The sequence below is a fragment of the Thermobia domestica genome, chromosome 4, assembly GCF_964235325.1.
Source record: "Thermobia domestica chromosome 4, izTheDome1.hap1.1, whole genome shotgun sequence".
Classification (NCBI taxonomy): Eukaryota; Metazoa; Arthropoda; class Insecta; order Zygentoma; family Lepismatidae; genus Thermobia; species Thermobia domestica.
This window is the reverse complement of record NC_137457.1, coordinates 201,443,125-202,596,557: the sequence shown is the minus strand read 5'-3', so window position 1 is coordinate 202,596,557 and position 1,153,433 is coordinate 201,443,125. Positions and strand designations below refer to the sequence as shown.

Sequence of the window (1,153,433 nt, the reverse complement as noted above, 5' to 3'; positions counted from 1 at the left end):
AACTCGGAAGTGAAACAAATATACTAAAACTCAGGGGTGTCATTTAGGGAAAAGGGAGGCGCAATTACCCCTCCCCCGCGAGTTTGAGATTTTATCAATAAAATAGTAGTAAATCAATGAAAAATGCGAAATTTTACTTATATCAAGGAGTCTTGTACCCCCCCCCCCCCCGCGGACATGACGCTCAAGCTAAAACTTCTGATTTCCAAATCAATTGAGAAAATATTACGTGACCCCCTTTACGGGTTTTACTATTAGAATCACGTAGTGGAACTTGTAACATCGTAATGTTAGTACGTACGTACGTTACTCCGTACGATAACATTTGAATGGATACAAAATTTTAAATTGCTTTTTGTAATAGATAGATAGAGTGATTATCTCGAGGGAGTTCGTTAATAGATATGATTCGCCAACCGAAAGTGGTAAAAATGAATCATTTCAGGTTTTAATGTTGATCATTATAGAACAGAAACGCTAATAAATAGGGAAAAGCGGTTCTCGGCAATCGATTATACGTTTCAAAGGCAACTCTTATCTTCATTCTTAACAGTCTAGTGAAACCGGAAGAAGTAGAATTGAACCATTTCCGGTTTCAATGTTGACCACTATATAGAAAGAACGGCAATAGAGAGAAAATCGGTTTTTGACAATTGATAATACGTTTGAAGGGAACTTGCAAGTTCATTCTTAACACTCTAATAAAACTGGAGAAGGTAGAATGCACCATCTGCGGTTTCAACGTTTGTTACTATAGAGCGAAAACGAAAACAGATATGGAAAAGATGTGTTAGGCAATCGAATAAACTTTTCAAGAACAACCTTCATCTTCAGCTTTAACGCGCTATTAAAACCAGAAGTAATAGAATTGAGCCATTTTCGGTTACAACGTTGATCACTCTAGAGCAAAAACAGTAATAAATAAAAACAGGTATTATCTATTTTAAACTCCTAATCAAATCTGACGTACCAAAACCCAAGTACTTCTGGTTTTAGTGTATCGCAATAGCTTAGAATCCGTAATAAATGGCGAGAAGCAGTTTTTTATAATCACTTAAATGTTCCAAGAATATGTTCTATCTCGACTCTAATCTTTCTACTAAAACCAGAAGTGGCAGAAATCAAACACTTCCGGTTTTAACGTTGAGTGTTATAGAATGGATAGTGAGGAGTTTTATGTAATTTAATATGTTCCCCAAGAGTATATTCCATCTCGACAGTAATACCTCTATTCAAACCAGAAGTGAAAGAAATATACTACATCTTCTGGTTTCCGTATTTATTGAGAACATATTATGTGATCCTTACTGTTTTTACTAGAGTTTATTTTTGAATAAATACTGGCCGGATCAATATCAAGTACCAGATTGCCGAAGGAATGAAGGCTGATATATTCTGTGTCAAGCTCGGCCAAGAACAGGCTCGACTCGGGTTGCCTTTGATACTTTATTTCTTGACAACTACTTAATTAGTCCGTAGCATAACGAAAAAGACCTCTGTACTTAGTGGGCGAACATAGAAAATTACGGGCTCAGCTAGGCTTCGCTCGGTTTGTATGGTGCTTTATTTGGAGGTAACCACCCTCCTTATATCAACTTTTTCTTAATCGAGTAGCACATCATTTAAGGAATAACGATCGTTATCAATGGGGCCGAGCTCGACTTACATTTGTTTTTTTTTTTTATAACTACTGGCCGCATAGGGACTAAATTTGGTGGTCGGCAGCCCTCAACCTAACTAATTATGATCACTATATTTGCTGGGCGAGCTTGGCCAAGTTCTGCGCTCGATTTGTGTGGTACTCTAAAGGAATAATCAATTACAGAAAACCACCCGTCGTTATTATCGATTTTGCTCTATAGTGATCAATGTAAAATCGGAAATGGTTTATATCTATCACTTTCGGTTTCAACATAGTATTAAGAATAGCATCATCATCATAGATATTCTGCCTTTATTGGCAGGTCAATTGCCGCAGCTAAGAAGCTTCCATGCTCCACGGTCCTCCGCTAACTTCTTCGTCTTCGCGTATGATCTTTCTGTTTTTATATCGTCCATTATTTTGTAGTCTCCTTTGCCCCCTCCCTCTCTTTCCCACCACCATACCCTCTAGGACGTTCCTCATGATACAATTTCTTCTTAGGCAATGTCCCAACCAGTTTCTCTTCCTCTTCCTAATAATATCTAAAAGTGTTCTTTTCTCACCCACCATTTCTAACACTTTCTCACTCGTTTTCCGCTCGACCCAACTAATTCTTTCCATTCTTCTCCACAGCCACATTTCGAAGGCTTCAGTCGATTTTCGTCACCTTTACGTAATGTCCACGTTTCCGCCCCATACAGCACAACACTCCACACGAAGTATTTTATGAGTCTTTTTCTCAACTCTTTATTCAAGGTCCTACAAAATAGACTTTTCTTCCTCTTAAAGGCTTCTTTCGCCATTCCTATCCTTGCTTTTATTTCACGTTCGCACTTCATGTTATTACTAAGAATACTACCCAGATATCGAAAACTATTCACTTGTTCTATTTTCTCCCCTCCTACTTTTATATTTGACACAGACCCCTTCGTTCCAATCACCATGGCTTTTGTCTTTCTAACATTTATTTTCATCCCATATTCTTCAAAGCCCTTTCTCATTTCTTCTAAGATTTTATTGATTTTCTTTTCAGATTCTGCAACAAGCGCCATATCGTCTGGAAATCTTATGCATCTAATCATTCTACCTCTTACCAAAGTGCCATCATCATCATGTAAACTCTTTTTCACTATCTCTTCTAGACAGACATTAAATAGTGTTGTTGGCATCATCATGTAAACTCTTCCGTCAGTTCTTCCCCTATCCTAACACTCACTTGTTGCTTCATGTATAAGTTTCTTAAGAGTCTTCTATCTTTCCATTCCAACCCTATCTTCGTTAGAACTCCCTACAACAATTCCCAATTCACGCGGTCAAAAGCCTTTTCTAGATCAGTAAATATAACATACACCTCTTTCCCTTTTTCTATAAATCTTTCACCGATCGCCCTTAATAATCCAATTGCATCTTTTGTGCCCTTGCCTCTTCTGAACCCGAACTGCTCCTCCTCAACTTCTTTATTTGTTCTTTCATATAACCTTCTGTTCAGTATTCGGAGCAGAATTTTAGCTGCATGAGATAAGAGATTAGTAGTTCTATAATCCTCACATCTCTTTGGGTTCGATTTCTTAGCCATGTGTATCATGATCGTTTTCAGAAAGTCTTTTGTCCATTCTCCTGTTTCACATATTTCATTGCATAGTCGGAACAATTCTTTCTTTCCCTTGTCTCCTACATTTTTAATGAATTCGATTGGTATGTTATCTATTCCGGTTGCCTTTCCATTCCTAATCTCGGATATAGCCTTTTCAAACTCATCCCTAAGAATACTAAATCCTTTATCATCCTCGCCTACTTCAGTTTCTACTTCAACATTTAGGCTACACGGTATATCCCTACTCTCATATAAGTCTTCAACGTATTCTTTCCACCTTCCTATGACCACATTTCTCTCGCTGACTACGTTCCCATTCTTATTTTCTACTGCCATCATAATACCCCCTTGTTTCCTCCGAAATTTCATAGATTTCACCTCCTTGTACATTTCCTAATATTTCCGAACTCTTTCTAAGTCTTCTATGTCCTCGCATTTTCTTTTGTAAAACTCTTCCCTCGCTCTGTCTGTTTCTCTTCGTAATTCATTATTTAACTTTCTGTACATCTTTCTACCCTCTTCTGTATAAACCTGTTTCCACATCTTCCTCTCCCTCATTTTCTGCAACATCTGCTCTGTAACCCATGGTTTCTTAGCAGTTTTGTATTCGCGGTAACCTACTGCTTCTTCTGCAGCCTGCTGTAAGCAACGTTTAATATGTTCCCACCGTGCGTTACTACCTGCACCTGTTCTTTCCTTGTTTGAACATTTTTCTTCGAATTTTTTAACGAAAAGATTTCTTATTTCCTCGTTTTTCAACTTTTCAGTATTCAACACTTTGTTACCTACTTTTCTTCTGTCTACATTTTTCAGTTGAATATCTACTTCGGCAAGCACAAGATTATGATCAGAAAAAATATCAGCCCCGGGCAGGGTCTTTGCGTTCTTAAAGCTATTCCGATACCTGTCCTGAATCATAACATAGTCTATCTGATATCTTCCGCCGTCTATTGGTGGTTTGCATGTATATCTTCTTCTCTTGTGCTGATTGAACCAAGTGTTCCCAATTACTAGTGAATTCTGTCTACAGAAATTCACCAGGCCCTCTCCCCTTTCATTTCTTTCGCCTAAACCATATTTGCCTTCCTGTTTTTCTCCCACAACTGCATTGAATTCTCCCATTAGAATTATGCATGCACCCTTCTTCTCCCTATCTATAATTTCTTCTATTTTCTCATCATTTTCCTCTACTTCTTCAGTTGCATGCGAAGTCGTCGGTGCATGTCTGTATCGCCACTAGATCCTTCGTTTTTCCTTTAAGTCTTAACATCATAACTCTATCATCAATAAATTCTACTTTCACTACCTTCTCCTTTAAGCGCTTTCCAAGAATTATTCCTACGCCATTATGACCGCCCTTTTCATTACCTGAGTAAAACATTCTATATCCTTCGCTGTTAAATGCCCCATTACCTTCCCATCTAACTTCACAAACGCCTACCAAATCTAAATTATTTTGTTTCATTTCTTCTTTAAGATTTTCTAATTTTCCTCCCTGTAACATAGTACGTACGTTTCATGTCTCTATCCTAAACCTTTTGCTCTTCCTTGTCTTTCTTTCTCTGTCTGTCTTCCCCCCATTATTATTTTCTCGTCCAATAGTCCCTCCCAAGCCATCCCTCTCCCGGAGATCCGAATGGGGGGATATTTTACCTCCGGAACTACATTTTGACCTGCGAAGGACCATTGTTCATATGTTCTCTTTTTGCTGCCAGCAAACTAGGGAAAATAGAGTGGTGGTTTCCCATTGCCTTCCACCCCGCAGTATCCCAGCCGTTAAAGTCACTCTGACCACGCCTGGGAATAATGTCCAAGTTGCCGTACCAATCACTATGATTTCCGCCAACTTGGTTCTGGAGAACTGCTGCCTTCTCCCTGAACACTCTTCGTCTGTCTACTCCATTTAGACCAATTCGGTAGGGGTGGCCCTTCTGGTAGTGAACTACCACCGACACAGCTCTAAATTTCACTGTAGCACGCAATCCTCCCCACCCGACACCCGACACACGACATGTCGGAAATGCCAATAAAATGTATAAATAAATAAATATCATATTAGTATGAATGTGATTTTGAATAATGATAAAAAGGCGACAAAGAATAATAAAAAATGCATACAATAAAAATGAATATGTGTGTGTATGTGTTTCATGGTCTCATATCAGTACCGCGCCCTCCTGAGTTCATGTTTCAAAACTTTCTTTGTCGTTATTCTAGTACATGACGACACAAAACACGATCAATCAAAACATTGCGGGCCTAGTATGAATCCTCCCTCCTTTCAAGTTCAACACGGATTTTTCCTATTTTCCGGAGCTTATATTTAAAGAAAATGGTGTCGTTTTGTTTGTCTCGTTGAGTACTACAAGAATCAATCAAAACATCATGAACTTCCGTATGGATTACCTTCCCCCTCCCCCTCACCACATTCAACATCAATTTTTCCTATATTCCCGAATTTGGGCTCCAAAAAAATGTATCATATTTGTCGCGTCGAGTATTAGGGGAAGCAATCAACACATCGCCGGTTCCATCGATGCCCTTTATCAAGACTTTTATACTTCCTTGACTGAGTATTCCCAACGGGAATCACCCCTATGGTGGCTCACACTAAAGGCCAACGTTAATCATTATTCAACAGTTAGAATCCCTTTGCTAACAAATTCGTTGCATGAAATTTGGATAGATTTGGTTGTGTTCTGTAACACAAATATAACAACTAAAGGCTTTTTTTTTAACTTACCGCAGTTAGAAGTTTTGGAATGATTCTTTGTCATTATTTTCACTGCTGCTGTTAAAATCGGAGACGCTAGCCTAACATTTAAAACGACCATCAAATAAATAAATAAATAAATAAGAAACATTAAAGATGCCGAACTGATTGATTTGGACGAATATCTCTGCCGAAGTTATTAACACTCTCAGTACAATTACATGTTCATTTAAATACGTGATATCACCGACAATAAAGCAAACAGAATTGCCTGACTGAATTCTTGCTGTATTATAACATTTTGTTTGATTTTCCCTTTCATCTTACGTTCTGAAATTCGGATTACAAAAGTTGACATTGTCCTCTCTCGTCGTGCTCTGTAGAATAAACGAAAACATATTTAGCCTGCTCCGCTTTGCTTTACTGGAATAGTTTGTAGCCTAAATTCAGAACACTGTATTATGACTTAATTGAAAACTATTGACAATTAATTACAAGCACTAATGGTCGGACATTGAGACAGAGATAAAACATCATACCATGATTGGGAAAAATTTGAGGAAGTTCATATGAACATAACATTACATAAATCAAAAAGAGAAACTAAATGATGAAATTGTAATGCGCCGCTAATCTATACCTACACCTCAGCGCATTACTTAGTATTTGGACAAGGGGCAATTTGACACTGGTCTGTACCCTCAGATACTAAAATTAAAATATACATAAAATTAATATTTTTTTCGAATCGATAATAAACAATTATTAAAAATAGTTGATGAATTTAATAAGATTGAAGATTAATTAAAATATCTCCTTTAAGAATTGCTGTCCAGAGTTAAATATATCTGTTGAAGGTAAAAATATGTTTAATGTTAATTATTTATTTGTGGCAGGAGATATGAAAGAAATGAAAATGTATTAATTTTAAAGTGTAGGTCGGAGATAATTTTCTCTCCCTGAACCGTTTCTTCCACCGATCAATAACAATGATAATCTAAATTTTAGAATATAAAGTAAATTTTATATCTTACAAAATCTTTATGTCTGCGAATATATCTATGAAATCCAATACTACAGAAATCTAATATATGTAATAACGAAGTGAAATGGATCTGATTTTATAGAATGTACATCGTGGTGAGAAATCTTGTTTGGATATTATTTCTGGAACAAGTTTATTTTAATTGTTCCAAACTACATACATTTGTATGATCCTGAATATGACAGATGAAGACTCGCGTCTCCGTATAAGTTATTTTCTTATAATTAATTATAGTAATATCGTGGTTGGAATCAACGAACCTGCAGATAAAGAAAAGAATTTTAATAGTATAAAAAAACAAAAAAGGAAGGAAGAACAATAGAATGAAGAAATAATAATGATAATATATATATTGAATGGATAATGTATTAATTAATATGAAGAAAAAATAATATACAAATGATGAATAAAATAATGTATTAATTAATTGATGCAGGGAAGGTTGAATCATAATAATTACTTTATTAAGGATATGACTCTAGAAAAGGGCGCGATGTGCAGAATCCTGTAAAAATCAGAAGACGTAAGGATCATTAAAATATATGTATATATTTATGAAGTATTTATAAATCAAAGGTTACAATAATCATAGTGCAAGTTTTATTTCAAATATTAAGAAAATTTAGTGTAACATATCCATTTTCTCAGTTTCGCCAAGCTACGCTGTGTTTTCATTCCCAGATGTTATTTCACATGTTATCCATGAACTTGTTTAATCTTTGTATCCTTCAGGTATTTTCCCGTAACACAAGCTAAATGGGATGGCGACCGCTGCGTGATGGGCCAACGCTTCAGACGTTTTCCAACGTTTGTCAACATTTAAATATTTTTCAACACAAGCTATTGTTGTAGTATAATAATAATAAATGAATTCCGCATAACAACAAATCACATCGATGTAAATATAATACATATACCACAACAAGTGGCGAAACAACAACAAAGTATAGGAAAGAGCTAACTCAAGAGAGGGTTGATATTCTTTTGTCCTGTACAAAATGGCGAACCCAGTCCTCAGGATTTGAATGTGAAAGAAAATGTGTTGCTTGGAAGAAATATGTGGGAAGAACATATGGAAACTTTCATATTTTTTTTGTGTATTTTTACGTTTGAAAATTCTAGAAGTGTTTGGAAAATTGTACATTATCATCAAGCTTTAATATATATGTAATGTGAAGATATAAATGGTGGTAGACGGAACAGGGAAGAGCATAAGGATCTTCCGAACTGTAATTAAAGAAGGAAAGATAAATATGGAAGAAGAAAGAAAAATAATAAAACATGTTAAAGATGAAAAGAAGAAAAAGAATAAGATAATACTAGAAGATAAACTAGAATATGTAAATGATAAAGAAAACAGAAAATATAGGCACATAGGAGGAAAAATGAAGAAGAAGAGAAGAAATTAGTAAAATATAAAATAGAAAATGTAAAAGATAAAGAAAGCAGAAAATATAGGCACGTAGAAGAAAAGAACGAAGGAAGAGAAAAGAAAATAGTGAAAGATGTAACAAAACATGTAACGGAAAAGAACAAATTAAAGAAAAGTAAAAGTGATACAGATGATACGAAAAAGAAGAGAAAATTTAAAAGTGAAAATAAGGAAGATACAACAGAAATGAAGAAAAGAAGACACGAAGACCATAGTAGAAGTGAACCAAAGGAGAAAGTCAATGGGAAACACAGACACAGACAGAAAGAAGAAAAGAAAAGTATAGAAGAGAAATACCATAAGATTAACTAGGAAAAGAATAGAAATGGTAGAGGTAATGCACAAAGAAAAGAAGCTGGTCTTAGTACCGTGAAGATGATGTGCTGTCTTGCTGAACAACACACGCAAGTTCATACAGAAATAAAAATGTATATGGACCAAGCGTTTTCACAACTTGCGTCTCGATTACAAACGAAATTGGATAATATCATACATGATGTTAGAAACCATTTAAGGAATGAGATTGCAGAGTTGGATCATACTGAAGTACAAACACAAGTGGTAGATAAAGTGGAACAACAAAGTAAAAATCAAATGGAAGCGCTTGAGTATCAGGAGGAATATATTGAAGATAGAAAAACTAGGAAGGATACCGAACTAGTAAATGATTTGTTAGGACATAATTCGGAGACTCCAGTAGTAAACCAATATGTTGGAAAGGAAGAAAGGGAAAGTGGAGAAAATATATGTGGCATGGCATTAGAAGAAGAACAAGTTTGCAGTGTGAGCATTCAAAATAGTTTAAAAGAAGAGAAAAGCAAAAGTACTGGAAAACATAAAATAGAATATTATCATCAGAACTCCGGAAAATCCCTAAAGCTAAGTAATTATATAAAAAAATTTTATTGTTCGGTATGTCATCGAAAGAGAAATGGTAGACATCAATGTATGAGGAGAAGAAATGAGAAGAAAACCAAGAAGAAACGGAAAAGGTTAACATATGATAAGCGAATAGAAGAATACCGAGTCCGAGAACAAGAAGAACGTGGAAGGAAACTAGTCAGTCAGTGTAAAGATGACATAAGTCAGAGTAAGAAGTGTCTTTTAGAAGAAATGGAAGGTATGAGAAACCCATCTGTGACAATGTGCAATCCGTGTGGTCGAAAGAAAAATGAAGTGGAAAAAAAACAGAAATGGAGCGATTCGAAATAGAAAGAAGGAAATAAAGAAATGAGGAATCGGAATTCAGGATAGAGAAACAAGAGGAAACAAAAATAAAGAAATTCAAAGTTGGAAATGGAGGAAGAAACATATGAAGTTAAGGAATAAAAGACAAAGTAAAGTTAAAAAGAGAAGGATTCACTTGCAAAGAAAGGAAATGAGAAGAAAGAAGTTGAGAATAGACTGGAAACGGGATAGAAATAAAAGGAAGAGGAAGAAACTTAACCTGAACGAAAGATGGAAATATCGAAGGAAGAAGAACCAGAAAATGGGAAAAGAAAGAAGTGGAAAAACTCGGAATAGAAAGAAAGAAACAGAAGAATAATGAAAGAAGAAGTGACAGAAGATGGTTAAGAAGGAAAAAGATAAGAAATGAAAGACGCAACGAAGCAAAAGTCTGGACCTATTGGATACAAAAGGCGCGGAAAACAAGATTCCTAACAAGAAGAAGAAGAAGACGGAAAACGAAACAAGTGACACGATGTGAACGGAAAATTTATAAAGCAAGTTTTATGCCTCATAAGAAGAAGAAAAGGAAGAAAGTTCACATTAAAAGATACAACGATGGTTGTGAAAGGATGAAGAGAGAAGTAACCATCAATGTAAAAAATATTATGTTATAGTGGATAGTTTTTGTTTATGTTATCTAATGAGGAGTTTAATTTGAGAAAATCATTAATGATTTCCTTAATGTTTCGTTTCGAGTTAATTCGTTGTTTTTTATTTTAATTATTTTATGTTGCAAGCAAGTTGGATTACTGTTGGGAAACAACGAAATTTTTCACAATGATTTGTTCCCTATGTAGTGATAGGAATTTTGAGAAAGGATGACAAGCCAATTTCGTGGACATTGAATCTTCAAAAATTTTATGCGGATGAAGAATATATATATATATATATATATATATATATATATATATATATATATATATATATATATATATATATATATATACTTTGGAAAAATTTTATTTAATGACAAAATTTTTCTTTTAGACAAGAGGGAGTCTGTAATGCGCCGCTAATCTATACCTACACCTCAGCGCATTACTTAGTATGTGGACAAGAGGCAATTTGACACTGGTCTGTACCCTCAGATACTAAAATTAAAATATACATAAAATTAATATTTTTTTCGAATCGATAATAAACAATTATTAAAAATAGTTGATGAATTTAATAAGATTGAAGATTAATTAAAATATCTCCTTTAAGAATTGCTGTCCAGAGTTAAATATATCTGTTGAAGGTAAAAATATGTTTAATGTTAATTATTTGTGGCAGGAGATATGAAAGAAATGAAAATGTATTAATTTTAAAGTGTAGGTCGGAGATAATTTTCTCTCCCTGAACCGTTTCTTCCACCGATCAATAACAATGATAATCTAAATTTTAGAATATAAAGTAAATTTTATATCTTACAAAATCTTTATGTCTGCGAATATATCTATGAAATCCAATACTACAGAAATCTAATATATGTAATAACGAAGTGAAATGGATCTGATTTTATAGAATGTACATCGTGGTGAGAAATCTTGTTTGGATATTATTTCTGGAACAAGTTTATTTTAATTGTTCCAAACTACATACATTTGTATGATCCTGAATATGACAGATGAAGACTCGCGTCTCCGTATAAGTTATTTTCTTATAATTAATTATAGTAATATCGTGGTTGGAATCAACGAACCTGCAGATAAAGAAAAGAATTTTAATAGTATAAAAAAACAAAAAAGGAAGGAAGAACAATAGAATGAAGAAATAATAATGATAATATATATATTGAATGGATAATGTATTAATTAATATGAAGAAAAAATAATATACAAATGATGAATAAAATAATGTATTAATTAATTGATGCAGGGAAGGTTGAATCATAATAATTACTTTATTAAGGATATGACTCTAGAAAAGGGCGCGATGTGCAGAATCCTGTAAAAATCAGAAGACGTAAGGATCATTAAAATATATGTATATATTTATGAAGTATTTATAAATCAAAGGTTACAATAATCATAGTGCAAGTTTTATTTCAAATATTAAGAAAATTTAGTGTAACATATCCATTTTCTCAGTTTCGCCAAGCTACGCTGTGTTTTCATTCCCAGATGTTATTTCACATGTTATCCATGAACTTGTTTAATCTTTGTATCCTTCAGGTATTTTCCCGTAACACAAGCTAAATGGGATGGCGACCGCTGCGTGATGGGCCAACGCTTCAGACGTTTTCCAACGTTTGTCAACATTTAAATATTTTTCAACACAAGCTATTGTTGTAGTATAATAATAATAATACTTAATACTTAATAGTATAATACTTTTATAACATTGTTCGTGGAACTATTCACAGCTTGCCACTAATTAAATGACTTGTAAAGATTTTATATATATATATTTAAACTGCGTGCTACGAAATTTTAATTCACTTGTCACTATACTCGGATGATATTGGAAGTTCAGTAATATCCCGGTTATGTCTTTTCAGTTTACGATATAATACTAAAAAGTTTTATTCTGAACGCCATCAGCTAATTAAACCTTCCACATATTCTATTATCTGTTAACATTTTTAACTGCTCGAATTCTTTTTAAAAAATCTCTACGGAGTTTTTCTCCAGTATTAGTATAAATCACATAATGATAATCGTTGAGGTATTTCTTCGTGGAACTATTCACAGCTTGAAATTAGACGAACACTTCCTTGCTCAGCAGAATATATATTGTTTCTTTCAAACTGACAGTATACTACACATGGAAGCGATGTTGTATATCCGCGAACTGGCAGTCAACTAACTCTTCCTTGTCCTCTGCAGTATATGTACAAACACCCAAAACTAAGAAAAGGATAGGGTCGCATCGAGCTACCTGTCATTTTTATGACGAGGAGAAGAGATGAAAGGGGTTGTTGTCTCTGGCGACAGAATGTCTGAAAACACGACTATACACCTATTTTCATTTATGCTGACTAATTTACATGGTCATGTTAATCAAGATTGGCAACACTATAGAGCAAACTTCACGCTTTTAGCTGATATCTCATACATTGTATTTACAATTTGTTAAGATTATTAATTTTTCTATTAATTATGTTTGTAACTGAAAACAACTGTTAGCAGACCGACTGCTGTTACCACATGTCCCTGTCAGTCATTGACCTCTGACGGCTAAATTCAAAACTAAGCTACCCCATACCTTCTCCATGGTGGAAAGAGTACAAGGTGGATGCAATGCAGTGCTACATTCTTGTCGCTCTGGCGCATGACGACATTTTGGTCGCAGACGTGGCCAGCGAGAGTCAGATGAACTTTTAACAAGCGCTTGCTCTCTGGTATCTTAACACGCAAACTTCTCTTGTATTTATAGTGATCTTCAACGAAGTAAAAATTTTAGTACAAACAATAATTATATAAACGTAATGTAATCAATGCTTAAGCTAAGTGAATTCAAAGGAAGATATTTACAATGACAAAAGAAACAGCAATATCAGTTCATAAATTTATTAAACAACTTTGAAGCTTGAACAAGCCAATATTACTCACTACATTTTCTGTTTTTCTTTCTTTTCGTTTCTTTCTTTCTTTCTTTTCTTTTTTAAACATCTGAAGTAATATACTCGAGTATGTATAGGCATGAATAATCTATAACACAGTGTGTCGTTAATGCATTTCATTATTATATATTTATGTATGCTCAAGTATATTTTCGTAACACATTGATCGGTTTCAATTTACTATTATTATCATTTTGTTTGAAAGGGAAAAAGATTTTTACTGATGACCCCATATAAATTTTGAGAATATCTCAAGGGAGAATTCATGGTTTTCGTAAACAGAAATGCACGTACGTATATCGGTTTTATTTTTGATTTATAAAAAAAATCATCTTATTTGAAGTCGCTGATCGCTTATTGATAGAATTTGTATTCAAACAAAAGGTTTGGTGAAACTGACAGTTCACTGAATATTAGTGTCAAAATTTACGCCATAACAAACTGTATTATTAAACATTTGTACGAAATAAAACGTTACATATACTATTGTGTTCTAAAAATATATAGAAATAAATACGTATATACAAAGCACCTCAAACAAAGAAATTGCAGCTTGATTATTTCAAGCAATAAACAAAGTACTAGGCATAGGTGAAGACGATGTAGGGTGTTACAGCTAGACTAGAAAACATATAAACCATAAAATTACATAATTTTCTTAATTTTCTTGATAAGTTTTCTCTTTTCTGTCCCTCTGCCACTGAGCCACCGTGCTTCCTTGATTGGTTGAGAATCTACCATATTTTTAAATTTACTGCAGTCATTCATATTTTTTTAATTCTCGGGGGAGCTAAATATGTATATGTAATTATCCAAAGTTATGATTCAAATGAAGAAAAATTTCAAGATCTGAGTGTAAAAATGTCCCGACAATGTCGCCCTGACATGGTAGGTGGGTACTTTATTCTCTTGATCTAATACATTGTCATATAACTTTGTAACCGTTAATCGTTATTACGAACCTTCCATTCGTTAGTTAATTTGAAGTGCAACGTCCCGTTTAAGCACCGAGACTACAGGGAATGCAGACCTCCAGAATGAAATGGGACCTGAACTACTTTAACGCGTTCAATGCTCTCCATTTGCGTAACTCGAGGGAGGTAAGCCTCCTAGATCATCGTGCCTCCCTTCTCGAGTTACATGCCTGCCTCTGTGGGGAAAATTTTGTTTCGATATCTTATGTAGAAGGAAATGAAGATAGAAATGATAACCTCTGTCGGTTCTCCTCCCTCATGATTTTGAATCCGGGTCTTGCCTCAAAGTTCGTCTTTTTAAATCGTACTATTGGATTTTTGTATGCAGAATCAACACAAGCTACTGTAGCCCTATATACTATTATTACATACCATTAATACTAAAAAGAAACTACATAATGTAATCGCTTTTTTATAATTTCATTTAACATTGCATTTATTTATTACTTTTATGTAAAACTTACCATATTTTAGGTTTATTTTGTCCTGTCGCCTGCAAGCTAAAATCCATTTCTGGTGACATTCCCCCTCTTTTTGAGGAAATCCCCATATTTTATATTAGTTCACTTAGTTTTTCTGTAATAATTACTACAGCCGTACACTGCACAGCTAGGCATTCTCGATATCATTCAAAAGAACAAAGAATTTCCACTTGTCACTTAAAGCCGCACCTTTTCCCGTTGTCTCTTGCAAACCAGATGACGTCACAGCCACGACAGCGCTCCAGGCGACATGCGCATGCAACCACCTTGTAGTCTTTCCACCATGACCTTCTCTTGCACAGAGTCTGTAAATGAATGTTTACATGTATAATACTTTAATTTATAGAAATATCATTGATTAGTATATGAATGCATATGATATATTATATAAACATCATGTAAAAATAGTAATTACAAACTGACATACACATTACGTAATAACTTAAACAATATTTTGGAAATAACTGTCTACTACGAGAGAGAGAGAACACACATGATGATGTTTACTTCAGTTACAACTAACAGGTTCCATCCCTATTCAGTGCAACAAGAAATAAAAAGATATTGATTGAAACAAGCTTTGCTGTTTTGTAATAAAATGAAACATAACTCGCATAGGTGAGACTCAACATTACTACAATTTTAATATATTTTCAAGTAAACGTAATAATGATAGGAGATGACTAAAAGCTTTCACTCGCTACGGGGGTGAAGGACACTCGATGGAATAGTTCCTTTTGAATCTTTCTAACCAAACAAGAAAAAAAAACTAAAATTATAGGTCGGACCCCGGCTGTCGGGGACTTGGACGCGTAGCTCCTCCATAGTGCGAGAAACAGTAAAGTATATTTTATTTCACACCTTTTGTTTCCTGTGTTTTCACAGCAAGCTACGAAAATTTCGACAGCTTGGAATACAAAGATCTTGCAGTCTGGATGTCGCCGAGTACGACATGTAAACCATCGTTTCAAACCATTGCTGGATTTTGGTCTTTTTTATATCCCTTTCTATATAGAAAAAGTAAACTGAAATTTCCTCTAGTCATATATATTCTTTCTATTTGTGGATAGATACGCTGCTATCCACAACTTAGGTGGCTCTCCTTGGCGTGTTCAGATTTCTTTTTCTTTTTTGTTCTTAATAATGCATCTTCTGTGTATAGGAAAATTTCGCTCTATACAAAGTCGACGAAAGAAAAACATAAGACTATGAATAGCTATTCACGATATTTGAAATTAATTCACAAAGATAATTTTCAAATTTTTTTCATAATTTTTAATGCACCCGGGCCTAAGATCAAACATACTCCTATGCTTATTAAGGATAGTAAACAACTTATGTTGCTCATCCTTACTTAAACCTGTATACCTTCCGACATGATTCTTTATTTATTTTGATGTAGCCTTTGTTCGAACCTTTCTCCAATCATCAGGAGAATAAACTACATTTGAAAGTTCAGTTAAGTTTGGATAAACGCCGTCATCCAAATGCAAATTTGGTGGGAGGGTAATCTCCTTATTATTACACTCTCTCCCAACAAAAGAATATAACTGAACTGAAGTAGTGGGTCCAATACTGGAAACGCTCATACTACTTGTATTAAAAAACTATTTTCACTGCTATAAATAGCATCATTTTCGATTTCACACGTTAATTTTCTTACAACCAATTCATTCACATCTAATTCCACGTCGCGGAAGAAAACTTCAATTTCGTAGGGAGAATTAAGCTGTAACACGCCCTTACTATAATTCAAAACTGCCTTACTCTCGCTGAAAAATTGTGACCCAATTATGAGTGGTCTATTAAGCCCTTGTACAATTATACCCACAGTACAGAAAGTTTTTCCCTTAAAAATCAGTTTAAGCTTGACTTGACCAAAAATTTTAGCAACTGATCTACCAAACGCCGAAGTTACTCACATATTGTTCGCCTTGAGAAATGCAGGACTTGGCTTACAGTCCTTTATTCCATTCCAAAACTCAGCGCTCAAAGCTGAAATGGAGGCGCCACTATCAAGTAGAGCACATACTGGTCTTGCAAACAATATAACCTCCTATTCAGGTAATACAATTAAATTATTTGTTGGAGTTTCATCTGGACTCGTATCTAATAAATTTTTGAATATCGCGTTCGTTTCATCATATAATTCTCTGTTTAACTTTACTTCTCTACCATTTCTTAATAATAAACTAATCTCATCGTTTTTGTTATCTAAAGAAAAATACTGCTTGTCCACAATGGCTTTACATTTTCCACAGTCCAGTGAAACTTTATTATTCTCTAAAATTTCAATTTCTTTTACTACAGTATTATAAGAGCTATCGTGATCAGAGCAAGAACTAACATTGTTACTAATTTCCACACGTTCAGAAGTTATTTCCGTAGACTCAGACGGAATATTCAAAAGAAATTCCTTCCTACAGTCTTTCTGTCCGTGCGCTGATATTTCTCAGTCACGTGTCCCGTTACTTGAGTTTTCGAGTCTCGAAAACAGATGACGTTCTCGCTTGTTGGTTTTGGTCTCGTGTCGAGAGGGCGGTACTACGGTCATATGATTCAAGAACATTGACCTGCTCGCTTTGGTTGTAGTTTTCCCGCGGGCTATTTCTATGATTCGTGCCACGTCGGGACACCCTTTGTCCTGATTGCACACGAGATGTTTCATTCCCTCTCTCTGTCTTTGGTCACCAGGTCGCTGTTACCAACTACTATTGTTGTCAGATCTACCCCTATTACTATTATTAGTCCTTTGCTGGTAGGGACCGCGATCCTGTTGTCTTCTTCGCCTATATTTCCGTGGACTGTAAGGTTTATCTCTCTGATATGATGTAGATGAAGAACTATTTTCTTCACTATCATCTAATGACACCATATTGATCCCCCTTCTGACATTATTGCTACTATTCCCACTATTGGCAGAATTTTGATATGTAAGCTGCAGTTCATTAACGAGTGGTCTCGCACTAATTACTGATCTATAAATCCATGCCGGTAATTGTCTCAGGTGTATAAGGAGCAGTACCTGATGTTCTAACGGTGGTGTTAAGATACTATTCTTAAGTAAGAGATTTAGAAGATACTCCATGGGCTGTTTGTTGGAACGTGATTCGAATCTTGCTGTTAAGATACTTGCGCGCAGATTTGCAAGTTTCTCCTCGCTTTAATACGTGGCTCTAAAATGCGACACAAACTCTGAGTACCTTCTACATTTCCTAGCCGTAACTTGATACTAAATTAGTGATGCATTTCTAAAGCACTTTCCTACAAATGCTAACATCCTTTCCATTGGCACACCTGTCAGTTCAAAGAAATTTTCAAGCTCAACAAGAAAATTGTGCGTCTCGACTTCATTCTCAAGCCCAGTAAAGGTCGGCAATGTGAGATCGCGCGGTATGAAACCAAATGGTACGGTGGCATGGTTTAATGGCACTCTGAGATTGAGAACGAGAATGAAGATCATTGTCGTCTCGTGGTGGGGAATCCGAGACTTGACGGGTATTATCGGGATGGACATCCGGAGAACACATATTGCGTTCAGAGACCTGTGCTGGTATGCTCACCTCAGCCAATCGGTCTCTTATTGTGTCTCGCAATGTTGCAAATCCCTTTTCTAGCTTGGAGCATACAGTATTTACGTTGTCTTGCATCTCCAAGATACTATCCCTACATTCGCTTCTAACTTCTTCACTTTGAGTCTCTTGTCATATCTCCCATCGAACTAATTAACTGTTCTTTCCATACTACTTCTGCCTGTCTCAAGTTTTGCTCCAGATTAACCATACCGGTTTCTACATGATCGAGACGAGATGCGACCTCGGTAACGCTACCTTTCACATTCCCAACGTGCTCGCTTACATCGGTTAGGTTATTGCTTTCTTCTGCCACACACGATCTTAAATTTGTAACATCCTGATCCACTTTTTGAATTTCAGCACCCAGACTATCTGTGTTTACATCCAGCTTATGTTTAGTACTATTCTATAATTGCTGCACTCTCTCGTCCGCTCCTCTAAAAGATGCCTGTAATTCCTGACACGCGATATTGATTCTTTCCTTTAAGATTTCAGAAGTTGAATCCAGCCTATTGCCTAATTCTATAATGCTGGCATTCAGCTCTTGTCGTACACTATTTGCTATCTCTCGCTCTGCTACTGCTAGCCTATTAACTAATTCTCTATGAACTTTCTCTTGACTATCTGCAATCTCTTTCTGAACACTATTCTGCTTTTCTAATAGTTCCCTCTTAAAATCACCCTGTTTCCTGTCCTGTTCCTGCTGCTTCTCTAATAATTCTCGCATCATCGCTAATAATGGATTCATACTCGCATCAATTACGGTTAGTGATACCCGAAGAAGTACTGGGAGTTATTACCAAACTATTATCTATCTTGTTTTGTTCATTACTATTTCTTGAAGTTCCTACACTTTCTACATCATCCCTAACTATTTCTTCTTTATAATTAGCGTTATCTGAAATAGCTCCGACCTGATTTTCAAAATCTTCTTCAATATCTTCTAACTGATTCATTTTGATATGTAAAAACTCTTTCTCCATTTTCTTCCTACTTCGACTTCTCGTTAACACCGTTAATAAGCTATGAATTCTAACTATATGTCTCTCAATACAATAGGCAAATTTAATTCTCCCCCTTGAACTCTTAATATCTTAATATATATATCAAACACTGATAACACACAGAAACATATTACCATCGAAACACTCAAATGAAATAATTTATGTTTACTTGAAAACGAAGCGGGAAAAAATTCACATATATATGATTCGACACAAAGCTTATTTCATTTAGCAGTCATTGCAGTCAAAATTTTATAGATTCACAAGCACTAATTCTTTTTTTTTTTTAGAACAGGCTCACTGAATATACACTCTCAAATTTTTAATAAAAAAATAAATTTTGATTTACGTTTACGGAAACTTTAATAAATAATTAGTTTGTGCACTAAATTATAATCCTGAATTTCTTCTTACTCCCTTGAAGGCCTTGGTCTTCCAAAACAAGGCTACCACGATCCTGTACAATGCAGAACTTGCCTCTTCCAATTGGCAAGCCAACTCATTGTCTTGATTTAAGAACATAATTTAATCTCCCTTTTGTTGGATTCAAACGCTAGCTAACAAATAAAATGCTGGTAACGGTTCTGTTAAGTACAGTTAATGGAACAGCTACGATAACCTTTAGTAATTGTCTTTGTGAATAAAACATCACATCCTCTATCTCCACTTAACTAAATATAAAGTAAACTAATATTCTGTCGAATCACAAAGTTTATTTTATATGTGTCAAACTTAATATTAACTATATTCCGAAGGCATAGTTTTGGAATTATTTCTAAAGTTTCAACTTACACAGCAGGTAAAATACTTTAATAAAATTGTTCGTAGTACTATTCACAGCTTGCCACTAATTAAACGACTTGTAAAGATTTTATATATATATATATTTAAACTGCGTGCTACGAAATTTTAATTCACTTGTCACTATACTCGGATAATATTGGAAGTTCAGTAATATCCCGGTTATGTCTTTTCAGTTTACGATATAATACTAAAAAGTTTTATTCTGAACGCCATCAGCTAATTAAACTGTCCACATATTCTATTATCTGTTAACATTTTTAACTGCTCGAATTCTTTTTAAAAAATCTCTACGGAGTTTTTCTCCAGTATTAGTATAAATCACATAATGATAATCGTTGAGGTATTTCTTCGTGGAACTATTCACAGCTTGAAATTAGACGAACACTTCCTTGCTCAGCAGAATATATATTGTCTCTTTCAAACTGACAGTATACTACACATGGAAGCGATGTTGTATATCCGCGAACTTGCAATCAACTAAATCTTCCTTGTCCTTTGCAGTATATTTACAAACACCCAAAACTAAGAAAAGGATAGGCTCGCATCGAGCTACCTGTCATTTTTATGACGGGGAGAAGAGACGAAAGGGGTTGTCGTCTCTGGCGACAGAATGTCTGAAAACACAACTATACATCTATTTTCATTTATACTGACTCTAATTTACATTGTCATGTTAATCAAGATTGACAACACTACAGAGCAAACTTCACGCTTTTAGCTGATATCTCATACATTGTATTTACAATTTGTTAAGATTATTAATTTTTCTATTAATTCTGTTTGTAACAAAACAACTGTTAGTAGACCGACTGCTCTTTCCACATATCCCTGTCAGTCATTGACCTCTGACGGCTAAATTCAAAACTAAGCTACCCCATATCTTCTCTTGCACAGAGTCTGTAAATGAACGTTTACATGTATAATACTTCAAATTTATAGAAATATCATTGATTAGTATATGAATGCATATGATATATTATATAAACATCATGTAAAAATAGTAATTACAAACTGACATACACATTACGTAATAACTTACACAATCTTTTGGAAATAATTGTCTACTACGAGAGAGAGAACACACGTGATGATGTTTACTTCAGTTACCACTAACAGGTTCCATCCCTATTCAGTGCAACAAGAAATAAACAGATATTGATTGAAACAAGCTTTGCTGTTTTGTAATAAAATGAAACATAACTCGCATAGGTGAGACTCAACATTACTACAATTTTAATATATTTTCAAGTAAACGTAATAATGATAGGAGATGACTAAAAGCTTTCACTCGCTACGGGGGTGAAGGACACTCGATGGAATAGTTCCTTTTGAATCTTTCTAACCAAACAAGAAAAAAAAACTAAAATTATAGGTCGGACCCCGGCTGTAGGAGACTTGAACGCGTAGCTCCTCCATAGTGCGAGAAACAGTAAAGTATATTTTATTTCACACCTTTTGTTTCCTGTGTTTTCACAGCAAGCTACGAAAATTTCGACAGCTTGGAATACAAAGATCTTGCAGTCTGGATGTCGCCGAGTACGACACGTAAACCATCGTGTCAAACCATTGCTGGATTTTGATTTTCTTTATATCCCTTTCTATATAGAAAAAGTAAACTGAAATTTCCTCTAGTCATATATATTCTTTCTATTTGTGGATAGATACGCTGCTATCCACAACTTGGGTGGCTCTCCTTGGCGTGTTCAGATTTCTTTTTCTTTTTTGTTTTTAATAATGCATCTTCTGTGTATAGGAAAATTTCGCTCTATACAAAGGCGACGAAAGAAAAACATAAGACTATGTATAGCTATTCACGATATTTGAAATTAATTCACAAAGATAATAATTAATTAATAATTAAGATAATAAGATAAAATATAACATATATATATATATATATATATATATATATATATTTACTACCAAATTTAGTCATGTCCTTTTCATTATGCAAACAAATATACAACTACATTTAAAGAAATTCATATGTAAAATAAATATGTAAATCTTAATTTATTGAAGAAAAATTTTAAATATTGGTATGCAAATCTAAAAAACATCCTATAATAAATATTGACAGAGGTGCCTGATACACCACCTATTACCGTTTTTACCTTATAGTGATCAGCGTTTAAACCGGAAGTAGTTGTTTTATGAAATTTCTATTTTGAATAGAAGGTTAAGACAGGAGATAGTACAAATTTTTGAAGTGCCAAATCGATTACAAAAACACTCTTCGCTATCTATTACCATTTTTATTCTATGGCGATCAACACTGAAACCGGAAACGGTTGATTTCTTCCACTACCGATTTGAATAAAGTGCGAATTATTTTCAGAAGATGCGAATTATTTTCAGAACGCTAAGTCGATTCCAAGGAAATCGAAGTCGCTCTCTTATCGAGTTTTCTCTATATAGATTAATATTGAAACTGGAAGTCGTACTAGATTTCTACCATTTCTGGTTTTAATACAGTATTAAGGATGGACATGGAAGTTATTCTTGGAACTCTTAACCGACTTCAGGAAACCCCTTCTCGCTATCTATTACGGGTTTTGCTCTATAATGACAACATTAAAACCGGAAATGCACAAAGAAAAATCCGTTCTGCGAACAGCGGTATATTGTACAAATATACGGTATCCTCTTGCTTACTATAAAAATCAGTACATATCATACGTTATCCGTATGCTTCATAGGCATTGCCCTTAGATGCTACATCATGCTGTTGCAGGATGTCCGACATCTAACAGTTTTCCGTATATCGCATGCATATACTTACGTTACCTTCGTTAGCTATATGTTATATATATATATATATGTCCATTTGTATGTGAGATCCTGACCGCCTACAATGTTTCATAAGGGAAGTACGAATAGATGGAACACTTATACAGAAAGTATTATAAAACATGCGTTTTCAGTTATACGTCTGCTGTACGTTAAGTCCAAAAACTACAGGAATTACGCATGTAACCTATCTTTTTAAGTACGCCACCGACAATTTTTTTATTTTGATTTTTATCACGTCCGGTTGATCAATCGTCTCCATTAACAAATTATGACGAGATACCATAATCGCTCCACATATCTATTGGAAAAACAGAATATAAAAATTTGGCATTTGTCCAAGAGCTATCGTGGGAGTACAGACGGACGTACTAAGAGTACAATAAATTCCGTTACGTAATAATAATAATAATAATAATAATAATAATAATAATAATAATAATAATAATAATAATAGAAGTCAAATTAAACAGTCTCCAAATAATAATTGATTTAGCAAGTCTATTGGCTTCAATCATTGGTCGTCGAAGCAAAATAGAATTTTAACGTTGTACTTGCAGTAGACACTAGCGAAGAGGCGGGTAATTATGGTGTACTGCACTTCCCTCGCAACCCTCATGTGCATGTTCTCCTCAACACCTTGTCACAATATCAATCTAGATAAATTTCAACAATCCGATTATTTTATTCCTTTTAATGAAATTCTTAGTGTTGGAATATTTAAACTATTACGGACGAAAACTCAAAACGAATTTAAACTATTACGGACGAAAACCCCGAGAAAACAAACGAGCACGGTGTTTGTCCACCACAAAGTTCACACGGCGCGAGCTGGGATCGAACCAGGGACCCCAAGCCCCGGAAGTGAACGCTCTACCACTGAGCCACCGGGCCCCCCATTTCTCTCATTATTGCACCAACACATATTGTAAAACTCAAACTCATCATTCTCTGTATCTTTATTTCAAACAACAAGAAAAGATCGTGAATCTGTAGTAATTCACGTCTTTCTTCACACCATATGTAAAATAAAAATTCATTAAAATTTATACCATAACGAAGTAAAGGTATACATAAAATAAGTTTTTCGTTATTATTTTCTATTGTGTTAAGAATTTGCCCCATCCGGGAGTGGTAGAAAACAAGCGACTAGGGCAGGTTACGGAAAGATCAAATGTGCATGTTTCGTCTGATCAGCACTTAAAAAAAAAACATATATAGATTGGCATAAAGACACACTGGCAACCTTGTGCGGTGACGGTCACTGCAGTGTCCTCGTACGAAGGCTACAATTTAATACAATGCTTTTCCTCGAGTGACGGACACAGAGTTGCTCGAGACAGTTGCGAGAGAGCGGTCGGTGACAGCAACCGTTTTAGTGACGGCAACTGGAGTTGACTCCTACGAACGCAACAATTTAAAGCAATGCTTCACAAGCAGTTGCTTCACCGAGTCGCGTCATTCAGTGACTGCATATGAATAAGCAGTTAAACTGCAAGTCATTGATTTCTGCCACTTCCGGTTCAAGAGTCACCTCCATTAATTTTAAAATATTTTTCGTACATAATTATGTAACACTTGGTTTAATTCCAACTAAACTTGGTACATATATGTCGTACAATCTGGAAAGAAATACTCGGAAATGTAAGGAATCCCTAACATCCCAAGGATTGGGAATGAGAGAAATGACATTTTAAAAATAATTGGAAAGATCGATATTCGTTTTGAATCCATAGTTTTCGGGTCAGTCGTTGAGATAGATAATGACAGTTTCCATGCCTTTCAAGTTCATCTCTGAGGAATCGCGAATGGTGACATTTTAAAAGTAATAGAAAATGACGGATGTTAAAGTCGAATGAATAGTTTCCAGGAGTGCTAAGATTAATAGTGGCACTTTTTATACCGTTTAAAAAGAAGAGCGAATGCAACTTTTGAGTTTAATTAATGTAAACTTATGCATTAAGAAAAAATAGGCTATTTGCCATCCAAAGTTGTAGGTGTGAGTATAGTTTTTTTCAGTGTTTTTAAAATATACTTTTTAAATAGCACCATGACATAGGAGGGAGAGAGAGAGTGAAAGATTTCTGGCCTGTTTCCAACATGTTCTTAAACTTTTATAATTATTTAAGACTTGTTAAGATTTTCTTATAATTTTAATTTATGTTTATTTCTTATATTGCAAGTACACACAGCTTGTAAGATGTAAATACAATTTAATTATGAAGCGACTCGAATATGGTGACGCCTTTTCCGTTGGTCTAGTAAATAGCACGCGAGTCTTTCGTGCACGGGGTCCCAAGTTTGATTCCCGGTGGGAGTCTCTTACAAAATTTGAACGATTATTGTGTTCGGATTCCATCTTAAACTTTGCGTCCACGTCACATGTAACCTCGCTGCCGAAAGGGGATCCTAAATTTAAATAATTAACTAATTCGAAAACGACGAGAGCACAAAACACAGGGTTTAGGCAGAAAACTAGCACAAAACTTTAGCATAGAAGAAGTATCAAGTGTCCAGTTCGAGGGGGAGGGAAAGGATGAGAATATGGACGGAAGACCATAAACACACTATTGAAATGGCATTCAGTGATGATTATTGAGGTGGCTGGAGGTCCAGACCCTTCGAAATTCCCTCCAGGGCGTTTCTCCGAGCGTACTCAATCTGAGTTACCAGAATTTTTGCAGTTCCATGTTCACCCATCGTTTATTCAATCCCCCCGCCCTGGAAAAATGTGAAATGAGAATTGCCTTCTATCGTGCTCAATGTGAATTACAAGTATTTTCGCAGTACTACTTTTCACCTGTAGTGTAATGAAATTCCTCCACGAGGAAATATGTAATAACACGGTCAGTGGTTACGTCCTCGACTAATATACATTTACAAGTACAGCTTTATTTTCCTACTTTTTCACCTGTTAACCAATTTAATGCTGTATTATAATTGAAACTACTTATCATATTTCTATCGTAAATAAGAATATATAGTTAACTTCTTAAACAATTCGCTCCGCAGGAACCATTTCAGCGCGTGTAACAAGCAAAAACAACAGGTTTGGCAAAGGTATCAGAAATGACAAAGGAGAAAAAAGAAACGCGAAAGCAGCCAGTATTGTTTTATCGCAATCAGTACTGACAAAATAGTTTCGGTCCTCACACCGCTAGATCTACAAGCGGTGTACAAGAGTTATACAGTTACAATATACGTTGTGCCACAGCAGCGTTACAGGCGGAATGTGCACGAACTACAAATGAGTATGTTCCTAAGCAGTATCAATCATTGTTGCACCCTCTTTGAATAATACAAATACCTTTTCTCCCACTTTCTGACCTTGGCAAGCAGAAGTGCCAGGCTTTCCGATATCGCAACCATAAACTGTTTGTGTACACAGCACGCGTTTAGGTCATCGAATGACTGTGAGCGCGAAAAAGAAGGGTGATGATCGGACGACCGCATACAGCAGCCAGAAGCACCCGGTTGCAACAATAAATGTGAAATACAAATATAGAGCCTTGACAATGCCGTGAGGATATATATATATATATATATATATATATATATATATATATATATATATATATATATAAAAATTTAATCCACAAGATATGAAGATTTTTCTTTGTTCGTAACGATTCATGTTAAGTAAGTACCTTTCAAATATAATATATGTAATATAATATTTATCTCAGAAATACTTTTTGTTAGTAATGTTTGCCTTTTGTTTTTCACTCTTTTTATCTTATTGTAAGGCTCTATGCAACACTGGTACTTCTAAAATATAATGATCCTAATGTAATGTTAATCAAAGTCAAGTTGTTCAAAAAATATATTCTAATGTAATGTAAAAATATAATGTTTATCTCAGAAATACTTTTTGTTATTAATGTTTGCCTTTTGTTTTTCACTCTTTTTATCTTATTGTAAGGCTTTATGCAACATTGGTACTTCCAAAATATAATGATCATAATGTAATGTTAATCAAAGTCAAGTAGTTCAAAAAATATACTCTAATGAAAAATAATTATATATGTATAAAATCTGATCAGATGTAACAGAAAATATCAACAAATGCTATTTGTTTGTTTTTGCAATTTCTTTTTAAGCCGTTTTTAAGGCTTTGTGTTAGATTAGCAACGTTAACATGTAATAAGAATAATGTAATGTTCACCGAAGTCAAGTTGTTAACATTATATATATAATTTGATTATATAACATTATATATATATATATATATATATATATATATATATATATATATATATATATATATATATATATATATATATAATTTGATGAGATTTAATGGAAAAATATATTTAATAGCTTTTAGTAAGGATTTTTTGTTTATAACATAATTCTTGTTTCATTATTTTTTATTTGATTCCATGTCAGAAAGGCCCAGACAAAGGACAACGTGTACAGAAGGGGTCGTCCTCAATGCAATATCGTATATCAGTGACTCCCAATCATGTTTACCTGGCACCCTCTTCGCAGGCCCTTAATACTTCAAACATTTCTTACCGCTTGTTGGCTATACGTACTTTTTTCTGATCTTTTACGTGATTTCAGATGCACTATTGAATTTTCAATTCGATAATAATAATAATAATAATAATAATAATAATAATAATAATAATCTCAATATATTTATATTTTCTCCAGCAAGACTGAATACCTTTGTCGTCCAATATTATTATTTACCAGCTGTATTCCTAATTAAACCACAGTTCATATTGAAAAAATATTTTGTATTTGTACTTTTAATTTAACATCTCTTTGTTATATCATTCGTAATATTTCTAATTAAGAATGTAGATTATTTCTGTCAGTAGCTTCTGCACTTCTGTTCTTGGAAATAACATCCCATCAATGTGGGTTTTCATCGCTCCAATAGTGATAATTTTTTGCGTCATACTAAAGATTTGACTACTGCAGGAAACATGTTAGTCGAAATCTTTAGTATGGTACTAATCATACTTCAGAATTACTTTACATAGCGTACAAAAATTCGTTGCACTGAACTCTGGGAAACATCTAGCTTGTTAGCAATTCTGGTTGCCAATGAATGCACAATTTCCAGAAAAGATTGTAAATTCAAAGAAACTGCCAAATTGCTACATTATTTCGGACTTCCTGATCGCATACGGTACCTTTCTGCAAAACACTGAATGGTCTTTTAGGCAGTTGACTTCGAAATCGGGTTACGTTCGGAAATTGTAGCATTAAATAACTGTTGTACCTCTGTATATGATCTCTTTTTATCCTATAACCGGTGTCACGTCAGACGGGCCCGGACAAAAGGGCGAGGACAGAAAGGCCTTAGTCAAAAGGGCCGCAGTCAAAAGGGCCTGAGTCAAAAGAGCCTGAGTCAAAAGAGCCTGAGTCAAAAGGACACTCGTCAGAAGAGCCCCGGTCAAAAAGGGCCCCGTGACAAAAAGGTCCCACGTCAAGAATCTGAGATATAGCCTGCAAAACTTCAGAAGTATAAAAATTCTTATTAGATGAAAAATATTACGTGGACATACCTGATTTATTTGTGTTGAAAGAACATGCATGGGAAAAAATATAAGGTTAGCAAAAATATTACGACAGAGCAGCAATAACGATACGCGTGGACGGAGGAAAAGTAAATATTGCAGATGGGTATTGATGCGAAAACTACATTGAACGGGGTATGGACTATACGGCAAATAGTTTGGATTCTGCGATATATGATATCACACAATTTCTTTTAAATGGAAAGAGGTGTGCTTGACACATCAATTTAGGCTAGAATGTTCCCACAGATGAAAGAAAGAACTCATTTTTAAAAAAAATCTATCTTTATTCGTTTACGAGATAGGATACTACGTTTGACATTTGTATCTAGTAGACCAAAGTATCTGGACATGCAAAGAGACACGTAGACGTAGAAAAGTAAAAGGTTTCAAATGTGTTAATGCGAAAACTACAAAGTAAGGGCGTGGACATAATAGCAGCCATCTTGGATTCCGCCATATTGGATATCACATAATATTTTTAAATGGAAAAGAGTATGTTTCGCACGTCAATTTAGGATTGAATTTTCCCACAAACGAGAATATGATTCATTCTTTACCAATCCTCATTCTTTTACGAGGAAAGTGTGCTATGTTTGACATTAGTGTATAGCAGTAGCGTAGCGTGGTATTTAGAAATGGGGATGCCAAAGGTAGTCACTTGTGCCATACAATACTACTAAAATTAACAATACATAGCTACACCGATGGGAAACAGGGTTATAAAAAATTTAGAAGGGAGGCCCCCTAATTTGTGGCCCAGTGGGGCATACAGAAGCAAGTGCGTGGATTACGTTAGAAGCCAATAAGCAATTGTCTCAGCTTCTTCTTGCCACTACCGTTGTGACGAGAAATCTCGGCCCCACTGTTGTATAAACATTGTTTCCAGCATAGTTCCAGCATAGTAGCAGCTTCTTTCTCCCCATAATATACTTCAATCTCGTTCTTGGAATAATCGCCCCTACAAGATTTGTCATCTTGGGTCCGGAACTCAGTCCCCCATTCGTGAATATGGTCCTGAGTGTATACGTATATCATTTGAAGATGCAAATAGAAAGCACTTAAACCAACTATGGGGGTCTGTTTCTGTGTATGTATTTCGTTGTCAGATGTCCAGATACTGAAGGCAGAGGCGCAAATCTGTTTTCAACATTCGGGGAACGGGTAAGAGCGTTTCCATTTTTTTAAAGCGATGTTCAAAATATTCATGAAATTGAAAAACAATGCTGTGGAGGATCAGAAGAGCAGAGTTATCTTCAACATTGGGAGGAGGTCAGATTTGAGGGAGGAGAGCATATTTGAGACTTATTCTGGGGGAGGGGAGATGAGACTCATATTACGGTAGATGAATCCGATTTCTGAGATGAACCTGCTGTATACTATATACCAGGCGATGTAGATGAAATTGTGATACGTATCAGTATTAAAATCAGTACCGTGAACACATTCTGAAATCTGAATACATGCATATTTATAATTGATATGTTTCTATTTACGCATCCACAATGATATACATTAAAATTTTAGGACACTTGTTTTGTAATAATATAAATAATGACTTCGCAAAACTATAAACAAAATCAACTATGTATGATGCAACAATACTCTTATTTGAGCAAAGTGATGATGATCTCAGTAGCATTGTAGGAATCGTTACTGAAATTAAATAGTTGAAAATAGACTAACAATAATTAATGACAATGAAATATTAAAGAATACGATTCTTTTTTTAAAAATGAAACAAGTCAAGAGACCTCAATTTCATCTCACCTTCCTTTGTGGCATTCGGATACAAATCATCACAATTTCAAATCGGATGGAGAGGACATGTCTCTTTCATCTCCTCGGGATATGTGCCAATGACTGAAGGGCCCAAGCAATCTTTGCGAGGGGCGGGGAATGCTGGCTCTCTTGGTCTACCAGATCGGTGACCGTGATGCTTGTGTGTGTGCGCTCCCTCAAAGAGTTCCTGGCCACGCCACTGGACATACTATGTATTTAATAGTTTGCCTTTAATTACGATTAAATTACGATGTATTTAACTACAATAAGGCATAACTATTTTTATACTATTATTTACATAACCGGCATGCTTCAATAATGCATTGAAGTAACCATTTCTAGTTTGTTCTATCTCCTTGATGTTAGCGCTCGTACGTTCTGCACAGAAACTATAACTTAGTTCAAGATATATATATATATAGAGTTGGAAATACTTGAATACGCCAGCGTATATCTAAAGCAAAATGTTGAGTTGCAAGGGGTGTAGAGGAGTGGAAAGCAAGTAGTTGCGCATGCGCATTCGACAGAAAGCAGACGAAAACCCCGTTGCTTGCAGTAGGCCTGGATGCCCGCGGAACATAGCATACGACAAGAGGAAAGACAGAAAATGTGTATCCAGTTTCTACTTTGTATTCCAACCTCTATGATATCCATCTTAATATTGTCCTCCCATCTACGCCTAGGTCTTCCTAATGGTCGTTTTCCGATTGGTCTTCCAGTCAAGACTTTGAAAGCGTTTCTACTTTCCTCCGTTCTAGCTACATGACCTGCCCATCTAAGCCTCCTAGACTTGACGACCCTAACGATATTGGGTAAACCGTATAAATTATGTAGTTCCTCGTTATGAAGTTTCCGCCATTCCCCATTCCCGTTCTTCTTGGGTCCGAATATTCGTCTCTGGATCTTGTTCTCAAATACTTTCAGTCTATGTTCTTCCCTCAGAGTAAGCGACCATATTTCGCAACCATACAGAACAACAGGCATGATTATCGTTTTGTATATTTTAAGCTTCAAATTCCTCCACAGAATTCGCGACAAGAGATTTTGAACCGAATAGTAACACGAGTCCATGTAACGTGGGTTCCTGTCACCACCGCATGGCGCGTCCTCAGGTTGCGGGTCGAGGAAAAGGCCTCTAGATATAGAGGTTAACTGCAAATATACTGAATAAGCAGTCGCGGACAACCGACTAGGAGTGGTCCTCCAGCTTGGGGGTTTGGTTGGAGCTAACAACCTCATCCTGTAAAAAGAAAAAAGCACTTGTTCAGAAATATTCACAAAAGCCTCAGACACGGACTGATAACTTGGCACGACATCAGCAATAGAAAATGGACATGAGATTTGGAACATGAAATATTAGAAGTCTTTACAGGGCAGGCGCGTTAAAATCCGTAACGAGTGAGTTAAAGAAATACAGGATGGGCGTAGTAGGAGTTCAGGATGTTAGGTGGGAACGAAATGGATCTGTGAATTCCGGAAATTTTACGTTCTTTTACGGGGATGGAAATAAATATCACCAGTTAGGAACAGGGTTTTTCTTTCATAAACGTATATTACCAGCAATTAAACGGGTTGAATATGTTAATGACAGACTTTCTTTTATTACTCTTAAGGGACGGTGGTGTGATATTATTGTTTTAAATGTACATGCCCCAACTGAAGATAAAGATGACGATATAAAAGACAGTTTTTACGAAGAAGTGGAACGGATATTTGACCAACTCCTGCGATACCATATGAAAATTCTATTAGGGATTTCAATGCGAAGGTAGGACGACAGGATATTTTCAAACCGATTATAGGGAACGAAAGTCTGCGTAAGGAAAGTAATGACAACGGTGTTAGACTCGTGAACTTTGCAACATCCAAAAACCTAGTCGTGGAGACTACAAAATTTCCACATTGCGACGTTCATAAATACACTTGGACATCACCAGACGGGAAAACACATAATCAAATTGATCACATTTTAGTAGATAGAAGAAGGCAATCTAGCATAATTGATGTCCGGTCGTTTACAGGGGCTGATTGTGACACTGACCACTACCTGGTAGCAGCAATAATACGAGAGAGATTATCGTTGAATAAAGGTGATATTCAATGTCCGAAAACGGAGAGATTCAATTTAAAGAAATTAGAAGAGAGGCAGGTAAGAGAGGAATACCAGATTGAAGTTTCGAATAGATTCTCGGTTTTAGAAGATTCGGAGTGCACTAGTGTTGAGTATACCTGGATTGAAATTAGAGATAACATTAAAATTTCAGCAAAAGAAAAATTGTGACACGCGGAAATACGTAGGAACAAACCATGGTTCCACCAGGAATGCATAAAACAGGCAAAATTACACTGGCTACAAAATTCGAATGAAATAACTACACAAAATTTCCAGATATCAGGCGGGAAACTTCCAAAACTTTTAGAACAAAGAAACGCGATTTTCTGAAAGCTAAAATTAAGGAACTTGAAGATAATAGTAAAAATAAAAACATCCGGGACATGTATAAGGGAATCAACGAATTTAAGAAAGGCTATCAACCTCGTGCTTATATATTAACGAAATCTGACGGTACAATTCTCACTGACACGGATAGCATCTTAAAGAGATGGAAAGATTTTTTGACGATTTGCATAACATGCAACCAAAAACTAGTGTGCGTGGAGAAAAGAAGGTACACACCGCAGAACCGTATATTCCAGAACCCAACCGAATAGAAGTAGAAACCGCTATAAAGAAATTAAAGAAACACAAATCTCCGGGTGTAGATAAAATTCTGGCAGAGTTAATTTTAGCTGGAGGCGAAAAATTGTGGAACAAGAACAAAAACTCATTCTCCTTATCTGGAACAAGGAAGAGTTGCCACAAGAATGGAAAAATCAATCATTGTTACAATTCACAAGAAAGGTGACAAAACTGACTGTAATGATTATCGAGGCATTTGTCTTCTGTCAACATCCTATAAAATCCTTTCAAATATTCTATTAGTAAGACTGACCCCATACGCAGATGAAATTATTGGAGGTTATCAGTGCGGATTTAGACGAAATCGATCAACTATCGACCAAATTTTTACCATTCGCCAAATACTCGAAAAAAGTGGGAATACAATACCCCGGTACATCAACTATTTATTGATCTTAGAAAAGCGTACGACTCGGTTAGGAGAGAAACATTATACAACGTTCTTAGAGAACTTGGAATACCGAGAAAGCCAATTAGATTAATTAAGATATGTTTAAATGAATCCCAAAGTAAAGTCCGGGTAGGAAAATTTTTGTCCACGAGCTTTCAGGTCGAAATTGGCCTGAAACAAGAAGATGCGTTGTCGCCATTATTATTAACTTCGTTCTGGAATACGCTATAAGGAAAATCAAAGATAGCAACCAGGGTCTACAGTTGAACGGTATTCACCAGGTTATGGCATATGATGATGATGTAAATTTAATAGGTGATGATAGGAGAACAATAGAAAGAAATGCGGAGATCTTATTAAACACTTGCAGGGACATGAGGTTAGAAGTAAATGCAGAGAAAACTAAATACATGGAGGTGCGTCGGAACCGTAATATGGAAAGTTATGAATGCGTTAAAATATTAAATAATACTTTAAATAATAATAATGGCGACAACGCATCTCCTTGTTTCAGGCCATTTTCGAAGCTCGTGGACAAAAATAGCGGTTTGTACTTCTATTCGGTTGGGTTCTGAATATACGGTTCTGCGGTGTGTACCTCCTTTTCTCCACGCACATTAGTTTTTGGTTACGTGTTAAGCAAATCGTCAAAGAAATCTTTCCATCTATTTAAGATGCTTATCCGTATCAGTGAGAACTGTACCGTCAGATTTCTTTAATATAAAAGCACGAGGTTGATAGGCTTTCTTAAATTCACTGATCCCCTTATACTGTCCCGGATGTTTTTATTTTCACTACAAAAGTATCAGGATAATAAAAGTATCAGGAGAATAAAATAGTAATGTGGCGGAGGAAAAGCAAATGTTGCAAGTGTGTGTTGTTCCAAAAACTACATTGAATGGGTATGTGAACATTGTTGATCACATAAATATTCAGATATTATTAAACAAACTACTATAGAATGTCCTCTAAAATTATTTTATCCTTCCAAGTTAATACAGTTAGTATTTAATACCAAACACACAACGATTTATAACTTTCTTTAAATATTTCGGCATCGATGTTACAATTTTCCTGGTATAGTGTGGGGAAATATTGTTCCACGCTGTACGTAATGCTTTTCTCAAACCTTCTTTCACCGCAACTCGTATATATTGCCCTTACGTTGCAATTCGTTACAAAGATTCTCAATGGTATTAAAGCCAGTACTGTGGGATGGGGTTTCGCGCACTTTTGGGCAGTTTTAAAGCAGTCATTTCTTTATAACATTTACTTTGTTTGGGATCAATATCTTGATAAAATTAGAAGTCCTTCTAAGAACGTTAAAATATATTTTTTTTTATCAGAACCCCATCAATACTAACTCACCAACGTCTGGTGAACATACATAACCCAAACCATTACACTTCCTCCTCTGTATTTTACAGTAGGCTGAAAGTTCTTGACATTTATTTCTGTATTTACTTGTCGAAGAACTATTATACTACCATCATAATCATGCAGTTTAACTTAAATTCGTCGATAAAAAACACATTCCCACCAGTTTTTTGGTTTATTTTCCAAAGCTCTAGAAAATTTAAGTATCTTATATTTCTTAATTTGGGTAATACATGGTTTCTTTCAAGCAAATCTACCATTGTATCCTTCCCTATTAACTCTACATGGTACAATACACTGACCAGAAGAAACATCGTTATCACCCACTACTATTTGAACGAAGTTGTTGAGCTCTACCAAATATTCGAAACTACACATTAAAAGCATTCTATTGCTTTATAGTCGTAAAGTAGCAAGCAAACGAACAGAAACGTTAAGAACACAATGATTGCCTGTCTAAATACTTTCTTCTATAAGAAACAAATGTCAAACATAGCACACACGATCGCGTGAATGAAAGAGGTCGGTCAAAAGTCGATTCAGTTAGGGATGCGCACGAGACGAGTCGAGACAGAATTTTCCTGAGAAAATTTGAGTCGAGACACAGCTCTTCCAATAGAAAAATATACATTTTTCGAGTCGAGACATCACTTTTACAGTACATTTTCGAAACGAGACAGCCTCAAATCTTGTCTCGTGCGCATCCCTAATTCAGATTATCGTTTGTAGCATGATTCTAGCCTAAATTTATGTGACACAATAACCCCTCTCTATTTGAAAATATTTTATGGTATATAATATGCGGAATTCAAGCTGGGTGCCATGATCATATAACGCAGTTTTAACACCAATACCAACCTGTAACATTTACTTTCCCTTTGTCCATTTGTCTCTTTATTACCGCCCTGTCATGATACTTTTTTCTATTAGACACATAGGTCAAACACCCTGTCTCATAATCAAATAGTAATGTGTCAAAAATGAGTTCACATTCTCATTTGAGGGAATATAAAGCCTAAATTGAAGTGTAAAACATACCCTTTTCCATTAAAAAATGTGCGATCCGCAATATACTGTAATTCAAAATGGTTTCCACGGTGACCACACTCCAAACCAATGCAGATTTTGCAATAATACCAATTGCAACATTTAATTTTCCTCCGTCCACGCGTGTCGTTATTATTGTTCTGTCCCAATACTTTTGACTAACCCTGTATGGAAATCCACATGTATGTTCTTAGACCAAAATTAAAGAAACGTTTTCAAGATAATATTATTCATATAATACGTGTTTTTGTACTTTGATTCAGGGGCGGAAATGGAATTTTAGAACTAAGGGAACAGTCATTAATAGAAAGTCTGATTAGGCTATGTCTCGAGAATACAAACTCAGAGATATGATGTGATATGATTTTCACTTTAGCGTCCCTTTCAGCAGCGAGGCTATATGAGATGTCGACCTACTGATTAAGGTGGAATCCGAACCACATGACATCCCATTGGGAATCGAATCCGGGTCTCCGACGTCTACAAACTCAGAGAGACGCGGTTCAAAGCAAACTTTCATCGAGAACCGACTTACGCGATAGGGATTGTTGCAGAACAAACAATAACAAAACAAAATTAAGATCGCCATTCAAGTTTCCTTTTCGTCTCCAATAACCACTGATATTCTTCCTTCTGTTGGACAATCACTTCTACTTACTAAAGTGGCACTATCCCCTCGTGCATCTTTGATTTGTACTCCTATTTTGATTTCAGGACTATGGAAGAAATTTGATCTCTCCGCGTTTCAGCCCTATGGGAAAATTTTGGTTGTGGAAACCCGCTGTTGCTATGCTCATAGTCTTGGACGCCTAGCAGATATAGAAACAAGATGAAACATGCCTTTTTCGTGTTCTTGTCGTGTATTGACTAGTTATTTGAATCCCCAAACCCCACCCCTCCTGCGAAGAGCATAAGCGGAACGTATGTGTTTGTTTAGATCATTCCGTTAGCAGTTGCTACAAAGGAAGAAACGTCAAATTAAAGATGGCATCGTCAATGAATTTATAGATAAGCTTAATATGCCATCAATGGTACCCTTTACAAAAATGCGAGATTTGGAGATTGGCGTACCATTCCGCATTGTAAACTGTGAGATAATTGCAACGATATATGGTAGGAAGGCATGTGTAACATTTGAAGGAGGTGAAAAAGTGATTTTACCAGGACGCTGTACTGAAAAATTGGAAGCAGATAATGGTGCATTATTAACGTATTTACAAAGTGGAAATGTATGTTTAACATATAAAGGAATGAAGATTAATGTATCTAGACGTAACATGCACGATCTTGAATTTACTGAGTTGGTATATTCATCGCAAGTGTATGGTGACATGTAAAATCAAGATGAAACATGAATTTTCTTCTTCGTCCCCTCCTCTTCATGCATGCACAGTCATCTGTATTCATAGTGTCGTTATTCTGTGTTGATCAGCTACTGGAGTATCATGTCTTTGAGTGCTTGTGCATCAACTATGGATACCAAGAAATACTAATTGTTAAATGTAGAGTACTTGTTAAATGTAGAGTATGGACTTAATTCAATGAAGACCAAATTAATTTGTATTGGACTGGATAGTGATACGTTTGAGCCAGTGATTCGTGTTGGTAAATGACTTGTGTTTGGAGTTGAGTTAAATTTGGCAGAGTGGGAGAAACTGGTACATTTGACCCCGTTTATTACGGACTATTTAAATTCTCAAGTGGAAATTACATTTATAAAATCTCTTGGCCGAAAAAACGAACTGGTGGTGCGAAAACAAATGGGTGAAAAATTAGTGATGTTAGAGAAGAATGGAACATTTCATGCTTCTCGAAACACTGTGTACTTAACTTCAAGTGATTGGCTTTATTTCCTGGAAATATTGCCGTGTTTTGAACATGCTGTGAAAAACAGTAAACTTTGCAGTGTTGTGCTACGTGAATATTTTGACATGTGTACAGGTACTGTTCGCAATCATGTACAATCGCAATGTCTTACATGCAGAGGACTTGACGGAATCCATACATGTGTAGATCAACAGAGTATTATTAACGGTATGAACATCAGTTTTCAAAGTGTATCTCTTAATAAGAACAGTGATGTGAACATTGACGGTGAAAGATTAAAATTGGAAATTAAAGTATTTTGCAAACAAAAACTCATATATTCAATTATGGTTGATTTATTTGATAGTGTACAGACACAACCATGGTGGGGGAAACCGATACTCAACCTTCGGAGGGTATCAACAAAGTGGAGGTCTGATCAAACAAGAAGAAGAAAATTGATTTATACTGAACAGTGTAGTTTTAAATTCAAAAATAAAAAATATAGTGAAAGTGAAATGTTTTGTTTGTGTTTTGTGCTCGTTTCATACACTTCAATATGATAGGATTTTTATTGGTGTACTAATTTTTTTATAATAAGAAAATCCTAACATATTTTCCCTGTATACTATAAGTGTTACGTATAACAATAATAATAATGAATTCACATACTTATTTTAATTTACTAAAGAATAACTATTAAAGAATTTACTAAAGAATGATTAAGTATTTGAATTCATTATTATTATTATTATTATTATTATTATTATTATTATTATTATTATTATTTAGTTATATTATTACATCATTGAATTAAAAAATCAGTGCTAGATTCTGTTTAGAACAGTATGAAATTCTTTAATTCAATGAGTTTAAAATATGTTTTACGATATATATTTAATTGATTACATAATTGATCATAAAACATTTATTTATTAGGAAATGGAAGAAAATAAGAAATAAAATATTAGAGAAAAAAGAATAATACAAAGTATTTATTAATGATACTATTTACACAAGAAAACCGAAGGTAAGTATAGTACGTCTTCTTTTTTTTAAAAAAAAGGATTTCATCAGTTCTTTCTTCTTCGTATTCACTGTACAAATGATTTTAAAGTCACTTTTTACACAATACACACACTTCTTGAATAGTCTTTTTGGCCACTTGCTGATGACTCCACAGATGACATATATGACGATTCTGCTGCTGCTGCTGGTCGTGATGATGTTGGAACGTAGAAAAAAGTCATACTGTACAATGATGCTGCCCAAACACCCGCTGACGATCTTTTACTCTCTGAAATGAAAAAAAATGAAAAACATAATTTAAAATGTATTTTATCTATAATCATGAACAAATAAAACAACAAATGATAATATGTATACAAAACTAAAGATGTATACAAATAAGAAATAAAACATTTTTTCAAAGAGAAAAAAGATTAATACAAAGTATTTTTTGATGATACTATTTACACAAGAAAAACAAAGGTAAATATAGTACATCTTTTTTTTAAAAAAAAGGATTTCATCAGTTCTTTCTTCTTCGAATTCACTGTACAAATGATTTTTAAAATCATTTTTTACACAATACACAAACTTTTTAAATAGTCATTTTTGGCCACTTGCTGATGGCTCCACAGATGACATATATGACGATTCTGCTGCTGCTGCTGGTCGTGATGATGTTGGAACGTAGAAAAAAGTCATACTGTACAATGATATTGCCCAAACATCCGCTGACGATCTTTTACTCTCTGAAATGAAAAAAATTGAAAAAACGTAACTTAAAAGTTATTTTATCTATAATCATGAACAAATAAAACATCAAATGATAATATGTATACAAAACTAAAGATGTATACAAATAAGAAATAAAACATTTTTTCAAAGAGAAAAAAGATTAATACAAAGTATTTTTTGATGATGATACTATTTACACAAGAAAAACAAAGGTAAGTATAATACATCTTTTTTTAAAAAAGGGATTTCATCAGTTCTTTCTTCTTCGAATTCACTGTACAAATGATTTTTAAAATCATTTTTTACACAATACACAAACTTTTTAAATAGTCTTTTTTTGGCCACTTGCTGAAGACTCCACAGATGACATATATGACGATTCTGCTGCTGGTGGTGATGATGTTGGAACGTAGATAGAAGTCATACTGTACAATGATGCTGCCCATACACCCGCTGACGATCTTTCACTCTGAAATGAAAAAAAAATGAAAAACAACTTAAAATTTATTTTATCTATAATCATGAACAAATAAAACAAAAAATGATAATATGTATACAAAACACGTTATAATAATAATAAAGAAGAAATGACTACCTGCAGTAATACAAAGAATTTGAAGTTTATTTTATCTATAATAAAAAGTATCCAAAACAAACGATGAAGAAGAAGAAATAACAGCCATAATAATAATAATAATAATAATAATAATAATAATAATAATAAGGAAGACATGAGAATATGTATACAGCAGAAATGATTACCTGTAGTAGTAAATACAACAATCGGTGGCCATTTTTCTCTGGAGTTGATGAGAAGATAATGAAATTGATTTAAGGACTTTCCCTTAGCTTTAAAGCAAAGGAATAGATATGAATAATGTCCACATAGGGACGATTTCATACTTTGAATTTGTTTATTATAAAATGTATAAGAAGGTCAATTTCTACGTAGAAATTGAATATGTTGCATTATATATGGAGGAAATCCAAGCGTATCGAAGTAGCAGGCACGTCCATCAGTATTAATATATACGGAAATCCAATGGGTACCGATGTTATTAACGGGATCTGTATTTATGATGATAGCTGCAGGTAGTGGAACATATATTGGTAACTCATTCGTCGCATATACACCTATGAAATGATTATGAAATAAAGAATGTGTTTGAAGTGCATGCAATAAATCTAGTGTAGAGGACATCATGTATAAAAATGTAGACTTGTACATATATGTAACGGTATATAAGTAACGTACCATTAAAAATCCATGATGATGTTCCTCTGATGATCCAATTGTAAGAGAGATTGGAACTCACCGTATGTGATGCATGAGACAGGTGTTGGTAGAGGTTTCTAAAAATGAATTTCCAGACGAACACAACCATGTTTGATGAGATTCCAACGCTGCACAGCGCTGGCTTCTCCATCTTGCGTAATGTCGAAAACAAAGATAGTGTATCCTTGAGGAAAGGCAAGGCGAGGAATATTGTTGCCATGATTGGAAAACTGAATACCTGATCCACAGAATAAGGTATGATATGAAGAATCATGGAGGTTATTTTCGAAATTTGGTTGTAAAGGTTTTGAAGGTACATGCTTTCCATCAATTTATAATGAGAAGAAATTGATGTCAAAATTTTTGAAATGAAATGCATTTGAAGTTATCCTTCCTGTATAGGCATTTTTTTGGGTAAACGCCACAATAACTCGAGTTGGTAATCCTCCCATAAATAAATTACCAATTGTTTTTGATTGAAGATCCTTTGCAATGACGAATGACTTTATTTACACTCTTGTGAAAGGATATTTAGCTGTTGTTGATTGTAGAAGCTTGTTATGTGGTAGTTTTATTATAGGACTAACATTAACCCTTTTGATATGTAAAGCAGCGTCTAAAATATTCACTTTAGCCACAACAGACGAATCACTAGCGATGAGACAAAAGTTTGGCTTTACAGGAACTAACTTGATGCGTAATTCTACTCCTTGGATTAAAAATTTATCCTGATTAAAATATCACAATGAAGATATCCAAGCATGTCGAATTTTGCACTGTTTTTGTTAATTCCTAACGTTGTTGAAATTCTCTATTACCACTAGATGTTGCATTCATATGCCCAGCAATATCTTGAAACCAGAATGCAGATTGAAGATTAGTATTTTTAGCAGAATCATAATAATTTAACAGGTTTTCGATGTATGATCGATATGGATGATTATGAGATGGAAATGAAATCAGTTTGTGTTTTAAATACACTTCCACTTCACTGAACATAGAATTGAAAAGTCATTAATAGGAGCCAGAGCATTATCACCTTCACCGAATGCTGATCCATCAGGCTTAACGATTTGAACTTCAATGTAGAGAAGAGTATGTGGTAGATATATGTATTCATCACTTGTTCCTGGGATGACAAATTTTGTAGGAGCATTATCAGCTAGTGAACTGATTGGTTTGTAAGTAACAACATGATTATCCAATATACTGGTTTGCGTTGGTTTTGTAGAAAAATATCTAGTTCACTTTTTACACACTCGCAGGATTGATGATGTAAGAAAGCCATGATGGTGATGATTTAAACAAAGATATTGTGTGATACTTTCCTCTTCATATACGACTGATATTTCTTTGTTTTCTACGTACGTTTCCTCTTGCCTTTCTTCTTCATGATGTGTAATGAAGAAGGGTTAAAGATGGAATGACGTGTAATTCTTCTTTTCCTTCCTTGATATCCTGATCCTAGCATAGATTTCAGTTTACTTTTAGCTTTTTCTTGTAAGACGGACTTCGCCTCTACCATTCGTTGATGAAAGGAATCGTTAATATGTTGTTTATCAATGATAACATCATTAATAACGTTTGCTCCAGATTTTAATAATTCCTTTCCTATTGTTTTAGCTAATGGCATCACAGAACGAAATAATCCTTCAAGGAAATTTCCAATACCATGTCCAACTTGATAAGGTGATCCTACATAAACTTCCTGTTCCAGAAAGAGTTTGTTTTTGATAATATTGTAAATATGGATTATTCATATTTGTTGATGTCGCACTGGTCGAAAATGTAGTTTAACGCATACAGTTCAGAAAATGAATGCCAGTGGAGTGCCTCTACTATCTCTTATATCTATTTCAATATGTTCAAAATGCATTTTCTCTATAGGCACATAATGTGGAGGATTAAACATTTCTATAACACTACCTCTAGATGCATGATTCACAGGATTCATATTTATGATACGTAAAATGGTGCTATTGTATCTCCAACAAATACGGTTTGAATTATATCACAATATACATACATTGTAGATGGAAGTCCTAAACGTAAATTTGCAATGTTTTGACTTTGTTGCATATCCTTTAAATCAATGTTTGGATCATCCCAACATCGCACTAACACTTGGTGATAATGCAACGTCTATATCTATGTCTTTATGAAGACGTCGTATAAAACACGAATTACTCTCACGAGTGTAGGAAATATGTAAATTTGTGAATCTGTTTTACGTATTAATTAACTTTCTTAATTCCGAAATGTCAGTGTAATAACGTACAGAAATAGTTACAAATTTCCATTCATCACCTTTTGCAGGTTTGTAAAAAAGTTTATTTTTTCATTAATATTTAATATTGAATGAGGATAATGAATCTCAACAATAGCCACTTCCCACTTTTCACGAAATTCCATTCTTTGATGAAGTTTCGTACTGTATGATTTTAAGTTGTTGTCAGGAAAATATTCCATATCACTATTACTGGGAAGCGTAACGTAAAAATCTTCGTCAGGCTCCATTGTACTTCTCAATCTTCTTTACGGATGATGCAGGTATCCAGGAATCGAAAGAAAAAGGATATCCTTTCCAATGAACAAGATATTTTTTCTGCTACCTTTTCTTCTTGTACGTGTGATTTTATCTATGTAAAACGTCTTTGCTAACGTCACAGGTTGTAATTCCTCTTTATAAAATAATCCATCTAGTGTTTCCTTGTTTAAATCTTAAATTTCATAAACAGGTGGATCTCTTGGTATTATCTTTTTCACTTTAAATATTTCCCAAGTCCAGTTTTGCATGTATCCTTTATCAAATGTGCGTTTAGTTTTACTAATTCGTACTGTATCACCAATCCTAAGATGTTTTGAGAAATCTGGATTCTTCTTCCTTATTTTATCACACTGATTATGCCATACTTCTAATAGGTTATTTTGAGAAACATTTGCAGGTGATATCTTAATGCTTGAATGATAACCTTCATTGTATGATTTCACAAGAAGAGTTAATACATTTAAATAATTATACGTTTAATAATTTGTGAAATATTTCCACATATTTTCTTTTAGAGTTCTGTTAAAACACTCTACAATACTGGCCTTAATATCAGGGTCTTTAGTTGTAATATGTTTTATTTGGTTTTCCTCTAAATACTTCTGTATTGTTTTATTATTAAACTCACTTTCTTTATCTGTTCGTAGTGTAATTGGTTTTCTGTCTGAAAACAGTTTTTAATGCTTTTAGGACGTCATTTGTACTTTCAGATTTTAATGGTACAGCCTAGGCATATCGAATGAACACATCTATCACTGTAAGAATATAACGATATCCATCATTAAATTTATAAAGAGATTGAAGATCATTAATATCACTTTCCCACTGACTATCAATATTATTCACTACATAGAAAACTCTTTTAAAACGACGACGTACTGGTTTGTGTAATGTATATGTTATTTGCTTCAGTAACTACTTTCTTATAGTGTATACGAATTTTCTTCTTTGTAGCAAACCACAGTTTTTTAGCACTTGAAAACGAAGCAGGATGTGAAGGGTTGTAGTAAATCTTGCTTAATTGTTTGTTTATGGTTTCCATCTTGACCATACTGGACGTTTACATGTACGTTTCCTTTTCCTTATAGGAGATACTAATTTTTCCTTTTCTTCTTCTTCTTCTGCTTCATCGTCGTCTTCTGCATACGATTTCAGAGGTATTTTTCCCTTGACGATGATGCTACTGGTGATGCTTTAGTTTGTCGTAAAATATATGACAAACGTTTTGGATTTCCAATAAGTTCTTGAGGTGTGTTATTAGAAGATAAATAATTACAAAATTGTTCCCATCCAGATGGATTAGTGAGTTTCCGTGGTCGTGACACATCACAATTTAAATCTGCAATATGATATCCTACTACTTTATCGCCTTTGATGTAAACAGTTTCTTTATCATCCCACGTGATATTATCATTATGTTTCATTCTATGTAGTAGTAATTCAGCTCTTTTACGAAACATTTTGAGTATAGATAACAATATTCCTTCTACTTCAGGCTTCTCTGGTTTAGTTGAAATAATGGAAAGTGTCATAGGTTCTTCTTGTTTTCGTATTAAATGTAAATATTTTTGAAGAATATTATTATATTGATTCCACATTTCTTCATCACTAAGCGATGATAAATGTAAAATCTGTTGCATTTCTTCATCCAAACTAGATTCGTTTCTCCAGGGCTGCTGCTGCTGATGACGATGCTGGTATTTGTATACGATTAAGAACTTCAGGTGCAACTAAAATAATTTTCTTTGCATGTTCCATTGCACTTGCGGAATAGTAAACTTGATAATGCACCACTTAAAATAGGAGCTAATAATGCCAGTAGGAATCCACCTTGCTGCACTAATAAATGTTTTTTCATCTTTTGGATGGAGTTTCCTTTCTTCACAAGATATCGAAGCGTCCTCTTGTATCGCTTTATTCTTGCTTTCTGTGTCTTTGGAAGAGGTACATTCCCTTTTAATACATTATAACAACATTCGCAAATACTACGAATCACTGAAGAGTCAGCATTGGCCACTATAGCTTTACGTAATTTAGGATTTGCTTTGCTCAGAGTACGAAGATCTCCGTGTTTTACTCTTGGAGGTATATTGCTAGAATGAACAAACACAGTTTAAAACTAACATTATAAACACATATTCTTCTTCTTCTATTTCATTGGAACATAAACGTGATGATAAATATCATAAGGAAAGATATTTGTTTGAAAACGAAGTTCATCTGGTGTATCCTGTTTTAAATCAATAAATAAATATCTATATGCTAACTTTGTTGCGTCGTTGAAACTTTCTTGAAGAAATTTTGGATTCTCAGTACTTAGCTGATAACTCATAAGTTTAATTTGTGATTTATCTCTAGGATTTTTAAACAATACGACATAACAACAATTCAAGCTCATATCTCTGCTTCCTTTTCCCTAATGAAATATGTTTTGTGTAATAAATAGTACACTAAGATTTCTATGATGAGAAGCCTTTGTAAAGAAATCAACTATATTGCGGTTCACTTCACACATATGATCATCAATAATAATAAGATGAGGTCCAGTTTCAGGTAAAAAGTCTTTTGTTTGAGGCAATCCTTCAATAAAATGTACTTTTGTCGAAATTTCTCTGTATGCATTTTGCTATTCTGCATAGTACCAATAAACATGACGAAACGATGTATTAACCATACGTGATAAATTAGACAGGAATCGTATTACAAAGGAAATTTTTTTCACATCCACTTGGTCCTGCAACAATACATGAAAAGGGATGTTTCCACGTCGTATCCATGTTAACAAATATGATAATTCTCTCTTCATGCGTATATTTATAAAGGGTCGTATTACATTTGTCTTCTTTTGTCGGAAGGAGAGTAGCCATATGGAAGAGTTTCATATGAATTTGGAATCTTAGTAGTTTTATACAATTTATCTTATAAACTTTTGTTTTGGGCTTGCTGACAATAGTATGATCTTTCCTGCGGCAATTTTTTTCTCGTTGGTAATTTTGACTTCAGTGGGACGAGATTCTTCTTCTTCTGCCTCCTCTTCATTATTTACTTTCATTTTCTTCATTACATCAAAATTTAGGTGTTTAGATGATTCATAGTTCAATGAAAAACCCAGTATCTTGTACACTTGAAACTCCTTCTTCGTACTGGGATCAAAAATACGTAACGCATATTTCTTGGGTCCATCCGAGAAGTGTTCTGAAATATAGGCCTTTTTACCATATTCGAGAAACTCATTTGTTAAATCACCTAAAAAGTCACCAGTTGGAATTGTATTTTCACCAGGTTTTTGAGTATAAATTACTGAATCAATATCAAAATACAATACTGTTTCTTGTAGTTGATCTAAATACGTATACAATTCTAATCTTGCTTGTGCTGTGGTGTATGCGGCTATGACGACATTTACTGTTTGTAGTGAAACAGGAACTTCATCTGTGTATTGCCAATATACATGTATCATGTCTTCATTTACTGGAAATATTTGATGTACGTCTATATCATGAGATGTTAATTTCTCACATAATTCCTTGGGGTCATTAATAATGCTAACATGGCCCATGTTTTCACGTTGACCAAATTTTCCCCAAAATTAATTTAGCATTAATTTAGCTAAACTCCTAAGTTCTGGATTATGTTTAATTTTCTTTTAATCTAGACGTATTCCTTCCTTTTCATAAAATTGGTGAATGTACTTCTGCTTTAGCTCATCTGTTTCATATCATGATGGGCAACCACTAGCTTCCGTTTTTGTTTTCAGGAAGGTGTTTATGTACTCTGCAAATAATCCGCCACGTTTTGTTTCTTCATCATATTGAACATCATATGCCCAAATTTCATGAATATCTATTACTTTGTATCCTTTTTCTATTGCTTTTCTTACTTCATCTGCTACCCATGTACCATGAACTCGCTCTTCATCGCTGTGATTACAAGGTGCTGGTTTAACCCTCTGGGGATCCTATGGTACATTTTGTACCATACGGGTGTTTCATGGTACATTGTGTTATTTCTCTTCTATTTGAGCTTTTTCGTCCGTTTTTTTTGTTTTTCAAGTCCAGAGGCATTGTGGAAGACATTACGTATGGTTTCAAACCGTCCTGCGTCCAGACATAGGAGGTGATGACATCAAAATTCTAAAATATATATTTTCCCTTATGAAGCCTATGTTCAATATTTTTTGGTGCGCTTATTTTTACACGTAGAAGATTGAAATTTTGCACAAACATTCAGTCCACCGAGTAGTATTTATCAGATCTTTTTCAGATGTGTGAGTTAAAACAGGGGGGAACCAGTGGAGCAAAGGGTTGAAAAAGGAATATTTTTACCCCCAAAATAACTTTTCTCGTGATTTTCCCGCCTTATATACACGATGGAGACACGTGAGTCATACCGTCTGAAAGGCAATTTTATTCTGAAGAGAATGATGTGCGAAACATGACCCTAGGGTAATTAAGGATGTCTCAGAAAATTTTTTAAAAATATCCCTCTGTATAGGGTAATATGGTACATTTTCGGTATATATATATTTTTTGGCGGGTTTACTTTTGTACCTAGAAGATTGAAATTGTGCATTAGCATTCAGCCTACCTGGTAGTGTATATCACATTTTTTTCAGATCTCTGCGTTAAAACAGGGGGGTCCAGAGGAGCTAAAAGTTGAAAAAAGGGATATTTTACCCAAAAAATCCCGTTTTTTCGTCATTTTTCCGCCTTAGATACATGATGAAGACACGTGAGTCATACCGTCAGAAAAGCAGTTCTATTCTGAAGAGAATGAGGTATGAACCATGATCCTAGGTTAATTAGGGATGTCTCAGGATTTTTTCCCTGAGATCATAGTGTATTGTGGTAATTTGGGGCATTGTGGGAATTCATGATAAAATTTCTCCCGCCCTTAGTATTCAAGATAGAAACTTGAAATTTATTACACACATTTAGTTTACCAAGTACTATTTATCAGATTTTTGGAGGTCTCTACGTTCACACAGGTAGGGGACAGGGGGGACAAAATTTTTTCCCTCAAAATTTTCCCTTTGACATCAATTTTCCCTCTCCTGATATATGGTATGAACATGAAAGTGGTACCATTTGAAAGCCAGCTCTGTTCTGAAGAGAATGAGGTATGAACCAAGATCCTAGGATAAATAGTGACTGCTTGACTGAAAGTCTAAAAAATGCCGGGATTCGGAAAGGGTTAATTCATCACAACATGTACGACAAAGTAGAAACATCAATCTATCATTTCATTTGTAAGGTAAAGCCGCATGAAAGAGTTTTTGGAGGAAGAATACTTAGTTTAACTAATTCTTTTACTTCATCAATGCTTGGAATATTTGAATCTCAAGGCAGATACATAGTGGGATGACGAATAGGGAATTTCTTAGTCTTAGAGATATACGGATAAAGTGAAATAACATCTTTGGAAGAAACAGTTTATCCTTCAAACTCTTTGCTTTATGATACAAACGTATGGCATTCACATGTCCTCCATAAAAAGCGTCATTAGCGTCAACGGTGTTTTGTTTGTGTGTGGATGATTACTAACATACTTCTTCATCTCTTAATTTCCTGCCAATTGTTTTTTTAATTCACAGCTCCATATTTCGTGCACTTCACAGCCAAAATGTTTTAATTTTTGAATCTTCTTCTTTGTTGCTTCATATCGAAATTCCATGGTGTCTGTAACATAGTTACATATGGGTTTATCTCTGTCGTTAGGGTAACAGAAAATACAGCCACGGGTCTAATCCCCTTCATACTCCCACACGTGTATTCTTCCTGTATCGGGATCTGTCCATTCACCATCTACTTTCATTAATGTAATTCGTTTTTCCTTACTACATGCAGCATTGGTAATTTGGATGTTTCTTGCTTTTCTTCCCAAGCTATCCATTGTACTGCTTCAATTGATTGTACATCTCTCCACCGATACCCGTTATTTGGTATGATACCAGTCGTGTTTTCCTTTAAGAAATTTCTTCGATACACCACGTTACATGCACTGGCGATTGCAATGCATTCAAGTAAGAGATTTATATTTGTTTCAGATTCAAATGTATTCATAAAGGAAATACATGCTTGGCGTAAAACTTCAACATCCTGTACACAATACTTGATGAGTTCTTTCATTTTAAAGGTGTCGTTTCGATGATCAGTATACCATTGCAGAAACTTGCGTCTCTCGTCTACTTTCATGGTATATGCTCTTTAATACCTAATGTCTGGAAATATACCTTCGTATGTTTGATTCTCACGTCGATTGAAAAAGTGTGGGAAATATCCTTTGCAGGATTGAAGACCAAACGCACCACTTAATTTACTTAAGGGTATAGGAAGAAAACTTAGTGAGTCAATGAAGGTTATGTTCCCTACTTTAAGAGATAGAATTTTCGCCCAATTCATGATCACACCTGGAGTCCAATTCATCTTCTCAACCATGGCCTTAATGATCAAATGTGCATCATAGCCCTTAGAGTTGTGTGAAATTCATGTTACTGATTTAATATTTGGACGTCGTTTTCGTAAATGTTTTAGAAAGTCTTCTGGGTTTGGTTCACCTGAATGGGGTACATTTTATCATACATTTCAATCTTCAATAAGAGAGCAAAAAGTCTTCCCTGTGCTTATCCAACCGAGAATTGTCTTTGGAAGAAATCAGATAAGGAATTTTGCAGGTGTCCACTCAGCCGTAGACCCAACACCTCTCGTTATCTTTCGATCAGAGTTTTCCTAAGTGATTCCTTGTCACGCATCAAAAATAACAGGAAATCACTAACTAGTTCGGTTTCAAAATACTGGTTCCATCTCGCAGGTAATGAGGTATATAAAAGCACAATTATACGTGTTATATTCCTTCTTTAATTTTTCTTAATACTGACCATTGGGAATAGTTTATACAAGTATACAAATGTATTACCGTTCAAGTTAGACTTTTATGTTCTGTTTCTTAGTCCGATTGAAAGTTTAACTTCTCTTTTCAGCACTGACGATATATGTGAGACGGGACCTTAGTGGGATCCGAACCACTACTCAGGTTTGCATTTTCCTGGTTAACTATTTTAGACATCCAAACTATAATATGCATAAATATCGGAAGTCGTATAGAAAGGTTATGTCCGTCCGTCTGTCCTTTCAACGTTGATCGGCATTGGAACAAAAACGATAATATATATCAGTGATCGAAACGATAATGCGTACATACTAGTATCTCCCGGGGACATTTTCAGTAGATCGCATTAACGCATGGGTTGGTAAACTCACACAAAAAAGAAATATCAGATTTGTATACTTATTATAGCCAGTATTGTTCTGTTCTGATAGTGACAAATCTGTTAAGTCATTCCAAATGATTTATTTTTCTATCATCCAAACTAGCAACACTATGAAACAACCGACAAGACTAAATCTAACATTTCCGTAATTAAAATGAATTAATAAATTATAATTGGCTTTTCATAGGATTTCCTCTCAATGCCTACACAATTTAATATAAAACATAGAAAAAATCCTACTTTAGGGAGTGAGTGCTCAGAAAGAATAGAGGAAAGGTACGGAAACTGTGAGCCTAGGTTCCAACTCCTGTGCCCTTCCTAAATACCTTCAATAAATCACTGAATATATTTGCGATTACTGTCGATCTCGAGTGTACAACTACATCGTTTTTTTATAAAAAGCAAAGCTTTTAACATATAATTTACTGATTCATTTGTAAGATGATGGTTGGATATATCCGTTTGTATCTTTTTAGTCTACTTCTGATACCTGATCCACATCGAAACCTTGGGATAATAATCTAGCACCTATTCTATAAATCGTGAAATATTTTATTGAAACTCTTCTATTTCCATATGATAATGCAGTTATTTCCTTATCCTTGGAGTCTATACTTTTATAGATATCGTATTTCAATCTGTTCTAAGTAGAGTTCCATTTGAATAACAAAAATTTTAATTATATAATCCAAACGAAAACTGCATAACCGCTCACCTAAATAACTTCCAAAAGACGAGGTGCCGTGACACAGAGACAAAATGCAAATATCAGAATCTAAGCAGATAAAAACCTAGCAAAATTCTTGGGAGATAGAAGAAATTGAAGAGGATAAAATGTATTTCATCATATGATATTATATAATTTTTGGATGATATATCATTCAAAATGAATGTAGAATCAAAATTAAAGCAATTTCGTAGAGCATGATCATTCCAGTAACAAGAAACAGTTACAGCCTTTAAGTTACAACTGAAAATGAAAATGAACGCTACGAACGGACAGGGTCTAGACATAGCAAGAAGTTATTACATATAATTTATAGTGTGTTTCAAAGAAATCAATTCCTGATATCAATGAAGTTCCTACTATTAAGAGAGGTAAGTGATACACAGTATCAAAAGTATGCTTTTATAAATATAATATTTGGTCCTTTGACTATTGTAATGGACTTCGAAATGGCGATGATGAACACTGTCAAAAAATATTTTCAGACTGAGTGCAAATGTGAAGGTACGTTTCTACAATTTGTCGCAGTCAGTGTAGAGAAAATTTCAAGCATTATGTTTTGAAACTTTATACAGGGAAGTTGAACCAATAGGTACACGTAGTGGAGCAATTTGTGTTTAGCATTTCTAGCAATGCACAAAGTTTAAAATCGCCTGAGATATATGCAATGGAGAATAGGAAACTGCAGATTTGCTAGATTATTTTGGCTTATTTGAGAGGGTCTTTCGTCGAACTCAGCAACTAATTGAGGAATCGAAGGATACCGACGAATAAGAATAAATTATGTGAAGTGCAAAACAGAGACTTTCAGCAATTGTTGGACATAAGCATATTGAATTGCAATCCAAGGTATCAAGAAGGACCAAGGTTTCGTAGCTACAGAGCAGACAAAAGTTTAAAAAAAGATAATTCCTCGATTTGAAAGAAGAACTCAGACGTTATGCACTAGTCTAATTGACAATAAACCAAGGGTAAAAATGCACCTGAGATGCAATTGATGTTGATTAATTTTTGACGTGAAGTACTTTTGGCTTATTATAGGATCTATACCAGCTTGCCTTATTGACAAATATAACTAACATAAAAGTTTTGAGAAGAGAGAAATAAATACATTCCTTTCTAAAGTCTCTGTTTTATTTCTACTTTAATTCTCCATCAATAGAACCCACTTGGATTCTGTCTCTTCGATTTTGTCCATTTCATAAGCATATTGCTTGGATTTTGTCCTGCACGCAGATACAGTATTGAGTAAAGGTCTGCTACTTATAATATGATTCTTGATTTATTCTTTAATTTAGTGATGGGGTTAATGGGCACATCATAATTGAAGCATTTGTTCCCCGTCACGAGAAATTTCCCATTGTATGATGAACTATGTACACTCATGTCCAAAATGATGTCGCATGTCTATAGATATGTTGTTGTAGGAATATAATTTGATAACGAATTCACCCGGTATTTCTTAAAATGTTAGTATGTGTATAATTGGCAAAGACATGTATGTGGCAAATTTCATGTCAAACAAGCAATAAATAGGAACAATAATATGAAAATAAAACTTTCTTCTCCATTTAGCAATATTTTGTTTTACTCATATTGCTTAGCAATATTTTCATATTTATAATTCTTTTCCTATGAAACTTACCACAAATATACATTTCCCGATTATACACATAATGTCAGTATTAAAAGTACCCTGCAAAATCATTATCAAAATATATTCTTACAAGAAGACAGTTATACATTTGCGACAATCATTTTGGACATGAGTGTACCTACCAATTCAACCGGATACAGTTCTGAACAAAGGAGTTTCATTTCATAGTTGTGAAGCTGTACTAAACCTCCAAACTATAAGAATGCAATATTGAAACAGATGTGCAAATTCCGGCCGCAATTTATTCATAGTGAGGAATGAAACTTGTTAATGTGACGCTCAATATAAGTATAAAACAGTTTCTTGCTATGTCTTACAATTATTACCGTATACAAATCAATATTGAAAGACGAAAGTTCTACTACTTTTTACTAATTCGGGTTTAAGTAGAATAATAAATCTGACATAAAATCAATTCTTAGGATACTGAATCCAGATAAAAATACTAAGTCACCTTCTATTAACGTTTTCGCTCTATCGTAATCAATATTACAACAGGAAGCAATAGTATATTTCTAACATTTCAGATCGCAATATACGAAAAAGAAAAATGAAATGAAATCTTTAAGTTTTACGACCCACGAATATGCCGGTTAGGCTAAAGGAGACGGTGATGATGAGAGATGAGTGAAATAAAGAAAGTGGGAGGAAACAGGAGAACCCCGAAAAAACCACGAGTACGGTGTTTGTCCACCACAAAGTGAAAAGAGAAGTGAAACTTTCAATTGGACTAAGAAACAGAACATAAAAGTCTAACTTGAACGGTAATACATTTGTATACTTGTATAAACTATTCCCAATGGATGGAACCAGTATTTTAAAAACGAACTAGTTAGTGATTTCCTGTTATTTTTAATGCGTGACAAGGAATCACTTAGGAAACTCTGATCGAAAGATAACGAGAGGTGTTGGGTCCACGGCTGAGTGGACACCTGCAAAATTATTTATCTGATTTCTTCCAAAGACATTTCTCGGTTAGATGAGCACAGGGAAGACTTTTTGCTCTCTTATTGAAGATTGAAATGTATGATAAAATGTACCCCATTCAGGTGAACCAAACCCAGTCTTCTATTACATTTTCTCCATCAAACATATTTTCTGGTTTTCCACAAACAAAACAATCATTTTATATGTTGTTGTCTTCATAACAACGGTAACATGCATGCTGACTAACCAAGACATTAGGTATATGCTCATATGCGTCCTCATCTTCTTTTTTCGTATCTTTTGTACATTCAATATCATACAATAAAATCATAGCTTTCTTCTCCACGATAATTTTTTCGTTCGCTTTTTTGGATTTTCTTCTTTCATTCACTTTCATGTAACATTTATGATTAGGTGGTACTGTAGTATAGCAAATATTGCAACACGTTTCTCCACATACGTGAGATCTTTTTTCTTTCACCAAATAAATTTTCAAACACTGGACACATTTCACAATGGAACATAAAGGCTTTCCATTTTGATAAGAAGCTGACTTGTGATAATCATAACATTACTGGCCATAAATTTCTCGATTACAATCATTGCATGTAATACGAGCTTCTTTAAAATCACATAGCGGTTTTTGATGACAACGATAACATACAGCTGTACAATGTTTCAATGTGCATGCTTGTTTTCATATTTCTTATGACAACTTTCGCAATAATAACTACAGCTAAAACATGTTGTCAAGCTTTCAATGACGTTGTAATGGTTACCTATGAAGAGTAAGTTTAAAGGTGTTCTCTCATTATCACTTGGTTGTGCTTCAAACATAACATCACTTCCTGAAAATCCCTTATACACTGTAATTTTATAATCCTTTAAATATTCTTGAAATTCACGAATTTCAGGAATTCCACCACCACGACTGAGATGAACACCGGCAGCTTCACACAGTTCTTCTGCTTCTTTTTCTATTTTATAATTACTTTGAGTTTTTACATATCTATTATATTCAGTTTGATTTCTTCCCTTGTATTTTTTCAGTCCTATGGAAACGACGATTGCATGCGCAAAACATCTTGTACCTGTGTTCTTAATTGTGATAATACCACGTTTTGCCTTTACATATTCCTCGGTATTCATAATATGTTGTTTCAAACGACCTTGTCCTCTTGGCATACGTACACGATGAAAATTCACAATGCAATCTTCATTTATAAGAAAAGCCGCATTACTTTGTAGTACTTTCTCATAACTTGTCAATAGAACTTCTGCTGAAAGATTTCTTGCTTCTCTGAACGATAACCAAAAAAGGCGATGACATTCTCTCTCATTTGTGTTGTTATTCCTACTTAATCATGTTGGTCCACATTACGCAGTAAATAATCTATTAGAGCCCTTAGACTTCTTTCAATTGCAGTAAAATAATTTTCATCTGTACGCACGGGGACTAATCGAATTCTTAGCATTGTACCTTCCATATTGTATCTTCTGTATTGTCTTCTACGTTCTTCTATTATATGAAATCTATTGTTTCCATGGTTACGCCTGATATTTCCAAATCCCACTTGTACATTTGTGTTTCGTTCTGCTTGAAAATCAGATAGCAATTCATCCATTCTTTTTTCTATTTCGTCTAAATCAACTTCTATTTCTCCATGTTCTGTATTAGCTTCTGCTAATATTTCCATACATGATGGATATATTTCTTCTTCCTCCTGTTTTTCATGATTGGGATACAAATTGTTGGGCCAGTTTTGTAGTTCATGTTCGTAAAACTCTTCTTCTGTATTCTTCTCTTCTTCATTGTACGCCTCTTCTATTACATGCGAAAACGTGAGATTAAGTAAATCTTCATCTTTTGTCCTTTTTTGACGTCTTCTTCTTCTTCCTCTTCTTTTCCAGGATTGGGAAATAAATTGTTAATCCAATTTTGTAGCTCATTTTCGTAAAACTCTTCTTCTTCTGTCTTCTTCTCTTCCTCATTGTAAGCATCTCCCATTATCTGCGAAAACGTAAGATTTAGCAACTCTTCTTCATTTGTCCTTTCTTTGACGTCTTCTTCTGCTTCTTCTTGTAACCATTTTTTTTATTTTTTCAATACAGACGGATGCTTCCTTTTCCTCTTCCTGTGTTATCATTCTATCACAGATACTTTCTAATATGTCTAATAGTTCTTTATACTTCTCTTCTTCATCATCTTCTCTTTGTTCTTCTTGAATTTCTGGCACTGGTGATCATCTCTTCTTCTTCTGCTCTTTCAATTTCATTAACTACATCTCTTTCTTCTTGTTCTTCTTTTTCTTGAGCAAATGCATTTGTTGGTAATCCTACCTCTTCCTTGTATGTTCCTTTCTTCTTTTTCCTTCCTCTCACGATCATCATCTTCTTCTATCTTTTAAGTAGTTAAAATGAGTTAAACAAATGTATGTTCACAGTTTGCTTCAAGTGTGTTGTCTAATGTATAAACGTTCTGTACGTGAATTTTATACTTATTCTTTCAGAGTTTCAGCGACCACGAAAAATATGTATTTGACACTAATATCGTCCGTGTTACAGCGTAAGGAGCATATTTGTGGGACGCTAAACTGAAAGATTTCATCTCTCTCTCTCTCTCTCTTTCTCTTACAAGGATATGATGTCTCAATGATTCCGAAAACTATCACTTATCTTACTATGATGTTCTCATTCCCTAAAAAATACGAAAAGTCGATTTAGGGGACCGTTCAAAATTTTTGTGACCCCCTGATCCAAGATCCAATATATTTCAATCAAGAATTATCTTATACACCTTATATCTGGAGAACTACATATAGTGTAAACAAATCCACGATATCACCCCTGGGACCTCCACTTCATCCCCCTCAGATGATGTATTACTGAGTTCGCAGTTTCATTACTGAACATAGCGACCCCGAAAATTATGGATTTGACAGTAAGATCGAACATTTTGAATTATTTTTACACACCTCGTTATCACCCCCTAGGCCCCCACTCCAACCCCTTCTTAGATGGTGTACTAATGAAGGAAGCAAGATTTTCCCGTTACTCGTTCAAAACGGGATTTTCCCGAATCATCGTCTGAATGACACTCGTTTTCATACTTTCCTGTACATACATTTGAGTCTCACTGTATTATGATTATCTTTTCATAATCGAAATAACAGAACAGAAGCGGGATTTTACTTACTTTCACTTTAAATTAATTTATTTCGGAATTTGATTTAAATCAACGATTTTTATTTTAAAAAATCAAGTAATTTCAATCGTGATTTAAATCAGACTGATTTAAATCAATCCACCCTGGTACCTTATATCACCACATCTCTTTTTCCCTCTTATCATACCCTCTAGCACGTCTCTCATGATACAACCCCTTTTCAGCCAACGTTCCAAGCAGTTCTCTCCCTCTTTACAATCACATATAAAATTATTCTTTCCTCCGCAACTATTTCTAACCTTCCTCATTTGTTTTCCACTCGACCCAGCTAATTCTCTTTATTTCTCTTCTCCACACTCACATGTAGAAAATTTCCAGTCATTTTGCATCGCTTTTGCGTAATGTCCATGTTTCTGCTCCATAATGTGCAATACTCCACACGGAACATTTTATGAATCTTCTTCTTAACTCTTTATTCAATGATCCATAAAATACTTTTCTCCCTCCTAAGGTTTCTTTCACCAATCCTTATACCATTAAAGGATAAGTCATTTACTATTAGTTAAAAAAATTTAACTTTCTGAGTAAACTCATACAAAGGCAGCTCTGAGAAATTTCTCTTCGCAAACAGACAAAAGTGTATATGTATGTGTGCGTCTTTACGACGCAGAAAATCCTTTCGCTTCTACAAATATGGTTATAAAATTTGCTCCCTCTATATTCTTAACCACAGTGCTTCATGGCTATTTTCAACTATTACATTATCCATTGCGTTGTGTTGGTGGCTGGAAGCACCTTTGTGAGAATATTCATTCTACATGAAGACACAAAACATATAAGTTCAAGAATGACATAGTGCTTCGATTTATTTAATTTGTGAGCAAGAAAGTTATTGATAACTTTAAACAAGTAAATTATAACGAAAAGAAATGTCTTAAATAAAAGCAAAACATTGAAACAGTGCAACTTCACGAGAAGAGAATGGACAAAAACCTTTCCAATAGATCAGCAAGTATTCCAGTTCCTCTTCTGACCTAATTTGAAAAGAGATAGGACATCAAATGTAAAATTGTAAATTAGCGAACCACTTCCTTCCACTAGTAGAAACCACACTCTCAACAAGTTAGCAATCTATGTGGATCGGTGGATGCTTATTTTCTGCGGCGCCACCAACGTTAAGGTAAAACAGCGTTGCCAAAATAATCACTAGAATTTCTTCAGTTTCGCGTCAGAAATCTGCAACAAATATGTAAAAAGAAAAAAAAAAGGAGTCAGTATCCCGCTACTATTAAGAATGATGCACGATATCTATAGGTATAATCTCTAAACCTTGACATACATTTCGTGGACATAGGGGAGTCCCGTTTAGCTATGAAAAATTCAGTTGAACTCGATATCAATATAGATGATAACGTATTGTGCAATATTTCCACAATGAATTTCCATCTACAAATGAAATTTCAATCTACATAAGCGTACATAAAACACGTAACACTTATTTAATTTTCTCTAAGAAAGTTACAATATTCTTTGTTGATTTCGAGCTGACTAGAAAGTTTGTAAATATCAACACATGTGCGCCAATAGCACAAAACTGTTGAGTGATTTGGCAGTGTGGTAAGATACATATTTATTTAATTCGGGGACATGAGAGATAAAATTACTTTAAATATCCTGGCCAGATAATAGTCTGGTATTTAAATTAAATTTATGATCTTTAAATTGAATGGTTCAGGGCAATCACAAGGAGACGGGCTCTTGGGCCTACTACCTTATATACTAGGCTACTTGTGCACTAATTTTTTGTGTCACTATGGAAAGCTTTCTAAGTAACTGTAAGTAACAAATAACTTAAAAACTGGCTAATAACATTTTGATATATGTCTTTTTAACAAAAATTACCTTGTGAGTTACAAGGGATCCTTCCCCCAGGGATTGCTACGGTCAACAGTTGTGCTGTACTGATACTACCCATAATATTATTTGAATATTCTGATATTCATCTGCGAATCTTTAAGCAGACCTCTGCTGGGAATATTCTATGTTCAATTTGTTGAATTTGCAATCGGATTAACCCTATGTGACCTCTTTTAATCCTGATATTGGAACCAGTTTTAAAATAAGTACAATGTAAAATTAAGGTGTCCTTCTAGCTCACTGGAGACTAAACACGACTCGTATGCCGTATTTACTCAAATATATGCATCCGCTTTTTAAAAAATGTTTCACATAATATTGTTAGCTGTGCTTATAATCACGTAGTTGCTGTTTAGTTTTTATTTTTTCTTTCTTTCTTAAAGTGCTTTATTGTTGCTCTTTTCAGTTTAATTATACGATAAATATACATCGCTTATAATAACAATACAATATCAGAACCAATATACAAAAATTATAGTTAAGCAAGAATCACTCTTATATTGACATTTTTCATAGGCATGCGATGAGCTGTTTGCTGCACTATTATAAAAAATAACAAATGTATGTACCCACCAATTACCGGTAATGTTTCTGTTTATGATGATAGAGGTACTGCCCAACTCTCTCTGGGATCATGCAGGGGTGTTTATATCCGCATATTAATAAGACTTTCAAAATATACATTAAATTTTTAGGGACGAGCGCTAATATTTGAGTAAATAGGTACTTATTATTATAATTATATTGTTACTGGCTGCACTCCGTAAAACAGCTGGAACTATTGTAATGGTTTATAGAACGTAAGGAATACATTATAACATATAATGAATTTAACCAACCTGCATGGATTTCTATGGAGACCAATATTCTGATGGTCAATGTTTCGGATACATTTATCTAGTACCCAACGCCAAATATGAACAGGCTTAAATCATACTTTGCCGTAAGTTCGTCATATGCTCTGTAGCAGTAACATCAATTGGAAAACGAAACTATTTTGAACTACTACACGTAGTAGCAATTATAATAAGGGCATCAACACTCTTATTCACTACCAGTAAATTACATCTCTTTCTATGAAAGTTGAAGTTCAAACAATTAATAACAAATATCCTGTTTTAATTTCTTAATATTGCAGGTAATCTAAAATAACAGTATCTTCTCATGAGGTTTTTATAAAATTGTCGAATTCACTACACAAAACTCATTTGATAAACCAGTTTAGTGTGGCATATTTAGTGATTTTCTGTATATACACAAAATTCATGCTGTATGTAATAATGTAGATTTGGAAAAATAAATTTCTGAGCTTACAACGGAATTTTTATATTTTGTTGATGGAATTTGTACTCTCAATCTCTTTCTAAACTTTCTTTTTCAATGTTGAGTTTTGGATTTTTTGATTTAATATAATTGGCCTCAAAAAATTTCTTTCGGCTACAGACGTAGTACGATGGAAAGCAGTAATGTCCTCTGATATACGTCTAGTTTTTCATGGGTGCTTAAGTAAGCCAAAAGCTTCCTTGTCTTCTATTTTCAATGATCCTTCAATCCAGTTATTATATTCCTTTTCGTCATACCCATGTGCGAATCATTACATATTCAAAATATTTGATAAATGCCGCCTAAGACCTTGAAATATTAGAGCTAGATTTTGGATGAGGATTTCCCGCTTTGCTACCAAGTACCATAAAAGATCATTTTACACACGAACTATAGTTCTAAGTTATGCTGAAAGAAAACAAAATCTGTGAAGCTTAACTTTTAATGAAAAACACAGTATTTTTACACCTTTTTCAGATTATTTTTAAAAGAAAAATGCTTCTTTTCAAGTAACACTCAGCTAAACACTGCTTAAAAGGTGTTTACTCAAGAAAAAGGTACTATGTCCTAAATACGGCATTCACGATACAGTGAAACCTGTCTATGTTCGTCACCATTGGCTCCATTGAAAGGGGCCGCGGTGGCTCAGTGGTAGAGCGTTCACCTCTGGTGCTTGGGGTCCTGGGTTCGATCCCAGCCCCCGCCAAGTGAACTTTGTGGTGGTCAAACACCGTGTGCGTGGGGTTTCTCGGGGTTCTCCCGTTTCCTCCCACTTTATTCATTCCACCATTTTTCATTCATTACACATCATCACCGTCTCCTTTAGCCTAACCGGCATAACCGTGGGACGTAAAACTCACAGATTTCATTTCATTTTTGGCTCCATTGAAAAGTCGCCAACTTCCAGAAAGTAAATGTACTTTAGTAAAATTTATTATAGACTGTTATTTAACAGCTTCTTGCGAGATAATTAATTATTATGTACTCATTAGTTATTATTCATTATTAGTTATTATTTACACACACACACACACACCCATACTCATAGATATTATAATTAATTATCTCGGATATCGGACTAATTAATTCCGATTCTTTCTTTCTTCTAGAATTCAGTTTTCACTGTAGACCTTTCATATTGTCTCCTGCCACTTGTCTCCTTTCTGCATAGCATTAAACATGAAATGGATAGTCAGGATATACAGGGTGAGTCATAAGTCTCCATACAAGATGACTAATGTTTATTTTTTTTATTTTCCAGGTAGTAAGTCTCCATACAAGATGACTAATGTTTATTTTTCTTATTCCAGATAGTAAATTTCCATACAAGATGACTAATGTTTATTTTTTACGTATTTTCCAGGTAGTAAGTCTCCATAAAAGATGACTAATGTTTATTTTTTATTTTCCAGGTAGTTGAACGAAAGGGAAAGAAGCGAAAGAATGCCACGTACGAAGGAAGAACGTATTGACATCATTCTGTTGGCTGTAGTTGTACCACGAGTCATGTAGCACGTGCGTTCAATGAAACACACAGAACGCAGATAACCCATGACACAGTGGCCAAACTCATTCAGAAATTCAAGAGGACAGGTTCTGTGGCCAACGAACCTCAATGTGGAAGACCGAAGACAGCAACAAATGAAGTTACGTCAACGATGGTGCTGGAAGCGATGGTCAAGAGTCCGAACCAAAGAACCCGACGCCTCTCTGCAGAAATTGGTATCAGCCAAAGCAGTGTCATGCGTATCTTGCATACTAACAAGTGGCACCCATTCAAGCTACAACATTGCGGAAGCTGTCAGAAGACGATCCTGATCGCAGGGCAAAGCTTTGTGAATGGGCACTAAACATGTACACCTTGTCTCAAAAAGGTTGAGCGCATTCTTTATTGCTGTTTCGAGGCAAAAATTTTCTAAGTCCAACTTCAGGTATCTTCGGAAAAAAGTAAATCAGGTTCGAACCTCGAAGGCAACCTTTGCAATCGGAAAAAAGTTTGCAGATGTGTTTTTCTTCTTTTAAATATAATAAGACTTGTTACCAATTATATATAAAAACCAACATTGATTGAAATACTTAATGATACAATATTTCGAAATTTTGTATTAATGTCAGCACATGCTTGTTTGTCATTTTGCTCTCCATACTTAATGGAACATTTAGATACGTAAACGAATCTTTCCATATGTAAAAGAATACTGAAAGTTAAGACATAGAACACAATTCTCGCCTGAGTACTAAAATAAAAGTCAAAGTAGAACAAAAACAGCGTTTTACAGTGGATATGAATGTCATTATTATCTTAAATGCTCTATACGTCGCTAGAAGTATCTTCCAAACAGCGCTTATGTTAGCTCATTGGTTATCCGTTTGATTTCAAATCGTAAGGTTGAGAGTTCGATTCCCATTTGAGTAAAAGATTTTTATTAAGTTCTATTTTCCACAATGCATGAAAAATTATATAAAATAATTACATTAAAATACGTCAGTTGTATATATATATATATATATATATATATATATATATAAATATATATATATATATAACATATAATCATTGCAGAACATAGTGATTTTTATGTTTAAAATATAACAGGTGTTCACAGTACGTTGGTGTGAATGTTAAATACAAATTAAGAAAATCATCGCAATAAATACATTATGTAGTGTATTTATATGCAGCTATTTGTCATATAGAGGTTACTTCTCAACATTCGTATTACAGCATGCCATTGATGTTCCTGAAAAATTATCCGAGGCATAAAAAGACGGTATAAACAGAGAATCCAAAGTCGAAACGCTCGCAAGAAATTCATGAACCCCAAAGGTCGTGTGAGCAGGCTGGAATTGTCCTTATGAAGCATGCCACAGCAGAAGGTCTTTACATAGATTTTCAATTCAATACCTGATAGGTTCTTTTGCTATGTGGAAGTGGTGATGCCTTAGTCGCTCTCTCTCACTTTTTCGCTCGCTCACTCTGTATTTATATATATGAAGGTGTATGTATATGTGTGTTTCAACATAATTCTGATATGGCTAGAGCAATTTTAACCATATTTCTTACAATCTGGAAAAGAGTACTGCCGGGATACATATCAAAAATGCTAGAATGGGATCGATATTAGTATCGAATCCATAGTTTCGTGGTCGCTTAGGTAAACAGTTCTATTTGCAATTCAAGTCCAATTAAGCTACCATTAGCACCCAGTGTGGTTACGTAGCGACATAAAAATATCGAAATCAACCGATATTAGAGTCGAAACGTAAGTTTTTAGTGCCACATTTCCCATTAGTCCAACTAGGTCCGTGCCTGGAGGGCAACATATTTGAAGAGCGCAAAGTTTAAAATTTTAATTATTTTTCGTATGAAAAGGTTTAAAAAAATCGAGAGCAAATATAGTATTTCATGAGCAATCCTCTTTTACTATTCTAATATATTTAATGATAGCGCAAGAAATCTAAAAATAATTCAGAACATGTTTCCCATTTATTTTTTGTTACGTAGTTGTAGCTGTAGCATCTAGTGAGTGGTATTTAACTGCAATAATTTCACTAATTAAGCATATTTGATTTAAGTTTTATTTGTAAGTTAGGGATCAAGGGGGCGGAGAAATATGTAGTTATTGGGGGCGCCGAGAGCAAAAGTGCGTAGGGACGCCGAGCTTCTAAATGCAGCATTGTTCGCTAAATTAATTGGTAGAAATTTTAATGCCATTTAAGACCAAATTTAGTCCTAGCGGTAGCAGTATCCGTTTGCTGTCCTAGGAGGAATGAAAGGGGCTGACAACAAAATTATAAAAAAAAGACCGACATTAGTGTCGAATCTATAATTTGGGGGTCTCTTAGACAAAGAGTGGCACTCCAGATGCCATGTAAGTTAAGCCCCCATTAACACCCTGAAGGAGTGTGTGAAATTTGTGATACGTAGAAATAATTGAAAATGACCAATGTTAGTATACAATCCATATCTTTCGTGGTCCCCAAGTTCATTGGGAGCAATTCTGATGACCTTTAAGTTTAAGAGCCTGTCTTACTAAAAATAATAATAGAAAGTTTACCATTTTTCTTTTGCTTATTTATTCATCAGTGAAAGGAAATAATGAAATGCAAGTCACCACAATCATAGATAATGCTATCCTACAACAGAAAATATGAACCTAAAGAATGTTCAGTGTTGTCATCTATAGAAATTACAGTGTTGCCAGAAAAAGATTTTCCCTAAAGTCTAAATTAAGACAGCGAGCAGAGGATTGAACTCAACTGCATTTGATTACATATCATGTTTTGGTTTCTTGTGAACTACTTTTTGATTAACATCATTATTTAATTTTAATAACTGTATGTTAAAACTATTTTGTTTATTACAGACTAAATACAACTATTATTTAGAAAGTAGTTCACAGGAAACCAAAACATTATTATACGTAATCAAATGCAGTTGAGTTTTTTGCTCAACTCTCTGCCTTAACTTAGATTTTAGGGAAATTGTTTTTCTGGCAACACTGTAATTTCTATAGATGGCAACACTGAACATTCTTCAGGTTCATATTTTCTGTTGTAGAATAGCATTATCTATGATTGTGGTAACTTGCATTTCATTATCTCCTTTCACTGATGAATAAACAAGCAAAAGAAAAATGGTACATTCTGTACTATTTTTAGTACGGCAGGGTCTTAAGTTCAACTTCCAGTAGGAGTAAGATCCCTCAGAACATCTAATAAGGAGAGTCGAAGGGAGTAACATATACAATGATTCAAAACGACCGATATTAGTGTAGAGTCCATGGTTTCGTTATCACCGAGATAAATAGCAACACTTCTGAACGAACATGTCAGGTGGATTTTGAATTTACAAGGCCAGCATCGAAGGCATCGCTTGCACAGCTCTATGTATTTTAATGTTTCTGTATAAATGAATATTCCAGCGTATTTCTGGAATGTCTGGGACAACCTTTACCAAACTTAGGGGACATATAACTTTCAATCTAAGAAGAAAATATTGTAGTAGTATGATGTTCTGCATGTTGGGAGATGTGACATGTAAAAATAATGTAAAACGACTGATCTTAGTGTTTTATCCATAATTTTCTCGTCGTTGAGATGGATAGTGATGGCCCCAATGGAGGTTACATCCAAATTCATCCCCATCTTCACAGGATGATGGCCTGGGAGAGCTAAAAATAAAATCTCAAAAATTACTTAAATATTTGTCGAATTCATAGTTTTCGGGGCGAAAAAGCGTTTCTAATAACTTTGGAAGGTAATTTGTACCAACTTCAAGATGGGCTTTTTAATCATATCAATTTCTCACCTTAAGAAGAAATTACCATTTCAACTATGATATTAAGCCAATCTTCGCAATCGATGAAAAAATTATGTGGATGTATGTTTCGTCTTTTAAATGAAACAAAACATGTTAAAATCAAAGATGGAGTGGGTCAATGGGTCGGTTGGTAAGTGGGTGAAATGGATCAAGATTTGTGAGTGGGTCAGTGGATCGTGGGTCAAAAGGACGTGACCTACTGCGAAATACCAGTCACCGTGACTCACACTGACCCACCGGGTGGCCACCCTTTTAGTCCAAAGATATTTCGTCCAGAGACATTTAATCCAAAGACATTTGGTCCAAAGGATAATTCGTCCAAATGACATTTCGTCCAAAAGACAATTGGTCCAAAGGACATTTCGTCCAAAGGAGAATTGGTCCAAAGGACATTTTGTCCAAAATACAATTGGTCCAAAGGACATTTCGTCGAAAAGACAATTGGTCCAAAGGACATTTCGTCCAAAAGACAATTGGTCCAAAGGACATTTCGTCCAAAAGACAATTGGTCCAAAGGACATTTCGTCCAAAACACAATTGGTCCGAACGACATTTCGTCCAGGGATGTTTAGTTCAAAGCACATTTCGTCCAAAGAACATTTGGTCCGGTAACGCTTCGGGGTCAAGGGTTTGTTTCTATTAGTAGAGTAAAAGTGATTCATATAACATTATGACTCAGTAGCTTCTTATTTCTAAAGGAAATTTGAAATAGAGATTTATCCCGCAATTTTCATTTCGATAGAACAAATAATGTTAGATATTCAGAAAAACGTAAACGCCTGAAAACAAAATGGCCAAACAACAGGAGTGAAGGAAAGGTTTCAGTGAAGTATGTTGCTGTAATAACTGCTAACATGACATCTAAAATTTTCATGTTGTGAATGAAATAGTTCTAAAATAAGTACCGGTAACTAAAATTAATGGAGTTTAAATTTGAGTAAGTTAAATATTAGGTATTCAAACCCTTGTGTTAGAAAAGTGAATAATTATGTGTCAAGTATCTTTGAAGAAATACTGAGAATAGAAAAATACATATGTGTGAAATATATTCTTAGTGTCCAAAGATAATGCTCTTAAACAGTCACATTCTTGGCTGCAACATTGTGAAAAGTGATTGACAAATATAAGATGAAAGTTGGAACATTTCGTTTAGAATATACGTATCTTTTCAGGTTAACCACAAGTCTGGTTTCTATTCGTAGACTATTGATTGTGTGTAACTTCGGCAGACGTTTCTATATAATTAGTGAGTTGTATGACAAACCAGAATTGTTAACTTTTCTTGTATTTTTATTTCAGTGTTACTCCTTATGCAAATACAGTGTTACTCTTTTGCTTTCATATTAATTTTCTCGGTACAGCACAGTACATTTAAGATATCCATTGCAAAGTCTCAAACCAAATACACGATTCACATGACCATGCGGAGGCAATGTAGTCCGCAAATGAAGAGAGAGTTTGCTCTTCAAAGGGTTGTTTATCACTTTGGGAAGTGAATTCCTTAACCAACGAAGCTACAACTGTATTTCTGCGAAGCTGAAACTGTATTTTTGTAAAATTATTAATGAAAGCAAAGAAAGATGACATTTAGTTTTCAGGCGTTTACGTTTTTCTGAATATCTCAGCATATATATTTTTTTTATCGAAAAGAAAATTGCGGAATAAATATCTATTTCAAAATTTCCTTTAGAAATAAGAAGCTAGTGACAAGTAACACTTCCCAAGTGTAACACTCCAATTTCGATAAAAAATTGGCAGGCATATACTACACATAAAATAAATACGTGCTTTTTCATTTTCTGCGGAACAACGGTTTTAAGGGGCAAAAGCCCCCATCCAAAATTTTGAAAGTTGTCGACCGAAAGGCAAGAAGAAGTTAATGAAATTGTGCACAAATATTGTAGACGAAAAATGAGGGAATACGGGTTTCCTGTTTTCCTGGAAAGAATGGTTGGGTGGGGCGCGGACCCCTCCAAACCTTTGCTCATGAAATATCAAAAGTGGTAGTAGCAGTATGTCAGATGTGTGTAAAGGACATGAAGAATTGCAACGAAACTTTGTGTATGGACAATACGCAAAAAATAAATGAACACGTTTTTTTTTATTTTCTGCGATAAAAGGTTTATAGGGTGCAAAAACTCCCACCCAAAATTTTGAAAGTTGACGCCCGAAAGCCAAGAAGAAGTGGACCGAAGTGAATTACATTGTGCACAGATATTGTAGACGAAAAATGAAGGAATACGGGTTTCGTATTTTCATGAAAAGAAAAAAAACTGTTGAGCGGACCGAGGCGTTGAGTGGCGGAAGGTGTGGACCGAAGCGAATGAAATTGTATGTAGATAAATACGTACGTAAAATAAGGTCTTTTGTGTTTCACAAGTGTCTCCATCTGATTTCTTCAAATGTGGCAGATCAAGAGCAAGCACCAACAGTATAGAGTATTTTATAGCATTTCAGGAGGCACCTTTAACCCTTACAATGTTTTCCCGCACAAACAAAAACACTTGTCGATTAATTTTCTGTTTGCTGTTGATGTGCCAAATTTGAAGCAAAACGGATAGGGACACTTCAAAAATACGAAAGACCTTATTTTACATAGAGTCTCTAAAATATCTACCCACAATTTTATTTCCTTTGGTCCACTTCTTCCTGCGCTATTACGGTAATATTAGCTTTTTTTCGGAAGAGGTCTAGGCCCCAACATTGTTTTTCCGCACAAATTAAAACACGTTTCGTTTATTGTTTTGCGAATTGTCCCTATACGAGATTTCGTTGCAATTCTTCCTACTCTTTAAGAACTTCTGACGTATAATTATTTGTGCTTTTGACATTTCGTAATCAACGGTTTAAAAGGTCCGTGATATACGCAACCGCTTTTTTTTTTTTCAGGAAAATACGAAACCCAATTACCTCAATTTACGTCTACAATATCTGTGCAGAGTTTCATTTTCAATTCTGTGCACTTCTTCTTGCCTTTTAGGCCTCAAGTTTCAAAATTTTGGGTAGGGAATTTTGTCCCTTAAAATCGTTTTTTCCGCAGAAAATAAACTCGCATTCGTTTATTTTTTTGCGTATTGTCCCTACACAGTGTGTCGTTCCAATTCTTCATGTCCTTTAAGCACTTCTGACATACTGTTATTAGCCCTTTTGATATTTCACGATCATAGTTTTGTACGGGTCTGTGTCCCACCCAAACCTTCTTTTTTAGGAAAATATGAAACCCGCATTCCCTCATTTTATGTCTACAATATTTCTGCACAATTTCATTCACTTTTGTTCATTTCTTCTGACCTTTCGGGCCTCAAGTTTCAAACTTTTGGATAGGGGCTTTTGCCCCCTAAAACCATTCTTCCGCAGAAAATAAAAAAACGTATTTATTTCTTTTTGCGTATTGTCCCTACTCAAAGTTTAGTTACAATTCTTCATGTCCTTTACACACATCTGACATACTCTTATTAGTACTTTTGACATTTCGTGATCAAAGGTTTGGAGGGGTCTGTGCCCCACGTAACCATTTTTTCCAGGAAAATACGAAACACGTATTCCCTCATTTTACGTCTGCAATATCTGTGCACAATTTCGTTCACTTCCGTCCACTTCTTCTTGCCTTTCGGGCGTCAACTTTCAAAATTTTGAGTAGGGGATTTTGCCCCCCTAAAACTAGTTTTCCGCAGAAAAACACGTATTCGTTTATTTTATGTGTAGTATCTACCTGCCAATTTTTTTTCAAAATTGGAGTGTTACACTTGAGAAGTATCACTTGTGAGTCATAATGTTATATGCATCACGTTTACTCTTTTAATAGAAAGAAACCCTTGACCCCCAAGCGTTCCCACACAAAATATTCTTTGGACTAAATGTGCTTTTAACTCAACATCCCTGGACGAAATGTCCTTTGGACCAATTGTCTTTTGGACGAAATGTTCTTTGGACCAAATGTCTTCTGGACGAAATGTCCTTTGGACTAATTGTCTTTTGGACGAAATATCCTTTGGACCAAATGTCTTTTGGATGAAATGTCCTTTGGATCAATTGTGTTTTGGACGAAATGTCCTTTGGACCAAATATCTTTGGACGAAATGTATTTTGGGCGAAATGTCCTTTGGACTAATTGTCTTTTGGACCAATTGTGTTTGGACGAAATGTCCTTTGGACCAAATGTCTTTTGGACGAAATGTCCTTTGGACCAATTGTCTTTTGGACAAAATGTTCTTTGGACATATTGCCCTTTGGACCAAATGTCCCTGGACCAAATGCGTCTGGACTAAATGTCTCTGGACAAAATGTCCTTTGGACGAAACGACTCCCAACCATCCACCGACCCATTCTGTTCAGTGCATTGTAGACAGCATCTTCTGAACACAGGTGAGCTTGCCTACGTTTTACTTTCAAGATCTCCATTTTTCTTCTTTTTTCATTTGTTTCTAATGAAAAAAGTTCAATCACTTTTGGATTTTGATATTTGCAATTGTAAGAGTGGCAATTGCAGTACGAGTTCAATTTTGAGATACAGCTTGTGAGATTTTAGAGGAGCTAACTGCTGGAAAAAATTTTGAATCACCTGTAATATATGAATTATCACACCTAGTATAAAAAACTGAAAGTAACTATGTCTGCGTGATCATCACGGTCAAATTGCAGTCAAATGAAATGACATTTGGCATATAATCATGCCCCAATCCCAACTCGGAAGTTATCATACGCGTATCACTTGCATTATAACACATCCTTTGTGGGGAGTAGGGGTTCGAATTTTTGCGAAAAATTGAGTATCTTACAAGCCTTTCAACGTAGAGAGCTGAAATTCAGTACATAGGCCTAACCCTTTATTGAAAATAAACAGAACGTGTTCTGACATTTTTAAAAATGTCTTTAATGGCGGGGGTGAGGGCGATTTTCTATATATTGTAAATTGGTAGAGGGTTGATTTGTAAAAATTATCGAAAACGATTGATATTAGTTGAGAAACAAATTGAGGAATGAAAACTACAGTACTTCGCATTTTATACCCACTGCTTTCTATTATAATAATTGCCGAAGCTGGTGTTTATTATATGGATCGTTCAGAGCATAATGCAATCAAGCCATAAAGTTCTGAGAAAAATGGACATAAAATTTGTATTCCAAGCTTAATTTCATGGGCAATTTAAATTAGTACGGCATGCTTAATTATATGGAAAACTAGTTTTTCTTTTCTTTACGTTGGTCTACTTTATCTTGATTTGATATTTTCAAATTTCATCCTGTTTTCTACTGAAATGTATATGTAGCCAAGAAATAAATAATTGTATATGATAAATTTAAATTCATCTTAATTTGGAAGATGAGAGACACTTTATCATTGTGTATCGTAAAGGTCAAATCCACTGGTATTGTAACAGAGCGGTGCTTGAGCGATTGACGGTAGGAATTCAAACTCCGATAAGTCATAATTTCACAGTCTTGTTTTTTTTCAAGTGTAACCTCTTTAGTCAATGGAGAGAAGGACGTGGATCATGGGTAACAGTTGATGACGTTGGTGGGTCGGAGTTGGTCACAATGGTTGAGAGTGGTTCATAGTTGGTGGTGGGTCCATTTTGTATTCTACCATTAATTTCATAATTCACAATCACCCTGTCCTTTAGCTTAAAGACACAATCGTGGAACGTAGAATTTAATATTAGTGATGTAATAAACCTATAATGGGGCGCTTCTTGTTTTACCTTAGTGCATTATACTTTTGCAATGGTAAGACAAGTGTTTACCTCTTCTGGGTAGTTTCACAGTTTCACATTTCTAGAGGTGGTCACGGAGTTTCAATGAAGGATTTATTATCATCTTGAACGCTCGCTATTTGCACAAGTAAGCATAAAGACTCGAGACTCTTACCATTTTTTTAATTTTAGCAATACTTTTAAATGACATACTACTTGATTCCCCTTGCCATTTTCAAATTTTGAGTTGCACCCCTCCTGGGACCCTCCGGTGAACCTTTGGGCAAATCTTCCTCGACATGGAGTACCTTTGAAATTATAAAATACATGTTTTCCGGTTTTGACATCTGTTTCATCGTTTCAGACTTTTATTAGTGCCAACGGGCTTCATGGATACCATACTTCTTTATTCTCTTAGTTTTCAGATACAAGCCCCCATGCCGTAAGCGTCAGTGGACCACCGATGCGCAACTGGCGACCTTTCGCCAAAAGTTAATGATCCCGCAGCTATGATCCTTGGTGGCCCCACTTCCGTTTTGAAAATTATACCACCAGCAGCAGAGACTCGATGAAACGCCAACGAACCACAAAATTCCTCCCCGAAAATATGTTAAATCGCCCATATGCCTGATTTGTTTATATTTAGGTGTGTAGAAAACACTAGGGAAAAAAGTGTCCCGAGGTGGGCGCGAACCTTCAACCTTAAGTTTACTTGCCGCATATTCTTCTGACTTCGCCACGGAAACGATGAAGAAGATCTCACTTGGAGAAGGATAAATTATTGAGGTCTTAATTTAGTCAATCAAACAAATCCTTCTATCTCGAGCTCTGTGAGATGGTACTGTGAACCGTTTCGAGATTTATCGCTTTCTGGTGGGGTACTATCTATGTGCAAAATTTGAGAAAATTGCCGACGCGCACCTTTAGAGCCTCTCCTCTTTAGTGCAATGTTGACCAGAGATGGTGTGGGTCAATGAAACCTTGATCCACAACATACTGACCCACCACACATCCTGACCCACGACCCAACGTGACCCACTCTAACCCACCACCAACTATAAACAACTCTGAACCATTATGACCAACTCCGACCCACTAAAATACACCGTCATTAAGTTTGATCCATGATCCACGCCATCCTTTCTACTGACTAAAGAGGTTATATTTTTTATAAACCAATTTTTTCCAGTAGTTAGCTTCTTCAAAAACTCACAGCCTGCATCTCAAAAGCCAAGTAGTAAGTCCTATTGCCATTGTTACAACTGGAAATATCAAAATCCAAAAGAGCCTGAACTTCTTTCTTCATTACAACCAAATGAAAAAAAGAAGAAAAATTGAGGTCTTAAAAGTAAAATGTAGACAAACTTGCCAGTGTTCAGAAAATGCTATCTAGAAGGCACTGAGCAGAATGGGTTGGTGGGTCAATGAGTCAGTGTGAGTCACGGTGATGGTGTTTCGCAGTGGGTCACGCCTTGTTGACCTACGATCCACTGAACCACTCACAAATCTTGACCCATTTGACCCACCGACCCACTCAATCTCTGATTTTACATTTAGTATATCATTAAAAAGACGAAACATACATCTACTCATTTTTTTTCGATTGCGAAGGCTAGCTTGATACATATACTAGTTGAGATGGTAATTTCTTCTTAAGGTAAGAAATTGATAAGATTAAAAAGCCCATCTTGAAGTGGGTACAAACTACATTCCAAACGCCAAAGGTTATCTTGACATGTTGAAAAATGACATCTACATGTCAATCTTGGATGAGAGTGGGGACTTCCCTGCATTTTTTCAGCAAGATGGAGCACCACCCCACTACGGCATTGAAGTGCGCCGATGGCTGGAGCAGCAGTTCCCTGGGCATTGGATCGGTCGACGTGGTCCAGTGGAGTCACCACCAAGGTCATCAGACCTCACTCCCATGGATTTTTATTTGAGGGGTCACCTGAAATCGATTGTGTACCAGGAGAAAATTCGGGATTTGGATCATCTTAAACAAAGAATCAGTGCAGCTTGCAAACAAGTGACAAGTGCAACATTGACAAATGTTGGTCGAAATTAGTTGGAGCGTCTGTCATTTTGTCTCGACATGCAAGGGAAACATGTGGTACATATTTTATAACTGTAGTGTAGTATTATCATCATTTGTATGGAGACTTATGACTCATCCTGTACACTTTCGTTAGTAGGAAATCAAGGAAAATGGCGCTTAGCACCTTTCTGCTTTCTGTGGACGTATATATATATATATATCCGCCACAAAAACTCTTCGGACCTCATAGCAAAAGCACATTAAATACATAAAATTATTGAAAAGCTATTGTTAATGTATAACATACAAGAGAAAATGCATACGTTAGTACGGAGTGATGTTGCCTTTACTCTTTGAGAATCATTTGAATGCGCTTGGACATGGAATCACTAAGACTTCGAAAATAATTTAAGTCCATGTCAATACACCACATTTTCTCCAATTCTGTTGGGAGTGTGTGTAGGTTTTGAAGCTTTTTCTGTCCCCAGAATATCTTCATACGATGCAACAGTTTTCGATTGGAATTAGATCGGGGCTATTCCCAGGCTATTCTAACATCTTGATAATTTATTCCTCAAGAAAATTTGCTACCTTTTTAGCCTTGTGAGAAGAAGCGTTATCATGTATGAAAGAAATCACGGTCGTGCATATGAAGCATATCCACTAATGGTCCTGAAGAACGTTGATATACCTATCTGCGTTCATCGTCACCTTTTGTGGTAAGAAATATAAATATCATCTGCCCTTTTCACCTGTAAAACAACCCAAACCATTACAGGTGTGGAGTGCCTAACGGTCGGAACCGTATACTTTGGGTCGTATAGACCTGAAGATGATGGACGTCGAACCTTAACAGCTCCCATTCGAAACAGTTGGAATACGCTTTCGTCGGAAATCATGGATGTCCTCCACTGTGATGGTGTCCAGTGTGCATATTTCTTTGCGAAAACAAGACGTTGTTTCTTCATGCGCTCCTCGAATAGAGGCTTCTTAGCAGCAGTACGACACGGCAAATCAACGTGGTTTTGCACACGATGCTGAATTATATGCACACTAACGTTTTCCAACACTTTTGGGTTCATTTCTTTAAGTTCGGACTCTGTTAGTCGAGGGTTCTTCTTTATTTCTGTCATTAAGAGAGTATCTGTAGATTTCGGTGGTTTTCTTGGCCTCCCTCTACGGAATTTGGTCTTTGAAACCACAGTCGGACGCAGTCCTTTGGCGGCTGCCAGAACCTTCGTTGAGGTTAATTTTGCACGATCTATGCGTTCACATGTCGTCTTTATGGGGACTTTTTTTTTTACTTCGCCCTGCAATGATGCTGGCTTTTGCTGCACTGCTACAGTACTTTCCTGGCACATCACAATGCTCAATACAAATAAAATACAATATTAAGTACACCATAAAAAATAAATCTATTTATAACACACACTATAGTAGAAAGTCACCCTTCATGTGTTAACCAACAATAAAAATTGAAATGAACTCACTTATCAGCACTAATACACAGTTGCCAAATACATTCATGCAGATACAATATGTGTTCGAAATAAAACAACACTAGATAGAAGAATACAAAGTGATAGATCTCCAGATCTCCTACTGTGACAGCTTTCATATAAGGTCCGAAGAGTTTTTGCGGCGGGTATATATTTAAATTTGTTTCCCACATTGTTACACACACACACACACACACACACACATATATATATATATATATATATATATATATATATATATATATATATATATATATATATATATATATATATATATATATATATATGTGTGTGTGTGTGTGTGATGTGTGTGTGTGTGTGTGTGTGTGTGTAACAATGTGGGAAACAAATTTAAATCTGTATTGCGATTTATAAATTTTGTATAGCAGTTTCAACTGCCATGGAAATGGAAATTATTTATTTACTTTATTCTTTTACGTAGACATGAAGTAAAAAATATATATAATACGGTATAAATAAAAATATATAGTGATATATAAAAATATAAAAAAATGTAATAAGAAACATGTATGATAATGAAAACGAAAACAGAAGAAAAGTAATATATTAAGTAATAACTTCGTTATTGAATACATTTTCTAACGTAAGATATATCTGGTGGTAAGGAATGTGTCCACATGAAACTTTTTATTAAGTATTGAATTCGAAATTCCATCAAGAAATAGGAAGCCCATTTAATGAACCTGTATTTTTTGTGACAATAATGCAATCACTTGATTTCACACAAATGCTAATTTTCTAACTCAGGCTATAGTCAAATGATGCCCAGATCAAGTTTTTCTTTGACATGTTTTAAAAAATTCTCTAGTCATTTCAGTGAAAAACAAGAAATGAAGCAAGAGAACATTTTTAGGTCAATGCTATGAAATAACTAACAGATGTGTCATTTATGAACTCCTTACCCAAGAGCCTGAAACACCAGGAAGAAATGAGAGCACTACTACTAAAGTCCCATATTTTCGCAAATTATCTGATTTCCGTAAACTTAAGTGAAATATTGCATTTCGAAAGCCCATTTAGGCTCTAATTCCACATGCTATAAAATGTTGAAGTCCACATGGTCTCTCTGTCATCAAATCTACGGCTAGCTCACCCGTATTACCCACTCGCTCATATGTTTTTCTGAATTCTGGAATTTTGCCAATCCCTAATAAACTAGCAGAATAGCCGTTCTTCGTAAGGGGAGAAAACGTTTAATTTTGGACATAAAGCGGATGAATTTGGATTTAAACTGCATCGGAAGTGTCACTGTCTCAACGATCCAGAAAACTATGGATCCGACACTAGTAACGGTCATATTTACTTATCGCCCCTTCTCCCTCCTCTAACTTGCACCGTCAAAGTGAAATGATAAAAGCCATTCCAAACCCGAACTTCGTCTATGTTGAAAGTTTGATCGAGATTGGTCGGATGATTCAAGAGTTCTCCCTTCCCCCTGTAACCAGTGTCCGAAGTGGAAAAAAAAAGCAGAGGCGGTATGTTTTATTAGAATTTTGACTCGACATACCGGCTATCTAAATATTGAAATACACTGAGGGTATGCTGCCTAAAATATTGCATTTCAATTTACATAATCACTGATAATCATAAGGAGCTTCTCTGTGGTTACAGGGGCGGACATGAAGAGACTTTGATGCCCCGCCAACAACTTTCTTAAAAATATATATAAAAAATCCCCTTATTTTGTATTATAGAGAATTATACACGAAAACCTTCAAAAACCAGATTTTATATTAACATTTTCCTGCGGGAAAACTCCCGGATCTCCACTCGACTCAGAAGTATTCCAAACCCCCGGAAGATCTACCACCACAACAGCAATCCCTAAACCTGCCCATGCTCAAAACACGACACTTGTATGCATTTAGGCAAGAAGACACACACATACTATAACACTAAAGGATAATTCATTTATTATTAGTTAAGAAAATTTTAACTTTCTAAGTAAACCTCGTACAAAGGCAGCTTTAAGAAATTTCTCTTCGCAAACAGACAAAATGTATATGGATATGTGCGTCTTTGCGAAGCAGAAAATTTTTTCGCTTTTACAAATATGGTTATAAAATGTGACCCAAAGAGAAAATCTACTGCCTCTGCATTCTTAACCACAGTGCTTCATGGCTATTTTAACTACTACGTTATCCATTGCGTTGTGTTGGTGGTTGCGAGCAGCTTTGTGAGAAGGCACTGGCACAGTGCATTCATTCGGCGTGAAAACACGAAACATATAAGTTCAACAGTGGCTTAGTGTTTCGATCTATTTAATTTGTCAGTGAGAATATTATTGATTACTTTGAACTAGTGAATTCTAACGAAAAAGAAATAACAATGTCATAAATGGAAGCAAAACTACTGCAAAAGTGCGGCTTCATGAGAAGAGAATGGACAAAAACTTATTAATTCAGATAAGTTACTGTTGAAAGGGTTTCTCCAGGTAAAAATAGTTTGCGACGCGCTCGTGCAAAAGGGCCTGTTAAAAAACTTGAAATAATGTGATTAATATAAAACATAATTGTGTAAAACATGTGAAACATTTTGATTGATATTCATATATAAACGTAACTATGCATGATATCATTGTTTTTTTGTGCATGAAACTAAAAGGATAGGGTAAAAGTTATGTTAATATATCATCATCATCATAGGTATTCTGCTTCCATGCTCCACGATCCTCCGCTAACCTTTTCGTCTTCGCGTATGATCTTTCTGTTTTAATATCATCCATTAATTGTAGTCTCTTTCGCCCCCTCCCTCTCTTTCCCGCCACCATACCATCTAGGACGTCCCTCATGATACAATCTCTTCTTAGGCAATGTCCCAACCAGTTTCTCTTCCTCTTTCTAATAATATCTAAAAGTGTTCTTTTCTCACCCACCATTTCTAACACTCTCTCATTCGTTTTCCGCTCTACCCAACCAACTCTTTCCATTCTTCTCCACACCCACATTTCGAAGGCTTCCAGTCGATTTTCGTCACCCTTACGCAATGTCCACGTTTCCGCCCCATACAGCACAACACTCCACACGAAGTATTTTATGAGTGTTTTTCTCAACTCTTTGTTCAAGGTCCCACAAAACAGACTTTTCTTTCTTTTAAAGGCTTCTTTCGCCATTCCTATCCTTGCTTTTATTTCACGTTCACATTTCATGTCATTACTAAGAACACTACCCAGGTATCGGAAACTATTCACTTGTTCTATTTTCTCCCCTCCTACTTTTATATTTGACACAGACCCCTTCGTTCCAATCACCATGGCTTTTGTCTTTCTAACATTTATTTTCATCCCATATTCTTCAAAGCCCTTTCTCATTTTTTCTAACATTTTATTGATTTTCTTTTCAGATTCTGCAACAAGGGCCATATCGTCTGCAAATCTTATGCATCTAATCATTCTACCTCCTACCGAAATGCCATCATCATCATGTAGGCTCTTTTTCACTATCTCTTCTAGATAGACATTAAATAGTGTTGGCGAGAGGCAGCATCCTTGTCGAACTCCCTTCCAATTGCACTCTCTTCCGTCAGTTCTTCCCCTATCCTAACACTTACTTGTTGGTTCATGTATAAGTTTCTTATGAGTCTTCTATCTTTCCATTCCAACCCTATCTTTGTTAGAACTCCCAACAACAATTCCCAATTCACGCGGTCAAAAGCCTTTTCTAGATCAATAAATACAACATACACCTCTTTCCCTTTTTCTATAAATATTTCACCGATCACCCTTATATTTATATATTTATATATTTATAATACCGTTTAACACCAGTACACTCTGTTCCCCGGTCTCTGGGTTACATAGGTCAAGAGATGGTTGTAACAGGTAAACTTTGTGGGTGCCTCTAGGTGGATCTGTGTGCGGGTCCAATATGCAATAATTTACGGTACTATTGCATGGTGGACTCGGGCGGGGTGTAGCTGGGGGGCCTCGCAAGGTAAACCCAGATGCAAGGCGTATTAGTGTCCTTGTGTTGGCTAACGGAGCAATACTCTTACTAACCACTAATGCCATACAACCATTCACTGTCAGCCTATATTTTGATATTGAAAGTAGGGGAATGCATCCAGTGAGGAATAACCAAAATACCGCCACAAAATGAGGCACGTTAACGGGACCGATGTAACCTTTAGTTACATATATGATTGTGTTTACGTGTAGCTTTGTGTGGGGTAAATATTGAGTTGGTTTAGTATTCATTAACGGTATTTTAATTATTAGTATTATTTTTTCATAATTGTGTGAATTTAAATTGTCAACATGTCTGAGAGTGAAAATCTAGATTTACAAACGTTGCTTCAGGCAATTAAAAATTTGTCAGTGAATGTATATCCAAAGTTTGAAAAATCAAACGCAGATTTGACAGAAAAATTTCAAAAATCAAACGCGGAATTGAAAGAAAATTTTGAAAGATCTAACATGAAATTACACGACAGGCAAGATAGAATTACAAAAAAAAATAATGTCGGTTTCATTTCTGTTAATATGAAAGTCACGGAAGAGATAGAGAATTTACGTTCTGACTTTGAGGAAAAGTTGCAAATTGAGGTAGATAAGCTGAAACGTTCTTGCGAAGAAAATTTTGCGAAATACACAGAACAAATACAATCCGAAATTAATAAATGTAACGTAGAATTAGAGTCTGTTGTCGAAAAGTTAAATGTTAGGGAAAAACAAAACGAAGAGTTTTCAAAATATATGAACGCTTTTGATGACTCTTCAATTGCATTTAATCAAAGACAAAATAAGTGTGAGATCAGAATAGGTACGTTAAATGGTCAAGTAGAATCTTTAGAAAGTCACGTAGATTGTGTGCATGGTGAACTAGTAGAAAAGACGGATAAATGTGAAAATTGGATGTCATAACTTCAGGAGGTAGTTGAATCTAGTATTACTGCATGCGAAACTACGGTAATATCGCAAAACTCAGTGGAAAAAACACAGGCAGTGTTGAGGCTATTGTTAACGATGTAGAACAAATAAAACAGTCTCTTGTAGACAGCCAGGTAAAAACAATTCCCACATTCTAATTACGTTTTTTCGAATGTTCGGGTCAAAAAAAGAAAGAATAGACTATCACGCTGACCAAGATACCGATAGTATTTTAGTGTATTCTGATTCTGGTAGTAGTACTCTTGAATCTAGTAGTTCCAAAGAGGAAGGTAAATCACGTTCTTTCCAAAACCGTCGTAAAAGAAAAAATAGAATCAGATAGGAAAGTTTCTGTGAATCTTAGAAATTTAGAAGGATTTGAAAAGCTTTCAGGTCATGAGAACGAACTTACCGCGACTGCATTTTTGAAAAAGTTCAAAGATCAGGCTTCAATTATGAATATTCCAAGTAGCCAATACTTAGATATTATAAAGTTTTTACTTACGGGATCCGCGTACATTTGGTATATTAACAATTGTTCCTCTTTCGATACGTTCAAAAAGTTCAAGAAGAAATTTAAGGCTGAATTTGAAAATGGACAAGTGCAAACAACTAAATTAATGGTGCTTCAAAATAAAGCGTATGACCCGAAAACAGATGGAAGTGTGTACAATTTTGTCTGCTTTAGATGCAATAAAATACAGGAAATCAATCCTGATATTAGAGAACCACTGCTATCAGTATGGTGCTGAATTTAATTCCACCTTATTTCAGACGTCAACTCACTACTCTTACCACTTTGACTTTGTCGACCGTGTTACAAGTTATTCAGAAATTGGAAGCCATTCCTAGATCTGATACTAGAGGGGAATCTAACCATAAGTTCGTTAAAATTAACCATGTGACATCCACTAATATTAATTCCAATTAGAATCAAAAGAAACGTAAGAATAATGGAACCGGTAATAAGTCTTCAGACGGAAATACTCAGCAAAATGAAAATAACAAGCGTGGATAGTGGATTTAAGAAAAGCAAACGCAATAACTATAATAATAATAGTGATGAAGTGCATTCTGATGCGCATTCTTGCAATTGCAGTCAGGAAATCCCGCCTAGAGTGAATTCCCCAGTGGGTAATGAGTTTTATTACTCCTCAAATGGAAATAGTCAACCTGTAAATACGAATGGTACTGTTGAAATGTATTCTCCTAATGGTCAAATGCCTGGAAATTCACCTGGTTTTCCAAATTTTGTAAATCAAGGAAATGTTTGGTCTCCAAGACCTCCAATTGTAAATTCTACTCCTTTTAATTCAAACGGACAAGTTCCTTTTCCGCACCCAAACTAAGGTCTTCCTGTGTGGAGGGTACTCATCACAGGGAAGTCAGTAAAAGTTCTGGTAATAACGTAAATGCACTCACTAATGGTTGTCATACTGTGTATGTTACTATTGAAAGGAAACTTTTAAGTGTTGTACAATGACAGTGATGAAAGTACATCCGAGGATGAAGGGGAAAGTAATAGAAATTGTAAACCAATTGTTTCATCACAGGCTACTGCAGAAATAAGGGTAAAAATATTCAATGAAGAATTTTACGCTTTGTGCGACTCTGGAGCGTGTGCTAGCCTGCTAACTTTAAATTGTGGAAAACTATTCTGCCATTGTTTCTAATGCTCTATTAAAAACCTCTTCCCGTATTGTACCTGTTGATTATTCTGGTAAAAGAATGAAATCAGTAAAAGGTGAAGTTGTTCTCTGTTTAGAAATAGGACCTTTGATGTATGACGTAAGGTTTCTGGTTGTAAATGATTTAAATTGTTCTTCTTTGTTAGGCCGAGATTTTCTTACCTTAGCAAATGCAAAGATAGATTTTGCTGAGAAAATCGTTTCGTTGGGCCACGGCCAGAATGTTGTTAGGGTACCTATGAAAAAGGAAATTGACAGAGTCGATTGTAATTCGCCTTCTTCTGGGAATAATAACCAGATTAAAATTTTGACAAGGCAAAAGGGAGAAAGTCAGGAGTTTGAGTTAGTAAACAAAATAAAAGTCACTAACTTTGATGATTCAGAAATTTCTTGTGAAAGTGAGCCTGAAGACATTAGCCACCCTTTAGAAGGTAAATGTTCCGTGGTAAAGAATTTGCTTAAGCAAAAAGAACAATGTATGACTGAATGGTTAAACGAAAATAATGAAAGAGATAAAATATGTGAGCATTTACGTGAAAGATAGCAAAATCCAGTTGTAAATAATGAATCTTTGAAAGAGTTAAATTTTGATTTAGTACAGAAATCAAAATTTTTGTATGAGTTGCATGGAAAACAGATTAGCGATATTGAAAATGAAATAAAAGAATCTCATGGTGTGTACAAAATCAATTTTCTAAATGAAACCAGTCCAGGAATGATAGTAGAAAACAATAGTCCAGAAACTGAACATTTTCTTTCTGTATGTGACATTAGAAAATGTAAATGAAATTGTTGATCTCCATGACCAACAAAAACAAACAACTTTATAATTTGTTAATTAAACATAGATCTGTGTTCAGTGATGTGCAGGGGAAATGTAGTTGTTTTGAATATATTATTGAAGTTGACACTGACAAACCTATTGTTAAGAGAAAATATCCTTTACCATTTAAATTTAAAGATAATATAGAGAAACAAATAAAAGAATGGCTTGAAAACGGAGTTGTAGAAGAGTGTGTGTCTATTCACGCTCATCCGTTGTTATGTATAGCAAAAAAGAATACATCAAAACTACGTACCGTTGTCGATTTGGCCTCTCTCAATAAGCATGAACAGTTAAAAGTAAACAAAATTGATGACCTATTGTTAAAATTTCAAGATGTTCAATTCGTTAGTTGTCTTGATTTTGTTGGGTCTTACTTGAAAGTCAGTCTTTCTGATAAATAAAAACCTTACACAGCCTTTTACTGAAACGGCAAAATGTATCAATTTACACGTGTTCCTTTTGGATACTTAAATGGGTCTGCAGCTTTTATGACTTGTTTATAAACAGTGTTAGGTTCCGGATTGTATGATCAACTGGTCTGTTATGTCAATGACGTCTCAGTAGCAATAATTTATTTCGAAGAACAAATTTATTTGTTAGATGAAATATTTACAAAAGTACATGAAGCAGGAATGACGTTGAATCTTAAAAATGATCATTTTGTAACACAAAATTTAATTTTTTAGGTTTTAATATAAATTCTCAAGGCATAACAAAAGATTCATCAAAACTACGTACCGTTGTCGATTTGACCTCTTTCAATAAGCATGAATAGTTAAAATAAACAAAGTTGATGACCTATTGTTAAAATTTCAAGATGTTCAATTCGTTAGTTGTCATGATTTTGTTGGGTCTTACTTGAAAGTCAGTCTTTCTGATAAATGAAGACCTTACACAGCCTTTTACTGAAACGGCAAAATGTATCAATTTACACGTGTTCCTTTTGAATACTCAAATGGGTCTGCAGCTTTTATGACTTGTTTACAAACAGTGTTAGGTTCCGGATTGTATGATCAACTGATCTGTTATGTCGATGACGTCTCAGTACCAACAATTTCTTTCGAAGAGCAAATTTATTTGTTAGATGAAATATATACTAAAGTACATGAAGCAGGAATGATGTTGAATCTTAAAAAATGATCATTTTGTAACACAAAATTTAATTTTTGGGGTTTTAATATAAATTCTCAAGACATTACAAAAGATTCATCGTACGTACAATGTATAAAGGATCTTCCACGACCTAGAAATCTGAAAGAGTTACGAGTACTTGGTTTATTTCAATGGTGTTCAAAAGTTATTAGTAACTTTGCACATAAAGCTGAACCTTTGTTTGCTCTTTTGAGAAAGAAAAAACTGGATATGGGATGATGAGTGTCAAATTAATTTTCAACAATTGAAGCATAATTTAGCTCAAGAAGTATTGTTAGCTACGTTTTAATTTTTGTATCATAGATCGTAGTTCAGTGGCTTTAGGGAATATTTTTTCAGGAAAATAATGGCGAACGCCATATTCTTGGGTTTCATAGTAGAACTTTAAGACAAGCTGAAAAGAATTACACAACGACCGAAAAAGAGGTTTTATCAATTGTAGTCGCTTTAAGAAAATGCGGTCAATTGTTGTATGGTAGACATAAAAATTTACACGGATCACCATTCTTTAGTATACCTCTATAACATAAGAAATTGGAATTCACGTTTAGCGAGGTGGAGCATTGAAATTCAGGGATTCGAGATAGAAATAATTTATATTGAGGCTAAAGATAATCAGCCGAGTGGTGCTCTCTCACGGGTAATATTAGAAACAAAAGTTGAACGGCATGAAATTAATAAATTTGAGGTTTTGCTATCATGTTTCGGAAATCTTACTGTCGAAGAACTGAGAATCAAACAACAAGAATGTTCAGAGTATAAACAAATAATTCAGTTTTTGCGTAATTCCAATGACACGTACGTAAAAGTGAAAAAAAGAAACATTCAAATTTTTACAAGTTAAATAATGATGTTTTGTTAAGTAGAAATTATCATTTTCCAGACTTGGAAAATTTGTACTTCCTTCCATGGTTCCCGAAATTGTTAAGTATTTTCATGAACAAGGTCATTTTGGTGCTGAAAAAACAATTGCATCTATTAAAGAAGTTTGTTATTGGAAGTCATAAAGAAGAGATGTTATTGATTTCGTAAGCGACTATATGGATTGTAAGTTAACAAAAGCTCAAACATCACCTCCTTCTAAACCTTTGCAGACTAGCAGTAAAGAACATACGAGATATGGATTCTATTGATATTTGAGGCCCTATCCAGCTTCTCAGAATGGAAGTAAGTTTGCTCTGTCAGTGTTAGGTGTTTTTAGTAGATATTGTGTAATGTTTCCTGTGAGAAATGCTATCGCGAAATATGTTTTAAAATGTTTAGAACAATGTTATTTTCCACTTTTGGGTGTTCCGTTGTCTGTCTCAGTGGATAATGGTAGTTGTTCTGTAAATTCAAGGAAAAATTAAAAAATATGGGATTAAAATCAATTATGTTAGTCCGTATCATCCAAAGAGTTCTATAGTGGAGAGAATCCATAGAGTAACTAGTCGTTTGTTTAAATTGTTGTGCAATGATAACCATGTAACGTGGGAGAAGTACATTGTTATTTTACTAAACTATTCCGTGTGTAGCAGTTTAGGAGTAAGCCCGGCATGTCTTCATCTCAATGTAAAACTGCAATATTCTGTATTTCAGCATTTCGGAATAGTCATAAATGATAAATTTGATGAAAATGAACCTCTAAATAGGGAAAATAGACTTATAATGGCTGATTTTCATAGAAAAGAAAAAAATAGAAAAAGAAATGAAAAATATGATAAAACACAAGAAGGTAAATATGTTATAAAAGAAAATGATTTGGTATTTTTGCTTCAAAGTCATCTGAGTATGATGCACAGAACCTACATACTGCCCTTTCTTAATTCGTTTCTACCATTTTCCTTAACATAAATGGCGAAATCGTAGGACATAAATTAATTAATAAAATAATACATTATATTCATGTGCTACTTTACAGAACAAGGAAAAACATTAAAGATACTGTAACCTGAGCGAATTAAACCACAAATCGCCAGAATGCTACACCACATTACGGAGTAATATGAAGTTTTTCGAACTAAATAAATAAATAAATAAATAAATAATAATAAAGAAAGCATGGTATGAGTGTAGTGTAAAAAGAGTTCAGCATGTCTGTTCTGTTAGAATGTCATAATTATACGACACAGAAATACTAAGTCGAGCCAAAATAATTTGGAGGTATAGATATTGACAAAAAAAACTTAAATCGAGAACATTTTATTTCGAATCAGTCTTCATTTCTGTTAAGTTTAAACAATGATATACATTTTAGAGTGCAAAGTAGTTTACTGAAATTGCGAGAGAACATTAAATTAAGGAGTATGAGGATAAAATCGCACGGAATGTCCTACACCTACCTGTTTGTATTTTTGTAAGCCCGAACCTGTTGTAACCATCTTCCCACTAGTCTGATGAACGCCGTCCTGGCTATATGGTTGGCATTCCCGCCTTTGCCACGGGAGCCCAAGATTCGATTCCCGGAAGGGAACTGGATTGCAACTTATGTGAACTGGATTCCAAGTTAAGCTGTAGATGGACATCTTATCTCAGCAACCATTCCATCTTGCTGATATTAATAATAATAATAATAATAATAACTGCGCAACTTGTCACTACACCGAGCTCGGTAAATTTAAACTGTTGAGCAACTGCACGACAAATACGTTAAAAATGTCTCGCAATATTATAACGACAAATACGGTCAAACACCAATTAAAAACAATATGGTAACCGTATCCCGTTACCTAGTTGCTCTCACAACCACCATACAGGCAACATGCCATATACAACGTACACCGTTAGAACACCAACCCATCACAACGCTTAAAGCCATGAATCATCACATATGTGTGCTAAGAACTCAATCTCAACCAAGACAAAATGCACTATCTCGATGTACATAGGCCTATTAACTTAGGTTCAGCGCATTCTCTATAGAGTAACGGAAATAATGAAAGTCAATAAATAAACACAAAAGTAACCTTTATATTGAATTTCTTTTGAGATGAATAAATTGACAAAGTCAAACCGGTAAAAACCTTCTCTCGTAAAGTGTAACAAAACATTCGCCCCAAAATAGAGGGATCAAGTGAGACAATAGACATTCATGACAAAATAAGACAACAACCCGTATAAAGTAAATAGTTTAGATACTGAGGGGGAACAACTGCCCCTAAGCCCCTTCATAGACTAAATAACAATAGCATTATTCTTACGTCACCGAATTACTTTAATAACAATCCAGCTCAGAATACCAACTAATGAACAGGGGTGGATAACTTAACGTAACTCTAACGTAACGAAAATAGCTCTTTGTAACAAAATTATTGGTTATTTAATGTAGGTAGGTACAAGATACATATAACACCAATTTTCGTTACGACGCCGTAACGTTATTCGAGCATGTAACTTTATTGTACCTTAACTAATTGATGGAACAAATCTGTTTCGGATATTCCTTGACAAGCTTGGTGGGAGAAAATCGACAACTGGTACCAGCAGTATGAGATTTCCTTCCTCTGCGGGTATCTAATAGAGCGAATATGAGCAAAGCAGAAGCTATTTTGTTACAAATACCATTTGCCACACGAATAACACAGATAAACAGACAGGTTTGGTAAGGGTATTGTGTTCATCAGTTACAGATCTTATCAGATCTTTGGAGAGCTCCTCGGACATGGTATCAATTGTATTGTTCATCAGAGGGTGACACTGCATTTCGTTCTTCAGGTGGTGAAGCAGAACGAAATTTCACTTTCATATGTTGTTATTGCAAATCTAAAGTAGAGACAAGGAGAAAAAAAACTTGATCGATTTCTGTGAATATCATAGGAGAAAATCAGTCACATACAAGGAAAAAGGCAGGCGGAAGGGTTAGCAGGGTCAGGGGGAAGCACAGAGTGAGACAAAAGTAGTAAAGGGGAGGGAAAATAGACAATGTCTTTCATTCTTCATCTTGCTTTGTTTTCATAGCGCTCTTTGCTGTCCACAACAAGAGTAGGATTATTTGATGTAAGAACTGTTCCATGATTGGTGGGCGCAAGCCTGTGAAAATCATATTATTATTATTATTATTATTATTATTATTATTATTATTATTATTATTATTATTAAAACAAAGCCCACAAAATAGCTAGGAAATTGCGAGATGCATAGCCACGTCATTGGCTATTAGTCTGCATTCTTTTTGGGATATTTCACCGTTATTTGCTGATTCTTAAACCAGGCACATCCCCAATTTGTTCACTATATTAAGTCAAACTATATTATTATTATTATTATTATTTCTAGTGAGCGTAGCCTAGTGGTTAGCGTTCTTTCTTCGCAAAAGGGAGATCCTGGGTGCAAAGCTTGTGGCCTGCTACCCTGACCAGTTTCACCAGTTTTTTCGCAGTTCCACAAGGTGAATGTAGAGATGTTATCTTTAAGCATAAATCCTGCCTTATTTTCTTCTTTCCTTTTTCCATTATTGATGTTAAAATATTCTGTTGTAAATTGGGCTTAGAGGCTGCATTTGAAATATTATCACACAAATAAATGAATGTTTAGAGCACGCCAGGAACGCACCCAGAATTGTTTTGTTTGGAGGGATCCGAAGATTTTTGCAGGTCTAATACGTATATGTAGTATTGAACCTATGTTATTCAACACCCAAAAAGACCATAAGTAATTGTTAAATAGTGCCTCCTATTAAAAATGATAAAGCTAGAAATATTAAATAAAACTTTTAGGCTATATCAATCATTTCGATGTTAAACAAGTACACTTATGTTAAACAAGTTCACAAATGTTCGTCGAGTTACGAAGTTTTGTGGAGAGGAATCTGAATCCGGCGGATCCCCACGTAGGTCCTGGTTTCAATTCCCAGTAAGATCGAAAGTATTTTTCGGTGTTGACTCAGCATCCGGAGACAATGGAAAAGCTTACGGTAAACTAGCGGAGTCCGGTTACGTACTATGCGCCTTCCTTTTACTTGCAGGAATAATGCTGTTTGGGATTGCGATTCATCAAGTATAAAAGGGGAAGGGGAGTTGGTGAAATCAATTTCATACTGAAAATTTACACATGTACATGGAAAACAATATTTCAATATAATTTTATTATGACAAAACTTGGTGTATATTTTCTTTATGACATCGTGAATATCCCTCAAATTGAGGTTAAAATCTGCCAAGAATAAAACTGTAAGTTCACCTCCTCCTAAATTATATATATATGAATTGCTATTTTATATATATATATATATATATATATATATATATATATATATATATATATGAATTGCTTTTTTTTGGAAGGGCAACGAATATAAAATTTAAGAAAACAGCAAAAAATTGTCCAATTGAAAGTAGAGATTTCGTAGCCTCCAACGGTTTGGGCTGGTGATTTGTCATCTTTTAGTATGCATTTTAACATGATTATTATTTTTGCGTGCATGATGTGTGTTATGCTGTGATTATGTAAAATTTGCAAAATGATGCCCTTTTAACACAAAAGACGCAAATTATGTTAAAGCTTGACAAAATTGTTTTATTACTAGACTACACATATTACTTGTTACAAAATAGGCATACTATTTAGTAAAGAAAAGTTAGATTAAGCCATGGGCAAAACAAGTTTTGTATATACAGGGTGTTTCAAAACAACACCGACGTTTGGGGGTTGATTCCTGACACCAAGATAAGACGAAAAGTATAGACCAATCTGCGAGCAGAAATTCTCACTTTCGGAGTTATAGGTTGCCGAAAACATGAAGAATGAAATTTGAAGGTCCATAACTCCAATACTATGGGACCTACCGTAGTCGAGTCAAGACTTCGTTTAGGAACTAATATGTGCTCTATCCAAATATCCATGTTTCAGAATCTTGCGGTACTTCCACAACGACTTTTATAGAGGTAGTTGGTGAGTACTTCATGTTATATGCCCGTAGCCAAACAGCCTCTATAAAAACTGTTGCTTGAATACCTTAGGATTCAGAAACATAGACTTTTGGTAGGGCACATATTCCTAATTGTAGTCTTGGCCCGACTACGATAGGTCCCATAGTTTTGGAGCTATGGACCTTTAAACTTCATTTTTTCATGTTTTCGGCAGCCTATAACTCCGAGACGAGGCATTTGTGCACCAATGTTGGTCTATACTTTTCGTCTTGTCTTGCTGTCAGGAATCACCTCCGAAACGTTATCGGTGTTATTTGGAAAACCCTGTATATAGAAAAAGTGGAAATCTGGTTTTGTGCCCATCACTAATAAAACAGAGTTCAGAAGTCACATAAAGTGATTTGTTGAACAAAATGTATTAGCTAAATTCAGCATATCTAGTTATCATCTTTGTCAGTTTCTGATGTCAGTGACTAGCGCAGAAGTTCACAATAAAGCTACGTCTTCTTCGCAGGAACATGTCTTTCATTTTACATTATTCAATGGGAACTTTGGAAGTGTCGTTTGAAATATAGATATGACGAATGAGAACATTGATTGTTGTGTAGCCTGTGACAACCTTTCCTTTACTTCTCTAAAACGAAGTGAAACAGAGTTAATATGGAAAATCACACTCGTTCAGTCCGTGGATTTGTTCACTTTCAATGGAAATAGGTATCTTCTTGTAGTAATCCATCCACCACTGCTTGTAGTTGTAGATGTCGCAAGCTTTCTTAACTGCAATTTTGCCAGGTCTATTTGTATTTAAGTAATATATTTTTTTCCTGAATAGTGCGACTCCTTCACCGGAAATGATTCAATATGGTTGCGAATCATGAGCTCGATGTCACGTGGAATGGAATTAAACGCACTGTTCCCTCTTCGGTCTTCTAGCTATTTTTTCACTAATTTTTAGCCACGAATTTCTTTTACGTTTATATACATTTTTTACTCTCCTCATAGTCTCTTCGAGATTACCTTCCGTTGCTAGACACATGAAAAGAACAAACTTTTCATCAGATATACTTCAGTGAATGTAATGTGAATCACAATTGCCAGCTATTAACAACTTCGAGTTTGCATCAGTTTCCAAATTTTGTGTCTTCATCTTTCCGTATTACGAACTGGAAATGGCCTTTTTTCAGGCCACAATCTCTCGTTCGATTGAAGTTCCATCAGCACCACTGACGTCTCCGGCATGTAAAATTTCGAGGAGGACATTAAAGAAAGTGATGTAAATGATAGTATCTAGCTCAATCTGTTTATTATGTGCGATTCCATTTTTTTAACTTTCTGCTTATCTTCACGGACCTCCTAAGACATATCAAGAACTCTGTTATAATCATTTCACTGCTCTGTTATAATCGTTTCACAGCCTAAACATTATATTCCAAATAAATATAATTATTATTATTTGTATGTTATTCTGTCGTTAGTAAATAAATTAAATTAGAATAGAATATTGAATATTTGTACTTCAAAATATTAGGGGGAAGTCTCTCCCATGCCACCCCCCCCCCCGCCAGAGACGCCCGTGATCAACACAGTATCACTTATGGTAATAATACATGATACTGGCAAAGAAAGCAATGAAAATGTATTCACCAATTAATTTACGCTTCTGAAGGCGTTATCAGCTTTTGTGCTAAAGCGGACATAACAAAGCGCTTCATCTATATATATATATATATATATATATATTAGGGATGGCCAATTACGGAATTTTTACTTTCCGGAATCCGGAAAGTAAAATCGGAAAATTCCGGATTTCGGAAAAATTCCGGAATTCAGAGAAATCCGGAATTCCGAAAAATTATTTTTTCTTTTTGTAATCCTAAGAATTTTGTTCAAATGCAAACGAACAAATTTCCTTTTTGTAATCCTAAGAATGTATGATGCAAGTTAAGCTGAAACTTACATCCTAAAGTATACACTACTCAATCTTTCCATGGTTAATCAGATGTAGTCCAAAAGTACGATGTACTCCTAATATTTAATTTTTGTTTTACTGTGATATTGTCCAGAGGTCAGACATATATCACACTGAGATAAACAACTTGACATAATGAAGATGTTATCATAGGTAGTTTTCCAGAATATCGTGAAAAACGAATTTTTATGAAGTTAAAATATGCGTCGCTTGTTGCCAGTGTGATGCAATTGATAACTTTTATGCTGGAATAGCCTTATTATTATTATTATTATTATTATTATTATTATTATTATTATTATTATTATTATTATTATTATTATTATTATTATTATTATTATTAATCGTTTATGTACTGTAAAAGAAAAATATAAACCGTTAAGTAGTAGATTTTATGTGTTGTTTTTTATATCTTCTAACAGAAATAACAAACTGCTTGTAAATACGCAATGATTATCAAGGACTTTGGCATATTAATGTAAGGACTACTCTGCTGAGTACCAATAAATAACAGATAAACAATAGTTGCAAAAAAGTAAATAACTTGGGCACGTCAGGGGACATCCACATTGCGCATTATGTTCGCGAGAATATAGGGACGCATTGAAACTCTAGCAAAGAGCGTGGTGTTATCATGTTCGTTTGGCTAATTTTAATAAGGTGAGCCTGATGTATAAAGTTGTTAAAGTCATATTATTACTCCAAAGGCCGTACGATGGAGGCATTACCGTTAATATTAATGGCACTAATGAGCACTTATTTCCTCTAACGATTAACCTCATTTTTGAGATGATTCTTAGAAGTGGGCGTGTTGGCATGCAGTTAGAAGACCTATATCCATTATTTAAAAAGCACACGTTATCTGTGGAGTACTAACGATTTGCGTCACTATCGAACACTAACGTAGCACTAGCGACGTTTAAAGTCTAAATTGGGGTCTGACATAAGTGGCTTGTCAACTTCACGGACATTATATTTTCCTTGAATGCGAGAATTTTGCGCCCGGGAAATTTGCGCCCTACCACAAAAATAGGGAAAAATGCGCCCGCAATATATTTTTACTGGGATGTTTGCGCCCTACCCCAAAAAGAGGGAAAAATGCGCCCGCAATATATTTTTACTGGGATGTTTGCGCCCTACCCCAAAAAGAGGGAAAAATGCGCCGGCTATATATTTGCACTGGGATGTTTGTGCCCTACAATTCAACTTATTTTTATATTGTGCAAAGTAAATTCCACACTTCAACTAGGCTTGCCTCTCATCGTCCCAGTGAGTTACTCCATCCGTTATAATATTACGAATAAATGAAAAAATACAATTTTAGTTCACTAAAGGGCAATCCATACAAATACAATTTTTCATTACACTACAAAATGTACAATAAAAGTATAAATGACTGATATATAATTATTTATTAATATAATCATAGAGTATAATTTAATCTACAAAAGGCTGTTTGGCTCTACCCAGATATCTCTGTTCACAGTCCTTGCGAGTTGTTTTGGTTTTCAGGACACAAAATATAGAAAAGAAAATGTAAAGTGATTGTAAAATCAGTTCAGTAATATTATCAAGAAAATTATGTACAATGTGTTTACTTGCTGGAATTAGACTTCAAACACACAATTGCGTTCAGTCGTTCTTTCAGAAAAAATGTTCCGAGGGGCACACTTAGTGTTCCGGAGGGGGGTCACTGCTGGTACTATTCTATTTATTATTATATTATAGACGTATTATTTTGGTCTCCTCCGAGGGGGCACTCTGAGAGCTCTGGGGAGGCCAGTGTTCCCCCAAATTCATCTCTGGAAGAAGCAGTGATTGCGTTGATCCGTTATGTTCTTTTGGCTTATGTTGAAGTTTATTCTCCCCTTATAGCCACAATGAAAATTAATCACAAATGGCATAGCTGTGGGGGGAGGATTGTTTATGTTGTAATGCCAGCCCCTCCGAGCAAATGCATAAGCTCTTTTATTTCGCAGGGCTCAAACTTCCCAGTGGAGGTACATCGCAGGCGCAATTTTCCCTGTTCTTGAGGTAGGGCGCAAATTTCCAAGGCGCAAAATTCTCGACACTGTTCGAACGACCTCGGAAGACTATATCTTTTTCAATACTTTTTTATATTCTTTTACTCGAGATTTCTTCACAGCTTCTTATTAACATACTAACATATCCTCATTTTACTGTCCTAACCAATCAACATGGGTATGTTGTCAGTAAAATATTTAGATTGATCGAGCCTCTTGTGTGTAACCACAGTATTTCATATCATCCCCCCATTAGAAATCTTGGCTAAACCAACCAATATATGATGCCAATAAAGTAGTTTAGAATGATTGAGCCCCTGGTAAATAACCACAGTATTTCGTGACAGACCCCCCTTCCTATTACCATATTCCAGCTACGTGCCTGACTCAGCTAATTCTCTATATTCTTTACCAAAAACACATTTTCTAAAGCGGAATATGCTCTCTAAATACCTAAGCTCATTTTCAGCAGATTCACAAATTGGGTAACATTCTATCTACATGAATGTTATATATGTCGATTACTGGAAACCGCTTCTCGCTATCTATGACCATATTTACTATATAATGATTAACGTTAAAACCGGAAATAGTTGGTTTGTACCGCTTCCGGTTTGAATATTACATTCATCAGGGAACTCGATTCTTAACTATTGACTCTGTACATCGTGGCCAAAATTGATGGTAATCCATCAGATAGTTCTTGAGACTGTTTGTTTCACTGACGGACAGAATGAATATATGGCTATAGAGTTTTGATTAGGGATGCACGCGAGACGAGACGAGACGAGAAATGAAAAAGTCTCGTCTCGTCTCGTAGCCTCAAATGTTGGTCTCGTCTCGCGTCTCGTCTCCTCTCGCAAATGTAAAGTCTCGTCCTGCGTCTCGCATAAAATTTTGAGTCTCATCTCGCGTCTCGCGCGAGACTTTCTCGCATGGTCTCTCAGTCTCGCATATATTCTGGGTCAAAATTTTGCAATGTGTTATTCTATGGCAGTTAATGAATGATGATGTGATATTCTGTAGGAAGGCAGGTATTTGACCTAAACGTCCATTGGCAAGGTGAATCCATGGTGGTTTGCCATTGCTTTCCATGGAATGAATGTTCATAACATCCTAACGAGACGAAACCTAGAGTTCAACATGGTATCCGAACTTGTGTCCCCTCCGCTCCAAATTAAAAGAAAAGTTGTGCTGGAATTTGATTGCTGGACCATTAATTTTCGCCAAATTAATAGCATAATTTACAGCAAAAATAGCATAAATTGTTGCTGGATCCAACATAGTTTTCCAGCTTAGAGATCTCCAGCAATATTTGGCTCTTCTAAAATATCGTCGCCACTATCAACATTTACACGTTTTGGTCGTTTCCTTGAAGGGTGATTTTCCATTATAAAGATGTTTTTATACCTTCAAAAGCGCTTGTAGACAACAAAAGAACTCCTCACAACACGATACGCCCAAATTCTTTCGGTTCGTTCGCGCTTGTAGCAATGTTGCATTATCGCATTTTATCAACTTTCGCTTTCAACTTATATAGTGTTGCCAGATCTAGAAAACAAAATTACTGACAGATATAGGGCCATTCCTACAATGTCGCACCAAACCTATAGGGCCATCTTACCAAACCAGTCTTTGAACTAAACTTCCGAACTAGAGGGGGATGTTTATGATAAATATATAGAAAGAAAATACTTATTCCATGTATATAATATCATGTTATTTCCGCGAGCCGGGCCGGGGATAAACTTTGACGAGGGGGGATTTCCCCGCCAACCCCAAACATTAATCGCTAGTAGTAATGTAAAAAAGACGGAAACATCAGAAATATCACATTTTGCAGCAATAGAGAGTCTTATTCGCTTTTTAGACCAAAAACAGAAGTTCATGTATTCGTGCGCGCCCGCATGTATGTGTTTGTGTCGCAAAATAAAGTCCTAAATCGATGCTGTAATAAATTTCCAATTTACAAAACTTTTCTTTTTTAATGGTGTTTAGAAACTAAAGAAGGCTTTAATTCTGAAAATCAACCTTGAATAATAATAAATCTCATAAAATGTATATTGCCCCAATCACTTTTTTGTTCCTGGAGGCATTAACGCTCAACTTAGAAAACTCAATCCGCCTTATGCAGAGTCGTTTTGATGAATGATTAGTGTCATGCTAAAGGCCTGACTACTGCATGAAACATATGTTAGTCGTACTCTTTAGTATGATACTAATCACGCGTCAGAATGATTCTGCATAAGGCCCAATAAATGTAAAATCACTAAATATACAATTACATGTAATTCATAAATGTTGCGAGACTGCGAGAAATCTCGCGAGACTTCTCGTGCGAGACTTAACCGAGTCTCGTCTAGCGTCTCGTCTCGCATGGTTTAGTCTCGTCTCGCGTCTCGCATAAAATGTTCACTCTCGTTTCGTGTCTCGTCTCGAATTTTTCTGATTTCCGGAATTTTTCCGAATTACGGAAAGTAAATTTTCCGATTCCGGAAAACAACATTTCCGGAATCCGGATTCCGGAAAATTTTGGCCATCCCTAATATATATATATTCAACGATAATTTTCGTTAGAAAGTATTCGATTTTGGCGTAGTATGTCGTACTTTTCTTTGAGGCTTCCCGATTATTTCCTATGCAGTGAGTTAACATCAGTAAGAAATAAGTTAATGGGTTTACCCTCTTAGCCCTCCCCCTGCATTTCTTTTAGAGGTTAACGATAAATTTTCTCCAATTCATTCGGTTTCGATACAATATGATGTACATTTTCTTTAATTCTTTTCCGCAATCCCCATGGCTTGGGATTAAAATCACTCAAGAACGAGCGGTGAATTTAACCCTTTCATGTAGTATGGATTACCCTCTTCTCCTCGATTTACAAAATATTTTTCTCGGTAATTTCCGTTACAACAGTTCGATTTTAGTGTAATATATCATATTTTCCTTAAGGCTTCACAATCATTTCCACTACTTCGATTTAAACTGATTGAACTTATCTCCCTCTCACCAGGTTAATACATAAATTACTAGCGGAAATATCCATACTTCGCATGGATCAGATAAAATATCTATGTAAACAAACTGAACAACGAAAGAAAAATTATCAATCATTTTTTACTACTTTTACATACCCCGGTAAACTTCTCCTGAGGCACCTTGGTTCGAAATTTAAAAAACCGCCTCTGGCCTCCAGCCGGTGGGGGCTGTATTTGGAAGCAAATGCCTGTGCGAGTATCACCATTCATCTCAACGACCGCGAAAAGTATGGATTTGACACTAATATCGGTCATTTTGGATTATTTTTACAAGTCTCGGTAAATCTCCCTCCGCAGGCGACTCCCGACCCGGCCCGTAGCTGAATTTGAAAGTCATCGCTAATGGAGGTATCATCATTAAACTCAGCAACCGCGAAAACTATGTATTTGATATGAATATCGGTCATTTCGGATTATATTTACGTGTCTCGGTATCCCCCAGTGATCCCCGGCCCGCAGTCGAATGGGGTGAATTTGGAAGTTAACGATCGGTGCTTCACCATAGATCTCAGCGGCCGCGAAAACTATGAATACGACACTTTGTTATTTTCTACTATTTTTTACATGTCTCGGTAAACGCCTTCCCCCTTGAGACCCAAGGCGGCACACAGACAAACACAAAAACAAACTCTTTACATATATATATATATATATATATATATATATATATATATATATATATATTCTGTGGTAACTCTCATCTGATAGGAGAAAAGTCACTCCAATCATTTTGTTATCGGGCAAAAGAAAATGTTCATTAATGCAAAGCATAAGCACCAGAAAAGATTAGAAATATACACATACGTGCATGATCTCAGCAAAAATTTGTATCATGCAAGCAATATACACAAAATAAGGGAATGCGCATTTCTCCTTACTCTCAAAAATCAGATTAAGGGGGCAAAAGCCCTTCCGGAAGTTTTTGGAGCTAGTTTTAAATAATATAGAAAACCACATCCAATTTACTTGAAACTGAGTGCAAACATCGCAACAATAAATAAGGAACGTTCATTTTCCTTTTCTGTGAAAACTGGTATAAAGTTTTCAGCTAAATATTTTGCAGCTAAATCCGAAAATAGACCAATATGACTAACTCAGTTGTAGCTTCTTTTATATGTATACACGACTCCAAAAGTGCATTACCACCTGCAATTCTCCTTTTCCTGCAATAGCAGGCAACCCCAAAAGCTCAGCGGTTGGGTTGGTTGCAAATTCGAAAGGCGTTGGACTAAACCTCGATTTTGTCACAAATATATCAGTGTGCCAAACTGCAAATAAGAGAATAAAACAAATTATTAAGAATGACAATTTTATTATTGTGACGGAGTTGGATTACATCAAAAGTTACAAAATGACTTACTTAAGCAGTTCAGACAGGATGAATGGTAAGAAACAGATATAAGAAGAAATCATTTTTCTCTTTCCCCCACCCCACCCAAAAAAAGAAACTCATAAAAAGAAAAGTTATATAATATAAAGGTTTCATATAAAAGCCTCACAGCACAAAAACAAATAGCTAAACGAAACGAAAAAGAGACAGACAGAGAATAGAGGACACCAGGGGCGTAGCAGACTTGCGGCTCTCCCATGCAAGATAAAGAGATGGGACCCTAGTTGTAAACCCCATTGTTATAATAATAATAATAATAATAATAATTATTATTATTATTATTATTATTATTATTATTATTATTATTATTATTATTATTATTATTATTATTAAAAAGTCGATTCCTTTACAAAATCTCTGACTCTGCCTAAGAGCATGAATGCATATAGCGATCATGTGTGCACGTTTTGTCAATGAGCGGTCCCAAAGCCCAAAAGGGGTAGAAATCTCCAAGAGAGAGAAATAAAAAACTTTCTTATGGTAAGTGCTTTTGCACGTGATTTTTTGTTTCTTTTTTCAGGGAACAGAAAAGTTCTGGCGCCTAAGAAATTATACCATATATTATTGGAAATTCGCAAGTGGACGTATATACATTGCAATTTGTGGTAATAAAGATATTATGATTAGAAAACGATATTGTAAAAAGTAAGTTTAATTTCTTCATCCATCGCAAGTCTTAGGGGCCCCTTATACCTCGCCGCACCCTCCCCCGAATATCGATTTCGAAAATTTAGAATGATATATTCATGTCCATATATTTGCGATATCGAATGTTGATATATGATAATATAGATATGGACGATAGCGTTATATCTACAAATCACAGGCCCAGGTCCGAGATGTGATGCTTAAAATACACTGGAATCAACAATCAAATTCTAAATAAGTTCTCCATTTCCGTATTCAATGTAGAGAGGGAAGGTTGTGAACCCGAAGAGAAATTTTAAGAAAAAAATGTTAAGATAAAAGTAGGTTTTCCGTTTCCCCTTGAATACAAAACTATTAACAGAAAATTATTACTGTAATTTACCTTTTACTTCTGTTTCTGATTGTTATCACAAATCAGCACACATACTTTACATAGTATACCAATACACTCTATAACTTTTCACAACCAAGTAAGCCGGAAGATGAATTCCTGTGATATTAAAGTGGAATGATCTACAAAATAGTCATAATTGATTGTCCACATTTCTATCAGTACATTGGTACTGACTAAGAGCTACAAGACTAACAGAACTAGAAATTAGAGATTTTATTCTTTTTTTCTCTCAGACTAAAAGACTTCTGCATTTTCCTGAGACTTTCATTGTCTTCATATAAGTCCCGTATCATGGGCTAATTCTGGCTACCGCGGTTTTGAGGTAATCGGTAAAGGAAAGAGTAAAGTTTGTCGACTCTAAATCCTCGACAGTTTGTGAAAAGATATTTCACCGCTATTAAAAGATGATCGTTGGGCAGTATCATTTACCTTTGAAAGATATTGCTTCTCAAAATGTTTCCTAGTAACTTCCAATTTTCTTGTTTTTGTTGTGGGGCGCGGTCGCTCAATGCTAGAGCGCTTCCTCTGGTGCGTGGAATCCTTATTGTTTCGACTCACGGCCAAGTAAGTTTCTGGCGGACAAGATCGTATCCGTGGGTTTTCTCAGGTTACTTCCACTTCTTAATACTTTTCATTCCACCAATTCTTCTATTATCATTGACTTGCTTTAACCATTGAGAGCGCTCGCTCAGTGGTAGAGCGCTTCTTCTGGTGCATGGGGTCCTTATTGTTTCGATCCCCGGCCACGTAAGTTGTTTTGTGGACAAGATCGCATCCTTGAGTTTTCTCATTGTACTCCCGCTTCTTCCCACTTTTCATTTCATCATTTCTTTTATTATCATTGAATTGCTTTAATCATTGGGACCGCTGGCTCAGTGGTAGAGCGCTTCCTCTGGTGCGTGGGGCTCTTATTGTTTCGATCCCCGGCCAAGTAAGTTGTGTGGTGTACAAGATCGTATCCGTGGGTTTTTCCAGAGAACCCCCGCTTCTTCCCACTTTTGATTCCACCAATTCCTTTATTATCATTGACTTGCTTTAATCATTCGGAGCGCTGGCTCAGTGGTAGAACGCTTCTTCTGGTGCATAGGGTCCTTATTGTTTCGATCCGCGGCAAAGTGAGTTGGGTGGTGGACACGATCGTATCCGTGGGTTTTCTCAGGGTACTCCCGTTTCTTCCCAAGATTTCATTCCACTAATTCCTCTATTATCATTGACTTGCTCTAATCATTGGACGCGGTAGCTCAGTGGTAGAGCGCTTCCTCTGGTGCGTTGGGTCCTTATGGTTTCGATCCCTAGCCAAGTAAGTTTGTGGTGGACATCATCGTATCCGTGGGCTTTCCCGGAGTACTCCCGCCTCTTCCCACTTTTCATTCCACCAATTCCTCTATTATCATTGACTTGCTTTAATCATTGGGATCGCTGCTTCAGTGGTAGAGCGCCTCCTCTGGTGGGTGGGTCCCTTATTGTTTCGATCCCCAGAAAAGTAACATTGTGGTGTACAAGATCGTATCCGTGGGTTTTCCCAGAGTACCCCGCTTCTTCCCACTTTTGATTCCACCAATTCCTCTATTATCATTGACTTGCTTTAATCATTCGGAGCGCTGGCTCAGTGGTAGAGCGCTTCTTCTGGTGCATGGGGTCCTTATTGTTTCGATCTCCGACAAAGTGAGTTGTGTGGTGGACAATATCGTATCCGTGGGTTTTCTCAGGGTACTCCCGCTTCTTCCCAAGTTTTCATTCCACCAATTCCTCTATTATCACTGAGTTTCTTTAATTATTGGGCGCGGTGGCTCAGTGGTAGAGCGCTTCCTCTGGTACGTGGTGCCCTTATTGTTTCGATCGACAGCCAAGTAAGTTTATGGTGGACAAGATCGTATCCGTGGGTTTTCCCAGAGTACTCCCGCCTCTTCCCACTTTTCATTCCACCAATTCTTCTATTATCATTGACTTGCTTTAATCATTGGGCACGGTGGTAGAGCACTTCCTCTGGTGCGTACGGTCCTTATTGTTTCGATCTCCGCCCAAGTAAGTTTGTGGTGGACATCATCGTATCCGTGGGTTTACTCTAGGTACTACGACCTCTTCCCACTTTTCATTCCACCAATTTTTCTATTATCATTGACTTGCTTTAATCATTGGGCACGGTGACTCAGTAGTAAAGCGCTTCCTCTGGTGCGTGTGGTCCTTATTGTTTCGATCCCCGGCCAAGTAAGTTGTATTGTGGACAAGATCGCATCCGTAGGTTTTCTCATTGTACTCCCGCTTCTTCCCACTTTTCATTCCACCAATTCCTCTATTATCACTGACTTGCTTTTATCATTGGGCGCGGTGGCTCAGTGGTAGAGCGCTTCCTCTGGTGCATAGGGTCCTTGTTGTTTCGATCGACAGCCAAGTGATTTTGTAGTGGACAAGATCGTATCCATGGGTTTTCTCAGGGTACTCCCGCTTCCTCCTACATTTTTCCCACCAATTCTTCTATTATCATTGACTTGCTTTAATCATTGGAGAGGTCTTGGTTCCTTAAGCATTGCAGTGGTGTCAAAAATCAGATCCGGGTCCCAAAAATTTGGGTTGTGATGTAAGCTGATGTAAACCTCAGTATTTGATTACGCGAGATAAAACCATTAATACAGCTATAAATATTGTTCTATCTTGCACAACCAGGTATTGAGATTGAGCCAATTAGGGACCTCATTTCTGGAGCTTTGATTCCAGGAACCGATTTCGGACATTACCCTGTGCTGAAACGACTAGGGTCTTTCTAATGTTACCATCTGCGTCAAACAACCCCATGTTTAAAAGGGGAATAGGAAGGACTCGCGTCTAAAACTTCGGGACCCCGTTTCTTGGGGTTCAAGGCTAGGGATCAACTTCTGACATCACAATTGTGCTCAATGGGTCAAAGCCTTTCAAATGCCACCAACTCAGTCCAACAACTTCATGTTTAATAGGTGAATAGAAGGGACCCTAGCCCATAACGTCAGGACCGCATTTCTTGAGCTTCGTGGCCTGGGCCTGATTACTGACGTTACTACTGCACTCAGGGGACGCGGACCTTTCCAACGCTACCATTCGCGTCCACCAACTCCATGTGTAACATGGTCCCTCTGACGTAGGAAAATCGACTCCATGCTTTTTTCATAATTATTCTCCAAATGGATTTGTATACAAGGTAGTTTTGTCAATTTTAACAGCATGTCAAAAATAAGCCTCCTGAGAGCGGCTCTTATTTATTAAAGAAAACATAACAATCGCTTTTGGTTGTTGCAATGGTCTGTCCAAGCAGCTTGGTAGAAAAGAATCAGCGTAGCATAACACCAAGATATGTTTCTCTTATATGTTAAAAATAAAAGCACAGAAAGGAAAACTCAAAGCTTCGTAAGGCGAGTGTCGGGGGAGGCCGAATTCTACTTCACCCCGGGCAATGAAATTTCTAGCTACGGCTCTGAGCTCCAACACTTATCGGTCTTTCAGAGTCTTATCCCTTACCTACAACAACGTAGTTTGATTAACCTGTTATACCAAAACGTTTGGAAAGAACCTGTGAATGTGACTTATTGATAGCTATGCAATATATTGACAGAATGCCAGTCTTCAGTTTAGCAACGAAGCTCCCTTAGGTGAAATATCACGTGGCTCTCTACTTTTGTCTGTGCCTTGTAAATCGTAACATTGTGTTTAAAGGCAAACAGAAACAAGGTCAGTTGTTTAGTAGAACAACTGATAAGACGTTTGTGTCTTTTACACAAATAATTTTTGCAATTGCTGTTTGAAACCTTTTTGATTATACAGTAGAAAACAACATATCCAGATTCAGCGAAGCGCACAGAAATTTTAAAGGGTGAAAAATATCTTTATTATTCAGATGCTTTTATTATTATTATTATTTACCAGAGTTAGTAGAACAGCTTCTCTTTGTTGATAAAAATCGTAATTTGGCATTTATTAAAAGTAATATGACTGGGTCTAGAGACAGAAGAGATGGGATCTTATTGCCAGATATAAAAATGTGAACTTTGTTCAACAATGACTACGCATTAAATAAACAAATGTGTTGATTGCACCTTTTTAAAAGAAAACTTAGTATAATTACAAAAAAAATGCATTCACTGAAAAACTCTGGGGTAGTAAGTGCACCCTCTTAAACCCGTTTGGGTCCAAATTCAAGTAAAGCTAAGGTGTGGGAGAGCCGAGTTCGATTCCCAGTGGGACCTCATGCGATTCGGATCCCACGTGAATCTGTAAATCCACGTCTCATATAGCCTCGCTGCTAAAAGGGACGTTAAACTCAAAATCAACTCAAGTAAAGTTAAAAGAATGATAAAGTTTTCAACTGTTTGGCGTATGAAATTCTACGTTAAATGAAACTACATATCTGATAATGAAAGCATTGTCAGAAATACAGTATCCAATAGAGCAAACATTTCGTGGAGGATTTCTTTCATGATAAATAAACCTATTGCAAGTTGTTGAAAAAGTTGCGTAATGCAGAAATGCTATTTTATCGCGTGTGAACTTGAGTCTTCTGGAAGCGCAAGTTGTGAGCACACATATTCGCATCCTTGATCATCATAAAATAAAATACCAATTCATATTTCATAACATTCACAGACGGCACGATCAAGCACTGCATATATTGAAAACTTACTACGTAATAATTAATGAGTGATTACACTTTTTCTTTTAAAGCTCATGGTATAGGGTATCATAATATAAATTGTTACCCATGCAGTGTGTACTAATGTTTAGAAAGATGGATTTCTTTAAAAAGAAAATGATTGAAAGGATTACGGTGGTCTCGAACTGCCGCGTAGAAGACATGTAATTTATTAACCCGTCTCGCAATCCACTTTTTTTCTAAAGTTAACTGTTGCACCGAACGAGCATCATTAACTTGCTTATCTACTTATTAGTATGTTTCTACTTACTTTTATTCGCTTTTTACTTGTTTAACTTGATTTTCCAGTAACCTTGAACGACTGGGACACGTACACAAAACATCAAGGACAGTTAAATTTCGAAAGCTCTTCCACACGGAATCAAACCCGGGACCCCGTTTACCAAAGGCTCACGTGCTAACCACTAGACCAGCGGGGAGGACACCCACTCGGCCACATAGTTAGGTTATGCTCTTTACACTTTTTCATCCTATCTAAAGTATACGCTAACCTTCAATTCACATTGCCGATTTGGGTTTTTAACGGGAATTGTTATATTGCAACTTAATTTGCATGTAGAGGGCCGCGGTGGCTCAGAGGTAGAGCGTTCACCTCTGGTGCATGGGGTCCTTGGTTTGATCCCAACTCGCGCCAAGTAAACTTTGTGGTGGATAAACACCGTGTGCGTGGGTTTTCTCGGGGATACTCCCGTTTCCTCCACATTCATCATTCCACCATTTTCTTCATTTCTCATCATCACTGTCTCCTTTAGCCTAGCCGGCATAAACGTGGGACGTAAAACTTAAAGACTTCATTTCATTTAATTTGGATGTAAAATCCTGAGTTAATTAGCATATAAGGACTTTGCAGTACTATATTGGTAGGAGATGAAAGTTGTTATTGATTTCTATTTTTCGCTTATTTAATCTTCATTTCCCATTACTTTTGCATAAAATTTTAAAGAAATATTAGATACTAACTTCTTTCTCCCAAGAACACTCAAAGAAAAAATTATACGTAACGAAACAAAGTTATTGGGGAAAAATATGTTACAGTATAAGAGCAATTTTTCTTTTTAACGCAGTTGTACCTGGAAGATCTAAAATAGTCCCCATCAGCATCGACGAAATTCTGCCAACGTTCTGGAGGGCCATGGATTCCTTCGCGGTAGAACTTGTTGGGCCGTGAAGCGAAGAAGGTATCAAGTGCATTTTTCACCTCTATTAAAGATTTGAACTGGCTTCCTCTAGGGTGATTGTCCAATGGACAGTCCTACTAGGTTAATTATAATGTATTTCGGATGAGTACGTTTAATGAGCAGTACCGAATTTGCAACCGAACCACGGGGAAAGAAAGGGTGTGTATTAAACTTTTGGCATGATCCTAGATGTGTCTCGGAACTCTACAGTGTCACTGGAAATTATTTAATTTGACCACCAAGTTTACTATTCATTTTCAAAGTGACTTAATGAATCTTTCAAGCATTTTCTATATATTCCAATAGTTCTGAAAAAATATTTAAAAAAAGAAACGCTATTTTCATATTACTGATGGACTTCTGGAAACGGAACTTTATAATATTAAGTTCTTTTACTACGTCGAATATTTTTATCTCTGGTCCTTTTTCTTTCTCTTCTTCTGTCTCCTTTTATCTCTCTGTCTCACTTCTGTACTTCTAGCAGATATCTATTCGTTTTAATTTTTTATTGAGAAGTTTCTCCCTACATTAATTATGAATCTCGATTCGTCTCATTTTTATTCTTTCACGTTATTGATACTAATACATGTATATTTTGAAATGAGCATTGTGCTCATATTGTTGTTGATTTTAATACGGGAGAAAGGAAACGAGAAGAGAGAGGGGTGGTCTTTTTTACCAGATACGATTATGGGATAAAAAGGGGTATATTGGATGATCTAGCTGCACGGTGTTAATTGTCACACTATTATTTTTCGTGTGTATAAGTTCAATAATTCACCATGAATAGATTCAATAAAAAGTGTTTTTGTAATGAAGAAATAACAACATGAAATGTGAAATCTCTCGGCCTGTATGATATGTCGATATAATCGATATCGTCGATATCGATATTAACACATCAACGTTCGATATTGTAAATATATCGACATCAGTATATCATCATCCTAAATTCTCGATATCGTTCTTCGGAGAGGCGAGGTACAGGGAGCCCATAAGACTTGCGATGGATGATGATATACTGATTTCATTTTTACGACATGACAATTGAAGACTTTGGTGCAAAAAACCGACAAGTCTACAAATTGAAAGTGTAAAGAAAATATCTTCACAAAGGGTTCTCTTCTCTTTTATTTCTTTCAAATTTGGCACACATATACTAGACCGAAAATAAATCGACAGATATTTTTTGTTTCTTTCCGAAAATAGGTTAAGGGGGCAAAGGGTCCCTTTTCAAAACGGGATCCCCTTGATTAAAAGGATCACATTAAAGAAACGAAACTCTGCTGATGCACAGATGACTTCAAAGTAGAAAATATGGGTTTTGTCGTTTGCGAGAAAAGGGTTGCAGAGCCAATGCCCCTTCGAAATGCGAAAGACCCCGCACAATCCAGACGAAAATTGGATTTCGGTGGAACTCCTTGAAACCGTGGTATGTTGTAGATATGGTGTTCCTGAGAAGAAGTCTCAATGGGCACAACCACAAATCACTGACCGTTTGGCAACTACAGGGCCACATTTTCGCAAACAGCAGAAGGTAATGTTATTTTGGATTTCGATGGAATTCCTTGAAACTTGATATGTTGTAGATATTGTGATCGTGAGAGAGAGACTCAATTTGCACAACATTTAATCACCGACCGTTTTGCCACTACAGGATCACTTTTTAAAAAGAGCTGAAGGTAAAGGTATTCTGGATTTCAGTGCAATTGCTTGAAACTGCTATGTTGTAGATATTGTGATCCTGAGAAAAACTCTCAATGGATACAATCACCAATCATTCGGTACCTACGGGCCCACATTTTTTAAAACAGCAGAAGGTAAGGATTCTCTTTAATTTTGGTAGAATTGTATGAAACCCTGAAAAGTAGTATCCCACAACCCGGAAAAGAGATTTGGAGAGTAGCGACCAACATCATTTAAGAATAGACAATATTCAGATATTTATCCTGCGGGACAAAGGAAAACCCTGGAAATCCCTAGACAATTTTTCTCAGGATAACATCTACAACATATCACAGTTTCATTCATTTATACCGAAATCAAAATATCGTTATGCCAAGATGTTTTTTTTTTTTAAAAAAAACTGTATCTGTAGTGACCAAACGCTCATAATTCGATGATTGTGTCTATTAAGATTTTCCTCATAATGAAATCATCAACACATCTTACTTTTACTCAACCTTACCGAAATTCAGAAATCGTTATACTCGGCTGTTTTCAGGAAAGTAGCCCTGTAGTGACCAAACGATTAATGATTTGTGAATGTGTCCATTGATGCTTATTCTCAGGATGACAATATCTACAACACATCACGGTTTTTCATTTTGACCGAAACTAGAATATCGCTATCTTCGACTCGGCTGCTTTCAAAAAAGATGTTTCGTACTGACCAAACGGTCAGTGAGTAGTGGATGTGCCCATTAAGAGTTTTTCTCAGAATCACCATATCGACAACATATCACAGTTTCAGTCATTTTTACCGAAATCCAGAACATCACCTATTTTGGGTTACATTCAAAAAAGTGGCCTCGTAGTGGCCAAACGGTCAGTGATTAGTGGTTATGCCCATTAAGACCTTTTCTCAGAATCACAATATCTACAACATGTCACAGTTTCAGTCATTTTTACCGAAATCCAGGCCATCACAATTTTTGGTTACTTTCAAAAACTGGCCGCGTAGTGGACAAACGGTCAGTGATAATTGGTTGTATCCATTAAGACCTTTTCTCAGAATCACAATATCAACAACATATCACAGTTTCATTAATTTTTACCGAAATCCAAAACACCAACATTTTCGATTACTTTCCAAAAAGTAGCCTCGTAGTGGCCAAACGGTCAGTGATTATTGGCTGTGCCCATTAAGACATTTTTTCAGAACCACAATGTCTACAACATATCATATTTACAGTCATTTTTACCGAAATACAGAGCATCACCATCCTCGGTTACTTTCACAAAAGTGGCCTTGTAGTGGCCAAACGGTCAGTGATTAGTGGCTGTGCCGATCAAGACCTTTTCTCGGAATCACAATATATTACAACATATCACAGTTTCAGTCATTTTTACCGAAATCCAGAGCATCACCCACCATCTCCGGTTACTTTTTTAAAAAGCGGCCTCGTTGTGGCCAAACTGTTAGTGATTAGTGATTGTGCCTTTTAAGACCTTTTCTCAGAATCAGAATATCTACAACATATCACAGTTTGTCATTTCTACCGAAATCCAGAACATCATTACTTTCGCTTACTTTCAAAAAAGTGGTCTCATAGTGTCCAAACGGCCAGTGATTATTGACTGTGCCCATTAAGACATTTTCTCAGAATCACAATGTCTACAACATATCACATTTCAGTCATTTTTATCGAAATCCAGGCCATCAACCTTTTCGGTTACTTTCAAGCAAGTGGCCTGGTAGTGGCCAAATGGTCAGTGATTAGTGGCTGTGCCCCTAAAGACCTTTTCTCAGAATCACAAGATCTACAACATATCACAGTTTCAGTCATTTTTACCGAAATCCAGAACATCACTATCTTCAGTTACTTTCAAGAAAGTGGCCTCGTTGTGGCAAAACTTTCAGTGATTACTGGTTGGGCCTATTAAGACTTTTTCTCAGAATCACAATATCTACAACATATCACAGTCATTTTTTTTACCGAAATCCAGAATATCACCATCCTCGGTTAATTTCAAAACAGTGGCCTCGTAGTGTGCAAACGGTCAGTGATTAGTGGTTGTGCCCATTAAGACCTTTTCTCAGAATCATTATAGCTACAACACATCACGGTTTCAAGCAATTCCAATGAAATCCAAAATAACGTTAAGTTCTGTTGTTTGCAAAAATGTGGCTCTGTAGTTACCAAAAGGCCAGTGGTTGGTGGTTGTGCTTATTCAGACTTTCTCAGGATCACTACATCTACAACATATCACAGTTTCAGTCATTTTCATTGGAATTCAGGATATCACTATATTTGGCTGTTTTCAAAAAAGTGGCCCTGTAGTGGCCAAAAAATCAGTGGTTGGCGGTTATGCCCATTAAGACTTTTTCTCGGAATCACAATATCTACAACATCACGATTTTTGTCATTTTGTCCAAAATCTCGAATGTAGTTTTCTTCGGCTTTTTTTTTAAAGTGGCCTTTTGGTGGCCAAACGGTTAATGATTTGTAGTTGTGCCCATTGAGACTTTTTCTCAGGAACATCATATCTACAACATAACACGATTGCAAGCAATTGCACCGAAATCCAATTTTCGTAAAGATTGTGTGGGGTTCTTTGTCTTTTCGAAGGAGCATTGCCTCTGCAAAACTTTTCTCTCAAAAACGACAAAACTCGTATTTTATACTTTGAAGTCATCTTTGCATCGGCAGAATTTCGTTTCTTTAATGTGGTCCTTTTAAATCAAGTGGACCTTTTTTTTTGAAAAGGGACCCCTTGTCCCCTCAACCTGTGCTCTGAAAGAAACAAAAAAAAACACGTGTTCATTTGTTTTTGGTCTAGTATATGTGTGCCAAGTTTGAAGAAAATCGGATGAAGAAAAACCCTTGTGAAGCTATCTCCTTTATAGTTTTACTTTTTGGACTTGACAGGTTGTTTGCCCCAAAGCCTTCAGTTTCTTTATGACCTCATGTTGTATTGTAAATAAATGCACTTGCAAATTTGCAATATTATATACTGTAATTTCTTAGCCGATAAAATTTTCTGTCCCCGAAAAACAAGAAAGCACCTGTCAAAAGGAATTCTTCGTACTTTCTCCTAGAATTTATCATATAGTAAGTTTTTTTTATTCCTCTCTCTCAGAGATTTGCATCCCTTTTGGCCTTCAGGGCCACTCATTGACAAAAGGTGCACACATTACCGCTATATGCAGACATGCTCCTAGGTAGGATCAGAGATTTGGAAAGTAAACGATGTTATAATAATATTAATAATAATATTAATAATAATAATAATTGTTATTATTATAACAATTAGGTTTACAACTAGAGTCCCATCTCTTTATCTTGCATGAGAGGCCCGCTAGTCAGCTAAGCCACTGGTGTTCCTTATTCTGTGTTTGTCTCTCTTTCCGTGTCGTGTGGATGTTTGTTTTTGGGCTGTTAGGCTTGTTGGCTGTTAGGCTGAGATGATACGAGTTGGTCGCGGCAGTAATGTTATTCTGTATAAAAGTAATAGTTACTCCCGTGACCAGGTTGTGTCACCCCGTTATCTTATCTGATATTTAGTAATCAGAGAGATATCAGGAGTTTATGGAACTGGTCTATAAAGGCTCCATTCAGTGAGTTCAGTCACTGAATACCAAATTTTATCGCAGATTTATATTTGTTCTTTGTCAAAATATGCTTAACCATTTCCGAGAAAATTACATTGTAGGAATTATGAAGAACAGTAAATCAGTGGTGACGTGAATTTTGAACAGGATATAAGCCTACTAGTTAATGTTGTACATTCATATCCAAGCAAAACTGACAATATTAATTTAGCATCGACTACAGGATAGTAGCGTTAAGTTACTTCAACTACATTTGAATTTATTTTAAGGCTTTGAAACATCCGACGCTCAGAGAATATAAATGAGGGAAATGAGTCAATTGGGCCATAAACATTTCGCTAATGAACTAAGGAAGAGTCTTGGTAAACTCCTAAGTCGAAATATTTGCCCACGAGGGATCGATCACATCATCTTCCGAATCTGAAGTCATTGTAATACCGCTAAGCTCAAATGCACATCGTTGATCATACTTCTGTTTTTGTATTCATAAGCAGTTTTATTAACTACCTAAGTAAACTACATACTTTTTTGTAATGTAAACTGTTACAAACTGGTATTGAACAATGCTTGTGTGTTACAGCTGCCAAGCACACAAGTGAAATTAGCTATTTTAACAAGACAATATAGACGAAGCGCTGTTTTTGAAATTTATAATATTCCGCCTTTTCTGAAATAATACTGTCCGTTCTACCGTTTAACACAACATAAAATAATTTGCCTTGTCACGTAATAATACTTGTTTATTAAAAGATTTAGAAAGGTAACGAAAGTGTATAGTTTATACAAGTGTTTGAAGAGTTATATTTAATGTATTTCTTTGTTGTGAGAGTGAGGAAAATCATTACAATAAATAGAATAAGTTGAGTTTACTTTTGATGGAGTTACCACTAGTCTGTTTGTGAAAACCTAACATAGCAGTATGCATACCAGCTTGATTCGAAAGTAGAGCTAAAGTTCTGGTAGCTCTGGCTTCGTATATAATAAGTAAATTACTAAAATAACTAGCACCATGATATAAGTGCAAATTTCAACGAGGCACTTTGTCCCTTTTTGATTTTCAGTATATATGTGTGTATATATTTATCTGCTTCTACGTTCCACCTAAATCAATCAGCAACACATATTTTAAACGCCGAGATTAAGTAACTACTTATATTAGAATGAAAATCAATTCTATAAATGTGCCCTAGTTGTTTGAGGTAGTAAATTCTTATATTTTCGCTGTTTTGAAAACAGTAAAATCATGAACAACAAAGACGGAAATATTCATCTTGAACAAACACACACATACACACACACACACACACATATATATATATATATATATATATATATATATATATATATATATATATATATATATATATATATATATATAATTTATGTGAATCAAGTTTTACATTCATTGGAGATGGCCCCCTCAAAAGTTTATTTGGCCCTTCGTTGGCGCCCCCTGAAAAATATTCTAGATACGCTACTGATCCCCGGTGGGGATACTTCAGTTGATATCTTTGGGGGGGAACAAAATGTGTCTGAACAGGAAAATCCCCCTCATCCCCCCCGGTAATTCGCACCCTGAAAACTAGGGTACCATAATTAACGATATACAGTAAGGGGTTAATATGAATAAACTGTGTTCTGATGAGCAGGCCTACTGTACTACTAGAAAATAGTTTGTTGATGGTATGTAATATTGGAGTTCTTTCAGATCAGTTTGCGTATTCTACGCTTCTCTATATTCTGTATTTTTAATTTTAGATAACAACATTGTTATTATTATATAATTAGTTTAGGAGAATAATCATAAGCAGCCTTTTTTTCTAATGCCTTGGGATGGGCACGAGTCGAGCTAAAACTCGACTCGAATTCAAGTCGTGTTTTGAGTCGAATCAAAGGTAATTTTCTCGAATCGAGTTCCGAGCCGAGTCACTGTTTCTGACGTTGAGTTTTGAGTCGAGCCGTTTGATAAATGGCTCGCTCGTTCCGCTCGTTTTAGAAAAACTTCCAGCATTTATGCACAGCATAGGTTGGAAGGTCATTTCTATATCAACTTCATGAATTAAAGGGAACTTGTATGCCTCGAAAGGCATTTGTTTGTCCTTCAAGGTCAATAAAAGAATGAAAAAGCTGATACTAGGAGTATTTTAACACGCGACTCACTACAACGATATAACAGAATGTTGTCTCCGGCTGTTAATAAAATGCTTAACTAGCTGGAACTCGCTAGTATAGTAGCAACGTTCTATGCTAAACAACCATGTGCTGTGTAAGAAATGCTAGGGGTTGTTCTGTCCATGCGCGCCGACTACGTGGGTGCTCCCTGGCTTCAACACTCACACAAATAATCTTGTCAGGGCGCTGCGGGCAAGATTTTTAGGTTCATAGAAACATAATAAAATAAATATTTCTCACTTGCCACTATCAAAAAATAAACAATTAAAACATCGAGATGGAAGTTAAAATTTCTAATCTCGAAAGAATAATTATTTATTTCAAGTTTGTTTGTGCAAAGGCAACCAAGTGTGTGCGGCACATCATATTGTGGAGATCGTTCTAAGCGAGAACATCCACTGACGAAAGGTGGTGGTGTGACGAGGGAATGATTTAGTAATTAAAATATTATCAGGAGATAATTAATTAATACACTTTTCAGTATGCAAATTCCCTACTGGAGTCAAAAGGTGACTTCATTCTGGAGCCGCCACTATCACACTTAATTCCTTCATTGAGCATGAGAAAACAAAATACTATAAAAAAACATATCTCAGGGATTTAAAAATATCTCAGGGTTTTATAATGTTACCTTCAGTTATGGTCACTGATGCTACTTGTAAAGGAGTGTAATTAAATTCAACAATTTTCAAGAGAAAAAACTTAAATTTAGATGAACAGGTAGCAGCCTGTTAGTTTCTCCTTTACACTCATAACAGAGGTATTTTGGTTCTATGGGGCGATGCCTTCCTGAGCCCCAACCGAGAAGGTTGTCAGAATACTTGAGTTAAGTGATGGAATCTTTCCTTAACTCTCCATCCTGTAAGAAAACACATCTGAAATTAGCACTTTGGGTACTTACCAAACAGGAAAAAGTAGGTGGTACGATTTATTTTCTGAATGATGCTGGTTATCTATATATATAAAAGAGAACGTACAAAATCCTTTGTCCGCTCATCACGCTAATACGGCTGAACCAATTTCTTTCATTTTTGGGGGGTTATTAGGATTTGGACCCTAGATGGTTTTTATCATATCACTTTAATTTTTAATTACCAGTGTCTTGAGATAATTGACCATTCAAGTGTCCATACGTAGAAATCCTTTGTTATTAGTTGATCATAGGTAAAAATAAACGTATTTATATGCAACCCGCATGACCGTGTGACTCGGCGGGTTAACATAAATGACAGGCGCTATAATGTTAACATCTACTGCAATTTGAAAGGGAAAAAGTAAAAATTATCTAAGTAACAAAGTTTATTGCGTTCCGGGGTGACCGCAGCGAAGCGGGGTGAACGCTGCTAGTCGCACATAAACACTTGATAAACTAATTATCACAAAACACTGGATTTCCAAATATTGAAATGGTGCACCACTGAACACACAATTGAAATATATACTTTCACACTTTGTAATAACGATATTTATAACTTGGTGATCTGACAAAACAAGATATACGTTATATATATATATATATATATATATATATATGATTAAAAGAAAAGCTTCACTGATTACAACCTTTAGAAAATTAATTCGATTTCCTCATTCGCTGATAGTTTATATTTATTTATTTATTTATTGAACAAATTCCCAGATACAGCATAACTTTGCCATTTTACACAGGGACATGCTAACAAAAGAAAGAAAAAAACAAGACAACAATAACAACAACATAGAAAAAAGAGTGTAAAAGTAAAACTATTCCGTCAAAGCTCGTTTAATTGCTCTTTCAAACACTGGGTAGCTCGAAAAAATGTCCACATCAGTTGTTACTTGGTTATAACAGTTTGGTATTCTATAAAAAAGAGACCTCTGTATAACAGCCAACCTAGGACGGGCAAGATGGAATAGGTGGGTATTCCGGGTGATGCGGGAAGGGACACGAAAGGATAGTTCCTGAAGTAATATTTCCGATCTTAAGCTTCCATTAACTATTTTATGTAGATATTTCAGGTCAGAGATAATTCTGCGTACTTCAGGAGTCTGAATATTAAGATGTCGCAAGAGCTCCTTCTTAGATAATATTCGAAGTGCAGGAACACGAAAACGTACTATAGCGATGAAGAAATTGAGAACAGAATCAAGTCTGGAGAGATGTGTAGGTGCTGCCATGGCCCATATGGGAGAGCAGTATTCGATCTTGGGCGCTATTAAAGTCTTATAAAAAATTGCTAATGAAGAAACAGTGCGTAGTTCGGTGAATCGATAAAGAAGTCCCAACACGCGCATTGAATTCTTTAGTATTGAGGAGATGTGGTCAGAGAATGTGAGTTTTGAATCAAAGATGACACCAAGATTATTGTGACTAGCAGAATGTGTGATAGGGGAATTGTTGATATGGTATGTGGAGGGGACAGGAGACTTTTTCAAAGTAATAGTAATACTGTCACATTTCTTACTGTTGAGTTTCAATTGCCACATTTCACACCAGCCTGTAAGGTAATTTATGTCTTCCTGTAGAGCAATTGTGTCATGGAGACACGATATTTCTCTGAATAATTTACAATCGTCAGCAAAAAGCAGAAGGCCACTAGGTTGAGCTGATAAGTGCGTGTAGAGATCATCCATATACAGGACAAACAGCAGAGGCCCAAGTACACTCCCCTGAGGCACCCCTGAGATCACGGGTTGGGGGTTAGAAGTCGCCCCTGAAAGAACAACTCTCTGTTTACGGTCCTTCAAGTAACTTGTGATTAGAGAGAGAAATTTGCCATGTAAATTAAATCTATTGGAGAGTTTATGAAGAAGATGAATGTGACTCACAGAATCAAAGGCCTTCGAGAGATCAAAGTAGATAACATCTAATTGAGTATTGTTATTTATACATTTGACTGCACAGGAAAGAAGAGTACTTAAGTTTGAGAGACTTGAGCTTTTCGGTAGAAAGCCGTGCTGAGAACTATGGATGTAAGGTGAGGTGAATTTAAGTAGCCTGTCTTTGATTATTTTTTCGCAGATAATTGATATTACAGAAAGAAGAGATATTGGCCTATAGGAGGATACATGACCTTTAAGTCCTGATTTGTATATTGGGGTCACGTGAGCTAGTTTCCAACTGTTGGGATAATACTCTTCCTTGAAGCATCTATTGAATAAGATAGATAGAGGAACCGCAATAACTGAAGCAGTTTTGTTGAGAAAGAGAGGACTAATTTTATCGGGTCCAAGTGATCTATGTGGAGATAACGATAGCAAGAGAGCCAGAACTTCGCCTGGGGTGGTAGAGAGAATGGATAAGTTGTTAGAACAGATGGGGTGGAGAGGGGGGAGATGGGTTGTAGAGGGAAGGGAAGTAAATGTTTTGCAGAAGTAGTTATTGAAGAGGTCTGGTCTTTGATCATCACTCGCTACAGTATTTTCATCTTGAACTGTTGCCGGTATGCCCGGAGATTTTGTTCTAGATTTAATTACAGACCAAAAGACTTTAGGGTTACTAACAGTAAAATCACCAATTGAGTCCATGTATTCAAAATATTTACGCCGCTGTACCTTCTTGGCAAGACTTCTAATTCTAGCAAAGTTTTTGTATGTGTAGTCACTCGGATGTGATTTCCATAGAGTCCAGGCAAGCTTTTTGTTTTTAAGAAGTTCACGAAGTTCATTGTCGTACCAGACCGGAAACCTGTTCGATTTTGATGCTTTCACCGGCACAAAGTCCTTTATGGCTGAGTGGACAACAGAGTGTTTTAGTATATAAATCCACTGCGTCGTCAACAGTTCATACCTCTAACAAACACCAAGGAAACAGTTCAATAGCCCGGCAGATGTCACCCCAGGGGGCTTTATTCCAAAGAAGTTGTGACCTACTTTTGAGGGGCTGGTTTGTAGTAGTGGAGGGGAGGAAATCGAAAGAAACATCCAAGGAATCGTGATCCGAGGGGAAAAGATTTCTGCATGGGGCAACACAACGAGGTTCTAAGTTAGAGAGAATATAGTCAAGATTGCTATTATTGCGGGTATTATGCATATTATGTTGACCTAGACCAAGTCCATGAATAAAATTGTCCATGAAATAACTGTCGTTTCCATCTTTAGCGACGCCATGCTTGCTGACCTGCCACGTGATGGAAAGGTTGAAATCACCCAATATTATGACGTCACCGTGTGACAACGCATGTAACAGTGAGTCATGGCAAGCTTCTAAGATGTGCTGGGGGGTGTTCTTGTGCGGCCTATAGAAGCACCCAATAAACACAGAACGACGCTTTGGAATAAATACTTCCACCCAAATAAGTTCACAATCCCGTTCGAGATCCAGTCTTCTCTTGCTCTTCCACTTATTATTTACACAAATCATCACTCCACCTCCACGAGTTATGCGGTCTTTACGATAAATGGTGAAATTATTAGAAAAGCTAATTTCATTGTCGTTCACTGATTCATTCAGCCACGATTCGGTCACTGCGAAACAATCCAGTTCCCTTATCTCACCTAGGTTCAATGAGCACTCAAGTAATTTGTTTTTAATGCTACGAACATTTTGATAATATATATTGAAAGCACTGGTGTAATATGGACAGGGTGGGCCAGGGTTTACGTGAATATCACCACAAAGGAGGAGAAAACAAACGAGAATGAGGCACTGTTTTTTTGCTTTTGACTCATACCTTGGCACAAAATCACTGGTGGTTCCTCCGTCACTGTTAGCAGTACCAGAGAGAGCACATGGCGGTGCTCTTGGTATGAAGGCAGCAGCAATAAAATGAAATGATCTTCCACTACACTTCAGTCTATGTTTCATTGGCAATGCTTCACTTGGGAAAGTCACAGCACCGATACTACATGAAGACAGTAGAGCACGCACATAAACACTACACACAACCACCAAAAAAAGGTAAACAATAAGAGCACCACTTTGCATCGACTTCGAGCTTGACGCCATCTTCTTTTGATATATGTCTCTTTCAGTCTTTCGATATGAGGACAAGCAAAATACACAACATACACGAAATTAAATTGCGATGCACAGTTTCATTTTTATAAGATGAATAGGTTCCACTTCCGCTGAGAGTCTCTGCACTCGTTTACCGTTTACCTGTGAGATGTTGATCCGTTTATGTGATGATTAAACACACTGGATTCTCACAAATAATGCTGAGGTTTTGTCCATAGAAATCTGAACAGATCCTGGTGATACTCAACATATCGACAACAATAGTGCTACAAATAGGCACTGGAATGCTAGACAGCACAAATAAAATATTATCTTATTCTGTCTCCTTAAGAAAGTTCAGGAGAACCCTGTCCATAAGCGCGGACAGGAAACTAGCTCTTTAGAGACTTATTTGTGAAAATTACAGATCTTCACTAATAAAGATCAGAATGTAAGAGCGATGCACTGTGTAAATGTCAACTTAAATACGTGGCACTGTAATTTCTACGTTATAAGTGGCCATTATAGCCTACAGTTTCTGAAGAAAGCCAACGATGAAACTTTCACTTCGAGATATGGCGTGTGTGAACACGGAGAACTTTGTATCACAGTTTTAAAATTTTATATAAGACACTCATGATGATAATAGTTGAGAATAAAAAATACTTGAGTAATATAAATGAACACACACACGAATCACGGTATAGAACTTCTGTTCCATACAAGTCAACGGAAGTCCCCGCAGCTCGGCGTGCTGACGCTTCCGGGTTTTAATCACAACTAACTTTCTGTTTGTCTCTTCTTCCCAGCATAGTTCTGTTTCTTGTCGAAAAGAAAGAGACTCGCTCTTCTCGGAATTGTTGTTGGAATTTTTAGTAGCCGGAGGGTAAATCCTGGGTGGTCTGTGCAGACACAAGGGCCAGGATCGGCAAAACTGCACAGATATTCACAACACACACTTGATAGGTGCTGCCCTCACTGCAACTAGCGGCAGTTATGAAAGTTTCTGGACAAACAGGTGTCCATTGCAGCAACACAAGTAAACAAATACATATTTTGTTAGTACTCACTATTTACAACATAGAAAACCATGATCAAACATACATAAAGATATGAAAGGTAAAACAGAATATAATTACACAGATTTTTACAGATTACACTCAATAATTATAGTATAGGGATTCATTTTTCCATGGCATTCCCATTCTCTTCTGCTATTTTCGTCTGCCATTTCCCCAAGAAAGAGAGAGAAGGAAAATTTGTTGATGCTAACCAATTTTTGAAACAAACCAAAGATCTAAATGTCTTTGACGAAAGGAATCACGTTTAAAAATTAAGATATGAATTATAACGTACTTTCCAAGAACTTGTGAGCGTAATACTATAGTATTAGTAAAATATATATTAAAATAGTCAAAATAAAATACACGATTTCAAACCAGCAATGCATCTCGGGAAAAGTAGAAAAAGGTCCGCTCGCTGACGACCAACCGACGCTTGCTACTGACGCTCAACGCCAGAGAGGTGAGACATTCTTTTGAAAGGTGTGAAAAGCACACGTATAGAAATTCAAAATCCAGCATATCGATGCTAAAATTTTTATGATTTTTGAAACAAAGAGTACAGTGCGTTGTGCGCTCAATGTTTCCAGCTAGGGTTGCTTTACAGAGGAAGTTTCCTGCATGCTTCCTATACCATATTCTTTTCCTATTCATGGTTACCCTAGACATTTGTTCTTACACATAGTAGCAAACATTTTTCAACAGACTTTCAGGACAGAACGCTGTCGCCAGGATAAAAAATCGCTGTACTTGCTCTCTCTGTATCAAGAAATCCAAGTCTGCGTTATACGAAGTAACTGATATTATATATTTTCTTCCTATACCTTGTATGCAGAATATTCAAATACGATCATACATATAGCTATTTACATACTACTTCCCGTTAATGAAATGCATGTGATATACATACTCACATTAATAAACCTACGATAAATGCACATATAAAAGTACAAAATAAATATACAAAAGAGTATTAATACCACCTTATTTCGCTCTGTGGTGTTTACCCAACGTTATATGTTAAATATTAAACAATATGTAAATTAAAGCTAATTATGAAGCAATCAATTTATTCACAAAATTACCATATTGATATGCAAAATGTGCACTCATCTGCATTTTGATATGCAGATGAAGCAGAGGGCACTCGGCTTCACACACAAGGAACACACTAAGTTAGTCACTTTATATTTTATGTCCACAACAAAATCCTTGTAAGTTCTTTCTGCTTTGAAATAATTTTCTTTTATAATGATTTTTTCATTTTAATTTGTATGAATGTAGTATTGTCTTTTACTAACGTGTTGATAATATCACTGTCTCTTGCACTCATTGTGCATCATGTAAGTTGTTGAAAATATACACTAAATATCACGATTATATATGTTGGGAATATGCATTACAGTAATTAAACTTGAACCCGGGATTAAACCTGTTTTTTTACGTTTAAGTCAGCCGTGTTACCGACTGAGCTAGGACAGCTCAAACTTATCCTTATATTACCGGTATATTTTACTTTATCACAGCACAGCCCTTTATGACAGTGTTCATAAAAGATTTTAACTGAAAAGAAATCAACCAAAAAAATCGACACTCCCCTGGAAACATAATACGCCCCGCCATTGATATGCACCCACATACATTTTGGAAAGTTGGCGCCGTTGGTTCTATCTGTTGTGTTTGAAATCAGTGTTTCTTTCAGAAACTATGTTCCGGGGGGGCACATTTCGTATTCCGGGGGGCATTGTTGATATTATTCTGTTTATTATTATATTATAGACGTATTATTTTCGTCTCTTCCGGGGGACACTCTCAGAGCTCCGGGCGGGCAGTGCCTCCTGAAAACACTTCTGGAAGAAAAACTGTTTGAAATACACCTAATCTAATATAAAAAAAATAAAAAGTTTGTTTCTGTTTGTCTGTCTGTATGTATGTCTGTATGTCTGTTTGTTTCTGTGTCTGTCTGTATGTATGTCTGTCTGTAAGTATCTGTGTGCTGCCTGGAGATCAGACGAAAGGACCGAGAGTTACCAAATTTTGATCTCGGGTCCTTGGTCCAGGTCCCAGATCAAGATGAAGCGTTTTTTTTAAATCGAACCAGGGGGTCTCAGGAGATGTTTACAGGGACATGTAAAAGTAGTAGAAAATGACCGATATTAGTGTCGAATTCATAGCTTTTGCGGCTCAGACATCAATGGTGAAACTCCGACTGCGTTAACTTCCAAATTCACCCCATTTGGTTGCGGGTCGGGGTATCGGAGAGGATATCCTGACATGTAAAAATAATCCAAAATGACCGATATTAATGTCAAATCCATAGTTTTCGCACTCGCTGAAATCAACGGTGATACTACTACAGGCGTTGACTTCCAAATACAGCCACCATGCGAATAATGGGTTTTTCAGATATTTATTAATAAATGCAAGAAATAAATTATTAATAATAAATGGGAATAGATAGGAATACATTTTGAAAGAAAGAAACGAAATTGTAAACATACATAACCATATCTGACTTTGCATAATCTATCCTAAACAACAATCACTAATCTAACAAGAAGAAAGTAGACTTTGGTAAATTAACTTCGGTGTCATTTTTCGCGAGGTAGTATTGCACATTTAAAATACGAATATTTAGGGATGCTCACGAGTCGACATGTCTCGAATCTCGACTGGAATTCGAGTCGAGACACACTTTGTAAAATTCGAGACGTGTCGAGACAAACGTATTTCTCGACTCTTATTTTCGAGTCGAGACTGTTCGTAAAAATGTCGACTCGACTCGAATGTCTCGAAAATCTTTCTATAGTTTTTAATATTGTTTTGAAGAAAGTATTTACTCAGAAACAGCCTTGAAACCAATTCCAGCATTAATTACTTTAGAAAGGTACAGAACGGATAAACTTAATAGTTAATCTTTCGAAATCAAGATTTAATTTTCAGCTCAATTCAGTTATTTAAAACTAACAATTAATGTCGTGATATTTGATTTTACTTCAAATATAATAATAATAATAATAATAATAATAATAATAATAATAATAATAATAATAATAATAATAATAATAATAATACTCTGGGGAACATTCACGTGACCATCCATGTGTCTGGTGGAGCTCGAGCAAGGCACAATGACGGCCGAGGCGTATCACACACTGCTTGCAGACTACGTATACCCCTTCATGACAACCATATTTCCTAACGGTAGCGGTATTTTTCGACACTAAAATGCACCATTGTTGTGCTCTGCACCGCTCCATATTTTGGCATATCTGACTTTTTATTTGTATTACTACACAGTTGCCTTCATTGTCAACCGATAAATAACCTCAGACCACTGAATTATGTTTAGCCCTAAAATTACTGAGTCACCACCACGTTTATGCAAAACGTGGAAAATCCGATTTTGATCCAGATTCTTGAATTTGGAAGTAAGTGAAACCATGAAGATTTATTTGCTCACATTGCACGGTACGAGATGAAAAAGAAACCGTGACTCACTGAGTGAATGTATGAAATCTCTTCAAGTAAATTTCTAATTTTCAATAACATAATTTAAATAGATACCAACTAATTTGAAGACAAACAAATAATAATACTGTTCTAAAGTAGCTTGTTTATAGAATATCTGCAAGTTAGCCAGTACACATAATAATGCAGAGGTTGACTCCACATTGATATAATTGTATACACGACTCCAAAAGTGCATTACCAATTGCTATTCCCCTTTTCCTGCAATAGCAGGCAACCCAGAAAACTCAGCGGTCAGGTTGGTTGCGAATTCGAAAGGCGTTGGACCAAACCTGAATTTTGTAACAAATATATCAGTGTGACAAACTGAAAATAAGAGAATAAAACAAATTGTTAAGAATGACAATTTTATTATCGTGACGGAGTTGGATGACATCAAAAGTTACAAAATGATCTTACTTAAGTAGTTCAAGCAAAATGAATGGCAACAAACAGATACCAGAGGAAAGCATTTCTCTTTCCCCCCCAAAAAAATAATCTCATAAAAAAGAAAAAAGTTACATAATGTAAAGTTTTAGTATAAAACCAACAAAAAAAATTAAAAAGTTGACACCCGAAAGGCAAGACCAACTGAACCAGAGTGAATGAAATTGTACACAGATGTTTAAAACATAAAATGAGGGAATACGTGTTTCGTATTTTCTTGAAAAAAAAAAACGGTTGGGTTGGGCACGGAACTCTCCAAACATTTGATCACGAAATATCAAAAGTGCTAGTAACAGTATGTCAGATGTGTGTAAAGGACATGACGAATTGCAAGGAAACTATGCGCATGGACCATATGCAAAAAAATGAAAGTATACTTTTTATTTATTTTGGCGGAAAACGGTTAAAGGGGGCAAAAGCCCCCACCTAAAGGTTTGAAAGTTGACGCCCAAAAGGCAAAAAAAGTGAGCCGAAGTGAATGAAATTGCACACAGATATTGTAGACATAAAATGAGGGATTCTGGTTTCGTATTTTCCTTGAAAAAAGGGTTGGGTTGGGCAGGGTACCCTCCAGACATTTGATCACGAACTATTTAAAGTGCTAGCAACAGTATGTCAGATGTGTGTAAATGACATAAGGAATTGCAACGAAACTATGCGCATGGACGATCTGCAAAATATGAAGGTATCCGTTTTATTTATTTTCTGCGGAAAAGCAGTTTAAGGGGGCATAAGAACCCAGCCGAAAATTTTGAAGTTAGACGCCCGGAAGGTAAGAAGAAGTGAACCGAAATGAATAAAATTTGGCATAGATATTGTAAACATAATATGAGGGTATACGGGTTTTGTATTGTCTGAAAAAAACGGTTAGGTGGAGCACGGACCCCTCCAAACCTTTGATCACGGAATATCAAAAGTGCCAGTAACAGTATGTCATGTGTTTAAAGGACAGGAAAAATTCCCATGAAACTTTGTGTATGGACAATACGCAAAAAATTAACGAATAAGTTTTTTAATTTTCTGCGGAAAAACGGTTCTAGGGGCTAAAAGCCCCTATCCAAAATTTCGGAAATTGACGCCCGAATAGCAAATAGGAGTGTACGGAAGTGAATGAAATTCTGCACGGATTTTGTAGACATGAAATGAGAGAATACAGGTTTCATACTTTCCGGGAAAAAAATGGTTGAATGGGGCACGGACACCTATAAACCTTTGATCAGGGAATATCAAAAGTGCCAGTAGCAGTATGTCAGTCGTGTTTAAAGGACAGGAAGAATTGGAACGAAACTTTGTATATGGACAATACGCAAAAAATAAACAAATATGGTATTTTTTATTTTCTGCGGGAAAACAGTTTTAGGGGGCAAAAAACTCCATCCAAAATTTTGGATATTGACGCCCGAAAAGCAAAAAGGAGAGTACCGAAGTGAATGAAATTGTGCACAGATATTGTAGACATGAAACGAGGGAATACGAGTATCATATTTTCATGGAAAAAATGGTTGAATGGGGCACGGACACCTACAAACCTATGATCACGGAATATCAAAAGAGCTAGCAACAGTATGTCAGGTGTGTGTAAATGACATGACTAATTGCAACGAAACTATGCGCATGAAGAATGTGCAAAAAATGAAGGTATACGTTTTTTTATTTTCTGCGGAAAATGGTTTTAGAGGCTAAGAGCCCCCACCTAAAATTTCGAAAGTTGACGCCCGAAAGATAAAGTGAAGTGAACCGAAATGAATGAAATTGTACACAGATATTGTAGACATAAAATGAGTGAATACGGGTTTCATTTTGCTGGAAAACACGGTTAGGTGAGGCAGGGTACCCACCAACATTTGATCACGAAATATCAAAATTGCTAGTAACAGTATGTCAGATGTGTGCAAATGACATGACGAATTGCAACGAAACTATGCGCATGGACGATGTTTAAAAAATGAAGGTATACTTTTTTTATTTTCTGCGGAAAACGGTTTTAGAGGCCAAAAGCCCCCACCTAAAATTTCGAAAGTTGACGCCCGAAAGATAAAGTGAAGTGAACCGAAATGAATGAAATTGTACACAGATATTGTAGACATGAAATGAGGGAATACGGGTTTCATATTTTCCGGGGAAAAATGGTTGAATAGTACGCACGTCTACAAACCTTTGATCACGGAATATCAAAAGTGGTAGTAACAGTATTTCAGTTGTGTGTAAAAGAGATGAAGAATTGCAACGCAACTTTGTGTACGAACAATACACAAAAAATAAACGAATACGTTTTTTATTTTCGAAGGAAAAACGGGTTTTGGGGGGCAAGAGCCTCCGTCAAACGTTTTGGAACTTGACCCAAAAAGGCAAGAAAAAGTGGACCGAAGTGAATGAAATGTACACAAACATTGTAGAGGTAAGATGAGGGAATACGTGTTTCGTATTTTCCTGAAAGAAAAAATGTTGAGTGGAACGATTCGAAAAATAAGGCCTTTCGTGTTTTATAATTGTCGTGTCTTCATCCGATTTTTTCAAATTTGGTATATCAACTACAAGCACAAACAATATAGCGTATTTTATAGTATTTCAGGAGGAACGTTTAACTCTTACAATGTGTTTGCACATAAAAAAACGTGTCAATTTATTTCCAGTTTGCTGTTGATGTGCCAAATTGAAGCAAAACGGATAGGGACACTTGAGAAAGACGAAAGGCCCTATTTTACATTGGGTCTATATAATATCTACATACACTTTCATTTGCTTCAGTCCACTGCTTCCTGAGCTATTACGGTAATATTTACTTTTTTCGGATGGGCCTAGGCCCCAGCACTGTTTTCCAGGAAATATTAAAACACGTTTCAATTATTGTTTTGCAAATTTTCCCTATACGAAGTTTCGTTGCAATTTTCCAGTCTTTATGAGGTTCTGACGTATGCTTATTTGCACTTTCGATATGGCGTAATCAACGGTTTACAAGGTCCGCACCTCACTCAACCGTTTTTTTTTTTAAGGAAAATACGAAACCCAATTATCTCATTTTACGTCTACAATATCTTTGCACAATGTCATTCAATTCGGTGCACTTTTTCTTGCCTTTTGGGCCTCAAATTTCAAAATTTTGGGTGGGTATTTTGCCCCCCTAAAACCGTTTCTCCGCAGAAAATAAAAAACCGTATTCGTTTATTTTTTGCGCATTGTCCCTACACAATGTGTCGTTTCAATTCTTCATGTCCTTCAGGCACTTCTGACATACTATTATTAGCACTTTTGATATTTCACGATCAACGTTTTGGAGGGGTCTGGGTCCCACCTAAACGGTATTCTTTTTCTCAGGAAAAAAGGAATTTCCCTCATTTTATGTCAACGATATCTGTGCACAATTTCATTCACTTTGGTTCACTTAGTCTGGCCTTTACGGCCTCAACTTTTAAAATTTTGGGTGGGGCTTTTGCCCCCTAACAAAGTTTCTCCGCAGAAAAGAAAGAAAACGTATTCGTTTATTTTAGCGTATTGTCCCTACACAATGTGTCGTTTCAGTTTTTCATGTCCTTCAAGCACTTTTGACGTACTGTTATTAGTACTTTATCTTATTAAATGCTTGCAGGGACATGGGTTTAGAAGTAAATGCAGAGAAAACTAAATACATGGAAGTGCGTCGGGACCGTAATACGGCAAATTGTGGAGGCGTTAAAATATTAAATAATACTTTTGATAAAGTGGATATTTTCAAATATTTAGGATCAATATTAACAGACGAAAATCATATTCACAAAGAAATTAAATGTCGACTAAAAGCAGGGAATTCGTGTTACTATTCGGTTCAAAATCTCTTGTCGTCGCGAATTATGTCGAAGAATTTGAAGCTTAAAATATATAAAACGATAATCATGCCTGTTGTTCTGTATGGTTGCGAAACATGGTCACTTACTCTGAGGGAAGAACATAGACTGAAAGTATTTGAGAACAGGATCCTGAGAAGAATATTCGGACCCAAGAGGAACGAGAATGGGGAATGGTGGAAACTTCATAACGAGGAACTACATAGTTTATACGGTTTACCCAACATTGTTAGGGTCGTCAAGTCTAGGAGGCTTAGGTGGGCAGGTCATGTAGCTAGAATGGAAGAAAGTAGAAACGCTTTCAAAGTCTTGACTGGAAGACCCATAGGAAAACGACCATTAGGAAGACCTAGGCGCAGATGGGAGGATAATATTAAGATGGATCTCGCAGAAATAGGAATACAAAGTAGAAACTGGATGCAATTAGCTAAGGATAGAAGTCAGTGGAGAGCTTTTGTGGACGCGGCACTGAACCTGCGGGTTCCATAGGCCATAGAGTTAGTTAGTTAGTTAGTTATTAGTATTTTTGATATTTCACCATCAGTTTTTAAGGGGTCTGTGTCCCACCTAATAAGTTTTCTTTTTTCAGGATAATAAGAAACTCGTATTCCCACCGGTGGCGACGAAGAAAAAATCGCCTGTAGAGGGATAAATGGCTGAGATCTTTTTAATTTGGCCGAACAGAGCTCCTTTAATTGTGTATATTCGACGATAACAGCTTTCGATCAGATAAAATGCCCTCGACATGTAATTTTATTACAAAATGACGCGTGTCTGTTTGTTTTATTTTATAGTTCTCCCATATTAACTTTCTATTGATTGGCGACAGTTTCCACTTAAGAGGACTGAATACCGCCGGAATTTTAAAAATGATCCCCATTCATTCATACGGAAAACTATTCCACTTTTTGAGCCGAAACGAGACGGAATTTCAAGGTTATGATTGTACTGATTTCTTCTGTGTAATTATTAGGTTGTCTGTATCTTAGTGAAAATTAATTTATTTGGTATGCAAGTTTAATATTATTTAAAATAAAAAGTAAAATGTGCTAGTGAAGATCAAAAGCATCTGGTGTATTTCTGCTTGGAAATTGAGAGAAACCAAAGAGCTAAGGACAGATTACATTATCTTAGGAAAACGTATGATGCAGTACTAACTCAAGAGGTTAACATTTGTTAGTGAAATTAGTGGAATTCAAATCGTTAATTGCTCGCTTTTTGTAACAGCATCTTATATTGCCATCTAGTGACAAGCAACAGAACTCAGTGATGAGTGGATGAGGAATATCAAACTCGTATGTTTCTGCTACTCTCAACCGCTAAATTAAAAGTTCAGTACCTGTGTGGGGAAAAAATCATGCCACGAATAAGTAAAAAATGTCGTTAGTTTTTATCAACGAAGAGAAAGAAGGGGATTGAACTGAAAATCTTGGAGAGAAGAACAAAATATTGTAAGCGAAGTTCAACGGAAAATATACAATATAATTTTTGTCATTATAAAGAAACCTTGAATGTAGGTTGAAAGAATCACTCAGAAGTTTCAGCTCGTATTTGTTTCACACGAGCTCGCGTGTGGCGTTGTCAATTCTCCTTTTTGTGTTCTGGGTGCGGCACAGTCACTATTAGATCAGCTGAGAGGAAAAAAAAGAATAACAGGTCGAACAATCAGCGAGTTGTTATTATTCTCACTATATTTACGTTTTATTTTCTTACTATATTATTGTTTATAACTAAGCCATGACCTTCTGTGCAGATCACAGTCATCTCCAATAATCAGTGCCAGATCTAGGGGAAAGGAGCGAACGCTCCGAGCAGCAGTTTAGGGGACGACAAGCTGCAAAAGTAAAAAGCAAAAGCTCGTAAAAAGGAAATACAGTCACCTATTGAATTCAATTTGGCCTAAACGTCTTTCAAATTTCAATACCAGTATGCTCGTACATTTGTATTGTTAAAGCATACAACCTATCTTCCTCTGCAATTTAAAATACGTAGGCAGGTCTCCATTGAAAATTTAAAAAAAATGAACTACATGATGCGAGACCATGGTGGCCGTCACGTCGGCTAGTCGTGTTGTGTAGCTAAAAAAGAGATGACTCTTCTTTTCACTGCCCTGATCCGGCCCTTCAAACTTTTTTCCTTCTATCGAAGCCAGGAATGCGTATTTGGGAAAGTCTCAATGTTGACGATTGCTAGTGGTAAAAGTGATGCATCCGCCGTTATATTGGAAAGGGTGGCGGGGGTGGTGGAAAGTGCCGCAAAATTTTACGTTGCCCCAATGGGAAAATATCTAGATTCGACACTACCAATCTATATATATAAAATTGAAAATAACTATGTTTGTGAGTAAATCTCCTGAACCGTCCAACCGATCTCGATCAAATTCTTAACATGGATGAGTTTCAAGGCTGGGCTGGTTTTAGGCTATTCACTTTGATGGTAGAACTGAAAGGAGGAGAAGGGGGTGTAAAAATAAATAAAACTTAATAACTCCTGAACCACCCGACCAATCTTGATCAAATTTTCCATATAGATGAGGTTCAAGCCTGGGATCGTTTTTATGATTTAAATTTGACGGAGTACCGTGAGGGAGGAAGAGTGGGAGACATATAAAAATCAATTTATATAAGACTGAAAGTTACTATTTTGTAATTTAATAACTCTTGAACAATCTTACCGATCTCAATCAAATTTCCAAGATATATGAGGTTTGGATCTGGAAACATTTTTCTAATTTCACTTTAACGGTAGATCCTAGGGGAGGGGGAAGATGGAGGGACGTATAAATAAAAACTAATAAAACCTAATAACTTTTGAACCACCCAACCAATCTCGATCAAATTTTGAACATATATGAGGGTCGGGCCTTGGGTGTTTTATCGTTTCGCTTTGACGAGCCAGCGTAGGAGAGGTGGAGGGGGAAATATACGTAAAAATAAAAATAAAAATGACTACCTTTGTGACTTCATCACTCTTGAACCACCTGACCGATCTCAATCAAATTTCCAACATACATGAGTTTAGAGACAGGGATTGCTTTAGGCTATTCACTTTGACGATGCAAAGTAGGGGAAGGGGAGAGGGAGAAACATTTTAAAATGATCAAAAATGACCGATATTAGTGTTGAATCCATAGTTTTCGGGGTCGATGAGAGAAACAGTGACACCTCTGATGTTGTCTCAATCCAAGTTCAGCCCTGATGGTTGACGAGCGGGAGGGTACAACGTAGGGGAGGGGGATAAACATTTAAAAATGATCGAAAATGAGTAATATTAGTGTCGAATCCATAGTGTTAGGAGCAGCTAAGATTAACAGTGACAGTTCTGATGCCGTGTGCCGCAGCACGGATGAGGGGTAGGGGAGCTATATATAATAATAATAATAATCGAAAATGACCAATATTAGTATCTAATCCATAATTTTCGGGATCATTCTGATGAACTGTGACATTTTCGATCCGGTTTAAATGCAAAACCAGTTCCGCCACTTGCAGGAAGGGGAGAAAGAGATATATAAAAATGGTCGATAATGGCCACTATCAGTGTCGAATTTATAGTTTTCTGGGTCGCTTAGATCAACAGTGGTACTTTCGATCCCATTTAAATTCAAATTCAATCACACAACTTGAGGGAGGTGGAGAAAGAGATATTGAAAAATGATCGAAAATGACTGATATTAGTGCTGAATCCACATTTTTGGGGGGTCGCTGAGATGAACAGTGACACTTTCGATACCATGGCCCGAAACATGGGGGAGGAGGAAATATACATATAAATGACCGAAAATGACTAATATTAATGTTGAATCCATGATTTTTGGGATCGCCGAAATAATCAATGATCTTTCCGATGCTGTTTAAATCAATGCCATTGAAAACGAAAACAGCGTATTTCACGGGTACTAAACACATGAAATACGGAGTTGTGCATTTTATTTTTAACTTCAACCCAGCGAAGCGGGTAATATATGCTAGTAATACTAATAAAGCTCAGGTACTGTCCTTTCTCTATTTCAAAACCAGCTACAAATCTCTTTCCTATATCTGTTACTGCAGCTATCAGTATATTTTTTTCGTTTTTATACAACACCAAGGTTATAAAGGATGGTCTATTTAATGTGGGTTCGGAGCTTGAATCTGTTAGGCCGTTTCCAACCATACTATCACGCCTCCAGGAAAACTGGATTACAGGGAAGAGTCTAAAGCAAGATATTTAGTATATTTCTTTTGCTAAACAAATCTTTAGTTTGGATACTAGTCATAGCACATGTTTAGAGTTTTTTTTTTCAACGAATCTGTATGAAACGAGACCTGCAAATGACACAGGACTGAAAGTTGAACTTATACCAGGAGTCGAATCTGGTATCATTCTAACAAAAAAATCCTAATGGCCGACTACTTTAATGCTCAAATTTCATTCTCGTGTAAAAATTTAGGGTGAGCCCGGCCCCTAGATTTCCCGTGGATACTGGCTTGTGTGATTCCCCACCCTGGAACACAATTTTCTGGGAGAAATCCTCTATTCTTCATTTTGTCTGTCTAGGTGAGTTTTGTCTGTGTAGGTGGGTACCGTTGATGAATTTGCGAGATTTTCCAGGGACAAATTCCCTTCGGAGTTATATCTCCTATGGTGCTCAATATGAGTTGAGTTGATTTTATCGTCCCTTTCAGCAGCGAGGCTATATGAGACGGGACCTACTGATTAATCGTGAAATCCGAACCACATGAGCTCTCGCCGGGAATCGAACCCGGGTCTCTCACGTCAAAGGCGCGTACACTAACCACTTAGACACGAAGAAGCAGGGCTTGCTAACTTAACATAACTATAACATAACGAAATAGACGGAAGTAACGTAATATATTTGTTAACACAATGCGTTATGTACCAATTGTAACTTCATATATTTGTTACGAAACAATTATGTTACTATACTTATCAGATAACTATAATGGTAACGTCTTAAAGGAGCAAACTACTTTCTGTTTATCACTAAATAATCTTATGAAGAGATTGATAGGTATATAGTATATTGTAATAACGTTATTACTTTATACATTATTCCCAAGGCTTAGTAATTTAACTTAACGCTAAAATAACGAAAAAGATGGAAGTACAACCAAGTATCGCAATATATTTGTTAATTTTTTTTGTTATGTACCGATTGTAACTTTATATATTTGCTACGAATCAATTATGTTACTATACTTATCAGATAACTATAGAGTAACGAATGCAGGATCAATATACTTTCTGTTATCAATAAATAACCTGATGAAAAGATTGATAGGTATATAGTATATTGTAATAACGTTATTATTTTATAGATTATTCCCAAAGCTTACTAATTTAACTTAACGCTAAAATAACGAAAAAGATGGAAATTCAGCCAAGTATAGCAAAATATTTGTTATTTTTTTCGTTATGTACCATTCATAACTTTTACATTTGTTATGAAATAATAATGTTACTATACTTTTCAGATAGCTATACAGTGACGAATTAGAAGAACGAAATACTTTCTGTTACCACTAAATAACGTTAAGAAAAGATTGACTGAAATATAGTATGTATCAATAACGTTAATGTATTAATTAATTACCGGAACAAAATGGTTTCTGTTACTACTGAAAGCAGAAATATTTCACGTTCGCATGAAATTTGGAGTAAAAACACTTAAAAGTCCCTTCATTAAGCAGAAACTATGTTATGCGGACAACGGAAAGCAAAACAAACGTTTAACGGAAAATTCTGACTTCCGGACTACAGCGTTTAAAAACTTTTTAGGCATCCTGTGAGAGGGCAAAAAACTGACGAAACAAGGTTCTGGCGGAAAGGAATTGAAGCAACAAAGTAAGACTCATAATCTCTATCACGTGTCGTGAAGATAAGCAATGAAGGATTCAAAGGACTTTCGGAATTTCAAAGAAAATTCTTCTGTCTTAAGGCCAATCTACACCATAAAAGATCTTGTACAAGATCTTGAAGCTGTCATAAAAAAATCTTGAAACCCAGTCTTTCTATTTACTGTCTACACATATCAACTTCTTGAAAGCAAGAAAGACATTTCCACCCATGCAGCACTGCGCTCTAGTGGACAAATAGTGAACCTTCTCATTACAGGGTTCTGCCTGGATGACAAATGAGAAAAATGAAATCTTTGAGTTTTACGTCCCACGGTTATGCCGGTTAGGCTAAAGGAGACGGTGATGATGAGTAATGAATGAAATGGTGGAATGAAGAAAGTGGGAGGAAACGGGAGAACCCCGAGAAAACCCATGCACACGGTGTTTGTCCACCACAAAGTTCACTTGGCGGGGGCTGGGATCGAACCCGAGACCCCAAGCACCAGAGGTGCACGCTCTACCACTGAGCCACCGCGGCCCCCAGATGACAAATGGGTTTACCTGAATCACCTGAATGAAGTCTATCTATATATTGTATTTTTCTTCACATTTATGTGGCTTTCAGATATTCACTATTTTTAATTAAGAGTTCAAATACAGAATTACACACCTCCAATTTAAAAAAATCCTTACATTTGACCTTTTTCTAAACAAAGAATCGCAAAATTTGAAATATTAAATAAATTGGCCTTCATTCCCTCTTCAACGTCGAAATTTTTGACAACGCTGCAGCATGTTTTCAGTTATTTATAACAAGGAGTTGATATGCCGAGTTTCACGTCCCTTACTTAAGGGGTTTCTAAAATACTTTCGGTAAAACCTTTGAACACCCATTACCGCTTCCCCATTTGAATTCGTATTTTAATTTAAAATCCTTTCTGATTCCTTGCTATCATATTAAAATGATTTTTCTTCCAAATATCACATTTTTTAGTATATTAGGATGACCTGGGCCAGTGGTGTAACTACAATGGAGCGAGTAGAACAGTTGCTCCAGGGCGCACAGTAAAAGGGTGCATGTGCGAACGGACTTTATGCAAAGAACGTTTGAAATCATTTCAAAAGGTACGCTATGACTATTAGCAATTAATTGGCAACAGCCGATACCGGAGGCGGATCCAAGAATTGTTGAGGGGGTGGGCAGGTTTGAAAAATAAACTTGAAACATTTTTCAATATTTGGTTCGCTAACTAAAAGTGTGGACTGCAGTGCTTCATAATTCGTATTTATCTCCACCCTTCTAGAGGCGGCACTGAGGAGTGGCGAACGCACCCAGAATCTTCCTTTTGAAAGAAGTTTTATGTATATTTTTTTCCTACAGCCAGGGGCGGACTGGCAACCATAGGGCCCACCCTGCTAAACTGAAATGAGGGCCCACTGTATAAAAATGTAAAAAATGTACTTGGCATTCTTCATATGTATTACATATAAAAGTCCATCTTCGAACCCATAAATAGTATCCCATATATTCATACAAAAGCAAAACATTGATTACAAAAAATCTGAAGTAGGATCATTTTAATAGTAACTCATACAGTGTGTAATTGGCATTATCATTTTTTATTGTAAACACACACAATACCGGAATTGGTGCTTTCAGTTATTTATATAGTGCTATTGTTTTATGTAATGAATTTAAACCATTTACTTAAACAAATGAATGTCATGTTTTAGAAAACCCAAAATATATACATGTGCAATAATTAAAAACTAATCTCAAGTCAATTTTGAAACACTAAATAATTAAAGCACTGACTCTTTGTCGTCATCAATCACTTTGTCGTAATCGAACGTATATGATCTTTCTATGTATAAAAGAATAAAATCTTCCAACAAATCTTGTCCAAGCGATGAACGCAACCGATTTTTGATCACTCTCATAATCGAGAAAATTCCTTCACATGATACTTGGGTACACGATAGAGTTAGAACATACTCATACGCTTTATGACCATAACGATGGATATAATGAACCATAAAGATTTAATTCGTGAAGCAGGTGCAGTGCACAAACTAGACACACTTTACACTGTCTTTCAGGTTTGCATTTCCATTCAACTTCCTTCTCACTCTCAGTTTTTTTATCTTCCTCTTCTTCATTTTCCTCTTTTTCACTACTATGAGCACATTGCTCGCTGCCATGCTCATTTCTTAAAATATCCTGCTTTTTACATATTGGTGGATTTTAGTCCCTATAATGACGAGCAAATTGGAGCAGTTCCTCTTAAATTTGTTCTCTTTCCACTTTGCAATAATGTGGTAGAGTATTGAGAGCTGAATCTGGTTGTTCCTCTAAAGTACTTATCTCATGGAAACGGGTAGGATCCAGCCATGCAATGTCCTTCATGAGACTGTCATTGCAGATAAACCGAGAATGTAACTGCTCAATTGCAGTATCGAAAATAACATTGAAAACGTTTATCTGAAACACTTTTGATGGAGAATCTAAAATTCTTGCCTCATCATGGGAAAGCTCGTCTGCTTGAAGAGTTGCTACTGGTATTCTCTTTGCAAGGAGAGAAGTTTCAACTGCAACATCGTGTCCTGCATCCTTCGATTGTCTTTTCAAGTCCTTTGAAAACTCCATAGCTTTAGTTTCAATAGAACAAAACACGTTCCGTTTTTGCTTTGTCTGATTTTTATTTTTATTGTGTTTTCATGCAAAATAACATATCAGAAACTTTTTTAAGTAACCAAACCTGCAACCACCCTACTTAACGAAGATCCGTATTTTGTCATAGCTGATATGGGGCTCCCCTCCCCCTTGATAGGTAAAAAATGCCACTTACTCAGGGGTGTAGCCAAGGGAGGGTCCATCGGGGCCGGGCCCCCCCAAATGACCAGCTTTTAAAACATCATAGTAAAAGTGTCTCGCTTCATTCATTTAAAAGTAACAAATTTTATTGACAATTAATAATTTATGGTAAAATAGTATGGAGAAATATTGTTTTTTGCATACCGATCGAAAAATAGTATAGTATCTCTTCCTTATACCGACCGAAAAATAGGATACTTTTTTTTTGTGACAGCAGATTACACAATTTACTGCGATTTATATGCTTTAACAAATATATTTTTATATGCTTTAACAAGTGTTTTAAAAGACAGAGGATGGAAAATTTGGTGAGAAACAATGCTTTTATTCAATTTGGATTTCATTCGCTCTCTTTTATTTCTACTCTTTTATTTCTCTCTTTCTTTTATTACTACGAATAATAAATATTGTCAGGAAACCGTAAAGAAATTAAGTGAAATTTCAAAGAAAATCAATCTTGTGTAGATAGGTTCTGTATACAAGGTCTTAAATTTAAAGGTAACCAAGAAAAGTTTTGTTGCTTTTTCACCCACTACCTTCGAACATTGATATGTCACCTAACCTGAAAGATCAAAAATAGTCCCCATCAGCATCGACGACCTTCTGAAAACGTTCTGGAAGGCCATGGAATCCATCGCGGTAGAACTTGGTGGGCCGTGAAACGAAGAAAGTATCAGGTGCATTTTGGACTTTTACTAGGGATTTGAACTGGCGATTGAACCCTAAGGTGATTGTTCAAAGAATGGAACAGGTGATAATCGGACGGTGCAATGCCCGGGGAATATAGTGGTTGCAATATTGTTTCCCATCCAAGGCGGAAAATGGTGTCCTGAGTCATCTTAACCACGTGGGACTTAGCGTTGTCCCGTAAACGAGGACCCATTTGTAATTCACAAGCGATGGCTCCAGAGTTGAGTTTGTTGAGCACAGCTCAACTGCTGACACTACACAGTTGCATTGATACTCTGACCAGCTGGTAGCAGTTCCCGATGCACGATGCACCAAACACACAGAAGGACCTTATTCTGGTACAGTGCTGGTTTCGGCTGTTTTGAAATCGGTTCATGGGATGCTAACCAATGATGACGGCGTCGTGGAGCTTCGTATAGGACCCACTTTTTATCACATGTCAACGCCCTGTCCAGAAATGGCTCCGAAACAGTAAATAAACACAGGCGACTGCCGCGTTTCCTTCTGGCCCGGAGTCAAAATATGTGAGACCAATTGACCCAACTTGTAGTGCTTCACAAGTTGATGGATGTGCTGCCGAATGGTTTCTCCACACACTGAATTGTAGTCCCAGTTCCTCTTTGTACATGTGTTGGTCTTCCAGCACGTGATGTTTTCGGGTGTTTCGTCATCGTCCTTAAACTTGTTAAACCATCGCTGCAATGTCCGCGTCGTCACGACACCCTCACCAAAGGCCTGGCATATCTTCTGTCCCGCAACAGCGGCGTTTGACCTCCATTTGAACTCGTTCAGCATACATGCTCTTATGACGCTCTGTGGATGCCCCATGTTCCCTCTGTCTTTACGCAATTTCACGGTGTGTTTGAATTCCCACAACTAGGTAGTATGTTGGATATACCCACACCAACAACTGACGTTCGCTTTATCTCCACTCGCATTCAACTCACGATGTGAAGTCCAATTGAATACAGACTTCCACGAAAAGGGTCAGAACTTTCTTGGTTACCTTTATAGTTATGCACAAAAGTATATAGAGTTTGGTCCCGGGCAGTAGTTCTTGATTAAGCATAATAGAAACCATCTTGAATATAATTTATGGATAATAATAATAATAATAATAATAATAATAATAATAATAATAATAATAATAATAATAATAATAATAATAATAATAATAATAATAATAATAATATTAAGCTAAAATAGTGTCTAGTTTTCCAGAAGAAAACCAAAATGTTCCTTTCTTTCAGGCCTCAAAAACACTAGCAGCAATACTTTTTTTTGGCTTTGTACATTGTAGCTGCCCCCCCTCAAAAACGGCGGGCCCCCCCTACACAAACCTGCTGGCTACACCCCTGCACTTACTTCAGTCGGGAATCTGCTCGCGAATGTGCCGCAATCTCTCTCTGTATCTGTCTTTTTGGCGAGAAGAAAATGTTGTAACCCACATACACAAACTCGTCTAAATATTGCTGTATAATCTCGAGGAAGTACGCCTCGCTCTTAGCAGACAACTCCTTCCCCCTCCAAGCGTGTCAGGTGAGACAACAGACATGGCGTCAGTGTTGGAAACTTGAAAAAGCTGTAACTTTGTGGCCTCAATGCAACACAAAGAATGCAATTGGAGGTAAATTTGCGATAGATTTCGAAACGCAAGATTTTCCTTGACATAAGTAAGTCATAATATCATATCTTCATGTCGCAGAAAGATTAGATATCGTCTATCGTCTAGTGTAGTCCGCCCATTCCTCGCTGGCCCCAACTTCTCTTTTCATATGAATACCTGCTTTGCACATCACAAATAATTTTTACATTTTACTACACTTTTATTTTAAATTAACTTTAAATAACTAAAGGGAAGTTAACATTTACACGATGTACACACTGATTTGACTGACAGCATAAGTGTTCAGCACTTTTAGAAGTTACACCAACGCTTACTGAGCCCAGTGCCGGCAGCTAGTGCTCTCAAACGGGTCAGGTCAGGCTTCATCGGGTCAGGGCTCGAGTCGAACCTCCTTGGGTCACAGGTCGGGTCAGGGCTGCTCTAGCAACGGGTCGGCTCGGGTCAACTTTCTTATGCGTCGTTTCGGCTAAAACCTATTCAAGTCATGAGTCGGGTCGGGTCGACGTTCAACTGTGTAGGTGTTAGTGTAGGTGACCTGACCCGACCCGTGTCTCAAGCAGGCTTGACTCGACCCCTAACCCATGAAACCCTGATCTGACCCGTTTGGAAGCACTACGCGGCAGCAAACAGTTCAGTTAATTTCGTGTTCGCCTGTTAAAGTTGTGTAATGCAGCTTTTTGTAAATCACATCTTCGTTTGTGTTCTCGCTTTTAGCACCACTTTTATATTTTTTCTTTACAGTAATCTTACAATCACTCCTACTATCCATACTGACACAACCACATCTGTCTCCCACGACAAACGACACGTAACTGGGATTCCAATAATTGAATTACTGCTATCGGATTTGCTCTTCGATGTAATATACAAATAAAACACGAGTCAAGGGCAGCAACTTCATAGTAATTGTTTGAGGTTTGTATAAAACAATCGTTGATAGTGGCGACTAATTTCTTTTCGCTTTACCGTACTGAAAAAAAAAGAAGAAGAAGAAGAAGAAAGAAAACAACGAAGCCTGATTCGATTTCTTTCTTCGAAGCTTGGACTGAGGACAATGCAGTTCAAAAGCGTTCCGGCTCTACCTCCACTTTCCACAATAACAATATCTACGAAACTATTGTTCCTTTAAAACATCGCCGCTCGCCGGCTTGTAAAAGGACCGGAGTAGGCAATGGTATCCAAATCCAATAACAGACTGAAATCTACTGTGTTTCTTATATTTAAAAAGGTAGTAGTTAACGTGCTGGTTTTTAACAGCTGCTGTATCACAAACCCCGCAATGTTTTAGGGCCTGATTGCCTCATAGACGGAACCTTTTCAAGTCGATAAACGTGAAGAAGAATAAGGTCTGTTCATGAAAGTTTAACTTTACGTCTTTTTTATGCAAAACCCAAGTTTGCGGGAGTTACCCTGCCATATTTTTGATGCTGGTAGGTTTAATTGAGCACATCTTTTTAAAATTGGTGGAGGGGGCCCACCTGTTTGGGGGCCCACCCTGCATTTGCAGGGTAGCAGGGTGGGCCGGTCCGCCCCTGCCTACAGCCTTTAAACAAGCGCTCCGTTAGGGACTAATTTATATATTTTACTCCTCATGGAATATGGATTTCTCTCAGGATTAGAAACCTGCTTGTGTTTGATTATTTTTGAAAGTATATTTTAACATCAAAAGATGATATTATATTACGAACGTTTCTATTCTATCCATTAATTAAATCACATCGAAAAGTGAGACAAGTGTAATATCAGAGAAGGGGATGGGATAACGAGTCAGTTGTTACGCCATGCCAGCTCTGTTGGCCCGTGTTTCACGATGCGAGCAGGTGTTTTCACGATTCATCTTACAAATATCTCCCAAACCGTTACTCCCTGTTAAAAATCTTAGTGAACCTTCTTTGTAGAAGTAGTCTTAGAAATAAAATGAAAAACGAACAAACAAGCCAGACTGTACGATAACGAAGATATGAGTGATACCGTAAACGCTTCCAGAGGGAGGGGGTCTCGATTTTTACAAATATCCCCTAACAAGTTACTTCCAGCTATAAATTGTACTGAATCGTATTTGTACTACGTAATCTTAGGGGGAAAAAAAGAGTGAACGCGCTAGGGTATATAGTAACGAAGATATGAGTGATGCCATAAACGCTTCACAGGGGGGTTTAGGGGAATAGCGGGATAAGCATCGGGGAGAATTTAGGAGAATTTTGAGAAATTATACCTTTACATGTGTGCTAACGATTGGTAGATAATTCATCTTGCTACAAATTTGTTCTGACATTTTCCCTTCATTGACCGGGCTAGTGGGCAATATATATACAGTATATATAACCGGGTCACGGATAATTCGCAACAGAAAATGAAAAGGGGTCAATTCCCACCAGGAAAGCAAAAGGAGATAGGTTATTCGTTATACGTACAATATACCTAATAAGAAAAACACTTGTAGATGAAATATAAGCTTTAGAAATATTAACTACTACTACTACAACTATTATATTATTACTATTATTATTGACCACATAGGTTCGGAGGCCAATTCACCAAAATCTGTTGACTCCATTCTTAGAAGCCCATTATTATTATTATTATTGTTATTATTATTATTATTATTATTATTATTATTATTATTATTATTATTATTATTATTATTATTATTATTATTATTATTATTATTATTAGTTTTGAAATACTAACAGCTGAACTTCCTATTTGCTACTTATTTCCTATTTTGATGAATGTTGAACAATGACTTATGAGAAATGATAACTTCGATTAAAATTTATTGTGATTACAGAATTTAGCTTGAAGTACCGTGATGAATTCAATATGCTATTTCGATGACAGCAGAAATTATATTCTTTTGACACACATATTGCTGTTCAGGGTGGCTTGGTGAACATTCCAAGTGTCTGGGGAATATAGAAGTTGCACATTACGTAAGCGAATATTCCCAGACCAAGCTTTAACACGGCAATACGTGCCGGACACGTAGTACTATCAAAATAGTCCAGCTCTTCCTCTGAATTCTCTTGTATTAATTGATGCACATCTGCTATGAAAAGAAATGCCAATCCATTCGTTTTCTCGCAAAATAGACGAATATTTTCATTGCTCTTGTGCCGTTCTGTGAGTCCAAGCTCTTGGACCTTCCTTCATGTTGACTGAGTCAGATGAAAAACCCAACGGTGTATACGACTTGAATTTCCAAAAGTTGCTTTTACAGCCGCATTTCCTCTATCTTGAAATCCATAACCACAGTTACAGGTCTGGATATTTACTAAATTCATTGCACTGATGCACCACCACACGAAACAGTTCTTCATATGAATTTTGTGTGTTGCAGTGCATTAAGGCGTAGGCCTACACCTAGTAAAGGAAGTCTTACCTCAAATAACATATACGTGATTTTTTTTTTTTAAGGAACCATTGAAAATATGCCGTCCACCATCCATGTTTCACTTCTCAATAGCTCCATAAGGCTATATTTAAAGACGCTTATGCTTTGCCTCTATTTAGTTCAACAAAGGTGAAAAATAACCGTGACAAAATTTCCTATATGATAATATTTCTGTGAAAGAATTACTGGAAATTTAATCTCTTGTCTCAAATACGATATCTAAAATAGGGCTATGTAACTCATTATTTAATAATAGAGGAAGCAACTACAGTTTTAGAGGAAGCAACTACAGTTGCCCTGTACAAAAGCTCCAATTTAAGCAATACTTTACATGCAGTAACATAACTAGGTGGTTGCGTGTTAAAAGGACATTAGAAGAACTTAAAACACTAAAACGGCGTAATCGAGTTTTCCGAAGAAATAAAATTAATTTCGATGATTTTTTCCAAACCAAACTTTGACTTTCCGCTGAATAAAGTCGAAGTCACTACTCCAAAAATGAAATGAAATGAAATCTCTAAGTTATACATCCCACGGTTATGCTGGCTAGGCTAAAAGAGGCAGTGATGAAGAGAAATGAATGAAATGGTGAAATGAAGAAAGTGTGAGGAAACTAGAGAATCCAGAGAAAAAACATGCACACGATATTTGTCCTCCAGAAAGCTCACGTGGCGCGAGTTGGGATCGAACCAAGAACCCCATGCACCAGAGGTAAATGTTCTACCACTGAGCCATCGCGGCCTCTATTAATAAAATTGCAAACCTTTATTCATGTTATAAGTCTACAGCATACAGTACATATATACATTGTATTATTTATACCTTTTATAAACTATGAGATGTAAATAATGCCACGGACCTTCTAACGTCGTAAATATATTTCACGTGAATTACTTTTCTATATTGAAAGTATTTATAGCGAAAACCTATCAACACGATATTTTCAGATTTCGAACATCCAAAACTGGAACGTTACGCGCTTAAAAGTAGGTCAGATAAGCTAGTGAATCTGCATGCATAGTAAAACTAAGTGAAGTTGACTGATAGTAACTCCCCCTCCATCACATTTGGTGCCTCAACTCTCTGTGCTATTCGCCTATCTTCACAAAATTGATTCCCTCCCTTCACAGTGTTTCACGAAAAGCACTTGGACCCAATAGAGCGCTCAACTCTTACGCGTTTGGTCCATAGGTCAATTTCAGCCACTGTCAAGTGAGCTTTTGGTGGACAAACACTGTGTGCTTGGGATTCTCCTGTTGCATCCAACTTTATTCAACCATTATCACCTATCTCATCATCAACCATAAGTCACGTTAACATGTTACTAATATATTAAACTTAAAGCGAGTTATACTAAAGTAATCGGTAATTAAAGGAATATTTAATTGACGTTATAATAACTGTTGTACTTACTCAGGCTTTTGTTTCCTTCCTTTGTTCTTTTTAGTTGTAAACAAACCTCGTTCAGTAAATGACTCATCATCATCATCATCATCATATTATTATTATTATTATTATTATTATTATTATTATTATTATTATTATTATTATTATTATTATTATTATTCACCAATTTAATGCCCGAGGCTACAAATATCGTTCGGTAGTTAGTAAATATATGAAGCTTATAATAAACTAATAAGAGCGTGTTGTTTAGTAAAGTATTAACAGCACGAAGTAGAAGATATAGAATGAGGGGTGTTACGACCTCCCATGCCATGATACGATATGCATAAACCGACTCGCAAGAAAACGACAGTTGTTCTTTGTTCAATGACGTCACTCATGATGAAAGAAACAACTGTCCATAGGCGGTCAGAATCTCACATACAGATGGATGTATGAAATATATAGCTGACGTATATAATATACGTATACATGTGTAGTATACGGAAGTTTGTTAGATGTCAGACACCCTGCAGCGACATGATATAATGTCTAAATGAGAAAAAGGCAGTAACTGTGTAGTATATGGATAACGTATGCTCCGTACAGATTTCCGTACTAATCGTAAGGATTCCATATATTTGTACAACATACCGCTGTCCGAATAACGGATTTTTCTCAGTGTACACATAATTCTATACTATATGCAATAGTATCATATATACTTTGATTTTCATATTTATATTGTCAATGTAAATAGCAGCAATACAAAATATCAATATCAATATCAAAATACTTGTATTTTTTTTGTACTTTCAATCAAATCATAGGGTCAGATAATGGGGGATCAGGGCCGTCTTACGCATCCTTTTACATTGTTTGCTTAATATATGGCGAAACATGTCTTGAGTCTGTGAACTGTGGAACGTTTTACGTACTGCGAGCAGTGGCGGTTTTAGCGGGTAGACACGGGGCTACCAAAAATATATATAAAACTGAAAATATATAAACACTAAAAGATATAATAAAAAGTAAATATATTTTCACTTTTTCTATTAATGGTAAATAATTATTTAATAAACAACATCAACAACTACTGTAAAAGTAATTTCTTATTGTCATTAATCAATCGAATGTGCATATGTATCCATACGCGAGGAGCGGACCTACCCAAAATTCAAATCCTAAAGCCGCCCCTGACTGCGAGCTTTAGCATGTTGGAGGTGAACTACTGGAAAACAATACAATTGAAATGACTTGATAGTAGACCGAAGTAAGTTTGTTTTATCTTTGTTTCAGTTATAATGTCAAACGGTTTACTTGCAACTGAGTCAGTCAATTTTCAATTTCTATGCAGTTAGCTTTCTTTCTTTTTTTTCTTTTTCTTTAATCACATTCATTTTTACTGATATAGATGTGAATAACGCTGCTAATAAGAGAATAGTATCTAGTTATTTTTCCAAGAAGAACAAGTAGAATAACATCTAAAATTTATGATAAAACTAAAAGAAAGAGTTATTCTTCTTACAGAATTATTGCGAAAAAATGAAATGAAATCTTTAAGTTTTACGTCCCACGGTTATGACGGTTAGGTTAAAGGAGACGGTGATGAGATATGAATGAAATGGTGGAATGAAAAAAGTGGGAGGAAACGGGAGACCCCCGAGAAAACCCAGGAGCATGGTGTTTGTCCACCACAAAGTCCACACGGCGCGAGCTGGGATCGAACCAGATACCCCAAGCAACGCAGGTGAACGCTCTACCACTGAGCCACCGCAGCTTCTATCTACAATCAAAATATAGGCATAATTAGAATAATTGCAAAACCTAAGGATTTCTGCTCAAGTACAACCCTGAAAACTATGTACATCGGTTCAAATTTCCATTTAATCCATCATATATATATATATATATATATATATATAAAATATTATTTGGTGACAATCAGTTTATCGGAAAAACATTATTATTATTATTATTATTATTATTATTATTATTATTATTATTATGAAAATTAGTAATTGTGAAAGATAATAACTTCGATTAAAGCTGCTATGATTACAGAATTTAGCTTGCAGTACCATCCTGAATTCAGTATGCTATTTTCATATCTGTGAGGAAGCTAAATTATTTCGATGCCTACATTCATGGAACCGAGCTGTTAACAAAAGAAGAGACACTTGTTTTCCCTGGCAGTCGTAAAAATGTGTATTTTGGCTCTTCCCCCTCCAGCCCAAAAGAAACCGTTGTTTCGGAAGCGGCGCAACTGGATTTTCTTTTATGTCAGTGGGAGGGCGATAGCAGGTAGCAAGCAAGACGGCCCAAAAAGTTGGACACTGTTGAACTTCTTGCAAGATGAAAAAAATGTTTTATGACACTATCAAGACTAAGGCCAATCTACACCATAAAAGATCTTGTACAAGATCTTGTAGCTGTCATAAAAAAAATCTTGAAACCCTACCATATTTCCCCGTGTACACATAGTCTTGATAGGAAGTTAGGCAAAATGCCTATTCTTTAATATTAAAGATATGGTCAAAAATAACGTTTTAAAGTTTTTATAGGTTGTTATAGTTTCAATTTAAGACAATTTTATTTTGCCTATTTTGCCTATTTGGCCCCTTCCTGCCTAAATAATTGCTTTAGTGCCTAATATTGCCTATTCTATGCATTTTCTTCGAAATAATGCTTTATTGGTAAAAATATATAATTTAGTATCTCAAGAAAGGATTCTGCCTCTTCAAGAAATAAGTGCTGTCTGTAGTAATAAGATGCAATAAAACTTTGGACTGCTATGTGTACTAATAAAGTGCTGTAAAACTTTCGACTGCTATGTGTATTGATTAAAATGTATAGAATTTGGACTGTTATATGTAGTGATAAAGCGCTGTATAGAATGTATTTACAAAATATACATGGAATACATGTCAACCTTCGTTTTTATATATACATTAAAAATATTAACAAACAGGTATGTTTCTATATTCTTTGAACAATATCTATGACTTGAATTTATTTTTTTAATTGTATTGAGTATTTATCTTTGTTATTTCGAGTTACACTTTGGTGCCTATTTTACTGCCTATTTTTTAAATTTTACGTGCCTATTTGCGTGCCTATTTTCTAGGTTTTTAATGCCTAAACATCCGGTCTCTACTCATAAGTCATTGTTCAACATTCATCAAAATAGGAAATAAGTAGCAAATAGGAAGTTCAGCTGTTAGTATTTCAAAACTAATAATAATAATAATAATAATAATAATAATAATAATAATAATAATAATAATGGGCTTCTAAGAATGGAGTCAACAGATTTTGGTGAATTGGCCTCCGAACCTATGTGGTCAATAATAATAGTAATAATATAATAGTTGTAGTAGTAGTAGTTAATATTTCTAAAGCTTATATTTCATCTACAAGTGTTTTTCTTATTAGGTATATTGTACGTATAACGAATAACCTATCTCCTTTTGCTTTCCTGGTGGGAATTGACCCCTTTTCATTTTCTGTTGCGAATTATCCGTGACCCGGTTATATATACTGTATATATATTGCCCACTAGCCCGGTCAATGAAGGGAAAATGTCAGAACAAATTTGTAGCAAGATGAATTATCTACCAATCGTTAGCACACATGTAAAGGTATAATTTCTCAAAATTCTCCTAAATTCTCCCCGATGCTTATCCCGCTATTCCCCTAAACCCCCCTGTGAAGCGTTTATGGCATCACTCATATCTTCGTTACTATATACCCTAGCGCGTTCACTCTTTTTTTCCCCCTAAGATTACGTAGTACAAATACGATTCAGTACAATTTATAGCTGGAAGTAACTGGTTAGGGGATATTTGTAAAAATCGAGACCCCCTCCCTCTGGAAGCGTTTACGGTATCACTCATATCTTCGTTATCGTACAGTCTGGCTTGTTTGTTCGTTTTTCATTTTATTTCTAAGACTACTTCTACAAAGAAGGTTCACTAAGATTTTTAACAGGGAGTAACGGTTTGGGAGATATTTGTAAGATGAATCGTGAAAACACCTGCTCGCATCGTGAAACACGGGCCAACAGAGCTGGCATGGCGTAACAACTGACTCGTTATCCCATCCCCCTTCTCTGATATTACACTTGTCTCACTTTTAGATGTGATTTAATTAATGGATAGAATAGAAACGTTCGTAATATAATATCATCTTTTGATGTTAAAATATACTTTCAAAAATAATCAAACACAAGCAGGTTTCTAATCCTGAGAGAAATCCATATTCCATGAGGAGTAAAATATATAAATTAGTCCCTAACGGAGCGCTTGTTTAAAGGCTGTAGGAAAAAAATATATATAAAACTTCTTTCAAAAGGAAGATTCTGGGTGCGTTCGCCAATCCTCAGTGCCGCCTCTAGAAGGGTGGAGGTAAATACGAATTATGAAGCACTGCAGTCCACACTTTTAGTTAGCGAACCAAATATCGAAAAATGTTTCAAGTTTATTTTTCAAACCTGCCCGCCCCCTCAAAAATTCCTGGATCCGCCTCCGGTATCGGCTGTTGCCAATTAATTGCTAATAGTCATAGCGTACCTTTTGAAATGATTTCAAAAGTTCTTTGCATAAAGTCCGTTCGCACATGCACCCTTTTACTGTGCGCCCTGGAGCAACTGTTCCACTCGCTCCATTGTAGTTACACCACTGGCCCAGGTCATACTAATATACTAAAAAATGTGATATTTGGAAGAAAACTCATTTTAATATGATAGCAAGGAATCAGAAAGGATTTTAAATTAAAATACGAACTCAAATGGGGAAGCGGTAATGGGTGTTCAAATGTTTTACCGAGAGTATTTTAGAAATTCCTTAAGTAAGGGACGTGAAACTCGGCATATCAACTCCTTGTTATAAATAACTGAACACATGCTGCAGCGTTGTCAAAAATTTCGATGTTGAAGAGGGAATGAAGGCCAATTTCTTTAATATTTCAAATTTTGCGATTCTTTGTTTAGAAAAAGGTCAAATGTAAGGATTTTTTTTTAAATTGGAGGTGTGTAATTCTGTATTTGAACTCTTAATTAAAAATAGTGAATATCTGAAAACCACATAAATGTGAAGAAAAATACAATATATAGATATACTTCATTCAGGTGATTCAGGTAAACCCATTTGTCATCCAGGCAGAACCCTGTAATGAGAAGGTTCACTATTTGTCCACTAGAGCGCAGTGCTGCATGGGTGGAAATGTCTTTCTTGCTTTCAAGAAGTTGATATGTGTAGACAGTAAATAGAAAGATTGGGTTTCAAGATTTTTTTATGACAGCTACAAGATCTTTTATGGTGTAGATTGGCCTTATGTGTACACGGGGAAATATAGGCCAATCTACACCATAAAAGATCTTGTACAAGATCTTGTAGCTGTCATAAAAAAAATCTTGAAACCCTACCATATTTCCCTGTGTACACATAGTCTTGATAGGGTCATAAAACATTTTTTCCATCTTGCAAGAAGTTCAACAGTGTCCAACTTTTTGGGCCGTCTTGCTTGCTACCTGCTATCGCCCTCCCGCTGACATAAAAGAAAATCCAGTTGCGCCGCTTCCGAAACAACGGTTTCTTTTGGGCTGGAGGGGGAAGAGCCAAAATACACATGTTTACGACTACCAGGGAAAACAAGTGTCTCTTCTTTTGTTAACAGCTCGGTTCCATGAATGTAGGCATCGAAATAATTTAGCTTCCTCACAGATATGAAAATAGCATACTGAATTCAGGATGGTACTGCAAGCTAAATTCTGTAATCATAGCAGCTTTAATCGAAGTTATTATCTTTCACAATTACTAATTTTCATAATAATAATAATAATAATAATAATAATAATAATAATAATAATAATAATAATAATAATGATAATGTTTTTTCCGATAAACTGATTGTCACCAAATAATATTATATATATATATATATATATATATATATATATATATGATGGATTAAATGGAAATATGAACCGATGTACATAGTTTTCAGGGTTGTACTTGAGCAGAAATCCTTAAGTTTTGCAATTATTCTAATTATGCCTATATTTTGATTCTAGATAGAAGCTGCGGTGGCTCAGTGGTAGAGCGTTCACCTCCGTTGCTTGGGGTATCTGGTTCGATCCCAGCTCGCGCCGTGTGGACTTTGTGGTGGACAAACACCATGCTCCTGGGTTTTCTCGGGGTTCTCCCGTTTCCTCCCACTTTTTCATTCCACCATTTCATTCATATCTCATCACCGTCTCCTTTAGCCTAACCGGCATAACCGTGGGACGTAAAACTTAAAGATTTCATTTCATTTTTTCGCAATAATTCTGTAAGAAGAATAACTCTTTCTTTTAGTTTTATCATAAATTTGAGATGTTATTCTACTTGTTCTTCTTGGAAAAATAACTAGATACTATTCTCTTATTAGCAGCGTTATTCACATCTATATCAGTAAAAATGAATGTGATTAAAGAAAAAGAAAAAAAGAAAGAAAGCTAACTGCATAGAAATTGAAAATTGACTGACTAGGTTGCAAGTAAACCGTTTTACATTATAGCTGAAACAAAGATAAAACAAACTTACTTCGGTCTAGTATCAAGTAATTTCAATTGTATTGTTTTCCAGTAGTTCACCTCCAACATGCTAAAGCTCGCAGTCAGGGGCGGCTTTAGGATTTTAATTTTGGGTAGGTCCGCTCCTCGCGTATGGATACATATGCACATTCGATTGATTAATGACAATAGGAAATTACTTTTACAGTAGTTGTTGATGCTGTTTATTAAATAATTATTTACATCCGTGGCATTATTTAGATCTCATAGTTTATAAAAGGTATAAATAATACAATGTATATATATATATACTGTATGCTGTAGACTTTTAACATGAATAAAGGTTTGCAATTTTATTAATAGAGGCCGCGATGGCTCAGTGGTAGAACATTTACCTCTGGTGCATGGGGTTCTTGGTTCGATCCCAACTCGCGCCACGTGAGCTTTCTGGGGGACAAATATCGTGTGCATGTTTTTTCTCGGGATTCTCTCGTTTCCTCACACTTTCTTCATTTCACTATTTCATTCATTTCTCTTCATCACTGCCTCTTTTAGCCTAGCCAGCATAACCGTGGGATGTAAAACTTAGAGATTTCATTTCATTTCATTTTTGGAGTAGTGACTTCGACTTTATTCAGCGGAAAGTCAAAGTTTGGTTTGGAAAAAATCATCGAAATTAATTTTATTTCTTCGGAAAATTCGATTACGCCGTTTTAGTGTTTTAAGTTCTTCTAATGTCCTTTTAACACGCAATCACCTAGTTATGTTACTGCATGTAAAGTATTGCTTAAATTGGAGCTTTTGTACAGGGCAACTGTAGTTGCTTCCTCTAAAACTGTAGTTGCCTCCTCTATTATTAAATAATGAGTTACATAGCCCTATTTTAGATATCGTATTTGAGACAAGAGATTAAATTTCCAGTAATTCTTTCACAGAAATATTATCATTTTTAATATTATCATATCACAGAAATTTTGTCACGGTTATTTTTCACCTTTGTTGAACTAAATAGAGGCAAAGCATAAGCGTCTTTAAATATAGCCTTATGGAGCTATTGAGAAGTGAAACATGGATGGTGGACGGCATTTTTTCAATGGTTCCTTAAAAAAAATCACGTATATGTTATTTGAGGTAAGACTTCCTTTACTAGGTGTAGGCCTACGCCTTAATGCACTGCAACACACAAAATTCATATGAAGAACTGTTTCGTGTGGTGGTGCATCAGTGCAATGAATTTAGTGAATATCCAGACCCTGTAACTGTGGTTATGGATTTCAAGATAGAGGAAATGCGGCTGTAAAAGCAACTTTTGGAAATTCAAGTCGTATACACCGTTGGGTTTTTCATCTGACTCAGTCAACATGAAGGAAGGTCCAAGAGCTTGGACTCACAGAACGGTACAAGAGCAATGAAAATATTCGTCTATTTTGCGAGAAAACGAATGGATTGGCATTTCTTCTCATAGCAGATGTGCATCAATTAATACAAGAGAATTCAGAGGAAGAGCTGGAACTTCTGGACTATTTTGATAGTACTACGTGTCCGGCGCGTATTGCCGTGTTAAAGCTTGGTCTGGGAATATTCGCTTACGTAATGTGCCCCTTCTATATTCCCCAGACACTTGGAATGTTCACCAAGCCACCCTGAACAGCAACTAGGATAAATAATATTTGTGAATCGTGGAACTAGAAGTTTCATCATTTGGTAGGAATGTCCCACCCAACTATTTGGAAGTTTATTCATGGAATTCAACAAGTTGAAGAAACGGTTTCAACTGCGCTTCATCAAGATGCTGTGGGTCAATCACCAAAAGAGAAAATTGGAAGAGTGTTTCAGATTTTGCAGAAACGACTCCAGTCTTTGTGCATAACGTATAACACTGGAACTAAATGTTTGAAAATTTTTTGCTTGTTGTTTCTTATAATGATATGAATAATAGAAAGGGGACATGTAAAACACTTATTGCATTATAAATAGTTATATTTTGTTTGCTATTTTCTGTTCTGAACTTTTGATATTGGCAAAACCTACTATTTGTAAATAGTGATATGTAAATCCATTAGCGGCCCCTTTTTACTGTGCTTTTAACATTTGCTGAACCTGACATTATGGTTTTCATTGCTGTTTGTTCTTGCGTCGAGTATCCGGGACTTCGATTTTCCAGAGTCGAATACCAACTGAATTGTTTTCCAAGTTTGATTAACCCTGGAAGTCCAAGATTTTTTTTTTTTTTTTTTGGTCTCAAGTAGATCCAACAAGGGAGGCTCCTCGAACCCACAGAATAAAAGTGAGATTTTTTATAGTTTGGTTGAAAAAGAAAAAAAAAAACTTTGTATGGTACTGGTACTGCATAGTGTATTTGGAAATAGAGTGTAAACCCAAGTCAAGTCAAGTCGTGAGTGGGAACCTTTCATCCTTCGTGGGGATGATATATCATTATCTTATTAACTTAGAGTATTCTAGATTTCATCAAAATAAAAGAATTCTTATTATCGGACTTCCGAAGAGAAAATAAAAATGTAATAAATGTATGACCGTGTTTATTTCAACTTGAGTTCCCGGTCACAACCCCCTTTTTCAGTTTTTATTTTTAAAAGGAGAAAGAAGGAGAGAAAGGAAAAGAAGAAGAAGAAGAAAAGAAAAATGGAAGAAGGTAAAAGAGGGAGAGTAAGAAGATGGAGGAAAGAGAAAATCTGTTATTGGTTAATTTAGGGGATATGGTAAAAGGAGTTGAAAAGTTGTCGAATTGAAATTGATTTCAATGATTATTCGGTAATGATTTGGTATTCGATGGTCGAGATAGCCACATGTCGACTCACACACACCGGACCTAGCATCAGGATGGCCACATTTTTCGGGGATCACCCCAGGCTAGCGCCGAAAATAAATGAGAAAGTTTATATTATCATTTCAAAACTGTTTGATGTTAATTCAACACTTGAGGTTTAAATTCTGAGATCGATTGTACTGTTAAACTGGTCGCAGGAAAAAAAAATATTTAATTGGTCTCTGGAGATTCAATATTCCAAAATATGCACACAAACATCATTTTGATCACTCGTGAAGTTAATGATGTGATAAATTAACAACTTACGTCAGGAATTTTATGACACTTTTGGTTTCCTCTTGCGAGAGACGTGGCAATATGAATATGTGTGTCAAAAGAATATAATTTCTGCTGTCATCGAAATAGCATATTGAATTCATCACGGTACTTCAAGCTAAATTCTGTAATCACAATAAATTTTAATCGAAGTTATCATTTCTCATAAGTCATTGTTCAACATTCATCAAAATAGGAAATAAGTAGCAAATAGGAAGTTCAGCTGTTAGTATTTCAAAACAACTACTACTACTACTACTACTACTACTACTACTACTACTACTACTACTACTACTACTACTACTACTACTACTACTAATACTACTACTACTACTACTACTACTACTACTAATAATAATAATAATAATAATAATAATAATAATAATAATAATAGGCTTCTAAAAATGGAGTCAACAGATTTTGGTGAATTGGCCTCCGAACCTATGTGGTCAATAATAATAGTAATAATATAATAGTTGTAGTAGTAGTAGTTCATATTTCTAAAGCTTATATTTCATCTACAAGTGTTTTTCTTATTAGGTATATTGTACATATAACGAATAACCTATCTCCTTTTGCTTTCCTGGTGGGAATTGACCCCTTTTCATTTTCTGTTGCGAATTATCCGTGACCCGGTTATATATATATATTGCCCACTAGCCCGGTCAATGAAGGGAAAATGTCAGAACAAATTTGTAGCAAGATGAATTATCTACCAATCGTTAGCACACATGTAAAGGTATAATTTCTCAAAATTCTCCTAAATTCTCCCCGATGCTTATCCCGCTATTCCCCTAAACCCCCCTGTGAAGCGTTTATGGCATCACTCATATCTTCGTTACTATATATCCTAGCGCGTTCACTCTTTTTTTTTTCCCTACGATTACGTAGTACAAATACGATTCAGTACAATTTATAGCTGGAAGTAACTGGTTAGGGGATATTTGTAAAAATCGAGACCCCCTCCCTCTGGAAGCGTTTACGGTATCACTCATATCTTCGTTATCGTACAGTCTGGCTTGTTTGTTCGTTTTTCATTTTATTTCTAAGACTACTTCTACAAAGAAGGTTCACTAAGATTTTTAACAGGGAGTTACGGTTTGGGAGATATTTGTAAGATGAATCGTGAAAACACCTGCTCGCATCGTGAAACACGGGCCAACAGAGCTGGCATGGTGTAACAACTGACTCGTTATCCCATCCCCCTTCTCTGATATTACACTTGTCTCACTTTTCGATGTGATTTAATTAATGGATAGAATAGAAACGTTCGTAATATAATATCATCTTTTGATGTTAAAATATACTTTCAAAAATAATCAAACACAAGCAGGTTTCTAATCCTGACAAGTAAACCTTACGTTTGGGTGAATCGAGTTGCTGACTGAGACACATATGAGAAAGTAGTACTAAATGTGGTCAGTATTTCAATGAAGTTGTAGGTGCGAAGCTCCAGGGGTTTAGGAGATACAGCTACCAGAACATCACATGGAAGTACAGAATAGTCTTCATACAGTTGGAGGTAAAAGCTCTGTAAGACTTCTTGTAACGACCTCTTGGAGGTAAAGCTCTGTAACGACAAAAGGTGAATAACAAATATATGGGCACATATTAGGACTAGGGGGAAGTCATATAGTAAGGGTATACCTGACGGCAGCCATCTTGAAATCCGCCATTTTGAATCAAGGTTAAGTTTTTAAAATAGGAATAGGATCATGTGATACATGATTTAAGGCGCAAATTTAATCAGAAGAACAATGGTGACGTTAATTTTGATTTACGCGCAATTGGTAAAAAGTTACAGGGAAACTAAATATTGTTGCAGCATATGTATTAGTCCTTTACCCCACCTTGTAAATTTTGTGTTAATGATAATAATTAAATAAAAAGCAAGTGAATAAATATTAGGTCTATGGTAAGAGTTGCCTTGATGGCGGGCATGTTCAAATCCGCCATTTTGAATCAGACAAAAGTTTTAAACAAAACGCATAACATCGACACCTTATTAATAGCAAATTTTACCATAAATCCAACGGTATAACCATTTTTGCTTTATCATTAACCAGCATTTGTTATCCCATACACAAGTTGTTAATTTAAGGAAAAATGAACAAAGTGGAATTGAGTCATAATTGAACTAGGGTCTTTAATCCAGAAAAGTCCTCAATTAGTACAATCAATATGTAGTTCAGAAAAAAAGTGCATGACTTGCACAAATGCTCTGCTCACAGTGAGCACACCTGACAAAGGCAATCGATTTACACTTAACACATTTGTCGTTAATAATTCCGTCAAAGCAGTAGTCGTAAAGAGCGATCCAACGTCCAGGTCCACCTGCTTTTTATTTAATTATTATCATTAACACAAAATTTACAAGGTGGGGTAAAGGACTAATACATATGCTGCAACAATATTTAGTTTCCCTGTAACTTTTTACCAATTGCGCGTAAATCAAAATTAACGTCACCATTGTTCTTCTGATTAAATTTGCGCCTTAAATCATGTATCACGTGATCCTATTCCTATTTTAAAAACTTAACCTTGATTCAAAATGGCGGATTTCAAGATGGCTGCCGTCAGGTATACCCTTACTATATGACTTCCCCCTAGTCCTAATATGTGCCCATATATTTGTTATTCACCTTTTGTCGTTACAAGAGGTCTTACAGAGCTTTTACCTCCAACTGTATGAAGACTATTCTGTGCTTCCATGTGATGTTCTGGTAGCTGTATCTCCTAAACCCCTGGAGCTTCGCACCTACAACTTCACTGAAATACTGACCACATTTAGTACTACTTTCTCATATGTGTCTCAGTCAGCAACTCGATTCACCCAAACGTAAGGTTTACTTGTGAGAGAAATCCATATTCCATGAGGAATAAAATATATAAATTAGTCCCTAACGGAGCGCTTGTTTAAAGGTTGTAGGAAAAAAATATATATAAAACTTCTTTCAAAAGGAAGATTCTGGGTGCGTTCGCCACTCCTCAGTGCCGCCTCTAGAAGGGTGGAGATAAATACGAATTATGAAGCACTGCAGTCCACACTTTTAGTTAGCGAACCAAATATCGAAAAATGTTTCAAGTTTATTTTTCAAACCTGCCCGCCCCCTCAAAAATTCCTGGATCCGCCTCCGGTATTGGCTGTTGCCAATTAATTGCTAATAGTCATAGCGTACCTTTTGAAATGATTTCAAACGTTCTTTGCATAAAGTCCGTTCGCACATGCACCCTTTTACTGTGCGCCCTGGAGCAACTGTTCCACTCGCTCCATTGTAGTTACACCACTGGCCCAGGTCATACTAATATACTAAAAAATGTGATATTTGGAAGAAAAATCGTTTTAATATGATAGCAAGGAATCAGAAAGGATTTTAAATTAAAATACGAACTCAAATGGGAAAGCGGTAATGGGTGTTCAAATGTTTTACCGAGAGTATTTTAGAAATCCCTTAAGTAAGGGACGTGAAACTCGGCATATCAACTCCTTGTTATAAATAACTGAACACATGCTGCAGCGTTGTCAAAAATTTCGATGTTGAAGAGAGAATGAAGGCCAATTTCTTTAATATTTCAATTTTTGCGATTCTTTGTTTAGAAAAAGGTCAAATGTAAGGATTTTTTTTAAATTGGAGGTGTGTAATTCTGTATTTGAACTCTTAATTAAAAATAGTGAATATCTGAAAGCCACATAAATGTGAAGAAAAATACAATATATAGATAGACTTCATTCAGGTGATTCAGGTAAACCCATTTGTCATCCAGGCAGAACCCTGTAATGAGAAGGTTCACTATTTGTCCATTAGAGCGCAGTGCTGCATGGGTGGAAATGTCTTTCTTGCTTTCAAGAAGTTGATATGTGTAGACAGTAAATAGAAAGATTGGGTTTCAAGATTTTTTTATGACAGCTACAAGATCTTGTACAAGATCTTTTATGGTGTAGATTGGCCTTATGGTAGGGTTTCAAGATTTTTTTATGACAGCTACAGGATCTTGTACAAGATCTTTTATGGTGTAGATTGGCCTTTAAAGTATACCGTGCAAGGTTTAGACGAAATGCATCACGGTCTGAAGCAAAAATTCATGTGCAGAACATTTGAGAGAATTATGTCATTGTTTCTCATTTGCGCTTTCTGATACCCTCTCTCCCTTGCTCTCAGCAGGTATGGTTTTGGAATCTCATAAACATGGACATACCAGATTTAAGGAAACAAAATGTTCCTTCACCCATCAATACTCAGAAATATACATTAATTTCCTGTTTGTTGTTGTCCTTGACCTTCTCAGCTCTCAACGCCTGATCAATCACCTTGCAAGAAAACTTTTACCAATGCAGCTCTAAACTTACATTTTAACATTGGTTCGGCAGCAGTCATTATAGCCTGTAAAAGAAGGGGTGTGTTTCATCTTAATACCAAGATAAAAGTATTCATGCTAGAGAATGAGATAATTGAATGTAAAACAAATCATGAAGTTGTTCGACATCGGTAAAACTGTGGTGTACGAGATTCTAAAGAAAAAAAATGGAAATTTTGAAGGGGTGAGAAAACTGCAGTAATGGGAAAATAAAAATAGAAGTTAACGAAACTGAAAAATAAGACATTAATGGAGTAGTATGGGAGTGGTTTGTTAGTGCCAAACCGTAAAATCACCACATATCGGGCCTTATATTACAGGAATACGCTAAAACGGGAGCTGAAAACCTGGGTAAAACTGAATTCAAAGCACACAATGTATAGTTAGAAAGTTTATGCAAAAGATATGAGGTAGCGTTTCTTACGAATTTTGTGGTGATCATATGATGTAAATGGTGAAATATTTAATGAATGGGTTGCTAAACTATATTCCATAATCGAAGGACATGAAATTGAATTTTTGCGAATCCCGCTCGATTCTGCTGAAGACAGGTTTCACTGTACTTTGTAATATCGTTATTATTGCACATGGTAAAATATAGTGAAAAGTAGCTTTTCATGTATATACAACGGCATAAAAATGAATACAATAATGATTGCATTTATGTGTATTATTAGATGCCGGTATACGTATACGGGGGCTTATAGGTTCCTACCACGTGTATGTGTGTCTGTATGTGATGTTTTATTTCTTGGTAACTACTGGTCGGATCTCAACTAAATTTGGTGAGAAAGTAGCTCATCGTCCATGAAATAAAAAAATGTATACAATAGGTCGTTTACTTATATCCGATCATATTCTATTCGGTGCTGCACTATCGTATCATACTGGAACTATGGGTCTGCTGGCGGGAGTGGTGTTGTGTGTGACCTTGTAGGTGCGTGAGTGTTATCAAATGGCGCCGAAAATAAACGAGTATGGGGAGGTTACATAATGGCCTTTTTCCATGCTAGGTTTTCGTACGTATTCAAGTTTCTGGCGGATTCCTAATGGAAGAAAGTTGTCACTATAACCATAAGTCTATCTCACTGCTGATGCTCACATTCCGGCGATCACATACCGTGATATTGACGGTAAGAGGCACAGCAACTTTATTCGTCAGCGCAGGTAAAGTTTTGCTCTTGACATTATGGTTGTTACGGAATTCAGATATGAGGGTAAGTTGATGATACGCAAGGTGAACAAAGACATGAAGGTGAATGCTAGACACCTATCTATCTGCGATAGCCTACATTCCACAATTGAATGGAATGGACGCGAACGAGATGATGATCCATTTGGACAAGACTTCGAGTAATATCGCCAGAACATCACTCCAGTTTTATTAGGACGTGGCAGAGGAACTAAGAATTCATGCTATTCTTTTCTAAGGCATTCCTGTGAAAAGCCCAGATGCCAGTCCAATAGATTTTTGCGTATTTCGACTGTTGAAACATTTTCAGCGTCGCTGGCCACACACCCTGCAAGAGGGCCATTTCAGCTTGACTTTTTGGAAGCTGAGAAGGAAAAGATGTAGCTGTATATATTAAATTCTCCAAAGTAATACTACAGAATTATTATTATTATTATTATTATTATTATTATTATTATTATTATTATTATTATTATTATTATTATTATTATTAGGATCGCGAAGTGGACTTCTAATCGAGCAAGTTCGGGATATTATGGAATACCATTTTTGTTTAACGTATAACTCAGTTAAGAATTGCATATTGAAACAAAAAGGAAAACAAATATACGCCTTACATATTTGCCTTTATTTATGCGTATCTTGATAAAAATAGTTTCAGTACAGGGTGGACAAAACTTATAATTTGTAAAGAAACCACTAACTAACTAACTAACTCTATGGTATATGGACCCGGAGGTTCAATGCCGCGTTCACAAAAGCTCTCCACTGACTTCTATCCTTAGCCAACTGGATCCAATTTTTAATTTGTATTCCTATCTCTGCGAGATCCATCCTAACATTGTCCTCCCATCTGCGCCTAGGTCTTCCTAATGGTCGTTTACCGATTGGTCTTTCAGTCAAGACTTTGAAAGCGTTTCTATTTTCTTCCATCATAGCTACATCACTTGCCCACCTAAGCCTCCTAGACTTGATGACCCTAACAATGTTTTGTAAACCGTATATAGTTCCTCGTTATGAAGTTTCCCCCTTTCCCCATTTCCGTTCCCCTTGGGTCCGAATATTCGTCTTAGGATCTTGTTCTCAAATACTTTCAGTCTATGTTCTTCTTTCAGAGTAAGCGACCATGTTTCGCAACCATATATAACAACAGGCATGATTATCGTTTTATATATTTTAAGCTTCAAATTCGTCGACAGAATTCGCGACGACAAGAGATTTTGAACTGAATAATAACATGAATTCCTTGCTTTTTGTCGACATTTAATTTCTTCGTGAATATGATTTTCGCCTGTTAATATTGATCCTAGATATTTGAAAATATCCACTTTATCAAAAGAATTATTTAATATTTTAACGCATCTATAATTTGCTGTATTACGGTCGCGACACATTTCAATATATTTAGTTTCCTGTGCATTCACTTCCAAACCCATGTCCCTGCAAGCGTTTAATAAGATCTCTGCATAAGATCTATTGTTCTCCTATCATCCCCCTATTAAATTTACATCATCAGCATATGCCATAACCTGGTGAATACCGTTTAACTCTAGGCCCTAGTTGCTATCTTTGATTTTCCTTATAGCGTATTCCAGGACAAAGTTGAATAATAATGATGACAACGCATCTCCTTGTTTCAGGCCATTTTCGACGTGAAAGCTCGTGGACAAAAATTTTCCTACTCGGACTTTACTTTGGGATTCATTTAAGCATATCTTAATTAATCTAATTAGCTTTCTCGGTATTCCAAGTTCTCTAAGAACGTTGTATGTTTCTCTCTTAACCGAGTCGTACGCCTTTCTAAAATCAATAAATAGTTGATGTACCGGGGTATTGTATTCCCACTTCTTTTCGAGTATTTGGCAAATGGTAAATATTAGGTCGATAGTTGATCGATTTCGTCTAAATCCCCACTGATAATCTCCAATGATTTCATCTGCGTATGGGGTCAATCTTGCTAATATAATATTTGAAAGGATTTTATAGGATGTTGACAGAAGAGAAATGCCTCGATAATTATTAGTCATTTTTGTCACCTTTCTTGTGAATTGAAACAATGTTTGATTCTTTCCACTCTTGTGGTAATTCTTCCTTGTTCCAGATAAGGAGAATGAGTTTCTGTTTCTATTTCGGTTTCTAGCTGTTTCTAGCGGTTTCTATTTCTATTCGATTAGGTACTGGAATATCGGATTCTGCGGTGTGTATTTCCTTTTCTCCACACACATTAGTTTTTGACTGCGTGTTCAGCAAATCGTCAAAGAAATCTTTCCATCTATTTAAGATGCTATCCGCATCAGTGAGAACTGTACCGTCAGCTTTCTTTAATATATAAGCACGAGGTTGATAGCTTCTTAAATTCGTTGATCCCTTACACATGTCCCGAATGTTTTTATTTTTACTATTATCTTCAAGTTCCTTAATTTTAGCTTTCAAAAAAACACGTTTCTTAGTTCTAAAAGTTTTTGAAGTTTCCCGCCTGATGTCTACGAAATTTTCTGTAGTTATTTCATTCGGATTTTGTAGCCAACGTAATTTTGCCTGTTTTCTCTTCTCTGCTAGTTTAATGCATGGTTGAACCATGGTTTGTTCCTATGTATTTCCGCGTGTCCCAGTTTTTCTTTTGCTGAAATTTTAATACTATATCTAATTTCAATCCAAGTGTCCTCAACACTAGTGCACTCCGAATCTCCTAAAGCCGAGAATCTATTCGAAACTTCGTTCTTGCATTCGTCTCTTACCTGGCTCTTATCTAATTTATTTAAATCAAATCTTTCCGTTTTTGGACATTGAATATTTTTTTATTCAACGATAATCTCTCTCTTATTATCGCTGCTACCAGGTAGTGATCAGTCTCACAATCAGCCCCTCTAAACGACCGGACATCAATTATACTAGATTGCCTTCTTCTATCTACTAAAACGTGATCAATTTGATTATGTGTTTTCCCGTCTGGTGAGGTCCATTTATGAAAGTTGCGATGTGGGAATTTTGTACTCTTCACGATTAGGTTTTTGGATGTTGCAAAGTTCACGAGTCTAACACCGTTGTCATTACTTTCCTTATGCAGACTTTCGTTCCCTATAATCGATTTGAAAATATCATCTTGTCCTACCTTCGCTTTGAAATCCCCTAATAGAATTTTCGTATGGTATCGCGGGAGTTGGTCAAATATCCTTTCCACTTCTTCCTAAAAACTGTCTTTTATATCGTCATCCTTATCTTCTATTTAGCCATGTACATTTAAAACAATAACATCAAACAAACGAAGCTTAAGAGTAATAAAAGAAAGTCTGTCAGTAACAAATTCAACCCGCTTAATTGTTGGTAATATTAGTTTGTGAACGAAAAACCCTGTTCGTAATTGGTGGTTTTTATTTCCTTCCCTGTAAAAGAACGTAAAATTTCCGGAATTAACAGATCCATTTCTTTCCCATCTAACTTCCTGAACTACAAGGTCCATCCTGTATTTCTCCAACTCACTCGTTACGGATTTTAACGCGCCTGTCCTATAAAGACTTCTAATATTCCATGTTCCAAATCTCATGTCCATTTTCTTTTGCTGAGGTCGTGCCAAGTTAAAGAAACCACTGTGGAGGATAATTTGAAATAGTCGGGTAATATGGAATACAAATGCTATATAGAAAAGAAATGAGTTTTCTGTTGAACATACAATGAATACAGTGACATATGAAAATTCTTAATACCAAGCCATAACTGAATGTGATTACTTGCAAAAGTCACAAATATAATACTCTGCTTCCGGATCGGCACAGTCATTGTGTGCTCACATTAAACATGATGAACAATGGACCCAAGCTCACCCCTTGTATCATCAGAAAATTTGCTGTCCCTCATGAAAATTTTTGAGAAAACAGGCAATGTACAGTGCCTGTTTTTGCATGTTTTGCTCATGTGCTACAGGTGTCACGTGTAAAGTAAATGGTTTGGAACAGAAACAGGCACTTATCCGGGAAATAATACCTGTTTTTGAATGTAATAATTCTTGTCCTAACACGAAATCACATGTGTGCACTGTACATTGACTGATCAGTACCTTTGCGACGCGCATGTACATGCAATGTTCAGAAGAAAATGTTGTGGGCTGCAGACATGTGCAGATCAGCAAATGTAAGTTCATGTGTAGCACGTGGTATTTAGTGGAAACGTGTCTGCGTATGTAACGGTACCAACACATACACTGTGCTCCACCGACATTGTAAACATGTACATTTGCGTTCCAGGCCAGCCGGTATTTTAAATGTTGAACGAAAATTTTCTGCACATTACATATAATGTGTTCCATTTTTTAACGTGATTTTCAGCTATGCTGAATTTCAAAAGAAATCTGCTGTGAACATGAGCTGTTTTTTCCCTGTATTGCCGAATGTTCATGCAGGTTCCAGAAAATTGTTCATCTAGCAGGAGTTTGTCGATTACATGTCTGGTACATGGTACGTTTTTAATACGGAAAATAGGATTTCCAGGTGGTTTGTTTTAGCAGAAAAGGGTTGTATAAACATGAACTGTACATGGTATGTAGTGACAGCATGTATTTGCAGGTTACAGAGAAACAGTACACTGTCTGAAATATAAAAGAAACATGCCCGGTAGACAGAATGTTTTAAATCCGAGAAAAGGCCATTTTCAGATGGGTTTCTCATAAAAAAAAGGCCATTTTCAGATGGGTTTCTCATTTTAAAAAAAAAGAAAAAAGAAAAAGAAAGCTGTTTTATTAGGTGTATGTTGCTTGTATCAACATGTACATGCAGTGACCAGCTACATGTTGCTTTCGAATGAATTCTTGAATTTCCAACAAAAAAGACTAATCTCGACAATATTGGAAGGCTCACTGTGTGGGTAGAAATTTGCAGGTGTGAATTTATATTTTCCTGGACCAGCAGCAGATACTGGTATGCTTAGAAACACTGTGTTGCTGGAAATTCAGTCTTGATTCTTATTCCTTCAGCAAAATTTCGAACTCAAGTTTCATTCAACAGTGTACACATTTTATAATTACCACAAAATGGAAAATAGCTAGTAGGTCTAAAAACCAGGGACAGGTTAAAAAAGCGAAAATTGTGCCCTATAGTGTAGATGCCCGCTAATTTGAAATAATGGTTGCAATCTTGAAATTGGGACCTGTGCACTCAGTGTTAACTAATCGAAAATAGAGTGTGTTCGTATCGTCTGAACCGCCTATTTCCAGTTCCCCTTTCACTGCATGTTTGCGATCCCTGTATATTGCATGTTCAGGGCTCTCGAACAATACTAGAAAAGCACTGGTCTTCTTCTTTTTACATGCAATGTTCAGCGGATGATCAGCTGCTGTTGAAGAGAAAACACCTTAAGATCAGTTGCAAAATATGCAGTCCACAGATGTTCCGTTCGGTTATAGGTACAAAACATGTGTTTTCCAGGTACAAACCAGGTGTTCACTTCTTCCTTGTTTACCTGTGTTTTTCCGTTTCCAGGGACTGAACACGCAATGTTTTTTAAAAACATGAGCACATGATCAGGCGTAAAACAGTGTTCCAATTTCAAGGGTTTTCCAGGCGCATGTTGTACATGCGCATGTACGGTACGTGTTTTTTTCTGCTGGGGTAATATAAAATACGCTTAGCATTGTTGTCATCATAAATGTATGTTTAATTGCCCAATACCGATAGATATTTTTGTAATCAGAATACCATACGGAATATGGAATACCATGCTTTTCTTGTAGGTATTCCATATTGCCCTCCACGCCAACTTGGAAACGAAAGAGCTGTTAAACGCATTCAAAGGCGTATAGGATAATGACGCTTATAAAACTACCACTCTGTATATCCAACGTTTTAGTAAACAAAGAATTGTTCTATTACCTTTCAATAGGAAAATACATGTTGTATAAAACTTACCTGTAAAAGTTTTCAGGAATAAGAAATCAGATTTTCACGTCTACCAATACAACGACCCTAACAGCACAGGATGTGCTAGGCGTGTGCCATTTAGGTGTCCCAGCTACTTTTTCGGTACCCGACACTTGGTACATATGATATTCAGGTGCTAAGTATGTATAGTTTTAGGTACTTGTTACATCTAATTGATATTTGCAACTATGTACAGTCGGCAGCAAAAAACTACAACATGAGCATGTAAGTTTATTGTGAAACGACGAAGTCTTTTGTTCCAAAATAAATGTGCAGGGGAGGACACCTAAGATTCTCCTGGCGTGATTCGTGCCACTTAGACGTTATGTTGATTCCCTGCGCTGTTAGGCGTAGTTTCACTATAAACTTACATGCTCATGTTGCACTTTTTTGCTGCGGACTGTACCACAAATATAGCATTTATATACCTGGCTCAGTTTCGCACTTTTAACAGTCATTTGTTTTTATGTCGTCACTTGGGACATATATCTATTATGTTCTAGGTGCGTTCTTTAGGTACATACTGTTTCAGATACTCTAACAGCATTTGTTGCTTCTTTTCCTAAGCGATTGTGTACTAGAAGCAAACAAACGCATCAACTTTATTAGATGGCAACTGTTGCCGATCATTTGAAAGTGAATATGGAAGAACCATGAAATAAAGTAAATATGCACCCGTCATTTTGTTATAAAATTACATGGCGAGTAGATTTTATCTGATCCCAAACGGTTATCGTCGAATATACACGGTTAAAGTACTCTGATTAGCAAAATTCAAAAGACCTCAACAATTTATCCCTCTACAAGCGACATTGTCTCCATTGCCTCCGTGGCCAAGTCGGTAGAGCACGCGGCTAGAAATTCAAAGGTTGGCGATTTGCGCCCACCCTGGAGTACATTTCTTTTACTTGTTTAAAATGTTTTTTAGACTCACCTTAATGTAAACGCATTACGCATATAGGCGATTTAACATATTTTGTGGGAGTAATTTTGTGGTTCATTGACGCTTACGGCATGAGGAACATAACTAGAACATACTAGGCACGTTCCCCAGGTACATGTCAGACATGTGCCTAGGGACGGCATAGACTGTGACTATCACTTGCCATCCATGTGATTTCTCTCTCAAAGGTACATAAGGCACATACTGGATACATTCCTATGAACCTGAGGGAACATGATAGGCATATGCCTGCTATGTGATTATACTGTTAGGAGAATATCACAATCACAAGGAGACTGACTGTAGAGTATCATGGGAACTGTTAACAATACGTATACACGAAACATGCAATGTATCGAATTATTATGATAGTTGCAGAGGCAACTTAAATTACTAACGTTTTGTCCAAGCACCTTTGCATTGTTGTCTCCAGACACTTCATGACTGTTTATTTTGTATTTACGTTCTCTGTTCGAGGGGTTAGGCTACATAGACGAGATGTACAGTTTAAAAAGATTACTGTAATGTATCTGATGCTCTCTCACCTGGAACTGACCCTGGGGCCTGTCCACCAAAGATACACTGCTCCACAAACTTAAGCAGCCAGAGTGAACTTGGGATAAGGATAAGCAACGAGTGGAGCCCATTGAAAACTGGTAGAGGGTATGCACCTACAAAGAGACGCACAGGTAATGCGAGAGCTCAGTATAGCGCGTGCGTAACACCTTCGTAACCGCGATGAACAGATTTCTGCCACGATGCGTACACAACAGCCTAGATGTGTGCCCGGGGCTGCAAGCAATGAGTTACAGCATTTGAGTGACGTTGACTGCGGCCGAATAATTGAGCGTTTGATACTAGGTTGATCCCAAGTTGAAGGGTGCAGGAATTCAATCTGAAGGAAGGTGTTGTGTCAAAGTTGTGATGTCGCTTCCAAAATGGACATACATTTAGAAGATGTCATGGAGGAGGTCGTCCGAGAAGGTCGTCGGAAGCCGATAACCAAATTCTCACAATTGCTGCTAGACGTGACCGTAAAGCGTCATGCTCTCGACTGGCAAATGATTTGTACCAGACGCGGGGTCAACGTGTTAGTCTTGAAACTGTAAGTCGTCGGCTCAATACAGCAGGACTGTATGCCAGGAGGCCTGTGCTATGTGTACCATTGAAACGGGAGCACATAGTATCAGGAACATGTAGCCAAAATGGGAACACCAGTGGGCGCGCATTATGTTCTCCGATGCGTCTCGATACAGTTCGTCGTCTGATTCTGGTCGGACATTAGTGTTGAGAGAGACAGAAACACCCTATCGCCCAAACTTCATTGCTGAAAGGCCGTAATTGGACGGTGGTTTCATCATGGTATGGGGTGACATCATGCTGAATGGGAAATCGGACCTCCATATTGTGGAACATGGCATTTTGACGGCGCAACGTTATCGGGATGAAATTCTCCATACGCATGTACGCAATTTCCGTTGAGCATTTGGTCCGGATTCCCTGTTTAGGGATGACAATGCCCACCCACACCATGCACATCTGGTGTCCGAGTATCTGAAGAGCAAAGCCATTACTCTCATTGCATGGTTTGCAGAGATGCTCTTTGGCGACGAATAGCGCAGCGCAATCCATCACCATGAATTCTTCTAGAACTGCAAACAGCTCTCCTCGAGGAGTAGCACCACCTGCCGCAATACTTGATAAATATTCTGATTTGCAGCATGGAGGCCAGGTGTCGTGTCTGTGTATCAGTTCGTGTAGTTACACGCCATATTGATTGCCTATGCTCTCGCAGTCCAGTTTTACATTTTGAGGTATCGTGATTCTGAACTTTCTGGGAACCTTGTACATCCTAAATATATTGTCCTTCATTTGTGTTGTATTGTGAAGACTGTACCGTCTTTCTGTTGATCATAGTTGGTGCCAGATCGCTGATCTTGTCGTTTTATTTTCTGCTACTTTCTTTGAGTTGATTAAATTTTGTGGAGCAGTATATATACTAATCAGTATAGAATTAAGGAGAATAGGACACTTCATGAAATCAACCCAACCACGGAAAACACCAGAGCTTAGAATGGAGACATACAGTATATTCAAACATCCCAATATTTGATGCAATCAATCAAAAGTGAGCAAATGTGACTTCTTTTTCTACAAGATTATTGTGAATCTTAATAAAAATGACCATGCGAACGAATCTTGATAGAATATTTGACGTATTCACCAGGGGCACACTCAAAAAACTTTGTTGGATGAATCCAAAGTTTGGGAGGAGGGTCCAATACTATAAGACTTACATCTATGTACGATTGATCCGATGTAATTATACAGCCGAGAAACGATATCTAATTGTTAATTTCTGTCATCTATATTCTAAAAAAATATAGGATTAGATTTTTTAAAGAAAAGAAACAGTACAGATGAGGTGTAACATCAGATCTTTAGGCTACATCAGTCATTTCTCTGCTAATCAATTACGAAAGTGTACAAACGTATGTCGAGTTAAGAAGTATTGGCGGGGGATCCGAATCCTGTAGATTCTCGGTGTGGGTGCGCCCCTGGTGCTCACACTAGTTAAATTCAGAATAATTATAATGTTTTTATTAGTTCTCATACTTCTTCACTTTTTGAATTGAGTTGAGTTGATTTTGAATTTCAGCAGATAGGCTAAAAAAGACGGGTATCTACTGATTAACGTGGAATCTGAATCACCTAAGCTCCCGCCGGGAATCGAACCCGGGTCTCCCAGGGCAAAGGCACTTACGTTAATCGCTTAGCCACGAAGGAGCTCTCTTCACTTTTTCAATGAGATGTCGCCAATATATTATATAATTCAGGTCCTGCTAATTCCTTTCATATAAGACGCGAGAAGAGCAGAACAATCATATTTTCATTCCATAATCTATCAGCCATTTATTAATTTAAATTAACTTTGAAATTTCGACACAGTATAGTTTAAACATCTAGATGATAGTTAACTTTGTTCGATTCTGTTCTAACTTCTTTCTAAACTTTCACAATTCGTCAGTACACTAAAAGATATACAGTAGTTTGCAATCACTCAACAGAATCCTCTACAAAATAGGGTAATGATCAGATTTTTCTTACAAGAAATCTTCCGAAAAATGCTGCCGTATCTAACAGGCCTTAGATTAACTAGTATTGGGAAAGTATTTTAGGAAAACCTAACACTACAAACCTATCGAGAAGGCTATACGAGAGTATATATATATATAGTTCAGCATATATTTATTTTAATTGAGAGATGTAATCGAGATATAAAAATAGCTATAAGCTATAGTTTTGAAAACAGTCGAGTGTATACCTACCAAAAATTCTAGCAGAACATAACTGATGAAAACTGGGGTAAAGAAATAATAAATGCTAGCAAATATACATAAATCAATCAGTATATCACCACACAACATGCTTCCACTTTTGCTACTTTGAAAGACACTGAGAGAATAATGTTTTTGCGCATAAAGTACAATCTCCGAAGTCCCGCCCCTCCCCGAAAGAAAAACTTTCCGCGTTTTTACAGCGTAGTGTTACAGCTGAACGTACACTCATGTCCAAAATTATTGTCCCATGTGTATAAATATGTTGTTGTAGGAATATAATTTGATAACGAGTTTTCCCAGTATTTCTTACAATGTTAGTATGTGTATAATCGGCAAAGACATGTATGTGGCAAATTTCATGTCAAAACAGCAATAAATAAGAACAATAAAACGAAAATAAAATTTTCTTGTCCATTTAGCTACATTTTGTTTTACTCATTCTAATTTTCGTATTTATAATTCTTTTCGTATAAATTTACCACAAATATGCATTTCCCGATTATACACATAGTATCAGTATTAAGAGTACCCTGCAAAATCATTATCAAATTATATTCTTACAAAAAGACAGTTATAGGTATGCGACAATCATTTTGGACATGAGTGTACATTACTGCAAATAACAGTACTCGTCTTTTTCTATTTTACATGTATTTAAGATGGAAATTAAAATAGAAAAATCAGTTCAAAATTTCCTTCGAATTCTTACAATACAGAAGGTAGGATTGGTCCATTGTAACAATGTTACTAAGTATTTACTTAGTTTAAGTAGTTACTTACTAAGTATTTACTTTTCTTACAAACATTTAGTTTATGTAGGTAGGAAAACCGTAGCCTAAAAAATCAGATTATACGTATTTAAAAAATAAGTCTTGAAAATAAATTAAAATTTTATTTTGTTCTGCGTTAACTTAAGAATCTCTGGGGAGGATTCTAAACCTCCCATTTCCCTCGGTACGACCCCGGGAAGATGTGATTTTGTTTGTTCTATTAGTTTATTTTCATTGCAAGTAATTGAAATAAAGAAATGTAGATAACTGATTGAAAGAATGAGCTATTACTATATTCTTCTATTTTAAATAGCAGTTTATTCTTTGATTCTGTTTACAGTGCCACATTACTGGAAATTAGTCAACAACAGCTGTCAACCCTGCTCATTCAAATCTTGATTTGAACGTCCGGAGACCGCAGTTCCTCCCCCAGCTGCCCGCGCTTCCCTTCTGTACTACACACAGAGCAGTGTATTATGCTGGCTGCTGCTGCGAACATGGTGTAATGATGGAATGCATATACGCAAGGAGTAAATCAAGCTGAGAGTTGAAACGAAATGACAATATAATAAGATTCTAAATATTATTAAATATCTTAATGAGCAACAACGTATACGATATTTGGTGGTTCATGTGTTCTTGCGAACTGCATAAGGCGACGCCACCGCTTCTCACCCAACTTCCTGAACCCCTACTAGATTCATGCTGTATTTATCGAGTTCACTCGTTACAGATTTTAACGCGCCTGCCTTGTAAAGACTTCTAATAATACACGATGTTCCAAATCGAATGTCTTTTTTTTTTCTGCGGTTGTGCCAAGTTATCAGTCCTGGTCCGAGGCTTCTGTGAGTGTTTCTGAAGAAGTATCGCTTTTACATGTAATATTTTTAAGTAGTCATATCATTTTTAAGTACAATATGTTTTGTGCTTCCAACCATACTGTACAGTAAATACAGTCAAATCATCGCAAACTTCTCTCTACACACTCTCTTTATAAGATAACAAGGGAGACTTACTAATAAGGTGGCATATTATTATTGAGAGCAACAGTAAACTGAAATTTTAAACATAGGGCCAAAGTATACGTGCCCATGAGATCATGCGAAATATGGAAGACACGATTAGAAATGATAAATATGACTTCGCAACTTTTCATCGGTTTTTATTTAAATTACGATATCCTTCCACACTAAATCCTTAAGTTTTTTCTTGTACCTTATGACGTAATTTTTATCCATTTTTTCAAACAATCTTGTCTTAAGGAGAATTGGCCCATAATTTTTTCGTCTTAACGAAGTTTTTTGTTGATTGGCACATGGAAAGGAACAAGACGGCGAAATAAATTTTCTTGGAACTTTTGACATAAATTTTGGTCCTTTCTCGAATGTTGAATCTTGTCTTATGGGACTAAAGCGCCCGGAAATCTTGTCTTATGGATCGGTTTTTAGTTTTGTGCATCCTTCCACACCAAAACCCGTTAGTTTTTTCTTGTACCTTATGATGTAAATTTTCGTAATTTTTCAAAAATTCAAGAATTCACTGTAGGCAAAAGCCCCGGTTTGACGCGGAAAACTTAAGTTTTTCTTACATTCCCGGCCGACCCGCACCAGATATAGGGGTGAAACAATTTGTGCCTCCTGGCGTGATTTAGCTCTCTGTCCAATACTAACTCTAAAGGATATATATTATTTTTTATTTTGTTCCCTTCGTGTAACTGATATCTATTTCTTTTTTCTCGGTAGTGGTAAACACAACATTCGAAACATCCTGCTCAATCGCCTGAGGGCAAGACAACACACAGCAGCAAGCAAGGCAAAATACCACGAGACAGGGCCGGCTAACTACAGAACGATTCGATTGAGCGCTCCCAACTTCCTAGCTACGTCTTATCAACAACAGGCAAAGTTGAGTAACAGTAGCGAGACAGGTGCAATTACTTCCGTATAACATCATATGATAGCACAATAACATTTTACATTTCAGTTCTAGATATTACTTTCTGTGAATCGAAGCAAAAGTTGAAAAATCGATATTAACAATAATGAAAGAATGGCGTAATAAAAGTACTCGTGCCCAATGGAAGGCATAACTCAAATCTTTGGGCAACAGCTTAACTAACGTGAAACCTAACGCATAAATTGTCATTGAACCCAGCGGTGTAGCCAGGTTTCCGAGGGGTGCGGGAGTTCTCCATGAAAATTTTCTGACAATGTGAAAATTAGAAACGCAATTTTAGGCTTTATTGTAATGACTCTTAAAAGTTTCGAGGGTACGGGTGTTCTCCCCTAGAAACTTTTTAGCCATATTTAAACTTGAAACGCAATTTAAGGCTTTATTTTATATATATAACGCAGCAGCTGAAATGCGTGGGGCAGGGGCGGACATGAGTAAATCAATGATCGATGGATCCAGGGCGCAGTAAAGCTGGTTAAGCCACTGATAAGGAGCACGTATGTAGCATGGAGTTGGCGATCCCCCTTGAGCCGCGGACTAAATCTGGGGCTTAGTCAGTATATTGCTAAATCCGGCACTGATTACATGAGGTATTAACTTCATGCCTCGCGGCCTCTCCTTATAAATTTTATTATGGAGTGCCGCGAGGCATGCCTAAGTGCTTATAAAACATTATTTTTCATATTTTCGTACAGTATACATATTAAATACACAGAACGTATAAAAAATAACGAAATGTTATAAAATAATATATTGATCTGGGCAGGGTTTCTCAACCTGGGGGTCGCGAAGATAAGCGGAAGAGAGAAATATAATTAGAATCTAGTACCAGAAATTATTTTTTTTTTTCTGATAGGTATCTTTTTAGTTTTACACATACTGTTAAGAACAACAAAAACAGGTCTATTAAACATTTTCAACAGATGCAGAGCTATTTAAAAATCAATTTAAATGAAAGAGGTAAGGTATGAAACTAATAAAAACTGCATATTGAAATACCAGAAGAATACAAATGCATCAAAACTTGCATATTGATATACAATTAAAATTGAAAGCTAATGAGATAACTGAGCATGGTGTGATTTGACTAGTGCTGCAATATCTAGTTCAGTCTTCGTGACGCACATTAAGTCATCAACTGATAAGCGATTTCGTATCTTTGTTTTAATGCTTACCATGGAAGGAAAAAAACACTTTCGCACAGGTACTGTGTACGGAATTATTACATTTAAAGCAGCAGATACCAGACCAGGATATTCTTCTCTCCTCTTTAGACAGAACTTGTCCAAGTCTTCGTACAGAAACCCAGTTGCAAGGACTTGTCGCACGATAATTCTATTAGTTGGTCAAGAAGTTGTGGCTTAGATCAGCTACTTTCCTGACCTCTGCAATGAAGAGGTTTAACCCTTTTAAATTATGATGGCACAACACCTGTGCCATGGCGTCGACCTTCGGAATTTGCTTTATAAGTTTCTAGTAAAGCTTTTCAGATCGGGATTTTTGCATTCATTCAAATATGGAAGCATCATAGAACATATTTTATGGGCATTTTGCAGCCTCGCGTACTCTGTCTGGGGCCTGTGACGTCACAAACATGAACGATGGGTTTTAAAAAAGGGTATATTTGAGAAGTTCTTCAAAAAATCCCTGACACATTACTATTTACCCCAGAATCATGGTTTGTACCTCGTTGGTTTCGTCATGAGACAGGCTCCATTTAAATTTCCCTATAGTGTATCAGAAGCGGGAAAATCTCGTCCAAAATGGAAAAAGGTGGATTTTTTAAAGAAAAAATCTCCTTTTCCCCATTTTTATCTTCACAGGTACACGATAGCGAACTTTGAGTGGTACCATTTGAAAGGCTGCCTTCACTGAAGAGAATGAGGTATGACTCATGTTGCTAGAGTCAACAGACGTGTGTCAAAAAAAATCTCGATTTCTTTATTTTTTCATTTTTTACACATTTTTAGTCAATTACTTTAGTAAAGTATCTATAGTATTATCACTATTTATTCTAAAGTCATGATACGTACCTCGTTTTCTTTGCCATGAACCAGTCTTTCAAACGGAACCACTTATATGTCTGTAGCATGTACCATAGTGGAGAAAATTCGCAATGTTTGTCAAATGTCAGGGAGGAAAAAATATTGCCCCATCTGCAAACAGTACCAGCTTTCCCTTATGTGAGCAATGGATAACCCATTTTGCACAAGAAGCAATATTTTTTCTTCTCTTATTTTTCAAGATATAACATTGAAACTTCGTACAGTTATTACACATAGTATGTAGTATGTTTGAGACTTTTTGGGGGGGGGGATGACACAGGGGCCGGTCAGAGGGGCCCAAAATCAGGAAAAAAGGGATTTTTGACAAAAATTTCTCTTTTTCGCGGATTTTCTCCACTATGGTACATGCTAGAGACATGCGAGTGGTACCGCTTGAAAGATTGGTTTTGGCCAAACAAAACGGTGTATCAACCATGTCTCTACGATAATTAGGGATGAGTCAAAAAAAATATATATATATAAATGGGTTATCCATTGCTCACATAGGGTGCCAAATTTGTTTTATTTGGGGGCGAGGGGGCGAGCTTCTAAATGCAGCACTGATCATATACCTGCAGCTCCGATGCACACAGGCAATATGTGTCGCGTGGTCAATCCACGACTATTTCCCTCGTTGTTGATGCGAGGTCGTACGTAGTGTTGTGAAGGCCTGGAAATTTTGGGTTAAAAAACAGTTTTTTACTGTTTTTTCCCGAGCCTGGAAAAAACGGAAAATTTGGGAAAAATTGAAATTTTCGAACATTTTACTACATTATGCTTTTAAAATGGAAACTATTCTATATTTACTAGTTTAGATTTAAGATAATTGAATAGTTATGTTTCTTGTATTCGAATAGGGAAAATTTGTGGCAACAAATATATGTGAAGCACTCCTTTAAAGTTAGCACCGTGATAGAATGGAATTATGGCCAAAAGAAACTAAAATATAATCCTAGTTGGATTAATTAACATAAACGTATTTAAATTATCTTAAGCAATCTTATGAAGTTCCCGCTTTATGGCAGGAATGCTTTAAAATAACGGGGCCAGAATCATTTTAGATAATATGTTAAAATCAAATATATATTTTGTGGAGATATATATCTTCCTTGTGCTGTGTAAAATTTCCGGAAATTTTGAACCCTATAGAAGAAAATCTTTTGTTCAGAAATATTGGCAAAAGCTGAAAAATATAATTTAAAAGCTATTTCCTGATGGTAAACATATTGGCTGTATCGTGTCTGCAGCATATATACAATGTATTTTGCTAGCAGAAAAAATACTTAAAACAGGTTTTAATTATATATTTTAATTTTCTGATATCTGGTAAAAAAAAATCCATGTTCATTATTTGCAAATTTTTCTAACAACTCAAGAAGAGAGATGATCTAATTTACAGATACACACATACTCTGCACAAGTGTGTACCAATACCCGTTCTTGGCACTGGGAGAATACGTTTCATTTTGGACATGAAGGCTACCAAAACTGTCACCAGTGAATTAGGGACCCCCAAAACTATGCATTCGACACTAATATTGGCCATTTTCCATAATTATATATATATATATATATATATACCCCTTCCCCCAAGTTGGAGTGCTGAATTTGGATTTAAGCAGGATCAGAAGTGTCACTATTCATCTCAGCAACCCTGAAAACTATGCATTCGACACTAACATCGGTCATTTTCAAAATATATCCCACTTTCTTCCTTCAAGTACACCTACAAAGTGAAATGATACGAACCATCCCAGGTCCGAACGTCATCTATGTTGAAAATTTTATCGAGATTGGTCTGATGGTTCAAGAGTTGTTAAGTTGCGAAAATATTCACTTTCATTTTATACATATATATATATATATATATATATATATATATATATATATATATATATATACTTTATCGCAATAGAAAAGAAGTATTTGTTTACATACAAAATTTTGCACATAAAGTTTATACAAAAGTCAATATCAAAATATTACTAGTACATTGTGGAAAGTTTTATGTGAATGCAAGAGGATTAGCCATTCATATAGGTAAAAAGCATCTGATCATAAACGCAGAAGAGGTCTGTCTTCATATCAATAATAATAGCCTTCCTGACTGTAGAGCCACAAATGTAAGCATCACTAACTGCAATGGTAGCACAAAGGATTTAACGTTACCTAACTTGGGTAAACTGTTGACGTCATTAAGATCCTCTACACACATCCTAAGACGTGTCCCTCGTGGTGCTCGAACTGAGGTTGCCGATGCACTTTCCAAGTTATTACAACAAGTAGCTATTTCAAATGGAGAAAGAGAATGGATCAACCTGTTTATATTTCCATTTGTAGCACTAACTGCTCCCAAACAATCCGAGAATGTAAAGAAGTCCTTATGGGTAAAACAAAGAGTTCGTGTTTGGGATAATACAGGTATTGACGCCTTAACCTTGCAATCGCCTAAGATCAAGAAATCTATGCCTAAACAGAATGTGTCAAATCTGAAAATTATAGAAAACAAACTAGCCGATGGTGATATCCGAGGAGCAGCTCGTTTACTAATGTCAGATGATACAATAGCAGCCCCTGACACTTCAGTGTTTGAGACGTTGTTGGAAAAACATCCAGCCCACCCTGGAACATTTACTTCACCGAATCTTCCAGAAGATCAAAACAGGGTTCAAGGAGTTTCAATAAACGAAGTTAAAAATGCTATAAATTCTTTTCCATCGGGCAGCTCGGGAGGTCTAGATGGTCTTCGCCCTTCGATTCTCAAAGATCTTTTATCTTGCCAAATACTCGAATCGAAGGAAAAGCTATTAAAATCACTTTGTGATCTGTTCAATCTCATTATTTCGGGAAAAATACCCTTAGAAGTTCGACCTTTGTTTTTCGGAGCCAGACTTATCGCTCTTAAAAATAAGTGTGGTGGAATCAGACCTATCGCCATAGGGAATATTTGGCGCAGAATATCAGCCAAAATTATATGCTTCAGAATACGAGAGCCTGTTAAGAACTTTTTGTCTCCTCATCAACTTGGAGTTTGTATTCCCAACGGAGTCGAAGCAGCCGTTCATGCAACCAGGATATATTTCTCCTCTACATACAGAGCTCCAAAGGCTATCGTAAAGCTGGATTTTCGCAACGCTTTTAATGAACTTCGCCGGGACTCCATGCTTACTGAGGTATTGAAATATTTTCCCGCAATATACCCATATGTTCACCAGTGTTACTCTCAACCCAGTAACCTATTCTTAGGCCAAGACACTATTTCTTCCCAGAGAGGAGTACAACAAGGTGATCCCTTGGGCCCAGCACTTTTTGCCATAACAATACATTCTTTAGTAAATTCGATTAATACTGAACTAAACATCTGGTATTTGGATGATGGGACTATTGCTGACACACCTGAGGCAGTCCTTTCAACGTTAACACATATAAATGAGAAAGCGTCAGATCTGGGCTTACATTTGAATTTCTCAAAATGCGAAGTTGGTTTTCTTGGATCAGATGAAGTCACATCCGAACAATTATTCAGAAGATTTGGAGAAGTTGCACCAGGAATACGTCTCCTAAGCAAACAGGATGCTTGTCTTCTGGGTTCTGCTCTCACAAAGGAAGCATTTACAACTATGCTATCAACCAAAATATCCAAATTAGAATATTTTCTATCTCGTCTTGACTCGATTTCAGCACACGGAGCTTTTTTCCTTCTACGTGCTTCATTGTCAATCCCTCGTCTAAATTACTTTCTACGGCGCTTTCCATCTTGGAATGAGACTCCACTGCTGAAGAAATATGATCATATCCTCAAAATGGGTCTGGAGTCAATTTTGAACTGCTCCTTGAGTGACGAATCTTGGATGCAGTCATCCTTACCTGTTGGATTAGGAGGCCTTGGTATTCGACGAACCGTTGATATGGCGATTCCTACCTTTTTAGCGTCCTACCACGGATCCCTTCGTTTAATCGAGGCTCTCCTTCCTCAAGGCTACCACCTGGATCCAGATGGGATAGTTGAAGAAGGCTCTACCAAATGGATAAATATAACAGATACGGACCTTCCAGAAATCAGCAAAAGAGGTTCTCAGGCATCTTGGTACACACCAATAGCAGTACATTTCCATAAACTTCTTTTACAATCCGTTGCTGCTCCAGAGGATAAAGCTAGACTTCTTGCTGCGTCATCTCCCCATGCTGGTGCATGGTTAAATGCGTTACCTTCTCCCCAATTAGGTCTTCACATGTCTAATGAAACCTTTCGAATCGCAGTAGCCCTAAGACTAGGTTCAGCTGTTTGTGAGCCACATCGCTGTCCAGCTTGCGGGGATCAAGTTACCCAACGCGGCCTGCATGGCCTCTCATGCATGAAGAGCATAGGCAGAAACACCAGACATTCATCTGTTAATGACATCATTTTGCGAGCCCTCACGACGGCAGGAATTCCTTCGATTCGTGAACCGTCAGGCTGTTGTCGTTCCGATGGTAAACGACCTGATGGCATGACATTAATACCTTGGATGAGAGGCAAATCTCTAGTATGGGATTTTACATGTTCGGACACATTCGCCCATTCAAGCCTGCCGTTGACCGTTGTGAATGCTGGAGAAGTTGCTAGACGTAGAGAGGCAGAAAAGGAAAGGAAATACAATAATCTCCTTGATAAATTTATATTTGCTCCAATAGCTATCGAGACCAGTGGAGCATGGGGTTCTAGAAGCCTTGATTTTATCAGAGAGGTAGGCAGACGCATATCTATCGTTTCTGGAGATGTTCGTTCAGCATCCTTCTTATTCCAACGTATATCCATTGCGGTCCAACGTGGCAACGTTTCGTCAGTTCTTGGTACGTTGCCACCTGGAAAGGAACTGGAGGAGGTGTTTCTTCTCTAGTGCAACAGAAACAAGCGAACAATAGAATAATAAAAATAATATATCAACTGTTCAGAAAAATTTTACATATGTATTATATTGTTATCCATTGTTTCTAAATACTACATACTATACGCTATATCTCCGAAACTTATTTACATATTTTTACAACCATATATTGCTGTAAATTACTGTTTGATGCAAATGTATAAACAAACTAATTAATATTGCTAAAAAAAAATTAATAGCAATTAAATGTTTTAGTGCATGAGTATTTGTGAAATTTGCCTACTGCTCTCTTTTTAAAGAAGTAATTTGGTTAAAATTAACAAGATTCCACGAGATGAAGGAGCACATTAAAAACTCACCTTCATTCAAGAGCCCTATTTGTTGCGACAGAAACGCTTCATGATGGTAGATGTGTATGCAATTGTAAAAGTTCTGTAATTAATGCACAACCAGGAGGAAACGAATAAAAGGCACATAAAGAAAATGAGTGCAGACTATTAATTTTCAAGAATAATTACAACAGTTTTATTTTGTAATGCTTCTTATTTAAATATTCGCAATATTGAAACTTCTCAACTTAAATTTTTCAAGCGTTCAAAAAAAAAAAGTTTCATTGTTATTTTCCCAATTTTTCCAATTTTAAGGAAAAAAACGGCTTTTTGCCAACAGGTTCAAAATTTCCCTAAATTTTACAACAATAGTCGTGCGCAGCACTGTTGACATGATTGACAGCAGAAACAAATCTATGAATATGCATTCAAAATGAAATTTGACAAGAAACGAGTTGCTTTCGTACAGTTAATTTATAACATTATAAAGAAGAAAAGGAATGAATTCCCATTTCATTATGCTCGAAAAGCTTTGTTTCTTGATTTCAGAAAAGCCTACGACTCGGTCAGGAGGGAAATATTGTACAATATTCTTACCAACTCGGCATACCAAAATACTGTAGCTAATTAGATTAGTAAAGATGTGTTTAAAAAAAACTCAAATGTGATTAAATGTGACAAGAATGTAATAAAATTATATCATGAAATTGCTGAGATTCTGAGCTAATTTTAAGGTTAAACCATTTTCTAAATCATGTACAATAGTTTTTCTTTTCTTGTCACATTGATGGAAGACCTGATTCGATTCCCAGTCGAAGCTCAAGTGGTTCGGGTCCAACGTTAAGCTATAGGTCAGGAGCGGATCCAGGACGGACTTCTGAGGGGGCGGGGGCAGCGGGTTGTAATACTGCTACTTAGAGCTAGTTTTAAGAGCTCCAAACTCTGAGATGTGTTTTATTTAGCTATATGTAAAATAAGAAAGGAAGGGGGGCGATAGCTAGATCCACCCCTGCTATAAGTCTACGTCTGATATAGCTTCTGTTATGAAAGGAACACAAGACTCAAATCCAACCAACCAATCTCAACGTAAAATCTGGGTAGCAAAATACTTGTCCACGAGCTTTCACATACATAATGGACTAAAACTAGGAGATGCGCTGTCGCCATTACTACATATTAAATTTTGTTCTGGAATATGCTATAAGGAAAATTAAAGATAGCAACCAAGTAGTGTTGCCATGAGACGAGACAGAATCCTTTGGAATGAGACAGTTTATTTGTCCCGTCTCGTGTCTCAAAAATACAAACACAGTTTTTGAATTTAGAAAACACACACACAGCAAACGTAACCGTTTCGATGTTCTAAGATTATCTTTCTCGGACGACGCGTTAAAATGTTAGAACATTGAAACCGTTATGGTTGCTGTGTGTGTTTTTTAAAAATAAAGTTAAGTTTGATAGCTTTGTCAGCTTGTTTTTATTAAATTATTTCCTTATGTTTAATTTTTCAGTTGTTTCTAGTACACACTACATGATTTTCTACGATAAATTAAATGGAATATTTATATAACTTTGGTTGAAATATATCTTTTGGTTCCATTGCATTTTATTGTCAATAGTCCAGATGTCTTAAACCTCATTTAATTGGGAGTGATGAAATAACATTTCTTCACATATTTGTTAACTCGAACCTCTGCCCTGGATGGCTTTTATATGTGTCCCTAATCTTAATTTTTAAAAACGCATGTCCTGAAAAATAGTATTAGAAATAAATAAAAGAACAGTAAAAGAAATAGTGATCCAACACAATGCGGTGACCCAACGTGATACCATCTTTTCAGTTAAATCAACAGAACGGATGGTAGTGATTTCGGTAATGGGAGAAAAACAGCTGCAGTGAGATTTGAACATGGATTACTCAGTTAGAAGTCGAGCGTTTTACCTACTTGGTTAATTCGTCAGACGGAAAGAACACTTGATTCAAACAATATAGAGATAAAAGAAAAAGAAAAAAATGTTGCTGAACACTAAACACAATGTTACTCTCACGACTTATACCATGATTTAATGACTTTTTCATTGATCAACTAAGAAGCACAATTTCCCCTACCTTTTATCACACTTTTCATCATTTTTTTAAAGTCAAACTACATGACCCACCGACGTGACTGCCTAAACATTGTCTTCCATCACGCTTTTGTTATTGTCTCTGGAGCTTGTTAAGGCATCGCTCTAGCGTCGAATCATAACAGTAATTACAGTCGTAATTGTAATAAGCCAAGTTCTATTTTCTTACTTCCTCTGTCAAAAACATTTTTATATTATCATATCTAATATAATAAGTGTGTTAGGAGTTAGGAACGATTAGTGAAGATTAGGAAGGTCATGTCGCCTTTTAAACTTGTCTTACGACCGTCTTTACTATTATAATTGGCGTGTGCTATTACTAACTCCAGTACCGTAGTAGACCTGCCTATTTGATTTGACTCGCGGTTTTGGACAGTAAGGTAGGTTGTACGGAATAACATTTAGAAAAATGTCTCAGTGAGTCGAGATTGAAATCTTGAACACGTTTAGGCAAGGCCTGGCCTATTTCAATTCAATTTGCTATTTAAGGGGGTGCGGTGGCTCAGTGGTAGAGCGTTCACCTCTGGTGCTTGGGGTCCCTGGTTCCATCTCAGCTCGCGGCGCGTGGACTTTGTGGTGGACAAATATCGTGCTCGTGGGTTTTCTCAGGGTTCTCCCACTTTCTTCATTCCACCATTTTCATTCATTTCAAATCTTCAGCGTCTCCTTTAGCCTAACCGGCAGAATCGTGGGACGTAAAACTTTCATTTCATTTTCATTTCATTTTCAATTTGCGATTTTACTTCGTGTTACCTTTTATTTTTTAGTTTTCTTGGCAACCTAAACCTGCCATCTGAAGCGCTTAACCTCCCCCTCCCCCTACATTCTACTGCATGCAAAAATAATCATATAAAAAATTATTTGCGTAATCACATGGTAATGCTTTTGCATCCCGGGAATACCTCTACAGGAGGCCAAGTCCGAAGTTTTAAATGGCAACAGGGGTTGATTTTGTTCCCATTAAAGCAAGTTCTAAATTTTGAACAACTTTAAGAGGAAGTACTTTTTGATAGCTTATACCGTTTGGCACTTCCAAGATCTACTTGGAAGTCGAAATTATCGTGGTTTTGAGGGTTTTCGGGACTTTTCGTGTGTTGTAACTCAAAGGGAACGATAACTAAAGGTTCGAAACTAAAGTGAATTATTAAATGAGATATGCGGAATGAAGCTGTAAAATTTTTGAAAATGGGCATCCTGAAACTCCGCTACAGGGGATAGCAAAATTTAAAGTAGAAAAGGTTTGATTTCGCTTTCTTTGAAACAAGCACGAAATTTTGAACAACTTTCAGACAAAACATCGTTTCAAGAAAGTGGTAGGATACGAGTCAACTCCGAGAAATCACACACACTTGATTAGGGATAGCCAACTCCGGAACTTTTACTTTCCGGAATCCAGAAAGTAAAATCAATAAAAATCCATATTTCGGAAAAATCAGGATTTTTTCGAATTCCAGAATTTTCTAAATTTCGGATTTTTCTGAATTTCGGAACTTTCCCAACATCGGATATTTTCCGAAATCCGGAAAGTGAAATTTCCGATTCCGCAAACAAATTTTCTGGAATACGGATTCCGAAAAATTTTGGCCATCCCTACACATACGATATTTGTCCACCACTTATGGCACTAACCAAAAACGAACCGACTACCGCACGCACCGAGAGGAGATACGCTTTGTACGAGACAGCCTGAAGTTTCGTCTCGTGGCAACACTACAACCAGGCCTTAGAACTAAATGGCACTCACCAGTTATGGCTTATGCTGATAATGTAAATTTGATACGAGATATTGTGAGGACAAGTGAAAGAAATGCAGAAGTTTTATTAAACTCCTGCAGAGACATGGACTTAGTAATAAATACAGAAAAAAAACTGAATACATGAAAATGCACCGTGATCGCAAAACTCCAAGTAATGGATACGTTAAAATATCAAACAATACTTTCGACATAGTGGACACTCAAATATCTAGGATCCACATTAACAGACCATAATCATATCCGCGAAGGAATTAAATGTCTATTGAAAGCAGGGAATACATGTTATTATACATTCCAAACTCTTCGCGAATTCTGTCAAAAAGTTTAAGCTGGAAATTTATAAAACGGCTGTATGGCTGCGAAACTTGGTCACTTACTTTAAGGAAAGAACGCAGACTCAAAGTATTCGAGAACAAAATCCTGTGGCGAATATTCGGACACAAGAGGGATGACAACGGTGAATGGCGGAAACTTCATAACGATTAACATAATTTATACCATTTACCTAATATTGTTAGAGTCATTAAGGTTAGGAAGTTCAGGTGGGCAGGTCATGTAGCGAGAATGGAATAAAGTAGAACTGCTGTCAAGATATTAACATTTTCGATCCTAAGCCCGAGTCAGACTCGGGTTGTATGTTTATTCCAAAACACCGGAGCCCGAGCCTAACTCGTTTTTTACGTAACAGTCTCTATGCACCTTATTATGGGTTGCAGTCGGTTGTTGACCGTATTAAATACTTACTGAGACTTATGGCCGTGGGCAGCAACGAAATTCAACTGTTGAACGAGTGTCATAACCAAGTTCGGTGAAAATGTCTGTTTCACCAAAAGCGTTCAAGGTTAAGTCACGGTTAAATGGTGGATAAACTTGGTTTGAGTTTGAATGGCCGAATTTGGGAGTTTAAATTTCGTTAATCCAAGTCAGTCTATTTACACTCAATAATGTCTGTATTTTTCACTCGTATTCGAAAAAAAAAATTGCTCGTGGTTTCATTATTTTTTCCATCACAATTACGAACACTAAAATTAGACTACTTACAACTCTATGCACACGATCTCGGAAGTCGAAAAGACAGGCACGCGATATGCTTCCTTCATTTGTTACTTTGTTAAACGAAGATAGAAATACTATTCACGTGACATCCATCGAAGTATAAACGAACTTTCACAGGTTGATTGTTGTGATCAACTTTCTGGATGTGATTGCAGAACGTTCGATAAAATAGTGGAATATTTTGTACCGAAAACTATTTCATTTTGACAAAAGTTCCTTGTTTGAAGCAAGTGAAATAAATGTAGAAGAAATATCAAAGATTTTACAAGAGTACAGTTTAGATTCCGGCTCGTAAGGTGAAATTGATGATTTAGATTTGGATCCTGATTTCGAAATTTAGAAAGTAGGTAAGCACATGTTAACACCCTTATAAAAATATTTTCCCGGAGGGAGCTGATGTGGTTCGGATTCCACGTTAACCAGTAGGCCCCGTTTCATATAGCCTCGCTGCTGAAAGGGACGTTAAACTCAAAATCAATCAACTCAAAATATTTGTACGAGGCGCATTCAGAAAGTAACATTTTCACGCGTCCCATATAGTCCAGGCAATTTACAGTTGGACCTGGGCAAAATTGCAATAGAAGCTTTTTAAACAGTTTTTGATTCAGGAATCATTACTGAATAACATATTCAAAATCCGACAAAATCGGACCACGGGAACACCCCCAAAAACGTTTTTCAAAATGGCGGACCATGGTTAAAGAATCTTGCGTCTATCTTGCAATTTTCTTCTGTATCTCGGGTTCATCTTATCCGATTTTTACGGTTTTGTTTATCATGACGTCGGAAGATGGTTCCTACAGTTTAATGTGGGATCGGAACCTCATGACCCCACCGGGAATCGAACCCGGGACCTCCTCACCACAAGGCGACGAGCGTAACCACTCATCCATCGGGGACATTATATAACTACATAAGGTTTCCTAAATCATAAGGGGAAAAATATAACCCTCCCAAAAATAGTATAAATTTATTCCAAATGTTCTAATATACAGGGTGACCCAAAAGTAGGCATACAGTTCCGTACTGATCTCCTCTATTTCATATCATTTCTTATTGTTATCACCTAGCTTCTTTATTATTTGTTCTTAATGTATTTGTACTTATACCTTAAGCCCGGAACAGCCGCAGCAAATAAACCCATAAGCTAGAATGTTATACTTGATCAATGCAGGGGTGTATACCTACGTTTGGGCCACCCTGTATTTCTAAATAATGTTTAATTTGTGTATGTTAGTTACCTGTTTTCTTAATTTGTTTTCATTATTATTTTTTTACGGTTTTAATATTTTAAAAAGTAACTATTTATAATTTGCTTTTTTTCTGTTTTGTTTTCAAATTAAATTACACATTTGAAAATGGAGATGTCTGAATATTGTGTGATATGTAAGGAAAAATTGGATAGTAGGCAAGAGGTAGTTAAAATTAAACAGAAAGGAGCAGAAGGCATAAATGAAGCAAGCCACAGGCGTGGAAGTGATGTTGTTGCTTTTCCTGGTATTACTGTCCATGTTTCATGTCGGAAGCCATTTACAGATTCAAAGGATATTGGTGTCAATAAACGGCATACTAGTGATGAACAAAACCAAGAAAAAGTGCACGTTTAAATGAAGACCCAATTCGTAGTGCCACTCATTGCTTGTTTTGCGATACATTTGTGGAATTTTCTTCGAAGCATAAACCGTCATCGGAGCATGTAAAAGTACGTATGTCAGAATTTGTTGAAAGTATTTAAAAAAAATGTTGTGAAAATCGTTGTGATGAATGGTCTCTTAAGGTACGAGGACGTTTAGAAAACTATCCTGGTGACCTTCATGCAGCGGACTGCGTCTACCATAACACTTGTAGTGTCAATTTTCGAACTGGTAAGAACATTCCCGTGAATTCTCTTCCTCCAATAAAGTACATAAAGAGAGGTCGGCTAAGTAATGAAAAATAGTACCTTGCATTCCTTCAGATATGTTCGTACTTGGAAAATAATGATGAAGAACAGCTGCTGATGGGAGACCTGATTTCAGAAATGGAAGAATATCTTGAAGGGAGTCGAAGTTGTGCCTATGATCGCAGATATATGAAGAGGAAACTTTTGAAGTATTATGGGGAGAAAATTATTATTTCTGGTGGAAGTGGAAAGGCAGATGTAGTCACTTTACTTGATACAGCCACTGAAATTCTTCAAAGTTATCACCAAAAGTCAAAAGAAGTGATATTGAATTACAGAAGATATACTTAATAGAAGCAGCAGCCAAAATAACCAGAACTGAGGTGAAATCCCTCAACGTTTCTAATCTGGATGTGTACCCATCTCCAAGTGACCTTACTGAAGAAAGTACTTTGCAATACGTACCTAAGAGTTCGAAATTACTGTTGTCAAATCTATTTGTGGGAAAGGATCCATCTATAAAAATTGGTTCAGTTGGTCAGAGCATTATGCAAGGTATACGTCCTGGAGTATTACTATATCCATTGCAGATTGGTTTAGCTATCCAGCTGCACCACAACTTTAGATCAAGGTACCTTGTTGATTTGCTTCACAGTCTTGGTTATTGTTCATCATATTCCGAAGTAATTAGATTTGAAAGAAATGCTGCAGTATCAGGTAGCCATATCTCGTTAAATACTGCCAACAACACTGCAATTCTTCTAGCAGCTGATAATGTACTTTGGATGGAAAGAACACCTTTCATGGGATGGGTATGATTGCAGCTACAATCCCAAAGAACAGGATCCATCCAATTATTCAATGCTGTAAGATTGCTGAAAATAACATTAAAAATGTTGCAACAGTTGATATTGTGGAATACAGACATTCAAGAATCATGCTCAGGGAGATTTCATTCAGCAAACTTCCAATATTGCCCATTTCCTCTATAAGTAGGTTAAATCTTCTATGGCAAATATGTGCAGCCGAAAGATCAGGTCCAAGTTGGTCAGGAGTTATGTAAACAATTCATTCTGGAACAAATGTTTCACATCCTGGTGTGGCATCAATCACATTTCTTCCTATCATTGATATGGCAGCTAGTGACATGACGTGTATACTCTCAACATTGCAATACCTGAACAAGTTAGCACACGATCAAGTATCCCTTGTATCATTACTTTTGATCAACCTTTATTTTGGAAAGCTTCCCAAATTATCCATGAGCAACAAGATCTCAAAGATATTGTTTTAATGATGGGAACATTTCATACTCTGATCAACTTTTTGGGTTCAATTGACACTTTGATGAATGGTTCAGGATTATCCGAAGTACTTCAAGAAATCTATGGACCAAATGCTGTGCTGCATATGATGTCTGGAAAAGCTGTTTCTCGAGCAATGCGAAGGCATATGATAGTAGATGTAGCTCTTAGTACCTTATTGCTTTCAGATGTTTTCCCTCGCAATGAAGATGGATCCCCTCATCATCTAGTTAAATAAGCTTGTAACTTACTTGATAACGTCATAAATGGCAAACAACATGTTGAGGACATGGAGCTGTCTGGAGCATTATCTCAAATCAGTACCTCAAATCATTATTGGGTTATGATATATGCGAGTTCTTGGTATTTGTGCATGCTTTCACAGGCTGTGACAACGTCCCGAATTTTTTCAATTGGAAAGTCCTCAGCATTTAACAAGCTGCTCAAGAATAGTGACCTTAGTTCAGTTGCAAATCTATTTTGTTCTGACTCCTGTCAACAGTCTGAAATCGAGGCTGCTGGAAGAAAAGCAATACTTCTGTTATATGACTTCAGGTCATTGGAATACACAAATGTACTACGCCATCGAATGTTACTTGAGAAGGTAGTTGCAGCTACATCATTTGTTACACCTGAACGTTTACCACCTACTGATTCGTCTACAAAGTACCATAGCTTTCGTACATACTTTCAAATAAGAATCTGGAAATCTACAGAAGTGGCAATTACGGCTGAAGAGTGGGGTTGGTATATAAAGGATAATTTCTAGTATCCCATACTTTGTGATATGCCACCAGCTCCAGAGCATATACTTAACATGATACGGTGTTCTTGTACAAGTAGATGCGCAAATTTTCGATGTGGATGCAGGCGTAAAGGATTGCCATGTTCAGCTGCTTGTGGAGACTGCCAAGTCACTGGTTGTGATAATATTGAAACTCGTGCTGATAATGAATATTACAATGAAGAGGATGATTCACATGAAAGTGTTTGTATTTTACGAACTTCAATTTTTTAACGCAAACATACATAATTTGAAGTAAATTTATTTAATTTTAAAGTTGATATGTGAACTCTGTTAATCATTGTTACCTGAAACGCAGTTGCTGTAGAATAGTGTTGATATATGTAGTTTTATTTAAAATACTATTGGGTATAAACGAAACCTGGATTAAGTTTAAAAGTTTTACTTTATGCATACAAAAGGATAAGCACAAACGAGTTACACGATTTTTTAAATTAATTACAATGTTAGCATTCTCACATATAAAACACAGTGAAGTGGCAATAATGTTTTAATTTATTGAGCTTTATCAAATGATTAAATAAATAAATAAAAAATACGTTGATTGTAAATTAATAGTTTTTTTTTACACGAAACGGTGTAAGATAAGAGAAAAGTGTTGTTATTAAAAACTTTAGCATTTATATGTAGCTTTTATTTAAAAAATGTTTCATGTAAATCCAATTGCAGATTCCCGAGATATAGACAATTATTTAAGGTGTATATGTAAGAAATTATGATTTTTGAAATTAAATGTTGTTTTTCACAAGAAACTGTACGAGATAGGATATCAATGCTCCTAATAAAAAATATAGTACTTAAAACGACCTTTGATTTAAAAAAATAATCGTCAAAATCGGATTACAGGAAACTGAGATACAGAAAAAAATTGCAAGATAGACGCAAGGTTTTTGAATCATGGTCCGCCATTTTGAAAACCGTTTTTGGGAGTGTTCCCGTGGTCCGATTTTGTCAGATTTTGAATATGTTATTCAGTAATGATTCCTGAATCAAAAACTGTTTTAAAAGCTTCTATTGCAATTTTGCCCAGGTTAAGGGTATAATTGCTCTAGATTTCCTGGACTAATAGCTAGGAAGCCGAGAGCGACCGCGTGTATGTGAGGCAGTAATGTCCTAGCATGGCTAATGCTCCAGCGGAACTTCCCTAGTGCTCTCAGTAGCGCCGTGGTAGTGGTTAAAGATGGACGTTCCTATTCCATCTCCCGCTGCGTGTGGAGTGCGAGCAGTGATAAAGTTTATAAATGCACAGAGTATAGAACCGATTGAAATCTATCGTCAGTTGTGCCAGGTCTATGGACCTAACGCCATGAGCAAGCATGTGGTGCGTTGCTGGTATAGACAATTTGCAGCAGGACGTCAAAATGTGCATGATGAAGAGGGCAGCGGGAGGCCAACCGTCATCACAGACGATCTTGTGCACTTTGTTCGGCAAAGCATCATGCAGAATCGTCGCTTCACAATAACGGAACTCAGGGGTTAGTTCCCGCATATTTTCCGCTCCTTATTGTACACTATTGTCACTACTTACACTTCACACGCAGCGGGAGCATTAGTTTTCTCTTGTATTTCTTTTCGATTGATCAGAAAGCACATATTTCAAATAGCAGTGTATCAAACTACCCCTTCTTACATCACCAAATTATATACACGTAATAAAACCTAAAATAAAAAAAAATGTTTGCTATGGTTTTAGTGCATCTATCATTATTTAGCAATGTGCTATAATTTTTAAAAAAGGCCCAAATGCCCCAGGATACTGGAATAAACCAGGTTAGATTAGGCCAGGATCGAAAGTGTTATCTTTAAAGCCAATCGGGAAGAGACCATTAGGAAGATCTAAGTACATGTGGAAGTACAATATTAAGACGAATCTCACAGAGATAGGAGTACAAAGTAGAAACTGGATGCAATTAGCTAAGGACAGAACTCAATGGAGAGCTTTTGTAAATGTGACTTTGAATCTCCGCGTTCCATAGGCCACAGAATTCATTAGTTAGTTAGTTAGTTATAAAGAAAAAAAAAGAGGCTTTACTCGACTCATCCTTACGGAAACTGTTACCTTCTTAAAGAACTTCACATCTATGTTTATAGAATTGAGAAACCAAAGAAGCAAAATGTTTCATTTTTTTTTCGCATGAGCGTAAATTCATTTGATGATTTGTTGTTGGTAAACTACACTGAAAGATAACTTTGCTTGAATGATTCACAGTACTGTTGCAATTGATGAATCTGAAGTCAGAGTGCTTTATTATTATTATTATTATTATTATTATTATTATTATTATTATTATTATTAGGTTAGTATTTAAAAATAAACGCTCTCCATCGTAGGTAGGCACCAATCCAAAAGTACTTATTTTAATAACTCATAGAACTCTTGCAGTTTTTGCAAAAGTCTTGCACGCAAGACCAAGACCAGGAATTCCGATGCAAGACCAAGACCAAGGGGTGCAAGACCAAAACCAAAACGAAGACTCTTGCGCAAGAGTCTTGCACAAGTACCGGTACTACTTGATACTTTTATAGAGTGTAAAAGGAAAGGGAGGAAATAATTACGTCTTTTACTTGAATTTCGTAGCTTCAGTAAAAATGCCGCTGGAGGGAATTTGTTCCCAGTACTTTATGCAATCTGTGTGGGTTGATCTGCCTCTAGCATATAGCTACAGTAGGCCTATGTCGTTTTCTGAATCGGTTGTTCGCGTTTTCTGTATTTATTACTCGTTTTCAAGCCACACAGGTGTCATCTTGCGCCATGTGAGCTTTTTAGTGGACAAAGACCATGTGCGTTGGTTTTCTGGGGTTTTCCGTTTCCTCCTGCTTTCTTCATTCCACCATTTCAGTCATTTTTGATCATCACCTTAGCCTCGGTGCATAATGATGGGACGTTAAAATAGATATTTCATTCATTTCAAAGGATATTAATGGTGTTCTTCTTCCAAAACTAAAGAGAAATGTAGTATTGAATATCAGTAATGGGAGGGGGATGGGATTTAGATATCTGGGGTTTTCGGCATCTAAGGCCATTTAGCCCTTCACGTTTTGAGGGATGACGTCCCTCGGCGAGCACACAATCCGGGGAAAGGGAAGGAAGGAAGCGGCCTGGGACCTATAAGTTAGGTACCACCCCGGCATTTGGCTGGTGGGAATGAGAAAAAACCAGGAAAACCTCATTCAAGAAGGCTGGCCTGAAAAAGTGTTTTACACTTCTTCGACTGAGCGCCCCCACCGGGAATCGAACCCGGGACCGCTCACACCGGAGGCAAGATCAGTAATTCCGTACTCCATAGGTGCCAACTACATGGGTATGGCATTGGCTCCGAGGCTCAAGCATCCATTGGAAATTTTTAATGTGTGCTCATAAAATTAATATCGAAATAACGTTTTCACGACGTTGACAAAAACTTAGTGCATGTGACCGCAAGCTTGATTTCATGGGGGATGCTTATATATATACATTGAATAATTGTTTATCAATATAACTTTTAGCCTCCTTAGGTATACGGCTCAACGAGGATTGAGCGATATAAAATTATGCCTATACAACAATAAATGATCCATGTACACAAGTGAGATTGATTTTGTACAGTTATTTCAAATAACTTCGAGTTTGATACTGTTAGTTTGTATTTCTAATATAGGTCAAAAGCAGAGGCGGACTGTCACAAGGAGCCCGATGGGCCCGTCCCTCAAATCGTTTTTGTATTATCATAGAAAAATGTGTGTATCTTAAGTTATTCTACTAGTATTGTTGCTATAATTTCCCTGTGAACCCAAAACAGTAGTTCTGACTCCTTCAAATCATTTTTTTTCATGTACTACTTATGCTTGTGGGCACACTATTCACGCGGTCAGCACAAAATAAAGGCAGAAAAGGCCTGACCTGTTTCAGTGTGGACTTAGTATAATCTCGCATTGACTCATGTGGCTGGCAAATAACGTGAAAACGCAGCTTGAACGTAGGTGCCATGGGCCAAGAATTGTAGGCTCCATCACACAATTGCACCCGACAATTTCCGAACGAAAAGCTTTGAAGCTTGCTTGTTGCCAAAATTCGTTTTGTCTGTAGAGGTTGTTGATGTTGATTCCGCACTTTCAGTTGTTTTGTCCTTTGACCTTGCTCTATACTTCTGCTGAAGGGATCCAAAATCAACACTTGTCCACCCTTCAGTTTAGGCGTGCATCTTCTTAGTGTCTTTTGTGCTATATTTCCCCTTGCGTTCTCATGTGGTTGTGCAAAAATAAATGAAGTACGCGTGTTGGAAAGTATTACGAACGTTTCCAATAGGTGAACCCTCAGAACATTTTCACAGTTGTATCCTGTTCCTATTCGATGCTGAAAAAAGAAAAGCTCAAATTCGAACTACCGGCCACATAGAGTAATGGTATTCTTTGCGCAATAGTCGTATTCGGTTTTCACTCAAATTATTCTAAAATATAAAGATGTTTTATTATAATAATTATTATTTTAATTTTTCCTCTTTCTTTTTTGGCCAATATTAACCTTTAGGACACGAAGTAACTATATTTAGTTACCTAAGAATAAGGCTTGGGATACGAAGTAACTATATTTAGTTACCTAAAAATAAGGCTTGGGATACGAAATAACTATTTATAGATACCTTGCAGTTTGCCCTTTAAACCTAATTGTTTTTTTAACTTTCTGGGTATCAAATATATGCACTTGCATGTGTTTTATTCAGGAGACATACTAGGCAACTGCTGAATACAGAAATTATGTTGTTATTGTTTTTTTAAAGTGAACGAACGTGACTGTTTGTATTTGTCATACAAACTCTTTAAAACGCATTTAAATTTTTAAAGTGCGCAGTTTAGTTCTCAGAGGTTTAACACAACAATAAGTTAATTATTGTGAAAGAAAATATAAATAATCAGTCAGGAGACGTTTCCCTTCCAATCTTGGTGCCAGGGACGTAATTGGGAATAGAGGGTGTGGGGGGAGAGGTCTTGACATGGCTGAGAAAGAAAGATTTATTTCTGCACGTGGTAACAACATAGAGTGATAAGAGAGTTTGTTTGGGTTTCTGAGCTCCTACAGCCTTTGTAAGACGTAGAGATAGTTGTTCCTCTTTTCATATGTGTGTTGTTAGTCTGAACTGAGTGTTGTGAGCGCGTTCTTTCCTGCATACGAATTTTAATTTAACATATAGTAGAATCTACCTTTACGGACCCTAAAATTTTAAAATTTGTTACCGTTGGTTTTACTTGTGAGACTTTGGTGTTGCATGTATTAGTAGAAATGGCATCGAGAGATGTTCTCGGTTCAGAAGACATTCGAGACGAGTTGCAAGCAATGGACACAGATTCGGAGTGGGATGAAGAACAAATTGAATTTCCTTCCTCAGACACAGACGAATTTAATTTTGATGACTTTGATGACCTAATCCTTGATTACAGTGATCGGGCCCAAACCATACTAATTATGAAACTTCCATGTATTCTCCGTAAAATGCTTCAACTTTCGTGAGTCTACTGCTATTAGAGCCTGAGCTATGATCATTTGAAAATAACCCTGCATTTTGTCATTTCTGTTCTAATCAGTGGCGTAGTTACATTATAATTTTGAGGAATTTCCTAATTATGCTGCATGTACCTTATGTTAACACTGCTGTTATATGTTATTGAGAATATATCAAAGAACATTTTGATGTAAATTTTATGCTCATTATCAACTTCAAGGGCGGCGGAGGGGGGCGGAATCCAAAAATTTTTATAAGAAAAATTGTAAAAAATTTGTTTTCCCCCCACCCCCTAATCCTTGGTTACAGTGGTTGGGCGAAAACTATATTAATTGTAAAACATTTATGTATTCTCCGTAAAATGCTTCAACTTTTGTGAGTCTACTTCTATTAGAGCCTGAGCTACGATCATTTGAAAATAACCCTCATTTTTGTCCTAATCAGTGGCGTAGTTACATTATAATTTTGAGGAATTTCCTAATTATGCTGTATGTATCTTATGTTAACACTGCTGTTATATGTTATTGAGAATATATCAAAGAATTGAGAGAATTTTGATGTGCATTTTATACGCATCGTCAATTTCTACAGCGGCAGAGAGGGGACGGAACTCAAAATTTTTGTTAGAAAAGTTGTAAAAATGATGTTTTTCCCCACCCCGTAATCCTAGATTAGAGTGGTCGGGGGGTAAACCATACTAATTATGAAACTTTCACGTATTTTCTGTAAAATGCTTCAACTTTCGTGAGGTTACGACTATTAGGGCCTCATCCACAGCCATTTGAAAATAACCCTACATTTTGTTCAAAATTGGCGCCGTATCCCAGGCTTTATTTTTTTAAAACGCTCCGTAATTAAAAGGTTAATAAACATATCACCATAATTATCATCATCATAGCTATTCTACCATTATTGGTAGGTCACTTGCTGGAACTAAGAAGCTTCGATGTACGGTGATCCTCAGCTGGTCTCTTCGTCTTGACGCATCAATTTTCTGTTTTAATACTTCCCTTCAACTACACTCTCCTTCGTCCCCTCACTCTCTTTCCTTCCACCATACTCTCTAGCACGTCCCTCATAATACATTTCCTCCTCAGCCAATATCCCACCCAGTTCTTCATCCCCCTCTTAACAATATCTAATTTTTTCTTCCCCTATTGCTACTATTTCTAACATCTCTCATTCGTTTTCCGTTCAACTCACTTAATTTTCTCCTTTCTCTCCATGCCCATGTTTCTGCCCCATACAGAACATATTGGAATCAATAAAACAAAATTTTAATATTTAACTGGAAGTTTAATACAAAGGTTAGCTATTCGTAGTTGAAAAGACAAAAATCTGACGCCTTTATAGTGAAAAATAATTTTGCAATTCATGGTATTTCAATAAGCTGTGCTGTCTTGATTTTCTTTCATGTGTCTCAGGGGTAACCTGCCTAGTTTGAGAACCAGTGGAGTGTTGGATCTGTTAAAAAAACAAAAAGATTATGAAACGTTGTGATTTATCTTGTAAGTAGTGATGCGTGGTTCAAGACTACTACTCTATAGAGCAGTCTTGAGCGTGGATACCCATTGAAAAAGAAAGTAAAGGTCATCGCCTACGTTGTTCACTATTGTCATATTACACGAAGGTAAACTATATTACATTTAGGAACATCCATTGTATATATTTCCGTTACTATTGGCTCATTGTAGACTTTATTATAACTTATATCCAGAGTAAAATTTACCTATCAAAAGCATAAGATTTCTACAAAGCTAGACTTACAAGACTCTTGCAAGCAAGACTAAGACCACCCGGGTCTTGGTCTTGGTCTTGCATTTGCTCATCACTACACAGAACAATGATACTCCCTCCTGGCTATATGATTACTGTACGAACCTTTGGCGCGGGAGAGCAGGATTTGATTCCTGGTAGAAAATCAAGTCCTTAGGACCCTACGTTAGCTATAGATCCATATCTCACATAGCCTCAGTGATGGATAAGGGTAAACTCCAGACCAATCAATTAACCGATCATACACAATGAAAAATATGACACTGAAGGGTGATTAAAACAAGCTTATTTGTCTGGAGTTTAACATAATGTTTACTGTCAAGACTTTCTGTGATGTGGTTCTACGTAGGATCCAAATCACATGAGCTCACGGCGAAAATCAACCCCGAGCGTCCCGCAGAAAAGACAAGTGCTCAGAAGAAATGAAATGCTGTTTATAATTTAATAGTTTGGATTCAAAATTGAAATAGTACACTTTCCTGTAACATTTACGAGTTACTATAGTAATTCATCAGTACTTCTTCAATTTCCATGCTTAACATTTTCTGAAGCGTCAATGGTTGGAATTCCAAAACTGCCCCTTTGGGAGAGTGTACTCATATGTTTAACAAATATTGGATATTGGCTAAGTTTTGATATAATTTTCTTTAACTACAAAAAAAAAAAGATATTAGTCATGCATGAAAAAAGGGGCCGTGATGGTTCAGTGGTAGAGCGTTCACTCTGCTGCGTGGGGTTCCTGATTCGATGCCAGTTTGAGCCAAGTGGGTTTTATGGAGGACAAACACAATGTGTGTGGGTTTTTTTGGGGGGCTTGTCCCGTCTGTCCCCACTTTTTTAATTCTCTCACATTTATTCTTTCCATCGACATGCATTTTAGCCTATCCGGCATAAGCATGGGACGTAAAACCAAATACTTCATTTTATTTTTTATTTTTTTTAGCAAATCTTCTCCTTTACGATTTACCGCACTACCGTTCAATAACATTTAATGCAACTGTACAGAACTGATTCTTAATCTTACAATTAGTAACGAAATGCTGCTTTTTCTGTCAATAACGTTACTTTTTATACCCTAATTGTTGAGTTGATTTTGAGTTTAACATCCTTTTCAGCAGCGAGGTTATATAAGACAGAACCTACTGATTAACGTGGAATCCGAACCACATAAGCTCCCGCCGGGAATCGAACCCGGATCTCCCACGGCAAAGGTTGCGTACGCTAACCGCTTAGCCACGGAGGAGCTCTATACCCTAATTATAAGAATAAGAGTTGATATAATACCTAAAATAATAATGTTATTCAGTTAGTTTTCCTTCTCGTTACGGTATGGGAACGGTTACAAATAACGAATATTTTAATGCAATTATATTACGTTAAAAGGTTGTGTCTTTAACATAATCATTGACATACAACCTATTAAGTTAGCATTCAATAAGTTATTGCAACTGTACGATAATCTCAATAACGAAATGCTCTTTTCACCTGCCAATAACGTTATTTTTAATAAGTACCGTAATTGTGAGAATAACATTTCAAATGATATCTATGACAATAACATTACTAAATTGGTTTCGTTTTTCGTTACGATATTGGAACCGTAACAAATAACGATTATAGTTGATGCAATTAAATGCAATTTATATTGAGTTAAACAGTGATGTCTTTAACGTTATCATTTTAATGAAACCTATTACGTTATTATGCATTAACTTCGTTGCAGTAGTAACTCTACCTTAATAACGAAATGCTCTCTTCACCTGCCAATAACGGTATTTTTAATAAGTACCGTAATTGTGAGAGTAACATTTCAAATGATACCTATGACAACAACGTTACTAAAATAGTTTCGTTTTTCGTTACGATATTGGAACCGTAACAAATAACGAATATAGTTGAAGCAATTAAATGCAATTTATATTGAGTTCAACAGTCATGTCTTTAACGTTATCATTTTAATGAAATCTATTACGTTATCATGCATTAACTTTGTTGCAGTAGTAACCCTACCTTAATAACGAAATGCTCTCTTCGCCTGACAATAACGTTATTTTTAATAAGTACCGTAATACTATCAGTAACAACTAAAACGGTATTTAACGCAGTAGCGTTATTCATTTAGTCTCAGTTTTCGTTATCATATAGGTATGGTAACAAATAACGAATTAATAATAACGCACATTATGTTAAGTTAGCAAGCCCTGCGAAGAAGCTCGGTGCTCATATTAGTAAAGAAAAAAGCACATTGTGGGAATTTCAGTGCAGACAACTAAGTACGACGACTGTTAAATGAATATTTTTCATCTTGAATATATTGTGATAATTTTCAATCTTATTTCATAATGTAATTTTTTAAAAAATAGCATTCCCTTTTCTGTAACTAACTACAGTATACAAGTTAAATTTCAGATAGTGTGCAAAAGAGGGGAAGTGACTACAACGTACTTTCTTGTAAACCGATGAACAAAACCTTTCTTGTAAAATTCAGCGTTGCAAAGAACCTTTGTGATTGACTGCTAGCTACACATAAATTGACAGAATGAAAGTCTTAATTTTAGTACTGATGATGCCTCAGGCTAAAAGCAAGCTGCCCCCAGGCGTTGTTTTGGGCCTTGTAACATTCTGTTTAAAAAAAACAGACACAAGGTCAGTTGTCAGAGTTGCTTAGTTCTTGGTGAAACAGCTGATAAGGCTAGTTTTCTGTTATACAAAATTATATTTCTCAATTTGTTGTTTGAAGCCTCTTTATTCCTTATTTAAAAAAAAACAATATATCCAGGTTTATATTTATCATGAAAATATATTTATCATTCAGATCCTTTATTATTATTATTATTATTATTATTATTATTATTATTATTATTATTATTATTACCGCATAATATTTTTCGTTAGTCCTCACAGCAATTAATACTTAGGAGCAGGGAGGCGGCCCCCCACCTCCAAAAAATGTGTACGGCGTCCCCCCAGTTTCTAAGAATTACCATGGGCAAAGATAGGCATTGGGGACGGCGTGACGTCATGCCACTACCTACCGTCCTCCTACCTTTTCAGATGATTAAATCCCATCTCGCCCAATCCTACCTCGCCTAACGATTTATCAGCCACATATATCTCTAAGATAAAAATGTCCGCCATTTTAGGCGAGATGGGAATTCGCATCTTGCCTAACCCCATCTCGCCTAATATGGCGGTTGAATCCAAGGAGGGAATTTCTGTACTAAAGAGGGAATTCCTCTACTAGCATTTTAACCAGATATTTCAATCAATATTGGCAATTTTTGTCAACTACAATATAAATATATAATAATTACTATACAAGAAGAAAGCATAGGGGAAGGTGATTTAGTTAATTTAGTTACTTTTGGTTTGTTTTGAGAATACTGTAAATTGATTGGCAAATCAGAAACTAATCAGGAGCTAATCAGAAACAGGATATGTGACGATGTGCAGACTCTTTTTAATTATTTAGCTCGTTTTATTCCACCATAATGTAGAGATCTGCTCACGCTAATTCTGTAGCGGATGTCACAAAGAAATATACTTAAATTACACCATTATTTTCATGGGAAAAGGTGGTTTTAATCTAGGGGAATGACAACATTATTTATAAAAAGTAAGTTTATTAAGTAACTAAAATGGTAATATATAACAACATTTGATTTAGTGATTCAACAAAAGTAATGGAATATCTGATAGTTCATTTGATAGATTGATACCTTAACTTATATATATATATATATATATATATATATATATATATATATATATATATATATATATATATATATATGTAGTATTCCTGTAACTCTTAGAAACTTTGACGATGATTCTGTCTGGTCACAATCGACGTCTCGAACCTCTGCACCTTTGCACCGGAACAAGTGATCAACCGTTCGAGACCTTGAGGTTCTTTTATATTATTCTCGAGGGTCACACCCAAGCCTCACATCCGTCAGTACATCCGTTTTATCATCTCCACAAATATGGAAACTTATTGCTCATTTGCGTTTTGATTGGCTCTTAGAGACTGCCGCACCCAAAATACGTGGCGTGACACACATGTATATACGTGTACTGTCACAGACGGAAGAATTCAATAGCGTGATCTCTAGACTTATCTATAGATTCATATCTATATAACCAATTTCAACATATTAATGAGGTGTCACGTTGCCAAAATCATGATTATGTATCCTGTAGGATGACTATGAGTAACCTTCGACATGTAAACTTCCTACAAAATTGCGCAGCAAAAGCAACATTAGTCACCTTCAGAAGGGTTTACGTATTTCCTTTTTCTGTTGCTAGCCTGTAGCAAGTCAAGAGAGAAAAATGTCTTTTAAAGTGCATATGAATCAAAATTATCTTTTTCAATTCCTTCAATAAAGAGCAATGTAACCATATTTTGAACTCAGCGTCACATTCCCACTGCTTCATAATTTTCGACCTCGAAAATCATCAAGAAGCGAGCGGTGAAGCTGGAATACAGATATCCTTACTTTTCGAGTGACCCTCGTAAAAAAATTATATTGAAAGAAAAAAAAAGTTTTCGCAAAGTGAAGAAAGCATAGGTTATGTATACTTATGAGTCTGTTGTCAGCATAGTCGCATTTCATCTTTTCTTAACAATAATACAGAGAACGTTTATAACAAAATGGTGTCTCCGTTCCTTCACATAACTCAGCTAAATGGAGATACAGGTGATTATGAATGAGTAACTTCTACTAACAAGAATATTTTAGTTTGACACATCATATAACTAATGTACTATAACAAAGTAAAGATGAACAACATTTCAATGTGCTAAAATTTGCAAGAAGTCACTTGAATGAAATATTGCACTAAAGTTGAAAAGTCAATGACATATTGAACATGCTACATTAAGAGAAAAAGTCAATTTTCTCAATTATCATAAATGCTACGATTGCAAGAATGCAACAGGAGAACAACCTACATAATGTTCATTAACAACTAACAGTCCTCAGTTCTAAAGATTCATTATTTTAAAAAAATCTTGCATAAAAACCTTAATGACAAATATCCACATTTTATTGGAATTGTAATATATGCAAAAAGGACAGAGAATAAAGTAATGACAGAGAGTGAATTAGACTACTGGACAATAACAGAGAACCGTTCGGTTTATCATTCTAACGGTGATTTTGTAATGTTCAGCACACTATCTTAGGTTCAATTCAGTTTCTTTAGTACAGTAGATTCACTAATGGCAAATTCTGAACTTTAATAAAAGTAAGTATTAATATACGGTTACGCACGTTAAATACTACAATCTAGTGAGATGTGTACTATCTCATATTCAACGAAATAGGGTCCCATTAGAAATTTAACACTACACAAGTAAGTAAGAAATAGTATTGTTATAATTAGTAACAATGTAATATACTCAGGAGCACAATAGTTTGCATTATTTCATTACATTACACACATATTTTAATTTCAATATTGTGCTTATGAAGTGATTGAATGAAATAATAGAACATAAACCATTGATTAAGAGATTGGCACCTAAGCTGAATGGAAAAGAAGATATGCCAAGACATAATTTGTGGTAATTACATAGCAAGACAGCCGTGTTTCGTTGTTTACAAAGATAAATGAATGATTACAATTTAGTCACCTCAAATAATTGGTAATGAGTAATTAGTAACGTAAACTATTAATGGGGTTTAAATAGAGATCTCTACAGTTACATAGCTCGTAGAGATTTGGTTACATAAGGATTCGAGATACCAACAAGGGTTGAAGTACTATTATTGACTACCATTGATTTGTTAAGTTATTATAATGAATTTCCAATATTTAAGTTCATGTAGATTCAAGGGGGGACTACCGTCAAACTGTTGATATTATGATCGTGAATTTTAATTTATCTCTTTACTATAGGTTATATTATTTTAAGTGTGACAAACAACGAATAATAGTTCAATATTGAGTTTACTCGTAGCCGTTGCCTTGAGTCTACATGTCATGAATTGTAAAATTTATTGGAACCCTGTTTCGTCTTAGTAATCCTCCAAAATAATGAATAATCCTCTCTTTCCTTTCTCCTTGTTTTGTGCGTTTTAAAAGTTTACAGGTGTATTCAAAGGAGCGAGGAAGGAAAAGGATCCTTTGTTGTTTTTCGGGAACTTCGGAGAATCGAACCAATACTTAGATTTGGGACCTTCACACTTAGTGGTTTTTACTTCCGCCTGGTCATGGGCGAGTTTTTAGATATACCGAATTGAGCCAATTAAAGAAGTTTAATCATTCACATATTATTAATTTCTTGCCGGCATTAAGGTTTATGGCCATAGGCGGTTATTTGCAACCTTAGATTTAGGAGGAGCAGGGGCAATAGTCGTTTTTGTAACTATTCGATTAAGGAACAATCGTCTCCCCTTTCTCCTATTATTTACTTTAAGTAGCCAATGGAGCGAGGAGAGAGGATTTTAGTTTGTCGATCTGTGACGAGGGGGAATTGAACTTCAGAGTACTTGTATTCAGGAACTAAATCGTATCCCTAATATAATTTGGAATCAACATGGAATCAATCTGGAATCAACGTTTCTAGGGGGCTATTTCACTAACATCACGACAATTGAACAGATACATAGAATAAAAAAATATAATTGCATGCATAGACGAGTTACATCAAAGGAAATATTAGATAACAAGTATTATGAGCTACGCCGTGGACAACCACAATACTTGATAGGGGTTTCCTGTTACGCATTAAAATGCTATTACAGGAACTTGTGTGAATGCAACGAAGAAAGTTGCAGCAATATTTCCATCTGTAAGTATGAGTTTTAAACCAAGATAGGGTATTACATAATTCTACAATTATATTCTTCAAGCTGTTTATGTGCGATATCGATATACTAGTAAAAAAAATGTGGGGATGGAACGTTTTAATTCTTACTAATGTTAGCAAGCGAACCCATAACGCCTAATATGGGTTGAAAATATGTTTTCTGTTATTCGATTGGTGGCTGAAATTTATTAGTGGAAATCCGTTCGGGCGTTGTCCGGAAACGATTCGTATCGAAGTATACTATTGTTCTTCAATATTCAGTCCTAGGAATTCATCTGGTGAACAGTGTACAGTGCATTTAGTGCAATTTAGTGCAGTTATTTAGTGAACTGAACAATTAAGTGTAAAAAAATTGCTGTAGAATTAGTATAAAAACGAAAGTATTAAAGTGAGAACAAGAAAAGGAAAGTTTCGTTAACCAGGTAAGTAAATAGGCATTTTCGAATGTCTTTTCCTTAGTCCTACCAAACATCATATAGACTACCACTAATAATACATTAGTGATACTGTAGGTGCTCCAGGAATACTATTTTCGAAGGGTGAACTATCCTTGTAAAGATCACAGTCATTCACTTGTTCGTCCAATAGCTGTTCCAAATACCTGAAGAATTAATCAATTTTAGAAGTATCCCCTTCCAGTGCTGGCCGTTAATTTTGAACGAGGTGCCTCTCTAGCCGTTGTCAAGAGTTACTCATGAAAAGACAATTTAATGTATGTTAATTCATAATCTTATTAGCTCTAAATAATAACTAAATAAACTCTAATTAACAAATCCAAATCATTAATACATAACAATAAATATTAATCACCATTAACGATTTTTAATACATTAATACTTAATGATAACTTCTGTAACAGCACAACACAATTAATAGAATGGATATATAGTATAGGTGTTATTTTATATTCTTATTCATCCCTTGTTTTTTTTTTTTTATATGAGTATGAAAACGTTGGTAGTATAATCTAAAGTGCATGCGTAACCGCATAATAATGCATTTGTCTGTTCATTCATATGTGTGTCCTTGTTCTGCTGATAGCGAGTCGTTGGAATTTTGTGATGATAAAGTCTTCCGGGCTTCCAATTTTACGTAATGATAGGATTAAGTAATAGTGAAGTTGAAGAGTATAAAATGTTTGCATGCAAATGTTTGCATAGACTTTCTCTCTTTTTTATATATATATATATATATATATATATATATATATATATATATATATATATATATATATATATATATATATATTTCTCTTAAAATAGTAAATAGATAAAAGGAATCCACATAATTGATATTAGGCAAACCCCTGTTCATATGATTAATTATTTATGGTGTTATTTGGCTATTTTACCTAATCAAGAGTCTACCTGTGTCTTTTTAATAATAGAATTTGTATTAAGAGATAATAGGGGTCTGTCGTCGGCTAGAAATGAGAATACATTTTAAATAACTTGATTGTACTTACAACTTGTGGCAAAACAAGCTTTTATCTGTATAGAAAGGAACTAGATTATTACAAAATTACTTTATTTTCCTATGTTAAATACCATGTTGTACCATATAAAATAGTGCGATAAAATTTATTAGATAATGAAAATTTATTAGATAGTGAATTTCTTGAATTACGTCCCATGATTATGCCTGTTAGGCTAATGGAGACGGTGGCGATGAGTAATGAATGAAAATGATGAAATGAAGGACGTGGGAAGAAACGGGAAAATCTCGAGAAAACACACGGTGTTTTCCACCATAATTATTAAGATAAGAACACTAATGAGTAAGAACTTAGAATATAAGGTTAGAATGCACGTTGAAGAGGAAAGAGGCACTCATCAACATTCAATGACATTTAAGAGGACATACTCACTGGCCGCTCAAAATACTTCTGGTACAATTTAGGAAAAGTTACGCCAATTATTCGGGGACGCCGGTAGCAGAAAGTAAAACTATACGATAGATGTTTGCATGATGTAAAGCCCTGCCTGGTGTGTGGATGGACCCTGACAGTCTGCAATGGGGTTGATGGCACTATGTTGATTACTAATAACTTCCGTTAGGGGCAACCCTGACTCTAGCGTGATTTTTAATTAAACTCCGTTAGGCAGGGGTGTCCCTGGGGGAATGTTGTTAATTCACCTCGCATGCTCTTAGGAAGTGGATGTAGAGAAGACTGAAGAATTTCACCAATTAACACCTACACATTGGAACAAGACTTGAATGCATGGAGTCTGGAGTATATGTAGAATTAGTAATTAGAGGGAATGTAGCATGAGTAATGACATGTAATGCATGTAGTAGTGTAATATGTAGTACTGACATAACTTGCTTGATTTCCTTTTCACTTTTCTTATTATCACAATATAGTTTATCAGTTATATAACAGATGCAACGCAAAAGTTTTATGCATGTTTTATGTGCAAGGTTTTGTTGAGTGTGTGTTTTTTTTTATTTTAGTTTCTTTTTTTTTAATAATTAGTAGTGCACTCAAGGGAGTTATATCTATGTGTGTGCTAACTGTATCCATATGTAATATACTATTGGGATATATAAGTAATATACTAATTAATAAGTTAGCCTATAAGTTACTGAACATAGTGTTCTTATATAAAATATGTGAACGAAGTCAACACTCTGTATATATTACACATAAGGAATGATAATGACTCGATCTTTGCTTAAAATCGTCATAATCTAATAGTATCTTGTGCAAAAAAATATATATATATATCGACAATGTGCAAAATATATATAATAATCTAACAATTTAACTAAATAACTATTATATATACATATTCAATTAAATCTAGCAATTATATAACGTTACTTCTACACTTCAAAGGATAAAACAACAGTAAATCAATATTAATCAATAATACAAAGATAATCAACATTAGCCTGAAACATAACTTGCGCAACACATATAATTATGTACTAATAATATCACCATAACTACATTATCATCTGTAATCAAAGCTCATCTGTAATCAAAGCAATATAACGTTCATAATAGTACATTAATAAGGATAGTAAGGCGCATAACTCAATAACGCATATTCAGATAGTCAACACAGGTAAGAGACAAGCTGTCTAGGAAATGGAAATCACTCTTAGGACTGACGCTTCATCCAACCTAAAGCGGTGAGAGTAAGAGCACTCGTACACAGAAAGCCTTCTTGGGAGAGGTTACTGTGGAGCACATATTCCTTATTAGCCGGTGGAACAATAATATTTTTTTGGCTAATTAAATGGTGACAATTAGATAACAATTTAAAGGTCATGATTAAAGACAAACGTCTAAACAGAGTTCGAAATGAAGCAGTGGGCGAACAAGGATCAGCCTCCATTTTGTAACACAATATCAAAGGCAATTCCGTGCTCACTCGAGAACGGAAGGCTTCCTATCCGAGAGCATCCTAAATTCTTTAAATTTTCAGCTTTGATTAAATAACTTTAGAATTTATTTAATATTATAATTTTTCTTGTAGTATAATTTGCTATTTGGTGTAAGTAAGGTGGAAAGCAGTTCCTTTACTGCTGAAATAGAGATCCCATCAGAATAGGATCAATCCAAACCATGAGTATAAATAGTCTGAAAGTGAATACGTTTTCATAATATGCATCCTTGAGAAAATAAAAGGTATTTATAGTGACTACTGCCTTGTAATAAGCAATGATGAATGAACTATGCCTATTAATGGGTGTTAATTAATTTTTTAATCTTATTATTGTTTCCAGATTATAGAATGCTCATGACTATTCATTTGTTTTAATGTACGGTACAATTTAGTTACCATTTATTATTATTATTATTATTATTATTATTATTATTATTATTATTATTATTGCATGAAAACTTTCTGAGTAAGGCTGTTACCATTCAACTTGACCTAATTCCGATAATATAGCATTAATCTCATTTAGTAATAATGGTGATTTTATAATTTAGAACCTTCTTCTTTTTAAAGTTTTGCGCTTTATTGCATGCAATTTGTAGATAACGATTGTGCTGAGAGTGTGTGCTGATAACAGTTGAGTAAGGAAGTAGATAACTTACTTCCGGAAGACAGAAACTACTCAAGAAAACACTATTAAATAATAGCAGATAATACTGTTATGAAGTAAGATCTTTGAAAAAAAAAAGAACAATGTTTGATTTAACAATTATGAAGTATATCACAATATTTTTTTTTGTTTTTTGTTTTTAACAAGTATGAAATATATTACAAAACATATACTTGCTTAGAGAGAGAGACCTTTAAAAAAAAAGTACAGAACGTTGCTGGATCAGGCCGGAAATAAACCGGAAATAAAAAGAAGTAAAGGGGAAGAAGGCGTCCTTGCTTCGTAACAGAGTACTATACCTACATTCATGCCAATCCAAAAAAATAAAGAGGGAGGGGTACACAGGTATTTCGGGGTTACCTATAGTGCTCAAACAAACGGTGAATTGTGAATTGTCATCCATCTGCAGTATCTGTAATACAATGATGTATGTAACTATAATACCTTTTTATAGAATATACTATAGTGTTGCATTACATTAATACAAACAAAGCAAGACGTAATTACTTACGACCGATGACAATTTATAGAGACATTATCTGTAAAAGGAAGCAAAACATGATTATACAAAATTAAAATTATTGTTGCTCGTGTTCTTTTCTTGTCTGTTTCTGTTTTCAAATGACAATTTCATCGTTCTCACTGCTTTATTATCTAATGCTTTAGAGTAAAATATTACTAATAGAAATATGGAAACGTACACCTTTCTGCTATACGAGGACGAAGCATACAGTGATTCATGATTGGTTATCTTATGATATAAGGGAATATAAATTATTATATCAGTCCCTTTTATATATTTTTATTTCCTTAGCTATCTCTTCTAACTACTTATTACCTGCGCAGGAATTTAGACAGTAAAAGGAAAGAAAATAAAATTAAAAGAACTACAATGAATGAGATAGAAGAAAAAAATACTAATGCTCCCTTATTTTGAGTTTTATCTATAGGTCTTACATCTTGAGAGTTCTATCCTTATTGTTAATCTGTCTATCACGGCTGGCTTTTATTATTATAATGACCTCCTATACCACGGCCTCTATTATTATAAATCATTGTCTTCCATCATTTATCAGTACACTCTATCGATTGATTTTAATTTGGGTTGACTGTATTTCACATTATTGAGTTCCAAGGGAACACACCAGAAAGAACACGTAAACCTGCTTGAACCTTAGCAATTCATACAATTAAGTAGTTTCTCAACTTCATTTACACACGACCTGGCTCACGAGTAAAATATTTTCCAATACACGGGGCTCAAACCATTTGTAATATGTACTCATAATTAACTCTAGTTTGTTACATGCTCTTAGAACTGCATACCTAATTCGAAAGCGTTCATGAAGTGTTTTAATCCGTCTTGCCAATAAGGCAATGGTTCACCAAGCTTAGCGGAGGCTGCGAAGGCAAAAGCCTATCTGGACCTATAAAATACGAAGGCGTATTCTATTTTTAATTCTTATTCTCTCTCATTAATGCGATTTTCAATCCTTCTAACGGAAGTATTACTTTTAACAAATAAATATTTTTTTTTATTTTCCATTTCTATATTTCTCTTTCTTTTCACTTGGTGTTTTTTTTGTTTTGTCTGTCTGTCTGTCTGTCTTTGGTCTGCTGTCAACACCAGGAATATAATACCTACGCAAAGAATCAAACTGTTTCCTTAGTTGTATATATTTATATATTTTCTTCTTATTCTCTTTTCTCTCTCTCTCTCTCTCTTTTTTTTTTGTAGCAGGGTTTCCGACCATATATGGATTTAAAACCGTTTTGTACTTCTCTAAACTATTCTTTTCTCTATCTATTCCTTCTATACATATAATTATATTTACTTAATTGATTGGGTACCCATTTACTTATTTATTTATTTATGTATTAACATAACATTTCTTTCAGAAAGCCTGCATCAATATTGAATTTCACGTTAGAAGTTCATACGCCTATCGCGATAACTTATTTTTTTTTAACTATGAAATGATCGAACAATTCGATCAGGTTGAAACTAGAGAACTTGGACAACATAACTTCGTTCGTTCAACATTAACTTTCTTAATGATGCACGTTGCATACATTTAGGAAATAACCCCGGCTTAGTTACCAAATTTGTAATCAGGTCTAATCATTTTCTTTTTACGTATGGGCTTTCCTACGCTTATCAATTTCGGCTTTTTGTTTTTACTGCTGACTAGTTAAAGCCTTTGTGCTAATTTTCTTTATACGATCAAGATTCTTTTTCACGAGTTTTCCATACGGGGTTCGGCATGGAGTCTCGAGTTCGAGTCCTAATTCAGCCTTTCTACCAAACACCAATTCAAAAGGAGAACAAGGATGGTGTTTGTGTTTTATAGTATTATAAGAATAACAAGCAGATCTAACAAATAGAGACCAATCTTTCTGAGAAGTAGATACATATTTCTTCAAATAGTTTACCAAAGCTTGATCATATTTCTCCATTCGTGAATTTATTTTATGATGGTAATTAATACTAAACTTTTGATGTATACCGAGTACAGTCATAATTTCGCTAGTTACTTGTGTGTGAAATTTAGAACCAAGGTCTGACAATATATGGCGGGGTGGACCAAAATAACAAATAATATCCTCCAATAAAAACTTTGCAACATTCTTGGCTGTTATTGTTCTTAATGGTCGTGCCACTACATAATTTGAAAACATATCGACAGCTGTGATGACATATTTATAACCATTAGAAGGGGGCAGTGGGCCAAATACTTCCAAAGTTAAGGTATGGAAAGGAGCTAGTGGTTTAATTGGTTCATGCAACCCTAATGGTGTAGTGATTGAGTCTTTACGTTCTTGACATTCGCGACATGTCTTAATATACTGTTTGATATCGAATCCCATTCGAGGCCAATAAAATCGCTCATTGACACGAGAAAACACTTTGCTCTCTCCAAGATGTCCGCCTTCTAGACATGATGTATGGATAGCATATAAAACCTCAGGAACCAGACTTCGAGGAACACATTGCTTTAAATCATTATTAGACTTACGATATAACACCTCATCTACTAATACATACGGACGAGCCTCATTATTAGTAGGATCAGACTTTACTAATTCACGAATTCTACCAAAATATTCGTCCTCTTTCTGTGCCTTGATTACATCAGTCGCGTCAATTTTCATCATGTTTATACACAGCCCTTGGTCGCGATTGGTGTTTTCTTCCACACTTAGGGTGTGCGTCGGATATCTGGACATGCAGTCCGAATGTCGATTAGAGGGGTTACCTCTTATCGCTTTAATCGAGAAGTTATAAGATTGCAACCTGATTAACCAAAGAAGATATTTGCCTTTTAGATTTTTCATGTTCCTTAAATAGCAAACACAATAACTATCAGTAAATGCAGTGAAGTGAGGCACTCTTATTAGATATTCATGGAAGTTTAATACGGCTTGTACCAAAGCTATGGTCTCTTTTTCTGGGATCGTTAAGGACTTAGCTTCATGGTCTGAGATTTTTCTGCTATAATAAGCAATCGGTTTCTTCTCTCCATTCTTGATTTGCATTAATACGGCGCCAATTCCGTATTCACAAGCATCTACATACAATTCGGTAGCATCTGCTTCAGGATCAAAGATGGCTAATACTGGGGCAGTAACGAGCTTCTCCTTTAAGATATTAAAGGCTTGACGTTCTTTATCTCCAAATTGAAAGATTACATCAGGCTTAGTCAAATCTATTAAGGGCTTCGCGATAACTGAAAAGTTTTTAATAAATCTTCGATTATAACTGGCCAATCCAACGAAACTGCGTACATCACGAACTGTTTTTGGTTCGGGAAAGTTAGTGATAGCCTCGACTCGTTTAGGATCTATCTTAACCCCTTCGCGTCCTACGACGAATCCTAAGATTGGTAGTTCAGCATACATTAAGTGAGATTTTGAGGGATTTAATTTTAGATTGGCTTCTCGCAAACGAGTGAATACTTTCCGAAGTCTATCTAACTTTTCGTCTATAGATTTTTCCAAAGACAATCAAGTCATCCACGAAGCATGCCATAATATTAAATTTTAACCCTGCAAACACTTTGTCAATCATTCTTTGAAATGCCACGGAGGAAGTGGAGAGACCTTTTGGGACCACATTAAAATTAAACAAACCGGCACTACAAATGAATGCAGTTTTCAATTTATCCTCTTCCTTTAAGGGAATTTGTAGAAAACCAGTTCTGAGGTCTATTGAACTTATGAATTGAATATTTGTGAATAAATCTATTAGGTCGTTGAGTGATGGAAGAGCGTAACTGTCAGGAGATATGACGGAGTTCAATTTTCTATAGTCCACTATGAGTTTCTTAGAATTATCTCTCTTAACTAAAATAACTGGTGATGCGTATGAAGACCGACAACTAGAGATGATGTTTTGTTTAAGCAAATTGTCAATCTCTTCTTTCATGGCTCTTTTTGTCTCTAATGTCTCTCTGTAGGGTGGTGAAGATACAGGAATGTTTGAAATTAATTCTATGCTATGCTCATATTCGTGTGTTACAGTTATATCATTTATTGTCCACGCAATAATATCTTGAAATTCATTCAATAGATCTACTACCCTTTTTCGATCTTCAGACGAAAGGTCAGGGAAAATGTCAATTTCTTTACCGACATCGTGTTGTAATTTAGATTTCGAATTTTCGACTTTCTCAGCGGAGAGTGGGCTGGCTTTAACCGTGTTCACTCTTATCTCTGGTGTAGGAATACATTTCTCCAAATGTCCTATGATTTGAGCATCTGGAATAGTCACGTCCCGCTTACTCAAATTAAACACAGGCAGTTTAGCATACCCATTTTCTTCTACATACATTGTAGGTGGTATTAAACATGAGTAAGTTCGATGCAAAACATCATTCGGTTCAACATAATGATCTCCAGTTATAGGATAACATGGCTTAACTTGCACTAAACCAACTTCCCAGCAGGTATTTGCATGCGCTCGGCAGTTGTGATCAAGTTACGAGATGTTTGCTGCTCAATACAGTTGATTTTCAATATAGGACATTCGTTCTCAGGTTGGGAATCACAATGTGCGTCTTCAGAAAGGGAGATTGAATCATGAAGTTCTAAACTACTTTGAGGCACGTCAATGTTCGTAGGTGATACTGATGTTGAGCTAACGTTTCTATTCGTCCTAGAGTTACCATTTTTGTTGTAAAACTGAACATGTGACAGATTTAATACTGTTTGTTCCTTACGACTTGGCAAATACTGAACATAAAACTTCATGTTAGGATGTCTTTGATTGCCATTAATAGTTATAAACTGTAACCCTATACCGTACGTGTAACGCTGAATGAAATCTATTCCTAGAACCATTTTCTCGTCTAATTGAGACTGTTTAACTAAAGCTACATTTAACCATAATCGACGCGATCTTCGACCATAAGTTCCAACTTGGAAACTTAACCTAACCACTGGGAGTGGTTCAGTTAACTTATCCCCTAATGTGCGCAAACGAATAGTGGCGCGCATTCGCTTAGCAATTGGAAAATTTTGAGGGATCATTTCTTCAGCCAAAACAGAGACCTGCGAACCACTGTCTAATAATGCGTCTACTTTTCTATTAAAAATTCGAATCGGAATCGTGGGCAATCTGTGATCACACAATTTCGTTCGAGCTCTTTTCACTTCAATTGGTCTACCATCTCTCCCGATTTCATGCTTATACGTCCACATTCTTTTGACAAACGAATTGTTTCTAACACCCCTATAAGGTTTTACATGATGTGGTCTTTTAAATTCTCTACCTTTTCTATTCATTTCCTGATGAGATTCAGTATAAATGTCAGCTAAGTACAATAAACGCAACACATGAATAGCTTGATCTATTGTCGATACTTCCTTTAATACTAAGGCCTGGACATAATTTGAAGGCAACGCTTTATACAATAGGCGTAACAATTCTCTCTCTCCCATTTCAGGTCTTACGAACTTCCAGTCTCGTATTAAAGTATACGCGAAGTTATCAGGAGGGAAACGAGGAGGGAGTCGTTTTCTCTTTAACATTTGTTCAAGCTGACCTTTATATAAATCGTCAGGAAATGCTCGAGAGATCATTTGCTTTAATTCTCGAAACTGCAACTGTTGGATGACATCCTTATGACATAGGAACCAATCAAGGGCCGAATTTTCGAGACAGGCCGCTAGATATATACATTGCTCCTGGTCGAGCCAATCGAGGGCACGAGATATGGTCTGATATTCATCAAGGAATCTTGTAACAGATTCTTTAGGGCTTCCTTTAAATTTCGGCAATTTCAATACCGGGACACTGGCTACTCGATCTTCTGTTTCTTCCCGTGCACTTGATTCATCAGGATCTTGTCTATTTTCTATTTGGGGTCCTTTCGGAGGGAGTAAATTAACATTTATTGCCTTATTCTCGTCCAAGGGTAATGAATCCTCTGAGGGAGTCTTCACTTCGTGATTATCTAAAATTTCTTGCCTAATATTATTATATAACAAAAGTGCAAGTGCGTTATCGGCAGTGGGGGAATATGTCACTTGAGGAGGGTGAGAAGCAATTTGCGGATATTTAAGAAAACTTAGATTTTCAATACAAGGTTCTTCATTTATAAACTCTTTAAATTCTTCGACTGAGTCATATGAGAAAGGACTCGGTGTTAGTACGTCACGTGCAGTTTTTCCTGGTAGAGCTCCTTCTTTGCCAATTGTTTAATTTCGTCTTCTGAATCATATTTACTTGATTCAGGTGGTGAACTTTCTGGGAGTTTACTTTTCAAGGGTTCGCCCACATGAGGTGGTATGTCAAATGGAAAATAATCCCTGACCGCTTTCGGAGCAATTATATGCTGCTGTTCTTCTTTCTTAAAAGGTGCTGACGCCAACTTGGGATTGAACTCAAAATCACTCGTCATATTGCCAGGAGATTCTTCAGAGGAACTAACTGCACCTTCATTAGAAGGGTTAGTCAGTTGTTCTGGCTTAAGGAAAATCGTTCGTTTCGCGACCACTGGTTTATATTGTGTACTGTCCAAAGGAGTCAAGGATGACATTTTATTACAAGTTTCTTCAAACTTAGCTAAATTTTCCTTATAACGCTGCGTTTTCGTTATCGGTTGCCTATCCACAGGATCTGGTAAACTATACTGCTATGCATGATTTATCCGCGGTTCAAGAGAAGTAGGCGAACTAGCTACTGGCAAACTAGCCTGCTGCACTGGCAAATTGGTTGCTTCTTTTGCCATGGGACATAACTCGGAACGCAAAGTCTTCGTGAGCGCAGTTTTCTGAGCAAGAGATTTCCTACAATATTTGCAATTTGCCTCACCCGATTTTGTAATATACCAAGCATGAAACTTCGGCGGAGATTTCTTAGGTTTGAAAAAGGGGAACCAATGGGAAGACATTTCGAATTACTGTTTTCACTATTTTTTTGTTTCAAATCAAAAAAAAATTAATGGGGGGTATTTCACTATGAGCAATATAATCAGATCATTAATTTCCATTAGAATCCAAAATAACACAATTGCAGTAATGCGACAATTTACATAATTCACTTAAATTATCATGCACTATGAACAAAATACCAAAACATAAACATAAGACACAGAATAGAAAAGGAAAGATGTCATAGCAGCACCACAAAATTTTTCGTCCCGAAAAATGAAAAAAAAGAAAAAGAAGAAAAGCTTTGGACGAGCCCCCATTTGTGACGATGTGCAGACTCTTTTTAATTATTTAGCTCGTTTTATTCCACCATAATGTAGAGATCTGCTCACGCTAATTCTGTAGCGGATGTCACAAAGAAATATACTTAAATTACACCATTATTTTCATGGGAAAAGGTGGTTTTAATCTAGGGGAATGACAACATTATTTATAAAAAGTAAGTTTATTAAATAACTAAAATGGTAATATATAACAACATTTGATTTAGTGATTCAACAAAAGTAATGGAATATCTGATAGTTCATTTGATAGATTGATACCTTAACTTATATATATATATATATATATATATATATATATATATATATATATATATATATATTGATTGACAGGCTAGAGATTGAAATGTTTAAGTTAGAAGAAACGGAGGATGAAATACAAGTATGTGACAACAGTTCGTAATCTTGAAAGTTTTATGGTAGGTACACAATTCATTTGAAGTACCGCATGACATCTCTAAACTTGAATTTTATGATGCAACAAGAGATTATACATACCTTATGGTAGTATTCCTGTAACTCTTAGAAACTTTGACGATGATTCTGTCTGGTCACAATCGACGTCTCGAACCTCTGCACCTTTGCACCGGAACAAGTGATCAACCGTTCGAGACCTTGAGGTTCTTTTATATTATTCTCGAGGGTCACACCCAAGCCTCACATCCGTCAGTACATCCGTTTTATCATCTCCACAAATATGGAAACTTATTGCTCATTTGCGTTTTGATTGGCTCTTAGAGACTGCCGCACCCAAAATACGTGGCGTGACACACATGTATATACGTGTACTGTCACAGACGGAAGAATTCAATAGCGTGATCTCTAGACTTATCTATAGATTCATATCTATATAACCAATTTCAACATATTAATGAGGTGTCACGTTGCCAAAATCATGATTATGTATCCTGTAGGATGACTATGAGTAACCTTCGACATGTAAACTTCCTACAAAATTGCGCAGCAAAAGCAACATTAGTCACCTTCAGAAGGGTTTACGTATTTCCTTTTTCTGTTGCTAGCCTGTAGCAAGTCAAGAGAGAAAAATGTCTTTTAAAGTGCATATGAATCAAAATTATCTTTTTCAATTCCTTCAATAAAGAGCAATGTAACCATATTTTGAACTCAGCGTCACAGATAGAAATATACAGGATAGAAATACCCAAAATGAACTCGAGAACAAAACGTCGGATCGAAGTCGGGGGAAAAGAAATGTATATTATTTTTAGCCATAACTTCCATTAATGCACAACTCGATATGGTACAGGGGCAGCACAAAGATCACCCCAAAGAAATTGAAAAATTATTGGGATATTTTATGAAATGTTGACTGAGGCAAGTTAACTACAATTAAATACGATATTTCAACTAACAGGAATCTTAGAACACGGTCGAAGTTACAAGAACATCGTTAAAATTATAAAAAGGGAAGATGCACATAATTGATTGATCTACTTTGTCTCAGTATAGAACTGATTATCGAGAAAGAACTGAAATTATTTTAAGTCTATAAAATTTAAATGTTATGCCTTCTAGGCTAATGAAGACAGAGAGATCACGCATGGCTATGGGGTAGCGTGTGCGACTTTCGCATACGAGACCCGGCTTCGATTAGTGGCGGGAGCACAAGCAGTTCGGATCTCACGTTAATCCGTAGCTCCATGTCTCATGTAATTTTGCAACCGAAGGGATGCTAAACTGAAATCCGATCCAATAATAGAGAGAGATAATAGATGGAAGCTATTTTTTGGGAAATAACTCGTGAAAGGAGAATGTAGGAGAAAACAGGATAATCCCGAGAAATCGCACGGGTACCACTACACCACCAGGGGATGGTATCGAACGAGGTCCATCCCGCACCAGAAGTAAGCGCTCTATAACTAAGTCACCCTGCCCCTACTTTGGAGGAATCACTATGATTCTGACAGATGTATCGATATACTAAATATTGTGTGTGATAAACCAACATACAAGAAGTAAAAACGGTGAGAATGTGGGATTCGCGGAGTTTCCTTCGTGCGAAAATGGTAAGTACGTTTTTCTATGTCAGTTATTGTTAACTGGATGCCCGCGTCTCTTAGGGATTGGGGAGGACACGGTGTCTCAGTGGTAAACACTTACCTCTGGTACGTGGGACCTCTGGTTCGATCCACAGCCAAGAAACTTTGTGGTGGACACCATCGTATCGTGTGTGGGTTTTCTCGGGATACTCCAATTTCCCTCCACATTCTCATTCCATCATATCTTCCATCAACATTCACTTGCCTTAATCATTGTCTCCCTTAGCCTAAAGAGCATAATCGTGGTTCGTTAAAATGAAATACTTCATTTCATTTCACAGGGGTTGCTTACAGTTTATCGGTGGGTTACCGTTAATATGTATTATTGATAGGTTGTATTATTGATACTGTTATTTGTATGGTAGAAGGAGTCTTTGGGGCTCATAATTTTCGAAAGGCTGAGAACTACAGTTGTACGTTGATTGTAAGAAATACTAAAGGTACGAACTAAATTCGATCTTTGAGTCTTTTAGCATTACACTGGTCGGCATGAAAATCCTCCCACGAGGATGAAAGGGTGTACGGGATAGATTTCGAGACGCTGATTACGAATATCTCATCGAGAAAGTTCCAGCACGTAAGGTTTTTTTTGGCGGGGTGCTGTTTCCATAATTGACAGAAAAATCGTATTTTTCGTATTTAATATATTTTTTCCGTGTTTGGAGTGCATAATTCTGAATTTTTACGAGGGTGAAAGGGTGTACCGGATAGATTTCGAGAAGCTGATTACGAATATCTTATCGAGAAAGTTCCAGCACGTAAGGTTCTTTCGGGGGGCGGGTTGCTGTTTCCATAATTGACAGAAAAATCTATTTTTCGTATTTAATATGTGTTTTCCATGTTTGTAGTGCATAATTCTGAATTTTTACCTTAAGCCAAGAACTGTTACTAGGCTATATCCCAGGAAAATTCTTTTCTCTAGCTCGCAAACCCCCGGAAACGTACCCCCTCCCCTTGGGTTGCAAAGATTTATTGTCGTTCTACACTGCATACACTAAAACCTAGGCGTTATTGACGGAGAAAGATTTAGTAATCAACTTGCGATCATTTGTCGGCTCCCTTTTGTCTAGACGACAGACAGATTGTTGAAAAAGGCGCCAAGACATACACTACGTTGTCGTGAGAAACAAAAATTTCAATTTCGAGTTGATCTTCGTGTTAGAAGGAGGTGTTACGCTGTGTCTGTGTATTCCGTAGATGAAAAATATTTCTGCGTGAAATATTGACGTTTGTGTTAAACGAATATGCCGAGAACTTGCAACAATTCGACAGATCCATTCTGCTACGTAAGTGGGAAAGTGATTATCAAGGGACAAAATAGGCCATTGTCACCGTTCCTGAAGACAGCCTAAAATCTGTACTTCGGGTGTAAAATCGGCGACCAGGATCGCGTTCGGGCTCCGAAACAAAGTTGTAATTCGTGTGCGCGTACTCTCACAGAATAGTTCAAAGGTACACATAAATCGATGCCGTTTGCCGTACCTATCGTTTGGCGCGAGCCCTGTGATCATGTTTCAGACTGTTACTTCTGCCTGACTGATATAGAAGGTTTCTAAAAAAACATGAAGCATAAAATACAGTACCCTAACTTGGATTCCGCGAGGAGACCTGTGAAACATGATGTTTGTCTACCTGTACCCGTACCACCAGACTCATACACCCTGTGCAGTGTTTCATCCGATGAAGAACCTGCTGCTTGTGAGGATGTTGCACAATCTTCGAGTACACAGTCAGATCCAAATTACGCTCCAGTGCCTGACACTAATGAACCACATGTGATAAGTCAGGAAGAGCTGAATGATCTGATCAGAGACGTAAACATTCCCAAGTCTAAGGCCCTGTTGCTTGCATCACGACTTCAACAATGGAATCTACTAAACCAAGATATGAATATATCGATGTATAGGAAAAGAGAGGTGAGCCTAGTTCCTAATTTCACAAAGGATGGTGATTTGGTGTATTGCAGTGACATTCCATCGAATATTTGACAACTGAAGTTGAACTACAACACTGAAGATTGGAGGCTATTCGTAGGATTCGTCTACGATAAGTCTCAAGGCAGTGTTACTACACAATGGCAATGAAAAGCCAGCCATCCGTATTGCTCATGCTGTACATATGAAAGACACATACGAGAACATACGAAACCTATCGCAGAAAATAAAGTGCGAACAGTCCCAGTGGTCTATATGCGCTGACCTTAAGGTTATTGCCATCCTCACCGATTTACAAGGACGTTACACAAAGCACTGCTGCTTCTTGTGTTATTGGGATAGTCGAGCCAAAGACCAGTACACCATCACAAAATGGATGCCAAGGAAGCAACTGGTCCCAGGGGAGATGAACGTGGCTAATGAACGTCTTGTGGATCCGGAGAAAATATTCTTACCACCCCTTCATATCAAATTAGGGCTCATGAAGATCTTCGTCAAGGCCCTGAACCGGGATGGTGAAGCAATTAATCATCTCAGAAAACTATTCCCAAGAGTCAGCGAGGCCAAGGTGAAAGAAGGTGTTTCTACGGGACCTCAAATCAGAGACGTTTCTAAGGATACTACATTTTCTTCTAAGGTTAATGAAGTGGAAAGTGAGGCTTCGAGAAGTGTGCAGTTACTTTCTAGGGAATCATAAGTCACCTGATTACGAAGACATTGTGGGCAGATTAATTACTTCATTTCGTAACATGGGATGTAATATGTCCCTAACGTTACACTTCCTACATTGCCACCCGGACTTCTTCCCTGAAATGTACAGCTTGGGGGAGGTCTCTGACGATCACGGGGAAAGGTTTCACCAGCAAATAGCTACCATGGAGAGGCGCTATATGTTGAAGTGTGAATATGTTGGCAGACTTGTGTTGGAGTGTGACACGCGAGACACCCTGTAGTAATTACAAGAGGAGTACGAAAACCAAGTGACACGTAAGTGTTAAACTTTAACTTTTTATTCAATTTTATCTGCATAATTTATATTGATATTTAAATTATAACGTGCAAATTATTATGGGTGGAGAATAGCATCTTTGGGCGAATATTAAAACACCCCCTCCTTTCTGAAAACTGGTACGTCCTTGAGAAAAACGGGTTACGGACTCGAACTCAGGAGCCCGAAACCTATAGGAATCACCTATTTTCGTTCGTGGGAGCGAAAAAAAGTTTCTTTTGCCGACCAGTGTTATTAGTCGTATTATGGACAAGAAATGGCTCATATATCTACAACAAAGAAAACTACAAAGGGTGTTCAAAAAAAGTTTTGTACAGTGGTCTCTATTTCTTTTATTTGTTGCAGAAGTTGAACGAAATTTTTTGTGATCATACTTGGAACATTTAGCTATACACTGAGCCTACTCAAGGTAGCCTCCATCAACTGTGACGCATCTGGTCCAAGGTTCTTTCCATGATGTAAATGCACTTTGGTAAAATTCTGGGGATTGACTTTTACACCATCGCTTTACACAAGATATAAGGTCTTTCTCACTATCAAATGTTTTACCGCGGAGGTGGGCCTTCAGACATGTTTTGCCTTCAGATTCGGACGAAAACAACCATGTTTCATCCTGAGTAATGACGCCGTCGAAACACTGTTTCCAGTCTTCAGTAAAGGTCGTCATGAAACCCTCGCACACATCCTTCCTCATCTTTTTCACTTCTCTTGTCAATAATCTAGGAACCCAATGTGCACAGATTTTTCTGTACCCTAGTGACTGTACACTGATACCACACTACCCATTGACAAACCAGTCATTTCAGCAAGCTGTCGTGTAGTCACACGTCTGTCATTTTGGATGATTTGATTAATGGTCTCCTTATTCACATCACTCACTACCGTCGATAGTCTACCGCATCGTGGATTTTGCAGAAGAGAAATCACCTTCTTTGAACCTCTGCAACCACCGCTGGATACTGCTGCGATACAATGTGTCCTCCCCATAAACAGAGAGCAACCTCCTGTGAATCCATGTGGCAGAGTCATCGCCAGTCTTGAAGAGAAACTAGATCACCGACCGTTGTCGCAATCTGACATTTACTTCACGGTCCGTTATGGCTAATCTGTAAATAAAAAAAATACTTTAATATACCAACTTATAGCTAAATGTTTCAAGTATGTTCAAAAAATAAATCATTCCCCTCCTGCAACAAATAAAAAAATTATAGACCACTGTGCTAAACTTTTTGAACACTTTTTGTAACAGTGAAATTTGATATTCGACAGTGAAATGTAATAATATACAACTTGGATATCAAATTTCGCGGTTAGTTTTCTTGGCTTTGGATATGTTCAACTTACATGTGTTTTCGTGATAGTCCAAACTTTCAACATACGAATATCAGTCTCCTAGCTTTTCGTAAATAACTATAAAGATTATCCTAAATCTTCCAAATAAGTACAGATAAGGACCACTAAAGTTCATAATTGAATTTTGAGAACCTGCTGGCTCTAACTGATTTATCAAATCACTACTTTTCCATTTCAAAAATTATCACAGATTTCAAAATGGCGGATATCAAGATGGCGCCGGAGGTTCGTGATCTACTCTGTCCAGTCTTCAATTGTCAATATGTGAAACTACCACCGTTTGCATTGTCTATCTTTCACTATTTTCACGATTCAATAGTTTATTTGATGTATTTCAATAACATAGCATCAGGGTTGATATGTTTAAAACAAAATGATTAAAACAAATGTTTAAAACATGTTTAAAACGAGGGCCTTTGCTTTATTCAGTTTGTTTTAAACGTTTTAAACAAATTGTTTTAAACGTGTTTTTTTTTATGCTGGTTCGACATGTTTAAAACAACTAAAATATCACATTGAAGAAGCTAATTTAATTTTCTGACAAACAACCAATCCTCCGCAGGATTTGTGCATGAAGTAAATTACAAGCAGAGTTATATTCTTATTATAACAGCAATTACTGAACGAAATTCTCCACATCAGTGTGCGTATAACTAAACTATCAGAAATTTAACTGAAGTATTTGAACATTTCTTAATTTCCAAGAATAACGGAGGTTAAACACACTATACACTATTCTAAGATCTAAATTCACAAATTCAAAACTTGGGTACTTTTTGATCACTATCATTTCCATAATAATGAACAGTTCTCACATCATAAGCTAGAAGAAATGCTCTGACAAATACAATATAACTCATAGAAAAGAGCAGTGACTAGCCTACAAGGAGGAAATGACATATTTTAACTAAACAGTTTTCAAGATACATCTCTATCTGCAAGACGGGTAGTTAATAGTGATTAGTGTCTACGGCATAACAACACAATTAACTCTAGACACCCGCCAGGGATTTTAACGAAATGGTAGACTCTCACATTCGGGGCTCTGGTGACCCCCCCTAACTATCACAGTCATGAGTTTACACCATTGGAAAGCTTATAGACAACACATTTCAACAAGGTAACATTCGTGAAATTCCCGCCGTATTCATAGAAAAAGAACAGACATAAAAAAGCATTAAAGTATGAAAATCTTGACTTTGCGGGGCCCTGGGCAACCCTTGCAGTCACCCTACGCTGACAAAATGGTGCTAATGTGTAGGCCACAAACTTGTGACAATAATATAAGAAATGTTAGCCATTGCTACCATTGAATAATGAATTCGTTTTATGCAGGAGTAGGAAATAATAAAAAAATGCGCAGAAAAACATTCATTGAATTAACATTCTCTCTCCTCCCCCACTATAGTACCACGTCCATATGCAAATCGTTTTTTCTGCATACATCATGTATACGAACAAGAATTATGCTTCTAGACCACTTCAGTGAAATATATCTTGTGTTACATGCGACCGTCCCGAAAATAAATGTAAATTAACCAAATTTGACCCCCTCTTCCTCTATAAATAAGTACACATACAGGTTACTATCATGTAGGGGACTACTTCATTGCTTCACATACCAATTTTTATGGATGTACTACAAAGGGGGAGGAATATCCGTCAAAACCTGATAAAAAAAATGATGAAAAATTAAAAAAAAAACTTCATCCTTCCTCTCTCGGCCGTACATACGTACCACCTATATACATAAAATGCAACTGACGGAAAGCTTCATCCCTCAAAAATACTTTAGGGGGCGCGGTGGCTCAGTGGTAGAGCGTTCACTTCCGGTGCTTGGGGTACCTGGTTCGATCCCAGCTCGCGCCGTGTGGACTTTGTGGTGGACCAACATCGTGCTCGTGGGTTTTCCCGGGTTCTCCCGTTTCCTCCCACTTTCTTCATTTCACTCATCTCTCGTCAACACTGTCTCCTTTAGCCTAACCGGATGGGGGCGCGGTGGCTCAGTAGTAGAGTGTTCACCTCCGGTGCTTGGGGTCCCTGGTTTGATCCCAGCTCGCGCCGTGTGGACTTTGTGGTGGACAAACACCGTGCTCGTGAGTGTTCTCGGGGTTCTTCCGTTTCCTCTCACTTTCTTCATTCCACCATTTCATTCATTTCTAATAATCACCGTCTCCTTTAGCCTAACCGGCATATACGTGGGACGTAAAACTCAAAGATTTCATTTAATTTTTTAGCCTAACCGGCATAAACCTGGGACGTAAAAAAATTTCATTTCATTTTTTTCAAATACTTTGGTACCAAATCATCTTTCTAGCTAATTAAGGACTGAACTATTGATGTTTGTTGTAAAAATAAGTGTAGTTTACGTCAAAAAACAAACTCTAAAATTGGCAAGCTTTGCTCCCTCCTTGCTACCCCATATAAGCAAGAAGTACAAATACACGATATTACCATGTAGTGGCCTACTTCATTGCTTCACGTAACAATTTTTATGAATCTATCCCCCAAGAGGGGGATTGGCCCTCAAAAAAACTGTTGAAAAAACACGATATTTACAACCCTGCCACATACATAAAATGCACACCAGCAAAGCTGCATCTTTCAGGAATAAATTGGTACCAAAACCATCTTCCAATCTTAATTTGAGGTTTAAGACTGAGCCATTGAAGTTTAAAGCCCTGACACAGCAGTTGCGTCAGTGGGCGTTTAAAGATTAAGAATGCAGACGACCGGTATAACGTAACACAAAGAAACGAAACTACATATTCTGTGAACGGAGATCGGGAAAATACCCGATTTCTTTCTCCGGAATTGAACATTTGGGCAGATCGAGATTAGGGAAGTTCCCGAAATTTAATCTAGAAGTTGAATATAGATGGCAAGCAATACCTAAGAGCAGCGTTTCCCAACCGGTGTGCCGCGGCACACTGGTGTGCCGCGAATGGGCCGCTGGTGTGCCGCGAGGAAATCGAAACAAATTATTAATTCGATAGGAACCAAATTGCAAGACATGGGGGAAAATGTATATTTGTATTTCACATTACTATGAACCTCTACTATAAATCTACAATTATAAGTTTCATACTGAGTTACTTTTCTGTACATTTTTAATGTTGAAAAACGTATTTATCATTGTCATGACCATTGTTGCTTCTTTATTGTTGCAGACTATTTCGTAACTTGGAATTTTAGCATATCATTCAATAAATTCAACAAAGCAAACATGCATACAAATTACCTACATTTGTGTTTTAAAACTATAGGAGATTTGTTTGTTTATTCGTTATTTAGTGATCTTCCCTTTTAGTTAAAGGTTAGATACAGTTTTCGAAAGAGAAAAGAGATTTTTAAAAACCCGAGTCCTATATTTCATTACAATTGTTTTTTTATTATTATTATTTTAAAATTAGAATGAAAAATAAGCATAATGATTTACCACGGGGGAAAATCAGTGATCGAGCTTTCTTCTCTGTAAGAAGGAGATCAGTAATCACATAAAAATACCACGGTATTTTATATTTACAAATAATAATACTAATAATAGCAATTATATATATATATATATATATATATATATATATATATATATATATATATATATATATATATATATATATAATATGGGTGTGCCGCGAGAATTCAAGTTACACCTGTAGTGTGCCGCAAGTTGAAAAAGGTTGGGAAACGCTGCCTAAGAGTGTAAAAATGTAATATATATATATGCCTATTTAAATTATTGTTTTAAACAAAATAAACATATTAAACATGTTTCTTTGTTTAAAACAAAGTACTTTGTTTTAAACGTTTAAAACGTTTTAAACAAAAACATGTTTTAAACAAAAAACGTTCTTTTTTTTAAACGTTTTTTTCAACCCTGCATAGCATAGCCCTTCTCCCATCAGTTTTGACCCCCTCCGTTTCTTATGGCGTTCAGCACTTATAACTTTGCACATATACATATTTCCACACCTCTATCAGTAGCTCTACGTCTCATTCCGCAACTCGATTAATCCATTTGGACCCCTTACTTGTCAGACAATTTCTTATTGATGGAGGAACAGGGAAAATAATTCTACAATGACTGACAACACTTCCAAGTGTAACACTCCAATTTTGATAAAATTTGCCACATTGATACTACACATAAAATAAACGAATATGTGTTTTTTTTATTTTCTGCGGAAAAACTGTCTTAGGAGGCAAAAGCTCCCACCCCAAATTTCGAAAGTTGACGCCCGAAAGGCAAAAACAGGTGGACCGAAGTGAACGAAATTGTGCACAGATATTGTAGACATAAAATGAGGGAATACGGGTTCCTTATTTTCCTGAAGAAAAAAAAGAAAACCGTTTAGGTAGGACACAGACCCCTCCAAGACTTTGATCGTGAAATATCAAAAGTGTTAGTAACAGTAGGTCAGAAGTGCTTGAAGGACACGAAGAGTTATAACGACACATTGTGTAGGGACAATATGCAAAAAATAAAGGAATATATTTTTTACTTTCTGCGGAGAAACAATTTTAAAGGGAAAAAGCCCCCATCCAAAATTTTGAATTTGAGGCCAAAAGGCAAGAAGAAGGGCATCGAATAGAATGACATTCTGCAAAGATATTGTAGACGTAAAATGAGGTAATTTGGGTTTCGTATTTTTCTGAAAAAATCGGTTGAGTGAGGCACGGACCTTCTAAACCGTTGATTACAAAATATAAAAAGTGCAATTAAGCATACGTCAGAAGTTCGTAAAGAATATGGATAATTGCTTCGTATAGGGACAATTTGCAAAGCAATAAATGAAATGTATTTTAATATTTGCGGAAAAAACAGTGCTGGAGCCTAGACCACATCCGAAAAAAAGTAAATAATACCGTAAAAGCGCAGGAAGGAATGGACCGAAGCAAATCAAATTGTGTGTAGATATTATATAGACTCTATTTAAAATAAGATATCAAGTATCACAGATCAACAGCAAACTGGAAACAAATCGACACATGTTTTTGTTTATGCGCAAAAACATTGTACGGGTTAAATATGCCTCCTGAAATACTATAAAATACGCTATACTCTTTGTGCTTGTAGTTGATATTCCAAATTTGAAGAAATCGGATGAAGACACGACACTTCTGAAACACGAAAGAGCTTATTTCACATATCCAATATCTACATACAATTTCACTCGCTTCGGTCCACTCCTAGCACCACTCAAAGCCTCGGTCCATTAAACAGTTTTTTTTCCCTTCAGGAAAACAAGAAACACGTATTCCCTAATCTTACCTCTACAATATTTGTGCACATTTAATTCACTTCGGTCCACTTCGTTTTGCCTCTCGGGCTTCAACTTTCAAAATTTTGGATGGGAGCTTTTGCCCCATAAAAACGTTTTTCCGCAGAAAATAAAAACCCTTATTCATTTAGTTTTTGCGGTTTGTCCATGCGCAAAGTTTCGTTGCAATTCAACATTTCCTTTACACACATCTGACATGCTGTTACTAGCGCCTTTGATATTTCGTGATCAAAGGTCTGGAAGGGTCCGTGCCCCACCCAACCGTTTTTTTTTCAGACAATACGAAACCCGTATTCCCTCATTTTACGTGTACAATATCTGTGCCAAATTTCATTCATTTCGGTTCATTCTTCTTACCTTTCGGGCGTAAAATTTCAAAATTTTGGAGGGGGTTCTTTTGCCCCTTAAACCGTTTCTCCACAGAAAATAAAAAACGCATTCCTTCATTTTTTGCGTATTGTCCATACACAAAGTTCCGTTGCAATTCTTCATGTCCTGTACACACATCTGACAGTGTTACTAGCTCTTTTGGTATTTCGTGATCAAATGTTTGGAGGGGTCCGTACCCCACGCAACCGCTTTTTCCAGGAAAATTCGAACACCGTATTCCCTCATTTTATGTGTACAACTTCGTTTACTTCGGTTCATTTCTTCTTGCGCTTTCTGGCGCCAACTTTACAAAATTTTGGGTGGGATCTTTTGCCCGCTAAAACCGTTTCTCCGCAGAAAATACCCTTATTCATTTAGCTTTTGCGGTTTGTCCATGCGCAAAGTTCGTTGCAATTCATCATTTCCTTTGCACACATCTGACATACTGTTACTAACGCCTTTGATATTTCGTGATCAAAGGTCTGGAAGGTTCCGTGCCACACCTGATCGTCTTTTCCACGAAAATACGAAACCCGTGTTCCCTCATTTTGTGTCTACAATATCCGTACAAAATTCCATTCAGTTCGGTTCACTTCTTACCTTTCGGGCGTGAAATTTTGAAAATTTCGGGGTGCGTTCTTTTGACCCTGAAACCGTTTTCGAAAGGAAATTTAAAAAAACCGTATTCCTTTATTTTTTGTGTATTGTTCATACACAAAATTATGTTGCAATTCTTCATGTCCTTTACACACATCTGACATACTGTTACTAGTACTTTTGATATTTTGCGAACAAAGGTTTGGAGGGGTCGGTGCCCCACCCAACCTTTTTTCCAGGAAAATACAAAACCCATATACCCTCACTTTATGTCTACAAAATCTGTGCACAATTTCATTCACTTTGGTTCACTTTTTCTAGCCTTTCGGGCTTTAACTTTCAAAACTTTAGGTGGGGGCTTTTGCCTCCTAAAACCGTTTCTTCGCAGGAAATAAAAAAAACAATATTCGTTTATTTTTGCGTATTGTCCATACGCAAAGCTTAATTGCAATTCTTCATATCCTTTACACACATCTGACGTACTGTTACTAGCTCTTTTGATATTCCCTGATCAAAGGTTTGTAGGTGTCCGTGCTCTATTCAACCATATTTTCCTGGAAAATGTGAAACCCATATTCCCTCATATCATGTGTACTATATCTGTGCACAATTTCACTCACTTCGGTACACTCCTATTTGCTTTTCAAGCGTCAATTTCCGAAATTTTGGATGGGGGCTTTTGCTCCCTAAAACCGTTTTTCCGCGAAAAATAAAAACAACCGTATTCGTTTATCTTTTGCGTATTGTCTATACACAAAGATTCGTGTCAATTCTTCCTCTCCTTTAAACCCATCTGACATACTATTACTGGCACTTTTGATATTCCATGATCAAAGGTTTGGAGGGGTTTGTGCTCCACCTAAACGTTTTTTTTTCAGACAATACAAAACCCTCATACCCTCATATTATGTTTACAATATATGTGCTGAATTTCATTCATTTCGGTTCACTTCTTCTTACCTTTCGAGCGTGAACTTTCAAAATTTTGGGCTGGGTTCTTTTGCCCCCTTAAACCGTTTTACCACAGAAAATATATGAAATGTATGCCTTCATTTTTTGCACATTGTCCATGCGCATAGTTTCGTTGCAATTCGCCATGTCCTTTACACACATCTGACATACAGTAACTAGCATTTTTGATATTCGTAATCAAAGGTTTGGAGGAGTCCGTGCCCCACCTAACCGTCTTTTCCAGGAAAATACGAAACCCGTATTCGCTCACTTTGTAGCTACAATATCTGTACAAAATTTCATTCATTTTGGTTCATTTCTTCTTACTTTTCGTGCGTCAAATTTCAAAAATTTGGAGTGGGTTCTTTTGACCCTGAAACCCATTTTCCGTAGAATACAAAACAAACCGTATTCATTTTTTGCGTATTATCCATACACAAAGTTTCCTGGCAATTCTCCATGTCCTTTACACACATCTGACATACTGTTACTAGCACTTTTGGTATTTTGTGATCAAATGTTTGGAGAGATCCGTGCCCCACTGAACCGTTTTTTTTTTTCAAGAAAATACGAAACCCGTATTCCCTAATTTTATGTTTCCAATATCTCTGCACAATTTCATTTACTTCGGCTGAGTTGTTCTTGCCTTTCGGGTGTCAAATTTCTAAATTTTTGTGTGGATTTTATATTAAAACTTTACATTATGTAACTTTTTTCTTTTTTATGAGATAATTTTTGTGTGGGGGAAATGCTTTCCTCTGCTATCTGTTTGTTGCCATTCATTTTGTTTGAACTGCTTAAGTAAGATTATTTTGTAACTTTTGATGTCATCCAACTCCGTCACGATAATAAAATTGTCATTCTTAACAATTTGTATTATTCTCTTATTTGCAGTTTGCCACACTGATATATTTGTTACAAGATTGAAGTTTGTTCCAACGCCTTTCGAATTCGCAACCAACCGAAGCGCCGAGCTTTTGGGGTTGCCTGCTATTGCAGGAAAAGGAGAATAGCAAGTGGTAATGCACTTTTTGAGTCGTGTATACATAAATTAAGGAATTTACATGTGTATATAAGTGTTTCTATCTTCTGATTCCATTGTATTGAATAAAATTGATATGTCACTGAAATTAATTAGCTACAGAATCTTCGCGTAAGTATTACCCATGGTCAGAATTTATTACAACATTGAAGTTATTCTTTATACAGTCAGCATTATCCAGAACTCATAAATTCAACAAAGGCAAACATACATTAAATATAAATTCTACCCTATATTAAACACATTATTTAGAACTTCCGTAAATACATTTATCTTCTTTAATATTCCTTTATAATTATATCTCTTATCTCTTTAAATATAGCCTTTGTATATACCATAATCGTTTTGGCATTGCTGTAACTATACGATGTCTAAATTCATGTTTCAATATGCAAACTTTATTGACTAACTGGTTTTATCCAATGGCATAGACTACGTTTAATGCTACGATTCATATTACAGGTATCAGTTATATAATTACAGTAGAGCGACGATTATCCGAAGTAATTGGGGGACATGGGTGTTCGGAAAACTGGTTTGTTCGGATAATCGAACTGTACATGTTTATTTGCCAAAAAGAAGTACTGTACAGTAAATTTATTCATAAAAACAGACATCTCTTTAAGTATTACAAAGTAACGTACAAAGGCAACTTTAGTAGGCTGATTGTTGACAGACCGACAGAAGTGTGCTGATTGTTGAAACACAGCGACTGGCGGATTGATCGGTCGGCAGCGCCTTATGAAGGCCCATTAGAAGCAATGTTCCGCCAGCGGTGGCTCAGTGCGGCGACAACTGTGGGAAACTTGGTTTGGGAGTGAGGGGAATGATGGACGGTAGGGTGGGAGAGTAACAGGTGCGAGCGAGTACACAGTTCGGTTAAGCGGTCGTTCGGTTGACCGACGTTCGGATAATCGACGCTCTACTGTATCTGGTCAGTAACATAGTGGACGTTATGATTACTATAAAATCATGCCAATACAATAACTCATTTCAAATGCTATTTGTTCCCGAAGATATTCCATTTGGTCTTAAGCCAAATTACTAGAATTTTGATTATATGCTTACTGATTACACAGTAATTTTCATCAGAATATGTTTTAAGGTGAAGTGGCGGTATGGAAGAATAAGGGCCTAAGCCCCAGAAGAAAGTATTTAATTATTCATGTTTATTAATTTACTGCCACCGTTAGAAATATCCTCAGTTCGTTCAAAACTTATATAATTACGGATTAATATATAACTTTTACCAGATAACGATTCACACACATTAATAAGTTCTAAAATTATTATTTTCGTTAAATTCGCAGTTAAAAGAATTAACTGATTCACAATTACAATTCTTCTTCTTTAAAAAATATTTCTTCTTCCTCTGATATTTAATAAATTAAATTCAGTTTTCAAAGATTAATTTCGGATACCGACCAAGAAGTAGGTTGACATATAACAAGACATATAACTAATAAAATCTACATAATAGACAAACACGAATAGAAACAAAAAAAGCAAAAGATACAAACAAGAATAATTGTGGGGCATAACCCCATGTCACAGGGCCAGGAGTGTGAAGTGGTTCAGGATATGTTCAACAATGTTCTATATCTGTTGACGGTATGCGAATTACAAGGGCTTTGAGGGAAATCCCCATTGGTAATACTGGATGTTGCTATAACCAAAGGAGATTTCCCTCTATGTCAAAGAACTATGTGCTGTGTAATTAAAATGCTATGAGTAGTTCTGTCTGTAGTGTGTATAAAACAAAATTATTAAGAAATGCAACCTATGTGACTTTATGATTCCAAAAATGGCTTTGGTTCGAATAACATCATAAAACAATAAAAAGAAACTAAATTTCATTGTCAAACCAGCATCCTTTCAAACTCAGACAGAAAAAGGCTGACATGTTTGTGTCTTTGTTCGGAACGAGAAAGCTCATGGAACAATGGTTAGTCACTGATGAAACTGGCATTAAGAGAACTTGTATTTCTATAAAGGATTTTTATACATACATATAACCACCAGCCCTCGGAATGAAATCTTCTGAAACACTGATCTCGATGAACGGTTTAACATTTTACTTGAATCTGGAACACTATCACAAAATATTTAAACTTGAATCGATTGGAAAATGGAAATAAAAGCTGTTTGTAAGAATCATTTAAAAAAATAACTTTAGGTATTCCTTGTTCTTTAAGGATAGTCCTCATTTGAAATAATAAACACTGGTATACTTTCGAAGGCAATCATTTATTCCGAGTTAATACATTTTTAAATAATTTCAAAAAATGTTTGCATTTTTGAGACATTAGAAGAGACGAGGCATTTCAAGAGACGTCTCGTCTCGTCTAAACGAGACGAGACAAGTAGTCTGTCTCGTCTCGTGTCTCGTATTAAAGGGTTCTGTCTAGTCTCGTGGCAACACTAGTTGAAAGAAAGAAACAAATATGTAAAGATACATATATGACTACTCACACGGACAAAGTAGTCATACATGTATTTTAACCTTCTGACTACTTAACCCCCACTAATTTAAGATAATCTACAAAAAATGCAAGAAAGTAATTATTAAGAAAAAATATAAACATATAGAAATGTATTTTGAAAGGGGAAAAAAGCAAACCGTACGAGCCGTAATATGAATCTGGGTTGCTCAGTCAACAAGCAGACACCTTACCGAATTATCTGCGGGAGAACTTGCAATTTGTGGTTTCGAAGCTTTATTTATACTGTGTGTGTTACGTAACGACGCTAAGGGATGTCATTACTAGTGCGACCACCGCATTCAAAACCCGTTTTGTAGATTGATTGAGAAAAAAGAGTGATTTCGTAAATCTACAAAACGGATCTTGTATATACAGAGTGTAACAAAAAGGTACGGCAAAACTTCATGGGTGGATTCCTTATGGGTAGGCAAGCAAAAAAGTTCAGATGACCATATGTCGGGAAATGCATCGTTCCAGAGTTATGACCCTTGAGCCGCCTAATGGTGTGAAATAGTCACATTCTGGTCACTCCTTAATGTGTCTCAATTTAAACCTCAATATCTCAAACTCTAAATAAGATAGTACGCGCAAAAACATAACCAATTTCTCCGTCGAAGGTCAAGATCTAAGGGTTTACTTGTCCCTACCATAAATCCTTCATTGTAACTAGATTTCGGCGTTGCCGCTCCAACTCAGGAAGAACTGTATAAAGCTCTCAGTATGGCTAACCCCATTACGGTTATCATAGTAGCATCGTACAGCGTTTGTTCCGTTTGGCATCTAGCTTTTAAAGCGTGATTGAACAACGTATATTTCGGTAGCTAGGCTTTGCAATCAGCCCACGTCATGTAACAATATATTATCTCAATGGAATGACAATATATTATGCCTTTTGCGCATCAAATTTCAAAATTTTGGGTGTGGTCTTTTGCCTCCTAAAGCCGCTTTTCCGCAGAATAAAAAAACGTATTCTTTTATTTTTTGCGTATTGTCCGTACACAATGTGTCGTTTCAATTCTTCATGTCCTTCAAGCACTTTTGACATACTGTTATAAGCACTTTTGATGTTTCACGATCAAAGTTTTGGAGGGGTCTATGTCCCACCTAAACTTTTTTTTTTTTTTTTTTTTTAGGAAAATACTTTGAAGCCTAAGACTTGGTCTTAAACACCATGATCAGAAGATTTGAGGACTATATTTTCTTTTTGCTGTAGGATATTTAACAGTTGCTGATTAATAATACTAATGTAAAATCTGTTCACATATCTCCAATTTAATCTAAACGTATTCAAAGGACATACATTTTGATATTTTAAAAGCACAGTTAAAAATACTTTCCTCGCTTCACCGAAGCAAAAATGATTCTTTAAACGTATGTTCTTTCTAGAACAGCTTCTCTTTATTGATAAAAATCGTAATTTGGCAGTTATTAAAAGCAATATTTCTGAGTCTAGACGTAGAAGAGAGGGGACCATGTGCATTAAAATGATGACAGAAATATAGTGAAATCTCAGTTTCAAATTTCACGTCTATCTTGAATCCAAATACCTGTGCCGTCATTTCCTTCAATGTTGAAAGCGGCCGAAATTTGCAACTGATCTCAATTTTTCGCTGATATAATCGTTAATTCCCACTATTTGCTCATAAAATTTTAAAGAAAAAATGAAATGAAATCTTTAAGTGTTACGTCCCACGTTTATGCCGGTTAGGCTAAAGGAGACGGTGATGATGAGGAATGAGTGAAATGGTGGAATGAAGAATGTGGGAGGAAACGGGAGAACCCCGAGAAAACACGAGCACGGTGTTTCTCTATCACAAAGTCCACACGGCGCTAGCTGGCATCAAACATGGGACCCCAAGAACCGGAGATGAACGCACTACCACTGAGCCACCGCGCCCCCAAAATTTTAAAGAAATATTAGTTACTAACAAGTAACACTTCCGATGTGTAACACTTCGATTTTGATAAAATTTGACAGGGAGATATTACACATGAAATAAACGAATACGTGTTTCCTATTTTCTGCGGAAAATCAGTTTTAGGGGGTAAAGCCTTACGCAAAATTTTGAAAGTTGACGCCCGAAAGGCAAAGAAAGTGAACAGAAGTAAACGAAATTTTACACATATATTGAGGACAAAATTAGGGAATACGTGCTTCGTATTTTCCTTAAAAATAATAAAAAAAAGAGGATAGGTGGGGCATGGACCCCTTCAAAACTTTCATCATGAAATATTGAAAGTGTTAGTAACAGTGTCAGATGTGTGTAAAGGACATGAAAAATTGCAACGAAACTTCGTGTAAGAACAATATGCAAAAAAATAAAGGAATACGGTTTTTTTATATTCTGCGGAAAACCGGTATTAGCGGGCAAAAGCCCCCACCCACATTTTTTTAATTGAGGCCCGAAAGGCCAGAGGAAGTCAACCGGAGTCAATGAAATTGTGCACAGATATTGTAGACGTAAAATGAGAGAATACGGGTTTCTTATTTTCTTGAAAAAATAAAAAACCGTTTAGGTGGGACACAGAACCCTTTAAACTTTGATCGTGAAATATCAAAAGTGTCAGAAGTGCTTGAAGAACATGAAAAATCGGAACGACACATTGTGTAGGGACAGTATGGAAAAAAATAAACGAATACGGGTTTTCTATTTTCTGCGGAGAAAAGGTTTTAGGAGCAAAAGCCACCATCCAAAATTTTGAAAATTGAGGCCGAAAGGCCAGAGAAAGTGAACTGAAGTGAATAAAATTGTGCATAGATACTCTAGACATAAAATGAGGGAATACAGGTTTCTTATTGTCCTGAAAAAAAAAAAGACACCAGTTTAAGTGATACACAGACCCCTCGAAAACTTTGATCGTAAAAGTCAAAAGTGCTAATAACAGTATGTAACAAGTGCTTGAAGGACATGACGAATTGGAACTATCCATTGTGTAGGGACAATACGCAAAAAAATAAACGAATACGGTTTCTTATTCTGCGGAAAAGCGGTTTTAGAGGGACAAAAACCCCACCGAAAATTTTGAAATTTGAGGCCCAAAAGGCAAGAAGAACTGCACCAAATTGAATTACATTGTGCACAGATATTGTAGACGTAAAATGAGATAATTGGGTTTCGTATTATCCTGGAAAAAGCGGTTGAGTAAGATACGGACATTCTAAACCATTGATTACTAAACATCAAAATTGCAAACAAGCATACGTCAGACGTTCCTAAAGAATATTTAGAATTGCAACGAAACTTCATAAAGGGACAATTTCCAAAACAATAAATGAAACGCGTTTCACCTTTTGTGGAAAAACACTGTTGGGGCCTAGGCCACATCCGAAAAAAATATAAATATTTTCGTAATAGGAGTGGACCGAAGCAAATTAAATTGTGTGTAGATAGTATATACACCCTATGTAAAATAAACCCTTTGGTATTTCTCAAGTGTCCCTATCCGTTTTGCTTCAAATTTGGGAGATCAAGAGCAAACTGGAAATACATCGACACGTGTTTTTGTTTATGCTCAGAAACATTGTAAGGGTTAAAAGTGCCTCCTGAAATACTATAAAAAACACTATACTGTTTGTGCTTGTAATTGATTTGAAAAATTTAAAGAAATCGGATGAAGAAACGACACATGTGAAACACGAAAGGCCATAGTTTATACACCCAATATCTACATACAATTTCATTCGCTTTCGTCCACCCCTCTCGCCACTCAAAGCCTCAAAGCCATCTTACCTCTACAATACTTGTGCACATTTCATTCATTTCGGTCCATTTCTTCTTGTCTTTCTTGCGTCAAGTTTCAAATTTTTGAGTGGGAGCTTTTGCCCTCTAAAACCATTTATCCACAGAAAATAAAAAAAACGCGTATTCATTTATTTTTTGCGTATTGTTCATACAAAAAGTTACGTTCAAATTCTTCATGTCCTTCACACACAACTGATATACTGTTACTAGCACTTTTGATATTTCTTGATCAAAGGTTTGAAGGGGCCCGTGCCCCACCTAACCGTTTCTTACAGGAGGATACGAAACTCGTATTCCCTCAGTTTATATATGCAATATCTGTGCAAAATTTCATTCACTTTGGTTCAGTTCTTACCTTTCGGGAGTCATCTTTCAAAATTTTGGGTAGGGATTTTGCCCCCTAAGACCTTTTTTTTCAGACAATAAAAATCCAACATTTATTTACTTTCTTGCGTATTGTCCATACACAAAGTTATGTTGCAATTCTTCATGTCCTTACACACATCGGACATACTGTTAGTAGCACTTTCGATATTTCGTGATCAAATGTTTGGAGGAGTCGGTGCCCCAAACAACCCTTTTTTCGGGAATATACTAAACCCGTATTCCCTCTTTTTATGTCTACAATATCTGTGCACAACTTCATTCACTTTGGTTCAGTTTTTCTTACCTTTTGGGAGTCATCTTTCAAAATTTTGGGTAGGGATTTTGCCCCCTAAGACCGTTTTTTTTAAGAAAATAAAAACCAGTATATTTTTATTTTTTGACATGCACAAAAATTCGTTGCAATTCTTCATGTCCTTTACAGACATCTGACATACTGTTAGTAGCAGTTTTTATGTTTCGTAATCAAGGGTTTGCAGTGGTCGGTGCCCCACCCAACCGTTTTCTCCCGAAAAATTCGAAAAACCGTATCCTCATTTTACGTCTGTTATATCTCTTCAAAATTTCATTCACTTCTGTTCACTTCTTCTTGCCTTTGGGGCCTCAATTTTCAAAATTTTTGGTGGAGGATTCAGACCCTAAAAATATTTTACCTCAAAACATAAAAAACCCGTATTCGTTTATTTTTCCGTATTGTCTATATACAAAGTTATGTTTCAATTACTCATATCTTTTACACACATCTGTCATACTGCTTTTAGCACTTTTGATATTTCGTCATCAAATGTTTGGAGGGACCGTGCCCGACCTAACCATTTTTTTTTAGGAAAATACGAGACAGTATTCCTTCATTCTATGTCTACAAAATCTGTGCAAAACTTCATTCACTGCGGTTCACTTTTTCTTGCCCTTCGGGCGTCAACTACCAAAATTTTGGGCTGGGTTCTTTTGAACCTAAAACCATTTTTCCGCAGAAAATAAAAACCAGTATTCCTTTATTGTTTGCGTATTGTAAATACAAAAAGCTTTGTTGCAATTCTTCATGTCCTTTACACACATCTGACATACTGATACGAGCACTTTTGATATTTCGTGATCAAATTTTTGGAGGGGTTCGTGGCCCACCCAACCGTTTCTTCCTGGAAAATACGAAACCCGTATCTTCATTTACGTATGAAACATCTGTGCACAATTTTATTTACTTCGGTTCACCTCTTCTTGCCTTCCGGGCGTCAACTCTCAAATTTTTGTATGGGGGCTTTTTAACCCTAAAACCTTTTCTCCGGAGAACATAAAAACCCATATTCATTTTTGTTTTTGTGTATTGTCTAAACACGAAGTTATGTTGCAATTTTTCATGTCCTTTACACACATCTGACATACTGTTACTAGCACTTTTGATTATTCGTGATCAAATGTTTGGAGGGATCTGTGCCCCACCCAAACCTTTTCTCCAGGAAAATTCGAAACCCGTGTAATCATTACACGAGTTCAATATCTGTGCATAATTTCATTCACTTCGGTTCACTTCTTCTTGCCTTTCGAGAGTCAACTTTCAAAATTTTGGGTTTGGACTCTTTCCTCCAAAAACCATTTTTCCGCAGAACATAAAAAACCCGTATTCGTTTATTTTTGGCGTATTGTTCATACACAAAGTTTCGTTGCAATTCTTCATGTCCTTTACACACATCTGACATACTGTTACTAGCACTTTCGATATTTCGTGATCAAAGGTTTGGAGGGGTCGGTGCCCCAAACAACCCTTTTTTCCAGGATATACTTAACCCGTATTCCCTCATTTTATATCTACAATATCTGCACAACTTCATTCACTTTGGTTCACATCTTTTTGCCTTTCGGGTGTCAACTTTCAAAATTTTTGGTGGGGGTTTTGCCCCCTAAAACCGATTTTGCTCAGAAAATATAAAACAGTATATGTTTATTTCTTGCGTATTGTTCATACACAAAGTTATGTTGCAATTCTTCATGTCCTTAACACACATCTGACATACTGTTACTAGCACTTTTGATTTTACGTGATCAAAGGTTTGGTTGGTTCTTTGCCCCACCCAACCCTATTTTGCAGGAGTATACGAAACCCGTTTTTTTGGTCATTTTACGTCTACAATATCTGTGCACAATTTCATTCAATTTGGTTCACTTTCTTTTGCCTTTCGGGGGTCAACTTTCAAAATTTTGGGTGGGGGATTTTGCCCCTAAAATTTTTTTCCTCAGAACATAAAAAACCCGTATTCGTTTATTTTTGCGTATTTTTTTTACATAAAATTATGTTGCAATTCTCCATGTCCTTTACAAACATCTGACATACTGTTACTAGCACTTTTGATATTTTGTAATCGAAGTTTGGGGGGTTCGTGTCTCACCCAACCGTTTTTTCTAGGAAAATACGAAACCCATTTTTTGTCATTTTACGTCTACAATATCTGTGCACAATATCGTTTACTTCGGTTCACTTCTTTTTGCCATTCGAGTGTCAACTTTTAAAATTTTGATCGGGGCTTTTATATTAAAACTTTGCATTATATAACTCTTTTTCTTTTTTATGAGATTCTTTTTTGGGGGTGAAGGAGAGAAATGGTTTCCTCTGATATCTGTTTCTTGCCATTCATCTTGTTTGAACTGCTTAAGTAAGATCATTTTGTAACTTTTGATGTGATCCAAATCTGTTACGATAATAAAATTGTAATTCTTAACAATTTGTTTTATTCTCTTATTTGCAGTTTGCTACACTGATATATTTGTAACAAAATTGAGGTTTGGTCCAACGCCTTTTGAATTCGCAACCAACCGAACCGCCGAGATTTTTGGGTTACCTGCTATTGCAGGAAAAAGAGAATTGCATGTGGTAATGCAGTTTTGGAGTAGTGTATACATTACAACGATAAAATAAGATAATATGAAGTTTGTCTTTCAATGCCATTGCGAGAAAAGGTAGAACACGTCCAACTCATTTGAACTTGTATATATGTACACTCATGTCCAAAATGATTGTCGCATATCTATAACTGTTTTCTTGTAAGAATATAATTTGATAAAGATTATTAAGGGTACTTTTAATACTGATACTATGTGTATAATCGGGAAATGTATATTTGTGGTAAATTTCATAGGGTAAGAATTATAAATACGAAAATTAGAATGAATAACCAAAATCTTGCTAGATGGAGAAGAAAGTGTTATTTTCGTCCTATTGTTATTATTTACTGCTCTTTTGACATGAAATTTGGCACATACATGTCTTTGCCGATTATACACATACAAACATTATAAGAAATGCCGGGCGATTTCGTTATCAAATTATATTCCTAAAACAACATATTTATAGACATGCGACAATAATTTTGGACATGAGTGTACATACTAACGATAAAATATGAACGCTTTTTCCTTTCCTGCGAAAACCCGCGAAAGGAACAACACATCTAAACATTTTGTAGCTAACTGCGTAAGTGTCAATATCCCCTTCGAATTATTAAGCATAGATTGTCGAATACGTCATATCAATATGTACCATTAACTTGCAACTTCGTACAACAGCTGAACAGGAATGAATGCAGAGGTTAGCCTGATGGAAAATACCCCAGAAGTTCAGAATTCTCCCGGGGAAATCATGTAACAATTTTATATTATCTAGGTTTCAGTTTTATGTATTTTACACCGAATGAAGCAAAAATGTAAAAAGTAAAATTTCTGTGTTACTCTATTTACAGTATAGTAGAATCTTAACAGATACGGAGCCAATTTATAGCCACTATTATTATACTAAGGTATCTCCGAGATTTTACTTTATGCCCGAAGTTTCTAGAAAAATGAAATTCTATATTATTTTCTAAGGTGGCTAAACACATCGATTTATACAGAACACTCGCTCCTTGCAATAGTATTCTTGGCCAGGACTGGGTTGGTATCGTCTCGAATTATAAATTTATCTCTGTCTCGTCTCGACACATCGAGTCTCAGTCGCATCTCCATACAGTATTGTTCGTCTCAGTATAGGTGCCATCTTTGCTTTGAAGAAAGGTGTTTTACGACTTGTGTTTATTAGAAAGTTTGTTTCCTTTGCTATAATGAAGTACAATGCATACTTGTGTATTTTTCTTCCGCAGGCTGTATATAATCGCTGAGTGTATGGCTACCAACAGTATATAGCTATGAAGATGACAGCGCCGTAACTGGGAAGTTTTCCTGGAAGGGCAAGAACTAATATTTGGGTCCGCAGAATTTAAAATCTCAATAAAGATTTGTATTACTTCTAGAAGCACCAGTTGGTGTTTAGTGGAAGCAGAGCACGGATTACATTTATTTTATACTTCATTTTAATTTTTTTTAAAGATAATGATGGGCTAGGAGCAGTATTTTAAATTATTTTCAATTCTTTTAGAAATGGCATAGTGGTTCCAGATAAGATCATTGAAAATATTATCTAGAAAGTGCTTGGAAAAGGTCTTGAGAGGGGGGAGGGAAATCCCTGGCGAGCAGCACATCTGTTCGCAAAGATCAAATTGGAGCCAACAACCTTCAATGTTACCAAAAAATGTTTGTTACTCTTGATCTAAACTTAAGCGTAAAATTGAAACAATCATCCAACTTCTATTGCTTTTCTGGGTACATTTGGAGCATTTTCAGTTGTTGAGTACCATACTTCTTTAGATATTCATGAAGTAAAATTTACGTTATCTTATGAGGACTGAGAAACCAGTGGTAAAAGGTATAAGATCCTCGATATTTATTAGCCGCTGCGCCTTCCGTGATGCACCTTCACGATTCTCTTCAGTGACAGGGCTGCGGTGGCTCAGTGATGGAGCATTCGCCCCTGGTTCGTGTGATCTTCAGTTCAATCCAAGCTCGCGCCAAGTGGGCTTTCGTGGTGAACAAGCCTCGCACGCGTGAATTCTCCCGTTTCTTTATACGGCATTGTTATATATTAGTTTCCCTAATTCATAATCCTTTGTTCAGACGCTACTCCGTTTGACTTAGTCAAGCTTAAACAGTACTGAATGGGCAGAGTGGTAAAAAAAAATCTGTGCTCTACAGGTAAATCATTTGTAAAACTAGTTTAAGTATGACCTCGAGTTTGACTTATTTAATTTTTTAAAAAGAAAATACAGGCTAGGGCTACTCAACAAAGTAAAAAAAAGTTAATAAAACAAGTAGGTTTCTGTAGAGCAATCTTTTCACAATTAATATTGAGACCGCAAAAGGTAGTAGATTTCTACGACTTCCGATTTTAGTAGAGAGATTAGAATATAGACGAAATGTAGGTTGGGACGCTTAACTGATCGCAGAAAACAGCTTCTTGTTATCTATTACAGGTTTATTCTATAACTCTCAACGTTAAAACAGGAAGTTTATGATTTTCGACCACTTCCGGTTTGAATAGAATGATGGGCTAGGAGCAGCTAGGATGGGCTAGGAGCGGTTAAGACAGAAGATGGCAGCTATTTTTAGAATGCTTAATAGAATACAGAAAACCGCTTCTTACTGTTACAATTCCTGTTCTATGGATATGGCTATTGAAACCGGAAGTGGTTCATTCCTACGACTTCCGGTTTCAGTTGAAGATCAATAGAGGACATGAAAGGTATTCTTGCAGTTGCGTAGCGAGAAACTCATCAAGGGGGCATTCACACACAAACACTTCATATATACGAGGGTCATTCGGAAAGTAAAGAACGTTTTTGTATAAACACTTTAATAACTGATATACAAAGGCGAAATTTTTGTTACATACTATGTGATACTTAAGTTACTTTTCGACATAGTCGCCGTGTAAATTTAAACACTTGTCATACCGTGGTACAAGTTTTTCTATGCCTTCGGCATACACAGTTGCCACCAAACTGTTGAACCAATCACTAACAGCTTCCGTAAGTTCATCATCACTGCCGTAGTGGCATCCACCCAAAAAGTCTTTCAAGTTTGGGAATAGGTGGAAGTCACTGGGGGCTAAGTCTGGACTATAGGGTGGATGCTCCCAAACTTCCCACTTAAACTGCTGAAGCAAGTCCCTCGTCAATGCCGCGGAGTGAGGACGGTCATTGTCGTGGAGAAGGATAACGCCGCTGGCCAGCAATCCGCGCCTTTTGTTTTGAATCGCGCGGCGAAGTCGACGTAACGTCTGACAGTAGGCAGCTGCATTTATGGTCTCACCTCTCTGCATGTAGTCAACGAGCAAAACACCCTTACGATCCCAAAAGACCGTAGCCATAACCTTTCTGGTGCTCAAAATTTGTTTGGCTTTTTTCGGCTTTTTCGGAGAATTTGAATGGTGCCATTCCATGGATTGGCGCTTCGTTTCTGGAATGATGTGCGAAATCCACGTCTCATCTCCACTAACAATACGATTTAAAAGTTCATCGCCATCCTTATGGTAACGGCTGAGAAAAGTCAATGCAGCTCCCATTCGCTTGGTTTTGTGTTCCTCCGATAACAGTCGAGGCACCCACCTTGCACTAATTCTTTTGTAACCAAGTTCACCACTGACAATTTCGTACAACACAGTTCTTGAAATTTCAGGAAATAATTCGTGCAGCCCATCAATAGTGAATCGCTTATCCTCTTGAATTTTCCGCTCAATTCTTCCTTTGAGTTCGTCAGTCACAACAGAAGGCCGGCCCGAGCGTTCCTCATCGTGCACATTCGTCCGTCCGTCATTAAACATAATGCACCACTTACGAACTGATGCTTCATTCATTACATTTCCATACACCTCAGTGATTTGTCTATAAATTTCTATCGGACGCACTTTTCTTGCATTCAAAAATCTTATCACACCACGAAGCTCACACTTGGCGGGATCAGTAATTGTATCGCACATTTTACAGTCGCACAGCGAAGCAATAACGGACCGTACCGAATCGCAGCTGGTGCCAGACTGAGGCTAAAGCATGCCCAGGTCAATAACCCAGGGGCAGCGGGGGTGGGGGAACACGCGCACGCGCTAGCGCAAAACGTTCTTTACTTTCCGAATGACCCTCGTATATATACAGGCATGGGCGCCGATCCTGGGGTGACCAAGGTGACCCGGGCCCCCCCCAAAGCTCGTGTGGTCCCCCTTATTGTATTTAAGAATATATAATATTTGGAATAATTTGAATGCAATTTGTTTTAAAATCCTCATGTATGCCTTCTCCATCTAAATGGGCCCCCCATTTTACAGAGAAATCAGCGCCCTTGTATACAGGTGCAGATCCGAGGGAAGGCTATAGGAGCTATAGTCCCCCCTTGACGCTCAGGTATACACTGGTTAAAATGGGATTCAATTCTGCTTTACACTGGATAAAGCTGCAAGCTATGGTTTAGCCCCTCCCTTGTTCATATCCTGGATCCGCCACTATATCTATCTATATCTATCTATCTATATATATATATATATATATATATATATATATATATATATATATATATTTATATCTATATCTATATCTATCTATCTATCTATCTATCTATATATATATATATATATATATATATATATATATATATATATATATATATATATATATATATATATTCAGGGCCGGATTTAGGGGTGCAAAAGTGCACTTCCCTCTTTCGTTGTAAATATACACTATCTAAAATGAGAAGCGAGCAGTGCAAATAGCAGCACATACCGAAACCTTTTGCTATCATGTTTCCGCTTGGGGCTTAAAAGAAAGCAGAGCTTTGCAAAAGCAATAGTTTGAGTTGATTTTCTGAAGGCTGAAGGAAAAGAATTCACCAAGCAAAATAATATAACTTTTGTCAAGTAAGTAAGAAAACATAAGGCAAGAGGAGAGAAGGACATTTTTGTCCTGCATTCCACCTGTGTCCCTGTTTAAAATATTTTCCTTCGTTCTATGCATCAGTGTTGTCAGGGGCAAAGAATATTGTCACATGTCACTTTGAAGAGTTTCAGTATGATTGGTTCTTTTGGTAGTTATAGGGGCACCTCCCTCAGACAATTCTGGATCCGGTCCTGTATATATATATATATATATATATATATATATATATATATATATATATATATATATATATATATATGTATGTAAAAAAAAGTTCTATGATGTTGCTGGATTCAGACGTCAGGTTTCGTCGCTAGAAATCATTACATATACCGGCGTGAAAAGGTCAGAAATATAGCATTCGAAGCGAATAACTGACCATGTAGAGGGCCAAATGAACACATTCTCATACCCAAGACTATAATTCAGCTCCTTCCCCTTCCGTCAAACAAAATATATTCGTAGTTCTTGTGTTGTAAATTGCAATGATCACATTGTTGTCACAATGAATTCTGCATTTAGTGGCAACTACAGAAAATTTCACTTTGAATGCTCCTTTAGGCGAGATCACGAAAATACAATAGTGTATTATAATATGTAATATAGAAACGCCCACGCAGGAAATTTTTAGTACAATGAATCTATTTATTTTATAATATACAAGGCGGGGGAGAGGGAGCTAAATATGTGGACCTAGGTTGGAGCCTAGGCCCTAAATTAAGCCAGACCACTATCATCGGTACTTATGTGCTCCATGTGGCTGGTTAGAGTAATATTATTTTCAGTTTTCTTTAGTTGCACCGTATAGAGAAAATGATTAAATTTGCTTAGAAGTAAAGGGAAGTTCTATTAAATTTCCTTTCGCCACAGCCCATAAAGATCTCTGGCCAGCCAGATGGTGCTCTATCTACTCGGTGATGCGTGGCTAGCCAATCACAGCCCAAACGCCATTATTTTTGGCTTCCCGGACTGGAGTTTGATAGCTCTGGATTTAGATAGAATCCCAATTGCCTCATGATACTAAATTAACACTGAATAATTTTAGTGCTACCACAGGCAGTAATGAACCCCTCACATCAAAGTAGCGCACACAAACAGGTCTTCTAAGCTGGAGCTCAGTAATGTAAAAGCACTACCGGTATATATTTAATTTTAACAAACATTTTTTGTTTAATGCGCTCCATTTGCTATCGAAGTTAGTAAATTAATAATGCCACAGAAAAAGAGATTGAAAAAACGAAGGATACTGTATATAATAATTTGTTGAAATCTTATGTAGGGTAAAATCCAGAGCTTCCAGGATTCTTTTAAGACATGACTAATCGTTGTTTTACTTTGTGATAAATTATGACTAGGAGAATACAGACAGTGGTCGGAAGCTCGAACTCGGAAGCTCCTAGTGTGCGTAGCTGTGGAACACAGTCTCTGTTGCCGATCCCAGCCGAGCCGAGTCCGTATATGGCCAGCGTTGGCCACCAAATAAAGTGATATTTATTCTTAGATGATGAGCTACTTGTCTAGCAAATTTCCTTCAGATCCGGCCAGTATTTACTTAGGAACAAAGTACCATATACAAGCAAAGCCGAGCGAAGCCGAGCCTGTCCTTGGCCGAGTCTGTCACTAAGTGTACCAGTCCTTATTCTTTGGCTGATGGACTACCTGTCGACCAAATTTCGATGATATTCGGCCAGTAGTTACCGAGAAACACGATACAACGTACAAGGGAAGTCGAGCCGAGACTGTCGGCGACCGAACCCAGACATAATATACAATGATCTTTATTCCTTAAGCGATACTTGGCCTCCAAATTTGATTTAAATCTGACCAATAGTTACCGAAAAATAAAGTGCCACATACAAACAGAGCCGAACCGAGCCTGTCCTTTGCCGAGTCGGCCACCAGTATAGAGATGTTTATTCTTTGGACAGTGGGCTATCTGCGCACCAAATTATGATGATATTCGGCCAGTAGTTACGGAGAAATAAAATAGAACATACAAGGCAAGCCGAGCCGAGCCTGTCGCTGACCAAGCTCAGCCATCACATGTAGTGATCTTTATTCCTTAGATGATTGGGTACTTGTGCATCAAATTTGGTTTAAATTTAGCTGGTAGTTACCGAGGAATAAAGTACTACTTACACACATACATAATTACATCTGGAGTAAAACTACAAGCTCCCTTATGCTTATTGAGGAAACTAAAAAGAAAAGCTACTAATGGGTGGAGATTGAGCCGGGTGAGCCCCCTGACTATGCCACTGTACTTTTGAGACACTTGAGAGCTATTCGAATGGAGAAAACTGCTTTTATCCATCTTTTACCACTCTTGCTCTATGTAGACCAATATTTATTGAAACGAGAAATTATAGTTGAATGAACCACTTTCGGTTTTAGTAGAGAGTTAATAATAGAGATTAAATATGTTCTTAGGAAACAGAAACCCAGATCTTAATACGTATTACGTTTTTCGATCTATGATCAATGATCAAACTGGAAATGGTTTATTTAAACCACCTTCGGTTTGAGAAGACTATTTTAATAACAAACTCAATTCCTAATTCTTGACTCTTTGTATTTTTACCAAATTTGCTAATGATCCATTAAATACTTTATTTATTTATTTATTTATTGTCACACACGGACACACACGAATATGGTAAATATATAATGGAGTTTTGGTAAACCAAACTCTAGTTATTCAAAAACCTTACAACGAAAACTTGATTTTGGCCATCCCTGCACACAATTAATCCGTTCTAACCTCAGAAACATCGTACTATGTGCTTTTGTGATAAATATTATAAAATGAAAAGAAATCTATCCTTCCAGAAAACAAAAGAAATAGGCAAATATATAACAAACATTTAGACTTTCTTTGGTTGTACATTTGTGAGTGGAAGAGATTAAAGCTACTGCTTCGAAGGAGAATCCATCCGTTTCAAGCAACAAAAGATTTAGAAAAGCAATTGGAAAGACATTCCATACTGAGGTTTCAAAGATTATTATCTTTGTTCTACGAAGTATTTTGTTGACACGTAAATGACATAAATTTCCGCCGAAAAAGCAAATTCAGATAGTTGCCGTCGTAAAGTTCTGGGAACTCAGTAGGGAAGTGGGGGTGGGACTGGGAAGCGGCGTAATTTTTTTTTTTTTTTTTTTACGTAGTATCTAGTAGAGCTAAGAGTTTTAGGTGTAAAATTTTGGTAAAAGGAGATGCCAATTTGAAATATGAATATGCATACAAATATGTCAAAACTAGTTACTTCATATATAAAGACTCAGAATTTACTGATACATTGAAACATGTGCCTAAACCAAGTCCCAGGAGGCAGGGTTATTGAAGTCAAAGTTCAGATCACATTACAATATTTCTTTCCGTAAGGCTGCATCTTCCGTCACCAAGTAAAGCTCCTAGCTATATGGTTAGCGTACATACCTTCTGCGCGGGAGCCACGAATTCGATTCCCGTTAAGCCCTACATCCACGTCTTATACAGCCGGTGCTAAACGGGACGCTGAAGTCCAAATCTACTAATTAATCAACCCATCTAGTCACTAAGTAAATATTTGTACGTACGTAAGCACTTAACAATAATAATGATTGGTGATAGCTGTGATTAATAATTTTAATGTTACAATTTCCCTTTACTTTCTGCTCAATTTTCGTCTAACGAACTGCACTGAAGCAAATTAATAGAATGCTGCACATACTTGGCTGTTTAGGAATAAAATGCGAAAAAGGAGCCAAAGTAGTTTATTTTTTATTATTATTTTTTTTTATATAAAAGTTCAGAAGGATGACATAGAGAAAAGGTGCTTGCGTTGAAAACAAGTATAAAAATGAGCAGCCAAAAGACAGTTTGAAATACTTGTTTAATTGTTTTCTTTGTAAGACAAGCCAATTTGGGCATTTTAATAATAAAAAAGTAAATAAATAGAAGAAAAATTATGGTACAGCGTTTAAAATTCCGAGCTCTAATAATTAGTTTCTACTGCGGTTTAAAATGTTGTGTTTGGTGTTTCTGAGGAAATGAAAAAAGCAGGAAGAGGTCAGTGTGTTCCACCACATTCGTTTTATATGGTGGATAAGTATTAAATGCACCAAGTCATTTATGTAGCAGCATGTCTTCTAGTCCGCTGACGACGGAGTGGGAAGAGCTTCGTGTATGTATGCAAACGTGCAACACAGGATGGTAGAGTTTTACTCCTCCCTTATTCTTTATGGATTGAAACTTTAAACAATAGCCATTTCGGAAGGTTGAAGGGAGGCACATACCGAGCTTATCGGATAAATTTTATGAAAATTATCGTGGAAGAGACAAATATACAGCTACACAAATGCCGGTTAGGTCGAATGGTAGGTGCTTGCTATGCGCGCCTCAGTTAACCAAACGTTCTACTTTTGTTTGTCTGTTTGTTTACCCTGAGTTATTTTCTGGGTACCCTGAGTTATCCCCTTTCGGCTAAAGGAGGCACAAAATCAATGAAAATATATGATTGTGAAATGATTGGTGGAGTATAGGGTGACCATAATTTTAATAGCTAAAACCGGGACAACTTCAAAAAAAAGTAGTAGACCACTGTGTATGAACATTCTGGAAACAGTCACATTTATATATATGCAAACATATTTAGTGGAAATGAAATTTTTCACTAAATTCAAAATGTAAACGAACACAACAGTAAAACCATAAAACAATCCTATGCAAGATTTCCAGCTAACAAAAACTCAGAACTCGTTACACCACATAGGAATAAAACTATGTAATAAACTACTGAAATCTGTGAAACAAATACCAAATTTGCAGTTTCAAATTCATTTTAAATTATAGAAACATACTCACCTATTTTTGTAGCCCATAGAGGAGTAGTTTAATCACTTTCTTTATAAGACAAAAATTAAAATTGACTTTTTGTTTCGAGCAAATATATATTACGTACAACCGGCAGTGCAGTTATTGAAACGTTTTGTATTGCGTGACGAAGATACGATCTCAAGAGTTCCTAAGATGGATAATTAATTGAATACATAAATTACTTGCTTGAAGTTCCTGCTGTATTCAGTAAGTCAGGTTTACTAACTTGGGGGTCCAATGTTGCCATCTCATCTTGGTGATTTTCAATCATTTCAATATTGTTTCAAGCGTTTATTTGAAATATATCAATATTGTTTCAAGCGTTTAAGTCAACAGGTTTCATTATTTCTCTTTGTTAAGGAAGAAGTTTGGATTACCAATTCTTTTTAAGTGAGATTAGGAGGTTAATGAAAAATTATGCTTAGTCTTGAAGGAAGTAGTTTAAAAAAAAAACTTAGGTAACAGGAAGAAGGCTTAGCTAACAGGAATAAGAAAGACTTTGTAGTTGAATATTGTGCTGCCCACACCAAACGAAAAATTTTATTTTCAAATGGACAATGAGCCAGAATTAATCTTCATCTTCCATTAAATATCCAAGGATCAGATCTCATATAGAACGCTCCAACAAAACTGTTGATTAAAAATGTTGAGAAATAAGATGTTTCATTCACTATGTGTACGGGGACACTTGGTCGAAAAGGTGTAACAGCTTTTCCAGTCCTGCCATTCTGAGTGAGGCTGTTTTCCTCGGTTTTCCTCATTCATACAAAGCAAATGCCGGAATGGCCCCTGATATACAGGTCCCAGTCCACTTCCTTCTTTTTTCAGTTCTTTCTTCCTTTCTCACTAATTGATTCCATGCCTCGTCGAATAAATGCAGTGATAGATAATCATGGTTCGTGGACACGCTTTTAGGTTTAAAATTACAAGAATTTTATGTTTATTGAAGTGTTTTGTTCAAGACTAATATTAGTTTGAAGATATGAAGTGTTCACGAGGAGAAGGAAAGAAAATAGTTCTAAGCATTTGGAATTGCCAAAACAGACTGAAATATTTTATCTTGTTCTTTTTGTTTAATAAGTGTAATTATATTTTTTTTTCTTTTTCTATGGGAATTACCAATTCAATTTATTCCTTCATTTTTCTATTGGAATTAGGGAAAACATTCTGAACAATTTTGAAACACACAAGGCCAAGGCATAGTTAAGTAGAATATTTTATTTTGTTATCTGTGAGTAATATATTTTTTTCTTTCTTTCTTCCTCTATATGAGAATTAACATTTCCCATTATTCTTATTATGGAAATTGGAAAATGGATATTCAGAACCATTTTGGTTTTCACACACTTAATGCCAAGTGGTAAGCATATCTCCATGAAATAAGCATATATTTCTTTTTCTTTCTTTCTCTGAAGGCAAAACATCGCACAGCAAACAAGCTGATTCGACACGTGCGAGTGTACAGTCCGCGGCATAAAATTTGTTACAAAAATTCTAAGTCCAAATGAATAACAAACTCTTGCCCAGTTTTCTTATGCATTCCCGCAATACATGTATCAATCGATTAGTTGCTTCTAGTATTTATTCCAACTCCTCCCCGTCCTCCACCTCTCCTTGTCTAAAGCAGTGTGTGTGACGTAGTACACTCCTTCCATTCAGCTGAAAAAGAAACACGAATCAAGTTTACAACGTTATAGCTTTAAAACAGTCTTTTCCATTCGTTTGTTCTGAAATATTTTTAAGAGCCTAAATTAAAGGAAAGTCACACAATCTTCCCAGAGCTTCATAAATATCTTTAGTTTCATTCTTTTCTTTCTTTAAAGAGTGCAAGCTAGTAATATGCTCCATAGAAATCTATGGAAATTGCCAAGAGCTCTAAAATATCTACGGACAGAAACGAGTTTTATTCAATGATTCATTGAATTTCTTTTCAGTAAGTGCAAGCAAATGTTTCAGGGGCGTCATTTGGGCAGGACAGGAGGGTGTAATTCCCCCTCTCTTGAGCTTCATAAATACGTATTTTTTGATCAAATGTATAGTAATACACTAAAAAAAGGTGAAAATCTTATGTCGCCGGAGAATCTCTTCTTCCCCCACCTCCCCCCCCGAATAAAGTCTAAAAGACACTGGTTTTAACAACAAACCTATAGAGCTACGATAGCACATTGCTAAAGAGCTTACATTTGGTTTCAAGAGTCGAAGGTTTGATCTCAAGCCAGATGATTTCCTGGGTGACATTGAGAGAGAGAGAGAGAGAGAGAGAGAGAGAGAGAGGGATTCAAGTATGGAGACAGAGAGGGATGATTTGTATACACAGATTTAGAATTGGAGAAAAAACGATCGGACAGCATTCGTATTATGACGAAAATTCTGATTTTGTGAAAGATAAGAAGGGAAGTTTTCGAACTGCGAGGATCACATTAGGCAGTTGTCGAATTAATGTGGAGAACTCTTTTTAGAGCATCAGATGATTACGAAAGGAGAGAAAGATCTTCAGAACTGAGGAATTAAGATTTTTAAAAATCTGGTTTCGGCGACGGGTTTCGAACCATGACTTTATCCATTCTGCTACGGAGGATTCTATTACTCGTTCACATACGTTTCCCTTAGCTGCGTTGAAAGCTACCTTAAGGGGATATTCCAAAAGTTGACTCGGTAGATGCGCCGTTCAGTTAGGACGTAAACCTCTTGTAACTTAGTTACAATGTGCAAAATGAACTTCCTCTTCTTCAGGACACTCTTTAAAGCTTTAAAATTTTTACTATTGTTTTAATTAAGTTACATTTGATAGAACCATCTGATAAAGTAGTGCCAAGCCCTGTGCGTCATTGTCTGTTAGGTGAATGGTTAATGTAAATTACTTTTACGTGGATGGTCCGAGCTTCCAATCAAGACCATTCTTATTGATTATTTTATTTGAGCTACGCTCATACTGTATATTCCACAAGTTCAAGTTTGAAGTAATGTAGTCACAGCTAGTTTTCCAATATTATATTTGTATACTAGTAGAACACTGTGTATGAACATTCTGGAAACAGTCACATTTATATATATGCAAACATATTTAGTGGAAATGAAATTTTTCACTAAATTCAAAATGTAAACGAACACAACAGTAAAACCATAAAACAATCCTATGCAAGATTTCCAGCTAACAAAAACTCAGAACTCGTTACACCACATAGGAATAAAACTATGTAATAAACTACTGAAATCTGTGAAACAAATACCAAATTTGCAGTTTCAAATTCATTTTAAATTATAGAAACATACTCACCTATTTTTGTAGCCCATAGAGGAGTAGTTTAATCACTTTCTTTATAAGACAAAAATTAAAATTGACTTTTTGTTTCGAGCAAATATATATTACGTACAACCGGCAGTGCAGTTATTGAAACGTTTTGTATTGCGTGACGAAGATACGATCTCAAGAGTTCCTAAGATGGATAATTAATTGAATACATAAATTACTTGCTTGAAGTTCCTGCTGTATTCAGTAAGTCAGGTTTACTAACTTGGGGGTCCAATGTTGCCATCTCATCTTGGTGATTTTCAATCATTTCAATATTGTTTCAAGCGTTTGTTTGAAATATATCAATATTGTTTCAAGCGTTTAAGTCAACAGGTTTCATTATTTCTCTTTGTTAAGGAAGAAGTTTGGATTACCAATTCTTTTTAAGTGAGATTAGGAGGTTAATGAAAAATTATGCTTAGTCTTGAAGGAAGTAGTTTAAAAAAAAACTTAGGTAACAGGAAGAAGGCTTAGCTAACAGGAATAAGAAAGACTTTGTAGTTGAATATTGTGCTGCCCACACCAAACGAAAAATTTTATTTTCAAATGGACAATGAGCCAGAATTAATCTTCATCTTCCATTAAATATCCAAGGATCAGATCTCATATAGAACGCTCCAACAAAACTGTTGATTAAAAATGTTGAGAAATAAGATGTTTCATTCACTATGTGTACGGGGACACTTGGTCGAAAAGGTGTAACAGCTTTTCCAGTCCTGCCATTCTGAGTGAGGCTGTTTTCCTCGGTTTTCCTCATTCATACAAAGCAAATGCCGGAATGGCCCCTGATATACAGGTCCCAGTCCACTTCCTTCTTTTTTCAGTTCTTTCTTCCTTTCTCACTAATTGATTCCATGCCTCGTCGAATAAATGCAGTGATAGATAATCATGGTTCGTGGACACGCTTTTAGGTTTAAAATTACAAGAATTTTATGTTTATTGAAGTGTTTTGTTCAAGACTAATATTAGTTTGAAGATATGAAGTGTTCACGAGGAGAAGGAAAGAAAATAGTTCTAAGCATTTGGAATTGCCAAAACAGACTGAAATATTTTATCTTGTTCTTTTTGTTTAATAAGTGTAATTATATTTTTTTTCTTTTTCTATGGGAATTACCAATTCAATTTATTCCTTCATTTTTCTATTGGAATTAGGGAAAACATTCTGAACAATTTTGAAACACACAAGGCCAAGGCATAGTTAAGTAGAATATTTTATTTTGTTATCTGTGAGTAATATATTTTTTTCTTTCTTTCTTCCTCTATATGAGAATTAACATTTCCCATTATTCTTATTATGGAAATTAGAAAATGGATATTCAGAACCATTTTGGTTTTCACACACTTAATGCCAAGTGGTAAGCATATCTCCATGAAATAAGCATATATTTCTTTTTCTTTCTTTCTCTGAAGGCAAAACATCGCACAGCAAACAAGCTGATTCGACACGTGCGAGTGTACAGTCCGCGGCATAAAATTTGTTACAAAAATTCTAAGTCCAAATGAATAACAAACTCTTGCCCAGTTTTCTTATGCATTCCCGCAATACATGTATCAATCGATTAGTTGCTTCTAGTATTTATTCCAACTCCTCCCCGTCCTCCACCTCTCCTTGTCTAAAGCAGTGTGTGTGACGTAGTACACTCCTTCCATTCAGCTGAAAAAGAAACACGAATCAAGTTTACAACGTTATAGCTTTAAAACAGTCTTTTCCATTCGTTTGTTCTGAAATATTTTTAAGAGCCTAAATTAAAGGAAAGTCACACAATCTTCCCAGAGCTTCATAAATATCTTTAGTTTCATTCTTTTCTTTCTTTAAAGAGTGCAAGCTAGTAATATGCTCCATAGAAATCTATGGAAATTGCCAAGAGCTCTAAAATATCTACGGACAGAAACGAGTTTTATTCAATGATTCATTGAATTTCTTTTCAGTAAGTGCAAGCAAATGTTTCAGGGGCGTCATTTGGGCAGGACAGGAGGGTGTAATTCCCCCTCTCTTGAGCTTCATAAATACGTATTTTTTGATCAAATGTATAGTAATACACTAAAAAAAGGTGAAAATCTTATGTCGCCGGAGAATCTCTTCTTCCCCCCCTCCCCCCCCGAATAAAGTCTAAAAGACACTGGTTTTAACAACAAACCTATAGAGCTACGATAGCACATTGCTAAAGAGCTTACATTTGGTTTCAAGAGTCGAAGGTTTGATCTCAAGCCAGATGATTTCCTGGGTGACATTGAGAGAGAGAGAGAGAGAGAGAGAGAGAGAGCGAGAGAGAGAGAGAGAGGGATTCAAGTATGGAGACAGAGAGGGATGATTTGTATACACAGATTTAGAATTGGAGAAAAAACGATCGGACAGCATTCGTATTATGATGAAAATTCTGATTTTGTGAAAGATAAGAAGGGAAGTTTTTGAACTGCGAGGATCACATTAGGCAGTTGTCGAATTAATGTGGAGAACTCTTTTTAGAGCATCAGATGATTACGAAAGGAGAGAAAGATCTTCAGAACTGAGGAATTAAGATTTTTAAAAATCTGGTTTCGGCGACGGGTTTCGAACCATGACTTTATCCATTCTGCTACGGAGGATTCTATTACTCGTTCACATACGTTTCCCTTAGCTGCGTTGAAAGCTACCTTAAGGGGATATTCCAAAAGTTGACTCGGTAGATGCGCCGTTCAGTTAGGACGTAAACCTCTTGTAACTTAGTTACAATGTGCAAAATGAACTTCCTCTTCTTCAGGACACTCTTTAAAGCTTTAAAATTTTTACTATTGTTTTAATTAAGTTACATTTGATAGAACCATCTGATAAAGTAGTGCCAAGCCCTGTGCGTCATTGTCTGTTAGGTGAATGGTTAATGTAAATTACTTTTACGTGGATGGTCCGAGCTTCCAATCAAGACCATTCTTATTGATTATTTTATTTGAGCTACGCTCATGCTGTATATTCCACAAGTTCAAGTTTGAAGTAATGTAGTCACAGCTAGTTTTCCAATATTATATTTGTTACTAAATTTACATGGCACTCCTCACTTGTTTGTAGCCCTGCATAAATGCAAAATTGTTTTAAAAGTATATTTTACTTTCAAGTATTATTGATTTTTTTAAAATTGTCCTTCAAATTTATTTTATAATTATTTTCTATTTCTTAATTATAACATATTTTCTATATATATTGTATTCTATGTTACACGTTTATTATTTACATTTTATGTCTTACCTTTGAAGAGGAGCTTTTGACAATTTAGAGCAGCAGGGATATACACAGGATGCAGGCCTTGGCAATCCAGAGCTTTTGCCCCCACGAAATCACTACTTTTTTGTTTGTATATATATATCTAATTTTATAGATGGTGATAGCAGGGGCGGATCCAGAGGAGTGTGTTTGGGGTGATCGCATCCCCCAGAATAGGGAACTTTTTATACTTTTTGTTTTAAAAATAAAACATATCCTAAGTATTTTTGATCTTTGTATTATAAACGTAAATTAAAACCTTAAGTAGATAGGCCTTACTTTCTTAAGAAAGTTAATTCTACAGAAGATCTCTTTCTCATGTTCTATTTTTTCTTTTCTTTCTTTCTTCCTTTTCTTTTTTTCAACCCGCTCTTACCTTGATTTGACTTCGCACGACCGCCCCTTCCAAACAATCATCCTGGATCCGCCCTTAGATGATAGACATTTTAGTAAAATATACCCTCAATCGCTGAAATAAATTCCTGTCAAGCTTTCGATCGCTGAAATAAATTTCTGTCTACGGCCCTGCAAAACAGTGACGATTTTAGGGAGTGATCAGTTAGTAATGCCTCCCTGGAGCAACGACACTTCCCCAGAAGTCATATCTCCGATAATTCAGAATGTGATTTGTGCATTATCACTTTTCACTCTCAGTATCTTGAAACGCACCAAAAAGGAACTGTTCTGAAGTATTTACTGGTTCTCCCTATGACCCCATTTCAATATGGCCAACCTTGGACATATACACATCTGAAATATCACTATCCATTCGACACAAATATAGGATATTTTCGATTCTTTATTTCTGTCACCCTCCCATTGTCAACTCGAAGCCAACCAAGGCTTATTTTGGACTTACGCAGCATCCACAGTGTCACTTTTCATCTTTGCACATGAATTCGACACTAATTTCGTTCGTATTTGACTACTTTTACATGTCACCTTCACCTCTTGGTAGGGATTTTTTCAGTATCTCGCCCCCACAACTATGGAGAAATTTCAACCAACTAAGTATAATTATAAATTATCATCTGAAACACAACAGTACGGGTGATCTTTTTCGCAGAGGAATTCGTTAACTACTGTTTCAATATCAATGTATTGGCTTTTTTTTTGCTGTCCATGCTGGAGATTGCCAAAGAGCTAAACTTCATTCTGTACTATTGTGCTATGAATATAGTGGTTTAATTCACTGAATACTCGCTTAGATGATGCTCTCGTCACAGGAAAAGTGAGATACAGTTATAAAAGAAAAACGAAACGAAATATTTAAGTTTTACGTCCCACGTTATGCCGACTACGCTAATGGAGACAGTGATGGTGAGAAATAAATGAAATTGTTTAATGAAAAAAATGGGAGGAAACTGGAGAAACCCGAGAAAACTCATGCACACGGTGTTTGTCCATAACAAAGTTCATTCGGCGTGAGCTGGAATCAAACCAAGGACCCCATGCATCATAGGTAATATTATAAAAGAATAGGCGTCTAAAAAACTACATAACACTACTATCAATGAGAGTTATTTAAGATTAGATTTTTAGTTATTTCATTCCAAGTTAAAATTTCAATCAATCTTGTTCTTCATTACTGTTCGAAAACTTAAAGTTGCTGCTGCAAGGACGTGATAAATCTTTTCAGTAGACTTCGCAGTCCCCTCCACAGCTTCTTTTTCAAGTAAGGCTAAAGTAGTCTCATTTCACACGTCGAGGAAAAATAGTGGAATTACGAATTTTCAATGGGCCCCGTTTTACTCTGGGCTCCCTCAACGCACTGACATTAGTTACGTCACTGTTCAGGATGCATGATGCAGCTTCTGCTTTTAGGAATACTTTCTAAGGCAGTACGAGTTTTTTTAACTACTGTGTGAATTAAGTTGTATTTGCTAGAAGTGTCGGTTAAAGGAAACTAAAGATCCTACACTCAAACACAAAAAAATCTCTATCGAAACTCTAATGGAACACGAAACGAATCGTCCTAAACATGTTACGCTTTTGAAGAGAAAAAGAGCAAAGCAGTAGTTGCACATACGCTTAATGGTGTTTCTTGGATACAAATTTATAACTTACAAAAGTCATGTTCACGTCATGGTTTGATAGATGAAGGGTTAGTAAAAGGAATTCTTACGCTGGTGGTCGTGGGTTCAAATCTCTGCTCTTCTTGTTACTTTTTCTCTTAGCTACACTTAGTTTGTGCATTCCAAACCTCGAAGTTTGGTTTGGATTATTTATGAAAGCAGGTAGAGAATTAATTGTAGTCGAAATTAGTTTCAAATATGAGATTATAATTACATATTTTGTCTTTAACTTATTACGTATCAATTTTTATATCAAATTTTCCAGTCTTTATTTAATTCATCTTCCGGTGTAATACAATGAACTTTTGCAGAGCGACGTCAGTCGGATGAAAGTACTATATTCCATTGTTACTCTAATATACCTATTATTTGTTCATATATTTATAAATTGTTTACTAAGTAAAAACTTATGGCGGTCCACATTATGTGTCATATAATAGACCGTACGAAGGCGGACATAACAGAAGGCGTATTGCAAATATCCCTGGTGATAAAAAGTGGGGGTCTTCTTCACTAGATTCGAACCACTGCTACAGGCGGTTTTGGTTTACATAGCAAGCATAATACCACTCGGCCACCAAGTCTAGCACGTTAGCCTCTTTATTAATGCAGAACATACTGAGACACTTACATTCACTGGTGTCGCGTAATGTATTTCATAAAATTTTGTTAATAAGTGGGTCGAATTAGGTAGCCCTCGAGAGGGCTGATGGTGTTGTGGGCGAGCATTTATTAATAGTGTGTATAGTCCCCTTGGGACTCGATTACAGCTGCCATACGCCGTGGCATTGAATCCACCAGGCGAGAGATATAGCGTTGGGTGCAACAGATCGACCACGCATCTTCAACACGCTCCCAAAGATCATTAGATGTTCGTGGAGGATTGTTCGACCAGGTTTCCCGCAATGTTGTTGCAACAGAGACCACATATTTTCAATAGGGTTCAGATCTGCTCCATGAGGAACCCAGTCAACTATTTCGACATCAGGTTGCCTCTGCAACCATGTCTGAACCACATTTGAATTATGTATCGAGCTATTGTCTTGTTGCAAATATAATATGCCGTCACCTATATGAGCTTTTATTTCCGGAAGCGTTTCATCCAGATGTTCCACATACTTGTGGACGTTTAGGCGACCAGGAATCCTGTAGATTCCTCCGAAATTTGCAGCCTTGCATATCCATGCCCAACAGTGGACAGTTACATGTCCCATTCGACCAGAACGGGAAACGTATTCAGAGGCATACCTTTTTCCAGGGGGGCGGTAAACACGCTTCGGCCCGAAGTTTGCACTGGAAAACATTTTTTCGTCTGTGAAAACGACCTCGTCCCACACACGTGCAATATTTAACTGTGCAAACGCCAGACGGTCAACCATGTGGTCTTCTGTTAGTCGCTCCTTAACAGCTGCCCTGTATGATCTCAAACCAAAGGATTTGAGTCTACGACGGACAGTCGTAACATCGCCTGGGAAATTGGTTTCCTCTCGTAACTGTCGGGCAGACATGAAAGGGTGCTCACGGCATTGGGCAATTACACTCTGGTCTTCTTCGGCAGAGAAAACTCTTTGTCGCCCACTTCCTCTTTTACGTCTTACATCTCCTGTTTCCTCATATCTCCTCCACCACCTCCGTGCTGTAGCACGGTTAACGCTATATCTCGCGCCTGCCTCGCTATAGTTCATGCCCGCATGCTCAATTAAAGCAATCACGCTGCTTTTAACAGAAGCTTCGTAGTGAGCCATTTTCACACCAGAAGCAAAATGATAGCTTTGCTTAGGTGTTTGAACGGAACGTGCTTCATGTGACGTCACGTAACAAGGCGGAGATTCCTCCCATTGCTGTAGACGATATCGTACGCCCTCTGCTGGGTGTTTCGTGACGGAAAAAGTGCTTTTAAGCAGTTCATGGCGACCGCTTTGAAAGCAAATGTAAAGTATGAGAATTAAATTTGTTATATCTGTAGTTTGGTGTAGAGACAAAACAAAATTGGAAACCAAAGGTTTAAGATTATTACCAAACTCAGATTATTAATATAAAACAAGTCAAAGATTATTAACTTGTATTATCATACAAGAAATGCGAGAATTTTGAAACAAAGAAAAATAACTTAGAAATTTGCAACTGAAGACAAAAAAAAACTAACTTAAACACACTAAAGAATATGAGTAGGGGATTAATGGGGACGTCAACAATGAGGCTATATGTCCCCGTCTCGATTAACGCGAGGGATGGATTTTACCATTACACTTTGACGTAATAACGTAGAGGATGGAGAGGAGGGGGAAGATACATAACAGCTATAAATATAAAAATAAAAGTGACAATGTTCGGTGGTGAATAACTCTTGAACTACCCGATCGTTCTCAATCACATTTTGAACATAGATGAAATTCGAACCTGGGAAGCTTTTTGTTATTTCATTTTGATATTAGAACTTGCGGAAGAGGAGGGGAGGGTAAATATATGAAAATGAATAAAAATTAATAACTCTTGAACAATCCGACTGATCCCAATCAATCAAACATTCAATATAGATAAGGTTCGGACCTGGAATGTTTTCATTTTTTGCCTTGACAGCACAATGTAGGGGAGGGGAAGGGGGACTATGTAAAAAAAATAAAAATAAAAATGCTGTCTTGGTGACTTCACCACGCTTAAACCACCGAACTGATCTTAATCAAATTATCAACATAGATAAGGTTCGGACCTGGGGTGGTTTTTATCATATCCCTTTGATGGTAGAACGTAGGGTAGGAGGAGGGGAGGGGAGATATCTATAAAAATGAATAAAACTTAACAACTCTTGAACCACCTGATCGATCTCGATCTAATTTTCAACATAGACGACGTTCGGGCCTAGAAACTTTTGTTTTAATATTTTCACTTTGACGGTAGAACATAGGAGAGGATAAGAGAAGGGGAGATTAATATATAAAAATAAATAGAACAACTCTTGAACCAACCAACCGATTTCGATCAAATTTTCAGCGTACATGACATTCGGGCCTGGGATAATTTTTGTCATACCGTGCCCCAAACATGGAGAGGGGAGAGGGATACATAAAATCATCGAAAATGACCAATATCAAAGAGTGCTTTAGTAATAGTAAAACCATAATATATTACTATTTTTCTTTAATTTAGCCCAGCGAAATCAGGGTGCGACTTAGATTCGAGGACATCTTAAGTTCGAGTAGTTATCGAGAAATAATTAAAGATATTAACGTGTTATTGAATTACTTTGCTAATAATAATAATAATAATAATAATAATAATAATAATAATAATAATAATAATAATAATAATAATATAACTATTATTATTATTTTATTATTATTAGTATTATTATTATTATTGAAGATTTAATCATACAAATATTGAAAGATCAAAATATTCAAATACCTTAAGACAATTAAACGTGTGTCATCGCCGACTAATGATCACCAAAAATTCTAAATTTAAACAAAATATTCGCACATGGTTCCGACTTGAGAACCTCCAGATTATTAGCTAGCGCCTTGAGCACAAATCCACGCTCTATATGCGCTAAATGGTATGTTTTAGGATGTTTAAATTAGATTTACTTGCCTCCAGTTACAAAATTCTAAGTTAGTATTTTTCGTTCTTTCAAAGTTTCTTTCGATTTTTTTTAATCATATAAGTCAATAATCTTTGGCATAGTTTATATTAATAACGTGGTTGTTCTTAAATCTTTCGTTCGCTATTTGGTTTCTTCTCCACACCAAACTACAGATATGATACGTTTAATTCTCATACTTGTCATTTGATTTCAAAGCAGTCACCATTATCTGGTAAAGCAATTTTGTTCGCCACGATTCATGAGTTTTGTAACAAAACACGTCAAGAAATTAGTTAAATGAAGGCTGCAAGAGTTTATATCAAAGTTGAGTATTGTGAGCTAGTGACAAGCATGTAATAACGTCTCGCATTTGAAAATAATGTTAGCTACTTTTAATTCACTAACTGGTATTAGATTTAATTCAAGCTTAAAGAATTGGAATGAACAAACTCAGTGTAGCTTAAAGAAACACAACGTAAGAAGAACGGACGAGATTCGAACCCTGGACCACCAGTACAAAAATCCTGTTCACTAACCCCTCACCTAACAAGCCATCAACTTCTATAAGTTTTAAATTTGCAAGCAAATGATACCATTATACGTTTGTGCAATCAATGTTTTGCTGTTTTCCTCTTCAAGAACGTAACATGTTTACGACGATTCGTTTCGTTTTCCATTAGAGCTTCTAGAGAGATGATTTGTGTTTGAGTATAGGATCTTTTGTTTCCTTTAACCGACAGTTCTAGCAAATACAACTCAATTGAAACACCTGTAAAAAAAACTAGTACTGTCTTAGAAAGTATTCCTAAAAGGGAGAAACTCCGTCGTGCACCATGAACAGTGACGGGAGTGCGTTGAGCAAGGCCAACAGCAAAATGGGGTCCATTGAAGATTCGTAACTCCACTTTGAAGGGTTTTAATTAATTTCACACTTTTTCCTCAATGTCTAAAATGTAACTACTTAGCCTTAGATGAAAAGGAAGTTGTGAAGGAGCTATAGACTGTGAAGTCTACCGAAGAGATTTATCACGTCCTTGCAGCAACTATTTCCAGCAAAAGGGAATAAGTACATCAGACCTAAGTTTTCAGAAACGCTAAAAAACCTTCCCGAGGCGTATTTGTATTTGTTTCAATACATGTATAACTGATTAATTGTAGCAAAAGAACTGACAAACTCTAAGACAAGAAGAAGAATCTTGTATTGTAGCACTGCAATTGGTGAGAAAAGCTTAAAAGTGGAAAACATATTTTTATGTACTTATTCCCTTTTTCCAATCAGTGGTTCAATTATGAGCCTATATTTTTGAGGTGTTAAAAATAATAATAATAAGAAGAAAACTTATTAACTGGTAGGTTACGCTGGACTCTTAATTGTGTATATGGAATAATGGAACGTGGGGTTATACAGAGGATTTTGGATTTCTGTTGGCGATCAATTAATCTTTACCCTAGTAGAGAATACTGGTTGGTCCGGATTTCGAACAGTAATGAAGATCAAGATTGATTGAAATTTCAGCTTAGAATGAAATAAATAAAACTCTAATCTTATACAACTCTCATTGATGGTAGTGTTATGTATTTTTTTAGACGCCTATTCTTTTATAACTTTATCTATGGTGCATGAAGTTATTGGTTAGATCCCAGCTCGCGCTGAATGAACTTTATTATGGACAAACACCGTGTGCATGAGTTTTCTCGGGTTTCTCCAGTTAACTCCCACTTTCTTCATTAAACGATTTCATTCGTTTCTCACCATCACTGTCTCCATTAGCGTAGTCGGCATAACGTGGGACGTGAAACTTAAATATTTCGTTTCGTTTTTCTTTTATAACTGTATCTCACTTTTCCAATGACGAGAGCATCATCTAAGCGAGTATTCAGTGAATTAAACCACTATATTCATAGCACAATAGTACAGAATAAAGTTAATCTCTTTGGCAATCTCCAGCATGGACAGCAAAAAAAAAGCCAATACATTGATATTGAAACAGTAGTTAACGAATTCCTCTGCGAAAAAGATCACCCGTACTGTTGTGTTTCAGATGATAATTTATAATTATACTTAGTTGGTTGAAATTTCCCCATAGTTGTGGGGGCGAGATACTGAAAAAATCCCTACCAAGAGGTGAAGGTGACATGTAAAAGTAGTCAAATACGAACGAAATTAGTGTCGAATTCATGTGCAAAGATGAAAAGTGACACTGTGGATGCTGCGTAAGTCCAAAATAAGCCTTGGTTGGCTTCGAGTTGACAATGGGAGGGTGACAGGAATAAAGAATCGAAAATATCCTATATTTGTGTCGAATGGATAGTTTTCGGGATCACTGACATAAAAGGTGATATTTCAGATGTGTATATGTCCAAAGTTGGCCATATTGAAATGGGGTCATAGGGAGAACCAGTAAATACTTCAGAACAGTTCCTTTTTGGTGCGTTTCAAGACACTGAGAGTGAAAAGTGATAATGCACAAATCACATTCTGAATTATCGGAGATATGACTTCTGGGGAAGTGTCATTGCTCCAGGGAGGCATTACTAACTGATCACTCCCTAAAATCGTCACTGTTTTGCAGGGCCGTAGACAGAAATTTATTTCAGCGATCGAAAGCTTGACAGGAATTTATTTCAGCGATTGAGGGTATATTTTACTAAAATATCTATCATCCAGGGGCGGATCCAGGATGATTGTTTGGGAGGGGTGGTCGTTCGAAGTCAAATCGAGGTAAGAGCGGATTGCAAAAAAAAAGAAAGAAAAAGAAAAGAAAAGAAAGAAAAGAAAAGAAAAAAACAAATTTAGAAAAGGAGAAGTAGCTCTTCTGTAGAATTAACTTTCTTAAGAAAGTAAGGCCTATCTACTTTAAGTTTTAATTTAGGTTTATAATACAAAGATGAAAAATACTTAGGATATGTTTTATTTTTAAAATAAAAAGTATAAAAAGTTCCCTATTCAGGGGATGTGATCGTCCGAACGCACTCCCCTGAATCCGCCCCTGCTATCATCATCTATAAAATTAGATATAATTTACAAAAAAAATAGTGATTTCATGGGGGCAAAAGCTCTGGATTGCCAAGGCCTGCATCCTGTGTATGTCCCTGCTGCTCTGAATTGTCAAAAGCTCCTCTTTAAAGGTAAGACATAAAATATAAATAATAAACGTGTAACATAGAATACAATATAAATAGAAAATATGTTATAATTAAGAAATAGAAAATAATTATAAAATAAAGTTGAAGGACAATTAAAAAAAACAATAAAACTTGAAAGTAAAATATACTTTTAAACCAATTTTGCATTATGCAGGGCTACAAACAGTGAAGAGTGCCATGTAAATTTAGTAACAAATATAATATTGGAAAATTATTTCGAATTAAACTAGCTGTGACTACATTACTTCAAAATTGAACTTGTGGAATATACAGTATGAGCGAAGCTCAAATTAAATAATCAATAAGAATGGTCTTGATTGGAAGCTCGGACCATCCACGTAAAAGTAATTTACATTAACCATTCACCTAACAGACAATGACGCACAGGGCTTGGCACTACTTTATCAGATGGTTCTATCAAATGTAACTTAATTAAAACAATAGTAAAAATTTTAAAGCTTTAAAGAGTGTCCTGAAGAAGAGGAAGTTCATTTTGCACATTGTAACTAAGTTACAAGAGGTTAACTTCCTATCTGAACGGCGCATCCACCGAGTCAACTTTTGGAATATCCCCTTAAGGTAGCTTTCAACGCAGCTAAGGGAAACGTATGTGAACGAGTAATAGAATCCTCCGTAGCAGAATGGATAAAGTCATGGTTCGATAACCACAAGGTTCGCAGTTCGAAACCCGTCGCCGAAATCAGATTTTTAAAAATCTTAATTCCTCAGTTCTGAAGATCTTTCTCTGCTTTCGTAATCATCTGATGCTCTAAAAACAGTTCTCCACATTAATTCGACAACTGCCTAATGTGATCCTCGCAGTTCGAAAACTTCTCTTCTTATCTTTCATAAAATCAGAATTTTCGTCATAATACGAATGCTGTCCGATCGTTTTTTCCCCAATTCTAAATCTGTGTATACAAATCATCCCTCTCTGTCTCCATACTTGAATCCCTCTCTCTCTTTGTCTCTCTCTCTCTCTCTCTCTCTCTCTCTCTCTCTCTCTCTCTTTCTCTCTCTCTCAATGTCACCAGGAAGTCATCTGGCTTGAGATCAAACTTTCGACTCTTGAAACCAAATGTAAGCTCTTTAGCAATGTGCTATCGTAGCTCTATAGGTTTCTTGTTAAAACCAGTGTCTTTTAGACTTTATTCGGGGGGAGGGGGGGAAGAAGAGATTGTCCGGCGACATAAGATTTTCACCTTTTTTTAGTGTATTACTATACATTTGATCAAAAAATACGTATTTATGAAGCTCAAGAGAGGGGAGAATTACACCCTCCTGTCCTGCCCAAATGACGCCCCTGAAACATTTGCTTGCACTTGCTGAAAAGAAATTCAATGAATCATTGAATATATAAGGGGAATGGGGTTCGATACCTGCTTGTTCCAGTTCGAGAAGACCAACTAATAATAATATTGGGATCCGAACCTTGGATCTCTCTAAAAATCTCCTTTACAGCATCATTCAAATGCACAAATTAGTAAAATGAAGTAAGAAACTTGCAACAAAACAAGTTTCTTCACTCCTCCACGGTCCTCGAATTCGGGTGTTATACAATCTAAAGATGTTAGTCATATACCCACCGTCGCTGGTACATCAGCTCACGATATACTGGTCAATACTTGTTAAAGAGTGCAAGGTGGGACAGCCATGCGTGATTAACACCAGACGAGTAGTGGGAGACGAAAGTAATGTTTGCCCTCCACTGCTTAGAAGTACCTTACCTGTTTACTTTTACTCTAGGTCATGTACATTTTTAGAAGATAATATCCTCCATTCGCTAAGAAAGACAATATAGATCGCACACTTTGAGGTTGTGAAATATTACTTTTCATTGCATATTAAAAAAAAGATATTTTGCCAAAACACTTATATTTAACTTTTAACTTCAATGAAAATAAAACATTTACAAACGTGTGAGAACACAAAATTTCACTTATATAAAAAGGATGGCCCAATCACTGTGGTATACGAACCGATACGATACCGAAATAATACGCGAAGTTTACGACCGAACGAATATGATAAATCGGTTAGCGACTATGCTATTCACTACAGATACTTCACTTCCATTAAGCTCCAAGGGGTTGCAACTGATTATTTTCCATTGTTCCATCTTGTGGTTTTCATGGTCTGTCCGGCTAAGTTTTAGTATTACGTTGCTAAAATCATCTTATGATGATTTGATCATTTAAACACTATAATTTTGAGGACTCTTCTAATCTTGGTGGAAACAGATACTTAATACACTCAACTTATGCGGCGATATTCTGGACTCTCTCTTTTGAGAGTTCTTAGAACATTTTGTTCGTGTGAAAAATACTAACACACTCACACGTTGACTCCTACATAACGAGTAAGTGCTACTCTTCTGCGCTTCACATCGTTGCCAGTTAGCAACGCAAGAATACACTAACAAATTAAAATATAGTTCGTAAAAAACATTAAGTTTATTGCCTTATTATATTGTTAATGATATATAATGAATGGTTCATAGGATAATAGAAATCACATTAAAACACTGATTGTTCCAATAAGTCGTAGGATTGGCGATTATTGATAGTTTTCACATTGTCACGTAAAAAACTGTCATCGTCATGAGGGCTTGGTGTGTAGGCGTTGATTTCGAGAGTAGCTAAATTCCTCCTCCAAATATGGGCTGACGGGAGGAAGCGAGACTGTCTAGAAAAGTGAGGCATCTTTTGGGTGGCAAATTCTTAAGCATTGTTCTCCTCCAACTGTTAGCTGATTGCGTTATATTTCTAAGAATTGACGCTGGGGAAATACGAGGGTTGATTTAAAAATTCATGCCAGTCCATACCGTTATAGATGGCGGCCAACGGACTGTCCACTGAAGGTATCACAGAAGTGGGCAAGAACCCTGGAATCCAAGTCTTCCTAATCACACTGCAACACAACAGCAATCACAGCACTCCATTAGTCCATAAAGGGTTAATGTCATTTTAAGTTCGTTCACACTGGTGAATAGCAGTTTGTAGCTTCACTCGGACGCACATGATCACGAAATTCGAAGAATAACGAACGCGAGGGCCATTTACGATAACGCGAGAGCCATTTCGTAAATGTCTTATAAGTCCTTTTATTTTTATTATTGGTTCATATTTTCCATTTATTTTAATCATTCCTTGAAATGTAAACACAAATATAATTTCAATGTTTGAATATAAATCAATAGTTATTTATAATTCAAAATACTATTCAGCATTGTACTTCATAATGTTTTTCAAAATTTAAACCAAATTACACAAACATATTAATATATTCAATGCAATACTATATTCAATAAAACATACATTTGGTAAGGTATCGTATTCAATGCCATACTTAACAATGCACAGTAAAATATAGGTAACACAAACTAACAGTATACCAATAAATTTAAAATGATAAAATTGCTTTAATATTCTGCAATAATGCTTCTTAATTTCTAAAATAAACACGCAATATCATTCAAGAATAGCATATATCACTAAGTAATTCAGCTAATCATGATTCTATTTTTCATGAAAATAAAAATATTCCTTACTGCTAAATGCATAAAAATTTATTATATTTGAAACATCAATATTACTCATAAAATTCAAAAGTATATGTTCCTTGACATATCAACACCAAATATTTATCAAGAATATTCAAAATAATTCAACACAACTAGAACATATGATATAGTGCACACTATTGATTCATTTTTATCAAAATGACATATTAAAAAATACATATGTAAGTATAACACTAAAAATATTTCATTTACTATGAAATGAAATAAACTGGGCTTATGCGAGTTCGTCACGCTCGAAGTATATAAAAATATACTGCCTGCATTAAGTTAGCAAGACCCTACCCCATTTATTTATTAATATCTTTCCATCCCCGAAGCAAAGTGAAAAGATAGGATGTTTGGTTAAAATTCAAAAATAATATAGAGGGGACTAGTAAGAAAATTGCCTACTCCGGGCGTTACATAATATGAATAAACCATAATATTGGAGGGACCTTTGCTTCAATGTCTTCAAGTAATACTTGAAATGTTTTCGTATTCAACGAAAAGATTAATACAAAGTGAATGCAACAATAGTTGCTAACAATTAGTATGTAAGTATTATTTTACTAATCTCACATTTACATTTGAATATTGATTCCGTGATTTTTTTTTAAATTCTCCCGTTTGTGACTCAGTGGTTCACCACGTAGACGTGTTCAGTTGGAAAGCAAGGCTGCGGTAGCCCACCACATCAGTAAGAGTCAGTCATTCTAAGTTGATCACTGTGATCTTACCAGAATGCTAATTAAACAAAACGAGAGGATTAATAAAATTTATCAATGCAAACTCTAAATTATGTACGTTACACCATGATGATTTAGTTAGGTATTTTAAATATGAATCTAATTCTAAAATTTCATCAAGGATTTTGCCAATTCTATTCAAGTTAATTTTGGAATCACATTGGTTTGAAAGATTTACCCTTACAGCATTGATAGAATCATAGGTTACTTCTTCAATACAACTATTCAACTCTGAGCTTTTACTCTGTTCTTTTAGGATTTCATCACTTTTGGTTCCACAGTGTTTAGTAGCTAAATTAAGCCAAATGCTCTTTGTTTCTTTAGTAGGTTTCCTAACTTTTAATCTGTCAACTGAATGTAATCCTAAACATTTACCAGTGAGTGGATCCGTTAACTCAAAAACCTTTTCTGAGACCTTTTTAAAACACAACAGGGGACCTTTGTACAGATAAAGAAATTTTGAGATTCTTTTGTCTATGGGTGAACTCAAATTTGTTTGCTTCAAGAAAACTAAATCATTTTCCTTTACCTTATATTTACTTTCTTGTTTCAGGTTATGCTTAACATTTCTTTTACAAATTGTTTCAGTTCTTTTCAGATCTGCCATAACTAATTTGTTATCCCACAAAACATATTCATCTGTATCCTTTTCAGTAACCACAATACCGAAATGTTTAAATACTGATTCAGAAGGTTTTACATTCAAATGCAAGCTAGCAGGGCTTACACCTAAGCTACTTGAAATTGAATAATTTAACAAAATTACAATTTGAGGAATGAATTTTTCCCAAGCAGTGTGATCCTCACTACAGAATAATTTAAACAGACGATTAGTCTCACGATGGATTCGTTCAACTGGGTTAGAAGAAGCGTGATATGGTGTTACGTAATGTATTTTAATTCCATATTCTGACATTTTTTCTTTGAATTTTCGAGAAATGAAACAGCTACCATTATCAACCAGAATAGCATTAGGAATGCCTAAATGCAAGAAATACAATGATTCTAAACAACGTAAAACACATTTGGTGGTAGCATTTCGCATAGGATACAAAGTGTAATATGTAGTGAAAACATCTAAAATTGACAATGCATATTTATAACCTGAGGAAGAAGAAACGTATGGTCCTAAAATATCAATTGAAATGAGTACACGAGGACCATTAACAGTAATACTTTCCATTGGTCTAGCCGGAGGTGATGTTTCTACTTTCGTTTCTTTACACACAATACAGTCATTAATAAAATTACTGATTGATATCTTTTCTCATGGATTTCCAATAACAAATTTCATTTACAAAACCAAAGGTTTTCTCAATTCCAAAGTGACCTCGTTGACAATGCATATGTTCTACGACAGTACGAACTAATGAAGGTGGAATACAAATTCTCCAAGAATTTGGGAAATGGAAATTTCTGTTCAAAAGTACACCATTTTCAAGTTTATAAAATTATTCAAGATTTCGGTTTTTCACCTTAGAGTATGGGTCGTTAGGATTTTGAAGAAATTTCATGATTGAATCATATTCTGTATGTTCACGTTGTTTTTCGACTAGTTCCTGTATGGTCATGTTTCCGAAAAATGACGGAAGCACTTCTAGGTTATTCACCGTATGAGTTTCAGTTTTAGGAGCTAAAACTATACGTGACAAGGCGTCACTGGCTTTATTGTCAATTCCACGAATGTGAATAATTTCCAAATCAAAACTTTGTAATTCGAGACTCCAACGAGCTAAACGAGAATTCCAATTTTTGATCTTATGTAAGTATACTAAAGAGTTATGGTCAGTATACACTTTAACATGTTTACCATACAGTAAATGTCCCCATTTACAAATAGAAATCACTATTGCTAACGCCTCTTGTTCAGTTGTAGTATACGCACGCTGCGCTTTGTTTAAAGTTTTACTACAGAATCCAATAATGTTACGTTTACCATCAATTCCTTGAAAAGGTATGCCAGCCACTGCCACCTGTGAACTGTCGGTGATCAATGAAAAATCGGAATCAAGTTTTGGGTGAGTGAGTAGTACATCTTGAACCAAACTGTCTTTAAGGGACTGAAAACTATGTTCACATTCTGGAGTCCAAATCCATTTTTTCCCTTTCTGGATAAGTTCAAATAAAGGAACAGCTAATTCAGCAAACTTGTGTACAAATTTAGAACACCATTCAAAAAGGCCTAAAACTCGTTGCAATTGTTTTATATTGGTTGGACGAGGTAGTTGGCGTATAACTTCTACGTAAGAAGGATCTTTACAAATACCTTCAGGTGTTACGACAAAACCCAAAAAATTAAAACTGGTTTTACAAAATGAAGATTTTGAAAGGTTAACAGTCATGTTAGCTTCACTCAAATTAGTAAATAACTGATCTAATAAATGTAATTCTTCTTCAGAAGAAAAAGTTGGAATACTTAAATGGTCAATGTACGAAACAAGTTTATTATACAATGCATAACCTAGCACCTTCTGTAATGCATCTATGAGAGCAACAGAACCATTTATGTATCCAAATGGGATAACAGTAAATCTATACATATGACCGTTCCAAGAGAAGGCAATGAAATCACGAGATTCCTCAGACACAGGAATTTGTGAATACGATGACACAAGGTCAATTGAACTTACAAACTTAGCACCCTGAAATTTCAACAATAAATCATCAATTCGGTTTACATTCAATTGTTTTAATTTAACATGCTTATTCAGCTCAGTCAGATCAACTACGACTCTAGGTTTAGTTGTGTTTTTCTTAGGTACACAGAAAATTGGGTGGCTATGTATCGACACTGCTGGTTCAATGACACCTACTTTTAACCATTCATTAATTTGCTTGTCAATGCTTTCTATGAAATGGTAGGGTAAAGAATATTGTCTTTTTACTATAGGGTCAGTAGTGTCAACATCTATGGAATATTCATATTCATTACATCTACCTGGATAATCTGTGAATATATCACGATGTTTTACCAACAAATCGAATAATTGCTGTTTTTCTTCATTACTTAAATGATTACATTCATGTACCTTTTCCCTAATTTCGTTTATTGTTGCTACAGCATACACATTTTCAAAAATAGCATTATCATTTGATACCTTATCCCCACAACTTTCCTGTTTACTTTGAATATTACCATGAGCATTTTGAATCTCATTATCAATTTCCGATATTTGTAAACCATAATACTCAAGTAAAAAATTCTCTTCTACTGCTTGATTTATATTAAGATCTTTTATTCGAAAATCTTTCGACTCTTTTCTCAACTGTGAATACGCCTAATCTCGTTCATGTAAAACACGGATCCACTCTTGTTCTAATTTATCTTTTTGTGAAACCAAACTATTAATTACAGGACATGCTGAAGATGTATAATCATAATTGGGTTCGAACTCTGAACTTTCATCTGACAAGTTATTATTTTCTACAGAAATACCAAACTCAGTATCAACAGGTTTATTTATTCGATCAGCATAAGTCAAAATCTTCTTAGGTTGACAACAACTATTTTCTTTATTATGCGTTTTTTCAATGAGCATAGGAACAACAACAATTTCTTTTCCGTTAGAAAAACTAATTACGTTTTTCGAAAAATCTATCATCGCATGGGCGATTGTGAGGAAATTACGACCTAACAAGCATTCTGTGTTTAATTCATCTACTACCAGAACTCTTATGTCGAACATCAAGTGTTCTATTTCCACACAAATATTTACTTCACCCTTAACCTGCTTTTTTCTTTTACCAGAATAATCTACCAAGAAAATATGTAGTGCAGGTTTTAATTGCGGATGTGAAATTACGGAAGAAATACGTTTCCATGCCTCAAAACTGATAAGAGATGCTGAAGCGCCCGTATCGCACAATGCTTTCAACTGAGTATCTAATACTTTACAATAAATTTCTGCAGTGCGAGTGTTATTACCCTTACATACATTTTCATCAATTTCTATTTCATCTTCAGAAATATCTAAGTCCCAATTAACAACATTATTGATATTTTTACTCAACGTTACGTATTCCACAGGAAAAGTTGGGGTGAGTGCATCTTCATTACTAAAATCATGACTATTACTAAAGTTTTCTTAAACTCTACCAGAAGCACTCTCTCGGCAGAGCGTTTCGAGTTTAACGGTGTTTGTCTACTCTGATTACCTGAGTGAGTAGGAGGAGGGAAGGTACGAGGTTGATTAAAATTTGAAATAAAAGGTGGTTGGTTACCAGGATGAAAAGTTGGAAATGGTTGAGGCGTGTGCCCACCATTATCAGCGCGCCTAGTATCAGTGTAATGCATAGCTTCTTGGCTATCGTACTGATTATCGTTTTCAGGGTTACACTGGGGATGGACGTTTCTTGGTTTATTCTTATTCTTAAAATGTTGATTTTTACCTTTGCTGTGGGGTTGCTTTTTACCTTTGTTTTTGCTTTGATGTTGTGATTCTCTAAGGTTATGTTCATTACTTTCATTTTCCTGGACATTAACCTGATTTACACGAATCTGTTTCTTAAGAAATCCACTATTTGTTCTAAAGTTGTCATTGTTTTTTGACAATGTTTCAAGATTTTGAACAACATTTAACATAGTTTGCAAATCCAAGGATGGTAACAAAACCAATTGTTTCTGAAAGTAATTAGGCAATAACAATTTAATTGTATTCAAAATAAAAGCTTCACTAACGTTTTCATTCAATTCTCGAATTTTATGGTAGAGATCTGCTACGAATTGGTAAACTGTACCGTCGACTTTAGGATCGTACCTTTTCGATTGCAAGATTGACATTTTACCAGCTACAACTTGCGGAGATTCGAACTGTTGCTTGAAAGCAAAAACAAAATCACTATATGATTTAAAGTCAGGTTTACGAGTAAGGAACCAAGATTTGGAAGATCCTTGCATCAAAAAATCTAAAATATCTAAATACTGCTCTTCAGGAATTTGCATTAATTTAACATTTTTCTCAAACAATTCCAAAAAGTTTGAAGCTGTGATTTCGCTTTCGTGTCCTAAGAACTTTTCAAACGATTCAATATCACTACGCTTAATGGGCCTAGCATTCGTAATCTGAACTGGTTTTCTGTGATGAATACGACTACGATTTTTACTTTTAGATTTTGGTTTGCTATTAGATTCATAACTTGTGTTAGTGCTGCTACTGCTACTACGGCTAGTAGAACTTCGAGTTGATGAAGTGTTAGCTACACTACTGTATAGTGAATTAGTTACACTACGAGTATTAGCAATGCTACTGGGTCTAGATTCCACATGCAAGTTCAAAATTTGTTTTTGGGTCAAAGTTAATTGAGCTTGTAACATTTGCAGTTCTTGTTTGAGGTTACCAATTTCATTTTTAACCTCCAAAACAGTACTCTGGATCTGCACATACTGTTTTGATTCTTTTCCCTATCATTTGTTAATTCTACTACAATGTTGTTACAACAATCTACTGTATTTTTGAGAAAAAGTAACGATTGATTTATCCGATCAACTTCCGTGCCGCAATCATTTACACTACTTTCATTTAGAGTTACCTTTTGCATGCACTGGACTACCTGTGCTTGGTGGGCTTGAATTTTACTTTCGATGTCTACCAACGAATTTCGATTGCTACGTATTTTCTCCTCAAGATCTACGATTTTACACTCATACGTGTTAGAAATTTGTTGAAAATCATGCTTCATTTGAATTAGTGAATTACAGCTTTGGGCTTCAACCTGCTGAATAGCTAATGACAACTCGCTACGTGTTTCGCTCAGCTGATTGTTCATTTGAATTTTCATTTCATTAAAACGATCATTTACTTCTACCTTAAAATCCCTGACTTCACGTTTCAAATTTTCAATTTCAACTTTAATTTCTACTTTAAAGGCATGGCACTCAGCTTCTACTCTTTGTATACCATTCGTAAGTTCCTGAGTTGAAAATTCATACTTTTCACGTAACTCTGTGATTTCTGCTTTTAAACTATTACCTTGTTTGACTAACTCATTATGATTATCTTTTATCACTTGGTTAGTATTAGCTAAATCTGCGGACAATTTTTTCACCGCTTCAAGCAGTGTTTCCATTTCGCTAGAAGTTGACATTGTAAAATATTATACTACAAGACACAACACACAAATCATTACACTGGCATTGAATACGAAACAGTGGAGTTCAAAAATTCGCTTTCTCCCCACTAAAACATCTGTCCCTGTTCAGGATCCAGATATAAGGGGAATGGGGTTCGATACTTGCTTGTTCCAGTTCGAGAAGACTAACTAATAATAATATTGGGATCCGAACCTTGGATCTCTCTAAAAATCTCCTTTACAGCATCATTCAAATGCACAAATTAGTAAAATGAAGTAAGAAACTTGCAACAAAACAAGTTTCTTCACTCCTCCACGGTCCTCGAATTCGGGTGTTATACAATCTAAAGATGTTAGTCATATACCCACCGTCGCTGGTACGTCAGCTCACGATATACTGGTCAATACCTGTAAAAGAGTGCAAGGTGGGACAGCCATGCGTGATTAACACCAGACGAGTAGTGGGAGACGAAAGTAACGTTTGCCCTCCACTGCTTAGAAGTACCTTACCTGTTTACTTTTACTCTAGGTCATGTACATTTTTAGAAGATACTATCCTCCATTCGCTAAGAAAGACAATATAGATCGCACACTTTGAGGTTGTGAAATATTACTTTTCATTGCATATTAGAAAAAAGATATTTTGCCAAAACACTTATATTTAACTTTTAACTTCAATGAAAATAAAACATTTACAAACGTGTGAGAACACAAAATTTCACTTATATAAAAAGGATGGCCCAATCACTGTGGTATACGAACCGATACGATACCGAAATAATACGCGAAGTTTACGACCGAACGAATATGATAAATCGGTTAGCGACTATGCTATTCGCTACAGATACTTCACTTCCATTAAGCTGCAAGGGGTTGCAAATGATTATTTTCCATTGTTCCATCTTGTGGTTTTCATGGTCTGTCCGGCTAAGTTTTAGTATTACGTTGCTAAAATCATCTTATGATGATTTGATCATTTAAACACTATAATTTTGAGGACTCTTCTAATCTTGGTGGAAACAGATACTTAATACACTCAACTCATGCGGCGATTTTCTGGACTCTCTCTTTTGAGAGTTCTTAGAACATTTTGTTCGTGTGAAAAATACTAACACACTCACACGTTGACTCCTATATAACGAGTAAGTGCTACTCTTCTGCGCTTCACATCGTTGCCAGTTAGCAACGCAAGAATACACTAACAAATTAAAATATAGTTCGTAAAAAACATTAAGTTTTTTGCCTTATTATATTGTTAATGATATATAATGAATGGTTCATAGGATAATAGAAATCACATTAAAACACTGATTGTTCCAATAAGTCGTAGGATTGGCGATTATTGATAGTTTTCACATTGTCACGTAAAAAACTGTCATCGTCATGAGGGCTTGGTGCGTAGGCGTTGATTTCGAGAGTAGCTAAATTCCTCCTCCAAATATGGGCTGACGGGAGGAAGCGAGACTGTCTAGAAAAGTGAGGCATCTTTTGGGTGGCAAATTCTTAAGCATTGTTCTCCTCCAACTGTTAGCTGATTGCGTTATATTTCTAAGAATTGACGCTGGGGAAATACGAGGGTTGATTTAAAAATTCATGCCAGTCCATACCGTTATAAATAAAACTCGTTTCTGTCCGTAGATATTTTAGAGCTCTTGGCAATTTCCATAGATTTCTTATGGAGCATATTACTAGCTTGCACTCTTTAAAGAAAGAAAAGAATGAAACTAAAGATATTTATGAAGCTCTGGGAAGATTGTGTGACTTTCCTTTAATTTAGGCTCTTAAAAATATTTCAGGACAAACGAATGGAAACGACTGTTTTAAAGCTATAACGTTGTAAACTTGATTCCTGTTTCTTTTTCAGCTGAATGGAAAGAGTGTACTACGTCACACACACTGCTTTAGACAAGGAGAGGTGGAGGACGGGGAGGAGTTGGAATAAATACTAGAAGCAACTAATCGATTGATACATGTAGTGCGGGAATGCATAAGAAAACTGGGCAAGAGTTTGTTGTTCATTTGGACTTAGAATTTTTGTAACAAATTTTATGCCGCGGACTGTACCTTCTGAAGAGGGTTCGATGTTCATTTTTTTCTCTTTCGTGCTTTCCTTCGCTTCTGTACCTATTTTTCCTTTGTCCTATTTTTCTCCTTGGGATTAATTTTAAATTCTGTTGGACTTGAAATGTTTGTATGAAATGAATTTTTTGCTGTATGATGAAGTGCTAACTTCTTGTAAGAACGCTCTACTGTGCGTATGTATATATTCGTATATTGCTCTCATGAAACAACTTTCGCCTAATTTTATTGACATGGTTTGAAGTTTTATGGAAGAAGAGAAGTCTGAGCGATACGCTTCTTTTTTCTATTCTTTCTCCAATTTTTATTTCATCACATTAATACGTGTAAGTTTAATGAGCACAATTCTACAACCATACAAGAAAGTAGCGTTCTATAGAAATATTAGCGATGGTGTTAGTTATTGTGTGTCGCATTTCAGTGCTTAGTACCTGCTATATAGAGAGCAAGGTTTGATGATGCTATTTATGTGAGACACTGGATACTTCAACGTTATAATATTTAAAGTTATCTAACGTCATTCTCTGTATACTTATAAGGATTATTATGTTTTAAATATCGTGTACAGTAATTCTATACGAATCGTCTTGTTTTTAATTTTTTTCTGGAAACTAATGCGTACTGTCAAATTATTGCACATGTGATGTAGCTCAAAATTAATAATAAGTAAAAGTTCAGTATGCTTAAATATCAGATGAGAGTTAATTTGATTACATTATAAATCCAAAGGCCATGAGTTTGTCGAATGACTCAATATTATGAATGTAAATTCGAGTATTTAATATAATCTATTTTATAATCTATTTTAAGGTATTCTTTGATTAGTATATCAAATTGTTTTGTTTTATGTATCAAATACAATTCAATTTTTGTAAATGACCTAGTTTGCTGTGAAAGGTGATACTTGGTGTTTTAAGAATGCCTTCTTCATTCTGTAGAAAATCCACAATTTCGCATTTTCTGGAACATTTACTGCACTAATTAATATTTCATAATAAGTAGTCATTTAAACTCAAATTTTCTCTAAAATAGTTAAAAAATCTATTTTCCAAAGAGTAATCATCTTTAATAAATGGTGAGATTTTTTTCTCTCATGGTACTGTATTTTACAATACTATTTACTACTATTTACGACTGTATAGGATGTTTGAAAACAACACACAAAAATAAATAAATAAATGAAAACTTGAGAAATGAAGCCGTACATGAAAACATGGGGGGAAAAGATATGTGTTGCTTCATGCTTTCACAGCGAGAATTTAACTTTTCTCTCTAAGGTTTTCAGGTAATATGTCATGTGCTGTAATTCTAAATCAAGATTTTTCAGCTGATTTTAATACCAGCCTCCTTTGGGTCAGTATGAAGAGGCTGTCAATAAGATGAGCGAAACAATCTCCAATTTAGAATTAAAACACATGTTATATTACCTGAAAACCTTGGAGAGTTTATATCTATCTATCTATCTTTACTCGACACAGAAAGTAAATTTTAATTTTTGTCTTTTAAGAAAGTGATTAAACTACTCCTCTATGGGCTACAAAAATAGGTGAGTATGTTTCTATAATTTAAAATGAATTTGAAACTGCAAATTTGATATTTTTTTCACAGATTTCAGTAGTTTATTACATAGTTTTATTCCTATGTGGTGCACCAAGTTCTGAGTTTTTGTCAGCTGGAAATCTTGCATATGATTGTTTTATGGTTTTACTGTTGTGTTCGTTTACATTTTGAATTTAGTGAAAAATTTCATTTCCACTAAATATGTTTGCATATCTATCTATCTATCTATCTATCTATATCTATATATATATCTATATATCTATATATCTATCTATCTATCTATCTATATATATATATATATATATATATATATATATATATATATATAAATGTGACTGTTTCCAGAATGTTCATACACAGTGGTCTACTACTTGTTTTTGAAGTTGTCCCGGTTTTAGCTGTTAAAATTATGGTCACCCAATATTCCACCTAATCATTTCAAACCACATATTTTCATTGATCTTGTGCCTCCTTTAGCCGAAAGGGGATAACTCAGGGTACCCAGAAAATAACTCAGGGTAAACAAACAGACAAACAAAAGTAGAACGTTTGGTTAACTGAGGCCCGCATAGCAAGCACCTACCATTCGACCTAACCGGAATTTGTGTAGCTGTATATTTGTCTCTTCCACGATAATTCTAATAAACTTTATCCGACTAGCTCGGTATGTGCCTCCCTTCAACCTTCCGAAATGACTATTGTTTAAAGTTTCAATCCATAAAGAATAAGGCAGAAGGAGTAAAACTCTACCATCCTGTGTTGCACGTTTGCATACATACACGAAGCTCTTCCCACTCCTTCGTCAGCGCACTAGAAGACATGCTGCTACATAAATGACTTGGTGCATTTAATACTTATCCACCATATAAACCGAATGTGGTGGAACACACTGACCTCTTCCTACTTTTTTCATTTCCTCAGAAACACCAAACACTAACTTTTTAAACCGCAGTAGAAACTAATTATTAGAGCTCGGAATTTTAAACGCTGTACCATAATTTGTCTTCTATTTATTTACTTTTTTATTATTAAAATGCCCAAATTGGCTTGTCTTACAAAGAAAATAATTAAGCAAGTATTTCAAACTGTCTTTTGGCTGCTCATTTTTATACTTGTTTTCAACGCAGCATCTTTTCTCTGTCATCCTTCTGAACTTTCATAAAAAAAAACTATTTTGGCTCCTTTTTTGCATTTTATTTCTTAACAGAAAACGCCAAGAATGTGGAGCATCCTATTAATTTGCTTCAGTGCAGTTCATTAGGCGAAAATTGAGCAGAAAGTAAAGGGAAATGGTAACATTGAAATGATTAATCACAGCTATCACCAATCGTTATTATTGTTAAGTGCTTTCGTACGTACAAATATTTACTTAGTGACTAGATGGGTTGATTAATTAGTTGATTTGGACTTCAGCGTCCCGTTTAGCGCCGGCTGTATAAGACGTGGATGTAGGGCTTAACGGGAATCGAATTCGTGGCTCCCGCGCAGAAGGTGTGTACGCTAACCATATAGCCAGGAGCTTTACTTGGTGACGGAAGATGCAGCCTTACGGAAAGAAATATTGTAATGTGATCTGAACTTTGACTTCAATAACCCTGCCTCCTGGGATTTGTTTTAGGCACATGTTTCAATGTAACAGTAAATTCTGAGTCTTTATATATGAAGTAACTAGTTTTGACATGTTTGTATGCATATTTATATTTAAAAATTGCATCTCTTTTTACCAAAATTTTACACCTAAAACTCTTAGCTCTACTAGATACTACGTGAAAAAAAATGACATTGGAGTGAATTTTTGCCCCTAAATAATGTACTGCTGTGTGATAAGGATTTTCAGACAAAACTAATAAACAATCTTACAATCTACTATAGCAAGTAAAATAAAAAAAGCTTCATACTCAACGCAGAAATCCGAAGAACCATATTCACTGCAACAATCGCAAGAACTATGTAGTACTTTCGAGGAACGAGCACAAGAAAATCGTGTACGTCCTTAAGAAATGTTTTTATATTACAAACACACTGACTTTCGTTAAAAATAAATGTGACGATTGTCTATTGACAAAATAATCGCAAGCATTATATTTATGAACACTGACGTCCACAAATAAGGTTCAGGATATAAGAAGGTCGAAAAAATTAATGCTATTACTCACTTCTTTTTCAAAAGTAAATTGTACAATTTGGTTTATGCCATTGAATTCAGATGTTAGTTGCATCAAATTCTTATTATTTTGATATACATCATTAAGCAATCATCAACAAATTTATAGAATGTACATAATGTACTTAAATTTGTCCGGTTGAAGAATTCTTCATTCAAAGTGATTCATAGCGAAGTTTACTAATTGTAGGGACTACACACTCTCCATCGCCGAGCCGACGATTTGTTATATCGTGTTTTCAAATACTAAATAGTTATAATTAATTATTCCCCAACCGTTTGATGAGTTCGCAAATTATTAAATCAGACAGTTGTTATCCCTCAACCAATGCTAAAACATTAAATATTGAACAGCAAGGTTAGTAGGGAAAAAGCTGAGCATATCTATTACCTCGATAGATGCTAATTTCAGATTACGTGCGTTGACCACAGTAACTAAGTTCAACAATACGAATACAGGTCTTAATTTCATATCTAAACCTTCCTGTATTCTTTGAAATGAAATTTGATAAACATTTTGCGATTTTATACATGGCGAAACTTCTACCCGAAATTATACTTTTTAATGATATTCTTATGGATTTTAGGTAGAAATACAGGAAAAAATAGCGGGATATATTCATTTCAATGTTTCGATACATTGGAAAGCTCTTCTAGTCTTTATTAATTTCCTTGAGTGGTATAGTAAAGATAATGCTACGATGTTTGTTTAATTAGAAACGTTTATCTCCGCAATTATCCTTGTAGATGACAGTCAGGGTGTCTACTATTTCAGACAAATAAAATTCCCTGACTTTTCCAAGTTTTCCAGACCAAAACAAAACATTTTTCAGACGGTATTTTAGTGAAGTTAAGTAACTGCTATTCTCTAAACACTTGTAGTTTTATAATATCTGTTCTCTGAGTTGCGACAGCTCTTATAAAAATGTAAACAACGTTTAAATAGGTACCTATTTATTACTGGCAAAAATATATTGGTAAACACAATGTATTTTTTGATGATGTCCCATCTCTCTCTGCTACTTGTTTCAACACAACTATTATATATATATAGATATATATATATATATATAGATATATATATATTTAAAAAAGTGTGAATGACAAAACATACACATTAATACACAAAAATGCGTATAAAGATTTTACATTTCATATCACGTACATGTGAAGTACACTCAGTTACATAAACTTGAGTATTCAAGTGATTTACTTCTATTAGATTTTTTATTTCCAAGAGATGAAGTAGGGCTAATACATACACGACAATACACACAGGTATACGGATACTAACAAGAATATTTTGCGAGAAACAAATACTGACAAACATTGTGGATTTTAGTATTCTAGATTATAAAAGTATTCTGTATTTAGTATTTCTATGTAGAATACTAAATACAGAATATTTTTATAATCCAGAACACTAAAATCTACATGAAATTTCCAATTACGATCACGTTACTCTTAAGACTTTTCCTGTGTTTATTAACTTCGTTGATTTCTTTTGCTGCCTTCTCAAGGACTTTTTCCTTCTTTCTCTTCAGTTTTTCCAACTCTGTAGCTGTTCTCTTCTTTCTTTCTTTCTTTCGTTCGAATGATATTTCTCTGCCTCAGTTGTCTGGTTCCCATTTGGCATGTGCATTTCTTGCTGCATGAAATAATTATTTTGAAATTGATATTGCCTGAACACCTCCGCTGAGCGTGACAGCGTCGTGTACTATTCTCTGCGAAACTAAAGACTCTTAGTGTAAATTATCCACAAGAAACTCCTTATTCACTGAGAAACTATGTTCAACGGAAGCATTTCCGTGTGATAACACTATAATTTTCTTAACAAACACTAAAAGGTCATTGCTGGTGTTAGTGTTGTCAAGGAAGAACAAGTGATCTAAACAATCCTTAGTCACGTCAAAATTCTTAATTCTCGTGATAACTAAATCTTTAGTACAAATTTCACTGTAAAGTTGTTTTACTTCATCAGCGACAGGACCGGACAAATGATGATTCTCTACAAGTACATCCAATATTACGGTTATTTGTTCCTCCCAAGTTTCTTGTTTAAAACTGAATCGGGAAAAAGGCATGCAGCATCATAAGTAAGTCTGTATTTCAATGGCAATTTATACAGAATCTTCTTACAAAAAACTGTTAAAATATGCAAACGATCCCTCCCAAAACGAAGGATATCCAGTTCAGATAACTTCTCTGATTTTATGTTGTACGTGTTGCAAATCCGAAATTAACCTGCTTAGCCGAACACAGATCCTTATACCATCTTCTAGGCAAATTTTAATCAGGTCTTCACAACTTGCTGCTTCAATCACAATGGATTTTTTAATAAATCTAATCATAATGGACTTCAGAAGTTTATGTATCTTACCATAAAGTATTGGTGAGTCTGACTGAAATTTCGTAAGAAAAGGTTAAATGTCTGCAGCAACGGTTTGGAAGAGAGCTAATTTAGCTTTAAGCAAAGAATCTTTCAGATATGATTTAACAATTTTAAAGCGGTCACAAGATGGTTCTCGATTACTACGTGAAACTGAATCGACATACTTCTTCAAAGTGTGGTAATAATCGCTGAGCTCTGTCTACTACATTCACGCTGAGCTCGGTCTCTAAACATCACAAAAGACACGCGGAACGACAAACTGCGCTGAAATGGAATATCGAGGAAGTGGAATAGGAGTTTTGAATCTAATGTGAGTATGCATTATATTATAAATTAGAGTTACGTACATAGTTAGACTCTAATTTTTCGCTACATTAAAATAAAAAAAATCAGAACAAGTGTTATTTAGTACTTTATTGGGGGTCACCGGTTGCAATAGCCTAGCTACACATCTGGACATGAGGATCATTTTTTAACGCAGAGATCAGAAACCACGGCTCCAGACGCAAGAGTTGCCAACTCCTTTCAGAAGTCCTTCGTTGTATGATGAATTCTGCTACAGCGAAAACTTGTTTTCCAAACATCGTACAGACAAAAGCAATGAAAGCAATGAAATAAACCTAACTTTACCCAAAAATATTCTGCTACCCTAACTTTAACCAAAAAAAGCCTGTCTTTTCCATAAATTATAAAATTCCCTGACTTTTCCAGGTTTTTCATGTTTTCCAGACTAGTAGACACTCTGACAGTAAACGCGTTCTCCAAAATACAACAATAATTATTCTTGAAAAACAATTTAAAACATTCCGTTAATAATATGTCAACTTTGGTTCGTGTTGATTTGGTTTCTTTCGTATTAGATACTAACCTAGAGCATGACGACCATCACTCACCGAAATTTCTTTTGATTGTGTAAGTCACCTTCTCAACGGAGCAGATAAATTCAGGTATATTTAATTATTTGTTAGCCATGTTACATTAGAAACCTTTGTTACATATTTGATTGGATTCCGAAGATACCGAAATCTTACTTAAATTCTGGAATGACCTTATGTTGGCAGAAGAGGATGTTGAATCATTTGAAGCATTTTTGGAGGTATTTTACGTTATTCCTACGAACTATTAGTCAAATGTACGAATGTTTGCTTAGAATTAGCTGAAGCACAATAAACAAACCTAGGAGACTCAGGGGTTCAACCCTATTAACAAATGCTGACTACGTACTATTCTTATTTTTCTCAATTTTGGGTAAATTTATTAGAGTTTAGAATTTCTAAATAATAGCTTAAGTCGTCTTGTACATAAGTGTTTCGTTTAATTTAAGAATGGAAATTTTGTAGTGAGGAGACCAGTCGCATTATGCTCTTCATTTGAAAAATTTCTGTATTGGAAAGGGAAAACGGAAGTGTTGAAGTTTATAGAACAAAAAATGAAATGAAATCTTTAAGTTTTATGTTCCAGGGTTATGCCGGCTAGGCTAAAGGAGAAGGTGATGATGAGAAATGAACGAAACTGTGGAATGCAGAAAGTGGGAGGAAACGGGAGAGTCCCGAAAAAACACGCACACGGTGTTTGTCCACCAGAAAATGTCTATAGAACAATTGAAGATTTCGGGCGAAAATGATGATAACCCTCAAAATTGTGAAAAATGAGTTAATCGGCCTATGCTGCTTGATGCTGGTGGATGTGTTATCCCTCGAGAATTACTGAGTTTGTTCAACAGATGACAGAGATATGGCCAATTCCTTACAAGTTTTCAATAGTGTCACTATACGTACCCAAAAATTCAAAGCCTTGTATCTCAAAATTATGTCAGTGTGGGATATCATTATTTCCCCCCCGAGGTCTTCAATTAATAATGTTGTTTGTTTGTTCAATCTAGAAATCCTTATCACACTGCAAAGCACTACTTAAATGTGAAAAATCACTTCCACACGAGTTGTTCTTTTTCCACGTATAAGTTAGTGTTATTAATTTAGAGTGCATCACTATTGTAAACGTTGTGTGTTTGGTGTTTGAGTGAATAGGGATGAAAAATCAGGGAGAAAATAATTTACTAACAATTTTTTAAGGGTATTCCACCATATTTGGTTTAAGGGGAATAGAGCGAGAATTCCAAACACCATTTATATAGTAGTTCTTCTTCTTCAGGTGCTCTGTTGAAGGAGTGAGAAGTGCTCCGAAACAGTTTGCAGGAATATATTTTGCCGGATACTTGAGATAAGAGTAGAGATGCAAGGGCTCGGAAAAAAACCGGCTTTTTTGAAAAAAAAAACTCGGTTTTTTCTGCTTCGCTTTTTTGCTTGGGAAATTTTGGGCTTTTTTGAAAATTCTGCTTTAAATTGATAAACCAGATTTTGTTTCGCTTCTCTACAACACAAAAAGTCGTTTAATTAGTGGTTGATGCCGATAATAATATAAAACCTCGAAAATAAACCATGAATTTCGAAAAGATATTTCAAACAGTTTTATTTCTCAACATATTTACATTATGAATTCCAAAGGATTAACCAATGTATATAATAAGATTTTTTTAACCTCCTACATACAAAAGTAAGCAGGGTTGGCAAGAGCCATGGTTGTTTTTGAAAATGCCAAAAACCCGTTTTTTGGGGGGAGTTTAAACTAGGCTTTTTTGGTTTAAACCAGGTTTTTTTGAGTTTAGATATTTTGCTTTATGTATTTATATTACATATTGACAGAAATAAGTTTGTTTCGCCTTGGTGTTATTATGCAACAACGGGGTTATGCTGGAAGAGGTCACATAAGCTTAAACAAGTCCGGTCAGCAAATTTCTTAAATTGAGAAACTCCCGCCCTGGCCATCGGGAAAATCCCGTCATTACTCTAAATGTAAAACAATAACGGAAAAAATCCTGTTATTGCTTTGCATGTAAAATTTAAAGGTCAACGTATCATAATCAGTACGCTAAAACTGAGGTATTAAATTACAAATTTAGTGCGTACATATCATTGAAAGTACAATCCAAGCTAATTTTGGAAGCTACGTAAGCAATCGATAAATTTTGTCAATTTATATCAGTATATTTAAGCAACCTTGGCTTCTTTATAAAACAACAGGCATTCAGGCGTGCAGAAATATACAATTTAGTTTCGTTTCGTATGTTCAGGCTTAACATCCTTACGTAATACCGAGGTTATCAAGGAGAAGACTTTCGCTTAAAGTGACATCCGAACCGCTACTTTGTTTACGCATGAAAGAAGGGTTGTGGTTCGACCGAGAATTGAACATGGGACACCTTGATTAAAAGGTGAAAAGGAAATAAAACTAATGCAAATGGTTTGATGTATGGAAACGTCAGCATGAAGTTCACACGATTCGCATTTTTCGCACCTTTTATTTTTTTCGGTTTAAACCAGTTGCTTATTAAAAAAAAAAAAGAAGAAGAAGAAGAAGAAGAAAAACAGCTGGTATAAACCAGCCAACCCTAAAAGTAAATACTTCTTTTAAAAAAATACTCAAATAAGTAGCAAAATTCTATGTAGTATTTTTACTTCAAAATATTCCATACCCTCTTTTTGGAGCAAAATAAAATTAAAATAAAACATAAGAAAAATACTTTGATTTATATGATACACTTAAAGGCTGCACACCTAGAGCTTTTGGTTTTGTATATTCTTGAAATTCTACAGTTTTATATAAGCACCATCACGGTTTATTCAGTCCTCAAGTTTTCTGTATTTTTAACAAGAGGGATTGAACATGAAGGGTGTGAGATAAGAACATGGTAACCCATAATTTTACTATTTTAAGAAATTAGAAATTTTCTGCTGCACAATCCATTTTGAAAGTCGGAAAGCTGATTTTTCACATAAGTCTATACATGAGGGATTAAACGAAGCGGTATGCGTTGCTGCCTATCTGATGCTGCGTAACTCAGCAATTGAAAATTTGTTAGTTACCATGTTCTTGGCTCACACCCTTCATATCATTATGGAACACTCCCCACCCCACCAACACACACACAAAAAAAAAAAGGACTACGGAATATATTTAAGTTAAGATAAATACAACTGCACAGCAAACATGATTGACTGGAGCTTTTGCGCTTCTATCGAGAAGTCCGGAATTCAACTCAGCATTCGACCATTCTGACAAAACTTTTCTTCACTCCATCTATGAAGTAGAAATAGTGCGTGTACTGTAAGTTGGCTGACTTCATTTCTTATTGTTTTTAAATCGATATTATTACTAATTACCAGCAGTGACGTTTTTGTGAGGGTTAGGGGGGGGGGAAGCGGTCTTTCGGACTGAAGCCTGTTCCCCAAAATTACGGAATGTCTAAAACAAACGAAATATCTATTAGTTATGCCTTTACTCATAAACTTTAAGCTGCCGTCAAATAAAAATTACGAATGTTTAGAAAAACTATAGAACATTAGTAAGAAAAAAACCCTCCCAAAATACTTTTCTAAATCCGCCACTGATTCTCAGTATAAAATGATCTTCAAGGTTGTATCCGGAAGATTATCGCTAAATATATAAACGAAACGAAATACAGCATTAGTTATGCCTGTACTCATAAACTTCAAGCTCCTCCCAAATAAAATTAGGAGATTTTAGAAAATGAAACAGAGAAACCCGTCCCAAAGTACGTTTCTAAATCCGCTACTGATTATTTGTATAAATTAGTATTCAAGGTTGTATCCGGAAAATTATTGCTAAATCGTTGCACAGCTACAGTAGAACAGAAATGTGGAAGTACGGTTAGACGGATATATTGAAAAACGTACGCTTTGACGGATATATAGAAAAACGTAAGTTTAACTTCTGCGTTAGAAGCTAGAGTACTAAGCTCTTAGAAGTGAAACAGACAACAAACTGAAATGATATCGAGAAGAAAAAATATCGATAACTCAAAAGTTAAAATAAAGTTAAAATCCCCCTCATCCCCCCGGTAATTCGCACTCTGTGTGGGAACCTAGCAGGACTCGTGGAATGATTGTGTCATAATCTCCAATGAATAGTCTGATTACTAAGATGATGTTGCCAACTAAAAGCACAAATTACTATATCCAATACGGGGGAAGGGAGGTGACAATTCCATTTTCAATATAACCGCCAATCAAGTTTAATTTAAAGCTTAGATTTTTTTTAAATAGAAAAGACAAGTTATTTAAATATAAGAGAGAAAGAAATCAGGGAATATTTATAATCCACGAAACCAAAAAATATAAACATTTTGAATGCCAGAAACTGCAAAACAAAAGCAGCTTTCAGTTTTGCCCTTCTGTGTTCACTGAAGCAGACAGCTGTGCCTGACCTTTCAGCACTAACGTGATAATTCTTGCTGGAACCTAAACAAAGACCCCTATTGTGAAGCTGACAACTTTTTCTGTTGCTTCACATAAGAGCTGCGAATAAGCTTCAAAAGTGAACGAGCTGTCTTCGGGATACATTACATTTTTTTAGGATATCTATACTTGTGTTAACTGCGTAGTCTGTTTTATATTGTGTAAGTGTGTGTTTGTGAGTGCTCTACATGAAAACCAAGTGCCTACACTAAAGAAATTGCATGCAAAAATTGCAGGAAGAGATACATTTTGCGGGGAGTAAAGAGATTCTATGACGCTTACTACGAAACATAGGATTTGAATGGAGGGAAACTGACCCTCTAGTTAGAACAATAGAACACTAACAGGGAGGTAAGATATCCGTCTTCAAAGAACCAGATTTTTAAGACAAATATTTCAATATAGGAAACAAAATTGACCAATAATATATATTGACGAAACTTATTTGCTTAGTAGCCACACCATGTCGTATTCTTTGTCGGACGATTCCGAAAAAGATCTTCGATACCTTTGTCTAAAGGTCGGAGTGTTATAATAGTGCCTGCAGGAAGCAAGGGTGACTTCGTTCTAAATATTTTGCTCATGTTCAAATCCAGCACTAAATCGGGAGACTATCATGATGAAATGAACACAAATAATTTTATGAAATGGCTTCTCGAAAAAATAATTCCAAATCTCCCCCCTCCCTTCCACCAGTTCTTTCAGCGTTCTTGACAATGCATAGTATCATAACGCTCAAATAAACCCTGTCCCTACTCAAGACTCGTTGAGAAAGGATATCAGCGTTGCTTACAGGAAAGAGGCATCAATTTCCATGCAGCATTGGTTACAGAAAAGAGGCATCAATTTCTCCCCTGATATGAGAAAACCAGAATTGTATGATATTATAAAATTCCATAAACCAAAACATGTAACATACAAAGTGGACTCATTAATGAATGAACATGGGCATTGCGTTTTGAGGCTTCCCCCTTGCCATCCAGAGTTAAATCCCATAGAGAAAATTGGGCACTTGTAAAGAACTGGGTGGTATCACATAATTTGAGTTTCAAATTGGACGATGTTATGAAAATTGCAGAACAAAAATTTCACAATGTTACGTCCGAAGCATGGTCTTCAGTATGCCATCATGTGGAAGAGGTAGAACGTCAGTATATGGAAAACGAGGGACTGATAGACAACTATGAGGACGTTACTGCAACGGCACCTTTCGTCATCAATCTGGGGTCTGAATCTTCTGACATATCTGAGAGGATTTGTCTATGTGTTGTTCTGTAGATGATCACTCATTAATTCTGTAGACCGGATTCTCATTAATGGGAAATATACTGGACCTACACTCAAGAGCACAGTTTAAAGGTATGTCACGTCTTTCCTTGCTATTATAATTTAATTTTTTCCTGTGAATATTTTGACACGAAATAGTGATACCTTTACCTACTTAGGTGGTAACGCTTTCTTACGAAGAGAGTCCCACCTCTTTGCGTAACCCGCGGTAGAGATTTGTGACACGGCCTCTAAGGACTCTAGCACACCTAGAAGGAAAGTGGGAGAGGAAAACTTACAGAAATGATCGAAAAGATCAATGTTAGTGTCGAAACCATAGTTATCGGGGTTGCTGAGATGAACAGTGAGACTTCCCATGCCGTTATCTACATTTTTTACGCTAATAAGATTTTATTTTTATCCATGTTATTCTCTGAACTTTGGACGGACCAAAATTGTGTTAAATTTCTATAATAACCAACTTTCGATCATCTAGATTAACAAAATACGGAAAGGACAACCTTCTAATTTTATAGGCCTCGAGGAAAAAATGGAATGAAATTAAATCTTTAAGTTTTACGTCCCACGATTATGCCAGTTAGGCTAAAGGAGACGGTGATGATGAGAAATGAATAAAATTGTAGAATGATGACAGTGGGAGGAAACGGGAGAACCCCGAGAAAACCCACGAGCACGGTGTTTGTCCACCACAAAGTCCACACGCGCGAGCTGGGATGGAACCAGGGACCCCAAGCACCGGAAGTGAACGCTCTAGCACTGAGCCACCGCGCCCCCTAGGTCTCGGGGAGAATAGTTTCAGGCCCTGAGACAATTTTTTCGACAGGACTCTGAAATTGGGTTATCTACTCCTTTTCAATAATAAATCCCATTCTTTCTTAAAAACTTTATTAATAAAACCGGGTACATAAAAATCATCACATGACAAAACAATTTTCGCACACACTCTTACTACGTAAAACTGTAGGATGAGGCATGAACACTTTTTTAGTTTATTTGTGTACATTTTATACTTTCTTCTCGATCTTTTCCTTTTCAAGTATTGAGGAGACCAAGTGACAGTTAATAATAATCTTTCAACACACTCATTAAGTTCTAGAGATATTCTTTCCCTATTGAGCAACTGGAAAAGTGTATGTGCAATCTCTTTTGCAATACATACATGATCAAAAACAAGAGAGTAACTAGGAACGAGTAGGAAATATTATAGAGCAATTATTGCCACATTTTGTTGCGTTTTGAAGTTTTATGATAAGGTTAAATCAGAATTTTATAGCGCAAATAGTCCAATAACGTATTTATATTGCTGCAAAAATTAGTGAATTTAAATTTATAGTTGTCAGTTGTTCGATTGTAGCGATATTTATATAAAAATGTACTTCTTCATTATTTTTACAACACATGCGAAATAAAATCCATGATACATGTGTGATTTAAGACAATAGTCCGAATCTACAGAAAAATACTCAAGGTTTCATTATCTAAATCGTTAACGCAATATACATTGCAAAGCTTTCACAGAAAGAAATAATCATAATTGAGATTTTTTTTTCGTGTTTCATTCGTGCTTGATTTCAAATCCATTCTGTTCTAGAGATTAATCACACGTGTTTAATGAAAAAGTCAGCAAACGAAATTATTTGCCGCCATCATGAATACCGAAGTTTTGTATAACTATAATTATTTGAACACTTCCAATGATAAATACGGTAGTTGTTCATGATAAAATGGATTTAAAATTAAATTAAACACAGATGAAACTTAAGCCGCCCAATTTTACACGTGTCATAGTGTTAAACGAAAGTACTCGCTTCCATTTATAATAATTATTCTTATGTATCGCATTCAGTCTTTTGGATGATTATCGAGAATATTAAAGTAGTAAGTAATTTATAAAGAAATAAATGTTTATATTCTAGCTGTGACTCCTACACATTCAAAAACAAATATGTAGAGTCAAGACAATAGTTACACATATTTCAAATTAGAACGTAATTTGATTAAGAAAAATATGTCCCCAATAAGAAAGAAGATTATGTTTCTTTATTGTTAACATTTTAGAAGTCTACTAAAAATATTATTTCATCTTTTTGTAGTTGATTGTCCATTATGCTTCTTACTACTTAATCTGCTTTAAATTACTTCATTGATTTTAGAAACTTATGCTCTCACAAAGAATAAATGCTTCATCCTGGAAGAAATGTTTTTTTCATAATATAAAAATGTATCAGAAGTATGAAAAAATATCTTGATTTAGTTTCACGCAAGCCAAGTAGCGTTCTATTAAACTAATTTTCTGCCTTTTTGCAGATTAAAGTTACGCTTTTACTGGTACAAGAATTACATCGCATTCACATTGGGATTTAAAATGAGAAATTTCGACACTAAAGCTCTTTTGCTTTAATGATCTAGCAATATATAAAAGCTTCAAGAATATTGAACTAGAACCTTATATGAGTAAATTATATTTTAATTTCTTTCTATATAATGAACTTTACGAAATATTTTGTTAAGTCTCTTAATGCTCCAGTCTTCATATTATTTACTAATGGAGAGTATAACTATTTTGGTAATCAATATTTAAACATCTAAGACGAACTGGTCAGTCAAACTTTATATGTATCTTAAGAAAAAAAATTCACTTACGTCATAATGAGTTCGCAAGTATAAGTAAGGCATTAGCAAATACTACAAAAAGATTCATAAATCCGTAAATACAACAGAATAAAAGTTTCTTTTCTTTAGAAGTTCATTCAAAGTTTTCAATTGAATTCTGATGTGGTCTTTTGTGGTATGTGTACACAACTGTTAATTTTCTTGTTTATACAAATTATATAGAATTCCTGGAAATTTAAGTAATATCATTATGAATAATATCATTATGAATGAAAGAGTTTATTTTTAACTTTAGATAATAAATATGTGCCTACTCATACAGCATGCTAAGAGTAAATTATTTAAGTAGCACTTGCAGTTATTTATATTGGGTATTCCCTCGGAGAATATAAATTTTTAGCCAAGAAACAGAATCTTTATATCTTAGAATGATGACGATATAGTAACAGATAAGATGTTTGAATATTAAAAAATAAATAAACGAACAAAAAAAATCATTGTCGACATTGTCGAATTAAAATTATTAATCACTTACGTGAATAAATACAATTTTGCTACGAAATAAGATCGAATATAAAGAGAGTTTGGCGAACTAATTGCTTTAAATAAATGAGAGTATGGGAACATAAACTTTGTTTTCTTAGACAAAATATAGTACTTGCAGTTCTGTTGAATGAAGGAAAATATTTCTCCGTATTGTTTGAACAGCTTTACGCGGCCATGATTGTCAAGGAGGTTAAAAGACAAAAATTGAAATTCTATGTAGGATATAAAGGAGTAATTATTTTCAGGAAAACGAATTCAACATGTGCTAAGAAAAAAATTACAATATGTCCTGTATTATGACAGAACAAAGGAATATTGCTAGCTTTGTTATTATATTTGTGCACAAAGGTTACTGCTTTTTTCTTTCTTTACTTTAAAACAAGATCAGAGTCTCAGTTTTCGAGCATCTTTGTACACAGAGATCATTATATTGCCAATATTTTCTTTCTTCTGTTGTTTTATATATATATATACATTAACGTTATGTTCAATTACTATCTTCTTATTGGTTCCATAGAATGTTAATTTACTTTCTTTAATCTTAATATGTTGCTATGTCTCACACTTGATATTGAACTTGTAGTACCGTTGAAGTGATTGGAAAAGTATTTTCCTTCATTCATCTGAGCTCCAAATCCTACAAGGCGTACCTGTAAAGAAACCGAACTTTTACAAAAACAGCCAACTCCTTTAAAAATGTTACCATAGTGTGACAAGACTCGAAAGATCCTTTTCTTAACCTTCTTATTAGTGTCTATTTAAATTATGCAATATGTATCTGGGTGAGCCTGCAACAAATGCTTGTAGTGTCGCACGAAACACATGCATTGAAATAGAATAACATTCTAGCAAAGTTCTGTCACAAATTGAACAACACTTTTATCGAAACGTAACAGATCGTGAGAACACTGTATAGTGATGCAGCACTATCAAGAACCAAGATGTATCAGTGGTGCAACCGTTTCAAATATGAAGGCGAAAATATTGAGGATGATCTAAGGCCAGAACTTCCTTGAACATCAAGGAATGAGGAAAATGTGAAAAAATTCCATGCACTGGTGAGAGCTAATAAACTTATAATTAAGCAGCAATTGCCAACCGTGCTTCAGATAAACGAAGAAAGGTTTAAGTTAATTTTAGCCAAGGATCGGAAAATGAAAAAAGTGTGTGCTTGTTTTGCAAATTGTCTCACATTTTAGGCAGAAAGCAAAAAGCCAATAGGAAAGAGGATTTGGTACCTACTGCAGTACGGGACAACAACTTCCTAAAATGCATCATGGCGGACGATGAAACCTGGCGTTCAACAGGTTTATACCACCGTTTCACACTAAATGTATTTGTCGCATACTTACACAGATACAAATTGCATGAAATCGGTTTGAAAGTACTAATTGAAAGCTTAGACAAAGATCTTTGTAGGTTGACGTACTACGGTAACATGGTTACGGAAGTTGGCTGTTTTTGTAAAATTTCGGTTACGTTATGAGGGCATATTGTATATTTTGTCTTCTACGTTTAAAGATCATGAAATTAAATATACAGTACATCAGTACACATTACGACTTCTCGAACAATTTTCAGAAAAGCAACCCCAATGTATTAGTTCACAAGCACAATAGTTAATAATATTTGCAGCAAATTTAAAAATTTTTGATAGCAATGGGGTTACGATAAATGAGATCCACTTGTAGCATAAAAAAAGATTGAAAAGTACCATTGTATTATACTTCCCGAATAGTAATGCTATCAAATATAGAATTGCCCACTTATTTCATAAATCTAGGATTTTCACACTCAAGTTACTCTCTTGTATTTGTACTTCCTCCACAAATTAACCATTACAATTAACGATCTTATTCGGTCATTTCCGTTTATCATTTGTATAATGCTAGTTAATATTATTTTATTTAGAAAGGCGATAGTTTCTTTCCAAACAGCTCAAACTTTTCCACACAATTAGTCATATATATGTCATTATTAGTCATAATATATATATATATATATTACTTTTAAATATATATGTATGAGTATATACATTTATATTTACATATGTATTTCCATAAAATTCCGATTTTCCACTCTTGAATGATAGGATACAATATTTACATAATTGCTCACATGCACACACTTCGTAATAACCCGTATAAGTTTGACTAAGACAACATTTGTGCTTAGGAAAAAATCTGAAAAAATACTTTGTGATTCTTTAAACTCTTCATAGGAATCCTTAATGTTAAATCTTAGTAAAAAGAAAAGTAAATCACAATATTATTCTCAAAAGTGTTCTTATAATAGTTCTTGTTTTGTGAGGAATCAATCGTGTGAGGGCATGTCACACACCTTTTTTATATATACATGTATATATATATATATATAATACATGCTTGGTTCAAATTTAATTTTAAATTAAATGTAATTCTGAAAAGCTCTTTCATTCGGTTAAATTTCGGTTAAATTTGATTATAAGGGTTTCATTTTGTTATTCAATATTAGCAAATAGTGTGGTATTGACTTAGAATGGTTTAAAAACTAAGGTATTCCGAAATAATTGAATTATCTTTATATATATATATATGTAGGGTGCGGAAAAAGTCCCGGAACGGTCCAATATCTCGCGAAGTATAAAGATCAGCAAAACGAAAATAACACGTGTTAAATTGGTTTTAAAAATCTATCCAACGACACCAAGCAACCCCCTATCCCCACCCCCTTCGGGGTAACTTTAAAATGTTAAAAGGGAACCCCTATTTCTTATTGCATATTTGGATTCTCCAGAAAAAGTGACAGTAATTTGACCCAAAACTGAAAGCAGTGTCTTCGCAGATGGCGCTTGAATCGACACACAATTAAAGGTGGTGCAGCAAAACGTTATGAAAATGCGCACTGTCAGTCCCGTTCTCTGTGGCCGTACGGTTAGCGTACTGGCTTACGGAGTCAGAGGTTGTGAGTTCGATCCGCGTTCAAGGCAATCTTCTTTCTTTTATTTCCCCAAATAAATTTCATATGTTTTAACTTCAATTAATACTTTTTTGAAGTTAGATAGAATACAAATTTTGATTTTTTTTTTTTTTTTTTTTTTTTTTTGCAAACTAGCTTTATGAAGTAGTTCTTAGTAATAGGGTTACTTACAACCAAAATAAATCTTTTTTTTATCCATTTGTATTTCTTGCAAATATGGACAAATACATTATTGTTTTATCGAAGTTAAAATGTATGAATTCATTATTTGGGTGTAAAAAATAACATAAAAATCTGCGCCGGAATCGAACTCAGGACCTCTGGTTCCACAGTCCAGTACGCTAACCGCATGGCCACAGAGTACGATGCCGAGATACTACATTTTCATAACGTTTTGCGTTCCTTTTTTGTGTGTGTGTCGACTCAAGTGCAATCCGTGAATGCACTGTTTTCAATTTTGGGTCAAATCACTGTCACTTTTTTCTGGAGAATCGAAATGTGCAATAAAAAAATGGGGTTTCCATTTAAAATTTTAAAGTTACCCCCCGTACCCCCAAAGGGAATAGGGATAGGGTGTTGTGTTTAGTATCATTGGATAGCTTTTTCAAAACTATTTAACACGTGTTATTTTTGTTTTGCTGATCTTCACACTTTGCGAGATATTGTTCCGGTACTTTTTCCGCACCCTGTATATATATATATATAAAGAATTCTTGTGAATTGTCAACATTGTAGAGGCCAAAACAATTTTCTGCTTTTCATATTTCTAGCCTGTAAGATTATAAAATATTTTACCAATTTTTAAAATAAATATATAGCAATTTCTCGTCAAAGGTTTTTTTTCTGCTTGCAGAGTTCGTCCTCGTGATTACATTAAATTTATATTTATGACACCTAAGACAGTTATTCCCAATCCGATCCAATGGTTGTCGCAGCCGAAATAGTAGCAGTTTTGGAGATAGCACACAAAAACTTAACATACTACATACAGATTTGCACTGTGGTTGAATTTCTTAACACTTAACAAATGCCTAGCCCTCTTCGAATCTTCAAGTGCTTGGTTCTAGTGTAAATATATATCCTAGTGTAAATATATACATCATACATCGCCAAATCGGAAGGTTATGGACACCCTCGAAAGATTTCTAGAGTTCAGAAATTTTAAAAAGGATTGATGGGGCAGAAAGAATGTATTTTTTCCACTTTACATTTTTCCGCTAAAAGTATGACAAAGGTTTCTGCAGATGAACCAAACGCAGTTTTGTTAAGATTTTTTTTTAAAGTAGCTATTCCATTCGTCTACCAAGTTAGTATTTAGCTTCGTGCAAATTGCAGTTATGTACTTGCAATTGATACATCGTATTACATTGGACTTGTGGATTGTTTTTGTTTTATCAATACTTAAGATTTAGATTTATAATTTACGAAAGTGAAAATATTGATATACGATTGTAAGAAATATTTTTTTAGAAAGCAATTTCACCATGTGGATTACGAATTATATAATTTAACATACATATGATAGTTTTAAGATTTTCAAACCAGCAAAATTTCATTATATCACTTAAACCACGAATAATTTAACAATTGTATGTTGAATGTTACTCAGGGATATGGATGAAAATGCAATACGATTATTTTCCCAAATATAAAAACGTTTTGACAGATATAAAAATGTCCAGTGACAATTTAGTTTCCCATTCCGTAAACGTTATAACACTTTTAATAATACCAGAAAACTAAAACAGTATGTTTACCGATAGAGAAAAATAAGTCTTATCATACTTTTAATAATGCCAAAAAACTAAACAGTATGTTTACCGATAGAGAAAAATAAGTCGCACTTGTTGCTGTCCAAATTGTCAATCTTGATTTTTTTGATGAAATAAGATGATCATACTATACCATTACATTTGAATCCAATGAACGTTTGAAGTCATTCTTATGAATAAATAGCAAGAGACATATCCCACATTATTTTCACAGAGATATATGTAATTAAATAAATTCATTTTTTTGTTATTCTATCTGTGTTTTATTTTAACTTACATTTTAAACGTACTGATTGTGTTCACCACTAGAATTTTACTGATTTGGAGAATTATTGTACAATTATTGTAGTATAATCTTAATTTTCACGTTTTTGTAATTTTAAATTTAAAAATTAAACAATTAGATATTGTTACAATATGAAAATTTAAACGATTTTACATTATACCAGTCAGCTGAGTTTAATAGCTGCGACTATAAAAGCAAACCGATAAGGATTAATGAAGATGATGAACGCAGTTAGTGCGTTTGAAACGTACGTTAAAACAAATGAAACACAAATAGTATACCAAAACAATGAATTTATTTAATTTAAGATAGGCTTATTTAATATATCCATAGATTTTACTTGCTTTCAATGAGTTTTGAAGCCAAAATCTGTATAGCATCCGCATTGGTATTACTTCCTTTTCTTATATATATATATATTCTCTCTCTATATATATAAAATATATATATATATAGAGAGAGAATATATATATATTCTTTTTCGGAAATAATTTTATTCACTGAAGTGGAAAAAAACTGTAACAACAGTTTATCTATATCTAACGTTCCTTCTCTGTATTTATTTGGAAGAGTTTTCTCGTTAACGCGTTACCGAATTCTCAAATCGATTTCTCGCATAGCAACTTTCCAATCTTCTTGTCAATACAATTATGAAAATATTATTTCAGCTCCTTTAACCTTTGAATACAATTTATTTATTAAGAAACAACTAAACCTAAAGCTAGTTTTACTACATTACAATTTTAATGATGCTGTAGATGAACAAAATAATGTTATACTGTTCATTACGGTATCTTACCTTGTGACCTCATTCACAGGTTTGACATAAGCCGGAATCTCTTTATGATTACATTAGATATATAATTTCATAAACTGCAAAAGAAAAAAATTATTCCAAGTATTTCGTATGCACTCTTGTCAATTCTACTCAACACTTGAAGTTTTGTGTTCAAACACTCCGAATCACTTGAACCTCCTTTAAGAAAAAACTTTGTGTTATGACTTCCTATTATTTGAAATTTCCTTTAAAGTTTCGTGAAAAATTGTGGATTAAATATCACTTACCCTATTGAGTACTCAGTACGCTAAAATTTTATATATAGGTACACAACAGCACATTTTTTTCTTTCTGAATTTACTAATATTGCTACAGTTTATGGAATTATTATATCTAATATAATCACTAAAAGGTTCCGGCTTATGTCAAACCTGTATGAACACGGTCCCAACGTGGACAGAAATATCGCGAAGAGGATAATGTGCCAAAGTGTATCATCAGTGAGGGTATAAGGTGAGATTTTTTGTTAGAACTATGTGCATAAGAGCACAGTACAATAAATAAACTGTCAAATATCTTTCTAACTTGACGCCTGTTGCACATTCTATGATTCTAGTAACAACGGAAACATTAAAAAAAAAAAAATAATAAATCCAGAGTTATTTTATTAGAACAATTTTTGAACAATATAAATAAGATTGTTGACTAATTTTAGGAACATTAATTATTGATTTCATTTTTCCATTTCTTGGCCATAACCGAAACAGTTGTCTACATTATTTTATATTAAATAATACACAAGTTACTCTAGTAAGAAAGGTTATAAATTAGCATGTGATATAATCAAATTTGAAATTAGAATTATTATAATCATCACCGATAAAACACACTACCAACATTTCTTCAACTATTACCTTAGTTTATTTAATAATTATATTATTTATTGAATATAACACCATAATATGCATCTTTGATTTGAGAGTGTGTGTGTATGCTGTTATCCATAACATCAACGTTATAATTTAGTGCAAGAAAAATAGAACTTCCATTATTAACTCCTCACAATGTGTGCTTTAGAAGTGCTTACTGGTTTGTAGATGCCTCAGCGCAATAATCACTCAAGATTTGGTTTTAATTCGATAAGCAATTAAATATGCTTTTATTTTATAAACTTTCACCAATAAATAGCTCTTCGTATTAACTTTGTTAGCAATTTCAAGTTACTTATTAGCATTTTGTGGAAGTTTATTTCTGAATCGTTTCATTAGACATAAATTCTATCAAATTTGAGAAAATAAAAAAGGTTATAAAAACAAATTTACGTTTGATTTTTAAGAAATGGCTTTTCCCATTGTCGGTATACATTTATAAGCACAATTTCGATCAAAGCCTTTGTTCTTACTTAGAGCTAGGTAATTAACTTCATATTCAAGAGTTTAAATTTTTTATTCACGAATCCAAGCTCATCTTTGTTGATTACTTCTGAATTGAATACCTTGTAAATCATGAGTGATTTCTTGATATGAACCACCTATTATTTATAACACGAATTTATAAAATTCATCTAAATTTACACTATATATTTTATTTATATTGCGTCACAATTAAAAATACACCAATTTTCACTTTGCAGGGGATCAATCAATTAAAAAAATATGCAATTAAAAAGAATTCGTAAGAGAGTCATTATATAAAAGTAGAAAGACCTGAAAATATGTATATAAACCCAAAGGATTACTATTTGGAGATTTTTGAAATTTCTTTCCTACATTGAAACAGTCGTTAAATTCTGTTAGTCTTGGTGTTTTCTACAGTTTTTACTCTACAGTAGTACACTAATGAAGCGCTGCTTACTTATTTGAAGCAACGTATTCTTGATAAATTATTTAGAATATGCGCTATTTGTGGAGGATACTTTCATAAATCGCTGCACGGCTAGAAAGCAGTGACTACCTTCTGACAATACATTACATTACATTAATATTTAGCAGTCACTATGTTGATTTAGTAATAAAATGAGTAGTACTTGTTCCTACTTTAAAAAAATAAACTTCTAGTAAGTAATTTGGCTTGATATTGTAATTTACATTCTTGATTATATTCACGGTTTTTCTTGAGTTTGGCAGATATTATTAGTAAATAATCGTGCGAAAAGATCTAATAATCAATTAAGCAATTAGTCTGTACAACAATCTACATTCTCCAATTTTGCACCCCAAGCAATGTTTTTAGAAATCTCCCAATGCTTTATGAATGAATGCCTACACCTTATGATGATACTAGTCAAATACGGGATTCGTGTATTTTTGTGGTATCATATTTCCTTGTTTACCCAACAGTAGACCGTTTACTAAAGAATTGCCATTGACTAATTGTGGATTCTTACAGAGTTATATATCCAGGAGCCAAAATACAGAAAGAAGAGATAAAAGAGATAACCTTAAATTTCAATAACTTTTAGCATTGAAATGGATTAAATTCCATCTGATAGCCTTATTTCTTCGCCTGGAAATTCCTTTTGGAAAATACGCTTATCTTATAAAGATATCCAGATAAAGCACGCTTTCCTGAAGAAGCTGAAAGAAATCATAACATGATCAGATCAATGCGTGTTCTCTGCAAAGTTTAGTGAACTTTGAATCAACTGACAACTACATTTATTTTCTTTCTTACTCTCAGCCGAAAAATACTACTCACTTATAACTCTGAAATCAGATGAACTGAAAATCCGGTAAGATCAATTATAGAATTAAAGAATTAAATTTTAATATTAAATATATATATTTCATACAGACAACTTGAAACCTTGTAAAATCTTGAAAATTATCTAAAGAAAAAATAACTTGTTCAGTAAATATGTGGAGAAAGTTTTGCTATAACACGACGGCCAAACAATTAGACAATATTCTGTAACTAGAAATTTCTAGTCGCCTGAATATTTACATGAGTTCCAGATCTGTCCACAGCGCTTAAAACCTGGTTCAACTGTACAATCTTTTGCTTCAGCGAGGCCGCGGTGGCTCAATGAGAGAACGCTTACCACTCGATGATTAGTGAAAGATTGTGAAAGAAGTGGTGGTATGAAAATACGAAATTTCTGCTGTCAAAGATGAAACAATTTAGGACCAGACATATTCCTAGTACTTCTGGATTTTATATATTTTTAATTTGAAAAAAATATATCTCAACCATATTTCTTAACAAAGAAATTAGCGTTATTGGATTATAATTACAATATCAATTTTATTTATAGAAATTAATTGTAGGATACTGGCGTGCACTAAAGAAAAAATCCCATTTTGACTTCTCGATCGTTATTGATTGTGTACTTTATTATTTTAAAAGTACTTGATGTGATACATTGTTTGTATTTTTTTTTAGTCTATATGATGGCTCAGCATGTGAACAGACTGTTTTATGAGTACGTAGGAACAAGTATACAATAAGGATTTATATAATACAATAGCATTCTCTTAGTAATAATTGTGATTAATACTAGTTTTTACAAAGAGTAGTTTTAAGAAGTTCTTGGAAACATTTATTGTACCAACACTGATGAACAACTACTTTCCCTCCCTATCGGGTCAAGCCCTAATAGTGTACTTATTTGATGTGTGAAATTTTGTTTTCACTACTTTCTTGTAACTAGTACAACAAATATTTATTGTTAGTTACATTGAAATTAAACTAAAATAGTCCCATATATTTATAAGTAAAATTTTCAAGAAAAGTCATCGTTTTTTCTAAAATATATTTATTTTGTTTTCCTTTTTGTGTTATAATTCTCAGCAACTACTGTTTTGTAATTCTCAAAAAAAAAGACGTGTAAATGAAACTTTCAGAAAGTTATCTTTAAAATGGTTTTCTTTTTTCTCTGTCTTTATTCTTTCTGTTTATCAACCAAGTATTAGCAAGAGTGATACATATTTTTTTTTCCTTCATCTTGTGAAATAAAATGGTCTTTATTTTCTTTTTTAAAAATCTAGTTCAGTTTCTGGTTTTTCTTCTCTTTGTTTTACTACAAAAACAAACTATTAGATCCAAAAAAGAAAAAGAAATCTTTAAGTTTTACGTCCCACGATTATGCTGGCTAGGCTAAAAGAGACGGTAATGATGAGAAATGAAGAAAATGGTGGAATGAAGAAAGTGGGAGGAAACGGGAGAACCCCGAGAAAATCCATACACACGGTGTTTGCCCAACCAAAGTTCACTTGGCGCGAGCTGGGATTGAACCAAGGACCCCATGAACCAGAGGTGAACGCTCTACCACTGAGGCACCGAGGCCCTCATTAGATCTAAACGTTAACAAACCCCAATATATATATATATATATATATATATATAATTTTCCCACTATGTATACTATGTAAAATAAAATTACCCTGAATATTGCTAAAATATAATTAATTTTATAAGAAGTATATCAAATCATTTTACGTGTATTATTCTGAATGTCTGTGTAATTATAAAGCAGAAATTAACTTATGTAATTACAAATTATGTTTATTTGTTTGTTTGTTTTCTTTTTCTTCAAAAAAGTTAAGTATTAGAATAACACATTTAAGTTAAGAAAATACGGAAGGTTAGGTAGAAATAAATTAATTTGTCATAGGATAATGGTACTGCGTGAATCGTAGCCTTAACTAACAGCCAAATGTGCAGCATTTATGTTGTATCAACTTCCTTAAAATTTGGAAGCACATAATAATACCATTCTATCAACGAGCTAAAATTGGTGTATTGATAGAAAAAAATGTTATTTAATAGTCCATTAGAAGGCAGCTTTGTACATAGCACCTCAATCAATTATTCCACAGATTATATTCATCCATGAGCGTAAGCATACAATTTGTCAAACTTGATCTCCTCAAAATTTCTGAATTTTAAAATATCTGCTTGTTTTCTTGTAGATTTATCCATTTTTCTTTCCTTATTAATCTTCTTTTAGTAACTTTATTTATTTAAAGAAAGAACTGACACTTTTTTATTTTCTGAATAAACATCGAAATCTTTCTTTACTCAATCTGTATACTAGACAAATAAGAAACTACAAAGTACATTTGCGCATTTTTTAAAGTAATTACAAAGCCTAATTTTAGGCTACACTTCCTATACATCACATCGGGGGAAACACATTTACTATTTGAAAGGAAAGGTTTGTTGAAGATGTAAAAAATAAGGGAACACAGTTTTTTCCTTTTTTTAAAATTATTATTATGAAAATTTCTAACAATATAATCTTTTTGTTTTACTGGTGACGTTTCTTTCAGTTGTTTTCTTTAGAAATGTTTGCTTGAGGGTCGTTTGAGAAACAGTCATTCACATATTCTAATGCTCCTCTGAAACAACAAATAATTTGAGGACGCACTCATACAACAACAATGAGAACACCTTGTTTCTTTTTTATTATTATTTGTTTCACTCCCTCTTTCTCTCTATTTACGAAACAAGTATTGGCAAGAGTGATACATATTTTATTTTGTGAAATAAAATGGTGTCATTATTTTTCTGTTTTTAAAACTAATTTTGTTTCAAGTTTTCTTCCCCTTATTTTACTACAAAAACAAACCGCTGATTCTAAACATTAACAAATACCAATATTGATTTCTTTCTTTGTGAAAGAATATTCTTTATCTTTTCCTACCATGCATACAATTTAACATAATATAACTACCCCTGAATTATAGTCATTAAATGTTCTTTGGTTTGAATCTTTATTTATGATTATTTTTTGTTTTTCGTCACCAACAAAACCCCGAAGCGAGTACTGTTTACATTTCTGTAAGTTCGACTGTTACTTTGTTTCTTGGCACTTATAAATTGTATTTTGTTGATCAATATACCAATATTTATTTACTAAAGAATTTAAACTGAAATACTTTCTTTGGTATCGATATATTTTAATAAGACACTCAGGTTATCTTGTTATATTTGTTTTGTTTACTTGTTTTCATTTATTAGTATATATGTATATATATATACGTATATATATTAAACATTTTGATTCTCCACTATGCTAGTGTTTCTCCACTCGAGATTTATGGTCACATATGGTTTTCGTTCAGGCAAATTTCTTCATAAGAACGCTGAAGCATTTCTGCTGCAGTTTTATATACGACATACTTTTTATCTGAACTACACACTATGTGATCACAGATCTGAAGGTCAGCCAACTTTGATCCATCGATCAATAGAATATTCGAGGGCAGCTAGCCACCTGAAAGAAAAAGAAGTGAAATGTTATACGTCTGAACAAATGGAAAATAATCTAACGTTAGGAAAAGTTTATCATGTGCTTACAATAAAACTGTAAGACTTATAGCGAGGAAGAACATGCATGTTCAATTATGGTATGCGTTTCTGCTTAACACACACGCAGCTTTTTAATATGCGCAGAATAACTGAAATGTATTAATATGCGCAAATGTATATTAAATGTATAAGACTGCAGTAAACGTTTTATTGTTAACTAAGAATATATCATTTCAGGTGGCTATACTAATGTCCTATACTAAAATGTGTAACATATAGTATATTTAATAAAGGTATAGTTACATTTGCTTTTTGTGCATAATATATGTACTTGGAACAAAAAATTTCGAAGTTTGGACATCACCACACCGTCTTATATTGTCTTGCACACACTGAATTTGTGTATGTGTGTGTTTGGATTGTTCACATCCTGCCACAATTCATTCTAGCAGAACACACAATTTATTATTGGTCTGACACATGCTGTAATTTTCAGCTTCTCCATACATAAACTTTAATTATATAAGTTTGGACATAGTACTGACCAGGTAACTGATGTTTTGCGTCCTATCTTTTTGTCACGAAAGTTTCTATGTGCAAACAGTCTGTCAGAAACTGATTACCAAGAAGTATCAAGTTGGGCACTGTATCGTGGTCAACACTATAACACGACTCTGAATCCAAATATGATGCCCAACTGCAACCCTCTTACCTCTGCTCTTTAATTATCCTTTTCGTTTTTTATTACGCCTTTTGTCCCACTTGAAGAGATAGAAAGTGCTTACCGTCTATTTTCTCTCACTTGTCTATCTGATGTTTCGTTTTCCTTGGTATAGCTGCCACAAATCTAGTGGAATGTAATGTGGTGCTTTGTCATGTGTATAGCACAGGGCGCAAAATTTCCGGTCGTCAGGTCGCCATTGGCGACTGAAAATTTAGAGCTGGCGACCAGTGTTCAGTAGAAATAGTTTCTGCCTAAACTCTCAGGGTTGCGCAGTTTCTGTTTCGCATGAAAATAATTGTCACTGAGGAAAAGTCTTGAATTTGGTGTAGAGAAAATAAAAGTATTTTTTAAATACCTGCAACCAGATCTATACAGTGAAAAAATTAACCTTGTCTTAGCAGAATATAAACTTTTGTTTTCTTCATTGACATTGAATTAGACACTGAAAAAGATTTACAGTTAAAACTTCATTACGGGATTCCCAAATTTGTTTCCAATTGTCATATTTTGTGCAGGTTTACCTGCGAGAGTACTGTTTTATGTGAGAGAGGCTTCAGCACTCTAAACAGAATTAAGACTGCCTACAGGAATTTACTGAAGACTGACACACTGGGTGATTTGCTGACAATTTTCATCAATGGCCCTTCACTTAAAGACTTTGATCCGAAAACTGCAATCGACAAGCTGGCACTTCAGTGCAGACAAAGAGCGTTACACAAACGTGAAGTTTTAAGATATTTTTTTAACATGTATATCAACTGTCCAATTCAAAATTGATTATCCTGAATCTATTGATTGTCTGTTTTTGAAATTGTATGCCCTGATGTAATCTCTTTCTTTGTCAAACCAAAGGCTTGTGTGTGGGAGGAGGAACTCACAATTTGTATGTGAGAAATACCTGGCGACCATTATTTTTGGATTGGCGAGTGCGTCTGACTTTGAAATTTTGCGCCCTGGTATAGCACATATTAGTATGGTCAATTATAGGATGCCCGGAATTATATAACTTCCTGTGTGGGATAATAGTGTGTGTGTCATACCGATAATATAATGCGTGCTCTATAAGATGCAGCATAAAGCGTGCTTGTAAGTTAATAAGAGCCTTTTTTCGAACAATTCCTGTTATTATTGATGTTACATTGATAGTATATTCCCCGTAAATAATATACAGACTGCTTTCCTTTCCCTCTTGTCTTTTACTTGATATCCATCTAAAGACCAAATTTGTGGCATTCGGACAAGCATTCACACAAAATTTCATTCTACTTAATGCTAAAGGTTCTACAACAATATTGCCTAACATCTTAGAAATATATTGAACTGAATTAAAAGAATCCCAAAGAACAGCAGAAAACTAATTTGTTAAGAGAAACCAAATCATAACACAATTGAAACGAGGTAGACTGCAAGTACTTTCGCTAATGCTTCATCAGATAGGAGGGAAGATATAAGAAGAAAAGTGAAAACAAAGCGAATGCAATGAGAAACTGAACTCAGAAGCTCTCGGCATGCAAGGCTATGGAACAGCCTCTGTTATAGAGCCGAGCCGAGCTTACCCCTGGCCGAAATCGGCCAGCAAATATAGCGATATTTATTCCTTAGATGAAAATTTGGGAATGTGGAAATACATAGGAACAAACCATGGTTCAGCTAGGAATGCACTAAACTATCAGAGAAGAGAAAACATGCAAAACTACGTTGACTTCAAAATCCGAACAATAACCTACACAAAATTTCGTTGACATCAGGCGGGAAACTTCCAAATTTTCAGAAAAAGAAACGCGATTTTTTGAAAACTAAAATTAATAGACTTGTAGATAATAGTAAAAACAAAAACATCCGCGACATGTATTAATTAGGGTATCAACGAATTTAAGAAAGGCTATCAGTCTCACGTTCATATATTAAAGAAAGCCGATGGAACAATTCTCACTGATACAAATAACAAATTGAATAGATGCAAAGATTTCTTTGGCGATTTGCTTAACGCGCAACCAAAAAACTAATGTCGTGGAGAAAGGGAAATGCACACAGCAGGACCATATATCCCAGTGCCTAACCGAACAGAAATAGAAATCACTTAAAAAAATAAATAAATAAAAATAAAAACCTAAAGAGAAACAAATCTCCGGGTCTAGACGAAATTCCTACTGAGTTAATTTACCTGGAAGGAAAAAATTGTGGAACAAAATACGCAAAGGATATCTGGAAAAAGGAGAAGCTGCCACGGGAGTGAAAGGAATCAATCATTGTTCCAATTCACAAGAAAGGTGACAAAACGGATTGTAATAATTATCGAGACATCTTTCCTAAATAATTATCGCGGCCTATAAAATTCTCTCTAATTTCTGTTAGCAAAATTGACCCCATACACAGATAAAATTATTGAAGATTACCACATATATATTTACCATTCAAAAACTAGTCGACAAGGAATGAAAATACAGAACCCCGGTATATCAATTATTTATTGATCTTAAAAAGACCTGCGACTCGGATAGGAGGGAAACATTGTACGATATTCTTATAGAATTTGAAATGTCGAAAAAGTTAGTTAGACTAATTAAGATGTGTTTAAATGAGCCTCAAAGTAAAGCTCGAACAGGAAAAGTCTTGTCCATGAGCTTTCATATCGAGAATGGCCTCAAACAAGCAGATGCGTTGTCGCCGTTATTATTCAACTTCGTTCTCGAGTACGCTGTAAGGAAAATCAGAAGCTGAGTGGTATTCACACGTTATGGCTTATGCTGATTATATAAATTTGATAGGGAATGATAGAACAAAAATAAAAAGAAATGCAGAAGCCTTAATAAATGATTGCAGGGACATGGGTTTAGAAGTAAACATAGAAAAAACTAAATACATGGAAGTTCTCCGGAATCGTAATACTGCAAAGTATGGACACGTCAAAATGTCAAATAACACCTCCGACAAAGTACATACTTTCAAGTATCTAGGATCAATATTAACAGACTAACCATATCCACGAAGAAACTAAATGTTGACTGAAAGCAGGGAATTCGTGTTATTATTCGGTTCATAATCTATTGAACTCACAAACTCTGTCGAGGAATGTGAAGCTTAAAATACATAAAACGATAATCATGCCTGTTGGCCTGTATGGTTGCGAAACCTGGTTGCTTACTCGGAGGGAGAATACAGACTAAAAGTATTTGAGAATAAAATTCTGAGACGATTATTTGGACCCAAGAGGAACGGGAATGGGGAATGATGGAAACTTCGTAACAAGGAACTGCATAACTTATATCGTTTACCAAATATTATTAGGGTCATCAAGTCAAGAAGTCTCAAGTGAGCAGGTCATGTAACCAGAATGGAAGAAATTAGGAATGCTTTCAAAGTTTCAACTGGAAATCCAATCGGAAAACAATCATTAGGCGCAGACAGGAGAACAATATTCAGATAGATCTCTCAGAAATAGAAATACGAAATAGAAATTAGATCCAGTTGCTAAGGACAGAAGTCAATGGAAAGCTTTTCTGAACGCGGCATTGAACCTCCAGGTCATAGAGTGAGTGAGTGAGTTAGTTCTTTAAATGATGAGCTACTTTGCCCACCAAATTTGATTTAGATCCGGCCAATAGTTATTGAGATTTAAAATACCACATACATACACACATACACCTTGAGTATAATTATATAAGCGCCCGTATGCTTACATCGACAGCTAATAAATAATAGTAGCTAAGAGGTTTCCTGGATTCAGGATCATGCTACAGTGTTGACTTCAATATAACGTTCAACTGGACACTTCTCAGTTACTGTTTTCCCGTAATTTTTGTTTTCTGTTTATCTGGTGACATTACTACCGAAAATTCTTGTACAGACCCTCGTTTAATTGTATCGTATTATAATGTCTATGCCATTTCCTTGTAAGTGATATATCCATCGTTAACCCATTAATTTATGGCCACCACTATCCAAGGGGAATGAAATCGCCTGCCAAATGAGCATACAAATGTTAAGATCAAAGAGATGTGTATATACAATCCAACCATGGACTTTCCATTACAGTAAGTTCTGTATCAAAATGGAAAGAACTTAATAAGGCCCACTTTATGGGTTGCTCCATTGGCTCTATGTGATTTAGTATCAAAATGGTGCAGTGAGAGACAAACAATGAACCGAGGCTGATCAGTGCGTCAACTGTGACTCATCGATGCTCGAGACCAGCGAAGCTTCACAGATTCTCGTATAGGTCAACGGAAGGGTTATAATCACAGTTTAAGTGTTTCCCAGCGTTTACAGACGACACTGAATGAAATGTTAACAATCTTAGCATTGAGCTGTAGGTAATTGAAAACACGAGGACACATCGCTTGATCCAACGAATTCAAATTTATTGGCGAGCTACAACTCGGCAATTACGATCGACCAGCGAATTTGTGTAATGCTGTGAGTCATATTATTATGGACAAAAATTATATTCAATTAAAACAACAGCACATTGCCTTAATCCAAACTATGGGATGAGAGACTTTGTCTCACCTTCCAAATGGGCGACTAAGATGTGCTATTTGTTCCGGGAGTCAACACGGTACACAGCAGGTAAAATTGAGGTAGACAAGCTGAAACACTTGGTTTCCAGCGAGCTTCCAGTAATTGGTTGGACTCTATTGGGTTCTGGTGAAGCCGTGGAGTTCGATACCTTGTAAAAGGAGATGTGAGCTTGCCTTAACGCTCCGGCGACAGGCTCCTACACGCTAGAGCAGTCCCTCTAACAATAGCTAAAACTGGAGTATGGGCTCCTGTCCATTCCCTTCTTCAGAAAAATTTTCTGCGTTTAGCAAAGCACTTCCGAGCGAACAATCATGCAAGTTCGTGAAAACAACTCGGTTTTAAATCTTGAGGTACCAACCTTTGTGAAGGATGCTTATCCATCCTGACAAGGGAAAAAGTGGTGTAGTAGATACTTTCTCAAGAACTTCCAATCACCTTTTTTTTTTTTAAATGGTCCTTTCATATTTTGCACTCCATAAAATTACTTAGTGCACCATACATTTTTCTTCAAATTGGTGGTATAGAATTATGAAATACGTAATTGTGAAACATGAACAATACCGTTACAGCCGAATTTCAGAAAGTTTCCAAAACATGGAACTAAACCCCAATAATAACTTTAGAAGATTTTCCTCAGAGAAACTTTAAATATGAAAATACTGGTAATCCACTTTGAGCACAATCCCTGGCTGTAAGGAAAAGTCATCCCCTGAAATGATCGCTGCTAATCCTTGTGATTATAATACTATTCCTGTGTAATTTCAAGAAAATTTAGTTATGTCAATATGTAGGGCCATTAATGGAATTTGTTCATGTAATATCAATAAAATTGTTAGAATTGTTTTCTAGAATTTTGTTAGAAAAATTAACTATGATATACTGCTAATGAAATATTTATTTCCGGATTATGAACGAAGTCGTTTACAAAGGAAATAATTTGAAAAAACTCCGTTACCCTCGAGGATTTTTCCAAGTAACATATACTGTACTATATTGTTATTAAGAGACTTATTTATGAAAAATAAGCAAAATTATTTTGTAAACTTTTTTGAGAAAATAATCCGATCCAAACTTATCTACATTCGCAGTCTTTCTGAATTTTTCTAAGGTAAATGTCTTCTGTTATATTGTAGAGTTATTAATGATGTGAGTAAAATCAGTTGAGCCATGTTTGAGAAAATCGTGTTAACACCCAAACAGCAAACTACAATTTTTGCAATGTTCTGAAATAAGCGAATTATGCCATATTGTAAGCTTGAAATACAGTATTTAAATGAATAAACTCACTATACCTGTTTTCTAGGATATACGAATCGAACTTACTTCAGCCACTAAATAAACTGTTCTGGGCTTTGTGAAGAGGGGTGATTTATGTGATACTGTAGGGTTGTTAATGAAATATTTATGAAATATGAACAAAATTGCCTGAGCTGTTTTCGGGAAGATCGTCCGAAAATAATTCATTCCCACGAGTAGATTACTCTTTCACGATTTCCCCAGAGAAATCTACAGTGCCATACTATAGGATTATTAGTGAATGCTTATTTATAAAATGTAAGGAAAATGAAGTGAAATTAAATTTCTAGTTTCACGTTTCAAAATCATGCCTTGCAGGCTATAGGAGAAGGATGATTAATGACACTGAACGAATATGAAATAATTGAAGTCAGGGCGTGAGAAGAAACTGGAAAATTTCGAGAAAATCTACGGACATAGTGTTGTCTACAAAAGGAGAGAGGTTTGCCACTTAGTCACCGTATAAAACGTAAAGATAATTGTTACAGTTGTTTTAAGGAAAATCACAGTTCCAATTTTCACATTCCTGTAAACTATCCTTACTCTTGAGTGAAAGGAAAATTCGAACCCTCTCTATGAGGAAACTCATAGAATCTTTAAGTTGAAAATTTGACAACGGTACTTAAACAATGTGAGTTTAAGTCTTTTACGAATGTGGATTGTTGAAATATATTCTTTTTGTAGTGTATGTAGGTGTGTGCGCAACATATGAGGAGCACGAATGTGTAAATCTCGAATCCGATATCTTTTCACAATCTCAATATTTGCTTCACTCTTATTGTCCTTCGGAAGTAAATCAAAGGTAAGGAACTTCACTAAGCTTAATCGATTTCTAAGGTCAAATCATATCATGTTGCAGTTGTTACTGATATATTTACTTGTGAAATATGAACAAACTTATAATAGACGTTTCTGCAAAACTGCTTCCAAACAGAACTCGCCATATCGGCAGTTTCTGGATTCTTTAGAAATAAGTGAATTATGTAATATACTAAGGTTAATAATGAAGGCCATATTCTACAAAATATCAAGATCTTCATTATAGCTATCTTCATGAAAATCATCAGAACAAAATACACCCATATAAGTTAATATCACTATCTAAAATTTTTTAGAAAAATTAGCTATGTTTTAGGATTTTACTGAAACTTTTAATTAAAAAATATAGCATGATACTCAGAGTCGATGCAGATTCCGCGTTGTGAATACAGATCCCGCGATAAATAAAAGAAATGTAATTCATTCAAGGGAAAAGACGAAATTTGAATAAAATAACTAAAGACTAAAGCAGTTTGAACAAAAGAATATAATTAATTTAATATTATATTTATATTAATATTATTACACTGTATTTTATTAAACAACATACAACATTTTGTTCTTACATAATTTTTCACAAGTAATTTAATAACTTTACATTTTTTGAAACAGTTCCTTGTGAGCAGTATGGTAGTTAGGGCCTATATTAAGATCCATACTTCCTTACTTTTGGTGTTACTGACGACAGCCGCCTTGAATCAGAACTAACAACGGTCGAAAGTATTACAGGAAAAACGAAAGAAAGTAATAATTACGAAAACGAAACAGAAAAGTAGAATGGACGAAAGAAAGAAAAAAATAACATAGTTCTTACATGGAATGAAATTTGACAAATACACTATTATTTCTGAACAAAGAGCATAAGAAAATAGAAAGTCAATGAAATTCTCAGAAATGGTAAGAAAGTTTATTGTTGTACGTGGAATGCGAAAAACTAACAAATTAATTTCGGAAAGGGGGAGGGTATTGAGCCCAATAGCCCCTTAATATGCCACTATATATATATATATATATATATATATATATATATAGAGAGAGAGAGAAATTGTTCATATTATGCAGGCGACTTCACGCGTTTGTTTAGATATAGCAGCGCTAATACTGTTTCTATATTAATAGCTTCAATAAGAAATTAGAAAGTAAGTACAGAACTATGTTTTTTGGCTTGTACAAATCCAAAAATTATGTTAAAAATAATAACAGGAATGTTGTTATCAAAAAACTCTGAAAAATACACAATAGTTTTGCTTCTAGAGCTAACTTGGAAGAAGATTCCATATTCATTACTATTCAATGTTTGAAGATAATAATAATAATAATAATAATAATAATATAATAATAATAATAATAATAATAATAATAATAACAATAATAATAATAATAATAATAATAATAATAATAATAATAATAATAATAATAATAATAATAATAATAATAAATTAAAATAAACCTATATAAACACCCGAAATACAAACAGAATAATATTTCCTAACTCGATAAGTATGGCTTTTGAAATTCCATCCGTGTTTTATCTTATTAGAACTAGTGTTTGTGCAATAGTTTCCTCTTATAATTTTGTTACTTAGTTATAATTTTATTCTTCAATGTGTAACAATTAAATATTGTTAACAATTAATTTCTGCTATTAAATATAAATAAATATCATGTAAGAACAATTCACATGCCAGCTTTAAAGAACAGACAAATACTACGCTCCATGAAAGACCAAGAATTCAATCCCATGTGAATGTAGCGCAAGAATGTACAATTAATGCTTGATGTGAAGAACACCAAATATATGTATATACTGTGTATATTGTGTCAGAATTTGCAACACATGCACTGGAAGAAAAATCATAAAATTTTGATTGAAAACACGTCAATTTTTGGCACCTATGAATGGATATAAAAGATTGTTAAGGGAAGCTATGGAAATAAAATTAGGGGATAGCACCATGAATGCAGAAAATGGTTTGAAAATAAGTGAATTTTGTTAACATATTATTACAGTAGTAACAACAAAAGAGCCATAAAAGAAACGATAACGATATTATAAAATTAATTTAAAAATGTCAAAATTATAAATTTAAAATTAAACAAAGTCTTTATATCATTTGATTATTACACATTACAAAATAAAATGATACTACTTTAAGAAAACTATAACAGAAAACTACTACATCAATTTCCCTAAGTTAGTACGACACGGATGATAAAGGCAGTCAACAAGAATAGAATACCGAAAGTCTTACTTATTGGGGTATAAAATATTCCTGAAAATTATGTTGAACACATAGAATGATCCTTCCTTTATCAGTGAAAAATGCATTGACTTCTATTCCCAAAAGTTGAGTATGCATTGAGTTCTAATATCGTATGTTTGTTCACTGAATTAATGTTGCGTTCTGTCTGTGTAGGTATGTTGCATTGTATTTGTATGCATTAGCATATACTACTTGTGTATGTGCAGCTCTATATTTTTACCAATACTATATTTTTGTTTTCATTTTTTTTAAATATTTTAATAATTTTTTTCGTTTGTGATCTTTTTATACTTTCTACAGTTTTGTGCCGTTTTGAATTCTACTTCTTTATATTTTAAAAACATTTCGCACTAATATTATATTCTATTATTTTTAACTTTGTAGCTGATTTATTATTATTTCCCTTGGACTAGAGTAAGAGGGTGGGACAATACGGCTGAATATCACCTGCTTTAGAAAAAAAAAAAAACATTGTTGATGTTGATTTTGAGTTAAGTGTCCCTTTCAACAGCGAGCTTATATGAGACGTAGACCTACATCTTAGCGTAGGATCCGAATGACATCAACTCCCGCCGGGAATCGAAACCGGGTTCTGTACGCCAAAGGCGCGTATGCTACCTGTAGCTTAGTCAAGAGGGAGCCCAGTAAATACCATTTATATTTCAATGTCAAATTATCATTCTTACAACACTACTGTGAAAAGGTAGAGACTACTGTGAAAACTAAACCGACTATTTGCTGCATAGTGGAGGTGCCGTTCTTATTGAATCATAGACTTCCGTACTGTTTTATTTAGCGTTCATCATACCAAAATATTACAGTGTAATATAAAAGAGAGTAAGTATATATATATATTACCTTTTCTTATCCATTTCACTGTCTGTGTGGAAGTAGAAATGTCGTTGGCGTGGTTCAGGAGGAAGAATTTCAAAAGCAAACCTCTTCCCCCCAGCAGTCGAACTTTGAACTCGGTACCCGTGGAGGCAAGCCACACCTAGTGTGTAAAAGTTACTCTTTATTAATTCTTGCTGAATACACATAATAGTACAGTTAACAGAGATAATTTTAAGACCATTATACTACTTTTTAAATTTGCGTCCTCTATGCTTCTATTTCTCCATCTTTTAATTCAAATGACTCGTTTAATTTAAATCAAACGGAGTTGTAATCCGAATCAAGACGAGAGTTGTGTGCCTCTACCACAAATCGAAATAGACTACCCACTACCAGTTCGGTACACAGAACACAAAAAGATACCAGATTGATCTCATTGTGACAATAAAGCTCCTGGTATATTACAGGATTCTTACAAATCTGGAAATTAAGGAAAAATGGGAAAAGCTGATACTTCAAATATGGATCTCAATTAAGCAAATGAAATAAGTCTGAACCAGTCTACGTAATTGTGTTACTTAGTAATATCATTGATCATTTCTTTTACATTTTAATGTTTTCTACGGTATACTTCTTTTTTAAATTTATTAAATTTTTAAAAAAATAGTATTGTAATAATTTTAAAACAACTATTAGTAACTATCATGTAGTACTACTTAGACGTTACAGGTATTTATTGCCATTTATCCTTGTTCTTTTGCATTTTAAGGATTTGTACAATATAATTCACTTAAGATAAATAGTAACATTTAACAAATTAAACAACAACAAAAAAGAAGATATAAGTTAGAAAATTGGCATGGATAGCTGTAATATCCCCTTCCCCTGTTTTCATTATGTTATACCTTTAACTACTTGCATACACTCTTCCAATAACCTATTTTTGTGGAATTTAGGATGAAAATGAAATATTTTATTAAAGTAATTAATTGTGTTTTTCCTTATTTACTAAATGTTTCAAGGAACCTGTCTCATTTTCTTTGAAATTGACTGAAGCAATATCTTGAAAGTTTTCTCAAGTCTGAATGCTACACCTGCTCTCGTGGAAAAGAAGGGTAGCTGCTTTCTTTCAATAAATAAATAAGTAAAATCCATTTGTGTGTATTAATTTAAACACCTCTTATAAGATTTATTCAGTAGTTCAAATATCACTTCTTTGGTTAGTTTATGTGTTTGCTTATCCACTGTTATTAACCAAGACTGTTTAGTTTTTACAGACGTGCTTCATTACTTTGCCTTTGTCTTATTAAATGCCAAAATTCCGCTAAAATGCCTGGTCTGGAAAAAGACAGGATAAAAGACATATTTTTATACGAACCCTAGCATTAATTCTTTAATTTTTACATTTTCACAAACTTTACATAAAAATTTCTATTTTGATAAAGATATTCACTGAAATTAAGAAGAAAAAGTTTGAAGATGCGTAATCAGTTTACAAAATAAATACAGTGTAAGTGGTCTGGGTTCGATTTCCGGTCGAAAACGTGTAACAGCTTTTGCAGGCCAGCTATCCTAAGTGAGATTTTCCCTGCCTTTTCCTCATTCACCCAAGGCAAATGGTGGGATGGTCTCAGACCGCTTTCTTCCTTCTTCATTCCTCTCTTCCTTCTTTCTTTCTTTAAACAGCTGCCTACATCATACCTCATACGTGACGGGCTTAAGGCCACAGATCGGTAATGCCCAGAATATATATATATATATATATATATATATATATATATATATATATATATATATATATATATTAGGGTGTATCGAAAAAAAACTTTTTTTCGAAATCCGGTTACGGCTAGTGCGGATTTTTGGCCAAATGGTATTAATAAAACGTATAAAAAATCTCAACTCGATCAGACAACTCCTTCTGCTGCCGAGTAGAGCCCAAATATTAGAAAAATCAACAAAAGATTCACTTTTCAACGGATTTTCCAAAAAATATTTTTTAAATATTTCCTATATTTTTCGGTCTTTTAAATTATTGAAATAGCATTGGAAAGGAGAAATAAATACATAAAACAAATTTATTACGGTTATTTCTGTACACCATAAGCATAAAAACCTAGTTAATTATTTGTAAAAATGCACTGATTTTCTGGCGTATCGTACAATTAAATTTTAATATAAAATTATTGAAGTCCCTTGAATAACGAAGAAAACACTTTAGTGCTAAATTCTAAGAGCAGTAATAGTATAAATAATTTGCTTCCAATGCCGTACGCATCTGCTTATCACACTAGATCACCTGCCTCCCACCTCTCCCCAAACGCCTCTTCTCTTGTACTTGCCCAGCTGAAAGGATCTGTCTTATCAGTCGCCAGTAGTCAACCAGCTGTGTCGAACGTGATTGTCGCTGCTTGAGTTATTTATTAGTGCTGTAGGAAATTTTAAGTAAATAATTTGTTTTCGTGTGAAGTGCAGTATGTAGAAGTGATAACAGTGTTTCAGTTGTGTTAAGTACTTTTTATTAGGAAGAGAGTGACAGATACGCTGACGTTATGGCATCGACAAGTTTGTTACGGTCTGACGTTAGGAATAGCATTATTGGGACACCCAAGGAATTGGGTAGAACACAGCTACCAACCGTTGAAATGTATTGAGACAATACCTATGGGAGCGAGAAGAAAAAAATGAGAATTTCGGGATCTCGGAAAGAGCCTTCAACAAAGGATTTATCTTCTATCGTCGCCAGGAAGATTGTAGAAAATTGAGATTACGCCTCAATCAGCGGCGAAGCAATTTTCAGTGTCAGAAATGATATTGAAGTACCATAATATTGTCCGTGACTTGCAAAACTCAGCAAAGTCCGGTTTCCAAACTTCTGCGAAACGAATTGCTGATTTTCAACAGTCTGCCAAAAATATTTCATTTGATATAGCCTTTTGTAAGTGTTCCGATCCTCTTGCCTGTAACTGCGAAAAAGGAAGAAAAGTGCCAGTGCTAGATGCGTCTTTTCTTCTAGATCAAAGAACCACAAGATTGAGGCGTAATCCCAATTTTCTACAATCTTCCTGGCGACGATAGAAGATAAATCCTTTGTTGAAGGCTCTTTCCGAGATCCCGAAATTCTCATTTTTTTCTTCTCGCTCCCATAGGTATTGTCTCAATACATTTCAACGGTTGGTAGCTGTGTTCTACCCAATTCCTTGGGTGTCCCAATAATGCTATTCCTAACGTCAGACCGTAACAAACTTGTCGATGCCATAACGTCAGCGTATCTGTCACTCTCTTCCTAATAAAAAGTACTTAACACAACAGAAACACTGTTATCACTTCTACATACTGCACTTCACACGAAAACAAATTATTTACTTAAAATTTCCTACAGCACTAATAAATAACTCAAGCAGCGACAATCACGTTCGACACAGCTGGTTGACTACTGGCGACTGATAAGACAGATCCTTTCAGCTGGGCAAGTACAAGAGAAGAGGCGTTTGGGGAGAGGTGGGAGACAGGTGATCTAGTGTGATAAACAGATGCGTACGGCATTGGAAGCAAATTATTTATACTATTACTGCTCTTAGAATTTAGCACTAAAGTGTTTTCTTCGTTATTCAAGAGACTTCAATAATTTTATATTAAAATTTAATTGTACGATACGCCAGAAAATCAGTGCATTTTTACAAATAATTAACTAGGTTTTTATGCTTATGGTGTACAGAAATAACCGTAATAAATTTGTTTTATATATTTATTTCTCCTTTCCAATGCTATTTCAATAATATAAAAGACCGAAAAATATAGGAAATATTTAAAAAATATTTTTTGGAAAATCCGTTGAAAAGTGAATCTTTTGTTGATTTTTCTAATATTTGGGCTCTACTCGGCAGCAGAAGGAGTTGTCTGATCGAGTTGAGATTTTTTATACGTTTTATTAATACCATTTGGCCAAAAATCCGCACTAGCCGTAACCGGATTTCGAAAAAAAGTTTTTTTCGATACACCCTAATATATATATATATATATATATATATATATTAACCCTGCAACAGGCGCGCAGATTTTTGTGACATGGATAGTCGCGCGGGCTACCACCGTAGCCCATTTGTTTTTATTTTATTGTATTGGCTAGTTTGTTAATATTTTTATCTTTCTTGTAGAAAAACGTATTTATAAACTGTTTTAAGGGTCTTATACCCAATTTGAGAAATATATTTATTTTGAAAGCTATGTATATACAAAGAAGATTAACGCCATTCATTTTTCAAAAGTAATACACGAATAGGACTGTAAAAGTTATTTGTATTAAACAATAAATGCACCAATGTGGTGCATTTCGAACTTTTCTTCATCGTAAATATATATGTCGGAATTCTTTTTAAAATATGCATTATTTTATAAAAATTTTACAAACAAAGCTTACAGATAAACGTATTATCGACAAAAAAATATACCTTTTCAGCGACTTTTTTTATGATTTCTTGCTATCAAAAGTTTGATCAAGATTTTGCATAATGATACATATGCTATTTACTCTCATATATTTTTCTTTTTCTGTTTTCCTATTCAAGATCCTCGAAGCATGTTCTGCACACAAGTGATTGAGTGGTCAATACACACTTTCCTTCAAGCATTGACCACTCATCAAAAGCATCAAAATGCCAAGAAGGGCACGTATTTCAGTCTCGTCTGTAAGTTTTGCATCACGGTCACGTACAAATCTCTTTCTAACACTGTCAATGTAAATATTGCTACAATCAACTAAAAGTCTGAAAAATTTTGCATCTAAAACCAATTCTAGACATTCAAGTTACGACAACGCAGACCTGGCTTGACCTTTAGGTCCAGGAAAACGAAGCAAAATATCATGAGCACAAGTGCAAATATTACGAGTAGGAGTTTTTTTTTCATCTGAAATTGTCTTTTGCTACATAATAATTTATTCAGATCAGAACTGTATTTATTATCCCAATCATCTACAGGTATCAGTGATTCCGGCCACCCGGAATTCTCAGTAACATCTTCTGAATTTTTACTATTTCTGTGTCCGAAAAATGCAGCTCTTCCGTCTCAAAATTTTATTCACCATCACTATCGCAATCTAGAAAACATTCCTCATCAGAACTGGCATTTTGCAAACTCATTGACCATATGATCAACACTCAAGCTATGATGAAAAACTTTCGACGTTTTGGAACACTTATTACAGCAATAGTCGCACGGGCTACACCTAAGTGTAGCAGGTGTAGCCCATGAAACTTTCAAGCAGAATAACAATGAGCTCTTTTCGATTTTATGTTCGACCACACACTAAACACGCAGAATGATAGTTGATAGAAAGGTACACAGACACCCTTTGTGTTAGTATCTCAAACTACTTTGCTGCAAGGAAAACAGAAACGCTGGGCTACAATAGTAGCCCGCGCGCGTATTGCAGGGTTAATAAAGAAATAAATTAACACAATAAACAAAACTTCACTGTCACCAGTAAATATGTTCTTGATTGTTATTATTTTACGTCTTTATGCAGTACAATGAAGTAACTGGAGAGCTGCCTGAAGTGAGATATAGCAAATCCTGGGCTAAAAGCCAGAAGTATTGTCATTATAATGGAGGCTCGTGAGAAAAGTCACAGTTTTTTTTTTAACTCGAAACTGAAAGAATACAACTTTTCTTTACATAGTACACACACACAATACACAGTATATACTTGGACATGCCTCATTTAGGTTGCCAGGAACTTAATGAAAGACATATTTTCATCATTTTTAATAGCAATTTAACTTCACCATGCATATATATGCCAATTAAGCGCTTACAGTAAAAATGGAAGGAGCTTCACGTTTGGTATTATTCAAAGAAATGTGTTTTTATTTCGGAAATAGATGGTAACTTCTTGCATTCGTAATAGATTCAACTACTTCGTCTTGTCCCAAACGAAGGACGGGAATACTCTTCGGCATATATATATATATATATATATATATATATATATATATATATATATATATATATATATATATATATATATATATATAAAAGGATTAAAGTCTTTTTTGCCATTTTTATATACGTAATTTTAAAGATGTATTTTCTCTCAAGATGAAAATTGCTAAAGGAGTGAGATCCGAACTTTTAAACTTTGTTTAGGTCTAAATTTAAAATATATTTTTGTTTTTAAATAACACATAATGTGTTATTATTAATGCGAGAACAAAAATGTTGAATTCAGAGTGAAAACGTATTTATCAATTTATCTACTTCTTTTTCTTTCATTTTGTCAATATATATTATCATTTTGTAAAACTGAAGCTCCTTTTTTCAGCTACAAGGGCTTCAAATACAAAAAGAGAGTATTAATTGTATAGAGAATATGAAGAAGATTAAAGATGTAAGTAATTATTAGGATTCAAAATATTTTAGAAATAGTATTAATTGTACGTATATAGCAACCATAGTTTGATATTTGCTGCAATTTAGTTATAAACATTTAAACACATTGTTGACACATTAAAACTCACTTTTTCAATCACCGGGTAACTCAAAATACATTTAATTTTAATTGACAAAATAAATTTAAATGTAATCAGCGATTCGTTTAATAGTTGGTATATAATAGAACCTCATTAACCCAGACTGATTCGGGGGATAAGTTAAGCAGATTAATGAAAGTCCGGATAACTTAAATAACCCAAAAGAACAGCTGAAAGTGCATTAAATCTATTTATAGTAACAAAACACCTTTATTATGGTAATGGTGTTCTGGTAATTTTCCACAATGATGCAGTAAAAGCGTGTCGAATTTTGTGATGTTACTGCCGCAGTGTAACCCAAGAAATTCCGCTTGAGTTGGACGATATTTATTCATGTTAGTCTGTTGAGCGTTTCAATAATACCCACAACAATGGGCAAATACAGTACGGTATTCGTAACCATGGAGATATGTGACGAATGCAATTGTTGATTTCTAGCTACATTTAAAATATTGGATCCTGCTGCCATTTTTGTCTGTCCGGATTAAAGGAAGTTTGGTTTCACGACGTCTGGATTAACGAGGTTTTACTGTAATTACAAGCTCATTATCTGATAAACAAATTACGAACTTACCGACGGCTGATTCGGCGTTTGCGTCTTCGTAAAAATAGACACATGCATCTTTGAGCACACAGTACCGCCTTTTCCAGGTTTTCCATCGCTGACCAAGAATCATGAGGTAGCCAAAACAATCCGGTTGATGCATTGCATTTGCTGGTAGTTTCATATTACGACTGCTAATTTCTAACCACTGATCCACCTATTGAATTATGAAAATATATTTATTTTAAACTTTTAAAAGACTGAGAATACAATCAGCTACAGCTTTCTAGTCACTCATAATATTGCTCTCTAATTGTGTAAAAATATTTCTAACTTAATACATCACACTTAGATCAAAGACTCATGAGAAACTAGAAAATAAAATAAAATAGAGTCTGAATAGGGAAAAGAAAAGAAAGAAAAGTGTAATTGAGAAAGGTGTTCAACAGAAACGTTCATTCTCATCAATTTTATTCAATAAATGTTTAGAAAAAAAATAGAAGGTTTGACTACGGAAGTGGTTAGTAAAAGTAAAAGAGTTAAGGTATTTGGTTCACAGATCATGTTGTTCTTATTTGTCAAATGACAGGAAAAATTTAACATGTTAGAAAATGACAGGAGAAGCTGTGAACAATAGAGAGTCAAACTAAATGGTAAGAGAGAAGAACAAGAAAGAAATGAAAGCAATGATAGTTGAAATACAGGAGATTATTGCGACTATAGAAGTAAAACATGTGAGTTTCCGGCGTCCGGGTAGTGGTAGAAAAGTTTTTTAGGCAAGAAGAGAGCGTATTTCTCGACTTGCTTAATAAGAGTTTTAAAAATCTTGAAAGTTGACTGATGCATATGTTTGTAAGTTTGCTATACAACCACTGGAAATGATTTTTTTTATTTTCTCTTCAAATTAAAATAAGTAAAAATAAATAACCAATAAACAAAAGTAAAATTTGATTTGGTCACATATCATCTATAGTTCTTTCGCGCCATTCACATTTACTTGTATATATATGCTGTTTCATTCATTTCCAGAGAAAGTAGAGTGAAAATACAGTATGTTTGATCATGTGACATACAGTAAACCAACGTAGAGGTATGCAACGGGAAGATTAATTAACAGTAAAGCTTGGAATCTAATCTTTATACCCTGCTCTAATATGTTAACTAGCTACATCCAAACACAAATGCTCAGATATTGTTCTCCATCAGTTGCAACACAGCTCAGCAGATGGTTGCAGGTCTGTAAACGTAAACGTATTCTCCTAAGATCAACGTGTTTTGTGCTGACACCCGTAAAATGTGTATGACTTTATGTTTTTCAAGGAGAACACTGTAAATAAACATTCCTACCTTCACATTTTAGAGATATGGCTTTTCCCGTAGCTGAGAGGGGACATGAAAATGTTATTTTCCAGCAGGATGGGTATCCCCACATTGACATTGGGATGTCAGGTGGGAACTCAAAAGGTTCTGATATCAATGAATAAGGTGTGATAGTGGAGATCAAGTTGTGCTTCCTTAGCCACCCTGGTTGCCCGTGCTTTTTTTTTTGTGTGTGTGTGGGGGGGATTATATTATAAAACAAATGTATCGGCCACTTCTGCTTAACAATTTACCTGAACTTCGAGTACGCATTCAAGAAACTGTTGTATCTGTTGACTCTGAGATGTTGGAAAAAAATATGGCAAGAATTAAACTATCGGATTGATATACGAAAAATTACAAAAAGCACTCATAGTGAGTATCTTTAAAACAAAAAAACTGAGTTTTTTCTTTCATTTTAACATAAGATGTATGTAGCTGCGAATAAACAAACTTGAGTTATTAAAAATTGAAATCAGGAAGATCATTTACAATAACCATGTATTTTCATGAAACTTTACTGTCTTCATTAGTTTCATTAATTGATATGGTATTGCATGGGATGACAAGAATCGTACTTTGCAGATATCTGTTTGTTGTAAATATTTATGTATACTGTACTATCACGTGTATAAGCCTACTCTTTTATTTCTTTTAAAAAAGAAATATATTTTTAAAATCACTCAATCAAAGAAAATAACTATGTCTGTCAGAAAATTTAATGTTTGTATTGTTTACTCTTTGAGTAGATCGCGATTCATAATGTAATTACACTATTTTCACTCATTAGTTTCACATACACTAAGAACCTCTGCGCATACGGATGTCCGTGTTGGTTTTGATCTAAGAATTATCTCCCAGAGTTTGTCCTACTTTCTTTACTACTACCTCCATATGAGTGGTATGCAACCACGCACATCAGATATTACGTTATTCACCCGATATATCGACATCTCGCAAACGATATACACAAGGTGATCAGAAACAATACCAAAAAACTTAAGGAAGTGAATGCTTATATGAAAATAAATAAATAAAAATTAGAACATCATTAATGCACACGTCTTAATTCCCAACTATAGCCAGCTGAAAATTGGTTAAGACGATAAAATGAAGGATGATAACTTGAGAAGGAAGTGTTGGATGAAGATCAGATGAAAGAACATACTGCTTATTTCAAGTCTAGATTCCATTAATATGCGAGTGGATATAGGCCAAGAGCGGTGACAAGGTTAACCTCGAAATATAGAAAAGATTCATGAGATCTGCTAGAAACGAAAAATGATAGATCAGAAATTGAACATTGGCACACATTCCATATTGACTGACACTAATTAATCTAGGCACAAAATAACTGCTATGTTCTTTTTGTTTGATCTTCATCCGATATTTCTTTGTTTAGTTATGAGTATTTTTATATAATTCTAACCAATTTTAGGTAGGTTGTAACTTCGAAATGATGTCTTTGTGCACCAATGTTGGTCTATAATATTATTTAATGTTTTCGTATGAGGATTCATTGCCTAAAGTTTTTTTTTTTTTTTGTTTGCTTATTTTTTCCGAACTACCTGTAGCTTGTTCTGGAAATGAGTTGTCCAATACATTTTTTTACTCATACGTTTACTTCACAGAATTACACGGCCTTATGAGGACGTCTAAAGAAGCGTATATTCCTGTGTACCTACTCACTAACGCTAAACATGGCTGCGGCTCAGTGCTGATTTGGGCCGCAATTTCGTGACGTTCCGTTAGTCTTATTATTACTCGGAAAGGACGAATTACTATTGGTGGTTATGTAGACATATTAGGTGACTAAGTGCATCCTGTGGTATAAATCAGTGTGAGCAAACTTATCTAGGAGAAGGCCGAGGAATAGAAAACAGCTTAAGCAAGTCAATGTAATCCAAAACAACAACAGTAAATTTTATACAATTCTTGCAATAGTAGGCCCTACTAATGATTGAAGTTTCCTGTAATTTGATTAGAACTGGGATACATTAATTCTCAAAAGTGAAGTTAAATGCTCAGCTGTCAGTATGTTTCTAGTACAACTCTTTCGAAGTAGCCCTAATATACTTTTCATTCGTTAGATTAGATGTCATGTTGCGGACCGAATAGAATCTTTTAGTGGGACGCGGGCCGTAGTTTGCCGTTATTGGAATGATTGGTGTTCTCTAACAAGAATGTAATCTTCCAAGGTGACAATGCGCCAATACACTCAGCCACACTTCTTTAGGTATGGTTTTAGATAGATCAGCAACCCCTCTCTTAATCCCCTGAATACTAAAACTTGAGCATCCAAGTCTTAGAGCAGCGCTTCCGATGCAGATTTACTCCGCTACCATCGCTGATGCAACCGGATGCTACACTACGTGAAGAATGGTCCACTAAGAACGATTCACAAGTAATGTCTCAATTACATGATGAATACAAGTTATGCTATAGAGTAAAGTTGGCCTAAACTCCTATTAATATGGTAAGCTAGATTTGTTAAAGATTTTTCCGACATTTTAGTAACCTATTAAAATAACAGAAAGGAATATTGGAACTTCCAGAATATGTTAATTTACTTGTTTTTATAGGTCATTGAGTCCATAGAGGTTAAAGGATTGTTAATAGACACTCAAACAAATACTACTTAGAAATACTTATTCATGCTTTAATTTTACCTGTGCACTTCTATCAATCGCATGGCTGATGACGGCAATCCACCTCGTGAGAGATTCTTCGTTCTCAGCTGCCAACTGAAGTGCAGCTGCACCACTCTTGCTAACAGTAAACGCAAATGCACGAGAAGATTCTGGTGCCTTTGCTACCGAATAGTTGAGCAACATAATGGCTCCCAGAGGTTGTGACTCCTTTAAAAGAAAAAGAAGTTTTCGCATAAATTATTATCAAAGCACGACATCCAATTATCCCGACATATATGTCAGCGTAAGTTACACAAGTAAGAAAATAAGCGACGTTTGAAGAAGTTTAAGTCACTCTGACTTTAGCGAGATTGGGAACGCATTTATCTGGGAAGTGAGAACCTTGATTGTTGATTGGTTGGGAATTTAACTCACTTTTCTTCATTTAGGCTACAGAAAAACTATAGCTGAATGTAGGATCCGAACCACATGAGTACTCACCGGGAACTGAGTTCGGATTTTCCGCGTGGAAAGCACATACGCTAACTATATAGTCATGAGGGAGGTATTGGAGTTGGACCTAAGATCAAACAAGTACACCTTTCATTCATAGGCGGAGCTAGGAATTGTCTGCTGGGGGAAGGGGGGGCGAAGTGGGGGCAGACTTCTTGATTGGTCTCGGAGGTCTTGGTAGGTGGCCATCTTATAGGCGGCATTTTTATCTTTTGTCAAAAACTTGGGGGGCAATGCCCCCCATAACTCCGCCAATGCTTTCATTTCATCTTCCTAGATCCCGTTTATTTCTATAATATAAAGTATGCTTAAAATAGGAAAATAGTTCTACATAAAATAATATACTAATCGTAATGATTCTTCTTAATAACGGTATATGGAAAAATATGTTTTAGAAAGTCAGTAAATCATAAATCATAATCCAATGTATTCACATACTCTATTTTCAAATATAGAATGAATAAACAGAAAAAAAGCGTTCTTCAAAGAATTCTTTTGTGGAAAAAGCAATAACTGAATATTAATAATTACATTTAATATATTTCTAAAACATAGTGTCAAGTTACTTTATTAGAATTATAAGTAGGACCTTTCCTATTTCTAATCAAAGTTGTTCCTTTAAATTTTCTCAATTATAAAACCTATACATCCGACGCAATTATTCGTCACTGATAAGGACTGTACACCCTCTTGAAATACATATCGTAATATAAATAGTTTAGGATATTAAATACAGAAAATTAAATTCAACTTCCATTTTTTCCCAGAGGATATTTCTTCATTTACTCACACACAAAAAGTACTTTCAATGAATAGTATACCATGAGGAGAAAAAAAAAAAACATATTTACATTTGATTTATTAAAATGTTATCTGAATCAATGATTATATATAAAAACCACTGTACCTATTTACCAAATCAGATGTTACCTATACAAATAAAACGACATCTAGTAATTTCTTTGAAGCGAGAGCTAAAACAAACAGGAAAAAAGTGGACGTATGAACATTAAACGAAATTAAAACAAACATTCCCATTTTGAGTAATGTCAGTAATAGCAAATTCAATAAATACAAAGAAAAGAAAGATATGCTTGCTCAAGAGAAGTGGTGTACATATACTTTTTCAACTTGTCAGTAATAATAACAATTAAACCAAAAGTTTCTCTGAAAAGTATACACAAGTATACAGTATATGACAAGCTGTAAAAGAAAGAGGGAAAAATAACCTGCATTATTATTGTTTAAATACAGTGCATATCAGCAATAACATGCTTGAAACATCTGTAATAAAAGAGGAATTAAACAAGAAAGGTATAAACTTCGCATGTATAGTGAAGGGAAAAAGAAAGTAGCATAAGTCTAGATCTGATGCATGTCTCCAGTTGTATTCAAGTGTCTAAAGGATAAGCTAAGACACAGAGGACGAGAAAGATAAGACTATAGAAGAATTTCAAAAGTAAACATGAGGTATATTCACAGGATATATGTAAATATATAACAAATGTGACTAGTGATTTGCTTATCCCATACATCATTAATACATTAGTTATACATATAGTCAGCAACTTCTTACTTAACTCCATATTACGTAATTAAACAACAATTAATAAATTATTCTCGACAATTAAAGATATAACTATAAACATATAATTTATTAGTACAGAAATCAGCTGTAAAATCTGAAAGTGTTAATAGTCAAATTAGTTTATCTATAATACAAACACCAAATTATTATCAACACTATTGACCAATGTACGGGATATTACTTTATATTAAGTTATTATCTTTTCATACACTAAAACTTTTGCCGCTACTAGATACGATGTCCATTCAGTATGTCTAAAATATGCAATACACGTTATTTGGAATTTCGCAAATAAATACTGAATGAACACATGTTAGTATAAGCATATTATAATGTATGGTAGTATTTAGAACAAATAATAAATTATGATACGGTAAAATATAGTCACAAGTTTTATTTAGAAAAATAAAGTAAACTTAGAAAAGAATCTCCTTTAAATAGCACCTGTAGACGAGGTAAAAGTTGCAGATACTAGAGATTATTGGATTATACTTATTGGATAACTGTAAATCTAGCGACAATCTAATTTTACAATTTATGAGATAAAAAAAACTTGAATAAGATAATGCTTTTATATTTAAAACAGCGTATGGTTGAAATAGTGAATTAGGGGTAATCTTAGGTTCCTGTAAAATATTAACCTTCGAACTTAAATATTTTGAGCACACAAGACAGGTTTGGTTATGATTTAAATACAAGAGTATTTATGGTACTGTTATCTATATCTATTGCACTATATATATCAGAAAACTGTAAATAGTAAAATTACAGAAATGTGCTCTTGAGTTCATTGTGTGCCTACTCACCCCTTCAGACTTGTAATAGTACAGGCAATTATCTCTCTTAAGGCAAAACCAGCGTCGAAACCACTTCTTTCCTCCTTGACCACTACTGCTGCTGGCGCCCATGCCTCCTCCTCCTCCTCCCAGCTTCCAAAGGAATCCCGAATACAGCGGCGAACCAGCTCCTGGTTCTCTAACCACAGGAGTTAACACATTGCATGTGCGAGCAACCTCCAGTTCTAATGTGTCTGAACCTTTGGAAGGAAAGCGTAGTTAATATCGTAATGGCAGTATTACTTAAATTAATCATTTGAAATGTCATTCCATGTAAAAGGAGGCCAACAAAAAGGATTACAATGTATCTGATTCTTTTCACATAAAAAAGACATTTTAAATTTAATTATAAAAATAATATTCAAATAGGAAGAACACAAATATTTCATAATAAAAATTCATTCCTAACCTTTGCATTATGTTCGTGAAAACATAATGTATTGTATTCATTGTAGTATGCATTGTTTACTTAACAACAGCCAACAGTATATGTTAGTTTATTAGACTGTTCAAATTTAGCGTCCCTTTTCAACATCAAGACAATATGGGGCGTGGATCTATAGTTTAGAAAAGAATCTAAACCCTGTAATACGTTTAAATTTTAATGCTCTCCCACCACGATTCGAACCGAGGGTCACGAGCACCAAAGGGGTACGCACTAGTCACTAAACCAGTAGAAAGTGCTCCAACAGTACCTAAACCAAGTTGATATACAAGGTGAAGGTGCTGGTAGTATGTGGTATTGATCCTGATCCTATCATACTGTCCGTCAAGTTCCATCCGAGTATGTTCTACACGTGTTTTGTAGGGCTTACGTTCGGGTCCTAGTAAGCCAGGATAGAAGGTATGTACCGAATACAGCGCGCTGGATTGCCTTGGAAGTATGGAGACTGTTTTGGTGGAAGATAAGGTTGGAGGACAGGATGAAGAACGACACGAATGCACTAGCTATATTTTGCTGATGTAGATCTCTAAAGGGAAATGTGAAAACATGTTCTGTTGTGCTGATTAGGTTTAAAGTTGAACAATGTGTTGATTTTTTTTTTATTTTTTTTTTATTTTTTTTTTTTTTTAGAATCAGACAATATACTCGGGGTGTATAGTGCATTAATGCGCTTCCACCAGTGTGTATTCAAGTATTTTGTCTTATTATACCAATATATTACGCATCTCATCATTGTATTGTAGTCTTTATTCAAAATCTATTTCACATACAGGGTGATGCAAAAGTGAGGTTGTATGGTTCTCTTTCTTTTATTTTCTTTTTCTTTCTTTCTTTTCTTTTTTTTTTAATTTTAAAGATTCTTGTCTTATGAAGCAGACGAGAAGACGGGAATGTTTTTCCTAGTGGCCTGCCTAGTTAAAAATTCAGTCAGCGACCGTCCATTGTTAGTGCGATTCAGATCAGCTCTGTGATGTGCAAACACAATATGAGGCATCTGTGAACGTATATAATGAGGCGGTGCTAGCCATATGGAGTAAGGTTCCTTAAAATTAAAAAAAAAAACTTGTGTTATTTTTTAATGGAGAACGTCAACAAAGAATTGTGTTTGGCATTTACACGCATAGCGCCAACGTCAATACGTTGCTGCACCACTTTAGTGAGGATAACCTGGACTAGAGTCTGGAATTTAGTCAATGGGCATATTTTTGCATCAGGAAGAGACAATGTGTTGCTTTCGTCTTTCATTCTATTAATCGATTAAGATTATATTTGCATGTAAATGAATTTATAAACAGTGGTGCTATTCAGCTGGTTCGCACCGGTTTGCTAGAACCGGTTGTTAAAATAGGTCGAATTCGGTTGTTAAAATAGGAGAACCCAAACATAACAGTAAATTTTATCCATTTATACTCAGGAACAGTAAATTTTAGTTTAACTATCTTTGTTTTCAGACATTCTTACAGCTACAGAGTTAAACGTATGATTTCTCAGAACAAGGTATTAGCGTTTATTTCTTTATCTCAAATGCTCAGAAATCAAGAAAGAGAACTGAGATCACATGAATGTAGTGGTGAGGGTTATTTATATTTGAAACACATACATACCATTATAAATAATTGTCGATCCATTACTGGATTAAAGTCTTTCCAATACTTTTTGATAACCATCCATATCGAATAATTCGTTTCCAACATTTTCGAAGTGTTACCTTATTTCGTCATACTACCTTGTATTAGGATGCTGTGTAGGTTCCTACTTGTCACTTGTAGTGTTCAGTAAAAAAATAAAACTGCTTTTTATCAAAAAAACAAGGGTATGGTTCGTTTCTTTGTTTTCTAAGAGATTTGTCTCCCTCCTTCTTCCTCTCTCTTTCTATCTCTCTGTTATATACAGGGGAAACCGGGGCATTCGCGAACACTGGTGTAGTGCCGAACACCCAACTTTACGCCCAAGGAAGTTTGTTGGAAAACAGACGATTTTGCTGCACGCTAGCAGAGAAACCTGGAAAAGTGTAGCATAAATTTGGTAACAGACAGCTGAGCGGATTGCTAAGAAGACGTTTTGTTGTTTTTGTCGATTCACTTATAACATTGATTCAACAATCTGGGCAAGGTAAGTTGGCTCTTGGGATTTAGGATTTAGATTTCTGGGCTCGGCATTTTATGGCCATTTAGCTCGTTTGAGGGATGACGTCCCTCAGCGAGCACACTATCAGGGGGAAGGGAAGGAAGAAAGAATTGGGGAAGGAAGGAAGCGGCCTGGGACCTATAAGTTAGGTACCACCCTGATGTGAATGAGAAAAACCCAGGAAAACCTGTGACTGGCCTGAAAAAGCGTTTTTACACTTTTTCAACCGAGTGCCTCCACCAGGAATCGAACCCGGGACCCCTCGCACCGAAGGCGAGAGCGTTAGCGACTACGCTACGCGAGGCCACAAAGTTGGCTCTTATATATATTGTTACGGATAAGGCAATATATTCCCCTATATTTGAGCATTAGTTCTTTGTAATCTAAATAGCCTCAATGCGGTCAACAATTAGTTTCAACTTTAATAATAAAATGGCGTCTCATGGGAAAATGCCAGACATAATGCCCCGGATCCAGGGCCGGCCTTAAGCCGATTGGACCGATTGCACACAATCGGGCCCCGCGCCTATGGGGGCCCCGCGCTAGTGCCGTCTACTCTACTGACCAGTCTAATAAACTCTCCAGTGCCGTTTTAATAGCATATAAGGCACCAGACCAAACAAGTGTGTTTTGGTCCCTATGACTAAATTTTGCTCCTAATACATATAATTAATACATGCCGTTCTGCTCGTGGGGCCCCCGGCCAAGTGGCTACGTTACCGTTAAGATGGCTCTGCTACTTTTGGTTGTCGAGTACATACAACAACGTATTGCAGCAGATACATTCATGAACTCCACAAGGGCCTCTCCCTAACAAGTAAATGAATAGTTTGTATTAAGTTTCCGGGCATAAGTAAATATTTTCTTAATTTAATGCTGCAGTAGTTTCTATATTTTTATACGTTTACAACTTCTGTTGTAAAAATAGATATTATGTCCATGGAGTATTCTGCATACCTCCAACACCCCTAATACTCCCCCAAATTTCCTTACACACACTCCTGGGAATAAAAATATTGTTTTCTTTGAGTTTGTGTAAAAATGTATATAATTATTCTGGGTGCGCTCCCTCTTTCGTTTTGAACACCCCACTAAGTTAAAGTTCCTGGTGTTCTTACTGATTATGTGATACTTCCGTGAATACCGAGATGGTATCAAATAAATCAGCCTCAGTGCGACTTCTTTGCATATCATTTCTCTTTTTATATCTATATTAAAAATACAAAACCTGAGAACGAACTTTGCCCTCTCCTGCGAAAAATCCCGTGGATGTATTGCTTTTAATTTTTATTTTTGTTTATTTATTTAAAAAATCAAGTCAGGAAAACGGAATGTATACTAGTGCATACTGAATAGGTGGCTGCTTATGAAGGTTTGTCTTCTAACTCAAATAATCCAGTGGAAAATATGTCATCCATTTTCCATCAGTTCCTTAAGGTTTGTGATCGCCTCATAACCATCAGAGCCATAGCCTAGGGGGTGGGTGGGGCTGTTTCCCCGGGCGCTGATAGCAAGCGAGCGCCGAACGAGTATGAAGAAAGGAAAAGTGTGGGAAATGAGTAAACGATGCGTCACCCCGAAAAAGTATTGGCACCCTCTTTCGGTTTGCAAAGAAATAGATTTAGTAAAAATTTTCTTGCTCGCTTCGTTCGCAACCCAAACATTTCAATGATTCACAACAAGTTTTTACTTATTATGATTTATGATATATGATATACCTAGGTAAAGTTATATATAATATATAATATATATATATATATATATAATATGTAGCTAATATTATATATAATAAAAGTTATTATATATGATTTCTTAATGACAATGTGATATACAAGGTGTCGAGTAGTGACTTAGCCTACGCAGGAGTGTTTTGAAAATAAGAAACGGTCAAAGTCTGAAATACGCATTCGGCTTTTTGATGGTGATGAGTTCGTCACGCTTTTCTACTCAATCGGATTAATTACAACGCGACGATGAGAATGAAGGTATGGAAATGAGAGGCGTAAAGAGGTACACACATGCTGCTGTTTGTGCGGGAATATTAAAAATTAAATTAAAGAAGGGGAATAATAACATTAACGAACTTGAAGCAGTTGTAGAATAGGGGCTTAAGGGTTGGAACTTAATCAAACGAATTTCGTTTTTTCGAAGACTGATCAGTACCAGATTTCTTTTTGTGCATACGTATCGACGACTTTTATATATCTACATATATACAAAACATACACACACACACACATATATATATATATATATATATATATATATATATATATATTCAGTTCCTTAAGTTTAGTGATCGTCTCATGGGTCTCATGTATGGGAGTGTAGATGTTAGTGTATTTTTAATATGTTAATTAAGAATAAGTAAAGTTAAATTCAGAACTTTCATTCGTTAAGAAATTAAGTAATTACTATATTTCAAACATATGTAGCAGCCAAACTGTACACTGAATTTTAAATACAAACATTAAACATATTTTCACCTCCATCGATCAATATTGAGAAATTCACAAATAAGGCTCCTTCTGAATTTCCGTTACATTTCACAAAATATTCTTTGCCGTAAAAGAATCAAAATTAAAATGTTACTTGTGTGGTCACATACAGAATAAAATTACGAAAGTTTACAATTATTACTGGAAATTAAATCAGTCATTCATTTCGAAACGTTGCAAATAGTTGTAAATTTCTATAACTGTTCTTCAAATGGATTTGTATATAATCAAAGATAGTTTAGTCAAGTTTAACAAACAAAAAAAGTAAAAAAATAAACTTCTTGAAAACAGTTCTTATTTGTAAAAGAATACGCAATAATCGCATTTGGTCGTTGCAATGATCTGTCCAAGCAGCTATTCAGTGTAGTACCTAGGTATAACAACGGAAGATGCTTCCCTTGTATGTAAAATAAAATAAAATAAAAAATAAAAATAAAAATAAAAGAAACTTGGTAAGGTGAGCGTAGGGGCGCCGAACTCTCTAGTTACGGCTCTGATCACCATTTCATTTTGTCTGCAGTCGAGAACGACTTCAAGCTGATTATATCTTTCATAAGTAGCTACTTGCGATGTTCTTACTAGAGTACATTAGGTTTTCCTGACTTGAATTATTTTTAAAAAGATACAGCTGTTAAGAAATCTTTGAGTTAACGAATTTATCTCAATGTGCATTTCATTATGTCTTACAAATATAAACTTATGGAAACTTAGACTTCACCATTGTATTTCTCGTAAAATTCCAGCTCAATTTGGTATATTACATGACCCCCTTCCTATTTAAAAAAGTCGAGCGAGATACAAGATGGCGGTTATAATAAGCATACCCTCAAATAGATGTCTACTTCCTCCCGGTGTCGGTTAATGTGTTTTTTGTTTTTCATCCCTTTACCCGTTTTGCAAATAAAATGAAATTTTCAAATTTGAAACACACTGTTATGGCTTATTCTGATCGATCAGGATTTTGGCCACTACGGCCGTCTTTGTGGATGGAAGCACTTTAAATTTGGCTTACGCTTCTTTCTTGCTATTGCACATTTCTCTGAGATTTCGACATCGATAAGTTTACTTGTAACAGAAGAAAACTGAAATACTGGTACACAACCTTCTTGAAAAATTGGTAGGCAAAAGGAGGAAAAATGTATTTTAAAATTTATTCACTCACTATTTGCATTCCCATTTTTGTTATTTCTCTCAAAAACTAGCTGCTATAAGCAATGAGGAGGGTGAATGTTTTCACCAGAATATATATTGGTTTTACAGACCTTGGTACAGAAGTTAGTTGTAAACCTGGGGCCCCGCAAAATGTTTCCAATTGGGCCCCGCACCACCTAAGGCCGTCCCTGCCCGGACCATTACCCCGGAATATTCGGGCGGGATTGCCTCATGGTGTGAAATAAATTATCAAAATTTTTAAAATTGTTTTCTTTATTGAGAAGTAAGTAATAAGTTAATGAAATTGGTTTGGGAAATAGATCATGTCTTGGTAATAAGCTTTATTAATTAGAAAAGTTTGCTATATTTATTATTTGCTCTATTTATTAGTTATGTTTGTAATTATAGTTCTTATTAAAGATTTAAATATTAAATTACGGTATTTTTTTAATGTATTTTAATGCATTCTGTTTCTTTCATAAAGGGAAGTTTAAAGGAATCATAGGTACATTTTTAAAACATCTCACTGATTTGTTGAAGAATGTTACTTTTAACTTTTCTCTGCACTTTAGTAAAGAGGAAAGACTCCAAGCTTTCTATACACAAGAAATCTTAATTGTAGGGTCATTGCCCCTATGATGGCCACAATCGCGTAATTTCAGCAGTAATAACAGAACGTCGCTAATTGTGAGTTTTGTAAATGAAGAGAGCCACGCTGATTTCGAGATGAAATTGTCATCGTTGAAATGTAAGTATTAACTCTCGTACACACAACGTTTTGAGAAATATGCATGTTTTAATACTTTCTTATAACATTTGAGTAGGTTCAACAGGGATGCATGTCTAGTTAAGTGTGTTTTTTGTAAACAATATTGTTGGTGTCGCTTTAACCTTTCTTCTAGTTGGTAAAACACGAAAGCCTAGCTGTAGATTTAGAGTGATCTGCCCTCTCGTCGATGGTGAATTAAACAAGTGTGTTTGCCAATGACGGCCACAAAGTTTAGTTCCTATGATGGCCAGAGAAGTTAGGCGTGGCCATCATTGGCACAGAGCCATCGCCCCGTCTACTGACACTGGAAAGTACAAAATCATTCATTTAATGACTTACGCAACCTGGAGATTCACCAGCGCAGAAGCAAACGCTGGCGTCAGACTTTCCAGAAGTGAAAAGTATAGTGAGCATTTTTTTTTTTCCTGTTACTAAATTATTGCAATACTCAGATAATAGGGTCAACAGTTATATATGAAGGCCATTCTATGCTGATCCACGGCAAATCTCTTGACGTTTGGCGATTGCCATTTGCGACGTTGTCAGATTTTTTTGTATGTTAGTATGTGACTGAAACATCTTTTTCGAAGTGCCGTTTCAAGTTTATGCGTGAAGTGAGTCAATGCTACTATCTCTGTAATTGGCTAGCCTTATGAAGGAGACCACGCCCTAAAAGTCAAGAGATTTGGCGTTTCCTTTAAGTAGAGATGCATATAGAATAAGAATTTGTATGTAAATTAGCAAAATCAGATTTAAAACAAAATTCCACTTGGAACGTCAGCATTTAGAGAAATAGTTTTAATCTACATCGTTATTAACCATACAAGTAAGAAACGTTTTGACTGGGTTGTGGAATCAGACCTGCTTGTATTATCGATAGCATTAATCTCTAAGCGAGGGCGGATCCAGAGAAAGGATGCAGAGATCCCTCCACAAAACAGAATGCAAAAATGAAATGAAATCTTTAAGTTTTACGTCCCACGGTCATGTCGGTTAGGCTAAATGAGACGGTGATGATGAGAAATAAATGAAACCTTTAAAACACTATTATAACCAGGCAACTAACATTCGGAAAAGACGCCATCCTTCAGAAGCTTTCACTAAGAGAGCTTTCCCAGCTGTGTTCTTCGAAGCCTGGTCGCAAGCAGCGACTGTATCTAACGGTGTCAGAGACTTCGAAGCATGTGGGATTTTTCCAATCAATCCTGATAAGATTCCTCCAGAAGGATATGCTTTCAGTGACGATTCTTGTTCTGTGGACACAGAGACTCACATGGAACCATTCGGAAACCAACAACAAGAGGAATGTAGTAAAGATAGTCAACGATGCAATTAAACCAGCTCTCCTCAACCCAGCACATCCACTGTATCTGACTCACCACCGGCACCCAGATCTGTGAATTTGCCTAATGATATTAATTGTACGACTATTCATACACAACCTGATGAACAACGACAAGTGACATTTGAAGATATTTTGCCAATCTCTCAAGTGTAGCCTACCAACCGAAAGAGGCCACATGGTAATGCTATTTACAATCCATTATCTCCGTCCAAAATCCAACACCTAAAAGAAAGAAAATCACGTGGTGTGGCTACAAAACCTAAGTTTTCTAGATCTCTTCATCGTCAGGAATATAGACCCACCAATACTAAGACTTCCAACGATACATCGGACATGTTTAAGGTTAGGCCTTCTACTCGCGTGTTGACTAGGGAATCATCTAAGGCAAGGAAAGAAGATTTTTGTGGACAGTGTAACGGTTATTATTATGATGACTCTGGAGATGCTAAAATCTGGATTCAATATAAATTTTGTAGTGCTTGGGTACATGAAATCTGTACTCAATCATACGGTCGAATGACAAAAACTAAATATTTTTGTGGTGACTGCTTTGATGAGTAGGTAACCTATATAAATGATGTAATTATAAATGATGAGTAGGTAACCTATATAAGTGATGTATTACTTCTGTAGTTAGCCCATGTCCAATATCTTAGTTAATTAGTAGTTTGTGTTAGACCCTATTTAGTAGTTAGCCCTTACATATAATACTTGTAGCCTAGCTTGTCTATCATTTACCCAACTATATACGCCAGGATGTCCAATTGTTGTGTATGTCCATGTGTATGTTGTGAATAATATAACGTCATAACAATAATATACGATGGAAATAACATTCTTCTTATTTGTTCACACAATTTATTCGTTCTTTCGATCTTAGTAGAAGGGAAAATAGGCAGATCTTAATGTGGCCATATTAGGAGCATACATGTGGCCATCAATGGAGCGTGTGTTTCAATGATGGACACTTTGCATCCTTTCAGTTTTTTTGTAATAACTTAGGATATACTGAGTGTGTTTTTTGTTTCCTGTGGCTGTGTATGGTTGAAGTGTGTCACTTCGCGTACACAACTTTTCGTGAGTATCGTTGCAATATCCTGCATGTTATCGAGCAAACAACGTTACAGTGGCCATCATAGGGGCAATGACTCTATCTGTAAAAACAAAAGAGTTATTTATAATCAAAGCTTAAGTGTTCGTGAATAACCCGATCTACCCTATTATATATAAAAAACCATAATAATAAAGAATCATAGATTAGATTTACAAATATATCAAATAGTTATATCGACTTTAGATGGCAGCTAAAGTCAATATTGATTGACACTAGCATTACTTATTAGTGTAGCAATCAATTCAACTGTTTGTTGTATTCGTATAGTAATGTTAAAGGCTCCAAGTTAATCGGCGACGTTATCACATTGTGAAATCTTGATTCCGCATTGCGGCTGAAGGAGACACCGGAGATCATACCATCATATAGCATTTTCGCTTTATTTTGGCATGTAGGCTAGTGCTCTGTGGTCCGTGGGTACTATTTTAGAACATCCGATATCTCTCTCTCTCTCTCTCTCTCTCTCTCTCTCTCTCTCTCTATATATATATATATATATATATATATATATATATAAAGAATCGGTTAAAAATTAGAATAACACCACTGGTTCTAAGGGTAGTATAACTGGCAGTATTTGAGTGACACTGACTACTGACTCTACTGTTACAATGCTCGACTGTTGTCCGACCAGCAGCTTTCATAAAGATGATTGGCCACTATGATCTTGGGTCTTTCTTCTATGCAGCTGGAAGTACATACTTGCACAAGTATAAGATCAGCCAGAACACGAGTATTCTTCTGAGAACATGTAAATGTTGTAGTGGGCTTATGGACGATTGGCCATATTGAACTTATCATTTAAATATCATTCATAAGCTGTCATGATTGACTTCAGTCTCATCATAAATAAATAAATAAATATATATATATATATATATATATATATATATATATATATATATATATATATATATATATATATATATATATATATATATATATTACAAATTTGTTCATTTATTTAGTTTCCAGAGAGATTGAATATATCTTTATCTGGGAATATATATTTGATTATGTCTTCGAAATGAACAGATCAATCTTGAGAAACAGCAAAACACATTCCCTTTACATTCAGCGTGTGTAAGTACTTTTGTTGATTCCTGTACTAAACTTAGGGCAAGTTTTCTTTCTAGACCTTACTACAAGACTAAATGAGTTTGAACACACAGACGGGATATGAGTCCATACTTTATCACTTCTTTAAGCCACATATACAGAGTATTTACAAAAGATTGGCGCAGTTCCATTGAATGAAAGCTCTTTACCACCTTACACGAATGTGTTCTAAATAATTAGAGAACATTTGTTAAGTTTAAAATGCATAACCCAGTTCTTTAACCCTTTTATATTCACGGTTTTTAAGATGAAATTTTAGACTTTTACTTAGGAAGCTACTGTTTCTACCCTAATTACGTTTTGTCTATCATTATATTTGGAATGAGTCAACCTTTCGAATTATAGGCCTACTACACACATCCCTTCCGGACGCAAAATTTTGAAATTATGAAAATGAAATTCCGATAACCGATTTACGTGCCTTTAGCAGTACCCACGGCATAGATACAAAGGTTAGTTCATTTATATTGAGCCAAATTTGAATGTGGCACGTATCTAGGAAACGCCGTGTTTCCACCACTGGTTGTGTTCGATTTCAAACCACCTCTACTGACTATTGACCGGCATCGGAGTTTCTATTACAGAAGGTTGCGTTGTAGCTGGACCACGAGTATTGCATCCTACTTCTCTTTACAGGCTTTCCAGTGACGGTGCGGTCTCAACAATGGGACAGAAGCCGCTGTACATTGACATGTACATACACAAAAACAATAGCTACATACTTTCTTAACGGTTCTGATTGCCAATAACTTTCTGCACTCGTGTTAATACAAAGCTAAGTCGTAAGTCTTGCAATGTTTCTACCATCTAAACAGCAGGTGCGTGCATACGCAGTGATCGACTGTAAGTATAAGGTCAAACTGGCCCTAAAGGTAGTGTGGCAAGCTGACTGTTTAACAAGAGGCCGACCTCCGCCAGCATCTGCAGTCAGTTTTTAGTGGCAGTGATGATGAATGCTCAACAATGTCTGATACGTAAGATTACCAGAATTTTAACTTACAAAAATGGGACGCATACGAGTCACGCGGGGTATGTAAAATTCTCATATTACATTTTGGGCGCCAGCAATTTTTCAAGTTACAGAACACACAAGTAAAGATGCTGCTGCAGCGTTTCTTATGTAATATGCAACAATTGCTAGTCCCAGGCATGGCCTAGATATTCACAATATGAGTTGATATCAAAATAGCTCTTCACACTGTCATTTTAACGAAAAGTGCAGAACCTGCTCTGGTTATTTACGTTTTGAATAACATTACGGGACATTTTGTTTATTTTTACTCAAAAACAAATAATTAGGCGTCCCGTTTGAGAATCAGAAAAAACGGGGCAAAGGTTAAAAAACGGACTGTCCCGGCTAAAACGGGACATCTGGTCATATTACTGACACATGAACTGCTACTGTATGAGTTCGAACTCGGGCATAACGCTGCGGGAGCAACTGAAAACATTTGTCCCGTGAAAGGGAAAGGAGCAGTGAATCAGAGCACAACAACCTGTTAGATCCAGAAATTTCGTGCAGGTTCTAAAAATGTTAAAGATCAGCTAAGGTCCAGGCGTCTCAGGGTAACAGATTCTGAGACCATACGACGTGCCACTGAGGAAAATCCATCTACCAGGACATGACAATTGTCAAACCAACTCGGCATATACTAGTCCACTATAATGCGTCATCTTCATGAAATCATTAGGAGCTGTCGCATTGTACCACATATGTTGACCCCAGCTCAGGCCCCAAGGAAAGTGGGTATGAGCTGACAATTGCCGCAAAACCTACAAGATATGCATTTCCTGAAACGGGTTGTCACATTACAACGAAAAATGAGTATTTTTTCGCAATCTAAATGCCCAAAAACAGTGGTTGAGCAACAGCTAACTTCTAGAACCGGTTCTGTGTGTTCTTCGACTATAAAGTCATGTTCTCTGTGTGGTAGAACTACGAGAGAATGATTTACTTTGAGACCACTCTTAATGGTCATGTAACCAATGGCGAACAGATGTGTGCTGCATTATGCCAACATGTCCTGCATTAGTGATCCGAAAGTGAGACCTGCTGCAACAGGATAATGCAAAACCATATTCAGTTGAAAAAATACGACAAAAAAATTCAGAAATTTGATGGCGTGAAACTGACGCCACACCTAGCATATAGTCCTTGCCTTGCTCCTTCCAATTACTACATGTTTCGGGTTCACGGCACACTTCCTGAAATCAAGATGTTTTACTAGCCAGCAGGAGGTGAAAGTAGTAGTGACTGATTTCTTTGCTTCTAAGGACAAGACGTGGTATCGGTATGGAATCGAGGAACTGACAGGAAGATTTTTGAAGACAGTCCAACACGAGCAGCTTATTTTGAACCTGCTTTCGTTGTGTTGTAATAAATACAGAAATATCATGTACCAGAATATTGCAAGAGTTATGTCTCAATCTTCTAAAAATCATGTTCTTTCACGGATTATAGGTTTCACACAAATTTGTAGTTGTAATTTGTGTCAAATGTTTCATTTCTCGTTAAAATTTCAACGACATACTTTGCGTCATAACCTACGGATGCCCCTGTTCTAGTTAGTCCATCTGATAGGGCCTATCTAAGGCTAACGACTGGGAATTAGGGATTACAATAAGCAGCGCCGGCTGGTGTATAACTATGGGAGTGTCCTTTCAGGTGTGTGTTTTGTTGTTAGATATCCAAGGAAACATAATCCAGATCTTGGGATCCCTAAGGAAACATTTGAGGATGAGGCAGGTTTCTCCTCCGTTCGAAATCGGCGTCCATGATTGCAAAAGAAAAAAGTTGAAAAATACATTGGCCCTACTTAGTTCAATGTATATGTTTGCCATTCAACGATTTGCTGCCAGTTATCCAACAGTTTCGACTTGGCACTCTTATAATCTTAATTTCAGTTCATTCGTAGAAGTTGGCAGTTGAGTTAGTTCGCATTAAAAAGGCTAATGCAACATAGGCGCTACAATTCAATTAGTTAGCATATAAACTCGATGAAAAGGCAAATGCAACGTAGGGGCAGTGTTGACGGTGGCTAGTTTTTCTTTTCCCACTGTTGGGCCAATTGTTTGTGCTGCTAAAGTGAATAATGTACAGTAAAACCTGTTAACTTGACCACTTTTCTAAGTTGGTCACATACATATGTTGGCCTCTTTTCTACGGAACCTGCATTTCCCCATAAAATATGCGTTACTTATTACTCTGTAAGTTGGCTACCTGTCTATCTTGTAATTTGGCCATGTTGAAGCAACAGTGTTCCAATGTTGTAGAAGTTAAATTCAACTTAGCATCTTGGACACGTACATGATCTTTATTTCTAACCCTTTCAGAACATATTTTATTGTTGTTTCACGAGATCAGTAAATTTAAGGAAGGAAGGATAAAAGCATGTCAATTAAAAGTAACTTCCAAAAATACAGCAAGCAATGGTATATTTATTGCCTTTAAGGCTATTATCGGAGAGTATATCAATAGATTAGTGCCGTTAAGGCTTCCCATTCATGTCCTGTATTGTAAAACCGTGGTTCAGTCTAGATAGATTTCGATGTTTTTTGTTTTCGTCATGACTTCTAATCATCTTCTTCCTGGGAAGTTCGCGCGAGATGTAGAATAAATTGTAGTCAGATTCACATTGCAAAGTAAAAAAAAAGAAAGATAATTACAATAGTAGATAAACAAATTCGTTATTTGCTGGTTAAGAATTATTTTCCAGATGCACAATACACTAGTTCTGGTGTTTCACGGCTAAGAGGGGCGGGTGGGATGGTATATTACATTGGGCATTTTCGAGAATTTCCTGGCACTGGCATTTTATCTATCTTCCTCTGTCTTTAGAAGTGGACAATAACGTAGCGTGATGTTTCGAAATGGGTAGGCTGAAATAGTTTTCGAAAAGTGGAGACTCATGCAACATATTCTTTTGCAGTTGACTGTACAATGCAAGAAAAAAAATATGCTTCTATTTCATATAGGGTATTACTGCTTCAAATAAACAAGTAAAAACTGATTTGTATTAACTGTTCTAAGCACAAACTCAAGTTATCCACTACACTCGTAACAACAAATATCGCAGATTAGGGCACAATACATTTTACTATTGCGAGCAGGAGAGCTCATTCTTTGTACGGGAAGAATAAAATTCAATGAATACAAAACCAGAATTTTCAACATGGCAGCAATTTTCCTTTGGAAGCGGAATTGTTGAAAAATGAAAAACTTGTTCCCTTATTTTTAATGAAAACTTTAAGTAGTAAATTCAAAGAAATGCAAATTCTCTCTCTCTCTCTCTCTTTTCCCTCTTTAGACAATTAAACCACGTATTGCTTCATTTTAAATTAAGAGTTAATATACCGAATTTCACTCTTCCAACTTAAGCAAATCCTTACATTTGGCATTTTCTTAATAAAGAAACATAAAATTGAATATTATAGAAATTGTTTCCATTTATCCCCTTAGGAGCGGAATTTTCGACAAGATGAAACATACACTCTTTTCTTTTGTTCACTGCAAACGCACGTGGCCTGGGATGAAACCAGAGATCCCTCGCATCAGAGGTGAGCGTTGTACCACTGAACTACCATAGCCCCCAAGATATCTAAAATTAGCCCGACATACGCATTAGAGTTTCTTAAATTTTTGTCTTTCATTTGTTTATTTAATATTCGATTCATAGGGTTAGTGATTAGAGTATGTGTTAATAGATTTAAATACTCAATATGCTGTACATGGTACGAGACGTGATCAAAAATACGGTGAATAATTTTATTAGAAACAAAGTAATAATCTTACATAGAACTTGATTTAATCTCCTTCAAAGTATTGTTCTTGACTATCAATGCACTTATCCCAACGTTGAACCCATGACTGGAAGCAATTCTGGAAGGCTTCTTTTGGAAGCGCGTTCAGCTGCTCTGTTGTGGCAATCTCAATGTCTAAAATGGTGTAAAGTGTTTTCCTTTAAGCACGGTTTTAACTTTTGAGAAGAACCAGAAGTCGCATGGTGCTAAATCTGGTGAGTAAGGCGGATGTGAACAGACAAATATTTTTTCGACCACAATATTGCCACAATAACTTGCGGATCAAAAGCAATATGTCGCACGGTGCGTTCTCGTGATGAAGGAGGAAGGCATCTACCCATTTAATCGGAAGTTAAAATGCCTTCGGAACGCTCTCGTATAGTCATTCGCCAGTCTGAACGAATCATTTGTGCCAATTTTTGCACGTTTTCATCTGTTTTTTACGTCGGGCGTTCCAATCGTTGCTCGTTTCCAACCGACTCCTTCTCACTTTTGAATCGCTCATTCATTGTAAACAGTCTTCAATGCCACTGCTTTATCCCTATATACTGATTTTGACATTTCTTGTGCTTCTTTGGCACTTTTTTGCAACTTAGAACAACATTGACGCGCGACAGACACTCTTAACACGTCCTAACTGTTCTGCCTCTAGAAGCCAATTGACACGTCTCAATTCGTTCGAACTCAAAACTAACTATCCCAAAGGTTCAGGTTATCGGATTTGCTTGTTGAAATGGTTAAACGTTCTTAAGTAGTAGCACAGTGCAACTACATTCACAGTACTTTTTGATCATACCTTGTATTTAAAGGTAAATGACATTGCTAATAATGAGTAGGGTTGAAAACTACGTACCTGCGTGTGCTATTTTGACCACCTCCGAGTGTGATGCGTCCAATACATTGACACCATTGATACTGATAATGATGTCTCCCACTTCCAAACCCGATGTTTCTGCTGGTGTTCCAGGTTCTATCGCCGATACTACCACAGGTCTCGAACCGTGGATTCGAAATCCAAACTCACCACTTTCTCTCGTTACAACTACTGTCTTATCACATTCTGGAAAAATAAAAAGTAATAATTTGCATAAAAATGTGTTAATTACTGTAATATTAAATCGCCGGATTTTTATAATACTCATTAACCTATTAGGAACTTTTGCTTGTATTTCAAGGTTAAATATCCTGTAATGCCTATTTCAATGCTTTCCGCACTTCTCGGTTTACGGTGCCCTTAGCGTTCCACGATTTTTCGACGGCCTCGCAAATAATGTATACAAATAATAGTAATAATAATAATAATAATAATAATAATAATAATAATAATAATAATAATAATAATAATAATAATAATAATAAAAATTGTGAAGTACGTGTTCTGAGAAGACAAACATAAGGTCATTGTTTATTTTTGCAATTAATGGAGCAGAAAATGGGTTCTCGCTGAAAATTTTTCTTAAATCATGGAATCAAATCTGATACAAGTATATCGATTCTGTTCCTGTTCCACATCGATCATTCATTGATATTTGTTTCCCATCAGTAAAAATATGGTAGAAAACAACGGGGTCTAAGTATCATTTCAATGAAATTTTCCAAAAATTTGATCATCCAGTCAAGCCTATATTACACATAGAATCCTTTATCTGTAATATAGGCCTTTATTAATATCTTCTTTCCTTTACTATGTATAAACGAGTTTGATGTGTTTGTGCCTATCATACTAAATGTATGATATAAAATCACTTGCATTTTGAAGTGTTAGTTGGACTCACTGAATATTGTGTACAACAAAGACAAGTTGTTGCATAAACAGATGTTGCTATAACCCAGTTCAACTGTACTGTATATTGGACTATACTTAAATGATCACATTACTGAAAAATATTTCAATTTAACGTCCCATGGATTGAATTTAACGTCCCACGTCCTCCTTTAGACTAAGTGAGACGGATGAATATAGCAAGTAAATGAAAATGACGATGGAAGAATTAGTAGGACGAGAATGGAATATGGGAGGAAACGGGAGTACCCCGAGAAAAACCTCAGACACGATGTTGTCCACCGCAAACTTACTTGGCTGTGGATCGAACCAGGGGGCCCACGCACAAGTGGTAAGCGCTCTATTACTGAGCAACCTTGCCCTCTAATCACGTTAATGAGAATAAGTTGGTTGTTTGATTTCCTTTCAGGAGAAGATTAGATGAGAAGTGAGGTCTAAATCACATGAAATCTCAGCAGGAAAAGAAAGACGAAACATTGATTAATTGATTTTGAGTTTTACGTCCCGTTCAGCAGCGAGGCTATATGAGACGTGGAATCCGAACGAGGCTATATGAGACGTGGAACTGATTAACGTGGAATCCGAACCACATGAGCTCCCGCTGGGAATCGAACCCGGGTCTCCCGTGCCAAAGGCGCGTAAAAGACGAAACATATTTAACCCCAATATACCTAAACAGGCCTACATTGGTGTGGGCAGCAAGTTTTTCTAGGAAGCATTACTTTTTGAGAGGGACAGTGCTTTTATACCCCCCCCCCAAAAAAAAACAGTCTTCTTTCAAAAAATGAAAGCATTAATAGCTCATGATACATCATACGCAATACATATATACGTATTATTATTATTATTATTATTATTATTATTATTATTATTATTATTATTATTATTATTATTATTATTATCAGGGTTAGGATTTTTAGGTGCAATTTTCATGGCAAAAAGGCAGGGAAAAGGTGCTAAAAATAAGCCAAAAAGGGGACAAAAAGGTGCTCTTTCTCTTTATAGCCCATAACTCATTATTTATTAAGAAATTGAAAGTTTTAAAAAGTAAAAACATGTTCGTATTTGTAAAGCAATAGTGTAAATTAAAAACCTGTTTACATTCTAACTCTATCCAAAATATCGGTATTGCTTTATCACAACTAATAAACGTAAGATAGGCCTAAAAAATGAACGACAAAAAGTTCTCTTTCTCCTACTTAAGACAATTGAAATAAATTCACATGTTTTTCCACACCATTGTTAATTATTGATCAGAGGAAGAAAAGAACATGACGCTGTTGTACCTCAATACATTAAGCATCTCTATGTTCTTATGGGTAAGTTTGTTCCTATCGGGAGATAAGACGTCATTATAGATGCTAAAACTTCTTTCCACATCCACAGACACAAGGGAGGCAAACTTCGTGTTCACGCGGAATGGTAACTCTGTAGATGTAGAAAACTCCACAACATCCGGATTCTTGTGAAGACTAGCCTCAAGCTTGTCTCTGGCAAAACCATCTAACTGTTTCCTCACCGATGTAAATATTTTCCACTGTTTTTCCTTCTCGAGGCCTTCTTCTTCCAAACTTTTAATGGCTACTGGAATATACTCGTAAGCATGGACACAAAATAATTCTGTCTGTAAATCCTGTATCTTCTTCGGTAGCAGAAGTTGTTGTGTCTTGGAGATAGCATCTGCGTCTGTTGGATCCAAAGAAAGCACAAACTCCTTGATCTTGTCAAAATTCTCACATACGAAAACACCACACTCAATCCATGTTCCCCAGCGAGTAATGACCGGGAATTTTGGGAGGGGTAGGGCTGTGATTTTTCTGTAGACAACGGTGCGACTCGGGATTTTCAGGAGAATTTTCTTCAGGCCAGCGATGAACTGATTCACTATGTCGTATTCATTCCTAATAGATTCACAAACCCTAATAGAAGGGCATGGACTTAACAGGTTACATGCTTTAACTTGGGAAACAATGTCTTCAACTGGTTAACTGCTGAAAGCATGTATGGAACCTGGTCCGTAATGACCAGGACAACTTTCTCGAACTGTGTACCATTGGGCCAGAGTTTTTGAAAAAAGACCATGAATGACTGCATGACTGTACTGGCATTGGCTTTCTGCAACTCATACATCTTGAACAACATGGGCTTAACTTTTTCACCTGCGAGGGAAAAGACCAGAATACTCAAAATATATCGATCCATTGAATCTGAGCTTCACCCCGCATGTTTCCCACATCGAAATCCGACACTTTCTCCTTGATTCTTCGTATGGTTTCTTGATAAAGAAGTTCTAGATAGTTTTTTCTCAAAGTACTCTCATCGGGACTGACCTTCGTGTATACTTTTTAAGAAATCCTTTCAAGGCCGGACGGTTCACCTTATTAAGTGGAATTCCTGCTTGAGTTAAAGCTGCACACAAATCTATGTTAAATTCCTTTAGATTTTGGACCTTTAAAGAAGACTGCTCAAAGGCGTTTCTTAATAGCGGCTGTCGGAATTTGCTAGTTGAAGAGATTTATTCTTTTGATGCTTTGAACTAGAAATGTGTTGCAGGATACGGTCTCGTTGATGTTTTTCATCCAATGTGATTCCTGAATCACAAACAGTGCATCGAATAATGCTCCCATCAGTCTCGATGAAATCCTGCTTGAACTTCTGAGATAGGGCCAAATATCTGAATTTGGACACCTTCGGCATGGGGAATTCTTATACTTAAGTTGTTAAGCAACAAACAACTTCGATCCAACAACAGAAACGTACTGGGAAAAGGTTTAAGTTAATTTTTATTCCCTATTACTAGATTTAAATTTCAAGCTAGCTAAAACTCAACTCTGACTGTTGTCAACAATTAGAATGTATAAATACACTGCTACTGATTCAATATAAATTAAAAGAACCCAATGAACTAATGTTTTCCATTGTTGCAGGTGTGCTGGATTTGTATTTCTTACAGTCCGGCGTTCACTGAAAGGAAACAGGCGTAATAATTCCACGTTCATGGCAAGGTGACGAGAATTTAATTTTTATATATATTTCTTATGGATTGGAAAGTAAATAAAATGGTAAAATGTGCTGTAGAAAAATGAAGAAGTAGAAGAGAAAGACCAGAAAAGGGGAGGAAACGGGATTTGAACAGTGGAGAAAAAAAGGGATAAAGACTACAAAAAGGGGAAAAAAGGAGCTGGAAAATGACCCCCATTCTCAATTTCAGGCAACATCTCACACATTGGTTTCTTTCAGAGAGCTCTAATTTGCCCTACAAAGAAAAAGGGCGCACCTAAAAATCCTAACCCTGATTATTATTATTATTATTATTATTATTATTATTATTATTATTATTATTATTATTATTATTATTATTATTATTATTATTATTACTGTATCTGCAGTGTGGAAAGTTATGTTCATTGGTTGAAGAAAATGTACCAATAATTATACCATTCATAAGAATGCAAAATTGTATATGGAAGTCCACTTGTTTGACCTTGGGTTTATATGTTATGCAAATGATATTAAAAAAAATCTTCAACGACTGAAATTGTATTACTGATTGAGAACGAACTATGTTCGTTTCCTCTCAAAAGTTTCTTCCTAGCTCCGGTCTTACCCACGGTGATTGTGTCTAGTTCGGAACGGGATGGAAGAGAAAATATTTATTAATAACTTTCAAACATTATCTGGTATCACTGGCTATAATTCGAACCGTCATTCTAACATTCTATGTATCACTGATAATTGAATAATAAACTTCGCCACTTAAATCAAGTAACACTTTTAGCCCTACTTTAAAGCACTAGTAGAAGTGGGTAAACAATACGGTTGGATGAAAATGTGCCATCAATTATGAAAACGCAAAGACAGAGTCTTGTGTTTACATTTAAAAGCGATTATAATGACAACTATTAATGGCACTTCTTTTCTAGAGTGACAGAAACTGTCAAAGCTACGGTAGGCAGCTATTTTCCTCTTTTTGCAGAAAATCATTCAACATTTCGTAAACAACGGAGTCAAGGAACTCAAAGCATACACTACTTAAGAAGCTTTCATGGAGTAGTTAACAGATGCTGTCGTTTACCTAGTAAAAGAGTTAGTAAACTGTTAACAGGTCTCTTTGTTTTGTCTTGTCAATTTTAGTTTCATTATCTCTATACACTGAACCATTTGTTTCTCAGTTTTCAATAAGGTTCATCTATTTAAGGATAAAATCAAACACCACGAGCATCTACACTTTCCAAACAATAGCAAAACGACATTTAATTAAGCACATAAAATGAAAGTGACATTTTCAATTTTTGTTAAAAAAAAAAATGTTTAAGTACTTTTTCCGAGTGTCAAAAATTGAAGTTAATATTGTGCACCTCACGAGCTAAAAGTGTATGGAATAGAAGAACAAGTAGCAATGTTGCAGTGTATACCACTTGAAGCAGTTTGATTCGTCACACTGTACACAATATGAAAAGTTTAAAATTTTGCATTTCCCACTCCCCTTCCATTCTCCACTCAAAAACTTTGGAAAGATGATTGAAAATATAAAATATTTAAGTCTAGTTTTGCTGATAATGAGTACAAAGTCAGAAGTTCGGCTTTAACCTCCTGACGTTTAACGCGTGTCCTCCTTTTCACAATGTCCAATGCAAGTCAGGGGACGTTGTTTAATAGCTTTATTCCTGGATTAAGAGAAAACAAGTTCAAAGGTACGTTTTTTATGATATACAGTGAGCAAACAAAGTATTCGTCTCAAAGCGCACACAATATAAATCGTCTCATACATTAAAGGAAAGAAGACTCTATCGCACAATAATATGCTCATAGGTTTGTCCACTGGCGCAAATCCCAGGGGGGACGAGGGGGACTTGTCCCCCCAATCTTGGACCTGGGGGGGACTGTCCCCCCCAATAATCTGACTTAAAAAGTGCTTTTTGGGATAAGTGTGATGATGCCACAAAGGAATGTGAGATGAAATTGATTTCTCTTGGCTTTTCCATTTCTTTTAAAAAGAATCGTATTCTGTAGTATTTCAAACTGAACTTCGCGCTGTAGTGCGTTTAGTAGTCTCATCAATATGTATTAATTACACTTCTGCTACTTGAGCACAAATTGCAATAAATGCCAGAGAAGGATATGTTCCTCTCCTCATGCTGAAAAGTTGTCTCAGCTGTAGGCACGGGCCCAAATTCCGGGGAAATGGGGAGACATATCCCCCCCAACATTGGAACTGGAGGCTCTCCCAATAATCCGATTTGAAAAATGCTTTTTGCAGATAAGTGTGATGATTTGGGTCCGACTGCCACAAAGGAAAGTGAGATGAAATTTGTTTCTCTTGGTTTTTCCATTTTTAATGAAAATGAATGTGTGCGACTATGTGTGACGTAACCTGATGTGAAATCTTATCTCCTCCTCTCCCCTGGGCCCTAGAACACGAAGAGTATATAGACTACCAAATGTCACTAGAACCCATCTTTTCAATAAATGCACATTTCATCTATTTGTAGTATCAGCTTATGCATCTACTCATGCTTCGTAAGCCAACTCTATGGCCTATGAAACCCGGAGGTTCAATGCCGCGTTCACAAAAGCTCTACATTGACTTCTATCCTTAGCCAACTGGATCCAGTTTCTACTTTGCATTCCTATTTTTGCGAGATCCATCTTAATGTTGTTTTCCCATCTGCGCCTACGTCTTCCTAATAGTCATTTTCTGATTGGACTTACCGCTAACACTTTGAAAGCGTTCATGCTTTCTTCCATCCTGGCTATATCTCCTGTCCACTTAAGCCTCCTAGACCTGATGACCCTAACAATGTTTGGTAAGCCGTATAATTTATGTAGTTCCTCTTTATGAAGTTTTCGCCATTCGCCATTCTTGTTCCTCTTGGATCCGAATATTCGTCTCAGAATCTTGTTCTCAAATACTTTCAGTCTATGTCCTTCCCTAAGAGTAAGCAACCATGTTTCGAAACCATACAGAACAACATGCATGATTATCGTTTTATATATTTTAAGCTTCAAATTCCTCGACAGAATTCGCGACAAGAGATTTTGAACTGAATAACAACACGAATTCCCTCTGTTTAGTCGATATTTAATTTCTTCGTGAATATGATTTTCGTCTGTTAATATTGATCCTAAATTTTTGAAAGTATACACTTTATCAAAAGTATTATTTAATATTTTAACGCATTCATAATTTGCCGTGTTACGGTCCCGACGCACTTCCATGTATTTAATTTTCTCTGCATTTACTTCTAAACCCATATCCCTGCAAGCGTTTAATAAGACCTCTGCATTCTTTCTATTGTTCTCATATCATCCCCTATTAAATTTACATCATCAGCGTACGCATAACCTGGCCCTGGTTGTTATCTTTGATTTTCTTTATAGCGTATTCCAGGACAAAGTTGAATAATAATGGCGACAACACATCTCCTTGTTTCAGGTCATTCTCGAAGTGAAAGCTCGTAGACAAAAATTTTCCTACCCGCACTTTACTTCGAGATTCATTTAAACATGCCTTAATTAATCTAATTAGCTTTTTCGGTATTCCAAATTCTGTAGGAACGTTATACAATATTTATCTCCTAACCGAGTCGTAAGCCTTTCTAAAATCAATAAATAGTTGATGTACCAGGCTACTGTATTCCCACTTCTTTTCGAGTATTTGCCGGATGGTAAATATTTGGTCGATAGTTGATCGATTTAGTCTAGTTGAACGATTTAGTCCGCACTGATAATCTCCAATAATTTCATCTGCGTATGGGGTCAATCTTGCTAATAGAATATTTGAAAGGATTTTATAGGATGTTGACAGAAGAGAGATGCCTCGATAATTATTAGTCAGTTTTGTCGCCTTTCTTGTGGATTGGAACAATGATTGATTCTTTCCGGTTCCACTCTTGTGGCAATTCGTCCTTGTAGATAAGGAGGATGAGTTTGTGTATCTTGTTCCACAATTTTTCGCCTCAGTCGGTGTTTCTTTAATTTATTTAAAGCGATTTCTACTTCTATTCGGTTGGGTTCTGGAATATAGGGGAAAGTTGTACAAAATGGGGACCCTTATATATTTTAGTACATAAAACCAAAACTATCAATGATAAAATTGCTAGATGTAAATCAAAACATTCAGTGGAATGTTGATTACCATGAAACAGGCCTTTTTGTATCATAAGAACGTTTATTTTAACAAAAAATAAGGGAAACTGAAAAAGGGTAAAAGTCCCCGTTTTATACTACTAGTCGGGTAAAATGGGGTTGCCTTTAAAAACTTACCGAATACTTTCAAAACTTACAAATATCTTGCTTAAAACTTTTTACATCTTGTTTACAACTTGTTTATATCTTATACACATATCTAGTTTACAAATGTCCTGTTTATAATTAATCAAAAAAGAAACAAATATGAGATTTTTGTACTAAATAAAACTAATTAGAAGTAAAATACTTTTGTCTAGTAAGTAACAATTTAAACTTTACGTGCTGCAAAAGTCACAAACAGATATATCATCCTTTTCGTGCACGTTACAACAGGCATCATGTGCCCACCCATTGCGGCCAGTACACCTAATCCATCCTTCTTCTGCTTTTGAATGACTATAGAGTCCGTTGCAAAAAAAAAAAAAAAAGCGACATCAAAATTTTCTTCGTCTTCGGACGATGAAGATAGTATTGTTTCCGTCTTGAGTTTAATTTTCTTTGATTTCAGATCTCTTAGAGTATAACCCTTATCAGACAAGATCTCACTTTTCATTCCAATACGCTTGCTCACTTTTCGTTCTTTACTAGTAGATCCTAGGATTAGCCTTATTTAGGAAACTTTCTGTAGATTTTTCTTATTTTCTTCCTTTCGTTTTTCTTTTGCTTCTAATTCAACTTTGTATGGTGAGGAAGTGAGAACTACCGTCTTACCCCTTCTTTTATTATTTTTGTGTTTCTTAACTATGTTCAGCTCTTTAGGTGAAGGTATGAGCAATTTTGATGAAATGCGAAAACTTTCCACCGGATCCCAATTAATCCCAGATATTGAAGGTTGAGAAGGTTTAACATTTTTATGTCGGAGAAGTGGTAGCCGCATACATGGAGTGTTGAAATAGTTCTGCAGCTGGTGGCAGGACACAAATGGGCACAGAGGTAGAAAGTTGAGAAAGCTCAGCAGTTGTTGTCGATCCTCATGGTCTTTCGGTCTTCTCAGATAGAGTGAGTAAGTGATCAGTAAATGCATCTCTGTTTAAGGGGTATATTCCAGTTTTCTTAAAAGCAATTTACTGCCGTTTGCACTGAAGCTGCTTTACAAAAGCTACATTGAAGAGTTTTCCCGACTTGATAAATGGTTACTTTTCGGCCAAGATGATTTATCAACCATTTCCTTACTTCTCTAGAATAATAGTTACTTCGAGGTGCCATGAAACAAACATCCAGAGGTTGTAATCTGTGGGATGTGTAGTGGAAAGTAGAACAAAATTACATTCATTTTCTTTGCTAGATTTGATCAGTTATAAGTTCTTGACATGTTAATTGTGACCGTCTAATAGAAGTAGCACAGGTGTCTCAAAAGCAGGATTTGCGAACTCTAAATAAATATTATAAATCGTCTCATACATTAAAGGAAAGAAGACTCTATCGCACAATAATATGCTCATAGGTTTGTCCACTGGCGCAAATCCCAGGGGGGACGAGGGGGACTTGTCCCCCCAATCTTGGACCTGGGGGGGACTGTCCCCCCCAATAATCTGACTTAAAAAGTGCTTTTTGGGATAAGTGTGATGATGCCACAAAGGAATGTGAGATGAAATTGATTTCTCTTGGCATTTCCATTTCTTTTAAAAAGAATCGTATTCTGTAGTATTTCAAACTGAACTTCGCGCTGTAGTGCGTTTAGTAGTCTCATCAATATGTATTAATTACACTTCTGCTACTTGAGCACAAATTGCAATAAATGCCAGAGATGGATATGTTCCTCTCCTCATGCTGAAAAGTTGTCTCAGCTGTAGGCACGGGCCCAAATTCCGGGGAAATGGGGAGACATATCCCCCCCAACATTGGAACTGGAGGCTCTCCCAATAATCCGATTTGAAAAATGCTTTTTGCAGATAAGTGTGATGATTTGGGTCCGACTGCCACAAAGGAAAGTGAGATGAAATTTGTTTCTCTTGGTTTTTCCATTTTTAATGAAAATGAATGTGTGCGACTATGTGTGACGTAACCTGATGTGAAATCTTATCTCCTCCTCTCCCCTGGGCCCTAGAACACGAAGAGTATATAGACTACCAAATGTCACTAGAACCCATCTTTTCAATAAATGCACATTTCATCTATTTGTAGTATCAGCTTATGCATCTACTCATGCTTCGTAAGCCAACTCTATGGCCTATGAAACCCGGAGGTTCAATGCCGCGTTCACAAAAGCTCTACATTGACTTCTATCCTTAGCCAACTGGATCCAGTTTCTACTTTGCATTCCTATTTTTGCGAGATCCATCTTAATGTTGTTTTCCCATCTGCGCCTACGTCTTCCTAATAGTCATTTTCTGATTGGACTTACCGCTAACACTTTGAAAGCGTTCATGCTTTCTTCCATCCTGGCTATATCTCCTGTCCACTTAAGCCTCCTAGACCTGATGACCCTAACAATGTTTGGTAAGCCGTATAATTTATGTAGTTCCTCTTTATGAAGTTTTCGCCATTCGCCATTCTTGTTCCTCTTGGATCCGAATATTCGTCTCAGAATCTTGTTCTCAAATACTTTCAGTCTATGTCCTTCCCTAAGAGTAAGCAACCATGTTTCGAAACCATACAGAACAACATGCATGATTATCGTTTTATATATTTTAAGCTTCAAATTCCTCGACAGAATTCGCGACAAGAGATTTTGAACTGAATAACAACACGAATTCCCTCTGTTTAGTCGATATTTAATTTCTTCGTGAATATGATTTTCGTCTGTTAATATTGATCCTAAATTTTTGAAAGTATACACTTTATCAAAAGTATTATTTAATATTTTAACGCATTCATAATTTGCCGTGTTACGGTCCCGACGCACTTCCATGTATTTAATTTTCTCTGCATTTACTTCTAAACCCATATCCCTGCAAGCGTTTAATAAGACCTCTGCATTCTTTCTATTGTTCTCATATCATCCCCTATTAAATTTACATCATCAGCGTACGCATAACCTGGCCCTGGTTGTTATCTTTGATTTTCTTTATAGCGTATTCCAGGACAAAGTTGAATAATAATGGCGACAACACATCTCCTTGTTTCAGGTCATTCTCGAAGTGAAAGCTCGTAGACAAAAATTTTCCTACCCGCACTTTACTTCGAGATTCATTTAAACATGCCTTAATTAATCTAATTAGCTTTTTCGGTATTCCAAATTCTGTAGGAACGTTATACAATATTTATCTCCTAACCGAGTCGTAAGCCTTTCTAAAATCAATAAATAGTTGATGTACCAGGCTACTGTATTCCCACTTCTTTTCGAGTATTTGCCGGATGGTAAATATTTGGTCGATAGTTGATCGATTTAGTCTAGTTGAACGATTTAGTCCGCACTGATAATCTCCAATAATTTCATCTGCGTATGGGGTCAATCTTGCTAATAGAATATTTGAAAGGATTTTATAGGATGTTGACAGAAGAGAGATGCCTCGATAATTATTAGTCAGTTTTGTCGCCTTTCTTGTGGATTGGAACAATGATTGATTCTTTCCGGTTCCACTCTTGTGGCAATTCGTCCTTGTAGATAAGGAGGATGAGTTTGTGTATCTTGTTCCACAATTTTTCGCCTCAGTCGGTGTTTCTTTAATTTATTTAAAGCGATTTCTACTTCTATTCGGTTGGGTTCTGGAATATAGGGGAAAGTTGTACAAAATGGGGACCCTTATATATTTTAGTACCTAAAACCAAAACTATCAATGATAAAATTGCTAGATGTAAATCAAAACATTCAGTGGAATGTTGATTACCATGAAACAGGCCTTTTTGTATCATAAGAACGTTTATTTTAACAAAAAATAAGGGAAACTGAAAAAGGGTAAAAGTCCCCGTTTTATACTACTAGTCGGGTAAAATGGGGTTGCCTTTAAAAACTTACCGAATACTTTCAAAACTTACAAATATCTTGCTTAAAACTTTTTACATCTTGTTTACAACTTGTTTATATCTTATACACATATCTAGTTTACAAATGTCCTGTTTATAATTAATCAAAAAAGAAACAAATATGAGATTTTTGTACTAAATAAAACTAATTAGAAGTAAAATACTTTTGTCTAGTAAGTAACAATTTAAACTTTACGTGCTGCAAAAGTCACAAACAGATATATCATCCTTTTCGTGCACGTTACAACAGGCATCATGTGCCCACCCATTGCGGCCAGTACACCTAATCCATCCTTCTTCTGCTTTTGAATGACTATAGAGTCCGTTGCAAAAAAAAAAAAAAAAAAAAAAAAGCGACATCAAAATTTTCTTCGTCTTCGGACGATGAAGATAGTATTGTTTCCGTCTTGAGTTTAATTTTCTTTGATTTCAGATCTCTTAGAGTATAACCCTTATCAGACAAGATCTCACTTTTCATTCCAATACGCTTGCTCACTTTTCGTTCTTTACTAGTAGATCCTAGGATTAGCCTTATTTAGGAAACTTTCTGTAGATTTTTCTTATTTTCTTCCTTTCGTTTTTCTTTTGCTTCTAATTCAACTTTGTATGGTGAGGAAGTGAGAACTACCGTCTTACCCCTTCTTTTATTATTTTTGTGTTTCTTAACTATGTTCAGCTCTTTAGGTGAAGGTATGAGCAATTTTGATGAAATGCGAAAACTTTCCACCGGATCCTTAATTAATCCCAGATATTGAAGGTTGAGAAGGTTTAACATTTTTATGTCGGAGAAGTGGTAGCCGCATACATGGAGTGTTGAAATAGTTCTGCAGCTGGTGGCAGGACACAAATGGGCACAGAGGTAGAAAGTTGAGAAAGCTCAGCAGTTGTTGTCGATCCTCATGGTCTTTCGGTCTTCTCAGATAGAGTGAGTAAGTGATCAGTAAATGCATCTCTGTTTAAGGGGTATATTCCAGTTTTCTTAAAAGCAATTTACTGCCGTTTGCACTGAAGCTGCTTTACAAAAGCTACATTGAAGAGTTTTCCCGACTTGATAAATGGTTACTTTTCGGCCAAGATGATTTATCAACCATTTCCTTACTTCTCTAGAATAATAGTTACTTCGAGGTGCCATGAAACAAACATCCAGAGGTTGTAATCTGTGGGATGTGTAGTGGAAAGTAGAACAAAATTACATTCATTTTCTTTGCTAGATTTGATCAGTTATAAGTTCTTGACATGTTAATTGTGACCGTCTAATAGAAGTAGCACAGGTGTCTCAAAAGCAGGATTTGCGAACTCTAAATATTTATTAAACCAAACCAAAAATTTTCCTTATTTATCCAGCCACTCTCGTGATACACAACAAATAAACCAAGAGGTGCATCATCCATCAACATATGATTTTCTCTTTTCCTGGGGAAAACAAACATGGCAGGCACAAAATTACCAGTCGAGTTTATACATATTTTTGTAGTCACTAAAACCCCTTTTTGAGATGATGTCAAAACACCTACTTGTTTTTTCTTTTTTTTTTCACAAAGAGCGCAAGCACTTTAGACGGCTTATTGGGTACCATCATGATGCCTGTCTCGTTAACATTATAAATATCAATCGGAGAGAAATATTAATAGATCAAAAACATTTTGACAGTCTCGCGATTAAATCCCTTAGCCCTAACCATAGATGTCTTCTCAGGATCACGCGAAGAAAGGTTAGGCTGCCTCAGAGAAAACCGTAAGCCAGAGTTTTCCAGCAATCTTCTTGTCCCTGTTAAACGAGTGGGAAATACGATTCGCTTCAGTTAACTCGAATGCAAGACAACGTAAATCGGTTAGTGTCAGGCTAAAAAGACTTGCTTCTAGTGTTAGTATGTGCTGGACTGTAATACGCAGCCTCAAGCGCACTGTAATACGCGAACTACAAGTAAATTGTAACGATGTTACATGTCGTCTAAAATGGTAACGTCCCCAATTTGTACTACCTTCTATGTCCCCGTTTTGGCAAAATGTGACATACATGAAAAAACATGGCTTCCCTATGCTCATAGGTTATATAACCCAATAGGTGAAACGTGTAAACAATAGCTTAAATCTAATGAATACATTAGTGTATTTACCAAATTTATTTCTACATGTAATCAGGGCGTAAGTCAAATAGTAGAAAGGCGACACATCGAAAGATATTTCGCCAAAAACTTCAAAGCAATACCCTTTCTCCACGCATATTAGTTTTTGGCTGTGTGTTAAGCAAATCGTCAAAGAAATCTTTCCATCTATTTAAAATGCTATCTGCATCAGTGAGAACTGTTCCATCAGCTTTCTTTAATATAAGCATGTGGTCGATAGCCTTTCTTAAATTCGTTGAGCCCTTTATACATTCCCGAATGTTTTTAGTTTTACTACTATCTTCAAGTTCCTTAATTTTAGCTTTCAAAAAATCGTGTTTCTTTGTTCTTAAAAATTTTGGAAGTTTCCCGCCTGATGTCTATGAAATTTTGTGTAGTTATTTCATTCGAGTTTTGTATTTATAGCAAACGCAATTTTGCCTGTTTTCTCTTCTCTGCTACTTCGAACCATGGTTTGTTCCTACGTATTTCCGCGTGTTCCAATTTTTCTTTTGAGAGAGGATGCTTCGTAAGCGAAGAAAAGAATTCTATTGCTGGAATATTTTTCTGGATAATCTTAAGGTTACATCTCTTAACTAAAGAGTATATGACATGCGTCAGTTTTCTGTAACGATTCCTGTAATGTTATTGAGATTATCATCATTTTGCTCAAATACGAGTACTGTTGCGTCATACATAATTGATATTCTTTCTTCATAGTTTTGGGGAAGTCATTATTTATATTATTATAAAACAATTTTATCATTGATCTTTGTGGATGCCTAATTACAAACATACCAATTATAAATATGCATGTATTCAGATTTCAGAATGTGTTCGTGGCAGTGATTTGTAATACTGATATGTACTACTACTTCATCAACATCGCCTAATATATAATATACTCTACAACAGGTTCACCTCAGAAATCAGATTCATCTACTGTAATATGAGTTTCATCTCCCTTCTCTAGAATAAGCCTCAAATCTGCCCACCTCTGAATGTTGAAGACAACCAATGGCGTATTTAGGGTTTTGTTTCGAGGGGCTATGTTCAACACAGGGAAAGAAGTGGGCAATTGCCCATCTGAGTTTGAGAATTAAATATATTTTAATTTATGCATAAATTGAAGTTATAATGGCAAGAATTGTAGACCGATAAATCCTATATGATATGATACAAAAATTTAGGAGTGAATCTACCTTTTATTCTATTCATACAAGAAAAAGGAAGCATCCTCTTGGCCTTCCTAATTTCCCGGGCTAATTATTCCCCCGTTTTGATTTTCTTTAATTCAAACATTTCCTTCTTTTAAAAATAACTAAACGATATAATTTTTCCTTTGTTATAATAACCAAAGTGCTGTCATGTTGATATCCGCGCAAGTTGGTGTGGAACACCAGTTTCGCTTATCAACTCTTCTTAGTTTTCGTGTTACTGATGACGGCCGACTTGAATCAAACTGACAACGGTCGATAAAGTATGATAAGCGAAATGAAAGAAAGTAACATCAAGAAAAAGAAACAGAAAAGTAGAAAGGACGAAAGAAAGAGCAAAAGGACGCAGTTCTTATATGGAATGAAATTTGAGAAACACAGTATTATTTCTGATTAAAGAGCATAAGAAAATGGAAAGTCAATGACATTCTTAGAAATGGTAAGAAGGATTATTGTTGTGCGTGCAATGCGAAAAACTTACAAATTTATTTCGGGGCGAGCTTGAGCCCAGCCGGATAGCCCCCTAAATACGCCACTGGAGACAATTCTGCTCCCCTGATCTTTCACCACAGCATTGCTTTTCAATTTCATAAAATATGGGAACGGTCTTACCAGTCCCCCCCAATGTTAAAGACAGATTTGCGCCGATGGGTTTGTCTATACTTCCCAGCATAAAATAAAGAGAAAAACTTTGTCTTTCGTTTTCTATAGGTTACAATTAAGCAGAGAGACATCACATTTAGTGCCAAAAAGGTATTCGTCTTGTATCTATACCTGAAGTAACACAGTCTTCGTAACGCTTGTCTTTGGGTACCATAGCGGCAGACGCTTGTTTCAATTGGTGAACTGTAGTCGAATTGTGTGTGTGTGTGCTGCTACTGGAGTCAACAACGAACAAAAGCAACCGGGGGAAGACAAAATGGGACGGAAATCAAAAGAAACAAGAAAAGAGGAAAGACGAATAATGATACGATTGTTTGATAAGGGCAAATCCTTTAGTGAGATCAGTGATATGATTGGTCGCGCTATTGCCACCATTAAAAGCTTCATATATAAGTTTAAAAAGACAAAAACATGCAAGAATCTATCGAAATCTGGATGTCCATCACAACTAACGCAGTAAGATAGGTGTCTCATCGTACGTAAAGTTAAGAAGAATCCGAAAGTGCGTGCCTCGCTCATAGCTGCGGAGCTCGAACAAGAGTCTGCAAAGAAAGTGTCAGCCCAAACCGTGAGAAACGTCCTCAATGAAGCTGGATATGAAACCCGAACAGTCCACAGAAAACCATATATCAGCACAATCGACAGAAAGAAGAGCCAGGAGCAGGGGTGGACTGGCCATAATCAAGTACCGGCCCGATGGCCGCTGCGCCCTCCTCACATCAGTGCCTTTGCGCGTTCCTCGGGAGGGACTAAGACCTGTTTTAGCCTCGGGAAGGCGCACAGTTTTCTCTCTGAACACATTAAAAAAAGAAAAAACAAAGCTACATAATTATTTTATAAATTTGCTAGCCTTTGGCCAGCTAGGGCCCTATCCCAGACCCTGGTATTTGCTCGGCCTGCGGCCTCGCTCTTTCTGTCTGGCTTTGGGAATGTCATTATAATGATCTTAAAGACCCTAAAAATTTATAGATTTGACTCTAATGTCGGTCATTTTGGATGATTTTTATATATCAACCCTCCCACCCCCACTGCTTCGCCTCCAGATCCCGTCTTTACTCGGCCTACGGCCATGCCCTTTCTGTTTTAGGCTTTGGTGGTACTATTAATGATCTCCGCGACTTTGAAATGTATTGATTTGACTCTAATCTCGGTCATTTTGGATCATTTTTACATGTCTCTTCCTCCCACTCGCGCCGTTAGGTGCGCTAGTGGCGTTATATACCAAGGGTGTTTTATGTCACACTATAACCTATATGTTTCCAAAATTTCGTTAAAATTATTTTTCCCCCATCTTACGTTATACCATTGAAACCATTCCTACTGTTATAACCCCCATTTAAATTGCATTGGGTTCAAGTTTCCACTCCCTCCCCCTCTGCAAAGGAAAGAGTTGGGGGTTGCTAACCTAGACAGTGTTGATTACCTGGTAACAAAGAATATTTATGCCAAGTTTGCTCAAAATCGGTTGAACCGTCTAGGAGGAGATGTGGAACATACTCATACATACATACAAACATACAATGGCATTTATAATATAGTAAATATACAGTATTATTTTACGTATATATGCACATTGAAAAAGTATACATATACAAAATTATATGATGCCCAAATACATAATGTATATAGAATATACACTTGAAATCAAAACAGTAATTGCCAAAGAAGTTAACCAAGCTGAAGTTTTTTTCTGTCATGATGGACACGACCCTAGATGTCTCCTCATATGACCAGTGCTTCATAGTGCTTCGGTATGTGTACAATGGATTTGTTCAGAAAACAGTTATTGCCCTCAAACATGTGATTTCAACAACAGAAGAGAACCTCTTTCAAACCCTCGAACTGTCTTTGGCTGAAGTAAAAATACTTATCGAAAAATGTGTGGCAGATGCTTTTGATGGAGCGTCAAATATTAGCGGACTATATAAAGGTGTGACAGCAAAGCTGAAAGAGATCAATCCGAAACTCATTCACATATGGTGCCATTCACATGTGTTGAACTTGGTGATAACTGACATCGTCCAGAGTTTGTGTGTTTGTATCTCTTTCTTTGGGCTTCTCCAGGAAATTCAGATATTTTTGAAAGAATCACAGAAACGACTTGAGGTGTACTTGGAACAAAACCCAAGCGTCCGTCTTGAGGCCATTGGGATAACTCGATGGAGAAGTAAAAGCAACGCTGCTGTAAAAATATTTGGACACTTAAATTACTGGGCACCCGACTCAAAGGATGTCAGACCAAGAAAATGAAACCAGTATATGTGGAACTCGTAGCAGCTTTAAGTGTGATTGGCAACTCGCAAGAATTCAATTCCAAAGTCAGACATGATGCAATGTCTCTCATTCAAAAGTTGTGCTCCTTTGAGACTATCATTGTGGCTATGATGTTTTTATTGATTTTTCAGCATACCACACCTTATCAGACTACTTGCAAACAAAAAACAGACTATGTCCAAGCATGATATCCTCAACTCAAAATAAGTTATAAGAAGCTAGGGACCAGTTTGACAAAGTCTACAAAGCAGCAGAACACTTTGCAACAGAAATGTCAAATAGTATTGAAGGACTCATTACATATGTTCCTAGTCTAGAACAAGTTACTATAGAAACAGAATTGCCTGAAGTAAGATGTAGAAAAAGAAAGAAAATGGCAGGGGAATCAGCTTCTGTGAAGTAATTGAAGACAGTAAATACAGATTTGAAATAACCGTTTTCAACTGTGTTCTAGAACAAATTTCTAACAGCATGCAGGAACGATTTGCTGAAAATCAAAGCTTATACTTAGATTTAGAGTGTTTTGATCCTAAGAAGTTCAAGAGTAAGTCTGGATTCGTTGTCACTGGAAAGAATCACTGAATTAATTCCTGATTGTGAAGAGGGAAAACTCAAAGATGAGCTTCTTTCGTTTTCATCAATGTGGGAAGAGTTTTCAAAATCCCCTTATGAGAACCAAGAAAAGAGTCAAGAAGCTGTTGAGGTTCGTACGATTGAAGATTTGATTGAAGAGGACAAGTTTTCTTAAAATTTCATGGAGGATGAGGAGGAATATTTGGAGCCGACTGACGATATTGTGGATTTAAGGTCTGTAAAATGTGATGGAGTGAAGTTCAATTCTTGCTTTAAGTGCGCCTTCGATGTGATTCTGCAGTACAATATGTATTCAAGCTTCTACACAGAATTATTCAAAGTTTATAAATATCTCCTTACATTACCGGCAACACAAGTGCCCTGTGAGCGAGCATTTTCAAAGCTCAGATACATAAAAACAAGACTCCGTTCAAGACTTTAAAGATGAACATCTGGAATCATTGTTCTCAGTGTGCGAATTGGATAAAGCTCCTTCAAGCATAAAGCAGTGACTTTACTTTCATTTTCCAGTTTTGTTTTTGAATTTCTTTCTTTGCTAGGTGGGTATATAATTCTAAATTTACTTTTGTTAATTTGTAGTAAATGTTTCATGTATACTTTTTTATCAACGGTTTTAAAAATAGATGAAAAGTAAGTTAATGTTATGGTGAACATAGCTTTAAAAGGACAAAAGTATGAAAAATAGCATAAGCCCCAAACTTAACTCAAATCTTCAGTTATAATTAGGCTGTTAACAAATGTAGCCGAAGAATGTAAATAACTGGTGTGATTTTTGCAGTCTCAGTTAAAGTGTGCAGATTTATATAGGCCTAATATATTTATGAAAATATTGAATTTGTATAATTCTATCGTGATTAACTGCAATAGCTACTTAATCTTTTGTTGTTTTTTGTGTACTACGAGAAGAAGCCCCCGGCTCTTCCTTTTATTAGGAGGGGGTATTCCACACAAGCGAAAGCCTCGGATGGACGGCGCCCTCCCAGAGTATGTGACCGCGCCCTTTTTACATAGCCAGTCCACCCCTGGCCAGGAGTATGAAACATCACACATAAACGAGACATTCGACTTCTGGAAAAGAGTGGTTTTCACTGATGAAAGCAAATTAATGTTTCAGTCAGATATACGAGTTCTGGCATGGAGAAAGAAGAATTGTAAGCTGGAGGAAAAGAATCTTTCAGTTACAGTGAAGCATGGGGGCGACTGAGTACTTGTATGAGAGTGCATGAGTGCGTGTGGAGTTTGGGAATTCTGTTTCTTTGTGGGAATAATGGATCACACACAGGGGCGTCATTTCAGACTTCGGTTGAGGGGAACAAGAACATCACCGACATAAGATTTTCACGTTTTGTACTAGTATATTAGTAGACATCTATTAAAGTATATGTATTCCTCAAACTCTTGGGGGGGGGGGGCAATTGCCACTCTTGCCCCCCCTAAATTACGCCCCTGATCACACAGCATATATCAACATTCTGAAGACACATCTTCTCATGAGTGTTGAGCAAATGGGCCTAGCAGGGGATTACATATTTACTGAAGATAACGACCCGAAACACACTGACCTGAATACAAAGCTGTGGCTCTTATACCTAGGTGCAATACTTCAAAATGGATGGAAACCTTCTATAGTCACCGGACATAAATCCAATTGGCACATTCTGGAATCCAATTGGCATCTATGGCACAGTCTGGAAACAAATAGTGTTGCCACGAGACGAGACATTTCTCGTGTCTCGTCTCGTCTCGTCTCGTAAACGAGACGAGACACGAGACGGGACAGAACCCTTTTAGACGAGACACGAAACGAGACAGGCTACTTGTCCCGTCTCGAAAACGAGACGAGACACGAGACAAGACGGGACGACTCGTGAAATGTCTCGTCTCGTCTCGTGTCTCGAAAATGAAAACGCTGGCGGGAATGGCCAAGATTGAAATTGCCAGTGGTCATATAGATTGCAAAAGGAAAATTCCCTTTGTGAGAAAACATGTTGAAAAGCCTTCATAGAAAAGTGTCCTCTGTCTATTGAATGAAACAATCGTGATACATGAGCTTCCAGGAATATCATCCTTAATGTCTTGTCCCCAATTTTCCTTGCTGTAAACTGAGGAATTCTCATTTTTTTAATTTCTGGCTGGAATGATGACAAACAAAATCAAAGACAAGGAAGATTTTTACAAGGTCAAGAAACCGAACTACCACCACCATCTATTCAATTTGAAAACTGGGTAAGGTCTACACTCATTACAGGCTGTAGTTGAAAGTTCTGGCTGAGATGCCGGAAGAGAACAGAACAGACTACACTTGTCTTTATTCTCTGGTGGCGGTATTCTTTTTGCTATATGAACCGAAAACGGCAATTGAAATATATCATCTTGCAACTAAAATTACGTCTTCTCTCTCTCTCCCCCCCTCTCTCTCTCTGAACACACACACACACATATATACACATAAAAACATATATTTACCATTTTACCAATCGCTCGCTTATTATACAGCAGTCATGTTGTAAAATTCACCTCTTCGTTTGGAAGGCAGGCGAAGGACAAAGAAAGCAAATATTTTATCGACAAACCCTTCAAATTGTTTGCTTTCAGCAAATTTATGATACTAACAATAACACTTTAGGTGAAGAGGTTTTACAGGGGGACCTTCGTTTTGTTACGCGGAAATGTTTGATCTGACCAGAGTGCGAAATTGCCCTCTGCTTCCATGTTGAGAGGAGGGGAATACTTCCCTTTCCTAGTGAATAATATTCATTAGGACCTGAATTATCTTCAGAAATTGTTTCTTACAGGCATATAAAACCTCTCGAACTTGATAAGTTTAAAGAACATTTGGTATAATATTCATGGAACTCCGTTGAAAGCAGAAAATATCATGAGAATGATCAACATTCGAACATTGGAAAACATAATTAACAGAAAAGAAATAGGATACCCAAACCATATTTTTAAACCTGCTATAAAATGTATATCCTATATTTTTACTAATTCCTTACTCCCATGAAAGTATCCTGGGGAGGATATTCTCTCCAATTTTTTCAGACTGAAATCCTTTTATCCCGTACGATTCCCCCCCTGACACAATACGAAAAAACAAATGTTAAAATCCACATGACCCTTCCAGGACTCAACCCGGGGCCTTCAAACCATGTTCTATCGCCGCAGACCGCTCGGCTTGGTATGAAGATGTACGTTGTATGATTGCGAATAGATCACGACAATATAAGAAACTTTAATCCAAAATGGCCACCCAAAAATCAACTTTTTTTTAGACCACTAGCTAATCTGGGTGTACTGTCATGAGTTTGTTACACAAACGGGGCAACCACCACATAGTATCACACACCCCGCGGTTATGGGAACAGATTTGAACCATGGAGGTGAAGACTGGCCCCAAGCATTCTTTCGTCCGATGTGTCGTTCAGCTCCCATTACTATGGCACTTTAAGTAGAGCTTGCTGTGCAGTAACATATAAAATTCCAATCAAATACTTTCCATTACTCAATAAAATTATTTGGTTCTAAGCTTTTTTTAAAAAAAAATAATTGCAGCAAATCTAAACATGCTAAAATGGAAAGTAGTTTTTGGATTGTTATGGGTTAACACTGTGAAACCTAAAGGCTGGAATATATGAAATCAAAATGTACACACATATCTATCTCTCTATTTATCTATATATCTTTCCATCTCTCTCTCTCTCTCTCTCTCTCTCTCTCTCTCTCTCTCTCTATATATATATATATATATATATATATATATATATATATATATATACAGATGTGATCAGAAAAATGGAAACACCTGAACGAAATTGCAACTTACCAGATTAATATGGTGTCGGGCCACCTTTCGTCTTCAGAACAGCCTTGATGCGACGTGGGATGGAGGAATAGAGGTCGTGAATGGTAGCAAGTGGAATTTTACACCATTCCTCGTGCAGGGCATCGGCCAGTTCTGTGAGAGAGGATGGAGGTGGAAATCGTCGCCGAAGTCGTGTTTCCAAGACGGACCACAGATGTTCAATTATGTTGAGATCTGGGGATTGGGCGGGCCAGGGGAGGTGTTGAACTTCATCCCGATGTTCCTCAAACCACGCTGCAACAACGCCAGCTGTGTGAATGGATGCATTATCATCCTGGAAGATGGCGTCATTGTCCGGGAACAACATCCGGATCATAGGATGCAAGTGGTCTCTTAAAATTGCGACATAATCGTTGGCAGTGATTTGTCCGCTAAGTGTAACCACAGGACCCAATGAAAACCATGATATGGCGGCCCACAGCATCACCGAGCCGCCGCTATGTTTCACAGTTGGGCGGAAACACTGCAGATCATAAGCTTCTTTGGGCGTTCTCCACACATAAACACGGCCCGTGGTTGGGAATAGGGTGAAAGATGACTCATCCGACCATATCACACGTTTCCAGTCCTCAACGGTCCAAGTTGCATGGTCGCGGCACCATTTGCGGCGTGCGAAAGCGTTATGGTCGCTGAAGAGCGGTTTGGCCCGTGCAACACGACCCCGTAAGTTCATGTCAGGTAATTCGCGGCGGACTGTGATTGTCGAAACAGGGTGGGGGATGTGCTGATTGCCTTCCTCCGTCACTTGCTCCGCAGTGGCACGGCGGTTCTGTGTGACAATGAGCTTTAATACCCGGCGTGACCTGTCACTCATGATTTTCTTCCGCCCACTCTTCCGCTTCCCCGATGTGGTTTTCCCGTGTGTTGTGTAAGCCGTCATCACCTTCGACACTATCCCACGCGACACACCTAAGACAGTAGCCTCTGCCGTCACACTCACTCCACATAACCGCGCACCAACAATTTGCCCTCTTTGAAAATCTGAGATGTCTCCCATTTTACACTACCTCCGTCTGCTGCAGCCACTCGACACTGCTGTCCCATTGCGCCTGACGTAGTATGGAGACCGACCTAACACACCACCCCCAGCGCGCTGGCGGGCGCCACGATACCACTGCCAACCCATACATCTGACGTGTTGCCAACTACAGATGTTTCCATTTTTCTGATCACATCTGTATATATATATATATATATATATATATATATATATATATATATATATATATATATATATATAAATATATATATTGTATAGTTAAACCTAGGCTGCTTACAGCCATCTTACTACCATATGTTATATCGTTGCTATCGTTACAGAATCAACATTCTAAGATACAAAACATTTTTATAATTATAACTTCTTAAAATATATATAACTTCTTCTTCTAACCTATATAAAATAATTAAATAGTTGGCTAGTTTTTTTAATTGTTTCGTAAATTTATTTAGCAATTGTTACAATTTTATTCAAATTATTATTTTTTCACTATCAAATTATATATATGTATTGTAACAACAAAGCAATTTTTGCCTAATTATTTACATTAAAATTTAACAATGAAATATTGTTAAAACCGACGGCCTCATTCAAATTTGTAACATTCAAAGTTAATTAAAATTAGAAATTAGACAACAATAAGATCCCACTTTGCATTAAGTCCGCTGGCAAAACTACAAAATATTACATTCCTTGAACAGTGCATAATTTACATTTTACAGATTATTAAAATATAATTATTCACTAATACACGTTATTGTGATAAGCCTCACAACAGCATCCTCAAACCTTCGCCGAGATTACAAACAAAAGATCTCCTCCAGTCCCTTACCAGAGGGTAGCGTTCCCAAAACTGATGCAACGTTCCCTCTTTGTACTGCCATGCTGATGCGTTGCAGTAGAAACGAGGTTGCTCTAGCATCTCCTGACGATAAACGAATGCGATGACCAACTTCTTTTATAAAGTTAAGGCCTTCGGGACCCCATGAACCACCCGATTCGACAGCTATAGCGACAAAATGATATTTGTCGAGTAAATTGCTATATTTCCTGCGCTTTTCTGTTTCCCGGCGAGCAGCCACGTTGCCAGCTTGTACTGAGGAAGAATGTATATTTGAAGGGGCGAAGGTGTCGGAACAAGTAAAATTCCATAGAAGTGCTTTTCCTTTCTTCCACGGTATTAGAGTCATACCATCTGGCCTCTTGCCGTCTGCACGACTGCATCCCAACGGTTCACATATAGAAGGAACTCCTGCTGAAATTAGTGCCCTCATGATAATGTCGTTGACGCTGGAGTGGCGTGAATGTCTGCCCGCACTATTGGCACAGGAGAGTCCATGAAGGCCCTTCTTGTCTACGACACTTCTACAGGCAGGACATCTGTGTTGCTCGCAAACATCTGCTCCCAAACGCAGTGCACTGGCAATTCGAAAACTGTCATTGGGAAGATGTAATCCTAAAGAAGGTGACGGGATAGCATGGAGCCAAGCGCCTGCTTCTGGAGATGATGTAGCTAGAAGTCTGGCCTTATCTTCTGGGTTATCGGATGACTGAAGCAGAGTTGAAAAGTGATGATTTATAAGAGGATCGTCCCAAGAGGATTGTAGTCCTCTCTTATCAAGGTCAGGGGGATCTGATCCCACTATAGATGACCACTTAGCAATGCTATCGTTGACATCCGAATCCGATACTAGGCTAAGATCTTGTTGGAGAATGGTCTCGATCAATGGCTTAGCGCCATAGAATGAAGACAGAAAGGATGAAATAGCCAGATCCATGGCGCGATGAATGCCGAGACCTCCGTGGTTAACAGGAAGGGACGCCTGCAGCCAAGAGTTATTGTTGAGTGAACAATTCAGGATAGATTCTAGACCCGTTTTCAAGGTGTTGTCATAGCATTCCAGTAGATCAGCATCCCGCCAAGAAGGAGCACAGCGAAGAAAGTATAGCAGCCTTGGCATGGACAATGAGGCACGTAGTAGGTAAAAGGCAGAGTGAGCTGAAATCAAGGAAAGACGTGTAAAGAAGAATTCTAATTTAGAAATTTTGTCTTTTAATATTGTTCGTCTTGCCTCATTAGATAATGCTGCTCCTAATAAGCTGGCGTCATCTGTCGAAATTCTTTGAATCCCAGGCGCGGCTTCGTCAAACAGCTTGAAGAGATTATTAGACTGCTCATTGGAAACTCCGAGAAAGCTGACCTCACATTTGGAGAAATTCATTTGCAATCCGATCTCCTTAGCCCGTCTACGGATCATTTCTAATGTCTCTAGTACTGTATCCTTGTCTCCAGCTATAGTCCCGTCATCCAAATACCATATGTTCAGTTCTGTATTGATACTATTAACGATGGATTGTAAAGTTAGTGCGAACAAACCAGGGCCAAGAGGGTCGCCTTGTTGTACGCCACGCTGAGAGATGATTATTTCATCTCCTAAGTATAAGTTGCTCGGTTGCGAGTAGCACTGATGTACGTATCGATAAATTGATGGAAAATTGTTTTTTACCTATATGAGCATAGAATCACGATTCAGCTCGTTGAATGCGTTTCTAAAGTCTATCTTCAGAAACACTTTCTCCTGACGGTGTGGAAAAGAGTAGTACATACGAGCAGCGTGGACTGCTGCTTCTGCTCCATGTGAGACGCAAACTCCCAGTTGGTGTGGGGATAGAAAAAGTGTTAGAGGTTCTCTAATTCTATGGCAAATTATTTTGGCTGACAATCTCCTCCACACATTGCCTACTGCGATGGGACGAATGCCGCCACTTTTCTTCCTCAAAGCTATTAGTGATGCTCCAAAGAAAATAGGTCTAATTTCCATGGGCACATCACCCGAAATAATCAAGTGGAGAAAATCACAGATGGCGTTAGTCAGGTGTTCTTTAGCTTTGCAGTCTTGGGAGAGTAGGAGGTCCTTTAATATTGAAGGACGGAGACTGTCCATACCTCCTGATGACCCGGAAGGAAATGATTTAAGTGCCTTCGTAAACTCGTCAGCTGATACTCTAGGCACTGGGCTCATACTGGGCTCAATGAGATCGGGAGGTTCAAAAGGGTGGCTGTGAGCCGGGTGTTTCTCTTTTAATGCTTCTAATACAGATCCATTCGGAGAAGCTATAGTATCTTCTGAGATGAGAAGCCGTACTGCGTTGCGGACATCACCATCTACTAATTTGTTCTCGACATTCTTAATGTTAAAAGTGGAATTTACTGGTCGTCGAGCTTTGAAGGATTTTTTACTGTGGTTAGGAAGGGCTTCGCAACGAGAATCAGACCAACATCGCACTCTTTGTTTAACCCATGATGTTAAATTATTCACTTTGTCAGCTTTTGATGGCACGCACAGTGTAACGTAAGGAAAAAAGAAGAGATCCATCCAAGCTTCTGAGTCATTTGTACGTACAATCTGTTGCAATACCTCACACAGAGAGTCTGCCATTGTAGCTCTAGCCCCTCGAGGTACCCTGCGCAACATTGGAATAGAAGACTTTAATCTTGCTAGAAGCTTATTGCATTTGGAGATCAAAATTTTTCTTGGGTGATCGACATTGTCAGTGGATGGTTGCGACTTCCGTGCAAGCGAGCATGATTTGGTTTTATTGATATCATAATGGCACCTGCTATTATGAATTGCTAGGCCTTTTAAACTAACACATAATTTGTTGCAAAGCTTACAGGTAGTCTCGTTAGGCTTGTTTGAAAAATCAATGCTCATGTTTAATGTGGTATCATTTTGGGTTTGATTTCTTTGGTTGAATTTTGATCCTGATGCGTTGCTTACATGCGAGAAACCTGCATTAATGGCCCTGCAGTCTTTATTGATATCATCACTAATACCAGTGAAAGGATTACTGGTATCATTAGAAGAGTCACGATCATCCTCCATAGTTATTATAAAATTTTAAATTTGTATTTTAAATTTAAATTACACCCAACTACATTGTTGGAAATGTAACAATGTTTGAAAAATAACGACCATTAATTGAAATCCATTAACGACCATTAAATAGCAATTTGAAAATAGCAAATTTTCAGTCAATCATCTGAACCACTGAAGCGATTCGAAAACTTATTTCACCAAAAGTCCCATCAGAACTTCAACCACACTTTACTTCATAACAAAGAGCACAAAACCTCACTTCACCTGCACTAAACGAAGAGAATTGCGCAGAACGCGAAAGACATGTCTGCTTCCAATCACAACAATCACAACAATTAAAGCAAGTGGGCTGATAGTATACGATAGTGTCGGGGATGGTGACACCTTTACATCGAACTTTGCTTGTCGTGTAAACATTATTTGACATTAGTGCCTTCATCTTCGACGTACCTATGAGCAATTTGCTGTATATTCGTGTATTGAAACTGGCGAAACAAATTTCAATGTTTCAAAATGTGTAAAAAAAAAAAAAAAACTATTTGTCCTTGCCTTGTGAGCTTATTTGAATTTATTTTTAAGACCTTTAGGCAACTTTGGCCGAATGGATGATGATGGGAAAATTAGTGGAATGAAGAAAGTGGTAGAATACTAGACAACTTCGAGAAAACACACACATTCGAAAAATGAAATGAAATCTTTGAGTTTTACGTCCCACGATTATGCCGGTTAGGCTAAACGAGACAGTGATGATGAGTAATGAATGAAATGTTGGAATGAAGAAAGTGGGAGGAAACGGGAGAACCCTGAGAAAACCCACGCACAGGGTGTTTGTCCACCACAAAGTTCACTTGGCGGGGCTGGGATCAAACCCGAGACCCCAAGCACCAGAGGTGAACGCTCTACCACTGAGCCACCGCGGTCCCTATACACATTTAATGTTTGTCCATCATAAAGCTCACATGGCACTAACAGAGATCGAACCGACTACCACATACACTAGAGCTGAAGGCTTCACGGTGTAGCTACCGTGATATTTCTTGTCTTGTGTGTTCTGGGTAATACTTGTAACTTAGTTGTATCTTGATTAGCATGGTGCAGCCTGCTACATTTTACTTTCGTTCCCATGGTATGCTGCTATATTTTTTACGAGACAAGACGAGACAAAACGAGACAAACGAGACGAGACGAGACGGGGCAGCAGCTCTCGAGACGAGACACGAGACGGGACGAGCACATTTTTTCGAGACGAGACACGAGACGAGACATGCTTTGCACGAGACGAGACGAGACAGGCTGAAATCTCGTCTCGTCTCGTCTCGTGGCAACACTAGAAACAAACATACGAAAACGCCATATTTCAAATAAGACTGATCTTAAAAACGAATTGTTGAGTGTTGACGGAAAGGAAGAAAATTACTAGGGCAAGAACAAAAAATTTAGTTAGACCAATGCCAAGGAGGTTGCAGGAGGTCATACGGTGAAAAGGTGGACCTACAAAGTATTAAAAGTTGGGGGAAAACAACCTAAGCTATTGCAGATAAACACTGTTTCTTTGTAAACAAATACTTTTTTTCTTTTTTGCGTGAAATTTTTTTCGTTGGTTTTATTTGTACATTTTCGTATGCTTGGAACGTGAAATAACTTCACTTCTATGTTATATATATGTCATGTAATGAAGTATTTTTGTTTTATTCCTGCTTTTATTATTGAGTTGAATGCAAATTATACGCGTACAATTCATAAATTTGTAAGAACGACTTTGCTTTTCAATATCTTAATTTCTCGCGGTTATGTTGCAAGCTATGGCTGTATACGAAAGGAAGCGAAATCCAACAACGTCGCACCTGCATAACATTTGGCTTTCGACAGACGTCAAGAGATTTGAGCCGGACTTCAGTTTTAGCGTTGTATGCCACAGGTTCAGGAGCTGAAATTCACCGTTGAAATGATAAAATCTATTGGTGAACAGAACATTAGTGCCTCAGTTGTACGGACATTTTTTCGACGGTTTAACGAAGCAAGCAACAATGAGCGTGATGACGCATATTTATAGAGTTTCTCTGAGAAACATTTTCTCATTACCCGGATAGCCCGGACGACCAGACCTCATCCCATCTAATTTTCATCTCTTCTTGCACCTGAAATAGGGTTGCCTACTGTCCGGTTTTTCACCGGCCTGGCCGGAAATATTGCTGTTATTTTGATTAAAGCCGGTGACCGGTGCAAACTTCTTACCAGCCCATTTATGACTGTTTTTTTTCAAACTGATATCTAGTTTGAAGTATCTGTAAATCCAAAGCTGTCACCTTTCACCATCTATCAACGATTAATATATTTTGTTCATCTGTTTACATAATTTTAAAGAGATGACAGGGACTGTATCACGGCAAATTTGAAATTTACTTGTAAGGAATTTTACACATTTATTAAGAGTTAAAAAGGACTTCTTAAGCAATTTCCTGTAGTTGAAGTATAAGTTTAAAGAATAAATTTCATTTTCCAAATTCAAAATTGTCACTTAAAGATTAATTTGTTCTTTTTTTTTTCGATAATTTTAGAGGTAGTGACAAATACAATAAAAGGATCAATGCAGATTTCAGTTCCTTATTTATAGTAGGGATGGCCAATTCCGGAAAGTGAAATTTCCGGAAAATATTGGCCATCCCTAATTTATAGCACATTGTATCTATTAAGCTTACTAGTGAATGTACTAAGGTTATGCAGAATACAGGTGCTAATGCACTTTTGTTCACGATAGTATTTTCCTTCCCATGGGGGGGGGGTCCAATCAGAGATACTTCACACTTAGACCTATATCTTAGGGAATATTGAGGGGGAACCGGTTTTTATATTTTCCATAGTTGGCAAGCCTAACCTGAAACCTTTCTTTCCTGGCCAGAGCCTCGTGAATGGCGAAGCGGTTAACTCCTCGAATCCCAGCGCTGTAGATAGAGTGCAGAAACTCACGACCATGCTAAGCGGAGGGTGTTAAGCAACAAATAGTGCAAACAGATCATCAACCACATTGGTTGATAACACCATGATTGTTTTAATTGCAATTAACATTTGGGTCTCCTATAGTCTGGTGGTTAAAGCTTTGGACTCAAATTTATAACACGAATCCTCATGTGCATCACTGAATAGATCGTTCACATAATCCAATCTCCGACAGTCTTAGCTTCCCTTATTAAGGGTGGCATTAATCCTGGAGATGCTGAAATTTGTTAGTGCTTGCAACGCAAGTCTTAGATGACAGTACCTTACTGACAGAAAAGACAAAGAAAAATAGTGTTGTCTCAGTAAATAGCAATCCTAAGGGAGCATTCAATTACAACACACATGTTTGTTTTGACGAGAAACAATTAGCAACTTCGAGATCGGAAAAGGAAAACCCTTGTCTTTGATCTCCGGTCGGTGTTGCCAACCTGAAGCAGCAAAAATCCCTTCAGAATAGAATTTCCCTTTTTCATTCCAAATGTTCCACAATGCAAATAGCCTAATTGTTTTTAACAGTAATGTGAATGTTCTCCTCACACGCACACAATAACTAGTCCTATAGAACGGTCTAGACAGTCTTCTAACAGTAAATGAAACCGGTATTACAGCACGCGCATAGAAAAATGACACCTGGAACAGAAGGGATTAAGAGCTACTTCATTCACTCTTCTTTTCCTCCGGAACATAACTGGCGAACTATAACCCTAATCTTCCTTCATATTCTACTGCTTTTATGACACAAAGTATCCAAGAACAAAAATACATTATCATAAATAACAGGGTTCGTACTCTCAGCAACAGGTTGCATAACGATCGTGCTTTGCTCATTGTTTGCACATGCTATAATGATGTCACAGCAACATGTAGACTTCGGTTCTCTCCAACCAGAATCACTCATACGTTTTCATGGCCATTCCTCTTCAGCCGTGGAACCAGCTACGTACGCGCTGTAGGGAGGATGCAGGCTCGACTACGTACAGGCTGTACGCAATGGTAGTCAAACGGTTAAAGCATTAGGTTATCATCACAGACGCACCGTTCTGGTGATACAAAGTATGGTGTTTTATTATGGTAGAGTCTTAACAAGAATGGCAAATTTGTTTAAACATAACTCACAGCCTGTGCTTTAGTGCACTTGTGTGTGTTTCGTTCCATTGTATTTTTGTGTCTTTTTAGTTGACCAACGTAACTTACTTTCTGAACGGCCTCGATAATTGTTTAAGTTACATTTTCAATCTATCTGAAATATACGTTACCAGTATTTTGATTTGTACACACTGGCAACCTTGTTCTGTGGTAGACATATTGTTCAAATGAAGATACAGCACTTGATAATAGTAATGAAAACGACAAGCCATATTAATGGATTTACTACAACAAAGAATTTGAGGAGGCAAACATACACAAAAATCAATACAACCGCCATCATATGGGAAGAATTTTCATTTAATATAATATCTTATATTATTCTTTCTTCTTTTATCCCTTCTGAATAGGTATCCGTCTCTCTCCTTTATCATGTTTGAAAATACACAAGAAAATTCAATTTTCGTAGAGAATTCTCATAAAGTAAGGAATATTAAGAATAAAGACGGGATTGCATTACAGTCGCTCTGAGAAGGAAGAATGGAAAAAGTTTTGACTTTTGCTGCGAAATGTTCGAGCAAGTGCACCATGGGTGGTATTTGTAAACAAAAAAGGAGCTACTTTTTTTTTTTTTTTTTTTTTTGTAGGAAAGCATATGAGAAAACATGCTATCGCTTCGTTTTCTTTTTATTTTCTTATTCTCTTTTTATTATGTCTAGTCTTAAAAGGAAAAGAAAGGAAGGAACAAGGAAAACATTACATTTTCTTCGTAACACAGGCAAAAGAAACCACAAAATTTGAAAAATAAAGGAAAACCTTTTAGCGTGGACTCCTTACTTACGTTCTGATGTGAATTTTTGGTACTCGTACTACCAGGGTTACAGTCGCAATATTTTCTCTACGTTTGTTTGTTTGTTTATTTATTCAAGTTCAGCGTCTCTTTGCAGCATCAAGGCCATATGAAACGTGCTCTAAGGCGGAATTCAAATCATCGTAATCAGTGTTGCCAGACTGGGCTACAAGTAGCGGATTGGGTGATTATTTTTAGTGTCCTCGCTACCAAAATTTTGAATTGGACGACACGCTACTTTTTGGGCGACTTTTTATTTAAATGTAGATTATAACTCTTAAGAATGCGCTACTTTCATATTTTCATATATGAAATTACAAATTATGAGTTTTATTTTATACAATAAACGTTATATTATCTATTCACAATGAACAATAGTTTTACTAAAACTATTATATTCGATATTAGTTCAATTCTTGTTTTAGTACTGAAAACACTAGACTTCTGTTTTGCAGTATCACAGATCGTATCTCAGTTAATGCCTAGATCTAAAATAATTGTACGGAGCTGTGTAAACGTCAATATCGCTAATTAGTTGTGTTATTTTATTATCCATATTAATATAATGAATAAAGTGAAGTTACAACTAAAACCTCCATAATCCATAGCTCCGAGATAAAGAGTTTAGCAAATGAATTAAAGAAATGAGGACTAAGATGAAAAAGCATACTATTTCAGAGCCCACGAAACTGACTTAAGCAAATATGTCTCCTTGGAAATCAGAAAGGTCGCCCATTCTATACTATCATCGTCAGCCCAGTTCATTGCATACTGCACTTCTAGTGCTCCTAATATAGAATGGTATTTGCCCTAACACACCACCGCCAAGAGTCCGAACCTGCGGTCACCGCCTGACCGATGCCAACCCACACATCCAACTCAGGTATTAACAATAAATCGATAAGGATTTATATACAGTGCATTTCAAAACAACACCGACAACGTTTGGGAGGTGATTCCTGACACCAAGATAAGACAAAAAGTATAGATCAACCTGGGTGCACAAATGCTTCCTTTCGGAGTTATAGGCTGCCAAAAACATGAACTTTAAATGCCCATACCTCCAAAACTATAGGACCTACCGTAGTCGGGTAAAGACTTACTAAGGAACTGATATGTGCCCTATCCAAAAATCCATGTTTCAAAATCCTAAGGTACTCACGCATCAATTTTTATAGAGGGAGTTTGGTTACGGGCATTATAAATTGAAGCGCTCACAGAGTACCTCTATAAAAATTGTTGCGAAAGTACTGCGGGATTCCGAAACATGGATATTTGGATAGGGCATATATTAGTTCCTAAGTGAAGTCTTGACCCGACTATGGTAGATTCTATAGTCTTGGAGCAATGAATCTTTAAATTTCAATTTTTCATGTTTTCGGCAACCTATAACTCCGAAAGGAAGCGTTTGTGCACACAGGTTGATCTATACTTTTTGTCTTATTTTGGTGTCAGGAATCACCTCCCGAACGTTGTTGGTGTTGTTTTGAAACACCCTGTATATACAGTGGCGGATCTAAGATATGATCTAGGGAGGGGATAAACCATAGTTTGCTGCTTTATCCAGTGTAAAGCAGGATTGAAATCAATTTTATCCAGTATATATATATATACGGATGAATCCATTTTAAATTACCCAATTTTAAACAAAATCGTTGCTTAACATTTTTTATTTTCCTGATTTTTTTATCATGAGTTCAGTGTGGTAATTGAAAGGGGGGAAATTCCCAGGCACCTCTGAACATTTCCCCGGAACCTCGTTCCCTTTGTGCTTTCTAAGGGGAGAACTTGGTAATGATCTTAACCTTCATGTATAATTACAAAAATTAAATTTAATTACAAATAAAAATCATCAGTTTTTCAAATTACTAATTAGGAATCTGTGTCGAAATAGAATCTACTCCGAGAAATTTTAGTAGAGTGTAGTGGCGTATTTAGGGGGAGGGTTATCGGGCTCAAGCTCGTTTGGAAATAAATTTGATGGTTTTTCGCATTCCACGTAGGTCTACAACATTAATCCTTCTCACCATTTCTAAGAATTTCATTGACTTTCCATTTTCTTACGCTCTTTGTTCACAAATAATACTGCATTTTTCCAATTTCATTCCATGTAAGAACTGTGTTGTTGTTGTTTTTTTTTTTTTTATCTTTCGTCCATTCTACTCTTTTGTTTGTTTGTCTTGGTTGTTACTTTATTTCGTTTCTCCTATCATAGTTTCGACCGTAGTTGGTTGTGATTTGAGTCGGCCGTCGTCAGTAACATCAAAACTATGAGAAGCTGATAAGCCAAACTGATGTTCCACACCAACTTGCACGGATATCAGCAAAACGAGACTTTAGTTATTACAGCAAAGGAATATTTACATCGTTTAGTTATAAAGAAAAGTAAATGTTTGAACTAAAGGAAATCAAGAGAGAGGAAATACGTAGCCCGGAAAATTATGTACGTCAAGTTCGGCAAAGAAACGTGGTTTCCGGAAAGTTTAATTGTCAAGCTATTTTTAAAGATATCAGAACAAGTCAATACCCAGTGTGTTCAGCATGAAATGAACTTCAGGTATACATTATTTTAATTTTTCTACTATGCAAGAAAGTCAGTCAAATTCTTTACTATAAAAACTCGGAAAAAGTGTATTAATCGTTAATTTTGAGGACCATTATTTTTGTGATGGAAACTCACTAATGATATGCTGTTTCTGTGTTAAATACTCATATAATTACCTGTAGTATAAGTATTAGTCCTGAGAATACACTTTTTGTTTTTCTAGAGCTTTCCCAAAATGGCCGAAAGCCTTTTAACGTCAATTTTCTCAGGTCAATATCTAAAAAGAGACTGAATGAAAACAACTGGAAATTTTACAGAATGTTCTTTATACAAATAGGAGTATCTCACAAAAAAAAATTATGATTGAGACTCAACTACGTTTAGCGTAATAGAGCAGTGAATTTCAGTTAAAACGCTACCCTTCCACACGCTCGTACAGTGCTAAGATAGTGCAGTAGAGATTGATATTATTATAATTGACATCTTTACGTCTATGGTTTTTCTTATGCTATTATTTATCATTCTGTGTACAGTAAACTTCCCATTATCTGTGGAACTGGGTAAGAAGGCAATGGCAAAGTAAGTGAATCCCACGGATAATCTGCAAAGTTGGAAATCAACACGAAAATGCTTTTGAACAATTTCTACATACCTAATTATGTTGAACAAATATACTGAATCTATATGTTTACTATGGAAATCTGTATGGAGCATATATTATCCTCCTGCCTTTTTCTCGCATAGATGTTACATCATGTAGCTGAAGGATGTCTTGACATTTAAATTCTTCCGCATATTGCATACGTATACGTATTTACATACGTCAACTTAATGTTCTCTACGTCCATGTGTATATGAGATCCTTACCGGCTATATACAGCCATAATGAAAGTGTGTATAGAAGGTGCGTATAGCGGACTTATACGACAGTATTATAAGACATACGTTTTCAGTTATAGACCCTACATTTGCTGCAGGATGTTATATATAGTCGAACTTTAAATTTTAAAAAAGTACAGGATTTACACTTTTCTCTGTGTACTTAATAAGCAGCAGTTCTTTTTCTTGGTTCACTTTTCCACATACACACACAAAAATCGATCAACTCTTTTTGTTTTTTTTATTAAAACACCCCTTTTTTGTGTCTGAAGTTTTTAAACGACATTTTGCAACAAAGTGATGCATCGTCTTGTTCCTCCAAATATTGACTAATTTTCTTTTAATAACGTACTTTATTCTCGCAAAAAAAAAAAAAAAAAAAAAAAAAAAATAGAAGGGAAGAAAGACGGACACGGATAGGGTCTAATCAAGAATTTACTGTTTTTTCTTCAGCTTTCCTTTACATATATTGTTGTTCTGTATGTTGTTTTAAAAGCAAATATCCACATAAAGTTCACATTTACGTCAACATGTTTCACAATAATAGTCTCTTTCCTGCTCACTTCTCTTTCTCACTATGTTTGCCTATGAAGGCTAATGTCAGTATTTCAATGACTTTCTGAAATGTAACTGCAGGAGACAATGTTAGAAAAAAAAAGCGAAACTAATGGTTTAACGATTCCCCTGCATGTAATAACAAAGAAATCAAACAATTAGCACTCGACATTGGACAAAAATCCATGTCGAACACGACTCGATATCCGACTGAAATGGACAATATTAAATGTTGAATCCAACTCGGCAAAGGACCCCGATGATTTAATGGCACTTGCTCATGACTGAGGTCACTAATAATATTGAGCTCGAGCTCACTCGGCCTTTTAGTGATAATTTGAGGGGATGAGCCGAGGATGGCGAAAGCTTGACAGGCATACGAAGGATCCTGAATAGAGTCACATCCAATCTAAGCAATAAGACACCTACAACGAAAGAAGAAACAAGAGAAATCGCCTGCCTTCCGTATTCCGGTAAATTGTCAGGGTAACTGAGCAGGAGCCTATCCGAACACGGAATAAAGACAATTTACAAATCTCCAGCAAAACTCTCTTTTACGTCGAGTGAAAGATAACTTAGGGCTCTGAACGCCAAGTTGCGCATTCCGCACTCTACGTAACTGTGGAAAAGGTTACACTGAACAAACTGGACGCACTACTAAAATTCGCTACAAAGAACATATAAAATATAAAATGCCTCCAAGCAGACAAATCGGGGCTGGCAAAATACAATATAAAGGAAGGGCATGAGATCGCATTCTCCGAAACCACTATATTTTTTTGAAACTCGGGATATTGGGATAGGAAAATAAAAGAAGCCATAGGAAGTTTGAAAGAAGGCACAAATCTCAACAGAGATGTCGGCTATCAACTCACAATCAGTAATACATCTTCTTGTTCACCTCAACCATAGGTTGATGGGCAACAAGGAAATTTTAGAACTTTTATCTCCCTTGGGAGAACTGTTTTATACCAGAAAGCATTGACCAGCAACTTGTCACAACCAGTCATCAGCCCAATAACTGATTGGACAACTCATTAACCAATCAGAGCCCACCTTGTCCACTCTAATTAGTATATATTATAAATTACTCTGCCCAGTCTCTTCAAACTGAGCCTGGAGATGAGAACAATGTCTGTTCTCGAAGCGTTGGACAACGAACATTTCACCTGGTTGATATCCGGAGAACATACATTCATACGGAATAAAATCCTTTTGATTAACATCTTACGTTATGCGTATTACTTTTTGCTTCGCTCTTGGAAACAAATCCATGTCAAATAGCGACAAACTAATGAGGATAGGAATGACATTAGCTTTGCAACTCAGTTTCATGAGAAACTTCCCAAATAAGTGTTACCAAACCTTCAGAAATATTGATCGTTAAATAAAAAAATTTATTATCGCGATGCTTGATCAGAACTCTGTTTTCCGTACCAGAGGATATATTGACGAAGATCACTCCGGTGATTTACGTAATCAAGTGATTTTACACCTATTTTAATTAATGCGTTTTCTCCTGGAAACAAAGTGTCTTCCGTGATATGTCGTATGTAAATTTCTTGGATATTTAACTTACTATTGTTTATGCAAAAAGCACCTAGTTTTGGTATAAAAAGATGTATTGCCTACGCCGGAGATAGGGATAACTACGGTTATGCATCCGTCTCATTTGAACCATCTTTTCTCCACATGAGTACTTAGAATAAAATTCTGGAAGGACTATCTTCACCTAGTTATGGGTTAGTGGAATAACATCAAGGCTCTTTTTGCACACCAAATCATTGGAGATCGAGTTCGACCAGGGAGAATAGGACAGGAAATTCTCCCCTCATATTTACCGATAGACGTTTATTATACTCAGAATGAAAAAAAATCGGCCAATATTGAAGTGTTTCTTAGCAGTCAGTGTTTTATCTTGGAACACATCTATAAACTTCACCTCATGAAGCTTATATTAATGCTGGCCTGTGCCTATTCCTATTGCCTTGGACAAGTTTGACATCTTGAGTCTTAACATAAGCATGGATTTGATTTTCCTAAGGGGGAAATAATTTTCGTTTAAGATTTGGTTCCGTTTTACTTAAAGTAAACTTTACAACCTGTCACCGTTGTTTCATAACGGTAGTTTTCTTATTTTCTTTCAAAATTGCGTGTTTAAATTTAATTTCAATTTTTGTATCAAACTTGAAAGATAGCCAAAAAACTTACAGCTCCTTCCTTCACATTGGTCCTGACACCACAGAAGAGAAAATAATTCTTCGATAAGCCCTCACCGGAAGCTAGTAGTAGCGAAGCTGCCCGAGTTTACAAAGCGATTGTATCATGAAATTATTTGACGTGAAACTTATTTATTAGTAGCTAGTTTCATTGTTATTCTTAAGATCCCTTTTATTATGCTAATTGGTTAATAACGTTGCTCTAGTATATTTCCCCTTGCTAGGTATTCTTACGAGTCGATATTAAACCACTTGTGGTTACTCATGTGAATTCCTGGAGTCAGTTCATCCATTTACTGCTACCAAGAAAAGTAAGTTGTAACTTGGCAGAGGCGATCCCGATAATCGATTAGGGAAGTCATATTGATGATTATAATAGTGAGTAAGTGATTCATTCAATTGTGCAATATGAATTTTCTAAGCTGAATCTGTACCATTTTGGGAGATTATAAGCGATAATGTAGGTAACTGGTGAAACAATTGATACTAACAAGGTATGTATGTGACTTCGAACACTCAGAAGCGCACGAAAATGTGTTTAGAGCATAAATCGCTCATTCCCAAAACAGTGGTATGAGTCATTTTCGTGCAAAACTGCACATCTTACCACGAGAGACATTGAAATGATCATCTATGCAAGGTCTAAGATAGGAACTTCGGATACGTGAAGAAACAAAATATTGATATAATAGAACCAAAAATACACATATTTCAATGTCCGGACCGATTGCTACATTTCCCTCTCCTTAAAGTAATTACGCTATTTGAACAACAAACCTTTTCCACTGACCTGATAGTGTTGCCCCACTTTTCAATCCTCAAAGTGCGACTGTGGGATTTCAATGAAGTGGTTAAAGCAAAGCGGAACAGAACAAAATGCACATCTGACTAAAGCCACTTTTCACATTTACCAACATTTCTGCATTCAAGTAGTCCAATATCAAACGCCACACTAATTAAGTTTTTAAACGACGATATTGGCATGTCAAGATCATAATCTGCATTTTGCTAAGCATATTTTAGCAGACATATACACTGATCGCCAGTTGAATTAGACAGCTACCCAGTACCGTGTAGCACCACCTTTCGCTCTAATAACGGCGGCTACCCGCCATGGCATGGGCTCCACGATGCGCCTGAAGTGTTGTTGTGGCATCTCAATCCATATCTGCTGCAAAGTCTCCCAGAGAGCCCGCAGGTAGGTCGGAAGAGGGTCCACAGCCCGAAGGCGTCGTTCCATGGCGTTCCATATGTGTTCGATGGGATTGAGATTCGGTGACAGTGATGGCGAGGGAAGTGTTGCCAGATCAGAGGAGTGCTCATCAAACCAGTCTGCTTTCATCCTAGAGTGGTGGGCCGGCGCAATGTTCTGCTGAGAGATGAGGTCACCATCCAAATGTTGCAGCCGAGCAAATGATAGGATATGATCATCCAGAAGATCACGGTAGCGTCCACCTGTGAGGGACCGTGTCACACGTGTTAGGGGACCCATTTCAGTCGACACAAACATGCTCCATATAAGAATACTGCACAGTTCCCTGCTGGCACGATTGATCCGTTGCCTCGTGCGGTTGGCGACACACCAGTACCCCTCCATCGACATGTACCAATGTGAAACGTGACTAATCTGACCAGGCAATCTTTTTCTACGTTTGCAAGGCCCAGTGGTGGTGTTCCTCTGTCCGCGCACCCCATGGCGAATAAATGGTTGTGGATTGTGTGGCTGCTAACACGGCGCTGTTATCCTGCATTGAACCTCTCCGCGATTTGACGCACTGTGGTCTGTCTATCGGTTGCTACAATGTGGGTCAGTCTGCACCTACCCCTGTTGCCGACGCGCCCCTGACCGTGGCAGTTTGCCCGTGAGGGTACGGTTTTACTGGAAGCCAAGCACCCACGATATACCCTTGGCACAGTTGCTTTTGAAAATCTGAGTGCCGCAGCCAGTTCCGAAATCGAGCTATCCAATCGCCTGGTCCCTACGATTTGACTTCAGTCAAATGCATTCAGGTCCTTTGTCTTTCCCATCACAAAATGCACTGACACGGATACCGAAAGAAGAAGCACGCGGCAGTAGTACACGCGCGATGAGTTTCATTCACATGCACGGATGAGCTACTGTAGGGTGGTTTCTGCAACTCTCCTGCTGTTTCTAATTCAACTGGTGATCAGTGAGTGTTCTTCAGTGTAGAAAGTTAATTGTATAGCACAGAGTGAAGTCTGATTATGAAATGATGATCGCGTAACTTTACATATGGTTTTATCGCATCAAATTTTTTCACATCACACAGCAATACGCTCTTCACATAGTCATGTACATGTTCACCAAAGACGGTAGTAAGAAAACTTTCCATGTGCTCTTTCGTCATTTTCCTACTTCTGCTTGTCTCTATATGAATGTTTCGTGGACATGTTGCTTCAAATTTCTTTGAAACATTGGGCCAAAAGTGCCTTGCGAGTCTTGAAAACAGATATAGAGCTTGCTAGCTAATTTACCACTCATAGATAAAGTCACATCAATTGTTAACTGTGTACTATGCACATACTGCAACATACCAGATATAATTTTCTCGTCTCTATGAAATAGTGTTTACAACGAATATATATTCGTAATTAAATTGACTTCTATCACTGTTCCAAACATTTTTTTTGTTCACACTCCGTTTGTTACTTATTTGTTTACTTTCTCCGTAAACTCTTGTGGTTTTTGACAAATGCTATGATCATCTTGTGCGACTTTATGTGTGACAAATGTAATAATATGCTTGAATGAAATGCAATATTTCACCTTAAGTTTGTTCATAAATGTAATCGAAGTTGTCCTAGGCCAACCTCTTTAGATGCTTCTAGTTCCCAAATTTTCAGATGCAAATAATGAACAGCAGATCCATACGCTTTTGCCCTATCAAATTGTGACATTACATACTCTTTTATCGTTTTTAATTGTGACTGCTTGTTTCCCTTGAAGTGAGTTTACCTTATGTTAGTCATATAGTCTAATATTACCTTGCAATTTGATTTCTTTCGAATGCACTTACAGCGCCTCATAAGTTTGCTATACGAGTTGAAGACACGATTATAATAGTCTTCATAAATGTTCTTTAGTATATTTAATCAATATCTAGTAATATACTGGCCCTCGACATTTTGGGTGGAGCTGGTTCGTGCTCATTTTCACTTGAAGGTTCCTGTTGCTCTGGAATTGAAAGTCTTGTATTGCTGGATGGAACAACTTTAGCTTTATACTCTGCCTGTAATTGAAAATCACTATAACTATCCAGCGTATCTTGATGCATTTCTGCGTGATCCTCATTGTATTTGTGAATTATTAGACTCCGATTACGTTTCAATATTCGCAACTTTGCCTCTAACAGCTTGACAGCATTTATGGGATTAATTCGCCTCATGATACCAATGTACACTTTACACTCTAACCCACAACCGAAGACTCCAAAAGAAGGCCTCCTACTGTAACTATACTCTTCACACAACTAGAGTAAGTGTTTATTCGTGCATTTACAATATGGCACCGTAGAATGGCGCTAGTGGACAACAGCCGTATTTTGCATGGCAATGACTCATACTACTATTTTTGGAATAAGCGATTTATAATCTAAGCACAGTTTCGTGCGGTTCTGAGTGTTCGAGATCACACACATCCCTTGTGAGATGGAAATGTAGATCTATTCTACTGTTGCAAAGAAATCTAGTAACACTATGCACATAACAGATCTATCCCACTGTTGTTGCATATATTACTAAACAAAGGTATGGGATGCATGATTATAATCTATTAATATATATATTCCTCTAGTACTCTTTGCTTCCCCATTCACTCACTATTTTCGTTTAGGTTAACATACAAATATCACTGTTCGACTTTTGTCGAAAGATTTCATTGTTCCAAAGTATCTTCAAAAATAAGACACTTTTCAAATATACAATTCCAACTCATATATTTAACTCATAATTCTAAAACTGCTGTGCTTCTACCTCTAATATGCAGTAAGGCATAAAAATATATAATTTGCAAGAGCATTAATTCAACGTGATTAATGAAAGCAAAGGTGCTGTCGTGGCTAAAATTTCGACCAAACTTTTTGCGGTGTTTTTGCAAACACCCTGTACGTCCACGACAAGTTCTCCCTTGCATAACTTACGAGAATGTGTTTAAATCAATTGTTATGTGAGTATCGCCCAGGCTTATTCTCAAACTTCTTCATTTACGAATCCAGTGGAACAACTTTATTTCTTAAAAACCTCTTGTAAGGACGATAGGTATTCAGAGATGTCTGTCGCATTTCCGTTTCAGACACCCTACCCAATTCTAGCGACCAACTACGAGACGATAAGATTATTTTTTCTCTCTCTCTCTCTTTTCCCCTTTTGAAATAACTTCTCTGTTTTACGGTGAATCATCAGTCTGATATTAATGTTACCAAATCTTCTTAGAATCTTACTTCTGATATTACTCCAGATTCTATATTTAGCGCTGCCTTCATACTTTCGCAGCTGCTAGACTGACCTTTGAACCGATCACTTGTATAGACTTATGTCACCCTTTTTCTTGTATAATGTTATGTAATCTTAACTGGTTTTAGTTGGACCCATGTCTGTATTTATTTTCTTTTGTGAAGGTGTGTGCATTTTGGAAACTCTATAGATATCAGAATCGTCGCGCGCCTATCATAAGTAGCATGAGATCACCTTTAGCCAATCAGAATTCACCAAGTGTTCCAAACCATTACATCATTTACATCCAATCAGCTTCTAAAGAAATTTTTCTAATTATTGCACAATCTGGTGTAAGATTGACACACCCAAGCTCGAAACATAAAACCTCGGGAATGATCTCTCTAGAGGTTCATTACCTCCGAACGACGCGGTGAGCACGTAATCCGTGCTCTCTCTTCCCTCGTAGGGAGACAGTCCCCTGCACTTCCTGCAGAGTGACCTCTCCTGGTCCTAGTGTAGTGAATAGTGAAGAACTAACGACTCGAAAGTGCTGCGTCAATAAGGCGGATGACCGTTATCACGCCCCCGTCATACATCCAACTCTAATTATGGTTGGACTTAAGTAAGTACTTTTAACAGCTCGCTACGCTTATTTACTATCGTCCTAGTTATTCTGTATTTACTTCGCCCTACTTTCATGGAAATGTTTCCTGATGTCTCCCCTTCTAAGATGCCACACCGAGAACTGAAAATCATGTATTTGTAAAAACCTGTGATCTTTAACTTCAATCTTAATTAGTGATTTAATAATGATCCTTTTTAATGTTTCATATTATGGTCTGTAGAGAAACTGAACTCTGATAATAAATCAACCGTAACACAATCGTAGTATTTTCATATTATTATTACTACAACAGACCAATAGAAAAAAAACTCTCTTTAGATATAGAGAGACGCCTCCACTCGGACCACACACTGCGATTAAGTGGTAAGTCACCTTACGGTGGATCATCGTGAGAGTGAATCTACAAGTAGTCTAGATCGTAGTCCTGTTAGCTCCTGGGGACTCCCGTCCCCTTCGAGGGACTGCCATTGAGCCAGGTACGTCATGATCCTGTCTCGACTGAGACGCTTGTTGCTGACCTCTTCTCTACATCCACCTACAGGTAAGAACTAACATCTTTCAGCCAATCCGCTCGGGCTATCAACTATCGCTCCTAGTTTTCCAACTTCAAGAGATTACTGTAGTGAGTGAGTTAATTACGTCACCTGTGACTAATTCGTATAATTTGATTTGTAGTAGTGTTGTGTGTCGCCAGTGAATAGTGTAAGAGAGCTTTGGTAGGAAAGTGCCTCTTAGTGTAAATCATGTGTTCCTTATTCTTTTGTTCATCTCGACGAACCGTCTTTCTACCCTTGCGGCTTTTCAATATGGTATTTGTAATGTAGTAATTCATCTAACCAAGGTGAGTCGCTTCCTCAATTGGCTTAATACTTAATACGTAAATGAATACTCTTTAAGCCCTAGTAAATTAATTAATTGAGTTAAACTGATCATTGGTTCTAATCGTTTGGTCGTTCAACTATTCTCCAGCTGTAATTGCCCATTTGTTTGAACCCTCTCAATGCTAACGAGCTTATTGTTTAGTCCGCCCCTCGTGATGTAATCATTAATATCGGGATGTGTTTGAACTCCCTACTTTTGATGTACAAAACCTGGAAGTGTTTCTTATCGCCACTAGTGTGGCCCCACCTTAATTATAGATATTATTAGGTATTTAATTAGCTACACCGTATTCATGTGTATAAGTTGACATCACGGCGGACAGTTAAATGCTAAGTATCTTTCTGTAATATTGTAACATAACCTCTGTCGGGATAATGATTCATTGCGCCACTCTTAGATTGAACGACCCCTTCTCTTGCTGAGGCCGTAGCCTCAGGCTTAGTATCATAAGTCACACCGCTCCGTGTTCAGACCACTGCTATCGGTGTGATCCAGAGAACTATTTATTTATTCGTATTGATTGTGTTTATTGCTTTGGCACTGTCCCAGGAACCTCGTAATATTTTGTGAGATTGAGGAAGCGACTTTTGCCTTTTACGCAAGGATAGGAGTAGCCTTATTAAGATCAGAATGTTATCCGAAAAGTCCTACCGGTGGTTTCGCTTGAACTCGCCCCCTTACGGGTTCTCGACGCCACAGTGCGGTCAGAAGGCAACATGTTTAACGACAACTAAACGCGGGTGCTACTTGTGCAGACACATAAATATATCAAATGCATGGGTTATATTGGTTATTTCCCAACATGTGACTTACGTGAGTTTACAAAATAACTGTGTGTAGCCACATTGGTCAAACATTAATACAAAATGAAATATAGGCTAAAAATACACTGTTCTTTGTTCATAATTATGGACACGTGCATCGAAATGACATAACTTTTTGATTTGATTGAACAAAAATCGTAGTTTAAAAAGCAAAGTCCCAATATACTGAAGAAAAATTAATAAAGTTTTATGTGAGAATAAAGTTCAAAAATTATGGTAATTAATCAACAAAAAATTAGGTTTCAAAAAGGCAATATCATAATAGAATTGGTCATGACAATGAAATCACTTCAGCTTTCTGCTTCTCACTAAAGTGATACACAGAGACACTCGTGCTCTGTACGCTATCTATCTATCTAGACCGGCCGAGGTACAGCATTGTAAGTAACGCAACAAAGCTTCATATCACATATTCACTCGTGGACATGCTACACAAAGGCCTCTCCAACGTTATGATTGAATCAGATGGAAAATGCGTTTAGGGCTCTCACAGAAACATTTCTTCTCTCCCTGTGTCTCGACTTGGCCGTCCCGCCTCTGGTCAATATGCAGTCGGCTTTAACGAGAAATTTGATCACTTTACAGTTCCGCTGTTCTATGCAGGCCTACCCTATGGTCAGTGGCTAAATACGTTTAGAAATGAAGCCATGAAACTGTCAACCGTTAGTGCTGAACTACTGTATAAAGAAGAAGAGATAAGTTGATAACAGTGCAACACTTTGATTACATTATGCGTATTTACCGAATATTCTGTATTGCGTTATTCAACATGTTTGCTTTCAGATGTTATGAAACATATGTATGATATAAAGATATATTTGAGCCTCTTCTCCTTTTTCGAAATTTACACTTTCCCCTAACACGCAAAACCCACATTTTTTATTAATGTTACAGTGTTCCGAAACTTTGCAATACAATTGTTGTGATATTATGCAACCATATTTACACTAGAGAATGTATGGTTCCCTATAAATATGGGCATTTCATAGTCTAGCTCCAAAGATTATCATCAGATCCTAAACTAAAGAATATGGGACCACTGGAAAGCTATATTCCTTAAAACTCGCCTATGTTGAAGTTATGCCAGAACATACATATAAACGTTTTGAAAATCTCCTTTTTTGTTTGAACTCGATTGAAAAGAACTATTTAATATTTTAGTACAGACTTTATTAAATGTCTGTACTGCTTCCAAATAAAAATGCGTTCACTACAAATTAATTATTAACTTCTTATTGCTCTAAAGTTAAACTTGACCAACATTTTTGTTTCATAATTTATCATTCGAAAGTGATGATGTCAAGTTAAATAATGAGGTTCGTTCCTCATTGCAAAACAACTAAGTTACAATCTTCCAAACGATGGGTGTAAAATATTGAAACCAGAAGTTGAAGGTTAAGGGCAGAAATAAAATAGGTTCTTATGATGCTAAATGCAAGAGAGAGAACGGCAAATTGAGTTTAAATTCCCGGAGAGTTAAGGTGATTTCGAGAGATTTGGAAAGTCTAACGTGCCCAAATGAAGACGGATGATATTTTCCTCAACGTTAGCTCTTTATTTAATGATATTTTCGTTTTTGTTTTGTTTATTTATTTTTTTGAGTTTAATGTCCCATGAATATGCATCGAAGCTAAAAGAGGTGGTGATGATTAATCGGGAGAACTCCTAGGAAAACTCACGAGCACGGTGTTTGTCCAACACAAAATCTATTTGGTGCAAGCCGGGGTCAATCCAGGGACTTCACATACAAGAAGTGAAGCTCTATAACAGCCCCCGCGTCCTGCTTAGCGACCTATTATATCCAAATACTAGAATTTCATTTACTTTTCATTATACTAGACTGTCGCTAATCTGGCCATTCCTTGCACATATGGGTGCCGGATTCGCGGAAGTGCCGGATTATTGAGAGGGTTGGTAGTTTAAACACATAGGGACTATACAGGCTGTACTTTATTTATACAAAGACGCTGTATATTCATTTACATAGAAAATTTAGTCGTTTAGTGTGTACATATACAGTAGTATCAGTCACTATGAAACGACACGAATTTTTAGTTCTAGCAATGTTGATACGCGAGGTCAAGCGTAACGTGTTTCCTTTTAGAAGCCACAGTATGTAACTTAACTGTAAGAATGTCACAATTTCTAATACGTATGTATAGCATTGTTTAACATTTTTTTACTAACAACATTGTTGCACACAATAATTTATTGTCATGCGCGTGATTTCTGATTGAGCGGCTAGAGGTAGGATGTGGGCTGAACTACTGAGAGGTCGGACTATCGAGGCCGGATTAGCGAGAGTCTAGTGTAGTTCACTGTGAAACAATCTTTGCGCTCTTCTGAATCTTAATAAATGAGTGCCTCTCTTCTCTATTTCGAAATTAGAGCAATGATTCGTTGTGGATCTACACTGTCTTTGTCCTTCAACGTACTGATTTATACACGAAATTATTTTTCTGGTTTCTTTAAAATGAATGAAAATTTTAATAAGGTGATTTTATGCATTTTTCCTTCGATTTCAGTTAAATATATCTTATTTTTCAAAAATGAATTTTATTATGCATGGTGTTAACGAACTATAATGATAAACTCTAACAGCTGATTTAACACGTCAAAATAAAAGAAATAGATTTTATGGACTTCTGGGGAAAAGCGCATAGTTTCAGAGTTATGGCTGTCCAAAATTGTGCAAAAGTTAACTTACAACATACGCTGTTTCAAATTCGGGAAACCGTGGAGTGCCGGCCCATATCAGCGTAAAGGAAGTCATACATACCCAATCCAAAATGCATATTTCATCAATGTGCAAAGGATTCCTTGCAGGGTATAATACCCAGACATGCTATCAGCAGAATCCTTATAAATGTTCTGTTTTGAAGTTTGGTCCAAAGTAGGCAAAAGATAAGCCTTCACAACAATGGATAGGGAATATTTTGGCAGGAAATTGTAAGTGTTAGAGACCGGTCCCTTGGGTTCGGAATAACACGTGCTTTCTTTGACGCTTATGCGTGAAAAAAAGCATATACCGTGACAAACCACCTCACAGCACGCGTTATTCCGAATACGAGGGACTATGGAAAAGTGATAGTAGGTAGTATTTTTTTTTACGAATATATAAACACAAATTACTAGCATTAACTATACGTGTTTTTGCACTAACATGTAAACGATTAATTACTAGCACTAACTAGACTATATAACAAACTCACCCACATCCATGCCCTTTAAGATTAGTTGCTACAGTGTGGCGCCTACGATTTGTCCAGAAGCATGCTTACTCCATATTGAAATTACAACGAAATACTTTTAGAGATCTAACTTTACCTAAGATAAGAAAAAAGTGTTACAGTAAAGAATATGAACCCGAAATTGCTTCGATTCAGAATAATTGTGTTTGAAATCAAGGAGCAACGGACGATAAGTAATTTGAATATTGCTCTTCTGGAAAAAATCCTGTAGGCTTCTCTAGCGACGTTATACAACAGATTAAGTCTGAAAAGGTAATTCGCGAAGTGTCCCCTCGGGATTCGTGTAAAACTGATTTAAATACAAAGTTCTCCATAGCTCAATGTATATTGTACTAATTTTAGCCATTTAAGGGTTATTTGCATATTTATGGACCTTCATATATCCGGAATTCAATCATACACTACTATAACGCTCGGACACAAATTGTTTTTAGTTTCTTTAGATGCAAATGGGCATGAATGTGAGCATATGCAAAACAAATTGGTTCAAGTACTGCTTCTCTGACACATGTTACCCACATCGGCCGCCATCTTGAATCCACCATATTGGATTCAACTTTCGATTTTTCAAATGGGAATAAGTTCAAGTGATACATTAAATTCATGTACAATTTTCTCGGAAATTCACTGGTGTAGTTAATTTTAGTGTAGCTTCTACCGTTTGGAAGGCATTGCATGTTAAATCTTTCCAAGCACTTCGCGAATAGACATTGCAGAGTAATATCAATTACGCTTACGTTTTTGATGTTGACAATTCAAAAGAATTTCTAACTGGAAAAGTACTGTAGTTATAAACAGATTCCATACAACATTGATGTCATAATCTTATTATATTTCTGTGAATGATTGTTACTACTTCCATGTTATACTATAACAAGGAAGTATTGTATTACGGTCAAAATGTCTAATGTAATTCTAGATACGACCAGATTTGGGTGAAGACCTACCATTTCCGTATTTACGTCTGTGTATCTGCATATAAGTATGTTTAGAGAATATTTCGTCAATGATAAATCACGCAAAAGATTACACATACACACGGGGTCGTGCACAACTTTCTATTTGGTTGAATATTCTTGAAGTGCTGACATTTAACATGCAATACTTTGCAAATGGTACAAGTTACCATAAAACTCACTACATCAATGAATTTCCGAGAAAATTTTATATGAATTTGATGTACCACACGTACCTATTCCCATTTGAAAAACCGAAAGTTGAATTCAATATGGCGGATCCAAGATGGCGGCCGATGTGGATAACACGTTTCAGAGAAGCAGTACTTAATCCAATTTGTTTTTCATATACCCACATTCATGTTCAGTTGCATCTAAAGAAACTAAAAGCAATTTTGTGACCGAGCGTTATAGTAGTGTATCATTGAATTCCAGATATATGAAAGCCCATGAATATGCAAATTACCCGTATGGGCCACTAAAATTAGTACAATACGCATTGGGCCGCGGAGAACTTTGCATTTAAATCAATTTTACATGAATCCCGAGGGGACACTTCGCGAATGTACCTACCTTCTAAGAGAAAGGCATATAGTCCGATTTATGTTTAATAGACTACATTTCTACTAGTATAATCTACCGGAACGTAGCAAAATTACGTAGTGGATGCTCGTTAAATAACAAAAACAGGAGTCTATTATGCAATTTTGATCATGTATTTTATAAAACATTTTTTCTTATCTTAGGAAGTGCTTTCAGGTCTGAAAATTGCAGCCATTCAATAACACACTTTATATTAAAAAAAAAAAAATGCGATCACTAAACTTACCACTTGGTAGAGTGGAAATCATTTTGGCGGCGACTATCTCCTTACACCACACCATAAGCATCAGCTTAAACAGTTCCTCAAGACTATCCTTCAGAGAAGTTTCCTGGGAACTTACATCTGCAGAGACCAATAACGCAAACATAAACATCACATTTCGGAGAATGGTGAGAGGGTGAGATAAGAAAGTATGTGGTTCACATATATATTTAGATTTTGGAGGAGGAAGAAAATACATATTTTTCTGCAATACTCACTTGACACGGTTCGCAGGATATTTTGTTTCGTTTCACGACCAAGCTGTTATAAAATATTGAATATATTTTATATGTGTTCATAATTTATTTGAGTTAAAAAAAGATATTAAAATGTTGTAATTTAAAAGAATACGTGGAAAATGATTATTGCTTTTGCGGAAAGAGCTAGTTGCGATCATGAAGTCAAAATTGACTGTCACTTGTAATGCATAAGCGAAACAACCTACTTGTTGTACAGGAATTAGGCCTAAAATGGCATACCTCTTTTTATTATTGATTTTCCTTAAAAGCTGTAACGCAAATTACCGAATCAAAGGTAAATTAATTGTTGCCCGTATATATATCGGCAATGTCTCGACGCTTCAGAAGAAATAATAAAAATTATTTGCGTAAGAAAACAAATTTGAATTCAGTATGCCATTTTAGGCCTCCACGTGGGTAAAATGGCATACTAATAATTGTTACAGCCAAAGATGTGAAATATACAATTGAAAACATTTGTATTTGATTTCTAAACTTCCCAGAACAATATTAGCTTTTCTAAATAATGTACTACAACTCAATAAATAATATGAGCTGAGAAGTTTCATATTAAGATATAATGAAAATCATTTTAGGATAGATATGAGAATAGACAAAAGTATTTAAAAGAATGGTTAATTGAATACAATATTTTAAACGAGTTATATCAGCTTTACCCAACCTTTTTTCACAGTCCAGCGTAGTCTTTGTGAGCCCACTCCCAACAGGTCATGCACTGAAGCCAGTCTTCTTCTGGACGAAACAATGAATACATTTCATTACAATATAGACAAGGGGATAATCATCATTATCATCGCTTAACACCAGTCCTTCATATTCATCTTCCACATCAAAAGTTTTCTTAACTTTCTTTACACAGATGTTTTCCGGAGATTCAATTTCTTTTCTTCGGCTTCTTCTTTCTATCATTTAAATTGGGGCTTTCGGTAAGAAGAGTGAATTGTTCTGTTCCTTTTCTTCTCTGTTTCGTTTTCTGGTGAGAAACACTTAGAATTGGAGAGATCTGATCATACTAGCTATTTTGCCCGGAGGGAAGGTATGCCATTTTACCCTTGGTACCATATTTACATTTTATTGATTTTCACTTCTTACTCAAGGCGTATTTGCCGGTTTCTGCTCTAACACGTTTCTCTGTAAATATGTCGTTATGTGTAACAGTAGTTTACATATTGCTACAACACGATTTCTTAAAGAAATAAACAGGTTTATCAACAATCAAAAAACAATTTAACCACTTACTTTTCAAAATTATTTTCCCTTTATGCAGTGGATAGCTCATTCGTGTCCGCATTTACACAAATTCAGTGCTGCCACAGTAGCTTTCAGCACACGTGTTCTCAGCGTTGCCAAATGTACAATTCCACTAGAATCCACGCTATGCCATTTTATCCTGGCATGTCATTTTAGACGCAATTACTCTACTAGACTGTATCCCGCATATTTTTTCTGTTTTTTAAAAGAAAACTTTCTGATAAGTTTCAAGCAAATTAACGACTCATGATCATCTCCGTAACCACCGCAGCTTCGGAGAGAGGAACACAATATACACGACGTTTTCGAAGCATGCACCATTATATGTGTCTAAAGAACTGATCGTTGTATTACCGGCATAAGATGAATTGTTTGTATATTTAATATTAGAAACTTACCACAACCATATTTTAAACTTATACTGTGAATGTTGCAGATAAGACTTAATGTAAAGTCAATTTCCAGACTCAGCTCTCGAAGATATTACTGTAAATTTCTGTATTGGTTCAATCTTTAAAAAAATATGCTATACGTATATCTTCTGCAGTACATTTGGGTTTCTTTGGAATCGAATACCAATGATAGGCCTACTTTGCGATCCTCTACACTAGAAACTTACATGACTGTTTTAGATTAAAATGACCACCTACTAGCTTCCTACATTAAGACACATTCCTGTCACACATTTTTATTAATTACTTTCAAAATCTCAGGTAAAATCGTCTAAATAATATGGTGTCTGCTAGATATCAGTGTATTTTACGTACCAAAAATAAACGTGTATTTGCAGCATGGGTGCCCAGAATGTACACTGAGAAAAAAAGGACTAGGATTTCCGTGTGGATACATCGTATTTACGCGGGAAGGCTAAGTCATACAAGGGAGAAAACTTAAAACTGACGAACAGGGATAAAAGGGGCGTGACTTTTTAGATGGTTTTTGCGTGGCTTTCATCACTGACGTAGCACAATACGTCACGAGATTGACAGAGATCCTCTCAGTCGAAGTCCCTTGCACTTCCACAATGGTCAGAATCCGACTCAGGAAATATTCCCTACATTCTACACGTTGGAGCCAACTGCTCAGCTGACGAGGGAAGGAAGTCTTGGGAGAAAGAATCCTGCGGAAATTGTGGACAGGAGGCCGTGAAAACTCGGCGAAGACCTCTTTTGTCCCATGTGCTCGCAAATTTCGGCTTCTAAAGACAACAGGCAGGGGGAGGGAGAAGTTGGCACTTGCTTGCAGGGGGTAATGCTCAAAACCGGTTTTAGACTTCCAGCATCAAGTGCCCATCAGCCTACGATACGATTTCCGCTACACATAGATGAGTCAGTTCGAGCTGTTCAAACTATGCGAAGCAACGTTGCCAGACTGTACAATAATTATCAAAACATACGATAATTTTGAGCTTCGGTTGATAGAAAATAATAATTATAGAACGTACGATAATTTTAGAGTTGAATAGAATAAACATTTTCCAATTGTATTTTCTTTGTGCTTAAGGAAGAACAGCTTTTTGCGGAGATGGACAGGAACAAAAATATCGACTGTAAAACGAAAGAGCAAACAAAATGATATTTTCCTTTTTGAATCCCCAACTGCTTCAGCGGACAAATCTCAGGTCAGCAAGATGAGCATAAAATCACAGTGAAACTCGGTTTTCTTTTTGGTGGGCGAGGAGAACAAGGGAATTGATGATCCTAACTGCTTTTTCACTTTTTCCTACCATTATACAGCTTTATAAGTCATGTGTGAAACATATATACATACATACAGTGGTGTATTTAGGGGGGGCTTCCAGGCTTAAGACACCCGAAATCTTACTTACTATAGTAAAGCATATGAAATATCTTGCAGAATTTTCACATTTTCAGGCAAAGCCCCCCCGAAACAAAATCATAAATACGCCACTTCATACATACATACATACATACATACATACATACATACATATATATACAGTACAACCCCTCAAATCCGAACTAATTGAGGCTGAAGCGTGTTCGGATTTCGGGGGGTTCGGATTACCCGGGAAATAATATTACGTACTTATTTCGTCACTGAATTGGCGGTAAAACAACGACTGAGGTCAGACAGGGTGACCCAGTGGTCGAAATGGCAGTGACCTTGACTGGGGGGTGTACACTGATGTCCAAAATGATAGTCGCATATCTATAACTGTCTTCTTGTAAGAATATAATTAGATAATGATTTTGAATAATCATTAAGTCTAAAAATGTTAAAACCTTTTAAAAAAACTAAATTTGTGTGATTTTTTTTCATTTTCCAGCTGTAGTTATTTTTTTCTCCTGAGAACGTGTTCGGATTTGCCGGGTTTTCGGATTTTCGGGGTTCGGAAATGAGAGGTTGTACTGTATATATATATATATATATATATATATATATATATATATATATATACTTTGTGTGTGCACGAAAAATACGATAATTTCTTCTGATTTTCGATAATTTTTAGATATTGTGATGATAAATTTGTTTGTGTAATTTGGCAACGCTGCCGCGAAGAGAAAATAAGCGTAACTACATTTTACCCCCCCCCCCGTAAGGTAATACCCAAGACTCCCCGATCTATGATCAACATTTTTCGTAGTAGAATCGTAGATAATTTAATTATAACTAGGGCTAGGATGTATATAATTTTGACCTTTTTTTATTTGGTAAGTAACAAAATAAAAGGGGACCGCGGTGGCCAGTGGTAGAGCGTTCACCTCTAGTGCATAGGGTCCTTGGTTCGATCCCAGCTCGCAGCAAGTTAGCTTTGTGGTGTACGTGGGTTTTCCAGAGGTTCTCCCCTTTCCTCCCACTCTCTTCATTCCATCATTTAATTCATTTCTCATCATCACCGTCTCCTTTAGCCTAACCATCATAGGGGCGTAAAACTTAAAAGATTTCATTTCATTTCAAAATAACGACGTGTTGGTTTCGGAAACATAACAAAACTCATTAACCATCCATGTAATGAAAGAAATAACGCTCTTGACCTTCCATCCTAAAAGTATTTTTGGCATTTTTGCTGTTTTTGATGGACTGGATATTTTATTTCCTTTTTGGAGCTTTTTGCACGTTTTTCGAGCTTTTCAATTTTTCTTTTAAAAATAAGAACGCTGCTACAATTTCTCTATTGTTTCTGCACAAGTTGAGATAACATTCTCTATATCGATAGGTATCCGGACAAAGGTAATATGTCCATTTTTCTTCGAAAATCAGATTTTAACTTATATGAATAATGTCCGAAGTGCTTTTGCATTTGTAGCACATTACATAAAAACTAAAGAACCTCCAGTAAATATTCCATTAACAAAAACAAAGTTTTTCATGAACCACACTGATTTATGAGATGCCTTGAATGTTGGGTTCTGCAAAAATTAAAGCATGAACATATCACCTTAGTCCAATTACCCATCGACATGTAAAACTTGCACTACAGTTCAACAATGATTTCTCGTGTGAACTTATAATTTGTTCCGCTGTATCAAACATATTATAAAAGTATTGCGTAGGTATAATTTTACGTTGCAAGGTGACGTACTTTAATTCAAACTTATTTTGATGTATTTGTAGTAAATTTCAGCTAAGATATAATGAAAATAGCATATTTTAGTATAATATTTGACGTCATAATAGGCTCTTTTTAGTGCAGTTTCCACGACGTTTACGACAAGCCTTTTGTGCGTGTTTTTTGTTTATCGTATTTTTTTAAGGGTGAGTCGAAATTATAGCAAAGCTCTGAGCCCTAATTATATAAAAAAGACTGCTATATCTGTGATGTGTAAATGCATACAGTCACTAAAAATTCATGAAATGGAAACCGCTATGTTGCACATTTTATTCAATACATGCATTGTTTGCGTTTCCGAAAACAGGATTAATCTTTTAGTTTTGCGGCATAGTTGTTACGCCCATGGTGACTGTAGATCGGTTTACATTTCACCAGAAGGCTGTGGTGAAAGGGAATTTGTTACAAAGCCCGCAGCTCCAAACCCACTCTCGAGGCTATAGCTTTCTGTATTTTTTTTTTTTTTAATTATTTATTTCCTTTCCAACTCCACTTCCCCGGTTGTGAGATCGCCGAAGAACCCAGACCCAGAAATATCTCCAAAAGATAATCACTATTGGGTTAGGCATTATTTTTTGTACACTCATGTCCAAAATTATTGTCGCATGTCTATAAATATGTAGTTATAGGAATATATTTTGATAACGAATTCGCCCGGTATTTCTTATAATGTTAATATGTGTACAATCGGCAAAGACATGTATGTGGCAAATTTCATGTCAGAAGAGCAATAAATAAGAACAATAAAACGAAAATAAAACTTTTTTGTCCATTTAGCAACATTTTGTTTTACTCATTCTAATATCCGTATTTATAATTCTTTTCCTGTGAAATTCACCACAAATATACATTTCACGATTATACACATAATATCAGTATTAAAAGTACCCAGCAAAATCATTATCAAATTATATTCTTACAAGAAGGCAATTATAGATATTCGACAAATCATTTTGGACATGAGTGTACCTTGGTACAAGTAAAAGGTACTGACTCAAATTTTTATTGGGTACAGGTATTAGGTAATAGCTAGCCAAAGTACCCAAGATAGGTACCGTACAGGTACTGATCAAAGTACCTAAGATACTATTCTAGGTACAAGATCCTACCCAATTATCTCCCTATCTGAAATAAAAATGATAACAGAATTCGTCAAATTTTACATATTTGATAAAAATAATTCAGGAAAAAGAATATACTTATGGATTCTACATATTTATTTATTTATTTATTTATTGTAACAACACAATAGGCATTCTGCCTATTTACAGTGTTTATATATGGTAAATGACATTATATTTTCTACAGAAAAATACATAATTTTTTAGTGTTTCAGTAATTCAGCTTATCAGGTTACAAATTGTATTCCTAAACACTCTTTCAGATATATTGAACTGGAATGTCAAACGAAGTGACAATCCTTCCGAAGTTTCACTAAACGGGTGTCAATTTGCACTAAACAAAAGTTCAAAAGAACTTGTTTTGTGTGAGAGAGGAATAACCTTCCGAAGTTTGTCGTATAGATCTTGTAAGAACCCGTATATTATTGCTAATTTAGCTTCCTTCAAGTATAAATGCAATAGAAATGAGACAGTTCTAAGGGCCAAAATATGCTACACTAAACAACAAAAACATTTGTCATTAGGTGAATAATGGTAGAAACACATAGGAAAAATACATGCAAACATATATATATGTTTCTGAAATTTGTAGGAAACGTTCACTATGCAATACAATATTAATAAGTTTAAAGTGTTCCTATCTTTCTCCACATTTCGTTTTTTAAGTTTCATAACACCTTAAAAACAATTTAATAAATTATATGTACATGTATAGAGTGTTACAATACCAACGTGAAAAACCTTTGGGCAAGGGCGCCGATTTTTCTGTAAATTTGGGGGGCCCAAGGTATATATATGAAGATTTTAAGACAAATTGCACTCAAATTATATCAAATATTGTATATTCATAATTACAATAGGGGGCCCAAGTGAGTTTTGGGGGCCCTAGTTCCCCCAGGATCGACGCCCTTGCCTTTGGGGCTTATTACGGTAACCAAAACAAGAAAAACGTCCCGCAAAGAATACCCGAATAATCTGCCAAGCAAAGATGCGTTCTTTTTGAAATCCCTTGCGCACACAATGTGGAGTTCTGAAAGTTTTTTTTTTTTTTTTTTAATAGAAAAGATATTACTTCGACGGTGATTTATGAAACTGCACTGTCTACGATGGGTAGTTTTTAAAAATATAATTAGGCCTCTAAAGTTTATTTTCCGACACATTCGACATCTTATAGCTCCGAAACTAGTTTCACTAAGCAAAAGTTCAGAAAGGATTTTTCGTGTGTCCGGAATAACATCCCGAAAATTGTTGTGTAGGTTTTGTTACACCCTGTAGGTGTTAAAGAAAAAGTCATTAACTGCAATGTTTGTTGATTTTAAGTTATTTGTTATATTGGATAATTTTCAGTATAAACTTCGTGTTGATCATCGAGATTTGCTAATAGTTGGAGGTTGAGACAGATGTAGTTGATGACCAGTAGCGTACCCAGGAATTTATTTCGGGGAGGGTTCAAACTAAATATGAAGCTATTTTATATTAAAATTGCTAAAATTGCCCCTAAAATTAGGCTAAATTTTTAAAAAGTCGAAATTTCGGGGGGGGGTCCGGACCCTCGTGTCCCCCCCCTTCCGTACGTCCCTGTTGATGACTTCTTCAGCATGAAGTTTATGCTAAAAATGATTCAGTATAAGAAATAACTTAAAATCACAAAATTACAGTTAATGACTTTTTCCTTAAGGTGGACGATATTACTAATTTAGCTTCCTTCAAGTACAAGTCACATAGAAATGAGGTAATTCTAACAAAATAAGCAACATATGCTATATTAGAACCAAACAACAATAATAATATTGAATCATTAGTTTAACAATATGACAAACATATACACTAACCAGTAAGGTTCTTGAAATTAGTCTACAGAAAACGTTTACTATGCAATGCAGTAAGAATAATTACGCACGTTCGTATCAACATTTTTTTAAAATAAGGATTTCTTATCTTTCTGTATAAAGCACTATAATACTTCAGGGAGAACTTACATGATACAAGGGTAAGTCATAAGTCTTGTAATATTCTGGTACACGATAATTTGAATACTTTATTTGAAAATAATGCTCTCAACAGGCCGGGTCAAGCCAAGGTACAAGCCGACCCGACCCGTGCCCGAGATGGTCTGTCCTGACCCGTTTGAGAGCACTATTTGAAAAAGAAAAACTAATGAGCGTTTCTTTTCTACAAAGTGGGTTTTGGATTTAGATTTGCAGCAGCAAAATCATTATCACCACAATTTCCTCTGGTGGATAAAATTGGAACTAATTTGCATTTTTACACATCCTTCTGCATGTTCCCAACTATACTCCTACCAAGTTTTGTTCTATTACAACTTCTGGTAACTCCTCCAGAGCCTTAAAAGCAATTATACTTTATGTGGAAAACAAGCCAATATTTCTAACAAGGGAGGCATCTTTAGCTCAAGGTTTTTTCCTTTGGTTTTGATGTCTTTATTTTTTTTTTTTCTGTTTTGGGTTTGGATTATTCTTGGGGGATTTCGGATTTGCATTGACCATGTGTGTCTCGGATCAACAAGTTCTGGTAAGACACTCAACGTAAAATTGTAGCTGTTTTTCCATATTCTTCATCCAGAATTCATAATCCCTTTGAATATATTTGATTTTATCACTTTTCTATGTCCATAGAGCGAACATACAATACCTCCTCGTTGCATCATGGAGTTGTTCCTGCACTTGGTAGCATGCGCGCCGACTACGTGGGTGCTGCGGAGTCCCAGCACCCACATAAATAATCTTGTGGTGAGCCGCATCCACAAGAGTTTGTTTGAACCCGGGTTTGAACCCGTTTCTCTTGCGTGTTACCGACTGAACTAGGGCAGCCCCAATTTATAGTACCGTTATGTTTCACTTTATCACAGCACAGCCCTTTATGACTGTTCATAAAAGATTTTAACTAAAAGGAAATCAATCAAATGTAGACTATACTGAGACTCCCTGATAACACGTCCCGCCATTGATATGCACGTATATAAATTTTGGAGAGTCGGCGCCGTTGCTTGGTAGTGGTAACTGTGGCTGGTGTTAGGTAGAATATACTGTGTATTACTGCAGTGTTACGTATAAAACTGTGTTATTATATTTATGTCTGTAAATTTCTGCCTTCGGGTTAATTCGAAGTTTCTATTCTTTTCTTTTCTTTTTTTCTTTTTTGTTTTTCTTTTCTTTTTTCTTTTTCTTTTTTTTGTAGCCCCTTGAAGTTCGAATTAAATAGAGTGTACTTTATTATCTGTATTTTGTAGCAAGCAGCTCACATGATATAGATCTATAAATTTCTGCATTTTCTTCGTTCGGCGGGAAATACCGACGTGAAATTTCATGTCTTTGAACGGAGAATTTGGGTTCACGAATCTGGTAACATCCAAGGTTATTGCTTCCACAGTTGCTATCAGAGCGAACCGAAGCTCTTTGAAAAATTACTTTTGTTTTAAGCTTGTCAATGGCAATTTTTGTCTAAATACAAAAGAACCTGATTGGGAAGAAACGAAAGCCACTATATGAAGAGAGCGACCAACATAAGAATAAATTATGTAATATATATAGGGTGAATCTGAAAGATGTGCACAAACTCCGGGAGGTGATTCGTGACATCAAAAGAAGACAAAAACTTGCCTCTTGCATATTGTCGAATTCCGCGCCGTGTGAGAGTGACAAGGGTGCCAACTTGGAATCAGAACTCGAATTCTGACAATTGGAAAAGAACAGAAAAATGTGCACATACTTCGGGAGATTTTTCGTGACACCACAAGGATACAAAAAGTCCTCTTGCATGTTCTCGAATTTCGCGTCATGTACGAGTGACAGGGGTGCCTACTTGGAATCAAAGTCGAATCCTGACAATTGGAACTGAATAGAAAGATGTGTACAGCGTACACGACGCGAAATTCGACAACATGCAACAGAATTTTGTGTCTTCTTTTAATGTCACGAATAACCTCCCGAAGTACGTGTACATCTTTCTGATACGTTCCAATTGTCACGATTCGATTTTCGATTCCATATTGGCACCCCTGTCACTCTTACGCAACGCAGAATTCGAGAACATGCAAGAAGATTTTTTAAAATCTTCTTTTGATGTCATGAATCACCTTTCGGAGTTTCTGCACATCTTTCAGGTTCACCCTGTATATATTATTAGAATAGATTTATAGAATGAAAATTATAAACGAAATATATTATTAGTATATATATATATATATACACACAATATTATCTTTGCATGTTCTCTCATCTCCATTGTTGCAGAATGAACACTTTTTCTTACTTTGGACTTGCTTCTGCGCTCATGTAGATACATTCCTACTTTCTTCCTCGGCTTCATGTTGGGGACTTCATTGCTCTTGAAATGCACACGTCAAAAATTATAACAGCTGTTAACACAATACAAAAATCACGCTGCTTTTCTTTGCCAGCAGACGTCGCTTGTGGATCTTCCCTTGCGAACTATTTTATTGTATCCCTCCGAGTTCAACTGTGGGTGGGGCTTAGGGCCTGTCGGACTTTAAGCACAAGGTGTCGCTACAGTGCAGAGAAATTTTAACCTATTACAAGGGTTTTGTCTTCCACGTACAGTATCAATATATCGAAACTTACTTTACAAGTTATATGCGAATATGAAGTGCAAAGAACAATGCACAATTCCTTCAGAACGGTTTTCCATTAGCATGTAGGGTTCTGGAGATAATTGCATGTGAAAATGACGTTTTTTCCCCATTTTTATATCTAATTTACTCATTAAAAATGAGTTTTTGAATATTTGTTCTGAAGGATTTGTGCCGACATGTTTTGTGAAGAATATAAAAAAAAAACTCGACAGTTCTATCTTTAGTCGTAACTGAAAAATCTGTTCAAAGCGGAAGGTCTGTACTGTGCGTTTTTCGGGAGGTATGGAGTCCTAAAAATACAGCAGGTGGGAACACCATGCGAAGTCTGGAGTTCGGCGTCGAACTAGACTCGCTGTGATTGGATAATTTTATTCACATGATTGATTTCGTGTTAAAAACTATTACTCTCGTAAGGTAGGGAGTCACAGATTTAGAAAGAACCAAGGGGGGACACTCGTAGGAAGGTAGTAACAACATTATATACCTAAGTTACCACCGTCGGAATGGGTATGGCGTTAATTCTAGATTTGAAATGGTGGTCCCACAATACAACATTTTCGCTGGACGGTGGTGTAGATCGTACTACTGATGAAACAACATTACTTAATGTGGTGACACGCGTAACCTGGTAAAAACAGCATTTACATGTCGACTGGATTATACATTTTTCTCCGTGTAGGTATCTTTACTTCGATGTCTGACAACAAAATATACAATACTTGTATATTTAAGTGGAAAATAATTTGATAAACTAGCTTATTATTATTGTTATTATTACTCTCATTTCAAGTTCTTTATTTACTGTCCCGTAATTAAGTCACCTACACAATAAAAATCTTCGATAATTTCATTTAAAACATATTCAGACTTAATTATCCCGTCGTCCGTATAAGTGGAAGTTAATGACCCTTTAATTAATATCCACCAACCCTCAAGCAATACACATAGATTGAACAAAATAAACATATTGCTGCGCATTAGTTAATGAACAACCTTAACAGCTCAACGATCTAAAATAAATATTGAATCTTCCCTACAACATCGGACAAGATGCGTGATTGTACAGAAGTATGAAGCACTATCCTTCTTGTCTTCACATATTCTCAGTTTATATTTCTATGGTTCTAAACCGAGATGCTAAAATTCAAGCGACCATTCAATATCAGTTAAACCGTGTCCCAAAAGTGCGGAAACCCTTTTCTTAATTTATTATACAAAAACTACAAGTGATATAGCTGTCCTGTATGTGTCATATGAAAGAATGTCTCAAATGATTTTAATTTTTATTTTTCAGGCAATGCTTGTAGTTCCCACATTCACCCGCAGTTGGCGTCGACGTCGTCGTGTTTTAAACATGGCGACTTCTGGTGCAGAGCGTGCTTTCTGTGTGTTGGAGTTCGATAAAAACAGCATTCATTGTTCCCACAAATGCAAGAAGATGCTGACAATTTCTTGTTCAAGTAGGACGGGTCCCCACCCCATTATCATCACGACGTTCGTGAATTCCTGAACAATAAGTTACCTCAACGCTGGATGGGACGAGCAGGGAAAATGATCAGTATTTCGACACATGGCCTCCAAAATCCCCAGGTCTAACTCCCTTTCACTTCATCTTACGGGGATACATAGAACATACGTAGTAGAAAATGGATCGATCTGGCTCATACAAGGCCAACTCAGGAGCCCCTGGGAAATCGAGCATCGTGAACCGTCAACCCACGGTCTTTTACGACCTTCATTTTAGGGGTGTATTTGTTCCCTTTTATGAGCACTTTTTAGGGGGTGTACTCGTTCCCTATTATGAGCACATTTTTAGGGGTGAACTCTTTCCCTTTTATGAGCATATTTTCCAACCCCTATTTGAACTTAGCATGAGACTACGAACACACAGCAGAGCGGAGAATACATAAGACTACGTTTCCACCCCTATTTGAACATAGCACAGCTAATAAAAGAGTATGGCTCATTTTTCAACCCCTATTTTACCATAGCAGAGAATACGAAACATAGCAGGGGTGTATTCATTCCCTTTTATGAACATTTTTTTTCAACCCCTATTTTTAACGTGTATTTGTTTCCTTTTTCCACCCCTTATTTTTTATCATAGCAGAGTAGGGGTGTATTCATTTCCACCACTATTTGAACAGTCCATTTTAAGGGTGTACTCGTTCTCTTTTATTAGCATATTTTCCAACCCCTATTTGAACATAACAGATAACACATAACAGAAAATATGAAACTTAACAGGGGTGTACTCGTTTCAACCCCTATTTTAATTACGAACACACAGCAGAGCGGAGAACACATAGCACAGCTAATAAAAGAGTATGACTCTTTAATCACACAGAGAGTACGAAACATAGTGAACATTAAGGGGTGTATTCGTTCCCTTTTATAAGCATCGTTTCCAACCCCTATTTGAACATAGCATGAGACTACGAACACACAGCAGAACATAAGACTACGGGGGTGTATTCGTTATGAGCATATTTTCCAACCCCTATTCCAACATACAGATAACACATAGCAGACATAAGACTACGGGGGTGTATTCGTTCCACCTCTATTTGAACATAGCACAGCTAATAAAAGAGTATGACTCTTTAATCACACAGAGACTACAAAACATAGCGAAGATTAAACATAGTCCATTTTAGTGGTGTATTTTTTTCCTTTTATGAGCACTTTTCCAACCCTTATTTTAACATAGCACATATTACATAAGACTACGAAACATAACAGGGGTTTATTCGTTCAACCCCTATTTAAACATAGCAGAAATTACACAACTATTTAACCTAGTAGAGTTGTATTCGTTCTCTATTTTAACATAACATAGCAGGGGTGTACTCCTTCCAACCCCTATAGCAAAGATCCTTTTAAGGAGTGAACTTGTTCTAACCTCTATTTGAATATAGCAGAGATTATTTTCTTTTTACGGGGAGACAATATTTAAAGATTGCAAAGGAATGCAAACTTCCGTGTTTTATTATCAGTTACGTAATAACTTCCTCCACATGTGGATAATTCTCATTACGTCATTCATCCGGATTTTAAAAAACATTGTGCTAGTTTTTTCCTTAACAGACAATATTGATTTAATAGTATATGTTGATCGCTCGCGGTATGATTTGTCATTCAACGATAGGACTAAAGAAGGGGAAACCCCGACCGCGACTCGATGATATCATCTCTATTGCGCAATATTACGCAATGCAATCACAAAGGTTTGTGTTGATCGCTCGCGATCTGTCTTGTCATTCAAACCCTGACCGTGACTCGGTGACATCATCCCTATTGCGCAATATTGCGCAATGCAATTACAAAGGTATAGAAGACTAATCGAGAAGTTCTTTTTTAATCAGTTCCTTGTTGGTGTTTAAAGTGTAAACTTCTTATCATTGAAGTTATGATTTTTTTGTGTGTGTCTTTTTTTAGTTGCCTATAGGTAAGACATTTTATAACAATAATATCATATTATAAAAACTCACTTCTGAACTATCATAGTAACATTGTGTTATTAAAACAATGGCAACAAAAAAGGTTAAACCAAATACTATTAATTTACCAACTGATACTCTATTTAATAATAATTTGAAAAAATTCATTTTAAAATGTGATAGTGTTTTAAATATGGATAGTGGATGCTTTTTAAATAATAAAAGAAAAGACTGTTTAGATATATTAAAACAGGAACAACATAATACATCTTTTAAAGTAAATTTTTCTTTGGCTACAACTTTTGTAAAACCAGTAGATTTAGAAACAGGTAGATTCTTTGTAAATAGTGGTAACGAAATTATTTTACCGAGTACAGATGTGAATGCTATAATTGAAAAACTATTTAATAAAATTTTAGTTGAATAAGAAAACAGAGCAATTAAGAAATCAGGGTGGTCTCTATGCTCTCAACCTAACCATCTCTTAGAAATTAAAATCAGTAAATATGATCCACTGTCCGCATCATCTTACATAAAATTGCCTCAATGGATTTTATCTAAAAAATGTGTTATAAATATTCAAAATAACGATAATAGATGTTTTATGTATTGCATTCTAGCTGCATTACATCCTGTAAAAGATCATCCACATCGTGTAAATAATTACATACAATATATTAATACTTTATTACCGTTATTTGAAAAAACGAATATAAAATTCCATGTTGAAGTAGCACACATAAGCAAATTTGAACATATGTATAATTCCGTATTTACTAAGGAACAAATTTCTATTAATATATATGGCATTAATTATGATAATGAAACAATTTTTCCGTTACGTATAAGCGAAAACACAGCTGTAGGTAAACATATTGATTTATTATATTTAAACTCTCATTATTGTTTAATTACAAATTTAAATGGTTTAGTTAGACATCAATTAAGTACTCATCAAGCATTTATTTGTAGACGATGTTTAGTATCTTTTTATAACACATCAAAATTAGATGAACATGAGAAATTATGTAAAGAACACACTCCAACCAAAATTAACATGCCGAAACAAGGAGATGTTTTAAAATTTCGAAAACTAAAATTGTTATTAGAGAATGATGTCATAATAGTTGCAGATTTCGAAACTTTATTAAAACCTATACATAAACAAATTGGATCTAATACAAAACAAATTCAGGAACATATACCATGTAGTTTTAGTTATATTGTGTGTTGGAGTAACAAATATATAAAATCAGATTTAGTTATTTATCGTGGAGAAAATGTATCGATTAATTTTATGTCTGCTATGGAGAAGAAGTTAAGAAAAATAATAAATATATTAGATCAACAAAAAACAATAATACCATTAAATAGTTCTCAGTTACAGGAGTATAATCTATCCACTGAATGCTCTGTTTGCGATAGTAAATATATGAGTAACAATAGAAAAGTTAAACATCATAACCAATTAACTGGAAAATATATTGCCACAGTGTGCAATAATTGTAATTTGCAAATTAAACGTCAGAGTAATTTTATCTCTGTATTCTTCCATAATTTATCTGCCTATGATGCACATTTATTCGTGAAAGAACTAAGTTGCACACCTGGCAATATATCTGTAATTGCAGAAAGTACTGAGAAATACATCACATTCTCCAAACATTTTAATTTTAATGATAGACCTATTGAGTTACGTTTTGTAGACTTATATAAATTTCTTTCGTACAGTCTCGAAAATTTGGTGTCAAAATTAAAACCTGAGCAATTCGTATATACAAAGCAATATTTTTCCGACGATAAGTTTCCTTTAATTCTCCGTAACGGAATTTATTTTTATGAATACATAACAAATTTAGATACATTTAAAGAAACTGAATTACGTGGAAGAGAGGCGTTTAATAGCAAATTGAACGGAACACAAATTTCCGAGACCGACTATCAATATGTAAAACTGATTTGGCGTGTGTTTAAGTGTCAAAATTTACGGGACTACCATGATCTATATTTAAAATGTGATGTACTTCTCACAGCAGATGTATTGGAAAATTTTCGAAAGACGTGTTTAAATGCTTTTAGTATTGACCCAATTAATTGTTTTACTGCACCTGGTTTGGCATGGCAAGCCATGTTATATAAAACAAAAGTTGAACTTGAAATTTTACCAGATATCAATATGTATATGTTTGTAGAAAAATCGATTCGTGGAGGCATCACACAAGCTGTATTAAGGTATGCCAAAGCTAATAATCCCTACGTACATGATTTTGATGCGGAAAAAATCTTCTTTACTGTATATTGACATGAACAATCTGTACGGACTATCAATGATTGATTATTTACCATATGGTGGTTTTCGGTGGGAAGACAAAATTGACAATTGGCAAGACAAGAATAAAATTATTAATTGGCCCACTGATAGTGAATGTTTTTTTTTCTACAAGTGGACTTAGAGTATCCAAATTATTTACACGAATACCAATCTGATTTTCCGTGTGCTCCCACTAATGAAATTCGACCGAATGGTAAATACTCAAAATTACTATTAACACTTAAATCGAAGTCGAATTATATCTTGCATTATAGAGTATTACAATTTTATTTAAAACAAGATTTAATACTGGTAAAAGTACATAAAATATTATGGTTTCGTCAATCTAAATGGCTTGCATCTTATATAGAAGAAAATACTGAGAGTCGTGCAAATGCTACAATTGAATTTGAAAAAGATTTCTATAATTTATTAAACAATTCTGTATACGGAAAGACAATGGAGAATGTACGAAAACGCATTGATATAAAATTAATTAATAATGAAAAAAGTGTAAAAAAATTAGTAGCGCAAGATCAGTTTCAAAATTGGGTAAAATTAGGAGACAATCTTGCATTATTCCATATGTTAAAAAAATCTGTAACTCTAAATAAACCGATCTATGTAGGAGCTACAGTTTTAGAATTATCAAAATTAACAATGTATGAATTGCATTATAATATAATGACACCTCGATATGGAGATAAGATTAGTATTACTTACATGGATACTGACTCTTTCATTTACTACATTAAAACCGACGATATTTATAAAGATATAAAAGACATGAAAGAGTATTTTGATACTTCTAATTATGCGGAAAATCATGCTTTATATAACACAAAAAATAAACACGTTTTGGGTAAAATGAAAGATGAATTAAGTGGAGTTCCTATCATTGAATATGTTGGTTTACGAAAAAAAAATTATGCAATAAAAACTGATGAAAATAAAGAATTGAAAAAATGTAAAGGGATCAAGAAAAATGTAGTTAAAGAACAAATTACGTTTGACGATTATAAATCATGTATATTTCAAAAAGAAACGATTCATAAAACACAATTTGAAATTGAAAGTAAATATCACAATTTAACAACAAATCACGTAACAAAATTAGCGTTAGATCCGTATGATGACAAAAGAAAAATTTTAAATTGTAATATACATACTGTTCCTTGGGGGTATCATAATAAAGATTTAACATGTGAGATTTGTATATTGTAATATGATATTTTAGTTTTTGTATATATATTAGTGTAATAGTATTGATAAACAAAATATGTCACAATCAGTTCGAGAACAAATAGTTGCAGAATTACATAAAGGTGCAAGACGAAACTATCCTCGAATACCCGTTATAACGAAAGGAATTCATGATTTATGGCAAGCTGATTTAGTTGAAATGAATAGTGGAAAATTGAAAGGTCTAGCAAACATTAATCGAAATTTCAAATATTTATTAACTGTGATAGATACATTCTCTAAATATGCTTGGGCTATTCCTGTGAAAAATAAAACTGGGAAAGAAATTACAGAAGCATTTATAACAGCACTGAGAAAAACAAACAAAAACCCCAAATTTTTACAAACTGACAGGGGTCGAGAATTTTATAATTCAGAGTTTCAGAGGGCGATGAACCAAAATAACATTAAACATTATTCCACGTACAGTGATGTGAAAGCAAGTATTATTGAAAGATTTAATAGAACATTACGTAATTTAATGTGGAGACAATTTACACTGCAGGGAAATTATAAATGGATTGGCATTCTGCCGGAATTACTAAATAAATATAATAATACTATTCATTCCACTATTAAAATGAAACCTATCGACGCTATTAAAAAAGAAAATGAAAAACATCTATTGACAAACATCTATTGTAAAAAGTTTTCTGTGGTAAAGAAAAAGTAAATGTAAGGTAGGTGAATATGTAAGAATTAGTAAACTTAAGCGTCCTGGTTTTGATAGTTTTACACGCAATTGGAGTACAGAAATTTTTCGAATTGCTAAAGTTTTCTTCACTAATCCTCCAACATATCACTTAGTAGACTCAAATAATAAATCTATTGAAGGAAGATTTTACGGACACGAATTACAATTAACGAAATTTCCAAAAACATATTTAATTGAAAAAGTTTTGCGAAAGAAAAATAATAAGGCCTATGTGAAATGATTAGGTCTGCCACAAAGTGAAAATTCTTGGATTGATTTAAAACATACTATATTGTAAAAAAAGAAAAGTCAAGAATATATAGGTGAAGCATGTCGTCACAAGTATTTCTTATAGATTTAATAATTTCAAAGGGTGAATTTTCTATTTTAAATTCTAGCAACACTGTAAATTTTCGTTGCTTAGTTAAATTGTCATCATCATCATCATCATCATCACGAGGTCTATCAGTATCACAAGTAAAAAGTATATTAAATCAAATTTGCCCTTCAACAAACGTTGTGTTTTTACGTAGAGAAAATAAAGCAAAATATTTAAAAACGTTATTTAAAATAAATGTGATATATCTGTAATAGACAGAGAGAAAAAATATGGAATGGAAAATTGCTTTTACATGTATGATAGCAGGTCCTACAGGCTGTGGAAAATCATATTTTGTTAAAACATTTCTTGACCATTATAGTAAGTTATTTAAAAATATTGTATGGTGTTATGGTGAATGGAAACTGTTGTATGATACTCTTTCAAGCTGCACGTTTAAAGAAGGTTTAACTCAAAATAATGAATTTCAAGCACACGAGGGTCCACATCTTGTCATTATTGATGATTTAAGGCGTGAGTGTGACCATCGGATTGTAGATATTTTTACTAAGGGTAACCATCATAGAAATATAAGTGTAATATTTATAACACAGAATATTTTTCATCAACAAAAAGGAATGCGGGATATTTCGTTAAATTGTCATTATCTTGTTTGTTTTAAAAATCCTAGAGACCAAGCTCAAATTAATTATCTAGCACGACAATTGTATCCAGGTAATACAAAATTTATTCCAGAAGCATATCAAGATACAACTCGAATTGCACATGGTTATTTACTTTTTGATTTAAAACAAAATACTCCTGATGAGCAGCGAGTTAGAACAAATATCTTTCCAACAGATTCTTTTAATTATGTTTATGTGCCTGTAAAAAATAATTGCAATATGGTTTATTTTCTAACAACTATTTGTGCTATAATAGCCGTAAAAAATGATTAGTAAGGAAAATGCACATTTGTTAAAACTTTTAGCAAAGTCAAAACCGAAAGCACGTAGGGCAATTTTACAAAATGCAGATCATGATTTAATTCGCTCTATTTGCGAATGTTCCTATAACGTATTATAGGGAAATGTTCCATTAAATAAAACAGATAAATAAATTTTAAAAATATAAAAAGGGACTGAGATATTTGTTTTAACAAAAGAGACAGTGACCAAAGCTTAAAACTCACTTTATTTTAAGTTATAATTTGTAACTATTTCGGATATCTAGCATCTCCTTCTTCAGACACTATCGAAATTAATGAAAATACAGACATATATATAAATGTTGTTATAACAAAGTTTAAATTCTTTAACCGTCATATATATAGTCATTGTTATAAAAAAGTTTAAATTATTTTAACAGACATATATATAGAGTCATTGTTGTACTTTTTATTAATTTTTTTCTTTCTTTTTTTCTTATTTACTGAGTCCGTCAGCCAATCCTATAAGTCTTCGTGTTCACTTTCCAATTAATCACGTTCCTTCATTTTTGGTTCTTATAAGGGCCTTTTTTTAATTTTCTTTTTCTCTACTATTCTCTACTTTTTCTCTACTACTTCTGCTATTCAAACTTCCTTGCCATAATTCATTAATTGGTAAGCCCCCTGTCCAGTTCATCAATTTATCTCTTCCTACCTTCTTTATCCACTCCCTCTTCTTCCGCTTCCTACTTTATCCGCTTCTTTCCACTTCCTTATTATCATTCTTTTCTCCATCTCCAATACTTCCGTCTTATCCCAATTAATTCCGTGATTCGTCTCCTTAACATGTTTGTATATGGCATTGGTATCTTTCTTCCTCCTAACATCATCTTCATGTTGTTTTATCCTTTCTTTCATTCTCTTTCCTGTCTCTCCTATATATGACATATCGCAGTCCTCACACCATACCCTGTAGATGACCCCTTCTTCCTCTTCATTAATCTTTTTAGTTTCTTTTCTATTCTTCTTCTTTATTGATCCTAATAAAGTTTCTACACTTTCTATAAGTTCTGACCCCTCTTTTCTTCAATAAATTCTTCAGTTTCTCCGTTTCTTCTCCCATACTTTCTATGCCATGCCATTCCACTCTCATCCTCTATTCCACTCTCATCCTCTTGATTCTTCTTTCTCCCTCTCTTCCTCTTCGTACGTTATTCTTCCCTCTCTAACTCTTTCTTGCTGTAACCGTTCTTCTCTAACTGTCTGTAGAATTTCTGTATGCTCTCTTTCCTTCCTTCCTCTTCGTCCTCCATCATTTCTATTCTTCTTATCATATTTGTTATGAAATTTCTCTTTGTACTCCTATCCACGTCGCTTCTCTCATGGCAGTACACTCCCGCTGAGCACTCTTTCTGGTACCACCTCGTAACCAGCCCTTCTCCTTGTTTTATTATTGTCATGTCTAAAAAGTTTATTCTTCCATTTTCTTCCAACTCCATTTCCAAGCTTATGCTTTTTCTTTATCTTCCACACTATCTTTGAAGTTCTCTAATTGTCTCCTAGTCCCTTTCCACAAGCCTAGACAGTCATCCACATACCTACAAAATATGATCAAGTTCTTACACCCTTCTTCTTTCACCTTTTTCTCCCATTTGTTCATAATTATTTCTTCCAGTACTGGGTTCAGCCTCGAACCTATACTGATTCCTTTTCTTATTTTTACCACATTCTCACCGATTATACAATAACTGTTTTCCCTTATTAACTTCAAAGCCTTAACTACTTTCTCTTTTGTCCATCCTTCTATACTTTTACTACCCATTTCTTCCTCTATGACACTTATTATTGCTTCTCTGCTAGTGGAGAAACTTTATTAAGATCAATAAAGAAGAAGAATAGAAAAGGAACTAAAAAGATTAAAGAGGAAGAAGGGGTCATCTACAGGGTATGGTGTGAGGACTGCGATATGTCATATATAAAAGAGACAGGAAAGAGAATGAAAGAAAGGATAAAACAAAATGAAGATGATGTTAGGAGGAAGAAAGATACCAATGCCATATACAAACATGTTAAGGAGACGAATCACGGAATTAACTGGGATAAGACGGAAGTATTGGAGATGGAGAAAAGAATGATAATAAGGAAGTGGAAAGAAGCGGATTGGATAAAGAAGGTAGGAAGAGATAAATTGATGAACTGGACAGGGGGCTTACCAATTAATGAATTATGGCAAGGAAGTTTGAATAGCATAGAGAAAAAGAAAATTAAAAAAGAGGCCCTTATAAGAACCAAAAATGAAGGAACGTGATTAATTGGAAAGTGAACACGAAGACTTATAGGATTGGCTGACGGACTCAGTAAATAAGAAAAAAAAGAAAAAAATAATAAAAAATTACAACAATGACTATATATATGTCTGTTAAAATAATTTAAACTTTTTTATAACAATGACTATATATATGACGGTTAAAGAATTTAAACTTTGTTATAACAATATTTATATATATATGTCTGTATTTTCATTAATTTCGATAGTGTCTGAAGAAGGAGATGCTAGATATCAAAAACAGTTACAAATTATAATTTAAAATAAAGTGAGTTTTAAGCTTTGGTCACTGTCTCTTTTGTTAAAACAATCAATCCAAAGCCATGAATAGTCTTACTAATGAGATATTTGGTGAAAAAAGGTCCGTCATTAAAACAAAAGAAAAAACGAATAATTATACAAAAAGGTGGTTTTCTTACTGCATTGCTTGCACCTATTTTAGGAGGTATACTGTCTAGTTTAATTAAATAATTATGCAAAACGCACAAAAACTTATTTTAATCTCACCAGAAAAAATACATCATTATCAAGTGATATCTAATCTTGATGATGAAATGAAAGAAATTTTAAATAATAAAAGTTTAAATGCAGAAGAAAAATGGATAAGATATAGAGAAGTCTTACAAAAATATTTAAATATAATTCAAAAACCGGCAGCAGTTACAACAGCAACTACTATTACTATTGATAAAGAGGAGGAGGAAGAAGGAGAGGAGGAGGAGGAGGATGAAATAATATCTACTCTCCCTGAAATTTGTAAACGTAAAGCAAGACTTTTATTACGTAAATTGAAACAAAATCCTAATATTCAATGGGACGATAATGGAAATGTGAATATTAATAATAAATTAATTCCAGGTGCAAATATAGTGGATTTGATATCCGATTTTGTTAGATGTCGTGAGAAAAATATTTCAGTTGCCGGTTGAAAACCTTTTGCTACATTATTACCAAAAGCCAATATACCCTTAGAGTACATTGGTAATCCTCAACGAATAGATTATATTAGAAAACTAACAGAGGACTATGATGATGATGAGAACGAAAAGGATGGTCCTCCACCCCGTAAACGCAAATGGTGTACTTATAAGCAATAATACTAATATTCTATTGTAATCTATTGATATTTTTGAGTATATAGAAAGAAAGATGAATGATCCGTACTTTAATTATTACACTAATCAAGCAGGAGGTGGTTATAACGTGTATAAAGGTACAGCATATCAAGAAGGTTATGGCATTGGTAGTTTTCTAGGAGGTTTACTCAGTACTGTATTTTCTTTATTAAAACAAGGTGTAAAAACTGTTGATAAAGAGTTGATACGTACAGGAATTAATGTAGCAGGAGATGTACTAGATAATAATAGACCTATTGAAGAGTCTTTACAAGATCGGTAGCAAGAAGCTAAAACAAATTTAAAAAACAAAGCTCAAAATAAATTAAATCAGGTGTTGGTAGGATCTGGAAGCAAAAGAAAGAAAGTTCATTTTAGTGGTGTGAAGCGGATAAAAAGATCCAAAGATATTTTTGATTGATTATGGAGCAAAGTGATAGTTTTTATCTCACACTTCCTAGCAATAGTTCTATGGAATATTTTCCTCAAAATATTCTTGCTTGTTATACTACTAAATTATATCATCCTATTGTACTGGAGAAGGGAGTGTGGGAAACAGCTGTTGTTGAAGTACATTATACAAGTTCATTTCAGAATGTTTATAAATATACAAATAATATTTATTACCGTATCATGAATACAAAAAACTGGAACATAACTCAAATCTTACCAGGCCACTATTATCATGTTGATGATATTCTATCTCAAATTAATAATAAAAGTGATATTTTAAATTTACAATTAAAAGTTAAAGCATCAGTAAAACGAATTGAGGTTAATAGAGTAATAAAAGATCAAGAGAAGCATATAGAAGTACGCCTATCTCCTGAACTAGCCAGAATACTAGGGTTTGATCATATACAGCAGGAAGATATTGCAGTTGTTCATCATGCTCGTTATCCACCTGATTTACAAAAATCGCTACCTACACTTATGTATATTTACAGTGATATTGTAGAACCACAAATGGTAGGTGACACCATACCTCCATATTGTTACGTATTATAAATACAAATACTACAGAGCATGGTATTAATAATGTACATATTTTTGACAATCCTCATTATGTGCCTCTGCAACGTAAACAATTTGATCAAGTTATTTTTGATTTAAGAGATAGTACAGGTAATCCACTTTCTTTCCAATATGGCAGTGTATGTGTAAAATTACATTTTCGTAGACGTAATACGGTATTGTAAATTTTACCATGTGTGAATATTAATAGTAAGAAAAATGCAGTGTGAGTGTATGAAATAAGAATTAGATTTATTTGCTGGTTTACCCACTCAAACCAGTATTATAGGTAATAAAATAGTTCCATATAAGCCTGCGGCTTCAATATCTGATAATGCACCAATAGAATTTGTTGTCCCCGGTCATGGGGATGACTATATGGACTTACCGCACACAATGTTATATATTAAAGGTAAAATTACTAAATCAGGTGGTTCTAATTTAACTTCTGCCGATAAGAAAATTGGTCCTGTAAATGATTTTCTTAATGCAATGTTCAGTGAAGTGCAATTATATTTGAATAATCAACTTATTTCCTACTGCTCACATACATATCCATATCGATCGTATATTGAAAAACTACTAAATTATAATGCTAATGCTAAATCAACGTATCTTCAAACATCAATGTGGTTTAAAGATACTGCAGGTCATATGGACAGTGTGGCCGATGGTAATTTAGGATTTAAACAACGTTTTCTTCTCACTACTTTAAGTCAGTCATTTAAATTATTTGGTTATATTCATGTTGATATTTTCAATCAGGAGAAATTTTTACTGAATGGTGTACAATTGCGTATTAAACTAATTCCAGCTAAACCTACATTTTTCTAAAGGGTGACGCAGATGCTGATGGAAAAGTTGTAATTATAGATGCAACATTGCTTGTGAAAAAGGTTGATGTATCACCAGCAGTTAAAATAGCACAAAATAAAGTATTACAAAATCCTAAATTTAGAATAAAATATCCTCTAACAAGAGTGCAGGTGAAGACAAACTCTGCCACAAGGAATTATGGATAGTACACTTCCAGATCTGTTTTCAGGCAAAGTGTCTAAACGTATTATTATTGGTTTTGTTATTAATGGTGCTTTCAATGGTACTTATCAAACAAATCCGTTCAATTTTCAACATTTTAGTATGTCGTTTTTTACACTGTATGTTGATGGAACGCCTGTGCCATCCAAACCAACACAACCTGATTTTGATAATAAGCTATATATACAAGCATATTCTACGTTATTTACTGGTTCAGGTATTTATTATTGTAATCAAGGTAATGATATTTCACTTGCCGAATATCCTAATGGTTATACTCTACTGGTGTTTGATTTAGCTCCTGATTCTAGCGCAAGTGCTGCATTTCATACTAGTCCACAACGGCAAGGAAGTGTACGTTTAGAAGTTCATTTTAAAGAAGCACTGCCATCTCTTGTAACAGCAATTATTTATGGTGAATTCTCTTCAGAATTAGAAATTGATTTCCAGAGAAAAATATTTATTAATTAATTTAAAAATGTTAAATACAATTGAACTTTAAGAAGCATTATAACAAAATTTGCCTAAAAATCATTTTATTGGTGTATATGCTGCAGATGAGTTGCCTTTGTTTATTCATACATTTCCAGCCGCCATAATTATAAATACTGATTCTAGTGATAAGCCTGGTGAATATTAGGTTGCTGTTTATATATCTAATGTGTGTGTGGGAGAGTATTTTGATAGCTATGGTATACCTCCCTATATACAAAATCATATAAGGTTTTTAAAACGAAACTGTCTGTATTATACATGGAATAATAGACGTATTCAAGATGATTTATCTCAATTTTGTGGACATTACTGCTTTTTATATCTAGCATGTCGTGCATCTGGTTATTCACTGCACGATTTCTTAAACAAATTCTCACTTACCACTATTGAGGCTAATGATATTATGCTTTACTCATTTATGAGAGTATGATGATGTTATTTTTTTAAACTCCGCCATTGCCGGTCCCAAGCCCTGGATGAGAAAGGAGGAGGGTTGGGGGTTGCTACCCCCGTAAAAGAAAATAATCTCTGCTATGTTCAAATAGAGGTGGAACGAATACACCCCCGTACTCTTATGTCTGCTATGTGTTATGTGCTATGTTCCTTATGTTAAGATAACGAGTCCACCCTTAAAATGGACTATGTTCAAATAGGGTAAAAAAATAGGCCAACTGCTCATTGTCTGCTATGTTGAAAAAAAAAATGCTCATAAAAGGGAACGAGTTCACCCTTAAAATGAACTATGTTTAAATAGGGTGGGAACGTAGTCTTATGCTATGTTCGATTAGGGGTTGGAAAATAAGTCATACTCTTTTACTAGTTCTGCTATGTTTGTTATGTTAAAATAGGGGTTGAATACACCCCTGTTATGTTACGTAGTCTTACGTTCTGCTGTGTTCGTAGTCTCATGCTATGTTCAAATAGGGGTTGGAAACGATGCTCATAAAAGGGAACGAATACACCCCTTAATCTTCACTATGTTTCGTAGTCTCTGTGTGATTAAAGAGTCATACTCTTTTATTAGCTGTGCTATGTATTCTCCGCTCTGCTGTGTGTTCGTAATTAAAATAGGGGTTGAAACGAGTACAACCCTGTTATGTTTCATATTCTCTGGTATGTTCGTTATGTTAAATTGGGGATGGAAAATATGCTCATAAAAGAGAACGAGTACACCCCTTAATCTTCACTATGTTTCGTAGTCTCTGTGTGATTAAAGAGTCATACTCTTTTATTAGCTGTGCTATGTACTCTCCGATCTGCTGTGTGTTCGTAATTAAAATAGGGGTTGAAACGAGTACACCCCTGTTATGTTTCATATTGTCTGCTACGTTCGTTATGTTAAAATAGGGGATGGAAAATATGCTCATAAAAGAGAACGAGTACACCCTTAAAATGGACTATGTTCAAATAGGGTGGAAACGTAGTCTTATGTTATGTTCAAATAGGGGTGCAAATGAATACACCCCTGCTCTGCTATGGTAAAAAATAAGGGGTGGAAAAAGGAAACAAATACACGTTAAAAATAGGGGTTGAAAAAAAATGTTCATAAAAGGGAATGAATACACCCCTGCTATGTTTCGTATTCTATGCTATGGTAAAATAGGGGTTGAAAAATGAGCCATACTCTTTTATTAGCTGTGCTATGTTCAAATAGGGATGGAAACGTAGTCTTATGTATTCTCCGCTCTGCTGTGTGTTCGTAATTAAAATAGGGTTTGAAACTAGTACACCCCTGTTATGTTACGTAGTCTTATAGAGAATGAATCTTATGTATTATCTGTTATGTTCAAATAGGAGTTGGAAAATATGCTCATAAAAGGGAACGAGTTCACCCCTAAAAATGTGCTCATAAAAGGGAATTGAATTGAATTGAATTCAATTCAATTTCTCTTTATTTCAGCGGGCGAGGTTCAGCCGGAGGCTGCTCTGCCACCTAACCCTTGTCATAATTACAAAGAAAAGAAACAAAAAATAGACACAAATAAGATGCAAGATACAAATAACAACATAACATGATACATTCAATAATACTAATGATAAACAAAACACTCAGTAAATGTAAATGAAAAAAAAAACTATACTCATACTGCTAGTCCAATTTCAAACTGTAGTAAACCTTTCATGTGTGCCAATGCTTTGTCTTTGATCTCTAAATAATAGTGTTTGGAGTGATGATTTAAATAAATTATACGGTTTGTCAGTGATTGACTTTGGTAGGGAGTTCCAGATTCTTACTGCCGAAATTCAAAATGCCTTCTCCGTTATTTTTAAAGAATGCCGGGGCATATTCAGTTTATTACTTCCTTGGGTATTGTAACGATGCATTTCTGATCTACATGTTAATTTATGATGCAAGTAAGGTGGTGCTTTATGTGAATTTATTTTGTATAGTAAACAACAGTATCGGAGATATCGTCTTCGGGACATGGTTAGGACATTGTGTTCATTAAGTACCGGCAGAATATGCTGAGACTTCCTGTAATTGAGAGAGAAGCGTATAGAGTAGTTCTGTATTTTCTGAATTGCTCTAGTATTTTGAGTGGAGAGAGAGCTACCATATATTGAATCGCAGTAATCGAACAGAGGCAAAATGAGAGTGTTAACAAGATATAGTCTTGTTTCTTGCGATAAATAGCCTTTCAATTTATAAAGCTGTCGTAAGATACGCTTAGCTTTAATACACTGTTCAGAAATGTGTTTATTCCAGCTCAGCCCTTGGTCTATTATTAAGCCTAGATCTTTTACAAAGGGAGAAAATGGAATATTGGAATTCACTACAGTTACTTTTAGGTCATCAGGGTTGATTTTGCTCAACTGATGTGATGTTCCCAATACAGTGAAAACACATCTTAATGTATTAAGTAAAAGACCATTCTTAAGGCACCAGTTGCTAACAGCTAAAAGATCCGTATTAAGTAACTCTATTGTGTCCATAATATTTTCAGGCGTACTACTGATGAAGATCTGTGTATCATCCGCATAGAAGTGAACTGATGAATGTTTTATGACTGTAGAAAGATCTGCTGAGAAGAGTGAAAATAATAGGGGACCTAATATTGAACCTTGCGGAACTCCTGCCTTTATCAGGGGTGGGGTAGATACCTGAGTCTTTTCTCCTCTTAGTATTACTTGTTGCTGTCTACAAGAGAGATAGCTGTGGAACCATTTAATAACTGTTTCCGAGAAGTTGTAATATTTCATTTTGGCCAGTAGGAGTTCATGATTTACTAGGTCAAAACCCTTCGAAAGATCCAACAAGACCAAAACTGTTACGATTGAATTTTCTATTGAATTCAAAATTGAATCTGTAATTTCTAAAAGGGCTGTGGTTGTGCTATGTTCTTTACGGAAGCCGGATTGAGTAACAGGCAATATTTCATTTATATTGATATAAGTTGTTAATTGCTGAAATGCTACTTTTTCTAGTACTTTGGAGATAATTGGAAGTATACTGATGGGACGAAGCTCATCAAGCTACTGTACAACTGTCTTCTTGGGCAATGGAACCACCTTCGCTCGCTTCCACAGTTCTGGAAAACAACCTTGAGTTAATGAGTAATTTACTATGTGAGTAAGTGGAGTTAAAATAAACGGAACAGACAGTCGCAGCATTTTTCCTGTTATTCCATCAAACGCACATGTGTTGGACTTAATAGTCTGTATTGCAGTTTTAACTTCTGTTTCGTTTACAGTGTGAAACTTAAACGTTTCAATATTGCTATTTAGTTTACGCGATGAAAGCAAATGCGTTTGTTGATCAAGTACTTCAGTGCTTGTCTCAGACATTTTATAGACACTTGTGAAATGTGAATTTATAGCTTCAATGTCATTTACATCATCTGGAAGAATCAAGCATGAATCGCTTTTACCTACACCAAGATCACGCAAAGTTTTCCATATGTTATGTACATCATTAGTAGATCTCATACGATCAGAAAAATACGCAGCCTTTTCTTGTCGCACAGCAGTAGTTGTGAAGTTACGCAAACGTCTGTAATCCTCCCAATGCAACTGATTCTTCGTTCTTTTATATTTTCTGTAAGCACGGTCACGCAACTTCATTAAAAGTTTTGTGTTACTTGATATAAAGGGAAGAGTGCTTTTAGATAGCCTTTTCGTTTTGAGCGGTGCATGGTTATCAAAAGTGTCGAGTATAGAGTTTTGTAAAAATTCAACTTTTTTTATCTATTGTTTCCATTTGAATGATATCATCCCAGTTGTGATTTTGTGCATCATGATAAAATGATTCGGTATTAAATGAAGCATAAGTACGACACTGAATTACTCTACTGGGAGTTTTGGATATTGTATGAAGCTTGAGAGTGACGTGAATTACGCTGTGGTCTGATGTTCCAATGGGTGGACTAACTCCAAACGAGTGTACCTGTTCCGTGTTGTCAGTAATAATTAAATCTAGCAAAGATTCGGTAGTTTCAGTGACTCTCGTGGGTTCATTTATTAACTGTGTGAATCCTAATATGTTAGTAATAGATTTCAAGTAAATAGTTTCTTGTTTATCTGGACAGAGTTGATCGCAATTGAAATCACCAACAACGAATATTTGGTCGACTTGTGGATATAGTTCCAATACGGCATCTTCGATCGCTGACAATTCCCTATATGGTATGCTGGGAGATCTATATACAGCAGTAATACCAATTGACAAGTGGTTCACATTAACAACAAGATTTAAAATTTCTATATCTTGATAAACATCGTTAGATTGAAAGTCAACAACTTTCACTTTAATATGTTTTAAGTAGTAAATCAGCATGCCCCCACCCCTCCCTTTGTCACTGCGAATGACTGAATATCCTGGAATTTCAATTTGCCTTGTACTTATAGAATCGTCCAACCATGTTTCCGATATAATCAAAATCGAACATTTTGTGGAGACAGCGAGTAGCCGTACTTCGTCAATTTTAGGAAAAAGAGAACGGACATTTGCATGCATAATCTTAAAATTTGACGAAGCAGCAGATTGAGTAAGGATCTGAAACTCCACATTGTTTATGTTTGCACTACCCATATTCAAATACAAAGGTTATAACTAAAATGTATATAAAAAACACCATTAAAGCAGTAATTGAGCCCTGGCGAAACTGAAAGGCTACACTGACACACATGATATGATGACTGCCTTTTCTACTGATAAACATAAAATAAAATACCATAGAACATAGATGACTAAACTTACAGTAAAGAAGAAATAACAGTATGGGAAAAAATCGCCTTATAAATGCAATTCTAACATAGGCATTTTTGTATTTATCACTTAACGCACACTTAATAAAACAGTGCTTAAAATTTAGCATTTTCATCGTGTTGTTAAGTTGTTATCTTCATCGTGTCCAGTTGAGATTTGTAACGTGATGAGTAATTTACAACATTGGTAGAAGTACCCTTGTACAAGTTCAACTTCTATATCCACTAATATATTATAAATTTGTCAACTCACGGCACACAGATAACAAAAGAGCAAAATTGATTTCGACTTACCATAGTTGTCCTTTAAAATATAAAATATATTTCTAACATAGAACAGAACAGATAACTGTAACATAAATACACTTTTGCACTACCTGCAAGTTACACTTTTGCACTACATACAATGTCATTATTCACATACTGTAGAGTGCAAACTTTACAGCTCCTGTAATTGGGAAGCGTTCGTAACGTAGTTCTTTTTGCCATTGATGATGACAACAATTTTTCCGTCCCTTGTATACACATTCTTGGGGTCAAACTTCTTAAGTGCCTTTTGCAGTAGCTGCAATCGTGAACTACATAAATCTTCTCTTATCACAATTCCAGAGTTCTTTAGCTTCCGTTTCTGATTAAACACTTCAGCCCGTGAGTGATAACTAGACTTCGGATCGATATGCACTTAAAAACGGCAAAATATGCATGCAAATATGCGCTAAAAATCTCGAAAATATGCACTGAAAATATGCAAATATGCACTAAAAAGGATAAATATGCACCAATCAAAAGCTAAAGTTAAATGAGAAATTGTATTATCTTTCGAGAAAAAAAGTCGTACCTATTCCTTGAACTACATATACTTGGTGTACAACTATGATGCATTTATGCTACAATAGACAACTATGTAGTTTTCGGTAATTCCTGGCAAAAGCCTGCATTTGTCAGTCAAAACATTAGTCTACATCGAAAATGTTCCTTCCTGTCACGGGTCGTTAAGGCACAGTATTTCAAAGAAGCAATGTCACTTGCAGATAAATCTGTAATTCGTGCGTCGTTGTTCCCAGGAACACTATTTGCATTAGCCAAGAATTTTATGCCAGTTTTTTTTTCTTTTTTGCGTCTATTGACTGTGCTTTTCGAAAAAAATGTTCGTTCGATTAGTCTTGGCAGAGCCTGTTTCGTTATTGAATCAAACAGCTCAATATGTGAAATTGAAATACATCTACTCCCATATATATATATTAATAATAAACATTTCTGGCATAAGCAATAGTAAAACCTGAATAGCGAAATTGAACAGGACTCGTAAAAATCTCCCTTAAAGGTTTTAAAGTTAACGGAGATAGATCTATGAAAAAAAAACTGTAAATAATGAACGTAGGGAAATAAAATAAAATGTTATACATACCGTATTAAATTACAGTATTTAGTTATGCTACAAATTCATACACATAAAACTTACAGTGAACAAAAAAATAAAAAAAATAAAATAAAATAAAAAGCCTACATACATTTTCCAAGACCAAGACAAAAAGCAGATGCTATGCCCTTTTCAGCGCTCCTCCCTCTACTTTTGGCTCTCTTTGATCTATTGTGTATATTATGCTCCTCGTTCCATGTCTCTAGACCAGCTAGAGAAAATATTTTTGTTTTATAAATTACTATATAAATTGCACTTCGTTCAAATGTTGCACGGTATCTAGGGCCTTATATGACGGTTGATTATACGTTAAATTTGTAGGGTAACAAGTAAAAGAAGACTTTTACAGACAAGTAGTTCATATACCTAACCTCTCACAGAATGTCTAAAAATTTTCTAAACGCTGCATTCCGGAACTTGAAAATTTCCGTTAAAAAGTATATTTTAACATGCGTTGTTCGCAACACAGGTTCCGACTACACAAGAGAATTTAACACTTTTTTTTTTTTACACCTTTAAACTCATGGGACCGTGAAATATTTCCGTTTAATAAGGGGCCTATTGAAGGTAATTTTTACTGTATTCAAAACCTTATGTTCTTGTTTAAAAGAAAATAAATCCCCCTGAAATTACTTTTTGTATTCAATTATGTGTTAATCCTAAAATATTTTCTTCCAGCGTAACATTGTCCGTTTAAAACAGTAAGAATTTTCAATATATAATATTGATACTTTAAATGGAATAAACTGATTTGAACGAGACATGGAGCATGAATGAGAAGAAAGTAGTTATCGAAAACATAACAGAAGACTTAGTAGGAAAGTTACGTTTCGAGAGACAGCAACAAAGCAACACAAGCTTATATTTAAATAATCTCATAAACTCCTTAAAGGAAAACGCGGAAACTTATCTCAAAAAGTGACTGCTGCGACAAATTTTAGATTTTGTAAAGCAAATATTTTAATTAATTGTAAAGCTTATTTTCAAAAGGGTTGTTCATTTCTTCCCGAAATTCATTTTTAAAGGGTTTCTTTGGGATGATATCTGTCTAGTGAAAAAAAAAACTGTGTTCTTTCATACTTGTAGAACTCCTTACCAGACTTGAAACTGCTATATAAGAAGGCCAAAAAGTAGGGCGCTGCTGAAGTGTAAGCTTTTGCTGTCGAACAAAATGGAAATGTTCTCTTCTGAAAACAAGCATACTTATTTTGAAAATATTACTTCTGTAGCATACACTTTACAAAATATATTTTCTCCTTCAATTGTTAACGTCTCTCGACTTCAATCCATAGTTTCAAGAGGGTCCATTAATTGTAGTGCTACACCTTCAAATTTCAATTTTAACTAGCTCAGAATTTTATCCATTTTTGTCCATCCAAGAAACATTTTTACCATTTAAATAAACGACGGAAGGTCATTTCAAAATTTGGGCCACTTCGGACACCTGTTGTCCGACATCTCCAAATTCAAATTTTAACTAGCTCAGACTTTTGTCGGGTTTTTGTACATTGGTGAACCACGAAGAAAGTGTTTTTTTTTTTTTTTTTTTTGCAATTGAAATAAACGAGAGGGCCATTTGAAATTTTGGTCACATCGATCCTGTAGTGTGATATCTTCAAATTCGAATTTTAACAAGCTTAGAATTTTGTCCCATTTTTTACATTCGTGAACCACCAACAAATAGATAAATACCATCCAAATGAACGAGGAAGGTTCATTTCGAAATTTGACCATTTCGATCACGTGTAGTGAGACATCTTCAAACTCGATTTTTAATTAGCTCAGAATTTTGTTGAATATCTGAATATTTTTTATCACCAGGAAAAAAATTCGTATCATTCAAATAAGCACCATGGATGGATATTTAAAAATTTAGTCACTTCGTTTACTTGTAGTGAGACATTTCAAATTTGAATTGTAACAAGCTTGCTGGTACAGCGGGGGACACTTCTAAATGGTACACCTTAGCCGTAAATCTCCATATGGCTGTACCATTTAGAAGTGTCCCCCGCTGTACAAAACTTCGCAAAAAAAAAAAAAATGAAAATTCTAAGCTAGCTAGAATTAGAATTTAATGATGTTACATTACTGGTGAACGAAGTGGCCCAAATTTTGAAATGACCCTCCTTTGTTAATTTGGGCGTTTGAAATTGTTTCTTGGTAGTACAAAAATGTACAAAAATTCACAAAATCCTGAGCTAATTAAAATTCGAATTTGAAAATGTTACACTTCAGGTATTCGAAGTAGCCAAATTTTGAAATGACTTTCATCGTTTATTTGGATGGTACAAAATGTTTTGTTTGTAGTACAAGGATTGGACATAACTCTAAGCTTGTTAAAATGCGAATTTGAGCATATCACACTGATCGATGAGGCCAAACTTTCAAATGGCCCTTCCTCCTTTATTTCAATAGTATATAATTTTTCTAGTTGGTACAAAAATGTACAAAAATCAGAAAAAAATATGAGATATTTAAAATTCAGATTTTGGACATGTCGCACTACCAGGTGATGGTGGCCAAATTTTGAAATGAATCTCCCTCTTTTACTTGAAGTTTACAAAAAAATTTTATGGGTGGACAAAAGTGGACAAATTTCTGAGGTAGTTAAATTTCAGATTTGAAGATGCCGAACTACAGGTCACCAAAGTGGCCAAATTTTTAAATGGCCTTCCCTCGCTTATTTGAATTTTCAAATTTTTTTCTTGGGTGGACAAAAATGAAATTGAACAAAATTAAGAGCTAGTTAAATTTAGAATTTGAAGATGTCGCACTACAGGTCATCAAAGTGGCCAAATTTTTAAATGACCCTTCCTCGTTTACTTGAATTTTACAAAAATAAAAATCTTGGGTGGACAAAAATGAACAAAATTCTGAGGTAGTTTAATTTCAGATTTGAAGATGTTACACTACAGGTGATCAAAGTGGACCAAATTTTGAAATGTTCCCGCTTTTTTAATTTGAATCGTTCAAAATTTGTTCTAAGTTGGATAAAATTCTGAGCTAGTTAAAATTCAATTTGAAGATATCGCAGTACAACTAAATGGACCCTGTTTCAGGAGATAACTTTTAGGAGATTTTTTTCGGTATTTTTATCCTGCCACAGGACCACACAATTTCAAATCCACACGCACACAACGGTAGCAACTTTAACTTCCGAGATGAGTGACGTAGAAATTTTGTTGTAGGTGATTTGACACCGTTATTTATATCTTCTATATATATAAAAGAAGGTGTCAATCATGCATCATTGCGTGGAGGATCAATCACTCACCCCTTTCTTATTCTCCTTTAACATGACCTTGGAAGATATTCGAAACCGACAACAAAAAAACATTTCAAGGTCTTGAGTCTATTTATATTAGAAACTTGGAACTCCATTTATGACGAAAGTTATTGCACATTAAAAATTATCAATTTGGTTGTTTCTTTAAATATGCATTTATATGCAATAACGACATAAACATGCACTAACCTCCGAAATATGCAAATATATGCACTATAAAACTCTACTATTTTACCCCAAAACAGCTGAAACGAATTTCTGTTTAAAGAGCATATCAATATCACATCAGGAAAAAAACATGCAAATATGCAAAAATCCGAAGTCTAGTGATAACTAACAAATTTAAAAATAATTGGCCGTGTACTACCAGGCTTCTTCTGTTCTACTCTATGAGAACGGCAAATGTCCCTTGTATTTATACTTAAATTTACGCCCAGTCTCTTTTCAAAGATTTCCAGTGCAAGGTTGTCTGTGTTTTCATTTATCTTCTCAGGTACACCGAAGATCCTTAAGCTGTTTCTTCGCTGATATTGTTCTAACTCATCTATATTTTCCTGCAGATCACTTATTTTCTTGTCTCTTTGTACCAACTCTTTCCGTAAGTACTCAATCACTTCACTATTGAAATTTAGCGTTTCTTCCAAATGTTCTATCACAACACGCGTTACAGATTCAATTATTGAATCGACGATTAGCTTAATGACTTCAGGTGTCTGCACAGTACGTTTCACTTCATCACATATATTCTTCATAATTTCTGACCTACTTGAAGCTGCAGCCGGTGACTTCAGTCCATTGTTTCTGCTGTTATAACGAGTGTTGTTAGCCATTTTGCACAATAATTCTATTAAACTGATTATAATTAAAAAGATTATATGTTCTGTATGTTTCTTCTTAATTAAAACACTGACTAATTGTATTCACGCTACATTAGATGCGAATATATGAATATAAATTATATGATTTTACTGGAGACGATGATATCAAACTTTCACTACGCCGCCATACTCCCTAAAAAGTGCTCATAAAAGGGAACAAATACACCCCTAAAATGAAGGTCGTAAAAGACCGTGGGTTGACGGTTCACGATGCTCGATTTCCCAGGGGCTCCTGAGTTAGCCTAATATGAGCCAAATCGATCCATTTTCTACTACTAACATAGTGCGCATGTGCCACCGTTACCAGAAAATGTAGAACTCAAGCGCAGTATTGAAGAAATTGTTACTATTGTCTCTCAGAATATGCTCCAACGAGTATGGCAAGAATTTGATTACCGTCTACACATATGTCGTGTTACACATGGTTCCCATATCGATGCATTATGAACTCATACATTACAAAATAATAATAATAATAATAATAATAATAATAATAATAATAATAATAATAATAATAATAATAATAATAAAATGAGATACTCTTTCATATGACATATACACTAGAGCTATATCACTAGTAGTTTTCGTGTAATAAATTAAGAAAAGTGTACTGGACTTTTGGGACACGGTTCTCATAGGCTCTATATTATTGTTACTAACTTCTGAATATTTGGATGACTTTAGTCGCTCACAAATACTGCCATTCGTCGTAGTTCTAGGAATTTGTGGTCTAGGCACTGAGAGCTTCATTCATCCTGCAACACAAACGGTTCACGTATACTGCACAAAATTCTGGTCACCCAATTTGTTATATGTACACTCTTCAGGACAATATTCAAATTTACGTGAGTAACATAGGCCTACTGTAAAACACATTTCTTTGTACTGACCTTCAGTGAAAACCACTACAACAACAAAGTGTTATAAAGCCTAACATGGTGAACGGGACAATAGCAGTGCTCCTTCCAGAAGTATTTTGGGGGGTACACTGCCACCCACTCCCCGGAGCTTTGAGAGTGCCCCCCTGGAGGAGACCAAAATAATACGTCTATAATAATAAATAGAATAGTACCAGCAGTGCCCCCACCAGAATACTAAGTGTGTCCCCTCGGAACATTTTTTCTAAAAGAACGACTGGACCATAGCTGCTGCAGCAATGTGAACAGAGCTGCTTGGAATCTCGTTTCTGTGTCCGTATCAAAGATTTTTTCCATCAGTGTAATAACGGTAGTAATGCTGTTAAAATTCAAATCATGAGTTCTTCTAATAGTCACCATTCTTTGAATAATTTAAATAATTACTCGAATAACGAACAACTGTTCGAATATTGTAAACTGATATTCGGAAAAATATTCGAGTAATTTTAACAACACTAAATGGTAATAGACTTACAAAAAGATGAACTATCTTGGAACCTATTAATACCTATATTATCACGAACTCATTACTATAGGTTTCCAACTATATTCATGTATCTAATCAACACGTAGCTGACATGGGTTGATCAATCAATTAAATTTTGTCTTCTATCGCTTGATGAGAACTTTTAATAATTAGTTGCCACATGTGTGACGGGTTTCACGTGATTATGTTGTAGTTCATTGTACATGTAGTTCTAATAACTACACAACAGCAATATAACAATGACGTATACACACAGCTCTGTCTTTTCAGAGACAAAAGGTCAAGTTAAAATATCTTGCAAACTATGTCAAGAAACTATATGTACGAGGTATTTTCAAAAAAAAAAAAAAAAAGACCTAACTTTTCAAACAGCGCGCCAATGGTTGAAGATTATATGCTTTGGCTATCATGCGCACCTAGTGGTGTAGCAAAACATTGTCTTTTATTGGGTTTTAGTGCTCACACTGAAAGTGGGGGATTTTGTACACCGGAGTCACGCGCATTAACAATTCAATTAATCAGGATATTATTAATAGTTTAAAACTTAAAGTTCCTGCTTTTTTTTTAAATGCTTTCTATTCGCACCCGCAGATGGTCAATTTTGATGCATGTACTACACAGAAAGCTCAGAAAGATTAACAATGAACTATGTAACTAATTTGCTATACAGAACTTCCGGAAACTGAAATTTTTGAGCACGATTGTAGAATACTTTTAAATGGTAAAACCTTGATCATAAATGGAACAATTGTGCACAAGCAGAATTCATTTTAATATCACTGCAATAAGAAGGGACTTGAGCCGGGGCTTCACCCGGCTACGCCATTTTAGGAGAGTACTTTGAAGACAATTGTGATTGGAAGTTTGAATAATGAGCAATAAAGCAAGGACAGTAGAAGTTCGGCCTTCTTTGAACACACTTCGTTTATTTATTACAGGACATTTTACTATTTGTTGAAACTGAAATCTTTAGTTTTACATATATCCTTTATGCCCTGAAGACTGCAGAAGACGGACAAAAATGCAACTGAATAATGATGTAAGAATTTGTAAGAGGAATGAACGAATGGAAGAAAACTTGAGAACCCAAGAAAATCCACGGATATGATGTTCGCCACCACAAATCCACATGTATTGGGAAATGAGCTCTCGATTAGTATAGAAAAAGTCGTAACGTTCGTTCGTTTGCGAACCCATTGAATTGCTGTTCATATTACGTGGAAAAGTAATAATTAGTATGACACTACTACTAATACTAAGATCTATTCCAGGCAACCTGATAGGAAACTCCCCTTCCTCCCACCACTCTCCAATACACGTCCGAGAAGTTGGCCCCCCCCATTGAAGCACTAATGATCTCTTCTAGTGCAATCGTTAGTGCTTCGTTAGTGCTTCCTAGAAAACCAACTCCCAACAATAGTGCTTCAATAGTTTGGACGCTAGAAGCAAAAAACTTTGGGGGGGGGGGCAACTTCACGTTAGCCCCCCCCAGAAAGCACTAACGATTAAACCAAGTGTAATCGTTAGTGCATCGTTAGTGCTTCCAGAAAACACTAATAGTTTCGTTAGTGCTTCAATATTAGTGTAGATATGGCCAATTACATGTCACGAAAAGCCCATAAGGAATACATGGGGAATTTTTCATTGGGTCAAATTCCCGCCAAATTCAAAAGCGCTAATGATATCTTCTAGTGTAATCGTTAGTGCTTCGTTAGTGCTTCTTAGAACACCAACTCCCGACATTAGTGCTTCAATAGTTTGGACGCTAGAAGCAAAAAAACTTTGGGGGGGCCAACTTCACGTTAGCCCCCCCCAGAAAGCACTAACGATTAAACCAAGTGCAATCGTTAGTGCATCGTTAGTGCTTCCAGAAAACACTAATAGTTTCGTTAGTGCTTCAATATTAGTGTAGATATGGCCAATTACATGTCACGAAAAGCCCATAAGGAATACATGGGGAATTTTTCATTGGGTCAAATTCCCGCCAAATTCAAAAGCGCTAATGATATCTTCTAGTGTAATCGTTAGTGCTTCGTTAGTGCTTCTTAGAACACCAACTCCCGACATTAGTGCTTCAATAGTTTGGACGCTAGAAGCAAAAAACTTTGGGGGGGCCAACTTCACGTTAGCCCCCCCCAGAAAGCACTAATGATTAAACCAAGTGCAATCGTTAGTGCATCGTTAGTGCTTCCAGAAAACACTAATAGTTTCGTTCGTGCTTCAATATTAGTGTAGATATGGCCAATTACATGTCACGAAAAGCCCATAAGGAATACATGGGGAATTTTTCATTGGGTCAAATTCCCGCCAAATTCAAAAGCGCTAATGATATCTTCTAGTGTAATCGTTAGTGCTTCGTTAGTGCTTCGTAGAACACCAACTACCAACATTAGTGCTTCAATAGTTTGGACGCTAGAAGCAAAAAACTTTTTTGGTGCAACTTCATGTTAGTCCCCCAGGAAACACCAACGATTAAACCTGGTCCAATCGTTAGTGCTTCCAGAAAACACTAATGGTTTTGTTTTGCTTTACTATTAGTGTAGATGTGCCCACTTATATGTCACAAAGATGTCCAAACCCACGAGGTCGGCGCTCACGAGTTCGAAACTTACGCTCACTCGACCTCAACCTCACGAAGTGAGCGTGAGATAAGGCTGGTGATGTGGGCGTTAGGTTGAGTGAGCTCTAGGTGAGACTGGTGAGGTGAGCGTGAGGTCAGACTGGTGATGTGAGCGTGAGGTCAGACTGATGATGCAAACGTGAGGTTGAGTGAGCGTGAGGTCAGGCTGGTGTTGTGAGCGTGAGGTCGAAATGAGTTTGTGAGTTCAGGTCGAAATTATTTTTTTTAGCGTGAGCTTGAGTGGGGTTAGGTCACCTCTGGTTATGAAACTCCCATAAACATATGGGGAATATTTCACTGGGACTAATTCCCGACAAACTCAAAAGAGCTAATGATATTTTTAATACAATCTTTAGTGCTTCGTTAGTGCTTCCTAGAGCAGTGACTCTTAAAACTAGTGCTGCAATAGTTTGGTCACTAAAAGCAAAAAAAAATTCAAGGACAAACGTGAAGTTAGGCCCCCAGGAAGCACTAACAATCACACCTAGTGCAATTGATAGTACATTGTCGGTGGTACTAGAAAACACATAATAGTTTCGTTAGTGCTTCATTATTAGTGACGAAACTCACGTAAGAAAAACATTGGGAATTTTTCGTTGAGTGAAACTTCCCGAAATTCAAAAGCACTAATGATCTCTTCCAGTGCAATCGTTAATACTTCTTAGAGCACCAAATCCGAACATTAATGCTTCATTAGTTTGGATGCTAGGAGTTAAAAAAAGAGGGCTAACTTCACGTTAGTTCCCCAGAAAGCACTAACGACAAAATCTCGTGCAATCCATAGTGCATCGTTAATAGTTGTAGAAAACAGTAATAGTTTTGTTTGTTTCTCTATTAATTCGATTTTGGGAGATGAATTTCATTATCTTTCTAATTTTTTCGTATGAAAATGTAATTTTTTTTCCTTGGTTCATATATAAACAGTCATTTTATTATTTTTTTTTTCTTCTGCATTGCTTTACGATACGATAAAAATTAACTACAATCCTTTGCTAATTTTAGTATGTTTAATTCTGTTTGTTGAGTATGTAAAATGGTGTTTACGGGTTTTGGAACATAACGTTAATTGATCTTTTACAATAGTATTATTTATTTGTGAACTTTAGGCTTCGTGATTCAAAGTTGTATACGAAGATGAAAATGCTAAGAAGACTGTAATTAAAACAATGTAAGTGTCTTTACAGTTAATTAATGTGGAGTAATTAATTAATATGAAGTAACTGTTATTGATTAACCTTTTTCTTGAATAATTCTTCTAAAGAGATTCCTGTTGTCACCCCGGTTACCCTAGCAGACATCTCCTACGTTAAATACAAATTGTTAACAGGGTTACCAGTTTTATTTTTAGGCAAAATATTTTAAGGCAAAAAAATTGTTTAAAGTATTTATACTTCCCCATAAATAGAAAGCTATTAATAGAAAACCATTAATGCAATTTACCTTTTACTTCTGTTTCTGATTGTCATCACAAATCAGCGACAGTACAGGTACTTTACATAATATAGCAATGTACTCTATATTTTTCAGAACTAAGTAAACCGGAAGATGAAACTCCTGTGATATTAGAGTGGAATGTTCTACAAAATATTCATAATTCATTGTTCTTATTTCTATCAGTACTTTTGCCACAGACTCAGAGCTACAAGACTAATAGAACTAGAAATGAAATATTTCATTCCTTCTTTTCTCTCAGATTTCTGTCTTTTGTTGAGAATGCCATTCTTTTAAAAATAAGCTTCCTATCTCGGGATAATTGTTGCTACTGGATGTTTCAACGTTATCGGTACCCGAAAGTGTAAAGTTTGTCGACTCTCAAATCTCAACAGTTTGTTTAAAGACATTTCAAATTTCATGTTGTTATTTCTTCATTACAAAAACACTTATTGTTAATTCTATTCATGGTGAATTATTGAACTTATAAACACGAAAAAATAGTGTGATAGGTAACACCGAGCAGCTAGACTATCCAATATACCCCTTATCACATAGTCGTGTCTGGTAAAAAGACCACCCCCTTTCTTCTCGTTTCCTTTCTCCCGTATTAGAATCAACAGCAACATGAGCACAATTCCAATTTCAAAATATACATGTATTAGTATCAATAAAGTGAAAGAATAAAAATGAGACGAAACGAAATTTATAATTAATGTAGGGAGAATTTTAAACACTTCTCAATGAAAAATTAAAACGTATAAATATCTGTTAGAGGTACAGAAGTGAGACAGAGAGAAAAAGAGACAGAAGGAGAGAAAGAAAATGGACGACAGATAAAAAATTCGACGTAGTAAACGAACTTAACATTAGAAAGTTCCGTTTCAGGAAGTCCACTGATAATATGGGAATAGTTTTTTTTTAATATTTTTTCAGAACTGTTGGAATAAACAATGCTTGAAAGATTCATTAAGTCACTTTCAAAACGAATAGTAAACTTGGTGGTCAAATTAAATAATTTCCAGAGACACTGTAGAGTTCCGAGACACATCTTGGATCATGCCAAAAATTTAACACACACCGTTTCTTTCCCCGTGATTCGGTTCCAAATCCGGATATTACCGTCGTCCGTCATCCGGATATTGTCCGTCAGCCGTTATCCGGATATTATCCGTTATCCGTTATCTGGATATTATCCATTATCTGTCATCCATTTTGTTACCTGTCATCCGCATATTGCAAATACGGATAAGTTTCTATCCGATATCCAAATAAAACATTATCCGGATGTGGGCATCCCTAATCAGCATCGTCAGGAGTAGACACGAACTAAGTGTCTTCAAAGTATGCAACACAAGAAGGGGCGGATCCAGGGGGCGATCAGAGCGATTGCCCCCAGAAAGGGAATCTTTCTTATTTGATATATAAATAAAACCCATTACAGAGTTTGGAGCTCTTAAAAGTAGCTCTAAGTAGGGGTATTTCAAACACCGAGTCCCCAGAAGTCCATCGTAGATCCGCATCTGGAGAAGAGTATGTGTGAATAAACACTTATTATTCACATTCAGTTTGCACATCTCAACAAATAAACAATATTTTCATTCACTTCATCTACTACTGCATTCTACTGAACTGTAACGCCTTTTTATGTTTCAAAATAATTATTCCTTTTTCAATAATTGTAAATGTTCAAGTTCAGTAATTCACCATGAATAGAGTCAACTAGAAGTGTTTTTGCAACGAAGAAATAACAACATGAACTGTGAAATATCTTTTCACAAACCAGAGATGGTCATTTTTCCTAACCCTCCCTCACCCTCAATTGACGCCCCTCACCTTCACCCTTCATCACACTCACTCTCCATTGACGCCCTCTCCTCACCCTCCCTCACACTCACCCTCCATTGACGCCCCCACACTTACCCTCCATTGACGGACTCCTTTCATCCTCCCTCACCGTCACCCTCAATTGACGCCCTCCCCTCACACTCACTCACACTCACCCTCCATTCATGCCCTCACACTCACCGTCAATTGACGCCCTCACACTCACCCTCAATTACTTTATCGCCCTCACCCTCCGACGCCCTTATCCTCAACTACTAAAATTAAGGTGAGGTGAGGATGAGGGCGTCCCTCATGAGGGCAAAATGAGGTAGGATGACCATCTCTGTCACAAACTGTCGAGGGTAGAGAATCGACAAACCTTACTCTCTCGTTTACGGATTACCTCGAAACCGCGGTAGCCAGAATTAGCCCAGGATAGGGGACTTACATTAAGAAAATGAAATTCTCAGGAAAATGCAGAAGTCTTTTAGTCTTGTAGCTCTTAGTTCGTACTAAAGTACTGATAGAAATATGGCCAATGAATTATGACTATTTTGTAGAACATTCCGCTTTAATATCACAGGAAATTCATCTTCCGGCTTGCTTGGTTGTGAAAAGCTATAGAGTGTATTGGTATACTATGTAAAGTATGTGTACTGTCGCTGATTTGTGATAACAATCAGAAACAGAAGTAAAAGGTAAATTACAGTAATAGTTTTCTGTTAATAATTTTGTATTCAAGGGAAATGGAAAACCTACTTTTATCTTAACATTTTTTTCTTAAAATTTCTATTCGGGTTCACACCCTTCCCCCTCAACATTGAATACGGAAATGGAGAACTTATTTAGAATTTGATTGTTGATTCCATTACATTTCAAGCATCACTTCTCGTACCTGGGCCTGTGTTATGTCGATACATCGCTATCGTCGATATCTATATTATCATATATCAACATTCGATATCACAAATATATGGACATGAATATATCATTCTAAATTTTCGATATTGTTATTCGGGGCGGGGGCGGCGAGGTATAAGGGGCCCGTAAGACTTGCGATGGATGAAGAAATTGAACTTAGATTTACAATATTGTTTTCTAATCATAATATCTTTATTACCACAAATTGCAATGTAAATACATCCACTTGCAAATTTGCAATATTATGTGATATAATTTCTTAGACGTCAAAACTTTTCTGTTCCTTGAAAGAAGAAACAACAAATCACGTGCAAAAGCAAGTGCTTCTAACTTTGAACTAGAATTTACCATAAGAATGTTTTTTATTTGTCTCTCTTGGAAATTTCCATCCCTTTTTGCCTTTGGGACTGGTCCTTTGACAAAACGTGCACACATCATCGCTATAGGCATTCAAGCTCTTAGGCAGATCAAGAGATTTTGAAAAGGAAACGAATTTCTAATAATAATAATAATAATAATAGTAATAATAATAATAATAATAATAATAATAATAATAATAATAATTATTATTATTATTATTATTATAACAATGGGGTTTACAACTAGGGTTCCATCTCTTTATCTTGAATGGGAGGGCCGCAAGTCTGCTACGCCACTGGTGCCACTATAAGAAAAATGCTTTCTTCTTATATCGGTTTCTCACCATTCATCTTGTTTGAAATGCTTAAGCAAGTCATTTTTTAACTTTTGATGTCATCCAACTCCGTCACAATAATAGAATTGTCATTCTTACCAATTTGTTTTATTCTCTTATTTGCAGTTTGCCACAGTGATATATTTGTGACAAACTTGAAGTTAAGTCCAACGCCTTTCGAATTTGCAACCAACTCAACCGCCAAGTTTTATGGGTTGCCTGCTATTGCAGGGAAAGGAGAATTACAGGTGGTAATGCACTTTTCGAGTCATGTATACACATTACCGTTGAGTTGATACATTTATAAATAATAAAATAATAAAATGACTGTTTATATATGAGCCAAGGAAAAAAGATTAATTTTCCGTCGAAAAAATTAGAAACATAATGAAATGTATCTCCCAAAACTGAACTAATAGAAACACAAACAAAACTCTTACTATTTTCTACAAGTCCTGACGATGCACTATCGGTTGCACTAGAGTTTGTCGTTAGTGCTTTCTGGGGAACTAACGTGAAGTTAGCCCTCTTTTTTTGTGCTCCTATCATAAAAACTATTGAGGCATTAATATTCGGATTTTGTGGTCTAAGAAATATTTACGATTGCACTAAAAAAGGTCATTAGGGCTTTTGAATTGACCTCACGTTCACATCACCAGTCTGACCTCACGCTCACATCACCAGTCTGACCTAACGCTTACTCAACCTCACGCTCACCTCACCAGTCTCACCTAGAGCTCACTCAACCTCACGCTCACATCACCAGCCTGATCTCACGTTAATTTCGTGAGGTTGAGGTCGAGTGAGCGTAAGTTTCGAACTCGTGGGCGCCGTCCTCATGAGTTTGGACACCTTTGTTTGTGACATATAAGTGGGCATATCTACACTAATAGCAAAGCAAAACGAAACCATTAGTGTTTTCTGGAAGCAATAACGATGCACTAACGATTGCACCAGGTTTAATTGTTAGTGTTTCCTGGGGACTAAAGTGAAGTTACACCAGAAAAGTTTTTTGCTTCTAGCGTCCAAACTATTGAAGCACTAATGTTGGTAGTTGGTGTTCTAAGAAGCACTAACGAAGCACTAACGATTACACTAGAAGATATCATTAGCGCTTTTGAATTTGGCGGGAATTTGACCCAATGAAAAATTCCCCATGTATTCCTTATGGGCTTTTTGTGACATGTAATTGGCCATATCTACACTAATATTGAAGCACTAACGAAACTATTAGTGTTTTCTGGAAGCACTAACGATGCACTAACGATTGCACTTGGTTTAATCGTTAGTGCTTTCTGGGGGGGGGGGTAACGTGAAGTTGCCCCCCCCCAAAGTTTTTTGCTTCTAGCGTCCAAACTATTGAAGCACTAATGTTGGGAGTTGGTGTTCTAAGAAGCACTAACGAAGCACTAACGATTACACTAGAAGATATCATTAGCGCTTTTGAATTTGGCGGGAATTTGACCCAATGAAAAATTCCCCATGTATTTCTTATGGGCTTTTCGTGACATGTAATTGGCCATATCTACACTAATATTGAAGGACTAACGAAACTATTAGTGTTTTCTGGAAGCACTAACGATGCACTAACGATTGCACTTGTTTTAATCGTTAGTGCTTTCTGGGGGGGGGGGGGGGCTAACGTGAAGTTGCCCCCCCCAAAGTTTTTTGCTTCTAGCGTCCAAACTATTGAAGCACTAATGTTGGGAGTTGGTGTTCTAAGAAGCACTAACGAAGCACTAACGATTACACTAGAAGATATCATTAGCGCTTTTGAATTTGGCGGGAATTTGACCCAATGAAAAATTCCCCATGTATTCCTTATGGGCTTTTCGTGACATGTAATTGGCCATATCTACACTAATATTGAAGCACTAACGAAACTATTAGTGTTTTCTGGAAGCACTAACGATGCACTAACGATTACACTTGGTTTAATCGTTAGTGCTTTCTGGGGGGGGCTAACGTGAAGTTGCCCCCCCCCCAAAGTTTTTTGCTTCTAGCGTCCAAACTATTGAAGCACTAATGTTGGGAGTTGGTGTTCTAAGAAGCACTAACGAAGCACTAACGATTACACTAGAAGAGATCATTAGTGCTTCAATGGGGGGGGGCCAACTTCTCGGACGTCTCCAATACGGAGGGGAAAAGCAAGCCGTTGACCTTCACAGGGAGGGAAGCTTTTCTAATAAACAGAATCGTGTACACACTAAATTCGTACGTCAATTCGCTCGCACCTGATGGTGAGAAAGCACTGCTGTTTTTACCTGTCAACTCCGAATAACAAACTATTACTGTTTTTAATTTTTGTCTTTAAGAAAAGTATTTTTTACTATTTATGTATTAAAGTTTTGGTTTTAGTCCTATTTATTAAATCGCATTTCTAGAAATAAGAACTAATTCGTTATAAAGTTAATTTCCATAATTGTTTCACTTAAGAATCGGGAGAAAAAGCTAACCAATCCTGTCGACATTCTGTCTTTATTTACAATTTCAAGGAAGGTAGTCTTCTGGCTGTCTGAGTATCGAGTGCGCAGACTATCGACCTATGCAAATATTGTATGAATTTAGCGTGTGTGGTAACTATATTATATATAGTGTCGTGTGAAATTAGTGCATATTAAATTGTATTTTGTATCCATTATGTTTTGTATAGTTTATATTATCTGAAACAAATTTTAGTGCATATTAAATTGTAAATAATTGCGTATTTAGTGCTTTGTGAAGCGACAATTCATGATGCTTGCAGTAGTTCTGCGATAAAACATGAGCCCGGGACAGCGTTACGAAGTGGTGAGAAGCGTTGCATTTTGAATATCTTCCATGCTTTAAGGGAACAACACCCTAGTTTAACTGTTGAAGAATTCGCCGACATGACTGGGAAACAGACAAGTGTAGGAAAGGCAACTGTTAGGCAACTGTTTATAGAAGTAGGCGGGAGGCTAAATTTAATGAAAATAAATTAAGAAGTCTCAAAAATACGCGTACAAGTATTTCCCCTCTCGGAAAACTATGACGACTTCACGAAATCGGCAATTCGATCAAAGGTACATGAGGTCTTTTCCCGTAATGAATTGCCAACGTTAAATGAAATTATGATAGCTATAAATACCGATGATGAACTGCCCTGCTTTTCTCACTCAACTCTCGATAGACTGTTGAAAATCATGAAATTCAAGTATGTATAGCACCCATTAATTGCATTGACCTCCAGACAAGAGTTGTGTGAGAACTAAAAACTTTTGTTGGGGCCGTGGTGGCTCCGTGGTAGAGCGTTTACCTCTGGGGCATAAGGCCCTGGTTCGATCCCAGCTCGTGCTTAGTGGGCTTTGTGGTGGACAAGCACTGTTTTTGCAGATTTTCTCGGAGTTCTCCTGTTTCCTCCTACTTTTTTTTCTTTGCACTGTTTCATTCATTCTCGTCATCACAGTCTCCTTTAGCCTACCCGGCATAACTGCGATACGTAAAACTCAAAGATTTAATTTCATTTCCAAACTTCTGTTACTCTCCCTCCCCCTCAACGGTCGTCAGGACTGTTGACAACTCCGTTTTTGTTAAAATAGTTAAGTAACAATTCAAAAGTCGATTTCCTCTATTATCAATTGGCTAAACTCAAGGCCAACGAAAGGGCCGGGTGAGGATTGCAACCGCACAAGGCGCCAAATTTTAGGGGATTTTAGGGGTGTCAAATTCACTATGATGGTTAAGCTCCAATATTATAATTTTGCTTGAAACGGCAGACTCAGACATGGGCCTGTTCAAATTACATAGCATCTGTAGTTACTACTTCGTGTCAGGCTTCAATCAATCTGGGATTGTTTTTTTAAGTCCACCATAACAAATTTTCCCCCTTAATAAACTCAGAAGACTTCAATGTTGATGAATCTTGTATGTATGATGCTTTACCGTACATTTATCGCCGCGTATTAATAAACAACAAACAAAATAAGATACTTTGCCACAATCACATCAGGTGTACGTACGAATAGAAAAATGTAGGAAAATGATTTCATTGAAAAATAATCAATAGAAACCAGGGCATTTGCCTGAGTTGAGGCACCCGGGGCGAGACGCATTTATTCACTATTATCTGTTTGTATACATATGGTTATTTTTCTTCTGGTTCTTTTTAATGTAAGAACACATGTATATAAGAGAGGAAACAAGAAGTGTATTATTATTATTATCATTATTATTATTATTTCAGGTTCTATTGTTATTATCTTAACGCACTGAAAATTTACCCATACATATTGCACTTGGTTTCCGATTTTATATTATGAAATTAATGTATCAAAGTAGTAAATACCAATTCAATTACCAACCCTGACATCCCTTGCCATTCCAACATTATGTCATAACCCCGACTGCCAAAAAAGAAGGAAAATAAACAATACAACTGTTCAATAAAATTTTCATTAAAATGACACATGTGCTACTTACTCACTAATGCAGGTAAATGTAATTAAGTGTTTTAAAATACGCAGTGTTATTATGAAAGTTGTAATTTATTATTTAGGCCTAGACATATTTAGATACACTCTATACCTCCGTGTGCGGGGGCTGATGGTGTAAGACGGAACACCAACATTCACCTCTACTTGAGCGTGGTGGGGGAAAAAACTTCTTCTTTTTCCTATCCTTTTATGTGAAACAGAGAATAGTCAGTTATCTCATAGACAGCAACAACTTTCAAACCAAAATTATATATATATACCGTGTTATGCAAAAGTGAACTAAGCGCCAAACTTTGAAAATCCACGTAAATGCGACGATTGGTTCCTGATAAGCATTAGAACGTTTTGCACAATCGAAAAGAGAGGAAAACCAACACCTTTCCAAAAAAGAAACATAATTTCACTTTTGATTACGGCTACATTAAACGTAATTTTCTTAAAAGTATGAAAGTGGCGCTTAGTTCGTTTTCGCAGGACACGGTACATATATGGTTTATATTTAGAGAAAGGGGACATTTTGCGTCCCGTTTGTATTTTATAAGGACACTGAACATCTTTATGAAAGAAAGGACAATCCGAAATGTCTGATTACCCTAGTTTACGCGGTTAGGTTAGGCGACACAAGATTGACCTAGATTGATCTGTAACGACCAATCTACGCAAGAAGTAGGCCTACACGTCAGTTAGCAATACAGATGGGATCATGTCAAAGCACCATGTGTCACCATTTTCGTCAACTGAGTATTTTCTGCCGACAGTCTTGGCTTATGCCTAACGAGTTGCTAGCTGACACTATAACAGAACGAAAAGTGCCCCACTCTATGTGAAAAATTGGTATAGAATCCACGTTACAACAAGTTTAGGAATCGGATCGTCACAGCTGATGAAAATATTCCTGCGATATTCTGCCGGTTGTCACTAGTAGTTACGACCAGACCAAGGAACACTTGCAATTATTGAGAGAGGGAATTTTAGAAACAAAGGTCATGTTGTGTTGTCATATAATGGCCCATTGATGGTCCAGTGTTCTGAGAACTCATTTCAGGTAGCCGTGCTGTGAGTGAGAACTATTACGTTATGCCATTACTCACACTGTTAGGTGACAGATATATATCTGGCTTTGATTCACAGGAAGAGAGATCTGGTTCAGGTCGATTTCGACCGTGCCACCCTATATCCAGATACTTCAGAAAATTCGAATCGATACAATATCGAACATACAATCCAGGCTTCATCCCTTCAAATTGTCACTTGTATTGGTTTCTTGCTTTTTTTTTTTTTTTTACTGCAAATTCGCCGAATTTTATTGTCGTGGTATTGTAGATCTCTTGAAACATTGTCAGAAGACTATTCAACACAGTGGACTTTACTTTGAACAATATCATAAACTTACACAATTTTTACATAATACCTGTATTCTGCACTAAAAAGTGGAACGAAACTATGATTGCTCTTGGTATTTCGTTCTTAGACTTCCAAACGAAGTTATCCATAAGCATCGGAAGTATTATAGAACGGTTATGCCTGTCCGTCTGTCTATTGACAACAAAAGTCAGAGCGAACACGGTAAGAAATATAGAGATTTTTTGAACCGATTCAACATCCTAACAATGTTCCGTTTACTCTGTTAATCTTTACCCAAACCGGAAGTAGTAAAAATTAAGTATTTCCATTTGAACATTGATCGCCAGATGAAAGCGGTAAAAGCAAAAAGCGGTCTTTTAGAATCGTTTCATCGTCCCAAGAATATGCTTTATTTTTACCGCTAACTCTTTATTCAAACTGGTAGTAGTAAAAATTAACAATCTTCAGTTTCAACGTTGATCGCCATAGAACTTCTACCGCGATAGTATGTAGCAAGGAACGTTTTAAAAATCGATTTAGCGCCTGAAAAAAAAAGACAATATCTCCACATGCATCTCCCTACTACGGAAACGGTAGAAATTTTCAACTACGTCCGGCTTCAATATTGATCTCCATAGAGCAAAAATTGCAAGAGATGACGACAAACTGATTCTTTAATCGATTCCGCGTCTCAAGGAAATATACAATATTTTTACCCGCATCTTACTACTAAACCTGGATGTGGTAGGAATTAACTATTACTTCTGGCTTCACTATGGCTCCCATATAGCAAAAAGGTAAGACATACCAAGAAATAGTTTTGTTCAGTCTATCAGTTGTCTAAGAACATTTTTTCATCTCCGACTTTAATCCTCTAGTGCAAACGGAAATTGTTGAAATCTACCAGTACTTCTGGTCTGAACTTTCATCTAGCAAAGAACGGTAAGAGAGAACAAGAATGGTTCGGCGTTCGACGAACAAGTTCCATTGCTGGCGTTATTCCTGCATTGCATCTGGAAGTTATACGTAGATCTACTACGCCAGTTTCACTACTAAGTTAGCGTACCGGTAGTTTGGAAGTCCACCGTAGTTCCACAATGTGTAACGAAACTTACTTGCTCTCTTTATGAACACACATTTCCTATTAACGATCCTTCATGAATAACTTAAACAAATAAATATATTTTTAATACAAAGGAAGTCAAAAGTATTTACAAAATTATAATCTAACATCAGATCTTTCCCTCTACGCTGGCAATCTGAGCACGCAGTTTACAACTACACAATTTTCAGATATTCAAATTTTTGAGCAATAATCTATAATCTGAAACACATGTATTTGCTCGTTTAATATCAGTTTGTAAATATTAAATATCTATATTTTTAAAACATTGTATGTTAGCATCATCTAAACAAAGTGGGAAAAATGATGCGTAGCGTAGGAAGATCTAATGCCCTAAAACAAATAACTAAATCTATGGCTTATAGCACCTGGAGATTCAATGCCGCATTCACAAAACCTTTCGATTGACTTCTGTTCTTAGCCAACTTGATTCACTTTCTACTTTGCATTCCTGATTCTATGAAACCCATGTTAATATTATCCTTCCATCTGCACCTGAATCTTCCTAATGGACATTTTCCGATTGGATTTCCAGTTAAAATATTGACAGCGTTCCTAATATCTTCCATTCTGACTACATGACCTACCCACCTGAGCCTCCTAGACTTGATGACCCTAATCGGCAAACGGTAAAATTATGTAGTTCTCGTTATGAAATTCCCCATTCCCGTTCCTCTTGGGTCCTGAATATTCATTTCAGGAATTTATTCTCAAATATTTTCAGTCTGCGTTATTTCCTCAGAGTAAGCGACCATGTTTAGCAGGCATGATTGTCGTTTTATATATTTTAAGCTTCAAATTAATCGATAGAATTCGCGATGGCGAAAGATTTTGACATATTATTACACGAATTCCCTGCTTTCAGTAGACATTTAGTTTCTTCGTTTGTATGATTTTGGTCTGTTAACACTGATCGTAGATATTTGAAGGTATCCGCTTTGTCGAAAGTATTATATGATAGTTTGTCGCATCCATAATTTGTATTATTACAATCCCGCGAATTTCCATGTATTTAATTTTCTCTGCATTTACCTCTAAACTAATACATATTAAAAATCAAAAAGGATTTGGAGGGAAGAATTTTACATGGAGATTCACATGTATGGCTTATTTCTTCGTACACATTGAGTTCATTATAATGACAAACGATATAGAAAAAGCTCTAAAGTTCTAGCATGAAATCCTAAATATCAGATACAAAACAGGATGTTTGCTGATCTGAATATTTAATCAATATTATATTTATCTAATTTGTACACAGAATCGAGACTATAAGATAGAATGAAGAGAAATGAACTTTTTATTTTTATTTTATTAAGTTTTAAATTATCTAATGTAAATCTCTACATTCACACTTCTTCCGAAGCAATGCAGAACTTTACTCGCATTAGGAACTAAATATACTTTCTTTATCCATAAAGCATTTTCTGTGCCACTTTGAAAAAAAAAAAACTAAAGATACTGAAGCAAATACTATCAAATGATTTATATGTTTTTTCCTATCATTGTTTGTTCTCTCTAGCACAAGCGAGGGTTCCTCAACTTCACTATCAGCACTGTGTCTCAGTTCAAAGTTTGATACTACGAATTGGCTTAGTTCACTATTATTCCAATGATATTCGTACAAGGAAGATAAACTCGTTGTTAGAATGGCAGTAGGTACGGCAATGCAGATACAATTCATCCATGAAGCGTATATTGAACTGACTCCTGACACTATCGAACCACAAAACAAAACGTTTCTCATACGAATTCTATGTAGCGCTTCTTCTGCATAGTATCCATTCCTGAAATATATATAATGTCTACCGTCGTAGGTGTTTATATTCATGGCATTGGCAAGGATTACTTCGTCATGTCTAGGATTAAGTACCTCTAACCTTCGACGAACTTCATGCAAGAAGCTTCGCATAATGTATGAAGCCACTGTTATTGCAGTTTCTTCCCCAGCACCAGAAAATAAGCTTGAGTGAAATACTTCACGTACAGGAGGAACATTGTTTCAATTATTATCCAAGTCCATTTTCTTTGTTTTTACTCGTTTTGTATTTATTTCTAATCGTAAAAGCAGAGCTACAATTTTTGTCGCTCCGCAACGAACCAATAATATTTCGATTTTACATTACACGACTCAACAATATCAATGGTATCTTTTTATTGTTACTGGCAGGCAAAGGCGTAATAGTTTTTAATATACTTTTTCAAAAATATATATTTTTCTGTGATAACACGATAAGGTACTTAGCGATTCATTAATTATTAAGTGTGTAAATTTAGGTACATTTGGTGTTGAAAGTTCGAAGTGAGTTGGCCTGCATATCAACTGTGATTACTTTGGATTTGATTTGAGTTCAGCATCCTTTTCACCAGTGAGGCTAGGTGAGACGTGGATCTACAGCATAAATGGTATACGAACCACATGAGTTCCTACGCGTCTCCCGGGTCCAAGGAGCGTACGCTATCAGTTGTGATTACATATCTTGTGTTCATATTGGTTGGATGACACATCACTATTCCGTAAATCCGACAGTGTTCCCGTAATTTTGAAGTGTGTTTAATGTCACGGGAATTGAGTTACAAGATGTTGATTTGTTATGGGTTATGAGTACTTTGAACTACAAGCTACTTTTGTTTCTTTTTTTAATGAGGTTGATTTATAAAAATAACTAATCATATAGAGAAAATTTTCCACCTCTAGATACCGTTACAGGAAGAGTATGACTATTTTTCTCTAAATTGGTAACGCCCCTGTTTACAACTGAAAGTGAAAAAAAAGGTATTTGTTTCTCATGAATGAGGCATGCAAATATGGCCAATTTTTAATTTGACTTTAACTCCCTCGAAATGTATATTATTTGTGATATATTCTTAACCTTGATTCCCATTATTGACTTTGGACGGACCACCTGGTGTTCCCTCCTTCTCTTGCTGTTGTTGGATGGTTCAAATAATCCGAGCAGAGAGCAGTGCTATTGCCAAAGAAAGGAAAAGCTATCCGCTAGATTATCCTCAATGTTAATTTGTTTTGCAGCTTCTTTTTTAACAATACAATGCGAATATCGTTGGTTCACTTCCTGCCAGAAATAGAGGACGTGTCTAACTGCGTTTTGAGTAGTTAGTTGTAATTATTCGTGCCTATTTTTTTTTTAATATATTTCTTGCAAGTATAGATGCAGATCAGTCTTCTTTAAATATCTCATTCTTTGGTGCATTGAAAACTAAAATATTGTTATAGGTTTCTTAAGTGTTCTCGTTTATCGGAGGGTAAGTACTCGATTCCGAGGGTGAAAATCACTGAATTTTCGGCATTGATCCTATATGATAAGGTGAATTAACAGCTAGCAAACCCCGGTCTGGATAGCTACCTAGGTAAATATAATGGCCATTGAAGCTAAGTTCTGATATCACAATTGCATAGCTAAAGCAAAATCTGGGCCTCCTATAAATAGTTCTGACTCCTCTACTGCCTCCTATTCAGAAGTACATTGCATGAGTTTCAGGAGGAGAATTAGTGATTAAAATATCTAGAAAATTGTATTCGAATTATTTAGTTTTTCTAAGAAAACCACTAAAAAAAGTACAAAACACATATTTGCCAACCAACAATAGACACTAGGTAGAAGCTGTATACTGTCACATTTCGCCCGTCACTTGTGACGAGCTGGGGTCGTTTGGCCTGATTAGTGGACCTTTTCCGCTAGATGTACCCAGCCCGTAGTTCCTCTTAATTGGAATTGTAGTGTGCACGATGTGCACCTTGAAGGCGTGTTCCTCAACCTTGATTCGCTACTGTGATGTAACTCATATTCTTTAAGGGAGTGGGATACGCCCACTGCGCGGCCAAACCGAAGTTCCTACTTAGTTGCATACTGATGGAGGTGGCCTTACTAGCGAGTCAAGGCCTGTCATGCTTTGCAGGCATGGTGCTCACCTCTTGCTTGTACACCCCGTTACGGAGGTTCTTGGGATATGCTCACACAGGCAACCAAATCCCATGGTTTGACCACTGTCCCACAGAGTCCAACCCAATCCGAGAGCCCCAGGCATACCCGAGGGACTTGTTCGTTCCCGGCCCTGCCTATCTCTACCTCTACTGCTCAGTAGCCACTGCCTTCCGCTTAGAAGTACCGTGTATATGTCGAGATATTCCCATATCTCATCCCGGATCGTTAAGTCACCATTTGACTTTGATGCCAGCCCATTATCCTGTAGAGCTTCTTCCCTTCTATTGGGATTGGAAACCTTTCCCAGGTACCTGGGATTAGCACACTTCCCCAGTCACAGTTCAGACCCCCTCCAGGCAGAAAACGGACATTCCCCTAGCGATAGGATCGTCCATGCAATATGGGACTTCCTTTAGTTACGGTAGAGTACAACGGGCATACCTGAGTCAACGACAGATGTAGATGGTCTATCTTCCAAGACCTGGTAATTTGGGAGAGAACTCTCCTGGTATGCTCGTCCAAATAATATGAGACTTTCTCTCATTTACGTGTTAAAGTACCACGAACACGTTGAGATACTCATTATCTCCCCCGAACCTAATAATACGTGGGAGGCAGATAATGAGTATCTCGTTAGGGCCGTATTACAGTAGACAGAAGAAGCTAATTCACCGAAAAAAAAAATCGGGCTATGTCATTGATCATACATCATTCATTTAAAAGCCGTTTACCTGGCCACGTCTGTGTTAGGGCTGTACCGTCAGCGAAATCATTTCAACCTTTCAGTTTCATGTCCGACGACTGTGCCTTGTAGGCTTTAGGAGAAGCATGATTAATGAAAATGTGAGAGTATGATACAATTGATGGAATATAAATGTAGGAGGAAACAGGAGAGTCCCGAGAAAGCTTACCACAAAGTCACATGGCCTGGGATCTAATCATGTAGGCCTACATGTCGCATGAGAGATGAGCGCTTTACCACTGAGCCAGGCGGGTCTACGATATTGAAAATTTACTTATTAACCTCAAATAAGTCGACAAAGCCATTTTTCTTTTACAATGAAATATCAACGACATTCTTATCACGGAAAAGGTAAATTCTAAACAGTATGGCTACTAAATAAAGAAAATATTGAGCATGTATAATTTTCATTTATTTCCATGCTATAACTTTGGTCTATTAATTATTAAAAGTTTTCTTTTGTTCTTTCAGAAATTGAGACAAGACTTAGGTTCTCGTTTAAAAGCTGCCAAATAAGTAAACAAGTAGGAATGTCATGTGTACATCACGTGGAGGAGTTTTCTTTGTGTGGTGTATTGCCCATTAATATGAAACGTAAGTAGTAGTACATTTCTATCACTTACTGTTTTAGCAGAGAGATTAGAATGGACATAGAATAAAGACTATTCTTGGGAGTTTAATTGATTGAGGACAGTCCCTTCTCGCTATTTATTACTGTATTTACTCTATGGCGATCAACGTTAAAACTAGAAATGGTTGATTTATGCCACTCTCAGTCTGAATAGAGGTTTAAGAGAAAAGATTGTACCAATTATCATAACGCTAAATCGATTCCAAAAAATCGCTTCTCGCTATCTCTTATCATTCTTATCTATCATGTTTTCTTGTCTCCCGGCCGGATAGACGAACACACAGAATGAATAGTATATATAAGGAAATTTCGTTAAGTCAAACTCCTTAGTAAACAACTGACCATTGTAAATTCCGTATATAGCACATTTCATTGGAATTTACCCGAAACAAATTATGCCAGAAGCACGTCAAGTTTGACCTTTCCATTTCCAAGATTTCTATTTCAAAACTTGAAAAGAATAAAACTACAATTAAGGAGAAGTTCACAGTATATTCAAGTACAGTTGTTCATTTCTTCAATATTGCAAGCGATGATCATGTTAGGCGAGCTCCCTCGTGGCTACGCGGTTAGCATACGTGCCTTTGGTGTGGGAGACCCGGGTTCGATTCCCGGCGGCAGCTCATGTGGCTCGGATACCACATTAAACTGTGGGTCCACGTCTCATATAGCCTGTCTAGTGAATGGTACGCTATACTCACAAATTCAATGAAATCATGTTAGACTCAAACGAATACTTGAGAATTTGTAGAAAGGTTCTGGATATGAGAAAGTACAGTTACATAAGTGTACTTTTAATACTCAAACGATAACTTACACATTATATGTATATCTTTGTGCTTTTAGACAACTTTGTTCCGTGTTCAGGTACTGTCTTTTTTGCCTGGAAGTTTGAAGTTATATAACAACAAATATCAAGATGATGAGATGTAAAGCTTTCAGGCAACAACAACACCCAGTTAACGAACCATAAACAATCTTTGTGAGATCTTGGGTTCCAGAACTTAATTTTTAGAGAAATAATACCTATATAACATTCATTATCAATCAAGATAGATAATGAACCTAGAACTCCTGAGAATATGCCGCAAGATGTTTGTTAATCGCATGATTTACTTCAGAAAATAAAATTGTTAGTTGTATCAAACAATCGTAAAAATACAATGAATCCAAATTTGCTATTCAACTTCTCCCCTACTCTTTGAGACGTAGAATAGGAAATAGAAAAAAAAAAAAAAACAAATGTAGTAATGGCGAAAAAAAAAGGCTTCGACGAGAATCAAAACATTCGAACAGCAATTGACTGACTTTTCACTTTTCACGAGATACCACTTCAATCACAAGTTTAATTTTTGTTCTTGAAGTTGACATCTATTATATAAAAGAGAACGCACAAATCCTTTGTTAGCTCATCACGCTAATACGGCTGAACCAATTTCTTTCATTTTTGGGGGGTTATTAGGATTTGGACCCTAGATGGTTTTTATCATATCACTTTAATTTTTAATTACCAGTGTCTTGAGATAATTGACCAATAAAAATAAACGTATTTATATGCAACCCGCATGACCGTGTCACTCGGCGGGTTAACATAAATGACAGGCGATATAATGTTAACATTTACTTGAAAGCGAAAAAGTAAAAATTATCTAATTAACAAGGTTTATTGCGTTCCGGGGTGACCCCAGCGAAGCGGGGTGAACGCTGCTAGTCTTCAATAAATAAGCTCTGAGAATTCCGATTGTCTTTTGTTTATCTTGTTGTTGACAGTGTTCTAAACAGGATAAGAGCGTGTTTAGTATTTGACATAAAAAAAAAAAAAGTAATTCGTGTGCTGATTAAGCTTCGTTTTTCGCAAGGGAAAATCTGTTAACGGAAATAAAAGCAGAGCTTGGAAAGTATTACAGAGACTGCTACGCCTCGTGAAATAGTACAAAAGTGATTCAGAGAGTTTTGTTGTGGTCGTAAGAGCACGAACTATGCTTTAAAGCGTTTTGGACGTCCAAAGTAGGTCCTATAGGGGGTCTAATATTAGAATAGGGATGTAAATAACAAAATTTTACTAGCCCAAGGTAAAAGCTACTAGCCCACATCCCACAATAGAAATCACTTATTTACCTTCGGTATTATGTTAAATACTCGCCCGTACCGATGAATCACTCGTCCCGAGAGAGTGGTTATTTGCATCCCTGGTATATCTATCTATATACATTGCATTTACTGAGGTTGTTAAAATTCGAAGGGCAGACAGTTAAAAAAGCAATACCCAAGTTCTTTATTTGAAACATATTGACACAATATAATAATAAAGGAGGAAGTAGGTCTGTGGATAATCTAGTTTACTACTGTCAGTCTAACATCATCCCCAAAACTACCATTAATATCTTTAATTTTATAAATTGAACTTATGTCCTCCTAGGTTCTAATGGAATATCAGAGGCTCACAAAAGTATTTCCCAGCAGAGAACAAAATGCAAGCGAAATTCTACATAAACTGAAATGGTATTGTATCTGTTTCTTGGTTTGTGATACCTTTTCTTGCCTCCCAGTTTGAATTTAGGATACTCATAAAGCGCATAGGGCCAGATATATAACTTACAGGCTCTGCATTAAGTGCTTAGGCAACCAAACTGACATTATGGATATGTTGGACTGCACAACTTACACATCCTGGCACCTGAAAAACTGTCAGTATGAAAACCAATCAAGTAAGCTATCCCCTGGCGGAACATAGGATTCAAATGTAGTAAATGTTGTAAAGAAATTCTTTTAAAAATTGTAGAATCCATTACAGGAAAATAAAGGTGGCATCTGGATAAGGAAGTCACAACCTCGCCTTCCCTCGGAAAAAAACTAAAATTTCCGATTTTTTCCAACTAAGTCGGTTTTTTTTTTTTTTTTTATAAAATAAAATAAAATAAAATTTCATCCCTCAAAAGCCGACTTTCTTGTATCTCTAACTAGAACCAAGAAAATACAAAGTGTTTAGTAAGTTATAAATGTATAATAATGAAATTTGCCTTCAAAGAAACGTGCGACATTAGAAAAGTATGGAGGAGGGAACCCTTGTGCTATCGGGACAACGACTGGCGTTTTATGCCACGTTGTCCACTTTGTGTCTACACTGTTGTGACGTCATTGTGTCGTGCGTTAGTAAAGGATAATATGCACACAATAGAGAAGCGTGTACTTATCGTTCGTAAGTACTGGATGACAAATTTCTTTAAACAGTGTCAGTCGCATATTTTAGGAAATATGGCAGTGTGAAGGCACCAGGAAAAGAGACGATTGCCAGTTTGATGAAGTTAAGAACGACAGACGACTTTTGTAAACATGAAGCGTTGTGATAAAGTTCTTCTCGGGCAATCAGCCAGGTGAAAACTGGTGGATAGGCCAACGTTTCGAGAGCTGTCATCGTTCTCATCATCAGGGCAATTATGTAGAGATCAGCGGATATAAGTAATATATACTCTGGACTGGCGAGAATGCTGGTTCCTGATTGGTTGATACAATCTGAAAAACTGGAGCTGTGATTGGCTGGCTATGTTCCGTGGTCCGTGGTACTGATTGGCTGAGGGTTATCTGGATGTTTGTGTGTCGTTTTCTTTGCTGTGGTACTGATGACCGGTTTGGCCCTGAAAAGGACCTTTTCTGAACAGAGGAAATCCAAAGAAGAAACTGAAGAACCATTGAGTATAGCAGTTTTACCATACACTGGACAACTTTCTGGAAAGATCTCCCGGATTCTGAAAAAACATAATATTAAGACCATACACAAGCCGCCACCAAAAATCAGAAACTTACTTCGCCCGATCAAAGATGACTTGAATTTAAAGACACCAGGCGTGTATCGTATACCCTGTGAATGCGGAAAGGCTTATATAGGACAAACAGGACGCACCATTGAACAACGTTGCAGAGAACATGAAAATTACATTAGATTTTTCCATCCAGAAAAATCTGGTTTAGCTGAACACAGTTTAACTGAAGGACATAAAGTTTTATTTAAGGACACATCCATCATTACTAAGAGCACCAATTACTGGACCAGGATAGTAGCTGAATCTCTTGCCATAGTTCATGAACCGAACAACCTTAATAGAGACACTGGGTTTCAACTCAGCCCCCTGTGGAACCCGGTCATCAGTACCACAGCAAAGAAAACGACACACAAACATCCAGATAACCCTCAGCCAATCAGTACCACGGACCACGGAACATAGCCAGCCAATCACAGCTCCAGTTTTTCAGACTGTATCAACCAATCAGGAACCAGCATTTTCAGCCAATCAGGAACCAGCATTCTCGCCAGTTCAGAGTATATATTACTTATATCCGCTGATCTCTACATAATTGCCCTGATGATGAGAACGATGACAGCTCTCGAAACGTTGGCCTATCCACCAGTTTTCACCTGGCTGATTGCCCGAGAAGAACTTTATCATATACGCCGCCAGGAAAGCTTCAAATCTTACATGAAGCGTTGTGTTCAACTCTGCCTGGATAGTGACAGAAATATTTCTAGCATCTTCTCTGGTATCGTCATCTTTCTCGTGCGGGAGGGTATGTGCAAGAAATAGCCATATATTTCCGAACTGTAATGAATAGTTTTTTTTTTGTTTTTTTTAAAAGATATTCTCAATTTCTTGAGTCTAGTACCGAAAGAATCACCCTACAACATAATACTCATTAGGTACTAGAATCAACGGAGGGGAGCATTTTCATATTTAGGGAAGCAAAGATTAACTTTAGATTGCCTTTCTAATTTTTACTTCTTAAGATATTTAATTCTTACTTAAAGCATATGTGACAATTATGAACTTAATGAAATAAAACCATCATAATTTCTTAACGGTTCGCGTGATGACGTCCAAATTGCGTGGCTGACCATAGGGCATGGTGGGAATTCGTATGCGCGTGCGACGAAACCCACTTTCATTTGGATGGGTTCGTCAATAAGCAAAATTGGCGCATTTGGGGGACTGGGAATCCGTATTTCGCAATTGAGAAGTCTCTCCACCCTGAACGGTGAAGGTGTGGTGTGCAATGTCCAACCATTGAATAATTGGTGCGATATTCCTTGACGACACAGTAACTACTGCACGATACGTGACGGTTTTAGAAAATGACTTCATACCCATTATCCAAAGTGACCCTGATTTTGACAAGATGTGGTTCATGCAAGACGGGGCTCGACCCCATTGGACCATGAGAGTGATGTCTTGGAGGAGTATTTTGGAAACCGCATTCTGGCTCTGAAGTACACAGAGGCCACTGAGAGGAGACTCGCTTGGCCGCCATATTCCCCGGATCTGAACCCATGTGACTCATTTCTGTGGAGCTATGTTAAGGACAAGGTGTTCAGCAATCACCCCGAAACCATTGCCGAGCTGAAAACTGCCATTCAGGAGGTCATCGACAGCATCAATGTTCCGACACTTTAGCGAGTCATGTAGAATTTTGCTGTTCGTCTGCGCCAGAGATGGCCGACATATCGAACATGTCAACCTAAATCCGAATGTCTGTAGTATTGTTTAAATGGGCAATACAGTTTGTGTACTACGTAGTTTGTCACAATTTCCGTTTCATTTCATATAGTTCAATAATTGTTACCCTGTACTAATTAATTTTAACCACGACCAAACTAATATCAAGTTTATTTTTAACATTAAATACAGAGAATCAAGATGACGTACAAGTTACCTCAGCAACGAAAACTACAATACAAGACAGTTAAAAAAAAAGTAATTTTCCACCTGGTAGGAGGCTTACATATAAAGGAACTTCATCTCAAGAAACTACTTTTATTTTATCGTTATAGCAAGCAGAATTAGACCAGTTGAGAATGCTCCAAGAGCATTGAGAGAATGAACTTAAAAAGAATTAATTTTTCTTATTAACTTCTTCAGGCTTTATAGCAATTGTTCTATGTACTTTATTATTATACTCAATAAACAATTCTTATAATATATCTATTCATTTATAACGTCCTTGATCACTATTTTCTTTCCACAGGTTTTTTTTTTTTTTTTTTTTTTTTTTAATGCTAAAACGTTGTACAATATGTTGTTTTGGGAAGACACATGCTCAAAACCGAGGGCTCAAGTTGAAAAATTCGCAAAATATCGTATCTCTATGACTTACGATATGGCTCCTTAGATCTCCTGAAATCCGAACATTTTTGACCAATATCTGGGGAACGGTGGCCAGTTGGCCAGTGGCCACCAGTACTATTTAGTACCAAAATGTTCACCGGGCCGCGGTAGTCCAGTGGTAAAGCGTTCACCTCTGATGCATTGGGTTCTTGGTTTGATCGCAGCTCGCGCCAAGTGAGCTTTGTGGATGACTAACACCGTGTGCGTGTGTTTTCTCGGGATTCTTCCATTTCCTCGCTCTTTCTTCATTCCACCATTTCATTCAATTCTGATCATCAACGTCTCCTTTAGCCTAACCGGCATAACTGTGGGACGTAAAACTTAAACATTTCATTTTATTTTTTAAAAAAGAAATATTCACCATCCTCTTAGATACTGATCAATACGAATAAGATCTCTACGACTAATGGTTCCCGAGATATAGCTCCTTAAATCTCCCGAAACTAGAACTTTTTTGGACAATATCTCGGGAATGGTAAGAGTGACGCGAAAAATTCCGTAGATATTTTTTGATACTCTATCAAATAAAGGACTCAAAATTGAAAAAAATCGCAAATAACACACACACACAGATATAGAGAACTCAGTAACGAACTTTTTAAGTTCGTTGAAAATTGAGTGAGATAAATGTAGATGTTTTCCTATGATTTTTGGAGTTAAAAATTCTGAGGTGAGAACATTGAACCTCCTGAAGGTGCAATGTCTTTATATCATTAAAAAAAAAAAATGTACAGTATGTGGTGAAAATATAAGCTGGTTGCCTATCTTGGATCATCACTTATAGTCCTTAAACTTAGACCATTCATTAGTTTAATTCTAACAGCTGCTAACAAAGGTATGTTCACGAAACTAAGAATGATAGCAAATGTTTTAGGTTCTGAAAGCTTACATACGAGAGGAAAGAAAAAATGCAATGAAATAAAAAAAATAAAACAAAGCTACAAAAAATTAATGGAAACGTACCAGCAACCATGGCGTGACTTTGTGAACACACTTGCTTGTTTCCTATCAGCCGCAAAGATATTCGACGAATTCCTGTTAGGCAAACGTTCGTTTTCTCTCACACTTCAAAGTCTTCGTCGGAAGAGCAACATCTCAACTTTTTCGGCCGGAGTCCAGATTCACACTGGGTTGGTTATTATATAGTTAGTTTGTGTGCCAATTGGCAATACGAGGAAGTGGGTTAGGAAGCTCTTGGACTTTCGAAGGTATTCTTAAAATTTTGGATGCTATTTCAGTCTACCGACGGATGACGTTTTCGTTTACTCCCGCGAGAAACATGCAGTCAATCGACCACAGAGTTGCAACCTAACAGATATCTTTATATTTTGTTTTGTTTTCCTTCAGTTCCAATCTGTCACACACACAAGTAGTCACATCACAAGAATTCTATTATTTTTATTTTATTTTATTTATTTATTTATTTTTTGTACAACTAAACAAGGAAACGCTTCTATGAGTGACTTTTAAGTGGTTGCTTCATAATTAGGATCAGAGGTAGACTAGGGCACCCGGCTATCCTGAAATTGCCGAGTGGGCGAACATAAGACAAAAGTGTATATTTCTAAAATAATATAATAATAATATAAATAAACTTGATGGGCCAACTTTGTAGCTTAGCCGAATGGATTAAAATTTGTCATACGCCCCTGGATGGGATTATCATATTTGTGTTATTACGAACAAGAAGAGAAGTAAATCTTCCAAACTGATGGGAGGTTTACTTCCACTCCTTCTATCGGTACAATGTAACTAACAAGTACAAGAGTTATTTCTGTTTTGTTCCTGCTGGTCTCATTGTTCAAAATGATTAATCCGATTTTCACGAAGCTTTGCACCCCTTGTAAACAATGCAGACTGCAGTGCACAAATGTTGCAAACTAATTAAACAAAAAATGTTATATGTAATTTTGTGCTAAGAAATGAACAAACTGAATGGGGAAAAACAATGAGATTAAAAATGAAATGGCATGCGCTTGTGATAGGAGAATCAGGAACCATTTTCTCTCGTTTGCAGTGGAGTACGCACTGCTCTTCTGAATCTTTGAACTACTATGTAAACGCAGACACGCACCATGAGAAAGAAGGGCAGAACGTTAAATTCCTTCTAGCAGTGTTAATTACAACGAAAACTTGCTATCCCCACTCCTAACGTTTCCTCTAGCTGAGAATCTACCTAAAATGTTAGGATTCAGAGCCACTATTACATGATGACTTAGTGTTCCTACTAGCAGATCTATGGTTGGATGGATGGATTAAAGTTTATAGTCCCCTTCAACAACAAGGTTCTATGAGATTTGGACCTACAGCCGAACGAGTAATCTGAACTACATGAACTTCCTCCGGAAATCGAACGCGGGTCTCCCACCCGACGACGAGTACGCGGATCATATAGCTACAAAGGAGTTAATTATCAGATCTAGAAACATGTGCAGTTGTACTCACGACTTCTATTCAAAATTGAGCTCTTGGAGGGGCCGCGGTGGCTCAGTGGTAGAGCGTTCACCTCTGGCACATGGGGTTCCTGGTTCGATCCCAGTTCGCGCCAAGTGAACCTTGTGGTAGACAAACACCGTGTGCGTGGGTTTCCTCTGGGTCCTTCAGTTTCCTCCCACTTTCTTCATTCCAACATTTCATTCATGTTTTCATCATCACCGTCTCCTTTAGCCTAGCCTGCATAATTGTGGGACGTAAAACTCGAAAAATTTCATTTAATTTCATTTCAAAATTGAGCTTCTTGTACGTTTCCATTATAGACAAGCGAGTGTTTGGAACAAGCAATTGTTCATTCTGCAAGAACTTGAAAACTACTGAGTTTACTTATTTATTGAATAGAGAATTTATTATTTTATTTCCTTTGTTATATGTAATAAAATACCTATAAATATATATTTTGAATCCTCGTGACTTTTCCTTTCATTTGATATCTAACAGAAAAGTTACGCCATAAACTAATATCAGTCATGAGAGTATGAAGACTCTATCGACATCTTATTCAACAAATTCCAAGAAACTTTTTAGATTCTATATAGGAACAAAGACACATTATTTAACATGCACATAGCACCTCCTCTTAATTGCACTGCAGACAGAAAAAAATAAGACTCAAAAGTTATGAACATTCCTATTCAATACTATAAAAATTCTTAAATGTTGAAGATTCCTTTGTACATTATTTCATTTCTGGCACCGAATATTCGGTTTTTGCATCTTTTAAATGGTAATTTATTCCGATCACATTTTGAAAAGGCGATATACAAATTATAACTGAAAAATTAGCCTCATATTACTTCGTAGTGAATCACTAAAACAGGTTTTATCCTCTTTAACTTCTCTCTATCCCCCTCACTCTCTCTCTCTCTTTTAATTGACTATTTCCTCATCTCTAATGAAAGGTCAAACAAAGATCTGAAATACTATAAGGAACTTATTATCTTCAACAAGAACAGCGAGTTCACTTGATTCAGGGGTGTAGCCAAGGGGGGACCCATCGGGGCCAGGCCCCCCCAAATGACCAGCTTTTAACACATCATAGTAAAATTATCTAGCTTCATTCATTTAAAAGTAACAAAGTTTATTGACAATTAATAATTTATGGTAAAATAATATGGAGAAATATTGTTTTTCCATACCGGTCGAAAAATAGTATAGTATCTCTTCATTATACCGATCGAAAAATAGGATACTTTTTTTGTGACAGCAGATTACACAATTTACTGCGATTTATATTTGACAGTTTGAAGACAAACGTTTTAACAAGGTACTACAAATACAGTCATAAAGCAAAGGTACTAAACTGATTTGTAAGTACAGTATATTTTATATGCTTTAACAAGTGTTTTAAAAGACATAGAGGATGGAAAATGTGGTGAGAAACAATGCTTTTATTCAATTTGGATTTCATTCGCTCTCTTTTATTTTTACTCAGTGTAATAAAATAATTGTTTTTTTCTTTCTTTTCTTTTCTTTTTTTTTTTTTTTAGTCACGAATAATAAATAAATATTTTTGTCAGGAAACCGTAAAGAAATTTCAAAGAAAATCAATCTTGTGTAGATAGGTTCTGTATACAAGGTCTTAAATTTAAATATAAAGGTAACCAAGAAAAGTTTTCACCCACTACCTTCGAACATTGATATGTCACCTAACCTGGAAGATCAAAAATAGTCCCCATCAGCATCGACGACCTTCTGAAAACGTTCTGGAAGGCCATGGAATCCATCGCGGCAGAACTTGGTGGGTCGTGAAACGAAGAAAGCATCAGGTACATTTTGGACTTTTACTGGGGATTTGAACTGGCGTCCTCTAAGGTGATTGTCCAAAGAATGGAACAGGTGATAATCGGACGTTGCAATACCCGGGGAATATAGTGGTTGCAATATTGTTTCCCATCCAAGGCGGAATATGGTGTCCTGAGTCATCCTAGCCAGTGGGACTTAGCGTTGTCCCGTAAACGAGGACCCATTTGCAATTCAGAAGTGATGGCTCCAGAGTTTTGAGTTTTTGTTGAGCACAGCTCAACTGCTGACAGTACACAGTTGCATTGATACTCTGACCAGCTGGTAGCAGTTCCCGATGCACGATGCACCAAACACACAGAAGGACTTTCTTCTGGTACAGTGCTGGTTTCTGCTGTTTTGAAACCGGTTCATGGGATGCTAACCAATGATGATGGCGCCGTGGAGTTTCGTATAGGACACACTTTTTATCACATGTCAACGCCCTGTCCAGAATTGGTTCCGAAACAGTAAATAAACACAGGCGACTGCCGCGTTGCCTTCTGGCCCGGAGTCAAAATACGAGAGACCCATCGACCCAACTGTGCTGCCGAATGGTTTCACCACATACTGAATTGTAGTCCCAGTTCCTCTTTGTACATGTTTTTGTCTCCTGGCATTTGGTGTTTTCGGGTGTTTCGTCATCGTTCTTAAACTTGTTGAACCATCGCTGCAATGTCCGCGTCGTCACGACACCATCTTCTGTCCCGCTACAGCGGCGTTTGACCTCCATTTGAACTCGTTCAGCATACATGCTCTTATGACGTTCTGTGGATGTCCCATGTTCTCTCTGTCTTTACGCAAGTTCACGGTGTGTCTGAATTGCCACAACCAGGTAGTATGTTGGATATACCCACACCATCAACTGACGTTCGACTTATCTCCACTCGTATTCAGCTCACAGTGTGAGGTCCAATTGAACATAGACCTCCACGAAAAGGGACAGAACTTTCTTGGTTACCTTTATAATTATGCACAATAGTATAGCGTTTGGTCCCGGGCGGTAGTTCTTGATTAAGCATAATAAAAATTATCTTGAATATAATTTATGAATAATAATAATAATAATAATAATAATAATAATAATAATAATAATAATAATAATAATAATACGAAGAAGAAGAAGAAGCTAAAATAGTGTTTTTAGTCTTCCAGAAGGAAACCAAAATTTTCCTTTCTTTCAAGCCTCAAAAACACTAGCAGTAAAACTTTTTTTGGCTTTGTACATTGTAGCTGCCCCCCCTCAAAAACGACGGCCCCCCTACACAAACCTGCTGGCTACACCCCTGACTTGATTTCTCTTTTTCATTTTCTTAGCCCATTTTCATGAAACGACACAAGTGTTTGACAACCATTCTTTGTGAAAAACTGAAAAATAACTATGAGTTAGCAACATTGAAAATGAGACTAATAACAGTTTATTCTTCCATGAGCAAATAGTACACAACAAATGCAATGTATTGTGGTAATTCATGTATTGTTAAGGCACAGTAAGAACATTTAGGTTTCGACTCAAAGTATGTATCTAGGCCTATATGGAATCGAAATCTTGAACCAAAATCGAATTTGTAAAGGGAAACTATTAAAACAAATGACAAAACACAAGAAGTGCGCGCCACAATTTGAAGATATCGCCCAAGGAAGCCAGCAGGTTACCTGCTGCTCAGAGTTATTCTATTAAACATAAATAAGGCAAATCCGCAAGTGCAGAAGAAAAGCAAATACTTTATCAAACGATATCTACGTTGTTCAATTCACTTGAAGAAAATTAAGACCTATAATAGCTAATTTTCATATTCTCATAGAATATTTATTTACTTACTTTGTAGTACTGAAGTTAGTATTTGTACATTCGCACGCTAAGAAAGCACATCAATAAATTGAACTAAAGGGGGAAAAGTACCATATGTTTTTCATGGATATGCTTAATGATTTAGGTAATAGATGAAAAAGAAATAATCTCCCATAATGATAAATATGCTTGCTGTTACATACCAGCGCCATCTCTTTATCGTTCAGTTGATAATTTGACATAACTCATTGTAATTTCATCTATAATTACAGTTTGGAGAAAAATAACAATGTTCAGTTGCTCTTAAAGGAGGGGGGACTATATAGTATTGGGTATTTTACCCTATATCACTGCAATGGTGTGAGAGTGAGACGAGTATTGCACATCGCAGTAGCAGAAATACATGCACGTGCTGCATCAGAAATATTGCGGGAAACAGACGAAACAATTTTCTCTTCACCAATCAGCAAATAGTCGTGCGCGCAGTGATACATCAAGTTACGCGGTTTGGTTTTGAAAGGTGCAAAGGACTGTGAAAAACGCTTTAGAAGAGTTTCAAGGAAAGTAGATCCAACGACAATATATGAACTATATGCCTTGTCCTGGTGCGCTATACCATATTGAAGTTAACTATAAGATTAAATATGCAGCTGTTAATGTAAAAGTAGTATAATTCCATAATAATAATAATAATAATAATAATAATAATAATAATAATAATAATAATAATAATAATAATTTAGAATACTGCAATGAAGACAGAATGAAGACAGAGCACAAAAATGGGGCGAAAAGAAAGTCACTAAAGAAAACGGGGACAAAATGTATACCGGTGGGACACCAGATCAAAACGGGACATATGGTTAATTCCAACTGTAGTGTCTTACGTATATCTGAGGAGTATCAATGGACATGTGAAAATAAAATCACTGTACAATGATGCCTTCACTTACTCAGTTCTTCTATAGCTAATACGTATTATTCTAATCCTTAATCTATTTGTACTGTATATTCTAAATATTTAATTTACAGTTTTCTATATGTGGCTATATGATTCGCATATATGCCTTTCAAGCAGGATACACAGGTTTGATTCCCGGTGGAATCTCCGTGATTCGAATTCCATGCTGTTGTAGATCCATATCTCTCACAATCTTGGTGCTATACAATGATTGATGTTCGAAAACTATCACGCAATGACGACACCTGTCTGCTAAGATAATGAGGCTTAAAGTACTTTCGAGTTACTGAAAATTACAGTCTACGTACGGTTGCCTACAATTTCTTCCTAAAAACATAAAAAAGAGAGTAGTTAACTCAACTGCACATTTTTAAAGCAGCGCATACAGATGGTTAAGAAATTAATGGAAAGCTTGAATTGCAAATCGGCCACGCTTGCATCAGCTTGATTGGAAAGCGTGCAAGCATGCCACAAGCTAGATTCCAGTAACGAAGTTACACGGAGACAACCTTGCATTCAGTGTTCCATTCAAGCTTGACGCAAGCGTTTTACACTAGAGACAAGTCAATAGCCAATGAACGACCAGTAATGCTATGATGCTCTGCGAAGGATCTAAAGTACCGCTTGCAAGTACAACAAAATGCAGAGAGTATGAAAGCACGCGTTAAAACGGCAAGAGTAGAAAGCCAAAAACCAAGCACGCGCCAACTGGCAGAAAGCTTTCCTTCTACTAGGGCCTGTAATTTGCAACAGGTAAAATTATAAAATGACAACACTTAAAATCAGTGGCGTAACTAAGAACTTGGGGGCCACCCCGCAGACAACGTGGAATGGGCCCCCTTTCTACTTCCTACATGACGATTTGGGGGCTCCATGACGGCTTAGGCTCCCCGCAATGCGGGGTCTGCGGGGCCCTTATTTACGCCCCTGCTGAAGATGCATGTACTTGTACAGCGCCTGACATTACTAGTGGTGGGTAGAACGGAGGCGTGTGTTGAAACGGGTAGACGGAGGTTAAGCAAAATGGGAGACCTCTCTGAATTTTAGAATCCAGGTTGTGGGTGTGCAATTAATTCGCACAAATGATCAATTTCTTTTTTATCCCTTGTGATGCATGAGTAAGAAGAAAGAGGAAAATGAATAGTTGATGAAACGCAAACACGGTTTTAAAACACAAGCTTTGTGGTGCTGCATCAGTGATGATTACAAGGATTGTGAAATTCTTCCGGGCCAAACCTCCGATAATGATCAACAAGGGTTACCTGTATTTTCGCAGCACTACTTTCATCCCCTGTGTCTTTAAATTTCCCCCCAGGGGAAATCATCTGAAATCATCACGGGTGCACGTTTGTCAAGTCAAAATCGCCACTTACTAATAATTAAATGAAAAATATACTAATCGTTAGTGCTACGTTAGTACTGGGTAGTACTGCAAACACAACGTTAGTACTCTCACCCATGTAAAGTTATTAGCGAATTAAAGTGGCGATATTCACTTGACGTCAAGCCAGAATCGCCACTTTTGTAAATATTGTCCAAAGTATACAAAAGTGATGTCAATCGTTAGTACTACGTTAGTACTGGTTAGTACTGCAAGCACAACGTTAGTACTCTCACCCATGTAAAGTTATTAGCGAATTAAAGTGGCGATATTCACTTGACGTCAAGCCAGAATCACCACTTTTGTAAATATTGTCCAAAGTATACAAAAGTGATGTCAATCGTTAGTACTACATTAGTACTGGTTAGTACTGCAAGCACAACGTTAGTACTCTCACCCATGTAAAGTTATTAGCGAATTAAAGTGGCGATATTCACTTGACGTCAAGCCAGAATCGCCACTTTTGTAAATATTGTCCAAAGTATACAAAAGTGATGTCAATCGTTAGTACTATGTTAGTACTGGTTATTACTGCAAGCACAACGTTAGTACTCTCGCCCATGTAAAGTTATTAGCGAATTAAAGTGGCGATATTCACTTGACGTCAAGCCAGAATCGCCACTTTTGTAAATATTGTCCAAAGTATACAAAAGTGATGTCAATCGTTAGTACTACGTTAGTACTGGTTAGTACTGCAAGTACAACGTTAGTACTCTCACCCATGTAAAGTTATTAGCGAATTAATGTGGTGATATTCACTTGACGTCAAGCCAGAATCGCCACTAAAGTATACAAATGTGTCAAACGTCAGTGCTTCGTTAGTACTTGTTAGTACTGCAAGCACAACGTTACTACTCTTACCCATGAAAAGTTATTAGGGAATAAATTGGCGATATTCACTTGACGTCAAGCCAGAATTGCCACTTTTATAAATATTGTCCAAAGTTTACAAAAGTGGTGTCAATCGTAAGTGCTTCGTTAGTACTGGTTAGTGCTTCGAGCGGAAGGTTAGTACTCTTACCCATGTAAATTTATTAAAGAATTAAAGTGTCGATATTCACTCGTGAAGCCAGTATCTCCACTTTTGATAATATTGTCTAAGGTATACAAAAGTAGTGTCAATTGTTAGTGCTTCAAGTAAAACGTTAGTATCTCGCCGAAATGAAGTCATTAAACGAACTGAAGTGACGATATTGAAATAGTGTTAAGCTAAAATAGTAACTAAGGACATGCTTCTAGCGGGCCAGAGACATTGGTGTTAGAATAATCTCCGTGAAGTAGTCTCCATAGGAGCACTAATGTTCTCTTCTAGATAAAGACTACAAATTTTGTTAGTGTTTCACTATCAGTGTGGATGTGGTCAATTATATTTCACGGAACTCCCATAAGAAATACATTTAGAATTTTTCATCGGGTCAAATTTTTGACAATTCAAAAGTACTAATGATCTCTTGTAGTGCAATCGTTAGTGCTATTTAGAGCACGAACTAACAGTAGTAGTGCTTCGATAGTTTGGATGCTAGACCCAGAAAACTTTGGTGGAGCTAACTTCACGTTAGTTCCTCCCCAGAAAGAACTAACGACGAAACCTAGTGCAGTCGATAATGTGTTACTAGTGCTTCTAGGAAACACCAATATTTTCGTAATTCTTCTCTACTTGTGTAGGTGAGCAGTTGTATATGATAAACTCCCATAAAATACATGAAGATTTTTTTACTGGGTCAAATTGTCGCCAAATTAAAGAAAAAAGCTTTTGGGGTCTAAATTCACGTTAGCTTCTCCCCAGAAAATACCAACGATAATCCTACTGCAATCGATAGTACATCGTTAGACAACGTTAATAGTTTCGTTAGTACTTCTCTATTAGTGTATATATGGGAAGTTATATGTCACTAAACTTTCATAGGAAATACATAGGGAAGTTTTCATTTATAAAATTCTCGCCAAATTTAAAAGCACTAATGGTCAATTAATTCTAGTGTACTCGTTAGTGCTTTGTTAGTACGTGCTAGTGCATCAACTCCGAACATTAGTGCTTCTCATTGTGGATGGTTATGTGGGAAGGCGCAAGGTACACCCGCTAAATTTTATCTTCTAGTGTTCATACTGTTGAAGGACTAATGTTGGAAGTTGTGCAATAAAACCAAATGTAGTCACTGTGATTTTAAGTTTGGCGGGAATTTTACAAAATGAAAAATTCCATTATGTCTAAAGTTAACTCCATCCACATCTCAAATACTACTAAAACTTTTCACATGGTTAGTGCTACGTTCGTACACTAAGCACGAACGTTACTGCTATGATAGTTTAGAACTTATTAAGTAGTAACACGGGCGGGGCTAACTTTAGATTTTTCAACTCTTATTCAATTTTATAGTAATTGTGCAATAAAAGTGGTACAAACGCCAGCGGTTAGTGCGTTCTTAGAGCTCTATAAAACACTAAGTACTAATGTTAATGCTATAATAGTTTAGAAGTTATTAGCGAATAACTCGATTGGAGCTAAATTTATATTTATCGAATTTTACAATAACTATCCCATAATGGTAAGATAAACGTCAGATTTCAGTGCATCGTTAGTGCTTCCCGAAACACCAAGTACTAAAGTTAGGGCTATCATGATTTAGGTATTATATGTGAATAACTCACTCGGGACTAAATTTAAATTTATTGAATTTTACAATAATCGTCTCATAGAGTTGGGATAAAGTTAAAGATTAATGCATCGTTAGTGCTCAAAAAACACTAAGCACTAACGTTAGTGCTATCGTAGTTTAGGAGTCATTAATGAATAACTCAGGCATGACTGAATTTAAATTTATCGAATTTTACACTAATTTTTCGAATTTTGCACTGACTTTGATCTATGAAAGCACTGATGTTACTTCTTGGTGTTTTGGGACTCAATAACGATGCAATAATTTTGATGTCTGTTCCATCTTTGAGAGAACAATTATTGTAAAATTCGATAAATTTAAATTCAGTTCCGTCCGAGTTATTCATTAATAACTGCTAAGTTAAGATAACACTACCGTTAGTGCTTAGTACTTTTTGAGCACTAAAGATGCACTAATCTCTGGCGTTTGCACTAATCTTTGAGGGACAATTATTGTAAAATTTGAAAAATTTAAATTTATCCCCGCAAGTTATTCACTAATATTCCTTACACTATATCACTAACGATAGTGCTTACTTTTATGGAGCACGAACAATCCACTAACCACTAATATTTGTCTCGTTTTTGTGACAACTAGTGAAATATTGTGTAAAAATTTAAAAATCTAAAGTTAACCCCACTTAAGTTATTCATTAATAACTTCTAAGCTATTATAACACTAACGTTAGTGCGTAGTATTTTTGGAGCAGTACCGGTGCACTAACCTTCAGTCATTGTCGTATATTTGTGGAAATTTAATGTAAAATTCGTTGAATTCAAATTCAGTCATACCCGAATTATTCATTAATAACTCCTAAACTATGATAGCAGTAGCGTTAATGCTTTGTGTTTTATGAAGCACTAACGATGCACTAATTTTAAGCGTTTGTTCTACGCTTGTTGGACAATTATTGTAAAATCCGACGGATTTAAATTTAACCTCGAGTGAGTTATTCACATATAATTCCTAAACTATCATAGCACTAACTTAGTGCTTGGTGTTTCAGGAAGCACTAATGATGCATTAAACCCTGACGTTTATCCTACCTTTGTGGGATAATCATAGTAAATTTCGATAAATTTAAATTTATTTCCAATCGAGTTATTCTCTAATAACTTCTAAACTATTACAGCACTAACTTTAGTGTTTAGTGTACTATCGTAGCACTAGTCATGTGAAAATATTTAGTAACATTTGAGATGTGGATGGGGCTAACTTTAAACACGTGGAATTTTTCATTTTGTAAAATTCCTGCCAAATTTAAAAGCACTAATGGCCACATGTAGTGTAGTGATTACTACTTTGTTACTGAGCTTTATTGCAGAACTTCCTACATTAGACTTTCAACAGTATAGACGCTAGAAGATAAAACTTAGAGGGTGGTAACTACACGATAGCCCTTTCCCACAAAAACATTCACGATAGGCATTAATGTTTGGAGTCTATGCACTAGCAAGTACTAACGAAGCACTATAAATTACACTATAATTGACTATTAGTGATTTTAAATTTGGTAGTAATTTTATAAGATGAAAAATACCCAATGTATTTCTTATGGGAGTTTCATGACATAATTGCAAATATCTAGACTAACAGAGAAGCACTAACGAAAGTATTAGTGTTTTCTAGAAGCACTAGCTACAAACTATCTATTGCCCTAGGTTTCACCCTTAGTGCTTTCTAGACTGGAGCTAACTTAAAGTTAGGTACCCCAAAAATCTTTTCGTTCTAACATCCAAACTATTGATGCACTAATGTTGTTAGTTGGTCTAGGAAGCACTAACTATTGCACTAGAATAGAACATTACTGCTTTCGAATTTGGAGAGAATTTATACCAATGAAAATTTCCATGTACTTTTAGAGAAGCTTCGTAACATATAATTGACTATATCTACATTAGTAGTATAGCACTAACGAAACTATTAGTGTTTGCTAGAAGCGCTTACAATGAACTATCGATTACAGTAGGATTAGTTGTTAGTGCTTCCTGGAGGAGAGTTTCTGGTTGTAGCGACCAAACTATTGAAGCATTAAAGTAGGGAGTTGTAGCTCTACAAACACTAACGATTGAACTACTAGGATTTATTAGTGGTTTTGGATCTGGAAAGAATTTGATTCCACGAAAAATTCTCTATTTATTTTTTATGGTAGTTTCGTGACATATAATTCGTTAATAAGTTTACATGGGTGAGAATACTAACGTTGTGCTTGCAGTACTAACCAGTACTAACGTAGTACTAACGATTGACATCACTTTTGTGTACTTTGGACAATATTTACAAAAGTGGCGATTCTGGCTTGACGTCAAGTGAATATCGCCACTTTAATTCGCTAATAACTTTACATGGGTGAGAGTACTAACGTTGTGCTTGCAGTACTAACCAGTACTAACGTAGTACTAACGATTGACATCACTTTTGTATACTTTGGACAATATTTACAAAAGTGGAGATTCTGGCTTGACGTCAAGTGAATATCGCCACTTTAATTCGCTAATAACTTTACACGGGTGAGAGTACTAACGTTGTGCTTGCAGTACTAACCAGTACTGACGTAGTACTAACGATTGACATCACTTTTGTATACTTTGGACAATATTTACAAAAGTGGCGATTCTGGCTTGACGTCAAGTGAATATCGCCACATTAATTCGCTAATAACTTTACATGGGTGAGAGTACTAACGTTGTGCTTGCAGTACTAACCAGTACTAACGTAGTACTAACGATTGACATCACTTTTGTATACTTTGGACAATATTTACAAAAGTGGTGATTCTGGCTTGACGTCAAGTGAATATCGCCACTTTAATTCGCTAATAACTTTACATGGGTGAGAGTACTAACGTTGTGCTTGCAGTACTAACCAGTACTAACGAAGTACTAACGATTGACATCACTTTTGTATACTTTGGACAATATTTACAAAAGTGGAGATTCTGGCTTGACGTCAAGTGAATATCGCCACTTTAATTCGCTAATAACTTTACATGGGTGAGAGTACTAACGTTGTGCTTGCAGTACTAACCAGTACTAACGTAGCACTAACGATTAGTATATTTTTCATTTAATTATTAGTAAGTGGCGATTTTGACTTGACAAACGTCACGGGTGCTGCATACAATTGAATCTGAGCCATTTTCATGAGGGCATAAAAACTGATGTTTAAAATGCTCATAGTTTGTTTTTAATCTTTCCACAAAAAGTTAAGTATCACGCCGTTGTTCTGTTATGCTATTTTCAATGTCCTCTGAAAATATGACATTGCTTGTAACTCCATAATTGAAATGGATCATGTGTAATTTTTAAAATATGCTTTGTGTCTTATAGTATTACTTATATTCAATGCAACTAGCTCTTAATAAAGTTGCTTAGAAGTTTCGTGTGAAAATAACTTTCTAATGTTATGTTGAGCAGTAACTGTTCATTATATAAGAAAGTGAATAGCAATGAAATATTGTAGTAACAATAGGAAATGTTAATTGATATTAATAAGTATAAACACACAGAAGATGTCCTTCACAAATTTTATTTCGAAAATATTGAATTTCGAGTAGCGCGCCCAAGTGTGTGCAAATACCCGTTTCTTTCTACAGTTCATTAATCGCTATTGATATTTCACTGAGTTTCAAAATTACCTTTTGGTCCGTGGTGGTTCAGTGGTAGAGCGCTCACCTCTGATCGTGAGATCCCTGGTTCGATTCTAATCCGTGCTAAGTGGGCTTTGTTGTGGACAAACACCGTGTATGTGGGTTTTCTTGGGGTCCTCCCGTTTCTTCCCACTTTCTTCAATCCACCATTATCATCAACCCCGTCTTCCTTAGCTCGGTTCATAACCATGGAATGTTAAACTAGAAATTTCTCTTCATTTCATTCAATTCTTTTCTCTTTTAGAACTAATGTTGACATTTAAGATCGTAGACTGGCAGGCTTCTTCTGAGCGACAGATGCGTGCCATACGGAAACAAGCTGACGTTCCCCGTTAATCAATCAAAACTAATAGTCTAGTGAACGATGTTGAACACCTTTGAATTAAGAGGTATAGATAGCAACACTGATTGGGAACACTCTTCTGCTGACTAACGAGAAAGAAAGAAGCAATACGTCAGCGTTCAGAACACCAACAGGCGAGGACGGGTAGCACACCGCAAGGTCGAGATCGAGTTATTTCCAACTTATGCTGCGCAGTGCTGCACATATGTTTTCTCTTCTTTTCTTTCTTTCTTTTTCTTTTTTTTTCATTTGATGATCGTTGATTGATATTTTTTTGAACGTAAAAATTGACCGGCAGCTTTCATGAGAAACAAAAGAAATTGTTTAACTTCTATTTACGTCAGACACAATCGCATCAAGGTTATATCAGCTATAAAATTTCTTTAGCTATATTTGGTTTTGATGCATTTGCATATTATGTGTTTATACGCGGTCTCATGGCTTTTGGAACAGGGAGGAATATAAAACGTAAGATCCAAGACTTGACAACACTTCAAATTCCATTGAAAAGTTACTATCATATAAACTTGATTCCTGCAACTGTATAAACCTTTTATTCTTATCAATAAAATAAATAAAGTAAACAAGAGAGAAAAAGTATATATTATATTATACGCGTATATTGGAGCAAAGATTCAGTCTCTTCCCAAAGTGAATTTCGGGTTCTCATTCGTCTAAACGGTTCAATTAATCTCAATTTAATTTTGCATGGCTATTAGGGCCATTGGCGTACGTGCTTAGTAAAAAGGTCTCGAGTAGCACATGGCACAGAGGAATAATTCCCGAAAAACCACTTCTCTTATAAAAGTTTCCGTTAGGATAAAGTGTGAAAGTGCTGCACTAACAATCGTATAATGGTGGTTAGTATTTTTCAAAAGGGTATTTTTAATTTCTTCACTTAAGTTTTCTTGCTCTTCATCATAGAGTAAAGTGTCTGCAGGGATGTACTACCATGAGCAAAATAAATGACGCGTCTCTTTATTTTGAAGTTTTTTGAAAATATCTCCGTTTTCTTTATATGTTCGAAATTTCGGAAGGTTTCCCCAGCAGGACAGGTTAATAACAAACCCGTTTTTAATATTTGTGTTAGATATTAGCTTAAAATAAAGAAATTAGAAGCAAAAAACATTAAATCGACAGAAATCTCGAGAATTACCAACTCTGCTAAAGTGGGAAATTTTCAAGAACACGAGGGAATTCTGCATTTCAACACGAAGCAGCGACATCTATGTCATTGAGAGAAATGTGGATTAAATCTACAAACTAAACTTTTAACGAATATTTCTAGTATGTCTTATTATATGCATTATCTGCAAACTCCAAATATATGAATATATGCTAAGTATTAACATAAAGATAGAGCAAATAGTGGAAATTATCTATGGAAAAGGACGAATTGGTAGGACGATCGTAATGAAATACCGTCTTTACCGGAACAGGCTCAGTTCACGCAAAAAAACAAATAGCTCAGTTAGTTAAAGCAACGAGTCTGTATGCTAAAGGTAGTGGGTTCGATCCCGGGGAAGCGCCGTTGTCATTTTTAACACTACACTACGGTTATTTTTTTTATTTTTTTATTTGGGAAAGAATCAAATTGTAACGTATGTGTAAAACTCATGACGATACCAAAAAAAGAAAAAATGCTGTTGTCGCACTTGCATTAGCGTCCCTAATTTTGTTTGCAAACAGTTTCGTAATTATTTCCCCTGTGCTCACTGCTCACCATATGCTCGCTGGCGCATAACGAATGTTTCCCAGTAAATGTTAATTCTAATTTGGAGAATTTTATAAAGTTTCACAATATTTCTCACTAGATAGTCTTCTATCTACGTGTTTGGATATTTTGATAACAGATTTCCCTATTAAATGTTTAATTTTCCCTAGATGTTTAATTACGGAAAAGTTTTACAATGTATTTGTATTGAATTGAAATTGTTTTGAATTTACTACATAAGGTAAGTAGACCGAAGGAGGAGAACTCAAGTAATTGATATTCTACGTAAAAGCAACCTATTGTAGAATGATGATGCTTCTTACCTTCAGCACATAATCTTTACGTTAGAGAGTCAGACAGAGAAAAATCCTGGTTTTTCCTCCTCTATGACCACCCATCTTAAACCTCTACATATCATTGTTCGTCTCACAAAATTTCGGTGCTCCAAAAACATTCAAATAATAATAATAATAATAATAATAATAATAATAATAATAATAATAATAATAATAATCCTGAATATGCCATCCTTACATAATGTAGGATATCTTAGTTTCCTAGTTTAAATCTTAAATATCTTAGTTTAAAATGCTTTCTTTAGTACTTATTTGAGCAACCATGTAGGAGAGGGTACGACTTTTTATTTTGCCCCTCTCATTTCAGTAGCCTTCCAACAGAAAGTAATTTTTGATAAGCAGGACAGACAAAATGAATAAGAAATATATTTACAGCATCCTCTCCCCTTTCATGATTGGAATATCACGTAATATTTTTTATTCTACGAAAGATGGCCCTGTGCGGTTAGGGGTAGGTAACTAAAAAAATACCTAATATATAGCGCCCCTTGATTGTAATATTACCGCTTCTTTATTTGTACGAGGGAGCCCCTACACAATCAAGGGTGACAAAAAGAATAGGAAGAGTGTCTATTGATTCCAGTGGTGGATCCATCACGAACTTCTGGGGGAGGGGAGGGGAAGTGAAACATTCTTTTGATGATGTGAAGCTGTCACAAATTACCACTTAACTAAACTAAACAATAGTGGGGGGAACTGGAACCCAGTCAGTTTAAATTGATGTAAAAGTTTAATTTTTGGATTCATATTAAAGTTTTGGTTTTAAATGAGAATTTCAGTCCAAGTGGTCAATGATCAAATCTCGTGGGGCTCTTCAGTGTAGGCTAATACGGCCCCCTTATGAGAAAAGGCAAAATTATTAACATGTTTATAACTTCCGAATTTTTCGTCCATTTTAAAGAAATATTTTGCTTCGTATTAAAGTGTTGGTTCCAAATGACAAACTCAGTCCGAATGGACAATGATCAAATCTCCGGGGGGGGGGGTCTTCAGTATAGGGGGCTACGGCTCCCTTATGGGAAAAGGCAAAAATATGAAAATGCTTATAACTTCCGAATTTTCCGTCTATTTTAAAGAAATTATTGGCTTCATATTAAAGTCTTGGCTTCAAATGACAATTTCAGTCCGTGTGGACAATGATCAAATCTCGGAGGGCTCTTCGGTGTAGGGGTTTCGGCTTCTTTATGGGACAAGATTCACGTAGTTGATATTGCAAAATTGTTTTGTATATATAAGTGGAAACTTGCACCATTTGGTTAATTTTACCTCTTATGTTTTGCAGATTCATATTCCAAGCAATAGTTACTTCACAGAGCTAAAAGAAGGCACTTACTAGTTTCATTAAAATGAAATGTCTTTTATGAGAGGAGCAGACGAACGAACAGGCACCCAAACGTTGGTTGAGTCGTACGGTTGAAACTCGTTAAGCTCGCTTCAATTATTATTATTATTATTATTATTATTATTATTATTATTATTAATAATAATAATAATAATAATAATAATAATAATAATAATAATAATAAAGCATTGCAGGGTGTCCGTGGCTCGATTCCACTTCGTGCCAAGTGAAATTTGAGGTGGACAAATACCGTGTGCATGGGTATGTGTTTTCTTGAGATTTTCCATTTTCCTCCCACTTTCTTCATTTCACCATTTCATTCATCATCATTCTCCCTTAGCGTAGGTGCATAATCGTCCAACGTTAAACTAGATATTGCAATTTCAATAATAATAATAATAAAAATTAATTCAACTGAAAGGACTGTAATTTATGTGGACAGCAATTATCATAAATATGCAACCATTATAAAAACAATGCTTTGAGTAGAAAGATAATCCTTCCCAAGTGTTAACGAATGCGCACGAGATAAGACATGTCTCGAGAAAGAGACAAGACGCGCTTTGTGACATCCAAGATAATACGAGGCAAATGTTTTGGACACGAGATAGCTTGTAAAATGTCTCGTCTTGTCTGGAATGTCTCGAAAACAAAAGTCTAAGTTTTAAAATTATTTTTCAAGATCTATTCTCTCAGAAGTAGTTCTCTGCCTTAAAATTAATAACGACATTTGTGATTTAAAAAAGGATAAACAATGCCTAAAGTTAATAGTTAACTTTTCGAAAAGAAGCTTCATTAAGGGTGAACCTGAAAGATGTCCACAAACTTCGGGAGGTGATTCGTGACATCAAAAGGAGACAAATGGTCCTCTTGCAGTTTTCGAATTCAGCTTCGTTGTCGAGATACAGGGTTGCCAACTGGTCGTGTTTGAGAAACTCACTGGGAATAAATTCAAGTCCAAGAATAAACTACTACTCATATATTTTTCAGGTCAATTGACTTATACCATGTTGTAAGGTCAAATATTTATTTATGAAGTGTGTACAAAATTCGCCAGGGTCTTTTCTGAGAAAATCGTCGAGAAAAAGTCACCTCCAAGAATAAACTACCCCTCGTAAATTTTTCTAAGAGAAATATCTGATACTGCAATATAGGGTTGTTAATTAAATATTGATTAATGAAAAATAAACAAAATTGTTAAAACCATTTTTGAGAAAATAGCGTTTTTCGATTTTCGGCTGTTTGTAAACCACACTTATTTTAGGTGGTAGGAAAAAATGGAAAAGCTCCTGTAAGAATACTAAGTAAACCCTAAGTTTAAAATTTGGTGTAGATAAGTTGAACGGCATGGCCTCTAGGCGAGTGCATATAAAAGTGTGCCGAACGGACGGACCGGAAGGACGGGTGTCGAAAAGTCACATTTTCGGTATGTAGACGCCATGAAACGTAAATCCGTTGAAATCTGAATTTGATATTATTTTCACAATCACTATATTTTCTTCTCTCTTTTGTCGCTCGAAAAAGAAAAGCCTGAGTTTACCACAAAAAGCTAGGGAGTTTCTAAAAAAATATTCAATTACAGGGCCACCGCACTAAACTTTTTCAATTCAATTTCTTAACTGTGTTAGGCCGCAGTTGTTACTGAAGTGTGTATTTGGATAATACGAATAAAATTATCGTATTATTCAAATACATCGAATGTCAGATTATCGAATAAAAAACTTCGATTGAAGAAAATCCATACTACAAAACTAACTCACACTTTGAGCACATTTTCATTAGACATATAATAGACCAATTAATGCAATCATTGTTTATGAAATATGAAAAAAATCAAATGAGTCACTTTGGGAAAGTCGTTCAAAAAGAACACGTCAGGAGTAACCTATCTCTTGTGAATTGTTTCGAACAATGAGTTAAGATATACTTTTGGTTATTAATGAAATATTTGTTAGCTAAATTTGAACAAAATCGCCTGTCGTTCGAGAAAATTGTCGGGGAAAAAACCTTGACCCCAAAAATAAACTATCCGTTGTAATTGTTTTTCATAGAAATGACTTATACTAAAATATAGGGTTATTAATGAAATACTTATTTATGAATTATCAATAAAATTGTCCGAGTAATTTTTGAGAAAATCGTGAGGGAAAAATAACTCCCCGAATAAACTATCTCTTGAGGATTCTTTCAGGGTAAGCGAGTTATTCCATATTACTAGGTTTTTAATGAAATATTTATTTCTGAGTACGAACAAAATTGCTTGACTCATTTTTGAGAAAACCGTGGAGGAAAAACACCCCCAAGAGTAAACTACCCCTCGCATATTTTTTCAGGACAAACGAGTTTTGCCATATTGTTCGGTTCTTAACGAAATATTTATTTTTGAAATATGAATAAACTCTTTTGAGTCGTTTTCGAGAAAATCGCCCAGACAACACTCCACCAAGAATAAACTACCCCTCGCATTTTTTAAGGACAAACGAGTTATGCCATATTGATAAGTTATTAATGAAATCTTTATTTATGAAATATGAACGAAAACATTTGAGTCCATTTTGAGAAAATCACTGAGAAAAAACTCACCCCCTTAGTATAAACTACCCCTTGTAGATTTTTCTCAGATAAATGCCTTATACCACAAAATAGGGTTGCTAATTAAATATTGATTTATAAAAAAAGAAAGAAAACAAGATCGTTAGAGCCAGTTATGAGAAAATATCTTTTTTTTATTTTCATCGTACAGGAAACTACCCTTGTTTTGGGAGTAGGAGGGAAATAAAAAAAACTATAGGAAATACTATGAAAATCTTAAACTAAAATTTGGTGCAGATAAGTTGAACATACCGTAAATTTTTCAACTAATTTACGGTATGTTCAAGTATGGCTTCTAGGCGAGGTATGGCTTCAGGTATGGCTTCTAGGCGAGTGCACAGAAAAGTGTAGCGAACGGACGGACGAACTGATGGACATGTATCGAAAAATAACTTTTTCGGTGTTAGGGGCTATAATACGTGTAAATTCGTTGAAATCTCAAATTTGATTTTTTTTTCGAACACCATACTTTCTTCTCTCATTTGTCACTTCAAAGTAAAAGGAACTCAGAACTACAGATAAAAGACACCTACTTTTACACATAGACATTTATTGATTTAAAACTGTTTTAGTTTGTGTCATTTCACTTCCAATTGAAAGGTTTTACAATGATTAACGGCATACCAATGGTTCATTCCCGTTGTGCCTACTTCCCGTTCTGCCTACAGACCCTCCAGCACTTTAAAGAAAATATTTTTAATTATCTTATCTCTAGGCAGAACGGTAGTTCCCGTTGTGCCTACTTCCCGTTGTGCCTACTCTTTCGAGACGGGGAATTATGTGCAGGGAGGAATTTTTGTAGGGAATATTTCTTTAGTATTTCTAAAAGCTTCTGTAAAAACAACCACCACCTCTACAAGTTTCATCATACATGGAAAATTGGTTGACTCAGTTGCAAGAATGTTAGACATTGTATGTGAAACAAACATTAAAAAAAAAAAAAAAGATCTAATATCAAGCAATTTCAGAACAAAATTTTATTTGGGTTTCCAGTAGTTTACCTCCAGCATGCTAAGACTTGCAGTACTAAAAAATGCCACAGTTCACATCCCCAAGACATGTCTGGCCAACTATTAAACAAACAACGCAAGAGGATGCATAAGGCACCGTAAAATAATCGAAATTAAAATGCTATTTGTGTGGTCACATACAGAATAAAATCACAGATATTTACGATTATTAGGAAGGCTGGAACCACGTGTAATAGGCTTGATGGCTTACATAGATGTGGTTGCATACTGTTTACATTTTGAACAACGATTATGAGATCTTTATTTAAATTATATTGGGTATATTGACGATATGTGGTATTTAGTATTTACATTGACAGTATAAATGAAATGAAATGAAATTTTTAAGTTTTACGTTCTACGGTAATGCTGGCTAGGCTAAAGGAGACGGTGATGATGAGAAATGAATGAAATAGTGGAAAGTAGGAGAAAACGGTAGAACACCGAGAAAACCAACGCACACGGTGTTTGTCCACCACAAAGCTCACCTGGCTCGAGCTGGGATCGAACCATGGACCCCATGCACCAGAGGTGAACGCTCTACCCCTGAGCCATTGCGGTCCCATTTTTTTCTTTTTTTACAATATAAGTACGACATATTGCGTGTAATACAGAATCATGTATAGAGGACAAAGCACCTGATCATATATAGAGGTGATGCCGGAAAAAGATCTGTGATGTAGAAGACAAAGGCTTTTTTTAGAAAAAGAAAAGAGACCGAATTATGCATCTTCTTGCATTGTTTGTTTAATATATGGCCAAATATATTTTGAGGATGTGAACTGTAGCACCTATTACGTACTGCGAGCCTTAGAATGTTGGAGATGAACTACTGGAAAACTGAATAAAATTTTGTTGTGAAATGACTTGATATTAGACCGAAATAAGTTTATTTTCTTGTAACTGAATCAATTAATTTTCCATTTCTCTGTAAGTATTAAAAAAACACATCTCTACTAAAGTAGACGTGAATAACGCTGCTAATAACAAAACTGTACCTAGTCATTTTTTCTGAGAAGAGCAAGTAAGATAACATTTAAAATATATGATGAAATTTAAAGGAATAGTTATTCTTCTTACAGAATCTATTAGAATTACTAAAGAAAAAATCCCTAGAAAAGATCCCTCCCTGCACAGAATTCCCCGTCTCGAAAGAGTAGGCAGAACGGGAAGTAGGCACAACGGGAATTACCGTTCTGCCTACAGATAAGATCATTAAAAATATTTTCTACAAAGTGCTGGAGGGCCTGTAGGCATAACGGGAAGTAGGCACAACGGGAAGACACCATACCAATGACGAGACGGAAGTTTTCAGGAAGTAAATGCATTCAGAAGTCTAGACTGCATTACAGCCTGTTTTTATTTCTGCAATTGTTAACAGCTGTAATTTCGTCCAAACGCTACATGAAATAATTTTTGGTTGACGTCATTGTATTACTATTTTAGTATTGTTCTCTTCAGACTTGGTTGAAGTTTTGTCTTAACGGTTATACATTTTTTCTTTCTTATTTCATCGTTACACGTAAGAACAAAATGTTATGGTGAGTGGATAGATTCGAACCTACGAACATTGAGTTTATATTCTTCCAACACTTTACCAATGGACCAAGCTTTGTCTTCACGTTAACGCCCGGTTACAGGGTTTACTACGATTTAAATAAAATGGCTGGCTGTTAGAATTCCCTGCTCACATATTTCGATAAATAATTTTCATTGCTTCGTAGATACGTAGAGCAATGTTTAGATACACATTTTAGGAGAGTGAATTTTGGTGTATATAATAATTTCATGCCAGGTAAAAGCTAGATAAGTTTTGATAAAATGTTTCATATGTAGTTCTCAATAATAAGCTTGCTGTTCGGAGTGAAGTTCCAAGGTTCAGCATTGCCTAGCAGTTTTTGCTATTAATATCCCTTCTAACAATATTGGCAGTGGACAAAAGTTAGCCCGTGTTGAAGCTTTTTGCTCCTAATTTAGTTATTTTACTTATTTAAGGAATATATTGAAAATTGTCAGCAGGCACGTATGCGGTAATTTATTTCGGGAGAAGTCCGACTTCAATATTAGGATAAATTATAATAAAATTTAAAAGATAATCCTTAAATTTAGGCTAAATTTACAGAGAAGTTGGGATTTCAGAGGGGAGTCCGGACCACCTGGACCCACCCCTAAATGCGTCCTTGTTTGTCAGTAACGTTTCCTCATTTTGAAACCCTCAAAAACTTCGGATATATAAAGGAAAACGAGTTATTTTCGATAAAATATCACTTCAGAAGACGCGACAGTTTTATTGCACATGGTGGTATCCCAAGTTCACAAGGGCAAGAATTCATTAATTTTGATTCTCTTCATTGTGCTCTATCGAAAGGTTAGGTTTGTAACATATTACTCCTACGAACAAGCATGACTGGCAGATAGGAATACTGAACACAACTCCAGAGAAATGCATGCTGAACTTACGTTTATAGCTACGCTTTGGTGATTTGCCGTCAAGGTCAAACGAGTGGTAATTCAGTTCCGTCTCTGTTCTTAAGCCATGTTCGTATTACTTCGAACAGTTTTGATAATGAAAAGCATGCCTCTTAATATAACAGACTTCTTTCGCGTAAGAAATCGAAACTCAGTTGGTCAGAGCAACTAGTCTGTAAGAATTAGGTTGTTAGTTAGTTAGGAGCCCAGTACGAGTAAGGGTTTTTATTACTATTGTTTTTATCTTTTTTATGTGAAGAAAAATCAAATTGTGACATCGCGATATCAAATGTATTTGATTAGGTAGCTTTGTCTTAGCTAAACTTTAAACATCAGTAACCGTCGAAATTATTTCACCAACTGATCACTTACTGAACATTTCAAACACGTCAAACCAGTGGCATAACATGAAGGTTAACCTCTCCTCCGCAGTCCTTAGTTATGCGTCCGTACTTTCAAGGGCGGACTAAGGGCCGGGCGACTGCCCGGGGCGCCAGAGAAAGAGGGGCACCAAAACGAGCCTCAAAAAGTAAATTTTATAATGTGCTTTCTACTGACGTTTTTGGTTTATATTCTTGTAAAATAGTGGCAATTATATGATCTTTTTCCATTTCACTATGGAAGAAGAGAGTTTCATAGTACTAAGGGGGCTGTATCGAAAAATTGAGAGATGGCATGTAGAATAAAGAGTGCCGGGAATTAAGTATTGTTTGTTTGTTTGCTTGAGTTTAGCGTTCCACGGTTATGCCTTAATGGGCAAGGGAGATGTGGATACTAATTATAGTGGAATCCGAACCACTTTTATCGTTCAACAGTAATCCACCGGGAATTGGACCCGGTACCACAGAAGGCAGGCGTGCTAGCCACTAGACCAGGGGGGTGGAGTTGGTATTGTTTATAGCGGGCCATATTCTTTGTGAACGTTTCCTAGGTAATGGATTTCTTTTTGAAAATGGGTTTAAAACAGGGGCGTCATTTAGGGAGGGCAGGGAGGGGCATTTGCCCCCCGTGAGTTTGAGATGTATATAGATTTTATCATTAGAATAGTAGTAAATCAGTGAAAAACGCGAAATTTTACTTATATCAAGAGGTCTTGCCCCCCCTCAAAGCAAAATCTGAAATGACGCTCCTGGTTTAAACTATTAAAAACACTATGATAAAATGTAAAATATAGGCTACTACTAGGGGAAGGGCGCCAAAAAGTCACTTTGCCCGTGTGAAAATTTGGCCTGCTCCGCCCCTGCGTACTTTCTGTATATTTTTTGGCCTTGCAGCTCGTGCGGTCCCCACGCCACATTGTTGCGGGGGCGCTATTTACGCCTACCCTTCGAACGTAATTCAATAACTGTTTAAGAAATTCTACCATCAGCGTGAAAACGGGAATATATTTTTCTAATAGTCCCATAGAACTTTCACTCAGAATGCCAGATGCAATTTTTCAGAGTGGGCTCTGGCTAAGTAGAAGGAAGATCTGTTTCCTAAGTAAGTTCCTTTTAGAAAGTTTGCTATTTCTTTAACAGTGATGTAAATAAATATACTTATCGTTATTAGCTCGACACCAAGCCATCCTGGACAAATCCCTCTAGAACAATGATCGGCAAAAGTTATTCTGCATAATTTTATAAGCGACTCAAGGGTGAAACACTTGTTAACGAAAGCAATGTTGTGTATATACTGCCTTGTTTCTGACAAAATATAGTCTTTTGTAATCTTTAGACACTTTTCCTATTCTTTTTGTCACCCTTGGTTGTGTAGGGAAGCCTCGAACAAATAAAGAAGAGGTAATATTACAGTTAAGGGGCGCTATAAATATATTAGGTATTTCTTTTGTTACCTAACCATAACGGCCTAGGGTCGTCTTCAGTAGAATAAAAAATGCTACGTGATATTACATTCACGAAGGAGGAAAGGATGCTCTAAATATATTTCTTATTCATTTTGTCTGCCCTGCTTCTCAGAAATTATATACCTTCTGTTGGAGGGTGCTGAAAAGAGAGGAGGGGAAATAAAACGTCGTGTCCCCTCATACATTTTAAATTTTGTGACGTGGTTGCTCAAATTATTACTAAAGAAAGCACTTTAAACTAAGATGTGTAAAGTTACAACGTTATGTAAGGGTGGCATATTCATTAATAATAATAATAATAATAATAATAATAATAATAATAAAATTAATAATAATAATAATAATAATAATAATAATAATAAATATGAATGTCTTTGGAGAGTCGAAATTATGTGAGACGAACAATGATATGTAGAGGTTTAAGATGGGTGGTCATAGAGGAGGAAAAACCAGGATTTTTCTCTCTCTGACTCTCTAACGTTAAGATTATGTGCTGAAGGTAAGAAGCATCATCATTCTACAATAGGTTGCTTTTATGTAGAATATCAATTACTTGAGCTCCCCTCCTTCGGGCAACTTTGCTTATGTAGTAAATTCAAAACAATTTCAATTTAAGACAAATATTTATAAAGAAAATTAAACATTTAATAGGGAAATCTGTTATCAAAATATCCAAACACGTAGATAGAAGACTATGTAGTGAGAAACATTGTGAAACTATAAAATTCTCCAAATTAGAATTAACATTTACTGGAAAACATTCGTTATGCATCAGTGAGCACAGGGGAAATAATTACGAATCTGTTTGCAAACAAAAATTAGAGAGACTAATGCAAATGTGATGATATTTTCTCTCTCTCTTTTTTTTTTGTATCGTCATGAGTATTACACATATGTTACAATTTGATTCTTTCCCAAATAAAAAATAAATAAAATAACCTTAGTGATAAAAATTACAACACTACTTCCACGGGATTCGAACCGTCTACCTTCGGTATACAAACTCGTAGCTTTACCTAACTTTTTTTTATTTATTTATTTAAATGCAGGAAAGTATTATACATTGGAATATATAACAATTCTTTGTTTCCAAAAAGGATAACATATACTGTATTATGAACAAATAACAAGGAATCAAATCACAAACAGCAGAAACATTAAAAATAAAAATAAAAAAACAAAAACATTAGTAATGCAAAAATTATGAATACATCATTGTTAATTTTTCATCAACAACAGCTAAATAATTCGAGAACTGTTTCCGTTTGATATTTTCATTTATCTTCCATCGTTCTTTCAACAGGTGAAAATAGTAGCCTGCAAGGGTTGGCGTTTGACTTTGCATCAAATATTCCACAGTTACACCACATAACCAGATGAAATTATTTTGTTTGTAATGAGGATAATATGAAAAAGCAGGAAATAAAATCATTAGCGGGGAAATATCCTGAATCCCACAACGAACTAGAATACACATGATACGTGCGAACATCAACCATATGTCGTGCACCAAATCACAAGTTGAAAGCCGATGTTGTAAAGTATCGTCTCTACTACAATGCGAACATGTTCCGATAGACATCAGCTTAATCTTCTGTAACTTTATATTAGTTGGTATGACGTCATGTACAATTCGGTACCACACAGAGCGTTGATTAACATTTAGGACCGTGTTATTGATATTTTTCCAGATCATATCCCAATTATAGTTAAGAAAGTTGTCTTTCTGTTTAATAGTAACATTTTGCTTACACTGATATGAGCTGTACAAAATTTTAATATTCTGACGTTTGGGAGTATCTAAGTCTAGAACCATGTAACTAGAATTCAAGAGTACATCATACAAATATTTTACAGTGTTTGAAAGAATCGACATATTAAGAGGAGGGGTGACCGCCGTGGCCTGTACCCAATAGAGACCCCAGGTTTTAGCAAAACTGGGTGTATTTAATTGTAACTTGTACATCCAATTAATCAAATATAAAACAGTGCTTTTGCAATATATATCCACCATGTTGAGACCTCCAGCATTTTTAGATTGAGTAAGAACATACATGGGTGTTTTAAAAATGTTACCTCTCCAAACAAACCAATAAACTGCAGCTTGCATCGAGCGGGCAATTCGACTTGGCAACGGTAAAACGGGACTTAAATACCAAAGGTGAGATGTAATATATGTATTAACAATCCAAATTCTTTGTTCAAGACAGTAGCCACGAAATTTCCACGTTTGACATAAACCTTTCACCTTCTGGAGGGCTAGAGCCCAATTTTCTAAAATCATTTGTTCGACCGTGCAATAAAAATAGACACCTAAAATTTTTATCCTATCAACATGGAGAATAGGAAAAGTAATCATCTGAAAGTCCCAAGTACCAAATGCTAGCAATTTTGTTTTCTGAAAATTTATGCATGCTCCACTACATTGTCTAATATTTTGTATGACATGAATAACTTAATTAAGTTGAGCTTCATCTCGTACTAAAACAGAAAGATCATCAGCATAGGAACGCACTGTAAGGTGGAGATCAGCAAAGGAAATACCTATTTGCATAGCATGTAATTCACAAATCAATGGTGAAATGTAAATATTAAAAAGAGACATAGAAAGCGGACACCCCTGTCTAATAGATCTATTGATTGTTACAAAAGGTGTTAAATAACCATTCACCTGAATTTTAGATCTCGCAAACATATACAAAATTTTCACTTGATTAATTACAGCAGGATGAAATCCAAAGTTTTCCATTACTTGATATAAATACCTATGGTTAACCAAATCAAATGCCGTCCTTAAATCTATAGATAGAAGGCCACCTTTACAGTTGTTGTAATCAAAATATGCCACTGCATCGCGAAGATCCATCAATACATCAAGAAGTTTATTACCTTCTAGAAATCCTGCTTGCATTGGGTGAAGAATGCTTGAGAGCACTGTTTTTAACCTATTGAAAAAGCATTTTGCTACTATTTTATAGTCAACATTTAACATAGTTAACGCTCTATAATGCTTAAGACAAGTAGGATTTGGTAACTTTGGTACTAATATAATGACACCTGTAGCAAAGGATTCACTAATTACACCATGATGCAATATTTCATTGACAATAGTAGTAAACTCATCTGCTATAATAGGAAACATCTTTTGATAAAATTCTGCTACTAATCCATCAATTCCAGGAGTTTTATAACGCTGAAAACTGAGTATTACATCATGGATCTCATGTTTGGTATATGGTTGCATTAACATGTCGTTATAGTCAGATGTCACTGTATAACCTGGCAGTGGCGTAAATTGCCAAACAGGAGTCGTGTTCTGTGGTACATTATACAACTCTTGGTATGTATTATGAATGTGAGCTCTAATTTCACTCGGATTAGTTAGTACTTGCTGAGTATTAGAGGTTAATCGTGAAATTAAAGCTCGATTTTTACGTTTCTTTGTATGAATTAGATGGTATAACGTCATACGCTCGTTTTCTACCACAGTGTTATCTTTACAATAGTAACGAAATTTTTCAGTACATTCTCTCTGTAAATGTAAAATTTTACCTTTATAATACTGCATATCTCGGTACGATATGGGGGAAGTAGCCGATAAACCACTAACAGATTGTAAACATTTCATATAAAATTGCATCATATGGTTACTATTGGCATTCCTATCTCGAAAGTGATCAATATATAGCCATTTGATTTTGGGTTTTACATATTGCTCCCACCATTTCAGGCTTGTGGTATACCTGTGGCGGTGGTGAAGCCAGACTGACCAGTGCCGATGAAACTGGTTAAGAAAAGAAGGATCATTTAGACCAAGGGGGGACATTTTCCAGTAGGATCGTCCCCAGACACAGTACGGCGAACCAATATTAAATTCAAGAACTAGACCCAAATGGTCAGTAAACGGGGCTAAACAGACATCATATTTAACAATCAATTTAACCAAGTCTGGATTACAATAGCAACGGTCAATTCTGGACGCCGCATTACTGCGCACGTAAGTAAAGATATGGTCCTTTTTACAGTAGATAGCAGTATCAACCAGCCTATATTGAGAAATAAAAAATTGTAGTGCAGGACTATATGATGGGGTCCCGACACAATCATTAGCTCGAAGTACACAATTAAAATCGCCCATGAGCATAATGTTATTAAAGGGTTCAGAAAGCAAATACAACAATTCTTCAGAATATAAGGTCTCTCTACCCGTCTTCCCTTGATGCCCCGAATTCCCATATATATTGACAATTACAGTATTTTTCCAATACAACGCGATCCCTCTGCCATCCACCAACATTTTAAGGGAATCAATTTTTATTCCTTCTTTCACTAATATAGCAGTTCCAAAACCATGTACACCAATATTAACATGACTCTTATAACCATAGATGGAACAGTGTTCATCGGAGATTATTTCCTGAAGACATATAAAATCTGCGTCATAATCAGAAACAAATTTTTTAAACAATTCTTTTTTAACACTATTTTGCATACGGTTTACATTGAGGGAAACAATACGTGTAATGTACAGTGTTAGAAGTAAGAAAACAAAAAAGCAAACGTAAGATTGGAACATATCAACGTATTACTATAAACAGAAGACGAGAACGTCAATATAGTCACACTGACAACAAAAAAGCGAAAAAAGTGTTTACAAATCTTGAAGGTCAGTGAGCACACCTGAGGCAGTATCGTCGTGACGTAAACATTCAGGTATTGAAGCACCACGTCTTTTCTTCTTTCGAGTTGTTATGACATTCACAGGTTGTGAATAAGAACCACGTGAGCCTCGTTTCTTTCGTGAACGTAATTCCCTTGTTGTGTCAGGAATGTCTGTTGTTTCACTTTCTAGGTCAAGGTCACTACCGTCTGTATCTGAAGTAGGTGCAATGAATTCCATATCAGTTTTTTGTTTCACAGCTTGAAGGGAGCCCTCAGTACCAACAGGCTGTTTACCAGGGAGACAACACGGAGTATCGATATTATCAACACTTGCAAGGTCATTAACATTAACACTAGGTGTATGTGTTTCTTCGCCTGCATTATTGATAAGGCCAGATTTGGAATCAGAGTTGTCATCCGTATGAGCAGCAATCGTAGTAGAGGTGTCAGTTACTGATTCTGAACTGTTTGATTGTAATTGCACATGTTGTTCACAAGATTTTTATGGAATAGTGCCGAGGGATGACATTTGTAAAGGCAGGGGCGGTGCGCTAGATGCGGGGCGGAGTGGGGGGGAAACTCGGTAAATCGAATGTCAGACGTTTGAGACGTATGAGGGCCATTCAGTTCTTGTCTTCTTTTCTTATCACAGTCACTAAGGCGGTGAGTCAATGATCGACAGAAAAAACACATTACAGGCTGGCCTTCATATGATATGAAGCCACGAAAGCCGTTGAAGAGTAAACGTGAAGGGATAGGTTTTTTAAGGACAATGTTCACAGTTCGTATTCCATTGGACACTGCAAGGGGATAATTTTGAGACCATGTCTCATTGGTTATATTTTTCACTGTTCCATATTCAGTCAGAATTTGCACAATAACGTTATTATCTAGTTGAATAGGTAAATTAAAGACTCTTACCCTGGTAATATTTTCCATTGCGTTGACAAGTTTGACAAAAGAGGTACTACCGTCACTATGTTTAAAGGGTACCGTAGGTTCGAGCTTACTTAACACTTTTTCAAAAATGGCATCAGTATTAAAGGTCACAAACACAGCATATTCATCAGAGTGAAGTTGGAGCGCAATAATGTCATGGCAGTCCTCTTTAAATAAACTTTCTATCCATTTATGAATAGCGATGGGTGACGGGCGATTATTACGTTTCTCCTTGTCAAATACACATTTGATGGTATTTTTTCTAACGAGCTGAGACATCGTAATATTTTACAATATATAGTCACTTACACAAATAAACCACACGTAGTGGTAAAGCTAAGCACGTCAAACTGCGAACAAACACTACACCGGACAACACGTCCTACCGCTAGCACAGTTTAACAGCAACTCAACTGAGCTATTTGCTCTCTTACGTAAACTGAATCTGTTCTACAGTAAAGACGATTTTTCATTACGATTGGGCTAACAATTCGTCTTTTTCCATAGGTAATTTCCACTATTTGCACTATCTATACGTTAATACTTAGCATAGATTCATATATTTGGAGTTCGCTGATAATGCATATAATAAGACATACTAGAAATATTTCGTTAAAATTTTCGTTTGTAGATCTAATCCACGCTTCTCTCAATGACATAGATGTCGCTGCTTCGTGTTGAACTGCAGAATTCCCTCGCGTTCTTGAAAATTTCCCACTTTAGCAGAGTTGGTAATTCTCGAGATTTCTGTCGATTTAATGTTTTTTGCTTCTAATTTCTTTATTTTAAGCTAATATCTAACACAAATATTAAAAACGGGTTTGTTATTAACCTGTCCTGCTGGGGAAACCTTCCGAAATTTCGAACATATAAAGAAAACGGAGATATTTTCAAAAAACTTCAAAATAAAGAGACGCGTCATTTATTTTGCTCATGGTAGTACATCCTGTCAGCGGAGGAGAGATTTGTCTCACTTCCTATTGGAAGGCTTGCACGAGTCACTGGTTTCAGTACAGTAGTTCACATTGTTCCTAGTCTCTAATGTGATGTCGTTAAGAATGGGATTGTACCTACTGGTTTCCAGGGGATTCCCAGTAGTGGGTTGGACTTCCGGGTTGTGATCATACCATGGATTCGGTATCTTGCGATGTCGGGACGCCTGCTGTCAGAAAAACTTAGATGTGAGCTTGCCTTAAAGTTCCAGTGCCGGAACTGGGTTTCTCTGTAGACTTCTACTCGTTAGAGAAGTTTCATTCCCACTATCAACTGAGAAATGTGCTTTAGATCATCGTACCATTACACTTACTTAGAGAGGTTTTGCAGTGCATGCCGGCTATTTTGAACGTAGCATACTACTGTCAATCCTGTAATCATGTCATGAAATCACGAAGAGCGAGTGGCCAATTCATAATGAGTAATGTCAATGAAGTCATTCCAAACATATTTCCCATAAAAGTCAACACAGCGAAGCAACCCCTAAACTTAAGCAACCATATTAACTATCTACAGTATGTTTGTTAGTGTTAGGCTTATATGATTTCTATGGAACACGCAAAGAATTCCTTTCATAGCGAATATGGGAAAAGTCCAACCATTTCAAACCAATTTTGTCTTCTGAAAGCCTACTTAGTATTTTACTCACTTAATCTTAATACGTAGTACAGTCACCAGAAAAAGTCAACGAACACACCCAAAATGTACTTTTAATAATAATTTCCGAAGTAATTGATCCAAAAATTTTAAATACTGTGTAAAAGTTTTTGCGTTCGCATTCTACAACAAACATAAAAATTATCCAGGTACAATTGTTCGCCTCGTTTCGAAATAATCGTCGTAGGTTAGAGAAAACTTTTGAAAACAAACTTTATACGGGCAATTTCTAAACCTCTGTGTGATACAAAACATCGCATATAATAAGATCGGACACATTACACGTAACAATTTAAGACATTTCTGTTTTCCTTACTTCTTAATAATAATGAATGTTAATTTTTTGAAGGTAAAATCACGATCAAAGGTTTCAAACGAGACAATCTCCTTAACACTCCAAGTACAAAGTGGGGTTTGTTGGAACCCGACCACATTTTACAGTAACATTATAAATTAATTTTACCACACTCATGAATGAAACTTGATGGAAATTCAGTTCCCAGTTTCAGCTTCCGGAAATATTGTTCATAATTTCTGTGTGTGCTAAATCTTTTCCAATCTATGTTACATTGTTACAAGTGGCATGTTCCTTTACGACTTTTTTCTGCAGTACAGTTGGGTGTATTTTGAATCTAGAACCAATTTGAATCTAGAGTCTACTTTGCTCTTTTCCGATAGAAATTCACTGTTCTAGAAAAACTGCCTCTTTATTAACTTCCTATACTAAGTCATATTTCAGTCATACAGATGTATTACTTTCAAAATCTTATTATCTTCACCCATTAAGATATATTCCGCCCACACAGTTTTATTAGTTACTTTCAAAATATTACATAAGATCGTCAAAGTACTCGACGGTCTGCCAGACCTCATAATGCACTTTGCGTATCAAGAAATAAGTGTGTATTTGTAGAAAGAATACATTTATGCAGTATAGAATTTGCAGGACTGTAAATGAGAACTCAAGACATCTTTAATGTTTGTCCAAAATTATAACACAGTAGTTATGCGTAAACTAAAGACATAAAACATATTTTGCCTTGTGTATAATTGGTAGGTTAGTTTACTTTTAAACAAATTAACGGAAGTAGAGATTGCTGTAAGCTGCATTTTTTGTGAAAAAATCTTATCGATATAAAATGATTTATCTCGATATTTTTTTTAAAATGTCAATTATTTCTTGAATTTTTCCATGTAATAACAAAATGTAACTACAGTAGTAGGGTCAGATGTTTGATTTTTCTGTTCTTTTCTTTCCTTTTCATTGTAAACTTAAAGTTTTTGGCATCTTGTGGATTAAATTATTTATTTTTTTTTACAAGAAATAAATTATACATTAGTCATGTTTTCGTTTTTTTAATTTCGAGAGATAATAGAAGAGAAAAAAGTATGGCGATTATGGAAAAATGAAATTCGACGTTTCAACGGATTTACACGTTTCATGGTTCTTACACGTCGGAAAATTGTTTTTAAGGTATCCATCTGTCCGTTCATTCATCCTGATATACGTACATTTGCTTATAGGTCATATTGTTCAACGTATTTGGTTCAAATTCGAAACGCAAGGTGTTTATAAGATTTTCCAGAAGAATCTTCCAAATTTTCTTTCTATCTCCAAAAATAATGGTAGTTTACTCAAGGATGTAAACAAAAATTGCAATTTTCTCAAAAATAAATAAATAAATAAATAAATAAATAAAATAAAATAAAAATAAAAATAAAAAATAAAAAAATAATAAAATAAAAAAATAAAAAAAGGCTCTAACGATTTTGTTTATATTTCATTAACAATTCTATACTATGGTAGAAGCTATTATTTTGGAAAAAATTTAGAAAGGCTTGTTAGTCTTGGAGTGTTATTTTCGGACGATTTTTTTCAAAAACGACTAACGCAATTTTATTCCTATTTCATAACAAATATTTAATGTACTGTAAATATAATCTGACAATATGGCAGGTTTGTCCTGAAAAATTCGTAAGGGGTAGTTTAACCCTGGGGTGAGTTTTTCCAGACAATTTTCTCAAACACGACTCCAATTTCAACGTTTCATATTTCATAAATAACTATTTCTTTAAGAACTTGTTAATAGGGCGTAACTCGTTTGTTCTTTAAAAAATACACAAGGTGTAGTTTATATTTAGATGTGAATTTTGCAAGATGGTTTTCTCAAAATAACTAAGGAATTTTGTTCATATTCCATAAATTCTGCAATATTACTCGAGTTTAACGAAAACGAAACGTCCAAAGGTGAGGATATATCAATTGATATATTTTATTGAACTGAATAAAATGATATGCACGAGTGGAAAACTCATGCATAGTTCCAAAGAAAATGAAAAAAAAAAAAAAGAAACTAATTAATTTGTAAACCTAAAAATTTATGCTGTACGAGAACCATTCCACTTATTGAAGTAATGTGATACTGAATTATAACAACTCATTAAGTTTTTCATTATGACACTGGGAAGACAACAGCACAATATGGTTAATGAGATATAGCCGTAAATTATCATAAATCTGAAGTTTTAGTTTCTGTTAAACTGAAATATTCTTCAAATATAAAGCATATACAATCAATAAATCACATCAAGAGAGAGATTTCTGGGCTTTCGGCATCTAAGTCCATTTAGCCTGTCACGTTTGAGGGATGACGTCCCTCGGCAAACACACTAACCGGGGAAAGGGAAGGTAGGAAGCGGTCTGGGACCTATAAGTTAGGTACCACCCCGGCATTTGCCTGGTGTGAATGGAAACCTTATTCAGGGTAGCTGGTCTGAAAAAGCGTTTTACACTTTTCGACCGAGTGCCTCCACTGGGATTCGAATCCGGGACAGCTCTCACCAAAGGCGAGAGCTTAGCGACTACGCTAGGCGGGGGGGGCCGCGGTGGCTCAGTGGTAGAGCGTTCACCTCTGGTGCTTGGGGTCCCGGGTTCGATCCGAGCCCCCGCCAAGTGAACCTTGTGCTGGACAAACACCGTTTGCGTGGGTTTTCTCGGGTTCTCCCGTTTCCTCCCACTTCCTTCATTCCACCATTTCATTCATTACTTATCATCACCGTCTCCTTTAGCCTAACCGGCATATCCGTGGGACGTAAAACTCAAAGATTTTATTTCATTTTTTACGCTAGGCGGGTCCAAGATAACATGTTTAAGGGTAAATTTTAATGTGTAGTTTTTAAAGGAAAGGGCAAAAGTAACCTTTGAGGCGCTAGAAAGTACCATTCGTTTCCAATAATAATTAAGAAGAGCTTTTATTTTAGTAAAAGAAATTGTTATATAAGATTATCTGTGTGTAAAAAATGTTAACTATCATTGCCATTATAGGGAAATTACTTGCCGCAACTGCAAAGTTTCTATGCTTCACGGCATTCAGCTAAACTCTTCGTCTCCACGTACGACTTTTCTGTTTTCATACTGTCCAACAACTGAAAACTCCTTCGCCCTTTCCCTTTTTTTCTGCCATCATATCCTCTAACATGTAAGTCACGATGATCTTGCATCGTTTGGCCTAATCCTCGTTTCGCCTAACCAATTATCTGACACTTTTATGACAGATAAAAGATAAGCTTTTTTCCGCCGTTTTAGGCGAAATAAGGATACTCGTTTGGCCTAATCCCCTTTTCGCCTAACCAATTATCTGACACTTTTATGACAGATAAAAGATAATCTTTTTTCCGCCATTTTAGGCGAAATAAGGATACTCGTTTGGCCTAATCCTCATTTTGCCTAAAATGGTGGACTATTAAAAAATCTTGGAGATAAAACTGGAGGGAAATTTTTTGAAAAAAAAAAAATATTCCCTACTATGTGAAGAACTGAGCAATACAAATTAGTTTTCCCATAACTAATTTGTAATAGGACTATTTGCTTTTGTAAAAATGTTTCGACAATTGTACAGTTACTTTTCCGTTCCATTTTGACAATATTAATGCCCCCACAGGGTGTACAGTGACTATATTTGAGATGAGAGAAACAGAAAAAGTTACCTCTATTATTAATTTTGTTTAAAGGTGAGTGCTGTTCAAAAGTAACTTTTAGTTTGCAGTTTGTTTCCAAATATCTGATATTGTCAAATGGTACTGCTAATCGGTACGTTAAAGGAAATATAGTTTGTGTGTTTCTTCTTATGATGGTTTTGATGATCTTTCAGACGATTTCATTCCAGTTTCAACGCTTTTTTGAAACTGTTAATGCATTATAGGAGATCCGATTGTGATTCTATTGTAATTACAATTCGTATAAAATTTGTAACTATTTCGAGCTAGATCTGACAAAAGATCCTTAATTTGCTCATAACTTAACAATGGACAACTGTGATCGCAATGAGTGATTTGTGAGAAATCGCTCCGCTGACAAATTGCTCTTTGGATAATTCCACAATTCAAACATCTTAATGTGTTACTGACAAAGAAAGAAGAAAAATATATTTCATTTCTTATTATTACTTTTGAAATTACAACTTTTGAATTGAATTTCCACTCGTTTCACATACTACCGGGAATGTCCATAGCATAAGTCTCTGAGATGCACAATGAGATTGAAATCCGGGCTTCTCGGTGGTTGTTTCAGCAGGAAGAAGTTGAATGCTACTCCAAACAGATGGTGGCCAACCGGAATCTGTTACGAAAGTGGTTGTCCTGCTGGTACACTCCATTTCCACTCGTATGACAGAAATAAAGATATAGTTGACTCTGGTGATCTTCGTACTTCGATACAATACGGGTGAATAGTAGGCACCAAAGGTCCAAAACATTGTTTACAGAAAAACACACTATAAATCAACATGGTCTCCGTTATCTTGTATAATTCCAACCTGACATGATTTCGTTGAGCTGGCACCAAATTATAGATCACTATCGGCGTGATGAGATTGAAATCGAGACACATCGCACCAGGGTTTACTGGTTTATGCCAGCTGTAAAAAAAAAGAAAAAAAGAAAAAAAAGAAAAAAAAGTAAAAAGTAAAAATTAAAAATTAAAAAAAATGGTTTAAATCAAAAAACGAAAAATGTTCGTAAAAGTGTAAGTGTTCGTAAAATCTTGATGAACACAGATTTATGGGTTATCACGTTTCACTCCCGTATATTATTCGTATTATATTCAGACCTAAATTTCCCATTCATTACTCAAAATGATTATACTACAAAAGCAACTTTTGTATTTTTTTATAAGTTTATGAATGCTTCTTTCGTGATTTTTTAAATAGTTTGTTATTATTGTTATGCAATTTCAATCAAAGAAAAATTCTAAATATGGTTTCGTTTTAATAATGTTTACTATTGATAAAATACATCGAAATGCTGTAGTTTTGGGGGGAGAGGAGGGTTCATACAAATCCCACGAGAGGCATTTATTGAAATCAGAAGTATCTTTGGTAAATGGGTCAGAGCCAAAGTGGACTCAAATAATTCGTATCTTTATTCATTTTTCTTACAGATATGCAAATTAAGTCTATTTCTTCTTCTTCTCGTTGTATTTCTCTATCTTGGACTAATAAAAGTCGTAATGAACTAACTTGGACTAAATTAGTTCTTCTGTACTCTGCAGCATTTTGAAATTGTCCATATGTAATTCTGTATAATGGTTTCACTTGTGCAACTGGTTATCTTTTTGTCCTTCTGAAATGACTCTTGACAGTTACATTAACAAGTACCTAAAGATCAGCACAACGTGTTTTTAACAGGAGTCCTTCATGAGTGAGTCGGCAGACATATCGCATTTGTGGTCAATTAGTCCCGGTTTCGAGTTCAAATGGAGGACAATTTCTCTCGGATGTAAGGCGAGAAGCGATTTGATTCCGCTTTAAGCTTATGTAACCGCTTCCAGCATAACCCCGTTGTATAATAACACCAAGATGAAACAAACTTATTTCTCTCCATATGTGATATAAATACATACAGCAAATTACATAATACATACAGCATTAAAAAAAACTGGTTTAAACTCAAAAAATACCGGGTTTAAACAAAAAAAAACGGGTTTATTGTTTTTTGTTGTGTATTTTTAACATGGTTTTTGCCAACCCTACATCGCACCATGCTACTCGTTTTTATGGTCCAGTCACAGCATTCTGTTGCCAGTGTAAAACATTAACCGTAGTGACATATAATGACGAGTAGTAACCTCGTGGGTTATCGGCTTCACTATCCGGCTGAACCCCTTATTCAGTTGGGTGTCCGTCTTGGCTAAGGTTTACTGGTGTTCGGTGCAGTAAGCAAAGTTATGAAAACATTTATACCTTGTTCTCTTACATGTGAGTTTCTTTTTACATTGTTAAATTACCGTAGATTTCCAAATTATGCAGATTCAATATTGAAACCGGAAATATATCTATAACTTACGGCAGGAATAAAGTGATAATGTGAGACATGCAACCTGTTTATCGGAAACTGAATTCTCATCAAAAACGATTTCTCATTATCTCTTACGATTTTTAATATTTAGGAATCAATATTGAAACCGAAAGTTGTACTAGTTCTTACTTTAATAGAAGACTCAAGCTGAGATGAAATCTATTCTTGAGATTTGGAATCCATACCATAAATCGTTTGGATCGTTAGAGAACGTGTCGATATATATACGATATATGAGTAGGCCAATGAAAAAACCCGTTAAATTCACTTTTTTTTAAAAAAAATGAGATAGTGGTTGCTCTGGAAACCTTACTTGGAAAGCTATTATTTCCAAATAGTATTCAGTAGAAAAAGCCATTTTAACTAGTTGAAAATTGAGATTGAAATATGTGCCAGTTACCAAAACTTGTTAAATCCATCATGGCAACAGATGCAAAACCAGTTAAATCACTCTTCCATATTCAGTTTCATAAACTGTTAAATCCCAAACCTGCAAATAACCTAATGAGAAAAGCAGAATCAAACCCGGTTAATTCCATATTTCAAACAATTTGAGGTTTCGTACTGTACAGGATTAGTTTAGTAATCTGAATATTTATTGCAACTCTTCGTAAATCATTCGAAATTTTATTTGGCAGAATTTGAAGTGTGTGCTTTCATTATTTTTTTATTTTTGGACTGAAAATATAAAAAAATAAAATAAAATGAAATCTTTAGTTTTACGTCCCAGGGCTATGCCAGTTAGGCTAAAGGAGACGGTGATGATGAGAAATGAATGAAATGGTATAATACTGATTTCTGACTCTGACTCCCTTTCTTTTTGATAGGTTTTGTATCTTGAGCCTCAACAAAAATGGCCGCTCGTCCAGATGCAAAAGCTGTTATGTCCATTTACATACGCAAACCTTGTTTAATCCAGACTATTTCCTTCAATAACGCAATTCACAGACTAGTGTGATTATACAGCTTTCGAAAGACCAACACTCACATTATTCTTAATTTTTTAATGTTCTCTAGTTTCTAATGTTATTTTACAATTATGACGTGTTTAAACAGTTTTTCTCGATTTGTCACAAATTATAAAATTTGAATTTAACGGGTTTTGCTATTCTCCTACTCATATATATTCGTATATATCCATGGTCCTAGTAAATACATAAAGGAGTTTTGGTAATCCTAACTCCTCGAAAATAGTTAATATAATATTAATCTATATATTTTGCATTTATTAATTCTTTATATACTAGGGAATTTTCTCTTATATAATTTCCCTCTAGTTGAACTTCCACGATTTTTCTTATTGTCCGCCATTTTAGGCGTAACGAGGATTAGGCCAAACGAGGATCCTTTTTCGCCTAAAATGGCGGACACATACCTTATCATTTATCTGTCATAAAAGTGTCAGATAATTGGTTAGGCGAAACGAGGATTAGGCCAAACGTGGCAACAAGGTCACGATACAGTTCCAGTTTCTCTTCCTCTTTTTAAAGATATTTAAAATTGCTCTTTTCTCCCACTATTTGTAACACCCTCTCATTCGTTTACTGCTCGACCCAGCTAATTCTGCTCATTCTTCTCCACATCCACATTTAGAAAGTTTCCAGTTCCTTTTTTTTTAATCACATTTGCGTAATGTCCATGTTTCTGCTCCATAGAGTACAACACTCCACACGAAACATTTTATGAGTCTCTTTCTCAACTCTTTACTCAAGATCGCACAAAACAGTATATTTCTTCCTTCTAAAGGCTTCTTTCGCCATTTCTATCCTTGCTCCTATCCTTTATTTCAGGTTCACACTTCACATCATCACTAATAATACTACCCAGGTATCGATAACTGGTCGCTTGTTCTATTTTCTCCCCTCCTACTTCTATATTTGACACCGACTGCTTCGTTTCAATCACCAGGGCTTTTGTCTTTCTAACATTTATTTTCATCTCATATTCTTCACAGCCCTTCCTCAAGTTTTCTAAGACCTTATTGATTTTCTTTTCAGACTCCGCAACAAGTGTCATATTATTTGCAAAGTATATAAACCTAATCATTCTACCCACTACCAAAATACCGTTTTCATTTCATAGATTCTCTTCTACACTATCATAGTTATTTTAAGAAATGAAAGAAACTGTAGGAAAAATTATATCAGTGTTGTTGTTCCAGCTATAGTTAACTATAGTACCATATGAAATTACACAAAAATTCAGCTTTTATTACTTCACCCAAAGATGATAAAGCAACCCTCATCGATGGCAAGCAACTTCATAGAATAGGCCCATTTTTAAAGCATTTCTTCTGTACTTGAAACCTAGCATAATGGTGTACATGCAAAGAACTGGAAGATTTTAAAACTAAAGTTTGACAATTGACCATCTCACTGACCATTGTACGTATTGTCTGCTTTTAATATCGTAACAATAGGCTTGACGCGGATATGTTGACGGAATGATGGGAGCTACGAATGGCATATTTTAGCGCCATAAAATATTCTTGTGAATTTTCTCGAAAACTAAGAGTGAGGATTCATCATTAAGGCTGTGTCCAACACTCGAAATGCGATGGGATTTCCCTATATAATAACATGGCATATTTCTTTCCAAAATATTATGAAAACTATTTATTTTATACATTTCAAACTTCGTCCAAATGTTTGTTAGTATTAATATTGCATGTTCACTTTTACTTTTCCTTGCTAGGGTAACACTAAAGCACGCTAATTAAAAATTAATTTTCTTCCATTTAAAAGCTGTTTAATTTATGGTCTTTATGTTGCAACAACGCAGAACAGCAGATAGGAGGCTAAGCAGGTAGTTTCTTTCATTCTCTGCCCCCCGCTAGGTCACGTGCGTGATCTTTGGAATGTTCCCGCAGACGAAGATAGCAATGGAATGCAAATTGACAGCAGATATGAGCAAAGTCAGTTTTCTCCCTCTCTTCATAGATCATAAAGATTTCATTGATTCTGCGTAAACATCTCGGCGAATCGATACCTGTAGAGGCATATTGGAACTAACGACGTACGAAAGTTTCAGAAAATTTCTCTCTGTGTTGATTTCAAGTGAGGGAAGTGTTCATCTTATAAAAATAGTTTTGAACTGTAGTGAACTGAATAGCAAACTCGCTTCAACTCCCCGGGAATTCAACTCGGGTCTCCGCATACACTATCCACATAGCTCCGACGGGCTCTATGGAGCTTGAAACCGGAAGAGTAAAATTGTTTTACCATTTCCTGTTTCAGTAGAGAGATACAGGTGAAGATGATATTTTTCTTCAGATGCTCAATCGATTTTCGAAAACTGTCGTTATCTATTACCAATTTAGTTTTATGGCGATCAATGTTAAAACCGAAAACGGTTGATTTCTTCCACTTCTGTTTTGAATGCAAGTTTAACGGAAGAAAGATAACTTATTCTTGAGACGCTGTATGAATTCCCGAAAATTACTCGATATCTCTGACAGCTTACCTCTGGTGTGTGGGGTGGCCGGTTCGATCCCAGCTTTCGCCAAGTGAGCTTTGTGGTGGACAAACACCATGTGTATGGATTTTCTGTTTGCTCAAACTTTCTTCATTCCACCATTTCATTTATTCTGATCATTACCGTGTCCTTTAGCCTAGCCGACATAACTGTGGGACGTAAAACTCAAAGATTTCATTTCATTCCTAAATAATGACCTAATGCATTCTACAGTGCTCTATTCCCCAATAATAGCGTAAAGATTGATATATGCTTGTAGATTGATTATATGCTCTTGCTTGTATCAATCTATGCCATAACATTGATTATTCATGCAAAGAAATGTACCAACATCTGCCAGGTAGTCGCTATAAGAAAGAGTGATATATATTTCGTTCAAATAGTGTTCTCTAGAAATAAGGTTTTCTCGTCTCGTCTACTAAATTTAATAGGTCTTGTCTTGTCTCGATCCTCGAAGGCTTCTTTCGCTCTTGTCTCGAAATTTTATTCTTCCGTTTTGTTAATTTATGTAAAAAAAAAATCATGACCTAATCGTTTTTCTTAATTTCAACTGGAAGTTATCACAACCGTTCTGCGTCACGGTTGGTTCACGAATAGTGTGATATAACAACATACAACATTTAAATCATACTTATTATTGGAGTAAATTGTGTAATGACTTGTATATTTTAAAGGTAGATAAATGCTCTTCATTGTTTTCGTACCATCATTTTATCAATTTGTAGTTTTTTACATATGAATCATGTGACACTAAAATAGTGTTTGAGATCCAAGACTTGGGCGAATTAGTGTTCAGGGACGGCACTAAGGGTGGGCTGGGGTGGGCGACCGCCCACCCGATGAATGGCCTTGCCCACCCATCCGCCCACCCCAACAGAAATAGAATAATGAAGGTGACATCCTGTACTTCAAAAGCAATAGGTATTACTATTGATTGTAATGTAATAGGTTCAAGGACCCTGTTTAATTCTGCAATGAACAATGCTTTTATTTACAAACATAATTCCAGATACAGCTGAACGCCAATTTACACTGGAATAAGCAGCCTTCACCCTATAAGTGAACATTTCCTCTCATTTGAGAAAATTGAACCACTTGCACGTTATTATGGATGTGATGTCGACAGTGTAGAGGCGGAAATGAAACTTCTCCCGAAAGTTTTGAAACGTTATGAGGAGGGAAAGCAATGCAAAATTACCTCCGTTTCTCAGTTTACTGAAGTGATGGATCGTTTCAAAATTGCTTTTCATAAAATTCACAAATTAGCCGTAATTGCTGTCACCATTCCTATATCTAGTTCACCATGTGAACGTTCTTTCTCGTGTCTTAGGCGGGTTAAAACATATCTAAGAAATCGAATGGCAAACTGTCGCCTAAGCGATCTTTGTTTCCTTTCAGTAGAAAGAAAACTTGTAATAAATATTGTTGTAGAGAATGTGGTAAAATTATTCGATGTTGGACAGGACATACCAATCAACGCAATGCACTCCATTAAAGTGCAGGTATAAAAGTTAATTGTAAGCTTGTTCGTACCATGTGATCAGCCCTTCATAGTTTAAAATATATTGTTGTTTCTGTGGATCATGATGAAGTTTTGTTAATTGCTACTTACTTCTTTATCCAATTTATAATTTTTTATTTATTTTTTTTTCAACTTGAGTTTCAATTTGAAAGATTTCTGTGTAAGGCATGATCAAACAATTATGCTGTCGAATTTCTCCATTTCTTTTAGTAACATAGATCTTTGATGTTGCATATAGCGATCACGTCCAAAAATCTAATGTGCACAAATTAAGGATATAGAGAGAAAATATAAATGATTTATACTTTTTTGTCTCTTGCTTTTTTGTAATAAATGCTTCAAAGATAAAAATGTTTGCAATAGCCTATTTTATTCCTGTTTTACTTTACTTACTTGTTGTGTATTTTATGATATTAACGAAAGGTAGAATATTATCTGTTAGTCTGTGTTGTTTGAACCTTTTTTTATTTTTATGCATTCATGTGCATTCTTGGAGGGAGAGAAGGTAAAGCTGTCTTGAACTTCATCGACTACACAATACGCGCCGTTATTATTGTTAAAAAAAACTGGAAGTAGAGGTAGTGTGTCTGCTACGCGGAATTCGGTAGGTCGAGCATATAGCCACGAACTCCCGCAGCCCATCCTAAATCCTGCATTTCTTCAGTCCCACCAGGCGAATGCCGGAATTGTACCTTCTATAAGGCCAAGACAGCTGTTTTCCACATCCTTGTCTAGGGATGCGCACGAGACGAGTCGAGACAGGATTTTCCTGACAAAATTCGAGTCGAGACACGGCTCTTCCAATACTAAAATATACATTTTTCGAGTCGATACATCACTTTTACAGCACATTTTCGAGACGAGACAGCCACAAGTCTTGTCTCGTGCGCATCCCTATCCTTGTCCCTCCCCTATTTCGGTCTGAGCCTTAGCTAACTAAAGAGTTTAAAGATTAAAACTTAATTATTGTCCAAAAAAATGTCTACATTGCCCAGTTCTTATTTTCATTGTCCGCCCACCCAGCAACTAGGTCCGCCCGCCCCATCAAACATTTCTGGCGCCGTCCCTGTTACTGTTGCCCACAAGACTCGAGGAATTTCTCGTCTCGAAAACGAGACGATAATTGTAGTGTTTCTTGCCTCGTCTCGAATTTAAAAAGGTAAAAAGATACAATATCCAGTTTTTGTTTTCTTGCGCCACAGTGAAATATTTTCAAGTATAAACTGCCAATGCACTTGTAGAGATGTTAGTTTCAAATGCAAATTAACAAGTATCTATGACATTTTCATTCAAGAGGTCAACCCTTTGAAACTTTGTTCAAGAACACGACTACAGTTATTAAAATCTTACGTGTTCTTATTTCTGTGATAATTCAGGTTTGAACTTTCTATATAGTATTACTGCTTATAATACCAATTCAAATATTATCAAAACCGGTGGCAAATTTAGGATCTTATTTCGAGGGGGGGGGACTTGAGTATCAGTAAGATGAATTTATGTTGTGCGTATAATGCGAAAAATAATAATGCAATTATTTCAGAGGGCTTCGAGTTCGATAGCCCTCCTAAATATGCCACTGATCAGAATATATTTGTTATAATTATTAGTGCATAAATGTAAATTAACCTACATAATATTACTAAATACTTATGTTTATTGCATTGTTCACATAGAACAATAACATGGTGATGGGGCAAACTTTTTAGCGCTGTATCTCAGTTACATGAGTTACACGTTATTTGCCTACATAAATAAATTCTTCGTTTCTGAATTAACAGATTTTACACGTAAATTTTGAAAAAAAAAAAAAAAAGTGGCACTCCATTCTTGTTTTGCACTTTTATCTAATTAAATTATATGATGAGCGAACTGTGAAGATCTCTCTTCGACGCAAGTGTTATATTAATAAGCCGGGAACTAACTGCTTAAATATCTTTCCTTCCCTCTTTCAAAAATTAATAAAATCACTTATTATGTTCTGCCTTGTCATTTATTTATTATAAATATTATTATTTTTCAAGTGTATAGTGAATATTTTATGGGCTAACTGGGAAAGGATATGACAAAGTTTGTCCTCTAAAAGTTGCATGACATTTATTGTCCTTTCGAACGATTCCAACAGTTATACCACTTTCCATTTCATATTTTGAAGTTGCTTCCCGTTGGAGGTATTCACGAGACGCCACTGGTCTCGCTACTATTTTTTATTGCATTCTACACATACGATTTGGTAATGCAATTTTTTGTTTGAAGGCCCTACGTGCAGTATTAGCTGCAATATAGGTCTGGTACGTTCTTATTGAATCAGTTTGCGGGAAAACAATGATAACACTCATTTGTCGAAAGAGTTCAACTTTTGAAACAACAGCATATTTAGGATGCTTTTTTTTTTTTTTTTTTTTAAATCTTGAATTGTTTCCGCAATTTAGCAATGAGTGTTATTATTGTTTCTTGTAACCCTGTAACCAACTCACGCGGTTTTAAAATTAGAGTTATCATTGTTTCCCCCCGAACTTTTCAATCAATTCTGTAAATCAGGTTTTCAGTCAAAATCAAGTGAAAAAATATTTCACTTGCTTATCTTTGGAATGCCAATGTCGGGTCCAAATGATCTAGATCCTCAGAAATACTGTAATATTTATTTATTTACTTATTTTGTATATTACTGTTAGGCACACGCCTGAAATTCCATGATTTGTTCTTTCATCTTCCAAGATATTTCTTTTAAAGTTATAAGCTTTATTTTTTTTAAAGTTACATTCCTTATTTTGGAAAGCAAAATATTGATAATAATGCTTTTAGTTTTGCGTTTCCTCTGTTGTGTCTCATCTTTTTCACCGCGCAAAAATCAAGACTTAGGCTAAATAATGGTCAAAAAATGAAAATAGAGAAAGTGCATCCTGTTTGACAAGGCTTGTTATAAAATACAAGTAAAAAGATGTGTAGGCAGATAAGGTTTGCTCATTTCTGACAGCAGCCAGTCTTGCCTTCTGCTACCCTTTCTTCTTCCAAACCATATGATCAGATTGTCAACTAACATAACTTCGAAGATATACACTCTCCACATTATTAGATGAACAATCTTTTCTCATTTCATAACTTGTTATCCTCCCCTACCAACTTTTTGAAGATCAGTGAGGAACAATGGTCTGAATGAATCAAGAGAGATTGTATCTGCAACTTCACGAGCAGGAAAAGAAACCCTGGTGATTCTCCAATACCTGAATTTGTGTTTATTTTTATATTATTTCCAGTGTTGTCACATTTATTTTTAAAATGTAATATTAATGAACTATAAGAGCTAGGTTAAAAATAAAAAGTGAACATGTAGTATTGGGGTAGGTTAACATCTGGAGAAAGTTTGAACTGCATAAGACAAATAGTTTTCATAATATTTTGGAAAGAAGTTCACCGTGTTATTATATAGGGATTGATGATCTCAGCTCAAAACGTTAGACACGGCCTTAAACCAGTCATTTTATTAAGCTAGATGAACTGTGCCATCAGGCTTTGTTTCCATATTGTCAAACTAAACACAACAACACACTGATCAAGGCTATGTGATAAAAATGTATAGAAACACAAACACGTAACAGTTTCAACACACTAACTGTGTCTTCATCAGAGTTCCACTTTTCCTGACTACTTGGAAGTTGGTCACCCCTTATATACCTTTAAAAGATCAACTTTTAATTAGGATCCGCTCCTTCATTGAAAAGTAACACTTGCGTTTTTCCACTTTCACCTGTTTTGGTACACACTTGTCCAATTAAATATATAGCTTTTTGGTGGATATATTCTTGTCCTTTAATTATCCTTGTTTATATTCCCTTATTGATTTGTTCTTTCTTTCTTCTTTAAGTAAAATTCTATCCAATTCTTTATTTATCGCAAATCCTCCATTCCAATTCATTAACTTGTCTCCTGCTTTCATGATTTCCCTGGCTTCTTTCCATTTCCTTACCAATGTCCTATTCTCTGCTCCTATGATCTTGTCTCCTTACCACTCTATCCATGATTTCTCTCTGTGCATTGTTATCCCTTTTCAGTCTTATGTCATCCTTGTGTTGCTTTATCCTTTCTTCCATCTTCTTTTTTTGTTTCCCTTGTATACATTTTGCTACACTTCGCGCATCCCACTTCATATATTATCCCCTTTGATCTTCGTCCACTACTGTTTTTTTTTTCTTGTTTTTTCTGACTACTTAAATTACTCTGCTTCCTCCTGCCCCGTATGTTCCAATTACTGCTTTCTAAAGTATTCTCTTTATCTTCTCTGTTTCTTCGCCTAGGTTTTCTGTACCAAACATTTTTTGTTCTTGTTTTCTTCCTCTTCTTTTGTTTCTTTGCCGCGCTTCCTCTTCATTGCATCCATTTCGTCTTAGCTGAGTTCAAAACTTCTTTAAATCTCGTTTCCTACGTTCTTCATTTGTATTCTTCAAGCTAGATGAAATATATAAATTGATATTTTTTTTAAAATTCTTAACGCTATTACTATCATAGAATGTAGTTATTTATTTGAGTACATCTTTAAAAGGAAACTGTCATTATAAGTCAGTACCTTACTATTTTCAAAAGTTAAATAGATTAAAAAGAAAGAAAAATATCAGGTTCGGAAGTAATAGGAATATATAACATGATCAGAGTTTGCGTGAAAGATTAATTTCCTAAAGTAGACTTACCTTTCAATATAACAGGACGTACGACACATGTAAACAATCTAACTCTGAACTAATTCAAAGTTATTAGAATGTATAATTATCGAACTATTGCATGAACAAAGCTAACTACTTGCTAACTAAAAATTAGCTCTTGTGCTCTCCTACGGTACAATTATAAAGTAGGATATTGCGTCAACAAGACTGGCAACGAACTAACTTTCATAACAGTGAGAGAGAAAGAGATACAGAAGAAAAGAAGAATATGAAACAAGATAAGCATGTCATGTAACAATGAATACAGTGGTATTAGCCGCTGGCATCACTTTACACGCAAATTTAAGCGAAAACTGAGATCACTAGTCTGGCGTCGCAGCTAGTAACTTCTTGTTTATCTCGGTGCGGAGATTATATTCATACAAACACTTGGTGTTCTAATGCGATATTCAAGTCTACTAGATTTAAAACAATTAACGTTGGTGAACATTTATCTCAATGGGAAACAGGGTTATGTGTATATATTTCGACGATTATTCTTATGAAAATACAAGTATTCAATATATATATATATATTTTTAAAGTTTCATTTTAATATTCATATGCAGTTGATTCAATCTAACAGACACCTCTCAGTAACAGATAACTTTTTGCATCGGCAATAAAATGTGTATTATTAGGGGACAGGACACTTTTATGGGCACAGTCAGTCTTATTTTCCCTTAATCATTTCTGCAACTTCTTCAGAGCAGACAGGATTTATTTTCAGTTTAGGATATATATCTATTCAGCACTTTCTATAATTTAAAAATGACTGTGATAGAGTACAGCAAATTTCGAACATAATGTCTGCACTATATACATTGTAGGTTTTTTAAATAATGCATTAATAGACAATTATAATTGATGACTTCTATCTATACTTTCATTATTTAATAATTGTATTCTTTTTTAAGTTTAACATCGCGATAATAATGACGACACCCCGACAATTATCTTCTGCGGCTAAGAAAGTCTGTGATTATTATCATGAACTAAATGGAAATCAAAAGGTAGGAGGAAACAGGAGAATCCCGAGAAAACCCACCCATACACTGTTTGCCCACAACAAAGCCCATTTGATGTGAGCTGAGATCGAATGAGGAACTCCACGCACCAGAGATGAGTACTCTTCCTCTGAGCCACCATAGGTCTACTACATGTTTTGTATTCTCGCTGCTTTACTTTTACTTTTAGTACAATCAGTATGTGGACTGAGAGACCTTTACAGGGAAACAGCACTTGAGAAAAAAATAGATTTTTCAGCACACGTTCTTATAAACAACCCCAGCGATATTTTTTTCTTTCTTGACACAGAGCATTTCCTCCTCATTCACCATGGGTACAATATTTCGATATTACCCTATATATACACACTTAGAATCAATGCATCAATGTTGTATAGCCCTACTGAATACAATTATCGCATGAGCTGTGAATTAATTTAAATTCGTGTAACCTCTCTGCAGTAGACAACTCTCACTTACATAGAGACAATCATGTCCAATCAGTGTAGATTTCACTGTATTTCAAACCTGGATGTATAAATTGCTGCTATCGAAATTTATTATTACTCTTTGTTATTACTACATATCAACAAAATAGTTATAATACAAAGCTCTCGAACAGACGTCGAAAAGGGGGAGTGGAATCATGACAAAAGCACTTCACTGAAATTTTAGGAGAGTGAAATACGAGCCATTTACAGCAATTGGAAACTAAAAGCAAGCAGCAGTGTAAAGTAGTCTACATACCACGTAAAAGAGTTTGTATGTTGTGATATTTTATCAATTAGTATTTAAACTGAAAGTGGTAGTAGATTTATATCACTACAGGTTTTCGTAGACATATGGAGATGGAATATATTTTTAGGGCGCTTTATCGATTGGAGAGAACCGCTACTCGCTATGTGTTACTGTTTTCATTGTATAACCGTCAATGTTAAAACCGAAAGTCGTTGTTTCTGTCACTTCGGGTTCTAATAGAGATATAAGGGTGGAGATTAAATTTATTATTGGGACGTTTAATCGATTGCAAAGAACCGCTTCTCGCTATCCGTTACCGTTTTCACTCTGTAACAATCTACATTAAAACCGGAAGTGATTGATGTCTACCACTTACGGTTTGAAGGAAATTAAGGGACAAGATGGCACCTATTATTAAAACGTTAAATCGATTCCATAAAACCGCTTCCTGGTATTTCTCAGCGTTTTTGTTCTATGTATATCAATATTGAAACCTGAAGTCGTAGTGCATTTCTACCATTTCCGGTTCTAGTAGATACTTAAGGATGGAAATTAAATGTATTATTACGATGCTTAGTAGATTGAAGGAAACCACTTTCCTTTATCTATTACCGTATCTATTCCATAGCGATCAACATTAAAACCCGAAGTTTTAATTTTCTGCCACTTCTAGTTTTAATAGAGAGATTAGAGTAGAGGTAGAATATATTCTTGGGACTCTTGACTGATTACAGAAAATCGCTTCTCGCTATCTATTACGGATTTTATGCTAAGGCGATCAACATTAATACCGGAAGTGGATGATTTCTACTACTTCTGGTTTTAATAGATAGTTAAGAAAGGGGGTTTCTTAACATGACACCTATTCTCAGAACGCTAAAGCGATTCCAGAAAACCACTTCTAGCTATTTGCTAATGGTTTTGCTGTACTTAATTGAAATCGGAAGTTGTAGTAAGTTTCTCTACTTCCGATTTTTCAAAAGCTAACAATTTTTCTTTAACCCGTTTTTCGTAAGTGAAAAGAGGTAATGAAATATAACTTACCATAATAATATATAATGTTATTCTACACCCGAAAATACGGATCGGAAGAATTTTTAATGTTGCCAGCCATAGAAACTACACTGTGACCAGAATTTGAATTACCCAAAAATCTACGTTAAGGCAGCGACTAGAAAAATGAACTCAACAGTAATTGATGACTTATCACATTGTCTATGTTCCTTGTTAACTACTTTTTAAATAATATTTGTATTTAATTTGTAATAACTTATATAAGTTATTACAATATACATACAAATATTATTTAAAAAGTAGTTAACAAGGAACACAGACAAGTCATCAATTACTGTTAAGTTCAGTTTTCTAGTAGGGATGGCCACATTTTCCGGAAAAACGGGAAACGGAAAATATTTTTTCCGGAAACCGGAAAATTGAAAACGGAAAACGGAAAATTTTCCGGAAAATCGTAAAAGGGAAAATTTTCCGGAAAATCCGAAAACGGAAAATTTTCCGGAAAATCGGAAGGCGGAAAATTTTCCGGAAAAACGGAAACGGAAAATTTTCCGGAAAATCGGAAACGGAAAATTTTCCGGAAAATCGGAAGGCGGAAAATTTTCCGGAAAATGAAAATGTTCACTTGGAATAGTGACATTGGTCGTCTTACATTAAGAAATATAACGAAAAATGCTACGCGAAAACAACCTGTAAATGAGGCAATGCTCTTCACCATCTAGTGCTATAGAAACGCAACTCAAACTTAACAGTGGATAGGAGAAAAAAGGTCGAGTAAATCAGCGACGAAACATTCCTTCCTCCTACATCTATTTGTACACTTGCTTAATCATGTACTTTTTTTGTTTGCGTGAGGGCTTGCAGATCATTCGTTTGCACCGGGAAATTCCCATCATGCGTGTGTTTCGGGGAATCCCCGATTATGCGTGTACCTGAGGCGGTGATGCCAATTGAAGGGAAATTTCCCTTGGCGCAGGGAAATTTTGAGTAAATTTTGGAGAAAAGGGAAAAAGGGAAATTGCTTGTAATCTCTCAATATTGCAGGGAAATTTGAACCTCTCTTCAGTCATTTATAGATTGATTGTATTTACGTATCTGATTAATCTAATTAAAATTCAGTATAAATTCAACATCCTATTTGTTCCAAACATAATCCGTTGCACATATTTCACATAAATTCTCACAAGTTATCTTGCTTTGCATTCGTTAATATTCATCAACATTACACATCGATCAACATATTCAGTTAAATTCGAAACATTACAACAATGCTTATTTAAAATCTTTTATCAAAATTAATCTTCCCATTGTTGAATTAAATGCAATACGATAAGATGAAATATTTATCAATTAAATTATCATTCCTACTATTATAACAGTTTGGTTTGGATTCGTGTTCGGGACGTGTCGTGAATGTAAATATGTATATATGGGCGAATACTGGGTCATTAGTGTATGTGTGTGTGTGTGTGTGTGTGTGTATGTGTAAGTTTACAAATTTTCTGGTGACTGTGCGCACAGAATTATATATTCTTAAGAATTCCGCATCTTTAAACTTTGATTTAGTTTGTATTGTGCTTACGAACATTCCTCGTGTACAGCCAAAGACAGTAGCAGCTAGAGTTTTCTTTGTAACTGTTCGTATTCATTTCAGTAAATATGGGAATGCTGTTCTTAAATAAGTACATACCAAATATATACTTAATATTTTCTTTGTATCTTAGGTTACATTAATATTAAAATCTATAATGATATCTAGGATAAAAATTAAATTTACATAATATTTATTTTATATCTTTTATAATTTATTTAGGTTGTCCATCCTGACCGAGGTATTTGTAGGGTTTTTCCTCAGTCACACCCGGCAAATGCAGAGATTGCACCTTTAACATAGGTCCTGACCTACACCTTTCCATATCTTTTCCCCTCCTCTATCGCGACGATTTAGATACCTAAACAACAAATCAAGTTCAAATTCTGCATAAGCTCAAAGAAAGGCTCTCAGGTATCTGCTTGTATGTGGGTACAAGATTGGGGTGTGGGGGTGGAAGCGAAAACGATTAAAAATACGTTTACTAAATACAGTATAAACGGTTTGGATGAAGGGAAATTTTGTCCGGAAAAGGGAAATTCTAAAGCTTGTGAAGAGAAAACGGCTCTGAAGGAATTGGCATCACTGACCTGAGGGCAGAACTCTGGCAGTGTGTTATTAATACAACTGGTATGTTTATATTCCAACTATTTCTTCATTGCTTATCGTGACCACGGTGATCTGTCAAGGTCACAGATCCTGGGGGGCCGGGGGCAGCCCCCTCAAAGTTCATGTGGAACCAGCATTCTATTTATAAATATACAATATTTTGCACATTTTGAATTCAGTTTGTCTTAAAACCCTCATATATACCTTCTGCACCTGAATGGATCCCCAAAGTTACAGAGAAATCGGCGCCCTAGATTGATTCTATAGAATCCACACGCAGTAGTATTGGCGGGAGTACACTACGTATTCCAACTGAGCTCAGGCGTTAGAACATCGGATTAACATTCAGAAGACTGATGTTCGATTCGAGCGCCCTACCGTCCCGAGTGTTTTTTTTTTTTCTGTAAGTTTATTACTCAGTTACATCCGACCTGTGCCATAGACTTTTTAACCCTAAGATAAATTCAATTCTACTGATGTAATTCAATTTTACACTTTACCCTAATGTTACATCTTGCAACTATAAGCGTCACGAATTCCAAATACCGGTACTATTGACTTTAAATACCATCGCCAGCTATTCATATAATGATCTATTCCACATAATTCTCTTCGTAACTTTTCCCGCTAATTTCTCTTAAACTGAAGGACGATTACACCTAGTCATCGATACATCAATTCAGTTCTCAATGCTAACTTATTATCTATGTTTCTGTATGCATTTGAAAGTTTTACTCATTATTAGAGCAACCCAAAAGCATACAAAGCATAAAAGGCATAATAGCTATTTACACATATGGTTGGTACCTTGAACATGGTTGTGGCTGTCTAAGGGTCCAGAAAAAACTAATTTTAAAAGAATAATTTTAGAAAATAAAGCATAAAGCATAATCTAAAAGATATAGCACAATTCTTTTAAAAATCTCTTTAACTTCAAGTTTAACGGTATTCACCAGGTACTTCAAGTTTAACGGTATTCACCAGGTGATGGCATATGCTGATGATGTAAATTTAATAGGGGATGATAGGAGAACAGTAGAAATAAATGCAGAGATCTTACTAAATGCTTGCAGGGACATGGGTTTAGAAGTAAATGCAGAGAAAACTAAATACATGGAAGTGTGTCGGGACCGTAATACGGCAAATTGTGGAGGCGTTAAAATATTAAATAATACTTTTGATAAAGTGGATACTTTCAAATATTTAGGATCAATATTAACAGACGAAAATCATATTCACGAAGAAATTAAATGTCGACTAAAAGCAGGGAATTCGTGTTACTATTCGGTTCAAAATCTCTTGTCGTCGCGAATTCTGTCGAAGAATTTGAAACTTAAAATATATAAAACGATAATCATGCCTGTTGTTCTGTATGGTTGCGAAACATGGTCACTTACTCTGAGGGAAGAACATAGACTGAAAGTATTTGAGAACAGGATTTTGAGAAGAATATTCGGACCCAAGAGGAACGAGAATGGGGAATGGCGGAAACTTCATAACGAGGAACTACATAGTTTATACGGTTTACCCAACATTGTTAGGGTCGTCAAGTCTAGGAGGCTTAGGTGGGCAGGTCATGTAGCTAGAATGGAAGAAAGTAGAAACGCTTTCAAAGTCTTGACTGGAAGACCCATAGGAAAACGACCATTAGGAAGACCTAGGCGCAGATGGGAGGATAATATTAAGATGGATCTCGCAGAGATAGGAATACAAAGTAGAAACTGGATGCAATTAGCTAAGGATAGAAGTCAGTGGAGAGCTTTTGTGAACGCGGCACTGAACCTGCGGGTTCCATAGGCCATAGAGTTAGTTAGTTAGTTAACATACTGTATTAATATTTTTAAGAAACAATATTTACAATGCAAAATCATTGAGAACAAAACAATGCAACAATGAAAAGCTTATTTTTATTTCTGTAAACTTTTTGGTCTAATCTGTTGACGTGGAGAAAAGAATAAAGGACAAAAAGAAGAAAACTTCCACCAACAATGAATAGTACACAAGAACTCTACACTATACTGTTATGTGTACCTCTTGAAGTTGAGCACTTTCTGTACTTTCTGCATCTTTTACTTTCCCTTTCTGTATATATGCACCTCTAAGGCGCACACAAGTGATTTTAAAAAAAACTGACTCGAGTAAAGCCTCTCTTAGAGAAAATAAAGCATAAAGCCTCTCTTAGAAAGTTCATGAAATATGAAAGAAACTGGTTGCATAAAATATCAATAAATAGATCAAGATATTTAGAATATTTAATGTATGGTAAATATTATAAGTTATACACGATTAATGTAAAACAATGATTGAAATTAATAATAAAGCATAATAAAGCATAATTTGGAAAAAAATAAAGCATAATGTGGGTTGCTCTACTTATTATTCTACATTCATGTTTTGTTACTAAATTGTGAACTCCTAATGCAATCAGTGTTTATTATTATTATTATTATTATTATTATTATTATTATTATTATTATTATTATTATTATTATTATTATTATTGTTATTATTTCATAAACGTAGATGATAATCTAGGTGCTGCTACGTCTATATCTCAGATTATCGCTTCACCTGGCGCACGCTCAAATGCATCTAAAGTAACAGAAAGATCTCAGAAAAAATGTTTTACAAATAAGGGAACATAGTAGTACGTAAGAAACATCAAAGAATTCTGTCTTATGTCAGAGACCCTAAACCTTGTTCTTCCGCAAGAGAAGAAGTGCTTGATAGTAAAATAAGTAATATGGTACCAATGGATCTTCTTCCTTTGCCTTTCGTTGAAGCAATTCGGTTTCTTGAATTTATGAATGAAGTAGAACCAAGTTACCACTCACCATCCAGGCAAACTGTGACTCGCCGTATTGAAGCCTTGTTTTCTAAGGAGAAGTGTGGCTGCGGAATCGACTGATTTGACAATAGATAGCTGGGCTTCGCAGGTTATATTACAATCACAGCCCACTATATGCTTCCATCTAAGTTCAATAAGTTCAGTCCTTCAAATAATTGAAATAGAAGTGAGACACACAAGGGTAAACCTAACTCAGCACTTAGCACATGTTGCAGAATAGTGGAACATTTTAGATAAAATACATGCAATTGTCTATGACAATGTTGGTAATATCACAAGTGCGGTACGAGAACTTCCGTATGCAAGCATATGTTGTTTTGCTCAGACCCTACAACTCTCTATAAATAAGAGACTTGCAATAGAGAAAATCGAGAAAATGTTAAGTGTTGTTAGTCGGATTGTTTCCCACTTTAAATATAGTACGTTGGCAACGTCAGAACTGGAAAAACAGTAAAGGTTATTAGATTGGAAGTACATTTCCTTATACAGCAAGTTAAAACTCGGTGGAACAGCATACATGAAATGCTTGAGAGATTGATAGAACAAAGAAGAGCTCTTAACAATGAATTATCAGATAGAACTGTAACAAAGACGTCAGATTGCAATTTTTTAACCCTTTAAGGATGTCCAAAATTTTAGACTTTCACTCAAACAGCTACTGCTTCCTTATTATTTATCGTAGGATCATGGTTCATACCTCGTTTTTCTCACGATAGAGCATACTTACCAACGGTACCACGTGTCGGTATCATAAACCTTAACCGGAAAATAGAAAAAGAACGGAATTTTTCTGAAAAAATCACCCCTTCGTAACACTTGCGCCCCTCGGGCCCGTCCCCGGTTTCACGTAGGGATCTAAAAAATTGATACATACTCAAAGGTAGGTCTACACACAATCCTTATGCAAGTTTCAACCTGATATCTTGAAAACTAAAGGCGTGAAAAAGTTTTGAAATTTGCCTTAAGAAAAAAAGTCACGTCCCTTCGCACCACTTGGCGCCGCCAAGTTGACCATCCGGTTCCAAAACGCATCTGCGGTGTTCTTTGGTCCATCCTTGACTTGAAAAATAAAAAACATCCCGGCTTAAATACCTGTTATACACTGTAACCAATAACCGTGAAAATAAGTGCCTCATACCATAAAAAATATACGGTTTACCGTTTTTCTAAAATAATGGTAGGAGACCGTTTTCCTGTCAGATGCTTGTGTCGGGCATGCGCATTGGAGAGAAAAAGCACATGTTCGAAGCGCGTAGGTTCGGATGGGTTGTGCTTTGTTTTGTTTTGTTTCTTTCTTTCGTTTATTTGTGTGTGGTTTTCTGATGTGATATACACAGTAGGTATACTACTGTTGAAGATATCCTGGAAATTCAATGTTCAGCAAGGTAATGTATGGGAAAGCACCATGTTAATATCTGAACTTTGTTCGGTGACAAACAAAACTTTAGTTGGCTATCGTGGCAAGCAGATCGCTCCAAAGTGCAACGATTCGAAACCAAGAAGCTGCTGGATGTATAAACTAAAGTATTATGATAATGTAGCCAACTACGAGTGGTTTGTGAAGCTAGAATTACAATCACAATGTTGAAATATTAAAAAAAAAAAAAAAGAAAGAAAAAAAAGAAAAAAACTTTTAGGAAAAGTGCTTCGTAGTTTACAGTAACAGCATTACATAAATTGTATTGCATCAACTGGAATTTTTTATGTTACAGAAATAAAAGTATACTGTCACTCATGTGTGCCTGAAGGAGGGGCAGGGGGTCGCTCCCCTAGCTAGTGAAAACGTATTAAATTTCTTAATACAAATAAAAAATATCAAATGTAATAGGGTATATAGTAACCAGGGATTTGAGTCCCCTAGAAAATTTTCATCGGGCACCCATGCTGTCATTATTTTTTCTGGATAAATGAATTGTTAGATTTGAAAAATATTTCTGTAAATGTTTTTATCTTTAATTTTGTTCTGAGTACCTATAATCTGTTCTGGTGTCTTGTTAATACATTTGAGCGTTTAATAAACATGCAAAAGTTCAATACTCTGGAAGTTTGGTGACTTTTTTTTTAAGCATTGATGCCACTGTTACATAATTATGCAAACACGTATTTATTAATTTGGGATAGCGGATATTGGATACTGTAGGCAGTGTTGTGAGAAGTCATATGGTTTTACACTTGTTTAGTCGCACTTCTGGTCATTCTAAGCTATGTTGTCGAGTGCTTGTTTGGTTACCTGAAACCGTAATAATGCGACTAATCGAATGAATCGCTGATTAAAATATTTGAGGTCTATTAGTCTACTGGTACTCATAGCGAAAATACATGCAATAAAGCTAGTCTTAACACTGCAACAGAATATCGATTTATGAATATCTTAAAAGGGCATGGATGTTTGTTCCAACTACATCTTCAAAGCGTGCGAAAACTCAGCTATAAAATTCAAGATTTTTTTTTTTTTTTTTGTATGTAATATCGAATCCTCTTCTGGTGTTTTGTTCAACACATGACAAAATTGGTAAATTTTGAAAAGAAAAAGCAATGTATGTTCAAGATGATATCAGAACAAGGGTTCGATATTACAAACTAAGAATTAATTTCAGCTTTTATTCTTATGGATATTATGCATGTCGTAGGTGCAACGCTTCTTTCGTTCACTTTTGTTTTCTTTAGTTAAGTAGTCTTTAACAGCAGTGGACTAGTGTGCACTCTAGTTGCATCCATCCAGCAAAAATTATTGCTAGCCAATGTGTGTACTTATACAGTTTCCAGCAAATTCGATGAAAATTGGGTCAATATATATTGTCCAGCAAGAATTCTTACTGGATCTAGCAAGAGGGCATGCTGGACCGGCAAGGACCTCTAGTTAGGGAATCGGTGTGATAATTACCGTAAATCTTGTACGGTAATAACACACTTGTGCTTTTTCTTTTTTAAGAAAAAAAACGACCCCTAAATATTACGGTAAATTACCGTAAAATATACGGTACCAAATTTGTTTCTAAACACGGTCAATATTATTTTGCTTCTAAATATAGGGTCTGCCGTTTTTTTTTTAGAAAAAAACGGTGGTCCGTAAAATTTAGGGTAATCGGATGGCACCGAGAGTTGACGGTAATCGGTCAGTAAATTTAAGGCGAAATTTTTTACAGTGTAGAACATAAATAAGCGGTCAAAGACGATAGTACGCCATGGTATATAAATATACCAGAACTCTTAAAAAGGTTAAACTTTCTACAGACTAGGGATGACCACATTTTCAGGGAAAACGGAATATAATTCTTCCCGAAACTGGAAAATTAGAAAGGAAAGACCGAAAATTTTCCGGAAAATTGGAAACGGAAAATTTTCCGGAAAATCGGAAGACGGAAAATTTTCCGGAAAATCGGAAACGGAAAATTTTCCGGAAAATCGGAAGACGGAAAATTTTCCGGAAAAACGGAAAACGGAAAATGTGATTTCCGGAAACCGGAAAACTCTTTTTCCGGAAATGGCCATCCCTATTTTCTAGTCGCTGCCTTAACCTAGATTTTTGGGTAATTCAAATTCCGGTCACATTGTAATTTCTATAGATGACAACACTGAAAATTCTTCCGATTCATATTTTCTTGTGTAGTATAACAGTATCTATTATTGTGGTAAGTTACATTTCATTATCTTTTTTCAGTTACGAAAAACCGGCAAAAGAAAAATTGGTAGCTTTTGAAAAGTATTTAGTAGTCTGTCCCCTTAAGATGAAAATGTAATGTATTCTTGGGGCGTTTAATAGATTCCAGGATACCGCACATACCTAGTAGAGTTTTTGCTCTATAGTGATCAACCTTGAAACCGGAAAGGGTTAACTTCTACCATTCGTGGTTTGAGTGTCGGTTCCAAACAAAAAACTCTGTTCTTAACTTTTGACCTTCTACATTTTCACTAAATTTGGTGATGATTGGTCAAGTAGTACTTGAGACTTTCTGTCTTCTGTACGAACAGTCGGGCGGATAGACAGAGGGACAGGGTAAATACATAAATTATTTTTGTTAAACCGAACCACTTAATTAAAATAAATTTATATAGACCCTACTTTATATTAGGACTATGTAGCAAATGCTCCCACGTGTTACTGCGGCGTTCTTCCTTCTTTATCTTTCCTTTAAATAATTTATCTGAGTCGAACTCCCACGAAATTCGAACGGGGGCACGGGGGCACGGGGGCTCTGTGATACAGCCTTTACCTCTAGTGCGTGGTGTGTCTGTTTCGTTCGCCTGTCAAGTAAGTTTATGGGGATAACATTATGTCTGTGGATTTTCTTACGGTACTCCCGTTTTCTCCCACTTTCACATCTTACCAATCATCCCATCATCATTCATTTGCCTTAATCATCCGTCTCCCTTAGCCTTAAGGGCAAAATTGTGGTACATTAAACTGAAATATTTAATCATTACGAAATTTGAACCCTTCTTATAGGTATCTTAGTGAACTACTCCACCCCTTTGTCATCCATTCAAGATTAAATGTCTCTAATATTAAAGGATTTCGAGATACCACCATCAATAGGTATTCTGATATTACTGGAAGGTTAGTTGCAGCAACTGAGAGGCTTTCATGCTGCACGATCTTCCGTAAACCTATTCGTCTTCATGTACAATTTTTCTGTTTTGCTATCATCCACCAATTATAGTCTCCTTCGTCCCATCCCTCTCTTTCCTGCCACCATACCCTGTAGCAGGTCTCTCATGATATAGTTTCTTCTTAACCCATGTCTCGCCAGTTTCTCTTCCCAATAATACCTAAAAGTGTTCTTTTCTCCCCCATCATTTTTAGCACTGTTTCATTCGTTTTCTGCTCGATCCAGCCAATTCTCTCCATTGTTTTCTACACCCACATTTCGAAAGCTTTCAGTTGTTTTTCTTCATTTTCGCTTAATGTCCATATTTCTGCCTCATACAGTACAATATTCCACACGAAGCATTTTATGAGTCTTTTTCTCAATTCCTTATTCAAGGTCCCACAAAATAGTATTTTCTTCCTCCTAAAGATTTTTTTTTTGCCATTTTTATTCTTGCTTTTATATCTAGGTATCGTAAACTAGTCACTTGTTCTAATTCTCTCCTCCCACTTCTACATTTGACACAGCTGCTTCCTTCCAATCAACATGGCTTTTGTTTCTCTAACATTTATTTTTATCTTGTATTCTTCAGAGCTTTTCCTCAAGTTTTCTTACATCTTATTAATTTTCTTTCGGATTCACAACAAGAGCTATAGATCTGCAAATTGTATACACCTAATCATTTACCTCCTACCGAAATACTGTCTTCATTATGTTGGCTCTTTTTCACTATCTGTTCTAGATATATATTAAATGATGTTGATGAGAGACAACAAGCATCCCTGTCGAACTCCCTTTCCAATACATTCTCCTCTGTTATTTCCTCCCCTATTCTAACAATTATCTGTTGGTTCATATATAAGTTTCTTACGAGTTCTTTCCATTCCAACAAAACCTCTGTTAGAGCTTTCAACAATAATTCCCAATTCATGCAACCAAAAGCTTTCCTAAATCAATAAATACGACGTGCATCTGCTTCCCTTTTCCTATAAACCTTTCATCGATCACCCTTACTAATCCAATTGCATCCCTTGTGGCCTTACCTCTCCTGAACTTGGACTTTTCCTCTTCAACTTTTTCATTTGTTCTTCCATACTCTGTTCATGATTTCAAGTAATATTTTCTGTTGCATGAGATGAGACTAATAGTTAAACAACATAATTACATGTTCGTACATTATTCAAAAATACCCACAAAATGAAATATTATATATATATATATATATATATATATATATATATATATATATATATATATATATATATATATATATATATGAGTTTCGTTTCACAATGTGAAGCTACGGTGGACTTCTTAAATATAAGAATCCAATACTCAAAGTAGTATATCTATAACTACTGGCTAAAATAGAATAATATGATCAAAGATAGAACCTCCTTTTCGGACACTGAATGCATGCATATTAAAGCGCCATTAGACTTACTCGCTATCCCTTAATGCTTTCGTTCTACTGCGATAAATGTTGAAACCGAAAAATGCTAATTTTAACCACTCCCGACTTGAATATAGGGTTAACGGAAAATATGGAACCTATTCTTGGGAAGCTGAATTGACTGGAAAAACTCCCATCTTAATATCTCTTACTGTTTTTGCTCTATGGAAGTCAGTGTTGAAACCGGAAGTAATAAAAAACTGAACCACTTCTCGTTTGATTCGTTAAGGGAAAATATAGAATTTATTTATGGGACGCTGAATTGATTGCAAAAATATCTCTATCTCGATATCTCTTTCTGCTGTTTGCTCTACGGAAATCAGTATTGAAGCCTGCAGTAATAGTAAATTGAACACTTCTGTTTTGAGTAGAGTGTTGTTAATAGTCGTGATATTTTGCCTTGAGGCATTGTATCATTTGCAGAAAGCCTTTTTGCGCTATCTGTAACTGTTTCCGTCATATAGCAGTAAATGTTGAAACAGGAAATTGCTAATTTGAACAAGTTTTAGTTCGAATGCAAGGTTATTGGAAAAGATAGAACCCATACCTGGGAGGTTTAATCGATTGGAAAGGAACGCATCTCGATATATCATACCATTTTCACTCTGGTACCTGTCGACAGACGGATGGACAAAGCCGTTCTATAAGACTCCCGACACTTATAGATAGCATAGTTTGAAAGTCTATAAAACTGAAATACCATTTTTTATATAGAACTCCTCAATTGCTTCACTTTTCATTTTGGCACAAAAAATAAGTGAATATAAATTTTAAAAAAAATTACTTAATATTAATAGGATCCTCATGTACTGATTTACATATTAAACCTTTTATAAAAATCAATTATAAAATATTTTACATTGCATAAACCTTATTCACAAATTTTCATCAAAACCTAAATTTATCTGCTTACTTGTATTCATTACTCCATTATGCTTCGAACATAGTCTTATAAATAGTGAATTTCTATAAGCTTATGTTCTTATTGCTATAAGCTAACTAGCAATAAAATACTTCTCTACTTCTTAAATAAATTGGTTTTACATTGAAACTAATTCTATCTAAAAAAAAAAAAAAGACCCATTCGTATTATGCTATTTATAAGAAATAGTTCTTCATAACAATATAAAGCAAAACTCTTTCAATAGTGCAACATAAGGTATTTTATTTACTTAAAGGAGCAGTTCGAGTTAAAAACAAGTTCGATGCAATAGAAAGAGTAACAAAAAATAAAAGACCCGTATTTTTTTAAAATCTTGATAGGCCTTCTTGTTCAGCTTCTATAGGCATTTGTTTCTGATGAATCGCAAATGCTGACGTCACTCGTGGGCTACGCGAGGAACTCAATGTGAGTCAGCAACCACTCCCTTGTACGCAGTTAACAAGCCTTTAGTAGTGCAGTGGATTTAATAGTTTGTGTTTTGGGTTCGTTAGCAGTCTTGCTTTGTGTTGAATTCTTGAGGAAAGTTCTTGTTGTTTTTCCTACATCATTAGTATAAAAAGAGTAGAGAGAGAGAGCAGAAATTACGTAGTGTTGTGCGAAGTAGTGTTTTTTACATACATATTTTTAGGGTCTGAGAGTATCCCTCGGAGGAGACCAAAATAATACGTCTATAATATAATAAATATAATAGTGTTGTGTGAAAATAATGTGCCCCTCAGAATACTAAGTGTGCCCCCTTGGAACATTTTTTTTCTGAACGAAAACTGGTGCGAAGTAGAAAACACACGAGATAGAAATGCCTAACACGTGCTGTTTCCAGTTGTAATTCTCGTGCGATTAAACCTGAGAATATATATAAAAATATTTTTAACGTTTCCAAGTCGTGAGAAATCACCAGATCGATATAAATTATGGCTGAAGAGAATCGATAGGAAACATTTTGTGAACCCTTGTGTTTGTTTCAAACATCTTGAAGAGTCTGACTGAAAGAAAAGCTAATGCCAAGAGAATTATTTACACGCAAACTGAGAAAGAATGCTAAAGTGCCGATCTGTGTCCAGTTACTAACGTAAAAATATCGAACAAGACGCAATTGACGGTTGTAGTTGAGACGAGGCATTAGAGGGTAATAGCAACGGTGTCATTCATAATTGTGATGGTACTGCTTTAGAAATAAATGTAAATACAACTGCTATGCAATGTAAATTGGGGAGTGAAATATACCGGCTCGTAGAAGGAATGAGTGACAATGACAGTGTTCCTCTGGACATTGATTTCGTTTAATTTTTCTGTATGAAGTGACAATGATGAAACAGGTGACGAGAGTTGTTCCGCTGAGAGAGATGCGAATGAAACAAATTTAACCGGTAAAGTATTTTTCGTATTCTGACAAACTTTACAAATGTTATTTCATTTTTGCCACATATGTAGCGCTCCTGTACATACCTTGAATCAGAAAAATATAGGGTCAGCATTAAAAATTGTAACAAAACGTGAAAATGAGGATACTTATGTTTGTGAATTTGAAGCATGATTAAAGAAAAGGTACTTAGGTGTTGTAGCAATCTCGTCCGCCATCTATTTACATGTCCGTAGTTTCGAAATTTTAGTTTCTTTTGTGAAACGCTGAACTTACGCTTTGTAGAGAAAACTACATTTTATAATATTATAAAAACTTTTGTGCAGCTCACCATCACATATTATCATTTTCTACATGCAGATGACATTTCTAAGTCTTTGAAATCAGTTATGGGAAAGGAAATTGCACTTTAGAACGTGCCACCGCACTTTTACAAGCGAAATGCTTGGCACTGTGTATGGTAGCCTAGTCTCGCTGCTTGACCACGTATGACGTCATCACAAAATCTTTTTACCTCTGTTACTCGCTAACAACTGAACGTATCGCGATAAAACAAACACCATTCCTTTTATAATTTTCAACCCTATAAATGGAAATTATTTGTAAAAAATGCATTTCTAAGTCGAACTGCTCCTTTAAGAAGACACACAACATATTGTACTTTTTAAAATATAAATATCTTAAGTTTCTCTTGGATTTGTTCGAGCTGTCTCTTGAGAGATTTCTCATGTGGATTCCATATGGTTTCCAAAATAAAACAAAAAGACACATCATTAGAAATAATTATATTGGTTTAAGGGCGAAATGACCATAATGTTTGCTTTCGTAACAAGTTACAGCGCGCCTACTTCTGGAATTAGTGATAATTACAGAATGCTACAACTTCGAAATATGAAACTCTGTAGCTGTGGAGCGTCTGTATTTTTATGACTATTCTCATAAGGACGTAGATTTTCCGGTTTTGACTTTACATCATCACGTAATTTTGAAGCCGATGACCTAACCACGCATGAAAATTAAAATGAAATGAAATCCTTCAGTTTATCGTCCCATGCTTATGTCCTTCAGCCTAAGGGAGATGGATGATTAAGACAAATGACTGATGATGGAAGAATTGGTAGAATAAGAATGTAGGATGGAATGGGAGTTCCCCGAGAATATACACAGACACGAAGTTGTCCACTACAAATTCATTTGGCCGGGAATTGAGCCAAGGATGACTAGGCATTATTCTATTGCTTTTGAACCACCTGGACAAAGATAATCTTATATGACTTAAACAGAGTGGTAGTATCGGGGACTTTTAGCCACCAAACATAACGTCGTAATGAATACATGACATGTGCTAAAGTCAGTTAAGTATCAGAGAAAGGGAAAGAGAATCATATCTATGAAGTCAAAACATGCTAAAATAGTTAATACATTCAACTTTAGGAAAGAAGTAGTTAAATTTTTCTTATATATATGGTATAGAATGATTCAATAATAGAAATAACTAAATTTAACATTTAACTATGGTTTATGTACGTCTCATATTTTACGGCATTGTTCCTTTAGTAGAAAGTTGTATTTTGGCATCCCATCAAAATTGTTTGAAATGCAGAATTGTCCCATAATTTTTGTGTTTGTATTGAACACTTTCGTTCTTACATTTAAGCATGTAATTGTTAAGCTATAAAAAGTCCATACAAATGGACCTGGCAGCTTGGACGCCCGCAGCTGGGAGCAAGAGAGGACAATTAGCTTTTCCTGGATTTTTGAAAAATGTTCGCTTTTTCGAAATACGTGTCAAAACATATTAAATTTGCTTACTTACTCACTACATTATTTGATATATTTATGGTAGTTAATAAAGTTATGCATCAATAATAATTGTTTTATATGAAGTATTATTATCATCAAGAGGTCTAACCGCGACTTTATTTGTGTGTTGGTCTTTTGCCTCCTCCCTTTCTCTGAAAAACAAAATGCTAACGTTTCTGCCTAGTAGTGTTGCGAGAACAGTGTCACTAGCGGGCACGATAATAAATAAGTAGGACTTATTTGATATAACACCGATCTGCTATGTCTTTTTCCCGTATTTCATGTGGTTCCAATTGACGAAGAGAAAATATGTCCACACACAAAAAACCTGAGAACTGATTACTCTCTTTTATTATGCCATATAAAAATGATGGAAAGGAACGGATATTATACTAACCGAATTGAGTTTTGGCACACTCTCATTTCTTGTGCAGGAGCCTATAAGAAGTTTAAGGAGCACACCAAACTTTTATTTATTTTCGTCGTTGCCAGTAAAATAGTACTATACCAGGAAAGATTTAGAAAAGGCTGTCAAGTGAGGTTACCCCTAAAGCGGGCCTGTCATCACACGGATAAATAAAACTTAAAATTAATTCTTATTATTCCACTTCACTTACCGTACTATTTCACTAAAATCAACTGAAAATTTCTCTATTACAGTCGGATCAAAATCTACTTATAGGTTCTAGTTGAAATGGTCAGTACTTGTATAATCTGTGAGAGAGACTGATTTCGATAGGACACGAGAATAACATTATATTCACCTTATCTTAAGATGAGTCACCTTTTTCTTTAGAATTCTCATAATAAATTAACTTTGTGCACGCTTTAATATATGCCTTAAATGTATTAGATGTTCATTACAACTATAAAGTGTGATTTTTACTGTTGAATTGCGTGCAATCCAACGAATCAGACCAACCTAGTATATCAATGCTAGAATTACTAGATACTTTATTTCACCCAGACACATTCAGTTTTTTCGGGAGCTTAAATGGTAAGGGCAGTTTTTAGGAAAATGAGATATGTCCTTTAGGTAGGAACAGTGAACCATATGAATTTCACGATTCAATAAAAAAAAAAAAAAGAGAATAATGTATCCAACAAAAATCTAGTTAGCTTTTATTCTTTTTATTATTGAAATTCCAAACGTTTAAAGGAAAAGTCAAGAAATAAATAGATATATAAATTTTATTTGAAAATCGTATAATAAATTTTGATCTGAAACACAAAATTAGCAATATAAATCTATTTGTAAAATCTACAAATGTTCTCTTTTATAAATGTTCTCTCATTCCGATAACCCTACTAATTTCAACACATTGACCACAACGGTAGCATAATGTAACGTATCTTTTAAATATCTGTTTTCTTTTGTTGGAATACATTTTTATTTCCGAGATTGATGTTTGAACTTTTAAACAGTATGCTAGGTCCTAAAATTAAAATTTCCCCCAGGAATGCTCAAAATTTCCTGCTTAAGATAAAATTTCCCTAATTTTGTTCACTACGTATATCACTGTTTAAAGAGAGCATTATTGCGTATTTATGGATTATTATACTGTACTCATATCTCCACAACATACATTTGTGCTTTTGATCTTTTGTTATTATTTCAATGTTATCTTGCATAATAACATCCTCAAGCCAGGCCGCGGAAGGCTTGTGGAAGGGAAAAGGTTTGTTACTTTGTGTGGGTGATTCTGGAAAGAATTCCACCGTCTTTCGTCATACTGCTACAGTACTTAGTAACATAACATGTTGAAAAGTTAAATTTCTCAACATTTTATCTCATATTTGTAAAATCTCCCTTTTCCCTCTTTAAAAAAGATATTTGCTAAATCTCCCTATGCCGCGGGAAATTTCCCTCAAACTAGCAGCTCTGGTGACCAATTACTTACATATTAAAATATCGCACCAATTACTTACACAAAGTTTGCATTGTTTATATTTGCGATTACTGGTCTCTGCAGAATGCGTCGTTTTAAAATGAAGTTTGTTAAGTAGTTTAGCAGATGTTCAATACGTATCTACCTATACAAGGAAAGATCAGATTAAAAATTACACTTTCAGTAAAGAAATGAAATGAACTCACCTTGCAATTCACTGTTAAAATAAATACTTCACTAGTAAAATAGCATGCAGCTTTGAGAATAGACTACACAGTAACAACAAACATAAAAACATTATCACTTCTTTCATGCATTCGTTATTCTCTACTTACGATACGATGCGAAGAGACTACAATGTTCTGCAGAAAGAGAATGACCATGTCTTACCGAACGATTTCGACGCCAACCTCCGATACATTTCGACACTTGACTTTCGGTGCACCATGCGATGCGTGATTGCTTGGTACTTCCTTCGAAAATCTCGTTCCGAATTCGTGGAGTCGGTCGATGCTTTTCTTGACGATAAGGTCGTCGAAGCTTCTTCGTCACTCTTCTCCTCTGGTGACAAAGAAAACAAGTAAATCAATGCTACAATAACTATTACTTGTTTGTTATAGTACTTAGGTAATATAATATCGCATTAAAACATAAATCTGATTATTTTTTCTTCAAGAAACAATATTAACAGACCTTAACAAAAGTGCTAAAATGTACGTAGATCTGGTAATTCTACTCTTACTCGTATTATTTAAGTCCAATTTTATCAGACCCTATATAGGCATGAGAAGGGATCGAAAATATTTTCCAGAATGACTAAGATTATTGTCGAAATCTCAGTGTTTAGGGCCGGGAAAACGGCTGATACTTTTGAAATGACTTATGGAACATAGTATTCACCTCAAGTTGGGTTTATAACATATCACTTTAATTAAATTGCGTATTCTAGGGGATAACGTGTTTGAAAATTTATGTGAAAAGTAGAGTATTTTTATCACTATATTTTCAATGAAATACATGTCCGAAGAAGATTTAAATAGTTTCCATAAGTTTATTCTTTCCGTGAGAAGAATGGAGATTTCAGCTAATACAGAATAAAAGTGAATTACTTCATGAAAATTACTTTAGCATTTTTATAGTGTTATTGCGACACGAAATTCCTGAAACAAAAATAATACTATAGATAACGGACTTTCGGGCAGTCGCAAGTGATGCTTTATTTATCTACTAAGTAAACTTTGTTATAGGATTGCCAATAACTAAGGCCGGTCCTATATTATTGACCAGAGGAAGACAAGCCAGGCCGAGAATTTAGAGAGAAAGAGAGGGGGGAGGTCTGAGTGTATTGATTGTGTGTCTCATTTACAACGTTGAAGTGAATTTTCTCTAATATGCTCAAGTGAATATGGTGTTCGAGACTTTGTTGCATTGCTCATACTGAACCTCGGCTCGGCTGTCTTTCCTCTGGCCAATAAATGGCCAATTTAAGACTACTTATTCTATTCGTTAGGATATGCACCACATCAGATATAACAGTGTCACCAAGAATGTTCTCAATCAGCTGCTTCACTTCATGCTGGATACACTCCGTATTTAAACGAAGAAATGTTTAAGCTAGCTACGTTATAGCTATCTACTAGAGAGTGAAATTTAAGGAAAAGTTTGTGTTACTGACAGTTTGCAATGAGTGGAAAGGAAATACTTAATCGTTATTTAGAACCAAAGTGACATTTTTGAAGACTGTTTCTGCTCGAGTGGAATATTGTATTTTTTATAATGATTGAAAATGAAGATGAGGTGTTGCAAATCTTTCACAACTCGAAGAAATATGTGAGCAAGATGAGTGCTAAGAAGACTCTTCACCAGTGACGGAATAGTTAATGAGTCAGTGTATCACTTGGGCCACGACTTTTTATCCGGGTCATCCGACTCTGGTTCTCATTTCTCAGACCAGGTCTGAGCCGGACGAACCCGAAGACCTGGTGATCCAGACATATCATCTCTGCGATATTACTGCAGAATTCTATAGTTTGTTAATGTTGTTCACTACTGAAGCTCGAACATACATTTGTTTAGATGTAATATTTCTTAATCAACATGCTATGTTTTTGGATTTTTCAGGTTTTCACAAATGTAATTATAATTTAACATTTATTCATTTTTCCATATGCAGTTTTTGAACATAAACCTACACAAAAAGAATTAACAAAACACTGTTTGAAATCAAATGTATCTTTTTTATACGTATATTTTTATACCTATATAAGTACATTATAAACGACAAGTTTTACAAGTTGATTAAATTTTGACGATCCTTCTTAACATAAATATGTAGTTAGTCTTTCCTGTGGCCCAGACCCATTTGTAGCCTGATAAACCTTGTAATTATCTTTCAGTGCAATGCCTGACACACACAGATGCCAACAAAAAGCGAGAAAGAAAATTATAAATAGTGTTAAGGCAATAAGAGAGAAGAGAATCATGTCTGTTAAAGTTGCATCATTCTAGTAGCCTCACACATACTCCTCATGTATATGACGACGTTTCGTCTCCGGGTCACTGCGGGTCATGGGTTTGTCTGGATTAGACTGGATCACTTCGAGCTTCCAGTTGGTACAGACAGGTCATATCAAATTGGATGTTCTATGATTAGAGTTTGCTACTTCTGTTCTCAATAAGCTCTTGCAAACAGTGAAAAAGATCATATACTAGAAGATTTAATTTACGGTAGATGTCAACCACTGCACGACGTTTACCGTCACCTAACGGCGAGATGTGTAACTTCTACTTCCTTTGCAATAAATAAAAAAAAATCCTTTCCTTTAAGAGTTATCACGTATACTAACAGACAAACGTAAATCGGTGTTACCCTTTAGGATTCTAATGAACTGACTCCATTAACGAATTCGATCGAGATAATCGCTTTAGCTACCTATTGCCAAAAGCAATTCAGATATCCCCTTCCATTCTAGAGTTATTGTGAACGTACATTTGCAACATTATAAGTCCGACTTACGCAAGCCTAGTGAGCCACGTGCACAGAATAGGCACGAAAACATTTATATAGCCAGTGGTGATAAACAATATCTATGATTTTGCAGATACACAATATTCGCAGATGCACATTTACTCGTACAATGTCAATATTGTTTATTATTTTTTCTGTATATTCTCTTCCCCTTCTTCCCCCTACTTGTCTCCTATTATCGTTTCTCCGATGTTCCGAAGTATAGGTGTCGGATAAGGTGGTGATCAAATTCGATATCCAGGTAGGCCTATGTGATTGTTACGGAGTAATGTATAGCAATATCATTAACGATTATAGCAAGATGACCTAGATTTATATTAGCTTGGTATTGTTGTTCTGGTAAAATGAAGACTATGGCTTGTGTTTTAGCAGTGTTGATCGGTAATTGACATTGACACCAGTTGCTAAATTTATATGAAAGACTTCTTTCGTTGATTACGGCAAGTAGAAATAATTACATTTTAAAAGAATGAGTTTCTTTTTTCTGATACGATACGTACTTGCGAACGAATAGTTAAATTAAGTCTAACAGTAGGATTGTTAAAAACAAAATGTGAGAGACAAAACTAGAGATGATAGAAGAATATATATAGACAGCAATCATGGGTACTACTGCTACTACATACTTCTACTACTACTTCTCATAATAATAATAATAATATAAAGGAATCGTTAACCATTATTTTAATAAGTGCGATGAAATTGTTCTGTGTTAATATAATGCGCTAGAATGAACGTCTTTATAAGCAAAATAGGTTAGTAATATGTGCTACTTTCCGACACAAATGAAATTATATATTGCAGAGAGTTTAACTAAGTTCGAAATTTCATATTTCCTAACTTTCCACATGTATATGGATAAGAATGCATCTGATGATTTATTAATTATTTATTTCTACATTCGCCCCTTTTAGAAATAAAATATTTTGATTTAGGAATTTAGGATTTAGATTTCTGGGCTTTCGGCATCTATGGCCATCTTAGCCTGTCATGTTTGAGGGATGACGTCCCTTGGCGAGCACACTATCCGGGGAAAGGGAAGGAAGGAAGCGGCCTGGGACCTAAATGTTAGGTACCACCCCGGCATTTGACTGGTGTGAATGAGGAAAACCCAGGAAAACTTCATTCAGGGTGGCTGGCCTGAAAAAGCTTTTTACACTTTGTCGACCGAGTGCCCCCACCGGGAATCGAACCTGGGACCGCTCGCACCGAAAGCGAAAGCCAAAAATATTTAGAGGACAATGAATGCATCCTGCAGAATGTAGAAAGCTGAATTTGTTACCAATTGTATTTGTTGCTTTCTTTCTTCATTCTGCCCTCCCCTTTGTCTTTCCTCAGAAAAGGTATTCTTCCGTTTAGTGCAGTCGCTTTGTACAAATTTCAATAAGAATATTTCTTTTCTGGATACCAGAATAAAATTTGGCATAGTTATTTAGATGGTAATACACAATAAAAACCCACCGGGACACAAGTCATAGGAGCTTCTATAAAATGAGGGGAGGGGGATAATGATTGCAATTAAGTTCTTTGGCAGTAGGGTGATAAATAGAAAGTAAAGGGAGTAAAATTAAATAATATGGGAGTATTTACTAAATTATTGCGTTGAATTATTGCGTATTAAGATAGAATATAGTGTCCCTGGTGGATGAGTGGCTCCACTCGTCGCCTTGCAATCAAGGGGTTCCGAGTGCGATTCCCGGTGGGAACACAAGTGGTTCGGATCCTTCGTTAAACTGTAGGAGAAATCCTTAGAACGTCACCATCATCCCATGGAAGGCACTGGCAAGACCACCATGGGTTCACCTTGCCCAGGGACCTTCGGGCCAACTACCTTCCCTCGGACAGAACACCCAACATCATCATCATCATCAAGGAGAATATTAAAAATAAAATTATATGTACAAAAGTGTGTTTCAAATCTATTCTTTTTTATTTCGAAATTTGCTAAATTAAGAATGTAACCTTAATGAATATTCCTTCCTCCTTTTCTTCTTTAAAAAGAAATTGCGAACAATTTTAAGGAGTACTATATTTTAATCGTTCTGTACTAGAGATGGAATGCTTGTCTAAGTCTAATCTATCAATAACTCACTCACTGTATACATTGTCCATCACAAGAGCATAAGGCGGTACACTGCATGTTCACGCTTTGACATTTGCATTTGTTCATACACATTGTTTTGCAGTGGCAGCAGGTTAATTCCGAACATTTCATTGATACTTCTGGAAGAACTGTCCATAATGGTGTAAGCCATGGTGGGGAATCTGAGACTTTCTATCCCCAGTCGGTAACATCAGGAATGTCAGGCTGACGCTGTAGACACTGTCTCCAAACACTGGCTTGAAACATTGTTCTTTTCAAGTGATATCTTAAAGCATCTTCAGTAGAGGGTATATTTTCAAGGATCTGTTCTTCTGTGTGAAAAGTATCCTTCTGCATTCATTGACTGTTTTTGTTGCGCTGATTGTGTCATACAGAAGCACTGTAAATACTGTATCATATCAAAATCATCATCAGATAAAATGAATGAGGTAGACAATCGAATAAAGACGTCCGTTAGTTCTGGCAGTGTCTTCCACACATTCCAAGCTTTAGTTTTACTAACCCCATGAAAAGAAGATACTGTGTCACAACCCGTGTAAGCATGAAAAAACGGCAATGCTTCACAAGTTTCAGGACATACATTTTGTAACATTTCACAGAGTGAAAAATGTTTTCTGTTTTTTCCCAACTCCGTAAATAAAGTATAAGTTTTGCAAATCGAGAGCCTGCAACTCCTTCAGGGCCGCTGCAGCAATTATTATTACATCTGAATCTACTGTTGAAATTGCAACATTTTTGTGGCCACATAAAACTGCATCTTTCACATGTAGAAGAATTGTTGTATCTGCTACTTCGTGTGAACAAGGAGACAGTTGGTTGTTGTTATGGTAGGATCCTACGCAAATTATGAGGTCCGCATCAGTGCAAATAACAACCTTACAACCAACATCCAATGATTCAATTTCAGAAGCAAGTAAGTGGAAAAGTTGCTTTTTATTTTCATCAACTTGCAAAAATTTCCTAAATACCCTTGGGAAAGGTGTTGTTCTTTTGATTAACATTTTTTCTCCAGAAACTCGTTTCAAAGGAGTGTCAACATTACGACTTCTTGCCAAGTATCTGTCAAATACTACATCAACTCTACTAAATTTCTGCAGGTGAGATTCTACGGCAGGTCGAAATATTTTGGTTGTAAATTCTCCAAATGTTTTAGATGAACCTGGAGTAAGAGAATGCATAAGGGCAGCACCATCTATAACAATAGCCGAGCAAAATGAAATACTACAGTCACTGTCATGATTCTCACAAACATCTGAAGATAAACTAATGCCAGACTTTCTAGATGGTTTGCGAAGTTTGCCGAACTCGCTAATAGAGGGAGGATATGGGTGAGTTTCCTGGGAAAAAAATGTAACGTCAGGTTGCCTAATCTGATTCGCCACATACATTTTGCATAATATATTTGCGTCCTTTCTAAGGACTGTTGTTTGCATTTGAAGCTTAGATTTCCCCTTTGTCAGTCTGTTGTTAAATAACACTAAATTACACCTTTTAATTACTGTATGAATTGATGTTTTCCCTTCAATCAACCTCTCTTGTACAAAATTTTCATACAAACATCCTTCAAGATTCCTGGCTTCTCTGACCGACTTCTCTGCGTCTTTTGTTACACATATTTTGCTAACTGCTGTTGTTAATATACCTTCTTCAAATGAGTTACCATAGTTTTTAAAGGAAGCTACAACATATAAAACGTGTTCCTTATATCTCTTTTCAAAAGCTTTGCTGCCTTCCTTATGCCGTACGTCATTTTCATCACCTGCATCCTCTTCACCATCGAAAACTGAAAACTGTTCTTCAGAGTCAGATATCAATTTTACAACATCTGGCCCTGCTACCATCCATTTCAAAAGTGCAGCAGGTTTGTCAAAAAGTCCTATTGCTCCACCAATTCCTTAATTTGTTTGTTATTTTGCTCATGCAAATGGTCATCCGCCATTGCTGAAAATGCTCGATTGCTCTTCTGACTTACGAATTTGCCTTTCATGAATTCTTTATATACAAACGGATGGCGCATCTCCAGTTCTTTCAGAGTTTTGATGAAAACTGGCAACCAGCGGGCATAGTTTGTGTGATCTAAAACAAACTTCCAGGGACATATATCTTCCAGAATAGTTTTGAATTGTACAACATTTCCTTCACGCACACTTTGTAAGAAAGAGAGCAATAGAATCTGTAGTTCCATAGTTATTGACCAGAAAATAAATTGCAGAGATTCTTCATTGCGTAGATTATACCATTCGTTAAAATCTAAATATGACATTCCTTCAGAGACATTGATATATTTATATGCTTCGTATGCTTCTGTTTTCAAAATATATAGTGCAGCCACTGTTACTTGGTGAGCATAGCGAGCGCGCTTGACATGAGAGCACGATAGAAGCGATTCAGCTCGTCCACTTGATATTACTCTAGCATCAACTAATACAGCAGTCCATGAGATTACTGAGATTACTTAAAAACACATAGTTAACACTTAACTATAATAATACCTTTGGATTTACTTATAAGGTCTGAACATGTCATTCAAAATTTTAAAAACGATTTTTTCGTTGTTATTACAGTAAATAGCATGCTTAATTTTCCATTAAAATGGGTGTAAATATGCCATAAGTCTTTATATTTGTAAATCTATTACCTTAATATTTTTAAAAGCGAGTTATTTGAATTTAGCATGCCAATGAACATATAAACTGGCCCGAAGAACGGCAAAATTGGAGTATTTTCAGTTTGTGCCGCCATTTTGGACGCCATCTTGAATTCTGTCCGACGGGGTGATCATCGGTTTTGTGTCCCGTCGGATTTTCATTCAACATGTTATAATTAATAAATGTGCCAAGTTTCATACTGGTATCCAGAATAGAAATATTTTTGTGCCAAGCGACTGCACTAGTTAGAATATAGCAGAAGCAACTGCGCACAAGCTTAACGATATGCAACCTGAGATACATTGAAGCCATTTGGGTTGTCTGACTTGAGGCAAGCTTTTGAGATTCAAATTGGGGAGTATAATCGAACCCAGAGGCAACTCACAGGAATCCACAGGAAAGCGATTAAAATTATAAATACTGTGCATAATCGTATCTTCCGACCACCTGCTTGTATTTTCCTTTTTAATTGATCTTTATTTGAATAACTTTCTATTTTTAAATTGTTAATTATTACGATGATTAAATTATTTTAAGGAAATGCGTCAAATATACAAGATTCCAATGGTAATTATCAAGTTTTTCGATCACACCCCTCAATTTTGAATCCTTCTCTCCTATTGAAATAGGTATTTTAAAAATTCTCCAATAGCCTACAGTCTTTTCTCAACCACTTCCAGTCTGGTCAATGAAAAACAACCAAACGAACTTTTAGTTCTACGTATATATAAAATTTTATTGATTCCGTCAAATTTAATAGTTTATGGTTTTCTCGATTTTGATACTTTGACTATTTAATATTTTACTAAGTTCTTTGTATGTATGTGTGTCCGTAATAGTCAATAGTTTGTTGTAAAGTTTATAAAATATCAGATAAAGATTAGATTACATCTCTTTACACTTTAGAATGACGGCGAGAACACTTCAAATTTTATAGTAGTGACTGAAGAGTTTCAGGGAAAAAGATGTGACTGAAGATTTATATTCTGTGAAACGTAGTGAGCAGTTGAAGAGATTTCAACTTATCACAATCAACAACTTCTGCGTTTGTAGAGTTAAAACAAAAAAATCTCATAAATCAAATTCCTGCTATTATTCTTCAGTAACTTTTCACTTAAAAGTTTCATCTGGAACACGCATTTTAATTCTCATGTTTTCTTCATGTATTTCTTGATTTATTGCACTCAGATTTTAATCTTTTAATAACATTACATTGAAACTCGTTTAGAAGGTCTTATACTACTGGACATCCAATGTAAAAGAGAACCTGCCCAACCAATACTTTTTCTTTTGAATTCTTGCTTTGTAGCGGTTGTCTTTGCATTTACTTCGCGAATAGTCCAGTTTGCTGATAACGTGATGGATAGTAGATCTCGTTTGTTCCGTACACTCCCTATTACATTCCTGACCGCCTTGCCTCAAGTGAAACAAAGGGTACACATTGTTGAGGCATAGGTCCGAATTACATCCTTTAAGAAAACTCGTCAGGTAATAACGAAAATAACTTCCAAGCCATTGATCAACTTAAAGCAAACATTCGTGAGTACGTTCCGGCATTTGACATTGACATTTTTCGTAGGGATGCGCACGAGTCGAGACATGTCTCGAATCTCGACTCGACTTGACTCGAATTCGACTCGAGATATACTTTGTAAAATTCGGGACGAGTCGAGACAAACGTATTTCTTGACTCGAATTTTCGAGTCGAGACTGCTCGTAAAAATCTCGACTCGACTCAAATGTTTCGAAAATCTTTCTATAATTTTTAATATTATTTTGAAGAAAGTATACACTCAGAAACAGCCTTGAAACCAATTCCCGTGAGCATCTATGTGTCTAGTGGAACTCGAGCAAGGCACCATGTTTCCCAACGTAGTGGCATTTTTCGACAAGATAATGCACCATGTCACAAGGCCAGGAGTGTGATGGAGTGGTTCGAGGAACACGGGGGCGATTTCCAAGTGATGTGTTGCCTCCCCCCCAACTCGCCGGATCTGAACCCAATAGAACACATCTGGGATGTGATGAACGCGACATCTGAGCGCATCGCCCCATCCCCGGAATTTACGGGAATTAGGTGACCTGTGCGTGCATATGTGGTGCCAACTCTCTCCAGCGACCTACCAAGGATCATTGCGTCTATACCAAGACGCGTCGCCGTTGTTATCCGTGCCAAGGGTGGACATACTGAGAATTAGGTAGGTAGTTATAATGCTCTGGATGATGTGTGCGTATATTTTAACTCGTATATCTTGTTTCGAATTCGAGTCGAGTCGAGGCAGAAACATATTTTCGAGTTGAGACAACATTTTCTCTAGAGACACGAGGCGCGAGGAATGCTTAGCTATAGTTAATGAAGTTTACCAGATCCTCCAGTCAGTTTCTGGTAATTTCGGGCGCTCTGTGGAACGGACCTTTTTGCCGGGAACTCCGCCTACAAAACAATTGGTCAAGGGAAAATAAATTTACGGATTAGATTTCAAATTGCCAGAAAATATAGACACTAAACTTCCTTCTCTCTATAAATATTGTCCAATATCACATGTTGAAGTTGAGAGGTCAATTTTTGGCTTTAAATATCACAAACTAACACCGTAAAGTTTAGAGAAGCATCTCGTAATATACTGTAAAGGCAATTATAGAAGGGGTAAATCGTAAAAAACGAAAACTTTATTTATATAGGGTGTTCCAAGAGCGACCCAGACACTCCAAGAGCGACCAAGAGCTATCAAGTTGAAATAAAAAATTGCATCAAGATGTGGGTCCAAAGAATCTGCAGAAATTATTTACAAAATCCCAAAAGCCCCCCTTCGTAGTGTAATACGGGGCACATGCCCCGTTCTTGCGATTTTCTAATGCACATTCGAAAAGGTGGGGGAAAATAAGATTGCCCTACGAAACATTTGTCCGTACTACCTACCGTTTTCCGTGTACCAATTGTTTTTTCAAAAAAAATGAAGGTGCGCGAAATACAGTATACGAAGTTTACTAATTAAGATAATGTAAGCAACGTTACAGTTGCGGAAAGTGCAAGATACACGCTTTCCAATGATATGCCACATGGTGACTCAGGGTCTAAAAAAAAAAAAAAAAAAAAACTGCGTGACCCAAAAAAGGGGGTCCAAAATAAAGTCAGAACTCGAATATTTCAAATGGAAAGGGGGCCGAGTAATACCTCGTTGCAAAGGTCTCTGCAAACGTTAAAAGAATTCGAACACGACTTTGGAATCCACTAACCACTCTCAACATGGCAACCATAACAATATCGAAACTCTGAATTTCTGGTTCATGAAGAAATAAAACGTACTAGTGAAGTTGCCCACTCGACCAAAAGAAAAAAAGGCGGGCACGTAATAGTACCACAAAGAAGCAAGTTCCATTTGATTGTCCGTAAGCTTTTCACACTGCCCGGTTTAACGCAAGTTATGTCGCACAGGTGTAGGTGTGCCTAGCTCTTCTATCAGTTCTAGTGTGCTTCCACTGATAACATGAATACGCTACTCCAATCTTGGTCTCATTCATCGTTGTCTGTTGCAAGACGTTGCGTCGTCGAAGGGATTGTGTGAAAAGTCTGGATTTGTTAACGTGGGTTCCTCGTGGTCGTGTGCATTTCTGTCAATTACTTCGCATTGGCCAAAGTTGAAATGCCTTTCACAAACGAAGAAGCATTTGATATGCTCATGATGTTGGGTGAGTGCCAACGAAATAGTTCCGCTTCTGCTCGTATGTATGCTGCTAAGTATCCTAATCGGGAAAGTTGTTCAAGACATATGTTTCGCAATCTTTCCGAACGTCTACGCAGAAGTGGAAATGTTCAGCCTTCTAGCAGTCACAGAAATGAACGCATAGCTCGGCCTGTTCGAGATAATAGGTCTGCTGATGTACTTGCAGCCTTCCATGTTAATCCTCACACGAGTATCAGGCAAGTTGCTCGCGATTTTGGTGTCAGCGCAACTACGGTGTCAAGGATTTTGAAGGCTAACACATTTCGTTCATACCCTATTTCCTTGCATTAAGAGCTACATGGCACTGATTTTCAAAGCAGGCTCGACTTTTGCATGTTTTCTCAAGCTCAAGTGCATGCAAATACTCGATTCTGTGACGAAATAGTATTGTGGTCTGATGAATACACTTAAAAGTGATGATAAAGTAAAGCGTCACAATATATATTATTGGGCCGCTGTAAACCCACAGTGGATGCAAGAGCTTGATCATCAACGTCGATGGTCTGTGAGTCTTACGGGTGCTGTTTACCGTACATTTCTGCCAGAACAATTGTCCATTCTTGTCGAAGACGTCCCATTACACATCAGGACACACATGTGCCTACAACAAGATGGTTGCCCAGCACATTTTGAACTGACAGCAAGGAATCAGGTGAATGCAATGTTTCCTGGTCGCTGGGTAGGTAGGAATAGACCTGTGCCCTGGCTTCCTAGGTCACCAGACTTAACATGTTTAGATTATTATCTATGGGGACGACTTAAAGAAATCGTTCATCAACATCGCCCCACAACAAGGGACAACATGATGGAGCGCATAGTTGCTGCATGCAGGCAGATTAGTGAGGAGGAAATTATTGCGGCACAGAATCATTTCAGTTATCGTGTGCAGGGCACAGGGCAGGCATTTCAAACATCTACTGTAAGTTGGTAAATGAGCATCGAAGTTAGTGCTTTACCTATTCTTTTCGTTTTCGTTCATCATTCGTTTCTCATTGTGTTTCGTTTTCCTTTTTATTTCACTAAAGACTATTGTATTACCTTTTGTCAAGCAACGTTGTGGCAATCATTTTCTGTACAATGAAGGACCTTTTCAGTTGGCGAAGCAGCCGCTAAACACGCCAATGAATTCCTTATTGGGAGTAAAAATCGTTGTCAGTCCTAAGCCTGGAAAAAGTGTAAAGGGCGGTCCAAGTTACATTATTTCTTCATGACGAACCAAAAATTCAGAGTTGCGATATTGTTGCCATGTTGCCATGTTGGAAGTGGTTAGTGGATTCCAAAATCGTGTTCGTATTCGTTTAACATTTGCAGAGACCTTTGCAACAAGGTATTACTCGAATCCCCTTTCCATTTAAAATTTTCGAGTTCTGACCTTACTTTAGACCCAATTTTCTGGGTCATGCAGCTTCTTCTTTTTTTAGACCCTGAATCACCATGTGCTATATATCATTAGAAAGCGTGTGTCTTGCACTTTCCGCAACTGTGACGGTGCTTATATTACCTTAGTTAGTAAACTCGGTATACTCTATTTCGCGCACCTTCATTAAACAAACAAACAAACAAAAAAAATGGTACACGGAAAACGGTAGGTAGTACTGACATTTGTTTCGTAGGGCAATCTCATTTCTTCCCCACATATAACATTGCGTATAGATGGTGCCGAAATGAGATCTTTGAGATTAGTTAGAACTTTTAGTAAACTTTCTCATGTATTTGAACACTACGGAGTACATTTTGTTTCGAAATAAAAGGAAAATATACAGAAATACCAAAATGAATATTCATAGGAATGAAGATACCAGTACTGGAGTTGAAGATATTAATTTACCAGTAACTGAGACATCAACGAGTGTGCATGACCTTATACGACCACACCTTGGGGCTTTTTCTCGACATAGAAAAAGCATTCGACAAGGTGTGGCACGAAGGACTCATCCACAAGATGATGCTCCAGGGAACTCCCCACTACCTTCTGAGCACCATAAAATCCTTTCTACAGGGAAGAACCTTTCGTGTCGCCCATGGAGGACACCTAACACCCTCAGACCTATCCTAGCAGGAGTCCCCCAAGGATCTTGCCTATCCCCAACCCTCTACGCTATGTACACGGCGGACATTCCCACAACCCCCAACACAGCGGTAGCAACATTTGCAGACGACACGGCAATCTTTGCCAGCCATGGAAACATCAGATACGCTCAACTATACCTTAGCCGACACGCGGAACTTCTCCAACGATGGACTGAAGAATGGAAGATTAAAGTCAGCCAACAGAAGACCTCCGTGGTAAACTTCACGAGAAACAGAAGAAGGGTTCACGTCAGGATCACTATGGCTGGAGCACCCCTCCACAATAGAGAAGATGCCAAATATCTCGGAATAGTCCTGGACAGGAAGCTAACATTTGCACCACACATACATTCCATCGCCAAGAAAGCCAGCCAACGCCATCAAGCCTTGCTACCGCTACTCCCTCCCCATCCCTCACCCTGAAAACCAAACGCCACATCTATCAGATGAGCATTCGTACCGTCATGATGTATGGCCACCCTGCATGGCAACACGTAGCAAACACGCACCTCAGACAATTACAAGTCATCCAGAACAGAGTAGCCAGGGCCATCACAGGACACTCGAGAGACACTCGCCTCGAACAAATACATGAAGATTTGGAACTCCCATTTCTACATGACTACCGAATCCACCGAACAGCCAACTTCTGGAGGACAATCAGAGCCTCGCCACACCAACACATAGCCACCATAGGAACGGCAAACCCAAGAAGACAAATCTACAAGATGCCGCACCCCTAAAGCGCACAACAAATAACATGACATAGGAACAGCAAAAGAGGAGCGCGACAGTTGCGTCCTCTCTCACAACAAATACGCGCGCAAAACCACACGACAATCAACAAAACAAATGTAAAGCAAGGGCTCCGGACCGGTACTTAAAGCAACAAAACAAAACCGTCAAGAAAGTATGAGTATGAGACAGCATATGGATTCCAAATTGGAACAAGTAACGAAACATTTAAATACTAATAAAGAGCAGGTAGATATTTTGATGGTAAAATTGGATACCAAATTGGAACAAGTAACGAAACATTTAAATACTAATAAAAGAGCAGGTAGATATTTTGATGGTAAAATTGGATACCAAATTGGAACAAGTAGCGCAGCGTTCAAGTACCAGAATAGAACAAACGTCGGAACAGATAAACACCAAACTAGAACTAACTGACAATAGGGTAGAGCAAATTATCCACAGTTTTGTGGTTGTGAGAAGTACCATTGAAGTGGTAGAAACGCAAGTTAATGACCATACAAACCAGATTAGGAGATTGCAAGAAGATATACAGACTATCAGGGAGAAGCTTAGTACAGCAAATTGTAATCCCGATCCTGTCGTCAACGTAGCTTATGTGGAACGTAAGATAGATGAATCCAGACCATGTGAAGATGATAGTAATCCTTCTGAAAGCTATTCCGAAAGGGATGACATCGCTTCTAATGCCGAAAATGAAGAGAGAAGACCGCATCGGAGGAACAATGCATACGTAAAATCTAGACGTCTAAGATATTTTAATAATAATACCCGTTTAAAATTTAGCGAAATAAAATCCCTAACTAAATTTAGTGGTAGATCTGAGGATATACCAGCAAGTACATTCTTAGAAAAATTTGAAGAGGAATGTGAACTAATTAGTGTCGATAAGTCTAAGTTTCTCAAAATTTTGCCACATACTTTGTTACCGCCTTGCTCGGCATGGTTCAAAGAAATCAGGGGTAATCTACATAACTATTCAGATTTTAAAAATGCTCTGATAGCAAATTACGAGAATGATTTTACGTTAGCAAACCGCGATGCTCAGATTAGGAGCAGGCGTTATGATCCTAAGATAGACAAAAGCCTCAGATTTTGTGATTTCAGCGTGACACAGATTTATTTTTTAAAAAACTGGAGTGAGGAAGTTTAATGCAATGGCCTGTACCTTTTCTTTTTATGAGTCGTCGAACTTTAATGGACTGGACCTGTAAAATTTGTCATTTAGAATATAAAAGATGCGGTGTTTCGTTAATTTTCTTTTGAATAATTTGTGTTCAAAAACTTTATATTGTATTATTTGAAGTACGGGAAACGAATAAATATGAAGTTATATTTCAAATCCTGAAGATACAGTACTTTGTTTACGGAATATAACATTGGGAATGAAACATGAATGTCCGATCTCGAGTTGTGGATATCATTAATTCATATACATAAAAATGAAAGCCACTATGTTTGTGAATTCATACCCCTTGAACCACCGGACTGATTTTGATCAAATTTTCAACATAGATGAGGTTCCGATCTGGGATGGTTTCTGTCATTTCACTTTGACTGTGTAACTTAGGGGAGAGGAGGTCCAGATATTAAAAATGATCGAAAATGACAGATATTAGTGTCGAATCCATAGTTTTCGCGGTCTTTAAGATGAACAGTGACACGTCCGATGCCGTTTAAATCCAAATTCATCCATTTATGTCCAAAATAAAACGTATTATCCCGTGCGAAGAATGGACATTCTGCTAGTTCACTATAAAGTTGTGCAGTAATGCTGTTTTGCTTATATTTCAGCTCCTTCTGGATCACTGGGTCTTCCCGGCTCTGAAAAGGGCCATCCACTATGATACCGGATGGCATTAAAACATTTAAGCCTTTTCAGTCAAAAATAAAATTCAACATTTTAAATAAAGATGGTCTCCCACTCACCCAACCATAAGTCATGACCCAAGTGACCGCTTGAACACTGAAGTCTAGAGCATAGGTCCCAATTTATTTTTCTGGTCCCCACGCAATTATTTCACAAGGACTACATACAAAGCTGTCAGGATTGTCAGTTCTCGGCTTCTATTCACAAGAGACTGTTTACCAGAGTCAGAAGCTAAAGATGAACTACAGCTAACATCGTTCGGTTAAGGGTAGGAAAGTGTAAGCCTGGAAAACCATCCCACATCTGGATTCCAAGAGTCCGTGTAAAGCCGAGATCTATAAGTAGAAAATGAGCCAGATGTCGATCCAGAGCGAGCCCGAAATAAATTAGTAAGTGAGCTCGACCGTGCTCGAAAAAATCCATAGCAGATAGTGACCCCGAACCCACTAAGGTTTGTAACCGTGACCATTAGTTTCACTGAGCATAAAAGGGTCAGAGCTAACGTAAAACTCATTAAGGTTAATGAGCACCAGCTTCGTTCTGGATAGTGAGCTTGAGATCTCCCTTTTATCACATCCTCTCCCGAGCAATCCACGTAAGTCATTTCCAGTTTGTAATAGTGTGAAGATATGTGTAATTAGACACATAACAAAACATTTATTTCGAACTATGGGACAGTTTATTTTAAAACTCATTACAGTGAAAAGCATAATCATTCATTTAATGTTAAACCACTTTTCGATTTTTTTTTTTCATTTGCCTTTCTTACTAGGAAGTCTTCTTGCTGTCTGTCACTTCTTTCTTACACTTGTAATTTCTTAATTAATAAAAACAACAGATGGCTTCCCCGTCCACATTCCTGCCATCACATTACCTTGGTTAATCTATGAGAACGCACTTTTTCATCAAGACGGAAACTATAGTTAATGACCGAGGATATGAACCCGGAAGGGGCGCTAAACAAAACGATCGAGAGACGTTTGGAAGAAGCAGTCGATATGGAATTAGAAACGAGTTAAGATGTAGAACGCGAACTTCATTTTCAAGCTTACGACAAATTTAGCCTTGCTCTGTCCTAAAGAGGAATTTTGTTACAGCTAACGTTACATAGCTGTTGACCACGATGTATTGTTTTCTAAAAAGAAGTTCCGACTTTGATTGAACTTGCGGTCTTCGTACAGTTGGTTTTCCTGTCCGGGTCTCGCTGACCCTTAACTTTCGACTGCTTGAACGACCAGCCAATCAGATAGAGAGATGGACGGATGTCAGTCCACTGGAAGAATCATCAAGAAGGCAACATCAAGATCTACAAGTAAGTGCAAGTAGGTTAACCTGTCCGAAAAGTTGCTCCCTTCTCACCCCTTTCAACCCCTTTGACATCACAATCTGTCTCTTTTACATACGTTTGATTTTATTTACATGCAACCCAGGTCAGATCCCGTACCTTACGTTCTGCTAAATTCAATGCATACAAAATCCTGGGCGCAACTGGTCGGTTCTGACGTCCCCAATTACGTTATTTATAAGCGCATTATTTGATCTCTCGTCAGACCGACAAGAGCGACTGCACAGTAGGCTTTTTAATTATTACTGCTTATCGTTTACAGTTGTTTACGTTCGCAAAGAAAAGATCCGAAAAAAATTCGAACTCTTTCCAATTGTCCGCAAAATCACTTCCCTATTGTTCAAGTATCAACTGTAATGAAACCATGAACTGAGAATTTAAAAAATCATTTTTTTCATAAAAATTATAATGGCAATTTGGTAGGTGAAGATGGAACTAAGTTTTCTGTAATATTTTTTGGATACATGCATCACATTATTTTAAAAAAAAATTCACAAGGACAGTACTTGTAATCAAGAAATCGTTGGAAGCAGAAGCAAAATAGTCAAGAATCACCTGTAGTCAAATAACATTGCTTGTCAGTAGTAATTAACAATTCGGATAAAATCACGAAAAAGATGAAAGCAAACCTCAGGGTAAATTAAAATTCAAAAAATACTTATTTTTACATCATTAGAGAACAACAATATTTTGTCAGAAAATGTAATTAGGACTTTCCTAAGATTTTGTAAATTTTTATATTGGCTTTTGGCGAAGTTAAAAGGAAGAATAATTAAAGTAAACAAGGACAATAGTCCATATAAAATGACCAAGTTTGCAACTAAAAATTCATTCTGGATTCTGCATTCTGCATTCTGGGTCCTGTATCCAGAATCGCAATGGAATGGTCTATACGAAATTACAAATGCCGCAAGAAAGACCATTGTCAGGCCAAGACCAAGCGAAATATGCAATAAGGTAATGTATGACTACAGAGAACTATAACTGTCTATTTTGCATGTGACATGAAATTAGGAGGTCTCTGAAAGTGACAGGCAGATTTGAATGTTTAAATATTTAGCTTATTTCCGTTTGGTTAAGCATTGAGAAAAATTATAATTATCTGTTATACAATTAATCTGACATACTAATCTGATAATCTGTATTCAGTACTCTTGGATGTTCACTGTTAAATAATTTATATTGTTACAAAAATTTCCACTATACTACCATTGTAAGTCAGTTGTTTCATCAATAAAATATTGTCATTTCATGACAATAAGAGATTGCAACCATTCGTGTAATTGCACTCTTAATTGATTTAAGAATTTACTGTTCCTTTAGTTATTGACTTGATACAATTTATTTTGATTTCTCGATGGTCACGATGAGGACAATTAGAAGACCCTGTTTTTCACCTCCCAGTGTTCTGAAGTGAGACCACAATCATTCAAGTGGACATTATGTTCACCCCCCAGTGTTTTTCACAGTGTTTAGTGTTTGTCAAATTATTCAATATTTATTCGAACTGAGAATTTAAAAACTAATGACATACGCTAAAGGTACTGTTCAGGAATTTTTCTTCCAGTTGGTGGGGTAATGTAATGAAACCATGAACTGAGAATTTAAAAAATCATTTTTTTCATAAAAATTATAATGGCAATTTGGTAGGTGAAGATGGTACTAAGTTTTCTGTAATATTTTTTGGATACATGCATCACATTATTTTTAAAAAAAACTCACAAGGACAGTACTTGTAATCAAGAAATCGTTGGAAGCAGAAGCAAAATAGTCAAGAATCACCTGTAGTCAAATAACATTGCTTGTCAGTAGTAATTAACAATTCGGATAAAATCACGAAAAAGATGAAAGCAAACCTCAGGGTAAATTAAAATTCAAAAAATACTTATTTTTACATCATTAGAGAACAACAATATTTTGTCAGAAAATGTAATTAGGACTTTCCTAAGATTTTGTAAATTTTTATATTGGCTTTTGGCGAAGTTAAAAGGAAGAATAATTAAAGTAAACAAGGACAATAGTCCATATAAAATGACCAAGTTTGCAACTAAAAATTCATTCTGGATTCTGCATTCTGCATTCTGGGTCCTGTATCCAGAATCGCAATGGAATGGTCTATACGAAATTACAAATGCCGCAAGAAAGACCATTGTCCGGCCAAGACCAAGCGAAATATGCAATAAGGTAATGTATGACTACAGAGAACTATAACTGTCTATTTTGCATGTGACATGAAATTAGGAGGTCTCTGAAAGTGACAGGCAGATTTGAATGTTTAAATATTTAGCTTATTTCCGTTTGGTTAAGCATTGAGAAAAATTATAATTATCTGTTATACAATTAATCTGACATACTAATCTGATAATCTGTATTCAGTACTCTTGGATGTTCACTGTTAAATAATTTATATTGTTACAAAATTTTCCACTATACTACCATTGTAAGTCAGTTGTTTCATCAATAAAATATTGTCATTTCATGACAATAAGAAATTGCAACCATTCGTGTAATTGCACTCTTAATTGATTTAAGAATTTACTGTTCCTTTACTTATTGATTTGATACAATTCAATTTGATTTTTATTTCTTTAATATTTTAATTTTTTGACTTACGGTACACAACCAACACAAAATAACTGTTTGAATTAGTACTTAGCCTTTGTAATTCTTTCGACATCACTGAAAAATATTTACAGTACACTCGCGATTAGCCGAGTTCCGGTTAACCAATCCTCTGGATTAACCGAGACAGTCTAAAACAACCAGATTGTTGTAATCACCAAAACGGTAAGTCCCAAGTCTTCGGGTTTAGCTGTCTGTCATTGTGTATCACTACAGCATTATACATCAAAGAGAGACCAAAAGATGTTCCAGAAAACCAAAAGAAAGCTTTTCTTTAAAAAAATAAGTTTTGAATGGCACTGTATGTATGTAAAGATATTCGGTTTTAATAAGTTGTAGGGTACTGTAATAAACAATTCCTGCACATAAAAAATGTTTGGTCATTTGCAGTACGTTATTGAACCTAACAACAGTTGATTTGCGTATTATGCGAGTTTTTGCGTACCCAAGGTAGGCTCAATCCCAATTACCTCAGATAATGGTGAGTGTACTGTAATTAACTCGCTTATCATAGCTGATGTAATCTCAACGAGTCTCCAAAACGATGTCAAAATGTTCCATTAATAAAGATCAGAAGCTGTTTCTCACCGCTCCGGGTTAATTATTGTTGAAGCAAGTTTTTTCTTTTCTTTTTTTTTTTTTTTTTAATCCAAAGAAATGAACGAATTCATTGCTGTAATATAGCAGACCATTTTTCAGGAAAATACATCTTCGTTGTAATTCCTTTCTCCTCAAGTTTGTTCGAAGTCTACACAACAGCTTCATCTGCTGGCGTTACGTCTTCGACCTGTTCAAACTTAATGAACTCTATCATTGGATATAGTCATTCACAAATTCTTCCGTCAGCTATTATATTCTAATTACATTAATCTTTTTCGCCTTCTTTTAAGAACTCCATGTATTTCCCTCGCGACTCCTAGGAGTCCGGACTCCCCCAGGTTAAGAAATGCCGGGCTAACGGTCTATTTCAGTGTTCTTCATTGGATATTTCATCCTCGATTGGAGAATGGGTTTTCATTACTCATACAACTTCCATTTACTTTGTGCAACAGCAGAGTAAATGAAAGTTATAAGTACGCGTAATCACATTGCAACCATTTTAGGGATATCTAGGAATTCTCTCGGACATCTTGATTGGCTGATTGTTGTATCAGTATCTTGTTTGGCCATTTAATTCGCGATTGGAGAATGGGTTGGCATTACTCGTGCAAGTTTCATTGTCTCTGTTTAACAGATTTCTCGTCTGGAAAGCAGAAAACTTTAACGTGACAGAACGTCGAGTGGCAACCGAACCATATGATGTTCATGTTTAATTGAACTCGCGTCTCCCGAACCAATAGCAGGTAACCATTAAAGAACAACTAAGCTATGAAATGAAGTCCTAACTTCAAAACTTATTTACTAGAAACGACGTACTTTGTGAATTAGGATGCATATATAAATTGAGATAAAGTGAAGAGCTTCTCACGATAAGTGGGAAGTCAAATGTTGGCATCTCGTCTTCCAATGCTCGCGAATGATCAATAAAGCTCCCCAGACGCAGACACCAATTTGTTTGTCTGCCATTCTCTTCATTCTACCCTCACAAAATGCACTCACACTTCTTTTACACAATTTGACATCATGCATTACCTACGTTCATACTGATGGTATGTAATTCGACTTGGATTTTTCTTTTTCTTTTTTTCTATTTAATTCTACAGAAGTTAGAGAAGTGTAATATTATGTTCATTTATATTGCTTTAAGATATTGCAAATAAAAATTCTTTATTTCCGTTCGCGGTAGTTTTCCACAACTTTCAAATAAAACGTTACATTAGTCTGCTTGTTTTCCTAGTTTTTGTTCAAGAAAGAAATGAAACTTTAAAACACATTACAGTATTGCGCTTTTCCCAAGAAGAAACACCTGGCGACACTCTTAATTCATTTTTACTTCATGAACTCTACTCTTTGGAGACCGCAGTTGCTCAGTGATAGAGGACTCACCTTTGCTACGTGGGGGCCCTGGTTTGATCCTATTTATCGCCAAATGGGGCTTGTGGAAAAACATCCTGCGCGTGTTTTTATCGGAGTTCTCCCGTTTCCTCTCACTCTCTTCATTTCACCATTATTATCCGTCTTGATACGTCTCTCGTAGCCTCAGAGGACGTTAAACTAAAAAAAAGCAACAAAAAAAGAAAAAGAAAAAAAACCTCCCTGACTATATTGTATAAAGGAATATGAGAAGTCAGACGGCTTTCTAACTCTGTGATATGTAGCTTTTAGTAATCTTGTTAAAAAGGAAAGAATACTGTACTATTAGAAACAATAGGAACCATACGAAAAAATACTTTAAATAAATTCGTTGAATGCACTTACCTCTTTCATCGCCTCTTGAGTCTGGTTTCTGCCATACTTTAAGTTCTTCTGTATCCCCGATATAAATCCACGTTGCGCTCTTATACGACTCGGCATACACACCTGAAAATAAAATTAAGAAATAAATATTTTAACGTTACTTTAAAGCATTACATTACAAGTAATATTGCGTCACTGTTAGTAGTATGTGTGTCACAGGTAGAAGAGAACAAACAACAATAGATACAATCTAATACTTAACAATGCATCTTTACGTATGAAGTATAGTAGGCCTACATAAATAAATAATCTGTTGCAGCAGAACAAAAACTATCAATTATTATAGGAAATGAACGACATACATTTTAAGGCTATAAAATTAATGTTCTCAAAAATTACGCATGAGAATTTATCCTGAAGCATGTCATTTTGTTTACATTGACGTCATCTATTGATTGATATACGGTATACCTATACATATATGAGGTGTCTTAGAAAATTAACGAGACTCGCAACACTATGCACGAACCGACAACATTGTTGCTTCTACTTTCACAAGGCAGTTAACCCTCGCTGTTCACTCAATACAAGTTTGAACACAAATACAAGTTTGAGTACAAGTTGCTAGCTGTTGAGAGCGTTTGAAGTTAAATTTTGGTTGCGAGATATGTTATGAAACTAGACCGGCCAAAATTTGAGCAATATTATGTCATCAAATGTTGTATAAATAAACCTTAGCGAATTTGCTATTGTGACTTCTGAAAAGTTACAAAGGACTCATGGAGAATTTCCAATCCGAAACACAAGTGTTCAGATGGCACAATGCTTTTTAGAAGGCTAAAAACAAATGGGAAACGGAGCTCATACGAGAAGACCTTCAACATCAAAAACGCATGAGAATGTCTAAAGTGTAGAGTCTGTTGTGAGGCCAAGTCATCCATGAACGCTGAGAATGTTCAGTAGTGAGTTAAATGTGAGAGTATTTATCGTCCATTAAATTTTAACACAGAACTTGCACATGGGAAATGAGTGCGCCATGCTACGCGGAAATCTCCATCAATGAAGTTTTGGCAGAAACAGCATTTCTGGAGTTTTCAGCTTCTCTATTCGTCGGACCTCAGTGTGACTTATTTTTAATCTCTTAAAAAAAATACTTGAAAGGGCGTGATTTTGGTTCTTTGCATATATCCAGAAGGGCGTAACCGCCGAGCTGAAAAGTATTTTAGCAGAATATTTCCAGCACTGTTCTGAAGAACAAGAACGTCGTCTACATCGCTGTAGAGGAAACTATTTTGAAGAAAACAACCTTAATTTGTAAAAATAATAAAATTAATCGTTTAAAGAAAATCAGTCTCATTTCCTTTCTAACATCATATATCATCTTTGGACCATATTATAGTTATACTAAAATAAAACCTCTAAGAGTTAATCATAATTTTTTGCTATAGGTCATTAACCATATTATGTAATATTAGTGTCCTAGTGTCATATTGGAAAGCTTCATGAGAATATACGTCAGTATCAGATTCATCTTAATAGGTAATGTGATTATCGTACAACATCAATTATTAGCTTAAAAAAGAAATGTTTATCACTCTCTTGATGTGTCTCATTTTTGAACTTTTTTTTTTCTTTAAACGTTAACATGTAGTATTGTAGAGTAATTTAAAATATTTGAATTAGTTCATGCAAAAAAGGTTTCACTCACCCATATGGCAAAATTAACTACGGATTTTTGTTCCTATAGGGTACACCTACGTTTCTATGCGTAGTGGGATTCAGTTTTATTGGTGTAACCATTTCATAAACAGTTCTTAACTTTAATTCTTCTACACAGAATGAGCTTGTTTTGCAATATTTCCCCCCCCCCCCTCAAAACTAAGTTTGTTTGACTGAAGCCCTTTTTGCATTACTTGATTCATTCATGGAGCTGAGGAACAAAATGTTCATGTTCTCAAGGCGATAATTAGGGATGCGCACGAGTCGAGACATGCCTCGAATCTCGACTCGACTCGACTCGAATTCGAGTCGAGATTCGAGTCGAGACACACTTTGTAAAATTCGAGACGAGTCGAGACAAACGTATTTCTCGACTCGAATTTTCGAGTCGAGACTCGAGTCGAGTCGAGACAGCTGGTAAAAATCTCGACTCGACTCGAATGTCTCGAAAATTTTTCTATAATTTTTAATATTATTTTGAGAAAGTGCTCGATCAGAAACACTCGGCACGAGAATTTCGGAAACTGCAGGACTTGTCAGGTGTTCGAGGAGTGCTATGGTGATTGTCTTCAGCAAGTGGCGAAACCAAGGGGAAAAGACGTCCAAATGTCGAGGGGTTGGGTGCCCCCACCTCATTACAGATGTCGAACGTCGTAGGCTGGGCAGACTGGTAAAACAGAACAGGCGGCGAACTGCGTCGGAACTAAGATCAGAGTTTAATGCTGGGCAAAGTACAAGTGTGTCTGAACTAGTGTTGTCAAATTTCCGGAAATTTTGAACCTTTTTTTAAAAAAAGAAAAAAGTTTTTTTTCGATTTTCCGGAAAAATTGAAAAAAATAAATATGTTTGTATTAGGTTAATTTTACTAGTAATGATATTTCTTTTTTTTTTCAAACACGCGAAAAATTTAAGTTCAAAAATTTCAATATTGCGAATATTAAAAAATAGCACTCGAAAATAAAACTATTCCAATTATTATCTATATATTAAAGTACTAGATTTACGCGTATATGTTTCTCCTCACAGAAAAGTTTATATGTTTGTCTCCTATCCTTTCAACAATGAGATCTCGAACCCACAAGTGCTAGAAACGTGCCGTTTTCATTTGTCGATTCCAAATTTTATGTAAATTGTTCAGTTCTAATTGAATATTTTTATATAAAAAAAACATGGCCATTAGTTCTTTATTACATTTATAGGGGTACACAAGAAGTACTGTGGGGGCGCGGTGACTCAGTGGTAGGGCGTTCACTTCCGGTGCATGGGGTCCCTGGTTCGATCCCAGATCGCGCCGTGTGGACTTTGTGGTAGACAAATACCATGCTTGTGGGTTTTCTCGGGGTTCTCCCGTTTCCTTCCACTTTCTTCATTTCATTCATTTTTCATCATCACCGTCTTCTTTAGCCTAACCGCCATAACCATGGGACGTAAAACTAAAGATTTCATTTCACTAGAAGTACTGAAATTTCTGAAAAAGTAAAGCATCATACCCTACGAGTTATATATTCCAACATCACATAGTTGTATATAGGGGTTGTATATCTGTCAGGCGTTTGTTTCATGGCCAAATGATAATGAAAACGAAGGATAACCATTTCTCCAGTCTAAGATTAATCTTAATTGTTTGGTGAGGGTTTTTTTCAATAAACACCGTTTATCAGTGACATAATTAATTGTGTGTGTACTTTATTTACTTATTAAATAATGCATGCAAATGCATACATACACGATATGGGCATTCAGTAAATGGATACTTGAATATTTGAATTCAATTATCTATACAAGCCGGCTACGAGTCTTTTGTCCAAACTACTCTTTGGGATGAGCTTCTTACCAGATGTGTAGCCTACCGAAGGACCACACATATGTTATCGAAACTATTGTGCTATTGTTTTTTTTTTATGCTTTGGCAGAAAGTTCTGTAGATATCGAAGCCCGCCAGTGAAGCCATATCTAGCATCTTGGTGCTAGATCTAGCATAATTCACTCCCATTTAGCATATAACATCTTGACTTTAGCATCTTGGCAAAATCTCATTCTTTCCTCTGGAGAACAGAAAAAGAACGAAAATTTAGATGGCTCACTGACCGTTGGAAATTATCCCTTAGTTGAAGCGATGGTTGGAGTAATAAAACCAGTTAGTATTTCCGCTGTTGTATTGTTGAATTCACAGAAATGTTCAAAAATAAGCAAAACGTGACTGTACAAGATGTTTACTTACCCATAGTTTTATTATTGTCAACTGAACCCTGAGTGTCTGGGATGTTTCAGTCCCTTCTCACTTTACAACTTGAGAGGGGAGGGGGTATGACCGCTAAAAGAAACGCTTCAGTGCTGCGTCGGAAGCGGCATGTTTTGTATATATTTCTTAAAATGTTATCCATTCTTAAAGTATAAATTCCCCCTTCCTCCCCTGATTCTCTTTCCAATACAGAGAACCGACTCTTTAAATGAAGAAAGAACCCTGAACCCTCCCGAAAATGCAAAAATGAATGATGCGTACAAATAACAAATATGTGGATGAATCAAATAATGCAGATACTTGAGAAGATGATGCGAATATAACAGTGCTTGATGCAGCGCAGTCCACCACATGTAAATAGATTTGAAGGATTCATATTTATGTATGTGTTCGTGTGTATGTACTTGTTTCTGAGTATTAATATGCGCGTGTGTCTTGTAATTGTTATATTAATATCCACTGGATTAAGTGAAAGTATAAAATGGATTTGATGACTGCCAAATTGACGACATCTTGGTAAGTCATTATTTTTTAATATTTAGTCATATTAAATTAGATTATAGTTTAGCGTCGTTTTCAGGAGCAAAGCTCTACAAGACGTGAACGTACAGTTTAACGTCGGATTTGAAACACATGAGCTCCTACCATGAATCGTTCGATAAAGGCGCATACGCTAACCACATAGCAACGGGGAGCTCAACATTTAGTGATATGTATATTAAGTTGTAAAATTATATTCGTATAATTTTCACTAATATAATCTTCACAATGTAAAGCATTCGCTAGGCACGTTATCTTGTTTAAAAACAAAAAGCCTATCTCTTATGTTTCCGTCTCGGTGTTGGACTGCGGGATGATAGAAATCCGAAAGAGATGTTTTTATTATATTTTTACAGTAGATCTACTCCTTCATAATCTCCGTGTTTGATAAGAATGAACCTCCCTGGCTCACGTATACGTAATATAACAAACCCTGCACATTAAATGCAAGACTAATATAGCAAACATTGAAGATGACCCCTAGAAAATTTTCTTCGACCGCCCACATCTGGAGGTACACAATTTCGCAACTCAGTGGATACGATGTGGATGTATTCAAAGTCTACTGATTTACCCATAAAATTTAAATTTTATAACAATATTCTCAGTGAATACTAACCTGAGGAGAACTATTTTTTTAATTCGATCGCTAAAGGAGTTTTTTTTTCACCAGGTCTCGGTAATCGTCTGGCACGAAAACTGAAGTTTCTACAAGTGTTTCCCCAGCAATTTTTTTTAGAAAGGGGTCCTCCAGGAGCGTTATTTAGGGTGTAATTCCTGCGTTTGTCATATACATATATAGATATACATAGATATAAATATACTGTGTATATATATAAAGATAAGTAGGAGAGGGTCTTTAAAATTAGTTCAGAAAGATAATATGAAAATCTGGCATAATTTGCAAGAATCTATCTAGTCTAATATAAATAAAATAAATAGTTTGTTTGTGTTTGTCTGTCTGTATGCAGCCTGGGGACCAGACGAGTGGACCGAGAGTTACCAAATTTTAGTACTCTGGCCCAGGCCCCAGATCAAGACGAATCTTTTTTTTTTTTTTTTTTCAAAATTCGACCCAGGGGGTCTCAGGGTGCGCTTACAGGGACATGTAAAAGTGGTAGAAAATGGCCGATATTACTGTCGAATTCATAGTTTTCGCGGTCGCTGAAATCAATGGTGAAACTCTGATCACATTAACTTACAAATTCACCCTATTCGGGCCGGTGGTCACCGGGGGGAAGGGGAGGTCGGATACCGAGACATGTAAAAGTAATCCAAAATGACCGATATTAGTGTCAAATCCATAGTTTTCGCGGTCACTAATATCGATGGTGACACTTCCATTTGCGATGATTTGCAAATTAAGCTATAATTGTATGTGGGCAGGGAAAAAATCTTTGTTTTGCGTCCCACGGTTATGCCGGTTAGGCTAAATGAGACGGTGATGATGAGAGATGAGTGAAAGGGTGGAATGAAGAAAGTGGGAGGAAACGGGAGAACCCCGAGAAAACCCACGCACACGGTGTTTGTACACCACAAAGTTCACTTGGCAGGGGCTGGGATCGAACCCGGGACCCCAAGCACCAGAGGTGAACGCTCTACCACTAAGCCACCGCGGCCCTCAATGAGGTTGGAATCTGGTCAGTCATGGCGGGAGGTGGCCCATGCCATAGGAGTGGCACAGAGTGTGATTTCCCGATTGTGGAATCGATTTCAAACAACTGGAAGTGTTCGAAGAAGACAAGGACAGGGCCGTCCACTAGCAACCAAAGCCAGAGACGATCGTTATCTCTTGTTTACAGCCCGTCGAAACCGACGTCAGAATACAACTCTGCTGCCGCGAGTCTTCCGAACAACGACAGGACGCACAGTATCTACTCAAACGGTCCGCAATCGCCTTCGAGAAGGTAGTCTGTACGCACGTAGGCCTATGGTGTGTGTTCCATTAACTGCATGACACCGTGTTGATCAAAGAGCGTAGGCGGCGGAACATCGTGGGTGGAGACGCAATGAATGGGGCAATGTTTTGTTCTCTGACGAGTCTCGATTCAGTGTAGAGCCTGATAATGGACGAGTTTTCATCTGGAGAGAGTGTGGAACACGACACAATCCCATGTTTGTGCGAGAAACATCCCAGTATCATGGTGGTGTACTGATAGTGTAGACAGGAATCAGCATTGGTGGGCGTACTGAGCTCCACATCATCCGAAATGGCTCTTAGACGGCTCTCAGATATAGGGATGAGATCACGAAAACTCTTGTTCTTCCTTATGCTGGTGCCATTGGTGATTCGTTCCTTTTTATGGATGACAATACTCGTCCTCACATAGCTCGGTTAGTGGATGAGATGCTGGATGCTGAGGGTATCGCTCGGATGAAGTGGCCAGCATGCTCTCCGGATCTCGTTCCAATTGAGCATGTCTGGATAATGCTTGGCAGACGAATTGCCGCTAGGCCAGTAAATCCAACAATCATTCCAGAGCTGGAAGTCGCTCTTCTGGATGAGTGGCACAACATCCCCCAAGAACTCATCGATAATCTGATTGAATCCATGCCACGCAGGTGCGAGGCCCGGTTGGCTATTCGAAGTGATCATATGACATATTAAGGAACAATCAGTGTTGTTGCCTTGCCTGTTTGTGAGCAGTTCGAGAGGTGCACACATAACCGTCTTGTGTCATGAGCCATGTGAACAAGGTTTTCCGTGCCCCAACACCAGTATGTGCCCCATTTTTCTAGTGTATCTTAAAGCATTCCTTCTTGTATGATAATACGAGTCAAACACAAGCTTATTCATACACTATCTTAAGGTCTTGTGTGATATTTCAGCTGAACCCCTAATTTTTTTGAGCATTATATACAGTATATATACAGTATATATATATATATAGTGGCGGATCCAGGATATGATCAAGGGAGGGGCTAAACCATAGTTTGCAGTTTTATCCAGTGTAAAGCAGGATTGAAGCCCATTTTATGCAGTGTATACTTGAGTGTGAAGGGGGGCTATAGCCCCCTTGGATCCGCCTCTGTATATATATATATATATATATATATATATATATATATATATATATATATATATATATATATATATATATATATATATATATATACATCATCGAAAATGGCCTCGAATCCATACTCGCTGAGATGAACAGAAGATGCCGTTTAAATCTACAAATTCAGCCCCATTAGTACTCTAAGGAGGATGGTGACATGTAAAGATAATTGAAAATTATCGATATTAATGTCAAATTCATAGTTTTGGGGCTCCACAAGTTCATTGGTGACAGTTTTGGTGCCCTTTGTGTCCAAAAATGAAACGTATTCTGCCCGTGCGAAGAACGGATAATCTGTTAGTCTGTAATAATAACTAACGGAAGTTTCACTTAATATATTTCTCGCTGCTCAAATTTACTCACTTGTGCGGTATATGTGTGTACAGTAGAATTAAAACCTGTTGCTTTAAGTATTTCTCCGTTAGCGAAATACATTGTATATACACTAGGACGTCGATAATCCTAACGTCAAAAATCCGAACGCGGTCCCTAGAAGCTTTTTACATTTTGTCTTAACGCTAGCGATAAACAAACAATAGCGTGTCCATCGACGTTATGTGAAGTCAGTGTTTTTACAAAAGTTCATTTATATGTAATTGTTTGTCATGTATTTTTATTTTTATTTTTTCTTAGGCCTATAAGTTTTGAGTGTGACTTAGAGTACAAGCAAGTTCTTCAGAAACATTAAATGTAAGTAGCCTTACGTACGGTATTGTAATTACTGTATGTACTGAATAACCACTGTATCGATAGAAGAACATACCGTACAGTATATGTAAGCCTAAAAGACATTTTCTTGGTCATTTTCGAAAATCCGAACAATTTGAAAATTCGAATACCTGTGGTCCCAATTAGTTCGGATTTTCCACTTCCCACTGTATGTATTGCAGACATGTTCCAGCAAGTAAGATCACTAGCATCAGGCCAACAAATAGTTTTTAAACTACGTTTTCCTGTTTTTGCCAATATTTCCGAACAAATGATTTTTTCTAATGGTTTCAAAATTTCCGGAATTTTACATAGAATAATGAAGATATCTCTATGAAATATATCTTTGATTTAACATATTAACTAAAATGATTCTGTGATTAACAAAAATGATGATTCTGATAATACCCAAATTTTTCGTTTTTTTCCCAGCTCGGGAAAACCTAAGAAAAACTTTTTTTAACCCAAAATTTCCGTTTTTTTCACAGGCCTTCACAACACTAGTCTGAACACACAGGGCACCGAACACTCCTAACGATGGCGAATGTTAACACCACGACATCGGCAACTATAACTGAAATGAACACGTGACCATCACTTGACCTTGGCACAATGGCAGAGCATTGCATTGTTTGATGAACCCCGATATCTTCTTCATCATGACGATGTGTGGGTGCGAATCCGTCGTGTTCAAAGGGAACAGCTCCTTGACATCTGTACTGCGGGACGGAGACAAACTGGCTGCGGCTTAATTATTATCTAGGGAACATTCAGGTGAGCATCCATGTGTCCAGTGGAGCTCGAGCAAAGCACCATGACGGCCGAGGTGTCGCACGCTGCTTGCAGACTACGTACACTCCCTTCATGACGGCCATGTTTTCCATCGGTAGTGGAATTTTTCGACAAAATAATGCACCATGTCACAAGGCCAGGAGTGTGATGGAGCGGTTCGAGGAACGCAGGAGCGAGTTCCAAGTGATGTGCTGGCCCCCAAACCCTCCGGATCTGAATCCAATCGATCACATCTGGGATGTGATTGAACGTAACGCGAGGGTGCATCACCCCCTCCCCGAAATTTACGGGAATCAGATGACCTGTGTGTGCATATGTGGTGCCAACTCTCTCCAGCGACCCACCGAGGAACATTGCGACCATGCCAAGACGCGTTGCCATTGTTATTCGTGCCAAAAGTTGGACATACTAACAATTAGGTAGATAGTCATAACGGTCTGGCTGATGTGTGTGTATATTTTAACTCGTATATTTTGTCTCGACTCGAATTTCGAGACGTCTCGACTCGAACTCGAGTCGAGTCGAGACAGAGACTGTCGAGTCGAGACACGAGTCGAGAGAGCACCATATTCTCGAGTCGAGACACGAGTCGAGACAACATTTTCTCGAGACGAGTCGAGACAGGCTTAAATCTCGACTCGACTCGACTCGAATGCATCCCTAGCGATAATCAATTTCACACAAGCTTGTCGATCATGTTTGGCATAACAGTGCCGGAGATGAAGTCGGTCAGGTTGGTCAACTTTCGAAAGTGAGACAGTGGGTCGTGGGTCAACACTGGCGTGATCGACTGCGACCCACTGCCCACCATGGCAATATGTTGTATTTGGTATTTGCATTGGCCAATAGTACATCTTTCAAAATTTTGAGTTAAAATATGAAAATTTATTAAGTTTTGTAATTAGTCAGGAACTTCGGCAAAGTTCATCTCAGTTCATCTCATAGTATGAAATGTTTTATCAATGGAAATGGATTTAACAAATATTAACGTAAAGAATGCAAGCGAGAAACATTTTAAAATTGACACACTGTAAGCTACAAAATCAAACTTTCTCCATGTGATAGATTCAGGGGTGTAGCCAAGGGGGGGCCATCGGGACCCGGCCCCCTCAAATGGTTTCCTGCCCCCCCCCCCCCAAATGACCAGCTTTTAAAACATCATAGTAAAATTATCTCGCTTCATTAATTTAAATGTATCAAAGTTTATTGACAATTAATAATTTACGGTAATATAGTATGGAGAAATATTGTTTTTCCATACCGATCGAAAAATAGTATGATATATCTTCCTTATACCGATCGAAGAATAGGATACTTTTTTGTGACAGCAGATTACACAATTTACTGCGATTTATATTGACAGTATGAAGATAAACGTTTTAACAAGGTACTACAAATACAGTCATAAAACAAAGGTACTAAACTGATTTGTAAGTACAGTATATTTTTAAATACTTTAACAAGTGTTTTAAAAGACATAGAGGATGGAAAATTTGGTGAGAAACAATGTTTTTATTCAATTTGGATTTCATTCGCTCTCTCTTTTATTTCTACTCAGTGTAATACAATAATTGTTTTTTTTTTTAGTCACGAATAATAAATAAATATTTTTGTCAGGAAACCGTAAAGAAATTAAGTGAAATTTCAAAGAAAACCAATCTTGTGTAGATAGGTTCTGTATACAAGGTCTTAAATTTAAATATAAAGGTGATCAAGAAAAGTTTTGTTGCTTTTCCACCCACCACCTTCGAACATCGATATGTCACCTAATCTGGAAGATCAAAAATAGTTTCCATCAGCATCGACGACCTTTTGAAAACGTTCTGGAAGGCCATGGAATCCATCGCGGTAGAACTTGGTGGGCCGTGAAACGAAGAAGGTATCAGGTGCATTTTGGACTTTTACTAGGGATTTGAACTGGCGTCCTCTAAGGTGATTGTCCAAAGAATAGAACAGGTGATAATCGGACGGTGCAATACCCGGGGAATATAGTGGTTGCGATATTGTTTCCCATCCAAGGCGGAATATGGTGTCCTGAGTCATCCTAGCCAGTGGGACTTAGTGTTGTCCTGTAAACGAGGACCCATTTGCAATTCAGAAGTGATGGCTCCAGAGTTTTGAGTTTTTGTTGAGCACAGCTCAACTGCTGACACTACACAGTTGCATTGATACTCTGACCAGCTGGTAGCAGTTCCCGATGAACGATGCACCAAACACACAGAAGGACTTTCTTCTGGTACAGTGCTTGTTTCGGCTGTTTTGAAATCGGTTCATGGGATGCTAACCAATGACGACGGCGCCGTGGAGCTTCGTATAGGACCCACTTTTTATCACATGTCAACGCCTTGTCCAGAAATGGCTCCGAAACAGGAAATAAACACAGGCGACTGCCGCGTTGCCTTCTAGCCTGGAGTCAAAACAGGTGAGACCCATCGATCCAACTTGTAGTGCTTCCCAAGTTGATGGATGTGCTGCCGAATGGTTTCTCCACACACTGAATTGTAGTCCCAGTTCCTCTTTGTACATGTGTTGGTCTTTTGGCACGTGGTGTTTTCAGGTGTTTCGTCATCGTCCTTAAACTTGTTAAACCATCGCTGCACTGTCCGCGTCGTCACGACACCCTCACCAAAGGCCTGGCATATCTTCTGTCCCGCTACAGCGGCGTTTGACCTCCATTTGAACTCGTTCAGCATACATGCTCTTATGACGCTCTGTGGATGTCCCAACCCATGTTCCCTCTGTCTTTACGCAAGTTCACGGTGTATCTGAATTGCCACAACCAGGGAGTATGTTGGATATACCCACACCAACAACTGATGTTCGCCTTATGTCCACTCGCATTCAACTCACGGTGTGAGGTCCAATTGAACACAGACCTCCACGAAAAGGGACAGAACTTTCTTGGTTACCTTTATAGTTATGCACAAAAGTATAGCGTTTGGTCCCGGGCAGTAGTTCTTGATTAAGCATAATAAAAACTATCTTCAATATAATTTATGGATAATAATAATAATAATAATAATAATAATAATAATAATAATAATAATAATAATAATAAAAAACTAAAATAGTCTTTTTAGTTTTCCAGAAGGAAACCAAAATTTTCCTTTCTTTCAGGCCTCAAAAACACTAGCAACACATTTGTTTTGGCTTTGTACATTGTACTGGCCCCCCTCAAAAACGACGGGTCCCTCCTACACAAACCTGCTGGCTACACCCCTGGATAGATTCCAAAACAGATCGCTGTTGTTACTTTTATACACTACTCGGCATTAAAATTGCAACACCCAGAAGGGAATGAGGTAGAAACGCGAAATGTGGCAAACAGAAAGGTAACGACAAGAGAAGAAAATGATTATACTTCCAGGTCGGTGCTGTGACATGTGGCGTGCGAAGCAGGGTTGTAGAACTTCCAGGAGGTTAGCGATGAGCAAATGCAAGACCAAGACCAAGACCGGGGTGGTCTTGGTCTTGGCCTTGCACATCCAGTCTTGGTCTTGGTCTTGCACATCCAGTCTTGGTCTTGGTCTTGGTCTTGCTTTTAACAAACCTTATGCTTTTCAAAGGCAAATTATACTCTGGATATGGGATAATAAATTCTATAAACGCAAATAGTAATGGAAATACAATGCATGTTTCTAAATATAATATAGTTTACCTTCTTGTAAGCATGATGACTATGTACAACATAGGCGACGACCTTTATTTTTCTTCAATGGATGCTCACGCTTCGTTACTTATAAGACAAATCACAAGGTTTCGTAATGTTTTAATATTTTTTAACAGATCCAACACACCACTGGTTCATAAACTAGGGAGGCTACCCCCGAGACCCATGAAAGAGAATCAAGACGGAACAGATTACTGAAATACCATGAATTGCAAAATTATTTTTACACTTTAAAGGAGTCAGATTTTTTTTTTCAATCACGATTACTTAATCTTTGTATTGAACAAACTTCTAATTGTTTTTACTGATTCCAATATGTACTCTATGGGACAGACACATGGACATTATGCAAAAGCGAGAAAAAATGGAGGCTTTCAAACATGGACATGAAGAAAAAAAGGAGAGAATTAACTGGGTTGAAGGGGAAACGAATGAGAAGGTATTAGAAATAGTAGCAGTAGGGGAGGAAAAAAAAGAATTTTCGATGTAATTAAGAGGAGGAAGAGGAACTTATTGGGACATTGGCTGAGGACGAACTGTATTATGAGGGACATGCTAGAGCGTATGGTGGAAGTAAAGAGAGGGAGGAGTGAAGGAGACAGTATTTGGAGGAAGATAATAAAACAGAAAATTGCTACATCAAGACGAAGAGACTAGCCGAATACTACCGTATATCGAAGCTTCTCAGTTTCAAAAGTAACCTGCCAATAATGGCAGAATAGCTATGATGATGATGATATTTTTAGAAATATTGGCAAAAAAAGAGACAGAGAAAATTAAAATAATAATGATCATTAATCAAACCTCTTAATATTTTAGAATAATTTGATTGAGACCTGAAAACCTCAACTGTCTATGTCTTTTGTGTAAACTCAATTTATATCGAAACTTTTAACCTATATTAGAAATACAAAATAACGGCATCAAACTCCAAGTTATTTGAAGTAATTGTACAAAATTACTCTTACTTGTGAATATGGGTTATTTATTGTTGTATAATGTTATATCTCTTAATCCTCGATGTGCCGTATACCTAAGGAGGCTAAGCATCCGCCCATGAAATCAAACTTGCGTTCACATGCACTAAGTTTTTGTCAATGTCGTGAAAATAATATTCCGATATTAAGCACAATTCGATATGAGCACACATTAAAAATTTCCAACGAATGCTTAAGCCTCGGAGTCAAGGCCATACCCATGTAGTCGGTACCTAATGTTGTACGTAATTACTGATGTTCAATGCTACATTTCTTTATAGTTTTGGAAGAACACCAAGAACATGTTTTGAAATGAAACAAAATATCTAGTTTAAAGTCCCACTATTATGCACCGAGGAAAAGGGAGACGGTGATAATGATAAATGAATAAAATGGTGGAATGAAGAAAGTAGGATGAAACGGGAAAAACTCGGGAAAACCCACTTGCACGATGTTTCCCCAACAAAAAGCTCACATGGCTCACTCTAGGATCGAACCAAGGACCCTGTACACCAGAGGTAAGCGCTCTACCACTCGTCCGCTGCAGCCATAACATGTTTTAGTTTACTTTTTGCTTATCCGCTTTTTATGGACACAACTATTCTTCGTATGGTTTCCCAAAATCCAATGATGGGCTGCCGTAAATGAATCAAATGATGACCAAAGTAAATTAGACACTGAAGTTCTTATACGTTGTAACAATTCATATTATGCTCTTGGTCGTCTTCTAAACGCAGGAATGCTTCGTAATTCAGCACCAATGATACATTACTTTGTGTGCAACAAGCTTTGATTAGAATGACACCCGTGTATCTTGAAAACGAGTAATAACTACAGAAAACGACAACAACCGATTCAGGAAGAAACATACTAGACCTATGTACTACAGGAGCAGATCTACTCACATGGATAGCATTGCTATTGGGAACACATTCACTCTATCGACATTTTTACTGAAGCCAAAAAACTCAAGTGAAAGATGTAAAGGTTTTTTTCCTTTTTTTTTTACATCTATATATAAAAAATAAGTAGTATCGGCACTTGTGCAAGACTCTTTCGCAAGAGTCTTGGTCTTGCACCCCTTGGTTTTGGTCTTGGTCTTGCATCGGGATTCCTGGTCTTGGTTTTGGTCTTGGTCTTGCCTGCAAGACCCTTGCAAAAACTGCAAGACCAAGACTCTTGCGCTCAATATTACAGGAAATAATATCGCCTAGAACCTCTACAAACGGCCAGAACTTCTACAACACGACAAGACATGGAGAGAATGAGTCTATCGATCTCTGCTTAAAGTATGGCGTCTCAAGCGGTTTCCACTCAGTGCCAGAGCTCCTCAACATTAGGCGCAGGAAACCTTGTGCTGAGCCAGCTGGTGACTCACCATGGACCGGACATACTCAATGGGCGAGAGATCTGTCGAACGTGTGGACTACGGAAGCACGTGGTTAGCCTCCAGGAATGCGAGGACATTCCTTGCAATATGGAGTTGCGCGTTATTTTGTTGGAAACTGAAATTATGCAGTCCATGGATTTACGGGGCAGAAACTAAGGTCAACACCTCTGTGATATGCTTTTGGCTGTTCAATGTCCCTGGAATGCGTACGAGACGCGAACTAATACTTAGGGCGACGGCACTATATACCATGATGCCCAATAAAGGGCCTGTGTGACGATGCATGATGCAGGTCCCATTAAGTCTAGTGCCAGTGCATGATGCTGCAGACAGAAACGGATTTATCGGAGAAGACTACAGCATTCCGTTTTCCAATCCATGCCGATGGTGTTCGCATCATACGCCTGGCGGACACGCCTATGTTGTGCCTGCAGAGGAATCCGCAGCAGCAGGCGGCGAGAAAAACTCTCCACTTCGCCAAATGACGAGGCACGGTTCGTGGGGACACTGGAGGTCGTAAAATCGACCCTAGTTATTGCGCCAGCCGTCTTGATGTAGCCGTATGGTCTGTTAGGGCCATACATACCAGGCGTCTGTTCTCGCAATCTGTCCTCTGACGCGGGCATTAGGAAACTCTAGGTTACTCTACTGTGCTTCTCTGTACCCACTAGTTTCACACATGTGCCATGGTAGATGCATTCTGTCCTGCTCTGGCACCCATCTCTCCGAGCGATAAACCACAATCACGGTATGCAACAATTCGGCCTCCGATCGAACTACGAAACCTGCTCGAAGAGCTGTCGTATTCGACGACGAGGCATTGCTGACCGTTTTTGACGTACTGCACTCACGACCACACACGTTCACCGCTCTCCTGCGCCTCTCTGACCTGCCCAACCTCTTCCCAGATAGTGTGGGAGGCGTATACGGCCTTGACATCTAATCATTTCTTTCTACATTTATCTCCTATACAGTCTGCAAATTTCGTGCTCTTCCGATAATTCCTTCTGGGTGCTGCAGTTTTAATGGCGAGCAGTTTACTTTATGTAGCAATGCTTGTAGACAATGAAATTAGGAAAAAGTGAAGGATAAAATTGGAAACAAACTAATCAGATTCCTTATTATTTAATGAGCGACAAAAATCTGTTCTTAAGAAATAATTTGAACTCAGATCTTTCTTTATCATTTCTTTTCCTTCATGCATTGATTTAAGACTTCCAAAATTCATCCTATTCTCCACTGAAAAGTAGCTGCAATTTAACAACACCCCCCTATACATACATACATACATACATACATACATACATACATACATACATACACCCACCCACACACATATCATATATATATATATATATATATATATATATATATATATATATATATATATATATATATATATATATATATATATATACGAGTATATATATAATTTTACAATTTCATAAAAATTTGTCGTAACGTGGATCACAGCAAACACTTTATTCTATTTATATTTTAAAAATTAGATCCACTAGTATTAAAATAGTCGAGTGTTTGAGCGACTGACAGTAGAGATTCACACTTTGGATGTTCTTGACTTTTTCTTTCACAATTTGATGCAGTGAAAATTAACATGCTTATTTCACTACAAATGGGGAAACTTTTAGTCTTGTGGTGGAGGAGGGGGCATAAATCGTGGATGAAAATAAGTCACGGTGGATGGTGGGTCAAACTGGGTGATGGTGAGTCAGAATGGGATGGTGAGTACCCACAGATTTTTATTGGCAGGAGTCCAAGGTTTGGGGGATCCAAAACTACAAGACACTAGATCTATGTAATATTGAACCGGTGTTATCCTACTTCCGAAAAGACTATAAGTGATTGATATGCACGGTTACTTCTATAAGAAAAGGAGGAGTACAGATGAAATGTAAGATCAAGTCTTTATAATACATCAATCATATTTCTGCTAAAAAAAAAATATAAATATATATAGTTTTACTGAAAAAGTTTACGAATATATGTCGAGTTACGAGGTTTTAGAGGGTCCAGCCCCCCGTGGATGCTTCCCTGGTAGTGAGTTAGAGAGGGTCATGGTGGATGCAGGGGCGGATCCAGAAGGGGGCGATCGAGGCGATCGCCCCCCCCCAGAAGAGGAAACTTTCTTATTTTATATATATAAATAAAACCCATCCCAAAGTTTGGAGACCTTAAAAGTAGCAGTATGACAACCCACCGCCCCCCCAGAAGTCGGTCCTGGATCCGCCCCTGGGTGGATGTTGAGTCAGAGTTGGCCACGATAGGTGGTGCGTCAGAATGAGTCACGATGGGTCGTGAATCAGTTGGTTTCAGTGGGTAGTGTTTGACTGAGTTATAGATAAAGTTTTCATTGACCCACCCTACCTCTGAACAGTGCTTATTAGTGCGGGCGCTAGCCTGTGTCACGTGTGCATTACATGTGACCACATTTTGACTACTAACAAGGGACATCACCCAATTGCCCGACTCTGATTTCAATATATATATATATATATATATATATATATTTTTGCTGATAGAGGATATGTATTCATTATTTTTGATGATAGAAATTTTTGCCATGATGCATGTTTTCTATTTTTTTAAATAATTTTTAAGAGTTGTGATGTGGTTATCAGAGATTACTGTAGAAGTCCCTTACTACCTTTTGTAAATGGAGTGTTAATGAAAGAACAACTATGTAGATACATACAAGACCTAGGAGAAGATGTATGGTAGGTATGACCTTGACGGCAGCCATCTTGAAATCCACCATTTTGAATTAAGGCCAAGTTTTTAAAAATCGGAATAGGGTATTATATACATAATTTCGGGTTAGAATTTAATCAGGAAGACAATGGTGAAGTTAGTTTTATGATACGCCCATTTAGGGAAATGTTACTGGCTTATTAATTGTGTATACTTACTATGTGCGTAAGTCCCTTTTCTCCGCTTCCAACCCGCGTATTAATGATAATAAGTGGATAAAAGCTTCGGTAATATATATTACGCTTAGAGGGAAGTGATACGGTAAGGGTATCCTTGACGGCAGCCATCTTGTAATCCGCGATTTCGAATTAAAGTGAAGTTTGAAAAATGAAAACCATTGCATGTGACACCTCATTTTAATAGTAAATTTTCCCCAAAAGCCAATGATATGCTCATTTTTAATCTATAGTTAACCAGTATTTAGGACTACTTCTAATGTGCACCAAACGTCCATTATTCGATCTTCCAAATTGGCAATACTCCTAAATTTCACCGCATGTTTTAAGATTCCAACTGGCACTTTGCAATTGTTGCCGTGGCTTATGTTTTCTAAATTTATTGCGTTTTTTAATAGTTGCGATTTGTCAGTTCATGAATAGTGTTGCGATAAGCATCCAGCAATCTTTCTGAATTTTGAAGATTTGCCATGTAATTATTTCCTTCCTATATATGTCCTTCAAAAACTCGTTTACTGACATAAATAATCGTACAACGAAACAATTACAACTTTGCATTGAGGTAATACCAAATTCACTTCAAAAAGGAAAACGAAATATTATTGTTGTGTAAATCAATGGTCTTTTGTTTTTTTTTTTATATTTATTTCTTTATATATATTTATTTATTTTATATTCTATGGCAATTGTTTTCGCTAGTCAGACAAAAATGTCATTCGTTTTCTAGCGAGTGTTGTCGACAGTTCATGTTGTAAGGTTTATAATCAGTATTAACCGGGAACTGGATTAAGTTACACATCTTTATAAACAAGTTACTTGTTTCATTATTATGTTCATGGTAGAAACAGCGTGTTGGGAACAGTCATACTATGCCTCTTTGATATTTATATCATTGGTGCTGTTCCATTAAAGGTGTATTTACTACAAATATTTTATTGTTTGTCGTTTGCGCGACATGTAGGCTACATTTCCTGATAATTTTTTGTTCGTATAACACCAATTTGTTAGAATTTCATTTGTATTTCTTTACGTTACAAAGGTCTATAGGTTCCTCATGTACCCTGATTTAAAATATATAATTACATTCCAAGTCTTCAAAATTCAGAAATATTGCTGGATGCTTATCCCAACACTATTCACGAACTGACAAATTGCAACTCTTAAAAATGTAATAAATTTAGAAAACATGAGCCATGGCAACAATTGCAAAGTGCAATTGGAATCTTAAAACATGCGGTGAAACTTAGGAGTGTTGCCATTTTGAAAGATCGAATAATGGACATTTGGTGCACATTAGAAGCAGTCCTAAATTTATACGGGTTAACCATAGATTAAAAATAAGCATACCTTGAACTTTTTGGGAAAATTTACTATTAAAATGAGGTGTCACATGCAATGGTTTTCATTTTTCAAACTTCACTTTAATTCGAAATGGCGGATTACAAGATGGCTGCCGTCAAGGATACCCTTACCGTATCACTTTCCTCTAGGCTTAATATGTATTACCGAAGCTTTTCTCCACTTATTATCATTAATACGCCGGTTGGAAGCGGAGGTAAGGGACTTACGCACATAGTAAGTATAAATAATTAATAAGCCTGTAAATTTTCCCTAAATGGGCGTATCTTAAAACTGACTTCACCACTGTCTTTCTGATTAAATTCTAGCCCGAAATTATGTATATAATACCCTATTCCCATTTAAAAAAACTTGGCCTTAATTCAAAATGACGGATTTCAAGACGGCTGCCGTCAAGGTCATACTTACCATACAACTTCCCTCTAGGCCTTATATGTATCTACATACTTGTTCTTTCATTAACACTCTGTTTACAAAGGGTAGTAAGGGACTTCTACAGTAATCTCTAATAATCACATCACCTCTTAAAAATTATATATATAAAAAAAGAAAACATGCGCCATGGCAATCAATTTTGTCATCACAAATATTACATACAGTCCTCTATCAGCAAAAAAAAAAAAAAAAAAGAAAAAAAAAGAAAAGAAAAAAAAAGAAATCGGAGCCGGACAATTGGGTGATGTTCCTTGTGAGTACTATTACCCACTTAAAAGAGAATTAATTTCTTTTGGTTCATGGTTGCCATATTTGATTCAAGATGGCGGATCACAATCTTCTTTAAACGCTCATAACTCGGCCACTTGTGGACAGATTTTGATCATCTTTTATCTTTCGGAAAGAGAAAATTATACCCTACAATTTTGTATTCTTGCATTTTTCGCGAAATCGGATCCGTTTTCCCGAAAAATTGGAAAGAGTAGAATTGAAAATAAAATGTTATTCTATTTTCGTAATTTTCTCAAAAGTGGCTAATAATTCAACATTTTAATAACACACACAAAAAAGAAGCAAAATTTAATAACTTGAAACATTATACAACATGCTGGATTAGTTTAAAACTAGGCCATATATTAAAGGAAAACTAATGGTATGTATGCTTTTAATTGTTGTTACAAAAATAGCTTTTCCGTCGTTTTTACCTTCCAGCAATATAGCCTATCTGTACCGCAGGCGCTAGCCCATCTCACGTGCGAACTTTTATGTCCCCTAAGTCTTGTTGTGGGCTTTGTTAAACAGCTGTACGAGTACAAAAACGGTCACATGATCCAGATCATAGTCATTTGGTTGCCAAGTTACCAAACAATCGACGCCAAGTTACTAGATTGTCTTAAGTATATCTCCGTAGCCAGTGGTCCGAATTTACAGCCTGGTAGCTCATTTTACTCCTTTGTAAAGTAAATCTCATAGTTCTAAATTATAGTGTAATTTGAAAAAATGCAACAATGACGTATTTTCAGATACAAGTTTAAAAAAAAGTGGATTCAAAGAGCAAAAAATATTTTTTTATAAATAGAGGTATGTACTTCTAAACAAATACGCCGTAGTGGATAATACTAGTACAAATTAACAACACACTGCCAAAAATTAAAATGAATATTGCAAATCTTTCAGAGTTGAGATAAAGACTTAAACAATATTATTTAAGAGAGTTTTGCATTGGTCCAAACTAAAACTTTCACATTTACGAAAGTCGCAGCACAAAATTTCCAATTTTCTGTAGAGAGATACAGTTTCTCTGAAGCACGTTTGGCAATTACATTGCTTAGGAAAATCTTAAGCCTCCGATGGGTCATCTCTCACCTGTGGAATTAAAATAGCGTTCTCCTATTTTATAACATCCTTGATTACGCCATTTAAAACTCTGAAACTTATCAGGAATACGATATATTCATTCTTTTGGTTACAAATTTTTGATTGTTATTTTTTAAACCTTCAACAGCTTCTTAACCATAAACGATGTTAGTAGCTTACTCAATTGTAACAGTGCATGCCAGGGACGGACCAAGGCAAAATTTTCACCCGGGCAAAGTTACTTTTTGGTACCCCCTATTTCTAACCCATATTTTACATTTTATTACAGTAATATTTTAAAGCCGTTTTTCAAAAAGAAAAAAATACGTAAGTAAATCATATAAAAGTCAATTTAGGGAACTTTATGAGAAAGCGTCCATATCTTTTTCTTCCATAAAACAATATCTTAAAATCTAGAATAATTTACACAAATTGTTTTCCTAATTTTGCAACCTTTAGCCTCAGACATGATAATTAATAGCACAACAATACTTAAAAAAAACTAAATAAAAACTTAAATTTCACTATTACTTTACAAAAGCAATAAATTAAACAAGTTTAAATACATTTATTTCCAGCACTTCACAATAATTACAATATAACCTTCCGAGCTTTTTTGTCTGTAAAATTTCTGAAAATGACATCTATGTTAATGTCTTGAAGAATGTCGAACTCAGTCGACATCATGGCGAGTCCCACGAGGCACTCCTGGCACATAGTAGATCTCAAACAATTTTTAATTAATTGTAATTTTGAGGAGCTCCTTTCGCCTGAAGCTACGCTGACAGGAAGAGTAAGAGCAATTCTGAGTGCAGCTGATACATCAGGAAAATTTTCAGTCCGTATTTTCAGGACGACTGGTTACTCGTCAAGTATTTTAATCGTTGGTTGTGGTTGAATTGATAACCTTAAGTTTTAATTTATCGAGCATTGTTATTGTAAGAATGAAAACATGTGCTGGCGGGAGGAAGAATCCAAAGATAACCGCTGAATGTTTTCTTTTTCGTACTGCCTCTTCTAATTCGCTTCCTATATGTTGCAGAGTGGTATATTCGATTTCACAAACACTTTCGAAATAAATGATTTGGCAAAAACTCTACATAGCGAAACAATAATATCTCCTAGGCACTACTTTCAACAAAGACCGACAGTTTAGCCGGCCGGTGTCATGTCTGAGGAATCTGTATATACTGTTCCCCCTCCACTAACAGCCTAAAAAAAAGTAACATATATACAATCCAATAACATTCATTGCCTGGGAAAAGTTCAGAAAAAACATGACCCGCTATAAACAATACCAATGACCCCTTCACTCTTTCTTCTACATCCCATGTCTCCATTTGTCGATACAGCTTCCCTAGTAGTAGGCTGTATCCATGGTGGAATGGAAAAATATGATATAATTCACATTACAAGAATATAAATAAGAAAGCTCAGTAGAAAACACGTTATAAAATTTGCTTTTTGAGGCTCGTTTTGGCGCCCCCTGACTGTGGCGCCCCGGACAGTCACCCAGGTTGCCCAGCCCTTTGTCCGCCCCTGGTGCATACATTTTTTAAAATTAACGTAGCAATTATTTGGGTTAAGAACTTGGCGTACCAGAACTCTGTCTCTTTGATTCCTACCTGTCTCATCTTCATCTTCACTCAAATCCGTAAGGCTATCTCTATGAACACTTGGTGTGGAATCCGCATTTCGAGGTCCAATCACTTCCATACTAGCGTCCGTTGAACGAGCATGAGGACTGGAAACAAATGGACAATACCTATTATTAAAATACTAATTCGTCTTCTTTTGAATAAATATAGATAGGAGGGTTTCATATTTTTTTTTCTGCGATACATTTCGCCCAAGAAACATAGGTATTATCAAGAGTTGTAAAATGAAAGAGGAATAAACATTAGCTAGAAATCATAAACCTCTAAAAGTGCTTAACTAAGTTGTTTATACAAATACATGTGAAGTGTTGACAATTTGGACGAAAGTCGCTAAATCTAGAGGATTCGACTTCTAAGATAGCGACAAAAGAATATTTTTCCTATTACCGATTTTTCTTTTTGTTTTAAAATGAGGATTTAGCTATTTACAAATCTAGCGATTTTTGTGCTGCAAAAACCTTCTTCTTCTGTGTTCAAGTACTATTAATTCGAAGTAGTTTCAATATGTTTCTATATTCTCAGTAGGACCTCATGTGGTTCGGGTCTCATTGTAGGGGCATGCCTTATATAGGCTCGGTACTGACAGGGACGTTGAACGTGAAATCAAATCAAATATGTTTCTTTCCTTTTCTTTCTTTTAACCAACACAAGCGACAATGGACTACGCAAACACACAAAGTGACCACCCCTCCACAATCCTGATTTGTTTTCTGTTACCCCTTGCCCTCTAACAGAGAATAATTCCAGCCTTCAATGTCCTTTAATTTGTGTAAGTTCTAAAAAAGATGTAACTAAGCAGCATTAAAAGCAAACAAATTAGCTGTAGAAGCGAGGTTTAGAGTGAAGTGGATCTTAGACAGTAATGATTTCAGGATATATTTTGGTATGAAATCCCTTCGAAGCCACAAAACACTCCAGGAAACATTTCTCTGATCGTGCTGAAGCTGTATTACCAGTATTTCGCACCCCTGGTTTCTTCGTGATTCATTTCCCCGGTAAATCTGAAATCATCATTGCTGCTAGTTCCCCCGTTTTTTTGAACATTTAATTTTTAAGCATTTTTCAAAATCGCTAATATAAGTACTTCAAAGTATTAATTGTCGGAACTGTCATGGCTTTAATTTTTAACGACTTTTTACCACAAATTGGAGTCATTTCATCTGATGTTTAGTTATTTTTTGTGTCAATGTCTTGGCAACACTATGCATGTGTTGTACTCAGTTTTCAGGAGATAACAAGTTATATGATAAGCATATTAGAAAACAGAGAGAATAGCTATTGGTAGTGATGTATCTCAGTTGTTACATTGTAATTTTTGTAAAGAATAAATGAAACAAGGCTAAAAGCGTTCAAGTAAACTGTAATTATAAATGCAGGAGGATATGGGTAACAGCAAGACAACATGACTTTGGATGAATATGGGTAACAGTTTATACATTATAATTGTCTTCTTCTAATAAGAGATCTAGCGGTCGATAGACCTTTCTTGGGGTAAGTTTTTGATACTAACTATATTTGTGTTGTAGCATTCTAAGGCATAAAGAGGCTAGGGTTATAGGAGAATAGTTATATAGATATTAAATGATACATTGTTTTGTCGTATCATGCACACCACTATTTATGATTTATTTTACAATATCTCATCTTTTATGTGTGTACTTTTCTTCCTGGTTTTAGATATGGAAGAAGACTAATCAATAGAGCAACCCACATTATGCTTTATTTTTTTGGTTTAATTATGCTTTATTTTTTTCCACATTATGCTTTATTGTTAATTTCAATCATTGTTTTACATTAATCGTGTATAATGTATAATATTTACTATACATTAAATAATCTAAATATCTTGATCTATTTATTAATATTTTATGCAAGCAATTTCTTTCATATTTAATGAACTTTCTACTTAATGCACTGTAAAGAGATATGCTTTACTCGAGTCAGTTTTTTCTAACACTTGTGTGCGCCTTATACAGAAAGGGAAAGTAAAAGATGTCACCAAAAAGTACAGAAAGTGCTCAAGTTCAAGAGGTACACGTAACAATATAGTGTGGAGTTCTTATGTACTATTCATTTTTTTCTTCTCTCCACATCAAAGGATTACACAAAAAATTTACATAAATAAAAATAAGCTTTTCATTGTTGCATTGTTATGTTGTCAATGATTTTGCATTGAAAATATTGGTTTTAAAAATATTAATATAGAACATGTTAAACTTGCAGTTAAATCAAATTTTCCAAGAATTATGCTATTTGTTTTAAATTATGCTTTATGCTTTATTTTCTAAAATTACGCTTTATTATGCTTTTAAACATAGTTTCTTTCGGGCCCTTAGACAACCACAACCATGTTCAAGGTACCAACCATTATCTAAATTGCTATTATGCTTTTTATGCTTTTGGGTTGCTCTACTAATCAACTAACCATTGACGAAAGAGCTAAAAATGCTACGAGGCACGATATATGGTGTCTGTTTTCCATACACGACAGTGGTGAAGACATGCTAGAAATACTCCTCGAATTCAAAAAGAATAAAAACTATTACGGGATACCTATTGACTACCGGTAGCGTACATCCAGAGAATTGGCAGGTTTTCAACGTGATTTTGTGAGGAAAAACCAAGGATACTGAAAGAGAAGTTCGACGAAAGTCTTCCAAATACATAAGGTGGGTTACAAATTGCAATCGTCATGTTGTGCGTGTTGTTTCCAATGAAGAGTTTAATGTGTCAATGAAAGACTTATTATTTCAAAGAATATTTTTCCCAAAAGAGTTATAACAATCATGTGAAATTTTGTGAAATGATGTGAGCATGGAAAGAAAAGTATGCTGGCCTGTTCGACAATATTTTAAGCAATAGAGCTGTGTTTCATGTAGAGGCGTTCCCTAATAAAGTATAACAATCAGTATTGGGGAAAGGAGAACTATCTAGAGGTGGTTGCAAGAGTACAGAATAAGACCCAAAGTGAGAGTCTAGTGCAGTACAACTTATCGTATTCTTGGGCCAAATCTGCTGGCGAGACACATTGAGCGTTAGTTGGAAATGATATCTGCCAAAGAATATCTGAAAAGAAAGAGGGTGTGAGCTGAAATTTATTAAACATAGTACTCCGATCATTTCTCTGGCCTGTTAAAATTAGCTTAATAAGTATTTTTTGAAGCAATGTGTAGACTATTAAAGGCCACAATAAATCCTATAGAAAATTCAGACTTCTTCTATGATTACTTTTTATGAAGATGGATAGAAGAACTAATGTACTGGAATATACCTCTAACTTTTGATAACCTTGAGGAGCTATTCCTGAAGCCATATATTGTATACCTGCCGATTTCCTGCCCGTTTAGAGTAATGTATTAAAATTGCTGGGTGTCGCATCGATATATAACTTTAGGAAAAATAATAAACAATACGTAATTAAAATGTCTGTTTCTAAATTTTATATTTCAGAAGATACAAAATTAAAGAATTAGAAAGCTACTTCTCGTCAACCCTAAGATACAACTATACTTGAACTAGTAAAATTTACTACTAACAAAACAACATGCTGCATGTAAATGTTATTTGATAACAATAATTGTAGTTCTATTAATAGAATGAAAATAATAAGATTGTTGTGTTTCAGTTTTCCTCTTATATAAATTTCTAAATTTCATAGTGACAAATAAACAAATAACTTAGTGATATGAATTTCTCAGACATTACTTGTGTAAACTGAAAAAAAGTCCTCATTTCTTGTTTATTGCAGAACATGAACTGACACGTTTTACCATTTTGTTTCAGAAATTTACTATCACCACAGCAGCAGTTATGTTATTTCCTATGATAAAATATATAAACTATTTGGTCTAGGAATTAATTCGTGCGGGTGGACAAGAGATGGCGCAACGAACGGAGCGTCCCACAGTTCCGTGTATCCACACATGTGTTGCAAACCCCTGTCATCGCGTATCGTTCGTAGTATAGGGCAGTGGATTAAAGCGTCAACAACACCAGTTTGTAGTTAAGTGAACATGGCGCAATTTGTGCCTGATAAAGTGTTTTTTGCGGGGTGTCCTGCTGCATTACTTTAACATGCAGAAAAGTGCGACTGAAAGTCATCGTATTTTGGTGGAAGTGTATGGTGACCATGCTCTAGCTGAGCGAACGTGTCAGAATTGGTTTGCACGGTTTAGAAGTGGTGATTTCGGCTTAGCAGACCAAGAGCGAGCTGGACAGCCAAAAAAATTTCAAGACGAAGAATTGACAGCATTGCTCGAGCAGGATTCGTGTCAAACGCAGGAACAACTTGCAGCAGCATTAGGCGTTGATCAAACAACAGTCTCCAAACGCTTGAAAGCCATGGGAATGATTCAAAAGATGTCACATTGGGTTCCACATGAATTGAAAGACAGAGACGTTGAAAGACGAAAAACCATTTGCGAATTGCTGCTTCAACGACAGAGCAGAAAGGGGTTTCTGCATTGAATTATTACGGGTGATGAGAAGTGGATCCATTACGAGAACCCTAAACGAAAAAAGGCCTGGGTGAAACCAGGTGAACCAGGTCCATCACAACCAAAACGAGATATTCACTGTGCAAAGGTTATGCTGTGCATATGGAGGGATATGAAAGGTGTGGTGTACTATGAGCTGCTGCAACCGGGCGAAACTATGAATGGAGAACGTTATCGACGACAATTAATGCGTTTGAAGCAAGCTCTGGCCAGAACACGACCAGAATGGGAGAACAGACATGTTAAACTTATTGTTCAACATGATAACGCTCGCCCACATGTCGCAAAACCGGTCAAAACCTATTTAGAAAATGTCGGATGGGAAGTTTTACCCCACCCGCCATATTCACCAGACGTTGCTCCTTCGGACTACTACTTGTTCGATTGCATGAACAACGATTTGATTGGACAGCGGTTTACTTCTTCAGAAGACATCGAAACATGGGTCTCTGACTGGATCGCTTCCAAGGATGAGGACTTCTTTCGCCACGGAATCCGTACATTGCCTGACAGATGGGCGAAAGTGGTGGCTAGCGATGGACAATATTTTTCTTAAGGTATTTATGTATTTTGTGTTTGTACTACAGCTTCAATATGTGCGTACCAACCGCACGAATTAATTCCTAGACCAAATATATAAAAAAAACGCCGAACAAATTTGTCTTTACACAAGCAAGATGAAAGAATAACAAAGCAAGATAAAACAATCTAAAAAGATTAAAAGAATGATGTATAGACTAATGACAGATGCAATACAAAACATGACAAACGGGAAGGAAGACATTAGAGAGAATAAGTACAATTTTAGACTGGAAAACGTGAGTATTATGCATATTATCAAAATTATTGTTCTTCAACCTAGCGATTGCTGTAGCACTAAAGAAGGTTACAAGCAATGTAATATGAGTGCTACATGAGTTTTGAATTCCTATTATTCACAGGCCTGTTACATACACGAGAGATCTCTCATCTCAAAATATAGTAGAGCATGGGCATCTTCCTTCTACAAAACATTATTGATACTTCAAGACAGACGAATCACAATTTTCATTCGTATTGCCATTAATGGAAATAACAGTATTCTTTAAAGATCTTTTATTGCTCATCTAGTTCTCATCAGTAGTTAGAATGTTTGAATTATCTAAGTATGAAAATTTCACTGATACCCATGGTTACTGGCGTGTTTAGCTTTCGCCTTCATGCTATGTCGTATACAGGCCTATCCCATGTATCGTTTCCCCATGATTTAAGACAGTGCTTAATATAGCATACGAAAACAGGAATTTAGAAATAAACTAACAAACTGCTATTGCTACGGTCTCTGTCGTAGTTAGGAGTCTATCTTTTTAATATAATGCTCCAAATAGATCTTCTAATTCCTATACCCGTAACTATTGAAAAAGCACAATATTCTATACCTTCCCATTTCTGATGGGAATGAAAGTATAATAAAATCCATTGTTAATTTATATAAGGAAAATGACATTGAAACTTATACTGGAGGCATTATAAAATAAGATGGATAAAAAGAAGCTTGTAAAATTTCAAGTCAACTTGGCTAGAGAAAGCACATCGAAAATTGAGGTAAGGCATAAAAATAACCTTGAAAAATGTGAATTGAATAAAGCCATAAAGAAAATTAAATGAAACAGGAAAGTAAGACAACTTGAAGCATTATATTAACAAAACGGTAAATTGTACGTAGGTGACAAAATATTAAACTTAGGTACTATTGATTTAGAGTAAAATTTGATATTCTCACCGCACTTTGACCCTGAGTTCTTCTCGCCCTCTTTCCTCAGACTTCGCTCGCATCCCGTCTGTTCTGAACTTGTGGTGCCTCCTGTCCCTCTCCTCCGAACGATACCGCTTCTCGAGCTTCTTGTACAGGCGACCTGGTACAACCACCACTTCTGATTTTCCTTCCGAGTCTTCTTTGGCTTTTTGTTTCTCCTCCTTGCCTAATGGAGCATCTCTCCTTGATACTTCAGCTGGTGGACTCTCACCGCCATTCCTGACACTTTCGGCGGATGTTAATGCAGGAAGAATTTTCTTTGGTCCCTCAGGTGAATCCGCAAACCCCGCCGGTGGTTTTACAATATCTGTGTCAGGTTGGTCGGAAACACCAAATTCTTCTGACTCTCCTCCGTGTTTCATTTCTAACATTCGTTCTTCGAGCTCACGAGGGCGTACACGTTCACCACATTGATGGCACACTAATTCTGGTTCACTACCTGTTCTTGTGCTTACTTTTTCTACGTAATCCATACTTTCTGAATAAAATACACTATCACTGCCTGGACTAACGGATCGCAAAGATTCGGCACTAAGAGCCATGAGGCGGCTTGACTCTGGACTTGTGTACACTTTTCCACTAGAGTCCGTTTGAGGTCTTGGTGACCCACGCGCTGATGATGCCTTTCCGGCTGGACTTCTTCTGGGACTACCTCCCGGGCTCTTGGAGAATCTATGGGGACTAAGACGACTTGATCTCGGTGGGCTTTCCTCACTAAGCGTTTCTTTTGCTTCTTCTTTGCTGACCGATCGCCGCCGTGAATGCTTATCTTCACCACTCCCACTTCGTCTGCGAGATCTTTGAGGACTTGATCGTCCGCATGATCTACGTCTTGGACTTTTCCCAGGACTTTCCCGAACTCTTCTTCCTTTCGAATCTCTTCCACTATCTCGTTGTCTTCTCGGAGAAGGCCCTCTGTTATCTGTATCTGTCAGTTGGCTACTAGATTCATCTGATGTCAGATCCTCTAACGTTTTCTCAGGGGTGTGAACTGGTGTTCTTTCGACGAACCAGTCTTCAGCTCGAAAGCCTTCATGCATCGCAGGACTACGAGCTAAACCTGGAGTTATTGATTCTTCAATAACTTTCTTTTCTTTGGATTTCTTTGGTTGTCCAGGAAATCCTTTCTGTTCGATAGAGGGAGTCGTTGTTTCTTTACCCGTGGCCAGTATTCTTTTGTATTCGGAGCCAGATTTATTAACGGGACTACGACTTCTTGATTTAGTTCTCCTTGCTACCGCCTTTTCTTTCTTACTTTCACTTTCAGGTGGAGGCTTTTGTAAATCCATTGACGTGGATTTTTTAACATCGTATTTTGGAGGCGAATCCTTCTTCTCTCGTGATTTACTTTTCCGCCTAACTTCGCTGACCTTTGATGGAGGTGTTGTAGTTTCGCGAACACCATTACCTTGACTTTCTTCCATCATGGACGTAGCTTGTGGAAACTCAAGTTTAAGACCTTTCTTCAAACGCTGTTTCTCTTCATCTGTCCACTCACGTGTTTCTGTAGCAGACTCTTTCCCATCGACACTTCGATCTTCAATAGGTGAGCTATAATAACTAGAACGTTTTGAGCTTCTGTCATCAGTGTCAGAAATTGATTTGTTTCGTTCGTGTTGACTTTCTCTTTTAACAACTTCGGCGTTTTCCGGAGATGAAACTTGATATTTAGGTGATACGATACCTTCTTTTTTACCATTTTTAGATTTCTGAGGTTCTTCTGGTTTAACAGAAGACTTGGAGACATCTTCATATTTATCTAGTAATTCTATGGAGCTACCTTCTAGACTATAACTTCCTGAGCTACTACTTTCGCCACTAGGGGAGGTAACACTTTTGGGACTAAGAGGCGGAACTAAACTAACACGTGGAGTCCTTTCAGTATCAGGTCCTTCACTATCATATTGATCTGTTGCTGTCACTTCTAAGTTTGGTGTATGTTGTTCACTGGGATTTTCTTTAATTTCCTCCATTATTGGAGGGGAAGGCACAAGGAAGTCGTCGTTGTTGAGATCAGCGCGGGCGAGGCTATATATGGAAGAGGCACTCTCAAAGGAACTTCCTTCGCCCATCCCCTCAACTTTTTCTTTTCCCGTTTTAAACGAACCACTTAACCTTGAACTAGTGTCTGTTCCTGAATTGTCATTGGCAGTCATATAATCTTCTGATGTCTCTGAATGATCCGTTGTCTTACCAGAATCCGTTCTATATAAGTCAACTTTTCCCGGACTACGAGGACGATCCATTTCGTCTGGTTCTGGTGTCCTAAATGCAGGTGATAGATTCCTTCTCATGTCTGAACCAGGGGATAGACCTCCGCGTGTTCGAATTCGTGAATCTGAGAGTAATCCTCTTCGTTTGTCCTCACTTCTACGTTCAGGTATTAGCTTTTTCTTTGCTGTATCTTCTGTAGCTGGGACGGTTGGCCGTGTCGTCTTGCCTCTCTGAAGTTGAGACGCGAGAGTTGAAGTTGCAAGAGTCGCGGATGGTGATATTGACGTCGAAGTGGGAACCAGCGCCTCCTCTTCGGCCTCATCCAGGGCTTCGGTCTCAATGCTACTCCGCTGAAGAAGCAGTTGCTTCCGTTTCGTGGACGGAGTAACCGCAGCCGAGCTGAGGTCAGAAGAGCTGACGTGAGTTCCGTTCTCCGAGTCAGACAAGCTAGGTGCCATGATTGTTGTACTATTAGATTCAGCCCCTGCTTGTAAAACTGTCGTTTGTGATTCATTCCAAATCCCGTCACTACTATGATCTCTATAATCGCCTAGAGAATCTGACGATGCAAACGGTGAAAGTCTATGAGGTGTTTCCCCCAATACACCATCATGGGTTCTTAAGTCCAATGCATCATAAGTACGAAGCTCAGAATCACTCGAGCGTGTGGTTTCAATTGAAACTGCATCCTCGAGTGACATACTTCGTTTCCTAAAAAACCCTCTGTAAATAAGATTTTCATGAAACTCGTCTTCTTGTTGATCTTCTGCTGCGAGATTATCTGGTATCGAAGAGAAAAGTGACACTGAACGTTTCTCTAACGGTTCCAAAAACACTTCTTCTTGAACACGGTAACGTTCGATTACATCTTCACTTTTGGTTATGTCAACGTCAACCTCCATGTATCCAGAAGCAAACGTTTGTGCTCTTCGTCTCTCCAACAAGATTTCTCCTTCTGATAAAGTTTTCTGCAAAAGTCGTTTCTTACCACGTCTTTCCTGTGGTTCAAAATCTATAAATATTTCTTTATAGTCTTTTTTCGTCTTTTTCTTTTGCTGTTCCTGTTTCTCTTGCTGTTGCTGCTGCTGTTGTTTCTCTGTTACTTCACGAAGTTCTAACCCTGGGCCTGGTGTTGGTTGTCTTGGAACTGATGAACGTGGCTCCTCTGATTGTGCTCGGTGAAGAGGTTCGTGTGGTGGTGGACCATTTCCGTTATCGAAGACATCATTTAGATCATAGCCTTTGAACTGTCCAGCCTCAGATAGGCTTTTCATCAACCTCCGAGGACGATCGCCGTTCGTTTGTGCTCCTTGTGACACCATTTTTACCTGTAGAGGAAGAAAATATAACATTAGTTAAAATATAAGATATTTATTTGTAAAGATATACACGTAGAGGACAATGACTGTTATGCCAAATCATATTTTTTACCTTATTATTTACTATGGTAAAAACTATCTAAAGATACTCTTGCAGTTTTACATATAATTCAGGGAATTATTGAAATCTAAACTATGTTCAATGCCTGCGCCATCTTTGTTTTTCAATCATTGATTATATGGGATAGTATTCTTCTGTTTTCTTTGAAATGAACGCGGATTTTATTGATGTGATTTTATTGTTCCCTTCTTAGTTAAATTTCCTTCACTTTATCAAAACTTATGCTTTATTATATATTATTACATACTAGCTGAAATGCCCAGTTTATCGCTCAGGGAGAATACGCTTATGGGAAATATTTGAGTCCTCTTCCTCCTTAGAATATTTAATATGATGACTCTCAATGGAAGTGTGATAACTCTCAAGCATGCTATTAGTAAGATTGACCCAACATGCAGATAAAACTGTTGGAGATTATATTAGTGTGGATTTAACTGAAATCAATCAACTATCGATCAGATATGTACCATTCGAAAACTACCATTCGATAAAATGGGAATACAATACTCCGGTACATCAATTAGACCTATTCACTGATTTTTGAAAGAACTACGGATCAGGAAAGAAAAATTGTAAAACATTTTTACAGACTTTGGAATTCCGGAAAAGCTGGTTAGATTAAGACGAATCTCGAAGTAAAGTCCGACTAGGGAAATTCCTGTCCACAAGTTTTCACGTAGAGAATGGCCTGGAACAAGGAGATACGTTGTCATCTCTATTACTCAACTTTTTTCTTGAGTACGCCATAAGGAAAATCAAAGATAGCAACCAGGGAGAACAGCTGAATGGTATTCACTAGGTTACGGCGTATCATGGTGTAAATCTGATAGGGAATGATCCAAGAACAATAGAAAGAAATGCAGAAGTTTTATTAAATGTTTGCAGGGACATGGGTTTAGAAGTAAATGCAGAGAAAACTAAATACATGCAAGTTCGTCGGGGTCGTAATACTGCAAATTATGGTTGCCACAATATATCAAATAATATTTTTGACAAAGTAGATACTTTCAAATATCTAACCCAAAACATATAAACGAATAAATTTAATGTCGACTGCAAGCAGGGAATCTGTGTTATTATTCAGCTCAAAATCTTTTGTCGTCGCGAATTCTGTCGAGGAATTTGAAGCTTAAAATATATAAAACGAAAATCATGCTTGTTATGCTGTATGGTTGCTTACTCCGAGGGAAGAACGCAGACTGAAAGTATGTGAGAATAAAATCCTGAGACGAAAATTCGAACCAAGAGGAACGGAAATGAGGAATAGTGGAAACTTCGCAGCGAGGAACTGCATAATTTGTACTATTTACCAAACATTATTAGGGTCAAACAAGTCTAGAAGGCTCACGTCGGTAGGTCGAACTCTTTCGAAGTTTTAACTGAAAATTAAATCGGAAAATGATCATTAGGAAAACCTCGACGTAGGTGGGAAGGCAAGAGTAAGGTGGATCTTGCAGAAGTAGAAACACAAAGTAGAAACTGGAAATTTGAAATGAAATTTTTGAGTTTACGTCCCACGATTATGCCAGCTAGGCTAAAGGAGACGGAAAGTAGAAACTGGATTTAGTTAGCAAAGGACAGAAGTCAATGGAAAGCTTTTGTGAACGCGGCATCGAACCTCCGGGTTCAATAGGCCGTAGAGTTAGTTAGTTAGAAAGTGTAATGATAAAAATACAGAAAATACTCTACTTTTATCATAAATATTAAAACAATCTATTCTCACAGGAATACACCTTTAATCAAATTGATATAATTAAAAACAGATTGAAATGGGTACTATCTATATTCCAAAAGTAATTTCAAACGGGTCAAATGTTATCCTGATTCTGAAAACTATGAATTTGGCATAAATATAGTCATTTTTGACATTTTATTTTTCATCTCCTCACTCCACCCTCTGCAGATGGGGATGAATTTCGAATTAAATGGCATTGGAAAAGTCACTATTCGTTCAAACGACCTCGAAACCTATGAATTCGACACTAACATCGGTCGTTTTCAATTATTTTTCCATGTCACAATTACACCCTTCTACAGTACTAATGGGGCCCAACTTGAAGTTAGAAGGCATCTGGAGTGCCACTCTTTAACTAAACAACTTCGAAAACTATGGATTCGACACTAATATTGATTTTTCTTATTTTTATGTCTGTCCCTCCCACTGCCTCCTAGGAGTATTCAGAAGGTCTTATCCCCACTGGGGATGAAGTTGAATTTAAATGGCATCATAACTGGCACAATTTAATTTAACGACGTTGAAAACTAATGATTTGACCCTGAAATCGATAGTTTTTGATATTTTTACCTGTCACCATTTCGCACTCCCGGACTTAAATCGGACATGAACGGCATCGGTAGTGTCACTATTTATTTAAGCTATCTCGAAAAATATTTGCTCGACACTCTAATTGGTCGTTTCTTTACATACCCTCGTTCCTTCCTTCTAGGAATGCTAAGGGAGACTTACCTCAATTGGGAGCTGATCTTGACTTGAAGGACACCAAAACTGTTATCAATCAACTAGGAACCTCGGAAAATATGGATTCGACACTAATATCGGTCATTTTCAATTATTTTTATATGGCACGTCTTCCTCAGGAGTACTAATGAGGATATAATTTAGATTTAAACGGCATCGAAAATGTCACTATTCATCTCAGCGATCCTGAAAAATATGGAGTCGACACTAATAATTGTTATTTTCGATCATTTTTGTCTCCCCCACCCACTCCTCTATGTGTGATGGAGGGCATTACCCCAACAATACTCTTTGTCAGACTGTAAGTAATATGTGTACCAAGGTTGTTTAAAATTACTCCAGTCGTTCCAGAGTTATGATGAAACACACATCCATTTCTCTATATAGGCTACTTGCATATAAAGATAACTACTACTTAAATCAGATGTACTAATACTTAAATCAGATTTTATTTATAAGTATTAAAAATACATCATTTTTACAAAGTAAGAAATATTTTCAAAATCTGAAGAAATTGTAATCATTTTATTTATGAAATACTAATTGAACTTCCGTTCTTCGTACGGGGAGAATACCTATATAGATTTGTAGGACATATTTGAAACGTGCATATGAGACCTCTTCGTCTTAGGATGAGTATTTTAATCGAAATGAGATGGTGAGAACGGAGCTTGAACCACGTGTTAAACAAGCCCACCCTTGTGTTCATCGTAGTATAACAACTTATTGTGAGTTCCTCTTTCTCTGCCGTTCTAACTCTGTCTTTGAACACAATATGTCTGGTTTTTCGTTCCTGTTTATTGCCTCCCTGAAATTGTGTAGTTTATGTTGATAATTCTACGTTAGCAACAATGGAAAATATAACACGTAACAATAAAAACGGACAATGTTCTAATGTAATAACTAATCCAATTGTTGGGGTGTGATCTGTTTTTGGCATAAATTCAACTTCCGGCACTGTCTTATTACGTGCACTGTAATAAAAAGTGATATGATAAAAATCCAGCACCGAGATAAGTATACCGTGTTTAAAAATTCATATCAATCGATGTTGCCATTCGTTCCGCCTTGAAGCGATGACAAAGACAATTCCGTTTATTACTTTTTTATTTGTTTCATTAATATAGACTTCTGAAATACACTTGAATTCTTCTCACATTATTTCCCGAAATTAACAAAATATATGAATTTATGTTAAATCTGAAATATTTATAGCTCTTCTTTGAAAAGCATAAGCTTGTTATAAATTTCATTTAATAGTTAGGAACAATCTCCTATAAATACAAATATACGGGGGTATTTTAGTGAACAAGACTGGAGGATTGCCTACGAAACTAAATTGGGCTATATCAAAACCAACTTTATCTTAAAAACTATCACAATTCATTTCTTACAATTATCATGATACTTATCATAGCTGTACATAAAACATAAACACACTCACTCTGTGGATGGTTCTTGGACTTAAAGACAAGTACGACGGAGGAAGAGGTTTCCGACCCAGACATACTTCTGTTTGAGTAGCTTGAGTTTTCATAGTTGCTCGCTTCATTTTCTCTATAAAGAAAGAAAAATAAAATGATTACATGGCTTTAACTTTCAAAGCATCCTGCAAATTAGGTCCTTGATCTAGTGGTCCGGGGGCAATTGCTCCCCCTGAGTTTTATATATATGCATTTTAATCACTAATGTAGTAACATACTAATGAGAAACGTGGAAGTACCTAAGCCAGTGGAGGGTCTTGCCCCTACCCTTTCAAAACAATATTTGAAATGACACTTGGCTCCACACTACTTGTAATTTATTATTAAGATCGCAAGGAGTTGCAACGCTTTGCTTAGATTTACCAATTTCAGTACCCAATAGAACGCGAGGGTGTCCTGCTCGTGAACCTCCATTTTGCACTTTTTCGTCTCTTGATATACGGAGAACATCTCTTGACGGTGCAGTGTTGTTCGAGTGCCGCTAACTTTCGTTTCATTATTTTTGTTATTGCTGTTGTTGTTGTTGTTGTTGTTTTATACTTATGCTATTATTATTATTACCGTTCAATTTGAATAATTGTTAGAGTTTTTAAATAATGTTTTCTTCTCGTTTGTTCGTCGTGTCTTCTAAGTTAGGCAACATTGTTGCTGCACTTCAGGTGGTCTGTGTTTCCTGAAGTGTGTGCTCAGAAGGCAGGTCCACGAATCGTACCGAATTCTTTCGATACATCACACGTGAAGCGAAGCAATTCTATGATTGGTGTAGAGCCCAGGCTTCACGTGTCGCCACAGTAGCTACAGTCTTTATAATTCTAGCTGCAATCCTTTCTCGTTCTTTCAAAATCTGAACAATTTTCAACTTTTTTTGATAATTACACATTACTATAAGAATCATTGTAGTCGAGCTGCATTCTGTGGTTGAACATCCTCAGCTTACAGCTTGATTTTTACTACAAACTTATTACAAGGAGAATGTCTCAATGGGCGTAAGATCTATTATCAAGTTACAGTTAGGCGCTGCTGAGAATAGAGTTCATACAGGTACCACTATGAGCAAAATAAATGACGCGTCTCTTTATTTTGAAGTTTTTTTTGAAAATATCTCCGTTTTCTTTATATGTTCGAAATTTCGGAAGATTTCCGCAGCAGGAAAAGTTAATAACAAACCCGTTTGTAATATTTGTGTAGATATTAGCTTAAAATAAGTAAATTAGAAGCAAAAAACATTAAATCGACCGAAATTACGAGAATTACCAACTCTGCTAAAGTGGGAAATTTTCAAGAACGCGAGGAAATTCTGCAGTTCAACACGAAGCAGCAACATCTATGTCATTGAGAGAAATGTGGATTAAATCTACAAATGAAAATTTTAACGAAATATTTCTAGTATGTCTTATTACGTGCATTATCTGCGAACTCCAAATATATGAACCTATGCCAAGTATTAATGTATAGATAGAATATATTCAAGATATTTTCAGCATCAAAATCAGTGATTTCGAATTCACGGTTAATTCCCATCGATTGAAAACTAAGAAATCATTCCAATACTAATATTTAGTAAATCATGTCTCGAAGGAGAAAAAATCCTATCACTGGGCTAATTCCTAGCTCTGTGTCTTTCATGCACATGATCCCGTGTTCGATTTCTGGCATAAAGCATAAAAAAATAATCTCAAATCAACCACTTTCAATAATAATCTGTCTTCTTTAGCCTAATTTGTTGGAATGTTAAACTATTTTTTTAAATTATTATTTTCGAAGGAAAACATCTTAGATTTCATGCTTCTTTATAGTAGAACAGCAGACAAAAATATGTGGTTACTGAAAATGGACTTTTTGTCCCTTATATTCATACAAAGAAATGCTAACAAAATGCGTATTGTCAGAGAGGCGTGTTTCTGTACCTTAAAGAAAATAAAGCGGAAAATATTTGCGGTAGCGATGCTTTTTATTCAGAAAAACTTGGCGAGCAGCATTTCAGATTTCAATGAAGTCATATAAAAATTTGAAGCTCGAAAAGAACGAAGAAAGATCTTTTATTTTAAAATAATGCATAGTTTATTTCATTAAATAATTTTTGTTTAACTGCTTTTCATATTTCCTTGCTTTTTTCTTCTTTTGGGTTAACGCCATCATTCATGCCTTACAGCACATACTATATATTCGATTTATCTCTTGTTCAATAACACGAGTGTAGAAGTTTTGTACCTGGGTATATAAATAGTTTATGAACGTACATTTATAGTGGTTGTTTCAAATAAAGAAGATAGCTTATATATTAAATCAATATTAGAGAATACACTTCAATCAATCAATATACAGATATAGCTTAAAAAGACTTTCCTCTTCATATTTCCTGAATATTTTGTGGATAAAACTCAAGAACGCTGGGGGAGGGAAACACTTGAGCGTATCTACATACCTTTGATGTTGCAACCGGTGCTTCTACAGACTACGAATCGCTACTGATAAATATATTAGGTATTTCTTTTACCTAACTATAACCGAATAGGGTCACCTTCGGTAGAATAAAAAATGGTACGTGATATTCCACTCACGAAGGAGGAAAGGATGCTCTAAATATATTTCTTATTCATTTTGTCTGCCCTGCTTGTCAGAAATTATATACTTTCTGTTGAGAGGGTGCTGAAAAGAGAGGGGCAAAATAAAACGTCGTGCCCTCTTCTACATTTTAAATTTTGTTACGTGGTTGCTTAAATTATTACTAAAGAAAGCATTTTAAACTAACAAGTAAGATGTCTAAGGTTACTACGTTATGTAAGGGTGGCATATTCAGAAATAATAATAATAATAATAATAATAATAATAATAATAATAATAATAATAATAATAATAATAATAATAATAAATATTAATAAATATTAATATTATTAAATATGAATGTCTTTGGAGCGCCGAAATTATGTGGCACGAATCATTACATGTAGAGGTTTAAGATGAGTGGTCATAGGGAAGGAAAAAGCAGGATTTTTCTGTCTGACTCTCTAACGTAAAGATTATGTGCTGAAGGTAAGAAGCATCATCATTCTACAATTGGCTGCTTTTACGTAGAATATCAGTTGCTTGAGCTCTTCTCCTTCGAGCTACTTATTTCATGTGGTATATTCAAAACAATTTTCATTCAAGACAAACACATTGTAAAACTTTTCCCTAATAAAATATATATAGGGAAAATTAAACATTTAATGGAGAATTCTGTTATCAAAGTGTCCAAAAAAGTAGATAGAAGACTATCTAGTGGTAAACATTGTGAAACTTTATAAAATTCTCCAAATTAGAATTAACATTTACTGGAAAACATTCGTTATGCACCAGTGAGCATGTAGTGAGCAGTGAGCACAGGGGAAATAATTACGAAACTGTTCGCAAACAAAACTTAGGGACACTAATACAACTGCGACAACGACATTTTTTCTTTTGTATCACTATGAGTTTCACACACATGTTACAATTTGACCCTTTCCCACATAAGAAAAGTAAAATAACCATAGTAACCAAAATGAAAATGGCACATCTATGGGGCTCGAACCAACTACCTCCGGCATACAGACTCTTTGCTCTAACTAATTGAGCTATTCATTTTCTTGCGTGAAATGAACCTGCTCTACGGCACACACGATTTTCTTTATGATCGTGCTACCAATTCGTTCTTTTCGATAGGCAATTTCAACTGTTATCTCTATCTCTCCTTTAATTCTTACATATATTCATATATTTGTAGTTGGCAGATAATGCACGTAATAAGACATACTAGAAAAATTTCGTTAAAATTTTCACTGGTAGATTTGATCAACATTTCTCTCAATGACATAGATGTTGCTGCTTCGTGTTGAACTGCAGGATTCCCTCGCGTTCTTGGAAATTTCCCACTTTAGCAGAGTTGGTAATTTTTGTAATTTCGGTCGATTTAATGTTTTTTGTTTCTAATTTATTTAAGCTAATATCTAACACAAATATTAAAAACGGGTTTGTTATTAACTTTTCCTGCTGCTGAAACCTTCCGAAATTTCGAACATATAAAGAAAACGGAGATATTTTCAAAAAAACTTCAGAATAAAGAGACTCGTCATTTATTTTGCTCACAGTTGTACACTCATGTCGAAAATGATTGTTGCATATCTATAACTGTCTTGTTGGAAGAATATAATTTGTTAATAATTTTGTAGGGTACGTTTAATACTGATACTAGGTATAGTCGGGAAATGTATATTTGTGGTAAATTTCACAGGAAAAGAATTATAAATACGAAAATTAGAGTGAATAAAACAAAATGTTGCTAAATGGACAAAAAAGTTTTATTGTTCTTATTTACTGCTCTTTTGACATGAAGTTTGCCACCCGATTATACACATATAATTATAAGAAATACCGGGAGAAAAAAACGAAATGAAATCTTTGAGTTTTACGTCCCACGGTTATGCCGGTTAGACTAAAGGAGACAGTGATTATGAGAAATGAATGAAATGGTGGAATGAAGAAAGTGGGAGGAAACGGGAGAACCCCGAGAAAACCCACGCACACGGTGTTTGTCCACCACAAAGTTCACTTGGCGGGAGGAGGGTTTGAACCCGGGACCCCATGCACCAGAGGTGAACGCTCTACCACTTTTTTTTTTATTTGAATATATTTATTGAACTGTATTAACTAGTACATTGCAAACACTGTCGGTACATTACATCAAACCAGTATACTATGGAATCTTACAAGATCACTTTGAGGAAATTAGCAAACACAGATGTTTCATTCAGATTGATCATAGGAAAAGTCTTATGAGCATATTTTAAGTATAAATAATATTCCTCCACTGTACACTTTGGCGTAGAGGACATAGTATAATAGATAGTATGCCCAATAAGCCAATTAACGGCATTGAGTTTTGTATTGGGATACCACACATAGTCCGGAAAGGCAAGTATACGGCGGTCAAAATAGTTAGCTGGTTTACGACAGATCACCGCAAGTAATCCACATAAAGAGGTCCAGATGGGAGTCGTATCAGTGCACTCAGACACACGATGCAAAAGAGTATCCAGTCGACCGCAGTGCACACAATTAGGAGAATCAGAACGATGAATAGTATGAAGTCGCTCATTGGTAGGGTGTAAGTCATGAATAAAACACAACCAAACACTACGAATGTCCGAAGATAAAATTTTGTTGTGCACATTTCGCCAGATCGCATGCCAGTCATAGGTGGGAAACTTATGACAAATTCGGGGTACAGAATGACACATAACACTGTTGATTAAAGTGCCATACAACATTTTAGTGGACATGGTACAAGCCTCGGGTAACGGTGGGGCATATGCCCATGCGGAAATGAGTTCCCGCACATATGCAGGACAATGACGAAAAAAGCGGATGTATGGCGGATTATTTTCAGTTAATGAAACAGTCCAGCACGATATCCATTGCGATGTGTGAGAGTCAGAATCAAGAAATAACTTCAATCCATTACGCATATAAAGAGCTTTGCATTTTTGTCTCACATTAGTAACTTGTAATCCGCCTGTAAAATATGAACAATAGGTAACATGTCGTGGGAGTCGAAAATAAAATCCACTCCACAGAAACCAGCCTATGAGAGAGTCAATCTTCCTTGCATAACACTCAGACAGAGGAAAGATCTGCGCTGCATACCACACTTTAGAAAGAATGTAAGTATTAACAAACCAGGTGCGTTGTATCAAATTCAAGCTCCGACCTTTATTCTCTGCACTAAGTAGGCGTAAGTTCTGAAGAATAGGGTCCCAAATTATATCTGTCAGCACGTCAGTTCGAACTGTAAAGGTAATACCAAGTATTTTGACGTGGTCATTTATCAGATACTGATGGTCAATAGAAACGTGTGACGTGCCCATGGAAGCATTATATAACAATAACGTCGATTTATTCACATTGATTTTTTCACCACTCACCTGCATGAAAGTCTGTAGACACTGTTCAATATGCGCAAACTGTTCATTCGTAGTGAAAAGGAGCGTCACATCATCAGCGAAAGCTTGAACATTGATATCTTGAAAATCATGATTCACTGATGAGGGAAGCGACATTAGATGGTAGAACAGAGGTTCAAGCGCCAAACTAAATAAATATACAGATAAAGCACATCCTTGTCTTACTCCACGACGTATGGAAAAGGGAGCCGTAAGGTGGCCATTTATTTGCACACGGGAAGTGGCGGAAGAGTACAGCGCACGAATCAAGTCAATAAATGAATCAGGAAACTTGTAGGCTCGTAGAACATTGTAGAGATAGTCGTGGGATAAAAAGTCAAAAGCATTTTGGAAGTCCACTGATAATAAACATGCAGGCATGCGCTTAAATTTAAAATATTCAGTGATGTCACGGATCTTGCTAAGAGCAGAAAACACATTCTTGGTGGGATGAATGGCTGCCTGAAAATCACTAATAATCTCGTGACAAACAAGTTTCAAGCGTCGTGCTAAGACTTTAGAGAAAAGTTTCATGTCAGTATTGAGTAACGTTATAGGACGGTAGTTCTGTATGGTCACCGGACAGTTCGTTTTAGGTATGAGGACAATGACACCTTGATTATCAATGAAATTGTGATGCCTTAAGAGCTCATTAAAAAGGTGGCATAACTCCGCTCCAACAATATCCCAATAGGAGACATAGAATTCATAAATTAGTCCATCTGGACCGGGACTCTTGCGGTCTTTACATGTACGCAATGCTTCTCGGACTTCCGTCGGAGTAATGTCCGCCATTAATTGTTGGTGTACGTCGGGAGACAGTTGGGGCATTGTCCCCGGGAAATATGTCTCTAGTGCCGTAGCATTGATTAAACCAGTTCGATATAAGGAAGAAAAATGTTCATACACATGAGTCTTAAGATCATTAAGATCCGTAACTTCGCCAGCACCATCCATCGTAATAGCTTCAATGTAGTTCTGTTGACGTCGCTTCTGCGATTGAATATAGTGGTAAAAGGAAATGCGTTCAGATTTACAAAATGAGGCAGATGTGGAAGCCGTCTGATATCGTTCAAGAGCTCGAAGTTGTATGCGTGTAATCTGCGCTTTAACCCTATGAATATGACTGAGATTTTGAGGGCTGCTGGGTTGAGACCAGAGATCGTTTAATACAGCGTAGCAATATTCTAATGTCTGATGAGTCTCGCGCTTAATTTCTTTCCCGTACCATTGGAAAAAATGTTTTATGTGGGGTTTAACGTAAGAAGTCCACCATTCAGAAATAGTTGAAAAGTAACGTCGTTGACGTACCCAAAATTGCCAACGTTGACGAAAATCATTCCTAATGGTAGCTGGATGGAGAAGTTGAGCATTTAATTTCCAGTAACTTCTACCATGCGTATGCGAGACACCTGTCGGAATTTTAAGAACACAATAAACCGCTGCATGGTCGCTAAATGAAACTGGACATATGTCCGTTTCAATGATATTTGAACAGTGAGAAGACGTTATGTACCACCTATCTAACCTGGACATCATATGACTATTCTTAAAAGTAAATTTAGGCACCGTCCAATGATTCCACCACACATCCCGGAGCCGCAACTGTTGTATAAGGCGGGTAAAAGTGACACTAGGGTTGAAGATGCCAGTGGTATCGATTTTCCGTTCCAGTACATTAAAGTCACCAGCCAGAATAATAGGATCACAATTATCTGGTAAAATCTGCACTATTTCCTCGTTATAAAAATGATCACGAGAACGCCTGTTAACTGTTCCAGAAATACCATAAACGTTCACAATATTAAATCCATCACAAAATAAACTGATACCACGGCCAGAGGGAAGTCGCTTAATGCGTTCGACGACAATACCCTTTTTGATTAAGATAGCAGTACCCCGATTGTTGGGTCCGATATTCACAATTGCATTGTACATTGGCAGAAATTCAAAACATTCAAAACGGACCTCTGGCAGAAGAATGATGTCGTAACCACTTAGCATAACAAAAGTTTTTAAACTATTTTGTTTCGCTGGATGGTGAATGCCAGCGATATTTATTGTACATAGACGGCGCACGTTAGGTCTAGTAGGAGACGGAGAACCTGCCATTAAGTTAATAAATACATAAAATAATAAAGCAATTTGAAAAAATAACACCAAAAACTGGATAAGTTGTGCAAAAATACACCTCACTACAGAGGGGGGAGAGGAGAAATATTGCATCCATCTGAAACTCAATCGCCACCACTCGTCCTGAAGTTTGCAAAGAAAGAAAAATAAAAACATAAATAGAAACAATCCGGTAAACATCACGTGAGAACTGCGCTGCAGGGAAAGTAGAAAATAAAATATATGGCATAAGAACCCAAGGGCACGTGAGCGGTGCTGACGAGAAGCTATACACAAGAACTTACGAAGCAGTAGGATCTGTTTCACCACTCTTTTCACGAGATTCGCCTGTAGCAGAGAAGTTGTTACAAACCATGTCAGAGTCAAGGTCACCACCACCGCCGCTATGTGTTTCCGGGTCACTCACACTATCTTGGATTGCTTGGCTAACACTGTCTGTTTTATTTGAGAGCACTTTTCGTTTTTTACGTAACGATCGCCGTAGTTGATTTCCATGAGCACTAGTAAAGGGCAAAGTAGATTCAGATGCATTTTCAAGAGTTGTGGCTGATTTCTTAGTAAGCTGACCATGAGAGGTAGACAATGGGACATCATCCTGCGACGTTGCCAGATTGGGCGGGGCAGTTTGTAGCACTGAGTTGGTCGAGGGCCACTGAATCGGGTCAACACAATCTTGTAAGGCCGTAGTACTTGGCTCAGGTTCTGTTATGACATCATGACATAAAGTAGGAAATTCTGTAGGATCCTGCACCAAAGGAGGGGGAGCTCGAGACACATCACGAACACTCGTGGAAACACTGGGCCGTAAAGAAGGAGACAGTGAGTTTAACGAGTAATGCGGGGTTTTCGGGAGATTACCAGTGGATAAAGCTGTCATACGAAGGTCGTCCTGTTTGTGCTGAGGACGAGGTAACTGACGAGGTGGTACCTTGCATTGGGAAACAAGATGATCCGTACTCAAACAGCGGAAACAAGTATGCAGCTGTCCAGGATACACAATTGAAGCCTTATAACCCATGAAGTGGAGTTTAGAGGGTATATGTTTCCCCAATTCTATATAAACTGCGCGAACACCATTCAACACAGGGTATTTTAAGTGAGTGCCCCACTTTTCATGTACTATTTGTTTAATCTCACCATATTCACGCAAGGTATCACGTACTACATCATCACTAAGTTCACACTGCAATTCAAAAATACGGACTTTAGTATAGTTAGTAGTAGCATCCAATATATTCACCACAGAGGAAACACCAGTCGAATGACGGAAGGGAACAGAGTCTGGCAAAGTACGTAAAGCTTGTTCAAAATTCAGAGCTGTATCCAGTTTTACATATACACAGAAGTCTTCGTTGTGTAATTGAATTGCAATCACTTTGTTCATCAGATCGGAAAAATTTTCACTTAACCATATGTGTATTTCAGCCGGTGACGGTCGTAATTGTCTGAAATTCTTGTCAAACTCAAATTTTAACGTATTTTGTCGAATGGTATTCATAACGTAGTACTACTTAACACAATTTTCAGTAATTAACACCACTATACAGTCCTAATCACAGGACAAAAAATAACTAAAGAAAAAAACAAAAGAAACGAAGGATATGCTTTCACGGAACGCTCAAAAACACCTCCACACACCATGAGAACTCACGGTGAACTGACTGAGCCACCGCGGCCCAAATACCGGGAGAATTCGTTATCAAATTGTATCAATAATTCGTTATCAATATTTTTACAAATCTTCATGAACATATTCTATGAGCATAGTTAATGCCAGTTTCAAGTTATAGTTGAGATACACCGAAATAATATTTTCTGCTGATTTTGGCAAAGTGTCTTTGACCAGATATAATGAAAATCATTAGAGCCATTTTCAAGATATAATTGAGCTCACTCGAATGCGACGCTAAATGAGATTTTCCGAAGTCATTTAAGTGAGTAATATTTGTTTAAGTACTGAAAAAACTCAGCCCAGCAATCCTCGATTTTTTGATGCGACTTTTTCTTCTTCCCTACCCTGATCCACATTTGAACTTTCGTATACTTTTTCTACCCTATATCATGTATTATTTGGTCCTTGATTTTTAGCTCTGATAATTTCTGCATGCCTTATAATGAATCCTATTCTTCTATCACTTCTTTTCGAAATATTCTACAGTACACTTGCATTTTCTCTTTCCGTTTCCAATACTCTGTCATATGATATCCAGCCATTTTATTTTCAATATCCTTCTGGAATACCGTATTTTGGAAGATTCACATAACTTCTGGCATAAGTGTGCCATTATCTATGATATCTGCAATCTGTGTCTAGTTTATCTACGATATTTCCCTAGATTAGGAAAATATCCCTGAAACTACGAACACTGCATGACAATCGCTTTCGTAGCGTGTCTCAATGACTTCTCTTACCGTTTATTTCGTACCTATGCTTCCGTTTCTTCCTGCCAAGCCTTAACTAGTGCAGTCAAAATAAGGTTTAAGGTAGACATATAGAATAAAAACGGGACCTTCTGGAATTTGTTCCTGATCTCTTCCTCATTAACCTCCAGAAAATACAAAAAAAATCCAGTTGCGGGTTTTCCGCCATTTTGAATAAATACTCTGCCATCTTGTATTTTTCACATACATTTAGTTTATGCCATATAACTTCTAAACTATTTAACAGAAAGATCATTCTTTCTTTAATATACTTCTAATATTATAGGCAATGTAACAAGTTATTATCAGTTTTCTTCGAGTAACCATTTTTGCATAACTTTAGGATAAAGTGAAAAATTTGGATCTGTATTAGGAGATATATTCTTTCCATTGCCTCATACAATTTAACAGAGTAGAAATATGAAAAAAAGTGCTGGAATAAAACTTGTTGGAAATTTCATAAGCTTTAAAATATGTATATATTGTCACTATATACAATGTCAGAGATGCGCAATGAAGCTTCAAACGTCATCGGACTGCGCACAATTTCTGTAGAAACATATGGAGGAATCATTTAATATGAACAAAACGATATTTAGTGGTTTGAGACGGCTTCTCATTGCAATTTCCGATAAGTATCAACAGGTTTGAAAGTCCGGCTAGTTTAATAAAAGTTCGTAAAACAGTGGCGTCGGCAGGGGATGCGCAAGAACCGTGAATGTAGACTTTCGCATTACTTTTCTATATGTATTCCTATGTGTCCATTGAAATCAGTGTTTGAGATAAACGTTTTTAAAAGAAGATGAAATGTACTGAAATATGTTTTACTGATGTTGTTATCCTGAAAAAAATCCAGTTGCGGTTTTTCCGCATTTTTGAATAAGTAGCCCTATTCCAGTGCAATTACGACAAAAATCGATAAAACTTATTTTAAAAAAGCAGATTAAACCTGTTATAATATGTTATATGTATTGATATTGTACTAAAACAGTCCCAAAACTCTAGTTGCTAGTTTCCCGCCATTTTAAATAAGCAGTACACCATCTTGAAATTTTCCCCAGCACGCAGTTTTTGCCTTATGGCTCCTAAGTCAATAAACATAAAAGTATCATTCTTTCTTTATTATACTCCAATATTATAGGTTATATAATAAGAAATCACTTTCTCCATGTAGTTCAGTGTACCTTAAAATTTTATCTATTAGTGCTTGAAAATATGTTTAGGAAAAAAAAATAATGATTTAAACAAGGGATTATAAATGAAGGGAAATATACTTACCGGAATTATTTTAGATGCATTTTGTATCCGATTTACAGAAAATACCATTATACCCTGTTTCATGATTTCACTATACGTACTAGCTTTTCTAATGGTGCTTCGATTCTTCTGCGCTATACACTGATCACCAGTTGAATCATAGACACCTACCTAATAGCGTGTGAATCACGTTTCCCTTTGATAACAGCAGCTACCCGCCACAGCATGGACTCCAGGAAGCGCCTGAAGTGTTGTTGTGGGATCTCAATCCATATCTCCTGTAAAGTCTCCTACAGATCTTGCAGGTTAGTTGGAAGAAGGCCCACAGTCAAAGGCGTCGTTCCATGGCGTCCCATATGTGTTAGATCGGGTTGAGGTCTGATAACCGTGTTCCCAGGGAAGTGTTTCCAGATCAAAGGAGTGCTCATCAAATCAGGTTTTTGCAATCGTAGAGCGGTAGGCCGACGCATTGTCCTGCTGCAAGATAAGGTCCCCACCTGGAAGTAGCAGCCGAGCAAATGACATGACATTGACGTCCAGAATATCGCGGTAGCGTTTACCTGTGAGTAACTGTGTTACAGGTGTCAGGGGACCCATTTCAGTCCACGTAAACATGTCCCAGATGAGAATACCACCAACACCGGCCTGCACAGTTCCCTACTGTCACTATGGATCCATTTCCTCTTGAGGTTGGCAACGCACTCTTACCGGTTCATTGGCATGTACCAATATGAAACTGTCCAGGCAATCTTTTTCCGCATTTCCACGCTCCAGAGGCAGTGTTCCTTTGCCCATGCTAGACGTTGTTTCCTGTGTTGTTCTGTTAGAAAGATATTAGCGGGAGTCGATGGCTTCTGTAGCCCATGGCGAGCAGGTGGTTGCGAATTGTGTGGCTGCTGACACGGCATTGTTGTCTTGCATTGAATCTCTCCGCGATTTGATGCACTGTGGCCTGTCTATCTGCTGTTACGATGCGGGCCACTCGGTATCTACCCCTGTCATCGGCACGCCTCTGACCGTAGCAGTTTGCCAGTGTGGATGCGGTTTTACCGGAAGCGAGGTACTCACGATACACATTTGACACAGTTGCCTTTGAATCTCCGAGTGCCGCAGCCACTTCCTAAATCGAGCCACCTTGTCGTCTGGACCCTACGATTTGACTACGGTCAAGTACACTCAGATCCTTCGTCTTGCCTATCACACACTGCACTGACACGGATACCGAGAGAGGAAGTACACGGCAACAATATCCTTGCGATGCATTTCATTCACATGCACTGGTGCTGCCTCTGCAGGACGGTTTCTGCAACTGTCCTGCTGTCTCTAATTCAACTGCTGATCACTGTATACGGCACCGTAAAAAGCCTTGCGATGATAAATGAACTTAAACAAAAGTTCTAAATATGCCAGTGTACTTTGAGACTTACTTTTCTCAATGGTGTTTTGCAGTTGAATGTCCACAGTTTTCGTTAACTTCCTTCTCAAAGAAGTTGGTTCTGATGACAGCTTCATCATCACCTCCTTCGTCTATATCTTCAATTAATGTAGTGCTATTACCACATCCGTGTCCACTACTCTGCCCACAAAATGATGTACAATCTAGCTTTCTTCTTTTGCACCCACAATTACCGCAGTTCGCCTGGCAGTTGCATGCTATAAACTTTAACAAATCTTCTGGAACATGTTGTTCAAATGTTGTTACAAGAAGAAGGCAATTACCTCAAATTCTCTACTTCATTCAGATGGAGTCATCTCTTGATTTTTCCCACTGCTGAACTTGATAGAACACATGGAGACTATACTGATTTGCAGTAGCTGTTGTTGGAGATAGTACTGCTAAATTGGAAGTGTCGTTAATGCGTTTGTTTAAATAGAATTATTTTGCACATGCAGAATCTTACAATTTACATTTTCTTTCTCTGCACATTGATATAGCGCTAAGAACATTTTTTTCCAACAGCTGCCATATCATCAGCAGATGATGTTGGGTTGTTGAAAACATCCATTTCTCGACGCAGTTCTTCATTTTTTCCCAGTATTTTGTACGCAACTTTCTTTCCTTTACTGTATGGAGCAGAAGTTGTGTTACAACCAGTGAAGGCACGAAGAAATCAAATGCAATTCACCATATCAACCAATGCTCTCTGAAGTTTGGTACTGCTATATCTTATGTGGTGGCTTCAAGCCAGGAATAAACGTGTAAGTCTCACCTGTTACGAGTGCTACCATCAGAATCAAAATATCTGAATCTTCTCCCACTATTACTGGTGAGCCAGATTTTGGAAGATTTTTTTGCGATTAACACAACTAATTCGCCTGCATCTCCAGGTGATTGATGGTACGGTACGAGTACAATCAGACTTCTCGAGATATTTCTAAGAAGTGATATAAATTCGGATTGTTCCTTTGTGTTAGAAAGAAATTCCTGTTCAGATAAACGAACAACGTGGATGTTATCCTCAACGATTACGCATATCCATGGTTTTATTCAAGTCCAGTGTTTCATATTCTTTATGCTAGGTCCACTATCATAACCATCAAAGACAATACATTATTTACCATTGTGTTTGGTGACAAACCTCACATATTGCTTATATAATTGCCCGCAAAAATTATGAAAAATCACCAACTAGAGTTTTGGGACTGTTTTAGTACAATATCAATACATAGAACATATTATAACAAGTTTAATCTTTTTTAGAAATAAGTTGGATGATTTTTGTCGTAATTGCACTGGAATAGGGCTACTTATTCAAAAGAGAGGAAAAACCGCAACTGGATGTTTTTTTGCAGGATAACAACATCAGTAAAACATATTTCAATAGATTTCATCTTCTTTTTAAAACGTTTATTTCAAACACTGATTTCAATGGACATATAGGCCTACATACAGAAAGATAGTGCGAAAGTCTACTTTCAGGGTTTTTGCGCACCCCCTGCCGACGCCACTGTTTTACGAACTTTTATTAAACTAGCCGGACTTTCAAACCTGTTGATACTTATCGGAAATTGCAATAAAAAGCAGTTTCAAATCAGTAAATATATTTTTCCTCATGTCAAATGATTCATTAATATCTTCCTACAGAAATTGTGCGCAGTCCGAAGAAGTGTGAAACTTCATTGCGCATCTCTGACATTGTGTATAGTAACAATATATACATATTTTAAAGCTTATGAAATTTCCAACAAGTTTTATTCGAACACTTTTTTTCATATTTCTACTCTGTTAAATTGTATGAGGCAATGGAAAGAATATATCTCCTAATACAGATCCCAATTTTTCACTTTATCCTAAAGTTATGGAAACTTCGGGAACAAATTCCAGAAGGTCCGATCCTTTTATTCTAAATGTCTAAGTTTGGCCCGTTTTTGATGTGATTTTACTGGACTATAATATGTTGGTATTTAATATGTTTTATAATATTTAAATAGTTATAATCTAGGCATAACGTCATTCAATATCTTATAATTCTGGTTATATGCTTTTGAGTTAGCTAGGCGGAAATTTGTCTGCATTTTGTCATTTCAGAATAGGGGAATCTAACTACGAATGACTATATACTTCGCAATTACTTCAATATGATAGAGTTTATTTTACAGTTTACAGCTGGTATGACTTGTGTCATTTTAATTTACTATCGCAATACTATACTGGCCATGCTCGACCATTGGTTCAACATATTAAAAGCCAAGAAATAAAGCAATCCTAACTAACTTGTTTCCAGCAGTGGTACAGTGATCTAGGGAGATGCGACTCTCACAAAGAAACTAGTTTAGGATTTAGATTTCTGGGCTTTCGGCATCTATGGCCATTTAGCTCGCCACGTATGAGGGATGACGTTCTTCGGCGATCACACTATCCGGGGAAAGAAAGGATGGAAGCGGCCTGGGACCTATAAGTTAGGTACCATCCCTGCATTTGCCTGGTGTGAATGAGGAAAACCCAAGAAAACCTCATTCAAAAAGACTGGTGTGAAAAACCTTTTAACACTTTTTCGACCGAGTGCCCCAACCGGGAATCGAACCCGGGACCGCTCACAAAGGAGCAAGTGACGGGGACTAATTAGAGTTGGTAACTGACCAGTATTTTACCGACTTTCGACATTTAAAATGAAATTATTTTTCACCTGTTGTGAGCAGGTTACGACAATTTTGTTTTTCGGAATTGATAGCCTCGCCGCTGAGTGTAGAGGTAACGAAATGTGCCGTTACACATTGCACTCGTATTCTATCTACACATAAAGAATATAGAAATAAATAAAAATAACCTTTTGAGTACAATTTTACACTAAAGTGAAAGAAAAAGGTGGCTTACCCATGATTAACGTTTTCGCCATAACAGGTGACATAGCTAAATCCTTTTTCTCTGGGTCAGGAGCCTTCTTACCATCTATCAACCTCTCCTGACTGCGAGTGACTTTGGGTTCTGGTGTTCTTCTTATTGTGGCACCGCTATCCTCGAAACTAGTTATCGTTTGTGAGCGAATTAGCAACGTGGAATCAAAACTAACGTGTTTCTGTCTGCGGTCGTCGGGGAGATCGGGAGTATGAAAAGTTCGCCGAGGAACAGGGGTATTAGGCTGCGTTCCTGGGCGTTGTGAAGGGTCTGGTGGGGGTGGAGGGGGTGCTGGCAGTGGTGGCTGGTCCGGGTGAGCAGGGCATGGTGTGTGCCCAGGTGCCAGGTACTCGGAGCTATAACTGAGGTTCATGTGATCAAGAAAAAGACGATTTGGTCGACGAACACCGTCATAATCCTCCTCCAGATCTGGACGAATAGGCCGAGGATGTTCCTGAAACAGTAAGAAAAATTAAGATAAAAGATCTCTTAGGTTTTAAAGATAAGTCCGTTGAAAATATTGCTTATAGCACATTACTTATTACAATAAAAGGTGTGGACTAATGAACAACACTTTTTTCCTCCCATATTTTGAATTAAATCAAGTCAAGCTGCAGTTATCATCTAAGCTTCCCGAACTTATGAGGTCGCAGTTTATGAGTTCGGAACTGACACTCACTTTAGCTCATGAGTTTGAGGGTGAGGGATTTTTAAATCATGATGTGAGCACGAGGTCGAGTGAACGTGATGTCGGAATAAAGTGAGTGTGAGGTCGAGTGAGCGTGATGTGAGATGTTGATATGAATGTGAGGTTGAGCGAGTGTGATGTCGAAAGAATGTTATGAGCGTGAGGTCGAGTAAGCGTGATGTCGATCATATTACCCTAACATTTTTAAGGAGTTGGCTGTCCTTTTAAAAGTTCGGTTACTTTATGAGCACATCTTGTACATCGGGTCGAACAGATGGATTTATATAACGTGTTATTACAAATGATTGAACCGATTTCATTAATTCACTGTAGCTTTATTATTAAACATACGAGTATTGTCACAAACCTTTGCAGACGTATTGAAAAATACTAATAGTTTTCTCTATTTTTGTGTGTTGCAGGTTCTCTTCTGAGTTCTGACAGGAGAGTGCAGCAGTGAGCATTTATTCAACGTTACGACAAGACCAGAGAAAGGTTTTGTTGTGCTAGAGTCTCATTCACATCAGTCTGTCCTTACAGTACCACGACACTTCCGAAGTTCAACAGAGATCCACCAACTGCGAAGTCCATTTGGCGATGGTATACACAGTTTATAGCTTAAGGATACCTCTGTAAGGGGCAAGCAAGTGGTCGGCCTATTGCTTTCGTTGGATTGAGAAACCAATGGAAGGGTCATGGTGGAGATGATCAGCAATTCCTGTCATGGCCTCCACCTCTTCGAACCTAACCTCATGAGATATTTTGTGTGGTGTTATATGAAAGATGCAGTGTTTACTCCTCCTCTACCAACAAACTAACAGAAATGAGAGCTCGCAACAACAGTGTTTTCCAATGGATTGATAGGGGCATGATCCAACGATTTGTGGGAAGAACTTGATTATTGGCTTGATATTTGCAGAATTGCTAGGTGGCATATATAGAGCACTTGTACAGTCACGAATGAAATAAGTCAGCCGGGCAAGAGGAGGAAATATTTCCAACCCTGTTCACGTGAGTTAACTTCTCCGAGAAACTTGCTGCTTTCATGTGAGGTCTGTAAGCAGCTCTCTCAAAAAAATCCAGTGTCTGCTGAAAAGTAATGTTCTTTTCGATACTAAGCTTAGTGCTTTTAGACAGAGAAGAAAAACCATACTTGAATTTGTTTTCGAGGAAAACAAATAATACATGATAGTACTTTACAAGTGCCAGATTACCTATTATAATTAATTTAGATATATAAATAGTCATGTTCTACTCAGAGGTAATTGAGGAGTGAACAATGAAAAGTGATTTCGGAAATTCAAGATTGCATTATTGGTCTAATACTTTGAACTGGAATGGGGATTTTAACATTGCACGATTATGTCCTGGAGGCTGAAGGAAACAGATGATGCGTGAACAAAATGATTAATGAAAGGAACTGAGGAATGAAGTGGAAGGCATTAGCCTGGAATCGAGCCGATGACCTTGAAACCAAAAGTGAGCGCTCTATCATCAAGCCACCATACTCTAATTATGACGGAAAGGTGTCCCCAATTCCGACATCGAATGGTTGGGTGCTGGATTGATTTGGAGTTCAGTATCCTGTTCAGCGCCGAGGCAATTTAAGACCTGGATCTATATCCTAACGTGAAATCTGAAGCTCACACCAGGAATCGATCCCGGGTCTCCCACGCCGAAGATGGGTACTCTAACTATTATGAGGGGATTCCCTACGGTCCAGTGGTGCTATTCAGCCGGTTCTTATCGGTTCGCTAGAACCGGTTGTTAAATATTTTCAGTTCGTAGAACCGTTTGTGAAACTCAGATAACAGTAAGTCTTACCCGGTTATACCCAGAAACAGTATTTTTTTTTTGTTTAATAATCTTTCTTTATAGAATTTCTTACAGTTACAGGGTTAAACATATGGATCTCTCAGAACAAGGTATAAGCGTTTATTTCTTAATCACAAGTGCTGAGATATCAAAAATGAAAACCGTGATTGCATCAGTATAGTTGTGAGGGTTATTTATATTCGAAATGCTGTTGGATTAAGGTCTTTCTAATAATTTTTACAACCATCCTATCTAGGATAATTAGCTTTGAAGACAGACAGACAGACAGACAGACACACACACACACACACACACACACACACATATATATATATATATATATATATATATATATATATATATATATATATATATATATATATATATATATATATATATATATATATATATATATATACAGAAGCGCTTGTTAAAAAAATAGAATAATACCACTGCCACGGTCACAACGTAAACTTCGTCATTTTTGCTAGTGTTATTCACGAACGGGGTTCTCTCTCGTCTTGTGAAGTATCATGGAAATTCAATTTCGTTTTCAAAAAGATTTAACTATTTCTATTGGGCGATATCCTCTTGTCTCGTTTCAACAACACTACTTTCTGCTTATAATATCACACATAAGAGTAAATAGCATGTGTATTAGTTTTCAGTATTACAGCGTCTTATTTACTCTTCATACCTTTCAATTAAAAGATTCTAGCATCTCTACTATCATATAGGTTGTGTTTTAAACATCCTAATCATCTATTACATAAGTGCTGCCCGTGAAATTTTCACCAATATTGCTTCACGCGTTAAAGTATACATGTTTCATTACTTCTCTTTGTTAAGGGGAAAGTTTGGATCACAAATTCTTTAGAAGTGAGATTAGGAGGTAAAGGAAGAATCGTGCTTAGTCTTGAAAGAAGTAGTAAAAAAAACCTAGGTAACACGAAGAAGACCCTTATGTAACTGAAATAAGAAAGATTTTGTAGTTGAATATTATGCTGCCCACAATAAACGAAAAAAAAATATTTTCAGATTGACAACGACCCACACGTCCTCATCTTCCATTAAATAATTAAGGATCAGATCTCATATAAAAAGCTCCAACAAAACTGTTGAGAAATAACATGTTTCATTCACTATGTGTAAGGGGACGCTTGGTCAGAAAGGTGTCACAGCTTTTTCAGTCCAGCCATTCTCAGTGAGGTTTTCTTCGGTTTTCCTCATTTCATACCAGGCAAAGGCCGTAATGGCACCTAACGTACTGGTCCCAATCCACTCCCTTCCTTCATCACTAATTGATTCCATGTCTCGTCGAATCAATGCGGTTATAGATAATCATGGTTCGTGGACACGCTATTAGGTTTAAAATTATAACAAGATTTTTATGTTAATTGAAAAGTGTTTTGTTCAAGACTAATACTAGTTTGAAGATATGAAGTGTTCACAAGCAGAAGGAAGAAATAGTTCTAAGTATTTGGAATTACTGACAGACTGAAATATTTCATCTTGTTCTTTTTTGTGTAATAAGTGTAATTAAATTTTTCTTTTTATAGGAATTAACAATTATTTTTATTCCTTCATTTCTCTATTGGAATTACAAAAAACTTTCTGAACAAATTTAAAAATACTCAACGCCAAGGCGTAGATAAATAGAATATTTTATTTTGTTATCTGTGTGAAATATATTTTTTCTTTCTTTCTTCCTATATATGAGAATTAACATTCCCCTTTATTCTTATTATGGAAATTAGAAAATTAATATTCAGAACAGTTTTGATTTTCAAACACTTAATTCCAATAAGTAAGCATATCTCCTTGAAATAAGCATATCTTTTTCTTTCTTTCATTCTTATCTCTTATCTAGTCGATCGGAAGTAGTTCGCCTAAAGGCAAAACATTGCACAGCAAACAAGTTGATTCGATACGTGCCAATGCACCTTCTGAAGAAGGTTGGATATGCATCTTTTTCTCTTTCGTGCTTTCATGGAAAAAGATATATCTTCGCTTCTGTACTATGCCACTGAAAACTTTTTTGAGTTATCAATATGCCTTCGAACAATATGTCCAATAATAAAGTTACAGTGAATTTATGAAATTTGGTCAATCATTTGTAATGACCGTGCACATAAAATTCGTTTTTCGGCAAGAAAGGGCTATGAAACCTCTATATCCGTTGGACTCTCAAATTCGATGTTGTTCCACAATCACCATATTTACTTCAGTCAAGTAGTCACTTGAAAAATGACACGTTAAAATGTTATTATGACTTACTAGTATATGAAATGAAATCTTTGAGTGTTACGTCCCAGGTTATGTCGGCTAGACTAAAGGAGACGACGATGACGAGAAATCGACGAAATGGTGGAATGAAGAAAGTTGGAAGAAACAGGAAGACCTCGAGAAAACCCACGCACATGGTGTTTGTCCACCAGAAAACCCACTTGGCGCGACCCTGGATTGAACCAAGGACCCCATGCACCACAAGTGAACGCTCTTATGACTGAGCCACTGCGGTCCTCCAGGTTACTAACTTTTAGTGCAATCGAATTCTACTAATTTAAAATTTTACAATAGCTTTTAATGGAAAAAACGATTCAAAATGAGACACATACTAAACAATAGGCCCTACTAAGTTCAAGAAAATTGTATGTGTATGAATCTTCATGCGTAGATTTAGAGAAAACCGAAGAAAACTATTTTCTTTTGAAAAGTTAAACATTAATGCTGTACGACAACCACGTCACCTATAAAGATAATGCCATAACCTTAATGGAAAGGTGTACCGTAATATTAGATATACGGATCATTCGTTTTTCTCTCTTTCTATATATTCAAATATATCAATATTTAATAATACTAAATTAGTACTACGTAAAATCATTTTATTGCTTATAAGTACGCCATTTGTTGATAGCTTTATGTTTACGGGGTGAGGACCCTCCTCTGCATCCTCCTATCCTATTCCCCTTCTACTTCTGTGAGTTTTCTAATATATTCCATTCGTTGAGGATTACCGATGTACTCTAAGGGGATATTGGATTTTGCTAATAATGTAGCAAAGGGTTTCCAGCCGGCAACTGAAATATTTTTCTTACGACATCTAGGAAACTCCGATACTAAATCTACTATATTGGCACCTGGAATTAATTTATTATCAGTATTTACATTTTCATTTTCATCCCACTGAATATTAGGATTTTGTTTCAACAAATTTCGGGGAGAGTAGATATTTTTTCATCATATACTTCCTCTTACTCCTCCTCTTTATCAACATTAGTTGCTGTTGTAACTGTTGCCCGTTTTTGAATTATATTAAAATATTTTTGTAATATCTCTCTATATTGTACCCATTTTTCTTCTGCATTCAAACTTATGATTTAAAATTTTCATATCGTCACCAAGATTAGATATCTTTTGGTAATGATGTAATTTTTCCGGTGAGATTAAAATAAGTTTTTGTGCGTTTTGCATACCTTTTTATTTAATTAAACGATAATATACCTCCGAAGAGCAAGCCATGCAGTAAGATAACCACCTTATTGTGCAATTATTCGTTTTTTCTTTTGTTTCAATAACGGACCATTTTCACCAAATATTTAAGTTCCTTTTATATTTTTAAATCTTTTTTCTCTTTTTACTTAATAGAACATTTTCTTGTAATACGTTATATGAACATTTGCTGATCGACCGAATTAAATCAGGATCTGCATTTAGTAAAATTACCTTACGTGCTTTAGGTTTTGTCTTTGCTAAAAGTTTTAATAAATATGCATTTTCCTTACTAATCATTTTTACGGCTATTATAGCATAACTAGTTGTTAAAATAAAAAATATTCCAATTATTTTTTACAGACAAACATAATTAAAAGAATCTTATGGAAAAATATTTGTTTGAATTCGTTGCTCACCAGGAGTATTTTGTTTTAAATCAAAAGTAAATAACCATGGCTATTTGAGGTGCATTTTGATAAGCCCAATGAATACATTTTGTATTATCTGGATACAATTGTCGTGCCAGGTAACCAGTTCGAGCCTGGTCTCTAGGATTTTGAAAACATACTATATAATGACAATTTAACGAAATATCCTGCAATTCCCTTTTGTTGATGGAACATATTTTGTGTTATAAATATTACACTTAAATTTCTATGATGGCTGTCTTTAGTGAAAATATCTACAATCCGGTGGTCACACACACGCATTAAATCACCTATAATTACAAGATGTGGATCCTCGTTTGTTGAAATTCATTATGTTGCGGTAATCCTTCTCTAAACTTTCAGCATGAAAGAGTATCGTACAATGGCTGCTATCCATCGTAACACCATACAATATTTTTAATAAATTACAGTAATGTTCAAGACATGTTTTAACAGAGTAGGATTTTTCACAGCGTGTAGGATCTGCTACCATACATGTAAAAGGCATTTTCCATTCCATTTTTTCCGTTACTATAGTAGACTATTTTAAAAATAATACCATTATAGTATTGAAGAAAAATCAACCCAAGAATTATTACTTGATGGTAGACCTAACCATTTAACATAGGCCTTATTTTTCTGTCACAATACTTTTTCAATTAAATGTTTTAGGAAATTTCGTTAATTGTAATTGATGTCCATAATATCTTCCTTCAATAGGTTTATTATTTGAATTTACTAAGTTATATGTTGGAGGATTAGTGAGGAAAACTTAAGCAATTCGAAAAATTCCTGTACTCCAATGCGTGTAAAACCTCTATCAAAACGAAGAGGTTTAAGTTTACTAATTCTTATATAATCACCGATCTTAAATTTAGTTTTTCTTTACTTATCACAGAAAACTTTTTGCAATATATATTTGTCAATAGATGTTTTTCATTTTCTTTTTTAATAGCGTCAATTGGTTCCATTTTAATAGTGGAATGAATATTATTATATTTATTTAGTAGTTCCGGTAGAATACCAATCCATTTACAATTTCCTTGCAGTGTATATTTTTGTCACATTAAATTACGTAATGTTCTATTACATCTTTCAACAATACCTTAACATCACTGTACGTGGAATAATGTTTAACATTATTTTGTTTTATTACCTTCTGAAACTCTGAATTATAAAATTCTCGTTCTGTCAATTTGTAAAAATTTTGGGCTTTTGTTTCCTTTTCTCAGAAATGTTGTAAATGATTATGTAATGTCTTTCCCAGTTTTATTTTTCACAGGAATAGCCCAAGCATATTTACAGAATGTATCTATCACTGTTAATAAATATTTGAAATTTCGATTAATTTTTGCAAGACCTTTCAATTTTTTACTATTCATTTCAACCAGATCAGCCTGCCATAGATCATGAATTCCTTTCGTTATAACGGGTATTCGAGAATAGGTTCTTCTTGCATCTTTATATAATTCCGCTTCTATTTGTTCTCGAACTGATTGTGACGTTTTACCAATATTATTACACTAATATATACAAAAACTAAAATAAAATATTTACAATATACAAGTCTCACATGTTAAGTCTTTGTTATGGTACCACCATGGAACAGTGTGTATGTTACAAGTAAAAATTTTTCGTTTATCGCCATGGGGATCTAGGGCCATTTTTGTTACCTGATTTGTGGTTAAATTATGATGTTTACTTTTAAATTCATATTGTGTTTTGTCAATAATTTAGCTTTCAAATAAACATGGCTTATAGTCTTCAAACGCAATTTGTTATTTAACTATATTTTCTTGAAACCTTTACATTTCTCAATTGTTTATTTTCAGCAGTTTTATTGCATAATTTTTACCTCGTAAACAAACAGCTTCACTAATTAGTATACCTTCCATTTCGTCTTTCATTTCACCTAAAACTTTTTTATTTTTGATGGAATATTATACAGGTTGCGTTGGGAATAATTCGAAGTATCAAATTATTCAATCATTCCTTTTATGTTATCATAAACACCTTCAGTTTTGATAAAATAAATAAAAGCATCAGTGTCGATATAAACAATATTAATTTTATCCCCATATCGTTGTTTCATTATATTATAGTGAAATTCATACATTGTTAATTTTGAAAGTTCAAGAACTGTTGCACCAACATAAATTGGTTTATTTAGTGTTACAGATTTTTATATATATGAAATAATGTAAGATTTTCCTCCAATTTCACCCAATTTATAAATTGTTTTTGTGCAACCAATTTTTTTACATTTTTGTTCATAATTCACAAACTTAACATCAATTCGGTTCCGAACGTATTCCATGTTTTCACATAAACAGCATTATTAGGCAATTTATAACATTTGCACGACGCTTAGTATTCTCTTCTATATAAGGTGCAAGCCATTTAGATTGACGAAACCATAATATTTTATTAACCTCTTGTAATAGTAAACCTTCGGGTATATAAAATTGTAAGACTATAATGTAATACATAATTCCTTTTAGACTTTGGTGTTAAAAGTAATTTTGAGTATTTACCATCTGATGGAATTTCGTTTGTGGGAGCACATGGAAAATCACTATGATCTTCGTGTAAACTGATCAGATAATCTATGTCTACTTCCAGAAAGAAACCCCAATCACTATCAGCGGACCAATTTATATTTTTGTTCTTGTCTTGCCAATGCTGAATGTGTTCTACCCACTGAAATTCACCACATGGTAAATAATCGATCATCGCCAAACCACATAAATTGTTCATGTCAATATATAATAAATACGATTTCTCTTTTTGAGGATACAAATCATGTAAATAAGGATTGTTAGCTTTCGTATACCTTAAAACAGATTGTGTAATGCCTCCACGAATCAATTTCTCCATAAATATATACATAATAACATCGGAAAATAACGTAAGTTCAATTTGCGTCTTATATTACATGGCTTCCCATGCCATACCTGTTGGAGTATAGCAATGTATTGGATCAATACTTTAAGCATTTAAACAAGTTTTTCGAAAATTTTTTAATACTTCTGCCGTGAGAAGTACATCGGATTTTAAGTAGAGATCATGGTAGTCCCCTAAAGTTTGACAATTAAACGTATGCTAAATTTCTTGTGGATATTGGTAGTCACTCTCGGAAATTTGTGTTCCGTTCAATTTGCTATCAAACGCCTCTTTCGCGGGTAATTCAGTTAAGTTAAATTTATCTAAATCTGGTCCATATTCATGCGGATAAACTCCCTCAGGAAGAAGTAAAAGAAAGTTATCTTCTGAAAAATTTGTCCTGTATATACGAATTGTTCAGGTTTTAATTGTAACACCAAATCCACGAGACTGTAAGGGAGAAGTCTGTACAACAAAACGTAACTCAATGGTTCTACCATTAAAGTTAAAATGTTTGTAAAATGTTATATACTTCTCAGTACTTTGGTCAATAACAGATATTTTGCCAGGTATGCAACCTAGTTCTTTCACAAATAAATGTGCATCGTATCCAGATAAATTATGGAAGAATACAGGACCAAAATTACTTTGTCGTTTAATTTGTAAGTTACAGCTGTTACACACCGTGGCAATATATTTTCCAGTTAAATTATTATGATGTCTCACTTTTCTATTTTCACTCATATACACAACATTGATTAGAATGATTATAATCCTGTAGATGAGTATTTGTTAGCGGTAATATTGGTTTTGTTCATCTAATACGTCTATTATTTTTAAATTCCTTCTCCATTGCAGACAGGAAATTGAATGCCACATTTTCACCACGATATATAACAAGTTCTGACTATATGTTGATTTCCCAACATACAATATAACCAGTTACACGGTATGTGTTGAATTTGTGTTGTATTGGATCCAATTTGTTTATTTATAGATTTGAGTAAACTTTCAAAATTGGCTACAATTACGAAATCGGTTTGTAATAATTTTAATTTTCTAAATTTTAAAACATCTTGTTTGGGCATGTTAATTTTTGTTGGAGTATGTTCTTTACATAATTTCTTATGTTCCTCTAATTTTTATTTATTATAAGAATATAATAAGCTCCATCTACAAACAAATATGTGGTGATCATTTATTTGACTTCTAACCAAACTAGTTAAATTTTTAATTAGACGATAATGGGAGTTTGAAACTTCCTTTAAATATAGCAAATCAATATATTTAATTACAGATCTATTTTCAGTGACATATAATGGAAACATTATTTTTTCTCATAATCAATGCAGTATATGTTAATAGTGATTGGTTCATTAATAAATGTATAATTATATATATTTTCAAATTTATTTATGCTTGTCAATTCAACAGGGAATATCATTTTGTTCAAATAAAGATAATAAAGTATTAATATATGGTATGTAATTATTTACACGGTGTGGATGATCTTTTGTAGGAAGTAATACTGCTAGAATACAATACATAGAACATCTATTATCGGTATTTTGAATATTTAAAAGCATTTTTAGACAAAAATCCATTGAGGTAGTTTTATGTAAGTTTTTTTTTAGTTTTCAGTAAGGCATTGAGATTTTTTATAATACAATAATGACTATTTTAATTTTCTTCACAATACAATAAATCAATATGTTTACATAGGGATCTGTTTTCTTTGACATATAATGGGAAAAATGTTTCATTCTCATAATCAATGTCGCTGTTAACGTAAAATCGACACGTTTCTAAATGTACTAATTTTTCAAAAGTTGTAGCCAAAGAAAAATTTACTTTAAAATATGAATTGTCTTCTTCCTGTTTTAATAATTCGAAAATTTCGTTTTTCTTAATATTTATAAAGCAGACACTATCTTCGTTAGATGTACTTGATTTAAATATAAAAGTTTTAAATTACCATTAATACAATTTCTTTTCGTATGACCTGATTATCAAGTTTACATCTTTTTACGTAATTTGTTGTCATTTTTATTAAAAAAACACTTCTTTTTTTTACCACAAACTCACTACTATTTCTAGGAGGTTTATTCCGTAGTGTATTTCCATTATTAAAATAAGGTGCAAAAACTGTTGATAAAGAGTTGGTACGTACAGGAATTGATGTAGCAGGAGACGTACTAGATAATAATGTACCTATTGAAGAAGCGTTGCAAAATCGGTGGCAAGAAACTAAAACAAACTAAAAATAATAAACTCAAATTAAATTAAATCAGGTATTGGTAGGATCGGGAAGAAAAAGAAAAGTTCATTTTGCATCAACAGGTTGTGGTGTGAAGCGGATAAAAATCCAGAGATATTTTTGATTAGATTAATTATGGAGCAAACTGATAGTTTTTACCTCACACTTTCTAGCAACAGTTCTATGGAATATTTTCTTCATAGTACTCTTGCCTGTTATACTACTAAATTATTCCATCCTACTGTACTGAAAAAGGGAGTGTGAGAAGCAGCTGTTGCTGAAGTACATTATAAAAGTCCATTCAGAATATTTCCAAATATACTAATTATACTTATTACCGTATCATGAATACAGAAAGCTGGAACATAACCAAAATTTTACCAGGTCACTATTATCATGTTGACGAAACTCTATCTCAAATTAATCATAAAAGTGATATTTTAAATTTATAATTAAAAGTTAAAGCATTGATTAAACGAACTGAGCCGAGTATAGTAAGAGATGAGGGTAAACATATAGAAGTACGCCTATCTCCCGAATTAGCCAGAATACTAGGTTTTGATCATATACAGCAAGAAGATTTTGCAGTTGTGCATCATGCTCGTTATTCACCAGATTTACAAAAATTGCTACCCACACTCATGTATATTTATAGTGATATTGTAGAACCACAACTGGTAGGTGATACCATAGCTCCATTGTTACGTCTTATAAATACAAATATTAAAGAATATGGTATTAATAATGTACATGTTTTTGAAAATCCTCATTATGGCCCGGTGCAAGGTAAACAGTCTGATGAAATTATTATTGACTTAAGAGATAGTACAGGTAATCCACTTCTTTTCCAATATGGCAGTGTATGTGTAAAATTACATTTTCGCAGACGTAATAAGGTATTGTAAATTTAACTTGTGTGAATATAAAATGCAGTGTGAGTGTATGAAATCAGAATTAGATTTATTTGCGGGGTTTGCCCACTCAAACAAGTATTATAGGTAATAAAATAAGCCTGTGGCTTTAATATCTGATAATGCACCAATAGAGTTTGTAGTCCCTGGTCATGGGGACGACTATATTGATTTACCTTATACAGTGCGTCCCACTAGCTTTTGAACCCGAAAAAAGCGTAATAATTTCCGAACAAATGTACTAAATGAATGAAATTCACAATACACGTACTTTGTTTCATGCTAAACACGAGAAACGGTTGAACAGAAGCGCACACGTCAAAAGAAAGACGATAGGTGGCGCCAGGAGAAGTGCTGCTTGGCGTGGTGCGCGTGCGTTAGTGTGACTCGAATCGCTGCATCGCGAGGATGGTTCTGTACACCGTACAGGAACGCGTGTTCATTGTTTAAAATATTGGATATCGGGATCGTATCAGACCGTTCAACGTGAATTTTGACGTGAATTTGGATGCTGTAAAGTACCATCGAAATCATCAATACATCATTTGGTGAACAAGTTCGAAACAACAGGAACGTTGCTTACGGGACATGGAGGCGCGCGTCCACGGATGTCCGAGGAGACAGTACAGAATATGCGGCAACGTCTTTTGCAGTTCCCTAAGAAGAGCCTGCGTCGATTATCACAAGAGATAGGTATGTCAAAGTCAACTGTGCAAAGAGCCGCCAAAAGAGCCAAGCTGTTTCCATATTGCGTTACAGTCGTCCAGGAGTTGAAGACTACAGATTGGGAAAAGCGCTGATGTATTGTCGTTGCTTGCAAGCTTTGTTGCATGACAATCCAGGAATCCTAGACTATACTTGGTTCACAGATGAAGCTTGGTTGCATCTCTCCGGTTATGTGAACTCGCAGAATACTCGGGTGTGGGCCGCCGAAAATCCCCATGTGTACCACGACATTCCACTTCATCCCTTGAAGGTGGGAGTTTGGTGTGCAATTTCCCGACAGCGTATCATTGGACCCATCTTCTTTGAAGATACAGTAAACACACAAGTTTACTTACACATCTTCCGTGAATTTGTGAATCAGCTGGACGATCAAGAACTGCGTCGCGGTTATTTCCAACAAGACGGAGCAATATGCCATACTTCCAACGTGGCCATGGCAGAAATCGAGTCCTTTTTTGTGACAGGATAATCTCCAAAGGATTGTTGCCGCCAAGATCCCCGGATTTGAACCACCTGATTTCTTCTTATGGGGTTTTCTTAAAGGCTGTGTCTACAGAAACAACCCACGATCACTGCAAGAGTTGCGATACAACATTGAGAATGCGATTCATGAGATCACACCGGAGACTCTACATCGGACTTTTCACAATATGGAAGGCCGTGTACAAACATGTCTTGACGTCCAGGGAGGACACTTTCAGCACCTGCTCTGACGGTCATGTATTCAGCATGAAACAAGGTACGTGTATTGTGAATTTCATTTTCCTATGTATATTTGTTCGGAAATTATAACGTTTTTTTCGGGTTCGAAAGGTAGTGGGACGCACTGTACAACGTTACATATTAAAGGTAAAATTACTAAAACAGATGGTTCTAATTTAACTTCTGCCGATAAGAAAATTGGTCCTGTAAATTATTTTCTCAATGTAATGTTCAGCGAGGTGCAAATATATTTCAATAATCAACTTATTTCCTACTGCTCACATACATATCCATATAGATCGTATACTGAAAAACTACTAAATTATAATGCTGATGCTAAATCAAAGCATATTCAAACATCAATGCGGTTTAAAGATACTGCAGATTATATGAACAGTGTGGCCGATAGTAATTTAGGATTTAAACAACGTTTTCTTCTCACTACTTTAAGTCAGTCATTTGAATTATTGGGTTATATTCATGCTGATATTTTCAATCAGAAATTTCTATTGAATGGTGTACAACTGCGTATTAAACTAATTCCAGCTAAACCTGCATTTTGTCTAATGGATGAAGCAGATGCTGATGGAAAAGTTGTAATTACAGATGTAACATTGCTTGTGAGAAAAGTTTATGTATCACCCTCGGTTAAAATAGCACAAAATAAAGTATTACAAAATCGTACATTTAGAATAAAATATCCCACAACAAAAGTACAGGTGAAGACAGAAACTTTACTGCAAGGAATTATGGATAGTACACTTCCAGATCTGATTTCTGGCATAGTATCTAAACGTATTAGTATTGGGTTTGTTACTAATACTGCCTTCAATGGTATTCACGAGACAAATCCTTTTAATTTTAAGCATTTTAGTTGTCATTCTTTACATTGTACGTATGTTGATGGAACGCCTGTAGCATCCAAACCACTACAACCAGATTTTGATAATAAGCTATATATACAAGCATATTCTACGTTATTTATAGGTACTGGTATTTATTATTCTAACCAAGGTAATGATATTTTACTTGTCGAATATCCTAATGGTTATACTCTACTGGTGTTTAATTTAACTCCCGATTCTAGTGCTAGTCCACAACATCAAGGAAATGTACGATTAGAGGTTCATTTTAAAGGAGCACTACCATTTCCTGTAACAGCAAATATTTACGGTGAAATCTCCTCAGAACTAGAAATTGATTTCCAAAGAAAAATATATGTTAATTAAAAATGTTAAATACCCTTGAACTTTATGAGGCACTACAACAAAATTTGTCTAAAAATCATTTTATAGGTGTATATGTTGCAGATGAGCTACCACAATTTATTCACACATTTCCGGCAGCCATAATTATAAATACTCATTCTAGTGATAAATTCTGGTGAACATGGGTTTCCGTTTATATATCTAATATACGTGTGGGTGAGTATTTCGATAGCTATGGTATACCCCTCGTACATACAATATCAAGTAAGTTTTTTAAAAACGAAACTGTTTGTATTATATATGGAATAATAGACGTATTCAAGGTGACTTATCTCAATTTTGTGGACATTACTGTTTTCTATATCTAGCATGTCGTGCGTCTGGTTATTCACTACGCGATTACTTAAACAAATTCTCACTCACTACTACTGATGCAAATGATATGCTTTATTCGTTTATGAAAATGTGATGGTCACTGGCGCGAGATCAAGTTCTCCGTAAACCATGTGTGTGTATGTTGTTGTTGTTGTTATTTTTTAATCTCTGCGATAGTCTACGTTTTAACTCCTCCATTTTCCGTCTCTAGTCCTGGATGTGAAAGGAGGAGGGTTCGGGGTAGCTACTCCCGTAAAAAAATGATAATCTTTGTTATGCTATATAGGGGTTGGAAAAAAGTTTACTATACCTGGTCAAATCTCTGCTAATAAATAGGGTTCGAAAATATGCTCATAGTCTTATGTAAACCTTGCTATGTTAAAATAGGGGTTGAAAAATAAGCCATACTCTTTTATACAGAGGAGTGCTGCTAAAATAGATGTTCGTAGTCATGTAATTTCAGCTATGTAATATAGGGGTTGAAAAATAAGAGATACTCTTTTATTAGCTCTACTATGTTAAATAGTGGTTGAAAATAGACCACACTCTTTTAATAGTTCTGCTGCGTGTTCGTAGTCTGCTATGTTAAAATAGGGGTTGAAAAAAGTGGTCATAAAAGAGAAGGAATACACCCCTAAAAAGTGGTCATAAAAGAGAAAGAATTTTCTGGATGTTCAATTTTCCATGGTTGGATGGTACGTGGGTCATGGCGCATCGTGCGACACTGAACTATCGAGTACTTCGTATCAGGCGGGATCTGGATTGGCCTCTGATGGCCCAGATCGGGAACTTTTCCACTACTAAAGATGAAATTGATCTTAAGTATACATTAAACAAGCATTTCATTACGGCAATAGCAAGGTGAAATACACAGTGTGGTTAGATATAACTCAAAATTAAGAGTAACTTTTTATAATACTGTAGAAAAGTGATATATATAAATGGATATAAATGGATAGATGGCAAAAAGATGAATAAAATAATTCTTAATTTAGGAGATGAAACCTTTCACCTTAACGTCCCACGTTATGTCTTTTAGGCTAAGGGAGACGATAAGACAAGTGAATAATGATGAAAGCCAGCTACAATGCTTCTCTTGGCCGAGTGGTTGTTAATGAAGTCAATCCGGGAAACGGTGGAAGAATTGGTGGAATGAGAAATTGGGAGGAAATGGAAGTAATGCGAGAAAACCCACGGACACGATGTTGTCCAACACAAAGTTACTTGTCTGGAGATCGAACCACGGACCCCACGCACTACAGGTAAGTGTTCTATATCATGACCATCGTGAATCCGCTTCCTTAGTTTCAGAGCACATCGAACAATTATTGCGATAAAATGTATATTACTTATTGCCAATAATAACTAATAATTTTGAAATCTGCTTTACCAGAATATTTATTTTTAAAAAATGTAACTGGCAAGTGTTCTGATGAGCATTTGAGGAGGTCCTGCAAGTAAATTTCTCTGACAATCCAAGAAATCTATGGTCGGCCCTGTTGCATTATTTCATGTAGATTCTCCGTTGAACAAATAATGTTCGTAACTTTTAGTAGTATATTAGAAGAGCAATGGTCCTCTAAGGGGTGCATCCACCTGATTCAACTGCCATTAATAATCATAATAAACGTTCTTTACCATTAGTTTCCATTACTTACCGAAACTGACATCATGTTATTGCATTATACATAGGGATGTAATACGGCATATACAAAGTACAGCAAATATCTGCCTAATAGCTTTTAAAGTCCAGTATATACCCTTCAATTTCCGAAGGAACGAATGTATAGTGGGATATACACTATATTTTCGAAAACAGTCGAGCATAGAACTATCTAACAATACATCACTTTATACACCTAATGTGTTGCAACATTTGGAAGTTAAAAATGATAATACTCAGCTATGGTTGGATGGTGTTACTATTCTATTTTGGTAGTATAGGGGAATTTGCAATAAGCTCAAGTTGTTTATACAATATTTATCACATCAAAAATCGTTATTAATTATCCATTTTATCATTTTTTTTTATTTATTCATGAGGAAATCTTGTCGACGTATTAATTTCAAAGCATCTACGTTATTAATGAAATAACCAGAATACAGTGATGAACTAGGCGTTACCTAGGCGTCACATACTTTGCATAAAAGACACAAAAGAATAAACACCAATCATCAAAGTTAAACATTAATTAATAAACCACACCTAAAGAATAGAAAACTATTTCTCCAACATGGGTAATGAAAATTAAAACCAAAAACAGCCAGTTTCGTTTCATGTCAGCTTGTAATAATACCATCTGATGCCATTAACTAACAGATAAAATGAAATGAAAGAGAGAAAAAAAAATCATTGGTACATTGATCAATCACTTTATGATGAGTTAATTACGGCTCTTCAGAATGTCACGTGATTTCAAGTGGCGTGTTAAAATGAATGTTGATGTTCTGTGAACTGACACTTTCAATAATGCAGTTACGTCCTATAATCCAGTTGGTGGGCGAAATATTCATTAATTTTCTTTTACGAAATAAATTGTAAAAAAAAAAAAAAAAAAAAAAAAAAAATAGATAAAAACTCGCTATTTTAATATATAGCGCTTACCTTTGCAGGAAGACAAAGCGCTATATTTTCGTATGAGTATCGATTGAGATAGCAAGTGAGTCTCGTTTCACGTTATGAAATTACAGTAGAGTTACAGAATATGGGAACTCAAGATTGAAACCGAAAATAGTAGGTATATCACTTCTGGTTGCAATAGTGGGATAAGGTACAATATTGAACGTTGAATCCATATCAAAAGCGGTTTCTCGCCCTTTCTTTTACACTTTTTACTCTTTGTGAATCAATATTAAAACCGGAAATTTTTACTATTTCTGGTATCAATAGAACAATAACAACCAAGATGAAATCTTTTTTTGTTTCGTTACCCTCTTCACTCTGTGGGAATCAGTACTGGAACTGAGAGTGCTTTTAGAACTGTAATCTATTGCTCTGGGTTTTAGTATATACACTAGCAGAATGTCCGTTCTTCGCACGGGGAGAATACGTTTCATTTGGAAGATAAGGGGCACCAAAACTGTCACCAATCAACTTAGGAATCCCAAAAACTATTAATTCGACACTAATGTCGGTCATACTTTAATTATTTTTCAGTGTCACAATCCCCCTTAGGAGTACTAATGGGATCTAAATTTGGATTTTGAATGACATCGAAAGTGTCACTGTTCGTCTCAGCGTCTCCGATAATTATGGATTCGACACTAATATTGGTCCTTTTCGTTCATTATACGTATATATAAAACTCTCTCTCTCTCCTGTTCTCTCCTCCCCTAAGTTCTACCGTGAACGTGAAATGATAGAAAAGTTCAAAGACCCGAGCCTCATCTATATTGAAAATTTGATCGAGATCGGTTTGGTGGCTCAAGAGTTATTAAGTGTTGTTTATGTTCATATATCTTCACCCTCCCCTCCCTTAAATTCTACTGCCAAAGTGAAATAATAAAAACCATCTCAGACCCAGGCCCGAACCTCATCTATGTTGAGAATTTGATCGAGATCGGTCGGGTGGTTCAAGAGATACGAAGTTACAAACATAGTCTCTTTCAATTTTATATATTAGATAAGGATGGAGATAAAATTAATTCTTGTAACACTGAATCCATAACAAAGATCCGATTCTCTGTATATATCTAATACTGTCTTTTCTGTACAATGATCAATGTTAAAACTAGATATCGTAGATTTCTATTACTAACGGTTTGAATAAATGGATAAGGCCGTATATAAAGTTTATCAAATTGAATCCAAATTCTCTGTATCTTTTGCCGTCTCCTCTCCACGAAGAATTTGAAACCAATAGTAGTAGTGGATTAGTGTTAATAGAGGGATAAACCTGAAGACAGAACCTATTTTCGAGTCACTAAATTGATTGTAAACAACCACTTTTCGCTACATATTACCTTTTTGCTCTGGTAATCAAAATCGAAAGCCGGTAATGGTAGATATCTACCACTTCCAGCTTGAATAGAGGGTTAAGGTTGGAGACGAAACCGAATTTTATAACACAGAATCCACTTCAAGAAACTGTTTTACGCTTTCTATTACCGTTATTCGATAATACGTGTCAACTGATATATGAACGGACATAATTACACAGCCAAGGGCGCCGATCCTGGGGGGAAAGGGTGCCCGCCCTCCCCCAAAGGTTATGTAGGCCCGCCTATTGTATTTATGAATATACAATATTTAGCATAATTTGAGTGCAAAATGTCTTAAAATCTTCATATATATACTTTCTGCATCTGAATGGGCCCCCAAATTTACAGATAAATCTGTGGCCCTTGCACACAGCACAGTTTAGACGTCTAAAAAGACAGGAACATATTGAAAGATTTCGATTCAACTAAGAAACACAGTAAACTCAAATGATTAGGAATTGAACCAGTAACACTTCACATGAGACATGAGGAAGAGTAGGGAAAATTAGGATACAGAATGAGATGTTCTAGATATTATTCAATAGAGGTCCTTATTGCCTACTTCAAACTACTTACAATTTCACAACGATTCCACTTTTCAAAGTTACTCGCTTGTATTAATTTTCTGGTTTCCTTTATTATCCATACTTCTCCAAACCAAGGCATTTTTGACCACGGCAACTACAGGAGAATATATTGTGAAGAATGCACCAATGTTCGGGTAGAAAAGCAACAAAAATAGTTCAAAATAACTGATACAAGGAAAATCAAGAAGAGATGCGCAATAATTTATATAGAAAAATAAAATATAATAGGTATCACAGCAGGCCCCTATCCCCGTAAGTCTAGGGGTCAGGCCCCCCTAAATTTTTACTGCCCCCATAAATTTTCACGATAGGCTTGCAAAGGAAAACTATAATAAATAACTATAATATGGTGATAAACTATAATATGGATGAATCGGCCCCCTAACTTCTACCTGGTCCCCCTACATTTTTGGGCTGGCTACCAGCCTGTATCACAGTAAGAATTATACAAAGTAAAGCCTCATATAGGTGCATTACAAGTTACGTTTTAGCATAGCCGCCAAATTTCTCAGCTCATTTTTCTAATCATGGGACAAATTTCAAAATAATCGGTTTATAGTAGCCTGTATTTTCGAAATATGGACATCTCCACACAACCGCTTTGACTTCGCCATCGTAATTGAAACGTTGGTAATCTGCAGTCGTCTGTTTTTCGTGCAAGTGTACCTCTAGCGGAAGAATCTTGAACTACTGAGCAATGATGTGTGGAAATAGTCATCTTGAATGGCAAAGACTGCATGGAACGTAACGACATTTGCTGGTGCACGTCATTTGAACCTTGCGGTTTGAACACGTGCCGGGAATTCAGTAACATTGTCAAAAGAATAGAATATCGCAGTTATTGAGGAGGCAATACGTAATGAAAGGCGAATACATCCTCGAACGTTGTGGAACACGTTCAAAATTTTGTACGATAAAGTGTACGATGTAATGCATGACAAAGTGAAATTTTGTCAAGTGATTGCTTGATGGGTGTCGAAGAACGCCACGAATCCATAAGAGGCAGCGAATGATGACATGTCTGGACCACCTGGCAGGGTACACTAAATAAGAACATGTTTTTTTTTTTTTTTTTTTTTAAGGAATCTTAGAAGATAATGGTCATGGGCGTACCATTACATTCCTGAAACAAAACGGGAATCCATGGGATGGAAACATACTGATTCCCACCAAAGAAGAAATTCAATCACTCAAGGTGACTTAATTGTGAAAAAGGCGATAGTAACGATATCTGGGACATGCAAGGGATTCTAAGGGTGCATGTTTTAACATTAATGTTGGAAATGTCAAACTCTTTCACGATAATGCACGCTTCCACATCGCTGTTTTGTTCGTAAGAAACTCGAAAAGTTAGAGGATGAAGTGTTCGAGAACGTGCCGTACAGTCCTGCTATGGCACCTCAGACTATCATATTTTTGGTGTGATAAAGAAATTTTTGGTTGGCCAACGTTTCAGTCGCGATGACCAAAATCAAATCGTGTATGTTTATATGTCTTGAGAAACTTGTATCATGATGGAACGTGTTGCTAGGTTTGGGGGATATGTTGAAATATAATTTTAATACGAACCTTTCTTTATAGTTTTGATGTATTATCAAAATATTACACTTTCTTTTACATACAATATTGTGCGTTACTTCTTAATCTACCCTCGTATCAATTTATATCGAACTACTTTTGGTTGCCATTTCACATCACGGATTGACGCATTCTTTGCGACACATTGTTTAGTAGTCGATGCTAAAATAATATATTTTGGAATAAATATGGAAAAAAAGCAAATTAGAATATTCGAATGGAATCGAATAACTTTAGGATGAAATCGAACGGGGTGAAATTGAAAGTAGTTTTAAGTAGATCATAAAGAGCTCTATCGGATAATAGTTAGAAGGTTTCATATCGTTATCATTATTCTTCCTATCTTTCCTGGTAAGCCACTGTGTCCCATAAAGGTAGTAGTCATGTGTGCAGGGAGCCGAGTGCCCTCAGCTCTCCATCTGCATATCAAAATGTAGATGAATGCACATTTGCATATCAAAATTTAAATTGTGTCTGATGTAATTAATTTATATTGATAAATACTTAGTTTCATAATTAGTACCACAGAGCGAAATACGACAGTATTCATAGGATAAAAAGTAAATTTTAGTATTGAAGAAAGGAAATAAAATTATTAACAGCATTGCATGAGACACATCTCTACTGAGGAGCATAGTAATCAACATACGGATGTTCGATAAGACTGAGGACCTATCGAACTTCGGGAGTGAAAATTTATCGAGTTGTCACCGGTTACTCGAAACCGTTCGAGTATTTGAAATTATCGAAGTTTCGGGTATTATCGACATTTCGAGTATTATCGAAGTTTCGGTTATTATCGAAATTTCGAGTATTATCGAAGTTTCGGGTATTATCGACATTTCGAGTATTATCGAAGTTTCGGGTATTATCGAAAGTTCGAGTATTATCCAAGTTTCCGGTATTATCGAAATTTCGAGTATTATCGAAGTTTCGAGTATTATCGAAATTTCGAGTATTATCGAAGTTTCGGGTATTATCAAAAGTAGTGATAGACAGTTCCTCTGCAATGATTCCTTCTTGCAGCCAAACTAGTTAAACAACTTTTTTCATCTGATAAGTTATTGCAAAGTTGTATTTGCGAGGAGAAATGAAAGCTTACAAAAAGGGGTTACTTTTTCGTCCGACACACACGCACACACAGGAAGTTCAATTTCTTCCTGAATTTTATCTCTTGTTTGTTATTGGCTGACAGCTATTGTATCAGAGTTGTGAGACATACGGTCTTAAACGTACAAATAGGGTAATTTGCTCTTCATACGATATAGTATACACCCAAAACCTCAACCATATTAATCACGTACAGTGTTGCTAAAATATTGTAGCAAAATATTATTTTAAAGCCAGATGTGTTATCTTCTGTCGTGTTTCCTTTTCATTAATGACCACTAGTTCACACATTGCCGCAATTAGATATGATGATGCTTTGGGCGCAAACTCCCCCTTTAGCCTTTCTGTAAAATAAATGTTAGTCAAATCAGTGGTGATTTCAGGGGGTTGCTCAGGAGGAATATTCCTCCACAAACATATCTCTGATCATGTTCATCGTGGCTTACCAGTATTTTTGCTACTTTCACCCTCCGTGTTCAAAATCTTCCAGGGTAGGATTACCATAATTTCTGGATATTTTTAAGAATAGTGTGTGTTTATTGAGAAGTTAAGAAAAGTCTAATCTTAAGTTCCAAAACTGCTTATGCTCATTTTCTATACTTAAAATATATTTTTATATTATTGTCTTAATTATTTCCCTGAGTAAAGTAGAAATGAAATGAAATCTTTGAGTTTTACGTCCCACGGTTATGCCGGTCAGGCTAAAGGAGACGGTGATGATGAGTAATGAATGAAATGATGGAATGAAGAAAGTGGGAGGAAACGGGAGAACCTCGAGGAAACCCACGCACGCGGTGTTTGTCCACTACAAAGTACATTGGCGGGGGCTGGGATCGAACCCGGGACCCAATCTGAGTAAAGTATTCTTGCGAAGAACACCTTATCGCTATTGATTTTTTCATAAATATCAGCACGACTGAATTGCAAGCCAAGTACTTGACCAAACACAGCGAAATTTCCCAGTCTTCCATTTTCCTTAAAATTTCGGGCATAATTTAATCCCAGACAATTTTCCAGACCGGGCTTGAATCTAGGACGTATGGTAAGCCTATCCCGGGGAAACCTTGAAATCATCACTAAGTTTAATGAAGATGAAAAACGGAAATAAATGTATTTCCTCGACAGCGAATATACAGGGTGAGCATAAATTCTTGCCCTGATTACAAAAATTTATTACAGAAGAACCATTTGACATAATAATGTAAATACTGGTCAGTTACATAGGTTAGTATTACAAGTTTTTTTAAAGACCACTCACGTTACTTATGTTACTGATGGGCGATTTGCTTTCGTGATACCACAGCACGCATTGCGCTTTCTCCTGCATCGGTGCCATTTCGCCAACTAACCCGCGCGCGCCAAGTAACGTACTGCGTCACTCTTGGGTAGCACTAGTGCCATCTATTGGTCTTTTAAAAACTTGTAATACTAACCTATGTAACTGACCAGAATTTACTTTATTCTGTCCAACGGTTATTCCGTAAGAAATTTTTATAATCAGGACAGGACTTTATGCTCACGGTGTACAGTGTAGCATATGTTCTATACAGTCGGTTTGTACATTATGATGAATCCACACCTTAGCAGATCCAGAAGCATCGTTTAGTGGAGGCAGATTGCTTCCTGGACGAATAATGTAGGCGGCTTTAGAAACGTAAGAGTTTTGCATCAATTCAGAATAACGTGGTGCACTATTTTATACAGAGTGTTTCAAAACAACTCCGCCAACGTTTGGGAGGCGATTCCTGACATAGGGTTGCTATATTACCTGATTTTAGCGGATACCATCAGATGTTCAGGTCTTATATTCGTCCCCCGCTTAATCATCTTTTAATCACGAAAAACCACCCGCTTTATTGGATTGGAAAAAAACTAAGACGACTTTGTTAATAAAGTGTTCTTATATTCAACGTAAACCGCTACATTTCTGTGTCAATCTCAGTCGCGAGTGGACAGACGACAGAAATAAGATGAACGTAGAAACTGTCAAATTATTACTACTGGTTTTGTACAATATGAAAGACGTATCATGCGTAGAACTTTATGATAAGATTTTATGCAATCGAAAATTTTTAAAGAAAGTTAAAGGGAATGAAAAATGTAAAAATATTCGCATAATCATGCACATTTTGGTTCAACCCATGAATACTAATGTATTATCTCATGGGTGCATATTTCTTTGATAACATTCTGTCCAGTTCAACTCAACAAGTCTATGCTGTTACGTAATCTATATGTTCAACTAGTCTTTATATATTCAGGAATGAATCCTTAGCATTTTGTTTAGATTAGATTCATTATTAGTATTCTTTTTCTTTTAAAATGTTTATACTGTATTTCACATATTGTGAAACTGTGGTAATGTCGTATGTTAGTATGATTTCAAGTAGAAATCTTTGAAAATGATTAGAAATTTTATAGGAGATGGACCAAGACTCCTAAATATGTTTTAGATTTCTTACGATAACAGTTTAGAAATTATTTTGTATTTCTTAGAGACAAAACCGTATGAACGATATCTGCCATATATCGCTTTTTTTTTGGGGGGGGGGGAAACAATTTGTCTTACAGATATCCTTATTAGAGATATCTTACTGTAATACTTACTTAATGGCAACCCTATTCTGAGACCAAGATAAAACAAAAACTATGGACCAACCTGGGTGCACAAATGCTTCCTTTTGGAGTTATAGGCTGCCGAAAACATGAATAAATGAACTGTATATGTCCATAGTTCCAATACTATAGGATCTACCGTAGTCGGATCAAAATTTTATTTAGGAACTAGTATGTGCCCTATCCAAATATCCAAGTTTCAGAATGATCCAAATATCCCATATGATCTTTTCGCTGACATTTTCACTACAATAACTTGAACACACTTTCTAGTACCGTTTCAGCTTGAATTAGCAGCATTACCTTGTTTCCCATAGAAAAATCTGATTACAACCGAAGTGCAATGTAATCGTAATCGGTTTCAAAGACATTGGTTCTTGTTTCGGAAAAGAAAGAAACAATGATAAGTAGTCTATTGTATGCAAGACACAACAGAAGAGATAGGGTCTAATATTTCTTTCAACAACTGCAAAGCAAGTAACTGCACGACCATCTTTCTTTGAAAGTCTGTTTGCAACAATATACGAAGCAGCTGAGAGAACTCTTGAGGAAATAATGTTTTTCTTTTTTCCCTTAAGAACTGATCGGAAGTTATTTTAATTTGATATGGAAATTGAATCAGAGCAATTGAAATGTAAGTCAGAGCATGTATGCTTTCTCCCCTTTCCCCTTTCTCCCTTTTGTCCCTCCTGGTTCGATCCCCGACCAAGTAAGTTTTTGGTGAACAACATTGTATCCGTGAGTTTTCTCGGCGTACTCTCGTTTACTCCCACATTCTTATTCCACCAATTATTCCATAATCATTCATTTGCCTTAATCATCCTTCTCCCTTAGCCTAACGGGCATATACGTGAGACGTTAAACTGGAAGATTTCATTTAATTTCATTTTCCTTCAGTCTCTGTTCTATCATATGTAAAGTTCTCCTTTGTGCATAGTACCATGTCATGAGGGCATATAGGGAGTGTGGAGTTAATTCTCCAAACTTCTTGATCTCAGTCGTAGATGAATGTGGTGTTGTTGGCACAACGCTTCGGTCGCATCCCCCCCCTTCCTCCCAGGTACGCATTGAATCTGAGGTTTGTAATGTCCCAGAGCCGCACGGCATCTTATATACAAAATCAAATATCGTAAAGTAACCAAGAGCAACAGATATTTGACATATCCATTTAGACCAATCCCCTTTAAAATCGGACAATTCATTCGAAAGTTATCGTAGCTTTTACACGCTTACGCTCAAAGTAAGAACAAATACTTGAATTCGGGAAAATTCCCCTTGTCGTATGTCAACCAAAACAATAGGTGTCTGGTGAAATCAAACGAGAGAATTTTAAAATGACTTCCATCAAAATCGGACAATCCGTTCGAAAGTTATCGTCGGATGTATCCTCGTCGCCAAAAGTGCCTTTACATCGCTGTGACGGGTATGTGACCGCGCAGTACTCCAAGGAAGGGGTGGTTGCATAAGAAATTGTGAATAATTTTGAAGAGTTTTTATTTTGACTAGGGAAATAAGTATGGGGAGTAAAGGAACTATGTATAGGGAGTAAAGGAACAGATTTGAAGCATCAGTACACTGTCATCTCTGAAAAGATTCGTATTCTCAGTTTTTCAGTTTATTATCTTCTATGTCAAGTTAATAACTGCTAACAATTGCTACTAGCGCATTTCACTCTTCAGGAATTTACTACATGTTCGCAGGACACTTTTATAAGTCCTAAATGTATGCGAGAATTATTTCATTCGTCTCACTGTCCTTATTTGATAACTAGCAGCGTTCACCCCGCTTCGCTGCGGTCACCCCGGAACGCAATAAACCTTGTTAATTAGATAATTTTTACTTTTTCGCTTTCAAGTGATATGATAAAAACCATAGTAGATTGCAGTAAATGTTAACATTATATCGCCTGTCATTTATGTTAACCCGCCGAGTGACATGGTCATGCGGGTTGCATATAAATACGTTTATTTTTACCTATGATGAACTAACAAAGGATTTGTACGTTATGGACACTTAAAAGGTCAATTATCTCAAGACACTGGTAATTAAAAATTAAAGTGATATGATAAAAACCATCTAGGGTCCAAATCCTAATAACCCCCCAAAAATGAAAGAAATTGGTTCAGCCGTATTAGCGTGATGAGGGAACAAAGGATTTGTGCGTTCTCTTTTATATATATAGATAGAAACTGATTACGCTGAACGTGAATATGTTTCGCTGTCGTAAAGCAAGGTCCGTAATAAATGTAAATAAGGTTCTTCTTATTAAATAAAACACAGATGTATTTAGTGTGTGTATAGCACAATATAATACGGTAACTAAGCAATATGATAATCACTAACACCAGCCAAATTTTTCCAACAGGAGGGGGAAGCAAAAGGCCGATATAGAGTTTTTCGATTTATTGCGCTATATATATTAAGTTAAATTTCATAACATTTGTAATTGATAGCATATATCATCTTACCTTTTAAAATCGTCACTGTAGCCTATTAGTCAGAACATTCATCTCCAGACATGATGTAGAGAGAAGAGAAAAAAGAGATATGATCAGTAGCGTAACTAATTTTACTGCGCCAGGAATCGACTAATAATCGATTTACTCATACCCGCCGCCTGCCTTACACATTTCAGCTGCTGCGGTATATATATAATTCTATGTCAGAAGGGCCAGACGAAAGAGCGAGGACAGAAAGCCCGAGTCAAAACAGCAACGATCAAAAGGACCCGCGACATAAGAGCTCAAGGTAAAACGGACCCGCATCTAACGGGCCCGTATCAAAAGCGCCCTACTTCAAATGGACCAGTGTCAAAACGGGTCCCGCTACAAAAGGGCCCCAGTGAAAAGAAACCTGGTCAAAAGGTCTTCGAAACAAAAGTGCCCTAGTCAAAACAGCCCCGCGTCAAATGGACCCGGGTCAAAACGGCCCCGCGTTAAAAGAGCCCGGGTAACTGCCTCCGGGACAAAAGGCCCCGAGTAAAACCGGCTCCGGGTCATAAGTTCTCCGCGACAAAGGGGCCCTGTGCCAAAAGGGCCCGTGTCATACAGCCCCGCGTCAAAGGAGCCGGGTCAGAAGGGCACGGGTCGAAAAAACCCGTAACAAGAGGACCCAAGTCAAAACGGAGCCCGGTCAAAATGGCACGGGTCGAAACAACCCGTAACCAAAGGGTCCATGTGAAAACGGAGCCGAGTCTAAAGGACCAAGTCGAAAGGTCTCCGCGACAAAAGGCGCGAGTCGAATCCACCCAGAGTCAAAAGTGTTCGGTTCAAAAGTGTCAAGCGTCAAAAGAGCCCGGGTGAAAAGGACCCCAATTCAAAAAGTCCTGCGTCAAAAGGATTTAGTGACAAAAAGACTCGAGTCAAAATGTTCCTGCGTCAAACGTGACAGAGTAAAAAGGGCCCCGCATTAAAAGAGCATAGGTTAAGATGTCTCAGAGTCAACAGGGCTCGGGTAAAAGAGCCCCGAGTAAAAACAGCCTGGGCCAAAAGATATCCGTGAGAAAACGGCCCTGCGTCAAATGGGCCCGAGTCAAAATGGCCCCGCGTCAAAGGGTTCTGCAACAAAAGGGCCCTAGTTCAAAAGAGGCCGGGTCAAAAGGACCCGCCTCAAAAGATTACCGATCTAAACAGCCCCGCTACAAAAGAGTCCGAGTGAAAAAGGTCCCGCGTCAAAAAGGCCTGGATTAAAAGTCTCCGTGACAAAAGGGCCAGAGTCAAAACGACCCCGCGTCAAAAGGTTCTTAGTCAAAAGGGCTCGAGTAGAAAATGCCCTGCGTCAAAAGAGTACGGGTCGAAAAGGCCCGCCTCAAAAGGGCCCAGGTCAAAACAGCCCAGCGGGAAAAAGGCCCGAGACAAAATGACCCCGCGTCCTTCGAGCCAAAAAAACGACCCATCGTGAAAAAGGTCCAGGTCAAATGGGTCCCGCGACAAAAAGACGACAGTCGAAAGGGCCCTGCGTCAAACGGGCCCAAGGAAAGGCAGCCCCACGTCAAGAGAGCCCAGGTCATAATGTCTCAGTGTCAAAAGGGCCCGGGTGAATGACCCCCGAGACAAAAGGCCCCAAGTTAAAACGTCTCCGGGTCATGAGATCTCCGCGATGAAAGGGAACTGAGCCAAAAGGGCCTGAGTCAATACGGATCTTGGTCAAAAGGTCCCGCAACAAATTGATCCTGGGTCAAAAAAGGCCGGGTCATAGGAGCGGCCTCAAAAAGGCACTATTCAAAAGCATCTCGCAACAAAAGGGCCCGAGTCAAAAGGACGAATTTCTAAAGGGCACAGGTCAAAAGGATGCAACTCAAAAGGGCACGGTTCAAACCAGCCCCGCTAGAAAAGAGCCCGCGCCAAAAAGGCCTGGGTCAAAAGGTCTCCGCGACAAAAGCGCCCGAGTCAAAATGACCCCGCGTCAAAAGGGCCCGGGTCAAAACAGCCCAGAGTGAAATGTCCAGGTGAAAAGTCTCCGGGAAAAAAGGGTCCAAGTCAAAATGACCACGCGTCAAAATGGCCCTGGTGAAAAGGCTCGAGTTAAAATTTTCCGGGATAAAACGACCCAGCGTGAAAAAGACCCTGGTCAAAATGGTCCCGCGACAGAAAGAACCGAGTCAAAAGGGCACTGCTTCAAACGAGCCCGAGTATAAACAGCCCCGCGTCAAGAGAGCCTAGAAAAAATAAAGAAACATTCGCAATAATGTTACCTCGCCGGTTTTGAATGCTTAAGGCATCTGCTGAGAGTTACGCGGCTGAGCGAATGTAAAAAAAGAGCAAGGTAAAAAGGTCTCCGGGTAAAAAGGGCCCCCGCGAGAAAAGTCCCCGAGTCAGAAGATCTCCGCAACAAAATTGCGCGAGTCACAACGGCCCTGCTACAAGTGGATACGAGTCAAAACGGCCCGCGCCAAAAGGGCTTGGTGAAAGGGCCCCGCGACAAACGGGCCCTACATCAAAATAGCCCGGGTCAAAAGTACCCGCATCTAAAGGATACGGGTCAAAATAGCCCCGCTACTATAAGGCCTGAGACAAAACTGCCTCGCGTCAAAATTGTCAGGAGTTAAGAGTCCTGCGTCAAAGCAGCCTGGGTCGAAAGAACCCCGCCTCAAAAGGGTCCAAGTCGAACGGTCCAGCGTGAAAAAGGTCTTTGCGTAAGTGCTCCGCAACAAAAATGCACGAGCCAAAATGGCCCGCGTCAAAGTTACCCGGTAAATACGGTTTCACGTGTAAAAAACCTGAGATCAAAGCAAGAGTGGAAATTAGGCATGCACGAGGGTATAATATCCCCTTCGTAAGTTGAAGTGATTGTGCAAAAGAAGGAATAACATCTGTAGTTATTATTAATAAATAGTAAAATTGAATGGTGATATTAATTTCTTTGTTAATTGTTCTGCAACAATCTCTATCGCTTAAGTCGTTGTCCATCAAAGTTCGCTTGCACTTCCGACTTTCTGAATCAAACCTTACTTATTACTGACTTTCCTCTTAGTTATAGAATTCCATTTCCACCCCTGGATCAAAGTATAGAATGAAAAATATTCTGTGGAAAAGATTAGTTTAATGTTGCTCTGAGAAGTCATATGTGCATCTGTATACAGGGCATCGGGACAGAACAATAATAACGACATGCGTGGACGCATTGATTTGGAGTGGATTTTTTCTTCTGAATACTCATATCCTTATAGGGAATATACATTTAACACATCTTGTCATTTACATCTACGCAGTACGTGATTTCCGCCATATTGCACATCACACAATATTGTTTTAATGTGAAAGGTTCTGATTTTACACTTCAACCTAGTCTTGAATATTCCCAGAATGTAACTCATTTCTGACACATCATCTGTTTGGGACAGGGAATGCTGTGTTTGACATATGTAACTAATAGAAAAAAATATCGTTACAGGGCAGTAAAAAAGAGACGCATAGACGGAGGAAAAGAAATTGTTACAATTTGGCATTGGTGTAGAAACAGCGTTAAATGATTTAGTGTACATCATGGCCGCCATCTTGAATTCTGTATATTGTATACTACACAATATTTTGAAATAGATAGAGATAGATACGTGTCACATAAATTGATGCTAGAATCTTGATACAAACTACCTTCATCGTCCGTTTCAAGAGCATCGGAGTCTATATTACTTATTATTTTCGTAATCCTACGGGCGAAAATACTCCACTATCAAAAGAACCAGTCCCGGTGTTATTCATAGCTAAAAGCTCAACTAAAAAGAGGATGTCAATCCTATGCAAACTAGAAGAAGAGTGTTGAAACAGCCATGCACACTTCTACTGGCTAATAGAAAAAGGAGAACAAAAATAGCTACATGTGTTTTTTTCTCAGTACTTATATCTTTATAGGGAATATATAATACTTTACACACCATGTCACTTAAATCTAAGCAGTAACTGACCTGTACGCATAAAAGTGATAAATATTCCTGAAAAGTAAACACAAGGGAGTAGTTTTATGATGCTGTTGTTTTCTTCCGTCGCAGGAGCTGACCTTGATAAGTGCGCGAGGACTAAAGTTGTCTCCCTGACTGAAAGCCTTCTAACTAGAGAGGAACTATAGTTGTCCATGGGTCTGAAGTCTCATAGTTCTAAGTATTTGCAGCTATAATGCGAGCTGTATGCCTTCTGTGTCACTCCCTCTCTGCCCCTAGCTGTGGCTGTGTTTGCGTAAATATTGTTTGTTTTCATCGGGGTAAGGCACGACAGTCTCAAGAGATGCTCTTCGTCGTAGCGAGTGACATCACACAAAGTAGTGACAGGCTGGCGCAGAATGTGCTGAACAGAGTTAGCCAGCTCAACACTAGAGTTTTTTAAAAGAACAAGCCGTTTTACAGAAATTTTTGTGACTCACTATATAGATATATATACAGGGTGTTTCAAAACAACACCGACAACATTTGGAAAGTGATTTCACCTAATATAAATCATCCTGAAGGGCATAATTGTAGGACACTAAACTGAAATTTTAATTTGTTTTCTGTTAGTGCAACACACACATACACACACAACCCACATATATATAGAGTGTTTCAAAACAACACCGACAATGTTTGGGAGGTGATTTTTGGCACCAAGATAAGGCAAAAAGTGGAACTTTAAAGGTCCATAGCCCCAAACCTATGGGATCTACAGTTGGCGGGATAAGGCTTCACTTAGGAACTAGTGTGTATTCTATTCAAAAATACATGTTTCAGAATCCTGCGGTTCTTCTGCAACGAATTTCATACAATGAATTTTGGTACGGGCATATAATTTGAAACACTCACCAACTACCTCTATAAAATTGCTCGGAAGTACCGCAGGATTCTGAAACATATATATTTGAATAGCGCACATATTAGATCCTAAGTTAAGTCTTGACCCGACTACGGCAAGTTCCATAGTTTTGGAGGTGTGGACATTTAAAGTTAATTTTTTCGCCTTTTCGGCAGCCTATAACTCAAAGGAAGCATTTGTGCACACAGGTTGGTCTATACTTTTTGTCTTATCTTGGTGTTAGGAATCAGCTCCCAAACGTTGTTGGTGCTATTTTGAAACACCCTGTATAATAATTTTAAATGATACGCACTGAGTGCCAAGAAGACAGAGAAAGAGATAAAACAAATCCTATCACATTAAAACTGTTATTGTCCGGAGAATAATGGTAATAAACATTCGTATCATATAAAAAAGTCTTAGAAATTATATTTCTGGCAGAAACTTTAAGAGAATAATAGGTTAAGAGGATTTAAAGCTACTGGTTCTTCTAAAATTATTGCATCATGCTAGATCGCATAGAGAATTTTTCGTTTAAAAACATCTGATTAGAAAGAAATTATACTTCAAAGAGAAATATTTAAATTCAGTTTAACTTTTAAATACTTGATGAATCAAGCAAATGAAAGCAAATGGTATGAAAGGTGACTGAGAAATTTAGTATTTGGAGAAGCAAAAATGTAATGTGCAGGATACAGAAATTTCTCGTGTCGTCTCGGAAACGAGACGAGAAGTGTATGTTCTAATAAGAGTTAAGACAAGAGGTGTATGTCCAAGTTAGAGACGAGACGAGAAATGATAATTCTTGTCTCATTTTCGAGACAAGATATTTATCAAGTCTCATGGGCAACAATTCACTGAAGTCTTAGATACCAGTGTTTTAGTGTTACATGATTCATAGTAAATGTTCATAAATTATTACAGTGGTTGTACGAACACAATGAAGAGTAAAATGAAGTCTTTCAGTTTTACGTCCACGCTTATGCCGGTTAGGGTAAAGGAGACGGTGATGATGAGAAATGAATGAAATGGTGGAATGAAGAAATGGAGGAAACAGGAGAACCCCGAGAAAAACCACGAGCACGGACAATGAAGAGTATTTATCAACATTTTAAGATACGTAAGTTATTATATAATATACTTCAATAATAAATATGATTAAAATGTTGATATATTACACTCTTAGTGGACCTCTCGTGACCCGAATCAAAACAATACAAGAATCCAACACTTAATTTAAGAGAAAACAGGAGAAAACTTTATTTCTCGTCTCGTCTCGTGAACAAGCGTACGATACAAAAACGCTCTGTAACTACGCAATTAAATCAAGTCTTCCGTGTCACTAAGGAGGGAGAAGAGTGATGGCTCAGTAGTACATATGATGTGAGGACCATAATTCAATCCCAAATATAGTAGTGTTTCCCAAATAAGATTTTCTCGTCAATTTTTATAGAATTCTCGTCTCGTCTCGGTTTTCGAATAATTATTTCTTTTTCGTCTCGATTGTCTTAAAAGTTTTTCCCGTCTCCTCTTGTCTCGTAAAGTAGTTTCTGATGTCGATTCAGAAGAAATAATCTAACTTCTATGTTGCTTGATGGTAATTGAAGAGAGTACTACAAATCTGTTTTGAGATCAGCCATATGTAATTGGGAGAAAGACAAAGCTAAATCAAACAAAACGTGAATTTTAGCTTTCTTCTTGAGACCCGAGATTGTATGAGACATAGATGGTAGATCCACAGTTTAAAGTGGAATTCGAACCCGAGCTCTCATACAGAAAGGTTCATGCACTAGTCATTAGACCAACAGTTAGGGCTAAAGTAATAACATATATATATACCAGTGATTAGCCCGAACAGTGCTAAATCATCATAATCGAATTGAGTGTAGAACTGAAAAGAAAGAAAAAAAACTTCGCATTGGAATACTTTGACAGAATCCACATATATGAATGTTCGTAATTATTACATAAAGTGCAATTGTATATACAAAGTTGTTACATTATAATAACACTTTTTTGTCTTTACACTGTGTAGTATGCAAGAGAATTTTGGTGTTTAACTTCTCGTAAAATATTATGGAAAAATAAATATGTATTATGTTACGATATATATTCAAAACTCTCACTTTGTATTTCACTGTTAAACTTTCTATCATATGAACTACTAATTTTATTATATATAGTATGTTACCTGTCCTTTTTTCGTCTCTTATAAGTTCTCCTAGTAGAAGTTGAAACACACGTTTCGTTCGTGATGTCCTTCCACTTTTCATATCCTAACACAATTGTGATACCCCGAATTATGTGAAAGTTAACAATCAGTGACACCAGAATGGAATAGGAGGACGAGCGTCCGTCTCATGTGACGACGCCTGCCCTTTGCAGACAAATTGTATTGTGAAATAGGTAAAGTAATAAAGTCATATAAAATTACCTTTTTCAAATACAAAATTTTGCTGTGTCTCGTTTTTTTCTGTTCTTCCGCTTACTCCCACCTAATTAATTAAAATTGCCATCGTCACTGTTAAGAATGATTCAGTTAGTTCCTGTGTCAATGTATCCGAATTTAAAATACTTTTCAGTGAATGTTTTAGAGGTTAAGAAATAGTAACTGTCTTAGTAAAGCAATCGATGCAATTTAGTTCACTATTCTTGACTGCGTAGGTATTTAAGAAATGACCTGGAAACACTTGCTAAATCGTAGTGTGAAATATGCTAAATGAAAGGTGTTCAAATACATATCCTCACATATTCATGTCTGTTAGTTGCACAAGAATTTTTGATTAATTTTGAAGAGTTTTTATTTTGACTGGGGAAATAACGTAGATATAGAGAATAGAAGCACAGATTTGAAGCATCAATGCACTGTCATCTCTGAAAAGATTCGTATTCTCAGTTTCTTAAATTTTATTGTCTTATATGGTAAGTTAATAACTGCTAACAATTGCTACTAGCGCTTTTCACTCTTCAGGAATTTAACACCACATGTTCGCAGGACACTTTTCCAAGTCCTAAATGTATGCTTGAATTATTTCATTCGTCTCATTGTCCTTATTTCAGAATGGAAACTGAATATGCTGAACGTGAATATGTTTTGCTGTCGTCAAGCAAGGGTCGTAATAAATGTAAATAAGGTTCTTATTATTAAATAAAAAACAGAAGTATCTATTCCACGTATAGCACAATACAATACAGTAATTAACCAACATGATAATCACTAACGCCCGAAGGATTTTTTCGAACGGAGGGGGGGGGCCAAAGCCGATATAGAGTTTTTCGATTTATTGCCCTATATATATTAAAAGTCATAGTTTATCATTGATAGCGTATATCCTCTTACTTTTTAAAATTGCCACAGTAGCCTATTAGTCAGAACATACATCTCCAGATATAATGTAGAGAGAAGAGAAGGAAGGAGATATGCCCAGCGGTCTAACTAGTTTTACTGTGCCCTGGATCGATTCATCCCATTGGTGATCGATTTGATCATACCCCCCTGCCCCACGCATTTCAGCTGCTGCGTTATATATATATATACGTATATATACTAACAGTATACAAAATTATTTTTATTAAGAAATCTAAGTTTTTACTTATCTTTTTCCTAAGTTATCACTACATATTTAACTCGTAACTACTATCGTGGGACCAAATTTGACCTCAGCAAACACATTTCTAGCTGTGGACAATATGTATATATTTTGTTTCACTGAGGCTCCAGTCGTCTATTCTCAGTTGACCTTACTAGAGGGCCGCGGTGGCTCAGTGGTAGAGTATTCACCTCTGGTGCATGGAGTCCTGGGTTTGATCCCAGCCCACGCAAAGTGAGCCTTGTGCTGGATAAACACTGTGTGCGTGGGTTTTCTCGGGGTTCTCCAGTTTCGTCCCACTATCTTCATTCCATCATTTCATTCATTTCTCATTATCGCCGCCTCCTTCAGCCTAGCCGGCATAATCGTGGGTCGTAAAACTTAACGGTTGCATTTTTTCAGTTAATCTTGAGATCTCGTAGCGACTTGTTGTTCGTGTTCACGCACTTTGTTGTTTCGATGGTTTCGGACCTCTGGGGTCGAAATTTTCCCCAGGATTGTACTTGCGCTATTCGTTTCCTGCATTACATTTTTTCTGTGGTTTTCTTGGGGAGTGTTACAGAGATGTGTGCAGAACTCGGAGCTGGCAGATTTTGCAGAAGGTGGTTTCTTGCAATTTTATATAGAATATTGGACGTTGCATGCTTAAATAGCCTTGTTTCTTTACCATCTTTCCAACGAACCAAGAAGACTTCAGAGACGAGACTTCATGAGAAGTATTGCGATGACTCTCATTCAAGATCATCTAAAAGGAAGGGGCGAATGCGGGACACTTTCTCGTAGGCTTCGGCAGTTATTGTTACGACTAATTGGTGGGAACATCAATGAAGACCGTCCGCAAACAGATTCTCGAGCTAAAAGGAGGAGATGTGCTATTTGTCCTCGAATTGATGACAAAAACGTTCTTGGATTTGTTCTATGTGCAACCGAAATGTGCACAAGGGTCAATCAAGAAAAATTACTATATATACTGACTGTCAGTAGAAGAACTAAAGTGTCTATATTTGTTCTGTGTCTAATGGATCTGTGATTAAGACACATTTAGGGGTCGTCCACATATTACGTAACGCTGCAAGAAGGGAAGGGGGTTCGGCCTTGCGTTACGAAGCGTGATAAGGGGGAGGAGGGGCTTTAGGTCTTCGTTACGTAACAGTTTTTTCTGCTGTATTTTTTATTTTTATTCTCAGATTTATATGCAATCTGAGTCTTTTAAACAAATAACTGTATTGCTTTTTCTTTTTTATAAATAAGCTAGAATACCCGTTTTTCATACGGGGAAAATACGTTTCATTTTGGATATATAGGGCACCAAAACTGTCACCATCAACTTACGGACTTTAAAAACTATGGATTCGACACAAATATCGGTCATATTCGATCACTTTTATATATATATATATATCTCACCTTCCCCAAGTTGCATGGCAAAATTTTAATTTAAACGGCATCGAAAGTGTTACTGTTCATCTCAGCGACCCCAAACACCATGGTCTCGACTCTAATATCGGTAATTTTCGAACATTTTGTATATGTCATCCTCCTCTTTACCCAAGTTCCGGGGTGAATTTGGATTTAAACTGCATCGAAAGTGTCACTGTTTATCTCAGCGAACTCGAAACCTATGCATTTGACACTAACATCGTTTATTTTCAATCATTTTTATATATTCTCCCTACCCCAAGTTGCACCTTCAAAGTGAAATGATAAAAAACATCCCAGGTCAGAACTTCATCTATGTTCAAAATTTGAACGAGATCGGTCGGGTGGTTAAAAGTTACTAAGTTACAAACATAGTCACTTTCATATATATATATATATATATATATATATATATATATATATATATATATATCGATATAGATAAATAGATATTTCTATTGTTTTGGAAAATTGCGAACTATAGCTTATATAAACTGAATCATACAGAAGAGATTCGAAGACGCACTAGATACCAGCGTAAATGGTGGCGAATCCTACATGTATTACAATACAATAAAACTCCGTTTTGCGGCTATCGCAGCATTGGATTTAAGGAACACGCTTTTCTGGAGTTAGTTGTTAGTGATCGTAACCACCGCCTGAAAATGCCCTCATCTTCTCACTCGTATTGCTATTTCTGAGAATGTTATTTGAAACCTTTGATTTGAATCATTACTCACTCTATTCTTCTAAAGGGGTTTGCATGGGAAACAGAAAAAAAATCTTTTTCGTGAAATTATATTTTCCGCGATGGAACGATCCAGGATTTATAGATCAAAATAAAATATTAAAAAACCTAATTCGTCGGATATTATCTCGTACTAAATTTTTTTTGATTTTTGAATTTGAATATTTCTGAAGAAATTAAGTTTATTCGCATTCTCGCCCTGATTTAGGACAAGAAGAATATGAAAAGAGGTAAACTGAAGTCCGAAGTCCAAAAAAAGATGCTCGAGAGCTTGTTCACAAACGAGGTGTCCCTGCTTCTTCACATGCGCAGCCACTTTGAATCTGTGGTCGACGAGGAAGGGAACTTTGCATCGTCGAAACTGGCGAACTTCAAATGCACGAAGCATCCTGGATCCCTGAAAGAGAGATCGATGTTAGTTCTTTAGATCCTGTTTCACCTTCATCTTCCTTGTCAGTATTTCCTCATTGTCATCATCTGCAGTAGCGTAGCGTGGTATTCCGAAATGGGGATGCCAAAGTTAGTCACTTGTCTGATATAATACAATACAATGCAATGCATGTTCAATGTGTATTTTCCTTAACAAGTGAAAAGATTCACTATGCAGCAAATGTTGTTTCGATGACTCATGTTTTAGAGCTTTCTTCATGAAATTACCCAAATCAGAAATACCGTTTGAACACCACTCCGACTCCTTTGCCCCAAACATAATGTAGACGAAACATAACATTTTATTCCCTACAGAACACCCAGAAAGCCAAGAAAACCTATCATCATACCACGAAGACTGAAATATTTGCGACTGATTGCTAGTTGTCGTTTATATGGAAAGCTTTGGGGTAGGTCGTATCCCTTTCAGAGAGCAGCGCTGCTCGTAAGTCAACCGAGATATGGTAGTTGTTAAAAAAAAAAAAAAAATTAAATTTGTGTCTGGTACTGTTATCGTAGTCATCATTTGTAAAAAGTTAGTAAGGTACTGTACCTTGTAGCAGCCGAACACTTTCCACAGCTTTGACTCTTAGTTATAAATGTAATTTTCTTCATACTACAGTAAAAAAATAAAACAAATATTCATTTCAAATCACAACGCAAAATATATATATATATATATATATATATATATATATATATATATATATATATATATATATATATACCGCCAATTTTTCTTGACCACCAACGATCAATGTTGCTAATCAAAAACATAAATCTAGTACAGAACGCAAGGGCATAGCCAGGGAGAGGTGAGCCCATAATTTATCACAAGAAAGGAGTGTAAGGCCATGTTCATTAAACAACTTGCAGAAGTTTTATATTTAGCACGGCATAATTTGCAACCATCTCATACGATTACACAACACAAATAGAAGATTAACAGGCTGAGTCTGCTCATTAAGGCCCTCAACCAGCCATTAAAGTTTAGGAGAGAGGCAGAAATATGCTAGGGGATCCAATCGTCACAATTCTGGATCTCTTTTGTCAATAACTACTCTTAATAATTAGGAGGCCAAAACATTTAGGGGCCCAGGCTCCCGTAATTTTACGCCTGGTGGGGCATACAGTAGCAAATGCGTAGATTACGTTAGACGCCAATAAGCAATTGTCTCAGCTCCTTTTCTGCCACTAGCATTGTGAGGAGAAAAACCGGCTCCACTTTTGTATAAATATTGTTTTCAGTATAATTCCCTTTATTTATTTCTCGTGGGCAGCTTCTTTCTCCGCATACCATACTTCAATCTCTCTCTCTCTCTCTTTTTTTTTTTTTTAATGTCACCCTTAAAAATTTGTCATCTTGGGTCCGAACCTCAGGTGCCCGTTCGTGAATATAGGCCTGAGTGTGTATATCATTTGAAGATACAAATAGAAAGCACTTAAAGCAACTCTGGAGGCCGATTTCTGTGTGTCTACTTCATTGTCAGATATCCAGATACGGAAGAGCACAAGTAAACTTTGTGAAGGGCAGAGGGTGGCCTACCGGATCGGTGACCGTGATTCTACAGAATGCATTATAGTTATGCTCGTGTATGTGAGTCCTCTCAAAGAATATCTGGCTACATTCTGGGACACGATATGTATTTATGATGTAGATTATTAGTTTGCCTTTAACTACTATTACGATACATTTAATTAGGATTAAAGCATAACTATTTTTATACTATCACTTACATAAGCGACATGCTTCATAATGGCGTTGAACTAACTATTTATGGTTTGTTCTATTTCCTTGACAGCGGTCGTACGTTCTATACAGAAACCATAGCTTAGTTCAAAATATATAGAGTTGGCAGTACTTGAGCATACGCCAGCTTATATCTAAAGCAAATGTTGGGTTGCAAAGGGATGGCGGGGAGTAGTTGGGCATGCGCATTCGACAGAAAGCAGACGAAAACCCCGATGCTTGCAGTAGGCCTGGATGCCCGAGGAACATAGCATACAACAAGAGGAAAGACAGAAAATGTGCATCTGAGTGATGCGCATGCGTAGGTTCCGCTTGCCAAAGTAAAGCGAGAGAGCGCATCCACAAGATTGCAGTGGAAATAATTGTGATAATTATAAGCAAACAATTTATAAATATAATGAAATACGTACTTTTTATTTATTAACAGGGGATGCCGGGCATACAGGCGTTCCCTTACGCTACGCCGCTGATCATCTGACCGAAAAGGATAGGTGTGATCTCCTTGGGAAACGACAGTATGCAGTTTTGAAGAATTAGGACTGTTAATTAACCAATCTTATGGGGTTAAAATATCATTACCATCCTACCATTTTCTAATACGTACCGGTACTTTGATTTATTAGCGAAAAACACTACAAATATATTCAAAATAAAAGCATTTTGTAATAAAAGTTCTGCTATTAAAAATAGTTTTTATTATAATAACTCCCAAAATAAGGAAAATTGGTAAGAAAACAAAAATCCAAAAGTGTTACGTAACGAACGGAGGAGGGGTTCAACCTTGCATTACGAAGTGTGACAAGGGGGAGGGAGAGGATAAAAATTGGTCAAAAATAGCGTTACGTAATACGCCCCTTAAGACTAATCATTGTGTGTATTGGTAGGTAGCCAAGCAGGTAGCCGTAGCCAACCCAAAAATATGAGGGGGCGGTAGAAGTTTGAGGGGCCGATCCAACCATATTATAGTTCATAATTATATTATAGCAGTTCATTTGCAAGTCTACCGTGAATATTTTAGGGGCGTACGCAGGGGCGGGTCCTGGGGCCCGCCCCCCGAAATCCCGACTTTTTAAAAATGTAATCTTCTTTTAGGGGCAATTTTAGAAATTTTCATATAATTTAGCCTCACATTTTATTTGGACCCCTCCAAAACGCTTTAGGCCCCTCCCGAAATAAATTTCTCGGTACGTCCCTGTTAGGGGGAACAGTAAAACTTTAGGGGGGCCCGGCACCCTAGTTCCCTTGTGGATATGGGCCTGTAGCCAAGCAACTAATCAAACACAAAAGCATAAATTGTCAGCTTTTTGAATGGCAATTACATTTTCTCAGCACTAATAATTGAATGCTTTCTTCACATGAAAATAAGTTTATTTTCATACTTTGTTATTTTCGGATAACAAAACACTTTATTTCATTTAAGTATGTTATTTCGCTTCGTAATAATCTATTACCAAAAGACCATTAGTGAAAAAAATTTTGAAAATATATTTTGTCCCCAAAACTAGTTAAATCCATTCAAGTATAGCACTAGTAAACGGTTCACAATCAACTGCCAATGGTAATACGTATTAACATATTTTAATAATGGGGTTAAATCTGATCCCACGATAATACTTATGCAGTATGAAAATAACGATATTAGTAAAGAGTTAATATGAATTATGTTAATAGGAAATTAAATTAAAAATAGTTTACTCTACATAATCTAATTTAAGAAAAATAATGATAATAATAAAATAAAATAATGCAATAATAAAAAGATGGTAATAAAAAGTTTTTTATGGTAATCCTGGATTCTCTCGTGTTGAACAACATGGCTTTCCTCAATGCTACCTCCAGAAGGGCGATAAATACGTATTATGAAGCACTCCAGTTCACATTTTTGGTTAGCCAACCACATATCAAGAAATGTCTCAAATTTATTTTTCAGACCTCCCCCCCCCTCAAAAATTCCTGGATCTGTCCGAGATATCGGTTGTTGCAAATTAACTGATAATAGTCATAGCGTACCTTTTGAAATGTTTTCAAACGCTCTTTGCTTAAGGAACAGTTTTCCGTATTCTTTCTTTTTTCTTTCTTTTCTGTTATTTTTCGCCCTTTTACTGTGTTGGAACGGGACTCCATGAGCAGTGTTTGGAACACGAGCCGCTCGGGAGAGTAATGCTCCCGGAAGTACGTTTTTTCGCGCGCTACTCTAGCCAGCTGTTTTAAACGCTATCCTAGCCAGTTGTTTTAAGTGATTTTTAGTTTAACGTCCCGTTCAGCAGCGAGGCTATATGAGACGTGGACCTACCGTTTAACGTGGAATCCGAACATGAGCTCCTGCCGGGAATCGAACCCGGGTCTCCCGCGCCAAAGGCGCGTACGCTAACCGCTTAGCCACGGAGGAGCTCCCCCAGTTGTTTTAAGTTGGTCACAAAATTTATATCATGGAGTACAAGGGGAACAAAACGAGCCCCGCAGGGCTTCTAACCCGTTCCTACTACTACTACTACTTATCTGCACAAAAGTAAGTAAATCACTTTTTTGAGTATTATTTTCATATTATTTTAATTTAAAAAGTGTTATAAAATATTAAAAAAAATGTAAAAAAATCCTCGAGCCGGGTTTGAACTCACGCCAAGAGAAATTTTCAGTGGTAGCATATAGCGCTAGCCCTCTCGGCCACGAAGTTCGACAACAACAATCATTTGATTTCTGCTATTTAAATGCAACGTGGGAAGAAATGGATAACGCCAACCAATCAGAACTGTTTCTCGTTCCTACTTCCGAGAGCATTACTCTCACTCTCCTGAGCTAGTCCTTTTGGCACAAGCTATGTGGGAGCAGCTCTGAAGTTGAATGTTTTCAAGGCCACCGACCCATTTTGATAAGTACACTCTCGCGTGACTCACCCTTAGGGAGTGAGTATGCCACAGCAGTTGGATTGTGTGTTTCCGTATGATACTGATATATTTTTTTGGCAGGAAATTCGTTTTGTAAGGAACCAAAGACGACTGAATAAAAAACATTTAAAAGGTATACTTGGCCTGCAAGACTTACATGCCGGGGTTTACTTTGATGAATAAGGACAACCACTACCACAGTACATGTTGTGGCACGAAAGTTGTAGTCTACGTGTCTGCTTGAGTCGGTCAGCTGTGTTTATACACATCAGGCTTGACTTTCGTTTGTTGAGTACAGCACCTGAAATCCACTCATAATCCGATATGAGGGTTTCAACATGTGAGAGTTCTTGTGGATTGTTAATGTTTTAGCTACTAAAATAGTGTCTTCATTATTCGATTTAAAAAAAACAAATAAAGCTTTTTACTTTGGTTTTCTGTTTTTCCAAGTCTAGAGGCATTGTATAACAATTTATGCATGGTTTCGCGCCTTTCTGCGTCGAGACATAGGAGGTGATGACGTCAAAACTTTTAAAAAAATTATTATTATTTATTTATTATTTATTATTTTTATTTTTTGGCGGATTTACTTTTGCACCTAGAAGATTGAAATTTTGCACAAACATGCAGTCCACTGAACAGTATTTATCAGATTTTTTTCAGATGATCTCCGCGTTAACACTGGGCGTCCATAGGGGTAGAAAGAAAAAAAAAAGAATATTTTTAACCAAAAAATCTTTTTTCGCGATTTTCACGCCTTAGATACACGATGCAGACATGTGAATGGTATCGTTTTAAAGGCAGTTCAGAAGAGAATTATGTACGACCCACGATTCTAGTATAAATAGGGATGTCTCAAGGAAATTTCTACACAAGATCCTTTTTTATACGGGAATCTGGGGTATTATGGATATATTAATTTTTTTGGCAGGCTTAGTTTTGCACCTAGAAGATTGAAATTTTGACAAATATTCACTCCACCGAATAGTATTTATCAGATTTCTTTCAGATCTATGCGTTAAAACAGGGGAATCCAGAGGGGCAAAATTTTAAAGGAATATTTTGACGAAAAATTTCTTTCTTCGCAATTTTCCCGCCTTAGATACATGATAGACACATGTGAATGCTACCGTTTGAAAGGTAGTTCTATTCTCAAGAGAATGATGACGAACCATGATCCTAGAATAAACACGGATGTCTCAGCAAATTTTTTACCTGCCATCAGGGTCTTTTGCGGTAGTCTGGGGCACTGTGGGGATTATTGATAAATGAAATACTTTTCCTGCCCTTACTATTCAAGATAGAAAGTTGAAATTTTGTACACATATTGCAATATTTTACATTATAATATTTTTCAGTTGATTTTAAGATGTCTACGTTCATCTTAATCCAAAGGGACGCGGGGATCCAAAGGGACTAAAAAAAATTAAAAATCTCAAAATTTCTCACTTCAGGGACACAATGGGGACATGTAAATGGTACACTCCGATTCAAAAACATCGCGACAGCTAACGCCGTGCAGTTAGGCCACAAAATATACATCTTCTTATCACATAGTCGTGTCAGGCAAAAAGACCCCTCTCTCACCTCCTTTCTTCTCTCCCATACTAAAATTAGCTAACAACATGAGCGCAATTCTTATTTCAAACTATACATGTATTAGTATCGATGAAATGAAATAACAAAACCGAGACAAAACAAGATTCATAGGTTGATGTAGGGAAAAACTGAAACACCCACAATGAAAAATTGAAAACAATGAATGTCTATTACACAGAAATTTAGAAATGAGAAGAGAGAGAGAGACAAGAGGAAAGGAGAGGAGAAGAAGAAAAAAGTAAAGGGAGAACAGATAAAACTGTGGAATTCAAACGTAGTAAGAAAATAACCTAATATTATAAAGTTCCGTTTCCAGAAATCCAACAGTAATATAGAAATAACGTTTGTTTTTACATAGTTTTTCAGAACTATTCGAATATATAGACGATCCTTTGAATATTTATTATGTTACTTTCATAATGGATACCATACTCAATTTCAAGTAGAACTGTAGATCTCCGAGACACATCTAGGATAATGTCAAAGATTTAACACACACGCTTTGTTTCCGCGTGGTTCGATTGCAAATTCGGTAGTGTTCGTTGGACGTAATGATCCAAAATACATTCATATATACCCAGTAGATAGCGTTGGTCATATCTTCTATTTCAGAGTACTAATGCAAACTGAATGAAAAAAACGAAACGAAAAGAAAAGAGAAAGAAAGAAAAAAGAGAAAATTAAAGAGTGCTATTTTATTGCTAAATATCTATCAGATATAACCTATATTAAAAGTCCAAACTGTATCGTAATGGAAAGCTACTAATGTTGGAAAGGAAAAGTTTATGTTTCTCATAGATGTAGCATCTTTCAAATTTCAACGTGAATAAAACACATTGAATTATAAGATGGGAACAAATATTGTGTCGAAGTAGTATAAATAAAATTTTGTTTTCAAATAACCAGAGAAGTACCTTTTTCTAGTCTTTTCCGAAGAATTATCTGTTCCGAACATCCAGCATTGATTTCATCTCTTCCGAATATAACGTAATTTGCACAGAGATAAAGAACACGCTAAGAGCTCATACGCACCATCGTGTCAGTTGTATGATGTTGGTTAGGTTATAGACCACCACTGGATCGAGGAATTTAAATCCGTAATGAACCGGTAATTCGACTGAGATTCGATAACCCATAGGATAAAAAAGATATTTTACTTATTTCCTTGCGTTTAAACAGTATTTCTGTCAGAGATGACTAGGACCGTTGATGTTATCCCCAGAGCACGAAAAACATGACGCCGAAGTTAACAGTAATTAGATTCCCCGGACCAGGTATATCGGGCTTCTGCTCTGTTTTAACTTTGGAATATGAAGTGCATGTATGTGTGAGAGGGAGAGAGGGAGAGAAGTGAAAGATGCAAAGACAGATAGGGAAACGTCAAGAAAGAGAGAGAGGGACGAGACGAATATAAATATGAAGCATACTTACTATTGCAGTGTATGATACAGAACGCACACACTATTTACTCGAACTATCGCCAGTGATGCCTTGTAAGTTCTCCATCAGAAGATGAATCTCTGTTTGCAGCCATTATTTTATGTGAAAAAATCATACTACCTGATGGCGAATCGAACCAAGATTTTCCATTTGGAAGTCTGACACGTTACCACTACACCACCGATTGCTTTAGAAAAACTTTGTTTAACAAATGGTGTAGTCTTTCTTTCTGAGAACAAAAACACGAAAAGTGCATACTGGAGATCAATGATGTCTTTGGAATGTCATGGTAATTCCCTTGCCCTTTCCCAACCAACATTCGTAAATCGCCTCTATCATGATACAGGTGTTTGCTTTCATATTCTTACGTAATGCTTGTTCAGTATGATAAGTCGATTCTTCACAATCACATTGTAAAAATATCAACTTTGACGTGAATAAGATTTGAACCTATGTTAGATAACTGTATTATGCATAAGGCCACTTCATTACCCCAACACTATCATGCCACCTGAAATTAGAAGCCAAATATTACTTATTTTAGGTGTGATATTTGGAACGAATCAAAGTGCACAACGAAATTAATTTATTCGACGGCCTAGAGAGAAATTAGTGCTCATTAATAAAGGAAATGCATACAATCCAGGAAAAATTACAGAAATAAAACATATTTTTCAGTAATTTCATCGTGCAAGTTCAAAAGTATGTGAATAATAATAATAATAATAATAATAATAATCATAATAATAATAATAAATGTGTACATTCACAGTATAGTAGTCTATTATTATTATTATTATTATTATTATTATTATTATTATTATTATTATTATTATTATTAAATTATTATTATTATTATTATTATTATTATTATTATTATTATTATTATTATTATTATTATTATTATTAGCATCAATTAGCCGCTTCATTGGGTTAAATTGCGAAAAAATATTAATATGGTCCGTTACTCAGTCACTGTTTAGTATTACTAAAGCCCTCTTTGATATCGGTCATTTTCGATGAGTTTTATATATCCCCTCCCCACCCTATGTTGTGGGGCACGGCATCTGCAGTGTCATTGTTGATCCCAGCGAGCCGGAAAACTATGAATTCGACACTGATATTGGTTATTTCGATCATTTTTATGTCTCCCCCTCCTCCCAGTAGAGGGACTGAATTTGGATTTAAACAGCATCAGATGTGTCACTGTTAATCTCAGCGACTCCATAAATTACATATTCGCCACTTATACAAGTAATTTTTCGTTCTTTATTAAATGTCGCTCCTCCTCTTCATCTCTTTAGTTCCAGCGTCCAAGTGATATGACAGAAACCATCTCAGGTTCGAACTTCATCTAGGTTGAAAATTTGATCGTGATGGATTGTTTCGCGAGTTATCAACTTTTATTTATACTTTTTAACTTCTCCCTCTCCTCAACCCTAAGATATATCGTCAAAGTAAATAGATAAATGCCATCTTAGGCCCGAACCTGATCTGTGTTGAACATTTAATTGAGATCGGCCGGGTGGTTCAAGAGTGATGAAGTCAGAAAGACAGCCACTTTCATTTTCAGTTTTTTTTACATGTATCTCCCTCTCACCGGTCCCTACGTTGCACCGTCAAACTGAAATGACAAAAGTAGTCCCAGCTCCGAAACTTATCTATGTTGAAAGCTTTATAGAGATCAGTCGGGTGGTTCAAGATATTAGGAGCCACAAACATAGTTCCTTTCAATTTTATAATATAGGTTATTATTATTAGTATTATTATTATTTTATTATTATTATTATTATTATTATTATTATTATTATTATTATTATTATTATTATTATTATTATTATTTGCTTACTTCTGAACTTGCACGAAGAAATTACTGCAAAATATGTTTTATTTTCACATTCTTTACTCGATTGTAAGTTTTTTTTATCAGTGGGCACTTATTTCTCTCTAGGCCATCGAACAAATCAATTTCGTTGTGCACTTTGTTGCAAATAACGTTACAGGAAGAAGCCGATTCGTTCCAAAGATCAGGGCTAAAGAAAGTAATATTCGGCTTGAAATTTTAGATGGCATGATAGTGTAGGGGTAACGCAATGGCCTTATGAATAATATTGCTATCTACGAGGGCCATCCAGAAAGTGATACCCGTTTGTGCCGCTTGAAGCGCTGACGACCCGGGGAGCCGCTGGGCAAGGACATACAGCGTCAGTGGCTTGTCTGCCTGCTCTGTGCGAGGTTGCGTGATGCTAGCAGTGCCTGTGCCTGTGTCTGTGCTCATTTATAATGATTAAACGAATTGAGAACCCCGCCAGTTGTGAAGTGAGGGCCGTGATTAAATTTCTTAATGCACGAAACGGTCGACTTTGTGAAATTCATCGCCAATTAAAGGAGGTGTATGGAGACAATGCGATGGACGAGTCGTCTGTTCGGCTCTGGTGTCGCAACTTCAACCTGGAGAGGGGGAGTATACACGACGAGAAGCGTTCAGGGAGACCATCTGTCATTACAGACGAACTGCTGAAGTCAGTAGACGAATGCGTGAGGAACGATCGGCGCGTCACAATTGATCAACTCTGTGAACATTTTCCTAACCTGTCTCGACTTTCTGGCGGGAAAAAGATTTGACAGCGATGAAGAACTTAAACGAGGCGTGACTACGTATCTCAATACGCTGGGGGCGGAGGACTATGACGCTGGAATGAAAAAAACTCGTCACACGGTATGACAAATGCCTAAATTGGCTTGGTGATTATGTGGAGAAGTACTGTAAAGTATGCTCTTTCCAACAAAAATGTGTATATTTCTTAATATGTACTACTTTGTCTTTATTGCACAAACGGGTACCACTTTCCGGATGGCCCTCGTAACATAGTGATTGTGAAGAATCGACTTATCATACTGGACAAGCAATACATAAGAATGTGAAAGCAAACAAATGTATCATGATAGAGACGATTTACGAATGTTGGATGGGAAAGAGCAAAGGAATTACCCGGACATTCTAAAGACATCATTGATCTGCAGTATGCACTTTTCGTGTTTTCGTTCTCAGAAAGAAACACTACACCATTTGTTAAACAAAGTTTTTCTAAAGCAATCGGTGGTGTAGTGGTAACGTGTCAGACTTCCAAATGGAAAATCTTGGTTCGATTCGCCATCAGGTAGTATGATTTTTTCACATAAAATAATGGCTGCAAACAGAGATTCATCTTCTGATGGAGATCACTGGCGATAGTTCTTACAAGGCATCACTGGCGATAGTTCGAGTAAATAGTGTGTGCGTTCTGTATCATACACTGCAATAGTAAGTATGCTTCATATTTATATTCGTCTCGTCCCTCTCTCTCTTTCTTGACGTTTCCCTATCTGTCTTTGCATCTTTCACTTCTCTCCCTCTCTCCCTCTCACACATACATGCACTTCATATTCCAAAGTTAAAACAGAACAGAAGCCCGATATACCTGGTCCGGGGAATCTAATTACTATTAACTTCGGCGTCATGTTTTTCGTGCTCTGGGGATAACATCAACGGTCCTAGTCATCTCTGACAGAAATACTGTTTAAACGCAAGGAAATAAGTAAAATATCTTTTTTATCCTATGGGTTATCGAATCTCAGTCGAATTACCGGTTCATTACGGATTTAAATTCCTCGATCCAGTGGTGGTCTATAACCTAACCAACATCACGACTGACACGGTAATGCGTTTGAGCTCTTAGCGTGTTCTTTATCTCTGTGCAAATTACGTTATATTCGGAAGAGATGAAATCAATGCTGGATGTTCGGAACAGATAACTCTTCGGAAAAGACTAGAAAATGGCACCACTCTGGTTATTTGAAAACAAAATTTTATTTATACTAGTTCGACACAGTATTTGTTCCCATCCTATAATTCAATGTGTTTTATTCACGTTGAAATTTGAAAGATGCTACATCTATGAGAAACATAAACTTTTCCTTACCAACATTTGTAGCTTTCCATTACGATACAGTTTGGACTTTTAATATAGGTTATATCTGATAGATATTTAGCAATAAAATAGCACTCTTTAATTTTCTCTTTTTCCTTTCTTTGTCTTTTCTTTTCGTTTCGTTTATTGTTCAGTTTGCATTAGTAGTCTGAAATGGAGAATATGATCAACGCTATCTACTGGGTATATATGAATGTATTTTCGATCATTACGTCCAACGAACACTACCGAATTTGCAATCAAACCACGCGGAAACAAAGCGTGTGTGTTAAACCTTTTACATTATCCTAGATGTGTCTCGAAGATCTACAGTTCTACTTGAAATTGAGTATGCTGTCCATTATGAAAGTAACAATAAATATTTAAAGGATCGTCTATATATTCGAATAGTTCTGAAAAACTATGTAAAAACAAACGTTATTTCTATATTACTGTTGGATTTCTGGAAACGGAACTTTATAATATTAGGTTATTTTCTTACTACGTTTGAATTCCACAGTTTTATCTGTTCTCCCGTTAATTTTTCTTCTTCTCCTCTCCTTTCCTCTTCTCTCTTTCTCTCTTTTCATTTCTAAATTTTTGTGTAATAGACATTCATTGTTTTCAATTTTTCATTGTGGGTGTTTCAGTTTTTCCCTACATCAACCTATGAATCTTGTTTCGTCTCGGTTTTGTTATTTCATTTCATCGATACTAATACATGTATAGTTTGAAATAAGAATTGCGCTCACGCTGTTACCTAACACGATTATGGGATTAGAAGTGTATATTGGGTGGCCTAACTGCACGGACGTTTGCTGTCGCAATTTTTTGATGCGGAGTTTGCCATTTGAAAGGCTGCTGTATTGTGATAAAACGAGGCATGAAGCATGATCATACGATAAATAGGGATGATGCTGATGCCGCTTTACTGAATGTCTCTAATTTACTTGTAAACATAGTAATCCTGTAAAACAGAGCACACACTGTCTCAAATAGATGATGTGTCACAAATGAGTTCACTTTCTCATTTGTAGGAATAAAGGTAAAAGGTAGTCTAAAATTATAACCTTTTATATTTAATAATATTGTGTGATATACAATATGGCGGAATTCAAGATGGGTTCGAAGGTGATCCCACTTTAAATCAATGCAATAATGCGAATCGTAACATTTTTGCCTCCATCCCCGCACGTCGTTATTATTGTTCTGTCCCAATACTTTTGACTAACCCTGTATACAGCTCCACATGTGTCTTCTCACTGCAAAATTAAACTAATTTTTTTACAGAATATTTTTCATACTATATTTTGATCCAGGGCTAGAAATCTAATTTTAGAACTAAGGGAAAAGTGAATAATATATAAAGTTTGATTAGGCTATGTAACGAGAATACAAACTCCGAAAGACGGGAGTGCAACCTTACTTTAATGGAGAATGACTTAAGCAATAGCATTTGTTGCAGAACAATCAACAACCAAACAAAACTTATATCACTATTCAACTTTCCTATTTGTTACTAATAACTACATATAGTTTTTCTTCTTTTGCACAAAACCTTCAACTTACCAAAGGGACAATATACACTTGTGCATGCCTGATTTCCACTCGTGCTTTGATCTCAGGCTTTTTAGCCGTGGAACCCGGCCCTTTTGACGCGGGGCCTTTTTCACTCGGGACTATTTTACGCGTGGCACTTTCGACTCAAACCCTATTGGCGCGGGGCCGTTTTGACTCCGGGTCTTTTGACCAGGGCACTTTTGAAACAGCGACCTTTTGACGCGGGCTCATTTGTCGCCGACTCCTTACCCGGGCTCTTTCTACCCGAGGCCGTTTTGACTTGGACCCTTTAGACTCGGGCCCTTTGGTCGCCGAGCCCTTTTGGCAAGAGCCCTTTAGACGCGGGACCGATTTTGAGTAGGGCAATTTTGTCATAGGGTCCTTTCGACCGGGTCCTTTCCTTCTGACAGAACTATATATATATCAACTCTGCGTGGGGCAGGGCAGGGGCAGGTATGATTAAATAGATGATCAATGATCAGGGCGCAGTAAAATTCGTTACACCACTGGTCATATCTCTTCCTTTCTCCTGATCTCCACTCCTGATCTCAGCCTTTTTCGCCGTGAAATTATATTTGCCAGGCCCTTTTGACGCGGAGACTTTTGAGTCGGACCTTTTTGACGCAGCTGTGTTTTGACTCTTCCCCTTTTAACGGGGGCCTTTTTGACTCGGGCTTGCTTTCAAGGTGCCCTTTCGCCTGTAACCCTTTTGACACGGGCCGTTTTGACCCGTGTCCTTTTTCAGGTGAGGTCCCTTTTGACTCGGACATTTTTGATAGGGCCTTTTTGTCACGACGTCCTTTTGATTCTGGCCCTTTTGACAGCGGGGCTGTTTTGATTCGGATCCTTTTGTCGCAGGGCCCTTTCGACCGGGATCTTTTGATTCGAGCATTTCTGTTCTCGTTCTTTGTCCGTGCCCTTCTGACATAGAAATATATATATATATATATATATATATATATATATATATATATATATATATATATATATATATATTCACCAGCTGAAATGCGGGCGGCAGGGGGAAGGTATGAGTAAATAGATAATGAACGATCAGGGCACAATAAAATTAGTTACGCCACTGACTGGTCATAGGTATCTTCCTCCTGATTTTCGCTTCTGATCTTACGTTTCTTAGCCGTGGAATTGTATTTGCCGACCCATTTGACGCGGGGCTCTTTTGACTTGGCTCCTTTTGACGCGGGGCCTTTTTGACTCGGGGCCTTTTGTCGCGGGGTGATTTTGACTCGGGTCATTTTGATGCGGAACCGTCTTGACCTGTGCCCTTTTGAAGCGGGGTCCTTTTTGACCCGGCTTTTTTGACATAAGGCCCTTTTGACTCGGCCTCTTTACTCGCGAGGATCTTTTGACCCGGGTCCTTTTGAGGCGGTGTCCACTTTGTCCCGGATTTTTTGACATAGGGCCCTTTTGACTCGGACTCTCTTCCCGCGATGATCTTTTGACCTATGCCCTTTTGACGAGGGGAACATTTTCGCGCGGTGCATTTTCGACTTGGGCACTTTTGTCGCGGGGCCACTTTTGACCTTGCTCTTTTGACGCAGGGTCTTTTAAAACCGAGCCCCGTTTTGACTCGGGCCTTTCTATCCTCGCCTTTTTTCGGGCTCTTCTGACATGGAACCATATATATATATATATATATATATATATATATATATATATAGCAGCAGTTGAAATGCGTGGGACAGGGGGCAGGTGTGAGTAATGGATTATCCAGAGCGCAGTAAAATTAGTTACGCCACTTTTCATATCTCTTTCCTTCTCTTCCCTCTACATTATATCTGGAGATGTATGTTCTGACTAATAGGTTACCGTGGCGATTTTAAAAAGTAAGAGGATATGCACTATCAATGATAAACTATGACTTTTAATATATATATATATATAGGGCAATAAATCGAAAAACTCTATATGGGTCTTTTGCCTCCCCCCCCCCCGTTCGAAAATATCCTTCGGGCGTTAGTGATTATCATGTTGGTTAATTACTGTATTATATTGTGTTATACATGGAATAGATACTTCTGTGTTTTATTTAATAATAAGAACCTTATTTACATTTATTACGACCCTTGCTTGACGACAGCGAAACATATTCACGTTCAGCATATTCAGTTTCCATTCTGAAATAAGGACAGTGAGACGAATGAAATAATTCACGCATACATTTAGGACTTAGAAAAGTGTCCTGCGAACGTGTCGTGTTAAATTCCTGAAGAGTGGAAAGCGCTAGTAGCAGTTGTCAGCAGTTATTAACTTAACATATAAGAGAATAAAATGAAAAACTGAGAATACGAATCTTTTCAGAGATGATAGTGTACTGATGCTTCAAATCTATGCCTTTACTCCTTATACCTACGTTATTTCCCTGGTCAAAATAAAAACTGTTCAAAATTAATCACAATTTCTTATGCAACCATCCCTTCCTTAGAGTACTGCGCGGTCACATACCCGTCACGGCGATGTAAAGGCACTTTTGGCGACGAGGATACATACAGACAGACAGGACGGCCTGTAATAGAGAGCTTCGCACCCAAAATTCTCAAAGTTTGTTTCACGACAATCTCAAATACTCGAAGGCATTCGAGCACCGGATGGTAAATTTTCTACACGAAGTTTGATAAGTCTTCAGCCTTATCGAATTTTCTTACCTCTATGTATATCAGTAGCTGTCTCAATACAGAACTTTAAATTAAACCCTCGAAATCATCTGCCTGCCCCGTTATTGGTGCAATCGGCAAAGTGACTATTAGTAGACTAATGATGTCTTGGATTCCAATTTCATTTGGGTGATGCATGTTTTCTCTTCCTCTTTCTCTCTTCTGACAGACTGCTTAAACCTTGTACGGATCTGTGGGGGAAAAACTTTTCCTTCACTTTATTGCTAAGGAGAGAAGTTTTAAAATGAACACCCTGCATATATGTAATACATATTATATACAACTATGATAACGTCGAATACATTGTTTCTTCCGAACACTCCGATAATCCCGAACTTTTCAAAATATTCAAGCGACTCGACTAATGCGATTATATTGATATATTTCTGTATTTGCTGCTTTCAAACAATTCGAGATTCTCGAACAGTTCAAGTGTCTCGAAGTTGTCTAATGTTTCTTACATTTCGAGTGCCTCGAACACTTCGAGAGTCCCGAACATTTCGGGAGTCCCGAACATTTCGAGAGTCTCAAACATTTCGGGAGTCTCGAACATTTCGGGAGTCCCGATCATTTCGAGTGTCTCGAACATTTCGGGAGTCTCGAAATTTCGATAATTCGATAAAATTAAAATTCTTTATCGATGAAACGGTTTTGAAATTTTATCGAATTGTTATCGATTACTCAATTATCGGAACAGCCCTAAATCAACATATCATTTACAGCTGTAATACTGGGAGTTATCTGCATGAAAAAGAAAAAAAAACTTATATTTGATATTGAATGCGATGCAAAACAGAAGAGCATGAACGGACTTTTTTTTTTTTTTTTGTGGAGACAGCATTCTGACCGGACATCTGTTAGTACTAGACTAGGCGTCCTCCTTATATGGAGGAAGCAACAGTGGACTAACAAGAAAGAGAGAATAATATGAAAATTTACAGCAACCCAAATCTAAAAATGGAATTAAAGTTGGGTTCACTGCGTTCAACATGGCTCTCTCCTATTATTTCTCTTCTCATAATTTTTTTTTTAGCAAAACTCTGCCGAACTTAGTAGTTGAATAAAGTAGGTTTTCACACCTTTCACAAGAATTTAACAACCTCGATAGCTCAAGCGTAGTACCGTCACGGCTCGTCAGCGAGCGGACCTATTGCTTCTTTTACCTAGAATGCTATGCCAGTTTGAATGTGTGTTATTTATTTTAATTAGTTTTGAATAAAATTACTAATACTGTCGTTTTACGCTTAGATGTTCTTGGAAATTACGAGAATAATTAATAATTATATTCCTCATCGTGATCCACTCCGTCAGAGATACTCAGCTCTCTGTATTTTCAAAATTATAACTGTATTTGTAGTATACCTCACCCCTCCCCTTTTGGAAGGTTGGCTGGTGGAGATTTGCAGACGTCACCTCACAGAAGGCTGGAGAAATGAAGATTGTGTAAATAAAAAGAGTTGTCATACTATGGTTTATGCTGTTATATGTTTCATATATGCTATTATGTCTTAATTTATTTGTAGCTTTCTTGTTTTATATTGTATATGCTCTGTATCTTTATATATTGAATAGGTAAACAAAAGTACAAAACCTGTGCTGCTCTTGGCAGAAGATAGGTGGGCACCTCCTCAAACCACCACCCCATGGGGGCGGCAGCATCTACCAGAGGTCATTGCAGTTTCAGAATAAATCGCCTAGTGTTGTGATTAATTGTGATTTAAATTGTCAAATCTTGTCTGTTGAAGAGACTGACATGGTTTTGGTACAGAAAGTCTAAAGTTAATTAAGGTGTCATCATATCAACGATTAATTAATCTAGTTATGAAATATTTGAAGTTATTTCGGTATGTTTTGGATAGCTCATTGTCCGAAAGTGCACTATGGCCACCCACCACGAACATCGCCTGGGGCCCTTTACCATTTTAAAAGCACAGACCATTGGGGCGAGTTTCGACAGTTCTTTGTGTAGGGTGGTGGATATTGGCAAGGGAGCCCAAAAGAGGAGGTAGTTCAGTTTTAGGTTTGATGGAGCACGTCACGGCGAATACTGTTTCCTGATATTATAAGCCAATTGCTTATAATCAGGGATTTATTTGTAGCCAGGGAAGCCTGGGAATTTCCCCCCTTCTAAATTTTGACTTCCCTGTCTCTAGGTTTAATTCAGCCTTCCCAGCCTGGGAAGATATTTTCTCCGTTTCTTAAACTATAAACTCTTTTGAAGTGCAATGATTCGACTTCATGTTTTAGTAGCGATTCTTTATTTTTTTCAGTGTGTTTATTGTCGCAAGCTATGTTGGTCTTGTTTATAAAATTGCTTTCTGAAGAATTGTTCATAGAATTGCTTTCAGTTTTTTTTTTCAGAGTGTAAGAGAGGCTTTTCCAACTTATGATGCTAGAAACTAATTATCTGTAAAAACCCTCAAATATCTTCTTTCCATAAACGTTAATAGGCCAGACATTATTTATTTCAATGCAGAAAAGTATGCCTTCAGCTGGATAAAAAATGGACATCATATTGCTACCGACAAACCAACTGAAAAAGACGGTATCTGATGTAAACCAATCTTCTATTGCTTCAGTATTCTAAAGTGAAGCACGCTGTGAAAATATTGTTAATTTCTAAAGACAGTGTTAGATAACACGCCGTAAGTCATGCTTCAGCTTAACTCAAGGTGAAATCGGCAGTCAATCCTTTCTCGTTATTTTGTTGTAAAAACTGTCAATATTGTAAATGTTGTCAATATTGTCAATATTGTCAATGTTGTAAAAACTGTCAACTGTTGTAATATTGTAGGCTACAATGGCTGTTTCAATTTCGAGAGTAAAAGTGAAAGAAAAGGTATTTTTTCCCCTAGGTAGCATCATATTGGTAATTGTTTAATACATGCTCATGATTCTTCAGAGACCAGATTACAGTCTTTGTTCAATTCTGGATTCGTTTTAATACCAGTATGTTTTGTTGACCAGAAGTTTACTTTCAGCAGAACAATGCTAGGGTCACACACCCCTGAATCTAATTTTATTAAGTAGAAGGAGCAAGTGCAAAAACTCATTTATGATATGACGAATGACATTTAATACCGTCTTTCCCCTTCTATTTAATAAAATCAGGTTCAAGTGTATGTGCACCTATCACTGTTCTGCCCAAAGTTAACTCTTACCTTTTATCATATTTATTGCTCGGGCGAGGAATTTGGTTTTTAAAGACCAAATTAGAACGGACTAAAGAATTATTTGTCACAACAAAACTGTTTTACGTAGGAGTGTGACACTTGTTACGACAAGTTGTGCTGATTGCAATGTAACTATAGGGCTTTTACTGGATGCTGCACACTTGTCTTCAGCAGTAGGACGAAAAGTAGCAAGGTAACACGTGAAAACTAATTTACCTAACCAAATCTTATCTAACGTACCTACCCGTATTTATCATAAAATTGTTTATAAAAAGGTAAAAAATAAAGAACTTGGGGACCGCCTATCAAACTAGTACCATAATTTTAAAGTAGATAGGTTTAAAAATAACGTTCTCCCAACCCGACTGTAAAGTTGTTCTGTTATACGGAACACAATCTTGCATATACATTCCCCCTTTCTACAAAATCCACAAATAAATCACTGCTTATAATGAGAGTGTAGGAGTTGTGAGTTGGGACAGTGTTCTTCCTATAATATTTTTGAACAGTGTTCTTCCTATCAGTTACTTTCGTTATTAGTCTCAACCAAAGTTGTTATGATTGTACATACATTTAATGGTGACAGAACTATTTTGTTTACAAGTGCTTGTTTTCAAAAGCAGCAGTGTATTGATACTATTGCTACAATACATACGATTTCATTAACTATACTCCCGAGAGAAAGAAATCAATACATAAACTGTATCATGCACCTTGGTTCTTCAAGGAAGACTTTCAGTTAATTATTCAGCGTTTTACGATCAATGGTGACAAGCAAGTAAACCCAAAAACTTTGACAACTAACTAATCATGCAGTATCATCCCGAGAAGGGTGTCTCGTATCGAAACGGAGAAGCTGTCGTCGGAGAGGAAGATGGGTTCAGTTTCTTTTCTTTCAAGTAAAGTACCAGAAGTCATATTTCGAGTGCTTTAATATATGTTAACCCTTGTCCGCATGGTTGAGTAAATGTACGCTAATGCATATGCAGGGCCTCCGAGGCCTTGTATGATATTTAAAGGGTTCTATTTGGAATTTGATGCAAATTACTACTTGCAGCCCTATGATAGCAAAATTTATTACACAATAGACCAACAATGGGCATTTTCATAAGTATACAAGTTTTAAAACAATGTTTACAATTATTTTATATTTATTACAATTAGTAGAAAATACAAAAAAAAAACTGTAACAAAATATTTTCTTCAAATATACTTTTGTCAGTTTGCTCATACACTTCATAATTTTCTAGTTTATTTTAAAATTCTAAACACACCTGTGTGAAATGGTACTATAATCATCAAAAAAGAAATATTTATATAATTTCTGACATTCTTGTATGCAAATGACATCATTGTTTAGCAATTTTGAGAAAAAAAATGTATCTACAAAATGCATGAATTGCAAATCATTTTATGTGTTCTTTGCAAGTGCTTTTGCCACACTAGCAGCATACCAACGCTCTCTTTCTATGAATACTATATGGACAAAATTCATATTATCTTATCTTTCTCCTGCTTATTCCTTTTCAGTTCCGGATATCTTCAAAGCACTAATTGTTGCTAGTGGCAAGTTGGGTATTTGTGATCTTAGAATCACCTGGTTTCTCATTAAATTTTCTGCCAGTTCCTGCAAGAATAATGGACGATTGTCTTTCTTGTTTTAATAGAAATTTGGATTCTGCATCCTGAAACCAATGTGACTATTTATCTGCCACATCCATCATATTTGACTAGAGAGCAAACGCTCACCTTCTAGTTTGTCTTTTGCATGTATAGTCTCTAACGTCTTAACCCATAACATCAACTCCACATTTAGTTTTGTTGTAATAGTTTTGGCTTTCTTTTAGGGCTATTTTCATCAACTGCTTTATCATGATGCATGGTGGTTATCAAAATCACTGTATTCTTTTTCTTTGGCACTTAGCTGACCATAGTGACATTTTGCTTGAATGCAAACATTGATGAACCTACTTCTCAAAGAGATGTGGCTCTCGTTTCAACTGAAATGTCGCGTTTGTTTCGCCTTAGTGTCCCATAACCGTAAGTCATTGTTATAGCATATGCTCTGCTAGATCAACACTATCAAAGACATTATCCATAGTAATATTTCGTGAAGTCGCAGAAACGGTTTTGCAGAGGGGTTTTACCACATTCTTCCCAGATTTCTCTTCAACTGCTTTCTTTTGGTTTTCTTTCTGTGTATACAAAACCATCAACGGCATATGATGATTGAGTGCCACATAACCAAAATATTTTTATTACGTACTTTCAAGAGTTTCGAGGCGTGTCAATATTCGTGTCAATGAACCCACACCTACCTCGAAGTGACACTAGCTGTTGATCTACAGTAAGTTCTTCACACGGAACCATCACTTTTGTACAGTTTCACAGAAATATTTCCTACACAAAACGAATAGGTGTCAGTATATCATTTTCAAGATGGATTTGCCTTGTACGTTTATGGGTAATCGTAAGGCTTTCTTTATGTCTTCAAACCTGTTGACAGAAATAATGCCTTTGAACATTGGTTTGATTTCATAGAGATGAACAGTTCAATGATTAGCACATCTCGTCTTTTTTTCTACTCCTAATAGTAGCAAAATGCCAAGAAAAGCATTTATTTAGTCCAGACTATCATTTTCCCACTCTTTTCGTTTCAATGTTGCAACCCTTCTTCCCTCAAGTTTTCTATAGTATAAAATTCCATTCAAGATTTCCTTTGAAATGAAACAGTCAAACGCATCTTTTGGACGCATTCTTTTCACTCCCTCTGAAACACCTGGAGAAAACTTCATTATATTATGTGCTGGAGTCCGTGATGGAGGTGTTTTCTTTTTCCAAATTATGTCGTTTGGACTAAAATGTGTATCGGAATCACTAATAGCTTCATTCCCACTGGTACTTTCAGAGCGTGATGACGTATCGAAATGTTCATCACTTACACTTACACTTACACTTCCTTGATGAACTGTATTATTGGATTTTTCATCCTCAGATTCCTCACTATTACTGTTCGACAGTACACTATCATCAAGACCCTCATTTACAAAACGGACAAAATCATCCTCACACACTCTCTTCGTAATTCATCTTCCACTAGCCGTAGATGTCGTTTTGCGCTGAAACTAACACAAATTACACACCAATGTAACTGGGCATTGCAAATTGCACCTAGTCACAATATAAAAGCAACAGTGGAAGATATATATATATATATATATATATATATATATATATATATATATATATATATATATATATATATATATATATATATATGTGTGTGTGTGTGTGTGTGTGTGTGTGTGTGTTAGAACTTTATTGTATCAACTCTGTTGCTGTAATTGTTCGAACAAAGGAAATAAGTTAGCAAAAAGCTGTAATAAATAGCTGATAGATTATATAAATAATCGTATATACAAATGATTGATAAAAGCTTGCATATGTATTGCAGCTCTATCTACTGGGCATAAAATAAGCAATTATAAATAGGACTAATTGCAAATAAGTACAATAATAATAAAAAGAAGTAATAAAACTAAATAGCATATTCGTTTAGGACCAATTTTATTTACAAAAGTATGTCAAATAATTCGCATACCATTATTATTTCATTAGGGCCTCCCAGGCCCTACATATGCATTTAAGGGGTTACTAAATTAAATCAAATATTACTGTTTTCCAGATAATGAAAAAATATTCTAAAGCTACTCATGAATGCATAAAAGAATGTTAAAAGAATACACAATGAGCAAGGCTTTTTGATTGAATAGATTTGCAATAACTTTGAAAATAAAACCCCACAGGGCCTGAGAGGCCCTGTATATGCATACAAGGGTTAATTCGCCATGCTATTTGGTGAATAAGTACATCATCTGAGACGAAATGAACTGAAATGAAATTTTTGAGTTTTATGTCCCACGGTTATGCCGGTTAGGCTAAAGGAGACGGTGATGATGAGTAATGAATGAAATGGTGGAATGAAGAAAGTGGGAAGAAACGTGAGAACCCCGAGAAAACCCACGCACACGGTCCACTACAAAGTTCACTTGGCGGGGGCTGGGATCGAACCCGGGACTCCAAGCACCAGAGGTTAACCCTCTACCACTGAGCCACCGCGGCCCCATGATCTGAGACGAGACAGTATGGACTGCGTAACCACTAGTATGAGACAGCATCAGTGGCTTACATCCTAAGGAAGTAGTGGATTGAATAACTATTAAATAGTTAGTGAGAGTGAAGGACGTTCTTCTTCAACGTCAACAGAACTATTTGGGAGTCAGATATTGGACTTTACCGCGAAGAGTTTCCTTTACGTTACACAAATAACAATGGAACTGTGACTGCAGTTATGCAGTGTCGACGATGAACGTTATGCAGTGCTAGCATATAAAACAGTGATGACAATCTAAATGAATAAACAGTGTTGTTTATAGTGATTGTCGAAATAATACCGATATTGAAGAATTCGAAAGGATTTTGTTTTACATTGAATTATGCATACATATTAAAAGTTTACAAGAGAAAGAATATATATATATATATGAAATATATAGTGTTGATTTAAGTGTAAAATATCTCAAGAGTAGTGGGTTAGTGTAACCAGGATCTGGTGTCATTATACCAATATTACTAATTTATTAGTGCTCTACCGATAATAAAAGGATTTGTTCTCCATGGTTTCAGATGTCTCAATTTTCCAGTAGGGTGAGTAACACCAACTGCAAATATTTACTTGCCTTTCCTTTTCAGGCTGGGGATGTGAGGTATTATACACGTAGAACTTCTGACACGTTCCCAGTTGGGGCTAGGTAAAGGAACGCCCCAAAATGAACCGTAATCTTCCTCTAATTAGGAATGTAAAAGAGGATTTGAACTAATCGTAAGTCTTTCAATTATTGCACCATTTTAAATTATTGCGCTGAGGCTGTGATGTATTTTTTTCTTCTAAATTCAAATCCCACACCTCTACCTCCTTTACTATTAGCTTCCAGATATAATAACTAGAGTTGTTCTCAGATTAAGTGGATAAACCCTGAGACCAGCATATGTTTCCATGCTGCAACATTGTGGTACAGTGGTAGTGGAGGCTCCAGAGGGAAGTCAGGTGCAAGACTTCTCAATAGGTATTGATAATTTATTTGTATACTAATTAAAGATTATCACATCTAGGTGACCCAACCACCTTAATCATATTACCACACCACTTACACACCACATCTGGTGTAACGAGTCATGGCTTATACTGAAATGTGAAGGCATAAAAAGATACTATGCTCTACTAGTTAGAACTACTCAATTATAAGGAAACAGAACAAAAGCTTAGTTTTTGACTTTTTTTTTTTAAAAAAAAAAGAAAAAAGCTCTAGCCTGAAACTTCGTTCATGTATTTTCGCTGATGGGTCTCAGGTGTGATCACAGGTCATATGAATTTGAATTGGACATCATTATATGTGTGTTTTGACAAGAGTTTCCATTCCTCGATTCGGTACTCTACCAGCAACTCTCTTAGAGAAATGATTCTATTATTCGAATATAATGATTTTGTGTGAAAGAAATAAAAAAAATGAAAATGTACCTATCATATTTTCAAATCAGATGAATCCTTATTCACAATCAGGGATGTAGATGGAATTACGGAGCACCTCATGGGCGATTCATGTAAATAAAGAGTCGAACGCAGAACGAGAGAAAGTTCGCCCCAAATGAACTTGAGTACTTCTTGGATATTATCAAGAGAGGCATTGAAGCTGTTCATATCAGTTTCATTAACAATAGATCTGAATGAGCATGAAGTCAAATTAGATTCAAATATGAGTGCAATAATTACCCTTTCTGGTAAGTTGGAAATTAAGGTGATTATAAATGATTCATCGGGTTTTAAAGTGAAATATGTAGAAAACTATTAATAAAATACGTTTGTGCGAATAATAAAACGAAAGAGCACCTTGGAAACTTATATTTCTATATTTGTTATCTTGGCTTGTACCAACAGATGGCAGCTCAAGTCTAGTTTCCAAAATGGCGTCTATGCAGCAGAAACTATGACTTAACACTTTTCCTATGGTCTCCTAGATCTCCCGCTCTGAAAGGTTTCCTTTAGGGCATATGAAAGATAGGTGTATATGCTTCCACTTCCAACAACTTTGAGTGGGCTTCAAGTTCCCATTGCAGCCACATTTACTACCATTAGTAGGGAATGGGTTGAACTAGGCTACTGCATAGATGTGTGCAGTGTGACGAAAGAAAGCCATATCGCACATTTGTAACAATATGTATAAAACGTGGACAGTTTCTGTACATTTTCATGTAGCATTTGTTATTGTATGTGTTATACATTTTTAATATAGCCCTTTCCAAACCGATAAATCATTTCAAGGTTGCAACCTTGCCGCGGCAACCGTACAGTCCCAATATGAGCCCACGAGACGTTTTTTTTTCTGCTGCCAAAGCTCAAAAGAAACCTGAAAAGCAACCGTTTCGTTGATGTTCTCGCCATCAAATGGGCTATTACAGAGTCTCTGAAAGAGCTTACGGTAGCTGACTTCCCGGTAGTCTTTGCAGCATGAAAATCGCGTTGGCAACGGTGTATCGACGCTCAAGGTGACTATTTTGAAGAATGTTAACAATATGTACGGAACGGATCAATACATTTTTTTAACGAACCTAGTAATTACTGTACGGACAAACCATGTATTTTGCAAACTACGGACCCTATTCAGAAGAGATTAACTCTTTACTGCTGGAAAAAAGTGATCTCTAGAATAATTTTGATTTTGAAATAACACAGAATTATTTTTAAACAAGTGAGTTGTGTTTTACATAGTGAAACTACAGAATATTTCTACATCAATATTGAAAACAGAACTGGTAGCTTTATCACCTTTGGTTGCAATAAAGCAATAAGATCGGGAATGGAACCTGATCTTGAGACACTGAATACACACGAAAAAACAATTTCTCAATACTTATTGCTGTTTTGCTCTAGAATTGAAACCGGAAGTTGTAGTATATTTCTACAGCAGTAGTATGGTCTTTGTAGAAAGAAAAATGTGAAGATCGAATATATTCTTGCGATGCTGAATTCATATGCAAGAACTGCTTCACACTATATATTATTGTTTATCTTTATTGTTATTAGTGTTGAAGGATATATTTTTGATAATTCTTCCATATATTTTACAGCTATTTCTCTATAGACATCAATAATGAAACCTAAAAGTAAAAATAAGTTTCTACCACTTTAGGTTTTACAGGGGTGGTCTTCGAAATTCTGTTATATAAGATATAACGTATAGCCCTTCATGTTAAACTGTCTGCAGCCACCTTCCTGCCAGCTCCTCGAGTACATGTCGATACCACGTCTTGTTCTTAGAAGCATAAAGGCAGTCACTACTGTTTCCACTTCTTGCAGTTAGTGAAGCATCGTGATTTCAGGAAATAAGCCATGGACCGAAACAGATAGTAACCACAAAGGGCAAGGTAAGAACTATAGAAACGCCGGATGTGGCATCAGTTTGGTGCAATCAAATTTCTGAATGCTTTTTTGCGATTTTCAAACCGTGTGTGGTTTTGCGTTATCCTTTTGCACTAGGGCATTCTTTCGGTTCACCAATGCAGGACATTTTCTGCGTAGTGTAGCATACATCCGCTCCAACTGTTCGGAATAAAAGCCGGCATCGTTGGTACGACCATCAGGAAAAAACTGAAATAAATTACTTCCTCGTAGATCCACCAACCATAGAGCACGAATTTATCTCGAAATGGTTTTATTTGGCGATCTCTTCTGGTAGTTGGCCTTTGATCAGTCACTGTTTTTGCACCTTTAACTTTTCGTCGAATGAGAGTCCCTTTTCACGATACGCACATAACGCGGATTTTGCTCCGTTATCGATACACATTCACTCTCCTTTAGGCCTCACCTGGGGGTAAACTCATGTGACACAATGCGGCAGCTCTTGATGGTTTTGCCGATTTCGTAAAATCGACACTTCAGTGGAGTTGGAGATGGCAAGTTGGTTTGATAGTCGTCGTGTACTGGTGGATGAATATTCCTGAATAGTGTGTCATATGACCTTAAACCTTGACTGATCTTCAACAGATTTACAACCTGCGCGAAATTTCTGAAACCAAAGAGTAGTTGTGCTGTGATTTATTCTATCTTCCCGTTTTGAATGACAATGTTTTGTGTGGCTGCCGCAGAGTTATGCCCGAGTTGGAACTCACACAGCAGCAGCTTACGTATTAAATATTGCTGAGCACTCATTGTTACTAACTAACTAACTCTATGGTCTATAGAACCCGGAGGTTCAATGCCGCGTTCACAAAAGCTCTCCACTGACTTCTATCCTTAGCCAATTGGATCCAGTTTCTACTTTGTATTCCTATCTCCGCGAGATTCATCTTAATATTGTCCTTCCATCTGCGCCTAGGTCTTCTTAATGGTAATTTTCCGATTGGTCTTCCAGTCAATTATTTTAAGCGTCTCTACTTTCTTCCATTCTAGCTACATGACCTGCCCACCTAAGCCTCCTAGACTTGACGTCCCTAACCAATGTTGGGTAAACCGTATAAATTATGTAGTTCCTCGTTAAGAAGTTTCCGCCATTCCCGTTCCTCTTGGGTCTGAATATTCGTCTCAGGATCTTGTTCTCAAATACTTTCAGTCTATGTTCTTCCCTCAGAGTAAGTGACCATGTTTCGCAACCATACAGAACAACAGGCATGATTATCGTTTTATATAATTTAAGCTTCAAATTCCTCGACAGAATTCGCGACGACAAGAGATTTTGAACGGAATAGTAACACGAATTCCCTGCTTTTAGTCGACATTTAATTTCTTCGTGAATATGATTTTCGTCTGTTAATATTGATCCTAAATGTTTGAAAGTATCCATTTTATCAAAAGTATTATTTCATATTTTAACGCATCCACAATTTACTGTATTACGGTCTCGACGCACTTCCATGTATTTAGTTTTCTCTGCATTTACGTCTAAACCCATGTCCCTGCAAGCGTTTAATAAGACCTCTGCATTTCTTTCTATTGTTCTCCTATCATCCCCCATTAAATTTACATCATCAGCATGTGCCATAACCTGGTGAATACCGTTCAACTCTAGGCCCTGGTTGCCATCTTTGATTTTCCTTATAGCGTATTCCAGCACAAAGTTAAATAATAATGGCTACAACGCATCTTCTTGTTTCAGGCCATTATCGACGTGAAAGCTCGTGGACAAAAATTTTTCTACCCGGACTTTAGTTTGGGATTTATTTAAACATATCTTAATTAATCTAATTAACTTTCTCGGTATTCCAAGTTCTGTAAGAACGTTGTATAATGTTTCTCTCCTAACTGAGTCGTATGCCTTTCTAAAATCAATAAATAATTGATGTACCGGGGTATTGTATTCCCACATTTTTTCGAGTAAATGGTAAATATTTGGTCGATAGTTGATCGATTTCGTCTAAATCCGCACTCATAATCTCAAATGATTTCATCTGGGTATGTGGTCAATCTTGCTAATAGAATATTTGAAAGGATTTTATAGGATGTTGACAGAAGAGAAATGCCTCGATAATTATTACAGTCAGTCTTGTCGCATTTCTTGTGAATTGGAACAATGATTGATTCTTTCCACTCTTGTGGCAATTCTTCCTTGTTCCAGATAAGGAGAATGAGATTGTGTATCTTGTTCCACAATTTTTCGCCTCCAGCTAAATTAACTCAGCCGGAATTTCATCTACACCCGGAGATTTGTGTTTCTTTAATTTCTTTATAGCGGTTTCTATTTCTATTCGGTTGGGTTCTGGAATATACGGTTCTGCGGTGTGTATCTCCTTTTCTCCACGCACATTAATTTTTGTCTGTGTGTTCAGCAAGTCGTCAAAGAAATCTTTCCATCTATTTAAGATGCTATCCGTGTCAGTGAGAACTGTTCCGTCAGCTTTCTTTAATATATAAGCACGAGGTCGATAGCCTTTCTTAAATTCGCTGATCCCCTTATACACGTCCTGGATATTTTTATTTTTACTATTATGCTCGAGTTCCTAATTTTAGTTTTCAAAAAATCGCTTTTCTTTGTTCTAAAAGTTTTGGAAGTTTCCCACTTGATATCTGCTAAATTTTGTGTAGTTATTTCATTCGGATTTTGTAGCCAGGTAATTTTGCCTGTTTTCTCTTCTCTGGTAGTTTAATGCATTCCTGGTCAAACCATTTTGTTCCTACGTATTTCCGCGTGTCCCAATTTTTTCTATTGCTGAACTTTTAATGCTATCTCTAATTTTAATCCAAGTATCCTCAACACTAGTGCACTCCGAATCTTGTAAAACAGAGAATCTATTCGAAACTTCAATCTGGTATTCCTCTCTTACCTGGCTCTCTTCTAATTTCTTTAAATTAAATCTCACCGTTTTCGGACATTATAAAGGACAGCGATTATAAAGGACTATCACCTTTATTCAACGATAATCCCTCTCGTATTAACGCTACTATCAGGTAGTGATCAGTGTCACAATCAGCTCCTCTAGACGACCGGACATCAATTATGCTAGATTGCCTTCTTATATCTACTAAAACGTGATCAATTTGATTATGTGCTTTTCCGTCTGGTGATGTCCAAGTGTATTTATGAACTTCGCGATGTGGGAATTTTGTACTCTTCATGATTAGGTTTTTGGATGTTGCAAAGTTCACGAGTCTAACACCGTTGTCATTACTTTCCTTATGCAGACTTTCGTTCCCTATAATCGGTTTGAAAATATCCTCTCGTCCTACCTTCGCATTGAAATCCCCTAATAGAATTTTCATATGGTATCGCGGGAGTTGATCAAATATCTGTTCCACTTCTTCGTAAAAACTGTCTTTTATATCGTCATCTTTATCTTCAGTAGGAGCATGTACATTTAAAACAACAATATCACACCACCGTCCCTTAAGAGTAATAAAAGAACGTCTGTCAGTAACAAATTCAACCCGTTTAATTGCTGGTAATATTCCTTTGTGAACGAAAAACCCTGTTCCTAACTGGTGATTTTTATTTCCTTCCCCATAAAAGAACGTAAAATTTCCGGTATTCACAGCTCAATTTCCTTCCCACCTAACTTCCTGAGCTCCTACTAGGTCCATCCTGTATTTTTCTAGGTCACTCGTGACGGATTTTAACGCACCTGCCCTATAAAGACTTCTAATATTCCATGTTCCAAATCTCTTGTCCATTTTCTTTTGCTGAGGTCGTGCCAAGTTATCAGTCCTTGTCGGAGGCTTTTGTGAATGTTTCTGAACAAGTCCTTTTTTTTTTTTTTTTTTTTTTTTTTTTTTACAGGATGAGGTTGTTAGCCTTCCCAAACCTCCAAGCTGAGGACCACTCCTAGTCGTATGTCCGCGACTGCTTATTCACTATATTCGCAGCTAACCTCTATATCTAGAGGCCTTCTCCTCGATCCGCAACCTGAGAACGCGCCATGCCATGGTGACAGGAACACACGTTACACTCATTGTTACTGCAACTAAAATTGACTGAAGATACTGACGGAGTGGCCTCCATGTTAAATAGTCTGCTTGTCACACTACCTCTTGGGCCAGTTTAGCCTTGTATATACGGTTGATCACGGTGTACACGCGCTCTGTTTAGGTTGCAAGAAAAAATTATGTATGGAAATGTTTCATTCTTGCAGTAAAGAGATAAGAATGGAACTGAAACTTATTCTTGGAAAAATCAATTCCTGTTATCTGTTACCATTTTTGTTCAATCGGGATCAATGTTGAAAGGGTAGGGTTAACAAAGAATATGAAATCATCTTCTTACACACTGAATCCATACATTAAAAGAATACCCGCTATCTCTTACTATTTTTGCTCTGACATCTGTCAAGAGACTGAGAACGAATGGATGAAAATAGTCATTCTTAATACTTCCATAGTTACACACAACACAGTTTGGAAGTCTGAATCTTAAATTGGTCTAAGTTTACGGTTCCAAGAGATTCTGAACTTGAAAAAAGTTTGAGAATCGGTAATATGGACACAGTGTAAAACGAAAGACAAATGGCTCAATTGAACTGGATTTACAGAGTGTAACGCTGTTCCGTTCAGAAGATCGAAACACACGTGACAGGAGAAAGTCATTTAATTTTTGCAGAAATCAAGACTTAATTCATTTGTCTACTTGACATGAGGTACCACTAACTATACATTTGGAATTTTAACGAACAGAATTCATTGGTAATAACGAGCACGTAACATTTCCATGAAAAATTCTCCTCTGTGTTTCAGCTGTATGTTTCTGGAACGCACTTTCAAAAATAGTTCTATATTCAAGAAAAGTGTAATTAATGTTAATATGTTGTATTCTTGATCATTATAGAATAAACTCAATATTCGTATCTGATTAAATATTTAAAATTTTGCATTTAATTACGTACTATTTCCTCAATGAAAGAGACAAACATATTTTTAATATGTTTATTTATTTTTTTAAAATCTTCAATTATAATCAAATTTAAAATTATATTATTTTATATAAAATCTTTCAAACTGCCTCTGTAATAACAGTTAATAGGGAAGTTAATACTACTGGAACAAGTAATAGTTACCGAATTTAATTTTCTTTATTGAAATACTTATATAGCTTATTGCTGGTTTATTAGAATTATTAAAAAATCACCGTATTTGTTTAATTGAAAGAAAAAAGTACAAATAATTTATCTTGCGTTGGAAATGGCTGTTTGAACATTTTATGTTCACAAGAATAATTATTTGAACAATTGTTTGTAAATTGTAATAATTACTGATTTATTGGAATAACTACTTGTTTAAGGAAAACGGTTCAGATAATTGCTTATTTTATATGATTATGTGCAAACTTTCTGTTTTTTTTTCAAATAGTTATTTTAACGTTTTTGCTCATTTAAAACATTACTTGAGTAATCTTTCATAATTACAACATTCTTTGAACACTTTTATTTTTGAAACAATTATTTCAAAGAAAGCTGTTTGGTTATTGGAATCGTGACTTAGCTAATGGCTAGCTGGTTAGAGTAGTTATTAAAGTAAATACTTTTTTAATATAAAAGATATTCAAATAATTGACCACTTACTGGATATGATTGTTTGATTATTTTTACTGGAATAATTATTTGAACAATTTTTGTACATTTCAATTTTATTTGAACAATTGTTTGTTTATTGGAATAGTTACTAATCTAATTGTTGATTTATTAGAATAATTATTTGTATAACTACTTCTTTAATGAAAATAATTATTCAAATTATTGATCGTATCTTGAAGACTATATTTTTTTATTTATTCAAATCATCATTGGAATAATACGAGGGTCACTACGAAAGTTTTGAGGTGTGAAATAACTTACATACTTAAAATCAATTTAACACTTATATTTTATCAAAGTATTCACCATTACACTGTACACACTTTTGCATCCTCGAAAACCAGTTTTGGAAGCAGTGTTGCTAGTCTTTTTCTTCAAGTGTTGAAAGTTCATTCTCGTAAGCCACTACAGCTTCTTCAGGGCTGCAAAATCTCTTCCCACTCATGCGATCTTTGATCCTGGGGAACAGAAAAAATCACACGAGGCCAGGTCAGGGCTATACGGCGAATGAGTCATAAGTTTGACCTCCGTAGATTCTAAAAACTGAATTGTGATGTTGGCAGTGTGTGCGGACGCGTTGTCACGATGAAGCAGGATCCCACGCAATCCAGTTCTTGGACGCCGTTCCCGAAGTTTCTGGAACACTTTTGTTAGACAAACAGTGGTGTACCACTGAGCAGTAACAGTCCTTTGTTCTTCAAGTGGAACAGTTGCAACATGGCTTGATTTGGAGAAGAAAGTTGCGACCATTTTCTTCCCCACACTTCGCGGTCCTTCACTTTCGTGGGTGGATTTTCGTCTGGAAAGATCCAAACTGTAGACTGGCGTTTATTTTCAGGGTCAAATTGATAGATCCAAGTCTCATCACCAGTAACAATGTCAGAGACGCGTCGAAAATTGCCTCCATCAAATCTTGCAAGCATTTCTTCACACCATTCTACACGCATGCGCTTCTGCTGTTCAGTCAAAGTGTGAGGCACCCAACGAGATGAAACCTTCCTGAGCCGAAGATAATCATGAAGAATTCTTGTTACTGCTGGCGATCCAATTTTCACTGTAGATTTAATGTCCTTGAAAGTTGTTCGAGGATTTTGTCGAATCATTTGTTCCACAGCGGCAATGTTTTCATCTGCCACAGCTGTTGCCGGACGTCCAGCTCTCTCTTCATCTTTAAGCGATGTCCGGCCTCTTCTGAATTCACCAAACCACCAAAAAATTGTAGCACGGGAAGAAGCAAGGTCCCCAAATGCCCCCTGCAAACGGTCATGGCTTTGTGTCTCGTTCGAACCACTTTTGAAATCGTAAAGGATCATTGCCCGAAAATGTTCCCTTTCGAGCTCCATTCTAGATAGCCGAATACTGCTCACATCAACAAACAAGTAAAGGCGATACGGCCACGCCGATAAGCGAGGGGAGTTGAAACTTGCTTCGCTTCTTCGCTGTGGATACCACTACCGAACACAATTGTTGGAATTCAAATACTGTGCCACAACAATGCGTATCTCAAAACTTTCGTAGTGACCCTCGCATTTGTCACTGGAATAACTTTCATATTGAAACAATCATAATTTATTAGAATAATTGCTTTCTTAATGCTAGTGAATTGAAATAATTCTTAAAAATAACTATTTGTTTAATGAAATGAATTGCTCAAATATTTAACAATATATAAAGATAACCAAGAAAGTTCTGACGCTTTTTGTGGAGGTCTGTGTTCGATTGGCCCTAACATTGTGAGTTGAATGCAAATGGAGATAAAACGAAGGTCAGTGGTTTCTGTAGGCATATCCAACATACTACCTGGTTGTGGGAGTTCAGTTACACCGTGAATTTGCGTAAGGACAGAGTGAACATGGGACCTCTACAGAGCATCATAAGGGCGTGTATGCTGTACGAGTTCAAACTGAGGTCAAACGCCGCTGCAGCGCGGCGGAAGAAATGCCAGGCCTTTGGTGAGGGTGTCGTGACTACGCAGACAGTGCAGCTGTGGTTTAACAAGTTCAAGTACGCGAAGACGTACCACTAGCACGCTGGTATGCAACTTTCTAATCGTACATTACAATGAAATTCAGCAGGTCAATGTAGTTGCTCTTGTTCATTGACTTGCTACTCTCTCCATGTGTTCTATGTATAATAGGGATGGCCGGGTCCGGATCTGGCCGGATCTCAAGATCCGGATCTGATTGGGTCCGGATCCTTTGGATCCGGATCTCGGATCTGGATCCGGATCTCGAATCTCGGATCTGGATCCGGATCTCGGATTTCGGATCTGGATCTCGAATCTCGGATCTGGATCCGGATCTGGGATTTCGGATCTGGGTCCGGATCTCGGATCTGGATTCGGATCTTGGATCTGGGTTCGAAATTGGGATCTGCATCCGAAATCCGGATCTCAGATCTTGATTCTTATCCAAACCCACATCCCACCCAAATTGTGATAAACTTGAATATCAAAAATTCACCGAAAATAATTTCACGAAGTCCTGACAGTGAAGAAGAAAACAGAAAATTAAGACGGATATTGACAAGTCTATTTGTCTCCTTCATTCTACACTAAAGATCAAATGCTTGCCTTACTAAAAATAATCTGATTTGACCCGGATGAGAATTCGAATGTCGAATCTAGGTCCACCCGGTTGCAGGACCGAAATGAAATACACACACATTTATATTTGAAACCGGAATACAAAACTCGAATATTTAAAATTCCTCAATACACCTATTTCATTGACAGTTAAGAAAACAAACAGTTAAGACAAGTATTGACTAGTTTTTACGTATATTTATCTTGCTCAGTCTGCTCTAAATATCAAATGTATATCTTACAATTAGATTTAAAATTATTTAGTAAATCACAATATGAGCACCGAGAATAAACTATGAATTTTGGTGCCCCCTATCTAGATTTGAAATTTCGGATTCATACATAGAATCAGGCTGAAAGATAAATATTTGAGATGTGGACACCGAAGCAAATGCTAGTACCAAGATCGTAGCCGTTTTACCTAGGTAATGCGAGCGGAAGGCGAGCACTAATTCCGCATGTACCAGTACTTTGGGGAACACGAGAAACTAAAAACAGATAAATATTCTTTTTCAGGGGCAAGTTGCGCTTTAACATTACTTTTCATGAGTGTTGTGTTCAAGTACGAAAACTATAATGGCGACTTGTTTGAAATAAATGCCTTTTCTTTTTTAGCAATAAAGTTAGGTACTTTCACATTGAATAAAAACTAGCAAAGCACATTTCACTGATTAGAGTGCTGGTTCTTATGGAAGCTTTCACACTGAACCGAAGATTTCCTCATGTGGGTATCGGATTGCCACAATTCACCTTGCTGAAAGACGTGGTTTATCAGGAGGTCGGCCAAGATTCATTTGGACTTAGCCTGTAGACTGCTTCTGGTCTCAATTATTCTCATATAACAAGACTAACCATATATAAAGTTGGTTCGAAATGATTTAAAATATCACTAATTGACCTTAAGGGGATAATCGCGATTTAAATATTCGTAAATCAGAAGAGATGTAAAAGTTAAGCGTTAAAATAAATCCGATAATTCCTAATGCAACCTAATGATAGCAATAAAACTCCTTATGTAACACTAGCAGCGTTCACCCCGCTTCGCTGCGGTCACCCCGGAACGCAATAAAATTTGTTACTTAGATAATTTTTACTTTTTCGCTTTCAAGTGATATGATAAAAACCATAGTAGATTGCAGTAAATGTTAACATTATATCGCCTGTCATTTATGTTAACCCGCCGAGTGACACGGTCATGCGGGTTGCATATAAATACGTTTATTTTTACCTATGATGAACTAACAAAGGATTTGTACGTTATGGACACTTGAATGGTCAATTATCTCAAGACACTGGTAATTAAAAATTAAAGTGATATGATAAAAACCATCTAGGGTCCAAATCCTAATAACCCCCCAAAAATGAAAGAAATTGGTTCAGCCGTATTAGCGTGATGAGGGAACAAAGGATTTGTGCGTTCTCTTTTATATATATAGATTTTCAAAGCTAAGATTAACAGTTTTGTTCCTGAAGAGGGTTTATGGCAACATAGAATATTATAAATCCAATTATCATAAGTAGTTTGACTCTGACACTCCCGCATTTCACATCACCATCGCCCTTCATCCTGACAAGTGGGCAATTCACTTACCCACAATGACTTTTCAGGCATTCCAGTGACATCAATATCTCAATTTGGGTTTGGGATCATGCTTCGGTGAACCTTGACTATCACCATCAGCAGCTATTAGAGAATCAGAACTTATTTCTGTATTAGACAATGTGGGTAACTATAGCTTTTCGTCTATAGAAGACAGAGAGCGAGCCTTAGGTGCCCGTGGTCATGGGTTCAATTCCCGGAGAGGCACTCAACAATTTCGATGTTGACCCAGCATAGTGAGGACAATTGGGGAGTTATCTTAAGTAAGAGGTAGCGGACTGCAGTCTAGAAAGCCGGCATTAGGGACTTCGGGTGTCGATGCGTTGACTACACATCCCCACTTTCAACGTAAGCCCGCTGGTAGGAACCAAAGGACTGTCGTGCCAAGAATTTAGTTTGTTTTAATTATCATAAATGGCTTCTTTATTATTAAATTTTATCCAATATTTTCTTTTCAACTAGTTTGCGAAACTCAGAGCTAGCTACTTGTTTTCTTTTTAATTCATGTTCATAGTTAGCACAACTAATCACTAAGGAAAAACAATCTTTTCAATAAAATACGCCTCGCGTCTTTCGTAGCTCTAACTTTAGTTATTTTTAGTTTTCTTTTTTTTCTTCAAGTTGAAGGGCGGTTTATCATTTTCCCCTCACTTTCCCTATTTTTTTTTCTAGTTTTACCTATGTTTCTTTGCACGGACATTGCGCCTATACGCACGTGCTTAGTGTGTTCGTTTACAAAAGTTAATCATTTTCCTGCCACTTTAGAAAGTAAGAGTGCATTGTATCAGAGAAATATTAATTGACGTATGTAAGTGAATATATCTGTGACTCAGGGGCGTCATTTAGGGGGGCAGGAGGGGGCAATTGCCCCCCCCAAGAGTTTGAGGAATGCATACACTTTAATCGATTATCTACTAATGTACTAGTACAAAACGCGAAAGTCTTATGTCGGTGGTGCTCTTGCCCCCCCCCCCAAGCGAAATTCGAAATGACGCCCTTGCTGTAACGAAGTCATAATTACTCAGTTTTTGCATCGTACATAGTTTCCTCATCCTTATTAATCTATTCACCCTCGCTTCCTGAATAGTATTCTTTCTTAATGGGGGACTGATGTCTCATGTAGGCTTATTAACTATAACATCAGCAATAAAGAAAGTACGGTTTAATTTGCACTAATTTTAAAACATTACGTTAATTAAATAATAATAATAATACGGAGCGAGCTCAGGCTACTTGTTAGGATTCTTGCTTCGCAATTGGATAATACCGGGTTCGAATTCGGAGACCAGCCATCCTGACTGAGGATTTTTCCAGGGTTGTTCCTCAGTTATACTGGGCAAATGCTAGGTTAGTACCTTGATCTAAGGCTCTGGAGACCTTCCTTTCATTCCTTTTCAAATGTTTTCATCTGTTGATTACTACAGTGTAAAATGGTCTCTGAGGATGTATCTGGTAGCTTATAGTAAATAAACAATAACGACGTAATATATCTTCATGAAACGTGTGGGTTAATTTAACTACAGCCTTACAGTCCCAATAGATAGCTAAAGTTTTAATATCAATTTCCTGAATTTTATATACTATTTTCATATTGTTTCAGCTTTCAATTTTCTCATATATGTTCCATCCGAGAATTGAACCTGAGATCACATGAACAAATGCGAATATGTTAAATATTTTTGAACACTTTAATATACAAAACACAAAACGCTTCAATGATACGATGCATGGATATGTTTTGGTTACGTCCTGCAATGTATGATTAAAGAAGCCAGGAGGGTGAAGAAAAAATAACAGAAATCTCTCTCATATTTACTCCTTCAACAAACTCCCGACCTCAAAAGGGCAAGCCATAAGTTAGGTAATAAAGTCATACAACGAACACAACCATATCGCTCTCCTGAAATTCTCGTGTGTATGTTTAAAAATCTACTGTTGTTCCACGCCAACCGGTCTATATTTTTTGTTGTAAGTTATATATATACCTTCGAAGTGAAAGATATTCATTATTACATTTCTTGATGGTTAGACTCTAGTGCGTCAGAAACTACTATTAATAAAGAGTTTGTTTTGTCTAGTATTCCTGCGATTAGAAGGGCCTTATCTAAAAGATCTTTCATTTGTATATGAGAAAAGAAGAACGTTTATTTTCTAAGGATAAAGTAAATATTTTCCATGTGAAGCTAACATTGGGTTTCGAAGATGAACTAAACAGAAGAATTTGTTACCATTTACATCAGTTTTCAGACAGTTCACTATACTCTGAAATGGGAAGAAATCAAACTGGGAAAAATTTAGTAAAGAGACTTCGACAGAAAGTGCAACATGTAAATATTGCAAGGTTAAGATAAAATAAAGAACAAAGGTAACACAAACGTGTTATGGAAACATTTAAAAGCACAGCAACCTACTATATCAGTGAATCCTAAAAAAAGTTTTAACGAATTTTAGATATTCAATTTTATCATCACAATTTCAGATGTAGGTTTGGATACGAATCAAGATCTGAGATTCGAATTTCGGATCCAGATCCGAGATCCGAGATCCGGACCCAGATCCGAAATCCGAGATCCGGACCCAGATCCGAAATCCGAATTTCGGATCCAGATCCGAGATCCGGATCTTTGATTCGGATCCGAGATCCGGATCTGAGATTCGAATCCGAGATCCGGATCTGAGATTCGGATCCGAGATCCGGATCTAGGTCCGGATCCGGCAAGATCCGGATCCGGATCTCACTGGATCCGGGATATCCGGATCCGAAAATTTTTGGCCATCCCTAATGTATAATCCAACCCCTACTTTGGTAAAGAAAACTTCTGGCACTAATCAGACATTCTCTATTTCTGTTTGTTTTTACATATTCACTATTTTTAACTATCTCATAGCGATGCGGATAATCTACTTGACCGTCAATTCTTGCGCAATCGAATATTTTAATATAGTACTTGAATGAAGATGGTTTCAGTATATATATATATATATATATATATATATATATATATATATATATATATATATATATATCATTGGATTCTACGATATTGCAAACCCCTTGTTAAAAGCAAACTTAACATGACTAATATGACAGTTTATCACTTGGTGAACACCCAGTTAACACTTTCGTAGAATTATGGTGACTACATAGCAAATACCTAAAGTCAGATTGCATTTTCGTTTTAAATTCCATAGTGTTATGGATAGCTCTGCCATTTAAAACAGCCGTACATTATCATAAAATTAAATGAACTAAAAGGACACAATTTCACTTGATGTATTATACACTGGCTGGTTCATTTCTATGCAAAGCGAAATTTCCGAATTCGTGAAACTGGAACAGATACCACTCACCTGTTCCGTTGTCGTTGTCGTCCTATTTACACCGACTTAACTAGCAGTTTGGAAACCTAAGCCTTCCGATTTTTATTAAGAAAGTAATACAATATCACACACAACGTTATACAAAACAATGATCAAATTCCTTTATTCTTTACTAAATTAAAATTACATAAACATAGGGAAGTGTATGATGAGTTAAATTTCAGTATGCCCAATACACTAATAGGAATACTATATCCAATACGCTGAAAGGAACAGGCCAAACGCAGAGCTTCCTCTGGTTCGACGTTATCCTACGTCGAGTTTGCCAACTTTGTCAAGTCGCTATGCCAAGTTTGGTTCAGATCGAATAAATTTATTGATTGCTTACAATATATGATATACTATCCTAGCAACTGGTTTTTATTTTTGTAAAGACAACTAAATGTAGTCATGTTCTTTCTATTTATGCTAACTATTGCTGGTATTTTTTTAAAAAATTCTTCATTTGAATTAGACATAAAGTGCTTCACAATTCCTGCTACAACATTTTGAACGTAAATCCTTCGAGAAAACAAGGTGAAATGAACTTCAGACCATGCAACACAATAATGTATATACAGCAAATTAAAACTGCGTTCCTAATTTGTATGCTGCACACACTTGTTAGACTTATTCTCGAATATTGCAGTATATATGTATTTCCCTATTCGTCTTATCTCAGTAGAATGAAAGAGGAAACAAATAGAATGTATTTGAAACTTTCAATAAACATCTTTTGTCTTGAGTATCATAAAACCAACTGCAGTATACTGGATAGAAGAATGAAAGTCGATTTGATCTTTCTCAGCAGAAAATATTTTAAGAATAATGTGTCTCGAACTATTCAACGCACAGTTCTCACCCGACCAACGGGACGACACAGAAAGCTATCACTTTTCATTTGTATCTATGCATCAACCACTTGAGAAGAGACTAGAATTCCACAAATTAGGACTACGGAGAGCCTGAAAACTACTATGAACTGAATCATGTGCAATAGAATATTTTTCTGAGGTTTTTCTCGACTTTCCCCTCTTTCTGTTAGAAACCATCAAGAGAGGTGATAATGACAGTACTGAAAGAAGGTGGGTTCGCAGTTCCTAATGTCATCACAGGAGGTTTCGAAAAATATATAGCAAAACAATTAGACAATACGCTTTACGAATTCCGATGAGAGGGTGTATATTGCTGACTTATTTCACATACTTATTGCAGTAGCGTAATTTCAAATTTTGTTTGGGAGCGGGGGAAGACTACTCGATACAAGCAGTTTCGCTATTTTCCATTAGTATATTATTGGTTAATTACTTGATTATAAGTTTAGTGTCTCTTTCAGCAGCGAGGCTATATGAGACATGAGTCTACAGCTTAAAGTGGAATCCGAACTACATGAGCTCCCACCGGGAATCAAACAAGAGTCTCTCGCCCAAAGAGACGTACGCGGGGTTTATACTGTTACGACCCTCGTTATACTGTTATAACGTGTTATGATTAGCGTATAGCTTCAAATATACCGTATAAAACTCAGGTGGATTACAATTGCCCCCCTCTAGATCCAAATGAGTGGGAAACAGATGTTTAGGGTCTATATACATGCAATATCATAAATTATGTGGGGAAAAAAATTAAACTTTTTCTTGCATCACTGTTCTACGTGTGTTGAATATTTCTATCCATGCCAAATACTGTATTAAGAAACCAAAACTATCTTGTATAAACTGACTAGCTCCCTTTAATAATCATTTTTAAATTTCAAATTTTTCAGAATACTTACCATTCTTGTGGATTCTTCATCTTCTGGCACCCACGTGAACCTCTTTGGATCTTGGACGCAGAAGGACTTGGGTCGACGTCTAAAATAGGAATTGTCGAAATCGTCGCTTCCGAACTCATCTGGCGCTCTGTACGGAAGATACGTGGCACCACTAAGGTCGTGAGGAGGAGGATAGCGCCATCGAGGTACGGGGGCCGGGGCAGGGGCTCTCCTACAAAGTTCGTAAAGGTTTTCATCGCTAGGAACTTTTTTGCCCACGCAGACGGATAAAATGGAGGTTTTGTTGCAAGGACTCTCCTGAAAATATACAAAATATTAATTAATTTGTTTTATGATATCCATTACAATCAATATGAAACTAAATATGTATAGTAACAGTGAAAAATCAAACGATGGAAGTTAATATTTAACCGAAGAAAATATAATCATGATCAAAATATCAGAATATCTTCTGTTACAGGACAACACACGTCAAATAATCTCTATTGAAACACATATGCACAATCGTGTGTAACAGAGATCTCTAAATTTTTTACCTAATGACAACATTGACTTCTTCACTATATCTCAAAAGTCAAGCACTAGCTAGCATATAACACCCACATACTGTAGCGCCAGTGGTATCTTATGGAGAACGGCGGAATTACTCGAAACGTCAAAGGACATTTCCACTGTTTTTTTTTTTTTTTTTTTTTTTTTTTTTTTTGCGCTATACAATACTTTAGAGCTAGCTAATTAAGTAAAACACTTTCTTTTGCTACTGCGTTTATTCTAACTCGTCTAAATTTGCGATTTTATTTTGGTTTGTTACTCGTACGTTCAAAACAATGACGGTCATGTTTGTGTCAGGTACGGATCCAGGACGGATTTTTGGGGATAGTCGGTTGTAATACTGTTACTTAGAGCTACTTTTAAGAGTTTCAAACTCTGGGGTGGGTTTTATTTATATATAAGATAAGAAAGTTTCCTCTTATGAGGAGAGGGGCCATCGCTGGATCCGCCCCTGGTTTTTGCGTCATCTGTCTGGAAATTGTCTGCGCCATTCATTAGGGAAACGGCTTAAAGAAAGATAGAATGCATGTTTTTAAGTGTCTACGACGTTAACTTATACAACGAAGGGTAAAATGGTAACAGAATTTGAGATTTCTTTGAAAAGTAAACTATTTGTATAATCGATTATTTGAACATATTCAAATATCTAAGGAGAAGGTTATAGTGTACTAATTTGCAAGCTTATACTACGAAGTATGTAACATACATTACTGAAGAGTAACTCTAATAACGCCAATGCATTGAATTTACTAATCACTTAAATATGTAACTGGTGTTCTTTGCGTAGCATTTATACCAGAATCAGTGCCTATGAACATACGTACTCATCCAAGTTTTGCACTCTTTCAACTCTTTCAAGCGCACAGTAATACAGACCATATTATACACGTATAAACATTAGTCATAGCGGGCCTTATACAGAGTCTTTCTGTCGCGTGATTAGTACCATACTAAGGAGATCGACTAACATATGTTTCCTACAGTAGTCAGGCCTTTAGTATGACGCTAATCATACGTCAAAACGACTCTGCATAAGACCCAGTAATTTTATCTAGTAACTTTACGTAAATGAGCATTGTTTTGCAGCCTGAGTTGGTACACTAATTAATGTCTTCACATTTGGGCTACCAACCGTTTTTTGAAGCGAATTTATTCATACTTTAGCGATATGAAAGCACGGTGATTTGATAGTAGAGTGTGACTTCCTGACAGGAGCGCCCGAAGAACATTTTCAAGGGGGGGGGGGCTCCATCTTCAAAGTTCCTATATTACTTCTGGTATTTCAGGCAATTGATATACGTGGTTTGATTTATTATGTATACATTTTCATGAGCCATAGTGAGCTTGGGCCCCACTCTGCCCCATTCGGGTGTCCATGCTTCCTGGTATGCAAATTCGTCATTTAGAAGACCGAAGAAGTTTACCCAGGAAAAACAGTTCCCCAAGTAAAAAGATTATAAATTCTCTACTGAATTCAATACTAGGACGCATAAAGTTAAGATGACAAGTACATGAGCTTTCTAGGAATTTTCCAGTACTATTATCAAACTATTATTTCACCATAATATTTTCACGCTTATTGTCGTTTTCTTTACCCAATAGAACATACTCATAAATTGTTTATGTTAGTCCATGAAATTATATAACTGATATAACTGGTAGAATTTGGTTCATCGATTAAAGTCCTCTAAATACTTGAGTTAATAAGTAGATCAACATATAAACATATAAGATACCGAAGTAATGATCCATTTGGCTGATTATTGACGTCTGTGAAGTTGTCCCGCCCACCTAATGAATTTTTCTTTTTCTTATCTACATCGTTAGTTTATCGTTAGTTTACGTTAGTTTCGCTAAAATTATCGTTAGTTTCGAAAAAATAAAATTTTTATTCAACAAATAAATGGGCAGGTCAACTTCACGGTTCCCCACCCACAAACGAATTTCAAAAGTTTTTCATATCACATCGTTAGTTTATCGTTAGTTTTGCTAAAACTAACGTTAGTTTCGCAAAAATAACGATTTTATTCGAGAAATAAAGTTTCCCGCCAACTGTGAATTAGCCCGTCCATATTGAATTCTCATAAAATTCCAACTCATATCGTTAGTTTGTCGTTAGTTTACGTTAGTTTTAATAAAACTATCGTTAGTTTTGCAAAAATAACGATTTTATTCAAGAAATAAAGTTTCCCGCCAACTGTGAATTAGCCCGCCCATATTGAATTCTCATAAAATTCCAACTCACATCGTTAGTTTATCGTTAGTTTACGTTACTTTTACTAAAACTATCGTTAGTTTTGCAAAAATAACGATTTTATTCGAGAAATAAATGGGCAGGCCAACTTCACGGTTCCCCACCCGCAAATGAATTTCAAAACCTTTTTCTATCACGTCGTTAATTTATCGTTAGTTTACGTTAGTTTTGCTAAAACTATCGTTATTTTCGCTAAAATAACGATTTTATTCGAGAAATAAAGTTTTCCGCCAACTGTGAATTAGCCCGCCCATATTGAAATCGCATAAAATTCCAACTCACATCGTTAGTTTATCGTTAGTTTACGTTAGTTTTGCTAAAACTATCGTTAGTTTCGCAAAAATAACGATTTTATTCAAGAAATAAAGTTTCCCGCGAACTGTGAATTAGCCCGGCCATATTGAATTCTCATAAAATTCCAACTTACATCGTTAGTTTATAGTTAGTTTACGTTAGTTTTAATAAAACTATCGTTAGTTTTGCAAAATAAACGATTTTATTCGAGAAACAAAAGGGCAGGCCAACTTCACGGTTCCCCACCCACAAATGAATTTCAAAGCTTTTTTCTATCACATCGTTAGTTTACGTTATTTTTGCTAAAACTATCGTTAGTTTCGCAAAAATAACGATTTTATTCGAGAAATAAAGTTTCCCGCCAACTGTTAATTAGCCCGCCCATATTGAATTCGCATAAAATTCCAACTCATATCGTTAGTTTATCGTTAGTTTACGTTAGTTTTGCTAAAACTATCGTTAGTTTCGCAAAAATAACGATTTTATTCAAGAAATAAAGTTTCCCGTCAACTGTGAATTAGCCCGGCCATATTGAATTCTCATAAAATTCCAACTGATATCGTTAGTTTATCGTTAGTTTCCGTTAGTTTTGCTAAAATTAACGTTTGTTTTGCAGAAATAACGATTGTATTCGAGATATAAGGTTTACCGCCAAATGTAAAGTTAGCCCGCCCATAAAGAATTATCATACATTACCATTTCACATCGTTAGTTTATGGTTAGTTTTACTAAAACTATAGTAAATTACGCAAAAATAACGATTGTATTCGAGAAATAAATGGGCAGGCAAATTTCACGGTTCCCTAACCGCAAATGAATTTCCTAACTTTTTTCTATCACATCGTTAGCTTATCGTTACTTTACGTTAGTTTTGCTAAAACTATCGTTAGTTTCGCAAAAATAACGATTTTATTCTAGAAATAAAGTTTCCAGCCAACTGTGAATTAGCCCGGCCATATTGAATTCTCATAAAATTCCAACTGATATTGTTAGCTTATCGTCAGTTTACGTTAGTTTTGATAAAGCTATCGTTGGATTCGCAAAAATAACGAGTTTATTCAAGAAATAATGTTTCCAGCCAACTGTGAATTAGCAATCCATAGGGCTATTTAATTCCCTTAAACTTCGAACTCATATCGTTAGTTTAAGGTTAGTTTACGTTAGTTTTGCTAAAATTAACGTCTGTTTTGCAAAAATAACGATTTTATTCGAGAAAAAAAGTTTCCGCCAAATGTAAACACAATTACATAGCAGGCATACGCCTATCATGTTCCCTCAGGTACATGAGAGTGTGTCCAGTATGTGCCTTATATACAACTTACGTATGCCTGTTATGTAAATGTGCTGTTAGGGTTTACATTTGGCGGGAACTTTTATTTGTCGAATAAAATCGTTATTTTTCCAAAACAAACGTTAATTTTAGCAAAACTAACGTAAACCAACCTTAAACTAACGATATGAGTTCGAAGTTTAAGGGAATTCAATATGGATTGGCTAATTCACAGTTGGCGGGAAACTTTATTTCTTGAATAAAATCGTTATTTTTGCGAATCCAACGAAAGTTTTAGCAAAACTAACGTAAACTGACGATAAGCTAACGATATGAGTTCGAATTTTATGAGAATTCAATATGGGCGGGCTAATTCACAGTTCGCGTGAAACTTTATTTCTTGAATAAAATCGTTATTTTTGCGAAACTAACGATAGTTTTAGCAAAACTAACGTAAACTAACGATAAACTAACGATGTGAGTTGGAATTTTGTGAGAATTCAATATGGGCGTGCTAATTCACAGTTGGCGGGAAACTTTATTTCTCGAATAAAATCGTTATTTTTGCGAAACTAACGATAGTTTTAGCAAAACTAACGTAAACTAACAATAAACTAACGATGTGATATGAAAAACTTTTGAAATTCGATTGTGGGCGGGGAACCGTGAAGTTGGCCTGCCCAGTTATTTCTCGAATAAAATCGTTATTTTTGCAAAACTAACGATAATTTTAGCAAAAGTTACGTAAACTAACGATAAACTAACGATGTAGATAAAGAAAGGAAAATTCGTTAGGTGGGCGGGACAACTTCACAGACGTTGATTATTGAATTAAATAAAATGAAATTTCTAGTTTCATGTCCCATGTTTATACTCTGTCGGTTAAGAGAAATGATGATTATTGAAAATAAATGATTACCAAAGAATTGTTGGAATGGTTATGTGTGAGGAAACGTTAGTTCGCTCGGAGTGTCCAGTAATTCGGACTGTTCAGTCAAATCTCCACACCTCGATACTCTACCTGCACAACTGCAATATATTATATCAGCTTGACCGTGATTTCGAATTTGTGAGTCAATAGATGAAGATAGTGTTATGTGACTAAATTTCTAAAATAACAGTCTATTCAATTCGAAAATCATATTGAGAACGTTGGGGTCAAGACTTATTTCTATAGGAAACGAATTGATGACTTTCGACACATTTACTAAGTACTCAGCTGTTTACTGTTAACGTGTTATAAGTGACAGTCTCACAAGGAGAAAGCAGACTTTGTTTGGTAAATGAACTTCGGGGCCATTTTTCGCGAGGTAGTAGCGCACATTTAGTGTTAGTATTACAAACTGGAAGAGAACAATAGCCAAAAATAGCGTAGAAAAAGCGTCTTAAACAGTTCGACTTGTCGCACATATCGTACGACGCGTAAAGCTATTGAGTGATGACGTGACATAGTGAGATGCATCTGCGACTCACGTACAAAGGGTTCCGGGTTCGGTTTCCATTTGAGTCAACTTTTTTGTTTTTGCTTTAACCAATAAAGTAGCCATTTGTAACTACAAGAAAAATATTAATTCATCATATGTTTATAATGAACAAAACAATAGAAATGTTCAAATCAATTTAAAATCTTTCAATGCTCCATGGTAACTAGTAAAGAAATACTGTATAATCTATCCCCTAAGTATATTATGGTTACCACAGTCGACGTGTAAAAAATGTTCATGACGCTTCGCGTTTATATCTGTGAAAAGTGTGGGAATTACAAGGGGAATGAGGGGGAAATCTACTTTGGTTATAGCAACATCCAGTATTACCAACTGAGATTTCCCCTTCATCTCCATTGTAATTCCCACACTGTCCAGAAATAACAAGAAGCATCAAGAACATTTTTTACACAACGAATGTAGTAACCATAATATTTGAACTCGTGATATCAATATATTTACGGAGTAGATTACATTTCGTTGCTTAATTATCACGAAACATTGAAAGATTTTAAACTGATTTGAACATTTCTATTGTTTTGTTCATTATAAACATGTGGTGAATTAATATTTTACTTGTAGTAGCAAATGGCTACTTTATTGGTTGAAGCAAAAAAAAATAGTTGACTGAAGCGAGAATTGAACCCGGGACTCTGCATGTTGCACTCATTCTACTACGCCGCCACTTGAGAGCTTTATACGTTGTACGGAATATGCGGTGAGTCGAAAACTTTACTAACAAGGCAGGGTACCTCGGTGTAACACGCCGATTTTGATAAGATTGCACAGACATACAGATCATCAAAAAAGAAGCGACACGTATTTTTTTATATCGGCCAACAAGCGTATTGAAAGGGTCAAATGGGGGCATAAAAATGGGGTCAAAATGAGATTTTATGCAATATAGCGAGAACGAGAAGAGATATCGGGAAAGGTTAAATGTACGAAATACTACCATAGTTGACGCAAGCCATTGAGGTAGAACTTACCCATGTGAAGAAAGCAGAACATCCGGAAATGGACCAATAACATGTACAACATATTCATAATGTGCTACAGAAATGAGTGAAGAGGGTAGCAAGGAGCAGGAAGAAAGAAAACACGAAAATGGAAAATATGTGTTTTTGCTTTGGGTGCATACGTTATCCATATGCGAAAGAGACGCAAATTTATCTCACTGCACGAAGATTCATCTCTACAAGCATGAAGGATGCAAACGCCGTTCGTATAGGCAGCCAGTGAGACAATACTGCACAGTGGGTTGCATATATTGTGCAATGGGAGCAACGGTGAGATACAAATTGGAAACGGGAATGTTTGTAGCTAGTAACACACACACACACACAAAATGCACAGTAGAATGTAATAGCAGGTGGTCCACATGTAAGATAAAGAGCAACAGCAATATCAGTTCTACGCATTAGTATCTACATTATATCATGAAAATACGCGTACATATGTACGTACAACATGAAAGTCAGCAGAGGTGTATGCTGAAAACAAGACGCTCACTCCTGATAAGTAGCACATAAATGATATTTCAGGAAGAAATCGTCCAAACAAAAACAGTATTTGCACCACGAACACTTGATGATGGATGGGTTCTGGCACACTGCTTCTTCGCAGACCAATGACGTCAACTGATGAAAACAAAACTCCACTGGATTTGGAAAATAATCTGGCCGTGATGAAAGATATCCAGAACAAAACCATGCGTATTGGAATAGATGTATGTACCGTGGAGATGAAAGTTGATTATGCACAAGGGATTGAAGTTCCAGTATATTGTCTCTGCTGTATAGATTGATGTTGAGTTGCTGAAGGCGTACCGCATCAGATACTTTGCGTACGAAGTTATTCCAAATTCTGAAACCATACACATCCAGAGGTTGTATTAACCCAGTTGTGTGTGTAGGTATCGTCATAATGTTGCACTGCTTGTCCTGTGGCATTATTGTTGCCAAGTCGGATCGATCATAACCCGTCCACGAGTCGACTAAGAGTACCGTTTGCTCATTGACTTGTGGAAGGAACACTGATTGGAACCACGTCTTAACGATCTGTTTTGTCACTTTCCCAGATGATGATGCACAAATATATAAGTTTTGTGGGCGGAACATTGTTTGCTGAATCCGTGGCCCAAACGTACCATGAAGTTCTTTCAAGACTAGGAGCATGGGCCACAGCAATCTTCCACTGGCAGATATAACAGGCTGTATTGTGTAGCTATGTGTGATGGCAGATAGAGATTGCATTGTTGCTGTAATATGCTTCTCGCCTCGCAAAGCCAGAGAGCGTCCAGAGTGAAATTCTAAAGCAAAGCCACTCTGATCTGTGTTATATACGTTATCCTCGCCATGAGCAGTAATGAGTGATTGTACATTTTGGACGAAGGTTTTAGCGCTTTCGTGCACTTGTGTGGCCTTCGCTGTAATGCTATGTGTTACAAATTTTGTAACTTTGCGTGAGACGATACCGTGACGTGTTTTAAAGCGCCATAATCATTTCTTCGAAGCTTTGAAATTAGCAACGGCTGTTGTTTGGTTTGCTTCTAACGCCCAACGTTGCAAGTCTGTGTCATGGACAATTAAATGCCGCTGTTTTGCTGTCGCAAATTTTTCATACACAGTTCGGTCTATCACGTTTAGCTTTTCACGTTTGGTTCCACCTTCTGTGATCTGTTTCTCCCATCTATATAGATCTGTTCTGCATTTGATACGCTTGAAGTGTTTCTGTACAGATTTCCAGGACATCTTTCTCTTCTTCCCTCGTTTCCAAAACGATACTGCCTTCCGCTTGTATCCTATGTCCACAATATCTCTGCTCTTGACTCCAGTTGTATGTACGTTGGAGGTCGTTGGGCCATCTCACTCATCCATCTCATCTTCACTTGCCATACTTGGGATGTCTGATCTATTGCTGCATAATAGGTCTTCTTCAATCTCAACATACATGTGCCCATTCGTCTTGAAACTTTCTAGGATGTTAAAAATATAGTCCTTGAGCTCCATTTCCGTTACCGTTCGTGGTGTCCGGACATATTGTGTTGCCTGATATGCCTCCACTAGCATATCCACCACATTCAGGGGATTCACATAGACCATCTTGCGACCACAAACGTCACAAGCCCACTTACACCTCACCTGAATTTTGTTACACACGCACAAATACGCACAAGCACACACCACCAGTTACACAACAATCAAATACCACTCCAGCTACCACACTGTCCAATGTTCACCACTAGGTCTCACAAGCAGTTAAACGTCGCCTTGCTTGTCTTGTTGAGAATAGTACCTGTGAAAGACACAAATGCACATACACTTTGCTGGCTCTACACCTCGCGTTTGGCAACTTTGTATACTCAAACCAGCTCGTATTGCATACGCCGCGTCCAATACTCCCACTGTTAAAACTGATTTTGTCTACAACGTCAACTTGCTCTTTCTTTCCTTACAGTACCTGCACCTGTCATAATGTGCTACGTCATCTGACCTCGTATTCCTTCATCTATTAGTCGTTTCTACCACTCAACTTGAGGTTTTGATCTTATATTCAACCCGCTGTGCAGTACTGTCTTGCTGGCTGCCTATACAAACGGCGTTTGCATCCTTCTTGCGTGTAGAGACGAATCTTCGTGCACTGAGATGAATCTGCGTCCCTTTCGCAAACGGGAACGTATGAACTCAAAGCAAAAACACGTATTTTCCATTTTCGTGTTTTCTTTCTTCCTGCTCCTTGCCACCCTCTTCACTCATTTCTGTAGCACATTATGACAATGTTGTAAACGTGATTGGTCCATTTCCGGATGTTCTGCTTTCTTCACATGGTTAAGTTCTACCTCAATGGCTTGCGTCAACTATGGGTAGTATTTCGTACATTTAACCTTTTCCAATATCTCTTCTCGTTCTCGCTATATTGCATAAAATCTCATTTTGACCCCATTTTTATGCCCCTATTTGACCCTTTCAATACGCTTGTTGGCCGATATAAAAAAATACGTGTCGCTTCTTTTTTGATGATCTGTATGTCTGTGCAATCTTATCAAAATCGACGTGTTACACCGAGGTACCGTAAAACGGGGCTACTTTGACATTTAGGGTTACTTTGACATAGAGCGGGGCTACTTTGACAGATGAGCAATTCGTGCTTCCTGTGAGAATTGTTGCATATACTTTCATAGATAAAGGCTGATATGGTGTCCACGGCGCGAATTGCCGGAGGGGATGAGGGATTTCTCCCATTATATTTTAACTCCCTCTCAATATCCTTCCTGTCCCTCAATATATAATATAAGGACTTCTAGATGCGCCACTGTTTATTCCGCCCAAAAATCTGTGCCATTTGTATGTGTGACTATCGAAAGTACAAGGGTAGAAGAGAGTGGATTCAATGTGTCCTGTGCAAAAAATGGGTGTATGGGTTTTGTAATGGTGGATCAAAATATCCTCAGTATGCTTGTTACTGTGATGTTGACGACTAAGGTTTTTCTTTCCATTGTTACATGTAAAGATAACATACCGGTACATATGTAATTATGTTAAAAGTAAAGTAAAGTAAAAAAAAATAAAGTAGAGTAAAAAATAAAGTAACAATGTAAGGTAAAGCACCGTGTATGTTCAAAGTAAAAGATGTTAAAAGTAAAGCTTTAGAAAAACTTGTATAGTGGTGTATAATGATGTACCACTACAAAATAAAGATTTCGTGCTTATCAAGTATACAGCATACCGTACCTTACACATGACCAAAACAGTGTTTTATACACTTTACATAAATTCCATGTCAAAATAACTCCATACGTTGAGTAACTTTGACCTTATGCAGCAAATACATAAGATGTCAAAGTAGCCCCACCCCCGGGGCTACTTTGACCGGTATTTCTTAATTTCTTCCCGCCAAAACTTACTTGTAGAGAGTTATGTTTAGTAGTGGATGTGATAGCCTAGATACCTATTGTTATGATGAGAATAGTATCATTCATTGGTTGCAGAAAGTGTCCCGTGTACATATGTAAACTAGTCCAAAACCTGTCAAAGTAGCCCCGTTTTATGGTACCCTGCCTTGTAAGCTTTTTCCCCGCTATTTTTGGCTATTGTGCTCTCCAAGTTTGTAATATTAACACTTTAAATATGCACTATCACCTCGTGAAAATTGGCCCCAAAGTAAATTTACCAAAGTCTACTTTCTCCTTGTCAGTCAAGTTTCATGCTTTACATTCGTGTGCAGAGTTACTTGGTTAAAAAGACTGCAATTATTTGATTTGTTTTTGAGTTTAGCGCCCTTTTCTGTATCAAGGCTGTATGAAACGTGCGCGCACTGCTTAACATGGATCCAGACTACATGAGCTCCCACGGCAATCGAATCCGGGTCTCCTTCGTCAAAGGCGACTGAAATTACCAAACATTGATGGGACACTTAATTGTAATATAACATTCCATCAATATTGTGAGGGAGAGAAACAAGGTCATTGGTATTTAGTTACCTGCGAGAAAAGAATGAATAAGCTGTGTTGACTCAAGGAAAAGTTAAGATCATTCTACATTGTAAAAGACTGTGATTGATTCCCACGATTTCCTTAGGTATTGTTATCAAAAGAGAATAGGGTAATGTATGCCTTTGTTTAAGCTCATTTTCAATAAACGCAACATACTATCACAAAGTTACAATCCTGACTATGTTTTCTTTTTTGTTATGACCTTCTGCAAAACAATATCTCAAAACATTCCCGTTTACAAAACTGTAGTCATAGTTTAAGGTCTCCTTGAACTTCGTACTTTGTTCGCTTACAAAATAATCCATTTTCATATTACTTATTGCAGTTCTATAGTGTGTATCATAAATTTTGATTACGTTGCCTAATTGTTCCCAAGCTTTTTTTCTTTTTGCTGGTTTTCTCAAGTTTCTGTCCCATTTCCCTGCGATTATACCTACAAACTGTTTAATTAAAGTAGGTCATTATGAGCGTACTGACAAGGACTTGCGTCATGAAAGTGCAGTCGAATCTCAGCTGACGGAATACGTCCTAGTGCCGTGTTCCAAGAACTTAGGTATAGATGCTTGCAAATAGGCTATTTTGCCCATCACATCCACATTGTCAGCTTTCGATGTTCAAATGCAAGTTGTATTTCGTATTTTATAATGACTTCTTCTCTTTTATTCAAAAAGTTTGATAATTACAGATTCATTCCCCGTAAACGTGAATAGAGTTTTGTTAACTTCGATTTTTCATTATTGTAGGGACTTGCATTTAAACATATATTTATTTTAACTTACTGTATTTAAACTTATTGGAACTTTGATAATGCTAATGTATTGAAAGAAAGATATCTGTTAGACACATTAAGTTGTATCTAATGCTCCAAAATAGTAATACACCGGCCTTCTCTGTACAATACATTGTTACTCCCAGAAATACTTGCCTGGTACAACATAGGAGAAGGATGGTACAATTTAGGGAACTATTTCTTAAATTGCACCAATTAACACACTTCTCCTTTTCATTAAATATTTTGGGTATTATCAGTAGTATTGCTTTGTCAATAATTTCACACACTAACTAACTAACTCTATGGCCTATGGAACCCGGAGGTTCAGTGCCGCGTTCACAAAAGCTCTCCACTGACTTCTATCCTTAGCTAATTGCATCCAGTTTCTACTTTGTATTCCTATCTCTTCGAGATCCATCTTAATATTATCCTCCCATCTGCGCCTAGGTCTTCCTAATGGTCGTTTGCCTATGGGTCTTCCAGCCAAAACTTTGAAAGCGTTTCTACTTTCTTCCATTCTGGCTACATGACCTGCCCACCTAAGCCTCCTAGACTTGACGACCCTAACAATGTTGGGTAAACCGTATAAACTATGTAGTTCCTCGTTATGAAGTTTCCGCCATTCCCCATTCTCGTTCCTCTTGGGTCCGAATATTCTTCTCAGGATCCTGTTCTCAAATACTTTCAGTCTATGTTCTTCCCTGAGAGTAAGCGACCATGTTTCGCAACCATACAGAACAACAGGCATGATTATCGTTTTATATATTTTAAGCTTCACACACTACCTAAGACAATAGTTACCCGTGACTACTCTTGTAAAAGAAAAAACTTACACTCTGGTGGGGTCTGAAAGACCCTATTTATTTCTTTTACAAATATTGAATGTTTTGTTCTTGTACGTAAAAACCTTTATAGTCATTGTTTTGACATTTTCAAGGCAGCCGTAGTCTCAAATACACATTCCAACGTATATTCGTAAAGTAATTTCGTTTCTGTTTGAAGATGAGTTACAGAAGAAGGAAACGCCTTCTCTAGAGCCAGTAGCATGTGTTGTGTCGTTTTGAGAATTCTATGTATAAAAACACCAAATCTATAAGAGTTAAAAATTTATATATAAATACTGATTACTAATCATGAATTGTTCATAATCTTTGTCACATTATCTTCGACATTTTCAAGTATAAATGTATTATTTTTTTTTTTACATTTATTTATGTAACGAAATGTAATGGCATAGTGAAATTTTGAACTATGCTCTGTTCCGAACTAAAGTATTTTATTTCTAAACACAAAATGATTTCAGTTATATTTAGTTCCAGAAAAAAAGGTGATGGAAGTCCATATGTTGACCACACTGAAAATAACTGAAATCCATCTTGTTGACGTTAGCTGTTTATGGATTATAATTAGAGAGAACTCAATTCAGTTTCCAGCTGTAAATCTAATCATAGTAAATCTAGGGACAGACATACCTCCGATAAAAAAAAATCTAGGACAAATGTACCTCCCCGATAAAAGAGTCCCACAAATAAATATACTCCTAGGTAAAACTGTCCTAAGACAGATATATCTCTCGGTAAAACAATCCTAGGACAGGCATACCCAGGTAAAAATATCCTAGGACAAATATACCCCCGGGTAAAACAGCACCAAAAGAGACAACGGTCCTATTTTTCGATGAATCTTATTCACAAAATGACATATTGTTCACTCACAATAAGGGTAAATCTATCCTAGTATATTCTTACCCCCCTCTCGGTTTTCCTTAAACTAAAGAAAATAAGGACAAAACATATAATATTAATACCATAGTGAGTTGTACATTTACAATAGTGAACAGATAAAGGGGTGTAAATATACCCTAGGATATTCTTACCTCCTGTCGGTTTTCCTTAAACTCAAACAAAATAAAGACAAAACATATAATATTAATACCATAGTGAGGTGTACATTTACATTAGTGAACATATACCGGGAGGTAAATCTATCCTAGGATATTCTTACCACTGTCGGTTTCCTTAAAGTCAAAGAAAATAAAGACAAAACATATAATATTAATACCACAGTGAGGTGTACAGTGGGCCAAAGAAATTTTTTATGTACAAAGTAAATGAGATAGGCAACCCAACTAACGCCTGCTCCAAGATTAATTACGCCTGGTAGTAACTAGCACGCACATTGAAGTCCAACTGTTAAAAGCACAAATCGTAAAGAGTGTTTTTGTGTAGAATAGGAGCGAAACGCTGGCTGACGAAATGACAAAAGGAAGTCTTTTAATACTTGTACTCACAGTAAACAGCACAATACCAGAAAAAATATATGGACACCAGAGGCGCCGATGAGAAGATAACAGTCAGTGGACTTAAATAATCTTATAATTAACTCAAATGAGGGATTATAAACAAGTTAACTTACTTCTAATGACTATACGTATATGCGTATTAAATAATATACGGAGAGATTATGCGGTATATGTAGTACGTCATTTTTTTAAGTACACACAAAGCCCTGCGCTGAGTTTTAAAAGTATTAATAGTATTCCTATCTGCAAATCAATTAAAATATGGAACGATCATTCGGGGGAAGAGCCCAGCCTCCAACGAAAATTTTGGAGGTCTAACAGGGCTTGAACTCTTTGGTTCCGGTGCCACAGATTGATACGTAATACTACTTCGAAAGAAGAACTTATCCGATTTCATTGTTTGTTAAATGACTTTTGAGAATGCTAAATATTGATATGCAGTAATTTATTTGTAAATATTAAAAATGCAAAATTCGATAACACTCAAACGAGTTGGAGAACTTATCCGTACTAAGCGTATTTCCCCTTAGATTGCAAGTATAACTGAAGATTCCTGATTTGTATAGTATTTCCGAAAATTTACACATTGACACACAAGGAGAAAAGAGGAGAATATAGTGTCAATTACCAACATTTTAAAAATGCACGAAATTAACGAATAATATCAAATATAGAACCATTAACAGAATTAACTCTGTAACTCGTTTTCTTCATTCATTTTTCTTCCTTTATTTTCAGGATTACATCATCACTGAATTTCTCCACTGGAGACTATCTTCGTTTAGTATCATCCAACTGGAGCTCAGCCTTGTAAATGAAACATAGGAAAAAGTGCAAAGTAAGAGGTTGCGAATCGAACACCGACTGGAAAATTAGGAAGTCTCCACGCTAACCATTCACCTAAAGCGTTACTTACTCTGGCTCGCCTAAATAAAGAGCCCTTTCTTGTCGCTCAAAACAATAGCTTGTTTATAGTCAAATAGATTAGCAAAACACAGGAATATGTAATTGAGGACTCGCAGGGCATTATAACATTGTATTCACTAAATTATCAAGATTGCAGATTTAAAAGAAAAAAAACAAAATACAAAACTCCTTTATTTTGAATCAAATACTGCGCGTATATTATACACATAAACAGACTAAAAACGAATCAATTATCGAGTAGTAATTGTGGTTCAGTGGTCAAGACGCTCGACCTCAGCGGCACGGGAAGGTTTTTTTTTTTCAATATATGGGACCATTTCCCTAAATATAAAGTTTTGTTTTGAAGTGTTCGAAAAAATAAAATCAACTCGTTTCGTCACATTTCAAATCTCAGTCACATTTATTCACAATGTCCATCATTTATATACGAAGACGCTAAAATGAGGAACGTTAACATTGTCTTTGTTCATGGCTGTTTTTGTCCACGCTCTATTTGTATTTACTGTTTACGCTCATGGCTGTTATTGTTTGCGCGGTTTTGACCTAGAACCGTCAAATATATTGACCTCTGTCGAACTTCATTTGAAAATAATGTAAGAAGTACCTAAGACTAACTTACTGACTAAAACAGCTCTTTTTGTTCCTTCTTTGGTTTTGTCCGCGCCGCATCCCTCCATACGCTGTTTTTCTCAGTCCACAGATCTTTCCATGCGCTGTTTCTGTCTACGCTGTATTGGCATGCGCTGTTTTGGCCTTGCACGGTTTTTGTTCATGTGCTGTTTGTGTGCATACGCTGTTTTTATCCACGCGGTATCTACATGTGCTGTTTTAGTCCTTGTGCGGTTTTTGTTCATGCGCTGTTTTTGTCCACGCGGTCATCTCCTCTTTCTCGAAAACAATCAGGGTACAAACAACACTTTTTTCGGTATAAACGGTACAAACGATTTGTTCTCAAATGGAGTATTTCAATTTTTATGCTGTGATACGGGGGGATATCTTGGCATCAAGATAGACCCACAAATGCCATTCCCTCTTTCTCGAAAACTGCCAGAGTACAAACGGTACAAACAATTTGCTTTCGAACGGTGTATTTCAATTTTTTGTGCTGTGATGCGGAGAGGGCTATCTTGACGCCAAGTTAGCCCCCAAATGTCATCCCCTATTTCTCGAATACTATCAGAGTACAAACAAAACTTTTTTTTCGGTACTAACGGTAGAAACAATTTGCTTTCGAACGGCGTATTTCAATTTTTTGTGCTGTGATAGGGGGATATTTTGTCCCCACGATAGCCCCCCAAATGTCATACCCTCTTTCTCGAAAACTATCAGGGTGCAAACAAAATTTTTTTGGTACAAACAGTACAAGCAATTTGCTTTCGAACGGTGTATTTCAATTTTTTGTGCTGTGATACGGAGGGAGCTATCTTGGCGCCAAGATAGCTTCCCAAATGTCATCTCCTTCTTCTCGAAAACTATCAGGGTACAAATGAAACTTTTTTCAATACAAGCAGTACAAACTATTTCCTTTCGAATGGTTTATTTCTTTTTTTTGTGCTGTGGTACGGAGAGGATATCTTGGCGCCAAGATACCCCCCAAATATCATCCTCTTTTTCTCGAAAACTTTCAGGGTACAAACAAAACTTTTTTCGGTGCAAACAGTACAAACGATTTACTTTCAAATGGTGTGTTTCAATGATTTGTGCTGTGATATGGTGATTTTTTGTGCTGTGATTCAAATGGTGATTTCAATTTTTTGGCGCCAAGATAGCCCCCCAGTTTACCTCTCAAGTAATCCTATAAGAGAAAATGGTACAAACGAAAATATTTTCGGTAGAAACGTAGTACAAACGAATGACCTAGTCATTGTTTCAGTTTTCTAAAGTCGGGGGGCTATCTTGGTGCACATCCCTATTCTCTGTATTGGGGATTCAACCTGCCGGAAATTAATAATTCTATGTTTGACTTCACTCATTCCTCAACTAAGCGTATAAACCTCCTCAATTTCATGTCACTCTATAGTTTAACTATGCGTAATAATATACAAAATACCAATAGCCGTACAGTAGACCTAGTATTCTCAAAAGCATGCGAAATTGAAGTAAACCTTGAAAATTCACCATGGTACCTATAGACAATCACCATCCCCCTTAATCATCTCGCTTTCAGTTAAACGTTTTCCGAAATAGAAATTAAACAATAAAATATCTGGTTTAATTTCAGAAAAGCCGATTATAAATTGTATTTAGAACTTCCAAAAGTTAATTGGAATTGCAGTTCATATTTAAAAGACGTAAATAAAGCTGTAAACACTTTCTATCAATTAATTGATGACGTATTTAAGCAATCCATTCCAACTAAAAGGAATCACAGTAATAAAACGTTTCCTGTCTGGTTAAACTCAGAAATAATTCGAAAAATCAAACAAAAATCGTACTATCACAAAAAGTGGAACAACACAATAGAGAATAATAAATATTACCGTGATAAATTCTGTAATTTAAGAAGACAGGTAAAGTCAAAAATTGCAAAAGCATACAAAGAATTTGTAGTTAGCTCCTAAAATTGCATAGCAGATTATTCCAAAAACTTTTGGAATTTTATTAGAAATGAAACAAGGCACTTGACTAATGATTTCCTTATGTATAATGGTAAAAGCCTACAGCGTAACAGGGATATTGCAAAGGCTTTTGAACATTATTTTAAGTATATTTACAATCATGAACTTGTGAGCTATAACACTGATGCTCTAATGTCGAACGAACCTAGAAGTACGTATATCACTCGATACTTTCCAAATCACTAAAATAACAATCCCTTAAATAGAAAATGACACTAAATGCTTGAAATCTAGGAGAACATGTGGTCCCGATGGTATCCCACCCTAAATAATAAAAAGAACTATTGATATCATAAAACATTAAAACATATTCTTTTAAACATGTCCGTAAACAATAATGTTTTTCTAGATCGATGGAAAGAGAGCTTGATATGTCCTATTAAAAAACTGGCAATGATAAAAATATAGAAAGCTTTACACCAATTGCAATTCCATCTCCATTTCCAAAAATTTATGAATATATAACACACAATCGCTTACTTAATCATGTTAGATCCAGCGTCTGTATACCAACAAGGATTTCTCAAGAATACATAGACTTAACTAATTTGGCGATTATAACGAACTTTATGCCTTCAGAACTAGACAAAAGAGGGCAGGTGGATGTAATCTATGTTCACTAATGTAGATGTACACCTCATTATGGTATTAACATTATATGTTTTGTCTTTATTTTCTTTGAGTTTAAGTAAAACCGACAGGGGGTGGGAATATCCTAGGATAGATTTACCCCCGGTATATGTTCACTAATGTAGATGTACACTTCACTATAGTATTAATATTATATGTTTTGTCTTTATTTTCTTTGAGTTCAAAGAAAACCGACAAGGGGTAAGAATGTCCTAGGATAGATTTACACCCTGATACATGTTCACTAATGTAGATGTAAACCTCAATATGGTATTAATATATGTTTTGTCTTTAGTTTCTTTGAGTTTAAAGAAAACTGACAGAGGGGTAAGAATATCCTAGGATAGATTTACCACCTATTGTGAGTGAACAATATGTCATTTTGTGAATAAGATTCAACGAAAAATATGACTGTTGTCTCTTTTGGTGCTGTTTTACCGGGGGTTATATTTGTCCTAGGATAGTTTTACCTAGGAGAATATCTGTCCTAGGATAGTTTTATTGGGGGTATATTTGTCCTAGAACAGTTTTACCGTGGACTATATTTATCTTTGGGACTGTTTTACCGGAAGGTACATTTGTCCTAGGATTTTTTACCGGCAGTATGTCTGTCCCAGGACTCTTTTACCAGGGGTATAACTATCCTAGTACTTTTTTACTGAGGGGTACGTTTTGCGGGAGGCATGTCTATTCCGTTACACCGGCCGTATGGTTGGGAATCTGGAATCCTGTACAGATCCAATAACTCAATACTGAAACAAAACTAATGTATTCTGTAAATATGTGACTAATAGTCAAAAGCAGTGGCGTCATTTAGGGGGGCAGAAGGAGGCAATTCCCGCCCAAGAGTTTAAGGAATACTTTTACTTTAATAGATTGTCTACTAATATAATAGTACAAAACGCGAAAGTCTTACGTCGGGGTGCTCTTGCCCCCCCTCAACCAAAGTCTGAAATGATGCCATTGGTCAAAGGTTTTGAAGTTGTGAAAGAAATAGTTTTGTTTTCTTGAGTTTTATGGTATTTCTATATTTTTTTTTTAGTTTTACGTCCCACGATCATGGCGGCTAGGCTAAAGGAGACGGCAAGGATGAGAAATGAATGAAATGGTAGAACGAAGAAAGTGGGAGGAAACCCACGCAGTGTTTGTCTATCACAAAGTTCACCTAGCGGGAGCAGAGTTTAAACCCGGGACCCAATCACCAGAGATGAACACTCTACCACTGAGCCACCGGTATTTCTATAGTGTCTTGTGTAAACTGCAAAGATGAAGATAATGCATTTATCGATTTTAATGAAGATTAGTCCTTTACAGTAGCGTAGCGTGGTATTCCGAAATGGGGATGCCAAAGTTAGTCACTTGTGCGATACAATACTACTAAAATTAGCAATACATAGCTATACCGATGGGAAACATAGGGCTATAAAAATTTTAGAAGGGAGGCTCCCTAATTGGTGGCCTAGTGGGGCATACAGAAGTAAATGCGTGGATTACGTTAGAAGCCAATAAGCAATTGTCTCAGCTTCTTCTTGCCACTACCGTTGTGACGAGAAAACTCGGCCCCACTGTTCTATAAACATTGTTTCCAGCATAGTTCCCATGGGCAGCTTCTTTCTTCCCATACCATACTTCAATCTCGTTCTTGAAAAAGTCGCCCCTACAAATTTGTCATCTTGGGTCCGGAACTCAGTCCTCCATTCGTGAATATGGTCCTGAGTGTATACGTATATAATTTGAAAATGCAAATAGAAAGCACTTAAACCAACTCTGGGGACCTGTTTCTGTGTATGTATTTCGTTGTCAGATATCCAGATACTGAAGGCAGGGGCGCAAATCTGTTTTCAACATTCGGGGAACGGGTAAGACCGTTTCCATTTTTTTAAAGCGATGTTCAAAATACTCATGAAGTTGAAAAACAATGCTGTGGAGGATCAGAAGAGCAGAGTTATCTTCAACATTGGGAGGAGAGCAGATTTGAGGGAGGAGAGCATATTTGAGACTTATTCTGGGGGAGGGGAGATGAGACTCATATTACGGTAGATGAATCTGATTTCTGAGGTGAACCTGTTGTATATTATATACCAGGCGATGTAGATGAAATTGTGATACGTATCAGTATTACAAATCAGTACCGTGAACACATTCTGAAATCTGAATACATGCATATTTATAATTGATATGTTTCTATTTAAGCATCCACAATGATATACATTAAAATTTTAGGACACTTGTTTTGTAATAATATAAATAATGACTTCCCCAAAACTGAAAAAAATCAACTATGTATGGTGCAACAATACTCTTATTTGAGCAAAATGATAATGATCTCAGTAGCATTATAGGAATCGTTACAGGAATTAAACAAATAGTTGAAAATAGACTAACAATAATTAATGACAATGAAATATTAAAGAATACGATTCTTTTTTAAAAATGAAACAAGTCAAGGGACCTCAATTTCATCTCACTTTCCTTTGTGGCATTCGGATACAAATCATCACAATTTCAAATCGGATGGAGAGGACATGTCCCCCTCATCTCCCCGGGATATGTGCCAATGACTGAAGGGCCCAAGCAATCTTTGCGAGGGGCGGGGAATTCTGGCTCTCTTGGTCTACCAGATCGGTACCGTGATGCATGTGTGTGTGCTCCCTCAAAGAGTTCCTGGCCACGCCACTGGACATATTATGTATTTATGATAAAGATTAATAGTTTACCTTTAATTACGATTAAATTACGATGTATTTAATTACGATAAAGCATAACTATTTTTATACTATTATTTACATAACCGGCATGCTTCAAAAAGGCATTGAAGTAACCATTTCTGTTTTGTTTAATCTCCTTGATTTGAGCGCTCTTACGTTCTGTACAGAAACTATAACTTAGTTCAAGATATATATAGAGTTGGAAATATTTCAATACGCCAGCGTATATCTAAAGCAAAATGTTGAGTTGCAAGGGGTGTAGAGGAGTGGAAAGCAAGTAGTTGCGCATGCGCATTCGACAGAAAGCAGACGAAAACTCCTTTGCTTGCAGTAGGCCTGGATGCCCGAGGAACATAGCATACGACAAGAGGAAAGCCAGAAAATGTATCTGAGTGACGCGCCTGCGTAGGTTCCGCTTGTCAAAGTAAGGCGAGAGAGCACATCCAGAAGATTGCAGTGGAAATAATTGTGATAATAATTACAAGCAAACAATTTATATACAATGAAATACGTATTTTTTGTTATTAACAGGGGATGCCGGGCATACCGGCGTTCCCTTACGCTACGCCGCTGCCTTTAAAAGTTTTAATTAAATCGCAAGGTAGTAGAAAGGTATGCGTACCTGATTTCATCCCGCGGAAAATATGTATTTATTATTGTGACAGATAATACAAGTATACATTAGGTAAATTTTCCTTTCTTACCTTGTAGCTATAAAACTGTAAGATTACCTATGTGACTTCTTTCAAGAGTCGCCACTGGTTATTATAAAATTAGAAAACAAATGTCCTACCTAGGTATATAGCAAGCTATCCAAGTATTGATTACCCGCTTATTAAGTATTTCGATATATTATCTTGTTCATTATTTTGATGGAACTTACGTAATTAATAGAAAGATATTACTGAAATAAGCAATGAAGCACTTTGAACATCGAAACAAAATAGTTAAAAATGGGAAAATAGTCATACAGTTATTGATTAAAGCTGTATTTTTACCGATCTCGCTTTTTCCTCTTACGCTGACTAAAATTCTCCCATGTTATTGGCTACTCTGCGGGAAGCTATAACAAGGGGATAATTTCAGTTTCTGCAAAGAGAGCTTTCAGATCATTTTCAGACATGACAGTTTGTAGTTTGATAATTCATCATGCTGTTTTTTCTTAAATAATTATTTCATTTTCAATTCAATCATTATCATTTTATTTTACTTATTCTAGTTTAATTTATTATTAAAATGTTACTGTGTATTTATAATATAATGTTACTCTGCTGCTGTTGGTTGAACAAACTAATTATGCATCATACAAGTATATCTATAATACAATTTAATTAAGTAATATGGTTCGTGATTAAAATACTACAGGATGAAGCAAAAGTCTGGATACACCTATAAAAGTCAAACAGTGTGAGGAATCATAATGTCGTTTGGTATAGTGTGTCTAGAGGTGGGGGCACAACTTATAAGAGCTATGGTGACAGCGGCGGCCATGTTGAAATCCGCCATCTTGCGTTACGTTTTCAAACGGAAAGGGGGTCATGCCGCATATTATTTTACACTGCCTTTTTTCTGAGGAATACACGTGTGCAATCCGTTTTGCGATATCTTTATTTGTGTAGTTTAAACTTTGTCTGAAGCAAAAATAAATCCAGACAAAGCATGGTTAGTTATAATATTATTGAAGTAATTGTTGTGACTTGAAATGGAAAATGGAAACGAAAAGATATTATCACATAAAATAATGCATTGCAATATTAGAAGGACTACAGGAAGTATTAAAAGTTTGTAGAAAAGAAAAAATATTTTATATATATATATATATGGGTAATTCTCAAATTAGCTGCAAAAATTGAGGAATAAAAGTGCTAAATATATATATATATATATTTAATACCATTCATTTTCTTTCAATAAGTTCAAATACAGTTTAGAAGTATGTTTTGATACTAAGCAGAGCTTAATCTACATAACTTTAGTTTTTAAAAAAATATCATTTGTTTTCACGTGAAATATTAATGCTAATGACACTTTTCCATACTAATGACAAAGTACACACAATAGCTGATAGAAAGTGGTGTGCTATGTGATTTTGCAAATAGTAATAGTTAGAAATCTACTCTTTGGTTAATTACGGTCGTAGGTGTCAATTTGTGTTGTAATTTTTATTTTTCTTTGCTGAAGTTTAAGTTAAAAATTACAGCAAAAATTCACACCCATGATCGAAACCAATTAGAAACTGTATTTCTTACTACGACCATTTGCAAAATCAGAAATAAATAAAGTTTGATATTAAGGCGTAAAAAAATATACGGGGATTTTACTTGATCTAAAAACAAGGAAACAAACTTTTTCCAAAATCTCATAGTTTTGAAGTTAAAGGCTGCCTGAAGCGTGGGAAAATGTATCTCAGAGACCTATGTTTTAAACACTATCAAACATACGGAGTGCTGATTAATAAATCACTTAGGAAGCCATACCTATTCGATTTAAAAATGGATTTTCCAACTGTGCGATGTGTGCGCAAGGGATTCCCCAAAGGGATGATGAACCAACAGTATTTCATTATTGGTTATTGTTGCAGGAACCTCTTATACACGCATCGAACAGTTTTGAAACACGCATTTCTAAATATAACCTGCAGGACTTCCTAAGTGGTTTATTAAGACGGATGTTGGATAGCTGTTTAATAAAGGGATCTCTAAAATTCATTTTTACATGCTTTCGGCAGCCCAAATCTCCGAAACTATGGGCTTTTGGCCAAAGTTCCAGAGACATTCTTCTTTTAGCATCATGTATTTGCCCTTATTTTGTTTGTGCACATTAATCTAATACGCTATGTATTTTTAAACATATATCATCACTGTATCATCTATTAAAGTTTTATCAGAAAGTAGAAGATTAGTGTTAAAGGTTCTTCGATTAATAAAACTCGCTATAAACGTTCAAAATTTACATTGGCATTCATCAGTATTAAATTTTTCGGAACACGCTCTTTTATACTTTTTGGTTTGTATTTCTCATTTTGGCTTTTAACTATGGCTTTTACTGTCCATTTTTCAGGAGTAAAGTTATCAAGTAGCAAAATTTCTTAGGAACAGTCATTGTATCGGTCATAATTTATTATTTTGTTTTTCTCACTGTCACTTCGGTAATTATTTCTTGCTGTCTGCAAGACAATGATATTCAATAAATGTACAAGGGTATGGTACACAAATGTACTTTTATAATTCTTTGGAAAACATATTCCCAACACTTACGCATATATGATCTTCTAAAATCAAGATACCACGTCACATGCAAGTTAAATTTATGTTACTAGTTATTACATAGATCTAGTATCATTTTCCCGATGATTTTGAACAAACAAGGGACATTTTTCGGTTCGAACGCGAGGATTAATATAAAACTTGGTAGACATATACAGGACTAAGTACTGACCACTGTAGGGGGAGTCATTCCCGTGTAAAATTCGTTTTCCGCCGACAGCGCCACCTATTCTTCGAAACACTAGCAGTTAGATTCCGCGTTGTAGGCGCTGAGTGAAGATCAGTTATGTGCGTTAGTGTGTGGTAATAAGCTCCAATTAGTGTTAGGTATGGGAGACTGTGTGCAGAAATGGGACGGGCTGTTGGCATTAACCGCCTTCATGTAGTCGAACTGTTAAAAGGCAAACTAACGCGCAAATTTAAGAATCAGACGTCAGTTGGAGTGAAAGATGAGTCATTTGCGACATTCTTGTGCAGTGTAATTATCAGTGAGTACGAAAATGAATTAGAAATGATACACACATCGACACTCTACAGATATTATGAATTGCTCGTGATATAGTTCTTGCTTGTTTCTAAAGATTTGCAATGAAAGTCGGTGACATTTTGAACTCCGATAAGTCAACTTCTTTTGCTGCTTGGAAAGCCCAGCATTGCAAATGCCAGTAATGTACTGATAAACCGTGCTCTCTGATGACTTCACATTTCACTGTTTGGAGTTTCATTTCCCGATTCCCTTTGAATGAAGCAAAGTTCGTAGACAGCGCGTATCCATAATCCTAATATTTTTGCAGTTATTTAACGAAATGAGTTTCTTATGTCGTTCGAGAAGCTTCCTATACGAGTTGTATCCTTCTTCATGATAATCTTTGTAGATACTCCGGATTTCCTCTTCCGTAAACTGCAAAAAACATAACATCTGTACTTTTCAGTTTTCGTGCTGGAGATACGTCGTACTCGCTTTGACTACTGTCTTGTTCCCGCTATGGAATACTGTCTTGTTCCCGCTATGGAATACTGTCTTATTCCCGTTCTGAACTGCTATCATATATGTCTTCCTGTGCCTTGCCATTTTCTTCATAATATCTGTAGTGTGTCGATTTGTGTATCATTTCTAATTCATTTTCGTACTCACAGTGCACAATACTTAAAGTGCATTTGGGTATAATCCCCACTGCCCGTCTTGACTCCTCTCTCTTGATCCCGCTAGTTTTGAAAATTAAAATTCATCGAATTAAAATTTAGTCAACATTTTCTACGTAATTTAAACTCCTACTATGAATTAGAATCCGCAGGTAAAGTTCTGGACCCTCCCCAAAAACAATTTCTGGGTGCGTGCCTGTCAATCACTTGTGAATCACGTAACAAGGCAAGTTTATTTTAAAAAAACAAATAATAATCTCAGGAAAGCAATAATAAACCTCAAATTAAATACATTGCAAAAGAATATAAATTAACGCCAAAATGTCCATGCTAATGACGAAATTGCATTTAATCGAGCTTGTACAACAACCCCTTCCACAAATTATTAAATACATTACTTAAATACCTTAAGTTCTTAATGTATTAATTACAGAAACAATATAGCACTGATTTAATAAATACTTTGATTTCCACAGTCTCCACAATATTGACAATATATTTTGCCACCCGGCTGGAAAATCATGCAAATACTTATGTAATGTCTATCTTGGGCAACAGTTTCCCTCAAATTGCACTGACCAACAAATGACACACGAAAACCGTTCTAGTCGCACGGTTGCCAGGTCATATTTCTCTTTCCAGCGAACGGCACATGAATTTAAAATGCGCCTTTGCTGACGACTGCAGAAATGGGAACAAAATTTTTAAAGTCTGTAAAATAAGAATACATTAAGACTCGAAGCTATGCTTGAAGCTCAGTAAAGTTGAACATCGTCTAAATGTTGTCGCTCAATATCAAAGGAGTACGGATACAAACAGCTACTTTATAAGAACAAAAAACCGTGAAATTGTAGTTGGTTACAGCCATGCTAATGACATTCTCCATTCACTTGTAAATTTCGTACCAAGCTATTTTCTACAAATAGTAGATTTTGAGGAAGAAATGTACATGGCATTGTTGAAGGAACTGAATAACACATATATTTCAATTTTTGAGCAATTAGTGTCCTTGGTTTTAAAAAAAATATTAACTGGAGACAGTATTTTCCCCTATTTTGAGAATTACGCATATATATATATATATATATATATATATACTCATATTGCATTTAACAAAAAAAGCTGCCTGCACAGCAGACAGAAATGTGAAAACGTATTAAAACTGGTATATTTTATGCAACCACACTATTCAAAGTATATGCGTAAATCTACACTGCAGAACAGTAGCGTAGGGAAGGAACTAACGTCCTTAATCCTACCCCTCTTACTCCCTGAAAATTCGTTTTGCTAATATGAAGTATATTTTATTTGTGATAGCCTATAATACGACTTTTTTATAATTTACAGTCATGTTAGAAACAATCCTTACTTTCCAAAAGCTCCTTCAAACCTACATAAGATTCAACAAATTGTTTATGTACTCAGTTCTTCTTCTTTTGGGAGGATGGATTCTTTGTCAGCGTAAGCATCAAAATGTATCGTCTACGGAAGCATTAAAAACCATTAAAAAAGGAACATGTTTCTCAAGTTCTTTAAAAAAAATATTATTGACTTGCTTAGTGGAATTGTAACGCACTGACTTCGTGGTACGTGGTCCCTGGTTCTACTCCCAATTTCATTACTAACATTTTCTAGTGTTGATCCATCACCATGGAGGGCTACAGTGGTTCAGTGGTAGAGCGCTCCTCTAGGGCGTGGGGTTCCTGATTTGTTCCTAGCTCGCTCCAAGCGAGCTTTGTGGTAGTCAAATACAATTGTGTGAGTTTTCTCGCGTTCTCCTGTTTCCTTCCAATTTCTTCATTCTCTCATTTCGTTCATTATAATAATGCCCCTTAGCCTGGAAGGCATAATCGTGGATCGTAAAACTGAAATATTTCATTTCACTTTTTCATCATGAGGTAAATGAGGAACTACATGAATTAAGAAGTAGCAAACTCAGGTTCAGGAAGTCAGAAATAATGAAACCTGAGACCTGAGGCACTGACCACGCATCGCCACATTGAACGCGCTACATCTGGAAAGCCATAGCCCTTCGATTGTAGCAACAGAGAGTTCAGTACTTCTTTCTATCTGTTAACTAAGTTAATCAGTATTTCAAAGCCATATGACTATAAACATAATTAAAAAGTACGAGACCAGTTTATTATCTGTCCCCCCTGCAATTCGGCTCACCTCTACGTACTGAAATAAAATGCTTAACGTTATAAAGCAAGAGCACATGAAAATATATCCGGTAACGCGACGAACGTTTTAGTCGATGACGCATCATCTATGCATCAGCTTACAATATATACGTATATATGTGCTTGTCTGCGCCACTTCACTATTCCATGATGTTATTTCTGGCTCCACCACTGCTTTAGACGTATTAAATTAATATTTTTATACTATTTAATAAAGTTCTACCTTAGCATGAGAAAATTAAACTTGCAGTTATCTACATGCTTTAGTGTTTGATAGTATGTCAAGTAATTTTACGTATTCAGGGCAAAACGACTTAAATTATGTATACAGTTTCTTCTGTTAAATTTGGTTCTGTTCAGCATATCGCTTTGATTTTCTTTAAAAAATTACACATGAAAGAAATCTCAAGTAAAACCAGTACCTCTTGCAACCCTGTCATGTGGCTAATGTCACTTGTAAACAAGGAAACTGTTCGCAACTTCGCCGCACGCAGAGATAAATCAAACATGATGTAATTATAAACAATTAGGGCCTTCTGCAGGGTCGTTTTGATGTATGATTAGAGTCATACTAAAGGCCTGACTACTGCAGAAAACATACGTTAGTCGAACTCTTTAGTATGGCAACTAATCACGTGTCAGAACGACTCTGCATAAGGCCTTTAGAGTTTTAATTAAACACAAGCTGAACCTAGGTGCAATAACTAGTTTTAAATAAAACAAAAGCTCATCATGTTTTAAAATAAACGGAAGGCCCTATACAGTATATTAATGTTGAAACAAATACGATTATACCAGAGTGAATAAATATAATAACATAAATTGGATAACGCAAAATGTAATTTAAAAAAAAAATAGTAAGGAAAACGTGCCATGCAATATACGTATCTAACAATAACACCATGACACCGAAGGAAAACTAAAGATGATAGATTTTCGGAATACTTCTAGCTTTTTTTTTCTTTTAGCAGAAGCAAATATTAAATTCCAGAAAAAAATTCTCAGGTTTCTTAGATGCGTGGAATCCTTCAATTATGAAATTTTTTCTCGTCCAAGGAGAAGCCAGAAAAATTATTTTAGAAAAAAAGGCGAATCATGGTTGACGAAAAAAACTACGTTCCTCACGGCAACTCTGTCGCGAATCTTATTTGCTTCTATAACAAGTTTTTCTTATTTTTATGATTCAAAAGCTCTATATGGAAAATCCTTGAATTAAAACTCTGAAGGTATCAATTTCATGGTTGATATAAATATCTAAAAACCGTAGATTACAAACTAGAGAATTGAACTCTTTGACGTTATACTAATGCTGCAGGTCCCGATTTGACCGGGGCAATTCTGATTTAGATGTTTCTTGTCCCGTTATCCTTTCGGTTTACATTTTGTCCCGGTTTTCAATCGCGACAACCTTTCACCTTTCATTGTGGGCCATGTACTCATTGTATTTCTATTAGCAGCTATATAGTACATTTAAATACATACAATACGCACCATGTTATGCCATGCATTGTATACCTTGGGTTCGAAACTAAATGTTACTTTCGTAAGTGAAAATGAATTTTAAAAAATGGCGCTCGTGCTAGTTAAGTAATTTCTACAGATGGAAGGAGTGAAAGTAAACCTATCGGTTTGGAAGATTTAACTCTGAATAAAGTACCCGGTTTGGAAGATATACCTCTGAACACAGTATTCGGCTTGAAATAGTAGAATTAAGGTAATCTTAACTGTAGGAAGAATGGGGCAAAGAAGTACGGTCCTTCTTACATTTCTTTCTTCTGTAAATTATGCTGAATGGTAGCCTAGAAGAAGCAGGTTGTCGCTGTCCTAACTCACTGACTCTATCGCCTATGGAACCCGGAGCTTCAATGCCGAATTCACAAAAGCTTCCATTGACTTCTGTAGCTAGCCAACTGGATCCAGTTTCTACTTTGTATTCCTATTCCTATGAGATCTATCTTAATATTGTCCTCCCATCTGCGGCTAGGTTTTCCAAATCTATTATTCAATTTTATCACTTTTCCCAAATTTATGTTTCCCCACCTAATGAATCTCTACGTCACCTAATCTCACCTAATGTTTAAACTCCTATCTCACCTACTGTTTAATGCTGATTGCGGGCCCGACCCATGAAGAGCAGCTGGTGTTTGTTCATAAACGCACTATTGAGCGTTTCAGGTGAACCAATGTTTTTTCTGGAAATTCATAGAGATCACCAACATATTTTTCGTCAGATTATTGTTTAGTTTAAATAATTAAAAGTCACAAAATAAATTCAACCTGGATTCAAAATTAATCGTCTGGGGAACAAAACACAATCTAAAAGGACAAATTGTCTACCGCTGGGCGCTCTAGTGTTAAAACATGAATTTTGGAAATGTTAAGTGTCTGCTTATTTTTAATGAGATTGAGGTTTCAATTTGCCAAATTTCATTGTCCTAACTTGAAGTGTACAAGATACTCTATTTTTGACTGAAATTTTGTTCCTGCATTCCTTAGAACACCGTAGTTCCCGCAGCACAGAACTATTCATTCAGCCATTTTCCCGTGATGCGATCATAAACAACAGACAATATCGCTTTTAATGTAACGAATTAATAGAGAATTTTCAAAAACGCTGGGACACGTTTCCACTTACTTTAAATAAGGAATTTATGTATCGATTTCCACCTTCCTAACTTGACGGATCGTGAGATACTCGATTTTTTATTATAAATTATGATCCCCAGTATCCCCGTAGAATATACAGTTTAATCACAGTAACATGATAAAAACACATTTGAGCTAGGTGATAAGTAAGCAAAATTCAATTCAAATCATTCCGCCGCTTCCCGTGATTTGATCGCACACAAAATCAGTTTTATTTTCATATATAAGATGAACTCCTATCATCCAGTTTCTAAGTGGAAAGTATCACAAATTGAAATGAAAGTCCTGACAATCCAGCAGTACAAACTATTATCAATATTGACCAACAGAACATAGAAAGTACAAGAGAAAGGGAAGTAATGAAATGCATTTATAGTTTTGTTTTTTCAAGTAAAAAATAAATAAATAAACGCTTTCGCTACAAGTTATATATAAAAGTAGTTGTCAACATTGTTGATAGAATTAGCATGGGTTTAGTTTTTGCCCTTTTCTTTTCTAATTTTAAGCACCTTTTCCTTTCCTTTTTTCTACTCGTATGCTGCAAAAATCCTAAACGTAGTTATCATACATTTTATTTTATCCATATATACCTTTAGCGATACTATGTCTTTTCAGGCTTGTTACACGCTAGGGAAGAAACTCAAAGTAGACTGGAAATGGGTGGTATCATTTACTACAAAATTTCTTTTCGTCAGCCAAGAAATGTGAACAGCTAGACTTCCTTTAATATAGGCGAGTATGGTAACTGTATCCACGTCCATAGCCATTCTATGGCCTACAATGGAGTTAGGTAGCTCATTAATGCAGTATACCTTCAACTGACTCACAGTGGTGAGCCAATGCCGAAAATGTTTATACTCTTTAACAGGAATCGAACACCAGAACACAGATTCAGAATATATAAATGCTAACCACTCTGACATGTGGATGTATCATATAGTTATACACAAAAATATTATGTTTGATTAAGCGAAACTTACCTGATAACTGGAGAGACACCCGAAGAGACCGCCTCCACGGGCTTTCTCTAACACATCGAGTTCTTTATTGTTGATGCAGTACTGTTCTCTTATATCCTCCTTAGAATAAAGTGGCGTCCCACGTTTGTTTCTCAGGAAGTCCCCCTTGCGTCTTCCCATAATCTCATCGTCAGAGTCATACGCTAGCACCTCCGGGCAAAGGTCCACCTGAAAGCAAGAAAGGAAAACAAACATTAATGTTGTAAGTCTATCTTTAATATGGTAAATTTCATGTTGAGATCCTAAATATAATGCAATTATTGCTATTGTAAAGTTATTGTGAGTTTCTACTATTTCTGTTCCTTAGATATACTTACAGAGTCATTACTCAACTCCATTAGCAATACTTCATTAAGCCGAATAAAGAGCTATAGTCCCACACAATGACTGCGTGTGATTTGATACAGTTAATTTTTTGCGTATTTTTTCCACAAATTACAATTACTATCTCTGAACAGTCAAGTTCATTTGCTACATGTACGAGAATAGACACATTAGCCCACATATTTTCCAACTAAAGAATATTATGTTCATATTACCCTATATTGCTGATAATTTTGTTTCTGCTTCTCGACAGACATGACCATTAAGTAGATATTTCTATTGTGTGGGCGTCGAGAATTGAGTGTTACAGTAAAATTTCAGAGCTATTGCCAAGAAATTATTACCCATGCTTACTTGCACTAAATGTATTAAGTGACTGGGACAAATATCTTTGGGGCTGAAGTTCCCACTACTAAATCAAACTAAATGGATGGGAAAAGAGTATCCTGTAAGAAAGAAGCAGTTGGTAATTATAGTAACTGATAGGGCAACTTTGATATTTGTCCAAGCATGTCAGAATAATCTTAAGAACTAAGATATTGGGGGACAGAAAAACGAGAAATTGTCATATTTTTTCGTAGTCTGAAGAAAGAATCTAAAGTATAGACAATTGTGCTTTATAAGAAAAGGATTCCGATGTTAAAACGTTTGTACATTTACATTTTTGGGAGGGAGCATGTTTAAGGAAAGGCAACTGGATGCAAAGTACAAAAGCTGAGGAAAAACAACAACAAGAAAAATGAAAGAGCAAAAGAATTAGGATAGAAATATGGAACATATACTCGTAAATGATGTCACAGGCAGAAAAATGAGGAAAAATTAAAGAAAATATGAAGCAAAGCAAACTAGATTTGGTAAGGAGTTTGTGAGAAGATGATGGAAAAAGGTGAAGCGAAGCATATAGGATATTTTAATTATGTAATAAGAAAAGTAATAGTGAGTCAGCAGTGATTAGAGAAGATTTTTTCTGGAAGAGAATTTCTGTATACTGGTGGTCGAAAATAGTATTACGAAAATACTGGAATCTACATGGAGCACTACAGGATATATGAGTGGTCTCATACCAAAACGGACTACCTGCATTTTTGATGAAATTGAGATAGAGTGACATTTTGTGAACTGAGAGTTTTATCATGACAGAAAGAGCCAAGTTTGTAGCTACTTTAGTTTTCCAAGTGATGGAATAAGTTGTTGCAATGGGTGGATTCTATGGCGACTGATGAACATTTTAGTTCTCAACACAAATATCACTGTATTTCAAATTCATCAAAAATTTAGTTAGTTGATTTTGGGATGGGACGACCCGGGGAACTTCGTGGCTCTGTAAGAAAAATTTCCCTCAGATTACCTCTGGAATCATCACTGGTGGGAGCAGGGGTGAAAGGGGATCTGAAAAGGTAGGAGGACGAATGACGAAACGCCGTCCCTCGTGCCTATCTTTGCCCATTGTAATATTTTTAGAAAGTAGTGGGACGCCACGGATATTTTCTGGAAGCGGGGGGAAGACGTTCTGAGCGTTCTCCCCTCACTTTTACCCCTGGGTGGGAGTGATTCTGAGTAAGTGGCAGAAAGAGAAAGTCGGATTTGTTGATAAGGTTCTAGTGCTAAGATTTAAGTCAGAACGTACTCACAGGCCTCCGTGGGAAAAACTTAATAATCGAGGAAGATTATGACAAAATACGTTAGATAAATTATAGACCGGAAGAAGAGGGTTGCATGTGTAATTATTAAGACAAATTTTAGTATTCTTGTGGGGAAAGGACACTGAAGTAATGTCTGATATGAAAGAAATAACTCAGTAGAAGAACCGTTCAACGTACTTACTAATAACAATTACCGTTCAACGTAATAATAACAGCCAGGACAATATATTCATGTAAATTATCTATAAGTTGTCGGAAAAGCAAACTATGATTCAAGAAGTGTGTCGGAATAGTTTGAGGAAAAGAATGATTTTTCTCGGGGAATATTTTCTCTCATTATAACCTTCTATTGACTGAAGTAGATATTCAACTGAAAATGTATACTTAAGCAAAGCAGGGAACAAGAAATTGGATACTGCTCAATGTCACACTAGGCTGCCTTTGACAAATTCATAAGTATCTATCTTTCTAAAGTCCGTTTTCAAACCAATAGTTTTTTTTTTTTTTTTTTTTTTGCTTGGGGGAGCAAGGTCTAACACCAACGTTAGTAGTTTACAGTTTCCATTATATATCACTATATACTATTGATTAAAATGTAAGTGTATTTCAAATTCCAGGGGAACAATTGCCCCATCTGATTCCTACTTACAACGCGCCTGTTACAAACAACTTCCGAAGCATCAGATATATTGCACTATGTATCGGTTGCTCAACAAATTATTTGAATGGAAACTGAAGATTAAAAGAAGATAGCTGCACTCGTTACTTTGGTAGCTAAATCCACTAGTTTTTGTTAATCTAAAAACATGGATGCGGCTTGCCATAATAACACACGAAGAAAAGACAATGTTCTGTCTTCTCGTATAACTGTAAAAGCAAATTAGATTCATTTAATATATAATTGAAGTCAGAAAACATCTACGTTCAACTCTTTCGCACAAAATGATATTCAAATCCTTTTGCGTTGTTTACTGACTTGCAACCTCCTCTAAAGCAGCAACCTCCTAAGCAACCTAGCTCTAAATCACACTTGGACTCACATACGTTTCCCTTGAACTCACTCGTAGCTTAGCGTAGGCTAAGCGTTTAGTGTACGCGCCTTTGGCGTGGAAGTCCGGTTTGGATTCCACGTTAAGCTGTAGATCCACGTTTCATATAGTCTCGTTGCTGAAAGAGACGCTAAACTCAAACAAAAACTAAGATGCCGCAATTGATTTATCTCGCGATTCGTGGAAAAATTAATTATTTTTAAGAACAATACATATACTGTAAGCTTATTCCTGGTATACTCTAAATAGAAATTTGTGATTATTGTCAGTTAACTAATATCTAAATAATTGTGAAGGCAGAAATAAAATATATTATCCTATACCCATAGAAACGTAGTTACTATTATCTTCAAAGCAAAGAAAGAAAATGTGAACAAAAACAGTTATTTTTTTTTTTAAAAAAAAGTACAGTATTACGTTGAAAAAAAATATTTCACTACCCCTATATGTATCCCAGTACAGATTAGTGATTACACTTTTGGAGCAGTAAAATTTCATGTTTCTCTCTCTTTATAAATCATTTTTTTTTTTCAGTATGACAAATCATTAAAAGAAAATTAGGTAGTTACAACAGGACAATAGTGCTTTTCGTTTATCAATGGCATGTCGAGAGGAAGGAATACCTGTATCTCTGAGGAAAGCAAACAGAAAATGGATCTTTTAAAAAAAAGTTTATATGTTATAAGAAATCGAATGCTCAAAAGTAGGCTTGGAACTTTTTAAAGATGACTCTAGATATCTTGAACGTCTTTTAGATTCATGTTAGATTTAGTGAAGAAGGGTATAACAGGTTTCGGTTCATGTGGTTTGGAAGAAGGGTATAACAGGTTTCGGTTCAAAACTGCATTCATAAATATTATTATTATATTACCTTTATTATTATTATTATTATTATTATTATTATTATTATTATTATTATTATTATTATTATTATTACGTATACTCTTAAAATACGAACCTTAATGAGTAAAATTACGTAATCTGAGCAGCAGACATCGAAAGGTATAGGAGTTAGAAAGGTTCAAATCTAACATTGTAATCTAAGGAACATCTTATTTGCACATTAGTCTCGAGCTTCTACCATATAAAATGTTTATGTGCAGATTGACAAAGCTCACATGACGGGAATGATACTGTTAGAATGCGATTGCAATGGAAATTGTTATTTGAAGCAGTTCAGATGAAAATCAATAACAAGTAATGCCTATTGGCAGTCAATATAAAAATCTGATAAAAAAGCATCAGTTATGTAAATGCTCTGCTCGCAATAAGCACAATTTACAAAAGCAATTGCGTTGCATTTGCAATACTTATTGTTCACTATAGTCAAACCAGAGGTCATGATATGAAATTCAAGGTCCAGATTCCTCGTCCAAGTATCCATACTAGTAAAAACCAAAACGAATCGTGTCCCTGAAATATAGTGCAGAAAATTGGAACAAATTGAACGACTGAAGTCATAAAAACTTGTGATGGAGCCAGACTGTTTCTTCGACTCTGAAATCACTATGTTAGTAATATATTTGATGCATAACTTTTACGAGCGGGCGGAATGGACATCCAGAGGCTGTATTAAACCAGTACAGCCACCAAGGAATGAGACGTTTCATAAGTTTAATGGACTCTGGAACAGACTTGTGGGTAAGAATGCCATTCGTATTTGCCGACTACGATCAAGAGAAGAACTTTTGAACGATCAGTAGGAAGACCGATCAGTAGAAGATCAGTAGAAGATCGCAGATATTCATTATAGAATCTTACCAGACCTGCTTTTTTCATATATTCCGACTTTCCGGCAAAGGATTTGATAATTGGAAGATCGTTGGGTTTCAACTTCGATACTAGTACATACATGGGTCCCCTGATCTCTCCAAGTATTTGGACGAGAGGAAAGATCATATGCGAGTGCGTAGTTTTCTGATGGGTCCAACACAAGCTTGGATAACAACTATGTTACACTGACGAAGAGATTAGTAGAAGTGCACGTCTTTCTCGAAGCGGCTTTGGTTTACATTCAACACATTCTCTGGCTGCAGTTCTTACTCAATCTCAGCTCATGGGAATTGATACTACGAAATCATAGTACGCTTTTATCAGTTCTGCCTGTTTCGATGTTCAGTTTCTGTCGACGCGATGAGTTATGGCACGATAGACGATTCTGTTACGACGCTTGAATTGGAGAACTCAGGAGTTGAGTTGATTTTGAGTTTAACGTCCCGTTCAGCAGCGAGGCTATATGACACGTGGATCTACTGATTAACGTGGAATCCAAACCACATGAACTCCCGCCGGAAATTGAACCCGGATCTCCCACACCAAAGGTGCGTACGCTAACCACTTAGCCACGAAGGAGCCCCTGGAGAATCCAGGATTGCAATGCCTTACAGTTCAGGCGATTGTGAGGATCAATGATTGTTTTCGTTTGCAAGGCTCATAAAGGCAGCGTACAATCATGAAATAGAGCACACTTTTCCACAATTTTTTCAAATTTCTATAGTACAGCCACGTTTATCGCTTTGATTGTTGGTGTTGTCTCATTACAGACTTTCTCGTATTCATACAACATTTTCAGACTTTTAATCATCAAGAACTCGTTCGTAACAATCTTTTCCAGTTTCCTCTTTCCGAGGATCCTGCCTTTTTTCATACTCGTCGTCTGGAACAACTCTTTCTCTCTTTGAGGAGGGAGCCCAGTCAGATCCGGATAAAGAAACTTTTGGTGTTTGTGCAGCTTGTGAAGCTAAAGCCATCATCACTGTTTTCGAAATCATTCATAAATTTCATTGTTTTGATATGTACAACCACGTCCATGTCTTCTGACAAAAGTAACAATTTGATTGAACACTGCAATCTTCCGTGTATTCATTTCCCATTCATTTGAACTTCACTTGTTCATTAGAGTGAAAACCACGACGTTAACTAGAGTGGATTTGTTTGTCTACCTGTTAACAATATAAAAACAGAGCAAATGAATCAGAGACAGTTATAAAACAAATAAAGAGAAAAGTGGCTAACAACAAGCAAACAAAAAGCCGGTTTTAACCTAAACCAACTTGATCTAACACAGAACGCCCAAATCCGAACAAGCGGACAAACGGGCCAATGTTTCTGTGTCTAATGGATGGGTTGTTAGTGAATTTGACCGGACCACTGACAGGTTTTAAGTAGCAAGCCATGAAGAGAGACGTATTATTCTACAAACACTTCGACAAACATAGGAAACAACAGGAAGTAATGGGTTAAGACATGAGACAGGATTGCTTACCGCCTCGGCACATGTTGTAACTATTATTAGCAACAAGCTTCTTAGTACGTGTAAACCATTTAATAAACATTTAGGAATAAAAAAACACTAGGTTTTGTCGGTCCGCTCCTATTTCATGAGAAAGATACGTAGGATGTAGGGCCTGTAAGCGAACAGACTAGAGAGAAAACAAACCATGGAACATTTAACCTAAGAATACTACAGGTAGATTTATGACGGTTATTACTACAGGTACGTTGTGTGGAAAAATGAAATGAAATATTTGAGTTTTACGTCCCACGGTTATGCCGGTTAGGCTAAAGGAGACGGTGATGATGAGTGATGAATGAAATGGTGGAATGAAGAAAGTGGGAGGAAACGGGAGAACCCCGAGAAAACCTACGCACACGGTGTTTGTCCACCACAAAGTTCACTTGGCGGGGGCTGGGATCGAACCCGGGACCCCAAGCACCAGAGGTGAACGCTCTACCACTGAGCCACCGCGGCCCCGGTACGTTGTGTGGATTACTATACCCACCAACTGTTGCATACATACAACAAGTTTACTTTTACTTGTAACTTTTTTTTATTTTTTAAAGACGTAGCAAACACAAAATAAGATTTCATATGGATTTCTTCACATACTGCCAGGGAATACTTTTAGTATAATTCACCTCATGCATTCTCAGGGGAACACTGTTGTGGTGAATGAATATTTCCTACTACTCTTTCTTTCGAACAGACACAATTTCTTTTCACCAAATTTTCTGGCAGCCCAGGAAGCCACACTATAATATTCTTCCGGCGATACCTTAAGGCTGTGTCCAACACTCGGAATGCGATAAGATTTCCCTATATAATAACATGGCATATTTCTTTCCAAAATTTTATGAAAACTATTTATTTTATAAAGTTCAAAATTCGGCCAAATGTTTGTTTGTATTAATATTGCATGTTCACTTTTAGTTTTTCTTGCTAAGGTAATATTAGAGCGCGCTAATTAAAAATTAATTTTCTTCCATTTAAAAGCTGTTTAAGATATTGGCTGCATTTTGCAACAGTGTAGAACAGCAGATAGGAAGCTAACCAGGTAGATTTCTTTCATTCTCTGTCCCCGCTAGGTCACGTGCGTGAACTAAGGGTTGTCCGCGGAGAAAAAGAAACCGATGGAATGCAGATTGACAGCAGATAACAAGAGCAATGTCTGTTTTCTCTCTCTTCATAGATCGTAAAGATTTCATTGATTCTACGTAAACATCTCAGTGAATAGTTACCTGTACAGGCATATTGCAGCTAACAACATACGAAAGTTTCAGAAAATTTGTCTATGTTTTCAAGTGAGAGAAGTCTGTTCATCTTATAAAATTAGATTCCAACTGTATAGCGTAAAGGAAACTCACTTATTTGTTGCATCAACTGAGAAAAATTTACATATAGATCAAAGAGAAGTCTTAGGAAAAACGAACGATATACTAAATGCTGGTACTTACTGTCTATTAAGTATATTCGTATCAAAATTGTCTAATAAATCTAGAAATGAGTAAAAATAAAGAACGGTCCGAACGATTCTTTTACTATATATATTTTATTTACATATCTGCGTTTTGAGTGGCATCGAGAACCCAATGCGCTGCCTTTTTTAAAAAATCAAACTTGAGACTACAGGGGCCTACGTCTCAAAACTACTAGTCTTGTAATACAAGTGTGATACTTCTTAAAATCAAATATTTTACACTTGTATATATTATTAAAAAGCGGCAAATTAAAAATGTCAGCAATAGTACTTAGAAATGAATTTTTACTATTATTCTAGTATTTCTACTTCATGATATTTGATGGATTCTCAAAAAAATATTACAAGACGAGTAGTTTTGAGAAATAGACCGCTGCTGTGTTAGAAACACACGCACAACTGACGAGTAAATTTAAATGTTTTAATTAATATTTATTTTAGAAAACGAAATGTCAGATGGAGCCGAAAGGCCATTTTATACCGAAACATTAATAACAAAGACAAGGAAATGTGGAAATCAGGCAGAGCATATGTGGGAAGTATATCATCCTGGTGATATTCGCCTGGTGGGACAGAAGAAAATCGTGGGTTAACATTAATAATAATAAAAAATGTTTCTTGATATCACTTATCGATTTTGCTCTATGGAGCTATGGATTTGGTTTTAGTTTGATTTCAGCTTAGCGTACCGTTCAGCAGCGAGGCTATATGAGACGTGGAACTACAGCGAGGGAATACGAACCACACGAGTTCCTGCCGGGAATCGAACCCGGGTCTCCCGCGCCAAAGACGTGTATGCTATCTACATAGATCCGGGGGAGCTCTATGGAGCTATGGGGATCAATATTGAAACTAAAAGAGTGAAATTGTTTAACCATTTCCTTTTTCAGTAGAGAGAGATAGGTGAAGATGGTATTTTTCTTGAGATGCTCAATCGATTTTCGAAAACTGTTGTTATCTACTACCAATTTATTTTTATGGCGATCAATGTTAAAACCGAAAACGGTTTATTCCTACCACTTCTGATTTCAATACATGGTTAACGAAAGAAAGGGAAATTTTATTGCTCCGTTTTGTTAATGTATGTTTAAAAAATTATTTCTTATTTTTTTCTTAATTTCAACTAGGAGTTTTCACAACCGTTCCGCGTCACGATTGTTACACGAATAGTGTGATATACGAACACAAACCACACTTATTATTGGAGTAAATTTTGTAATGACTTGGATATTTTAAACGTAGATAAATTCTCTTCATTGCTTTCGTACCATCATTTGTGTTGTACGCATGATGTGAAAACGTAATAATGGAATTATTCCTGGGGGTATTGGCCCCATAGCCCCTAAATATGCCACTGATCAAAACATATTTTTCATAATTTTTAGTCCATAAATGCAAGTTACCCTTCATAATTTTACTAAATACGTATGTTCATTGCATTGTTCATATAGAACAATATCATGGTGATGGAACAAACTTTTTAGTGCTGTATCTCAGTTACATGAGTTACAAGTTATCCGCCTACATAAATAAGTTCTTCGTTTCTGAGTTAACAGGTTTTATCCGTAAATTCCCCCCCCCCCCCAAAAAAAAGTGTCCACCTCATTCTTGTTCTGTCTTTCTATTTAATTAAATTATATGGTGAGCGTGAAACGTGAAGATCTACTTCCGACGCAAATGTTTATAAGCCGGGCACTAAATACTTACCTATCTTTCTTTTCCTCTTTTAAAAATTAATAAAATCACTTATGTTCTGTCTTGTAATATATATATATATATATATATATATAATTGAAAATCACTATGTGACTAAATCTCCTGAACCGCCCGACAGATCTCGATCAAATTTCTAACATGAATGAGGTTCGAGGTTGGGCTGGTTTTAGGCTATTCACTTTGATGGTAGAACTAAGGGGAGGGGGTGGATGAGGTAGTATAAAAATAAATAAAACCTTATAACTCCTGAACCACTCGACCAATCTTGAACAAATTTTGAAGAGAAGACAATTCAAAAGAAGACTTGTTACAAAATACAAATAAAAAGATGTCTAGGTAGATAAGATTTTATCATTTCTGACAGCAGCCAGTCTTACCTCCCGCAAGCTTTTGTTCTTGCGATCATATGGTCAGGTTGTCAACTAACATAACTTCGAAGATATGCATTCTCCTCATTTTTAGATAAACGATCTTATCTCACTTCGTAACATGTTTCCCCTCCCCTACCAACTTTTTGAAGATCAGTGAGGAACAATGGTGTGAATGGATCAGGTATCTGCACCTCCACGAACAGGAAAAGAAAGCCTGCTTACAACGCTGCCATATTTACTTGTAAAAAATAATAATTATAAACTATAAGAGCTAGTTTAAAAATAAAAAAGTGAACATGTAGTATTGGGGTAGGTTAACATCTGGAGAAAGTTTGAACTGCATAAGACAAATAGTTTTCATAATATTTTGGAAAGAAGTTTACCATGTTATTATATAGGGATTGATGATCCCAGCTCCAAACGTTAGACACGGCCTTAAAGTAAACTGATTCGTAGGCGCGCTGCCCGCAGTTCGGCTCTGTGCGCATATCAAACGGTGGAAAATAGTTGAGATAGTAGGCAAAAGAAGACTAGCTCGGGAGAGTAATGTTCCCGAAAGTAGAAACGAAATACACGGTTCTGATTGGTTGGTGTTATCCGTTTCTTGCCACGTAGCATTCATATAGCAGAAATTAAACGCTTGCTGTTGTTGACCCTCGTGGCCGGGGTGTTAGCACTACGTGCTAGTAGCGGAAATCGCTTTTGGCGTGGGTTCAAACCCGACCCAAGGAAAATCTTTATATCACATTTTTCATTAAAATAAGATGAAAATAATACTCAAAAAAGTGATTTACTTAGTTTTGTGCAGATAAGTAGTAGTAGGAACGGGTTACAAGCATCGCAGGACTCGTTTTATTCCACCTTGAGATCCATGAGATAAATTTTGAAACTAACTTAAAACAGCTGGCTAGGATAGCGCTTAAAACAGCTGGCTAGGGTAGGGCGCGAAAAAATATACTTCCGGGAGTATTACTCTCCCGAGCGGTTCTTGGCAAAACGGCGTAGGAGTACTGTTCCAGGGTTCAAACAGGAATGGGAGTGAGACGAGGACAAACATTCAAACAAAAAATATTACCTTCTCAACTAAGTGAGGAAGAGCGTTGAGAGAGAGAACGAAGTGGTTTGACGGCGAGACGAGACGAGCATGAGACAGGTCAACACCGAGATGATCAGAGAAGAAGAGTAGCGTATATCTAGATGCACATATGCACTGACATACATATAAGTATCGTGTATATCATCCCCTTTCCTGTCGTGATCCTAAGGGATATGTCCCCTTCTATTTTCTGCCTCTCTGATCTGTTTCCTAGTTACAAGGTTAGAGATCTCCAGTTCCCCAACTCTTTGCTATCTGTCCGGCAGAATGTGCTTGTGTTTCCTCGTATTTCCCATCTATCTACAGATATATATGCAATTCCCAGACCTTTTATTGTCGGAAAAGAACGTTTACTTATCAGAACTTGACGTAACTACAATTATTTTGCATTTTCTAACAAATTTGTCTTGTACTTTTAAAGCCAATACAGCATGTTCAATTTGGGTGATACGTGTAACATGTGAATAAATCTGCATATGGAGTCTTTCGAATTGTAGGCATTTTGTTCAAATAAGATTGGTTAGTTGGATTGCAGTTTAATTTCCTTGCAGCATAGAAACTATATGAGAAGTTGATCTAAGGTTTAAAGTTAGATCCGATCCACATGAGCTTCGGTCGTAAACTGGACCTAAGCTTTCACGTCAAGCTATAACATATGGAACTCGCATGAAGACTTTAGTCACATCCTGTACATTTTCATTATACTACTCGTAATGTAATAAAGTTGGAATATGTGATGTATTGGTTGATGTATCATCATCGTAGGTATTGTGCCATTATTGGCAGGTCACTTGCTACAACTGAGAAGCTTTCCACGGTCTTCCGCTAACCTCTTCGTTTTCGCATACGATTTCTCTGTTTTGATATCGTCCATTAACTGTAGTCTCTTTCGCATTTTAGGTTTCTTTCCTCCCCATGCCCTCTAAAACGTCCCTCATGATAGAGTTCCTTCTTATTCAATGTTTCTACCTCTTCTTAATAATATCTAAAATCGTTCTTTTCTCCCCCACCATTTTTAACACCCACTCATTCGTTTTCCGCGCAATCCAGCTATTTTTTCATTCCTCTTCACATGCACATTGCGGAAGCTTCCAGTTGTTTTTCATCATTCTTGCGTGATGTCCATGTATCTGATCCATACAGTACAATACTCCACACCAAGCACTTTATGAGTCTTTCTTCTCAGCCCTCTCAGCCCACAAAATAACTTTTTCTCTTCCTTGCCATTACTATCCTTCCTTTTATTTCATGTTCACATTTCATATCATTAGTAATAATCCAACTATTGAAAACTAGTCATCTGTTCTATTTTCTCCCCTCTTACTTCTATAGCTGATATCGATCGCTTCGTTCCAATCGATATGCTTTTGTCTTTCTAACATTTATTTTCATCTCATATTCTTCACAGTCCTTTCTCAAGATTTCTAACATGTTGCTGATTTTCTCTTCAGATTCTGCAATAAACGCAATCTCATCTACAAATCGTATACACCTAATCATTCTACCTCCTACTCAAGTGCTGTGCAGTCGTTCTTTGATAAAAATGTTCCGGGGAGGCATACTTACTATTCCGGGGGCACTGCTGGTATTATTCTATTTATTATTATATTAAGGACGTATTATTTTGGTCTCGGGAGCAGTGCCTGGAAGAAACTGCCGTATCGATTATGTAGGCTCTTTTTCACTATCTCTTCTATATACATATTAAATAATGTGGGGGAGAGACAGCATCCCTTTCGAACTAACCTTATTTAAATAATTAAAAAAAACTAGCAATGTACAAGCTGATGTGTATCGTTTGTATATTTCCTTTATTTAAATAAAAGAGAGTTACTATACCAATTCAAATGTAGTATATAATCAATATTGTCAATTGAATTTCAACAGTGGTTATGCCTATAACGTACTTTCCACTCAAAAAGAATCTTGTTCAAAACTGCTGCCACTCTGTCTAATAATACTTTTCAAAATTTAGTGTGCTAGGTTCTTGAAATGTTAATATTTCTACAATATTAATTGAGTAAGTAAAAAAAAAAAAAAAAACACATATATATATATCCAAAGATGAGACATATTTTATATAGGGGTTTTCAAACTTTCACACTAAATAACCGGGATATCCTATGTAAGTTTACAGTATATTCATAATTATATGCCGTACCTTCTTGTTGCTGAAATACCAAAATTAATTTAATAATATATCAATATCCATCATAAGTGAGTGGCAGATGGTAGAGATTATTCCTACTAGTAGAGTACAAATGATCAATAAAAGCGGGGTTTTTTCATATATATCTCCCGAATTTTATTAATTTGTCTTTTGAAACCAAAACATTTAGAGTTCCGAACTATTCCTGGGGAGACATGATGTAATTTCAGGGCATCACGGAGCCCCTTAGCTACTACATTATAACTACATCACTATTAAGATGAAGCTGTCACTAAAGTTTCACTAAGACATTAGCAAGACGATATAATGATTAATATATATATATATATATATATATATATATATATATATATATATATATATATATATATATATATATATATATATATATATATATATATATCGTATATATATATATATTAGTTTAATATACCCATGCTTCGCACAGAAGCTGTATTTGGAAGTCAACACCTGTGGGAGTATCACCATTGATTTCAGCGACCGCGAAAACAATGAATTTGATACTAATATTGCTCATTTTGGCTATTTTTTTTTACATATCTCGGCATCCCCTCCCCTCGCTGACTCCCGGCCCGCATACAATTCTAACTAAATTTGCAAGTCATCCCTAATGGAAGTGTCACCATTGATTTCAGCGACCGCGAAAACTATGGATTTGACACTAATACGGTCAAATTTTGGATTACTTTTATATGTCTCGGTAACTCACCCACCCACCCCCCCGGTCACCCCCGACCCGGAGCCGAATAGCGTGAATTTGGAAGATAATGCGATAAGAGTTTCACCATTGATTTCAGCAACCGCGAAAACTATGAATTCGACTCTACACAGTAAAAAATGGTTGTGTTAATGCAATTCAATTTTAACATAGGGCAGTGGTTCCATCGTGACTACCACTATGCGGTGTTAGTTCAACACATACTCCGCGGTGTTGGCGTTTAACACAGGGGGGGTGTTGCGTCTTTAACACACAACCGGTGTTGAGGCGTGCGGTAACCGTTAATCAACCACAAAATTACTCCCTCAAAATATGTTAAATCGCCTATATGTGTAATGTGTTTACATTATGCTGAGTCTAGAAAAACACTGTAAACAAGTAAAAAAAATACTCCAATGGCGGGGGAAGAACCACCAACCTTTCGATTACTAATAATAATAATGACGAAAAAAATAAGCATAAAAAATCGTAGACACAAATACAAAATCCATGATCAAGTTTCTTTATTATTATTATTTCATATAATATACGTAGTAAAGAAGGAATTAAACATAGAAGAAAAGAAAAGATGATGGGAAAATGAAGATGAGAAAACAATAAAAAAAACCTTACAAAAATAAATAAAAGAATATTTCAAATGGCACCTACAAACTTACTGAATGACATCCAGAAATATAATAAAAATAAGAAACATGTGTATCTGTTCATAGTTAAAAAATTCTTACAATTTGGCTTTTAAAAAAATACAATATATATATAAAACAAATCCATACAATATTTAAAAGAATACAAAACCGAATTAAGAGAATTAGTTACAAGCCTAAAGACGTTAAGACATTTCATAATTTATTTAAAAAATTAAAAAATAATTCACGCACCTTCTTGAATTTCTTATGAAACAAATCTAGAACTGGATAAGTTATATAATAATATATATATATATATATAATAATATATTATTATATAATAATAATAATTATAATATCCTGAATGGTATGCAATTTTTTAACCATTATAAACCTAATGTCTAGCATACTGCACCTTTATTTTTAGAAATAAAACGCTATATATATTATGTATGTTTGTATGCATATATGTATATATAAATGAAAGTGACTATGTTTGAGAATACGTACCGCTTGAACATTCAACATACACTATGTGATCAAAATTATCCGGACACCCACAAAAACATACGTTTTTCATATTAGGTGCATTGGGCTGCCACCTACTGCCAGGTACTCATTATCAGCGACCACAGTGGTTATTAGACATCGTGAGAAAGCAGAATGGGCGCTCCGCGCAACTCACGGACTTCGAATGTGGTAAGGTGATTGGGTGTCACTTGTGTCAGAAGTCTGTACACGAGATTTCCACACTCCTAAACATCTCTAGCTCCACTGTGTCTGATGTGATAATGAAGTAGAAACGTGAAGAGACACGTACAGCACAAAGGCGTACAGGCCGATTTGGTCTGTTGACTGACAGAGACCGCCGACAGTTGAAGAGGATCGTAAAGTGTAATAGGCAGACATTATCCAGACCATCACACAGGAATTCCAATCTGCATCAGGATCCACTCCAAGTACTATGACAAAACTTGGATTTCATGGTCGAGCGGCTGCTCATAAGGCACACATCACTCAGGTAAATGCCAAACGACGCCTCGCTTGGTGTAAGGAGCGTAAACATTGGACGATTCAACAGTGAAAAACGTTGTGTAGAGTGACGAATCACGATACACAATGTGGCGATCCGATGGCAGGGTGTGGGTATGGCGCATGCCCGGTCAACGGCATCTGTCAGCGTGTGTAGAGTCAAGAGTAAACTTCGGAGGTGGTGGTGTTATGGTATGGTCGTGTTTTTCTTGCAGGGGGCTTGTACCCCTTGTTGTTTTCCGTGGCACTCTCACAGTGTAGGCCTACATTGATGTTTTAAGCACCTTCTTGCTTCCCACTGTTGAAAAGCAATTCGGGGATGGCAATTGCATCTTTCAACACGATCGAGCACCTGTTCATACTGCACGGACTGTGGTGGAGTGGTTACACGACCATAACATCCCTGTAATGGACTTGCCTGCACAGAGTACTGACTTCAATGCTATAGAACACCTTTGGGATGTTTTGAAACGCCGACTTCGTGCCAGGCCTCAGCGACCTACATCGATACCTCTCCTCAGTTCAGCAGTCGGGAAGAATGGGCTGTCATTCCCCAAGAAACCTTCCAGCACCTGATTGAAAGTATGTCTGCTAGAGTGGAAGCTGTCATCAAGGCTAAGGGTGGACCAACACCATACTGAATTCCAGCAGTACCGATGGAGGACGCCATGAACTTGTAAGTCATTTTCAGTCAGGTGTCCGGATACTTTTGATCACATAGTGTATATGAGGTTCGGGCCTGGGATGATCTTTATCATTTCACTTTGACAGTACAACTTAGGGGAGGAGAAGGGGAGATATTTACAAGTGATCGAAAACGACCGATTAATATTGAATCCATCGCGTGCCGATCGTCAATTGAGTCATTTCCAGAAGCAGCCATCAGGCAGCACATGGATGACCAGAGCAGTCTTCTCGCGTGCCAGCGGTGTTGCCAATCTGAGTGGAAAGTTGCTAAATTTAGGGGATTCGGCTTCCAGGATAGTGAGAAAAAATATTTTTTTCTGATTAACGACTTTTTTGGTGATTTTTGAAAGACAATTTGACGATTTCCTTACAAATCTGGCGACTTTTGTGCTGTCAACAGCTTGTCCTTTCGTAATTAAGTACCATACTGAATTCCAGCAGTACCGATGGAGGACGCCATGAACTTGGAAGTCATTTTCAGTCAGGTGTCCGGATACTTTTGATCATATAGTGTATATGAGGTTCGGGCCTGGGATGCTCTTTATCATTTCACTTTGACAGTACAACTTAGGGGAGGATGAGGAGATATATTTACAGGGAGCTGAACTCACTGGCGTCTCTTGTATGAAAAATTTGGAGGGAACATCGAAGAAAGTGATTTAAATGGTATTACCTAGCCCAACCTGTTTATTATCTTCGATTTCATTTGTTACCTTCACGGACCCCCTACGGTATATTAAAAACTCTGTTATAATCTTACACAGCCTGAATATTATATTCCAAATAAATATAATTATAAATTAGAATAAAATATTGAATATTTTGTACTTCAAAATATTAGGGAACGTTCCCCTCGCCTCCCTGCCAGAGACGTTCACGCTATTAGCTCGAATCAGTTTAGATATATTTGTTTTCTTTCTGTTTATTTTAATTAGCTCAAAAGTATTGACGATTTGGGAGCGGGGGGAGCGTTACATAGCATTTATCTCCATATTGCCCCTTTGATTGCTGTTACCTCTTGCAATCTAACGAGACCAACTCCAATCTTTAACATCCTTTAGTTTGCGGAGCTTCATTTAGAGGCACAAACAATACATTACAAATAACACGCTGATTATCTGTAGAAGCGTGACTAAAACTGAAGTGGATGCAAGATTTTTCCTTAATATACTTTTACATGTTTTCGTTTTTTAAACTCATTTTTGATTTCGTTGGATTCAAATTGATCATAAAGTAAATCTTTCAATTGCGTTTTACATGCACTTTCGTAACGTATATCGGGTTATGACTTGAATTGAATTGATTACAAATCTAATATATCTCCCTCTTTCTCTTTTATATATATATATATATATATATATATATATATATAGAGAGAGAGAGAGAGAGAGAGAGAGAGGAAGAGAGAGAGGCTGAATTTCACGAATAATTTTTTAGCAAGTTTTCACCCAAAATTGGAGTCATTTCAACTCTCATTTAGCGACTTTTTGTGTCAACTTGTTGGCAACACTGCGTGCCAGCAATCTCTTTCTTATTCTCGTGGTTCCAGTTCTACAAGGCAGCAGATCTCCAGCAACCGGCGTTAGGATAGAGGACCATGTGAACACGGGGATTATGCAGTGTTCGTAGTTTGAGGGATATTTCCCTAATCTAGGGAAATTTCGTAGGTAAATTTAGCAGAAAGGGAATTATTCGATAAAACGTGAAAAATCCAGGGAAATTCTGGTGCTGACTGATTGACCAATATCAATCTTTGCTCTTCAGAAATAAACCAATACAATAGCAATAGTTTGTGTGTGTCTGTTCAAAGTAACGTAATTTGTACAGATTGTTGGCTGAGTGTATTTTTTGTAAAAAATCTTTCAGTTTTACGTTTCATGCTTATGCCGGCTAGGCTAAACGAGACAGTGATGATGAGAAATGGATGCAAAATGATGGAATGAAGAAAGTGGGAGGAAATGAGAGAACCCCATTAGAACCCACGAACATTGTGTTTGCCCACCACAAAGTCCACTTGGTTCGAGTGAAGATGGAACCATGGACCTCGCACCATAGGTGAACGCTCTATCACTGAGCCACCGCGGCCCCTTGTTAAAAAAAAAAGTGAAGGAGAAAGCATAATCTAAGTAAATAAAACAAATGGCGCTTACTTTAATGTAGCTAAATTAAATTTATCACAAACTTGTTGCATTGGAATTGACACACAACGAATTAGGAAAAATTTGACAAGAAAAGGGAAAATTTTGTGTCAGTCGAGGGAATTTTTTCAGGAAAACTACGAACACTGGGATTATGTGAAGGCGAGGTGACTCCATGGCAGACGGGCGGAAACCAAGAAGACAGTCTACTACAAGTAATTTTGAATACAAGTATTACGTAACTTTCTTTTTATTTAACCTGTAATCGGAGCCCACAGCTCAAGATTTTCCTTAATTCCAATAGTTTTTAATCATATAAACTTTACCTTGTCCAAATATTTGTTTCTTTTGCCCTAAATGATTCTTGTGATTGTATTTGGCAATACCTATTGGCGCAATTACCTATGGTTACTGCTGAGGCAAATGCACCTCGAATCCATTAAAATAAGCCGGTCACAAGATAAACCGTGACCTTCCGATGCCGTTTAAATCCAAGTTCTTCCCTGGAACTTGGGGAATGAGGATATATATGAAAATAGCAGATATTAGTGCCGAATCCATAGTTTCTGGGGTTGCTGAGATGAACGATGATACTCCCGACGCCGTTTAAATCCAACGGCCCTTTATATCCAAAATGAAACGTATTCTCCCCATGCGAAAAACGGGTATTCTACTATAGCACGGCCTACAAGAGATGGTCTCTGACGTTTCTTACCACATGCGGTGGGACATTGCAGCCTCTACTTTGACACCACTGTTACAAACCACGATCACTCTGTCTTATAACATTAATTGAATTGCCACTACAGTTGCACCGAAAAAAACCTTGACACGCGAGTAGTGGCAATGTCACTGCGAGCTGTCAGAGACGTTCTCTTATTGGACGCACTATAGTGATTAATAAAATATAGTTCAAAATTTTAATAGTTGTCTAACTATAAAACTGTACAAATGTGAAACACATATGAATTGATGAGTCACATCGAGCTGAACAAAACATTTTTGAGAGTAAATTCTGATGTATAGTTATTGAGAGAAATAAAAAAAAAACGAATTTGTATGCCGTTGAAAGGTATTTCGTTCGTTGCAATCGATGCCGTGGATGACTTTTATTCTGCTGGAATAGATTATAATCATTGATGTACTGTGTATGAACAGTATCAGTGGTCGAAGTGAGACATTATGCGCTGCTATACCATACCGCCTCTGGTTTTTCAGTGATGAAAGCATACCGTCTCTGGTTTTTCAATGATTAAAACATACCGTCACTGGAAAGTAGATGCTAAATATCTTTATGCACAGTAATTGACGAATAGCTTTGAACCTAAAAAGATTTTTATTTCTTATGTAGAAATAACTTCTAAGTTGACAACACCGACATTTTTATTATCTTTTTCCTACTTTTTGTTTTTAAAATCAGGTGTCTTCAAAGAAATTCACCTAGTTTGTGTTTTGATGTGCCATACTGAATTGTTTCTTTGTTATGTATATGTGTGTGTCTTCTTGCCTTAGCCCATAGCTATTCATAAGCGTTCGCCACGTGTTTTTATTACTCATGCGTACGCTTGGAATACGCTAATTATGTATTTAAATGTGGATGGCTAATCACAAACGCGAAAGCAATAAAAACTCGGAGAAAACGTCAGCTCGAGCGTATTTGGTGCGTTTCGGAACAATAGACCGGCTGTTGTTTAAAAGATGGCAAAAGGAAGGAAAAAAGGAAAGACGTGTTGCTAGGCAAGGGGACTTTACCAAGAAACAGCTACTTGGAAGATGCTTTGTGCAGAGTATTGGTACTCTGCTATTATAGACCTGGACCTGTCAAAAAAAGAGCTGGAAACCCTGACTGTTTCGCAGTATGATTTATAGATCTGGAGAAAGTAAAATTACCGAATAGCCACCTTGGTCGCGTTCGCTACAGGGGGTAACGCTTCGAAAACGCATTCTCAAATAGCTTAACCCTTAATGCATATAAATGCCATGTTTTGAGCATGAGCCGGTTTAGGTGTTGTCTGCTGTAGGGGCGGACCTTCAGGGTGTTTGGAATACCCTACAGTCGAGTGGTGGGACCGGGAGTTTTCCCGCAGGAAATTGGTAATACCTTCATTCAGCTGTTGAGCACTTTGATTATAATTCTCTATAATACAACATAAGGGGATAATTTAATTTTTTTTTCAGAAAGTTGGTGGTGGGGGATCAAAGCCTCTCCGAATCCCCCCTCCGTTACTACAGAGAAGTTCTCCAAAAGTTTTCGGTCATTACGTAAGTAGAAATCCAATATTTTAGGCAACATACCAGCTATCTAAATGTTGAAATGCAGTGAGGGTATGTCGAGTCAAAATCGTAATAAAACATACCGCCTCTGTTTTTTTTTTTCACTTCAAACAATGAACAATATACATTGTTAAGCAGCAGATTCTCTTATTTGTGTTTTTGTAACAGTGACATACACAATCATAACAATTCCGAGTACACTACTTTTGTTTTATAGCACTGGTATGTTTAGGATTTTGTTTCGGAGGGGAGCTATGAACAACACGTGAATAAGCACTTATATTTTTCCTTTTCACCCTTTCAAACCCAAACACACAAGGGCGTCATTGAGGAAGCGGGGAGGGGCACTTGACGACCTGATTTTGAGAATATATTTTAATCGATTGAATACTAATATCTAGGAAAAAAGGTTAAACTCTTATGTCGATGGAGGATTTTAACCGCCTAAGCAAATCTGAAATGACGCTCCTGCAAACTCACATTAAATATTTATCTCATGTCCACTTAACTGATTTCATTCTAGAAAAAAATAGAACTATTCAGTTTTATCCGTGTACGTTTCTATCTAAAAGAAAATGTTGAGACAAGTTGAAGCTGAAAAATAGGCTTACTGATTGCAGTTTTAATGGCAAGAATTGCAATTTGGTGAATCTTATGTGATATGATACAAAAATCTAGCAGTAACTCTAACCTTTTATTCTATTCATAGAAGAAAAAGGAAACATCCTCTTGGCCTACCTAATTTCTCGGGCTACTAATTACCTCCTCTTGATTTTCTTTAAGTCAAACATTTACCTTTATATATACCTATATCTATCTATCTATCTATCTATCTATCTATCTATCTATCTATCTATCTATATATATATATATATATATATATATATATATATATATATATATATATATATATATATATATAATTAAACCAAGGATCTTATAAAATATAAGATCTGCTCTTACAACAAAATCTTGAAGCCATACGTCACAGTTTCGCCACCCCTACTCTGCCCACTCTGCCCAATAGGATCGCAATGTTTTGAGCCAACAATCATAAGGAAAGGAAAGGAAAGTAGCCAATCAGACGATGCAAGAAACGAGAGTAGCCAATCAGTCTTAGCGATACTCGGTTGTTTTTTTTTTGCTTCCTTGATTTAATAGGATGGAGATACATATGGGCAGATCCTCTATTTTATAACATACTTGAACTAAACGACCAGTTTCGCGTATCAGCTCCTCTTAGTTTTGGCGTTACTGAGACGGCTGACTTGAATCACAATTAACAATGGTCGAACATATGAGAGGAGAAACGAGAAAAAGTAAAAACTAAGAAAAAGAAACAAAAAGGGTAAAATGGACGAAAGAAAGACAAAAGAACACAGTTCTTATATGGAATGAAATTGACAAATACACTATTATTTCTGAACAAAGAGCATTAAAAAAATTGAAACCAATGAAATTCTTAGAAATAGTAAGAAGGATTACTGTTGTGCGTGGAATGCTGAAAATTAACATTTTTATTTCGGGGGGAGGGGGCGATAGCTGTTTTACGCCACTGTTTTGCAGGTATTTTGAAAAATGTAAAACGGTGCAAATTTTATCTTCGAAATGATCCTAAAAGAGCTACATTTACATCAAACCCATCTCAACACAGAACTTCACTGCTTCCAATATAACCTTTATCCAAGCACAATCATATTCGGATTTAAGTTTCGAATTTCTCAACATGTTGACATTATTTATTTATATCCACTGTATTTTGTTAATAGTTTAGCTTTACAAGATTTGTTGAGTGTAGATTATATAATCTTGTAAGACGCAATGTATCCTTGAAATCTTTTGGTAGGGGTCTTTTCTTCAAATTAAAAAAAGCAAAACTTGTTTTGTATAAATGTTTTCAGTTTCCCTTAGAGTCTACAGTCTTTATGGTGTACTATCGTCCTTTGAAGTGATATATGGATGTGTCTGAGAGGGTTTGGGTAGTGTCAAAATTGATGACTCCCTTGTGCAATCTTCTGCGTATGAGTGTCGTAATTTACAGCCAAACAACACATCTGTTTTCGTGAGGCTTATATTTTTAGATCACGTAATTCACTTTCTTACTCTTGTTACGCCAGATTTCCCATGGTAATTCATCTCCCATTTTTTTCGTTTTCATCTAATCTTAGAATCACATGTTTAACCTCTTCGTGATTTAAAGACCTCGAAAGTTCCTTACTGCAGAAACAAAGGTTATTCCTACTCACTTCTTTAAGATTTCTATTATTCTCTTATTTGCTCCTCAGCCTTCTAACGACCTTTACTCAGAATCTTATCAACTAACACTCTGTACACCCTACGCATTTTCTCAGTCTAGCAACACGGGTCGTCCATCTTACAAGGAGAAGGCAGACTTTGGTAAGTGAACTTCGAGGCCATTTTTTGCGAGGTGGTAGATCACATTAGAGTTAATATTACAAACTGGGAGAGCGCAATGGACAAAAATACGGAGAAAAACCGTTTACTCGGAAACAGTTTACTATACCTTGTCAAATCTCTGCTATGTTCAATAGGGTGGGAACATGTGCTCATAGTCTAACGCTATGTAGGCTTTCTTGTGTAATATCTACTATGTTAATAAGAATTGCGGTATGCCATAGATATGTTTATAGTCTTTGCTATGTTACATAGGAGTGCTGTTAAAATATGTGTTCGTCATCTCTGTGTTCATTGTCTTACGTAATTTTTGCTATGTTAAAATAGGGGTGGAAAAATAAGCCAAACTCTTTTATTAACTCTGCTACGTGTTCGTAGTCTTATGTAATTTCTGCTATGTTACTTAGGGGTTGGGGATTGATAGAAGGGGTCACAAAAGAGAACAAATACACCCCCATTATTCTCTGCTATGTGTTCATAGTCTTATATATTCTCTGCTATGTGTTCATAGTCTTATATATTCTCTGCTATTTTATATAGGTGTTGGAGAATTGGTCATACTCTTTTATCAGCTCTGCTGTATTAAAAAAGATGCTTGTAGCCTTTCTTATGTAATTTCTGCTATGTTAAAATAGGGATTGATAAAAATGCTCATAAAAGTGAACGAACACACAGCAAAAAAGTGGTCATAAAAGGGAACAAATACACCCCTAAAATTGGGTCATAAAAGAGAGCGAGATTTAAGGGTGTTCGATTTTCTATGGTTGGATGGTACGTGGGTCATGGCGTGTCGTGCGACACTGGACTATCGAGTACTTCGTCTCAGGCGGGACCTGGATTGTTCTAGTACGTCCCAGATCAATAATTTTGTTATCTACTATATTATATATATCATCATTTTATTCTCTATATGAGAAGCTTTAAAGCAAGCAGCATATCTGTTGAAATAAGTTATTTCTGAGTGTATGACTGGAATTAAGAAATATTTTGAGTCAGTTCGACTTGTTTCTAGTTAGGGCTAGGTAAATCAATCCTCGGATAGAGAAATAGATTACTCTTATGTTATTTCTTAGTAGGGAACATCTAACATTTTCACGGGAGACAGTGTCTGTTTATGGATATTGAAATTTCCACGTTTATTTAAGATTACTAGCAATACCTGGTTTTCATAGTAATATAGCAAGTCGTAGGGATCTTAGAGTGAGAATCTTATTTGAAATGTGAGCAAGGAGTATCCTTGTTTACGAGGTTCAAAGTCTTTTTTAAACCGCAGTCTAACTGTAGCGAACTTAAAGAATACTAGACTCAGTTCCCGGTTGAGAACTTGGCGGCTGTTTTTGTTGAAACTTAACCTCAAACGAAGATTCTGCTTCGCTTCACTTCTCTGGTGAGAGGAATTTTCTCATATTCAACCAACTCAATCCTATAAGTAAGAGAATTTGCCTTTCTGATGGAGAGTCTGTTTATAAACCATTCCATGGTTAGGACTTTATGCCAGACAGCTTTCTGATTAATGAAATTGTCGTTAAGCTGTTGAGGGAGTATGATGTAAGAAAACACATGTTCTGCTATCTTATGATTAAAGCACAACTTACAAGGCAAGAGAGGGAGATTATATATCGAAGTGGAAGATGGTTTATACACCAATCGAAAGCACTAACGACACCTATTAAGAAACTGTAATAAAAATTTTCCAAATGCATATACTGTGCGAGTTACATGAATATACAGGGTGTCCAGAAAATCCGTTTCCAGCCCTAGAAATCGCAAACGGTGAGACAGATGCCAAAACTGGAAAACATGTGTTTGCTTATTTTGAAAGTACAATATATCAAAGCAAAAAGTGTTGTACCAGGGCCACCCGCAGGGTCCCAGGTGGGGTCCAATTCAAAAATTGCAAATGGTAAAGAAGTCAAGTAGCATATTGTTGAAAACCTGTTGAAAAATGATAGAAGATGGAACACGTCTCGACTCTCTAAAATTACCCTGTGCAAAGTGGCGGCCGGTCAAAATGTCAGCAAAAGCGTCATTGTAAATTTTATGATCACCACCATAAATCTGAAACTGTGAAACAGATGTCAAAACAGGAAAACACTGTGTCATCATTTCAAAAATACAATGATTGAAAGTAAAAATATTTGTTCCAGGGTTCTCCACGGAGTCCCAGATGGGGTCCTACTCAAAATTTTCAAATGGCAAGGGAGGTCAAGTAGCATATCGTTGGAAAGCTGTTGGGAAATAAAAGAAGACGGGTCAAGTCTCGACTCTCTAAAATTACCCTGTGCAAAATGGTGGCTGGTCAAAATGTACATCCTCATTTCGATTCTCCGAGCGCATTCTCTTTCCATTTTGCAATCAGCACATGTCATTGTCAGACCAGACACGTGCACGTATTCACTGTTCCTGGTGCAAGAAAATTCGTTTCTGAATCATTTTTTACTTGATAATCCAGACAAGGAGCATAAGTACCACTATTGTAAAGTATATGTTAACTAGTTAGTTCTATACCCAAAGATGTCAAATGTTCTTTTCTTTATTCCTTAATTTTCTTTTATTTTATTATATTTTTTTATTTATTTAGATATTACTGGGCCCAAAGAGCAGAATCTCACAGTAGGTACATTTTCTTTCTTTCCATTCAGTACAAGAATTAAAGCGAAAACAAACTTAAACCTGACTACAGAAAGAAGAACTAAAACACAAGATTTTTGCACAGTGTTATCGTCGAGCGTCCAAACATGTTCCCTTTGCTTTCATGTAACAACAGCTTTCAAACGATATCCTACTTGATCCCCGTTGCCATTTGAAAATTTTTAGTAGGACCCCGTCTGGGACCCTGGGACAAATATTTTATTTTCTTTCAATCATTGTACTCTTGAAATGATGGCACACGTTATAACCACACAATACCTCAGTTCTCACATATATTCGCATATATTTTATATCCTACTCATATTTAAGATAACTGAAAGAAACATATACCAGTCTCGAATTCACAGAACTCTACATTTTACGATAATAGCTTGTTTAACTTCACAATTCAAAATTATACGTCTAACTATAATGGCGTTTCTCATAATTATATATTATAAACATGTCCTTGACAACGAGTATATGTTATAAACACATCCTTGACAACGAATACCATCACCATAGCAACGTACTAACAAAAATATTACTCAATCTACAAATACTACTTACATTTTTTCTTATTCTTTCTTCTCCTTTTAATTTTCTGGCTAGTGCTTGTAAATATAGCACTTCTGCCCCGATTACTAAATATACAACGTACAATATTATCGTTGTAACGTGTTTTCCTGTTTAGACATCTGTCTCACCGTTTCAGTTTTTTTTTTTTCGGGGAGGGGGGTGGCCATAGACTTTACACTGACGTTTTTGCTGATATTTTTACCGGGTAATTTTAGAGTCGAGACTTGTTCCGTCTTCTTTCATTTCCCAACAGGTTTCCAATGATATGTTACTTGACCCCCTTACCATTTGCAATTTTTAACTTGGACCCCACATGGGACCCTGCGGTTGACGCTGGGACAACACTTTTTGCTTTGATACAGTGTACTTTTAAAATGATCAAACACATGTTTTCCTGTTTTGGCATCTGTCTCATTGTTTGCTATTTCTAAGGGTGGAAACGGATTTTTGGACACCCTATATATCCATATAACTCGCACAGTATATGCATTCGGAATTTTTTTTATTACAGTTTCGTAATAGGTGTCATTAGTACTTTCGACTGGTGTATAAACCATCTTCCACCTCGATATATAATCTCCCTCTCTTCCCTTGTTAGCTGCGTTACAGAAAATCGGTTTGAAGCTATAGTTTTATGAAGGCTTAAGTAGGCGACTTCTTCTCCGGACTGAGAAATTGGTCTGTTATTTCATGACAGTTAATTTAAAGGAAATTCTTCTCAAATCAGAATACCATTCTTAAGCACCAAAATATCCTGTATGGGCTGTAGAAATGCTTTATTTACAAAGTTTCCCTAAACGTGTGGTGTATACTGCTCTGTGGTTGTTAGTTATCCTAGACAAACTTACCGCGCAGTTCAAATTTTTACAGGTAAAGAAGTACTATCAAATATCATTGAGCGCCCCGCACCTCATTACAGATGTCGGACGTCGTAGGCTGGGCAGACTGGTAAAACAGGACAGGCAGCGAACTGTGGCGTAACTAACATCAGACTTTAATGCTGGGCAAAGTACAAGTGCGTCTGGACACAAAGTGCACCGAACACTCTTAACGATGGGCCTCCGCAGCCAACGACCCATCCATGTGAGAATGTTAACACAACGACATCGGCAACTACGACTGACATGTACACGTGACCATCGCAACTGGTCCTTGGCGCAGTGGCAGAGCGTTGCATTGTATTGTTTAAATAATAAGGTAGATAGGGATCTCTTGCCTGTCAGACGTCAATTGACAGATTAATATTTTTTTTTTTTTTTTTTTTTTTTTTTACAATAAGCAAGACTTTATTTTACATGAATTAAAGACCAAAAATACAAATTGAGTTTATGCTCTTTCGCAGGAGACCAATTCGATAAGCTTGGAGCCTTATATAAATGACAGCGTTTTGGTATTAATGAAAAATAGAACTTAAGGTATAAATGTTAATTTTCCACCCATTTTGTGCAGATGCTGGTTGGTTGCTGAGATACTACTTGGACCTCTCCCTTACCTTTTTATATGGTATAAATTTCGTCAGTCAGACCCTGAGGTTCTCCATAACAGCCTTGTTTGTTCACTTAATTATTTTTTACGCTACGTGACTGCCGGAGAACCTCATTAGTCCACGATAAGTGTGACTGTTTATTTAATTTTTTTGTAACCTAATTTAAGTACACATACATTTTTTTACATATAATTACTAGAAAACAATGTTAGTTATTTGTCAAAAAACTTTTTTTGATATATTCCTATTTGCAATATGTGGAGCTAACTTTTTTTTAAAAAAACTCATGTCATAGTTTCATTACAGTATGATGAATCCCGATAGCTTCTTCATCATGACGATGGGAGTGTGCAGATCCGTCGTGTTCCAATGGAACAACTCCTTGACAACTGTACTGTGAGATGGCGGCGGCTTAATTAAGCTCTGGGGAACATTCACGTGAGCATCCATGTGTCTAGTGGAGCTTGAACAAGGCACCATAACGCCGAGGCGTATCACACACTGCTTGCAGACTACGTACACCCCTTCATGACGACCATGTTTTCCAACGGTAGTGGCATTTTTCGACAAGATAATGCACCATGTCAGAAAGCCAGGAGTGTGATGGAGTGGTTCGAGGAACACAGGGGCGAGTTCCAAGTGATGTGCTGGCCCCCCAACTCGCCGGATCTGAACCAATCGAAAACATCTGGAATGTGATTGAACGTGATGTCTGAGCGCAGCGCCGAGAACTCCCGAGAATTCCTAGACGTCTCGTCTCGAATTCGAGTCGAGTCGAGACAGAACAAGTCGAATCGAAACACAAGTCGAGAGACAAAACATATTTTAGAGTCGAGACACGAGTCAAGACACCATTTTATCGAGACGAGTCGAGACAGGCTTAAATCTCGAATCGTGCGCATCCCTAAGAATAATGCAAATTGAAGTTGGAAAACTGTAAATTTGTCCATTTGTGTACATCTAAGTTGCTGTATTCATTTTTTATATGAGTAAGTTATAAAAAAATAGTAAACAAACGATAGAACTTAAAGTCTTATTTCTTCCATTAATTAATTAAACATGTTTATGAAATTAATAATAAAAGAACAAACTGATAAGGCTTATAACCTTTCACCGAAAGACGAAACAAGTGGTATGAAATGAAAATTACAAAAAGAAAGAAACTCGTTTTGGTTTCAAAGCGCCCAAATGGTCAAGGTGCAAGTAAAATTGCTGGTGCTCAGACATTTGTATGACAGGAGTGGGTCCGTTGCTCAGAGATGTCATGTCTGCTTATTTGTCCTGGGTGACTTTTAGCTTTCCCAAGTTAAACTTTCTGATCTTAAAATCTTTTACGTTCTTCTTGAGACGCTTAAGTTGGAGTTTCTTGTAGTCTAATTGCAGATGACTGGTTTTGTAGAAAATAGTTATCGGCAGTGATGTAACTAAGGGGGGAGGGGGCACGACCTCTGGATTGGGGGGCGCAAAACTGAACAAGTATTTATTTTCACTATAAGGCAAGGGAAGGACATTTAGCAAACTAAAGATCATTTAAAAAATACCTCAGAAACTTAACAGGACAACAACGACTCACCAATCTTAGGACCATATCTATAGAGCGTAAATTAGCTTCAAAGCTATCTTTTGAGGACACTGTAAAACCTTCTGCAGCCAAAAGAGCCCGTAAGGTTAAATTTTAGTTCCAGCATTTTCTGTTTTCATTTAACTTACATCGATTTAAGAGATTTGCAAAATGTCCGAGTATAATACTTGAGACAACAGCTTGACTGTTTATCATAATTAAATATATTCTATTCTAAATCAATAGACTGCTGATTAATTCTACACATATGCACATCCCGATATAATTTCAGAAACATTGTGGTTTGCAGTTGCTATAATAAGACTATAAGAATGTGTCAAGCAAGCTACTCTTAGATTATTTGGCAATCAACTACTAATTAGTTTGATGTTTTATCTTGTATTAAAAAATTAAATTATGTTCTTCAGTTTTGAGATCAAAACCACTTGAATTAAAAATAGAATAGGGGAATTACCGTGTGATGCCAATATCATGTGTAGTTGAGAAGTGTTTTGGTTTGGTTGGTCAGAGGGGGGGGGGGGGACGTAAGGCGAGTTCTTGCCTCTGGCGATAACTAGGCCAATTGCGTCGTTGATTGTCGGTGACCTCTTCAAAATTCTTATTTCCATCATGTCTTTCCAGTTTACGTCTTTTGCATTACTTCTCTCTGATTCTCGAATTTGTAGAATTCTAAGTTCTTTGGAGAACTGGTTGAAGTTGAGGAAGTCACTATGCTGTAATTCCACTACCTCAGAAGGTTGCTTTCTACGAACCAGCTTGATCACAGGAATTGTGAAGGCACATAAATATTTCCTGCTTGCTTAAACAACATATTAAAACAAACTACACATTGAAGTGAACACACACACACACACACACACACACAAATAGAAAATCGTTTGAGATACGACTCTATGTGAACAATAGAAACTTATGTTATTTTTTCTCGCACACTGTCGTATCTTGAGTTACGACAGTTCGAGAAAAATTTAATTCTCTACAATTGAGATATGACGAACATTAAATCGCTTATTCCACAGTTACATTTAGGAATTTAGATACGGTTATTAAGGAGAATTATAGAGCTCCTAAAAGAAAATTCGGGACTGGTCTTAACTCAAAAATCGATTTTTTTTGAGATGCGACACTTTGCAAACAAAGGGATTATATGATTCAACAAGTTTACAGCAATCATCTATGAGAGATCTTGAATAGCACATTTCAAGAAGGGAAGAATTTTATTGAAAGAACTAGAGATCAGGAAAACCTTGAAATATCTCGTTGCATATGTAAATCATTCGACAACTTCTGGAGGGAGATCGCCTTCATAACATTGCTGGCAAAGTCAATATGTTGTATGAGACAATGCAGGCAGATCTTACTTGTGAGCTGAGCATGAGACATGTTGCTGCCAGTTCGTCCCCCAGTTGCTGACTCAGGAGCAGAAGCAACAAAATTGAAGTCTTTCAAAAACTTCGTTTGCATGTAATGGATGGTCAATTTCTTATTTTGTAGGGTGCACGTGTCATTCGAAACGCATTGCATGACTCCCTGAAACATTGGGGTAAATTTGCCAAATCATGACGAACGTATGTGACAGATATGCACAATTTAATTCAGAATTTCACGTTCGCTATTGGTTTAGCTTGATGACCATGAAGGAATGGTAACATATATACGATGTCATACTAGCAGATCCAGAAGAGTCGTTTGGAGGGGGGCAGGTCGTCTTCTGAAGGACAAATGTAGACACACACTTCCTTTTCTCCTTCAACATACTCCCCTTGACCATGAAGGAATGGTAACATATATACGGTGTCATACTAGCAGATCCAGAAGAGTCGTTTGGAGGGGGCAGGTCGTCTTCTGAAGGACAAATGTAGACACACACTTCCTTTTCTCCTTCAACATACTCCCCTCCCTTCTCTATACACGTTTGCATACGTAATTTCCATTGTTGGAAGCAGTTATGGAAAACTTCAAGTGTCACGTCTTGAATACCGGTTCCGTTTTCTGCTTCATTTCTTCCATAGTCTGAAAATGAATTCCGTTGAGAGCAGATTTCACTTTCGGAAAAAGAAAACAATCGCACGGTGCAACTTTGGCGAATAAATTGGGTGCTCAAAAATGGAGTCTTGTTAGTTCCCAGAAACTACTTAACGGTCAAAGCAGTATGCGAAGGAGAATCGTTGTGATGCACAATCAATTCATTGTTCTTCCAGAAGAGGGGTCTTTTGTTTCTCACGCGCTCTCGTAGCTTCACCAAAACCTGTTGATAATACTGCTTACTGACTGACTGCCTAAAACGAAGGGTAGTAGTGGTTATGGATAGCTTGCATTCTTCTTGAATTGAGCGCATCTCAATTGTTTCTTATTATGAATAATATCGTGACGCAAGCCGTCGCAACGAACTTGTTTTGGAACTCTCTGGTTTTGGCTTTGCTGTGGTTTTCCAAGCGAGGTTCGTTGTATGTGTTTTCGTGTATGTTTCAAACAAATTTGACGTTTGAATCCAAGAATATCCAGCTGACATTCCTTGTTATGTTTGGACCATTTGAGGAGTTGTCATGCTTTATTAACTAATGCGTTCGAAGGGAACATTAACAGTTGCCAGTATCATTATTTTATATCTCTAATATTTACTCGCATCTTGGCTATATTTTCATCCATTCGGTCCACACCGCCCATAGCCCTTTATGTATTACAAAGTGCAACGCTCGATGATTGATCAATGTAAATATACTTCTTAGCTGCCTGGGGTCGCGGTGGCTCAGTGGTAGAGCGTTCTCCTCAGGTGCTTGGGGTCCTTGGTTCGATTCCAGCTCGCACTGTGTGTATTTTGTGGTGGATAAACACCGTGCCGAGATTTTCTCGGGGTTCTCCCACTTTCTTCATTCCACCATTTCATTCATTTCTCATCATCACTTTCTCCTTTATCCTATCTGGCATATTTGTGGGACATAAAACTGAAATATTTCATTTTATTTTTTTCTTTGCTGCCTGGCTAAATCGTTTCACTTTTGCTATAGCAGTAACTCAAGCTTGAGTAACGCCACTGTTACAATATTATTGTCGAGCTCTCTAACTAGGGATCGATTTGCGAGTAATCTGATCGTGTGAACCTCTGAATGGCTTACGGAGTTCCTTTGGATCTATCAAAGGAGCATTTTTCAGTGCCGATAAAGCGTATTGTTTCTGTTGCTTGTATGCCCTTTTCTTTCAGCTGTTCTATTAACTTGACATTGGTAGAAAAGTTGTCGAAAGATAGATTTAATTAGTTTCCGGCAGTTCCTCTACTAGATCAAGGATAACTAATTCACCAACTTCAACATCTGTGTGAGTGTTACCAGTACTTGCTCCTTTGTACAATTTGACTTGAGCAAGATAACTCAAGCGTGCACACACACACACACACACAAACACGCACACACACCTGGCCTTGTACCCAAACCTAATTAGCGTACTTATCTTGTGTTGCTTTGCACCATGTACATCTGTATACCGTATATTTCAATGAAATTCTATATTAGGAATCTTTTACGGAAAAAGGAGGATAGTTTCCTACATTACCGTACCGTAAACTTTCATATGAGAAGCTCAATAAAGTACTATGCAACGAATGCAATAAACTTTTTTCAACCTAAGGCCCATTGTTCCCAAATGGGAACATAGTTCACCACCCCGTTTGTTCCCTCTGTTCCCAAATGGGAACAACGAAATAAAAATTGTATTGTGCAACGAATGATGAAAGTGGAAGATAAGAAAGTCCTCTATTAAAATTCAACAATGCCTACAGTTATGTAAACAATAATTATTTTCATTGTTGTGTAGAAAATAAATAGAAAAATCCCAAAATTTCGAAGGTCATCCTTTTCTCTGTATCAACAGAAAAAATCAGATGGCTCCAGATACAACAGAATGCCCGCCAAGAAACAATTCTCTCACGATTACCTACAGTGATATTAAGTCATTACTACGAATACGAAATAAGCACTATAACTACTATTTTTGTGCAAAAGTAGCCATGAATATGAAATGTTCACATTTAGGAATAACGGGATTAAATGGTTAAGATAAAAGGAGCCATTATTGTTTATGGCTTTATGTGCAGTAGCAGGCAATGCAGAAGTAACAACCACCTTCCTGACATTAGATCTTTGTTCTTGTTTAGTAGGGACAGAATATATTCAGATTTTTGTGTTATAGATAAATCTCATGTAGGCATTTGAGATTTGTCGAATTAATATTACTGAGAATTTTACGATGGCTGATACACAGCCACAATAGTCGAATAGTGGAAGAAAGAGCGTGCAATATTATATTATGACGATAATACTGTACTAAAGCTATACATGCCCCGCGTAACATAGTCGCTAATGGTCTGGCCTTCGGTGCGAAGGGTCCCGAGTTTGATTCCCGATCGGGGCACTCGGTAGAAAAAGTTTTACTTTTTCAGGCCAGCTACCCTGAATATGGTTTTCCTTATTCACACCAGGCAAATGTCGGGGTGGTGGTACCTAACTTAGAGGTCCCAGGCCGCTTCCTTCTCTCCCCAATTCTTTCTTCCTTCCCTTTCTGAGTATAGTGTGCTCGCCTAGGGACGTCATCCCTCAAAACGTGACGGGCTGGCTAAATGGCCACATATGCCGAAAGCGCAGAAATCTAAATCCTAACTTAACCTAACATAAAGCTATACATAAAAGTGGAAAGTACAGAAAGATAATCCTTTTGATTCCTAGTAGTAGTAATAGTAGTAGTACTGATAGTAATAGGCCTATATTAGCATATATAATATAAAGCTAAACATAAAAGTGGAAAGTACAGAAAGATAATCCTTTTGATTCCTAGTAGTACTAATAGTAGTAGTACTGATAGTAATAGGCCTATATTAGCATATATAACAGAAGTGCGAAGGTGAGCCATATAATCAATAGATCTCACCGAATTAAACAAAATGATCTGGGTAAGTCTAAATCCTCGTCCGTAGTTTTCGAGAATAGAGAATATTTTATTTTGTAAACCTAAAAATTGATGCTGTACGATAATCACGCCATCTGTTAACATGAAACTGATACTAAGTAGCTATTTCACCATCAAGGCTTTCATTATGACAATAGCATAATGACAGTACACGGTATGGTTGATGAGAGACAGCTCAAGATTATGATTAACTTTTGTTGTTTACCGTGCATAGCATGAGAGGTACACTCATGTCCAAAATTATTGTAGCATGTCTATAAATATGTTGTAGTAGGAATATAATTTGACAACGAATTCATCCGGTATTTCTTATAATGTTAGTATGTGAATAATCGGCAAAGACATGTATGTGGAGAATTTCATGTCAAAAGAGCAGTAAATAAGAACAATAAAACGAAAACAAAATGTTGTTGTCTATTTAGCAACATTTTGTTTTATTTATTCTAATTTTCGTATTTATAATTCTTTTCCTATGAGGTGTCTGGGCCACAACAACCGATTTTGTTGAAACTTGGTAGACTAATAGGACACCTTGCAAAACTAATGTAACTAACAGGAATTTGTCGAAAAAAATGTAGTGTCTGAGATACAGTCGATTCATTAAAGATGACATTTGTCGTGATATCTCGAGAACGGCTAACCCAGATCAAGCAAACTTTGTAAGCCATAGTAGATACATGATAGCTTTAAAACGAAATTAAAACGAATTGTCTGCACCTGCGCAGAACTGCGCAAATAATTGTGAGCATGCGCATATCTCGAAAACATGAAGACTGTGATATATTTTTCTCTTGCTTAGTTTGAACTACGTGACGAGTATAACATAATGCAAGAAAAAAACTAGACTCAAAAGTGAGCGTTTTCAAGCAACTGAGGTGAGAAGATGTTGGGGGTGGTCCACCCCCGAATACCCCCTTTAGTTACGGCACTCTGTCTGGCTTCTCAATCGTACATTTCCAGTACACCTGTGTAGAAGTTATATAGTTAACGTTAATAGTCGCCATATTCGGGTCGTAGTGATATCAAGTACTCTAAGTCATCAATGTTGGACAACAGTAACACAGTATTAAGAGAGCGTAAGGATAAACTATCAGGACTATTGTTGCGGTCTATTGCAACACATGAGTGTGATGCAGGCCTCTATGCTTCAAAGAAACTTGCAAAATCATAGGCCATAGGCTTACCTATATATAGTTAGTGTGGCCATGAGACGAGACTTTTCAGGTTGTCCCATCTCGTCGCGTGAAACAGTCTCGTCACAAAAAGTATGGCCTGGTTCCAATTAGGGATGGACAAAATCGGTTTTTTATAAAAACCATAAACCGGTTTCTCGAAAACCGAAATCCGAAAAACCGACATTTCGATTTTCTCCAAAAACGGTCCGGTTTTCACCAAAACCGGTTCGGTTTTTCACCAAAAACGGTTTAATTTCCTCCAAAACCGGTTCGTTTTTACACTGAAACCAGGTTCGTTTACTCCAACACCGGTTGATTTTTTCACCGAAACTGGTTTCGGTTTTTTCCAAAACCCGGTTAAGTTTCTCACCAAAACTGATTTCTGTGAAAACTTTTGGGAAACAAAACTATTTCTGTAGAAACGGAATCGATTTCCGGGGATCAACGGATATTATTCTGGTGAGAAATAGAACCAATTTTGAAAAAACCGGAACCGGGTTTGAAGAAAACCGAACCCAGATCCGGTGAAAAATCGAACCAGCTTTGTAGAAAACGGGTAACCGGTTTCGGTGAAAACCAAACCGATTTCGGTTAAAACCGGTTCCGGTGAAAAATCGGGTTTTTGAAACTTTTGAAAACCCGGTTTCGGTTTTCCTATAAACTGAAAACCGGTTTTTGTGCCCACCACTAGTTTCAATAGATCCCGACTATAGTCCTCCTAGTTTACCCGTATGCTCTCTTGATACTGTGTTACTGTTGTGCAACATTGATCACTTACAGTAGTACTTGATATAACTACGACCCGAATATGGCGACTATTAACGTTAACTATATGGCTTCTACACAGGTGTAATGGAAATGTACGACTGAGAAGCCAGACAGAGTGCCGTAATTAAAGGGGGTATCTGGGGGCAGACCCCCCAACATCTCACCTCAGTTGCTTGAAAACGCTCACTTTTGAGTCTAGTTTTTTTCTTGCATTATGTTATACTCGTCACGTAGTTCAAACTAAGCAAGAGAAAAATATATCACAGTCTTCATGTTTTCGAGATATGCGCATGCTCACAATTATTTGCGCAGTTCTGCGCAGGTGCAGACAATTCGTTTTAATTTCGTTTTAAAGCTATCATGTATCTACTATGGCTTACAAAGTTTGCTTGATCTGGGTTAGCCGTTCTCGAGATATCACGACAAATGTCATCTTTAATGAATCGACTGTATCTCAGACACTACATTTTTTTCGACAAATTCCTGTTAGTTACATTAGTTTTGCAAGGTGTCCTATTAGTCTACCAAGTTTCAACAAAATCGGTTGTTGTGGCTCAGACACCATTTGGATGTGTCATAGGCCCTTTACCACAAATATACATTTCCCGATTATACACATAGTATCAGTAATAAAAGTATCTTCCAAAATCATTATCAAGTTATATTCTTACAAGAAGACAGTTATAAATATGCGACAATCATTTGGACATAGGTATACATATGTCGATTTTAAGCCTTACAACAACGTATACTTCTATGTCATTTACAGGGAACCCTATTAAACTTTTATTAGGTGGCACAGGGACACGTCGCAAAACCAACTGAGATTAGAAGAAAAGCGGGACCGGATTAACCCGTCTAGAGGCCCGGGGATAGAAAAAATGTGTGGCCACTGCTGATTTCGCCTAATATTTCTCTGTGAAAGGACAGTAGGAAATGTGAAAGGACAGTAGGTAAGTTAACGGAATATGTTTCATATTTTTGGTTATATTTTATTGTATGATTATGATTGTATCCTTATGATACTTTTTAGGTAGCCAGTTGAGATTTTGATCACCGTAGAGACTCCTGTCCACCTGGAGGCCCGGAGCTACAACCCTCCTAAGCCTCTCCCTAAATCCGGTCCTGAAGAAGAGAGAAAGACTATGGGAGGATCGTTACCACCGCTCATCCCTCTGATGCGCTACCTTTTGCTCATAGTAGCACTAGTAGCAAAAGATGAGACCTATATGAATCTATAGATGACCTACAGCTGAACATAATGACATACTTCAGAGTAAATTCTAACGCATAAAAAATTTAACTTTTACGACGCTAAAAATATGTCCGTTCCTAATAGTTTTTATTTAGCAGGAGCAGATTATTTATTTATTTATGTACGGTATATATAAAAATACACTTTTAACTGGTATTTCACTGGTAAATACACTTTTCTCCTACTGGAAACATACATATTACTAGCAATTCATACTTACATCTCACAGTGAAACACGTACTACTTGAAATTACCATTCCTTGATGGCAAATGTAAATATATACTTTATAGAAAAGCAATAATATTAATAAAACATTACAAGAAACACACCGTGAAAAACATTGCAATGCAATATTACAAACCAAGATGTCAAATATATAAAGAAACAATACGTTATACCGCAAGTGGATACGCAATAATAACACAAACCTAATACAAGGAAAGACACGACGAAGTGGCAAAAATAATACATCTAAAAACACCAATGAAACAGAAAATGATACCAGAAGAAGCATCGTATTACGAATACCTACCGGAAGTCATACTAGAAACAAACTTTACTAGGACAGAGTAGAGATCTGCATGGGCCTGAATTTTGAGCCCGAGCTTGAGCCTGGTCCAGCCCGTGAATTTACAATGTGAGGTTCGCCCCGAGTCCTAAATATGTTTTAGCATTTAGGCCCGAGCCCGGCCCGAGCTCGTGTGATAATCAAATGAGCCCGAATTACAGAAACTTTATAATTAACGCAAAATTGTATTTTTATTTACAGCAATTAGAGATTTAATTTTGCAGTTGTCCTTTAAAAGTTCTCCAGAAAGAACGGTGCAATATATATCGTTCTATACTATATTTACAAAGTTAGGCCCGAAAAGACCCGAGAAATATGGTTGTATATTTAAAAATTTACGGCCCCAGTCCGGCCCGGCCACGAAGTGATATATGCTTCCTAGGCCCGAACCCGTGCAGACCTCTAGGACAGAACAATACTAACCGATAAAAAAGCACATCATAACAGGCCAGAGATCACAGTAATAATTGACAACAAGGGAAAGAGGTACGAGTACATATAACAGACATCACAATATCGAACACAGCAAATCTGTAGGAAGCACATACCGAGTATAAATAGAAAAATATAAATACCTACCCATAAAAGAACAATGGAAGACTACAAATGTGAAAATAGTACCAGTAGTAATATCGGCTACTTGATTGGTTCACAAGACGTTGAAAAGTGCATTTCAAACAATTAGAATTGAAAAATAAAAAGTCATAAAGGAAATACAGGAGAGTGTAATATTGGACACATGCAGAATTGTAAAATAACTTCCTGCAAAGCATAGAGTAAAGGAGAAATATAGAGGGCAAACGTATTATACTTGAGTGACCCATATATTACTTTACCTTCTGCTCAGACGAGGAGTGAAGAAAATAAATAAATAAATACATAATAACGCATTGTGGATTAAGTCGTAAGATACGTATATGAAACTGATAAGAATTGTGAGTGATGAATGATTTTTAAAAGTAGATATGTTAACGTTACTATCAAAATAGGATGATCCTGAAGCAATCCATATACACGATATTTGCTTTTCACGATGAGACCACATGGGCTAACATCGAACATACGTTTCGAGACATGTGACTTTCACGCCAAAACTAAGCCGTTTTCAAAGGATTAAGCCAAGATTGAAACCCTTAGCGCCAAGTGGACTTTATGGTGAACAAACACCGTGTGTGTGGGTTTTCTGGGGGTTCTCCTGTTTCCTCTCACTTTCTTCATTATACCATTTCCTTCATTTCTCATCATTATCATCTTCTTTAGCCTAGCCGACATAATTGTAGAACGTAAAATTTAAAGATTTCATTTCAATTCTGAAACTCTTTTCAACACTTTTGTAAATATAATGTAGCAAAATTTTGGCATTTTCAAAAGAAATGTGTTTAACAAAATTGCGTATGCCTTGGTTCATGTATAGGAACGAAAACAATTCCGGAAGCCATATTAGAAACAGAAACTGGGACAATTCCTTTAACTTTTTTTTTTTTTTTAACGAAAATAGAAACAAATATTTCAACAAATTATGAATATATTCATGTTTCATTTTTCTTTCTTTCTTTATTTTAAAAGAAAAATCACACACTAAAACCTAGATTTGCCACAACCCATGCCGCCTCCTGTTTGGAAAATATTAGAAAAAGTATTACTGTCTAATGGTAGGAAGCTTAGAATAAATTACTAAATTAATCCTGTTATCAAAATATGATCATATATTAATACTGTAATTGCCATTCAGTGAATGTTCTCTTTCTGTTGCAATTTGATAATTAAACTAATTATCTTATTACTATTTAATTCCACTCATCGTTATGACTTTTTCAACGTTCAATGTGAAAACGTAGGTAGATTATTTCATTTAAAATATGTATTCACTCATCCATCCAAACAGAAATATTCGTTAATCAAATATTGTTTTTTCAAAGGGATTTCAAAACAGTGGCGAAGGGTCGTAAGAGGCAATGCAATATGACAAACGCAGCTGGAACAAGCAATTCTAAAGGTGCTACGCCTATTATCACAAACTAATGCTCTTTCATTCCGTTACGTTGGCGCAAACCTGTAGGAAATCAGACTTGTTGAGTTCATTAGAATTAAGTAGAGACTGTGGGCCTTATGCAGAATCGTTCTGACGCATGATTAGTGCCATACTGAAGAGTTCGACTAACATGTTTCCTACAGTAGTCAGGCCTTTAGTATGAAGCTAAACATACGTCAAAACGACTCTGCATAAGGCCCTGTATGTTTCTGAGATGTTGTGAGTGACATTTATTTTCTTACATTTGCAAAAGTGAATGAGAGAAAATGTCAGTTAGTGGAGAATATGAACATAATATAATTCCTATTAAAGAATCTTCTATGTCAGTGGTCTTTTGAAAATTAATGTGTTATTAAGGAACGAAGATCAACGCCTGTGTTGAAAATAGAGCAAACAGAGAGCAAGAGAGTTCTGCATGAATTGATACAAAAAATTATTTGGAGTTGTTGACATATAAAGAGGAGCGTATGAAAAAATATTTAAGTATGATTCTGCTTTCAAACGGGAATTAAGTGACACACAAAATTACTTTATTGAATGCTTGTCATGTGTTTTGAACAATATAATTGAAGACGAAATTTTACAAGCAGCGTTTGTTTCACTACAAATAGACTTAAACAACACATGTTTCTTGTAAAGCGCAGATAATGTGATAATCCATCTTCCCCACCCGATTACGCCCAATTAAAACAATTAAACTGCATTACATAGAATTAAGATGAGCTATGAGTCACATACGTGAATTTCATTATGAAAATTGAGATTCGGATCAAATAAATGCTGTCGATGGACTACAATTACGTTAAATTTATGTGAATTTGTATTTTTGTATTTCTGTAGTAAAATATTTATGTCTAATTTGTTTCATTTTATTATTATTATTATTATTATTATTATTATTATTATTATTATTATTATTATTATTATTATTATTATTATAGTAGGGGTGGGATGGGGATTCTGCGCCACCTCATCATTTCCAATAACTATCTAGCACACCATCAATAATAATAGCGCATTTTGTAATATGCCATTACAGTCTAACGATATTATGTTCTTAATAGGAGGGTGCCCGAAATTTTTTGAACCCACTGTACCTGACGTTTAACAAAAAATTTCTGGCTGTTCATATAATTCGTAATATTGTTCATTATTCTATTTCAAATTAACATGGAAAAACTGTAAAAAATTCATTGGGAATTATAGTTTTGGGAATCAATATCTTTATTTATATTTTAAATTAGTTATAAGTCTTGCATATGTATATGTAAATGGATTATTACAATTCTTACGGTGTCAGTGCTATCCGAAAATATAGATCCATTATTGGACGGAACTTTCCAGATCAAATAACCAATCTAAAATTCGACAGAATTTTCAGGACCACCCTTCACCTCTCTTTTAGATACCTAGGTCCTTCTAAAATCTAGTTTGATCCAGATTTTACCAAATTTTATTCGTTTCAAAGCCCCACCGCCAAAATGCTTAGTTTTGATTGGCTGATAAACCCACGCTATGATATTAGGGCGCAATTATTCCATTCCATACCGGGAAATTTTACTGACAACCGCCAGATTCGGATCTTCTCGATCATAAAGTTGAAAAAGGAGTAGAAAAGCTGCAGTAAAAGGTAAAACTAATATAATAGTTGAATAACTACCAAGCAGGAAGCTAAGGAGCCATAATTTGCTAGACTTTCATAGTAAAAACCGGACTGAAGAACTAAAATAGGAAGCATAACTCGGTGACGCCATGTTGTGCAGATATAGTTCGTGATGGACAGAATTCAGGATAGTGTGTGCATTTAATCTCCTTTCCCAAACCCAGTTTGCAGTTCAGTGAATCGAATAGTTAAATTTCCCTCTTGCCCCTCCTGAATCAGTGTAGGTTCGGTCAGACCTGTCCGTTCAGTAATCTGTCTGTGTAGTTAGTACGTGATTTTTTTTTCATATATATATATGGCGGTATTTTTAGGTCTGTTTGTAGTGTTAGTAACCATCAGCATGTACGTGTAAATTAAGCAGAGGGCTCCTATCTGACTCCCAAATTGGGAGTACGGCTTCCAGCGGGATGAGTTGAACATGTAGTTTGTTTCCGGGTTCCTGCCCCTTCAGGACAGGGGTCCTATTGTTAGCTAATACTTCGATATGTCCCCTCAGGGCATTGATTAAACAGGTTGAGTAAAGAATGTGATTTAGTAAATATAAGGGCCAGTTGGCCCTGTTCATTTCTTTCCTTTCGTTACCTTTCATAGAGCCGATTTAACATGGTAAAATATGAATGTTTTCTGTGTATATTTATTAGTATAACATGTATTAATGTAGTGTGTAGTATGAATGTGGCATGTATGTGTTCGTAATGTAGAAACATGTTCTAGTAGTAGTAATTGTGGTAGTTAAGTGATGAAAGAGTGTGTGAGATAATTAAATATGGACAGTGTAGTATTTACTATGCGATAAATTTTTATTATTCCGTCATTAAGTGAACTCATACACAATATTTAACAGTGAACGTAATATAGTATAATAATTCCGTGTACAAGGTCACATTCAGTTGTTCAAGGGTTGATTATATCGTCGCTAGCCCTAGTGTCAAAAGTCAGTACTAACCGCCATTCTTCCGTCGAGGTGCTTAGTGATTAAGTTTTCATGAAATTGACCTTTCTTTCCGAAATAAAACCTAGAAGGTATAATTCACAGCCCATATGAATGTACAGTTAGGTCAAGTGACCCAAAATTAATATATTCTGAAAATTTCAACATTCTGCCTAGTCTAGAAATCTAAATATTTAAATAAATAAACAATACGTAAATTTTTAACAGAAGTCGGGCGATATGATGCTAGTTCTTCGCTTTGAAATTATAATAAATGTCGATTTTTCCTTCGTGGCTGCAGAAGTTCATTGTTGCTGCAGAATTTCATAAACATTAAACATTATCGCAGATAATTCTAATTTCAGTGAACATACGTAGGATTTTTTTTCTCTTTCTTCTTAATAAAGCTACCGAGTATTACATAGTATTGTGTGTGGTGAAAGAGTCTTGAGTTCGAGTGAGGTTGTCGTGCGGTGATCGGAATGTGAAATGTTTGTAGTGATTATAGATTTTAAAGTGTTATGATGAAATGTGTATATAGGCTGGGCGTAGATAGAGGAAACAGGGTGTTTGTAAAATATACCGTCGTAATGAATGCAAAGAATGATGATATGAATATGATATGAATATTAATATGAATATGAATATGAAAGTATATGAATATCGTAGTAAATGAATATAGAAGATAGGACACCCATATAGTTAAATATATATAGTAGCCCAGTGAATACTTCGTCGCGTGTTGATATATATATATATTGAATAGATACGTGTAGCTACAAACATCTCGGGTTCTGACCCCTGCACCATAATATCACGCGGACCGGAGGGCAATATATAGTCGGACTATGGTAATACTTTGTAGTTTAATGTGTTATAGTAATAATCAACCATAATAATACCATCTGATAGAATGGGTAGCATCATATAATCGCTGACTAGACATATTGAATAATAAATCATGAAAAGACAGTAGTAGTTATACAACAGGGCTGTAGTGAATTATATTTTCTGGTCGGATTTAAAAATAGAATATCCTGCTCTGTGAAATTTTTTTTTCTTCACGTCACCTACTCGAGCTAGCTTACAATGTTCATGGAGGCGACAGCTCTGACAGGGTGACAGAATCAAAACAATTAGATATATATATATATATATATACATCCCGTACCCGGGCATCGACCCCATTCCCTTTGAATATTTTCGTTTTCTTTTCTTAGTTTTTAAACTAGATAGTGATGGAAATTAATCGATGCCTCAGAATTTAGCGCATTCTGCGAAGGGGAGCTATCGGTGAAGTTTGGCAATAGAAATCACCGATCCAAAATCCAGTTTATTTAATATTTTTTTTTTATTTTGGCAAATCATTAATTAGGGATATCTTAGCTATTACTTTTACTCTAGTTTCATTACTGTCCTAGAACCTTCTTAGTTCTTCTGAGGGGTCAAGTATATTTTTTTTTACTTAGAGATTTCAAAATTGGGGACGCAGTTACCTGGTCCCTTCCCCCTCTCCTTTTATCCTGCTGGTCTGGGCCGGATACGGGGATCGGATTTCAATCTTACAAGCAAATTCTTGTGGGATTGGGATCTGATGGACACAGAACTTGCATCCTTGGCAGCAGGGCGCCCCTTGAGTCTACGTATTTGAGTAGACCACCCTTTTGGCATATTAAGAATATTTTGGCTATGGATTTGTTGAAAGCGAAATTCGACTTCTATCTTTGTAGCGTTAGTTATTTCTCACTTAAGTCTTTGGCGCCCCTATTCTTCGTCTTCCTTCTTCTCTATCTCTCTCTCTGTCTTCATTTCTTCGAGATTTTTTCTCAAATTTTCAACCTTCCCCCCCCCGATTTTGAACTTGTTGCTTACAATTTATTTAACATACAACTCTGATCTGAAATTACCAGCTGAGACGTTGCAAGAGACGATTCATGAATGGAGTAGATAATGATTGGGTCCTCCATCACATTTTGACCTATCGCCGAAATGAATAACGACTTCATATTTGATGACACTTCGATTGCGTTCTTTCACCGTCGTCCCTTTAAGTTTTTTTTTATCCATTGGTCACTTTCTTTTCTGTGTTGGTTTTCGATTACTTTGTAGTTAACTTGGGCCCAAAAATTGTACTTTGGTTTATCTAGTTATATCTTTAGAAATGCTCTGTGTCACGTGCCTGCCTCACAAAGTTTTTTTTATTATTTAAGCACGAATTGATTATATAAAAGTTAAAAATTTATAGACGCGCGGTATCAGATAAAAATTCAATTCTTTTCCAAATGTAATGTTGGAAGTCATTTGTTTTCTTGGACAATGTTGCAACCTTTTCAAAAATTATTGTTGGGGTGATTAATTTAAATGTGTGCGCATGTGTTATAAATATATATATATAGAGAGAGAAATGAATACGTCGAAATGTATATGTAATTAGTATGTGAATATGATTTTAAAGTAAAAGTATGATATTAAATGTATTATGAATATATGTAAGAGCGCTCGTGTCTGTCCCCCTAAACGTGTATTGGTTGCTATAGTTTACCAGTGAGTTTTCCGACGAATGTAAGAATGTAGATTTTGTTAAGAATACCGCCGTGCACTCAAGTAATTTTCCTTTTCTTTTGAATAAATGTAAATGATACCTTATGTAATTATGTAATGGCATGTATTGGAAAGTAACGGCAGGTCTAAACGTAACCCACATCATAACGAATATTATCCCTGAACTACCAACCAAAAACCATTGTGGAAAGTGTACCTTGAATCCTTCTCACCTGCATATGTATCCTGTGACTTGACCAGTTTTTTTTTATCCTCAATTTAAACCTTCATACCCCGTACACCTGCGGGAGATCGTTTTTAAAATCCGAATCATATATACATATATACGAAAGTGATCCTAAAGAAAAGGCCTCATAACGTGTCCCAGTGTTAAATAAATAACTTAAAACAATTCAAATAATAAGTTTGGAAATGGATCGTCTAAGAGGAGAAACATCCTCTAGTGAAAGTTATTCTCTCAAAATCCCTAGATGGATAAAGCGTCGCAGTGTGCGATTGCAGATATAAACTGTTAAAAGTTATAAACCAAGTATAGACGACGAATGGTTTTGTAAACCAATAGATATATATATATATATATATATATATATATATATATATATATATATATATATATATATATATATAGAGAGAGAGAGAGAGAGAGAGAGAGAGATAAACACGAACGAAGTTAAATGGAGCGAAATGTTCTGGACACTACGAGTAGTGCGTGATTTGTGATTTGAACGCTCAAAATCATTAATATTTTATTACCCAATGTGAGGTAGAGACTCATATAAGTTCTAATACACCAAAAAGTTTTTTTTCTTTCCTCTTTGTCCAATTTTTTTTAAAGTGAAATAAGTGTCTTCTTTGCGTATGCCGCAAATCATAATTTTGTTTTAGCATGCCTAAGATATGATACATGTAATTATTTTTTTTTTCTTTTCTTTTGTCAATATGATTGAATATATAAAAATTTACTAAAATATAACACGATGTACTCTATTAATATATAACTAAGAATTTGTGCTTTTAATATTTTCTTCATAATTATTTGTTTTGTCTTTTCTTTTCACTATGGATGTAATAAATTATTTGTACCCTTGTAGCTAGTTGATTTTCCTTTAAACATATATACACTGTCCTGAGTGAGTGAGCGTGTGAATGCATGATGGATTTAATTTAAGTAATTTGTGTGATATCATTTGTCATATTAACATCTGCAATATATGTGTCATGTTTTAACATATGTGTTAAGGTAAATAACCTAGGTCATGAAGGACCGTTACTAATGGTTTAAATCGGCTCTAGGAGTGAAGCAAAAATAGCAGGATAAGCCTAAATACGACATCTTTCTTCCAGGAAGTTGAAATTTTTATTGATACGATACATAAATTTATATTGAGTGTATAAGTTTGATTTTTTTTTCCTTGGTTAATTCATATGTGTGGTCGATCCTAGAGGACAGAGTTCAGATGCTGGATGGTTATCAATCACCGGTTGGAATAACAGTACAAAGAATGATTTCACTTTTCTCATTTCCAGGTCTAGGTTTGGGCAACCCCACGATCGTGGTGCCTGGAGCTAGGTCTGGGTGGTATGAGGGAACATGTGTCTATTCCGAAGCATTCCAAAATTGATTAGTCGTTAATAACATTTAGAATGATTCATCTTTCAACGACTTTCTCGACTTCTTACTATATTTCCGGAATTATCCAGTAATCTGTTTCTTATTAAAATACCCTATTTCTTTTCTTTCTTCTTTACCTACCTCCTTCTTTTACCCTTCTACCTTCTTCTCTTTCTTTCCTATTTCTAAATGAAAGAAAACGGAGTCATGATTGAGAGTAGTCGCTATTGGCACGGTCAATAAGTTGTTTCGATGAGTTTTCTTCGGGAGTCCGATATGGAATAATTAACAATAACAAGAAAGTTTATTGGAATTTACTTTATTGGAAAATAATCATGATTTCAATTAGTAGATGAAGTTTCGTAAATCGTCCTCGTTAAAGAGAATTAATTTTAGCGACTCCTCTCCAGTACTTTGCACTATTATTATTTTTCTTCGTTTATACTACTTTTTTTTAACGTTTTCTTTCAACTTCTAATAACAATAGCGCATCCCCTACCTCCAAATAACTTCTAAACTACCCCTAATAATTTCTACCGCACTCCCTATTTCCCAAATAACTTCTATCACATCTCAAATAACTTCTATCTTACTCATAATAACTTCTAATGCATTCTATCACTAAATCTAGTTACAAAAAATCACTAAATCTGGTTATAATCGGTTTTGACTTTAAAAATTATTAAATCTAGTTCAAAAAAAAATCACTAAATCTAGTTATAAAAATCACTAAATTTAGTAAAATAAAATTACAAAACACTTTTATGATTTTACCATAAAAGTTAACTGAATTCTACATAATTACATAATACTTACAAATTAGTATATTGATAGTTACAAGTTCGGATACTGATAATGGAATCGTCTGCTAACCTCGTTCTCTATAGGAAACAATGACTTCTTAAACTCTGTCCACTGATCATAATTCAAACTGAATAGACAGCCGTTAATATCAAAAACAACTTGAACTTCGGTTTGCACATTTTTCACAATTACATTGAAATTATTAGTAAGTATAAATTTCTTTTGAGGATCCATTCTATTCACTCCATTTTTTACTTCTGACAACATATTTTTGATCATTTTTTGGATTCACAAAACCAATCATCATTTGAAATTTACATACAGAACTCAACAGTTGGATAATTATCTTTTAAACCAGTGTATTTGATTTTTATTCCATCTTTAACAATTTCATCAATCATCTTATCTGTTAAGTGTTTTGTAAATCTAGGTGGAAGAAATACCTTAAACTCTTCACATTCAACTAAAATACTCTTTCCAAACTTAGTTTTAATCTTTTCCATTTTCACAATCTTATATTCTGTATTTAATTCTAATTCTCTTAATCCAATAACCTGTTTTTGTTCAAGACTTCCAAGTTTATTTAAAAGTTCAATATGACTCGCCATCGTATTTATTATATAGAATTTTTTCTAATAGCCTCGAATTTCGTTAAGTATGTCATTGATTCTGTTAACAATATCTCTTACATTTTCATCTGTTAATTCACCATTCATGAGCTTAATTACATTAAGCTCATCTTTAAACATCCCAATTCGATTAACCATATTTTTATAATATTCTTTCTTTGAAGCTTTATTAAACCGTGTTGATAGACCAGTGATAACAGCAGAAGCCGAAGCAAATGCAGTTGTAATAATTGAATACACTGTAACAGGAATAAATACATTGATGAACCCTGTAGAAGCTGATAATAGAATTGATAACGAGAGTAATATAAACACATTTTATTCTCTTAAACTTCCTTTTGTTTTTCATTAATAACTTCTCAAGATTTAATATAGTATCTTCAATTAACACAATTAAATTCTCACGTGGAATGTTATCTGGAATAGTCATTTTATTAAATAAGTTTTTATGATAATATCATAAAAACACTTACAAAATAAACTAATCTAATAAACATATTATATAATTGATTTATATCTTCTCAATTATTTTTTCTTTCTCAACATCATACTCTAAATTTTTCTTACCAATCATAACAACATAGCAAATTGTTTTATCTCGTACATCACTTTCAAAATTAACAGTCAGTTTCAAATTAGTTCTATCACTTACGGTTACTGATTTATGCTTGCTAGTATTAATTACGAACATCGGCCTATTTTCTAAAAATTCCTTAGGATAATAAAACATCTCAGTATTTCCAATTGTAGCTCGCTTATATACCGTATACATTTCATAAACTTTCAAATACTTATGTTTTGCAAAATCTAAGTTTAAAGATTCTAATGGGAAAGATTCATTTCTAGAATTACGAAAATGGATATTCTGAACTTTACAATGATCAAAATAGCTTGAATCTCTTTCTTGATTATCATTTCTATCAGTTTGGAAAAAGGCATTCACAAAATTAGGCATATCAAATTCACTTGAGTTAAATTGTGTGGTTAAATCGAATTCTAAATATTTACCACTAACTGATTTCTGTAAACATTCATACGTGTTAAATGAAATAGGAATCTTACCTTCTTTTAACATATTAGATCTTAACAAGGTGGCATAGTTAGGTTCATAATGAACAATAGGCATTCTTAACTCCATATTTGTAATCTTAATTTTACCTGGATGCGGTTGATCATTCTCATATGTTCCATCCTGCTTTTTTGTTTTCCAAATAGCAAATGCATTATCATCAGAACCACTTCTTTTAAATGTATATTTCAATCCTCCTTTCCACATAATATCTTTAAAATCTGAACAAAATCCTGGCAAAAGTCTTAGCAAAAACACTATTTCTTCATCTGTTCTTGCCCACGTAATTCCTTCCCATCCACATTCATCATAGTGATTTGCCTCTGGTTTTGAAATCGTACATGTATTTACAGCTGTTGAAGTTAAACCAGGATAATAAATAATATCCAATATCTGACCATGCTTACTAATTTGAATTTGAGAAAACAAATGTGGGAAGAAATTATTAATAAGTCTAATATTTTGACCAGTAGTATATTCCCCATCACCATCTCTACCTCTAATTTCAAAAGTTACATAAATATCAGCATAATAAGGATGTATGAAGCCATCACCCACGTCAATATCGAATTCAATAGACCTGTTTGGCTTATTTAAATTCTCGATTGTTTTTTGATTAGGTTTAAAGGATTGTAATTCATATGATTCTATCTTATCCATATTTATTATAAAAAATATTTGTAATCGTTTTATGAATTAAGCCCATAAATTAAACCCATAAAACTTAAATATAACTTCTCCAAATATCCTTATTCCTATTCAACTGACTAATAATTTCTGAAAAACTATACCCATCTGTAAACATTTTTAACACTGTAATGCATAAATGTCCACAAATTACCTCGTTAAAATGTTGTATACGGCTGCTATTGTACTCTATATTATGACCAAGATATTTTACGAGTGTTTTTGGTGGATTACCTCCAAATGAATCAAACACATACTTTCTATTTGTTTTTTTCCAATAACAAATCCAATGCGTTCCTATGTTTTTAGACGTATCAAAATTAACAATACCACACTCATTCTTCCTTGGTTGTTCAGGCAATTCATCACTCATAAATACACCTCTAAAGTTTCTTATCTTAAGATTTTTAACAAGTTGTATTAGGTCTAAATTACTTAAAGGTTTAATTTCTTCTTTTTCTTTGCTGTTTTGGAGTTTACGTTTTTTGAAAGCTTACCACCTTGTTTTTCTTCCATTGCTAAGTTATGTCGCTTTTGTTCCTCTAATTCCATTTTATTCTTTTTTACATCATCTACAGTCTTAGCAATAGCAGCCGCACCTCCAGCAACAGAACCTAGAGCACCTATTAAAGCTAAAATCGTTGGAATAGTAAATATAAAACCACCATAATGAACTTTATTATCATTTGCCTTCATTTCTTTGTTTATTTTCTTAAGTTGTGGTATAGAAAGAGATAGAGACATACATTGTCCTTTACTTAGTTTTGCCTCCTTTTGTTTGAGTTGTTTGTTAGTTAAAATGTGATCTATATTTAATTGTTTAAGTTCCTGATTAGGAATCGTAAATGTAAAACCTTTTAACTGCATATTTATTATATAATTAAAAGCTTTTTATGAAAAATTCCATAAAAAGTACATATATAAACCTAAATCTAAAAAATACTTATAAACCTAAATCTAAAAAATACTTATAAACCTAATCTTACTTTCATTACTTATAAACCTAAACCAAATCTTACTTTTGTATTCATCATTAAAGCAGTTCCAAGAGCAGGTAGTTTTTCAGTTATTAAATTAGCATCTTTAGCAAAAACTCTTTCCCAAGCTTTATTTTCTAATTCCTTATCTGCAATATGTCTTGATTCTGTATCTTTATTATCCCTATAGTATATATCATGTTCTTTACAAGCCTCATCTAATTTGTTAATACCTTCATCACCTCTTTCTAATCTTTCTTCTAACTTAGTCCCAGGCCCGCAATATCTAAATCCTGGAATATGCAACTCAAATGGAAGTTTATTAATCAAATCATTTACTAATCCTTTTCCATACTTTTCACTATTCCAAAATTTTGGTGGCAGCGTATTCAATATCTTTATCAAATAACCTATACCTTTTGGATCATTAGGTATAAATTGTGCAAGTTTAGAATTAATCATATCCATAATACCTACTTTTTCATTATAAAAGTTATCATTTCCAGATTTTTCTTCCCCATCAATAACAATCAAACGATCAATCAGTTTTCTCACATCATCCATCCATATGTATTCTTTTGATAATGCGTTATATACCTTTATTCCTTCTCCAGATTTTGGTGTCTTTTTTGAAGGTGTTGTTGGTTTTATATATTCATCCCAAATAGGTTTGATAATTTCTTTATATTTTTTACCTTTACTTGATTTTTGTTTTCTTGTACTTGGATCATTATTATGAAATGCAACACTAGAATCAATTACTATTTGTTTATATTTTTCTAGATCATCATCATTATAATTTGTTGGATTATGTTTTGTCAATAATTCCCATAAACCTTCTGTTCCCGTATAATGTCGATTATTAATAACTAAATCATCACCATGAATTTTAACTTCCGCATTTCCTATCATATGTATAATTTTCCCATCTTCATCATATGGTTGTATTCCAAAACTTTTATCATCTCTAGTTGCATAATATCTTGAGGCAATTTTACCCAAATGAGTTGTTGCTAAAGATTCTATTCCTTCTACTTTATATTTAATTTGTTTTTTCATGTGTTTTATTTCTTCTGTTATAGGCGTATCACTTTCATTTATAGAACTATCATACATAGGCGGTGTTTCTAATAAGCTTGAATCCACTCTAGCACTTTTATGTACAACTGGAACTAACTCTTGAATTAGATTTTTATTTTCTTCTGCTACTTTTGATATATCTTGTCCTAAATCTTTAATTGCATCAATAACAGGCTGATATTGTTCTTTAAATTTTTCATACTTACTTCGATTACTTTAATTTCCTTAAATCTTTTAATTAGTTCTTCTTTTAACTTAATATACTTCTTAGCTTTATTAACCTCCATTTATTATATAAAGAAAAAAATAAAAACATAACATAACATAACATAACATAACATAACATAACATAACATAACATAACATAACATATACATTCACCTACATTCATATACGTTTAGTTCACACTTTTATAAATTCTTTAATTTTATTTCTATATTTACCATTATTCACCTTCCTAGTCATATCTATTGTTAAGAAACCATGTTCTTCACTCCAACACTTGCTACATAATAATTGTAATTTTTCAAACGACATATCAGATGCAACAAATTCATCATATATATGTTTTAAATGTACATTATCCTGTCTAAATATACAAAGAAAGTTTAAGTTGTCCCTAATTAATTGTTTTGGCACTTTAGAATATGTTTGTCCAAGATAGAAACAGTTCAAACCCTTATGACGCCCTCGAGTAAAATATTCTCTAACGTGATTTTGTTCTTCTAATATGAAATCATCAAATACTACCACAGAATAGTCCTCACATTCATCTAATGGAATAATCTCTTCATTGTTTCCTTTTATTATTGCTATTGTGTCTTTAATATTACGTTCTATATCTCGAAAAAGTTGTATTAAGTGTTGGTATTTAGGTTGATTTAAACTTTTAGAATATATATAAACATTTGCATATTTTAACCATTTAGGTGCTAACAAAAAATTATCAATCATTAACGTCGTTTTACCACATCCACTAGGCCCAACTATTAAACATCTTATATCATCAGGTAACAACTCTCCATTCCTCTTACTCTTCGCCGTTTCTTCTGTTAACCTTACTTTAATATCCCAATTATCCACTTTAATTATTTATTATATAATAAATGAAAGTATTTAATTTAAATGGTTATTCATCTGTATTAAACATGTCATTGCATTACCCATTTGAAAACGATTTAGAAGTAGCTGTTGCAGGATTTTATACAACATACTTAACTCCAAACATTACAGAAAAAGTAATAAATTAACGTTTTGCACTGAAGAACCTGAAGTTACAAGACAAGCCATAGTTCAACCTGGTCAATATAGTTTAAAAGAATTAGAAGAATATATTAAATCAAACCTTCCATTCTACACTGATGAATTCAAAGATACTTTTGAAATTACAGAAGACAGGAAAAAGAAATAGAGTTAAAATATTTAGTGAGGTTTGTGATATAACCTTAGATACCATTAACACTGTATTAGGTTTTAGTGATAAAAACTTGGCTAATAACATAGAACATATTGGAGATAAACCACCAAGGTTTCATCCGTTTGATACTATAAATATTCATTGTGATTTAGCAGAAGGTATGATTTTAAAACACAAGGATACAACACACAACGAAACAGACTTAATTGCAACATTTAGAACAAATGCAGAGTTTAGAGAACCAATTATATATGAACCTAATGAAAAGATATTTTTCCCAATACATCACAATAAATTTAATAATTTCAAAGTTTCAATTAAAGATGAAAATGGTGATTTGATTGATTTTGGTGGAGCTCGTATAACTGTTTTACTTGCTGTTAAATAACTCAAATTATTATATAATAAATATGGATATTTTGGTAATACTAAAAGGAGGACTACAAACCTCAATCATGTAAGTGAAGTTTTTACATCAAATATAACATGGGTTGATTTCAAAAACAAAAGACTTGTTAATGTAAGTGATGCAATTGACCAACAAGATGTAGTAACTTTACAACAGCTAGATTTAATAAATACTAATGTTAATAGCCAATTGGAAGGTGATAGAAACAAATTTGAAGATGTATTAAAAACATTACAAGACACATATATAAAGAAAGATGATTTTCAAAAGATTAGGATGGATACTACTAAATTGATTATGCAGAAAGAAACTATACCCCTAATATGTCGATTGAGAGTTAAAAATGTTAAGGAACCAATCTTTAGAATATTTAATCTCTCTAATGGTTACAAATTTCTATATAATGAGAAAATAATGCACATGGAATTAAGTTTGGATAAATACATTCTAGAGATATATTTAGGTGATACTTTGATTGAAAATTTACCTGTAAACATTAAAAAGGGTGATATAATTACGTTTCAAGCAAATAAGAATTCAGCTATGGAAGAAGGGCAACCATTGCAAGTTATTATGTATATAGAAAGAGAGCTTTCATAAAACCATTTGCTATATTCAATCTATATAATAACATTCTAATTCAATCTATATAACAACATTCTAAATTGAATTATACAGATGAATTATAAATTGTTATATAGATTGAATTATTGTTCGAATTATAGATTAAGTTATAGAATGTTATATTGATTAAATTATATAGATGAACAGTGTTTGAATTGTAGAAGTTATTATATAGATTGATTATAGATTGAATTATAGATTGAAGTTCATGTTTCCTTTATAGTATTAATCAACAACAGCATTAATTATAGTATTAATCATCAAATACCGACACCTGTTAATTATAGTATTAATCATCAAATATCGACAACAGCATCAAACAAACATATGCTTAAATTATAGTTTGAATTAGGCTAATCTTTAGAATTATATTGTTAGTTGAATTATAGTTTGAATTAGGTTGATCTTTAGAATGATGTTGTTGGTTGATATAGTGTTTCAATTATAGATTGAGGTAATAATTTTCCATATAATAAATAATGATGATGTATTGTGTTAAGTGTAAGAAATCAACAGATACAAAAGTAGATAACATTAGAATAGAACAAACAAAGAATGGAAGATATGTTAAGAAAGGTAAATGTGTTGTATGTGGTACTAATAAATCCCAATTCATTAAAAACCCCGATTGACTATATGAAGGTGAAGGTATTAGAGAAGATATTATAGAAGAAATTCATAAACCATCTAGAAAAAATTATCCTAGGTTAAGTGTTATTGTTAAAGGTATAGATGATTTATGGCAAGCAGATCTTGTGGAAATAGATAGTGGTGTGTTAAAAGGTGTTTCAAAATTAAATAAAGGTTATAAGTATTTGCTAACGATTATAGATGTGTTTTCAAAATATGCATTTGCTGTTCCTGTTAAAGATAAGAGTGGTAAGAATGTTACAGAAGCATTTGAATCAGTGTTAAAAGTAAGAAAACCTAATAATTTACAAACTGATCAAGGTAAAGAGTTTTACAATAAAGAATTTGAAGATTTGATGGGAAAAAACAATATCAATCATTACTCAACATATAGTGGTAAAAAAGCTTCTGTTGTTGAAAGATTTAACAAAACACTTAAACAAAATATGTGGAAAAAATTTACTGTTCAAGGTAATTATAAGTGGTTAAAAATATTGCAAGGTTGGTTGATGAATATAATAACAAAGTACATAGAACAATTGGTGTGAAACCTGTAGAAGTGAATAAGAAAAATGAGCATGTGATATTGAAAAAAGTGTATAAGAAAGAATATAAGTATGTTAAGTTAAAGTATAAGATTGGTGATTATGTTCGTATAAGTAAAATTAAAGGTTTGTTTGAAAAAGGATATACACCAAATTGGTCAACAGAAGTGTTTGTTATTAATGAGGTTATACCATCTAATCCACCAACATACAAAATTAAAGATTTAAACAATGAAGAAGTTAGAGGAAGATTTTATGAACCAGAATTATTGAAAACTAAATATAAGGATGAGTATTTGGTTGAAAAAATATTGAGAAAGAAAGGTAATAAAGTGTTTGTTAAATGGTTAGGGTTTGATAATTCACATAATAGTTGGATAGATAAAGAAAATGTTGTAGTGTAAATTTAATGTGTTTAACTTTTATGAATATTTTCATACAAGGTAATAAAGTGTTTGTTAAATAATTAGGGTTTATTAAATGGTTAGGGTTTAATAATTTACATAATAATTAAATAATTAGGGTTTATTAAATGGTTAGGGTTTAATAATTTACATAATAATTAAATAAATAATTTGCATTAATAATTAAATAAATAATTTGCATAATAATTAAATAATTAGGGTTTATTAAATGGTTAGGGTTTAATAATTTACATAATATAATATTATAAATGTTGCAGTGTAATTTAATGTGTTTAACTTTTATAAATATTTTCATAAAAGGTAATAAAGTGTTTATTAAATGGTTAGGGTTTAATAATTTGCATAATAATTAAATAAATAATTTGCATTAATAATTAAATAAATAATTTGCATAATAATTAAATAAATAATTTACATAATAATTAAATAATTAGGGTTTATTAAATGGTTAGGGTTTAATAATTTGCATAATAATTAAATAAATAAAAATAATATAATATTATAAATGTTGTAATGTAATTTAATTTGTTTAAACATGAAAAATATTATGAAAATGAATTAAAAAATCTGGTGAATATATAAAACGATACAGTGTTTTTTCATATAAGGTGTGTTATTATATGGAAAAACACTGTATCATTTTTTATGTCGACATTAACAGCTGTATTAGAAAAATAAGTTGCTAATGTTGGTATAAAAATATTATGAAAATGAATTAAAAAATTTAGTGAATATAAAATTATGATACAGTGTTTTTCATATAAAATGAGTATGAATAATGTTAATTTTACTGGTGAGGAGATGAAGGAGATGTCAATTACAAAACTAAAACAAATATGTAAAGTCAAGAAAATCCGCGGCTATAATTATTTAAATAAGAGTGAATTAATCAAAAAAATCGAACAATACCAAAATGAACCAGATGAATTGAAAGTTATATACACAATGAAAGTTGATGAACTAAAAAACCATTGTAAAAGGAAGGGGATAAAAGGTTATTCTAAATTAAGAAAGGCTGAACTTATTGACCGTATTATAAAATATGAAGATGAACAAAACAGATCACAAATTAGAAACATATTTCCATTTAAACAAGATGTTTTTGAAGAATCGAAACCACAACGAATACCAATTAAAGTACAAACAAAGGAAACAGCAATACAGAAACGATTACAAACTATCACAATTGAAAACATAGGAGGATATAAAGATCCAGTGAAGTTTTTAAATATAAGTGGGAAAGTAGTTATTAACAAAATCAAGGAAGAATTAAAGCACCATCCATTAAAAGTCAACCTTGTATTCATTTGTGATTATATTAAAGATAAAGAAGTACAAGAACGCAATTTTAAAACTATGAATGAAAGAATATTACAATCAACTGACTTAGATGAATATATAACCTATGCTAAACAAAAACTATGTAGAGAGATGGAGGAATTTCAAGGTAGAGGATCAGGATGGACATTGCACCAAATTAAACATTTAGAAATCAGACTAAATAAATATGTACCATTACGAGCTTCTTCCTATATTGACCTTCCTAAACCAATTAAAGATAAAAAAGCAGTGATTAATGTTCAAAATAAAGATAATAAATGTTTCTTATATTCTATTGCATGTTATTTAAAACCTATAGATCACCAATCACATCCTCAACGGCCTTCAAACTATACAAAAATTGTGGATGAATTACAAGAGAAATATTGTAAGGGTATTGAATTTCCTGTACAATTAAAAGATATAGTAAAGTTTGAAAAAAGAAGTAACATATCCATTAACGTGTATACCTATGGTGATGAATATAATATATACCCACTTCAAATAAAAAATAAGCAGGATAAACACATCAATTTATTATATGTAAAAGATGAAAATAATGATCACTTTTGTTGGATAAAGGATTTATCAAGATTAATAAGAAGTCAAGTAACAAAGCATAAGGAAAAATTATACTTTTGTGATAGGTGTTTAACAAGACATTTTAGAAATGAGATACAATTACAAGAACATGAACTATATTGTAAGGAGCATGAATCTGTTAGAATAGAACTTCCAAAACCATATAACAATCAAATACAATTTCAAAATTATAATAGATCATTGAGGGTACCATTTGCGATATATGCCGATTTTGAATGCTTGTTATGTAAAATGGATGTAGACCATAATTGTTCTAAAACTGTGAAGTATCAAAAGCATTTACCAATGAGTTTCTGTTATTATATTAAATACTCAAATGGTGTGTATAAACGTCCTGTTAGTTATATTGGTTTAGATGCTGCAAAGGTGTTTGTGGAGAAGTTAAAACAAGAAGCAATAGAAATAAAGAAAATATATAACAAAAGAGTTGAAATGAATAACCTAACTAAAGATGAGGAAGAGTTATATAATAATTCCAATAGTTGCCATATATGTGAGAAAAACTTGAATGATTTACCACCCGCAATTGAAAAATAAATAAATGTGTTAAATAAGAAACTAAAATTCGCTAAAAATAATGATAGCATGGTTGAAAAATTAGAAGAATGGAAACATGAATTAGGTAAATGTTTGAAAAATATAAATATAAATAAAGCAAAAGTAAGAGATCATGATCATTTAACTGGAAAGTTTAGAGGTGCAGCTCACAGTTATTGTAACTTAAGCTATCGAAATCCTAATTTCATTCCAGTATTTATTCACAATTTAAGTGGTTATGATACTCACCTATTTGTTAAAGAACTTGCTTATGATAAGAATGAAATAAAACTAATTGCAAACAATGAAGAAAAATATATAACATACTCGAAATATGTGAAGGTTGATAAAAAGAATGGAATTAATTTACGATTTCTAGATTCATTTAGGTTTATGTCAAGGGGTTTAGCAGAACTAGCAAATAACCTTACAAAAGAACAATATAGAGAAACGTCAAAGTATTTCACTTATGATTTATTAGATTTAGTAATTAAAAAAGGTGTGTACCCATATGATTATATTGACTCAATTGAAAGATTAGAAGAAACAAAACTACCTTCAAAAGAAATGTTCTTTAATAAACTTACTAACACCCACATCAGTGATGAAGATTATGAGCATGCGAAAAATGTTTGGAAGTCATTCAATATTAAAAATCTAGGTGAATATACAGAACTTTATAACAAGACAGATGTATTAATGTTAGCCGATGTATTTGAAAATTTTAGAGATGTGTGTTTAAAGGCATATGGTTTAGATCCTGCTTGGTATTTCACTGCTCCTGGTTTATCTTGGGATTCAATGTTAAAGGTGTCTAAAATCGAACTAGAAATGTTAACTGACTATGACAAAATATTAATGATTGAAAAAGGTATAAGAGGTGGAATTTCACAATGTAGTAAGAGGTATGTAAAAGCAAATAATAAGTATATGAAAAGTTATAATAAAGATGAACTTTCAAAGTATTTAACTTATCTAGATGCAAATAATTTATATGGATGGGCAATGAGTCAATACATGCCTTACAAAGACTTTAAATGGGTTCAACCTTACATAAACATAATGAATATTCCAGATAATTCAGAAACTGGTTACATATTAGAAGTTGATTTAGAATATCCAGAATACTTACATGATAAACATACAGATCTACCATTAGCTCCAAAAAATATGTGCCCACCAGGATCGAAACAATCAAAATTATTAACAACGCTTTACAATAAAGAAAGATATGTTATTCACTATAGAAATTTAAAATTATATATGTCACTTGGAATGATATTAAAGAAAATTCACCGAGTATTAGAGTTCAAGCAATCAAACTGGTTAAAGGAATATATTGATCTAAATACAAATATGAGAACACAAGCTAAGAATAATTTCGAGAAAGATTTTTACAAGTTAATGAATAATAGTGTATTTGGTAAAACAATGGAAAACATTAGAAAGAGGCCATCTATTACCTTAGAATGTGATCCAATGAGGGTGGAAAAGTTAATAGCGAAACCGAACTTTGATTATAGAACAATATTTACTGAAGATTTGTGTGCGATACATATGAAAAAAGAAAAATTGACCTTCAACAAACCTATATATGTTGGTATGAGTGTGTTAGATTTATCAAAACTATTAATGTATGACTTCCATTACAACATTATGAAACCTAAATATGATATTGATATAAACTTATGTTATACGGATACTGATAGTTTTATATATGAAATTGGGACAGATGACTTGTACAAAGACTTAAATGAAATGATTGATTTATTTGATACAAGTGAATATGGAAAGGATAATCAATATGGAATACCATTAGTAAACAAAAAAGTATTAGGAAAGATGAAGGATGAAAACAATGGTAAAATAATGACAGAATTTATTGGGTTAAGGTCGAAAATGTATGCCTTTAAAGTTGAAAATAAAGAGGAGAAAAAAGCAAAAGGAATAACAAAATGTGTAGTAGCAAAAGAGTTACAATTTGATGATTATAAGCAAACCCTATTCAATGATGTGAAAACATATAAAAATATAAATCTAATTCGAAGTTGTAAGCATGATGTGTATACCATAGCTGTAAATAAATTAGCTTTAGATTCGAATGATGATAAAAGATATATATTAGAGGGTGGTATAAGTACATTAGCTTGGGGGCATTATAAGATATAGTTAAAATGTATTTATGTGTAGTTTAGTTTTAAGCCATATTTAATTATTTTTTATGTATAGTTTAGTTTTAGGTCATATTTAATTAACTTTTATGTATAGTTTAGTTTTAGGTCATATTTAATTAACTTTTATGTATAGTTTAGTTTTAGGTAAATTTAATTAACTTTTATGTATAGTTTAGTTTTAGGTCATATTTAATTAACTTTTATGTATAGTTTAGTTTTAGGTCATATTTAATTAACTTTTATGTATAGTTTAGTTTTAGGTCATATTTAATTAACTTTTATGTATAGTTTAGTTTAATTTTAGGTCATATTTAATTAACTTTTATGTATAGTTTAGTTTTAGGTCATATTTAATTAACTTTTATGTATAGTTTAGTTTAGTTTTAGGTCATAAAAGTTGTTTTTGTAATTTTATCCTTAGACATAGACAACCAGTAACGCGTTAGAAAAAAATTATAAAAAATAGAAACCATTTACCGTTTGAATTTTGAAAATCGGTTAATATTTGACGATGTTGTAGTCAATTCAAAATTTCGGGAATTTTTTACGGGTTTATTTTTGAGTTTTCGGGAAAATGTTATTCTTTAAAAAAGTCTTAAAATTTTACTGTGATTATGGTAGTATTTTTATTTTTTCGATTTGTTGAAATTTTGTGGAGATATTGAAAAAGGGAAAAGTATCCTTTGGGTTATGCAACCATCAATGCATTTTAAAAAATTGGTTATGTTATTAGTATTCATTTACCGTTTGAATTTTTGAAATCGGTTAATTAGGAGCCGAGGAATTAAATAATAACGTTATTTGGGGGTAAAACTATCAGTGTTGTCAACTCATTTTTAACAATTATCATATTTATTAGTAATGGGGTGAATTCATCCCTATATGTTTTAAAGCGATATCTTGAAAAATTAAAACCCTGGAACGTTCCGAAAAAATATATGGAGTTGGCAACCCTTATATGACGTAATCTAACAGGCATTATACAACGTCATCAGTATACAGCTCCATCTCTCACGAGGGCTAGCTAAAAAGTTCTGTTGAAGGAAGAGACTAATACATATATATGTATGTTGGTGTGGGAAGAAGGAAAAAGAAAGAGACTATAAATCTCATGTACATATATGATCATGCTTCTCTCAAGCAAACTGAATTGTAAATGTGTGTGTGTGCACAAACCTTCTGTGTTGGGTTGTATAAATACAGGCGGCAAAATGCTAAATTCGTTATTTTTTATCCGATTTTGATAATTCAAACGGCATTTAAAAGAGTATGTATCAGAGTTTAAAATGCAATTGTTTATTCTTGTTAAATGTTGTTAGATTTAGTGATTTTTTTTGTTTTTGTAACCAAATTTAGTGATTTTTTTTTGTAACCAGATTTAATGATTTTTGAAGTCAAAACCGGTTATAACCAGATTTTGTAACTAGATTTAGTGATTTTTGAAGTCAAAACCGGTTATAACCAGATTTTGTAACTAGATTTAGTGAGTTTTTGTTTTTGTAACTAGATTTAGTGATTTTTTATAACTAGATTTAGTGATTTTTTGTAACTAGATTTAGTGATAGAATGCATTAGAAGTTATTATGAGTAAGATAGAAGTTATTTGAGATGTGATAGAAGTTATTTGGGAAATAGGGAGTGCGGTAGAAATTATTAGGGGTAGTTTAGAAGTTATTTGGAGGTAGGGGATGCGCTATTGTTATTAGAAGTGCGCTATTATTATTGATGGTGTGCTAGATTGTTATTGGAAATGATGAGGTGGCGCAGAATCCCCATCCCACCCCTACTTATTATTATTATTATTATTATTATTATTATTATTATTATTATTATTATTATTATTATTATTATTATTATTACTACTATTATTATTATTATTAGTAGTAGTAGTAGTAGTAGTAATAGTAGAAGAAGAAGAACAACAACAACATTGGGCCTATCACCCTTCGCCACTGTTTAAAAAAAATCTTTCAATATTTTTTTTCTCTTCTACGAGTAATGTGTTGTTCTATTTATCGTTGTAATATAAAGAGGAAACGTACTGGGACAAAGAAATTTATTTTTATTTGTATATGTGTGGTTGGATAGCTTGTGTAATATTCTTAGCGGAAAGTACTCACAACTAAAGATTTGAATCAAAGCCTTTCGACAGTAACATAAAATACTAGACCAGAAAATCACTTGAGTAAATATTTTTATTTTTTGCTTCTCATTCTTGTTCGCTGAAAAATACTAAAAGATAAATGAAAAGAGAAAAAATAAACTAAATTTACCACATACACACACTCACACACACACGCTTTATCTCTCTCTCTTTTGTGATGACAATAGACTTTCTTGCGTACTCAACCTCAAAGTTCCTTTTCTCCTCATCTACGATGGACTTGAGTATTCTTGACTGGAACATCGATCGGAATAGAAAAGAAAGAACATACGAAAGAAAGAAAATGAGAGAAAGCACTTTCTCCTCCCCATTTCGTTTCAAGACGCATGGTCTTGGTTCTTATCTCTCTAGCAACCAACCGCAAAAGAAGAGAAAAGAAAAGGAAAAAGCACACGAGAAAGGTCTTTTCGATCACGTGGAGTAGAACCTTTCACCTCTTTTCTTTCTCTCTCTCTCTCTCTTTCTTTTTCTAGCGGAACATTTTAAAGAAGAGCTTTATGAATAATACATGTTCAATCATTGCTTGCTCTCTATGCTAGAAATCACTAGCGCTTCGCAGTAAACCAGAAATAGAGGAAGAAAACTCCTGAAAGGAGGACCATATTTTTTAAAAAATTATTTTATTTAATTCGTGATTATTATATTCTAAATCTGCATGTTTTATATAATGTCAACCAATACGATAGTTACTGTTATATATTTTCTCTATTGTAGCAACAGAAACACTGACCAAAGATTCAACACACTATACTTTAAACTGTAACACATTATAATTTAAAATACAATGTATATTGAAGCTTTGGTCGGTGTTTCTTTTGTTACAATATTCAATCCAAAGCCATGGAGAGTGTTCTTATTTTCTCTGTTGTTGCCATTTAATTTTTATTGATATATATTTATTGTTATACATTTGCTATGCTCATATATTTATTATTTTATCTCTTACTTGGGATGACTGCAAAGTAAAGTTGAATCTTGAATCTGGGGAGAACCTATATATATCCTGAAAGGGTTTATCGAACAAGTTCCAAAACAAGTTTCAATTCCTTACTAGTCAGTGAGAGACCTGTCTTTCAGATTAGATCCATCTTTTTCAAAATGTTCGATCCCGAACGATGAACATTGCACGAAGAATTGTTTCATTCAGTGTAGTTGGTGTCTCCAACAACTGCGTTTCTATTACTTCTTCGCCATGAACAACAACATGGCAGAACACTTTCACGAGACACCGAAACCTCAGTGTGACACCGTAGAGTGATCGTAAGGCAGTGTAAGTTACGTGGCCCTTACCCCCTTAAAAATAAAGACCAAGTCTTGGCAACACTATCTTGTCAGGACAGTGACCGGACCGTCTCTCACACATGACCAAAAACAAAAGCCAAGCTCCGGCAAACAACATCTACCCGGAGTCTTCTTCCCTCTCATTACCCGAGGCTTGCCGTGGCGAGGGAGCTTAAACCCTGAATTATGACCAATGGGTCTATATAACTGCAAAGAAAGAGTTCTGATGGAGAAAATGAGCTCAAATTACCATCACGACCAGTTTCCACTTAATTAGTAACTCAAAACCTATTGAACATTTTTGTTCTCGTTTAGATAAACAGTTGGCGGATATACAATGAACGTACTGAACAAGGAGTGCAAGAGGGAGGAATGATTTAGACAAATTGGCTGTAACTCCTTCTTACACCACTAGCCGTGAGTAGGAAAAGCAGGGGATCTAGCTCGAATTGAGGAGTTTCTGGGATCGAACGGCTGTCCTCTGCGGTGAAAGCATGGATATACAGAACTGACTTCAGAGAGGCGATTTAATTCAAAAGAGAGACTGGGTTTTTAGGAGGAAATCAGGTGTGAGAAAGAATACCTTCATTGTGATATCTAGGTGTTAAGCTGTTCAGTCGCAGATCGGGTCTCGTTTTCTAAATCTTGGCTCTTTCCACTCTCAAGAGACCTTGCCATCTGCTGGTCTCAAACTTCCCTCGTAGTACTCTCTCGTGGTTCAAAACCACAACCAATGGCCAACTCCCTCAGGCTGAAGTACACAGTCCTATTTATCGACGCGCCCAGAGGTTCGAGAACTATTACCAGTGAGCCAAATAACGAGTTCAGGACGTCACGGAAGGAGTGGTAAAGGATCGTGGAAGGAGTTAGAAAAGTCTCTCAAACATATATTTCCAAAGGCAAAACAACTATATTAATTACATCCCAATCATTACAAGATGTGAATCAGCTAAACATAGGACAGTCGGTCGCTGGTTCTTCAGGGCACATCTTGCTCGTTCCTTACGTTGCAACACAAACACACGACTACAAGGCAAAGGTCTCTGTCCTTGCCCAAAATACACCAAATACAAAACACAAACAGGACGGACAAAAATACATTCACCACATCATTGTTCGTTGAAACATATATTGTATTAAAAACCAATCAATCAATTATTGTTCAATCACTATCAATCTTTAATGTGGGTGCCAGCACCACCACACATATCCTTTTACAGTACTGATCTGACAACGTATACGGGTTAAATCGACGAAAATATAGAAATTGAGACGTTTAACATCCAGTTGTGATACCAAATTACTTAGTGTTAACTTGATATTTTAGATATGCTTTTCTCAACTTTATAAGTCTACTAATATAGGATATTTATACCGAAGTAATCAAACTTTTTTTTTTTGTTTTAGTACCTTGATATAAGATATAATTGAGCAGTGCGGAGCGCTTTAATATTTTAGGACATATAGGTCAAGTTGTTCTATATATATTTACACCCCTGAAGGGGTGCAATCACTTCTGGGCAAAGGGATTGAAACCTGTTTTGGAACTTGCTCGACAAACCCTTTCAGGGTAATATATAGGCTGTCCCCAGATTCAAGGTTCAACTTTGAAAGACTTTTATTTCTGTTTTGCAGTAGTGTTCTTCTTATATTTTGATAGGTGGTCTATGTTGTTTTTTAAATTTTATTTACGGCAGTCCATCCTTGGTCAGTTGTGTTGATCGTAACGGGGACAAATAGCCTCGATGCGGATGTTCTCATTAAATCAATCAATCAATGTGAATTAGTTCGTATAAACCGGTCCGGATTAGTCTAGCCTTCGTAGGTTGGAGCCTGCAGCGGCATATTCGGCTCGCTTTTCCACATCTCATATATTGCAGAATAAATTGTAGTAGAAATTTTCCAGTTGGATGTTCTTGCATTACGTATAATAATAAGCTTTCCCTTTTCAAAGCGAGTTTATCGTATACATATGTACCGAGAACAATGAAACTATGTGGCCGCGATTGGCTGCCGGATACATAATCAACAACAATTTGGACGTTTTAACGTACAAAAATTTCTAAATGCTCGATCAAAATATTTAATTTTCATCAAGTATTAAAAAAAAAAAAAAAAAAGCAACAGTAATAACAGCACCTTCAAATTCGGTAAGTAGAAATATGTTTAAAATTATATTATATTATCTTTCAAGGGGGGCAGATGGTTCCGGACGTACATAGCCTAGGACGCAAGATTAAGGTAATCCGGATCCGCGTATAGGTACTTGTGTTGTATTGTGTGCACAGTGGGCCACAGAAATTCTTGAGATATAAAATCCGAGAGATATACAATCCAACTAACGCCTTCTCCAAGATTAATTACGCCTGGTAGTAGCTAGCAGAGCAGCGTGAAGTTGCCCCCGCCACAGTTAAAAGCACAAATTCTAAAGAGTGCTTTTGTGCAGAAGTGGAGCAAAACGCTGACTGGCGAAATGACAAAAGGGAGCTTTGGATACTTGTACTCATATTCTTGTTTGCATGACAGCCACTTGAAAAAATATACAGATACCAAAGGCGCCGATGAATAGATTACAGTCGACGGACTTAGTTAATCTTATAATTAACTCAAATGAGGGATTATATAAACAAATTTACTTAGTTCAAATAACTACACATATCCGTGTACCAAATAATATAGGAATAGATTATGCGGTATATATGGTAGGTCATTTTTTAACTAACTCAAAGCTTTGTGCTGAGTTTGAAACTATTAACGGTGGTTCTATATGCAAATCAATTAAAAATATGGAGGGAAGAACTCAAACCTAATGAAAATTTTGGGGGTCTAACAGGTCCTGAGCTCCTAGGTTCCGGTGCCACTAATTGATACGTAATAATACTTCGAAAGAAGAAATTGTCCGATTTCATTATTCGTTAATTGATTTTTGAAAAATGCTAAATAGTGGTATGTAGTAATTTATATGTAAATATTAAAATACAAAATTCAATAATACCCAAACGAGTTGGAGAACTTACCCGTATTAACGTACTTTCCGTTAGGTTGCAAATATACACTATGTGATTAAAAGTATCTGGACATCCCTAAATATACGTACGTTTTTCATATTAGGTGCATTGTGCTGCCACCTATTGCCAGGTACTCATTACCAGCGACCTCAATAGTCATTAGGCATCGTGAGAAAGCAGAATGGGGCACTCTGCGCAACTCACGGACTTCGAACGTGGTCAGGTGAATGGGTGTCACTTATGTCAGAAAGTCTGTACACAAGATTTCCACACTCCTAAACATCTCTAGCTCCAATGTGTCTGATGTGATAGTGAAGTGGAAACGTCAAGAGACATGTACGGCACAAAAGCGTACAGGTCGACCTCGTCTGTTGACTGACAGAGACCGCCGACATTTGAAGATGGTCGTAAAGTGTAATAAGAAGACATCTATCCAGACCATTACACAAGAGTTCCAAACTGCATCAGGATCCACTCCAAGTACTATGACAGTTAGGCGTGAGGTGAGAAAACTTGGATTTCATGGTCGAGCGGCTCCTCATAAGCAACACATCACGCAGGTAAATGCCAAACGACGCCTCGCTTGGTGTAAGGAGCGTAAACATTGGACGATTGAACAGTGGAAAAACGTTGTGTGGAGTGACGAATCACGATACACAATGTGGCGATCCGATTGTAGGGTGTGGGTAGGGCGAATGCCCGGTCCATGGCATCTGTCAGCGTGTGTAGTGCCAACAGTAAACTTCGGAGTTGGTGGTGTTATGGTGTGGTCGTGTTTTTCTCGCAGGGGGCTTGTACCCCTTGTTGTTTTGCGTGACACTCTCACAGTGCAGGCCTACATTGATGTTTTAAGCACCTTCTTGCTTCCGACTGTTGAGCAATTCGGAGATGGCGATTGCATCTTTGAACACAATCGAGCACCTGTTCATACTGCACGGCCTGTGGCGGAGTGGTTACACGACTATAACATCCCTGTAATGACTGGCCTGCACAGAGTCCTGACTTGAATCATATAGAACACCTTTGGGATTTTTGGAACGCCGACTTCGTGCCAGGCCTCACTGACCTACATCAATACCTCTCCTTAGTTCAGCATTACGTGAAGAATGGGCTGCCATTCCCCAAGAAGCCTTCCAGCACCTGATTGAAAGTATGTCTGCTAGAGTGGAAGCTGTCATCAAGGCTAAGGGTGGACCAACACCATATTGAATTCCAGCAGTACCGATGGAGGACGCCACGAACTTGTAAGTCATTTTCAGTCAGGTGTTCGGATACTTTTGATCACATAGCGTAACTAAGTGTTCCTGATTTGCATAATTTTGGGGGGAAATTTACACATTGAGATACAAAGAGAAAGAGGGAGAATATAGTGTCAATAAACAACAATTTAAAAATGCACGAAATTAACCGATAATGTCAAATATAGAACCATTGACAGAATTAACTTTGCAACTCGTTTACTCCATCCTTTTTTCTTCCTTTATTCTCAGGGTTATATCATCGCTGAATTTATCCACTGGAGATTATCTTTCATTTAGCAGAATCCAACTTGAGCTTAGCTTTGTAAATGAAACATAGTAGAAAGTGTAAAGGTCGAGGAACAGAATCGAACTCGAACTGCGAGATTAGGAAAGCACAAATCTGACCACTCATTCACAGCGCTACTTATTCTGGCTTGCCTAAATAAAGAGCCTTTTCAGTTCGTTCAAAACAGTTGTTTATTAATAGTCAAATTGATTGGCAAACAATCGGAATATGTAATGGACATTTCCTTTTTGTCCAAAGGTTGTAATTTAAAGGCACCATCGTGTGGAACTAGTTTTCAATATACCACATGCCAAAAATCTCAGAAATGTATGTCTTCGTTACGGAGATATAACGCTTCAAACAATGGAAAAATGAGCTGCTTATATCACGGGAACACAGAGAGGCGTTTTGGCGTGACGTCACAGGTCCGTACCGCTCTGAGTGGCATTTGAAGCTTCAGGGAAACTTTTCATATTGCAGTTTCTTGCTGCAAACTACAGTAGAATAGTGAAAGGAAAAGCGCCAAAATAAGTAATATACTTAGTGCATATAAACGTAATGTGTTAATAAGACCTATTTTCCTAGCTTGAAATACATGAAAAAGAAAAAAAAGAAGAAGAAGAAGAAGAAGTAGCAGTAGTAGCAGAACTCTATATTGTAGTGTATGTACTGCATAGTGTATATGGATAGAAGGTAAACCCAAGATCAAGTCATGAGTGGGAACCTTTCACCCCTTGTGGGGATGATATAACATTATCTTGTTAATTTAGAGTATTCTAGATTTCATCTAAATAAAAGAATTCTTATTATCGGACTTCCGAAGAGAAATAAAATGTAATAAATATATGACCGTGTTTATTTTAACTTGAGTTCCCAGTCACGACCCCCTTTTTCAGGCTTTTATTTTTTGAAAAGAAGAAAGAAAAGTAGAAGAACGAGGTGAAGTAGACAGGAAGAAGGGAAAAGAGGGAGAGTAAGAAAATGGAGGAAAGAGGAAATCTGGTATTGGTTAATTTAGGGAATATGGTAAAAGGAAGTTAAGAGTTGTCGAATTGAAATCGGTTTCAAGGATTATTCAATAATGATTTGGTATTCGATGGTCGAAATAGCCACATGTCAACTTACACACACCGGACCTAGCACCAAGATGACCACATTTTTGGGGGTCACTCCAGGCTAGCGCCAAAATTCAATGAGAAAGTTTATATTATCATTTCAAAACTATTCGATGTTAATTAAATCGAGGATTAAATTGGGATTAAATTCTGAGATCAATTGTACTGTTAAACTGATCGCAGGAAAAAAAAAAAACATATTTAGTTGGTCTCTGGAGATTCAATATTGCAAAATATTAATAAACAATGGTTAGTTCCGGCTTCTCTTGTTCTCTTCGCTCCTCTCATAGAGCCATTTCAGATAGAATCAGTGTTTTCATCAGTATGTATTAGTAATGAATTGCAGCCGTTGACTACCATTAATCAGCAAGTCTACATATAGGTAAACACAAATATTTCAATTCAAACTAAATCTAACGTCCAGCCACACACACACTCATACAGGACAGCGTATATGATTTGTATATTTAAATTAAACTAACCTAACTACAATTCACAAAACAGTTTATTACATCTATAAAAATTTTTTAGCAGAACACAGGAGGGTAATAAGTACATAGGTTAGAGAAAAAAAATTTTGCCATCAATATTCACATAGATAGGATAGTCTGGAATACTACATTATATGTTCACATATCAATGAATTTAAATACATTGAAAGCAAAAGAAGAATGAATAATAATATAAAAAAAACATAATGATACTACAAGTATTGACAATAGTGTGTCAACATACTTAAATTTTCGTGAAATGAATGAAAAATAAAAAAAAAAAAAGTCTTTCGTTGACCATTTTACAACGTTGTGTAATTTAAAAAAATGCATAATAAAAAAATAATCTTCGATGAGTTTGGTTCTTTTTTAGCCAAATTGGTCCAACATTTGAGTCCTGTCTCAAATAACTAACTTTAATTTATGTAACGAGACTCACTTGCACTAATCAAAGCGTCCATATTTATCTTCCGTGGTCTCTAACTAACTATATATATATATATATATATATATATATATATATATATATATATATATATATATATATTATTGCATCATGCGACGTCTATTATACGAAACTTTCAGTTCATATTTTTATTTTTATCATAAAAATGTTAAGATCACTAAATTTCAAAGTTCAACTTCTCATCCCCAAACATAGGGATCATATCTTTCAAGGTAAACTATTTTAATGAACTAAGTCCTCGGACCAATCCTGGGTCCCTCATACTAATTTAACATATCAGGTAATTCATGTCAACATTTTGTAGCACCAAAACAAATTTCTTCCGTGAAGTGCGTGGAGATTCGCACACGCTGGTAACATTCAATAGTTTCACTTTTGAGACGTACAGGGAGGATTTGGGGCACACTGTTTCAGAATTTCGAAGTTCGTAAGTCACAGGAAAGAAAACTATAATATCATCGAATCGAAATTTAAAAAAAATTAGCTACGATCTGCCATTTGAATTTCAGTTACATGCAGATTCAATTTAAAGTGAGATTAGTCAAAACACACATACATATTAATATGTTTACCACAGATTATCAATTCTACATAACGCGGCAATCCACAGCAAACTACATATTTATCGGGTGTCCGAAAACTATGGCAACCTAAGACGTCAAGGGTAGATACCGAGCCCATATTAAATATATTCATTAATATATTCCATATAACTACTTATTATATTCATTATTACTTAAAAATCAATAATTATATTATCGTCGATAAATATATTTCATATATATACATATTCATATTCATGTGAATATTCACTAAACATTCACATTTCTCTCTTTGGCTCAGATAACCCTGACAAAACACATTTTTTCCAAATAGGTTGCAAACTTTGCAAGAAATCCCGACAAAATAAAATTGCCATTAGTATCCGCGTATAGAATGATATTTAATATTCCAATGTTAATAGATATTATGTATGTATTCAGAACAAATTATGCAGGCACGTAATATAACAGGCAAGATGGACATATATACACATGCATGTACAAAGAAGAAAAAAATCAAAGATTGTTAAAATTAGTGGGCCCAAACTACAAAAAATGTACACTACATGCAAAAATAAAGTCCATTGAAACGAAATTATAATCGGCAACCACTTAGAGTATTGGCTAATCAGCAGAAAATAATGAAACTATTGAAAATCAGAAACGATAATGTACCCTCCCAGCAGTCACTTCTGTAATCGATTGAAAATTACAATAAACGGTTCGATGTTGTTTTAGGAAACGGAGTACCTTCACGAATTATACCTTTCGAAGTCTCAGTTAGTACATTTTGTCAAAATCAGTAGTATAGTTGATTATATATTTATGAGCTTCAGAAACGGGGGGGGGGAGGTTCAAAGATTACAAAAAAATTCGAAGGCTAAGAGAAAGAGACAAGATGAAGTAATGACAGCGAGAAAAGTAGAAGAAAACGAAAGTACTACCCACTACACAGACGAGTGGTCGGACTTCAATATTTAACGACTCATAGCCAAAATCTTCATGTACGACGAAAAGGGTGGTCTAATCAAATACATAGACTCAACATATACTTCCCAGCCTACAACTAGTCCGTGTCCTGAATGAAATTTCCACAAAGACAATGGCTTTAAGGGAATTTCACTACTCGCTGTAATCCGGTTGAATTCTGGGAAGCCCCGTGATCTCCCGGAAAGCTAAGATGGATCATAATTTGGAAATTTCTAAGAAAAAAAAAAAAACTCATCCAACCTTCTCAGAAACTAAGAAGTCAGAACAGTAATGAAACTATAGTAAGAGGGATAGCTAAGAAGTCCCTAACTTATAAGTTGCCAAAAAAATAAATAAATAAAATTAATTTCGTACTGGTGATTTTCCTGCCACAATCTCACCAGTGGCGTACCCGCTCGCAAGGTTCGCTAAGCCTTGAAGGTGTCATTAATTTCTATAACTTTCTAGTTTTCAAAACTAAGAAAAGAAAAGATAGATTCCAAGGGAAAAGGGATTCGACACCTCGGGTACGAGAACTTGAATAATTCTGAGGTTATTTCAGTAAAATTTTGATTTCTGTTAGATCTATTTACTCTGTGAACATTGTACAGAAACGATGTAACCAATGCGACGAAAAAAAAAATCATCAACAGTAAGTGGATATGGAAAATGCCACTGATCAAATTCTAAATCTTGGTGGTCTAACTTTTAGGTTTGTTTGTAATAATTCCGCGAATATCTGGGACTGATGTTTATGTGATGTTGCTTTCCGCTCTCAGATAGTAGGATATTGAATAATCTATAAATTAGCATGATCACGAAGCAAACATAACTTCAACTTCCACATAATCATTCCACCAACTAGATCGAACAAACGTATGAGGTTAAGAGTCGAAGGATAGGGTATCATTAACTGTATTCATATTATTAATACATACGTAACGAACACTGGGCTAAAGCATTTTCACTTAGGTGTCTCCTCAACTTATTCATTTTTCATTATAATTATATATATTATTATTATATTACTACACTTATTCATATATTTATTTCATTTAATCAACCGACGCACTATATTATGGACACCTTATTCTTTATTTTTACCCAAGCCACTCATACATTACATTACACAATATACAATAAAACTACTAAAATTCCTACTTTTAGACTCCCAACTGAGACATTTTTTCGAACTACGAACCTCTTCACTCGTTCCAAGGTTATATTCACTTCGTTATTTTAAACAAAATTGTAAATACGTTTACTGAGAGTATAGATATTAAGGATTATTCTATTTCTGATTTGATAAGGTCAACAATGGTCTCTTCTGTAGTTATAGAAAAGCGAGTTTTATAATGAAAAGTTGACAGAAAGCAACAACATGTGAATTTATATTATTTAGTAAAATAGGTGTTCTTTATTCTTTTGGATATTTCATCAGATAATTGGAACCGAACGTTGCAATTTTTATGACAGAAAGGGGGAAAGACTGTTCTCTACGAATATGTATTTATTTTGAATAGAAACTACATTCGATGCTTATAATTTCAAAATAAAGGGCCAAAATCTACCATTCTAATTCACTAAGTTGTGCGATGACATCACACGAACCAGATGATTAGTTACGGTATTCTACCGCCATGGCGTTGTAAACATGAGCAAACAACTGAATATGTAAACATTGGCCTTGCGTTTAGATTAATGATACGGAACTATATATTTTAGCTATATTCAATAAATTGAACTCATCGTAACAACCAAAATACACTGGCCTTAGATTCTCATCACACATTCATACCCACTTATTCATCATACATAATACTAATTATTACACACATTCAACTACTAAATTCATAACTTAACCAAAATATTAGTGACATGCACACTTCATATATTAATTTTTACTATCAACATTTTTTACCATTTGAGATTACTCTGTAACGGCTCTATTGTACTGTAGGGAAAGAGAGGAAGGGTATATCCAGGTCAAAACTGACCTAGCAACATCTGAAATTATATGTTTACAAATATTAAATGCCTGAAGGGCAGGTAGTTTAGAATATGGGAGGGGCCCCTTTTTCCCCCTGAAGGGGTAAAAAGGTCCTAACTACCACTTCTGACACTGGAGGGAATTTAAATTTGGGAAGAGAAATAGGTCCCTCCGAAACTGTTTTACACTTGCATATTCGTGGCTTTATGTGACATTTCGAAAACCTACTCTACTACACTTATACTGAATAATAATAAGGAAAAATTTACACTACCGATATAAACTGAAACTAATCTGGACAGGCCGTATATATTTCTTCCAAATAAGTTTACTAATTATCGGAAATAAGGGGCTTAAATTATTCATTCGTATCATCCTCCCCGGTCTAGAGCAATATGGCGGAATCTACCAAAGGGGTTCTGTCACTAAATTTGAAGATTTCACTCCTGCACTATTCCTGCTGAAATGCTAGTCCATATTTGCGTCTATCTAATCCTTGTGGCTTTAGAAATTGATTAGTCTATATGTTACCTTACATATTCAACAGCAAACTCCCATCTCCTTACAAATTACTGCAGGGAAAAACGCACTTCTGATCACTGTAGGTGTTGAATGTAAAAAGCAGAATCAGTCCGCCGAAAACAGGCAAGGTGGAAGGTATCCTCCAATCAGAATAGGGTATTCAGGGCGGGTGGAATAAAAGCAAATGAAATTTGGACAAAACTAGTTATAACTAGATCTGAAATTAGAGATGGACTATAGAAGGGAGGTGGGGGGGTTTAGATACCTGTTAAAAATTGATATTGGTTTGAGATTAGAAAAAATGATACCCAATGAGGGACTATATTCGAGTATGACGTCAGAGCCGCAATTTTTTTGCTGATTTAAGTTGTATATTGAGAAGCGAAATATAATTATGAAATATAAAGTGATTTAGGTGTAAATGAAAAGATTATTTCCCTTTCTGATGGGATAATTCGAGTTGACACGTTAATTTAGACACAAAAGAATATATACGCAAAAGAATTTCCCGAAAACTGAAATATAAAAAATTACACTAGGTACAGTCCTGAAAAAAAATTACCAACTGTAGTGGTACACTACATACATTAATGGTCAGGGAGTAATCTACACCCCCCAACACCCCCCTAACACCCCTCCAAATTTCTTTACACACACCCCAGGATGGAAAAGAAATACTCCTCCAAATCCAATTGTATCAATCAGTATCATATAGGTTATTTATTACATCAAGTTAAAAACGGTTTAGCGTTTAGGAAAGAAGACAATTTTCTTACTTATTTATTTCACTTCAAAATACGAAGCGACCTCGTTCTCATGTACGGCTTCGAGTACCACATGACCTCTTTGTTTCGGACGGTGTTTCGATCGAAACAATTGACAAAACAGACCTGCTCATACATACCCTCCTGGGCTCCGCGGTCGTTTCCGAGAAAAGGGATTGATGGACAGTGCAGATGACTGAAATTGGTAAAGTCTTGAGCGATCTTTCACCTACCTCCTCCTCAATAAGGAAAAATATGACAATATAGTAATAAGCCTATACCAGATTCAGTTGGTAAGTGCTACTCTGCAACAGGCTCGCAACCAGAGGGGGCTAGGGAGGGCCTGGCTCTCCCTTAATTTTTCATGTCCCCTCCAGACCTCAATACAAAATGCACAATTTAGATATTTGTAAGAGAGTTTTTAATGACTTAGCCTCTCCTAACATATTTATGGCGCCCCAAAACTCTGTGGCTGGTTTCGAGCCTGCTCTACAAGTGGCGTATCAACGGACGGACGTTAGAAGGGTGTAGTCAAAACGTTTTTAGAAATGAAGAGATCGATCGAAATAAGAATTTTATATATATTTTAGACTGAGTCTAGTGTTATGCAGGAACGCATTTGTCGCTAGCATAATTTTTTGTAAAGTATATTTTTATTCACGTAAATTCATTGAGTGGAACAGGGCTGATAGCGAGTCACTTTTTTTAAAACTAAAATTTACTTTTTTTTTCAAACTTGGTCACTAAAAGTTACTTGTTTGAGAGGTAAAGTGACTTTTTCGTGTGATTTATGTTTTGCATTGGCAGTTTTCTAAGACAAATATAAAAACAAATGAAAAAAACAGAAATTTGTTACTCATTACTCTTCTGAAAGTTTCAGACCTTGCTGCCACATGTGAAACAGTCAGCTTTATTCTCACTTCAGCTTTTATTCTTTCTAAAGCACAGTAGACAGTTGGTGGATGCTTAAGCTCTCAAGGTGGGGTTGAGAATCCTTCTGTGTCTATTCTTTCTTCTATCATAATAATCTTTTAGTTTTCTCTCGTAATAGTTAACGCTCCGTTCAACGTTGTGTGTGTGTGTCTGTGTGGTTCATCATGTTCGTCTTGTGTTAGGCTTTTTGTATGTTCTTGTAGAGTAGGTGATGAATTTGAATATTTCACGTTTTTAAGAACTCCTAATGCGAAGTTAAATATAGTGTCTGGGATGAAGAAATTCGGAAATAGGCCAGAACTGGTTCCACTCAAAAGCTTTTTACATCTGCTACTTCTGCTTACCGTAACTACAAAGCTTACTTTGAAAACCTAAGAAAGGAGGAAGCTCAAAAAGAAGTAAAGATAAACAAAACAACAAGGAGAGAGGTGATGCAGAAACCGACAAAGGAAAAAAGGGGCATGATGAGATTTTGGTCACTTTTACCTGTGCTTTTGGCCATTTTTGGTCACTTTTCAACTATTTACAAGAGACAAGACCAGTTTGAGCCCTGGGATTATTAAAATTAGGGTATATTAAAGAAGACAAAACAGAAAGATACGAAATATTTGTAAATTGAAAAACTGTTTTTCTGGAAAACAACTAAATCAATGAATAATTTTCTTATGAAAGATATTCAGAGCAAATAACGTAGCCAGGAAGGGGCAGGAACGTAGGTTAAGAGATCAAATAATATTACAACAATTAACGTTAACAACAGGGTTAGAATATTAAAATAATGAAATTGGAACTACGTACAGTATAAATTACTAAACGAATGTGATTTCAGCATGGGACGAGTGAATTTTTTCCCAATTAATATTTTGGAAAAAAAAATCACCCACTAAAACTTACTGGGGGTGAATAAATTGAAATAATAGCAGAATTTTGCAAAATAATTATAATAATTTGCACGTAATCAATTCACGTGTAATTACTGGGTAAAACAGTGGAGCTTAATTCCTAATATAGTGAAACCTCTCTTAACGGGCATCTCTTAATAGTGGACATCTTCATAAGAGAACAAACTTTTCTTATTCTTCCATTTCATAAATATGTGTGGTGTGGTGTTATGAGAGAGAACCCTTCCTTTTAGGGACACCTCTCATTTACAGACAAATAATCGTGTTCCACCGATGTCCGTTTTTAGAGGATTCACTGTATTACTTAGTTTCATAATAATAATAAATGCTCAAATGTGTGAACTTACTTTATTGAACCTACCACTGCGAAGAGCTGATATTATTATTATTATTAGTAGTAGTAGTAGTAGCAGTAATAATAATAATAATAATAATAATAATAATATAATAGTAGTATTGCATAGTGGCGTAACAAAATATAGCTACTCTTTTCTTGTTTGAGTTTGTTTTAAAATTATATTACTATTCTGAGAGCACACACCCCCTTTTATTTTGAACACACCCCCAAGTAAAAATTTCTGGCGTACTTACTGTTAATGGTCATTTGTAATGTTCTATCATTAAAAATATTTTAGATACTTATACACTGAAGGAGAATTATTTTACCTATTGTATTACCCCAAAAACATTAGAACCTAAGCACTATGTCAGTTTATGCGCAGATTGGGAATATCTAGGCCATCATATAGCTTTCCTTTATTTTGAAGATTTGTCGTGAATCTCCATGCTATTATACTACGGCTACAAATAAGCAATTTCTCTCGAAAGCTCTTAATCTCTTTAAAAATATTCATATCCTATTACATCTTTTCATTTTTTCTTATTCTGCACATTAGCAATCGGTCACCCCACACCATTGTCACAACTATTCTTATCTGAATGCTACAAGAATCGTATTATATAGCGCTTTACTTCCTTATATTTCTACAAGAGAAGTGCTTTTGTGGTCATCGCTGTAGAAGCTGTAGGGAATAGAGGGAGACAGATGGATAGGCTGTCGAAAGACCATCATAAACAAGATAAGTGCTCGATATTTTTTATTGTGACCTAATCGCCGGTTCTGAAATCTAGGCACCATAATAATACAATTTCATACATCGGCCTTCATATTTTTTTATTTAACTTATTTATGAGCCAGACCCCTATTTTCAATCGCCTTGAATACCTGGCGTCTAGAATTTTTCGAGCCTGAACAAGAGGAATATTGACAGAAATTCATTATGTTACTTATGTTTTTACTTTGAAACTTCAGCCTTTTCTTTTCAATAACCTCACAGGAAATAGTGTTCTAAGTATACAAACAAGTTTATTTATATTATTCTCCCCTTCAGATAGGCCAGTATTCCCGGGAGGCTGCCCCTAAATTTTTACTGCCCTCTAAACTTTTCAAGGTAGGCTTGCAAATAAATCATAATATGGTGATGAACTATAATATGGTTGGATTAGCCCCTTAACTTTTACAGAGTCTCCCTACATTTTTGGGGCGGCTACAAGACTGCCTTCAGCTCTGAGATGACTAATGTTTGGTATATGATAGTATATTTGGAAAAGATTATATCGTGAAAGTATTGTGTTTTGTGTTCTGAGGTCCACAAGTAAAAAAAAAAAAAAAAAAAAAAAAAAATCATACATAAAAGCAAACGTTTTAAGAGTTCAGCCTTTGTTAAGTTTCGTCAGTAGATTGATTTCTCTTATATTGTTTCATTCACTGGAACAGAATATTGTGTTCATTACTTGTCATGACATAAATCACAAATATTCATTATCAAAGGACACAGTGAATCAATAGTGAAGTGTTCACCTCTAGTGTGAGTGGTACCTGGTTCGAATTCAAGCCATATGAATTTTTGGTGTACATCATCCTGTCCGTAGGTTTTCTCGCGATTCATTCATTTCCTCCCACATGACCATTCCACCGATTCTTTTATAACCTTTCACTCTCATTAATCATCCGTATCTCTTTGCCTAAAGGACATATTCGTGGAACATGAAACTAGAAATTTTATTTTATTTTATTAAGCCACTATAACTAGTTTGTTATCATTACTGTGACAGTGAGCTCCCTCGTGGCTAAGCGGTTAGCGTACGCGCCTTTGGTGAGGTAGACCCGTGCTCGATTCCCGGCGGGAGCTTATGTCGTTCGGAATCCACGTTTATCAGTACGTCCACGTCTCATATAGCCTCGCTGCTGAAAGGGACACTAAACTAAAATCAACTCTACTCATTACTGTGAGACCACATCTGTTTATTTGTTGGTTTAAATGTAAACTCATGTGCTTAAAACACTTCAGCCAATTTGTAAAGTTCACATGGGCTAATATAAACAATTTACGAGTATGTTCCATTTCTAAAGAAAATGACAATAAGCGAGAAGATATTATGATGAAATAATATTTGAAGTGTGTAAAGTAGTTCGACAATAGCATTGGTAAACTATCAGAATTCTCATGAACATAATTATCATCGTAACTTTGTGCGTCCTTGTGTTGAACTCAATAGCGAATTTAGATTACTTTTACTTAGGGAAATGTTTTTTCATGTATTAATTTAATTGGGCTTCCCCCTGAGCGCATAACTATCGAATCCAGGATGAACTTGCATATAAAAAATTAGCACTCTACTATCAAATAACTATACTTTTATATTGTTAATTTTTTTTCTTAAGAATAAATATGATTCGCTTCATAAGGTCGGTCGGTGACTGAAATATGAGAATATTAATTAGCTTCTTACTTCAGGCTGGAAACAATGTCAATAACATAGCAAATTAGTACACTTCAACTTTGTCCTAAGATATTCAACTATATAAATAATTGGTAATAAATATATAAATAAATAAATATCTTGCTTTTCAAATAAACCTTAAATTCTATTACTTTTCATATTCTTTGTGTTATTAGCAACGTCCTACACATTAAAAAAAAAAAAAAAAACATGCATCGTATCTAGTGAGTGGCGCAGACCTTTTCCCCTGTACCGACCTGTGACGTACAAACATGGTGTTCGTTGTTTTAAGCGCACGAGTAGCAGACCGGAATTTAATCGAAAATTTCGACTAGTTAGAATCGTCGCATGAGCGAAAGGAAGTGTTCTCCGTAATCAGCTAGCTCTGAAGCTTTTTTTGGAGCAATAAAAAAATCAGTCGAAATGTCCTTTGAGGACTCGGAAGGTATTCACTGAATTATCAAAATTACAGATTTTTATAAAACAAACTACAGAACTCCTTTATTTTGAATCAAGTTTATTATACTTATAACAAATTTAAGATAAATAAGTCCCCACGTTAAGCGGGTTTGAATATGCAGACTCCTAACTATGAAAACATTTATGATCACTCCAATCCCCATCATTTCGCAGATTCAACCTGTTGTATATAAGATATTAGGGCGTAAAAGCGAATGTAATTTATACGAAAAAGACTTTTATACATTGCAAGACCTGTAACGTCCAAATATCCACCACAAACTCATAGTCGTACCGACATAAACAAAAGCGAGTGTGGAGCAGAAAAGTATTTTATACAAAAGTCAAAAGAGGCGCTGTGAAGGCAAGTGAAATATCCACAGGGGTTCGAATTCCTCTGAAGAGCAAGGTCGGAATTTTAACTGTCATGGATATGTATGTGTTCGTGTCCCTGTCGAATATGGTAAAGGTCAAAGATCCCTTGTGTACAAGGAAACTCGGGTTGCTTAGGAAACTGAGGTATGATCAGTTTATCTTAAAAAAAAAAAAAAAAAATGGTCGAGCGGTTTGAGTAAATAGTCCGTCAATCAGAAGTTTATGTGTTTAAACTCTGTAAAAAGAATTCGTTTTTTAAAAGTGCTCCTATTTTCATCAGAGGACTGCGAGCATTTCTTTGAATAAGTCTTTGGCAACTACTTTTCTTTCACATTCTATTAGAACGGAACCTTATATGAATTGAAAATCTAAAATCCATAGCTGAAAAGAAAATATTAAGTATGTTCAATATTTCATTATTATCCTTTGATTTGTAATGAAAAACTACTTATAAGCAATGGCGATTTCAGAAGATTCTTCCCGGGGAATTGTCAATACATAAAGGACGGAAAACAGCTAAAACATCTATTAGTCCACTTTGAGCATGATCGAAGATATGACTACCAAAGCGGGATTTTTTCTTAGGTCGACAGTGTCTCAAATTCTCTCTCAGGTCACCCTCTGAAATCATCAGTTTCAAAGGTTTTCTTAACAAATATAATATAACATAATTTTTCGTTCCAGGTTTTGAAATGGCAAATTCATAACTTAAAGAGAATTATAATACGCAAAAGAATAAAGAATTGTAGAAGTAATGAAGTAAATATTATCGTGTAAGTTATCGATTTCTAGTCGGATTAAAACTCGAATATTTGTGTGGATTGCACTTTAAAGCAAATCCTCTATATATATAATTCTTACTGGAAAGGCATGTTAATCTCCAATTACTTAATAAATATTTTAATAATATATTTTTATAGTAATATTTTTACTAGTCAATGTATACATTTCATTTCCCAAAGCACTCTCGCAAATGTATGGTGGACTAGTGAATATTACCAAATAAATTATCATTTAGTTTACGTAAATGCTGCATCGCCTCATTTTAAACTTCGGACTTTAAATAAATAAATAAATAAATAAATAAATAAATAATAATAATAATAATAAAAAAAATCATAGTCGTGTTTTTATCAGAATTTCTGGTTTAGTCAATAAATGAATTCCACATGGTCTCTATTCGAAGTTCTATTTAATCGAATCCGATAGAAACACAAAGAGGAACTTCGAGAACAGGTAAAAGAAAAATCTTACTTTGATGAGACTCGAACTAATCTTTAAGAGTGATCTACGCGCAGGCGCTTTAGACCACTCTTTCTTTTCTTTAAGTTAACTGATTCAACGAACGTATGTCAGTAACTTGTTTCTATTTTCTACTCGGTATACACATTTTAGTTATTTCCAGTAACCTTGAACGACAGGGACACAAACAAAAAAAGCACTGAAGGCAGTTCAAATTCTCCCAGGTGAATCGAACCCGGGATCCCGTACACCAAAGGCACACGTGCTAGCCACTAGACGAGCTAGGGAGAGCAAACGAAATGTATTTTGTAGTGTCTGAAATTTAGGCCTATTTCACCCTGAAGTAATATGTCTATTGATCGTATGTTTATGTTCACCGTATTTGTTACTTTGAGGAATGATGTATACTATTGATATAGGTTCTATTACATATTGGTCCATAAATATTGTATAAAGTATAAGAGTTATTCATGATTTGACATGGAAATTCACTGGTGAATCCACAGTAGACAAAGAATGCAATTGGAAGGAGAGTTCAACAGGGATGATATCTTTCGCCGAAATTATTTAACATCTACCTAGAAGAGATAGCGAAAAGAAGTCTACATAATGGAGATGGAATTTCGTTAGGAGGTAAAATGATTAGGTGTATACGGTTTGATGATGATATGGCTGTTGTTGCAGAATGTAAAAAGAAAATCAATAAAATGTTGAAAACTTGAGAAGAGGTTGTGAAGAAAATAGGATGAAAATAAATGTTAGAAAGAGAAAATGGATAGTGATTAGAGCGAAGTGATCGGTGTCAAATATAGAAGTAGGAGCGGAGAAAATACAATAGGTGTCAAATACAACAGTTTTGTCTGACAAGTAACACTTCCCAAATGTAACACTCCGATTTTGATAAAATTTGCCAGGTAGATACTACACATAAAATAAACGAATATGTGTGTTTTTTAAATTTCTGCTGAAAAACTGTTTTATGGGCAAAAGCCCCCACCCAAAATTTTCGAACATGACGCTCGAAAGGTAAAAACAATCGGATCGAAGTGAACGAAATTGTGCAGAGATATTGTAGATGTAAGACGAGGGAATAAGGGTTTCGTATTTTTCTTAAAAAAAAAAAAAAAAAAAAAAAAAAGTTAAGTAGAGCACGGACCCTCCCCAAACCTTTGATCACGAAACATAAAAAGTCCTAATAACAGTATGTCAGTTTTGTGGAAAGAACACGAAGAATTGCAACGAAATTTTGTATAGGGACACTAGGTAAAAAATAAGCAAATACTTTTTTTTATTCTGCGGAAAAACGGTTTCAGTTACAAAAGCACCCATCTGAAATTTCGGAAGTTGACACCCGAAAATCAAGATGAGGTGCAACGAAGTGAATGAAATTGTGCACAGATGTTGTAGACCTAAAATGAGGGAATACGTGTTTCCTATTCTCCTAAAAAACGGTTGGGTGGGGAACGGACCCCTCCAAAACTTTGATCATGAAATATCAGAAGTGCAAATAACAATATGTCAGAAGTGCTTACAGGACATATAGAACTGGAACAAGACTTTGTTGTAGTGACAATACGCAACAAATTAACGAATATGAATTTTTTTATTTTCTGCGGAAATACGGTTTTCGAGGGCGAAAGCTCCCACTCAAAATTTTGAAGGTTGACACCCGAAAATCAACAAAATTCGGGGGTCAAATTTCAAAATTTTGGGTGGGGGCTTTTACCGCTAAAACCGTTTTTCCGCAGAAAATAAAAAAAACGTATTTGTTTATTTTTTGCCTACTGTTCCAACACAAAGTTCCATTGCAATTCTTCATGTCCTTTAGACACATCTGACATAGTCTTTTTAGCACCTTTCATATTTCGTGATAAAAGATTTAGAGGGTTCGGTGCCCCACCTAATCGTTTCTTCGAGAAAAATACGAAACACTTATTCCCTCATTTACGTCTACAATATCTGTGCACAATTTCATTCACATCGGGCTATTTTGTTGCCTTTCGGGAGTCAACTTTCAAAAATTTTGGGTGGAGACTTTTGCCACTAAAACCGTTTTTTTTTTTCGCAGAAAATAAAAACTGCGTATTCGTTTATTTCAATTGTAGTATTTGCGTGCCAAATTTTATGAAAATCAGAGTGTTGCACTTGGGAAGTGTTACTTGTGAGTAGTGTTATTAGTAATGATATGACATGCAAACGTAAAATAAAAGCAAGGATAAGAATGGCGAAAGATGATTTTAGGATGAAGAATATACTATTTTATGGGAAAGTGAATAATGAGATGAAAAAAGACTTGTAAAATGCTGCATGTACTGTATTTTACTGTATTGTATAGGGCAGAAACATGGACATTTCGCAAAAATAATGGAAAACAATTGTAGGCTTTCGATATATGGGTGTGGAGAAGAATTGAGAGAATTAATCGGATCGAGAGTAAAACGAATGCGAGGGTGTTAGAAATGGTAGGAAAAAATATTATTAAGAAGAGGAAGATAAACCGGTTGTGATATTGGTTAAGAATGAACTGCATCATGACAGATATGCTAGAGGGTATGGCGGCAGGAAAGACAGGGAGGGGACAAATTATGCTATTTGGTCTAGGAATTAATTCGTGCGGGTGGACAAGAGATGGCGCAACGAACGGAGCGTCCCACAGTTCCGTGTATCCACACATGTGTTGCAAACCCCTGTCATCGCGTATCGTTCGTAGTATAGGGCAGTGGATTAAAGCGTCAACAACACCAGTTTGTAGTTAAGTGAACATGGCGCAATTTGTGCCTGATAAAGTGTTTTTGCGGGGTGTCCTGCTGCATTACTTTAACATGCAGAAAAGTGCGACTGAAAGTCATCGTATTTTGGTGGAAGTGTATGGTGACCATGCTCTAGCTGAGCGAACGTGTCAGAAGTGGTTTGCACGGTTTAGAAGTGGTGATTTCGGCTTGGCAGACCAAGAGCGAGCTGGACAGCCAAAAAAATTTCAAGACGAAGAATTGACAGCATTGCTCGAGCAGGATTCGTGTCAAAGGCAGGAACAACTTGCAGCAGCATTAGGCGTTGATCAAACAACAGTCTCCAAACGCTTGAAAGCCATGGGAATGATTCAAAAGATGTCACATTGGGTTCCACATGAATTGAAAGACAGAGACGTTGAAAGACGAAAAACCATTTGCGAATTGCTGCTTCAACGACAGAGCAGAAAGGGGTTTCTGCATCGAATTATTACGGGTGATGAGAAGTGGATCCATTACGAGAACCCTAAACGAAAAACGGCCTGGGTGAAACCAGGTGAACCAGGTCCATCACAACCAAAACGAGATATTCACTGTGCAAAGATTATGCTGTGCATATGGTGGGATATGAAAGGTGTGGTGTACTATGAGCTGCTGCAACCGGGTGAAACTATGAATGGAGAACGTTATCGACGACAATTAATGCGTTTGAAGCAAGCTCTGGCCAGAACACGACCAGAATGGGAGAACAGACATGATAAACTTATTGTTCAACATGATAACGCTCGCCCACATGTCGCAAAACCGGTCAAAACCTATTTAGAAAATGTCGGATGGGAAGTTTTACCCCACCCGCCGTATTCACCAGACGTTGCTCCTTCGGACTACTACTTGTTCGATTGCATGAACAACGATTTGATTGGACAGCGGTTTACTTCTTCAGAAGATATCGAAACATGGGTCTCTGACTGGATCGCTTCCAAGGATGAGGACTTCTTTCGCCACGGAATCCGTACATTGCCTGACAGATGGGCGAAATTGGTGGCTAGCGATGGACAATATTTTTCTTAAGGTATTTATGTATTTTGTGTTTGTACTACAGCTTCAATGTGTGCGTACCAACCGCACGAATTAATTCCTAGACCAAAATATATCGAAACATAATTAGGCTATGGGCGAAATCAAAACAGAAAAATCGTGTGTGAAGATGAAGAGGTTAACAGAAGATCATGGAGCATGGCAGGTTCTCAGCTGCGGCAAGTGACCCGTTAATATTGGCGGAATACTTCTGATGATAATGATGCTAATGATGCACAGTAGAAACAGAAAGATCCACTTTACTGACATTTCTAATGCGAATCACAACTCAAATTTCTACAGGCTCTCAAAATGCCTAGCACTAAAGGCTGTAGAGAACTATCTGTTATTCTACGAGGGGAAATTATAGATCGAGTAAGAGTGGGATAAACTCTCATTCAGATCGCTTCGGTTTTGAGCTGTGACGAGAAAACAGTAAAGAAATTGATTTAGCGGTATGAAGAAGGTGATGAATATATCACATCTCGGCCAAGAAGTGGGAGACTAATAATAATAATAATCTCAGGAATTTATATTTATTTCCAGCAAATCTTTTGCATACCCTCCTAGTGCTGTATTATTTTTTAAATGGTGATTATAAAACCGTCAAGCTGAATTTTAAAGGGTCATTATAAGTGATGCTTTATTCATTTCACAATTCATTTCTGCCAGTAGCTTTCGCCTGTTACTCGTTCTTCACGCCTACCCAGGAGAAAGCTGCGCGCCCCCAGGTTTGGAACCACTGCTTTCCATTGAGGAATTCTGACAGTCAGTTAAAAATTTTCATTCTGACTACTATCAGTAAACTGGATCCTTTTGTTTCTACTGCGCACGCACTAGTGACTTTCCATGAAAGATCATGAATAATTCTGATAATTTATGTAGTATTTCTCGACGAATATGTAACAGAATCTATATCAATAACACATATCATTCCTCAAAGTGACAAATACGCTGAACATAAACATACGATCAAAAGACGTATTACATCAGGGTGAAATAGGCCTAAATTTCAGACACTACAAAATACATTTCGTTTGCTCTCGCTGGCGGTCTAGTGGCTAGCACGTGTGTCTTTGGTGTACGGGGTAACGGGTTCGATTCAAGTTACCGGGACAAGTTACTGAGATACGTTCAGTAAATCAGTTAACTTCAAGAAAAGAAAAAAATGGTCTAAAGCGCCTGCGCGTAGATCACTCTTAAAGATTAGTTCGAGTCTCATCAAAGTAAGATTTTTCTTTTACCTGTTCTCCAAGTTCCTCTTTGTGTTTCTATCGGATTCGATTAAATAGAACTTCGAAAGAGACCACATGGAATTCATTTATTGACTAAGCCAGAAATTCTGATAAAGATACGACTATGATTTTATTATTATTATTATTATTATTATTATTATTATTATTATTATTATTATTATTACTATTATTATTATTATTATTATGATTATTATTATTAGTTAAAGTACGAAGTTTAAAATGAGGCGATGCAGCATTTACGTAAACTAAATGATAATTTATTTGGTAATATTCACTAGCCCACTATGCATTTGCGAGAGTGCTTTGGGAAATGAAGTGTATACAACATTGAATAGTAAAAAATATTACAATAAAAATATATTATTAAAACTGTTGATTAAGTAATTGGAGTTAAACATGCCTTTTCAGTAAGAATTATATATAGAGAGCATTTGCTTTAAAGTGCAATCCACACGAATATTCGAGTTTTAATCCAACTAGAAATCGATAACTTACACGATAATATTTACTTTGTTACTTCTATAGTTCTTTATTCTCTTACGTACTATAATTCTCTTTAAGTTATTAATTTGCCATTTGAAAACCTGGAACGAGAAATGAATGTAATATTATATTTGTTAAGAAAACCTTTGAAACTAATGATTTCAGGGGATAACCTGAGAGAGAATTTGAGACACTGTCGACCTAAAAAAAAAATACCTTCTTCGGGGCCATGCCTTCGATCATGCTCAAAGTGGATTAATAGCTGTTTTAGTTGTATTATGTGTTTCATATATTGACAATCCCTCGAGAAGAATCTTTTGAAATCATCATTGCTTATAATAGTGCATGGAGTTAGTGTCAGAAACCACCAAAATATTTCACTTCCGGCTACCAGTCTGCAATTTTACACAATTCTTATATGTGTACCAAAGAACAGAAAACCGCCGGGAGACACTCGGTCCAATGTCCAGAACTCGTGTGATGACGTCATCAAAATGGCGGACAACTCGATTCAAAAAATAAGCCATATCTCCGTTATTTATAAACCGATTTTCTTCAAACTTAGCTCATTTTAAAGGAAATTAAATTTGCAATAAAACATGTCACCAAAATATTTCCTCTAAAATTAACCGTTTCGGAGTTATTTAAGAATTTAATTAATTAATGAGTATTTATTGAAAAAAAATACAAAATAACTCCGAAACGCTTAGTTTTAGACGAAACACTTAGGTAACGTGTTATATCGTGGATTTCATTACCTTTAAAATGAGCTATTAACGAAGACAATCGGTCCATAGATAACTGAGATATCACACTTAACGTGTTAATTATATTCTTAAAATGGCGGTCACGACTTCTAACAGATAGCGACAAATTCAGCCAAAATACTTCACTTCCATATACCAGTCCCAAATTTTACACAGTATTTATATACATAATAAATAATTTTAAAATACCTGGGAGACACTTGATTTAACATGCTGATCTCCTATGTTCACGTCATCAAAATGGTCGCCGGGATTAGAAACATAGGTCTGCTTAAATACAGTTAACTCCGTTACCAATCATTTTATTGAGTCCTCAAATTGTTCCATTTGAAAGAGCATGAAATACGCTACAAAAATTTTATTCGAATTTAAATGGTTTATGGCGATGACAAAGTGGAAGGGGGTAAAAAATCAATATTTTGAAATGGTTGTTGTTGGCTTAATATATTTTGCAATGACATTTCTGTTATTACAAGAGGTGTTAACTCAAGTAAACACACATTACATCCATTGCAATGTTGCATGCTTGTATAATTTTTTAATGAGTGATTCATCTTTAATTATAAATTATACAACAAAAAAGTGAACATGATAATAAAAATAGTTATTTACATCTTTTAGTGGATCCAATGCCCTCTTTTTACTACTTGGCAAAAATGAAAAAAAAAACTTTTCTTTTTTAGGAAAGGTAACAGATATTTACAACAGTTTCTCACAATGAAAACATGTACAGTCCATATGGATTATTAGCGCGGAAGGCACAACTATTGAAAACAATGTAAACTTTAAACAAAGTAACAAGTTTGTAAGATTAAACTTAATTTCTGCATTGGCCCTCACAACTACAAAGTAAAGTGCAAAGTTCGTGTATTTTTACACATCGACAGCGCGTACAAATCTGTTTGCACTTGCATGCTATCAACTCTTTTAGCTTTTCCATGGTGAAGTTTGGCCTTGTCGACCAGAGGGGCTCGTAGTCATCTGCGGTCTTCTTCCATCCCCACTCACAAGGATCCAAGCGTTGACTTTTCCGCTGAAGACAGTTTGTCCACAAAGAACACTGTAGGATGGCCCTCTTCAAGTGTTGCAACAGAGCGTTGCTGGTTGGTGGAATATTTTCAATGGGTTTGTTTTGCTGGGTAAAGAGAATCCGCCTGACCTCATTGACGGTCTCTGCAGAACTTGATGAATGGTACATAAGAACTACAAAGCGTTGAATGAGTAAAAACGTGTCGTCATTTTCAGAGATGTTGTCCAGAACTTGAGAATATGCCGAAAAAGCTTTGTCTACGTCTCGGAAAGTCATCCACGTTTTCCATGCAGTGGTTTTACCAATACTTGCAAAACTTGACACAGTGTCAGCCCCCGTAAATGCATGGAAGAAAGGCAAAAGATCTGGAACTCCTCGTGGAACTTTGTTGTGCAACTCGTGGATCGGAAGGTATTGAAGGTGCTTTCCACTGCCGTATTCCATCCAAAATTCTTTCAGTGTATTGAGTCTAGAAAAGGCATATATAGCAATTACTACCACGTCACTATCAACAGTTTTCACCATGACCTTAGAACAACCCGAGTATTCCATGGCATGTCATACATGAAGTAGGAGACGGGCATCGGCTTCTTCATGGAATTCGGAAGATATAGCTTCAAATGTCGCCTCCAATTGGGATAAAATTACCGTGTCTCTGTAGGTGCAAATTACTTTTTTTTCCGGCGGGAAGATCCATTTTGACCAGGTTTTCAGCTAAAAATTCAAAGAGTTCTTCTTTGTTTTTACTGTGAGCAAGGAACTTACTGAAAGATTTGGGGATGACAACATTAGATTTTACATTTATTCTGAGCCCAGACCCTCTCGACTGTCTAACGTCATTTTTTAGGCTTCCTTCTAGGTAGCGGTCAAAAACTAGGTCAACTCTTTCCACAGATCTTAATCTCATTAGAATGTATGGTTTAACCCTTTCCGGATCCATAGTACAATTTGGCCCATACGCGTTTTTCATGGTACATTGCGTTATTTCTCTTCTATTTGAGCTTTTTCGTCCGTTTTTTTTTATTTTCCAAGTCCAGAGGCCTTGTAGAAGACATTACGTATGGTTTCAGACCGTCCTGCGTCCAGACATAGGAGGTGATGACGTCATAAGTCAAAAATTTATTTTCTCATTTTCTAAGCCTATGTTCAATATTTTTTTGGCGGGCTTATTTTTCTACGTAGAAGATTGAAGTTTTGCACAAACATTCAGTCCACCGAGTAGTATTTACTAGATTTTTTTGTTCCGATGTCAGTGCTAAAACAGGGGGGAACCAGAGGGGCAAAGGGGTAAAAAAAGGGATTTTTTACCCCAAAAATCCCGTTTTTCGTCATTTTCCCGCCTTACATGATAGGACCACGTGAGTCATACCGTCTGAAAGGCAGTTCCATTCTGAAGAGAACGACGGTCGAATTATTATCCTAGGGTAATTAGGGATGTCTCAGGGAATTTTTAAAAAATATACTTCTATATAGGGAAAAAATGGGTCATTGTCGGTATATATATTTTTTGGCGGGCTTATTTTTGAACGTAGAAGATTGAAATTTTGCACAAACATTCAGTCCACCGAGTAGTATTTACTAGATTTTTTGTTCCGATGTCAGTGTTAAAACAGGGGGGAACCAGAGGGGCAAAGGGTTAAAAAAGGGATATTTTTACCCCAAAAATCCCGTTTTTCGTCATTTTCCCACCTCACATACATGATAGGACCACGTGAGTCATACCGTCTGAAAGGCAGTTCCATTCTGAAGAGAACGACGGTCGAATTATTATTGTAGGGTAATTAGGTCCGTCTCGATGAATTTTTATCCAAATATACTTCTGTATAGGGTAAAAGTGGGGCATAGTAGGGAAACTTTTTCTGGCGGGCCTATTTTTTCACGTAGAAGATTGAAATTTTGCACAAACATTCAGTCCACCGAGTAGTATTTACCAGAAGTTTTTTCCGATTTCTGCGTAAAAACAGGGGGGTCCAGAGGGGCAAAAGTTGAAAAAAGGGATTTTTAGACCAAAAAATCCCTTTTTTGGGAATTTCACCCCTTTATATACATGATAGAGACACGTGAGTCATACCGTCTGAAAGGCAGTTCTGTTCTCAAAAGAATGATGGGCGAAACATGACCCTAGGGTAATTAGGGATGACTCAGGAATTTTTTTCCTGAGATCATGGTGTTTTGCGGTCGTTTTGGGCATGGTGGGAATTCCTGATAAAATTTCTCCCGCCCTTACTATTCAAAATAGAAACTTCAAATTTGGTAAACACATTTAGTTTACCAAGTACTATTCATCAGATTTTTTGGAGGTCTCTACGTTCACACGGGGGGGGGGGCAAAGTTGGACAAAAAAATTTTCCATCAAATTTTTCCCTTTGACATCAATTTTCCCTCTCCTGGTATATGGATACCATTTGAAAGCCTGCTCTATTCTGAAGAGAATGAGGTATGAACCATGATCCTAGGATAAATAGTGACGATGCAGTAGCTGCTTGACTGAAAGTCTAAAAAATAGCCCAAAATGCTAAGATCCGGAAAGGGTTAACAATCTGGTTGAAGTACACTTGAAATGTCCGGCTGGATTTAGAAACAAGCATATGGATCAAGGCTGCTGCATCGATTGTGAGCGAAGAAACTTCGGGCTCATGAGCAGTAGTCACCCGAACTCCACTTGACTCGACGATACAGGACACAACGTCGGATTTTTTTATTGGTTTTCTGAGCTTACCGCGGTTGGATATGGAAGGTGGACATGAGCTATTTTCATGGGCAAAGAATTTTTTGACGTCAATTCCCCTTGATTGACTAGCAACGTACAACTTGGCAAAAGGAGTACTGTCTTTTCTCAGGTCTACTATTTTCTGCTTGTCTTTGGACTTAACTGTAACTTTCTTAGCACTCATCAAGGGAAGGTTGTTTCTTTTGATGACTTCATGGATGGAAACTTTCCTAAGGATCAACCGATCTTCGACAAACGTATCAAATTGGTTTTTCCCTGTAGCATTTGCCGACATGACACTCATCGCATTTCCTTCTGGGAGAATGATTCTACTGCTGTTGACTGTGGTTAACTCGTCATCTTCGAATGGGTTGCCGTGTGATTCGAACACTTCAACAAGGGCAGAAACATGGTTTTCGAATTTCTTATGAAAACTTGGAGTATCTTCATGATGCTCCTCGGAAGTTATGTTAGATTTCAGGTTCCGATCCTTTTCGAATTCTCCAATCATGCGGACAACTTCGGGTCCTGCAACCATCCATTGCAATAGCCCCTCCCCTTGACTTAGACGGGATAGGTTAATTGAAGAATTTTTAATTAGTTTGTTGTTCTGCTCATGTAACTGGTCATGTGCCATCCTGGAAAATTTTGCTTTAGTTTTGCAGCCAGATATATTTCCATTTTGGAACTCACGGAACATTGTTGGATGCATCTCTGGCAGTTGCTTTAAGTTATACAAAAACACTGGCAGCCATCGCGCATAGTTAGTATGATCGAGAGCAAACATCCATGGACAAATTTTCTCCAGAGTAGAAATAAAGTCTATCAAACTGCCCTGTCGAATGCTGCGGACCAAATCTAAAAGGAGACATTCTAGCACCATGGTGGTCTTCCAGTACATAAACTGAGCCGACTCTTTTGATCTTCGCTGAGTCCAGTTTTCAAGCAATTCGTCTTTGTCTTCGTTCCGATTTTGGTAGGCTCTTTCTAACAAGATCTGAAGAGTAACAATTGTTATTTCGTGAGCGTATCGTGTTCTCTTGAGATGCAACGCTTTCAATAATGCTTCTGCTCTTCCCGATGTTGTGACACGAACTTCAACAAGATTGTCAGTCCATCCACTGCCTTCTAACCATGTACCTATCGCAGACGCTAGGGCCATTTCTATATGGAGACCACCCAACATGACTATGATTTTGTCTTCTCCATATTTATCGGGCATGGCCCATTGAAGAGACTTCAGCAAGGCGTATACAGGTTGGTCAGCTGTGATGACCGGGGTTTGGTTCGGATTAACCTTACGAACAATGGCAGATACAATATTTGTTGCATGTCGTACAGCCGATGGCGAGTTGATGTCTTCATTAATAATTGGAAGGAAGATTGTCCTACATTTGTTTCTCGTGGAATTGAACTCTTTCTTGGAGAAGTAGGGAACCAACGGTATTAATCCTTCACATCCCGCAAAGCTTCTATCATTCAACCATTCGAGTAGCTCAGGCGACACTTCGGCTGCTATATTTAGCAGATCGGTATTTACCGTAATCATTGGAACTTCGCTTCTGAATTTTGGAGTCGGTGGCAATGTCGTATAATTTTCGGGCAGATGTGTTGTTCTTGATTGGAAGTTCAAGTTAAGTTTTACTGACTCCGTAAGTTCCGTGTCCTCGGGCACGTATTGAATTAAAGATATGGAAGTGCCGTGAAAAGCGCTAATAGATGAGTTCGACGACGAGTCATGATCAACGTTGTCTATTGCTGCACATGTGAAGACATTATTTGCAACACTTGGGGGACAGACAAAACCATGTTTTTCAAAATGCTCACACATTGAGCTGGTCGTAGCATTTAGAACGGATTTTACCCTGCCGTATGAAACACTCAACCCCAAGCGAAAGAGTTTATCAATGACATCAGCGCTGCCAGTTTGACTATGAAGCATGAGGCCAAGATAGAGAGGTAAAGGTGTTTCGTTTTCCAGAGGGTGACGAATTGACTTTGTGGATCCCTTTCTTGTTTTTTTTATGCAATTGAATCGCACTAGTTGCGCAATAGATTCTGTAGCACTTGACACTTTGATCTGATCTTCCATGTCCGTTCCACCATCATCGAGCTCTTCACCTATAGTTGCACCCTCTAAAAGCATCCTGAAAAATAGCATTAACGTTGGAGAGACACAATTTTCAGGTGTAAACTCTCCACTGAATGACCCATCAAATTTAGGATAGTCTTGAAACATTTCATCGCGAAGAATTTTTACTGCTCGGACGAGACACATACCATCACTAAGAGAGTTATTATCACAAGCTATCCGAATTGCGTTATGGACATCTCCTTCAAACGTAAGTACAATATTCCTACCAACCTTGTCCTCTCTCAAACCCGGAATAAAAGTCAGCAGTTGCTCCTTCAAGCGCGTCCTGTTCACATTTACATTTGCAAACCCTAGCTCGTGTAATCGATTCTCAACCAGATTCACAAGGTTTGCCATACGAAAGACTGGTGCTATTTGGTTGTACAAGTAGCAATCTTGCATAAACGTTACAAGCTCACTTAAAACGGATCCGTAGGCAACTTTGGAAGACTTATCATTGGCATTTTGATTCTCAGCCCTGTTCACACTTCGTACTTTCGTAAGGAATTTGACATAGCACCTTCGTGATACTTCGCCTCTAAAGCGACAAGATCGCTGTTACTAGTTAATTTCGTGAGTAGTTTTTCATCTCCTAACAGCAAGGCGTTTTCGTATATATTGGGGCCTATATCTAATGTGGCTGCCGAAACTAACTTTTCAAATTCGGTTTCCTTGGTTTCGCAGAAAATACAGGTAAGTTTGATGTCGGATTTGGATAAATGGGATCTGGTAACTCTGGCTGTAGTACAGCTGGCATTGACGGCAGAGTCTCTAACATTGTAGCATCGGTTGTATCTGAACTAGATACATCATCCAACCTTGGTTTCTTCTTTCGAGAAAGTAGGTCAATTTTTTGACTGTTGAATCTTGTTCGACATACTTTATGGTATTTTCCCTGATTTTCGATAAATTTGGTGAGCAAGTTTTCAGTGGTCAGGTGGAGGGGTAAGGACTCAAACTCAGCTTATTTCTGCAGATTATCGACAAGCAAAGTATATCCTTGAACTGTTGGTAGAATAAGAGGTTCTTTTGAATGTTTTTGGCAAACTAAATATAGCTTCCAATTAATATCTGGAGGTTTGAGATCTAGTCTTACAAACTGCTCGCAAATTTCCACTTGCTTCTTGCTCAACATACTATTTTCTATAGTTTCATATGTGAAACAAATCAGACTAGTACAACTTACCACAAACTGTCCGTTTTTCCAAGGTATATAATGTAATGGCTCAGCACTTGGAAGCTATATCTGAATCCAAATTAATAGAAACTTAAAAACAAACTGAATGCACGAATTGCAATAAATAAACAATATAACGAGCCAAGCCGACTCACCACGTTGCAAAGATTGTATGATTGAATACTTGTTTCTTTTCTAATAATTCGGTAAGCAACAGAAGTCACCACTAGCAAAAACAAAAGAAATGTTTTTGCGTTTTCTTCAAGTAGAAACTTCTGCCATCTACTGGAAGAAAATGTACGTATCTTCTTTTCATCCACTTCCAAGTTCTTATTGCCAAATATAGTTCATAAACCATTTACCTATAAACTAAATCGAAGAACTGGATGAGGTGTTTCTTCTCTAACACAAAGGACAAAACTGAACATTTATACAACTGGACGACATACTATACAAATAAGGTGTAATATCATTGGATGGCGTAGAAAAGCAGACAGTAACACTAGATATGATGCCGCTGATAGGTGGTTTTCTACTCCTTCCTTTCTGTAGCTTATTTCATGCTCTTTCAAATGGAACAATTTGAAGAATCAATAAAATGATTGGTAACGGAGTTAAGTATATTTAAGCAAACCTATGGTTTTAATCCCGGCGGTCATTTTGATGACGTCAACATAGGAGTTCAGCGTGTTAAATCAAGTGTCTCCCAGGTATTTTTAAATTATTTATTATGTATATAAATACTGTGTAAAATTTGGGACTGGTATATGGAAGTGAAGTATTTTGGCTGAATTTGTCGCTATCTGTTAGAAGTCGTGACCGCCATTTTAAGAATATAATTAACACGTTATGTGTGATATCTCAGTTATCTATGGACGAATTTTCTTCGTTAATAGCTCATTTTAAAGGTAATAAAATTAACAATATAACACGTTACCTAAGTGTTTCGTCTAAAACTAAGCGTTTCGGAGTTATTTTGTATTTTTCTTCAATAAATACTCATTAATTAATTAAATTCTTAAATAACTCCGAAACGGTTAATTTTAGAGGAAATATTTTGGTGACATGTTTTATTGCAAATTTAATTTCCTTTAAAATGAGCTAAGTTTGAAGAAAATCGGTTTATAAATAACGGAGATATGGCTTATTTTTTGAATCGAGTTGTCCGCCATTTTGATGACGTCATCACACGAGTTCTGGACATTGGACCGAGTGTCTCCCGGCGGTTTTCTGTTCTTTGGTATACATATAAAAATTGTGTAAAATTGCAGACGTGTAGCCGGAAGTGAAATATTTTTACGCTAACTCCACGCACTATAAGTAGTTTTTCATTACAAATCAAAGGATAATAATGAAATATTGAACATACTTAATATTTTCTTTTCAGTTATGGATTTTAGATTTTCAATTCATATAAGGTTCCGTTCTAATCGAATTTGAAAGAAAAGTAGTCGTCAAAGACTTATTCAAAGAAATGATCTCACTTGTCAGTACTCTGATGAAAATAGGAGCCCTTTAAAAAAACGAATTCTTTTTACATAGTTTGAACACATAAACTTCTGATTGACGGACTATTCACTCAAACCGCTCGACCATTTTTTTAAAAAAGATAAACTGATCATACCTCAGTTTCCTAAGCAAACCGAGTTTCCTCGTACACAAGACCTCTTTGATCATTACCATATTCGACAGAGACACGAACACATATATATCCATGACAGTTAAAATTCCGACCTTGCTCTTATTGGATATTTCACATGACTTCACAGCGCCTCTTTTGACTTTTGCATAAAGTGCTTTTCTGCTCCACACTCGCTTTTGTTTATGTCGGTACGACTATGAGTTTGTGGTGAATATATGGACGTTACACGTCTTGCAATGTATAAAAGTCTTTTTGTATAAATTACATTCGATTTTACGTTCTAAAAACTTATGTTTTCATAGTTAGGAGTCTGGATATGCAAGCCCGCTTAACGTGGGGACTTATGTGAAATTTTGTACGAGTATAATAAATGTGCCGTATTTTATTCAAAATAGAGGGGTTCTGTATTTTGTTTTTAAAAAATCTCTAATGTTAATAATTTAGTGAATACCCTGTGGGTCCTCTCTTACATATTCCTGTGGTTTGCCAATCAATTTGACTATTAATAAACAACTGTTTTGAACGAACTGAAAAGGCTCTCTATTTAAACATATCATAATAAATAACGCTTTAGATGAGTGGTTAGAGTTGTGCTTTTCTAATCCCACAGTTCGGGTTCGATTCCCGTCCTTAAAATGTTTCATTTACAAGGCTGAGTTCTAGTTGGATGCTGCTAAATGAAAGATAATCTCCAGTGGAGAAATTTAGTGATGATGTAATCCTGAAAATAAAGGAAGAAAAATGAATGAGAAAACCAGTTACAGAGTTAATTCTGTTAATGGTTCTATAGTTGATATTATCCGTTAATTTCGTGCATTTTTAAGTTGTTGTTTTTTGACACTATATTCTCCTTCTTTCTCTTTGTGCCTCAATGTGTAAATTTTCAAAAGAGTGTTATCGAATTTTGCATTTTTAATATTTACCATAAATTACGAATAGTTAGCATTTTCAAAAATCATTTAGTGAATAATGACATCAACAATTCCTTCTTTCGAAAGAGCATTATGTATCAATCAGTGGCGCCGGAACTTAGGAGCTCACGCTCTGTTAGACCCCAAAATTTTCATTGGGGTTTGGATTCTTCTCTCCAAATGATCGATCCATATTTTTAATTGATTTGCAGGTAGGACTACTGTAATAGTTTCAAAGCTCAGCGCAAAGCTTTGAGTTAGTTAAAAAAAATAACCTACTACATATACCACATAGGGGAGAGGGGGGTACATTTGAACATCTGTTTTCGAATATTCGTTTTTGCTTCCAAACACCCAGTAAATTTCCTTATAGAACTGTAACAAAAGGTAAATATAGTATACATTATATTTGCCATAAAATAGAGTACTTTGTTTGATCTTGTCATTCTGTGCAAGGGCGCAGGGGGTGTCGTTCAAATGTACCCCCTTGGGGGGTAGATTTAAACAAGCATGGGGTAGATTTGAACATACGTGGGGCAGTTTTGAACAAACCATTATTTTACTACAATAATCGTTATTTTCAGGATGAATTCGTTTACGAACAACAAGGCTAATGTAACAAAGCAGCATTAACATTTTAAGGCACAAGAATTAACCAATCGCGTATGGCAAGGAAATAATAATAATAGTAATAATTGCTGAAACATATATGCAGGCCCGTATTTGTATATTGTGCGCCTCTGTACTCTAAATAATTTGCCTTCCCTTCGGAAACACATCTGAATTGAGTTGAATTCATAGTTTTTGGGGTCACTGAGAAGAATAGTGACAGTTATAATCCAATTCAACTTCAAGGTTATACTCAACTCCCAAGTGAGGTAGACGAGAGTTTAAAAGTAATCGAAAACGACAGACAAGAATTAGAAAGTCCACACACAATATCAGCAGTTGGTACTGAACATTTGTCTTCATTGTCTGAGAACACAAACATGTTGCTGGTACTTATAACTTTCAGAAAAGCATAGGTAGAACAATGTTCGAATGTGCCCCCTAATTTTTGTTCAAAGCTGCCCCAACCGGCATGATCAAGCAGAATTTGATAATACCCAGATAGTACAAGCTATTGTGAAATACAAAGGACAACATTGGATAAGTAAATTAATGTACTTGCTTCTGCAATGAATGGCAGATAATATCAAAACTCAGGCTTCTGTCAAAAATCTTACAAAACTTCACAAAAATTCCAACTTTTCACCCCACAAATGTAACAAAGTACTGCTGTTCATCAACATTTACATTAAAATTGCAGATAACAGTTGACCGTCATGCAACGCAGTTTTGCCAAACTAAAAATTTTGAAACCACCAGATATGCTATTATTTCTAGCCTGTTATCTTAAATGTTCAAAGGTACCCCCTGTTCAAATGTACCCCCCTCTCCCCTAATCTATCGGTATATTATTTGACACGCGAATATGTATGGTTATTTGAACTAACTTGTTTATATAATCCCTCATTTGAGTTAATTACAGTATAAGATTAACTAAGTCGCTCGACTGTTATCTTTTCATCGACGTTTCTAGTATCCGTATATTTTTTCAAGTGCCTGTGTATAATTTTACATGTGTTTTGCGAAAACAAGAATTATTGTGAGTACAAGTATCCAAAGTTCGTTTTTGTCATTTCGTCAGTCAGCGTTCTGCTCCATGTTAAGTCTTATATTATGTAGTAATATTTTTTAAGAACTGGAAACACTGTTTCTACGAAATTTAGATTTCATTTGTTATTCAAGATGGAAAGTGTTATAAAGAGAGACGGTGCATAAGGCACGAGGCACGAACATTTCTTCCATAATTTTAAAGTTGTTTGTTATTTAAGTGCAATGAACACAGTGAAGTTATTATATGTACTTTGTGGTTTATTTTAAGTGTTAGTTGAAAACCAGCGATTAGTAAGGTACAATAAAAACTAAAAACAAGTATTGGAAGTTTCCATTTTTAGAAGACAGTCCATTACCAGTAAAGTAAATGGCGCACATTTAAGAACATAAGCATAAACAGTTTTTTTTTTTTTTTTTTTTTTTGGTCCTCCAGTGCCGAATGGAGGAAGTGTTGTGCCAGGAAGAAGAATAAGTGAATCATTCAAACATTCATATTGACTATGTGTGTATATAAAGACAGTGAGTGTTAAGGAACAGAAGCAAAATTGACCTAGTGGACTTATCACGTAAGCGCCCACGCATTCAGCTGTGCATTGCAATCTGAAGAAAAACAAAGGGGACATATAGCAGTCACGTAGCTAAGTATATTTTTTTGTTTCTTTTTACTTGTGTAAAGATCTGTTGTTATAAGGACTTCAGGTAGAAATATCACAAGCAATGGATTCAAATACAAATTCTCTTATAAAGGCAAGAGGCCTAGCTAAAGCTTCCCTTACAAGAATGAAAACATTTGTTGAACAATTTGGAGCACACGGTGATGTAATGCAAATTAAAGTTAGGTGTGCACGTTTACCCAATATATTCAAAGAATATGATGAAGTGCAAAAACAGCTTGAATTAAAGGACGAAAACAATGAATACACACAGGATAGAGAGTTGTTTGAAGCTACTTACTACGATACTCTTGCAAAAATGACGTCAATTGTTGAAACAGCTGAGAAGGCTAGTAGTAGCAATAGAAGTTCGTCAGGTGATTCAACCGCGAATACAGGGTGTCTAAAATTACCAGTCATAAAGCTACCAACATTTAAAGGTCAAGTTATAGATTTCAGACATTTTCATGATACTTTCAGTAGTTTGGTTGTAAACAATCAGAGTTTAGATGATATTCAAAGATTTCATTATTTGTTGTCCTCATTACCAGGTGAAGCAAGCAAATTAGTTGAGAATATACCAGTGACAGGTGAAAATTTCAAACTTTCTTGGGAAATGATATGCAAAAGGTATAATAATCCAAAGCTAATAGCAACTGCTCATGTAAAGGCATTGTTTTCATTACCGACTGTCAGTAAAGATTCAGTGACGGACTTAAGTACACTATTAAATCAAACTATAAGTAACGTAAATGCACTTAAGGCGTTACAGTTAGATACTCCTTTGGAGGATATATTGTTATCGCAGCTAGTTTTGGAAAAGCTAGATGAACAAACACGTAAAGACTTTGAAAATCAAACAAATAGGGAACAGTTTGCTAGTTTAGAAGAACTTCATGTCTTTTTAGAAAATAAATGCCAGGCCTTAGAATTGGTAAAGTCTACGCAATCAAAGTCGCATCTCAGTAAATCTAATGTTGTTAAGGTTGTAATAAATGCTAGACAATCTTATGTGAGTACTAATGTTTTGTGTTCGTTTTGTCAACAAAGTCATGCGTTACACAAGTGTAATGAGTTTCAGAAATTAAGTGTATCCAAAAGATTAAGTTTTGCGAAACAAAACAAGTTTTGTTTTAATTGTTTGAAAGTTGTCAATCATGTAGCGAAAGATTGTTCGCTAAGTGCATGCAAAATATGTAATCTCAAGCATCACACGTTATTGCATAGCGATTTTAAGAAGTCACAGCCTAATCATGCTGCAAGTGTTGAAAATGATTCTGTTACGGAACCTGTAGGAGAAAAGTCAATGTCTCAAGGGCAGGAAATTGTTAATACTAGTACTTATTGCTCTGTGAAGCCTAAAAGTAATGTGCGTGTTTTACTTTCAACTGCAGTTGTTCAAGTTAAAGATTGCAATGGTAAATTACATATAGTTAGGGCTTTGCTTGGTAGTTGTTCCCAATCTCATTTTGCAACAGAATCTCTTATTCAGAGGTTAAAATTAAAGAAATTTCCTATCAATGTTCCTGTACAAGGCATTAATAATGTAAGTTGCAACGTTAAATACGGAAGTAAGTTACAAGTATTCTCTGCTGTAAGTGATTTTAGTATAGATGTTGAGTGTTTTGTATTGCCCAAAATAGCGGGAAATTTACCTGATGCTGATATTGACATTAAAGAATGGAACTTTCCACCGAATTTACAGTTAGCGGATCCTAATTTCAACAAGTCTGGTAAGATTGATTTGTTGTTAGGTGCTGAAATTTTCTTTAGTCTACTCAAAGCAGGACAACAGGTGCGTCCAGGAGCATTTCCAGTCCTCCAAAATACAGAGTTAGGATGGATAGTTTCAGGACAATATCAGATGCCAAAGCACAACAACTTCACGCCAGAACATCGAACATTCTTTTTGCACAACAACGATGATTTAAGCCATCAGCTGCAGAAGTTTTGGAAAATAGAAGATATTCAAGAAACTCCTCTATCCAAAGAAGAAAGGGAGTGCGAAGAACATTTTATCGCAAACACTAGAAGACATTCAACAGAACGCTTTATAGTGAGACTGCCATTCAAACAAGAAGTGACCCAGTTAGGTGATTCTTATAAGACAGCTGTTCAGCGTTTACAACAACTAGAAAAAAGGTTAAATAGATGCCCCAAGTTACGCACAGATTATGTGACATTCCTTGAAGAGTATGAAGCTTTGGAACATATGAAGGAAGTGGAAGGCAACTCTAATATTACTCAAGGATATTACTTGCCTCATCATCCAGTTATTAAGGAAGCTAGTACTACTACGAAGACTAGAGTAGTATTTGATGCATCCGCATGCTCAACTAGTGGTATTTCACTGAACGATGTTCTCAAAGTTGGTCCAACTGTGCAAGACGATTTGCAGTCAATTATATTAAGATTTCGCACCTACCCTATAGCTTTTACTGCAGATATAGAGAAGATGTATCGACAGATTTTGATTGATGAGCGTGACTGTAAATTCCAGAAGATCTTGTGGAGAAGATCAGAAGAAGAACCCATTAAGGTATATGAATTAAAGACTGTCACATACGGAACAGCCTCAGCGCCTTTCCTTGCTACTCGCTGTCTCCAGCAATTAAATGCAGAAGAAGCTGGTGAACATCCGAAGGCAGCACAAGTTCTCAAGAATGACTTCTATATTGACGATTGTATTTCAGGGGTTGAAAGTGTGGAGGAAGCTTTAAAGATAAAGGACGAATTAATACAAATGCTACAAAAGGGTGTTTTTTTGTTAAGAAAGTGGTGTTCCAACAGTACTGAGTTATTGGAATCCATCTCTGAAGAATTGAGAGAAACACAACTTCCATTACGCTTAGACGATAAGGGTCAAATCAAAACACTAGGATTACTTTGGCATCCAGCAACCGATCAACTTCAAGTGATGAATGGATTCACTCTAAATCAAAGGTCGAATAATAATTTAACAAAACGCAAGATGCTGGGTATTATTGCTTCAATCTTTGATCCGTTGGGAATTGTTAGTCCAATAACAATCGTATGTAAGATAATTCTTCAAGATCTGTGGCGAGCAGGATTGGAGTGGGATGAAACACTTCCTAAAAAACTACAGCAAAGATACAAGACAGTACTTGAATTCATCCCTTCATTATCAGATATCAGTGTAGACAGAGTGGTTCTTCAGTCGGGTACCTTGATAGACATTCAAGTTCACGCTTTCTCAGACGCTTCAGAAAAGGCTTATGGGGCATGTGTGTATTTAAGATCCGTCAACAAGGATGGTCAAGTAACTTCGAAGCTATTATGTGCTAAGTCCAAAGTGGCGCCCATAAAGAAGATTTCCCTGCCTCGCTTAGAGTTGTGTGTAGCAGTGGTATCAGCAAAACTTGTCAAAAAGGTAACTAAGGCATTAAAACAACGAATATCCCAGATGTATATGTGGACAGATTCTATGGTGGTCTTAGCATGGTTAAGAGCAAGTCTAAATAGATGGAAAATATTTGTTGGCAATCTAGTTGCTGAGGTACAAGAAGTGGGAGGAGAATGGAGACACGTCGCTTCTAGTGAAAATCCTGCAGATATTATATCAAGGGGAACAAGTCCTGACAAGTTAATACATAATAATTTGTGGTGGAACGGTCCTCAATGGTTACAGTGTTCTTCAATTGATTGGCCTAAGACGGAGCCTGCCCCACTCAGAGAGATTCCTGAACAGAAGAAATTAAAATCAAGTTACTTAGTGACAACTAAAGATAATAGTATGATCGAAAGATTCTCTACTTTGAACAAACTTCAGAAAGTCTTGGCTTATTGTATGCGGTTTTCCAAGAATGCTAAAGTAGAAGCATCAAGAAGAAATGTAGACGTTCTTACTTTGGAAGAAATTGAAGAAGTTTTAATCAGACTAATACGAGAAATTCAAAACTCAGTTTATGCTAAGGAAATGGCTGATCTTAAAGAAAGTGGAAGAGTTAGCAATAAGAGCAAACTCTTGTCTCTCAATCCTTTCATATGTGATCAACAATTACTAAGAGTAGGTGGAAGATTAAAGATGTCTGAACTTGAATTTGATGCTAAACATCAAATTATTCTACCACCAGATCATCACCTAACAAGACTAATTATAGAACATGAACACAGGCGATTGCTACATTTTGGATGTCAGTTAATGCTAACATCACTAAGGCAAAGGTATTGGATACCTAATGGTAAAAATGCCATAAAAAAAGTTATTAGAAGGTGTATTACATGTCAAAGATTAAAGGCGTCTGGATCAGAACAATTAATGGGACAACTACCAAAACATAGAGTAGAACTAACAAGACCTTTCACAAATTCTGGAATTGACTTTGCCGGTCCTATTTATATCAAAACTGGTACCAGAAAATCAAAAACAAAGGTGAAGTGCTACATTGCAGTGTTTGTGTGTTTAGCAACAAAGGCTATCCATCTCGAAGTTGTGAGTGATCGTACTAGTCAGGCATTTTTAGCTGCCTTGAGAAGATTCATATCTCGTCGAGGTAGATGCAAGCATATCTATAGCGACAATGGAAGTACGTTCATTGGTGCAAACAAGGAACTTCAAGAAGTCGCAAGGTTGTTGCATACAGCTGACCATCAAGAAAGGATTAAGAATTTTGCAGCTACTGAAAGAATCCAGTGGCATTTTATTCCACCATATTCGCCCAACTTCGGTGGTCTTTGGGAGGCTCCAGTTAAGTCCTTTAAATACCACTTAAGAAGAGTCATGGGAATGTCATGTCTCACGTTTCAAGAATTAACAACATTAATCACACAAATAGAAGCTTGCTTAAATTCGAGACCTCTTGTAGCAGTTTATTATACTGCCGTCTACCAGTCACACTTCAAAATGTCAGTCACATCTCCTACCAAGGGGCTGGGAGTACTTTGTGCCCACCAACTTAAAATATCAAATTTATGAAACAAACTAATGTTCAATTTGCACCACCGTAAGGTATATGGTTTAGCTAAACACGTTGAGCAATAACAATTTTTTTTACAATTTTAAAGAAACGATTAGAAGAGTAATTACCAAAAACATTCTGTGGTGAGCACAAAGTACCCCCAACCATTGGTAGTGCGAGGATTAAGTTGTAAAGAAAAATAAAACACTCGTAATTGTATATCCTCTATGGTGCAATATGATATGACTCTGTTCAACAGCGCGCTGCATCCTGACTGTTTTGTACTCCACCCTGTTTGTTGAGTTCCACTTGCTGACTGAGTATAAAGTTTGACGCATGACCCTAGTTTATCTCTGTTGATCTTGAGGTGAGTTTCTCACCATACGTCAAAGCGAATATTTCAATCGCACCAACTTAATATGTACCCTTCTTCCTCCCTCTGAGTAAAATTAGTATATAGTTCTCTCGCACACACAAGCTCTTTCTTCACATTCAATATGACTTTCTTGTTTTGAAATAATTTTCATGTTAGTCGATACAAATTGAAGCATTGGTCGCCTAGCGACTAACGCCATTGGTTGCCAGGTGATTGCTTGAGAACTAATTTTTTGTTAGTACGCTGTGTTGTACAGTTCTCAAAAAGAACTAGAGATGTTACCTGAAAATGAACAATTTGCTGATTGCATTGCGTAGGCGTTCGTATTTTGCTGCGAGTACATCCGAGAACATCTCACGGAACATGAACGTAGATAAATTCTAAAGAAAACTATTTGATGGTTCACTAGTATGGCGCTAAACCACGGCTATTCTTGACTTTAGTTCATCCTCTTGTGCAAACTATATGTACCTATACCTGTTTGGTATTGGAAGTCCTAATGTACAGTTAGTTTAGACACTGCAAAATGTTTAGTAAGTACAGCTAGATGTTTTTATAATATCGACAATATTTTGTCAATGTAGTTATTGAAGTGACGATTTGCTATTAGAGTGATAATGGACGTAGAGTTCATGAAGGTCCAATTCTGATATTTTCAAGAGTTAGACGTAATGGAAGAATATATCTATAACATTTCAGTGCTTTGAAGAGGATTAGGTGCTAGGAAAAGTTCTTTTTTCTTAATATGTAGAAAAGAACGTTTTCGAAAATATATAGGAAAGATTGGGTCAAATTGAGTACAGTACGAAAAAAAACTTGAAGACTAGTGCAACTTGTGACGTTATATGAACTAAAGTTCTACTACAAACCGATATATATTGTAGTCTCTGAAGGTGCTATTTCATTCAGTACTGTATCTTATCCAAATAAGCAGATTTTACGAAATAGTAAATGAAAAATCACCGTACTACCGAAGTTATAAAAAAGTTTAAAGCTGGTCAAAGATATATTCACTTTACAAGCACTTGTCACACAAATTGTTTCCCTCTGAATTGCTTTCTTGTCACACATCTATCTCACGATATCGCTGGATGTTTTCATAGAATCCAATCATGTTTTCTGACAGACTCATAAGAGAGATCCGTAGTTATTAACTGTGACATTTAACTTGACACACTTTTCTCGAATTCACTGAAATCGTAACATTCATCGTGGTTATTGTTGATTGACACAGGTATTATAGAAATTATTTTTCCTTATGGATTCTCTTTGTCTTCAAGGTAGTCTTGCTGTTCCTTCCAATATAATACATATGAAACATTTTTCTTTAAAACCCCTTCTCACTTCTCTTGCCATTTGTCTTACATGTAAATTCCATATTGATAATGAGAAAATGTTCCGTAGCACTTTGCTGAAAATTTTCATTGGCTTAAAAACCGCTCTGTCCAATGTTTGTAATTCGTTGGCATAGAAGCAGATTTTGGGAGTGGCCAATAGGGCAACCGCCAAAGGCCCCGCGTTCTGAGCATTTTCGTCCAAGAAGTAGATACAAAAGCACATCGCACACCACACACACACACACACACATATATATATATATATATATATATATATATATATATATCGTACATAAATATTGAATTCGCAAGCTCGACATAATCTGACCACGAACTGGGAACCGCACACCTAACGCCGTCTCTGTGTTGGCACTGTGCAGTGGTAAGCACAAAATTTCAGTCTTATGGTTCTCCCAAAATTCAATTGACTGAAATTGCCCCTTTATTTGTTTTGCCAATAAGGAAGTGGCATTCGCAGACGTGACGGAACAAAGCTATGAAAAAGCATCTCCGAAGTATACAAACATTATCTCCTACTCATGCAAGAGCTTCAATATATATGTGAACTCACATAGCTTTGGCACATTACTTATTGTATACATAGCATTATATCAGGCCAAGAAAATGTGTGTTGCAAATTACTTGCTAAGGAAATAATCACACTCCCGGGAATTATTGAATAAATTAGTTAAAAAAAAGTTTTTTACATAAACTACAAACTGAAAACTAAAGGAAGGTCATGACGCTTCTACACATTCTAAAATCGTAGTGAATGTTTTGTTTTGATTCAAACAGCCCCATCTTCCGTATTACAAAATGTATAGTTGGTAAGTTTTGTACGATAATATAAGTTTCAAGTGGAGAGATTTTTACGATTATATTTAGAACAGTGACTTAAGCAAAGGGAGTTTCGGGGTTTTAACCTCCCCTGAGGAAGATATTGTGGGAAAATAAACATTTATTAAGATATAGTAGTATGAATATCATGGGTGCACCCATGGAGGAGGGCCTACCGGGTCGGCCCCCTTCAAAACTTCTTAACTCACATGCATTTGTATATTTTTTTCAATAAAATTATACTTTTTAACACGGAAATGATTGATGAAGTATGAAAATTTGATAAGTTGCCAGGTCGCGAGAGATAAGTTTTACACTATGAGGTCGAGGGTTTCAAAAAATTTCCATTTAGTTTAAGAGATTACGTAAGAAATATATTTTAAACACCGGGTCAGGCGCCCGGATGAAAGAGCTCAGTGGACCGAGGCCGAATGTTGCACATTACTACTATATACGATTCCATTTAATAGAAATATTTAACTTATATGTGGATAATATACGTTTTCAAATTAAAATTACGGAACATTCTTACTTCATGAGAAGTGAGTTCAGGTAAATTAGAGAAAATCTTACTTTTTCAATAAAAGTCTATTATCAAACGTACCAGGGTCGAATATCTATAAAAAGTCAAACTTCATTTTATTGTGTATAGTGATTATTAGATCTGGCAACATGATTTCCTTTCTTCCTAACACGTACTCACTCACTCGTGAACATAACATTTTCATCTACACAATAGTAAACGCGACTGTTGGTCACTGTTGGCAGCTGATAGAATTACAGGTGGCTATATATACATGTGCTTATTTACATAACATTGAAGGGAATTTTGCTGGTGCTAAAATGCAAATAGCTCCTAAAACTTACAATACAATATTTATTATTCAGTATTACAAACTAAGAACGCTACAGTATCACACACAAACGTAAATATTCAAACAGCAGTAATACCAGAAGTGAGACGGATCTGTTAATGCACATCGGATATACAGTAGTGTTCAACAATATCTGGAGTAACGGTATTCTAACAAGTAGGAACAAAGTTGCAATGAATTGAATATGACTTTCTTCAAAAGATTTCAAAAGAAAAACTGCGTAGGTAAGTATCACATCCAATAACATAGATAATTTCAGTAACACACTGAGCAAGGCTATGTGAAAACACAATCATGTAACAGTTTCAACACACGAACAAGTGTGTCTTCATCAGACTTCCACTCCTTCTGGCTAGTCACCTCATATACTTTCCGGAGATCCAACAAAAGTAACACTTGTGTTGTTTCACTTTCACCTGTTCAGCTGCACACTTATCCAATTACAAATACACATTTTTACTGGATACATTTTTGTCTATTAATTATCTTTGTTTATGTTCCTTTGTTAATTTGTTCTCTTTCTTCTTATTTTTCACTTTTTGTTCTTTAAGTATCTTTATTTATCGCAAATCCTCCATTCCAACTCATCACCTTGTCTCCTGTCTTCATGATTTCCCTGGCTTCTTTCCATTTCCTCACCAATATCCTATTCTCTGTTTTTATAACCTCTGCTTCTTCCCACAATATCCAGTGGTTTGTCTCTTTCTGATGCTTATATATTGCGTGGTTGTCGGTTTTCAATCTTATGTCATTCTTGTGCTGCTTTATCCTTTCTTCCATCTTTCTTGTTTCCCCTATGTAAATGTTGTTACACTCCGCGCATCTCAGTTTATATATAGGCCCTATATATCCCTTTGATCTTTGTCCACTATTGCTTTTCTCTTGGTATTTCTGACTACTTCAATTCTTTTTCTTCCTCCTTTCCTGTATGTCCTGTATTCCTGCTGTCCCGAGTATCCTCTTTATCTTCTCTGTTTCTAGGCTCTCTATATCGAACCACTTTTGTTCTTCTTCTTCTTCCCCTTCATTCTATTCATTTCCTCTTAGTTGTGCCCAGAACTTCTTTAAATCTCATTTCCTCTGTTCTTCATCTGTGTTTAGGTTCCTTTTCTTTCCACCATGCTTTTTATTAAATTCTTTTTTACCCTCATCCACATCACTTCTTTCGTGTTAATATCAAAATAATCGAAACTTATGAAGTTTCCAACATTACGAAATATGATATGAAAACACTCAGGGTGTATCACAACCCTAAATGTTGTTAGTTGTGTGTTAAGAGTATGTCTGTAGTACGTCAGGCACGGTTGAACGGAGGTGTATGTTAAAGCGGGCAGACAGTGGTTATGTAAACTAAGAGACCTATCAAACTTTGAAAGAGAACAAATTGTGAGTGTACAGTTAATTGTCGCAAGTGTACCTAAGGTGGACAGAGTAGTAGGTGTGACAGGTGCGAGGACAGTAACAAATCTGTTGACAATCTATAGAGCTCATGGCCAAATTGCATTGACGAAGGATTATAGTGGGCGATACAGAATCCTTGATGAGAGAGATCAACGAACATTAAAGACAGTTATCACTAAGAACCGGAGAGAAAATGCAGCAGAAATGACTTCGAAAGTTTCATTATTTTAATAACATCGGTATTGATGATGATGATGGTGGCGATGATTGTGATGATGGATATGGATCATTCGATGGTATGGAAAATAGAACCGAACACACGAAACATTAACTGTATCAAGAAAGATTTAATTGACCGGTATGTCTTATAAGACATTACTCGCTTATGTTTTGAATTCAGTGTATAACCAAGACCTAACACTCAAAACTTTAAGTGAAATATATTAATACATAAGTTAATAAAACGAAGGAAATCTTCTGTATAGAGTAACATATATACAACAATGCTCGTATAAGATTACTTTCATAGAGTGTCATTTTGAATATTACCTACTATAATGATATTTTAACACACTGTTAAATGTCTTAACCCTTGTGTATTACCGTGAAAAATATAGCATAGGAGATTTCGTGGCATTCCTTAGAGACCCCATTTAAAAATAAACTTTTTGTACGATACACAAATAATTATTCATTTATATACATTATGAAACAATATTTTATTGCACTGCACTCTAACTCAAGTGGCATCTTTGATATTGTGGACATAATTGTCATCGAAAATACAAGAGTAGAACCTATAGTGCGACACAAATGACGTTATGTCTGAACACCAATTTCTACGTGGCGCTAGGGTCAGTTAGGCACTCGGAACACTCCCCACTTTCTCTCTGACAAGGCGGTGTTGCCATGTTCTCACCCTCCCCTCCCTCTCCAACCTTCGCTCTTCCTTTTACCCAAACGCCAAAAATTAGAAGGGCGAAAGATTCTGTTCACTCAGGATCATTTGATATTGTGTTTGTAGTGGATACAAAATTTAATTTCAGTTTGTTTTGTAAAACTGTTTGCAAATTACATGTGTCTGTTAGTATTTAGGATCTGTATGAGTTTTTTGCACGTTAAGTGTATATACCGGCACGTTTAGGTATATATTCTGCTATTCTTTTATTATAATAATGAATTTAAATTCTCGTGCACTTTGATTCCTTAACACAATAATCACTGAAGATAAAATACTACGAAAGACTAACTAACGATACAATAAACTGGGCTTTCTCACCTCATTTTATATCGCGACCCCTTTTATCACATCCTCTTGCCTGTAATCCCCATAATTAATTTCCGGTTTCCAATAAGTTTTTCATTATTGCTGCCAATCGCTTACAGTTGTAAGTTGTTTTTTTTTTTTTTTTTTTTTTTTTTGCTTCTGGTGTTTCAATTTGCAGTTTCTCACCAGTTTCTCCTCCTTTTATTCCAAATGTTTTTTTTAACTAATCTTTATTTGTTTAATATTTTTTGCTGTATTTGGTAACAAAGTATAGAAATAAAAATATGTCTATCAAAATTAGAAGTTTAAAAAATATATATATTTTTTTAAAATACATATTTTTCTGCTACTAGGTCCTAATTACAAGTATCGTTTTCATTTCCCTTCGCGATCCCAAGTTGAGAAACCCCGCAAGGGACAAAGTGGACATATTATTGCGACAAAAAGGATGAGTTTTTTTAGTTTAACGTCCCACACATATGCCCTTTAGGCTAAAAGAAACAGATGATTGATTAAAATAAATATTTGACAAATTATTTTTTTTGCTGTCCCACCGGAAATGGAACCAGGGGCTACGTGCACCAGAGCCATACGCGCTAACCACTAGACCAGCGGGAAAGACTAATTTATGATATAAAGAAAAATGAATTATGTTTGCAAAATAACCTTCAAAAGGCATAGCCCTATTTGTTTAGTTTATGTAGTGGTGATAAAGAATCGATCTGAGGAAAGAATGGAGAAATGGTTACTTTAGGGCAACACAATATGGATGTCGGTTAGCTTCATATAATATAATATCATCGCACGCCTTGATTTTTATTAATATTAACGTGTTACAAGAAAAATGCAGTCGACCAATATTTTTGTAAAAAAAAAAAAAAAAAAAAGTTTTGTTTTCAAAAAAGTAGTAGTAGTAGTTACATACGGAAAACAAATGTTATAATATTACTCCCCCACGAAAACAACAAATATTACGAAAACACTTCTAACTTTTCTAACCTTAATTTACACACTGGTCTGTCTAGATCAAAATTCAAGGGGGGAGCTCCTGAGGAATTTTCTCTGTGGAAGCTAAGTTCTGGACTAAATTTTGAACACTGGAATTAATAATACGGAAGAAATAATACATACACACATGACATACCTTATCTTGCTCTAGGAAAAATGTTTCAATGATTTTATCATTGGTTTTAGATATAATTCGGTCCTTATCATGTGGTACCAGTGACGTACACAGAATTTCATTAACGACGTCAAAACTTAAATAGTTTCAACTTTCAAAATACGCGCGTTACAAGAGGTCAACAAAGAGTGAGATATAACATTTCTTATTTTAATATAATGATTTGTATATATTTGAACGTTGGTAAATGTTCTTCACTATATACGCACAGTCACTTTAAAAATGTATAGTTTTAATACTATAAATCATGTAACACTAAAACAATTTTTGCGATCTAAGCCGTGGGTGAACTAGTTTCCCATTAGATTTGAAAGATGTCTCGTCTTGATAACGATACAAGGAACATTACTTGTAGGTTTCTCGTCTCCTCTATAATTTGAAAATGCACTCGTCTCGTGCGCAACACAGGCCCCCTACCAGCCTCAGAGGTTTGAGGGGGCATGAATATGTTAGGGGGGCCAAGTCATTAAAAAAATCTCTTACACATAGCTAAATTGTGTTTTTTGTATTAATAATAGCATTTGGTGTTAAGGTCTAGGGGGGCCACGAAAAGTTTGGGGGGAAGGTTCCTTAGCCCCCCTCTATTGTGGGCCTGGCGCAACACTACTTACAGTCAAACTTAAAACTGCCATATCGATGCAATTGATATGATAAGGTTACATTTAAAGAATTATGTAACACGAAAGAACACTAATTTTGCACTAAAGAATGTCGTAAAACTATGTTATAATGCAATAGACAAAGTTGACAATTTATTCTGAAATAATGTAATGAAACATGAATGGGACTTAATACAAAAGGCTTGGACAACGCGAGGAATTTTTAAAAATTGTCAACAAACGTGTCACAATGTTAGGAAACAGTGACAGCAGCAATAATAATGATGATGATGATTATATCAATATTAGCTCTCCATGATGGAAAAGACGATGATGATTAATATGTACTGTACATCAAGTGAGTTTGTCGCCACAGCATTTTATTTTTCATTTCTCAATAATAAAAAAATGTCGTTTGTTAAAAATGGTCTATTCTTGGCGAAAGCGTATTTATGGTTACGGAGTACTTTTCCGCCTCTGCCCATTTTTCTCTCTCTCTCTCTCTCTCTTTTCTTTTCATGTGTTGAGAAGAGCGCGAGTGGCAGATCTGTAATTATGGCAACTCAGCTCTGTTGACGATCACTCTGGGGATGTGTAATGTGTTTAGAACCCCTATTGGTTGAAACTTTTTTGTTGTCTTGAAGAAGAGCGTTGCAATAACTGAGAACATTTCACTACTCCGATATAGAGTGATGCTGGCATAGTACATTTAAGCATTGACCGGTATTTTAACAAAACTTCTTATTTACACATATAATCTTTATGAAATCGAAAAAGGACTATTATTTTCAGGACTATATTCTATATTCTATTAGGACTATATTGTCTATTTTGATTTCAAACAACTTTTTTACTTATAATGTGTTTCGGGTAGTAAGGGCAAACAACATTGAGTCTGCTTTTTTATTTACTTTTTTATTTTTATTAATGAAATGAAATAAAATCTTGAGTTTAACGTCCCGCGTTTATGCCTGTTAGGCTAAGGGAGACTATGATTAAAGAAAATGAATAATGGTAGAATTGGTTGAATGATAAAGTAGGAGGAAACGGGAGTACCCCGAGAAAACCCAAGAGCACGATATTGTTCACCACAAGCTTACTTGCCCGGGCATCGAACCAGGGACCTCACACACTATAGGTAAGCGCTCTACCATTGAGCCACCGTGCCCCTCCTGACATAAGGCTGAAAAAAATATATTACTCTACTCAGAAAAATCATTATAATAAACAGGTTATGTCTATGTAGCTGCATCGTTTTTTTATTATTATTATTATTTTTTAGTTTAACGTTCCACGTTATGGTCTGAGACTAAGGAAGACATTGATAAAAATTAAGAAAATGATCAAATAAAGAAAGCGGAAGGAAGCAGAAGAACCATGAGAAAACCCCGCATACGGTGTTTTGTGTGCGTCCTACACAAAACAGACTTGGTGCGAGTTGGAATCGAACTAGGAACTCCACATACGAGAGATGCCGTAACTGAAATAATTCTTTCAGAGAAGCAACATGGTTATATGGTTCTGTCTTCTCACATTTTTTTATGAGGCCTGGGTTCGATTTCCAGTGGGAGCTTATGTTTTCTACTTCTAAGTTAAAATGCCTTACGTCGCCAACGCTCGCTCAGTTCCCTCTCTAGCAACTGAGTTACGAATCAAATCTTGTTCAAACATACTAAGCGAAATTAAAAAAAAAAGTGATTAATAGATCAAGAGATTTTAAATAGACAAGGAATTAATTTTATTCATAACTCGCTCTATTTATACTCCTTATATGACATATGGGCCTGCAGGTGGTTCAACCGAAAAGTAAAAGGATATATTTCTCGAGTACGACTCGACAATGAAGCGGAAGGGAATAACATGAACAACAAAAATTGAACATTTTTTTCTTTCTGCATTAATAGCACAATATAGTTCTTATAACAACAGTAACTACCAGAGTTCATAAATTTGCAACACTGTTTTTAGTTCGCATATTTTCCGTCGAATTTGTCATCTGTGTCGCACTATAATAGGCGTACTTGACGACCAAGGCACCAGGTAACAGGCGCAACTACAATTTTGAATAGTCAAGTTTTGTCATCTTCTTGAGATTGTTGCTTGAAGTAACGGGCTTTAGCTGTTTGAAACTAGAGACTTTGTTAATCACAAGTTAAGTAGGTTTCAAGTTATCTATCGCTTGAAATGTAACCTTAGGAAGAAAGAGGTATAAGGTCACAAACAAGGGCGCCCATGAGGGGGAAAGGTGGGGCGCTCGCCCCTCCTAGAGGAAATTGTACTTGAGAATATCGAAAACCCAACAGAATTTTTACATTAGTTTCAATAAAATTTGAAACTATATTTGAAACGTCGCTTATACTTGCCTCCCCTTGGAAACCAAAACATGGGCGCCCTTGGTCACAAACGATGTAGCGTAATGTAAGAAAACTTTCTGCTAAACACCCAACTTAGTTGATTATGTCAATAATGAAGTATTTTTTGGGAACAATATAGTAGCAGTTTCTACCATCTATTGGGCGTTATGTAAACTACTAATTTTTCTTGTTTGCTAACAAGAAACAAAAAAGATAAATAATTGATTATTATTTACATAGGTATTACCTTGAGGTCCTTTTACAACCCCATTAGTAAACATTTTTTTAAACCTAAAAGCAAAACAGCAGGAAATGATTTTCTGTGTTGAATATATTAAACATATACAGGGGAGAAAATACAAGAATAGACTTACAGATACTCACGTTCATTTAAATAGATATACTGCATTAAATATCTCTGGGCCTCGAAGAGGACCCCACGGTAGTACACACAGGTTACAGAATCGCTTCAGTGCGTAAAGTCCTTACTTTATATGAACTAGTGTGTCAGTGAAGTCGAAATTGGAAAAAAATGTTCTTATGCTATATTATGTTGGTTTTAAGCTTTATTCTTTTCCATAAAATTTCAAAGATATTATTCTTTATTTTCAATAATGGACTTTTATAATTTAGTTAATAAAATGTCACTGAATCATCTGGAGTTTTATTTATTTAATTATAAACATTAACGGGAAATTTAATTCTGTGTTGACGAATCTCTTCTTTCACCCAGTACCGCATACCTGTATAAATTGAAAGATTTTATTTATTACAATGAAATACAATATACTAAATGGAGTTAAAGAAAATGGATATTTCTGGGTCCCGGCTACAGGAGGAGAATAAGCAGGGCCCTCATTCAAATCACTGTCCTGACCAAACCGGAGAATCTGGAAGTCTTAATCAAGTTCTATACAGAAAAGATCATGATACCTAATCTAAATAACTATATTATACACATCATCATTGTCAACTACTGTAAATCCACTGTTGGATTAAAGTCTTTACGAATCTAATCCACACTCATTTATCTTGGACAATTCTCTTTATCCGCAGTTCTTGATTTCATCACCACCTTGTGTGAGGACGAGGTCACTTCTAGTGAAGAATTGCTTTAGCCAAGTGATGATAATTTCTTCTTACAATACGAGAATGTTGAATCACCCGACTTCTTGCACATCCAACAAAACCGTTATTATTATTATTATTATTATTATTATTATTATTATTATTATTATTATTATTATTATTATTATTATTATTATTATTATTGTATGTCCACTCACCACCACTTCATTGTCTTTATTTTCATAACAACCATTATTTCTGTCATCTTTCTCTAAGGCATGAGATTCTTTTCCTATCTTTGTGGGTGAATGTTAGCATTCATCTTTTTATCTTTCATTGTGTAGTCTACAGAGGAAACGTCTGATTTTTATTGTCCATGTGGATATTTTAATGTCCACGTCTCGAATGCATATGTCAAAATAATCAGAATACATTCATCAAAAGGCTTTCACTTTAAACATATTCGTATTTCTTTTTTGCTTTTCAAATATGAAACTTTTCCTTCCGAATAGTAGTAGGGACCGGCGTATATTGAGCCGAGTCAGCAAAAATTTTTGTGACGTCATAGGTCAAAGGTCAATGACCTTGGCCCGGGGTCAATGACCTAGGGGTACCTAGGACCACCCCCTCTAAATTTTGGCAGGGGTACCATGGCCCACCCCCTAAATTTTGGCAGGGGTACATAGGACCACCCCCCTTAAATTTTGGAAATTGCCAAATCTAAAAATTTGGTGTGGTAGCCTAGGACCAGGGTATGTACCTCTGTTAGTATTGGGGGTCTATGTCGTTCCCTTTCATGGGTAAAAAATTGCCAAAAATTCAAATTTCGGGGGTTTTTGGTTGTTTTTATCCCCTTTGATGAGGTGTTATTACCTTATATAGTTATATGGGCGTATACAGGGGTCCATTACCTTTCACAAGACATGGGTATATTAATGCACCCCTTGAAAATTTTGGGAGGGGTACCATGGCCCACCCCTTTAATTTTGGAAAATGTTAAATTTCAACATGTGGTATTATAGTATAGGACCCTAATATGTATCATGATAAATTTGGATGGTTCACCTCGTTCCCTTTTAGGGGTACAAAATTGCCAAAATATAAACGTAAGCAATACGTAATACCACGTGTTTGTTTTTGGTTGTTTTTATCCCCTTTGATGAGGTCCTATTACCTTATATGTTTACATGCGCGTATACAGGGGTCCATTCCCTTTCATAAGGCATGGGTATATTGATGCACCCCTTGAAAATTTTGGGAGGGGTACCTTGGCCCACCCCTTAAATTTTGGAAAATGTTAAATTTCAACATGTGGTATAATAGTACAGGACCTTAATATGTATTATGATAAATTTGGGTGGTCCACCTCGTTCCCTTCTAGGGGTACAAAATTGCCAAAATATAAACGTAAGCAATACGTTATACCACGTGTTTGGTTTTTGGTCCATTTTATCCCCCTTTGATGAGGTCCTATTACCTTATATACTTATATGGTCATGTATAGGGGTCTATTACCTATCATAAGACATGGGTATATTGGTGCACCCCGGGAGGAGTACCTTGGCCCACCCCTTAAATTTTGGAAATTGCCCAATTTAAACATTTGGTATTATAGTACAGGACCTTAATATGTATTATGATAAATTTGGGTGGTCCACCTCGTTCCCTTCTAGGGGTACAAAATTGCCAAAATATAAACGTAAGCAATACGTTATACCACGTGTTTGGTTTTTGGTCCATTTTATCCCCCTTTGATGAGGTCCTATTACCTTATATAGTTATATGGTCATGTATAGGGGTCCATTACCTTTCATAAGACATGGGTATATTGGTGCACCCCGGGAGGGGTACCTTGGCCCACCCCTTAAATTTTGGAAATTGCCCAATTTAAACATTTGGTATTATAGTACCGGACCCTAACATGTATTATGATAAATTTTGGTGGTCCACCTCGTTCCCTTTTAGGGGTACAAAATTGTCAAAATATAAACGTAAGCAATATGTTGTACCATGTGTTTGGTTTTTGGCCCAATTTATCCTCTTGGATGAGGTTCTATTACCTTATATGGTTATATGGTTATGTATAGGGGTCTATTCCATATAACATGGTTATGTATAGGGGTCTATTCCATAAGACATAGGTACATTTGTGCACTCCTTTAAAAATTTGGGATGGGTACTTTGGCCCACCCCTTAAATTTTAGAAATTGCTCATTTTATATATTTGGTATTATAGTACTGTACCCTAACATGTATTATTATGATAAATTTCAGTGGTTCACCTCGTTCCCTTTTAGGGGTACGAAATTGCCAAAATATAAACGTAAGCAATACGTTGTACCACGTGTTTGGTTTTGACCTAAGTTATCCCCCTTGGATGAGGTCCTATTACCTTATATGATTATGTGGTTATGTATATTGGTCCATTCCCTATTATAAGACATGGGTATATTGATGCACCCTTTAAAAATTTTTGAGGGGTACCTTGGCCCACCTCTTTATTTTGGAAATTGCCCAATTTAAACATTTGGTATAATAGTATAAGGCCCTAATATATATATATATATTACTATAAATTTGGGTGGTCCATCTCGTTCCCTTCCATGGGTACGAAATTGCCAAATTTTAGTACAACCACATGTTTCGTTTTTGACCTAATTTATTCCCTTGGATGATGTCCTATTGCCTAATATGATTATATGGTCTTGTATAGGGTCCATTTTCTATCATAAGACATAGGTACATTGATGCACCCCGGGAGGTGTACCATAGCCAATCCCTTAAATTTTGGAAATTTTTCAATTTAAGCATTCGCTATCATAGTACATGACCTTAATATGTATCATGATAAATTTGGGTGGTCCACCTTGTTCCCTTTCATGAGTAAAAAAATTGCCAAAATATAAAGATAAGCAATATGTTGTATCACGTGTTTGGTTTTTGGCCCAATTTATCCCCTTGGATGAGGTATTATTACCGTATATGTTTATATGGTCATGTATATAGGTTCATTTCATATCATAAGACATGAGTACATTGATGCACCCTTTAAAATTTGGGAGGGGTATCTTGACTTATCCACTCAGTTTTAGAAATTGTTTAATATAAGCATTTGGTATCTTCGTACAGGTCTTCAATATGTACCACTATAAATTTGGATGGTCCACATCGTTCCCTTTCATGGGTAAAGAACTACCAAAAATCAAATTTCGGAGGTTATTGACCCCTATTTAATACGTTATATGGTTTATTACCTCTATATGTTTATGTTCTCTTTTAAATTGGGGAATTATCAAATAACATAATTTGGTAAACGTTTTCTAGGACCCATTGGTATTCCTCTTATGGCCAAATATTCAAAATTTAAAGGTTATTGACCGGTTTTATTATTGAATAAGTACAGGATTTATTACTTTTTCATAAGACACAGGTGTATTTGTGTACCAATCTTAAATTTTGGGAGGGGTACATTTCTTATTGTCATATCAATAATTGGTAATTGTTCTTTGGGTAAATCATTGTGAAATATTAGTATGATCACGTGATCAGTTATTGACCTATGATGGGATTAGGAGTCCAGGACATTGGTACATTAAAACTTTGAAGGATAATTTGAGAATGCGTCATTGGTATTGATTATTACAGCCAAATATAAACGTAAGCAATACGATGTACCACGTGATTGAGCTTGATGAGGTAGTGTACAGGGATACATAGCTAACCTTATTGAATCTTATGACTCATAGTCTTAAGGGAATACATGCTACAACACTGGCAAAGTTATTGTTGATGCAATTTGATTGGTTGATCCCTATCTTTCGTGCAATCTGATTGGCTGATCACTATCTTTCGTGCAATCTGATTGGTTGATGATTTTCAAATCGTTGCTGCATTCAGTTTTAAGTTTGGTTTAACATTTAAAAATCTTGGTTTCGTTCAACATTTTGCACTCACTGATAAATATGATGAAAACCGTTTATTTGTTAATCGAATAGTTAAAAACCGGATAAAGTTTGACGGTTAACCGTGAAACGTAAAAATTTTTTAGTTTGAAATTTTTTTGTTTGAAAGTTTTTGTTTTAAAACTCTTGTTTCAAATTTGTGTTTGAATTTTTTGTTTCAGAATTTTGTTTGAAATTTGTTCCAAAATTTTTTTTGAAAATTTTTTTGTTTGAAATTTTTTTTGTTGCAAAATTTTGTTTGAAAATTTTTTGTTTAAAATTTTTTGTTCGAAATTTTGGTTTTGAAATTTTTCGTTTCCAATTTTTTTGTTTAAAATTTTTTGTTCGAAATTTTGGTTTTGAAATTTTTCGTTTCCAATTTTTTTGTTTTGAATTTTTTTCAAAATTTTGTTTGAAAATTTTTTTCGTTTCAAAATTTTGTTTGATTTTTTCGTTTGAAATTTTTGTTTCAAAGTTTGGTTTGACATTTTAAAAGTTTGTGCACTCATTAGTAAAGAACCGGAACTGTTTAGAACAAAAACCTTTGACAACATTGTGGTGCAATAGTACACGTCAGAACATGATAACGCAACGTCATCACTTTTGCATCATATATAAGTATCGTTCGAGTCAGTATTCATGATAACATCATCATGGCTACTTGTCTGCAGTTTCTAAACACACGTGATGTGATGAAATCATTTACCAAGATTACTGATTTACAACAGAATGTACCTTATAGAATCTTAGCTAGCCAAATGATCCCTACAAAGTTTGGATTAAGAATCGTAGTGAAGCTTGAAAATGATAAGAATATAATTTTACCAGCAAGATATTTACCCATGGAAGCATCAAAACAAGAAGAACTGTTACGTTTCTTAAATACTGGATCTGTATCTTTATGTTACAAAGGATTCTTGGGTCGAAGTCATCAACTTGAATTTAGTACACAGCCAGATTCGTCAGCAATTGTGATGAAATCATGAATCAGCACATTTCTTTCCAATGACGTCAGCCGTAGTTGTATGAATTTGGTTGGTCGGCATGACGTCAGCAACTGTGATGAAATCATGAATTCAAATGTCAGCACATTCCTTTCTAATGACGTCAGCAATAACTATAAATCAACCAATACAGTGTCATCCCACGAAATCATTTGAGCAAGTGCTTTTCAGGAGGAAAGATGTGTACTTCTAACGATAAAGAATTCATCTTCGCAAGCTATTATCCAATAAATATATTTCAAACAAAGCATGTGATGATTGGTATCAGTGCTAGAACATTTGAACCAGTGATTCGATTGGGCAAAGCAGAACAATTTGGTGTACAACTGACCTGTGAAGAATGGCACGAATCAACCAAATGAACGATTATTTTCATGATGAGCTAAATGTGACCATAGTCAAATCATTAGGCTCAAATCATGAAGTGGTGCTGCGTACAGTCCTCGAAGAGAAGATGGTGCTGTTACGTAAAAAGAGTACATTCCATGTCCCTCGCAATATGGTGTATCTAACGCAAACGGAATGGAACAAATTTATCGACGTATTTCAGTGTGCGAAACATGCAGTGGAAGTGTGCAACAAAACTAGTATATTCCTGAAAAAGTACTATTTTGAAAAATGTGTTATGCATATTGTACAACATGTATCTAGATATTGTGATGGTTGTCAACATCGTTCGTGGGTGCATACCTGTATTGATAAACAGTTTATTTGTGATCAAATGGACATTGAGTTTCCACCAATTGATATTGCATTAGACCTTAAAAGACTTCAATTGGAATTAAAATTATATGCTAAAGACAAACTAGTGCAAGAAGTTCAAAATACATTGTATCGACAATATCCAGAACCACAATCTGGTATGGATGTATGTGGAGTGTAATAAAATGATCCATTTCAATGAATTGTGTTTTTTCATTTCAAGTACAACCCCCGGTTCTGACGTGTACTATTGCACCACAATGTTGTCAAAGGTTTTTGTTCTAAACAGTTCCGGTTCTTTACTAATGAGTGCACAAACTTTTAAAATGTCAAACCAAACTTTGAAACAAAAATTTAGAACAAAAAATCTTTGAAACAAAATTTTGAAACGAAAAAAATTCAAACAAAAAAATTTCAAACGAACAAAAATTTCAAACAAAATTTTGAAAAAAATTCAAAACAAAAAAATTGGAAACGAAAAATTTCAAAACCAAAATTTCGAACAAAAAATTTTAAACAAAAAAATTGGAAACGAAAAATTTCAAAACCAAAATTTCGAACAAAAAATTTTAAACAAAAAATTTTCAAACAAAATTTTGCAACAAAAAAAATTTCAAACAAAAAAATTTTCAAAAAAAATTTTGGAACAAATTTCAAACAAAATTCTGAAACAAAAAATTCAAACACAAATTTGAAACAAGAGTTTTAAAACAAAAACTTTCAAACAAAAAAATTTCAAACTAAAAAATTTTTACGTTTCACGGTTAACCGTCAAACTTTATCCGGTTTTTAACTATTCGATTAACAAATAAACGGTTTTCATCATATTTATCAGTGAGTGCAAAATGTTGAACGAAACCAAGATTTTTAAATGTTAAACCAAACTTAAAACTGAATGCAGCAACGATTTGAAAATCATCAACCAATCAGATTGCACGAAAGATAGTGATCAGCCAATCAGATTGCACGAAAGATAGGGATCAACCAATCAAATTGCATCAACAATAACTTTGCCAGTGTTGTAGCATGTATTCCCTTAAGACTATGAGTCATAAGATTCAATAAGGTTAGCTATGTATCCCTGTACACTACCTCATCAAGCTCAATCACGTGGTACATCGTATTGCTTACGTTTATATTTGGCTGTAATAATCAATACCAATGACGCATTCTCAAATTATCCTTCAAAGTTTTAATGTACCAATGTCCTGGACTCCTAATCCCATCATAGGTCAATAACTGATCACGTGATCATACTAATATTTCACAATGATTTACCCAAAGAACAATTACCAATTATTGATATGACAATAAGAAATGTACCCCTCCCAAAATTTAAGATTGGTACACAAATACACCTGTGTCTTATGAAAAAGTAATAAATCCTGTACTTATTCAATAATAAAACCGGTCAATAACCTTTAAATTTTGAATATTTGGCCATAAGAGGAATACCAATGGGTCCTAGAAAACGTTTACCAAATTATGTTATTTGATAATTCCCCAATTTAAAAGAGAACATAAACATATAGAGGTAATAAACCATATAACGTATTAAATAGGGGTCAATAACCTCCGAAATTTGATTTTTGGTAGTTCTTTACCCATGAAAGGGAACGATGTGGACCATCCAAATTTATAGTGGTACATATTGAAGACCTGTACGAAGATACCAAATGCTTATATTAAACAATTTCTAAAACTGAGTGGATAAGTCAAGATACCCCTCCCAAATTTTAAAGGGTGCATCAATGTACTCATGTCTTATGATATGAAATGAACCTATATACATGACCATATAAACATATACGGTAATAATACCTCATCCAAGGGGATAAATTGGGCCAAAAACCAAACACGTGATACAACATATTGCTTATCTTTATATTTTGGCAATTTTTTACTCATGAAAGGGAACAAGGTGGACCACCCAAATTTATCATGATACATATTAAGGTCATGTACTATGATAGCGAATGCTTAAATTGAAAAATTTCCAAAATTTAAGGGATTGGCTATGGTACACCTCCCGGGGTGCATCAATGTACCTATGTCTTATGATAGAAAATGGACCCTATACAAGACCATATAATCATATTAGGCAATAGGACATCATCCAAGGGAATAAATTAGGTCAAAAACGAAACATGTGGTTGTACTAAAATTTGGCAATTTCGTACCCATGGAAGGGAACGAGATGGACCACCCAAATTTATAGTAATATATATATATATATTAGGGCCTTATACTATTATACCAAATGTTTAAATTGGGCAATTTCCAAAATAAAGAGGTGGGCCAAGGTACCCCTCAAAAATTTTTAAAGGGTGCATCAATATACCCATGTCTTATAATAGGGAATGGACCAATATACATAACCACATAATCATATAAGGTAATAGGACCTCATCCAAGGGGGATAACTTAGGTCAAAACCAAACACGTGGTACAACGTATTGCTTACGTTTATATTTTGGCAATTTCGTACCCCTAAAAGGGAACGAGGTGAACCACTGAAATTTATCATAATAATACATGTTAGGGTACAGTACTATAATACCAAATATATAAAATGAGCAATTTCTAAAATTTAAGGGGTGGGCCAAAGTACCCATCCCAAATTTTTAAAGGAGTGCACAAATGTACCTATGTCTTATGGAATAGACCCCTATACATAACCATGTTATATGGAATAGACCCCTATACATAACCATATAACCATATAAGGTAATAGAACCTCATCCAAGAGGATAAATTGGGCCAAAAACCAAACACATGGTACAACATATTGCTTACGTTTATATTTTGACAATTTTGTACCCCTAAAAGGGAACGAGGTGGACCACCAAAATTTATCATAATACATGTTAGGGTCCGGTACTATAATACCAAATGTTTAAATTGGGCAATTTCCAAAATTTAAGGGGTGGGCCAAGGTACCCCTCCCGGGGTGTACCAATATACCCATGTCTTATGAAAGGTAATGGACCCCTATACATGACCATATAACTATATAAGGTAATAGGACCTCATCAAAGGGGGATAAAATGGACCAAAAACCAAACACGTGGTATAACGTATTGCTTACGTTTATATTTTGGCAATTTTGTACCCCTAGAAGGGAACGAGGTGGACCACCCAAATTTATCATAATACATATTAAGGTCCTGTACTATAATACCAAATGTTTAAATTGGGCAATTTCCAAAATTTAAGGGGTGGGCCAAGGTACTCCTCCCGGGGTGCACCAATATACCCATGTCTTATGATAGGTAATAGACCCCTATACATGACCATATAAGTATATAAGGTAATAGGACCTCATCAAAGGGGGATAAAATGGACCAAAAACCAAACACGTGGTATAACGTATTGCTTACGTTTATATTTTGGCAATTTTGTACCCCTAGAAGGGAACGAGGTGGACCACCCAAATTTATCATAATACATATTAAGGTCCTGTACTATTATACCACATGTTGAAATTTAACATTTTCCAAAATTTAAGGGGTGGGCCAAGGTACCCCTCCCAAAATTTTCAAGGGGTGCATCAATATACCCATGCCTTATGAAAGGGAATGGACCCCTGTATACGCGCATGTAAACATATAAGGTAATAGGACCTCATCAAAGGGGATAAAAACAACCAAAAACAAACACGTGGTATTACGTATTGCTTACGTTTATATTTTGGCAATTTTGTACCCCTAAAAGGGAACGAGGTGAACCATCCAAATTTATCATGATACATATTAGGGTCCTATACTATAATACCACATGTTGAAATTTAACATTTTCCAAAATTAAAGGGGTGGGCCATGGTACCCCTCCCAAAATTTTCAAGGGGTGCATTAATATACCCATGTCTTGTGAAAGGTAATGGACCCCTGTATACGCCCATATAACTATATAAGGTAATAACACCTCATCAAAGGGGATAAAAACAACCAAAAACCCCCGAAATTTGAATTTTTGGCAATTTTTTACCCATGAAAGGGAACGACATAGACCCCCAATACTAACAGAGGTACATACCCTGGTCCTAGGCTACCACACCAAATTTTTAGATTTGGCAATTTCCAAAATTTAAGGGGGGTGGTCCTATGTACCCCTGCCAAAATTTAGGGGGTGGGCCATGGTACCCCTGCCAAAATTTAGAGGGGGTGGTCCTAGGTACCCCTAGGTCATTGACCCCGGGCCAAGGTCATTGACCTTTGACCTATGACGTCACAAAAATTTTTGCTGACTCGGCTCAATATACGCCGGTCCCTACTACTCGAATTCATTCCAGCCTACCTTAATACGTCTGTTAATCCCTTCTTTAATGTTACCATTCATGAATACCTTCTGTTCGCTTCTAATTTCATATTTTCAGCCTTTGTCTTCCTTACAAAGTTGCTGAACATCACTTTCATCTAATTCATATTCATTTTCAACCCGACTCCCTTGCACTTCAAATAAAACTTTTCTGTCTTCACTTGCAGTTTTGAGCAGTTGTTTGCAAACAACGATGACACCAGGGAAACCAAGATGATTCAGATGTGCTCCGTTTATCTTTATTCCTTCGGTCTCTCAGTTCAGAGGTCGAAACACATATTCAAGTAGTTCTTAGAAAGGGTGAAAGAAAAAGTGTCAACTTGTCATATTCCCTTCTCTCATAATATTATATACGTATATATATATATATATATATAGGGGAGACCGGGCTATTCACGAACACAAGCTTTGATTATATAAATAACTCTTTTTGGTTTTACATGCAAAATTAACATTTCTTGTATAAAGAAAGCTTGGAGTTTTTCCTGTTTACTAAAGTGCAGAGCAAAGCCAAAAGTAACTTTTTTCAACAAATCGTGCGATGTTTTAAAAATGTACCTATGTTCGGGGTAATCCTGAACATACTGTTTACTTTAAAGTTTTCCTTTACGAAAGAAGCGAAATACATGAAAATACATTAAAACTATACCGTAATTTAGTATTTAAATCTTTAATAAGAATTAAAATCACAAACATTTCTCTAGTTAATGAGAAACATGACCACACCTCATCATCTTTGAAACTATTACAAGTGAAAGCTAATAGGTAATAGGGTAAACAAAATGTACTCTTATGAAACAATTTCAAAAATACCGATGCACTTATAAAATATACATTAAAATGAAGACATTACTTGGAATTGTAGAAATCACAGATATACGCCTTAATACTTTGCTTCCAAAAAGCTAATCTTTATTAGTTAAATGCTCAAATGCTGTTAATAGGCTGAACAAAATTGGCTAACTTCTAATGAACGCTAATAGGCTAAATAAATTTGTAAAACACTCTGTGAATCATACACAAAAATTGCAACCTATAAAGAAGGATCAGATATATAAAATAGGGTTACTGACTATAGAATAATGAAGTAGGCCCTAATGGCCTAAAATAATAAATACAGTAAACTATTTTAGTTAATAAATCTAATAACGCTTATTACAAAGATATTATCTATTTCGCAAACCAATTTAATTAACTTATTACTTACTCTTCAATTTAGAAAACTATTTAAAAAAATTGATAATTTAGTTCACACCATGGGGCACTCTGGAATACTCCGGGGTAATGGCAAACATTTTGTCCGGCATTTCACCATGAGACGCCATTTTATCGTTAAAGTTAAAACTAATTGTTGACTGCATACAGGCTACTAAGATTACAAAGAAAAGAACTAATGCTCAAATATAGGAAGCTGACATAAAAGCCAACTTACCTTGCCCAGATTGTGGAATCAACGTTATAAGTGAATCGACAAAAACAACAAAACGGCTTCTTAATGACAATCCACTCAACTGACTGTCACCAAATTTATGCCACACTTTTCCAGGTGTCTTCACTAGTGTGCAGTTAAATTTTCTGTTTTCTAACAAGCGTCCTTGGGCGTAAACTTGGATGCTCGACATTACCTCAGTGTTTGCGAAAAAAAAAAAAATGAAATGAAATGAAATCTTTGAGTTTTACGTCCCACGATTATACCGGTTATGCTAAAGGAGACGGTGAAGATGAAAGTGGAATGAATGAAATGGTGGAATGAAGAAAGTGAGAGGAAACGGGAGAACCCCGAGAAAACCCACGCACACGGTGTTCGTCCACCACAAAGTTCACTTGGCGGGGGCTGGGATCGAACCCGGGACCCCAAGCACCAGAGGTGAACGCTCTACCACTTAGCCACCGCGGCCCGCCTCAGTGTTCGCGAATACCCCAGTTTTTCATATTATATATATATATATATATATATATATATATATATATATATATATATATATATATATATATATATATATACATAATATATATACATATATATATACATATACATACGTATATATATACATACGAGGAGCATTCCGAAAGTACGTTTTACAAGGCATATTTTGGAATAATCCATAGACTTGTTTTGTTGTACATAAAGAAGCAATGCACGTTGTGTGCTACAGTCTACACTAATTTTCAACATAGGGGGCGCGGTGGCTCAGTGGTAGAGCGTTCACCTCCGGAGCTTGGGGTCCCTGGTTCGATCCAAGCTCGCGCAGTGTGGACTTTGTGGTGGACAAACACCGTGCTCGTGGGTTTCTCGGAGTTCTCTCGTTTCCTCCCACTTTCTTCATGCCATCATTTCATTCATTTCTCATAATCACCGTCTCCTTTAGTCTAACCGGCATAACCATGGGACGTAAAACTTAAAAATTTCATTTTTTTTTTCATAATTTTTAACATAGTCGCCATGACGACTGAGGACTATTTTTAACCGTAAGAGGTTGTTGATGCCACTTTCGTAATGGTACGGTTCTGAGTTTATGCCAGCGTTTCACCGTTGTTTTAACATTTTTTTTATCACTTTGGAATCTGTGCCTTAGACGATATTCTTCCAAAGTCGGGAAGAGATGATAATTACTTGCCGCTAGATCAGTTTGTATAGTGGATATTTCAGACACTGCTACTGGCACTCAACTGTTGGAATAATTTCGGTGGAAGTGTGGAGCATCCACCGTACAACGTTGATCTATAGTCCAGTGACATCTCTTCCCGGCTTTGAAAGGACATGTAGGAAGGTGCATATTCCAAAGAGACGAAGATGTTGGAACAATGGAGTAACGCTGGCTCAATAGCCAGGAGCCCACATTTTACGAAAGTGGCATCGACAAACTCGTCTCATGGTTAAACAAATGCTTCAATCGTCTCTGAGATTGTGTTGAAAAATGAAGTGCATATTGTAACACATAATGTGCATTGGTTTATGCACAACATAATATAAGATTATTGGAAAATATACCTTGTAAACTTACTTTTTGATGACCTGTTAACGAAGTAAAACTCTACAATATTATTAGAAATAACGAGAAAGGAGTTCAAATGGTGAAGCATATGGGTAACCAGGGCAAGAGTGAACACTTTTTGTAAATCAAAGAATTGCGGTGGAATGGTGACAGAGAAAAACGCAATATGTTCTCTATGTGAAAGCCTGTTATTTCTAATAACATACGTAGTTTAATTGCGGCAAATCAAGCAGAGGATACAGAGGAATAACATAGTTTTGACGAAGAAACTTTTTTGTATTCTTGCCCCATATGGTGGGGTAAGAGTAAGCAATGGTTGGGGCAACGATGTACAGTAGAGTCAAAATATAGAAATGTAGGTATAAACACCAAAAGTACATTGAATCATAGATATATATGTACTGGTTACATTGAACTAAGGAATTATAAAATACCAAATAGATTAGTGTCAAATGGAACTGCCAACAAATGTTACAGTACTGTATATCATACATGTTATAATTACAAAATATGAAAACAGGAGAAATCGGTTCAACATTCATCACGAAGCACAAAAATGTTACTTGCGGTGCACACAGTGGTCACACACGTACACAGACTTCCTTTGATTAAGATTGGAACATTATTCGTGAGTCCACTCGCATATGATACAGGAAATCCTCATTTCACCGTTTGGTGTATCTGAAAACAATTTCCAACTGAATTGGGTGGGCGTACCCATGAGTGTGGATGACTTTGATGCGAATTTCTAGCTTCTTTTGTGTTCCCGTCCGACATGACATATGCTCAATAACTCGGGCTGCGAAATTCTAAACGATAATGGAAACGTTTTGTTAGTAGTCTTTAGTCGCCAACTTCTGTCTTACCTCTGCAAATGTTTTTACTCAATGTTAGTGTTGGCTCCTACATTTTCTTTACCCAACTTTAAAACAAGCGGCAAGTGTGAACGTTCACACTTGCCCCGTACCCTCTTGCCCCGCGTCAGGTATCTTCTAATAATTGCCTGCCATCTCCTGCCAGAACACTTTTTCCTTTTGCGTACCACTGATAAGGAATACGAACTTATACAGCTTTTCCAGGAAATATTTCCAATCCTGCACCTTCAGCTGAAACTACGTTATAAACTGTGACACGAATCTTTTACTTCTTTCCTTTTGTAACAAACTTTCTACTCTGCTGCTCTTCACACTGCACACACACGGCTCCCCTCCTCTTCCGTTCCTACATGTGTCATGCCGAACTAATTTTCAACATTCGTTTGTTTACTGACATTACCACTTCGTCGTCAATAGCATTTTCACTCTTGCCCTGGTTACCCATATCCCGATTGATAGATATAATTGAGCTGCACAAAATTATGTACGTGAATGTAAAAATCTGACACGTAGTTTTTGAGAATAAAGAGAAAGAAAATTAATTTGTAAATCTAAAAATTCATACTCTTTATACATACTCACATACTCTTTACGCACATACGACTTGCAATAATATTTTATCGATCAAATTTAATGAAAACTATAGTTAAAAAGCTCATTAATAGTGCAAGAAACTGAATCAAAACAGGCAACTGCTAATTCTCAAATGCCGAAAGGAGATTACTAAAAGGGAAACCAAAATGTCTGCCGAATTTCATTTCTGTTTGGTTAGTAGTTAGATTTGTGTTTATTAATTAACTTTATGTATTTTTTAAGAAATCTTTTCTTAAGAAGAAATAGGAATGCCACGGTGCTGACCATGAATTAAAGAAACCGTTCTGGCTACCTAGAGCAGATTTAAATGAGAGCGAATTTAAATTAAGTAGATCCATTGAGTTACATGTACTTCACAATACTGGTTCAACATTGACATCTCAATGCTCTTAAATGAAGTTGATCTCCAGACCACGCGTCTTAAAATAGACACAACAGATATCAGCTAAAAGAAACTAAAACAGCATAGTAAAATAAATGAATTTACTGCCTTATGTGTTTTGTTTTTATGTATACTTTGTTTTTTGTTAAGTGTACGTGTATATGTATAACATTTCTCAATTTGTCCACATTCTATAATTGATTTGCATAATTATGTGAAAAACTTGCAAAATTCTACATTGATTATTATTATCTTCTTTCACCTCTTTTAAGTATCTTTATTGAAAAGCAGAAATGTTAGTCAACAGAAAATATCGACTGCGCTTGTAGACAAGTAATAAATGAACATTAGAACAAATAAAGCTCATAGTTTTACGTTCAGTGTTTACCATATAACGTGAAGGAAGTTATAATACAAGAAATAGGTTTAATATGTGAACGATAAAGTGGAAGAAATCTATGTTAATTCACAACAAAATATATGGTTTAATTATAAATGAACAAGCATGATTTTTCGTCAAATTATTGTGGGCTGTAGTTAAATTAAATGTTCTTTCCTGAAACAAGGCTATATGACTGTGGATCTACAGTTTAACGTGGCATTTGAACTACTTTGTACCATCGCCAATATGAAACCTGGATCTTTGAGACTAAAAAGCAATGCTAACAATCTTGAAAGGCAGTGGTCACAAATTACGAAGGAGTTAAAGAATATTTTCAACATCTAAGCAGGAATGTTACAAATTCCTTAAAACACCCTGCACATTCAATTTTGTGAGAATTAGAAGATACTAGAGCTTAAAATGCGAATTGAAATTTTAGTTTTTTTTAATTTTTAATTTGTATAATCATTTAAGCTAGTATTTCTCAAACTATGTTCCGTGAACCACAAATGGTTCTCGAATTTCGTTCTTGTGGTCTCCACTTGTGCGTGCTCTTGTGGTCTCACATGTGTTTGCAAAAGAAAGGAGAAAGGAAATTATAGATTTAGTCAGAAGGGAAGAAGAGGAAGAGAGACATTCTAGTTAGAATTACGTTAGTTAACTTGCAATTTTCTCGGTTTCACGACAAGTATGACGAAATTCCGTGCTTTCCGAATTTTCAAGGGTCACGGTCAGATTGGATGATAAGTCTTCCTGGATCAGACTGGGTTACAGAGTTTGGTTTGCCAAAGGTCAGGAAATTCGTAACCCATTTCATCACCGGTATCTACCACTACAATATTCCTTTAACGTTATAACGACATTCCACTATTTAGTTTCCTGTATGAATACATTGAGTGATAGCAGCATTCAAAGAATATGATTAGTAACTGACAGCTCCTTTACCAAGATTTTCCTTTCTCTCTTAACTTACGCTCTTATGAACAGTTCCATTCTCTGAAGACAAGCATTGGACTGATGTTCGAAACATTCACAATGTAATATCTGACATGATTAACAATGCAGAGGAAAACTCTTCTTATATAATTCAACACAAAAGCGTCAAAGTATATAAAAATAACGTAGCTTTAAGTTATAATAGACGTGCAACAGAACCAAAACGTTCAATATGTAATCTCATTTTCTTTTCTTAGTTTCAGCTGAAATGCTTCTGAATCACAGGAATAAATTGTATTATCTTGTTACAATAATATGAACTGAACACCGCGCTTCTAGGTCTTATCGATTTACCATCAACTTCAGCATCCATCAAAATTCTATTTTGTACGTCAGAGACAGTGAGCGAGTGCCTGGAGAAAGAGAAAGAGAGATAATTTAGGTAATGGAAAAAGGTAGATAATTGAAGTCATTTTAAGCTGTGATCCAATCCTCACAACTTGGCAACACCGCTCATACCTCAAACGTTAATTTCTTGGTAATTGCCCGTACCGCTTTCTCTTAGTATTCAATTACCTTCTCTTACTGCTTGATATATCTCTCTATTTCACTATCTCTGCACTACACGTTACCTACAAATGTATAGGAAAGAGTGAAAAACATCAAACGAAGGGGACTGAATTTAGAGAAGAGATGAAAGAGATTGAGGAAAAGCAAATGCAGAAGAACTGTTTTAATGTTCGGATGAAATTTGTCACGTCTCTAACTAAGTAAAAGTTCCCTTTTATACTTGTAGAAGACTAAAAATACATACTTAACAAAAATCTACGAGGAATATTTTCTAAAAAATGTTTTTACTGAAAAGTTTTAGTTGGACAGTGAAATGAAAAAGGAAAGACACATACAAATGTATTTTAATGTTAAATCTTTCTCTAAAAAAAAAAAAAAAAAAAAAACGAACTTTTGAACTAGGCGTCAGTTCTAACCGTGCATACATATGTGAGAGAGAAACTTTAACATTTCAAATCTCAAACTGAGCTAAGTAATTTTATAATCGCGTGTATTTTTATGACATTGTAGACGAGAAAGCTGATAGATGCTTATTAGGACCCTAAAAGGTAATCATAATCCAAAAAATATAAAATAGAGTCGTAAATAATTATATTCCTAAATCACAAAACTGAACACTTAAACAGTGCGCAACACACTGATTTCCATATAGATTCACAGTTCACATTCAAAGGATATTCGAGAGCTCCTTTGTGGCAATATGGTTAACTTTACGCGCTTTTGGCATGGTAGACCCGAGTTCGATTCCCAGCGGCGCTCCTTTGGTTCGGTTTACGACATTAATGCTTGATTAAAATGATATGCAGGTTCATTTTGTCACAAGCAGTCAAGTTTACTTAGCAGCAATGAGCACCACGAATACATGCGATTAGACTAATATGGACTACTTATCTTATTAAGACAAGTAGAACGCTATTCATTTTTGAAATGTAAAGTAGCCCTCTCTGGTTGAGATTAATGATATGTCTACCGTTGTGCCTGTAGTATATTTCTGGCTTAGTTTCTTCATCATCTTCTTTCTTCTTGTTATTATTATAGTTTAAGTGGTGGTATTAGTAGCAGCAGTTGGTGTTGTTACAGCTGTGTAATTTTTCGAGTTTCTATCCTTTACTCTTGTAGTAATACTAATATTATGCAGTATACAGCTACATAATAGTTAGACTTAGTATGAATGCTTCCATTTATAACGTAATATATATATATATATATATATATATATATATATATATATATATATATATATATATATATATATATAATATGATTGCGTGTATGTATGCATGTATATACTGTATGTATGTAATAATCTAAAAAGTTAACTAGATGTGTTATTTTATATCAAGCCTTAAAAAGCATTTTCTTTTCCATTTAGAACTACGTTTATAGAAAAAGATGCTTTTATTTCATTCAATTTTTTACTTACAAATTTCAAAGAATACATATTCACACAAATAATGTGAGAAAAAATACAGTAGGAATCGAAAGCCGAACTAATTGGGACCACGGGCTACTTGGATTTTCAAATTGTTCGGATTTTCGAAAATGATCAAGAAAATACCATTTAGGTTTAAATATACCGTACGCTATGTTCTTTTATCGATACTATGATTATACAGTACATACAGTAATTACAATACTGTACATAAGGCTAGAACCTGCTCGCTCACTATACTGTTCTTGTAACTCATACGTAAAACAACTTGTATAGGCCTAAGGGAAAATAAAAATAAAAATATGTATGACAAACAATTACATAAGAATGAGCTTTTGTAAAAACAATGACTTCACACTACGCCGACGGACAACCCTTTTGTTTGTTTATCGCTAGCGCTAAGACAAAATGTAAAAAGCTTTTAGTTACCGCGTTCGGATTTTTAACGTTTTGGAGTTTTGACGTTCGGATTGTACGCGTTCTACTGTATCAAGCAAATGTAACTGTAAAGTTTAATATTACAAAAGTAAGGGTAAAATCATACGCAAATGATGAAATCACTTGGCGTATGCATAAAACAAACATTGTTATGCTTCTTTTTAATTGTTCAAGTAGTAGCATTGAAATACTATTTTCAGGTCCGTAATGAAAGAATACAAGAAGTAACTAGCAATTGAAACGAATAATGAGATAAAATTTCTATAGGTACAACCTTGTTCAAAAAGTCTTAATCAACCACCTTGCTTTAAAAGGCTTTATTCTGAGAACTGTATGTAGGAAATTTATAATACCTTGGTCTTACATAAAAGATCTCAATTGGGTAGAGAAAATCTACATTTGTATGATTTAAATTCATTGTGGGTTAGAGTACAGAGGTTTTCTAAAAAGAGATGGGCGGCTAAGTTTTCTTTTAACACTATACTTTCTGCGATTCGGCAAGTGAGTCTTACACTGATGTGTATGCAATTTGCGGAATTGTAGTACTAAATAGTCATATCTACCTCGCAAATTGTCAAATTGCCAAATTTATACGAAACAATGAGTAGTATGGAAGAATATTGTACACAACAATAGTACAACAGGGGTCTCATTCAACTGTTAGTTTATATACATGGGTCAGATGTGGTCGGACAGGCTCTTAGAGAGCTTAGGAGGGGGAAGAATTTACTACCCTGGCGATAGAAGGCTTCCCGGAAAGGTGGATGACGTCCTTCCTGTTTGAAACATGATCCTACACGATCCTTTAAGCGAAATTTTAAAAATTATGATCAAATTAAAATTAAAATGTGTTTCAGGTTATTAAAACTCAACTATAAGGCTTGAAACGCAATCCCTAGCTCCCACAAGCTTTTCCCCCTTAATTTCATCGCAAAAATATTTTTTTTACTTGTGATCCTACTGAAATAAGTAATCCGATCCGTCAAAATAACGTCATTCTTTTTAATTTAATTCATTTTCATTAAAATTATTTCTCTCGTAACTACTCGGCAATCTTATTTGACTTATAATTTTAGAAATTACTCGCTGTTAAAAATTCCATTCGAAACTAAAATATTCCGGAAATATTTTAAAAGTATGATTAAATTAAAAATAATGAATATGATTACACCATTGAAGGACCCCCTGAAACATTACCCTTCATCACCACATTACTGAAGCACCCGCATTATCCACGAGTTTCCTGTTTAGCAATGATTTTTTAATGGATTGCTTTTTGGTTCGTTTTACTACGTAAAGTTCTAAGAGGAGCTACGATATGAACTTAGAAAAAATCCAATCCTACAAAAAATTGGCTGTTAAAATGTTGTGAACTTAGAAAATTTTTTTAATGAAAGATGAACATTATATGTCTTTTGCCGTCTCCTTTCGTATCTATTATGTATCGTTTGTTGTGCAAACTCCGAGGAATTATGTTCCGAAAATACTAAAATGTCTGAAGAGAAATAAGATAAGTAGGAACGGGGAAGAAGGAATGAATATTTATTTATTTATTTTTCATTTTAAACTTCTCATAATTATTGCTGTGTACTTTATTTCGTTTGATTCATTTATAATCTGCTTCTTAAAATTGCGAGATGAAAAACTTCCTTCTCCAGAAACAGATACAGCCACGCGTTCTCCAGTTCGGCTTTCTGTGAACTGAGAGGATGGTTTACGTAATCCTCTAGTGCAGAAACCAACTATGCTATCTGATTGGTAAGGCAAGTGCAGTATAGCCAAGCACCCAACATCACATCATACTAAGGTAGACACTTATCAATCACTTCCCTACCTCTTTCCCCTCAATAGACACAGTGTCCACTTGTGGACAGGTAAACCACACCTCATCTTCTCTTTTCCGCTGAGTGAGCACACTTCTTTGTTGCAAGTGGATGAATGCATTTTTCTCCCTCTCTTTCTTTTTCCACTTTTTGACGACATTTCTGTCTGCCGGCAGGCCCTTCTGCGAGTTGAAGTTCCTCCCCCTCCCTCTTCTCCCGCTGGCTGACAAACTGCATTGTAGGTGAAGGCTCTGGATGGAAGTATTATTTTACTCTTCACCCCACCGAATCCCGCTGTGTAACTAGTTTTGTCTCTGGACACAACTGAAAGGGTGCGGACTTGGGTTCTTTGCACCTACCTTTCAGGACACCAATTGGCGGTCATTGAACAGTGTTTCAGACCACTTTATCTTTTGCTGAACGGGTTTATTGGTCTTTGTGTATTCAGATGTATGATTTTCTTTTTTACGGCAAGAATAAAAGATGGTATGTTCACCAACAATAAATTTAAAGAGTATAAAATTGACAATGCTTTCCATATTATTTTAATGAAAGTATGGGTCAATAAATTTATACTTTGAAAATTGCATGTCGCATTCCGCCAGTTATTGTATCTCTCTCTTTGAGAATACAACTCGTAAAAGGAATTTTATACAATGGGTTTTGCTGGTCTTTCTAGAATTCAGTTTGAATGTCTGGTGGCGTGACATGTATAATTAAAGACGTCAACTTGTTTCTGCTGGTAGCTATGCAGGCCGCAAATTTAGAGATACTGGGGCTACGAAATAAATTTTTCGCCATGACTGTTTTTAAGCACACCGTAAAACTGTATAATAAATGGTTATCATTTTGAAGAAATTTATTAACCATCTAGCTTCATAGGAAAGAAAGAAAAATGCTTATCTTTGAATGAATTCTCTTAATTGATTACTATAGATCCGACAAGATGTCTGGAAACGAAATATCCCCTTTTTCCTCTTTATATACTAAGGGAATTGAACCCGAGCGGTACTTACACAAGCATAAACGAAAACAAAAGATTCAATTCTATGTGTGGTCTATCCCACCCCTCTCATGTTAATAAATAAATAAAATATATAAATTCAGTGCAGCTATATTTTTTTCTAAAACTAAGTTTACTGTTGCAAGGTGGTTAACTGGTAGTTATCGCACAGTTCAAAAACTTCTGCTTCTAGTCTATATTCTTCAAGTGTTTTATTCTGCTTCTTCTCTATATTCTTCAAGTGACAATATCAAATTCAAGTAAGATTTTACATTATTATTATTATTATTATTATTATTATTATTATTATTGTTGTTGTTGTTTTGATGTATTTGTATTGAGATGGAACCCCCAGGAAATCCGCATATATTGTGTTTGTCCACCACAAACTTTATTTGCACAAGGATCCAAGCGGGAAACCCTAGGAAATTGTGGCGCATTGCCTTTCTTATGAAAATAATTAACGCAGAATTATGAGAAACGAATTATGAACCACCAAGCACCAGAGATATGTACTCCACCACTGAGAAACTGCACCCTCACGATTTAGAGCATCCCTGAACTAGTGTACCTTCAAGATTTAGATTATTAATGACCTATCGTATCAGAACAAATGAGATATATTTGCTTTTTGAAAAGATTAATTGAGGGTGATACCGGCCCCAACGTTGCCCCCCTGAATTTTGTGAATATTTTTGTTCATGAATCCAAACATTATGTTGACATAGACTATAGATTTTGTGATCAAGTTATGTAAAGGAAAATGAAAATTGTCTGATGGACAAGTATATTAATGTTTGAAGACTGTATCCTTATCTCGTCTCGTCTCATAAGCAATCCAAAACTCTATCTTCTTTGAACACTACGTGTTTGCATCATCTCGTGGGTAACTTAACTAGCAAACTGTTGTTGGAAGTGTGTTACGGGCCGTCTTGTGGAGAACTTAAACAAGAAAAATTGAAGGACGTAACTATTATTATTACAGATATACACATTTTGTACGTATGTATTTCCAGACATTTGAAACATTGGGGGTGGGGGAAGAGTAGAGTGATTTGTCGTATTATATCTATGGATATGTGGGGATCCAAACTTAATATGATACATTTTGAACAAGGTTGCGTCTTATTTACACGGAAAATATCCGACTAGTTGCGTAACGAAGTCAGTCAGGCTTTTCTAATAAATGCTTGGTGACCATTGAAAGCCGCCAATGATGGAGTTCATAGTTAATAGTTTATAGATTAGTGATGAACTAACTGTGGAATTTCTTGTGATTTTAATAACTGAATGTTTTTACGTATTCCTGAAAGCGAGATTAAACAGAATTGCGTACTGTCCAACATTTTTCTTGTTTTTAATTGATTCGCTTGGTAACATTGTTACTCTGATTGATAATTATTTGGTTCGCTTTTTTCTCGTAATTACTCAAAGAGCAGTTTTTAAATTGTGTTCCCAGTAAAAAGTGTTTGAAAAAAGTGTTTCTATACTGAAAAATGTAGATATAAAGATGATGCAGTTTGCGGCCGGTCAGATTAACGAGATAGATTTGATTATCGCAAAAAATGTGTTCGGTTATTTTAACGTAGGTGAGAAGAAACAAAGAAAGCGGCTTGAGCTTGCGGCGGGGCAGTTTCCCGAGATAGATTTGATTATCGCAAAAGTCGTGTTCTTTTATTTTAACGTGGGTTGGAAGAAATAAATAAAGAAAGCAGTTTCAACTTGCGGTGGAGTAGTTTCCCGAAATACATTTGAACCACGCAAAAAATTCTGTTCGTTTATGTTAACGTGGGTTGGAAGAAACAAATAAAGAAAGCGGTTTCAGTGTGTGGTGCCCAGTTTCCCGAGATAGATTTGATTATCACAAAAATTACGTTTATGTTGTTTATTTTAACGTAGGTGGGAAGAAACAAATAAAGAAAAGAGGTTTCAGTATGTGGTGGACAATTTTACCGAGATAGATTTGATTATCGCAAAAATTGTGCTCGGTTATTTTAACGTGTGTGGGAAGAAACAAATAAAGAAAGCAGTTTCAGCTTGCTGTGGGGCAGTTTTAACGAGATAGATTTGATTATCGTAAATATTACGTTTGTTATTTCCTGCGTGGATGTGCAGGAATTCCTGTAGATTTTGGCACTTGTTTTTAGTTAGACTGGAAAGAAATACGTTCGATTATTTTTTGTTCATGGAACCGGTAGACTCCCTTTGGATTTGCGGTGAAACAGTATTGCAATTTTAAAATATGTAATGCGTAAGGAATAGCCAGTTGTTTTCCAAAACGTGAGAAATATTGGTCCGTATTTTGCTATTAAACATTCCCAAAGCGAACATTTCTTGTTTCGCTGAGAGAGAAGGCTTTACCCATGTTTTAAGAGTAAATTTGCCCCTAGACTTTTGGCAATATTGAGCTTTTTTCACTCCATCTTTTTTTGGTAATAGGATTGCAAACTGAACCTTTATTGCAATACTGCGAAAGGGAGCTATTCCCGCAAAATGATACGAGTAGGGCACCCCTTACTAAATAGTTTTGATTAACTGAAAGACCGGGCTTTATGCCGATTATTTACAGCAATAGTTTAACTTAATGTTAAGATCAGTCACACTGGTACCGCACCAATAGTAGAACTGAGTATTAGGGTCACTAGAGCATGCATGCATAGGAAAGGGAGTATTGGAAATGTCTTAATCTTGTGGGTGAGAGAAAACCTAATGCATGGAAAACATGTTTAACTTCTGCTGGTAATAACTAGTGCCTCACATTAAGAATGAAATAGCGAATATGTTCTAGGGCTTTATCACGCATTGAAAACATATGTAATACAAATATACTATACTTACCTTACAATATAGAAATATAGGGGACAATCGTTCATATACGTGTGCACTGGAGATCATCTACCGCTCAACTAACCTCTAATTCGGATTTCTACAGCTAGGTGTCACTGGTAGTATGCGATAGCGCGATACATAATAGGACCTAATATAACGTGCATTTGACGCGCGCAGGCATTATTTCCTTTCACGTCAGCATACGTTGAAGATCGTAGAGAACTTCGCCTTGCCTGCCAAGCAGTTGGTTTTTAAATAAATTATATAGATATACAAAAAAAAAGAAAAATAAAGAGCTAAGATATTTATTGAACCCTATTCTATTACAGAGAAAGAATACTTGCTCAACCCTGAGTGCTGGTAACAGCATTAAGGTGAACCAGCCATTTTGTTAACTGGCCTTATTGCGCCGTAGAGACGTCATTTCTGTTCTTCTTTAGACACATTATTAAAATCAACTAAGGCTTGAGAGGTCCGTATTTTATATATTTCTTATACTTACCGATTTTTTAAAAGAAATAATACATATTCTAAATGTTCTTGAGTTTTTTTAACCATTATTAACTTACAGGGAGAGAGTGTTTTCATACCTATTTCTTTAAAAAGAATAGTTTACAACTAGATATAAAGTTAATATTTATTCATTTCTCTTCATAAACTAAGCAAATTGCTTTCCTTTACATATCATTATTTAACTATAGCTTGAAAATAAGTGATTTCTTACTCTTTTACATATCATTATAATTAAACTGAAACTTGAAAACAATTGATTGGTCTCTCTTTTCTTATTGAAGTGATATATTAAAAGTGAACTTAATAACTCAAAATAGCTGTTTCTGTTTTCTTTGTTTCAGATGGATTTCTTCTGTCCAAGGGAGAAAATTAATATGATCGACGAGATCTTCTTCCAGTAGTTGGTGCGCGGTTTCAACGCCTACCCGAGGGTCTTCAGTACCTGGAAATGTATCATGGAGTTGCAACGTCTGGGACATTGTGGGTCGGAGAGATGCGATGCACTCATACGTGCCCTTCGTACCTTTGAAGGTAATGACATATTACTCTTGCAACACTGTGTATCCAGTGCTGATGTCCTAGACCTGTTTGTGTATGGGTTTTTCCGTATATATGAAAGTTATGATAAAGCTCAGCAGAAACGTATGTATTTATTATTTTGTGGGAAAGTCAGGTGGATAGGATAAAAATACAGTTATCGAACTGTTTTGATTCTGGAACGCGGTTTGTTGCGGAACTATGTTTAATCCCATCTGAAAATAATACCATAGCCGTGACCTCTCCTCAAGAAAATCATAACTTGAGTCAAAATAATAATAAGTCAATTTACCAATGAACATTTAGCTTTCTTAGATGAAGTAGATGGGATTGGCAATATAAATTTCGATGAAATACTGGTTGATACGTTAAAATAAGGAGACTGGTTCAAATTGAGGACAACGTTGTGGTTATACCCATGCAACAGGTCCAGGGAGAAAATCCTGTATACAATCCACCTCAACACTGTGTACAGGATAATCATGACTTTGGGAACCAAATATTTTTCTTTCCTCAGCCTTGCCCGTCATATGCTAGTTTTCCAGCAATAGTTGGACATAGCAACAGCAAAAATAATAGTACAAGTGGTACTACTAGTAGTGCTAATAGTGGTAGTACAAGTGGTAGTAGTAGTGATAATAATGATGGCCAGATCAAAGAAATAGTAACTTCGAAGTTGTCAGAGAAAGCAGACAAAGGTTTCGTAAGTTTCATCTTACGGACCATGAAATTGCCGTTAGAAATGTAGGTGGTGAACGGAATATTAATAATCCAGTGGCCTATATCGAAAGTTTAATTAATTTTGCTTTGAAACATATGATCACCAATGCACGCCCTCGGACTACATTGGACTATACATAGACAGTAGCAACAGTACCAACAATAAACCAGTGTATGTTTCGTGGAGAAGAAAAGGCAGTTTCTCAGTTAGGACAGTCCTCACTTCAATCCAATGTGTACTAAATTCGAGTGAAGTGTTCTTTTTGGGGCAAGAAGTACTACTTCGATTCTACATAGCTGACAGTATGCATGGCCAGGGAAGAAATAATACAACGAGCGTCGTTGTCAAATATTCAAAATAAGATTATTTGGAAGAGCGTTTAATTCGCATTGAAAATAAGAATATTTATTGTCTCCATCTGGCCAGTGCATATTGGATAACTAAGCATACATGAAGCAGGCAAAGTTTATATCTTTTAAGAACAACAAACCAGGAATCATGGCTTCTTAAAGCAAAAGTTTTCTGAGTGATGGCAGGAGTTAACATTCAAAGTAAGGAAGGTTGTAAATTTTCAGATGTTAATGCTCTCCAATCATGTTTGGAAGGAGAGTATCAAATCGTGTTTTATGAGGAGCATGAAAAGAATAAACGAGAATATATAGTTCGTTACCCAGAAGAACCAGCAGAAAATAAGATCTTTATCCTCTATCAAAGAGATAATACTGTTGGTCATTAAAGCCCATTTGTAACATTAGAACTTTCTTCAAAGCACGGAAGTATTGTTATTATTGTTTAAAAGCTTATGATGAGAGATACCATACACAGAAGTGTAAAACTCGTACTTTTTGCGAGCACATGCACGAGCGTGATTATACTGCTAACAAAATTAAATACAATACATGCAATAGAGAGTGTGCTGAGGGTCTACGCTTTTAGAACCATGTGAAGCGTAATAATACGGCAAGATCTGTATGTGATAATGTAAAGGTCTGCATCGATTACGGTGTCATGTTTGATAATAGGTATCGAAAATCCGAACACATGTCTGGTGAACATTTCTGTTCGACGTATCGTGCACATGTTGATACAAACCACACGATTTGTTCAGAGACAGCGGCTTGTTCATACCAAAAGGTTTATGTACATCACCTATGATTTAGAGACGATGCTCAAGGCATCGAATGAGCGCGGTAAAAGGGAACCCGAAGTTGTACTGGTCTGTTGTCATCACGTTTGTCACGCCTGTATAACAAAAGGCATCAATGAACCTTGTAAAACTTGCGGTGACAATGTTGGGAATCGTTTTCTTTTAATGCGGTGACAATCTTTGTTTTCTTTTAAGACAATGACGACCTTTATTCACCACGTGTTACTAGAGCGCACTGTCTTTCAGAAGGTAATAGCGATTGCGCACAATAGTAGTCGCTACGATGGCCTCTTGGGCTTAGAACTAATAGAAGACAAGCATATTATCCCTAGTGTTCTTATCCATGGTGAAAAGATTTTAAACCTTAGCATAAATAATCGTATCTTCTTCCGTAATCCTCTCCCTTTCCTTAGCGTTAAATTATCCAAATTACCGAAAATTTTACGGCTTAGTCAAAATTCAAAGAAGGGTTATTTCCCATGTTTATTTACACAGAAGAGAATCAAAATTATGTCGGTCCTTATCTTCCGCTTGAGTATGATCCTGAGGAGTGATGCACTGAAGAATGAAAACAAATGGAAGACCGGCACCAAGAACGTGTGATATGTGGCGAGGAGTTTAACCTGCAGAAGAAAATGCTGGCTTATTGTGAAACTGACGTTAGAATTCTAACAGCAGCAGTCATTATATTTAGCGATATAATCGAAGAGAAAACGGAGTGTTTGCAATGTTTCATCACTTCATCCACCATTGCAAGTCTTGAGATGTGGACATATAGTACCTTGCACTTACCGGAGATTAATATTCCTGTAATTCCCACGTTGGGTTTTCATCGTAAGACCAAGTACAGTACTAAAGCTATGCAACGCCTTATGTATATGGATGTCCAGTTAGAGATAGAAATCTAGCATGCTAGGAGAGGTGGGGAAAAGTACATTGGTAGGTACAAGGTCGATGGATGGCACGAAGGACTCAACGCTGCCTTCGACTTTTATGGGTGTTATTTCCATGCCTGTAGGCTTTGTTTCCCTTTTAACGGTGACTCCATTCTGCACCATGCTCGACACTCGTACAATACAATGGGGAAAAGATATGACCAAACCATGGTGCGCCGTAGGTACCTGAAAAGTATAGGTGTAAACCTATACGAAATATAAGATTGGACTAGGGACAATAAGGTAAAGACGGATAAGGAAGTACAAAAGTTTGTTCAAGAACGTTGTACTAATCTGCCTGATTTTCTTATTCCTAAGAACTGTTACAAGGATGGTCGCACGAAAGTCTTTCGTTCCTACGTCAATTGTATGAGTGATAGAATCGCCTATGCCGATGTAAGGAGTCTATAACCATGGGTGATAGCACGTAAACCTATGCCGGTTAAATCATGTAAGATTCTTACGAGGTCTGACTTTCCATAGGTGGAATGTATTCACGGTGTAGTGAAATCCACCATCTTCCTTCCAAAAGACCTCTATTTCCCGACTTTACCATACGTTGCGGAAGGTCCATTACTCTTCGGTCGTTGCCGCACATGCATGGAAGAAGAAAACACTAACGATTGAACCTATATTGATGCTGAGTATGTTCTCACAGGAACATTTTGTACTCCAGAGTTACATCTTGCTCTTCAAGGTTATAAAATAATCAATATACTTGAGATATGGGAATTTGAACTTTTAGATCCTGAAGACGGGAATTCAGGTAGTCTGTTCGGGACTTATGTGAATTAATTCCCTCAGATGAAGCAGAAAACCTCTGGTTTTCCTGCTTAGTGTACTACTGAAAAAGACAAACAAAAATATATCGGAGAATATTATGCCCATGAAGGTATACGATTAAATACGTGTCACAGAGTGTAATCGTTAGTGATGAGGTCACGTTTCTTTGTATTTAACCACAGCAAAATATGAAATTCAAAGTGTGGTCCCAATTGATGGTGATCATCTCATTGTCACGTACAGAGTATGGAAACTGAAAAGGTACCGCTAGAGTTTTCCAATGTAATACTAGCCGCATTTATTACTTCGTGACCTAAAGTTAGACTGTACGGACTACTGACGACTGTAGGGCCAGCCCGAAAAATGTATTGTAACACTGACAGCATCATGAACCCACACAAGAGAGATGAGGAACCTTTTTTACCGCTCGGAAAATATTTGGGTGATGTGACAAATGAAATTCCACAAGATTGGGAGTTTACAATCTTTATCAGTTTAGTCGCCAAAAATTGCGCTATAAGGCTAACAAATGCCCAAGGTGATATTCGGCATATATATATATTTAAAATTAGGGGAATAACACTAACTGATAGAACCTCTCAGAAAAATAATTTTGAAAGTTTCTATAAATTAGTGTCTGGACAATTAGTCCACCGTAATAGAAAATTCAAAGAGCATCGTGTTTACACCAGGGTTCCGTATCTTTAGCTGTAGAGAAACAAAGACACCGTCAGGTCAACAAAAAACGAAAAAGTATTGATAAACTTGACGAAACTGACGATGAATCTATACGAAAACGTGCAAGTGTACCTTACTGTTATAGGCCCACGGATGAGTAAATGTGACTTGTATGAATATCTCTTTTCATGCTGTGAATCCTCTAGATTATTTATTCCTAATTTATTCTTAATTTATTCCAAATTTATTTTTAAATTATTCTTATTTTAGTTTTTTGTTGGATGGCTTCCAATCTTTTACGTATCCTTTATAGAAACTCGTTGTTAATTATTTATTGGATCGTTTGCTGTACAAACTCAAGAACTTTAAAAAATTTCAAGCTTTAATATTCTTATAAGCCGGTATATAAGCAAATGCTCCATTCTATGCATTCATTTGAGTACAAGATGTTAAAATTTCAACATCCCTCTACTACTTTAATCGCTGGTCCTTCAGGGGCTTGTAAAATTTGTTTCGTAAATAGTTTACTTAATGAACGTGATCAAATGTTTAGTATAAAATTTAATGATATTGTTTGGTGTTATGGTGCAGTAATGACAAAATTAAATGCAAATGCTAAAATACGTTTTGTAGAGTTAATACCTGATATGAATAATCTTGAAACTAGATAAAATTCATTATTAATATTTGATGATTTAATGTCAGAAACTAATGGTGATGTTGCTAGTTTAATTACAAATTATGCACATCATAAAAAGTTGACTGAAATATTTATTATTCAAAATTTATTTCCAAGAGGAAAACATGCATGTGATATTAGTTTAAATACACATTATATTATAGTATTAAAAATACTCATGAATTACAAATACAATAAGTAGCAAAGCAAATTATGCCTCGGTATCGTGAATGTGTTCAAAGAAGTAATACGCGACTCTCACAATTATTTATTATTTGGCAGAAAACAAACGATGCATTGCGAATACGAACAAATATTTTTTCCCAATGAAATCATGTATGTATACGCTAACGTAAAAGACATGCATACAGAAATTTTTGTTTAGTCTGCATCAAGATGTTGAAGGTCAAACAGCACTACAACACGCTTCCTGCTCTCTGCAAACGAAACACAAAACGAAAACAGATTCTACAAAATGCTTTGGAGATTTAATAAGAACAATTTCTCAAGTAGTGAAAAAAATAAAAGGAAACATCCCTTTAAATTCTCGTCAGATGCAATGTTTACGTAGACATAAAAAGATCTTACTTGCGTAGATATAAAAATATCTTACTTGCGTAGACATAAAAAGATCTCAGCAGCGTACTGCATTTAAGAAAGAAAAGAAGTTATTACTACAAAAATGTGGTGCGCTTCTACCGTTAATCTTGGGACCACTTCTTGCAGCAGTAGTATTTTAGTCGATAAGTATGTCAGAATTACGTAAAGTCCTGAAAAATGCTGTACATGAAATTCAATCGAATTTTAAATCCATAGATTCACATCAACCACGTTTAGATGAAGAAATGAATAGCATTTTAAAACGTCGTGATTTTAGTGTACAACAAAAGTGGAAATTTATCAACAATCTTTACATCATTATTTAAAGTAAACTTCATCTTCACATAAACCTACTACTTTACCTGTCATTCAAGAACAATAAGAAGAAAAATCATCTTCAACTTTCAAACATGATAACGAAACTTCCACATTACCATTTGTGTCAGACATTTTACAATCGGTACCGAAAACACTTCGTAGCAAAACAGATCTATTATTAAAACAGTTGAAAATTTCTGATAAAATTCAGTGGGATAAGTCTGGTATAGTACGTAAAACAATATCAGGTACAAATATTATAGATTTAGTAAATGATGATGTTCTTACAAGAAAATATTCAAGAAATTCTATAGGTATTTATGAATTTAAAAATTTATTAGATCTTAATGTTCCAACAGGATTTGTTTTACACCTATTAGCACACCAGCATCAAAAGTAAACAGTAGTAGTAGACAACGTATTCGTAAAGCAAGACAATCTTTTAGTCCTCCAGTAGTAGCTAATTTATTTCAAGATTGGAAACAATATAGTATGTAAAGTGACAAAATTATCAGAAATATCTTATGATTATTCAAATCCTGTCCTTTAATCAAGTATACAAGCATTACAACGAAAACAAAGTTATCTAAACAGAAATTAAGAAATTGTGATCTTTTCAAGATGATTATACATTGCACCAGCTCGTAAAGATTCTGAACGAAAAAGTATTATGTTAGGACGCCAAATAAAAGATTTCAAATGGATTTAGCAGATATGCAAAAGATTGCAAAGTATAATAATAATAATAATAAATATATATTTTGTTGTATTGATATTTTTTCACGTTATGCATATTGCGTTCCGTTAGAAACAAAGAAAGGTCCTGAAATGGTAAAAGCAACAACAACAATTTTTAAAAATTACAAGTTGGCCATGTTTAACGTACAAAACAGATTTAGGTGGTGAATTTTATAATCGACATGTAAAACAATTGTTTAAAGAATATGAAATTAATCATTATAGTGTTCATTCCGAAATGTAATGAGCTTTAGCAGAACGTTTTATACGCACATTGAAAGAAAGATTGTATCGTTGTTTTACTCCAAAGAAAGCATATCGTTATATTAATATATTAGATCAAATTGTAAATAATTATAATCATTCATATCATTCAAGTATTAAAATGCCACCTACACTAGTAAATTATACCAATGTGAATCTAGTGTAGAAAACATTACACGAAAAAAGAATGAAAAAATGTATAATAAGTTGAATGAACTAATGAACACTAATTTGTAAATTTATGATGTAAATGTATGATTGTTATTACAGCAGAATTACAACATATTTTCCGATTTATTAATGAAAATAATTTGATATTAAAATGTTGTATACACAAGTTAGAAATGTGGATTTATTATTAACACGTAGAAAAAATACCATGTGATTTAGATTATAATATTCCCAATACAATTAATGTGTGCGTTGTCGAAAACTTAGTGTATATAATGTACAACACGGTCATGTAACATCTTTTGTTTCACACACCACATTACGTTGAAGTTGAAAAGAAATATTTTTATACGATAGAAGTAAACTTAAAAGATGAACACCGGTTAAAATTGCCATTTCGTTTTGGAACTTCAAACCTAACACTTCACTTTAAAGGAAAATAATTCTGAGAATATTAATGATTTACATTACATTAGTTTTTACATTACATTATTTTCAAATGCTAGTGGAGGTCTATACCCTACAAATAGTTCAACACATTTTATTTATCAATTAAAAATAATATTCGTTTATTAGAATCCGATTGGCATGTAGGATTAGGTGAAGTACATATTCCATTAAACTGTTATAACGTTAGCGAAGGTGAAAATGTTATTTGGTGCAAATTTAAAAATTCAATTCCTATATAAAAAAAGTAAAATTATTATTTGATATTATGGATCCACTCATCGTTTATTAGAAGTTTTTTTAAACGCAATATCAAGTTTTATACGACTTAGTTTTTCAAATGTTTTACATGTTGAATGTGGTGAACGTGTAGAATCACTTACATTGTCGCCTACATTAGGTTTAAAATTACGTTTCTCTGACAAATCAGATCTTGTGGATTCTCGTGGATTCAAACAACCATACGTAGATATCGGATATCCACATCAAAATTTATTTATACACATATTATTCAATATCAATTTTCAGGTGACACAAAAGCACCAATATTACGTATAGCAACAATCTCTCATATTAAATACGGAGAAGTTCAAACTTTTACCTTTGAAGATATTCATTATATGCCACGAAAAATTTTGTTTTAACACAATCAAAATGCTATGAAATGATCAAGCAGGGCAAAATTTGCCATTTTGTTCTGGGACACTAACCGTAACACTACATTTTAAACGCTCTCCTGAATCTGCTAAATAATAATAATAATAAAGATAAGAACAAGACGTGTTACTTATTACCTTGGCTATGAAATACCATAATTTTCAGGACCTGTATAATAAAGGGGGACATGGGATAGGTAGTTTCTTTAAGGGGTTATTTCGTTTTGCTTTACCATTTCTTAAACAAGGTGCAAAAACTGTAGGACGTGAGGCATTACAAACCGGTATACAAGTTGCGGGTGATGTATTAGAAAATCTGTTCGAGCGCGTGTAAAAGAAGCTGGTGATAGTTTAAAGAAGAAAGCCATTAATAAAGTCGGGCAGTTGCTAACTGGCAACTGCAAGAGACGGTTATGCAAGAGGAAGGTACCTGCAATTGTCAAGTTTGGACCACCAACAAAAAGTAAACATATAAACGATATCTTTTAATAATGGCTCTCCTAAATTAAAATAGTTCTGAATGTTGTACCAATGAATTTTATTTCTTTTCTATACCAATGACACAAACAGCTATTGAGACAACTACAAATGCTGAATATCGTCGTATTGCTATATTAACCTCAGAAGGAACTATTGAATTTGTTATTCTTAGAGAAACCGGGGAATTTATTCATCATACATATCTTTATGTACGTTGTAAAATTACAAAAGCTGGTGGTACAACTTTAACTCAAGATGAAACTTTCGCACCAGTAAATAATTTCTTACATTCATTATTTAGTCTAATTGATATCTCGTGAAATGATAAAGTAATTAGTTCTTCATCAGGACCTTGTCCTTATTTGCATACATTGAAACATTATTAAATTATTCTTATGATGTTTCTGAAACGCATTTAGCATTTTCCATGTGGCAAAACATTTTAATAAATTAGATAATACACATTTTGGTTATCAAAAACATGCTAATAAGATGAAAAATAGTAAATCTTTTTAAATGTATTGACGTCTTCATACTGATATTTTAAGTTTAGATCGTATGCTTAACAACAAACTAAATTTATATGTAAAATGAAATCGTAGTAAAGATAATTTTTGCTTAATGTCTTCTGAAGATACAAGTTATAAGGTTGCACTTGAGGTATTTATTCTCCATGTACAACGCATTGATGTAGCTGCAGATTTAGCTATGGAGTTAAATACGCGAATGATTTCGGAAACGGCCGAATTAAGTCTCACAAGAGTGGCGACAAGATCTTATACTATACCTGCACACGTAAAGTCTTACAACATTGATTATCTCTTCTTGCATAATGTTCCTAAAGGCCTGGTTATTGGTTTCATGTCCAACACAGCCTTCAATGGGAAATCACACTTTAATCCGTATGTGTTTCGAATCTTTAACGTTAAAAAACTGCAATTACAAGTCGGCTCAAAATCATTTCTTCCCAACCCGCTCACCCCTGATTTTAATAACGGTTTATACCTTCTAAGTTACTATACTTTGATTTCAGGTACTGGTGTATATTACCAAAATTATTCACATACTGTTACTCTTGATGAATATTCAAATGGATATGCTCTGTATGCTTTTATTCCAACAGGAACTTTAGATGAAAACACATGGGATGTAGTACGCGATTCCCTTGTTAATTTAAAAGTGTCATTTTCAGAAACTAACTGAACCTGTTACATGCATTGTGTATGTACAATTTGATTCCTTAGCTCAAGTATACAAAGATAGAAATATTTAAACTGATAGCACCTTCTAATTTATTCAGTTGAGTACGATGAGTGATGTTGAACACTTCTCCGCCTATCACGATAATGATGGTGAATTTATTGTAAAGGAGCTAGCCAGTGTAAATCCTGACGTTCCCTTTCTTCAAAATTGGATTTTAAACCACCATTTCCTTTAAATAATTTAGCTGAGCTGATCGTAACTACAAACAAGTACCTAGGTGAGAATGTGCATGGCATTATCTGGCACGAAGTCGATGTAGAATATTCGCATCTTAAGGCGATACTTCAAACATATTGTTCAAATTCTACAATCATATAAACGTACAGGATAACTAGAAAGTGTTTTCTTCAAGAAATTCTTCAAAGAGATGTTACAAATTTAGAAGAAATAAACTGCCCAATGTATACTGCTTTAACTTTTCACTTCCATAGGTGCGCACATAATAAATATCGTTTCTGCCAATATAGGTGCAGTGTTCACTATATAGTGAATATGTGAAATTGAATGACTATGTGGTACATGTGAATAACAGTGATAGTTACATACCTACTACGATTAAAGTAATAATCTTCATCATGCATAGTGACGAATTGTGAAAAGTGTTACTAACTGACAACGTGACTGGTGCAAGTGTTACTGGAATTTACCCTTTTCCTGTAACGGTAGAACCTCCTGCTGCACCTTTGATTAATCTCGATACATGTGCTTCTACTGGATCGCATTGGGTTGCAGTGTACATCGATGAGAAAAGGCATGGTTATTACTTTGATATTCTTGCTATGGACATTCTCAAGGAAATGAAAACATTTTATAAAAAAATACTAAAATATACTTTACGAATAACACTAGTTAACAAAGGTTTTGTTACATAAAAGGAAATACCTGTTCTTAAAGGAACTTTTTGCGCTGAATTCGAATATGCACTCGGTTTTTCTCCATCACGTACGATTTTCCGTAACAGAGGGATTTTCGGGAAAATCCCTCAAAAATTTCCCTTTTCATATATTTTACACCCCAAGATCTTGTCCCCTTGCATATACTAACATAGAAATTATACCTAAGTATACTTTGATTCAAATTCAACAAACCCTCCAAGTTTCGTAATAATCGCTTTATTCTTTCTAGTGAAATAAATATGTTTGTATGTATACTGTGTGTACTGTTTATTGCACCTTATAGTAATACTTTCAGATCTCTTAAGTTGAGGTAAAACGTTTTGCTTTATTACCACAAACACATATATAAAATATAATACAATATAATTTACAAGTGTGACAATTTACAATAAACAATAATACAAATGTACCAAAAGGTCATGAAAAGACAATCAAAACTATCACAATATATGAAACTTCCATTGGGTTACAAAAACGTACACTACTTCCTTCTTTTGTAAGAAATGTTGCATTCTCTAACAAGACCCCAACAATAGTCCCCCATCATTGAAGGATCCCATCGTCCCTGGTGCCTTTTCTCCATTGCCATTATATCTTGGTGGAATTTTCCCCCCTGTTCGTCGCTGAGAGCACCTAGGTTAGCAGGAAAGAGGCTGAGCTGGGAGTGCAAAAAGTGGATTTTTAAAGACATCCTACTACCCAACTCTTTGTATTTCTGTATCATGTCCTGTACGATTTCTGTGTAACTCTCAGCTTTGTTATTGCCCAGAAAGTTGCGCACAACACACTTAAATGCTGTCCAGGCAGCTAGCTCAGCACTGTTTAACTTGCTGTCAAAGCTATCATCAAGCATTAATTTCCTAATTTGGGGACCAATAAGCACTCCTGCTGAAATCTTAGCATCACTCAGGTTAGGGAACTTATGTCGCAAATACTTGAAACCTTCACCAGATGTGTCCATGGCTTTGACAAAGTTTTTCATAAGTCCTAACTTGATATGAAGTGGCGGTAGTAATATCTTATTAGGATCTACCAAAGGAGCGTATTTGACGTTGCATTCTCCAGGTACGTAATTCACTCTAGGTTCCCATTCCTTCACTTCATAATGTTTGTCATCAGCTCGGCTATCCCATAAACATAAAAAACATTGGTACTTCGTGTAACCGCACTGCAGTCCTAATAAAATACCAACTACCTTGAGATCACAACATATTTGCCAACAATGGTCCTTGTAATTTATAAGATTTAGCAAAGTTGACATAGTGTCATAGGATTCCTTAATCTTCACTGAGTGCGCAAGTGGTATAGAAGGTTTTTTATTTCCATTATGTAAAAGGACAGCTTTAAGGCTGACCTTTGACGCGTCGATAAATAACCTCCATTCTTCTGGAACGTAAGGAATTCCTAGCTCCGCCATCAACCCATTTATATCCGTACATACGCACACATTATCTTGCATTGAGAAATAGCTTGAAAATTGAACATGCCTTTTCCTGTACACTGATATGTTCGTTTCTGCATCCAATAAGTTCCACTGCTGGAGCCTTGATCCCAGAAGTTCCGCCGCTTGTTTTGTCAGGTGCAAATCACGGACTAGGTCATTAAGTTCACATTGCCGGATGAAATGTGGCTCGCGAACAGTCAGGGATGAACGTTGGATCCTTGGATGTACATGTTGATGTCGATGGTTCATCAAGGTTATGATCATCATCAGAGTCTTTTGGCCATATCTCTTCCCAGTTGGTAGGGGGCTCGGGAAGTGGAAGTTCATCCCCGTGCGGAATAGGTCTAATTGCGGATTTAACGTTGGGATAACTTATTGTGTATTTGCTTTTTTTAGAGTGTCCCTTAACTACTGTGAGACAAAAATAACAATCATCCAGATGGTTGATGGGTTCTCTCCACACCATTGGTACAGCAAATTTCATGAACCTCCGTTTCCCTTTGGCCCATGCAAGTAAAGTGACGTAGCACGACGCACAAATTATGTTGGGTGCCCAAGTTTTGTCCTGATCTCCCACACGACATCCAAAATATATATAATATGCTAGTTTCACCGATGGCGTAATGGATCTACACTGTCCTTTAACTACAAACTGGCCACACACATAACAAAAACTATTCGGTGAGTTAACACACGAACGCCGTCCTCTTGACGCCATTGTACTGATCACAAACTAAACTTCTGGTCTTAGTTGGGTATAATGCCGTTAAGATCAAACATGAAAGCACTCTTAGCAGCAAAGACAACTTTGAAAGTGAAGTAGTGTTAAACCACACGTCAATATAAAAATGTACAAAACTCCCTCACCAGGTGTCAAGAACACAAGAAAGAAAAAATGCGCGGGGGAGGGGGGAAACGATACCGTAGTGGAAAATTCAGACTGCATTAGTTCATTGTTGTCAACAATGAGTCTGTATTCCATTCTTTCTTTCTTTTGCATTCTGTTACATTTGATAACAAATATTGATAACCATTTCATGAACAAAACGAAAAAACTTGGAGAATTGTATATATATATGTATTAAGATATACATATACTGTACGTTTAAAAAAAATATACGTTGGAAGTACATTCTATTTTTATACACGTTTTTAATTTACAGAGAGCAATACAAGTGTGTTGTTGACTATTGTAAATATTCATTTTTATGTCTGTGTTTGTAGTAATAAAGCAAATCGTTTTTACCCCAACTCAGGAGATCTGAAAGCATTACTATCAGGTGCAATAAACAGTGCACACAGTATACATACAAATATATTTATTTCTCTAGAAAAAACAAAGCGATTTTTACGAAACTTTTAGGGTTTATTAAATATAAATCAAGGTATACTTAGGTATAATTTCTATGTTACTATATGTAAGGGGATAGGAGCTAGGGGAATAAAGTATCTGAAAAAGGGAAATTTTTGAGGGAATTTCCCGAAAATCCCTCTGTTACGGGAAAACTGTACGTGATGGAGAGAAACCGAGTGCATATTCGAATTCAGCGCAAAAAGTTCCTTTAAGATCAGGTGATTTTTCTCATGTAACAAACAAAAAGTTTCAATTTGTTAACTAGTGTAATCATCAATATCAACATTGTAATTCTATGTTGTGAGGATAATTTGTTTTATACTTTTTGCATCATATTATTCGCACTCATTCCTTTAAAGTGTTTCAAAATGTCTAACACGAAAAAATTTGAAAAAGTATGACGATATCATATCTAATCATATAAAAATTTTTTAAAAATAACACATTTTTATTTTTATTATATATTTACAATTTTTATATTTTTTAATTTTCAATAGTCTTTTTAAAAACTTACATCCCTGAATTTTATTTACAATTGCTAAGAAAAAAACATTACAATCTTGATAATGCTTTAATTAATGTTGTTGATCTTTCATATTTCCACCAATAATTCAACTCTTGTGCATTACGATACGCACATCCTCGTTTCTTTGCAATATTTGTGAGAAAGTACAGTATTCACTAAATGAGTTTCCACATAATTCACTTAATGAAGGACAATGTATTGTTTCTAAATCAATGGCATTATCTAATGCAATTTTTCTCTTAATCCGAAGAGATTTCTCTAAACCTTTACAATAAAAGATTGAATTCTTTCCACATGATTGATATACAAGTTTTTGTATGCATGAGACAGTATATCCAGTTTCATATTCCCTTTCAAACCGTGGAAATTTAATGTTAACCAATCAATTTGTTTTTGACACCTAAGGATAATAAATTGTAATCTATTGGTGATTTCACCAAGCAATTGAAATTTACTGTATCATCGCATGCAGTTAAACAAAACTCACAAATGATGAATTCCTTATCAGACATTTTAAAACCCTTGAATGCGTAATATAGCCATTTACGCATGGTGAAATTTCATTTGTGTGATGAATGAAAAGCGGTATAATCTGTCCATCAAATTCTGTACTTTTTATACGATCACAAGCTTTACGCATAAACCATATAAATGAGTTTTCACTATGTTCTCGTTCAAACACTTCAAAAACTTCACTAAGAGTTTTGTCAAGAGATAAGTACTTCGCTGCAAATATTCCAGTATTATGAAGATGAATACAATCATGAGAAAGATTTAACTTGTATTCCAAGCATTGAATTGGATTATTATTACGTAAGTATACTTTTATAGTTTTTAATACACAATTCACATTAATGTTTTCACCACTACATAACAAACATGAAACACTAGGACTATTCGAATACATCATTTCAATGTGGAATGTTCGATTTTCGTCAGTCTCTTCATAGAAAAATGTCCAGTAATTCCCGAAGATAGTCTGTATCACTTAATAATTCCGCATATGTTTCATAGAATTTTTCCCTTGTTAATATTCCAATAATATGTGTGTTTGCATACAGGTAAAACACATCTTCAACAATAGTATTTGCTATAATACTCCAGGCACGGGTTTCCAATGACTTTGGGTGCACATTCATACAATCATGAACAAAATCATGATAGGATCCTTCTCTACATCCGTTGCATATTAATGTGTCGTTGAAATCCTATTTTTCAATAGCCATCTTTATACATTCACGGTCCACTTTTTGACTATTACAGCAACAATCTAAACTCGTAAATCATGACGTTCTTGATAATACAACTGGAGATGATGGTGGAGTTGGTGAAACTCTTAGCACTGGTGATTGTATTGCTTCAAAATCATGTTCTTCATCTGACGACGATTCGTATATTTCTGGTTCAGCATCAGAGTTGCTTCATTGTTAACTCGCAAGGTTCCTCTTTCTCAAAGAGATGCTTGATGTCTCTATATATATATCCCGGTATAGTCCGTATTTAAAGTATTTTGATACCCGCAAAGTAATCACGTGTTCTCCATTCGTGGTGCCAAACTTCTTTTCTATTGCCAATTACCATGGGAGCAAGTTTCAACATGTTCACATACCGACCTTAATCTTCTTTGTATTCTCCGCCGACAATATTTTATGTTCACCTACTGTGACACTATACTTGTTTTTTATTACTCTGCTACCATTATGTGATGTCTAGCCGGCGCGGCGTAGGTCTTCTTTTGTATTTGTCTTCATGTTTTAACACGTACCTGCAAGTTCATTACCCGACAACTCCATCTTTCACTCTCACCCAACCGGTTTCCAAAATGCGCGCGAAAAGTTCATTTCGTCTCTTGAGTTCACCAGCGGAAGACGTACGAAGACCATGGTCCGTATACGTACTCCGTAAAACGAGTAATATTTTACATATTAGGAATGAATAAAACCATGTCCCGCATCAATAAAATGAATTCCCTCCCATCTCTTAGTACTTCGATACGATTTGTGAAAAATAATATGATCACAATAAGATTTAGCAATGAATATTATTATAAATTATGTTATGTAATTAAATAAATAACAATTGCTTCAATAAATAATTTGCGTTCGAGATTAATTTTATTTTTTAGTATGACCACAGCATAGCTGTTCTAATTAGCTTCACGTCGAAGTGATCCATAGAAAGTATTACGAAATATTAAAAAGATACGATCCAATTAAAATAATATTATTATGAAGATCCCTATAAAGAAATCATGTCATTCAACCTTTTCTAAAAACTACTCCATCCCTCCTAACGGTCAACCTTTCCAGGAACCAGTCTGACCACCTAACGGTCGGGCAATAAATCTTTCCCCTCCTAATAACCTGTCCGGCCACATCTGGCCCACAGACAACAACGTATACAGAATACCAGCTGAATTAGACTCCCTGTTGTCCAATTGTTGTATACAAGACGCTTCCATACTACTACAATGCCACCTCAATGTCTTTTAATGTAGCAGAATTACATAATTGGCACTTTATTCAAGCTATATTACAAAAATTCCATTATATATATATAATGTAACATAGTATATATATATATATATATATATATATATATATATATATATATATATATATATATATATATATATATATATAAACTATGGCCTATGGAACCCGGAGGTTCAATGTTGCATTCACAAAAGCTCTCCATTGACTTCAATCCTTAGCCAACTAGATTCCGTTTCCTGAACTCCTACTTCTGCGAGATCCATCTTAACATTATCCTCCCATCTGCCTATAGGTCTTCCTAACAGGCGTTTTCCGATTGGATTTCCAGTAAAAAATTTGTGTTTCTATTATATTCCACTCTGACTACGTAACCTGCCCACCTGAGCCTCCTAGGCTTCATGATCCTAACAATGTTTGGTGAATGGTATAAGCTTCAAAATATAATTATTAAAATTCTTGTAAATGCTTTATACAGTATATACAAATATACGTGTATAGTTTTCCTTGTATATGTATTATTCTTTGGATTAATGAAAGTTTAATTCGATTATGTTAATTAAAAACTAAAATTATGCCCTATTGTGGAAATATTCATGAATTTCGTCATTTTCAAAGAAGATTATCATAACATTATTCTTTCTAGTAACATGCAGGTAGTGAGGAATCTTTCTCTAATATTTCTTGATTGCTTACAAGGATTCTTTTCGGACGTAAGTGATTTTCCTTCTTTATTTACTGCTAGACTATTTGGCTAAAGTATTTTCCAAAATCGTAACGTACTCTTGTAAAATCTTCCGAAAAATGTAATACATATAATTAGAACTGATGATTTACGTAAAGAGCATTGCTACGCTTTGGAGTAAGCTTATATTTCTGAAGCTATTTGATGCTTGTGAAAATATTATTTTATGTGATGCAGCTTTTCCAGAATGACTGATTTATATATTAAACTCGTGTTATTGCAAAAGCTCCCCATCTGAAAAAATAGTGGGTGTTGAACCCGTCCTTCACATTCTAGAGTCGTTGTCACCACTTTTCATTGTTTTACTTTGAAAGATACCAGACCATTGGTACACCCGACTCTACTATGATTAGTTACCAATAGGTTGTTCAAAAGAGACAAGTACTACCGAAGACAGCCTTGTTCTCAGCTGTTGGCAATGTTGATATTTTTCCCTCTAGTGATTGATTGCTTCGCTTTAACAAATTAAATTTACATTAAAAATAAAATTAACCGATTTCAACAAAAGCGCTTAAAATAGAAAATAATAATAAGTTTTTTAAAGCTCAATATAAGTCATGACCATTATCTATAAAGAATATTTGAACTCTGTGCCAAGCCAAACTTAATGCTTCGTAAAGTTATCATTCAAACTAATTTTATATTAGATATTGATTTTTTGACTTGGCACAGATTTCAAAAATGTTTACAGATAAGGTAATGAAGTTTTTTGTTTTTATTTATATTGGGACCTTGAATAAATAGTTGAGAAAAAGACTCATAAAATATTTTGTGTGGGGTATGGTACTGTATGAAGCAGAAACACAGACATTACGAACAAATGCTGAAAAACGAGTGGAATCTTTCGAAATGTGGGTGTGGAGAATAACAGAGATTAGCTGGGTAGAGCGGAAAGCGAATGAGAGGGTGTTACAACTGGTGGAGGAGAAAACAACACTTTTATATATTATTATGAAGAGGAAGAGAAACTGGTTGGAACATTGGCTGAGGAGGAACTGTATCATGAGGAACGTGCTTGAGACTATGGTAGCAGGGAAAAGAGGGAGGAATCGAAGGAGACCACAATTAAGGACGATATCAAAACAGAAAATACGTATAGATTGTAATGTACCATTACAGTTGAAAGTAATGGCAAATTTTTTTTACGCACCCTGTACTTAGTATTTTTTCCCCCTTCGATTTCGGTTTAATTACACAATTTATTTATTCTCCTTACTTCAAATTAAATGTAACGAATCGAAAGGTTTCGTTAGTAATCATATTTTAACTGAATAATATATTTATTTATATTTTGATTAATTGTAAATCCCATTTTCGCATATACAAGTTGAATAGTTACAAGTTTTACCATTCTGACGTCATACCGAAACATAGTTCCGTCATTGGATATAAATTTTCTTAATTTCAGACCAATGTAGATTTTGGCCAGGTACCAAAACTTTCCCTCACCCCCTCTCACTAGTCCATAGTCACTTTCAGATCAGGTTATATCTGGATTTGACAAATTTCTATTTGTTTTGTAATTTCCGCGGCTAAAGTTTTCGTCCTGATTGGGGGAATTCTCCTACCCCTGTTGTTTTCGGCGCAATGTTTTTCATTCCCAACACAGAGGAGTTAACTAGAACAGCTCGTAATAGTTACTAGGACATATTTGCCGGTAGAAACCTAACTTCCAGGAAAATAAGGTAAAATTTTAGTTTCTCTGTCACAGTAAACGCCCTATGATAATTTAGGAGCTGACAGGTCGACATTTTCGTTAAGTGAACTGTAAAATAAAGGAGAAATAGGAACCAGCTTTTCTGACGCCATATTGCTCATCATCCAAGCCAAAGCATAGACAGTTTATGAGAGTGATTGTCTGATCTTTTTAAAACTCAGTTACGGATTAGGGAAATACGACCTGTTTTGTGCATTTTATTCGTGTATCTGATAGTGTGATTTTTTTATTATTATTCAGTAAGTGCATGGTAGGTTTCGTAGTGTGATACTAATCATCAGAATGGCAGCTTAAGTTAACTAAAAGGCTCCTATTTCTCTTTCCAAATTGAACCATTTCTAGTGGGGGATGGGTTAGATAATATTCGTGATTAGGGCCTTTTCCCCTCTCAGGGGAAAGGTCCCTAAATAAACTTTGTTAAGGTGCCCCCAGGGAATCAATCTTTAGCAATCATTTTCTAAATAATTGGTCAGGTCAATTGGACCTAGGGTTAACCTTCTCATTTTGTCCCCATAAAGTTTAATAGAGCCAACTGTATATACCGACAAGGAGTAATGTGTTTAAATGTACTTTTCTTCAATATGCATGTAATTAAATTGTGCTTGCTTAGTTAGTATTTATGTGTAGTATTTATAGTGATGTGTAGTTCGTAGTTCTGTGAGTGCGTGATTTTACCGTATGGACAGTGTATTAAATATGCGTCAATTTAGTATCATTTGTCTAACTCGAAGTATAATAAACCAGAGTAAATATTAGATTTCTGATTAATAAGTACAAGTATATATTTCAGTACACGGTAAATTATGTCTCCACTACAGCGCCATCGTGTCCGTTTCCGGTAATCAGTTGTTTGTTGACATTACGTCATTGCAAGAGTTAGTGATTTAGTTTGTTTGATTTTGGTCCCTTATTTCTAAATTACATCCCGTGGACATGGTTTTCGGTTCAAATGAGTGTACGTTTTGATGAAATAGCATGAGATCTTACTACTCTGAAAATTACAGCTTGCTATGTCATTTAGAACCCGAAATATCCACTGAAATCAAGAACGCATATTTTCTTAATAGAAGTAAAGCCCATATGCTGTTACTGTTTGTTTCAAAATGTAGTATTAAATTCTCTTTTCCCGTGGCTGTAGAAAAATTCCATTGTTGCTTTAGTTTTATTAGCAAATCAGAAATAAATTAATCGTTGACAATTGAACTTTCAGTGAATACACATATGATTTTTTTAACTGCGAAGTAAATATAATTTGGGTGCTTTGAAAGAAAGAGTCCGTGGTTCGATGAATGTTATCGTGTAGTAGTTTAAGCGTGACAGATTGTGATAATTATATATTTATTAGTGCGTAATATAAATATGTGTATGGCTTGCGTGTAAAATGTATGAAATAGGGTGTCTGTAAAATATTACTTCGTGTGGAAATGAGTAAATAATAATTAAATGTAACGATATAATAATAATACGATTATAATGTGAAGTGAACGAGATGATATGACACCTATATTTAAATGGATAGGCCTAGTGTATATTACATAGTGAGAATATGAATATGTTTACTAAAAATCTCTCGCGTTTTGACTTCTACACCAGTATATTCATCCAACCAAGTTTGCTATTTGGATAGTAAATTGTAGTTGGGAATTGTGTGTTACTTCGCTTTTAAGGACCTCATACTAACAGCCCCGGATCTTAACCCTTTTATCAGATAGGATAGCATGATGTGGGAATTACTTTTAAAGGTCAACAGAAAAATAACTGCTATATCCTGTGATCAACGAAAAGTACAGGTTTGGTCATTCGTACCTTTAACATTCATTGACATTCCGAGATTTTTTTCTTCGTTGCTTACCTTATTTATTGTGCAGTGTTCATATAGCTCACAGCTCAGTTTCGGACTATCCGATTAAATCAACCGCTACTAAATTAATATTTATGCCCATCGCGTACCCGGACGTCGACCCATGACCCTCTTAAGTATTTTCGTTTCTTTTCTCAATTTAATTAGTTGATGGAAATTAACGACGTCCCAGATTTTGGCATGTCTGCGCAGGGTAGCCATCGGTGATGTTTGGTCACTGAAATCACTGATCCAAAATTTAGTTTATTTTAATTTTTTTTTTATTTTGGCAAATTATCATTAGGGATATCTTAGCTATTACTCTAGTTTCATTACTATTCTGGACTTTCTTAGTTTCTAAGAGGTCGGATGTTATTTTTCTTTTTGAAATTCTAAATTAGCGTCTTCTCTAACCTTCCGGTGGATTCCGGGATCTGCAATGGCGTTGACCGGATACGGTGAGTGGTGGGATTTCCCTAAAGCCTTTGTCTTTCCGAAAATCCCATCGAAGACACAGACTCGTCTCGACGTTGCAGACATCATTTTTCGGCTATTTATTTGATAAGCCGAACCCCTTTTGGCATAAAAGAGAATATTTGGTTATAGTATGTTGTATACGTAAATTCGACCACTTATCTTTCGTAGTTGTAGTGTTCTGTCTCCTCTCTTTTTACCTATCCTTTTTCTACTTCTTCTCTACAGTTTTTTTTTAATTTCAACGTCCCCCCCTTTCCCGGTTTTGAAACTCATGAAAGCATACAATGTTCATATCAATTATTTTGATCGTATGTGCTAACTGAGACATCGAGGAATACAATTCGTGGAGGTATTTCAGAACAACTTACTACCGTTTTTCACGATACTCAATCCACCATTGGAGGGACTGACGAGAAGGTACACTATGGTTTCAGATTCCTAGAAACTTACTTGTTATTCATTGATCGTACAAATTATACCCATTGACGACTGATTTCTGGTTTTCTTTCTATTGATTAGTTATATGGTATGTATGTATTAGTAGTTTGGGCCCACTAGTTTCAAATAACCTTGATTTTTTTGCTTTCTCTGTATATACATCTCTCTCTCTCTCTCTCTCTCTCTCTCTCTCTCTCTCTCTATATATATATATATATATATATATATATATATATATATATATATATATATATATATATATACTTACATAGTTTGAAAAGTTACGTGCCTGCTCTATTTGTTGTATTTCCACCTCTTATGTCAACTTATTAAATAATATCAACTATTTCTTTATACGCGGATCTTTAGTAAATTGAGAATTATTATTGATTATCGGGTTTACATATAAAGTTCAATTTTGCAACCTTATGAGAAAAAAGGGAATATTGTTAGTCAGGGTTTTTGTTTATTTTGAGCCAAACAAGCGTGAATACTTGTTGAATATGAAAAAGTTATGTAGTATTTAAATGTCGACGAAATACTAAGATGGATATTAAAATGAAATTTTTTATATTGAGTAATATGAATATATAAATATATATGCGAGCATGTATGTAAAGGGCTCGGTGTTTACCCTGGTGGTTTTAGGTTGCCATAGATTTTTGACACCCGACATTGACCAATTATTTGTGATGTAAAGTATTACCGCGTAAATGACACCTTACTGATTTGTTAGTAATGTTTGTAACTATTCAATTTTTTTAATACTATGTCAAATGTTGAATGTAAATGGAACAAGTAGCAGGTCGTAAGAAAACAAAACCCTAATCCTTATCCAAATTTATTTTGCGAGATCATAGTGAAATCAGTAAACTACGAAACAGTGCGCCCCACCAACAAATCCTTCTATCAGTAAACTATGAAACAAATCCTTCCCCTGCAATCGGAAACATAACCATTTGTCGTTCGTCAGTTCAGTGACTAAAATTTTTTGACTCCACGATCTATACTAGAAAAAAAATTAGTGATCTTAAATTCAATGAACTGAAATGTGGTCAATAATTTAGTAATGTGAATACAGGACCTAGATAGGTCCAGAGACCTAGCTCCATTGAGACATATAATATAATGGAAATATGTTCCTAATGTCTGGGACTGGATTCGTTATTTTTTTTTTAATTTTAATAAATTTTGAATGTTTATACCGAGTGACGAAATGGAAAATAGATATAATATGAGGAAACTATTTTTCCTTTCGCCTATAGTTAAGACAAACGATTAAATACTCTCATGGACACAAATCACAGTGCATAAAGAGAGTCGATAAAGGAGTTACTATCGACGTGAGAAAAGAACTCATAAAATTGTCGAAATTTCTCCTCTTGGGACAGAGACTCAATAAAAATGTTACCAAAGTTTTTTTTTAAATGATTAACCAATGTTTTTTTCTTTCTTCTTTCGCATTGGTATGTACTCGTTTAGTTCTGAATCTGAACTATCTGCAATGTTATTTTTCTTTCTCTTTCTTCTTTCGTTTTGTCGATTTTTTTAACGCAATCCAATTTTTTTTTAATGTATCAACAAAGAGAAATGTATTATTCTATATTGTCGAAAGTAACAGATTTCTGTGCATGTCTAATATTATCATTATTAATTTTTTTAATTCATGTATCAAACTTTTTCTGTTATGTCAAACTAAGTTTTCTTTTCTTGAAATGTAATAAATGTCTATAGAAATGTAGTTAGGTTAGTTTAATTCAACTAAATGCAACCTGAAGTATACATTGTTCTGTATGAATGTGAGTGTGAGTAGAATGTAGGTTTAGTATTAAGCGCACCAATTATTTTGACATATATGTGTAACTTACTACAATTAATGGTAGTTGGCAATTAAAGTCGTTGGATGTCAATACTAACTTAATCTAAGTTGGCTCTATAAAGTAAGCAAAAAGGACCGAAGTAGCCCGAACGAATGATCATCATGGGAGAACTGTGAAAGTCAAAATCTTCGACAAATATATGTTACTCTGATTTTTTTTTCTGTGGTCAATTCTAGCATGCCGTCCACTTCATCGTTTATACTTAAAGTACTGGATACTCGTTAAGAATTTCGGAAATATTGATTAAACTGTTAAATTAAACTTTCTCATCTATCTCAGAGCTAGATTGGGATATTTCGGTAGTTGGAGTTACATGGATCTAGGTCTGGGAGGTATGGGTTAACATGTGTCTACCTTCGACTACCTTAATACCAAATACTCACCCAATAGCTCTTGGAAATAATCCCAATTCGATAATTATTCACTTTCCTTTACAATATTTCTCAAAAATATCCAGTAACAGTTCCCTTTTTTTTATCTTCTTACTTTCTCTATTTTTCTTCTCTTCTTATCCCAACTTTCTCTTCTCTTCTTTACTTCTTCTTCTATTTTAATAAAACTGAAAAGGGGGTCGTGACTGGGAGTTCCATATATAATAAACACAATCATGTATTTATTTTATTTTATTTTCTTCAGAAGTCCGATATAAGAGTTTTTTTTTTTTTATTTTGGTTGAACCTTGTAGGTTCGAAAGTAAGAAATGAAATATATATATTTATATAATTAGACATAAGCTGATAGCTTCATGAATATTCCACCACCAGGGGTGAAGGGTTCCCACTCACGACTTATCCCATGCAACTTACATTTGTTGCAGAGTATTCTTTCTTCTTTTTCTTTTTTTCTTTTTTGCCTTTTCAAGATGAAGGGGTTAATTGAAGGCCGTGGAGCGTGGAAGCTTCTCAGTTGCGGCAAGTGACGTACCAATAATGGCAGAATACCTATAATGGTAATGGTGATGATGAGGTCGGATAATATTGTTTAAGTTTTTATTTTCTGTTTTTTCTTGGAGTCGGTTATTTTAAGTTAATTTAATTTTTCTAGGAGAGTATTTCGAATTGTATGCCCGTAGCCAAACTATATCTGTAAAAATTGCTTCGTGAGTATCTTAAGATTCTGTATCCTGTATTTTTGGATAATGCGCATATTATTTCCTAAGTGAAGTGTTGACCCGACTACGGAAGGTCCCATGATGTTGGAGCTATATATCTTTAAAATTAATTTTTTCATGTTTTCGGCAGCCTATAACTCCGAAAGGCTCCGCTCCAATCATTTGTGCTCCCAGGATGTTCTATACTTTTATCTTATCTTGGTGTCAGGAATCACCCCCAAACGTTGTCTGTTTTGTTCTGAAACACCCTGTATTAACTTGTCGAATAGAGAACTACTTTTTTTGAAGTTTGTTAAAATGAGAAGATAATGGGAAAGTTAACATCCATTTGAGGGAAAATAACAAGTCAATTACGTTTCACATTTTAAAACTAGAGTAGACTTCCACGCTATGCGAATTCAATACCAAAAACCGGATCTATAACTTTCAGTTGGATTGGTTTGGTTTGGTTTAAGTTTTGCGTCCCCAAAACAGCGAAGTTATATTAGAAGTGGATCTACAGCTTAATTTGGGATCCGAACCACATAAATTCCCACCGGGAACCGAACCCGAGTCTTTTGCACCAAAGGCGCGTACGCTAATCATATTGCCAAACTTCTGGTTCGAAAGGATGTAGTCAGAAATAGAACTAGTTTTTCAAACGCTCAACCCGTATCAAAAACACTTTTTCGATATCACTTATAATTAGCACTATATGGAAATCATATTGAAACCGGGTATGGTACTAGCTTTTGTGAATTCCTTAGAAAAGAAAAGCTGAGGTTAATTTTATTCTTGGGATCCTGGATCCATATCAAAAAACAGTTTGACGCTTCCTTCTACGTTTTTTTCTCTATAAAAGTCAATATTAAAAACCGGAAGCAGTAGAACATCTTCTCCCTGTTTCGTTGCAATAGGAAAACGAAGTTAAAGATAGAACCTATTCTTGTGGTACTGAATTCATAACGAGAAAGCGCTTCTCGAATTCTGCTACTTTTTTCACTAATCCTTGTTTCCATTATCTCGAATTTTAACGAAAGTTGTCATTATGATTTGCTCAGGAGCTCATTGCGTGTACGCAAGTGAAATGTTTTTCAAAAACAACAGTTCTGATTACAATGCAAAAAGCTTTACGATTAAAGTTTGCTATTCCGCTTAATGAAAATATCTCTGATAGGAAGATCGTCTTGCAGTGGGCTGAGAGTTCACAAAGTAAAGGTGCTCGCTTTAAACTAGCCTTATTCAAGCTCAAGCTCGCAACATCAGTTTTACCTCACACTCATGTCTTTTCGACATCACGCTCACTCGACCTCACCTCACATCAAGATTTGGGAATTTGCTAACTCAACCTCATGCTCACTTCGTGAGGATGAGGTCTAGTAAACATGAGTTTTGAACATTGGTTCAAGATTGAAAATAGAAATAATCTGGCCGCCTTAAGAATATTCCGTACGCCTGAGAATATTAAGGCTGTGAGAATCTGTTTTGCAGTCCCCAAAATGTTCTGCAAGGAAGCGTGCTGCTTTTTCATCCTTATTAAATTATAACTGTCAAGCAACTTAAATCACTACATTTTTAAAGACGTCAAGTCACGTGAGAACATCATGTAAAATGCCCGAGAAGATGCCGTTCTTTTGTGTCAGCAAAAAGCATATTTCCACTTAAATGGTTGTGTAGACTTCACTCTACTTAAGTGGTATTATAACAAACATCGTTTCCTCTATTGATTTGATCCTAACCTAATTACAAACTATTTTCAATACCATTGAATGAACAACTTTCTATCTGTAATGCCTTTTGTTGTTTTATTAGCCTTTAAAATGTAGGAGGTTTTGTTGGGTCATCATGTATATAAGATGATAGTTATGCCTTTTGTGCTGTATGGTTGCGAAACGTGATCTCTTACTTTGAAAGAAGAACGCAGAGTAAAAGTATTTGAAAATAAAATCCTGAGGTGAATATTCGGATCCAAGAAGGACTGGAATGGCAGATAGCGGAAACTTCTTAACGAGAAACTACATAATTTAAATCGTTCGTTGTTAAATCTAGCAGGCTCAGGTGGGCAGGCTATGTAGCCAGAATGAGAGAAAGTAGAAAAGCTTTGCGAAGTTTAACTTGATAAAAAGCATTAGGAAGACTTAGTCGCAGATGAGAGGACAATATTAAATTGGATCTCACAGAAATTGAAATGGAAAGTAGAAACTGGATCCAATTGTCTGAGGAGAAAGTGAGTAGGGAGATCTTGGGTCTCCATATGCTATGGAGTTAGTTAATGTATACATTGGTAGAATTTATTATAATATATGTTGTATTGTAATTTGTAACATATGCTCTAAACTTTTTTCGAAGATTCAATAATATCGCTTATATAAATATTTAGAATTTTCTTTTACTTAAAAGGAAACAGTAATTAAAATTTTAAGTTTCGCAGGTTTCTTTTCTTATTTCACGTTACTAAATAGAGCTCTTTATTTTGTAAAGGTTAAAGGCAAAAGCTTGCATGAAAATTTTCTAAGAAGTGTCACACTAAAGGTGCCAGGATATACCATAAGAGAAAATGATTCATTATAGGCTCTTAGTATGCAAGAATGCTTCAGAGACAGCAGTCATGAAAGTTTTCAGACTTCGTAGTCCTTGATGAATAGATTCACAACACATTTTCGTTTCTTCCGCCGTTTCCTTAGAGAGGACAAGGCTTGCTGTCTTCTGATAGGGAAAGAAATATGCAGGATTATATGGTTGAGTTCACTAGAAGTGCTTCCATTAACAAGGACATTTCTTGGTCCATTAGCTGGTGTCTACAACATTGCCTTTCCTTATACAGTATTTATTCGTATTTCGTTCTTGATACAGTTTTTGTTTATTAAAGTGGGTTTGTTGGAATTTTATTTAGACCTTTGAAAGTTACAGTGGCATTCTCAGATTCTTGGAAACACATATTATTATTATTATTATTATTATTATTATTATTATTATTATTATTATTATTATTATTATTATTATTATTATTATTATTATTATTATTATTAAAATGCATAGATCATAATTCAAAGTGGTGGAAATTTACACTATTTTTTTAAAAGACTGTCGCATTGTTTCTCACACTATGGTCTGGTGACCACAAGTTACCTTTCAGATCTGCCATCATAATTCTCTTAGATTGAACATTAGTGAAAGAACGGGAGAGAAATAAAATTCAAGTGAATTGTATCTCACACACTATAGTTCAGAATATCCAACAAGTGTAGATTATACAAGTAATCAAGTATAGTATTTGATTAAGTAAAGATAATACAAGTACTAAAAGCTTATATGTAAGTATTATTATAAAATATCCTTTATAATTTTCAACCGTTAAAAAGTAAGTGCATGTTTTCTTATGTTAATACCAACACAATACTAGATTTAACTCTCCTATGGTCTTGGGGTCAATATGGCTCCAAGGGATACATTTCTTAAATAATTTCTTTGTAAGATGTTTTCGGTTACTGATTAATTTAGTATTCCTCGACCCAGTCTATTTCTTTATATAATCTAAATGTTAAAAGTTTAAAAAAAGTTAATTATTTTAAATAACGTTTTTAAATACAAGGTAAGACATCAGACCTTCGGGGTATACTGACCATAATATCAAATATTATATATATATATATATATATATATATATATATATATATATATATATATATATATATATATATATATATATAATTTTATTTTACTCTCGCACGACATTTCCGGTTACTCATTATTTTTGTACTAATCGGTTTAGTCTAGTTTTTATATAATCCAAATATTAAAAGTTAGTTATTTTAAGTAATATTGTTAAATAATAAAGTTAAATATCAGATTTTGGGGTCATACTGACCTCAATGTCTAATTTTGTTTCTTCTTCTTCTTCTTCTTCTTCTTCTTATTATTATTATTATTATTATTATTATTATTATTATTATTATTATTATTATTATTATTATTATTATTATTATTGTAATTAAGCGACCTTCAAGACGCTAGAATAACTACCATATTTTTCATGTTTTTCATGCCCTTATTAGAAATTAAATAATTGGGGTCAAATAGATACCCAAGGACGGGAATGTGTGTAGATTTAAAGGGCCACTAGCTGAACCTGCGTTCTTTACACATCGCATAATTCATATATGAGCATGAATCTCCTTCTTATTCCTCACATCTGTACATGTCCCTTTGCAGACACAAGTGAAAGAAGTCTTGGTAAAAATCGGCAAGAGATACCGTAAAGGGGAGATTCTTTTCGATTACTTTTTCAATATCTTGTACCGTTTGCAAGATTTGAGCCTACTTCCGGTTGGAGTTTTCAATTCATGTACGATCTGTGATTTCTTTCTTCATGCATGTAGTATGTAATAACCAAATACATAAACTAAGTAACTCTATGGACTATGGAACCCAGAGGTTTAATGCCGCGTTCACAAAAGCTCTCCACTGACTTTTATCCTTAGCCAATTGTTCCAGTTTCTACTTTGTATTCCTATTTCTGTGAGATCCATCTTAATATTGTCCTCCCATCTGCGCCTACGTCTTCCTAATGGTCGTTTTCCGGCTGATCTTCCACTTAAGATTTTGACAGCCTTCGTTCTTTCTTCCACCCTGGCTACATGACCTGCCCACCTGATCCTCCTAGATTTGATGACCCTAACAATGTTGGATAAATTATGTAGTTCCTCGTTATGAAGATTCCGCCATTTCCTATTCCCGTTTCTCCTGGGTCCGAATATACGTCTCAGGATCTTTTTCTCAAATACTTTCAATCTATGTTCTTCCTTCCGAGTAAGAGACCATATTTCGCAACCATACAGAACAACAGGCATGATTATCGTTTTATACATTTTAAAATAAGCTAATACATTACACATACAATCAATTATAATGTCAGTGATATATGGTATTCATTGGGTAAAACACTCCAAACAATATGTTATCCTTCGTTTTTCATTATAATTTGGCCATGAAACAAACACCTGAGAGATATGCAACCTCTATATATAATTATACGGCATTGGAGTGTATAATAGGTAGAATATGATCCTTTAGTTTTTTTTTTTTAATTTCAACACTTCCAGTGTAACCGTAAAAATATAATAAATAAATAATGACCTTATTTTTTTTTTAAATATTGAGTTAGAACTGGACAATCTACGCAAAATTTGCAATCTATCAGTGAAAACGTCATCTTTCTAGATACTGTAGTTTCCGAGATCTCACTGTCGATAGGATTTGCCACAAACATAAAAACATCCACAAACGAATATTTAAAAAAACTGCAGAGATGGCAGCACAATTCATTTGCATTTATTTCGGAGAAGGCTTATTAAAATGCTAAGGCTTTCAACAATACTTTAAAAGGATAAACTTTGTAGAAAAGATCTCTTTAAGTAATTTATTTAAAGTACACCTTTTATAAGATATTTGTCTTTATTATAAACGTGAAATCACAAATAACCGTAAATCAAAGATTTGAAAGATAAAGTTATAAATTGGAGCTCAGTCGTTCTTAATACCTAACTCTTACCGAAGAAAGGGCGCAACCCTTTGAACGGGTAAACGAAAAAAAATCGTTCTTAATACCACCACCAACTGCCGACGAAGCTATTACTATCCAACAACTCCTTTCATTTTTCACAATCGCTATGCAAAATATCCATCCTTTTCTTCGCCAACACATTCTCGGCGTGGTCAACCACTCTGCTCGCCTTATCTTTAAATGTTCCTTTCAAGCCACATACTCTGGCCCGCACGTATATTTTCATGTTACCCCACTCGAGGAACATGCATCACCCGAAACTTCCAACCCTTCTGCTGCATCGTAATTATGGGTATTTCTCTATTATTTGTTAATATCCGGTCACTTGCCTCTCACTATACCCTTTTTGAGCAGCTTCTTTTAGAAGAAACCATTCAAGCCTTCCTCATCAACGAAACTCATCTTACCCCATCCATGTCGTTCAAAGTACCTCGATATACATTTCTTCGTTGCGACTCTACGGTAGCAGCACGCCGAGCAAACGGGGGTGTGGCCATCGGCTTCTATCCTTCAATCAGTCATCGCCAGTATCATCCATCCTTGCCTAATCTGCCAGAGTATCTCATTATTACCCTGTACTTTCGCTCTCTTTACCTTACCATAGCCACCATCTATGTACGCCCTGGACATCCAATTCCCCATTCATTCTTTCAATATATATCCAATATCTTTAAATACTATATCATCATGGCCGACATCAACATTCATAGCCGTCCGGATAATCAAAAACAACGATTCTTTGACTATATCACTACTCATACAACAGGCCATATTTTTCACATCCCTAAGCACACTAGACCTATCACTGAAACCACACCAGACGTAGTAATTTCCTCTATCAACCTTTCACAACGGTGCACTCTTGAGGTACTAGATTCCATTGGTAGTGATCATCTTCCCATCAAGATTCACATAGATCAACCACAGGCTCCTTCTCCTCGAGAATTACCAGAACCTCGTAATATTCCCCGCTTCGACCAGGCAAACTGGGACGATTATCATTCAATCATTACCGCTGACTTACCCCATATTAAGCCGCCTACTACAGAAGAAGATCTATATAATCGTATTTCCGACGTCACCAGCTCTATCCGTCATGCTTCTGACCTCCACATACCAACTACTGCAATAACCAGGTATCAACCTCGCTTACCACCAAGCTACTTACCCCTTATACATCGTTCCCGTGAATTCTTCCGTGAGTTTCAGCGCACTGGGAACTTAGAAGCTCTTCGACATCATCGCAAGCTCCAGCGCACAGTCCGAAATTATGTCAAGGCATATAAACTCCGTAACTGGGTAAAGACTTGCAACACCTTAGCAGAAACTTCCCACCCAACTAAGTACTGGAAGCGTTTTAATATGCTAACGGGCAAGCTTACCCGGACGCCTTATCCATTGCTAATTAACGACTGTCCGCTACATACAGACGAAGAAAAAGCCAACGCTTTTGCCGACCACTTGCAAACTACATTCACACCCTTTTCACCAGACTTTCCCCGGAGGCATCCTACTGACATCTTAAACTTATCAGCACCATATCTACAACCAAGTGAAACGCACATCCTCCCCGGTAAAAATCCTCTTACCGCTCCTATCTCTACTGCTGACATTTCATCTGTCGTAACTCGCAAAAAGAATACAGCTCCTGGTCTGGATCGGATAACGTACCGCCACATCAAAGAAGCACCTTACTGTCTTCTTCTTCTTCTTTCTTATATATATACGTTCATTCTCCGTACAGGCTACTTTCCCCCAGACTGGAAAACCTTCTCTACCCTCATGTTCCTAAAGCCTAACAAACCTCCAGCTTCTGTTGCATCCTACCGACCGATTCAACTAACCTCCGTATTTAGTAAAATCCTAGAACGCATCATTGTCATCAGACTTCATCTTCATCTCACTACCCATAATCTGTTACCTGTGCATCAGGCTGGTTTCCGACCTAATTTTAGCATCAATGACCAATTACTCAGACTCATAAATCTCATTACGAATCATTATAATACTGCACGTCCGTCTTGTCTCATTCTTTTCGATCTCGAAAAAGCTTTTGATAAAGTCTGGCATTTAGCTCTCATGTTTAAACTTCACCGCTTCCGGCTTCCACTATCTTATCTCCGCTTCATCTTTCATTTTCTTTCTAACCGTCTCTCTTACGTAACCATCAATAGCTCTCTATCTCATCCTATTTTTATTCACTCTGGTGTACCTCAAGGCTCCGCTCTTTCACCCCTTCTATACCTTTTGTTTGTAGCTAACATGCCGGCGCTTCCTCTCAATGTGCACACTTTTCAATATGCCGATGACACTGCTTTTCTCTGCACAGCCCGGACCATTCAACAGATTAATTCTTCTCTCAGCATAGCGATTGACTCCTTCCTTCGATGGTGTAATAATTGGCGACTTCACATCAACTCCACTAAGACGCAGGCAATAGTCTTTATTCCACCTCGCAAGCGCTCTCGAATACAAAAAAAATCCGAATCTTCTTAACATCAGTGTCGATGGCACAAGAATTCAACCCGCCAAACAGGTTACTTACCTAGGTCTCACTATTGATCATCATCTAACTTGGCGGCCACATTTGAAAGAAATCATTCGCAAGGCCTATAATCGTCTAAATCTCCTTAAACGACTTATTGGCACCACCTGGGGATTACAGCCTACTACAGTCCTGAATACCTATAAGGTATTTTTACGTCCCATCTTGACGTACGGCCACCCTGCCTGGGTTAGTGCTTTGCCTTTTTTCTATGCCAAATTGAAAGTACTCGAACGCCATGCTTTCCGCTTAGCTTATCGAATCAAGCTCCCGAGTCCAACGCAGGAGTTGTATGACCGCATAACTTTTCCTACCATACTTCATCATATATAAAAGTTAAGGCTCAAATTCATTACCACCCGTTTTCAGGAAAGACATCCTTTACTTCTGGACACCATGGACCTCGACCGCAACTATGATCTGGGATATAATTTCGTCACTTGCCCTCTATCTTTGCTCTTCTCCCTTTATCTAAAAACAATTCCACCTGACCACCCCGATCATTTTGTCGCCTCTGCCTACTCTTCCGACAATCTTCCCCATCACGTTTCACCCACATATGTTGCACTGTAAACTCATCATACTAACAGGGCTTCACTCGTCTTCATCACTGTCCAGAGTAGCCCCTGGACAAGAAGATAACCAGCATTCGTGTTTTTAACAACTTGTTTGTGTTTGTCCTGTCAAGTGCACCTCATCATCATCTCTTCATAACCCAATGATTATGATCACAAGATCATAATGTCCAATGGATACTATAATAAAATGAAATAAAGTTGAAATATAATAAAGTGCTACTTAAATAAATGATGGTCCAGTTCTCCTACATCCCATAGACCAGCTCCAATCTCCTTACTAACCCAATACTTCCACCACTCACCCCGGAAAGAGGGCGTAACCCTCGCAAGGAAGCTAGCCTTCGGCTAGATAAAAAAAAACGTTCTTAATTGAACCCGAATCAGAGTTCAGGATCGATCATCGATTCTGAAAAAAACATGCATTTCGTTTTGCTTATAGAATCAAGCTTCCCAGTCCGACGCAGGAGCTTTATGACCGTATCACTTCTCCTACTATTCTCTCTCATCTTGAACAGTTACGAGTAAAGTTCATTACTAACCGGTTTCAAAAATGTCATCCATTACTACTGGATACTATGGACGTCAACCGTCACTATGGGGAGGATTTTTTACTTTCCCTCTATCTCTACTCTTCTCTTTATATCTCAAAACCAGACCATTCAGATCATTTTGTCGCTTCAGCTTATTCTTCTGATCACCTTCCACTTTATCTATAACATACATACGTTGTACTGTAACCTATTGTGCTAACAGGGCTCCACTTGTCTACATCACTGTCCAGAGCAGCCCCTGGACAAGAATATAATCTGCATTCGTCTAACTAACATTTCCTTGTGTTGTCCTGTGACATGCACTTCACTGTCATATTTTCTCCTGTCCTCATGATTATGAACAAAGTTCATAATGTCCGTCGCAATTGAATAAAATGTAATAAAAGTCATAAACTGTCATTATGATCTAAAATAAAGTAAATGATATTTCCCCCTTAACCTTAATTCCCATAGACCACCTCCAATATCCTTCCTTCCCCAGTCTCTGCATCTCTCATCCCGGATAGAGGGCGTAACCCTCGCAAGGGAGCTAGGCTTCGGCTAGCAAAAAAAGTTCTTAATTGCTATTGTAGCATTTTAATAGATAGATAGGAGGGTTAAATCAATGTTATTTTTTTTTTAAAAAAAAAAGAAAAGTATAGTGGCGTGTGCTTAAAACATAAAAAGAAGTAAATTTTGTTTGTGACGGAACAAGACTAAGATGGTGTGTAGAACATTCTGCGTCAAAGACGTAAGCAGGAATTTATTTTAATGGAGAGTTCAAAGATTTTCGGGGGTTCAAACTCAATATGAGGACAAATGAAGAAATGCTGTATAATTACCCCTAAAATTAGAATAAATTTGCGAAACAGTCGGGAACATGGGAGAAAGGGATGTCTGGGCCCCCAGAAACTACCCCCAACGTGCGTTCCTGTTCTGACAAGGTAAATTCGCGAAGTGTCCCCTCGGGATTCATCTAAAATTAATTTAAATGCAAAGTTCTGCGCAGCCCAAACTGTATTGTATTAATCTTAGCGGCCCATACAGGTAATTTGAATATTTATGGGCCTTCATATATCCGGAATTCAATTATACACTACTATAACGCTCGATCACAAAATTGCCTTTAGTTTCTTTAGATGTAACTGAACATGAATGTGGGCATATGCAAAACAAATTGGATCAAGTACTGCTTCCCTGACATGTCTTATCCACACAGCTGCCATCTTCGATCCGCCATATTGGATTCAACTTTCGTTTCTTCAAATGGGAATAGGTGCATGTGATACATCAAATTCATACAAAATTTTCTCGGAAATTCATTGGTGTAGTGAGTTTTACGGCAGCTTGTACCATTTGCAAGATATTGCATGTTAAATGTGAGGCACTTCTCAAATTCAACCATTAAAAAGTTGTGCAGGGCCCCGTATGTATATGTGATCTATTACGTGATTTATTGTTGACGAAATGTTTTCTGAATTTACATACATACAGACACACAGACGTAAATAGGATATGGCAGATCTTCACCAAAGTCTGGTCCTCTCTAGATTTACATTAGGCATTTTGTTCGTAATACAATACTTGCTTTTATAGTATAACATGGAAGTAATAACAATAACTCACAGAAATGTAGATTATGACACCAATGTTGTAGAGAGTTTGTCTATACCTACAGTACTTTTCCAGTTAGAAATTGTTTTGATTTGTCAACATCAAAAACGTAAGCGTAACTGATATTACTCTGCAATGTCAGAGGGATTAAACATGTAATATCTCGCAAATAGTACAGTAAGAGACACTTCTGGATGGTACAGCCATATGGAGGTTTACGCCTAAAGTGCTCCACCAGTTGAGTCCGAAGCATTTGCCGGGAAATATTGCAACCGAATTAACTTTAAAAGAAGGCGGGTGGCATAAACGCCAGGCACTGAAAATTCCCGTACACTTGGGCGAAATTCCCACTATCGTCTACAGCATCATTTCTCCAAATGAAATGAATCTACTTCTTATGACAAACATATTACTTGATATTTGTTCTATTTGTGGAGATAAGTTCAAACAAAAAATTGAAGTCCAATCATGTTGCAGTTGGAATGAACACTCTTTCTGTCGTTTGATCTGAAATGACTTTGCAGAGTCTGAATAAATATCCTGTCACTTCAGGAAGGTAGGAAGAGCGGATACCCCCCTCCATTAGTGTGAAAACACATACATTTAATCAAATGCTTAGTGAGAGTGAGCCCATTGGTATAGCACTTTTATGATTTCAATCTTTGCTCCCAAGCCATCTTATGTCATAACTGATGACCTTGGAAAACGAGAGATGCAAATATGATGAAAGAGAGATACAGTCACATGCGCAAATTTAGAATTTGAGACAAAATGATCGGATAGCATCCATATTTTGTCGAAAATTTTGGTTTTGTAAGTAGACATGTAAAAGCTCACCCGAACCTGAGAGCACCCTACTACCAATTGTTGAATTCAAGTGGAGAACTCAGTTGAGAGTATCAGATGATTACAGAGGGGGAGAAACATCATCAGATATGGGAAACAAACAATGAAAAAATTGGACTGGCCTGAGCAGGACTTGAACCACCAAACTCATTATTACGAAGCAACGACTCTACTCACTCATCTACGAAGCCACACAGAAAGGTAGGCAGTCATAGAACGTTTGTTACTTACGAAATGTTTATTTCTAAGAGGGAAAGCTAAGCGAATTCCCCGTGTCTAAAGCGTTTTTCACAGTCCTTTGCACCCTTTAAAAACAAACCGCGTAACTTGACGTTGTATCACTGCGGGCAAGACTATGTGCTGATTGGTGAAGAGGAAATTGTTTACTCTGTTTCCCGCAATATTTCTGCTGCAGCACGTGCATGCATATATTTCTGCCACTGTGATGTGCATTACTCGTTTCACTCTCACACAATTGCAGCGATATGGGGCAAAATACCCAATACTATATAATCCTCCCTCCTTTAAGAACAACTGAACATTGTTATTTTTGTCCAAATTGTGATTACAGATAAAACTACAATGAATTGTGTCAAATTATCAACGATAAAGAGATGGCTCTGGTATGTAACAGCAAGCATATTTATCATCATGGGAGATTATTTCTTTTTCATCTATTACCTAAATCATTACGCCGCATATCCATGAAAACAGATGGTACTATTTCTTTTTCATCTATTACCTACATCATTACGCCGCATATCCATGAAAACAGATGGTACTTTTCCTACTTAAGTTCAATTTCTTGATGTGCTTTCTTACATTGTATAGCATGCGAACATACGAATAGTAACCTCAGTACTACAATGTAAATAAATAATGTATATATACTATTTTATGAGAACATGAAAATTAGCTACTTAAAGTCATAATTTTCTTCAAGTGAATTGAACAACGTTGATATCGTTTGATAAACTATTTGCTTTTCTTCTGCACTTACGGGTTTGATTGTTTATGTTTAACAAAATAACTCGATCCCATATAGATTTCGATCCCATATAGATACACACTTTGAGTCGGATCCTAAATGTTCTTACTATGCCTTAACAATACATTAATTACCATAATATATTGCATTTGTTGATTACTATTTGCCAGAGATGGAGTGGGTCGGTGGGTCAGTGGGTCAAGTGGGTCAAGTTTTCTGAGTGGGTCCGTGGGTCGTGGGTCAACAGCGTGTGACCCACTGTGACCCACCACCCACCGTGACCCACTGCGACCCACCACCCACCACGACCCACTCTGACCCACCGCCCACTGTGACCCACTGCGACCCACTACCCAACGTGACCCACTGCGACCCACCACCCACCCTGACCCACTGCGACCCACCGACCCAGTATGATCTACCGACCCTCTCTGCTCACTGCATTGTAGACAGTATCTTCTGAAAACTGGTAAATTTGTCTTCGTTTTACTTTCAAGACCTTCATTTTCCTTCCTTTTCCACTTGTTTCTGTCTACTTACCTGAGGTGAGTATATCTAAGTGAAAAAAGAACTTCAGGCACTTTTGGATATTGATATTTTTCATTGTAATAATAGCAATAGGACTTATACTACTACTTGGCTTTCGAGATCTCTGAGTTTTTAGAGGAGCTAACTACTGGAAAAAATAATTTTTGAATCACTGTAATATATAAATTATTATATAAAAAAATTGAATGTAACTATGTTGCCTGATCATCACGGTCAAATTGCAAAGTCAAATGAAATGACTTTTGGTATATAGTTAGGCCTTAATCCAAACTGGGATGTTATATTGCTTTCATTATAATGCATCATATCCTAAGGAGGTAGTGAGGATCCGAATTTTTGCGAAAAAGAATTGAGTATTTCGCACGCCGTTAAGTTACGGAGCTGAGATTCAGTGTATTAATTGTTTACTGAAAATAAACAGAATGTGTAATAGCATTTTTTTAAATTCTCCTTTATGTGAGGGGGGGGGGCACTTTCTATATATGGAAAATTGTTAGTGAGTTGGTTTGTAAAAATGATCGAAAACGATAGATGTTATTTAAGTAAAAAAAAAACAGAAACAAAAAATACAGTGCTTGGCTTCATATATCCGTTGCTTTCTACTATAATAATTGCTGAAGTTTATGTTTATTATATGGAGCGCTTACAGCACAGGGCATTCAACCCAAAAACTTGTGACTAAAATAGGCATAAAATTTGTACTGTAAGCTTAATTACACGGAAATTTTAAGTTTGGATTGTACGCATAATTATATGGAAAATTTTACACTTTTTTCCCTTTACGTTGGTCTACTTACCTTGATTTCGAACTTTCAAATTTCATCCTTTTTTCCACTGAAAAGTATTGATAATTCAACAAGGAAATAATTATACTATGATAATTTAATTTAAATGCATCGTAATTTGGCACATGGCAAACAACAGTGTAGTAATTGAAGGGGAAGAAGGAGGGAAATTCCCATTCACCTCTGAACACTCCAGGAACCTCGTTCCCTTTCGCTTTCTAGACGGGGGAGGGAACTTGGTAATGGCATCAAACATTCATGTGTAATTGCAAAAATTAAATTTATAAACAAGTAAGAAATCATCAATTTATCAGGCTTTAATTGATAATTTATTTACAAGATTCCCTATCGAAGGCGTGGTAGATGAAGTTTCTGTTCTCCATAAGTCAACATAGCCAACTGACATGGTCGATATGGAAAAGATGTTGTATGGTGATAGAGAGATTATACTTCTTGCTGAATATTTAAAAACTGACCAAGAAAAATCGTTATCATACTTAAGTCTAAGAAGAAGATGGTCGATGAGGAGTTGCAGAAATCGGGTAGAAGTATTATCAATTTCCATGACAGTGCGAACGGGGATTTCCCCTTATGAATTTACAGTTGACTGATATTAGAAATAGACTAAGTGCTCAAACATTGTCTAACTTGTTGTTCATCAATGTTAATGGCCCACCGCTAGACAAGCTCAAAGTAGACGAGCTAGTTATTTCTTGGCTGAAGGATGGACATCATTCCGCTGCGAATGATTTACCACGAAAAAGTTACCAACAGGAAATAAACCCGATTTCAGGTTTGTTTTAAGGTGGAAAATTACGAGTTATGGAAAATGTATGTTACTAATGGCTTATTTGTGTTATTCAACTTTGTACCTACTTTTTAGGAAGTCTCTTCTATGCTTTGGTAAACTACTTTGAATAAATATTCATAAAAATTGCAATTATGCATATTTGTAACTTAAATTTAACGTGGTGATTCTATTATCAATATTATAACACAATCTCTTGTAAGTTGTGTCTGTGGACAAGCGGGTTTAGTACTGCTCAGTGGCGGAATTAGGGGGTGGCTTCCGGGCTTAAACCTCCCCGAAATCTTACTTAGTACAGTAAAGTAAATGAAATATCTTGCAGAATTTTCCCATTTCCAGGCAAAGCCCCCCCCCCGAAAGTTAGCAAAGCCCCTCCCGAAACAAAATCGTAAATACGCCACTGGTACTGCTACTAACATTTCTGAAACGAAGGGCGACGGTTCTAGCCTCCGTGAGGAAAGTTAAAGTTTCTCTTCCTACTTTTTAAATATATGAGAACTTTTTTATAAATATAAATTTCTACTGTGAAGTGACTGGAAACACATTATCCGACAAACTGTCACTTTTCAAATCCCTGTCCCATTTACTAGCCCGCCATGTCCATAATTAATATACGAAAACGCTAAAAATGAGAATATGAACACAGTTGAATACCTAATACCACACGTCCAAAATGAAAATTATTCATATATATATATATTTCGGGGGGCTTTGCTAACTTCATTCTTGGAAATGTGAACATTCTACAAGATACTTCATTCACTTTACAATATTTTATTTGAATAAACATAAAAATTCGGTGGGGGGATCAAGCCCGGAAGTCCCCTAAGATACACTTATATATATATATATAATATATATATATATATATATATATATATATATATATATATATATATATATATATATATATATATATAAGCTTGTACTTTTTTGTATTACAAAAACTTAGGGTATCTCATAATCTGGATTCTTATAAAGCAATTTGAACAATTATTTAGAAAATATGTATTGCTTAAAATCGGATTAAATCGCAATGCCAGTAATCTGTAATATCTTACATTTTTATTTATTTACATTGAATGTGTACTTGTTTTATACTGTATAGCATGAATATTAGCTGCTACATAAGAAAATTATCTATAATTGAATTTAAGTAGGAATTCGATATAGTTATTATAAGAAGAAGCTTGTGAAAATGAAGTGTATAATAATGGTTGTATCTGAAATAGATGTTGCGTAATGGTGTAGTTGGTTACCCCGCCAGCTCTGAAATACTGGGCTCTTGAAACTGTCCATCCTTAGGGATGCACAGAGTCGGGTCGAGACAGAATTTTCCTGACAAAATTCGAGTCGAGACACAGCTCTTCCAATAGAAAAATATACATTTTTCGAGTCGAGACATCACTTTTACAGCATATTGTCGAGACGAGACGGCCTCAAATCTTGTCTCGTGCGCATCCCTATCCATCCTACCTAGATAAAATCAATTTTGGATACGAATATTCAATTTCTTTTAACGATAATTGTAATCTACGATAGAGATTGAAGTAAGATATTGGCTTGAACTGCTTTATTACCCACTTAACCTTCGTATACTGCAATTATATCTAAGTTTGGCATAAATATTTATTATTATTAGAATGCAAACACTGAAGAATATATATTAACACACAATGAGGAAGAACTCAATGCTCGTAGTAATTAACAAATTGGTTGCATGTTTATTTAAAATTAACTTTCTTGAAATCTAAATCATCACTATTAGAAAGAAAGTAAGAGAACCGTTTTGTTAATTTGGACATATTATAAGGGATTGAGGAATGTGTATGTAATCGAACAGAATATATGAAACTAAATGGAATGGCATGTAGAACTGAACTTCTAGTTGACGAGTGATGAGTGAAATCTACCCCCCCAAAAAAAAAAAAAAAAAACGTACAACAATTCTGAAACATAAAGGCGTCACATTTTCTTTGTTTCCTGACAAAATTGAAAAATGGATTTTGCATATTTTTCGTCTATACCCCTTCAATATAGTTAGCTAACAAACCAAGTACGATCAACTGACTAGACGTCACGTGAGTGAAATTTATATAGGAAGTTTCGATACAGCGTTCACCGAAGTGACGCAGACGTGGTGTTGAAGCTTCTGGTAGGTCCTATTTCGTAAGGATTTTAGGTCAGTGAGATTTCTTTATACGTATCAGAAAGCTCTTTTACTCCATACTAAAGGCGTGTCGTATGATTTATTCAAATAGTCAGGTATTCGGACAACCGTGAGCCCAATTCGTTTTGCTTCACTGCTCACAAGTTTAACTTGAACTAAATTCTTACTTTTCCACGGAAACATAAACTGTTTGAATGCTCATTGTATTATGGGTGAAATGTATAATTGTGCAAGTAATAAAATTTTCATGGTCTTCTTCAAGATTCGATCCCTCATCCTTTGGCTCAGCAGTTCAACACGTAGACCACTAGACTAATTGTCGTTGTGTAACAGCTCGCAGGAAAATCGGTTTCAACTGCACGAAGGAAATTGAGGGCATTGGTTATAAAGTTCGTAGTGCCACTTGCTGTATTTGGAAGATGAGGACAGCCTTAGGGAAATCACGTGTACTGATTGCAAGCACCTGGAAGATTTTGTCGTTGAGTTCGACAGCTCCAAATCAATACATTCAGTGCGTGAATTAGGAGTGCAATGATACTGGTAGTCTATTTTACTTTGATTGGTGTTGTTTTTATAAAGATGGAGAACGAAAATATTTTACCGTTCGAACATTTGAAAGAATACTTTTTTCTTAAGAGCTGAGGATGATGATGGACAGAATTTAAAAGTAAACAGTCTGAACTGCCCCGGCGGAAAATATTTATCAACAACTAGGGTGCCATAATTAAAGATTTATAGTAAGGGGTTAATATGAAAAAACTGTGTTCTGATGAGCAGGCCTACTTTATTACTAGAAAATAGTTTGCTGATGGTATGTAATATTGGAGTTCTTTCAGATCAGTTTGCTTATCCTAGAGTCCCGTTGATTATAGAGTTTGAAATTAGCTTTAAAAAGCATGTATCGTTTTTAGAGTTACTGGCAAGTTTTGATTCCTTCCCAGTTTATGTGTTCTCATTTTATTAGTTGTAGTGTAATGTTTCTCTATATTCTGTATTTTTAATTTTGCATAACAACATTGTTATTATTATATAATTAGTTTAGCAGAATAATAATAAGCAGAGCACGAGTCAAGTTAAAACTCTACTCGACTCGAATTCAAATTGAGTTTCGAGTCAAGTCAAAGGTAATAAGCTCGAGTCGAGTTCCGAGCCAATTCAGTTTTTCGCGTCGAGTTTCGGGTTCAGTCGAATTTGATAAATGGTTCGTTTGTTTTAACTCGTCTTGAAATCATGGCCTGATTACACTGGAAAACGAAAGCCATGAGAAATGAAAGCTAAACAGTAATATGGAATACTTTTAGTGTAGCTCACGAGAGGGGACACTGCTCGCATCTCGTCTCGTCTCGATAGCGAAACCACAAGAGATTTTTCATAACAAGCTCAGCTCGGCTCGGCTCAACTGAGAAGATGGCTCGAGCCGACTCACTTGGGGTGAACCATCAGCTCGAGCTGGCTTGGTAGGGATGAGCCATCTGCTCGGTTCGGCTCAACTGAGCCGAGGGCTCTAGCCGAGTCGTTGGGTGAGCTGTTGGCTCGGCTCACTTCTCGGTTCGGGTCGATAGTGAATGAGCTGTGAGTCGAGCTGGTCGAATCGTTGACAATTCTAAACCCGGACCGAGCAGTTTTGAAGACATTTGGCCAGTGCCCTATAACAGGGTTGAATTCAGGGGGTAGCCCGGGGGGAATCTCCCCCCGAAGAAAATTCATTCCCCCCGGAGAAACTCAAAGAATTTCAGTCACAAAATGTAGAAATTACTTCACATAATTATTTGCTTTCTTTCCGTGCACGTGCAGACGAAATCCAATCTCTCAATATACACATAAATGACGCAGACCCATTCTATATAAATATTAAACATGTAACATCTAAGATAGAATACCAAATAGCCAATATAACTTGTATTTCTTAACGCTATGACCGAGTTTGGCAGAACATGAAATTGTCAACTGTTGAAGAAAGGTTTGTATCTTAGTAGGTACTATACTCTCGCCCTATATTGTATATTTGTAGGTAGCACTAGCACAGGTTGAGATAGGAAAGGAAAGATAGGGAAGATCTTTCGATCATTCCATATGATCTCTGATGTCAACAGATTTCAGTTCTTGAAAATGTACAGTTCTTGCATTATTTGAAATAGGGCACCTAAATCCCATTTCTCGCATCCTAAGTAACAGACGTAAAATTACTTTACGATTGTTAAAGTAAACACACCTTTTTTTAATTAAAAATAACTAAGTTAAAGGGAGAGATTCAGAGGACGTCATTTAGAGGGATCAGGGAGGAACAGTTATCCCTCCTGGATTAGAGACTTATATAGAATTTATCAATATGATAGTAGTATATAAGTGAAAGATCGCTATTGAAGGTGTTGAAGATCCTGCTCAGAGCCGTGCCATGGGGGAGGGGCAAGCGGGGCGATGGTCCCGGGCGCCGAAGTAAGGGGTGCAAAATTCGGGAGGGAAAAAGAAAAGAAAAGAGGGAAAGAAAAACAGGAATAAAACACATGTGTACATATTATATAAAATAAAAGAAAAAAAGTAATGAAAAGTGCTCAAAATCAAGGAAAAGCATGGTTTACTTTTTAAAATTTTCTCACCTTTGCGGCTGGTCTGTCGACCTCACTCATATATACGGGGGTGCCGTCGTATACTCTCGCGCCAAGCGCTGATTTTCCAAGACACGGCACTAATCCTACTGAAGATTTCGTAAACTAAACTATTGATGTGTATGCAGTGAAGAAACCAAGGCTAATATGCTTGATTTAGAATCAGAAGTGTGAGAAAGAATGATAACTTTTTGTTAAGATATTTCTGTGTGTGTTTGTTTTAGGACAAAAAATATTTGAGTTAATTTAAATCTTTTTAAAAACTTCTACATTAGTAACAAACAACAGCTACTGAATATAGGAAATAATAACAAAAATAGCTACTGTAAATAGCAGTTAAAGTTTAGTCTAAAATATTTTTGCCAGTCTTTATTTAATGCTTTAGATGAAATCAAACGATTGTTTTTTTTAATTATAATTTCACATTGAATATTTATCAGCAATTAGTCTCAATATTAGGTAAGATGTGGATGTGAATGGAATTGTTAAATATGCTGCTGCTTTCTTGCAAAAATACAGAAAAACAACCGTCCTCCCCGAGGAGTTCACATTCCCCCCGGGTGAAAATGCCTGAATTCAACACTGCCCTATAACTTTTAATAGTGTTTGGCTCGAGGCCGAATACTCAACTTAGACCCTCAACCCAAATTCAGAAGCTAGTGAACAATGTCCTTGACTCCTAGACTTCACGACTACCGAGGTTCTCATTTAACTAGTTTCTTAGTTTTCAAATACAAACCGCCTATCTTTCATGTTTACATACAGAGTTGTTATAATTAATAATAATAATAATAATAATAATAATAATAATAATAATAATAATAATAATAATAATAAGTTGTAGTAGTAGTAGTGTCATTGATAATAATTATACTGTGTATGTAATATACTTGAAGAATGTACTCGAAAATACACACAGGATTTGGCTCGACTCGACTCGAAACTCGACTCCAATTCGAATCGAATTGGAGGAAATTTTTCGAGCCTAGTTCTCGGTTCGAGCTCAAAGATGTCTCGAGTCGAGTTTCAAAGAAAATTCGCTTGAACTCACTTGTGTCCATTCCTATGAGTAACAACACAGTATGGCATTTTAACATTGTTACATTATATGAAAATGTTCATATATCGGTAAAATGTTACCGAAGAGACCTCGTGATCGAGGTCGAGGTATAGGTCGCGGTCGCACCCTCGGTAGTGGCACAAACACAGTGCCTAGATACTGGCACTGTTCACTGGAACAAACACCCATGTGAATTTGAAACACATAGATTCAAATGGTTATGCTCATGCCGAAGATGTACGCTACATCGCGATCTAGAGGTCGACCGCGAAGGTGAATTAGTGGTCACGATGATAAACAACCGAGTATGTTTTTACATCGATGTTCAGGGGAAGCATCGCTGTGCATCATGTTCTCTTTGGTTCTCCCTGAAGCGCTGCACGGAATAAAATCTTCATTTGCTGAAAATTTCGTCTGCAGAGGATTCTGTATGTCTATACTCGAGAGGTCTTGCTGGACTGTTAAATTTGATTATGAAAGACATATGAATAGAACATGTGAGGAATCCAGCAATATTGTATAAGAAACACAAACAACATCATAATAGACACGTTTTAAATAGAGAATGAAAGAAAATAGCAACTGAAATGTGACTGTGAGATAAGTTATTCATATTTATTTGAGAATTATACTGTAGGTTGTTATTATATATAGCAGTGGCGGTTACAGGAAGGGGGTTTCTGGGCTGAAGTCCGTAAAGTGTGGAATTTCTACTGAAAAAAAAAATACTGTTAATTATATCTATGTTTAAAACTTCACTCCTTTCCCCTAATTCCGAGATTATTAAAAAAGGGTTTCTTCTAAATTCGTTACTGATATAAGGTAAAGAAATACCAGTAAAGACAGGCACATATCCATAGGGAGAAAATGTCGGATAATGGAATTGCAGTGACGAAACTTCATTTGCTGCAGTTAATACCGCCTCCAAACCGAAACCTGAAGATATACGGTACCTGTTTTTTTTTTTTAATTTTATTTTACTGGGAAATGAATTCCCGCCTGAGTGCTGAATGAGGGCATTTCTTTACAGAAAATTGAAAAATGTAAAAGTCTTTGATTTATTGATGGAGATGGACAAGAGATGAGACTCAAATATTTTTGCGAAACAAGAGAGGAGACTTTAGCATTTCACATGTCTCGTCTCGTGTCCATCCCTATCTATAAACTGCTTCGTCCTTTCAATTTCAAAATGTTGTTTTGAAGTGATTTTTATGCAATAATTTCAGACGTGTTACAGTGATGTTTCTCCTCAAACTGAGGACTTACAGCGGGGATGCGACCTCCTCGTTATGTCCGCCTTACATCCATCTAGACCACTGGTGTCCAATTATAATGAGCCTGAGGGCCATAACCGTCTTTACTAGTTAAGTGGAGGGCCGCAGCTAATAATAATAATAATAATAATAATAATAATAATAATAATAATAATAATAATAATAATAATAATAATAATAATAATTATTATTATTATTATTATTATTATTATTATTATTATTATTATTATTATTATTATTGATATTAATAACGGTATTAAAAGTTTTAAACTAATAATAAACTAACTTGTAGAATATGCAGATGTAATTATAAAAACTTCGCTACAAGCAATATATACATAGACCATAATTCGGTTAGCTCTGAAATATAAAGTAACAAAATAACGTATAAGATTAAGTCTACAGAGCAATTGTTACTGAAAGAGTGGCATACACTATTTCGAGAATCAAGATAAGACGAGAAATATTTACGATACTTTTCGCCTCGTCTCGATTCTCATCTCCAAAGCGAGACGATAATTTGAGTTAGCCTTGTCCCGTCTCGAATGTAGAATGTTAAGTCTTATCCAGATTTTGTTTGGTTTGTTTTAGAATCTAGATTAGAAATTCCTCATGCAGATTTCACATGCTTATTCCGCTAGGCCCTTTACTACAATGACGGACTGATCAAATTATTTCAAACTATGTGGGTAATATTGTCTACAGCCAACTATCCAATAACTTTTCTACAAAGAAAACATGGACAAATAAATGACGTGAAAGTACTGTTTGCCTTCGCTCATTTTATGTCATTTTCACTTTATTGGTGAGGTAACTGGACAGGAGACCAGTAATAGCTCACTCACAAGGAAAAGGCACATTTTGGTAAGTGAACTTCAGAACTATTTTTTGGAAGGCGGTAGTGCACATTTAAAGAGTTAATATTACAAACTGGCAGAGCGCAATGAGCAAAAATGACGTAGAAAAACCGTCTTAAAGTTTTCTACTCGACGCATATATCGTACGACAGGACTAGCTCAGGAGAGTAATGCTTCCGGAAGTAGGAACGAAAAACGCAGTTCTGATTGGTTGGCGTTATCCATTTCTTGCCACATTGCATTCAAATAGCAGAAATCAAACAATAATTGCTGTCGGTCTTCGTGGCCGAGTTGGCTAGTGCTATATGCTAGTAATGAAAATATCTTTTGGCGTGAGTTCAAACCCGGCGGGAGAATTTTTTTTACATTTTTTTTTACATTTTTATAACACTTTTTAAATTAAAATAATATGAAAATAATAGTCAAAAAAGTGATTTACTTACTTTTGTGCAGATAAATAATAGTAGTAATAGGAACGGGTTAGAAGCCCCGCAGGGCTAGTTTTGTTCTCCTTGTACTCCATGATATAGGGCTCGTTTTGTGTCCCTTGCACTCCCTGATATAAATATTGTGACCAACTTAAAACAATTGGCTAGTATAGCGCGTAAAACAGCTGGCTAGGGGTAGCGCGCGAAAAAAACGTACTTCCGGGAGTATTACTCTCCCGAGCGAGTCGTCGTACGACGCGCAAACTTATCAAACGACGGCGTGGCAGAGTGGGAAAAATCAGCGACTTAGGTGCAAAGGGTTACGAATTCCATTCTCGTTCGGGTCAAGCTTTTTTTGCTTCAACCAATAAAGTAGGCATTTGTAACTATAAGTAAAATATTAATTCACCACATGTTTATAATGCATAAATCAATAGAAATTTTCAATTATTTGTAAATTCTTTTGATGTTCCACTTTAACTAGAAAAAAAATTTAATCTCTTCCGTGAATATTATTGTTACTGCAGTCGTTGTATAAAAATGTTCTTGAACCTTCGTGTCTACATCTGTTGACAGTGTGTAGGGATGCACGCGAGACGAAACGAGACGAGGAATGGAAAAGTCTCGTCTCGTATCGCAGCCTCAAATGTTGATCTCGTCTCGTCTCGCAAATGTGAAGTCTCGTCTCGCGTCTCGCATAAAATTTTGTGTCTCATCTCGCGTCTCGCGCGAGACTTTCTCGCATGGTCTCGTAATCTCGCATGTATTCTGGGTCAAAATTTTGCAATCTGTTATTATATGGCTGTTAATGAATGATGATGTGATATTCTGTCCGAAGGCAGGTATTTGACCTAAAAGTCCCTTGACAAGGTGAGTCCATGGTGGTTTGCCATTGCTTTCCATGGGATGAATGTTCATAACATCCTAAGGAGACGGAACCTAGAGTTCAACATGGTATCCGAACTTGTTCTCCTCCGCTCCAAATTAAAAGAAAAGTTGTGCTGGAATTTGATTGCTGGACCAGTAATTTTCGTCAAATTAATAGCATAATTTACAGCAAAATTATTGCTGGATCCAACATTGTTTTCCAGCTTAGAGGTCTCCAGCAATATTTTCCAGTATGTCATGCGGGCGCATTTTTGCCCCGAAAAAAAGTCACCAATGTAATTAGGATAGAAAGAATATAACATTTCCGTATATGTTTTTCTGAACTCATTCAACCAAACCCGGATCCTTTTACTATATATATATATATGTAAATTTCTTCGTCTTTATTTAACCGGATTTCAACCTTGTCTTTGCCTGCTTCTAGCCCGAGGAATGCTTTAACGTCACAATATCCAAAATTGACATGGATTGTTTCCTTAGAATATGTTTGAACTTTCTTTTCAGAAAGTTTAAACTCTCTAGCATTAAATTTGTGAAAGTAGCAGAGAAAATATAAAAATACGTGACTTGTGTCCAGTGGCGTAGGGAAGGAGGGCAAAGAGGCCGCCCCCCAAAGAGGTTCGACAATGTTCTTTGGTACTTTGATGTTTGTAATTTTTTATATATTTTTATGTTTATATTTTTTTGTTTGTGATTTCTCTATATGTATTATCTGCCAGAAAAGTAAATGTACACCTATTTTTCGAGTCTGGCATTCCTGCGCTCCATCCGTGGAGAGTATGAGAATTAAGTCAATCAAATGTTTACTGAGGGGCAAAAAGAAAAGTTTAATCTGAATAAGACATTGCAGAGGGGCACAAGCTGTGAATACGAATAGTGCATACTGTAAATAAAGGACGACACCGAAAGAGAAAGCCAGAAACAGCTGTTAAACTTAGAAAAAAGAGTAAAAATTGTAGAAGTGGGAACATAAAACCAGTAACGTAGCGTGAAGTTTTGAAATGGGTAGGCTGAAATTAGATTCCTAGCTAGAGGGTGGTTAGGAGGGGCCCAATCCCCTGAAACTTGCAATTTTTGTTGCATGTATATATGAGTGTAAAGTGAATTTAAGTTACCCCCCACGCCAAAAGGAAAAAAAAATATCCTGCCCATATTTAAACGATCACGTCTTAGTGTTCTGACTACTCTGAAATGCTTGATAGAAAAAAATGCTAATTCATGCAATATATTTTTCATACAATGCAAGAAAAAGTATGAGAGTGGTTCTGCTTCATATTTCCCTTACACATGCGGTTTCCTTACATATGCGATACTCGCATATCACACATATACTGTATTACTGTTTCAAAGAAACAAATAATAACGGATAGCTAAAGGACGATCTTAAGTGTAACTTCCCCAAATCATAGACAAACTTAAGATCGCCTAAAGAAGGTTCACGCCCTTTCGCTACGGTCAGGCTTTTTTTTTTTTTTTTTGCAGGAGGGGGGTTATTTTCCAATCGGAACAAAGTGATTATTAGTGATGATATGGAATTACACATTGAAAGTGAAGTAACTTGTGAAACGTATAATTTGAAAGAATAATATAATAAATGTGTTTTCCTCTAACACAGAACTGTAAATCATGTATTTCGAGTTCGGGAGCCTGAATGGCGAGGAGTGTTATTTGATTTGCTTTTTAGTAACACATTGCATTGCAAATAGGCAACATTAGTGGTAAGTAAAATAATAATAATAATAATAATAATAATAATAATAATAATAATAATAATAATAATAATAATAATAATTGGTGTTGTTTGTGGCAAGGCAATATCTTCCTCAATTCTTCTTCAAACGTAATGATTGTAACGCCATATCTCGCTTACAAACAAAATATTAGCAATTTATATCGAGAGAACGGGAAACTGTTGAGTGATGGGAGCAACGTTGGACAGTATGCACTCATAGTACTCAGAAAAATAAGCGATTTCAATGCAAAATGAACGAAGAATCATTGTCATGGGTAGTCATGGAGCCACGGCAGAGCCCTCTTGAGGCAAAATGTCGATAACTTATATCGAGAGAACAGGAGGTGATAGTGGTATGGGACCAACGTTAGACACCATGGGCCCATAAGGCGCATCGAAAAAACTAGGGGGGAGGCGCCAGTCAGCCTTACTTATTTCCACATATAAAATAAAATATATATATTGTCGAAATACACACAACGAGTTAGCTAGTAATATTTCATATTATTATTATTATTATTATTATTATTATTATTATTATTATTATTATTATTATTATTATTATTATTATTATACTATTGAACTTGCACGGCGAAATCATTGTATAATACGATATCATTTCTGTAATTTTACTCCATTGTATGTTATTTAGTTTATTAATGGGCACTAAATTGTCTCCAGATTAACGAATAAATTAACTACGGCATGCACTTTGGTGGAAATATCATTACAGGAACATGTTTGGAACCAACGAATAATGTTCCTGTAATGATATTTCCACCAAAGTGCATGCCGTAGTTAATTTATTCGTTGATCTGTAGACAATTTGGTGCCCATTAATTAACTAAATAACATACAATGGAGTAAAATTACAGAAATGATATCGTATTATACAGTAATTTCGCCGTGCAAGTTCAATAGAATAATAATAATAATAATAATAATAATAATAATAATAATAATAATAATAATAATAATAATAATAAAAAGAAATTTTCACCGGTCCTGCGCGGAAAGTGAGAATTAAATCAATCACATGTGTAGTCAAGGTAAGGGGAAAAGCCTAAACTGAATAAGACATTGAAGCGGGTCACAAGCTCGGAATAAGAATAGTGCATGGTGTAAATAAAGGACGACGCCGAAAGAGAAATCCAGAAACAGCAGGTAAACGGAGAAAAAGAGAGTAGAAATTGTTGAAGTGGAAACATAAAATGCAAATACGAATAGGGATGAGCAGGAGTCGAGCCAAAATTCGACTCGACTCGAGTTCAATTCGAGTCGAGTCAAAGGTAATTTTCTTGAGTTGAGTTCCGAGCCAAGTCGCTGTTTTCGAGGTCAAGTTTCGAGTTGAGTTGAGTTTGATAATGGCTCGCTCGCTCGTTCAGCTCGTTTTAACTCGTTTGAAATAATGGCCTATTTAGACTGGAAAGCGAAAGCCATGAGAAATGTAAGCAGTAATGTGGAATACTTTTAGTGTTGCTCACGACAGGGGTGCGTCTCGTCTCGTAATTTTAGTGCATCTCGTGGGGCAATTTTAGTGTATCTCGTTTCGTCTAGATAACGAGAAGACAAGAGTTTTTTATTATTATTATTACGAGACAGCCTCAAATGTCGTAATCACCAATATAAGTATATACTGTAATTCTTAAAATCAAGGCTGAGATCTGCACGGTCGAATTCTTGAGCCCAAGCAGAAGGCCAACTCGGGTAGTGATATCAAACGGCTCGGCTCGTATCAACTGAGCGAAGAGCTCGAGTCGGCTCGGTTGGGATGAGCCGTCGGCTCGGCCCAATTGAGCCGATGATTTCAGTCGGCTCAGTTGGAACAAGCCATCGACTCAGCTCAATTGAGCCGATGGCTCGAGTTTTCTCGGTTGGGATGGGTCACTTACTCGGCTCATGTGAACCGGTTCGAGCCAGCTAAGTTGAAACTAGTCCATCGGCACGTTTTGACTCAGCTCAACTAAGCCGTTGGCTGAAATCGGCTCGGTTGGGTGAGCTGTTGGCTCGGCTCACTTCTCGGTTCGGTTCGATAGTGAATGAGCTGTAAGCCGAGCCGCTCGAGCCGTTGAGAAGCCTAAACCCGGTCCGAGCTGTTTTGAACATGTTTGGCTGAAGCCTATAACTTTTAACAATTTTTGGCTCGAGCCCGAATACTTGCCCCTTCGGAACTCAAACCCAGAAAGTGACCGATGTCCTTCCCTCCTGAAGACTTCTCGACGACCGAGATCGACAGTCAATTAGCTTTTACTATTAAGATACAAACCGCATATCTTTTAAAGATTATACATGGTGTTGATATAATAATAATAATAATAATAATAATAAAAATTTTAAACTTGCCCTGAAATTTGGCAAAACTTACTTAAAAGTAGAGATTTCGGGGAAAGGGTTCCGTACCTTCAAGACACACTTCTGCAACTACCAACATTTTAAACTAGAGCGTTCCATTGAAGTTTCATGTAGAAAGTATTCTACTGTATGTTTTAAGGAAAATAACTGTAATAAATATAACTGAATATCACGCAACAGTAAGGCATATAATAAACTAATTTTTAGGATATGCAGAGGTAAATATAAAACCTTTGCTACAAAAATACCTACACAGAGCATAATTCAATGAGCTCTGAAATACAATGTAACGAAATACCCTATGAGATTCAGTCTACAGAGTAATTGTTACTTAAAGAATGGACATACACTATTTCGAGAATCAAGACAAGATGGGAAATGTTTACGATACTTTTCGTCTCGTCTCGATTCTCATCTCCAAAGAGAGACGAAAATTTGGAGTTAGCCTTGACCAGTCTCGAATGTAAAATGTTATTTCTCATGTTATTTTGTTTGTTTTAGAAACAAAATGAGAAATTCCTCTTCTCGTGGGCAACATTAAACCAAACCGAAATATTCTTTCCAAATGTCACGGTTCTGCTTGTAATGGTATGACCTGAGCGATAATTAGCTTCTGGCTTTTAATCTTCTACGAGATAATAATAATTATTATTAGTTTATTATTATTTCTGAAGATTTGATAGTTCAAGTATTGAAAAATCCGAGTATTCAAATATCTGAATATAATAAAACGTATGTTATCGCTGATCAATCGCCATGAAAAATCCTAAAGTAAAAAAAAAAATGATTGCAACATGCATTCGCACAAGCATCTTGACCACTGAACCGCGATCGCTACGCGGTAAACGATTCGTCTTTAGTCTGGTTACGTTAGGTTTCTTTGTCTCCGCTTACAAACTTGTATGTTATATTTCTTCGATTCAAAATGTATCTCGTATTTCTTTTATGATGTCGGCAAAGTTTACATTAATAACTTTTTTTTCTTAAACCGTTGGTTCACAAGTTTGTTTTTTCTCCACACGAAACTACAAATATGACAGATTGAATTCTCATACTCCCCATTTCTTTCAAAGCAGTCGTCATTACCTGGTCAAAGACTTATTTCCGCCACGATTCATATTAACCAAAATTCATTTTTTGGAAGCGGAACTTTCACTTTCCGGATTTCGGAAAATTATGGAATTCAGTTAAACTCCGGAATTCAGAATAATTTTGGAACTCGGAAAGAATCCGGAATTTAGAAAATTCCGGAATTGAGAAAAACTCCGGATATCGAAAAATCCGGATTTTTCAGAATTCCGGAATGTTAACGAAACCAGAAATTTCTAAATTCCGGATTTTTCCGAATTCCGGAATTATTCCAAAATCGGAAATTTCCGAACTCCGGAATTTGTCCGGTTTTACTTTCGGGAGTCCGGAAAGTAATAATTCCGGAATTCGCTATCCCTAGTTTATACACAACCTTTCAGAACCTAAACTAGTAGCTGTCTACAAACAAACAAGTAATGCAAAGGATTTTGTATCCTGCAATACATCATGTATTAAAATCCGACAGCAGTTTCAGTACCTAACCAGATATTGCATGTATATAGCTACTGGAAGCTGAGGTATGAAGAATTGTATTGTGTCTTATCTTTTTGTGTCTTATACAACCCTGCAAACCACTGAATATCTAAACGGCTTTCGTTAAATTCAAGTTGTAGCACTCACAGTTACATCCATTTTTGTCTATATGATCGTGTTACTAAAGCTATATGATAGCGTTAGTAACTCTTCCTCTGCTCTCCCGTAAAGTTGTGATACGATCTACTACAGAATAAAGAACCGATTACACTAGTTAACAAATTTAAACTTTTTGTTTGTTACATGAGAAAAAGCACCTGATCTTAAAGGAACGTTTTTTGCGCTGAATTCGAATATGCACTCGGTTTCTCTCCATCACGTACAGTTTTCTCGTAACAGAGGGATTTTCGGGAAATTCCCTCAAAAATTTCCCTTTTTCAGATATTTTATTCCCCTAGCTCCTGTCCCCTTACATATAGTAACATAGAAATTATACCTAAGTATACCTTGATTTATATTTAATAAACCCTAAAAGTTTCGTAAAAATCGCTTTGTTTTTTCTAGAGAAATAAATATATTTGTATGTATACTGTGTGCACTGTTTATTGCACCTGATAGTAATGCTTTCAGATCTCCTGAGTTGGGGTAAAAACGATTTGCTTTATTACTACAAACACAGACATAAAAATGAATATTTACAATAGTCAACAACACACTTGTATTGCTCTCTGTAAATTAGAAACGTGTATAAAAATAGAATGTACTTCCAACGTATATTTTTTTAAAACGTACAGTATATGTATGTCTTAATACATATATATATACAATTCTCCAAGTTTTTCGTTTTGTTCATGAAATGGTTATCAATATTTGTTATCAAATGTAACAGAATGCACAAGAACTTCCACTTCTCGAGCCCCATACCAACTGGGAACAGATATGGCCAAAAGACTCTGATGATGATCATGACCTTGATGAACCATCGACATCAACATGTACATCCAAGGATCCAACGTTCATCCCTGACTGTGTTCGCGAGCCACATTTCATCCGGCAATGTGAACTTAATGACCTAGTCCGTGATTTGCACCTGACAAAACAAGAGGCGGAACTTCTGGGATCAAGGCTCCAGCAGTGGAACTTATTGGATGCAGAAACGAACATATCAGTGTACAGGAAAAGGCATGTTCAAGTTTCAAGCTATTTCTCAATGCAAGATAATGTGTGCGTATGTGCGGATATAAATGGGTTGATGGCGGAGCTAGGAATTCTTTACGTTCCAGAAGATTGGAGGTTATTTATCGACGCGTCAAAGGTCAGCCTTAAAGCTGTCCTTTTACATAATGGAAATAAAAAACCTTCTATTTAATATACCACTTGCGCACTCAGTGAAGATTAAGGAATCCTATGACACCATGTCAACTTTGCTAAATCTTATAAATTACAAGGACCATTGTTGGCAAATATGTTGTGATCTCAAGGTAGTTGGTATTTTATTAGGACTGCAGTGCGGTTACACGAAGTACCAATGTTTTTTATGTTTATGGGATAGCCGAGCTGATGACAAACATTATGAAGTGAAGGAATGGGAATTTAGAGTGATTTACGTACCTGGAGAATGCAACGTCAAATACGCTCCTTTGGTAGATCCTAATAAGATATTACTACCGCCACTTCATATCAAGTTAGGACTTATGAAAAACTTTGTCAAAGCCATGGACACATCTGGTGAAGGTTTCAAGTATTTGCAAGATAAGTTTCCTAACCTGAGTGATGCTAAGATTTCAGCGGGAGTGTTTATTGGTCCCCAAATTAGGAAATTAATGCTTGATGATAGCTTTGACAGCAAATTAAACAGTGCTGAGCTAGCTGCCTGGACAGCATTTAAGTGTGTTGTGCGCAACTTTCTGGGCAATAACAAAGCTGAGAGTTACACAGAAATCGTACAGGACATGATATAGAAATACAAAGAGTTGGGTAGTAGGATGTCTTTAAAAATCCACTTTTTGCACTCCCAGCTCAGCTTCTTTCCTGCTAACCTAGGTGCTCTCAGCGACGAACAGGGGGAAAGATTCCACCAAGATATAATGGCAATGGAGAAAAGGTACCAGGGACGATGGGATCCTTCAATGATGGGGGACTATTGTTGGGGTCTTGTTAGAGAATGCAACATTTCTTATAAAAGAAGGAAGTAGTGTACGTTTTTGTAACCCAATGAAAGTTTCATATATTGTGATAGTTCTGATTGTCTTTTCATGACCTTTTGGTACATTTGTATTATTGTTTATTGTAAATTGTCACACTTGTAAATTATATTGTATTATATTTTATATATGTGTTTGTGGTAATAAAGCAAAACGTTTTACCTCAACTTAAGAGATCTGAAAGCATTACTATAAGGTGCAGTAAACAGTACACACAGTATACATACAAACATATTTATTTCTCAATAAAGAATAAAGCGATTATTACGAAACTTGGAGGGTTTGTTAAATATGAATCAAAGTATACTTAGGTATAATTTCTATGTTAGTATATGCAAGGGGACAAGATCTTGGGGTGTAAAATAAACGAAAAGGGAAATTTTTGAGGGATTTTCCCGAAAATCCCTCTGTTACGGGAAAATCGTACGTGATGGAGAAAAACCGAGTGCATATTCGAATTCAGCGCAAAAAGTTCCTTTAAGAACAGGTATTTCCTTTTATGTAACAAAACCTTTGTTAACTAGTGTTATCAATTTAACCAAGTTGTTGTATTACTACACATCTGCTTCCGCCTCTGTCAACTCTGGTCGATCTTGTTGACGCGACATATTTGCTTTTTTATACCCCTTTCTTCGTTTTCTGAACTAAACATTAACTATTCTGAAATATACTACTGCGCATGCCTCGTAGATAAATATTTCTGATGCCAATAGTTTCCGTTTTGTCCAAGGAATGTTCTTTTTTTTTTTTATTCCCAGCATGACCCTTTTATTACATTATATGAGTGCCCTTCTCGCTGGTCTAGTGGCTAGCATGTCCGCCTTTGGTGTATGGTGTCCCGGGTTTGATTCCCGGCGGGAGAGCATTCATCATTTTTAACTGTTCACGATGTTTCTGTGTTCGTGTTCCTGACTTTATAAATTATTAGAAAAATCAAGTTAAACGAGTGAAGCAAGTAAAATTAGCAATAAGTAAGTTACTGAAACACGTTAGGTGAGTAGTTACAAAAAGAAAGTGGGCAAAGCACTGTCTTTTCGCGTCGTCCATGCGAGTTTGAATCTATCTCGGCTTGATTTTTTATCCATTTGAGAGAACGTATTCTTTCTTTTCGCTACAGGCAGTCACTCTTTTCGTATTTTTCGCTGTCGTTCACAGTTAAAGTAACTGACTATTCATATTCTTTCTACGAATGATGGATCTTCTCTTTGGCTTCATGTCAAACATGCACACGCATTGAAAAGACGCTGTCGATAATAATAATAATAATAATAATAATAATAATATGAAATATTACTAGCTAACTCGTTGTGTGTATTTCGACAATATAATTTTATATTATTATGTGGAAATAAGTAAGGCTGGCTGGCGCCCCCCCCTAAATTTTTTCGTTGCGCCTTATGGGTCCACGGTGTCCAACGTTGGTCCCCACTCACTATCACCTCCTGTTCTCTCGATATAAGTTATCGACATTTTGCCTCAAGAGGGCTCTGCCGTTGCTCCATGACTACCCATGACAATGACTCTTCGTTCATTTTGCATTGAAATCGCTTATTTTTCTGAGTACTATGAGTGCATACTGTCCAACCTTGCTCCCATCACTCTACAATTTCCCGTTCTCTCGATATAAATTGCTAATATTTTGTTTGTAAGCGAGATATGGCGTTACAATCATTACGTTTGAAGAAGAATTGAGGAAGATATTGCCTTGCCACAAACAACACCAATTATTATTATTATTATTATTATTATTATTATTATTATTATTATTATTATTATTATTATTATTATTATTATTATTATTATTATTATTATTTTACTTACCACTAATGTTGCCTATTTGTAATGCAATGTGTTACTAAAAAGCAAATCAAATAACACTCCTCGCCATTCAGGCTCCCGAACTCGAAATACATGATTTACAGTTCTCTGTGTTAGAGGAAAACACATTTATTATATTATTCTTTCAAATAACACGTTTCACAAGTTACGTTACTTTCAATGTGTAATTCCATATCATCACTAATAATCACTTTGTTCCGATTGGAAAATAACCCCCCTCCTGCAAAAAAAAAGCCTGACCGTAGCGAAAGGGCGTGAACCTTCTTTAGGCGATTAATCGGGTCCAATATTTCAATAAGTCCCTGCACACAAATATTTAAGTAAAAGAGGAAAAGTTATTCAAACTTTCTGAATACCTATTTATGGGCGAAATTTGGTTCCCTTGGAACTTTTTAAGAGTTTGAAGGGCCGCCATTTTGAACATTTTCATCTGATTATTCTGGTTAACGAACTCATCAATATATTTCAACAATTAATGTTTGTGCCAAGTTTCGTGTCAATCCGCTGAAAATTAGGGTGGTTATGGCATTCACAAATAGCGTTATATATATACAGATAGATAGATAAATAGATACACAGAGGGAGAGAGAAAAAGTGTTTTGCTCCCTTCTCGCACCTGTGGTGTGTCAGAGCTAAACCGGGCCCCTTTGGAAAACGTATTGACCAGCCTAACCTAAACAAAAACCTCTTACTTGCTAACGTAGAAACGTGGTCGGGAGGTGTAAGACATGTAGAAATTGTATTTTTAATAACCATGAGTATGGAGTCGAACACTCCACTTCCATGTTTTTCTTTTTACTTTTTGCAGCTACATCGGAACGTTCAATTTTTATTCTTCACTAATTGCAAATTGCGTTTACATTCAAAATATGAGGAATTTTGGTGGCATTTGTTCGGATATTCTTCTCTTTTGAAGTGTAGAAAAGAATAAAAGCAATACGCTAAAGACAAAAAGTATCATCAGTACTAAACATTACCAATAATAATTGCTACGAAAGACTAAATACGACCCCTTTTACTATCTCTCATAAGCTGTATGTATTATTAACACAAAATTTTTAAAAACGTCTTTGCCAGGGACTCGAACTCGCGTCCTTTGCATTTGTAATGCCAGCCCCTTAACCACTACACCAAGATCATTGGGTGGTGAACGTTTAGTTGACGGCGTATTTGTTGTATTTGTGTTTTATGTTCCCACTTCGACAATTTTTACTTTTTTTTTCTAAGTTTAACAGCTGTTTCTGGCTTTCTCTTTCGGTGTCGTCCTTTATTTACACTATGCACTATTCGCATTCACAGCTCGTGCCCCTCTGCAATGTCTTATTCAGATTAAACTTTTCTTTTTGCCCCTCAGTAAGCATTTGATTGATTTAATTCTCATACTCTCCACGGATGGAGCGCAGGAATGCCAGACTCGAAAAATAGGTGTACATTTACTTTTCTGACAGATAATATCTATAACAGCACTTGCCCCCCCAAACACACATTCTGGCTACGCTACTGAGGAGAACAGTGCTGCCATCTATTGTCGCCTATCTCCCTTTACACCAACCACCAAGGAATAACATTACTTGTGTCAACGGACTTGTGGATAACGCAATATGTTAACAATTGCGAGAATATAAATATCCAGCAAACTATACTTGATACGAAAAAAGTTTTCTGGTTCAATTTCCAGATCATACAGTTGAACTAACTGCAGTGCTGCCAGAATATCAAAACCTGAAAAGTTTTAATTAACCCAACAGCACTGGTGTCAAGCCACACAGACACAGACCACGTGTCCTTTGATCTTGAGCTAAGTAAAATGCTGACCTTACAAGAACGCGGTTTGGTCTAACTTCCTACTTCAACACCTCAGTTGTTGTAGACCGCATTCTATCGCTTGCTGAGAGGCATTCTATCCGGAGGCATCTAACTAAAAATATGTTATTTCTGCGAGCCGGGCCGGGGATAAACTTTGACGAGAAGGGATTTCCCCGCCATCCCCCAACATTAATCGCTAGTAGTAATGTGAAAAAGACAGAAACAACAGAAATATCACATTTCGCAGCAATAGGGAGTCTTGTTAGATTTTCAGACCAAAAACAGAAGTTCATGTATTCGTGCGCGCCCGCGTGTGTGTGTTTGTGTCGCAAAATAAAGTCCTAAATCGATGCTGTAATAAATTTCCAATTTACAAAGCTTTTTATGATGTCTGGAAACTAAGGAAGGCTTTAATTATGAAAATCAACCTTGCATAATAATAAATCTCATAAAATGTCTATTGCCCCAATCACTTTTTTGTTCCTGGAGGCATTAACGCAAAACTCAATAAATGTAAAATCACTAAATATACAATTAAAAGTAATTCATAAATGTTGCGAGACTTAACCGAGTGTCGTCTAGCGTATCGTCTCGCATGGTTTAGTCTCGTCTCTCATAAAATTTTCACTCTCGTCTCGTGTCTCGCGTGCATCTCTAACAGTGTGAAAATTACAAGGGGAATGAGGGGGAAATCTGCGTTGGTTATAGCAACACCTAGTATTAGCAAAGGGGATTTCCCCCCTCAACTTCTTTGTAAATCGCACACTGTCAACAGATGTAGACACGAAGCGTCAAGAACATTTATTACACAACGACTATCGTCACGGGCGCAGATCATGGGGGCGTCCCCCCAAGCTCATGTGGGCCCCATGTATTTTTATGTATATGTATTTTTATATGTATTTTTTATTGTTACATGTATTATTCTATGTATTTTTTATAAATGCCCCCTCCCAAATTTACAGAGAAATCGGCGCCGTTGACTGTAGTAACCATAATACAATCGTGATATCGGTATATTTACGGAATAGATTAAATTTTCTTGCTAGTTTACATGGAACATCGAAAGATTTTAAAAGTGATTTTAAAATTTCTATTGTTTTATTCATTGTAAACATATGGTGGCTTAACATTTTATTTATAGTTACAAACGGTTACTTTATTAGTTGAAGTAAAAAACAAAGAAGGATTGACTCCAATGGGAATGAAACCCGGGTCGCTTTGCATACAAGTTGCACACTTTACTCACTCAGCCACGCCGTCCGTTAACATACTTGCACGTCGAACAGTATATATGGCGAGTAGAAAACTTTTGAAGACTTTTTTTTCCTTATTTTTGCCCATTGCGCTCTTCCAGTTTGTAATATTAACTCTTTAAATGTGCACTACCTTCTCGCCCTGTTCCAAATAGAAAGATTGAATTTGGATATTTTCTGCAAGACTATTGTCGAGATATAGAATTTCATATCCAGTATTTCTGTTTACTTGGTAATGGAATTAATAGAATTGGAAGTAATTGTTTTGTGTAAGTATAATTGTGCAGAACAGACATAGATAAATGTTTTGTGCTGCTATATATAAATGTATGAAAATTGTTAGGAAAATTTATGGAGGGGTTGAAAATATTCTTCCCAGGCTGGAACAACAGTAATTAAGTTAGTGTCAGGGAAAGAAATTTGCTTAGCTTTCCCCCTTAGAAATAAACGTTTCGTAAGTAACAAACGTTCTATGTCTGACTTATGACTGCCTACCTTTCTGTGTGGCTCCGTGGTTGAGTGAGTAGAGTCGTTGCTTCGTAATAATGAGTTTGGTGGTTCAAGTCCTGCTCAGGCCAGTCCAATTTTTTCATTGTTTTTTTCCCATATCTGATGATGTTTCTCCCCCTCTGCAATCATCTGATACTCTCAACTGAGTTCTCCACTTGAATTCAACAATTGATAGTAGGATGCTCTCAGGTTCGGGTGAGCTTTTACATGTCTACTTACAAAATCAAAATTTTCGACAAAATATGGATGCTATCCGATCATTTTGTCTCAAATTCTAAATTTGCGCATGTGACTGTATCTCTCTTTCATCATATTTGCATCTCTCGTTTTCCAAGGTCATCAGCTATGACATAAGATGGCTTGGGAGCAAAGATTGAAATCATAAAAGTGCTATACCAATGGGCTCACTCTCACTAAGCATTTGATTAAATGTATGTGTTTTCACACTGATGGAGGGGGAGGGGGGTATCCGCTCTTCCTACCCTCCTGAAGTGACAGGATATTTATTCAGACTCTGCAAAGTCATTTCAGGTCAAACGACAGAAAGAGTGTTCATTCCAACAGCAACAGGATTGGACTTCAATTTTTTGTTTGAACTTATCTCCACAAATAGAACAAATATCAAGTAATATGTTTGTCATAAGAAGAGATTCATTTCATTTGGAGAAATGATGTTGTAGACGATAGTGGGAATTTCGCCCAAGTGTACGGGAATTTTCAGTGCCTGGCGTTTATGTCACTCACCTTCCTTTACAGCTAATTTGGTTGCATACTCCCCGGCAAATGCTTCGGACTCAACTGGTGGAGCACTCTTGCCGTAAATCTACATATGGCTGTACCATCCAGAAGTGTCTCTTACTGTACAAGCTACCGTAAAACTCGCTACACCGATGAATTTCCGAGAAAATGTTATATGGATTTGATGTAGCACATGCACCTATTCTCATTTGAGAAACCGAAAGGTGAATCCAATATGGCGGATCCAAGATGGCGGCCGGTGTGGATAACACGTGTCAGAGAAGCAGTACTTGATCCAATTTGTTTCCCATATGCCCACATTCATGTTCAGTTACATCTAAAGAAACTAAAAGCAATTTTGTGACCAAGCGTTTTAGTAGTGCATGATTGAATTCCGGGTATATGAAGGCTCATAAATATGCAAATTACCCATATGGGCCGCTAAAATTAGTACAATACACATTGAGCCGTGGAGAACTTTGCATTTAAATCAGTTTTACATGAATCCCGAGGGGACACTTCACGAATGTACCTTGTGAGTAAAGGCACATTGTCACATTAGAAAAACTTGTAGCTGTCATAAAAAAATCTTGAAACCCGATCTTTCTATTTACTGTTTACATATTACAACTTCTTGAAAGCAAGCAAGGTATTTCCACCCATGCAGCACTGCACTCTAATGAACAAACAGTGAACCGTCTCATTAAAAACGTGTAATTTGGCGCACTTCCCTCCCTGTTAAAAAAAAAATCCGTTGTTTCGGAAGCGGCGAAACTGGTTTCTCTTTTATGTCAGCGGGAGGGCGATAGCAGGTAGCAAGCAAGACGTCTCAAAAAGTTGCGCATCGTTCGACTCTTTGCAAGCTGGAAAAAAATGTTTTATGACCCTTTCAAGACTATGTGTACACGGTGAAATATGGTAGGGTTTCAAGATTTTTTTATGACAGCTACAAGTTCTTCTAAAGTGACAATGTGGCTTCAGAAACGCTGTTTGCTTTCATCAGTGACACAGCTAAGGGAGGGGCACAGGGGGCCGCCCCCCAAAGGATTACGAAAATGTACTTTGGTACTTTGTAATTTTCTCTCGGAAGGAACAACAATTGCCTTCCATATACGGTACACTATAATAAGGAGAAATCAACTAACAAGCAGAGGGTACGATGTTATTACTCGAGTTGCGCATTAAGAGTTCTATATGTTTAAAGAGCATCGAGTAGTTAGTTATTTACCAAGTTATTAGCTGTAGTCCGCAATAGGGAAAAAGTTATGCGACTTCAAATTTAATATTTTGGTCAATGGTAAAGATAAGAAAAACAGCGTTTAACTCGTCTCTTCAACACGTATTTGGGAAGGTGAGATAGCGATTCAAATGACATGTTCAAGCTACACAGTTGATGTGGAGAGTAGAGAGGATCGAATGATTCAAACGAAAGCAGTTTGTACAATATCTACATCTTACAATAGTCATTGACCAGCAGTGATAACACAGTTCAGTGGTAAGGAAGTCGAAGCAGTACTGAACGGGTATCGGAAATGCTTCCGGTTTGATATCCAGGTATCCCGCTTTGTAGAAAACAATTCGAACCATATTACAGAACAGGGGAGCACAGAACTGATACCATGTAAACGATTGGGGATTCAAGAACTTGCCAAAGTGCCAGATGTTCGTTTCCTGGGGAAGTACGATTGTGTCAGTGACGAACTTGACAAAGTTCTTATAAGGACAGAAAAAGTACACGTTCAGAGGCTGCACTAGTCACCTGTGCATCCAGCTGGGATCAGTTTCTTCGTGAATATGACATTCACAGGAACAAATTTGTCGGAAATTTCGTTGTCTTTGTTCGTTGTTGTAAGATGTACACATTATACAAACTGCTTTTGTTTGGATCATTCGATCCTTTCTGCTCTTCACATCAACTGTGTGACTTGAACATGTCATTTAAATCGCTATCTTACTTTCCCAAATACACAGGAGAGACGGGAGAAACTCTTTCTTTGTTGTGCTTGCCATAGATCCCCATGTTCCCTTTGAAGTCATATCACTTTTCCCTATTAGCGGACTGCAGCTAATAACTTGGTAATTAAGTAACTAGTTGATGCTTCTTCAGGATGTATAATTCTTATTAAGCAACTCGAGTCCTGATATCGTACCCTCTGCTTTAGTACAGTGAAGAGACAGATATCAGGGGTCATTTGTGATATTACTTATCAGAGACCATATTGGATATGCCTTATGAATTCACAGAAAAAGCCAATCGTAAAAGGTTCTTTAGTAGAACTAGAAGAAATTTTGAGAATAGATAAATTCTGGTAGACAGCAAATACAATCACACACTAGAAATTTCAGTGGTAGATGTCAACCGCTAGAGGATGTTGCTGCCATCTAACGGGGCAAAGTATGCCCCCTGCAACTTTTGTTTCGAGAGTAGAAAATGAGATACAAATAATAACGTTAAAGTCACTGTTACCTGTGAAGAATTTAACAAATTGACTCCATTAACGAACTCGATCGAGATAATCGCTCTAGCTACCTATCGTAAAGTAATAATAATAATAATAATAATAATAATAATAATAATAATAATGCAGAAAATGCAGAGACACATTAGAAGCAATTGAACACATCACAGGCCCATGCCGCAAAATGGCTCCCACAAGCTATCTAATAAAACACAATAATCTTGCAGAAAGCATCAGTTTTTGGACATAACATGGAATTAATCACTTATAGTAAGCTATACTACAAATACTAGCCACGAACAGTACTTGAAAACGATAAATACAAACTGTACTGGGATCGGGAAATCAGAACAGATGTAACGGTACCTGCAAACAGAAGAGACATTACTATTATCAATAAAATAGACCAAGAAGTATCTTTGATAGATGTAACAGTAACATTGGCTCATAACATACGTAGAACATTGAGTAGGAAAACAAACATACAAAGACCTGGTAGACGAAATCAAAAAGTTATGGAAATGTCAGAAAGTGACTGTAAGACCAACAGTTATATCAACCAGAGCAATAGTTCCTAAAAGTACTGTGACGTACTGGAAAAGATTAACGCACAACATCATCTAACAAACCTACAAAAGTCAATGATACTAGACACCTGTCATATGGCAGGAAGTTCTTTGAAGAAGGACTCTTCAGGTAATTTGAACTTAACAGAAACGGTCACCAGATTATTAAGGTGAAACCGGTTAAAACCGGAATACAACAGAAATAATAATAATAATAATAATAATAATAATAATAATAATAATAATAATAATAATAATAATAATAATAATAATAATGTTAATTCAAAAATCCTTTCGTACAACTTATTGTGTGGAGTAACGGACGTATGTACCAACAACATAATCTTGTAAGTTTAACTTGCGTGATCCTAATAATTAGAGCAACCCACATTATGCTTTATTTTTAGTTTAGTTATTCTTTACTTTTTCCAAATTATTCTTTATTATGCTTTATTGTTCATTTCAATCATTGTGTTACATCAATCGTGTATAATGTATAATATTTACTATATGTTAAATATTCTAAATATCTTGATCTATTTATTAATAATTTATGCAACCAGTTTCTTTCATATTTAAAGAATTTTCTACTTAATGCACTGTAAAGATATATGCTTTGCTCGAGTCAGTTTCTCTATCACATGTGTGCGCCTTAGAGATACATATATACAGAAAGGGAAAGTACAAGGTGTTACCAAAAAGTATAGAAAGTGCTCAAGTTCAAGAGGTACACATAACAATATAATGTGTACTATTCGTTGTTGGCGAAAGGTTTCTTCTTTTCCTTTTCTCTTTTCTCCATACCAAAGGCTTACACCGAAAAGTTTACAGAAATAAAAATAAGCTTTTGATTGTTGCATTATTATGTTCTCAATGATTTTGGATTGTAAATCTTAGTTTTAAAAATATTAATACAGTGTGTAATGCTTGCAGTTAAACCGAATTTTCCAAGAATTGTGCTATATATTTTAAAGTATGCTTTGTTTTATTTTCTAAGATTATGCTTTATTATGCATTTGAAATGAAGTTTCTTCTGGGCCCTTAAGCAACTACAACCATGTTCAATATGTGTAAATTGCCATTATGGTTTTTATGCTTTTGAGTTGCCCTACTTATTAGTAATATAAGATACAAAGGAGTGGGTAATAACAATTGTGCCTAAATTGGATTGGTACAATCTGAGTGAAGAAACCTTATTGCAATACTAATCCTTCGGACTTCATAAGCTATAGTGTTAGTATGAGTCCAACATACAATATTGTTATCCTTAGAAAAAAAAAAAACTATTGGGCATGCTTTTAAGAACAAGTTTCAGTTTAATAAAGTAGCCTTTGGTGCAATAGTTAAGGCTGTGAAACTTTCAATAATTCAAACATATTATAGACCCTACATATAAAAAGAGAGATAGAAGAGAAAAAGAGAGGTAGAAGATTCGTATCTTCTCCATTTAGACAACTGCCGATAGAGGATGGTTTTTGGAGGACTAAGTCCTTCTCTCCTTACATTCAATTTGGGGTAAGGCGTCCTCTAAACCACATAAGCATCTATTGTATTATGTTAAATAAAATGTCGATTAAGGAAAAATAATGCCTTCGTATTCTTGTTGAAAATGCAGGAAGTGTAGAAGGAGATAAATCAGGTGTGGTGCGAATCTAACAGTGAGAGAGAGAGGGAGATAGAAGATCTGAAGCTTCTCCTTTTCAAGAAGTGATAATGGAGAACGGTGTTTGGAAAACAAAGTCCTTCTCTCCTGGAATGTTAAAGACCCGTCTTCAGATCCTTCGTCTTTACTTATCACCATAAAACAGCCTTCGCGAATCTCATTTTCTGTTGCAGATTCCTCATACCGTGTATCTTCAAGCGCGAATTCAGACCAACTCTCCTCTGAAATCTAGAAGCTCTTAAGTACTGATACGAGGGTCACTACGAAAGTTTTGAGATGTGAAATAACTTACATACTTAAAATCAATTTAACACTTACATTTTCTCAAAGTATTCACCATTACACTGTACACACTTTTGCATCTTCGAAAACCACTTTTGGAAGCAGTTTTGCCAGTCTTTTTCTTCAAGTGTTGAAAGTTCATTCTCGTAAGCCACTACAGCTTCTTCAGGGCTGCAAAATCTCTTCCCACGCATGTGATCTTTGATCCTGGAGAACAGAAAAAAATCACACGGGGCCAGGTGAGGGCTATACGGCGGATGAGTGATAAGTTTGACCTCCGTAGATTCTAGAAACTGAAATGTGATGTTGGCCGTGTGTGCGGACGCGTTGTCATGATGAAGCAGGATCCCACGCTATCCAGTTCTTGGACGCCGTTCCCGAAGCTTCTGGAACACTTTTGTTAGGCAAACAGTGGTGTACCACTGAGCAGTAACAGTCCTTTGTTCTTCAAGTGGAACAGTTGCAACATGGCCAGATTTGGAGAAGAAAGTTGCGACCATCTTCTTCCTCACACTTCGCGGTCGCTTCACTTTCGTGGGTGGATTTTCGTGTGGAAAGATCCAAACTGTAGACTGGTGCTTATTTTCAGGGTCAAATTGATAGATCCAAGTCTCATCACCAGTATCAATGTCAGAGACGCGTCGAGAATTGCCTCTATCAAATCTTGCAAGCATTTCTTCACACCATTCCACACGCATGCGCTTCTGCTGTTCAGTCAAAGTGTGAGGAACCAAACGAGATGAAACCTTCCTCAGCCGAAGATGATCATGAAGAATTTTTGTTACTGCTGGCGATTCAATGTTCACTGTAGATTCAATGTCCTTGAAAGTTGTTCGAGGATTTTCTCGAATCATTTGTTCCACAGCGGCAATGTTTTCTTCTGACACAGCTGTTGCCGAACGTCCAGCTCTCTCTTCATCTTTAAGCGATGTCTGGCCTCTTCTGAATTCACCAAACCACCGAAAAATTGTAGCACGGGAAGGTGCAAGGTCCCAAAATGCCCCCTGCAAACGGTCAAGGCTTTGTGTCTCGTTCAAACCACTTTTGAAATCGTAAAGGATCATTGCCCGAAAATGTTCCCTTTCGAGCTCCATTCTAGACAGCCGAATACTGCTCATATCAACAAACAAGTGAAGGCGATACGACCACACCGATAAGCGAGGCGAGTTGAAACTTGCTTCGCTTCTTTGCTCTGGATACCACTAACGAACGCAATTGTTGGAATTCAAATACTGTGTCACAACAATGCGTATCTCAAAATCTTCGTAGTGACCCTCGTAATGTCTTCTCTTAAAATGAACTGAGCGACAATTTGGCTCTGATAAAAATATAAATTTTAATTTCATACGTTCTATATATATATCCCGGAGTTTGGGATAGTAAAACTTTTGAACCTGAAATGATACACGAATAATGGTTATATCAATATGAAGCTTTGTTCATGCAAATATTTTTTGACTAGGAAGGAACGATTGAAGTACACTAGGAACCACACAGTGTTGCCAGATGTAACCGAAGGTGTAAGTCAAATTTTTGCAAAACATGTAAATTGACTCATAACTCATCATATGGATGTTCTGTCATTAACTTTTAGTTTGTTTAGTTAGAGTAGCTTGTAAACTATGGAGCAGAAAAAAAAGAATTTTTCATTTCCACCGATAACTAATCGGATGAGGCCTCTGTAAGGGGGAACTAGGGAAATCGTAGTTTTCATAAATTAATACTCTGAATTGGGAACCCTGCTGATGTTTCACTGCATCAAAAGGTGTGTTAAGGATTTTGTCTACAGTATTCAATTTCTGAAAACAATGAAAAACAAGCATTGAAATTATCATGATAAAACGTTTACTTACACGCACCCGGCAACACTGCTACTATCAGAAATGAGTTACCAGCTCTCTAGCGCTACTGGAAGTACACCCTGTTTTGATTCAAACACTGGTTCACACTTTTCACCAGGTTGGCAGCAACTTTACGAAGATTAGAAATATTAATGTTCTAAATGGCACTGCAAATCTTCGTTTCCAATTGAGGTATGGTTGGAGAATATGTTCTTGTATATCTCTTGGTTTAAGTAGCCCAATAGGAATGAATAGCAGTGTTGCCGGGTGCATGTAAGTAAAAATTTTATCATAATAATTTCAAAGTTTGTTTTTCATTGTTTTCAGAAATTGCATAATGTAGACAGATCCTTAACACACCTTTTGATGCAGTTAAACATCGGCAGGGTTCCCAATTTAGAGTGTTAATTTATGATGTTAATTTATAAAAACTAATTTCCCAAGTTCCCCCTTACAGAGCCCTCATCCGATTAGTTATCGGTGGAAATGAAAAATTCTTCTTTCTGCTCCATAGTTTATAAGCTGCTCTAATTAAACAAACTGAAAATTAACGACAGAACATCCATATGTATGAGTTATGAGTCAATTTACATGTTTGGCAAAAAAAAAAATGACTTACACCTTCGGTTACATCTGACAACACCGTGTGGTTCCTAATGTACTTCAATCGTTGCTTCCTAGTTAAAAAAATATATGCATGAACAAAGCTTCATTTTGGTATAACTATTATTTGTGTATCACGTCAGGTTCAAAAGATCTAATATTCCAAACTCCTGGTGGCATTGTATATTGGACACCCTGTATATATATATATATATATATATATATATATATATATATTGTGACTATGCTTAAGGTTTATCCTAATGGGGGTACATTGCGGGAGGTTTACTTTCTTAAACATAACCAACTCCGTCCTATACTCCTGATAGAAGTGTTACGTAACATTAAATAAACTAGGAAATTCTAGGCGTGAATAAAAGATACAAGCCTCAATTGTGTGATTGATTTTAATTTTTTTTTAGTGAAGTCATGAGATGTTTGTGAATTGGTTTATCTGTAGAGACATTTTGGCAGTTGACAGATTTCTTAAGCACATACCTGATTTTCTTGTTGAAGATTATTGTCCCACGACAGTCACTCCAGGTCCAATCTCAGCCCAACTCCTTATTGACACAACAGTGATTTTCCAAATTTTATCTGATGTAGAATTTAATGTTCGAAGTCTCAAGACAAAATTGTTTCAAATAACTCAGTTACATTGAGACTACCAACGATGTAATCTCTGGTCGCTCTCTCTCTATCCCGGAAATATCGTGAGGTTATATACTATTTCTTTTGCTGAGGTTGTTACCCAAAGTGACGTAGACCCATGGCATGACCCAGAAACTCGGGTTCATGTACAAGTCGGAATTTGGTTCAGACGAAGAAATCTGTCAACGCAAGATTTACATAATGAGGAAGTTCATTATGTAAGTCAAACTGTCTTCAGCACATAAAACGAATTCACAGACAAATTACATAATTCTTAACATTTTATTATAGAGTTTTAATCTGTATTTAGATAAAGGAATCTTTTCCTGTTTTGTTCATCTTTAAGAGTTGAATTTAGAAACAAAGTACAACACAAATAAAAAGTTTATAACTGGCCGGTTACATCTCCGGGCCTGAATCCTGTGTTGCTACGCAAGACAGAATATATTTATATACAGGAGTAGAAATAAATAAGTATACATTAATAACAGAAGTAAGTTAACGGTTAGTTGAAATAAAACAATAAGAATGTGCAATAATAGTAGTACACAAATAAAACAATAATAATAGCGAAACCCTAATACAAAATCTGGAATTGAAAATTATTAATTTTAAATATAAATGTTTCTGCTTGCACAAAGCAATATGCGTGCTAGTCTTGTAGTATGGCAAATATAACTTTGTCCATTATTAAATCAGTTCCAATGTTAAATGATTAGACGTCTTAATTCGTGCTCAGAGACAAGAAACAGAAGCAAGTTTATCAGTTCAGTTCACACAAGAATGCTGACTAAGGAAGCATCATATTCGTATCAAGTTTGACTCACTTCATACACAGTCTCCGGGATGCTTCCACATCGTTCAGAGAGAGAAAAATACAAAAGTCGGTGCACAGTGAGCTGAGTGCGAGGATGTTGTTAAATTATTATTTCATTTATTTTGTTTATTTATATATTAAATCAAAAGAAAAAGAACACTTAAATCATGATGACACTGAATTAGAATTCACTTCACTACACTAAACACTATTGAACGTAATAACACAATGTGGTGTAGACACAATTCGTGAACACGGGACGCACAAGTTCGTAAGTATTTTTTTCCTCATTGTTTGTTTAACGAAAGAGAGGAAGATTTGCTATACATATTTGTTTATTTTTAGTTGAAGAAAGATGATACTGTTCCTTGTCATTGTCCGTGTTTGACGATTTAGTTCCCACAAACTTAATAGGTTTTGAAATACCAGTTTTTGGAAGAGGAGGAGGAGGAGGAATATGAAGTTCCTTCTTTATTTGAGCATTGTAATTTGTTGTAACTGGAGATCTAGGTGGTGATGGTAATTCCACATCCATATATATGTGCTCAAGTCCACAACTGCCATGTGTACGTGTAGGTGAACGTGTATTATGTTCTGTCTCTGTCTGTGTGTGTGTGTCGATATGTTTTGTAATAGTGGCGTATGGAGGGTCAGATGTTCGAACCTCGTGTTGCGTATTAGTATTCGTGTTAGTTTTCGATGAATCTATTATATCGAGTTTGATGGAATTTCCAGTTTGTAGTGTTTGTTTTGAATGTGGCTTTGAAGCTTGTTCTTTGAATGTGGTTATATTATTCCGCCTAGACTTACATATACAAAATATATATATTAATACCTTTATAAAAACGAACACTCCAAGACCAAGGGAGATAAATAGCAATATCTTTGAAGTCTCCATTCTGAAAATAAAAGAAATGGAGGAATGTATGAACTTGTATATATTCTTTCTTTCATTCTTTTTTTTTTAATGAATATTTACATGGCCTATCCGTAGTCTCTTTTTAAGTGACTTTTTAAAATAAAATCGGCCTCTTTATCCAGCTTTTGATATGGATGAACCATTTCAATTCTTTGAATTGCGTAAATTAAATCCATATCTATAAAATTAACCTAAGGTATGTGGTACTTCTTGAATGATTCTTTGAATCATATTTATTTAAACCACATGAGATCAATCTACTGTACAAGTACGAGTGATTAAATTATACTAACCTATTCTATAGTCAATAATAAATTCTTTTTTTGATGAATACTAAGTCTATATGCATTAAATGATATGGTTTACTAAAATATAATACTATAATCATACGTATATAATACTAGATAAATACATACATATGCATATGCTAAAATATTATTTGATATATATATACTTTATTAAATTAAGTTACTTTGTGTACGCGTACATAATTAAAAGGTAACTCAGATGTTTCTATTCTTTTCCTCTCTAGTTTCTCCCTAGTATTCAAGTCTAGTGCTATTTTTCTATTTTCATTTTAGGGTGGCGGTAGTAGTCTTTTTTTGTACATAATAACATATGTGTATTTTACATTTGAAGGGTAAGGGGAAAAAACAAGGAATGTCCATGTATGTACTTTATCGAGTTCTTTGTCTCATCTGTTGGTGACTCTTGGTACTATTTGAATGTATATGCCATGCATATGTAGATGTAGAAATGTTCATTAAAAAGGGGCAAAAGATTTCACTAATCCTATTGTCTTTTACGCGGTTTTCAATATTAAAACGCCGTTTTCTCGAAAATGTAGTTTTGTGACATTCCTTCTTTTTTCCCTTACCCTTCATTTTGATTTTCAAGAAATGAGGAGATTAGGATTTAGTCTAATCTCGATGGGCCTTTGGTAGATAAAGTAGCGGGCCGTCTCGCTGCCCAAACCAAAATGCAAAATACTTCTCTCGTTGATGACCTAGATGTTGAACTTGACTAGTTTCATAATGTTAGACTATTGTTAAAATATTGCATTAATTGACAATCAGTTCAGGAAGCTAACGTGCCTTTACATAATTTTCTAATTTATTAATATAAAAAATGCTGTTACTTATAATGAACTAGGATTTTCTTATTTTTTTTACTTTTACATATTGACTACAGTTGTTCCATCAATTTAGATTAATACTACCTTGCACTTTATTGTCTAGTAAGTGCCAATTATTCTATATTATTTACTTTGTATTTGTTTATAAGTCTGACTACTTTTATATAAGTAAGGATTGATGCCACTATCAACAACACTACCAAAACTAATATTATTATAATAGTAAACGTCATAGTTGAATGAGACATTTGTAATGCCACTATTGTTGAATTGATCTGTAAATTTAATAAATCATCCGCCAACTTATCTAAAATATAGGTCGAATTTGTAAGATTTAAATGAAACATTGACCAATTTCCCACTAAATTAATTTTACTATTTTTAACTTCAACTAATTTTCGTGTCGGTAAGACTGTATTATTAAATATTAAGCTACCAAATTCATGATATACTAGAAAATAAGATTGTTTTTTTCCATATTCCAATTGTTTCGATTCTAATATATGATTATCTAGTCTTACTGTTTTATATCCTGGAATATGAGATGAATATAATATTCCTGCATTCGTATATTGAAAAATCAGCTTAGCTTTATATGTTTCGGATAACAATGTACATCCTTCTAAGGTCTTATTCAGTACAATATTATTTAAGCATTCTGATTGAGGTGTTATAGTAATAGTTGTAGTATGACAAAAATAAAGAAAAGATTTCCATTCACATAACCCTTTTTCTAGACTATGAAACTTTCCATTTGACAAATAAGCTGTTGTTGGTAAATCATAATGATACTTTTTGTTGCCAATGAGAAAACCTAAAGATTTTACTTCGTACATTTTTGATATGCTTGATGAATAGATAATTGGTGTTCGTAATAACAAATATAGATTATTTGATTCCAATTCGAAGCGTACTAAATATATACTAGACAGTTTATAAAATAGGCCTAAATCATGAATATAAAGTGTTGATTTCAAAATATCGTGTTCCTCTAAAAATCTGAGCGCCTGATTATTATTTAAAATATGGAATGTAAATTCATTAGCCATAATATTTGAAAACATTTCCAGAATATGTTGTTGCGCCGTATGCATCAAAAAATTAGAAAGCAATTGTTGTTGAATAGCAGATATTCTACAAAAAATATAGTCCAATTGATTTCTAAAATCTAAAAGAACATGTTTAACTGTTATTACTACATTATGAATTATTTTTATTTGATCATTAAATCGGTTCTTTAAAGTTTGGATTTCTCCAGTTAATAATTCATCATGTTTCCTTAATGCCTCTATTGAAGACGATAATTTTTGTTGTTGTATTAAGTTGTATGTAGATAAAACAATTGAACCAAGTCCTAAAATCCAGGAAAATATTGATCTTTGTTTCTATTAGAATGTACACAAGATGCTTTACCGTTTTGATATTGAAACGCACATGGAATTGTATTCATAATTTTTTCCCTGAAAAGTCTTTCATTTTTCCGAATTCCCTCTTGTATATTTTTTAGTCCAGGACATTCTGAAACTACCGGTATTGCCTCATGAAAGTTTATATGTATTTTTAAAGTAGTGTAAATGTCTTCTGTAGTGTGCACTGCAAAAGAATTTTGCGATACGGCTATCCCTAATTTTTCCATAGTAAACTGTTGTGGACTGGCAGTAGTATACATTACCATATTGCAGTAGAATAGAATTTCTAATACTCGCATTTTCCCTGAAAAGTAGAAAATACTATCCTCACTATAATGAAACTATTTATTTTATTTTATGAAACTATATGTTTAGTTATACCAATAAATTAATACATCAATTATTTTAGTACACCTTTTTTTAATGAAATTATCTTACGTTTTCAGCGTGTGCAACATTGAATGGTTTTATTCTTCTTATGTCGAATGTATCAACCTTCTGTTCATTTTTGTCTGTTAGATATTTGATTCGATACGAATTCTCGTTTATTTTTCCTAAAATTTCACCTCGCGTTTTAAATTTCTGTCCGAAACATGCAGGAACACCCGGCTTCTGTGCAATATCTTGAATGAGAACCTGTTGATCCGGTTCAAATTGTTGTGATTTGAACTTTTGTTCGATATATTTTTTCTGGGTTTTGAATCTTCGCTGAAGATTCCTGTATGCTAAATCTCGTGCCTCCTTTAAGTTTTCAAGTCGCATTTCGTTCTCTTCATATTCGCATGGAATATCTAATGAAGCATCTAATTGTGTCCTCGGTTCGAAACCGTGTAGTAAGAAAAACGGAGTGTGTTTCGTTCCTTCATGAACATGAGAGTTCAATGTAAAAGTAATAGACGGTAATAAAATGTCCCAGTTCGTCATCTTTTTGTCTACATAGTGCTTTAGACAATTCTGTACTACGTCATTCATGCGTTCAGCTAGACCTGCAGAATAGTGTGCCCTGTATTTGCAAAATTTAGGTGAATACCGAACTTTTCAGCCATTTCTTCCATCAATTTTCCCCTATGTGCAGATAGTCTATCTAATACTATTTGCTTTGGTATACCATATTTTAAAATTATTTCATCATAAATAACTTGACTAATGGAATCGGCGCTTAAGTCTGGTATCGATTTAGCAATGGTAAAGCGCGTAGCCATGTCGACCATTATACACACATACTTATGCCTGTAGGTGCTTGATAATGGGAGAGGGCCAAATTCGTCAATACAAATTGACTCCATTGGCGCGTATTGCGGATAAGTTTGGGGTGGAATGGTGTTCTCCCCGGTCTTCTCTTATTAACCTGACATGTGATGCAAGTTGCGCATTTATCATGCAAAAACTTTTTCATGTTTGGCATGTAGATCTTTTTTAATGCATTATTATAACACTTTGTGAAAGAAAAATGACCTCCCCCGTAATGGTCTGTGTGAGGTTTTTGAAAAACATATTCGCGTAATGAATAAGGAATGCAAAGCAAGTATTTCACTTTATTTGCGAAACGATGCTTTCTAAACAATCGGCCATCCCTAATTTCAAATGCAGATGCCTGTCTTTCCATCCGTCCGTCACATTCTGGTGGTTTGTCGAGAGCTCGAAATATTGGCCCAAAGTGAGGATCACTTTCTTGTAGTTTTCCTACATCTATTCCTTCCTCAAATGACATGAATGTATTTAACTCGTCAAAATCAAAGTCTTCCTTTGTTGGTTTTATATTCGTGTCCCTACTTACTATATCACTATTGTGTTCGCCTCTCACGTGCACTGGTATGTATTTATAATCTTCTAAATGTAATGCCCATCTAACCAATTTTGGGGATAATTTAGGGGCGGTTTTAAGGTAGGTCAAACATTTACAGTCTGTGTAAAGTTCAAATTCGTTCCCGTATAAATAAAAATTAAACGCTTTACAAGCTGATAAAATTGATAATAATTCAAGCTCTACTATGTGGCGTTTCTGTTCCGTTGGTCTTAATAATCTACTGTAATACCCCAGTGGTGTCCATTGACCATTTTCTTGCTTTTGTAGCAAACAACTTCCGATCGATTTTTGACATGCATCTGTACATAATCGTAGGGGTCTTCCCTCTACGTAAGGTGAGAGAATCGGAGCTTCCATGAGTACTTTTTTTAAATTTTGAAATGCGGTTTCGTGCTCTTCCTCCACTCGAATTTTTTCCCTCGTCTAAGCATAATTTGTAATGGCTCCACCAAAGAGGCATAATCCTTACAGTATTTTCTTACATAATTACACAACCCAAGAAATGATTTTAAATGTTTGGGTGTCTTTGGTGTTTGAAAACACTTGATAGCATTAATAATTTTGTCACTGATTTGAAAACCCATAGGACTAACAATATGTCCGAGAGCAATTATTTGATTTTGCAAGAATTTACATTTTTGTACTGATAATTTCAAACCTGCTTTCCTTAATCTTTCAAATACACTACGCAAAATGGCCACCATTTGCTCCTGATTGTTACAATATACAAAAATGTCATCCATATAGAACGATACGTTCTCTGGGGCAACATTTGCTAACGTTATAGACATAATTCTGGTATAGATCGCGGGCGCTGATAGATATCCCTGTGGTAGAACTACATGACGGTAACTCCCTAAGCCTGGTATATTAAATGCTGTACAATCTCTAGATTCTTCAGTAATTGGGATTTGAAAATAGGCTGATTTTACGTCACAGACTGAGTACCAAAGATGTCCTCCCATTGTTGACAAAATATTATGTATAGGCGGTAATGACGTTGAATGAAAAACTGCATGTTTATTGAGAACCCTGGCATCCAAAACACACCGGAGCGAGTTATTTGGCTTCTTTATAAATAGTATTGGGCTATTATACGGGCTAGACGCAGGTTCTATTATGTTTTGTTCTAAAAGTGTGTTAATCTGGTCACGAACCATTGACTTACATGCTGCCGGTAAGGGATATTGGGGACGGTGAAAAGGTGTTTTTGTTTTAAGGTCTATGTGATGTTCATAGTTTTTTACCCTTCCAATAGTACTAGAATCCCATGCAAATATGTCACTAAACTCATAACAGAGATCTACTAATTTCTTTCTAACTTCAGGATCTGCTTTTTCTCCTATCATTAGTTTTTTCTCATCAAATTTTAGCCTTTCTTTTTCTATTTCATTTTCTGAGTCTTCACTATTTACTGTATAACATTTTTCTTCCCTGACATAGTCTTCTCCATAACCTACTACTGTATTCACTTTCAAAACTACTTTCCTCTCTAAAGGATTTGTAATTTCTAGCAAATTCTGTTCTTTAGATAGTAGAGTTCTCGGTATTAATATCTTATAGTCATGTTCTAGCTTTCTGTTTGGCTCCAACAAATATTCGTTTCCTGACCATGAATCTACTAATTTTACAGGAACATGTACTTTACTTCTAGGTGGAAAATACACTGTTTTACTCAAAACAAATTTTGGCACTATACATGTTTTTAAGATATTATGTACTTTCTCAGAAACCGGAAGTGGTGTTTGGTCACTTTTTGTTATTTTCTTGGGTGGTCTCCCAAATCTGTGTAAAGTCAAAGTTTTGTTTCCATAATGTAATTTCATTTCATGTGGATGTAAGAAATCATTGCCTAGTAACAAATCGTGAGGAAATCCTTTTATTACTCGAAAGCTATGGTGAAAATTTTCCCCAGCAATGGAAAACCGAACAATTGCTATTTTATTTACTGAAATAGAATTCTGAGTTATTCCCTTAATCCTAGTCTCAATATTCCTAACTGCTGCATCGGGTGGAATTAGACTCATTTATTATGGACAATTGGGATGCAGAATCTATGACAGCTTTCATTCTTCTATTTTCTATATAAACTGGTAAGAATATCATTTCATTCTCACATTGAATGGAGGCTAATATTTGTTTTTTCTTATTAACCATACAACCTGTAAATGCGCCTCTACCATTTACAGTCTTTTCTAGTTTAAAGTTTACTGAACTCCCTGCATTGAATTATTCTGACAGTTTTTACATGTGGAACAACCCTGGCCATATGGTACAAAAGGTACAGCATTGTAATTTAAATTACTGTTATGCCCCTGTGGTTGTACTGGCTGATAATACACAGGATACTGTTGTGGTGGTCCGTTCCATTGATTCCAAGCCTGCCTATTATTGTAATTATTTTGATAACGTCTTTTACCACGACCTCTGATTAAAATTACCTCTATTCTGAGAACAGTTCCCTTTATTCTGATTAAAATTTCCTCTGTTATTCGAATTTCTACCATTATTCGAGTTCTGACCATTTTGCTTATTTTGGCCTCTAAAATTCTTTTGCTTTCCGCCTCGAAAATTTTGAGACGAATTATTTTCTTTCCCTGTATTGTTTACTGTTTGTGCCTGACTAATCATTGTTAGTTTTAACTCTTCTAGTGTTTTTTCTATTCGCGCCATTTGCGTACTAGATGATGGTTCTACCTTCATTTCTTTATTTTCTACTGAGTCTTTTTGACTACTCTGAGACTTCTTTGATTCCTTAGCTATCACTACTTTATCATCATCTGTATCACTATCTGATGAATCTCCTATTCGTGCTGGTTTCTTAATTCTAGTTATTAATTCCTGTATCGAAACTGACTCTTTTTTCTCTTTTCCCTTTTCACGCTTCTTCCTTCTTTTTATTTTACATTTATTTTTCTCTACCTTTAACAAATCTTCTATAAACTCATCAATAGTGTCGTATGTCTTTATCCCTACTTTGTCTATATAGTAAGGTAGCAACCCTGATGCTATTAACCCTATTTTCTTCGTATCGTCCATGTCTTTGTCAAATTTCTCTATAAGAGCTAACATGTCATATACAAAATTTATTATAGGCTCTCCTTCCTTCTGCAACCTATCCCTAATTCTTTCTTCAATGTCTAATGCAAAATTTGAATTTCGAAATTCTTCTATTAACTCCTTTTTCAAGTTATTATACTGTGCATTGTCAACATCCTTCCTGTCTAGGAATATTTTTATCCATTGCCTACACTGACCTTTGAAAACAGCTGGCAATAACAATTTCTTCTTATTATCATCGTAACCATTGATTTGGCATGCGTCGTCAAATTCCTCAAAGAATGCAACTATGTCATTTCCTGACTTTATATCAAAACCCGGTAGCTTGCATAAATCTGCTTGTATGTTTACCGTTACTGGATTAGCCTGCATGTTTGAGTGACCTTGATCGCTACTAATATTGCCAGAATTGTTCGTACTTCTAAACGTTAATCGTGTATCAGATACCTGAGTAATTACGTATTTTCTCTGTCTAGGAGGAGTAACACACTGAAGAATCTGATCTAATGTACTGTCTAATTCGTCTATTGCTTCATTTTGTTTCCTTATAACTTGTCTAAAAGACATACCATTCACCTAAGAACATTAATAAAATAAGAACCTTGAACCTATAAACCTGTATATCTAAAATACGAGTCAATCCCTTATACCATTTTAACATTAATAATCACCTACATGTTAAAGTAACTTATAAATTATACCTATATTATTGTTTCATTATTTCACTTTTTTTTTAAGGTCTTACAATAACTTAGGATCTTTGAAAAGGCGTAAGCCTAACGCGTCTTCCACCATGTGGTTATGCTTAAGGTTTATCCTAATGGGGGTACATTGCGAGAGGTTTACTTTCTTAAACATAACCAACTCCGTCCTATACTCCTGATAGAAGTGTTACGTAACATTAAATAAACTAGGAAATTCTAGGCGTGAATAAAAGATACAAGCCTCAAATGTGTGATTGATTTTAATTTTTTTTAGTGAAGTCATGAGATGTTTGTGAATTGGTTTATGTGTAGAGACATTTTGGCAGTTGACAGATTTCTTAAGCACATACCTGATTTTCTTGTTGAAGATTATTGTCCCACGAAAGTCACTCCAGGTACAATCTCAGCCCAACTCCTTATTGACACAACAGTGACTTTCCAAATTTTATCTGATGTAGAATTTAATGTTCGAAGTCTCAAGACAAAATTGTTTCAAATAACTCAGTTACATTGAGACTATCAACGATGTAATCTCTGGTCGCTCTCTCTCTATCCCGGAAATATCGTGAGGTTATATACTATTTCTTTTCCTGAGGTTGTTACCCAAAGTGACGTAGACCCATGGCATGACCCAGAAACTCGGGTTCATGTACAAGTCGGAATTTGGTTCAGACGAAGAAATCTGTCAACGCAAGATTTACATAATGAGGAAGTTCATTATGTAAGTCAAACTGTCTTCAGCACATAAAACGAATTCACAGACAAATTACATAATTCTTAACATTTTATTATAGAGTTTTAATCTGTATTTAGATAAAGGAATCTTTTCCTGTTTTGTTCATCTTTAAGAGTTGAATTTAGAAACAAAGTACAACACAAATAAAAAGTTTATAACTGGCCGGTTACAATATATATATATATATATATATATATATATGTGTGTGTGTGTGTGTGTGTGTGTGTGTTTGTGTGTGTGTGTGTACACTTTAACATATGAATTGAATAATGAAATAAGGTAGAATTGGAGATATTTCTTTGAAGATTTGTAAGAAGGCATCTTAAACTTTTCCTCTTTCCTTGTATATTACGTCGAAGAGTGGTCCAAAAATGTGTTTTGCTAGCCAAAACTTCATATTGTTTCTTTTATAGATTGGGGCCGCGGTGGCTCAGTGGTAGAGCGTTCACTTCTGGTGCTAGGGGTCTCGGGTTCAAACCCTGCTCCCGCCAAGTAAACTTTGTGGTGGACAAACTCCGCGTGCGTGGGTTTTCTCGGGGTTCTCCCGTTTCCTCCCACTTTCTTCATTACATTTCATTCATTACTCCTCATCACCGTCTCCTCATTACTCCTTGAGACGTAAAACTCAAAAATTTCATTTCATTTTTCTTTTAAAGATTGGTAGTGAGGAAAAATGTTTAAGTACCATTATTATTTATTCAAGGTACGTAGCTCAATATTACGTACGTAGATTCATTATGAATTGGTAAGCTGTTTTCTTCTAAAATCATGAGAGAATAGATATTCATGAATCTCAAAGTTAGAGTAGCATAGCAATACAGAGTTAGCGCAGTGTAACATAGCAATTTTAATATAGTTTTCGAGGCGAGACGAGAAATTACTCATGTCATGGGAAACAAAAGTTACATCAAGTCTTGGGTTTCACACAAGTGTTACATGATTTATAGTATGAAAAATATAAATTCTTAAATCCAAAAGGAGATCGTAGAAAAATATTTAGTTATTTTTAAACCTTATCATTACCGTTATAACAACGAATTTACAGGTATTTTGGAACCTTATTTAGGATCTTTTCTGGTAATGCGAGTATCTCGTAATTATGTCCTATTGTTAGATTTAAAGGATAATCCTGTGGAAATGTAAAACTTCTCTAATATAAATATCTTCAATAGTACATCTGCAAAGACTGAAGGATTGATTAAAGGCTTTAAAATAACTAATAATGTATGATTAAAAAAAAAAAGAAAATTGTTTCGTTATTAGAATTGGCTCTCCAAAAATTTACTTCGCATTGAAGAGAAGACTTTGTAACATCCCTGGTAATTGATGTTATGTTTACAAGTACTATGTATGGAGCTGTTAGGAGTATGTGTCACTGCTAGAAACATGTGTCTCAGTGATAAGTGAAGACAATCTAATAGTTAACAGTTTTTTTTTAAATTTTACATATGAAATACTGTACATAAATATATAAACATTCTGTCCCAGCAGATCTATCAATTATACTACTGGTAATTATATTAATTACACAAGTTTTAGCATTAGATAAGTTTGTCGATTGTCGATTGTCGATTTTCTCGCAAATTACAAATCATAATTTACCTTTAAACATATCCTATCCTATACTAATTATAAATAAAACTACATTAACTCACTCACTGACATAAAATAGCGGGTACTTCTGGTTGACATGGAAGGTTGAAATTTGACATGATTGTAGCTTTTTAGGTCTAACCCTCAGAAAAATAGCCAAATGTGAATACTTTTTAAAAAAGATTAGGGGGTTTCGTTTCGTATCTTGCCGTCTCGTCTAATGGACAACTCAAAACGTGTTCTTTATTATTCTTATTTTTGCTACGTAACGAGTAATTTATACTTACACTGTTTGTCTTTAGCTACGTTATGTAGGACGAGTACATTTTAAAGGAACATTTGAAACACTGTAGTGCGTTTGCCGCTTTCCTACCCAGAATCAAATCCGGTATCTCGTGCATTAAAACACAAACGCTAGCCAATAGACCAGAGAGAGGTCTTTTACTAGGTACGAAGTTCGTTAATTTTAAACACTTAATATGCTTTTCATGTTTAGGAGATGAAGTAGTACGTTAAATGATGCATGTGCAACACTCAGGAGTCTGAAATTATACTGATATTTTTGGATAACGAAATCATAATTTGGAATCATTTGATCTCTGAATCATATTGAGATGATCGTAATAAGATAAAAGTGAGATCGTGAAGGCTACTGAGTTCTTGCATAGAATATGAAAATTTTAAAATATTTTCCAAACAAGGAAACGTGGGAGCAAAGCTGGCTTTTAAGCCAAGAACATGATTTTTGTTTTATAAGAAATTATGATTTTCATCAGAAAAATTGAAAAATGCAGACAAAATGTTTCTCGCTTCAGTGATAGACTCTTTTGGCTTTGTTTCTTAATAATATATTCAAATCCCTAGATTTCAACACTCAATTTATACTGAACAAACTTCAATACCAATGGCCTACGAACCAACTTTTAATCTTTGTTTCATTGGATTTTTTCTCCTTCTGCTGATTCTGTCTCCATGGTAACGACGGAAGGGATTTCGTATTAATTTTTCCATTATGATATATTTCTTCGAAGTTTTTCCTTTCATTCTTTTCTTTCATTTTTTAAATATAAGAAGAAACATTTTTCATCTTTCTCTAAATCACATTTTATTTTGTACCCGTTTCTGGCATTCTATTTTCATTAGCCACTATATATTTTTCTAATAGATATGATTATTCTTAGTTATTTATTTATTTATTTATTTGAAATTTACGGGATTTGACAATCTTTTAAAGTATTCGATTACATCTCATATTAGGAAAGAGGTGCATGGGAAAATGCAAAGGTAAGAATGAGTTGTGATTCGAATAATGTTACAATCCTTTCGATTTTGTCGGGACAGTCTCGATTTCGGAGAATATGTCCCGTGTCCGGACGTAGTCCGGGATTTTAAAATTTCCCGACTTTCATGCATATTGATGAAGTTGATGGCCATTATTATTGGAATTTAGTACTCACATTATTATACAAATACTTCAAAATTAGACGAAACTTCACAATAGTGTCAGGCAGACATGAATTTAGGCACTTAATATTAGATTATACATAGGCTACAAACTATTTTAATTGACTATGATACAGGATCTATATGATATAGATTGTTTCATTATCGGGGCCGCGGTGGCTCAGTGGTAGAGTTCACCTCTGGTGCTTGGGGTTCTAGGTTCGATCCCAGCCCCCGCCAAGTGAATTTTGTGGTGGACAGCTCCATGTGCATAGGTTTCCTCGGTTTTCTCCCACTTTCTTCACTCCACCATTTCATTCATTCCTCATCATCACCGTCTCCTTTAGCCTAGCTGGCATAACCGTGTAATGTAAAACTCAAAGGTTTCATTTCATTTTTTGTTGTTCCATTTTCTTTTTATCAATTAGATATGATTCGTTCTTCACTACAAAGACTTATAATATGTTATTACATATACAAAAAATAAAGAACAACTGGTACATTTGTAACTTCCTTCCCTAATTAGCTGGATGAAGTGTCCCTACATTTTGCTTTGGAAAGGTACCAACAATAAGTTCGAAGACTAACAACTTCTTAGAGAACTACTCAACACAATGTCGGGACGAGATGCTATGTGAAAAATCAAAGCAAGAAGTTATAGTTTAAAGGCTAGAAACTTCTACAGGGTTACACTATATCCTCTCTTACGTAAGAGATGTTTTGAGAAAAAGTAAGCAAGAAGTGGGTTATAGTTTGAAGTCTAAACAACCTCTAGAAGGTTACACTACACCCTCTCTAAGGAAAGAGATGTTATTGAGAAAAGGGAAGGCAAGAAATGAGTTGAAGATCTTACCAGAATACATATCCTGAGCCTCTATCTAATTATCCTCCACCTGAAATGTCTAGCAAAACATTTGTTTAGACCACGTGCTTACAATTTGGGCAATACATTTAAAAACACAAATGACCATCGCCCCGATATAAAATACAAATTTGGTCAGACAGTAACAGGCGAATATTTACCCATCCTTCTATCTATGTTTATAAAGCGAAAAATTTTACGTCTCAAGTCAACTTCAATAGAGATACCGATCTTCAAATCAGCCAAACATGACTTTCTCTCATTGGAAGAAAACGTATACAAAACAACCAATCAGGACTTGCTAACTAACCCAGGCAACCAGTTAATTACAATTGAGCCTTCAGACTGACGCTGGTGGGATATCGCCAATAACCAATCAAACTCCACCTTCTTCCTGCCAACACCTAGATAATAAAGGCTTCTGTTTTTTTATCTTTCACAGTGTGACCACCGTCAGTACTTTCGTTCTAGATCTAGTACCTTTTATAATATTTTAGTGTTCTGTACTTTCACCAACAAATCTAGTACTTTTCTCCTCTTCTTTTCTCATAAATACATCTGGCAGAGAAAAGGAAACCTCATGAAAATTTGGCAATGTACGAAAATTTCAGTGTTCCTGGTGACTTTTTTCTGCCTTTTTAAACAGTGGTATTTACAAGAGCGAAAGTGGGACATAGATGCCGTCTGGTCGCCTCCTTCAACTAATAAATGACCACAGTAAACAATATTACATATTTGATGATCCGTTTAAACAATAGGCTATTAAGGAATTAATAGTCGATTTTCTCAATAAGCCCATTTTATGACATTTCTTGTTTTTTCCCAACATCCTCTATATTTGTCATACTTGTGTTACTTAAGTGGTTTTACAGTGAGTTATAATTCGACAATTGAGCAGAGATTCCGCCAGGATTTTTAGTTTGGGGGTGTAGAGTCAAAATTGGGAGGGCGAAAATAGTTTGCACGATTTGTATCGAATTTTGAGTGTAAAAAAAATAAAGTTGAGGATTCTTTCAAGAATGTGGGAGGTCCTCCCCCATGCACACGAGAGAGGGAGCTGCCGGAAACCTAATAAGATGTTAATATCACAAAATGTCATAAATAGGGTGAAATGGGAGCAGATAAAATTTTTGTACCTTTTTCCCCAGATCTAGTACATTTTTTCAGCATAGGTTAGTACAAAATATTTTTGCTGGGTGGTCACACTGGTCTCTCATACTTTACACTGAAGATGAGAGCAATGTTGTCAGTTCTCGTAACGTTGGACGACCTGGAATTCACCTGATTGATTACCCGAGAACAACTATATTGAAGTACATTTTCAGATTTGAAACGAGATGAGAAACATGACGAAATGTTCTAGAAATGAAACAAGGAATTTCACGTGGAACTTCATCCATGCCTTAGAGCTCAGATACTGTTGTAGTGTTACATAATTTAAAGTAAAAAAAAAAAAAAAAAAAACACTGTAAATTGATAAAGTGATTGTGTGAACGCAATGAAGATGATTTATCAACGTTTAAAGATATGCAAGCCGTTACACAGTATGTTCTAATAATAAAAATGGTTAAAACGTTGTTACAGCACACTCTTCGTAGATCTCTCATGACACGGAAGGATTACAATAATTTCTAGATGAAGTTAAGGGAAAATATCAGGACAAACATTTGTACCTAAATTTATTAAACCAGACGGCACAATTTTCAAACTGAGATGAGCAAGAATTCGTCGAGAATCGAGAAGTGACAAGATTTCTACAAAAATTATGAAAAACTGTTATTTCTCATGTTCCCTCGTCTCGTGGACAACACCACTCTCTACTAAGGCTACAAGCGATAGAAAACCACTACCACTTCTGATTGGTTTCAATATTAATATCGAATAGTAAATGAAACCTTTCAGTTTAACGCCTCACAATTATGCCCTTAGGCTAAGAGAGGCAAATGATTAAAGCAAGTGAATAGTGATGGAAGAATTGGTGGAATGAAGAAAGTGGGAAGAAATAGGAATACCCCCGAGAAAACCCACAGATACGATGATCTCCACTAGGATTTACTTGGCCGGGGACCGAACCAGGGACTCCGTGCACTAGAGGGAAGCGCTCTACCATTAGCCAACGTGCCTATATTATCTCTAAATGGTAAAACCAGTAATAAGTAGCTAGAAGTGGTTTCCGATAGGAATTCAGCAACCAAAGATTAGATACCATCTCTTAGCTGCCAATTGAAACCGGATTTGGTATAAATTTGCTACAAATTCCGGTTTTGTTATTAATTCTAATAGAACAAAAACAGAGATATCGAAAAATTCTTTCATATAGATTAAGCGTCCCAAGAACCGATTTTATCTCCAACATCTATCCCTCTGTTGAAACTGAAAGTTGTACCTATTATTTCTGATTTCACCCATTGATCGCCATAGGTCATATACAGCAATAGATACCAGTTTTAGTAATGAATTATTATAACTTTGAAATTCATGGTAGTATCACAGTATGAAGCCAAATGTACCTTCTTTTATTTCTTTATTCTTAACAAAATGCGGAGGGTTTTATTCTCTTCATTTAATATGTAATTATTATTTCCCTTTTCTGCCTATTGTGTTAATTAACTGAAATTTGTATGACTACCTTTGTGTACGAGATTCAATAAGAACAAAAAATGTAAATGATTAAGGAACATTCAGAAGTTTGTTTTTAATTCTTCATGGTTTCATTATTGTAATTTTCGATTTAACTTTGTACAGTGGATATCTTCCCTGTGGAGAAACAAAGAAATGAGTAGAAGTGTTTCAATGTGTTCTCAAATCTTGAATTCTTCTAGGCGGAAAAAGACAAGGAGAAAAGAACCAAAGAAATTAAAAGAAGAAGAGATTAAAAGAGCAAGACTAATGTAAAGATCATGATGAACTAAGACTAGGAGTGTGATTTTCTTCCACTTTTCCTGTAAACAAAGAGGATAAAAATTAAATTTGCCTTCTATATAGCGAATAAAAGAAAACGTACTGATTCAACAGTCACTTCACATTGCTCTGATATCCTCATGCGAGCATTACCCTAGTTTTGACGCCACATTTCATTACATTGATTTGTGATACAACGTTTCATGTGGTAGAGCACGAATATGTCAGAGGTTTCATATAATAAATCAACCTCAAGATTTTAATCATCTAGCCAGAGCGACAGTCTGCAAGGCACGCCTAAGCAGTCTCTCGAACATAGAACATAACCAAGGTTAGTATTTTTCGAGAAATGTTTAATGGACAAAAAGGCCAAATGCCAAAACAAGGCAAAAGAGTACTATTTTCCTTAACTACAAATATTTTCCTTAATAGTGCTTCTTTCCAGATCGATAGAGGTCAGTAGATAAAGTTCGAATTCACTCGGAATGGCAAATTCGACAACATTCGGATCCTTCTGAAGGTTAACCTCAAGCTTGTCTTTGACAAAATCGTTTAACTGTTGCGTCACAGAAATAGATAATCTAGAGATCCTTCTTTTAAGTGTTGTAGTTCCAAGGTCTTAATTGCAACTGCTACGTATTGTAACCGTAGAAACTAAACAATTCTAATTGCTAATCATAAATCTTCTCTGGCTGGTGATGTTGGTAAATCCTGGATATGGCACCCATGTCATTTGAATTCACAGAAAGCAGCAAAATCTTGTCAAAAGCCTCCCACAAGAACCACGATGATCGGAAAATTTGGAACACGAAAATTTTAGAAAGTAGCAGTGAAACAAGAAAAGAGGCAAAAGGAGATTTGGGTCAAAAAGTAAGAAAATATTTGAAAATTAGCTCTGATCCCAACAGAATTTGGCACCTCGCATACTTTCGGAAAGTTTGGTTTTGCCTTAAAAGAAAAGGTCCAGACCTAAAAGTCCTAATAGTACTCATAACGTTCTGTTGATGAAGTTGTTGATTTGGTTGTTCAGGAGTAGAATGTGGTTTCAAACAATTATGTCAGTACCATGGACTACCACAGAGAACTCACTTCTCACTGCACGTCAGTACTTTGTCTAGAAATGAACCCTTCTTCTAACGAGACAGAAAAGAAACCCAGGTATTTGCTCGTGTCGCTTCCTGAGTCTAAATCAACTTTCAATCATGTTTCCAACTTCTGGGCGTATTAGCACAAGAACACATTGCAGTTGAACTCTAGGGCTTATCATCACAGTCTTGTGCTTTAGAACTAATGAGTCTGACTTGTGAGATTCCGGACACTAAAGACACGTGTTCTAGCCACTAGGATAATGGGGAAGGCTCTCTTTCAAAATGTGTTGAAGATCCGTTACGTATTATAAACTTCATAAACGTACTTCGTAGTCTGCTCATGTGGAATCGTGTTTCTGATCTTGTTAAATGCACAATAATTCAAGCTGTGAAATACTTGGTGTAGTTCCTATTCGCAAATAAATATCATTAATGATCTTAAAATATAACGTGTCATTTTCCTTGAAAAAGGTAAGAAAAAGTCGTCTATAGCTTGCTTCATTATTTATTTACAACTAGTATGGCGCAAAGAGTGTATGTAAGAGTTAGGGAAAGACAAGAGACAATAGATATACGTAAGCTGCTATAAGCTGATAAGATAGAAATCTACAATTGCGCCCAGGGTGTTGAGAGGAGGCTACTTTTCTCGTGATGGAGGAAGTAAGAAGCAGTAGGTATTACTTTCACTATTGCCAACCGCTAGAATATGGTAGTGCTAGTTTACACAGTGCTGTATATAGAAAAGGAAAGTTGTAGTTTCAAGGTTAGGAAATGAAATGATACTCTTAAAAAGTGATAAGTGGCATGATGAGTGCAATTGGAGGGAAGACAGAATCCTGTTTAAATTCGCACATGAATTGCTGTTCACAGAATTTCAGCAAGAGAAAAGGGAATCAATCTTCAAGTTTATATCGTTTCAGGATTTTTTTATTTCTTAATATGCTAAAATTTTATATTTTAATATCGTATTCAAGGGGTTATGTATACGCCACTCCTGTTCAATAAAAATGCATATAGCATGATGCATGATTGAAAGAAGAATTTTAATAACTCTATTTTTAAAGGTATTTGTGCACTCCAGGCTCATAGCACTTCAGGTCCAGTTGTTTGTTGATATATACAGATAGTGGACATTGAAACTGAAACACCTGTGTAAATAGCATAGGATGTTCGAGCGTTCACCAGAGGCATTTGATATTGCACATCGTACATCTGTGCAATGGGACACGTGTGTGGGTCCTTGGTAGTCACTAGAGTAGAAGAGGCTCATCTGTGAACGTCAAATTGTGTGCGTAGAGGCATAATGGGAGACATATTAGACTTCAAAAGTGGGCGTCTAGCAGGTTCATCTGCGTTCAAAACTGCAACACTTGGTGACGTCTCATGAGGTACAGTATCCCGGATGATATGTGCATATGAACAGGAAGGACGAACCACGTCCAGGAGGAGCGACTGCAGAGGCAAATGGAAATTTCTGAAATGGTCGTCAGAACTTACTAAAGTTGTTGTATGGAAACGGAAAACCATCGCATCGGCAATCACCACAGAAGTGAATACATACCTCCCATAACCTCCTTAAGACCAGCCTCCATGGCAGGGTTGCGATACCGAAGCCTTTTATCAGTAGCACAAATGTTGTAAAGCTGGTTTAGTGGTGCTAAAAGCATAAAATGTAGACGTTGGATGACCTAAAAGGTGTCATATTCTCGGATGAGTCCAGCTATAGAGCGAGTGTTTCTCTAAAGAAGCCCCTCTGATGCATGCCACCCAGACTGCTTGGATCCGCAGTCGAACATGGAAGAAGACCCGTCATAGTTTGGGGAACAGTATCGGGGCAGACTTTGGGCCTCCTCACTGTTCTAGAGGGGTCATGTCAGTGCCAGGGACTATAGGATAATTCTGGGGGAATATTTACACCCTATGGTTCGAACATTCTTTCCGGATTGTGGTGCAGTGTTCCAGATTCATAACTGGCCTATTAACACTGCTAAACTTGTCTCAGAATGGTTCGATGAACATGACAGCGAGATTCAACATCTGTCATAGCCCATTCAATCGCTGGATCTCAACATTATTGAGCCTGCATGGGGTTTGGTAGAGGATTGACTGAGGAAATGTTTCACTCAACCATGTGCACGTGCTGAACTTGTCACTGCACTTCAAGAGGAATTGAGGAAAATCCCTCTGCAAACGGTGCAGGACCTCTATTAATCCTTCCCACGTTGTGCTGCTGCTGTACTAGCCGCTAACAGCGCTCAACACCTTATTGAAACTCAAACTGTGTTGTTACGGTTTTGTGCACAAACTGTGATTTTTTAAAATGTCATCAGTATTAACCCTTTTAAACTATGATTGCACAACACCTGTGCCATGACGTAGACGTTCGGAATGTGCTTTATAAGTCTCTAGTAAAGCTTTTTATACCGTTTTATTTGCATTCATTCAAATATGGAAGCATCATAGAACATATTTTATGGGCATTTTGCAGCCTCGCGTGCTCTGTCTGCGGGCTGTGACGTCACAAACATGGACGATGGGTTTTAAAAAAAGATATATTTGAGAAGTTTTTTTCAAAAAATCCCTGACACATTACTATTTACCCTAAAATCATGGTTTGTAGCTCGTTGGTTTCGTTATGAGACAGGATTTCGAAATTTACTACTCAAATTTCCCTATCGTGTACCAGAAGTGGGAAAATCTCTTCCAAATTGAAAAAAAGGGATTTTTAAAGAAAAAATCCCTTTTCCCCATTTTTCACTTCACAGGTACAAGATAACGAAATTTGAGTGGTATCATTTGAAATGTTGCCTTACGCTGAAGAAAATAAGGTATCACTCATGTTACTAGAGTAAACAGGCGTGTGTCAAAAAAATCTCGATTTCTTTATTTTTTATTTTTTACACATTTTTAGTCGATTACTGTAGTAAAGTATTTACAGTATTATCACTATTTATTCTAAAGTCATGATACGTACCTCGTTTTCTTTGGCATTAACCAGTCTTTCAAACGGAACCACTCGCATGTCTCTAGCATGTACCATAGTGGAAAAAATGCGAAAAAGAGGGAAAAGAATTTTTTTGACAAAAACTTCCATTTTTCGCGAATTTTCTGTATGGTACATGCTAGAGACATGCGAGTGGTACCGTTTAAAAGACTGGTTTTGGCAAAACAAAACGGTGTATCAATCATGTCTCTACGATAATTAGGTATTAGTCAGGAAATTTTTATATAAAAATGGGTTATCCATTGCTCACATAGGGTAAAGCTGATACTGTTTGCACATGGGTAATATTTTCTCTCTCTTATTTTTCAAGATATAACATTGAAATTCGTACAGTTTTTACACATAGTATGTAGTATGTTTGAGATTTTTGGGGCTCTGTGGGTTGACACAGGGGCCGGCCAAAGGGACCAAAATCGAAGAAAAAGGGATTTTTGACAAAAATCTCCCTTTTTCGCGAATTTTCTCCACTACGATACATGCTAGAGACATGTGACTGGTACCGTTTGAAAGACTGGTTCATGCAAAGAAAACGAGGTACAATGCATGTTCCCACAATAAACAGACTTGATTATGATGATGATGATGATGATAGTATAGAAATTCACTAAAAAGGTATTATCAAGGGAAAACATGTAAATAGGCTGTAGCATCAAAACTATTAATCCCAGGGCCACTCCTTGTATCTCATTCTCTTCACCAGAAAGCAAAGTTTTTTTGGTATCATTTGCATGATAATATCGTATACCGAAGGGGAGATATTTGCGATAAAAAGGGATTAAAAAAAAGAAAATCCGTTTTTCCCAATGTGAGCGGAAATTTCCCGCATTTGATACACTTTAGGGAAATTTTACGGACGCAGTTGGAAACACTACTTTACTAGAAACAAGACGGGGTAAGAACCATGATTCTACGATAAATAGTCTTGACGCAATAGATGATTGAGTGAAATTTTACAAAATACCTCGAAAAAGCCATAATTTAAAAGGGTTAAATATACTAATACAGCTTATGAAATGAAACTTAACTTCTTATTAAAAAAAAAACTTTAACCTTTAATTTCATATCTAATTAAAAGCTTAATCTTAGTGTCTCAATTAAACATTATAATTTTTCAAAGAAAATTAATTTGATGTACTGTCGTTTCTCTTGGTCATTTTCCTTATTTTTACTTACGCTTATGACAATAATATGATAACGTTTTACCTTCGAGTATATATTAAAATATTTACTTTAATGTTAACATGATTAACTTCACAATACATATTTTTCTCTATTTTCATAAATTTCCACACGATACAATTTTGATGGCAACGGAAAAGCTACCACAAGAAACACAAAGTAGTGAATAATTTACTTTAGCAAATTTGACCTTGACCTTCGGCGACTGTTACTACGCGGTTGTTACTAGACATATGTAGGCATTGACGTGTTGCTAAGTGTTAGGATCCCCGTGAGAAAATTTTCGCCCTGGGAACTACGACATGTATTGGGAAAAGTTGCTAAGCTGGTATACGTATGCTCATGCACTTGGACAGCTACCATCTATAGAAACAAGATGAAACATGCTATTTCCGCTTCGTCTTCTTCTTGTTGTGTATTGGATAGTTATTTAGGATTCCCGCCCCCGCCCCTCCTGCGAAGAGCGTAAGCGATTTAGCCTTTGTCCTGTAATTTTGGCATCTTAGTTACTAAGGGGAATACGTATAGCATTTCATTGAAAGTCGCTTTTATAGGAAAGATCGAATCAGGGGATATCATGTTTAGTGAAGATATAGCATGAGAAACCGTATACTCAAGTCGAATATTTGAAGACGAAATTGGAAGTTAGAGGATTTTTTTTTTGTTTAAAGCCACTTATGACGTTGTATATATTCGATTTTGAATAGGTAGAAATGAAATGGATGAGAAATTACCAATATGAGGGAATAACTTCCGAAATTTTGCGTATTTTGTGTGTGTATGATTGAACGCATCGAGAACCTAACCAGTACATGTGTTATTTATGCCGAAGGAAAGAAACCAACAAAAAGTTATACGATGAGAGCCGCTAAGATTTATCGATTAATATTAATATTTGCCTTTCATTGACGTAGTCCACAATTCGAATCTGGGTGTGTCACTCTTCATTTTACGTTAGTGAAGCTAAATTTGTCAGAAGGAGATAAACTTGTATATTTGGTTTCGATTGTCTCGAACTGTCTGAACTCGGAAGTGGAAAATATATTTATAAAATCTTTTCGAGGGAACACAAACTTACTTAACTAAGGATCAAACCAAAAATAAGCTAACCTTATGTGTGGATTCCAATTGAAAAAAGTGGGAGAACTCGGGTTCAATTCCTGGAGGGAGCACATGTGGTTTATGTTAATAAGTGTATATGTGTGTCTATGTTAATAAGTAGGTCCACGACTCATATAACCTCGTTGCTGAAAGAGACGCTAAACTACAATCAACTTAACTCAATCAATTCATAAAACGTTTCTCATTTCGTTTAATGATTTTATAAGTCTCGTCTCGTTTCATTTGCTCAATTGTAGAGTGTTCACATTTGCTATTATAAAAAATCTAATTCTATTCCACATTAGGAAATAGAAGTTTCTGGTTATGCCTAAAGATTTTTCATCTTCAAGTTGATATGAAATATACATTTTTGACTGAGTGTCAGCCTTCCGGAACCGAACTCATGATTTTAGGGACGATACCCTACGGAAGCTCATGTTCGTTAGATTTGATTTTAGTGACCTTTCCAGTATCGCTCATATATTGATTGCTCATGACAAAGGCCTACTTTGTGCATGCTGAGGGTTGAATATTGTAATGATATTAAAAATAAAAAAATAGTGATAATGTTGAATGAAGATTCGGGTTTCTGCAGCATATGTCCTTGCATGAAAAAGAATTTCACGTATATAGCACTTCGCATTGGTTTTCGTTTCACGACAGAAAGGATCGAATTAAAATGTCTTAAAATATTCAATGCTTTCTGACCGAGAATCGAACCCGGACCCTAAATATGCTTTCTTTTTTGAAAGTTCTCTCACCAAAATCGAACGCAGGACCGTGGTTCTTCCTAAGTGTATGGGACATGTATAAACAAAATGAAACATGTTGTTTTCCTCTTCTTCTCCCTCTTCCAACCAGTACATGTGTGCTCGATATCTGTATGCATATTGGCATTTGTCTCTGTTGATCAGCTACTGAAGTAACATGATTACGTGAAACATGTGTTACAGTATAACTGGAAACGCCTATAACTGGAACGAACTCCTATTAACTATAAATGTTTGTTTTCATAGATTTCGGGCATAATTCAACATACAAACGTAAGCAAGATTTCATTTAAACAGAGAATTAGAAAAATACGAATTGTGGGAGGTTAAGAAAGGAACTGCGACCGAATTCTGTATCTGAAAGAATTCCATTCCAAGAAGTGCCAGAATTGCCATATATTAGTGGATATAAATGTTTTGGTTCTCAAGATAATCAGTATTGTACAAACGAATTACGTTTAAGAACATTCGAACCATTTCCTGTTTCAGCAAAACAATTAAGTGATGCTGGATTTTTATACACGAGCAAAGGAGAGCAATGCTTGTTTTGTGCTGGTCGATTAAAAGATTAGACTGATAACGATTATCTATGGCTAGAACATGCGAAATGGTTTCCTAATTGTTCATTTCTTCACCTTAAGAAGGGACATGCATTTATTAAGCGAATACACGAAAAGTACTCTGATATGCAAGTATTTCGTTGTGCTCCGAATGACGATGTACATAAAAATGTCAGTAAGAGTTGCAGTAATGAAATTGCCTTTCAATACAATTTGAAGTGACGTAATATGCACTATCTTGAATACTGAATTGATATCTTCATCGTAAGTGTATAGGACATGTATGAACAAGATGAAACATGATTGTTCCTCTTCGTCCTCCCCTTCATGCATGTACAGACATATGTATGCATACTATCGTTATTGTGTTGATCAGCTACTGGAGTAACATGTCTTTGAATTCTTGTGCATCAACTATGGATACTAAGAAAGAGTGTTTATTAAATGTTGAATATGGTCCTAATTCAATGAAAACCAAATTAATGTGTATTGGACTGGATAGTGACACATTTGAACCAGTAATTCGTGTTGGTAAAGATCTTGTATTTGGAGTGAAGTTAAATTTGGCAGTATGGAAAACACTTGTAAATTTGATCCCGTTTGTTTCGGACTATTTAAATTCTCAAGTAGAAATAACATTTATAAATTCTCTTGGGCGGAATAACGAACTGGTGGTGCGAAAACTAATGGGTAAAAAATAGTAATGTTAGGGAAGAAAGGAACACTTCATCTTCCTGGAAACACTCTGTACTTAATTTCAAGTGATTGGCTTTATTTCTTGGAAAAGTTACCGTGTATTGAACATGCTGTGAAAAACAGTAAAGTTTGTAGTGTTGTGCTAGGTGAATATTTCGATTTGTGTATAGATACTATTCGTAATCATGTATAATCGCAATGTCTTACATGCAGAGGACTTGTTCGAATTCATACATGTGTTGATAAACAGAGTATTATTAATGGAATGAACATCAGTTTTCCAAGTGTGTCTCTTGATAAGAACGGCGATGTGAACATTGATGGTGAAAGATTAAAATTGGAAATGAAAGTATTTTGCAAACAAAAACTCATAGATTCAATTATGGCTGATTCATTTGATAGTGTACAAACACAGCCAAGTTTGACGGAAAGCGATACTCATCCGATGAAGGTATCGATGAAGTGGACTTCTGTTCCTAAAAATAATAATATTTTTCATTTATATTGAGCAGTGTAGTACTAAGTTTAGTGCATTTAATAATAGTAACAACATAGTAAAATTTGAATCTTTTATTTACACATAAATTTGTATTATGTGATCGTTTAATCGCTCAAATATGATAGGATTTTTTTATTAGTGTACTAATGTTGGTATTATTCCGATATTTGTCTTTCAAGAATAAAGAAAATTTACTTAGAATGGTTAATCTGAAAAGAAATCGTACGGACGTCTTTTTTCACTAAGGATACGCTGCACGCATCTCTCTATTCCGGTAGTCTTTGGTTCGATCACAGTGCGATGTACGTTTGCGATGAACAACATTATGTTCGTAGATGTTCTCGAATACTTTCATTTCCTCTCACGTACTAAATTCACCAATACCTCCGATATTATTATTATTATAGAACTTGGTGTGTGATATAATGCCGATGAAGACGCTGTGCATTTACTTCTATTGCGGAGATCTTTATTTCAAATTTTTTCGTCGTATGATTATGACCTTTTAAATAAAGAAAGATTAATTTACGTTTTAGAATTAAAATTCTTGCATTTTCGAGATCTATGGTTAATTAGTTGTCACGTATGATTAATTAAGAAATAAAAATAAATTTCTCGTTTCGTTTAATAGGTTTTGTAGGAGTCTCGTCTCATCTCGTCTCGATTTAATTCGCAGATTCGTAATCAAAATAAATTTAAGAGAAATTCGTGAATTCGTAACCAAGAAAAAAATGAAATATTTGAGTTTTACGTCCAACGGTTATGCCGGTTAGGCTAAAGGAGACGGTGATGATGAGTGATGAATGAAATGGTGGAATGAAGAAAGTGGGAGGAAACGGGAGAACCCCGAGAAAACCCACGCACACGGTGTTTGTCCACCACAAAGTTCACTTGGCGGGGGCTGGGATCGAACGCGGGACCTCAAGCACCAGAGGTGAACGCTCTACCACTGAGCCACCGCGGTCCTGCGTAACCAAGAAAGGAAGTTATCTTTTCGTTTATTAGGTTTTGCAGAAGTTTCATCTCGTGTTAATTTGTGTCTTCTCGTGTGGTTCTTCCTAGGTAAAATGTCTTCACATGACCAGTTTCACACGAAAAACTGACTTTACCAACCGTTATGTGATACCAAAATCTTTGAAGCACTATTCGAATAATGCAATTGTTAAATCACTTAAAAAGTCACCAGTTGAAATTGTGCTTTCACCAGGTTTTTGAGTGGGTTCTTGTGATTTATAGATCCTGCATTGACAGTTGTATCACTAAAATGTATTTATTATTGTTGTTATGAGTTGTTATTACTCGTATGAATATTACAATTTTTTCTATATGCGATTCTTTTGAGTTTACCAATAATGATGCCGATCGTCCTTTTTTCTCTGGATGCAAAAGGTTACATAAATTGTTAGTATTTAGTATATATATCTAGAATCACAAACTTACTTATCCACGGATTATACCAAAGACTCACGAATGTAGAATCTTCAGAATTTGAAAAGTAAAATAAATCATTTTTTATTCTATTGTAAATTAAACATTTCTTTCTTTCGCCACAGAAAGTGTCCTTTTTGCAAGAGAAGAGAATGAAAATAGAGATTTTTAATAGCAAAGGAGAATTCTCTATCACTGAACAAATAAACCGAAACTGGAAATTTCTTTTTCTTGATTTGGAACCTGTGAATAAAAAGAGAAGAGAAGAGAATTGCAGTTTTATATTGGAAAAGTTGAGCACTCTACCACCGAACTAACATGCTTTCAAATCTTTAAAGTCCTTTTCATATAATGAAGACAGTTTGTTTTATGAACTTAAAGAGTTAAGGAACAAAGTTGAGCATTCACCAATGAGCTAACATGTATCTTACATATATATCCTTTGTGAATTCAAACTAAAGAAGACAGTTTGTTTTTATAAACTCTTTTTCTTACGTATTCCGTAGAGAATCGACCTCCTGATCACTAATAACAATTACTTCAGAAACGCACGGGAGCGCTAATGGAAAATCCACAAACACGATGCTGTTCATCACAAATTTACTTGGATAAGGATCGAAGCAACGACATGCACACAGCAAGAATAAGCACTCTACCACTAAACTACCTTGTTTCCAACTCATCTTAATATTAAGTCATATTAATAATTTTGCTATCTTCAAACAGGAATACAGGCAGTTTTCGGACCTATGATTTTATTCTGTATATATTTATATATAAGAATGTACACTGCAATAACTTCGATCTTACAAGATAAATTATCTAATTACATTTTGCTGTTAGATCCCTTAACCTCAGGATTGGAGCGATGAAATGCAGAATAGATGCTAAAATTACCAAATCATATTTTCAGTACGGAGAACAAGTAAATTGTACTAAATATTCGGATAATTTTAACAATACAAGTCTGAATCCAATCAGTACGTGTCTTTAAGAAATATTACAAAGCAATAGCGTTAGCAATATATTGCTTGGTAATGTATAAAATACGCACTGGATGGATTCAAATTAGTGCTGTTAAATTATCCGAGTATTTTTTCTTTTGTTTGCCGAATATTCGCTTTGAAAAATTATTCGAACAATTCCTCGAATAGAACTCCTTCGTGGCTAGGTGGTTCGCGTACGCACCTTAGGCCCTGGGAGACTGAATTCGATTCTAGGCGGCAGAGTTCATTTCGTTTGAATTCACAATTTCAGGAAGGAGTGGAAACCTATTTAAAAGTATGCCTCATGTTTTGTTACGATCATCCTTTTATACGATCGAATGTATCAGCAATAGCTTTCCTTAAGTTATCACAGCGTGACACAAGGTAAAATTACAAAATGGTATCACTATAATTAAACAAAGCATAATTTAGAATGATATGACTGCAAAGGAATTTATGACCTAAATTAGTTCATGAAACCAAGGAAGAATAAATGCTAATTACACGGAAACTTGTCATAATGAATGCAGACACTAATTATGTGACATCAATTTTGAAGCAGTAGATATCAAACGAAAGTGGTACAAAGTAGATTTGAAGAGTTAATATTTGAAACAATTTCTGAGAAGATCAGAGGAGAAAGAAAAAATAAATACTTTGAATTCGACCGCTTTGACATAGTTTCATTCTTTATAGTGTTGTAAAAAAACGGTTTTTTTTCTGTGAAGTTTTTTTTCAATAAAAAACATCGTTCTTTTTCATGTTTTTTTTCAAATGTCTGTTTTTTTTCTGGCAGCTATTATTTATTGATTTATCTTGAAGATTATTGAAATAATCAATAGAACTTGAATCGAAGCCCTCGTAACTTACAAATCGTTTGTTTCCTTGTACCTATACGAGCAAAATCGTGTGATTATTCCATTTGGACCCAGATCATTTTTGGCGTTTTCCTACTTTGTCAATTAGTGACTTATTGCTCAAAAACCATTTACCCTATTGATATGGTTAAGACCTTGTTTTTTAGAAAAGGAATGTGGCTATTTTTTGGTGTACATTACATTGCAGTTTTGCGAGCGGCTGGGAAATTACTGAGGGAAATGTAGGGGTGAAAATTTACAAAAAATCCCTAACCGAATTTCAAGATTTTTGTATCTAGCACCACTGATGCCATATGGGTCTAAGTCACCTAAAAAAAATCTTTGGTGGTTGACAAGGTACAGTGAAAATCTAAAGTCGCTGGCTTCCATTCAAAGAGAGAAAGAAAAATTCTCTGTTTCCATACACATGAAATGTTGACACTTTTTACGCCTCAGAAGCAAAAACCAACAGATATGCCGGGGCTACAGCTTCTCTAATTATCCTATTGAAACTTTTTATGGTGCGTTCTGTAGGCTAAAGAGAAGGCTTTCAGGTAGTGGTACATTTGTTGCAACGTAGCGAGCAAGAGGGAAATAATAGAGGGGAAAGGGAAATTTGTCAATTTTTTTTACTTAAAATCAGGAATTAATTGTTTTGGCTGGAAACACTGTCATAAAACAGACGTAAAGTATCTGAAAGTAAACCTTCGTACCCCAAGAATACCTCCTACAAGTATCATGACGATATCTAACAAAGTAAGCATGATTTTTTTTTTAAATCTCATTCTACCTCAGAAATTCACAATTTTCTTAACATTTACAGAACATAGGTTATTATAAGCCTTAACTGTACTTCCCCTAATTATTCTACCGAAACTTTTTATAGTGTGCTGTGTAGGTCAAGGACGAGGCTTTCAGACAGTGGTACGTCTGTTCGAATGTAGCCAACAAGAGGGAAATAATAGAGACAAAAAGGGATTTTTTCACAAAATTTCTCCCTAAAATCGGAAATTAACATTTTCTGTAGCTGGCAACAGTGCTAGCAGAAACACACAAACTATCTTAAAAGAAGCTTTGGTATCCCTATAATATACCCTACAAGTATTGGGACAATATCTAATAAAGTATGCAGGTCATTAAAAAATATTTCAGTCTACCTAAAAAAAATCACAGTTATCTTTCCACTTAGAGAACAAGATCTACTGTAAACCTTAACTGTACTTCCCCTAACTATCCTATTGAAACTTTCTATAGTGCGTTGTGAAGGGTAAAGACAAGACTTTCAGATACTGGCACTTTTGTTCCTATGTAGCCAACAAGAGGGATATAATAGACAAAACACGTAACTTTCCCCTAACATATTGAATTAAAATTTTCCGTAGGTGGCAACACTGCTACCAGACAGACGAAAACTATCTTAAAATAAACACTGGTACATTACTAATATATCCTACAAGTATCATGGCGATATTTAAGAAACAATGCTTTTAATTACCAAAAATATATTTCGATGAAGAGAAAAGTAGGGGAAAATCAAGAGTTATAACCTTAACCCGAATTTTTCGTGCTTCCCCTAATTACCCCACTGTAACGATATGTACCCGAGTTTGTTCAGTAAGAACAAATGTTCGACTGACGTAAGTTGACTTGCATTCCGACGTATAGGTACGGTTTATAACAAAAATTTCGAATTTTTTGCCCAAATTTAAGGAGATTTTAATTTCCGTAGTTGGCAACACTGCGCGCAAGCCCGTCCAATTGATGTCAACAATTAGGTATCCATCAGACGTATCTACCTGACAAGTCTTAAGGAGGTCTCTCTACAACGAATGAAGCTACAGGGGAAAAGTAATAAAGAAAATTCGAAAATTCTCGAATTTTTGACTGGGGTGAAATTTGAGAGGGAAATTCGACACACAGAAGAAAAAGAAACTAAAATGATAAACTATGGACCAACCATATTTGGCAAGAAATATATATATACCGATATCTTAATTAGTGACCATACAGGAGCGGATTAAAAAATTGACATATCCGTATGTGCCACTTTGGCCACCTGGGTCCGAAAGGGCTACGAGTGTACATTTAATTACATTTTTTGACTACTAACTTGTGTTGTTGTATTAATTATAGTCTTGACTAATAATAATATCGTTGTTGTAAACAATCACAATTTCTCCTTTTTACATCTTAGTTCCAATACTGATGCTGAGAAATACAGGGTGTTTCAAAATGAATATCGGGGAATTAAGTCTTCGCAGTACTTATTACATTTTACGCACAATTATAAACAATACATCAAATAATAGAACACCTCAAACAGTTTTTGCTTCAAGTGTTCGATGTGAGCTTCATTCGTCACATGGCACACATAGAGTCAATAGGTGAGAAAGGCCCATAAACTTTCCGCCATATGGCACAAAACATTCAATTCACACAGACGGTTGCACTGTAACTACAGATTCAGTCTTTGCAAAGTTAAAACACACAAAGCTTTCTGGTCTCTAGTCTCCATCTTTGCTACTTGCTCTTTCTAACGGCAGACAGAGGAAACAATGCATGGCATGCGTGTGTACAAAACTGTTTGAGTTGCTCTTTGAATTTGATAATACTTATAATTGTAAGTTAATTGTAATAGATACTACAAAGTTTCAAAACCCTAATATTCATTTTGAAACACCCTGCATTACTTCAAATTATTTCATCCTATATTCATGTCTTGTATGTACACTCATGTCCAAGATTATTGTTGTATGTCTATAAATATGTTATTGTAGGAATATAATTTGATAACGAATCCGCCTGGTATTTGTTATAATATTAGTATGTGTATAATCGGCAAAGACATGTATGTGGCAAATTTCATGTCAAAACAGCAGTAAATAAGAAGAATAAAACAAAAATAAAACTTTCTTTCCATTTAGCAACAGTTTCTTTTACTCTTTCTCATTTTCGTATTTATAATTCTTTTCCTTTGAAATTTACAACAAATATACATTTTCCGATTATACACGTAATATTAAAAGTACCCTGCAAAATCATTATCAAATTATATTCTTACAAGAAGACAGTTATAGATATGCGACAATCATTGTGGACATGAATGTACATATCATCGGGCCGACCCCAGGCAATTTGTCGCCCGCGCAATGACGTAATTTGTCGCCTAAATCTTTCTCCAGAAAGAACAAATCTTAAAAGTCACGATTTTAAGTATGCTACTCCAGCATGAACAACGAAAGGGAGGGAAACTACACTCGCACTCAGAAAGGCTTAAATACTTACTACAAATACAATATTGTTGTGTCTGTTTTTTTTTCTTTAAATATTAATCTATTATGTTAGTGAAAGATAAAGCAAATACGTCTGAAAGATGGTAATCCTTTTTATAGAATTCAATATCGAGTTTCAATCTCAACATATCAGTTTGCAATTATAGTGAAACTATCTCTTTTACCTTTATTTCTTTATTTTCCTTCTACATCTGTTATTTTTAAAAAAAAAGTGTTTCCACCTTCCATGATAACAATCTTATTTGCGACAAAGACAAGAGAAGCTTTCGTATCAGAACTTTGATAACTAACCAAAGGGGACAGGCATTCGAGAATTGAGTTCCCGCATTTGACAACAATCAAGCAATTTATTCTGGGATTTATTTTACCATTTGCTTTAGCACTGATCATGTTACTTAAAGTAATGCGACCTAAACATAATTTATGAATGTAGTATTCAAATAGAAGGTCAGCTTAGTCAGTGGTGCCCACCCCCCTCATGTCCATGACGCACCCCCCTCAATTGTCTATCCGTAGGTGTTCTTCCATGAAAAAAAATCTTTTCGATTAATTTTTACACACCCTCAAGCATATTTACATAGATTTTTAATCCCCCCAAATATTTCAATGACGCAATTTGCGTCATAGCCCCCCTGGCTTAGTAAATTTAGCTACCATGATCATGAAGTCTATCTCCAACAAGAAATATTTATTTTAAATAAAACACTTATGACAGATATTGCAGCCCAGTGCAAATGCACGTGTTGCACATATGGTAGAGCCAGCAATGCATATCTAGTCGACAAATTATTTATATGATATTCAGAAAATATTAGTAGGCAAATTAGTATTAGTTTTTACCTTTAGACAAGTTATTTGCATTTTATACTGTTCGTGATATTATTTTCGTTCTTATTAAAGGCCCACTTTCTCGAAAAAAAACAAATGTTCATTTATACTTTTATTTCTTCGTTGATATTGGTGAAACAGTACAGAAACACGGATTATTAGTAGGTACGCAACTCATATAAATTGTAAAATATTTGTACCGTATCAGTATCTAGTGTTTAATTTATGTTGCATTTTATGGTAATTACACCTACATAAAAATACTTCAGACTTAAATGACGTAAGATACATTACAAATGACTATTTGAAAAAAAACGAAATTTAGAAAAAAAACGAGAGGCAATGTTTTTTTTTCTAAAAAAAACGTACATTTCTGAAAAAAAAACGAACGGTTTTTTTTCTATTTACAACACTAATTCTTTACAATTTATTATGTGTGAGGGAGCATAACGCACTGCAAATATGAATGTTAGGTACCGTTCAGATAACCGTCTGGTGGATATAGGGTAGATGTCCTGAAAAAAGCTTTTAACATTTTTCGTTCGAGCGACCCATTGGATCCCCAAGATTGAACCTACAGCTTATTGTGAAATTTATGCCTTCATCCCATTGTGTTCAAACAAGAATCTTTTAACTCTATACATTGCTAATATTAGTATACGTATTACTTGTAATAACTAGACACTTGAACAAAATAACTTTCAGTACAGGAAACAAAACATCGGGGATGGAGACTACTATGACTTATATACTTAACATCTTCTCGAGAACAAAACTCTTGGATATTGTTTTTTGTACATAGGAAAGGTCAGTGTTTCTTTGCAGGTCAACATTATTTCTTTTGCTTATCGTTACGTGAGCTTGAGAATGACACGTTTCGCTTCCCGTGTTATTGTTTGTCTTCAACGTAGTATAGCAATAAATTCGAAGCTAGGCACTGCATAGTGTCGCAATGAACAATTAATTTCATTTTAAATTATTATTTTAACGTATTTGCATTGTTCAATTAAAAGAAACTTCATTTTTATATTACAAACATTCTTCATTTACTGTGGGCGAAGGCAAAATTGAAGAACATCCATAATAAAGAACAATATCCTGTACTAACTTTAATAAGCTCGATGTTCCTTCGGTGTGAGATGTCCCAGGTTCGATTCCCGGTGGGAGGCATTCGGTCGAAAAAGTGTAAAACTTTTTTAGGCCAGTCAGCCTGAATTAGGTTTTGCTGGGTTTTCCTTAATCACACCAGGCAAATTCCGGGGTGGTGCCCAACTTACAGTCCCGTTGAATTATGCCCGAAATCTATGAAAACAAATATTTCCAGTTAATAGGAGTTCGTTAATATTATACTGTAATACATGATTTACATAATCATGTTACTTCAGTAGCTGATCAACAGAGACTAATGCCAATATGCATATAGATATCTGTGCACACATGTACGGGGAGGAAGAGGGAGAAGAAGAGGAAAATCATGTTTCATCTTGTTTATACATGTCCCATACACTTAGGAAGAACCACGGTCCTGCGTTCGATTTTGGTGAGAGAACTTTCAAAAAAGAAAGCATATTTAGGGTCCGGGTTCGATTCTCGGTCAGAAAGCATTGAATATTTTAAGACATTTTAATTCGATCCTTTCTGTCGTGAAACGAAAACCAATGCGAAGTGCTATATACGTGAAATTCTTTTTCATGCAAGGACATATGCTGCAGAAACCCGAATCTTCATTCAACATTATCACTATCTTTTTATTTATAATATCATTACAATATTCAACCCTCAGCATGCACAAAGTAGGCCTTTGTCATGAGCAATCAATATATGAGCGATACTGGAAGGGTCACTAACATCAAATCTGACGAACATGAGATTCCGTAGGGTATCGTCCCTAAAATCATGAGTTTGGTTCCGGAGGGGTGCACTCAGTCGAAAATTTATATTTCAAATCAACTTGAAGATGAAAAATCTTTAGGCATAACCAGAAACTTCTTTTTCCTAATGTGGAATAGAATTAGATTTTTTATAATAGCACTCTACAATTGAGCAAATGAAATGAGACGAGATTTTTAAAATTACTAAACGAAATGAGAAACTACTGTTTTGAATTGATTGAGTTAAGTTGATTGTAGTTTAGCGTCTTTTTCAGCAGCGAGGTTATATGAGTCGTGGACCTACTTATTAACATGGAATCTAAACCACATGAGCTCCCTCCAGGAATCGAACCCGAGTCTCCCACTTTTTTCAATTGGAATCCACACATAAGGTTAGCTTATTTTTGGTTTGATCTTTAGTTAAGTAAGTTTGTGTTCCCTCGAAAAGATTTTATAAATATATTTTCCACTTCCAAGTTCAGACAGTTCGAGACAATCGAAACCAAATATACAAGTTTATCTCCTTCTGACAAATTTAGCTTCACTAACGTAAAATGAAGAGTGACACACCCAGATTCGAATTGTGGACTACGTCAATGAAAGGCAAATATTAATATTAATCGATAAATCTTAGCGGCTCTCATCGTATAACTTTTTGTTGGTTTCTTTCCTTCGGCATAAATAACACATGTACTGGTTAGGTTCTCGATGCGTTCAATCATACACACACAAAATACGCAAAATTTCGGAAGTCATTCCCTCATATTGGTAATTTCTCATCCATTTCATTTCTACCTATTCAAACTCGAATATATAAAAACGTCATAAAGTGACTTTTAGCAAAAAAATTCCCTAACTTCCAATTACGTCTTCAAATATTCGACTTGAGTATACGGTTTCTCATTCTATATATTCAATAAATATGACATCCCCTGATTCGATGTTTTCTATAAAAGGGACTTTCAATGAAATGCTATACGTATTCCCCTTAGTAACTAAGATGCCAAAATTACAGGACAAAGGCTAAATCGCTTACGCTCTTCGCAGGAGGGGCGGGAGCGTGGGGTCCAAAATAACTATTTAATACACGGCAAGAAGAAGACGAAGAGGAAATAGCATGTTTCATCTTGTTTCTATAACTGGCAGGAACATAAATAAATAAGCAAAAGCATAAATATATGTATACCAGCTTAGCAACTTTTCCCAATACATGTCCTAGTTCCCAGGGCGAAAATTTTCCCACGGGGTGCTAACACTTAGCATCTCGTGCAAGCCTACATACGTCTAGTAACAACCGCCTAGTAACAGTAGCCCAAGGTGAAATTTTCCGAAGTAAATTCTTTACTACTCTCAATATACTCGTAAATAATTGATAAATGTAAAAAATAGTACTCGTGTTTAGTAAATCATATCATTCGATTATTTTTATGTTTTCTTTCAAATGTTACTCAGCACATTCTTTACACATCTATCTTCTGCGATGCTGACAAACAGATCTACTACAGGAGACAAAAAACAGTTTGTTACTTTCCTCACATCGACAATAAAAAGGACATATATTTCTCTTAATGAAATATTTCTCTTAATGAAGGGATATCTTCAGTTCTTACTTCTAAACAGGGAACTGGTTTCCCAAGGATTCTGTGAACTCGAAGACGTATCTCTGTAGGACACCTTGTATTGCGAGACGTTCTTGTAATAATGGTTCTGAAAGTTCTGCGGCATAAAATCAAAGTGATCTATTTCCTCATTGCACTCGTACGGAGAATACAACATACATGAGATACAGCGATGATATTCAGAATTGCGTAGAAAATAGTCATAGGCCATCGACGAGTACGTCTGCTTGTGGAATCCGTAACACAGATTTGATCTAATGCATCCAATCACCTTTTGTGTCGTTATGGAAATATAAATTCAGGGTTTCCAGAGCTAATATCATCTGCCTTTGAATGATGCTTAGTAAATACTAGACTTACATTTTTTTCTGGAACATGCGAGAGAATTGTAGTGTCATTTGTGAATATACAGGGAAGGGGCAACGTTTCTTCTTCAAAAGCGGAAACACTGATGGAATTTCTCTTTTGTTTTTCCTAAAAAGTTTTAACACAAGTCACCTGACTGTTTTGCAACTCTAAAGCTTGTTATTGAGAGTATACTTCCGTATCAATTTGAACTTAATGGATGACGTGGTTAGTGTACATACATCATCAATTTTCAGGCTTACAAAGAAATATTATTGTTTGTTTCCTCAAAACCATGCATAAGCACCTAAACTTTCATCTAATTTTCTTTAGCTATAAGAGGTCTATTGATTGCTGTATGTCTAATTATTCCAGATTTTTTTTAAAATCTTAAAGACCGAGACACTCTATGAAAATTTAAAGTAATCATAGTTTTCACTATTGTTTTCTGCCGAAATTCCAAAATAAAGTAAATAATAGATCAATATTCACTAAAAGTAAATAAGAAAGAATAAATTGTTCCTATTCATGGGCGCACCCATGGGGGTTCAACGGGTCCAAACCCCTCCAAAAAATACTTCGTAACTCGAAATACGTTTATACACTTCCTTAATAAAACGATTCTTGTTTAACTGAGAAATACTTGATATTTTGATCTTATTTATCATCTGTACTATTTCTTTTCTCATAGAAACAATCTACTTTATCATTTTTTGTAAGAATATAGGTGGTAGTACATAAAAACTATTTATTGTTTCTTTCGGCTGTAGTATACCTACTAGGGTGGGCCGAAAAAGGCCGATTTTTTTTTTTTTTTTTTTTTTTTTTTTTTTTTTTTTTTTTTTTTTTAGAAAATTGAGTACCGTGCAAAAGTAGTAAAATGTTATATTATGTTTCCTCACCAAAACAGAGCCGGACTAAAACATATTTAACTGGGCCCCGGGGGCCCCAAAGAATGTTAATTTTGAAAAAAAATAGTTGCGAGTAGTGAAAATATTATTGAAATATTTTTTTTAGAAAGTTAATTTTGAGTACGATGCAAAAGTTGTATAATATTATGTTATATTTCTTCACCAAAATAGAGCCGGATAAAAAGATATTTAACCGGGCCCCGGGGGCCCGAAAGAACGCTAATTTTTTTTTAAAAAAAGTAGCGAGCAATGAAAATATTATTAAAAAATATTTTTAGAAAATTAAGTTTCAGTACCGTACAAATGTTGTATAATGTTGTTTCTTCACAGGAACAGAGCCGGAATAAAAGATATTTAATCGAGCCCCGGGGACCCTAAAGGACGTTTATTTAAAAAAAAAAAAATAGTTGTGAATAGTGAAAATATTATTGAAATATATTTTTTAGAAATTTAAGTTTGAGTACCGTGCAAAATTTATAATGTCATGTTTCCTCGCCAAAACAGAGCCGGGTAAAAAGATATTTAACCGGGCCCCGGGAGCCCGAAAGAACGTTAATGCTGAAAAATATGGTTGTGAGTAGTGAAAATATTATTGAAATATTTGTTTTGAGAAAATTAAGTTTGAGTACGTGCAAAAGTTGTATAATGCTATGTTTCTTCCCCAAAACAGAGGCAGATAAAAATATTTCACCAGGCCCTGCGGGTCCAAATGTGTTATTTTGTTTTTTAAAAAATATATACCATTATTTTAAGTATGTATAGAAAATTGGTTAAGATTCCTAATACTTTAACTTGGCCCCAGGATTTTAAATGTCCTGATCTGATGTGCAGCTCTTCGTCTGATGGGTGTTTAGTAGATATAATAGTACGGACACAAATACATAAGGTAAGGTTGAAATATTGACCAACAAATACCAATCTGATGTGCAGCTCTTCGTCTGATGGGTGTTTAGTACATATAATAGTACGGACACAAATACATAAGGTAAGGTTGAAATATTGACCAACAAATACCAAAACAGCCCAGAACTCACCACGTGGAGGTGGCTACACAGCGAGTTTCTCCCACCCACCCTCCTCATACTTAAAGCTCCTTAGTTGAATTTTGGAACAAAATATTGAGATTTATGTCCGAAGCTTGGTAGATACTTTCGTGCTTCCAGTTTTGCGCGAATATAATCGTCTCGTGCAACACTACCGCATACTTCTAAAGAAGATTCTGTTACTACCTTTACACACCTCTTCAAAGCCTGTGTGTGGAAGGGGACCGTGACAAACTGTGGAACCTCCTTTTTCCCACAATCATTTCGGTTAGTTCTTCTGTTGATATGTTAGCCGAAATGGGAGGTTTCGTTACTATTACATCTGAACAATCGATCAAATCGATATAATCCGCATATTCTTCAGTGCTTTGCCTACTACAATTTTAAATTAGAAGTATAGTTTGGTATTTTCGGCCATCAAAATAGAGATCTTTAAAATTAGTAGTTCTACACTGTAGACGGTTTCTTTTTTCTTTTTCTTTTCTTTTTTGCTAGTTTCCTACGTATTTTGTTTTTATCTACTACCTTGTCTTGGTTAGTTTTGTTCAGTAAATTCATATCTTTTAAAACAGCGGATACAATTTTAGCAGCCGACCTATTCGAGACACCTGTTAAATCTTTTGCGGTACTCATTTGTTTAGGGCTCACTATTGTTTATTTAGGTTTACTTTAGATTTTGTTCTCTAAACGATAACTCCATGCGAACTCTTCATCGTCTGAATTCGGGGTGGAAGCGCTTAATGTATGTTCCAAGTGCGGGATTGAGACTAACGATTGTAACCCTCTTGTAATTGATATCGCAGCATCATAATCGATCTGTGTGTCATGCTTTCTTTTGTACCTATGAGTTTTTGCTTTATCTACATTGCAACTTGTCATTTGCTTCTGATTTCTCTGATCTAATATGAGCTTCCACTCCAAAAGCGGCATTTAATTTGATTTATCACACTTACAGCTTAATCTATCGCAGCATTTGCGAGAGAAAATATCACATAACTTCTGAGCACTGTTCTTAAATTTCTTTAATTTGGCTCTTAATGGGGGGTATCTAGTTTCTTAATGGGGTTAATGATCATTTTGCATTTTGAGTTGTAATTCAAAATCATATGCTTAATTAGAAGGCAAGACAATACAGGAAGCAGCCATATCGTTTCTAGTTTATTTGAATTCAGCAATGTAAGCGCCGCCTTCGGAAAGCCAGTGTTGTGCATTTTGCATTCAGATGCGAAAAAGTTATATTCTCTTAAAGTTTGAAAGTTCTGAGCTGGGCTCAATACGAAGGTTTTTCGTGTGTTAATATGGTAGTCGTGAAAGTTAGTTAAGCTCTATTATAGTTAATAGTTATTTGCGTATATTGAAACCATGTATTTCATGTTTTATGTATTAATAGTATTGTCTGGTAAAATGTTCTTATTACCTAAAATCATTTTATTTTAACAAAAAATTAGGCACTTTAGAGCCACGGGGGCCCGGTTAAATATTGTTTTAAAATCAACATATTTGACATGGCTTCATTTCGTACCAATGCACAACTTTTGATAACTACTCAATCCTGAATATCTAAAAAAAAAATCGGCCCACCCTAATACCTACACAGAAAAAATGGTTGTGTTAATTCAACTCAATTTTAACACAAGGCAGTGGATCCAGCTTGACTACCACTATGCGGTGTTAGTTCAACACAAAGAAAATACCCCGCGGTGTTGGGGTTTAACACAGGGGGTGTGTTACGTCTTTTAGACACAACCGGTGTTGAGCCGTGCCGTAAGCGTTAATGAATCACAAAATTACTACCTCATAATATGTTAAATCGCCTATATGCGTAATGTGTTTACATTATGCTGAGTCTAAAAAACACTTTAGAAAAGTAAAAACTACTCCAGTGCCGAGGATAGGGCACGAACCACCAACCTTTCGGTTACTAGCCGCGTGCTCTTCCGAATTGGCCACGGAGGCGATAAAGAAAACGTCGCTTGTAGGTCTCTTGAATTTGGCTAATCAGAGTGCTCCTTTAAGCCGCGTATATTCGACGATAACCGTTCGGAATAAGATAGAATCTGCTCGCCATGTAATTTTCTAACAAAATGACGATTGTCTATTTACTTTATTTTATTTTTCTTCCATATTCACTTTCAAATGATCGGTGACAGTTGCCATCTAATAAAGTTGATGCGTTTGTTACTTCTAGTACACAATCGCTTAGAAAAAGAAACAATAAATCCATCAAATATGGGAGATGAAATTTTGCGTGTACCTGGATTTGTTTAAGTATTTCTTTCTACTGTGTTTGTCTATAGCTTCAATTGATAAGCCTTTATAATTAGATGCTCAGCATATTTGGCAATCATGCAGAAAGCAACACCGAAGATTCTACACTTGTGTTAATTTAACGCACTGGTTGTGTCATTTCAACTACCGGCATTTGACACACAACTCCAAATGGAGAGTGAGTTGTTCTAATCACTTGTTTGTGTTATATTTTAACACAATCGTGTTAACACATAGGCATGTCGTTGAAATAAAACAACGATCTTTTACAGTATAGGTATACTCGTTCTATACTACATAAAGGTAGTGCCTTATATTATTGAACCCCCAAACTTTGAGCTCCTGCCAACAATAATTTATGGGTGCGCTAAGAGAAGCGTTATTTTGTAAACAACGCACCAATAATATTAACGTATGTTTTTAGATTAACCGGGACATTTAGAGTTATGAACAGTTTCTGGGAAATGATGTATATCTCCAAGACTGCCCCGACGAAGCCTTGGAAGGTCTGGGAGTCCTAAAAAATTGAATTTTTCATTAAAAGCTAATAATATGGATAAATTTCAGTTCATTTTTTCATTAACTTAGTGGTCAATTGTTGAAAATTGGAATTTTACCTCAAAATTATTTAAAAAGAAGCACTTCATAAAAATTTTTAACTGAGCAATCAAATTATTGTCATCTTAAAGAAATCTCTACTTACTTGTGAGGTTATGGCAAGATGTTTTCACTTTATATAAAGATTAGGTTAATTTTTGTTTTTGTGTTCTTTTATGTAAAAGGAGAAAGAATGTGAAACCTAACAGATGGTCTTGAAAGATGATAACAGCTCGAACGACTCTACGGGTAAGTTACATTTCATGCGTTGTAGAGCAGATTTTTTAAAACCTTATTTTCCTTTCTTTCTAGAACAGAACCCAAGGATGTCTCCTAAGAATACATAAGACCTCTACTGTTTTCAAAATTCATGACAAGAATGGTAATCAAGTGGCGCTCTGTGTAAAATAATTGGAAATTATCTTCGCCCGTGTTGTTAATATCCGGTCTGATAAGCATGGAAATAACTTTCACAGTTTTGGTAATTGCATCTGTATCGATCTGCTCCAAGACAGGGAGAAGGTTCACATCGTATCTCTCCTACACATCCATTTAATATGCATGTTTTATTCTAACCTTGAAAAATCGTTCCTTTAAGCAGGCGTTACACGAACTCGAAGTGGGTCTATTAGAAATTTATGAGGAGAGAGACATCTTTTACTAAAAGGGCTTCTCTTTTAAATATCACTGAAATTTTGGCTGTGCTAGGAAATAAAGATTGCGGAGATCAGAAGAGAGTATGTATATCTGATTAAATATCACAATAAAATGTGAATATCCAGCCATTTACTCAGGGATTTATTTCAAGGGGTAGGGGTCCAAATACAATATGAAAGTAAATTATATTAAAATTTGTGAAAATTACCTTTAAAATTAGACTAAATTTGTAGTACACTTGAGATTTGGGTGGGGTAGGGTCTAGACCCCAACAACTCTATTCTTGCGTACGTCCCTGTCCATATTCTTATTTATCTTACCGAGAAAAGAACAGTACATTTTCGGAAAACGTATAAAATTAGAAACATTAGTTACCGATCACAATATAATGATTGAAAACTTATGAATACCACATGAGACTATCCTGGTAATTTTAACCCTATCATTATAGAAGAAATGACTGCAAAATTGTACAAGTACAGTAATAACTACTATTTACCAGGGTTGGAAAAAATACTTTTTGTATACGGTAGAAAGAACATAACACGTGTTTAAAACATAAAATAATGTTCAAAATGTTTTAAAACACACGAAAAAACATGTTTTAAACATTTTGAACAGTTTAAAACATGATTTTAAACACACATTTTAAACCGTGTAATGACTTATTTGTTAAGACGTTTTGCTCTTTACTTGCAACCGGTATTACATATTCATCCTGTATATACCCCACATACCACACTACGTCCCTGGGATGTCCCATTTTGATCCCAATCATCCCATTCGGTTCCCGGGATTGTCGGAACAATGAGAAGACATCCCATAGACGTCCTAAAGAATTCCCATGTAGGATGTCCACGGGACGCCCCGGATGAGACAGGAGGTCCGAGGGAAATCCCATGCTGGACATTAATAGGACCACACATACGACTCTTACAGCGACAAAATTTCCACAGCATTATATGGCAATAGCGTTACAAAACTGGTCCCCCATAAGTGCAACATTAAGAATTATCTTATTTTCATTAAGAATTACTATTTGCGAAGCTCATTTTATTATTTACGTATCTGTAGCATTAGTTCGTAGCAGGCGACTTCCTCAGCCAATCAGTGACCACAATTGAAAAGCGAACCCACACAACATCGTACATGTATTATTAGGTAGTATAACATGTAATATCTACATATATATTTAAAATCGGTGTTAGCCGTTTCCTGGATTATCCGTAACGCATTCACTAGGTGGCGCGCATGGCAACTAGTTCGTGCATGAGTCACCGTTCATGTACCATTTGCTTCCGAACAGAACATGATGTGTTGTGGTAACTAAATTTTTGTGTGTCCCTATAGATAAGTCTATATTTGCTATTAAGAAACATTTCTTCATGTGATTAGAAAGGCCCAAAAAAAGTTGGTGAAACATAATTTATACTGTATGAGCTGAGTGCTCCTGCTATCTTAAGGTTAACGAACTATGAAAAAGATTGAGTTATTTTGTAATTTGGATGAAGAATTTGCCTGATAATCATTATCAAACTATGCACTTTATGTGGCAGATGTGAAAATGTTTGAAGGAAGCACTGGAGTACGTTAGCGCCGTGTATCATGAATGCAGTAAGTGAATCTGTTATTTGTGTCCTTTTTTTTTTGTACTAGACCAGTATAATTATTTTTAAAATAGGCATTACTAGAGCAGACGGTTCTACCAAATTTTGAAATTCTTACATATTCAGGTCAGCTTAGAGCTTTGTATTTGTTTTAGCAGAGAAAGTACTAAATGAGGAGCACCATTACTACTTGCAGATTGACTTCAGGAGGGCTAAATATAAATAGTGTAGATATGACATAAAATATAGTGTGTAAAACACGGACTAACTTGTACTAGATAGCTACTGAAAGGCACAAATGCTATCGAACCGAGTCAGGACAGGAGCGCAGTAGGGAGGCCCCAGTGGTCAGTGAGGGAGTGCATCCGTACGGAGCAAGCGCGTTAATGACGGGGGGTGCCCACGTAAATAAGCAAAGTGGAAGAGCACACTTACACATATAATACTCTCACTATCACTCAAAACTCATTTCAATATGCTGTGCACTGAAACTGATTACTGTTATTTAAACTCTAATTGCTTTACGAAAAGTATTTCACATCGTATGCTATCTAGGTTAACTGCCGCAAATGGCGGCCCCGAATTGCAAGATGTACGGAGAAATGAACAGAGTCAGACTAAATGTGATAATGAGAGTAACAAACATGAGAAAGGTCATCACTGTAGGGTCAGGGTGATTAATAAGGGAGAAAACGTAAGTTGAATTGTGGATTGTATGTGTTCGCGGATTGATGCGCTGACAGTGTTTCAAACACACTGTGTTAACTAACTTAGGATATGTATGCCGCGGTATTATCATATGGGAATCAAGGTGGAATAAAAGCAGCCCTCTGTGGGGTAGCTAACCCCTTTTGCTCGCTCAGCTGTTTCATAAAGTAAATAAATAACTTTTTTTAATCAATAAAGTCGCGTGTGAAAAGTGGACTAAATACCACGTGACATTATGTCATTCTCGTGTGGGGCAGCTGCAATGTAAATATAACCTCATCCTTTCGGAGGACACGATATTTAATTGGCCGCATTGTTTTAGTCATTGGCAAGAGTTTACTTAGGCTATTTCATTCAACTGAATCGTTCAAGGAACCAATTCCTTACGAATCGAATCGGTTAGAAATTATGGTGGTTCCGACTCTTGCCGTAGAATCATTGCAGTCGGAACCACCATAATTTCTAACGGATTCGATTCGTAAGGAACTGGTTCCTTGAACGATCCAATTGAATGAAATGGCCTAAGTAAACTCTTGCCTAGTCATTAATGAGTAGTGTGTAGTTTGCAGCATTTAACAGTTCCACGGTACTAATTTTGCGCAGTAGGAAAGTAGGATGTTGGAAAGAGCAGAAGAAGCATGAAAACAAGAAATATCTGTGATTAATAGTGAATAATGGAGACCAGAAATGAAACATGGGTAAATGTAAGTAAAATATATGAAAGTAAGAACAGATAAGTTGTAATACAACGTTCAAAACAGATTCATGTAGGTTTTATCCGGGGCTGCCATCAGCGGCAGTTTAGCCTTACCTATAAGTTTCCATTTGGTAGAAACTTCTGCTCGAGTTTTCGTGTTTTACTATATGAAAGTCCAACTTTGATTTTCAGTTTTTTTTCGGAAGTTAAAATAAAGTTTGGGTATTATTTAGGTTTATTCTCAAATCATTTTGCTGTGGCTCTGGCTCAGTGTGTAGTGAGTATGGTTCGTTATTTGTAACTGTAATGTAGTCATTGACGAATTTTATAGTATTGGATAACGTGTGTAATGTGGGAAATTAACGCCCTCTGGTGTTTGAATTTTGAAGTCGTTTGGTATATATTTATGGTATTGTAGTTTGAAGGGTGTGGACGTGTGTATAAAACACGAATCAATCTGAGGTAGGTGTCCTCTAAAGAGCACGAATGTTATCTAACCGAGTCAGGGCTTGAGTGCAGCATGGGGGCCGAAACGCCAGCGAGGAGTGCTCCCGCAGGAAGCAGGTGCCTTAGCGTTGCTGGGCATATACTTAAACGATACCAGATGGTGTTAGTATAGTTTTGGCGCAACCACATTTTGGGAGATTTACACGTAAAAGTCAGTACTTTGCGTGAAAATGTTTGAACCACCCGACCGATCTCGATTAAATTTTCAACGTGAATGAGGTTTGAACCTGGGATGACTTTTATGTATTCATTTTGACGATATAACTTAGGGGAGGAGAAGCAGGGAGAGATATAAAATCAATGTATAGAAGAATGAAAGTGACTATGCGACTTCATCACTCATGAATCACTCGATCAAATTTTGAACATACATGAGGTTCGGGCGTAGGATGGTTTTTATCATATCACTTTGACCGTGCAGCCTAGGGGGAAAGGGACATTTTAAAATCATCGAAAGCGTCCGATATTAGTTTCGAATCCATAGTTTTCGGGTCGCTGAGACGAATACTAATACTTCCAATGCCGTTAAAATCCATATCAGTAAAAAAAAAAAAAAAAAAAAAAAAAAAATGTATATTTCAAGGGTACCGAACACGTGATGAGTTGTGCATTTAAAATTTTTATTTTAACACAGCGAAGCGGGTAATCGCTGCTAGTTTTCAATAAAGATGAATCGCTCTTAGCCATAGTTCTTTTGAGTGTCGATCAGTGTGATACTCGTTTACTTTCGTACAGCTCTTTCGTGACTAAGCGGTTAGCATACGCGCCTTTGACGTGGGAGATCCGGGTTCGATTCCCGGCGGGAGCTCATGTGGTTCGGATTCCACGTTAATCAGTAGGTTCACGTCTCATATAGCCTCGCTGCTGAAAGGGACGTTAAACTCAAAATCTACTCAATTCAACTCGTTCACTTTCGTTTCTCACTCTTTACTCACTCAACGCACTACACAAATTGTTCTGTTTGAGCTTTATGGAAGCGTCAGTGTTGCAAATATGATTGGTAATTTTTTTAACAGAAGAAGAAAACGAAAAAATGGAAAGGAAAGAAGAATTGAAGGGCTTCGTGCAAAACAGCCCTTGTCAACCCGTTAGGATATCGTGTACTTTGTATTTTGTGAATAGTTTTTGCTTTCTTGCTGTCAGTAAAATTCTTAATGTAAAATTTTGAACAGATAAATATAATTGTGATATGTTCTAGAACACCCACAAAGTGACAGCTTTCCAGAAAGTATCGTAGTGTGTACTGGGGAACGTTTTCTTTATTGTCTCGACAAACGTTTGTCTTTGACAAGGGCTGTTTCTTTTCTTTTCATTTTTTTTTTAAAGCTTCAGTAATTTAAATGCCTACTTCTGGCTTTACTGTTTCCCCTTTGTTTCCGAGATGGAAATATATATATATATATATATATATATATATATATATATATATATATATATATATATATATATATATATATATATATATATATCTTATAACTTCTACAATGAATATCGCATTCTACATACAATGCTCACGTGGCATTGATGGGATTGGTTAGAGGGTGGATACAAACCGTGCTCCAGCTGGCTATTCGGACATGTTTTCCCTATATTTCCTCAGTCTCTTTAGGCGAATGCCAGGATGGCATCTTCTGCCTTACCACATCGATGACAACGGAAAACTTTTAATTTACTTACTTCTTTTCATGTTCTATAAGTAGGCTTAAGAGTGTTCATTTCGAGATTATATAGTAGAGAATTTTTAAGCCGACCTGATTCTTCTGTGTATGTGCGTGAATGAGAGAGAGATAAGTTTCATTGTTTCCTATTTGTCTCTCACAATACATGTTGTTTCCTGAATTCCATAACTTTTTTAGTGAAAAATGCATTTACCCACATATTCCCGAATTATTTTTCGTCATGGATTTTGGTGATATTTACAAATATTAATTAGTTAGTGTCAATAACAATTATTGCTAAAATGGTAAAATAGTTGAATATTTCTAATGACGGCATCTGTATGGCGGTGGGTCGAAATCGACCCCATGGGAATATCGTGGATAATACTCTGGGTTCTTTTCGACCCCGTGGGAAGATATGTATAGGTAGGTCGAAAACGACTAAGTGGGAGTAAATGGGTTTAAGATTGCAACACCCGAGTTCCGGTTGAACCTAATGTCATTCACTTTGAAACAATCGTTCATGACTGACACATATCTCAAGGTGACGTTTAAGTCGTAACATTGTGCGCGATTTTCGCTATTTCACATATTTCAGGTTTATCGTTTTTCATTTCATATCTTGATATAACGTACAAAAAGTAGTTATAGATTTATAGAGCACATGAAAGAAGCGAAACCAGATAATTGTAGTGACTTTTTTTTGTTTTGTTTTAGATACAGCAATCTTACATCCATCGTGTGAACTAGCAACAGATGACGAAATTGCTCGTGCTATCAAGGACGTCATGCCGAAGATGGAGGGAAACAATAAATGTTTGGAAATACCTCATGGTAAATTAAGTTCATTTGAAGATTCATCTTCGTCTATTTAGAAATATTAGTATGGTACGTGACTGCTTCTTCTGAGAATACGTTCTTAGAAAAAAGTAAAGAAGATTTGTGTAAGAAGAGTGTAGTTATGCTCTTTTGTGGTACGTGACTGATTTTTTTTTAAGATCTGTATGTGAGTTGACTCTTAGAGAAAGAAGAAAGATAATGGGCGTAGTATAAAAACCAGATTGCATATTCATAATTTCACTGTTAATGTATTTTGTAACAATAGCCTAGTGTTTTTTTGTATGTGACCGCTTTTTGTAAAGATTTGTGTGTTACTTGACATTCCTAGAGAAAATAAAATAAGTCTTTTCTAACAGGTGTTTAGTTGTGCTCTTTTAACGGCCTTAAATTTGTTTCGGTCAAGCTTTCAGCACGTAATATCTGCGACATTACGTGGGGGTGAAAAGCTGAGAAAAAAATTTTTCATTCAATGGCAGGAATCACCCCTTAACATTTTCCATGGTCATTCGAACACGCTGTATTAACGATAAGTCTTTCATCACTTGGTAGTGATAGTATAAAGTATATTTCACAGTTTATGTTTTTCTATCATGTAGATTTTAGAACTTCAGTATCTTTCTAATCTTTTTTTTATTTCTTATGAATATTCAAGAAAATGCAGTTTAAAAAACTCAAACTATTTCTCATTGCGCATTGTAATAGTGTTAGTTAATATTTCGATACTAGTTGAGCTCAAACTATATTATTATTATTATTATTATTCCTACGAAGTGACGTGTAATATGTAATTCACAACAAGTTTCTCGGTATTTCTGATTATTTTTTGTAGTGTAGGTGATTTTACATGTCTTACATGTAATAGAAATTAGGAATACCTGACAATTTTGTCAATAATTCAATTGCTACATGTTACTTTCGTATCATTTTAAGGCTCTGCCAAACGCTCCTTTCACATTTCTATTTTTGAAAAAAGCTGTGAGAATTGAAGAAATAATAGATTTTCGGAAAGTGGCTCATATAGTAGGCATGGAACTCTCTAATGTGAACGAGGAGTTTTTAATAACTTATTTGTAGTTGAGATATTTGTTGTCGCAGCCTATGACGTCATCATTTGTGAACTATTAAACATCTCAATACAACTGAGTTATTTAAAACATTTCTTAGTTTAAATCGTAGAGTTCTATGACCACTATGCGGCTCCTAACCAAACGTCTTCTATTTTCTTTCATTTTCACACAATTTTCGAAAATAAAAATAAGTGGCAGCGGACGTTTAGAAGAGCCTCAAAATGTTATCCAATGAACATCCCGTTAATAGTCCAATAGTCATCCCGATTGTAGTCGATACGTGGATGCTGGTCGTCCAGCCAACATCCCATGGACATTTGTGGGACCAAATTTGGAGCTCCATAGGACACAAAACGTGATCCAATCAATATATCACACATTGGACCCTATGTCATCCGATGATAGTCGATTCACATCCCATTGTTATCCCAAAGTTTTTTAGTGGACATCCTTTTATGGTCCCGTTAATCTTCCGTTTACCCGCGGAGGTCCCGGGAGCACATTCGGATGATCCCGTTATCCATTGCAGGATCAGTCTCGGACGACTACTGGACGTCCTTCTGCTATATGGAATAGTCGATTGACATCCCATTGTTATCCCACGATTTACCAACAGACATCCCTTTGTGGTCCCGTTGAATATCCGTGTCCCGGGATATTGGCGGACATCTGGATCTCCCGCGGAAATCCTGTGGAAGTCTTGGGAGTAAATTTGGATAATCCCGGGATGTCCCGTCGTCCGTTGCGGGCTCAGTCTCAGACAACCCGTGGACGTACTTGTGCTATGTGGGTACCGTTAAGTGCAACATTGATAACAGAAATAACATCGTTTGACTAAAAAGAGGCTTTTATATGGATTTTTTAAATGATTTTTTGTTGGTCCTATTGGATTCAAGATGATTTTCTTTAAAAAAAATATTTAATATTTTTGTGGTTCAGTAGTGTAATGCATCTTACTATTCGGTGTTGTAGCACCAGCGGTTTTGGAAATGATTTCTGAGTGTTCATGTCGGTTTCAAAGTGCTGGGTTTTTATTTTCGTAAGTTATTACTGATAACGCACTTTATTATTTTTTTTTATATCTAATTTCATTTGTGTGGCACCAGTTGTTTGCAAAATGACTGGAATGACCGTTAGATTTAACATAGCATTCTTTCCGGCATTTAGCTTAAATACTTGTATTGTTATCGGAATTGAACACGCGTGTGCATAATTTTTAATCAGTTGGTCACCTGAAGGCGAATGCAATTTAGTTACAAAATTTGATTGTTATTTCAGAACACTGATGCTAATAAAATTATTTTAATTAATAAATTGCCGAAAGGTACTGCTTGAGGCACACTTCATGTTGCGCTAACTTTAGAATATTTTCTGCATAGATAATTGTGTTGAACAAAAGTAACATTTGGGGTATTCAGAGCACAATAGATAAAAGTCCATTTTCAATAAGGTTCAGTTTTATTCAGTAAATGAATTATATTTTAAAACGTAATATATTCGCAGTCAAGAGTCCGAAACAAATGAAACTAAATCCACGTAAAACGGCGTGGGATAGTTTCATATGACTGCCACTAGACAGGGGCGTCATTGGAGAGCAAGAGGGCAGCCGCCCCTACCCCCACCACGAATTTCAGATTTTGCGGACATTAAATCAGTTTTAGAAACATTTTCATGAGCAAAGTCCAACAGAACAAGTTTGAGGTCCTTACTAGGAATGGGCCAAACCGGTTTTTATATAAACCGGTTTCAATAAAAAACGAAACCCGACGTTTCGGTTTTCTCCAAAACCGGTTCAGTTTCTCAACGAAATAGATTTCGGTTATCTACAAAAAACGGTTTTGGTTTCTTCAAAACCGGTTTGGTTTTCACCGAAACTGGTTTCGGTGAAAACTTTTGGAAAACACATAAAACTATTTGTGTGCAAACGGAATCGGTTTCCGCAGAACAACGAAACACTATCCTGGTCAGAAATAGAACAAATTTTGGAAAAACCGGAACAGGTTTTGAAGAAAACCAAAACCTGATCCAGTGAAAAACCGAACCGGTTTTGGACAAAAAACCGAACCAGTTTTGGAGAAAACCTAAACCGGTGTTTTGAAAATTTTCAAAAATCGTTTTTTCTAAAAACCGGTTGTTGTGCCCACTACTAGCCCTTACATCGAATAAATATGGAGGAAATACAAATGGTCTAAACTGGAAAATTGCTTAGGTCCAATTTCCAGAATTTTAAGCAGGTCCTAAACTCGAATGAGAGCCATCTGTGAAACCCTTGGGCCAAAAAGATACAAAAGGGCAATATAGGCCTATAGCTGCATACGGCCAATGGAAATGGATTATAACTTATCAAAATCCGTATTTTTTCGATGCAAGGATTTCAAGTTTGTTCTGTTGGACGTTGCTCAGCAAGAGAGTTCTAAATCTCCGTTCCTGTCCTCAAAATCTGAAATTCAGGGTAGTGAAGCGGATGACCTCTAAACTGACGCCCCTCTCTAGCGGCAATCATATAAAACTCAAGATTGCACCTTGTGACGTAGCTTTTCTTTCATTCGTTTGGGATTCGTGATTGCGAAGATCTGACGTTTTCCGTCTCTGTATTCTTTTCGATACACTCTACATTTATTTAACGTAATTATCCACCATTGACATTCAGAGCTTGACTTGTTAATCTTTGCCACACTCTAGCATACAGATATTATAATGTTAATATCTTAAATTTATGAACAGGGAGGGGGAAATTATCCTTCCTGTTCCCCCCATTCCAGAAATGCCCTTCTCTAGCGGTTGTTCTATGAAACTCTAGCGCATACCATACCATACCTTTTCACGTGGTTTTTGTTTTATTTATTTCGGATTCTTGGTTACGAAGATACTACGTTTACTGAGCAAAAATGTATCTTTCTGAAAATGGACTTGGATCCCTTGTACTCTGAATACGTCATATCTAAAATATTTTTGAAAGAAAAAAGTTGAAGTCAAATTTATCATCCAATCCAAGTTTGTTCGAAACGCATAAAGTTTGCTTGGTTTGATTGATTACAGTTTTGCATAAGTAGCAAGGCTATATGAGGCAGGACTCATTGTTTAAAGTGGGATTCGAACCACTAATTTTGAAATTTTGTGTCGGATCGCAGTCAAAATCTATACAACAAATTCCGGATGTCTTTGCTCCTACCCTCAAAATTTAATATTAAAAGGCCGAAAATTTGGCCCTGTAGCGTAGTACATACACACATACCGACAAACAAATGTAGATGAAATCGTCCCAGGAGCCTCACTGACGTTCGGAAATGATGTGACATTAAGTATCACGCCCGAAGGGATAGTTACGCGGGTGACTGTCATACCTCGCGTTTTCTTGCCTGATCCCTTCAGTACAAGCTGTGCCAGGGTGTACAGTGTTTAGGAAAATTTAGAATGGCGGGGGCGGGGGGAGGGAATGGAATAGAATTTTCATAGCATAATGAAAAAGAAATTGATTATACAAAATTAATTCTTCCTTGAAGTTCCCAGTTGCATCTCAACCACATCACTGACATTAGAGTTATCAGAAGTAAGTTTCGGATCAACACTTTACTATCTGTTTGGGTTTCCAGTTTTTTTTCACAGCATTGCATTTGTCATAATGATTTTTTATTCTTTGAACTAAACCAACCATTTATTTCTTACACGTTTTGCAACGAGCTCGTATGGTCGTTTTCTTATCTGATAGAGCTTAAGTTACTTTAATAAATTTCTTCAAAAGATGCCCTTTTTCTTCCTGTAAAATTCATGTTAAACGATTCCAAGTTGTACAAAGACCAGGAACCTACATGTACTGTATCAACGAATGCCTGCAATATTTTAATTTCATAACCGCAATTTAGCAAAAAACTTCGCTTTCTGAATACAACACAAAAACTTGTTTCTAAGATAATTATTTTACTTATTTTTTAATATCAGTTCTACAAGTAGTCCAACCGTTGACTACATTTTCTTGCAAGTTAACTGATAAGCATTTAAACAATACAATAAACGCTATTTTTAAAAAAAGGGAAAAAGGGACATAAGAAATTGTAGATCACCACGCTGACCTGCTGTAGCCACGAGAAGTCAAAACATTCACACGGGAAGAAAATAGCCTTCTGAATGGGGAACACTCTTCGGCAATTTTCTTTCTCTGGCAGATTTTTTTTGTACAAATATAAACACATGTTTAAGACAAGCTTTAAAAATACACTATTTAAAACAAAATGTATAAAACATATATAAAATTAGTTTAAAACAAGTTTTAATAATTTGTTTTAAGAAAAAACATCCCTGCTATTTACCGCAAAAAACGTAGATAATAAGTAGATGCATTATATACAGTAGGTGCATGTATAACCGCAGGCTCAAACTTTTTGATATCGAGAACTCCATTGATACGATGTCCATTTTGCAGTACCTCTGACCACTTCTTTAATAGAAGGTAAGATAACATAATCAAGTATACGATCTACTTATTTTTCATACAAACTGTAACAGTCTCAAGTGTAGTGCTTAGCCTACATTACAAAGATTGTCCAAACCAACTTACTTAATAACAAAATTGATTATAACAAAATTATATTGCACAAATTGATTATTATGTTAGTATTTTTCATAGTGTAATAAAAATTAATTTCACTTGCGGATAGTGTTGTCCACGAAACGAGAAATTTCTCATGTAGTCTCGAAAACAGGTCGAGACGGGAAATATCATTAAAAATGTTGTATCGTCTCGCTTGTAAAAGAAAATCATGTCAATTTGTTTAATAAAAAATTGCTCAGTAGACTAGATCTAAAACGAAAATGCTATTTTGTGATTCGAAGCTCATCAAATATCCTAGGAACAGAAGAAAAAATAGGTAATTGTTTTGCCTGTTGTATACGTACATTGAGTTTCTTTCTCCTCCCTAAGTTGATTTAATATACTACTTAATCTGCAATGTGTTATTATTATTATTATTATTATTATTATTATTATTATTATTATTATTATTATTAATAATAATAATAATAATAATAATAATAATAATAATTCCTTTTGCCAGTCCTGGGATTAAGAAGGATATTATATTTATTTAGGTTTAGGCCTGGAAATGTTTCTTTCACGTTTCTCGATCTTTTGCTTCCTCCTCTAATTCTCAATATTTTCTTCTATTCTTCAAATCATCGATCAGTTGTGTTCTTCTTACTATTTCTCGCTTCCCTTCCATCTTTCCTTCTATAACGGTATGAAGTAGACACTTTCTTCACAAGATCTGTCCAATCCAATTGGCCTTCCTACGAAGGATGCTGGTTAAAAGCGTCCTCTTCTATTCATTTTAAAACTTAGCTTGTTACTCTTTCTGTCCATTTCATCTTCTCTATCTTCCTCTAACACCACATTTCGAAGCTCTATAAATATTTCTTCTCTAACTTCCGTAATGCCCAAGTCTCTGAACCATACAGTCCAATAGTCCATATGCAATACTTAGCCAACTTCTTCCTTAGTCCAATATTAAGGCTGCAAGTTAAGGGTGATTATTTTTTGTTGAATGTCTTTTTGACTATGGCAATTCTGGACCTGACCTCTTTGATGCAAAAAGTGCCTTTCGTCAAAACACTTCGCCCAAATACTCGAAATTATGGACCTCTTCAAGTTCTCTTTGTTCTACCCTGACATGGAAGGGTGCGTTTCCACGGGATATTCTCATGACTTTTGATTTTACTTCCTGATGTAAATAATAGTTTCTTCAGTTCTGCAACACGACTGTAGTCGCTGCTTGTGCTACATTACATCTGTACCATGAGTATATATATATATATATATATATATATATATATATATATATATATATATATATATATATATATATATATATATATATATATATATATATATATATATATAAATTTTTAGTAATAGTGGAATGACATTTAACAAAAATCCTTAGTGTTTGTGTTGGAATATTAAGGTTATAACCAGAACTCGAAAATTCTCGGGTGCCAGGTGCCCATGGCGGTAGGAGTACTAGTCTGGCACGTTGCTAATTTACGGCTAAAACATGTAAGCTAAAGTATCAAATAGATTTGTACTATTATGATGCTTGGTTTTTAGAACAGGCGTCAAAGTCAGAAGAATTATTTTCGAACATTACCAAATAGGTTACAAATATAACTGAACTGTCAATGCAGGTTCAAGAATACTTTTAGAATTGTGTTTAATGTTCAGTGCACAGAGGAGAAGAGTACCTTGAATGATAGCATTGTAAAATTGATGTAAATATGTTTGAACAACTTGAAACACACAATATATACAGATTATTAAGAGAGGAAAAATAATTAAACGTTGCGGGAAATACGTCAAAAATAATTTGTTCAAAGTTCTCCTCTTTTCCACATTTCGAAACATGATAACTCTACATCGTCAACCGGTCATCTTTGAAATCTTTCAGTTTAACGTCCCACGTTTATGCTCTTTAGGCTAAGCGAGGCGATGATTAAAGCAAGTGAATGATGAAGAAAGAAATGATGGAATGAGAAAGTAGAAGAAAACAGGAGTACAGGGAGAAAACCCACGTAAAAGATGTCCACCACAAGCTTACTTGTCCTTGGATCGAACCAGGAACGTAAGCACCAGAGGTAAGCGTTCTACCACTGAGCCACCGTGCCCCGCCGACTGGTCATGTTTGACTTTACCCAAACATTGATGAAATATGACGGTTGCCGTACAAGGTTTAGTTTTCCTTGCCTGTGTGAATGTGTTTCTAAAAATGGATCGCTCTCGTAGCGCAGAAGTAGCAGCAGTGTAGAGCAGATACAAAGAATCGATTTCTTTGGTTCTCGACCAATTTATCCGTCTTTTGATGTTTTCTAGTTTCCCCAAATGCTATACGACAGTCGAATGATCAACACTTAGTCTCTCTGCCACCTCTTGCAAATCTGCTTCGCACGTCGTCGTTTTCCGCAAATCTGCTTTGGGGACCAGCTTAAAGTCGTGGTCTCTAACAACCATCAGGCAGAGATGGAGTGGGTCGGTGGGTCAGTGGGTCAAGTGGGTCAAGTTTTCTGAGTGGATCGTGGGTCAACAGCATGTGACCCACTATGACCCACCACCCACCATGACCCACTGCGACCCACCGACACAGTATGATCTACCGACTCCCTCTCCTCACTGCATTGTAGACAGTATCTTCTGAAAACTGGTAAATTTGTCTTCGTTTTACTTTCAAGACCTTCATTTCCCTCCCTTTTCCATTTGTTTCTGTCTACTCACCTGAGGTGAGTAAATCTAACAAAGTGAAAAAAAGAACTTCAGGCTCTTTTGGATATTGATATTTTTAATTGTAATAATAGCAATAGGACTTATACTACTACTTGGCTTTCGAGACCTGTGAGTTTTTAGAGGAGCTAACTACTGGAAAAAATACAATTTTGAATCACTGTAATATATAAATTATTAAAAAAATGAAAGTAACTATGTGTGCCTGATCATCACGGTCAAATTGCAAAGTCAAATTAAATTACTTTTGGTATATAGTTAGGCCTTAATCCAAACTGGGATGTTATATTGCTTTCATTATGATGCATAATATCCTAAGGAGCTAGTGAGAATCGGAATTTTTGCGAAAAAAAATGAGTATCTCGCAAGCCGTTAAACTTACGGAGCTGAAATTCAGTGTATTAACTCTTTATTGAAAATCAACATCCTAACGTTTTTTAAAATTCTTCTTTATGGGGGAAGGGGCACTTTCTATATATGGAAAATGTGTAGTGAGTTGGTTTGTAAAAAGAATCGAAAACGATCGATGTTATATAAGAAAAAATCAGAAACAAAAAATACAGTGCTTGGCTTCATATATCCATTGCTTTCTACTATAATAATTGCTGAAGCTTATATTTATTATATGGAGCGCTTACAGCACAGGGCAATCAACCCATAAAGTTGTGAGAAAAATAGGCATAAAATTTGTTCTGTAAGCTTAATTACACGGAAATTTCAAGTTTGGATTGTACGCATAATTTTATGGAAAATTTTACTTTTTTTTTTCTTTTACGTTGGTCTACTTACCTTGATTTGGAATTTTCAAATTTCATCCTCTTTTCCACTGAAAAGTATCGATAATTCAACAAGGAAATAATTATACTATGATAATTTAATTGAAATTCATCGTAATTTGGCACATGGTAAACAGCAATGTGGTAATTTAAGGGGAAGAAGGAGGGAAATTCCCATTCACCTCTGAACACTTTCCAGGAACCTCGTTCCCTTTCGCTTTCTAGACGGGGGAGGGAACTTTGTAATGGCATCAAACCTTTATGTGTAATTACAAAAATTTAATTTATAAACAAATAAGAAATCATCAGTTTATCAGGCTTTAATTGATAATTTATTCACAAGATTCCCTATCGAAGGCGTGGTAGATGAAGTTTCTGTTTTCCATGAGTCGACATTACCAACTGACATGGTCGATATGGAAAAGATGTATGGTGATAGAAAGATGATACTTGCTGCGTATTTCAAAACTCTTTGAGTATTTGCTGAGTATTTCAAAACTGACCAAGAATAATCGTTATCAGACTTAAGTCTAACAAGCAGATTGTCGATGAGGATTTGCAGAAATCGGGTAGAAGTATTATCAATTTCCACGACAGAATGTGAACAGGGATTTCCCCTTATGAATTTACAGATGACTGATATTAGAAATAGATTAAGTGCTCAAAGATTATCTAACTTGTTCATCAATGTTAATGGCCCACCGCTAGACAAGCTCAAAGTAGACGAGCTAGTTATTTCTTGGCTGAAGGATAGACATCATTCATCATTCCGCTGCGGATGATTTACCACGAAATAGTTACCAACAGGAAATAAACCCGATTTAAGATTTGTTTTAAGGTGGAAAATTACGAGTTATGGAAAATGTATACTTGTATTACTAATGGCTTATTTGTGTTATTCAACTTTGTACCTAATTTTTAGTAAGTCTCTTCTTTGCTTTAGGTAAACTACTTTGAATAAATATTCATAATAATTGTAATTATGCATATTTGTAACTTAAATTTAACATGGTGTTTTAGTGATTACACAAATTACAATTATGAGCATACTTTATGAAGATGGTCTCACATAGGGTACCCGAGCACCTTTATACACTATTAAAAACTGATTTTTCAAGTCTTTTGTGAGAAAAATACTGTGAACTGAGAAACCATAACTTTTTCCATATTGTACAGGGATATTTTCCTGCAAATAGAAGTTTCTTGTGGAATGCGTTCAGAAATTAACACTTGCAAGAATACTCTTTTAGTATAAGTATATTTTAGGCACACACTAATTTCCCCCCACCTCGAACTATTTCAATTTCCTCACTAACAAACATTTTACCATTTTATATCGTAAAGGTCAGATCCACCGTTATTGTAACAGAGTGGTCAGGTGCTTGAGCGATCGACTAGAAATTCAAACTCTGATTAGTGACAATTTCACAGTCTTGTTTTATTACAAGTGCAAACTCTTTAGTCAGTACAGAAGGGGGCGTGGATCGTGTTCAGAGTTGATGACGATGGATTTTGGGAGTCAGAGTAGGTCACAGTGGATGAGAGTGGTTCATGGTGTGTGTTGGGTCAGAGTGGGTCACGGTGGGTGGTGGTTCATGGTGGATCACGGTGGGTGGTGGGTCACAATGGGTCAGAGTGGGTCACGGTGGGTAGTGGATCAGTGGGTCGTAGGTCACGGTGGGTGATGGGTCAAGTTTTCATTGACCCACGCCAACTCTGCCATCAGGACATGACCATCAGGACATACCATCTGCATACGTCCCTACAACTAGCTAAATGTTAAAACGGAAAGTTTCGAGGCAAATTTCATGTAGAAAGTAGGGATACAGAACTCACAAGAGCCGTAAGAAAATTTGTTTTTAAGTAATGGCTATGCCGGCTAAGCTACACAAGACGTCGATGATGATAATGAAAGAAATATTGGAATAAAGAAAGTGGGAGGAAGCGGAACCCAGAGAAAACCTACACACAGGGAATTTGTTCAGTACAATGCCTACTAGGCGGGAGCTGGATGGAAGAGGGTGAACCATTAAATTAACAACACTTCAGTAATAATATAATAATAATAATAATAATAATAATAATAATAATAATAATAATAATAATAATAATAATAATAATAATAATAATGAATAATGAATAATGTTATTAAAAGTTTTAAAGTTGACCTAAAATTTGGCAAAACTTACTTAAACGTAGGGATTTTGGAGAAGGGGTTCCGTACCTACAAGACACACCTCTGCAACTATCCACATTTTAAACAAAAGCTTTCCACTGAAGTCTCATGTAGAAAATATTCTACTGTATTTTTAAGGAAAATATCTATAATAAAAATAACTGAATATCACTCAACAGTAAGGCATATAATAAACTAATTTTTAGGATATGCAGAGGTAATTATAAAAGCTTTGCTACAAAAATACCTACACAGACCATAATTCAATGAGCTCTGAAACATGAAGTAGCAAAAAAGCCTATAAGATTCAGTCTACAAAGAATGGACATTCACTATTTCGAGAATCGAGAAAAGACAAGAAATTTTACGATACTTTTCGTCTCGTCTCGATTTTCATCTCCAAAGGGAGACGATAATTTGAGTTAACCTTGTCCCGTCCCGAATGTAAAATATTAATTCTCATTTTTTTTTTTTTTTTTTTGTTTGTTTTGGAAACGAGATGAAAACTTCCTCTTCTTGTGGGCAACATTAAACAAAACCAAAATATTCTTGCCAAATGTCACGTTTCTGCTTTTTCTGGTATGGCCTGAGCGATAATTAGCTCCTAGCTTTTAATCTTCTAGGAGATAATAATTATTATTAGTTTATTATTATTACTATTATTATTCATGAAGATTTGATAGTTCAAATATTGAAACATCCGAGTATTCAAATATCTGAATATAATATAACGTGCGTCATCGTCGATCAATCGCCATCAAAAATCCTAAAGTAAAAAAATGCCCGACGTGGATTCGAACCACGAATCTCCAGATTACTGATCCAGCGCGTTAACCACTAAATCACAATCACTACGCGTAAATGATTCGTCTTTAGTCTCGTTACTTTAGGTTTCCTTGCCTCCGCTTGCGAAGTTATATTTCATCGTTTCAGAACGTCTTTCGTATTTCTTTTATGATGATATAAGTGAATAATCTTCGGCAAAGTTTGTATTAATAACTTGAGTTGTTCTTAAACTTTTGGTTCACAAGTTTGTTTCTTCTCCACACGTAACCACAGATATGACTGATTTAATTCTCATACTCAGCATTTGTTTCTAAGCAGTCGCCATTGCCTGATCAATGATATATGTTCTCCACGATACCTTGTAACCGAGTTACAAGGGGTTTACATCCTATCTGAACGGCGCATTCACCGAGTTAACTTCTGGAATATCCAATCAGGTTAGCTTTCAAAGTAGCTAAAGGAAACGTATGTAAACGAGTACATAGAGTTCTCCGTAGAAGAACGGATAAAGTCATGGTTCGATAACTACAAGGTTCGTGGTTCGAAACATCTCGAAAGCTTCAGATTTTTAAAAAATTCTTAATTCCTCAGTTCTCAAGATCTTTCTCTGCCTTCGTAATCATCTGATGCTCTAAAAAGAGTTCTCCACCTTAGTTCCACAACTTCCTAATGTGATCCTCGCAGTTCGAAACCTTCCCTTCTTCTGTTTCACAAAATCACAATTTTCGTCATAATACGAATGCTGTCAGATCGTTTTTCCCAATTCTAAATCTGTGTATATAAATCATCCCTCTCTGTCTCCATACTTGAATCTCTCTCGCTCTCCCTCTCTCTCAATGTCGCCCAGGAACTCGATCTTGCATCGTTTGGCCTAATCCTTGTTTCGCCTAACCAATTATCTGACACTTTTATGACAGATAAAAGATAAGCTTTTTGTCCGCCATTTTAGGCGAAATAAGGATACTCGTTTGGCCTAATCCTCATTTTGCCTAAAATGGTGGACTATTAAAAAATCTTGGAGATAAAACTGGAGGGAAATTTTTTGAAAAAAAAGAAAAAAATATTCCCTACTATGTGAAGAACTGAGCAATACAAATTAGTTTTCCCATAACTAATTTGTAATAGGACTATTTGCTTTTGGAAAAATGTTTCGACAATTGTACAGTTACTTTTCCGTTCCATTTTGAGAATATTAATGCCCCCACAGGATGTATAGTGACTATATTTGAGATGAGAGAAACACAAAAAGTTACCTCTGTTATTAATTTTGTTTAAAGGTGAGTGCTGTTCAAAAGTAACTTTTAGTTTGCAGTTTGTTTCCAAATATCTGATATTGTCAAATGGTACTGCTAATCGGTACGTTAAAGGAAATATGGTTTGTGTGTTTCTTCTTATGATGGTTTTGATGATCTTTCAGACGATTTCATTCCAGTTTCAACGCTTTTTTGAAACTGTTAATGCATTATACGAGATCCGATTGTGATTCTATTGTAATTACAATTCGTATGAAATTTGTAACTATTTCGAGCTAGATCTGACAAAAGATCCTTAATTTGCTCATAACTTAACAATGGACAACTGTGATCGCAATGAGTGATTTGTGACAAATCGCTCCGCTGACAAATTGCTCTTTGGATAATTCCACAATTCAAACATCTTAATGTGTTACTGACAAAGAAAGAAGAAAAATATATTTCATTTCTTATTATTACTTTTGAAATTACAACTTTTGAATTGAATTCCCACTCGATTCACATACTACCGGGAATGTCCATAGCATAAGTCTCTGAGATGCACAATGAGATTGAAATCCGGGCTTCTCGGTGGTTGTTTCAGCAGGAAGAAGTTGAATGCTACTCCAAACAGATGGTGGCCAACCGGGATCTGTTACGAAGGTGGTTGTTCTGCTGGTACACTCCATTTCCACTCGTATGACAGAAATAAAGATATAGTTGACTCTGGTGATCTTCGTACTTCGATACAATACGGCACCAAAGGTCCAAAACATTGTTTACAGAAAAACACACTATAAATCAACATGGTCTCCGTTATCTTGTACAATTCCAACCTGACATGATTTCGTTGCGCTGGCACCAAATTATAGATCACTATCGGCGTGATGAGATTGAAATCGAGACTCATCGCACCAGGGTTTACTGGTTTATGCCAGCTGTAAAAAAAAAAAAAAAAAAAAAAAAAAAGTAAAAAGTAAAAATTAAAAAAAAAACTGGTTTAAATCAAAAAACGAAAAATGTTCGTAAAAGTGTAAGTGTTCGTAAAATCTTGATGAACAGATTTATGGGTTATCACGTTTCACTCCCGTATATTATTCGTATTATATTCAGACCTAAATTTCCCATTCATTACTCAAAATGATTATACTACAAAAGCAACTTTTGTATTTTTTTATAAGTTTATGAATGCTTCTTTCGTGATTTTTTAAATAGTTTGTTATTATTGTTATGCAATTTCAATCAAAGAAAAATTCTAAATATGGTTTCGTTTTAATAATGTTTACTATTGATAAAATACATCGAAATGCTGTAGTTTTGGGGGGAGAGGAGGGTTCATACAAATCCCACGAGAGGCATTTATTGAAATCAGAAGTATCTTTGGTAAATGGGTCAGAGCCAAAGTGGACTCAAATAATTCGTATCTTTATTCATTTTTCTTACAGATATGCAAATTAAGTCTATTTCTTCTTCTTCTCGTTGTATTTCTCTATCTTGGACTACTAAAAGTCGTAATGAACTAACTTGGACTAAATTAGTTCTTCTGTACTCTGCAGCATTTTGAAATTGTCCATATGTAATTCTGTATAATGGTTTCACTTGTGCAACTGGTTATCTTTTTGTCCTTCTGAAATGACTCTTGACAGTTACATTAACAAGTACCTAAAGATCAGCACAACGCATTTTTAACAGGAGTCCTTCATGAGTGAGTCGGCAGACATATCGCATTTGTGGTCAATTAGTCCCGGTTTCGAGTTCAAATGGAGGACAATTTCTCTCGGATGTAAGGCGAGAAGCGATTTGATTCCGCTTTAAGCTTATGTAACCGCTTCCAGCATAACCCGGTTGTATAATAACACCAAGATGATACAAACTTATTTCTCTCCGTATGTGATATAAATACGTACAGCAAATTACATAATACATACAGCATTACAAAAAAAACTGGTTTAAACTCAAAAAATACCGGGTTTAAACAAAAAAACGGGTTTATAGTTTTTTATTGTGTTTTTTTAACATGGTTTTTGCCAACCCTGCATCGCACCATGCTACTCGTTTTTATGGTCCAGTTACAGTATTCTGTTGCCAGTGTAAAACATTAACCGTAGTGACATATAATGACAAGTAGTAACCTCGTGGGTTATCGGCTTCTGAAGTCCATAAGATGAAGCGAACGTTGTCTACTAACTATCCGGCTGAACCCCTTATTCAGTTGGGTGTCCGTCTTGGCTAAGGTTTACTGGTGTTCGGTGCAGTAAGCAAAGTTATGAAAACATTTATACCTTGTTCTCTTACATGTGAGTTTCTTTTTACATTGTTAAATTACCGTAGATTTCCAAATTATGCAGATTCAATATTGAAAATATATCTATAACTTACGGCAGGAATAAAGTGATAATGTGAGACATGCAACCTGTTTATCGGAAACTGAATTCTCATCAAAAACGATTTCTCATTATCTCTTACGACTTTTAATATTTAGGAATCAATATTGAAACCGAAAGTTGTACTAGTTCTTACTTTAATAGAAGACTCAAGCTGAGATGAAATCTATTCTTAAGATTTGGAATCCATACCATAAATCGTTTGGATCGTTAGAGAACGTGTCGATATATATACGATATATGAGTAGGCCAATGAAAAAAACCGTTAAATTCACTTTTTAAAAAAAAATGAGATAGTGGTTGCTCTGGAAACCTTACTTGGAAAGCTATTATTTCCAAATAGTATTCAGTAGAAAAAGCCATTTTAACTAGTTGAAAATTGAGATTGAAATATGTGCCAATTACCAAAACTTGTTAAATCCATCATGGCAACAGATGCAAAACCAGTTAAATCACTCTTCCATATTCAGTTTCATAAACTGTTAAATCCCAAACCTGCAAATAACCTAATGAGAAAAGCAGAATCAAACCCGGTTAATTCCATATTTCAAACAATTTGAGGTTTCGTACTGTATAGGATTAGTTTAGTAATCTGAATATTTATTGCAACTCTTCGTAAATCATTCGAAATTTTATTTGGCAGAATTTGAAGTGTGTGCTTTCATTATTTTTTTTTTTATTTTTGGACTGAAAATAGAAAAAAATAATAAAATGAAATCTTTAGTTTTACGTCCCAGGGCTATGCCAGTTAGGCTAAAGGAGACGGTGATGATGAGAAATGAATGAAATGGTATAATACTGATTTCTGACTCTGACCCCCTTTCTTTTTGATAGGTTTTGTATCTTGAGCCTCAACAAAAATGGCCGTTCGTCCAGATGCAAAAGCTGTTATGTCCATTTACATACGCAAACCTTGTTTAATCCAAACTATTTCCTTCAATAACGCAATTCACAGACTAGTGTGATTATACAACTTTCGAAAGACCAACACTCACATTATTCTTAATTTTTTAATGTTCTCTAATTTCTAATGTTATTTTACAATTATGACGTGTTTAAACAGTTTTTCTCGATTTGTCACAAATTATAAAATTTGAATTTAACGGGTTTTGCTATTCTCCTACTCATATATATTCGTATATATCCATGGTCCTAGTAAATACATAAAGGAGTTTTGGTAATCCTAACTCCTCGAAAATAGTTAATATAATATTAATCTATATATTTTGCATTTATTAATTCTTTATATACTAGGAAATTTTCTCTTATATAATTTCTCTCTAGTTGAATTTCCACGATTTTTCTTATTGTCCGCCATTTTAGGCGTAACGAGGATTAGGCCAAACGAGGATCCTTTTTTCGCCTAAAATGGCGGACACAAACCTTATCATTTATCTGTCATAAAAGTGTCAGATAATTGGTTAGGCGAAACGAGGATTAGGCCAAACGTGGCAACACGCAGGAACTCATATGGCTTGAGATCAACCCTTTGACTCTTGAAACCAAATGTAAGCTCTCTAGCAATGTCCTGTCTAGTTTCTATTTATTTATTTATTTTTTTTTTTTTTTTTGCTAAAAGCAGTGTCTTTTAGATTTTATTGGAGGGGGATTCTCCACCGACATAAGATTTTCACTTTTTTATTAGTGTATTAGTATACATTTGATCAGACAATACGTATTTATGAAGCTCAAGGGAGGGGGAATTACACCCTCCTGTCCTGCCCAAATGACGCCCCTGGAACATTTGCTTGCAATTAGTGAAAAAAATGAAATGAGTCATTGAATAACACTCATTTGTGTCAGTAGATATTTTAGAGTTCTGTGCGTGCATTACAGACTTTAGGAAGCACAAAACCTACTACCGTTATTGGCAATTTCCATAGATTTCTTAGGGAGCATCTTACTAGCTTGCAGTCTTTAAAGAAGGGAAAGAATGAAACTAAAGGTCTTTATGAAGCTCTGGGAACATTGTGTGCTTTTTTTAATTTAGGCTCTTAAAAATATCTCAGAACAAACGAATGGAAAAGGCTGTTTTAAAGCTATATCGTTGTAAACTTGATTCCTGATTCTTTTTCAGCTGAATGGAAAGAATGTACTACGTCACACACACTTTTTAGACAAGGAGAGGTGGAGAAGGGGGTGGAGTTGGATTGAATACTAGAAGCAACTAATCGATTGAAATATGTATTTCTGGATGCATAAGAAAACGGGGCAAGAGTTTGTTATTAATTTTGACTTAGAATTTGTATAAGAATTTCTATGCCTCGAGCTGTACCACCAGCAAAAATATTTTATACAATTCAAAATAAACAACATTGGGTCATTTCAAAATTTGGCCACTAAAAATACCTGTAGTACGACATCCTCAAATTTTAATTAATTGAAAATTTTGTCTAATTCTGGTACATTTTTGTACCACGAAGTTAAAATTTTGTATCTTTCAATTAAACTAGGGATGGTCAAATGGTCCTCCCTCGTTTATTTAAATGTTACAACTTTTTTCTTGGTGACACAAAAATATTCAAGAATCGGACAAAATTCTGAGCTAATTTTAGATTCAAATTTGGAGATTGTCGCACTATAGGTGATCAAATTGGCCAAATTTGAAATGACTCTCCCTCGTTTATTGAAAACTACAAAATTTTTCTTGATGGTAAAAGAATGAACGAAGTTCTGAGCTACATACAATTCGAATATGAAGATGTACTACAAATGTTCGAATTGGCCAAACTTTGAAATGACCTCTAGTTGTTTATCTGAATGGTATAAAATTTTTACAAAGTATTAGATTGTACAAAAATTGGACAGAATTCTAAGCAGTTAAAATTAAAATTTAAAAATGTCGCACTACAGATGTAGCTAAATTTTTAAAATGGTCCTCCCTCGTTCATTTAAATGGTATAAATTTCTTCTAGGTGGCAGGAAAAATGTACAAGAATCGGACAAAATTATGAGCTAACTAAAATTAGAATTTGAATATTGTCGCACTACAGGTGGTCGAAGTGGCTAAATTTTGAAATGGCCCTAGCTTGTTAATTTGAATGGTACATTTATTTTCTTGATGGTATAAAAATGAACAAAAACTGGACAACGTTCTGAATAATTAAAATTAGCATTTGAAGATTCGCACTACAAATGATGGAAGTAGAGATATTTTAAAAGGTCTCTCGCTCGTTGATTTGAATGATACAAAATGTTTCTTGGATGAACAAAAATAGACAAAAATTGGACAAAATACGAAAGATTGGAGCTAGTTAAAATTCGAATGTGGAAACGTCCGTGGAAGGTAATCGAAATGGCAAATAATTGTTGAAATAGCCCACCCTCATTTATTTGAACAGTACATTTTTTTTTTTTACTTCGGGTGGACAAAAATTAGTAAAAATTCTGAGATAGTTACAATTCAAATGTGAAGATGTCGCAATACCAGTTATCGAAGTGGCCAAATTTTGAAATGAATCTCCCTCGTTTGTTTGAATGGTACAAAATTTTTTCTTGAGTGGACAAAGATGGATTAAAAAATAGACAAAACTTTGAGCTAGTTAAAACTCGAATTTGAGGATGTCGTACTACAAATAAATGGTGTGGCAAAATTTTGAAATGGCGCTCCCTCGTGTATTTGAATGGTACAAAATGTTTTCTTGGGTGCACAAAAATGAACAAAAATTGAACAAAATTCTGGGCTAGTTAAAATTCAAATTTGAGGATGTAGCACTACAACTAAATGATGTAACCAAATTTTGAAATAGCCCTCCCTCGTTTATTTGAATGGTACAAATTTCTTTTCTTGGTTGGCAAAAATGGACAAAATTCTAGGCTACTTAAAATTCGAATTTGTATATGTCACACTACAACTAAATGGATCCCCATCTTTCATCTAGTCCTAAGCTATAAGAAACGTTACAGAACCGCTCACTCATGAAGATCTTACAAGTTAAGAATATATAAATTAGTCTTTTGTAGTGTATAACCAATAGTGATCCTATTAACATTGAGTCCTATGGGCTAATCAGTCTTACCAATGTATTCTGCGAAACATTGGAACGAATTCTGTTAAAGCGAACCATTCTTACCTCCTTGCTCACTTTTATTTGCCTTCAACGCAAGCAGGCTTTCGAACGTCATTTAGCACTACTGACCAACTGTTAATACTATCAAGCTATCTTGTTAGCCATGTCAATAAGCTGCTAACATCTGTCTTTATTTACTTCGATATTGAGCACGATTTGACACAGTCTGGCACCAAGGATTTTTCTTCAAATTACTCTGCATTCTACCTTTATCGTACGTTCGATTTATAGCCATTTTTCTTCATAACCGCTTCGCTTTCACAGAAACACATCAGGCACAATCCCATCACTACATCCTACAGGCCGGAGTTCCTCAAGGTTCTGAATTTGTCACCACTACTATACCAGGTGTCAGAGAAGTACCGTGATATAGGGTAACTCTGTTATTATCAGAGTTACAACAAAATGTAAGAGAAAAAAACATCTCCAAATATAATGTTTTCAATCTAAAGTGAAGGAATTTTTAAATCGGACGAGCCGTTTGGACTGTACATTCTTTATGCGCATAATGTAAAATAAAAATTCAGCGTTGCAATTTACCTGGACCCACAACATAAGTGAATAAAGTTACCGTCTTTTACGCTAACATGTCGATGGCCAGCCCCCATTTCAATCAGTAACTTCATTCACTCATGTTGTGGATCCAGGTAAATAGCAGCATTGCATTTTCATTTAACATGGGGCGCATAAAGAGTGTTCAGCCCAAGCAACACGTCCGATTTAAAAAAATATCTTCACTTTAGATTGAAAACATCATATTTTGAGATGTTTTCTCCTCTTACATTTTGTTGTAACTCTAATAATAACAGAGTCACTATATGTTAGAGGACTTTTGAGACACCCTGTATATCCTGTATGTTGCTAACATGCCAATACTTAAGCACTAATTTATGAAATTTAGTTTGCTGATGATACAGCATATCTCTCTTTATGTTCTTCAGTGGACTGAATAAACGCAACATTACGCAATTGAAGAACTCGTCAGCAGGTATCTCAAATGGAAACTTCAATTAAATCCATCTAAAACAGAAATGACGTTATTTGAACTTATACGAAACAGATACCGCTTAACACGAAATTCAGAACGTTTATATCTTACATTCCTAGGTTCGCCACTACTATTACAAAATAGCGTGAAGTACTTTCATGTTATTTTCGACAAGCATCTCTCTTAGGACGCCCACCTTTCCAATTTACAAGCTATAAAAGTAACCAGAAAGTTCTGTCTCTTTTTGTGAAGGTCTGTGTTCAGTTAGCCCTCACACCGTGAGTCAAATGCAAATGGAGATAAAGCGAAGATCAGTTCTTAGTGTGGGTATGTCAAACATATTACCTGTTTGTGACAGTTCAGTTATACTAAGGACAAAGTGAACATAGGACCTCCACAGAGAGTCATAAGGGCATGTGTGCTCCAAGAGTTCAAACTGGGGTCAAACGCCGCTGCAGCGGGGCGGAAGATATACCAGGCCTTTGGTGAGGGTGTCGTGACTACGCGGACAGTGCAGTGGTGACTTAACACTTTTAAGGACGGTGGCGAAACACTCGAAGACGCACCACGTGCCGGAAGACCAACACATGTACAAAATGAAGATCTTCAGGCAGCAATTGAGGCGAACAGTGGCCAGACATGTGAGGAACTGGGACTACAATTCAGTGTGAGTGGAGAAACTATTCGCCAGCACCTCCATCAACTTGAGAAACGCTACAAGTTGAGTCAATAGGCCCCACATCATTTGACTCCGCACCAGAAGGCAACGCAAGCAGACACCTGTGTTTTTTTGCTGTCTCGTCTGGGGAAAGAGCCATTTCTGGAGAGGGTGTTAACATGTGATGAGAAGTGGGTCCTGTACGGCGCAGTCCTCACTGGTTTGCATTTCATGAACCGGTTCCAAAGCAGACGAAGCCAGCAGTTCACCAGAAGAAGGTTCTCCTGTGTGTTTGGTGGACTGCTCCCGGCATCGTGCATCGGGAACTGCTACCAGCTGGTCAGAGCAGGAATGCAAGTGTGTACTGTCAGCAGTTGAGAAGTGTTCAAGAAAAACTCAAAACTCTGGAGCCAGCACATCTGAATCGCAAAGAGGTCCTCCTGTTATAGTACAACGCTAAGCCCCACGTTGATAGGATGAAGCGGGACACCATTCTACAAGTTAGATATAAAACACTATTGCATCCGCCATACTCTCTGGACATTGAACCGTCCGATTATTATCTGTTCCATGCCTTGGACAATCACCTTAGAGGACACCAGTTCAAATCCCTAGTAGAGGTGCATAAAGCACTTGATATCTTCTTCGCTTCACGGCTCACCAAGTTCTACCGCGATGGAATCTATGGCCTTGGTAGAAGGTCGTCGATGCTGATGGGGACTATTTTTGATCTTCCAGGTACATCTTAGGTGAAATATCGATGTTCAAAGGTAGTGGGTGAAAAAGCGACAAACTTTCTTTGTTACCTTTATAATATTCGTCGTTGAATTAATGTGTTACGGAGTTGAAAAGGCAATAACTGTGGTTTAACAGCAAACTCATTCTTTATCCATATAAAGTTTGAGTTTGTTCTGCTCTTACGCATGGACTTGTCGCCTGGTTATCGGCTCGACAGAAGTTTTATGATAAACTGCAAGTCGTGTAACGCTATGTATTACTAGCTGCTTATTTCTTACCATCACGAACGCCAACTCAAGAGGTCTACCATCGCACATCTATACCAACACTCTTACCACATCCGTGCAGTCTTTGCTCTCGTTACATTCAACGCCGTATAGCAGACGCTCATCCGATTCTCCATGAATTCTTAGACCAGACTCCAGTTCAACCGCGTTACGCATATTCAGCGTTAGATCACCTTCTTTCTATCCATGAAAATGATGATGGCACTGCTCACTATAACCCCTGTCGCCATAGATAATGTCACTATCCATTCATCTGTTGCACATAATTTCATGAATGCACTCGTTTGTTTTCTAACTAACAGGGCACCAAATGTCTAAACCCGCTCTGTGTAGCAGAAGAGCAGAAGATTAACATGTTCGTCGCAACTAACATCGTATATCATTGTATTCTGTTACTACTGTACACTTCATTTCATATAAATTACATAACATGCTCAGCTCACCTTCTGTATGCCTAAACATATAAATATATCAATAAATAAATGAATCCTGATCAATCTTCCAGTGAATGAATACACATGATCTCAGAGAAGGCGTTACCTTCTACCTCCCACCCATCTTCGGATTGGAATGAAATTGTACATTAAAACGTAGTGTCTATTAACTTCATCCTTGAATTGACAACTTCTTCAATTCTATGAGCGCTACCATTATAAAGTTTCTACTATTATTAATTATACACTCTCCAACCACGAAAAGAATTTAACTTTTGGTTTTATAACATTTCAAATATTTTAAACAAAATAGGTAGAATAAAAATGTTCAGAGAATAATTATACCTCACAGATTTGCAAGTGCCTACCTCAGATCTTCAGCAAATTCGAAACGAAGTCCTGGATTCGAAGTCGAAGTGACATTTGTTCCATCGTTAATTTTTAATTTGTATATACTGTAATTTCTTCATTTAAAATATACGCATTCAATTTGTGTTGTTTCGGTTTATATTTTATTCAACACTTTCAAGCAGAAAATGATATCCAATTTTTAATCCGATATACAGTATTTTAACAAGAAGAATGGTTTCAGTAGTAATTATTTCTTAAAATAATGTGCAAAGGTTGATTAGCATGTGCACCTTTGAAGAAAGAATACACTATGTGATCAAAAATATCCGAACACCCCCCAAAACATTCGTTTTTCATATTAGGTGTATTGTGCTGCCACCTACTGCCAGGTACTCATTATCAGCGACCGCAGTAGTCATTAGACATCGTGAGAAAGCAGATCGGGGCGCTCAGTGGAACTCACGGACTTCGAACGTGGTCAGGTGATTGGGTGTCATTTCTGTCAGAAGTCTGTACGCGAGATTTCCACACTCCTAAACATTCCTAGGTCAACTGTGTCTGATGTGATAGTGAAGTGGAAACGTGAAGGGACACGTACAGCACAAAAGTATACAGGCTGACCTCGTCTGTTGACTGACAGAAACCGCCCACAGTTGAAGAGGGTCGTAAAGTGTAATAGGCAGACATTATCCTGACCATCACACAGGAATTCTAAACTGCATCAGGCTCCACTCGAAGTACTATTACAGTTAGGGATGAGGTGAGAAAACTTGGATATGATGATCAAGCGGCTGCTCATAAGCCACACAACAGGCAGGAAAATGCCAAACGACGCCTCGTTTGGTGTAAGGAGAGTAAACATTGGACGATTGAACAGTGGAAAAAGGTTGTGTTGAGTGACGAATCACGGTACACAATGTGGCGATCCGATGGCAGGGTGTGGGTATGGCGAATGCCCGGTGAACGTCATCTGTCAGCATGTGTAGTGCCAACAGTAAACTTCGGAGGTGGTGGTGTTATGGTGTGGTCGTGTTTTTCTTGCAGGGGGCTTGCACCCCTTATTGTTTTGCGTGGCACTCTCACAGCGCAGGCCTACATTGATGTTTTAAGCACCTTCTCGCTTCCGACTGTTGAGGAGCAATTCGGAGATGGTGATTGCATCTTTGAACACAATCGAGCACCTGTTCATACTGCACGGACTGTGGTGGAGTGGTTACCCGATCCTAACATCCCTGTAATGGACTTGCCTGCACAGAGTCCTGACTTCAATCCTATAGAAGACCTTTGGGATGTTTTGAAACGCCGACTTCGTGTCAGGCCTCACCGACCTACATCGATACCTCTCCTCAGTTCAGCACTCGGTGAAGAATGGGCTGCCATTACCCAAGAAAACCTTCCAGCTTCTGATTGAAAGTATGCCTGAGAGAGTGGAAGCTGTCATCAAGGCTAAGGGTGGGTCAACACCATATTGCATTCCAGCAGTACCGATAGAGGGCACCACGAACTTGTAAGTCATTTTCAGCCAGGTGTCCGGATACTTTTGACAACATAGTGTAAGTCTGGATTTTATTTCCAGAAGGGACAAGCATTTGAATATTAATTCACAGCGGTGTTGGAATTGGGAAATAGTTCTCTTAAAGCTAGATTAATGAAGTTAGGATTTGATACACTGACTATGCATCGGCCAGATGGATGTGCACCATCTGGCTGACAGAGCCTTCTATAAACTAAAGATGGACTTCCATATAGTAAATGAAACAATCAAAATTCTTCATATTGCATTTCGTGCTAACGTTTGCAATAATTGAAGAAGTTCGATATGACGTTTACAAGTGCAAGTTTTATAATATAGCCAGAAAATAAAGTATAACGTTAGAAGTCTCCACAAGTCTTTTCAAAATTCTGCTCACTACATCGATTTCAGTTTTATTTCATTTTTTATCAGTCTACTGTTCGAAGAAATGCGGTGTATATACTAATTTAGAATATTGATTATATTATTTCCCCTCTCCTCTTCAAGAACTTTTTAGTCACTTTCAAATGAGAAAATATTGAGTATACTTAATCTAATACATTTTGCGTTCATCACAAGGAATCATCAATTGAGATTGCACACACACTTTAAAAAAAGCTTATTTTGTTTTATAAGTTGTCAATTGGTAAGTTTTTCTAAGTTGTTTCTTTGATCATAGAACACATGTAAACCGGAAACGATCTTTCTCTTTACATGGATGTAGTCTAAGCATTTTCAATCCTTTCCAGAAGCGAGGTAACTCAATTATTCCAACGTCCGTATTTCGAAAAAATCTTAATGAAAATATTTTAAAAGAAAAGTGGATATTCCTCTACGTTGTTTATCGTAATAAAAATTGAACACTTTAGTATGATTAATATACTACATAATTACATAGTTACTGTTTGACTTAAATCAGGAAATACGTTATGGGTTAACTCAGTTATCTTTTATAGTATAATATATTTTTGTGTATTATATATTTCTATATACACAGAAATGACAATGTCACTGTAAAATGTTTATCTTACGAAGAGATCTAAAAGTAGGATCGAAACTAAGAAAAAAATGTTGGAACAATAGTCTGTTAGGATAAACTATGATAGTTTAGATTAGATAACTTGAAAATAATGTTAAGTTTCTGTTTCAAAAAGTGTCCACTTTAGCCCTTGTACGCAGTTTTAATGATTTTGTATTTGTTAATTGAAACCAATGCCAAGAAACAAGCCGCGCTGACAGAAACTTGCATTTAACCCATATTTCCTGAAAAATGGCGTTGGATAACCTAGTTACCCCCTGAGAGAAAGTGGTACAATTTAACCCTCTGTAAAATAGGCGAGAACATGTCTAACCAACTAACTTGATACTTTCATAAATTGAGTGTAATTTGTCCAAGTCTTTATTACCCGCAATAACTCGCACACAATATAGTCCCGGTTTTAAGGAAAATGGAAGGGATATGCAACAATCGGAATTTAAGTAATGATGTAGGCAAAATAAATTTTACTTACTACTGCGACTATTAGACACTAAAAACGCGACGCTACCAAAGCAGAAAAGTGGGCGTTATTTTGTCCGATTATACGGACACTAAATACGCAACATTGTTATAGTCAAAGCCCCACCACCAACTATAAGGTTGACATCTTTTCTAAGTTCAATTTTGTAGTTTCTTATTTACAACAGTCATTTTAGCAGCAAATGTTGACACTAAACTTTGTACCAGCTTTGCGTAATTACTGCTTCCTCTCGGCACCGTGGACGCTAGTTATTACTTCAAAGTTTCGAAAAGTACTGTTGTATTCAACAACCGTGATACAATCCATTATCATGACTAATTTTTCCCTCTTCTACTAAATTACTGGGCTCCCCATATCCTTTATGTTTTTCTACACCACTGAATATTTCTAAATTTTCTTTTATCCCTATGCGTGCACTTTACCATTGCCAAATTTTTTAACGTGCCCAAATGCGTTGAATATTCTCAACACTCGGTTAGCGTTTCCTCACATCGAGTTGGAAAGTTCGTCTAGTCCATCCAATGATATAAGCATTGTCCCAATTAGTCAACGTTAGCGCTGCGTTGTTAGTGTTTGTGAAATCCAGGTCTTGATTGAAGTAAATGGAACTTACATTTCGTTTAACGTCCGGTTTATATTAATAACTATCACTTCTACGTTTATAGTACTGTATTCAATTTGTACTGTATGTGTATAGGGTTATTAGGCTTCTGGTTATTTTCAGCTCTAAGAACTTCAATAGATTGAATTAAATTACCAACTACATCTCCGTACATCTTACTCCTCTTCAGCTTCTTAATTTTATCGTTGAACGTGTATCTTAAGATTAGATATTTTTTTCTTGAAAGTAAAACAGTTTTAACTGCTAATATGTCCGTAATGAAAGCAATCAATCTTGAATACAATTTCAATATCGGTAGAGACGACAATAACATATTTTTCATTATTTTCGTACAAATATGATGTGTGGTTATGTAACATTAGAATCAGTTGATAGCTGTATAGATCAAATCATTATGTCGGGGTGGTCATAAAGGAAAGGTTTTCGGAGAGATTAAACAACCAGCAGCCCTCATCCAGTTGTTTGCAGATGAATTATTTCTGTTGCTGAAGTGACACTTGTGTTGATGATGAGAGGACACTCTATTTTATATATACATATATATATAACAGGAAGATAAAATAAGCAGAACGAGAAAAAGGCAAAACAGTAAATGTTGGATGGAAAATAACGATTAACAACACCTGTTACTACGGTGGGGGGGTGCCTGTTGCGCTAATAGCTCCCGAGGTCACAGGCGATCGATTGAAATCCACAAAATCCAGGAAACACCTAAAGTGCGTTCAGTGTTACTAACTACTCATATGTTTGCGCAAAACCTTTCTCTGTTTACATTCTGTTGCAGAAGGGGGAAAACGATTTATGACATTGAATCCAGTCTCTTTGTTGACTCCTGTGTCTGTGTAAGCGTAAACCATTTGCAATGCAATTTGCACGAGACCTATCACCTGGAGATTGATTTTATTGTGCATATAAAGTAGGGTTGCCATATTTTAAAATTAGAAAGCGGGGAATTCTAAACCGTAAGTACTGATGTGAACATGTGTATTACAAATACTGTCCTGGGATCCTTCGGGCCATTTTTTTTAGTGATTTCTTTGTTAAGAGACACTTCCAATGTACTTTTCTATCAAAACTAAAGTAAAGCAAATGTAGTTTTAGCTCTTAATGTTTTATTAAGTTCAACAAATTTCAGTCTCGAATTGTAAAGTATTACAATAAGATAGCTGCAATTCTAAGGATATCTGTAAGGCGTTTTTTCTTTTTTTAAAAAACAAAAAGCAAGTGATATAAGGCAAATAATGTTCATAAGATTCTCTCCCTAAGAAATACAAAAATAATTTATATGAAGTCACGAAGTTATAATTCAAGTATGTTTGTCACAACTTCTACAAATGAATAGTCATTCGTGTAGAACCTCCAGTACATTACATTAAAAACACATGAACTACACAAAGAAAACCACTGTGCGTTAGTGCAAGTCTCTTATTAGCAAACGACTCTGCGCATGCGCACTAGCTCACAGTTTGAGTCTGAGCATGAGTCCAAATTTAACTCAATTGCGATTGAGATTTACACAGATATGTAGCGGTTTACGTTGAATATAACAACCCTTCATCAACAAAGTCGTCTTAGATTTTTCTCCAATCGGAAAAAAAGCAGGTGGTTTTTCGTGATTAAGAGATGATAAGCGGAGGAGGAATATAGGACCTGAAAACCGGGTGGTACCCGCTAAAATCGGGTGATATGGAACCCTAATATGAAGACAGATTTGACCTAATCACGAATAAAAATTCTTACTTAAGGCTAGATGACATCAAATCCTATATATTATTTTATGGCTTTGTTCACATTTATAACTCATATTCCCACAAAGGTAAACGTTATTATAAGGAAAGTGTTGAATTGGGAGATATTGTAAACGGTTTGGGTACAAAACCTCGCGGCCCAAAATCTCGCCGGGCCGAAACCTCGCCTGGCCAAAACCTCGTCGCCCAAAACCTCGCGGGACAAAATCTCGCCAGGTCAAACCTCGTCTGTCCAAAACCTCACCACCCAAAATCTCGCCGGGCCAAAACATCGCCTGTCCAAAACCTCGCGGTCCAAAATCTCGCCAGATCGAAACCTCGCCTTGCCGAAACCTCGCGGTCCTGATCTCTGGACACAGAATCTCGCCTGGTCCAAACTACACGGGACGTAATCTTGCCTGGGAAGAAATATCGTCAGTATAAAATCTCGTCACGACGATTTCTTCGATGTAGAATGCTCTATATATTGCTATATGTATATATATGTGGTAATAACACATAATTGCATTAAAATAATGAGAAGAAAATATTCTAACGCGTGCTTTGGAAATCTGTATATATAAAAATGAAAATTACTATGTTTTTGACATCATACCTCTTGAGTCACCCGACCGATCTCGATCAAATTTTCAACATAGATGAGGCTCGGGCCTGGGATGTCGTTTGTAATTTCACTTTGACGGTATAATGAAGTGAAGGGAGAGATATATAAAAATCAATAAAACTTAATAACTATTGAACCAAGAGACCAATCTTGATCGAATTTGCCAGACAGATCAGGTTACCGCCTGGGATGGTTTTTATCATTTTACTTTGACGGGAAGGCGGAGGGAAAGGGGAAAACATATAGAAATATATAAAAAATAAATTGGCTGCGTTTGTGACACAATAACTCTTGAATTACCCGACATGTCTCGATGAAATTTTCAACATAGATGGGGTTTAAGCCTGGGATGGTTTTCATTTCACTTTGATGGTGACCTTAGGGCATCCTAACAAAATCGAATAATATTTATGAAAGTATGAAATAATATGTGAGTTTTTACTTCCCTCGATTATGTCTTGTAGGTTAAATGAGACGTAGATGATCAGGATGAAGTAAATGATGGAATGTAGAAAGTGGGAAAAACGGGAATTCCCCAAGAAAGCCACCACACACGATGTTTTGTATATTATTATTATTATTATTATTATTATTATTATTATTATTATTATTATTATTATTATTATTATTATTATTATTATTATTATTATTATTATTATTATCTAATATGAAACTGCATATTAAGAAACTCATTTTGTAAGTTTTAAGGAAAGGTTTCATTCCGCAAATTTTTGGCCAAGCGAGATTTTGGTCCGCGAGGTTTTGGACGGCGAGGTTTTGACCAGGCGAGATTTTGGCTTACGGGGTTTTGGGCGGCGGGCGGCGAGGTTTCGGCCATGCAAGGTTTTGGACGGCGAGATTTTGTCCACGCCAGGTTTTGGCCCGGCGAGATTTTAGCCCGCGATGTTTCGGACGGCGAGGTTTTGGCAACGCGAGAGTTTGGGAGGCGAGGTTTTGGCCTCGAGATTTTGTCCGTATCCCGTTTCATATAGTTGTACAATGATATATATAATTACTAGAAATTTCATATTTTTAACGATGGTTCACAGTGCAATGGGAAAAAGGATCTTAATGTTTTGTGGTATGCTGTATCGAAATAGCAAATTTTGACATTTGGTAATGATTAAAAATATCATATTTAGTAAAAAGCTTTATATTTTTTTATATTCTGTGCATGTCATTTGCCTAAACTGATCTCTAATGTTGTTAAAATCAGTAATATTACATCATCTTCATGTTCAAGGATAATTATACTTGCCGTGTTAGATGTACAATAGGAGGTTCCTTTTTTGTCGAATAATCAGCAATGAATCAAAACCCATGTCCTAGTTATAGGCTGTCTACTGGTAGAAGAAAATCCCCTCCCTTTCATCTCTAGTATAAGTGCTGAAGCGTTTTAATCCAAAGTAATATGTTCCTTTTGGTGCCAGGAGACTTTCCAACATTGCAAGGTACCGATTATTACGGTATGAACACAATCCAATAGAATCCCACCAATAATCTGGAAATTGTTCGGAATCTGGGAGGAACTATAATCCCAGCCCTACTCACCTCAGTTTAAGGTTGCGATACCATATCCATTATTGGAATCAATGACTCATACAATTCCCCTCCTCCTCTTCAAATTTGGCTCTCCTTATTGTATGAGAAAGGAGGACAGTTTAACGTCCCACGATTATGCTCTTTAGGCTAAGGGATGGTGACTAAGGCAAGTGAATGATGGAGGAAGAACTGATGGAGTGAGAATACGGGAGGAAACGGGAGTACCCTTAGAAAACCCACGGAAATTATGTTATCCACCTTAAACTAACTTGATCGGGGATCTAACCAGGGTAAGTGCTCTACCACTGAGCCTTTGTGCTCCTCCGAACATGTACTTCGCGTCAGATTTATACTACTAAATATATTTTTCATTTTCTTTTGTCATATAATACACTGTTATTAAAGTTTAAGTCGTAATTAGTGATGAGCGCAAGAGTCTTGGTCTTGCAGTTTTTTTTGCAAGAGTCTTGCATGCAAGACCAAGACCAAGACCAAGACCAAGACCAGGAATCCCAATGCAAGACCAAGACGCAGACCAAGACCAAACCTGCAAGACCAAGACTCTTGCGCAAGTCTTGCACAAGTACTGGTACTACCTGATTTTTTTATTGAATGTAAAAAAGAAGGAGAAAAACATTACATCTTTTACTTGAATTTTTTGGCTTCAGTAAAAATGCCACTGGAGTAAATGTGTTCCCAGTAGTTTATGCAATCCGTGAGTCGATCTGCCCCTGCAGCATATAGCTACAGTATGTCGTTTTCTGAATTGGTTGTTCGCGTTTTCTACAGATATTGCTCGTTTTCAAGCCACATAGGTGTCATCTTGCGCCGTGTTAGCTATTTTGGTGGACAAACACCGTGTGCGTGGGTTTTTTCAGGGTTTTCCGTTTCCTCCAACTTTCTTTATTCTACCATTTCAGTTATTTCTCATCATCACCGTCTCCCTTAGCCTTAGTGCATAACTGTGCACTAGATACTTCATTTCATTTCAAAGCATACTAGTGGTGTTCTTCTTCCAAAACTGAAGAAAAATGTAGTATTGAACATCGGTAATTCCGTACAATATAGGTGCCGACTACATGGGTATGGCCTTGGCTCCGAGACTCAAGCATCCGTTGTAAATTTTTAATGTGTGCTCATAAAATTAATATCGAATTAACATTTTCATGACACTGACAAAGACTTAGTGCATCTGACCGCAAGTTTGATTTCATGGGTGGATGCTTATACGTTGAATAATTGTTTATCAATATAACTTTTAACCTCCTCAGGTATACGGCACATCGAAGATTGAGCGATATGACATTATACTACAACAGTAAATCTATATTATAAAATTGAAAGTGACTATGTTTGTGACTCCTAATCTCTTGAACCACCCACTCGATCTCAATCAAATTTTCAATATAGATAAGGTTTGGGCCTGGGAGTGTTTTCATAATTTCACTTTGACGATAAAATTTACGAGAGGGGAAGAAGGGGAGTTATAAAATAATAAATAAAACTTAATAACTCTTGAACCAAACGACCAATCTCGATCAAATTTTTAACATAGATGAGGTTCAAGCCTGGAATGTTAATTGTCAATTCACTTTGAAGGAGCAACGTATGGGAGGAGGAGATATACAAAAATCAAAATAAATAAAAATAAAAGTGACTAAGTTTGTGACTTAATAACTCTTGAACTACCCAACCGATCTTAATCAAATTTTTAATATGTACGAGGTTCGGAACAGAAAAGTTTTTTTATATATAGTTTCAGTTTGATGGTAGAACGTAGGGGTGGAGGAGGGAGGGAGAGGTGTATATATAAAAATAATAATACAAATAACTCTTGAAACACCCGACCGATCTCGATCAAATTTTCAACGTAGATGGAGTTCCGGCCTGGCACGATTTTTATCATTTTACTTTGACGGTGCAACGTAGGGGACGGGGAGGAGGGAGATATATGTTTGGGGGCCGCTGAGATAAACAGTGACTCTTCCGATGCTGTTTAAATCCAAATTCAGCCCCGTAGCTTGACGATGGGAGGTATAAAAATGATCGAAAATGAATATTAGTGTCGAATTAATAGTTTTTCGTGTCGCTAAAATGAACAGTGTTGTTTCCGATCCCGTTTTAATGCAAATTCAACACCACAACTTGGGGAGGGGTAAGAAGGAGATATATAAAAATTATCGAAAATGACCATTATTATCAATGTCGAATCCATTGTTTTCGAGGTCATTGAGATGTACAGTGAAACTTCCAATGCCGTGCCTTGCAACATGGGGAGGAGGAGATATATAAATATATTGAACATGACTGATATTAGTGCCGGATGCATAGTCTTCGGTGGCTCTAAGATGAACAGTGACGCTTCTGTAGCCGTTTAAACCCTAATTCAGCCCGTAACTTGAGGAGAAGGAGGGGAGAGAAATATAAAAATAGTCGAAAATGACCGATATGAAAACGCGCTTTAGTAAGTGATTAATTAACGAAACATATTATTTTGAAAAAAAAAAATAACCCAACGAAAGGAGTAATTGATGCTAGTAATCCATATTCACAAGTGAATTGATTTCGTACAGTTATTTTAAATAACTTGTAGTTTGATGTCGTTATTTTGTATTTCTAATATAGGTCAAAAGTATTTATATAAATTAAGTTCATAGAAAGAGAATAGACAGTTGAGTCGTTTTTAGTTTTCACTCAAATTATTCTAAAATGTTAAGAGTTTCGATTGGGCTATAATAATTATTATTTTAATTTTTTTCTCTCTTTCTTGGTCAATATGCTAAACATATCATCATAATCATCATCAAAGTTATTCTGCCATTATTGGCAGGTTGCTTGCTGCAACTGAGAATCCTCAATGTACCGTCATGCAACTGAGAATCCTCAACTAGTCTCTTCGTCTTAATGTAGCAATTTTCTGTTTTAATACCTTCCTTCAACTATAACCTCCTTAGCTCCCTTCCTCTCTTTCTTTTCACCTTACCCTCTAGCACGTCCTCCACAGCCAATATCCTAACCATTTACTCCTTTTCCTCTTATCAATATCTAAAATTCTTCTTTTATGTCGTACTGCTAATATTTCTAATACCTTCTCATTCGTTTTCCGTTCAACACAGCTAATTCTCTCGTTTTTTCTCCATGCCCACGTTTCGAAAGTCTGCAATTTTTTTCATCGCTTTTGCGTAATGTCCATGTTTCTGCCCCATTGGAATCAGTAAAACAAAATCTCAATATTTAATTATAAGTTTGTTTAATACAAAGATTAGCTAATCGTGGTTGAAAAGAAAAATCTGACGCCTTTAGAGTGTAAAAATAATTTTGCAGTTCATGGTATTTCAATAATCTGTACCGTCTTGATTTTCTTTCATGCGTCTCAGGAGCAGCCTCCCCAGTTTGGGAACCAGTGAAGTGTTGGATCTGTCAAAAAATATAAAAAGATTACGAAACGTCGTTATTTATCTTATAAGTAGCGAAGCGTGGGCACCCATTAAAAAATAAAGATAAACTATGTTACATTTAGAAATATACATTGTATTTCCATTACTATTGGAGCATTGTAGAATTTATTATACCTTATATCCAGAGTAAAATTTATCTATGAAAAGCATAAGATTTGTTACAAGCAAGACCAAGACCAAGACTGGATGTGCAAGACCAAGACCGAAAGTTTCAGTGCAAGACCAAGACCAAGACTGGGTGTGCAAGACCAAGACCACCTCGGTCTTGGTCTTGGTCTTGCATTTGCTCATCATTAGTCATAATATATAATTGAAATTATGACATCCCCGAATAATGATATAGGCTATTTAAGTTGTGAATTCCGAAACGATGCATGAGATATGGTTGAAGCACCATGAATATGATCCTGAAGTCCTTACCGTCTGGCTACGTGTTACATCTTATTTATTTCCGCTCTACAACTTTATACAGGATGGCACACAGTAAATATCTCGACTTTGATTATCTTGGACGTGAGTTTTCCCAACACTTAGGTTAGCAATTCAACGGCAAGTACCTTCGAGCCTGTCAGGGTAGTCGTGGGTTCTAGGTCACCCTTTCCTTCCTCTTTTCCACTCTTCACTGGGAAACTAATGGAGCTGTGTGTTACAGCCATAGAGATATCTTGCATTCGCGACTTAAACGCGCATCTCTTTATCTGGTTACAGAATTACAGTGAAACTTTGGAAACTATTTATTGTCTGATTGGTGGACTCAGCTTATTTATAAAAATTGCTACAATCATTTTTACCCATCTTATTAAGCACATCTATGTCCCCAACACTCTGTCATCCCTGTTCCCAATGGTAGCTGCTCTAACACTACGTAATATCATTTAACGTATTTTTATTAACGTCCTATGGTTTTCTGCAAAAATAAAACTGTAGCAAACTTACCTTATCCTTCCTAATGATAATGTATGAAATGTCCCATCGGATCCTACGTAAGACTCTAAGAATAATCATTTTGTTTACGATTTACTGAGTCTTTAACGTTAAAAATTATGTATTATACAATTATTTATACAAAATAAGCCTCTTCTGCCACTAAGAGGAACATTTTATAAGGACTAATGTATAATCTACAAAAATAATTGCCAACTATTTTTGAAAGCCACAAATACGACTGAATTGATGTTTGGACAATGAAATCAAACGGTTAACTGAACAATCGAATCAAAATTGAATAAATTATATATATATATTGTAACAACAAAGCAATTTTTGCCTAATTATTTACATTAAAATTTAACAATGAAATATTGTTAAAACCGACGGCCTCATTCAAATTTGTAACATTCAAAGTTAATTAAAATTGAATAAATTATATTTGTAAAAGGATGTGGTAACAATGAACGCAAGACGAACAACATATTTTAATTTTGAAGAGCAATCACGAAACGTCAAATGCTATGAGGGATTTAAATTGGTTTCAGCGATTGTATTAATTTTTAATACTACAATAGTCTGCATTATGTAAAAATATAATTTGTTTAATTATGAAGTAAAAAGCATTTACGACATAAAAAATTGGTAACATGATATGAAGTTTTCTGATATTTTAATTGAAAATAAAAGCAACGATGACATGGGACATCTTTTAGGATTAGAAACTGATTAGATTTTGGCTTTAGATATCCTACGCTTCATGAAATCTTTACTGTGTGGAATTATACCCAAACATTTATAGGACAGTTTCTTTTTCCATTAAATACAAGTATACAGTTACCGTTACATATATGTTCTACGCTGGTTTGTTGAATTTTTCGTTATCTGCTATATGTATATTCATTTCATTTTATTGTATTGATACATTACTAATCTGTCTTTATTATGCCACAATTTCTGTTTAATGAACGTGGACTTGTCATTAATATAAGCTGAATTTAGACATTTATTTTTCTTTCTTTTCCAGAGCGAAACTTGAGTGACGCTTAGTGGTCGTATAAACAAACCACGCCTGAGCCAATGAGGCATGGTATCTTCAGCCGTCTCGACAAATTGAAAGTCATCCATCACTCTTAAAATATCTCTTGAAGAGATAAGTGGCCTTAATATTGGCTGTCCAGCGGACAAGCTCAATAAGCCACTCCGCTTAAAAAAAAGAAAAAAAAGTAAAAAATAGGAAAAGACTGTTTGAAAAACAGCAGTTTACTATAAACATTTTCGATTTTATGGTACACTTTAAGAATATCGCTATCAAACATTTCTATGCCAATCGTTAGCGTCAATTAGCCTTTTACATAATTTTTCATTATGTTTGAAAATTAAAGTTTGTTGGAAGCTTATGCATAAGTAGAGATCGTCTGCTCAAAATAATATCCATAAACTATTTTTAGTTCTGATAATATTTTACAAGTTGTTTCAAGCACAGGTTTAAACTTTATCACCATGAGTGAACAACGTCTTCACGCTGTAGTTGTCTGTTAATACCGTATATCAATTGTAATCCTATTTTGTCATTCCATAATATATAATTTCTTATCACATCCATCAGAATACAATTTCTCAAACAACCTTATAACTACCAGGGGTGTTCAAATCAATCCGGGACTTTTGTAAAACAATCAAGAAGTGGGAACTGCATGTATATTCTTCTACATAACCCCTCTGCTATAGTTACACATTTATTTCAGAGTTGTAACTTATGCCTGGAAGGCTTTGGAATAGAAAGATTTGTCAGTATATCTGAACCGTTTAAGGGTAACCTACTTCGATACTCTCTTCGATTCTCCATTCAAATTGGGGTTTCGTCATACTTGATGATATGATCCAGGAAATACTGCTTCTTCAGTTCAGTGCAGACTTCGACTCCTCTATGCCAGTCACAAGCGGAAAGCTGTTCTGGAGCCCAAAGTGCACTAACTTTACTGTTCAAAATGAAATACTACACACCTTTGCAACTTCACGACGGGTTATGGGACGAATGACAATGATAAGCTGTGCAACGCAGTGAATGTTCCCAGGAATGGCAGCTGTGGACTAACATCTACCATAATAAGGATCGTCAGTGACGGACGTATAGCCATTTTTGAAAGGTTTGAACCATTCTAATGTCTTACAGCGGCTGAGTTTCTCATCATTGTATCGCGATTCAAGTCTTCTGTAAATTTCAATTTTATGCCCTCCTTCACTAAAAACCTTATTACCACACAGTACTCCATGTATACGTTCACACTATTTACCGTTATCTTGAATAGCGGTCTGTGGAGGGCGCAAAAAATGAATGTCGCCTACCAGTATCAGGACACTATTGTCAGTTACTCGTACTATCTTTATCATGAGATCCGCTTTTAAACCTATAAAAAGTTCTGAATTGACGTGAACGTTCCTCGTAGTTTCAATTCCTTATTTTTATTCACCTTGTCTTTTCTTCATTTTATCGAAAAACCTGTCCAATTAAAGTGTACCCTGCTATTTCTTCTGTTATTCTAAGTCTCACTTGTTGATTCATACACATTTGAATCGACGAAGACACAACCAAGACGAGTTTCGTAGTCTAAGATTCGACTGCATTTTTATGACACAAGTCCTTACCATTACGCGCGCAACACGCTCATTTAATTACACAGTTTGTGAACATAATGGCAGCGAAGTAGGACACGAACCTTAGAAAACCCGAAAAAAAATTTAAAAGCTCGGGAATAATGAGTTAAAATAAAAATTTGTTATATATATATATATATATATATATATCACAGATTTCAAAGAAGATACATGAAAAGATATTTTTCATCGAAGACCATCTAGTGATAAAAAGAACAATATTCAGTGTGTCAATTCCTTCAACTGAAATATTGAAAATTGTTTACATATATTATTTTACAAGTTTTTAAAACACAACGTTCAGGAGGTTTTCAACCATGACAACCTACTTTATGAACAAGAAGGTTTTGAGATAGTATTTTACAGATCAACGTTACTAAAACACCAAGTCAAAATAGTAACTTTGGGATACTCTGGGTTACCAAAAACGAGTTTAAACACAGCCAAACGTTCGCCTGTTCTCTTTTGATAACAATTCCTCATAAAATCATGGAAATCAATCACCATGTTTTTCTTTGTAGGATAATGTTGACTTTTCTTGAATCAATACAGTTTATTGTATTCATTCTTTTGTCGCAGGTGACTATGTACCCATGACTTTGCATCACCTTCACAATGTGGGTGGAGTATAACATGACAGATAAGTATTCCGTCAAGGTTTTGATAATCACAGTATTTGTTAAACAAGTAACCTAAGGAGTAATTGCACACGAATATAAAGTATGGAAGTTAACTAGACTATTTCAGTTGACATGAAACTTGTGTCGTTTTCAGAACCAGAAGATTCATTTTTTGATACATCGAGTGTGGAGATGGAAGCGCTAAATCACAGGTGGATCTCTTGTATAACTTTCGCGACATTTGAATATTTTGGAGTGTCTGTATGAAATTCTTTCGTAAAGGAACATTGGTTTTAATTAGGTGTCTTCAAGCCTCCAGAATAGAGACAAAGCAGCGTATGATATTCCGAGAAGCATCTATTTATCACTAAGATCAATGACAACTTTCGGCAACGTCCAGCCTTCGGATGAGTGAATAGCTATGTGTTAATAAACAGTGATCGGTAGGGAGTCTAAGCATAGTTCGTAGTTCAGGAAGTCAATCTGAGCGAGCTGACATGTAGGTTCTTGCTTAAACTTGGGCTTAAATGTCAGCGAGACTGTCACTAATCAACATGACGACCCTGGAAACTATGGATTCGACACAAAAGACGATAATTTTTGACATATCTTTCACCCCTTCTCAACCCCATGCCCGTGGGGGTTGAACCTGGGATAAACAGCATCGAGAATATCATTGTTCATATCAGCAATCCCGAAAGCTATGGATTCGACACTAATGTCGATCGTTTTCGACTTTTTTCTATATGCCACTCCTCTCGCTCCCTAGGGATGATGAGTTTGTCTTGTTATCACAGTACGGCATCAGGAGTGTCAGTATTTATCTCAGTGATCCAGAAGGCCATAGAATTGATATTAATATAGATTGTTTTTGATTATTTTTACGTGTCACCATTTCCCATCTTTAGAAGTGTCTTAGCCTCCACGTATTTGTTTCGGGAATATAAATCAAATGTGTACCAAGTTTGGGAAATTGCTCCAGTTGTTTCATAGTTATGTTCGAACTTTAACACTTTATTAACCATCCTCTTAACGTATATTTAGTAGTGTCCTTTCAGATCTCACAATTTCTAGTCTCCTGTGTATTGAATTTCTGCTCGATCAACTGAGTACATTTTGCTACAGCAAAGTGAAATCGTTACATTCGTTATCATTTGGGAAGATTCTTCTTGCAGTCGAATCAATAAAATTCTAATGTTTTCGATCCCTCTATTTCAGGGGTGGGGGTAACCTGAATATTTTGTTAGAAAAGGTCCAATATTTTTTTTTGGGGGGGGGAGAATACTAAGACACTACGTGTATATTGTATCCTGTAATCCTGCAATCGAAAGGTAATTGTTCAGTATTGTCAGCTATATTATCACAAAAATACGAAAAACCAACGGATATAAAACTATCATCCAGAAATTATTTTAACCTTATCAAAGAATATCACGAGAATGAGTTAAACAAATGGTATGATAAACAACAACCACTGCCTGGTGAATTTTATTGGTCAATTACTATTCCTATTCAAAACCCAATGAAACAAAATATTAAAACATGGACTCGCCGAGAAATTATAATTTACTACCGCCTTATTTTTGGAACAGCGTTATCACCTCTAAAATTATATCAAATAAGAAAAAAACCCACATATCATTGCTGGTGTGATAAAGGAATAGGAACTATTAATCATATCATTTTTGAGTGTGAATTGTTTCAAGTTCTACGTCCCCAGCTATTAAAACAACTATATTCTTATCTTGGATATGCACCTTTCTCCTATAAATACATATTGGCAACTAATAACTGGCTACCAATCAAAGCACTAGTACAATTTTTTGTAAAATCTGATATAAATATTTAAAAAAAAAATCACTACATAATATTACTAATGGATCATATGAAATACAGCGAAGTAATATGCAACAACAAAAATACTAGAAAATAGTTTTATTCATCTTTTTACTAATCCAGATATAAATTACGACACAGGAAAACCTGACAAACATTGCATTCATAGTGGAAATAGATCAATAGAAACAGCAAATCAAAATGGGAAATATATTGCTTTATTGAAAGTTTATACTATTTGTTGTTTATAAATTATTTTTGGAAAATGAATAACGAATTTATTCCACATTTATAGCATATACTGGTGAAAAATCTGGTGCGCCCATAGAACACTGATAATAGTGAACAAGACAAGACAAGACAACTTGATTGTTTTGATAGGAAAAATTAGAAATAAGGTGTAGAATCAAATCTTTATGTTACAACAATCTTTCTTTCCCATTTTATTAAGAAAGTGTGAAAATGTATATTGAGTTACAAAGTTTGGGGCAGATTTTTACTCGGTGGACCCCAGCATCTGTACGCTTCTGTTCTATTCGAATGGAGCAGAGATGGTCATTTTGTAATGGGGTTCACTCGGGTTAGCGCAGGACCAGGGTCACTATCCTCAAAGGGGCCCGCTGATTAGTCTCAAATAAAATATATTGTTTAAATGTTGTTATATTACACCCTTCATGACTCTCACGACGCGAAAGTATTCTCATAACTCTTAGATAAAATTAAGAAAAAAATAAGACATAAATGGTCTTTCCTAGTAAGATAGTGAAATCGGCCCTTGATCCAAATTGGGTTGCTATTCACCCAAAAGAATACTCTTGACATAAAAACTACCCCAAAACAATTTTTGACCCCCTACCCCTCCCCTTTCCGAATTATCGTATCATATATGCTCAAAATTGAACATTTTTAATTTTTGTGGGGGTGGTCCAAAAATTTTGAAAGTTTCACAGATTGTAGATAATATCTAGATCCAAATGTGCATTTTTAAAACTATCGATTAGTATTTCCTTTATTTTTTGCGTGTTGAAAATTCAAAAAATGTAGAAATTTTTGGGGGGGACACGTTCCTGATTTTTTGATTAAAAAATTTGTTATATACCCTTATGTACAACATATATTTTTTTCGGTTGAAAGTGATGGCAACATTGTCAAAAAGAAATAAAACTGAAGGAAAACGTATTTTTCGCACAGTTTTCCCACCATTTCAGAGCCCTCAAGGTGAGGGCCCCTTCAAACAATCCTTTGCCAAAGTTCACAATTTTCCTTTCTCTTGCGTCCCTTCTGCTTGTGTCGTTCTTTGGCTGCTTCGATTCAATCCATTTCGGAATAATAACACCAACTATATTGCTGTTACAGTGCTTCCACTCCAGCCGACTCTTCAAAGTTAAAACCTCGCGTCGGTTCGTCGTATCTATCAGTGCTTGCCTCAGTGGTCGCACACAGTGGCGCTGTCTATCGCGAGCTGTGTGTAACTTTGTTGTGCAAGAGTCGGGTGAAGTGGAAGCACTGCTGCGGAGATACATTTGGTGTTTCTGTTTCGAAATGAACACAATCGAAACAGGCGAAAAACGACAGAAGCAGAAGGGAAGCAAGAGAAAGGAAAATTGTGAACTTTGGCAAAGAATTGTTTGAAGGGGGTCGTCACCTTGAGGGCCCTAAAATGGTGGAAATACTGTGCGAAAAACATGTTTGTTTTCAGTTTTATTTCGTTTTGATAATGTTGCCATCACTTTCAGTCCCCGAGAAAAATATATGTTGTACATAAGGGTATAACAAAATTTTTAACCAGAAAATCAGGAACGTGTCCCCCACAAAATTTCTTCTACATTTTTTTTTTAAATTTTCAACACGCAAAAAAAAAATAATAAAATAAAATAAAATAAAATAAAATAAAATAAAAAGTAAAGAAAATATTAAACGATGGTTTTGAAAAAAAAATGCACATTTGCATCTAGATAGTATTTACAATCTGTGAAACTTTCAAAATTTTTGGATCACCCCCACGAAAATATAAAAATGTTCAAATTTGATCATGTATGATACGATAATTCGGTAAGGGAAGGGGGTAGGGGGCCAATTTTTGGGGGGTAGTTTTAGGTTAAGGGTAACGTTTTTGGCCATTAGCGACCCAATTTGGATCAAGGGCCGATTTCACTATCTTACCAGGAAAGACCCTTTATACATAAATTAAAAAACGAGACAATTTAAAAATCGAAATGAGATTTCCGCAAAATTTACGAGACGAAAAATCGTCTCGTCTCGTAAACAACACTAATGAAAAATTAAGAAATTTGCCTTCTACAGCAAGTTATACACAGACAAATGATGATTAATCGCAGCAAACATCTATATCATAGTGGGTATTGTCTGAAGATATCAGTTCTCTTTCCATCTCAAGGTGCTTGCCTTAAATACCGCACACATGATTCACACACGTAGGTGCCCCGAGTAGGGGAAACTGGCGACAATTGTAACGCCGGTCAATTTTAACATTAGTTTTTACTTGTAGAAGTGAGTTTCGAAATATCGTTTGTACATGTCATTGGGGTCACCCATGCAATGTTTATGAAGAAACAAAAAAACAACGTCGTTATAAAGTGTAGAAGACTGGACAAGGAGAAACGTGATTTTGATAGAGGTAGGTAAATTTTTAACTGTCTTGTTTTTATTTTCTCTTGATAGGTATGCGTTTACTGTAAACAAATACCTTATGCGTGTGTAATCTATGTTCTTTCCTTGACAACGTAAATATTGTGTTTGAAGCTTTGACTCAATATAATTATCAGAAAATATGAACTGTTGAACGGGTACAAATGTTACATGGCGATCGAGGACGATTGTAACACGTTACAATCGTTCCAGACAAAGTTGTACTGAACCACTATACAGTGCTCGCAAGTGGAAAAAAGGCAGAGGCGGTATGTTTTATTACGATTTTGACTCGAGATACCGGCTATCTAAACGAGTATGTTGCCTAAAAGATTGCATTTCTATTTACATAATGACTGAAAACTATTGGACAGTTTCTCTCTAGTTACAGTGCGGCTGGAGAGACTTTGGTCCCTGGGCAACAACTTTCTGAAAAAAAAATAAGAAAAATAAATATATTCCCTTATTGTGTATTATAGAGAATTATACACGAAAATGCTCAAGAACCGGGGTTTTATATTAACCATTTCGTGCGAGAAGACTCCCGGACCCCCGCTTGACTGCGGGGTATTCCAATCCCCAGGAAGATCCGCTCCCACAGCAGACAACCCTTAAATCCGTCCATGCTCAAAGCACATCTATGTCAATTGAGGCAGGAACACACACACACACAAGAAATAAACATTCAATATTGCACATCAAAATATAAACTAGAGGAACTTCTTTGAAGAAACTTCATTTTAAAAAACAAAATTAAGTAAAAGATAACTAAAATGTCGGTGTTGTCAGTTCAGTTATTGTTTTTAATAAGAGATAAAATCTTTTTACGTAGAAAGCTATTTGTCAAGTATTGTACATAAGAATAGATTTATTAAAGGTATTTTGGCATCTACTCTCCAGTGATGGTATGTCTTGGTTACTGAAAAACCTGGGGTGCTATGCCTTCATCACTGGAAAAACCAAGGCGGTATGGCATACCACAGTAGTGATGACTTAGATTTGTACACCGAAAAGACATGCCGTCTTAACGGTTTTTTAATTAGTTAATGGGTTAGATAAATCATGTATAAGCGTGTGACGTAGACCGTTACACCGGTCTCCGTACGTAGAAGATGTTAAGAAAGTGTGTCATGATTTTCTAAGCGGATTTTTTCCTGGAAAGTGAATGACCTTTGATGTGTCTACGTAGTTGCATAGCCCCTGTATGGACCACATTCTTGAATCCAGGGGTCATTTAATGGCCCCCAATGGTTTTCAGGGCCAGTTTAATGTTTATGTATTTTCAAATGGTTCTCATGGACCTTCTATAGTCCCTGTATTGCTTAGGACCTTTACAATGGTTGTGAGAAGATTTGTACCTATGTATGGACCACGTCCTCCTATCCAGGGGCCATTGAATGGCCCCCATTGGTTTTTAGGACCCTTTAATGTTTTTTGCATATGTATTGACAACTGAATTTGAATCCCAGTAGTTGGAGTGAAAAATGTTACGGAGACGTAAATATGTATGCCTGTGCTGAGAATTGACCACGGGTCCCCATATGTAAAAGTCTTGCACACTAATATTTTATTTGTTTTCTTTGAAAACTCCTTGTTAAAATGTGGAAGGGAGACCCTAAGAGGAATTGACCCGAGGACCTTTTATGTGAAAACTCCTTGTTAAAATATGGGGAGACCCTAAGAGGAATTGAGCCCGGACTCCTTAAGTGAAAGCCCTGTACGCCAATATTTTATTTGTTTTGTTTGAAAACTCCTTGTTAAAATATGGAAAGGAGACCCTAAGAGGAATCGAGCCGGGACCTCTTATGTGAAAGCCCTGCACTCTAGAGGAATTGAGCCCAGGACCCGTTCTTTATTTGACTTGTATTATTTAAATTGGATCGGGGAATTCTTTGTTTAAAAAAATCCTATGGGAAGAAACATATTGGGAACTCGTGAACGGTATTGTTGAAATCTTTATTTATTCTTTCACTAGCAGCGTTCACCCCGCTTCGCTGCGGTCACCCCGGAACGCAATAAACCTTGTTAATTAGATAATTTTTACTTTTTCGCTTTCAAGTGATATGATAAAAACCATAGTAGATTGCAGTAAATGTTAACATTATATCGCCTGTCATTTATGTTAACCCGCCGAGTGACACGGTCATGCGGGTTGCATATAAATACGTTTATTTTTACCTATGATGAACTAACAAAGGATTTGTACGTTATGGACACTTGATTGGTCAATTATCTCAAGACACTGGTAATTAAAAATTAAAGTGATATGATAAAAACCATCTAGGGTCCAAATCCTAATAACCCCCCAAAAATGAAAGAAATTGGTTCAGCCGTATTAGCGTGATGAGGGAACAAAGGATTTGTGCGTTCTCTTTTATATATATAGATTTATTTAAAATTTGATTTGAAGCTCATTAGAACAACGACGTTGTCGACGCATACTGCTGTTGCATGATATATAGAGAGAGTATGGTCATCATATGTACTTCCTGGCCGATGTTTGGATACTAACTGAGCTTATGACGAAGGTTGCTTTTCTGCAAAGTGAAAGTGTGTGTGTTGGTTCTGACATCACATTGCTAATGAACTGCATCACAGTTATAAGGAAATACCTACTGCATTGGTGGCGCTTTCCCCTGTGCTTACGGGACCTCCGTGTGAATGAACTATGACGAGGATGAGAATAAGGAAGTAAGTGTTGACATACTTTTTTCTATTGCAATTAAGATTTCTTCCTCTACCTATTGCATACTGTACATGTATACAACTTTCCAACTTCCCCCTCTGCATGATTGAACTGAGTGATGTGAGAACCTGAACGGATACTTAGAACTGAATGTAAGGGTCAGTGAACTAAATGGCCAACTTTCGTATTGCTACAAACAAGATGAAAACTTAGATTCAAGCACCCAGTTAACGCATATATATATGTTGTATAGATAAAAATCAGTATTACAAATGGTTTGCAATTTCACATGTACTGTTAAAAGATGGAATTATCTACGGAGAGAGAATTATAACCAGTGTCAGATGAAATCAAAGATTTGAGAGACGTCATTTAATGAATATGAGATGAGAATTCGTTCTTAAACGAAATTGTAGATTTCCTTTTTGTCTGGACGTATTTTGAAACGCAACTTCCGAATTACAATTAATAGTTTGATGTACATACAGAGAAAATAAAGATTGATGCACTCCTAATATATGAAATAAAATACATTTCCACCTATTGTAATATTTGAAATTGTCTATGCAGAGAAAAATTTTAAGTAATGCCCACCCACCCACTGTCCTAAATAAAATGCATATAAATTACCCCTAATTCATATTTCTTTCCTTATTGTGCGATATCAGCGTGATTATACAATGTGTGTATGTCTTTGTTGTTTTTTGTGAAGTCATTTCCAACTTAGAACTTACACGTAAGTTACTTTGATTCTTTTTTATGACTTGTTATTTTACTGCGTTTACGTATGAGATTGTTTAGAATATTGAAAAAATTGTGGAATGATAATGTGAACGGAACCGCGGGAACACTTAAGAAAACCATATTTATTGGGTCCTAAAATGATTAGTTGGCAATAATGGACTTTATTGAAAAAATGGTAAGATGGGAATGTTGGAGAAAACGGGAGTAAACCGAGAAAACCCACAGTAACAAACATAATATATATTATAAAACTAGTTAGAGACACTTATATTTAACGAGTCCTAAAAAGATTAATTGGTAATAAGGTACTTTTGTTGAAAAATATTTGGATGGGAGGAAATGGACGATGACCAAGAAAATCTACGGGACACAGTAGATCTATAACTTGTTGCATTGTTAAGTTTCTGAGAAAATAAATGTACTTAGGTGGAATTCAAAACAGGGTATATGGTTCCACTCGGATTATTACGTGTGGCAAAGGTTTATACACCACGACTGGCCGTATATTTTTCTGTATTACCCAAACTTTAACTGTATTATTTTTAAAAGAGTTTGTTTGTCCTGACAATCCAAACTGAATAATTTTCACATAGTCAGGGGAACCCGGAGGACTTTACAACATAGGTGTTTATGCACGTTTTAACTGTACTACTATATTAGACGTAATTTAGAATTTGAAGGTTTGTCTTTAAGCTAAACATGGATGTTTCTTACGGTAGAAGCGCAAATGATACGTGGTATTGTGGAGAGTTTTCAATGCAGGAACTTAGTACAACATGAATCGATTTAGGGTACCCCCTGAGATTAGAACTTAAAACTTTTGCTATAAATCACGTAGTAAATAGAAAGATTTTGCCGGAACGTTGAATTCGAGGGATGGGCGCGAATTCGGTAACATTTTCCGCAGAAGACACTTACATTTAAGACTGTATGTGTGTTGATATTAGGGGCAGCCCATTTATAATTAACGCAAGTCCCTTTGATTATTAAATCTGGATAATAATAATAATGTATGTAATATAAAACAAGTGTATATATTGCATAGAAAGTGTTTACTCCTCAGAAGAGAAAAGAGAAAGTTCGCTTGACACCCAGCGCCTAACACAGTTAAAAGTAAACTGGATACTTTCAGAATTCACCATCAGAGAGCGTTAGCTATTAGTAGTTACGGAAACATGATAATTAATTAATTAATTAATATTAGTATTTTACGATAGCAAACAATACGTAAAAATAAGAATTGATTCAAGAAAAGAACAAGATATGAAGCGAGCATGCAAAAGAAAACAGTATGAAATGATAAAGAAAAATAAAATCTTTAAGTTTTGCGTCTTCCCACTTACATGAATGAAAACTGTAATGGTTTTGCTCTTTGATAGTATTGAAAAATATATATGAAAGTGGAAAAATTACACATAATGGTCTCAGTAAATTACAGAAATCCAAAACATATTAAGTTAAGAACTTTAGTCATATAAAGTGAAAGTTTAATTAGTATACCGTTTGTTATTAGGAAACGTTGTATTAATTAGTGTTATAAACATACAGGTTTCCGTAGGATTGTTGGTGGGATTGGTTTAAGTTATTGTTACTGAAAATTTATTTGACATAGCATTTGCGTGGCAGAACTATTTTAGTTAAGATACTCAATGATAATGTTGTTAACAGCGGTGTTTAGCAACGAGGCCATGTGAGATGAGGACCTACAGCCTAATGTAAAATTTGAACCGTTGGAATTGTGTTATTATACTTAGGACCTGCATGCTATTTTGTTTTTTTTAAAAGTTGAATTTATTTACATACTTTTAGCAGCTAGGTTATGAGACGTGTTCCTAAAGTAGGATCTAAGCATTTGACGAAAACTTTGATGAAACCGAATGATTATGATGTTTAAGCTAAGACAGTTGGATACGTCCCTCTTCAGAACCGAGGCTATTTTTCTTTTAAATTACAAACAAGTGGCAAGCACTGAGTCACCATTTGTATAGTTACAATGATGTATAGTTTAATATAGAAATCTTAAATGAGAACTTGCTGATTGTATTCATTTAACATACCTTTTCAGAACCGAGGCTATTTTCTTAAATTTACATTAACATTGTTTGAGAAAAAACAATCTGAACCAGATAAATTTTCAATGGTATTAATGTCAAACGCGCTGACCACTAGGGTAATAGAGAGAGAGGAACGTTTCGAGTAAATTATACCTAGGTTTTTGCAGAATACGCTTAGTAATTGTTCCTTTCTTACCCACAGCTTATTGTTATTGTTTTCCTCATAATCACATTTTTGAGTTGTTTTTTTTTTAAATTAATGTTTCAGTATCATGTTGGTAGTATATTTTAAACGAAATATTCGTTTTCTCAACTCTTTATTCAAAGTCCAACAAAATAGTATTTCCTTTCCCTTAAAGACGTTTACTTTTGCTAAATGGATACATAAATGTATACAAGAGACTAACAACTATGAAGAAGAGGCATAATAACGAACAAAATCTGCTAATATTAACTGAACAAACAGAAATAGTAAGATATATGCTTGAAAACGTAGTACGTATATTATTTAAAGCAGCGTCACCTGAGAGAGTTTTGATTGGAGGCCTGAAAGTAAGTAAGTAAATAAGTGAATAGCATACAAACAACTTGAGTTTTTAAGGGCATGTATGTATGTTTCACCTATAACCATACCAATGCATAGAGTTTTGGTTTATATATATGTCTGTTACAGTATAAGGGAAAACCAATAAACAGTTTGAAACAAATTTCGGAAAAATGAAATTTAGTTAACCAACGTTTTTTTTTAGAATTTTCACAAAGACATTGTATGAAGTTCGCTTTAGATAGATGTAGATTTAAATATGCAGCGTGAAGAGAGGGAGAGAGAGAAAATCAAATATTTAATAAAGACATTTAATCTAGTATAAATAAAATAAGAATTGTATGAGAACAAAGCAATGTGTTTTTTAAAGTAGAAACAACAGTTTATGAACTTTTAGACAACTCTGCATTCGGTGAAAAAACATGCTAGTAGAAAAAACATTAACGTTAATTGTAACAAGCCTCTAAATTGAATGGAGAAACAAAGCTTCACTTAAGATATTGTATAATATTCACTTACTGGAGCACAAACATGTGAGAAAAAGATAAAATGTAAAATTTGTTACAATTGCCCCCGGTCTCCTCTACTGATCTGCCCCAAACTTCGTAACTCGATATACATTTACACACCTTTTTAAATAATCTTATTTAGCAACGAAATAATAGGTGTAATATGAAGGTTTGATTTTAGACCTTATCTCTACTTCTCTTATCAAAGCAATCTAGTTCTATTTTATTTGTGTGTGAAATTATAGGTGGCAATACTTAACAATTACTTATCTTTTCAGTTGCATGGTAATACCGGTTAAATACAATATAGACGCAGTGTCTTGGTATTGGTTGTATTAAGTTCAACCTTGCTTGGAAAATGAGTTTTTAAACAGATTGTGTAAGGTAAAAAAATATTTAAAAATTTTACTCTGGTTTTTATTTCTCCCCATTTGGGATCTCTTTATATATATATGAAATTATAAATTTAATCGACATTCTTTATCACACCACTCAAAACTAGTGAGTCTGTCTTTTTTACCTTAGAACAAAGAAATAAACTCATCAAGAAATAAATCGTCCGCTCGCTGTCGTCTAGGTTGTAAATACGATTGACTTAAAATGAAAATTCAAGGAATTTATGGTGGATAAATAGATTATAACTAAACTTCCTCTAATTTAGGGAATATGAGTGACTAGTAATTTTATAGATTCGAAGGACGTTACTTTGCCCTCGACTTGCGAAAGAACGCATCGGGAAGGTAGAAGGAGCTCAATCTCTAATTTGAATATCTCTAAAGTTAGAGAATAAATTTTTCTCCAAGTTTCTTTGGGAACTGCGATAATATGGAAACTAGTACTCTCCCTACTCAAGGTTCATATTCCTTGGTTTCAAAGACTGTTAAACTTCATTACAGTAACAGTCTGGTCTACATCTGGTTTGGACTCTCAACACGCAGAGAAATCCAGAGAGAAAACTAACTAAAATCTTAAAGGATTGGTAAACTTAGGAAAGTAGAAGTAGCAGCCGTCACTCATGGCCCAGCTGTTATATTACGTCTATCATTTACGACTCTAGGTTAGAAAGGTAAACCGCACATTCTAATACTTTCGTACACGAAAGTCGCAGTGAAAATAGAAACACCACCCAGGCTTTACTACCGCCTGACTGTACGGAGATCGAACCCAAATCGCAACCTGGCTTCAAATTTCATAGGAAAATCCTCCAGCACCTAAAGATTTCAAAAACTGAAGTGTCCTGGGTTCACTGTCTCCCTAGGATCACCCCAAGAGAAAATTACTTTTTACTCTCTCTAACCAGTAAACTAGAGCCTATTTAAGCCATTATTCAGACGTAGAGCTCAAAATCCTACTTTATTCTATAATTCCTACTCCTATCTCGGGAATTCACCTAAGTTATGGCCAGAGACCACTTTCTCTAGTGGGAGTAGAAGCTAAGGACTAACATATCCACTGGACATCCAGTAACTACTCTAAAGGATAAACTCCCGGAAAAAAGCTTACTTGCTAATTCCCTTCGGACTGAACAGCCACCAGTATAGAGAGACCGTCACCCTACAGGCCTCCCTAGCTGAAAACAGCCCAACCCATTAAAAAGTCCGCCTTTTTATATGTTTTGCCGGGGACACAAAAAAATGAAGAAAAAATTAACTTGGCAACGGTTCTGAAAACTTCTACAGCAATGGAAAATTACTGGAAAAGCAAGCAACAAAGAGAAATCTTCAAAAAACTAGCCTCTCTACCAGGTATGTAATCAAGTGGGAGCGAGAGTAATATTCGATCTAACTAGTTGAAACATAATCTTAAAAAATATTAGTATATATATAAATGATTGGGATAATTCTCTAATAGATATTTACATACATTTACATATTACAAACAGTAAATTATATATTACACTATACTTAGATTAAATAAATAGTGTCAGGCCTGACTTATTAATTAATATACTCAACTTAATTATATATATATATATATATATATATATATATATATATATATATATATATATATATATATATATATATATATATATATATATATATAGTATTAAAATATATATTTTACATAATCAAGCAAGGTAACGAAGTGCCCCTTGTATATACACATTCCAATAAAAAAAGGAAAAAGGAAAAGAAAAAATCCTTGCCTCCGTCTGTGCATTTGAGTTTATAGTTTCGAACTGTCACTTTGAAATCTCACTAATCAAAAAATCACAATTACACTGAAAAATCAAATCAATTAAAATTGAAATAAACTTTAAAAAACACTTTAACCCCTTTAGGATCCTGGCATTTTGAGCTATTTTTTAGACTTTCAGTCAAGCAGCTACTATTTATCCTAGGATCATGGTCCATACCTCGTTCTCTTCAGAATAGAGCTGGCTTTCAAATGGTATCACCTGCATGCCCATACCATATACCAGAAGCAAGAAAAAAATGTCAAAGTGAAAATTTCGGAGGGAAAAATTATTTTCTCGAACTTTGGCCTCCCCTGGACCCCCCTTGTGTGATCGTAGCCATCTAAAAAAATCTGATAAATAGTACTTGGTATACTGAATGTGTATTCCAAATTTCAAGGTTCTATCTTGAATAGTAATTTCGAGAGAATTTGTACCAAAAATTCCCACAATGCCCCAAATTACCATAAAACACTATGATCTCAGGGAAAAAAATCCTGAGACATCCCTAATTACCCTAGGACTATAATTCGCAAATCATTCTCTTCAGAATAGAACTGTCTTTCAGGCTGTACCATGTCTCCATCATGTATCTAAGGCGGGATATTCCTGAAAAAAGGGATTTTTTGGGGCAAAATTTCCCTTTTTTCAACTTTTGCCCCTCTGGACCCCCCTGTTTTTACGCAGAAATTGGAAAAAACTTTTGGTAAATACTACTCGGTGGACTGAATGTTTGTGAAAAATTTCAATCTTCTACGTGAAAAAATAAGCCCGCCAGAAAAAATTTCCCTACTATGCCCCACTTTTACCCTATACAGAAGTATATTTGGATAAAAATTTACTGAGACGGCCCTAATTACCCTAGAATAATAATTCGACCGTCGTTCTGTTCAGAATGGAACTGCCTTTCAGACGGTATGACTCACGTGGTCCTATCATGTACGTGAGGCGGGAAAATGACGAAAAACGGGATTTTGGGGGTAAAAAATCCCTTTTTTAACCCTTTGCCCCTCTGGTTTCGCCCTGTTTTAACACTGACATAGGAACAAAAAATCTGATAAATACTACTCGGTGAACTGAATGTTTGTGCAAAATTTCAATCTTCTACGTGAAAAATAGGCCCGCCAGAAAAATTTCCCTACCATGCCCCACTTTTACCCTATACAGAAGTATATTTGGATAAAAATTCACTAAGACGGCCCTAATTACCCTAGAATAATAATTCGACCGTCGTTCTCTTCAAAATGGAATTGCCTTTCAGACGATATGACTCACGTGGTCCTGTCATGTATGTGAGGCGGAAAAATGACGAAAAACGGGATTTTTGGGGTAAAAAATCCCTTTTCTTACCCCTTTGCCCCTCTGGTTCCCCCTTTGTTTTAGCACTGACATCGGAACAAAATATCTGGTAAATACTACTCGGTGGACTGAATGTTTGTGCAAAATTTCAATCTTCTACGTAGATAAATAAGCCCGCCAAAAAATATTGAACATAGGCTTAGAAAATGAGAAAATAAATTTTTGATTTATGACGTCATCACCTCCTATGTCTGGACGCAGGATGGTCTGAAATCATACGTAATGTCTTCTACAAGGCCTCTGGACTTGGAAAACAAAAAAAAAAAAAAACGGACGAAAAAGCTCAAATAGAAGAGAAATAACGGAATGTACCATGAAAAACGCGTATGGTACAAATTGTACCATAGGATCCCAAAAGGGTTAATCTACTTGAGGGATAATATCTCTTCACTGTTTATTGTCTCGTACCGTTCTTAAAATTTTTCATATTCTACGCATCAGAATTAATAAAACAAAATTTTTGAAATTAACATCTCTTAATTAATTTTCAAATATTATTAACACACGTTACACATCACTGGCATCTTGAATTTCACAGAAGCATCACTAGAAGTATCACTCGATTTTCAGAGCTTCAACTTTTTCTTAACTTCTTCCACACCTTCAGAGTGGACTGGTAAAACCAGATTCTTACCCGGGGTGTCAGGAATTCTTCGCAGTCCTATTCTTTCCCATCAGTAAGGAGATCTAGAGTGTACTCATCCTTATCATGGGGTACGCATGAGGATCCACCTCAAGACGTTTTTCCTTCTGCAGCCTTGTTAGCCTTTTCTCGCAAAAGGCTTTGGTAGTATCTCTGAACCGATTTTTGAAGCTGAACAGCTGGGATTTCACTTCACTAGACTTATTACTTAAATTAATCTTCGCTTATTGTTCTTTGGTGCATCAACGTGACAGAAAAGTTGTAACGCAAAACTTGAACCAGGTTTATAGCAAGCTGCCAGAAAAACATTTCTCGAAGATCTAGGCTTCTTGTATACTTCAGCCATTTTTTATCGCACAGAAAAGAATCTTTCGGTGTCGACTCCAAAAAAGCAACTGATCAACTGGTGGACTGCCAGGCTAGATCCCTAACATCTAACTAATTTCAAAAGAAAAAAAAATATATATAACAAAACATGGGTGAAAATACTTTAAACAACCTCATCCGTAGGATGCTTTATTTTCTCCCTGCCCTTGCAACGTTTTGATCTGGAAAAAGTGTCCTCGCAAACTCGAATTGTAATTCCTTTACATGCTTACAAAATTTGGGTGCCATAAAAATAGGTTTGAGAATGTGTGCGTTAGTCTTTACTATTCTCCCACTGTCCTGATTTCTTACTAAAAATGTGTTAGCAGCTATCTGTTTCTGAATTATCCAAGGGCTCCGTACTGCGGCAATAATGAAACACTAACTTTGTTTGTAGGTGAAGATAACCGTGTTATTCTTAACCATACTCTCTAACCCTCTCTAAATGGATTCGGTTTCTTTCCTTTGTCGTAAATTTTCTTCCTGCTGGCATGTTGTCTTCTCTGAACCTCGTTCGCGCGGTCGTAGGCTATTTCCATTCGACCTCTAATTTCGCTGACATACAGCAGGTAGTCTGGCTCCCCCTCCTTTTTCTTCCCTAGAGAGGTTCCAAAATGGGGTGTCTAAATGGCCTTCCGAAAAACAAATGGGCCTGACTAAAACCAATAGCAGCGCAAACTATTGAGTCTATAGCAAACTCTATCAACTTGATATATTTTGCCCAATCCTCATGCAGTTTTGCATATATTCCCAATATCGTCTTGACATCCTTAATCATTTTCTCACTACGGTTTCCTTTTGGTCGGTATGAACTAATGAACTTGCATCTAGTTCCAAGCATATTCATTGAATCTCATTACAACTTTCCAGAGAAGATCGAAAGATTATCAGAACAAATTTCTGAAAACGGACCAAACTCTGAGAAAAAAGATATTAAAGAATCAACCACTACTTTGGCAGTACGCTTACGAACTGGGTAAACTTTTACTAATCGAGAAAATCCATCAACAAACACTAGCCCATAACGATAGCTTCCTATTTTACTTGGAACCAGAGACCCGAAATTGTCCACATATAGTAATTGGTTCGGTCTATCAGCCAGAGAAAATTCCATAAATCCGTATTTTGTGTTTGTATTTTCTTTAAATATACTACAAGGAACACAGGCTCTACAAAATTCCCTTACATCTTTTCTCATTCTTGGCAAGAAATATAGCCCCGAATTTTTCTAAATGACTGAAGCCATAATGGATGACCGGATTCCTTCACAATATATGCCATTACACAAACCGTTGCTTTCAAAGATTCGGGAATCCAAATAACTTCCTTTTCTTCTCCATTTACCTTAACCTTTCTCCGCAAAACTTAATTATTATCAATATAACAATTCCGCTTTACTGCCCTTAATTTTTTCTTCAATTTGGTGGGAATGGATAAATTCTCACCCTTAATAAACCGGATAAGTTTAGATAAAAATGCATCAGAATTTTGTTCTGTAAGTTTGTTTCTATCTTGGATTCGGGAAAAAATCACCCATTTCCTTATCGTCTTCTTCCTCTTCTACAAACATACAAAAATGGAACTCGGAAATTAATTTCCGCTTTTCTTCACGAGAAAACTTTCTATATTCACTTAAAATGGGCATTAATTTCTTTCGTTTCTCTTCTTCCATTTGTTTGTTCACAAGTTTTAGTTCCTGATAACTTTTATAATCAATTAATAAAACTTCAGAGGTTGGAAACTCTTCAACATTTACAATTCTTCCTTCTTCTGTTTCTACTTTAAGAAAACCAGAATCGTTTTCTTCTTCTAACGGGAGTATCTCGTTAGCTTCCGGGGCCCCCACGAACTCAGGTCCTTCCGTATGAGAACTTTCAAGTCTCCACAAAAAATCAACTGAATTTTTCTTCCCCTGTTGAAATCTCACAACTACAGTAAATTGCATTATTCTGGTCAGCCATCTTTGAACCAATGCTGGAACTTTCACGGAGTTAATTAACGAATGTATAGGTCTATGATCTGTGTAAAAGCTTGGAAAATGAGTTTATAAACTGATTGCGTAAGGTAAAAAAATAAAAATTTTACTTTGGTTTTTATATCTCTCCATTTGGGATCTCTTTATATATATATATATATATATATATATATATATATATATATATATATATATATGAAATTATAAATTTAAACGAGGTTCTTTATCACACCTCTATACAATATATCTATACAATATATCTATATCTATACAATATATCTATACAATATATCTTTGTAGGTTACTTTATATCTATTTATCTTGCATGTACTACCATGAGCAAAATAAATGACGCGTCTCTTTATTTTGAAGTTTTTTGAAAATATCTCCGTTTTCTTTATATGTTCGAAATCTCGGAAGGTTTCCCCAGCAGGACAGGTTAATAACAAACCCGTTTTTAATATTTGTGTTAGATATTAGCTTAAAATAAAGAAATTAGAAGCAAAAAACATTAAATCGACAGAAATCTCGAGAATTACCAACTCTGCTAAAGTGGGAAATTTTCAAGAACGCGAGGGAATTCTGCAGTTCAACACGAAGCAGCGACATCTATGTCAGTGAGAGAAGCGTGGATTAGATCTACAAACGAAAATTTTAACGAAATATTTCTAGTATGTCTTATTATATGCATTATCAGCGAACTAATTAGTGTCTCTAATTTTTGTTTGCAAACAAATTCGTAATTATTTCCCCTGTGCTCACTGATGCATAACGAATGTTTTCCAGTAAATGTTAATTCTAATTTGGAGAATTTTATAGTTTCACAATTCCTCACTACATAGTCTTCTATCTACGTGTTTGGATATTTTGATAACAGATTTCCCTATTAAATGTTTAATTTTCTCTATAAATATTTGTCTTAAATTGAAATTGTTTTGAATTTACTACATAAGCAAAGTTGCCCAAAGGAAGAGAGCTCAAGTAATAGATATTCTACGTAAAAGCAACCAATTAATTATGTCCTACCTTCAGCACATAATCTTAACGTTAGAGAGTCAGAGAGAGAAAAATCCTGTTTTTTCCTCTCCTATGACCACTCATCTTAAAGCTCTACATGTAATGATTCGTGTCACATAATTTCGGCTCTCCAAAGACATTTATTATTATTATTATTATTATTATTATTATTATTATTATTATTATTATTATTATTATTATTATTATTATTCCTGAATATGCCACCATTACATAATGTTGTAACTTTAGACATCTTAGTTTAATGTGCTTTCTTTAGTAATAATTTGAGCAACCACGTCACAAAAATTAAAATGTATGAGGGGGCACGACGTTTTATTTCCCCTCCTCTCTTTTCAGCACCCTCCAACACAAGGTATATAATTTCTGAGAAGCAGGGCAGACAAAATGAATAAGAAATATATTTAGAGCATCCTTTCCTCCTTCGTGAATGTAATATCACGTAGCATTTTTTATTCTACTGAAGACGACCCTAGGCCGTTATGGTTAGGTAACAAAAGAAATACCTAATATATGTATAGCGCCCCTTAACTGTAATATTACCTCTTCTTTATTTGTTCGAGGCTTCCCTACACAACCAAGGGTGACAAAAAGAATAGGAAAAGTGTCTAAAGATTACACAAGACTTTATATTTTGTCAGAAACAAGGCAGTATATACACAACATTGCTTTCGTTAACAAGTGTTTCACCCTTGAGTCGCTTATAAAATTAGGCAGAATAACTTTTGCCGATCATTGTTCTAGAGGGATTTGTCCAGGATGGTTTGGTGTCGAGCTAATAACGATGAGTATGTTTATTTACATCACTGTTAAAGAAGTAGCAAACTTTCTGAAGGGAACTTACTTAGGAAACAGATCTTCCTTCTACTTAGCCAGAGCCCACTCTGAAAAATTGCATCTGGCGTTCTGAGTGAAAGTTCTATGGGACTATTAGAAAAATATATTCCCGTTTCCACGCTGATGGTAGAATTTCTTAAACCGTTATTGAATTACGTTCGAAGGGTAGGCGTAAATAGCGCCCCCGCAACAATGTGGCGTAGGGACCGCACAAGCTGCAAGGCCAAAAAGTATACAGAAAGTACGCTGGGGCGGAGCAGGCCAAATTTTCACACGGGCAAAGTGACTTTTTGGCGCCCTTCCCCTAGTAGTAGCCTATATTTTACATTTTATCATAGTGTTTTTAATAGTTTAAACCAGGAGCGTCATTTCAGATTTTGCTTTGGGGGGGGCAAGACCTCTTGATATAAGTAAAATTTCGCGTTTTTCACTGATTTACTACTATTCTAATGATAAAATCTATATACATCTCAAACTCAGGGGGGGCAAATGCCCCTCCCTGCCCTCCCTAAATGACGCCCCTGTTTTAAACCCATTTTCAAAAAGAAATCCTTACCTAGGAAAACTTCACAAAGAATATGGCCCGCTATAAACAATACCAACTCCACCCCCCCCCTGGTCTAGTGGCTAGCACGCCTGCCTTCTGTGGTACCGGGTCCAATTCCCGGTGGATTACTGTTGAACGATAAAAGTGGTTCGGATTCCACTATAATTAGTATCCACATCTCCCTTGCCCATTAAGGCATAACCGTGGAACGCTAAACTCAAGCAAACAAACAAACAATACTTAATTCCCGGCACTCTTTATTCTACATGCCATCTCTCAATTTTTCGATACAGCCCCCTTAGTACTATGAAACTCTCTTCTTCCATAGTGAAATGGAAAAAGATCATATAATTGCCACTACTTTACAAGAATATAAACCAAAAACGTCAGTAGAAAGCAGATTATAAAATTTACTTTTTGAGGCTCGTTTTGGTGCCCGTCTTTCTCTGGCGCCCCGGGCAGTCGCCCGGCCCTTAGTCCGCCCTTGAAAGTACGGACGCATAACTAAGGACTGCGGAGGAGAGGTTAACCTTCATGTTATGCCACTGGTTTGACGTGTTTGAAATGTTCAGTAAGTGATCGGTTAGTGAAATAATTTCGACAGTTACTGATGTTTAAAGTTTAGCTAAGACAAAGCTACCTAATCAAATACATTTGATATCGGGATGTCATAATTTGATTTTTCCTCACATAAAAAAGATAAAAACAATAGTAATAAAAACCCTTACTCGTACTGGGCTCCTAACTAACTAACAACCTAATTCTTACAGACTAGTTGCTCTGACCAACTGAGTTTCGATTTCTTACGCGAAAGAAGTCTGTTATATTAAGAGGCATGCTTTTCATTATCAAAACTGTTCGAAGTAATACGAACATGGCTTAAGAACAGAGACGGAACTGAATTACCAAAGGGCAAATCACCAAAGCGTAGCTATAAACGTAAGTTCAGCATGCATTTCTCTGGAGTTGTGTTCAGTATTCCTATCTGCCAGTCATGCTTGTTCGTAGGAGTAATATGTTACAAACCGGACCTTTCGATACAGCACAATAGCAAAAGAATAAAAGGGAAGGAATTCTTGCCCTTGTGAACGTTGGATACCACCATGTGCAATAAAACTGTCGCGTCTCCTTGAAGTAATATTTTATCGAAAATAACTCGTTTTCCTTTATATAGTCTATCCAAAGTTTTTGAGGGTTTCAAAATGAGGAAATGTTACTGACAAACAAGGACGCATTTAGGGGTGGGTCCAGGGGGTCCGGAACCCCTCTGAAACCCCAACTTTTCTGTAAATTTAGCCTAATTTTGGGGATTATCTTTTAAAATTTTGTTATAATTTATCCTAATATTGAAGTCGGACCCCTCCCGAAATAAATTACTGCATACGTGTCTCTGACAATTTTCAATATATTCGTTAAATAATAAAGTAAAATAACTAAATTAGGAGCAAAAAGCTTTAATAATAATAATAATAATAATAATAATAATAATAATAATAATAATAATAATAATAATAATAATTGAAGCGAGCTTAACGAGTTTCAATCGTACGACTCAACCAACGTTTGGGTGCCTGTTCGTTCGTCTGCTCCTCTCATAAAAGACATTTCATTTTAATGAAACTAGTAAGTGCCTTCTTTTAGCTCTGCGGAGTAACTATTGCTTGGAATATGAATCTGCAAAACATAAGAGGTAAAATTAACCAAATGGTGCAAGTTTCCACTTATATATATAAAACAATTTTGCAATATCAACTACGTGAATCTTGTCCCATAAAGAAGCCGAAACCCCTACACCGAAGAGCCCTCCGAGATTTGATCATTGTCCACACGGACTGAAATTGTCATTTGAAGCCAAGACTTTAATATGAAGCCAATAATTTCTTTAAAATAGACGGAAAATTCGGAAGTTATAAGCATTTTCATATTTTTGCCTTTTCCCATAAGGGAGCCGTAGCCCCCTATACTGAAGAGCCCCCCCCGGAGATTTGATCATTGTCCACTCGGACTGAATTTGTCATTTGGAACCAACACTTTAATACGAAGCAAAATATTTCTTTAAAATAGACGAAAAATTCGAAAGTTATAAACATGTTAATAATTTTGCCTTTTCTCATAAGGGGGCCGTATTAGCCTACAATGAAGAGCCCCACGAGATTTGATCATTGACCACTTGGACTGAAACTCTCATTTGAAACCAAAACTTTAATATGAATCTTCAAAAAACTAGCCTCTCTACTAGGTATATAATCAAGTGGGCGCGAGAGTAATATTCGATCTAGCTAACTGAAATTTAATCTTAAAAAATATTAGTATATATATAAATGATTGGGATAATTCTCTAATAGATATTTACTTAGGCCTACATTTACATATTACAAACATAGTAAAATTATAAATTACACTATATTTAGATTAAATAAATAGTGTCAGGCCTGACTTACTAATTACTATACACAACTTAATTTAATATATATATTTAATATTAAGATATATCATGCATAATCAAGCAAGGTAACTACGTGGCCCTTGCAATTGCTAATATGTACTACCATGAGCAAAATAAATGACGCGTCTCTTTATTTTGAAGTTTTTTGAAAATATCTCCGTTTTCTTTATATGTTCGAAATTTCGGAAGGTTTCCCCAGCAGGACAGGTTAATAACAAACCCGTTTTTAATATCTGTGTTAGATATTAGCTTAAAATAAAGAAATTAGAAGCAAAAAACATTAAATCGACAGAAATCTCGAGAATTACCAACTCTGCTAAAGTGGGAAATTTTCAAGAACACGAGGGAATTCTGCATTTCAACACGAAGCAGCGACATCTATGTCATTGAGAGAAATCTGGATTAAATCTACAAACTAAACTTTTAACAAATATTTCTAGTATGTCTTATTATATGCATTATCTGCAAACTCCAAATATATGAATATATGCTAAGTATTAACATAAAGATAGAGCAAATAGTGGAAATTATCTATGGAAAAGGACGAATTGGTAGGACGATCGTAATGAAATATCGTCTTTACCGGAACAGGCTCACTTCACGTAAAAAGCAAATAGCTCAGTTAGTTAAAGCAACGAGTCTGTATGCTGAAGGTATCGGGTTCGATCCCCTGGAAATGCCGTTGTCATTTTTATCACTACACTACGGTTATTTTATTTATTTTTTTATGTGGGAAAGAATCAAATTGTAACGTATGTGTAAAACTCATGACGATACCAAAAAAAGAAAAAATGCCGTTGTCGCACTTGCACTAGCGTCTCTAATTTTGTTTGCAAACAGTTTCGTAATTATTTCCCCTGTGCTCACTGCTCACCATATGCTCGCTGGCGCATAACGAATGTTTCACAGTAAATGTTAATTCTAATTTGGAGAATTTTATAAAGTTTCACAATATTTCTCACTAGATAGTCTTCTATCTACGTGTTTGGATATTTTGATAACAGATGTCCCTATTAAATGTTTAATTTTCCCTAGATGTTTAATTACGGAAAAGTTTTACAATGTATTTGTATTGAATTGAAATTGTTTTGAATTTACTACATAAGGTAAGTAGACCCAAGGAGGAGAACTCAAGTAATTGATATTCTACGTAAAAGCAACCTATTGTAGAATGATGATGCTTCTTACCTTCAGCACTTAATCTTTACGTTAGAGAGTCAGACAGAGAAAAATCCTGTTTTTCCTCCTCTATGACCACCCATCTTAAACCTCTACATATCATTGTTCGTCTCACAAAATTTCGGTGCTCCAAAAACATTCAAATAATAATAATAATAATAATAATAATAATAATAATAATAATAATAATAATAATAATAATCCTGAATATGCCATCCTTACATAATGTAAGGATATCTTAGTTTCCTAGTTTAAATATTAAATATCTTAGTTTAAAATGCTTTCTTTAGTACTTATTTGAGCAACCATGTAGGAGGGGGTACGACTTTTTATTTTGCCCCTCTCATTTCAGTACCCTTCCAACAGAAAGTAATTTTTGATAAGCAGGACAGACAAAATGAATAAGAAATATATTTACAGCATTCTCTCCCCTTTCATGATTGGAATATCACGTAATATTTTTTATTCTACGAAAGATGGCCCTGTGCGGTTAGGCGTAGGTAACTAAAAAAATACCTAATATATAGCGCCCCTTGATTGTAATATTACCGCTTCTTTATTTGTACGAGGGAGCCCCTACACAATCAAGGGTGACAAAAAGAATAGGAAGAGTGTCTATTGATTCCAGTGGTGGATCCAGCACGAACTCCTGGGGGAGGGGAGGGGAAGTGAAACATTCTTTTGATGATGTGAAGCTGTCACAAATTACCACTTAACTAAACTAAACAATAGTGGGGGGAACCGGAACCCAGTCAGTTTAAATTGATGTAAAAGTTTAATTTTTGGCTTCATATTAAAGTTTTGGTTTCAAATGAGAGTTTCAGTCCAAGTGGTCAATGATCAAATCTCGTGGGGCTCTTCATTGTAGGCTAATACGGCCCCCTTATGAGAAAAGGCAAAATTATTAACATGTTTATAACTTTCGAATTTTTCGTCTATTTTAAAGAAATATTTTGCTTCGTATTAAAGTGTTGGTTCCAAATGACAAATTCAGTCCGAGTGGACAATGATCAAATCTCCGGGGGGGGGCTCTTCAGTATAGGGGGCTACGGCTCCCTTATGGGAAAAGGCAAAAATATGAAAATGCTTATAACTTCCGAATTTTCCGTCTATTTTAAAGAAATTATTGGCTTCATATTAAAGTCTTGGCTTCAAATGACAATTTCAGTCCGTGTGGACAATGATCAAATCTCGGAGGGCTCTTCGGTGTAGGGGTTTCGGCTTCTTTATGGGACAAGATTCACGTAGTTGATATTGCAAAATTGTTTTATATATATAAGTGGAAACTTGCACCATTTGGTTAATTTTACCTCTTATGTTTTGCAGATTCATATTCCAAGCAATAGTTACTCCGCAGAGCTAAAAGAAGGCACTTACTAGTTTCATTAAAATGAAATGTCTTTTATGAGAGGAGCAGACGAACGAACAGGCACCCAAACGTTGGTTGAGTCGTACGGTTGAAACTCGTTAAGCTCGCTTCAATTATTATTATTATTATTATTATTATTATTATTATTATTATTATTATTATTATTAAAGCTTGTTGCTCCTAATTTAGTTATTTTACTTTATTATTTAACGAATATATTGAAAATTGTCAGAGACACGTATGCAGTAATTTATTTCGGGAGGGGTCCGACTTCAATATTAGGATAAATTATAATAAAATTTTAAAAGATAATCCCCAAAATTAGGCTAAATTTACAGAAAAGTTGGGGTTTCAGAGGGGTTCCGGACCCCCTGGACCCACCCCTAAATGCGTCCTTGTTTGTCAGTAACATTTCCTCATTTTGAAACCCTCAAAAACTTTGGATAGACTATATAAAGGAAAACGAGTTATTTTCGATAAAATATTACTTCAAGGAGACGCGACAGTTTTATTGCACATGGTGGTATCCAACGTTCACAAGGGCAAGAATTCCTTCCCTTTTATTCTTTTGCTATTGTGCTGTATCGAAAGGTCAGGTTTGTAACATATTACTCCTACGAACAAGCATGACTGGCAGATAGGAATACTGAACACAACTCCAGAGAAATGCATGCTGAACTTACGTTTATAGCTACGCTTTGGTGATTTGCCCTTTGGTAATTCAGTTCCGTCTCTGTTCTTAAGCCATGTTCGTATTACTTCGAACAGTTTTGATAATGAAAAGCATGCCTCTTAATATAACAGACTTCTTTCGCGTAAGAAATCGAAACTCAGTTGGTCAGAGCAACTAGTCTGTAAGAATTAGCTTGTTAGTTAGTTAGGAGCCCAGTACGAGTAAGGGTTTTTATTACTATTGTTTTTATCTTTTTTATGTGAGGAAAAATCAAATTATGACATCCCGATATCAAATGTATTTGATTAGGTAGCTTTGTCTTAGCTAAACTTTAAACATCAGTAACTGTCGAAATTATTTCACTAACCGATCACTTACTGAACATTTCAAACACGTCAAACCAGTGGCATAACATGAAGGTTAACCTCTCCTCCGCAGTCCTTAGTTATGCGTCCGTACTTTCAAGGGCGGACTAAGGGCCGGGCGACTGCCCGGGGCGCCAGAGAAAGACGGGCACCAAAACGAGCCTCAAAAAGTAAATTTTATAATGTGTTTTCTACTGACGTTTTTGGTTTATATTCTTGTAAAGTAGTGGCAATTATATGATCTTTTTCCATTTCACTATGGAAGAAGAGAGTTTCATAGTACTAAGGGGGCTGTATCGAAAAATTGAGAGATGGCATGTAGAATAAAGAGTGCCGGGAATTAAGTATTGTTTGTTTGTTTGCTTGAGTTTAGCGTTCCACGGTTATGCCTTAATGGGCAAGGGAGATGTGGATACTAATTATAGTGGAATCCGAACCACTTTTATCGTTCAACAGTAATCCACCGGGAATTGGACCCGGTACCACAGAAGGCAGGCGTGCTAGCCACTAGACCAGGGGGGGGTGGAGTTGGTATTGTTTATAGCGGGCCATATTCTTTGTGAAGTTTTCCTAGGTAAGGATTTCTTTTTGAAAATGGGTTTAAAACAGGGACGTCATTTAGGGAGGGCAGGGAGGGGCATTTGCCCCCCCTGAGTTTGAGATGTATATAGATTTTATCATTAGAATAGTAGTAAATCAGTGAAAAACGCGAAATTTTACTTATATCAAGAGGTCTTGCCCCCCCCCAAAGCAAAATCTGAAATGACGCTCCTGGTTTAAACTATTAAAAACACTATGATAAAATGTAAAATATAGGCTACTACTAGGGGAAGGGCGCCAAAAAGTCACTTTGCCCGTGTGAAAATTTGGCCTGCTCCGCCCCAGCGTACTTTCTGTATACTTTTTGGCCTTGCAGCTTGTGCGGTCCCCACGCCACATTGTTGCGGGGGCGCTATTTACGCCTACCCTTCGAACGTAATTCAATAACGGTTTAAGAAATTCTACCATCAGCGTGGAAACGGGAATATATTTTTCTAATAGTCCCATAGAACTTTCACTCAGAACGCCAGATGCAATTTTTCAGAGTGGGCTCTGGCTAAGTAGAAGGAAGATCTGTTTCCTAAGTAAGTTCCTTTCAGAAAGTTTGCTATTTCTTTAACAAGGATGTAAATAAACATACTCATCGTTATTAGCTCGACACCAAACCATCCTGGACAAATCCCTCTAGAACAATGATCGGCAAAAGTTATTCTGCCTAATTTTATAAGCGACTCAAGGGTGAAACACTTGTTAACGAAAGCAATGTTGTGTATATACTGCCTTGTTTCTGACAAAATATAAAGTCTTGTGTAATCTTTAGACACTTTTCCTATTCTTTTTGTCACCCTTGGTTGTGTAGGGAAGCCTCGAACAAATAAAGAAGAGGTAATATTACAGTTAAGGGGCGCTATACATATATTAGGTATTTCTTTTGTTACCTAACCATAACGGCCTAGGGTCGTCTTCAGTAGAATAAAAAATGCTACGTGATATTACATTCACGAAGGAGGAAAGGATGCTCTAAATATATTTCTTATTCATTTTGTCTGCCCTGCTTCTCAGAAATTATATACCTTGTGTTGGAGGGTGCTGAAAAGAGAGGAGGGGAAATAAAACGTCGTGCCCCCTCATACATTTTAATTTTTGTGACGTGGTTGCTCAAATTATTACTAAAGAAAGCACATTAAACTAAGATGTCTAAAGTTACAACATTATGTAATGGTGGCATATTCAGGAATAATAATAATAATAATAATAACAATAATAATAATAATAATAATAATAATAATAATAATAATAATAATAATAATAATAATAATAATAATAATAATAAATGTCTTTGGAGAGCCGAAATTATGTGACACGAATCATTACATGTAGAGCTTTAAGATGAGTGGTCATAGGAGAGGAAAAAACAGGATTTTTCTCTCTCTGACTCTCTAACGTTAAGATTATGTGCTGAAGTTAGGACATAATTAATTGGTTGCTTTTACGTAGAATATCTATTACTTGAGCTCTCCTCCTTTGGGCAACTTTGCTTATGTAGTAAATTCAAAACAATTTCAATTTAAGACAAATATTTATAGAGAAAATTAAACATTTAATAGGGAAATCTGTTATCAAAATATCCAAACACGTAGATAGAAGACTATGTAGTGAGGAATTGTGAAACTATAAAATTCTCCAAATTAGAATTAACATTTACTGGAAAACATTCGTTATGCATCAGTGAGCACAGGGGAAATAATTACGAATTTGTTTGCAAACAAAAATTAGAGACACTAATGCAAATGCGACGATATTTTCTCTCTCTTTTTTTTTTTTTTTTGGGTATCGTCATGAGTTTTACACATATGTTACAATTTGCTTCTTTCCCAAATAAAAAATAAATAAAATAACCTTAGTGAAAAAATGACAACAGTCCTTCACGGGATTCGAACCGTCTACCTTCGGTATACAAACTCCTTGCTTTATCTAACTGAGCTATTTGCTTTCTTACGTAAGCTGAACCTGTTCTACAGTAAAGACGATTTTTCATTACGATTGGGCTAACAATTCGTCTTTTTCCATAGGTAATTTCCACTATTTGCACTATCTATACGTTAATACTTAGCATAGATTCATATATTTGGAGTTCGCTGATAATGCATATAATAAGACATACTAGAAATATTTCGTTAAAATTTTCGTTTGTAGATCTAATCCACGCTTCTCTCACTGACATAGATGTCGCTGCTTCGTGTTGAACTGCAGAATTCCCTCGCGTTCTTGAAAATTTCCCACTTTAGCAGAGTTGGTAATTCTCGAGATTTCTGTCGATTTAATGTTTTTTGCTTCTAATTTCTTTATTTTAAGCTAATATCTAACACAAATATTAAAAACGGGTTTGTTATTAACCTGTCCTGCTGGGGAAACCTTCCGAGATTTCGAACATATAAAGAAAACGGAGATATTTTCAAAAAACTTCAAAATAAAGAGACGCGTCATTTATTTTGCTCATGGTAGTACATGCAAGATAAATAGATATAAAGTAACCTACAAAGATATATTGTATAGATTCATTCCATATTAGGGACAAATTTCCTCTTCCTTACTAAACCACAAAAAGTATAGAGATGTTTATTCGTAAACTGAAGGAAAATTACATACGAAGACCTTTTAAAGCCGTAACCACTAGATGTAAAAAAAAAAAAAAAAAAAAAAAAAGGAAAAAAGAAAAGTGTTTTAAGTAGTTGAAATAGATTAAACCCTCACTCGTGGTTTTTGGTTGTTTTTTGCTTTTTTGTGGCTAAAAGTGTTCAATTAGTTTCGCACGTAAACTATTAGCAAAACCACAATTTATTTTCTATCTACATAGCACATAGGAATTTGTGGCTTTTGTACAGAGAGCTAGTTTACCTAGTGTTAATTATGGACTTACCTGCGTAGAAACATCAACCTGGTGGAGAGTGGTCTTCGATGTAGAAACGGTTTCTCGCGATCCTCTTAGGTTGGTTCGAGAATTCCCCAGCGAATCTGCAATATAAAACAAAAACAACGTGCGTGAATAATCTATAAAGGGAAAAGAAAACACACTGAAAAGCTTACAGAAAGAAAGGCGCTTTTATGTAGGAACATCAGAGTTTGCAATGGTAAAAGGATTTCTGCAGTGAAAGAACACGATTTTTTTTTAAAGACAAAAGTTGCTTTGTATCGTGAGTATTTTTTTTTTTTTTTTTTACTGCCTGAAGAAGAAGGAAAGAAAAATGAGACCATCGTTAAGTTAAATAAATTAATTATCTATGCTAACTGCTACAAAAGAATTATGGTCGCACCAAAGGTATATGTTCAAAAAAATTACGTAAGTATTAGTATTTCTATGCAGTCGCGATTGTTTAGCGAGTGTTTTTAGGTTTTATTCCCGGTGATCGTTAACCGATAGGTTCGTGAGAGTTGTTGCTAAGTTTACGTGGAGTAAAGTTCTACTCCTGCCCTCTTCCAAGAGTCTAAATAAAGAAAATGCTCTTTCTAAAAATTACTTTAATAAAAGCATCCAAATAGGAGGATCCCGAACAACCATGGAAGTATATGAAGATACGTAGGAAGTATAACAGAGGCCGCAAATGAAAACGGAAAACAGTTATCATCTTCCGTATGTATTGTAAGGAAACCAAACGCGCCTCTATTTCAAAATGACCAATAAACCTAAACGGTATTATGGCTATATATGAAAAAAAATGCATAAAACGAGGAACAAATCAATCATCTCCGAGTTCGCGTGTAAACAGTACGTTATAATCAAATATTAAAAATATACATTATCAGGATGCGCCCATCTAGCATCACTTGTTTCCCGGTATAGTTCGAATTACGAATTTTGCACACAAAGTTCATGGCGTTATGCGATGGAACGTCACAGAATAAATGTTCAATATCATTTTTTTAGAGTCCAACACACAGTATGAGTAACGTGAGATGTAGGAAAAGTCCTGCTGACACTTTTAAAAAATGTGTATTTGTATTTGTCAAATAGTGCTGAATTGGGAAGAATTGTAGTCTATCAACTTTTTCACAAAGGGGCTGAAAATGCTGGCGTGGTAACAATCAGAATGACAAAAAGGGCTGAATTTGGTACAATTGTACCAAGTGTGGCAACAATGCTGTAAAGTACTAAAGTTTGATGTTATACTATATGCAATAACTGAACATAGCTGAGTTGAATTAACAGGATTTTAAACAATGCTTTCATTAAGTTTCTCCTCCATTTGTTAGAGACGAATATATTAAGTTAAATTTCAAGTATTTTTATATTAACTAGAGTTCCGAAATTTTAAACAGATACGTAAACTCGATGATAATACAATCTTGCCCATGTCACTCTACCTTGTAGTTTTACTCTAAAATTAATCAACTAATACAATATATTTAAACTGCGTATATTTGTAAGTACGTAAGTTAATTAGGCAATACCATTGAGATAATATATAATATAATGAGATAGTCTATATATTATCTTAATGGCCAATACTTCAAGAGCTGGTAAATTGATTCAATACTGGCTCGAAATCTGCATGTGATGCCTTGAAAGAAACTGTTGGAAACTATTGCCTCCCCGCGAAAGAATCACTTCCTCAATACCAATAAAAAGTAGCCCTCAATCTTAGGAAGAGCCATTTATGCATTTTACCTCACAAAAAGTATCTTTTTTGGGCATTTCTCCTAGGTTCCAATAATAAGACAATAATACTGAAACACACCCACTTCAAAATTATTTTATATTTTCACTCTATTGTATAAAAGCATTGTTTTAAATTTCGCGGTTACTATTTTTTCACTATGAATCGGTTTCAAGCAGTTCTTACAGATTAGTTGCAGCTTGTGCATTAATGTTTTAAAATTGTACGCAAAAATCAAAGATGTAGCATACGCACCAGAAATTATTGTAGGACACAACAACAACTCAATCAAGCATTATGTTAGGAATTGAATTTAGGATAGGATAGATTTTTTTTTTTAAGGAGATAGGAATTTTGTGTGTTGTACCTAATGTCTTTTGGCGATTAAAATGCCCAAATTAGATTCTGCAAAGAAAACATTGAATAAACACTCGTAACTGAGTTGTGGTTGCACCTTTTTGAATTGTTTTCAATGCAAACAAACTCCTTTTTTTTTTCATTTTTACCTTTTCCAGTTTTAAAAACTTTCTTTTCGTCCACTTTGCGCATTTTACTCTTATAATAATTAAACAAGGAGAACAAATCATGTGCAAGATCACATTACTTTCGCATCAGTGGAATCCTATAGGCTAAAGCTATTGAATAGAAAGCAAATGGAGGTGACAAGATCACACTAACCAGTCACGACTATCACCAATCGGAACTATCGAGTGCTTTTTTATATACAAATATTTTTTTAGTGATAGGATAGGTTGATTTGGACTTTAGCGTCCTGTTCAGAACCGAGACTGTATGAAACGTTGACCTACAGTTTGACATGGGGCATAGGCGTGTACACCAAAAATTTTCTGGGGGGACAGTACTCTTCACTCAACATTGTGGGCCAAATTTAAAGAAAGGCTGATGTCATTGCATCCCCCTAATTTTCAAAATGTCATAACATGAATTAAAGTGCCACAATTTAGGATAGATAAATCCCATCAACGGTGATAACAGGTTCAATTCCAGCGACACAAACAGTACTATTTATGGTACTTTTGACCTTCAATATTTACTATAATTAATGGGATTTCCAGGGCGATGATATTAATTTGTAGGTTTCATGGCAGTACAATGAACTTATGATCAGTGACTAAGCATGTTATTCAAGTTCATGTTTTCATTTATGATTTGTATTGTTTCCCATTTTGACATTGAAATTGGGTCTTTAAGTGTCCTGTTAAAAATCTCCAACCTCTGATAATATCTCTAGCCATATGAGCCCAAGAAACGTAGATCTTTCTTCAAAAAGCCGCAGAAACCCAGCGGCTGATCCTGAAGATGTGTTGACAATTCCGTCAGTCTTCATCTTTTGCAACGTAGAGAGAATTTCTTCATAATGTTAAATAACTCCCTTTAAAGTCTACAAATTCACCTAGTGAGACACAAGGATTTAATGTTTACAATGTTTAAGACGAGACCACAAGCGTTGGCCTCGATTAAAGTAGAAAATCGTGACCTCACTAAAAGTGACTGTGAAAACAGTAGGCCTACTCATAGTTCGTGCACCCACTGCAAAGAGTTTCTCACTACTTCTGATGCACTATAGGCACCCTTAATCACAAAATTAGTACTGTGAGCTCCACAGTGTACATACAAGGCAAGAAGTTGCTATTTACATATAATAGATGGAACACTAATTCCAGAGCCATCATTCGTATTTCCAGAGTCATCATAAACTTGTCCACTGAGTTGAGCAATGGAAAGCTGGAGTCTCACCATCTTATCCAGAATAACTGAAGCTATAAACTCACCAGTGGTTTTTTGATGTACTGTAGAACACAAGAAAACTTTCATGAGAACAGAGATCTTCATCAACTCACCTGACACAAATACTTAATTCTCTTCGCCATTCACACCATGGGAACCATCAAACACGATAGATAACAGAGGAGGGTTTTGAGATTTGATTTTGTTACTTATATGAAAAGCAATTTCTTGGCCCATGGTTTCGAGATTTCGTTCTGGATTTTAACATCCATGAAATTACATCTCTTCATGTTTCCCTTTATCCGGCTCTTCAATTGTGGAAAATCTTCAGAGCAAAGGCTAATCAACTGAAATAAATTCCTGAAGCGGGAGTCATGTCCTCTATGTGCGAGACCTTGTCAAGATAACGTATACTTGAGATTACATTTTTTTTTTTTCAAGAATTTCCTGGCTTTCAGCTGTTCATCTAAAATTTGTCTGTTTAGTTGGTTTTCTATTGGATTTTTTCTCTGCGTGTAGCACAGTACAACTAGTTTATGGCCTTCTGAGGTTTCGTGTATACTTAATTTCTCTTTAGCCTTCTTCCAGTTGAAAAATCCTACAGTAGAGAAAGCGTCTTCCATGGTTTTAGTAAGACTTTTTTTTAAAAATGTTTTTCAAGGTGTCCATACAATAAAAACAGAAAATGACGTTAATTTTGTTTGGATCCACGTGCAGCCACGGAAGGAACCAAGCTGGCACAAATTTAAATGTTCGACCTTTGAGAGACTGTTGTGGAAAATTTGTAGGTAACACTAAAGTCTAATTGGGCTTTGAAAGGTTCGAAGGATGGGGAAAATTGAACCACTTGCTAGACGTGGAGATTGAGAGGTTTCTGGTGATTGTGGCCGATATAAGATTTGAATTTCCATTGTCAGTTTCAGGTTGTAATCCATCAGCTGAACTACAATTTGAGTTAATTTTTCTCTTCTTTTCTTCAACAATGGCACTGCTTTGGCCCATGTGATGTCTTCTTTTCTTTTTCTTATGACAAATTGATCAATTTCAAACAATAAAACAACAGTAAATAGAAACAAGAGATGAAAAACTTTATATCAACACACATAAACACAGCTGTCTAAATAACGATACTGTTGGAAAAAACACGCTGCAAAACATCTTTCTAAAACAGTGGTTCACTTGCGCACAGCCCAGTTGACGAAGTTCAACAATACATTAGAAAGGACACGCAAAGAAACCTACGTTACCCACACACGAAGAAAAAGGTCTTTTTAGGCAGGTTTTGAGTTATTTTTCCGAAGCTAAACAGTGTTGTAAGTCTTCCATTGATTGTCCAGGTTGGCACAATAATGGTGGTATTTTTACTCGAAGCCGATACAGCAAAAGTCGGTATATTAAATAAATAAATAAAAAAAATCATTACACATTTTCTCTTTTCTCTTTGTAATGCTATAAGTGCAGAGGGAAAGGAATCTTTTCAGATACTTAGAAAGCGATGTTTTTTTTCTTGTAGCTACCGCTATCTTGGAGACTGAAGATAAAATCTCAGAAATATTTGGAACGGAGCATGAAACTTTTGATAAGTACTAAGTCAACTTCGAAATATTTTTGCCTTGGAACCAAGTTGTTAATCTTTCACAAAGCGATAACTGTTCAAAATGAAAAGACACACTAAGAATTACGTACTTTCAATTAGAATCTACTATTTTCATAAAGATACTAGCTCACACACACAATTAATTATAATGTTAGCTATAGGCTATATGCATTGGGCCAAACACTCCAAACAATAAAGATTCATCTTACACTGGAGAAATAGTTATGCTTCGTTTTTCATTATCATTTGACCATGAAACAAATGCCGAAGAAATATACTAACATCATATACAAATGTGCGGCGTTGGGATGTATAACTCGTTGAGATATGATGCTTTACTTTTTAAATTTTCAATACTTCCGCGTACTCCTAAAAAATGTAATAAAGATATAACGTCCATTTTTAAAAAGTATTCAATTATAACTCAACAATCTTCACAAAATTTGCAATCAATCTGTGAAAACGGCATCCAGAAGCTTGTAGTTTTCGAGATTGTTAAAATAATTAGCCCCAAACGTATAAACTTTTCTTGACCACAAACATATAAACGTAGCATTTTAATATATAGATAGGGCTGTCGTCGAGGGCACACGCGTATACCCTCTGCTTAATCTTAGTCATTGCTTCAAAGCGTATATTAATAATACTTTCTACTTTTGTTTTGTTTATATTTATTTATTTAATCGTGCCACGACTTCAATGATAAAGTGACTACGTCTTTTTCTCTTATATTCTTAGCAGGTGTTCAAACATATGAGTCATGAAAAAAATCCGACAAGACTTTTCCTGCTTCTTTTCTTTTAAGTATGTTGGTTCCTTCTCCATACCTCTAAACCCATTTATGTTATTAATTGCGTAATTTAAGTAAGGAGTGTCATCAAGAAAACAGCTGAAATGCTTTTAGACCATAAAACAGTAATGTATTCTTTATATTGTAATTGAATTAATTAATGCATACGATTTACATTGTTTATTAAAGTGCCTTCTATGTCTCTTATATCAATTATAGATTATCAAAAAAAAAAAAAAAAACAGCGTATATACCCTCTGAAACATTTAGGATTACATCACTGTATATAGATATTTCAAAATTTTCTTTTTGCTGCAAATGAATGTGTGCACGCTTTATGGTAGTTTTCGACGTAGCTAATACAGTGTCGTTACTTTCTATACTTTATTTATATACCCTGGTAATTGTTACAGAATTTTCTTCAATGAAACTGCTATTCCTTTCAATTGACAATCGACATTCCCATTCCACTATTTCATCATTTTTGCCGAGATATTTAGGGAAGAATTCCTGCTATACAACTTTCTGTGGGGGACAATCCCCTCCTAGAAAATTTCTAGGGGGTTGCGTCCCCCTCATCCCCCCGGCTGACACGCCCATGCATGGGGTCAAAACTACTTGAGCTCCAACACATACTCGAACTTTGGTCTCGCACGCCGAAGGCGCGTATGTTAACCATACACCCAAAACTCTTACTTACAAGGGACGTATGCGAAGCGTGACAACTGGATATTTATGAAACTTGGTACCCTGACTAATTGTGGGTCGCTAATCATCGTGGTGGTAGTCACTCGGTGCGGAAATGCCTTGTTTGTCTTCTACCAATGATACATGAGGCTGTGGCGAGTTATACCCCAAAAACACCGGAAAACGGGAGAAACTGAAAAATGTGTGCAGGTAACCTGATGCCTATGGGAGGGAGAAACGTGACCAACATCACGGTAAAAGTGTCAGACAAGTAGTGTTGCCATCCAAATACAAACTTATAGTTTTTGAAATAGAACGTATAACATTTTATGGCGTTAGAACAATTGGCATAAAACGTGAAAGAAAATAAGCAAAAGCTGGGTTATCAGTGTTGCCAAATAAGAGAGATATGAGGCTCTAAAGTTGAGAAATTATGAGGTCCGTTCAATGAAACGAGCAAATGTACAAAAGACTTCAGGAGGAACAAATGTACAGTAGGGAGAAATCACAGCATGCACAGCACTCAGTGACTAACGGTTTGTCATATCGAGTGGTCAGCTAGGACAAAAAGTGTACATATTTTACCATACTATATATGGCTTTTCTGTTGTATGTATTGGTGTATTATGTTAAAATATTTTGCGCCTGTATTTTACTGGTAACCTGAATGCAGTGTGTTTTACCTTCGTCGTTGTCTCCCACGCTAACGTTTCCCATACTCTCGGCTCTCACATATCACAGGTCATTAATCTTTGCGATTCGATTCTGATATACTTTCTTGTCACAGATTTGTTACCTTTAGTGACACAGCTTTTCTATACTGTTTTCAGGCGCTACACCGTCGTTTCTGTGGTTTGGAAAGCATACAGGATTTATGCAGTGTTCCAACCCCAAGAGAGTTTGTTTTATAGCTCTCGGGAATTGTTCGAGATACCGATTCCACACAAACGCAATTGGAATTGCTGTGCTACATGAAGACTTGTCCTTCACATTTCCGCATTATGTTACATGGGACTTCTTTCTACGGCTACTCTAACATGTGCCCTTTTTGAGTGAATCCTGCATCAAGCTCATTAATCACTGGATGCTGTGCATGCTGTAGTAATCTCCCTACTGTATATTTGTTCCTTCTTCAGGTTTGTTGTTGTTGTACATTTGTTCGTTTCATTGGACGGACCTCATAATTACTTAACTTTAGAGCCTTATATCTCCCTTATTTGGTAACATTGATAACTCAGCTTTTGCTTATTTTCTTTCACATTTTATATCAATTGTTTTAATGCCATAAAATAGTACACGTTCTGTTTGAAAAACTGTAAGTTTGTGTTGGGATGGCAACACTGCTTTGTCTCACTACTACCGTGATTTGGTCACGTGTCACCCACCCGCAGGTATAAGGTTAACTGCACACATTTTTCATTTTCTGCCCTTTTCCGATGTTTTTGGGGTGTAACAGCACAGCCTCACTCGGTCACTACTTGGTATATGTGTGAAGAGACCAGTATTTATTATTTATTGATTTACGTTGATCCCCCACATATTCCTTTATTGTCTCCCTGAGATATATAATTCAGTGTTGCGAAGCTAGTCCTTTTTTTCTAATTACATAAAACTCTCTCTTTTGTATGCACCAAGAACAATGTTTCTTTCAGAAACAATGTTCCGGGGGGGCACATTTAGTATTCTGGGGGGCAGTACTGATAGTATTCTATTTATTATTATAGTATAAACGTATTATTTTGGTCTGCTCTGGGAGGCACTCTTCGAGCTCCGAGGGGCAGTGCCCCCAAAAAAACAGGTCTGAAAGAAACACTGATCAAGAACGCTAGTCACTCGGAAGACTTAGCTAATGAAATTCATTTACGTCTGGGAATTCGGCTAATGTTTTCTTCCGTAGTTTTGTGTTTTCATTGCTGAATCATGGAAGTGTTTGTTTGTGTTATGTAATGTATTATGTCAATGTGTGTTTTATGTAATAAAGCTGAGAGAGCTCCTTTCCCAATTATCTAACCATCTTTAGCGTCAAAAGTACCTGTTGAGATGAAATCATCACATCAACATGTGTCTGGAGTCAGCAAAATCACCAGCAAATTTGGGACCTTAAATACTCTCTTCGACCCCAAAACGGAGAGTTAGTCTCCAAAGTCAGTCGAGAGCTGGTTTTCACAGTTAGTCTCTGGAATTAGACTCGCGAGTCAGTCGTGAGGATGTCGAAAGGCTGTCAACGGAGTCGGTCTGGCGAGAGCATGGGAGCCAGTCGGCGTCAATCTTTGGAGTTAGTCAGGGCCAGACTTTGGAGTTGGCTAGAAAACATCGGAGAGAGTAATTTAGTGAACAAGACAAAACGATCAGTAATTCTGTCAACGGCTGGGTTTGGCTCAGTGGCTAGCAAATCAGATTATGTTGTTACCAGAACGGCAGAGCCCCGAAAAATCATCAAGAGAATAACAGGAAGGCCAGCAGAAAAAATGGAACAACAGATACTGTAACGTCAGACTCCATCCCTTCCTTTCCTCACCCCTCTCAAACTCTCTCTCTCTCACACACACTTCAAATATCTTAAAAATCTCATTTTTATTTCTCTTAAGTTGAGACGGGTGTCGACCGGTCCCAGGACCCGTTCTACCTATGAGAGACATCCCAAGAAATTCTCATTGACGACATAGCTTTCTTTGAAAATCCTTTTCAAATTAAGCACCTGTAAAATGTGTATACTATCATTCGAAGAAGATAAACAAGACATTTCCGCACCGAGTGACTATCACCAAGACGATTAGCGACCCACAATTTGTCAGGGTACCAATTCTCATAAATATCCAACTGTCATGATTCGCATACGTCCCTTGTTAGTTTGGAGATACAATCTCACTGACAATTTGAAACGTTAATTATTATCTGTTTTAATGGTTTTTCGTTCTGGTGAATGTCATTGAAATGTTATCTGTTTTAACAGTTCTCGGGACTTGAGATTTTAATAATGTTACGTTCTGAGGCTTGTTTGAGGTAAGTGTTTTAGTAAATTGTGAGTCCTTATATACGATGTAATTAATTTAATGGTATATTGCTTGCGTGTAGAGTATTTAAAATTTGCAGTTTTTTAAAACTATGCTGCTTTTGCATTTCTTAACTAAAATTTCTCACATTTCTAACGCCATTTCAAGTAAAATTTTGCACCAGTAAGTCCTAGCTCTAAGTATTTCTCAGTTCCTGATTAGAGTCTTTTGTACTATTTCACAACTTACCGCTGTATAGTAGCAATCGCTTCAAAGTCTCAATTACCGAATTTAGTTGAGTGTAAGACGCTATCGACTCTAAGGCATACCTTATTTTTTACACCCTAAGTCAATCTTTTCCAATCTGTGCTCCAAAAACTTCCGCAGGTCATTTTATTTTCATTAAACTGTATCATATCATATTACTCACACCTGGGATATTTGTAATTTACATTACCTCGGTTTCTAACCATTGAAAGGAATTGAATTCATAAAACAAAAGAAGAAATAACAACATTAGCAAACAAGACTGAAAGATACATATATAAAACATTTCAACATCAATATCTTAAGTAATTAATTTACAAACAGTACCTGGTCGAACATATTCATTTGGATTAATATAGATAGTAGGCTAGCTGCGCTCTGTATATTCTTCAAATTGAAAATTGTTCTTGACGAGGCAGTACAAATTGTCAATTTTATTGAGGCCCGTCCTCTTAATATCCTGTTATTTTCTAACCATGTAATGAAAGCGGAAGCGATCAGAACACTTGTGATAAAGTAAGGTTATTTATTTACTTATTTATTTATTTAGAAAACAACACAACAGGCTTAATGCCTTGTTATAATGTCGTATAATACATACATAGACATATATACATTTACCCTTACAATTAATCGATTCACTTCGAGTGTCAGGTACTCGGTAATAATCCTGTTTCTAAATACATATTTTGACATACTGAATATATCTAAAACATCAGTTTTATGACTTAATTCATTATAGGAGTCACACATTCTCCATAGCGGAGATTTACTGAGAATATTTGTTCGTGCCTTTTCACAGAAAAATATACCAATATTCTCTGGTCTTGTTGGGCCTGTTGGAACGCTCAGATATACTTTCGTGAGTAGCTCTGGACAGTCAATTTTATTATTTAATACTTTATATAAAAATAGTAAGTAGTTATTTCTTATTCTAGTTTACGTTAACACACAATTTAAACGATTTCACATGGCTCTCGCTTTTCGCTTATTTGGCGGAAGTTTTTAACATCTAGAGCACCCTTAACTCTGGTATTCTAGGTACATCTATCACCATGTTTTCTGTGTAAGACAAGAAACAATCAATGGTCAAGAAATTAAATTTGTGATACAACGGATTGTAGGAAGAGAGAACTATTCCTTTTACATACTGAGTGATTTAATTGGTTTCAGTGAACATCTCATTTCTGGTGAAGTTGCTGAAAGTATGATTGAACATTTGTTGTCTTTGGGGTCTCAACTACTTCTGTATTTTTCGATTTGTCCTGAAACAAACTGATCGCATGACAACTGTATTTCTAGACTCGAAATACGTTATTTCATTTGTTGAAGAAAACTAACTTATCGAGCTGTCTTGTGACTCAACGTTCAAAATGTATTTCCTTCATTACCGTTACTTGAGTTTTAGTTTCAGTCTGAAGCTGTTAATGCTGACATTCCCAAAACAGCTGTAATTTATCTGCTATCATTTGTCATTATATATCTGTGCGATACATTTTTTTCATCTCGTACATATGTAAAACTAAACACACAAACATACCTGACATGAAGACAGAACTATCCACACATACGGAAGTAGACGCCTGAGAAACAGCAACACCCACCATATCAGGTGAATGTTGAATTCATAATATCATCCTAACTGATACCGTCATACTTCTCTGAAAATCTTCATTTATAATGGCATTTTATTGTCAAATTACATATTTAATATTGTAAAATGGTAACTTATTACTTTATTTTATGATATGTAAAATATATTCTAAAAATTCATTTTTGATTTCTTGGGGGCCGCAGAGAAGTAGCAGTTGCTACAAGGGGTCCGTGATATCAAGGAGATCTTGAAATCCTATTTTAAATCAAATAAATTGCTGGCAAATCTAAGACGCGCTCTCGCATGCTTTCTTCTAAATCTGACGAGATAGTTGATAGAATGTCGCAATGGGATGATGGTTACTTGCCTAGGGCTCCCAGAAGCAGTGAGTCCAATTTAGCCAATTTGTGGCTAAATCTAACCTATTTGGACACGCGTTTACCCATACAAATATACTAAATGCTTATAGACCTAAATATAGCTTATTTTATGAAATTGTTTTGCCATTTTTGGCTTTCTTATTAGCCGTTAAATTAATTCTAAAAATACTTTTTTCTTTGAAAATAAAGTGTAATTTTTAAAAATTAACCTACTTGTCATTATATATTATCATATTAATTGAATTCTCTAGACAGAGGATGCTTTATTATGCAGCAAACACTTGTTTTTCATTCTTCTTCTTTCTCTCCACCCACAGATTTACAACTACTTAACAATATTTATCGACTCAGAATTTCAATGTCGCTCCCGTAAAGGCCCCATTTCCTACTTTTTAATTATTTTAATCTTCGCATTTCATTACAAGAATGAAACCTATCTAATACAAATTTATTAAACTTTGGCGTGGGAGACAAGGGTTCGATTCCCGGCGGGAGCTCATGTGGTTCGGATTCCACGTTAATCAGTAGATCCACGTCTCATATAGCCTCGCTGCTGAACGGGACGTTAAACTCAAACTCAACTCAAATTTATTAAACTGTTCGATTAACCAAGTCACAGAGATTGTTTTTGTTTATTAAATGAAAACAAATAGGATATCTAATTAGCCTGAAGACTTGCAATGCAATCATCATGATTCACGTGGGTGTACGGAGAAATAAGAAGTGTTTGTAAGGATTATGACCTGCCGAAAGAAGTACTACTGAAAATTGGAACAATGGCAGTTTACACAAACACAACAAATCCACAATCCAACGATAGTGCATCCAGCTCCAGCGTATTGGCTAGCTGCGACGTTATCGACAATGACTTATTTCAATTGAACTGATAATATGCTGTTAACTTTCACGAATCAGATGAGTTGTTGATGAATTTTATTGTACCTAAGTTAAAGTCAGGTATGTTGCTTGTTATTCTTCAGCTAATAAAATTCAGCATTTCAAATTTTACCATAACTCACTTACAATCCTACATACAGAAAAGGGGGTTACAATTTGCAATGTGGATTGTAGGTTAGCAGTTCAAAATCTAGCCATTTTTTGCGTAAAAAAGCTTATTTCTGAAGGCCATCTAGCTTTTTTGTTCAGAGGTTGTTCGCAACACTGCCCAGAGCAGAATTACATGTTTTAATTATAAAATTTAATCGTAGGAGCCCAAGCACACTGGTTTGCTCTGGGGTTCATAATGATGTTCAGAAAAAAATGGTCGCTTTCTTTTAGGTCGTCATTTTCCTCACCAACTGTCATGTTCCCAGACGATATCACTTCGCTTCCGTGTAGTGTGTTAGAAATGGAGCATTTCTTAAACGATTATGTAATGAGGCATTATTTTTCTTTAATGCGTCGTAAACATAGTATGAAACCTCGTGCAATTTCCCTCTTGACATTTTTGTGACAGTCAACTCGTGGTCTCGATTGTTAAGACCTTGATCGTATTGCTTCTGAATCTTGCTTTTACATGGTTTGTTGATGCTTATGACCAGCTGTTGAAAGACAGATGTCATACCAAAGGGAACCAACAAGGTAAGTTTTCATTTGTTGTTTCTTGAGATCGTTGGTCAGGTGTCTGCTAAAGGAATCCATTCAAACCATCGATTTCAGATTTAACATAACGCAGGATTGGCACTCCAATATATTTTTCAGCTAGCCAATCATCAATTTCTGACTGATGTCATGGGAAGGACAACAGTTGCAGTAATTCCGTTTGTAAAAGATGCAATACACACGAATCAAAGACGCAATTCACCCTGATTTAAGAGAATCTATTTGCCAAAAAAGAATTTGTTTTACTTCAAGTAAATATGAAAGTTATTAGCAACATTGTAAATCCACTGTAATAACTTCCAGTTGGTGTTAAGTTCTACTTTTGTATTTTGGTTTACCTACCACTATTAACTTGTAAATTATTTACTGCAGCTTTGGAAAATTCAAGATTACTAATAAAACTCCAATTGACCAGAGCAGTATATATATCTTAAATTATATATTTGTGTTATAGTTTCGGCTATATAACATAGACTTCCCCAGACACATTATGAAAGAAATATCCAATTTTGACACCTTATATACAGTCTGGATGCAAGACACGCCCACTTTGTCTTTGCAAAACATAAACTTTTAATTGGCTCTAAAAAGCACATTTTTAATTACTGTAAACATAAACTTTTAATTCGCTCAAAAAGTGTTTTTTTTTTTTTTTTTTTTTTTTTTAAATAACTGTAGTCACTTTCTCTTTTCGCGCACCTGTTATGAAACTCTCAATTAGGTGTTTGTTACTTACACTTTCTATTCGCTATTGCCCATCTGCTGTTCTCCGTGTTCTCCAACAGCTCGTATTGATCCTTTAAATTCTTTCTTTCTATTTTGTCTATCATATTTTCCCATAATTCATGTATTACAAGTCCACTAGACCAATTCATCAACTTCTCCTTCCCGTATTTCTAAATCCACTGGGCTTCTTTACACTTTCTTATCACGCTCCTTTTCTCCCTCTCTAATCCTTTTATTCCTTTCCAATCTATCTCATGTCCTGTTTCTTTAATGTGTTTATACATTGCGTTGTTCTCTCTTTTTAGTCTAGCATCATCCCTATGTTGTTTTATCCTTTGTTCTAATCTCTTTTCTGTTTCCCCTATGTACTTCATATCGCATTCTTTACAGTTAACCTGGTAGACTACTCCTTCCTCTTCTGATCTTACCTCATTTTCTTTCTTCTTTCTTCTCTCTCTCACTAAGTCTATTATGCTCTTTCCTCCTTTCCTGTATGTTTTAATCCCTTCCTTCCTTAACAGGTCCTTCAGAATCTCCGTTTTCTCGCCTAAACTTTCAATACCAAACCATCCTTTTCCTTCTTTCTCTGCTTCTTCCTCTTTTCTTTCTCTCTTTCCTTCTTCTAAATCCTCTCTTCTGTATCCGTTTCCCTTTAATGATTGGCACATTATTTCTGTCTTATTTCCTTCTTTCTTCGTTGCTATCTATCATTTCTATTCTCTTTTTCATGTTCTGTAAAAAATTCTTCTTAGTTCCCCTCTCTACGCCCCTCCTCTTGTGGCAGTATACCCCGGCATCGCATTCTTTCCTGTACAATCTCGTTTCGAATTTTTCTCCTATTTTCTGTATAGTCATGTCCATGAAGTTGATTTTCCTATCTTCTTCTATCTCCATTTCTAGCCTAATCTCTTTTTCTTCGTCCTAAATTATTTGAACAAATTTCTCCAAATGTTCCTTAGTTCCTTTCGATATTCCAAGGCAATCATCTACATATCTACAAAACATTATAAGATTTTGTCGTCCTTCTTCTTTTACTTTCTGTTCACACCTGTTCATTAAAATTTCTGCTAGTACCGGACTCAGTCTCGAACCTATGGTTAGCCTCTCTTTTATTCTCACCAATTCTTCACCAATCATGGATATTCTCTCATATCAGTCTTAGGGCCTTCAACACCTCCTTTTTCCATGTTCTTATAATCTTATTTTCCATTTCTTCTTCTGTTGTTTTTAACACGTACTCCCTCTTGATGCTCGGAAACATTGTCTTAACATCAACAATGAACAATATGATGCTTCTATTTCTTCTGTCTCCCACTCTTCCTAGGGCACGTTTTACCTCTTCTGCGTTTTTCACTCTATTACTCTAATGTCTTTCTCTCATCTCTTCTCCAATCTGTTTCATTTCTTATAGGGGTTCGAAAATGTTGTTACTACAATCCATCACCGGTTTTAAATTTAATTTCTTTTTTTATGTATTTTTAGGAACATTTCATATTTGGTATTCTTCCTGTTTTGTTGATTAATTGCTTGCAGAAGGGATTATAAAGGGGAAACAGATACAGAAGAGAGAATTTAGAACAAAGAAAGAGAGAAAGAAAAGAGAAAGAAGCAGAGAAAGAAGGAAAAGGATAGTTTGGTATTGAATGTTTAGGCGAGAAAACGGAGATTCTGAAGTACCTGTTAAGGAAGGAAGGGATTAAAACATACAGGAAAGGAGGAAAGAGCATAATAGACTTAGTGAGAAAGGAAACAAAGAAGGAAGAAAAGAAAGAAGAAAGAAAAGGAGATAAGATCAGAAGAGGAAGGAGTAGTCTACCAGGTTAACTGTAAAGAATGCGATATGAAGTACATAGGGGAAACAGAAAAGAGATTAGAACAAAGGATAAAACAACATAGGGATGATGCTAGACTAAAAAGAGAGAACAACGCAATATATAAACACATTAAGGAAACAGGACATGAGATAGATTGGAAAGGAATAAAAGGATTAGAAAGGGAGAAAAGGAGTGTGATAAGAAAGTGTAAAGAAGTCCAGTGTATTAAGAAGCACGGGAAGGAGAAGTTGATGAATTGGTCTAGTGGACTTGTAATACATGAATTATGGGAGAATATGATATACAAAAATAGAAAGAAAGAATTAAAAGGATCAATACGAGCTGTTGGAGCAGGTATACTACGGACAACAGCAGATGGGCAATAGCGAATAGAAAGTGTATGTAACAAACACCTAATTGAGAGTTTCATAACAGGTGCGCGAAAAGAGAAAGTGACTACAGTAATTACAAAAAATACTTGTTGAGCCAATTAAAAGTTTACGTTTACAGTAATTAAAAATTTACTTTTTACTGCCAATTAAAAGTTTATGTTTTGTAAAGAAAAAGTGGACGTGTCTTGCATCCAGATTGTATATAAGCTGTCAAAATTGGGTATTTCCCTCATACTGTGTCTGAGGAAGGCTATGTTACATAGCCGAAACTGTAACACAAATATATAATTTTAAAATATATATATACTGCTTTGGTCAGTTAGAGTTTTATTAGTAATCTACAAATATCAACAGGCAAGAAATAACGGAGTGTTGTTCCGACAGAAATTAAAACTTTAAAGTATGCTTAAAGGAAAAACATTTAACGAATTTTATTGCGTTAGTTCTTTTTTTACGTCGCGGCTTAATACAACACTCAAGAGGATAGGAGAAAAGTTATAAAACAACTAATGGAAAATAGATAATTGCACTTAGTATTTAAAGTACCTTCTTACTGAATAGCGATGAAGTTACGAAGTTTGTCCATTTCAATAAGTTTTGTAATAAGGATGCGTGCGAGACGCAGGAGAAGTTTGGAAATAAATTTCAGCAAAACCATTCGGTGTCCATTTTATCTCTGGTTGTTAGTTTTTAAGTTGCATGATTTAACGTTTTAATTACCTTCGACATCAAAAGGCAAGATGTTGCTAATTGCTCCCAAGAAACACACTGAAACAAAGAGGATTGGAAGTGCATTAAATAAACAGGGATGTCGAAAAATGCACTCACTGGTTGCTAGTCCATTTCTCGTGATGAATTTAACTTGATGTGACAAGTTTTGGCACTAAGAGGGGATTATGTGTTCGAAATGACCACCATCAGTTTCTATACAACTCCCACGGTACAGACGTGCATATCGAACTACAGCTGTTACTGTATTTGGCATAGTGGAAGCACATGATTACGATTTTGTCACGTAGGTCGTCGATTGATGCTGATTTTTGTTGATATACAGAACTTGTAACGGTTCACCAGAGGTAAAAGTTGTGAATTGTCAAATGCCGCAAACACTTCAGCACTGGACGTTGGATTTGTAGCTGTACGCGGTCAGACAGATCTTTCCGTGTTCACATCTTTAACTGTTCCGTCTGCTTCGAATTTATCACGAATGTAGGCACTTTTCGACGTGTTGGTGGTGGTGTTCCAACCTATTTCTGCCAATACCTTCGCGTTACTTCGTTAGTGTTCTCATACTTCCAGTATAATTTTCTGATGTACAGCTTTGCGTTCAAAAAACGATAAACTTGGACCATCTCAAAATAAAAAAAAAAATGGGGTGCGATCCTGCTTTCGGTTTCAGTCCAGAAGCAATTTTTGCAATCGATTCAGAGTTCCAAGGTTCCACCTTCTCCGTTAACCATGTATTCAAACTGGAACGGGTAAAAATCAACCATTTCTGATTTGAACGTTCATCCCTATAGAACAGATACGGGAAAAATAGCAACACACCTTTCTTTGCAATGAATTCAGCGCCTTAATAGAACCTACCACTACCACCTACACCCACAACACAGAAAGTGGTTGAAATTTACTAGTATTTCCGTTACAACATTGATTTTCATAAATAAAATGGTGAGAAATATCGAGAAGCACTTTTCTGCTATCGTCTCAGTGTTTATCTTCTCTGTTAACCTCTATTCAAACCAGAAGTGGTAAAAAAATCAACTATTTCTGGTTTTTAGTTATGATCGCTATATAATAAAAACGGCAACAGAAAGAAAAAATATTTTTGCAGTCGGTTCAGTGTCTCAAGAAAACACGTTTTCACTACTTGCAACACATTACCGAAAGCGAAAATGGTTGACATAGACAAGTACTTCTGGTCCCAATACTTATTTTCATAGAATTGAGACGGTAAGAAATCGGGAAGCGGTTTTCTGCAATGATTCATCGGCACAACAATAGTTAACCCTCTATTCAAATTAGAAGTGGTTCAACTAAACCATTTCCAGTTTCAACATTTATCACCATAGAACACATGCAGAAAGGGATAGCGAGTAATGGCGTTTTGATATGGATTCAGCATTTGAAAAACAGGTTCCATCTTTGATTTTATTACTCTATTTCATCCTGTAGTTATGGGTCTACTACTTCGAGTTTGAGTATTGAACTCGCATAGTTTGGAAGTCTTCCTTAGTTTCACATTGTGTAACAAAATTTACTTGTTATTCTACTCGAACACATTGTATATTGGTTTACGTTGTATATATATATATATATATATATATATATATATATATATATATATATATATATATATATATATATATAAAGTAAACAGCTCATACATTTTTTAACGATGATACACACTCCTAATAGTGATGACGCACACAATACTTATAATAATAATAATAATAATAATAATAATAATAATAATAATATAACCACTATTTATTTTAACATTAATTATATTCATCGTTGTACCCTACACTGGAATTTAACAAATAAGTAGTTTTAGAATTTTTAATTTCTGCAGATCATAAACTACGTTGAATGTCTTTCAAATTTTTATGCATAGTTTTTGTCCGTCTGAAAGCTGTCTGTCACTCCGTCGTCCGTCTCTCTGTATGTCGAAAGGTATTAGAACAAGAACGGTAAGAGTTAACGAGAAACATTTTCTTTCAAAATGGATTTAGCGCCCCTAAAATAAGTTTTCTTTCGTTCCTTATCCCTCTATTCAAAGCGGAAGTAGTGCAACACTCATTGTCATAGAAAATAAACAGTACAGCATATATTGAGAAACGATTTTATAAGTATGGATTCAATACCTAATGAACAGTTCTACTTGTAGTTCTATCTCTTAACTTAAACCAGAACTGGTAATAATTCAATAGCACTACATAAACTGAAACTGTACAGAATTACGTTTTAAAAAGTCAAACTTATTTAGAGTTTTATAAGGAGCGTTAGAAGTTGATGCATTTAGCTTTGCAAAATGAAAAGTATTTATAGGAGATGTTAAGTATGACTGAAAAGCTGTTAAAAGTACTTCTTCCTTAGTAATAGGTTATATCTACATCAAACCATCACTAGGTACATATTCAGTTGGGTTCATGTAGCCACTGCACCCAGCACTAGAAAAGTCTTTTGCACAAATTCTCATTGTATTCATGGTTCTACAATACGAGTTAAAACTCAACTGATAGTGCATTTTAACCTACATAATTCAACCTGCTTATACATTTACATCTCTTCTGTGTTCTGGGTATTTTCACGCATAATTTCAAATAAGTGCACCAAGTTTTATATTTTATATATTTATTTGATAACACACCTTCCCATCAATAGGCTCATATAATTTTCTTTAGGATCTGATGGTAATCTTCGGAGCTATGTACTATGAGAAGACTCAAGAGATGCTGAGTTCATTACATCAAAGTAGCATGATTATAGACAACCATATATTCTTTAGTGTGGTTATGATTGCAGAATATCACAGAGGTTGCACGATAATGTTTTGCGACAATTTTACATTAAACATTAGTGGGTTACGTTTGTGAAGTCGTCAAGATTATAATATGCTAATCATAAAATCAGATTTAACATTCTATTTACACTAAACTTACTAAAAATTTTGTATGTGTCTGTATGAGAGTTTATTAGACTTCCAAACTGTTATGCATAAGTTCCGCAGGCTATGTCCATCGGTCCGTCGACGGGTATCGGAGCAAAAACAGTAAGAGATATCGAGAAGTAGTTATTTGTGATAGATTCATTGTTCCAAGAATACATCCTATCTCCTCTATTAACTCTCTGTTCAAGCCGGAAGTGGTAGAAATTAACCATATCCGGTTTCAACGTTTATCGCCATAAAACAAAAACGATGACAGATAACGACAAGCGGTTTCTTGCAGTCGATTCAGCGTCTAAAGAAAACTAGCCGCAACACTCTTACCAAAACCAGAAGTGGTATTGTATTTCTGGTTTCAATATTTTTTTCTTATAGCTAGAAAAAAAACAGCAATAGGAAGCGACGAACGTTCCTTTGGTATGAATTCACGGTTCCAAGAATAAGTTCCATCTTAATTGTTATTCTGCCTATTGAAACCGTACAACTAATACAACTTCCGGTGTGTACAAAAACTGTAAGAGCATGAAAGTGACATTAATAAAGAGCCATCGTCCCAAAGACCAAGTTTAATCTCTGACTTTATCCTACTATTGTAACCGGATATGATATTCTACTACTTTTCCGGTTTCAATATTTGAATCTTCATAGTTTCGAAGTCTATCGTTTTGACAATGCGAAATGAAACTCACTTGTATATATTTAATTAAGTGCAAGTCATATAATTATAAAAGTAAAGCAGGTAGGGCTAAATGAAACCTAATTAACTTAAAGAAGGCAGAGAATATTATTGTTTATGAAATACTCACAAAAGGAAATGCAGAAATCTAATTCATCAATACATGCAGATCTATTATTGAAGCCCTTTTGTAACTCTTCTCCCTTTTGTATGTGCTCACCTTGTCAAGTGATAAACTATACTACAACCTGTGCAAATTTACAATGGAAATTAACTGACAATTGGTGGCATCATTTGAAAGGCATATTTGGTTGTGCTCAATTGGTGAAACGTTCAAAGTTGGGAATTCCCTGACAGTTAAGGTCAAAGGGTGGAAGAGATGATAGGTTAGCATGTGTTTGGTTTGAAAGTACTCGCTGACCGCAGCCACAATATATATATATATATATATATATATATATATATATATATATATATATATATATATATATATAAAATATATATAATCAATAAAGCCACACATGTGGAGTGGAGTTCCGAAAATATCAAGCACACGTGGACGAAGAGTGTCCCATAGCATTTGGTGGTTAACAAGTTCATTACAACATTTCCACGCGAATATATACAGATAAAACTAAAGCTTTTAGTACACAAGTGTGTATATCTTCATGGAAGATAACTTTAGAATACATTCTCCAGGTGTGTATTCTAAAGTAGGCCGGGATATGATTGTGTAAAAACTTACATAACTCAAGTGAAATAAATCTTATCTTAAGAGCCTGACATACTAAAAATAATACAAAAGTTACCATTTTTCTTTTGCCTCTTTTTCATAAGCGAAATGGGATAATGGAATGAAACTCGCCACAATAATAAATAACATTCTACAACAGAAAATATGAGCCCGAAGAATTTTCAGTGTTGACATCAACATAAATTATAGTGATGCCAGAATAACATTTCCCCCAAAATTTAAGTTAAGGCACCGACTAGAACAACGAAAATGAAATTTTTGAGTTTTACGTCCCACGGTTATGCCGGTTAGGCTAAAGGAGACGGTGATGATGAGTAATGAATGAAATGGTGGAATGAAGAAAATGGGAGAACCCCGAGAAAACCCACGCACACGGTGTTTGTCCACCACAAAGTTCACTTGGCGGGAGCAGGGTTTGAACCCGAGACCCTAGCACCAGAGGTGAACGCTCTACCACTGAGCCACCGCGGCCCCTCGACTAGAACAACGAACTCAACTGCATTTGATTACGTATCATCTTGTCTTGGAATTCTGTGAACTACTATTTAAATAATAGTCTTATTTAGTTTGTACTAAACAAAAGGTTTTAACGTACAGTTATTAAAATTAAATAATAATGTTATTTAAAAAAGCAGTTCACAGGATACCAAAGCAACTTAAAACGTAATCAAATGCAGTTAAGTTCGTTTCTCTAGTTGCTGCCTTAACTTAGATTTTGAAGAAAATGTTATTCTGGCAACACTGAAAATTCTTCAGGTTCATATTTTCTGTTGTAGAATAACATTATCTATGATTGTGGTAAGTTGCATTTCATTATCTCCTTTCATTTATGAAAAATAAGGAAAAGAAAAATGGTAAATTTAGTATTATTTTTAGTATGTCAGGCTCTTAAGAATCAGAAATAGTTCCAACATGTCTTTAAATATTTCTCATAACCGCTATTCTTCCATTGCGATAACGCTGCCTACAAGACAATACGAGACGAGAGATAAAGTTTCTCTCGTCTCGTCTCGTTTCGATTATGTTCCTCTGGTCTCGTTTCGTAAACTCATGTACAAAAAGTCTGCCCTGATTTCGTCTAGAAATTATGAGAATCCTTCCGCGCCACGATAAGTCTAGGAAAGATGTGATATAACAATATTTAAACCATATTTAATATTGAAATATATTACGTAATGACTTGCGTATCTTTAAACGTTAATAAATGGTCATACGTTTATATAAATGTTTATTGTGTTCGTACAATCATTTTAGCAGTTTTTTTATTACTATGAAGCATGTAATAACATTAAAACAGTACTTGGGATGAAAACATGAGCGAACTAAATTGCTCACGAGACTGGAGAAATTTCTCGTATCGTTTCGATTTTTATCTTAAAAAAGAAGACTAGATTTGTCGTGTTTCTCGTGTAGCCCCGGATTTGAAAATACACTTTCCGTCTCGTGAGCAACATTAAATGCGAGTAGAATATTTGTCAGAATTTCAAATTGAAAAATAAAGATAAGAATGTGTGTATTGAGCGGAAAGTTTTCAATGATTGCACCTTGTCCCTTCTAACACACAGACCGGAGAAAATGAAATCTTTCAGTTAAATGTCCCGCGATACTATACAATAAATCATGGAAAGACTTATAAAAGCAATTGCCCGCAATACAAAGACACCGCAAGAATCACATGAATTTGAAAAAACAACAGAAGAATTTAATATTACACTAATTGTAAAGGCATTGATGTTAGAGTAAAGTAGACATAGTAAGTTGAAGTGAATGTCAAAGGACAAACGCAATCCTTGAACAAGAAAAAGAAGGGATTTAAAAAAACGGATTCAAAGAAGGTGGTGTGATTGAAATCAAGAAGCACTGCGGAAGAACATGGAAAAGAATTATCCAAGACAGATGGTGGTAGGATGAAGCATATAAAGGGTGGTTCTCCATTGTACGTTATTTCTGAATCAAATGTTTATATATATATATATATATATATATATATATATATATATATATATATATATATATATATATATATTACCGTAACAATGGAATATTGTATTACCGCCCGACTGTCGTCGTTGTGCAAAACTTTAACATGATATGGTATAGGGAAATGAGTTAAATTAAGGTTGTAAGATTTAATATCAAAGTTGAAACATCACAAGTTAACGAAAAGCATGTAATTACAAATACCATATCTGACATGTGAGAATGATTTCGGCTTAAATTAACTGTGGCTACATTTATTTCAAAATTGAGCCTCTGGAATGTATACACGACTCCAAAAGTGCATTACCACCTGCAATTCTCCCTTTCCTGGCGGTTCGGGTTGGTTGGTTGCGAATTTGAAAGGCGTTGAACGAAACCTCAATTTTGTAACAAATATATCACTGTGGCAAACTGCAAATAAGAAAATAAAACAAGTTCTTAAGAATGACAATTTTATTATTGTGACGGAGTTGAATGACATCAAAAGTTACAAAATGATCTTACTTAACCAGTTGAAACAAGATGAATGGCAAGAAATAGGTATCAGAGAAAACATTTCTCTCCTTCCACCCCCTAAAAAAGAATCTCATAAAAAAGAAAAAAGTTACATAATGTAAAGGTTTAATATAAAATCCCCACTCAAATTTTGAAAGACAAGAACACCTGAACCGAAGTGAATGAAATTGTGCACAGGTATTGCAGACGTAAAATGAGGGAATACGGGTTTCGTATTTTCCTGGAAAAAACGGTTGGGTGGGACACGGACCCCTCCAAACCTTTGATCACGAAATATCAAAAGTGCTAGTAACAGTATATCAGATGTATGTAAAGGACATGAGGAATTGCTGCAAAACTTTACGTATGAACAATACGCAAAAAATAAACAAATACCGGTTGTTTTATTTTCTGCAGAAAAAAGGTTTTAGGGGGCAAAAGCCCCCACCAAAAATTTTGAAAGTTGGCGCCCGAAAGGCAAGAAGAAATGAACCGAAGTGAATGAAATTGTGCACAGATATTGCAGACGCAAAATGAGGATATGGGTTTCGTATTTTCCTGGAGAAAACGGTTGGGTGGGGCACGGACCTCTTCGAACCTTTGTTCACGAAATATCAAAAGTGCTAGTAACAGTATGACAGATGTGTGTAAAGGACATGGAGAATTGCAACGAAACTTTGTGTATGAGCAATATGCCAAAAATAAACGAATACGTTTTTTTTATTTTCGGGAAAACGGTATTGGGGAGTAAAAGTCCCCGTCCAAAATTTTGGAATTTGACCCACAAAGGCAAGAAGTAGTGGATCTAAGTGAATGAAATGAAATGAATGAAGTGCACAAATTTTGTCGAGGTAAGACGAGGGAATACGTGTTTCGTATTTTCCTGAAAGAAAAAAAAACTGTTTAGTGGACCGAGGTCTGGAGTAGCGAAAGAAGTGGACCGAAGCGAATGAAATTGTATGTAGATATTGGATATGTAAAATATGTCTTTCATGTTTCACAAGTGTCATGTATCCATCCGATTTCTTCAAATTAGTCAGATCAACTACAAGCATAAACAGTATAGCGTATTTTATATTATTTCAGGAGGTGCCTTCAACCCTTACAAAGTTTTTGCACATTAACAAAAACACGTGTCGATTTATATTCAGTTTGCTGTTGATCTGCCAAATTTGAAGCAAAACGAATAGGGACATTTGAAAAACACGAAAGGCCTTATTTTACATATGTTCTATATCAGGGATGGAAATAACCACTTGCCCGGGGCATGGTTCACCGGTGCGGACTGTATTTAACGTCATACTGAAAGTAAGTAAATGATTTCTATTGTGAGATGTGCAAGGGCGCTGATACTGGGGGGCAGAGGGGACGGGCCCCAAAGTTCATGTGGGCTCCTATTGTATTTAGGAATATACAATGTTTGGCATAATTTGAATGCAATTTGTCTTAAACTCCTCATATATATACCTTCTGCATCTGAATGGGCCCCCAGATTTACAGAGAAATCGGCGCCCTTGGAGAAGTGGGCTAGTAGCTTATTCCTTGGCTTGTTATTAGTCTAGTAGCTTATTCCTTATTTCGTTGCTTATTTGTATCCCTGGTCTATATACTGTAATATCTACATACAATTTCATTTGCTTCGGTCCATTCCTTCCTGCGCTATTACGGTAATATTTACTTCTTTTTCGGATAAAACCTAGGCTGCAACAGTCTTCCCGCAAAAACTAAAACACGTTTCATTTATTGTTTTGGAAATCGTGCCTACACGAAATTTCATTGTAATTCTCCATATTCTTTAGGAACTTCTGACGTATGCTTATTTGCAGTTTTGATATTTCGTAATCAACGGTTTAGAAGGTCCGTGCCTCACTCAACCGCTTTTTCCAGGAAAATACAAAACCCAATTATCTCATTTTTCGTCTACACTATCTGTGCACAATGTTATTGAATTCGGTGCACTTCTTCTTACCTTTTGGGCCTCAAATTTCAAAATTTTGGGTGGGAATTTTCGCCCCCTAAAACCGTTTTTCCTAACTAAAACCGTTTTTCCGTCAAACTAAAAGACAGATTTATTACATTGATTCTATACATAAAACTGCATGTGTAAAAGAATAAGTTATTACTTTGTAAAAAACTGGCTCAGTAAAATATTAATTAACTTGGGGAAAAATCGGGGCAATATGCGCACCGACGAGTGTCCGGTCGGGACGCGGGACAGATAATTCAGAAATCGTTACAGTCAGGACAGAATGAGGACTGTTGGCAACCTTGGTAGAACCTGAAATTGAAAAATCTCGATTCCTCTCTTATAAACAGATGTTCTTACATTAAAAATAACATGAAGAAAATAATTATATATATATATATATATATATATATATATATATATATATATATATATATATACACTGATAATAGGTAATCCACATCTTTCACTCCAGGCGTCTCAACTCACACGAATGCCCTGGTTTCTATTTACTATTTCTCAATGAGATCAGTTTCCTAATGGGGGCCGCGGTGGCTCAGTGGTAGAGCGTTCACCTCTGTTGCTTAGGGTCCCGGGTTTGATCCCAGCCCCCGCTAAGTGAACTTTGTGGTGGACAAACACCGTGTGCGTGGGTTTTCTCGGAGTTCTCCCGTTTCCTCCCACTTTCTCCATTCCACCATTTCATTCATTACTCATCATCACCGTCTCCTGTAACCTAACCGGCATAACCGTGGGACGTAAAACTCAAAGATTTCATTTCATTTTTTTTCAGTTTCCTAATTTTTTTCCTTGATACGCGCACTTGATCCGATGGAAATAAGACGACGGCAGAGCAGTTTTTGTTTTCGTTTGTTTTTTTACTCGGCGCAAAATTTACGGTGAAGCATCACACATCCAATATTAATCATCAGTGAAGTATTGTGAGTTTATTAAGGGCGGAAGAAGTGTTATGGTGGACTTAGAAAAAGAATCCTAAATTGATTAAAGACTGACATGAAGCAGTAAATACAAGCGCCACGTAATTTGAACAGGCCCATGTCTCACCCTACTCTTTGCAAGCAAAATTATAATTATGGGAGCTTAACCATCATAGTGTATTTGGCGCTTCCTAAATACTTAAATTTGGCTCCCTGTGCGGTTGGAAGCCTCGCCCGGCCCTTAGTCGGCCTTGAGTATAGTCCATTGATAACAGATGAAATTGCCTTTTGAATTGTTACTTGACTATTTTCATAAAAGCGGTGTTGTCAACAGTACTGACGACCTTGAGGGAGTGGGGGAGTAACAAGTTTGGAAAATCTTTGGGTTTTACGTCCTGCGGTTATGTCGGATAGGCTAAAGGAGAATGAATGAAACTGCGGAAAGAAGAAAGTAATAGGAAACGGCAGAACTCCGAAAAAACTACAAAAATTATGTTTGACCACCACAAAGTCTACTTGGCGCGATCTGGGATCGAACCGGGGTCACGTGCACCAGAGGTGAACACTCTATCACGAAACCACCACGACCCCACCCTGGACGTCAATGCAATTAATGTGTGGTTACTTGCATTGACTTCAAATCCTCTATAAAATCAACATATATAAATACAAACGAAAAAACAAATCATACTGATTGTCAAATGAAACAATAATGGAAATTAACTTTAAAACGAATTAGTTCTTATTTCTAGAAATGCAATTTAATAAATAAGAATGAAGCCAAAATTGTATTACATAAATAATAAGCAACACTTTTCTTAAAGACAAAAATTAAAAACAGTAATTGTTAATCGAGATTGATAGCTAAAAGGAACAAGAGTGCTACAGGATTGCTTTCTCAACATCAGGTGCGAACAGAGTTTACACGATTCTGTTTAATAGAAAAGCTTCCCTTCCTGTGAAGCTCAACGACTTGCTTTTTTCTTCTTTAGTTGTAAGTGGTGGGAGGGATTGGAGTTTCGTATCAGGTTGCTTGGAATAGATAATAAAGAAGAAAGCACATTATGGGAATTTCAGTGCAGACAACTAAGTACGACGACTGTTAAATTAATATTTTTCATCTTGAATATATTGTGATAATGGTCAATCTTATTTGATAACTAGTTGAATATACCCATGCTTCGCAAGGGGGCTCTATTTGGAAGTCAACGTCTGTGAGAATATCACCATTGATCTCAGCGACTGCGAAAACTATGGATGTGAAACTAATATCAGTCATTTTGCATTACTTTTACATGTCTCGGTATCCTACCCCGCTGACTCCCGGCCCGCATACAATTGTAGCAGAATTTGCATGTTGTTGCTAATGGAAGTGTCACTATTGATCTCAGCGACAGTGAAAGCTATGGATTTGACACTAATATTGGTCATATTGGAATACTTTTAATGTCTCGGTATATCTCCCCCTCGCTGATTTCTGGACCACATACAATTGTAGCTGAATTTGCAAATCATCACTAATGGGTGTGTCACCATTGATCTCAGCTACCACAAAAACTATGGATTTGACACTAATATCGGTTATTTTGGATTACTTTTACATGTCTTGGTATCCGCCCCCCGGTGACCCCGGCCCAAATAAGATGAATTTGGAAGATAATTCAATCAGAGTTTCAGCGACAGCGAAAACTGCTAATTCGACAGGGATATCGGTTATTTTCTACCACTTTTACATGTCACAGTAAACGCCCCCCTGAGACCCCCTGGCTCGTAATTTAAAAAAATGCTTCGTCTTGATCTGGTGCCTGGCCCAAGGTAACCCTGAGCAAAATTTGGTAACTCTCGGTCAACTAGTCTGGTCTCCAGGCCGCAGAAAGGCAAACAGACAGACAAACACAAAAACAAACTTCTTATTTTAATTATATTAAAGATTAGATTAGATTAGATGTATTTAAAAAAATAACATTCTCTTTTCTGTAACTCATTGCAGTATACAAGTTAAATTTTACACACTGTGCAAAAGAGGGGAAGTGATTACAACGTACGATTGACTTTGCTCCCTACCCGATGAACAAAACATTTCTTGTAAAATTCAGCCCGGGCAAAGGTTGCCATCATTCCCCGCCACCGTCTACAACAATGTGGTTTCATTAACCTGTTGCATAGAACCTGTGTCATTGACTGATAGCTACACATTATATTGTCAGAATGAAAATCTTAATTTTAGTACTGAAGCTGCCCTCAGGCAAAAAAGCAAGCTGTCCACAGGCGTGGCTTATGTGTCTTGTAACATTAAAAAAACAGACACAAGGTCAGTTGTGAGTTGCCTAGTTCTTTGTATAACAAATGATAAGGCTTCTTTCTTTCATAAAAATCATATATGCCAAATTGTTGTTTGAAGCCTGTTTATTTCTTATAAAAACAATATATCCAGCTCACGGAAGCCCATAGGAATTGTAATAGAAAGTTGAACAAATGTTTTTATCATTCAGATCCTTTATTATTATTATTATTATTATTATTATTATTATTATTATTATTATTAGTAGTAGTAGTAGTAGTAGTAGTAGTAGTAGTAGTAGTGGTAGTGGTGGTAATAGTAATAGTATTGGTATTATTATTATCACTATTATTATTATTATCACATTTTTCGTTATTCCTCACAGAAATTAATACATAGCAGCAAGGGTAAAAGTGCGTAAGAATGCGAGGGGCCCCGTCACCCACTTCCAAAAATGTTAACGGCGTCCACTCAGTTCCTAAGAAACTACAATGCGCAAAGATGGGCATGGGGGTCGGCGTGACGTTATGCGTTACCTACCGTCCCCTTACCTTTTCAGATTCACTTTTACCCTGCTTAGCTGGAAATCAAAGTGTTTCACTCCAATTTTAATAAAATTTGGCAGGTAGATACTACACATGAAACAAAAGAATATGTGTTTCATATTTTCTGCGGAAAAACGGTTTTAGGGGGCAAAAGCCTCCACGCAAAATTTTGAAAGTTGACGCCTGATAAGCAAAAGACAAGTGAACCGAAGTAAACAAAATTTTACACACATATTGCAGACATAAAATGAAAGGTTCCGTGTTCGTATTTTCCTAAAAAACGGTTAGGTGGGGAACAGACCCCTATAAGACTTTCATCATGAAATCTTGAAAGTGCTACTAGGGGTCTCGGGTTCAAACCCTGCTCCCGCCAAATGAACTTTGTGGTGGACAAACACCGTGTGCGTGGGTTTTCTCGGGGTTCTCCCGTTTCCTCCCACTTTCTTCATTCCACCATTTCATTCATCTATCATCTTCACCGTCTCCTTTAGCCTAACCGGCATAACTGTGGGACGTAAAACTCAAAAATTTCATTTCATTTTGAAAGTGCTAGTAACAGTATGTCAGATGTATGTAAAGGACATGAAGAATTGCGACGAAAGTTTGTGTATGAACAATACGCAAAAAATAAAGCAATACCGATGTTTCTTTTATTTTCTGCGGAAAAACGGTTTTAGGGGGCAAAAGCCCCACCCAAAATTGTGAAAGTCAAGGCCCGAAAGTCCAGAAGAAGTAAACCGAAGTGAATGAAATTGTGCAGAGATATTGTAGACATACAATGAGGGAATAAGGGTTTCGTATTTTCCTTTAAAAAAAAAAAAAAATGGTAGGTAGAGCCCGGACCCTTCCAAACCTTTGATCATGAAATATCAAAAGTGCTAATAACAGTATATCAGATGTGTGTAAAGGACGTGAAGAATTGCAACGTAACATTGAGTATGAACAAAAGGCAAAAAGTAAACGAATACTTTTTTATTTTCGAGGGAAAAACGGTTTTTTGGGGGGAAGAGTCCCCGTCCAAAATTTTGGAATTTGACCCTAAGAGGCAAGAAGAAGTGGACCGAAGCGAATGAAATGTGCACAAATATTGTAGAGGTAAGATGAGGGAACACGTGTTTCATATTTTTCTGAAATAAAAAACTGTTGAGTGGAGCGAGGCGTCGAGTGGCGGGAGGAGTAAACCGAATTGAACGAAATTGTATGCAGATATTGGCAGGTCCGTAGCCAACCCAAAAATGTAGTGGGTCTGGTAGAAGTTAGAAGGGCCCGACCCATCCTTATTATAGTTCATCACTTTATTATAGTTTATTTGCAAGCCTACCGTGATAATTTTAGGGGGGGCAGTGAAAATTTAGGGGGCCCTGGTCCCCGTCCATGGATACGGGCCTGGATAATGGATATGTAATATAACGCCTTTCGAGTTTCACAAGTGTCATGTCTTCATCATTTTTTTTTTTTTTTAATTTGGCATATCTACAAGCACAAACCGTGTAGCATATTTTGTAGTATTTCAGGTGGCACCTTTAACCCTTACAATGTTTTGCGCATAAACGAAACACGTATCGATTTATTTCCAGTTTATTGTTGATCTGCCAAATTTAAAGCAAAACGGATAAGGAGACTTGAGAAAGATTAAATGCTTTATTTTACATATGGTGTATATAATATCTACAGACAATTTTTTTTGCTACGCTCCACTCCTTCCTGCGCTATTACGGTAATATTTACTTTTTTTTCGGATCGGGCCTAGGCCCCAGCACTGTTTTTCCGCAATTATAAAAACACGTTTCATTTATTGTTTTGCAAATTGTCCCTATACGAAGTTTCGTTGCAATTTTGCGTAGACTTTACGAGCTTCTGACGTATGCTTATTTGCACTTTTAATATTTCGTTATCAACGGTTTAGAAAGTCCGTGCCTCACTCAACCGTTTTTTAAGGAAAATACGAAACCGAATTTTCCATTTTACGTCTACAATCTTTGGACAATGTCATTAAATTCGGTGCACTTCTTCTTCCTTTTTGTGCCTCAATTTTCAAAATCGAGGGGTAGGGGTAGGGTTTGCCCCTTTAAAGCCGTTTCTCCGCCGAAAATAAAAAAAAAACCGTAGTCGTATATTTTTTGCGTGTTGTCCCTACACAATGTGTCGTTCCAATTCTTCATGTCCTTCAAGCACTTCTGACATACTGTTATTAGCACTTTTGTTATTTCACGATCAAAGTTTTGGAGGGGTCTGTGTCCCACCTAAACGGTTTTCTTTTTTTCTGGAAAATAAGAAACCCGCGTTCCCACCGATGGGGACGAAGAAAAATTCGCCTTTGGGGGGATAAATGGCTGAGGTCTTTTTAATTGGACCAATCAGAGCTCCTTTCATCATGTATATTCGACGATAACAGCTTCGGATCATATAAAATGCACTCGCCATGTAATTTTATTACAAAATGACGCGTCTGTTTACTTTATTTCATAGTTCTCCCATATTAACATTCTAATGATCGGCGACAGTTTCCACGAAATAAAGTTTACACGTTATCTTATGGGGACTGAGAAACCAGTGGCAAAAGGTATAACATCGCCTTAAGAGGACTGAATACCGCCGCCATTTTTAAAATGTTCCCCATTGATTTATATGGGAAACTATTCCACATTTTGAGCCGAAACGAGATGGAATTTCAAGATTATGATTGTACTGACTTCTGAGTAATTATTAGGTTGTCTGTATCTTAGTGAAAATTAATTTATTTGGTACGCAAATTTAGTATTATATTAAATAGAAAGAAAAATTCACTAGTGAAAATCAAAAACATCTGGTCTATTTCTGCTTGGAAATTGAGAGAAACCAAAAAGCTAAGGACAAATTACATTATCTTAGGAAAGCGTATGATGCAGTACTAAGGCAATAGGTTAACATTTGTAAGTGAAATTAGTGGAATTCATATCGTTAATTGCTCGTTTTTCGTAACTGAATCTTATATTACCATCTCGTGGCGAGCAGCAGAGCTCAGTGATTAGTGGATTTTGGTCTCGCGCAGGAATATGAAGCTCATATGTTTCAGCTAAATTCAAATTTCCTGTGTGGGAAAATTCAAAGTTCAGTACCTGTGTAGGAAAAAAAATCATGCAACGAATAAGTAAAAAAGGTCGTTAGTTTTTATCAACGAAGGGAAAAAAAGAAGGGAATTGGACTTAAAATCTTCGAGAGAAGAACAAAATATTGTAAGCGAAGTTGAACGTAAATTATACAATATATTTTTGTCATTACAAGGAAACCTTGAATATAGGTTGGAAGAATTACTCAGAAGTTTCAGCTCGTATTTGTTTCAGGCGGGCTCAAGTGTGGTGTTGCCAATTCTCCTTTATGTGTTCTGAGTGCGGCACAGTCACTATTAGATGAGTTGGGGGGGAAGAAGAGAAAAACAGCTCGCAAAATCAGCGAGTTGTTATTATTCTCACTATATTTACGTTATAGTTTCTTACTGTATTATTGTTAGTGCTCTCAACGGGTCGGGTCGGGTCGGGTTGAAGACCGACCCGACCCGACCCGTGACCCGAATTGACTGACCCGACCCGATGAACCGACCCGACCAGACTGACCCGAACCGTGATCCGATCTGATTGACCTGACCCGATAACCCGACCCGAGCTGACCCGATTGACCCGACCCGACAACCCGACCCGAGCTGACCCGACTGACCCGACCCGAGCTGACCCGACTGACCCGACCCGACAACCCGACCCCAACTGACCCTATCCGAGTCGGGTCGGGTCAACCCGACCCGTTTGAGAGAACCTGTTTTACCTCGAAATGCTTATTTACAATTTTTTTTACACAAAGACAATTCTAACATACAAGATGATATTAACGATGCTATTTGCATATACGAGTTTCTTGTCACAAAAACTAATTACGCTAGGAAACTAAAACTATGCTCAAACTGTCTTTCTTAGTTAACTTTTACAAGTGGTAGCAACTGAAACTCACATGAGTATATGGTAACCTCTCACCCGAAGTCCAAGGTTAATCTCTTTGAACATGGCTTAAAAAAAATAAAAAGTCTCTGTTGCCTCCTGCATTTTCACTCTCCCCCTCTGCCAGCCTGAATCCCCATTATATTACCAAATGTTATCAATCTTTAATTTCAAATTAAGTGCTTTATGATTTTTTTACAATTATAAAGTCTCATTAGTTTCTATCACCGTTGTCCCTTAGGACATGTTGTTATAACAAAGGAAAAATATATTAATGGTTCCTCTTGATTACTTTTCAAGGCCTTTTCTTATAATTCTCTTAAGCACTATCACTTTTTTTACAAATTATCATATCCATTTATCTTTTCTTTTTTTTTCATAAAATCTGTTTTCAACACATTATATTATCATGTGGTATTAAAACAAATCTGGAACTTCTGATATTTATTTACCTCCATCATTCCATCCGGAAAATTAGTGTGATCTGTACACGAGGGAATGTTTTCGGGCTGCTAAAATTAAGATTACTGGTGCCATGCTATAACCTTGAGTTTCACCTTATCTCAAGTAGATGCAGACATGTCAGAAGGTTTGATCCTTGTAGATACACTAGTTCAAACGCTGTCCAAGATGAGGTCTGGTAACTATGACTCTCAACGAACAATATTCGAACAAATTTATCAAGAATGTTTGGAGATGTGCAAAGAAAATGGTCTCGAATTCCAGAGGCGGAAACAAATAGAATATAGGGGTTCCTCGTGGAAACGAACTAGACATCCGCCATCGAAATATCACAAATTCATTTTGGATGAATCTTTTCCTTCATTGGATGCAGAAAACGAATTTTCTAAAGATAATATATCTATCAAGAGACATTTTTCTCCCTACTATTGATAGACAATCTCTGATATGTAAAACCGCTTTGTTTCATGTTGCAAAATCAGGGGAACGGACAGAATGGCAGGAGGACAAAATGGCAGGGGACATAATGGCAGGAAACAATGACAGGAGGACAAAATGGCAGAGGACGAAATGGCAGGCGGACGAAATGGCAGGGGACAAAATGGCAGGCGGACGAAATGGCAGAGGACGAAATGGCAGGAGGACAGAATGGCAGGAACTTTATTTGATTTGTCGGGTTTTAAACTATTTTGTTTCTTGCTTGATAAATGAAGATTTCAACATAAATTTTCGATTTATTCATTATGCTCCAAAATTCGAACTGCTAATAATATTTCAATTCTAATTGACAGTCATCTACAAACACCTTACTATTGTAAGCTTTCTATTCATACCAGCAGTGTCTTAATAAAAGAAATTAGTTTTAGTCGTTTTCTTTTTTATATATATTATTTAAGATCTTTTCGGGTACTACTAGAAGGAAGCAGCTTTTATCTTTATTTCTCACTGTGATCTGTATATGCTCAAGTGAAGACAAACAGTTTCAAAAGTTATTGAAGTTATTTGCAAAACATTTTAAGTAACAAGCAAAAAATAAATAAATAAATAAATAAATAAATAAATAAATAAATAAAAAAAGGAAAATACATACATTCTCCATATTAACTTGCGAATAAACTAACCTCGGTATTGCATATACAAAGGATCAGATACTTTCTGTGGCAAAGAAAACTAATTAAAATTGGTCGATTCGACTCGTTCCGAAGTTTTTTGACGAGAGGATATGTAGGATGTATACTCATTATTTTCTGGTGACTGTCTCTAATATTTTTAAGTCTATAAAATATGCATAGGGACAAATTCAAGGGAAGCTCGGGGCAAAAATCATCGGAGGAAACAAATTGTAGAGTACTCACAGAAACACTAGAACTTTCGGTAAACATAGGATCTCCCGTTTTCAAAGGGTCTAGGATGTTTCGGTGTAGGGTGTTTTGGTGTAGGATGTTTCAGTGTAGGATGTTTCGATGTAGGATGTTTCGGTGTACGGACGTTACGGTGTAAGGACGTTTCGGTGTAAGGACGTTTCGGTGTAAGGACGCTTGGCTATAAAGGACGTTTCGGTGTATAGCCTAATATTTGATTGCATTAATCATATGCTTGTAATGAACAGTCATGAAGTGTCATAGTGTAGCCACTCTGCAATAGTGTAAACTGATTAATATTGTTATTGAGTCTCATTGTTATTGCTCAATCTTTTCGTAACATTGGCGTATTTTTTCGTTTTCCTGACTTCATGTCCGCCAATTAACTTATTTGTTCCATTTGAACAGCACTAACAAGGAGACTTACGGAAGTGTAATTTACTGATTTGAATGAAACTTTGCATACTTGTAGAATGTTAAAAAATAACCGTCACTTTTTTTTTTACTTTGGTAATGGTGCGGGTTTAAGGGTAGAATCCACGCTTTGAACGTTAGAGGTGGCCTCCAAACATAAACAGAAAATAATTATTAAAATAGAAGATTAAATAATACGACCAGCTTACTGTCAAGGAGGTTTTAGGACAGGTGATTCAGAACCTGACGTTAAAATTACAAAATTCAAATTGGCGGATCCAATATGATGATTACAATCACAAATAGTCTTCTGGTTTGAAATGTTCTGCAGTTAGCCAAGAACAATTATAATTGGCAGGGACTACTGAGAGAAGGTGCAGACTGATTTGAAACCACTTTCTGTACTTATTTTAACAGGACGTTTGATTAAATCTATAGCCCAAAAAGTTAGAAGCCAGTGCCAATGCATTTGTCCCGAAGATGAAGCAACACATGTTATTGGAAAAGAAAATATTTATAACTCTGATCAATACGGTTTAATTTGGAAATGCAGACGGGACGTACTCTAGTGTCTACAGGGATACAAACAGTAGAAAGTGTGACACAGTCAGTAAATTCTATGACTCGTAGCTACATCATACAGCCTTTAATTTCTGCAAATAGTGTTTTATTATCACCACTGTTAATTGTTTTGTAGAAAAACAATGGAACATTTGGTCTTATAGTCCAACACAACCTCTTTAAATTTGAAAATATCCTTGTGAAAACGTCAAATCCGGGACAATTAACATCAAGTGTTGTGAGATCATGGTTCCAAGAGATATTTCTTCAAGCGTCTAATGCAAAGTACATTTTGTTATTACGTTCGTGGATTCGGTCACAATTCGTCAATTTTGAACCTATTTTAAGAACAAAAGAGTAACTCATAATAGAAACCATTTCTGCAGGAACAAGTGGTAGGATTCAGCCTCTTCTTGTGTTCTTTAGGCCGTTAAAAATTTTCTTGAGGCTTTTTTCTGACACTGTCCTCTACAACTATAACATGAATTTATATCCGTAATAATACAATATCCCAACACTGATTCATAATCAGTTTTCTTCTCCTAGATTTGCTAATCTTATTGGGTATGCATGATATAAAAGCAGTTATTTGGAAGAAAAACAACCTGTGTTTGAAAATTTCCTTTCAAAGATTGTGCAGTATTTTGCGATTTGTGCACAGTTATTGCCGTAATAAGGTGTGTGTGGTGTGCACAATGTTTATGCATCACACACTTTTTTATTATATATATCATTACCATAAAACGTTTTCCCAATCAATTCATAATTATAACATTTGAGGATATAAGAAGTTCTGAGATAGAGTGAAGCAAGGGGACTCACTATAAATAAGTAACCCCTGTCAATTACAGCAGCATTTAATTTTTATTTTATTTATTAATTTATATTTTCTACTTCATGAATTTATTTCTCCCTAACGAATAATTTTCATTTTGAAGAGTGGACGTTTCGGTGTAAACATTGGAACTTTTACACCGAACCAGCCTCACACCTAAACGTCCTTACACCGACACATCCGTACACCGAAACGCCCTGCACCAAAACGTCCTACACCGAAACAGCCGTATCCCGTTTTCAAAATATAGGATATGATTAATTGTATATATGTCATACTAGCAGCGTTCACCCCGCTTCGCTGCGGTCACCCCGGAACGCAATAAACTTTGTTACTTAGATAATTTTTACTTTTTCGCTTTCAAATTGCAGTAAATTTTAACATTATACCGCCTGTCATTTATGTTAACCCGCCGAGTGACACGGTCATGCGGGTTGCATATACATACGTTTATTTTTATACCTATGATCAACTAACAAAGGATTTGTACGTATGGACACCTGAATGGTCAATTATCTCAAGACACTGGTAATTGAAAATTAAAGTGATATGATAAAAACCATCTAGGGTCCAAATCCTAATAACCCCCCAAAAATGAAAGAAATTGGTTCAGCCGTATTAGCGTGATGAGCGGACAAAGGATTTTGTACGTTCTCTTTTATATATATAGATGATTAATTGTATATATGTCATATGTAATTTGATAAGGTAATAGTATGAACACAAGAAAGAGCATTTATTAACGTTTAAAGATACGTAAGTCATTACACAATTTACTTCATTAATAAATATGATTTAAGTGTCGTTATATCAATCTTTCGTGGACTCGTCGTAACCTGGAAGAATAATACATGAATCTAAGACTGAAATCAGAACACATTTTGTACATAAACTTACAAAACGAGACAAGAAAATTTTGATTCGAGACAGGATTTTTACAAACATTTACGATACGAGACGAGAAAACCTGAATTCTCATCTCGTCTTCAGGGCAACGCTATAAGCAAGTAAGTTAGAAATCAAGTATGCATGATCATGGTTCCTTTAAGCTGCACTAAGCTGTAAAAATACCCAATATTGCATTGGGGGTGAAAGGGGAGCGATTAAAGTGGAATGCCTGATAATTTAAGGTTCCTCATAACTCCAGTGAAATTCAGGAAAAAATCCCTGAATTATGAAAAAAAGAAAACATACAAAATACATTTTCAGGATAACTCTTACAGCTATTACGTTATTATAAGATTAATGCTACCTCTGAAACTGTTTTGATTGAATATTTGGATTGAGTATTTGGATAACGAAACTACTTTCATAAGTTTTTCAAAGTATCAAGTTTGAGAAGAACGAAGTTTGTCTTCCACTGTTGTTATCTCATTGCTCATAGATACCAGTGATGAAATAATTGGTCGAAAATCACGCGGCCGCTTCTTACATCAATTCATGAAGAAAATTAGTTCCAATATTAGGTATCTAAGTTCAGTATTAACAAATAATAATAATAATAATAATAATAATAATAATAATAATAATAATAATAATAATAATAATAATAATAATAATAATAATAAATAACAGCCTCTTGCAACCATGCGTAGCACATTTTAATACTTACATTTGAAATAAAAATATGACTGGATAAAGACAATTGCCTTTGTCTTTGAATTTCATATTTGAATAACAATATAGGGCTTTTCAGATAGAGGAGGGGGAGGGGCAGGTTTTATTAAACAAGATCGTACATCTTATATGTTTTAACTATAGGCAACTTGTACTTGCAGGCTAAACTCAGTCTTCTGAAGTCAAACGACAATGTTCAAGAGAATAGCGTATCAGCATTATTACATACTACAGACACAAAGATACCACTAGGCTCCCAAGTTTCAAAATTATATTGTGTGTGAAAGCAGTTAGTAGATGCAATTCTTTGTCACATGATAGCTAGACCTTGAGAGAAATTCAGAGGGAGTCCACGGGAAAATTCTTTCGTCATAAATAAAAGTTGTACTATATAGAATTATTATAAAACCAAGTTATCAATTGGAAGATGGTTAAAAGGAAATAAATTTAAGAAACAAGTTAAGACATGGATAACTGATATTTACCCACTTTTACGCTCTTGGTTCAATTTAGCTGTATTTATATGCTTTGGACATTTGAGGTAGAAATGAATAAATTGAGAAGCGTTACCTACTAACAAACACAATAGGTGAAACCTAAAAATACGAGCCCTAGGAGTTATAATTTTTGCCAAATTAACTTCCTGCCATTCTGTCCTTCTGCCATTTCGTCCGCTGCCATTTCGTCCTCCTGCCATTTTGTCCGCTGCCACTTCGTCCTCCTGCCATTTCGTCCGCTGCCATTTTGTCCTCCTGCCTTTATTTCCTGCCATTATGTCCCCTGCCATTTTGTCCTCCTGCCATTCTGTCCTAAATTCCAAAATCATCAGATCAATCACCACTCTACATCCAAAAAGTAAAAACTTTTTTAAATTACAACATTGTCGAGCCTATAACCCAGCATTATGGAGTGATCTGCAAACATTAAAGTGAGAACTCAAAATCCTCCCAAACACAATTAATAGAGCAACCCAAAAGCATAAAAAGCATATAAAGCATAACAGCAATTTACACATATGGTTGGTACCTTGAACATGATTGTGATTGTCTAAGGTCCAGAAGAAACTAGTTTTAAAAGCATAATCTTAGAAAATAAAGCATAAAGCATAATTTAAAATATGTAGCACAATTCTTGGAAAATTCTCTTTAACTGAAAGTTTAACATACTGTGTTAATATTTTTTAAAACCAATATTTACAATGCAAAATCATTGAGAACATAACAATGCAACAATGAAAAGCGTATTTTCATTTCTGTAAAGTTTTCGGTGTAATCCTTTGATGTGGAGAAAAGAAGAAAAAAAAGTAAAAGAAGAAATTTTTCTGCCAACAATGAATAGTATGCAAGAACTCCATACTATATTGTTATGTTGACTTTTTGAACTTAAGCACTTTCTGTACTTTTTGGTGGCATCTTTTACTTTCCCTTTCTGTATATATGTACCTGTAAGCAGGGACGGCGTTAAGGGTGGGCGAGGGTGGGCGACCGCCCACCCCAACAGATGTAGAATAATGAAGGTGACCAGTGCCGGATTTAGTTTTGATGGGGCCCTAAGCTATTGAAGATAATGGGGCTCTTTGTATTTCTAGCTTTCTTTTTCAGCGACAAAATTTCGCCTTTTTTATTTGAATATATGCTATATGGTAATTTATGGACCTAATACATATCTAAGTACGTTTACGCATATATTTCGTTATCTTAACTTACTGTTTTGAATACATTACAGAAAAACTGTAAAATTTATAAAATTAGCGGTAGTTTAATTTGGTCCCAATAAAGCCCCTTGCCGATCTTCTCTGTTTTCTTTTTGCACCAACTATGATCAACGCTCCACGCCATGCTTCTACAATATGTGGAGGCCGCATCATTTCTCATTTCAAAATGTTTCTACTCAGTTGGGTAAAGTTTGAAACGTTTCCAGGGATCCGATGTAAGTAAATACAATCTGAATATCATCCAGGGTTGGTAATTACTGCCTGAAGCTCAATCGTGTAAGCTTTTTCCAGGCCAGGTTACTAGAGTAACTCAAAATGGAATGCAACTCTTGAAGATTACACAAGGTGTAATACGACACAAATTCGCTGGAAGCAGAGGCGAATCTAGAAGGTTAAAACTGGAGGAGGGGCAACTAAAACCCAGATTATGATAGATATATTGTGAGTTTACTATAAACTTTCAAAAGTGTGTAAGTAATGGCTTCAATAATTTCTGTCATTCAAAAAACTGGGTGCTTAGACCTCTCCGGCCCCTGGTTAGATACGTCTCTGGCTGAAAAACCTGTTGCAATAAAATTATTATAAGTCCTATAAATGTAGGTAGCATCTTTTTACTGCGACGTGAAAAGATGATGGTACCTTGCCTTACTATGTAGTAACTAGTGCTGATAACCTAATGCATTCAGTCTGCTGCATACTAACATACACAACGTAAATTTGGGCAGTTCTGAACGTAACAATACATAAAATACTGTTAATATATACAAACGAACGACTCATATGCCTATAACAAATGGATGAAATCACTATGATTCGTGCTCCTATCCTTTCCTTTAGTCAGGGGCGGATCCATTCTGAATGTTTGGGGAGGCAGTCGCTCGAAGTCAATAGGTTTTATTTTACGTTTATAATACAAAGGTGAAAATTCTTAGGATTGGTTTTATTTTTAAAATAAAAAATATTCAATTCTGGGGGCGATCGCCTCCTGGATCCACCCCTGCCCTTAGTGATCCATTATTGCACTCTATAGATCACTATATGAGCTCCTCCGTGGCTAAGCGGTTAGCGTACGCACCTTTGGAGTGGGAGACCCGGGTTCGATTCCTGGAGACAGCTCATGTGGTTCGGATTCCACGTTAATCAGTAGGTTCCGTCTCATATAGCCTCGCTGCTGAAAGGGACATTAAATTCAAAATCAACTCAACTCTATAGATCACTTTGAAAATCAGTGCCAAGTTCTGAAAGTTATGAAAATACTTCTGCACACTACTTTTCATACTTACGTACAGCGAAATATCTATAATTTCGCGATATAAAGATTATTGCCGCTTAGGGCTGTAATTCCAATATATTTTACTATTATTTCGCCAGCTTGTCGTTTCATGTCTTCTTCTTATGCATCCACTGTTACCAGACTCAATTTCTTGTCGAATTCCAAACAGTACGTGAAAGGGTAGTACTAGAGTTCTATCCGCATACAAGATACTGTATCACTTATGCTGTGAAGTCGTATTAAAATAGTTAAGTGTAATGGCTGTAAAACAGGGTCCCGATTACAAATGGGGCTCTGAAACAAGATCCCCATTACAAGCGGAGTTGGGAAACGAGGGCTCCATTATAAGCGGGACTGGGCAACAGAGATCCCATTATAGGCGGTTTGGAAAACAGGGCCCTATTACTTGCTTCATGAGAGCTTAATACATAATAGTACAGAACACCGTTGTTGTATGTGCGTTTTATCTTGCTTGCTTTTTCATATTATTTGGAAATGACTACAGCCATCCTTCTTTAAATTTTTTTGGGCCCCCCAAGCTTATACGTAAATCTGGCACTGAAGGTGACATCCTATACTTCAAAAGCAATAGGTATTACTTTCGATTGAAATGTAATAGGTTCTAGGAATCTGCAATGAACAATGATTTTAAGACAGATACTTATAGTAATATAATGATGACAAAAGTCGTGATAATTGAATTAAAGTTTAACACACACATACACAATCGTGCTATTGAAACGCCAGTGTTTGTATGTGCTGCACTGAAAAAAAGAAAGTTATTTTAAAAAGCCGACTAAATAATGGACAGGTGGCCAGTATTGTCTATTGTCTCATTTCAGAAAGCATAATGGGAGTTGCTCTAACAATTAAGTGGTATGAAGACGAGAAGAAAACCAAAGCTGATTCCTTAACGAATTTTGTTGATCTTCTTTGTGTCTACAAAAACGCATTCCTAGAAACCTACAAGCTAGGTATCATCTCTGTGATTATATCAGTTTCTAGTGCTATATGTGAAAGGTCATTCTCTTCTTTGAAAAGATTAAAGACTTGTATACGCAATTCAATGACTCATGATAGGTTGAAAAACTTTATATTGAGAAGAAAATTGCTAAATCGTTAGATCTTTAACAAGTTGTGGATATGTTTGCTGTTGCCCACACGAATAGAAAGATCCTCTTCAAGTAGAGGCATGAACCTATAAGTTATTTTCTTTACCTGTAAAAGTGTGCTTGCTTCCACTTAAGTCAACTAGCTACACATATTTTAAACGCCATGATTAAATAACTATTTACTTATATTAAAAATCAATTGCATTAATGAATCGTAGTTGTTTGAGGTACTAAATTCTTATATTTTCACTGTTTTCCAAAGAGTAAAATCATGAACAACAAAGATGGAAACATTCACTCTGAATACACACACACACACACACATATATATATATATATATATATATATATATATATATATATATATATATATATATATATATACATATATTGGAGATGGTCCCCTCAAAATTCTCTTGGGCCCTTCATTGCCCCCCCCCCTCCCTGAAAAAAACTTGCTACGCTACTTGACACCAAGCACCAGAGATGAATTCTCTACCACTGAGCCACCGCGGCCCTGCTTGGGCTTGGTCGTCCATATCCAATATCTCTTTTGGTGTTGCTTAAACAACTTCTAGTTTTGTTCTAAATTCAGACTCCACATTGGCGTAGATATTAATACTACAGTCGATTGGTAAAATCAATCTTCCACATTTAAAAATTAAAGTACACACAAGTACAAAAATAAGCATTTAACATAAAAACACTAGCTGCAAGTGTTCAAAATAGATTTATGGTTTCTATAAAATCAATTGAAAATTACTATTTTTAATTAGACAGCTAGTGAAAAACAGCAGCTTTCGACTCCAGCCGAGTTTAAACTCAACCTAAACTCAGTTGACCAAAGTGAACTGACCCGACTGACCCCGACAACCCGACCGAGCTGATCCGACTGACCCGACCCGATAACCTGACCCGAGTGACCCGACCCGAATAACCCGACCCGATCTGATCCGATTGACCCGACCCGACAACCCGACCCGATCTGACCCGATTGACCCGACCCGAATAACCCGGCCCGACAACCCGACCCGAGTTGACCTGACCCGACCCGACCCGTAACCCGACACGAGCTGACCCGTTTGAGAGCACTAATTATTGTTTATAAGTAAGCCATGACCTTGTGCCCAGATCACAGTCATCTCCAATAATCAGTGCCAGATCTAGGGGAAAGGGGCAAACGCTCCAAGCCGCAGTTTAGAGGACGGCAAGCTGCAAAAGTAAAAAGTACAAGCTCCTAAAAAGGAAATACAATCACATATTGAATTCAATTTGGCCTAAACGTCTTTCAAATTTTAATACCAGTATCCTCATACATTTGTAATGTTAATGCATACAACCTACCTTCCTCTGCGATTTAAAATACGTAGGCAGATCTCCATTGATTTTTTTTTTTTTTTAAATGGACTACATGATGCGAGACCATGGTGGCCGTCACGTCGGCTAATCGTGTTTAGCTAAAAAAAGGATGACTCTTCTCTTCACTGCCCCGATCCGGCCCTTCAAACTTTTTTTCCTTCTATCGAAGCCAGGGCTGCCTATTTGGGAAAAGTCTCAATGTTGAGGATTGCTAGTGGTAAAAGCGATGCATCCGCCGTTCTGTTGGAAAGGACTGGTGGAATGTGCCATAAAATTTTACGTTGCCCCAAAAGGAAAATATCTAGATTCGACACCACCAATCTATATATATAAAATTGAAAATAACTATGTTTGTGACTCTAAATCTCCTGAACCGCCCAACCGATCTCGATCAAATTTTTAACATGGATGACGTTCAAGGCTGGGCTGGTTTTAGGCTATTCACTTTAATGGTAGAACTGAGGGGCGGGGAGGAGGTGTAAAAAATAAATAAAACTTAATAACTCCTGAACCACTCGACCGATCTTGATCAAATTTTCAACATAGATGAGGTTCAAGCCTGAGATTGCTTTTGTGATTTAAATTTGAAGAAGCACCGTGGGGGAGAAGAAGGAGTGGGAAAGGAGGAGGGGGTCTTATATACATAAAAATCAATGTATATAAAATTGAAAGTGACTATTTTTGTAACTTAAAAACTCTTGAACTTTCTGACCGATCTCAATCAAATTTTCAACATACATGAGCTTAGGGCCAGGAATTGCTTTAGGCTATTCACTTTGACGATGCAACGTAGGGAAGGGGGAGAGATTAGGGATTTTAGGATTTTAGATTTCTGGGCTCTCGGCATCTAAGGCCATTTAGCCCATCCGTTTTGAGGGATGACGTCCCTCGGCGAGCGCACTATCCGGGGAAAGGGAAGGAAGGAAGCGGTCTGGAACCTATAAGCTAGGTACCACCCCGGCATTTGCCTGGTGTGAATGAGGAAAACTGAGGAAAACCTCATTCAGGTGGCTGGCCTGAGAAAGCATTCTTAAACCTTTTCGACCGAGTGCCCCCACTGGGAATCGAACCCGGGACCGCTCACACCGAAGGCGAGAGCGTTAGCGACTACACTACGCGGGGCCACGGGAGGGGGAGAGAAATTTTGAAATGATCAAAAATGACTCATATTAGTGTTGAATCCATAGTTTTCGGGGTCGATGAGAGCAACAGTGACACTTCTGATGCTGTTTCAATCCAAGTTCAGCCCTGGTGGTTGGGGAGCGGGAGGGTACAACTTAGGGGAGGGGGATAAATATTTAAAAATGTTCGAAAATGACTAATATTAATGTCGAATCCATACTTTTAGGAGTAGCTGAGATTAACAGTGACAATTCTGATGCCGTGTGCCGCAGCACTTAGGAGGAGGAGCTATATATAATAATAATCGAAAGTGGCCAATATTAGTGTCTAGTCCATAGTTTTCGGGATCATTCTCATGAACTGTGACATTTTCGATCCGGTTTAATTGCAAAATCAGCTCCGCCACTTGCGGGAAGGGGAGAAAGAAAGATATATATAAAAATGATCGATAATGGCCACTATCAGTGTCGAATTTATAGTTTTCTGGGTCGCTTAGGTAAACAGTGGTACCTTCGATTCCGTTTAAATTCAAATTCAATCCCACAACTTGGGGGAGGTGAAGAAAGATATATTTAAAAATTATCGAAATTGGCCGATATTAGTGCTGAATCCACATTTTTTGGGGGTCGCTGAGATGAACAGTGACACTTTCGATACAATGACCGGCAACATGGGGGAGGGGGAAATATACATAAAATAGCGTTGTAAATTAAAAAACTTTCGTATTTTTGTTTTAGAAATGTACGTTTTTACAAAAAAAACATTGCCTCTCGTTTTTTTCCAAGTTTCGTTTTTTTTTTTTTCAATTAGTCATTTGTAATGCATCTTACGTCTATTTATTTTTATGTAGGTATAATTACCGTTAATGCAACATAAATTAAACGCTAGATACTGATACGCTACAAATATTTTACAATTTATATGAGTAGAATACGTACTAACAATTCGAGTGTCAGCAGTTTTCATCAATATCAAGTAAGAAATAAAAAGTAGAAATGAAATTTTGTTTTTTCGTGAAAGCAGGCCTTTAATAGGAAAATAATGTCACGAACAGTATAAAATTTAAATAACTTGTCTAAAGGCAAAAACTAATACTAACTTGCATACTAGTATTTTTCGAAATATTATAGGTAAATAATTTGTCGACTAGATGTATATGATATGCAGAGCCGGCTCTACCATATGTGCAACACGTGCATGTGCATGGAGTGGCAAGTTTGGAGGGTTCGACAAACTATGTCATACGTATATTATTTAAATTAAATATTTCTTGTTGGAAACAGACTTCATGATGATGGTAGTTACACATACTAAGCTTACCTTCTATTTGAATACTACATTTATAAATTTATGTTTAGGTCGCATTAGTTTAAGGTCACATGGACAATTAAAAGCAAATGGTTAAATAAATCCCAGCACAAATTGCTTGATTGTTGTCAAATGCAAGAACTCAATTCTGGAACACCTCTTCCATTTAGTTAGTTGTCACAGTTCTGATATAATAGCTAATCTTTTCTTTGTCACAAACAAGTTCCTTATCATTGAAGGTGGAAACAAGTTTAAAAAAAACACACATGTAGAAGTAAAATGAAGAAATAAAGATAAAAAAGCTACTTGAATTTTAATTGCAAATTGATATAATGAGATTGAAGCTCGATATTAAATTCTATAAAAAGGGTTGCCATTTTTTTAGGCGTGTTTGCTTTATCTTCACTAACATAATAGATTATTATTTAAAGAAAAAAGAGACACAACGAGATTGTATTTGTAGTATTTAAGCCTTTCTGAGTGCGAGTGTATTTTTTCCTCCCCTTCGTTGTTCATGCTGGAATAGCATACTTTACATCGTCAGTTTTAAGATTTGTTCTTTCTGGAGAAAGGGGAAGGCCGCAAATTATGCCACTGCACTTGGCGGCAAATGCCCTAGGGTCAGCCCTGATATGTAGATACAAGACCTGAATATAGGATGACACAATTTGAAGCAATGCAGGGTGTTTCAAAATGAATATTAGGGTTTTGAAACTTCGTAATATCTATTACAATTAACTTATAAATATTATCAAATGAAAGAGCAACTCAAACAGTTTTGTACGCACGCATGCACATGCATTGTTTCCTCTGTCTGTCGTTAGAAAGAATTAATAGTAGCAAATATGGAGACTAGGAGCAGAAAGCTTTTTGTGTTTTAATAAAGACTGAATCTGTAGTTACAGTGCAACCGTCTGTGTGAAGAATATTGAGGAGACACTTGCAACTACGTCCTTATCGTTTGCAGTTGCTAAAGGTCTAAATCCTACAGACTACGGTTTACGTGCAAATTCGCAAGTGAAATATTGCTGCATAACAATGAAGATTTTCTGGATCGTTTCGTCTTCAGTGATAAATCGACATTTCACCTAAGAGCTAATGTGAACACTCATATGTTCGCATCTGGCGGTCAGTAAATCCTCAGGAGATGGTACAGGCGAAACCAGACTAACCTAAAGTGAACCTGTTTTGTGTCATATGGCGGAAAATTTATGCACCTTTCGCGCCTATCGACTAGATGTGTACCATGTGACGAATGAAGCTCACATCGAACACTCTTAGCAAAAACTGTTTGAGGCGGGTTTTTTTTTTTTTTTTTTTTTTTTTTTTTTTTTTTTTTACTTGATGTATTGTTTATAATTGTACGTAACATGTAATAAGTACTACCAAGACTAAAACCTCGATATTCATTTTGAAACACACTGCATTTCTCACCAACAGTATTGAAACTAAGATGTAAAAAGGGGAGAAAATTTTCCTTGTAAGGTTATTGTTTACAACAACGATATTATTATTAGTCGAGACTATAACTACTACTACAACACGAGTTAGTAGTCAAAAAATGGAATCAAATGTACACTCGTAACACTTTCGGACACAGGTGGACAAAGTGGCACACACAGGTGTGTCACTTTTTTAATCTGCTCCTGTGTGGACATATTAAGATATCGGGACATTATTTTTGCCAAATATGGTTGGACCATAGTTTATAATATTAATTTCTTTTTCTTCTGGTGTCGAATTTCCTTCTCAAATTTCACCCCAGTCAAAAATTCGAGAATTCTCGAATTTCGAATTTCCTTTACTTCTTTTTCTCTGTAGCTTCCTTCTTTGAAAAGTGACCTCCTTAAGACTTGCCCGGTAGATACCTCCGATGGATACATAATTGTTGATATCAATTGGACGGGCCTGCGCGCAGTGTTGCCAATAAGGGAAATTAGAATTTTCCTAAATTTCGACAAAAATTCGAAATTTTTGTTTATATATCCGTACCTATACCTCCGAGTGCAAGTCAACTTACGCCAGTCGAACGTTTGTCCTTAATGAACAAACGCGGGTACAGATCGTTAAAATGGAGTAATTAGGGAGCGCAGGAAAAATTCGTATTTAGGTTCTGACCCTTGATTTTTCTAGTTTTTCCCTATCTTTGTGTTTACCGTAATATATTTTTGGTAAACACAAAGGTAGCTTTGTTCCTTATATCGCCATGCTACTTGTAGGAATATTAGTGGTGTACCAATTTTTAATTTGAGATAGTTTGAGTGTCTGGCAGCAGTGATGCCAGTTACAGAAAATTTTAATTCCAGATTTTAGAGGAACATTTTGGGAAAATTATCTGTTTTGTCTCTATAATTTCCTTCTTGTTGGCTACATCGGAATAAAAGTACCAGTATCTGAAAGCCTCGTCTTTGCCCTACACAACGCACTATAGAAAGTTTCCATAGGATAATTAGGGGACTTTTTTAAATTCATTCTAGAAAGGCATTTCAGAACAAATGAATGAAACAGACGAATTCAGTTATAAACCTTGTAAACTTGGATCTTGTCCCTTCCGTCTGAATGGAAAGAGTATATTACCTTAGACGCTGCTTTAGACAAGGAGAGGTGAAGAAGGGATTTAGTTGGACTGAATACGAGAAGCAATTTTTCGATCTAAAAGGGTGCTTCTGAATGCATATTCAAACGGGACAAGAGTTTGTTATTAATTTGGACTTAAAATGTTTTGTAACGATTTCTAACCCGCGAACTGTACAATTTCCCCAAATTAGTAAAACTCTGACGACGAACGCAGTTAATGCATTGTAAACGTAAGTTTAAAAAAATGAACACGGATGGAACACTAAGAAATACGTTTATTTTATCACATATATCTCCATGAAAATTACGTGAGATACGAGGGGCTGCTGAAAAGTTCCTAACCCAAGCCAGAAGGAATGTAGATGGAATGATGACATTTTACAAATTAAAAGAACGTACATATACACTGTAAGAAAAAATACAAATTTTCATATTAATAACGAAATTATTTTTGTTTTTAATGCTTTTGAAATGATCATGTGCGTCCAACCAGCGAATTGTACGACCATCGAGATCAGAGTTGTCATTAAAGTTTTGTTCCACGAACGGTCACCGAAATAAATTCATGTAGAAAGTGAAATACTACGGGAGTCTCCTCTGTCAAATACAGTGGTGAAGAAGTGGTTGGCACAGTTTAAACATCGCGGTTTCTCAATAAGTGATCCTCTACGTTTACGAAGACCAAAAACAGTAACTGTCGGTGGTGGAATTCATGACATCATTCTTGAAATTTGCAGAATCTCTGCGAAACGTGTGCCAGAGATTAGGACATTTCTCGCGAACGCGTTGGTAGCATAATTCATAATGACTTGAGCATGCGCAGGGTCTCTGCAAAATGGTTTCCAAATGTCTATCAGCAGAACAAAAGTGTGAAGGAATGAGGGTATCAAGGGAAGCCATCTCACATTATGACCACCATGCCAAATAAAATTTCTGTCACGAATAGTAATCATGAGCAAAGCATTATTGTACCACAACGATTCTCAAACGAAACAGCAGTCAATGGAGTGGCAGCACTCAGGTTCCCGTCGCTTCAGCCGGTCAAGAGACAAAAATCGACTGAGAAAGTGTTTGCAACATATTTCAGAGATAAGGATGGAGTCGTACTCATAGAGAGCTCTTCCATGGCTAACCGGTTAGCGTACACTGCTTTAGCGTGGGAAACCCGGGTTCGATTCCCGGCGAGCGCTCATGTAGTTCGGATTCCACGTTAATCAATAAGTCCCGTTTCATATAGCCTTGCTGCTGAAAGGGATGTTAAACTCAAAATCAACTCAACTCGTACTCATAGACTACCTGTCCAAGGGTCAGACATTTAATGTAGAGTAATTTTTGTTCCTCAGATCTGTCTTCGTCAGGGTACTACTTATTTCCCAAACTCAAACAACACTTAAGAGATCCCTCGTGAGTAACTAGTTAGCGTACGCACCTTTGGCACGGCAGACTTGGGTTCGATTCGCGAAGGGAGCTCTTTTGCTTCGGATTCCACATTAAGCTGTAGGTCTACATCTCATGTATCCTTGCTGCTGAAATAGACGCTAAACTGAAAATCGAATTAAAATCAAGTCAAATCAAACAAAACTTGAAAGAACGACATTTTGTGTCTGATAAAGAGGTGATTAGTATTATGGAACAGTGGTGCGAGGAAAATCTTTTTAACTGGTCTGCGAAACGTGTGGCACCGTGCATCGAAATGTATTGAACTTTGGGGAGAGTATACAGTGCAAAATTTCATCAATCCACATGCGCTCTTTCTGGATTGAGCTACTAATTTCTCAGCATACTTTCGTACATAAAGAAATAATTATTTTTAAAAAAGTTGGACTAAAAGAGAAATGAAATTGGTGAAAAACGTAATATTGAAATATAAGAAATACAAATAGCCACCAGCGATAGGCACCAATAATCAAATAGCTTATATGAAATTGGAAATTACCCATGAAGATCGCTGGTACGAGGATGTGATAAAAGGGGATTGTACTAGGAAATACCCTGAGAAAGCCTTGTCTAGATCTATGTATTTCTTTTTTTCCTCTACACTTATTTTAAAGTCTAAAATTTCGCGACACACCGGTTGGAAATCGCTGTTTCACGCAAAAAAAAAAAAAAAAAATCGATGAAAATTGTGTTTCAATTTCATAAACAGTCGATATTCTGTCCATGAAGAATATGTTGTTACTGCTAGATTAAACTATTTATATACATCAAAGGAAAGTTTTCATTAACTATTCTTCATACAACTGACATCTAGCGATAATATTAAATGTAAAAATATAGAAAACCAACAACAAATTGATGTAATTGATTTTGGACATATTTATGACTGTAACATCAACACCATCTATTTCACATAGTGGTTAAATGATGAAGCCACAAATATGTATATGGCGGTCATATTAGATTTCACTAACAAGTTAATGATTTATTTTCGTATCACTACTCACTACAGCTTCACATTTTCAAACATATATTGTGAAACAATTAAAAAAAATAAACCCATTTCAGTCAATAATGAAAAGCAACGAAAGAATGACTACGTAGTATTTAATTGAAAAAGTTTTAACTTTATGTTCTTTTTCCCTTGCTGCCAATAAATTATGTTTTACTGCCACCGAGCACTTCCAATGAGAAACGTATACATGTGGATGTTAAATATGCTATTACTCTGTTAGTCCTCTTGGTAACTGCCAATAAAACAACAATGATGGATGTACGTATGCAGTAACATTTTTTCATTCAAAAGTAAATGTTCAAATATGTCTGTATATGTTACCATACTAATTTATACATGTATTTTGAGTTATAATTGCAAAGGAGGGATCAATATTTTTTCCCGTCACAAAATGGTTACAATTCTATGAAACTTTTCTGACTGGTGATATCATTACGCAAAATAATTTGTAACTTCATTTTCCTCTACACTGACGAAGCTCAAGGCAGGGACGCCCGTAATATGTTTTTGATGAGGGGGACGAAAGACAAATTGCAAGGGGACAAAAAAAAACGATACATAAGCACAGTTGCGAATACACATACACACACTATGATGCGCGCATACACACACATATATATAATTATTTATACACGTATCCTTGACAATTAGGGAACATAACCTATAGCACTATAATATTTAATAGAAACATATGAAGTATGTGAGTGCAAATTATTATATCTTGACATGCACTTTCAGGAATTGAATACTCTTCGAAAATCCAGGAGAGCAACTGCCACTTGGCCTCCTCTATTGGTGACTATGGCTCCAGAACGTGTGAATCACAAAGCACCCAACTATCTTATAAAAAAAGAAACCGAACTTTATCAATATTTTACACTTTCTTTCTTCGATATATTTTTACTTCAATCAATAAAGAAAGCTTAAAGATTTTCTTTTCTTGTGAGTAAATTACGTACTCGGGAGGCAGAACATGTGGTTATTAGGTTTCGTTCAACCCGAGAGAGTAAAAGCAACCGGTGATCCTAAATCATCAAGTCCACTATCCTGATCATTTCTAGACCACCGGTCCCTTGATACGAGCGGAAGTTCCCCCCGTACATCCCCATCCTCCATTTCTGAAGCTAAAAAATGAGCCTTTTTAATAAAAGTCCATATCTCCGAAACTAATCAAGATATTAAAGAATTTCTTTTTCCGGTTTTATCTGTAAGGTACGCTTAACGATTTTGTCTATACATGCTTTGGATAGATCCAACGGGTTTTCGGAAAATTTAACATAAACATTAAAAACTGACATGTTCTGTCTTTAATATTTTCTTTTTTGCTCTTTATCTCCCCAATGATTTGAGATATGGCAAGAGCATCCCTAATTAAATTTGTAGAGCATTAAATTATTTTTCCAATAGTACCAATATTGTTAGGTTTACTTTCAGAAGTAGCCGTACAGCGAAGTAAGTTTGAAGGCAAGTGCGCTTTGATTCGAATGCTGGTGCTCCGAATGGCACCACTGAATTTCAGCTCACGTCACTTAATAAAGGTTTTGTTTCCGAGATAAAAGCTGATTTTTTCTTAATATTTGAAGAACAGTTCTCGCCCTTCTTCCTTGAGCTCTACTGCATTGACATGATCATTTCTAGATCTCTGGTCTCTTGATGCGACTGTCTGATAAGGATCCCAAAATTTTGAGATAAGTAGATATGTCTTTTATAGTGTTAAAATCCATTTACAGTTGATATTCAGGATGATTCCGATTTTTCAACTCTATTTGTGTGCGGGGTTTCCACCGGTCGCTGAAAATAATTCCTTATTTCTTTAACAAAAATGTTTATCTTACCATAATGAAAAAGCAGAAAATAGAAATAATGTAAACACATATGTAAAGAGGTCTTAAGTGACGGCAAACACCATTTACAGGTGCTATATAGGGCAATTGACAACATCGTTGTATACCTGAAGAACATTTCTAAAATCAAAATTGACCAGTATCTTCTCAATAGTCACTTCAAAAAATGTTTCTGCAGAAATCTTAGTAACTATATTTTTATGTAATGTATGAGAATATTATATCGAATTTCATTAAATACTTACTAATTACTGGAAGCAAGCAGAACTATAGTAATATTCTACATTATTATATCAAATCTGCGCAAAATATTTGCAAAATTACATATTTCTTTAGTCTTTTGAATCCTCATCAGATGAATCATTTTCTGGTCAGAAGTGTTCATAAGTAAGTTATAACACTTGTTACCATTATAACTACAGCTTCTAATGCACTACACTGAAGCCCGCACATACTTGAAATTATTTGTGTCCCACATATATTTACATGTACAAGACTTCAACTCTGGGCAACTGTTAGGCATAGATTCCTGAGTGGTCCACTTGGGAACCAATTTTCCATTCGTAGTTTGCCAACCAAAATGTTCGGGTTGAAGGAAATCAATATTCGAGTCGCTGGTGTGCCGCCAATTTGTGGTCATAAAGAAACTGTCATTAGAAGACATTACTGTAAAAATTAAATATTATTTCTTCATCCATCCCAGGTCTTAGGGCCTCCCTATACCTCACCCCTGGAATATCGATATTGAAAATTTAGGATGTCGATATATTTGCGATATCGAATGTTGATATATGTCAATATTGATATATCGACATATCGCACAACCCTAGATCTGATACATGATGAAATAATAATAATAATAATAATAATAATAATAATAATAATAATAATAATAATAATAATAATAATAATAATAATAATAATAATAATAATAATAATACGAATATATAGAGGACGATTGAAACATTCATTAATTTACTTTCAAAATAAATATGAAACTTGGTGGTCAAATAAAATACTCAACTTCCAGTAGAACTGTAGATCTTCGAGACACATCTAGGATAATGTCAAATGTTTAATATGTGCTTTGTTTCTGCGTGGTTCGATTGCAAATTCGATAGTGTTCAATGGACGTACTGATCTGGAATATATTCTAATAAACCCAGTAGGTATCGTAGATCATACTTTCCATTCAAGAGTAACTACTAATGCAAACTGAACAAAAAGAAAGAAAACGAAAAGAAATGAAAAGAAAGAGAGAGGAAATGAATGAGTGCTATTTTACTGCTAAATTTATATCAAACATCCTACATTAAAATTCCATACTGTATCATAATGAAAAGCTGCAAATGTTCAAAAGAAAAATTGGATGTTCCTTATAGATGTAGGAGATATTGCATGTTTCAAATTTCAAACGTGAATACAATACATTGAATTATAGGATGGAAACAAAATTTTGTGTCAAACTAATAGAAATAAAATCTTGTTTTGAAGTAACCAAAGAGGGGGGGACATTTTTTACATCTCCGAAGATTTATTTGTTCCGAACATCCAATGTCGATTTAATCTATTGCGGATATAACGTTCTAATTTTTACATTTGCAGCCATCAGTTTATGCGAAAAAACTATACTACCTGGCGGGGAATCGAACTGAGATTTTCCACATGGAAGTCTTGCACTCTAACCACTACTGCATCAATTTCTCTGCACAAACTTTGTTTAACAAATGGTGTACTGTTTTTTTTTCTCTGAGAACGATAACATGAAAAGTGTATACTGCAGATCAATGAAGTGTTTCGAATGTCCTGGTAATTTCTTTGCCCTTTCCCAACCAACATTCGTAAATAGTCTCTATCATGATACAGGTGTTTGCTTCCACATTCTTAGGGTTTGATCATCTAGTATGAGAAGTCAATTCTTCACGATCACTTTGTAAAAAAAAAAAAAAAAAAAAAAACGGTGTGAACAGGATTTGAAGATAGGTTGGACAACTATACTGGTTTTAAGTACGCTACCTTACCTCTAGGCTAATAGTTATTGTCGATATTGATATTGACATATAATAATATTCGATGTTAATTTTCGATATCGATATTCCGGGGATGAGGTAGCGGACCCCTAAGACTTCCGACGGATGAAGAAATGAAACTTAATTTTTACAATAATGTCTTCTAATGACAATTTCTTTATGATTACAAATTGCAATGTAAATAAATTCACTTGCAAATTTGCAATATTATATACTGTAACTTCTTAGCCACCAGAAAAAAAGAAACAAAAAAGCACTGTAAAAAGCAAGTGCTTCGAATTTTGACCTAGAATTGATCATAAGAAATTTTCTATTCCTCTCTATTTCGTAGGTTTCAATCCCTTTTCGCCTTTGGGATCGCTCACTAACAAAAGTGCACACATGACCACTATATGTAGACATCTTCTTAGCCAGAAAGAGAGATTTTGAAATGGAAACGAGTTTTTAATAATAATAATAATAATAATAATAATAATAATAATAATAATAATAATAATAATAATAATAATAATTATTATTATTATTATTATTATTATTATTATTATTATTATTATTATTATTATTATCATTATTATTATTATTATAACAATTGGGTTAACAACTAGAGTCCCACTTGTTTATCTTGCATGTGAGGGCCGCAAGTCCGTACGCCACTAAGTGTTCTCTTTGTCTCTCTTTCCATTTAGTGTGGAAGTTTATTTTTGTGCTGTTATGCTTTTATATTACACCTTCAGATTATGTAACATTTTTTAAGAGTCTTTTTTTTGGAAAATTAGAGAAACTGCTTTCCTCTGATATCTATTCCTTACTATTTGTCTTGTCTGAACTGCTTAAGTAAGAAAATTTCGTAACTTTTTATGTCATCCATTGCTCTCACGATAAAAATGTCTTCATTCTTAACAATTTATTTTATTCTCTTATTTGACACACTGCTACATTTGTAACAAAATTGAGGTTTGGTCGAATGCATTTCTAATACTCAATCACCCAAACGACCCTGATTTTGAATTGCCTACTATTGCAGGAAAGGGAGAATTGCAGGTGATAATGCAGTTTTGGAGTTTTCCATACATTTAGTCTCATAATTACAATTGAGAACATAACTGAACGAAAAACAAGTAGCAACGTGCACCTAAGAAAAGCAGCAATAATATCAACGGAATAGCTATTTTTATGCATTTTCTAACTTCAAATCTTAATCTAATCATTTTAACACTTGGTCTGTTATTGGGGATCATGTGCATATATACATATATAATAGACCCTATTCTTTCTTCATGCGTTAATCAATGAGTCAGTAAACACTACTGACTGGGCGTAAAAGTATGAGTTTGGAGTTTGGCACTTAAAGTGTTAAGCCCTTCGGGATTTATGTCGCGTAGTTTCAGAACCACGGCAAACGTCCGTGAAGCTAGAGCTATGAATAAATTCACCAAACGTCCCATTCTATACATGTATTATAAAATTTATAAGGTTAATTGGTCACAGGTATAATTTAAATCATCACATACGCATATTCTATTCAAAGGCATTAACACTTACAAAAGAAATACTGTATATGATGACTGGAATACTACTTTGTGGTATTATACTTATATACCACAATAATACTTCTGAGACATGAATGAAAATGGCAAATTTAAATTGTTGTACGCCAATTTATTTTGTTATTATGATAGCATGAGTCCACATGCTATGTTAAAGGACATAACAAATGGTATTACTGCTTACTAAATACTATATGCTTTGTGTCACAGTGCAGATAGTACAGTAAGGGAAACCTGTACAATATTTTCTGACATTATAGGGACTATTTATAATATAGTATCACTCTCAAAAATTAATCAGCTTTTCAACTGTAAATAAATACTGTAGCCTCGAGCAGTAGTGTAGCTAAGAGGAAACAAATGAAGACATTTGTCCCCGGGCGCACCAACTGGGAGCAACAATTGAAGTTACATAAATACGAATGCATTTCACAATGAAATGTTTTCCCTCTCTCATGAAATGTTTGTAATGTATTCACAATTATGACATTTATTTATGTTCTACTGTAATTTTCCTTCTCTGCTTTTATCCTAATCATTTTAGAGAATTTTCATTCAAATTTTTGGCAAATTAGAACGTCAGTGTATTCTGTATATTTTATAATATCTGAAACTGATTTTTAAAATTTAATTTAATTTTCCATTCTTTGGGAATAATATGACTACCATCAAAATCCTTAAGGAAATCATTATTTAATTGGAAATTAAATGCTGTTGTAGGTAGATAAGAGCAGTTCCTTTTTCTTTCTTGCTTGAAGGTAATGTGACAATGCTCCTTCTTTTCTGTCCTTAGATCGGTATTATTGACTAACATTTTCACTCTAAAATCATATGTTGACATGATGAACATTCAATTTGTTTAGCATATAGAGAGGAGTTCGGTTTTTCACTGGAAAAACACATTTGATCTTCCTCCATTTCACTTGTCGAGGTAGTCAACGTAAGTGTATTTTGTGTATGTAGATGCAACTGTGTGTTCGGAGTGATATCCAAAACAGTTAGGAAAAAGAAAAGAAAATACGGTGGGTTGATTTTGGTTAGTGTATTTCCCTGTAAAGGGCACAACATTTTGATTTTCATGTGTGCTTTTTCATCAAAAGATATAGTCAGTAACTGTTCTTCTCTAGAAACTGAAAATGGTTTTAATAATTGTTAAAAAGAGAAAAAAATACTGCACATGAGAATTCCTGAAGACAGGATTTTTTACTACTATGAATAAAGAAAAAGAGGCTGTTAGAAAAAAAGTTTAATAAATGCATCACTTCAATATCAAGTTGCTGAAGAGAAGGAAAAATGAAGACAAGTGCTTAAAAGGGCGTTACGCTGCATAAAATATTCAGCCATACAAAATTTGTCTTTAAGAGGCCACAGAGAAATATCAATGAAACTGGAAAACGGAAGTCACAGAAACGCTGGAAGTTTTATAGAACTTCTGAAGCTTGTTGCAAACTTCAATGCAACAAGGATCGCTTTTTATATGTGCTGCAAAATAAAGATAATCTACATACCTTTCACCAGAGATACAGAATACGTTTATTCAACTTTTAGCTTCTACAGTTAGAGAAAACTTATGTATGATACCTAGAGAGACCAATACTAGGAAATAATGATCGCTCCAATTCCTGATGCTACTTACCATGAACCATTAGATATATACAGTAGATATAAACTTTGAGTTTAAAACTGTATTTGTGAAGGAGTCTTTTTCATAATTCATTCAAGCCCATAAAAGTATAAAACTGGTGTTGCAGACATAAATAATAATGCAACAAGTTTAGAATGATAGAAAACTGTGGATCACAATGTTAGGATAATGCATCTGTAATGTCTGGCTACAAACCAGCAGTGCAAGGAAAACTTGCTGCATTTTACTTGAAAGCTACATTTGTTAATTATGATAACCACACTCTTAATTTAGTGAGAGTTAATATTGTTAGTCATGAGGTAGTAGGTGTGTAATATTTTTCAGTACTGTGCCAACTATCTATATTTAACTTGGTCAACTCTTCGACGGAAGAGACTGAAAACTTTTCTTAGTGTGTTAGTGAAGTCAGAATAGGAAACTCGTTGAAGTATCCGAGTAGAAGCTGTTAAGCTGATACTGTAAAAGATAAGTTAGAACACTTGACAGAACCGTTGGAAAATATTGCAAATGAACAGCCTGAAAACTCGGATACTAGAAGTGATGCAATCAGCTGTTAATATCGAATTTTGAGTTGTGATTCTTCTCCGGTTCTAGAACATTGTACTTGCCAAAATTTTCCGGGTTCAGGAAGAGTTCCAGGATCACACCTTGAACTTCCATTATGCTGCTCAAAATATTCAGCCTTTAAAAGGGTATTTCTTAGAAAACAATGATGATAGATGCAAAAATACCCGTGGAGAAACATAAGAGTTGTGCAGTATTTGTATTTTTCAAGTTGAGAGACGGCAAAGAAGGAAGAAGAAAATGTCTGGAGAAACAGCAGAATATGTAGTGCTCAAAAAAGAAAATGAAATGCTATGACTGATGAAAAATATGATTGACAAAATATATATGCAAATGGAAGGCAGATTTATCAGCTTCAAGTAACTGGACTCTATACTTTCTTTTAAACATAAAGAAATTAACATAATTGATGTAAGAACTAATGAAAATAGCTTCAAACAAAGATGCATTTTTATAGGAAGCTTTTATGATACAGCTTTTGATGGCTTGAATATGTTCAATGAAATAACGGACTCCCACTACTACAAGGCATAGGTTGAAGTTAAGCTATCGAACCAGGGGATCTGCTTTGTTTCATTGTGCAGTGTGGAGATGATATGTATCCAAATCTGAAAGTTCATCTTTAGATCTCACTGACTTGCAACACTCATTCCCACTAGTGAGAGGTATTTTATAAGTTGTCTGAGATCATTCATAGGACAGGAAAGACTATTAACTTTGGCTTGGCTGAGTGTGGAACAGAAACCTACCCACTACAAAATTTGAGAAAATAATCGATAAATTTGTAATAGCAAAGACAAGAAGAATTTCTCTTTGAGGTTATACGATAACATTTTAAGTATTGCATCAAAAAATTTCTATTAGTTTATGTTAACTTTTCCGGTTATTATATTCAAAGTAACTTACGTTTTAGCGTTTTTATATTTCATTAATATTTTAGTTTGAAAGAACTATGCAATAATTTTTATATGGATTATTGTTTCTTGATGCTGTCCTCCTGTGTTATTTTGTTATACATTGAAAGTACCATTATTGCCTTATTTAGTTTTCATCTTCTTCATACGATAAAAGTATGCCCGAAATATGCCCGAAATGCAGGTTTTCGTGTCCTAAAACTCAAAATTTCCGGGAAAGCATTGCAGGTTCTCTCGAGGAGGCCAGAAAGGCGTGAAAATTGACTTTGTCCCCGGGTTAGCTATGTCTCTGGTATGCAGAGCAAAACGGCATTGCAGAGAATATTCAACAGAAGACGGAGTAATTCATCACAACAACAAACACTAAAGACCATATTTACAAATCTGCACATACTATTATTGTATATATGATTTAAGCAAAAGGTGAACATGCTTATCTAATGAATCGAATTCAAGCTGAATCAAATACTGTATTGTATTTACTTTCATAGCATATGAAAATTTCGAAATAATAACAAATAGAAATTAGTAAGTTTGTAATATAGTTGAAATAATATTTAGATTACAGCTTTTGGTTTTCTTTCATTCACGTTGGCTTTGATGTTTTATACACATTAAATCTTCATTATGAAGGTTATCCCAAAGGTAACACAGGATTTAAATTTACAAAATGAATGAATATTTAGGCATGAATCGACGAATATTTAGGCACGAATTGACTTACTTGCGACATGCTTTGAAAGAGCAAATACTCTGATTAAATATGGTGTAGAGCTACGTAGGCAATATCAGGCGAATGTCCTCCACGTCTCATATTATGATTTTCGCCCAATCTTTTGACAAAATTTATCACATTTTCAGAGGCTTGTTGCTCAATTGTTGCAATAACACGTCGGATTTCTTCTTTAAGTGCATTAATAGTTGGTATGCATTTGCTGTAATTGTACCTATTCTTAGAACTTAAAAGCTATTCGAGAAAACCGCTTTCCGTTGTCTCTTATCGTTTTTGTTCTATGCATATGAATATTGAAACAGGAAGTTGTAGTGGATTTCTATCATTTCTGGTTTTAGTAGAGAGTTAAGACTGGAGATAAGATGTATTTTTGAGATGCTTATTTGATTACCAGAAACCATCTCTTGCTATCCGTTATTGTTTTGATCTATAGTGATAATGTGAAAACCGAAAAAGATTGATTTCAATCATTTTCGGAGGATTTCGGAGGATTATTAAACTTCTTAATAATTAGTAAAGAAACTGTTTAGAAACTTGGGAAATAATTATATTTAAAAAAAAAAAAAAAACTCCTATAGACGTGAATGGACACTTGCGAAGTGATAGGAAAGGCTGCAATTGATGAAACTATTGAAACGGTTGATCTAGATCAAGATGGAAAGATTATCGGAGACCGTAGTTGAATAAAACTTCTCATTCTGTGGCAAGTAACGTACCGGTAATACAAAAACATTACAAATAATAATAATAATAATAATAATAATAATAATAATAATAATAATAATAATAATAATAATAATAATAATAATAAATTGATATAAGTCGCTTAATTCTGCTGCATCATCTTCTTTTGAATTACAAAAAGGTCAGACAAATTACTCAAATATTCAACAATTCTAAATACATTGCTGTTTTTGCAGTACCAAGTATGAGTAACGGAAATGCTTTCAAACACACAAGACTTCTAAGTAGGACGCAAATATGATTACTAGTTCAGCAAGATTGAACATCCAGAAGCATCCAGCTCTTTGCGGAAAGTAGAGTGCCGTTTATCCACTCAGGTGGATGACTGAACAAGAAATATGTGGTCAAGCGTGAGTATGACTCACCAAAAACCACGAAATAAACAGATGACTCTGTTCGAAGCTGCTGTTTCGACCTACGTCAAGTAGGCCTGTGCGATATCCGGATTTGAATATCAGAAAGCTGTTATCGACGAAATATCGAGAAGTATCTTAAAATCGAAAAATGTCGAAATAATAAAAAAAAATATAGATCGGTATTTTTTGATATCGATATATCAATGTTTGAGTTGAGTTGATTTTAGTTTAGCGTCCCTTTCAGCAGCGAGGCTATATGAGACGTGGACCTACAGATTAACGTGGAATCCGAACCACATGAGCTCCCGCCGGGAATCGAACCCGGGTCTCCCACGCCAAAGGCGCGTACGCTAACCGCTTAGCCACGGAGGAGCTCATATCAATGTTTGAAAAATATCGATCGAATGATATATTGAAATATCGCACAGTTCTAGCGGGAAGATGAATTCTCGTACCGCGAATTTGATGCACCTACAGTCAGGGCCGTATTCAGGGGGGTCTAGGAAGCCGGGTCCCCCTTTAATTTTGGCTCCCCCTAAAACTTCCACGGTAGACTTGCAAATTAACTATAATATGGCGATGAACTATAATAGGGTTGGGTCGGGCTCCCCCTAACTTTAGCCGGACCTCCCTACATTTTTGGGCTGGCTACAGGCCTGTCTACAGTTCATGTCGCCACGACAGTGACGCGTGTACGGAAACAATCTACAGAAGCACTGTAAAAAATAAAACACCATTTAAACATTTTTAGTACAGATGTTAATGGGGAAATATATCAAGCATGTGTTTATAAAGTGTGCTTTGCGTGTCCAAAAGCGTTTATTCTCCGAAAACAATATCTAGTATGACATTTAAAACACTTCTCGGTAAACAATTCTCAAACAAAGTGATGACATATATTTGCATATTTTATCCATACATCGGGTACATGCTTGGACAACACAGTACCTACAGGGAGGTCCGGAAGTGGGCGTACCACCCTTTAGTTTCAACAGTATAATACTGGTTATGGTAGAATGTCTGTACACAGTTACCTTGAAGTCTTAAGAGTCATAAACATCGGTATGATCACCATCCATGTCGTAACACTGCTGAATTTTGAGCCAAGTTCTCGCACATGTTTTGGGGAGATACTTCGGAGTCACGAGGGTGCTCCACAGCTGCTCGTAATTCCTACACCATATGATATCGAGTGTTTCTTAATACTTGTTGTTCTATGAAACCCCACAGAGTATTGTCTGGTGTCGTCTGATCGGGACATCTTGGAGGCTAGACAAAGAGAACTGGTGCAGATGCACAACTTCTTCCAATCCAGCGGCCAACTTCACTGCAAATAACTGTTATCAAGCGGAAAACAAATGAATATGGATAGCAATGTTGCCAGACAATGCCAAGCAATGTTACCAAACAAATGTGGGTAAAACCTAAAACCATCAGAAAACACCAATTAGGGACACGCCCACTTCCGGACCACGCTGTACAAGGGGTAAATAGCCTATGTGTCACCTGGAGGTGTTCTAAGTGTGTCGGTAATGCGTACAGTGTCCTACGGCGTCTAAAAGTAGATTCTGTATTTTTGCACTGAGGAAGCCGTAAGCTTCCATGATCACGCAGAAAGGCAGACATCTTGTCTATGTACCCATAACGAATAGTACAATGTTGTCCACAGTGTCAGGCCGACGCTGAAGTATGGTAATACTGTAGCTTTGGGCTTGACACTATGGAATGTCCGCTAAATACTAGACTGGAGGTATGCACGTTTTCATGTTGGTTTCCATTGACCAAGAAATATCAAATGTAAGTGGTTCTTGGTACTCTAAAGAGTCTCGTTAGAATCTATTGTAGTGATTAATATGGTAACATACAAATTTGTAGCCAAGACTTAAACACTTTACTGGAGATTTTTTGAGTAATTAGCTCTTAAATGTGAACATAGATAGGATCTCTTATGAATTGTAGGTGTGGATAGAATCTCGTGGTTCTTGAAGTATGTATTGTAAAAAGTATTTCCGTTAATGTTCTTGGATGAAGTTTAGTGTCCAGCACAGCGGCTACATGAAACGTAGATCTATCAGTTTGAGGTGGAATCCAAATCATGGTAATGCGTTGAAATTTCAATGCTCTCCCAACGGGAACCGAATTCGGGATCCTGTGCACCAAAGCCTTATATGCTAGCCCTTAGACAGAGGGAAGAACAGGAGTAATTTTGTGCATGAGTGAAAAGGGTAAAAGTGTAACGCACCTTCGTAAAATGTAGTACTTTCGTGAAACCTAATCTAATTGAATTACAGTCTGAGAGTAGGCACCTATTCAGAGGTAGCCTTATTTATCTCTCCTGATGAACGCCGGAAGTGGTGATGAATTAAGGCATACAAATTGACTCTTACGAAAGTATTTCCCCCTCTTTATCTCTGCTGTTGGGTCATCTATCGCACAGATTAATTAAAGAAACTTCTTCGTAATTCAGTTAGGTTGCTAAGACACCATAAATACATTTCTATTAATGTTGCTGAAATTACTGTTCGGGGGAACAATCTGATCCAGCTATCCCGTAACAATTGTATATATCTGACGAATTGTGGAAACAACTTTGCTAAATCAAATATGTAACAAAGAAACTTCCTCATTAATCCGATGTAATTTATTTTCTAGTTCTATCTGAATTCCCTCCTTCTATTAGTGAACATGAAACTAGATTTCGCGAGGGAGATGAATAATATGGTTAACTGTTTTCTATATAAATATTGATCAAGATGACAGAAAAAATTTCAATATAGAGAAAATGAATATATATAGAAGTGAATTCATTATCACCACAAACATACACACACATGGATATTATATATATAATGCTTTATTGTTATAGAGATTGAATGCTTTTTGCGAAATATACAAGTAGTACTTTACTGATATAAAGCTAATACTTTTTTATTAAAAGGATTGTGTGTATTTTAAGAAATATATATTGTTTTGTAGTTACGATAATACCATTTTTTGAATAAAACATACGTATTTTGAGAAATACACAGCTAATATTTTTTTCTTTTTAAATATATAGGTTACTAGGGCAATCTAAAGTAAAGGCAAGGAGCGTGGTTCTGATCCATGGGTTCCAAAATGAAGGAAGTGTGGAGTCGTTATCTCTATACAGTCTAAGGGTCTTCATTTCCAGTTCTGAAAGCAAGGAGATCATTATTTACTTTATTGTTGTTTATGTGTGCATTGTACGAATTTGTCTTAGAAATATGAACACAATCTAACTGAAATAATCCAATGAAATTTTAATTTAAGAACTTATGGTTGTGTCTTAAACACGAGTCCTACTCTTACGAACAATGTTACAAGGCTTCCTTCAATTCCATAAGTTTGATCTCTTCTACTCACACACAGGTATTCATATCATACCAGTCATATGTTTCTGATGAGGATGGTAAAGAAAAGTTATTGAGGGTAAAAGCATGTATATGGTAGACCCATACACTTTTGGTAATACCGAAAATTATTTTTCACGATGAATTTTTATATATATATAAGTTGTGTTGAACCAGAGTCAGACTTATTAATGAGTCAATCAGATTCAAAACTAGTGAGCATACACAGCGGTGTAGCCAGCAAATTGTTCTACGGTGGGCCATAAGTTTCTCAGGAGTACGAGTTTTCAAAATACTAAAAGCAAATTACATAACATGTGGTACAGTGACGCAGTGATAACATGTGGTACAGTGACGCAAATGAAATATTCATTTCATTACCCACTTTACTGCATGACCATAACAGATCAATTATTTTTTAGCAATACTCGAGGATATGATGTCTAACCCAGGACCGATAAATATTTATTTTATTACGTACGTCTACAGATGCACTCTCCGAGAACAGAGGAATCTTTTTTGTTATGTGCATCTATGGATGTTCTTCCAAAGCCGAATCTCTTTTTCAGAAGTAATAAATGCATGAAGAATATGCGCGTTACTTTTAGGAAAAGCCAAACAACAAATCTGAAAACTAATAGTGCATTTTGCTACAAGCGCTGACTTGCGCTTCGGAATTGAAGTTCAAAAAGTTTTGTAAGGAACAGCAAAGATCCGAGAAGTAAGGTAGGTATGGTAAACAGACCATCCAAGCTCTAGAAGCTTTCGTCGTGTAAACAAACACATTTTTGCAACTGCCGAGTGCAAGATGCTTTTCATGTAGTTTCTCTTTCATTCTTTGCAGCTACTGAATATATGTATCCGCGGGAATCGCTAAATTTGACTTAAACAACTCGTAAAGAATTATACCTCGACAATCTCATCATGCACACAATAATTTCTTTTTTCTTTTCTTTCTTTTTCTTTCTTTCTTTCTTTTTTTTCTTTTTTTTTTTTTTTTGCATGGATGTTTCTTTTCGGATCTGGGAGGGGCCATTTTTTTTTTTAGCGTTATAATCTTGTCTAAAAAGGCGAGAATTTTTACCTGTGAGAGCAGCCTTGTGGCGAACAACGTGTTATCTTCTTTATTTCGTTTGCTGAGACCGTCAGACACCCATGCTTCTAATTTGCCGACTTTCCCTAATTTCTCCAGATGGCAGCAAACCGTTGATTGTGATGTGTTCAAAATCTTTTTGCTCTCGTTGATTGACGTGGATTTTGCTCCAATATTGCCTTTCAAAAGTTGTCGTCAAGATCGGAAAGACGTCCCGCTCTCGGTTCGTCTCTTATGGTCATATTTCCAGAACAGAATTTAACAAACCGATTTCTAACTGCCTCATCGTTAATTATTTTTTCACTGTATACAATGCATATATATATATATATATATATATATATATATATATATATATATATATATATATATATATATATATATTAGCACTTTCCCCTTGTTTAAATTTCCAAAGCATCACATGACGAATATGCACGTTTTCACTCTCCATTTTAGGGGTTCGGAACAGCAGTTTAATGTAACGCGCATCACATAAAACGGCTATGAGAAAAATTGGCAAACGGAATACCTTTTAGAGCTACAAAAGTTTGTTGTTTTTCGCCTTCCTTGAAACCTATGCACGGGAAGTTACTCTTCAGCGAGTTATCATGTTCAGTTCGAAGCGATCTATTGATTAATAGTCTTATATTTGGACAGTTTAAGATTCAATGATAATTTTATGCAATATCTCGTTAACCATCTACGTAATGTCCTCATGCCTTTCTAGTATCGCAGTCAAGAGCTCAGTGAGGGTATACTTCAGCATCAGTTTTACTTTAATATGTGGGATGGCTCTTGTACATCACCAATTTTGAGCTTTATATATTAATTGATTTTACTCCCTTTTTTCAAAACCTTAGCATGAGCGTTTATGCCACTATTTTGTTCAACTCAATAGGACCTATAGTTGGCATGTAACCAAAATTTGGACAATTTTATTTTCGTTAAATGTAAAAATATTTGTAGACTAGACGCTCTCCCCGAATAAGCGTCTTCTATAATTTCTAAAGGCGCATCCTCTATCAAAAATGTTAATTATTAAAGCAAATAAAATCCTTAAAATACATTTAAAGCGAAAACTCTTTATACTGATGTCGGCAAACGGGACTGAAATAACTTTAGTTCAAAGGCACCACAAATATTGAAGTACTAACTGCTATCATATTTACAAAATCTTGCATGAACTTTTCTTGTAGGATATTCTACCGCACTATGATACTCATAAAAACAAACACATACTCAGTTATTAATAATTAAAAATAGCACTTGAATAATGAAATATACCCACCCATTCGACATACAAAAGAAGGGATTGTATTCCTGTTAAACTGTGAGGAAGAATACAAGAGAGCCTCAAATTCATGAAACAATTCTTCAGTGAGTGAAATAGTCTGATGATGTAGCATTCTAATTCATAGAAGCAAAGAAATTGGGTGAAAATATTTCATCCCTTTTGAGGCATTCATTGTATATCTAATGACTTGTCTGGAAATTATTCATAACTTCTGAGAAATTTTATCTCAAGTCAGTGATCACTAAGCGATGTAAATTGATTGTGCATCAGCATTGCTGCATATCAATGATGCATTAATGGTTTCCTTGCTTCTCTCCCCCTCGCCACTCTATGTTACTGTCAATTCTGAAATTCCCAACGAGCAAGAGGTTCCAGTTCCAATTCTGGTATTGCGTTCACATTTCGCTTCTCCCACTTGATTTCCGGTCCCCTTCATCTATGTTTCGGAAGAAGCATTTCTAGTTCGGTTAAGCAGAAAACATTTCCATATTTAATGCCACAGGAAATACATATACTTCGCTGTAGGGCTGCATCGTTCCAAGGAAGAAAACTGATCTCAAATTCCTCTCTATGTATTTTGGCTTTCTCTACTTCCAAAAGGTTGTCCCTTGCTGATAGTAGAAACTTCCAAATCGATACCAATTCCTCCTTTTACGCTAAAACTACAGGAGTAACTTTCCTCTTGTACACGGATGGTCTCAGGTGCAACTTTACTTAAAACATTTGCTACGCGATATGGATGTATTTCTCTTTTTCTTTTCTTTCCTTTCTTTTTTTAGCCTTTCTCTGAACTAACTTGCGTACTTCTGCTCTTTTGGTCTAAATGCAAAAGTAAAACCTCCCAACTATACTAATAAGGAAGAAAAGGAAGAGAAATAAAAAAAATAGCATAACAAATTATATAAGTTACTCAGAGCTTCAGTAGCAGAATGTTACTAATGGTCGGCGGCTGGGCGAATTCCCACTTGGGAGTTGCTTCATGCGATACAAGCAGTAAATATTAAAGCGTTCCCTTTAATACGATATAACTATGCGATTTTGAAGCTAAAGTCACCGAAACAACACGAGTAAGAAACAATAAATTTCTATAGTTCCATTATGGCTATATGGTTAGCGAACACGACTTTGGCGTGTATGATGTAAGTTCGACTCCCATTCAGATCTCACGTTATGCTGTAGGTGCACAGTTAACATTACTACGCTGATGAAAGGTATGCTAAACTCAATCGAATTAAATGATAAGCAATAAAATTCTTGTTATTTTCGAACATTAACAATAATCAGGGGCGTCGATTCCTGGGACGCTGCGGGGCTCAAGCATCCCCAGAATTTTTGAGTTTGGTCACCACCCTCACAAAAGTGATCCATGAAAAATAAGAAAAGAGAAACTGAGAGAAAAAGAGAAACAGTAAGTTAGAACACTTTAATTCTTGTAAGAATTATTGTTATCTCTCTTAATATATGTTTATTTTAAACTGTTGTAAGGTATTGTCGCTCTGCTAAGTATTTCACGTCTTGAATTTAGTGCTATCTTTATCGATTGATTCTTAACCCTATAAATCGGCACTCTCATTCCTATGTTTTCTAAGCTATATTCGCTAGTATATTTGTTATTTAATACAATTTGGATAAAGCATTTATTAATAAATTTTCTCCTTTCCGATAGGGATTGAAGTCCCCAAAAGTTAACCAATATTCATATTCATGTGAATAGTAACATAGTAGCCCGAGGTTCAATTTTGTTAACAAGTGTGTTACATAAATTGTTTCAGACAACTGAACCAAATTTAAATTTGAATGTAACAAGTGTGTTACATAGGCACACGTAAGAACAACCATTTACAAAATCAGGCAACTGATTAAATATAAAACCTATTGTTTTTCTTATTAATTGCACTAAATCATTTATATGATCACCAAATTTAATTGTCTGTGATAAACAACACCGAAATATTTAATTTGTTCTATTTTGTTTATTGTTACTCCACTAATAATAATAATAATAATAATAATAATAATAATAATAACCCAGACAACACGTACGTGTACGACACATGTGCACTATCCATGTATAAGCCGTACATTTGCACATGTGCATTTGTGTGGATGATGAACACATACATAACCCGTGCATAAGCCGTACACGTGAATTTGCGTGGATGAAGCACATATACATAACCCGTGTATGTGCACATGTGCATTTTCGTGGGTTATGCACACGTACATAACCAGTGACTGAGTGGTGCATGTGCACATGTGCATTTGCATGGATAAAGTACACATTTACATTACCCGTGCCTAAGCTGTTACATACACATGTGCATTTCCGTGGATGAAGCACAAGTACAGAACCCGTGCTTAAAGCCGCTATGTGCACATGTACATTTGCATGGATGAAGTACACATTTATGTAACCCGTGCTGTAGCCGTTATATACACATGTGCATTTGTGTGGATGCAGCGCACGCACGTAACCCGTGCTTAAGCCGTTATGTACACATGTGCATTTGCGTGGATGCAGCGCACGTAAAGAACCCGTACTTAAGCCGTTATGTGCACATGTGCATTTGCATGGATGAAGCACACATTTATATAACCCGTGCTTAAGCCGTTATGTACACAAGTGCATTTGCATGGATGCAGCGCACGTACGTAACCCGTGCTTAAGCCGTTATGTGCACATGTGCATTTGCATGGATGAAGCACACATTTATATAACCCGTGCTGTAGCCGTTATGTACACATGTGCTTTTGCGTGGATGCAGCGCATGTACATAGCCCATGCTTGAGCTGCATGTGCACATGTGCATTTACGTGGATGAAGCACATTTAAATTACCGGTGCTTAAGCCCTTGTGTGCACAGGGATATTAGCACGGCTATTGCACGTGTGTATGAGACGTCCATATTACCGTGCAAGTGTATAATTTTACTTTCATTCTTTTACTCTCATTCTCATCAACAGAAAGTAACCTCCATTTTTGGTAGGTGTCGTTTTTCCTGCAGGCGGTGTTATAGAGATTTTTCGACGAATAACAGCTGAATGATTAAAAACTCCATAACGTCCACTGAGCTAGGATACAATTTCTACAGGTGGCAGCATTGTACTGATGTAACTACAGTCAGACAGTTCATAGGTTTACAAAATTATTTTCGTGACCTATTACAACAAAATATGTTGCGTTATTTGTTATTTGGCAAACATGTCAAACATACTACCTAAAGCTTTGCTTGTTGCATATAATAAACTCCAAAACTAAAATTCTCACTGACAATTATTAGTTACTTGTTGTATACTTTGAAGATGATGTCTTTGCAGTTATAAGTATTGGCTTCAGTGTGTGTGGCATTAAGCGAAATTTGAAGACAAAACATCATGTCTGGCCGTGACCCAGCTACTGACCAAACTGATTGCCCTGAAACGAAGTTTCAAGGCTAGACAACTCCTTTTACCCCCGTTACACACACTAGAAGCTCTTGCTATAGAAGTCTTCCTCCCCGGGATTCCTCTCATATTGGTCACGGGCTACCGTTCTCCAGCACATGACTTAGATCCCAATGATTTCGACGCCATCTCGACTTTGGGCCCCAAAATCATATTGGCAGGGGACTTCAATGCAAAACATGGGGAATGGCACTCCAGACGTTCCAACGAAAACGGACGAATATTACACCGGTATCTGCACCATCTCCATTCATTGCCTATGGGCCACCTGATCCAACTCACCATCCTAAAGCAGGTGGAGAACCGGATGTGTTGGACATAGTTCTAAGCAAAGATACCATCTTAGCTACACGTCCTTACGTGATCTCAGCCCTGGACTCAGATCATGATCCGGTCCTTTTCAAAATTTCGCATCGTCATATATCCCGTCCTGCACCCGCTCATATCTCCCGAACTACGAACTGGGATGTCTATAAGCAGGAATTAAACTCTTTGCTCGACATAGCCGCTCGTCCAAATTCTCCTGCGGAAATTGATCAGGCGGTCGCCCATCTCACACTTGCTCTACGTACGGCTGACTTCCTCAGCACATCAATAATTCCTGACTCGCAGTCCGATCCACAATGTGACTCTCCATTACTTCGTCTTTATATCCATCTCAAACGCTGGGCTCGAAGTACTTGGCAGCGCACCAGACATCCACTCTACAAAACACTATGGAACACCTTAAGCCGCAAAATCAAGACCATCACTAGACGACAAACCGAGCAGTACTGGGAGACACTTTTTCGTGGGGTCACACTTAATGACACTAAAATCTGGCAGTATTCCCGCCTTTTCCAGCGCCGAGAGACTTCTCGTCAAACTCAAATACTGCAAGGTCCGCATGGGGTCATACATGACGACCAAGGGCAAGCAGACCTATTTTCTGCATCTCTAGAGCACCAGTTTACACCTAATGCGACTCCTGTCGCTCCTCACATTCGGCAGGACGTTCGGGCCACCATGCGCATGCTCCATTTTCAACCAATACTTCCTCTGCCTGAGGTCGTAACACCAAGAGAAGTTGAGCGTCAAATTTGTCACTTGCCCAACAAAAAAGCGCCTGGAGTTGATCAGATCCGCCCAGAACTACTGAAACATGGGACACGGAAGCTACTCCTCTATCTTGCTGCTTTATTTACAGGCATCCTTCAGGTTTGCTATTTTCCCCGTGCTTGGAAAGAAGCGAAGGTCATTCTTCTCCCTAAACCAGGTAAAAATCCGACTCTCCCAGAAAACTATAGACCAATTAGCCTATTATCTCATGTGAGCAAACTCTTCGAACGAGTACTTCTTGCCCGACTTCACGAGCACGTCACCACTCTGGATATATTCCCCCACCATCAATTTGATTTTCGTGCTAACCACAGCACAACAAGCCAATTAGTGAGGGTAGTCGACCACCTGACTACCTCTTTTAATCGACGACAATATGTTGTGGGTGTATACCTTGATATTTCGAAGGCGTTTGATAAAGTGTGGTTACCAGGCCTCATTTATAAACTTCGCTTACAAGGCTTCTCTTTACCTTATCTCAAACTCCTCACTTCATACCTCTTTCATCGCTTTTTCCATGTCTCTGTGGGACGGACCAAGTCTGCTCCCAAACCAATTCAAGCTGGTGTGCCTCAAGGCGCGGTTCTTTCGCCTCTGCTTTACACCTTATACACCGCAGACTTACCCATTGTGCCACACTGTTTTCCTGCAACATACGCCGATGACACTGCTTTCTTTACGAACAGCAGCAATCTTCGTCTTTCCTACCACTACATGCAGCGCCAACTCAATGTCTTTCAACGTTGGGCTACCATCTGGCGCCTAAAAATCAACGCGGATAAGAGTGTTGCAGTCTGCTATAGCAAAAGACGCAGCAGAGCCATCCATCGTTTATACTATGACAACATTGAAGTTCCGCACCGTCTGCATGCTAAATACTTGGGAGTTATATTAGATAGAGGCCTTACTTTTGGTCTTCATATCAGGGACATTAAACACCGAGCCCTTCGAAAATTGTCTGCCCTCTATACTATTCTGCGTTGCAGTGCCTTAAGTCATGAAACAAGACTCCACGTCTTTAAAATGGTAATTTTGTCCACAATCACCTACGCATGTCCAGCATGGCAACATGCGGCACTCAGTCACTTGCGCACGGTCGAGAGTGTGCAAACCAGGGCAGCTCGTATCATAACAGGCCATGACCGATATACGCGCAATCGTCAACTTTTAGAGGACTTAAACATATATCCTATCCGGGACGTGTTACATCAACACCATACTCGTTTTTGGGCCAACCTCCCCCGCCACGTCAACCCCGCTATAGCAGCCATTGGCACAGCGCATACACACCGACGAACTTACAGGACGCCACGGTTGTAGCATAACTCTTTACCCACACTCTCCCCCTGACTGCGACAGTTTCAGCTGAAGGTCACATGACGTCGTCGTATCTCATATTCTAACTCACCCCCCACAGGTCTAATCATTTTCTTTTCTATAGCTGTCATCGAGTCAGGGACTTTTGTCCGATACTCGACACAAAACCACACTTTCAAGCTAAGCTAAGCTATGCAGTTATAGATGGTGTTACTGCGTAAGACACTAAATATATAAACTCCTTTTTTTTCGTTGCATCTCGAATTTGCTTTTACATCACCTCTGCACTACGAGGAAATCACCTGTGCACTACATGTAAATCATCGAGGTACTGCTTCAAGTCACCTCTATCGTACATGTAAATCATCTGGGTACGGCGTGTAAATCACCTCTGTCCTACATGTAAATCACCTGTGTGTTACGTGTAAATCATCTCTGTCCTACATGTAAATCCTCTGGGTACTGCGTGTAAGTCACCTATGTGCTACGTGTAAATCACCTCTGTCCTACATGTAAATCATCTGGGTACTGCGTGTAAATCACCTGTGTGTTACGGTAAATCACCTGGGTACTGCGTGTAAATCACCTGTGTGTTACGTGTAAATCACCACTGTTCTACATGTAAATCAAATACGTGCTACTTGTAAATCACCTGCGCGGTAGATTAAATCACTTGTGCAGGACATGTACGTGTGCATTGCACATGTTCTGTGCACGTGAAGATGTTGAATAGGACCTGGCATGTATATGTACATCACATGTACAGGCGTGCATTTATACAGATGATGCACATGTTCCATCCGTGCAATTGCACACGTACTATACGAATACTGTACGTGCATTGTGCTGTCTGGGAATATGCTGTACTTGATAAGCTTGGTAAGTTCATATTCTGCACTAAAATAGCTATTTATATTCAATATTGATAACTTTGTAACAAACTTTAATTTGCATAATCATTTAAATTGCAAAATGTAATAATCTTAAAGAGGAACAGGAAAGAAACGATGTTGAGGTGACATTAATATTTCCCTTTCCAAGATTCGTTTAATTAGCAATGCAATGCAATTCACAGGTGAAAGATCAGGAGAAAATGTAGGCGAATCATGTTCGTAGTACTGATAAGGAATAGCACAAACAACTGAATTTATTAAACAATATTGTGCCTATCACAACAGTGTAAGCATAATTATATCACTGAACACCTAGTTATCATAAAGATACAACAAACGGTTAAAGAAATCAAAGAATAAAGTAACACATTGTGAATGTGTACGATATTATTAGCGTCTAACGATAAACATTGCCCAAAGATAAGGCACCTACTAGTCTATAGATCTTATTATACTAACGAAGATATGTATGAGTGTAAAACCTCATGCGTAGTTTTCGGACATATGGAGAAAAATATTTATTTTTAAATATAAAAATTGATACAGTACAAGAATCATGATACTTGTTGAGATGAAGCTGATACTGAAATATACCTTCATGAAACTCTTCATTGTGACGTCAGTAAAACGACAATGCATACTACGATTAATGAACTCAAAATTGAATTCGTGTCTGCAGGAAGGGCTTAAGTAGGAAAAAATTCGTGAAGCTTTGAGATTCTAAAGAAAAACTGGTTACATCCAGGCCTGCAGAGTTTTCTTGAGGAAAGTGTTCAATATTATCGACGGCGGCAATCCCTCTTTCCGACCGCGACTTCCTGATGGGGCCCCTATGTATGGCATATTGGACAGAAGTAAAAATGAATGTTACACGATGCTTCACGCTTAAGCGCCTGAGCCCATCATGTTCATTTTTGGCTCATTGCTAGAACATGACTCGGGAAACGGTTTGATAATATCACTTTGCACCCACACGTACCCATTTAGTCAGTGTTGAAAACTAATTGTTAATACAATGTGGCAGATGGTTTCTGTACCACTGGATGCATATCTATGAAATGTGGCATAAGCATCATTCGTCAGAAGAGAAAATGTACTGTTTACGTATTATTCTCCCAAGGACTCCAGCCTGTCAGTGTTGCCAACCAAGTGAAAGAATAAGTTATAAAACAGGTTCCGTTAGATGAGATGCTTATACACCAAGCTTGGCAGGAACATTACACAACACTTTAACAAAAAGACGTTGAGTGTCACCGTCTCCAACGATTCTAGGTTTCCAGTGTTGCCAACCAAGTGTAAACATAACAATATTGATAATAGTGTGACAAATATACTATTACAAACTGGACTAAAGCAGCATTGCATAACAGTGTGAGTGTCCTCGCCCCCCAAACACCCCAGTATAGTAATGTTGCCAACCAATGCGAACATTCAAGATTTTCTCATGAAGTCTATAGCATTGGCGGAGATAATTATATTGGGACCCATACTAGGTTTGTAGTTTGTTAGTGTGGACCCACAAGCACACACGTTGTCAGTGTGTCCAACCATTATAAATTCATTTTCTTAAAAGGTTGCCTGACCATTGCATGCATAGGGACAAAACTTTACCTAAACATCATTCGACACAACAGCAAACACACTGTGGTTGTTACCATTCCACGATCATTCCAGTCTGTGAATATTAACGTTTTCAAACTGGAAGTTCGTCAAATAGTAGTATGCTAGCTTGGTGGTATTTTTATATACCTGCAACAGTTACTACCTGTTGGAAAGTGAACGAATGTTTCGTCTTATCTTGAGATCCGATCTGGCAGTACACGTCTTTCGGTACTCGTGGAATCAAAGTTCGTGGTGTAATGATTTCATAATTAAATCCACTCTGATCAACGTTGATAACCTGTTCCAGTGTATACGTCTTGTCGTGAATGGTTCCCCGTATATTTCGAACGAAACTATTTGCTTCCACTGACCGATCATCCTGCTTCGCACGACTAGCCACTGTTACGAATTTGGTGATTTTCCGTGACCGCAAATTTAATTCGTTCTTGATTCGTAAAATCCATCTCAAAATTGGTTGCTCGATTCCGTGCATATATCCCAAGTCCTCTTCAGTAATCCGATTATACTTGAGAAGAGTACGTTTAGACAGAACTCAAGAATTTACATATACGCGAATAATACTCAACTTGAGGTTCTTCAATTCCTGTTCAATTGCCGCTCCATGTGCTGCATATCCCTGGCAGTGATTGTAGCTCTTGCTCTAGCTTGTTTTCCTCTTGCTGCACTATCGTAGGCTTCAACTACTACAGCGGTCCTGGCAGACTTCCAAAATCGCTACGCTGCTGTTTCTTGAGAGACAGTGAATGTCTCCTCCTTGTCCAAATCGGCATCTGGCTCACCACCAAGAGCAAGCAGTTTACTTGACAAGCGGTTTACTTTAAAATACCGCCAAGCCAGTATATTGCTATTTAACGATCTTCCATTTTGAAAACGTTAGCAATACTGACAGACGGGAGAGCTTAGGGAATGGTAACAACCACAATGATGGGTCGAATTATGTTTATGTCAAATTTTGTCTCTATGCATGCAATGGTCAGGCAACCTTTTAAGAAAATGTGTTTTAGAATGGTTGGAGACACTGACAACATGTGTGCTTGTGGGTTCACTCTAACATACTACAAACCTAGTATGGGTCACAGCCTAATTATCTCCGCCAATGCTATAGACTTCATGAGAAAATCTTGAATGTTCGCATTGGTTGGCAACACTATCACACTGGGGTGTTTGGGAGACGAGGGCACTCTCACTATGTTTTTCATTGTCCAATGATGCTTCATTCATATTTGTTATATTTGTTCAAAGGCACGCACGCCATTTTCAACATCGTGATGTTTACACTTGCTTGGCAACACTGTAAACCAAGAATGGTTGGCAGACGGTCACATTCAACGTCTTTTTGCTATAGTGTCGTGTAATGTTCCTGCCAAGCTTGGTGTATAAGCATCTCATCGAACGGAACCTGTTTCACAACTGATTCTTTCACTTGGTTGGCAACACTGACAGGCTGGAGTCCTTGGGAGAATAATACGTAAACAGTACATTTTCTCTATTGACGAATGATGTTTATGCCACATCCATCCAGTGGTACAAAAACCATCCGCCACATTGTATTTACAATTCATTGGCAACACTGACCAAATGGGTACGTGTGGGTGCAAAGTGATATTATCAAACCTTTTCCCGAGTCATGTTCTAGCAATGAGCCAAAAAGGAACATGATGGGCTCAGTCGCTTAAGCGTGAAGCATTGTGTAACATTCATTTTTACTTCTGTCCAATATGTCATACATAGGGGCACAAACACCAATAAACTGGCCAGGTTGCGGGTTTGCCCGTGATTTGAAAACGGTTTCGTACCTCTTATGGCAAGAGCTTTCAGGCGATATATAGGTTTTCCCCAGGTTCTTGGTCCCGGTATGGTATCATCCCTATTAGAAGAAGGAAACATAAGCTCGAACTGGAAATCGAACCCAGGCCTCATAAAAATGTCAGAAGACAGAACCATATAACAATGATGGAGTATGTTACTTCTCTGAAAGAATTATTTCAGTTACCGCATCTGTCCTATGTGGAATTCCTAGTTCCAACTCGCACCAAGTTTGTTTTGTGTTAGATGCGGGGTTTCCTCATGGTTCTCCTGCTTCCTCCCACTTTCTTCATTTGATCTTTTTCTTAATTTTTATCAATGTCTTCCTTACTCTCGGACCCCAATCGTGGAACGTTAAACTAAAAAATAAATAAAAACTGATGCAGCTAAATAGATATAAAATAACCTATGTATTATAATGATTTCTTCTGAGTAGAGTAATATATTATTTTCAGGCTTATGCCAGAAGGGGCACGGTGGATCAGTGGTAGAGCGTTTATCTCTGAATCATGGGGTCCCTTTTCCGATCCCCGGCCAAGTAAGTTTGTGGTAGACAACATCGTGCCCCTTGGGTTTTGTCGACTCCGACTCCGTTTCATCCCAGATTCTCATTCCACCAATTCTTCTATCGTTATTCACATGCCTAAACCACCGTTTCCTTTGGCCTAACGGGCATAACCATGGGACGTTAAACTGAAAGATTTTATTTTCATTTTCAGCCTTATTCCAATGTTATAATTGCACCATTTAGAATTATATATATATTCGCATTCTTGGTTCTTAATTTGAGGATCCCAGGTTCAAGTCCGTTTATCGTGTCTGAGGTTTTTCAAAATGTTTTCTTCAAGCTTCATTAGACAAATGAAACGTTTCAGTGTAAGTAGTGACCAAATTTCTTCCGCGCCGTTTTATGCTGTTGATTGTTGCTTTTTTCAGTATAAATGACCGTCTCAGAATGTATCAGGAACTTGATTAAGTATATAAATAAACATTAGTGATCGATATAAGTTCAATGTATGCATAAAGATATGAGGTGTTATGGTCAACTCAACAAAAATTTACTTTGGTGAAAGCTCATTTTAAAATGCCTTCATAAGAGCATATTCAACGAAATGTTCATCTATCAATTAGTTATTATTATTGGTGGTGATTTCAGTTTAGCGTCCTTTTCAGCACCAAAGTTAAGTGAAACGTGAACCTACAATTTAGCATAGGATCAATATTAGATTACCTTCCACGGAAATCGAACCCTGATCTACCGCGCCAAATAGTTAATAGTATTGTTTAAGTCCTGTTTTTATTAATTCTCTGAGTAAATAAGAGGGCACGGTGGTTCAGTGTTAGAGCGCTTATCTATAGTATATGAGGTCCCTGGTTCAATGTTCGGGCAAGTAAGCTTGTGGTGAACAACATCGTGCTCTTGGGTTTTCTCGGGGTACTCCCGTTTCCTCCTACTTTCTCATTCAGCCAATTCTTCCATTATTCATTTCCTTTAATCATAGTCTTCCTTAGCCTAACAGGCATATTCGCGAGACGTTAAACTCAAAGATTTTATTTCATTTCATTTTGAGTAAATAAAAAAGCAGACCCAATTTTGTTTGCTCTTACTACCCGAAACACATAATAAGTACAAAAGCTGCTTGAAATTAAAATAGGCCTATATTGAAAATAATAGTCCTTTTTCGATTTCATAAAGATTATGTATGTAAATAAGAAGTTTTATTAAAATACCGGTCAATGCTTAAATGTACTATGAAATTCATCGTAAACTTGCTTCATAATCATGCAGCAGCTATGCCAGCATCACTCTATATCAGAGTAGAGAAATGTTCTCAATTATTGCAACACTCTTCTTCAAGACGACAGAAAGTTTCAACCAATAGGGTTTTCAAACACATTACACACACCCAGAGCGACAGTCAACAGAGCTGAGTTGCCATACTTACATATCTGCCGCCGAGAAGAAACCTCACTCATGTGCTTCATTTCTTAAGATTCGCGCGGGCTGAAGACAAGTTTACCTTGAAGAGGCGAGATTTACAGTACATTTCGCTCTTCTCAACAGATGAAAAGAAAATAGAAAAAAAGGCGGAGAGAGGTGGAGAAAAGTACTCCGTAACTATAAATACGCTTGCGCGAAAATATTAATTTAAACTTTTTACTATCATCATTTGAACATAATGCCTTATAATGATATACAAAGGAACATTCAATTTTAACAAACAACATTTTTTATTATTGAGAAATGAAAAATAAAATGCCGTGGTGACAAACTCACTTGATGTACAGTACATATTAATAAAAGTGGTCGTGATATAAAATGAGATGAGAAAACCCAGTTTATTGTATCGTTAGTAAGTCTTTCGTAGTATTTTATCTTCAGTGATTATTGTGTTAAGGAATCAAAGTGCACGAGAATTTAAATTCATTATTATAATAAAAGAATAGCAGAATATATATCTAAACATGCCGGTATATATACTTAACGTGAACGAAACTCATACAGAGCCTAAATACTATCAGACACATGTAATTTGCAAACAGTTTTACAAAACAAACTGAAATTAAATTTTATATCCACTGTAAACGCAATATCAAATGATCCTGAGTGAACGTAATCTTTCGCCCTTCTAATTTTTGGCGTTTGGGTAAAAGGAAGAGCGAAGCTTGGAGAGGGAGGGTAGGGTGAGAGCATGGCAACACCGGCTTGTCAGAGAGATAGTGGGGAGTATTCAGAGTGCCTAACTGACCCTAGCGCCACGTAGGAATTGGTGTTCAGACATAACGCCATTTGTGCCTTACTATATTCATGTACTGTATACAGGGTGCTTCAAAACAACACCAACAACGTTGGGGAGGTGATTCCTGACACAAAGATAAAACAAAAAGTATAGACCAACCTGGGTGCACAAATGCTTCCTTTCGGAGTTGCAGGCTGCCGAAAACATGGAAAAATGAACTTTAAAGTTCCATAGCGTAAAAACTATGGAACCTATCGTAGTCGGGTGAAGACCTCACTTACGAACTAGTATATGTCTTACCCAAATATCCAAGTTTCAGACTCCTGCGATACTTCCGCATCAATTTTTATAGAGGTAGTTGGTGAGTACTTCATTTATATGCCTGTAGCCAAACTCCCTCTATAAAGTTTTTTTACAGAAGTAGCGCAGGATTCTGAAACATGTATTTTTAGATAGCGCACATATTAGTTTCTAAGTGAAATCTTCACCTCACTACGGTGGATCCCAAAGTTTTGGATCTATGGGCCTTTAAAGCTTATTTTTTCATGTTTTCGGGAGCCTATAACTCCGAAATGAAGCATTTGTTCACCCAGGTTGGTGTATAATTTTTTGTCTTATCTTGGTGTCAGGAATTACCTCGCAAACGTTGTCGGTGTTGTTTTGAAACACTCTGTATATATCAAAATAAACTGTTAGCTACCAGGTTTTATCTATTGTTCTTTTTCTTTTTGTAACTGTGGCAAATTCTCTTTTTATGCACACAGATCAACTGTTTGTAAGCTTGATATAAATCATAAAATGACGTTTCACAAATATCAAATACCTAACCACATCTAAATGAAATGCAGTAAGGCATTGTATTAACATGATGTATTATGCCAACTTCTTTCGATTCTAGTGTGGTTTTGAGTTTCAAAATACGTTGATTAAAGCAACACACTTTGTTTGTATTTTTTAACGAAAATCTTAGTTTGCGGTACAATATACGTAGTATACTTCTTTAGTTTTCATGTTTTCATTTCATTCTGTTTCTTCAGCATTTCTTCTATAACAGACTTTTAGCTCTATTCCTTTCATGATACCGTCTCGTTATCAAACACTCGTAATTTTCGAAATTCTACTACTATCTTCTAGTTTTATCTATTTTAATATATTTAGACTCCCTGTCATTGAATGAATATTTCCAGGACGTTCTTCTTATCTTTTGTTGATTGGGTTGAATGCTTTCTATATCACTAGTAAGTTCTGTTGACGGAAGTTCCCATATCTATTTTATTCTATTTCTGTTTATTTCTTTCCTGTCATTTGCTCGTAAAAGCGTTCAAATCATTGATAAGATTACACATTCTCTCTATCAACTTTCTTCTATTTTTAAATAATATCTTCCAATACAATTAAAATAATTACTAGTTTCATACAATCGTATATGATAAAGTGAAAATTGAAAGTGTACATATGAAATAGAATAAGTAAATAGAGAGAGAGAGAGAGATCAACTGAATATTATATTGTGTTATTAAGTGTTATTACATGTTCCATTGCTAGTTCAAGCTACATAAAAATTGACATGTTTCATGGATAATAATGTCACTTATCTAAAGAAGAAAGAGAGTGAAGTTGTGAGATTACAGAACTGAGTTTTTTAAATCCTTAAAACGTGTCCATCTTGATCTAGGTACATAATGCAACATATAATACTTTCCAACAGACATAATATTAATTTGTTCCTCATATGTATCATATTTTTTTCTTCTCTGAAAATAAGTAAGAACAATGTGCATGTTATATACTGTACCGTAAGCCAAAAGAAAAATGTTAAAGAAATAAAGATCAAAATAAATTGTATCAAATCAAAAACTATTCAATAGTCTAACGTCATTTGGACCGTTACATGTGAGAGTTCGGCTTCAACTTTTCTACCTCTTTAGTCTGTCAACTTTCTCTGTATTAGAGTAGAATGAAAGTGCTAGCATCTCGAGGTCTACAAATGAGTACGCAAAACGAAGGGAACAGCAAATTCTTAAATCAAATTAGAGAGTGAAATTAAACGAAGTGTTGCAATCTCTTATTTTCACAAGTGACAATATTTTATTAATGAAATAACTGACTTACAATGGTAGTATAGTGGATATTTTTGTAACAATATAAATTAGTCAACTGTAAATATTCAAAAGTATTGAGTTCAAAACCAGACATAGTACGTTATCTTAACTGCATAACATATAACTATAAATTTACTCAATGCTAAGCCAATTATGACATAAATAAGCTGAATATTCAAGTATTTAAATTTGCCTGTCACTTTCAGAGACCTCCTAATATCATGTTACATGCAAATAGACAGTTAAAGTTCTCTGTAGTCATACTTTATCTTAGTGCATATTTCGGTTGGTTTGGACCAAACAATGGTCTCTCTTGCGGTATTTCTAATTTCGTATGGATCTTTCCATTTCGATGGTGGATGCAGGATCCAGAATGCAGAATGCGGAATGATTTTTTTAGTTGCAAACTTGGCCATTTTATATGGATTATTGTCCTGGTTTGTCTTAATTATTTTTCCTTCTTACTTTGCTAAAAGCCAATATAAAAAATTTACAAAATCTTAAAAAAGTCCTAATTACATTTTTTGAAAAATATCGTTGTTATCTAATGATGTAAAAATGTATGTTTGAACTTTAATTTACCTTGAGGTTTGCTTTTGTCTTTTTCGTGATTTTATCCTAATTGCTAATTATTACTGAGAAGCATTGTTATTTGACTATAGGTGATTCTTGATTATTTTGCTTCTACTTCCAACGATTTCTTGATTACAAATACTGTCCTTGTGATTTTTAAAACTAAAGTTATGCAAGTATCCAACAGTTAAGATATTATAAAAAACTTGGTTCCATTTTCACCTACCGAATTGCCATTATGATTTTTATGAATACAAATGAATATTTGTTTAATTCTTAGTTCATGGTTTCATGACAATACCTATTAAGAGAATTGGATATTTCAATTTCTACAAGTTTTCTGGATTTTTGTGTTATTTGATATTTTTCTTCCTTTCTGATGGTTTACAAGAACATTCCAGTATATCAAATATCACTGTCTTGTTATTAAATATATCGATTTATATTTTCAAACATTGTACTATACAATGAACAATTTCGTTTCAAAAATGAATACAGGAAAAGGGATGTGTTTCATACTCTGTTCAGTGTGGTATTTTTTCTTCTATTGAAGTATATTCAGCATTAATGTAGGTCATCTTCTACATAAGATATTTGTTGGGACATGTCCCTCACCAGAGACGCCCATGTGCATGACTACCAACATATACTAGCAACACTAAGTTTGTGAAAAACTTCAACTTTTGCTTAATAAGAACAATAAGTCTATGTCATCATCTTGGTTGACGTTTCCACTGCTACGCGAAACTTCAAGCCCCGAATGTCACGAAGTAGCGTCTGTAATGTTTTCCTCTGTGAAGTTATAAAAAAAACTGCAAATGCTCATTAGAAGTGGCGCTTTATTCATAGTTTTACAATTTATTTTGTCGGTAGTTTACACGTCTTTTGGTCATATTCTCCAGAGAAGTGTGTCCCCAGGTTAATTACCACTGATTTAGAACAAAAATATATATACAACAAATCCGTTGATTTATACTTTTCATTCCAAAGTTAAAAACAAAATCCAGTTTGTTTCTGTCCCACTAATATTCTTGAGGATGTCTACGTAAAAGGAAAACACACACACACACACGGGCGCGCTTCTGAAATAACCACAAAGTACGATTATCTTATTACGATCACTTAAGCCAGAACTACTCATTTCCTTAATAGAATTTTATATATATTATTCTATAATTTTCTTGGCATATCCAAAGGTCTTTTCATACAGGGTTCTTCAACTAAACACTGTATGCATCCCACGTGTAACATCGAAGTGTTGTCCTGTAGTCGAGACAAAATAACTTGGTACATACATCTGTCGAAATGTACATATCATGCGAAATATTAAAGGATGATGTATTTTTGTGAATTTGGCTGAAAGTGCTATTGAAGGATTACGATTATGTTAAAAGTAAGGTTGGATACGTATTAACGACCTATATGACGTAAAAGAGCAATGGATGGTCAGAAAATCGCAATATGTGCAACCAACTAAAATAATGTCACTGTTATTATTCAAGGTAATATGTGTCTGATCAAAAAGTCTGCGTTGAGAATGAGCATATATTTAATGATGTTCATTGACAAAGAAACAAGTAAAGCATAATAATGAGAAACAATATGTGCTTTTGATAGAATGCTTTCAGCTTTGGTGCACATCCAGGATAACATTAGATAGACCATAGAACTGGGTTTGTGATTTGAATTTTTCATTTATTGATTCTGACGTCATTAAATCTCTTTCATGTGCTTACTGATTTCATAGTTGTGAATGAACTTCTTTAAAAAAAATTAGAAATAACTATTAGTTCATGTTGTATATTATTACATATACGTTGTTATATATACTATCCTAAATTTTCAATGTATGGCGAAGTATATTACAAGAAACGCTTTGACTTATGCCATATATAGTTAACTTGTACAGGTCGATGTTTTGGAAGAGCCTTAATTAAAAAAGCCAAATAATAACTAAGTATCAACGTAGGATTTCAAACAACTGAAGTTCTTTTCAAATGAACGCGCATGTTGGTAATTTTTCGAGTTCATGATCGATCTATGACAATGAACTTATAATGTAAAAGATATGTCAATTTAGCGACGGTGTGACATTTAGAATTTCGTAGAATCCACCCCCATAATATATTGTGTATAATATTCGTCGTATAAATAACACTGATGAGAAGAAATCATGGAAGAATACTAAGGAAGACTAAAATTATTTATATTATTTGACTTTATAAAAACATAATAATAATAATATCAATAATATATAGCAATTTGTTTTTTTTAATAAAAAAACTTGATTGAGTCATTTCTTTTCTTATGTTTTCCACAGATAATCATGTCATTCTTTTCGTAGAGAAATATTTTATATTCTGGACCAATACTTTACAATGTTTTCGATAGTAAATAGGATTTAATGTACACTTTGCTGGAAAGCATAAATCATTAATGATAGAAGTATGGAATAGCAACATAGTACGTAAAAAATAACAAACACAGCATTTAAAATTACATATAAAAAAGAGAAAAATTTAAAACAAAAGTTACGTGCAAAGGAGCAAATGTCATTAGCAAATATCAATATGACATCAAAGCTGTTTGGTGGAATGGACATGAAGTGTATGAAGATTACTTGGTTTAGTTTTTTATTCTTCCTCCATTTGATTTTCTCTAAATAGAAACAAAACAATCACCAGGTCGGTATACAGCAAAAGCTCTTTAATCGCGGGGTATATGTTCCATAAATATGCCGCGAATACAGGAACCGTGAATACGGAATGGTAATTTATATGGGATTATAGGGGATACGTTCCTAGGTGACAAAATAAAAAAAAACAAATATTTATATAAAGAATTAATTTACTGTAATTGAAGTTTTTGACCATATTGATTAATTATTATCTTCAGGCTTAGGCAATGGTTTGAAGAATTTTGTAACATTTTCTTGCTTGGCAGTTTTTAAAAGCTCCTTCAATTCAGACTGATAATCAGCAGTGGCATTAGCAATTTGCCTCTTAAAAATAAGATTTCGTTCCATAGACGGATCAATTTCCATAAAGAAATAACAAAGCTCATTTGCCATTCTTAAACCTTCACTAAGATTTTTCAAATTAAATGTCACGTTTCCAGTGCTTGTTGAAGCCTCTTCTTCAATGGGCTGTGAATTTAACATTTCCTCCAAGTCGGTTTCAATCAAATCTTCATCTTGCGATTCAAGCAATTCCTGAATGTCACTTGATTCTATCTGTTCGAACCCATCTCGTCCTATTCCATTCGCAATTTCGGCTATGTTTGCAGTCAAAGTTTGAATTTGCACACATTCTTCGTCATTTTCCGCAGTCAGAGCAGGCCACAGTTTTTTCCAGCATGACTTAAATGTGTGTGGCTTCAGTTCTTCCAACGATTCTTTTATTTTTACGATGCATTTTGCTATGTCAAATTTCTTCCAGCATTCCATAACATTCATATCAGGATTACATTCCATATAATCCAATACGATTTTGAAGGTTCGTCTAATGTAATAGAGCTTAACTTCCTGGATTATTCCTTGGTCCATAGGTTGAAGCAAAGCCGTCGTGTTGAGAGGTTAAAATGTCACTTTTATATTTGGATGCATAGTTTCAAATTCGCGAGGATGACCTGGTGCATTGTTCAAAACTAGAACTGCTTTAAAGTCTAAATTCTGTTTTTTAAAAATAAGTTTCAACTTCAGAAACAAAACAATTCCGGAACCAGTCACAAAGAATAGCGCTTGTAACCCACGCTTTCTTATTAGCACGCCAAAACACTGGCAGGTCGTCCTTGTTTTGATCTTTTAAAGCCCGAGAATTTAACGATCTGTAAAGCATCAGTGGTTTAATGGCACAATCTTCAGATGCATTAGAACATAGCAGCAGTGTAACTCTATCCTTTGCTGCCTTAAATCCAGGAGCAGACTTTTCGCTTTTAGAAATGAATGTTTTGTTTGGCATTCTCTTCCCAAACAGTGCAGTTTCGTCTGCATTAAATACTTGCTCAGGTTTGTATCCTCCATCAGCTACTAAGTTTGCAAATTCTTCTGGATATCGTTCTGCTGCAACAGTGTCTGCAGATGCACCTTATCCAACGATTTTAATGTTATGCAATGATTGTCTCACCTTAAATTTATTGAACCAATCTTCCGGTGCTTGAAATCCTCCATCTGTACATTCACCACTACAACTACCATCAGGTTCTTTAAAATGAGCGTAAAGACGCTTTGCCTTCTCCCGGACAATTGGACCACTCAGGGCCACCCTTTTTTGGCTGCGGTCTTCGATCCATAATGAAAACGCCACTTCCATTTTTTCTATTGCTGGATCACGAACAATTTTCGCTGACAGTAAAGTTGAAGCTACGGACGACCCAATTTTATCTTCGATTTTTTAATCGATCGTACAGTTGATTCGTTGACATTGAATGAGCGTGATATGGATGCAAACGACTCTCCAAGGCGTAAACGATCAAGCATTTCTATTTTCACTTTAAGCGATAACACAGATTTTTTTCGGGTCGAAACTCGTTTCTCATTTTTTTAGTTGACATTACTGTATAAATTAGGAAGACAGCGGTAGAGACGTGCTACTCGATCACAATTTTTGTAACGAGTGGAAAGACGAAACAATAAAATACGCAAAACGGCTCTTACCAAAGGACGGAACGTCTAATAATGTGGCGGCATTTAAAAATATACTTTATTCATTAAGTAATAAGGTTGCTTTCATTCTGTTTGTTTACATTCTCAGAAACACCGAACGCGGCGAAAGCGGCTTACGTCAAAGTCCGAACCAATACAGTGGCGATATCATTTAACAACATACTTTAGGCGAAGTTGTAATAAGGTCTATTTTACATTTTATTAGTCCATTTGATGGCGCTTACAAAGGATATTGGGTTGGATACCTATTGGAATCCTTTTTATTACTATGTATGTACGTACTGATTAAATCCGCGAATAAAGAAATCTTTAGCCGCGAATATAGGAATTAGGTCGCATTATTTTAATCCGCGAATAGTGAAAGCGCGAATGAAGGAAGCGGGAATAAGGAGCTTTTACTGTACAGGATAACTATTCATCTTGAAATGCTTTGTAACTTTTAAACTAAGAAATAAAAAAGACCGAAATTTTAGTAGTTGGTTACAACTCTCACAGAGATAACCCTTCATCTGTTATATAAAATTGGTGAAAATAACGGACAGAAATTCATGGCTTCGTGCAAAACGCTTACAGGCACGAACAGTATATATATATACACGTGTGTGTGTGTGTGTGTGTGTGTGTGCGTTTGTTGAGCTAGAAAGTTTAGTTTTAATAATGATAATAAAAATAATAATATAATTCTTAGGCCTAATCTTTCTCTGAAGTGCCGGCTTCCTTAGATATATCTTTGTTTTTCCTCGATGCTGTTTCTGGACATTTTCTTCGCCAAAATTAACGTCACTACTCTTTTTTATATTCTAGCCACTTTTCTAGTGTTTTTCGACTCTTTCTCTGAATTAATATCTTGTTTAGATTTTTCTCCGTTGCTTTTCTTTGGGGGGGGGTTCTTCGATTGATATTTCCGTCACCGAAATTAACACAATTGTCTTTTTTCTACTTTAAACACTATTGTAAAACGTTTTCCGACATTTTGCTATTGCAAAGTAAGTTGTTATTTCGACACTCTAAACACGTCTAAGATTAGTTTTAGACGGAAGCATTTATCGTAGCAAAAATCGTATCATCGATATCCTTCCGTGTAAAGTAGCAAATGCTATAGCATTTCCCATGCCATGGCATTAGTGTTGTAAAAAAACGGTTTTTTTTCTGTGAAGTTTTTTTTCAATAAAAAACATCGTTCTTTTTCATGTTTTTTTTCAAAAGTCGGTTTTTTTTCTGGCAACCATTATTTATTGATTTATGTTGCAGATTATTGAATTAATCAACAGAACTTGAGTCGAAGCCCTCCTAACTTAAAAATCGTTTGTTTCTTTGAACCTATACGAGCAAAATTGTGTGATTATTCCTTTCGGCCCCAGGTCATTTTTGACGTTTTCCTACATTTCCAGTTAGTGACTTATTGCTCAAAAACTATTCATTCGATTAATATGGTTAAGGCCTTGTTTTTAAGAAAATAGATGTGGCTATTTTTTGGTGTAAGTTGCATTGCAGTGTTGCAAACGGGTGGGAAATTATTTAGGGAAATGTAGGGATGAAAATTTACAAAAAAATCCATAACCGAATTTCAAAAATTTTTTGTATCTAGCACCACTGCTGCTATATGGGTTCAAGTCAATTAAACAAATCTTTGGCGTGTTGACAAGGTACAGTGAAATCCTGAAGTCGCTGGCTTCCATTCAAAGAGGGAAAGAAAAAATTCTGTCATACACATGAAATTTTGACACTTTTTACGCCTCAGATGCAAAAATCAAATATGCCGGGGTACAGCTTCTCTAATTATCCTATTGAAACTTTTTATGGTGCGTTCTGTAGGGCAAAGAGGAAGCTTTCAGGTAGTGGTATGTTTATTTCAATGTAGCCAGTAAGAGGGTAATAATAGGGGGGAAAATGGAAATTTTTCGAATTTTTCACCTAATAGCGGGAATTAATTGTTTTGGTTGGAAACGCTGCCATCAGACAGAGGAAAACTATCTGAAAATAAACCGTAGTACTCCAAGAATATATCCTATAAGTATCATGGCGATATATAACAAAGTAAGCATGAAATTAAAAAAAAAATCTCATTCTACCTCAGAAATTCACCATTTTCTTACCATTTCCAAAACATGGTTTATTATAAACCTCAACTGTACTTCCCCTAATTACTCTAGTGAAACTTTTTATGGTGCGCTGAGTAGGCTAAGGATGAGGCTGTTAGACACTGGTACATTTGTTCGAATGTAGCCAACAAGAAGGAAATAATAGAAATAAAAAAGGGATTTTTTCCCAAAATTTGCCCCTAAAATCTGGAATTAAAATTTTTGTAACTAGCAACACTACTATCAGACACACACAAACCATCTTAAAATAAACTTTGGTATCCCTCTAATATATCCTACAAGTATTGTGACGATATTTAATAAAGTAAGTATGTCAATAAAAAATTATCTCATTCTACCTTTAAAAAAATCACAGTTATCTTCCCAATTAGAGAACAAGGTCCACTGTAAACCTCAACTGTACTTCCCCTAATTATTCTATTGAAACTTTCTATAGTGCGTTGTGTAGAGCAAAGACGAGGCTTCCAGATACTGGTACGTTTGGTCCGATATAACCAACAAGAGGGAAATAATAGAGACAAAACATATTTTTTTCCCAAATTTCCCCCTAAAATCTGGAATTAAAATATTCTGTAGCTGGCAACACTGCTACCAGACAGACGCAAACTATCTTAAATTAAACATTGGTATACCACTAATATATCCTACAAGTATTATGGCGATATTTAAGGAACAAAGCTTCTAATTACCAAAAAATATATTACGGTAAACAGAAAAGTAAGGAAAAACTAGAAAAATCAAGGGCTAGAACCTAAATACGAATTTTACGTGCGCCCCCTAATTACCCCATTGTAACGATCTGTACTTTCGTTTGTTAAGTAAGGACAAAGGTTCGATTGGCGTAAGTTGACTTGCACTCAGACGTATAGGTACGGATTTATAAACAAAAATTTCTAATTTTTTGCCCAAATATAGGAGAATTTTAATTTCCCTAATTGGCAACACTACGCGCAGGCCCGTCCAATTCATGTCAACGGTTAGGTATCCATCCGAGGTATCTACCTGGCAAGTCTTAAGGATGTCTTTCTACAACGAAGGAAGCTACAGGGAAAAAAAGTGAAGGAAATTCGAAATTAGAAAATTCTCGAATTTTTGACTGGGGTGAAATTTGAGAAGGAAATTCGACACCAGAAGAAAAAGAAATTAATATGATAAACTATAGTCCAACCACATTTTGCAAGAATAATATCCCGATATCTTAGTGTCCACACTGGAGCGGATTAAACAAGTGACACACACCTGTGTGTAGAGATGCAAGGGCTCGGAAAAAAACCGGCTTTTTTGGAAAAAAACTCGGTTTTTTCTGCTTTGCTTTTTTGCTTGGGAAATTTTGGGCTTTTTTCAAAATTCTGCTTTAAATCGATAAAGCAGACTTTGTTTCGCTTCTCTATAACACAGAAAGTCATTTAATTAGTGGTTGATGCCGATAATAATATAAAACCTCGAAAGTAAACCATGAATTTCGAAAAGATATTTTAAATAATTTTACTTCAACATTTTTACATTATGAATTCCAAAGGATTAACCAATGTATATAATAAACACATTTTAACCTCCTATATACAAAAGTAAGCAGAGTTGGCAAGAACCATGGTTGTTTTTGAAAATGCCAAAAACCCGTTTTGGGGGGGGGGCAGTTTAAACCAGGCTTTTTTGGGGTTTAAACCAGGTTTTTTGATTTAGATATTTTGCTTTATGTATTTGTATTACATATTCACAGAAATAAGTTTGTTTCGCCTTGGTGTTATTATTCAACAACGGGGTTATGCTGGAAGAGGTCCCATAAGCTTAAAGAAGTCCGGTCAGTAAATTTCTTAAATTGAGAAACTCCCGCCCTAGCCATCGGAAAAATTCCGTCATTCTTTTAAATGTAAAACAATAACGGGAAAATCCTGTAAAATTTAATTTGCATGTAAAATTTAAAGGTCAACGTATTATAATCAGTACGCTAAAACTGAGTGACACACAATCATAGTCAACGTCTTGAGAATAAAATCAGAAAAATAAACACACTGCTGAACAAGACTGCACTTATTTAATATAAAAACACATTTACACGTGACGTTTCGATCTTCTATCCAAGATCCTCATCAGACGTGAGTGTACGTCTGATGAGGATCTTGGATAGAAGATCGAAACGTCACGTGTAAATGTGTTTTTATATTAAATAAGTGCAGTCTTGTTCAGCAGTGTGTTTATTTTTCTAAAACTGAGGTATTAAATTACAAATTTAGTATGTAGGTATCATTGAAAGTCCAATCCAAGCTAATGTTGGAAGCTAAGTAGGCAATCGATAAATTTTACCAATTTTAATCAATATATTTAAGCAACCTTCGCTTCTTTATAAAAACACAGGCATGCAGAAATATATAATTTGGTTTCGTTTTGTATGTTTAGGCTTAACATCCTTACGTAATACCGAGGTTATCAAGGAGAAGACTTTCGCTTAAAGTGACATCCGAAAGAGTACTTGGTTTACACATGAAAGAAGGGTTGCGGTTCGACCGACAATTGAACATGGGACACCTTGATTAAAAGGTGAAAAGGAAATAAGACTAATGCAGATGGTTTGACATGTGAAACGTCACTATGAAGTTCACACGATTCGCATTTTTGTTCTTTTAATTTTTTTTAGTTTAAACCAGTTATTTAAAAAAAAAAAACAGCTGGTGTAAACGAGCCAACCCTAAGAGTAAAAACTTCTTTCAAAAAATACACAAATAACTAGCAAAATTGTATGTAGGATTTTTACTTCAAAATATTCCATACCCTCTTTTTGAAACAAAATAAAATTAAAATAAAACATAAGAGAAATACTTAGATTTGTATGATACAATTAAAGGCTGCACATGGTTCTGTATATTCTTGAAATTCTACAGTCAAGTTTTTTATAACCACCATCAAGGGCGCCCATCAGGGGGGTTAAGGGGGCGCTTTCCCCCCCTAGAGGAAAATGTACTTCAGAATATTGAAAATCCAATAGGATTTTTACATTAGCTACAGCAAAATTTGAAACTATTTTTGAAACGTCGCTTATACTTCCCCTCCTTGGAAACCACAACATGGGCGCCCTTGACCACCATCACGGTTTACCCAGTCCTCAAGTTTTCTGAATTTTTAACAAGATGGATTCAACATATCATTACGGAAAAAAAAAAGACCACGGAATATATTTAAGTTAAGCTAAATACAACTGCACAACAAACGTGACTGAGTGGTTGGCTTTTGCGCTTCTATCGGGAAGTCCGGGATTCAACCCAGCATTCGACCATTCTGACAAAGCCTTCCTTCATTCCATCTGAGAATGTAGAAATAGTGCGTGTACTGGCCGACTAGGAGTGTAGGAGTTGGCCGACTTCCTTTCTTATTGTTTTTAAATCGTTATTATTACTAATTACCAGCAGTGACGGTTTTGCGAAGGTTAGAGTATCGGTCTTTCGGACTGAAGCCTGTTCTCCAAAGTTGTGGAATGTCTAAAACGAACGAAATATCTATTAGTTATGCCTTTACTCATAAACTTTAAGCTCCCGTCAAATAAAAATTACGAATGTTTAGAAAAACTAAACATTAGTAGTAAGAAAACCCCTCCCGAAACACTTTTTTAAATTCGCCACTGATTCTCAGTATAAAATGATCTTCAAGGTTGTATCCGGAAGATTATTGCTAAACATATAAACGAAACGATATATTAGTTATGCCTGTACTCATAAACTTCAAGCACCTCCCAAATAAAATTAGGACTTTTTAGAAAACGAAACAATCAGAGAAACCCCTCCCAAAGTACTTTTCTAAATCCGCTATTGATTATTTGTATAAATTGGTATTCAAGGTTATATCTGGAAAATTATTGCTAAATCATTGCACAACTACAGTATAACAGAAATGTGCAAATACGGTTTGACGGACATATTGAAAAACGTATGCTTTGACGGATATATAGGAAAACGTAAGTTTAACTTTCGTGCTAGAAGCTGGAGTACTAAGCTCTTAGAAATGAAACACGGATGACAAACTAAAATGATCTAGAGAAGGAAAAAAATGTCGATAACTCAAAAGTTAAAATAAAGTTAAATAACCTGTAAAATTGCCCTCAAATACTACATTCTTCATGTTAGCTTTAATTCGTAAAATATGTGCTCCATCCATCTTGATGGTGAATTACAGAGCTAAATATGGCATTCAGGTCGTGGAAATCTTATCTAACTATAGAATATACTATAAGAAAGCTATTTGGATAGAAAAATCATGAAACTGAAAAAAGCCAAAATTTCCAAAATTCTCGGTTTTTTTCCAAAAAAGCCGGCTTTTTATGTGAAAAAAACCATCGATTCAAAAAAGCCGGCTTTTTTGCATCTCTACCTGTGTGTGCCACTTTGGCCACCTGGGCCACCGAGTATACATTTGATTACATTTTTTTGACTACTAACTCGTGTTGTTGTTGAAGTTATAGTCTCGACTAATAATAATAACTTTATAAGGAAAATTTTCTCTCCTTTTTACATCTTAGTTCCAACACTGTTGGTGAGAAATGTAGGGTGTTTCAAAATAAATTTTGGGGGTTTTATGTCTTCGTAGTACTTATTACATTTTACGTACAATTATAAGCAATGCATCAGGTAAAAGAGCACCTCAAACAGTCTTTGCTACAAGTGTTCAATGTGAGATTCATTCGTCACACGGCACACATCTACTCGATAGGCGAGAAAGGTCTATAAACTTTCCGCCATATGGCACAAAACACATTCAATTTAGGGGAGTTTCGTTTCAATTGTACCATCTCCTGAGGATTTGCTGACGGCCAGATGCAAACATTATGAGAGTTCACAGTAGCTCTTAGGTGAAAAGTCGATTTATCACTGAAGACGACACGATCCAGAAAATCTTAATTGTTATGCAGGAATATTTCACTTGCGAAATTGGCACGTAAACCGTAGTCTGTAGGCTTTAGACCGGTAGCAACTGCAAACAATAAAGACGTAGTTGCAAACCTCTCCTTAATATTCTTCACACAGACAGTTGCACTGTACAGGTTCAGTCTTTATTAAAACACAAAAAGCTTTCTGCTCTCTAGTCTCCATCTTTGCTACTTGCTCCTTCTAACGGCAGAGAGAAGAAACAATGCATGTACAGCGGGGGACACTTCTAAATGGTACAGCCATATGGAGATTTACGGCTAAGGTGTACCAATTAGAAGTGTCCCCCGCTGTACATGCGTGCGTACAAAACTGTTTGAGTTGCTCTTTCATTTGATATAATATTTATAATTGTAACTTAATTGTAATATATACTACAAAGTTTCAAAACCCTAATATTAATTTTGAAACACCCTGCATTACTTCAAATTGAGTCATCCTATATTCATGTCTTTTATATACATATCATCAGGGCCGGTCCTAGTCAATTTGTCGCCTCGTGCAATGGCATAATTTGCCGCCTCCCCCTTTCTCCAGAAAGAACAAATCTTAAAAGTCATGATTTTAAGTATGCTACTAGGGTGCAGCGTTTTACCACTTTTTTCTCAGAATGAAATGTAATACCTGGCAAAAGTGGCCAATCCACATGGACATTTCAGGTATAGATTTTTTTTTAAATCAGATAATATCTTCTGTGAGAACTATTGCCTCAAAGTTTCAAAATGTACCTGAAAATTGCAAAAAATACCAAAGTTGTTCATTAATTTAGTTATGTTAAAGTAAACATATTTTTGGTTAAATACATGTCAGTTGCTATGAAAATTGACATTCAAGCATGAAAATGCCAGTTATATGCACTTTGGGAGAATAGGGGTGCCTCCTCTGGGGCCAGAAAGGGGGCAAATTCAGTACAGTTAAGCGATTGTGCAGTTCCTCGCTCACCTGGCAATATGGCCTGGCCAAGTGACCTAAAGCCCACCATGTAGAGGTGGCTGCACCTAGGGCTTCCTCCGCTAGGCCTATCCAATTAACAACCATATATTGGGCCGGATGAACTGATCCGATTAGTCACTGTCAGGAAAAATAGTCACAAATTGGTACTTTGATTGAAATTTAGACGCAGCTTGCCTAGAAAGTAAGATTGACCTGATTATTCCGCCTCTATCCTCACTGGCACATACGCGGGAGGCTTCTTCAGTGACCAATTTCAGTATCCGTTCTACTGCCACCGTGTGGCACGGATGGACGGTGAAGGACCATTCTGGTATAGTGTTGTCGGTAAGTGAAAGTTTGACCATGAGCTGTTTGTTTGGTACCGTCCATAGAACTTACTGGTAGTACAGTTATTGAAACATCACTGCTTTCCCAAACGGTCATTGCAGTGTAATCGTTTGCCTCAAAATTCAGTCTGGGAATGATGTTATATCTAATGAAGTTATGGAGATTCTCTGCTTCGTGTTCTCGAGCACTAAGAATCTTATGTAATGCATCTTGTCGGACAGCAAGTCAACCATCAGTCATCATGGCGAGAAGAAATTTTCTGGGAGTGCAAAGAATGCATTTGTCTGAATGGATGAACGGTTTACAGTCTGGTATTTCCTTGGTAAGTATCTAGACCTATGAGTGGTCTCAAAGACATGAGAGGACCATTAGCAATGGAAGACTATGTTCTGATACAGTATTGCAGTAGTACACAGACTCTTAAGTATGAATGTCGCAATTTCTATTAATTTCTTGGTAGGTTTTCTGTTGCAATATACAATGTTAAAATTCTGTTTGCACTAATCAACCAGCTAGCTTTGTTTAGTTTGCTAGGGAACATAGAAACAACCTCTTCCGAGCATGCTCCGGAGTCAATGGCTTGAGATATCTGGAACAAGCATCTCAGGTCTTTACTGAGTTTTCTGTGCTCTTCTGGACTATGATGAGAAGTCACATTTTATTGGTTTGAATAGCCACACTGAAAGCTTTTCACAGTTAGATAGTTATGAAACTATGGGATCTGTGTAAGAATAGGGGCTTGAATAAGCGCCGTGAATATGCGTGAAGAGAGCTCGGAACAGCAGTTCATTAAAATGCAAGAGACAAATAGCCAATTGCGTAGGTTTTCCTGTTAGTTCCTCTAATTTTCGAAGAACTCCATTCCAACCAGTATTAGTGTATGTTCCATCACACCCAAGAACCTCAACTTTATTAAAGCAAACTCTGAGTTGGTTCATGATGTATTCGAAAATAGCTGTGGTCTCGTCATGTGCAGAGCCAGAGGATGGTGTAACTCTAACGTATTGAGAGTTAGGTTCAGCCGCAAGTAATAAGTGCTCTTCTCTAACGATGCCTGTGTGCATTTTAGTGTCATCCCTTCGATCATCAAAGTATAGGCTTTTAATGGGATCATCATTTCTAGAACTCTTTTAAATTCCGAGCAAGTTTAAGTTTCGCAAGCCTTATTTTGTTCCTGTCTACAGTTAAAGCAGATGTTATGTCGCTAGATTTTTGAGAAGTTATGATTCCAGCCTTTGAAGCTGCCTGAAGTACAGTTGTTATATGTGTCGCAGCTCTCTCGCTTACATTGTATCTCTGAGCAATCATAACAGTTTCAGTCAAATCTAGGATAATCGTTCCGAAAGTAATGCCTCTTCTTTTATGGAAACTAATGGAGATCATAACTAACAACAGCACAACTAAACAGAGCAATATTTCAGCTACAGACTCATTTTTCCACATAGTTCCCACCATTTGTTATGCACTTTTGCCAACGATGAACCAGAGCCTCCATGTCGCGCTTGTAAAAATGGGCATTCCATGGACTGTCTTTTGGATTCCGGCTCGTAGTGATAACACCACGTATCATCTCCAATGACGATGCTATCCAAAAAATTGTCACGTTCATCTTCATATTGGTCCAGCAGGTCCCGAAGGAAAAGGCAAGGACGAAAAAAGCTGTAGAAACGCTTAATTGTACTGAATTTACCCTCTTTTCCGGCCCCAGAGAAGGCACCCCTATCCCTCCCAAGCGCATATAACTGGCATTTTGAGACAGGAATGTCAGTTTTCATAGCATCTGGCATGTATAAACCCAAAAATATGTTTACTTTAACATAACTGTACAAAAATGAACAATTTTGATATTTTTTGCAATTTTCAGTGAAATTTTGAAATTTTGATGCAATAGTTCTCACAGAAGATATTATCTGATTTGAAAAGAAATCTATACCTGAAATGTCCATGTGGATTGGCCACTTTTGTCAGGTATTACATTTCGTTCCGAAGAAAAAGTGGCAAAACGACCCACCCTAGTATGCTACTCCAGCATAAACAACAAAGGTGAGGGCAAGTGCAGTTGCACTCAGAAAGTCTTAAATACTTACTAAAAATGCAATTCCGTTGTGTCTATGTTTTCTTTAAATGTTAATCTATTATGTTAGTGAAAGAGAAAGCAAACACACCTGCAGAGGAAAGATGGTAATCCTTTTTATAGAATTCACTATCGAGCTTCAATCTCAATGTATCAGTTTGCAATTCCAGTGCAACTAGCTCTTTTATCTTTATTTCTTGATTTTTCTTCTATATCTTCTAACATTTTTTTTAAAACTTTTTTCTATCTTCAATGATAAGGAACTTGCTTCTGACAAAAACAAGACTACTTTCATATCAAAACTGTGATAACTTACTAAATGGAACAGATATTCACTACTATTCGAGAATTGAATTCTTGCATTTGACAACAATCAAGCAATTTGTGCTCGGATTTATTCGACCATTTGATTTAGTATTGTCCATGTGGCCTTAAACTAATGCAACCTAAACATAATTTATGAATGTAGTATTCAAAAAGAAGGTCAGCTTAGTAAATGTAACTACCATCATCATGAAGTCTGTTTCCAACAAGAAATATTTAATTTAAATAATATACTTATGACAGATTTTGCCGGACTATCCAAGCTTGCCGTTCCACGCAAATGAATGTGTTGCATATATACAGTGGCGTATTTAGGGGGGTTTCCGGGCTTAAGCCCCCCCCGAAATCTTACTATAGTAAAGTATATGAAATATCTTGCAGAATTTTCACATTTTCAGGCAACCCCCCCGAAAGTTAGCAAAGCCCCTCCCGAAACAAAATCGTAAATACTCCACTGCATATAGGTAGAGCCGGCTCTGCATATCATATATCTAGTCGACAAATTATTTATATATGACATTTAGAAAAATACTATTAGGCAAATTAATATTAGTTTTTACCTTTAGACAAGTTATTGGAATTTTATACTGTTCGTGACATTATTTTCGTACTTATTAAAGGCCTGCTTTCACGAAAAAACAAAATTTCATTTCTACTTTTATTTCTTAGTTGATATTGATGAAAACTGCTGAAACCCGAATTGTTAATAGGTATGGTATTTATGTAACTTGTAAAATATTTGTAGCGTATCAGTATTTAGCGTTTAATTTATGTTGCATTTTACGGTGATTACACCTACATAAGAATATTTCATACTTAAATAGACGTAAGATGCATTACAAATGACTATTTGAAAAAAAAACGAAAGTTAGAAAAAAAACGAGAGGCAATGTTTTTTTTCTAAAAAAAACGTACATTTCTGAAAAAATACGAACCGTTTTTTTTCTATTTACAACACTACATGGCATATTCTATGTAATTTCTTGTCAATAGAACCTGCTCTATTTCGTAGCATTTTCCCCAGCATTTCTGGTCCGATTGCAGCGCCGTGGTGTGTTAAAAGGAAGTGAAAAATTTGGTGCCAAATATCCATGCTCTTTGTTTTGTGTGGGAAATTGAATTGTAATTAAGAAAAATGAGTTGGAGTAGGGATGCTATTATTATGCTGATTGAAAAATGAGGAGCATCCTTGGTTGTGCAAAGTTAAAAGTCCTTTGTGTCATAATAAGCATATGCGACAAAGGGCTTTAGAAGAAATAGCGACTGAAATGTGTTTTTAGTTTCGGAGACATAATTGTGCTCTTCTACAGTGATTTGTTTGCTGCGTCACGACAAGATGCAAATCAAAATGCTACTGTGTAAAAGCACCATATACTTTGGTGCCATAGAATATTATACGAGATTTTTGGCAGCACAGCTGCTACGAGAGATGCTACGACAAATGGTTCCGTCTAAAACTAGCATAACTCAAGCAAATCTTCTGAACTGCTCTAATTGATCAAACATCAGAGATGGCTGTGACGTAGCAACACAGGTTCCCTTCTTATAAGTGAAGAAAACTAAATTAGCTGCTGAGCATTTGCCGAAAGCTATTGATGGCCGCTTTCTTTAATGTCAATTGCGGCTAGAAGTTAATGGTACGTATTAAACCGATGTTTCTTGTAATTAATCCTATTGAGAACGGCGGTGAATGATTCAAAATACACGATGACAGGTCACGTGTTTCGTTATTTTAATCGAGGTCAATGGTTTTTTGGGTTTAAACATGTCCATTCCCTCATAAAACCTTCAACTAAAGTTTTTTTTTTTTCGGAATTTCCTTTTATGATTAGAGAGGAACTGATTCTTTTTAGTATTGCCTGGCTCAGTCTGGAAAGGCTTTGGGTCAAAGAAGAAGGTGAAAACTGTGGTCATTGATGTCAAACAGTAGAACAATAACTTCAAGGTCACCATATTCATAAAGGTCTTCACTCAATTTCTTCCTTCCTTTTCAACAGCAGGGATTCCTGGAAAACTCGATTTCCATATTCCCCAAAATGCAAACATTTTTAAAGAATAAAGACGATGTTGGCGAACACAGCTTGTCTAGGAACTGTTTAGTGGCATATTTTGTTTTCAAATAGAGTACATGAAAGGCAATTGCTATTTCTTCTGAGAAAAAAATACGAACATCAAAGTACCAAAGTATACATTGTCGGAACCATTTGGGGGCGGCCACCCTGGGCCCACACTTTCCCTACGCCACTGGGCACGAAGTATCATCTAGAACAAGCAGTTCTGTGTGACAAATTATTCACTTTCAAAAATATTGTCGTCGCCGTGGGTCAGTTCAAGGAATATAACGTATGGTGAAAAAAAAATTGCACAAAATTATAATCCGTTTGCCACACTGAACATCTTCAATTTTGTTGTGTTCTCTGATTGTTAAACAAGAATGACATCTGGACTTTAATGTACAAGCACATTTGCGCCATATTTGCTGGCCTTACGACAATTGCGGGGAACGTTTTGCATGGGTGACGCGAAACACGATGTATCAATTTCATTCAAGCATCTACGGATTCGTCGGATAAGACCTGCAACAAATGTTGGGTTATAATTATTGGCATACACTTGTCTCTCTAAATTTGCCCCAAAGTCCTCAATAGACCGAAGTTGGGGAACATCAGGAGGATTTTGATCTTTGGGTTTGTAGCGTATGCCATGGCTGCAAGACTTGTTGAGCGTAGTGGCAGCCTAAATCTGGCCAAAACACTACATTGTCTCCACGATGATACGTGTTGATAAACTGTTTAACTTCCGGCAGACAGAACTTCCCATAACGTTCAGTGTTTAGCACAAGAGCGGTGGTGAAAAACTGCGGTTTAGAGAGTCTCTTTTCACTCATCGCAAGCCATAGCAACACCTTTTGTGGATATTTTGATTTCGGAGGAAAACGCACTGAATCAGGCATATCACCAGTTCCTAGATCGTAGTACGATTTTGACTGCCACTTGTGACCGTCTAATGTAAAATAGGTCTCATCGTCCATCATGCAGAGTACATCATTTTTAGCAGTGAACGTTTTGGTGACCAGAGTTCTTAAACGTTGTTTCTGAATCACAATTTGTTGTTCCGTAACCTTAGGCATAGTTTTCCGTTTATGTCTGATAATTCCCATTTTCTGTAAAGCATCCTTCACTGTATTTTTATCACAGTGAAATTTCCTACCAAGTTCTCGGTACGATTTTGCCACCTTACTGCAGTAGCTCGCCGAAGTTGTCTCAACACCTTGGGATCACTTAAAGTTTATTTCTGTTCACTACCGACCTTATTTTCCACGTTCATACCCTTCTCTACTTTTGACACAATATTATACACCGTTCGTCTTGAATATCCCACACTCTGGAAGTGTTTTACAAGGTCTGACTTTTTAACATTCGGATTGTCTTTCCAATATTGCACGATTATTTTACGACGCTGTTCCTCATTTCCTCCCCTTGCCAAACGCCAAACTCATTTCGTTGTGCGTCATTCTTCTCCTTCACTTGCTAATGCACAACAGATACACTAATCTTCCTGCATAGCTCATATCGTATGCCACGGTCTACTGTTGCCAGGGTTTGCAGTGTTGCAAATTTTGTGCAATTTTTTTTCACCATACGTTATGGACTTCTCTGCCTGAAGACCAACCAGGGTTCACATACTTAAAACAGAAATGTAGTATTTTTTGATTTGCTGTTTAGAGAGCAATGGTGTTGCTCAATACAAATTTGTTCCTAAAGACTAGACCATGAATAGTCGATTGTGTCTAGAGGAAATGAAACGAGTTCATCAGCGAATGTCAAGTGTTCGGTCTCAATTAATGAATCAAGAGCAATGTCTTCCCAAACAAATGTATTATAATCAGGCAGACTTTGACAAGAAAAAGAGTTCTTGGTCAACGGCCATCCACTGTACGCGCATGATTTGCCTCTACCGGATTATTCAGTGTTTCCGAATTGAAGTTTCATTTCAAAGGTAATATAACACGTGTAGAACGTGGAAATATGACGAGGGAACTGAAGGTGGTGACTTCTTCAACAGCTGCCAGACGCTGAACCAACGAACAAAGTAATTAATTGTGAGAGCAAATGGCTATATAGAAAGCAAAAAGCATATCTCCTTCCTGTCACGAATTTCTCGGGTGTTTGTGCAGAGGGTGTTAAGTCAAAAAATTCCATTTTTGAGTTTTTACTATCACTGGAAAGAGATTTTTTTCTCTACACATGTGTATAAGAGGCTAAGTCAAATTCGAATATGTACCGAAGTTAGTAACTTGTGTTTTATGAGGTAGTTCAATAAATTTCGAATACGGTTGTGCAAAGAGTTGTAAGTCAAGTTTGAACTGACTTAGCACTCTTTACCCTCACAGTTTGTCCCAAATGTGTGTGTGCAAAGTGGGCTAAGTCGCCCCTTTTCCCTAAGCAGAATCCGTTCTTGTGTGCGGAATTAGGTAAGTCACACGAGCGTAAACCTTATACCTTTTTAATAGTGACGCTGCTGCTGACCAACAGATGGTACTACCTATATCACACCTTATGATCAGTCTACATATTTATTTTTTTTGGAACTGAAGCAACATTTCCGTCAAATTACAGTTTCATATCATGTCGATGTAAATGGAGAAAGAAAAAAGGTTTGTAAAGGCTGCTTTATGAAGATGTTTGGCGAAAGAAAGAAGTTTATTGAAACCGTAATTCAAAAGAAACGATCCAGTATTTCGGGCATAGTTGCTCCGGATGCAAGGGGTGTCCACAAGCCTGCTAATGCAAAATCTGAAGAGGAAGTGGAGGAAGTTCGAAAACATCTACAAGCTGTTCTTAAATATGAGAGCCATTACTCACGGAAAGATTCGGACAGAAGATACTTGCCATCATATCTCACCATTTCGGAGCTTTATGACGAGTACAAAAGAACCTGCAAGGGATCTCCTGTGTGTCGGACCCTTTTTGAAAAAGAGTTTCGCGAAATGAATTTAAAAATCAAGAAACCACATGCGGATACATGTCAATTGTGCGACAGGTTGTCATTGCGGAGAAAAGCAACCGGTGATGAAGATTCAAAAACACAACTAAATGAACATCATAGGCATGCTGAGCTGGCCTACCAGGCTAAAGCTAGAGACAAGGAACTATCCAAACACGATCAAGGAAAGAAAACCGTAACTTTTGACATGCAGCAATGCCTACCGACACCTTTGGTTAAAAATTCAATAGCGTTCAATAAGAGGCAACTATGGACTTTTAACCTAACAGTGCACGATTGTGATGATGGCCAAGGTTACTGTTTCATATGGCATGAAGGTTTAGCTGGTAGGGGGGGCAAATGATGTCGGTTCCTGCTTGTACCAATTTCATATTCACTACTTGAACCCGGATGTCAGACATGTCACAATGTATTCCGACACCTGCAGTGGACAAAACAGGAGCAGCCATGTAGCAGTAATGTGCATGACTGCTTTGCAAAATTCTCCCCATTTAGAAGTTATCGACCATAAGTTCTACTACCAGGACATACTCATATGGAGAGCGACATGGATCACAGCTTAATAGAAAAGAAAAAGAAGAAATTCAACGGTAGTATTGACCACCCTCATGATTGGGCGCAACTTATCAGACAGGCTGGAAAGAGTAAGCAGTTTGTTGTGAAAGAAATGTCCCGCGAAGAATTTTTGAACTTCTCTTCTCTTCTTAAGGGCCCCCTCCAACTCCGTACAGTTGATGAAAGTGGTTGCAAGATAACGTGGCGGGATATGAAGTGGCTTCATTATGAAAAGAAGAATTTGGGAATAATATATTATAAAACTAGCTTAAATGAAGAGGAAGACTTCAAGCAAGTTAGTTTCAGGAGAAGAGGAAGGAGCTCTACTCTGACTCCAACTTTTACATATGATGGGCCAGTACCCATAACCACCGAAAAGAAGAAAGATCTTCTTGATCTTCTGCCATTTGTGTCAAATGTATTTCACGATTTTTACAAATCTCTGACAACAGCGAAAACTGCACGTAATGTCTTGCCGGACACAATGGGGAACGTTTCAGAGCCTGAAGAACTGTAACTTCAAATATTTTTTTAGTTTGATACAAAAATGTATGTGTGTAAGGCAGATAGAAAGTGCGTGTCTGTATAGTATGGTGTAGGGGTCTGATTTTCAAAAGTGCAAAACGGGATAAGTAAGAATTTTTCAAATGGTACATTTTTGTTCTCTTATAAGCATAAAACGTAATACATGACATTAGTGATATAATACACACTGTTTGTACACATATGTCTCTTCATAAATCTTATATTAAAGTAGTGTTTACTCGTCATCCCGATTTAGCACGATTTTTTAAACTTTCAAATCAATTTTCCCAAAAAGTGTATTTTTTGACTTAACACCCTCTGCACAAACACCCGAGATTTATCACTTTATAAATTCCATCCGGGAACTTTATTACCACACTGTGTGTGTGTGTGTGTGTGCGTGTGCGTGTGTGTGCATACAGTATATACCCTTAACGACAATTATTAAATGAGACCTAAGATTAACTTTAAAATTTAAGGTATAGACTTGATTTTGAGTTTAACGTTCATTTCAGCAGCGTGGCTATATCTGACGAGACCTACCTTTTAACGTGGAACCCAAACCATATGAGAGAATCGAACCCAGGTCTTCCACACCTAAGGCGCTTACGCTAACCGCTTAGGCACGAAGGAGCTCATGTAAGGTACAAAAATACTTTGGTACAAAGGATAGCACTATCATTCTTTTATTCTGCGAATATCTCAGCTGTATGGGGTTTGCCCCCTAATTTAGGTAACGGCATGTGATGTCAAGTTGTTTTTTTTTGTCACAAATAGTGTCCAAGATTAATGAAATACCCATAATTACGAAATAAGTGTACTAACGAAATGAGTGTTTTAAAAATACATTAAGAGTTAATATTTGGAGTGCAGAAAAGAATGTTCATAGTTATTGCCTATTTTTAAGTTTAGAAAAAGTTAACAGATATAAATTCACACCTGCTGTAAATAACATTATATCTATTAGAGAGCATAATATAGAATGTCAAACTCACGTAAACAAACACGTGGACATAAGGGTTTTACTATGTACTTGTGTAGAGAACGTGTTTTGATCAGTATCGTTGGAACAAACACGTCCGAGGATCCGATCATAGAGAGAAAGGAAACAAACACTTCAAGATCTACCTAATCTAGCAATTTGGTTGAACAAATTACCTCCGAGTTCAAATACTTTTTTATTATTTTTATTTTGACTTTCTTCGTACAAAAGAATTGTTACACCCTCTCTCGAAAGCGATTATATCTCTTGTGTTCTTAATTAGGTGTTCAAGTGCTAACATAGCATCCCTGTCGCGCAACGTTTCCCAACCGGTGTGCCGTCAATGGACCGCTGGTGTACCGTGAGGAATCGAAACAAAATTATTAATTTTATAGCAATCAAATTGTAAAGCATAGGAAAAATGTATATCTGTATTTCACATTACTATGAACCTCTACTATGAATCTACAATTTTAAGTTTACAGGATTTTATAATCGTTATGTAAAACGTTTATTTAAGGAATATAAAATTAATCGTTATAGTGTACATTCAGAAATTAAATGTGAATTAGCAAAACGTTTGATAAGAACAAGAAAAAAACAATTGTATCGTTATTTTACTGCTAAAATACATATCGTTATATAGACGTGTTAAATCAATTTGTAAAAAATTATAATCATACATATCATTGTAGTATTAAAATGGTGCCTGCAAATGTAAATCATCCTAATGTTGATCAAGCTTGCAATACGTTGTACGTGGACAAAATGAACAAAAAAATTAACATGTAAATTTCATCCGGGTGATTATGTACGTGTTAGTAAATATAAACATGTTAGAAAAGTGATATTTACCAAAATGTCACAATAATATTTTATCGTTGATAAATGTATTCCGACAAATCCTATTACATATAAATAAAAAGATTGAAATGGTGAAGAAATTAAAGGTATATTTTATACAGAAGATTTACAAAAAGTAAATGTGAATTCAAACAAAACATTTTTAAATGAAAAAGTATTAAAAGGAAAGAAAGGTATGATTCATTTAAAATGGTTAGGATATCCGTCAAGTATGAATTCATGGATTAAAACAAGTTCTGTTCATTCTTCAAAATGAGTTCGACGATAAAACATGATTTCTATGTTACTCTTCCTTCAAATGCTAGTAGTGAAATTTTTAGTAATAATACAACTTATTCATTTATAGTAAAACTTGCACAACTTATTCACTTAAAAGAAGGAGAGTGGTATGAAACATTAACACAACTTAATATACTTTTGCTTTTTATAATGTTCGTTAAAATGAAAAATGTAATTTAAGCCATCATTCATGATGGACTTGAAATTAATGAAATTGATATTACACTGGGATATTATACTTCTGTTCATTCTATTTTAGATATGATTCCTGAATGTGTACGAATGTTAAAATATTATAAAAATTGAAAATCAAATTGTAATAATCATTCTTTAAAATTAAAAGATTTTTGTACAATTGGAATGACAGAGGGTTTACATTTACTTGGATTTATAAATGAAAATACAACCGAGTTTGAAGATACTGTTTTTGTAAAAGGTGCTAATAAAGAAGCTTCAGTAATAACACGTGCAAAATTTCCATGTAATTTAGATTATAATATACCAAACATTCTTAGTGTTTGTGTTGGTATTGTAAAACAAGAAAATATAAGACCAGTATTTCATAAATTTAGCGCATATTATATTGAACACGGGTATGTAAAATGTTTTCCATTTTACGCATTATGTTAAAGTTGAAAAATCTTACTTTAGTACGACTGAAGTAAACAAAAAATGAACACGATTCAAAATTGCCATTTAATTTGGAACTTCAAACTTGACACTTCACTTTAAACGAAAATTATTTCTGAAAATATACATGATAATTTTTACACTCCACTTGTATCAAACGCGAGTATTGATGTATATCCTACAAATAGTACATTATATTGTGTAACTCAACTAAGAAATAATAGTTAATTATCAGAAAGCGATTGGTATGTAGGATTAAGTGAACTACATTTTCCTTTAACATATTATAATCTTACCGATGGGGAAAATGTTACTTGGTATATGCTAAAAAATGAAGAACCGCAAAAATGTAAAATTGTAACTGGATATTTTCCGTCCATACATCATATTATTGGCGAATGAAATAAATAAAGTATCAAAAGATATAAAATTTTCTGTACCAAATACTGTACAAGTAGATTGTACTGATTGTCTTGAATCAGTTACATTGTAACCACAATTAGTATTACAATTAGAACTTCCTGAAAATAAAGATCTTGTTTCACATAATTGCGGATTTAAACAACCATATATTGATATTGGTTATCAACATCAAATTTTTACTGATACTGATATTATACAATATCAGTTTTTAGGTGATACAAAAGCACCTTTATTACGTATTGCAAAAATATCAAATGTTAAATATAGTAAAGTGCGAACATTAACATTTAGAGATATTCACTATCTTCCACTTGCAAACTTTTCTTTTAACACTATTAAAATACCATGAAGGGCGAAATTTGCCATTTCATTAAGGGACACTAACTGTTACAATTTATTTTAAGCGCTCTCCTAATAAAAATTAATTAATTAATTTTATTCAGAATGAAATTTAGACGACATTACGGACACAGTATCCCATACATTTCAGGACCTGTATATCAGCAGGGACATGGAATAGGTAGTTTCTTCCAAGGATTATTTCGTTTTGCATTACCATTTCTTAAACAAGGTGCAAAAACTTTAGGCCGTGAAGCACTACAAACGGGAATACAGTTGATTGAATACCTGAAAGTGTGCAACGACCCGCTGGAGTTATCATAAACCTGGACAGTTCAAATTCGGGCGGTACACATTGGTTGTGTGTATTTATTGATGTAAATTAAAGAGGTTATTATTTTAAGAGCCTGGCATTACCAATTCCAAAACAAATAAAAAAATAAACAAAAACTGCAAAATATATTTTACAGATAGTTTCGAATACCAAGATGATAATTCAATCTTGTGTGGACATTTTGTTTTATACTTTGTTCATCATATTGTACGCAAGAAAAGTTTTGAAGAAGGTTTAAATTTATTCAGAAAAAATAATATAAAACAAAATGATAAAATTGTATTTAATCATGTAATGAATGTATTTAAAAACAAATAGATTAGATTAATAAATATTATATTTACAATTTTAAATAATGCGTTTTTATTTACAAGAACAGAACACTTCCCTTTACAACTTTGTAAATACATTAGTTAATGTTATAGTACGTTGAAACTTACACCAAGACATAATTGTTGTGTATTACGATATGCACATCCTGATTTTTTCAAATTTAATATTTTGTTCATGAAAAGTACAATAATCATTAAATACGTTCACATGCAATGTGCTTAATGGTGAACAATGTTTACTTTCCAAATCAATAACATTAGTTAATGCAAAAATATGTTAATCTAAATTGTTGTTTCTGCACCTTTGCAATAAAAGGTTGCATCTTGTTTACAAAGGTGATACACAAGGTTACGTATGTGTGATACAGTATAACCGCATTTATCATTTCAAGTTAGTCCGTGTAAGTTAAATGTTAACCACTCAATTTGTTTTTGACAACCTAACGGAAGTAAATTGTATTCTACTGGTGATTTTATTAAACAATGCAAACTTTCTGTATCATCACATGCCGTTGAACAAAATTCACGAATAATAAATTCATAGTTTGAAATCTTAAAAACTTGTATATCAATAATGTATTCATTAACACATGGTGAAATTTCCTGTTTACGTTGTAAAAAAACCGGAATAATTTGTCCAACAACTTCCGTGTTATTTAAACATTTACGCGCTTTTCTAATAAAGTTTATGCCTGAGATTTCACTATATTGTTCTTCAAAAGCTTCAAGCAATGTTGGATAAATGTTCTACAGCAAAAGTTCCAATATCATGAAGAAATAAGCAATGATGTTCAAGATTCAGCATGCATTGTTCACAAGAAATATTGTTTAAGCGTAAGTATACACTTATAATTTTTAAAACACAAACTTCACTAATATGTTCTTCACTACATAATAGACAGGAATTAGTATCGAAAAACATTTTGCACAGTACGTTTTCTTAACACACTTCATTATACGAATACGATCTGTCTTTTTCAAGTAAAATACGCAAAAGATCTCTTGCATTCACATAAATTGTTAGTTCACCATATGTAATATTAAAATAGTCTCTTGTTGATGGTTTAATAGTATGTGTTTGTCCCTAAATGTCAAACAATTCGTCCTGTAGAGGAGGACTCACCAGCACAGACCAAACACGTAAGCATAAAACATCGTCATCACAGTAAAAACATTCGTGAGCCCACTGAAATGTATCATCCCAGTAACATGTATAACATATTAAATAATCATTTGGCTTTCATTTCACAATGCAGTCTCTAATACAGTTCACATCCACATAGTTAACATTCACACTTCCAACCTAATTCCGTTGAAGCAGGTGAAGGTGCCGGCGTACCCATATTTGATACCAGGGCTTCGTCTCATTCCGCCTCAGAATCCAAGTTATCCTCCAAAAACTCGCACACTTCGTCATCCGGTAAATCCTGTGTCTCTTCACTATCAGATGATAAACATGGGTAAACTTCTATATTATCATTTTCATACCTTTCTACTTCCGTTTCGTTAAATGGTGAATCCGGAGAATCTGGATAGTCTTCTATCGATACTTTCTATTTACAAGAACTATCA

The 1,153,433-nt window shown here is 35.8% G+C and overlaps 1 protein-coding gene across 1 annotated transcript; it reads right to left on the bottom strand.

Moving 5' to 3' along the window:
- Nucleotides 1-286,623: 286,623 nt before the first annotated feature.
- Nucleotides 286,624-1,119,484, bottom strand: LOC145683014 (uncharacterized). Its single transcript, XM_081754367.1, has 18 exons — nucleotides 1,119,139-1,119,484; nucleotides 1,046,130-1,046,282; nucleotides 1,042,737-1,042,867; nucleotides 712,861-713,067; nucleotides 681,338-681,634; nucleotides 601,049-601,523; nucleotides 584,923-585,035; nucleotides 577,313-580,887; nucleotides 571,022-571,140; nucleotides 548,223-548,324; nucleotides 526,087-526,257; nucleotides 392,313-392,429; nucleotides 341,735-341,941; nucleotides 325,483-325,712; nucleotides 322,615-322,803; nucleotides 318,617-318,803; nucleotides 311,537-311,672; nucleotides 286,624-301,019 (listed from the first exon to the last, which is right to left on the bottom strand). Exons 1-18 carry the CDS (start codon nucleotides 1,119,482-1,119,484, stop codon nucleotides 300,968-300,970), a joined length of 6,807 nt encoding a protein of 2,268 aa, XP_081610493.1. The 3' UTR covers nucleotides 286,624-300,967.
- Nucleotides 1,119,485-1,153,433: the final 33,949 nt, after the last annotated feature.

What these genes read in the sequence shown, in the direction of transcription:
- LOC145683014 (XM_081754367.1), bottom strand. Translation starts at nt 1,119,484, where the DNA reads ATGCACGGAATCGAGCAACCAATTTTGAGATGGATTTTACGAATCAAG. An exon ending in ATGAAGAATCCACAAGAATG is followed by an intron (nt 601,524 to 681,337) that starts GTAAGTATTCTG and finishes TTACTGTTTCAG; the next exon opens with GAACATCCTCGGCCTATTCG. An exon ending in GATTTCCACTCTACCAAGTG is followed by an intron (nt 341,942 to 392,312) that starts GTAAGTTTAGTG and finishes TTATTTTTCCAG; the next exon opens with AATGTGATAAGACAGTAGTT.